The 1,093,813-nt window shown below is 43.4% G+C and overlaps 28 protein-coding genes and 4 long non-coding RNA genes across 93 annotated transcripts in view; 5 read left to right on the top strand and 27 right to left on the bottom strand.

The window, feature by feature from the left end:
- Nucleotides 1-55,631: 55,631 nt before the first annotated feature.
- LOC309384289 (uncharacterized protein) lies at nt 55,632-68,246 on the bottom strand. 3 transcript variants are annotated; one of them, XR_014174026.1, is made up of 3 exons: nt 68,153-68,246; nt 61,495-63,922; nt 55,632-55,900 (listed from the first exon to the last, which is right to left on the bottom strand). XR_014174026.1 is itself a non-coding variant. In XM_081937610.1 (3 exons), the coding sequence occupies exons 2-3, from the start codon at nt 63,664-63,666 to the stop codon at nt 62,503-62,505; spliced, it is 1,080 nt and encodes a 359-aa protein (XP_081793736.1). In that variant the 5' UTR covers nt 63,667-63,922; nt 68,153-68,246; the 3' UTR covers nt 60,702-62,502. The 3 variants fall into 3 exon arrangements, 2 of the variants coding, with proteins under 2 accessions (XP_081793736.1, XP_081793735.1); XM_081937610.1 differs by lacking the exon at nt 55,632-55,900 and having other exon boundaries at nt 60,702-62,627; nt 62,712-63,922; XM_081937609.1 differs by lacking the exon at nt 55,632-55,900 and having other exon boundaries at nt 60,702-63,922.
- Nucleotides 68,247-77,478: 9,232 nt separating this feature from the next.
- Nucleotides 77,479-82,300, bottom strand: LOC309385463 (uncharacterized protein). The gene is made up of 2 exons (XM_081939965.1): nt 82,124-82,300; nt 77,479-80,402 (listed from the first exon to the last, which is right to left on the bottom strand). The coding sequence occupies exon 2, from the start codon at nt 80,352-80,354 to the stop codon at nt 79,002-79,004; it is 1,353 nt and encodes a 450-aa protein (XP_081796091.1). The 5' UTR covers nt 80,355-80,402; nt 82,124-82,300; the 3' UTR covers nt 77,479-79,001.
- Nucleotides 82,301-86,586: 4,286 nt separating this feature from the next.
- LOC309384273 (uncharacterized protein) lies at nt 86,587-88,628 on the bottom strand. Its single transcript, XM_081937578.1, has one exon. It carries the CDS (start codon nt 88,603-88,605, stop codon nt 87,085-87,087), a length of 1,521 nt encoding a protein of 506 aa, XP_081793704.1. The 5' UTR covers nt 88,606-88,628; the 3' UTR covers nt 86,587-87,084.
- A 17,619-nt stretch (nt 88,629-106,247) lies between these two features.
- LOC309382199 (uncharacterized protein) lies at nt 106,248-107,704 on the bottom strand (the record flags this gene model as incomplete). Its single annotated transcript, XM_081933767.1, has 1 exon — nt 106,248-107,704. One exon carries the CDS (start codon nt 107,702-107,704, stop codon nt 106,772-106,774), a length of 933 nt encoding a protein of 310 aa, XP_081789893.1. The 3' UTR covers nt 106,248-106,771.
- A 13,524-nt stretch (nt 107,705-121,228) lies between these two features.
- On the bottom strand, nt 121,229-320,161 carry LOC309384246 (uncharacterized protein). Of its 14 annotated transcripts, none has more exons than XM_081937496.1 (4): nt 320,073-320,161; nt 307,927-308,061; nt 297,775-298,208; nt 121,229-125,747 (listed from the first exon to the last, which is right to left on the bottom strand). In XM_081937496.1, the coding sequence occupies exon 4, from the start codon at nt 125,589-125,591 to the stop codon at nt 124,239-124,241; it is 1,353 nt and encodes a 450-aa protein (XP_081793622.1). In that variant the 5' UTR covers nt 125,592-125,747; nt 297,775-298,208; nt 307,927-308,061; nt 320,073-320,161; the 3' UTR covers nt 121,229-124,238. The 14 variants fall into 14 exon arrangements, 12 of the variants coding, with proteins under 12 accessions (XP_081793622.1, XP_081793621.1, XP_081793613.1 ...); XM_081937495.1 differs by lacking the exon at nt 320,073-320,161 and adding an exon at nt 309,640-310,060; XR_014173982.1 differs by lacking the exons at nt 121,229-125,747; nt 320,073-320,161 and adding exons at nt 292,843-292,977; nt 309,640-310,054 and having other exon boundaries at nt 297,650-298,208.
- LOC309384287 (uncharacterized protein) lies at nt 135,956-237,883 on the bottom strand. 6 transcript variants are annotated; one of them, XM_081937605.1, is made up of 4 exons: nt 158,350-158,391; nt 155,589-156,060; nt 153,931-154,028; nt 135,956-139,847 (listed from the first exon to the last, which is right to left on the bottom strand). In XM_081937605.1, the coding sequence occupies exon 4, from the start codon at nt 139,213-139,215 to the stop codon at nt 138,001-138,003; it is 1,215 nt and encodes a 404-aa protein (XP_081793731.1). In that variant the 5' UTR covers nt 139,216-139,847; nt 153,931-154,028; nt 155,589-156,060; nt 158,350-158,391; the 3' UTR covers nt 135,956-138,000. The 6 variants fall into 6 exon arrangements, with proteins under 6 accessions (XP_081793731.1, XP_081793730.1, XP_081793729.1 ...); XM_081937604.1 differs by lacking the exons at nt 153,931-154,028; nt 155,589-156,060; nt 158,350-158,391 and adding an exon at nt 237,621-237,883; XM_081937603.1 differs by lacking the exons at nt 153,931-154,028; nt 155,589-156,060 and having other exon boundaries at nt 158,350-158,456.
- LOC309384292 (uncharacterized protein) lies at nt 193,516-255,635 on the bottom strand. 2 transcript variants are annotated; one of them, XR_014174027.1, is made up of 3 exons: nt 255,534-255,635; nt 241,078-243,813; nt 193,516-193,806 (listed from the first exon to the last, which is right to left on the bottom strand). XR_014174027.1 is itself a non-coding variant. In XM_081937616.1 (2 exons), the coding sequence occupies exon 2, from the start codon at nt 243,234-243,236 to the stop codon at nt 242,145-242,147; it is 1,092 nt and encodes a 363-aa protein (XP_081793742.1). In that variant the 5' UTR covers nt 243,237-243,813; nt 255,534-255,635; the 3' UTR covers nt 241,013-242,144. The 2 variants fall into 2 exon arrangements, 1 of the variants encoding a protein (XP_081793742.1); XM_081937616.1 differs by lacking the exon at nt 193,516-193,806 and having other exon boundaries at nt 241,013-243,813.
- On the bottom strand, nt 197,017-221,604 carry LOC309384279 (uncharacterized protein). 2 transcript variants are annotated; one of them, XM_081937589.1, is made up of 3 exons: nt 221,497-221,604; nt 216,690-218,862; nt 197,017-198,379 (listed from the first exon to the last, which is right to left on the bottom strand). In XM_081937589.1, exon 2 carries the CDS (start codon nt 218,289-218,291, stop codon nt 216,948-216,950), a length of 1,344 nt encoding a protein of 447 aa, XP_081793715.1. In that variant the 5' UTR covers nt 218,292-218,862; nt 221,497-221,604; the 3' UTR covers nt 197,017-198,379; nt 216,690-216,947. The 2 variants fall into 2 exon arrangements, with proteins under 2 accessions (XP_081793715.1, XP_081793716.1); XM_081937590.1 differs by having other exon boundaries at nt 197,032-200,377; nt 218,213-218,862.
- Nucleotides 305,600-307,514, bottom strand: LOC309384293 (uncharacterized protein). Its single transcript, XM_081937617.1, has one exon. It carries the CDS (start codon nt 307,329-307,331, stop codon nt 306,249-306,251), a length of 1,083 nt encoding a protein of 360 aa, XP_081793743.1. The 5' UTR covers nt 307,332-307,514; the 3' UTR covers nt 305,600-306,248.
- A 1,788-nt stretch (nt 320,162-321,949) lies between the features above and the next one.
- On the bottom strand, nt 321,950-581,543 carry LOC309384276 (uncharacterized protein). Of its 5 annotated transcripts, XR_014174017.1 has the most exons (3): nt 496,960-497,145; nt 495,131-495,246; nt 492,682-493,462 (listed from the first exon to the last, which is right to left on the bottom strand). XR_014174017.1 is itself a non-coding variant. In XM_081937581.1 (2 exons), exons 1-2 carry the CDS (start codon nt 330,243-330,245, stop codon nt 322,886-322,888), a joined length of 1,446 nt encoding a protein of 481 aa, XP_081793707.1. In that variant the 5' UTR covers nt 330,246-330,249; the 3' UTR covers nt 321,950-322,885. The 5 variants fall into 5 exon arrangements, 1 of the variants encoding a protein (XP_081793707.1); XM_081937581.1 differs by lacking the exons at nt 492,682-493,462; nt 495,131-495,246; nt 496,960-497,145 and adding exons at nt 321,950-324,235; nt 330,150-330,249; XR_014174018.1 differs by lacking the exon at nt 495,131-495,246.
- LOC309384290 (uncharacterized protein) lies at nt 334,610-520,602 on the bottom strand. The gene is made up of 2 exons (XM_081937611.1): nt 519,005-520,602; nt 334,610-338,312 (listed from the first exon to the last, which is right to left on the bottom strand). Exons 1-2 carry the CDS (start codon nt 519,865-519,867, stop codon nt 338,042-338,044), a joined length of 1,134 nt encoding a protein of 377 aa, XP_081793737.1. The 5' UTR covers nt 519,868-520,602; the 3' UTR covers nt 334,610-338,041.
- LOC309384227 (uncharacterized protein) lies at nt 519,958-603,399 on the bottom strand (the record flags this gene model as incomplete). Its single annotated transcript, XM_081937468.1, has 4 exons — nt 603,354-603,399; nt 535,715-537,323; nt 520,576-520,732; nt 519,958-520,396 (listed from the first exon to the last, which is right to left on the bottom strand). Exons 2-4 carry the CDS (start codon nt 537,321-537,323, stop codon nt 519,958-519,960), a joined length of 2,205 nt encoding a protein of 734 aa, XP_081793594.1. The 5' UTR covers nt 603,354-603,399.
- Nucleotides 596,979-599,694, bottom strand: LOC309384226 (uncharacterized protein; the record flags this gene model as incomplete). The annotated part of the gene is made up of 1 exon (XM_081937467.1): nt 596,979-599,694. One exon carries the CDS (start codon nt 599,692-599,694, stop codon nt 598,240-598,242), a length of 1,455 nt encoding a protein of 484 aa, XP_081793593.1. The 3' UTR covers nt 596,979-598,239.
- A 4,835-nt stretch (nt 603,400-608,234) lies between the features above and the next one.
- LOC309384297 lies at nt 608,235-614,872 on the bottom strand. Its single transcript, XR_014174029.1, has 2 exons — nt 614,813-614,872; nt 608,235-611,336 (listed from the first exon to the last, which is right to left on the bottom strand). It is a non-coding gene; the product is annotated as an uncharacterized lncRNA (long non-coding RNA).
- Nucleotides 614,873-623,722: 8,850 nt separating this feature from the next.
- Nucleotides 623,723-655,955, bottom strand: LOC309384277 (uncharacterized protein). Of its 6 annotated transcripts, XM_081937585.1 has the most exons (5): nt 655,889-655,955; nt 651,593-651,674; nt 638,212-639,634; nt 628,169-628,284; nt 623,723-626,109 (listed from the first exon to the last, which is right to left on the bottom strand). In XM_081937585.1, the coding sequence occupies exon 5, from the start codon at nt 625,296-625,298 to the stop codon at nt 623,922-623,924; it is 1,377 nt and encodes a 458-aa protein (XP_081793711.1). In that variant the 5' UTR covers nt 625,299-626,109; nt 628,169-628,284; nt 638,212-639,634; nt 651,593-651,674; nt 655,889-655,955; the 3' UTR covers nt 623,723-623,921. The 6 variants fall into 6 exon arrangements, with proteins under 6 accessions (XP_081793711.1, XP_081793709.1, XP_081793710.1 ...); XM_081937583.1 differs by lacking the exons at nt 651,593-651,674; nt 655,889-655,955 and adding an exon at nt 644,848-644,952 and having other exon boundaries at nt 638,212-639,715; XM_081937584.1 differs by lacking the exons at nt 651,593-651,674; nt 655,889-655,955 and adding an exon at nt 644,852-644,933 and having other exon boundaries at nt 638,212-639,715.
- On the top strand, nt 634,997-642,685 carry LOC309384301. Its single transcript, XR_014174033.1, has 3 exons — nt 634,997-635,110; nt 639,665-639,736; nt 641,216-642,685. It is a non-coding gene; the product is annotated as an uncharacterized lncRNA (long non-coding RNA).
- A 21,789-nt stretch (nt 655,956-677,744) lies between the features above and the next one.
- On the bottom strand, nt 677,745-742,840 carry LOC309384264 (uncharacterized protein). Of its 4 annotated transcripts, none has more exons than XM_081937543.1 (5): nt 713,674-713,741; nt 710,885-710,998; nt 710,453-710,779; nt 696,837-696,845; nt 677,745-680,553 (listed from the first exon to the last, which is right to left on the bottom strand). In XM_081937543.1, exon 5 carries the CDS (start codon nt 680,382-680,384, stop codon nt 679,095-679,097), a length of 1,290 nt encoding a protein of 429 aa, XP_081793669.1. In that variant the 5' UTR covers nt 680,385-680,553; nt 696,837-696,845; nt 710,453-710,779; nt 710,885-710,998; nt 713,674-713,741; the 3' UTR covers nt 677,745-679,094. The 4 variants fall into 4 exon arrangements, with proteins under 4 accessions (XP_081793669.1, XP_081793670.1, XP_081793668.1 ...); XM_081937544.1 differs by having other exon boundaries at nt 713,678-713,730; XM_081937542.1 differs by lacking the exons at nt 696,837-696,845; nt 710,453-710,779; nt 710,885-710,998; nt 713,674-713,741 and adding exons at nt 740,202-740,364; nt 742,747-742,840 and having other exon boundaries at nt 677,745-680,939.
- LOC309384225 (uncharacterized protein) lies at nt 708,089-710,262 on the bottom strand (the record flags this gene model as incomplete). The annotated part of the gene is made up of 1 exon (XM_081937466.1): nt 708,089-710,262. The coding sequence occupies one exon, from the start codon at nt 710,260-710,262 to the stop codon at nt 708,979-708,981; it is 1,284 nt and encodes a 427-aa protein (XP_081793592.1). The 3' UTR covers nt 708,089-708,978.
- Nucleotides 717,721-724,365, bottom strand: LOC309382135 (uncharacterized protein). Its single transcript, XM_081933643.1, has 2 exons — nt 724,267-724,365; nt 717,721-721,492 (listed from the first exon to the last, which is right to left on the bottom strand). The coding sequence occupies exon 2, from the start codon at nt 720,759-720,761 to the stop codon at nt 719,142-719,144; it is 1,620 nt and encodes a 539-aa protein (XP_081789769.1). The 5' UTR covers nt 720,762-721,492; nt 724,267-724,365; the 3' UTR covers nt 717,721-719,141.
- Nucleotides 727,699-764,443, bottom strand: LOC309384288 (uncharacterized protein). Its single transcript, XM_081937608.1, has 3 exons — nt 764,364-764,443; nt 746,780-749,141; nt 727,699-728,231 (listed from the first exon to the last, which is right to left on the bottom strand). The coding sequence occupies exon 2, from the start codon at nt 748,413-748,415 to the stop codon at nt 747,216-747,218; it is 1,200 nt and encodes a 399-aa protein (XP_081793734.1). The 5' UTR covers nt 748,416-749,141; nt 764,364-764,443; the 3' UTR covers nt 727,699-728,231; nt 746,780-747,215.
- On the bottom strand, nt 752,998-776,106 carry LOC309384291 (uncharacterized protein). Of its 4 annotated transcripts, none has more exons than XM_081937613.1 (2): nt 775,878-776,106; nt 752,998-756,597 (listed from the first exon to the last, which is right to left on the bottom strand). In XM_081937613.1, the coding sequence occupies exon 2, from the start codon at nt 755,939-755,941 to the stop codon at nt 754,826-754,828; it is 1,116 nt and encodes a 371-aa protein (XP_081793739.1). In that variant the 5' UTR covers nt 755,942-756,597; nt 775,878-776,106; the 3' UTR covers nt 752,998-754,825. The 4 variants fall into 4 exon arrangements, with proteins under 4 accessions (XP_081793739.1, XP_081793738.1, XP_081793741.1 ...); XM_081937612.1 differs by lacking the exon at nt 775,878-776,106 and adding an exon at nt 765,056-765,261; XM_081937615.1 differs by lacking the exon at nt 775,878-776,106 and adding an exon at nt 764,368-764,409.
- An 85-nt stretch (nt 776,107-776,191) lies between these two features.
- LOC309384284 (uncharacterized protein) lies at nt 776,192-824,071 on the top strand. 5 transcript variants are annotated; one of them, XR_014174022.1, is made up of 4 exons: nt 776,251-776,319; nt 790,144-791,179; nt 820,810-823,088; nt 823,205-824,071. XR_014174022.1 is itself a non-coding variant. In XM_081937598.1 (2 exons), the coding sequence occupies exon 2, from the start codon at nt 784,722-784,724 to the stop codon at nt 785,937-785,939; it is 1,218 nt and encodes a 405-aa protein (XP_081793724.1). In that variant the 5' UTR covers nt 776,192-776,319; nt 784,410-784,721; the 3' UTR covers nt 785,940-788,339. The 5 variants fall into 5 exon arrangements, 1 of the variants encoding a protein (XP_081793724.1); XR_014174023.1 differs by lacking the exon at nt 790,144-791,179 and having other exon boundaries at nt 776,289-776,319; XR_014174024.1 differs by lacking the exons at nt 776,251-776,319; nt 790,144-791,179 and adding an exon at nt 815,890-816,006.
- On the bottom strand, nt 809,720-945,974 carry LOC309384253 (uncharacterized protein). 11 transcript variants are annotated; one of them, XM_081937511.1, is made up of 4 exons: nt 849,993-850,056; nt 848,585-848,744; nt 845,068-846,814; nt 844,204-844,647 (listed from the first exon to the last, which is right to left on the bottom strand). In XM_081937511.1, the coding sequence occupies exon 3, from the start codon at nt 846,119-846,121 to the stop codon at nt 845,075-845,077; it is 1,047 nt and encodes a 348-aa protein (XP_081793637.1). In that variant the 5' UTR covers nt 846,122-846,814; nt 848,585-848,744; nt 849,993-850,056; the 3' UTR covers nt 844,204-844,647; nt 845,068-845,074. The 11 variants fall into 11 exon arrangements, with proteins under 11 accessions (XP_081793641.1, XP_081793642.1, XP_081793640.1 ...); XM_081937515.1 differs by lacking the exons at nt 844,204-844,647; nt 845,068-846,814 and adding an exon at nt 809,720-812,518; XM_081937510.1 differs by lacking the exons at nt 848,585-848,744; nt 849,993-850,056 and adding exons at nt 870,354-870,680; nt 873,667-873,737 and having other exon boundaries at nt 844,204-846,486.
- On the top strand, nt 850,092-859,516 carry LOC309384294 (uncharacterized protein). Of its 4 annotated transcripts, none has more exons than XM_081937619.1 (3): nt 850,092-850,279; nt 854,114-857,359; nt 858,556-859,516. In XM_081937619.1, exon 2 carries the CDS (start codon nt 854,828-854,830, stop codon nt 855,869-855,871), a length of 1,044 nt encoding a protein of 347 aa, XP_081793745.1. In that variant the 5' UTR covers nt 850,092-850,279; nt 854,114-854,827; the 3' UTR covers nt 855,872-857,359; nt 858,556-859,516. The 4 variants fall into 4 exon arrangements, with proteins under 4 accessions (XP_081793745.1, XP_081793746.1, XP_081793744.1 ...); XM_081937620.1 differs by lacking the exon at nt 850,092-850,279 and adding an exon at nt 850,576-850,704 and having other exon boundaries at nt 854,120-857,359; XM_081937618.1 differs by lacking the exon at nt 850,092-850,279 and adding an exon at nt 850,596-850,719.
- LOC309384272 (uncharacterized protein) lies at nt 868,997-904,301 on the bottom strand. Of its 4 annotated transcripts, none has more exons than XR_014174011.1 (3): nt 904,175-904,301; nt 895,975-899,736; nt 868,997-869,067 (listed from the first exon to the last, which is right to left on the bottom strand). XR_014174011.1 is itself a non-coding variant. In XM_081937577.1 (2 exons), the coding sequence occupies exon 2, from the start codon at nt 899,226-899,228 to the stop codon at nt 897,699-897,701; it is 1,530 nt and encodes a 509-aa protein (XP_081793703.1). In that variant the 5' UTR covers nt 899,229-899,736; nt 904,175-904,301; the 3' UTR covers nt 895,666-897,698. The 4 variants fall into 4 exon arrangements, 1 of the variants encoding a protein (XP_081793703.1); XR_014174012.1 differs by lacking the exon at nt 868,997-869,067 and adding an exon at nt 869,206-869,319; XR_014174013.1 differs by lacking the exon at nt 868,997-869,067 and adding an exon at nt 869,392-869,487.
- LOC309384262 (uncharacterized protein) lies at nt 945,900-1,004,869 on the top strand. Of its 4 annotated transcripts, none has more exons than XR_014173992.1 (4): nt 949,209-949,532; nt 957,619-960,684; nt 1,002,800-1,003,175; nt 1,004,388-1,004,869. XR_014173992.1 is itself a non-coding variant. In XM_081937536.1 (3 exons), exon 3 carries the CDS (start codon nt 958,326-958,328, stop codon nt 960,015-960,017), a length of 1,692 nt encoding a protein of 563 aa, XP_081793662.1. In that variant the 5' UTR covers nt 945,900-945,984; nt 949,220-949,532; nt 957,619-958,325; the 3' UTR covers nt 960,018-962,579. The 4 variants fall into 4 exon arrangements, 1 of the variants encoding a protein (XP_081793662.1); XR_014173993.1 differs by having other exon boundaries at nt 1,004,328-1,004,869; XM_081937536.1 differs by lacking the exons at nt 1,002,800-1,003,175; nt 1,004,388-1,004,869 and adding an exon at nt 945,900-945,984 and having other exon boundaries at nt 949,220-949,532; nt 957,619-962,579.
- LOC309381812 (uncharacterized protein) lies at nt 988,816-994,421 on the bottom strand. 2 transcript variants are annotated; one of them, XM_081933096.1, is made up of 3 exons: nt 994,317-994,421; nt 989,947-991,785; nt 988,816-989,862 (listed from the first exon to the last, which is right to left on the bottom strand). In XM_081933096.1, the coding sequence occupies exons 2-3, from the start codon at nt 991,082-991,084 to the stop codon at nt 989,039-989,041; spliced, it is 1,962 nt and encodes a 653-aa protein (XP_081789222.1). In that variant the 5' UTR covers nt 991,085-991,785; nt 994,317-994,421; the 3' UTR covers nt 988,816-989,038. The 2 variants fall into 2 exon arrangements, with proteins under 2 accessions (XP_081789222.1, XP_081789221.1); XM_081933095.1 differs by having other exon boundaries at nt 988,816-991,785.
- Nucleotides 1,004,870-1,011,963: 7,094 nt separating the features above from the next.
- Nucleotides 1,011,964-1,017,291, bottom strand: LOC309382063 (uncharacterized protein; the record flags this gene model as incomplete). The annotated part of the gene is made up of 3 exons (XM_081933526.1): nt 1,017,180-1,017,291; nt 1,012,720-1,014,662; nt 1,011,964-1,012,119 (listed from the first exon to the last, which is right to left on the bottom strand). Exons 2-3 carry the CDS (start codon nt 1,013,809-1,013,811, stop codon nt 1,011,964-1,011,966), a joined length of 1,248 nt encoding a protein of 415 aa, XP_081789652.1. The 5' UTR covers nt 1,013,812-1,014,662; nt 1,017,180-1,017,291.
- A 12,372-nt stretch (nt 1,017,292-1,029,663) lies between these two features.
- CX3CR1 (C-X3-C motif chemokine receptor 1) lies at nt 1,029,664-1,041,131 on the top strand. Its single transcript, XM_081946625.1, has 2 exons — nt 1,029,664-1,029,752; nt 1,039,958-1,041,131. The coding sequence occupies exon 2, from the start codon at nt 1,039,970-1,039,972 to the stop codon at nt 1,041,035-1,041,037; it is 1,068 nt and encodes a 355-aa protein (XP_081802751.1). The 5' UTR covers nt 1,029,664-1,029,752; nt 1,039,958-1,039,969; the 3' UTR covers nt 1,041,038-1,041,131.
- Nucleotides 1,041,132-1,060,602: 19,471 nt separating this feature from the next.
- LOC309384687 lies at nt 1,060,603-1,066,486 on the bottom strand. The gene is made up of 2 exons (XR_014174102.1): nt 1,066,036-1,066,486; nt 1,060,603-1,063,240 (listed from the first exon to the last, which is right to left on the bottom strand). It is a non-coding gene; the product is annotated as an uncharacterized lncRNA (long non-coding RNA).
- A 4,242-nt stretch (nt 1,066,487-1,070,728) lies between these two features.
- Nucleotides 1,070,729-1,078,441, bottom strand: LOC309385022. Its single transcript, XR_014174148.1, has 2 exons — nt 1,078,238-1,078,441; nt 1,070,729-1,074,103 (listed from the first exon to the last, which is right to left on the bottom strand). It is a non-coding gene; the product is annotated as an uncharacterized lncRNA (long non-coding RNA).
- A 13,682-nt stretch (nt 1,078,442-1,092,123) lies between these two features.
- LOC309388710 (uncharacterized protein) overlaps nt 1,092,124-1,093,813 on the bottom strand; it is a 12,954-nt gene continuing 11,264 nt past the window's right edge. The window contains exon 2 of the mRNA XM_081946285.1: nt 1,092,124-1,093,813. This exon is cut by the window's right edge and continues 4,372 nt beyond it. The gene's annotated coding sequence lies outside the window, so the exon portion shown is untranslated.

Here is a 1,093,813-nt window from a genome sequence, read left to right as displayed (position 1 = left end):
AACAGACACAAAAAGAAAAGGAGGTGCAGGGTGCTGTAGGTGGAGTGGACCCCTCTGGATCTCTGTTGAGTTCCTTCTTGGAAGAAGAACCGTCTAAGTCTCTCACTGAAATGCCGATACTTAAACCTGTCGAACAACGTATTACTAGATCCACGACTAGACAAATGCTAGAATCTCACAAGCGCGTCGACCCCCAAACACAATGTGCTAAGAAAGAAGTTAAGAAGCAAACCGGAGCCATGGGAGGAGCAGGGCCGAAGATTAGTCTTGTGGAGAGAGACCTTCAGCAAATGCTTTCAACGCTCCAGACCAGATCCAAAGATGCTTAAGCTATTATCTTGGAACGTGAATGGAATGAACTCCCCACAAAAAAGGGAAAAAATATTTTACTATTTGAAGCAATTTAATAATGATGTTGTTTGCCTTCAAGAGACTCATATTAGGCTGCAAGACCAGAAGTATTTAGTGAATTCAAAATTGGGAACATCTTATGCTGCCTCTGATTTGGTAAAGAAAAATGGTGTGGTGATATATAGAAATAAAAGATTTTCAACTAAAGTTATAGAGGCGGATGACGCTGGTAGATATATAGCAATTCAACTTGATACAGACTTTGGTCCCATTTTGGTGCTAGGTATATATGCACCAAATCAACGCCAAGAAAGCTTTTATAAGATGCTCCATTTAAAAATCTTAGACTGGAACTTTAAGAGTATTCTAATAATGGGGGACTGGAATGGAGTGATTTCTCCAAGGATAGATAAGAGTACAAAGACTAAACTCACTACCAAATTACCAAAGGCCTTTTTTGATTTACAAGACGACTTGAAATTAAAAGATGTTTGGAGGACACAACATCCAAATGAGATGGATTTTTCTTTCTACTCAGATAGACATAAATCTTTTTCAAGGATTGATTTCTTTTTGTTAACACCGGATCTACTTCCTAAAGCTAAGAAATCCAAGATTTTTTCCAGGACATTTACCGATCACAGTCCGGTGTGGTTACAAATTGAATTAGGGAAGAGGTCAAGAAGGTCTTGGAGAGTAAATGAAAATTTATTTAGATACGAAAAAAATGTTGATGAACTTAAAAAACACATGAAGAATTTTTTAGTCTTAACATGAATAAGGGTACTCCCATTGAAACAGTTTGGGATGCAAGTAAAGCTTATATGCGTGGGGTCCTGATACATATGAACTTTAAACATAAACAAATTAGACAGAAAAGGAGAATGGAATTGGAAGATGAAATAAAAAGCAAAGAACAGCTGCTTATAGCAAACCCGAATGACCAGGCGCTCCAGATGGCGCTAAAGCTGTTGAAAGACCAATTTCAGATGCTTATAGCAGAACAAACAGCAACTAACTTACAATTTGCTAAACATAACACCTTTGCTAACGCTAATAAACCTGGTAGGTGGTTGGCTTATACTTTGAGAAGGAACACGAATGATAGAATTATTGATAAAATTGAGTATGGAGGGAAGACGGTATATCAACAAGATTTGATTAAAAAATCATTTGTGGACTATTATACTAAGCTATATATACAGGATAATATACAGAACAAGTCAATAGATGATTTTTTGGAAGGAAAAAGGATTGCTAAAATTTCTGTGTTTCAAAAGGCAAATCTGGAACGTCTGATAACTGCTGATGAGATCACTTTAGTTATAAATCAACTTAAATTAGCTAAGGCTCCAGGGACTGATGGTTTGACTGCAATCTATTATAAAACTTTACAACTGGAAATGATTGAATATCTTACACAACTATTTTGTAATATACAACAAGGATTTGTAAAATACCCTCCTCATGGAAAGCGGCTTTTATCTCATTGATACCTAAAGACAAAGAAGGCCCTAAGAAACCAGAGGATTACAGGCCGATATCTCTTCTGAATACAGATTATAAAATATTTGCTAAGGTACTAGCCAACAGATTGATGCCGGTTATTCAAGAGATTATTCATCATGATCAAGCAGGATTTATTGAAGGCAGACATATGAAGGAGAATGTAAGGCAACTCATAGATTTAATTGACTATCTTGATAAGAATAAGCAGATCTCTGCAGTGCTGGTTTTCTTGGATGCAGAGAAGGCCTTCGATCGAGTGAATTGGAATTTTCTAACCAAGACTTTGGAAAAGATGGATATGGGACCACGATTTCGGCAGGCGATTGGAGCAATTTATCAGCAACAAAATGCACAACTTATTATTAATGGAAATTTGTCAACAACTTTCGAGATACAAAAAGGCACAAGACAAGGTTGCCCATTATCCCCATTGTTATTTATTTTAACTTTGGAAGTCTTGTTGAACGCAATTCGGGACTCAAAATCCTTAGATGGCATAGCTATCAGGCAAAAGGAATACAGAACTAGAGCATTCGCCGATGATCTGGTTGTTACCCTTTCACATCCTTTGAAATCAATAATCCAGATGAAAAATATCATAGTAGAATTTGGCATGGTGTCTGGGTTTAGACTAAATCAAAACAAAACGAAAATGATGGTCAAAAATATGACAGAGACTCAAAGAAAGAGACTTGTAAGTTTAGCAGGTTTTGAAATAGTTTCTAAAGTCAAATATTTAGGAATACAAATATCAGAATCAAATACAAAACTTTTCTTAAATAACTATGAAGTGTTGTGGCAAAAGATACAGAAAGATCTTGAAGTATGGAAAAAGTTACAATTGTCCTTGCTTGGAAGGATCTCAGCAATTAAAATGAACAGTCTACCTAGATTTATCTTTCTATTCCAGATGATACCGGTGCTTAAATCAGATAAAACCTTGTTAAATTGGCAAACAACATTAAATAAATTTGTTTGGAAGGAGAAAAAACCGAGAGTAAAGATGAAGATTATGCAAGATACTCGTGAAAGAGGCGGCCTCAGACTCCCAAACCTCCGATTGTACTATGAAGCTGCGGTACTAACGCATGTAGCAGATTGGTTTGGGAAAACAAAAATGGATTTGCTGAATATAGAAGGCCATGATCTTGTTCTGGGATGGCATGCATACCTTTTTTATGAAGATAGGGTGGATAAAGTGTTTAACAATCATGTTCTCCGAAGTGCCTTGATGAGAATATGGAAGAAGCACCGGCCCAATTGGGATTATAAAATACCGCTTTGGCTGGATCTTGCAGACACCATGGGGATTATGCATATTAAGTCACTCGGGGGTTGTTTATATAAAGATGTGCTTATTGCTGATGGGGACGAATGGAAGTTAAAAACTTTGGAACAGCTGTTGGAAGAAGGAATTACTTTAAATTGGTTACATTACATACAGCTACAGAAGAGATGGGAAGAAGATCGTAGGGTCGGTTTTATGGATAAAGAAGTGGAACTGATTAAGCAGATAAAAGAGACTGGCCCAAAACAAGTTAAAAGAATATATAATGTATTGTTAGAAAGAGACTCAGAAAGTGAATTGGTTAAGGATTGTATGATTAAATGGGCTCAGAATTTTGGTGAAGTGGTTATGTTGGAAACGTGGGAAAAAATATGGGTTCAGAATGTTAAATTTACACAGTCACAGAATTTAAGGGAGAACTTTTATAAAATGTTTTACAGATGGTATTTAGATCCTAAAAAATTATCATGCATGTACCCAAATGTTCAACCAAAATGTTGGAGATGCGGGTGTCTAGATGCTACCTTTTTTCATGTATGGTGGACTTGCAACAAGGTTAAAGCTTTTTGGATAAAAATATGGTGGGTTATGCAGAATGTATTTAAGAAAAGAATACAATTCACTCCGCAAATGTTTTTATTGGGTATAGCTAAGGATTTCTCCAAAGGGGAAATAAAATTGGCCTTGCATATGGTCACAGCAGCTAGGTTGTTGATTGCGCAACATTGGAAAAAAGATTTTTTACCGACAATTGATCAATGGATTCAGAAGGTGGCGGGGTTTGCCGAAATGGCAAAAATTTCAGCTTTTTTAAAAGCTCAGAAACAGGAGGATTATACACAGGAATGGGTAAAATGGATTGATTATATAGAGAATAAATACCAGACTAGGAGTTATTATGTAGCCTTTAGGTAAGAATGTTTAGATTGATAGATGATCAGAGTAAATAATATATGGCATATTTGGAATTGTTAGAGTGGTATACAGCGGAAGTCAGGGGGGTGGGTTTCTGTGGGAGGTGGGGGAGGGTTAGGGTGGAGGGCGGGGCATTATATATGTATGAATAAATTAGAAGATGGGATTAACGAAAAAATGTTATTTTAGGAGAAATTTATATTAAGAGTTATATATGTTAAATTAGCTTAGAAGTTGGGATCAATGTGCTATTATTAATCTAAGAGAAATTTATATTGTGTTTGTTGGGAGGAGAGGGGATACAATATGAGTAATTTACTTTAAGACGGGGGGAGGGGAGGGGGCAAAGTATTTGGTATAATATTTGAATGTGAATTTTTGCGGGGGGGGGTGGGGGGGCATAGCATTTGTATGAGATTTACATTGTATGGTGGGGGGGGTGAAAAGGGAGAAAATCTGTTTGTACAAAACTCTTTTAATAAAAAAAAAAATTCAAAAAGACCCCCCCCTCCCACAGGATACTTAAGACCCAGTTCTGAAGTTGCAACAATTACCTGAAACCCAGGGATCATGTGACCATGCACCTGTCTTTTGGCAACCAGCCTACATACCGTATTTTTCAGAGTATAAGACGCACCTTTTTCCCCACAAAAAAAGAGGCTGAAAAACTGGGTGCGTCTTATACACTGAATACAGCAATTTTGGGTCCCCCGAAATCCCACCCCCTCTGCAAAAAGGGCCATGCATAGCCTTTAGGAGGCTTATAGAGTGCTCCTGGGGACTAGGAAGGGCAGAAATGAGTGAAAAGCGGGCCCGTTTTCGGTGAGTCTTATACTCCAAAAAATATGGTATATGGCTATTTGCACCCTCTTAAGAGTCATGTGTTTTACAATGGCTTTGCCCAAACCTGGCGTTTACTTCTGGTATTTAGCAAAGCTGGCGCAGATCAAACATTGGAGTGCTTTTACGACCTCAGCGTTCCCTTAATGACTGCCACAGAAAAGATTGCAGGGTTGGGTCGAGCCTGTGAGTGACCCGCTTTACAATTAACACAACTTATGACTGTGATGGGCAGACTCAATTATGGTCACAAGTCAAGGACTGCCCACAGGGGTGGTATTCACTTACCTTCCCTACCGGTTTGAAAATGTGAGCGCACACGTCGCAACCGTGCTCAGACTTCTGTGGATGTGGTTTGGCTAAAAATGTGCTCTACTCACAAGCTTTGCCAAAGCCCGGGATTGAACCAGGGACCTTTAGATCTTCAGTCTAACGCTCTCCCAACTGAGCTACTTCGGCTGCCCTCTAAATATGTTTGTAGTCCATGATTAAAGTGGCATCATCCAACTTTGAAAATAGCAGCACAAAATTCACTCCTGTTCGGTCAATCAAAATTTTTTGCACACCGTACCAGCAGTAATGCCAGCAGCAACCCACCCTGGAGTGCATGTGCCGCTTCTGCACACATGCCCAGGCTTTGGCGCACGCACTTTGGCTAAAAAAAGGGCCTAAATGGGATGCCATAGAACGTGGGCGGATGGCCGGGCCACCTGCGATTTCCGCAAATCTACAGTGCTGTTTAGAACGGGTTCCAGCTCCCTCCCCCCATCTGTCCGGATATCCTCAAGATGAAGAGTGAGAGGAGAAATTCTGGAAGTTGAAGTCCACAAGTCTTAAAGCTCTTAAGTTTGAACACCCCTGGGGTTTTCTTTCTAAAGGGTTAGGGGTGCAAGGGTCTTGTAACTTGACAGCTTTAAGACTTGCACACTTCAATGCCAGAGTTCCTGAGCCAACATGACTGGAGGAGGAATTCTGGGAGTTGAAATCCACAAGTCTTAAAGCTCTCATGTTTCAACACCCCTGGGGGTTTTTTCCTAAAGGGTTAGGGGTGCAAAGGTCTTGTAACTTGACAGCTTTAAGACTTGTGTGCTTCAATGCCAGAGTTCCTGAGCCAACATGACTGGAGGAGGAATTCTGGGAGTTGAAGTCCACAAGTCTTAAAGCTCTCAAGTTTGAACACCCCTGGGGTTTTCTTTCTAAAGGGTTAAGGGTGCAAGGGTCTTGTAACTTGACAGCTTTAAGACTTGCACACTTCAATGCCAGAGTTTTTGAGCCAACACTTTGGTTGCTAAGCAAGAGCGTTGTTAAGTGAGTTTCACCACATTTTAAAAGTTGGCCATGCCCACCCAGTCACATGGCTGGCAAGCCACTCCCACCCGGTCACATGGCTGGCAAGCCACTCCCACCCGGTCACATGGCTGGTAAGCCACTCCCGACCGGTCACATGGTCGGCAAGCAACTCCCACCCGGTCACATGGCTGGTAAGCCACTCCCACCTGGTCACATGGCTGGTAAGCCACTCCCACCCGGTCACATGGTCGGCAAGCAACTCCCACAAAGCAGGCCACACCTTCAGAAGAGGTTCTAAAAATTTTTGAAACCCACCACTGAGTTGAACCGATCCGAACCAACTGAATGCCACCTCTGGCTGCCTGTAACAATAATGTAGGCAATGCATCAAAAATGTATCAAAGTTTTTTTTAAAAAAAAATGAACAAAAATGAATACTGACTTCTCCAAATTCATAGGACCATTTTAAAGGCCTATCTATGGATTGCGCAGAAGGAAAGAGATCCCAACAGGTTGGGCTAAAGCTTTAAGGGATAGTTTTAGCCCCTGTAATAGCTGGACTTCTTGGCATGAAAAAAAAAAAAAAACAAAGGAAAGAACTTGGGGACGATGGTGATTTGAACTTGACGGCAAGATTGGCAAGCTCCTACGTCAGCGGGAAGATTGCTAGAACTCTTAGATCCCAAGAATCATACAAATGTATCACTGGGTTCCATGAACCTCCCCAGGGAAACAATAAAGCATGTTTTTGCAATGCAAAAACTCTGTCCCTTACAGTACAACATTACACAAGCATGGGTAAGGGATGGAACTCCTCACGCAAGGTCAGGATGCACATTTTGCCCTGATGAAAACTCCGGATTCCAAAAGCGCCTTTCTTTGTCAGGTTCACCCAGGAAATGAAGCACTTGAAAATGTGAAAATGAAGCTGAGGAACAGCAAACAAGACCTACTTCAAGGCTTTCTGGCCAGTGCGTTGTAGGGACATTTTTACACACACACGCACAAAAGCCTCCGGAGCAGCAGCAGCCATGTCAAAAAGCCACTTCTTTTCCCTTTTGCATGGAGACTAGAACAAACAAAGAAATAAATAAGTAAAAGCCAACTTGGCTTCTTAGCAGAGGATGGTTTCGATCCATCGACCTCTGGGTTATGGGCCCAGCACGCTTCCGCTGCGCCACTCTGCTGGACTGAAAGCAGGAGGCTGAGGGGAGGGGAATAGGCTGAAGCTACTTTGGCTGCCCTCTAAATATGATTGTGGCCCATGTTCAAGTGGCATCATCCAACTTCGACAGTAGCAGCCCAAAATTCACTCCTGTGCAGTCAAATCGATCAGAATAGAGCTGGAAGGGACCTTGAAAGTCTTCTAGTCCAACCCCTGGCTGAAGCAGGAGATCCTACACCATTACAGACAAGTGCCTGTCCAGTCCCTTCTTAAAAACCTCCAGTGATGGAGCCCCACAACTTCCGAAGAGAAGCAGTTCCACCGGTTTATTGTTTTCACTATAAGGAAATCTGTTAGGAAAACAGTGAAAGGTTGATTTTCCAAAGAGCTCTGTCCAGCTCAGCAGCCCAGAAACCTATCCCCAAAAGGGGTTTCTGTTTTGGTTAGTGACCTGCTTTAAGTGTCTCTACCTGGTTGTAAACAGCAGACCGTTTGCATGTTCATGTGAAAGCAGGGTGCTTTCCGGGTGCAATTCAAGGTATTAATTATGACCTTTAAAGCGCTCCATGGCTTAGGCCCAGGGTACCTGCGAGACCACCTACTGCCACCAGTAGCCTCCCACCGTCCAGTATGATCCCACAGAGTTGGCCTCCTCAGGGTGCCATTGGCCAGACAGTGTCAGCTAGCGACCCCCAGGAGGAGAGCCTTCTCTATGGGAGCGCCTTCCCTCTGGAATGAGCTGCCCCTGGAGCTTTGCATAATCCCCGACCTCCGGTCCTTCCGACGCGCCCTAAAAAGTTGGCTTTTCCAGCAAGCCGGCCTAGCCTGAACAGCATAAAATAAATGCTTGATTTAATTGTTAATTTTAATCTATTTTTAAAATTGCATTGTTAATATTAATTGGGTTTGTTTTTGGATACTTTATTTAATTTCCTTTTTAACTTTTGTAATATGTGTTTTTTTAAAATGTTGTATGCCTCCCTGAGTCCTTTGGGAGAAGGGCGGCATATAAATCCAAAAAACAAACAAACAAACAAACGAAAGCAATAATGAGTGCAGACAAAATATTCAGGGTCAAAGTGCAGACAGCCCTCAACTTTCAGCTGGTCGCTTAAGTGATCCCAGTTCTGAAATTCTGACCCCTGCCCCACCTCAGGTCATCTGATCACCTGTCAGGCACTCCACAATCAGCCTACATTAATGGCTGTTTGCAGCCTCTCAGAGTCACAGGAGTGTGTTTTATGATGGTTAAAACCTGGCATTTATTTCTAGTTTCAACAAAAGTCTATGGAGATTCTAAGTCATCCACGTCACGGCGGTCCCAAAGGTACTTTTTCAAGAGGCACCTGGATTTTCTGGTTTCTCTTTGAAGATGTTTCACTTCTCATCCAAGAAGCTTCTTCAGCTCTGACAGGATAGTGAGGAATGGAAGGATTTATACTCCTTGCAGGCAGCTGGACATTTGCATTCTTTTAAGAGAGTAGTGTTGTGGCCCACCAGTGCAGCTGGCAGCAGATTCAGACAGTGGGGAGGTTGGGGAGGAACATAGGCCAGTCCTGGAGTCAGGGAAGGCTCTGATGAGGGCTCTGTGTCGGAGGCAGAGAGGGGGCCAGGGCCGTATGCCAGTTATCAGCTGCCTTCGGAATCAGACCTCAGGGAGGCAGATGAACAGTTGGAACCTGTTCCCAATGTGCGCAGGTGCAGAGTTGCCAGACGAAGGGAACAGCTAAAGAACAGGGGTTGACTTGGGAGTAAGGCCACAGGTGGAGGATGAATGGCCCCTCCCAGAGGAAATAAAAGAGGAGCGAAAGGGGAGGGGAGTTTGCAGGAGGCAATTAGTTCGCTTAATTGGTTTGTGACTCTCCAAGACTCCTTGCCAAGTTTTGCAGATATCGGCCTGGCAGCTCTCAAATCCAGATAAGGTCTGTGACTGTAAATCCTCCCTTCAAAGACTTTCCTGGATGTGAATGAGCAGAATTCACAGTAAATTAATAAAAGGGTTTTTTGTTGGGACAAGGAGTTTGCTTCATGCTCTTGGAAAGCCTTCGGTCAGAACAAGTAGTTAAAGCCACTTGGAGGTTTGTCTGTGTCCTTGAGATCACCCAAGTAGTTCAAATGGCTGTGGAGCCTTTTTGGAACTGCTGAAAGAGTTCTGTAATCTACCATTTTTTCTGGAAATCCGTTCACACCTCCGCAGCATTTGAGGGTGTTCATCCCCACCACCCAGTCAGAGCTGAATTGGATTAACAATGGAAAATTATTACTGGAGTTGAATATGTTACACTACAAGTATTGTATACTCTATGGATGATTGGTGACATTGTGGTTAATTGAAAGTAATGATGTAATACGATGGCAATTTTTATTATTTCCTTATTTTTTGTAAGGCCAATAGATAGATGACTTTATAATTTTATAAAGATTTATTGTTGCTTAATAGATAATTAAGGATGTAAGGAAATAAGGTTTGTTTGAAATGAAGGAATAGTAATGGTAACCTGAACACTGGATGCTCAATGATAGCGATGTATTTAGTTATGTTTGATGGACAACCAGTGATCTGAGGGTAGAACAAGAAGCAATGGGTGGAAACTAATCAAGGAGAGAAGCAACTTAGAACTGAGGAGAAATTTCCTGACAGTGAGAACAATTAATCAGTGGAACAGAAGTTGCCTCCAGAAGTTGTGAATGCCCCAACACTGGAAATCTTTAAGAAGATGTTGGAGAGCCATTTGTCTGAAACGGTATAGGGTTTCCTGCCTAGGCAGGGGGTTGGACTAGAAGACCTCCAAGGTCCCTTCCAACTCTGCTATTGTATTGCATTATTTCTAATTGTAAAAACTGATGCACAAAAGCCTGTAACCAAACAACATGCTTGACAAAATTGAGGAAAGTTTTTTTGTATGTGTTGTTTTGCTTTTGTTTGTCTTAAAAATAATATTTTTTTTTAAAAAAAAGATTAAGTCTTCCCTTCTCAGCTGCTTCCTGAATTCTTATTAATCAGATTAACATGGCTACTTATCTCTCCCACAGAGGGAGCCAGGGTGGCATACAGTAATGCTTCCGTCTTTCCATTGGATTAAATGAAAGTTTCCACTGCAACCAGTGGTGGTTTCCGCATCCCGTCACAACTGGTACGCTGCGACGGGGCTGGGCATCCATCTCGGGCAAGCGCACTGCGCATGTATGCGCATCTCACTGCCTTGTGATCCCCCAGCTGCTCAGCAGGCGCTGTATGCTGTACGCATGTGTGCAATTGGCCCGTTTCCCTCAAAAAGGGGTAAGGAATGCGGGCGGGTGGGCCCAATGAACCACCGTTCCGGTACAGTGGCCGCTGCTCCCAGTGGCCACTGGTACGACCATACCGGGATATACTGCTCGGAACCCACCACTAACTGCAACCCAAGGGAACTTTCTAAAGCAGGGGTGTAAAACTCAAGGGCCACGGGTCAGATCCGGCCCGCAGGGTGCTTACGTACGGTTCGTGGGGCCAACCTGGAAACAGCGAAGGAACAGCCTGCGGGGCCTCTGCCAGCAAAAATGGAGCTCGGGAGGGCTGCGTTCCGGGCTCTGTTTTTACTGGCCGAGGGCTAGTAAAACAAACTAAAAACAAAACAAAAGGAGAAATTTCCCCTTTTGCATTTGAGTATCCAAGGGATAGGAAAGGAGAAAAGGAAAGAGGAAAGACAGAGAAGGAAAGATAGGAAGAGAGGAAGGAAGGAAGGAAAGAAGGAAGATTATGAGAGGGAGGGAGGGTCTGAGGGAAGTCCTGCTTTAGCAGTTGGCCTCCACAGGTGCCCTTGACCCGAGTGATTTTGAGCTGGCCACGCCCCCCCAATACCCCCCACAAGGTCAAACACAGCCCTGATGGGGCCCTCAATGAAATTGAGTTTGACACCCCTGTTCTAAAGGGTGCATTCAAACCATGATAGCTGAGAAGCCCCAGGCTCCCCTCCCCCCCGGGAGCTGAGTTTGCCAAGAAATCACCATCTCCCCATAAATAAGGGTAGCATAAAATAGTCCAGTTTTATTAGTCAACAGAGCAGAGCCGGCTGTCTCTCCTACCCCTGAGGCAGTGACGTGCGGTGAGGTTTATGGCTGGCGAGGCTGGTGACATCATCAGGAAGGCAGGGAATGGGACCATGTGTGCAGGAGGCTGAGGCAGCCTCAGCCTCCTGCACATGTGGTCCCATTACCCCGCCTTCCTGAGTCAACATGAAGGGGACCGCAGAGCGTGAGCCCCGGGACCACGGAGCGCGAGCCACGGTCCCCTTCATGTTGACTCAGGAAGGCAGGGAATCGGACCACGTGTGCCTTTTCCCTTTTTCCTTCTTTTCATGATGAGAGCGGTGAGGCTCTGCCTCCCCTGACCGCACGTCCCTGCCCTGAGGTAATGAAATAAGAGTCCACACCAAAAGAGAAAGAAAGATATAACCGACAAGAAACGCCCGTGGATAAATTAAAGATATTTTTTAATGCGTTTACAACTACAGAATCACAAACGTTCATGGGAAGAAAGCGGTGCTCGCCCCTCTCTCTCCGTGCCTCTCTGTGCGAATAAAGCAGGCATGCATACAGGTCGAGGGGCTACAGGCGGGCGCGAAAGGTGATGCTTCATCTAAAGAGAAAGCTAGAGAGAGCTGGAAAAATGGGCGATGCAGTCACAAGCATCTCAGAAGGAAGCACTGGCTAATCTGGACTTGCAGATTCGGAGACACAGCGGTTTAATCAGGACTATAATTGAATAATGTTGTTGTTTTCATCGAAGAAAGGTCTTTTCTTCTAGCTAAGATGCACATTAAAACAATTTGAATTCTGGGATGCAGGTGGGCTCGCCGCTCGTGTTCTTCAACCTGGGCCACTTCATCGGCATCAGATTATAAAACGCCCAGCGATGGAGGAAGCCAGCCTGGCTGGGGAGAGTGGGAGCTTCTGCCCAACTTTTTTGAGGGCAACCGGTTGGCATAGCTCTTGTGTAACTTCTCCTGGACTGGCAAGACCTGTGTTCAAATCTTTCCTGCCTCATGAAACAAAACCCCCAAATCAGATGGGATGGGATTCCGACCTGTGTGTGTGAGATCTCCATTTTTCCTCTTCAGGAGGACAAACATTGGCGAAAGGACATCCTATGATTACAAAGGGACAGCATGCCTACACAGTCGTCTATTGTTATTTACTCAAATTTATTATAGCCACCCAACTAGTAATTTCAAGAGTCCCAAGCAAATTCGGAGAATTTTTGCAGAACCTTCTCACTTAGAAACGTCTCGGGTGTGAAACTGCCGGCTGAGACTAAAATATACTCCCTAATGAATGAGGCTCAACTCAGGCTGACTTAGTTTGAAGGGTTTTTCAAATGCAGAGTATTCGGACTGAACTTGGGCTCACAAGCCTATCACTGGTTGCACATAATTTTGGGTCAAAACTGACATAAACGCACCCCAGCTTCTTCCTTCCTATTTGTCTATAGGTTCCTTTCTTTCCAATGGATCCAGACCTCTTCCCTATTTTCCCACATGCATGGGGTGAGGGGGCGGGGAACGGGACACCCCCTATTCTCCAGAACATAAACAGAACACCCCCTGGAGCAGTTCAGACATGCAAACTACATGCTTGCTGGATGCAAGAAGCTTTAAATAAGGGTGAAATGGTTTACTAGAGACCAGATACCACCGCCTCGTATCTCTTCCCCCGTGTTTTGCAATGAGAACATTGCTCAAGTCTGCAGCCCACGCTGTGTGAGAATGGTTTTTTTTTTCTTTCCCCAAAACACAACATACTCCTAAAATTCTCTCTTGCACAAACTTTTTGGTAAGTATGTCTCCCCTGATTCCCATTTTGTATACAGCACTGCCCCACATACCATATATATGGAGAGAGGATAGAAATTAAGAAGAGGGGCTTTGCAAGTTCAAGGCCATCTACTCCTGCGTTCTGCTTCCCATCATCCATCAAACTCAGCTTGATGGCATCTCAGTCCATATAATCCCCAAACGTTACAGAACTGCAATGCTGTAAGGGCAGGGGTGGGCTCCTTTATGATCTGTGGACTTCAACTCCCAGACTTCCTGAGCCAGCCAGAAGTTCACAGGTCACAAAGGGGCCATAGTTGCCCAGTCCTGCATAAGGGATACAAGAGCAGCCAATTACAAGAGCCCAAGTATCCTAGGAGTATTCCTGATTTGGGCTCTGTTTGCATAACATAGATTAGACTACAAAGGGTCTACAAGAAGTCCTCAACATACAGCCAGTTGCTTAGTGACCATTCCAAGTTTAGATGGGCCTGTCTTGCAACCTTTGACCCAAATTCAAAGTTTTGATGGCCGCCCCCTCCAGAAGTCACCTGACCAAACTTTGAGTGCTTGGCAACAAGGCTGCATTTACAGCCATTTGTAGTGTCATGTGACCCTCCAGAAGTTGTGAATGCCCCAACACTGGGAGTCTTTAAGAAGATGTTGGATAGCTATTTGTCTGAAACGGTATAGGGTTTCCTGCCTAGGCAGGGGGTTGGACTAGAAGACCTCTAAGGTCCCTTCCAACTCTACTATTGTATTGTATTGTGACAGCATTTTACCACAGTTTTGCCGAAAACCATGCCCATAGTAAACATTGGTTTGTTTAAAGTCCCCAGTGTTTTCTTAATTATCATAGTGGTTACTTTATGCAAAAAAAGGCCATAAAATTGTTTTACAGTTTTCATGATTTACAACAACGATGGGCAGGCTCCATTATGCTTGTAAGTCTCTTTGTTTTGAGTGAACTGGGCCATCTCATTAAGCTAGAGTTACTTGTTTAGTGTGTTAGGTGAATAAGATTGAGCAAATGTGCTTCATCCTGAAGTTAGGCTTTCGCTAACTTTAGTTTCTCAAATGTGGCCACTTGTAAGTTGTGTGGACTTCAATTCCCAGAATCCTCCAGTCAGCATCGCCATTGCTGAGAATTAATACCACTCTATAATGCCTTGGTAAGGCCACACTTGGAATACTGCATTCAGTTCTGGTCACCATGATGTAAAAAAGATGTGGAGACTCTAGAAAGAGTGCAGAGAAGAGCAACAAAGATGATTAGGGGACTGGAGACTAAAACATATGAGGAACGGTTGCAGGACCTGGGTATGTTTATCTTAACAGAAAGAAGGACTAGGGGAGACATGATAGCAGCGTTCCAATACCTCAGGGGTTGCCACAAAGAAGAGGGAGTCAAACTATTCTCCAAGGCACCTGTGGGTAGAACAAGAAGCAATGGGTGGAAACTAATCAAGGAGAGAAGCAACTTAGAACTGAGGAGAAATTTCCTGACAGTTAGAACAATTAATCAGTGGAACAGAAGTTGCCTCCAGAAGTTGTGAATGTCCCAACACTGGAAGTCTTTAAGAAGATGTTGGATAGCCATTTATCTGAAAGGGTATAGGGTTTCCTGCCTAAGCAAGGGGTTGGACTAGAAGACCTCCAAGGTCCCTTCCAACTCTGCTATTGTATTGTATTGTATTGTAATTCTGGGAGTTGAGGTCCACACATATTAAAGTTGCCAACTTTGAGAAACATTGGTTTGGAGTGTTATGTGAACCCATCCTTGAGGTTCTGCATCTGTTCGGGCCACATTTTTACAATTGTAATTTACAATGAATGACATTTTACATTTTAAAAGTTTTGTGGCAGAAAGGGGGAATCCACCGGAGAAGGCTTTGCTCAGGGGTGTAAAATATACACAGGTTAAGTATTTCCTACATCTTTTACAATATTCAGAGCAGTGACTGCTCAAGGACCTTTTAGAGTTCTCTCTGATAGGGAAAACAGGGGAAAGCTCTCTTGATGGCAGGCAGGAAAAAAGACGCAGGCTCTGGGGAAAAATATCTTCATTTTCTAATGATCAAATTTCCCCTCAGCTATTCTCTGCCAAGGATGGGCAGCTATCGCTTCTTTATGATCTGTGGACTTCAACTCCCAGAATTCCTGAGCCAGTATGGCTGCCTCAGAATTCTGGGAGTTGAACTCTATGGTCATAAAAAGGGCCAAAGGTGCCCAACACCGCTCTATCTTATAGCAAGGCTGGTTCACACTACGAGCTGCTGAGGCTGGCAGAGCTGTCATGTGGGACACCGTGAGGCAGGCTTTTTTTTTTTTTGAGTCAATCCTTTGGTCTCACCAGCTTGGAAAGTATCCTTTGTACTTGGTGTTTACATCCATGCACGATCCCTTCTGTCTCTTTCAGGAAGTGGAGAGCACTGTTCACGCAAGCCAAGCCTGCATCTTCTACATGCTGATGTGCACAGAGATACTTATTGGCCAGAGTGCATGTCAGCTGGCCTTACTGAGAAAACCAGAAAGTAGATCTTGCAGGAGCATCCCTGGGCTTATTAAAAAAAAAGTTCTTTAAAACTAATAAACAAAACTTTTCAATGGTACATCGAGGAAATGGAACGGCCTTCAGAGCTACAGATGCTACGCCGTCCCGGAGATATAGGATTCCCCGCCAGAGTCACATGGATGCCAGCCCGGGGGGAGGGAGGGCATATCGGCAATGCTTTGTGCTCTACGAGCATTTCAAAGGTTCCTCTCCCGTATGGACCCTTTTATGGCTTAGAAGGTGGGAGCTGGAGATAAAGCATTTCCCGCACTCTAAGCATTCGTAGGGTTTCTCCCCCGTGTGGACCCGTTTATGGCTGACGAGACGAGAACTGGAAATGAAACTTTTCCCGCACTCGGCGCATTCGAAGGGCTTCTCCCCCGTGTGAGTCCTCTTGTGTGTGATGAGGGAGGCCTTTTGCCTGAAACTCTTGCCGCAACCTGAGCATATATATGGCTTCTCTCCTGTGTGGATCCGGCTGTGAGCCGTAAGATTGGAACTCCGGCTGAAGTTCTTCCCGCAGTCGGGGCACTTGTATGGCTTCTCGCCCGTGTGCGTCCGCTTGTGATCCGTCAGGTGGGAGCTGCTGCCAAAACGCTTCCCGCACTCCAGGCACTCGTAGGGCTTCTCTCCCGTGTGGACCCGGATGTGGTTGATGATCTGGGAGCAGGCGCTGAAGCTCTTCCCGCAGAGGGTGCACTCGTAGGGCTTCTCGCCCGTGTGCGTCCGCTTGTGCGTGATCAGGGAGGCCTTCTGGTTGAAGTTCTTCCCGCAGTAGGAACAACTGTAGGGCTTCTCCCCCGTATGGACCCTCTTATGGGTGATGAGCTGGGAGCTGGTGCTGAAGCTCTTCCCGCACTCGGAGCACTCGTAGGGCTTCTCCCCTGTGTGCGTCCTCTCGTGGGTGATGAGGGAGGCTTTCTGGTTGAAGCTTTTGCCGCAGACAGCGCATTTGTGCGGCTTCTCGGGCATGTGGGTCTCCTCGTGCCGCATCAGCTCAGAGGGATGAGAGAACCACGTCTCGCAGACCGAACACTTGTAGGGCTTCTCTCCGGTGTGGATCCTCTCATGAATGATGAGGTGAGTTCTCTCGTAGAAACTGGCCCCGCAGAACGAGCACTTATGGGGTTTCTCCATCGGCTGAATTTCCTGAGGGCCAAAACTTTTGCAGGAACTTTCCCCTGAGTTGACGTGCCGGGAAATCCCTTCCTGAAAGGAGGTTTCGCGTGCACCCCTGCTGCTCTCCTCAAAGCGTTTGGTCACCCTTCCAGGATGGTTTTCAGAGGGACCTTCGGAGTTCTCGTCCGACTCGGAGCTTTGGAAACCCTTCCCTGTTGCTCTTTCCAGGGATAACCCACCACTAACTGTTGGTTCAGGATCCTTGGGCTGGAATTCCTCCTCTTCTTCCTCTTCTTGCACTTGCTCGTTCCCTGTGGTGACAAAAACATATAAAAGTTAGGATAGGTCTCTCAATCTTCACCAAATCTGGAAAGCAAAAAAGCTTTGCTCCCTCTTTGGCCTTCAGTAGTACAAGAAGTTCATGGAATCTGTTAAGGTCAAGGAGGAACCTTTTACTATCTCTGGTGGATTTGTGACAAAGCAAAAAAAAAAATTGGAGTAGGATTCACATCTTAATAAAGAAGTTTCTTAAAGTGAATATAAAGATTAAACCAGATATTTTTCTTATAGATTTAATGGACAAAGATCCTGGGGGAAAAATAGGAACTTTTGTTATGTATGTTGACAGCAGCAAATAATGCTCTATGTGCAAAAATGGAAATATATTTTAATTCCACAATGGATGACTGGCTGGAAAAATGGATGGTATTAGAAGAGATGGCTAAGTTAACTAAGTTAAAAAAAATATAGCTAACTGTTTCTATTTGGAAACCTCTACTGGACTTTGTACTTGAGGTGGTAGAAAATGAAATTTTGACTTTGGGTTTTGCTGATTAGATATGTTTGTTATTATAGAAATGGCTAGGATATATAATTACGTAAAAGTAAAAAGTTGAGGCTATAATGTTATTATCTTAATCTACTGCACTAAAAGCCAGGAAAGGTCTACTCTCTGGCAGTTTGAGTCCTACCACCATGGGGCAGAGTAAGCTCCCATCACTTGCCTCAGTTCCTGTCAACCTACCGTATTTCCCCGAAAATAAGATCGGGTCTTATATTAATTTTTGCTCCAAAAGACGCCTTAGGGCTTATTTTCAGGTGATGTCTTGTTCTTTTTTTCATGTACAACAATCTACATTTATTCATTTATTCATGCAAAAAAATCTACATTTGTTTATGTACAAAAATCTACATTTATTCAAATACAGTCATGTCATCTTCTTCAGGAACATCGTCATAACACTCCAAACCCCAAATTCCAGCCTGAATTTCTTGCGTCTTCATTTCCTGTAGAACCATTGGCCCCAATCTCTCATGTCCAGCAATAGAGCTCTCCTTAAACGAGCACTTCTTGTCCAGGTAGCCTGCTCGTAGTGCATTGGCAACACAGCTGTCAGTGATTTTATCCCATGAATTCCTCACCCAAGTGACAATCTCTTGCAGGCTAGGCTTCACAAAGTGTCCCCACTGATTCCTCCCCATTCTATTTTCAATGTAGTCATTGATTTCCATGTGCAAATGGTCCTTGAATGGCTTGTTTATTGCAATGTCAAGAGTTTGGAGATAGGCAGTCATTCCTGCAGGAATCATGATTTGATCTATTCTTCTCTCTGCCAGGAAGTTCTTCATATCCTTAGTGCGGTGAGTGCTGGCTGAATCCCAGACTAGCAGAGCTCTTTGGCCACCTCGCAAAACAAGAGGCAGCATTAAATCGACCCACTTCCTTACAACTGCTTGTGTGCACCAGGCTTTTTCAGTTTCAAGAACATAAACGCCCGAAACATGTTCAATCGTCTCTTTCTTGCCCTTGGTGATGATGAGAGGTGGGGCTTTCTTTCCATCCAGACGAATTGCCAAAATACAGGTGACGCGTGCGCTTTCGTAACAGGTGGAGGGCATGTAGATTGACGAGGCGCCCCTCTGATCAATGGTCGTTGGAGATCCTTGGCCCATAAAGACGGCAGTTTCATCCATGGCAATCATGTTGGAGGGTTGGTATTTAGAAAAGTCTATGCCATCGACAAAGGACTTGAATGCAAGGGCACGTTTAATCAGCTCAGCATCTTCCAGCTTGAGCAGTGTTGTCGATCTTAGAGACAGTTCATTTCGCTGGAGGAAGCCATCCAGCCAGTGTTTCGAGGCTTTGAATTCTTCTGGGGGTATTCCTAACTGCGCTGTCATTGCAAGGGCAAATGCTTGAATATCAGCCCTGCGCACAACTAAACCCTTTGCTCTCCGGTCAGCGATCCATTCGCAGATGATGTCTTCCAGTTCAGGAAATAATGGTGGCCGACCTGATCCACACTTGCGCTTCTTAGCATTTCCCTCGTCCACCTGTTGGCTGAGGTTCTCGTACTCTGCTCGCCATTTTCGGACCATTCGGAGATCCAACATCTTCTCCTTGCAGAAAGCCGTCAGATTCTTGCTCTGAGAGTCCTCCACGATGCCTTTCTTGAACTCGACGGAATAGCTCTTTCTTTTTGCACTCATCTTGTCTGGGGGTCAAAATATTATTCCCTTTAAATCTACTGTTAAATCAAGCGTTAATTGAAGATTTACGAGACAGGAGTGGCAACAAAAGCGATGACAGTTAAAGAAGGATGGTCCACACAAAAGCGACAAAAATAATTGCAGGTACCAAAATTCAGAAAACATTTCTATGTTTCATACGAGTGCGTTAAGTACATCCATTGTAACACGTGACATATTGAATTATGAAACATGTCTGTTTATTATCAAGCGCGGACGTTATTTGTGTGTTGTGTCTATACTCTGATTGGCCATTTGGCAATAAGTTCATGTGTTTAGATAGGCATTTATCTCTCATCCAAAGGTGCCCGTTTGGGTATTTACCAATACGTAATTATAATTTATATTTTCATTTATTTTAAGTATTAATGTCAATAATATTATTTGTTTATATTTAATTGTATATTAATATTATGTCAGCGTTCCTGAAAACCCCAACTCCAATGAAACTCCGAGACAGGCATTTTCTCAAAACTCCCAATATGGCTTCCAAAGCTGACATATTACCATTTAATAATTCAATACATCGGTCATGTGTTGCAACGGACATACTAAATGATGATGATCTTAACTGGGGCTTATTTTTTGGGGTAGGACTTATATTATGAGCATTCAGAAAAATATGCTAGGGCTTATTTTCCGGTTAGGTCTTATTTGGGGGGAAAGACGATAGCAGTTCAACAGCATGTAAATGTGAGTAGATAAATAGGTACCATTTCAGTATATGCTGTGCACTTCGTGCTGCAGCATGTTGTCAAGCTGGCTACATGATCGTGGAAATGTCTGGCTTAATAGCTTAAAGAAATGGAGATGAACATCATCCCCTAAAGCAGGGGTCAGCAACCCACGGCTCTGGAGTCACATGTGGTTTTTTTCATCCCTCTGCTGTGGCTCCCTGTTGCCAGTCAGCTCCACAATTGATAGGGGTTTTGGTTAGGACAGGTAGAGGAAAAAAGATGCCACACTAGGAGGAGACTCTATCATGGGGGAAGCAGATTTCTGGTCAACAGAGGTAAAAGGACGCCATGCTAGGAGGAGACTCTATGGTGGGAGAACTGGACTTCTGGTCAGCAGAGGTAAAAGGACGCCATGCTAGGAGGAGACAATGGTGGGGGAACTGGACTTCTGGTCAGCAGAGGTAAAAGGACGCCATGCTAGGAGGAGACAATGGTGGGGGAACTGGACTTCTGGTCAGCAGAAGTGAAAGGATGCCATGATAGGAGGAGACTCTATGGTGGGAGAACTGGACTTCTGGTCAGCAGAGGTAAACGGATGCCATGCTAGGAGGAGACTCTATGGTGGGAGAACTGGACTTCTGGTCAGCAGAGGTAAACGGATGCCATGCTAGGAGGAGACTCTATGGTGGGAGAACTGGACCTGGTCAGCAGAGGTAAAAGGATGCCATGCTAGGAGGAAACTCTATGGTGGAGGAACTGGACTTCCAGTTGGCTCCAGAATTGAACAGGGAGCTTCCGGTTAGGACCTTTGTGGCTCTTTTGAGTGTTTTAAGGTTGCTGACCCCTGCCCTAAAGTCAACTACGACCAGAAAGAAACCACAGCAGAACCCTAACCCTAACACCAACAACAACAAAACGAAGGGTTCAAGCCGACTTGCCTGACAAAGTGGCCTCCCAATCATCCTCCTGCTTCTTTTCCAAAGGGAGCTGCACCTTCAGGATGTGAGATGAAGAATGGTCCGATTTGGGGGAGCTAAACCCCTGTTCTAAAGTTCCTGACACCTAAATGCAAAAAAACAAAAACACACACAAAAAATTCCTTTGAATATAGTTCGCATTGGAGAAACGGAATGGTCTGTTTGCCTGTGTGCCTCCTAATCAAAATTGTTGACAATCTTAATCATCTGGTCATTAAAAGATAAACGGCTATTCTTGGCTATGGAGGCTCTGTATGTTTTAAAATCGAACGAGTGAACGGTGTGGGCTACAGTTCAGCCTAATCTGTGCTGTCGCAACAGCGAAGTGTTTATGCCTCCAGATTTTCTGTATCACTCAGCAGGTGTTTCAAGCAGAACAACAAGTTACTGGTAGTCCTCAATTTACACCACAGTTGAGCCCAACGTTTATGTCGTGAAGTGAGAAATCTGTTAAGTGAGTTTTGCCCGATTTTATGACATTTTCTTGCCACTGTTGTTGTAAATCATTACATTGGAAATCATTAAATTAGAAACATGGTTGTTAAGTGGATCTGGCTTCCCTATTAACTTCTGACATTAACGTGTCAGAAGATAAAAATCACATGACCTCGGGACACTGCAACCGTCATAAATAAGAACCATTTCCCCAAGCACCTGAATGTGGACATGGCCATGGGGATGCTGTAATGGTAGTAAGGGTGAAAAACAGCCGTAAGTCATTTTTTTCAGCACTATTGTAGCTTTGAATGATCAGTAAACAAATCGCAATAGCACTTAAGACTTATATACCGCTTCATAGTGCTTTACAGCCCTCTCTAAGCGGTTTACAGAGTCAGCCGATTGCCCCTCCAACAATCTGGGTCCTCATTTTACCCACCTCGGAAGGATGGAAGGCTGAGTCAACCTTGAGCCTGGTGAGAATTGAACTGCAGCTAGCAGTCAGCTGAAGTAGCCTGCAGTGCTGCACTCTAACCACTGCGCCACCTTGGCTCTTTTGTTATAATGGTTGTAAGTCGAGGACTACCTGAAATTAAGCAGGGCACACTTCTTAAAGGATCACAGCTGCCAACTCCCAACGCCATCACCCTGCTCACCTTCTGCTCCGGCTCTTCGGAGTCTTGCAAGAAACGTTCGGCCAGGGCGACGGCCCGTGTGCAGGTCTCCGGCCCCTGTTCCCGTATCCAGCTTTGCATCTCTGGGGGCAGGACAGTCAGGAACTGCTCCAGGATAAGCAACTCCAGGATCTGCTCCTTTGTGTGAGTCTCTGGCCTGAGCCACTGATGGCAGAGCTCCCAGAGCTGGTTACAAACCTCCCGCGGCCCTTCGGCTTCCTCATAGCAGAAAAGACGGAAACGTTGCCTCCGCACCTCCACGTGGATGGCATCCTCGTCCAGGACCTCTTCCTTCACCTTCACGGGAGAAGCGTGGCTAGTCCCGTAAGGCTTACTGTCACCCAATGCGCTTTCAGATACGCACTCTACTTTGGGCCACTGGTTGTTGTCTTCGTCTCCTCTCTTGAAGGAGGTTGGACAATACTTGGGGTCTTCCCCTAGCATATAATGAGGGGACCGGGGGTTCCTCCACCCTGAACGGGAAGGCTGCATGGTCTTCAGGAAGTCTTGTAATTGGTTCTCCCAGCATTGGTCCTCCGGCTCCTGCTTAAACTGCTGGGGGGGCACAGCCCCCTCCAGCAACTCCCCGGCGGTCCCAATCTGAACCACATGAAGGTCTTGGGCTTTGCCTTCCAAACCCTCCTGTGATTCGGCTCCGGCAGCTTCCTGTTCCTCCATTTGGATTTCTGAATGCTCCTGCATTCAAAATGAAAAATCAAGTTACTTACGTACCAAAACCAGACTCCACCCCAAAGCAGACTGCAAGGACAGTGTAAACTACTGTATTTTTCAGAGTATAAGACGCACCTTTTTCCATCAAAAAAGAGGCTGAAAATCTGGGTGTGTCTTATACACTGAATACAGCAATTTTTGCCTCCCGAAACCCCACCCACTTCACCAAAATGGCCGTGCATAGCCTTTAGGAGCCTTGCAGAGTGCTTCTGGGAGATGGGGAGGGCAGAAATGAGCAAAAAACAGGCCATTTGTTGCTCAATTTTGCCCCCCCAGCCCCCAGGAGCACTCTGCAAGGTTCCTAAAGGCTATGCAGACCCTTTATTGACAAAAAACGGACCCGTTTTCATTAAAAACACAGTTTTTTGCTCATTTTAGGGGGGCACCCCCCCAGGAGCACTCTACAAGCCTCCTAAAGCCTATTCATGTCCTTTTTTGGGGGGGGGGGAACGGGCCCATTTTCGCAAAAAACAGGGTGTTTTGGGGAGGTCTGCAGAGTGCAAAAACTTTTTTTTTTATTTGCCTCTCCAAAACCTTGATGCATCTTATACTCCGGTGCGTCTTATACTCCGAAAAATGCGGTAAATTAAGCACGCAAAAAAGAGTCCTAGGGGGTCTCGACTGGGCTTTTATTAGGCCTCACTACTCCAGACACATGAGACGGCAACATCCAAATTTCCCAAATTTCCCAATTCAGGGACTGCGGTTGCAACACCTCTGGGGAAGACAGATGTTATCTAGGTTTGCAGAGATTCAGGAATGGCAGGCAAGGCTGAGCTGATGGCGAAATGAGGACAACTGACCCTAAAGTGCTTTTACAGGTAGTCCTTGACTTACGATCACAATTCAGCCCAAAATTTCTGGTCTGTTAAGTGAGAGCTTTGTTAAGGGAGTTGCACCCCGTTTTACGACTTTTCATGACACAGTTGTTTAAGTGAATCACTGCAGTTGATAAGTGAGTAACCCGATTCAGTGGAATCTCGTCTCCCCATTGATTTTGCTCGTCAGGAAGTTGCCAAAGAGTATCACGTGACCTTGGGGCACAGCAAAGGTCATAAATATGAAGCAGTTGCCAAGCATCTGAATTTCGACCACATGATCGTGGGGATGCTACAAAGGTTGTAACTATGGAAAATGGTCATGTCACTATTTTTTTATTGCCGTTGTAACTTTGAACAGTCACTAAATAATCTGTTATAAGTCAAGGACTACCTGAATTTTAAAGGCAACTGGACTTTTCTTTAAGACGTCTCCCTTCTCAGCCAAGAAGCTTCTTCGGTTCAAATTGCTGGGGCATCCTTTGAAATAAAAGCGTGACTTGGGTGAATGAGAACTTGTATAGACACATGAAGACAACTGGCCTGTATAGCAGTCAACCAAATTACCAGAAAATACTGTCCCATCTGCTAAGATTGTCTTTAACTTACAATACAATACAATAGCAGAGTTGGAAGGGACCTTGGAGGTCTTCTAGTCCAACCCCTGCCTAGGAAGGAAACCCTACACCGTTTCAGACAAATGGCTATCCAACATCTTCTTAAAGACTTCCAGTGTTGGGGCATTCACAACTTCTGGAGTTGTGAAGTCCAGAAGTTGTGAATGCCCCAACACTGGAAGTTTTGGGTTAAGATTCCTCAAACTGAGTTTGACTTCTATCGTAGAAGCAACCTAGAAGTGGCCTATGGTCGCCTTCTTCTGAGATGTAATTTGTCCCGCTTATTTTTTCCTGGTGGTCTCCCATCCAATAATTAACCACATTCAACTCTGCTAAGGTTTGGGGAGGGGGGAGAATCAACCAAGTACAGGTAGCCCTCGACGTACGACCATAATTGTTGAAAGTGCTTGTATTTAGGCTACTTTGGATTAGGGATGTGCAGGTCACTATGAATGTAGTTTATTTTAATCTCCACATGAGAACATAGAATAATTTAGCACTTTGACTTATATACCGCTTCATAGTGCTTTTACAGCCCATCTCTAAGCGGTTTACAGAGTCAGCCTGTTGCCCCCAACAACCTGGGTCCTCATTTTACCCACCTCGGAAGGAAGGAAGGCTGAGTCAACCTTGAGCCTGGTGAGAATCGAACTGCCGAACTGCAGCTAGCAGTCAGCTGAAGTAGCCTGCAATACTGCACTCTAACCACTGCGCCACCACAGCTCTTAACAGAGTTGGAAGGGACTTTGGAGGTCTTCTAGTCCAACCCCACCCAAGCAGGAGACCTATACCAGGGGTATCAACTCGATCACATCGCGGGTTGAATCATGACGTATCGGGATTTTTTTTGCCTCTGAGGAGCTGGAGTCGGCATGGCCTACACGGGTCACATCCGGCCGGCGGGTTTCCAGTTTGACAGGCCTTCCCTACCCTACAAAGGGCTGCCCAGTCTCTTCTTAAAAACCTCCAGTAATGGAGCACCCACAGCTTCTGAAGGCAAACCATCCCACTGGTTAATTGGTAAAAGGAAACATCATTGCCAAAGGACAAGGTTTCCAGTCAATCTCAGGTAGGAAATCCCCAAATTACAGCTCAACTTACAACCGTTTGTTTAGAGATTTTTTGGAGTATAAGACACACTTTTTCCCCTCAAAAAAGAGGCTGAAAATCTGCGTGTGTCTTATACACTGAATACAGCATTTTTTTTTTGCCTCCCCAAACCCCGCCCCCTTCACCAAAATGGCCATGCATAGCCTTTAGGAGCCTTGCAGAGTGCTCCTGGGAGATGGGGAGGGCAGAAATGAGTTAAAAATGAGTTGTTTTTGCTCAATTTTGCCCCCCAGGCCCCAGGAGCACTCTATAAGCCTCTTAAAGGCTATTCATGCCCTTTTCTTGACTAAAACGGACCCATTTTCACAAAAAATGGGCCTTTTTTTGCTTGTTCCCCCCCCCCCAGGAGCACTCTACAAACCTCCTAAAGGCTATTCATGCCCTTTTTGGGGGGAGGAAAAAAACGGACCCACTTTAGCAAAAAATGGGCCATTTTTGGGAGATTTGCAGAGTGCAAAAACTTTGTTTTTAAATTTGCCTCTTCAAAATATTGGTGCATCTTATACTCCGGTGCGTCTTATATTCCCAAAAATACGGTACTTGAATTAACAAAGGCACTGAAAAAAGTGATGTAGGATTGTTTTTCACACTTACAACCGGTCATGTGATCAAAATATGGACCCTGGGCTCATATTTATGATGGTTGCAGTATCCCACGGTCATGTGATCAACTTTGCGAAGCAAAGTCAATGGGGAAACCAGATTCACTTAGCAATCGTGTTACTGACTTAACAACTGTAGCAAAAAGGTTGTAAAAAAATGGGGCAAACTTCACTTAATAACTGTCTCATTAACCAAAAGGAAGTTTGGGCTCAAATGTGGTCATAAGTTGAGGACGATCTATACATTATTTTGTTGAAACTCTCACCTACTTAGGCCATTCTTTTTCAAGAAATGCTGTCATTATTCTTCAAATTCAGTATCTATACTAGTCTTTTACATTTTGGGTCAGGGTTTTAAATTCTTAATTTATCCATGCGGCTACCAAACCTGTTTTTTAAAATAAACTTGATTTACTTTAAGAAATAAAGGGGGAAACCGCTCTGAAATTCTATTTTCTTTCAACAATCAGGCCTAAATTAAAACGAGGATTTTAAAAGACGTTAATCAGATAGCTTGAGCAGGACGATCCAAGTAAATAAGCTTTTTGGATTAAGCATCCTTAGTATCGCAGACTGTTGGTCTACTCCAGATGAGTGCCCTGTGTAGATCCCTGGAACAAGCTGGCAGGGTCACATTGGAGCTTCCCCCAAAGAGGAATATTCTACCAAGGAAAAATTTGCTTTCTTGCAAGGCCCTGCCAAACAACGCAAGTCATCAGAAATCACATGGATTTAAACTACAAATTCTTGTTACACGAATCTACCCACCCAGGAACTACAGACTGTCTACGTGTCCCTTTGTAGACCTCCAAAACCTGGCTATTTAACGTCCCCTCTGTTGTTGTTTTTTAATCTCTGCAACTGGCATTTGGCACTGGTTTAGAGCAGTGTTTCTCAACCTTGGCCACACAAGGGGACTTCAACTCTCAGAATTCCTCAGCCAGCCAACATGGCTGGCTGAGGAATTCTGGGAGTTAAAGTACCCCCCCACACACATCTTCAAGTACCCGGGGTTGAGAAATTCTGTTTTAGATGCCCCTATGTTGTCTTTTCTGCTGCAAACTTTTGACATGTCAGTTCTGGAACCCCAAAATTTGGGGAAATGTTCCAGGGACCCTTCCCCTAAGCTCCCTCCCTCCTTTGGGTCTCCGTCCTGACTCTCCTATTCCTCATGCTGGAGTAAATGAAGAGACCACTTTAGTCACACTCCATCTTAAAAGACATGGGGGGGGGAGGGACAACCACAGACCACAGGCTCGCTTCTCCACACCCTTACTCATCCCTTAACCTGGAGTCCCAAGGACACCGCAACCCGCTAACAGAGGCCTTGTGCCCTAGGAGTCCCTTTACAGGCGAAATCTGCACAAGGAGCTGTGCGGCAACCACAAAAAGCGCACCCACCAATTCAGCCGGCGCGCCAATGTCAGCCTGCAGTCCGACATTCACAATTGCCAGCCCAATTGCAGGGCCGCTCCATTGCAGCAAAACAAGAGGACTAATAGGTTTACGAGACCAAGCACCCTCGGTCTGTTCCTGTGCCATCTAAATGGAGAGCTAAAGTTTGTCCACAGTCCTGGCACCCGCTTTCCTCCAGAATTGGTTTCCCCGTCCCTCCCCTTCCCCAGCACTTGGCTCCCTCTCCTCCATTGCAGGGGAAGTCTCCCCCCCCCCTTTTTTTCCGCCTGCCCAAACTCACCCCCGCCTTGCAGCCTTTGTGTCTGCTGCAGCCGCAGCTCTTTGATGGCTCCCAGACTGGGGACCAAGAAGCGAGAGGCAGTTTCTCATGTCACCGGAGGCAAGAGGCGGGGCGGGAAGGGGAGGAGAAGGGGAGCCCGCCTGCCTGCCTGCCCGCCCACCCGCCTCCCTTCCCAGTTGTGAATCAAATTTCCATCGCTTTTCTAGGAAGGCAGAACTTGCTCAACTTAACCCTTCAGCGAACCAGAGAGGAGAGGACTCAAACCCAACGATCTCTTCAAGCAAGGTTAGAGACCCTGAAACGGGGAGCCAAATTCGTCCATCCTCACTTTTCAAAAGCAGAACTGCCGTATGGCAGAGGGGCAGGCTGGCCAGGGATGATGGATGTTGTAGCCCAGTCTATCTCAGGGGAAGGCAGTGCAGGGTGTAGAGAGGAAGTGGGGTTGATTTATCTACGTTTTCCCCGTAGCTGTACAAGCAGCAAGCGGCACACGTCGGTTGATGGATGAGACGCCAGGGTATAAAATGCTGTATTGATTCATTTATTCTGCGCCCATGAAATATATATGAGCGTCCCATTTGCCAGTTGAGCGACCAGGAAAGATAACAGGCAAATCATAGCACAATGAAAAACATGATTAAGAACAATTTGATGCCCCTTGAATATGAAATGATATATATTCTTCTCTTTCTCTCTTTCTCTCTCCTCCCGGCTCCCCTACAACACACAAAATGCACCACGTGCCCAAATACAAATTGTAAGCAATTGAGCCAGAAGGGGAGAATCTATGATGTCTTACAGCCACATCTACTACTGCTGTTGTCGTTATCATTATCCAACCACTATCTTTCTTTTAAAGGTAAAGGTTTCCCTTACACATATGTGCTAGTCGTTCCTGACTCTAGGAGGCAGTGCTCATCTGTTTCAAAGCCGAAGAGCCAGCGCTGTCTGAAGATGTCTCCGTGGTCATGTGGCTAGCATGACTAAACGCCGAAGGGGCACGGAACGCTGTCACCTTCGTACCAAAGGTGGTTCCTAATTTTCTACTTGCATTTTTACATGCTTTCGAACTGCTAGGTTGGCAGAAGCTGGGACAAGTAACGGGAGCTCACTCCATTACGTTGGCGTTAGGGATTCAAACCGCCGAACTGCCGACTTTTCTGATCGACAAGCTCAGCGTCTTAGCTGCTGAGCCACCGTGTCCCTTCTACCTTTCTTTTGTACGACTCAAAAGTTTCCACTTCCGATGGTCCCCACAAATAACAACCTTGTGAGGTTTCCAAGAGCTAGCTTTCAAGCCTCAGGGAAGACTAAGCAGCATTTTGTCCGCCCAAGCGCAATCATCCATCCATCCATTATTTATTTCTGTCCGTAAATGACTTACGACCATAACTGAGCCAAAACTTTATACTGCCAAGTGAGACATTTGTTAAATGAGTTTTGCCCTATTGTATGACTTTCCTTGCCTCAGTTGTTAAGTGAATCATTGCAGTTGTTAAGTTAATACCCGGTTGTTCAGCAGATCTGGGCTTCCCCATTGACTTGGCTTGTCAGAAGGTCGCAAAAGTTGTCCACATGATCCGGGGACACTGCCACCGTCGTAAGTATGAACCAGGTGCCAAGGATCCAACTCTTGGTCACGTGACCCTGAGGATGCTGCAAAGGTCATAAGTGTGAAAACATTATGGTCACTAAATGAACGGTCACTAAATGAACTGTAAGTCAAGGACTACCTGCATCATTCCTGGTGGCAGAGGACATAGGGATGTATGTATACATATAGGAAAGGGAAAGATACAAAAAAACCCTCTTTACAGGTAGTCCTTGAATTACAACCATGGCAAGTTCGAAGTTATAATGGTACTGAAAATAGTGGCTTACATCCACAATCCTCACACTTACGACAATCACAGGGCACTTGGTTACTGATATGTATTTGCAACGTTTGCAGCATCTGGTGGTTGTATGATTGCCTTTTGCCGACCTTCCCAGCCGGCTTCCTAAAACAAGTGACTGGGGGAAGCCGGGTTCGCTTAACGACCACAGGGGGTCACTTAATTGCAGTCACTTAATTTGCAGGACAAAAGAAAAGCAATATAATTTGGGTGTGACTCAACCGCTGCAATGCTTAGCAATGGAAATCCTGGTCCTAATTGTCTTATTCCCTGTAATGCAGGGGTGTCCAAACTTGGGAACTTTAAGACTTGTGGACTTCAACTCCCAGAATTCCTCAGCCAGCATGGCTGGCTGGGGAATTCTAGGAGTTGAAGTCCACAAGTCTTAAAAGTTCCCAAGTTTGGACACCCCTGCTGTAAAGCCTCAACCTCTTTTGGGTAACACCCAGCCATTATTTGCTTAACTGCTCTAATTTGCTGAAGTTTTCTTTTTATGTCCTTTTCAGTTGCCTGTCTCTGTGTTCTACTTTTTCCCCATGTTTTAAAAACTGTAACGGATTGTTTTAATTATGCAGTGAACTCCCTCGGAGGATGGAAATAAATGATCCAAAGCAAGGCTCTACCCCATTTCAACCTTAAAGGTAAAGGCTCCCCTTGCACACATGTGTGCTAGTCATTCCCGACTCTAGGGGGCGGTGCTCATCTCCATTTCAAAGCCGAAAAGTCCGAAGACGTCTCCGTAGTCATGTGGCCGGCATGACTATACACCAAAGGCGCACGGAACGCTTTTACCTTCCCACCAAAGGTGGTCCCTATTTTTCTACTTGCATTTTTACATGCTTTCAAACTGCTAGGTTGGCAGAAGCTGGGACAAGTATCGGGAGCTCACTCCGTTACGCGGCACTAGGGATTTGAACCGCCAAACTGCCGACCTTTCTGATCGACATACTCAGCGTCTTAGCCACTGAGCCACCGCATCCCTCTTCAACTTTAAGCCATCTCACGATTCAAGGGAGGGGAAGGGGTTTTTGGGGGGTTTTTTTGTGTGGAATTCGCCCTTGCACACTCATTATATTTCACTTATACTTGATCCAAATCTGTTCGTGTGAAAGGAAAACCCGATTCTCCTACACCGCTAAGCTAAAGCAGAAAGGGGCTCAATAGGGATGCACAAGCTCTTTTACATCAGGTATGACCGGAGTGATGTAAAAGCTGAGGAAAATAAAGGTAGTCCTCGAGTTATGACCACAAATGACCCCAACGTGTATGTCGCCAAGTGAAACTATTTGTCAAGTGGGTTTGTCCCATTTTACGATTCTTCTTGCCGTAGTCGTTAAGTGAATCGTTGCATTTGTTAAGTCAGTCACACGGATTGTTCAGTGAATCTGACTCCCCCATTGATTTGGCTTGTCAGAACGCTGCCAAAGCTGATCCCAGGATACTGCAAACGTCATAAATCAGTCAGTGGTCAAGCATCCAAATGTAAATCGCAATGGCGACAGGGATGATGCAATGGTCTGAAAAATGACCGTGTCACTTTTTTTAGAGCCATTGGAACTTTGTACGGTCGCTAAATGAACTGCTGTAAGTTGAGGACTACGTGCAAAATTGTGGAGGATGAGACATACAAATCTCACATTTCTGGGTGAGACTCTATTGGGAGAAGGCCATTCCCCCCCCCCCCCCCCCCGCATCCCGGTCTCTGTTCTGAGCTATTGGGATCTTGCTTCTCAATTGCTGTTCCCCCCCCCGCCCCCCCCCCCCAGCTGAGTACATCCTGCCTCCTCCTTTTAACTCCAGTCCTCTTTGGTTTTTTTGCAGATTTTATTGCTTTATGATGGATTGCTTTAATCTGTTTATTCACCGTTGCCGGCTCCTTTGGTTGGCTGTATAAGGAAAGCCAAGCCCAGGACCATTAAATGAGAGAAATAAATACAAGCTAGATTCTCTGTCCATTCTCTGGCCTCTTAGTCACCCACAACAAAATTACCATTCGGCTCGGACTCCGGTTTTGTTTTTTAACTTTTAATCGCGTTTGTCTGCTGGTTTTGTGAGTGGGCAGCCCTGAAATTAGGTTTACAGGCATTTCTGCCCATCGCTCAAAAAAAATTGCACAAAACGCTGACAGGAGAGAATGGTGGATCTTTTCCAAAAACTGATTTCCCTTCAGCTCAAATTTCATTAATTTCCTTGGCAGTTTTTCTAGCCTGCCCTTGTCCGGAGACACTGGGCAGCTTAACAAAGTAAGAACATCCAGTAGCATTAAGAAAAAAAACATACACACACAGACACATATGCACATGGCCGAAAATGGAGACTACACAAAATGCAACTAAAAGCTCAGCACAATACAAAGAGGAATAAGAGAAAGGTCAAAAAAAGTCAAAATGGCCGCTCTGCCAACACCCTCCATGCTCACACCTGGCCATTTTGCTGACAATATTTCTCGATGGAAAGGCTTAAACCCAAAAGGCAGTTTTCAGTTCTTGCCGTTTTATCAAGATGAGTTACCAGAAAGTTTAGAATTGTTTTCCATTATAGAAGTTTAATAAAGATAGGCTATCTCTTTATAATGATATAAGCCAGTGGTGGGATTCAATTTGTTTTACTACCGGTTCTGTGGGCGTGGCTTGGTGGGGCGTGGCATGGCTTGGTGGGCGTGGCAGGGGAAGGACACTGTAAAATCCCCATTCCCTTCTTACTCTAGGGCAGCGATAGCGAACCTTTTTTGGCTCGCGTGCCATAAGTGGGGGGAGCGCAGGGGGGTTGTGTGCAGGCGTGCCGCACCCATAATGCAATGTGCGACCCCCCCCAGTGCGCATGCGTGCACTACAGGGGCGACCTCCATTTTTTGCATGCTTTTTTTGCCCTCCCCAGGTTCCAGAGGCTTTATAGGAGCATGGGGAGGGTGAAAACAGCCTCCCCCACCCCCTCTGGAAGCCCTCCGGAGGCTTCAGGGACCTTCAGGAGGCTTCCCTGAAGCCTCCGGAACAGTCAAAACGACCCTCCGAGCAAACAGGAAGTCCGTTCCTGAATTTCCGGTTTGCCCGTAGGGCTGGTTTTTTGCACTCCGGAGGCTTCAGGGAAGCTCATGAAGCCTCCAGAGGGCCTCAGGGGGGCGGGGGAGGCTCTTTTTGCCCTCCCCAGGCTCCTATAAAGCCTCTGGAGCCTGGGGAGGGCAAAAAATGGCTTTAAAAAAGGGTGAACTTAGGTGGCCAGCGCGCATGCTAACAGGGCAGCGTCTCGCGTGCCCTGACAAATGACTCCACGTCTTACCTGTGGCACACGTGCCATAGGTTCACCATCACTGCTCAAGGGGAAGTTTACTGCAAAATCCCCATTCCCTCCCGATCAGCTGGGACTCAGGAGGCAGAAAATAGATGGGGAGGGGCCAGTCAGAGGTGGTATTTACCGGTTCTCCAAACTACTCAAAATTTCTGCTATCGATTCTCCAGAACTGGTCAGAACCGGTCAGAACCTCCTGAATATCACCATCTCATGTAAGCATTAATTAGCACTAACCATAAAGAGAGTCATAATCTGTGTAGTTTTCATATTTTCATTATCACTATTTTTATAACTTATAAGCCACCCAGGGTCACCTTATAGGGAATAAAAATGTAATAAATAAATAAGTAAATCAAAGTGCTATTGTGGCAAGACACTGACAATGTATTAAACAGGAGCCTCTGCTGAAAAAGAAGGGAAAAAGCCATGGAAAATTCACACTAAATCCCCCAATAAATATTTTCTATTAGAAGTGCAGGGCAGCTTGGAACAAAGCCTAGGCAGGGGGTTGGACTAGAAGACCTCCAAGGTCCCTTCCAACTCTACTATTGTATTGTATTGTATTGTATTGTATTGTATTGTATTGTATTGTAACTCCCTTCATTATGTCTGATGCCATTTTTTAAAAACAACAATGCATCTAACCCAAATAGGAAAACAATGGAATATCTCAGCCTTGCCCTATTGGCAGGCAGCTCTTCCCACTAGCTATTATTGCTATGCACAACAGAGCCCATGCTCCACAGCCGGCCAAGCGTAGACCACGGTCTTGCTACATCATTTGGCCAAGGTTTCTAGCAAAGTTCCTTCTCTCACTCTCTCGTTCCTTTCAAAGGAGACACCAGAATCTGATTACCCCTTTTTATCTGTCTGAACATTCAAGATTGTTATTATTTCCTGAGGTTTTAGGTTGTGGCTCAGTGGCTAAGACGCTGAGCTGGTTGATCAAAAAGGTCAGCAGTTCGGAGGTTCGAATCCCTAGCGCCGCGTAACAGAATGAGCTCCCGTTACTTGTCCCAGCTTCTGCCAACCCAGCAGTTCGAAAGCACGTAAAAATGCAAGTAGGAAAATAGGGACCACCTTTGGTGGGAAGGTAACAGCGTTCTGTGCGCCTTTGGCACTTAGTCATGCCAGCCACATGACCACAGAGACGTCATCGGACAGCGCTGGCTCTTCGGCTTAGAAACGGAGATAAGCACCGCCCCCTAGAGTCGGGAACGACTAGCACATATGTGCGAGGGGAACCTTTGCCTTTACTTATTGCCTTTTATAGCAACCAATCAGCTTCCTTTCACTGGCCATTTTAAACACACCGGCTATATGTCTACCTAAAATAGATCATAAACGCAGATTCACGGCACAAACCAATTCTGTTTATAGCCTCAAGAGGTGTAGGAAATGGTACGGGTGACCCAATCATCTCTATGATCGGTCTAAGAAGAGACCCATTTGTTTCCCCCCTCCCCCTCAGAAATGCAACTGGGGAGATATTTGTTTCATCCTAGACTTGTGGACATAAAAATCAAAAGCCATGTGGCTCGGTGCATTCCTGTCTGCTGTCCTAATTCTTTATGGCTGTGCTTAACAAAGAGCTGGAGACGGCCTGCTTTTATTAATCTAATAAAAGGACCAACTGAGTAATTGCAATATACAGAGTGCTCTCCAATCAGGCACACTGCGGTCATCAGCAAAACCATCAAAAAGGCGGTCAGAAAACCAAAGGATCGTTTTTTTTTAAATGCTGCTTTCCTCCAGAAAACAAAAAAAATGCCACAGTTAGCAAGCAGCTTGCCTTCAGAAGCTTGTGGGTGCTTCATCACTGGAGGTTTTTAAGAAGAGACTGGCCAGCCACTTGTCTGAAATGGTAAAGGGCAGGGGTCCCCAACCTGTGGGCCATGGGGTAATCACCGCCGGGTCATGCGTGTGGCTGGCCAATGTGTGAGCCTTTGTGTGCATGCACAATCCCACTCGCAAAAGCGTCAGCGGGCGCTGGCGGCCCCACTCACACATCACCGTGAACATCACATGTGCTTGCCCCTCCCACAAAATCATTGCCTCCTTCCCTCTTCCTCCTCCCCCCACTCCAGGCTACCAATCTGGAAAGGTTGGGGAACTCTGAAATAAGGTCTCCTGCTTGAGCAGGGAGTCCCATTCCCTTCCCTCTACTCATGTATGAGCAAGTTTGATTACAGGAATCCTGCGGATTCGACTTGAATAGATCTCTGAATAACAGGCTGCAACAAATAATAAGTACTGTATTTTTCGGAGTATAAGACGCTCTGGAATATAAGAGTAAGGTTCTACACTTAGGCAAGAAAAACGAAATGCACAGGTACGGTATAGGTGGTACCTTGCTCAACAGTAGTAACTGTGAGAGGGATCTTGGAGTCCTAGTGGACAACCATTTAAATAGGAGCCAGCAGTGTGCATCAGCTGCCAAAGAAGCCAACACAGTTCTAGGCTGCATCAACAGAGGGATGGAATCAAGATCACGTGAAGTGTTAATACCACTTTATAATGCCTTGGTAAAGCCACACTTGGAATACTGCATTCAGTTTTGGTCACTGCGATGTAGAAAAGATGTGGAGACTCTAGAAAGAGTGCAGAGAAGAGCAACAAAGATGATTAGGGGACTGGGGACTAAAACATATGAAGAACGGGTGCAGGAACTGGGTATGTCTAGTTTAATAGAACGAAGGACTAGGGGAGACCTGATAGCAGTGTTCCAATATCTCAGGGGTTGCCACAAAGAAGAGAGAGTCAAGCTATTCTCCAAGGCACCTGAGGGTAGAACAAGAAGCAATGGGTGGAAGCTAATCAAGGAGAGAAGCAACTTAGAACTGAGGAGAAACTTCCTGATTAATTGTTAGAACAATTAATCAGTGGAACAGCTTGCCTCCAGAAGTTGTGAATGCCCCAACACTGGAAGTCTTTAAGAAGATGTTGGATAGCCATTTGTCAGAAACGGTATAGGGTTTCCTGCCTAGGCAGGGGGTTGGACTAGAAGACCTCCAAGGTCCCTTCCAACTCTGCTATTGTATTATTGTATAAGACACAACTTAGTTTTGGGGGAGGAAAATAAGAAAGAAAAATTCTGCCAAGAGCATCCATGGTATTCATCTGGCTAGCGTCCTGTCAGTGTGAGAGAGAGTTGAGGGCCGTTTGGATACAAACAGTATTTGCTGTGCGAACAACGAAGGAGACAGCAAGGAGCCAGGGCGTGACTTGCACTGTACTAAAACTGCATGCTGTGCTGATATCTGAAACTAAAACTGAAAGTGAAATGTCTCTGCTGAACTACCACCTTGAAAAACCTGCTTTTGGTATTGTATGTTTATTTAATGTGTTATATTATGTATAAAGAGAAGTTATTGAATCCTGCTGAACCAAGTTACTTGTGTGTGCTTTCTGGATGTGATTACTGCCCCACCCCCAGAGGCCCTTCGGAGGCTTCAGGAGCTTCCCTGAAGCCTCTGGAGCACAAAAAAAAAACCAGCCCTATGGGCAAACCAGACGTTTAAGCCCTCCGGAGGCTTCAGGGACCTTCAGGAGGCTTCCCTGAAGCCTCCGGAGGACTAAAAACTACCCTACGAGCAATCTGGAAGTCACTGGAATGAGCTGCCCCCGGAGCTTCGCATAATCCCCGACCTTCGGTCCTTCCGACGGGCCCTAAAAAGTTGGCTTTTCCAGCAAGCCGGCCTGGCCTGTTAATTTTATCCAATTTTTAAAATGTTAGTGTTATATTAATTCAGTTTGTTTCTTGGATTGTTTCTAATTTCCTTTTAAGTTTTGTAATATGTGTTTTTTAATGCTATACGCCACCCTGAGTCCTTTGGGAGAAGGGCGGCATATAAATCCAATAAAACAAGCAAACAAACAAACACTTCTGGTTTGCTCGTAGGGTCCTTTTTAGTCCTCCGGAGGTTTCAGGGAAGCCTCCTGAAGGTCCCTGAAACCTCCGGGGGGGGCTCTTTTCGCCCTCCCCAGGCTCCTATAAAGCCTCTGGCACCTGGGGAGGGCGAAAAAAGCATGGAAAAATGGGGGGGGGAGTGCCTCTCTTGCGTGCATGCATACTGGGGGGCGCGTGTTGCATTATGGGTGCGGCACGCACGCGCACAACTCCCCTGCGTTTCCCCCCCCCCTTATGGCACGCGAGCCAAAAAAGGTTCGCCATCACTGCCATAGACCATCGCCTCTTTCGTGCCTCACGGTTTTGGCTGCATTCGGTGTATAAGACACACCCAAATTTTCACCCTCTTTTAAGGGGGAGAAGAAAGTGTGTCTTATACTCAGAAAAATACGGTAAAAATAGACAAGGCCTGAATCCAACTAATAAGTCAAATCTATCTGTGTAGCGCCAAATTCTATAGGTAAAGCAGACAGACTGCTAGAGTCCTCTCAGGACGATAATATTTTCAAAATAACTCTGTGAGGCAGTTCAGACTGGAGATATACAGGTAATCCTCAACTTAGAAGAGTTTGTTTAGTGACCGTTCCAAAGTTCCAACAGCACTGAAAGAAGCGACACGATCATTTTTCGCCCTTACGGACGTTCCCAACATCCCTCGTGTTTCACATTCAGATGCCTGTCAACTGATTCACATTTACGACTGTTGTGTAGTGTTTTGGGGTCACGTGATCCACTTTTGAAAACCTCTGGCCAGCATAGTCAATGGGAAACCCGGATTCACTGAACAAACCATGTTACTAACTTAACAGCTGCAGCGACTCACGTAACAACGAAAGTTGTAAAATGGAGCAAACCCACTTGTTTCACTTAGCAGCGGTAAGTTTGGGCTCAATTGTGGTCGTAAGTTGAGGACTACCTGTAGTGAGTTTTCGTACCCGAGGGAGGATTTGAATCTGTTATTTTTTTTGCAACCACAATGAGTCATTTGAGGGCACACTGCTGCTTGGCCTCGCACTCTCGTTTTTGGCAGTGCCTTCTCTTTGCTCAAAGCACAGTTGCTAAAACTCCAGGAACTGGCTGTGTGGGGGGGGGGGGGGGGGAAGACTGCTCTTTTGAATCAGGGGACACCAAAACCTGGAGGGAAACCTAAAATGATGTCAAAAATTTCTCCTAGAGTCCCTGGGAGGTAGGAGATATATACATTGAATAATCTATTAATATGAGCTCCATTCGTCTATTCTCAGTCATCCAGGACATGGTTGAAAACATCTGGTTTAAAACATCTCCTGGGGAGTGGAGAGAACTGTAAGCAGAAAACTTTGCAAACAGAGAGTTAGCCTATCAAAAGCGCATTTAATTAATAACATCCCTGTCTGAAGAAATCTAATAAGAGCTATAGATCTATCTTTTTTCTTTCTTTCTTTCTTTCTTTCTTTCTTTCTTTCTTTCTTTCTTTCTTTCTTTCTTTCTTTTCTTTCTTTCTTTCTTTCTTTTTCTCTTTCTTTCTTTCTTCCTTCCTTCCTTCTTTCTTCCTTCTTTCTTTCTTTCTCTCTCTGTGTTTCTGTCTCTCTCTCTTTGTCTGTCTCTCTCTGTCTCTGTCTCTTTCTCTTTTTTTCTGTCTCTCTATCTCTGTCTCCCTCTCTGTCTCTGTCTTTCTCTCTGTCTCTCCGTCTCTCTCTCTCTGTCGCTTTTCAATCAATCAGAATAGAACTGGAAGGGATGTTGGAGGTCTTCTTATCCAACCCCCTACTCAAACAGGAGACCCTACCATTTCAGACTAATGGCTGCCTTAAGAACTGTTGTGGCCCACCACCAGAGCTGACAGCAGATTCAGACAGTGAAGAGGGTTTTTTTTTTTGGGGGGGGGGGGACATGGGCCAGTCCTGGAGTCTGGGAAAGGCTCTTCTGGAAGTATGTATGTGTCAGCTCTGTGTCGGAGGCAGAGAGGGGGCCAGAGCCATATCCCACTTATCAGCTGCCTTCAGAGTCAGACATCAGTGAGGCAGACGAACAACTGGAGCCTGTTCCCGGTGTGTGCAGTGCCCCATTTCTTGCAACCCTCGTGCAACTTGTAGCCGATTGTAAGCACCCATTTAAATGAGGCAAAAGCTCTTCTTGAATTCTAGGGCTTGACATCTGAGACCCACACAACCACTGAAAACTCTGCAGCTCTAATTAGATCTCCTCCGACGGGGATGTTATTAATTAAACGTGCATCTGCTAGCTTAACTCTCTGTTTGCAAAGCTTTCTGTTTACAGTTCTCTCCACTCCCCGGGAGAGGCTTTTAAACCAGATGTTTTCAGAATTGTTCAGGCTGCCGAACCTGTTACGTTTAAAAAAAAAATCTCTGAAAAATTCTGCTTTGTAGAACTCCCCAGCCTGGCTAGGAAATTCTGAGAGTTAAAATCTACACTGCTTAAAAGTTGTCCAGGTTGAAAAAACGCTGCTTTAAACCAAGAGAATTCCATCCCTCGCAAATGTTCTGAAATAGTTGTGGGAAGCTCTCTCTCTCTCTCTCTCTCTCTCTCTCACACACACACACACACACACACACACACACGAATGAAATATTTTGGGAAATATTTAAAAAAGGCAGAATATTATACTTCCCACTAAAGGAGAACTGGAGAAACATGTTTATTTTAGAGGCAGAAAGCAGCCCCCAGTCTTTCCTCATAGCCCACAGCAGATGTCAGCACTTAAGGAGATAAAGAGCTTATTGAAAGAGGAAGACAACTATCTAGATGCCTCTATGCATAAGCAAAGCAAAAACTGCAGGCAGAAATCGATTCAAGGAAGGATATTTTGAAACCCCTGGCAGCAAGGTTTGACAGCTGGCAAAAACAGAGTGATAGGATTAGAAGCAGCCCCTCACACAACAATTTTTCGCACAGGAAGAAAGCCATTAGCCACAATAGGAATCCCAACACCCTTTCAGAACACCAGCCCCTTTCTTGCACAACCCCAGAACAGTTCAAACTTCAAAGTCACAGACACCTAAAAAGATCCATCCACTCATTCAACTATTTGTTCAGCTGAACCAGAACCGCACACTGTCTTTGCAGTTCAGTTCAATAAGCTTTCTTTCCAATCAGCCTCCATGTTGTTTCCAGTGTCTTTCTCCCAGCTTGGAACTGAACCAGATGGATTTTCCTTCCAACATAGGTAAAGATTTCCCTTACACATACGTGCTAGTCGTTCCCGACTCTAGGGGGCGGTGCTCATCTCCGTTTCAAAGCCGAAGAGCCAGCGCTGTCCGAAGATGTCTCTGTGGTCGTATGGCCGGCATGACTAAACGCTGAAGGCCCCCGGAACGCTGCTGTTACCTTCCCACCAAAAGTGGTTCCTATTTTTCTACTTGCATTTTTACATGCTTTCAAACTGGTAGGTTGGCAGAAGCTGGGACAAGTAACGGGAGCTCACTCTGTCACGCGGCGCTAGGGATTTGACCCGCCAAACTGCGAACCTTCTGATCAACAAGCTCAGCGTCTTAGCCCCTGAGCTACTACGTCCCACCTAGTGTTGTCTAAAAAAGATACCATCCACATTATATAAAAGACCTTGTAACTAACAGAGGATTCATGAAGTGTGAACGTGGTCTGTTTGGGCTTAATGAACAAGATTGGCATCCAGGGGCACCCACGGTACTCGGAATCTCTCTCCCAAATTTGATATATAAAATAAACGAGTCCATAAAAAATCAAAAGCCGAGTGGTTGCCTTTGCACGGCTGATCAAGTCAAGTTATCTTAATGGGGGAGGGGGGGAGAGGCAATGAGACCTAATGGAGGGAACCTAGAAAAATAGGCTAATTCAGTCATGAAGTTCCAGTGTGATTATTTCAGGAAACTGTGGTCACGCGAACCTCAGAAAACCCAACCAATTGTATATTATTCAGTAAAGCAACAAAAATAGATTTTTAGTGTTAATTAGGAACCCAACCTTTATATACAGGTGTGTATGAGTGCAAGGTGTATACACATACACCTACTGATTTCTCTGGTCAACAATTTTTTCCCAGACGTTTTGCTTCCTGAAAAACTTTTGGTGATTATGATAGACCCCCTTCAAACTGAAGACAAATGTAATTTCAGAACGACTATATCATGTAGGAACCTTGAGAAACATGAAATTAACTTTTAATGACTATAATGCACTTAATTGCATAATATTTCCAACACGCTACATGAGTTCAACGGGGCCCAAAGTGTTTTGGTGCTGATTTTCATTTGCATCTCACTGCCGTGTGTTCAGCAATAATTCAGCCAGCATTGATGGACTCCATTTAAGTGGCGTAGCAGCCTAGAGGTGGTGCTCTCATTTCACAATCTGCAGGCTGCGAGTTCAATCCTAGGTAGTGGCAGATGTTTCTCTCTCTGGGTGCAATGAGTAATTATCTCAGGAAGGGCATCTGCCCTTTAAATGCTCCAGCTTAGTCGCCCTAACTCCATCCCGACGCAAAGGATTACAGGGTCATTAAAGGGAAAAGAAAAGAAACATTTATGGATCTCAGTTGCCCTAATGCCATTTTTCCATTGCGGCAACGCCTTGGTGAAACAGTTCACCACGTTCATCTCTGACTGCGCCTAGGTTTTCAAGAAAGAAGCCCGAGTGTGAATATCGAAAATGAATCTTCAGTGACATCTTGCCCACCACGATCTTGTATGCTGTAAAAAGTTTGTCAACCAGATATGAATGTAGTTTGGTGTTTTGCAGTTGGCCAAGAAAATCCTGAATGGCATCCTTGATTGCTTTCGGGGGAATTTTCTCTGGCCGCACTAACAGATCTTTAAACCGCTTGTCACTGATGACGCATCTGATCTGCGGACCAACAAAAATGCCTTCCTTAATCTTGGCATCAATTATTCTTGGAAACGTCTTTTTCAAATAATGAAAACCTTCACCTTCTTCACAAAACCTTTCATCAGTCCGAGTTTTATTTGAAGCAGAGGGAAGAATACTTTTGCCAGGTCTTGCACCGCTATGCCATTTGCATAGGTATCAACAATATTTGGTATATCTGAGATGCACCCCAAGTATCAGATCCACTATTTTTAGATCATCACAGGACGTTTTTAAGAAGAGAGTGGATAACCATTTGTCTGAAATGGTATAGGGCGGTGGTTCTCAACCTGTGGGTTGGGACCCCCTTTGGGGGTCGAACGATCCTTTCACAGGAGTCGCCTAAGACCATCAGAAAACACCTATTTAAAAAAAAATACAGGAAAAATATAATAATTTTATGGTTGGGGGTCACCATAACATGAGGAATTGTATTAAAGGGTCGCGGCATTAAGAAAGTTGAGACCCACTGGTATAGGGTTTCCTGCCTGAGCAGGAGGCTGGACTAGAAGACCTCCAAGTTCCCTTCCAACTCTGTTATTCTGTTATTCTAGTTGTATTTAGTGTACTGCATGCGTTTCAACCACAGTTCCACGTTTCTATATGTCTCTTTCATGTGTGCAGCTTAGCCAACAGGTACAGAAGGCTGTATATTGCCAATATGTAACAAGGCAGCTTAACACTGATGAATCAATAAAGAGACACCATTCACAATCCAAACCTGTGAATAAACCATCAATGTCAGCGCAGAAAACGAGATTGTCAACCTGGCGAAGAAATTTGCTAAATCATCTTGGTGGCCTTGGAAGGCAGAAATGTTCATATCTTGCGATAGTGCAGGAAGTTAAAACCCACCCCTCTGCTGGAAAAAATGAAATATTCTGGGAAATATTAAGAAGGCAGAATATTATATTTCCCTGGGTCAGAAATGGAGAAACACGTTTTTAGGCAGGAAGCAGACTTACTCTTAATAGCCCTCACCTTTTAATGGGCCATTTAAAAAGTCTATTCTACATAACAAAGATATCTCCCGTTCAACTCCAGGGTGATGGGATTATGGCATGATAGTATTAGCCCTTTACCCATCTCACCACAGGGCACCTGGGAAGAAGCAATGCTCAACCAAACTTGGACGCAAAACACAGCATTAAGAATTTCCCCTGCATGGCCCTATGGGAGTCTGACAACCAATCAGAATACATTATTTACACAAGAACAGGAAACAGAGAGGTGGGGCCGAACAGAGAGTATAAAGCCAGGAACTTTCAGCATCTCGTTCTTTTTCTTTTCTTCTTCACCCAACATCTTGAAGCATGTGATCGCCTTTCCTCCCCAGGACAAGCCATGTGGTCCTTTCCACCATTAAACCATCTTTCCAAGCAGCCTCCATGTTTCCAGCGTCTTTTTCCCCACTTGGAACTGAACCCAGAAGGGCATTTCTTCCAACAATAGCAAGCACCATCCTTGCAGTAATTCTGGTTTTGGTTTTGACCAGGTCACGCTCACCAAACATATACAGTTCAAAATCTGGAAGTCTGTCACGGTTCATGCCTGGCTGATGCATTTCAGCATCTTCATCTGTTTCGTCGAAACTCCATTTCTCTGCTGGTTTCAGTACTGGCAGATTGTTGCCAAGCGGCATTGGTATCATGGCTGGAGGAAGGTTGGGGTATTTAATTGACTTCTTATTTTTAGAAGAGAAATCAGTGACATTAGCTAAGACGGAAGTAATAATATGCCATGCCAACATTCTAGTTTTTGCCACATCATTGGGACAGCAACCAGTATCAACTTCTGGGTTCCTCTGAGCCAAGCTCTGATATTCACAGCACACCTTGCACAAGAAATGTGAGCAGCCCAGGCCTTGCCTTGATCCACAACCTTACAATCAAAATAGAGTGCATACACTTTCTTAACAATTCCAGACATGGTGCATCTTTGAGGCTTAAGCCCAAATGTAGCAGAACGTATCACGTCTGTCCCGACATTGGCGAGACATTTCTGCTGTCCCCAATTGTCCTATGACAAGCCTAGAAATGGTTTACTTATGTAAATTACATGTACATAAGACAATGCTTTGCCGCGCATCAAATTACATGGAAATTGATAGCAACAAAATGACACTACCTGTGCATGCGAACTGCTTTATAGCCTTCCCAGGCAGCATCCATCCAGCCTAAGCATGCCCAAAACTGGAGCAGTTCCACAAATGTTATGCAAATATGCCCCAGTACATGCCTGAACATGCATGAGCTACACAAAGCATCTTACAACACAAGCAAAAATCAGTACACTTAAAATATACGTAAGAAGAAATTGCAAAACCAAAAGATTTCTATAAAATGGTGTTAGGCTAAATTTCAGGTTAGTTTCAGGATTAACAGCCAAAAATCTGTAAGACACACCCAGAAGTGTTCAGGAAGCATAATTTTTGTTATCGAGGGCACGGACCCAACCTCTTTCCAGTACTGTCTCGTAGATGTAGGTGTGCACAGCTTGGGTCTGTATTATATATATATATGTATACTTAGTCGTGCATGTATGTGTGCAAGGTATGCACACCTACACTCACCAATTTTTAAATCATCAAACAGCACCTGGCAGGCAACTTCGTAGGTAGCGCAACCCACAACAAGTCTCCTATTATTTCAAGATAAGACTCCAAAAATCCTCAGAGTCCATGACAGATTTGCAAGATTTACACGTTTCCACTACCAGAGATGGAAAAGGCTTGGAAAGGCAGGAAAAATAAGACAACTTTTTTTTTAAAGGCAAGATCCCTCCTTCTGAAGGGGAATAGTAATAATGATATACCAGAATATAACATACTGGAATAAGTAGAAACTTGTAGGTTTTAGTAGAAACACACATATATTAGGCCTTTGTAAGGTGTATAGTTGCAGGCTGCAAATGACTTTTGTTTCCTGCAACTTACACTCCGATAGGAAAAGCCACAGAAACCAACCAAAGTCAAAACATCGGATTGGAAATCTGTGTGTGTGTGTGTGTGTGTTTTTTTTTTTTTTTGGCCCCGGCGTGGATGGGGGGTGGGTGAGGTTGTTGCTTTTTGCAACCACAATAAACACACCAGCAGGGAGGAGCGCGCCCGGGCAGCCTTCCCTGCCCATTGCCAGGATCGGAGACTGCAATTGCTTGCTGTGTTGTTTATTTCTAGGCTGGGGTTTTCTACCCCGCTTTGCAATTTGGGGTTTTTCCTCTGCACCCCCCCCCCCGTCCGCATCTTCCTCTCCTTCTCCCCCGCCCCAAATCACCGCCTCCCCCGCCCCACTTTCCTCTCCCCGCGCCAGCCACTCACCTGACTTCGCTCGCTCGCCCGCCCGCCCGCAAAGCTTAATTCAAAACCCCACTTTTGCTAGAGAGAGAGAGACAGACAGACAGGAAGTGCCGTATTTATTTATGGGATCCAGTTCTACCCCCTTATTCTCCCACCCCACCCCGAAATCTCCTGCCCCTCTAGCCGCGCCAGCTTCATGGTTTCCACCCTTTACAGGGCGAACCAGCGGCGAGCTCCGCTTTGGCCGGAGGAATCAGTGAACGGAGGAGGGTCTCCCGGTTCAAAGAGAATACAATACAATAGCAGAGTTGGAAGGGACCTTGGAGGTCTTCTAGTCCAACCCCTTGCTTAGGCAGGAAACCCTACACTACTTCAGACAAATGGCTATCCAACATCTTCTTAAAGACTTTCAGTGTTGGGACATTCACAACTTCTGCAGGCAAGCTGTTCCACTGATTAATTGTTCTGTCAGGAAATTTCTCCTCAGTTCTAAGTTCCTTCTCTCCTTGATTAGTTTCCACCCATTGCTTCTTGTTCTACCCTCAGGTGCCTTGGAGAATAGTTTGACTCCCTCTTCTTTGTGGCAACCCCTGAGATATTGGAACACTGCTATCATGTCTCCCCTAGTCCTTCTTTCTCTTAAGCTAGACATACCCAGTTCCTGCAACCATCCTTCATATGTTTTAGTCTCCAGTCCCCTAATCATCTTTGTTGCTCTTCTCTGCACTCTTTCTAGAGTCTCCACATCTTTTCTACATCGTGGCGACCAGAACTGAATGCAGTATTCCAAGTGTGGCCTTCCCAAGGCCTTATAAAGTGGTATTAACACTTCAAGTGATCTTGATTTTTGACCTTGAGAGAGGGGCCCACAGCACCCTCCCCCCCCCATATACTTTGCCTTTTAGGGGCCTCCTGGGGGAGGGGCTGCACCCCCAAAGTAGGGAAGATCTATTTGTTGAATTGTAATTTATGGTCACACAGATCAAATAGTTCAACGGCTTGGATTCTTAATTCTTTTTTCCCCTAAAGTTCAACTGCACTTATCAATTGTAATCTGGGGTCCTAGGTAACAAAATAACAGAATAACAGAGTTGGAAGGATCTTGATTCTATCCCTCTAGTTTAAGCAGCCTAGAACTGTGTTGGCTTTTTTGGCAGCTGCTGCACATGGCTGGCTCATATTTAAATGGTTGTCCACTAGGACTCCCAAGATCCCTCTAGAGCAGTGGTTCTCAACCTTCCCAATGCCGCGACCGTTTAATACAGTTCCTCATGTTGTGGTGACCCCCCCCCCAACCATAAAATTGGTGTCTCGGTTCCTAAGACCATCGAAAATATGTGTTTTCGATGGTCTTAGGCAACCCCTGTGAAAGGGTCGTTCGACCCCCAAAGGGGTCCCGACCCACAGGTTGAGAACCACTGCTCTAGAGTCTAGTCCAGCAGTTACCTACTATAGTCAGGCTTCCAGGGGTCACATAGGACTTGGGGGGGGGGAGGACTGAGAGGATCCAACCCCTCAATTGGAGTCTTGTCTGTGAAAAAATTTTTCAGCAGAAGACTCTGAGGATATTTCTGCATCCTCTAATTCAATGTTTCTTAAATGAGGTATGTCTAGGGCCTAGGCCCGTGATGGGGACCTTAAGGCACATGTGCCGGAAGTGGCATGCATGCCAGAAGTGGCACACAGAGCCATCTCTCTGGGCATGCGAGCTGTTCCCTGTTGCTTTTCTGGGTTCCGGTGCGCCACCCAGCTGGTCTTCACGCACACGGGAGGGCTGGAAACTGGTACAGCAGCCACTTGTTGCACATGTATGCACCAGGAAGATGATCTTCTGTTCTCCAGCGCGTACATGTGCACCAGCCAGCTGATTTTCATGCAGGCATGTGTGCCAGAAACCAGAAGACCAGGTGGCCGGTGCACATGCTCGTGCTAGAAACCGGATCATCTTCCCAATGCGCGGAAGCACACTGGGCAGTTGCTCTTAGGGTTTCCGGCACACACAAGCTCCAGTTTCGGGATTCAGTGCCGAAATGTTTCGCCAACACTGGACTAGGCTCTCAAAGAGAAGGTACTGTATAAGGGGGACATGATCGCTCCTTTTCCATTATCCTTGAGGATCGGTAACAAAGAAGAGAGAATTGACTTATTCTCTAGGGATCCACCCTAGAAGTAAGGAGACATTTTCTGATGGTGAGGAGAACTAATCAATGGAATATCTTGCCTCTTGGAGTTGTGGGAGTTCCTACACTGGAGGCTTTCAAAAATAGAGTGAACAACCATTTGACAGATGGTATAAGGCCATGACGGCAAACCCTCGGCACCCGGAGCCCTCTCTGAGATCACGCAAGCCATCACCCAGGTGAGTAGCCGTCACCCAGGTGGAGGGGAGGGTCAGCACCCAAGTGCGGGGGTGTACTCTCCCCTCCTGCACTCCACTTTTGGTGCCAGGGGGCTTCAGGGAGAACGGAGGAGGCATTTTCACCCTTCCGGAGGCTCGAACAGAGCCTGGGGAGGGTGAAAAACGAGCCTCCCTGAAGTTCTGGAAATCTGGAAACGGGCTGGTTTCCGTGCTCTGGAGGGCCTCCGGAGCCTGGGGAGGCCATTTTTTGTCCTCCCAGAGGCTCGAGTAAAGCCTCTAGAGCTTGGGAAGGGCGGAAATGTCCCCCCACCCTCGAGCGTGGTGCAGGGGGGCCGAGTAAGCCGTGTCGGGGGTGGGGTTTGAGTGCTCATGCACAGGGGGCGGGGCACATTGCATTGGGTATGCACGTGCGCACGATTTCAGCACACAAGGACAAAAAGGTTAGCCATCACTGATATCATGTCTCCTGCCTTGGGCAGGGAGTTAGACCAGAAGACTTTCAGGGTCCCTTCCAGCCCCATGATTCTATTTAATTTCATTGTACAAGGTGCAATGACGATAAAGTAAATTAAACTATATTCTTTGCAACTTAAAGATGTGGAGACTTCAACTGCCAGAATTCCCCCGTCAGCCTAATTTACACTGATCAAGCATTTTTTTTTTGATTTCCTCTTCTGTAACGTTGACATTTCCCAGGTCCTTTCCAGTCTCCAACTTTTCTTTTCCCCCCTTTCAATTAATACTGTTTCAGTAATACAGTTGCATGTTTTGCAGTTTCCTTTTGTTAATTTAGTACAAAAAATTATATATGTAACAAGGCAACGTTTAAAAAAACAACTTTCTGCCTGGATGGCTCCTAGGGTGAGCCGATAGACAGAAAAGGGAAGCAGTACGCTCCCTCCCATATTTGGGCATACCAGGGGTTGTGACACAATACATACCTATTTCCCTGGCTTAGCTGATAAAGGAGGAGAGCCTGTGGCTTAGTGGCTAATACAACTGCCTAATATGTAATACAGCCCAGGTTCAATTCCCAGTAAGGGTATGGCTAGCTGATGAGAGCTAAATAGCTTGAAATAGATCTATACTAGTCTCCCTTTATTTATTTATCAGCACAAATGCAACACAAATGTAACAAGGCGACATTAAAAAAAAAGGCTTTCTGCCTGGATGGGTCCTAGGGTGAGCCGATAGACAGAAAAGGGAAGCAGTACGCTCCCTCCCATATTTGGGCATACCAGGGGTTGTGACATAATACATACCTATTTCCCTGGCTTAGCTGATAAAGGAGGAGAGCCTGTGGCTTAGTGGCTAATACAACTGCCTAATATGTAATACAGCCCAGGTTCAATTCCCAGTAAGGGTATGGCTAGCTGATGAGAGCTAAATAGCTTGAAATAGATCTATACTAGTCTCCCTTTATTTATTTATCAGCACAAATGCAACACAAATGTAACAAGGCGACATTAAAAAAAAAGGCTTTCTGCCTGGATGGGTCCTAGGGTGAGCCGATAGACAGAAAAGGGAAGCAGTACGCTCCCTCCCATATTTGGGCATACCAGGGGTTGTGACATAATACATACCTATTTCCCTGGCTTAGCTGATAAAGGAGGAGAGCCTGTGGCTTAGTGGCTAATACAACTGCCTAATATGTAATACAGCCCAGGTTCAATTCCCAGTAAGGGTATGGCTAGCTGATGAGAGCTAAATAGCTTGAAATAGATCTATACTAGTCACCCTTTATTTATTTATCAGCACAAATGCAACACAAATGTAACAAGGCGACATTAAAAAAAAGGCTTTCTGCCTGGATGGCTCCTAGGGTGAGCCGATAGACAGAAAAGGGAAGCAGTATGCTCCCTCCTATATTTGGGCATACCAGGAGTTGTGACACAACACATATACATATACATATATATAAAACCTCGAACCCCCTCCCCATATAAGAGTTTTAGAGAACTCATTTCCAATGCAAAAACAGAACTTCAAAGATGTTACTCCCATCTTCAGAAACCACTTAAGACTGCCCCTTCTGAATTTCTAAGCCCATAAACCATGATTTTGAAACCACAATGTCTGGGATCACTGCATGCAACAGTAAGCTATGATAAACAATCTTAAGACTTATATATCTGACTTAAAACAAACTAGCCTTTGTTAAACTGTCAAAAATATTAGTTACAGCTAAGCTATCAAGCAGAGAAACCTCTCTAGAAAATGGACAAGTATAGTGAAATAGGAGTGGAGTTTTAAGAAGCTATCTTTTGGCTAGCATCATGTTATCCTTTGTAATCAGCAAAGCAACTGTTTCATTATTTCCCCCAAAATAGACATGTTGGGATAAACCTTCTGTGAACACAGGAGGTTTACAATTCAGGAAATATCTTGATTTACAACCGCAATTGAGCCCAAAATTTCCTCTGCTAAGCAAGACAGTTGTTAAATGAGTTTTGCCCCATTTTCCAACCTTCCTTGCTGCAGTTGTTAAGTGAATCACTGCAGTTGTTAAGTTAATAACATAATTGTTAAGGGAATCTGGTTTTCCCATTAACTCTGCTTGGCCGAAGTTTGCAAAAGGTTGATCACATGACCCTGGGACACTGCAACCGTCAAATACGAACCAGTTGCCAAGCATCTGAATTTTGATCATGTGACCACTGAGATGCTGCAACAGCTGTTAGTGTGAAAAACGGCCATAAGTCACTTTTTTCAGTGCTGCTGTAACTTCAAATAGTCCAAATAATACAACTATAAACAAATGGTTGTAAGTCAAGGGATACCTGTATGCAGAAGTAGCTTGTTTGCTAACAATAAAATATTAAGCAATACAAATGGGAAAAGTGAAGCTGTTTCAACATGAAACTGGGGGTGAGATTAAGTCCTGTCCCCAAACAGCTACTGGGCATGTGGGGTACAGTGGTTACAGGAATGCAACTAAGAACCTGAAGCCATGGCCTTGCGTTATCCAGTAGCAACAAACAGGATACTTTAGGAGCAGAGAAGGCCAATGCAAAAAGGTTTTGCCCCCTCTTACAAACTTGTCCAGAAAATTATTGGTTTTATAAGAGCTTCAGGAAAGATTTTTTTTAAAATAGTGGTGGAAAATTGCACCAGAACAATCCACGGAAGTGCTTGCTTACAGATGCTGCAATGAATGCCCATTTTCTTCTCGCTTAAGAGAAGCACTCCAAATCATCTTTCCCAAGATAATAACTGCAACAACCAAGAAAAATGGAGCTTCCAGACTAAGGGATGGCATTCAGTTTGGAACGGCTTACAACAATTCATTTAATAACCGTTTGAAGTCCGCACTGAACAAAGTGACTTATGACCATTTTTCACACTTGCAACTGACTTTCTTTTAGGTCGGCCCCGCACCTCTCTCTCAAGAGATTCCCCCGCAGAGAATCTATAAAGCCTTAGAAAGATCACACCTAGAGTATTGCATCCAGTTTTGGTCATCACACTACACAAAAGACGTTGAGACTCTAGAAAGAGTGCAGAGAAAAGCAACAAAAGATGATTAGGGGACTGGAGACGAAAACATATGAAGAACGGTTACAGGAATTGGGCATGGCTAGTCTAGTGAAGAGAAGGACCAGGGAAGTCATGATAGCCAATATTTGAATTGCTGTCACACAGAGGAGGGAGATCAACTTATTTTCCAAAGCACCTGAAGGCCAGACAAGGAATAATGCATCAAGGAGAGATTCAACCGAGAAATAAGGAAGAATTTTCTGACATTGAGAACCAACCAACCAAAGGAACACCTTGCCTTCAGAAGTTGTGGGAGCTTCATCATTGGAGGCTTTCAAGAAGAGACTATGCTCTAATGCTCTAGATAGGGTCTCCTGCTTGTGCGCTGGGAGGGGGGGTTAGACTAGATGACCTACAAGACCCCCTTCCAACTCCTGTTATTCTGCTAATCCGAGGCTTCGGCCAACATGACAATAGACTTCCCGCCAGCCCCGCCCCTTTCGAATCTCCGCCGGATCGTGTCACGATTCATGGAACAAAGAGACGCCACTTGCAACTCAATTGCCCCGATGCTCCTTTTGTCCTTTTTGTCTCCCCACCCGTGACGCCTCCGCGCCCTCTTTTGACGCCTCTCCCCGCACCTGGATTGTGCAGCTGTGTGCTATGCATGAACATGGAGGTTCAATTTTCTATAGGAATAGTGTGAGCTCTGCAAGGATCAACTGTTGCACCCTTTCCTTTACCAGGAGAGAGTTAACTAGGAGCAGGGTTTTTTTTTTTAAGCAATTATTTACTCAAGGACTATTTCCCTTTAAACACACACCCCCCAGTCCTCCTTCCTGGATTTCTTATTCTCTGATCTTTAGTTTCACATTTAACTTACCCTTTCCGAACTGTTGAGATTCGCCCAGCAAAATTAAAGAACGACAACACCAAACTAAAAGTTTTATCCGAAGGAGTTACAGGAAAAGGAATTCACTAAGAGGAAAAAAAGGGGGGGCGGGGGTAGTCTACATCTCTGGATCTACTCTAGCTGCTGAACTTTGTGTGTTTAACCCGTTCAGCTTTGGGGAAAGTTTCACACTAATATGGTTGCAAAATGATCTCTCAAGCAATCCTGTTTCTTTATGCAGAATTCAGCGGCCAAAACAGCAGTTTTAAAACAACTTGTAAACAAAACAAAACTGTATTTGCAGTAATGATTCTGTTTTGGAATAGGTTTGCCTAGAAATTAACTTTAGTTAGCCTTTGTTATAACTGAAATCAAAAGAGTGTTCAGAACTGGTCTTAAACTGGTTTTGAGGACGTGTGTTTAAACTGGATCCAGGTACAAAGGACTTCCCAGCAGTATCCAAGATGTTGGATAGCCATCTGTCTGAAATGGTATAGGGTTTCCTGCCTAGGCAGGGGGTTGGACTAGAAGACCTCCAAGGTCCCTTCCAACTCTACTATTGTATTGTATTGTATTGTATTTGTTTTATAATGTGATGACCAAATAGAATAGAGTAGAATAGAATTCTTTATTCTGTTCTAGAGTGATTGGACACACGGGGAATTTGTCTTTGGTGGATATGCTCTTGGCGTACATAAAAAGACGAGATACATTTGCCAAGAATCATAAGGGACAACACTTAATGATAGTCATAGGGTACAAATAAGCAATCAGGAAACAATATTAATGTAAATCGTAAGGATACAAGCAACAAAGTTACAGTCCTGCAGTCGTAAGTGGGAGGGGATGGGTGATAGGAACGGTGAGAAGACCAATAGTAGTGGTAATGCAGCCTTAGTGAATGGTTTGACAGTGCTGAGGGAATTATTTGTTTATCAGAGTGATGGCGTTGGGGGAAAAAACTGTCCTTGTGTCTAGTTGTCTTGGTGTGCAGTGCTCTATAGCAGGAGTGTCCAAACTTGGCAACTTTAAGACTTGTGGACTTCAACTCCCAGAATTCCTCAACCAGCAGAGCTGGCTGGGGAATTCTGGGAGTTGAAGTCCACAAGTCTTAAAGTTGCCAAGTTTGGACATCCCTGCTCTATAGCGTCGTTTGTGTCATGTTGCATCTGGCACAACAGCTTCTGGATTTTAAAAATGTGTCATTATGCAATAGATATCCCAGAGAAGCATACAAAGTGGTCCTATCTTAACTGCGGTAATTGGGAGTATAATCTTTATCACTAAGCAATGCAGGAGTAAAGGGCCAAGGGGCACGATGGCTCAGCAGTTAAAGATGCTGAGTTTGTCAGCAGCCTGGGTTTGAGACCCGAGTGCCACATGACAGGGTGAACTCCCTTTACTTGCTCCAGCTCCTGTCTGTCAACACTGAGGCTGGCCTAGCCTGACTGTGGCCATTTTTTCTTTCTCGTTGCTTCAATGCTGACACAACCTGGAGTTGAGGGGTATGGAGGGGGGGATAGTAGAGATAGTTGGAGTTGCTGTAATCAAAAGAAAATTATTTCACCTGGGAACCAAGGATATTGGGCAAATCATCTAACAAGTGGACTGTGTGCTGATTGGGCCTTGTGACGGATGACTCTGGGGAAGGGACAAAACTTTTACTTTTAATTAGGGGAAAATCAGAGGGACAACTGACAACTGCTTGGCAACTGACTCATATTCATGATGGTTGGAGTGTCCCGGGGTCATGTGTAATATCATAAGCAAAGTCAATGGGGAAGCCAAATTCACTTAACAACCGTGTTACTAATTTAACAAGTTCAGTAATTCACTTAACAACTGCACCAAAGAAAGTCGTAAAATGAGGCAAAACTCACTTAACAAAATCTCACTCAGCAACAGAAATGTTGGGCTCAATTGTGGTCATAAGTCGAGGATTACCTGTATCACATGAGTACATCACTTCTGTTAGGGATGTAACCCTAGTCTTGGCTTGGCAATGTGTATATATATATATATATATATATATATGCATAAGCCATGATTGTAACAATGTATCTTTTACTTTAAATGCAAGTGAGATGTAATTGGATGCTGTTGCTTTAAGCAGCCATAAAAGGAAATAGGCACTGTTACTGTTTGCTCCTGATTGTCCCTGGTTGTTCCTATATGTTCTCCATGCTTGGTATTGGGATTGAATACTGTGTATTGGATGGTGGCTACTCTGTATATTAGTTACCTGTCTACATGGTGAAGTGTGAGTTGAGCAACTGTATAACAACGTGTTGTATCATAGACTGTATATAATTCAAGACTACTTATAACTCTAATCTCCGAAATGAGATAAACCTAACAACTTCGACAATTTCAGCGCTCCCTGCTGCTGTCATTAAGTGAGGACTTCATTGCAATTTCCTGCTGGCTTCTAATAAGCAAAGGAAACGAGTAAGTATCAGGAAGTGTGATTTGACATCCCAGGGCATAAGATAGTGCTTTGGGGAATGAACTGTTTAGCAGAATGATGGCATGAAGGGGGAAAAATTATCCTTGTGTCTAGCTTTTTATTTTTGTCATATGAATGGACTGCCATATGTTAGATTGCGATCAAATGATTTTGTCCATGGGATTCTGGGATGGTTGGAACTTTGCAAACTGGTCATAAATCCCCCTCATTCAATGCCACAAGGGGTCATTAACTGCTACCTCTCTATGCTCCCTATTCCAAGTTATCCTAAATTTAGGCACTACTTTCTCCCACTGTTAACAAAATGTCAATTATAGTTGTGGAAAATTTGAATGTAACTTTCTCAGTTGATTATACTGTTAAAACAGACAAGGCAATTTTAAAGGCTAAAGCAGAGAAAACTAACCCTGCATTCTCTTTTTAAAAAAAATTATGATACGGTCTCCCCCTACCCACCCCCACTCAGGCAATGGACAAGGGAAAGTAACCCTGGGAGGAAATAACAAGTTGGAAAGTTGGAAATGGCTCTTTTATATTTGCTTAAATACAAACTGTTCAGATATTTTGTAAACTGAGAAAATATATCTGTGGTTAATTCCAAATGTTAAAGGTGAACATGAAAACTTACCTTTAGCTATTAATTCCTATACATTATCCCATAGTCCTTTTTTGATGAAATGTTGATGGAACACCCTTGGAAAATAAGTAATGAGGATCGATGCTAATCTGACTAATCTTATGAGTCACCAATTTATACCATTAAAAAAACGATTAAAATTAAAAAATGAAAGTTGGGATATATCGGACATGTGATGCGACACCCAGAAAAATACGGCATTCTTCATTTAATCCTCCAGGAAAAGATTGAAGGCAAACGAGGTCCAGGCAGAAGAACCTCACAGCTTCAAAATCTAAGGGATTGGTTTGGACAAAACTCAGCAGCACTTTTTTTGTCTGGCTGTTGATAAAAATAGGATTGCCAACTTGATCGCCAATGTCTGATGACAGATATGGTACAAGATGATTTATACCATATCAAATGTTTCAAAAACTTCCCACCTTTCAAAGATTTTGTCTCTGTAGTGGAAGTGGAGTAGCTTGAATGTATCCCTCCTTTTTGCAAGTCATTCAGGAAGAAAGAGCTGGAAAATGCCAGAGTCAGTAAAGTTCATTTATTAGCATAGTAAAAATCAAAAAAGGAGAGCGCTTATGGATAAAGAAGTGCACCTGTCATCATCGCCTAGTGATACTTGAAAAATGCCCAGTGGAATCAGTGACTTCAACTTTCACAATATCTGCAGCTGAATGCAGAACTGAATGCAGTATTCCAAGTGTGGCCTCACCAAGGCATTATAAAGCGGCATCAACACTTCACGTGAATCAAAATCACGTGAAGTGTTGATGCCGCTTTATAATGCCTTGGTGAGGCCACACTTGGAATACTGCATTCAGTTCTGGTCGCCATGATGTAAAAAAGATGTGGAGACTCTAGAAAGAGTGCAGAGAAGAGCAACAAAGAGGATTAGGGGACTGGAGACTAAAACATGAAGAATGGTTGCAGGAACTGGGTATGTCTAGCTTAAGAGAAAGAAGGACCAGGGGAGACATGATAGCAGTGTTCCAATATCTCAGAGGTTGCCACAAAGAAGAGGGAGTCAAACTATTCTCCAAGGCACCTGAGGGTAGAACAAGAAGCAATGGGTGGAAACTAATCAAGGAGAGAAGCAACTTAGAACTGAGGAGAAATTTCCTGACAGTTAGAACAATTAATCAGTGGAACAGCTTGCCTCCAGAAGTTATGAATGCCCTAACACTGGAAATCTTTAAGAAGATGTTGGATAGCCATTTGCCTGAAACGGTATAGGGTTTTCTGCCTAGGCAGGGGGTTGGACTAGAAGACCTCCAAGGTCCCTTCCAACTCTACTATTGTATTGTATTGTATTGTATTGTATTGCAGCTCACTCATCAGAGGCACAGAGTGGGTGGACTGATGTAAAATTGATATTGAAAATTTACATTTACACTGAGGAGGCGAGGGAAGCTGAGGAAGACAAATCGGTCGTAGAGATGCAAAATGCACAGGAGACAAGAGTACAAGTAGGTTAACAATTGCAGTTTGTTAGAAACCCACGATACAGGTGAAACTCAAAAAATTAGAATATCGTGTAAAAGTTCATTTATTTCAGTAATGCAACTTAAAAGGTGAAATTAATATATGAAATAGACTCATTACATGCAAAGCAAGATAGTTCAAGCTGTGATTTGTCATAATTGTGACGATTATGGCTTACAGCTCATGAAAATCCCAAATCCACAATCTCAGAAAATCAGAATATTGTGAAAATGTGCAATATTCTAGGCTCAAAATGTCTCACTCTAATCAGCTAATTAAGCCACAACACCTGCAAAGGGTTCCCGAGTCTTTAAATGGTCTCTCTGTCTGGTTCAGACAATCATGGGAAAGACTGCTGACCTGACAGTTGTACAGAAAACCATCATTGACACCCTCCATAAGGAGGGAAAGCCTCAAAAGGTAATTGCAAAAGAAGTTGGATGTTCCCAAAGTGCTGTATCAAAACACATTAATAGAAAGTTATGTGGAAGGGAAAAGTGTGGAAGAAAAAGGTGCACAAGCAGCAGGGATGACCGCAGCCTAGAGAGGATTGTCAGGAAAAGGCCATTCAAAAGTGTTGGGGACTTTCACAAGGTGTGGACTGAGGCTGGAGTCAGTGCATCAAGAGCTACCACACACAGACGGATCCTGGACATGGGCTTCAAATGTCGTATTCCTCTTGTCAAGCCGCCCCTGAACAACAAACAACATCAGAAGCGTCTTGCCCGAACTAAAGAAAAACAGACTTGGTCTGTTGCTCAGTGGTCCAAAGTCCTCTTTTCTGATGAGAGCAACTTTTGTATCTCATTTGGAAACCAAGGACCCAGAGTATGGAGGAAGAATGGAGAGGCACACATTGCAAGATGCTTGAAGTCCAGTGTGAAGTTTCCACAGTCTGTGTTGATTTGGGGAGCCATGTCATCTGCTGGTGTTGGTCCACTGTGCTTCATTAAGTCCAGGGTCAATGCAGCCATCTACCAGGAGATTTTGGAGCACTTCATGCTTCCTTCTGCAGACGAGCTTTATGGGGATGCTGACTTCAGTTTCCAGCAGGACTTGGCACCTGCCCACACTGCCAAAAGCACCAAAACCTGGTTCAATGACCATGGGATTACTGTGCTTGATTGGCCAGCAAACTCACCTGACCTGAACCCAATAATAATAATAATAATAATAATAATAATAATAATAATAATAATAATAATAATAATAATAATAATAATAATATTAATGCTTCTAGACCGCCCCCTCTCCCGAAAGGGACTCGGGGCGGTGTACAGTTCATACAAAATATAACAAGATACAATAAAATTAAATATGTACAGTTGACAATTGACATGGAGGAGGTTAAAATGTAGTTAAAAGAACTGTACAAAGCAGATATAAAATAAATTCAAACCCCTAAAAACAAATACAGTAAATTAAAAACCCCTAAAATAACCAGATATAATACATTTGCCAGGAGGGACAGTTGAATTATGCCAGGCCTGCTAATCGGAACAGGTGGGTCTTCAGTTTTTGCCAGAAGGAGGGGAGGTCAGAAGTGGTTCTAATGTCGGGGGGGAGGTCATTCCAGAGGGTTGGGCCCATCACAGAGAAGGCCCTACTCCTCGGTGTCGCCCGCTGGCATTGCCTAGTGGACGGCACCAGGAGAAGTCCCTCCCTGTGTGAGCGTATTGGCCGCAGGGATGTATGTGGGAGGATGCGATCCCGCAAGTAACTAGGTCCCGTGCCATGGAGCGCTTTAAAGATGGTAATCAGCACCTTGAAACGCACCCGGAAAACCACAGGCAGCCAGTGCAGCTCGCGCAGGAGAGGTGTTACGTGGGAGTACCTCGTACTCCCCATCACAGCCCGCGCGGCTGCGTTCTGAACTAACTGCAGTCTCCGGGCGCGTCCCAAGGGCAGCCCCATGTAGAGAGCGTTGCAGTAATCCAGGCGGGACGTCACCAGCGCATGAGTGACCGTGCGTAGGGCATCCCGGTCCAGTAGGGGGCGCAATTGGCGCACCAAGCGAACCTGGTGGAACGCCCCCCTTGCCACGGCTGCCACATGGTCATCCATTGACAGCCGGGCATCAAGGAGGACGCCCAAATTGCGCGCCCGTTCCACAGGGGGCAATTGTTCGCCCCCTATGGCCAGCGATGGGATCAGCTGGCTGAACCGAGGTGCCGGTAGCCACAGCCACTCAGTCTTGGAGGGGTTGAGTTTAAGTCTGTTGTCCCCCATCCAGACCCCGACGGCCTCCAAACACCGGGACATCACTTCGACAGCCTCGTTGGGGTGGTTTGGAGTTGAAATATACAGCTGAGTATCATCAGCGTAGAAGTGATACTCAACCCCAAAACCACGGATGATCTCACCCAGCGGCTTCACATATGTGTTGAACAGGAGAGGCGAGAGGACCGACCCCTGTGGCACTCCACAAGTGAGTGGCCTCGGGGTCGACCTCTGTCCCCCTGTCAACACACATTGCCTCCGGTCGGAGAGGTAGGAGCCGAACCACCGCAGAACGGTACCTCCGACTCCAATCCCCTCCAACCGGCGCAATAGGATACCATGGTCGATGGTATCAAAAGCCACCGAGAGGTCTAATAGGACCAGGATAGAGGAACAACCTCTATCTCTGGCCCTCCAGAGATCATCAACCAACGCGACCAAGGCTGTCTCTGTGCTGTGCCTGGGTCGGAAGCCGGACTGGCGTGAGTCTAGATACTCGGATTCGTCAAGGTGTCGTGGAAACTGCTGCGCCACCACATTCTCAACAACCTTCGCTAGAAACGGAAGGTTGGAGACTGGACGATAATTAGCTAGCTCCATTGGGTCGAGTGAAGGCCTCTTAAGTAAGGGCCTCACCACCGCCTCTTTCAAGGCGGTTGGTAAGGATCCCTCACCCAATGAGGCATTCACCAGGCCCAGAAGCCAGCCTCGGGTCACCTCCCAAGATGCCAGTACCAACCAGGAGGGACACGGGTCCATTAAACATGTGGTGGGTCGCAGCCGTCCACGCAACCTATCTAAATCCTCGGGGGCAACAGAATCAAACTCCTCCCAGGATGGTCTCACAAGACTCGCTGTTGGCGGCCCGTCTGGTCCACTGAGAATCTATGGGGCATTGCCAAGAGAAAGATGAGAGACATGAGACCGAACAATGCAGAAGAGCTGAAGGCCGCTATTGAAGCATCCTGGTCTTCCATAACACCTCAGCAGTGCCACAGGCTGATAGCTTCCATGCCACGCCGCATTGAGGCAGTAATTGCTGCAAAAGGGGCATATGCATGCTTATACTTTTCAGAGGTCCGATATTGTTCTATGTACAATCCTTGTTTTATTGATTGCATGTAATATTCTAATTTTCTGAGATGGTGGATTTGGGGTTTTCATCAGCTGTACGCCATAATCATCACAATTATGACAAATCACAGCTTGAGCTATCTTGCTTTGCATGTAATGAGTCTTATCTTATATATAAGTTTCACCTTTTAAGTTGCATTACTGAAATAAATGAACTTTTGCATGATATTCTAATTTTTCGAGTTTCACCTGTATACTCCGTCTCTTGTGCGTTCTGCAACTCTAAATACCAATCTGTCCTCCTCAGCTTCCCTTCCCACTTCAGTATAAATTTAAATTTTATATCCTACATCAGTCCAGCCATTCTGTGGCTGCGATGAAGTGAAAGTAGTGCCTACATTTAGGATAATTTTAGAATAGGCAACACAGAGAGGTAGTGCTTGGTTAATGACCCCCTGTGGCACTGAATGAGGGGGATTTATGACCAGTCCTTAAATTTCCAACCATCACAGAATCTCCTGGACACCTGATGGCAATCCATTCATACGGCAAAACAACTAGACACAAGGACAGCCCCACCCCCACCCTGCTGTGTTACTCTCAGTTCACCTCTCCAACTGGTACACGTGTGTGTTTGCGTGTGCAAGTGCACACGTAAGGTCTCTCCCCCCCCCCGCCCTCCCTTGCAGCCTGGCATTGTGACATTGGAGAGGAAAAGATCGGGAGAGTCTGGGGGATGAGAAAAAGAAACAAACATTGCAAAAAAAAAAACTAGCTTTTGTTAGTTTGCACTTTGCAGTCTATCATCCCAGAGGTTTGTCTGAGTGTGTATGTATGTGTGTGTGTGTGGGGGGGTGTCTCACTCATTGCAGCCTGCAAGCTAACGAAAGCTGTTTTTTTTTGGCAAAGTTTGTTTCTTTTTCTGAACATCCAGCCTCTCCCAATATTTTCCTCTCCAATGTCAAAGCGCTGGCTGAGCTGCAAGGGACGGGGACGGACGGACGGACACACACACACACACACACACACACACGCACGAGTCTGGGAGATGTGAGCTAAAAACCATGCTGAAGCAATGATGGGGGAGGGGTCAAAATGGGAAGCCTCTGTTAGGAGCCTCTGGCAGCTTAAAAAAAAGGAATGGATAGGAAAACAGGAAGGAAGGAAGGAAGGAAGGAAGGAAGGAGGGAGGGAGGGAGGGAGGGAGGGAGGGAGGAAGGAAGGAAGGAAGGAAGGAAGGAAGGAAGGAAGGAAGGAAGGAAGGAGAGGAAACTTGGTTGGAGATGCCCGAGTTCAAAAGAGAAAGCAATACTGTGTTATGTTTTGTCACAGACAGAACTTTATTGGCAATCCAAGTTAACATTGGTATTCTTGAATTGTGAAAGTATCCCTTCCTTGTGTGTTGCAAACATCCATTTCCAGTGGGGAAAACAGGATAAGGCAGAGTGGGGGAAATATTTTCCTTTGCTATATTTCTAGTCTGAATTACACCATGGCAAGCTCCCTAGTGGAGAGTCCTTTTAGGGATTATGTATTAATAGAAAAGCAACTTATCTGTTCCTAAACGCTAAACTTGTACATAAAAAACAGAGCTCTGATCAGCTATCACAACCAATATCACAACCCACTATCACAACTAACATCACAACCAACATATAAAAAAGATGTGGAGACTCTAGAAAGAGTGCAGAGAAGAGCAACAAAGATGATTAGGGGACTGGAGACTAAAACATATGAAGAACGGTTGCAGGAACTGGGTATGTTTAGCTCAAGAGAAAGAAGGACTAGGGGAGACATGATAGCAGTGTTCCAATATCTCAGGGGTTGCCACAAAGAAGAGGGAGTCAAGCTATTCTCCAAGGCACCTGAGGGTAGAACAAGAAGCAATGGGTGGAAACTAATCAAGGAGAGAAGCAACTTAGAACTGAGGAGAAACTTCCTGACAGTTAGAACAATTAATCAGTGGAACAGCTTGCCTCCAGAAGTTGTGAATGTCCCAACACTGGAAGTCTTTAAGAAGATGTTGGATAGCCATTTGTCTGAAGTGATGCAAGTTTTCCTGCCTAGGCAGAGGGTTGGTTCCTTCCAACTCTGTTATTCTATTCTATTCTATTCTATTTTGACAGTTTTGCTGTTGTCTGTGGCCTCTCCCACTGGATGCAAGCATGGGATATAGAGCCTGGTTTGTTCTTAGTCTTTGGCCACAAACTACTAGCAAAAGTGGCATTTGATCCCAAGGCAAGGAGGCCTTGAGAAATCTTTCCCCTTTTGCATTTGAGCATCCAAGAAGGGACAGGAAAGACAAAGAAAGAGAAGGAGAGAGAGCAAGGAAGGGAAAACAAGGAAAGAGGGCAAGAAAGAAAGGAAAACAAAGAGGGGAGCAAAAAAGAAGAAAAGGGAAAAAAAGGAAAGGATTATAATTAGAGAGAGTCAAATTCTGAGGGAAGTCCTGCCTTAGCCCTTGGCCACCAGCTGCCTTGCTGCCCTTTCGCCGTCCCCTTGTCCCCTCTTGACCTCTCCTGGTGGTCTCCCATCCTATTGATGAGGATAGTTTGGTTACAAAGTGGGCTCTCTTCGCATGGAGAGAGAGTGGGCCTCCCTCTGACCCACACACATTGCCCTCCTGCATATACCATGAGCAACATGCCCAAGGAGAGTGAGCACAGCAGCAGCAGCCTTGAGGAGGTAAGCGCAGGGGAAGCGAGGCTAGGCTGTGGGGTCCCAGTATCCTGGGAGCTTGAGGGCTAGGCTGGGCGCTTGCGCTCCCAAGGCTCTGGGCAGCCTGCATTGCTGCCGGGGAGTCCTAAGAGGGGTGGCGAGAATAACGGTTTGTTGCTCCCCATCGTCTCACCTTCCTTTACTGGATAGAATGGATCCCCCCAGACCTGCCTGGGCTTCCACAGGCACCCCACGACATGAGAGATGTCGAGCTGGCCATGCAATGCCACTCCAGCCATGGCCACACCCACCCACGAGGTCAACCACAACTCTGATGAGGCTCACAATATAATTGAGTTTGACACCCCTGATCAGGACACTCGTATGGTTTCTCCCCTGTGTGAGTCCTCTGGTAGTTCACCAGATTGCAGTTATGGCTGAAACCTTCCCCACAATCTAGACACTCGTATGGTTTCTCCCCTGTGTGAGTCCTCTGGTAGTTCACCAGATTGCAGTCATGACTGAAACTTTTCCCATCATCTAGACACTCATATGGTTTCTCTCCTGCGTGAGTGCTCTGGTGTTTCACCAGCATAGAACGGTAACAGAAACTTTTCTCACAATCGGGACACTTGAATGGTTTCTCCCCTGTGTGTGTCCTCTGGTGTATCAGCAGGCCGGAATTGAGACTGAAGTGTTTCCCACAATCAGGACATTCAAAAGGTTTTTCTCCCGTGTGTATTCTCTGGTGTTTCCCCAAGGAGGATCTCTGACTGAAATGTTTCCCACAAGCAGGACATTCAAAGGGTTTCTCTCCTGTGTGAGTCCTCAGGTGATCCACGAGGTTGGAACTCTGACTGAAACATTTCACACACTCTGGACACTGGTACGGTTTCTCCCCTGTGTGAATCCTCTGGTGGTTCACCAGGTTAAAATGGTGACGGAAACTTTTCCCACAATCTGGACACTCGAAGGGTTTCTCTCCTGTGTGAGTCCTCTGGTGTATCAGCAGGCTGGAATTGAGACTGAAGCTTTTCCCACAAACAGGACATTCATAGGGTTTCTCTCCTGTGTGAATCCTCTGGTGTTTTACCAGGCTGGAATTCTGACTGAAACTTTTCCCACAATCAGGACACTGAAAAGGTTTTTCTCCTGTGTGAGTCCTCTGGTGTTTCACCAGGCTGGAATTGAGACTGAAGGCTTTCCCACAATCAGGGCAGTCAAAGGGTTTCTCTCCTGTGTGAGTCCTCTTGTGTATCTCTAGGTGGGAAATCCGACTGAATTGTTTCCCACAATCAGAACATTCAAAGGGTTTCTCTTCTGTGTGGGTCCTCAGGTGTTTCACAAGGTTGGAATTCTCACTGAAACGATTCCCACAATCTGGATAATTGTACGGTTTCTCCCCGGTGTGAGTCGTCTGATGTATCACAAAGTTGCCATGCTTGCGAAAGCATTTACCACATTGGGAGCAGTTGTAGGGCATCTCTCCTATGTGGATCCTTCTAGGAATCCCAAGGGAGCTATTCTGACCAAAGCTTTTGCCACATTCAGAGTATGTATATGGCTTTTCTCCAGTGTGGATCCTCTTGTGATTTGAACTCTGTGCTTTTCCCACAATGGCCACGAATTGTGCGTGACTTTCTGAAGGAAATGGGAAATATTTTTATTTCTGTTTCAATTTGCTTTGCTTTTCGATGTTGCTTGTTGTCCTGTGTGCTTATATTGGCATCATCTTTTGTCTGTAAGAATCAAATGGAAGTGTAAGTTTTATTGCTTATAAAACGGTTGCAGAAGATTTGAAAAAAAAAAGTAGCACAGGTAATCCTTGAGGTACGACAGGCCGTTCAACGAACGTTCGAAGTTATAACCGCCCCTCCTCCCCAATGCTAAATACGAATATGTTTGAAAGTGGAAATTTTGTAGCCCTCCCTCCCTTGCAGTCCTTCACCCTTTGACCAACTGGAGAGAAGCTGAAACACACCCACCTATTTCCCTCCCATCTTCCCCAGTCAGTCCTCAGAGGCCCCAGACCTCAGTACATAGGCCTGCTTTGCCAATATACTTGCTCCTAGGCCCTCCTCCCCAACCCCACTCCCCTGTCACCATTCACTTCCTTAAGTTTTGACTGGCTCAAGATGTCAGCTGGGCCACGTGGCATAATCAAGAAGAATATATGCAATTTCTTTTGTTTCCATGGCAATCCTTTCGCCCCACCCAGCATTAATCGGTAGTGATTTAGCCTGCCTGGGGAGGAAAGGATTGCCACATAGAAGCAAAAGAGATAGCTTTCTTCTTTGCTCTATCAGTGTAAGACTTCCAGTGTTGGGGCATTCACAACTTCTGGAGGCAACTTCTGTTCCACTGATCAATTGTTCTAACTGTCAGGAAATTTCTCCTCAGTTCTAAGTTGCTTCTCTCCTTGATTAGTTTCCACCCATTGCTTCTTGTTCTGCCCTCAGATGCCTTGGAGAATAGTTTGACTCCCTCTTCTTTGTGGCAACCCCTGAGATATTGGAAGACTGCTATCATGTCTCCCCTAGTCCTTCTTTCTATTAAGCTAAACATACCCAGTTCCTGCAACTGTTCTTCATATGTTTTAGTCTCCAGTCCCCTAATCATCTTTGTTGCTCTTCTCTGCACTCTTTCTAGAGTCTCCACGTCTTTTCTTACATCGTGGCGACCAAAACTGAATACAGTATTCTAAGTGTTTGTTACAGCTAAGCTATCAAGCAAAGAAACCTCTCTAGAAAATAAACAAGTATAGTGAAATAGGAGTGGAGTTTTAGGAAGCTATCTAGCATCATGTTTTCCTTTGTAATCAGCAAAGCAACTGTTTCATTATTTCCCCCAAAATTGACATGCTGGGATAGACCTTCTGTGAACACGGGAGGTTCTCAATACAGGTAACCCTTGATTTACAACCACCGTTGAGGCCAAAATTTCCTCTGCTAAGCAAGACAATTGTTAAGTGAGTTTTGCCCCATTTTCCAACCTTCCTTGCCGCAGTTGTTAAGTGAATCACTGCAGTTGTTAAGTTGTTAACACAATTGTTAAGGGAATCTGGTTTTCCCATTAACTCTGCTTGGCCGAAGTTTGCAAAAGGTTGATCACATGACCCGGGACACTGCAACCGTCATAAATACGAACCAGTTGCCAAGGATCTAAATTTTGATCACGTGACCACTGAGATGCTGCAAGAGCTATAAGTGTGAAAAACAGTCATAAGTCACTTTTCTCACTGCCGCTATAACGTCAAATGGTCACTAAACAAATGTAAGTCAAGGGATACCTGTATGCAGAAGTAGCTTGTTTGCTAACAATAAAATATTGAGCAATACAAATAGGAAAAGTGAAGCTGTTTCAACATGAAACTGGGGGTGAGATTAAGTCCTGTCCCCAAATAGCTACTGGGCATGTGGGGTACAGTGGTTACAGGAAGGCAAACTAAGAGCCTGAAGCCATGGCCTTGCGTTATCCAGTAGCAAACAAACAGGATACTGTAGAGCAGGGGTGTCAAACTCAAGGCCCAGGGGCCAGATCCAGCACGCTGGGTGCTTAGGTCTGGCATGTGGGGCCACCCTGGAAACAGAGAAGGACCAGTCCACAGTGCCTCTGGCAGCGAAGATGGAACTTGTGAGGGTCGTGTGCGCCCCTCCCGAGCTCCGTTTTCGTTGGCAGATGGTTGCAGGCGGCTGTCCCAGCCGAAAACAGTGCTCAGTAGCCCATTTTCACTGGCAGAACACTTGGGCCACCATAGCCCCGCCCCCGACATGAGTGACATCATTCCTGCCACGCCCACCCTGGTCACGCCCACCCCAGCCTCCTGAGGTCAAACACCACCTTGATGTGGCCCTCAATGAAATCGAGTTTGACACCCCTGCTGTAGGAGCAGAGAAGGCCAATGCAAAAGGGATTTGCCCCCTCTTACAAACTGTCCAGAAAATCCTTGGTTTTATAAGAGTTTCAGGAAAGATTTTTTTAAAAAATATTGGTGGAAAATTGGAGCAGAACAATCCACGGAAGTGCTTGCTTACAGATGCAGCAATGAGAGCCCCAGGTTCATTTTTTTTCTAGCTTAAGAGAAGATAATAGCTGCAACTACCAAGAAAAAATTGAGCTTCCAGACTCAGGAACTGCATACAGGTTGTCCTCGACTTACAAAAATTCATTAGTGACAGAAGTTACAACTGCACTGAAAAAGTGACTTACGACTGTTTTTCACAGTTACGACCTCTGCAGCATCTCCATGGTCATGTGATCAAAATTCAGACACTTGGCAACTGATTCATATTTATGATGGTCACAATAACCTGGGGTTACTGAGGATTCCCGTTTGTGACCTTCTGACAAGCAAAGTCAATGGGGAAGCCAAATTCACTTAGCAACCACGTTACTAGCTTAACCACTGCAAAGATTCACTTAACAACTGTGGCAAGAAAGGGCATAAAATTGGGGGGAGGAGACATTTACAAATGTTTGACTTGGCTACATAAATTTTGGGCTTAAACTGTGGTCGCAAATCCCAGATTACTTGTTATTTCTCAAGAACAATTTTACAAGAGGGAGGAGTCAATTTCTTTTTTAAAGGCTGCATTCTAACCATTTGTGCTTTTGGAAGACTGGGGCTGGCAGAGAAGTGAAATCAGAGGCTGGACCTCCTCTGATTTTCTTTAGGGTCAATCCTGCAAGAGAATCTATAAAGCCTTAGTTAAGACCACACACAGAATACGCCAATACGGCCTCCAGTTTTTCGTCCCCACACTGTAGAAAAGATGTTGAGATTCTAGAACAGCTTGCCTTCAGAAGTCGTGGGAGCTTCATCATTGGAAGCTTTCAAGAAGAGACTGGACTGTCATCTCTCAGAAGTAGTATAGGGTTTCCTGCTTGAGCAGGGGGTTGGAATAGATGACCTACAAGGCCCCTTCCCACTCTGTTATTCTGTATATTCTGTAATAACGGCCAACTCCTTTCACGTGTACTACTGCTAGGTTGCCCCTCTGCCATCCTATACTTGGCCTCTACATTTTTCCTATCTGATGCAAAGCTTTGTATCGTGTATCTTAAAGTGGGAACAACCAACCAAAGGAACAGCTTGCCTTCAGAGGTTGTGGGAGCTTCATCACTGGAGGCTTTCAAGAAGAGACTGGACTGCCATCCGTCACAAATGCTGTAGGGTCTCTTGCTTGTGCGCTGGGTTAGGGGGGTTAGACTAGATGACCTACAAGGCCCCTTCCAACTCTTGTTATTCTGTATATTCTGTAATAACGCCCAACTCCTTTCACATATACTATTGCTAGGTTGCCTCTCTGCCATCCTATACTTGGCCTCTACATTTTTCCTACCAGATGCAAAGCTTTGTATCTTACAGTGGGAACAATCAAGCAGTGGAACAGAAGTTCCTGGAGCTTCATCACTGGAGGCTTTCAAGAAGAGACTGTTCTGCCATCCGTCAGCAATGCTGTAGAGCTGGGAGGGGGGGTTAGACTAGATGACCTACAAGGCCCCCTTCCAACTCCTGTTATTCTGTTAATCCGAGGCTTCGGCCAACATGACAATAGACTTCCCTCCAGCCCCGCCCCTTTCGAATCTCCGCCGGATCGTGTCACCATTCATGGAACAAAGAGACGCCGCTTGCAACTCAATTGCCCCGGTGCTCCTTTTGTCCTTTTTGTCTCCCCACCCGTGACGCCTCCGCGCCCTCTTTTTACGCCTCTCCCCGCACCTGGATTGTGCAGCTGTGTGCTATGCATGAACATGGAGGTTCAATTTTGTATTGAAATAGTGTGAGCTCTGCAAGGATCAACTGTTGCACCCTTTCCTTTACCAGGAGAGAGTTAAATAGGAGCAGGGTTTTTTTTTAAAGCAATTATTTACTCAAGGACTATTTCCCTTTAAATATCCCCCCCCCCACCGCAGTCCTCCTTCCTGGATTTCTTATTCTCTGATCTTTAGCTTCAAATTTAGCTTACCCTTTCCGAACTGTTGAGATTTGCCCAGCAACAATAAACAACGACGATACCAAATTAAAAGATTTGTCCAAAGAAGCTACAGGAAAAGGAATTCACTAAGAGGAAGTGGAGGGGGGAGTCTGCATTTCTGGATCTACTCTAGCTGCGGAACTTTGTGTGTTTAACCCGTTCAGCTTTTGGGAAAGTTGCACGGTTTCACTATAACGTGGTTGTAAAGGGATCTCCCCACCAATCCCGCTTCCTTATGCAGGATTCAGCATCCAGAACGGCATTTGACAGCGCAGATTTAAAGCAACATGGAACCAAAAATGTATTTGCAATCACCATTCGATTTTGGAATAAATTCTCCTAGGCGTTATGTTTAGTTAGCCTTTGTTATAACTGTAACAAAAAAAAAGGGTTCAGAACTGGTTGTAAACCGGTTTTGAGAAAGTGCCTTTAAACTGGATCCAGGGAAAAAGGACTTTCCAGCAAGTATGCATGACAATAAATAGAGGTAAATATCGACTCAACAAACAATTCATTTGGTGACCGTTCAGAGTTACAATGGCATTGAAAAAAATGCCTTAGGATCGGTTTTCACAGTTACGACGGAGATGGGTTTCTGGCGGTTCTCCCCGGATCGGGCGAACCGATAGTAGCAACGGAAGGGAGGCTCTGCCCACCCGCGCGTAAGCAAACCAGGAGTAAAATAAATTGAAACCCACCACGGATCCCCATGATCGTGTGATCAACATTCAGCCGCTTGGCAACTGATTCATATTTATGACGGTCACGGGAACCTGGGGTCATTGAGGATTCCCTTTTGTGACCTCCTGACAAGCAAAGTCAATGGGGAAGTCAAATTCACTTAGCAAACATGCTACTAGCTTAACAAGCGCAGCGATTCACTTAAGAACTGCGCCCAGGAAAAGTCATAAAAGGGGGCAAAATGCACTTAAATGATTTCTCACTTAGCAACAGAAATTTTGGAGACAATTGTAGTCGTAAATTGAAGACTACCTGTATCACATGACTAAATCGGGGGTGAGGTCCGGCAGGCAATATTGCCGGTTTGCTCGTGTGCGCATTGCACGCGCATGCGCAGTGCAATTAAAATTGTTCTGTGCATGCGCAGAACTGAAAACAAGGTAGGCGCTGCCAACGGCACCACCTGGAAAACCAGTTCGGGGGCTTGGCACACCTGGGTCGCTGCCAGGCTGCCAAACCACTACCAGTTTGGCCGAACTGGGCCAAACCAGTAAGAACCTATCACTGGATTGCTTCTGTCATTAAGCAAGGAACTTTGTTGCAACTTCCTGCTGGCTTTTAATAAACAAAATCAATGAGTAAGCCTTAGAACAGCGATCGTGAACTTTTTTGGCTCGCTTGCCACAAGTGGGGGGAGCGCAGGGGGGCGTGTGCGGGCATGCCGCGCCCATAATGCAATGCGCGATCCCCCAGGGCGCATGTGCACACAACAAGCATGACCCCCCCCCACTTTTACATGTTTTTTTCACCCTCCCCAGGCTCCAGAGGCTTTATAGGAGCCTGGGGAGGGCGAAAAGAGTCCCCCACCCCCCTGTAGGCCCTACGGAGGCTTCAGGGACCATCCGGAGGCTTCCCTGAAGCCTTCGGAACGCTCAAAATGACCCTCCGAGCAAACCGGAAGTGACTTCCGATTTGCTCGGAGCGTCATTTTAAGCGTTGCGAAGGCTTCAGGGAAGCCTCTGGACGGTCCCTGAAGCCTCTGGAGAGCCTCCGGGGGGGGGCGGGGGAGGCTCTTTTCGCCCTCCCCAGGCTCCTATAAAGCCTCTGGAGCCTGGGGAGGGCGAAAAAATGGCTTTTAAAAATGGTGAACTCAGCTGGCCAGCTCGCATGCCCTGACAAATGGCTCCGCGTGCCACCTGTGGCACACGTGCCATAGGTTCGCCATCACTGCCTTAGAAAGTCACAAGTCCTGAGGCAATTGGCAAGCAGATAAGTTACTATTGTTCTGCAAGCACAGCAGAGGCGGAATCATTGCCACCAGTGGCTGCGGTGGTACCGCCAGCACATGGCTAGGCAGGTAGATATGCACTATGGAGCGAGGTGGAGAGAATGCGGCAGGAATGCGAGTGACTTTTGAACTTTCCTGCTGGCTTCTTCATTGACTGGTGGGAAGCCAGCAGGGAAGATTGCAAACTGTGATTCCACAACTATGAGAGGAGGATAGGACAGGACAGGACAGAACAGAATTCTTTATTGGCCAAGTGTGATTGGACACATAAGGAATTTGTCTCCGGTGCGTAAGCTCTCAATGTACATACAAGTAACAAGTGATAAATCATAAAATATGATGCTCATAAATCATAAGGTACAACTCTCAGTGATAGTCAATCATTCAATCAATCAATCAATCGGAATAGAGCTGGAAGGGACCCTAGAGGTCTTCTAGTCCAATCCCCTGCTCAAGCAGACCTTGTAGCATTTCAGAAAAGTGGTTGTCGGATTCTTCTTAAAAAGAAGGTGTGATGAAGCACCCACAGCTTCTGAAGGCAAGTGGTCCACTGGTTAATTGTTCTCACTGTTAGGAAGTTTCTCCTTAATTCCAGACAGCTTCTCTCCTTGATTAGTTTCCATCCATTGTTTCTTGCCCTGCCCTCTGGTGCTTTGGAAAATAAGTTGACCCCTTCCTTTTTGTGGAAGCCTGTGGAATACTGCTATCATGTCAAGCCTTCTTTTCTCTTGACTACCAAACCCAAATCCTGCAACCATTCTTCATACTGTACGTTTTACTCTCCAGGCCTTTAATTACTCTTAGTTGCTCTTCTTTGCATCTTTTCCCCAAAGTCTCAATCTTTTTTTTTTTTTTTGTAATGTGGTGACCAAAACTGGGTGCAGTATTCCAGGTGTGGCCTTACTTAGGCTTAATAAAGCGGCACTAATACTTCATGCAATTTTGATTACCGTATATGCCTCTGTATATACAACCAAATATTGTGTTAGCTTTTTTGGCTGCTGGCTGATACAGACCTACTATGTGATTTGACATCCCAGGGCATAAGAGTGTTGTGAGAATGACTTGTTTAGCAGAGTGAAGGCATGGGGGAATAGGGTGGGGCTGGGGACTGTCCTTGTGTCTAGTTGTTTTGCCGTATGAATGGATTGCCATCAGGTGTCCAGGGGACTCTGTGATGGTTGGAAATTTAAGAACTGGTCATAAATCCCCCTCATTCAGTGCCACAGGGGGTCATTAACCAAGCACTACCTCTCTGTGTTGCCTATTCTAAAATTATCCTAAATGTAGGCACTACTTTCACATCATCACAGCCACAGAATGGCTGGACTGATGTAGGATATAAAATTTAAATTTATACTGAAGTGGGAAGGGAAGCTGAGGAGGACAGATTGGTATTTAGAGTTGCAGAACGCACAAGAGACAGAGTATACAGGTGAAACTCGAAAAATTAGAATATCGTGCAAAAGTTCATTTATTTCAGTAATGCAACTTAAAAGGTGAAACTTACATATGAGATAAGACTCATTACATACAAAGCAAGATAGTTCAAGCCATGATTTGTCATAATTGTGATGATTATGGCGTACAGCTCATGAAAACCCCAAATCCACCATCTCAGAAAATTAGAATATTACATGCAATCAATAAAACAAGGATTGTACATAGAACAATATCGGATCTCTGAAAAGTATAAGCATGCATATGTACTCAGTACTTGGTTTGGGCCCCTTTTGCAGCAATTACTGCCTCAATGCGGCGTGGCATGGAAGCTATCAGCCTGTGGCACTGCTGAGGTGTTATGTAAGACCAGGATGCTTCAATAGTGGCCTTCAGCTCTTCTGCATTGTTCGGTCTCATGTCTCTCATCTTTCTCTTGGCAATGCCCCATAGATTCTCTATGGGGTTCAGGTCAGAAGAGTTTGCTGGCCAATCAAGCACAGTAATCCCACGGTCATTTAACCAGGTTTTGGTGCTTTTGGCAGTGTGGGCAGCTGGAAAATGAAGTCAGCATCCCCATAAAGCTTGTCTGCAGAAGAAAGCATGAAGTGCTCCAAAATCTCCTGGTAGACGGTTGCGTTGACCCTGGTCTTAATGAAGCACAGTGGTCCAAAGTCCTCTTTTCTGATGAGAGCAACTTTTGCATCTCATTTGGAAACCAAGGACCCAGAGTATGGAGGAAGAATGGAGAGGCCAATCAAACACAGTAATCCCACGGTCATTGAACCAGTTTTTGGTGCTTTTGGCAAAAGTTGTTATCATAAGTTGCATTACTGAAATAAATGAACTTTTGCACGATATTCTAATTTTTCGAGTTTCACCTGTAAGTAGGTTAACAATTGTAGTGCTTTAAAAACCTACTATATGTGTGGAGACCTTACATCTGAGCAAGAGTTACCTTTTTATTATTAAATTTATTTATTAATAAACATTTGCTGCTCATCCCACAGTTTGAAGTGAGTCTGAGCATCTCGCCCTACCCTCATGTTCATAGCAATGCCGCCACGACCCATTTTTTCATTGTCAAAATTCTTCTTCTTACACAATGCATTTTTTAAACAGGAAACATTTTCCACATTTTTTCCTCACCTCGTCACCATCAAGGGGGATGACAACAAATACATCGGCAATATGGTGCTGCTATCACCCAGCAGTGGTCAAAGGCGCCTCCAAGAAAAGGAGATCACAACGGGAGTTGCTAATAAATCTGGAGATCTTGTGATCAAAGCCACGACCTCTATTCTCCTCAACTCAATATTCCTACAGCTCTTCTCCACCAGGCTCATCTGCAAGGCAGCATTTGAAATGTTACACTGCTTTTTTTCACTGGGCCTCGAGCCTGCTCCCCCACAAGCCCGTCACCAATCTGACACTTAAATTTGCAAGATCGCATGGAAGCAGCCCTCATTTTCAGGGCACCTACAATTCATTAATGCGGTCTGCAGTGTTAAGGTAGAGATAAAATGCCGTTTCTCCCTCTCCCGCATGACAACGACTCAGAAGCAGCCGCCATTTTGGCCCTGAGGCAGTTGTGGCAAAATGGCTGCCGCTTCCACAAGTCCACCTCAGGGCCCAGGGATGAATAATAGGCAGGCTGAAAATAACGGCTGCTTCCATGACACAGTCATGCAGTCCTACCAGTGGTGGGTTTCAAATTTTTTTAGAACCTCTTCGGTAGGTGTGGCCTGTTTTGTGGGAGTGGCTTGCCGGCCATGTGACCGGGTGGGAGTGGCTTGCCAGCCATGTGACCTGGTGGGAGTGGTCAACTTGTAAAATGTGAAACTCACTTAACAACGCTCTTGCTTAGCAACCAAAATGTTGGCTCAGAAACTCCGGCATTTGAAGCACGCAAGTCTCAAAGCTGTCAAGTTACAAGACCCTTGCACCCCTAACCCTTTAGGGAAAAAACCCTCAGGGGTGTTCAAACTTGGCAGCTTTAAGACTTGTGGACTTCAACTCCCAGAATTCCTCCTCTCGCTCTTCATCTTGATGATGTGTAGACGGGTGGGGGGGAGGGAGCTGGAACCGGTTCTAAACGGCACGGTATATTTGTGGAACCTCTTCTATAGAAGAGGTTAGACCTGGCAGGAACCCACCCCTGAGTCCTACCCTCTTTCCCCAACATAAGGTTCAAAGATCTTCAAAAGATTCAGAGGAGGCGACTATGATGCCTGGTGGGTCAGACTTAGACATATGGACCACTACAGGGACCCTGTTTTAGGGAGGAAAAGCCTAAGACAGTGATGCAGAACCTTTTAGAGACTGAGTGCCCAACCTGCAACTCACCTATTTATCGTAAAGTGCTGATGGGCTGGCTGCTAAAGCAAGGTCATGGCACACACTTGAAAGTAAATCAGGAAGACTGTAATTGGGATGTGTGGGTCTGTCTGTCTGTCTCACAAGAACAAAGAATGCCTATCAACAGGAAATGTGCACGTGTAAAGCTTGCAGCAATTACAGGTAGTTAGAAAGTTGATAAAAAATAACAAGGATTAGACAACTTGCAGACTTCAGCTAAAAGTTAGCAATGGAGACGGTCTTCAGCAAATGAAATGTCTATTAGATAATGACAATAGAACTAAAAGAAAGAGAAGAATCGGACTTCTATAAAGTATGGAATAAAATGTACAAGTGGCTAGAAAGCAGAAGCCAAGACAGAAAATAGAGAATACAAATATATGGATATAAATAATGAATACTATTATAAGTGCTAATACTATGTCTGTTAAATCATAGGACAAGGTCATAGTGAGAGGAAGGCAATGCAGAAGGGAGAATTATAAAAGCTAAGAAGGAAAGTCGATAGAGAAAGCTGTAAAATTATTGTATATTGTTATGTATGTTCTGTGTTTCGTTTTGTCTCGTTGTCTTTTTTTTCTTTGCTGTGTCTTCCCTATTGTTTTTAAAGATCAAAACATTTAATAAAAATTATTTTTTAAAAAATAGATAACTCCTGGAGCATTCATTAGCTAAGGCTTAGGAATGGGACAGCTACAGACCAATAGAACAAATTGTAGAATTATTGCTAAAATGTTTATTACAAGATATTTCTTATTATTTCTCCTTTTAGTGAAAATGTATAAAGCTTTCTTAATCCTTTGTTCTTGGTTCTTGGCCTTTTGACCAGGAATCCTTTTCCTTGGAGTACTCCAATAAAAAGCAATCAGAAAACCTGCACTTCGTGTCTGGCATCCATCATTGGCTTCGGCACCAGGCTCAGACCCGAATTGGGGACAACAGTGCCAACATGGCAATTTAACGTGAAGGATGAGATTTTACTACCTAAAATAATGATAAACAATGCAGAGTTCAGCTAATTGTTCTAAAGAAAACATGATAAATGCACTTTTATGTCTCTTCATTTTTTCCCTGCTTTTGAAATATGTTTAGCAACAATAAAAAAATTTTTTTTGTAATATCATTTCTCTTTCCCTCCCCCCTCTTTCTCTCTCGCTCTTTCCCTCCCTCTGTTTCTCTCTCCCCGCCTGCGGGGAGGGGGAGGGGGAAGGAACCTCTGAACTGGTGCTAGGTGGTGGGAATGACGTCCGAAGGCCGATGAGCCCAGGAGCAGCGCGCCCATGCTCAGCTGGCTGGCGGGGAGGTGGGGCATGCCAACACAGGCAACTCTGCAGGAAAAGCAACTTCTTGTTTTGGCCGAGCCGACGCAGAGTTGTATTATGGCTCGGTATCAACATGGGCTTCAGGAGGACAGGACCGACTCCCCCATTGTGAAGCGTGAGAGTGAAAAAAAAAGTTCACTCCATCAAGAGTAAGGTTCTACATTTAGGCAACAAAAATGGAATGCACAGGTACAGTATAGGTGGTACCTTGCTCAGTAGTAGTAACTGTGAAAGGGATCTTGGAGTCCTAGTGGACAACCATTTAAATATGAGCCAGCAGAGTGCAGCAGCTGCCAAAAAAGCCAACACAGTCCTAGGCTGCATCAACAGAGGGATAGAATTAAGATCACGTGAAGTGTTAATACCACTTTATAATGCCTTGGTAAGGCCTCACTTGGAATACTGCATTCAGTTCTGGTCGCCACGATGTAAAAAAGATGTGGAGACTCTAGAAAGAGTGCAGAGAAGAGCAACAAAGACTGGAGACTAAAACATATGAAGAACGGTTGCAGGAACTGGGTATGTCTAGTTTAATGAAAAGAAGGACTAGGGGAGACATGATAGCAGTGTTCCAATATCTCAGGGGTTGCCACAAAGAAGAGGGACTCAAACTATTTTCCAAGGCACCTGCGGGTAGAACAAGAAGCAATGGGTGGAAACTAATCAAGGAGAGAAGGAACTTAGAACTGAGGAGAAATTTCCTGACAGTTAGAACAATTAATCAGTGGAACAGAAGTTGCCTCCAGAAGTTGTGAATGCCCCAACACTGGAAGTCTTTAAGAAGATGTTGGATCGCTATTTGTCTGAAACCGTATAGGGTTTCCTGCCTAGGCAGGGGGTTGGACTAGAAGACCTCCAAGGTCCCTTCCAAGTCTACTATTGTATTGTATTGTATTGTATTGTATTGTATTGTATTGTATTGTATTGTATTGTATTGTATTGTATATAATTCCAACTTTTTCTTTTGCAAGAAGTTGGAATTGATTGAGTGAAACACAGTGGAGAAACATAATTGGATCTGGGGTAGGACGACGGCACAAATGTCCACAGAGAAAGCCCTGTGTGCCATAGATTCGCCATCACGAGCCTAAGAGATGGGTTATGGGAGGCCTTTGGAAGGAAAGCCTGGGCCTGCGCTAGGCCTCTATGACTTTCCCCCAACCCTGAGGTGGGGGGGGGGGGAAATTAAGCAAAGCAGTCTTGCTTAACGGTCATTGCAAGGTATAACCGTAATTGGTAGGCTCCATGACAGTTATATCTCAAGGACTACCTGTACATTGGCTTGGAAATTCTAAGGTTTAAAATCTGGAGTCCATCAAGATGCATGACCGAAGGGTATAAGCTACAGTCATTTGCAGGTGACCTGATATTATTTTAGAAGAACCGCAAGAATCTGGACCCAAGTTAATAAAAACGTTAGCAGAGTATGGTAAAGTTGCAGAACTGAAAATGAATAAAGAGAAAACTAAAATACTAGTTTAAAATGTTACAGAGAAACAAACAAAAAAATAGTTGGTGGAGAAGATAGATATTCAGATAGCTAAGTAAGTTAAACACTTAGGAATTCAGCTAACAGCAAAATGTGCAACTATGAAAGAAAACTATATGAAACTGTTAACAGCAAATCAAATTAGACTTGAAGAAATGAAAAGAACTGCAGCTATTGTGGCAGGGAAGGATAGCCACAATAAAAACGAACATCTTGCCAAGACTGTTGTTCTTATTTCAAACAATCCCAATAAAATTTTTAAAAAAAATTTCTTTGAAGAACAAAATAAAATGATATTAAAATATATTTAGCAAGGGAAAAAAGCAAGAATAAGATTGAAACTGATACAAGATACTAAATTTAAAGGGGGCTTTGGGTGGCCAGTTTGGGAGCTATGTTACCAGGCCTCTCTGCACTTGATTGGGTGAAAGAATGGGTAAATCTGAGACTTAAATCTGAGACATTACCATATTCTTCGGAGCATAAGACACACCTTATTCCCTCAAACAAGAGGCTGAAAATCTGGCTGCGTCTTATACCCTGAATACAGCATTTTTTGCCTCCCAAAACCCTGACCCCTTCACTAAAATGGCCGTGCATAGCCTTTAGGAGCCTTGCAGAGTGCTCCTGGGGGCTGGGGAGGGCACAAATGAGCGAAAAATGGGCCATTTATATGCGTCTTATACTCTGAAAAATACAGTAACTTTGGAAGGACATGATCTCCAACTGGCTGGCTTGGTTTTGGAAAAATAACATTTATGGATACTTTCAAAGACATGTTGTTAGAAATGGACTATTGTTAGTATGAGAGAAAATTAAAGAGAGACATTACATGAAAATACCAGTCTGGCTCTCCACTATGGAGGTACTGATACATCCGAATGTGATTAATATGGAAAACAATTGTAAGGTGTAAGGACATTTTAAATGATAAAGGGGAACTTAAATCTAAACAAGAACGGAGTAATCAAGGGATTGATTTAGCGTGGTGGCCACATGTGCAAATACAATCAAGATATGAGAAAGATGCAAGAATGTATGATTTCTATAAAGAACCAACAGAACTAGACCAGATATTACTAGGGGCCGATGAAAATGTGCTGAGATGGATAGATTGACTTAAGATAAAAGAAAAGGAAGAAACGTGGATTCATTTTACCAATGATTAACTAACAGAAACAGTTTAGAAGCTAAACAGAATTTTAAAAGTTATTAAAAATACATATTGAAAATTTTGCAAGATAGGTAAACTAATTGTATTATTACTCTGTGATTAATATTGATATGTTTATGAAGATTACTAGTACGATTATGGTTGTTGTATCTTTACTTAAAATTAATTGTGCTCAGACAACACGCTGTTAAGATAGACATGGATTTTTTTTAATGTTTTTAAAAGAAAAATGTACCAATAAAACATATATTAAAAAAAAAATGGAACTTTCCCCATAATCTGGACCAGGGTGTCAAACTCAAGGTACGTTGGCGGATCCAGCCTTCAAGGTGATTAGATCTGGCCGGTGGGTCTGCCCTGGAAACATCAAAGGGCCAGCCAGTGGCACCTTGGTCTGGCCCAGGCCGACTGGGCGCTGATCTGCCACCCAGTAGCAGCCATTAAGATTGGACTGCGGCCAGCTTTAGATATGTCCTCCTAACACTTGGTCACCAGCAGCCCTGCAGCCCTTTCGCCATCCTATTGTCCCCTCCTCCTGACTTCTCCTGGTTGTCTCCCATCCTATTGCTGAGGATGCTTTGGTTACAAAACTGGGGCTCCTTGCATGGAGATGGAGTGGGCCTCCCTCTGACTCACACACTTTGCCCTTCTACATACACCATGAGCAACGTGCCCAAGGAGAGCAAGCACATCAGCCGCCGTCTTGAAGAGAAGGTAAGCGCAGCCGGGCACCTCGGCGAGGAACAGAGGCTGTGCTGTGAAGTCCCAGTGCTTGAGGGCCAGGCTGGGCGCTTGCACTCCCAGGGCTCTGGGCAGCCTGCACTGCTGTCCAAGGATCCTTTGGTGGCCTGAGGGGGACGGCGAGAACAAGGGTTTGGCCCTCACACAGGTCTCGCCTTCCTCTGCTGGAGACAATGGATCCACCCAGACGTACCTGGGCCACCACAGGCACCCCCTGACGCAAGCAATGTCGAGGTGGTCACATGATATTACCCTGGCCACCGTCGCTTTGGCCACCCCTGAGGTCAACCACAACCCTGATGGGGCCCTCAATGAAACTGAGTTTGACACCCCTGATCAAGACACTCCTATGGTTTCTTTCCTGTGTGAGTGTTCTGGTGTTTCACCAGGTTCGAATGGTAACGGAAACTTTTCCCACAATCTGGACACTCAAATGGTTTCTCTCCTGTGTGTGTCCTCTGGTGCATCAGCAGGCTGGAATTGAGACTGAAGTTTTTCCCACAATCGGGACATTCAAAAGGTTTTTCTCCTGTGTGAGTCCTCTGGTGATACATCAAGGAGGATTTCTGACTGAAATGTTTCCCACAATCAGGACATTCAAAGGGTTTCTCTCCTGTATGAGTCCTCAGGTGATTCACGAGGTTGGAATTCTGACTGAAACATTTCACACACTCTGGACACTGGTACGGTTTCTCCCCCGTGTGAATCCTCTGGTGGTTCACCAGGTTAAAATGGTAACGGAAACATTTCCCACAATCTGGACACTCGAATGGTTTCTCTCCTGTGTGAGTCCTCTGGTGTATCAGCAGGCTGGAATTGAGACTGAAGCTTTTCCCACAAACAGGACATTCATAGGGTTTCTCTCCTGTGTGAGTCCTCTGGTGTTTCACCAGGTTGGAATTCTCACTGAAACATTTCTCACAATCAGGACATTGAAAAGGTTTCTCTCCTGTGTGAGTCCTCTGGTGGTTCACCAGGTGGGAATGCTGAATGAAACGCTTCCCACAGTCAGGGCATTCAAAGCATTTCTCTCCTGTGTGAGTCCTCTGGTGTATCACCAGGCTGAAATTGAGACTGAAGCTTTTCCCACAATCAGGACATTCATAGGGTTTCTCTCCTGTGTGTGTCTTCTGGTGTCTTATTAAGTGGAAATTATGACTGAAGCTTTTCCCACATTCAGGACATTCAAAGGGTTTCTCTCCTGTGTGAGTCCTCTGGTGTTTCACTAGGTCAGAATGGTAACTGAAACATTTACCACACTCTAGACACTCATATGGTTTTTCTCCTGTGTGAGTCTTCTGGTGTTTCATCAGATCAGAACGGTAACTGAAAGTTTTCCCACAATCAGGACATTCATAGGGTTTCTCTCCTGTGTGTGTCCTCTGGTGTCTTATTAAGTGGGAATTCTGACTGAAGCTTTTCCCACATTCCGGACATTCAAAGGGTTTCTCTCCTGTGTGAGTCCTCTGGTGTTTCACCAGGTCAGAATGGTAACTGAAAGTTTTCCCACAATCAGGACATTCAAAGGGTTTCTCTCCTGTGTGAGTCCTCTGGTGTATCACTAGGTGGGAATTTACAGTGAAACTTTTCCCACAATCTGGACACTCATATGGTTTCTCCCCGGTGTGAGTCCTCTGATGTATCACAAAGTTGCCACGCTTGCGAAAGCATTTACCACATTGGGAGCAGTTGTAGGGCATCTCTCCTATGTGGATCCTATGTGTGTTTATATTGGCATCATCTTTTGTCTGTAAGAATCAAATGGAAGTGTAAGTTTTATTGCTTATTAAACGGTTGCAGAAGATTTGAAAAAAAAAGTAGCACAGGTAATCCTTGAGGTACGACAGGCCGTTCAACGAATGTTCGAAGTTATAACTGCCACTAATTTTATGCAGGTGGCGCTAAAAAAATATCTTAGTGGTTTACCCTGGCTGGGGAAGAGAGGATTGCCACGGAAACAAAAGAGATTGGATTTCTTCTTTGCTCTATCAGGGCTAGTTTTACGCTAGTCTTACACTGGTAGAGCAAAGAATAAATGCCAACTCTTTTGTGTTCATGCCAATCCTTTACTCCCCAACCAGTGTAAACCTCTATCATGTTTTCTTAGCGTGGCCAGCATAAAACTAGCACCAGCGGAGCAAAGAAGAAGTCATTGTAGTTTATGCTGGCTGGGCAAAAGGATTGCCATGGAAACAAAAGAGATTAGATTTCTTCTTCTTGATTGTGTCACATGGCCCACCGAGGGAGCGGCCTTCTCTACTCTGATTTCCTGAGCTCATCAAAATGTAAGTAAGCGAATGGTGATGGGGTAAAGTATGGAGGAGACCCATAGGGCTTTGGGGAAACCAAGGGGCAGGAGGCAGAGCATGGGATATCCTAGAGCCGGGATGGAGAACCTATGGCACGCGTGGCACAAGTGGCACGCGGAGCCATTTGTCAGGGCACGCGAGCCATTGCCCTGTCAGCTGGCCAGCGCGCATGTGTGCACTGGCCAGCTGATTTCGGCCTTTTGAGGCTGTTTTTTGCCCTCCGGAGGCTTCCTTGAAGGTTCCGGAGTGCGAAAAATCGGCCCTACGGCCAAACTGGAATTTCAGGAATAGGCTTCCGGTTTCTCATAGGGGGCTTAAACTGATGAAATGATGCCTAAACCTCTGCAACATTTGAAGCAGCCATTTTGCCCATGGAAGTCCTCGCCTCCAATTAAGGGCAGAAAATAATGCCCAGAATACCTCTGATGTCCCAATGCAAGTAGTCCCCACTTACTGACTGCAACTGGGACTGGCATCTGTGTCACTAAGCAGCCCGATCATTAAGCATGATGTCACACGAGTGTGCCAACTTACACCTCTTCCTCTACAATTATAGATGTAAGCATACGGAGGATGAATCTACAGATCTACACAGGTAAATATGTGGAAAAATCCATGTTTTCAGCCTGAAAAAAATGTCCCAAGATGGTTAAAGTCAAACCTTCTGAGCTAACTTTAGAGATGTGGGGGCTTTAACTAATGAAATGATGCCTAAAACCTCTGCCAGATTTGAAGCACCACTTATACCCATGGAAGTCCTCAGCTGCAAATAAGGGCAGGAAATAATGTCCTACTGTCCACAATCCCTCGGGTGACCTCCCCATTCAAGTAGTCCTCACATTTGGGACTGGCATCTGTGTCACTAAGCAGCCTGATCAGGAAGCATGATGTCACATGACAGGGCCAACTTACATCAGTCCCTCTGCAGATGTTAAGCGAATCCCTGTGGGCTGTTAAAGACAATTTCACGTGACTGTCACTTGCAATTTCCTGCCGGCATCCCCACTGACTTTGCCTATGCGAAACTAGCTGGGAAGGTTCCAAACGGGGATCGTGATGGTGGGATGCTGCGACCAACATAAATGTACACCGGTTGGCAGCCCCCGAACCAAACAGGCCAACTTGCTCCCGGATTCTCCTCCGACTTATCCTCAACTCACCTTCCAGCTGATGCTTCAACTTTTGGAAGAGCGCAACAGCCTCTCTACACACCCTCTTCCACCCATGAATCATCCGGTAGAGGAAGTTCCTCTGTGCTTCTCTTCTGCCTCAATTCTTTCTAGCAATATAGTACTTGATGATTTTAACTCCTTTATGACCAACCACAGATGCCGCTACTGTGTTGACGGCTTTGTAGGCACAGAAGTTTCCCATCTGACCGCCACCTCCTGATAGGAGGCGGAAAAAACACCCTTGCCCCGTCTCTGCCTAAGGACCTTTGCAAGATGTTGTCACAGATTAAATCTATCAAGTTGTTTTAGACTCCTAGCAACTAACCTACCTTTGCAACAGAGCCAAGTAAAATAGTGAAATGGGGAGTTACTTAACTTCTGAAGATTAGCTACATGCTGAGACCTAAATGCTTCTGAAGTTCTTACAGAATTACAGAGTAAGAGTTCCAAGCAGGAGACCCTATGCCATTCTGGACAAACAGCTGGTCCAGTCTCCTCTTTTTAAAAAAAAAAACATTGTTGAAGCACCCACAAGTTGTGGAGGCAAAGCTGTTCCACTGATTGGTTTCACCGACAGGGACTGTCTCAATTCTAGGATGGATTTTTTAAAACAATAATTCTCCCTCTGTTACTTTTTGTCCTACTTTCAGGCAGTTTGGAGAATAGGTCGCCCCCCTCTTTTCTGTGTCAACCCTTCAATTATTGAAAGACTGTTATCACGTCACCCTTAGCCATTCTCTGCATTAAATCACACATACCCAGTTCCTGAAACTGCTCATCGGATATTTTAGCCTCCAGTCCAGTCCCCTATATATCTTTGTTGCTCTTTTCTGCCCACTTTTTCCACTGTCTCAAAATCTTTTTTTTTTTTTTTACTAAAACTGGATGCAATACACTGTTGGAAGAAATGTCCTTCTGGGTTCAGTTCCGAGTGGGGAAAAATGGTGGACAGGATCACATGGCTTGAGTTCCTGAACAGAAAAGGGGGATCACACATGCTTCCAGAAGAAGGAGAAAAGAGACAGAAATGATGAAAGTCTCTGGTTTTATGCCCTCTCTGGGCTTTGAACCTGAGCTTGTCTTCTGATTGGTTGTCAGACTCCCATGGGGCCATGCAGGGGCAACTCTCTAGGCTGTGTTTTGAGTCCAAGTTTGGTTGAGCATTGCTTCTTCCCAGGTGCCCAGATGGCTAAAGGGCTAATACTATCATGCCTTAACCCCATCACCCTGGAGCTGAAGGAGGATCTTTGTTATGTAGAATAGTATCGGTACATAACATTACAATCGGTAGTAAAAAAAAACCTGAATCCCATCACTGCTGACAAGGTTTGGGGATTGTGCATTCACACATAAACCAAGGATTGTTGTGCATCACCCTTAAAGGCAGCTAACAGGAAGATTACACACTCCAGAAGGCTACACTTGGAATACTGCATCCAGTTTTGGTCGCCACGATGTAAAAAAGATGTGGAGACTCTAGAAAGAGTGCAGAGAAGAGCAACAAAAATGATGAGGGGACTGGAGGCTAAAACATATGAAGAACGGTTGCAAGAACTGGGTATGTCTAGCTCAATGGAAAGAAGGACTAGGGGAGACATGATAGCAGTGTTCCAATATCTCAGGGGTTGCCACAAAGAAGAGGGAGTCAAACTATTCTCCAAGGCACCTGAGGGTAGAACAAGAAGCAATGGGTGGGAACTAATCAAGGAGAGAAGCAACTTAGAACTGAGGAGAAATTTCCTGACAGTTAGAAGAATTAATGAGTGGAACAGCTTGCCTCCAGAAGTTGTGAATGCCCCAACACTGGAAGTCTTTAAGAAGATGTTGTATTGTAAATCTGAAGAAATTGAAAGCTTTATAGTTGGCATCTGTGGAATTTGGCAAACATTTGCTTATACTGGTTAAAGGGGGGGGGGGGGAATGCCTACAAAGATGGAGTTTTTTTTTCTGGCCGCTACAACCCAGAAATACTGTTTTTTAACACGTGATTTTCACAGAGGGGGAAAAATTCCTGCGTAGGATGTCTTCAATAGATCAGTGGAAAAGAAAACCAGTCTCCTAAATCTTGAAATCAACAGGGATCCATCCACACCAATCAAAAAGCTAAAGGCACGCCTGGGTACCGGATCCTCTTCCCACCTTTGGTCTGTGAACATAATTGGCAAAATGCAACATTTTTTTCATATTACAGGTATCCACTTATGATCATCATCGAGCCCATAATTTCGGGCGTAAGTCATCATGGTTGTAAAGCAAGTTATCACATAGCCAGAGCTGATGTTATGACTTCTGTGGCAGTCATTAAGTAGGTAAATCTGTCAGGGAGGGACCGAAGGCATGGTATAGAGGAGGCCTTTGGAAGCCAAGCCTGGCCCTGCGTCCCTCCTCCAAGAGTTTCCCCCAAACCTAAGGTAGCCAGTGTTCCGCTTCATAACTCACACATTCAGGTAACTACATCAATAAGAGCAAGGGGTAAGGTTAATTAAGCAAAGCAGGATCTCAACCGTCACTGGCAGCCCCCATTACAGTTGTATCTCAAGAACTACTTGTATGCTGGAACTCTGTGGCTCAAAATCCAGAGGACACCATGGTGGAAGGCTAAAGTGTGGAAATTCCATGCTCTATGTACAAAAACGCCACCTTGCAGTAATTTCACAGGTTCTGCAAAAGGAAATATCTAGAAAAATCTGCTGATAAGCAGAAACAGGTAGGTAGCTTTTAACAGCCTCCCATTTTCCATTTCTCCACCAACTCCTGAGATGTGTTGACTAAAAAGAATCAGGGCAGAATTCTGGCCATCCATCTCCCAATAGGAGATCATAAATGAAATTCAAGTAATGCATTTCTTATGTAATGCCTTTGAAAGTATTGATGTGATGTGCTTCTCCCATACCAAAGAAATGCATGTCGCCCTATTTGAATATCGTGATCTTCCAGTAGTAATAATCTCCTATTCCTTAGAGCTATCCACTCTTTTATTCATGTAAATACAGCAGCTTGATGGTACAATTCCCAGTCGGGCAGACCAAACCATCCTTTCTCTTTCGATTCTTGCAATAATTTCAATTTAATTCTCGGTTTCTTTCCTTGCCATATAAACGTCAACATTGTTTTTGTTAAGGTCTTCAAAATATTTCTTCTCTAATTTTAGGGGTATGTTTTGAAATAAAAAGAGTATCTTTGGCAGAATGCTCATTTTTATTGCAGCTATTTCGCCCATTAAGGAAAGTTGCAGATTCTTCCATCTCTCCATGTCCGATTTACCGTATCTTTCAGAGTATAAGATGCACCTTTTTCCCGCCAAAAAGAGGGTGAAAATCTGGGCCTCCCGAAACCCCACCCCACACATCCCGTTTTTAACAAACGGGGGGTTTGGGTGGCCTGCAAAGTGTTCCTGGGGGCTGGGGAAAGCAAAAATGGGCCTCTCAAACTCTCTGCATGCCCCCCCCTTTTTTTTTACAAAAGACGCCCCGGGGCGTGCAAAGGGTTTGGGAGGTCTCCTAGGGGTCGGGGAAGGCAAGTTTTTTTTAAAAATTTACCTATTCAAAATCTTAGTGCGTCTTATATTCCGGTGTGTCTTATAGTTTGAAAAATACAGTAATTTGATTTGTTAGGTTTGTATAGTTGTCCTCTTTAATTGTTATACACCTTGCCATTAAATAAATCCCTAGATATTTCACCTTTTTCACTATCTGAATGTTCATTCCCTTTGTTAGTTCATCCATCTGTTTATTTGTCATATTTTTGACTATCATTTTAGTTTTATCCTTGCTTATTTTTAGTCCGGTTACTTCTCCGTATTCCTTCAATTTATGTATAAGTCTCGGGCCTGATTTTAGTAGTTCCTCTAAAATAAAAACTAGGTTGTCCGCAAATGCTTGTAATTTATATTTTTCTCTTTTAATTTCCAGTCCTTTGATTTACTCGTCTTGCCGAATATTCCTACTTAGTACTTTCAATGTTCGAATAAACAAAAGTGGAGGTATCGGGCAGCCTTGCCTTGTGCCTTGGCAAAAACTCTGGGAAATAAATCGGAAATTGACATTAGCCACATCATACAAAGAGAATCTTTATAAAATGTTCAACCGGTGGCATCTCCGCCATGGCAACATTGGCTAAAATGTTTAGCAACACATCCCCAAAATGTTGGAAATGTAAACAATCACCAGGCACATACTACCACATATGGTGGACCTGTAAAAAAGCAAGATTTTGCTTACAAATTCAGATGTGGCTAGAAAAAATGGTTGGACAACATATAGAATTCAAGCCAGAATTATTTCTATTAAGTACTATAACAGAAGGCTATAGCAGAGGGTCAATATACTTAATACTTCACATCCTAACAGCAGCAAGAATGGTCTATGCACAGCATTGGAAAAGTGAAAATACCCCTTCAGAAAAAGAGATAATGAGGAAGATATTAACATGCACAGAAATGGATAGACTAACGTTAGAATTAAAAAAGAAAGGAGAGACAAGAATGACACATGGAATAGATTTTATCAATGGCTGGAAACACAAAGTAGGAGTCGGAACAAGAAAAAATTAGGCTAAGTAGATCTGAAATGAGATATTAAATATGTATTAGAATGAATTCGTTCAAATCGTCAAAAATAATTGTATAAGACTAGCACTGTGTAAATAGTATATATGTTATTTGTCTTTCACTTCGGTTTCTATGGCAGATGAAACACCAGAATGGTCACACTGTGTCCGATATACTTATACGTAAATAATAAAAAATATTTTTGAAAAATAAATAAAATTCAAGCCTTCTCTAAACTCATCAATGTTTGCCTCATGTGCATTACCTTGTGTGCAATAAGAGGTGATTTATTTCTAAAATACTATAGACTGGACATTTAAAGTTTTTCTTTTGTGTATGAAGGTACATGGCTGATAATTTTAGGCCTAATACAGAAATCATTCTCACAAGCTGGATATTTTTATGGTTTCTCTCGTGTGTGAGTCCTCTGGTGTATCACCAAGTGTGAATTCTGACTGAAACATTTCCCACATTTAGGACATTCAAAAGGTTTCTCTCCTGTGTGAATCCTCTGGTGTATTACTAGACTGGAATAGAGACTGAAACGTTTCCCACAATCAGGACATTCAAACGGTTTCTCTCCAGTGTGAGTCCTCTGGTGTATCCAAAGATTAGAATGGTAACTGAAACTTTTCCCACAATCAAGACACTCATATGGTTTCTCTCCTGTGTGTGTCCTCTGGTGGTTCACCAGGTTGGAATTCTTCCTGAAACCTTTGCCACAATCAGGACATTCAAATGGTTTCTCTCCTGTGTGAGTCCTCTTGTGTATCAGTAGTTGGGAATTCTGACTGAAATGCTTCCCACAATCAGAACATTCAAAGGGTTTCTCTCCTGTGTGAGTTCTCTGGTGTATCACCAGGCCAGAATTCTGACTGAAACTTTTCCCACACTCTGGACACTCATGTGGTTTCTCTCCTGTATGAGTCCTCTGGTGTCTCAGCAGATTGCAATGGTAACTGAAACTTTTCCCACAATATGGGCACTCATATGGTTTCTCTCCTGTGTGAGTCCTCTGATGTTTCACCAGGTGGGAATTTGCAACGAAACTTTTCCCACAATCAGGACATTCAAAGGGCTTCTCTCCTGTGTGAGTCCTCCGGTGGTTCACCAGGTCACAATTCTTCCTGAAACCTTTGCCACAATCAGGACATTCAAATGGTTTCTCTCCTGTGTGAGTCCTCTTGTGTATCAGTAGTTGGGAATTCTGACTGAAATGCTTCCCACAATCAGAACATTCAAAGGGTTTCTCTCCTGTGTGAGTCCTCTGGTGGTTCACCATGTGGGAATTTGCAATGAAACTTTTCCCACAATCAGGACATTCAAACGGTTTCTCTCCAGTGTGAGTCCTCTGATGCATCACAAGATTAGAATGGTAACTGAAACTTTTCCCACAATATGGGCACTCATATGGTTTCTCTCCTGTGTGAGTCCTCTGGTGTTTCACCAGGTTGGAATTTGCAATGAAACTTTTCCCACAATCAGGACATTCAAATGGTTTCTCTCCTGTGTGAGTCCTCTTGTGTATTAGTAGTTGGGAATTCTGACTGAAATGCTTCCCACAATCAGAACATTCAAAGGGTTTCTCTCCTGTGTGAGTCCTCTGGTGTTTCACCAGGTAGGAATTTGCAATGAAACTTTTCCCACAAACTGGACACTCATATGGTTTCTCTCCTGTGTGAGTCCTCTGGTGTATCACCAGGTGGGAATTATGAACAAAACATTTCCTACAATCGGGACATTCAAAGGGTTTCTCTCCTGTGTGAGTCCTCTGGTGTTTCACCAGGTGGGAATTTGCAATGAAACTTTTCCCACAATCAGGACACTGAAAGGGTTTCTCGTCTGTGTGAGTTCTCTCGTGTATCACCAAGTTGCCATGCTTGCGAAAGCATTTACCACATTGGGAGCAGTTATAGGGCATCTGTCCTGGTCTTTATACGAACCACAAGACAACTATTCTGACAAAAGCTATTGTCACATTCGTAGCATTAATATGGCTTTTGTTCAGGGTGGATCCTCTTCTGCATAATTAGTTATGATTTGCAATCTGTGCTTTCCCCACAACAGGCACATCTATGGAGTTTTTCCACCACTGATACTATTGAGATCAAAAATATGTGTGATCCCCCGTTTAGTTTTGCTTTGATTGCAGCTACTGTTTTCTTCCTCCCAGTTCAAGGCCTGTATTACTGTCTGCCTGTGATGACTCCTTCAGATGCTTTCCCAGATCACTCTTCAGATGTCAGTTCAGAGGAAGATGAACCAGTTCCGGCCACATCTGGAGGAGAGTTGATCAATGGCTCTAATCAGTTTGTCTGACAAGGATTTGGTTGAAGCCCAGCTGCAGCAGGAGTCCTGAGGCTTCGGTTGGGGAAAGCATGCAGCTGCAGCCAGTCAGTGAGGAGGAAGAGGAATTGCCTTCTGCCCCTACTCCAAGGCAGAGAAAAAGCAGGAGCAGAGGTCAGACAGATTATCCGCGAGGGGAAAGCCTCGCCCTTCTTTAAGGGCTGCAACGGAAGCTTTGATTTAGTGGTGAATTTCTTCCTCCTAGAGGGAGGCCTGCATTATTCTCTGCCCTATATCACTATCCAATTGGTCATTTCCTCCCCACTGACTTCCAGGTATTTCCCTTTTTCTGAATGGAAAAATAATCTCCCTTGACCTTTCATATAATGGATGCTTGACTTCTGCACACTCTACTTTTTCCAGCTCGAAATCTCTTCTTGATTTTCTCTTTTTTGTCTATCACTTGCTCAGGACGGAGAAGAATTGTGTGGTTTTGAAAGGAAATGGAAAATACTTTGATTTCTGACTTGATTTCCTTTCCTTTTCAATGTTGCTTGTTATTCTCAGTCATCCGGAGTGCTGTTAGTGCCATCGTCTTTGTCTATAAGATTCAAAGAAAAGTGTAAATTTATAAAACGGTTGCAAAATGTGTGAAAAACAAAAAAGTATGAGTGAAAAGCAAAAATGCCACAATGCTAGAATAACCTCTTACATTAATTATGATTCATTTGACTACCAAGGTCCAAGTTCAAATATTCACCCAATCATTAAATTCACTTGTTGACTTGGGTCAGTCACAAATTATGAACCCTGTAAAGGGTTTTCATCAAATACAGTCAGGTGATAAAGAAGGAACACCCTATTTGAGTTCTATGATTTTACATATCATCACATAGGAAAAATCACCTGGTCCTTCGCAGTTCTTAAATATGGGTAAATGTAACCTCAAATGAACAACAAATTGCACCTATGTCATCTTTTTTTTTTTTTTACAAAAAGAAAGCCAAAATGGAGAAGTGAAAAAACGTGAAAAACTAAGGACACTCTTACTGCTTCCATAGGTATGAAGAGGCAAAGCAGCAGCCAAGAGCTGCTAATCAAGTGCTCTTGATAAATTATCATCTATAAAAACCAAGGTTGTAGGAGTTTTCTGGTTGACTATGAACTCTTCTCTATACTAAAGTATTCTAGAGCCACAAGTGAGGCCATCTGTCCAACAGCTAAAGCTTGGCCAACATTGGGTTTTGCAACAGGGCATTGATTGCAAGCTCACCAGCAAATCCACAACAGAATGGCTGAAAAAGGAAAGAATCAAGGTGTTGAAAAGTCCAGACCTCAATGAAATGCTGTGGTGGGATCTCAAGAGATCTGGGCATAAACAAATGTCCACAAAGTTCAATGAACTGATGCAATGTTGTAAAGAGCAGGCCAAAATCCCTCCACAACCATGCAAGAAACTGATGAAGTCATACAGAAAACAATTACTTGACGTTACTGCTGCTAAAGGTGAGAACAGAACAGAACAGAACAGAATAAAATAGAGTTGGAAAGGACCTTGGAGGTCTTCAAGTCCAACCCCCTGCTTAGGTAGGAAACCCAATACCACATCATAAAGTGTTCGGTTTTCACACATGGCTTTTCTATTTTGGCTTCTTTTTTTGTAGAATAAATGGTGACATGATGTAATATGTCATATGTAGCCTGTGTTCAGCTTCATAACTCGCACATTCATGTAAGTACATCAATAAGAGTAGGGGGTGGGGTTAATTAAGCAAAGCAGGATCTCAACAATCACTGGCAGCCCCCATTACAGTTGTATCTCAGGAACTACTTGTATGCTGGCTAGGGAATTTGGGGCTCAAAATCCAAGGACACCACGGTAGAAGGCTGAAATGTGGAAATTCCATAATCGATGTACAAGAAACACCACCCAAAGGCCTCTTTGCAGTAATTTCACAAAAGGAAATATCCAGAAACATCTGCTGATAAGCAGAAACAGAAACAGCAGAAACAGCTCTTAACAGCCTACCATTTTCCATCTTCCAATGTTAGAATAAACAAAATCAAATCAAAACTACATACAATAAAGATGCCAAATTATATGACATCGAAACGGAACCACACGAATTGGGTAAAATTATTCAAAGCTCAGATAGAAAGATGATAGGGAGAATATATAAATTTCTCCTGAAGTATAAAACGGAAGAGGAAATTGTGAAGTGATAAAACAAATGATAAAATGGGCACAGAACTTTGGCTACAATATTGAATTAGACAAATGGGAAAAATTTTGGGGAACAAACTTAAAAATGACACTATCAGTTGCATACAAGGAAAACCAGTACAAAATGTTTTATAGATGGCACCTGGCACCAACAAGTTTAGCTAAAATCTCAACAAATACCTCCCCAAAATGTTGGAAATGCGAATCGACACACGGAACATATTACCATTTATGGTGGACCTGTGAGGAGGCTAAAATTTTTTGGAAAAAGATCAAAAATTGGCTGGAGGCAATAACGAGGGTTAAAATAGAATGGAAACCTGAAAATTTTTAATTAGGAATAATGTCTGCGAAATACAAAAAAGAAATCCAGTATTTAATACTACATATAATTACAGCGGCAAGGATTGCTTTTGCCCAGAAATGGAAAAACAAACTAACTCCAAGCAAAGATGAAATAATAAGAAAGGTTATGGATTGTGCTGAAATGGACAAACTAACTAAAGAAATTCAGGGAAAAGAAGAATCAGAATTCTATCAGATATGGGATAAATGGTATAGGTGGATGGACGAAAGAAACAAGAATCAATGAAGGAATATAACAAAACTCAAAAATAATAGTTATGAGTAAAATAAGAGAGTTAAGAATGGTGAAATCCAAATGAAATACAATAGAAGGGGAAATAATATAAGGTGAGCGGTATCGATTAATAATTGCTATTAGAAAGAACAGGAAGCTCCTGTTTGTATTGCATTCTGTGAATGTGTTGTACGTCTAAGTTTTGTATGTGTGTATTTTACCTGTTTGTTAATAAAATTGAAAAAAAAAGAATAAACAAAAGTGGAGATATCAGGCAGCCTTGCCTTGTGCCTTGGCAAAAACTGTGGGAAAGAAATCGGAAATTGACATTAGCCATATCAGAGAAAGAACATCTGTATAAAATGTTCTACGGGTGGCATCTCCCCCCCCCCGGGGGCAAGATTGGCTAAAATGTTTAGCAACACATTCCCAAAATGTTGGAAATGTAAACAATCACCGGGCACATACTACCACATGTGGTGGATCTGTAAAAAAGCAAGATTTTGGCTACAAATTCAGATGTGGCTAGAAAAAATGGTTGGACAACGTATAGATTTCAAGCCAGAATTATTTCTATTAGTTATTATAACAGAAGGCTATAGCAAAGGGACAATATACCTAATACTTCACATCCTAACGGCAGCGAGAATGGTCTATGCCAGTGGTCGGCAAGCCGCGGCTCGCGAGCCAAATGTGGCTCTTTACACATTTTAATGCGGCTCTTCTGTGTGCCGGGCGCCCGCACCCCTCCCTCCTCTCGGGCTTCGGAGGGAAGCTTCTTCAAAAGCCCGGGCGAGTGACAAGTCTCCCAGGCTGTAATTTGCCGAGCTGTACGCGCGCGCTTGTTTTCCACGGCGTGGAGCAGCGGCGAGATTCTGGGCGGCGAGCGATGATTCCGGGGGCCATCAGTGGGAGGGCAGGGTCCCCCCTCGCGTTCCTCATCTTCCCGGATGGCCCCTGGAATCATCGCTCGCCGCGCAGAATCTCGCCGCTGCTCCACGCTGTGGAAAACAGGCGCGTGCGCACAGCTCGGAAAATTACAGCCTGGGAGACTTGTTGTCAATCGCCCGGGCTTTTGCAAAAGCTTCCCTCCGAAGCGTTCTGAGGGAGGGCTGTAAACTTCCCTCCGAAGTCTTGGGAAGTTCTGAGGAGCCCCCCAAGGCAAAAAGCCGCTGCCAGGTAGTTAAAAGTACGTCTCTGATTCGTCTCTGTCAGTCTCTCTCTGATTCCCTCTCTCACTCCCTCTCTCTGTCTGTCTGTCTCATTCACACACACACACACTGTGGTCACCTTGTTGAGTGTTCCAATCACATTTGAAACACACTCAACAAGGTGACCACAGTGTGTGTGTGTGTGTGTGTGTGAATGAGACAGACAGACAGAGGAACAGAGAGAGGGAGTGAGGGAGGGAATCAGAGAGAGACTGACAGACACACACACACACACACACACACACACACAGAGACAGAGAGGGGGAGGGAGGGGGAGAAAGATAGACAGAGACACACACAGAGCGAGTGATTAAGTGAATGAGTGAGACAGACACACCCACATACACAGAGTGACAGAGAGAGAGGAAGGGAGGGGAGAGAGACAGAGGGAGAGACAGAGACAGACACACTCGCACACAGAGTGAGTGAGTGAGTGAGAGACAGACAGACACACACACACACACACACAGAGTGACAGATGGGGGAAAGAGGAGAGAGAGATACAGAGAGAGAGACAGACAGATAGACACCTAGAGAAAATGACAGAGGGAGACAGAGAGGGAGGGAGGGAGAGAGAGTCAAAGAGCCAGAGAGAGAGAGAGAAAGAAAAAGAAAAAAAGAAAGTGGGAGAGAGAGATGAAATGAAAAACAACAACATACAAACCTGACTTACTCAAACTATCCAAGGAAATGCAAGGCCAATGTTCACATTAGTGGTTGTGACTTTGTCAGTCATTGTCAGGATGTAATTTTCTCTACATTGTAAGGCAAATTTTACGGAATTTAACGTTATCGATAAATAATATCGTTCTAAAGTTTTTGTTTTATTAGTTGTGTTATTTGTATCCTCCCGACCTATGTGGATACTTGCATGCAGAATATTCTCAATAAAAACTTATTGAAACTAAAAACAGTGTACCATCCTATGTATTTTCGGTTTTAAAAATGCGGCTCTCCAAATAAATTTCAATCGTGGTTTTGGCGAGATTTGGCTCAGTTGAAAAAAAAGGTTGCCCACCACTGGTCTATGCACAGCAATGAAAAGGGAAAATACCCCTTCAGAAAAGGAGAGAATAAGGAAGATATTAACATGCACAGAAATGGATAGACTAACGTTAGAATTAAAAAAACGAGGGAGACACAGAATATTATGACACATGGAATAGATTTTATTAATGGCTGGAAACACGAGGTGGGAGTCAGAACATGAAAAAACTAGACTATAAGTATATTTATCTATTAGAACGAATTAATTGATCAAAAATAATCGTATGACTAGTAAGTAGTATATATGTTATTTGTCCTTCACTTTAGTTTCTATGGTGGATGAAATACCAGGACAGTCACACTGTGTTCGATATACTTATATATAAATAATATTTTTTTTTAAAAAAATGAAATTCACGACTTCTCTAAACTCATCAACTTTTGCCTCATGTGCATTATCTTGTGTGCAATAAGAGCAGTGGTGGGTTTCAATTTTTTAGAACCTCTTCTGTAAGTGTGGCCTGCCTTATCGGAGTGGCTTGCCAGCCATGTGACTTGATGGGAGTGGCCAACTTGTAAAATGTGGTGAAGCTCACTTAAAAATGCTCTTGCTTAGCAACCAAAATGTTGGCTCAGAAACTCTGGCATTTGAAGCACGCAAGTTTTAAAGCTGTCACGTTACAAGACCCTTGCACCCCTAACCCTTTAGAAAAAAGAACCCCAGGGATGTTCAAACTTGACAGCTTTAAGAATTTAAGATTTAGATGGGACTCTTAGAGGCGGGCGGGGCGATTGGTGAGCCAGCCAATCAGTGAGCAGCGAGTGGGGCAAGAGTGGTGCGGATGGGCAAGGGGAGGGAGCTGGAACCGGTTCTAAACAGCACGGTAGATTTGTGGAACCTCTTCTATAGGAGAGGTTAGAAGTGGCAGGAACCCACCCCTGAATAAGAGGTGATTTACTTCTTAAACATTATAGACTGGACATTTGAAATTTCTCCTTTGTGTATAAAGGTACATGGCTTATAATGTTAGGCCTAATATGGAAATCATTCCCACCATCTGGATACTTTTATAGTTTCTCTCCTTTATATGTCCTCCGGTGTTTCACAAGCACAGAAGAGTAACTGAAACTTTTCCTACACTCTGGACATTCATACGGTTTCTCTCCTGTGTGAGTCCTCTGGTGTCTCACCAAGTGTGAATTCTGAATGAAACTTTTCTCACATTCAGGACATTCAAAGGGCTTCTCTCCGGTGTGAGACCTTTGATGTATCACCAGGTTAGAATACTGAATGAAACATTTCCCTCAGTCAGGACATTCAAAGGGTTTCTCCCCAATGTGAGTCCTCTGATGTATCACAAGATTAGAATGGTAACTGAAACGTTTCCCACAATCAACACACTCAAAGGGTTTCTCTCCTGTGTGAATCCTTTGGTGTATCACAAGATTACAATGGTAACTGAAACTTTTCCCACAATCAAGACATTCATATGGTTTCTCTCCTGTGTGAGTCCTCTGGTGGTTCACCAGGTTGGAATTCTGACTGGAACTTTTCCCACTATGGACACTCAAAGGGTTTCTCTCTTGTGTGAGTCCTCTGGTGTTTCACCATGCGGGAATTTGCAATGAAACCTTTCCCACAAACTGGACACTCATATGGTTTCTCTCCTGTGTGAGTTCTCTTGTGTATCAGTAGATGGGATTTCTGACTGAAATGCTTCCCACAATCAAGACATTCAAAGGGTTTCTCTCCTGTATGAGTCCTCTGGTGGATCACCAGGTTGGAATTCTGACTGAAACGTTTCCCACACTGTGGACACTCATATGGTTTCTCTCCTGTGTGAGTCCTCTGGTGGTTCACCAGGTCAGAATAATATCTGAAACTTTTCCCGCAATCAGGACATTCAAATGGTTTCTCTCCAGTATGAGTCCTCTGATGTATCACAAGATTAGTCTGGTAACTGAAACTTTTCCCACAATCAAGACATTCAAAGGGTTTCTCTCCTGTGTGCGTCCTCTGGTGGATCACCAGGTTGGAATTCTGACTGAAACTTTTCCCACACTGTGGACACTCATATGGTTTCTCTCCTGTGTGAGTCCTCTGGTGGTTCACTAGGCCAGAATTCTTTCTGAAACTTTTCCCACAATCAGGACATTCAAATGGTTTCTCTCCTACGTGAGTCCTCTGGTGTTTCACCAGGTCGGAATTTGCAATCAAACTTTTTCCACAATCTAGACACTCATATGGTTTCTCTCCAGTGTGAGTTCGCTTGTGTTTCACCAGGTGGGAATTTGCAATGAAACCTTTCCCACAAACTGGACACTCATATGGTTTCTTTCCTGTGTGAGTTCTCTTGTGTATCAGTAAATGGGATTTCTGACTGAAATGCTTCCCACAATCAAGACATTCAAAGGGTTTCTCTCCTGTGTGAGTCCTCTGGTGGATCACCAGGTTGGAATTCTGACTGAAACGTTTCCCACACTGTGGACACTCATATGGTTTCTCTCCTGTGTGAGTCCTCTGGTGGTTCACCAGGTCAGAACAATATCTGAAACTTTTCCCGCAATCAGGACATTCAAATGGTTTCTCTCCAGTGTGAGTCCTCTGATGTATCAGAAGATTAGTCTGGTAACTGAAACTTTTCCCACACTGTGGACACTCATATGGTTTCTCTCCTGTGTGAGTCCTCTGGTGGTTCACCAGGTTGGAATTCTGACTGAAACTTTTCCCACACTGTGGACACTCATATGGTTTCTCTCCTGTGTGAGTCCTCTGGTGGTTCACTAGGGCAGACTTCTTTCTGAAACTTTTCCCACAATCAGGACATTCAAATGATTTCCCTCCTGTGTGAGTCCTCTGGTGGTTCACTAGGGCAGACTTCTTTCTGAAACTTTTCCCACAATCAGGACATTCAAATGGTTTCTCTCCTGTGTGAGTCCTCTTGTGTATCACCAGGTCGGAATTCTGACTGAAACGTCTCGCACAATCAGGACATTCAAAGGGTTTCATTCCTGTGTGAGTTCTCTGGTGTCTCACCAGGTGGGAATTTGCAATGAAACTATTTCCACAAACTGGACACTTACAAGGTTTCTCCCTGGTGTGAGTCCTCTGATGTATCACCAAATTGCCATGCTTGCAAAAGCATTTACCAGATTGGGAGCAGTTGTAGGGCATCTGTCCTGTGTGGGTCTTTCTATGAACCACCACAAGAGAACTATTCTGACGAAAGCTTTTGTCACATTCGTAGCATTAATATCGTTTTTCCCAGGGTGGATTGTCTTATGCATAATCAGTTGTGATTTGCAATCTGTGCTTTCCCTACAAGAGATTTTCCACCAATGATATTATTGCGGAGGTCAAAAATATGTGTGATCCCGTGTTTAGTTTTGCTTTGATTGCAGCTACTGTTTTCTTCCGAGGCCTGCATTATTCTCTGCCCTATATCACTATCCAATTGATCATTTCCTCCCCAGATATTTCCCTCTTTTTCTGAATGGAAAAATAATCTCCCTTGATCTTTTATGTAATGTATCCTTGAATTCCACACAGACTACTTTTTCCAGCTCAGAATCTCTTCTTGATTTTCTCCTTTTTGTCTATCACCTGCACGGGACAGAGAATAATTGTGTGGTTTTTGAAGGAAATGAAAAATACTTTGATTTTTGGCTTGATTTCCTTCCTTTTCAATGTTGCTTGTTATTCAGAGTCATCCAGAGTGCTCTTATTGCCATCGTCTTTGTCTATAAGTTTCAAAGAAAAGCGTAACTTTATAAAACGGTTGCAAAATGTGTGAAAAAAGAAAAAGCATGAGTGAAAAGCAAAAAGGCCACAATGCTAGAATAACCTCTTACATTAATTATGATTCATTTGACTACCAAGATCCAAGTTCAAACATTCATTCAATCATTAAATTCACTTGTTGACTTGGGTAAGTCACAAATTTTGAACCCTTTCATCAAATACCGGCAGGTGAAAAAGAAGGGACACCCTATTTGAGTTCTATGATTTTACATATCATCACATAGTAAAAATCACCTGGTCCTTCGCAGTTCTTAAATATGGGTAAATGTAACCTCAAATGAACAACAAATTGCACCTATGTCATCTTTTTTTTTTTTTACAAAAAGAAAGCCAAAATGGAGAAGTGAAAAAAACGTGAAAAGCTAAAGACACTCTTACTGCTTCCATAGGTATGAAGAGGCAAAGCAGCAGCCAAGAGCTGCTAATCAAGTGCTCTTGATAAATTATCATCAGCAAGTGTGACTACATCTATAAAAGCCAAAGTTGTAGGAGTTCTCTGGTTGACTATGAACTCTTCTCTATACTAAAGTATTCTAGAGCCACAAGTGAGGCCATCTGTCCAACAGCTAAAGCTTGACCAACATTGGGTTTTGCAACAGGGCATTGATTGCAAGCTCACCAGCAAATCCACAACAGAATGGCTGAAAAAGGAAAGAATCAAGGTGTTGCAAAGTCCAGACCTCAATGAAATGCTGTGGTGGGATCTCAAGAGATCTGGGCATAAACAAATGTCCACAAACCTCAATGAACTGAAGCAATGTTGTAAAGAGCGGGCCAAAATCCCTCCACAACCATGCAAGAAACTGATGAAGTCATATAAAAAACAATTACTTGAAATTAGTGCTTCTAAAGGTGAGAAAAAAATAGAATAGAATAGGAGTTGGAAGGGACCTTGGAGGTCTTCAAGTCCAACCCCCTCCTTAGGTAGGAAATCCTATACCACATCATAAAGTGTTAGGTTTTCACACATGGCTTTTCTATTTTGGCTTTTTTTTTGGTAGAATAAATGGTGACATGATGTAATATGTCATATGTTCATCTGAGGTTGTATTTACCTACTTTTAAGAATTGCTAAGGACTGGATGATTTTTACTGTATTTTGGTATGTAAAACCATATAACTCAAAGAGCGTGGACTTTTGTTTTTCACAGGAATACATATCTGGAAGTGCTGGGGTTATATTATAATATCTATAATTGTATAATTATAGATAATTATATATCTATAAGCATACAGAGGGGAAATCTACAGATCTACACAGCTCTACAAAGGTGGAAAAATCCATGTTTTCAGCCTGAAAAATGTCCCAAGATGGTTAAAGTCAAACCTTCTGAGCTAACTTTAGAGATGTGGGGGCTTTAACTAATGAAATGATGCCTAAAACCTCTGCCAGATTTGAAGCACCACTTAATACAATACAATATTAGAGTTGGAAGGGACCTTGGAGGTCTTCTAGTCCAACCCCCTGCCTAGGCAGGAAACCCTATACCGTTCCAGACAAATGGCTATCCAACTTATACCCATGGAAGTCCTCAGCTGCAAATAAGGGCAGGAAATACTGTCCTACTGTCCACAATCCCTTGGGCGACCTCCCCATTCAAATAGTCCTCACATTTGGGACTGGCATCTGGCCAACTTACATCAGTCCCTCTGCAGTTGTTAAGCGAATCCCTGTGGGTTGTTAAAGGCAATCTCACATGGCTACGACTTCTTGCCAGTATCCCCCACTGACTTTGCCTATGAGAAACTAGCTGGCGGGGGGGTGGGGGTGAAAAGGGGGAAAATCTGTTTGTACAAAACTCTTTTAATTAAAAAAAAAAGAAAAAAAAGAGAAACTAGCTGGGAAGGTCCCAAACGGGGATCGTGATGGTGAAATGCTGCGACCATCATAAATGTACACCGGTTGGCAGCCCCCGAACCAAACAGGCCAACTTGCTCCCGGACTCTCCTCCGACTTGTCCTCAACTCACCTTCCAGCTGATGCTTTGATCCTTGGAAGAGCACAAATAACGCTCTGCACGCCACCTTCCTCCCATGAGTGATCCGGAAGAGGAAGTTCATCTGCGCGTCTCCTCTCCTCCCATCCCGTCTAGCAATACAGTACTCGATGGTTTCAGTTCCTTTTAGCTCCAACAGATGCCGCTCTTGTGTTGCCTTTCTAATCAAGGATGCTGCCTATCTGGCCACCGTCTCGTTTTCGGAGGTCGAAAAACAGGCTTGTCCTGTCTCTGCCTAAGGCACCTGCAAGCTGTTTTCACTGATTGCGTGCTGTCAAGTCGTTTTCGACTCCTAGCAAGGGAAATGTGAAACTATTTAGCACGTGAAGTTTCGCTACGTGCGGAATCCTATAAGTTTATGAAGTTCGAACAGAATTACGGAATAAGAGTTGGAAGAGACCATCTCTCCAAGCAGGAGACCTTATACCATTCTGGACAAACAGCTGGTCCAGTCTCCCCTTTAAAAAATCCCATTGCTGGAGCACCAACAATTACTGGAGGCAAAGCTGTTCCTCCGGTTGATTGGTTTCAGCGACAGGGACTGTCTCAATTCTAGGATGGATTTTTTAAAAAATGTATAATTCTCCCTCCGTTACTTTTTGTCCTAATAGGTCGGCCCCCTCTTTTCGTGTCAGACCCTCGATTAGTGAAAGACTGCTATCTCTTAGCCATTCTCTGCATTAAATTACACATACCCACTTCAGGGGGCGGGTTGCTGCAGGCATTATTGCCGGTTGGGAGTGCGCACAATTTTTATTATTGCAGTAAATTTATTTATCAGTAAACTTACTCGCTCAAGCAGAGTTTGAGGCAACTGTAAGTGTCTTGCTTTGCTTTGTTCACAGCATCACTGACAATACCCATTTTTTCCTTGTAAAAAGTTATTGATAGTTCTTCCACAATGTGTTTTTAAACAGGAAACATTTCCCACTGTATGTTGCTTTTCTCACATTGCCACTCTTGGAAAGATGGTTTTAATGGTGGACAGGACCACATGGCTTGAGTCCTGAACAGAAAAGGTGATCACATGCTTCAATGTTGGTGGAGAAGAAGAGAAGGAAAGGGAAAGGGCTTGCTAGGCTTTTTATAACCTGTCCAGTCCCACCTCTCTGTTTCCTGTTCCTGTGTAAGAAATGTATTCTGATTGGTTGTCAGACTCACATGGGCCCATGCAGGGGCAACTCTCTAGGCTGAGTCCAGGTTTGGTTGAATTCTCAGAGTTCTCAGATGCCATGTGGTCAGTTGAGTAAAGGCTTATATTATCATGCCTTCATTCCCATCCCCCTGGAGCTGAAGGGGAGAAATCTTTTATTATGTAAAGGGACTGGCTCAGGCTTTAATGGCTCATGGACAAAAGGTGGGGGCAGGAAGCTATAGGGAGAGTTACCTTGTCTTTTTGAAATATGTTTCTTTTCACATCCAGAAAAATATTCTGCCTTTTCAATATATCCTAGGATATTTCATTTTTCTGGGAGAGGGCTGGGTGATAACTTTCCACAACCACCAGGGAGATGCCACAAATATCCCAGCATCTTAGTCTTGCTATCATCAAGAAGCACACAGGAGTTGTTAATAAATCTGGAAACCCTGTGATCAAAACCATGATCCTTTTTCTCCTCCACTCAAATAGTGAGGTCATCTCCATCAGATTGATCTGCCAGGTGAAACAGCCTTTACATGTGAAATTTTACATTGCTTTTTTATCTAGGCCTTGGGCCTACTAACCACACACCTTTCACCCATCCACTGATTAATTGTTCTAACTGTCAGGAAATTTCTCCTCAGTTCTAAGTTGCTTCTCTCCTTGATTAGTTACCACCCATTGCTTCTTCTACCCTCAGGTGCCTTGGAAAATAGTTTGACTCCCTCTTCTTTGTGGCAACCCTTGAGATATTGGAACAATGCTATCATGTCTCCCCTAGTCCTTCTTTCTATTAAACTAGACCTACCCAGTTCCTGCAACCGTTCTTCATGTTTTAGTCTCCAGTCCCCTAATCATCTTTGTTGCTCTTCTCTGCACTCTTTCTAGAGTCTCCACATCTTTTCTACATCGTGGCGACCAAAACTGAATGCAGTATTCCAAGTGTGGCCTTACCAAGGCATTATAAAGTGGTATTAACACTTCACGTGATCTTGATTCTATCCCTGTTTATGTAGCCTAGAACTGTGTTGGCTTTTTTGGCAGCTGTTGCACACTGCTGGCTCATATTTAAATGGTTGTCCACTAGGACTCCAAGATCCCTCTCACAGTTACTACTATTGAGCAGGGTACCACCTATACTGTACCTGTGCATTCCGTTTTTCTTGCCTAAATGTAGAACCTTACTCTTTTCACCTTTGAATTTCATTTTATTAGATAGTGCCCAATGTTCAAGTTTGTCAAGATCCTTCTGTATCTTTAGCCTATCTTCTGGAGTGTTGGCTATTCCTGCCAGCTTGGTTTCATCTGCAAATTTGATGAGTTCCCCATTTATTCCCTCATCCAAATCATTGATGAAGATATGGAAGAGTACTGGGCCTAAAACAGAGCCTTGGGGTACTCCACTGCATAATTCCCTCCATGTAGATGCAGTCCCATTGAGGACTACACGTTGAGTGCGGTTGGTCAGCCAGTTATTATATTATATTATGATATTATGTCCCAGAAGCAGTTGCCATTTTGGCCCTGAAGCTGGTGTGGCAAAATGGCAACTGCTTCCAGAAGTACACTCCGTGGCCCAGGGATGAATCATAGGGACACTGAAAATAACAGTTGCTTCCAGGACAGAGTCACGAGGCCCAGAGATGCCTTCCTTTCCCAACATGAGAATCAGAGATCTTTAAAAGATACAGAGGAGGAGAGTGTGAGGCCTGGTAGGGTTGGGGTCAGGGCTAAGGACTGCAGGGACCCAGGAGGAGAGGAAAAAAAGCTGTGGGGACCCTGTGGGTGGGGCCTGGAGAGTCCTATCTGGGAAATCCTGGGGTACACTGTGTGGGAGTAATATGTCAGGGAGGGACCCAAGGCTTGGTGTAGAAGAGGCCTTTGGACGGCAAGCCTGGCCCTGTGTCCCCCTCCTCTGAGAGTTTCCCCACACCTGAGGTAGCCTGTGTTCCGCTTCATAACTCGCACATTCATGTAAGTACATCAATAAGAGCAAGGGGTAGGGTTAATTAAGCAAAGCAGGATCTCAACCGTCACTGGCAGCCCCCATTACAGTTGTATCTCAGGAACTACTTGTATGCTGGCTAGGGAATTTGGGGCTCAAAATCCAAGGACACCACGGTAGAAGGCTGAAATGTGGAAATTCCATAATCGACGTACAGAAAACACCACCCAAAAGCCTCTTTGCAGTAATTTCACAAAAGGAAATATCCAGAAACATCTGCTGATAAGCGGAAACAGGTAGTTAGCTCTTAACAGCCTACCATTTTCCATCTTCCAATGTTAGAATAAACAAAAGTGGAGATATCGGGCAGCCTTGCCTTGTGCCTTGGCAAAAACTGTGGGGAAGAAATCGGAAATTGACATTAGCCACATCAGAGAAAGAACATCTGTATAAAATGTTCTATGGGTGGCATCTCCCCCATGGCAAGATTGGCTAAAATGTTTAGCAACACATTCCCGAAATGTTGGAAATGTAAACAATCACCGGGCACATACTACCACATGTGGTGGACCTGTAAAAAAACAAGATTTTGGTTACAAATTCAGATGTGGCTTGAAAAAATGGTTGGACAACACATAGAATTCAAGCCAGAATTATTTCTATTAAGTATTATAACAGAAAGCTATAGCAAAGGGTCAATATACCTAATACTTCACATCCTAATGGCAGCGAGAATGGTCTATGCACAGCAATGAAAAGGGAAAATACCCCTTCAGAAAAGGAGATAATAAGGAAGATATTAACATGCACAGAAATGGATAGATTAACGTTAGAATTTAAAAAACAAGGGAGACACAGAATATTATGACACATAGAATATATTTTATCAATGGCTGGAAACACGAGGTGGGAGTCAGAACATGAAAAAATTAGACTAAGTAGATCTGAAATATATGTATATTTATCTACTAGAATGAATTCGTTGATCAAAAATAATTGTATAAGACTAGCATTGTGTAAGTAGTATATATGTTATTTGTCTTTCACTTTAGTTTCTATGGTGGATGAAACACCAGGACAGCCACACTGTGTTCGATATACTTATATGTAAATATTTTTTTTAAAAAAAAAATGAAATTCAAGCCTTCTCTAAACTCATCAAATTTTGCCTCATGTGCATTATCTTGTGTGCAATAAGAGCAGTGGTGGGTTTTAATTTTTTTTAGAACCTCTTCTGTAAGTGTGGCCTGCTTTATGGGAGTAGCTTGCCAGCCATGTGATCGGGTGGGAGTGGCTTGCCAGCCATGTGACTGAGTGGGAGTGGCCAACTTGTAAAATGTGGTGAAATTCACTTAACAACGCTCTTGCTTAGCAACCAAAATGTTGGCTCAGAAACTGGCATTTGTGGTCACTGAAGGCGACGGACGTTGTTGTCCGCTGTTCGTCTCTCTGGTGAGCTTCTTTTAGGAGCACAGGGGGTCTCGGAGGGACCACCTGCCGCAGGGTGGCTTGCTGGAACCCCCGGATTCAGCGGCAGCCGGCGGGGGGTTTCCAGCCTCACCCCAGGTGCCGGGGAGCGGAGGGGGTGCATGGAACAGCATTTGGCTGTCTGCCCTTTCGCTGAATGGGCTCCAGGAGGAAGGAGTTAATTAAGGAGGAGCGGCTGGAATGCAGGTGGCGAGAGATCCGTCCTAATCTCCTTAATTATCGTTAACAGATAACCAGCAGACTATTGTAAATTCGTGTTCAATCTATTTGAAGCTGGAAGATTAGAGGGGGGGGGGGTTCTTTCTCTTTACCTCCCTCGGATAAAGCGGCATTTGAATTATCTCTCTCTATATCGGAATGGAGAGAGAATAAAGGCTGACCTGTCACCTGTATTAACTATGTGAGAAAGATTTATATCACAACTGCAAGAGGTGATTGCTCAGCTGTTTTCTTAAAGGAAAAAAAAACTTTATGCAAATCTTTGCTCTTCTCCCTGTGAAAGGAGGAGCCAAGATGGCTCCCCTCCATCTTCGTTCTTTTACTTACAAATGAAGTCTGCCTTTTGAAACCACCTTTGAAAAAATCTCTGGCATTGTATTATTACTCCCTCTGAAGGACCTCTCCTGTTATGTGGTCTTCCTGGATTTTGATTATTTGATTTTCCCCTTTCTGGTGTGCCTCCGTGCCTTGGAACTGTGAAGGAGAACTAACTTTTCACTTTTGGATTTGCCTGCCTCCTTGGATCGGCACAGCTGTGCACTCCACTGACGCCATTTCTTTTGTAAAAGATTTATACCATCTCTGAACTCAGATAAATGGGGCCCAAAAAACCACCAACGGGCAAGTCATTCTCGGCTCCCACTTCTGCCACCTCCAGCCCAAGTACGCATCAGACGAAAATTACTTCATTGTTACAACAAGAAGGGACTGGAGAGAGCCCAAAAGACTTATCTATTACCCAAATGTTTCAGGAAATTATGAGGGGTCAAAATGAATTGAAAAAAGAGGCAACAGACCTAAAAGAAGAGGTGTACAACACCATATAACAGAAAATAAAGAATTAGTGTGTTGGAGGAGGGGGTGGCTGGGTTGGGGGAGGAGGTTAAGACAGTCCAGAAGGGGAATATAGAATTGGAAAATTTTATGGCAAAGATAGAACTTGAAAGAATGTCCTTTTTTCTCAGATTCCAGAACCTACCTGAGATAGAAAATGAAGACCTTAAGGATATTATGAGTACAATTTTAGCAGAATATATTAAGAGAGATAAAGAACAGTTGTGGTGGGATATGGATCTGGTCTACAGGATTAATTCAGCATATGCTAGAACACATAATGTTCCAAGGGAGGTACATGTTAAATTTCTTAGGAGGACCATGAGGGATGAGGTGCTAGGGGCCCAAAGGGGGGACCACTAAAATATAAAGACAAAGAAATTACCATTCTTAAGCAAATTCCGAAAAAAATAAGAGAAAAAAGGAGGAAGTACTCCTCCCTATCAAAGAAATAATATAATAAAGGAGTTTGGTTTAGATGGTTATTGCCAGAGGGAATGTTGATTTTTTGGGAGGGAAACAGAATTAGAATTAATACAGTGGGGGAGGCAGAAGCAGATCTCTCCTAGAGGACGAAAATATGGGAGGTGGTGAAAAAGGTAGCAATGTACAAGATGAGGGAGGAGCGGTGGCTCCATCTGGGGACAGGGGGAAGGGAGCAATATCGAAAAGGCTCAGGTCACAAAAATAAAAGTATTTGAAATATTATTGTAATTGGTGATATACTAGAAAGTGACAAAAAAAGAGATGATTGAACACATGGTTGATATAATGTGGAACAAGATCCTGTTTTTGCTTATCTTTTATACGTTGTCTTTAACATTGTAAAAATTGTGAGATTTGGAGGGATTTCTACCACTAGCACGGAAGCTGCCAAAATTTTCTACGTACCTTTTTACCTTTCCCCATAAATGTTTAAAAACCAATAAAATTCTTTAAAAAAAAAAGAAAGTCTGGCATTTGAAGCACACAAGTCTTAAAGCTGTCAAGTTACAAGATCTTTGCACCCCTAACCCTTTAGAAAAAAAAAACCCAGGGATGTTCAACTTGACAGCTTTAAGACTTGAAGGTTTAGATAGGACTTAGAGGCGGGCGGAGTAATTGGTGAACCAGCCAATCAGTGAGCGGTGGGCGGTGCAAGTGCTGTGCGGACGGGCAGGGGCAGGGAGCTGGAACTGGTTCTAAACGGCATGGTAGATTTGTGGAACCTCTTCTATAGAAGAGGTTAGAAGTGGCAGGAACCCACCCCTGAATAAGAGGTGATTTACTTCTGAAACACTATAGACTGGACATTTGAAATTTCTCCCTTGTGTATAAAGGTACATGGCTTATAATGGCCTAATATGGAAATCATTCCCACCATCTGGATACTTTTATAGTTTCTCTCCTTTATATGTCCTCCGATGTTTCACAAGCACAGAAGAGTAACTGAAACTTTTCCTACACTCTGGACATTCATACGGTTTCTCTCCTGTGTGAGTCCTCTGGTGTCTCACCAAGTGTGAATTCTGAATAAAACTTTTCCCACATTCGGGACATTCAAAGGGTTTCTCTCCGGTGTGAGACCTTTGATGTATCACCAGATTGGAATACTGAATGAAACATTTCCCACAGTCAGGACATTCAAAGGGTTTCTCTCCAGTGTGAGTCCTCTGGTGTATCAGTAGTTGAGAATTCTCACTGAAACGTTTCCCACAATCAGGACATTCAAAGGGTTTCTCTCCAGTATGAGTCCTCTGGTGTATCACAAGATTAGAATGGTAACTGAAGCTTTTCCCACAATCAAGACATTCAAAGGGTTTCTCTCCTGTGTGAGTGCTCTGGTGGTTCACCAGGTTGGAATTCTGACTGAAACTTTTCCCACACTGTGGACACTCATATGGTTTCTCTCCTGTGTGAGTCCTCTGGTGTCTCACCAGGTGGGAATTTGAAATGAAACTTTTCCCACAAACTGGACACTCATAAGGTTTCTCTCCTGTGTGAGTCCTTTGGTGTATCACCAGGTTGGAATTCTGACTGAAACGTTTCGCACAATCAGGACATTCAAAAGGTTTCTCTCCTGAGTGAGTTCTCTGGTGTCTCACCAAGGTGAAATTGTAACCAAAACGTTTCCCACAATCAGGACATTCAAAGGGTTTCTCGCCTGTGTGAGTCCTCTGGTGTATCACCAGGTGGGAATTTGCAATGAAACTTTTTCCACAAACTGGACACTCACATGGTTTCTCCCTGGTGTGAGTTCTCTGATGTATCACCAAATTGCCATGCTTGCGAAAGCATTTACCACATTGGGAGCAATTGTAGGGCATCTCTCCTATGTGGATCCTTCTAGGAATCCCAAGGGAGCTATTCTGACCAAAGCTTTTGTCACATTCGTAGCATTAATCATTTTTCCCAGGGTGGATCTTCTTATGCATAATCAGTTGTGATTTGGAATCTGTTCTTTCCCTACAATAGGCACATCTATGGAGCTTTTCCACCACTGATATTATTGAGGAGGTCAAAAATATGTGTGATCCCGTGTTTAGTTTTGCTTTGATTGCAGCTACTGTTTTCTTCCGAGGCCTGCATTATTCTCTGCCCTATATCACTATCCAATTGATCATTTCCTCCCCAGATATTTCCCTCTTTTTCTGAATGGAAAAATAATCTCCCTTGATCTTTCATGTAATGTATCCTTGAATTCCACACAGACTACTTTTTCCAGCTCAGAATCTCTTCTTGATTTTCTCCTTTTTGTCTATCACCTGCTTGGGACAGAGAATAATTGTGTGGTTTTTGAAGGAAATGAAAAATACTTTGATTTTTGGCTTGATTTCCTTCCTTTTCAATGTTGCTTGTTATTCAGAGTCATCCAAAGTGCTCTTATTGCCATCGTCTTTGTCTATAAGTTTCAAAGAAAAGGGTAACTTTATAAAATGGTTGCAAAATGTGTGAAAAAAGAAAAAGTATGAGTGAAAAGCAAAAAGGCCACAATGCTAGAATAACCTCTTACATTAATTATGATTCATTTGACTACCAAGATCCAAGTTCAAACATTCATTCAATCATTAAATTCACTTGTTGACTTGGGTCAGTCACAAATTATGAACCCTGTAAAGGGTTTTCATCAAATACAGTCAGGTGAAAAAGAAGGAACACCCTATTTGAGTTCTATGATTTTACATATCATCACATAGGAAAAATCACCTGATCCTTCGCAGTTCTTAAATATGGGTAAATGTAACCTCAAATGAACAACAAATTGCACCTACGTCATCTTTTTTTAACAAAAAGAAAGCCGAAATGGAGAAGTGAAAAACCGTGAAAAGCTAAAGACACTCTTACTGCTTCCATAGGTATGAAGAGGCGAAGCAGCAGCCAAGAGCTGCTAATCAAGTGCTCTTGATAAATTATCATCAGCAAGTGTGACTACATCTATAAAAGCCAAAGTTGTAGGAGTTTTCTGGTTGACTATGAACTCTTCTCTATACTAAAGTATTCTAGAGCCACAAGTGAGGCCATCTGTCCAACAGCTAAAGCTTGGCCAACATTGGGTTTTGCAACAGGGCATTGATTGCAAGCTCACCAGCAAATCCACAACAGAATGGCTGAAAAAGGAAAGAATCAAGGTGTTGCAAAGTCCAGACCTCAATGAAATGCTGTGGTGGGATCTCAAGAGATCTGGGCATAAACAAATGCCCACAAACCTCAATGAACTGAAGCAATGTTGTAAAGAGTGGGTCAAAATCCCTCCACAACCATGCAAGAAACTGATGAAGTCATACAGAAAACAATTACTTGACATTACTGCTGCTAAAGGTGAGAACAGAACAGAACAGAACAGAATAAAATAGAGTTGGAAAGGACCTTGGAGGTCTTCAAGTCCAACCTCCTGCTTAGGTAGGAAACCCAATACCACATCATAAAGTGTTTGGTTTTCACACATGGCTTTTCTATTTTGGCTTCTTTTTTTGTAGAATAAATGGTGACATGATGTAATATGTCATATGTAGCCTGTGTTCAGCTTCATAACTCGCACATTCATGTAAGTACATCAATAAGAGTAGGGGGTGGGGTTAATTAAGCAAAGCAGGATCTCAACAATCACTGGCAGCCCCCATTACAGTTGTATCTCAGGAACTACTTGTATGCTGGCTAGGGAATTTGGGGCTCAAAATCCAAGGACACCACGGTAGAAGGCTGAAATGTGGAAATTCCATAATCGATGTACAAGAAACACCACCCAAAGGCCTCTTTGCAGTAATTTCACAAAAGGAAATATCCAGAAACATCTGCTGATAAGCAGAAACAGGTAGTTAGCTCTTGACAGCCTACCATTTTCCATCTTCCAATGTTAGAATAAACAAAATCAAAACTACATACAATAAAGATGCCAAATTATATGACATCGAAACGGAACCACACGAATTGGATAAAATTATTCGAAGCTCAGATAGAAAGATGATAGGGAGAATATATAAATTTCTCCTGAAGTATAAAACGGAAGAGGAAATTGTGAAGGAACAAATGATAAAATGGGCACAGAACTTTGGCTACAATATTGAATTAGACAAATGGGAAAAATTTTGGGGAACAAACTTAAAAATGACACTATCAGTTGCATACAAGGAAAACCAGTACAAAATGTTTTATAGATGGCACCTGGCACCAACAAGGTTAGCTAAAATCTCAACAAATACCTCCCCAAAATGTTGGAAATGCGAATCGACACACGGAACATATTACCATTTATGGTGGACCTGTGAGGAGGCTAAAATTTTTTGGAAAAAGATCAAAAATTGGCTGGAGGCAATAACGAGGGTTAAAATAGAATGGAAACCTGAAAATTTTTAATTAGGAATAATGTCTGCGAAATACAAAAAAGAAATCCAGTATTTAATACTACATATAATTACAGCGGCTAGGATTGCTTTTGCCCAGAAATGGAAAAACAAACTAACTCCAAGCAAAGATGAAATAATAAGAAAGGTTATGGATTGTGCTGAAATGGACAAACTAACTAAAGAAATTCTGGGAAAAGAAGAATCAGAATTCTATCAGATATGGGATAAATGGTATAGATGGATGGACGAAAGAAACAAGAATCAATGAAGGAATATAACAAAACTCAAAAATAATAGTTATGAGTAAAATAAGAGAGTCAAGAATGGTGAAATCCAAATGAAATACAATAGAAGGGGAAATAATATAAGGTGAGCGGTATCGATTAATAATTGCTATTAGAAAGAACAGGAAGCTCCTGTTTGTATTGCATTGTGTGAATGTGTTGTACGTCTAAGTTTTGTGTGTGTGTATTTTACCTGTTTGTTAATAAAATTGAAGAAAAAAAGAATAAACAAAAGTGGAGATATCAGGCAGCCTTGCCTTGTGCCTTGGCAAAAACTGTGGGAAAGAAATCGGAAATTGACATTAGCCACATCAGAGAAAGAACATCTGTATAAAATGTTCTACGGGTGGCATCTCCCCCACCCCGGGGGCAAGATTGGCTAAAATGTTTAGCAACACATTCCCAAAATGTTGGAAATGTAAACAATCACCGGGCACATACTACCACATGTGGTGGATCTGTAAAAAAGCAAGATTTTGGTTACAAATTCAGATGTGGCTAGAAAAAATGGTTGGACAACGTATAGATTTCAAGCCAGAACTATTTCTATTAGTTATTATAACAGAAGGCTATAGCAAAGGGTCAATATACCTAATACTTCACATCCTAACGGCAGCGAGAATGGTCTATGCACAGCAATGAAAAGGGAAAATACCCCTTCAGAAAAGGAGAGAATAAGGAAGATATTAACATGCACAGAAATGGATAGACTAACGTTAGAATTAAAAAAACGAGGGAGACACAGAATATTATGACACATGGAATAGATTTTATTAATGGCTGGAAACACGAGGTGGGAGTCAGAACACGAAAAAACTAGACTATATGTATATTTATCTATTAGAACGAATTAATTGATCAAAAATAATCGTATGACTAGTAAGTAGTATATATGTTATTTGTCCTTCACTTTAGTTTCTATGGTGGATGAAATACCAGGACAGTCACACTGTGTTCGATATACTTATATATAAATAATTTTTTTAAAAAAAAAATGAAATTCACGCCTTCTCTAAACTCATCAACTTTTGCCTCATGTGCATTATCTTGTGTGCAATAAGAGCAGTGGTGGGTTTCAATTTTTTAGAACCTCTTCTGTAAGTGTGGCCTGCCTTATCGGAGTGGCTTGCCAGCCATGTGACTTGATGGGAGTGGCCAACTTGTAAAATGTGGTGAAGCTCACTTAAAAATGCTCTTCCTTAGCAACCAAAATGTTGGCTCAGAAACTCTGGCATTTGAAGCACGCAAGTTTTAAAGCTGTCACGTTACAAGACCCTTGCACCCCTAACCCTTTAGAAAAAAGAACCCCAGGGATGTTCAAACTTGACAGCTTTAAGACTTGTGGACTTCAACTCCCAGAATTCTTCCTCCAGTCGTTGGCTCAGGAACTCTGGCATTGAAGTGTGCAAGTCTTAAAGCTGTCAAGTTACAAGACCTTTGCACCCCTAACCCTTTAGAAAAAAAAACACCAGGGGTGTTCAAACTTGACAGCTTTAAGAATTTAAGATTTAGATGGGACTCTTAGAGGCGGGCGGGGCGATTGGTGAGCCAGCCAATCAGTGAGCAGCGAGTGGGGCAAGAGTGTTGCGGATGGGCAGGGGGAGGGAGCTGGAACCGGTTCTAAACAGCACGGTAGATTTGTGGAACCTCTTCTATAGGAGAGGTTAGAAGTGGCAGGAACCCACCCCTGAATAAGAGGTGATTTACTTCTTAAACATTATAGACTGGACATTTGAAATTTCTCCTTTGTGTATAAAGGTACATGGCTTATAATGTTAGGCCTAATATGGAAATCATTCCCACCATCTGGATACTTTTATAGTTTCTCTCCTGTATGTGTCCTCCGATGTTTCACAAGCACAGAAGAGTAACTGAAACTTTTCCTACACTCTGGACATTCAAAGGGTTTCTCTCCTGTGTGAGTCCTCTGGTGTCTCACCAAGTGTGAATTCTGAATGAAACTTTTCTCACATTCAGGACATTCAAAGGGCTTCTCTCCGGTGTGAGACCTTTGATGTATCACCAGATTGGAATACTGAATGAAACATTTCCCACAGTCAGGACATTCAAAGGGTTTCTCCCCAATGTGAGTCCTCTGATGTATCACAAGATTAGAATGGTAACTGAAACGTTTCCCACAATCAACACACTCAAAGGGTTTCTCTCCTGTGTGAATCCTTTGGTGTATCACAAGATTACAATGGTAACTGAAACTTTCCCCACAATCAAGACATTCATATGGTTTCTCTCCTGTGTGAGTCCTCTGGTGGTTCACCAGGTTGGAATTCTGACTGGAACTTTTCCCACTATGGACACTCAAAGGGTTTCTCTCTTGTGTGAGTCCTCTGGTGTTTCACCAGGTGGGAATTTGCAATGAAACCTTTCCCACAAACTGGACACTCATATGGTTTCTCTCCTGTGTGAGTTCTCTTGTGTATCAGTAGATGGGATTTCTGACTGAAATGCTTCCCACAATCAAGACATTCAAAGGGTTTCTCTCCTGTATGAGTCCTCTGGTGGATCACCAGGTTGGAATTCTGACTGAAACGTTTCCCACACTGTGGACACTCATATGGTTTCTCTCCTGTGTGAGTCCTCTGGTGGTTCACCAGGTCAGAATAATATCTGAAACTTTTCCCGCAATCAGGACATTCAAATGGTTTCTCTCCAGTATGAGTCCTCTGATGTATCACAAGATTAGTCTGGTAACTGAAACTTTTCCCACACTGTGGACACTCATATGGTTTCTCTCCTGTGTGAGTCCTCTGGTGGTTCACCAGGTTGAAATTCTGACTGAAACTTTTCCCACACTGTGGACACTCATATGGTTTCTCCCCTGTGTGAGTCCTCTGGTGGTTCACTAGGCCAGAATTCTTTCTGAAACTTTTCCCACAATCAGGACATTCAAATGGTTTCTCTCCTAGGTGAGTCCTCTGGTGTTTCACCAGGTCGGAATTTGCAATCAAACTTTTTCCACAATCTAGACACTCATATGGTTTCTCTCCTGTGTGAGTTCGCTTGTGTTTCACCAGGTGGGAATTTGCAATGAAACCTTTCCCACAAACTGGACACTCATATGGTTTCTTTCCTGTGTGAGTTCTCTTGTGTATCAGTAAATGGGATTTCTGACTGAAATGCTTCCCACAATCAAGACATTCAAAGGGTTTCTCTCCTGTGTGAGTCCTCTGGTGGATCACCAGGTTAGAATTCTGACTGAAACATTTCCCACACTGTGGACACTCATATGGTTTCTCTCCTGTGTGAGTCCTCTGGTGGTTCACCAGGTCAGAACAATATCTGAAACTTTTCCCGCAATCAGGACATTCAAATGGTTTCTCTCCAGTGTGAGTCCTCTGATGTATCAGAAGATTAGTCTGGTAACTGAAACTTTTCCCACAATCAAGACATTCAAAGGGTTTCTCTCCAGTGTGAGTCCTCTGGTGGTTCACCAGGTTAGAATTCTGACTGAAACATTTCCCACACTGTGGACACTCATATGGTTTCTCTCCTGTGTGAGTCCTCTGGTGGTTCACCAGGTTGGAATTCTGACTGAAACTTTTCCCACACTGTGGACACTCATATGGTTTCTCTCTTGTGTGAGTCCTCTGGTGGTTCACTAGGGCAGACTTCTTTCTGAAACTTTTCCCACAATCAGGACATTCAAATGATTTCCCTCCTGTGTGAGTCCTCTGGTGGTTCACTAGGGCAGACTTCTTTCTGAAACTTTTCCCACAATCAGGACATTCAAATGGTTTCTCTCCTGTGTGAGTTCTCTTGTGTATCCCCAGGTCGGAATTCTGACTGAAACGTCTCGCACAATCAGGACATTCAAAGGGTTTCATTCCTGTGTGTTCTCTGGTGTCTCACCAGGTGGGAATTTGCAATGAAACTATTTCCACAAACTGGACACTTACAAGGTTTCTCCCTGGTGTGAGTCCTCTGATGTATCACCAAATTGCCATGCTTGCGAAAGCATTTACCAGATTGGGAGCAGTTGTAGGGCATCTGTCCTGTGTGGGTCTTTCTATGAACCAACACAAGAGAACTATTCTGACGAAAGCTTTTGTCACATTCGTAGCATTAATATCGTTTTTCCCAGGGTGGATTGTCTTATGCATAATCAGTTGTGATTTGCAATCTGTGCTTTCCCTACAATAGGCACATCTATGGAGATTTTCCACCAATGATATTATTGAGGAGGTCAAAAATATGTGTGATCCCGTGTTTAGTTTTGCTTTGATTGCAGCTACTGTTTTCTTCCGAGGCCTGCATTATTCTCTGCCCTATATCACTATCCAATTGATCATTTCCTCCCCAGATATTTCCCTCTTTTTCTGAATGGAAAAATAATCTCCCTTGATCTTTTATGTAATGTATCCTTGAATTCCACACAGACTACTTTTTCCAGCTCAGAATCTCTTCTTGATTTTCTCCTTTTTGTCTATCACCTGCACGGGACAGAGAATAATTGTGTGGTTTTTGAAGGAAATGAAAAATACTTTGATTTTTGGCTTGATTTCCTTCCTTTTCAATGTTGCTTGTTATTCAGAGTCATCCAGAGTGCTCTTATTGCCATCGTCTTTGTCTATAAGTTTCAAAGAAAAGCGTAACTTTATAAAACGGTTGCAAAATGTGTGAAAAAAGAAAAAGCATGAGTGAAAAGCAAAAAGGCCACAATGCTAGAATAACCTCTTACATTAATTATGATTCATTTGACTACCAAGATCCAAGTTCAAACATTCATTCAATCATTAAATTCACTTGTTGACTTGGGTCAGTCACAAATTAAGAACCCTTTCATCAAATACAGTCAGATGAAAAAGAAGGAACACCCTCTTTGAGTTCTATGATTTTACATATCATCACATAGTAAAAATCACCTGGTCCTTCGCAGTTCTTAAATATGGGTAAATGTAACCTCAAGTGAACAACAAATTGCACCTATGTCATCTTTTTTTTTTTTTACAAAAAGAAAGCCAAAATGGAGAAGTGAAAAAAACGTGAAAAGCTAAGGAGACTCTTACTGCTTCCATAGGTATGAAGAGGCGAAGCAGCAGCCAAGAGCTGCTAATCAAGTTCTCTTGATAAATTATCATCAGCAAGTGTGACTACATCTATAAAAGCCAAAGTTGTAGGAGTTTTCTGGTTGACTATGAACTCTTCTCTATACTAAAGTATTATAGAGCCACAAGTGAGGCCATCTGTCCAACAGCTAAAGCTTGACCAACATTGGGTTTTGCAACAGGGCATTGATTGCAAGCTCACCAGCAAATCCACAACAGAATGGCTGAAAAAGGAAAGAATCAAGGTGTTGCAAAGTCCAGACCTCAATGAAATGCTGTGGTGGGATCTCAAGAGATCTGGGCATAAACAAATGCCCACAAACTTCAATGAACTGGTGCAATGTTGTAAAGAGCGGGCCAAAATCCCTCCACAACCATGCAAGAAACTGATGAAGTCATATAGAAAACAATTACTTGAAATTAGTGCTTCTAAAGGTGAGAAAAGTATAGAATAGAATAGGAGTTGGAAGGGACCTTGGAGGTCTTCAAGTCCAACCCCCTCCTTAGGTAGGAAATCCTATACCACATCATAAAGTGTTAGGTTTTCACACATGGCTTTTCAATGTTGGCTTTTTTTTTGTAGAATAAATGGTGACATGATGTAATATGTCATATGTTCATCTGAGGTTGTATTTACCTACTTTTAAGAATTGCTAAGGACTGGATGATTTTTACTGTATTTTGGTATGTAAAACCATGTAACTCAAAGAGCGTGGACTTTTGTTTTTCACATGACTACATATCTGGAAGTGCTGGGGATATATTATAATATCTATAATTGTATAATTATAGATAATTATATATCTATAAGCATACAGAGGAGGAATCTACAGATCTACAAAGGTATATATGTGGAAAAATCCATGTTTTCAGCCTGAAAAATGTCCCAAGATGGTTAAAGTCAAACCTTCTGAGCAAACTTTAGAGATGTGGGGGCTTTAACTAATGAAATGATGCCTAAAACCTCTGCCAGATTTGAAGCACCACTGATACACATGGAAGTCCTCAGCTGCAAATAAGGGCAGGAAATACTGTCCTACTGTCCACAATCCCTCGGGTGACCTCCCCACTCAAGTAGTCCTCACATTTGGGACTGGCATCTGTGTCACTAAACAGCCTGATCAGGAAGCATGGTGTCACATGACAGGGCCAACTTACATCAGTCCCTCTGCAGTTGTTAAGCGAATCCCTGTGGGTTGTTAAAGGCAATCTCACATGGCTACGACTTCTTGCCAGAATCCCCCACTGACTTTGCCTATGAGAAACTAGCTGGGAAGGTCCCAAACGGGGATCGTGATGGTGAGATGCTGCGACCATCATAAATGTACACCGGTTGGCAGCCCCCGAACCAAACAGGGCAACTTGCTCCCGGATTCCCCTCCGACCTACCCTCAACTCACCTTCCAGCTGATGCTTTGATCCTTGGAAGACAACAAATAACGCTCTGCACGCCACCTTCCTCCCATGAGTGATCCGGAAGAGGAAGTTCATCTGCGCGTCTCCTCTCCTCCCATCCCGTCTAGCAATACAGTACTCGATGGTTTCAGTTCCTTTTAGCTCCAACAGATGCCGCTCTTGTAGTGCTGGCTTTCTAATCAAGGATGCTTCCTATCTGGCCACCGTCTCGTTTTCGGAGGTCGAAAAACAGGCTTGTCTTGTCTCTGCCTATGGCACCTGCAAGGTGTTTTCACTGATTACATGCTGCCAAGTCGTTTTCGACTCCTAGCAAGTGAAATGTGAAACTATTTAGCACGTGAAGTTTCGCTACGTGCGGAATCCTATAAGTTTATGAAGTTCGAATTACGGAATAAGAGTTGGAAGAGACCATCTCTCCAAGCAGGAGACCCTATACCATTCTGGACAAACAGCTGGTCCAGTCTCCCCTTTAAAAAATCCCATTGCTGGAGCACCAACAATTATTGGAGGCAAAGCTGTTCCTCCGGTTGATTGGTTTCAGCGACAGGGACTGTCTCAATTCTAGGATGGATTTTTTAAAAATGTATAATTCTCCCTCTGTTACTTTTTGTCCTAATAGGTCGGCCCCCTCTTTTCGTGTCAGACCCTCGATTAGTGAAAGACTGCTATCTCTTAGCCATTCTCTGCATTAAATTACACATACCCACTTCAGGGGTGGGTTGCTGCAGGCATTATTGCCGGTTGGGAGTGCGCACAATTTTTATTATTGCAGTAAATTTATTTATCAGTAAACTTACTCGCTCAAGCAGAGTTTGAGGCAACTGTAAGTGTCTTGCCTTGCCATAATGTTCACAGCATCACTGACAATACCCATTTTTTCCTTGTAAAAAGTTATTGATAGTTCTTCCACAATGTGTTTTTAAACAGGAAACATTTCCCACTGTATGTTGCTTTTCTCACATTGCCACTCTTGGAAAGATGGTTTTAATGGTGGACAGGACCACATGGCTTGAGTCCTGAACAGAAAAGGTGATCTCATGCTTCAATGTTGGTGGAGAAGAAGAGAAGGAAAGGGAAGGGGCTTGCTAGGCTTTTTATAGCCTGTTCAGTCCCACCTCTCTGTTTCCTGTTCCTGTGTAAGAAATGTATTCTGACTGGTTGTCAGACTCACATGGGCCCATGCAGGGGCAACTCTCTAGGCTGAGTTCAGGTTTGGTTGAATTTTCAGAGTTCTCAGATGCCATGTGGTCAGTTGAGTAAAGGCTTATATTATCATGCCTTCATTCCCATCCCCCTGGAGCTGAAGGGGAGAACTCTTTTATTATGTAAAGGGACTGGCTCAGGCTTTAATGGCTCATGGACAAAAGGTGGGGGCAGGAAGCTATAGGGAGAGTTACCTTGTCTTTTTGAAATATGTTTCTTTTCACATCCGGAAAAATATTCTGCCTTTTCAATATATCCTAGGATATTTCATTTTTCTGGGAGAGGGCTGGGTGATAACTTTCCACAACCACCAGGGAGATGCCACAAATATCCCAGCATCTTAGTCTTGCTATCATCAAGAAGCACACAGGAGTTGTTAATAAATCTGGAAACCCTGTGATCAAAACCATGATCCTTTTTCTCCTCCACTCAAATAGTGAGGTCATCTCCATCAGATTGATCTGCCAGGTGAAACGGCCTTTACATGTGAAATTTTACATTGCTTTTTTATCTAGGCCTTGGGCCTACTAACCACACACCTTTCACCCATCCCACCTGTTGCAGATCTCCCGGAGGCAGCCAACATTTTCAGTGCACCCACAATTCCTTAATGTGGTCCAAAGTGTTAAGGTAAAAAAAGAGCAGTTTCTCACTTGTCCCGCATGATTATACAATACCATACAATACAATAGCAGAGTTGGAAGGGACCTTGGAGGTCTTCTAGTCCAACCCCCTGCCTAGGCAGGAAACCCTATACCGTTTCAGACACATGGCTTTCCAACATCTTCTTAAAGGCTTCCAGTGTTGGGGCATTCACAACTTCTGGAGGCAAGCGGTTCCACTGATTAATTGTTCTAACTGTCAGGAAATTTCTCCTCAGTTCTAAGTTGCTTCTCTCCTTGATTAGTTACCACCCATTGCTTCTTCTACCCTCAGGTGCCTTGGAAAATAGTTTGACTCCCTCTTCTTTGTGGCAACCCTTGAGATATTGGAACAATGCTATCATGTCTCCCCTAGTCCTTCTTTCTATTAAACTAGACCTACCCAGTTCCTGCAACCGTTCTTCATGTTTTAGTCTCCAGTCCCCTAATCATCTTTGTTGCTCTTCTCTGCACTCTTTCTAGAGTCTCCACATCTTTTCTACATCGTGGTGACTAAATCTGAATGCAGTATTCCAAGTGTGGCCTTACCAAGGCCTTATAAAGTGGTATTAACACTTCACATGATCTTGATTCTATCCCTGTTTTTGTAGCCTAGAACTGTGTTGGCTTTTTTGGCAGCTGTTGCACACTGCTGGCTCCTATTTAAATGGTTGTCCACTAGGACGCCAAGATCTCTCTCACAGTTACTACTATTGAGCAAGGTACCACCTATACTGTACCTGTGCATTTCGTTTTTCTTGCCTAAATGTAGAACCTTACTCTTTTCACCATTGAATTTCATTTTATTAGATAGTGCCCAATGTTCAAGTTTGTCAAGATCCTTCAGTGTCTTTAGCCTATCTTCTGGACTGTTGGCTATTCCTGCCAGCTAGGTGTCATCTGCAGATTTGATGAGTTCCCCATTTATTCCCTCATCCAAATCATTGATGAAGATTTTGAAGAGTACTGGGCCTAAAACAGAGTCTTGGGGTACTCCACTGCATTCTTCCCTCCATGTAGATGCAGTCCCATTGAGGACTACACATTGAGTGCAGTTGGTCAGCCAGTTATTATATTATATTATGATATTATGTCCCAGAAGCAGTTGCCATTTTGGCCCTGAAGCTGGTGTGGCAAAATGGCAACTGCTTCCAGAAGTACACTCCGTGGCCCAGGGATGAATCATAGGGACACTGAAAATAACAGTTGCTTCCAGGACAGAGTCACGAGGCCCAGAGATGCCTTCCTTTCCCAACATGAGAATCAGGGATCTTTAAAAGATGCAGAGGAGGAGAGTGTGAGGCCTGGTAGGGTGGGGGTCAGGGCTAAGGACTGCAGCGACCGAGGAGGAGAGGAAAAAAGGCTGTGGGGACCCTGTGGGTGGGGCTTGGAGAGTCCTATTTGGGAAATCCTGGGGTACACTGTGTGGGAGTAATATGTCAGGGAGGGACCCAAGGCTTGGTGTAGAAGAGGCCTTTGGACGGCAAGCCTGGCCCTGTGTCCCTCCTCTGAGAGTTTCCCCACACCTGAGGTAGCCAGTGTTCAGCTTCATAACTCGCACATTCATGTAAGTACATCAATAAGAGCAAGGGGTAGGGTTAATTAAGCAAAGCAGGATCTCAAACGTCACTGGCAGCCCCCATTACAGTTGTATCTCAGGAACTACTTGTATGCTGGCTAGGGAATTTGGGGCTCAAAATACAAGGACATCATGGTAGAAGGCTGAAGTGTGGAAATTCCATAATCGACGTACAAAAAACACCACCCAAAAGCCTCTTTGCAGTAATTTCACAAAAGGAAATATCCAGAAACATCTGCGGATAAGCAGAAACAGGTAGTTAGCTCTTAACAGCCTACCATTTTCCATCTTCCAATGTTAGAATAAACAAAAGTGGAGATATCGGGCAGCCTTGCCTTGTGCCTTGGCAAAAACTCTGGGAAATAAATCGGAAATTGACATTAGCCACATCATACAAAGAGAATCTTTATAAAATGTTCTACGGGTAGCATCTGCCCCATGGCAAGATTGGCTAAAATATTTAGCAACACATTCCCGAAATGTTGGAAATGTAAACAATCACCGGGCACATACTACCACATGTGGTGGACCTGTAAAAAAGCAAGATTTTGGTTACAAATTCAGATGTGGCTAGAAAAAATGGTTGGACAACGCATAGAACTCAAGCCAGAATTATTTCTATTAAGTATTATAACAGAAGCTATAGCAAAGGGTCAATATACCTAATACTTCACTTCCTAACAGCAGCGAGAATGGTCTATGCACAGTAATGAAAATGGAAAATACCCCTTCAGAAAAGGAGATAATAAGGAAGATATTAACATGCACAGAAATGTATAGACTAACGTTAGAATTAAAAAAAACAAGGGAGACACAGAATATTATGACACATAGAATACATTTTATCAATGGCTGGAAACACGAGGTGGGAGTCAGAACATGAAAAAATTAGACTAAGTAGACCTGAAATATATGTATATTTATCCATTAGAACGAATTCGTTGATCAAAAATAATTGTATAAGACTAGCATTGTGTAAGTATATATGTTATTTGTCTTTTACTTTAGTTTCTATGGTGGATGAAACACCAGGACAGTTCACACTGTGTTCGATATTCTTATATGTAAATAATATTTTTTTTTTAAAAATGAAATTTAAACCTTCTCTAAACTCATCAAATTTTGCCTCATATGCATTAACTTGTGTGCAATAAGAGCAGTGGTGGGTTTCAATTATTTTTAGAACCTCTTCTGTAAGTGTGGCCTGCTTTATGGGAGTAGCTTGCCAGCCATGTGACCGGGTGGGAGTGGCTTGCCAGCCATGTGACTGAGTGGGAGTGGCCAACTTGTAAAATGTGGTGAAATTCACTTAACACGTTGTTGTCCGTTGTTCGTCTCTCTGGTGGGCTCCTTTTAGGAGCACAGGGGGTCTCGGAGGGACTACCTGCCGCAGGGCGGCTTGCTGGAACCCCCGGATTCGGTGGTAGCCGGCGGGGGGTTTCCAGGCTCGCCCTAGGAGCCGGGGAGCGGAGGGGGTGCATGGAACAGCATTTGGGTGTCTGCCCTTTCGCTGAATGGGCTCCGGGAGGAAGGAGTTAATTAAGGAGGAGCGGCTGGAATGCAGGTGGCGAGAGATCCGTCCTAATCTCCTTAATTATCGTTAACAGATAAGCAGCAGACTATTGTAAATTCGGGTTCAATCTATTTGAAGCTGGAAGATTAGAGGGCGGGGGGTTCTTTCTCTTTACCTTCCTTGGATAAAGCGGCATTTGAATTATCTCTCTCTATATCGGAATGGAGAGAGAATACAGGCTGACTTGTCACCTGTATTAACTATGTGAGAAAGATTTATATCACAACTTTAATCACAAGAGGTGATTGCTGAGCTGTTTTCTTAAAGAAAAAAAAACTTTATGGAAATCTTTGTTTTTCTCCCTGTGAAAGGAGGAGCCAAGATGGCTCCCCTCCATCTTTGTTCTTTTACTTATAAATGAAGTCTGCCTTTTGAAATCACCTTTGAAAAAATCTCTGGCATTGTATTATTACCCCCTCTGAAGGACCTCTGGACTTCTCCTGTTATGTGGTCTTCCTGGATTTTGATTATTTGATTTTCCCCTTTCTGGTGTGCCTCCGTGCCTTGGAACTGTGATTTTCACTTTTGGATTGCCTGCCTCCTTGGATCGGCACAGCTGTGCACTCCACTGATGCCATTTCTTTTGTAAAAGATTTATACCATCTCTGAACTCAGATAAATGGGGGCCAAAAAATCACCAACGGGCAAGTCATTCTTGGCTCCCACTTCTGCCACCTCCAGCCCAAGTATGCATCAGACAAAAATTACTTCATTGTTACAACAAGAAGGGACTGGAGAGAGCCCAAAAGACTTATCTATTACCCAAATGTTTCAGGAAATTATGAGGGGTCAAAATGAATTGAAAAAAGAGGTGACAGACCTAAAAGAAAAACTCAGAGGTGTACACCACCATATAACAGAAAATAAACAAAGAATTAATGTGTTGGAGGAGGGGGTGGCTGGGTTGGGGGAGGAGGTTAAGGCAGTCTAGAAGGGGAATATAGAATTGGAAAATTTTATGGCAAAGATAGAACTTGAAAGAATGTCCTTTTTTCTCAGATTCCAGAACCTACCTGAGATAGAAAATGAAGACCTTAAGGATATTATGAGTACAATTTTAGCAGAATATATTAAGAGAGATAAAGCACAGTTGTGGTGGGATATGGATCTGGTCTACAGGATTAATTCAGCATATGCTAGAACACATAATGTTCCAAGGGAGGTACATATTAAATTTATTAGGAGGACCATGCGGGATGAGGTCCTAGGGGCCCAAAGGGGGGGCCCACTAAAATATAAAGGCAAAGAAATTACCATTCGTAAGCAAATTCCAGAAAAAATAAGAGAAAAAAGGAGGAAGTATTCCTCCCTATCAAAGAAATAATATAATAAAGGAGTTTAGATGGTTATTGCCAGAGGGAATGTTGATTTTTTGGGAGGGAAACAGAATTAGAATTAATACAGTGGGGGAGGCAGAAGCCTTCATTAAAAAACACAGTTCTCTCCTAGAGGACGAAAATATGGGAGGTGGTGAAAAAGGTAGCAATGTACAAGATACGAAGGAGGGAGGGGCGGTAGCTCCATCTGGGGACAGGGGGGAGGGAGCAATATCGAAAAGGCTCAGGTCACAAAAATAAATGTATTTGAAATATTATTGTAATTGTTGATATACTAGAAAGTGACAAAAAAAGAAATGATTGAACACATGGTTGATATAATGTAGAACAAGATTCTGTTTTTGCTTATATTTTATACATTGTCTTTAACATTGTAAAAATTGTGAGATTTGGAGGGATTTCTACCACTAGCACGGGAGCTGCCAAAATTTTCTATGTACCTTTTTACCTTTCCCCATAAATGTTTAAAAACCAATAAAATTCTTTAAAAAAGAAACTGGCATTTGAAGCACGCAAGTCTTAAAGCTGTCAAGTTACAAGATCCTTGCACCCCTAACCCTTTAGAAAAAAAACCCCAGGGATGTTCAACTTGACAGCTTTAAGACTTGAAGGTTTAGATAGGACTCTGAGAGGCGGGCGGGGCAATTGGTGAGCCAGCCAATCAGTGAGCGGTGGGCGGGGCAAGTGTTGTGCGGACGGGCAGGGGCAGGGAGCTGGAACTGGTTCTAAGCGGCATGGTAGATTTGTGGAACCTCTTCTATAGAAGAGGTTAGAACTGGCAGGAACCCACCCCTGAATAAGAGGTGATTTACTTCTGAAACACTATAGACTGGACATTTGGAATTTCTCCTTTGTGTATAAAGGTACATGGCTTATAATGTTAGGCCTAATATGGAAATCATTCCCACCATCTGGATACTTTTATAGTTTCTGTCCTTTATGTGTTCTCCGGTGTTTCACAAGCACAGAAGAGTAACTGAAGCTTTTCCTACACTCTGGACATTCATACGGTTTCTCTCCTGTGTGAGTCCTCTGGTGTCTCACCAAGTGGGAATTCTGAATAAAACTTTTCCCACATTCAGGACATTCAAAAGGTTTCTCTCCGGTGTGAGACCTTTGATGTATCACCAGATTGGAATACTGAATAAAACATTTCCCACAGTCAGGACATTCAAAGGGTTTCTCTCCAGTGTGAGTCCTCTGGTGTATTACTAGACTGGAATTGAGACTGAAACGTTTCCCACAATCAGGGCATTCAAAGGGTTTCTCTCCAGTATGAGTCCTCTGGTGTATCACAAGATTAGAATGGTAACTGAAACTTTTCCCACAATCAAGACATTCAAAGGGTTTCTCTCCTGTGTGAGTGCTCTGGTGGTTCACCAGGTTGGAATTCTGACTGAAACTTTTCCCACACTGTGGACACTCATATGGTTTCTCTCCCGTGTGAGTCCTCTGGTGTTTCACCAGGTGGGAATTTGAAATGAAACTTTTCCCACAAACTGGACACTCATAAGGTTTCTCTCCTGTGTGAGTCCTCTGGTGGTTCACCAGGTCAGAATTCTTTCGGAAACTTTTCCCACAATCAGTACATTCAAATGGTTTCTCTCCTGTGTGAATCCTTTGGTGTATCAGTAGTTGAGAATTCTCACTGAAATGCTTCCCACAATCAGGACATTCAAATGGTTTCTCTCCAGTATGAGTCCTCTGGTGTATCACAAGATTAGAATGGTAACTGAAACTTTTCCCACAATCAAGACATTCAAAGGGTTTCTCTCCTGTGTGAGTCCTCTGGTGGTTCACCAGGTTGGAATTCTGACTGAAACTTTTCCCACACTCTGGACACTCATAAGGTTTCTCTCCTGTGTGAGTCCTCTGGTGTCTCACCAGGTGGGAATTTGCAATGAAACTTTTTCCACAAACTGGACACTCATAAGGTTTCTCTCCTGTGTGAGTCCTTTGGTGTATCACCAGGTTGGAATTCTGACTGAAACGTTTCGCACAATCAGGACATTCAAAGGGTTTCTCTCCTGAGTGAGTTCTCTGGTGTCTCACCAAGGTGAAATTGTAACCAAAACGTTTCCCACAATCAGGACATTCAAAGGGTTTCTCTCCTGTGTGAGTCCTCTGGTGTATCATCAGGTGGGAATTTGCAATGAAACTTTTTCCACAAACTGGACACTCACATGGTTTCTCCCTGGTGTGAGTCCTCTGATGTATCACCAAATTGCCATGCTTGCGAAAGCATTTACCACATTGGGAGCAGTTGTAGGGCATCTCTCCTATGTGGATCCTTCTAGGAATCCCAAGGGAGCTATCCTGACCAAAGCTTTTGTCACATTCGTAGCATTAATATCGTTTTTCCCAGGGTGGATTGTCTTATGCATAATCAGTTATGATTTGCAATCTGTGCTTTCCCCAAAATAGGCACATCTATGGAGCTTTTCCACCACTGTTATTATTGAGGAGGTCAAAAATATGTGTGATCCCGTGTTTAGTTTTGCTTTGATTGCAGCTACTGTTTTCTTCCGAGGCCTGCATTATTCTCTGCCCCATATCACTATCCAATTGATCATTTCCTCCCCAGATATTTCCCTCTTTTTCTGAATGGAAAAATAATCTCCCTTGATCTTTCATGTAATGTATCCTTGAATTCCACACAGACTACTTTTTCCAGCTGAAAATCTCTTCTTGATTTTCTCCTTTTTGTCTATCACCTGCACGGGACAGAGAATAATTGTGTGGTTTTTGAAGGAAATGGAAAACACTTTGATTTTTGGCTTGATTTCCTTCCTTTTCAATGTTGCTTGTTATTCAGAGTCATCCAGAGTGCTCTTATTGCCATCGTCTTTGTCTATAAGTTTCAAAGAAAAGTGTAACTTTATAAAACGGTTGCAAAACGTGTAAAAAAAGAAAAAGTATGAGTGAAAAGCAAAAATGCCACAATGCTAGAATAATCTCTTACAATAATTATGATTCATTTGACTACCAAGATCCAAGTTCAAATATTCACTCAATCATTAAATTCACTTGTTGACTTGGGTCAGTCACAAATTCTGAGCCCTGTAAAGGGATAACATCAAATACAGTCAGGTGAAAAAGAAGGGACACCCTATTTGAGTTCTATGATTTTACATATCATCACATAGTAAAAATCACCTGGTCCTTAACAGTTCTTAAATATGGGTAAATGTAACCTCAAATGAACAACAAATTACCCCTATGTCATCTTTTTTTTTTTACAAAAAGAAAGCCAAACTGGAGAAGTGAAAAACCGTGAAAAGCTAAGGACACTCTTACTGCTTCCATAGGTATGAAGAGGCGAAGCAGCAGCCAAGAGCTGCTAATCAAGTGCTCTTGATAAATTATCATCAGCAAGTGTGACTACATCTATTAAAGCCAAAGTTGTAGGAGTTTTCTGGTTGACTATGAACTCTTCTCTATACTAAAGTATTATAGAGCCACAAGTGAGGCCATCTATCCAACAGCTAAAGCTTGGCCAACGTCAGGTTATGTAACAGGACAATGATTGCAAGCTCACCAACAAATCCACAACAGAATGGCTGAAAAAGGAAAGAATCAAGGTGTTGCAATGGCAGTCAAAGTCCAGACCTCAATGAAATGCTGTGGTGGGATCTCAAGAGATCTGGGCATAAACAAATGCCCACAAACTTCAATGAGTTGGAAGGGACCTTGGAGGTCTTCAAGTCCAACCCCCTCCTTAGGTAGGAAACCCAATACCACATCATAAAGTGTTAGGTTTTCACACATGGCTTCTCTATTTTGGCTTTTTTTTTTTGTAGAATAAATGGTGATATGATGTAATATGTCATATGTTCATCGGAGGTTGTATTGACCTACTTTTAAGAATTGCTAAGGACCGGATGATTTTTACTGTATTTTGGTTTGTAAAGCCATATAACTCAAAGAGCGTGGACTTTTGTTTTTCACATGACTACATATCTGGAAGTGCTGGGGATATATTATAATATCTATAATTGTATAATTATAGATAATTATATATCTATAAGCATACAGTGGGGAAATCTACAGATCTACAAAGGTATATATGTGGAAAAATCCATGTTTTCAGCCTGAAAAATGTCCCAAGATGGTTAAAGTCAAACTTTCTGAGCTAACTTTAGAGATGTGGGGGCTTTAACTAATGGAATGATGCCTAAAACCTCTGCCAGATTTGAAGCACCACTTATACCCATGGAAGTCCTCAGCGCCAAATAAGGGCAGGAAATACTGCCCTACTGTCCACAATCCCTCGGGTGACCTCCCCATTCAAGTAGTCCTCACATTTGGGACTCGCATCTGTGTCACTAAGCAGCCTGATCAGGAAGCATGATGTCACATGGCAGGGCCAACTTACATCAGTCCCTCTGCAGTTGTTAAGCGAATCCCTGTGGGTTGTTAAAGGCAATTTCACATGGCTACGACTTCTTGCCAGAATCCCCCACTCACTTTGCCTCTGAGAAACTAGCTGGGAAGGTCACAAACGGGGATCATGATGGTGGGATGCTGCGACCATCATAAATGTTCACCGGTTGGCAGCCCCCGAACCAAACAGGCCAACATGCTCCCGGACTCTTCCCCGACCTACCCTCAACTCACCTTCCAGCTGATGCTTTGATCCTTGGAAGACAACAAATAACACTCTGCACGCCACCTTCCTCCCACGAGTGATCCGGAAGAGGAAGTTCATCTGCGCGTCTCCTCTCCTCCCATCCCGTCTAGCAATACAGTACTCGATGGTTTCAGTTCCTTTTAGCTCCAACAGATGCCGCTCTTGTGTTGGCTTTGTAATCAAGGATGCTGCCTATCTGGCGACCGTCTCGTTTTCGGAGGTCGAAAAACAGGCTTGTCCTGTCTCTGCCTAAGGCACCTGCAAGATGTTTTCACTGATTACATGCTGCCAAGTCGTTTTCAACTCCTAGCAAGTGAAATGTGAAACTATTTAGCACGTGAAGTTTCGCTACGTGCGGAGTCCTATAAGTTTTAACAGAATTACGGAATAAGAGTTGGAAGGGACCACCTCTCCAAGCAGGAGACCCTATAGCGTTCTGGGCAAACAGCTGGTCCAGTCTCCCCTTTAAAAAAATCCCGTTGTTGGAGCATTCACAAGTTGTGGAGGCTGGTTGATTGCTTTCACGGGCAGGGAATGTCTCAATTCTAGGAAGGATTTGGTTTTGATGAGTCTCCCTCTGTTACTTCTTTTACTGCTCTCAGGCACTTTGGAGAAAAGGTTGACCCCCTCTTAATGTGTCAGTCCCTCAAATACTGAAAAACTGCTATCATGTCACCCGTAGTCCTCTGTGTCAGACATGTCCAGTTCTTGCAACCGCTCATCCTGTTTTAGCCTCCAGTCCCTTAAATACCCCCCTTTTTTTTGGTATCACGGTAACCAAAACAGGACGCAGTATTTCAAGTGCAGCAGTAATTCATTACTAACACCTCATGTGATTTTTGATATTATCCCGCTGGTGATGCAGACTAGGACTCTGTTGGCTTTTTCTGCAGCTGCTGCATACTGCTAGCTCGTACTGAAGTGGTTGTCCATTAGGACTCCTAGATCCCTCTCACAGTTACTGTTGTTGGAAAAGGTACAACCTCTTTCAAAGGTCCTATTTTTTCTCAAGAGGCGACTGGACTTTCTGGTTTTTCTTTGAAGACGTTTAGCTTCCTGGATGACAAGCAGCACTTCTTCAAAGAAAAACCAGAAAGTCCAGTTGCTTCTTGAAAAAAAAAAGCACCTTTGAGTCTGTTAGTCTATATTCTATTCTATACCCTCTGATTCTACGCCGTGAAGGAAACCAAAACAGTCTGACTTGCTTCTGGACTCTCTTCCCACCTGCCCTCAACTCACCTGCCAGCTGCTGCTTCGATCCTTGGAAGAGCACAAAAGCCTCTCTGCACACTGCCTTCCTCCCATGAGTGATCCAGTAGAGGAAGTTCTTCTGTGCTTCTCTGGACACAATATTCCAAGTGTAGCCTTACTAGTACAGTAGAATGCAGTACTAACACTTCATGTGATCCTGATACTATCCCTCTGTTAATGCAGACTAGGACTGCATTGGCTTTTTCTGCAACTGTAGTACACTGCTATCTAATACTTGAGGCCATTGTTCACTGGAACTCCTAGATCCCTCTCAAAGTTACTGCTGTTGAGCCAAGAACAACCTCTTCCATAGATGTTGTGATAAACAGTTCGTTTGCATATGGAACTGCCCAAGACAATAACTTGAAAGTAGCAAAGAATTGTATTAATGTATTTGCAAATATGGGTGCAACAAAGGTGAATGTGTGACCAGGCATAGGTCAGTCCTTTTATCCCCCTACACCAGTGGGTCTCAACTTCCTAATGCCGCAACCCTTTAATACAGTTCCTCATGCTGTGATGACCCCCCAACCATAAAATAATTTTATGTTTCCCATATTTTTTTGAAAATATCTCTTTTCCGATGGTCTTAGGTGACCCCTGTGAAAGGGTCGTTCGACCCCCAAAGGAGTCCCGACCCACAGGTTGAGAACCACTGCCCTACACAGACTCATTTCCCCCTTTCTTGTTTAAAGCATGCAGCTCTCTCTCCAAAGCCCTCATTTGCTTTTTGTTTTTCAGCACAGCATGCTGTCGAAGCACTCAGTCTATATCCCCCCTCCCATTTTCCTGTTTAAAATTTCAGTTTTAACCAACTTCTACTCAGCATAAGCTCTATGGCCCCTTTTGTTCCATGCTTGCAGTTACAGCTGGCACCTTGCTTGGTAGGCTTGTGGTTTGACATTTAGCTTTTTACCTGTAAGATGTTTTTAAAGACAACTTATCAGAGGTGGGATTCAAGTACCGTATTTTTCGGAGTATATGGCATACCTTTTCTCCCCAAAAAAGAGGCTGAAAATCTGTGTGCATCTTATACACTGAATATTGCACTTTTGGCCTCCTGAAACCCTGCCCCTGGGGGCTGGGGAGGGCAAAAATGAGCAAAAAACGTGCTGTTTTTTGTTCATTTTTGCCCCCCCCCCCCATCCCCCAGAAGCACTCTACAAGCCTCCCAAAGCCTATGCATGCCGTTTTTTGTTTTTTTGTTTGCAAAAATCGGGCCCGTTTTTGCGAAAAATGGGCCATTTTTTGTTCGTTTTTGCCTCCCCCTCCAGCCCCCAGGAGCACTTTGCAAGCCTCTCAAACTCTCTGCATGCCCAGTTTTTCACAAAAAACGAGGCCTGCAGAGGGCTTGGGAGGCCTGCAGAGTGCAAAAACATTTTTTTACAAATTTACCTCTTCAAAATCTTGGTGCGTCTTATACGGCGGTGCATTTTATAGTCCAAAAAATACGGTAATTTAACAACCTGTTCCTTCTAGTGATAGGTTGGGTGGGCATGGTTGGCGGGGGTGCCATGTGACTGAGTGGGCATGGCCAACTTGATGTCACTCACAGCAAGGTGGGCCAGCGCAGGCAGTCCGATGCTGCAGAGACAGGGCGATTTCCTATGTACCATTCCGAGTGTCCCCCCCCCCTCCCTACGGGGCTGATAAAATAAAAGCCCATCTAAAAATTGCGACTGCCTGCTGAGCACATGCTGGCAAAAGGAGACTAGGGAGGGGGAGAGTGTTTCTCTTCCTTGTCTGTATCACCTGCTCGGGAAGAAAAAGAGTTTTGTAGTTTTTCTGTAGGAACTGTAATATTTTAATTGTGCCTTGGTTTGCATTCCATTTTAATGCTGCTGTCAACCCTGAAACTGACCTGACCGAAGCCATCTTGATAGCTTCAGTGTTGCCACACTGGAGCTGAGGGATAGGGAGGGGGATTTGAGATGGGATTTTGTAGCCAAAACAAAATACTTTCTCTTGGGAACCAAGGACATTCTTACATCAGGTCAGAAAAAGGCGGAGTGATGTCACCAGGCAACCAGACAGTGCCATGATTGGACCATGTGACTGATTGTTTTGAGAAAGTGACAAACATTTACTTTTAATTAGATGAAAACTGTGGGAACTTTCTTTTGTGTTCCAAGGCAGGGAGTAACAGACGGCTGCTAGACGTTAATCTTTATTTAAAAACAACAGTAACTGACTAAGCCGAGATACACGATCTCCAGGTGACAGCAATTTATACTAACGCCGACAGTCAGGGAACCAATAAAAGGAAGGTCTACGCGCGCCACCTACTGGTGGATCGGCTCAGTACACAACACCCCTTTCCCCTGGTTCGCGCAGACATAGTCCCGTAAATACCCGGGACGCTGGCGCACGCGCAGCGATCTTCGCGGGGGAGGAGTGTCTGTGGTTGACGTAGGAGGATGGCTCGGTCCAGAAGGCAGGCGGAGCGGTTCCAGAGGCCCCGCCCCGGGAGGTGCACCAAAGTTACAAGATAAGTCTACAGATCTAAACGTGGTGGGGGACACGGGTTCGGAGCTAGCTGCGTTGTTGTCGTTGGGCCGGCAGGCGACGTCGCTAGGGCCTAGTCTACTCGGAGTTGATGGTCTATCCGGAGACCCATCGTCAGTTCGCCGCCGCAGCTGATCTATGTGGCGCCGCCACATTCGTCCGTCGCCAAGTAGGACCCTGTAAGAGCAGGGCCCCGTTATGTCCGCAATACTTCCGGGTACCCACTTCGGATCACCGGCGAAGTTCCGTGCAAAAACCCTCTCACCCACCCGAAAGGCCCTAGGAGGGGGAGAGGTAGGAAGAGGGGAAGAGGAATACAGAGGGTGTAAACGGTCCAGGGTGGTCCGGATTTTCCTGCCCAAGAGGAGTTCAGCAGGACTTTTGCCTGTGAGGGGGCATGGGGTAGAATGCTGGGAACGCAAATAGGTAGTAATCCGGGAGGATAAAGGAAGATTAACCATGCGGGCAAGTGATTCCTTGGCGGAACGCACAGCACGTTCAGCCAGGCCATTCCCCACAGGGTGAAAGGGAGCGACTGGGGCATGGCGAATACCCAAAACTGCAAGGAATTGTTGGAATTCCTGGGAAGTTAACTGGGGGCCATTGTCCGAGACAATGATGTCCGGCAACCCATGGGTGTTGAACAGTGAATTAAGGATGCGGATAGTGGCCGCGGAGGTGGTGGAGGGCATAGGAAAAAGTTCCACCCACTTAGACCAGGCATCTATGACAAGGAAAAAGGAAGTGCCTGCAAGGGGGCCCATGAAATCTATATGGAGACGACTCCACAGAGCCCTAGGATGTTCCCACTCGCGAGCAGGGACGGAGGGAGGGGCGGGACGGACCTGTTGGCATGGGGTGCAGCGCTGCACCCAAGCCGTAATGTCTGCATCCATGGAGGGCCACCAGACATACCCCCTGCCCAGGGATTTCATCCGGACTATGCCTGGGTGCCCTTCATGGAGGCGTGCAAGCACAGACTGGTGCAAACGGTCAGGAATGACCACGCGATGGCCCCATAGGAGGCAACCCTGAAGCGCGGAGAGCTCTGTGCGGCGCCGGTAAAAAAGGAGAAAACGGGGTTCGACAGAGGAGGGAGGCCATCCCCTGCGAACATAGTTAAGGACAGCAGAAATGGTGGGATCAGAGAGAGAGGACAGGGCTATATCGGAGGCGGTAATGGGCAGATGGAGTTCGTCCAGGAGGTGGATGGACTCGATGGGAGCTGGGTCGGAAAGAAGCAGGGGAAGCGGGCAGCGGCTAAGAGCGTCCGCGTGGCCCATGTGACGGCCTGGCTTATGAATGAGGGAGTAATTGTAAGCAGAGAGAAATTCAGCGCGACATGCGAGGGGAGAGAATGAGGAGTAGGGCGATCCCCTGCGAGGATGCCCAAAAGAGGCTTGTGATCCGTAAGGAGGGAGAAAGGACGGCCGTAGAGATAGTGGTGGAAACGTTTTACCCCCGCAACGGCGGCCAGCGCCTCTTTGTCCAGCTGGCTGTAATTTCGCTCAGGCTTGGACAAAGTGCGGGAGTAAAAGGCAATAGGGGCTTCCGAGCCATCAGGGTAAGCGTGGCTCAGAACAGCCCCGACGCCGAAGGGGGAGGCGTCGCAAGCAAGGAGCAGAGGAAGGGACTGATCGTATTGTGCCAGGACAGGTGGGCGCGTGAGAGATTCCTTGACAGCCGCGAGCGCCTGCGCTTCGCGGCTAGTCCATGTCCAGGCGGCAGAGCTATCTAAAAGCCTATGGAGAGGCTCTGTGAGGGAAGCTTTATGAGGAATGAAAGAGGAATAGAAGTTGAGGAGGCCAAGAAAGGCCTGCAACTCAACCTTGTTAGAGGGAGTGGGGGCGGAGAGAATGGCGTCTATTTTGGAAGGGGAGGGATGGACGCCATGCCGGTCAATGAGGAAACCTAAGAATTCAACAGAGGGAACACCAAGCTGGCATTTGGAAGGTTTAAGGCGGAGGCCAGCTTTACGGAAACGCTGTAGGACGGAGCGAAGAACTTTGGCGAGTTCTGACCGATCCTGAGCAGCGATCAGGACATCATCGAAGTAGGGAGTGACGCCAGGAATCCCATGGAGCAACCGCTCCATGAGACTTTGAAATATGCCAGGAGCAACACTAATGCCAAACTGGAGCCTTTTGCATTTAAAAGCGCCGTGGTGGGTCACGATTGTTTGCGCAAGCGCTGTGGCGTCGTCAACAGGGAGCTGCTGATACGCTTGCGCAAGGTCCAATTTAGCAAAAATCTTGCCCTGGCCGAGTGTGTGCAGGACGTGTTGCACAACTGAAACAGGATAGGGATGGGCTTGAAGGGCCTTATTGACAGTTGACTTAAAGTCCGCGCAGATCCTTACGGATCCGTCGGACTTCAAGGGGACTACTATAGGAGTCTCCCACGAAGAAAAGTCCACAGGTTGAAGCACCCCCTGGGCAAGAAGCTTATCAATTTCAGCGTCTACCTTTGCCCTTAAGGCAAAAGGCAGACGTCGGGCTTTGAGACGGATAGGAGCAACAGTAGGATCAAGGTTGAGGGAAATAGGAGAGCCCGTATAGCAGCCCAGAGAAGAAGAGAAAACATCAGAAAATTCAGAAAGAAGGGAAGAAAGGTCATCCCCAAAGGAAGAAGAACACCGGGTAGAGTGGATCCCCGAACAAATAGACCGAGAGCACGGAACCAGTCCATCCCTAGTAGAGAAGCTAGGTTTTTTTTTACAATTAATAATGGCAGACGCCCATTGAAAGAACCGTAGGTAACAGTAGGCGTCGCGCAACCCAGCAGCGGAATTGGGTTGCCCTGGTAGTCTCGAAGACGGCAGCAGGCAGGAGTTAGGTCACGTGTTCGGAAGTTAGGCAGAAGAGAAGAGAAGGTGCTCCAGGACATGATAGAACGGGCAGATCCGGTGTCCAGTTCCATGGAGCACGGGCTGCCTTCGATCTGAAGCGAGAGATGGATCTTACCACGTTCTCCCTGGGAGGAGGAGGAAGCGTCGACGACCCATTCCGGACAAGAGTCGTCTATGTCACCTCGGGAGAGAAAATTTTGGTGCCTGGCAGGGAGAGGCGGCGGCGCTGGCCGGTAGATAGAAGGCACTGTAGCAGGACGGGAACCAGGAACAATAGAGCGGCAAACATTTGCTAAATGGCCCCGTTTACCGCACTTTCGGCACACAGCAGTGCGGAAACGGCAGGCTGAGCGCAAATGGTGGCCGCCGCAGCTGAAGCAATTCCGTGTATCTTTATGGCTCAAAGATTGCAGGCGGTCAATCGCCAAATCTAAGTCAGTTTGAAAAGAGTTAGAGGCGACAAGCTGGTTGGTGGCTGAAGAAATAGCTGGAGGAAAACGCCTCTGGTCAGGAGTGGATTGACCTGCCATTTCGTAAGCGCGAGCCTCATCGACAGCATTCTTCAACGAGAGGTCCGAGCGGGAGAGAATGCGCCGGTGGAGATTAACATCCTTTAAACCATAGATGAATTGCTCGAGGAGCGCTTCGTCTAGGTCGCCGAATTCACAAGTAATAGCGGCAGCTCTAAGCGCGGCTATGTACTGACTTATAGATTGTCCATCTCGTTGAACGCAGTGGCGAAGGTCTTGGCGCCTGGCAAAACGTGAGGGCGCTGGCTCATAGTGCGTTTTAAGTTTTGCCATGAGAAGCTCCCATGGCATGGTATGAACAGGGGTGGGGGCAGATAGTGCTCTTGCCGTGGCAAACATTTCTGGGCCACAGTAATTCAAAAAAATACCCCTCTTACATTCAAGCGAGAGATTCAGCAGGTCATGGGCTTGAAGAAAACATTCAAACCGTTCCATAAACGCCTCCCAAGATTCAGTGTTCCAAGGCAGGGAGTAACAGACGGCTGCTAGACGTTAATCTTTATTTAAAAACAACAGTAACTGACTAAGCCGAGATACACGATCTCCAGGTGACAGCAATTTATACTAACGCCGACAGTCAGGGAACCAATAAAAGGAAGGTCTACGCGCGCCACCTACTGGTGGATCGGCTCAGTACACAACACTTTCAGAGTCGGTTTTCACCAGATCTGTGCCAATATGATATATATTCAATAATGTTATTCTTTGAGGAATCTACCTGCCTTGGAGTTTTGCTTTCTATGGGTCTACCGCTTGGAACCCACTGTACGGATTCTCAGTATACTACAAGGGCTCTCTTTGGCATTCTTTTCATTCACATAAAAGAGTTAGTTTCATTATGGTTTATAAAATGGTTGCACAACATTTGCAAAAATGAGAAAGAAAGCATACATTACAACAACAACAAAAAAGCCAAACCAAAATGTTAACTTATCATTCATTTTCAACATACAGAACTAGTGAGATCCAAGTTCAAATATTCATTCAATCATGAAATTTACTTGTTGACTTATGTCAATCACGAATTCATAGAAAGGGTTATCAACATACTATATCTGGAAGTACTGGGGACAGATTATACATATACACATATATGTGGGCACACTCACACTTTTTAATCTAACTTTAGAGAAACAGGGTAAGGCTTCATTTATGAAATGATCCTGAGAGTCTCGGCAAGATTTAAAGGACCATTTTTGGCCATCTAAGTCCACTACTCCAAATAAGAAAAAGGCAAGAAATACTATCCACAACCACACTGGTGACATCCGGCCAGCTGCGCATGCACGCACAACCCCTCCCCAGCCTCCAGAGGCTTTCCTGAAGCCTGGGGAAGGCATAAACGGCCTCCCCTGGCCCTCCGGAAGGGGAAAAAAATCAGCTGGCTGGTGTGTACATCCACGGCAGAGCTGACAGCTGGCATGCCCGCAAATACGGCCCCGCGTGCTACCTGTGGCAGGCGTGCCAGTTTCACCATCATGGTTCTAGTTATTAAAAATGCAAGATTTTCCACCGTTCAATTTTTTTTCTTGCATCGCCACCACCAAGGGGATACAACAGATATGTCAGCGTGCTGCTATCACCCAACAGCCATCAAAGGGTCACAAGCAGGCACTTCTGAGAAAGAGAGATCCCAGTAGGAGTTGCAAATTAACCCAGAGATCCTGTGATCAAAGCCACGATCCCTTTTCTCCTTAGCTCAGTATTACTATAGCTCTTCTTCATCAGATTCATTTCCAAGGCAGAACAGCTTGTACATGTGAAGTTGTTTTTTTCACTGGGCCTTGGGCCTACTCCCAACATGTTGCTCACCCATTACACACTTACCTTTTGGAGACTTCCTGGAGGCAGCCATCATTTTCGGTGCACCCCACAATCCCTTAATGCAGTTTTCCATAGTTTTAAGGAAGAGCAACAGAGCAGTTTCTCACTCTCTCATGTGACAGGGACTGAGAAGCAGCCACCATTTTGGCCTTGAAGCAGGTGTGACAAAATGGAAACTGCTTCTACAAGTCCATCATATGGCCTAGGGTTGAATCCTGGGTACAATGAAAATAATGGCTGCAGTCCTATGTCCAAGGGATGCGTGGTCACAGTCCTATGTCCAAGGGATGCATGTCCTACCCGCTTTCCCTAACATGAGGTTCAGAGATCTTCAAAAGATGAGGAGGAGGAGGGTGTGAGGCCTAGTGGAGTGGGAGTCAGGCCTAAGGACTGCAGGGACCAGGTGGGAGTGAAAAAGCCTGTGGGGACCCTGTGGGAAGGGGTTGGGGTAGAGGAGGCGTTTGGAAGGTAAGCCTGTACCTGTGCTATGTCCCCAACCCTGAGGTAGCCACTGTTCTGCTTAACGACTCACAAATTTATTTAACGACCACATGAGGGAGAACAGAGGGCTGAGGGGTACTTCAGGAAAGCAGTCTTGCTTAAGGGCCGTTGCAACATGCAACACTAATTAGTTATATCTCGAGGGCTACTTGTATGCTGGCTGGGGTAATACTGGCACTCAAAATAGGGAGTTCACCAAGATAGAAGGCTGAAACTCTGCCTGTAGGAATTCCATAATCAATATACAAAAACATGACCCAAAAGCCTTTTTTGAGGCTAACTAACATTTTCCATTTTCTTCTCCCCATCTGCAGGTGTAATCCTGATATGTGTTTGTGTAAAAAGGATCCGGCAGAATTCAAATAGTAAATTTCTAACTTTCACTTTCAGTGGGAGATAACAAACTACATTTAGGCCTTCTCTAAACTCATCAACTTTTGCCTCATGTGGATTTCCTTGTGTGCAATAAGAGATGATTTATGCCGGAAGTATTGTCCACAGATCGGACATATGAAAGGTTTCTCCCCTGTGTGTAAAACTACATGATTTATAAGGTAAGAACTAGTGCTAAAATCCTTCCCACATTCCGAACACTCATGTGGCTTCTCCCGTGTGAGTCCTCTTGTGTTTCACCAGGTCAGAATGGTAACTGAAACTTTTACCACAGTCCGGACACTCATACGGCTTCTCTCCCGTGTGGGTCCTCTGGTGTATCACCAAGTTGCCATTTTCACTAAAGCATTTATCACATTTCGAGCACTTGTAGGGCTTCTCCCCTGTGTGGGTCCTCTGGTGTTTCACAAGCACATAAGGGTAACTGAAACTTTTCCCACACTCTGGACACACGTATGGTTTCTCTCCTGTGTGAGTCCTCCGGTGTTTTCCAAGATTAGAAATGGAATTGAATGTTTTCTCACACTCTAGACACTCATACGGTTTCTCCCCCGTGTGAATCCTCAGATGTTTCATCAGGTTCGAACGATAACTGAAACTTTTCCCACACTCTGGACATTGATACAGTTTCTCTTCGGTATGTGTTGCCTTGTGTATTACCAGGTTGGAATTCTGACTGAATCTTTTCCCACAATCAGGACATTCAAAGGGTTTCTCTCCTGTGTGAGTCCTCTGGTGTATCACCAGGTGGGAATTCTGGCTGAAACTTTTCCCACAATCAGGACATTCAAATGGTTTCTCTCCTGTATGAGTCCTCTGATGGTTTATCAGATCCGAATTCTGACTAAAACATTTCCCACAATCAGAACATTCAAAGGGTTTCTCTCCTGTGTGAGTTCTCTGATGTCTTAACAGGTTGGAATTGTGAATGAAACTTTTCCCACAATCAGAACATTGAAAGGGTTTCTCTCCTGTGTGAATTCTCTGATGTCTTACCAGGTTGGCATTGTGAATGAAACTTTTCCCACAATCAGGACATTCAAATGGTTTCTCTCCTGTATGAGTCCTCTGATGGCTTACCAGATCCGAATTCTGACTAAAACATTTCCCACAATCAGAACAGTCAAAGGGTTTCTCTCCTGTGTGAGTTCTCTGATGTCTAAACAGGTTGAAATTGTGACTGAAACTTTTCCCACAATCAGAACATTCAAAGGGTTTCTCTCCTGTGTGAGTTCTCTGGTGTCTTAACAGGTTGGAATTGTGACTGAAATTTTTGCCACAATCAGGACATTCAAAGGATTTCTCTCCTGTGTGCATCCTCTGGTGTATCAGCAGCAGGTTGCAGTACTGATTGAAACTTTTCCAACTCGAGGTCGGAATTTCCAATGAAACATTTCCCACAATCAGGACAGTCATATGGCTTCTCTCTGGTGAGTCCTCTCATGCATCACCAAGTTGCCATTTTTGCTAAAGCATTTAGCATGAACCAAAAAGGAGCAGGTCTGACAAAAGCTTTTACCACATTCAGGTAATTAGTATGGCTGTTCTCCAGAGTGGAGTCTCCCCTGTATAATCACTTGTGATTTGAAATCTGCTTTTCTCACAATAGGCACATCTATGGAGCACTTCTAGCACTGATATTCTTAAGAAGATCAAAAATGTGTGTGAGTCCCTGTTTTGTGGTATTTTGATTTAAGCACTTTTCTTCCCCTAAGGGCAAGGCTTGTATTACTGTCTGCCCTCTGGGACTATCCAATTGACCTCACTGACTTCCAGATATTTCCCTTTTTTTCCAAAATGGAAAAATAAGCTCCTTTCACCATTTTGTGTGATGTATGTTTGAGTGCCGTTTACTCTACTATTTCCAGCTCAAAATCTCTTCTTGATTTCCTTTCCTTTGTCTTTCACCTACTGGGGAAGGAGAAGAATTGTGTGGTTTTTCTGAAGGAAATGGAGAGTGTTTTTATTTCTGCCTCAATTTGCTTTGCTTTTCAATGTTGCTTGTTATTCTCAGTAGTCCAATGTCGTCTTATTGGCATCATCTTTGTCTGTAAGATTCAAATGAAAATGTAGCTTTAATTGTTTGTAAAAGGGTTGCAGAAGATGTGAAAAAAGAATAATAGATTACAATGAAAAAGCAAACATGCCACAATACTAGTATTCAATCATGAAGTTGACTTGGGTCAGTCACAAATTCTTAGCCCTGCAAAGGGTTATCATCAAATACAGTTTTGAAAACAACAAAGTACCCCCACTTTCTTCCATTGTTATGGAGAGGCTAAATAGCCACTCAGTGTTGCTAATCAAGTTCTCTTGATCAATTATCATCAGCAAGCGTGACTGCATCTATAAAAGCCGAAGTTGTAGGAATTTGCTGGTTAAATGCCAGAGTAAAGATGACAGCAGGGACCGTAGAGAAGGAATTGCTGCAGTTCAACTACAGGGCATTCAGAAGGTATTCAGACCCCCTTCATTTTGTCAATTTTGTTATGCTGCAGCCTGATTCTACAGTTGTTGAAATTTGTTTTTTTTCTCATCAATGTACACTCAATTGACCATAATGATAAAATGAAAACAGAAGTACTAAGTGTAAAGAGGAAAAAATGAATTTCAACAACTGTAAAATCAGGCTGCTGTATAACAAAACTGACAAAAGTGAGGGCCCCCTGAATACTTTTTGAATGAACTGTATGTGAATTCTCCAACACTGGAAGTTTTAAAGAAGAGCTTGGACAGCCATTTGTCTGAAATGTTATAGGTGTTCCTACCTGAGCAAGGGGTTGGACCAGAAGACTTCCAAGGTCCCCTTCAAATCTGTTATTCTGTGATCTGGGAAGGGTTATAGGACTATTTCGAAATAATTAAACTCCATCATTTTCCATTCCACATTCATAAGTGGAAAACTTTCAAGATATTTGCCAATCAAATGTCAAAGTTGCAAAGTTACTTCTGAACAAATAACAAACTTCTGGAACACTGTCCTTTGGAGAGACAAACCCAAAGTGGAGACGTTTGGCCATAATTCACAGTCTCACGTTTGATGAAAACCAAACACAGCATTTCAGCACAAACAGCTCATACGAACCGTCAAGCACAGTAATGGAGAGGTGATGATTTGGGCTTGTTTTGCAGCCATGGGACCTGGACACCTTGCACTATTTGAGTCTCCTATGACCTCCTCTCTATTTTAAAGAATTCTAGAGTCAAATGTGAGGTCATCTGTCCAACAGATAAAGCTTGGCTACAATCAGATTATGCAACAGGACATCAGCAAAACTACAACAGAATGGCTGAAAAAGGAAAGAATCAAGGTGTTGTAATTGCAGCCAAAGTCCAGACCTCAACCCGATTGAAATGCTGGACCTCAAGAGAGCTCAAGAGAGCTGGGCATAAACAAATGCCTATAAATTTCAATGAACTGAAAAGAAGAGCAGACCAAAATTCCTCCACAGTGATGTTACAGACTGATAAAGTCATACAGAAAACAATTACTTCGTTATTTTTGCTAAAGTTCACTCTACAAGATGTTCAATCACAAGATGTTACTTTTTCACACAAGGCTTCTCTATTTTGGCTTTCATTATGTAGAATAAATGGTGACATGATATGTCAAGCGGTATTGTTCATCTGGGATTGTGTTGTTGTTATTATTATTATTATTATTATTATTATTATTATTATTATTATTATTATTATTATTATTATTATTCATGCTTCTAGACCGCCCCCTCTCCCAAAAGGGACTCGGGGCGGTGTACAGTCCATGCAAAATATATCAAAATACAATAAAAATTGAATATGTACAGTTGGAATGGAGGAGGTTAAAAATGGAATTAAAAGAACTGTACAAAGCAATATATATAAATATAGGATTTTGAACCCCTAAAACACACACAATAAGTTAAAAACAATACCCCTAAAATAACCAGTTAATACATTTGCCAGGAGGGACAGTTGTAATTATGCCAGGCCTGCTAATCGGAACAGGTGAGTCTTCAATTTTTGCCGGAAGGAGAGGAGGTCAGTAGTGGTTCTAATGTCGGGGGGGAGGTCATTCCAGAGGGTTGGGCCCATCACAGAGAAGGCCCTACTCCTTGGTGTCGCCCGTTGGCATTGCCTAGTGGACGGCACCAGGAGAAGTCCCTCTCTGTGTGAGCGAATTGGCCGCAGGGATGTATGTGGGAGGATGCGATCCCGCAAGTAACTAGGTCCCGTGCCATGGAGCGCTTTAAAGATGGTAATCAGCACCTTGAAACGCACCCGAAAAACCACAGGTAGCCAGTGCAGCTCGCGCAGGAGAGGTGTTACGTGGGAGTACCTTGTACTCCCCATCACAGCCTGCGCGGCTGCGTTCTGAACTAACTGCAGTCTCCGGGCGCGTCCCAAGGGCAGCCCCATGTAGAGAGCGTTGCAGTAATCCAGGCGGGACGTCACCAACGCGTGAGTGACCGTGCGTAGGGCATCCCGGTCCAGTAGGGGGCGCAATTGGCGCACCAGGCGAACCTGGTGGAACGCCCCCCTCGCCACGGCTGCCACATGGTCATCCACTGACAGCCGGGCATCAAGGAGGACGCCCAAATTGCGCGCCCGTTCCACAGGGGGCAATTGTTCGCCCCCTATGGCCAGCGATGGAATCAGCTGGCTGAACCGAGGTGCCGGTAGCCACAGCCACTCAGTCTTGGAGGGGTTGAGTTTAAGTCTGTTGTCCCCCATCCAGACCCCGACGGCTTCCAAACACCAGGACATCACTTCGACAGCCTCGTTGGGGTGGTTTGGGGTTGAAATATACAGCTGGGTATCATCAGCGTAGAAGTGACACTCAACCCCAAAACCACGGATGATCTCACCCAGCGGCTTCACATATGTGTTGAACAGGAGAGGCGAGAGGACCGACCCCTGTGGCACTCCACAAGTGAGTGGCCTCGGGGTCGACCTCTGTCCCCCTGTCAACACACATTGCTTCCGGTCGGAGAGGTAGGAGCCGAACCACCGCAGAACGGTACCTCCGACTCCTATCCCCTCCAACCGGCGCAATAGGATACCATGGTCGATGGTATCAAAAGCCGCCGAGAGGTCTAATAGGACCAGGATAGAGGAACAACCTCTATCTCTGGCCCTCCAGAGATCATCGACCAACGCGACCAAGGCTGTCTCTGTGCAGTGCCCGGGTCGGAAGCCGGACTGGCGTGAGTCTAGATACTCGGATTCGTCAAGGTGTTGTGGAAACTGCTGCGCCACCACATTCTCGACAACCTTCGCTAAAAACGGAAGGTTGGAGACTGGATGATAGTTAGCTAGCTCCATTGGGTCGAGTGCAGGCCTCTTAAGTAAGGGTCTCACCACCGCCTCCTTCAAGGCGGCTGGTAAGGATCCCTCACCCAATGAGGCATTCACCAGGCCCAGAAGCCAGCCTCGGGTCACCTCCCAAGATGCCAGTACCAACCAGGAGGGACACGGGTCCATTAAACATGTGGTGGGTCGTAGCCGTCCACGCAACCTATCCAAATCCTCGGGGGCAACAGAATCAAACTCCTCCCAGGATGGTCTCACAAGACTCGTTGTTGGCGGCCCGTCTGGTCCACTGAGGGGGGCCCATCCGCTCCGGATCTGAGCGACTTTATCCTGCAGATATTCCCCAAACTCCTCTGCTCTGCCCTGCAAGGGTGCCCCCTGCGTCCTCTGTGACAAGAGGGAGCGGGTCACCCTAAACAGGGCGGCAGGGCGGTTATCCGCGGACGCAATAAGAGCAGCGCAATATCTACGTTTGGCCGCCCTTAATGCCACAAGGTAGGTCCGTAAATAGGCTCTTACCTGTGTTCGATCCGATTCGGAGCGTGAGGACCTCCACCTGCTCTCTAGACGTCTCCTATGGCGCTTCATCACCCTCAGCTCCTCGGTATACCAAGGAGCCCGGGTGGGTCGCTGCCGCAGGAGAGGTCGCAAAGGCGCAACCCGGTCCAAGGCCCCAGCCGCCGCCCTATTCCAGGCGGCCGCTAGGTCCTCCGACCGAGCGCGGGTCAGGGCTACAGGTAATGGCCCAAGCTCCGTCTGGAACCTATCCGGCTCCATCAGGTGCTTGGGGCGGTACCAGCTTGGACCATCTGGTCCCGCCTCCTCGCGGTGGGGGGTAGCGCCAGGGAAGTCCAGCCGGAGACATGAGTGATCCGACCATGACAGGGGTGTAACAACAAAGTCCCCTATACCCAGATCACTCGTCCACTGCTCAGATACAAAAACAAGGTCCAATGTGTGGCCACCTTCGTGTGTGGGGCCCTGAATTAACTGGGTCAGGCCCATGGCTTTCATGGAAGCCATGAACTCCCGAGCCACCTCAGACGCTGCTCCCGTCGACGGCAGGTTGAAATCCCCCATAACCACAAGCCTGGGGATCTCAACCGCCGTCTCCGAGATCAGATCGAGGAGCTCGGGCAGGGCCGCTGATGTATAGTGAGGAGCCAAGTATACAATCAGCAAACCCAACTGCCTCCCTGGGCCCCATTTCACACCAAGGGACTCACACCCGGATATCTGAGGAACAGTGAACTCCCTCGGCTCTAGACCTTCCTGTATAACTACCGCCACCCCACCACCCTTACCCAGGGCCCGAGGCTGATGGAATGCGCGGAAACCTGGTGGGCACATTTCCACGAGGGGTAAACCACCCTCGTGGCCCAACCAGGTCTCCGTTATCCCTGCAAGGTCCAGCTCCCCCTCAGAGATCAGCTCATTAATGAGGGGGGCCTTGTTGGTTGTTTACCTACCTTTGAGAATTGCTAAGGATCAGATGATTTTTACTGTATTCTGATATGTAAAACCATACAACTCAAAGAGGGTGTACTTTCTTTTCCACATGGCTGCATATCTTGAAGTGCTGTGGATAGATTAGCCACTTGCAGATATATGCATACAGAGAGAAGTACTAATACCGGTCCTATAAATGTATATATGTGGAAAAATGTGCTTTCAATCTGAAAAATGTCCTAAAATGGTTACAGTCCAACATTTCTGAGTTCATTTTAGAGATGTGGGGGCTTTAACTTGATGAAATGATGCCTAAAGCCTCTGAAAGATTTGAAGCACCACTGTTGTCTATTAAACAAATCACTGTGGGTTGTTAAAGGGAATTAAACATAACTTGAAACTTCCAATATTCCCACTGATTTTGCTTGTCAGAAAGCTAGGTGGGAAGTTCACTAATGACTGTGGGATGCTGCAACCATCATCCATGTGCAACAGTTAGTAATATCTCAATTGGTGCAACTCCTTTCCCTGCATCTTCCTACCCACAGGAACTTCTGAAGTGCGGTGACTGAATGTGCTACGATGACCACACATTTGTAATACAATACAATAGTAGAGTTGGAAGGGACCTTGGAGGTCTTCTAGTCCAACCCCCTGCCTAGGCAGGAAACCCTATACCGTTTCAGACAAATAGCTATCCAACATCTTCTTATAGACTTCCAGTGTTGGGGCATTCACAATTCCTGGAGGCAAGTTGTTCCACTGATTAATTGTTCTAACTGTCAGGAAATTTCTCCTCAGTTCTAAGTTGCTTCTCTCCTTGATTAGTTTCCACCCATTGCTTCTTGTTCTACCCTCAGGTGCCTTGGAGAATAGTTTGACTCCCTCTTCTTTGTGGCAACCCCTGAGATATTTGAACAATGCTACCATGTCTCCCCTAGTCCTTCTTTCTCTTAAGCTGAAGATACCCAGTTCCTGCAACCGTTCTTCATATGTTTTAGTCTCCAGTCCCCTCATCATCTTTGTTGCTCTTCTCTACACTCTTTCTAGAGTCTCCACATCTTTTTTACATCGTGGCGACCAGAACTGAATGCAGTATTCCAAGTGTGGCCTTACCAAAGCATTATAAAGTGGTATTAACACTTCACGTGATCTTGATTCTATCCCTCTATTGTGTACAAGATGAATGTATGCTTTTACAGTGCCATTGTAACTTTGGAGGCTCAGGGAACAAGTGGTTAACTGAGGACCACATATGCAACTAAATGTCCCAAACGTCCCCAATAGCTTTTTTGTTTTTACAAAGTGCTGGATTAAGCACAGTTGAACCTGCTTAATATACGGATGGCGCATCAATAGGAAATATTGTGCCTGTCGGCTACACTTGGAAGTACGAAAGCAGATACAGATCAGTCCAATATTGTTGCCAAGAAAACAGCAAGTCTATAACAGAATAACAGAGTTGGAAGAGACCTTGGAGGTCTTCTACTGCAATCTCCTGCTCAGGCAGGAGACTCTATGTAAGTCTGGACTAACTGATGTCCAATCTCTTATGTGATCTAGCCCCCAGAACTTCTGGAAGGAAGCTGTTCCCAAGGAATTAATCTTAACTTGAAGGAGACTTTTAAAATCTTCTCACCAGCAAAAAACTGCAGCCACCGCTTTAACAGCATGGAGCACCAGTGGACTCAAAATTTGCGGGGAGGGGGGGAGGAACATGGAGCAGCAGCTGACATGCTTCAGCCTAATAGCCTCTCTGCTTCCACATCATGGAGGAAACCAAACAGCCGGACTTGCTCCCAGCCTCTCCTCCGACCTGACCCCAACTCACCTTCCAGGTGCTGTTTCGACCGTGGGAAGAGCACAAAAACCACTTAGCTCGCAACTTTCCTCCTATGAGTGATCCGGAAGTAGTTCCTCTCCTCCAATCCTTTCTAGCAAGGCTGTACTCGATGGTTTTAACTCCTTTAAGATGAACTGCATATGCCTATTAGGAGCTTTTTATTAACTGATGTGTGACCATCATCTCCCGATAGGAGGTTTTTAGATCACGCTTGCTTTGTCTTTGCTAAGGCGTTTTGCAAGATGTTTTCACTGATTAAATGCTCTCAAGTCGTTTTCAACTCCTAGAAACCTTCCTTTGCAACTGATCCATGTGAAATAGTGAAATGTGACACTACAGTCCTTAGCTTGTGAAGAATAGCTATGTGCTAAAGTTTTATGAAGTTCTTGCAGAATTACATATAGTTGGAAGAGATCAACTCTCCAAGCATGAGACCCTACACTAGGGTGAAAAAGTTGTGTGGTCACATGGTTGTAACATGGCGTATCATGACTTTCCCCCCTTCACTAAACTGGGGGTGGGGCCAGTGTGTGATGATCTGTCCCCCTGGTCACAGGTTTGACACCCCTGTGGCCTATACTATTCCAGATAAATGACTGTCCAATCTCCTCTAAAAACTCACCAGGGATGGAGCACCCACAACAGTGGTGGGATTCAAAATGTTTTACTACCAGTTGGTTTGGTGGATGTGGCTTTGTGGTAGTGGCTGGGAAAGGAAACTGTAATATCCCCATTTTCTCTCAATCAGCTGGGACTCGGGAGGCAGAGAATAGGTGGGGGTGTGCCCATTCAGAGGTAGTATTTACCGGTTCTCCAAACTACTCAAAAGTTCTGCTACTGGGTCTCTAGAACTGGTCAGAACCTGCTGAATACCATCTCTGACCCACAATTTCTGGGGGAAAGACATTTCCACTGATTAATTGTTCTCACCGAAAGGAAATTTCTCCTTGATTCTAGATTTGATTTCTTTTTGATACGTTATCCCTCTGTTATTTCTTGTCCTGCTTTCAGGCGCATTGGACAATAGATCCACCACCCTTTTTTCTGTGTCCCTCAGATATTGAAAGGATGCTATGATGGCATCTCTAGTCCTTCTCTATGTTAGACTGGACATATCCAGTTCCTGCAATAGTTCATTGTAGAATAGTTTAGTAGAAATTAAGAAATCAAGCACAATTCATAGCAGCATCAGAATTGTATTCACAGATGACCTGGTATATATAGTTTGAAAAAGAATTAAAAGAATGCTTGTTATTTATAACAGAATAACAAAGTTGGAAGGGACCTTGGAATTCTTCTAGTCCAGTGATGGAGAACCTTTTCCTTACGCTGTGCCAAAATTGCGTGTGCGTACCTACACCAATTCAATCTTCCCCACCCACCTGTGCATACGCGGGGAACCCGCTCCCTGCGCATGTGTGCACAACCAAACATTCCCGAGCCTCCGGAAGCTTTCCTGAAGCCTGGGGAGGGCGAAAATGGCCTCCCCCGACCCTACGGAAGGCCAGAAATCAGCTGGCGGGTGCGTGCATGTATGCCACAGCTGACAGTGTGCCAGCTAATATGGCTCCGCATGCCACCTGTGGCATGAGTGCCATAGGTTCGCCAGAACGGTTTTAGTCCAAACCCCTGCTTAGGCAGGAAAACCTATACCACTTCAGACAAATGGTTATCCAATTTCTTCTCAAAAACTTCCAGTGCTGGAGCATTTACAAGTTCTGGAGGCAAATTGTTCCACTGATTAATTGTTCTAACTGGCAAGAGACTTCTCTTTTACAAATCCTTTTCAAGATTTAAAAGGAACCATGGATTTAGGATTGCATTTACAAACATCAAGTGAATTGGAATTGAAGTGCTTTGTAGACAGTATTTGGGCTGATGATGTACAAGAGACAAAGTCAATGTCAGCATTGCTTATAATATGAACAAACACACTAACTAGTTGGAAATCTAGAAAACAGATTTCAGATGCCATTTCCACAGGTGCAACACAATTCGTAGCATTATCAGAATTGCCCTCAGAGATGACATGGTATGTAGAGTTAGTAAAGGATTTGGATAGTGAAGTGAAAGGAGCTATGCCAGTATTTGAAGATACAACATGCATACAAATGGCAACAGGTGGGAGTACAAACCAGAAGGAAGAGTGTTGACATAATTCAATGGCAGAGAAGCAATGAAAGAAAAAGTAATAGACATAATTTATTGTCCACCAGAAAATAATTTAGCTGAACTCGTGACAGAACCATTAAAACCTCCTATATGAGGCAATCTGTGCTGTAAAGGTGCAAAGGGGGAGTTTCTCATTTTCCCCGCTTTCTTCTTCTTCTGTGTGCTCTGTATGCTATTTGGATTTACCTCAGGATGCCCCTGTGTTCCTGACTTTTTTGTTTGCTATAAATATGTTAAATATATTTATTTATATATAAAACTACAAAATTGTTTTCAGTATCTCTGATTTCATTTGGGAACTTGCTGCATAATTCCCTGACAGAGGACTGTCTTTATTACACCCAGAGAAAAAAAGCCATTTGCAGTGGATGCCATTTGCCGGAAGCATCACAGGGAGGGAAATATCTGTTGTGATTTGTAGCTGGGGGATCAACCAGAAGGATGTGAAGGATGGTGGTGAGAAAACATTTGTGCTGTGGGAGATCCCCTTCCTCTGGGACCGATGGAGGAGTTTGGGATTATGAGCGCACCCAAATGAATCCCTTTATGAGCCTAAACTCTTCCCAAGAAGCTCCCAAGGGCAGCACAGCCACTTCTTAAAAGCCCCCTCGCCGTGGTTTAGAAAATGCAGGTTTATTTGGAGACAGCTGAAGGAAATGTGGCTCCTACAGAATTGGAGTTAACAGACTTGATATGTGATAAACTGGGCTTCCTTAAGACTGAGGAATGGACCTACTATGGTATATCTAACTGGAAAACAATTTGTAAAATGGATCGACCAAGCGGTTTTATAATTTTGGGGAATAAGACACAACTGTTGGCTTATTGTTCTGAACTGAAATCTTAAGAAAAAGTTGTATTAATATCAATTAATAAATCAATATTAATTAATAATATTAATTAATAATATTAATATTAAGAATCAAACAAAGATATTTCACCCTGGATAAATCAGAGACAATGATTCCGGTGATTTACAGTAAATAAGAAGCGATTCTAAACTTTATACAAATTAAATGGAAAAGTAGATTGTTAACAAAGTGCTTTGATGTTTAACTTTGTTGTTGGTTCACCTGTTAATTACATTGCCTTTACATATTGTATATAGATGACTGTCGAATTGGTTGTAAATAAGAGGTTTATAAATTTTGGGCCTGCTTCACAAGGGGAAGAAACTAATATTGCTCCAATAGATTTAAGAATATTCAAGTGGGCGGGTAATATAAGTAAATCTGCTTCTGTCTTTTTTAATGCGTTTTCTTTCTTTTTAAAAGTTTTGTCTATCCTTGTTTTCCTTTTGAAAAAAAATCTTTCTTTTTTTGGAGTTTGCACTGTATATTAATTTTCTGAAGAAAATAAAACTTTTCTTTTTTTAAAAAAAAAGTCCCTTTACCACAAGTATGCTTATGGGTCTACCATGTAACTATTTTCTAAACTGCCTCTAAATTCATGGAATAATAGCATCATGGGGCTGGTTGTATCTTGTTGACCAGAACTGGACACACTATTCTAGGTGTGCTGTCTCCAGAACAATGTAAATCAACTCTATCATTTCTTCTCATCTAGACTCTATGCCTCTGCTGATGTAGCATAGGACTGCATTGGCTTTATTTTTCAGTAGCAGCACAACATTGGCAGAAGTGGTACCTGTCTATTTCTCATGTGGCCCAAGGATACATGCCCTGCCCTTTTGGAGATCTCCCGGAGGCAGCTGCCATTTCCAGTGCACCCACAATTCCTTAACACAGTTTACAAAGTGTTAAGGTAGCAAAACAGAACACTTTGTCCCAGTCCCATATGACAGTGACCAAGAAGCAGCCACCATTTTGACACAGAGGCAGACATGGCAAAATGGTGGCTGCTTCCACAACTCCACCGCATGGCTCAGGCATGAATCCCAGGAACAGTCAAATTAACGGCTGCTTCCACAACACATGCAGCGCATGCGTGTCTTACCCTCCTTCACCAACATGAAGTTCAGTGATCTTCAAAAAGGATGGAGGAGGAGGAGGTTGTGATACCGGGTGGGTTGGTAGTAGGCCCTAATGATTGCAGGGATCTAGTGGCAGTAGGAAAATGCCTGTGGGACACTGTAGGGAGGGAAAGGCCTGTGAGGACCCAAAAGTTGGGGTAGTGGAGGTTAGACCTCCAAGAGATTACTACAACCCTGAGGTAATCACTGTTCTGCTTAATGACGTGAACATTTCTTTATCATCTTCATCAGGGAGAGGAAAAGATGGGAATAGTTAAGCAAGGCAATCTCGTTTAATAACCATTACAACATGCAACCATAATTGGCAGGTCCCATTACAATTGTATCTAGAGGACTACTTGTATGGTGGCGGGGGAATTCTGGGGCTCAAAATCTAGAGGACACCCAGGTAGAAGATGGAAAGTCCACTTCTGGAAATTGCATAATCAATATACAGAAAAGACCATCCAAACACCTTTTTGAGGAATTCCATTACTTCTGCAAAAATGAAATATCCAGAAACTTCTGCTGATAACCAGAAACAGGTGGTTAGGCCTTTTCCATTTTTCTCTCTCTCCACCTACAAGCCTAATAATGAGACATGTTTGAGTAAAAACAATGACTCCAGCATTAAAATAGTCAATTTCTAACATTTCTAATGAGGGATGAGAAATGAAACGCAATTCTTCTCTAAACTCATCAACGTTTCATTCATATGGATTTCCTTTTAGGAAATAAGGGACGATTTATACCTAAAGATCACCAGACAGGGCATTTGAAGGATTTCTCTCCTGTGTGAGTTGTCAGGTGTTTCACCAGGTGGCAAGTCTGACTAAACATTCCCACAATTAGGATACTCAAAGGGTTTCCCTCCTGTATGAGTCCTCTGATGATACACCAGGTCAGAATTCTGAGTGAAACAATTCCCACAATCAGGACATTCCAAGGGTTTCTATCCTGTGTGAGTTCTCTGATGACTTACAAGGTTGGAATTGTGACTAAAACATTTCCCACACTCAACTCATGCAAAAGGTTTCTCCCCTGTGTGAGTCCTCTGATGTTTCAGCAGGTTGGAATTCTGACTAAATCTTTTCCCACAATCAGGACATTCAAAGGGTTTCTCTCCTGTGTGAGTCCTCTGGTGAATCACCAGGCAGGAATTCTGACTGAAACCTTTCTCACAAACAGGACATTCAAAGGGTTTCTCTCCTGTGTGAGTCCTCTGATGATTCACCAGGCAGGAATTTTGACTGAAACCTTTCCCACAATCAGGACATTCAAAGGGCTTCTCTCCTGTGTGAGTCCTCTGGTGTTTTACTAGGACAGAATTCTGACTGAAACTTTTCCCACAAAGAGGACATTCAAAGGGTTTCTCTCCTGTGTGAGTCCTCTGGTGAATCATCAAATGGGAATTCTGACTGAAAGTTTTCCCACAAAGAGGACATTCAAAGGGTTTCTCTCCTGTGTGAGTCCTCTGGTGAATCATCAAATGGGAATTATGACTGAAACCTTTCCCACAATCAGGACATTCAAAGGGTTTCTCTCCTGTGTGAGTCCTCTGGTGAATCACCAGGAAGGAATTCCGACTGAAACTTTTCTCACAAACAGGACATTCAAAGGGTTTCTCTCCTGTGTGAGTCCTCTGATGATTCACCAGGCAGGAATTCTGACTGAAACCTTTCCCACAATCAGGACATTCAAAGGGTTTCTCTCCTGTGTGAGTCCTCTGGTGTTTTACTAGGACAGAATTCTGACTGAAACTTTTCCCACAAAGAGGACATTCAAAAGGTTTCTCTCCTGTGTGAGTCGTCTGGTGAATCATCAAATGGGAATTCTGACTGAAACTTTTCCCACAAAGAGGACATTCAAAGGGTTTCTCTCCTGTGTGAGTCCTCTGGTGAATCATCAAATGGGAATTATGACTGAAACCTTTCCCACAATCAGGACATTCAAAGGGTTTCTCTCCTGTGTGAGTCCTCTGGTGTTTTACTAGGTCAGAATTCTGACTGAAACCTTTCCCACAAAGAGGACATTCAAAGGGTTTCTCTCCTGTGTGAGTTCTCATGTGCCTCATCAGGTGGGAATTCTGGTTGAAACTTTTCCCACAATCAGGACATTCAAAGGGTTTCTCTCCTGTGTGAGTTCTCTGGTGTCTCATGAGGTGGGAATTTCCGATGAAACATTTCCCACAATCAGGACAGTCATATGGCTTCTCACCTGTGTGAGTTCTCAGGTGTCTCACCAGGCGGAAATTCTGGCTGAAACTTTTCCCACAATCAGGACATTCAAAGGGTTTCTCACCTGTGTGAGTTCTCAGGTGTCTCATCAGGTGGGAATTTCCATTGAAACGTTTCCCACAATCAGGACATTCAAACGGTTTCTCTCCTGGGTGAGTTCTCAGGTGCCTCATCAGATGGGAATTCTGACTGAAACTTTTCCCACAATAAGGACATTCAAAGGGTTTCTCTCCTGTGTGAGTTCTCAGGTGTCTCATCAGTTGGGAATTATGGCTGAAACGTTTCCCACAATCAGGACATTCAAAGAGTTTCTCTCCTGTGTGAGTTCTCAGGTGTCTCATCAGGTCAGAATTTCCAATGAAACATTTCCCACAATCAGGACAGTCATACGGCTTCTCACCTGTGTGAGTCCTCTGGTGTATCAGCAAATTGCTGTTTTCGCTAAAGCATTTACCACATTGGGAGCACTTGTAGGGCATCTCTCCTGTGTGGGTCCCTCCGTGAACCAGAAAGGAGCAGGTCTGACAAAAGCTTTAGTATAGCTGTTCTCCAGAGTGGATTCCCCCCCGCATAATCACTTATGATTTGAAGTCTGCTTTCCTCAAAACAGGCACATCTATGGAGCTTTTTCGCCACTGATATTTTTGAGAAGATGAAAAATGTGTGTGTGTCCTTGTTTTGTGGTACTTTGATTTAAGCACTTTTCTTCCCCTAAGGGCAAGGCCTGCATTACTGTCTGCCCTATGTGACTATCCATTTTCCTCCTCACTGACTTCCAGATATTTCCCTTTTTTTCCAAAATGGAAAAATAAGCTCCTTTCACCTTTTTGTGTGATGTATGTTTGAGTGCCGCTTACTATACTATTTCCAGCTCAAAATCTCTTCTTGATTTCCTTTCCTTTGTCTTTCACCTACTGGGGAAGGAGAAGAATTGTGTGGTTTTTCTGAAGGAAATGGGAGAGTATTTCTATTTCTGCCTCCATTTGCTTTGCTTTTCAATGTTGCTTCTTATTCTCGGTAGTCCAATGTCGTATTATCTTTGTCTGTAAGATTCAAATGAAAATGTAGCTTTTATTGTTTGCAAAAGGGTTGCAGAAGATGGGAAAAAAGAAGAATAGATTACAATGAAAAAGCAAGCATGCCACAATACTAGAATAATCTCTTACATTAATTGTGACTCATTTGACAACTGGGATCCAAGTTCCATTAGGCATTCAATCGTGAAATTCACTTGTTGAATTGGGTCAGTCACAAATTCTTAGCCCTGCAAAGGGTTATTATCAAATACAGTTTTGAAAACAACAAAGTACACCCACTTTCTTAGTGTAGTAATGAAGAGGCTAAATAGCCACTCAGTATTGCTAATCAAGTTCTCTTGATCAATTATCATCAGCAAGCGTGACTGCATCTATAAAAGCCGAAGTTGTAGGAGTTTGCTGGTCTCTGGCATTGAGGTTGCCTACACTGTATTCAGAAAGTATTCAGATCCCCTTCATTTGTCAATTTTGTTATGCTGCAGCCTGATTCTACAGTTGTTGAAATTTGTTTTTTTCTCATTAATGTACACTCAGTTGACCATAATGACAAAATGAAAAAGAAGTACTGAGTGTAGATTAATGAGAAAAAAAATGATTTTCAACAACTGTAGAATCAGGCTGCTGTATAACAAAAATGACAAAAGTGAAGGGGCCTCTTACTTTTTGAATGAACTGTATGTGAATTCTCCAACACTGGAAGTTTTAAAGAAGAGATTAGACAACCATTTGCCTGAAATGTTATAGGTTTCCCACCTGAGCAAAGGGTTGGACCAGAAGACTTCCAAGGTCCCCTTCAACTCTGTTATTCTGTTATCTGGGGAGGATTATAAGACTATTTTGAAAAAATTAAACTCCGTCATTCTACATTCTACATTCATAAGTGAAAAACATTCAAGAAGTGGAAGTGGAAGTCCCAGCAAATTCACCTCAAGTTCAGAAGGTGCAACGCTCAGAGAAATTACCGTATTTTTCAGAATATAATACGCACCAAGGTTTTAAAGAGGCAAATTTTAAAAAAAGTTTTTGCACCCTGCAGACCTTCCAAAACCGGCCTGTTTTTCGTCAAAATGGGCCCACATATCGTCAAAAAAAGAGGCATGTATGACCTTTAGGAGGCTTGTACAGTGGTCCTGGGGGCTGCCCCCCAAAAAACGAGCAAAACCCGGCCTGTTTTTTGGAGCTTCCTAAAGGCTATGCACGGACATTTTGGTGAAGGGGGTGATGATCTGGGCTTGTTTTGCAGACATGGGACCTGGACACCTTGCACTATTTGAGTCTACTATGACCTCCTCTCTATTTTAAAGCATTCTAGAGTCAAATGTGAGGCCATCTGTCCAACAGCTGAAGCTTGGCTGACATTGGATTAAGTAACAGGAAATCGTGGGATCATTTTCATCCCAAGCTCACCAGCAAATCTACAGCAGAATGGCTGAAAAAGGAAAGAATCAAGGTGTTGCAATTGCAGCCAAAGTCCAGACCTCAACCCGATTGAAATGCTGGATCTCAAGAGAGCTGGGCATAAACAAATGGCTACAAACTTCAATGAACTGAAACAATGTTGTAAAGAAGAGAGGACCAAAATTCCTCCACAGTGATGTTACAGACTGATAAAGTCATACAGAAAACAATTATTTCGTTAATATTGCTAAAGTTCGCTCTACAAGATGTTCAATCACAAGATGTTACTTTTTCACACAAGGCTTCTCTATTTTGGCTTTCATTATGTAGAATAAATGGTAGCATGATATGTCAAGCAGTATTGTTCATCTGAGGTTGTGTTTACCTACCTTTGAGAATTGCTAAGGACCGGATGATTTTTACTGTATTCTGATATGTAAAACCATACAACTCAAAGAGGGTGTACTTTCTTTTCCACATGCCTGCATATCTGGAAGTGCTGTGGATAGATTATCCAGTTGCAGATATATGGATAAAGGTAAACGTTCCCCTCGCACTTATGTGCTAGTTGTTTCGGACTCTAGGGGGCGGTGCTCATCTCCGTTTCAAAGCCTAAGAGCCAGGGTTGTCCAAAGACATCTCCGTGGTCATGTGGCCGGCATGACTAAACGCCGAAGGGGCACGGAACGCTGTTACCTTCTCACCAAAGGTGGTTCCTATTTTTCTACTTGCATTTTTTACATGTTTCCGAACTGCTAGGTTGGCAGAAGCTGGGACAAGTAACGGGAGCTCACTCTGTTACGTGGTGCTATGGATTCGAACTGCCGAATTGCCGACTTTTTTGATCGATAATGTCTTGAGCTGCATAAAGAGAGAAGTCCAAATACATGGACCTATAAATGTATGTATGCGGAAAATCAAAGTGTTTTCAACCTAAAAAATATCCTAAAATGGTTACAGTCCCACATTTCTGAGTTAATTTTAGCAATGTGGGGGCTTTAACTCATGAAGTGATGCCTAAAGTCTCTGAAAGATTTGAAACACCACTTTTGCCTATTAAACAAATCCTTGTGGGTTGTTAAAGGGAATTAAACATAACTTGAAACTTGCAATATTCCCATTGATTTTGCTAGGTGGGAAGTTCACTAATGACTGTGGGATGCTGCAACCATCATCCAGGTGCAACAGTTAGTAATATCTCAATTGGTGCAACTCCTTTCCCTGCATCTTCCTACCCACAGGAAGTTCTGAAGCGCGGTGACTGAATGTGGTAGCATGACCACACATTTGTGTAAAACAATACAATAATACAATAGTAGAGTTGGAAGGGACCTTGGAGGTCTTCTAGTCCAACCCCCTGCCTAGGCAGGAAACCCTATACCGTTTCAGACAAATAGCTATCCAACATCTTCTTAAAGACTTCCAGTGTTGGGGCATTCACAACTTCTGGAGGCAAGCTGTTCCACTGATTAATTGTTCTCACTGTCAGGAAATTTCTCCTCAGTTCTAAGTTGCTTCTCTCCTTGATTAGTTTCCACCCATTGCTTCTTGTTCTACCCTCAGGTGCTTTGGAGAATAGTTTGACTCCCTCTTCTTTGTGGCAACCTCTGAGATATTGGAACAATGCTATCATGTCTCCCCTAGTCCTTCTTTCTCTTAAGCTAAACATACCCAGTTCCTGCAACCGTTCTTCATATGTTTTAGTCTCCAGTCCCCTAATCATCTTTGTTGCTCTTCTCTGCACTCTTTCTAGAGTCTCCACATCTTTTTTACATCGTGGCGACCAGAACTGAATGCAGTATTCCAAGTGTGGCCTTACCAAGGCATTATAAAGTGGTATTAACACTTCACATGATCTTGATTCTATCCCTCTGTTGATGCAGCCTAGAACTGTGTTGGCTTTTTTGGCAGCTGCTGCACACTGCTGGCTCATATTTAAATGGCTGTCCACTAGGACTCCAAGATCCCTTTCACAGTTACTACTACTGAGCAAGGTATCACCTATACTGTACCTGTGCATTCCGTTTTTGTTGCCTAAATGTAGAACCTTACTCTTTTCACCATTGAATTTCATTTTATTAGATAGTGCCCAATGTTCAAGTTTGTCAAGATCCTTCTGTATCTTAAGCCTATCTTCTGGAGTGTTGGCTATTCCTGCCAGCTTGGTATCATCTGCAAATTTGATGAGTTCCCCATTTATTCCCTCATCCAAATCATTGATGAAGATGTTGAAGAGTACTGGGCCTAAAACAGAGCCTTGGGGTACTCCACTGCATACTTCCCTCCATGTAGATGCAGTTCCATTGAGGACTACACGTTGAGTGCAGTTGGTCAGCCAGTTACGAATCCATCTGGTGGTGATGCTGTCTAACCCACATTCTTCTACTTTATCTAGTAGTAGGTTATGGTCTACCTTATCAAAAGCCTTACTGAAGTCCAAGTAAACTATATCAACGGCATTCCTCTGGTCCACTAATTTTGTCACTTTATCAAAAAATGAATGAACAAGATGAATGTTTACTCTTACAATGCCATTGTAACTTTGGAGGCTCAGGGAACAAGTGGTTAAGTGAGGGCCACATATGCAACTAAATGCCCCCAAAGTCCAAAAAAGCTTTTTTGTTTTTACAAAGGGCTGGATTAAGCACAGTTGAACCTGCTTAATGTACGGATGGTGCACCAATAGGAAATATTGTGCTTGTGCTTGGCTACACTTGGAAGTAAGAAAGCAGATACAGATCAGTCCAATATTGTTGCCAAGAAAACAGCAAGTCTATAACAGAATAAGAGAGCTGGAAGGGACCTTGGAGGTCTTCTACTGCAATCCTCTGCTCAGGCAGGAAACTCTATGTAAGTCTGGACTAACTGATGTCCAATCTCTTCTTTAAGACCTTACGTGATCTAGTCCCCAGAACTTCTGGAGGGAAGCCGTTCGCAAGGAATCAACCTTAACTTGAAAGAGACTTTTTAAATCTTCCCACCAGCAGAAAATTGCAGCCAGCGGTTTAACAGCATGGAGCACCCGTGGACTCAAAATTTGGAGAAATAACATGTAGCAGCAGCTGACATGCTTCAGCCTAATTGCCTCTCTGCCAAAGAGCCCCGCTTGCTGTTAGCCCAAGTCTCTCCTCCGACCTGACCTCAACTCACCTTCCAGATGTTGCTTTGACCCTGGGAAGAGCACAAAAGCCACTTAGCATGCCCCTTTCCTCCCATGAGCGGTCCGGAAGTAGTTCCTCTCCTTCCATCCTTTCTAGCAATGTTGTACTCGATGGTATTAACTCCTTTAAACTCAACTACATATGCCTATTAAGGGCTTTCTAGTCACTGATATATGACTGCCATTTCCCAATAGGGGGCAAAAGAGCACACTTGCTTTGTCTTTGCTAAGGCGGTTTGCATGGATGTTTTCACTGATTAAATGCTATCAAGTCATTTTCAACTGCTAGAAACCTTCCTTTGCAACTGATCCATGTTAAATAGTGAAATGTGGCACTAAATGGTTTGTGAAGAGCTAAGTGCTGAGTGCTAAAGTTTTATGAAGTTCTTACAGAATTACATAAAGTTGGAGGAATCCAACTGTCTAAGGAGACCCTATACCATTCCAGACTCCTCTTAAAATCCCCCATTGAGGGAGCATCCAAAACTTCTAGAGGCAAAGCATTTCCACGGATTGTTCTCACTGAATTTCCCTTCCTCCTGGATTCTAGATTTGATTTCTTTTTGATAAGTCTCCCTCTGTTACTTGTCCTACTCTCAGGCCCATTTGGACAATTGGTCCATCCCCTTTACTTGTGTCAGCCCCTCAAATATTGAAAAAAAAATGCTATGATGCCAAGTCCTTTGTGTTAGACTAGACCAGTGTTTCCCAACCTTGGCGACTTTAAGTCCTGTGGACTTCAACTCCCATAGCTGGCTGGGGGATTCTGGGAGTTGAAGTCCACAGGACTTAAAGTCGCCAAGGTTGGGAAACACTGGACTAGACATATCTAGTTTCTGCAATAGTGCATGGCAGAAGTACAAGAAGAAGGGTTTGTTCTAAGTAAAAAGAAGAAAATACAACAATTGTTAAAAATATATGGAAAGTTGTGAAAGTATGCAAACACCCAAGATCCCAGGATAAACGGAGGCCAAAAACGGGACACGCAGAGGTCACAAAACGGCTGGTGGGTGGAGGTCAGCAGGTGGACAGCGCTTCGGCAATATTTGTTCCGTAGGATGCACATTTCCATCCACTTTTGGGAGACAAAAAAAGTGTGTCGTATGTTTGTTTGTTTGTTTATTGCATTTATATGCCACTCTTCTCCCAAAGGACTCAGGGCGGCGTACAACATAAAAAAGAAAAACACATATTACAAAAGTTAAAAAAGGAAATTAAATAAAGTATGCAAAAACAAACCCAATTAATATTAACAATAAAAAATTAAAAATGAGATTAAAATTGACAATAAAATTAATCATTTATTTTATTCTGTTCAGGCCAGGCCGGCTTGCTGGAAAAGCCAACTTTTTAGGGCGGGTCGGAAGGACCGGAGGTCGGGGATTATGCAAAGCTCCGGGGGCTTCATTCCAGAGGGAAGGCGCTCCCACAGAGAAGGCTCTCCCCCTGGGGGTTGCTAGCCGACACTGTCTTGCCGACGGTACCCTGAGGAGTCCAACTCTGTGGGATCGCACTGGACGGTGGGAGGCTACTAGTGGCAGTAGGTGGTCTCGCAGGTACCCTGGGCCGAAAAATACGGTTAGTAGAAATCTAGAAAGTGGATTTCAGTTGCCATTTCCACAGCTGGAGCAAAATTCTTAGCATTATCAGAAAGGTGCTCAGAGATTACATGGTAATATAATTAGTAAAAGAATTAAAAGAATGCTTGTAGAATAGAATAGAATAGAATAGAATAGAATAGAATAGAATAGAATAACCAGAGTTGGAAGAGACCTTGGAGGTCTTCTAATTCAAACCCCTGCTTAGGCAGGAAACCCTACAACACTTCAGACAAATGGTTATCCAATTTCTTCTTAAAAACGTCCAGTGTTGGAGCATTTACAAGTTCTGGAGGCAAGTTGTTCCACTGTTTAATTGTTCTGTCAGGAAATTTCTCCTTAGTTCTAGAAACCCCTTTCTAGATTTAAAGGGAACCATGGATTTAGGATTGCATTTACATCCATCAAGTGAATTGGGATTGAAGTGCTTTGTAGACCGTATTTGGGCTGATGATGTACAAGAGACAAAGTCAGTGTCAGGATTTCTTATAATATGAACAAACACACTAGCTAGTACAAACCAGAAGGAAGAGTGTGACATTTGTGCTGTGGGAGGAAAACATTTGTGCTGTGGGAGATCCCCTTCCTCTGGGACCGATGGAGGAGTTTGGGATTATGAGCTCACACAAATGGCTCTGTGAGCCTCAGCTCTTCCCAAGAAGCTTCCATAGGGAGCACAGACACTTCTTAAAAGCCCCCTCGCCATGGTTTAGAAAATGCAGGATGGTTGGGAGACAACTGAAGGAAATGTGGCCCCTACAGAATTGGAGTTAACAGACTCAGTGTGTGATGAACTGAGCTTTCTTAAGAAGACTGAGGAATGGACCTACTATGGTATATCTAACTTGAAAAAAAATTGGAAAATGGATCAACCAAGTGATTTTATGATTTGCGGGAATAAGACACAACTGTTGGCTTATTGTTCTCAACTTAAATTTTAAGAATTTTTTAATTAATAAATAATAATTAATATACAAATTAAACGGAATAGTAGATTGTTAACGTGTTTTAATGTTTAACTTTGTTGTTTGTTCATCTGCTAATTACATTGCCTTTACATATTGTATATCAATGAACATCAATTTTTTTGTAAATAAAAGTAGAGGTTTATAAATTTTGGGCCTGCTTCACAAGGGGAGGAAACTAATATTGCTCCAATAGATTTATGAATATTCAAGGTTTTTTTAAATATAAATATGTTTTTGTCTTTTTAAATGCACAGTTCTTTTTAAATGTTTTGTCTATCCTTGTTTTGCTTTTTTTTTAAAGGGTTGAGTTTGTACTGTATATTAATTTTCTGAAGAAAATAATTTTTTTTAAAAAGTCCCTTTGCCACAATTATGTTTATGGGCCTACTATGTACCTATTTTCTAAACTTCCTCTAAATTCATAGAATCCTAACATCCTGGGGCAGGTTCTGTTGTTGTGACCAGAATTGGAAGCAGTGGCGTAGCGTGGGTTGTCAGCACCCGGGGCAAGGCAAGTAATTTGCGCCCCCTAACCCATGGATTTTAGCACTTGAGTCTCTTCCACTAGATTAGTTAAAGAAACCCTTACCCCCTAAGCACATGTATTGTTTGTTATGAAAATACTGATGTAATTAAAGTAAAATGCATCTAAATACAAGTTTATTTCATGGTATATAAAGTTTGTTAAAAAGTAACCAAATGAATAGACATGGTTCTAATTTCTCAAAAAGTTCTTCATCTCATACAGACTCTCTCACACAAACCACTGAAAAATTCAGGACATTGAATAATTTATTTTCTTTACTTCAGAAGTTTTGATGAATCAGTGTGTGATCAAAGAGGTTAACCTTTTATATATGCTTTAATCTTCAAACGATTTAGAAAATAAAATAGCACGTTGAGTCCATAGTGATTTAACTTCTGGAGGGAGAATTAGTTCAACCCCAATGCCTAATATCAGGTGTGGGTGACAAGCTGATTAATCAATTCCTGCCATAATCAATGGATCAACACTTGTTTGATCCAAAAAAAAGCTGACCTTGTACTTGCAGGAAAAAAAGGAAGAATATACCTATAGGTTTCTTCTTCACCTCATATGCTCTTTAATGTTCTCTGTCTTAAATTTCATTTTTGCTTTTCTCCCTTTGCTTCTAGTTTGCCTTTCATAGTTTTTTTTTCATCTCCAGTTTGATGTTCTTCATTTTTCCACACCTATGAACTTTTTTTTCAGTTTCAGAACTTTACATTTACAGCTTACAAAGAAAACATTACATAAAAATTGACTAGAATTCATAACTTATATTAAAACAATGACTAAAATGTAATTTATTGTACCCACAATGAAAAACCTAGGCATCCTAGAGATGTATTATATCAGGGGTCCCCAAACTTGGTAACATTAAGACTTGTGGAAGTTTGAAGACCTCTGTATTATATATTCCTTTCTTCAATGTGGTCCTGCCTCCACTCAAGTTGTCCTTCTCTTCTTTTTCCTTGCCCTTTCAGCTAGTCCTTTCCTCTTTGCTAGAGGAAGATCTTAATTTTAATCAAGATCTGTAAGAGCAGAACAAGGAATATAAAATTCTATTTTTAGAAAAGCAGCTTCAGGTGGATTTAAATTTTGCAGACCATTTCAAAATATCAGCAAAATGCAATAAGAAAAAAAATATGGGGGGAAAAAAAACCACCCAGCAATTAAGTCCAAAAAGGATCCCTTATTCTCCTGTATAAAAGTCACCATCTTTGATATCAAATTCATTTCTCTTATTCCCAAATACTTGCTCAAGGAAACTGAGTCCTCCCCTGAAAAATCCAGGCCCCAGAATAATTTATCTTATTTACTTTGGAAGTTATGATAGAAACAGTGTGCGTGATCAAAGAAGATAAGCTTTATTTATTGATTTATTGTAATGTTTTGCAAAATAAAAGACTCTTGAGTCCCTAAGCTCCAGTTTACGGATGGATAATTAGTTCAAGCCCTCAGCTAGGCTGTATCTCCACCTGATTTACATCTTAAAGGCCAGGCCTGAAGGACCATTGTTTCTTACCACGCTGCACTTCTGCACCCAGTGGCGTAGCGTGGGGGGTGCAGGGGGGGCCGGCCGCACCGGGCGCAACATCTGGGGGGGGGGCGCTCACAGTCGCATCTCTCTGCCCCTGCCTGGCTCACTCTCTCTCTCTCACTGCAGTGCTGACTGTGCGAATCCGATCCGAGCCGCCGGGTCGCCGCCCACTGTGGAGGGGGGGTGGTGCCAGGCGTGCGATGCGGTGCGGAGAGAGAGCGAGGGACTATCTGGGGGAGGGACAGTACAGCGTCCGCCCAGCGCAGCGCTGAGCGCGGGAGAGAACCACACCAGGGCTTAGGGGGTAAGGGTTTCTTTAACTAATCTAGTGGAAGAGACTCGAGTGCTAAAATCCACGGGTTAGGGGGCGCAAATTACTTGCCTTGCCCCGGGTGCTGACAACCCACGCTACGCCACTGTCTGCACCTATGGGAGAAGAATGGCTATCGATGCACGGTCCCCAGGGAACATTTCCTCGGAGATGGCAATCTCCAAGGCTGCCGAAAGAAAATTCGGGGCTTCGTGTGAAATGGCTGCGAACCAATTCTGAACCAGAAGGACGCTCGTAAAATACAAAACGCGTACAGGGCAAGGAAAGCGAGGACTCAGAATGGCATAAGTGGGGACAAGAAAGGAAAGCAGCAGCGATGCACTCAAATAAAGCAAGGGCGCCAGCAGCGTGGAGGGAAGGGTGGGGGACACAATTGCCCGGTCTTATCGGTGCTCCCGGGGAAGAAGGAAAGATGGGGCAGGTGAAGAGGGATCTACCTCCTTCTTCTTCTGGCTTCCCCCGAACTGGAAACAAAGGAGGAAGAGGAGGCAGCTCCCCGCAGACAGGTGCAGCCTTAAGAGCCGTAGCGATGCCATGGCTTCCCAACAGCGCCCTTCAATACCTCCCGTCTACCTGCTAGCGGCCGTTATCCACGCCACTTTCCCGGCCCGAATTGGGCCGGGTGGCGGCCAATCCAAAAGCAAGCTCCTAGGCAAAGCGTTCTGGGAAATGTAGTCTCCCTCTCGTTATCCCTCAACACGCCGCCTTTCTCCCTTCAAGAGAGAAGAGCTTTTTATTTGATGATCTGTATTATGAGAGGATGCATGAATACCACCACCACCCCCTCCACAGTGGGCGGCGACCCGGCGGCTCGGATCGGATTCGCACAGCCAGCACTGCAGTGAGAGTGAGTGAGCCAGGCAGGGGCAGAGAGCTGCGAGTGTGAGCGCGCCCCCCCAGATGTTGCGGCCGGTGCGGCCGGCCCCCCCTGCACCCCCCACACTACGCCACTGATTGGAAGTACTATTCTAGGTCTGTCACCAGCACAGTGTAAAGCAACTGCATTGAAGGGGAATAGTAATAAGGATACAAACTTGTTGGTTTTAGTAGAAACATTTGTTTTCTGTAAGTTATAGAAGCTGTTCTTCCTACCTACCTCTTTGATGTCGGAGTCAAAGTGCTCCATCCTATGTCATTGTTTGTTTATTTGTCTCTGATACCTGCCTTTGGAGAATTTGCTTCCATCTGAATGGAATCTGATATTTTGGAGTGTTGACTCAAACTGCCTCTTTTTGGATGGCTTGTTTTATTTTTTGAAGCTGTTCTTCCTCCCTCCCTCTTTTACGCCTGAGTGCATTTTTAAATGCTTGTGAGTCATGGTGCCCCACCCTACGATATTTTGTTTGTTTGCAACACAAGTTGCTGTCCTATTTGGAATTACAGAGATGAGTTAGAAATTACAATATGTAGAAAGTCCTCTGGGATGGCAATCGTTGCATCCTCTGTGCCTGCCACGTCTCATAATAAGCCTGCAAATATCATGGTCCTCCAAACTATCCCTGCTAAATATGCACCCCTCATTCATCATGATAGAAAGAATTCTATCTTTTGAAAAAAGAGAGAAAAATGAAGGAAACAAAAATTAAAAAAAGAAATGAGTATTGTCACATTAAGTAGAAACTTGATATTTAATAGACATTGGTCCTATTGTAATATGAATATGTGTTGTGCTGCTGTAAAGGTGTTTTCCTTGTGAACATTTGGTTATTGGACATTTGTGACACATGGGCCTCTGCGAAAGCATGTGCCTGTGGTCAGTTGTATCCTTCAGGCATTGGGATCTGGATCCTTCATGGCTGCTTTTACATCTTCTACAAATGCCATCTCTGTTTCCTACAGGAATTGCCAGGTAACTCAAACTGCCCCAGCAATCCTCTAACCTTTCGTGCTGTTAAAAAGCCAATCAGCAATCACAAAAGATAAATCTGTCTGATGTAAATCTAAGTTAGGATATATGACTGAGTTTTGCAATGTAGTTAGATTATATGACTAAAGTAATTATAATACGAAGAACTTTGGCGTAAAAGTAAGAGAAGGAGTTTGAGACATTGTGACAAGTAAAAAGTGGGGAGATAAATGGATAGTCCCCGATAAATGCCAAATGTTGATTTTGAACACCAGGGGAGTCGTGGGGTGGTTAAGTTAGGATGTGATTTGTTTTTGAAAATTTCTGGATGCTGTGAATTGTGACAAATATGTGAAATTTACTCATTTTACTGCAAAAGCGCTTCAATCGTTGAGGCAGTGGGAATGTCATGTTCCATGAAATTTACATCGTCTGCCTTCTGAAATAATGTTTGGATTTCCACACTTGGACAGAATGAGGAAATTCCACAATGTGAGACTAAAGATATGTCTATAAAGAACTGTATACTTGGCTCCTCTTCTTTACCTCAGAAACAAAGGACTGCTAGCTCAAACCATATTGGAATTGGCTGCTGGTGATTGGGTCCTGATGAAGCCTGACGTGGGGGAAAAACCTAGCCAAGCCTGGGACCGACCCTACCAAGCCCTGCTAACCACTGAAGCAGCAGCCCAAACGGGAGACAAAGGGCAAATCACTACACCCGTGGAAAGTGGTTCCTGGAGAAGACCTACTAAGAATGAACATTTCCAAAAACTGATGTAGTCTGGCCTGAGTGGTGGCCTCTTCCATTCCACCTGAAGATCCTAAAATCAGCTGTACAACTTTGCACTCTACAGATTGTGTTGATTTTGTGATTGTAACTGTATCACTGAATATTACTGTTAAACTGATACACACCTGTGGGGAGTCGTGTCACACTGTAATTGTGATTGCTCACATATAAACTTCATATACATTGGGGCATTGAATCAGATCAACCTGACTTGAACACAGTAGTTCTAAGAAAGAGTGAAATCATAATCCCTGAAAATATAAGATGTAGTGATGTAATGCAAACATAAGTGTGAAAAATCATACATTCCTAGCAAAGGTGTTTTATTCACTTACTGTCACTTTGCTGTCTGGAATTAACCTGACACAACCTAGTAACTCACTTGTAAATATAATTAGACTGAGTGGGTTATGCATTGATGTGGTAACTCTTAATTAGCATGCTGCAGATGGCTTATAAGGTTTGCCTATGTGCCTAGCCGATTGTATGAAACATGTGCATACGCTGAATAGAATTATAAGGTTACAGCCAATGCTTGCAATAATAACTAATGCAACTGCTAGTGCCCTAACCTTTATAACAACAATATCCCAGAATACATTTGCTTTTCATGATTTGTTAGCAAAAGGATAATCTGTGGAAAATTTATCTCACAAATTTTGTTCCCAAAATTGATGACCAGGAAAAAAGCCATACAGGAAGAAAACTGCCAAAGTTTTCCACACGTCCCAGCGCAGGCCTGAACTGTGGTAGTTGACTTCACCTGATTCGGAAATATCTTCACGACAATGGAAAGCATTCCATTTTTTTAAAATAAAAGGGTGGAATGAAGGGGAATAGTAATAAGGATACAAACTTGTTGATTTTTGTGGAAACATTTGTTTTCTGTATTTGTAACCTATATGCTTGCATGCTGTAAGTGCCTTTTGTTCCCTGCAACTGACTTCCCGTGGCCGTTTTTAGGGTCTGTAGAATATCTGGAACCCACCACTCGTTCTTCCCTACATATCCTTGGCAACAACTGACCATCATGTCTTTAAACTTTGATCAAAGACTAAATGATGACTGTTATTCAAGCCTCCGTTTAAGTCTCATGTTTGGCTTATTGTGACTTGGATGTATTCTCGAACTTTTATGGGTCTAAACGTATTATCAAACCTTACAGTATCATTTCTTCTTATCTACACTCTATGCCTCTGCTGATGCAGCCTAGGACTGCATTGGCTTTTTCTTCAGTAGCAGCACAATATTGGCAGAAGTGGTACCTGTCCATTTCTCATGTGGCCCAAGCATACATGCCCTGCCCTTTTGGAGATCTCCCGGAGGCAGCCGCCATTTCCAGTGCACCCACAATTGTATCTAGAGGACTACTTCTATGGTGGCTGGGGAATTCTGGGGCTCAAAATCTACAGGACACCCAGGTAGAAGATGGAAAGTCCACCTCTGGAAATTGCATAATCAATATACAGAAAAGACCATCCAAACACCTTTTTGAGGAATTCCATTACTTCTGCAAAAATGAAATATCCAGAAACTTCTGCTGATAACTAGAAACAGGTGGTTAGGCCTTTTCCATTTTTCTCTCTCTCCACCTACAAGCCTAATCATGAGACATGTTTGAGTAAAAACAATGACTCCAGCATTAAAATAGTCAATTTCTAATATTTCTAATGAGGGATGAGAAATGAAATGCAATTCTTCTCTAAACTCATCAACGTTTCATTCATATGGATTTCCTTTTAGGAAATAACAGACAATTTATACCTGAAGATTGTGCAGACAGGTCATTTAAATGATTTCTCTCCTGTGTAAGTCGTCCAGAGTTTCACCAGGTGGCAAGTCTGACTAAAACATTCCCATAATTAGGATACTCAAAGAGGTTTCCTCCTGTCTGACTGCTCTGATGATTCACCAGGTCAGAATTCTGAGTGAAACAATTCCCACAATCAGGACATTCCAAGGGTTTCTATCCTGTGTGAGTTCTCTGATGTGTTACAAGGTTGGAATTGTGACTAAAACATTTCCCACACTCAACACATGCAAAAGGTTTCTCCCCTGTGTGAGTCCTCTGATGTTTCAGCAGGTTGGAATTCTGACTAAATCTTTTCCCACAATCAGGACATTCAAAGGGTTTCTCTCCTGTGTGAGTCCTCTGATGATTCACCAGGCAGGAATTCTGACTGAAACCTTTCCCACAATCAGGACATTCAAAGGGTTTCTCTCCTGTGTGAGTCCTCTGGTGAATCACCAAATGGGAATTCCGACTGAAACTTTTCCCACAAACAGGACATTCAAAGGGTTTCTCTCCTGTGTGAGTCCTCTGATGATCCACCAAGCAGGAATTCTGACTGAAACCTTTCCCACAAACAGGACATTCAAAGGGTTTCTCTCCTGTGTGAGTCCTCTGGTGAATCATCAAAAGGGAATTATGACTGAAACCTTTCCCACAATCAGGACATTCAAAGGGTTTCTCTCCTGTGTGAGTCCTCTGGTGAATCATCAAATGGGAATTCTGACTGAAACTTTTCCCACATAGATGACATTCAAAGGGTTTCTCTCCTGTGTGAGTCCTCTGGTGCATCATCAAAAGGGAATTCTGACTGAAACTTTTCCCACAAAGAGGACATTCAAAGGGTTTCTCTCCTGTGTGAGTCCTCTGGTGAATCATTAAATGGGAATTCTGACTGAAACTTTTCCCACAAAGAGGACATTGAAAGGGTTTCTCTCCTGTGTGAGTCCTCTGGTGAATCATCAAATGGGAATTATGACTGAAACCTTTCCCACAATGAGGACATTCAAAGGGTTTCTCTCCTCTGTGAGTCCTCTGGTGTTTTACTAGGTCAGAATTCTGAATGAAACCTTTCCCACAAAGAGGACATTCAAAGGGTTTCTCTCCTGTGTGAGTTCTCATGTGCCTCATCAGGTGGGAATTCTGGCTGAAACTTTTCCCACAATCAGGACATTCAAAGGGTTTCTCTCCTGTGTGAGTTCTCAGGTGTGTCATCAGTTGGGAATTTCCAATGAAACATTTCCCACAATCAGGACAGTCATACGGCTTCTCACCTGTGTGAGTTTTCAGGTGTCTCATCAGGTGGTAATTCCGGCTGAAACTTTTCCCACAATCAGGACATTCAAAGAGGTTCTCTCCTGTGTGAGTTCTCAGGTGTCTCATCAGGTGGGAATTTCCAATGAAACATTTCCCACAATCAGGACATTCAAATGGTTTCTCTCCTGGGTGAGTTCGCAGGTGCGTCATCAGGTGGGAATTCTGACTGAAACTTTTCCCACAATAAGGACATTCAAAGGGTTTCTCTCCTGTGTGAGTTCTCAGGTGCCTCATCAGGTGGGAATTCTGACTGAAACTTTTCCCACAATCAGGACATTCAAAGCGTTTCTCTCTTGTGTGAGTTCTCAGGTGTATCAGCAAATTGCTGTTTTCGCTAAAGCATTTACCACATTGGGAGCAATTGTAGGGCATCTCTCCTGTGTGGGTCCCTCCGTGAACCAAAAAGAAGCAGGTCTGACAAACGCTTTAGTATAGCTGGTCTCCAGAGTGGATTCTCCCCTGCATAATCACTTATGATTTGAAGTCTGCTTTCCTCAAAACAGGCACATCTATGGAGCTTTTTCGCCACTGATATTTTTGAGAAGATGGAAAATGTGTGCGTGTCCTTGTTTTGTGGTACTTTGATTTAAGCACTTTCCTTCCCCTAAGGGCAAGTCCTGCATTACTGTCTGCCCTATGTGACTATCTATTTGACCTTTTCCTCCTCACTGACTTCCAGATATTTCCCTTTTTTTCCTAAATGGAAAAATAAGCTCATTTCACCTTTTTGTGTGATGTATGTTTGAGTGCCACTTACTCTACTATTTCCAGCTCAAAATCTCTGCTTGATTTCCTTTCCTTTGTCTTTCACCTACTGGGGAAGAAGAAGAATTGTGTGGTTTTTCTCAAGGAAATGGAGAGTATTTCTATTTCTGCCTCCATTTGCTTTGCTTTTCAATGTTGCTTCTTATTCTCGGTAGTCCAATGTCGTCTTATAGGCTTCATCTTTGTCTGTAAAATTCAAATGAAAATGTAGCTTTTATTGTTTGCAAAGATGTGAAAAAAGAAGAATAGATTACAATGAAAAAGCAAACATGCCACAATACTAGAATAATCTCTTACATTAATTGTGACTCATTTGACAACTGGGATCCAAGTTCCATTATGCATTCAATCGTGAAATTCACTTGTTGACTTGGGTCAGTCACAAATTCTTAGCCCTGCAAAGGGTTATCATCAAATACAGTTTTGAAAACAACAAAGTACCCCCACTTTCTTCCATTGTTATGGAGAGGCTAAATAGCCACTCAGTGTTGCTAATCAAGTTCTCTTGATCAATTATCATCAGCAAGCGTGACTGCATCTATAAAAGCCGAAGTTGTAGGAATTTGCTGGTCTCTGGAATTGAGGTTGCCTACAGTGTATTCAGAAAGTATTCAGACCCCCTTCATTTTGTCAATTTTGTTTTGCTGCAGCCTGATTCTACAGTTGTTGAAATTTGTTTTTTTCTCATTAATGTACACTCAGTTGACCATAATGACGAAATAAAAAAGAAGTACTGAGTGTAGATTAATGAGAAAAAATGAATTTCAACAACTGTAGAATCAGGCTGCTATATAAGAAAAATGACAAAAGTGAAGGGGCCTCTTACTTTTTGAATGAACTGTATGTGAATTCTCCAACACTGGAAGTTTTAAAGAAGAGATTAGACAACCATTTGCCTGAAATGTTATAGGTTTCCCACCTGAGCAAAGGGTTGGACCAGAAGACTTCCAAGGTCCCCTTCAACTCTGTTATTCTGTTATCTGGGAAGGATTCTAAGACTATTTTGAAAAAATTAAACTTCTTGTGGGAATCAGTGGAGACCAAGCCACCATATACCATGTTGATCACATTCTACTTCAAAGTTTCCATTCAGCCAAACAATCTTAGAATTAAAACCAGGTTTATTAAACTGTTGCCTTCCTCAGCACTAGAGTGATATGTGGCATATGATCTATGTTTTATCATTTTAGTTGTTTCTTTGTTATGCTTATATCCTCGTGAGCTTAAGACTGTGTTCAGTTTCCCCGCACAATGGCAAATCTGTGAGGTAGAGTGACTAGCTCAATGCTAAAAAAGAAGCTGAAAGAAAAAAGAACTGATCTGGTCATTCTACATTCCACATTCATAAGTGGAAAACATTCAAGAAGTGGAAGTGGAAGTCCCAGAAAATTCACCTCGAGTTCAGAAGGTGCAACGCTCAGAGAAATTACCGTATTTTTCAGAATATAATACGCACCAAGATTTTACAGAGGCAAATTTAAAAAAAAGTTTTTGCACCCTGCAAACCTTCCAAAACCGGCTTGTTTTTCGTGAAAATGGGCCCATTTATCGTCAAAAAAAGAGGCATGCATAGCCTTTAGGAGGCTTGTACAGTGTTCCTGGGGGCTGCCCCCCCAAAAACGAGCAAAAAACGGTCTGGAGCACTCTGGAAGCCTCCAAAGGTAATGCACAGCCATTTTGGTGAAGGGGGCGGGGTTTCGGGAGGCCAGAAACGTTGTATTAAGTGTATAAGATGCACCCAGATTTTAATGTTGGAGATGCGGGTGTCTAGATGCTACCTTTTTTCATGTATGGTGGACTTGCAACAAGGTTAAAGCTTTTTGGATAAAAATATGGTGGGTTATGCAGAATGTATTTAAGAAAAGAATACATTTCACTCCGCAAATGTTTTTACTGGATATAGCTAAGGATTTCTCCAAAGGGGAAATAAAATTGGCTTTGCATATGGTTACAGCAGCTAGGTTGTTGATTGCGCAACATTGGAAAAAAGATTTTTTACCGACAATTGATCAATGGATTCAGAAGGTGGCGGGGTTCGCCGAAATGGCAAAAATTTCAGCTTTTTTAAAAGCTCAGAAACAGGAGGATTATACACAGGAATGGGCAAAATGGATTGATTATATAGAGAATAAATACCAGACTAGGAGTTATTATGTAGCCTTTAGGTAAGAATGCTTAGATTGATAGATGATCAGAGTAAATAATATACGGGATGTTTGGAATTGTTAGAGTGGTATACAGCGGAAGTCAGGGGGGTGGGTTTCTGTGGGAGGTGGGGGAGGGTTAGGGTGGAGGGCGGGGCATTATATTTGTATGAATAAATTAGAAGATGGGATTAATGAAACAATATTTTAGGAGAAATTTATATTAAGAGTTATATATGTTAAATTAGCTTAGAAGATGGGATTAATGTGTTATTATTAATCTAAGAGAAATTCATATTGTGTTTGTTGGGAGGAGAGGGGATACAATATGAGTAATTTACTTTAAGATGGGGGGAGGGGAGGGGGCAAAGTATTTGGTATAATATTTGAATGTGAATTTTTGCGGGGGGGGGTTGGGGGCGGTATAGCATTTGTATGAGATTTACAATGTATGGTGGGGGGGTGAAAAGGGGGAAAATCTGTTTGTACAAAACTCTTTTAATAAAAAAAAAAAAGGATTGATAGCAAAAAAAAAAAAAAGATGCACCCCGATTTTAACCCTCTTTTTGGAGGGAAAAAGGTTCGTCTTATACTCCGAAAAATACGGTACAATAAATCCAAGCATTACATTAGAAGTTCTACAGGCCTCATTTAGCATATTAAGTGTTAAAGTTCATGACAGTACAATCAGAAAAAGACTGAACGAGTATGGTTCGTTTGGAAAAGTTACCAGGAGAAAGCCTCTCCTTTCTAAGATGACACAGCAGCACAACAAAGTTGCAAAGTTACATCTGAACAAATAACAAGACTTCTGGCACACTGTCCTTTGGAGAGACGAAATCAAAGTGGAGATGTTTGGCCATAATTCAGTCCCCATTTGATGAAACCCAAACACAGCATTTCAGCACAAACAGCTCATACGGACCGTCAAGCACAGTAATGGAGAGGTGATGATTTGGGCTTGTTTTGCAGCCATGGGACCTGGACACCTTGCACTATTTGAGTCTCCTATGACCTCCTCTCTATTTTAAAGTATTCTAGAGTCAAATGTGAGGTCATCTCAGGGGTGGGTTCCTGCCAGTTCTAACCTCTTCCATAGAAGAGGTTCCACAAATCTACAGTGGTTTTTAGAACCAGTTCCAGCTCCCTCCCCCCGCCCATCCGCACATCATCAAGATGAAGAGCGAGAGGAGGAATTCTGGGAGTTGAAGTCCACAAGTCTTAAAGCTGTCAACTTTGAACACCCCTGGGGGTTTTTTTTCTAAAGGGTTAGGGGTGCAAGGGTCTTGTAACTTGACATCTTTAAGACTTGCGTGCTTCAAATGCCAGAGTTTCTGAGCCAACATTTTGGTTGCTAAGCAAGAGTGTTGTTAAGTGAGTTTCACCACATTTTACAAGTTGGCCACGCCCACCCAGTCACACAGCTGGCAAGCCACACCCACCCTGTCACATAGCCGGCAAGCCACTCCCACAAAGCAGGCCACACCTACAGAAGAGGTTCTAAAAAAATTTGAAACCCACTCCTGGGTCATCTGTCCAACAGCTAAAGCTTGGCTGACATTGGATTATGTAACAGGAAATCGTGGGATCATTTTCATCCCAAACTCACCAGCAAATCTACAACAGGCTGAAAAAGGAAAGAATCAAGGTGTTGCAATTGCAGTCAAAGTCCAGACCTCAACCCGATTGAAATGCTGGACCTCAAGAGAGCTCAAGAGAGCTGGGCATAAACAAATGCCTACAAACCTCAATGAACTGAAACAATGTTGTAAAGAAAAGGGGCCAACATTCCTCCACAGTGAGGTTACAGACTGATAAAGTCATACAGAAAACAATTACTTCATCATTTTTGCTAAAGTTGATTTATCTACGTTTTCCCCGAGCTTGCCCGTAGCTGTACAAGCAGCAAGCGGCACACGTCGGTTGATGGATGAGACGCCAGGGTATAAAATGCTGTATTGATTCATTTATTCTGCGCACATGAAATATATATGAGCGTCAAATTTGCCAGTTGAGCGACCAGGAAAGATAACACGCAAATCAGAGCACAATGAAAAACATGATTAAGAACAATTTGATGCCCCTTGAATATGAAATGATATATATTCTTCTCTTTCTCTCTCCTCCCCGCTTCCCTACAACACACAAAATGCACCATGTGCCCAAATACAAATTGTAAGCAATTGAGCCATAGACCATAACCTACTACTAGATAAAGTAGAAGAATGTGGGTTAGACAGCATCACCACCAGATGGATTCGTAACTGGCTGACCAACCGCACTCAACGTGTAGTCCTCAATGGAACTGCATCTACATGGAGGGAAGTATGCAGTGGAGTACCCCAAGGCTCTGTTTTAGGCCCAGTACTCTTCAACATCTTCATCAATGATTTGGATGAGGGAATAAATGGGGAACTCATCAAATTTGCAGATGATACCAAGCTGGCAGGAATAGCCAACAGCCCAGAAGATAGGCTTAAGATACAGAAGGATCTTGACAAACTTGAACATTGGGCACTATCTAATAAAATGAAATTCAATGGTGAAAAGAGTAAGGTTCTACATTTAGGCAACAAAAACAGAATGCACAGGTACAGTATAGGTGATGCTTTGCTCAGTAGTAGTAACTGTGAAAGGGATCTTGGAGTCCTAGTGGACAACCATTTAAATATGAGCCAGCAGTGTGCAGCAGCTGCCAAAAAAGCCAACACAGTTCTAGGCTGCATCAACAGAGGGATAGAATCAAGATCACGTGAAGTGTTAATACCACTTTATAATGCTTTGGTAAGGCCACACTTGGAATACTGCATTCAGTTCTGGTCGCCACGATGTAAAAAAGATGTGGAGACTCTAGAAAGAGTGCAGAGAAGAGCAACAAAGATGATTAGGGGACTGGAGACCAAAACATATGAAGAACGGTTGCAGGAACTGGGTATGTTTAGCTTAAGAGAAAGAAGGACTAGGGGAGACATGATAGCATTGTTCCAATATCTCAGAGGTTGCCACAAAGAAGAGGGAGTCAAACTATTCTCCAAAGCACCTGAGGGTAGAACAAGCAATGGGTGGAAACTAATCAAGGAGAGAAGCAACTTAGAACTGAGGAGAAATTTCCTGACAGTGAGAACAATTAATCAGTGGAACAGCTTGCCTCCAGAAGTTGTGAATGCCCCAACACTGGAAGTCTTTAAGAAGATGTTGGATAGCTATTTGTCTGAAACGGTATAGGGTTTCCTGCCTAGGCAGGGGGTTGGACTAGAAGACCTCCAAGGTCCCTTCCAACTCTACTATTGTATTGTATTGTATTGAGCCAGAAGGGGAGAATCTATGATGTCTTACAGCCACATCTACTACTGCTGTTGTCATTATCATTATCCAAAAACTACCTTTCTTTTAAAGGTAAAGGTTTCCCTTACACATATGTGCTAGTCGTCCCCGACTCCAGGGGGCGGTGCTCATCTCCGTTTCAAAGCCTAAGAGCCAGCGCTGTCTGAAGACGTCTTCGTGGTCATGTGGCCGGCATGACTAAAAGCCAAAGGTGCACGGAACACTGTTACCTTCCCACCAAAGATGGTTCCTATTTTTCTACTTGCATTTTTACACGCTTTGAAACTGCTAGGTTGGCAGAAGCTGGGACAAGTAACGGGAGCTCACTCCGTTATGTGGCGTTAGGGATTCGAACCGCCAAATTGCCGACTTTTGAGAAGTACAAATACATGGACCTATAAATGTATATATGCAGAAAATCAATGTGTTTTCAACCTAAAATGGTTACAGTCCCACATTTCTGAGTTAATTTTAGCAATGTGGGGGCTTTAACTCATGAAATGATGCCTAAAGTCTCTGAAAGATTTGAAGCACCACTTTTGCCTATTAAACAAACCACTGGGTTGCTAAAGGGAATTAAACATAACTTGAAACTTCCAATATTCCCATTGATTTTATTTGTCAGAAAGCTAGGTGGGAAGTTCGCTAATGACTGTGGGATGCTGCAACCATCATCCATGTGCAACAGTTAGTAATATCTCAATTGGTGCAACTCCTTTCCCTGCATCTTCCTACCCACGGGAACGTCTGAAGCGCGGTGACTGAATGTGCTAAGATGACCACACATTTGTGTACAAGATGAATTTTATTTTTATTTATTTATTTGATTTGTTAGCCGCTCCCTCTCCACAAGGGACTCGGGGCGGTGTACAATAAATAAAAGCACATATATATATTACACGGAGGAGGTAAAAACCATTACAATACATAAAATAATAATAATGAAATTAGAAATTAAAATACCCCAGTTTAAAATTACTAATTTAAAAAAGACTGTCAGGAGGAATAAGATGGAACTATGGTTGAGCCAGGCCAGATAATTGAAAAAGGTGGGTCTTGAGTTTTGAAAGGAAGGAGCGGAGATCGGAGGTAATCCTAATGTCGAGGGGGAGGGCATTCCAAAGGGCTGGGCCCATCACAGAGAAAGCCCTACTCCTGGGTGTCGCCCTCTGGCATTGTTTAGTGGACGGCACCCGGAGAAGTCCCTCTCTGTGAGAGCGGATTGGGTCGTAGGGATGTATGGGGCAGGATGCGATCCCGCAAGGAACTAGGTCCTGTGCCATGGAGCGCTTTGAAGATGGTAATCAAAACCTTGAAACGCACCCGATAGATCACAGGAAGCCAATGCAGCTCGCGCAGGAGAGGTGTTATATGGGAGTATCTAGTACTCTTGTATACTCTTACAATGCCATTGTAACTTTGGAGGCTCAGGGAACAATTGGTTAAGTGAGGACCACATATGCAACTAAATGCCCCAAAAGTCCCCAACAGCTTTTTTGTTTTTACAAAGTGCTGGATTAAGCACAGTTGAACCTGCTTAATGTACGGATGGCGCACCAATAGGAAATATTGTGCTTGTCGGCTACACTTGGAAGTAAGAAAGCAGATACAGATCAGTCCAATATTGTTGCCAAGAAAACAGCAAGTTATAACAGTATAAGAGAGCTGGAAGGGACCTTGGAGGTCTTCTACTGCAATCCCCTGCTCAGGCAGGAAACTCTAAGACCTTACGTGATCTACTCCCCAGAACTTCTGGAGGGAAGCCGTTCGCAAGGAATCAACCTTAACTTGAAAGAGACTTTTTAAATCTTCCCACCAGCAGAAAATTGCAGCCACCAGTTTAACAGCATGGAGCACCAGTGGACTCAAAATTTGGAGAAAGAACATGTAGCAGCAGCTGACATGCTTCAGCCTAATTGCCTCTCTGCCAAAGAGCCCCACTTGCTGTCAGCCCAAGCCTCTCCTCCGACCTGACCTCAACTCACCTTCCAGATGTTGCTTTGACCCTGGGAAGAGCACAAAAGCCACTTAGCATGCCCCTTTCCTCCCATGAGCCGTCCGGAAGTAGTTCCTCTCCTCCCATCCTTTCTAGCAATGTTATACTCGATGGTTTTAACTCCTTTAAGCTCAACTGCATATGCCTATTAAGGAATTTCTAGTCACTGATATATGACTGCCATTTCCCAATAGGGGGCAAAAGAGCACACTTGCTTTGTCTTTGCTAAGGCGGTTTGCATGGATGTTTTCACTGATTAGACGCTATCAAGTCATTTTCAACTGCTAGAAACCTTCCTTTGCAACTGATCCATGTGAAATAGTGAAATGTGGCACTAAATAGTTTGTGAAGAGCTAAGTGCGGAGTGCTAAAGTTTTAGGAAGTTCTTACAGAATTACATAGAGTTGGAGGAGTCCAACTGTCTAAGGAGATCCTATACCGTTCCAGACTCCTCTTAAAATCCCCCATTGAGGGAGCACCCAAAACTTTTAGAGGCAAAGCATTTCCACGGATTGTTCTCACTGAATTTCCCCTCCCCCTGGATTCTAGGTTTGGTTTCTTTTTGATGTCTCCCTCTGTTACTTGTCCTACTCTCAGGCCCATTTGGATAATTGGTCCATGAAGAAGAGTGGGGAAAGATGAGGCTGGAGACGCTGAGGAACGTCCAACACAATTTTATTGAATTTAACAGCAACTAGTAATACAGGAGAGAATCGCCCGTTCCTCTGCCTGACAGCTATTTATACGAAGAGCTGTCAGGCAGAGAAACCAATCAGGGAAGCAGAACAGCCCGCCTTCAGCCAAGCCGCGCCTGATTGGCTAAGGCGCGGCATGGCTGTTGCTAGCTGTCAACAGAGGGAATCCCCGGTCGTATGTCGGGGAGGAAAGGAATATAACAGTCCATCCTCTTTATTTGTGTCAGCCCCTCAAATATTGGCACAAAAAATGCTATGATGCCAAGTCCTTTGTGTTACACTACACATATCCAGTTTCTGCAATAGTGCATGGCAGAATCACAAGAAGAAGGGTTTGCTCTAATTAAAAAGAAGAAAATGCAACAATTGTTAACAATATATGGAAAGTTGTGAAAGTGTGCAAACACCCAAGATACTGGGATAAACGGAGACCTAAAACGGGACACGCAGAGGCCACAAAACGGCTGGTGGGTGGGGGCCAGCGGGTGGACAGCGCTTCAGCAATATTTGTTCCATAAGATGCACAGACATTTCCATCCACTTTTGGGAGAAAAAAAAAAGGGCGTTTATGGAGCGAAAAATACGGTAAGTAGAAATCTAGAAAGCAGACTTCAGTTGCCATTTCCACAGCTGAAGCAAAATTCATAGCATTATCAGAAAGGTGCTCAGAGATGACATGGTAATATAATTAGTAAAAGAATTAAAAGAATGCTTGTAGAATAGAATAGAATAAACAGAGTTGGACGGGACCTTGGAGGTCTTCTAGTTCAAACCCCTGTTTAGGCAGGAAACCCTACAACACTTCAGACAAATGGTTATCCAATTTCTTCTTAAAAACTTCCAGTGTTGGAGCATTTACAAGTTCTGGAGGCAAGTTGTTCCACTGATTAATTGTTCTGTCAGGAAATTTCTCCTTAGTTCTAGAAATGCCTTTCTAGATTTAAAGGGAACCATGGATTTAGGATTGCTTTTACATCCATCAAGAGAATTGGGATAGAAGTGCTTTGTAGACAGTATTTGGGCTAATGATGTACAAGAGACAAAGTCAATGTCAGCATTGCTTATAATATGAACAAACACACTAACTAGTTGGAAATCTAGAAAACAGATTTCAGATGCCATTTCCACAGCTGCAACACAATTCGTAGCATTATCAGAATTGCCCTCAGAGATGACATGGTATGTAGAGTTAGGAAAGGATTTGGATAGTGAAGTGAAAGGAGCTATGCCAGTATTTGAAGATACAACATGCACATAAATGGCAACAGGTGGGAGTACAAACCAGAAGGAAGAGTGTTGACATAATGTAATGTCAGAAAAGCAGTGAAAGAAAATGTAATAGACACAATTTATTGTCCACCAGAAATTTTTTAGCTGGCCTCACGACAAAACCATTAAAACCTCCTACATGAGGCAATCTCTGATTTCATTTGGGAACTTGCTACATAATTCCCTGACAGAGAACTGTCTTTATTACACCCAGAGAAAAAAAGCCATTTGCAGTGGATGGCATTTGCAGGAAGCATCACAGGGAGGGAAATATCTGTTGTGATTTGTAGCTGCAATTACAGAGCTGAGTTAGAAATTACAATATGTAGAAAGTCCTCTGGGATGGCAATCGTTGCATCCTCTGTGCCTGCCACGTCTCATAATAAGCCTGCAAATATCATGGTCCTCCAAACTATCCCTGCTAAATATGCACCCCTCATTCATCATGATAGAAAGAATTCTATCTTTTGAAAAAAGGGAGAAAAATGAAGGAAACAAAAATAAAAAAAGGAATGAGTATTGTCACATTAAGTAGAAACTTGATATTTAATAGACATTGGTCCTATTGTAATATGAATATGTGTTGTGCTGCTGTAAAGGTGTTTTCCTTGTGAGCATTTGTTATTGGACATTTGTGGCACATGGGCCTCTGCGAAAGCATGTGCCTGTGGTCAGTTGTATCCTTCAGGCATTGGGATCTGGATCCTTCATGGCTCCTTTTACATCTTCTACAAATGCCATCCCTGTTTTCTCCAGGAATTGGCAGGTAACTCAAACTACCCGAGCAATCCTCACACCTTTCGTCCTTTTAAAAGGCCAATCAGAAATCACAAAAGATAAATCTGTCTGATGTAAATCTAAATTAGGATATATGACTGAGTTTTGCAATGTAGTTAGATGATATGACTAAAGTAATTATAATACGAAGAACTTTGGCGTAAAAGTAAGAGAAGGAGTTTGAGACATTGTGACAAGTAAAAAGTGGGGAGATAAATGGATAGTCCCCGATAAATGGCAAATGTTGATTTTGAACACCAGGGGAGTCGTGGGGTGGTTAAGGTATGATGTGATTTGTTTTTGAAAATTTCTGGATGCTGTGAATTGTGACAAATATGTGAAATTTACTCATTTTACTGCAAAAGCGCTTCAATCGTTGAGGCAGTGGGAATGTCATGTTCCATGAAATTTACATCGTCTGCCTTCTGAAATAATGTTTGGATTTCCACACTTGGACAGAATGGGGAAATTCCACAATGTGAGACTAAAGATATGTCTATAAAGAACTGTATACTTGGCTCCTCTTCTTTACCTCAGAAACAAAGGACTGCTAGCTCAAACCATATTGGAATTGGCTGCTGGTGATTGGGTCCTGATGAAGCCTGACGTGGGGAAAAAACCTAGCCAAGCCTGGGACAGACCCTACCAAGCCCTGCTAACCACTGAAGCAGCAGCCCAAACGGGAGACAAAGGGCAAATCACTACACCCGTGGAAAGTGGTTCCTGGAGTAGACTTATTAAGAATGAACATTTCCAAAAACTGATGTAGTCTGGCCTGAGTGGTGGCCTCTTCTATTCCACCTGAAGATCCTAAAATCAGCTGTACAACTTTGCACTCTACAGATTGTGTTGATTTTGTGATTGTAATTGTATCACTGAATATTACTGTTAAACTGATACACACCTGTGGGGAGTAGTGGGACACTGTAATTGTGATTGCTCCCATATAAACTTCATATATATATAATGTAATTAGACTGAGTGGGTTAAGCATTGATGTGGTAACTCTTAATTAGCATGCTGCAGATGCAACTAATGCAACTGCTAGTGCTCTAACCTTTACAACAACAATATCCCAGAATGCATTTGCTTTACATGATTTGTTAGCAAAAGGATATATCTGTGGAAAATTTTGTTCCCAAAATTGATGACCAGGAAAAGCACCATACAGGAAGAAAATTGCCAAAGTTTTCCACACGTTCCAGCGCAGGCCTGAACTGCAGTCGTTGACTTCACCTGATTCAACAATATCTTCACGACAATGGAAAGCATTCCATTTTTTTAAAATAAAAGGGTGGAATGAAGGGGAATAGTAATAAGGATACAAACTTGTTGGTTTTTGTGGAAACATTTGTTTTCTGTATTTGTAACCTATATGCTTGCATGCTGTAAGTGCCTTTTGTTCCCTGCAACTGACTTCCTGTGGCCCTGTTATTAGGGTGTATAGAATATCTGGCAAAATGGGTGATCCTTGCCATTTGAACTCTTATCAATCTGCCATCTATGGGCGTAGAATGTATCCCAGAATGGAGATGTAAAGAGCTGTAAAACGGGCACCTTTGATCTGTCCCCCTTCTGCCTAAGAACGCATCTCTCACCTTTGATCTGTGCCCTTCACAACAGGATGCCAAATGGCCAACCGTGAGAACAGGGAAGAGATAAGGCTGAGAAGGCTAGTGAGTAGTATTGTAAAGCCAGGATGTTATTTTATGATGTCTCCAACTGTATAAAAAGGAACTACATCTTTTCTGAAGGGCAGTTCTGCCTAGTGGTGGGTTCCGGATCCCGTTGCAACTGGTACGGTTGCCACAGGGCCCGGCAACCTCCACATGAACGCACAGTGCACGCATGCGTCTTACCTTCCATACAGTAATGCCTCCGCAACGCTCCAGCTGCTCGGCAGAGCATCGCGCAGGCACTGTACACGCCATGTGCGAAAGCGCCAAAGGCTTTAAATGACTGGAAAGAAGCCCAGGCAGGTGGGTGGGCCCACCGGAGCATCGTACCGGAACGGTACCGGGTGCTCTGGGCAGACTCCCGTACGCCTGTCCCAGAGCGTACCTCCTGCAACCCACCACTCGTTCTTCCCTACATATCCTTTGCAACAACTGACCATCATGTCTTTAAACTTTGATCAAAGACTAAATGATGACTGTTATTCAAGCCTCCGTTTAAGTCTCATGTTTGGCTTATTGTGACTTGGATGCATTCTCGAAGTTTTATGGGTCTAAACGTATTAGTAAACTTTACAGTATCATTTCTTCTTATCTAAACTCTATGCCTCTGCTGATGTAGCCTAGGACTGCATTGGCTTTTTCTTCAGTAGCAGCACAATATTGGCAGAAGTGGTACCTGTCCATTTCTCATGTGGCCCAAGAATACATGCCCCGCCCTTTTGGAGATCTCCCGGAGGCAGCCGCCATTTCCAGTGCACCCACAATTCCTTAACACAGTTTACAAAGTGTTAAGGTACCAAAACAGAACACTTTGTCCCAGTCCCATATGACAGTGACCAAGAAGCAGCCACCATTTTGACATAGAGGCAGACATGGCAAAATGGTGGCTGCCTCCACAACTCCACCGCATGGCTCAGGCATGAATCCCAGTAACAGTCAAATTAATGGCTGCTTCCACAACACATGCAGCGCGTGGTTGTTTTACCCTCCTTCATCAACATGAAGTTCAGTGATCTTCAAAAAGGATGGAGAAGGAGGAGGTGTGATGCCGGGTGGGGTGGGAGTAGGCCCTAATGATTGCAGGGATCTAGTGGCAGTAGGAAAATGCCTGTGGGACACTGTAGGGAGGGAAAGGCCTGTGGGGACCCAAAAGTTGGGGTAGTGGAGGTTAGACCTCCAAGAGATTCCTACAACCCTGAGGTAATCACTATTCTGCTTAATGATGTGAACATTTCTTTATCATCTTCATCAGGGAGAGGAAAAGGTGGGAATAGTTAAGCAAGGCAATCTCACTTAATAACCATAATTGGCAGCTCCCATTACAATTGTATCCAGAGGACTACTTGTATGGTGGCTGGGGAATTCTGGGGCTCAAAATCTACAGGACACCCAGGTAGAAGATGGAAAGTCCACCTCTGGAAATTGCATAATCAATATACAGAAAAGACCATCCAAAAACTTTTTTGAGGAATTCCATTACTTCTGCAAAAATGAAATATCCAGAAACTTCTGCTGATAACTAGAAACAGGTGGTTAGGCCTTTTCCATTTTTCTCTCTCTCCACCTACAAGCCTAATCATGAGACATTTTTGAGTAAAAACAATGACTCCAGCATTAAAATAGTCAATTTCTAATATTTCTAATGAGGGATGAGAAATGAAATGCAATTCTTCTCTAAACTCATCAACGTTTCATTCATATGGATTTCCTTTTAGGAAATAACAGACAATTTATACCTGAAGATCATCCAGACAGGGCATTTGAAGGATTTTTCTCCTGTGTGAGTCATCCAGAGTTTCACCAGGTGGGAATTCTGACTAAAACATTCCCACAATTAGGATACTCAAAGGGTTTCCCTCCAGTGTGAGTCCTCTGATGATTCACCAGGTCAGAATTCTGAGTGAAACAATTCCCACAATCAGGACATTCCAAGGGTTTCTCTCCTGTATGAGTTCTCTGATGTCTTACAAGGTTGGAATTGTGACTAAAACATTTCCCACACTCAACTCATGCAAAAGGTTTCTCCCCTGTGTGAGTCCTCTGATGTTTCAGCAGGTTGGAATTCTGACTAAATCTTTTCCCACAATCAGGACATTCAAAGGGTTTCTCTCCTGTGTGAGTCCTCTGGTGAATCATCAAATGGGAATTCTGACTGAAACGTTTCCCACAGAGAGGACATTCAAAGGGTTTATCTCCTGTGTGAGTCCTCTGGTGAATCACCAAATTGGAATTCTGACTGAAACTTTTCTCACAAACAGGACATTCAAAGGGTTTCTCTCCTGTGTGAGTCCTCTGATGATTCACCAGGTAGGAATTCTGACTGAAACTTTTCCCACAATCAGGACATTCAAAGGGTTTCTCTCCTGTGTGAGTCCTCTGGTGAATCATCAAATGGGAATTCTGACTGAAACTTTTCCCACAAAGAGGACATTCAAAGGGTTTCTCTCCTGTGTGAGTCCTCTGATGATTCACAAGGTAGGAATTCTGACTGAAACTTTTCTCACAAACAGGACATTCAAAGGGTTTCTCTCCTGTGTGAGTCCTCTGATGATTCACCAGGCAGGAATTCTGACTGAAACTTTTCCCACAATCAGGACATTCAAAGGGTTTCTCTCCTGTGTGAGTCCTCTGGTGAATCATCAAATGGGAATTCTGACTGAAACTTTTCCCACAAAGAGGACATTCAAAGGGTTTCTCTCCTGTGTGAGCCCTCTGGTGTTTTACTAGGTCAGAATTCCGACTGAAACCTTTCCCACAAAGAGGACATTCAAAGGGTTTCTCTCCTGTGTGAGTCCTCTGATGATTCACCAGGCAGGAATTGTGACTGAAACTTTTCTCACAAACAGGACATTCAAAGGGTTTCTCTCCTGTGTGAGTCCTCTGATGATTCACCAGGCAGGAATTCTGACTGAAACTTTTCCCACAATCAGGACATTCAAAGGGTTTCTCTCCTGTGTGAGTTCTCTGGTGTCTAATCAGGTTGGAGTTACGACTGAAACGTTTTCCACAATGAGGACATTCAAAGGGTTTCTCTCCTGTGTGAGTTCTCAGGTGTCTCACGAGGTGGGAATTTCCAATGAAACGTTTCCCACAATAAGGACAATCATACGGCTTCTCTCCCATATGGGTCCTCTGGTGTATCAGCAAGTTGCTGTTTGCCTCCTGTGTGAGTCCTCTGGTGAAACATCAAACTTTTCCCACAAAGAGGACATTCAAAGGGTTTCTCTCCTGTGTGAGTCCTTTGGTGAATCATCAAATGGGAATTACGACTGAAACCTTTCCCACAAAGAGGACATTCAAAGGGTTTCTCTCCTGTGTGAGTCCTCTGGTGTTTTATTAGGACAGAATTCTGACTGAAACATTTCCCACAAATAGGACATTCAAAGGGTTTCTCTCCTGTGTGAGTCCTCTGATGATTCACCAGGCAGGAATTCTGACTGAAACTTTTCCCACAAAGAGCACATTCAAAGGGTTTCTCTCCTGTGTGAGTCCTCTGGTGAATCATCAAATGGGAATTACGACTGAAACCTTTCCCACAATCAGGACATTCAAACGGTTTCTCGACTGTGTGAGTCCTCTGGTGTTTTACTAGGACAGAATTCTGACTGAAACATTTCCCACAAAGAGGACATTCAAAGGGTTTCTCTCCTGTGTGAGTCCTCTGGTGAATCATCAAATGGGAATTACGACTGAAACCTTTCCCACAATCAGGACATTCAAAGGGTTTCTCTCCTGTGTGAGTCCTCTGGTGTTTTACTAGGTCAGAATTATGACTGAAACCTTTCCCACAATCAGGACATTCAAAGGGTTTATCTCCTCTGGTGAATCATCAAATGGGAATTCTGACTGAAACCTTTTCCCACAATCAGGACATTCAAAGGGTTTCTCTCCTGTGTGGGTCCTCTGATGAATCACCAAATGGGAATTCTGACTGAAACCTTTTCCCACAATCAGGACATTCAAAGGGTTTCTCTCCTGTGTGGGTCCTCTGATGAATCACCAAATGGGAATTCTGACTGAAACATTTCCCTCAATCAGGACATTCAAAGGGTTTCTCTCCTGTGTGAGTCCTCTGGTGAATCATCAGGTGGGAATTTCCAATGAAGCATTTCCCACAATCAGGACAGTCATACGGCTTCTCACCTGTGTGGGTCCTCTGGTGTATCAGCAAATTGTTGTTTTCGCTAAAGTATTTACCACATTGGGAGCACTTGTAGGGCATCTCTCCTGTGTGGGTCCCTCTGTGAACCAGAAAGGAGCAGGTCTGACAAAAGCTTTAGTATAGCTATTCTCCAGAGTGGATTCTCCCCTTCATAATCACTTGTGATTTGAAGTCTGCTTTCCTCAAAACAGGCACATCTATGGACCTTTTTCGCCACTGATATTTTTGAGAAGATGAAAAATGTGTGTGTCCTTGTTTTGTGGTACTTTGATTTAAGCACTTTTCTTCCCCTAAGGGCAAGGCCTGCATTACTGTCTGCCCTATGTGACTGTCCAATTCACCTTTTCCTCCTCACTGACTTCCAGATATTTCCCTCTTTTCTGAAATGGAAAAAGAAGCTCCTTTCCCCTTTTTGAGTGCTGCTTACTCTACTATTTCCAGCTCAAAATCTCTTCTTGATTTCCTTTCCTTTGTCTTTCAACTACTGGGGAAGAAGAAGAATTGTGTGGTTTTTCTGAAGGAAATGGAGAGTATTTCTATTTCTGCCTCCATTTGCTTTGCTTTTCAATGTTGCTTCTTATTCTCAGTAGTCCAATGTCGTCTTATAGGCTTCATCTTTGTCTGTAAGATTCAAATGAAAATGTAGCTTTTATTGTTTGCAAAAGGGTTGCAGAAGATGGGAAAAAAGAAGAATAGATTCCAATGAAAAAGCAAACATGCCACAATACTAGAATAATCTCTTACATTAATTGTGACTCATTTGACAACTGGGATCCAAGTTCCATTATGCATTCAATCGTGAAATTCACTTGGGTCAGTCACAAATTCTTAGCCCTGCAAAGGGTTATCATCAAATACAGTTTTGAAAACAACAAAGTACACCCACTTTCTTAGTGTAGTAATGAAGAGGCTAAATAGCCACTCAGTGTTGCTAATCAAGTTCTCTTGATCAATTATCATCAGCAAGCGTGACTGCATCTATAAAAGCCGAAGTTGTAGGAATTTGCTGGTCTCTGGCATTGAGGTTGGCTTAAATGTGACAGCGGGGACCGTAGAGAAGGAATTGTTGCAGTTCAACTATAGTGCATTCAGAAGGTATTCAGACCCCCTTCATTTTGTCAATTTTGTTTTGCTGCAGCCTGATTCTACAGTTGTTGAAATTTGTTTTTTTCTCATTAATGTACACTCATTGACCATAATGACGAAATAAAAAAGAAGTACTGAGTGTAGATTAATGAGAAAAAATGAATTTCAACAACTGTAGAATCAGGCTGCTGTATAACAAAAATGACAAAAGTGAAAGGGCCTCTTACTTTTTGAATGAACTGTATGTGAATTCTCCAACACTGGAAGTTTTAAAGAAGAGATTGGACAGCCATTTGTCTGAAATGTTATAGGTTTCCCACGTGAGCAAAGGGTTGGACCAGAAGACTTCCAAGGTCCCCTTCAACTCTGTTATTCTGTTATCTGGGGAGGATTATAAGACTATTTTGAAAAAATTAAACTCCATCATTCTACATTCCACATTCATAAGTGAAAAACATTCAGGAAGTGGAAGTCGAAGTGGAAGTCCCAGCAAATTCACCTCAAGTTCAGAAGGTGCAATGCTCAGAGAAATTACCGTATTTTTCTTAATATAATATGCACCAAGATTTTAAAGAAGCAAATTAAAACAAAAGTTTTTGCACCCTGCAAACCTTCCAAAACCGGCTTGTTTTTCGTGAAAATGGGCCCATTTATCTTAAAAGAAAGAAGCATGCATAGCCTTTAGGAGGCTTGTACAGTGTTCCTAGGGGCTGCCCCCCCAAAAATGAGCAAAAAACGGCCTGGAGCACTCTGGAAGCCTCCAAAGGTAATGCACTGACATTTTGGTGAAGGGGGCGGGGTTTCGGGAGGCCAGAAACGTTGTATTCAGTGTATAAGATGCACCCAGATTTTAACCCTCTTTTTGGAGGGAAAAAGGTGCGTCTCATACTCCGAAAAAATACGGTACAATAAATCCAAGCATTACATTAGAAGTTCTACAGGCCTCATTTAGCATATCAAGTGTTAAAGTTCATGACAGTACAATCAGAAAAAGACTGAACGAGTATGGTTCGTTTGGAAAAGTTACCAGGAGAAAGCCTCTCCTTTCTAAAATGACACAGCAGCACAACAAAGTTGCAAAGTTACATCTGAACAAATAGCAAGACTTCTGGCACACTGTCCTTTGGAGAGACGAAATCAAAGTGGAGACGTTTGGCCATAATTCACAGTCCCACATTTGATGAAACCCAAACACAGCATTTCAGCACAAACAGCTCATACGAACCGTCAAGCACAGTAATGGAGAGGTGATGATTTGGGCTTGTTTTGCAGCCATGGGACCTGGACACCTTGCACTATTTGAGTCTCCTATGACCTCCTCTCTATTTTAAAGTATTCTAGAGACAAATGTGAGGTTATCTCAGGGGTGGGTTCCTGCCAGTTCTAACCTCTTCCAAAGAAGAGGTTCCACAAATCTACAGTGGCGTTTAGAACCAGTTCCAGCTCCCTCTCCCCGCCCATCCGCACATCATCAAGATGAAGAGTGAGAGGAGGAATTCTGGGAGTTGAAGTCCACAAGTCTTAAAGCTGTCAACTTTGAACACCCTTGGGGTTTTTTTTTCTAAAGGGTTAGGGGTGCAAGGGTCTTGTAACTTGACATCTTTAAGACTTGCGTGCTTCAAATGCCCGAATTTCTGAGCCAACATTTTGGTTGCTAAGCAAGAGCGTTGTTAAGTGAGTTTCACCACATTTTACAAGTTGGCCACGCCCACCCAGTCACACAGCTGGCAAGCCACTCCCACCCTGTCACATAGCCAGCAAGCCACTCCCACAAAGCAGGCCACACCTACAGAAGAGGTTCTAAAAAATTTTGAAACCCACTCCTGGGTCATCTGTCCAACAGCTAAAGCTTGGCTGACATTGGATTATGTAACAGGAAATTGTGGGATCATTTTCATCCCAAACTCACCAGCAAATCTACAACAGGCTGAAAAAGGAAAGAATCAAGGTGTTGCAATTGCAGTCAAAGTCCAGACCTCAACCCGATTGAAATGCTGGACCTCAAGAGAGCTCAAGAGAGCTGGGCATAAACAAATGCCTACAAACCTCAATGAACTGAAACAATGTTGTAAAGAAAAGGGGCCAACATTCCTCCACAGTGATGTTACAGACTGATAAAGTCATACAGAAAACAATTACTTCGTCATTTTTGCTAAAGTTGATTTATCTACATTTTCCCCGAGCTTGCCCGTAGCTGTACAAGCAGCAAGCGGCACACGTCGGTTGATGGATGAGACGCCAGGGTATAAAATGCTGTATTGATTCATTTATTCTGCGCCCATGAAATATATATGAGCGTCAAATTTGCCAGTTGAGCGACCAGGAAAGATAACACGCAAATCAGAGCACAATGAAAAACATGATTAAGAACAATTTGATGCCCCTTGAATATGAAATGATATATATTCTTCTCTTTCTCTCTCCTCCCCGCTTCCCTACAACACACAAAATGCACCATGTGCCCAAATACAAATTGTAAGCAATTGAGCCAGAAGGGGAGAATCTATGATGTCTTACAGCCACATCTACTACTGCTTGTTGTCGTTATCATTATCCAAAAACTACCTTTCTTTTAAAGGTAAAGGTTTCCCTTACACATATGTGCTAGTCGTCCCTGACTCCAGGAGGCGGTGCTCATCTCCGTTTCAAAGCCTAAGAGCCAGCGCTGTCTGAAGACGTCTTCGTGGTTATGTGGCCGGCATGACTAAAAGCCAAAGGTGCACGGAACACTGTTACCTTCCCACCAAAGATGGTTCCTATTTTTCTACTTGCATTTTTACACGCTTTCAAACTGCTAGGTTGGCAGAAGCTGGGACAAGTAACGGGAGCTCACTCCGTTATGTGGCGTTAGGGATTCGAACCGCCAAATTGCCGACTTTTGAGAAGTACAAATACATGGACCTATAAATGTATATATGCAGAAAATCAACGTGTTTTCAACCTAAAATGGTTACAGTCCCACATTTATGAGTTAATTTTAGCAATGTGGGGGCTTTAACTCATGAAGTGATGCCTAAAGTCTCTGAAAGATTTGAAACACCACTTTTGCCTATTAAACAAATCATTGTGGGTTGCTAAAGGGAATTAAACATAACTTGAAACTTCCAATATTCCCATTGATTTTATTTGTCAGAAAGCTAGGTGGGAAGTTCACTAATGACTGTGGGATGCTGCAACCATCATCCATGTGCAACAGTTAGTAATATCTCAATTGGTGCAACTCCTTTCCCTGCATCTTCCTACCCACGGGAACGTCTGAAGCGCGGTGACTGAATGTGGTAGCATGACCACACATTTGTGTACAAAATGAATGTATACTTTTACAGTGCCATTGTAACTTTGGAGGCTCAGGGAACAAGTGGTTAAGTGAGGACCACATATGCAACTAAATGTCCCAAACGTCCCCAACAGCTTTTTTGTTTTTACAAAGTGCTGGATTAAGCACAGTTGAACCTGCTTAATATACGGATGGCGCACCAATAGGAAATATTGTGCTTGTCGGCTACACTTGGAAGTAAGAAAGCAGATACAGATCAGTCCAATATTGTTGCCAAGAAAACGGCAAGTCTATAACAGAATAAGAGAGCTGGAAGGGACCTTGGAGGTCTTCTACTGAAATCCCCTGCTCAGGCAGGAAACTCTAGGTAAGTCTCGACTAACTGATGTCCAATCTCTTCTTTAAGACCTTACGTGATCTAGTCCCCAGAACCTCTGCAGGGAAGCCGTTCGCAAGGAATCAACCTTAACTTGAAAGCGACTTTTTAAATCTTCCCAGAAGAAAATTGCAGCCACCGGTTTAACAGCATGGAGCACCCGTGGACTCAAAATTTGGAGAAAGAACATGTAGCAGCAGCTGACATGCTTCAGCCTAATTGCCTCTCTGCCAAAGAGCCCCGCTTGCTGTCAGCCCAAGCCTCTCCTCCGACCTGACCTCAACTCACCTTCCAGATGTTGCTTTGACCCTGGGAAGAGCACAAAAGCCACTTAGCATGCCCCTTTCCTCCCATGAGCGGTCCGGAAGTAGTTCCTCTCCTCCCATCCTTTCTAGCAATGTTATACTCGATGGTTTTAACTCCTTTAAGCTCAACTACATATGCCTATTAAGGGCTTTCTAGTCACTGATATATGACTGCCATTTCACAATAGGGGGAAAAGAGCACACTTGCTTTGTCTTTGCTAAGGCGGTTTGCATGGATGTTTTCCCTGATTAGACCCTATCAAGTCATTTTCAACTGCTAGAAACCTTCCTTTGCAACTGATCCATGTGAAATAGTGAAATGTGGCACTAAATAGTTTGTGAAGAGCTAAGTGCTGAGTGCTAAAGTTTTATGAAGTTCTTGCAGAATTACATAGAGTTGGAGGAGTCCAACGGTCTAAGGCAGTGCTTCTCAAATAGTGGGGCGGGCCCCCCAGGGGGTGCGCAAGGCTCCGTAAAGGGGGGCTCAGCTCAAATTATTTTATATATTTTTGTTTTGCAGGTTAAAGTTTTTTTTAATATTGTGTTCCTTTAAATCCTGTGCTCCTTTAAATCTTTTCTGCTACAGTTAATAAAGCTATTCTTTGTTGTAAATTGATCCACATTTTTCTTTTTTTATTCTCTTATACATTAATAAGGATACAGTGTTATGCAGAGGTGTACTTATAACAATTTTATAGACAAATGATACTATTTACAGTTGCGCGGGACGCACGAAATGTTTTCTTCTTCCTAGGGGGGGCATGACAGAAAATAATTGAGAAGCACTGGTCTAAGGGGACCCTATACCGTTCCAGACTCCTCTTAAAATCCCCCATTGAGGGAGCATCCAAAACTTCTAGAGGCAAAGCATTTCCACGGATTGTTCTCACTGAATTTCCTCTCCCCCTGCATTCTAGGTTTGATTTCTTTTTGATAAGTCTCCCTCTGTTACTTGTCCTACTCTCAGGCCCATTTGGACAATTGGTCCATCCCCTTTACTTGTGTCAGCCCCTCAAATATTGAAAAAAAAATGCTATGATGCCAAGTCCTTTGTTTTAGATTAGACATATCCAGTTTCTGCAATAGTGCATGGCAGAATCACAAGAAGAAGGGTTTGCTCTAAGTAAAAAGAAGAAAATGCAACAATTGTTAACAATATATGGAAAGTTGTGAAAGTATGCAAACACCCAAGATACCGAGATAAACAGAGGCCAAAAACGGGACACGCAGAGGCCACAAAATGGCTGGTGGGAGGGTGCCAGCGGGTGGACAGCGCTTTGGCAATATTTGTTCCATAAGACGCACATTTCCATCCACTTTTGGGAGACAAAAAAAGTGCGTCTTATGGAGTGAAAAATACGGTAAGTAGAAATCTAGAAAGCGGACTTCAGTTGCCATTTGCACAGCTGAAGCAAAATTCATAGCATTATCAGAAAGGTGCTCAGAGATGACATGGTAATATAATTAGTAAAAGAATTAAAAGAATGCTTGTATAATAGAATCGAATAAGCAGAGTTGGAAGAGACCTTGGAGGTCTTCTAGTCCAAACCCCTGCTTAGGCAGGAAACCCTACAACACTTCAGACAAATGGTTATCCAATTTCTTCTTAAAAACTTCCAGTGTTGGAGCATTTACAAGTTCTGGAGGCAAGTTGTTCCACTGATTAATTGTTCGAACTGGCAAGAAATTTCTCCTTAGTTCTAGAAATCCCTTTCTAGATTTAAAGGGAACCATGGATTTAGGATTGTTTTTACATCCATCAAGTGAATTGGAATTGGAGAAATGAGCTATGCCAGTAAGATACAACATGCATACAAATGGCAACAGGTGGGAGTACAAACCAGAAGGAAGAGTGTTGACATAGAGAAGCAGTGAAAGAAAATGTAATAGACATAATTTATTGTCCACCAGAAAATAATTTAGCTGGCCTCATGACAAAACCATTAAAAGTTCCTACATGAGGCAATCTCTGATTTCATTTGGGAACTTGCTGCATAATTCCCTGACAGAGAACTGTCTTTATTACACCCAGAGAAAAAAGCCATTTGCAGTGGATGCCATTTGCCGGAAGCATCACAGGGAGGGAAATATCTGTTGTGATTTGTATCTGGTGGATCAACCAGAAGGATGTGAAGGATGGTGGTGAGAAAACATTTGTGCTGTGGGAGATCCCCTTCCTCTGGGACCGATGGAGGAGTTTGGGATTATGAGCGCACACAAATGGCTTTGTGAGCCTCAGCTCTTCCCAAGAAGCTTCCATAGGGAGCACAGACACTTCTAAAAAGCCCCCTCGCCATGGTTTAGAAAATGCAGGATGGTGGGGAGACAGCTGAAGGAAATGTGGCTCCTACAGAATTGGAGTTAACAGACTCAGTGTGTGATGAACTGGGCTTTCTTAAGAAGACTGAGAAATGGACCTACTATGGTATATCTAACTTTAAAAAAAATTGGAAAATGGATCAACCAAGAGGTTGTATGATTTGCGGGAATAAGACACAACTGTTGGCTTATTGTTCTCAACTTAAATTTTAAGAAAAATATTTTATTAATAAATAATAATTAATATACAAAAATTAAATGGAATGGTAGATTAAAAATGCTTTGATGTTTAACTGTGATTTTGATTCATCTGTTAATTACTTTGCCTTTACCTATTGTATATTGATGAACGTCAAATTGGTTGTAAATAAGAGAAGAGGTTTATAAATTTTGGGCCTGCTTCACAAGGGGAAGAAATTAATATTGCTCCAATAGATTTATGAATATTCAAGTGGGCGGGTAATATAAGTAAATCTGCTTCTGTCTTTTTTAATGCATTTTTTTCTTTTTAAAAGTTTTGTCTATCCTTGTTTTCCTTTTGAAAAAAATCTTTCTTTTTTTGGAGTTTGTACTTTATATTAATTTTCTGAAGAAAATATTTTTTTTTTAAAGTCCCTTTACTACGAGTACGTTTTTGGGGCTACTATGTACCTATTTTCTAAACTGCCTCTAAATTCATAGAATCCTAACATCCTGGGGCAGGTTCTGTTGTTGTGACCAGAATTGGAAGTACGATTCTAGGTCTGTTTCCTCCAGGAAATGGCAGGTGACTCAAACTACTGGAGCAATCCTCTAACCTTTCGTGCTTTTAAAAAACCAATCAGGAATAACAAAAGATAAATCTGTCTGATGTAAATCTAAGTTAGGATATATGACTGAGTTTTACAATGTAGTTAGATGATATGACTAAAGTAATTATTAAATGAAGAACTTCGGCGTAAAAGTAAGAGAAGGAGTTTGAGACAGTGTGACAAGTAAAAAGTGGGGAGATAAATGGATAGTCCCCGATAAATGCCAAATGTTGATTTTGAACACCAGGGGAGTCGTGGGGTGATTAAGGTATGATGTGATTTGTTTTTGAAAATTTCTGGATGCTGTGAATTGTGACAAATATGTGAAATTTACTCATTTTACTGCAAAAGCGCTTCAATCGTTGAGGCAGTGGGAATGTCATGTTCCATGAAATTTACATCATCTGCCTTCTGAAATAATGTTTGGATTTCCACACTTGGACAGAATGGGGAAATTCCACAATGTGAGACTAAAGATATGTCTACAAAGAACTGTATACTTGGCTCCTCTTCTTTACCTCAGAAACAAAGGACTGCTAGCTCAAACCATATTGGAATTGGCTGCTGGTGATTGGGTCCTGATAAAGCCTGACGTGGGGAAAAAACTTAGCCAAGCCTGGGACCGACCCTACCAAGCCCTGCTAACCACTGAAGCAGCAGCCCAAACTGGAGACAAAGGGCAAATCACTACACCCGTGGAAAGTGGTTCCCGGAGTATACAATGTATACAATAGTAGAGTTGGAAGGGACCTTGGAGGTCTTCTAGTCCAACCCCCTGCCTAGGCAGGAAACCCTATACCGTTTCAGACAAATAGCTATCCAACATCTTCTTAAAGACTTCCAGTGTTGGGGCATTCACAACTTCTGGAGGCAAGCTGTTCCACTGATTAATTGTTCTCACTGTCAGGAAATTTCTCCTCAGTTCTAAGTTGCTTCTCTCCTTGATTAGTTTCCACCCATTGCTTCTTGTTCTACCCTCAGGTGCTTTGGAGAATAGTTTGACTCCCTCTTCTTTGTGGCAACCTCTGAGATATTGGAATAATGCTATCATGTCTCCCCTAGTCCTTCTTTCTCTTAAGCTAAACATACCCAGTTCCTGCAACCGTTCTTCATATGTTTTAGTCTCCAGTCCCCTAATCATCTTTGTTGCTCTTCTCTGCACTCTTTCTAGAGTCTCCACATCTTTTTTACATCGTGGCGACCAGAACTGAATGCAGTATTCCAAGTGTGGCCTTACCAAGGCATTATAAAGTGGTATTAACACTTCACGTGATCTTGATTCTATCCCTCTGTTGATGCAGCCTAGAACTGTGTTGACTTTTTTGGCAGCTGCTGCACACTGCTGGCTCATATTTAAATGGTTGTCCACTAGGACTCCAAGATCCCTTTCACAGTTACTACTACTGAGTAAGGTATCACCTATACTGTACCTGTGCATTCCGTTTTTGTTGCCTAAATGTAGAACCTTACTCTTTTCACCATTGAATTTCATTTTATTAGATAGTGCCCAATGTTCAAGTTTGTCAAGATCCTTCTGTATCTTAAGCCTATCTTCTGGAGTGTTGGCTATTCCTGCCAGCTTGGTATCATCTGCAAATTTGATGAGTTCCCCATTTATTCCCTCATCCAAATCATTGATGAAGATGTTGAAGAGTACTGGGCCTAAAACAGAGCCTTGGGGTACTCCACTGCATACTAGTAGAGTAGACCTACTAAGAATGAACATTTCCAAAAACTGATGTAGTCTGGCCTGAGTGGTGGCCTCTTCTATTCCACCTGAAGATCCTAAAAGCAGCTGTACAACTTTGCACTCTACAGATTGTGTTGATTTTGTGATTGTAACTGTATCACTGAATATTACTGTTAAACTGATACACACCTGTGGGGAGTCGTGGGACACTGTAATTGTGATTGCTCCCATATAAACTTCATATATATTGGGGCATTGAATCAGATCAACCTGACTTGAACACAGTAGTTCTAAGAAAGAGTGATATCATAATCCCTAAACATATAAGATGTAGTGATGTAATGCAAACATAAGTGTGAAAAATCATACATTCCTAGCAAAGGTGTTTTATTCACTTACTGTCACTTTGCTGTCTGGAATTAACCTGACACAACCTAGTAACTCACTTGTAAATATAATTAGACTGAGTGGGTTATGCATTGATGTGGTAACTCTTAATTAGCATGCTGTAGATGGCTTATAAGGTTTGCCTATGTGCCTAGCCGATTGTATGAAACATGTGCATACGCTGAATAGAATTATAAGGTTACAGCCAATGCTTGCAATAATAACTAATGCAACTGCTAGTGCCCTAACTTTTACAACAACAATATCCCAGAATACATTTGCTTTACATGATTTGTTAGCAAAAGGATAATCTGTGGAAAATTTATCTCACAAATTTTGTTCCCAAAATAGATGACCAGGAAAAGCGCCATACAGGAAGAAAACTGCCAAAGTTTCCCACATGTCCCAGCGCAGGCCTGAACTGCGGTAGTTGACTTCATCTGATTCGGCAATATCTTCACGACAATGAAAAGCATTCCATTTTTTTAAAATAAAAGGGTGGAATGAAGGGGAATAGTAATAAGGATACAAACTTGTTGATTTTTGTGGAAACATTTGTTTTCTGTATTTGTAACCTATATGCTTGCATGCTGTAAGTGCCTTTTGTTCCCTGCAACTGACTTCCTGTGGCCCTGTTATTAGGGTGCATAGAATATCTGGCAAAATGGGTGATCCTTGCCATTTGAACTCTTATCAATCTGCCATCTATGGGCGTAGAACGTATCCCAGAATGGAGATGTAAAGAGCTGTAAAACGGGCACGCATGCGTCTCACCTTCCAGTGACACCTCAGCAATGGTCCAGCTGCTCCGCGGAGCATCGCGCAGGCGTTGTACACGCAGTGTACGAAAGCGCCAAAGGCTTTAAATGACTGGTAAGGAGCGCAGGCAGGTGGGTGGGCCCACTGGAGCAACGTACTGGAACGGTATCGGGTGCTCTGGGCAGGCTCCCGTACACCTGTCCCGGAGCGTACCGCCTACAACCCACCACTCGATTTTCCCTACATATCCTTGGCAACAACTGACCATCATGTCTTTAAACTTCGATCAAAGATTAAATGATGACTGTTATTCAAGCCTCCATTTAAGTGTCATGTTTGGCTCATTGTGACTTGGATGTATTCTTGAACTTTTATTGGTCTAAAGGTATTATCAAAGTTTACAGTATCATTTCTTCTCATGTAAACTCTATGCCTCTGTTGATGCAGCCTAGGACTGTATTGGCTTTTTTAGCAGTAGCAGCACAATATTGGCACAAGTGGTACCTGTCCATTTCTCATGTGGCCCAAGGATACATGCCCCACCCTTTTGAAGACCTCCCGGAGGCAGCCGCCATTTCCAGTGCACCCACAATTCCTTAACACAGTTTACAAAGTGTTAAGGTAGCAAAACAGAACACTTTGTCCCAGTCCCATATGACAGGGACCAAGAAGCAGCCACCATTTTGACACAGAGGCAGACATGGCAAAATGGTGGCTGCTTCCACAACTCCACCGCATGGCTCAGGCATGAATCACAGAAACAGTCAAATTAACGGCTGCTTCCATGACATATGCAGCGCACAAATGTGTATCTTACCCTCCTTCACCAACGTGAGGTTCAGTGATCTTCAAAAAGGATAGAGAAGAAGGTTGTGACGGCTGGTGGGGTGGGAGTAGGCCCTAATGATTGCAGGGATCTAGTGGCAGTAGGAAAATGCCTGTGGGACACTGTAGGGAGGGAAAGGCCTGTGGGGACCCAAAAGTTGGGGTAGTGGAGACTAGACCTCCAAGAGATTCCTACAACCCTGAGGTAATCACTGTTCTGCTTAATGATGTGAACATTTCTTTATCATCTTCATCAGGGAGAGGAAAAGGTGGGAATAGTTAAGCAAGGCAATCTCACTTAATAACCATTACAACACGCAACCATAATTGGCAGCTCCCATTACAATTGTATCTAGAGGACTACTTCTATGGTGGCGGGGGAATTCTGGAGCTCAAAATCTAGAGGACACCCAGGTAGAAGATGGAAAGTCCACCTCTGGAAATTGCATAATCAATATACAGAAAAGACCATCCAAAAACCTTTTTGAGGAATTCTGCAAAAATGAAATATCAAGAAACCGCTGCTGATAACCAGAAACAGGTGGTTAGCCATTTTCCATTTTTCTTTTCTCTTCACCTACCAGTCTAATCCTGAGACATGTTTGAGTAAAAACAATGACTCCAGCATTAAAATAGTCAATTTCTCACATTTCTAATGAGGGATGAGAAATGAAATGCAATTCTTCTCTAAACTCATCAACGTTTCATTCATATGGGTTTTCTTTTAGGAAATAACAGACGATTTATACCTGAAGAAAGTCCAGACACGACATTTGAATGATTTCTCTCCTGTGTGAATCGTCCGGTGTTTCTCCAGGTGGGAATTCTGACTAAAACATTCCCACAATTAGGATACTCAAAGGGTTTCCCTCCTGTATGAGTCCTCTGATGATTCGCCAGGTCAGAATTCTGAGTGAAACAATTCCCAAAATCAGGACATTCCAAGGGTTTCTATCCTGTGTGAGTTCTCTGGTGTCTTACAAAGTTGGAATTCTGACTGAAACTTTTCCCACAATCAACACATGAAAAGGGTTTCTCTCCTGTATGAGTTCTCTGATGTCTTACAAGGTTGGAATTGTGACTGAAACATTTCCCACACTCAACACATGCAAAGGGTTTCTCCCCTGTGTGAGTCCTCTGATGTTTCACCAGGCTGTAATTCTGACTGAAACTTTTCCCACAATCAGAACATTCAAAGGGTTTCTCTCCTGTGTGAGTTCTTTGGTGTTTCAAAAGGGTAAAACGGTAACTGAAACTTTTCCCACACTCTGCACATTCATACAGTTTCTCTCCTGTATGTGTTGCCTGGTGTATTGCCAGGTTGGAATTCTGACTAAATCTTTTCCCACAATCAGGACATTCAAAGGGTTTCTCTCCTGTGTGAGTCCTCTGGTGTATCAGCAAGCTGCAGTAACGATTGAAACTTTTCCCACAATCAGGGCATTCAAAAGGTTTCTCTCCTGTGTGTGTCCGCTGATGGATCACCAAGTCAGAATTCTGACTAAAACCTTTACCACATTCAGGACATACAAAGGGTTTCTCTCCTGTGTGAGTCCTCTGGTGTTTTACTAGGTCAGAATTCTGACTGAAACTTTTCCCACAAAGAGGACATTCAAAGGGTTTCTCTCCTGTGTGAGTCCTCTGGTGAATCACCAAATGGGAATTCTGACTGAAACTTTTCTCACAAACAGGACATTCAAAGGGTTTCTCTCCTGTGTGAGTCCTCTGATGATTCACCAGGCAGGAATTCTGACTGAAACCTTTCCCACAATCAGGACATTCAAAGGGTTTCTCTCCTGTGTGAGTTCTCAGGTGTCTCATCAGGTGGGAATTATGGCTGAAACTTTTCCCACAATCAGGACATTCAAAGGGTTTCTCTTCTGTGTGAGTTCTCTGGTGTCTCATCAGTTGGGAATTATGACTGAAATTTTTCCCACAATCAGGACATTCAAAGGGGTTCTCTCCTGTGTGAGTTCTCAAGTGTCTCATCAGGTGGGAATTTCCAATGAAACATTTCCCACAATCAGGACAGTCATACGGCTTCTCACCTGTATGGGTCCTCTGGTGTATCAGCAAATTGCTGTTTTCGCTAAAGCATTTACCACATTGGGAGCACTTGTAGGGCATCTCTCCTGTGTGGGTCCCTCTGTGAACCAGAAAGGAGCAGGTCTGACAAAAGCTTTAGTATAGCTGTTCTCCAGAGTGGATTCTCCCCTGCATAATCACTTGTGATTTGAAGTCTGCTTTCTTCAAAACAGGAACATCTATGGAGCTTTTTCGCCACGGATATTTTTGAGAAGATGAAAAATGTGTGTGTGTCTTTGTTTTGTGGTACTTTGATTTCAGCACTTTTCTTCCCCTAAGGGCAAAGCCTGCATTACTGTCTGCCCTATGTGACTGTCCAATTCACCTTTTCCTCCTCACTGACTTCCAGATATTTCCCTCTTTTCTGAAATGGAAAAAGAAGCTCCTTTCCCCTTTTTGAGTGCCGCTTACTCTACTATTTCCAGCTCAAAATCTCTGCTTGATTTCCTTTCCTTTGACTTTCAACTACTGGGGAAGAAGAAGAATTGTGTGGTTTTTCTCAAGGAAATGGAGAGTATTTCTATTTCTGCTTCAATTTGCTTTGCTTTTCAATGTTGCTTCTTATTCTCAGTAGTCCAATGTCGTCTTATAGGCTTCATCTTTGTCTGTAAGATTCAAATGAAAATGTAGCTTTTATTGTTTGCATAAGGGTTGTAGAAAATGGGAAAAAAGAAGTATACATTACAATGAAAAAGCAAACATGCCACGATACTAGAATAATCTCTTACATTAATTGTGACTCATTTGACAACTGGGATCCAAGTTCCATTTTGCATTCAATCATGAAATTCACTTATTGACTTGGGTCAGTCACAAATTCTTAGCCCTGCAAAGGGTTATCATCAAATATAGTTTTGAAAACAACAAAGTACCCCCACTTTCTTCTATTGTTATGGAGAGGCTAAATAGCCACTCAGTGTTGCTAATCAAGTTCTCTTGATCAATTATCATCAGCAAGCGTGACTGCATTTATAAAAGGCGAAGTTGTAGGAGTTTGCTGGTCTCTGGCATTGAGGTTGCCTACAGTGTATTCAGAAAGTATTCAGATCCCCTTCATTTTGTCAATTTTGTTATGCTTCAGCCTGATTCTACAGTTGTTGAAATTTGTTTTTTTCTCATTAATGTACACTCAGTTGACCATAATGACGAAATGAAAAAGAAGTACTGAGTGTAGATTAATGAGAAAAAATGAATTTCAACAACTGTAGAGTCAGGCTGCTATATAACAAAAATGACAAAAGTGAAGGGGCCTCTTACTTTTTGAATGAACTGTATATGAATTCTACATCCCACATTCATAAGTGGAAAACATTCAAGAAGTGGAAGTGGAAGTCCCAGCAAATTCACCTCAAGTTCAGAAGGTGCAACGCTCAGAGAAATTACAGTATTTTTCAGAGTATAAGACACACCAAGGTTTTAAAGAGGCAAATTTTTAAAAAAGTTTTTGCACCCTGCAGCCCTTTGAAAACCGGCCTGTTTTTTGTGAAAATGATCCCATTTATCGTAAAAAAAGAGAGGCATGCATAGCCTTTAGGAGGCTTGTACAGTGCTCCTGGGGGCTGCCGCCCAAAAAACAAGCATAAAACGGCCTGTTTTTTGGAGCACTCTGGAAGCCTCCTAAAGGCTATGCACGGACATTTTGGTGAAAGGGGCGGGGTTTCGGGAGGCCAGAAACGTTGTATTAAGTGTATAAGATGCAACCTGATTTTAACCCTCTTTTTGGAGGGAAAAAGATGTGTCTTATACTCCGAAAAATACGGTACAATAAATCCAAGCATTACATTAGAAGTTCTACAGGCCTCATTTAGCATATCAAGTGTTAAAGTTCATGACAGTACAATCAGAAAAAGACTGAACGAGTATGGTTCGTTTGGAAAAGTTACCAGGAGAAAGCCTCTCCTTTCTAAGATGACACAGCAGCACAACAAAGTTGCAAAGTTACATCTGAACAAATAACAAACTTCTGGAACACTGTCCTTTGGAGAGACAAAATCAAAGTGGAGATGTTTGGCCATAATTCACAGTCCCACATTTGATGAAACCCAAACACAGCATTTCAGCACAAACAGCTCATACGAACCGTCAAGCACAGTAATGGAGAGGTGATGATTTGGGCTTGTTTTGCAGCCATGGGACCTGGACACCTTGCACTATTTGAGTCTCCTATGACCTCCTCTCTATTTTAAAGTAGTCTAGAGTCAAATGTGAGGTCATCTCAGGGGTGGGTTCCTGCCAGTTCTAACCTCTTCCATAGAAGAGGTTCCACAAATCTACAGTGGTTTTTAGAACCAGTTCCAGCTCCCTCCCCCCGCCCATCCGCACATCATCAAGATGAAGAGCGAGAGGAGGAATTCTGGGAGTTGAAGTCCACAAGTCTTAAAGCTGTCAACTTTGAACACCCCTGGGGTTTTTTTTCCTAAAGGGTTAGGGGTGCAAGGGTCTTGTAACTTGACATCTTTAAGACTTGCGTGCTTCAAATGCCAGAGTTTTTGAGCCAACATTTTGGTTGCTAAGCAAGAGCGTTGTTAAGTGAGTTTCCCCACATTTTACAAGTTGGCCACGCCCACCCAGTCACACAGCTGGCAAGCCACTCCCACCCTGTCACATAGCCGGCAAGCAACTCCCACAAAGCAGGCCACACCTACAGAAGAGGTTCTAAAAAAATTTGAAACCCACTCGTGGGTCATCTGTCCAACAGCTAAAGCTTGGCTGACATTGGATTATGTAACAGGAAATCGTGGGATCATTTTCATCCCAAACTCACCAGCAAATCTACAACAGGCTGAAAAAGGAAAGAATCAAGGTGTTGCAATTGCAGTCAAAGTCCAGACCTGAACCCGATTGAAATGCTGGACCTCAAGAGAGCTCAAGAGAGCTGGGCATAAACAAATGCCTACAAACCTCAATGAACTGAAACAATGTTGTAAAGAAAAGGGGCCAACATTCCTCCACAGTGAGGTTACAGACTGATAAAGTCATACAGAAAACAATTACTTCGTTATTTTTGCTAAAGTTGATTTATCTACATTTTCCCCGAGCTTGCCCGTAGTTGTACAAGCAGCAAGCGGCACACGTCGGTTGATGGATGAGACGCCAGGGTATAAAATGCTGTATTGATTCATTTATTCTGCGCCCATGAAATAAATATGAGTGTCAAATTTGCCAGTTGAACAACCAGGAAAGATAACATGCAAATCAGAGCACAATGAAAAACATGATTAAGAACAATTTGATGCCCCTTGAATATGAAATAATATATATTCTTCTCTTTCTCTCTTTTTCTCTCCTCCCCGCTCCCCTACAACACACAAAATGCACCATGTGCCCAAATACAAATTGTAAGCAATTGAGCCAGAAGGGGAGAATCTATGATGTCTTACAGCCACATCTACTACTGCTGTTGTCATTATCATTACCCAAAAACTACCTTTCTTTTAAAGGTAAAGGTTTCCCTTACACATATGTGCTAGTCGTCCCCGACTCCAGGAGGCGGTGCTCATCTCTGTTTCAAAGCCGAAGAGTCAGCGCTGTCTGAAGACGTCTCCGTGGTCTTGTGGCCGGCATGACTAAACGCCAAAGACGCACGGAACGCTGTTACCTTCCCACCAAAGGTGGTTCCTATTTTTCTACTTGCATTTTTACACGCTTTCAAAATGCTAGGTTGGCAGAAGCTGGGACAAATAACGGGACCTCACTCCGTTATGTGGCGTTAGGGATTCGAACCGCCAAATTGCCGACTTTTGAGAAGTACAAATACATGGACCTATAAATGTATATATGCAGAAAATCAATGTGTTTTCAACCTAAAATGGTTACAGTCCCACATTTCTGAGTTAATTTTAGAGATATGGGGGCTTTAACTCATGTAATGATGCCAAAATCCTCTACAAGATTTGAAGCACCACTTTTGCCTATTAAACAAATCACTGGGTTGCTAAAGGGAATTAAACATAACTTGAAACTTCCAATATTCCCATTGATTTTATTTGTCAGAAAGCTAGGTGGGAAGTTCACTAATGACTGTGGGATGCTGCAACCATCATCCATGTGCAACAGTAATATCTCAATTGGTGCAACTCCTTTCCCTGCATCTTCCTACCCACGGGAACGTCTGAAGCGCGGTAACTGAATGTGCTACAATGACCACACATTTGTGTACAAGATGAATGTATGCTTTTACAGTGCCATTGTAACTTTGGAGGCTCAGGGAACAAGTAGTTAAGTGAGGACCACATATGCAACTAAATGCTCCAAAAGTCCCCAATAGCTTTTTTGTTTTTACAAAGTGCTGGATTAAGCATAGTTGAACCTGCTTAATATACGGATGGCGCACCAATAGGAAATATTGTGCTTGTCGGCTACACTTGGAAATAAGAAAGCAGATACAGATCAGTCCAATATTGTTGCCAAGAAAACAGCAAGTCTATAACAGAATAAGAAAGCTGGAAGGGACCATGGAGATCTCCTACTGCAATCCCCTGCTCAGGCAGGAAACTCTATGTAAGTCTGGACTAACTGATGTCCAATCTCTTCTTTAAGACCTTACGTGATCTACTCCCCAGAACTTCTGGAGGGAAGCCGTTCGCAAGGAATCAACCTTAACTTGAAAGACTTTTTAAATCTTCCCACCAGCAGAAAATTGCAGCCACCGGTTTAACAGCATGGAGCACCAGTGGACTCAAAATTTGGAGAAAGAACATGTAGCAGCAGCTGACATGCTTCAGCCTAATTGCCTCTCTGCCAAACAGCCCCGCTTGCTGTCAGCCCAAGCCTCTCCTCCGACCTGACCTCAACTCACCTTCCAGATGTTGCTTTGACCCTGGGAAGAGCACAAAAGCCACTTAGAATGCCCCTTTCCTCCCATGAGCGGTCCGGAAGTAGTTCCTCTCCTCCCATCCTTTCTAGCAATGTTGTACTCGATGGTTTTAACTCCTTTAAGCTCAACTGCATATGCCTATTAAGGGATTTCTAGTCACTGATATATGACTGCCATTTCCCAATAGGGGGCAAAAGAGCACACTTGCTTTGTCTTTGCTAAGGCGGTTTGCATGGATGTTTTCACTGGTTAGACGCTTTCAAGTCATTTTCAACTGCTAGAAACCCATCTTTGCAACTGATCCATGTGAAATAGTGAAATGTGGCACTAAATAGTTTGTGAAGAGCTAAGTGCTGAGTGCTAAAGTTTTATGAAGTTCTTGCAGAATTACATAGAGTTGGAGGAGTCCAACTGTCTAAGAAGACCCTATACCGTTCCAGATTCCTATTAAAATCCCCCATTGAGGGAGCACCCAAAACTTCTAGAGGCAAAGCATTTCCACGGATTGTTCTCACTGAATTTCCCCTCCCCCTGGATTCTAGGTTTGATTTCTTTTTGATAAGTCTCCCTCTGTTACTTGTCCTACTCTCAGTCCCATTTGGACAATTGGTCCATCCTCTTTATTTGTGTCAGCCCCTCAAATATTGAAAAAAACGCTAAGATGCCAGGTCCTTTGTGTTAGACTAGACATATGCAGTTTCTGCAATAGTGCATGGCAGAATTACAAGAAGGGTTTGCTCTAAGTAAAAAGAAGAAAATGCAACAATTGTTAAAAATATATGGAAAGTTGTGAAAGTATGCAAGCACCCAAGATACCGGGATAAACAGAGGCCAAAAACGGGACACGCAGAGGCCACAAAACGGCTGGTGGGTGGGGGCCAGCGGGTGGACAGCGCTTCCGCAATATTTCTTCCATAAGACGCGCAGACATTTCCATCCACTTTTGGGAGACAAAAAAGTGCGTCTTATGGAGTGAAAATTACGGTAAGTAGAAATCTAGAAAGCAGACTTCAGTTGCCATTAGCACAGATGAAGCAAAATTCATAGCATTATCAGAAAGGTGCTCAGAGATGACATGGTAATATAATTAGTAAAAGAATTAAAAGAATGCTTGTAGAATAGAATAGAATAGAATAAACAGAGTTGGAAGGGACCTTGGAGGTCTTCTAGTTCAAACCCCTGTTTAGGCAGGAAACCCTACAACACTTCAGACAAATGGTTATCCAATTTCTTCTTAAAAACTTCCAGTGTTGGAGCATTTTCAAGTTCTGGAGGCAAGTTGTTCCACTGTTTAATTGTTCTGTCAGGAAATTTCTCCTTAGTTCTAGAAATGCCTTTCTAGATTTAAAGGGAACCATGGATTTAGGATTGCTTTTACATCCATCAAGAGAATTGGGATAGAAGTGCTTTGTAGACAGTATTTGGGCTAATGATGTACAAGAGACAAAGTCAATGTCAGCATTGCTTATAATATGAACAAACACACTAACTAGTTGGAAATCTAGAAAACAGATTTCAGATGCCATTTCCACAGCTGCAACACAATTTGTAGCATTATCAGAATTGCCCTCAGAGATGACATGGTATGTAGAGTTAGGAAAGGATTTGGATAGTGAAGTGAAAGGAGCTATGCCAGTATTTGAAGATACAACATGCACATAAATGGCAACAGGTGGGAGTACAAACCAGAATGAAGAGTGTTGACATAATGTAATGTCAGAAAAGCAGTGAAAGAAAATGTAATAGACACAATTTATTGTCCACCAGAAGATTTTTTAGCTGGCCTCATGACAAAACCATTAAAACCTCCTACATGAGGCAATCTCTGATTTCATTTGGGAACTTGCTACATAATTCCCTGACAGAGAACTGTCTTTATTATACCCAGAGAAAAAAAGCCATTTGCAGTGGATGGCATTTGCAGGAAGCATCACAGGGAGGGAAATATCTGTTGTGATTTGTAGCTGGAATTACAGAACTGAGTTAGAAATTACAATATGTAGTAAGTCCTCTGGGATGGCAATCGTTGCATCCTCTGTGCCTGCCACGTCTCATAATAAGCCTGCAAATATCATGGTCCTCCAAACTATCCCTGCTAAATATGCACCCCTCATTCATCATGATAGAAAGAATTCTATCTTTTGAAAAAAGGGAGAAAAATGAAGGAAACAAAAATAAAAAAAGGAATGAATATTGTCACATTAAGTAGAAACTTGATATTTAATAGACATTGGTCCTATTGTAATATGAATATGTGTTGTGCTGCTGTAAAGGTGTTTTCCTTGTGAGCATTTGGTTATTGGACATTTGTGGCAAATGGGCCTCTGCGAAAGCATGTGCCTGTGGTCAGTTGTATCCTTCAGGCATTGGGATCTGGATCCTTCATGGCTCCTTTTACATCTTCTACAAATGCCATCCCTGTTTTCTCCAGGAATTGGCAGGTAACTCAAACTACCCGAGCAATCCTCACACCTTTCGTGCTGTTAAAAGGCCAATCAGGAAAAACAAAAGATAAATCTGTCTGATGTAAATCTAAATTAGGATATATGACTGAGTTTTGCAATGTAGTTAGATGATATGACTAAAGTAATTATAATACGAAGAACTTTGGCGTAAAAGTAAGAGAAGGAGTTTGAGACATTGTGACAAGTAAAAAGTGGGGAGATAAATGGATAGTCCCCGATAAATGGCAAATGTTGATTTTGAACACAAGGGGAGTCGTGGGGTGGTTAAGGTATGATGTGATTTGTTTTTGAAAATTTCTGGATGCTGTGAATTGTGACAAATATGTGAAATTTACTCATTTTACTGCAAAAGCGCTTCAATCGTTGAGGCAGTGGGAATGTCATGTTCCATGAAATTTACATCGTCTGCCTTCTGAAATAATGTTTGGATTTCCACACTTGGACAGAATGGGGAAATTCCACAATGTGAGACTAAAGATATGTCTACAAAGAACTGTATACTTGGCTCCTCTTCTTTACCTCAGAAACAAAGGACTGCTAGCTCAAACCATATTGGAATTGGCTGCTGGTGATTGGGTCCTGATGAAGCCTGACGTGGGGGAAAAAACTAGCCAAGCCTGGGACAGACCCTACCAAGCCCTGCTAACCACTGAAGCAGCAGCCCAAACTGGAGACAAAGGGAAAATCACTACACCCGTGGAAAGTGGTTCCTGGAGTAGACCTACTAAGAATGAACATTTCCAAAAACTGATGTAGTCTGGCCTGAGTGGTGGCCTCTTCTATTCCACCTGAAGATCCTAAAAGCAGCTGTACAACTTTGCACTCTACAGATTGTGTTGATTTTGTGATTGTAACTGTATCACTGAATATTACTGTTAAACTGATACACACCTGTGGGGAGTTGTGGGACACTGTAATTGTGATTGCTCCCATATAAACTTCATATACATTGGGGCATTGAATCAGATCAACCTGACTTGAACACAGTAGTTCTAAGAAAGAGTGATATCATAATCCCTAAAGATATAAGATGTAGTGATTTAATGCAAACATAAGTGTGAAAAATCATACATTCCTAGCAAGGGTGTTTTCTTCACTTACTGTCACTTTGCTGTCAGGAATTAACCTGACACAACCTAGTAACTCACTTGTAAATATAATTAGACTGAGTGGGTTATGCATTGATGTGGTAACTCTTAATAAGCATGCTGTAGATGGCTTATAAGGTTTGCCTATGTGCCTAGCCGATTGTATGAAACATGTGCATACGCTGAATAGAATTATAAGGTTACAGCCAATGCTTGCAATAATAACTGATGCAACTGCTAGTGCCCTAACTTTTACAACAACAATATCCTAGAATACATTTGCTTTTCATGATTTGTTAGCAAAAGGATATATCTGTGGAAAATTTATCTCACAAATTTTGTTCCCAAAATTGATGACCAGGAAAAAAGCCATACAGGAAGAAAACTGCCAAAATTTTCCACACGTCCCAGCGCAGGCCTGAACTGTGGTAGTTGACTTCACCTGATTCGGAAATATCTTCACGACAATGGAAAGCATTCCATTTTTTTAAAATAAAAGGGTGGAATGAAGGGGAATAGTAATAAGGATACAAACTTGTTGATTTTTGTGGAAACATTTGTTTTCTGTATTTGTAACCTATATGCTTGCATGCTGTAAGTGCCTTTTGTTCCCTGCAACTGACTTCCTGTGGCCCTGTTATTAGGGTGTATAGAATATCTGGCAAAATGGGTGATCCTTGCCATTTGAACTCTTATCAATCTGCCATCTATGGGCGTAGAATGTATCCCAGAATGGAGATGTAAAGAGCTGTAAAACGGGCACCTTTGATCTGTCCCCCTTCTGCCTAAGAACGCATCTCTCACCTTTGATCTGTGCCCTTCACAACAGGATGCCAAATGGCCAACCGTGAGAACAGGGAAGAGATAAGGCTGAGAAGGCTAGTGAGTAGTATTGTAAAGCCAGGATGTTATTTTATGATGTCTCCAACTGTATAAAAAGGAGCTACACCTTTTCTGAAGGGCAGTTCTGCCTAGTGGTGGGTTCCGGATCCCGTTGCAACTGGTACGGTTGCCACAGGGCCCGGCAACCTCCACATGAACGCACAGTGCACGCATGCATCTTACCTTCCAGACAGTGACGCCTCTGCAACGCTCCAGCTGCTCGGCGGAGCATTGCGCAGGCACTGTACACGCCATGTGTGAAAGCGCCAATTTATTTATTTTATTTCTTGGATTTCTTGGATTTCTAGACCGCCCCCTCTCCCAAAAAGGGACTCGGGGCGGTGTACAGTCAATGCAGATAAAAATACAATCATAAAACAATTAAATACATTTGGATGGAGGAGATAGGCTGTACAAGAAATAAATATATTCTAAAACCTTAAAAACATCCCCAATTAAAAACCCAAACCCAATTAAAATAAATCCCCGGGAGGTAAAACCAAGAAAGTGCCAGGCCAGCTGATTGAAATAGGTGAGTCTTTAACTTTTGACGGAACGAGCGGAGGTCCGTGGTGGTTCGAATGTCGGGGGGGAGGTCATTCCAGAGGGTTGGGCCCATCACAGAGAAGGACCTACTCCTAGGTGTCGCCCGCTGACACTGCCTAGCGGACGGCACCAGGAGGAGTCCCTCCCTGTGTGAGCGGATAGGTCGCAGGGACGTGTGTGGTAGGATGCGATCCTGCAGATAACTAGGTCCTATGCCATGGAGCGCTTTAAAGATGGTAATCAATACCTTGAAACGCACCCGAAAGGCCACAGGTAGCCAGTGCAGCTCGCGCAGGAGCGGTGTTACGTGGGAGTAACGTGTCCCCCCCATGATAGCCCGCGCGGCTGCGTTCTGAACTAGCTGCAGTCTTCGGATGCGTCCCAAGGGAAGCCCCATGTAGAGGGCATTGCAGTAGTCCAGGCGAGACGTCACCAGCGCATGAGTGACCGTGCGCAGGGCACTCCGGTCCAGTAGGGGGCGCAATTGGCGCACCAGGCGAACCTGGTGGAACGCCCCCCTTGCCACGGCTGCCACATGGTCCTCCATTGACAGCCGGGCGTCAAGGAGGACGCCCAAATTGTGCGCCCGCTCCACAGGGGACAGTTGTTCGCCCCCTATGGCCAGCGATGGTGTCAGCTGGCTGAACCGAGGCACTGGTACCCATAGCCACTCGGTCTTGGAGGGGTTGAGTTTGAGTCTGTTGTCCCCCATCCAGACCCCGACGGCTTCCAAACACCGGGACATCACTTCGACAGCCTCGTTGGGGTGGTTTGGGGTTGAAATGTACAGCTGAGTGTCATCAGCGTACAGGTGGTACTCAACCCCAAAACCACGGATGATCTCACCCAGCGGCTTCACATATGCGTTGAACAGGAGAGGCGAGAGGACCGACCCCTGCGGCACCCCACAAGTGAGTGGCCTCAGGGACGACCTCTGCCCCCCTGTCAACATACATTGCTTCCGGTCGGAGAGGTAGGAGCCGAACCACCGCAAAACGGTGCCTCCGACTCCCATCCCCTCCAACCGGCGCAATAGGATACCATGGTCGATGGTATCAAAAGCCGCCGAGAGGTCTAATAGGACCAGGATAGAGGAACAACCCCTATCTCTGGCCCTCCAGAGATCATCAACCAACGCGACCAAGGCTGTCTCAGTGCTGTGCCCGGGTCGGAAGCCGGACTGGCGTGGGTCTAGATAGTCGGATTCGTCCAGGTGTCGTGGAAACTGCTGCGCCACCACATTCTCAACAACCTTCGCCAAGAAGGGGAGGTTGGAGACTGGACGGTAATTAGCTAGCTCCATTGGGTCGAGCGAAGGTCTCTTGAGCAAGGGTCTCACCACCGCCTCTTTCAAGGCGGTTGGTATGTAACCCTCACCCAATGAGGCGTTCACCAGGCCCAGAAGCCAGCCTCGTGTCACCTCCCAGGCTGCCAGTACCAGCCAGGAGGGGCACGGGTCCATTGAACATGTGGTGGGTCGCAGCCGTCCACGCAACCTGTCCAAATCCTCGGGGGCAACAGAGTCAAACTCCTCCCAGAATGGTCTCTCAAGACTCGCTGTTGACGGCTCGTCTGGTCCACTGACGGAGGTCCATCCGCTCCGGATCTGATCGATTTTGTCCTGAAGATATTCCCCAAACTCCTCTGCTCTTCCCTGTAAGGGTGTCTCCCGCGTCCCCTGCGATAAAAGGGAGCGGGTCACCCGAAACAGGGTGGCAGGGCGGTTATCCGCGGACGCAATAAGGGCAGCACAATGTCCACGCTTGGCCGCTCTTATTGCCACAAGGTAAGTCCGCAAATAGGCTCTTACCTGTGTTCGGTCAGATTCGGAGCGTGAGGACCTCCACCTGCTCTCTAGACGTCTCCTGTGGCGCTTCATCACCCTTAGCTCCTCAGTAAACCAAGGAGCCCGGGTGGGTCGATGCCGCAGGAGAGGTCGCAAAGGCGCAACCCGGTCCAAGGCCCCAGTCGTCGCCCTATTCCAGGCGGTCACTAGGTCCTCGGAGCGGGAGCGGGACAAGGCTACAGGTATTGGCCCAAGCTCCGTCTGGAATCTATCCGATTCCATCAGGTGCCTGGGGCGGTACCAGCTTGTAGAGTCTGGTTCCGCCTCCTCGCGGTGGGGGATAGCGCCAGGGAAGTCCAGCCGGAGGGATGAGTGGTCTGACCATGACAAGGGTGTGATGACTAAGTCCCCTATTCCCAGATCACTCGTCCACTGTTCAGATACAAAAATGAGGTCCAGTGTGTGGCCTCCTTCATGAGTGGGGCCCTGCACTAATTGGGTCAGGTCCATGGCCGTCATGGAAGCCATGAACTCCCGAGCCACCTCAGAAGCCGCTCCCGTTGACGGCAAGTTGAAGTCCCCCATGACCAAAAGTCTGGGAGTCTCAACTGCCGTCGCTGAGATTAGCTCGAGGAGCTCGGGCAGGGCTGCTGATGCATAGCGAGGAGCCAAGTATACAATCAGCAAGCCCCACTGCCTCCCTGGGCCCCAGTTCACACCAAGGGACTCACACCCGGGTATCTGAGGGACAGTGAACTCCCTCGGCTCTAAACATTCCCGCATAACCACCGCCACCCCACCACCCTTACCCAGGGCCCGGGGCTGATGGAATGCCCGGAAACCTGGTGGGCACATTTCCACGAGGGGTAAACCACCCTCGTGGCCCAACCAGGTCTCCGTTATCCCTGCAAGGTCTAGCTCCCCCTCTGAGATCAACTCATTAATGAGGGGGGCCTTGTTGGTGACAGACCTTGCGTTGCAAAGCATCAGCCGCAGGCCCTGGCTCTGTAGCACCTGTCAAAGGCTTTAAATGACTGGAAAGAAGCCCAGGCAGGTGGATGGGCCCACCGGAGCACCGTACCGGAACGGTACTGGGTGCTCTGGGCAGACTACGGTACGCCTGTCCCAGAGCGTACCTCCTGCAACCCACCACTCGTTCTTCCCTACATATCCTTGGCAACAACTGACCATCATGTCTTTAAACTTTGATCAAAGACTAAATGATGACTGTTATTCAAGCCTCCGTTTAAGTCTCATGTTTGGCTTATTGTGACTTGGATGCATTCTCGAACTTTTATGGGTCTAAACGTATTAGTAAACTTTACAGTATCATTTCTTCTTATCTAGACTCTATGCCTCTGCTGATGTAGCCTAGGACTGCATTGGCTTTTTCTTCAGTAGCAGCACAATATTGGCAGAAGTGGTACCTGTCCATTTCTCATGTGGCCCAAGGATACATGCCCTGCCCTTTTGGAGATCTCCCAGAGGCAGCCGCCATTTCCAGTGCACCCACAATTCCTTAACACAGTTTACAAAGTGTTAAGGTAGCAAAGCAGAACACTTTGTCCCAGTCCCATATGACAGTGACCAAGAAGCAGCCACCATTTTGACACAGAGGCAGACATGGCAAAATGGTGGCTGCCTCCACAACTCCACCGCATGGCTCAGGCATGAATCCCAGCGACAGTCAAATTAATGGCTGCTTCCATGACATATGCAGCGCATGCGTGTCTTACCCTCCTTCATCAACATGAAGTTCATGAAGTTCGACCTTGAGCCGAGAGAGTTCACCGTGCCACAGACAGCCGGGTGTGAGTCCCTTGTCGTGAGATGGGGCCCAGGGAGGCAGTTGGGCCTGCTGATAGTATACCTGGCTCCTCGCTATACGTCAGCGGCCCTGCCTGAACTCCTTGAGCTGATCTCATCGGTGGCGATTGAGACCCCCAATCTTATAGTGATGGGGGATTTCAATCTGCCGTCGATGGGAGAAGCGTCTGAGGGGGTTCGGGAGTTCATGGCTTCCATGACAGCCATGGACCTGACCCAGTTAATTCAGGGCCCTACTCACGAGGGAGGTCACACGCTGGACCTTGTTTTTGTCTCAGGCCGGTGGATGAGTGATCAGGGAATAGGGGACTTAGCCATTACTCCCCTGTCATGGTCGGATCACTATCTTCTCCGGCTGGACTTCCCTGGTGCTACCCCACACCGCGAGGAGGCGGAACCGGAAGGTATTAGATGGTTCCGCCCCAAGCGCCTGTTGGATCCAGATAGGTTCCAGACGGAGCTTGGGCCACCTCCTGTGGATTTGACCCGCCCCCGAGTGGAGGACCTGGTAGACGCATGGAATAGTGCGACTACCGGGGCCCTGGACCGGGTGGCGCCTTTGCGGCCTCTCCTGCGGCGACGAACCACCCTGGCCCCCTGGTTTACCGAGGAGCTAAGGGTGATGAAACGCCAAAGGAGACGCCTAGAGAGTCGTTGGAGATCCTCTCGTTCCGAATCTGACCGAGCACAGGCACGAGCCTACTTGAGGACGTACCTTGTGGCATTAAGAGCGGCCAAACGGCAACATTGCGCCGCCCTTATTGCGTCTGCAGATAACCGCCCTGCTGCCTTGTTTCGGGTGACTCGCTCCCTCTTGTTTGAGAGGCCGCGGGAAGCCCCTTTACAGGGTAGAGCAGAGGAGTTTGGGAAATATCTACATGACAAAGTCGCTCAAATCCGGACGGGATGGACCCCCTTCAGTGGTTCAGTAGAGACGCCCGTGGCGAGTCTTGAGGGTCCGCTCTGGGAGGAGTTTGATTCGGTTGCCATCGAGGATTTGGACAGGTTGCGTGGACGTCTGCGACCCACCACATGTTTATTGGACCCGTGTCCCTCCTGGCTTGTACTGGCATCCTGGGAGGTTACACGTGACTGGCTCCTGGTCCTAGTGAACACTTCGTTGGGTGAGGGGTCTCTACCAGCCGCCTTGAAAGAGGCGGTGGTGAGACCCCTGCTCAAGAAGTCCTCCCTGGACCCGACGGACCTAGTCAATTACCGTCCAGTCTCCAACCTTCCTTTTTTAGCGAAGGTTGTAGAGAGTGTGGTGGTACAGCAGTTCCCACGCCACCTGGAGGAAAATGATTATCTAGACCCGCGCCAGTCCGGCTTCCGACCCGGGCACAGCACGGAGACGGCCTTGGTCGCATTGGTGGATGATCTCTGGCGGGCCAGAGATAGGGGTTGTTCCTCTATCCTGGTCCTATTAGACCTCTCGGCGGCTTTCGATACCATCGACCATGGTATCCTGTTGCACCGGCTGGAGGGGCTGGGAGTCAGGGGCACCGTTTTACGGTGGTTTGGCTCCTACCTCACTGACCGGACGCAACGTGTGTTGGCAGGGGAGCAGAGATCGACCCGGAGGCCTCTCACATGTGGAGTGCCACAGGGTTCGGTACTCTCGCCTCTCCTGTTCAACACATACATGAAACCGCTGGGCGAGATCATCCGTGGTTTTGGGGTGGGATATCATCTGTATGCTGATGACACTCAGCTATACATCTCCACCCCAAACCACCCCAATGAGGCCATCGAAGTGATGTCCCGGTGTTTGGAGGCCGTACGGATCTGGATGGATGGCAACCGACTGAAACTCAACCCTTCCAAGACGGAGTGGCTGTGGCTTCCGGCGCCCCGGTTCAACCAGGTGTTTCCATCTCTGGCCATTGGGGGCGTGCAATTAGCCCCTATGGAACAGGTGCGCAATTTGGGCGTCCTCCTGGATGCCCGGCTGTCCATGGATGACCATGTAACAGCCGTGGCAAGGGGGGCGTTCCATCAGGTTCGCCTGATGCGCCAATTGCGCCCCTTATTGGACCGGGATGCCCTACGCACAGTCACCCATGCGCTGGTGACGTCTCGCCTGGACTACTGCAATGCTCTCTACATGGGGCTTCCTTTGAGATGCACTCGGAGACTACAGTTGGTCCAGAACGCGGCCGCGCGGGTGATCATGGGGAGGACTAGATTCTCCCCTGTAACACCTCTCCTGCGCGAGCTGCACTGGCTTCCTGTGGTCTACCGAGTGCGTTTCAAGGTCTTGATTATGATCTTTAAAGCGCTTCATGGCACAGGGCCTAGTTACATGCAGGATCGCATCCTGCCCCACACATCCCTACGACCAATCCGCTCTCACAGAGAGGGACTTCTCCGGGTGCCGACCGCCAAACAGTGTCGGGGGGCGACACCCAGGAGCAGAGCCTTCTCTGTGATGGGCCCAGCCCTGTGGAATGACCTCCCCCGGGACATCAGGATTACTTCCGATCTCCGCTCCTTCCGTGTACAACTGAAGACCCACCTCTTCCAACTATCTGGCCTGGCTCAACCATAATTTTCTCGTATCCCTCCTGACTGTCTGTTTTTAACATTTTGAATTTGGATTGTACATGGGGTTTTATAATTAGGGTATTTTAATGGTTTTTAATTGTCTATGTATTGTATCTGTTAACCTCCTCCGAACATGTGTGTCTATGTACTTATGTATGTCATGGATTTATGTAAATGTTATATGTTTTTTACTCCATTGTACGCCGCCCCGAGTCCTATTCGGAAAGGGAGCGGCTAATAAATTTAAATTATTATTATTATTATTATTTAGTTCAGTGATCTTCAAAAAGGATGGAGAAGGAGGAGGTTGTGATGCCGAGTGGGTTGGGAGTACACCCTAATGATTGCAGGGATCTAGTGGCAGTAGGAAAATGCCTGTGGGACACTGTAGGGAGGGAAAGGCCTGTGGGGACCCAAAAGTTGGGGTAGTGGAGGTTAGACCTCCAAGAGATTCCTACAACCCTGAGGTAATCACTGTTCTGCTTAATGATGTGAACATTTCTTTATCATCTTCATCAGGGAGAGGAAAAGGTGGGAAGAGTTAAGCAAGGCAATCTAACTTAATAACCATTACAACATGCAACCATAATTGGCAGCTCCCATTACAATTGTATCTAGAGGACTACTTCTATGGTGGCTGGGGAATTCTGGGGCTCAAAATCTACAGGACACCCAGGTAGAAGATGGAAAGTCCACCTCTGGAAATTGCATAATCAATATACAGAAAAGACCATCCAAAAACTTTTTTGAGGAATTCCATTACTTCTGCAAAAATGAAATATCCAGAAACTTCTGCTGATAACTAGAAACAGGTGGTTAGGCCTTTTCCATTTTTCTCTCTCTCCACCTACAAGCCTAATCATGAGACATTTTTGAGTAAAAACAATGACTCCAGCATTAAAATAGTCAATTTCTAATATTTCTAATGAGGGATGAGAAATGAAATGCAATTCTTCTCTAAACTCATCAACGTTTCATTCATATGGATTTCCTTTTAGGAAATAACAGACGATTTATACCTGAAGAAAGTCCAGACAGGACATTTGAATGATTTCTCTCCTATGTGAATCGTAGGGTGTTTCTCCAGGTGGCAAGTCTGACTAAAACATTTCCACAATTAGGATACTCAAAGAGGTTTCCTCCTGTATGACTGCTCTGAAGATTCACCAGGTCAGAATTCTGAGTGAAACAATTCCCACAATCAGGACATTCAACGGGTTTCTATCCTGTGTGACTTCTCTGATGTGTTACAAGGTTGGAATTGTGACTAAAACATTTCCCACACTCAACACATTCAAAGGGTTTCTCCCCTGTGTGAGTCCTCTGATGTTTCAGCAGGTTGGAATTCTGACTAAATCTTTTCCCACAATCAGGACATTCAAAGGGTTTCTCTCCTGTGTGAGTCCTCCGGTGTTTTACTAGGACAGAATTCTGACTGAAACTTTTCCCACAAACAGGACATTCAAAGGGTTTCTCTCCTGTGTGAGTCCTCTGGTGAATCACCAAATGGGAATTCCGACTGAAACTTTTCGCACAAACAGGACATTCAAAGGGTTTCTCTCCTGTGTGAGTCCTCTGATGATCCACCAAGGAGGAATTCTGACTGAAACCTTTCCCACAATCAGGACATTCAAAGGGTTTCTCTCCTGTGTGAGTCCTCTGGTGAATCATCAAATGGGAATTCTGACTGAAACTTTTCCCACATACAGGACATTCAAAGGGTTTCTCTCCTGTGTGAGTCCTCTGGTGAATCATCAAAATGGAATTCTGACTGAAACTTTTCCCACATAGAGGACATTCAAAGGGTTTCTCTCCTGTGTGAGTCCTCTGGTGAATCATCAAAAGGGAATTATGACTGAAACCTTTCCCACAATGAGGACATTCAAAGGGTTTCTCTCCTCTGTGAGTCCTCTGGTGTTTTACTAGGTCAGAATTCTGAATGAAACCTTTCCCACAAAGAGGACATTCAAAGGGTTTCTCTCCTGTGTGAGTTCTCATGTGCCTTATCAGGTGGGAATTCTGGCTGAAACTTTTCCCACAATCAGGACATTCAAAGGGTTTCTCTCCTGTGTGAGTTCTCAGGTGTGTCATCAGTTGGGAATTTCCAATGAAACATTTCCCACAATCAGGACAGTCATATGGCTTCTCACCTGTGTGAGTTTTCAGGTGTCTCATCAGGCGGTAATTCTGGCTGAAAGTTTTCCCACAATCAGGACATTCAAAGAGGGTCTCTTCTGTGTGAATTCTCAGGTGTCTCATCAGGTGGGAATTTCCAATGAAACGTTTCCCACAATCAGGACATTCAAATGGTTTCTCTCCTGGGTGAGTTCGCAGGTGCCTCATCAGGTGGGAATTCTGACTGAAACTTTTCCCACAATAAGGACATTCAAAGGGTTTCTCTCCTGTGTGAGTTCTCAGGTGTCTCATCAGGTGGGAATTTCCAAAGAAACATTTCCCACAATCAGGACAGTCATACGGTTTCTCACCTGTGTGGGTCCTCTGGTGTATCAGCAAATTGCTGTTTTCGCTAAAGCATTTACCACATTGGGAGCACTTGTAGGGCATCTCTCCTGTGTGGGTCCCTCCGTGAACCAGAAAGGAGCAGGTCTGACAAAAGCTTTAGTATAGCTGTCCTCCAGAGTGGATTCTCCCCTGCATAATCACTTGTGATTTGAAGTCTGCTTTCCTCAAAACAGGCACAACTATGGAGCTTTTTCGCCACTGATATTTTTGAGGATGAAAAATGTGTGCGTGTCCTTGTTTTGTGGTACTTTGATTTAAGCACTTTTCTTCCCCTAAGGGCAAGGCCTGCATTACTGTCTGCCCTATGTGACTATCTATTTGACCTTTTCCTCCTCACTGACTTCCAGATATTTCCCTTTTTTTCCAAAATGGAAAAATAAGCTCCTTTCACCTTTTTGTATGTTTGAGTGCCGCTTACTCTACTATTTCCAGCTCAAAATCTCTTCTTGATTTCCTTTCCTTTGTCTTTCACCTACTGGGGAAGGAGAAGAATTGTGTGGTTTTTCTGAAGGAAATGGGAGAGTATTTCTATTTCTGCCTCCATTTGCTTTGCTTTTCAATGTTGCTTCTTATTCTCGGTAGTCCAATGTCGTCTTATAGGCTTCATCTTTGTCTGTAAGATTCAAATGAAAATGTAGCTTTTATTGTTTGCAAAGATGTGAAAAAAGAAGAATAGATTCCAATGAAAAAGCAAACATGCCACAATACTAGAATAATCTCTTACATTAATTGTGACTCATTTGACAACTGGGATCCAAGTTCCATTATTTATTTATTTATTTTATTTCTTAGATTTTTAGACCGCCCCTCTCCCAAAAAGGGACTCGGGGCGGTGTACAGTCAATACAATAAAACCAATCATAATAATTAAATACATTTAAGCTACATTTAAAATACATTTGGAGGGGGAGATAGGCTGTACTAAGAAATAAATACCTAAAAACATCACAATTAAAACCCCAAACCCTAAAATAAAATAAATCCCTGGGAGGTAAAGCTAAGAAAGTGCCAGGCCAGCTGATTGAAATAGGTGAGTCTTTAACTTTTGCCGGAAGGAACGGAGGTCGGTGGTAGTTCGAATGTCTGGGGGGAGGTCATTCCAGAGGGTTGGGCCCATCACAGAGAAGGATCTACTCCTAGGTGTCGCCCGCTGGCATTGCCTAGCAGACGGCACCAGGAGGAGCCCCTCCCTGTGTGAGCGGATAGGTCGCATTATGCATTCAATTGTGAAATTCACTTGTTGACTTGGGTCAGTCACAAATTCTTAGCCCTGCAAAGGGTTATCATCAAATACAGTTTTGAAAACAACAAAGTACACCCACTTTCTTAGTGTAGTAATGAAGAGGCTAAAGAGCCACTCAGTGTTGCTAATCAAGTTCTCTTGATCAATTATCATCAGCAAGCGTGACTGCATCTATAAAAGCCGAAGTTGTAGGAGTTTGCTGGTCTCTGGCATTGAGGTTGCCTACAGTGCATTCAGAGAGTACTGTCCTTTGGAGAGACAAAATCAAAGTGGAGATGTTTGGCCATAATTCAGTCCCCATTTGATGAAACCCAAACACAGCATTTCAGCACAAACAGCTCATACGGACCGTCAAGCACAGTAATGGAGAGGTGATGATTTGGGCTTGTTTTGCAGCCATGGGACCTGGACACCTTGCACTATTTGAGTCTCCTATGACCTCCTCTCTATTTTAAAGTATTCTAGAGTCAAATGTGAGGTCATCTCAGGGGTGGGTTCCTGCCAGTTCTAACCTCTTCCATAGAAGAGGTTCCACAAATCTACAGTGGTTTTTAGAACCAGTTCCAGCTCCCTCCCCCCGCCCATCCGCACATCATCAAGATGAAGAGCGAGAGGAGGAATTCCGGGAGTTGAAGTCCACAAGTCTTAAAGCTGTCAACTTTGAACACCTCTGGGGTTTTTTTTCTAAAGGGTTAGGGGTGCAAGGGTCTTGTAACTTGACATCTTTAAGACTTGCGTGCTTCAAATGCCAGAGTTTCTGAGCCAACATTTTAGTTGCTAAGCAAGAGCGTTGTTAAGTGAGTTTCACCACATTTTACAAGTTGGCCACGCCCACCCAGTCACACAGCTGGCAAGCCACACCCACCCTGTCACATAGCCGGCAAGCCACTCCCACAAAGCAGGCCACACCTACAGAAGAGGTTCTAAAAAATTTTGAAACCCACCACTGGGTCATCTGTCCAACAGCTGAAGCTTGGCTGACATTGGATTATGTAACAGGAAATCGTGGGATCATTTTCTGCACCCATGAAATATATATGAGCGGTGTACTTTCTTTTCCACATGGCTGCATATCTGGAAGTGCTGTGGATAGATTATCCACTTGCAGATATATGGATAAAGGTAAAAGTTCCCCTTGCATTTATGTGCTAGTCATTCCTGACTATAGGGGGTGGTGCTCATTTCCGTTTCAAAGCCTAAGAGCCAGCGCTGTCTGAAGATGTCTTCGTGGTCATGTGGCCGGCATGATTAAAAGCCAAAGGCGCACGGAACACTGTTACCTTCCCACCAAAGATGGTTCCTATTTTTCTACTTGCATTTTTACACTCTTTCAAACTGCTAGGTTGGCAGAAGCTGGGACAAGTAACGGGAGCTCACTCCGTTACGTGGCGTTAGGGATTCGAACCGCCAAATTGCCGACTTTTGAGAAGTACAAATACATGGACCTATAAATGTATATACGCAGAAAATCAATGTGTTTTCAACCTAAAATGGTTACAGTCCCACATTTCTGAGTTAATTTTAGCAATGTGGGGGCTTTAACTCATGAAATGATGCCTAAAGTCAATGTGTTTTCAACCTAAAATATTGTGCTTGTCGGCTACACTTGGAAGTAAGAAAACAGATACAGATCAGTCCAATATTGTTGCCAAGAAAACAGCAAGTCTATAACAGAATAAGAGAGCTGGAAGGGACCTTGGAGGTCTTCTACTGCAATCCCCTGCTCAGGCAGGAAACTCTAAGACCTTACGTGATCTACTCCCCAGAACTTCTGGAGGGAAGCCGTTCGCAAGGAATCAACCTTAAGTTGAAAGTGACTTTTTAAATCTTCCCACCAGCAGAAAATTGCAGCCATCGGTTTAACAGCATGGAGCACCAGTGGACTCAAAATTTGGAGAACGAACATGTAGCAGCAGCTGACATGCTTCAGCCTAATTGCCTCTCTGCCAAAGAGCCCCGCTTGCTGTCAGCCCAAGCCTCTCCTCCGACCTGACCTCAACTCACCTTCCAGATGTTGCTTTGACCCTGGGAAGAGCACAAAAGCCACTTAGCATGCCCCTTTCCTCCCATGAGCGGTCCGGAAGTAGTTCCTCTCCTCCCATCCTTTCTAGCAATGTTATACTCGATGGTTTTAACTCATTTAAGCTCAACTACATATGCCTATTAAGGGCTTTCTAGTCACTGATATATGACTGCCATTTCCCAATAGGGGGCAAAAGAGCACACTTGCTTTGTCTTTGCTAAGGCGGTTTGCATGGATGTTTTCCCTGATTAGACCCTATCAAGTCATTTTCAACTGCTAGAAACCTTCCTTTGAAACTGATCCATGTGAAATAGTGAAATGTGGCACTAAATAGTTTGTGAAGAGCTATGTGCTGAGTGCTAAAGTTTTATGAAGTTCTTGCAGAATTACATAGAGTTGGAGGAGTCCAACGGTCTAAGGGGACCCTATACCGTTCCAGACTCCTCTTAAAATCCCCCATTGAGGGAGCATCCAAAACTTCTAGAGGCAAAGCATTTCCACGGATTGTTCTCACTGAATTTCCCCTCCCCCTGGATTCTAGGTTTGATTTCTTTTTGATAAGTCTCCCTCTGTTACTTGTCCTACTCTCAGGCCCATTTGGACAATTGGTCCATCCCCTTTACTTGTGTCAGCCCCTCAAATATTGAAAAAAAAAATGCTATGATGCCAAGTCCTTTGTTTTAGATTAGACATATCCAGTTTCTGCAATAGTGCATGGCAGAATCACAAGAAGAAGGGTTTGCTCTAAGTAAAAAGAAAATGCAACAATTGTTAACAATATATGGAAAGTTGTGAAAGTATGCAAACACCCAAGATACCGAGATAAACAGAGGCCAAAAACGGGACACACAGAGGCCACAAAACGTCTGGTGGGAGGGTGCCAGCGGGTGGACAGCACTTCGGCAATATTTGTTCCATAAGAGGGAACAAATCCACTTTTGGGAGGCAAAAAAAGTGTGTCTTATGGAGCGAAAAATACGGTACGTAGAAATCAAGAAAGCGGACTTCAGTTGCCATTTCCACAACTGAAGCAAAATTCATAGCATTATCAGAAAGGTGCTCAGAGATGACATGGTAATATAATTAGTAAAAGAATTAAAAGAATGCTTGTAGAATAGAATAGAATAGAATAGAATAGAATAGAATAGAATAGAATAGAATAGAATAGAAAAAACAGAGTTGGGAGATACCTTGGGGGTCTTCTAGTTCAAACCCCTGCTTAGGCAGGAAACCCTACAACACTTCAGACAAATGGTTATCCAATTAATTCTTAAAAACTTCCAGTGTTGGAAGTTCCACTGTTTAATTGTTCTGTCAGGAAATTTCTCCTTAGTTTTAGAAATCCCTTTCTAGATTTAAAGGGAACCATGGATTTAGGATTGCTTTTACATCCATCAAGTGAATTGGAATTGAAGTGCTTTGTAGAAAGTATTTGGGCTAATGATGTACAAGAGACAAAGTCAATGTCAAGCATTTCTTATAATAATAATAAACTAATAATAAACTTTAATTTATAAACCGCACCCTTTCCTAAACAGGACTCGGGGCGGTGTACAGTCATATTAAAACAGTATGAATACAGAATATAGATATACTTAAATATATAAATAGGTAAACGGAGGAGGTAGGATATGCACTGTACAATATTTAAATTAAAATACAAATAAACATTAAAATTACCCTTAAAAACTACCCAATAAGATGTTTGCCAGGAGGTTAAAAGTGGGACTATAAATCAGTTAAGCCAGCTAATTGGAACAGGTGGGTCTTGAGCTTCTGTCGGAAGGAGCGGAGGTCGGTAGTAGTTCTAATATCGGGGGGGAGGTCATTCCAGAGGGTTGGGCCCATCACAGAGAAGGCTCTGCTCCTGGGCGCCGCCCATTGACACTACTTAGTGGACGGCACCCGGAGGAGTCCCTCCCCGTGGGAGCGGATTGGTCGCAGGGATGTGTGAGGTGAGATGCGATCCCGCAGGTAACTAGGTCCCGTGCCATGGAGCGCTTTGAAGATAGTAACCAACACTTTGAAACGCACCCGAAAAACCACAGGCAGCCAGTGCAGCTCGCGCAGGAGTGGTGTTATATGGGAGTATCTTGTCCTCCCCATGATAGCCCGCGCGGCCGCATTCTGAACTAGCTGTAGTCCTCGGGTGCATCTCAAGGGGAGCCCCATGTAGAGAGCATTGCAGTAGTCCAGGCGAGACGTCACCAGTGCATGAGTGACTGTGCGTAAGGCGTCCCGATCCAATAGGGGGCGCAATTGGCGCACCAGGCGAACCTGGTGGAACGCCCCCCTCGCCACGGCTGCCACATGGTCATCCATTGACAGCCGGGCATCAAGGAGGACGCCCAAATTGCGCGCCCGTTCCATGGGGGGCAGTTGTTCGCCCCCTATGGCCAGCGATGGGATCCACTGGTTGAACCGGGGCGCCGGTAGCCACAGCCACTCAGTCTTGGAAGGGTTGAGTCTGAGTCTGTTGTCCCCCATCTAGACCCGAACGGCTTCCAAGCACCGGGACATCATTTCGACGGCCTCGTTGGGGTGGTTTGGGGTGGAAATGTACAGCTGAGTGTCATCAGCGTACAGATGGTATCCAACCCCAAAACCACGGATGATCTCACCCAGCGGCTTCATGTATGTGTTGAACAGGAGGGGCGAGAGGACCGACCCCTGCGGCACCCCACAAGTGAGTGGCCTCAGGGTCGACCTCTGCTCCCCTGCCAACACACATTGCGTCCGGTCGGAGAGGTAGGAGCAGAACCACCACAAAACGGTGCCCCCTACTCCCATCCCCTCCAGCCGGCGCAATAGGATACCATAGTCGATGGTATCGAAGGCAGCTGATAGGTCTAATAGGACCAGGATAGAGGAACAACCCCTATCTCTGGCCCTCCAGAGATCATCCACCAACGCGACCAAGGCCGTCACCGTGCTGTGACCGGGCCGGAAGCCAGACTGGCGCGGGTCTAGATAGTCGGTTTCCTCCAGGTGACGTGGGAGCTGTTGTGCCACCACACTCTCTACAACCTTCGCTAAAAAGGGAAGGTTGGAGACAGGACGATAATTAGCTAGCTCCACCGGGTCCAGGGAAGGCTTCTTGAGTAGGGGCCTCACCACTGCCTCTTTCAAGGCGACCGGCAAGGACCCCTCCTCCAATGAAGCGTTCACAAGACCCAGGAGCCAGCCTCGTGTAACCTCCCAGGATGCCAGTACAAGCCAGGAGGGGCACGGGTCCAATAAACATGTAGTGGCTCGCAGTCACCCACATAACCTGTCCAAATCCTCAGGGGCAACAGAGTCAAACTCCTCCCAGCATGGTGCCACAAGACTTGCTTCCAACGTCTCCCCTGGTCCACTGAAGGGGGCCCATCCACTCCGGATCTGAGCGATTTTGACTTGCAGATATTCCCCAAACTCCTCTGCTCTACCCTGCAAGGGGGCTTCCCGCGGCCTCTGTAATAAGAGGGAGCTGGTCACCCAAAACAGGGCGGCAGGGCGGTTATCTGCGGACGCAATAAGAGCGGCACAGTGTCTACGTTTGGCCGCTCTCAGTGCCACAAGGTAGGTCCGTAAATAGGCTCTTACCTGTGTTCGGTCAGATTCGGAGCGTGAGAACCTCCACCTGCTTTCTAGGCGTCTCTTGTGGCGTTTCATCACCCTCAGCTCCTCGGTAAACCAAGGAGCCAGGGTGGTTCGTTGCCGCAGGAGAGGCCGCAAAGGCGCTACCCGGTCCAAGGACCCAGCAGCCGCCCTATTCCAAGCGGCTACTAGGTCCTCCATCCGGGAGCGGGTCAGGGCTACAGGAAGTGGCCCAAGCTCCGTCTGGAACCTATCTGGTTCCATCAGTCGCCTGGGGTGGAACCATCTGGGACAGTCTGGTTCCGCCTCCCCGCGGTGGGGGGTAGCGCCGGGGAAGTCGAGCCGGAGAGATGAGTGATCTGACCATGACAGGGGTGTGATAACCAAATCCCCTATTCCCAGATCACTCGTCCACTGTCCAGAGACAAAAACAAGGTCCAGTGTGTGCCCACCTTCATATTATAATATGAACAAACACACTAACTAGTTGGAAATCTAGAAAACAGATTTCAGATGCCATTTCCACAGCTGCAACACAATTCGTAGCATTATCAGAATTGCCCTCAGAGATGACATGGTATGTAGAGTTAGTAAAGGATTTGGATATTGAAGTGAAAGGAACTATGCCAGTATTTGAAGATACAACATGCATACAAATGGCAACAGGTGGGAGTACAAACCAGAAGGAAGAGTGTTGACATAATGTAATGTCAGAGAAGCAGTGAAAGAAAATGTAATAGACATAATTTATTGTCCACCAGAAAATAATTTAGCTGGCCTCATGACAAAACCATTAAAACCTCCTACATGAGGCAATCTCTTATTTCATTTGGGAACTTGCTGCATAATTCCCTGACAGAGAACTGTCTTTATTAAACCCAGAGAAAAAAAGCCATTTGCAGTGGATGGCATTTGCAGGAAGCATCACAGGGAGGGAAATATCTGTTGTGATTTGTAGCTGGAATTACAGAGATCAGTTAGAAATTACAATATGTAGAAAGTCCTCTGGGATGGCAGTTGTTGCATCCTCTGTGCCTGCCACATCTCATAATAAGCCTGCAAATATCCTGGTCCTCCAAACTATCCCTGCTAAATATGCACCCCTTATTCATCATGATAGAAAGAATTCTATCTTTTGAAAAAAGGGAGAAAAATGAAGAAAACATAAATAAAAAAAGGAATGAATATTGTCACATTAAGTAGAAACTTGATATTTAATAGACATTGGTCCTATTGTAATATGAATATGTGTTGTGCTGCTGTAAAGGTGTTTTCCTTGTGAGCATTTGGTTATTGGACATTTGTGGCACATGGGCCTCTGCGAAAGCATGTGCCTGTGGTCAGTTGTATCCTTCAGGCATTGGGATCTGGATCCTTCATGGCTCCTTTTACATCTTCTACAAATGCCATCCCTGTTTTCTCCAGGAATTGGCAGGTAACTCAAACTACCCGAGCAATCCTCACACCTTTCGTGCTGTTAAAAGGCCAATCAGGAAAAACAAAAGATAAATCTGTCTGATGTAAATCTAAATTACGATATATGACTGAGTTTTGCAATGTAGTTAGATGATATGACTAAAGTAATTATAATACGAAGAACTTTGGCGTAAAAGTAAGAGAAGGAGTTTGAGACATTGTGACAAGTAAAAAATGGGGAGATAAATGGATAGTCCCCGATAAATGGCAAATGTTGATTTTGAACACAAGGGGAGTCGTGGGGTGGTTAAGGTATGATGTGATTTGTTTTTGAAAATTTCTGGATGCTGTGAATTGTGACAAATATGTGAAATTTACTCATTTTACTGCAAAAGCGCTTCAATCGTTGAGGCAGTGGGAATGTCATGTTCCATGAAATTTACATCGTCTGCCTTCTGAAATAATGTTTGGATTTCCACACTTGGACAGAATGGAGAAATTCCACAATGTGAGACTAAAGATATGTCTATAAAGAACTGTATACTTGGCTCCTCTTCTTTACCTCAGAAACAAAGGACTGCTAGCTCAAACCATATTGGAATTGGCTGCTGGTGATTGGGTCCTGATGAAGCCTGACATGGGGAAAAAACCTAGCCAAGCCTGGGACCGACCCTACCAAGCCCTGCTAACCACTGAAGCAGCAGCAGCAGACAAAGGGCAAATCACTACACCCATGGAAAGTGGTTCCTGGAGAAGACTTATTAAAAATGAACATTTCCAAAAACTGATGTAGTCTGGCCTGACTGGTGGCCTCTTCTATTCCACCTGAAGATCCTAAAAGCAGCTGTACAACTTTGCACTCTACAGATTGTGTTGATTTTGTGATTGTAACTGTATCACTGAATATTACTGTTAAACTGATACACACCTGTGGGGAGTAGCGGGACACTGTAATTGTGATTGCTCCCATATAAACTTCATATATATTAGTTAATTATATATATGCTGGTTTTGTTGTATTCGGGTCTTTTCCTGTGTAAGGTTGGGACCTTACAACCTTACACGGGAAAAGACCTGAATACAACGAAACCAGCATACCTACACCCGTGAAAATCTACGAAAACAGGGTCTTTTCCCGTGTAAGGTTGAGATTGTCTTTGCAACATTTCGGCAGGATCTCACCTGCCATCTTCAAGCGTGGGCTTAAAATGTGGGCTTGCAATGACAGGTGAGAGGGGTGATCCCATGGGTGCTCCTTCTATCTGTTTGTATCTTTGTCCATTATGGATGAAGTATGTGTTGGTTAGGCAGTGGTTGGTCAGGTCTAGGATGTGTTTAGGGGGGTTGTGTTTTTTCTGGATGGCTGTCAAGGCTTCTTTTATGGGCACTTGGGTGAAGAGGGATATGACGTAGAAACTCACAAGTAGGTCACTGGGTTGTAAGTTTTGTTTCTTTATTGTTTCTATGAAGTGGAGTGAGTTTTGTACGTGTGAGGTGATGGATTCTGCGTAGGGTTGGAGTTGTTTGGCGAGGAATTTGGCAAGGTTCTGTAGAGGTGAGCCTATGGAGCTGACTATGGGTCTGAGTGGTGTTCCTTCTTTGTGTATCTTGGGGAGTCCATAGAGTTTGGGGCATCTGGAAGATTTCTCACTGGGGATGATTCTTTGCTGGATCTCTTCACTGATGGCAGAGGCTTTTATTTTGGATTTGGATTTGATTCACACAACCAATCATTCCACTTACTGAAACAAAGCCAGCACCCCATCCCCTCCCACCAAGACTTACAGAAAGACGGCAGCTCCGTTCCCATTTTAAGCCCACATTTTAAGCCCACACTTGAAGATGGCAGGTGAGATCCTGCCGAAACGTTGCAAAGACAATCTCAACCTTACACGGGAAAAGACCCGAATACAACAAAACCAGCATACCTACACCCGTGAAAATATATATATATATACACATACACACACACACACACACATATATAATGTAATTAGACTGAGTGGGTTATGCATTGATGTGGTAACTCTTAATAAGCATGCTGCAGATGGCTTATAAGGTTTGCCTATGTGCCTAGCCGATTGTATGAAACATGTGCATACACTGAATAGAATTATAAGGTTACAGCCAATGCTTGCAATAATAACTAATGCAACTGCTAGTGCTCCAACCTTTACAACAACAATATCCCAGAATACATTTGCTTTACATGATTTGTTAGCAAAAGGATATATCTGTGGAAAATTTTGTTCCCAAAACTGATGACCAGGAAAAAAGCCATATAGGAAGAAAACTGCCAAAGTTTTCCACACGTCCCTGCGCAGGCCTGAACTGCGGTCGTTGACTTCACCTGATTCGGCAATATCTTCACGACAATGGAAAGCATTCCATTTTTTTAAAATAAAAGGGTGGAATGAAGGGGAATAGTAATAAGGATACAAACTTGTTGGTTTTTGTGGAAACATTTGTTTTCTGTATTTGTAACCTATATGCTTGCATGCTGTAAGTGCCTTTTGTTCCCTGCAACTGACTTCCTGTGGCCCTGTTACAGTGGTGGGTTCCTGCCGGATCGCACCGGATCGCGCGCTCCCGTTCGGCGATGAACCCGGAAGTACGTTCTTGCCCCGCCCCTGGCGACGGGACGACGCTTGCCTGCGCTCCACCAGCTCGGCTGGGACCGGAGACGTTTCTCTGCTCAGAAATGTCTTCAGTGAAGTGGTGGCAGCCTGGCAGGCTGAGCCTGCGTCCCTTTCAGGAGCTCCGCTCGGTTGAGGAAACGTCTCCGGTCCCAGCCGAGCTGGTGGAGCGCAGGCAAGCGTCGTCCCTTCGCCAGGGGCGGGGCAAGAACGTACTTCCGGGTTCATTGCCAAGCGGGAGCGCGCGATCCGGTGCGATCCGGCAGAAACCCACCACTGCCCTGTTATTAGGGTGTATAGAATATCTGGCAAAATGGGTGATCCTTGCCATTTGAACTCTTATCAATCTGCCATCTATGGGCGTAGAACGTATCCCAGAATGGAGATGTAGAGCTGTAAAACGGGCACCTTTGATCTGTCCCCCTTCTGCCTAAGAACGTATCTCTCACCTTTGATCTGTGCCCTTCACAACAGGATGCCAAATGGCCAACCGTGAGAACAGGGAAGAGATAAGGCTGAGAAGGCTAGTGAGTAGTATTGTAAAGCCAGGATGTTATTTTATGATGTCTCCAACTGTATAAAAAGGAGCTACATCTTTTCTGAAGGGCAGTTCTTCCCAGTGGTGGGTTCCATACCCGTTGCAACGGGGCCCGGCGTCCTCCATATGAACGTGCAGTGCACGCATGCGTCTTACCTTCCAGTGATGCCTCCGCAAGCCTCTGCAACGCTCCAGCTGCTTGGCGGAGCATCGCGCAGTCACTCTATACACAATGCGCATGCGCGAAAGCGCCAAAGTCTTTAAAGGACTGGTAAGGAGCGCGGGCAGGTGAGTGGGCCCTCTGGAGTACTGTACCGGAACGGTACCCAGTGCTCTGGGCAGACTCCAGTACTCCCGTATTGGGCCATACCGCCTGCAACCCACCACTCGTTCTTCCCTACATATCCTTGGCAACAACTGACCATCATGTCTTTAAACTTTGATCAAAGACTAAATGATTACTGTTATTCAAGCCTCCGTTTAAGTCTTATGTTTGGCTTATTGTGACTTGGATGTCTAAACGTATTATCAAACCTTACAGTATCATTTCTTCTTATCTAGACTCTATGCCTCTGCTGATGCAGCCTAGGACTGCATTGGCTTTTTTTTCCCAGTAGCAGCACAATATTGGCAGAAGTGGTACCTGTCTATTTCTCATGTGGCCCAAGGATACATGCCCTGCCCTTTTGGAGATCTCCCAGAGGCACTGCCATTTCCAGTGCACCCACAATTCCTTAACACAGTTTACAAAGTGTTAAGGTAGCAAAACAGAACACTTTGTCCCAGTCCCATATGACAGTGACCAAGAAGCAGCCACCATTTTGACACAGAGGCAGACATGGCAAAATGGTGGCTGCTTCCACAACTCCACCGCATGGCTCAAGCATGAATCCCAGGAACAGTCAAATTAATGGCTGCTTCCACGACACATGCAGCGTGTGTGTGTTTTACCCTCCTTCATCAACATGAAGTTCAGTGATCTTCAAAAAGGATGGAGGAGGAGGAGGTTGTGATGCCTTGAGGGGTGGGAGTACACCCTAATGATTGCAGGGATCTAGTGGCAGTAGGAAAATGCCTGTGGGACACTGTAGGGAGGGAAAGGCCTGTGGGGACCCAAAAGTTGGGGTAGTAGAGGCTAGAACTCCAAGAGATTTCTACAACCCTGAGGTAATCACTGTTCTGCTTAATCACGTGAACATTTCTTTATCAACTTCATCAGGGAGAGGAAGAGGTGGGAATAGTTAAGCAAGGCATTCTCGCTTAATAACCATTGCAACATGAAGCCACAATTGGCAGGTCCCATTACAATTGTATCTAGAGGACTACTTGTATTGTGGTGGGTGAATTCTGGAGCTCAAAATCTAGAGGACACCCAGGTAGAAGATGGAAAGTCCACCTCTGGAAATTGCATAATCAATATGCAAAAAAAAAAAAACATCCAAAAACCTTTTTGAGGAATTCTGCAAAAATGAAATATCAAGAAACCGCTGCTGATAACCAGAAACAGGTGGTTAGCCATTTTCCATTTTTCTTTTCTCTTCACCTACCAGTCTAATCCTGAGACATGTTTGAGCAAAAACAATGACTCCGGAATTAAAATAGTCAATTTCTAACATTTTTAATGAGGGATGAGAAATGAAATTCAATTCTTCTATAAACTCATCAACGTTTCATTCATATGGATTTCCTTTTAGGAAATAACAGACGATTTATACCTGAAGATAGTCCAGATAGGACATTTGAATGATTTCTCTCATCTGTGAGTTCTCTGATGTCTTACAAAGTTGGAATTTTGACTGAAACTATGTCCACAATCAATACATGGAAAAGGTTACTCTCCTGTGTGAGTTCTCTGATGTCTTACAAGGTTGGAATTGTGACTGAAATGTTTCCCACACTCAACACATTCAAAGGGTTTCTCTCCTGTGTGAGTTCTCTGATGTTTCAAAAGGGTAAAAGGGAAATTGAAACTTTTCCCACACTCTGGACATTCGTACAGTTTCTCTCCTGTGTGTGTTGCCTGGTGTATCACCAGGTTGGAATTCTGACTGAAACTTTTCCCACAATCAGGACAGTCGTACGGCTTGTCACCTGTGTGGGTCCTCTGATGATTCAACAGGTAGGAATTCTGACTGAAACCTTTCCCACAATCAGGACATTCAAAGGGTTTCTCTCCTGTGTGAGTCCTCTGGTGTCTCACCAGGTGGGAATTCTGACTGAAACTTTTCCCACAATCAGGACATTCAAAGGGTTTCTCTCCTGTGTGAGTTCTCTGATGTATTACAAAGGTGGAATTGTGACCGAAACGTTTCCCACACTCAACACATGCAAAGGGTTTCTCCCCTGTGTGAGTCCTCTGGTGTATCACCAAGTCAGAATTCTGACTAAAACCTTTCCCACAATCAGGATATTCAAAGGGTTTCTCTCCTGTGTGAGTTCTCAGGTGTCTCATCAGGTGGGAATTTTGACTGAAACTTTTCCCACAATCAGGACATTCAAACGGTTTCTCTCCTGTGTGAGTTCTCAGGTGTCTCATCAGTTGGGAATTTCCAATGAAACCTTTCCCACAATCAGGACATTCAAAGGGTTTCTCTCCTGTGTGAGTTCTCAGATGTCTCATCAGATGGGAATTATGGCTGAAACCTTTCTCACAATAAGGACATTCAAAGGGTTTCTCTCCTGTGTGAGCCCTCTGGTGTTTTACTAGGTCAGAATTATGACTGAAACGTTTCCCACAAAGAGGACATTCAAAGGGTTTCTGTCCTGTGTGAGTCCTCTGGTGAATCACCAAATGGGAACTCTGACTGAAACTTTTCTCACAAATAAGACATTCAAAGGGTTTCTCTCCTGTGTGGGTCCTCTGATGATTCACTAAATGGGAATTCTGACTGAAACCTTTCCCACAATCAGGACATTCAAAGGGTTTCTCTCCTGTGTGAGTTCTCAGATGTATCATCAGGTGGGAATTATGGCTGAAACCTTTCCCACAATCAGGACATTCAAAGGGTTTCTCTCCTGTGTGAGTTCTCAGGTGTCTCATCAGGTGGGAATTACGGCTGAAAGCTTTCCCACAATCAGGACATTCAAAGGGTTTCTCTCCTGTGTGAGTTCTCAGGTGTCTAATCAGGTGGGAATTCTGACTGAAACTTTTCCGACAATCAGGACATTCAAAGTGTTTCTCTCCCGTATGAGTCCTCTGGTGTTTCACTAGGTCGGAATTATGGCTGAAACCTTTCTCACAATAAGGACATTCAAAGGGTTTCTCTCCTGTGTGAGTCCTCTGATGATTCACCAGGCAGGAATTATGGCTGAAACCTTTCTCACAATAAGGACATTCAAAGGGTTTCTCTCCTGTATGAGTCCTCTGGTGTTTTACCAGGTCAGAATTCTGACTGAAACTTTTCCCACATTCAACACACGCAAAGGGTTTCTCTCCTGTGTGAGTCCTCTGGTGTTTCACTAGGTCAGAATTCTGACTGAAACTTTTCCCACAAAGAGGACATTCAAAGGGTTTCTCTCCTGTGTGGCTCCTCTGATGAATCACCAAATGGGAATTCTGACTGAAACCTTTCCCACAATCAGGACATTCAAAGGGTTTCTCTCCTGTGTGGATCCTCTGATGATTCACCAGGCAGGAATTCTGACTGAAACTTTTCCCACAATCAGGACATTCAAAGGGTTTCTCTCCTGTGTGTGTCCTCTGATGATTCACCAGGCAGGAATTCTGACTGAAACGTTTCCCACAATCAGGACATTCAAAGGGTTTCTCTCCTGTGTGAGTTCTCTGGTGTCTAATCAGGTTGGAGTTATGACTGAAACTTTTTCCACAATCAGGACATTCAAAGGGTTTCTCTCCTGTGTGAGTTCTCAAGTGCCTCATGAGGTGGGAATTTCCAATGAAACGTTTCCCACAATCAGGACAGTCATACGGCTTCTCACCTGTGTGAGTCCTCTGGTGTATAAGCAAATTGCTGTTTTCGCTAAAGCATTTACCACATTGGGAGCACTTGTAGGGCATCTCTCCTGTGTGGGTCCCTCCGTGAACCAGAAAGAAGCAGGTCTGGTAAACGCTTTAGTATAGCTGTTCTCCAGAGTGGATTCTCCCCTGCATAATCACTTATGATTTGAAGTCTGCTTTCCTCAAAACAGGCACATCTATGGAGCTTTTTCGCCACTGATATTTTTGAGAAGATGAAAAATGTGTGCGTGTCCTTGTTTTGTGGTACTTTGATTTAAGCACTTTCCTTCCCCTAAGGCAGTGCTTCTCAAATAGTGGGGCGGGCCCCCCAGGGGGGGCGCGAGGCTCTGTAAAGGGGGGCTCAGCTCAAATTATTTTATATATTTTTGTTTTGCAGGTTAAAGTTTTTTTTAATATTGTGTTCCTTTAAATCCTGTGCTCCTTTAAATCTTTTCTGCTACAGTTAATAAAGTTATTCTTTGTTGTAAATTGATCCACATTTCTTTCTTTTTTTATTCTCTTATACGTTAATAAGGATACAGTGTTATGCAGAGGTGTACTTATAACAATTTTATAGACAAATGATACTATTTACAGTTGCGCGGGGGGCGCGAAATGTTTTCTTCTTCCTAGGGGGGGCATGACAGAAAATAATTGAGAAGCACTGCCCTAAGGGCAAGTCCTGCATTACTCTCTGCCCTATGTGACTATCCATTTGACCTTTTCCTCCTCACTGACTTCCAGATATTTCCCTTTTTTTCCAAAATGGAAAAATAAGCTCCTTCCACCTTTTTGTGTGATGTATGTTTGAGTGCCGCTTACTCTACTATTTCCAGCTCAAAATCTCTTCTTGATTTCCTTTCCTTTGTCTTTCACCTACTGGGGAAGGAGAAGAATTGTGTGGTTTTTCTGAAGGAAATGGAGAGTATTTCTATTTCTGCCTCCATTTGCTTTGCTTTTCAATGTTGCTTCTTATTCTCAGTAGTCCAATGTCGTCTTATAGGGTTCATCTCTGTCTGTAAGATTCAAATGAAAATGTAGCTTTTATTGTTTGCAAAAGGGTTACAGAAGATGGGAAAAAAGAAGTAGATATTACAATGAAAAAGCAAACATGCCACAATACTAGAATAATCTCTTACATTAATTGTGACTCATTTGACAACTGGGATCCAAGTTCTATTTTGCATTCAATCGTGAAATTCACTTGTTGAATTGGGTCAGTCACAAATTCTTAGCCCTGCAAAGGGTTATCATCAAATACAGTTTTGAAAGTACCCCCACTTTCTTCCATTGTTATGGAGAGGCTAAATAGCCACTCATTGTTGCTAATCAAGTTTTCTTGATCAATTATCATCAGCAAGCGTGACTGCATCTATAAAAGCCGAAGTTGTAGGAATTTGCTGGTCTCTGGAATTGAGGTTGCCTACACTGTATTCAGAAAGTATTCAGATCCCCTTCATTTGTCAATTTTGTTATGCTTCAGCCTGATTCTACAGTTGTTGAAATTTGTTTTTTTCTCATTAATGTACATTCAGTTGACCATAATGATGAAATTAAAAAGAAGTACTGAGTGCAGATTAAAGAGGAAAAAATGAATTTCAATAACTGAAGAATCAGGCTGCTGTATAACAAAAATGATGAAAGTGAAGGGGCCTCTTACTTTTTGAATGAACTGTATGTGAATTCTCCAACACTGGAAGTTTTAAAGAAGAGATTGGACAGCCATTCGTCTGAAATGGTATAGGTGTTCCTACTTGAGCAAGGGGTTGGACTAGAAGACTTCCAAGGTCCCCTTCAACTCTGTTATTCTGTTATCTGGGAAGGGTTATAGGACTATTTCGAAAAAATTAAGCTCCATCATTCTCCATTCCACATTCATAAGTGGAAAGCATTCAAGAAGTGGAAGTGGAAGTCCCAGCAAATTTACCCCAAGTTCAGAAGGTGTAACGCTCAGAGTAATTACAATAAATCCAAGCATTACATTCGAAGTTCTACGGGCCTCATTTAGCATGTTAAGTGTTAAAGTTCATGACAGTACAATCAGAAAAAGACTGTACTAGTATGGTTCGTTTGGAAAGGTTACCAGGAGAAAGCCTCTCCTTTCTAAAATGACACAGCAGCACAGCAAAGTTGCAAAGTTACATCTGAACAAATAACAAGTCTTCTGGAACACTGTCCTTTGGAGAGACGGAACCAAAATTTGGCTATAATTCACAGTCCCACATTTGATGAAAACCAAACACAGCATTTCAGCACAAACAGCTCATACGAACCATAATGGAGCACAGTAATGGAGAGGTGATGATCTGGGTTTCTTTTGCAGCCATGGGACCTGGACACCTTGCACTATTTGAGTCTCCTATGACCTCCTCTCTATTTTAAAGAATTCTAGAGTCAAATGTGAGGCCATCTGTCCAACAACTAAAGCTTGGCTAAAATAAGATTATTGAACAGGACAATGATCCCAAGATCATCAGTAAATCTGCAACAGAATGGCTGAAAAATAAAAGAATTGCAATTGCAGTCAAAGTCCAGACCTCAACCCGATTGAAATGCTGGACCTCAAGAGAGCTCAAGAGAGCTGGGCATAAACAAATGTCTACAAAACCTCAATGAACTGAAGCAATGTTGTAAAGGAGAGCGGACCAAAATTCCTCCACAGCGATGTTACAGACTGATAAAGTCATACAGAAAACAATTACTTCCAGTTATTGCTGCTAAAGTTGCTGCTTAAGAATTGGATGATTTTTACTGTATTCTGATATGTAAAACCATACAACTCAAAGAGTGTGTACCTTCTTTTTCACATGGCTGCATATCTGGAAGTACTGGGGATAGATTATCCACTTGCAGATATATACATACAGAAAGAAGTACTAATACACGGACCTACAAATGTATATATGGGGGAAATCCATGTGCTTTCAACCTGAAAAATGTCCTAAAATGGTTACAGTCCAACATTTCTAGGGTTAATTTTAGAGATATGGGGGCTTTAACTCATGAAATGATGCCAAAATCCTCTACAAGATTTGAAGCACCACTTTTGCCTATTAAACAAATCACTGGCTTGTTAAAGGGAATTAAACATAACTTGAAACTTCCAATATTCCCATTGATTTTATTTGTCAGAAAGCTAGGTGGGAAGTTCACTAATGACTGTGGGATGCTGCAACCATCATCCATGTGCAACAGTTAGTAATATCTCAATTGGTGCAACTCCTTTCCCTGCATCTTCCTACCCACGGGAACGTCTGAAGCGCGGTGACTGAATGTGGTAGCATGACCACACATTTGTGTACAAAATGAATGTATACTTTTACAGTGCCATTGTAACTTTGGAGGCTCAGGGAACAAGTGGTTAAGTGAGGACCACATATGCAACTAAACGTCCCAAAAGCAAAAAAAAGCTATCCCCAATAGCTTTTTAAAATTTTGCTTTTAAAAAGTGCTGGATTAAGCACAATTGAACCTGCTTAATACACGGATGGTGCACCAATAGGAAATATTGTGCTTGTTGGCTAGACTCGGAAGTAAGAAAGCAGATACAGATCAGACCAATATTGTTGCCAAGAAAACAGCAAATCCATAACAGAATAACAGAGTTGGAAGGGATCTTCTACTGCAAACCCCTCCTCAGGCAGGAGACTTTATTTCATTCCTGATTAATTGCTGTCCCGTCTCTTCTTTAAATCCTTCAGTAATGAAGAACTCACAAGTTTTGGAGGAAAGCTGTTCCCAAGGAATTAATCTTAACTTGAAAGAGGCTTTTTAAACCTTCCCACCAGCAGAAAACTGCAGCCACCGGTTAAGAGCATGGAGCACCCATGGACTCAAAATTTGGGGGGGTGGGGGGGAAGGAACATGAAGCAGCAGCTGACATGCTTCAGCCTAATAGCCTCTCTGCTTCCACATCATGGAAGAAACCAAACAGCCGGACTTGCTCCCAGCCTCTCCTCCGACCTGACCCCAACTCACCGTCCACGTGTTGTTTCGACCCTGGGAAGAGCACAAAAGCCACTCGGCACACCAACTTCCTTCCCTGAATGATCCGGAAGACGTTCCTCTCCTCCCATCCTTTCTAGCAACGCTGAACTCGGTGGTTTTAACTCCTTTAAGATGAACTACACATGCCTATTAGGAGCTTTTTATGAACTGATGTGTGACCAATCATCTCCCGATAGGAGGTTTTTAGAGGAGGATCACGCTTGCTTTGTCTTTGCTAAGGCGTTTTGCAAGATGTTTTCACTGATTAAATGCTCTCAAGTAGTTTTCAACTCCTAGAAACCTTCCTTTGCAACTGATCCATGTGAAATAGTGAAATGTGACACCACAGTACTTAGCTTGTGAAGAGTAGCTATGTGCTAAAGTTTTATGAAGTTCTTGCAGAATTACATAGAGTTGGAAGAGATCAACTCTCCAAGCAGGAGACCCTACACTAGGGTGAAAAACTTGCGTGGTCACATGTTGTAACATGACTTTTCCCCCTTCACTAAACTGGGGGTGGGGTTGCCAGTGCGTGAGGATGCTATGGAATGCGTGCCACAGGTGGCATGCGGAGACATTTCTAAGGGCAGGCAAGGCATTGCTGTCAGCTCCAATGCGCATGCCTGCGCTGGCCAGCTGTTTTTCGGCCTTGATTTTCGGCCGTTTTTCGCCCTCCGGAGGCTTCCCTGAAGTTTGAGAACAGACTTCCGGTTTGAGCGTTAGGGTGTTTTTCATTCTCGCCAGGCTCCTAGAAACGCTCTGGAGCCTGGGAAGAGAAAAAAAATGGACCTACTAGTCCGTTGGCCGAAGTTGGAAAATGGGCTGTTTCCAAAGGGCCCCCCCGGGGGGGGCGCAAGGAGGCCATTTTCACCCTCCCCAGGCTGCAAGAAAGCTGTGCATGCATGCATGGGGCAGCACGGGTGGTGGTCACACGTGCATGTGCATGGCGCATGGCACGGGGGGGGGGATTAAATTATGCGTGTGGGCACACAAGCGTGTGCGTTAGCGTGTGTGTGCTTTTGGCACCCAAGGCGAAAAAGGTTCGCCATCACTGGCCTATACCATTCCAGACAAACGGCTATCCAATCTCCTCTAAAAAAAAACCCGATTGACGGAGCAACCACAATTACTGGAGGCAAAGCATTTCCACGGATTGATTGTTCTCACTGGAAGGAAATGTCTCCTTGATTCTAGGTTGGATACCTTTTTGATAAGTCTCCCCCTGTTACTTCTTGTCCTGCTCTCAGGCACATTGGACAATGGATCCACTGCCTTTTTTCTGTGTCAGCCCCTCAGATATTGAAAGACTGCTATGATGGCATTCCTACTCCTGCTCTGTGTTAGACTAGACACATCCAGTTCCTGCGATAGTTCGTGGTAGAATTGTTTAGGAGTAGAAATAAAGAAATTACAAGAAGGAGGGTATGTTCTAAATCAAAAGAAGAAAATAGAACAATTGTTAAAATTGCAAACTCCCATGATACCGGGATGCACGGAGGCCAAAAACGGGACACGCAGAAGCCAAAAAACATCTGGCAGGTGGGGGCCAGAGGGGGGACAGGGCTTCAGCAATATTCGCTCCATAAGCCACACAGACATTTCCACCTGCTTTTGGGAGACAAAAAAGTGCATCTTATGGAGCGAAAAATACGGTAGTTAAAAATCTAGAAAGCAGACTTCAGTTGCCATTTCCACAGCTGAAGCAAAATTCATAGCATTATCAGAAGGGTGTCCAGAGATCACATGGTATATAGTTAGTAAAAGAATTAAAAGAATGCTTGTAGAATAGAATAGATTAGAATAAACTAAACAGAGTTGGAAGAGACCTTGGACGTCTTCTAGTCCAAACCCCTGCTTAGGCAGGAAACCCTACACCACTTCAGACAAATGGTTATTCAATTTCTTCTTAAAAACTTCCAGTGTTGGAGCATTTACAAGTTCTGGAGGCAAGTTGTTCCACTGATTAATTGTTCTAACTGGCAAGAAATTTCTCCTTAGTTCTAGATTTAAAGGGAACCATGGATTTAGGATTGCATTTACATCCATCAAGTGAATTGCAATTGAAATGCTTTGTAGACAGTATTTGGGCTAATGATGTACAAGAGACAAAGTCAATGTCAGGATTTCTTATAATATGAACAAGCACACTAGCTAGTTGGAAATCTAGAAAACAGATTTCAGATGCCATTTCCACAGCTGCAGCACAGTACATAGCATTATCAGGATTGTCTTCAGAGATGACATGGTATGTAGAGTTAGTAAAGGATTTGGATAGTGAAGTTAAAGGAGCTATGGCAATATTTGAAGATAACACAACATGCATACAAATGGCAACAGGTGGGAGCACAAACCAGAAGGAAGAGTGTTGACATAATTCAATGGAAGAGAAGCAGTGAAAGAAAATGAAATAGACATAATTTATTGTCCACCAGAAAATAATTTAGCTGAGCTCATGACAGAACCATTAAAACCTCCTACATGAGGCAATCTGTGCTGTAATTGGTTGCTGTAGGTGCAAAGGGGGAGTTTCTCATTTTTCCCGCTTTCTTCTTCTTCTGTGTGCTCTGTATGCTATTTGGATTTACCTCAGGATGTCCCTGTGTTCCTGACTATCTTGTTTACTGTAAATATGTTAAATGTATTTATTTATATAAAACCACAAATTTGTCTCAGTGTCTCTGATTTCATTTGGAAAGTCTGCTCTGGGAGATCCCCTTCCTCTGGGGCCAATGGAGGAGATTGCGATTATGAGTGCACACAAATGAATCCCTTTGTGAGCCTGAGCTCTTCCCAAGAAGCTCCCATGAGAAGCACAGCCAATTCTTAAAAGACCTCTCACCATGGTTTGGAAACTGCTGGTTGGTTGGAGAAGGCTGAAGTGGATGTGGCTCCTACAGATTTGGAGTTAACAGACTCGATGCATAATAAACTGGGCTTTCTTAAAAAGACTGAGGAATGGACCTACTATATCTAACTACAAAACAATTTGGAAAATGGATCGACCAAGAGGTTTTATGATTTTGGGGAATAAGACACAACTGTTGTCTTATTGTTCTCAACTTAAATTTTAAGAAAAAGTTTTATTAATAAGAATCAAACAAAGATATTTTATTCTGGACAAATCAGAGACAGTGATTCGGGTGATTTACGGTAAATAAGAAGCCATTCTAAACTTTATACAAATTAAAGGGAATAGTAGATTGTTAACAAAGTGCTTTGATGTTTAAAGTTGTTGTTGGTCATCTGTCATTTAAATTAAAACTAGAAGTTCATAAATATTGAGCCTGCTTCACAAGGAGAGGAAACTAAAATTGTTCCAATATATTTATGAATATTCAAGGGGGGGTTAATATAAGTAAACCTGTTTTTTTTATGTATTTAAAAAAAAATTTTTTTATCTATCCTTGTTTTTCTATTGAAAAAATGCTTTCTTTTTGGGGAGTTTGACAGTGATCCAGAAGGAGCCACCATTTTGACACAGAGGCAGACATGGGAAAATAATGGCTGCTTCTATGACATATAGAGCGCACAAATGTGTATCTTACCCTCCTTCACCAACATGAGGTTCAGTGATCTTCAAAAAGGATGGAGAAGGAGGAGGTTGTGATGCCGGGTGGGTTGGGAGTAGGCCCTAATGATTGCAGGGATCTCATGGCAGTAGGAAAATGCCTGTGGGACACTGTAGGGAGGGAAAGGCCTGTGGGGACCAAAAAGTTGCGGTAGTGCAGGTTAGACCTCCAAGAGATTCCTACAACCCTGAGGTAATCACTGTTCTACTTAATGACTTGAACATTTCTTTATCAGCTTCATCAGGGAGAGGAGGAGTAGGAATAGTTAAGCAAGGCAATCTCACTTAATAACCATTGCAACATGCAACCATAATTGGCAGGTCACGTTACAATTGCATCTAGAGGACTACTTGTATGGTGGCTGGGGAATTCTGGGGCTCAAAATCTAGAGGATTCCCAGGTAGAAGATGGAAAGTCCACCTCTGGAAATTGCATAATCAATATACAGAAAAGACCATCCAAAAACCTTTTTGAGGAATTGCATTACTTCTGCAAAAATGAAATATCCAGAAACCGCTGCTGATAACCAGAAACAGGTGGATGGCCATTTTCCATTTTTCTTTTCTCTCCACCTACCAGTCTAATCCTGAGACATGTTTGAGCAAAAACAATGACTCCAGAATTAAAATAGTCAATTTCTAACATTTCTAATGAGGGATGAGAAATGAAATTCAATTCTTCTCTAAACTCATCAACGTTTCATTCATATGGATTTCCTTGTAGGAAATAACAGACAATTTATACCTGAAGAAAGTCCAGACAGGATATTTGAATGATTTCTCTCCTGTGTGAATCGTCCGGTGTTTCCCCAGGTGGGAATTCTGACTAAAATATTCGCACAATTAGGATACTCAAAGGGTTTCCCTCCTGTATGAGTCCTCTGATGATTCACCAGGTCAGAATTCTGAGTGAAACAATTCCCAAAATCAGGACAATCCAAGGGTTTCTACCCTGTATGAGTTCTCTGATGTCTTACAAAGTTGGAATTCTGACTGAAACTTTTCCCACAATCAACACATGAAAAGGGTTTCTCTCCTGTGTGAGTTCTCTGATGTCTTACCAGGTTGGAATTGTGACTGAAACTTTTCCCACACTCAACACATGCAAAGGGTTTCTCTCCTGTGTGAGTTCTCTGATGTTTCACCAGGCTGTAATGCTGACTGAATTTTTTCCCACAATCAGAACATTTAAAGGGCTTCTCTCCTGTGTGAGTTCTCTGATGTTTCATCAGGTTGTAATTCTGACTGAAACTTTTCACACAATCAGGACATTTAAAAGGTTTCTCTCCTGTGTGAGTTCTCTGGTGTTTCACCAGGTTGGAATTCTGACTGAAACTTTTCCCACAAACTGTACATTCAAAGGGTTTCTCTTCTGTGTGAGTCCTCTGGTGTATCAGCAGGCTACAATATCGACTGAAACTTTTCCCACAATTAGGACATTCAAAGGGTTTCTCTCCTGTGTGTGTCCTCTGATGGATTACCAAGTCAGAATTCTGACTGAAACTTTTCCCACATTCAACACATGCAAAGGGTTTCTCTCCTGTATGAGTCCTCTGGTGTTTCACTAGGTCGGAATTCTGACTGAAACTTTTCCCACAAAGAGGACATTCAAAGGGTTTCTCTCCTGTGTGAGTCCTCTGATGATTCACCAGGCAGGAATTCTGACTGAAACTTTTCCCACAAACAGGACATTCAAAGGGTTTCTCTCCTGTGTGGATCCTCTGATGATTCACCAGGCAGGAATTCTGACTGAAACGTTTCCCACAATCAGGACATTCAAAGGGTTTCTCTCCTGTGTGAGTTCTCTGGTGTCTAATCAGGTTGGAGTTATGACTGAAACTTTTCCCACAATCAGGACATTCAAAAGGCTTCTCTCCTGTGTGAGTTCTCAGGTGTCTCACGAGGTGGGAATTTCCAATGAAACGTTTCCCACAATAAGGACAATCATACGGCTTCTCTCCCATATGGGTCCTCTGGTGTATCAGCAAGTTGCTGTTTTTGTTAAAGCATTTACCACATTGGGAGCACTTGAAGGGCATCTCTCCTGTGTGGGTCCCTTCTGTGAACCAAAAAGGAGCAGTTCTTACCTGAGCTTTTACCACATTCAGATAATTTGTATCTGCTCTTCTCCAGAGTGGATTCTCCCCTGCATAATCACTTGTGATTTGAAATCTGCTTTTTCTCACAATAGGCACATCTATGGAGCTTTTCTGCCACGGATATTCTTGAGAAGGTTGAAAATATATGTTATCCCTTGTTTAGAGGTACTTTGATTTAAGCCCTTTTCTTTCTTCCAGGGCAAGGCCTGCATTACTATCTGCCCTATATGCCTATCTAATTGACCTTTTCTTCCCTGGAGACTTCTAGATATTTCCCTCTTTTTCTGAAATGGAAAAATAATCTCCCCTGACCTTTTTGTATACCTCTACATTTTTGAGCTTGAAATCTCTTCTTGATTTTCTTTCATTTATTTTTCACCTGCTGGGGAAGGAGGACTGTGTGGTTTTTCCTGAAGAAAATGGAGTATATATTTAATTCTGCCTCAATTTGCTTTGCTTTTCAGTGTTGCTTGTTACTCTCAGTTGTGCAGTGTGGTCTTGTAGGCATCATCTTTGTCTGTAAGAGTCAAATGAAAATGTAGCTTTTATTGTTTGCAAAAGGGTTGCAGAAGATGTGAAAAAAGAAATATATATTACAATGAAAAAGCAAATGTGCCACAATGCTAGAATAATCTCTTACATTAATTGTGACATTTGACTACCGAGATCCAAGTTCAAATATCCAGTCAATCATGAAATTCACTTGTTGACTTGGGTCAGTCACAAATTTTCAGCCCTGCAAAGGGTTATCATCAAATATAGTTTTGTGAAAAAGAAAACACACCCTCTTTGAGTTCTATGATTTTACATACATGTAGCAAAAATCATCCGGTCTTTAGCAGTTTTTAAAAATGGATAAACTATAATGTCAGATGAACAAAACAGATGGCACATTATACCCATGTCATCTTTTTTTTTTGTACAAAAATAAAGCCAAAACAGAGACGTGAAAAACTAAAAAACTGTTACTTCTTCCATAGGTATGAAGAGTCGAAGTAGCAGTGAGTGCTATTGATCAAATGCTCCCGATCAATTATCATCAGCAATTGTGATTATATCTATAAAAGCCGAAATTGTAGTAGTTTCCTAGTCTGCAGCATTGAGGCGTGAATTAAATGCAAAAGAGTGAAGACATCAGCGGGGATCTTAGAGAAGCAATTGTTGCTGCCCATTAATCTGGGAAGGATTATAAGACTTTTTCCAAAGAATTTAATCTCCATCATTCTACATTTCACATCCCTAAGTGGAAAACATTCAAAACATTTACCAATCTTCCCAGGAGTGACAATCCCAGCAAATTAACCCGTTCAAAACAAGCAATGCTCAGAGAAATTACAAAATAGCCAAGCATTATATCTCAGGCTCTATAGACCTCATTTAGCATGTTAAGAGTTAAAGTTCATGACAGTACAATTAGAAAAAGACTAAACAAGTATGATCCTTTTGGAAGAGTTGACAGGAGAAAGCCTCTGATTTCTAAAAGTGACCAACCACACTTAACGTGTAGTCCACAATATAACTGCATCTTCATGGAGGGAAGTATGAAGTGGAGTACCCCAAGGCTCTGTTTTGGGCCCAGTACTCTTAAACATCTTCATCAATGATTTGGATGAGGGAATAAATGGGGAACTCATCAAATTTGCAGATGACACCAAGCTAGCAGGAATAGCCAACACTCCAGAAGATAGGCTAAAGATACAGAAGGACCTTGACAAACTTGAACATTGGGCACTATCTAATAAAATGAAATTCAATGGTGAAAAGAGTAAGGTTCTACATTTAGGCAACAAAAATGAAATGCACAGGTACAGTATAGGTGGTACCTTGCTCAACAGTAGTAACTGCGGGAAGGAATCTTGGAGTCCTAGTGGACAACAATTTAAATATGTGCCAGCAGTGTGAAGCAGCTGCCAAAAGAGCCAACACAGTTCTAGGCTGCATAAACAGAGGGATAGAATCAAGATAACGTGAAGTGATAATACCACTTTATAATGCCTTGGTAAGGCCACACGTGGAATACGGCATTCAGTTTTGTCGCCACGATGTAGAAAAGATGTGGAGTCTCTAGAAAGAGTGCAGAGAAGAGCAACAAAGATCATTAGGGGATTGGAGACTAAAACATATGAAGAATGGTTGCAGGAACTGGGTATGTCTAGTTTAATGAAAAGAAGGACTAGGTTAGACATGATAGCAGTGTTCCAATATCTTAGCGGTTGCCATAAAGAAGAGGGAGTCAAACTATTCTCCAAGGCACCTGAGGGTAAAACAAGAAGCAATGGGTGGAAACTAATCAAGGAGAGAAGCTACTTAGAACTGAGGATAAATTTCCGACAATTAGAACAATTAATCAGTGGAACAGCTTGCCTCCAGAAGTTGTGAATGCCCCAACACTGGAAGTCTTTAAGAAGATGTTGAATAGCCATTTGTCTGAAACGGTATAGGGTTTTCTGCCTAGGCAGGGGGTTGGACTAGAAGACCTCCAAGGTCCCTTCCAACTCTGCTATTGTATTGTATTGTATTAAAAAGGACATGGCAGCAGCACTTGCATTTGCAAAGTTGCATCTCAACAAATCACAAGACTTCTGGAACACGGTCCTTTGAACAGATGAGGCTAAAGTGGAGATAAAATCCACAGATTACTACCCTTTTCTACTGCTACATGTAGAGATGAATAACACAAAAAAGAGAGATTACGAGTATCTAGGCAAGAAAGTTAAGAAGTCCCTTTGGGGAGAGGGGGCGGTATAAAAAATCGAAATAAAAGGTAAAAAAAAAGGTGTACAAGTAAGTTTTTTTTTTCATCTGTACTGCCAACGAAAGGTCAACACCTGGTAAGTAAACATCTAGAAGTGAACCACTGGCTAAAGTGTTGGTGTCGCCAAAAAACCTTTGGATTTCTGGATCATGATCTGCACTACTTCCAGGATGGGCTTTTGACAAGGGATGGGCTGCACCTCACAAAGTCTGGGAAGAATATTTTTGGAAAATGACTGGCTCAACTTATCAGGGAAGATTTAAACTAAAGTTGAGGGGAGGAGGATGACCAATCTTTAGGATCACCAGGACCTAATAACAAGCAACCCCCCCTAGAAAACATCAAATAATGAGGTAAGGCGGGATGGGAAGGAAGACAAACTTAAATACAAAATAGGAGACATAGGAAGCATACTCAGAGTCAGACATAAAGAACTCAAGTGCCGATATACAAGTGCACAAAGTTTGGGGAACAAACAAGAGTGAACATGAACTATTAATACATGAAGGAGGATATGTGTTCTGACCCCCCCTCTTTGTACACCAAAGCACTCCAAGACAAGAATACTGCTAGACAATTTATTCACAGTAAATTAACACACTGACTAGACCTTGGCAGCAATCCAGACTTCCAAGATAAGAAACAGAAACGACAGCTTCTCCAGCATTGGTAATTAAGTTGAATCCTGCAACCAGCCTCCTCACAAAGTCTCTCCTTATATACTATCTCGAGAGGAGCCTAATTATAACCACCTGGGTCCAATTATCTTCTGAATCTGCGTAGTTGTTCTCTATGTCTATCAGCCCTCCGTTGCCGGGCGTCCAGGACCAACTCCCTTGTCTCCTCCCCAATGCTCCAAGGCATGATGTCAGGAGCACACTCCCTTTGGCTTTCACCGCTGCTCCATGCCTCAGGTGCCTCCTGGTGGCCAACCAGCCTCTCTGATCCCTGCTCGGAGTCGGAACCCTGTCCAGGGTCCTCCACATCTTCCAGAGCCGACTCATAGGTCCCCTCGCTGTCGGAGTCTGTTTGCAGCTCCAACGGCTCCTGCTGGGCCACAACAGATATGATATAGCTGGAATTACAGAAACTTGGTGGGATGAAATCTATGACTGGAACATACTGATAGAAAGATACAAACTGTTCAAAAAAACCCACCAGACCCTATAAAAGAGGTGGAGTTGCACTATATGTAAAGGACCACTACATTGCTACAGAAATGTACGAAACCAAGACGAAAACCTCCTAGAATGCATATGGGTCAATATAAAAGAAAGAAAGAACGACACTGCCATAGGTGTATACTACAGCCCACCCAACCAAGCAGAGAAAAATAGTTGTCCTTTTTGCCAACCAACTAACCAATATATGTAGGAAACACACTACAATAGTAATGGGGGACTTCAATTACCTTGACATGAGTTGGAAGACTAATTCCGCAGCAAATGAGAAATTGAATAGGTTCCTGACTAACCTAACTGACAACTTTGGTGTCCAAAAGGTAGAGGAGTGAGCTAGAAGGACAGCCATACTAGACTTAATTATTACAAACGCAGATGAAGTGATAGAGGGAGTTGAAGTTGCAGGAACCTTGGGTGACAGTGACCATGTCATACTAGAATTTAACACAACACAAACACAATCAATAGAACATAATGCGATTTACATAGATTTTTGTAAGGCTTTTGATACAGTAGCACATGATAAACTGCTGTTGAAATGAAACTCATACGGCATTTCTGGACCTTCGCACAAATGGATTGCTGCTTTCCTGTCTAATAGACCAGAGGTGTTATTCAGCCAAATCTGACAGGTTCTGTAGAACCAGTAGCAGAAATTTTGAAAGTGGGGAGAGAATGGGGATTTTGTAATATCCTTCCCCTGCCACGCCCACAAAGCCATGTCCACAGAACTGGTAGTAATTTTTTTTTTGAATCCCACCACTGTAATAGACTGCAGAAAGTCAAAATAGGGAACTCGCTGTCTAATCCTGCATCACTTAACAGTGGTGTTCTGCAAGGCAGCGTTTTGGGTCCCATGCTTTTTTTTGCTCTGTATCAACTATTTTGCTCTGTATCAACTATAACAAAAACGGAATGCACAGGTACAGTATAGATGATACCTTGCACAGTAGTAGTAACTGTGAGAGGGATCTTGGAGTCCTAGTGGACAACCATTTAAATATGAGCCAGCAGTGTGCAGCAGCTGCCAAAAAAGCCAACACAGTTCTAGGCTGCATCAACAGAGGGATAGAATCAAGATCACGTGAAGTGTTAATACCACTTTATAATGCCTTGGTAAGGCCACACTTGGAATACTGCATTCAGTTCTGGTTGCCACGATGTAAGAAAAGATGTGGAGACTCTAGAAAGAGTGCAGAGAAGAGCAACAAAGATTAGGGGACTGGAGACTAAAACATATGAAGAACAGTTGCAGGAACTAGGTATGTTTAGCTTAAGAGAAAGAAGACTAGGGGAGACATGATAGCAGTGTTCCAATATCTCAGGGGTTGCCACAAAGAAGAGGGAGTCAAACTATTCTCCAAGGCACCTGAGGGTAGAACAAGAAGCAGTGGGTGGAAACTAATCAAGGAGAGAAGCAACATAGAACTGATGAAGAATTTCCTGGCAGTTAGAACAATTAATCAGTGGAACAGCTTGCCTCCAGAAGTTGTGAATGCCCCAACACTGGAAGTCTTTAAGAAGATGTTGGATAGCCATCTGTCTGAAACGGTATAGGGTTTCCTGCCTAGGCAGGCGGTTGGACTAGAAGACCTCCAAGGTCCCTTCCAACTCTGCTATTGTATTGTATTATTTATGTGATCAACTTAAAAGCAATTGCGGCTTTTTTTTTTGCCGATGACGTAAAATTATTCAATTCTACAGATAATTCTGTTGTTTTGCAAAGTGATCTCAACTATGTGTCTGAATGGTCATCTATTTGGCAATTTCAAATTTTGATTAATAAATGTCTTACATATTGGTAAACGTATTCAGAATGTCAAGTATAAGCTAGGTGGCATTGATCTAGCACAGTGTTTCTCAACCTTGTCAACTTGAAGATATCTGGACTTCAACTCCCAGAATTCCCCAGCCAGCTAAAAAGTGGAAGGAGGGGGACATAACTAAGGCAGAATATCAGCAAACAGCCCGAGCATGTAAAGATGAAGTGAGGAAAGCTAAGGCTCACAATGAAGAAAGGCTTGCCACAAAAGTAAAAATTAACAAAAAAAGCTTCTTCCAACATGTTAAAAACAAGAAAAAAGTTAAGGAAACAATTGGTCCATTGCTAGGAGAAAGTGGCAAGAAGGAGACAAGCAACAGGGAGAAAGCAGAACTATTTAACTCATGTTTTGCATCTGTCTTTACACAAAGGGATAAAACAGTCCAACCTGTCAAAAGCAGTACCACAAAAATCAGATTAGGAACACAAATTGAAATAGGGAAGAAAATGGTAAGTGAGCACCTGTCTACCCTAGATGAGTTCAAATCACCAGGACCGGATGGATTACACCCCAGGGTTCTGAAGGAACTAGCAGACGAGATCTCAGAACCACTGAATTATATCTTTCAGAGATCCTGGAACACCGGGGAACTACCAGAGGACTGGAAAAGAGCTGATGTGGTTCCCATCTTCAAAAAAGGGAAAAAATAGATCCAGGAAACTACAGACCTATCAGCCTGACCTCAATACCAGGAAAGATTCTGGAAAAAATAATCAAGCAACGAATTTGCGAACACCTAGAAGCAAACAAAGTAATAGCCAAAAGCCAACATGGATTTGTCAAAAACAGATCATGCCAGACTAATCTTATTGCATTCTTTGATAATGTGACAAAACTAGTGGACCAGAAGAATGCCGTTGATATAGTTTACTTGGACTTCAGTAAGGCTTTTGATAAGGTAGACCATAACCTACTACTAGATAAAGTAGAAGAATGTGGGCTAGACAGCATCACCACCAGATGGATTCGTAACTGGCTGACCAACCGCACTCAACGTGTAGTCCTCAATGGAACTGCATCTACATGGAGGGGAGTATGCAGTGGAGTACCCCAAGGCTCTGTTTTAGGCCCAGTACTCTTCAACATCTTCATCAATGATTTGGATGAGGGAATAAATGGGGAACTCATCAAATTTGCAGATGACACCAAGCTGGCAGGAATAGCCAACACTCCAGAAGATAGGCTTAAGATACAGAAGGATCTTGACAAACTTGAACATTGGGCACTATCTAATAAAATGAAATTCAATGGTGAAAAGAGTAAGGTTCTACATTTAGGCAACAAAAACGGAATGCACAGGTACAGTATAGGTCAGGGGTGGGGAACTGTGGCTCTTTTGCGACTTGTGGACTTCAACTCCCAGAATTCCTGAGGCAGCTATGTTGGTTCTGGAATTCTGGGAGTTGAAGTCCACAAGTCGCAAAAGAGCCACAGTTCCCCACCCCTGGTATAGGTGGTACCGTGCTCAATAGTAGTAACTGTGAGAGGGATCTTGGAGTTCTAGTGGACAACCATTTAAATATGAGCCAGCAGTGTGCAGCAGCTGCCAAAAAAGCCAACACAGTTCTAGGCTGCATCAACAGAGGGATAGAATCAAGATCACGTGAAGTGTTAATACCACTTTATAATGCCTTGGTAAGGCCACACTTGGAATACTGCATTCAGTTCTGGTCGCCACGATGTAAAAAAGATGTGGAGACTCTGGAAAGAGTGCAGAGAAGAGCAACAAAGATGATTAGGGGACTGGAGACTAAAACATATGAAGAACGGTTGCAGGAACTAGGTATGTCTAGCTTAAGAGAAAGAAGGACTAGGGGAGACATGATAGCAGTGTTCCAATATCTCAGGGGTTGCCACAAAGAAGAGGGAGTCAAGCTATTCTCCAAGGCACCTGTGGACAGAACAAGAAGCAATGGGTGGAAACTAATCAAGGAGAGAAGCAACTTAGAACTGAGGAGAAACTTCCTGACAGTTAGAACAATTTATCAGTGGAACAGAAGTTCCCTCCAGAAGTTGTGAATGCCCCAACACTGGAAGTCTTTAAGAAGATGTTGGATAGCATCTGTCTGAAACGGTATAGGGTTTCCTGCCTAGGCAGGGGGTTGGACTAGAAGACCTCCAAGGTCCCTTCCAACTCTACTATTGTATTGTATTGTATTGTATAAGTTGACAAGGTTGAGAAACACTGATCTAGCAGATGATCCTCACTTTGTTAAGGACCTAGGTGTACTTATCTCTGACGATTTATGCTCCAAAGCTCACTGTAACAGAGTTGCTAAAAAAAACCCATTAAGAGTTGTAAACTTAATTTTGCGAAGCTTTTTTTCTGGAAATATTGTATTGCTAATTAGAGCTTATAAAATTTATGCTAGACCAATTTTAGAGTATCGTTCAACTGTTTGGAGTTCCCACCATATATCTGATACTAGTACAATTTAGCGGGTTCAGAAGTACTTCTCGCCTTGGAGTCAATTTATTGGCAGTGCCTGTGACAACTGATATTTTACAACTGGTTTCCTGGAGCCGAAAGGCTTGAGATCCCATCACCTTTTGGGGAATGTTTATGATGGCTGTGTGGGATGTTTTACTTTAATGTCTAACGGAAGATAGCCATGGGGATGTATGTTTATTCGGCTCTCAGGGCAGTTGATAAAGGAAACATCTTCACACTTGTGTATTGGCTAGAATCTGCATTCTAACAAAGAGGAGGAGTCACTATTACTTTAATTCTACTTGAATTGCCTAAAGGGATTCAGATGTTGCTTTGCCTTTAACGGCTTCTATTCTTCTTAATTAAAGGTTCCTTTTGAAATAATCAGTTTCAAGAGTCTTCACTTTCTTAAATTAGGAGAGGAGCCCTTACAACATGTGTGTGTAGATGCAGTTACAAATATAGGTATAAAAATAATCCTCAATTTAGTTCTAAATGTTTTGCTTAACTAAATTTGAGATAATGAAAAGATAAACGTCTTAACTCATTCTAAACCAACTCTGCATGTATTGGCCCAAAGTAGAAAAGTCTCAATTAATGAATTTCCTTCTGCTACAGCTTTTGTGGCATGAACTGTTACAAAAGAAATGAATATGAGAAAATAATGTAAAAAAAAAAAGTTCCTTGTACTTAATTGTACTCAAAAGTCCTGGTTACAGTACTTATTTAAGCTTACAAAGGCAAATCTATAAAGTCAGTAGCAAAAGGAAAAATATGTTTTATTAATTAGTTACAGTATTCTTCTGATATGGGAATGGTGGGACTTTGAAAAAATTAAAACAGCAAAACATTTATACAGAGACACAAATATGGCTATAATTTTAATTGAGCCAAACCTAGAATGGACTTGGGCCACATATTTATTATCTGCTTCTCAATTGTTATTTTTATTGCAAGAACAAAAGTCTTGCACTCTTCTGTACACGTTAGAATTCCTCATGCTATTGGGCTCGAAATTCTCGGTTTGGATAACTTAGAACTGCATCGCTTGCAGTCAGACCGAAGTATAGCATAGAAAAGTCTACATAGTAATGTTTTACCTGTAAATGACTTTTTCTGTTTTAATCGCAATAATACACGCATGAACAACCACTTTAAACTCAATGTAGATCGTTCTAAACTTGACTGCAAAAAAATGTTTTCTGTAATAGAGTTGTCGAAGTCTAGAATGCCCTACCTCAGTGATGGCTCAGTGAGTCACTGTGTGCCAAAAGCGTGCGTGTGACCCCGCAATGCAATGCATGTGCGCACGTGTGCCCACCCATCACCCCGTGCTTTCCCTGCCCCCGTGTAATCCCCTGCAAGTGCCCCCCCCATGCACATGCAACACCCACACATGCACGTACATCTCCTGCAAGCGCCCCCCCACATGCATGGCAGAGACCCAAAAACCCAGGCATGCATGCATGCGCAGTGGAGTTGAGCTGGGGCGAGAGTTCGCGTGCCTGCAGAGATGGCTCTGCCATAGGTTCGCTGTCACGGCCCTACCTGATTCAGTTGTCTCAGCTACACGTTTTCACAGTTTCAGTCACAAATTGACTTCTGTGGACCTTACTTCATACTTAAGTGGTCAGTAGAGGGGGCATGCATATGTGCCCTAATGTGCCTATTGTCCCTGTCATTGTATTTTTATTCTCTTATTCTTGTTCTTGCTTTGTTTGACTAATTCCAATAAAAATAAATAAATAAGAGTCTTAGCTTTTAAAAGAACTGGTTTTAACAAACTCAGAGAGAACTTGGGAAAGATTAGGATGAAAATCCTAAAGGGGAAAACAACCCAAGAATCCTGGGAAACTGAAAAATATGATCATAAAAGCCCAGTCCAGCACAATACCACTGAAAAAGAAAAAAAAAGAAATACAAGAAGAAACCAGCATGGGTGCACAAAGATCTCTCTGACAAACTGAAAGACAAAAAGGACAAATACAAAAAATGGAAAAAAAGACACTTAACTAAGGCAGAATATCAGCAGCTAGCTAGAATCTGCAAAGACGAAGTCAGGAAAGCAAAGGCTCAGAATGAACACATTTGCAACAAAAGTCAAAGATAATTAAAAAAAATTCTTGCAACATAAATAACAAGAAAAATATCAAGGAAATAGTCCACTAAAGAGAGAAAACGGCAAGGGAATAACAGGCAGCAGAGAGAAAGCAGAACTGCGCAACTCATTCTTTGCATCGGTCTTCACACAAAAACTATAGTCCAACCTACCAAAAACATAACTGTAAAAGGCAGACTAGAAATAAAAGTTAAAATAAGCAAAAAACACACAAAAATGGTAATAGAACACCTGTCTGATCTTGAATACAAATCACCGGGACCTGATGGATTGCATCCCAGAGTTCTAAAGGAGCTGGCAGATGTAATCTCAGAACCACTGTAACACATAATCCTGGAGCTCCCGGGAACTATCAATGGACTGGCAAAGAGCCAATATAGTTCCCATCTTTAAAAAAAAAAACAGACCCAGGAAACTACAGACAAATCAGCCTAAAATCAATATCCGGGAAGATAATAAAAAAAAAAACCAGATCTGTCAACATCTAGAAACAAGTAAAGTAACAATTAGAGGTCAGCATGGGTTTGTTAAAAAACAGATCATGCCAATCCAATCTTATTTCATTCTCCAACAGTGACTAAATTAGTAGACTAGAAAAATACTGTGGACATAATATACTTAAGACTTCAGGAAGGCATTCAACGAAGTAGACCACAACCTACTTTTTGGTAAGCTAGAAAAAGCAATGGCAATATTAGTTAGGCTTATATACCTCTTTACAGTGCTTTACAGCCCTCTCTACACGATTTACAGAGTCAGCGTATTGGCCCCAACAATTTGGGCCATAATTTTACCCATCTCGGAAGGATGGAAGGCTGAGTCAACTTTGAGGCTGGATTTGAACTGCCAAATTGCAGTCAGCTGGCAGTCAGCAGAAGTAGCCTATAGTACTGCACTCTAACCACTGTGCCACTGAAGTGCAAGAAAAAAGTGGAATAGATAGCATCACCATCAGATGGCTTTGTAACTGGCTGACAAACCATACGCAATGAGTAGTCCTTAATGGTGCAACATCTACATGGAAGGAAGGAAGCAGTGGGGTACCACAAGGTTCCATCTTATGCCCAATACTTTTCAATTTCTTCATAAACAACTTAGATGAGAGAAAAGAAGGGGAATTTACCAAATTTGCAGATGATTCTAAGCTGGTAGGAATAACCAACACCCTAGATGATAGGCAATTGGATCTTGACAGACTTAAACACTGAGCTCTATCAAACAAAATGAAATTCAATGTAGAGAAAAGTAAAGTCTTACTCTTAGGCAAGAAAAATCAAAAGTACAACATAGACACTGGGTGAAATCAGGTTTAATAGCAGTAACTGTGAGAGGGATCTTGGAGTCTTAGTAGACAACCAATTAAAAATGAGCCAATAGTGCGCGGAAAGAGTTCAGAGAAGAGAAACCAAGATGATGAGGGGACTGGAGGCTAAAACATATGATGAACAGTTGCAGGAACTGGGCATGGCTAGTCTAGTGAAGAGAAGGACCAGGAGTGACATGATAGCAGTCTTCCAATATTTGAGGGGCTGCCACAGAGAGGAGGGTGTCACACTGTTTTCCAAGGCACCCGAAGGCCAGACAAGGAATAATAGATGGAAACTGATCAAGGAGAGATTATACCTAGAAATAAAGATAAAATTTTTGACAGTGAGAAACAATCAACCAATGGAACAGCTTTTGCCTTCCGAAGTTGTGGGAGCTTCATCACTTGAAACTTTGATTGGACTGCCATTTGTCAGAAAAGGTGTAGGGTCTCCTGCTTGGGCAGGGAGTTGGACTAGATGATCTAGAACGTCTCTTCCAACTCTGTTAATCTGTATCTGTAAGGATGCTGCAACCATCATTAATGTTCACCAGTTGGCAGCATCCGAACCAAACAGGCCAACTTGCTCCCGGACTCTCCCCCCGACCTACCCTCAACTCACCTTCCAGCTGATGCTTTGATCCTTGGAAGAGCACAAATAACACTCTGCACACCACCTTCCTCCCATGAGTGATCCGGAAGGGGAAGTTCCTCTGCCCTTCTCCTCTCCTCCCATCCCTTCTAGCAATACAGTACTCGATGGTTTCAGTTCCTTTTAGCTCCAACAGATGCCGCTCTTGTAGTGCTGGCTTTCTAATCGCGGATGCTGCCTATCTGACCACTATCTCGTCCTAGGAGTTCGAAAAACAGGCTTGTCCTTTCTCTGCCTAAGGCACCTACCAGATGTTTTCACTGATTACATGCTGCCACGTCGTTTTCGACTCCTAGCAACTGAGCCAAGGGAAATGTGAAACTATTTAGCCTGCGAAGTTTTGCTACGTGAGGAGTCCCTATAAGTTTAAACAGAATTACGGAATAAGAGTTGGAAGGGATCACCTCTCCAAGCTGGAGACCTTATACCATTCTGGACAAACAGCTGGTCCAGTCTCCTCTTTAAAAAATCCCATTGTTGGAGCATCCACAAGTTGTAGAGGCAAAGCTGTTCCACTGATTGATTGGTTTCAGGGACAGGGAATGTCTCAATTCTAGGAAGGATTTGATTTTGATGAGTCTCCCTGTTTCTTCTTTTACTGCTCTCAGGCACTTTGGATAATAGGTTGACCCTCTCTTAATGTGCCAGTCCTTCAAATACTGAAAGACTACGATCATGTCACCCATAGTCCTCTGTGTCAGTCATGTCCAGTTCTTGCAACCGCTCATCCTGTTTTAGCCTTCAGTCCCCTAAATACCTTTGTTGCTCTTTTCTGCACTTTTTCAAGAGTCTCAACATCTTTTTTTGGTATCACGGTAACCAAAACTGGACGCAGTATTTCAAGAGCAGCAGTAATTCATTACTAACACCTCATGTGATTTTTGATATTATCCCGCTGGTGATGCAGACTAGGACTCCGTTGGCTTTTTCTGCAGCTGCTGCAAAGTGCTAGCTCATACTGAAGTGGTTGTCCATTAGGACTCCTAGATCCCTCTCATAGTTACTGTTGTTGGAAAAGGTACAACCTCTTTCAAAGGTGCTTTTTTTTTCAAGAAGCAACCGGACTTTCTGGTTTTTCTTTGAAGACGTTTAGCTTCCTGGATGACAAGCAGCACTTCTTCAAAGAAAAACCAGAAAGTACAGTTGCTTCTTGAAAAAAAAAAGCACCTTTGGGTCTGTTAGTCTATATTCTATTCTATACCCTCTGATTCTACGCCGTGAAGGAAAGCAAAACAGTCTGACTTGCTTCTGGACTCTCTTCCCACCTGCCCTCAACTCACCTGCCAGCTGCTGCTTCGATCCTTGGAAGAGCACAAAAGCCTCTCTGCACACTGCCTTCCTCCCATGAGTGATCCAGTAGAGGAAGTTCTTCTGTGCTTCTCCTCTGGACACAATATTCCAAGTGTAGCCTTACTAGTACAGTAGAATGCAGTACTAACACTTCATGTGATCCTGATCCTATCCCTCTGTTAATGCAGACTAGGACTGCATTGGCTTTTTCTGCAACTGTAGCACACTGCTGTCTAATACTTGAGGCGATTTTTCACTGGAACTCCTAGATCCCTCTCAAAGTTACTGCTGTTGGGTAAGGTGCAACCTCTTCTATAGATGCAAATTTAGTGAGGGTCCATTGTAATGTCAAATGGTCACAAAGTAACCAGCCATATGTTAATATGACCAATCTCTTATGTTAAAGGAATTCAACCCCAGTTTTTTCCATACAATTTTGTCTACTCACTGTCTCCATCTATGAGGACATCAGCTACAGGTAGTGTACAGGTTACAAGTAGTTTTAACAATTGCTGTATGTGTGGGGAGATGTCATGGCCTGGAAAACCCTCCAGAAAAAATGAAAAAAAAAAACACCCGTTTTTTTCCCAACAGTTTTGGAAAGAAACAGAAAAAAACCCCTTATTTTTGTCCAATTTTTTAATTTTTCCTCTCCTTCCCATCTCAATTTGGGAGCTTAGCATTGAACAAGAGAAAAGGCTTTACGTTAACTTTTTATTATTAAAAGCATTTATTAATACACATATTCATCGTTCATCTCACAGTTTGAGGCGACTTTGGATGTCTTGCCTTGTCCTAATGTTCACAGCAACACTGACAATAATACAATACAATACAATAGTAGAGTTGGAAGGGACCTTGGAGGTCTTCTAGTCCAACCCCCTGCCTAGGCTATCCAACATCTTCTTAAAAACTTCCAGTGTTGGGGCATTCACAACTTCTGGAGGCAAGCTGTTCCACTGATAAATTGTTCTAACTGTCAGGAAATTTCTCCTCAGTTCTAAGTTGCTTCTCTCCTTGATTAGTTTCCACCCATTGCTTCTTGTTCTACCCTCAGGTGCCTCTTCTTTGTGGCAACCCCTGAGACAATCCCCACTTTTTTTTCCTTTTCAGTGTCACCACCACCAAACAGGGATACAACAGATACGTTAGCAATATGGTGCTGCTCTCTCACCCAGCAGCCATCAAAGGGAAACAAGCGGGCACTTCAAAGAAAAGGAGATCAAAACAGGAATTGCTAATAAACCTGGAGATCCTGTGATCAAAGCCACAATTGCTTTCCTCCTCAACTCAACATTCCCTACAGCTTGTTTCCAACAGGCAGAACAGCCTTTACATGTGAAATTTGACACTGCTTTTTTTTCCTGGGCCCCATCACACACTGAACTTTTGAAGGTCTCCCGGAGACAGCCATCATTTTCGGTGCACCCACAATTCCTTAATGCTATCTGCAGTGTTAAGGTAGAAAAAAAGATCAGTTTGTCCCGCTCCCAACATGACAATGACCCAAAAGCAGCTGCCATTTTGGCCCTGAGGCAGGCGTGGCAAAATGACAGCTGCTTCCACAAGTCCACCACAGGGCCCAGGGATGAAAAATAATGGTTGCTTCCAGGAACACAGTAATATGGCCCAGGGATAAATAACCTGCCCTCTTTCCCCACCATGAGGCTAAGACCGGGATGGCGAACCTATGGCATGCGTGCCAAAGGTGGTACGTGGAGCCATTTGTCAGGGCACGTGAGGCTGGCCAGCTGAGTTCAGCCTTTTTTAAAGCCATTTTTCGCCCTCCTCAGCCTCCAGAGACTTTATAGGAGCCTGGGGAGGGCGAAAAGAGCCTCCCCCCCCCCCCGCAGGCTCTCCAGAGGCTTCAGGAGCTTCCCTGAAGCCTCCAGAGCGCAAAAAAATGGCCTTATGGGCAAATAGGAAATTTGGGAACGGACTTCCAGTTTGCTCGGAGGGTCAGTTTAAGCCCTCCGGAAGCTTCATGGAATTTCAGGAGGCTTCCCTGAAGCCTCCGGAGGACTAAAAAGGACCCTTTGAGCTTCCGGTTTGCTCGTAGGGTCCTTTTTAGTCCTCCGGAGGCTTCAGGGAAGCCTCCTGAAGGGCCATGAAGCCTCCAGGGGGCCTCCGGGGGGCGAGGGAGGCTGTTTTTGCCCTCCCCAGGCTCCTATAAAGCCTCTGGAACCTGGGGAGGGCGAAAAAAGCATGGAAAAATGGGGAGGGGGGGTCGCGCCTCTCATGCGTGCATGCACACTGGGGGGGGGTGTCGCACATTGCATTATGGGTGCAGCACGCCCGTGCATGACCCCCCCCCCCCCGTGCTCCCCCCCCATGGCACGCGAGCCAAAAAAGATTCGCCATCACTCTACTTTTTCCAGCTTGAAATATCTTCCTGATTTTCTCTTATCTTTCACCTGCTGAGAGGAGAGAATTGTGTAATTTTCTTAAGTAAATGGAAAATAGTTTGATTTCTGGCTCGATTTGCTTCCCCTCCCCCCAAAAAAATCCTAGTTCTCCATAGTGCTCTTATTGCCATCCTCTTTGTCTATAGGATTCAAAGAAAAGCATAACTTTAATTGCTTATAAAATGCTTGCAGAAGATGTGAAAAAAGGAAAAAGGATACATTGCATTTAAAAAGCAAACATGCCACAATCCTAGAATAACCTCTTTAATTATGATTCATCGAACATTACAGAGATCCAAGTTCAAATATCCATTCAATCATAAAATTCCGTTATTGATTTGCATCAATCATAAATTCTTAGTACTGCAATGGGTTATCAACAAATATATCTGGAAGTATTAAGAGTATACAATTGCAACTATATGCATACAAGACAGAAATGCAAATGTACACACCTACAAATGTATATATGTGGGAAATCCATGTTTTTTTCAGCCTGAAAAAATGTCCCAAAATGGTTGAAGTCAAGCCATCTGAGCTAATATTAGAGATGTGAGGGCTTTGATTGGAGAAATGATACCTAAAGTCTCTGCAAGATTTGAAGCACCAGTTTTGCCCATGGAAGCCCTCAGCTCCAAATAAGGGCAGTAAATATTTTCTACAATCTCTCTGGTGCATCCCCATTCAGGTAGTCCTCACTTACTGCCTGCATTTGGACTGCCGTCTATGTCATTAAGCAGCCCGATCGTTAAGCATGATGTCACATGACAGTGCCAACTTACATCTGTTCCTCTGTGGTGGGTAAGCAAATCACTGTGGATTGTTAAACTCAATTTCACATGACTGTGGCTTACGATTTCCTGCTGGCATCCCCACTGATTTTGCTTGTGTGAAGCTAGCTGGGCGGGTCACAAATGGTGATCATGAGTGTGGGATGCTGCGGGACGCAGTGCGTGGGATGCTGCGACCATCATAAACGTGCACCAGTTGGCAGAACTCCTTTTCCTGCACCTTCATAACCACAGGCTCAGGGAACAAGTGGTTAAGTGAGGACTACCTATACAACTGAACATCCTAAAAGGTCCTCATTAGCTATTTTTTTTTAAAAGTGCTGGCTTAAGCAGTTGAACCTGGTTAAAAGAGTAAGGTTCTACATTTAGGCAAGAAAAACGAAATGCACAGGTACAGTACAGTTGGTACCTTGCTCAATAATAGTAACTGTGAAAGGGATCTTGGAATCCTAGTGGACAACCATTTAAATATGAGCCAGCAGTGTGCAGCAGCTGCCAAAAAAGCCAACACAGTCCTAGGCTGCATCAACAGAGGGATAGAATCAAGATCATGTGAAGTGTTAATACCACTTTATAATGCCTTGGTAAGGCCACACTTGGAATACTGCATTCAGTTCTGGTCACCACGCTGTAGAAAAGATGTGGAGACTCTGGAAAGAGTGCAGAGAAGAGCAACAAAGATGATGAGGGGACTGGAGACTAAAACATATGAAGGACGGTTGCAGGAACTGGGTATGTCTAGTTTAATGAAAAGAAGGACTAGGGGAGGCATGATAGCAGTGTTCCAATATCTCAGGGGTTGCCACAAAGAAGAGGGAGTCAAACTATTTTCCAAGGCACCTGAGGGTAGAACAAGAAGCAATGGGTGGAAACTGATCAAGGAGAGAAGCAACTTAGAACTGAGGAGAAACTTCCTGACAGTTAGAACAATTAATCAGTGGAACAGAAGTTGCCTCCAGAAGTTGTGAATGCCCCAACACTGGAAGTCTTTAAGAAGATGTTGGATAGCCATTTGTCTGGAACGGTATAGGGTTTCCTGCCTAGGCAGGGGGTTGGACTAGAAGACCCCCAAGGTCCCTTCCAACTCTGCTATTGCATTGTATTGTATTAATACATGGATGGAGCACCAATAGGAAATTCCGTCTTGTTGGCTAGATATGGAAGTAAAAAAAAAAAAAAAATCCCAGTGGCAGATCAGTCTGTTATTGTAGCCAAGAAAACAGCAGGCCCATAAGAGAATGGTAGAAGTTGGAAGGGACCTAGGTCTTCTAGTCCAATCCCCTGCTGAGGCAGGAGACTCTATAGTACCATTCTGGACAAAGGGCTGTCCAATCTCTTCTTTAAAATCTCCAGTGATGAATAGTCCAATATCATGGTTCCGAGTGATGCTAATTAATTCAGCTAGAGTTGACACCAACAACCGAAGCCTCACTGTAGCCCAACCAAGCTGGCTGTTCTGTACACCAGTTTCTGTTCCTGAAAATGCTCTGCAGGCAGTTATTAGAGCCCCCGGGCCTGTCGCTTAAACTGAAATTCTGCTATCTTTCTAAATATTATCACAGAACCTCCTTGATTTCTATGGAAAGTTGTTTGTAAAAAAAAACCAGCGGAAAGCTTCTTTTTCAGGGTAGCTTATACAACAAATAAGCTACCCTGGCTGTTCAGTTACATGGGCAGAGAGAAACAGGGACGCAGCAATCCCCAGAAAGGGAATCTGGGCATGTAAGAGAGGCAGATTCGATTTGCAGATGACACTAAACTGACAGCAACCCAGAAGACAAGCTCAAGAGCCAAAAAGATCTTGACAAACTTGCACAATGGGCCCTATCCAACAAAATGAATTTCAATGTGGAGAAAAGCAAAGTTTTACATTTAGGCAGGAAAAAATCCAAGGTATTAGTACAGATTAGGGGGAAAACCAGTAACTGTGAGAGGGACCCTGGAGTCTTAGTGGATGATCACTTGAATATGATCCATCCGTGTGTAGCGGCAGCCAAAAAAGGAAATACAATCCTGGTTGTGTAAACAGAAGCATTGAATCAAGATCAGGTGAGGTATTACTACCACTTTATGAAAGCCTAGTAAGACCACACTTGGACTACTGCAACTGATTTTCGCCACTATACGACAAAAAAAAAAGATGTTGAGACTTTGGAAAAAGTTCAGAGAAGAGCAATTAAGATGATGGAAGGCCTGGAGACTAAAACATACGAAGAACGGCTGCAGGATTTGGGCTTGGCTAGCCTATAAAGAAAAGAAGAATTAGGGGGTGACATGATAGCAGCATTCCATATTTGAGGGGCTGCCCCAAAGAAGAGGCAGTCAAACTATTCTCCAAAGCACCAAGAAGGCAAGACAAGGAACAATGGATGGAAACTAACCAAGGAGAGAAGCACCTGGAATGAATGAGAAACTTCCTAACAGTAAGGACAATTAAACAGTGGAATAGCTTGCCTTCAAACGTTGGGTGCGCTTCCTCACTGGAGGTTTTTAAAAAGAGACTGGACAGTCACTTATCTGAAATAGTATAGGTTCTCCTGCTTGAACAGGGGGCTGGACTAGAAGACCTCCAAGGTCCCTTCCAGGTCATTCCTTCTATTGTATCTCAAAGCAATCCCACCTGGGCAGGGCTGCCCATTGGCCAAGCCCACCTGGACGCTTCTCAAGTCTCTGTCATTCCTTTGAGATGCCACTGGCCTTCTCCTAGCAGGGTTCACGCCCTCGGAGGGAGCTCCTCCAGCCATGATCCTTCTGAGCTTAGATCAGTGTTTCTCAACCTTGGCGACTTTTAAGTCCTGTGGACTTCAACTCCCAGAATTATCCAGCCAGCTGGCTGGGGGATTCTGGGACTTGAAGTCCACGGGACGTAAAGTCGCCAAGGTTGAGAAACACTGGCTTAGATCCTCTCCCTCCCCTCCAGACCCTGGATCCTCCCCAGCAGCCACAGGGGAACGTGGAAACGGTGGTGCCCAACCTTCCTCGACACCACGCGGTCTCAGGCATTTGGGAGCAGGGCTGCACCAAATGTTGGGCTGCGGGGAAAAAGTGGGGCCTGAAGGGAGGATTTTAAGGGGGGGTCAGAGAGCCGTTCGCAGAAGCAGCAACCGAAGAGGAGGAGAAGCGGCGGCGCAGCGATTCCCACGGAGCAGAAAACCTTGGAAGGAAAGGCGGAGACTGGGAAGGGGAGGGGGCTCAACTGGGGAAACCCCACCTCGCTCTCCCTCCCTCCCTCCCCCAAGGAATCCCTCCTCCCCTTCCCGCACCTGGGGATTTCCCCCCCTCCTCCCTCCCCCTCCTCCTCCTCCCTCCCCCAACCCTTCTCCCAGCGTCCTTGCCTACCTGGCAGCCCTTGAGCGCCCCTCCCCGAGAGGCCCGCAGCCCTGGCTCTTAAAAGCCGTCGGGAGACCAGAACGGGAAGCAGCAGGGGCCTGAAACTGGGTTCCCAGCCCCTATTTCCCCCCTTTCCTTCCTCGCCTCTAGGCGCAAAAGAAAAGCTCTCTGCGTTTAACCCCTTCGCTGAAGCCGCTAAGGGAAGGGGGCGACTGGGGCGCCGGCCAGCAATGCAAAGTCCCCCAACCGGGGACCGCCAAAGACGTCAACCCCCCCTCCCCCCATCCAGATTTTTAAAAAGATAGTTGCATGTGCTAATCTGCATCTCTAAAATGCGGATTAGGCATTCATTTCTATTAAATATTGGGGAGGAAGTCCTGTAGATGACGTTGGACTACAAAAGCCATCATCCTTCGCCCCGGTTTTAGGCGCTGCGATTTGCTGAATACAAATACTGTATCTACCTTTGTACGGGATGTCTAGAAGAGGCAGGTAGCACCTTTTCTGATTAACAAATTGCATCGGAGATCCGTAACTAACTTTTAGTCTGGGAAGGGGCTGGTCACTTTTCACTCATCCAGTGTTAGGCTCCCATAAATTCACGTGGAGAATCCCTTGTTCTGAGCAGGAGGATCCATTTCCGGCCTTCCTTCTCCTGCTTTAAGGGTTTTCATCTCTAAAATGAAGCTGCCCCCCAAAAACAAGAATCCCCCCCCTTTCCACCAATAGATTTACATGTCCCCCAGGGATAAAATGACATTCGGCACAGGACCCAAGGCATGCCACAACAATGCTTTAGATCGGCTAATTGAGGGAATGTCGTGCAACCTCCTTTCCTAACTGCTATCAACATTTACAGTCATTTTCAGAGATTTCAAATGGAGAAGGATCCTGAAAAAACAAGGGAAAGCCACAAGCTACAGTGGCCGCTTCCTGTTTGATTGGCAGCAACATTATGCTTAGGATTTCTGTTGACAGCTTGCTCACTAATCTGGAACTTTACTGTTGCAAAATATGGCTGTAAAGCAGTGGTGGGTTTCAAATTTTTTTAGAACCTCTTTTGTAGGTGTGGCCTGCTTTGTGGGAGTGGTTTGCCAACCATGTGACTGGATGGGAGTGGCTTGCCAGCCATGTGACTGGGTGGGCATGGCCAACTTGTAAAATGTGGTGAAGCTCACTTAACAACGCTCTTGCTTAGCAACCAAAATGTTGGCTCAGAAACTCGGGCATTTGAAGCACGCAAGTCTTAAAGCTGTCAAGTTACAAGACCCTTGCACCCTTAACCCTTTAGAAAAAAAACCCCAGGGGTGTTCAAGCTTGACAGCTTTAAGACTTGTAGACTTCAACTCCCAAAATTCCTCCTCCAGTCATGTTGGCTCAGGAACTCTGGCATTGAAGTGTGCAAGTCTTAAAGCTGTCAAGTTACAAGACCCTTGCACCTCTAGAAAAAAACCCCCAGGGGTGTTCAAACTTGACAGCTTTAAGACTTGTGGACTTCAACTCCCAGAATTCCTCCTCTCACTCTTCATCTTGGTGATGTGCGGACGGGTGGGGTGGAGGGAGCTGGAACCTGTCCTAAACGGCACTGTAGATTTGTGGAGCCTCTTCTATAGAAGAGGTTAGAACTGGCAGGAACCCACCCCTGCTGTAAAGAAAAAAATTATGACAAGAGGGAAAAAATGGAATGGCTCCTTTACAAATATAGTAGGGAGGGCTGGCCTTCCAGCCGCATGGTATGAGAGAGAGAGAAGCAGTGGTGGGTTCCAGATCCCGTTGTAACCGGTACGGTTGCAATGGGGCCCAGTGTTCACCACATGAACGTGTGCAGCACGCGTGCACGTGCGTCCTTATCTCTTGTGATGTCTCCGCGACACCCCAGCTGCTTGCCGGAGTGTCGTACAGGTGCTGTGCACTCGGTGTGCGTACGCGGAAGCGCCAAAGAGCTCAAATACAGGTAAGGAGCTCGGCCAGGTGGGGTCTCTGGAGCACTGCTCTGGGCAGGCACCGGTACGCCCATACCAGGGCATACCGCCTGCAACCCACCACTAGAGAGAAGAAAAAATGAAAGGGAGACAGGGACACCAGTGGAGAAGGAGGCAAAGCAAGCAGAGTCCTGAGGAGAGAGTGGGGGGGAGGGGGAGGAAGGGTTTATCAGCCTGCCCTGCTCCCACCTGCTTGGTGGGACTGCAAGTGAGGAGGGTGAAGTCTGAGGAAGAGAGGAGAGGAAAAAGAGTGAAGTTGATCAGAAAGAAAAAGCAAAGCTGATCTAAAGACAGAAGTGGTATTCAGCAGGTTCTGACCAGTTCTAGAGAACCGGTAGCAGTAGTTCAGAGAACCGGTAAATACCACCTCTGACTGGCCACACTCCTGCCACACCCCTGCCCTCTGCCTCCGGAGTCCTAGCTGATGGTAGGGAATGAGAAATTTATAGTATCCTTCCCCTGCCACGCCTCAGAACCGGTAGTAAAAAATTTGAATCCCACCACTGTCTAAAGATAAGGTTGAGAGAAAGAGGGAGGAAGGGACCTAGCTATCTGCGGGATCGCATTCTGCCCCATACATCCCTGCGACCAATCCGCTCTCACAGAGAGGGACTCCTCCGGGTGCCGTCCACCAGGCAATGTCAGAGGGCGGCGCCCAGGAATAGGGCCTTCTCTGTGATGGGCCCAGCCCTTTGGAATGACCTCCCCCCAGATATCAGGACAACGACCGATCTCCGCTCCTTCCGCACGAAACTCAAGACCCACCTGTTCCAACTAGCTGGCCTGGCTTAAACTAGAACTTTCTAACTTCCCTGGCAATTTTAATATTTTAATATTTTATACGTAAATCTTGGGGTTTTTAACTGTTTTAATTGTTTTAATTGATTGTTATTTATTTGAACTTAGTGGCTTCCATTTGTATTTGATTGTTAATATTGATGTCACCTCCTCCATGCCACACTTGTATTTTGATTTAATTGTACGTCGCCCCGAGTCCCTTTGCGGAGAGGGGGCGACTGATAAATCGAAATAAATAAATAAATAATAAATAAATAAATAATAAATAAATAAATAAATAAATAAATAATAAATAAATAAATAAATAAATAAATAAATAATAAGGGAGAGAGAGATTATCCAAGGAAAGAGGGAGAGTGAAGATGATCCAGGGAAGGCCTGAGGGAAGCTCCACACACATCAGAAAAAAAAGGGGGGAGGCAAATGGATCCACCGAAGGACAAGGGAAGTGAACTGGCCTGGGCGAGTCGAGGCATCTGGGGGAGTGACCAGAACAGGCTGACAGCCAGGACAAAACACAGAGCAAGAGACTCTGAGAAATTAGACCAGTGACTGAGAGCGGGAAGTCTTCAAATTCCCCAGGAGAAACGGACAAACGGATGTGGACTTTTGTGCCCTTTCAGAGTAGCCCCTTCACAAAAAATAAATAAAAAAAGACCCATTAAAGAAGCAATCTTCTTCCAATAACATAGGACGACACATTTACTTAACGACTTGTGGTTGGTTTAACAATCACAGCAAAAATGGTCATAAAATGGGCAAGTGATTCACTTCACAAATGCATTGCTTAGTGACTGAAATTCTAGTCCCAAAAGTTGTTGCCAGTTGAGGACAATGTGCACCCCGGAAAAGGGAAATTCACAAAATAAATCCTGAGGGAAAGAATTAAGGCAGAGTGAAAAAAAAAAACTTTCTGTGGCACAATAGTATACATAGGAACCAAGGAATGGTGAGTATCTTTTCAAGTGAAAAGCAAAGGAAAAAAATATCCCGCCAAATGATATGGCCAATTGATAAGCTGGCTAACCTTCTTAGAGGGACATTGTACATACAGCACTACTTTGGATACAGACCCAAAATGCTGGGGATGCGATGATGATCTAACTACTAGAGTTAAAAGAGGCCAGTTCAGCGTTTGGCCCTAAGCTCTATTCCACGGAGGAATCTTTAATCTTTAGAATCTTTATTGTCATTGTACTTAAATACAACGAAACTGGAATCTGAATTTTTTAAAAATCTAACATATATTTTATGTATTATTTTCTCATTCAGGAATTCAAGAGGGTATACAAAACATTCCTATCGTTGTGTATAGGTAGTCGTCAACTTAAAGGTAAAGGTTCCCCTTGCATATATGTGCTAGTCGTTCCCGACTCTAGGGGGCGGTGCTCAACTCAGTTTCAAAGCGGAAGAGGCAGCGCTGTCCGAAAAAGTCTCCGTGGTCATGTGGCTGGCATGACTAAACACCGAAGGCACATGGAACGCTGTTACCCTTCCACCAAAGATGGTTCCTATTTTTCTACTTGCATTTTTTACATACTTTCAAACTGCTAGGTTGGCAGAAGCTGGGACAAGTAACGGGAGCTCACTCCGATACGCGGTGCTAGGGATTCGAACTGCTGACCTTTCTGATTGACAAGCTCAGTGTCGTAACCACTGAGCCACTGTGTCCCTTATTGCCTGAAATTAGGCATGGAATTTCGGAGTCTCTACACCTTCACTTTTATAGCTTTCATTTTCTGTGAAGATTTCCAAAAGTATTTTAACATAATGTAAATCTTGGGGCAGTTCAGAACCTATTAATTTCAGCTTGGTGCATGGCTGATGGTGTTTTGACTGGGATTTTTTAAAGGGGAGGCCAGAGATCCATTTTCCCCAAGCGCCTTGAAAGGATAAACCAATGTTCAGATCAATCATTTTTAACGTAAAACTGCTCAGTAAGTTTAATGCCAAGGGCATTCCCTACAAATGTTCCCACAGAATGAAGTACTGAATTAAAAGTAACTTTAAAAAGTTCCTTGGCATAGAATACAGGAAAAAAGAAAGTATGAACATTCAGATGAATATTTGGCCCCCATAGCTCTCCAGTTTTAAAAAAAGGACCTTGACTTTTGACCTCGCTCAACAGAAGTAACTGATAGGGATCTATGAGTCCTAATCAACAACTACCTATGAGACAGCAGTGCGCTGCAGCTGCAGAAAAAACTAACACGGCCCTTTTCTGCATCAACAGTGAGATAGTACCAAGATCACATGATGTGTCCGTACTGCATTATATTGCACTGGTAAGACTACACTTCGAATATGGCATCCACATTTGGGCACCATGATACAGAAAAGATGTTGAGACTCTAGAAACAGTGCAGAGAAAAGCAACAAAGATGACTAGGGGACTGGGTATGTGTATAAAATATAAGATGAACAGTTACAGGAACTGGATATGTCTAATCTACCACAGAGAAGGGCTAAGGGTGACTAGCACTCTTTCAATATTTGAATGGATGGCACAGAAAATAGGAGGTCTATCTATTCTCTAAAGCAGTGTTTTTCAACCACTATTCCGCGGCACACTAGTGTGCTGCGAGATGTTGCCTGGTGTGCCGTGGGAAAATCTTGAATCTTGAAGGGAAGAGGGAAGCCACCGGGGAAACTACGAATCCCAGCATGCCGCGGCCTCCCCACCCCAGCCTGCCTGGCCGTCTTGGCACAGGGGAGCGATCCAGCAGCAGCGGGGAGAGGGGGGCGTCAGGGCGGCGGGAGGGGCAGGGAGGGACCGCGGCCAAGTGCTTCCGCCTTCTCGCCCGGGCAAGAGGCTTGCGGGGCTGACGGGAGGCGGGATCCAGAGGCTGGACTGCCACCACCGCAGGGGCTGTTGCGGACGGAGCTCCGGTAAGCCGAGGCAGGCCCGCGACCGCACCTGAGGACGCCTTCGCTGTGGGCTGGAGCGCCCCGTGGGGGCTGGGGGCGGCGCTGCTCCGTGGCGGTGGAGGGAGCCAGCGGCGGTCGAGCGGCCCGGAGCCCCCGCCGGAGCTGGGCGGCCAATAAGCAGGTGAGCCCAGCGCCAGGCAAACCGCACCCCCCCACACACACCCAGGTAACTGTCCCTGGCCACCCCCCCGTTTTGTATATATATACTTTATATATAGTCAATATAGGCACAGAGTTAAATTTTTTAACATTTTCTAATGGTGGTGTGCCTCGTGATTTTTTTCATGAAGCAAGTGTGCCTTTGCCCAAAAAAGGTTGAAAAACACTGCTCTAAAGCACCTGAGAGATGGACAATAAGTAACAGAGGGAGAGTTATCAAAAAGAGATCCAACCTAGAATTAAGGCGAAATCTCCTGTCAACGAGAACAATTGATCAGTGGAATGAGAACAATTGATCAGTGGAAGGGCTTGCCTCCAGAAATTGTGAAATCACTGGAGGTTTTTAAGAGGAGACTGGACAGCCATTTGTCTAGAATGGCCTAAGGCCTTCAGGAAGCCAGTGAAAATGGGAAAATGCCTGAGGGGACTCAGTGGGGGGAGGAAAGACCTGGTGGGAGCCTTTTGGGGAGGAAAAAGCATGGGGATGACCAAGAGTTAGGAATCAGAGCACCAGGTGTCTCTGAGGGTAAGGCAGACCTAGGGAGGCAAGCCTGGTCCTGCGCTAGGCCTCAAAGAAATTCCCACAATCCTGAGGTAGCCAGTGTTCTGTGTATCGACTCGTACATTTGTGCAATGGCTGCATCATGAAGATCAGGGAGTGGGGTAGTTAACCAGCACTCTTGCATAACAGCCATTGCAAAATGCAACCATAATTGGCAGCTCCCATTACATTTGTATGTCTAGGACTAATTGTATGCTGGCTTGGGAATTGTGGGGCTCAAAATATGGAGGACACCAAGAAAGAAGGCTAAAATTTGACATGTGGAAATTCCAAAATCAATATACAAAACCCCCCCCACAAAACACTATGCAATACCCTTTTGGGGGAATTCCACAATTTCTGCAAAAGGAAACATAAAAGTAACTTTTGCTGAAAAGTGAAACAGGAGTTAGCCTTTAAGAAAGTAGCCTTTTCCATTTTTTTCCCCTCTCAATTTACAAATCTAATCCTAAGAGATGTTGACTAAAAAGAATCAGGCCAGAAGTCAAATAGTCAATTTCCTACCTATACTCCCAATTGGAAATCAGAAATGAAATTCAAGACTTTTCTAAATTCATCAATGTTTGCCTCATATGGATTTCCTTGTGTGCAATAAAGGAGGATTTATGCCTGAAGTACCGTCCACAGACTGAGCATCTGAACGGTTTCTCCCCTGTGTGTAAACCTACATGACTTAGAAGACTAGACCTACTACTAAAATCTTTTCCACAATCCGGACACTCATACGGTTTCTCTCCTGTGTGAGTCCTCTGGTGAATCACCAGGCTAGAATTCTGACTGAAAAGTTTTCCACAATCAGAACATTCAAAAGGTTTCTCTCCTGTGTGAATCCTTTGGTGTCTCACCAGGTTGGAATTCTGACTGAAACCTTTGCCACAATCAGGACATTCAAAAGGTTTCTCTCCTGTGTGACTCCTCTGGTGTATTGCCAGGTCAGAACAGTGACTGAAGCTTTTTCCACAATCTGGACACTCATACGGTTTATCTCCTGTATGAGTCCTCTGGTGTTTCACCAGGTTGAAATTCAGACTGAAAGTTTTTCCACAATCATGACATTCAAAGGGTTTCTCTCCTGTGTGAGTCCTCTGGTGTTTCACCAGGTTGGAATTTTGACTGAAAGTTTTCCCACAGTCAGGACATTCAAAGGGTTTCTCTCCTGTGTGAGTCCTCTGGTGTTTCACCAGGTCAGAACTGTAACTGAAACATTTACCACACTCTAGACACTCATATGGTTTTTCTCCTGTGTGAGTCCTCTGGTGTTTCATCAGATCAGAACGGTAACTGAAAGTTTTCCCACACTCTGGACATTCATAGGGTTTCTCTCCTCTGTGAATCCTCTGGTGTATCACCAGGTCGGAATTCAGACTGAAACTTTTTCCACAATCTGAACATTCATATGGTTTATCTCTTGTGTGAATCCTCTGGTGTTTCACCAGGTTGGAATTCTTACTGAAACATTTCCCACAATCAAGACATTCGTATGGTTTCTCTCCTGTGTGAGTCCTTTGGTGTATCACCAAATGGGAATTTTGACTGAAACTTTTTCCACAATCAGGACATTCAAAGGGTTTCTCTCCTGTGTGAATCCTCTGGTGTATCACCAGGTTGGAATTCAAACTGAAACTTTTTCCACAATCAGGACATTCAAATGGTTTCTCTCCTGTGTGGGTCCTCTGGTGTTTCAACAGGCTGGAATTCTGACTGAAACGTTTCCCACAATCAGCACATTCAAAAGGTTTCTCTCCTGTGTGAGTCCTCTGGTGTATCACCAGGTGGGAATTTGCAATGAAACCTTTCCCACAATCAGGACAAATATATGATTTCTTTCCTGTGTACGTCCTGTACGTCATCAGGTGGGAATTCGGACCAAAACCTTTACTACCATCAGGGTATTCAAATGGTTTCACTTCTGTGTGAATCCTCTGATGTTTCATCATGCTATATTTCTGTCTGAAGCATTTCCCACAATCAGGACATTCAAAAGGTTTCTCTCCTGTGTGAGTCCTCTGGTGTATCACTAGAAGGGAATTTGCCGTAAAGCTTTTTCCACAATCCGGACACACATGTGATTTCTTTTCCGTGTACGTTCTGTGATATATCACCAGGTGGGAATTCGGATCAAAACTTTTACTACAACCAGGGTATTCAAATGGTTTCTCTTCTGTGTGAGTCCTCTGGTGTTTCATCATGCTAGATTTCTGACTGAAACATTTCCCACAATCAGCACATTCAAAGGGTTTCTCTCCAATGTGAGACTTCTGGTGTATCACCAAGTGGGAATTTGTCATAAAACTTTTCCCACAAATAGGACAGTCACAGAGTTTCTCCCTGATGTGAATCTGCTGATGTATCTCCAGTTTGTCATTTTCGCTAAAGCATTTATCACATTCGGAGCACTTGTAGGACATCTCTCCTGTGTGGGTCCTTCCATGATCCACAAGGGAGCTGTTCTGACCGAAGATTTTGTCACATTCAGATAATTTGTATGGCTGTTCTCCAGAGTGAATTGGGTTGTCCATAATCAGCTCTGATTTGTAATCTGTTCTTTTTCCATAATAGGCAGGTCTGTGCAACTTTTTCAACACTGATATTCTTGAAGAGGTCAAACGTATGTGTGATCCTTGTTGGATGGAGCTTTGATTCAAGCTATTGTTTTCTTCCTCACAGGGTGAAGCCTCCATTATTGTCTGCCCTATGTGGCTTCCCAATTGACCTTTTCTTCCCCACTGGCTTCCAGATATTTCACTCTTTTTCTAAATGGAAAAATAATCTCCCTTGACTTTTCATGTAATGCTTCCTTGTGTTCCTTGTACTCTATTTATTCCAGCTTGAAATCTATGTCGATTTTCTCTCTTTTGATTATAACCTTCTGGGGAGAAGAATTGTATATTTTTCCAAAGGAAATGGAAAATATTTTGATTTCTGGATCGATTTGCTTTCCCTTTCAAAGTTGCTTGTTATTCTACATTGTCCAGAGCGCTCTTGTTGGCATCCTCTTTTTTCTGTAAGATTCAAATAAAAATGTAACATTAATTGTTTATAAAATGGTTGAAGAATGTGTGAAAAAAAATAAAAATATGTATTACAAGTAAATAGCAATCATGCCACAGTGGTAAAATAATCTCTTACATGAATTATGATTGATTTCACCTATTAAAGATTACAGCAATCCAAGTTCAAATATCCACTCAATCATGAAATACACTTGTTGACTTAGAATCACAAATTCTTAGCAATGCAATTATTGGGTAGAATCTCTGTAATTAAGATAAATGTTTTTACCAAAAATGATTTACTGTTATAGATTTTACCAAAACTTATAACCGATACTCCATTTAAACAATAGACATCTGTAAGTTTATATGGCGAGGGGAAAAACCAAGAATTAAATATAAATTATCGCAAGACGCTAAGGGAAGAGGAGTTTGGGCTTACCAGGTTTACATAGTTGTTGTTTTTTTCTGGCAAAAAGAGTGTGTGACTCTCCAAAATAAGAGGTTATTGACCTACGGGGCCATGAATTAAGATTTGGATGGCATAACTATTTACAGGTTGATAAGCTTAAATTAATTTTTTATTTTAATAATTTACTTTTTTAAACATACAATCCTAAGAGTTTGGAATAAATGTAAAGTAAGGTTCTCTGCAAAGATGTCTTTTTGGGTATTTCCTCCGGGAAGCTTTTTTTTTTTTAGAAAAGAAATAGTGGCCAGACTGATAGACGTATGGTCAAATAATAGCTTTCAATTATGGTGACCCTATCCTCAAGTCTACAGAGAAGTTGGAATAAGAATGGTGTGTTTGCCATTGATTTACATATATAAAATTGAAAAAAAAAGTTTAAACTAGACAAAAAGAGATATGGATTTGAATTTGCAAAAAATGAATTGGAAATTCTATTGTGTGGTAGTGATGAACAAATTATTACTAAAATTTATAAATTGTTATTGAAATTGAACTTGGAGAATGAGTATGTAAAGCACTGTATGATTCAGTAGGAAAAGAACTTGGACATAATATAATACTTGAATAATGGAAGAATGTGGATGAAAGGTCTAAAATTCACATTAAAATATAATTCAAAAGAAAACTTTTATAAGATGATATACTCTTGGTATCTGATACCAAACAAATTGTCAAGAATCTATAAAGGCACCTCAAATAAGTGTTGGAAATATAAATGTAAAGAAGGAATTTTTATCATCTAATTACTAACTTGACTCAAATGTACTAACAGAAGGATACAAACTATTCAAAAGAAACAGACCTAACATTATTGCATTATATGTTAGAGGTCATTACATCTCTACAAAGATGCACAAAACTAAGGATGAAAGCCGCCTCGAATGCATTGTGATATGTGTACTACAGGCTATATACAACGAAGCAGAAGAAATAGATGAACTACTTTCTAATCAATTAGGAAACACATCTGAGTAGTAATGGGAGAATTTAACTACCCTGATATCAACTGGGAGAAAATCTCAGCAACAAGTTGGGAATCCAATAGGTTCCTAACCACCTTAATTGACAACTTTGTCACCCAAAAGATAGAGGAGGCAGTAAGAGGAATAGCTACACTGGACCTTATTCTTACCAACAGAGAAGAAGTGATAGAGGGGGTTGAAGTTGCTGGAACTTTGGGAGACAATGACCACGTCATATTGGAATTCAATATAAAACAGACACAAGCAACAGAACATAATCAAATCGGAGCCTTAGACTTGATTTTAACAAACTCAAAGAGAGATTTTGGGAAGGATTCCACGGTTGAAAATTTTAAAAGGGAAAAAAAGGAAGCACCAAAAAAAAAATGGAAAAAGGATAAATAACAAAAGCAGGATAGCCTGAACATGCAAAGATAAATTTAGGAAAGCTAAGGGTCGGAATGAAGTAAGACTCACAACAAATGTCAAAAACACTTTAAAAAGCTTCTTTTGATACCTAATAAACAAGAAAAAAGTCAAAGAAACAATTGGTCCACTAATGGGAGATAATGGCAAGTAAATAAGGGGCAGTAGAGAGAAGGCAGAATGGCTTAATTCATTGTTTGCATCTGTCTTCACTCAAAAGAAAATACAAATCAACTTATCAAAAACAAAAGCCTAACAGGCTAGAAATGCGAATGAATATAAGCAAAAATAAGGTAAGAGAACACCTGTCAGCTCTGGATAGATTCAAATGTCCGGATCCTAATGGATTACATTCCGAAGTACTGAAGGAGCTGGTAGACATGATCTCAAAAACTCTGAACCACATCTTTCAAAGTTTTTGGAGCACCGGGAAACTACCAGCTGATGAGGATTTTCAAAAAAGGGGGAAAAAAATCTGCTGGAGATAAGTTCCCTGAAGATGGGCTCTAGCATGGGTCCGAAAGCTTGGAAGATAAAACCTCTGGTCTCAATGACTGACCCATATTGGATCCTGGAAAAAAAAAATCCAGAAAACTATCGACCCATCAGCCTGACATCATTATCAGGGAAAATCTTGGGAACAAATAATCAAGCAACACATCTGCAAGCACTTAAAAGCAAACCAAGTTATAACCAGAAGCCAACATAGGTTTGTCAAAAACAGATGATGCCAAACACATCTTATCTTACAAAGCCTTAGAAAAGCCACACTTGGAATACTGCATTCAGTTTTGGTCACCACAATACAAAACAGATTTTGAGACTCTGGAAAAAGTAGAGAAGAGCAACAAAAATGATTAGGGAGCTAGAGATTAGAACATATGAAGAATGATTGCAGGGATTGATTATGTCTAGTCTAGTCAAAAGAAGGACTGGCGAGATATTATAGCAGTGTTGCAGTATTTCAGGTGCTGACACAAAGATGAGGGGGTAAACTATTCTCCAAAGTACCAGAAGGCAAGACAAGAAGAAATGGTTGGAAATCCATCAAAGAAAGAAGCAACCTGGAATTAAAGAAAAACTTCCTAATGGCAGTGACGTGCGGTGAGGTTTATGGCCGGTGAGGCTGGTGACGTCATCAGGAAGGCGGGGAATTCTTAACAAGGCGCCGGCCACGACTCGGTTTCCAGGGTCCTTTCGCAAGCGAGCTGGCAGGGAAATGGTAGCCGACGGTCCGAAAAGTCCGTCGCACTTTCTGCTTTCGCGAGCAACTTCCCGTAAACCTGCTGTTGCTCAGTGTGAGGAAGGGAGCCGCTCACGCATGCGCATTCGCCCTGGAACATGAGCTCCGGTGTCAGAACCCGACAGAAGGCGGGGAATGGCACCACGTGTGCAGGAGGGAGGCTGAGGCTAGAGGAGCCTCCTGCACCTCCCTCTGTCCTGCACACGTGGTCCCATTCCCCGCCTTCCTGAGTCAACATGCAGGGGACCGTGGCTCGCGCAGTCCCATTCCCCGAGGTTCCTCAGCGCCTTTTCCCTTTTCCCTTTTTTTTTCATGATGAGAGCGGTGAGGCTCTGCCTCCCCTGCCTCCCCTGCCTGCACGTCCCTGCCTAATGGTGATAACAATTAACCAGTGAACAACTTGCCTTCAGAAGTTGTGGGTACTTCATCACTGAAAGCTTTTAAGAAGAGACTGGAGAGCCATTTGTCTGAAATAGACTCTCCTGCGCGAGGAGGATTTGGACTAGATGACTTCCAAGATCCCTTCTGTTATTCTATATTACATTATCATTTATGGTGGACAAAGCTAAGAAAAATTAGAGTAGGATTCACATCTTAATACAGAAGATTCTTAAAGTGAGCATAAAGATAAAACCAGAGAGTTTTCTCTTAGACTTAATGGATAAAGAAGTTGAAAAAAATGCAACTTTGATGTTATCTATGTTAACAACAACAAGAATACTTTATGCACAAAAATAGAAGGACACTTTGATTCCCACAATGGACAAATGGTTGCAAAAGTTGACGGAGTTAACAGAGGTGGATAAATGACTGCTTTGATTAAAGAAAAGAACACAACTAATTTTGATTTTATGTGGAAACTGCTTTTGGATTTTGTCCTTGAGATAGAAAAAATGAAGCTCTAATTTTAGGATTTTTTTTATTAGATAAAGTAAGTTTGTTGTTATAGAAATGGCTAGTATACATTATTATATAAAACTAAAAAGTTGAGGTTTTATATTAGTACCCTATTCTACTGCACTAAAGGGAGTCAGAAGTCAATACTTTATTTATTTTCCCCTTAATCCTACATTTTTCTCTCTTCCCCTTTTCCTCCCTTATTTTACAATTATTTTCATTTTTCTTTATATTTCTGTATTTTATATGTTGTTAAACTGATGAAATATGTGTGAAAAAAAATCGTATCACTGCAAAGGGTGATTATGAAATATATCTGGTGCTGGGGATAGATTTTAGAATTATAGATATATACATACGGACAGAAATGTAAAGACACACACTCTCTCCCTCTGTCCCAAAATGGTTATAATCAAACCTTCTGAGGCAATTTTATAGTTGTGGGGATTTAACTGATGAAATGATACTTAAAGCCTCTGCAAGGATAACCCATCATGACAATAATAATGAAATAATAACTCTAACTGGTAAAAACAATTTGGATATAAACTATAATATGGGACCTGGGGAAAAGAGTTACTAATTTTATTAATATTTTTTGTTTAGATTTTGTTATAAAGATGTAATCTCTCCTGGGTACTTATAAATTCTAGTAATAAATTTTTGTCTAGATTTATTATAATATAAATATAAATGATTCTAGACAAAAGCACGTATAAACAAATATAGTTAAATGAGAATGATGGCTTTGTGGCCCCCTCTGCCACAAAGATCTTGCAGGAGAAGAGCTGTCTGGACAACTGTGGGATCTGGCAGGTTGAGAGCTGTGAACCATAAACCCAAAGCTTTTGCTGTGACCCAGCAAAACAGATATAGTGCCCTTGCTGACCTTAATGGGGACACTAAAGAGATAGGTCAAGGCAGTTGTGATAATGATGACTCAAATAAGCAGGGGATCGTGGTCCAAAATGAAGAACTTTCTTCGGAAAGGCGAAAAGGGGAACCAGGTATCACACATCAGTCGCAGAAGAAGATCAAGGTATGTAAAAAGAGAAGTCACCTTCTGGTTGGTGATTCAATCGTAAGAGATGTTAATTTAGGAGAGGATAAGGAGGTTTTAAAAGAGGTCAGGTGTCTGCCAGGTGCTACTGCCAGCAGAGACAAGAGGCGTATTCTTAAGATAGTCAAGAATGCAAGTAAGGACTGTGACGTTGATGCTATTATACATCTTGGCACTAATGATCTATCCCAGAAAGATGTACTTTCTGTGCAGAATGATTTCCAGAACTTGGGGTATGAACTTAATAGTATAGGTTGTAGGCTTATCTTTTCAGAGGTTTTACCTGTATATAAGGAACAAAAAGGGAAGGGCCAGCGTGTAGCAGAGTTTAATGTTTGGCTAAAGGAGTGGTGTAAAAGGGAAGGCTTTGGTTTTATTAGTCATGAAGCCTGTAGCTGGTCCAATGAAAAACTGTACAAAAGAGATGGGTTGCACCCATCCAAGAAAGGAACTGAGTTACTTGGCATTAAATTCACAGATTTTCTTGATAAACATTTAAACTGAAGAGCGGGGACAGAGAATTAATAGATACAGAACATCTCTGTCCCCAGCAAACTAAAATTCATAGGGTTATAAATGCATGTAACATAGATGTGTGTGTGGGTAAGATTATCACTCCTGCTGTCAAGCAAAACCAAGCATGTAATAGTGATTGTCATACCATGTGCATGAATCACACAAGTGGCAAGAAAATAGGGGCAGTCAGGCATAATACAGGTTATGTAGACAGTAAACACAAGGTCAATCAAAATGGACTCAAATGTCTATATACCAATGCACAGAGTATGAGGAATAAACAGGGAGAATTAGAAATTCAAGTAAAAGAGGGCAGATATGATATTATTGCCATTACAGAAACTTGGTGGGATGAAACTGACAAATGGAACATACAGCTAGAAGGATTTAAATTATTTAAAAGAAATAGACCAAATAAAAGAGGAGGTGGAGTTGCACTATATATAAGAAATAACTATGTCTCTACAGAAATAGAGCACAACAATAATGAGAACTATCTTGAATGCATTTGGGTCAATATTAAAGGTTGTGGGGGAAATGACATTGCCATAGGTCTATACTACAGGCCACCCAACCAAGCAGAGGAAGAAGATGAACTTTTTGCTAGTCAGCTAACTAAGGTATGTAGGAAGCACACCACAATAGTAATGGGAGATTTTAACTACCCTGACATCAACTGGGAAACAAACTCTGCACCAAGTGGAAGATCCAACAGGTTCCTAACAAACCTAGCAGACAACTTTGTTTTCCAAAAAGTAGAGAAGGAAACAAGGGGATCAGCCATACTGGACTTAATTCTCACTAACAGAGAGGAAATGATAGAAGGTGTTGAAGCCATAGGAACCCTGGGGGCAAGTGACCATGCAATATTGGAATTCAACATTATCCAAACACAAGTAGTAGAACAAAGTCAAACTAGAGTCTTGGACTTTAAGAAAGCTAATTTCAATAAACTTAGAGAGAGCTTGGGAAAAATTCCATGGATGAGAATCCTCGAGGGGAAAACAACTCAAGAAGCTTGGGAAATTTTGAAAAATGAGATTAGAAAAGCCCAGTCTAACACAATACCAATGAAGAAGAAAAACAACAGCTCCCAAAAGAAACCAGCATGGCTGCATAAACAACTATCTGACAAACTGAAAGACAAAAAAAGTAAGTATAAAAAGTGGAAGGAGGGGGACATAACTAAGGCAGAATATCAGCAAATAGCCCGAGCCTGTAAAGATGAAGTGAGGAAAGCTAAGGCTCACAATGAAGAAAGGCTTGCCACAAAAGTAAAAATTAACAAAAAAAGCTTCTTCCAACATGTTAAAAACAAGAAAAAAGTTAAGGAAACAATTGGTCCATTGCTAGGAGAAAGTGGCAAGAAGGTGACAAGCAACAGGGAGAAAGCAGAACTATTTAACTCATGTTTTGCATCTGTCTTTACACAAAGGGATAAAACAGTCCAACCTATCAAAAGCAGCACCACAAAATTAGGAACACAAATTGAAATAGGGAAGAAAATGGTAAGTGAGCACCTGTCTACCCTAGATGAGTTCAAATCACCAGGACCGGATGGATTACACCCCAGAGTTCTGAAGGAACTAGCAGACGAGATCTCAGAACCACTGAATTATATCTTTCAGAGATCCTGGAACACCGGGGAACTACCAGAGGACTGGAAAAGAGCTGATGTGGTTCCCATCTTCAAAAAAGGGAAAAAATTAGATCCAGGAAACTACAGACCTATCAGCCTAACCTCAATACCAGGAAAGATTCTGGAAAAAATAATCAAGCAACGAATTTGCGAACACCTAGAAGCAAACAAAGTAATAGCCAAAAGCCAACATGGATTTGTCAAAAACAGATCATGCCAGACTAATCTTATTGCATTCTTTGATAATGTGACAAAATTAGTGGACCAGAGGAATGCCGTTGATATAGTTTACTTGGACTTCAGTAAGGCTTTTGATAAGGTAGACCATAACCTACTACTAGATAAAGTAGAAGAATGTGGGTTAGACAGCATCACCACCAGATGGATTGGTAACTGGCTGACCAACCGCACTCAACGTGTAGTTCTCAATGGAACTGCATCTACATGGAGGGAAGTATGCAGTGGAGTACCCCAAGGCTCTGTTTTAGGCCCAGTACTCTTCAACATCTTCATCAAAGATTTGGATGAGGGAATAAATGGGGAACTCATCAAATTTGCAGATGATACCAAGCTGGCAGGAATAGCCAACACTCCAGAAGATAGGCTTAAGATACAGAAGGATCTTGACAAACTTGAACATTGGGCACTATCTAATAAAATGAAATTCAATGGTGAAAAGAGTAAGGTTCTACATTTAGGCAACAAAAACGGAATGCACAGGTACAGTATAGGTGATACTATACTCAGTAGTAGTAACTGTGAAAGGGATCTTGGAGTCCTAGTGGACAACCATTTAAATATGAGCCAGCAGTGTGCAGCAGCTGCCAAAAAAGCCAACACAGTTCTAGGCTGCATCAACAGAGGGATAGAATCAAGATCACGTGAAGTGTTAATACCACTTTATAATGCCTTGGTAAGGCCACACTTGGAATACTGCATTCAGTTCTGGTCGCCACGATGTAAAAAAGATGTGGAGACTCTAGAAAGAGTGCAGAGAAGAGCAACAAAGATGATTAGGGGACTGGAGACTAAAACATATGAAGAACGGTTGCAGGAACTGGGTATGTTTAGCTTAAGAGAAAGAAGGACTAGGGGAGACATGATAGCATTATTCCAATATCTCAGAGGTTGCCACAAAGAAGAGGGAGTCAAACTATTCTCCAAAGCACCTGAGGGTAGAACAAGAAGCAATGGGTGGAAACTAATCAAGGAGAGAAGCAATTTAGAACTGAGGAGGAATTTCCTGACAGTGAGAACAATTAATCAGTGGAACAGCTTGCCTCCAGAAGTTGTGAATGCCCCAACACTGGAAGTCTTTAAGAAGATGTTGGATAGCTATTTGTCTGAAACGGTATAGGGTTTCCTGCCTAGGCAGGGGGTTGGACTAGAAGACCTCCAAGGTCCCTTCCAACTCTACTATTGTATTGTATTGTATTGTATATTGATGGTATAAATGTTTTTGATTTAAAACGTACAATTCAATATGAATGAAATATAAAAAATGATTGTAGTAACGCACGAAATTTATTTGTAACCAATCGACATGCTTTCTGGAAGATGTAATGAAGAATGTTTTTTGTGTGCGTTTTTTGTTTAATTAAAACAATAAAATAAAATAAAATAAAATAAAATAATAAAATAAAATAAAATAAAATAAAAATAATAATAATAATAATAATAATAATAATAATAATAATAATAATAATAATAATAATAATAATAATAATAATAATAATAATAATAATAATAATAATAATAATAATAATAATAATAATAATAATAATAATAATAATAATAAAGTCTCTGCAAGATTTGAAGCACTACTTTTCCCCATGGAAGCTCTGAGCTCCAACTAAGTGCAGGAAATACTGTCCGAAAGAACTCCAGTGACATCCCAATTCCGATAGTCCTCACTTAATGAGTGCATTTGGGACTGGCATCAGTGTCACTAAGCAGCCTGACCGTGAAACACGTCACGTGACAGTGCCAACTTAAATTTTTTTCCTCAGCAGTTCTTAAGTAAATCACTGTCGGGTTGTTCAAGGCAATTTCACCGGACCCTGGCTTGCAACTTCCTGCTGGCTTCCCCACTGATTTTGCTTGTTAGAAGCTAGCCGGAAAGGTCCCAAATGGGGATCAGGAGTGTGGGATGCTGCAACCATCATAAATGTGCACTAGTTGGAAGCACTCCTTTCCCTGCACCTTCATAACCACACAAGTGTGGTCACTGAACAAGTGCCACGATGGTCACAAATTTCTGGGCCAGGTGTGTATCTGCTTTTACATGGTAATTTTGAGATTCACAAAACACACGGTAAGTGAGGATTACCTACACAAGCTGAACATCCCCAAAGGTTCTCAATAGCTATTTATTTTAGAAAGTGCTGGGTTAGGCACAGATGAACCCGGTTAGTACACGGATGGGGCACCAATAGTAAATAGTGAGTTTGTTGGCTAGACATGAAAGGAAAAAAAAAAAAACCCAAATCCCAGATGAGACCAGTGGCAGATCAGTCCAACATTATTGCAAAAAAAAAAAAAAAAAAAAAACCCAGCAGATCCAAAACAGAACAGAGTGGGAAGGAACCTTGGAGCTTCTAGTCCAATCCCATACTCAGGTTATACCAGCGATGGCTAACCTTTTTGTCGGTGTGCCAAAAGCGTGGGGGTGGGTGGGGTGGGTGTTGCGTGTACATATGCCCACGCCCATAATGCAAAGCCCTCCCCCCGCGCATAACCTTTCCTTCCTGTACATGCGTGCAGGCCTCACTGAAGCTTCCAGACTTCTCAGAGGCACGTTGGGCCGTTTTTTGCCCTCCAGAGGCTTCAGGAAAGACTCCTGAAATCTCTTGAGGGAGGAAAACGGCTCAATGGGCAACCCAGAGGTTTGTTCCCGAACTTCCAGTGGGCCCCGTTGGGATGTTTTTTACCCCCCCCCCAGGCTTCCGGGAAGCCTCCTGACGCCTTCGGAGGGTGAAAAAGGGCTGAAAATAATGACCGAAAATCAGCTGGCCAGTGCGCGCATGCACGCTGGAGCTGATAGGGCAACGCCTCGCATGCCCTCAGAAATGGCTCCATGTGGCACCTGTGCCATAGGTTCGCCATCCCGGCCTTATACCTTTCCAAAAAAAATTGTTGTCCTGTGTCTTCTTAAAGGTTCCTGATGAACCTGACAACTTTGTCATCTAAAAGGTAGAGGATGGAATTAGAAAGAGTGCAGAGAAGAGCAACAAAGATGATGAGGGGACTGGAGACTAAAACATATGAAGAACGGTTGCAGGAACTGGTATGTTTAGCTTAAGAGAAAGAAGGACTAGGGGAGACCTGATAGCAGTGTTCCAATATCTCAGGGGTTGCCACAAAGAAGAGGGAGTCAAACTATTCTCCAAAGCACCTGAGGGTGGAACAAGAAGCAATGGGTGGAAACTAATGAAGGAGAGAAGCAACTTAGAACTGAGGAGAAATTTCCTGACAGTTAGAACAATTAATCAGTGGAACAGAATTTGCCTCCAGAAGTTGTGAATGCCCCAACACTGGAAGTCTTTAAGAAGATGTTGGATAGCCATTTGTCTGAAACGGTATAGGGTTTCCTGCCTAGGCAGGGGGTTGGACTAGAAGACCTCCAAGGTCCCTTCCAACTCTACTATTGTATTGTATTGTATTATAGAGCAGTGGTTCTCAACCTTCCCAATGCCGCGACCCTTTAATACAGTTCCTCATGTTGTGGTGACCCCCCCCAACCATAAAATTTGTGTCTCGGTTCCTAAGAGCATCGAAATTATGTGTTTTCCGATGGTCTTAAGCGACCCCTGTGAAAGGGTCATTCGACCCCCAAAGGGGTCCCGACCCACAGGTTGAGAACCACTGAATTAGAGGGTCAGCTATACTGGACTTAATACAGGTATTCCTCAAGTTACAACCACAATGAAGTCAAAATTTAAATTGCTACGTGAGAAACCTCTTACGTGAGTTTTGCCTCATTTTAAGACCTCGCCACATTTGTTAAGTGAATGACTGCAGTTCTTAAAACAGGAACACAGTTGTTCAGTGAATCTGGTTTCCCCACTGACTTTGCTTGTCAGAAGGGTGGCAAAAGGGGATCATGTGACCTTGTGACCTTGCAACTGTCATCAATGTAAGTCAGTTATCAAGCATCCAAATACCATTTAACTATGGGGCTATTGCAACGGTCGTGTGAAAAACGATCATGCCACTTTTTTCAGTGCTGTTCTAATTTCGAAGGGTCGTTAAATGAACGGTTTTAAGTCAATAACTACCTGTACTTACTAACAGAGAAGAAATGAAAAAGCAACAAACATAATTCGGGCTAGAAGATGAATCATATGAAGAACAATTAGAGGAATTGAGCAGGTCTAGTCTAGTGAAAAGAAAGATTAGGGGTGACATATCAGTGTTCCAATATTTGTTTATACTTCAAAGAAGAGGAAGGTCAAATTATTTTCCAAAGCACCAGAGGACAGGACAAGAAATATTGGAGGGAAACTAATCACGGAGAGAAGCAACCTAGAAACAAGAAGAAATAGGTGGGGGATAGTGGGATCCTTGCTGCTTAACTGAGCTTGGTGGTTTTCTTACAGACATTTCATTACCAAACTAGGTAACATCATCAGTGCTAGAAGGGAGTGGGGTTGTGGGGAAAGGAGGAGGAGAAGTCGAAGGACAAAAAGGAAAAAGATAAGGAGGGAGAGGACTGTGGGGTCCTTTGGTGTTCTCTGAACTTGGCAGGCAAGCCACTCCCACCCGGTCACATGGCCAGCAAGCCACTCCCACAAAGGAGGCCACACCCACAGAGTAGGTTCCAAAAATTTTTGAAACCCACCACTGGTGAGAACAGTTGATCCGTGGAATGGCTTGCCTCCAGAAGTTATGGGAGCTTCCTCACTGGAGGCTTTGAAGAAGAGACTGGACAGCCATTTGCCTGAAATGGTATAAGGTCTCCTGCTCAAGCAGAGTTGGATTAGATGACCTCAAAGGTCCCTTCCAACTCTTGTTATTCTATGTCTATGGAGAGTCTTAATCATCTAGGTCAGTGTTTCTCAACCTTGGCGACTTTAAGTCCCGTGGACTTCAACTCCCAGAATCCCCCAGCCAGCTGGGAATTCTGGGAGTTGAAGTCCACGGGACTTAAAGTCGCCAAGGTTGAGAAACACTGATCTAGGTCATGGTTGTCCCAAAGATGTTTTTTTTTTTCAAGAGGCAACTGGACTTTCTGGTTTTTCTTTGAAGACGTTTAGCTTCCTGGATGACAAGCAGCACTTCTTCAAAGAAAAACCAGAAAGTCCAGTTGCCTCTTGGGGAAAAAAAAAGCACCTCTGAATCTATTGTTCTATATTCTATTCTATGCCCTAGCTGCTCCTCTGATTCTACGCCTTGGAGGAAACCTAACAGCCCTACTTGCTCCCAGCCTCTCCTCCTCAACTCACCTGCCAGCTGCTGCTTCGATCCTGGGAAGAGCACAAAAGCCACTCCGCACACCACCTTCCTCCCCTGAGTGATCCAGTAGAGGAAGTTCCTCTGCGCTCCTCCTCTCCTCCCATCCTTTCTAGCAATACAGTACTCGATGGTTTTAACTCCTTTAAACTCAAACACTGATGGTGCTATTATGCTGTGGGCTCTCTCTCGCTACAGAAGTTGCCTATCTGACCGCCATCTCGCGACAGGAGACAGAAAAGCATGTTTGTCCTGTTTGCAAGAGGTTTTCACTGATTACATGCCATCCAGTCGTTTTCGACTCCTAGCAATCAAACTCTGCAACTCTGCCAAGTGAAACGTGACACCACTTCTCCTGTGAATATTAGCTCTGTGCTGATCCATAAAAATTCATGAAGTTCTTACAGAATGACAGAATAAAAGTTGGAAGGGTCCAACTCTCCAAACAGGAGATCCTATACCATTCCTGGCAAATGGCTGTCGAATCGCCTCTTAAAAACCTCCACTGATGGAGTACCTTCTGGAGGCAAGCTGTTCATTAATTGTTCTCACTGAAAGGAGATTTCTCCTTGTTTCTAGGTTGGATCTCTTTTTGATAAGTCTCCACCTGTTACTTCTTGTCCTGCTCTCAGGCGCTCGGGATAATAGGACGACCCCCCTCAAATGTGTCAGCCCCTCAAATATTGAAATATTGCTATCATGTCACCCCTAGCCCTACTCATACTATATTTCAGCATTCACTGCTTAATCTTTTTTTTCTGCACGCTTTCTAGATTCTTATCTCTTTTTTTATCATGGTGAGCAAAACTGGACACAATATTCCAGGTGTAGCTTTACCAGTACAGTACATGCAGTACTGATATTTCATATGATCTTGATACTATCCTTCTGTTGATGCAGGCTAAGACTGTATTGACTTTTTCTGCAGCTGCAGCACACTGCTATCTAATACTTGGAGTGATTGTGCACTGGAACTCCTAGATCTCTCTCATAGATACTGTTGTTGAGCCAAATACAACTTCTTGTTGTGCATTTAAGTGTAAAACCTTATTTTCTTCACCACTGAATTACATTGTGCTGGAAAGGACCCAATGTTCAAGCCTCTTAAGATCCTTCTGTTGTCTCCAAATTGCTAAGTTCCCCTTCTATCCCTTCATCAAAATCATGTATGTTGAAGAGTACTGGGCCTAAGATAGAGCCTTGGGGTGTCCCCTCTGCATACTTCCCTCCATGTAGATGCAGTTCACTTTTTGCCACCTTCTGATAAGAAAAGACAATGAGAAAGCCAGATTCACTTTACAAATGTGTTACTACAACTGCAGTGATTCACTTATCAACTGTGGCAAGACACATAAATTGGGTAGGACTCAGTAACTTTCTTTCTTAGCAAGAGTTTTCTCTCCCTTGTCTGTCACCTGCTGGGGAAGAAGAAGAGTTTTGTAGCTTTTCTGGAGGAGCTTAAGATTTTAAGTGCTGCCTTGGTTTGCTTTCCATTTTAATGCTGCCTATGATTCTCAGTCCTCCACGGTGCTCTCTTTGGCATTCTTTCAATTCACATAAAAGAGTTAATTTAAATATGGTTTATAAAATGGCTGCTCAAATGTGCAAAAATGAGAAAAAAGCATACATTACAATAAAAAAACACCAAAATGTTAATCTCTTACATTAATTATCATTCATTTTCAACATACAGGTCTAGTGAGATCCAAGCTCAAATATTCATTCAATCCTGAAATTTACTTGACATGCCAATCCCAAATTCATAGAAAGGTTATCAACATATATATCTGGAAGTACTGGGGACAGATTACACATATACACATATATGTGGGTGCACTCACACTTTTTAATCTAATTTTAGAGAGACAGGGTAAGGCTTCATTTATGAAATGATCCTAAGAGTCTCAGCAAGATTTAAAGGACCATTTTTGCTTATGGAAGTCCACCACCCCAAATAAGAAAAAGGCAAGAAATGCTGCCCACAATCATACTGGTGATATCCCAATTCAGGCAATCCTCGCTTACCAAAAGCCATTGGACCTGCATATCCATTCCTAAAATGGTGTGATTGTTAAGTGTGACCTCACTTAACCATACTAACTTACAACATCCTTCCTGGTTATTAAGCAAATCACTGTGGTCTGCTCAGAGCAAAGTAACATCTCTGTGACTTGCAACTTCCTAACAAATTCCAAAGGATTTGGTTTGTTGGAAGCCAATTGTGAAGATTGTAAATGGTGAGTCCATGACACTGCAACTGTCATAAACGCAAGCCAGTGCCGCCACCCCCAAATAACTGTGATGGTCGCAACTTTGAGGAAAAGTTGCACGTCTTCTTTTTCAGCACCACTGTGACTTTGAAAGCTGAGTGGTCCAGAGGTATTTGAGGACCACCTATAAACCTGAACATCCCAAATGGTGCTCAGTAGGTATTTTAAAAAGAAGTCCTGGGATAAGCGCAGTTATGTAACATTAATCCATGGATGGAGCACCACCAGGGAATCCCGTGTTTGTTTGCTAGATATGGAAGTAAAAACAAAATTCCTGAAGGCAGCACTTGGCAGATCAGTTCCAAATTGTTGCCAAGAAAAGAACACGCCCATAAAATTACAAGGAATCAACCCTAACAGGGAGGAGAATCTTGAACTCTCCCAACAACTTGCATGCAACAGTTTTAAAGCATGAACCACCAGTGGAATAAAATCCGGGGAAGGAATATATAACAGCTGACATGTTTCAGCTCTGCTTTTACACCACGGAGGAAACCAAAAAGCCCCACTTGCTTCCGGCCTCTCCTCCTCCTTCCTCAACTCACCTTTCGGCTGCTACTTCGACCCCGGGAAGACCAGGAGAGCCACCCTCCACGCCTCGATTTTCTCAGCGGAGCGCCGGAAAAGGAAGTTCCTCTGCCGTTCTCCTCCAAGTCCTCTCTAGCAATCTAATATTCGAATGTTTCAACTCCTTTGGCCTCCATTACTAATGCTCCATATTTGTAGTGACAGTCGTCTAGCGCGGCCGTTGCTTATGTATAGTGCGCCATCTAGCGACATAAAGCTGAAAGCCAGGTTGTTCCGTCTCTACCTTAAGGCGGTTGCAAGATTTTTTTAATTGATTATGTTAACAGAATAACAAAGAATAGAATAGGATAGGATAGGATAGGATAGAATAGAATAGAATAGAATAGAAATTTGTAGGAAGGGACCTTGGCGGTCTTCTACTCCAGCCCCCATTCCAGACAAGTGGCTGCCCAATCTCTTCTTAAAAACCTCCAGTGTTGGAGAATCTACAATTTCTGAAGGCAAGTCGTTCCACTTAATTAATTTTTCTCACTATTAGGAAGTGCCATCAAGTAGTTTTGGCACCACAGCCTTAGGGACACTCCCAGTAGAAAGGCGAGCACTGCCACCCCATGGCCCCCTGTTCCCCCCTTACACAAAATTAACTAGGTTCTGGGCTGTAAAAGCTCATGAAGCATTTATGTGCAGAATCCCTAAATGATGGCCACTTGCTCTTGGATGCTGTTAATAGAATAACAGAATGTGCAATATTAGTTCCCTGTCTGTATTATTGGGGAGGCTGAATCTGGCTAGAGCAGTCTTTCCAATTCACTGAGTAAAAATTCAGCTTAGCACATGAAAAAACCTATGAAAGGTTGTCATTCTCTTGGTTTGAAATGCCTATCCCCCCCCCCCCCAATTTGTAATTTTAAAGTAATAAAATATACAAAACAAAATTGCCTTCCAATGTTATTTCTATCAAGTAATAGTTACCATACATTCCTATTTGGGAATTATCTCTGCTCAATTGACCAGGATAAAAACTTTATTGGAAAAAGATGCTGGCTTCCAATTTTTTTCTCCAGGTATTTTCCCATTAGGCCCAACAGGAAAATTGGGAACTTTGTTACTATATATGTTGACAGCAGCAAGACTATTTTATGCACAAAAATAGGACACTTCAATTCCTACCATGGATGTATGGTTGCAGAAGTTGATTGAGTTGGCTGAAATGGCAAAATTGACTAGTTTGATTAAAGAATATACAGTAGGGCAAAAAAGTATTTAGTCAGCCACCAATTGTGCAAGTTCTCCCATTTAAAAAGATGAGAGAGACCTGTAATTGGCATCATAGGTAGACCTCAACTATGAGAGACAAAATGAGAAAACAAATCCAGACAATCACATTGGCTGATTTGGAAAGAATTTATTTGCAAATTATGGTGGAAAATTATATCCCTCTGTTTATGCAGCCTAGAACTGTGTTGGCTTTTTTGGCAGCTGCTGCACACGGCTGGCTTATATTTAAATGGTTGTCCACTAGGACTCCAAGATCCCTTTCACAGTTACTACTGTTGAGCAAGGTACTACCTATACTGTACCTGTGCATTTCGTTTTTGTTGCCTAAATGTAGAACCTTACTCTTTTCACCATTGAATTTCATTTTATTAGATAGTGCCCAATGTTCAAGTTTGTCAAGATCCTTCTGTATCTTAAGCCTATCTTCTGGAGTGTTGGCTATTCCTGCCAGCTTGGTGTCATCTGCAGATTTGATGAGTTCCCCATTTATTCCCTCATCCAAATCATTGATGAAGATGTTGAAGAGTACTGGGCCTAAAACAGAGCCTTGGGGTACTCCACTGCATACTCCCCTCCATGTAGATGCAGTTCCATTGAGGACTACACGTTGAGTGCGGTTGGTCAGCCAGTTACGAATCCATCTGGTGGTGATGCTGTCTAGCCCACATTCTTCTACTTTATCTAGTAGTAGGTTATGGTCTACCTTATCAAAAGCCTTACTGAAGTCCAAGTAAACTATATCAACGGCATTCCTCTGGTCCACTAATTTTGTCACATTATCAAAGAATGCAATAAGATTAGTCTGGCATGATCTGTTTTTGACAAAGCCATGTTGGCTTTTGGCTATTACTTTGTTTGCTTCTAAGTGTTCACTAATTCGTTGCTTGATTATCTTTTCCAGAATCTTTCCTGGTATTGAGGTCAGGCTGATAGGTCTGTAGTTTCCTGGATCTGTTTCCCCCCCCTTTTTTTTTTGAAGATGGGAACCACATCAGCTCTTTTCTAATCCTCTGGTAGTTCCCCGGTGTTCCAGGATCTCTGAAAGATATAGTTCAGTGGTTCTGAGATCTCGTCTGCCAGTTCCTTCAGAACCCTGGGGTGTAATCCATCCGGTCCTTATTTTACTACAACAGAGAGAGTCTGTTTCTTTTTCTTTCTTTTTCCTTATCCTTCCTCACTTCTCTTCCCACTCTTTCTCCCCACCATTTTCCTATTTACTTTTGTATCTTGTTTTATCTTATAATTCAATAAAAATGTTATACCAAACAAATCCTGACTTGAAGTCCATTCCTCAGAGAAGCATGCCAATGATGGTTGTAACAGTGGTGAAATTCAAATTTTTTTACTACCGGTTCTCTGGGCATGGCTTGGTGGTGGGGTTCTGTGGCTGAGTGGGCATGTCCAACTCAATGTCACTCATGGCCACACCCACTCAATTACATGTCACCACCACCACCAAGCCACGCCCACAAAACCAGGTAGGAAAAAATATGTGTTTGAGTCCATTCACAGTGGAGCTACTGCTCCCTCCCTCCCGAGGGTCAAAGTACCTTAAAGGGACAGGCTGCAGCAGCTCTGCTGTGAATGGGAGGAGAAATGTTTGGATTGTCTCTGCTGTATTTAATGTTGACTTCTGTGTAGAGACAATCCAAATATTTCTCTCTGTTCACAGCAGAGCTACTGCAGCCTGTCCCTTTAAGATAGTTCCCGGGAGGGAGGGGGCCGAGAGGGACCATAAAGGGAGCAGCAGCTCTACCCTTAACAAATGAAGAAAGGTTTGGATTGTCTGCTGCATTTAACATTGAATTCTGTGGGAGAGACAATCCAAACATTTCCCCCTCCGTTCACAGAACAGCTTCTGCTCCCTTTATGGTCCTACCAGCCCCCTCCCACCCAGGGACTATCTTAAAGGGACAGGCTGCAGCAGCTCTGCCTTGAATGGAGGGAGAAACGTTTGGATTGGGTGGGCAGGTCAAGTGGCAGGAAGAGGTGAACGGTGACAGGGCAACCAGGAGGACGTGGGCCCCCACCAGGGATTTTTTGTCACCAGTTCGGGGAACTGATGCCAATCATCCCTGCCGGTTGGACTAAACAGGGCTGAACTGGGAGGATTTCACCCCTGGGTTGTAAATTCAAGGATTGTTTGCAAAGCTGAGCTTTTTATACCATTCTGATTTACTAAACAAAGCCTGAGAACTATCTGTATTACACCCAGGGGGGAAAAAACCATTGCAGTGGATATCGTTTGCTGGAAGCATCATGGAGAGGAAATAATTGTTGCATCTAGCTGGTGGATCACCCAGAAGAATGTGAAGGATCGTGGTGAGAAAACATTTCTGCTCTGGGAGATCCCCTTCCTCTGGGATTGGTGGAGGAGTTTGGGATTATGAGTGCACACAAGTGAACGGCGCTGTGAGCCTGAGCTCTTCTCAAGAAGCTCCCATGGGGAGCATAGCCACTTCTTAAAAGCCCCCTCAACATGGTTTTGAAATTGCAGGTTTCTTTGGAGAAGGCTGAAGCAGATTTGGCTCCTACATATTCAGAGTTAATAGAGTCCTGTGGTGTTTCACCAAGTTAGAATTCTGACTGAAATATACCAACAATCAGGTTACTCTAAAGGTTGCTCTCCTGTGTGAAACTATTCCCACATTCTACACATGCAAAGGGTGAATTCTGTGAATTCTCTGATGTCTAACCAAGTTGGAATTGTAACTGAAACATTTTCCACAATCAGGACAGTGAAAGGGTTTCTCTCCTGTGTGAGTTCTCTGATGGTTCATCAGGCTGTAATTCTGACTGAAACTTTTGCCGCAAACAGGACATTCAAAGGGTTTCTCTCCTGTGTGAGTCCTCTGATGGTTCACCAGGACAGAATTCTCAGTGAAAGTTTTCCAACACACAGCACATTCAAAGGGTTTCTCTCCTGTATGAGTCCTCTGCTTTTTCACCCAGTTAGAATTCTGACTGAAACGCTTCCCGCAAACAGGACATTCAAAGGGTTTCTCTCCTGTGTGAGTCCTCTGGTGTTTCAAAAGGTCAGAATTCTGACTAAAACCTTTCTGACAAACAGGACATTCAAAGGGTTTCTCTCCTGTGTGAGCCCTCTGGTGTTTCAAAAGGTAAGAATTCTGACTAAAACCTTTCTGACAAACAGGACATTCAAAGGGTTTCTCTCCTGTGTGAGTCCTCTGGTGTTTTGCCAGGTGAGAATTCCCACTGAAACTTTTCCCACAGTCAGGACATTCAAAGGGTTTCTCCCGTGTGGGTCCTCAGGTGTCTCCCGAGGTGGGAATATCCAATGAAATGTTTCCCACAATCTGGACAGTCATACGGCTTCTCCCTGCTGTGAGTCCTCAGCTGTATTATCATTGCCATTTTCGCTAAAGGTTTTACCAAATTGGAAGCACTTGTAGGGCATCTCTTCTGTGTGGATTCTTCTGTGAAACAAAAAGGATCTGTTCTGACAAAAGCTTTTGCCATATTCAGATAATTTGTATGTGCTTTTCTGCAGAGTGATTCTCCCCTGCGTAATCGCTTACAATTTGAAGTCTGCTTTTTCCATAATAGACACACCTGGCTTGTGTAAATTAGCTACAGGCTGAGCCCTAAATGTTTATGAAGTCTTACACAATTACATAGAGTTGGAAGAGACCAACTCTCCAAGCAAGAGACCCTATATCATTCCAGACAAACGGCTGTCCAATCTCCTCTTTAAAAAACTCTTAACCCCCCCCCCCCACACACACACATCAAGCACCCTCAACTTCTAGAGGCAAAGAATTTCCACTGATTCTCACTAAAATGTCTCCTTGATTCTAGGTTGGATACCTTTTTGATAAGTCTCCCCCTGTTACTTCTTGTCCAGCTCTCAGGCACATTGGACAATGGATCCACCGTCTTTTTTCTGTGTCAGCCCCTCAGATATTGAAAGACTGCTATGATGGCATCCCTACTCCTGCTCTGTGTTAGACTAGACATATCCAGTTCCTGCAATAATTCATCGTATAACTCCTTTGGAGTACAAATTAGAAAATTACAAGAAAAAGGATATATTCTAAATCAAAAGAAGAAAATAGAACAATTGTTTAAAATATATCGAAAGTTGAAGTGTGCAATCTCCCATTTTACCAGATTTCAAACCATCAAACATAGAACAATTTGTAATCCGGAATTGTATCAGCCAGTCATAGTTGGTCTGTTATGCATCACATATTGTGGCCAGATATTACCAATACTGTCAACATTTTAACCTGCTACACATAAGAACCTACACAACAACACTGGTAAGGATTAAAATACCATGGATTTTTAGGATTGCATTTACAACCATCAATTGAATGGTTAGTAAAGGATTTGGATATTGAAGTGAAAGTAGAAACAGAAGAAAGCATATTGTCATAAAATAATGTATTGTCAGACAAGCAGGGAAAGAAAATGCAATAGACATAATTTATTGTCCACCAGAAAATAATTTAGCTGACCTCATGACAAAACCATTAAGTATACAAAAACACAAAGGTCTTGTGAAACGATTTGGTTTAAATGCTGTCCAGCTATAAATTAGAGGAGTCTTAGGATATTAAATTTAGTAGCTAAACAGTTAAATTGGACAATGGGCAGGAACAGAGCAGTTGAGTGGATTGCTGGCTTCTGCATGAGGCAATCTACGCTATGATTGGTTGTTGTGGGTGTAAAGGGGGAGTTTCCCAATTTTCCCGCTTTTTTTCTTCTGTGTGCTCTGCATGCTATTTGGAATTACCTCAGGTTGTTCCTGTGTTCCTGCCCATTTTGTTTCCTATAAATGTGTTAAATATGTTAATTTATTTATATATAAAACTACAAAATTGCCTCAGTGTCTCTGATTTCATTTGGGAAGTTGCTGCATAATTCCCTGACAGAGGACTCTCTCTATTGCACCCAGAGAAAAAAGCCATTTGCAGTGGATGCCATTTGCCAGAAGCGTCACAGGGAGCAAAATAACTGTTGTGATTTGTAGATGGTGGATCACCCTGAAGGATGTTTTATTAATAAGAATAAAACAAAGATATTTCATCCCGGACAAATCAGAGACAATGATTCTGGTGATTTACAGTAAATAAGAAGCCATTCTAAACTTTATACAAATTAAATATACAGTTTCTCCTGTATATTAATATTTTGAATAAAATAACCTTTTTTTAAAAAAAAAAAGTCCCTTTACCAGAAGCATGTTTATGGTGCTGCTGTGGACCTATTTTCAAAACTGACTCTAAAGTCATAGAATCGGAGCAACGTGGTTTTTTGTATCATTGTGACCAGAACTGGGCACACTATTCTAGATCTGCTGTCATCAGCACAGTGTAAAGCAACTCCATCACTTCTTCTTGTCTTGACACTAAGCTTATTTTGATGCAGCCTAGGACTGCATGGGCTTTTTTCAGCAGTGGCAGCACTATGCAGCACAATACTGGCACAATACTGGCACAAGTAGTACTTATCATACAACCCAGGGATACTTGGCCTGTCCTTTTGGAGATTTCCCAGAGGCAGCCACCATTTTCAGTGCACCCACTATTCCTGAACAGTTTACAAAGTGTTACGGTAGTAAAACAGAATACTTTGTCCTAGTGACAATGACCCAGAAGCAGTCACCGTTTTGACACAGAGGCAGGTATGATAAAATGGCAGCTGCTTCCACAAGTCCACCACATGACCCAGGCATGAATCCCAAGCGCATTCAAAATAACAACTGCTTCCACCAAAGTCATCAAGCCCACAAATGTCTGTCTTGTCTTCCTTCACCAACATGAGGTTCAGAGATCTTCAAAAGGTATGGAGAAGGAGGATGTTGTTATGCCTAATGGGTTGGGAGTCAGGCCTAACAATTTCAGGGACCCAGTGGGAACAGGAAAATGCCTGTGGGTACCCAAAAGCTGGGGTAGTGGAGGCTAGGCCTCCAAGAGAGTCCCACAACTTTCAGGTACTCATGGTTCTGCTTAACAACTTGAACATTTGTTTAACAGCTTCCTCAGGGAGAGAAGGGGATGGGGGGAGGTAGTTAAGCAAAGTAATATCACGTTAACTATTGCAACAAGCAACCATAACTGGCAGGCCCCATTACAGTTGTGTCTAGAGGACTACTTCTACGATGGCTAGGGTATTCTGGGGCTCAAAATATGGAGGACACCAAGGTAGAAGACGGAAACTCCACATTTGGGAATTCCATAATCAATATACAAAAACATCACCCAAATTTGCTGCTGATAACGAGAAACTGGTAGTTAGCCCCTTTCCATTTCCTTTTCTCACCACTTACAAGTCTAATTCTGAGATAGGTTTTCACCTACGTTCCTAATGAGAGATGAGAAATGAAATTCAAGCCTTCCCTAAAGTCATCAACTTTCCCTCAGTTTGATTTCCATGTGGCCAATAAGGAACAATTTAGGCCAGAACCATCATCCACAGACAGATCTGTCTCCTCTGTGAGTGCCCCGGTATATAACCAGGTTCAAATTCTGACAGAAACTTTTGGCACAAACAGGACATTCAAAGGGTTTCTCTCCTGTGTGAGTCCTCTGGTGTTTCACGGCGTCAGATTTCTCATTGAAACTTTCCCCACGTACTACACATGCAAAGGAGGAAATCTGTGAATTCTCTGATGTCTTAGCAAATTGGAATTGTAACTGAAACGTTTTCCACAATCAGGACAGTGAAAGGGTTTCTCTCCTGTGTGAGTCCTCTGATGGTTCATCAGGCTGTAATTGTGACTGAAACTTTTCCCGCAAACAGGACATTCAAAGGGTTTCTGTGCTATGTGAATGCTCTGATGATTCAGCAGAATGGAATTCCGACTGAAACTTTTCCCACAATCAGAACATTGAAAAGGTTTCTCTCCTGTATGAGTCCTCTGATGGTTCACCAGGCTGCAATTCTGACTGAAACTTTTCCCACAAACAGGACATTCAAAGGGTTTCTCTCCTGTGTGTGTCCTCTGATGGTTCACCAGGCTGCAATTCTGACTGAAACTTTTCCCGCAAACAGGACATTCAAAGGGTTTCTCTCCTGTGTGAGCCTTCTGATGATTCAGCAGACTGGAATTCCGACTGAAACTTTTCCCACAATCAGAACATTCAAAGGGTTTCTGTCCTGTGTGAGTCCTCTGATGGTTCAAGAGGTCAGAATTCTTACTGAAACTTTTCCCACAATCAAAACATTCAAAGGGTTTCTCTCCTGTGTGAGTCTTCTGATGGTTCATCTGGTTAGAATTCTGACTGAAACGTTTTCCGCAAACAGGACATTCAAAGGGTTTCTCTCCTGTGTGAGTCCTCTGGTGTTTCGCCAGGTCAGAATTCTGACTGAAACGTTTTCCACAAACAGGACATTCAAAGGGTTTCTCTCCTGTGTGAGTCCTTTGGTGTTTTGCCAGGTGAGAATTCTGACTGAAACATTTCCAACAAATAGGACATTCAAAGGGTTTCTCTCCTGTGTGAGTCCTCTGGTGTTTCACCAGGTCATAATTCTGACTGAAACTTTTCCCACAATTAGAACATTCAAAGGGTTTCTCTCCTGTGTGAGTCCTCTGGTGTTTCACCAGGGCAGAATTCTTACTGAAACTTTTCCCACAAAGAGGGCATTCAAAGGGTTTCTCTCCTGTGTGAGTCCTCTTATGATTCAGCAGACTGGAATTCCGACTGAACCTTTTCCCACAAACAGGACATTCAAAGGGTTTCTCTCCTGTGTGAGTCCTCTGATGGTTCAAGCGGTCAGAATTCTTACTGAAACCTTTCCCACAATCAGAACATTCAAAGGGTTTCTCTCCTGTGTGAGTCTTCTGATGGTTCATCTGGTTAGAATTCTGACTGAAACGTTTTCCACAAACAGGACATTCAAAGGATTTCTCTCCTGTGTGAGTCCTCTGGTGTTTTGCCAGGTGAGAATTCTGACTGAAACTTTTCCAATAAAGAGGACATTCAAAGGGTTTCTCTCCTGTGTGAATCCTCTGGTGTTTCACCAGGAAAGAATTCTGACTGAAACTTTTCCCAGAAAGGATCTGCCATTTTCGCTAAAGGTTTTACCAAATTAGAAGCACTTATAGGGCATCTCTTCTGTGTGGATTCTTTCGTGAACCAAAAAGGATCTGTTTTGACAAAAGCTTTTGCCACATTCAAATAACTTGTATGTGCTTTTCTGCAAAGTGATTCTCCCCTGCGTCATCACTTACAATTTGAAGTCTTTTTCCATAATAGACACACCTATGGAGCTTTTCCACCACTGATATTCTTGAGAAGCTCAAAAATAGATGTGATCCCTTGTTTAGTGGTGCTTTGATTCAAGCCCATTCTTTCTTCCAGGGCAACACCTATATTACTTTCTGCCCTATATGCGTATCCAAATGACTTTTTCCTCCCCACTGACTTCCAGATATTTCCCTCTTTCTGAATGGAAATATTATCTTCCTTGACCTCTTTGTGTATTGTGTCCTTGAGTTCTACACAATCTACCTTTTCCAACTCGAAATCTCTTATTGATTTTCTTTCCTTTGTCTCTCACCTCCTGTGGAAGGAGAATTGTGCGGTTTTTCTGATGGAAATGGAGAATATTTTTATTTCTGCCTCAATCTGCTTTGCTTTTCAATATTGCTTGTTATTCTCAGTTGTCCAGTGTGGTCTTCCGGCATCATGTTTGCCTGTAAGATTCAAATGAAAATGTGGCTTTTATTGTTTGTAAAACGGTTGCAGATGTGAAAAAAGAAGTATACATTACAATAAAAAAGCAAACATGCCCCAATGGTGGAATAATCTCTTACATTAATTGTGACATTTGACTACCGAGTTCCAGTTCAAATATCTATGCAATCATGAAATTCAGTTATTGACTCAGGTCAGTCACAAATTCTCAGCCCTACAAAGGGTTATCATCAAATACAGTTATGTGAAGAAGAAAGTACAACTTCTTTGAGCTCTATGATTTTATGTATCACAACATAGTAAAAATAATCTCATCCTTAGCCGTTAAAAAAATAGGAAAATATAACATCAGATAAGCAACAACAGATGATATATTACACCCATGGCATCATTTTCTTTTTCAAAAACAAGGCCAAAACAGACATGAAAAACTGGGAAACTAAAAACACTCTTATTTCTTCCGTAAGTATGAAGAGGCAAAGTAGCAGCCAGTGCTGCTGATCAAATGATCATCAGCAAGTGTGACTATATCTATAAAAGCCAAAGTTGTAGGCGTTTCCTGTTCTCCAGCATTGAGGTGTGAATTAAATGCCAAAGAGTAAAGACATCAGCGGGGATCTTAGAGAAGCAATTGTTGCTGCCCATACATCTGGGAAGGGTTATAAGACTTTTCCCAAACAATTTAAACTCCATCATTCTACGTACCACATTCATAAGTGGAAAACATAGAAGACAATTGCCAACCTGCAATTCTCAGAGAAATTACTAAAAATCCAAGCATTACATCTCTGGCTCTACTGGCCTCAGTTAGCCTGTTAAGTGTTAAACTTCACGACAGTTCAATTAGAAAAAGACTGAACGAGTATGGTCCTTTTGGAAGGGTTGCCAGGAGAAAGCATCTTCTCTGTAAAAAGGACATGGAAGAAGCACTTAAGAGTTGCAAAGTTTCATCTGAACAAATTACAAGACTTCTGGAGCACAGTCCTTTGGACAGATGGGACCAAAGTGGAGATATTGGCCATAAAGCACAATGCCATTTTGATGCAAACAAAACAAATCAACACAAAGATCTCACTCCAACCATCAAGATCAATGATGAAGGCGAGGTGATTTGGGCTTGCTTTGCAGCCATTGAGTCGCCTGTGAATTCCTGTCTAAACTAAAGTATCCAGAATCAGAACAGACCTGGAAGGGACCTTGGACTTCTTCTAGTCCAGCTCCCTGCTCAAGCAGGAGTTCCTATACCATTTTACACAAGTAACTGTCCATTGTTGTCTTCAAAACTTCCAGTGATGAACCACCCACAAGGTCTGAAGGCAAGTTCTTCTACAGGCTAATGGTCCTCACTGTTAGGAAGTTTCTCCTTAATTCCAGGTTGCTTCTCTCCTTGATTAGTTTCCATCCACTGTGTCTTGCCCTGCCTTCAGGGACTTTAGAAATAAAGTTGACCTTTTCTTCTTTGTGGCAGCCTCTGAAATACTGGAGTTCTGCTATCATAGGTTAATCACAGTTGAAGCTGGTTAATAGATGGATGGGGCACAAACAGGAAATACTGAGCTTGTTGGCTAGACATGGAAGTTAAAAAAAACTCAGAAGAGAGCAGATAAAGATCAGTCCCATATTGTTGCCAAGAAAAAAGCAGGTCCATAACAGTATAACAGAGTTGGAAGGGACCTTGGAAGTCTCTTATCCAATCCCTGCTCAGGCAGGAGACTTTATATCGTTCCTGATTAATTGCTGTCCATTCTCTTCTTTAAATCCTTCAGTAATGAAGAACTCACAACTTTTGGAGGGAAGCTGTTCCCAAGGAATTAATCTTAACTTGAAGGAGGCTTTTTAAGATCTTCCCACCAGCAGTAAATTGCGGCCACCAGTGTTAAAGCATGGAGCACCAGTGGCCTCAAAATTTGGGGAGGGAAGGAACATGCAGCAGCAGCTGACATGCTTCAGCCTAATAGCCTCTCTGCTTCCACATCATGGAGGAAACCAAACAGCCGGACTTGCTCCCAGCCTCTCCTCCGACCTGACCTCAACTCACCTTCCAGATGCTGTTTCGACCCTGGGAAGAACACAAAAACTACCCGGCACACCAACTTCCTTCCATGAATGATCCGGAAGAAGTTCCTCTCCTCCCATCCTTTCTAGCAACGCTGAACTCCATGGTTTTAACTCCTTGAAGCTCAACCACATATGCTGATTAAAGGGCTTTCCGGTCAGGGATATATGACTGCCATTTCCCAATAGGGGGCAAAAGAACACACTTGTTCTGTCTCTAACGTGTTTGTAGGACATTTTCACTGATTAAATGCTATCAAGTCTTTTTCTACTCCTAGCAACCTACTTTTGCAACTAAGCCCTATGAAATGTGATGCTAAATAGCTTGTGAAAGTTAGCTACGGGCTGAGTCCTAAATGTTTATGAAGTCTTACACAATTACATAGAGTTGGAAGAGACCAACTCTCCAAGCAGGAGACCCTATACCATTCCAGACAAATGGCTGTCCAATCTCTTCTTTAAAAACCTCTTAAACCCCCCACCCCCGCCTTCGAGCAGCCTCAACTTCTAGAGGCAAAGAATTTCCACTGATTCTCACTGAGATGTCTCCTTGATTCGAGGTTGGATACCTTTTTGATAGGTCTCCCCCTGTTACTTCTTGTCCAGCTCTCAGGCACATTGGACAATGGATCCACCACCTTTTTTTCTGTGTCAGCCCCTCAGATATTGAAAGGATGCTACGATGGCATCCCTACTCCTGCTCTGTGTTAGACTAGACACATCCAGTTCCTGCAATAATTCATTGTACAACTCCTTTGGAGTACAAATTAGAAAATTACAAGAAAAAGGATATATTCTAAATCAAAAGAAGAAAATAGAACAATTGTTTAAAATATATCGAAAGTTGAAGTGTGCAATCTCCCATTTTACCAGGTTTTCAAACCATCAAACATAGAACAATTTGTAATCCGGAATTGTATCAGCCAGTCATAGTTGGTCTGTTATGCAGTATTCATCACATATTGTGGCCAGATATTACCAATATTGTCAACAGTTTAACCTGCTACACATAACAACCTACACAACAACACTGGTACGGAATTAAAACGATACCATGGAATTTTAGGATTGCATTTACAACCATCAAGTGAATGGTTAGTAAAGGATTTGGATATTGAAGTGAAAGTAGTCATACCAATAACACAGTAGGTAACATAGCATGTGTACAAATGGCAACAGGTGCGAGTACAAACAGAAGAAAGCATATTGTCATAAAATAATGTATTGTCAGACAAGCAGGGAAAGAAAATGCAATAGACATAATTTATTGTCCAGCAGAAACTAATTTAGCTGACCTCATGACAAAACCATTAAGTATACAAAAACACAAATATCTTGTGAAACAATTTAGCTTCAATGCTGTCCAGCTATAAATTGGAAGGGTCTTAGGATATTAAATTCAGTAGCTGGAACAGTTAAATTGTACAATGGGCAAGAACTGAGCAGTTGAGTGCTAGCTCCTGCATGAGGCAATCTAAGCTATGATTGGTTGCTGTAGGTGTAAAGGGGGAGTTTCCCAGTTTTCCCGCTTTTTTTCTTCTGTGTGCTCTGTATGCTATTTGGAATTACCTCAGGATGTTCCTGTGTTCCTGCCCATTTTGTTTCCTATAAATGTGCTAAATATGTTAATTTATTTATATATAAAACTACAAAATTGCCTCAGTGTCTCTGAATTCATTTGGGAACTTGCTGCATAATTCCCTGACAGGACTGTCTCTATTGCACCCAGAGAAAAAAGCCATTTGCAGTGGATGCCATTTGCCAGAAGCATCACAGGGAGCGAAATAACTGTTGTGATTTGTAGCTGGTGGATCAACCAGAAGGATGTGAAGGATGGTGGTGAGAAAAAACATTTCTGCTCTTGGAGCCAATTCTTAAGACACCTCACCATGGTTTGGAAACTGCAGGTTTATTTGGAGAAGGCTGAAGCGGATGTGGCTCCTACAGATTTGGAGCTAATAGACTTGATGCGTGATAAACTGGGCTTTCTTAAGATACTGAGGAACGGACCTACTATATCTAACTGGAAAACAATTTGGAAAATGGATCAACCAAGAAGTTTATGATTTTGGGGAATAAGACACGACTGTTGGTTTATTGTTCTCAACTTAAATTTTAAGAAAAAGTTTTATTGATAAGAATCAAACAAAGATATTTCATCCGGGACAAATCAGAGACAATGATTCTGGTGATTTACAGTAAATAAGAAGCCATTCTAAACTTCATACAAATTAAATGGAATAGTAGATTGTTAACAAAGTGCTTTAATGTTTTACTTTGTTGTTGGTTCATCTCTTAGTTACATTGCCTTTACATATTGTATATAGATGAACGTCGAATTGGTTGAAAATAAAAGTAGAAGTTCAGAAATTTTGGGCCTGCTTCAGGAAGGGAGGAAACTAATATTGCTCCAATTTTCTATCCTTGTTTTGGGTGTTAAAAAAATATTTCTGTTTTTGCAGTTTGTACCGTATATTAATATTTTGAATAAAATAACCTTTTTTTAAAAAAAAAAGTCTCTTTACCACAAGCAAGTTTATGGTGCTGCTGTGGACCCATTTTCTAAACTTCTCTAAATTCATAGAATCATAGCAACATGTGGTTGTTTGTATCATTGTGACCAGAACTGGACACACTATTCTATATCTACTGTCCCCAGCACAGTGTAGAGCAGTGGTTCTCAACCTATGGGTCGGGACCCCTTTGGGGGTCGAACGATCCTTTCACAGGGGTCCCCTAAGACCATCGGAAAACACATATTTTCGATGGTCTTAGGAACTGAGACACCAATTTTATGGTTGGGGGTCACGACAACATGAGGAACTGTATTGAAGGGTCGCGGCATTGGGAAGGTTGAGAACCACTGGTGTAGAGCAACTCTATCACATAGTACTTATCATACGACAAGGGGATACTTGGCCTGCCCTTTTGGAGATTTCCCAGAGGCAGCCACCATTTTCAGTGCACCCACTATTCCTGAACAGTTTACAAAGTGTTACGGTAGTAAAACAGAATACTTTGTCCTAGTGACAATGACCCAGAAGTAGTCACCGTTTTGACACAGTGGCAGGTATGATAAAATGGCAGCTGCTTCCACAAGTCCACCACATGACCCAGGCATGAATCCCACGCGCTTTCAAAATAACAGCTGCTTCTACCAAAGTCATGAAGCCCACAAATGTGTTTCTTGCCTTCCCTCACCAACATGAGGTTCAGAGATCTTCAAAAGGTATGGAGAAGGAGGATGTTGTTATGCCTGATGGGTTGGGAGTCAGGCCTAACAATTGCAGGGACGCAGTGGGAATAGGAAAATGCCTGTGGGTATCCAAAAGGTGGGGTAGTGCGCGCTTCCCCGGTGGGCTCCCCACTCCTTGGGGGGCACAGGACGCCCCGTAGAGGCTCCTGCCGGAGGGGCGGCACCACGGGGGATCCCCGGGATCGGCGGCGGCCGGTGGGGGCCCCCCCGCCTCGCTCCAGGCACTGGGGAGCACGATGGGGAGACGCTCCGGTGTCTTCTCTGTGAGGCTGTGCGGAGAATGAACAAGAAGGAGGACGCGGCTGCGGTGCGGTGAGGCGCAGACTTCTTTCCATTCCCTTTACAAACTTGGAGAAATTGCCAGCAGCTTAAAACTTTTCCTTTCGGCTGATTTGGAGAGGCGCGGCTGGAGGGAGGGGGATTTCCCCCCCCTCAGACAGGCAGCTTGGAACAATTTTGCTCTCAGCCCCAGGGGAAGGAGGAGGGGGGAGAGCCAACCAATGATGTCACACCCTTACTAAAAGTGTTTTTCTTGGACTTAACCCCATAATATACTGATGATCTGGGAACTTTGGGGACTTTGAACTTTTAAAACTTTGTTATGCCTCTAAACCCAAAGCTGGCAGGGCAAGATGGCACACTTCCATTGTCTTTATGGACTCTGAAACCTGACTCCACCTTTAAAACCTCAGGCTTCCGGTCTTTGTCTCCGTGCTACCCAGACAAATCCCTTGTTGATTGCTACCTTTTGAACTCCCTGGAGTGAAAAAGTTTGCTCTATTGCCAGGGTGATTAGAGAAATTCTCTTCTGCCTGGACCCTCTGCCCCCTGGACTCTTCTGGCTGCTCTGCCGCTCTGACTGACCATTCTCTACACTGACTGAACTCTTTATTCCACAAACAATGTCTCCTAAAAGACCACCTCCTGGAAAGCCTGGCTTTGCTACCTCTGCCCCGACATCTGCAACCTCCAGTCCTAGTACACAATCAACGATAACAGCTTTGATGCAACCTAAAAGTAGTGAGACGGAGTTCCAACAAATGTTCCAGCAACTTTTACAGGGACAAGAGGAAATAAAGAAACAACTAAAGGAGATGAAAGAAGAAATTAAAGAGAATCAGGCTCAAATTAATAAGAACTCACAGAGACTGGATCTTTTGGAGGTTGGGACGGCTGAGATGAGGGAGGGGGTGGAAGGGGTGCAGAAGGGAAACAAAGAACTTGATACCCAGCAGATGAAAATTGAGTTTGAGAGAATGTCCTTTTCCCTTAGATTCCAAAACGTGATGGAGGCAGATGATGAAAACATAAGGGACATATATTTTGGCTGAATACATGACAAATATTTTGGCTGAATACATCCAGAAAGAAAAACAACAGATGGGGTGGGAGATAGACCTGGTTTATAGAGTGAATTCAGCTTATGCTAGAACACACAATGTACCCAGGGAGGTACACATTAAATTTCTCAGAAAAAGTACAAGAGATGAAATTCTGAGTGCACAAAGGGGGCAAGCCTTGACATACCAAGACAGGGAAATAACCATTCTGAAGCAGATCCCCAAGAAAGTAAGGGAAAAAAGAAAAAGTTATTCGCAATTAGCGAATAAATTATACCAGAAGGGGGTGTGGTTCAGATGGTTGATGCCTGAAGGTAAGTTAATATTCTGGGAGGAGACAAGAGTTAGAATTAATACACCCATAGAGGCGCAGGCCTTTATGGAAAAAAACAAAGTACACCTAGAAAAATCAGATGATCCTACAACAGACACGCAGGACACGGGAGGGGCCAGAGCTCTGTCGGCGGGGGGAGATGGGGCAATACCAAGAAAGCTCAGATCACAAAAATGAACAAGAAAATCTTTTGACATAAACTGATCGAAATTACTAATTGAATTAACATGCTGACTATATACTACTATGTATTAATGATTTTTGCTTAGATGTATACTATGAGTATGGAGGGAGGGGGCAACTACCGCACTTCGCAACTGCCAAAATTTGTATACCTTTTCCACTACCTTTTTCCCTGTAAATTTCTAAAAAAACCAATAAAACTTTGTTTTAAAAAAAAAAAGGTGGGGTAGTGGAGGCTAGGCCTCCAAGAGAGTCCAACAACTCTCAGGTAGTCATGGTTCTGCTTAACAACTTGAACATTTGTTTAACAGCTTCCTCAGGGAGAGAAGGGGATGGGGGGAGGTAGTTAAGCAAAGTAATATCACGTAACTATTGCAACATGCAACCGTAACTGGCAGGCACCATTACAGTTGTGTCTAGAGGACTACTTCTATGATGGCTAGGGTATTCTGGGGCTCAAAATATGTAGGACACCAAGGTAGAAGACGGAAACTCCACATTTGGGAATTCCATAATCAATATACAAAAAACATCAACCATATTTGCTGCTGATAACGAGAAACTGGTAGTTAGCCCTTTTCCATTTCCTTTTCTCTCCACTTACAAGTCTAATTCTGAGATAGGTTTTCACCTACGTTCCTAATGAGAGATGAGAAATGAAATTCAAGCCTTCTCTAAAGACATCAACTTTCCCTCAGTTTGATTTCCATGTGGCCAATAAGGAACAATTTAGGCCAGAACCATCATCCACAGACAGATTTGTCTCCTCTGTGAGTCACCCGGTATATAACCAGGTTCAAATTCTGACAGAAACTTTTGGCACAAACAGGACATTCAAAGGGTTTCTCTCCTGTGTGAGTCCTCTGGTGTTTCACGTGGTCAGAATTCTCATTGAAACTTTCCCCACGTACGACACATGCAAAGGGGGAAATCTGTGAATTCTCTGATGTCTTACCAAGTTGGAATTGTAACTGAAACATTTTCCACATTCAGGACAGTGAAAGGGTTTCTCTCCTGTGTGAGTTCTCTGATGGTTCATCAGGCTGTAATTGTGACTGAAACTTTTCCCGCAAACAGGACATTCAAATGGTTTCTCTGCTATGTGAATGCTCTGATGATTCAGCAGATTGGAATTCCGACTGAAACTTTTCCCACAATCAGAACATTGAAAGGGTTTCTCTCCTGTGTGAGTCCTCTGATGGTTCACCAGGCTGCAATTCTGACTGAAACTTTTCCCGCAAACGGGACATTCAAAGGGTTTCTCTCCTGTGTGAGTCTTCTGATGATTCAGCAGACTGGAATTCCGACTGAAACTTTTCCCACAATCAGAACATTCAAAGGGTTTCTCTCCTGTGTGAGTTCGCTGATGGTTCAAGAGGTCAGAATTCTGATTGAAACTTTTCCCACAATCAGAACATTCAAAGGGTTTGTCTCTTGTATGAGTTCTCTGATGGTTCATCCGGTTGGAATTCTGACTGAAACGTTTCCCACAAACAAGACATTCAAAGGGTTTCTCTCCTGTGTGAGTCCTCTGGTGTTTCGCCAGGTCAGAATTCTGACTGAAACGTTTCCCACAAAGAGGACATTCAAACGGTTTTTCTCCTGTGTGAGTCCTCTGGTGTTTTGCCAGGTGAGAATTCTGACTGAAACATTTCCCACAAACAGGACATTCAAAGGGTTTCTCTCCTGTGTGAGTCCTCTGGTGTTTCACCAGGTCATAATTCTGACTAAAACTTTTCCCACAAAGAGGACATTCAAAGGGTTTTTCTCCTGTGTGAGTCCTCTGATGGTTCACCCGGTTAGAATTCTGACTGAAACGTTTCCCGCAAACAGGACATTCAAAGGGTTTCTCTCCTGTGTGAGTCCTCTGGTGTTTCACCAGGACAGAATTCTTACTGAAACTTTTCCCACAAACAGTACATTCAAAGGGTTTCTCTCCTGTGTGGGTCCTCATGTGTCTCACGAGGTGGGATTATCCAGTGAAATGTTTCCCACAATCTGGGCAGTCATACGGCTTCTCCCTGCTGTGAGTCCTCAGGTGTATCACCAAGTTGCCATTTTCGCTAAAGATTTTACCACACTGGAAGCACTTATAGGGCATCTCTTCTGCACGGATTTTTTCGTGAACCAAAAAGGATCTGTTCTGACAAACGCTTTTGCCACATTCAGATAATTTGTATCTGCTTTTCTTCAGAGTAGATTCTCCCTTGCGTAATCACTTACAATTTGAAGTCTGCTTTTTCCATAATAGACACACCTATGGAGCTTTTCCACTACTGATATTCTTGAGAAGGTCAAAAATAGATGTGATCCCTTGTTTAGTGGTACTTTAAGTCCTTTCTCTCTTCCAGGGCAACACTATATTACTGTCTGCCCTAGATGCCTATCCAATTGACCTTTTCCTCCCCACTGACTTCCAGATATTTCCCTCTTTCCGAATGGAAATATTACCTCCCTTGACCTCTTTGTGTATTGTGTCCTTGAGTTCTACATAATCTACTTTTTCCAACTCAATATCTCTTATTGATTTTCTTTCCTTTGTGTCTCACCTGCTATGAAAGGAGAATTTTGCGGTTTTTCTGATGGAAATAGAGAATATTTTCATTTCACCTCAATCTGCTTTGCTTTTCAATATTGCTTGTTATTCTCAGTTGTCCAGTGTGGTCTTCCAGCATCATGTTTGCCTGTAAAATTCAAATGAAAACGTGGCTTTTATTGTTTGTAAAACGGTTGCAGATGTGAAAAAAGAAGTATACATTACAATAAAAAGCAAACATGCCACAATGCTAGAATAATCTCTTACATTAATTGTGACATTTGACTACCGAGTTCCAGTTCAAATATCTATGCAATCATGAAATTCAGTTATTGACTCAGGTCAGTCACAAATTCTCAGCCCTACAAAGGGTTATCATCAAATACAGTTATGTGAAGAAGAAAGTACAACCTCTTTGAGCTCTATGATTTTATGTATCACAACATAGTAAAAATAATCTCATCCTTAGCCGTTAAAAAAATAGGAAAATATAACATCAGATAAGCAACAACAGATGATATATTACACCCATGGCATCATTTTCTTTTTCAAAAACAAGGCCAAAACAGACATGAAAAACTGGGAAACTAAAAACACTCTTATTTCTTCCGTAAGTATGAAGAGGCAAAGTAGCAGCCAGTGCTGCTGATCAAATGATCATCAGCAAGTGTGACTATATCTATAAAAGCCAAAGTTGTAGGCGTTTCCTGTTCTCCAGCATTGAGGTGTAAATTAAATGCCAAAGAGTAAAGACATCAGCGGGGATCTTAGAGAAGCAATTGTTGCTGCCCATCCATCTGGGAAGGGTTATAAGACTTTTCCCAAACAATTTAAACTCCATCATTCTACGTACCACATTCATAAGTGGAAAACATAGAAGACAATTGCCAACCTGCAATTCTCAGAGAAATTACTAAAAATCCAAGCATTACATCTCTGGCTCTACTGGCCTCAGTTAGCCTGTTAGGTGTTAAACTTCACGACAGTTCAATTAGAAAAAGACTGAACGAGTATGGTCCTTTTGGAAGGGTTGCCAGGAGAAAGCATCTTCTCTGTAAAAAGGATATGGAAGAAGCACTTAAGAGTTGCAAAGTTTCATCTGAACAAATTACAAGACTTCTGGAGCACAGTCCTTTGGACAGATGGGACCAAAGTGGAGATATTGGCCATAAAGCACAATGCCATTTTGATGCAAACAAAACAAATCAACACAAAGATCTCACTCCAACCATCAAGATCAATGATGAAGGCGAGGTGATTTGGGCTTGCTTTGCAGCCACAGGACTTGACTACTTTGCAGTCATTGAGTTGTGTATGAATTCCTCTCTATACTAAAGTATTCAGAATCAGAACAGAATGGGCCTTGGAGGTCTCTAGTCCAATCCCTGCTCAGGCAGGAGACTTTATATCGTTCCTGATTAATTGCTGTCCATTCTCTTCTTTAAATCCTTCAGTAATGAAGAACTCGCAACTTTTGGAGGGAAGCTGTTCCCAAGGAATTAATCTTAACTTGAAGGAGGCTTTTTAAGATCTTCCCACCAGCAGACAATTGCGGCCACCAGTGTTAAAGCATGGAGCACCAGTGAACTCACAATTTGGGGAGGGAAGGAATATGGAGCAGCAGCTGACATGCTTCAGCCTAATAGCCTCTCTGCTTCCACATCATGGAGGAAACCAAACAGCCGGACTTGCTCCCAGCCTCTCCTCCGACCTGACCTCAACTCACCTTCCAGATGCTGTTTCGACCCTGGGAAGAACACAAAAACCACTCGGCACACCAACTTCCTTCCATGAATGATCCGGAAGAAGTTCCTCTCCTCCCATCCTTTCTAGCAACGCTGAACTCTATGGTTTTAACTCCTTGAAGCTCAACCACATATGCCGATTAAAGGGCTTTCCGGTCAGGGATATATGACTGCCATTTCCCAATAGGGGGCAAAAGAACACACTTGTTCTGTCTCTAACGTGTTTGTAAGGCGTTTTCACTGATTAAATGTTATCAAGTCTTTTTCTACTCCTAGCAACCTACTTTTGCCACTAAGCCCTATGAAATGTGATGCTAAATAGCGTGTGAAAGTTAGCTACGGGCTGAGCCCTAAATGTTTATGAAGTCTTACACAATTACATAGAGTTGGAAGAGACCAACTCTCCAAGCAGGAGACCCTATACCATTCCAGACAAATGGCTGTCCAATCTCCTCTTTAAAAAACTCTTAAACCCCCCACCCCCGCCATCGAGCAGCCTCAACTTCTAGAGGCAAAGAATTTCCACTGATTCTCACTGAGATGTCTCCTTGATTCGAGGTTGGATACCTTTTTGATAGGTCTCCCTCTTTTACTACTTTTTAAAAAGTTTTTATTTTATTTTAAAACAAACAAAAATATACATTAAAAATATCATCAGTTGCATATCTATTTAGCATGTCGTTTGGTCACAAACATTTGTGCATCACTGCTTTCAATTGCCTATAGAATCAGTAGTTATCAGCCCAATATACGTTAGTACATTCATCATCATTGTAAATCATATATTTAATTTACTCTTATAATTTCTTCCTTTTAAACATGTATTCTAAGGATTAAATTCATATGTATGCTAACTATCTGTCACATCGTTGTAAATCTATTAAATAGTAACATATCTTAATGGTATCATCTATCTTATTTTAGTATTTCTTGCAGTATATATAAAAAAAGAATTCAACATATATTTGTATATCAATTATATGAGATATAATGATAAAGATGTATTTATGTACACTTGATAGATATTTTATGTTTTTACAAATAATACAATACAATACAATACAATAGTAGAGTTGGAAGGGACCTTGGAGGTCTTCTAGTCCAACCCCCTGCCTAGGCAGGAAACCCTATACCGTTTCAGACAAATAGCTATCCAACATCTTCTTAAAGACTTCCAGTGTTGGGGCATTCACAACTTCTGGAGGCAAGCTGTTCCAACAATTAATCAGTGGAACAGCTTGCCTCCAGAAGTTGTGAATGCCCCAACACTGGAAGTCTTTAAGAAGATGTTGGATAGCTATTTGTCTGAAACGGTATAGGGTTTCCTGCCTAGGCAGGGGGTTGGACTAGAAGACCTCCAAGGTCCCTTCCAACTCTACTATTGTATTGTATTGTATTGTATTATTTGTAAAAACATAAAATATCTATCAAGTGTACATAAATACATCTTTATCATTATATCTCATATAATCAACTACAAGTATTATTTCTTCATTTTAAACAAGATATTCTAAATATTCAATTCATATATATACCAAAATTCCATTACTTTGTCATAAATCTATAAAACCTATATTAAAGTAATCTGTCTTTATCATATCTCCTGTCACATTCTATTATTACAATTCAAGGTTATGTTAATTGTATCCATTGATAAAAAAAGTCCCAAATCTTAAAAAAACTGTTCATCCTCTTGTTCTCTGATTTCAAATGTCAATTTACTCATTTCAGCACATTCCATTGTTTTTCAAATAACTTCCTCCTGCATTGGTATTTTCTCATTTTTCCAGTTTTTTGCAAATACAATTCTGGCTGCCGTTAAAATATTTACGATCAAATATTTCAAGTCTTTATTGTATGTATCTGGTATAATAGCCAATAAAAGAGTTTCTGGTTTAAAGTCTATGCGTTTCTGTGTCATTTTTTCCAACCACATGTGGATTTTAGTCCAATACCTTTTAGCTTCTGTGCAAGTCAACCACATGTGGTAGTATGATCCCGGTGTCTGATGACATTTGCAACATTTTTACGATTTGTTTTTGGACATTCTTGCTATTCTCGTTGGGGGTATGTGCCACCTATAAAACATCTTATACAAATTTTCCTTATAAGCTGTTGACATTTTATAATTTTGGGACCACAATTTCTCCCATTTCTCTAGTTCAATCCCATGTCCAAAATTTCCCCCCCAAGCTATCATAGGTTCTTTTAATTTGCTCTTCTTTTAACTTAACCTTTAGTAAGTGTCCATATAGTTTTTTAATTACTTTTTCATCAGTACCTATCAAAATTTCATCTGTTTTTTTAATCATAAAAATCTTCCATTTTGCAGTCTTTGTCATATCTAGATTGTAATTGCACATATGAAAACCAATTCATTTCTATTCCTTCCTGTTTCAGCTCTTGCATAGATTTGAGTTTACCCTCTGCATTCAAAATTTCACCAAATCTAACCGTTTGTTCCTTCTTGTATATTATTTGATATGAAAAAGCTTCAATAGTTGATAGCCAGACTGGTATTTTTAAGCAATATTGTTTTTTAATCTTCTCCCAATTCCATAACAAAGCTTCCCTTAAATAATGTCTTCAGAAATAACCCTGTGGTTTAGTACCTTTATACCATAAAAAAGCATGCCATCCCAACAATAAGTCATGTTCTTCTAACCTCTGTTACTTCTTGTCCTGCTCTCACAGGTGCATTGGACAATAAATCCACCGCCTTTTTTCTGTGTTAGCCCCTCAGATATTGAAAGGATGCTATGATGGCATCCCTAGTCCTTCTCAGACTAGACATATCCAGTTCCTGCAATAATTCATCGTACAACTCCTTTGGAGTAGAAATTTTAAAATTACAAGGAGGAGGATATATTCTAAATCAAAAGAAGAAAATTGAACAACTGTTTAAAGTATATCGAAAGTTGGAAGTGTGCAATCTCCCATATTACCAGTTTTTCAAACCATCAGACATAGAACAATTTGTAATCCGGAACTGTATCAGGCAATCATAGTGTTGCAGAAAAAAACAAGACTTAGACGTCTTCGGGATCAAGGAGGAGTTTATTGGCAGCCAGGTTCAGAAAAGCTAGTCATAGGCTAGCATGCATCTTCTGAACAACCCTTCTCATGGAAGCACACATTCTTTTTTTGAAAAAATAATTTTTAATTTTTGAATAAACACAAACAGACAAAACACAACAAACACTACAAAAATATCTTCCATTACAAATGATAAAAAGTGTGTCAATTGGTTACAAAGAGCTTTCGTGCATCCCTGTCAGGGGAAAAATCACCCTGAAGAAAAATGAGGTCTATGGACCGGGCTGATTTTCCAACAGCATATGCATTAAGATATTGAAGAAAAAAATAAAAGTCTTGGGAAGCATATTCTAATTAATAAACAAACTTTAATACGAAAATAATAAAAGTAAATAAAACAGGAGCTGACTAATTATTACATTTTGATAAGAAAGTTCCGTCTGCCAGCTTTCTGGCAGGCGGACAAAAGTTCAGCAGAAGCTTTCTCTTTCTCCTTCGCCTCTCTCTGGAATGTGTGAAGACATGCGCAATAAATCACTTTCAGATAACTTTTATGACCTGCGCAATAACTCTTTCTCAGTTTAACTCTTCAGTGTTAGTTTCAGTCAGTTAATGTCTAGCAAACTTTTTAACATCGTGACAATCCCTTCCACAGTCATCACCTACAATTCATATCAATTTATATGTTTTAAATCAAATATATTTATATAAATTACTATCATCGTACCTCAATCTTCATATGACTATGATTGTTTTTACGTCCCTTTATATAAAATATTCCAAAATTTAAAGCAAAACCACATGATGGCATTCCGTTATCTATTTTCAATATCATCCAGCAGCATTACATCTTTATGACACTTTCTAAATAAAAAAATAATTATGTTTAATAAAAAAGTTTCTAGACCTCCTTTCTTAATCACTGTTTACAATTTATATCCAATTTCCCTTTCAGCATGTCAACACAAATATTACATTATTAACATTATCAATCATTTATTTAACAACATCCATCATCATTTCATTTTTATTTTTTATTTTTGGTCTTAGTTTAACTAAATTTGATATTCTTTTTTTTAATATTATAAACTTTTATACATAATAGTGTTTCTAAATTTCCTTTCATGATCACCATTTAGAATTTATACTAACTTTCCTCTTGTCAAACCAATACATATGTGTACATTGTTATCATTATCAATTATTTGTTCTGACCCCCCCTCTTTGTACACCAAAGCACTCCAAGACAAGAATACTGCCAGATGATTTATTCACAGTAAATTAACACATTGACTAGACCTTGGCAGCAATCCAGACTTCCAAGATAAGACACAGACACAATAGCTTGTTCAGCGTTGGTAAATAAGTTGAACTCTGCAACCAGCCTCCAGAAAAGTCCCTCCTTAAATACTATCTTGAGAGGAGCCTAATTACAACCACCTGGGTCCAATTATCTTCTGTATCTGCATAGTTGTTCTCTACGTCTATCAGCCCTTCGTTGCCTAGCGTCCAAGACCAACTCCCTTGTCTCCTCCCACTGCTCCAAGGCATGACGTCAGGAGCACACTCCCGTTGGCTTTCACCACTGCTCCATGCCTCAGGTGCCTCCTGGTGGCCAACCAACCTCTCTGATCCCTGCTTGGAGTCGGAACCCTGTCCAGGGTCCTCCACATCTTCCAGTGCCGACTCATAAGGCTCCTCACTGTCGGAGTCTGGTTGCAGCTCCAACGGCTCCCGCTGGGCCACAACAATTATTTATCTAACGATATCCATTATCACTTCATTTTTACCATAATGCACTAATTTTAACTAAATTTGACTAATATTTTGTTATTAGTTTTCATGTCTCAACCTGTATCTTTCCAGTAATAGTGCAGTCTTATGTCTTTTGCCATTTGTGGAATTAGTTTCTTGTTATTTCCTTAATCAAATTTGTATGGACTTCTCTTCGCAACTCGTTGCTTTTTACATATCTTGTAAAATCTTGAGACCCTTCGTCCGCTTCTTTAATCAGCTTATCTTTGGCTATCAGGACAGTTACAGGGGGCGCTTCTTCAAGCCTACCACTAGAGGTCGGGCCTGTCCTGGTCTACCTTCCAATACTTCTCAGCAGCTGGCTTAACTCGTGTCCAATGAATCCAAAACTTGGATTCCAACACTCTTACTGTAGGTGGAGAACACATGACCACAGTATATGGGCTCTTCCACCTGGGTTTCAAGTTCTTTCCTTTCCAGTGTTTTACCCAAACTCTGTCTCCCACCTGAATATTATGACTAGAGGTGTCCAGAAATGGTGGACTGAGGGACACACAGTATTGCTGGATTTCTTGTATTTGCTTATTTAATTCTCCCACCATTTGATTCACCCATGAGGTCCCTATTTGACCTAGGTCCCCTACGTGATTTTTCAAGTTAGCACTTATAACTGGGAGTCTCCCAAACATCATTTCAAAAGGAGATAATCTAATTCCCTTTCGTGGAGTGCATGCAAAAGACCAAAGTGCCAGCGGCAATGCATCCACCCATTCAAGGTGAGTTTCAAGACACACTTTGTCCTTGAGTAGGATTCTAGTCACTTCAAATCTACAGTTGCCTGGAGTTGCTCTGCTTTAGAATATCTGGGGCTCAGTCCCCTTCGCATTTCCAATGCTGCATAAGCTGTCATGTCAGGGTGGCTCTGATCATCTCGGATTGCTGACAGCTTTGCTTCTCTGTCAGCTGCTCTTCCCTTTTCTGCTGGATCCGACCATCCAGCTTGGAGATTGGGCAGATCCCCCTTATGAGATCTTTAATTCCCCCGGGCAAGCACACTAGTTGCTCTTTGATTCTAATACTAAATGAATTGCGTGACTAGTAAATATAGTAATTGGCTGCCCACAAGTCAATTTATTAGCTTCCTTGATCAGAAGACCAGTTGCGGCGAGGATTTTAAGGCAATGTGCCCCTTTTGCTAAGCCGTGGGGTGTTGCCACTTCCCTTTTCTTGAGGCAAGAAAGATTTCTCACGGTTGGGAAATCCCTTAACATAAGCTTGAGGCAATGCTTACTTTAAAATCTCAAATGCCTGTTTTGTGCATAACAAAGACAGGCTAGAGCAATCTGTGGAACAGCTTGCCTCCAGAAGTTTTGAATGCCCCAACACTGGAAGTCTTTAAGAAGATGTTGGATAGCTATTTGTCTAAAATGGTATAGGGTTTCCTGCCTAGGCAGGGGGTTGGACTAGAAGACCTCCAAGGTCCCTTCCAACTCTACTATTGTATTGTATAATCTGATTAACAAAGGCATATGTGCCTTGTGCCAGCATGTATCGAGTGACAAAATGAGGGAGTATTTTCTTTCCAAATAGCCCCATGAGCATGTAAAACTCTAAATGCATATTTTCTGTCTGTGTAGACATTAACCATCTTCCTTTTTGCTAACTGGAAGGCTCTTCCTCTGACTGGGCATGGGATTCTAACTACTGACTCCTCCTTGTACATTCTTCCGGCAGGTCCCCTGGTCTCCTGCTTTCCCTGTCTAAGAGCCTCGGCGAGAAAAATTACATTTCTTCTTGGTCTTTAAAGTTCCTTCTTCTCTGAAATTTGAGCCCAATTAATATATGCTTTGTATGCTCATTCCACGTTCAGAGGTGCCTTTCCTGTCCCCCCTTTTTGCCTTCTGTAATTTTTACCCTAATGTCATCTGCAGAGTGACCAATGAAGATCATATTGACCATTCTCTTATTTTCTTCAACCTCAGGATCTAATGTGGTATATTGCCTAAAGGTTTGATAAATGCATTCTAAGAATTCCCCTGGATTTTCATCCTTTTTCTGTTGAATTTGATAGACCTTCCCTAAGTTCTTAACTTTTTGTTTGAGTCCTAACAAAACTAAACACATCAACAAGGACAAACACACAAGTTAAAACAACACAGGAACTAAATGCTTTGTTGGGACTCTTTTTCTTTTTCCTTCCTCCTTGAGGCTTGTTACCCATTCTGGTAATGACTATATCTCAGGGTTTTTCCAAGAATGTTGTATCCTGTCCACCCAGGACTATACACTTTACAACTCCTTCTCCTTCTCCTTCTTTGTTCTGGGGTGTTCAGTGTCTTCTCTTTTCTAATTTTTTTTGGATCTCCCAGCAAGTGCTGGCATATTTTAAAAGATCCAAAGTTTTCTATATCTATCTTTAGACCTACCAGCAAGTGTTGCAGAAAAAAATGTATAGAGTAACATGTTTTGAAGAGGCGTTTGAGAAACGCTTCCTTCACCACCCGTGTTCTATTTCTAAGACACTTTCCACTGACCTGCGGCCCCAGAGACTCACAGTCACCAACAGGAACTGCAGTCGCTTAACCACCCACACAATTCTAAAGCCTCATTAGGATACGCCGGTTCCGTTAGGAAGGGACGCTATCTCGGGCTCAGGGGGGTGATCGGGCCCCCTCTTCCACTTTCAACCGAGTGGGTCTACAATTCCCACAATACTTGCCTGCAGGCGTCTTCTCTTCTCAGCAGGCGTAATTTATTGACTTGTCCTGATCCCGGTCCAGTTCTTGGATTGGCGGTGTCCACCGGATGCCCGAGGGGGGTCGTCTGACCCCTTCCAGAGAAAGTCTCTGTGGGCGCCCGAAGGTTGGGCAAGATGGCCTCGATTGGGCACCGGTCGGTCCATTCCGTCCTCAGCGAAATATCGCTCTAAGTCCTGCCGCAGGTCGCCACAATTGTTGCAGAAAATAACAAGACAGGCTTCTCGGGATCAAGGAGAAGTTTATTGGGGTTCAGAAAAGCTAGTCAAAGGCTAGTATGCAACTTCTGAACAACCCTTCTAATGGAAGCACGCATTCTTTTTTTTTAATTAAGGAATTTAATAGTTTTTACAAATATTTCCCCTTCCCCTTCCCTCCCTCTACCCCAACCCTACCCCTCCTCCAACCCTCCCTCCCCGCAACCTCCCAGAGCAAAATACAGGGTATAAACATTTAACAATCATACACTAACATAAGGTAACTAACTATAGCATCCTACCTCTTACTTTAGATAAATTGTAACATTTCTTGTTCATTCATAAGCTAATTGGAATTTCTTAGTCCGATATTTATTTTGAATGTAATCAATCCATCTTTTCCATTCCAGCTTGTATTTCTCATCTGAATAACCTGGTCTTTTTTCCATCTAGCCTGTAACTGTCCATACTGAAACCAGGTTTGAAATACCCTTTCCTCTCTTAATACATTCAAGAGTTTTAGCTGTGGTACACCCCTTTCTATGTTAAGAAGCTCTTTATATGTAATTACGTCCTGTTTTTGTTCTCTACTTATATTCTCTATCGCGTGTCTGGGTACTACCCACATAGGTATCTTATCATTTAACTTGTATTGATATTTTTTCCAGACACACAGTAGAGCATTCCTTAATATGTGGCTTTTAAACATCTTGTCCACCTTCTTGTCATATATTAAATAAGCATGCCAACCACATACCAAATCATATCCCTCAATATTCAATATTCTACCCTCTGTTAAGTTAATCCAATCACTAATTGTTGATAAAACTACTGCTTCATAATATAATTTTAAGTTGGGCATTTTCAAACCTCCTCTTTCACGTATATCCTGCATTATTTTAAGTTTTATTCTTGGTTTCTTCCCCGCCCAGACAAAGTTATTAATACCTTTCTGCCATTCTTCCAAATTTGCATCATTTTAAAGTATTGGTATCATTTGAAAAAGAAATAAAAACTTAGGCAAAACGTTCATTTTTACTGCTGCTATCCTTCCCAGTAAAGACAATTGTAATTTTTTCCATTTATTCATCTCTGTCTGTATGTTGTACCATAATGGTTCATAATTATACTTATATAATTTCCCATTTGGGGTTGTAATATAAACTCCTAGATATTTAACCTTTTAAACTATCTCACATCCTGTTACTCTTTCCAATTCTTCTTTTTGATTTATAGTCATGTTTTTAACTATCATCTTTGTTTTCCTTAAATTTATTTTAAACCCAGATACTTGACCATATTGATTAATTATGTTCATTAGACCTATAGCTGATTTCCCCGGTTGGGTTAGAGTTACAACCAAGTCATCCGCGAATGCTCGTACTTTGTATTCATAGTGCCTAATCTTAATTCCCTGTACATCATCTGAGTCACGTATTCTATTCAGCAATAATTCCAAAGTTAGAATAAACAATAATGGAGACAGGGGACATCCCTGCCTTGTTCCTTTTTCGATTTTAAAAGGTTCTGTTAGACTACCATTAACTATAATTTGTGCTGTTTGTTTCTGGTATATTGCATTAATAGATTGTGTAAAATACTCTCCAAACCGCATCTTTTGTATTATTTTCATTAAAAACTGCCAATCCACTCGATCAAATGTTTTCTTTGCATCCAAGAATATAAGCACTGCAGGGATTTGGTTATTCTTCCCCAAATACTCCAATATATTAACAATTTGTCTTACATTACTTTTCATTTGTCTCCCATGTATAAAACCAGATTGGTCATTGTGAATCATTTGTTGTATAACTGACATCAACCTATTTGCTAGTATTTTAGCAAAAAATTTATAATCTGTATTGAGTAGTGATATAGTTTTTTGGCTGTGATCTTGATCTTCTTTCGGAATCAGGGAAATAAAGGCTGTTTTCCAAGATGGTGGTACCCCTCCTCCCAGTTGTATTTTATTAAACTCAGGAGAAAGCATCTTCTCTGTAAAAAGGACATGGAAGAAGCACTTAAGAGTTGGAAAGTTTCATCTGAACAAATTACAAGACTTCTGGAGCACAGTTCTTTGGACAGATGGGACCAAAGTGGAGATATTGGCCATAAAGCACAATGCCATTTTGATGAAAACAAAACAAATAAAACACAAAGATCTCACTCCAACCATCAAGATCAATGATGAAGGCGAGATGATTTGGGCTTCTTTTGCAGTCACAGGACCTGGCTACTTTGCAGTCATTGAGTCGCCTGTGAATTCCTGTCTAAACTAAAGTATTCAGAATCAGAACAGAATGGGCCTTGGAGGTCTCTAGTCCAATCCCTGCTCAGGGAGGAGACTTTATATCGTTCCTGATTAAATGCTGTCCATTCTCTTCTTTAAATCCTTCAGTAATGAAGAACTCGCAACTTTTGGAGGGAAGCTGTTCCCAAGGAATTAATCTTAACTTGAAGGAGGCTTTTTAAGATCTTCCCACCAGAAGAAAATTGCGGCCACCAGTATTAAAGCATGGAGCACCAGTGGACTCACAATTTGGGGAGGGAAGGAACATGCAGCAGCAGCTGACATGCTTCAGCCAAATAGCCTCTCTGCTTCCACATCATGGAGGAAACCAAACAGCCGGACTTGCTCCCAGCCTCTCCTCCGACCTGATCCCAACTCACCGTCCAGATGCTGTTTCGATCCTGGGAAGAGTACAAAAGCCACTCAGCACACCAACTTCCTTCCATGAATGATCTGGAAGAGGTTCCTCTCCTCCCATCCTTTCTAGCAACGCTGTACTCCAACCCTCCAAGCAAGAGACCCTATATCATTTCAGACAAATGGCTGTCCAATCTCCTCTTTAAAAACCTCTTAACCCACCCCCTACATCGAGCACCCTCAACTTCTTGAGGCAAAGAATTTCCACTGATTCTCACTAAAATGTCTCCTTGATTCTAGGTTGGATACCTTTTTGATAAGTCTCCCCCTGTTACTTCTTGTCCTGCTCTCAGGCACATTGGACAATAGATCCACCGCCTTTTTTCTGTGTCAGCCCCTCAGATATTGAAAGGATGCTACGATGGCATCCCTACTCCTGCTCTGTGTTAGACTAGACATATCCAGTTCCTGCAATAATTCATCGTACAACTCCTTTGGAGTAGAAATTAGAAAATTACAAGAAAAAGAATATATTCTAAATCAAAAGAAGAAAATAGAACAATTGTTTAAAATATATCGAAAGTTGAAGTGTGCAATCTCCCATTTTACCAGGTTTTCAAACCATCAAACATAGAACAATTTGTAATCCAGAATTATATCAGCCAGTCATAGTTGGTCTGTTATGCAGTATTTATCACATATTGTGGCCAGATATTACCAATACTGTCAACAGTTTAACCTGCTACACATAACAACCTACACAACAACACTGGTACGGAATTAAAACGATACCATGGATTTTTAGGATTGCATTTACAACCATCAAGTGAATGGTTAGTAAAGGATTTGGATATTGAAGTGAAAGTAGAAACAGAAGAAAGCATATTGTCATAAAATAATGTATTGTCAGATACGCAGGGAAAGAAAATGCAATAGACATAATTTATTGTCCACCAGAAAATAATTTAGCTGACCTCATGACAAAACCATTAAGTATACAAAAACACAAAGGTCTTGTGAAACAATTTGGTTTAAATGCTGTCCAGCTATAAATTAGAGGGGTCTTAGGATATTAAATTTAGTAGCTGAAACAGTTAAATTGGACAATGGGCAGGAACAGAGCAGTTGAGTGGATTGCTGGCTTCTGCATGAGGCAATCAACGCTATGATTGGTTGCTGTAGGTTTAAAGGGGGTGTTTCCCAGTTTTCCCGCTTTTTTTCTTCTGTGTGCTCTTATGCTATTTGGAATTACCTCAGGATGTTCCTGCATTCCTGCCCATTTTGTTTCCTGTAAATATGTGAAATGTTTATTTATTTATATCTAAAACGACAAAATTGCCTCAGTGTCTCTGAATTCATTTGGGAACTTGCTGCATAATTCCCTGACAGAGGACTCTCTCTATTGCACCCAGAGAAAAAAAAAACCATTTGCAGTGGATGCCATTTGCCAGAAGCATCACAGGGAGGGAAATAACTGTTGTGATTTGTAGCTGGTGGATCACCCTGAAGGATGTGAAGGATGGTGGTGAGAAAAAACATTTCTGCTCTTAGAGGTCCCCTTCCTCTGCGGCCGATGGAGGAGTTGGGGATTATGAGTGCACACAAATGAATCCCTTTGTGAGCCTGAGCTCTTCCCAAGAAGCTTCCATAGGGAGCACAGCCAATTCTTAAGACACCTCACCATGGTTTGGAAACTGCAGGTTTATTTGGAGAAGGCTGAAGCGGATGTGGCTCCTACAAATTTGGAGTTAATAGACTCGATGCGTGATAAACTAAGCTTCCTTAAGGAACTGAGGAATGGACCTACTATATCTAACTGGAAAACCATTTGGAAATTGGATCAACCAAGAGGTTTATGATTTTGGGGAATAAGACACAACTGTTGGCTTATTGTTCTCAACTTAAATTTTAAGAAAAAGTTTTATTAATAAGAATAAAACAGGACAAATCAGAGACAATGATTCTGGTGATTTAGAGTAAATATGAAGCCATTCTAAGCTTTATACAAATTAAATGGAATAGTAGATTGTTAACAAAGTGCTTTAATGTTTTACTTTGTTGTTGGTTTGTCTGTTAGTTACATTGCCTTTACATATTGTATATAGATGAACGTCGAATTGGTTGAAAATAAAAGTAGAAGTTCAGAAATTTTGGGCCTGCTTCAGGAGCGGAGGGAACTAATATTGCTCCAATATGTTTATGAATATTCTAGTGGGGGGATAATAAAAGTAAATCTGTTTTTGTCTTTTTTAATGATTTTTTTTTCTTTTTATATGTCTTTTCTATCCTTGTTTTGCGCATGAAAAAAATATTTCTGTTTTTGCAGTTTGTAGCGTATATTAATATTTTGAATAAAATTACCTTTTTTTTAAAAAAAAAGTCCCTTTACCACAAGCAAGTTTATGGTGCTGCTGTGGACCCATTTTCTAAACTTCTCTAAATTCATAGAATCATAGCAACATGTGGTTGTTTGTATCATTGTGACCAGAACTGGGCACACTACTCTATATCTACTGTCCCCAGCACAGTGTAGAGCAGTGGTTCTCAACCTGTGGTTTTCACCTACATTCAGAATGAGAGATGAGAAATGAAATTCAAGCCTTCTCTAAAGTCATCAACTTTCCCTCAGTTTGATTTCCATGTGGCCAATAAGGAACAATTTAGGCCAGAAGCATCATCCACAGACAGATTTGTCTCCTCTGTGAGGAGTATATAACCAGGTTCAAATTCTGACAGAAACTTTTGGCACAAACAGGACATTCAAAGGGTTTCTCTCCTGTGTGAGTCCTCTGGTGTTTCACAGGGTTAGAATTCTCATTGAAACTTTCCCCACGTACTACACATGCAAAGGGGGAAATCTGTGAATTCTCTGATGTCTTACCAAGTTGGAATTGTAACTGAAACATTTTCCACAATCAGGACAGTGAAAGGGTTTCTCTCCTGTGTGAGTTCTCTGATGGTTCATCAGGCTGTAATTGTGACTGAAACTTTTCCCGCAAACAGGACATTCAAAGGGTTTCTCTGCGATGTGAATGATCTGATGATTCAGCAGAATGGAATTCTGACTGAAACTTTTCCCACAAACAGGACATTCAAAGGGTTTCTCTCCTGTGTGAGTCCTCTGATGGTTCATCAGGCTGCAATTCTGACTGAAACTTTTCCCACAATCAGAACATTCAAAGGGTTTCTCTCCTGTGTGAGTCTTCTGATGATTCACCAGGCTGTAATTCTGACTGAAACGTTTCCCGCAAACAGGACATTCAAAGGGTTTCTCTCCTGTGTGACTCCTCTGATGGTTCACCAGGCTGCAATTCTGACTGAAACTTTTCCCACAATCAGAACATTCAAAGGGTTTCTCTCCTGTGTGAGTCCTATGATGATTCAGCAAACTGGAATTCCGATTGAAACTTTTCCCACAATCAGAACATTCAAAGGGTTTCTCTCCTGTGTGAGTCTTCTGATGATTCAGCAGACTGGAATTCCGACTGAAACTCTTCCCACAATCAGAACATTCAAAGGGTTTCTCTCCTGTGTGAATCCTCTGATGGTTCAAGAGATCAGAATTCTGACTGAATCTTTTCCCACAATCTGAACATTCAAAGGGTTTGTCTCTTGTATGAGTCCTCTGATGGTTCATCCGGTTATAATTCTGACTGAAACGTTTCCCACAAACAGGACATTCAAAGGGTTTCTCTCCTGTGTGAGTCCTCTGGTGTTTCGCCAGGTCAGAATTCTGACGGAAACGTTTTCCACAAACAGGACATTCAAAGGGTTTCTCTCCTGTGTGAGTCCTCTGATGAATTGCCAGGTGAGAATTCTGACTGAAACATTTCCCACAAACAGGACATTCAAAGGGTTTCTCTCCTGTGTGAATCCTCTGGTGTTTCACCAGATCAGAATTCTGACTAAAACTTTTCCCACAAAGAGGACATTCAAAGGGTTTCTCTCCTGTGTGAGCCCTCTGATGGTTTACTAGATTAGAATTATCACTGAAACTTTTCCCACAATCAGGGCACTCAAAGGGTTTCTCTCCTGTATGAGTTCTCAGGTGTCTCACGAGGTGGGAATTATCAATGAAAGGTTTTCCACAATCTGGACAGTTATACGGCTTTTCCCTGCTGTGATACATCACCAAGTTGCCAGTTTCCTCAGTTGTCCGGGGTGCCCTTATTGGTATCCTCTTCATCTGAAAGATTTAAATAAAAGTGTAAGTTTAAAATTGTTTCTTTATGAAATGGTTGCAGAAGATGTGAAAAAGAATACACTACAAGTAAAAAGCAAACATGCCACAATGCTGAAATAGCTTCTAATGTTAATTATGATTCATTTGACACATTGAAGATTACTGAGATCCAAGTTCAAATATACATTCAGTCACGAAATACACTTGTTGACTTGGGTCCGTCACAAATTTTTCATACTGCAATTATTGGATAGAACCTCTGTAGTTTAAATAAATGTTTTTACTAAAAATGCTATTTCTCTTTTACACAAAACATTAAAACATAAATCATTGTAAGGTGCTAAGGAAAGAGGTTTGAGTTGACTAGATTTGAAATTGCATTTTGATGCTTGTTGCTTTCTGGCAAAAAGAGTGAGGGACTCTCCAAAATAAGAGCTTCCTTGAGCTTGACAAGCATAAATAAAATTTTTGATGGCACACCTCTTTATGGTACGATAAGGTTAAAGCAAATGTTGATTTTAAACATCACTTTGTTAGAAATGCCTTCCTCTTTGGGTGTCCCCAAGGACGTTTTTAAGAAAAGAAATGGTGGTGAGGCCAGACTGGTGGACTTATGGTCAATTTTGATTGAATTATTGTGACCCTCTCCTCAAATCTAAAGAGGAGTTAGAATCAGAAGGATGTTTGCCATTGATTCGTATATTTACCATTGAAAGAAAGATTTGAATGAGACAAAAAGAGCTATGGATAGATTTTGTGAAAAATGAAATTGGAAATGAATCCAAGCTCCTGCTCAGGCAGGAAGCTCTATACCAAATGGTTCTTATGCTGTTAGTATCTAACATTGAAGAAATTCTCAGGAATGTATAAAGGCACCTTAAATGTTGGAAATGTAAATAAGAGATTTTATCATTTATGGTGGACATATGACAAAGAATTATTGGAGTAAGATTCACAAATTCATAAAGAAGATTCTTAAAGACAATATAAAGATAAAACCAGAATGTTTTCGTTTAGTGGATAAAGAACTTGAAAAAATATGAAACTTTGATGTTAAATGTGTTGATGGCATCAAGAATGCTATATGCACAAAAATAGAAGAATATTGAGGGGGAGGAGCCAAAGTTGCGACGAGACGACATGCGATCTCAATGCTCTGAGATTGCAGTCAATACTTTTGCTGCTGGGTGGTCCAAACGGACCTAAACCGTCCCTCAGAGACGGTGAACAGGAAGAATACATCTTGCTGATCTTAGGGACATCGCAAAGTCCCTAATTGATCCAAGAGAAGTTCTTTAAGCCGGTGACAAAAAATCCAGCCATTTGGCTGATGAAGTTGAGGCGGCTCCAAAACGGAAGGTTATGGAAAGAGAAAGTGTTTCCAGCTGGTGAGGAATTTTTACTGTTTTAAAAGCGACTGCCTATAAAAAGCAGAAAATTAATTTAAATTGGAGAACAGAAGAAATAAGCAGTGGAATTAAATTTGGAATGGTTTTGGACAGTGGGTTATCTTACTTTTAAACGCTATCTTCACGGATGAAATTTATGCAAGCCTTTTAAAACGAATGGATTAAGTTTCTTCTTCTATTTTTTTTCCTTTTACTATTCTTTGTAACCTATGGACTAAAATTCTCCTCTTTCATTACTTTGGGTGTTTTCCTAACTCATTTAAGAATCGGACTTTTTTTAAAACTTGAAATACAGATACAAAAAGAAACAAAAAAATTGTAACATTGCAACAATAACGCTGCTACTCGGAGGCTGGAGGTTTGTGTCTTGGAAACAAAACACTTTTATTTTTTTTCACTAATTATCCTGGCTTGGCACTTCAAGGTCTCACTGCTTGTTTATAGAGAGTGATAAGAAGAAAAGCACACAGATGTTCCTTTTAAGTATATTTTTAGCCAGAAAAAGATGAAAATGAAATGTTATTTGAATCTATGCTTAATCTTGTTAAAACCTTCTAAGCTAGAGCAGCAGTGTTTGTTAGCTGGAGATAATGGCACAATCTCAACAGCAGAAAGAAGTTTTAAGTCTGCAAAAGATATTCTCAGAAATACAGAAATTATCAGATACACATGAGAGGATAGAGAAGTTGGAAGACTTAGTGCATCTAACAGCAAAATATGATGAAGTTGAAGATGTTTATCAAATGGAAAAAGTGGCGGTTAAAATCCTAAAAATCGAAGAGGAAAATGAATATAAAGAAATTAAAATTGCTGATATTTATGGTGATTGGTTCGTCTCTGAAAAGGGAAAGAGTGGAATACTGAATGAGGAATTAAATGGAGGGGAAATCTACCCCAGATGGCAAGATACAGAAGAGAAAACAAAAGAATTTATAGATTTAAACAGGAAAATTTTATTAGCAATATCATTGATAACACTACCGACAATCAAATATAAGCTGGTTAAGGAAACAGAAGGAGGGCATCGAAATTACATGAGAGATTTTATAAGCAGAGTTGCTAAGTGGAGTCCATACAAAGTTGATTAAGGAGATGATTAGAGGACTGATACCACAAATGGCAGAAGATATGAGACTGTTTTGCTACTGGAAATATACAGGTTGATAGATGGAAGAGTATAATTTAAAACTAGTTAAACTTAGTAAAATTTAGTGACAATAGATATAATTAAATAAATAATTGATAATGATAATAATATATACAATGTGTAGTGTTATGATAAGTAATAATTGGATATGAATATTGAATGGTACCCATGAAAGGAAGATTAGAAATCCTTTTGGATTATATATAAAGGTTAATAAAAAAAAGAATTAAGTTAGATTCAGTTAAGTCTTGATTATTAGGGGAAAAATTATGTGATACAGGATATAGTCAAATAAAGGAGTGTGTATGTGTGTATGTGTGTGTGTATGTGTACAACATAAGGAAACGGAATGTAAATTGTAAACAGTGATTTGGAAAGAAGGATTAGAAAACTTTGTTATTAAATATTATGGATGTTTAGCTAGAATAGGACATAAGGATTCAGTGTTATTGGAGGATTTTAGAAATAGTAAATGAAATGACAGTATGTGGTTATGTATTAAATTTTGGTATATTTTATGATGAAGGACGTTTAAACAATTATAGTCAAATGAAAATGGAGGTATGATGATGGTAACATGTATAAATATCTGAGTTAAAATACTTGAGTTAATATGAATTATGTTTTTTCACTGTGGAAGAGATGCACGTAAGCCTTTTTGTAATCAACTGATACACTTTCCACAGTATGTATAGAAGGATGTGCTTTGTTTGTTTTGAAAATAAAAAAAAAATTTATAAAATAAAATTGAAGAATATTTTCACTCCCACAATGAATGAATGGCTGCAAAACCTGATGGAGTTAGCAGAGATGGCTAAATTGACTGCTTTGAATAAAGAAAAGAACAGGATTAATTTGAAAACTGCTTTTGGACTTTTGTTTGTGAGATAGGAAAAAAATGAAAGTTTGATTTTGGGTTTTGTTGATTAGGTAAATTTGTTGTTATAGAAGGGGCTAGTTTATATTATCATATAAATGTAAATAGTTGAGGTTTTATGTTATTATTCTACTGCATCCAAAGAGTCAGAAGACAATGCTTTTCTTTTTTCTTTCCCCTTTCCCCTACAATTTCCTCTCTTCCACTTTTCCTCCCATTTTCCATTATTTTTATTTCTTCATTGCACTTCTGTATTTTACATTTTACATTTTGATGAATTAATAAAATATTTGTGTAAAAACAAATTATTAGCACCGTAAAGGGTTATTATGAAATATATCTAGAAGTGCTGGGGATGGATTATATAATTGTAGATAGAGGCCTACAGAGAGAAGTATAAATAGACACACCTACAAATATGTGTATATTTGGAAAATCCATGTGTTCTCAGCCAAAAAGCTGTCCCAAAACCCAAAATGGTTACAGTCAAACCTTCTGTGCTAATTTTAGAGATGTGGGGGCTTTAATTGATAAAATGATGCCTAAAGACTCTGCAAGATTTGAAGCACCAGTTTTGCCATGGAAGTCCTCGGTTCCAAGTAAGGACAGAAAACACTGTCCACAACCACTCTGGTGACATTCCTATGAAGCAGTCCTCACTTACTGACTGCATTTGGGACTGGCATCTGTGTCACTAAGCAGCCCGATCAGGAAGCATGATATCACAGGAGAGTGCCAACTTACATCTATTCCTCTGCAGTTGTTAAGCGAATCACTGTGGGTTGTTAAAGGCAAGTTCTGACTATGGCTTGCAACTTCCCGCTGGCATCCCCACTGATTTTGCTTGACAGAATCTAGCTGGGAAGGCCACAAATGGGGATCCCGAGTGTGGGATGCTGAAACCATCATAAATGTGCACCGGTTGGCAGAAGCATCCGAGAAATAAGAAATCTCCTGACAGCGACCAGTGGAACGGCTTCCTTTCCCAAGTTGTGGAAGCTCCTCCCTGGAGGCTTGGAAGAAGATAATGGAGAGCCATTTGGTCTAAGTTCTCATGCTTGAGCAGGGGGTTGGGCGGCATGATCGCCAAGGTCATATCCAACTGCCTTTGTCTATCTTCTAGTTGTTTCTCTGCTTCTATGCTGTGGAGGAAATCAAGCAGCCTTTCTTGCTCCCAGCCTCTCCTCCAACCTGTCCTCAACTCACCCACCAGCTGCTGCTCCTTCGACTCTTGTAGGAGCCCAGAAGCTATTTGGATCACAACCTTCCACCCGTCAGTGATCCAGTAGAATCCTGCACTTCTCTCCCCTCCATTCTAGCAATGCAACACTTGATGGTTTTAACTCCTTAAAGCTCAACCCCAGATGCCTCCATGGCTTTCTAGGCACCAATGTTGCCCATCTGACCGCCATCTCCCGATAGGAGGGGGTGAAACAGGCTCGTCCCTTCTCTGCCTATTAAGGCGTTTGCAAGACGTTTGCACAGATTACATGCCATCAAGTCACTCTCCACTCCTACCAACCAATCTTTGCAACAGATGCAAGTGAAATAGGGAAATGTGATATAGTGAAAAGTGACACTACTTAACTCGTGAAGATTAGCTACAGGCTGAGACCTAAACATTCATGAAGTTCTTATAGAATTACATAAGAAGAGCTGGAAGAAACTAATTCTCTAAGCAGGAGACCCTCTACCGTTCTGGACAAATGGCTCTCCAGTCTCCTCTTTAAAAACCCCATTGACGGAGCAGCCACAATTACTGGAGGCAAAGCATTTCCACGGATTGATTGTTCTCACTGGAAGGAAATGTCTCCTTGATTCTAGGTTGGATACCTTTTTGATAAGTCTCCCCCTGTTACTTCTTGTCCTGCTCTCAGGCACGTTGGACAATGGATCCACCGTCTTTTATCTGTGTCAGCCCCTCAGATATTGAAAGACTGCTATGATGGCATCCCTACTCCTGCTCTGTGTTAGACTAGGCATATCCAGTTCCTGCGATAGTTCATAGGAGGAGAAAGAAAGAAATTACAAGGAGGGCATGTATGGTCAGAGAAGCAGGGAAATAATAGACATAATTTATTGTCCACCAGAAAATAATTTAGCTGACCTCATGACAAAACCATTAAGTATACAAAACCAATCCCTGCTCAAGCAAGAGACTTTATATCATTCCTGATTAATTGCTGTCCCGTCTCTTCTTTAAATCCTTCAGTAATGAAGAACTCACAACTTTTGCAGGGAAGCTGTTCCCAAGGAATTAATCTTAACTTGAAGGAAACTTCTTTAAATCTTCCCACCAGCAGACAATTGCGCCCACCAGTGTTAAAGCAGGGAGCACCAGTGGACTCAAATTTTGGGGAGGGAAGGAACATGGAGCAGCAGCTGATATGTTTCAGCCTAATAGCCTCTCTGCTTCCACATCATGGAGGAAACCAAACATCCGGACTTGCTCCCAGCCTCTCCTCCGACCTGACCCCAACTCACCGTCCAGGTGTTGTTTCGACCCTGCGAAGAGCACAAAAACCACTCGGCACACCAACTTCCTCCCGAGTGGTCCGGAAAAAGTTCCTCTCCTCCCATCCATTCTAGGAACGCTGTACTCGATGGTTTTAACTCGTTTAAGCTCAAGCACATATGCCTTTTAAGGGCTTTCTAGTCACTGGCATATGACTGCCATCTCCCAATAGGGGGCAAAAGAACACGCTTGTTCTGCCTCTAACGTGTTTGTAGGATGTTTTCACTGATTAAATGCTATCAAGTCTTTTTCGACTCCTAGAAACCTACCTTTGCAACTGATCCATGTGAAATACTGAAATGTGACACTAAATAGCTTGTGAAGGGTAGCTATGCACTGAGGAGTAAACGTTCATAAAGTGCTTATAGAATTACATAAGAACAATTCGAAGAAACTAATTCTCTAAGCAGGAGACCCTCTACCGTTCTGGACAAATGGCTCTCCAGTCTCTTCTTTAAAAACCCCATTGACGGAGCAGCCACAATTACTGGAGGCAAAGCATTTCCACGGATTGATTGTTCTCACTGGAAGGAAATGTCTCCTTGATTCTAGGTTGGATACCTTTTTGATAAGTCTCCCCCTGTTACTTCTTGTCCTGCTCTCAGGCACATTGGACAATGGATCCACTGCCTTTTTTCTGTGTCAGCCCCTCAGATATTGAAAGACTGCTATGATGGCATCCCTACTCCTGCTCTGTGTTAGACTAGACCAGTGCTTCTCAATTATTTTCTGTCATGCCCCCCCTAGGAAGAAGAAAACATTTCGCGCCCCCCACACGACTGTAAATAGTATCATTTGTCTATAAAATTGTTATAAGTACACCTCTGCATAACACTGTATCCTTATTAACGTATAAGAGAATAAAAAAAGAAAGAAATGTGGATCAATTTACAAGAAAGAATAGCTTTATTAACTGTAGCAGAAAAGATTTAAAGGAGCACAATATTAAAAAAAACTTCAACCTGCAAAACAAAAATATATAAAATAATTTGAGCTGAGCCCCCCTTTACGGAGCCTCACGCCCCCGCTGGGGGGCCCGCCCCACTATTTGAGAAGCACTGGACTAGACACATCCAGTTCCTGCGATAGTTCATAGGAGGAGAAAGAAAGAAGTTACAAGGAGGGCATGTATTGTCAGAGAAGCAGGAAAATAATAGACATAATTTATTGCAGTTGAGTGGATTGCTGGCTTCTGCATGAGGCAATCTACGCTATGATTGGTTGCTGTAGGTGTAAAGGGGGAGTTTCCCAGTTTTCCCCTTTTTTTCTTCTGTGTGCTTTGTATGCTATTTGGAATTACCTCAGGATGTTCCTGTGTTCCTGCCCATCTTGTTTGCTGTAAATGTGTTAAATATATTTATTCATATATAAAACTACAAATTTGCCCCAATGTCACTGATTTCATTTGGGAAGTTGCTGCATAATTCCCTGACAGAGGACTCTATTACACCCCGGGGGGGAAAGCCACTTGCAGTGGATGCCATTTGCTGGAAGCATCATGGGGAGGAAATAATCATGTCATATCCAGCTGGTCGATCACCCAGAAGGATATAAGGGATCGTGGTGAGGAAAAACAAATTTCTCCTCTGGGAGATTCCCTTTCTCTGGGACTGATGGAAGCATTTAGGATTATGAGCATTCACAAATGGATGGATCTTTCCCAAATGAATCCCTTTATAAGCCTAAACTCTTCCCAAGGAGTTCCCACAGGCAGCACAGCCATTTCTTAAAAGCCCCCTCACCATGGTTTGGAAACTGCAGGATGTTTGGGAGAAGGCCGAAGTAGATGTGGCTGCTACAGATTTGGAGTTAACAGACTCAATGCATGATGAATTGTACTTTTTAAAGAAGATTGGGAAATGAACCTACTATATCTAACTGGAAAACAATTTGGGGAATGGATCAACCAAGAGGTTTTATGATTTCTAGGAATAAGACACAATTGTTGTCTTATTGTTCTGAACTAAAATCTTTAGAAAAGTTTTTATTAATAAGAATCAAACAAAGATATGTTATCCCTCAGAGATCAGTGACAATGATTGTGGTGATTTGTGGTAAATAAGAAGCCGTTTAAACTTTATACAACTTAAATGCAATAGTAGATTGTTAACAAAGTACTTTGAGGTTTAATTTTGTTGGCTCACCTATTACATTGCATTTATATATCATAGATAGATGAATGTCGAACTGGTTGTAAATAGAGGTAGAAGTTTATAAATTTTGGGCCTGCTTCAGAAGGGGAAGAATAAGAGATAATAAAAAAGATATTAGATTGTGCAGAGATGAATAGGTTGACAATGAAAATAAAGGATAAAGAGGAATCGGAGTACTTCAAGACATGGGTAGGATTTTATGATTGGCTAGAGAAAGGAAGCTAGAAAAGAAAGTAGAGAGAATATAAAGAACCCAGACGATGCACTATTAAATGGAAAAGGGGGGGGGGAGAAGGGGAAAACAGAAAAAGAAAATATTAAATATATAAGTATATATTCAAGAGGGAGATATAAAGGGAGGGAGAAACATAACTAGGATAGATTAGCGTAGGTAAGGGAATAAGAAATGATAGTAAATTATATCTGGGTTTTCCGAAATACCAACCCAAGGAAACATAAACTGAGATTTGAATAGACACTAACAATAGAAAAAGAAAGGGAGAGAGGAGGAGAGAATGAAAGGAAGAAGGGGGAAAGAAGAAAGAGGTAAGGAGAGGAGGAGGGAAGGTAGAGAAAGAGAAGGAGACAGGGTAGGAAGGGGAAGAGGAGGAGGAGGAGAAAGATAAGGGAAGAAGGAATGAGAGGAGGAAGGAAGTAAGGGAGGGAGGAAGGGAGAAAAGAAAGAGAAAATAAGGTGGTGTTACAACAGAAGGAAGGGATGGTAAATAAAGCAACCCAAACTTATAACTTATTAAATGAAATAATAAATATATAAGAATGACAAATGTAAAGAATAACAATTATGTGAATGTATACTTAAAATGGTATATAAGAGAATTTTTAAAAAAATGAAAAAAAACTCCAAACTATACCATCATCCATGTACCAACCCGAAGTTGTATGTTCTTCTTGGCTTCTAGGTGCTCGCTGAGAAAGGATTTTTCAAAATGACCATCCAATCATTAGTATTTCTTATATAGTATTGTATTAACACGCTCTGATGCTAAGGAGTTACACATTCTATTCCCCCTCCCTACCTGAAAACAATTCAGTTGCAACTGCCAGTTGCCTCACATTCCGTTACCTCAGTTCAAACTGGCAGAGGTTCCACTCCACTCAGGAGCAGCCTGGGATTCCTTACAGTACTAAATGTCAGTACCTCACCAAAATGTGTATGCCTTGCATCTCTGGAAGTGCTTCCAAACTCAAGGCGGTGGGAGAGATATTCCCTTATGACTTTCAATCATCAACCACCACTGAGCCAACGGATTGTGAACTGAATTTCTCCTGCATAGTGTCCCAGCACCAACTCACTTCTGACACTGACCTTCTCAGGTCAGACGAATCTGTTCCTTTTACTGTAACACCAGTTAAGGGAAAAGAGTGGAAAATATAGGAAAAGATTTACAGATGCAATTAGGAGAACACAAGTAAGGGAAGCTGCAAAAAAGTATTGTCAAAGTCATCCCGAAGTCAATAGGGAGGCTGTAAAAAAATAACCCCTATGTTAATCGGGCAGCTACAGCTAAATACAATGAAAAGATAATCAGATCAATGCTGTGTACTAATAAATATTTGTCTGGTTTTAAATATGAACCTCAGTTTGATTACTCCAGGGAAAAGGTCATTGATCTCTGACTTTGGTTACCCTGTGCCTGGTGCCGTGCCCTGAAGTAGCAGGATGAGACTCCCAGGATGTGCTGCAGTGGCAGTAACCACTACAGTAACCACTCAAGGGGAGGAAGTCCAGCTTCCTCCCTTTGAGCCCTACCCTGAACCTTTACACAGCCTTCTCACCCACCAGCATCCAATGGCATTTTCTTTCTGCTGCCCGGAAGTACAACGGATGTGTCAGATCCCTAACGGGATACTGCCATTCAAATGGAGGGAGGAGGGAGCATGTGGGATAAGCTGTATTTTATAATCTTTTTCCTGGCACCTAAGTGCCCTGTCCTACTCTCACTTCCTTTGGAATGTAATAAACATGGAGGGCCATGTGAGTTGTTTCAGATTGTTGAAAGTGGAAGAAGATCCAGGAGTTGCTAATAAACTCGAAGATCCTGTCATCAAAGCCATTATCCCTTTTCTCCTCCACTCAATATTCCTACAGCTCTTCTCTATCAGGTTCATCTGCACAGTGTTAAGATAGCAAAAGAGAGCAGTTTCTCCCTCTCCCACGTAACGATGACTCAGAAGCAGCCGCCACCAGCTAAGACTTTTCGGTGGCCTGCAGCCAGCCACCACCGCTTTGAGAGCTGCCACCTCTTTGAGAGTCAGTTTGCAAAGTGGCTCTCAAAGAGTCAGCGGCTGGGAGGCTTCCAGTCAGCTTGCCGGAGGTCCTCTGGACCAGCCGCCACAGAACGTAAGCAACAAAAGAGGCAAGGGGGAGAAGCGGGGCTAGGGCCAGGGTTTAGGAAGGGAAATAGGGGCAACTGGTGAATGGAGGGTGGGGCGGTGAGAGGGCGGAGGCTCTGGGGCCTTGGCTCCTGCCCCAGAGTGAGTGGGTAGTTTCCTTACCTTTGGTGAGCTGAGGCGAGGCATGGAGGCGAATGGTAAGACATCTATCTGGGGGATGGGCCATGTGGCGAAGGCATATATAGGGCTCAGATGGGTGGGGTGAGCATTGAGCAAGCGTTGGGGGGGCAAGCGGGCATCAGGCGGACAGGCACTGCGAGCAAGCAGCGACAGGGCCTGGTGGAGTGCATGGCCAGCCAGCCATCGCTACCAGTTCTCCGACCTTGGGGAAATGGCTGACACCAGGTCACGCGAACTGATGCGAACCGGCTGAATACCATACTGAAAATAAGGGCTGCTTCCAGGACATAGCCATGTGGCCCTGGGATACGTGTCTTGGCCTTCTTCACCAGCTTCAGGTTCAGAGGTCTTCAAAGGGTATGGAGGAAGAGGCTGGGAGGCCTGGTGGAGTGGGAGTCAGGCCTAAGGATTGCAGGGATGCAGCGGGAGAGCAAAAATGCCTTTGGGGACCCTGTGGATGGAGAAAAGGCTTGTGGAGACCCTGTGGGGGAGGGAAACACCTATAGCAACCCTGTGTGAGAGGGCAAAGCTTGTAGGGATTCTGTGGAGAGGGAAACAACAAAGAAAACAACAGATAGTACACCTTTATCAAATTAATATTTTCCATTTTTTCTCTCCAATCACAGATCTACTATTGAAATATCTTTCAGTAAAATGAATCAGGCCGAAACTTAAATAGTCAATTTCTCACCTACACTTCCAATGAGCGATCAAAAATGAAATTTAAGCCTTCTCTAAACTCATCAACTTTTGCCTAATGTGGATTTACTTGACTTTCTCTCCTGTGTATAAACCTACATTACTTATAGGTCATTTGTATGGTTTCTCTCTTGTATGTATCCCCTAGTGTCTCACCAGGTTAAAACGGTTACTGAAACTTTTCACACAATCCATACATTCAAAGGGTTTTTCTCCTGGGTGAGTTCTCTGGTGTATCACCACGTTGGAAATCCGACTGAAACCTTTCCCACAATCTGGACACCTGTGTGGTTTCTTTCCTGTATGTGTGCTTTGATGTTTCACCAAGATGGAATTCCTTTTTAATTTTTTAAAAAAACATTAAAGATAAATAACACAAGCAGTACATATACAACTGAATACAAAAAAGAAACACAAAAGAAAATGGAAAAAAACACATATTACAGCGCACCCCCACATCCCCTGGAGACCTTTCGCTCCCCTATATTTCTTACATATACAATATATTCCAATTATGCCCTTACACCCTCCTAAACAACATATATTCTTGAGGTTTATTTCCTTTGCCTTCCACCACTGATTTTATAAAATCCCCCATATTTCATTATAATTATTTATCTTAATCATCCATTTTTAAGTTTAATTTCTGTTGTTAATTTATCATTTGTTGCCATACTCCAAATTTAATTATACCACTGGCATTAGCCGGTATCTCCATTTTTTCCATAATTCCACCACGTTTTTTAAAAAGGGATTTTGTATCATCCTAACCATTTTTTAATATGCTTTTTAAACCAATATGTTTCTATAAGAATGTGATGGCGAACCTTTTTCGTCTCGCATGCCAAAAGCACGTGTGCATGTGCTATTGTGTGCATTCACGTGGCCACACCCATAATTTAATTCCCCCAATGCCATGCCCTCTGCACATGCATGTATAATACCCCCTCCTCCCCCGCTGCCCTGTGCATGACTGCACAGCTTTCTTTAACCTGGGGAGGGTGAAAACAGCCTCCCATGCTCCCAGGAAGACCTCCAGAGGCTGGAAATGGGCGTTGGTTGTTACCTCATCTGCTCTTTGTTCTGTGAATTGGAGACAGCAGCCAGACTGGGTTGCTCTGTCCAGTAACCAATTGGACTGAGTCTACACTTGTGATGCCATCGAGCTCTGGTGACTCCTCCCAGTTTAGATGAAGTAGACTGTAGACTCAAGTGAGAATTGCGAAACAAAAAAATAACTGCCAAAGGCATACTCTCTCTCCACACAAAAAGTTCCGGTTAGAGTGACTTACACTAAGGTGGGGCTGGCTGCTGACTCCACTTCACAGAGAATGAGCATATCAGGTAAAAACCAATGCCAATTCTCCTATGATCGTGGCGACAGCAGCCAGACTGGGACGTACAAAAGAATGGGCTGTCCACTAGGATGGGGACAACAGAGTAAGGAACGTTAAGGCACATGTACTTGTTGCAGCACTCTGCGGCCAAAAGCTGCATCCACCGACATATACTTGTCTAATTTGTAGTGGCGTATGAAAACCGTGGGAGACGTCCATGTGGCTGCCTGGCAAACTTCAAAGTAGCCTGTGTAGACCATGCTGCCGTAGGTGCCGCGCTCTGGGTAGAGTGGGCTGTAACGTTCTGCGGGGCCTGCAAGGACTGAAGTTCATAAGTCAATTTAATACAGGCTCTGATCCACCACCCCAGACTTGATGGTGAACCCTTGGTTCCCAAAGACGCCAGGCGAAAGGAGACAAAGAGAGATTCCGAATGGCGGAGCGAGGCTGTGCGGTTGATATAGATCTTAAGGGCTCGGCGTACATCAAGGGTGTGCCATTTACGCTCCCTCTCGTGACGAGGAGCCAGACAGAAATCAGGTAAGGTCAATTCTTGGCCCCTGTGAAATCGGCTATTGACCTTCAGCAGGAAAGTTGGATCAAGTCGCAAAACAACACGGTCTGGGTGGAATATGCACAGATCGTGCCTCATAGACAGGGCAGCCAAGTCTGAAATATGTCTAGCTGACGTTATAACCACCAGAAACAAAGTCTTGAGTGACAGCAATTTTAATGATGTGGACCTTAATGGCTCAAATGGAGGGGAAGTGAGAGCCTCCAGGACCCGTGGCAAATCCCAAGTAGGGTATCTATGGATGACGGGAAGCTGGAGGTTCGAGGCTCCGCGGAGAGATCTCCGGATCAAGGGATGCGTGGAAAGATGTTCTGAGGAAGAGCCATCTAGAACGGAAGACAAAGCAGCCACCTGCTTCCGTAATGTGTTTGTGGTGAGACTTTGATCAAGTCCTTTCTGTAAGAAGTCAAGCACTTGAGGAATGGAAGCTCTTAATGGATCAATAGAGAGGTTAGAACACCAGAGAGCAAACACTCACCACGTGGCATCATAAATACGGTTCGTAGAACCCCTACGAGATGCCTGAATAGTAGCGATGATATTGAGGGAGATGTTGTCAGCTGTTAAGGCTTGCCGCTCAATCGCCATGTGGTTAATTGCAGCCACTGGGGGTCGGGATGTAGGACTGACCCTTGATGAAGAGAGACCAGTGACGATGGAATGTGCCACGGGAGGGAGATCAACAGTGTCACGAGGTCGGCAGACCAAGGCCGGCATGGCCAGTGAGGTGCCAGGAGTAAGAGTTCTGCTTCCTGTTCCAACATCTTTTGTATTACCCTCTGGTTGAGCGGGAGTGGCGGAAATGCATATAGAAGACCCCTGGGCCACTGGCACCTGAGAGCGTCTACCCCTTCTGCATTGGGAGCTACAAACCTCAAAAAGTACCTGGGGACTTGGTTGTTGTCTGCTGTCGCAAACAGGTCTAGTACTGGTAGGCCAAATCGGAACGTGAGTTGATGGAAGATGTCCAGGTGAACACTCCACTCCTCCTGGTCTATTCTGGACTCAGCCAGTCTGCCTGAATGTTGGAGGTCCCCAAGATGTTCTCCATCCTGAGGGATGGTAGATGAGATTCCACCCAATGGCATAACCGGTTGGCTTCCTGCATCAGCGGCCAAGACCGGGTCCCCCCGTGTGTTGATATGTGCCTTGGTAGTAGTGTTGTCGTGAGTTGATGGAAGATTAGGATTAGGATATGATTGTCCTGAACTGTCTGCTGGAAGCGTAGCAGGGCAAGGTGCACTGCCCGCAGTTCTAGCCAATTGGTGCTGTTTTGGCTTTTTTCTAACGACCATTGACCCTGGGCCACCAGGTTCTGCATGTGCGCTCCCCACCCTCTCAAGCTGGCACCCATTGTAAGAGTGCGACGGGCCGGCTCTCTGAATAATGTCGCCTGTAAGATCACTGGGGGCTGCCACCACTTTAGAGACTGGGTGAGCTGTCTGGGGAGGAGAACCCTGGGGGGGAGCTGCTCTTGTTGCTTTCTGATGTGGGAGCATGAACCACTGCAGGCACCTGCTGTGGAATCTGGCCCACGGTACTACCCCAAAGGAGGACACCATATTCCCTAATAACTGGGATAGCAGAAGCAGGGACACTTTGCGAAGGCGCAGGACCCTCCTGACTAACTCCCTGAAGCTGAGGATGCGGTCTTGGGACAGAAATACCCTCTCTGCCACGGTGTCTATGATGACTCCGAGATGTAAAATGCAAGTCCCAGGGACGAGGTGGTTCTTCTTGAGATTCACTCTGAACCTGTGATCTCGCAAGATCTGGATTATTTGGGTTAGATCCCTCTTTACCTGATGGGTTTCCTGGACAACAAGACAATGTCATCCAGGTAGCAAAGAATCCTGATTGGTGATGATATGATGTGGGCGGCTAGGGCCGCCAGCACTTTCGTGAAGACCCTGGGGGCGGAGGAGAGGGCAAACGGAAGGGCTTGGTAATGAAAGTGCCTCCCCCCATAAGAGAACCAGAGATATCTTCAGTGGTCTGCGAAGATGGGAATGTGAAGGTAAGTTTCAGTCAAGTCTACCGAGGTGAAGAAATCGCCCTCTCTGACTCCCTGTAGGATGGTGTGAAGGGAGTGCATTTTGAGCCACCAATAAACGATGTGGCGGTTCAATGACTTTAGGTCCAGGATCGCTCTCCATCCCCTGGAAGCCTTTGGTACCACAAAGACGGGAATAAAAACCCTGACCCCTCTCATAGGGAGGGACCAGTTGGATGGCCCAAATCTCTAGCAGATGTTGTATGGCCTGATCCATTAGTAGCCTCTTGGGATGGCACTGGGATATGGGGCATGGCACAAAGTGTTCCTGGGGGGGGGGGGGGAGAGGAATTCCAGAAGGAGGCCGATTTGACTGTTTTGATTACCCAATTGTCTGTTGTGGTCTCTTCCTAGTGGTGAACCCCTATTGAAAGAGAGTCCAGATAATCACTTTTGATTAGAGAAATGGCAGTTACCTCCTCCCCGGTAAGACTTCTTTGGGGGGAAACATTGGGCGTTTCAGTTGGACCTGGAACGGGGAATTGGATCCCTGTCTGGGGGTGAAGGACTGACGTTGTGGAACAGAAGAAAGAGGATCCCCTGTCCATTGGACGACAGGGCGACCTTCTATAGAAAGTGGAGGGATTACTGTCCTGTTTTTTGTATATAGAGGAGAGGACTTTGCATTTATCTTTAGATTCCATGAGGTAAGGATCCAAGGGAGCCCTAAAGAGTTGAGTGCCACTGAAAGGGGAGGCTGCAAGGCGCCACTTGGTACGAACATCCGCCTGCCATGGTTTGAGCCATAGCAGGCACCTGGCCGTGACCGAAGCAGCCATGGCTTTAGAAGCAAACCTCGCAGCATTTAAGGAAGCATCTGCTGAATATTCAATGGCAGTCCTAATCTTGTTCATATCCCTATGTGACCTGGTATCAGTGGATACAATGGAGCCCTGGAGAAAAAGAAAGTGGCTGTGAAGGCCCGAAATGCCCAGGCACAAGCCTGATAACGTTTAACTAATATTTGATCTGACCTTTTCTCCTCCGGCTTGAGGACTTCTTCAGGGGCTCCAGAGACCACTGTGGATGAAGACAAGGCCGCAACTGGCGCATCCACTGGAGGAGTCTCAAAAAATGTGGTGAGTTCTGGAGCGACATTGTACAGGCGTTTGTCGAGGCTGGTTGGTTGTGGACCTGTACCAGGGGAATCCCAGTGTCGTTGGATAACATTCATGAAGATCTTTGGAGATGGAATAATTTCTTTTTCCACTGTAGGTTCAGAGAAAAGAGTGTTAGGACGATCAGAGGACGCTGGCACAGCAGCCTGCGTCTGAGTAGAAGAGGTGGAAGAAGAAGGAGGTAAGTTAGCCAATTTACTTGTTTTGAACAGGAGGGATTTAAAGTGATACGTTTTGAACAATCCGGCAAAGGCGGGGGCATCTGGTGTGATTCCCTCATTATCAGATAGTTCTGAATCCCTGAGGGTGTCTTGTTCCTCAAAAATTGAAGCCTGAGTGGCAGAAGCAGAAGGAAGGTGATGCTGGGCATTCCCAGGTGATCTCTGCGTGAGTCTGTGAGATGGTACCGGAGGAAGACGCTGCTGGAGCCCATCAGCAATGCCTTGTTTTATGGCTTCTGAAATTATGGCGGCCATTTCTGTAGGGGAGGAGAGCCGAAGGTACCCCTGTGCAGTGAGTTGTGGGGAGGCTGGCTTGTTCAAAGGTGCGATCCCTATTGAGAGGTTTTATTCCAGCACAGTTACCACTGCAGGTTGCTCAGCCATGCTGCTAGATGCCAGCCCCCAAACAGGGAAGTTAAGTTGGCAACGATCTCACCAGTCTTGCAGCCAGGTGCTCCTCTGCTCCGCGATTACCTCCGCGATCACCTCCGGTTGCTGGGCACTCAAAATGGCGGCCGCCGCTCTTTGCACATTTTCCCAAGCTGCTAGATGGCCGTGGTCATCTTCGCGTGCTTTTCCAAGTGTAGACTCAGTCCAATTGGTTACTGGACAGAGCAACACAGTCTGGCTGCTGTCTCCACGATTGAAGGAGAATGGCCCATTTTCCAACTTCCGGTGGGCCCGGTAGATCAGTTTTTTCCTTCCTCCCCAGACTCCAGAGGCTTTCTAGGAGTCTGGGTAGGGCAAAAACAGCCTCCCCACCATCCAGAGGCCAGAAACGGCACGTTTTTTGACTTCCGGTGGGCCCAGTAGGTCCTTTTCTCTCCCTCCCCAAGCTCCAGAGGCTTTCTAGAAGACTGGAGAGGTGTAAAACCGGACATTCGGGGAAGCATCCGGAGAGTGAAAAACAGCCAAAGATCAAGACCAAAAATCAGCTGGCCAGCGTGCGCATGTGAGAGAAAACTAGCCCACGCTTTTTTAATGGTTCATACCATAATGCTTTACACATTCTTGCTCTCTTACCTCCATTACAATATACTTCCAGCAGCCTCTATTTGCTTTAATTCTTGATCCGAGAATTTAATTGGATCATCCAAAACAAAACAAAAAATTGGTAATACTTTGGTAATACTTTCATTTTTATCATTCCAATTCTTCCAAACCATGATAATTTTACTTTCTCATATTAATCTATTTTATATCTTTCTTTACCTTTTCATAATTTATTTTCTTTAACTGCTGAATATTTTTTGGTATGTCAATACCTAAATATTTAATATTTAATATGGGATTTTGAAATGCTAATAATGTAACATCTGCAAATAAATTTATTTTAGTTTTCTTTGTACTCCAATCCCTTCAATTCCTAATTGCATTTGGCAAAACCTCCATCAATAATGCAAATTGAACTGGGGATAAAGGGCAACCCGTCTCATTCCCCAGCTTAAGGTTACTGTCTCACCAGGTTGGAATTCTGATTGAAACTTTTCCCACACTGTGGACATTCGTATGGTTTGTCTCCTACGTGAGTCTTCTGGTATTTCACCAGGTCAGAACAGAAAGTGAAACTTTTCCCACGCTCTGGACACTCATATGTCTTCACTGCAGTATCAGTCCTCTGGTGTATCAGTAGATCATAATTCCGATTGAATCTTTTTCCAAAATGTGGACATTCATATCATTTCTCTTGTGTGAATCCTCTGATGTTTCACCAGTTTGGAATTCTCACTGAAATTTTTACCACAATCAGCACATTCAAAGTGTTTCTCCCCTGTGTGAGTCCTCTGGTGTTTCTCCAGGTTGGAAATCTGACTGAAACATTTGCCACAATCAGAACATTCAAAGGGTTTCTCTCCTGTGTGAGTCCTCTGGTGTTTCACCAGGTTGGAAATCTGAGTGAAATATTTGCCACAATCAGAACATTCAAAGGGTTTCTCTCCTGTGTGAGTCCTCTGGTGTTTCACCAGGTTGGAATTCTGACTGAAACATTTGCCACAATCAGAACATTCAAAGTGTTTCTCTCCTGTGTGAGTCCTCTGGTGTACCACCAAGCTGGAGCTTTGACTGAAACCTTTTCCACAATCAGGGCATTCAAAGGGTTTCTCTCCTGTGTGAGTCCTCTGGTGTTTAACCAACCTGGAATTCCAACTGAAACGTTTGCCACAATCTGGACACTCATATGGCTTCCCTTCTGTATGAATCATCTGGTGTATCACCAAGTGTGAATTCTGACTAAAACTCTTCCCACAATACGAACATTCAAAGTGTTTCTCCCCTGTGTGAGTCCTCTGGTGTTTAACCAAACTGGAATTCCAACTGAAACTTTTGCTACAATCAGAACATTCAAAGGGTTTCTCTCCTGTGTGAGTCCTCTGGTGTTTCACCAGGTTGGCATTCTGACTGAAACATTTGCCACAATCAGAACATTCAAAGGGTTTCTCTCCGGTGTGAGTCCTCTGATGAATCACCAGCTCAGAATTCTGACTGAAACTTTTCCCACAATCAGGGCATTCAAAGGGTTTCTCTCCTGTGTGAGTCCTCTGGTGTACCACCAAGCTGGACCTTTGACTGAAACCTTTCCCGCAATCAGGACATTCAAAGGGTTTCTCTCCTGTGTGAGCCCTCTGATGATTTACTAGGTGGGAATTCTGACTGAAATCTTTCCCACAATCAGGGCATTCAAAGGGTTTCTCTCCTGTGTGAGTCCTCTGGTGTACTACCAAGCTGGACCTTTGACTGAAACCTTTCCCACAATCAGGACATTCAAAGGGTTTCTCTCCTGTGTGAGTCCTCTGATGAATCACCAGCTCAGAATTCTGACTGAAACTTTTCCCACAATCAGGACATTCAAAGGGTTTCTCTCCTGTGTGAGTCCTCTGGTGTACCACCAAGCTGGACCTTTGACTGAAACCTTTCCCACAATCAGGACATTCAAAGGGTTTCTCTCCTGTGTGAATCCTCTGGTGTTTAACCAAACTGTAATTCCAACTGAAACATTTGCCACAATCTGGACACTCATATGGCTTCCCTCCTGTATGAGTCATCTGGTGTATCACCAAGTGTGAATTCTGACTAAAACTCTTCCCACAATCAGAACATTTGAAGTGTTTCTCCCCTGTGTGAGTCCTCTGGTGTTTAACCAAACTGGTATACCAACCAAAACATTTGCTACAATCAGAACATTCAAAAGGTTTCTCTCCTGTGTGACTCCTCTGGTGTTTCACCAGGTTGGCATTCTGACTGAAACATTTGCCACAATCAGAACATTTAAAGGGTTTCTCTCCTGTGTGAGTCCTCTGGTGTTCCACCAGGTTGGAATTCTGACTGAATTTTTTCCCACAATCTGGACATTTAAAGGGTTTCTCTCCTGTGTGTGCCCTCTGATGATTTACTAGGTGAGAACTCTGACTGAAACCTTTCCCACAATCAGGGCATTCAAAAGGTTTCTCTCCTGTGTGAGTCCTCTGGTGTTTAACCAAATGGGAATTCTGACTGAAACATTTGCCACAATCAGAACATTCAAAGGGTTTTTCTCCGGTGTGAGTCCTCTGATGAATCACTAGCTCAGAATTCTGACTGAAACTTTTTCCACAATCAGGACATTCAAAGGGTTTCTCTCCTGTGTGAGTCCTCTGGTGTACTACCAAGCTAGACCTTTGACTGAAACCTTTCCCACAATCAGGGCATTCAAAGGGTTTCTCTCCTGTGTGAGTCCTCTGGTGTTTAACCAAACTGGAATTCTGACTGAAACATTTGCCACAAGCAGAACATTCAAAGGGTTTCTCTCCTGTGTGAGTCCTTTGGTGTACCCCCAGTTTGGAATTCTGACTGAAACATTTGCCACAATCAGAACATTTAAAGGGTTTCTCTCCTGTGTGAGTCTTCTGGTGTGTCATCAGGTGGGAATTTTGACTGAAATTTCTCCCACAATCAGGACATTTAAAGGGTTTCTCTCCTGTGTGAGTCCTCTGGTGTATCACCAGACTGGTATTCCGACTGAAACATTTGCCACAATCAGGACATTCAAAGGGTTTCTCTCCTGTGTGAGTCGTCTGGTGTTCCACCAGGTTGGAATTCTGACTGAAACCTTTCCCACAATCAGGGCATTCAAACGGTTTCTCCTTTCTGTGAGTCCTTTGGTGAATCACCAAATGGGAATTCTGACTGAAACATTTGCCACAATCAGGACATTTAAAAGGTTTCTCTCCTGTGTGAGTCATTTTATGTTTCACCAGGCTTGAATTCTGACTGAAACATTTCCCACAATCAGGACATTCAAAGGGTTTCTCTCCTGTGTGAGTTCTCTGATGTCTTATCAGGTTGGAATTGTGACTGAAACTTTTCCCACAATCAGGACATTCAAAGGGTTTCTCTCCTGTGTGAGTTCTCAGGTGTCTCACGAGGTGGGAATTATCAATGAAAGGTTTTCCACAATCTGGACAGTTATATGGCTTCTCCCTGCTGTGATGCATCCCCAAGTTGCCAGTTTCCTCAGTTGTCCGGAATGCTCTTATTGGTATCCTCTTCATCTGAAAGATTTAAATAAAAGTGTAAGTTTAAAATTGTTTTTTTATGAAATGGTTGCAGAAGATGTGAAAAAGTATACACTACAAGTAAAAAGCAAACATGCCACAATGCTGAAATAGCTTCTAATGTTAATTATGATTCATTTGACACATTGAAGATTACTGCGATCTAAGTTCAAATATACATTCAATCACAAAATACAGTTGTTGACTTGGGTCCATCACAAATTTTTCATACTGCAGTTATTGGATAGAACCTCTGTAGTTTAAATAAATGTTTTACTAAAAATGCTATTTCCCTTTCACACGAAACATTAAAACATAAATCATTGCAAGATGCTAAGAAAAGAGGTTTGAGTTGACTGGATTTGAAATTGTATTTTGATGCTTGTTGCTTTCTGGCAAAAAGAGTGAGGGACTCTCCAAAATAAGAGCTTCCTTGAGCTTGACAAGCATGAATAAAATTTTTGATGGCACACCTTTTTATGGTACGATAAGGTTAAAGCAAATGTTGACTTTAAACATCACTTTGTTAGAAATGCCTTCCTCTTTGGGTGCCTCCCAGGAAGTTTTTAAGAAAAGAAATGGTGGTGTGGCCAGACTGGTGGATTTATGGTCAAATATGGTTGAATTATTGTGACCGTCTCCTCAAATCTAAAGAGGAGTTGGAATCAGAAGGATGTTTGCCATTGATTCGTATATTTACCATTGAAAGAAAGATTTGAACTAGACAAAAAGAGCGATGGATACAATTTTGTGAAAGATGAAATTGGAAATGAATTGTTGAACATATTACGTCTAAGGTTTATAAACTGCTATTGAAATTAAACTTGCAGAATGAGTATGTAAAGCATTGTATGATTCAGTGGGCAAAGAACTTTGGATGTAATATAATGCTTGAACAATGGAAGAATATAACAGAAGTACAAAGTTGGAACGGACCTTGGAAGCCTTCAAACCCCTGCTCAGGCAGGAAGCTCTATACCAAATGGTTCTTATGCTGTTAATATCTAACATTGAAGAAATTCTCAAGAATGTATAAAGGCACCTTAACTGTTGGAAATGTAAATAATAGATTTTATCATTTACTAGCTGTACCGATCACGCGTTGCTGTGGCCCAGTCTGGTTAAATGGAAAAGAAAGAAAAGAGAAAGCCCAAGTTTCTAATATGTTTAATTTCACAATGCTTGTGGGTATACAATATTTTTTGTTGTTCCATTGTCTATGCAGGTATAGAGATTGTCTGGTTTGCCGACTCTAGAACACACAACATATAATTGTCCATGTGAGAAACAATTTTCAATTGCTGGAAAGATGTTGGACCAGGCACATTTACCAACAGCATGTGAAGAAAGAAATATTCCCAGGGTGGTTCCCTCCGGGAAGGGTCATGCCATTGCCAGCAGTGGCAAGGTTTGTGAGGGTCTTGCCCACCTGGCGGGCCCTGCTACTCGCTGCACCACCCACGGCTCCCCCAGCAGAGGCGGCCCCCGCATGGAAGTGAGCCACGGTGGCCCCTGCAAGAGCTGCCACTGAGGACGCTCCTGCAGGCCCCGGCCTGGCGCCCTCCAAGCTCCCCGCGACGGGCAGGATGCAGAATGACAGGCTGAATGGACCCCCTCTGGACATGGGCGGGGGGACCCCAGCGTGGGAGGGAGGCTGAGGGTGTCCCTGGTGGGCGTAGTGGGGCGGTGGGTGGGCAGTGCCGTTGGTCAGGCCTCGGGGCTGGTGGGCCGGGCGAGGCTGGTTGGGGAAGACGGCGCCGGGGCTGTTGGCCTCGTGGAAGTTGTTGAGCGTCTCCTCGGCGGAGCTGCGCTCAGGTTCCCCCAAGTTGGTGGAGTGGGAGAGCAAGACGTCCAGGATCGCGGAGGAGGAGAAGTCCTTGGTGTACGACTCATCCAGGTCGTCGTAGCTCTCTGTGTCTTCGGTGATGCTGTTATTGGAGCTGAGGCTGGCCGAGGTCTGCGCCGGGGTCATGCTGGTGATCAGGAAGCCGCTCTTCTTCTTCAAATGGGCTCCCACTGGACCCCTGGGTGGGAAGTCCTCCAACCTGGCGCTGCTGCTGCTGCCGGACCGCCAAGGCAGCATTGTGGGCTGTGCCATCTTCTTCCTCTCCCGCGCCTCCACCGCTGAGTCAGGCTGCTGCTGCATTGGGGCCAGCGGGAGGAAGGCCCAACGCCGCCACCGACGATGACGATGCCTCCCTCAGCCGGGCTGAGGAGGAGAGAAGGAGGAGGCCACTGCCTCCAACTTGGCTTCCCTCAGCGGTGACAGTGAGAAGAGGCGGCCGGCGTCTCCTGAGGAGCAGGAGGAGGAGGAGGAGGAAAGAGGCACCCCTGGTGACGCGGACGCAAGGCAGCCCCCGCCGGCCATGTCCCCATCCAGAGATGACGGTGCCACTGCTGCAGCCGCTGCCTCACACCCCTGCTGCACCTCAGGCTGACACTGCCGCCCCATCGGAGCCACCTTGGCGAGGCTGTAGCTGGCTTGCTGTGAGGGGGGGGGGTGGAGAGTGCGCGTTGCTGGCTGGGCTGAGGAGACGCTCCACCTCCACCTCCTCTGGCGCTCTGCTGGGCTGGGCGGGGGGAGGCCGGCTTAAGGGCAGGGGAAGGCGGCCGAGGGATGGCGCAGGCCATCCCACCACAGACAGCAAAGACCAGGCGAGAGGGGAGAGGGGGAGGCCGAAGGGCTTCGGCTCCCCTTGGTGGAAATGGGCGAAGCTCGTCGGAGGAGGGGCGGAAAGGGAAAAGTGTGTGGCTGCAGCCCAGTCACACATATGATGGGACCGTCGGGACGAAGCTGCAGAGGGGCTGAACTGTTCCAAATATACTATACTCACGAAATGAACGCTATGGTAAACAACACAGCTTAATTCCAACGCAATGTCTCATGAAATAATTAAATCAAAATGAAAATAAATCAAAATATATGAAAATTCAATATAACAATGCAATCGGAAAAATTGAAATGGAATCATGAACAATTTAGTATAGCGTGTTGCTTTTACGTCCAACAGATGGCACTGGTTTTCAAAAAAGCATGTTTTTACATGTCACAAGTGTGACATCTATATAATATACGTACATAAAAACATGAGTGTATTCGAATGCAACATTGTGTCAAAATTTCAAAGCAATCGGTGAAGAACTTTCGAGATTTGAGATTTTGAACAAACAAACATTACATTTTTATTTATATAGATGGTGGATATATGACAAAGAAATATTGGAGTAGGATTCAAATTCATAAAGAAGATTCTTAAAGAGAATATAAAGATAAAACCAGGAAGTTTTCTTTTAGTGGATAAAGAACTTGGAAAAATATGAAACTCTGATGTTAAATGTGTTGATGGCATCAAGAATGCTATATGCACAAAAACAGAAGAATATTTTCACTCCCACAATGAATGAATGGCTGCAAAACCTGATGGAGTTAGCAGAAATGGCTAAATTGACTGCTTTGAATAAAGTAAAGAACAGGATTAATTTGAAAACCGCTTTTGGACTTGGTTTGTGAGATAGGAAAAAAATGAAAGTTTGATTTTGGATTTTGTTGATTAGGTAAGTTTGTTGTTATAGAAGGGGCTAGTTTATATTATCATATAAATGTAAATAGTTGAGGTTTTATGTTATTATTCTACTGCATCCAAAGAGTCAGAAGACAATGCTTTTCTTTTTCCTTTCCCCTACAATTTCCTCTCTTCCTCTTTTCCTCCCACTTTCCATTAGGTTTATTTCTTCATTGCACTTCTGTATTTTACATTTTACATTTTGATGAATAAATAAAATATTTGTGTAAAAACAAATTATTAGCACTGTAAAGGGTTATTCTGAAATATATCTAGAAGTTCTGGGGATGGATTATACAATTGTAGATAGAGGCCTACAGAGAGAAGTAGAAATACACACACCTACAAATATGGGTATATGTGGAAAATCCATGTGTTCTCAGCCAGAAAACTGTCCCAAAACCCAAAATAGTTGCAGTCAAACCTTCTGTGCTAATTTTAGAGATGTGGGGGCTTTAATTGATAAAATGATGCCTAAAGACTCTGCAAGATTTGAAGCACCAGTTTTGCCATGGAAGTCCTCAGTTCCAAGTAAGGGCAGAAAACACTGTCCACAACCACACTGGTGACATTACTATTGAAGCAGTCCTCACTTACTGACTGCATCAGTGTCACTAAGCAGCCCGATCAGGAAGCATGATATCACAGGACAGTGCCAACTTACATCTATTCCTCTACAGTTGTTAAGCGAATCACTGTGGGTTTTTAAACGGAAGTTCACCTGACCTTGGCTTGCAACTTCCTGCTGGCATCCCCACTGATTTTGCTTGACAGAATCTAGCTGGGAAGGTCGCAACTGGGGATCCCGAGTGTGGGATGCTGAAACCATCATAAATGTGCACCGGTTGGCAAAACCTAAATTGTTGCAAATGCTTTTCTTCCACCTTCATAACCACAGGAACTGCTGACTTAGAGGTGACATGTTCCAATACTTGAGGTGCTGCCACAAAGAAGAGAAGATTAAGAACTTCTCCAAAGCACCAGAAGACAAGACAAGAATTAATGGATGGAAACCAACGAAGGACAGAAGCATCCCAGAAATAAGAAGAAATCTCCTGACAGCGACCAATGGAACGGCTTCCCTTCCCAAGTTGTGGGTGCTCCTCCCTGCAGGCTTGGAAGAATATAATGGAAAGCCATTTGTCTGAAATGGTCTAAGTTCTCATGCTTCAGCAGGGGGTTGGGCTGCATGATCGCCAAGGTCACATCCAACTGCATTTTCCAGTTGCTTCTCTGCTTCTACGCTGCAGAGGAAATCAAGCAGCCTTTCTTGCTCCCAGCCTCTCCTCCAACCTGTCCTCAACTCACACACCAGCTGCTGCTGCTTCGACTCTTGCAGGAGTCCAGAAGCTACTCGGCTTCTCTTCCTCCCGTCAGCGATCCAGTAGATCCTGCACTTCTCTCCCTTCCTTTCTAGTAATGCAGCACTTGATGGTTTTAACTCCTTAAAGCTCAACCCCAGATGCCTCCATGGCTTTCTAGGCGCCAATGTAGCCCATCTGACCGCCATCTCCCGATAGGAGGGGGTAAAACAAGCTGGTCCTGTCTCTGCCTATTAAGGCGTTTGCAAGACGCTTGCACTGATTACATGCCATCAAGTCACTTTCCACTCCCACCAACCGACCTTTGCAACCAATGCAAGTGAAATAGTGAAAGGTAACATTTGTGAAGATCAGTTACATAAAGTTCTCTTAAAATTACGTAAGAGTTGGAAGAGACCAACTCTCTAAGCAGGAGACCCTCTACCGTTCTGGACAAATGGCTGTCCAGTCTCTTCTTTAAAAACCCCATTGACGGAGCAGCCACAATGGCTGGAGGCAAAGCATTTCCATGGATTGATTGTTCTCACTGAAAGGAAATGTCTCCTTGATTCTAGGTTGGATACCTTTTTGATAAGTCTCCCCCTGTTACTTCTTGTCCTGCTCTCAGGCACGTTGGACAATGGATCCACCGTCTTTTATCTGTGTCAGCCCCTCAGATATTGAAAGACAGCTATGATGGCATCCCTACTCCTCCTCTGTGTTAGACTAGACACATCCAGTTCCTGCGATAGTTCATAGGAGGAAAAAGAAAGAAGTTACAAGGAGGGCATGTATTGTCAGAGAAGCAGGGAAATAATAGACATAATTTATTGTCCACCAGAAAATAATTTAGCTGACCTCATGACAAAACCATTAAGTATACAAAACCAATCCCTGCTCAGGCAAGAGACTTTATATCGTTCCTGATTAATTGCTGTCCCGTCTCTTCTTTAAATCCTTCAGTAATGAAGAACTCACAACTTTTGGAGGGAAGCTGTTCCCAAGGAATTAATCTTAACTTGAAGGAGACTTTTTAAAATCTCCCCAGCAGCAGACAATTGCGGCCACCAGTGTTAAAGCAGGGAGCACCAGTGGACTCAAAATTTGGGGAGGGGGGGGGAGAACATGGAGCAGCAGCTGACATGCTTCAGCCTAATAGCCTCTCTGCTTCCACATCATGGAGGAAACCAAACATCCGGACTTGCTCCCAGCCTCTCCTCCGACCTGACCCCAACTCACCGTCCAGGTGTTGTTTCGACCCTGCGAAGAGCACAAAAACTACTCGGCACACCAACTTCCTCCCGAGTGGTCCGGAAGAAGTTCCTGTCCTCCCATCCATTCTAGGAACGCTGTACTCGATGGTTTTAACTCCTTTAAGCTCAAGCACATATGCCTTTTAAGGGCTTTCTAGTCACTGACATATGACTGCCATCTCCCAATAGGGAGATGTTTGTTCTGTCTCTAACGTGTTTGTAGGACGTTTTCACTGATTAAATGCTATCAAGTCGTTTTCGACTTCTAGAAACCTACCTTTGCAACTGATCCATGTGAAATACTGAAAGGTGACACTAAATAGCTTGTGAAGGGTAGCTATGCACTGAGGAGTAAACGTTTATAAAGTTCTTATAGAATTACATAAGAAGAGCTGGAAGAAACCAACTCTCTAAGCAGGAGATCTTCTACCATTCTGGACAAATGGCTGTCCAGTCTCTTCTTTAAAAACCCCATTGACGGAGCAGCCACAATTACTGGAGGCAAAGCATTTCCACGGATTGATTGTTCTCACTGGAAGGAAATGTCTCCTTGATTCTAGGTTGGATACCTTTTTGATAAGTCTCCCCGTTACTTCTTGTCCTGCTCTCAGGCACGTTGGACAATGGATCCACCGTCTTTTTTCTGTGTCAGCCCCTCAGATATTGAAAGACTGCTATGATGGCATCCCTACTCCTGCTCTGTGTTAGACTAGACATAATAATAATAATAATAATAATAATAATAATAATAATAATAATAATAATAATAATAATAATAATAATAATAATAATAATAATAATAATATTTAATGCTTCTAGACCGCCCCCTCTCCCGCAAGGGACTCGGGGCGGTGTACAGTTCATACAAAATATAACAGGATACAATAAAATTAAATTAAATATGTACAGTTGACAATTGACATGGAGGAGGTTAAAATGTAGTTAAAAGAACTGTACAAAGCAGATATAAAATAAATTCAAACCCCTAAAAACAAATACAGTAAATTAAAAAGCCCCTAAAATAACCAGATATAATACATTTGCCAGGAGGGACAGTTGAATTATGCCAGGCCTGCTAATCGGAACAGGTGGGTCTTCAGTTTTTGCCGGAAGGAGCGGAGGTCAGAAGTGGTTCTAATGTCGAACATATCCAGTTCCTGCGATAGTTCATAGGAGGAGAAAGAAAGAAGCTACAAGGAGGGCATGTATTGTCAGAGAAGCAGAGAAATAATAGACATAATTTATTGTCCACCAGAAAATAATTTAGCTGACCTCATGACAAAACCATTAAGTATACAAAAACACAAAGGTCTTGTGAAATAATTTGGTTTAAATGCTGTCCAGCTATAAATTAGAGGGGTCTTAGGATATTAAATTTAGTAGCTGAAACAGTTAAATTGGACAATGGGCAGGAACAGAGCAGGTGAGTGGATTGCTGGCTTCTGCATGAGGCAATCTACGCTATGATTGGTTGCTGTGGGTGTAAAGGGGGAGTTTCCCAGTTTTCCCGCTTTTTTTCTTCTCTGTGCTCTGTATGCTATTTGAGGTTACCTCAGGATGTTCCTGTGTTCCTGCCCATCTTCTTTGCTGTAAATGTGTTAAATATATTTATTCATATATAAAACAACAAATTTGTCCCAATGTCACTGATTTCATTTGGGAAGTTGCTGCATAATTCCCTGACAGAGGACTATCTCTATTACACCCAGACAAAAAAGGCATTTGCAGTGGATGCCATTTGCTGGAAGCATCATGGGGAGGAAATAATCATTGTTATATCCAGCTGGTCGATCATCCAGAAGGATATAAGGGATCATGGTGAGGAAAAATATATTTCTCCTCTGGGAGATTCCTTTCCTCTGGGACTGATGGAAGCATTTAGGATTATGAGCGTGCACAAATGGATGGATCTGTCCCCAGTGAATCCCTTTATGAGCCTAAACTCTTCCCAAGGAGTTCCCACAGGCAGCACAGCCATTTCTTAAAAGCCCCCTCACCATGGTTTGGAAACTGCAGGGTGTTTGGGAGAAGGCCAAAGCAGATGTGGCTCCTTCAGGTTTGGAGTTAACAGACTCAATGCATGATGAATTGTACTTTTTTTAAGATTGGGAAATGAACCTACTATATCTAACTAAAAAACAATTTGGGGAATGGATCGACCAAGAGGTTTTATGATTTGTAGCAATAAGACACAATCGTTGTCTTATTGTTCTGAACTAAAATCTTTAGAAAAGGTTTTATTAATAAGAATCAAACAAAGGTATTTTATCCCTCACAGATCAGAGACAGCAATTGTGGTGATTTGTGGTAAATAAGAAGCCGTTTAAACTTTATACAAGTTAAATGCAATAGTAGATTGTTAACAAAGTACTTTGAGCTTTAATTTAGTAGGAATTTATGATTGGCTAGAGAAAGTAAGCTAGAAAAGAAAGTAGGGAGAAGATAAAGAACCCAGACGATGCACTATTAAATGGAAAAGAGAGGGGGAGAAGGGGTAAACAGAAAAAGAAAATATGAAATATATAAGTATATATTCAAGAGTGAGATATAAAGGGAGGGAGAAACATAACTAGGATAGATTAGGGAAGGTAAAGGAATAAGAAATGATAGTAAATTATATCTGGGTTTTCCGAAATACCAACCCAAGGAAACATAAACTGAGATTTGAAATAGACACCAACAACAATAGAACAAGAAAGGGAGAGAGGAGGAGAGAATGAAAGGAAGAAGGGGGAAAGAAGAAAGAGGTAAGGGGAGAGGGTAAGAAAGGGAACAGGAGGAGGAGAAGAAAGATAAGGGAAGAAGGAATGAGAGGAGGAGGAAGGATGAAAATAGAGAAGGGAGGAAGAGAAAAAAGAAAGAGAAAATAAGGTGGTGTTACATGCTTTTTTTGCCCTCCCCAGGCTCCAGAGGCTTTATAGGAACCTGGGGAGGGTGAGAAGAGCCTCCCCTGCCCCCCCCCCAGAGGCTCCGACTGCGTCAGGGAAGCCTCTGGACGGTCCCTGAAGCCTTTGGAGCGCTTCCTGGAGGCTGGTTGCAGAGTTCAACTTATTTACCAACGCTGGACAAGCTGTCGTGTCTGTGTCTTATCTTGGAAGTCTGGATTGCTGCCAAGGTCTAGTCAGTGTGTTAATTTACTGTGAATAAATTGTCGAGAAGTATTCTTGTCTTGGAGTGCCTTGGTGTACGAAGAGGGGGGTCAGAACATGGGCCTAAAAATTAAAATGATATACCAGTGATGGCGAACCTATGGCACGCGTGCCACAGGTGGCACGTGGAGCCATTTGTCAGGGTACGCGGGGCGCTGCCCTGTCAGCTGGCCAGTGCGCATGCGCGCACTGGCCAGCTGAGTTCACCTTTTAAAAAGCCATTTTTCACCCTCCCCAGGCTCCAGAGGCTTTATAGGAGCCTGGGGAGGGCGAAAAGAGCGTCCCCCGCCCTCCCAGAGGGCCTCCGGAGGCTTCATGGACCATCCGGAGGCTTTCCTGAAGCCTTTGGAACGCTTAAAACCACCCTCCGAGTAAACAGGAAGTCACTTCCGGTTTGCTCGGAGGGTTGTTTTAAGCGTTCTGAAGTCTTCAGGGACCGTCCGGAGGCTTCCCTGACGCCTTCGGAGCGCTTAGAACGACCCTCTGAGCAACCCGGAAGTCACTTCTGGTTTGCTCCGAAGATCCTTTTAAGCGCTCCAAAGGCTTCAGGGAAGCCTCCAGACGGTCCCTGAAGCCTCCGGAGGGCCTCCGGTTTGCATGGAGGGTCGTTTTAATCATTCCAAAGGCTTCAGGGAAGCCTCCGGATGATCCCTGAAGCCTCCGTAGGGCCTCCGGGGGGGGCGGGGGACGCTCTTTTCGCCCTCCCCAGGCTCCTATAAAGCCTCTGGAGCCTGGGGAGGGCAAAAAAAGCATGTAAAAATGGGGGGGTCGTGCCTTTTGTGCGCGCATGCACACTGTGGGGTCGCACATTGCATTATGGGTGCGGCACGCACGCACACAACCCCCTGCGCTCCCCCCACTTGTGGCACGCGAGCCAAAAAAGGTTCGCCATCGCTGACCTATGTGCAATTTTGGAAATCTACTACCATACCATCGAAAGATGTCATAATTAAAAAGATTTATGAATGTGCAGAAATGGACAGAATGATGGGTTGGCTGAGGGACAAAGGAGAAACGGAACATTATCTTAGCTGGAACTTATGGTATATGTGGGCGACAAAGAGAACAGCAGGGACTTAAAACTGGAGAAGCTAAATATCAGCTGTTAACAATGGGAACTAAAAGTGAACGTGGGTGTTGTAACAGATCCCTGAACTTTGTAACAAGAAGATGCTGATTAGAAACTAAACAATGAGGAAGAAAAGAATGTTGGGTTGTAAACGACTGCCACGGGGGGGGGGGGGGGGTTGTATGTTTAAAGCTGTATTTGTATGTCTTATTAAAAAGAAAATGTATAACCAATAAGGATTACTTTAGAAAAAAAAGAAAGAAAATAAAGGATAAAGAGGAATTGGAGTACTTCAAGACATGGGTAGTGTTGGATCTGGGCAACGAGAGACAGACTGCGGACACGTAGTGACTTAACAGCTCTTTATTAGTAGTAGTAACGATCCAGCTTGCTCTGTGGTCGGAGGGTTCCCCTTTTATAGGGATCGGGTACACCCCTCGACCAATCAGAACGATACCTGTTTCCCGCTGTAGCAGCGGACCAGAGGGGAGACTTACTACGATATATGCTAATATCTAACACCCCTCCCCTCCTAGATGGAACGTTGCGGTAGGTGACATAGTCTTTTAGGTATGTGGGTGTTTGTCTTGCTCGGGAGGAGCGTCGTAGTTCGGGCTGGTTAGAAATGGTTGCAGGATCGGGTGCTTTTCCTATTTCACGTTCGGGAGGTTTTGTGCCTTCGTTGCTAAGGCGTTCTGGAGTCTGCTCGGTTGCGTTGTCTGGGGTTTGCTCTGCTTCGTGCGTGTTTTCTTGTTCCAAGCTTGGTTCGCAGGTGTCGTAGTTTTCTATGATGGGGCTCTCGCGTGGTTGACTTTCTGTAGGCAGGGAAATCTCGTCTTCATTTCGAAGGTCTGAGTGTGCTAGGCGACCCCGAAGTTGATCGATGTGCCTTTTCCAGTTCCACCCATCTTCTAGTTCCAGCAAATACGATCGTGGACCCGTGATGCCAATGACCTTTGCCGGCATCCACAATGTTCCCCCTGCATAGTTGTGGGCGTATACTGAATCCCCTATGCTGAAAGACCGAATTTTGCTTGTGGAGTCTGGGGGAGCTGTGGCAGAGTAATTTGGGTGAAGACGGTCCAGGTGAGACCGTAGACGGCGGCCCATGAGTAGTTCAGCAGGACTCCTACCCGTCGTTGCGCTTGGGGTAATATGCTGAATTAGGAGGTAATGGTCAATGCGTGTTTGCCAATCACCTGGACCCATCCTAGCGAGGGCCTCTTTTGCGAATCGCACCATTCTCTCCGCCTGTCCGTTTGATGCCGGATGGAATGGCGCGACGAGGGCATGCCGAATTCCCTGACCTGCTAAAAACGTTTCGAAATGCATGGCCGTGAATTGGGGCCCGTTATCGGAGACTAGGAGGTCGGGCAGGCCATGAGTGGCGAAAAGTCGCCGTAGAACCTTAATGACTGCCTCTGCTGTGGTTGAAGTCATTAGGACTACATCTAGCCATTTTGAGTATGCATCCACAACTATAAGGAAAGTCTGACCTTGGAATGGCCCTGCGAAGTCGATGTGTATTCGCGACCAGGGTGCTTTAGGTTTCTCCCATTCTGTGGCGGGCGCTTCCGGGGGTGCTGGTCTCGATTCCTGGCATGGGTCGCAAGTGGCCACCCACTCCTCTATTTCTTTGTCCATGTTTGGCCACCAAACGTAACTTCTTGCTAACGCCTTCATTCTAACAATCCCCGGATGACCCACATGTAAAGCCTCTAATACATTCCTACGTAAAACATACGGAATAACAACTCGATCCCCCCACAATAAACAACCTTGTAACACTGAGAGTTCGTCCCGTTTTGACCAAAACATTTTGAATTCCGGGCCCACGTTTCCTTTCGGCCACCCCCTCCAAACCCAAGTTTGAACTTGCTTTATTACATTGTCTTTAGAGGAGAACCTTGCAACGTCGTATGAAGAAACCGGTCCAGAGTCCAAACAGTCAATGAGCAATACCGGTACTTCTGGAGTGGGGTCTGGCAGAATGTCAGGCAATGGGCAACGGCTGAGTGCGTCTGCGTGTCCGAGCCCGGTCGATGAATCAATTTGTATGAATACGCAGCCAGGAAAACAGTCCACCTGGTCATGCGTGGAGAAAGGGAGATCGGGGTGGGGCGGTTTCCCGCCAAAAGTCCCAACAACGGTTTGTGATCTGTAATTAGTTCAAAATCGCGGCCGTAGAGGTATTCGTGGAAACGCTTTACTCCAGCTACAGCAGCCAGCGCTTCCCTGTCCATTTGGCTGTAATTCCTTTCGGCCGATGAAAGAGTTCTGGAGTAGAAGGCGATGGGTGCTTCTTTTCCGTCGGGCATCCTGTGGCTGAGGACTGCTCCAACTCCGAAGGGTGATGCGTCGCAGGTCAATACCAGCGGTAGGGTCTGGCTGTATTGAACAAGCAGTGAGTCAGTGGTGAGCAGGCGCTTTACCCCGGCGAAAGCTGCAGCTTCGGATCGTCCCCATTTCCATGGTGCGTTCCTCTGGAATAGACGGTGTAGTGGCTCAGCAACGGTCGCCTTCTGCCTCAGAAAAACGCTGTAGAAGTTAAGTAATCCGAGGAAGGCCTGCAACTCGGTCTGATTTCGTGGTGTGGGGGCGTCCTGGATCGCCTTAATTTTCTTTGAAGTGGGGTGTATTCCCTGACCATCGATTCTATAACCCAGGAATTCTACGCTAGGCACGTTAATTTGGCATTTTTCCTTTTTAAGGCGGAGACCCTTTTCTCTGATTCTGGCCAAAACAGTTCTGACTCTTTTATTTAATTGCTCCTCGTTTGCAGCGGACACCAAGATGTCGTCAAAATAGGGGACGACTCCCGGTATCCCTTGCAAAAGCCGTTCCATGACGCTCTGGAACAGTCCTGGGGCAATGCTCACGCCGAATTGTAGCCGGTTGCATTTGAATGCTCCTCTATGCGTCACTATGTTTGGGCCTCCGCTGTGGCGCTATCAACTGGCAGTTGCTGGTAAGCTTGTGCCATGTCTAACTTAGCAAATACCTTTCCTGGCCCCAACGAGTGCAATAAGTGCTGTACTACAGGCACAGGATATGCGCTCTGTTGTAGCGCGACATTAATTGTGCATTTATAGTCCGCGCAGATGCGGACTGATCCGTCTGGTTTGACTGGGGTCACGATGGGTGTTTCCCAGCGCGCGTGATCCACCGGCTCAAGGATTCCTTGCTCCACTAACTTATCTATTTCCTTATCTATTTTTGGGCGGAGTGCAAAAGGCACTCGTCTCGGTTTAAGTCGGATTGGCGCCACTTTGGGGTCTAAATTGAATGATATTGGTTTACCCACATACTTACCAAGACCGGGGCTGAACACATCCTCGAACTCCTTAAAAATCTGTTCAGTGCTGCTGTTTCTCACGGCGTTGATTCCGGTGACTTCTAACCCCAGGGCTTCAAACCAATCAAGCCCCAGAAGGTTCTGTAATGGCGCGCTGGCGATGGTCACAGGCAGCTGGGCTTCGATGTCCTTGAAGCGGATTTGGAATGTGCCTTGCCCCACGATGGGGACTTGGTTCCCCTGGTAGTCTCGCAGCAGGACGTCTGGAGCGCGTAGTTGGCTCTTTCTGAGGCTAGGGATAGCCTGTTTCATGGATGCCCATGAAATAATTGTCAGGGTCGATCCTGTGTCAACTTCTAGTTCGCAGGGTGAGCCCTCCAAGAGGACTGTGACTCTCAGCCTTTTTGGCCGCTTAGGGCGGACCTGATGTATTGTGGTGAGATACGTTCGCAACTCCTCTCTCTGGGTCAACTCTATCTCATCGTCTACATCCTGAAAATACTCTCGTTGAGCGTCTTGATAGAAGGCTCTTTCAGCTCTTTGTGTGTATTCTCTCTGGGGATACGCTCGCTCAGCTCCTTGTGAGTAATCTCTCTGGGGATACGCTCGCTCAGCTCTTTGGGAATTTTCTCTCTGGGTATACACTTGTGGATTTCTCTCTGGGCGCCCTTTCTGGTTCCGCCAAGCCCCTGGATTGGGCTTCTGTTGGCGGTACATGGGTGGCTGCCATGAGGCAGGGACTCCGCTCCGGCACACTCGTGCGATGTGCCCAAGTTTGTTGCAGTGCAAACAAACAACGTTCCTGAACCTACAAGTAGACCTGGGGTGATTCCCTCCGCAACTTGCGCAGGGCGGCAAACAGGATCCGGGTCTCCCCCCAGGCCTCAAGTGACTGCTCTGCATCATGTGACTGTCCTCGAACTCGGGATTCTCGTAGTCGGGGCTTGTGTCCTCGTAGTGTACTCTGGTTTGCCTCGGTGCTGGCTGGTTTACGTTGGCCCCTCGTTGTATGGTCACCGATGATTTCTCTGCTGACTCTGACGCTCTTGCTTCGTTCAGCGCTATCTGTAGGGTTAAATTCGGGTTTGCCAACAGCTTCTTTTGTAGAGAAATGTCTCTTAACCCACAGATGAGCTGCGCTAAGATGTGCTCGTCCAGATCCCTGAACTCGCAGTGAGTTGCTGCTTTTCGTAGGGCTGCAACATATTGATTTATGGATTCTCCCGCCTTCTGGTTCCTCGTGTTGAATTCCTTGCGGCAGACATGGCGGGAAGGTTTTGGCGCGTAATGAGTTTGCAGGGCCTGTTGCAACGCTGTCCACGATACTGCCTGTATTGGAGTAGGCGCGGTGAGGTCTCTGGCCATATTGAAGACTTCCTTTCCACAGTAGCCGAGGAAGATGTTTTTCTTCCTCGCGTCGGTGATCCCCGTGTATTCGTTCGCTTCGAGGAAACACTCGAAACGAATCATGAAGGCTTCCCATTCGTCGTTTGCTGGGTTGAAAGGAGCGGGGGGAGCATGCATCGCCATCTTCTCTGTTTGAATTTGCCGCGCTGCGGTGATCTGAGATGGCTGCCGGAATTTCTGCCGAATTCCTGGGCTGGATCAAATCCGGAGATTCTGGAGGTAGCGTTCTTCGTCCTATCTGCCTCTCAATCCCATCCTCGTCGCCAATGTTGGATCTGGGCAACGAGAGACAGACTGCGGACACGTAGTGACTTAACAGCTCTTTATTAGTAGTAGTAACGATCCAGCTTGCTCTGTGGTCGGAGGGTTCCCCTTTTATAGGGATCGGGTACGCCCCTCGACCAATCAGAACGATACCTGTTTCCCGCTGTAGCAGCGGACCAGAGGGGAGACTTACTACGATATATGCTAATATCTAACAGGTAGGATTTTATGATTGGCTAGAGAAAGGAAGCTAGAAAAGAAAGTAGGGAGAAGATAAAGAACCCATACAATGGTCTATTAAATGGAAAAGGGGGGGGGGGAGAAGGGGAAAACAGAAAAAGAAAATATTAAATATATAAGTATATATTCAAGAGGGAGATATAAAGGGAGGGAGAAACATAACTAGATAGATTAGCGAAGGTAAGGGATAAGAAATGATAGTAAATTATATCTGGGTTTTCCGAAATACCAACCCAAGGAAACATAAACTGAGATTTGAATAGACAACAACAATAGAAAAAGAAAGGGAGAGAGGAGGAGAGAATGAAAGGAAGAAGGGGGAAAGAAGAAAGAGGTAAGGGGGTCTAGTTCAGGTGGCTATTACCAGAGGGCATGTTGATTTTCTGGGAGGGCAGTAGAATAAGAATTAACACAGTTGTGGAGGCGGAGGCTTTCACTAGAAAACATATTGCTGTCCTAGATGAAATGGGGGATGGTACACAAGAGAGGAGGGAGGGAGGGGCTGAGGCTCTGCCAGCAAGGGGGGGGGGAGGACGCAACAATTAGAAGACTCAGGTCACAAAAATGATTTGAAACATTATTGCAATTGTTGTTACAATGTACCTTTACGGAAGTGATACAAAACAAAATGATTGAAATATACTGATGATTTAGTGTTAAACTCAAAACTGCTAATATGCATTCAAATGTTGAGGTTTTTCTTTTAACTTTTGTTTGTAAAAGTTGTGAGACTTGGGGGGACTGCTCTCCCCTGCACGATGTAGCTGTCAAAATGTTATTACACCCCATTGAACCCTTTTCCCTTGGAAAATTTGTAAAATCAATAAAACTTCTTTAAAACAAAACAAAAAAAGAAAGAGGTAAGGAGAGGAGGAGGGAAGGTAGAGAAAGAGAAGGAGACAGGGTAGGAAGGGGAAGAGGAGGAGGAGGAGAAAGATAAGGGAAGAAGGAATGAGAGGAGGAAGGAAGAAAGTAAGGAAGGGAGGAAGGGAGAAAAGAAAGAGAAAATAAGGTGGTGTTACAACTGAAGGAAGGGATGGTAAATGAAGCAACGCAAACTGTATATTATAACTTGTTAAATGAAATAATAAATATATAAGACTGACAAATGTAAAGAAGAATAACAATTATGTGATGTACACTTAAAATGGTATATAAGAGAATTTTTTTAAAAAATGAAAAAAAAAACCCAAACGACCATCATCCATGTACCAACCTGAAGCTGTATGTTCTTCTTGGCTTCTAGGTGCTCACTGAGAAAGGATTTTTCAAAATGACCATCCAATCATTAGTATTTCTTATATAGTATTGTATTAACACGCTCTGATGCTAAGGAGTTACACATTCTATTCCCCCTCCCCACCTGAAAACAATTCAGTTGCAACTGCCAGTTGCCTCACATTCCGTTACCTCAGTTCAAACTGGCAGAGGTTCCATTCCACTCAGGAGCAGCCTGGGATTCCTTACAGTACTAAACGTCAGTACCTCACCAAAATGTGTATGCCTTGCATCTCTGGAAATGCTTCCAAACTCAAGGCGGTGGGAGAGATATTCCCTTATGAGTTTCAATCACTGACCACCACTGAGCCAACGGATTGTGAACTGAATTCCTCCTGCATAGTGTCCCAGCACCAACTCACTTCTGACACTGACCTTCTCAGCTCAGATGAATCTGTTCCTTTTACTGTAACACCAGTTAAGGGAAAAGAGGGGAAAATATAGGAAAAGATTTACAGATGCAATTAGGAGAACACAAATAAGGGAAGCTGCAAAAAAGTATTGTCAAAGTCATCCCGAAGTCAATAGGGAGGCTGTAAAAAAATAACCCCTACGTTAATCAGGCAGCTACAGATAAATACAATGAAAAGATATCACAAATCAGATCAATGCCTTGTACTGATAAATATTTGTCTGGTTTTAAATATTGATTACTCCAGGGAAAAGGTCATTGATCTCAGACCTTGGTTAAAATTAATAATAAATAATAAATTTAAATTTATTAGCCGCTCCCTTTCCAGACAGGATCGGGGCGGCGTACAGTGGAACATATAAAGCATTAAAACATGTACAGACACATAAACATACTCATATACAAAGACATACATGCACGGAGGAGGTAACAAATTACATCACATTTAGACAATTAAAAATCACCATTAAAATACCCCATTTACAATAACACAATTTAAAAATTTAAAATTTAAAACAACTGTCAGGAGGAATAAGGAAAAAATTTACGGTTGAGCCAGGCCAGATAATTGAAAGAGGTGGGTCTTCAGCTGTACACGGAAGGATCGGAGATCGGAAATAATCCTGATGTCACGGGGGAGGTCATTCCACAGGGCTGGGCCCATCACAGAGAAGGCTCTGCTCCTGGGTGTCGCCCCCCCGACACTGTTTAGCGGACGGCACCCGAAGAAGTCCCTCTCTGTGTGAGCGGATTGGTCGTAGGGATGTATGGGGCAGGATGCGATCCTGCATGTAACTAGGTCCTGTGCCATGAAGCGCTTTAAAGATCATAATCAAAACCTTGAAACGCACTCGGTAGACCACAGGAAGCCAGTGCAGCTCGCGCAGGAGAGGTGTTACAGGGGAGTATCTAGTCCTCCCCATAATCACCCGCGCGGCCGCGTTCTGGACCAACTGCAGTCTCCGAGTGTATCTCAAGGGAAGCCCCATGTAGAGAGCATTGCAGTAGTCCAGGCGAGACGTCACTAGCGCATGGGTGACTGTGCGTAGGGCATCCCGGTCCAATAAGGGGCGCAATTGGCGCATCAGGCGAACCTGATGGAACGCCCCCCTTGCCACGGCTGTTACATGGTCATCCATGGACAGCCGGGCATCCAGGAGGACGCCCAAATTGCGCACCTGTTCCATGGGGGTCAGTTGCACGCCCCCAATGGCCAGAGATGGAAGCCACTGGTTGAACCGGGAGGCCGGAAGCCACAGCTTCCGGTTACCCTGTGCCTGGTGCCGTGCCCTGAAGTAGCAGAATGAGACTCCCACGATGTGCTGCAGTGGCAGTAAAGTCCAGCTCCCTCCCCTTGAGCCCTACCCTGAACCTTTACACAGCCTTCTCACCCACCAGTATCCAATGGCAGAGCATTTTCTTTCTGCTGCCCGGAAGTACAACGGATGTGTCAGAACCCTAATGGGATACTGCCATTCAAATGGAGGGAGGGGGGAGCATGTGGGATAAGCTGTATTTTATAACCTTTTTCCTGGCACCCTCTCGTACTCTCACTTCCTTTGGAATGTAATAAGGAGGGAGGGCCATGTGAGTTGTTTTAGATTGTTGAAAGTGGAAGAAGATCCAGGAGTTGCTAATAAACTTGAAGATCCTGTCATCAAAGCCATCATCCCTTTTCTCCTCCACTCAATATTCCTACAGCTCTTCTCTATTAGGTTCATCTGCAGTGTTAAGGTAGCGAAACAGAGCAGTTTCTCCCTCTTCCACATGACAATGACTCAGAAGCAGCCGCCACCAGCTAAGGCAGGTGTGACAAAATGGCAGCTGGTTTCACAAGTCCATCACAAGGCCCAGGGATGAATCCCGGCGGTGGGTTTCACAGGTTTTTGCCACCGGTTTAGGAATGGCGAGGTGGGGGGCATGTGACTGAATGGGCGGGGCCAATGTGATGTCACTCACGCCCACACCCACTCAGTCACATGATCCCTCACCACTATTTAGCCACAGGCACCGAAGCAGAGGCAAAAATTTCTCTTTTACAACCTTAATATCCAAATTGACTCAAGAAGGACTGCTTTTATCGGTGGTACAACGTGCTCGCAATTCCTCTGCACCTTGTCGGTTTTCCCCGCAGCCACGGCTGCTTCTACCTCAGCGCCAAACGGTCCATGCCCCCCCTACATGCACACCCACCCCACACTTGCCCTGGCTGCACCCTTGCGGTAGCAGCCTAGTGAGGGAAGGAGAGGGGCTAGAGAACAAAGAAGGCAGCCAGAGCCACTGCTTCTTCCCAACAGCGAAACAGTGAAATAGTTGGTGCAGCTGCTCTCATCACCCAGGAAGAGTGGGGGGACAAGCTGAAGGGCCTGGCTCCTGTCTTCCACTCAATCCTCTCTACTGTGAACAAAGCAAATTTTCGTGGTGGTGGCTGGCCGCAAGCTGGAAAAAAGTCCATCAGCATTGCCATCATTTTCTTCGTGCACGTGCACCCCTTAGACTTCCAAGTCCAAGGAGTGCACATGCACAAAGAACATGGCGGCAACGCAGGAGGATTTTTTGCCAACCAGAAGACTTTTCGCCAGCCTGTGGCTGCCTCTTTGAAAGCTGCTTTATAAAGCGGCTCTCAAAGAGGGGGTGGCTGGCCGCAGGCCACTGAAAAGTTCTCCAGTCAGTGAAAAAGTTGCTGTCATCACCACCATGTTCTTCAGATTTATGTGCATGCATGAAGAATATGATGCTGACTGCAGCAGTTTTTTTGCTGACCGGAGGACGTTTCGGTGGCCTGCAGCCAGCCGCCACCTGTTCGAGAGCCGCCACCTCTTTGAGAGTCACTTTGCAAAGCCGCTCTCAAAGAGGCAGTGGCTGGGAGGCATCCAGTCAGCTTGCTGGAGGTCCTCTGGACCAGCCACCACAGAAGGTAAGCAACCAAAGAGGCGGGGGGGGGGGAAGCAGGGCTAGGGCCAGGGTTTAGGAAGGGAAATAGGGGCAATTGGCAAATGGAGGGTGGGGCAGCAAGAGGGTGGTGGCTCTGGGGCCTCGGCTCCTGCCCCAGAGTGAGCGGACAGTATGCTTATCTTTGATGAGCTCTCAGTATGCTTACCTTTGATGAGGCATGGAGGAGAATGGCAAGGCACATAGCTGGGGGATGGGCCGCATTGTGAAGGCATATATAGGTCTCGGATGGGTGGGGCGAGCATCGAGCAAGTGTTGGGGGGGTGGGCAAGTAAGCATTGGGCGGATGGGCAGTGCAAGCAAGCGGCAACGGGGCCTGGTCAAGTGCATGGCCAGCCAGTCATCTCTACCAGTTCCCCGACCTTGGGGAAATGGCTGACACCAGTTCGCACGAACTAATGCGAACCGGCTGAATACCACACTGAAAATAAGGGCTGCTTCCAGGACATAACCATGTGGCCCTGGGATATGTGTCTTGGCCTTCTTCACCAGCTTCAGGTTCAGAGGTCTTCAAAGGGTATGGAGGAAGAGGCTAGGAGGTCTGGTGGAGAGGGAGTCAGGCCTAAGAATTGCGGGGACCCAGCGAGAGAGCAAAAATGCCTTTGGGGGCCCTGTGGATGGAGAAAAGGCTTGTGGAGACCCTGTGGTGGAGGGAAACACCTATAGCGACCCTGTGTGAGAGGGCAAAGCTTGGAGGGATTTTGTGGAGAGGGAGAGGCTTGATAACAACAAAGAAAACAACAGATAGTACACCTTTATCAAATTAATATTTTCCATTTTTTCTCTCCAATCACAGATCTACTATTGAGATATCTTTCAGTAAAATGAATCAGGCCGAAACTTAAATAGTCAATTTCTCACCTACACTTCCAATGAGAGATCAAAAATGAAATTTAAGCCTTCTCTAATCTCATCAACTTTTGCCTAATGTGGATTTCCTTGACTTTCTCTCCTGTGTGTAAACCTACATTACCTATAGGCCATTGGTATGGTTTCTCTCCTGTATGTGTCCTCTAGTGTCTCACCAGGTGAAAACGGTGACTGAAACTTTTCACACAATCCATACATTCAAAGGGTTTTTCTCCTGTGTGAGTCCTCTAGTGTATCACCAGGTTGGAAATACGACTGAAACCTTTCTCACAATCTGGACACCTGTGCGGTTTCTTTCTTTTTCTTTTTTAAAGAATTTTATTGATTTAAAACATTTATGTGAAAGGGTAAGTGGATATACAAAAATTTTGGCAGCTCCATCGTGCTAGAGGTAGAAATCTCTCCAAATCTCACAACTTTTACAGAAAAGAAAAAACAAAAGATAAAAGATAAGCAGAAACAGCGTCTTGTTATACATTGTATCAACCATATGTTCAATCATCTCTTTTGCCACTTTCTAATATATCAACAATTACAATATTTCAAATACATTTATTTTTGTGACCTGAGTCTTTTCAATATTGCTCCCTCCCCCGTCTTCAGGCGGAGCCACAGCCCCTCCCTCTTTCATATCTTGTGTATTGTCACCTTTTTCACTACCTCTTATATTTTCGTTTTCTAGGAGGGCACTATGTTTTTTAATGAAGGCCTCTGCCTCCACAACTGTGTTAATTCTAATTCTGTTTCCCTCTCAGAAGATCAACATTCCTTCTGGCAATAATCATCTAAACCAAACTCCTTTATTATATAATTTCTTTGATAAGGAGGAATACTTCCTCCTCTTATCTCTTATTTTTTTCGGAATTTGCTTAAGAAGGGTAATTTCTTTGTCTTTATATTTTAGTGGTCCCCCCTTTTGGGCCCCTAGCACCTCACCCGTCGTGGTCTTTCTAAGAAATTTAAAATGTACTTCCCTTGGAACATTATGTGTTCTGGCAAATGCTGAGTTGATCCTGCAGAACATTTTTTGCCCTCCCCAGGCTCCAGAGGCTTTATAGGAACATGGGGAGGATGAAAACAGCCTCCCCGGCCCCACCTGGAGGCTTCAGGAGCTTCCCTGAAGCCTCCAGAGCACAAAAAACCGGCCCTAAGAGCAAACCACAAGTGCAGGAATGGACTTCCCATTTGCTCATACAGCCGGTTTTAGCCCTCCAGAGCCTTCAGGGGCCTTCAGGGGGCTTCCCTGAAGGCTCCAGAGGGCAGAAAATGACCCTATGAGCAAATCAGAAGTGACTTGAAATTGAAATTCTGATTGAAACTTTTTTCTCCTATGTGTCTTCTGGTATTTCACCAGGTCAGAAAGGTAAGTGAAACATTTCCCACACTCTGGACACTCATGGCTTCACTCCTGTATCAGTCCTCTGGTGTGTCAGTAGATCAGAATTCCGACGTAACTTTTTCCACAATCTGGAAATTCATATTATTTCTCTTGTGTGAATTCTCTGATGTTTCACCAGTTTGCAATTCTTCCAGAAATTTTTACCACAATCAAAGCATTCAAAGTGTTTCTCCCCTGTGTGAATCTTCTGATGTACCACCAAGTTGGAACTTTGACTGAAACTTTTCCCGCAATCAGGACATTCAAAGGGTTTCTCTCCTGTGTGAGTCCTCTGGTGGTTCATCAGGCTGTAATTGTTACATAAACTTTTCTTACAGATAGGACATTCAAAGGGTTTCTCTCCTGTGTGAGTCCTCTGGTGTTCCACCAGGTTGAAATTCTGACTGAAACCTTTCCCACAATCAGGACATTCAAACGGTTTCTCTCCTGTGTGAGTCCTCTGGTGTTTAACCAAATGGGAATTGAAACTGAAACGTTTGGCACAATCAGAACATTCGAAGTGTTTCTCCCCTGTGTGACTCTTCTGGTGTACCACCAAGTTGGACCTTTGACTGAAACGTTTCCCACAATCAGGACATTCAAAGGGTTTCTCTCCTGTGTGAGTCCTCTGGTGTTCCACCAGGTTGGAATTCTGACTGAAACATTTGCCACAATCAGGACATTCAAAGGGTTTCTCTCCTGTGTGAGTCCTCTGGTGGTTCATCAGGCTGTAATTGTTACATAAACTTTTCTTACAGATAGGACATTCAAAGGGTTTCTCTCCTGTGTGAGTCCTCTGGTGTTCCACCAGGCTTGAATTCTGACTGAAACCTTTCCCACAATCAGGACATTCAAACGGTTTCTCTCCTGTGTGAGTCCTCTGGTGTTTAACCAAATGGGAATTGAAACTGAAACGTTTGGCACAATCAGAACATTCAAAGTGTTTCTCCCCTGTGTGACTCTTCTGGTGTACCACCAAGTTGGACCTTTGACTGAAACGTTTCCCACAATCAGGACATTCAAAGGGTTTTTCTCCTGTGTGAGTCCTCTGATGAATCACCAGGCTTGAATTCTGACTGAAACGTTTCGCACAATCAGGGCATTCAAAGGGTTTCTCTCCTGTGTGAGTCCTCTGGTGTTTCACCAGGTTGGAATTCTGACTGAAATTTCTGCCACAATGAAGACATTCAAAGGGTTTCTCTCCTGTGTGAGCCCTCTGATGGTTTACTAGGTTAGAATTCTCACTGAAACTTTTCCCACAATCAGGACATTCAAAGGGTTTCTCTCCTGTGTGAGTCCTCTGATGAATCACCAGGCTTGAATTCTGACTGAAACCTTTTCCACAATCAGGGCATTCAAAGGGTTTCTCTCCTGTGTGAGTCTTCTGGTGTTTCACCAGGTTGGAATTCTGACTGAAATTTCTGCCACAATGAAGACATTCAAAGGGTTTCTCTCTTGTGTGAGCCCTCTGATGGTTTACTAGGTTAGAATTGTTACCGAAACGTTTCGCACAATCAGGGCATTCAAAGGGTTTCTCTCCTGTGTGAATCCTCTGATGCTGAACCAAATGGGAATTCCAACTAAAACGTTTGCCACAATCAGAACATTCAAAGGGTTTCTCTCCTGTGTGAGTCATTTTGTGTGTTGCCAGGCTTGAATTCCGACTGAAACGTTTGCCACAATCAGGACATTTAAAGGGTTTCTCTCCTGTGTGAGTCCTCTGGTGTATCACCAACTGGGAATTTGCAATGAAAGTTTTCCCACAATCAGGACAGTTATATGATTTCTTTCCTGTCTGCATCCTCTAGTGTACCACCACAATGGAATTTTTACTGAGAGTTTTCCACAATCAGCACATTCAAAGGGTCTTCTCCTCGTGTGAGTCCTCTGATGTATCACCAAGTTGCCATGCTTGCAAAAGCATTTACTACATTGAGAGCAGTTATAGAGCTTCTCTCCTGTGTGTGTTCTTTCATGAAACACAAGGGAGCTGATCTAACTAAATCTTTTCCCACATTCGGATAATTTATGTGGCTTTCCTCCAGAGTGGATCCTCATGCATAATATGTGATTTACTATGTGTGCTCTTCCCACAACAGGCACACCTATGGAGCTTTTCCACCCCTGAGGTTCTTGAAGAGGTCAAAAATACATGTTGCATGGACCTTTGATTCAAGCTACTGTTTTCTTCCTCAGAGGGCAAGGCCTGCATTGCGCCTACCTTTTGTGGCTATCCAATTGTCTTTTTCCTCCCCTCTGACTTCTAGATATTTCCTTCTTTTTCTAAATTGAAAAAATAATCTCCTTTGACCTTTTCATGTACTCTATTGTTCAGTTCTGCATACTCTACTTTTTCCAGTTTGAAATGTCTTCTGAATTTTCTCCCTTTTGTCTCCTACCAGCTGGGGAAAGAGAAGAATTCTGTGCTTTCCTAAGGGCTCAATTTGCTTTCATTTTCAAAATTGCTGGTTATTCTCAGTTGTCCGGAGTCTTCTTACTGGTATCCTCTTCATCTGTAAGATTTAAATAAAAGTGTAAGTTTAAAATTGTTTCTTTATGAAAGATGCAGAAAGGTTGCAGAAGATGTGAAAAAAGTAGATTACATGTAAAAAGCAAGCATGCCACAATGCTGAAATAGCTTCTAATGTTAATTATGATTCCTTTGACACACTGAAGATTACTGAGATCCAAGTTCAAATATACATTCAATTACAAAATACACTTGTTGACAAATACTTCATACTGCTATTATTGGGTAGACCGCTGTAGTTTAAATAAATGTTTTACTAAAAATGCTATTTCTCTTTAAATGTTATAACTGAAACTCAATTTAAACTATGGGAGATGGACATCTCTAAGTTTATATGGGAAGGGGATAAAACAAAAAATTAAACATGAATTATTGCAATATGCAAAGAAAGAGGTTTGAGTTGACCAGGTTTGAAATTGTACTTTGATGCTTGTTGTTTTCTGGTAAAAAGGGTGAGGGACTCTTCAAAATAAGAGCTTCCTTGAGTTTGACAGGCACGAATAAAGATTTTGATGGCAAAGCTGTTTATGATATGATAAGGTTAAAGCAAATGTTGGTTTTAATCATCAATTTGTGAGACATGCATTCCTCTTTGGGTGTCTCCCCAGAAACCTTTTAAAGAAAAGAAATGGTGGCAAGGCCAGACTGGTAAATTTATGGTCAAATAATATCATTCAATTATCATGACCCTATCTTCAAATCTACAACTTGGAACCAGAAGGATGTTTGTCATTGATTCATATATTTACAATTGAAGGAAATATTTGAACTAGACAAAAAAAGTTATGGATACGATTTTGTGAAAAATGAATTGGGAATTGGAAATGAATTGTTGAACATATTACGTCTAAAGTTTATAAACTGCTATTGAAATTGAACTTGCAAAATGAGTATGTAAAGCATTGTATGATTCAGTGGGCAAAGAACTTTGAATGTAATATATTGTTTCAACGCTGGAAAAATATAACAGGATTAGAGTTCAAAGGGACCTTGGAGGTCTTCTAGTCCAACCCCCTGCTCAGGCAGGAAGTTCTATGCCAAATGGTTTTATGAGGTTGAAGAAATTCTCAAGAATGTATAAAGGCACCTTGAAGAAGAAATTCTCAAGAATGTATAAAGGGCACCTTGAATGTTGGAAATGCAAATAAGAGATTTTATCATTTATGGTGGACATGTAACAAAGAAATATTGGAGTAGGATAAAGAGAATATAAAGATAAAAGCAGAACATTTTCTTTTAGTGGATAAAGAACTTGAAAAAATATGAAACTTTGATGTTAAATGTGTTGATGGCATCAAGAATGCTATACGCACAAAAACAGAAGAATATTTTCACTCCCACAATGAATGAATGGCTGCAAAACCTGATGGAGTTAGCAGAAATGGCTAAATTGACTGCTTTGAATAAAGAAAAGAACAGGATTAATTTGAAAACCGCTTTTGGACTTTGTTCGTGAGATAGAAAAAAAATGAAAGTTTGATTTTGGGTTTTTGTTGATTAGGTAAGTTTGTTGTTATAGAAGGGGCTAGTTTATATTATCATATAAATGTAAATAGTTGAGGTTTTATATTATTATTCTACTGCACCCAAAGAATCAGAAGACAATGCTTTTCTTTTCCCTTTCCCCTACACTTTCCTTTCTTCCTCTTTTCCTCCCATTTGCCATTATTTTTATTTCTTCATTGTACTTCTGTATTTTACATTTTACATTTTGATGAATTAATAAAATATTTGTGTAAAAACAAATTATTAGCATCCTAAAGGGTTATTATGAAATATATCTAGAAGTGCTGGGGATGGATTATACAATTGTAGATAGAGGCATACAGAGAGAAGTACAAATACACACACCTACAAATATGGGTATATGTGGAAAATCCATGTGTTTTCAGCCAGAAAACTGTCCCAAAACCCAAAATGGTTACAGTCAAACCTTCTGTGCTAATTTTAGAGATGTGGGGGCTTTAATTGATAAAATGATGCCTAAAGACTCTGCAAGATTTGAAGCACCAGTTTTGCCATGGAAGTCCTCAGTTCCAAGTAAGGGCAGAAAACACTGTCCACAACCACTCTGTTGACATTCCTATGGAAGCAGTCCTCACTTACTGACTGCATTTGGGACTGGCATCTGTGTCACTAAGCAGCCCAATCAGGAAGCATGATATCACAGGACAGTGCCAACTTACATCTGTTCCTCTACAGTTGTTAAGCGAATCATTGTGGATTTTTAAAGGCAAGTTCACCTGACTGTGGCTTGCAACTTCCTGCTGGCATCCCCCCTGATTTTCCTTGACAGAATCTAGCTGGGAAGGTCACAACTGGGGATCTCGAGTGTGTGATGCTGAAACCATCATAAATGTGCACCGGTTGGCAAAACCTAAATTGTTGCAAATGCTTTTCTTCCACCTTCATAACCACAGGAACTGCTGACTTAGAGGTGACATGTTCCAATACTTGAGGTGCTGCCACAAAGAAGAGAAGATTAAGAACTTCTCCAAAGCACCAGAAGACAAGACAAGAAGCAACTGATGAAAACCAAGGAAGGACAGAAGCATTTTAGAAAGAAAAAGAAATCTCCTGACAGCGACCAGTGGAACGGCTTCCCTTCCCAAGTTGTGGGTGCTCCTCCCTAGAGGCTTGGAAGAAGATAATGGAGAGCCATTTGGTCTAACTTCTCATGCTTCAGCAGGGGGTTGGACTGCATGATCGCCAAGGTCACAACCAACTACCTTTGTCTATCTTCTAGTTGTTTCTCTGCTTCTATACTGTGGAGGAAATCAAGCAGCCTTTCTTGCTCCCAGCCTCTCCTCCAACCTGTCCGCAACTCACCCACGAGCTGCTGCTGCTGCTTCGATTCTTGGAGGAGACCAGAAGCTATTCGGATCATCACTTTCCTCCCGTCAGCGATCCAGTAGATCCTGCACTTTTCTCCCTTCCTTTCTAGCAATGCAGCACTTGATGGTTTTAATTCCTTAAAGCTCAATCCCAGATACCTCCACGGCTTTCTAGGCGCCAATGCTGCCCATCTGACCGCCATCTCCCGATAGGAGGGGGTAAAACAGGCTCGTCCCGTCTCTGCCTATTAAGGCGTTTGCAAGACGTTTGCACTGATTACATGCCATCAAGTCACTTTCCACTCCTACCAACCGACCTTTGCAGCCGATGCAAGTGAAATAGTGAAAGGTAACATTTGTGAAGATCAGTTACATAAAGTTCTCTTAAAATTACGTAAGAGTTGGAAGAGACCAACTCTCTAAGCAGGAGACCCTCTACCGTTCTGGACAAATGGCTGTCCAGTCTCTTCTTTAAAAACCCCATTGACGGAGCAGCCACAATTACTGGAGGCAAAGCATTTCCACGGATTGATTGTTCTCACTGAAAGTAAATGTCTCCTTGATTCTAGGTTGGATACCTTTTTGATAAGTCTCCCCCTGTTACTTCTTGTCCTGCTCTCAGGCACATTGGACAATGGATCCACCGCATTTTTTCTGTGTCAGCCCCTCAGATATTGAAAGACTGCTATGATGGCATCCCTACTCCTGCTCTGTGTTAGACTAGACATACCCAGTTCCTGCGATAGTTCATAGGAGGAGAAAGAAAGAAGCTACAAGGAGGGCATGTATTGTCAGAGAAGCAGGGAAATAATAGACATAATTTATTGTCCACCAGAAAATAATTTAGCTGACCTCATGACAAAACCATTAAGTATACAAAAACACAATGGTCTTGTGAAACGATTTGGTTTAAATGCTGTCCAGCTATAAATTAGATTGGTCTTAGGATATTAAATTTAGTAGCTGACAGAGTTAAATTGGACAATGGGCAGGAACAGAGCAGTTGAGTTGATTGATGGCTTCTGCATGAGGCAATCTACGCTATGATTGGTTGCTGTAGGTCTAAAGGGGGAGTTTCCCAGTTTTCCCGCTTTTTTTCTTCTGTGTGCTCTGTATGCTATTTGGAATTACCTCAGGATGTTCCTGTGTTCCTGCCCATCTTGTTTGCTGTAAATATAAATGTTAAATATATTTACATACAAAACTACCAATTTTGTCCCAATGTTACAGACTTCATTTGGAAACTTGCTCCACAATTCCCTATCAAAGGACTATGTCTATTACACCCAGAAAAAAACCATCCTGAAATACACCATGTAAGCCGAGTGGAAGGGAAGAGAGGAAAGAAGGGGAAGAGAGGGGAAAGGAAAGAGGGAGGCAAAGGTGAGGAAGAGTAGGAGAGAGAAGGAGCAGAAAGAGGAGAGAGGAGGGGGAAGTAGGAAAGAGGAAAGAGAGGAGGGATGGTAGAGGGTAGGGAGGAGAGAGGGAGAAGAGGTAATGCTGCTGCGGAATATGTGTAATATGGTGTATGGAAAGCAAAAGAGCAAATGAGAGTTGTGGGTACATGGTAAGAGGAATTGATATAATATTGAATAATACATAAGTGTTAAGATGTAATGGTATACTTGTGGATATTTACATGAAAATAAAAAAAATTCAAAGAAAAAAAGCCATTTGCAGTGGATGCTATTTGCTGGAAGCATCATGGGGAGGAAATAATCATTGTCGTATACAGCTGGTCGATTACCCACAATGATGTAATGGATCGTGGTGAGAAAAAATATATTTCTCCTCTGGGAGATCACCTTCCTCTGGGACTGATGGAAGCATTTAGGATTATGAGCATGCACAAATGGATGGATCTGTCCCAAATGAATCCCTTTATGAGCCTAAACTCTTCCCAAGAAGCTCCCACAGCCACTTCTTAAAAGCCCCCTCACCATGGTTTGGAAACTGCAGGTTTGTTTGGAGAATACAATACAATACAATACAATACAATAGTAGAGTTGGAAGGGACCTTGGAGGTCTTCTAGTCCATCCCCTGCCTAGGCAGGAAACCCTATACCGTTCCAGACAAATGGCTATCCAACATCTTCTTAAAGACTTCCAGTGTTGGGGTATTCACAACTTCTGGAGGCAAGCTGTTCCACTGATTAATTGTTCTAACTGTCAGGAAGTTTCTCCTCAGTTCTAAGTTGCTTCTCTCCTTGATTAGTTTCCACCTATTGCTTCTTGTTCTGTCTTCAGGTGCCTTGGAGAATAGCTTGACTCCCTCTTCTTTGTGGCAACCCCTGAGATATTGGAACACTGCTATCATGTCTCCCCTAGTCCTTCTTTCTCTTAAGCTAGACATACCTAGTTCCTGCAACCGTTCTTCATACGTTTTAGTCTCCAGTCCCCTAATCATCTTTGTTGCTCTTCTCTGCACTCTTTCTAGAGTCTCCACATCTTTTTTACATCGTGGCGACCAGAACTGAATGCAGTATTCCAAGTGTGGCCTTACCAAGGCATTATAAAGTGGTATTAACACTTCACGTGATCTTGATTCTATCCCTCTGTTGATGCAGCCTAGGACTGTGTTGGCTTATTTGGCAGCTGCTTCACACTGCTGGCTCATATTTAAATGGTTGTCCACTAGAACTACAAGATCCCTCTCACAGTTAGTACTATTGAGCACAGTACCACCTATACTGTACCTGTGCATTCCGTTTTTGTTGCCTAAATGTAGAACCTTACTCTTTTCACCATTGAATTTCATTTTATTAGATAGTGCCCAATGTTCAAGTTTGTCAAGATCCTTCTGTATCTTAAGCCTATCTTCTGGAGTGTTGGCTATTCCTGCCAGCTTGGTGTCATCTGCAAAATTGATGAGTTCCCCATTTATTCCCTCATCCAAATCATTGATGAAGATGTTGAAGAGTACTGGGCCCAAAACAGAGCCTTGGGGTACTCCACTGCATACTTCCCTCCATGTAGATGCCGTTCCATTGAGGACTACACGTTGAGTGCGGTTGGTCAGCCAGTTACGAATCCATCTGGTGGTGATGCTGTCTAACCCACATTCTTCTACTTTATCTAGTAGTAGGTTATGGTCTACCTTATCAAAAGCCTTACTGAAATCCAAGTAAACTATATCAACGGCATTCTTCTGGTCCACTAATTTTGTCACATTATCAAAGAATGCAATAAGATTAGTCTGGCATGATCTGTTTTTGACAAATCCATGTTGACTTTTGGCTATTACTTTGTTTGCTTCTAGGTGTTCGCAAATTTGTTGCTTGATTATTTTTTCCAGAATCTTTCCTGGTATTGAGGTCAGGCTGATAGGTCTGTAGTTTCCTGGATCTATTTTTTTCCCTTTTTTGAAGATGGGAACCACATCAGCCCTTTTCCAGTCCTCTGGTAGTTCCCCGGTGTTCCAGGATCTCTGAAAGATATAATTCAGTGGTTCTGAGATCTCGTCTGCTAGTTCCTTCAGAACCCTGGGGTGTAATCCATCCGGTCCTGGTGATTTGAACTCATCTAGGGTAGACAGGTGCTCACTTACCATTTTCTTCCCTATTTCAATTTGTGTTCCTAATCTGATTTTTGTGGTGCTGCTTTTGACAGGTTGGACTGTTTTATCCCTTTGTGTAAAGACAGATGCAAAACATGAGTTAAATAGTTCTGCTTTCTCCCTGTTGCTTGTCACCTTCTTGCCACTTTCTCCTAGCAATGGACCAATTGTTTCCTTAACTTTTTTCTTGTTTTTAACATGTTGGAAGAAGCTTTTTTTGTTAATTTTAACTTTTGTGGCAAGCCTTTCTTCATTGCGAGCCTTAGCTTTCCTCACTTCATCTTTACATGCTCGGGCTGTTTGCTGATATTCTGCCTTAGTTATGTCCCCCTCCTTCCACTTTTTATACTTACCTTTTTTGTCTTTCAGTTTGTCAGATAGTTCTTTATGCAGCCATGCTGGTTTCTTTTGGGAGCTGATATTTTTCTTCTTCATTGGTATTGTGCTAGACTGGGCTTTTGTAATCTCATTTTTCAAAATTTCCCAAGCTTCTTGAGTTGTTTTCCCCTTGAGGATTCTCATCCATGGAATTTTTCCCAAGATCTCTCTAAGTTGATTGAAATTAGCTTTCTTAAAGTCCAAGACTCTAGTTTGGCTTTGTTCTACTACTTGTGTTTGGATAATGTTGAATTCCAATATTGCATGGTCACTTGCCCCCAGGGTTCCTATGGCTTCAACACCTTCTATCATTTCCTCTCTGTTAGTGAGGATTAAGTCCAATATGGCTGATCCCCTTGTTACCTTCTCTACTTTTTGGAAAACAAAGTTGTCTGCTAGGTTTCTTAAGAGCCTGTTGGATCTTCCACTTGGTGCAGAGTTTGTTTCCCAGTTGATGTCAGGGTAGTTAAAATCTCCCATTACTATTGTGGTGTGCTTCCTACATACCTTAGTTAGCTGACTAGCAAAAAGTTCATCTACTTCCTCTGCTTGGTTGGGTGGCCTGTAGTATAGACCTATGGCAGTGTCATTTCCCCCACAACCTTTAATATTGACCCAAATGCATTCAAGATAGTTCTAATCATTGTTGTGTTCTATTTCTGTAGAGATGTAGTTATTTCTTATATATAGTGCAACTCCACCTCCTCTTTTATTTGGTCTATTTCTTTTAAATAATTTAAATCCTTCTAGCTGTATGTTCCATTTGTCGGTTTCATCCCACCAAGTTTCTGTAATGGCAATAATATCGTATCTGCCCTCTTACTTGAATTTCTAATTCGCCCTGTTTATTCCTCATACTCTGTGCATTGGTGTATAGACATTTGAGTCCATTTTGATTGACCCTGTGTTTACTGTCTACATAACCTGTGTTATGACTGACTGCCCCTATTTTCTTGCCACTTGTGTGATTCATGCACATGGTATGGCAATCACTATTAAATGCTTGGTTTTGCTTGACAGCAGGAGTGATAATCTTACCCACACACACATCTATGTTACATGCACTTATAACATGCACTTATAGAAGGCTGAAGCGGATGTGGCTCCTACAGGTTTGGAGCTAACAGACTCAATGTGTGATGAATTGGACTTTCTTAAGAAGATTGAGAAATGGACCTATTATATCTAACTGGAAAACAATTTGGAAAATGGATCAATCAAGAGGTTTTATGATTTGGGGGAATAAGACACAATTGTTGTCTTATTGTTCTGAACTGAAATCTTAAGAAAAAGTTTTATTGATAAGAATCAAACAGATATATTTCTTCCCCCACTAATATTGCTCCAATATATTTATGAGTACTTTATTGGAGGGGGGGGGAATAATATAGCTAAATCTGCTTTTGTCTTTTTAATGCACATTTTTCTTTTTAAATGTTTTGTCTATCCTTGTTTTGTTTTTTAAAAAAAATCTTTCTTTTTTTGGAGTTTGTACTTTATATTAATTTTCTGAATAGAATAGTTTTTCCAAAAAAAAAAAAAAGTCCCTTTACCAGAAGCAAATTCATGATGCTGCTCTGTACCTATTTTCTAAACTGCCTCTAAATTAATAGAATCATAGCATCATGGCTTTGGTTGATTTGTACAGCAGCAGTGTTTTTTTTAAAACAAAGTTTTATTGGTTTTTTTTAATTTTACAGGGAAAAAGGTAATGGAAAGGTACAAATTTTGGCGGTTGCAATGTGCAGTAGGTGCCCCCTCCCTCCATACTCAAAGTATACATTTACAGAAAATTCCATTACTAAATAGTAACATATAGTCAGCATATAAATTCAATTAATAATTTCGGTCAACTTATGTCAAGCAGATTTTCTTATTCATTTTTGTGATCTAAGTTTTCTCGGTGTCGCCCCATCTCCCCCTGCTGGCAGAGCTCCAGCCCCTCCCGTGTCCTGTGTATCTGGTGCAGGATCATCTGGTTTTTCTAAGAGAGCTTTGTTTTTTTCCATAAAGGCCTGTGCCTCTATGGGTGTATTAATTCTAACTCTTGTGTCCTCCCAGAATACTAGCATACCTTCAGGCATCAGCCATCTGAACCACACCCCCTTCTGGTATAATTTCTTCGCTAACTGCGAATAGCTTTTTCTTTTTTCCCTCACTTTCTTGGGGATCTGTTTCAGAATGGTTATTTGCCTGTCCTGGTATTTCAAATCTTGCCCCCTTTGTGCACTCAGAATTTCATCTCTTGTACTTTTTCTGAGAAATTTAATGTGTACCTCCCTGGGTACATTGTGTGTCTATAAACCAAATCTATTTCCCACCCCATCTGTTGTTTCTCTCTCTGAATGTATTCAGCCAAAATACGTGTCATAATGTCCCTTATATCTTCATCATCTGCTTCCACCACATTTTGAAATCTAAGATAAAAGGACATTCTCAAATTCTATTTTCATCTGTTGGGTGAAAACAAGTTCTTTGTTCCCCTTCTGCACCCCTTCCATCCCCTCCCTCATCTCAGCCGTCCCACCCTCCAAAAGATCCAGTCTCTGTGAGTTTTTATTGATTTGGGCCTGGTTCTCTTTGATTTCTTCTTTCATCTCCTTTAGTTGTTTTTTTTATTTCCTCTTGTCCCTGTAATTTCTTGTTGTATTGATACTATTTTTGTTGATGCAGCCTAGGATTGCATTGGATATTTTTGGCAGCTTCAGCACAATACTCTTACAAGTGATACTTTTCCAATTATCATGTGCCACAGGGATACATGGCCTGCCCTTTAAGAGTTCTGTGGGAGGCAGCCACCCACAATTTCTTAACACAGTTTACAAAATGTGAAGTCAGCAAAACAGAATAGTTTGTCCCACTCTCACGCGACAGTGACCCAGAAGCAGCCACCATTTTGACACAGAGGCAGGTATGCTAAAAGGGCAGTGTCTTACACTAGTCCACCACATGGCCCAGGGATGAATCCTAGGCACAGACCCAAAAGTTGGGGTAGGGGAGGCTAGGCCTCCAAGTGAGCCCTGAGTCCCCCAGCCCTGAGATAGTTACTGTTCTGCTTAACGATGTGCAGATTTATTTAACTGCTTCATTAGAAGAGCAGGAAACGGGAGTAGTTAAGCAAGGTTATCTCACTTAACAACCATCGTAACATGCAACTGTAATTGGCAGGCCCCATTAGCAATAGCATAAGCACTAAGACTTATATACCGCTTTACAGCCATCTCTAAGTGGTTTACAGAGTCAGCATCTTGCCCCCAACAATTTGGGTCCTCATTTTACCACCTCAAAAGGATGGAAGGCTGAGTCAACCTTGAGCCTGGTGAGATTCGAATTGCCAAATTGCAAGCAGCTGGCAGTCACCAGAAGTAGTTTGCAGTACTGCACTCTAACCATTACACCACCATGGCACATTACAGTTGTATCTCGATAAATACTTCTATGGTGACTGGGGTATTATAGAGCTCAAATTCTGGAGGACACCAAAGTAGAAGACGGAACTCAATGATCAATATACAAAAAGCATCACCCAAAAATCTTTTTGAGGAATTCCACAACTTCTGCAAAGGAAATATCCAGAAATTGCTGCTGATAATCAGAAACAGGTAGTTAGACTTCATCAGACTAAGATATTTTTCTATCCACCTACAAGTATTTCACTAAAAAGCATCAGGCGAGAATTTAAATAGTACATTCCTGACCTACACTCCTAATGAGAGTTCATAAATGAAATTCAAGCCTTCTCTAAACTCATCAACTTTTGACTCAAGTTGATTTCCTTGTGGGCAATAAGGGACGATTTATGTCTGAAGTATTGGTCACAGAGAGGACATTTCAAAAGTTTCTCTCCTGTGTGAGTTGTCTGGTGTCTCACGAGGTGGAAATTTTTAATGAAACTTTTGTTTGTTTGTTTGTTTGTTTGTTTGTATTTATATGCCACCCTTCTCCAAAAGGACTCAGGGCGGCATACAACATTAAAAAACACACATCCCAAAAGTTAAAAAAAAAGATTAAATCCATATCCAAAAAAACAAACCAAATTTAAAAGACAATACATTTAAAATGAGTTAAAATTAACAGGCTAGGCCGGCTTGCTGGAAAAGCCAACTTTTTAGGGCGCGTCGGAAGGACCTGAGGTCAGGGATTATGCGAAGCTCCGGGGGCAGCTCATTCCAGAGGGAAGGCGGTCCCACAGCGAAGGCGCTCCCCCTGGGGGTCACCAGGCGACACTGTCTGGCTGACGGCACCCTGAGGAGGCCAACTCTGTGGGATGGTACTGGACGGTGGGAGGCTACTGGTGGCAGTAGGTGGTCTCGCAGGTACCCTGGGCCTAAGCCATGGAGTGCTTTAAAGGTCATAATTAATGCCTTGAGTCACACCCGGAAAACAACCGGCAACCAGTGCAGACCGCTTAAAAGGGGTGTAACATGGGAGCACCTAGGTATCCCCATGACAACCCGCGCGGCCGTATTCTGGACCAGCTGAAGCCTCCGGGTGCTCTTCAAGGGCAGCCCTATGTAGAGAGCATTGCAGTAGTCCAGGCGAGAAAGGACGAGGGCATGAGTGACTGTGCACAGAGCATCCCGATCCAGGAAGGGGCGCAACTGACGTACCAGGCGAACATGGTAAAAGGCCCCCCTGGTCACGGCTGTCAGATGTTCTTCTAAACTAAGCCACGTATCCAGGAGGACTCCCAGATTGCAAGCCTTCTCTGAGGGGGCTAAAATTTCTCCCCCTATCGTCAAAGATGGAACAAGATGTACAAATCAGGATGACGGAAACCACAGCCACTCAGTCTTGGAGGGATTGAGCTTGAGCCTGTTCCTCCCCATCCAGATCCGCACAGCCTCCAGGCATCGGGACATCACGTCGAGGGCATCATTTGGGTGGTTTGGGGTAGAGATGAAAAGTTGGGTATCATCAGCATATTGATGATACCGTACCCCAAAACCACGGATGATCTCACCCAGCGGTTTCATGTATATGTTGAACAGGAGGGGTGAGAGAACCGACCCCTGGGGCACCCCACAAGTGATGCGCCTGGGGGTCGATCTCTGCCCTTCAGTCAACACAAACTGCGACCGATCCGACAGGTAGGAGGAGAACCACCGTAAAACGGTGCCCCCACTCCCAACCCCCCGAGTCGTCGCAGTAGGATACCATGGTTGATGGTATCGAAAGCCGCCGAGAGGTCTAATAGGACCAGGACAGAGGAATCGGGCCCGCCAGAGATCATCGACCAACGCGACCAATGCCGTTTCCGTGCTGTACCCGGGCCTGAAACCCGATTGAAACGGATCCAGGTAAACAGCTTCATCCAGGTACCGGGGAAGCTGACGTGCTACCATACTCTCGACAACCGTTGCTACAAATCGTGAGACGTCTGGTGTATTACCAGGCTAAAACTGCGACTAAAATGTTTCCCACAATCAGGACATTCAAAGGGTTTGTCTCCTGTATGAGTCCTCTGGTGTATCACCAGGTTGGAATTTTGACTAAAACTTTTCCCACAATCAGGGCATTCAAAGGGTTTCTCTCCTGTATGAGTCCTCTGGTGTATCACCAGGTTGAAATTTTGACTAAAACTTTTCCCACAAACAAGACATTCAAATGGTTTCTCTCCTGAGTGAGTCCTTTGGTGCATCACCAGGCTAGAATTTACACCAAAACATTTCCCACAATCAGTACATTCAAAGGGTTTCTCTCCTGAGTGAGTCCTCTGGTGTTTCATCAGGTTGGAATTCTGACTAAAATGTTTCCCACAAACAAGACATTCAAAAGGTTTCTCTCCTGTGTGAGTCCTCTGATGTATCACCAGGCTACAGTACTGACTGAAACTTTTCCCACAAACAGCACATTCAAAAGGTTTCTCTCCTGTGTGAGTCCTCTGGTGTATTACCAGTCTGGAATTGAGACTAAAACATTTTCCACAATCAACACATTGAAAAGGTTTTTCTCCTGTATGGGTCCTCTGATGTTTCACCAGGCTAGAATTCTGACTGAAACTTTTCGCACAATCGGGACATCCAAAGGGTTTGTCTTCTTTGTGAGTCACCTGGTGTTTCAGCAGGCTGGAATTGTGGCTGAAACGTTTTGCACAATCAGGGCGTTCAAAGGGTTTCTTTTTTCTGTGAGTCCTCTGGTGAATCACCAAATGGGAATTCTGACTGAAACATTTGCCACAATCGGAACATTCAAAGGGTTTCTCTCCTGTGTGAGTTCTCCGGTGTATCACCAGGTTGGGATTGTGACTGAAGCTTTTCCCACAATCAGGACATTCAAAGGGTTTCTCTCCTGTGTGAGTCCTTTGGTGGTTCACCAGGCTAGAACTGCGACTGAAACTTTTTCCACAAATAGGACATTCATAGGGTTTCTCTCCTGTGTGAGACCTCTGGTGTATTACCAGGCTAGAACTGCGACTGAAATGTTTCCCACAATCAGGACACTCATAGGGTTTCTCTCCTGTGTGAGACCTCTGGTGTATTACCAGGCTAGAATTCTGACTGAAATGTTTCCCACAATCTGGGCACTCAAAGGGTTTCTCTCCTGTATGAGTCCTCTGGTGATTCACTAGATGAATTTTCTGACTGAAACCTTTCCCACAATCTGGGCACTCATGCAGTTTCTCTCCTGTGTGAGTCCTCTGATGATTCACCAGGAGGGAATTGAGACTGAAACATTTTCCACAATCAACACATTGAAAAGGTTTTTCTCCTGTATGGGTCCTCTGATGTTTCACCAGGCTGGAATTGTGACTGAAGCTTTTCCCACAATCAGGACATTCAAAGGGTTTCTCTCCTGTGTGAGTCCTTTGGTGGTTCACCAGGCTGTCATACCGACTGAAACTTTTTCCACAAACAGGACATTCAAAGGGTTTCTCTCCTGTGTGAATCCTCTGGTGGTTCACCAGGTTAGAATTGTTAATGAAACGTTTCCCACAATCTGGGCACTCATGCAGTTTCTCTCCTGTGTGCATCTTTAAGTACATCACCAGGTCATAATTTCGACTGAAACATTTCTCACAATTGGGACATTAAGAGGGTTTGGTGTCTTGTGAGGTGAAATTTTCTAAGGAGACTTTTGTCACAATCTGATTTCTTTACTATGTGAGGCCTCTGGTGGTCCATCAGGTGATAATTCTGACTGAAACTTTAAACACTTATGTGATTTCTGCCCAATATAAATTATCTGATGTTTCACCAAGTGGACGTGCATGCTAAAGCTCCATTCCTGTATGAGTCCTTCCATCAAGCACAAGGGAGCTGTTTTGATCAAAGCTTTTGCCACATTCAGAGTATTTGTATTCTGCAATGTGAATCATTTTCTGCATAATCAGCCATGATTTGGAGTCTGTATTTTTCCCCACAATATGCATATCGATGGAGCTTTTCCACCATGTGTGATACCTTGTTTAGTTGAGCTTTGATTTCAGCTACTGTTCCCTTCCTCACAGGGTGAGGTCTGCTTCACTGTCTGCCCTTATGTGGCTGTTCAATTGACCTTTTCCTCCCCACTGACATCCAGACATTGCCCTCTTTTTCGGAATGGAAAAATAACCTCCCTTGACTTTTCATGAAATGCATCTTTGAGTTCCACACACTCCACATTTTCCTGCTCAAAATCTCTCCCTAATTTTCTCTCCTTTGTCTCTCACCTACTAGGGAAGCAGAAGAATTGTGTGGTTTCTGTAGGAAATGGAAAATATTTTGATTTCCGGCTTGATTTGTTTTCCTTTTCAAAGTTGCTTGTTACTCTCAGTTTTCCAGACTGCTCTTATCGGCATCCTCTTTGCCTGTAAGATTCAAGTAAAAGTGTAACTTTAATTATTTATGAATGGTTGCAGTATGATGTCAAAAAATGAAAAAAAAGTTTACATTACAGGTAAAAAGCAAACATGACACATTGGTAGAATAGCCTCTTATATTAGTTATGATTCATTTGACACACTGAAGATTACAAAGTTCACGTAGCCATTCAAGAGATCCAAGTTCACGTAGCCATTTAATCATGAAATTCTCTTTTTGACTTGAATCAATCGCAGATTCTAAGAATGGCAATTATTGGGTAGAATCTCTGTAATTAGGATGAATAGAATATAGAATAAGAGAGCTGGAAGGGACCTTGAGGGTCTTTTGGTCCAACCCGTTGCTCAAGCAGGAGACCCTGTATCAGTGATGGCGATTCCTTTTCCCCTCCGGGTGCCCAAAGCACACTCACACATGCTATTCGTGTGCCCACCACCATAATTTAATGCCCCCCGTGCCATACCCTCTGCGCATGCACATGCCCCCCCCGGTGCATGCGCACATGTCTTTCTTGGATTCTAGGGAGGGCAAAATGGCCTCCCACGCTCCCCCCTGGAGGCCTGACTTCCGACTTCCAATGGGCCCAGTAGGTCTGTTTTTCGCTCTCCCCAGTCAAGAGGCTTTCATGGAGTCTGGGGAAGGTGAAAACAGCCTCTCCTGCACCCCAGAGGCCCTCCGGAGCTGGAAAGGACCTGCTTTCTGACTTCCGGTGGGCCCTGTAGGTCCATTTTTCGCCCTCCCCAGTCTCAAGTGTCTTTCTAAGAGCCTGAGAAAGACAAAAAACAGCCCAATACACAAACCAGATGTTCGGGAACAGACTTCTGGCTTGCCTGTTGAGCTGTTTTTCGCCCTCCATAGGCTTCAGGAAGCTTCCCTGAAGCCTCTGGCGGGCGAAAAACAGCCCAACACACAAACTGGAAGTCCGTTCCCGAACTTCTCGTTTGCGTGTTGGGCAGTTTTTCGCCCTACAGAGACTTCAGGAGGCTTTAAAACAGCCGAAAATCAGCTGGCCATTGCATGCATGTGTGGTGGAGCTGACAGGGCAATGCCTTGTGTGCCCTCAGAAATGGCTCCGCGTGCCACCTGTGACACACGTGCCATAGGTTTGCCATCACAGCCCTATATCATTTCAGACAAGTGGCTGTCGATTCTCTTTTTGTAAACCTCCAGTGATTGAACACACACAACTTAAGAAGGCAAGCTATTCCTTTTGTTGATTCCTCTAATCCAGGGGTGTCAAACTTGCATCGTCATGTGATGTATAGAGATTTATTTCCCTTTCGCAAAACGAGGCGTGGGCTTGGCCAGCATATGACGCATCTGGCCTGTATTTCCTAAAATATTTCAAATTTCTAGGAGAGGAGTGGGTGCTAACATGCTACAACCTGTTCTTTGAATTTGGGTGGTATAGAATGCAAATTTTAATCCCACCGCTGGAGATAAATGTCTATTACTTGTGAATAATCTGGCCCAGTCTTTCTTAATGAACACAAAATATCTACTGATGGCTATTAAGAAAGACTGCTTTCTTTCTTTAAAAACATGTTTCTCCATTTCTTCTTTGGGGAAATATTCTGCCTCTTAAAACTTCCCAAAATATTTTTTTTCTTTAGGAGTGGGAAAGGTTGTTTCCCACAATCCCAAAACTTTGACTGATTTCCTGTGGCATCCAAGGATTGAGGACAAGGCAGCACCATCAGGCCAGACACTCCAAGGGAGCCAGCTTCATTCCTGCTGTCCAGGGCTGCATCCAAGAGCACCCACAACACCAATTCATTCCTTAAGGAGGAAAATTTATACCTGAAAAAATGACATTTGCTTCTGTAAATCTGCCTGCATGGAAGCCTCCATTAGGTCACAGAGAGAGAACAATAAGCAGCGGGGCCTAGAATGGGGTCTAAAAAAGAGGGCTTGATCATCTATATATGGTAGAAGAAATGTTTCAAAATAAATATTTGTTAAAAAGCCAAAAGGAAAAATAGAATACTCCACCAAAGCATAAGGCTGGTTGAACACCATTTTAAGGTTTTCAGAGCAGTATCCTGCACTGCCATTTTAATGCAGATTTAATAAAGTATGAATGGTGATAGCGGCCATTTCATCTATTGGCTCCATTTCTATCCGCGAGGACCTGAAATTTCATAATGTTTGTTGGATCCGGTTCAGAACTGGGAGAATCATCAGGGAAGTCAGACAGACTCTCTGTAATTTTATGATTTTTCAAAATCTACAAACCCACTGGGAACTTCTGGTTGTACCTCCAGTTGCTTCTCTCCACGGTTTCCATCCATTGTTCCTTCTATTGGAACACTGCTATCATGTCTCCGCTGGTCCTTCTCATTAGACTAGACATACGCAATTCCAGTAACCATTCTTTGTATGTTTTAGCCTTCAGTACCCTAATTACCAAAGATACATTTTCTGTTTCAGACTTTACCAATACTTGTAAGTGATACTCCATTTAAACAATGGCAGATGGAGATCTCTTAAGTTTATATTGCAAGGGGGAAAACCAAGAATTAAATATAAATTATTGCAAGATGCTAAGGAAAGAGGTGGTTCAAATTGTATTTTGATGCTTGTTGTTTTGTCTGGTAAAAAGAGTGGGTGTCTCTCCAAATTAAGAGGTTACTTGAGCTAGAGGGCCCTGAATTAAGACTTTGATGGCACGGTTATTTCTGGTATCATTTGGTTAGAGAATGATATAAAGGCAATGAACTTTGGATATATAAAGAAGAGCTTTTGATAATTTATGGTGCACGTGACAAAGCAAAGAAATAGGGTACACATCTTAATACAGAAGACTACTAAAGTTATATAAAGATAAAAACAGTTTTCTTTTAGGTTTAATGCATAGAGAACTGAGAGAGGGAATACAAAGGTAGAGTGAAACTGCCTCCGTTGCATTTTAGGCTGGTGGGAGATGTTGCTGTGAGTGGGGAGTCTGAGAGGGAGTATAGAGGAAAAAGGTAGCGGCCCTATATAGAACCGTATAACTATACACCAAAAATATCAATAATGCATTCAGGGTTAGTGCGCTTGAGATTGTGTTTATTTTATTTCAAAATAAGCTTAGTTCAGTGCAATACTTGTTTTGCAGCTGTCTTTCGCAGTACTCTTTTCAAATTTGGATACTGTCCTCTTTGTAAATAAATTACTAGTCTACATGGACAGAATCTCTAATCTGTGCTCTCCAAGCCAGTACAAGCCAGGAGGGGCACGGGTCCAGTAAACATGTGGTAAGTCGCAGTCGTCCACGCATTCTGTCCAAATCCTCGATGGCAACCAAGTCAAACTCCTCCCAGACTGGTCTCTCAAGATTCGCCGTGGACGTCTCCACTAGACCACTGAAAGGGACCCAATCCTTCCGGATTTGAGCGATTTTACCCTGCAGATATTTCCCAAATTCCTCTGCCCTACCCTGTAAAGGGGCCTCCCGCGGCCTCTGAAACAGGAGGGAGCGGGACACCCGAAACAGGGCGGCAGGGCGGTTCTCTGCGGATGCAATGAGAGCGGCACAATATTGACGTTTGGCTGCTCTCAATGCCACAAGGTACGTCCTTAAATGGGTTCGTACCTGTGTTCGGTCAAATTCGGAACGGGAGGATCTCCGACTCTCTAGGCATCTCTTGCGGTGCTTCATCACCCTTAGCTCCTCGGTAAACCAAAGGGCCAGGGTGGATCGTTGCCGCCGGAGAGGCCGCAAAGGCGCCACCCGGTTCAAGGCCCCGGTAGCCGCATTATTCCACGCGACCACCAGGTCCTCTACCTGGGGGCGGGTCAGGGCTACAGGAGGTGGCCCAAGCTCCATCTGGAACCTATCTGGTTCCATCAGGCGCCTGGGGCGGAACCATCTAGTGTTTTCCGGTTCCGCCTCCCCGCAGCGGGGGGTAGCACCAGGGAAGTCAAGTCGGAGGAGTGAGTGGTCTGACCATGACAGGGGAGTGATGGTTAAATTCCCTCCTCCCAGATCACTCAACCACTGGCCAGAGACAAAAACAAGGTCCAAGGTGTGGCCTCGTGTGTCGGGCCCTGAATCAATTGAATCAGGTCCATGGCTGTCATGGAAGCCATGAACTCCCGAACCCCCTCGGATGCTTCTCCCACCGATGGCAGGTTAAAATCCCCCATCACTAAAAGTTTGGGGGTCTCAACCGCCACCGATGCGATCAGCTCGAGGAGTTCAGGCAGGGCCGCTGATGTATAGCGAGGAGCCAGGTATACTATCAGCAGGCCCAGCTGTCTCCCAGGGCCCCATTTCATGACAAGGGACTCACACCCGGACGTCTGTGGCACAGTGGACTCCCTCGGCTCTAAATCCTCCCGAATAATCGCTGCTACCCCACCGCCCCTTCCCTGGGCCCGGGGCTGGTGAAATGCTCGGTAACCTGGCGGGCACATTTCCACGAGGGGTAAACCTCCCTCGTGGCCCAACCAGGTCTCCGTTATTCCTGCGAGGTCCGGCTCCCCCTCAAGAATTAGATCGTAAATGAGGGGGGCCTTATTAACAACGGACCTCGCATTGCATAGCAACAGCCTCAGGCCCTGGGTCTGCAGCTCCTGACCACCTAGTACGCGGGGGTTGGTACAAGCGACCGGGTGTGACCAACACCCACGGTCTCCCAACCGACTGCGAGTTCTTGATCTGTCCTCGTATCTGCCCCTCCCTACGACCGTTGGAATCAAAGAGCCCTGTATTGGAATGATATCCTCCCCCTCCTCCTCCCTTCCACTCCTTCCGCTCGCAACCACACCTAGTGACCTGGCTCTGTCATCACTCCTGACCTGACCCACCCGCCCCCCAACCCCAGAACCCCTACAAATTTTTAAAAAACATTTAGCTAAAAAACCCCTAAGTCTCCGCTTCCTCCACCTCTCGAGATTAATAAATAAATCCGTCATCAAGGTGGGCCCTTGAGAGGGCGGAGGGCCACACCTGCGAGAGGGGGGACTCCCGCAGTAGGAGTCACAAAGCTTTTGCTGTGTCCTAGCATAACAGATACAGTGCCCTTGCTGACCTTAATAGGAACACTAAAGTGACAGGTAGTTGTGACAATGGTAACTCAAATAAGCAGGGGATCATGATCCGAGATGAAGAACTTACTTTGGAAAAGGGAAAGTGTGAATCAGGTATTACACATCAGTCACACAAGAGCAAGGTATCCAAAAAAAGAAACCACCTTCTGGTTGGTGATTCAATTCTATGGGATGTAAATTTGGAAAAGGATATGGAGGTTTTGAAAGAGGTCAATTGTCTGCCAGATGCTACTGCCAACAGAGACAAGAGGCGTATTCTTAAGATTGTCAAGAATGCCAGTAAGGACTGTGATGTTGATTCTATTATACATCTTGGCACAAATGATCTGTCCCAAAAAGATGTACAAAGAGAGAGGGAGGGAGGTAAAGAGATAAAGAAAGGGGGAAGAGAGAGAGAAAGAGAGAGGTAGAAAGGGGGGAAAGAAAGGGGAGAAGAGAAAGAGAGGGGGATGGAAAGAGACAGAAAGGGGGAGGGGGAAGAAAGAGGGAGGGAAAGAGAGAAATGATATTACAAAAAAAAGTTTATAGTTGCTAAACGTAATATTTAAAAAGCAGGAAAAGGGGGGCATAAAATGCATTTATCACGTTTTTCTTAGAACAATTAGTTGAACTCTGCCTTGTTTAATCATTATTTTTTTCAGTTTAACCTGGTTAATTCATGGAATGGGGCACCAATAGGAAAGAATGTGCTTGTTGGCTGGACATGGAAGTAAAAAAACAAATCCAGCAGGTACACAGAGAATAAGAAAATGAAAAGGGACCTTGGTGGTCTTCTAGTCCAATCCTCTGCTCAGGTAGGAGACCTGATAGCACTCCGGAGAAATAAATGTGCAATCTCTTCTTAAAAACCCCCAGTGATGGAGCACCCATAATCTCTGGAGGGAAGCCATTCCCAAAGAATCAACCTTAAACTTCAAAGAGACTTTTTAAATCTTCCCACCAGAAGGAAAATTGCAGCGACCACTTTAACAGCCTGCAGTGTGCTTAAATTTGGGGAGGGAAGGAACCTGCAGCAGCTGACATCCTTCAGCCTGGTTGTTTCTCTGCTTCCACATCAAGGAGGAAATCAAGCAGCCTTACTTGTTCCCGGACTCTCCTCTGACCTGCTCTCAACTCACCTCCCAGCTGCAGCTTCGATCCTGGGAAGAGCACAGGATTCACCCTGCATATCACCTTCCGCCCATTGAGTGGTCCGGAAGAGGAAGTTGCTGGGCTTCTCTTTCTCTCTGGTCCTTTCTAGCAATTTAATACTTGATGATTTTAACCCCGTAAAGCTCAACCACAGATGCCTCTACTGTACTGAGGGTTTTAAATGCTGCCTCTCTGGCCTCCATCTCCCCATAAGAGGCAAAATAACTCTTTTATAAGACGGTACATGCATAATTTTGTATTTATTTATTTAGCTCTGATGCTAAGGAGTTAGACATTCTACTCCCCCTCCTCACCTGAAAATAACTCTGTTGCAACTACCAGATGCCTCACCTTCCATTTCCTCAGTTCAAACTGGCAGAGGTTGCACTCCTTCACTCAGGAAAAGCCTGGGATTCCTTACAGTACTAAACATCAGTACCTCACCAAAATGTCTATGCCTTCCATCTCTGGAAGTGCTTCCAAACTCAAGGCGGTGGGAGAGATATTCCCTTATGACTTTCAATCAACCACCACTGAGCCAACGGATTGTGAACTGAATTTCTCCTGCATAGTGTCCCAGCATCAACTCACTTCTGACACTGACCTTCTCAGGTCAGACGAATCTGTTCCTCTTACTGTAACACCAGTTAAAGGGAAAAGAGGGGAAAATGTAGGAAAAGATTTACAGATGCAATTAGGAGAACACAAGTAAGGGAAGCTGCAAAAAAGTATTGTCAGTTATCCCAAAGTCAATAGGGAGGCTGTAAAAAAATAACCCCCACGTTAATCAGGCAGCTACAGATAAATACAATGAAAAGATATCACAAATCAGATCAATGCCTTGTACTAATAAATATTTGTCTGGTTTTAAATATTGATTACTCCAGGGAAAAGGTCATTGATCTCAGACCTTGGTTACCCTGTGCCTGGTGCCGTGCCCTGAAGTAGCAGGATGAGACTCCCAGGATGTGCTGCAGTGGCGGTAAAGTCCAGCTCCCTCCCCTTGAGCCCTAACCTGAACCTTTACACAGCCTTCTCACCCACCAGTATCTAATGGCACAGCATTTTCTTTCTGCTGCCCGGAAGTACAACGGATGTGTCGGATCCCTAACAGGATATTGCCATTCAAATGAAGGGAGGGGGGATCATGGGGGATAAGCTGTAGTTTATAACCTTTTTCCTGGCACCTAAGCGCCCTGCAGTATTCTCATTTTCTTTGGAACGTAGTAAGGAGGGAGGGCCATGTGGATTGTTTCAGGTTGTTGAAAGTGGAAGATCCTGGGAAAGGCTCCTTATCTGTTTCTCAGGACAGCCATTATAAAAACATCTTCACACCTGTGAATTGGCTGAATTCACATTCCGAATGGAGGGAGCTGGAAGCCCTGTCCGATCAAGAGGAAACTTTCAAAGAAACCAGGAGAGAAAACAGGCTGAGCACCACATCAATCAGCCTGCGGGGGGAACTGGAACTGCCACCTAGAGGAGCAGAAGCCACAAACGGGTGATTACCCTAGACCCCACTGCAGGGGATCAAGCTGACACCGCTGCAATAACTGCTGTCACAACAAATCCCCACCCTGCGCAACCTAAGCCACCATGAATATACCGGGTCAGCCCAGGGGCCTACAGTTGGAGAGACAGGCACCACTCTTAGGAGTGAAATTTGATGGTAACCCACAGTAGCTGAGGTTCTTCATGATGCATGTACTCACTACACGCAAGAATACGGGGGTGCATTTCAAACCCAAGGTGCTCAGGTATGAGTCGTCACGTTCACAATAGAGGGAGCTGCGGCCAGATGGATGGTCACCCTGCACAATGCGGACGCCGCAGAGTTGAGAAACTTCGACAGATTCATGATGGCTCTGCGTCACCGTTTCAAAGACCTCCTAGCCAACCGAGAACCCTGAGACCGAATCAAAGTTGTGAAACAAGAGCGATAATCCATAGCTGAATACACTGTGGCATTCCGGGACCTGGCCTGCCACGTTGACTGGCCGGAAGGTATCCTGGTGAGCTGTTTCAATGGATTAAATGATGACCTCTGCAATGCCTGTGTCACCAGAGGAGCACCGGATTGCCTGCCTGAGTGGTACCTCACTTTGGAGGAAGCTGAGATTGACATGGTAGGCACCCATACTGACAGAACTGAGGCTGGAAGAGATCCCCAGTCCAGGGGAAAAGATTCAAATTGCCAACTGAATTCAGGTCCAAGTGGGGAGAAAGACACTGGAAGCATGGAGACTGCTTGAAAAGATGGTTTAATGATGGGCAGGACCAAATTGTTTGAGATCCTGGAAAAAAAAGGCATATGAGTGAAAGTCATTTATACCCTCTGCTGGACTTTGAATTTGAGCCTGTATTCTGATTGGTTGTCAGACTCCCATGGGGGCATGCAGGGGGAACTATTTAGGCTGCCTTTTGAGTCCCAAGCTTGGTTGACTCTTGCTGGGTGATGATATAATGAAAGGGCTTTGGGATTCCTATTATGACTCTGCCTGAAGGAGGTAGATCTTTGTAATGCAGAATATACTGGCCCAGGCCTTAATGGCCCATTGACAAAGGTAGAGTGAGTGTGAGATTCTGCCTCCCTTTTAGGGGAAATATTCTGCCCGTTTAATATTTCCTAAAATGTTTCATATTTCTAGGAGAGGAGTGGGTGCTAACATGCTACAACCTGTTCTTTGAATTTGGGTGGTATAGAATGTAAATTTTAATCCCACCGCTGGAGATAAATGTCTATTACTTGTGAATAATCTGGCCCAGTCTTTCTTAATGAACACAAAATATCTACTGATGGCTATTAAGAAAGACTGCTTTCTTTCTTTAAAAACATGTTTCTCCATTTCTTCTTTGGGGAAATATTCTGCCTCTTAAAATTTCCCAAAATATTTTTTTCTTTAGGGGTGGGGAAGGTTGTTTCCCACAATCCCAAAACTTTGACTGATTTCCTGTGGCATCCAAGGATTGAGGACAAGGCAGCACCATCAGGCCAGACACTCCAAGGGAGCCAGCTTCATTCCTGCTGTCCAGGGCTGCATCCAAGAGCACCCACAACACCAATTCATTCCTTAAGGAGGAAATTTTATACCTGAAAAAATGGCATTTGCTTCTGTAAATCTGCCTGCATGGAAGCCTCCATTAGGTCACAGAGAGAGAACAATAAGCAGCGGGGCCTAGAATGGGGTCTAAAAAAGAGGGCTTGATCATCTATATATGGTAGAAGAAATGTTTCAAAATAAATATTTGTTAAAAAGCCAAAAGGAAAAATAGAATACTCCACCAAAGCATAAGGCTGGTTGAACACCATTTTAAGGTTTTCAGAGCAGTATCCTGCACTGCCATTTTAATGCAGATTTAATAAAGTATGAATGGTGATAGCGGCCATTTCATCTATTGGCTCCGTTTCTATCCGCGAGGACCTGAAATTTCATAATGTTTGTTGGATCCGGTTCAGAACTGGGAGAATCATCAGGGAAGTCAGACAGACCCTCTGTAATTTTATGATTTTTCAAAATCTACAAACCCACTGGGAACTTCCGGTTGTACTTCCAGCGCCTTCAGAAGCCTGATACATGAGCTCTGCGGTCAGCTCTGACCCTTCATCAGAGGGTCCAAATTTGGACCATAGCCACCCTGAAGGGTGGTGAAGTAAAGGGGGACCTCCTGGCAGGTAGAGGAGAACCGTATCTCTCCTCCCTGACTTGGAAAGCCCCCTCAACTGAAGACGAGGAGCAGTGGCAGTCAAAATGGCTGCCATGAAGCCAGGGACAGCCTGAATACCCAAGACTGTCGTGGAGTGGAGAAAGTGAATGGAGTGTGATCTGGGTGAGAAAATATTTTTTATTGGAAGTTGAAATCCAAAGGGGAAGCATATTTAAAGCTATTTGTTGAAGTGGCGATTGGGCAGACAGGGAAAATACCAGAGAATTGATGAAGGAAAAAATCTGTTTTTTAAATGATGAATAAAAACTTGGTCAGCAAAGTTAAAAGATATGATATTGAGAGCATTTTAAAATGCTGGAATTAAAGTCCCAAATTTCTTGTTACAAGTATTGCCCAATTATTGGATTTATAATTTAAAAATAAATGAAATTGGAACTGTCAACAATATTGTAGAGAGACTGAAGCAGACAGAAGCGAAAGCGCCATCTGCTGATGAAAAGGGAAATATACAAACTTGGAAATAACTATTCAAAAAGGCTGAAATATTTGTTGGACACAGACCTACTCTAAGACCACTAAAGATTTGATTATTAACTAAGGACTTCAGTGGGGAATAATAATAATTATATATTAATATGTTAAGATATTCAAAAGGACAGAAAGATGGTTCGGAAATGAACGGTGATAAAAGGCATACATAAATAATATGAAATAATGGAAATGAAATGTCATATTTAGGAATAATAAGACTATTTTTTTAAAAAAAAATAATTAGATTTCTAGACCGCCCCCTCTCCCCGAAGGGACTATATTTATGTGTACTGCAATGTATGTTACCCATTTACCACACCATTCATGCACTGATATCTATAAAGATTATAAAAAATAAAAATTCAAAAAAAATTATTTGAAAAAGTGATTGGAAAAAAAAGCTACAAGCCCACTGGCACAGCCTTAGGAGTTGTAAACCTCTGGAGGTAAATAGCAATGCAACAAATTAGGAGGCAGAAGCCTAATTGTAGCTCACATCATCAGAGGCACAGAGCAGCTGGATTGAGGTACTATTGAAACTGAAAATTTAAATTTATAATAAGGAGGGAAATTAAGGTGAAGAAGACAGATTGGTTATAAAGGTGCAGAATGCAAGAGACACAGATTACAGGTAGATTAACAATTGTAGTGTATTAGAAAGCCACTGTATGTGTGGAGACCTCACCACTAAAGAATTGAGAAAAGGGTTTTGTGTTACAATTTTTAAAATTTTATTATTAAATTTATTCACTGCACATCTGGCAGCTTGAGGCCATTCTGAGTGCCTTGCCTTGCCCTAACATTCATAGCAACACTGATCCTACCCAATTTTCCCCTTGCCAAAAGCTACTGATAGTTCTTACATTTCACAATGCATTATTAAAAATTATTTTCCACCATTCAATTTTTTTCTCACATCGCTATCACCAAGGGGATACAATAGACATGTCAGCCTGCTGCTATCACCCAGATGCAATCAAAGAGAAACAAGCAGGCATCTCCAAGAAAACAAGATCACAGCAGGAGTTGCTAATAAACTTAAAGATCCTGTCATCAAAGCCATGATCCCTTTTCTCCTCCACTCAATATTCCTACAGCTCTTCTCTATCAGGTTCCTCTGCACAGTGTTAAGGTTGTAAAACAGAGCCGTTTCTCCCTCTCCCACGTGACAATGACTCAGAAGCAGCTGCCATTTTTGCTCTGAGGCAGGTGTGACAAAATGGCAGCTGCTTCCACAAGTCAATCACATGGACCAGGGATGAATTCCAGCGGTGGGTTTCAAAAGTTTTCGCCACCAGTTTGGGCATGGCTAAATGGGGGGGGGGGTGATGCCCACGCCCGATCAGTCACATGACCCATCACCACCACCACCTAGCCACAGCCACCAAACCTGAGGCGAAAATTTCTCTTTTACAACCTTAATGTCCAAATTGACTCAAGGAGGACTGCTTTTATTGGTGGCGCAATGTGCTCGTGACTCCTCTGCGCCTTGTCGGCTTTCCCCGCTGCCATGGCTGCTTCTACCTCAGCACCAAATGGTTCATGCCCTCCTTACACATTCACACTTGCCCTGGGAGCACCCTGGCAGTAGCAGCTAAGTGAGGGAAGGAGAGGGGCTAGAGAACAAAGCAGGCAACAGCCGAAAATGTAATAGGTGACAGCAGCCACTCTCTTACCTGGGAAGATGGGGGGGCACGCTGAAGGGCCTGGCTTACCTTGTCTTCCGCTCGCTCCTCTCTATGGTGAACAAAGCAAATCTTTGTGGTGGCGGCTGGCTGTAGGCCAGCAAAAAGTCCAGCAATTTTGCTGCCATGTTCTTCGTGCATGCACACCCCTTAGACTTGCAAGTCGAAGGGGTGCCCATACATAAAGAACATGGTGGCGGCGTCAGAGGATTTTTCGCCAACCAGAGGACTTTTCGCCAGCCTGTGGCTGCCTCTTTGAAAGCTGCTTTCTGGAGAAAGGAGCTGACGTCGCAATAATACGACGGGGCTCCGAGATCACAGTCAATACCTTTGCCGCCATACTGGACCATCTGGACCTAAACCGTCCCGAAGAGAGGGTGACAGGGAAGAGTACGTCTTGCTGATCTAAGGGACATCGCAAAGTTTCTTTTTTCTTTTTTTTATCTATGGATTAAATTTTTTTCTTTACTTCTACAATATTGGTTGGGATGGATTTTTTCTTTTTATTTGGTTTCATTTAAGAACTTTATTTCTTCTAAGCCTGAAACATAAAGAAGATTTAAAAGGTATATAAAGAGGGTAGTAACCTTAGAGGGAAAAGAAGTTACACTGCTACTTGGAAGTTGGAGGTTAAGACCTGGAAACATTGCTTTTTCTTTTTTCCCTTTGATCATTTTGACCTTGCACTTCAAAGGCTTCAGCTTGTTTATAAAGAAGGTCATGGATTGTTTATGCAGGCACCCTTTGGATGCTTGTTGCTAGCTGGAAAGAAGTGAAAACAAAGGTTTGTTTTTAAACTAGAGTGGCAGTGTTTATTAATTGAAAGGATGACTCGACTTCAAAAAGAAACCATAACGTTACAACAGATTATGTCTGGAATTCAAAAAACAACAGAAAGAATTGAGAAGAGATTGGAAAATATTGAAAATATAAACTTTAATGTGGCAAAACCTGATGGAAAAATGGAAGATACTCAGCAAATAGAAGATATTCAGCAAATGGAAAAAGTGGAGGCTGGAGTCCTAAAAACCCAGGGGGAAAATGAACAAAGAGACAAGATAACTGTGGATATTGACAGTGATCTGAGTGTGGTTGGCGATGGAAAGAGTGGAACAAGGAAAGGGAAAATAGATGGAAAGGTGTTTTACTACAGATTTCAAGGTATAGAAGAAGAAAAAAGAGAAGAATGGATGGACTTAAGGAGAGAAATTTTGACCAAAACACTACTGATAACCAAAGATAAACTGATTAAGGAAGCTGATGGAGGGTTTCGAGATTTTACAAGATATGTAATAAGGAACAAGTTGCAAAGAGAAGTCTAAACAAATTTGATTAAGGAAATAACCAGAAGACCAATTCCACAAATGGCAAAAGAAATAGGACTACACTATTACTGGAAAGACACAGGTTGACATATGAAAATTAATAATAAAACACTAGTTAAATTTAGTTAAAATTAGAGCATTGTGTTAAAAATGTAGTGATAATGATAAAGTTAGTTAAATAATTGATGATAACAATGTACACATATATATTGGTTTGATAAGAGGAAATTTGGTATAAATTTTTAAATGGTGAAAAAAGGGGAAAAAGTAAGTTAAACATAGTCAAACTATCGTTAAATAAATGAATGATAATGATAATGTAATATTTGTATTGACATGATAAAAGGGAAAATTGGATATAAATTGTAAAAAATGATTAAGAAAATAGGTTTAATTTTTTTGTTATTAAACATAATTATTTTTTTTATTTTGAATGTGTTATAAAGGTATAATGTGGTTAGATGATATTGAAAATAGATAAGGGAATGCCATTGTGTGGTTTTGTTTTAAATTTTGGAATTTTGTTATAAAGGGACGTTAAAACAACTATAGTCATAGGATGAGGTATGATGATAGCAATATATATAAATATATGGGATGTAAAATGGATAATTTGATATCATCAGAGGTGATGACTGTAGAAGGGATGCACAAAAACTCTTTGTAACCAATTGACACACTTTCTACAATTTGTAATGGAGGATGATTTTGTTTGTTTTTATTCAAAAAATAACAAATTTTGGAGGGAAAAAAAAGCTGCTTTGTAAAGCGGCTCACAAAGAGGTGGTGGCTGGCCGCAGGCCACCGAAAAGTTCTCCGGTCAGTGAAGAAGTTGCTACTATCGCCATGTTCTCCACACACATGCGTATGCATGAAGAATATGGCGCCGACGGCAACAGATTTTTCACTGCCTGGAGGACTTTTCAGTGGCCTGCAGCAGCTGCCACCTCTTTGAGAGTCGCTTTGCAAAGCGCCTCTCCAAGAGGCAGCAGCTGGGAGGCTTCTTTGCCAGCCAGCTGCTTCCCAGCAGAAAAATCCAGTCAGCTTGCCGGAAGGCCTCTGGACCAGCCGCTGCAGAAGGTAAGCAACCAAAGAGAAGCGGGACTACGGCCAAGGTTTAGGAGGGGAAATAGGGGTGACTGGCAAACAGAGGGTGAGGCGGCGAGAGGGCGGTGGCTCCGGGGCAAGCCCGAAGCCAGGGAATGTTGCATTCTCTGACTTGACCGAGGCGAGCGGCGGCTCCAGGGCCTTAAGGAATGAGGCATCTCTGGGGCATCAGTTCACGCAACCAGTTTGTGCAAACTGATGCAAACCATCGGAATACCACCTCTGAATGCTGGGCACACTGAAAATAATGGCTGTTTCCAGGACATAGCCATGTGGCCATGGGATAAGTGTCCTGGCCTTCTTCACCAACTTCAGGTTCAGAGGTCTTCAAAGGGTATGGAGGAAGCGCCTGGGAGGCCTGGTGGGGTGTGAGTCAGGCCTAAGGACTGTGGGAGGCAGCGGGCCGGGAAAAATGCCTTTCGGGACCCTGTGGGTTGAGCAAAGGCTTGTGGAAACCCTGTGGGGGAGGGAAATACCTATAGCGACCCTGTGGGAGAGGGCAAAGCTTGGAGGGATCCTGTAGAGAGGGAAAGGCTTGATAACAAGCAAACAAAAAAAACAGGTAGTACACCTTTATCGAATTAATATTTTCCATTTTTCTCTCCAATCACAGATCTACTATTGAGATATCTTTAAAGTTCAAAAAAAATTTAAAACACAAATAATACAAACAGTACATGTACAACTGAATACAAAAAGGAAAGATAAAAGAAAAAGGGGAAAAACATATTACAGTGCACCCACTACCCCCTTGAGACTCCCCCCCCTACATTTCTTAGATATACAATATATTCCAATTGTGCCCTTACACCCTCCTAAAGAACATATATTCTTGAGTAGGTTTATTCCCTTTGCCTTCCGCCAACACTGATTTCATAAAACACCCCCTCCCCCATATTTCATTATAATTATTTACTCAATCATCTCTTTTGAAAGTTTAATTTCTGTTGTTAATTTATCATTTGTTGCCATATTCCAAATTTCATTATACCACCCATTTCTTTGAATATCTCAATTTTGTCCCCAATATTTAGCCATCACTAATCTAGCTGCCATTATCAAATTTACAATCAATTCTTTTTTTTCCCATTTATATCCCGTTTTTCCACCAGCAACAATAATGCAATCCTCGGTGACATCTCTGGATTTACATTCAACAGTCCTCTTATTTCTCTAAACACCATGTCCCATATTTTTGAGCACTATCACAATCCCACCACTTAATGTTTACATGTTCAAACCTCTTTCTTGCACCTTCAACAAATATTTGTATATTTACCATCTATTTGATTTAATTTAGGTACTACTTCCATATCATCGCTGGCCATAGGGGGCGAGCAATTGCCCCCTGTGGAACGGGCGCGCAATTTGGGCGTCCTCCTAGATGCCCGGCTGTCAATGGATGACCATGTGGCAGCCGTGGCAAGGGGGGCGTTCCACCAGGTTCGCCTGGTGCGCCAATTGCGCCCCCTTCTGGATCGGGATGCCCTACACACAGTCACTCATGCGCTGGTGACGTCTCGCCTAGACTACTGTAACGCTCTCTACATGGGGCTTCCCTTGGGACGCGCCCGGAGACTGCAGCTAGTCCAGAACGCGGCTGCGCGGGTTGTCATGGGGAGCTCTAGATACTCCCATGTAACACCTCTCCTGCGCGAGCTGCACTGGCTACCTGTAGTTTTTTGGGTGCGTTTCAAGGTCCTGATTACCATCTTTAAAGCGCTCCATGGCACAGGACCTAGTTACTTGCGGGATCGCATCCTCCCACATACATCCCTGCGGCCAATCCGCTCTCACAGGGAGGGGCTTCTCCAGGTGCCGTCCACTAGGCAATGCCAGCGGGCGACGCCAAGGAGTAGGGCCTTCTCTGTGATGGGCCCAACCCTCTGGAATGACCTCCCCCCCGATATCAGAACCACCACAGACTTCCGCTCCTTCCGACAAAAATTGAAGACTCACCTGTTTCGATTAGCTGGCCTGGCATAACTATAATTGTGACAACTGTTACCTCCTGGAAACATATTCTTACCTGGTTATTTATAGGGTACGGTTTTAAATTTAACTGATTTTAGGGTTTTTAGAACCAGATTTATATTCTTCCGTACAGTTCTTTTTAAATTTTTAACCTCCTCCTTATGTGTATTTATATCTGTATTTATATGTGTATTTGATACTTATTGTTTGTTGTGTGGACTGTACACCGCCCCGAGTCCTTTTCGGGAGAGGGGGCGGTCTAGAAATTCGAAGAAAATAAATAAAAATAAAAATCACTTTATATCAACCTTCCTTAACTCTGACATATTCTTAGATACCAGTGATGGCGAACCATTTTTGTCTCGCTGCCAAAAATGGGGGGAGCACAGGGGGGTTGTGCGCGGGCGTGCCACACCCATGCTACGTGCATGACCCCAGTGCACATGCGCACACAACCAGCAATCTCCCCATTTTTGGAGTGCTTTTTTTGCCCTCTCCAGGCTCGAGGCTTTATAGGAGCCTGGGGAAAGCGAAAACAGCCTCCCCCGCCCCACCTGGAGGCTTCAGGAGCTTCCTTGAAGCCTCCAGAGCACAAAAAACCAGCCCTATGGGCAAAGCACAAGTGCAGGAACGGACTTCCCATTTGCTCGTACAGCCGGTTTTAGCCCTCTAGAGCCTTCAGGGGCCTTCAGGAGGCTTCCCTGAAGGCTCCGGGGGGCAAAAAATGACCCTACGAGCAAGCCAAAAGTAACTTGAAATTGAAATTCTAATTGAAACTTTACCCACACTGTGGACATTCATATTGTTTCTCTCCTATGTGAGTCTTCTGGTATTTCACCAGGTCAGAACAGTAAGTAAAACATTTCCCACTCTGGACACTCATGGCTTCACTCCTGTGTGAGTCCTCTGGTGTATCAGTAGATCAGAATTCGGACTGAACATTTTCCACAATCTGGAAATTCATGTTGTTTCTCTTGTATGAGTTCTCTGATGTTTCACCAGTTTGAAATTCCAACTGAAACATTTACCACAATCAGAACATTCAAAGGGTTTCTCTCCTGTGTGAATCCTCTGGTGGTTAACCAAACTGGAATTCCAACTGAAACATTTGCCACAATCAGAACATTCAAAGGGTTTCTCTCCTGTGTGAGTCCTCTGGTGTTCCACCACGGTGGAATTCTGACTGAAACTTTTTCCACAATCAGGACATTCAAAGGGCTTCTCTCCTGTGTGAGTCCTCTGGTGCTTCATCAGCCGATAATTCTGGCTGAAACATTTCCCACAATCAGGACATTCAAAGGGTTTCTCTCCTGTGTGAGTCCTCTGGTGTTCCACCACGGTGGAATTCTGACTGAAACTTTTTCCACAATCAGGACATTCAAAGGGTTTCTCTCCTGTGTGAGTCCTCTGGTGGTTTATCAGGCTGCAATTGTGATAGAAACTTTTCTTACAGATAGGACATTCAAAGGGTTTCTCCCCTGTGTGAATACTCTGGTGAACCTCCAAGTTGGATCTTTGACTGAAACCTTTCCCACAATCAGGACATATAAAGGATTTCTCTCCTGTGTGAGTCCTCTGGTGTATCACCAGGCTGGTATTCCAACTGAAACATTTGCCACAATCAGAACATTTAAAGGGTTTCTCTCCTGTGTGAGTCTTCTGGTGTGTCAACAAAAAATTAAACATAAATCATTGCAAGGTGCAAGGAAAGAGGTTTGAGTTGACTAGATTTGAAATTGTATTTTAATGCTTGTTGTTTTACAATACAATACAATATAATGCAATATAGTTTTCTAGCAAAAAGAGTGAGGGACTCTCCAAAATAAGAGCTTCCTTGACAGACATGAATAAAATAAAATTGTTGATTCCTTCCTCTTTGGGTGTCTCCCCAGAAACCTTTTTAAGAAAAGAAATGGTGGCAAGGCCAGACTGGTAGACTTATGGTCAAATAATATCATTCAATTATCATGACCCTATCTTCAAATCTACAACGTGGAATAAGAAGGATGTTGTCATTGATTCATATATTTACAATTGAAGGAAATATTTGAACTAGACAAAAAGAGTGAGGGATACGATTTTGTGAAAAATGAATTGGAAATTGGAAATGAATTGTTGAACATATTACATCTAAGATTTATAAACTGCTGTTGAAATTGAACTTGCAGAATGTGTATATAAAGCATTGTATGATTCAGTGGGTAAAGAACTTTGGATGTAGTATAATGTTTCAACACTGGAAAAATATAACAGAATTAGAGTTCAAAGGGACCTTGGAGGTCCTCTAGTCCATCCCCCTGCTGAGGCAGGAAGTTCTATACCAAATGGATTTATGAGGTTAGTATCTAACATTATTCTCAAGAATGGATAAAGACACCTTGAATGTTGGAAATGTAAATAAGAGATTTTATCATTTATGGTAGACAGATGACAAAGAAATATTGGAGTAGGATTCAAATTCATAAAGAAGATTCTTAAAGAGAATATAAAGATAAAACCAGAAAGTTTTCATTTAGTGTATAAAGAACTTGAAAAAATATGAAACTCTGATGTTAAATGTGTTGATGGCATCAAGAATGCTATATGCACAAAAATAGAAGAATATTTTCACTCACACAATGAATGAATGGCTGCAAAACCCGATGGAGTTAGCAGAGATGGCTAAATTGACTGCTTTGAATAAAGAAAAGAACAGGATTAATGTGAAAACCGCTTTTGGACTTTGTTTGTGAGATAGGAAAAAAATGAAAGTTTGATTTTGGATTTTATTGATTAGGTAAGTTTATTGTTATAGAAGGGGCTAGTTTATATTATCATATAAATGTAAATAGTTGAGGTTTTATTTTATTATTCTACTGCATCCAAAGAGTCAGAAGACAATGCTTTTTTTTCCCCTTTCCCCTTTCTTCCTCTTTTCCTCCTCTTTTCCATTATTTTTTATTTCTTCTTTGCACTTCTGTATTTTACATTTTATATTTTGATGAATTAATAAAATATTTGTGTAAAAACAAATTATTAGCACCCTAAAGGATTATTATGAAATATATCTAGAAGTGCTGGGGATGGATTATACAATTGTAGATAGAGGCATACAGAGAGAAGTACAAATACATACACTTATAAATATGGGTATATGTGGAAAATCCATGTGTTCTCAGCCTGAAAACTGTCCCAAAAACCAAAATGGTTACAGTCAAACCTTCTGTGCTAATTTTAGAGATGTGGGGGCTTTAATTGATAAAATGATGCCTAAAGACTCTGCAAGATTTGAAGCACCAGTTTTGCCATGGAAGTCCTCAGTTCCAAGTAAGAGCAGAAAACACTGTCCACAACCACACTGGTGACATTACTGTTGAAGCAGTCCTCACTTACTGACTGCATCAGTGTCACTAAGCAGCCCGATCAGGAAGCATGATATCACAGGACAGTGCCAACTTACATCTATTCCTCTGCAGTCGTTAAGCGAATCACTGTGGATTTTTAAAGGCAAGTTCACCTGACTGTGGCTTGCAACTTTCTGCTGGCATCCCCACTGATTTTGCTTGACAGAATCTAGCTGGGAAGGTCACAAATGGGGATCCCGAGTGTGGGATGCTGAAACCATCATAAATGTGCACCGGTTGGCAGAACCTAAATTGTTGCAAATGCTTTTCTTCCACCTTCATAACCACAGGAACTGCTGACTTACAGGTGACATGTTCCAATACTTGAGGTGCTGCCACAAAGAAGAGAAGATTAAGAACTTCTCCAAAGCACCAGAAGACAAGACAAGAATTAATGGATGGAAACCAACAAAGGAGAGAAGCATCCCAGAAATAAGAAGAAATCTCCTGACAGGGACCAGTGCAAAGGCTTCCCTTCCCAAGTTGTGGGTGCTCCTCCCTGGAGGCTTGGAAGAAGATAATGGAGAGCCATTTGTCTGAAATGGTCTAAGATCTCATGCTTGAGCAGGGGGTTGGACTGCATGATAGCCAAGGTCACATCCAACTGCCTTTGTCTATCTTCCAGTTGCTTCTCTGCTTCTACGCTGTGGAGGAAATCAAGCAGCCTTTCTTGCTCCCAGCCTCTCCTCCAACCTGTCCTCGACTCACCCACCAGCTGCTGCTGCTTCGATTCTTGGAGGAGCCCAGAAGCTACTCGGATCGCCACCTTTCTCCTGTCAGCGATCCAGTAGATCCTGCACTTTTCTCCCCTCCTTTCTAGCAATGCAGCATTTGATGGTTTTAACTCCTTAAAGCTCAACCCCAGATGCCTCCACCGCTTTCTAGGCGCCAATGCTGCCCATCTGACCGCCATCTCCCGATAGGAGGGGGTAAAACAGGCTCGTCCCGTCTCTGCCAATTAAGACGTTTGCAAGACGTTTGAAACTTGAAAGAGGCTTTTTAAGATCTTCCCACCAGCAGACAATTGCGGCCACCAGTGTTAAAGCAGGGAGCACCAGTGGCTCAATTTTTTGGGGGGGAAAGGAACATGGAGCAGCAGCTGACATGCTTCAGCCTAATAGCCTCTGCTTCCACATCATGGAGGAAACCAAACAGCCGGACTTGCTCCCAGCATCTCCTCCGACCTGACCCCAACTCACCGTCCAGGTGTTGTTTCGACCCTGGGAAGAGCACAAAAGCCACTCGGCACACCAACTTCCTCCCGAGTGGTCCGGAAGTAGTTCCTCTCCTCCCATCCTTTCTAGCAATGTTGTACTCAATGCTTTTAACTCCTTTAAGCACAAGCACAGTGAAAAGTGACACTACCTAACTTGTTAAGGTTAGCTATGCACTGAGGAATAAACGTTCATGAAGTTCTTATAGAATTACATAAGAAGAGCTGGAAGAAACTAATTCTCTAAGCAGGAGACCCTCTACCGTTCTGGACAAATGGCTCTCCAGTCTCTTCTTTAAAAACCCCATTGACGGAGCAGCCACAATTACTGGAGGCAAAGCATTTCCACGGATTGATCGTTCTCACTGGAAGGAAATGTCTCCTTGATTCTAGGTTGGATACCTTTTTGATAAGTCTCCCCCTGTTACTTCTTGTCCTGCTCTCAGGCACGTTGGACAATGGATCCACCGCCTTTTTTCTGTGTCAGCCCCTCAGATATTGAAAGACTGTTATGATGGCATCCCTACTCCTGCTCTGTGTTAGACTAGACCAGTGGTGGACAACCTTTTTTTTCAACTGAGCCAAATCTCGCCAAAACCACGATTGAAATTTATTTTGAGAGCCACATTTTTAAAACCGAAAATACATAGGATGGTACACTGTTTTTAGTTTCAATAAGTTTTTATTGAGAATATTCTGCATGCAAGTATCCACATAGGTCGGAGGATACAAATAACACAACTAATAAAACAAAAACTTTAGAACGATATTATTTATCGATAATGTTAAATTCCGTAAAATTTGCCTTACAATGTAGAGAAAATTACATCCTGACAATGACTGACAAAGTCACAACCACTAATGTGAACATTGGCCTTGCATTTCCTTGGATAGTTTGAGTAAGTCAGGTTTGTATGTTGTTGTTTTTAATTTCATCTCTCTCTCCCACTTTCTTTCTGTTTTTCTTTTTCTTTCTCTCTGTCTCTCTGGCTCTTTGTCTCTCTCTCCCTCCCTCCCTCTCTGTCTCCCTCTGTCATTTTCTCTGGGTGTCTATCTGTCTGTCTCTCTCTCTGTATCTCTGTCTCTCTCTCCTCCTTCCCCCATCTCTGTCACTCTGTGTGTGTGTGTGTCTGTCTGTCTCTCACTCACTCTGTGTGTGTGTGTCTGTCTCTGTCTCTCCCTCTGTCTCTCTCCCCTCCCTTCCTCTCTCTCTGTCACTCTGTGTATGTGGGTGTGTCTGTCTCTCACTCATTCACTTAATCACTCACTCTGTGTGTGTCTCTCTGTCTATCTTTCTCTCCCTCCCTCCCCCTCTGTGTGTGTGTGTGTGTGTGTGTGTGTGTGTCTGTCAGTCTCTCTCTGATTCCCTCCCTCACTCCCTCTCTGTTCCTCTCTCTGTCTGTCTCTCTCACTCACACACACACACACACACACTGTGGTCACCTTGTTGAGTGTTCCAATCACATTTGAAACACTCAACAACTGGCCTGCATTTATGGTATTTTGCAGCATTCTGCAGTCATAGGACCAATTTTGGTCCTATGACTGCAGAATGCTGCAAAATACCATAAATGCAGGCCAGTTGTTGAGTGTTTCAAATGTCATTGGAACACTCAACAAGGTGACCAGTGTGTGTGTGTGTGTGTGTGTGTGTGTGTGTGTGAGTGAGACAGACAGACAGACAGACAGAGAGAGGAACAGAGAGAGGGAGTGAGAGAGGGAATCAGAGAGAGACTGACAGAGTCTGACAGAATCAGAGAGGTACTTTTAACTACCTGGCAGCGGCGTTTTGCCTTGGGGGGCTCCTCAGAACATCCCAAGACTTCGGAGGGAAGCTTACAGCCCGGAGCAGGAGCAAAGCCCCTTTCCCAACTGGCCCTTCCTCCCTCGGAACGCTTCGGAGGGAAGCTTCTGCAAAAGCCCGTGCGAGTGACAACAAGTTCCCGCCGTTACGAAGTCTCCGAGGCTGTAATTTTCTGAGCTGTGCGCGCGCCTGTTTTCCACGGCATAGAGCATCGGCGAGATTCTGCGCGGCGAGCGATGATTCCGGGGGCCATCCGGGAAGATGAGGAACGTGAGGGGGGACCCTGCCCCCCCCACTGATGGCCTCCAGAATCATCGCTCGCCGCTGCTCCACGCCGTGGAAAACAGGCGCGCGCGCACAGCTCAGAAAATTACAGCCTCGGAGACTTCGTGACGGCGGGAACTTGTTGTCACTCGCACGGGCTTTTGCAGAAGCTTCCCTCCGAAGCGTTCCGAGGGAGGAAGGGCCAGTTGGGAAAGGGGCTTTGCTCCTGCTCCGGGCTGTAATTGCGCCTATGTTTTCCACGGCGTGGAGCAGCGGTGAGCTCTGCGCGGCCAGCGACGATTCCGGAGGCCATCAGTTGGGGGCAGGTCCCCCCTCGCGTTCCTCGTCTTCCCAGATGACCCCCGGAGTCATCGCTGGCCGCGCAGAGCCTCGCCGCTGCTCCACGCCGTGGAAAACATAGGCGCAATTACAGAGGCTAGCTGCAGAGTCCTGACTTTTGGGGCGACCACCCGAGAGGAGGGAGGGGAGCGGGCGCCCGGCACACAGAAGAGCCGCATTAAAGGGTGTAAAGAGCCGCATGTGGCTTGCGAGCCGCGGCTTGCCGACCACTGGACTAGACATATCCAGTTCCTGCGATAGTTCATAGGAGGAGAAAGAAAGAAGTTACAAGGAGGGCATGTATTGTCAGAGAAGCAGGGAAATAATAGACATAATTTATTGTCCACCAGAAAATAATTTAGCTGACCTCATGACAAAACCATTAAGTATACAAAAACACAAAGGTCTTGGGAAACAATTTGGATTAAATGCTGTCCAGCTATAAATTAGAGGGGTTTTAGGATATTAAATTTAGTAGCTGAAACAGTTAAATTGGACAATGGGCAGGAACAGAGCAGTTGAGTTGATTGCTGGCTTCTGCATGAGGCAATCTACGCTATGATTGGTTGCTGTAGGTGTAAAGGGGGCGTTTCCCAGTTTTCCCGCTTTTTTTGTTCTGTGTGCTCTGTATGCTATTTGGAATTACCTCAGGATGTTCCTGTGTTCCTGCCCATCTTGTTTGCTGTAAATGTGTTAAATATATTTATTCATATATAAAACTACAAATTTGTCCCAATGTCACTGATTTCATTTAGGAAGTTGCTGCATCATTCCCTGACAGAGGACTATCTCTATTACACCCAGACAAAAAAGGCATTTGCAGTGGATGCCATTTGCTGGAAGCATTGGGGTGGGGGTGGGGGGGAATAATCATTGTCGTATCCAGCTGGTTGATCAACCAGAAGCATATAAGGGATCGTGGTGAGGAAAAACAAATTTCTCCTCTGGGAGATTCCCTTCCCCTGGAATTGATGCAAGCATTTAGGATTATGAGCATTCACAAATGGATGGATCTGTCCCCAATGAATCCCTTTATGAGCCTAAACTCTTCCCAAGGAGTTCCCACAGGCAGCACAGTCATTTCTTAAAAGCCCCCTCACCATGGTTTGGAAACTGCAGGATGTTTGGGAGAAGGCCGAAGCAGATGTGGCTGCTACAGATTTGGAGTTAAGAGACTCAATGCGTGACGAATTGTACTTTTTTAAGAAGATTGGGAAATGAACCTACTATATCTAACTGAAAAACAATTTGGGAAATGGATCGACCAAGAGGATTTATGACACAATTGTTGTCTTATTGTTCTGAACTGAAATCTTAAGAAAAAGTTTTATTAATAAGAATGAAACAAAGATATTTTCTCCCTCACAGGTCAGAGACAATGATTGTGGTGATTTGTGATAAATAAGAAGCCGTTTAAACTTTATACAAGTTAAATGATATAGTAGATTGTTAACAAAGTGCTTTGAGGTTTAATTTTGTTGTTGGCTCAGATTGCATTTATATATTGTAGATAGATGAATGTCAAACTGGTTGTAAATAGAGATAGAAGTTTATAAATTTTGGGCCTGCTTCAGAAGGGGAAGAAACTAATATTGGTAAATATATGCTTTTGTCTTTCTAATGCACATTTTTCTTTTTAAATGTTATGTCTATCCTTGTGCGTTTTTTGAAAAAAAAATATTTTGGGGGGAGTTTGTGCATCTTCCCGGATGGCCCCCGGAATCATCGCTCGCCGCGCAGAATCTCGCTGATGCTCTATGCCGTGGAAAACAGGCCCGCGCGCACAGCTCAGAAAATTACAGCCTCGGAGACTTCGTAACGGCGGGAACTTGTTGTCACTCGCCCGGGTTTTTGCAGAAGCTTCCCTCCGAAGCGTTCCGAGGGAGGAAGGGCCAGTTGGGAAAGGGGCTTTGCTCCTGCTCCGGGCTGTAAGCTTCCCTCCGAAGTCTTGGGATGTTCTGAGGAGCCCCACAAGGCAAAACGCCGCTGCCAGGTAGTTAAAAGTACCTCTCTGATTCTGTCAGACTCTGTCAGTCTCTCTCTGATTCCCTCTCTCACTCCCTCTCTCTGTTCCTCTCTCTGTCTGTCTGTCTGTCTCACTCACACACACACACACACACACACACACACACCGCCTCCCCCCCATCAATAAAGGGCTTGGTGCTCCTTCTTCACAGCCCGCAGCTGCAGGTGCCTGCAAAGCCAGGCAGGAAAGGAGAAGAAAAGAGGGGGGGGGGGGACTCTCCAAGAATGAGCAAATAAAAAGAAATGCCGAAATATCGGCAGCTGCTGTGGCTGCGAAACAGGACGTCCCCGTCTCTTTGCTCCCTGGCATGCTTGGCCGAGGTTCCCCAATCCGTCTGTCTCTCTCTCTCTCTCTCTCTCCCCCTACCCCCCTCCCAATGGTCAGTGTGAACTGGGAGGAACCTCGCAGAGGAAAAGGAGGAAGAAGGAAAGGGGGTGGGAGAAACGGCGGAGAAAGAGAGGGAGAGAGAGGGAGAGAAAAAGAGAAATGCAACAGAGAAGATACTGAGCCCTGACGGGCTTGCTTTGAAGAAAAAGGTTTGGAGGCTAGGACTTGGTGGTTCAATAGATCCAAGGGTTAAATAAAACGGCAGAGAGAGTTGGGGAGGGGGAGGTAGAGAACGTCAATTCCCGCGGAAAATGAGAAGCAGATTTCAAGAAAACGTTTCATCCTACAGCAGGGTCGTGGATCGTGGAAGACAAAAGAGGGGGGGGACACTCTCCAAGAATGAGCAAATAAAAAGAAATGCCGAAACACTTGGCCGAGGTTCCCCAATCCCCCACCCTCTCTCTCTGAGTACTTCAAGACACGGGTAGGATTTTATGATTGGCTAGAGAAAGGAAGTTAGAAAAGAAAGTAGAGAGAAGATAAAGAACCCAGACAATGCACTATTAAATGGAAAAGGGGGGGAGGGGAAAACAGAAAAGAAAATATTAAATATATAAGTATATATTCAAGAGGGAGATATAAAGGGAGCAGAAACATAACTAGGATAGATTAGCGAAGGTAAGGGAATAAGAAATGATAGCAAATTATATCTGGGTTTTCCGAAATACCAACCCAAGGAAACATAAACTGAGATTTGAAATAGACACCAACAATAATAGAACAAGAAAGGAGAGAGGAGGAGAGAATGAAAGGAAGAAGGAGGAAAGAAGAAAAAGGTAAGGAGAGGAGGAGGGAAGGTAGAGAAAGAGAAGAAGAGAGGGTAAGAAAGGGAGGAGGAGGAGGAGGAGGAGGAGGAGGAGCAGGAGCAGGAGCAGGAGCAGGAGCAGGAGCAGGAGGAGAAAGATAAGGGAAGAAGGAATGAGAGAGGAAGGAAGGAACTAGAGAAGAAGGGGGAAAAGAAAGAGAAAATAAGGTGGTGTTACAACAGAAGGAAGGGATGGAAAATAAAACAACCCAAACTGTATATTATAACATTAACTGAAATAATAAATATATAAGAATGACAAATGTAAAGAAGAATAACAATTATGTGAATGTATACTTAAAATGGTATATAAGAGATTTTTTTAAAAAAATGAAAAAAAAAACCCCAAACTACCATCATCCATGTACCAACCTGAAGCTGTATGTTCTTCTTGGCTTCTATCATTAGTATTTCTTATATAGTATTGTATTAACACGCTCTGATGCTAAGGAGTTACACATTCTATTCCCCCTCCCCACCTGAAAACAATTCTGTTGCAACTGCCAGTTGCCTCACATTCCGTTACCTCAGTTCAAACTGGCAGAGGTTCCACTCCACTCAGGAGCAGCCTGGGATTCCTTACAGTGGCGTAGCGTGGGGGGTGCAGGGGGTGCCGGCCGCACCGGGCGCAACATCTGGGGGGGGCGCCCTGACTCGCCCCGCGCCGCCCTTTGCCGGACTGTGGCCGCCTCTTTCCGCACCCGGCTTGGCCCGCGAACTAAGCTCCCCGGCCCAGGCCCGCCCAGGCCCCTCCTGCGCACCACCTACCTCCCAGCGGAGCCGCCAAGACCCGCCGCCCCGCCCCCACGGGAGCCGAAGGAGAGCGGCGCTGCGCTCCGTCTGCCCACAGTTGCAACACCACCGCATCCTCCCGCTCCGCCTGGAGCGCCCCGGGGAGCCGGCGCCTTCCCGAAGCCCCCGGTGCGCCTCCCACCCCCGCGGCACCTGCTTCCCTTCAGTTGAGCCTTTTCCCGCTGCCCTGTCGAGCTCCTCCTCGGGAGGAAGGCAGGAGGCCAGCATGGAGAGCCTCACTTGACTGATGCGGACCAAGGGGCAGCTGCAGTCGGGCCACCCTCGGGTTAGGGGGCGCAAATTACTTGCCCCGGGTGCTGACAACCCACGCTACGCCACTGATTCCTTACAGTACTAAACGTCAGTACCTCACCAAAATGTGTATGCCTTGCATCTCTGGAAGTGCTTCCAAACTCAAGGCGGTGGGAGAGATATTCCCTTATGACTTTCAATCACTGACCATCACTGAGCCAACGGATTGTGAACTGAATTTCTCCTGCATAGTGTCCCAGCACCAACTCACTTCTGACACTGACCTTCTCAGGTCAGACGAATCTGTTCCTTTTACTGTAACACCAGTTAAGGGAAAAGAGTGGAAAATATAGGAAAAGATTTACAGATGCAATTAGGAGAACACAAGTAAGGGGCAAAAAAGTATTGTCAAAATCATCCCGAAGTCAATAGGGAGGATGTAAAAAAATAACCCCTATGTTAATCGGGCAGCTACAGCTTAATACAATGAAAAGATATCACAAATCAGATCAATGCCTTGTACTAATAAATATTTGTCTGGTTTTAAATATTGATTACTCCAGGGAAAAAGACCGTTGGCTTACCTGAACGGTCGTTCTCTGAGCACTGCGGGAGAGTCCAAGCATGGGTTAACACAGTCTAACTGCCCCAGGACTGAGTGAGTTTTTGTTGACCACGCCTCCCTTTGCCTCTGCAATTCAGTTTAAAAACGAAGAAATCGCCATTCAGGACGGCCGTTCCTCAGTTCACTCAAAACCAATTTTGATCCTTCCACAGACCCTGGGCGGGGTTGGACTCTCCCGCAGCGCCCAGAGAACGACCGTTCAAGTAAGCCAACGGTCTTTCTCCTGTGCGCTGCTTGGAGAGTCCAAGCATGGGACATACCCAAGCTATTGTGTCCCAGGGCGGGTACAGTCCAGAGTGTTCATAGCCTCCGTAACCTTTTGTAAAATTCGTCTTCCGAAAGAGGCTTCGGCAGAGGCAAAAGTGTCGATTCTGTAATTTTTAATAAATGCTGTGGGTGACGACCACGTGGCAGCTCTGCAAATGTCAATGATAGATGCCTGGGTCGCCCAAGCAGCTGAAGTAGCTGCACTCCTCGTTGAGTGCGCAGTCGCACCTCGTGGCGCAACTTTGCCCTGATGCTCATAGGCGAGTTTGATGGAGGCCCGCAGCCAGCGTCCTATTGTATGGGACGATACCTTGCGGCCCAGCGACCCAGGGTGGAAAGAAATGAACAAAGATTCAGAACAGCGAAAGTCCTTGGTTCTTTTGACGTAAATACGGACTGCCCTCCTCACATCCAACTTATGCCAAGCCTTTTCCTTTGGATGAACAGGTTTAGGACAAAAATTGGGAAGGATCACCTCCTGGGATCTGTGAAAATGCGAATTGACTTTTGGAATAAAGGCGGGATCCAGTCTCAGTATGACTCTATCAGGATGTATAATACATAGATCTTCCCTGACTGAAAGAGCAGCCAGCTCAAAAATCCGACGCGCCAAGGTGATGGCGACTAGGAAGGCAGTCTTAAGTGTCAGGTGATGTAAACTAGCTTGCCTCAAGGGCTCGAAGGGTGGCCCTGTCAGAGCCTTTAAGACGAAGGGCAAGTTCTAAGATGGATAATGATGAACCACCTGAGGGCAGATATTCCCCGCGCCCCTCAGGAAGCTCTTAATCTGTGGATTTTGGCTCAAGGATATAGAAGAGCTACAGGTAAGGACCGTCGACAGGGCAGCGACCTGACGCCGGAGCGTGTTGGGCGCGAGCCCCCTGTCCAGACCTTCCTGAAGAAAGTCAAGTATTTGTGGAATGGAAGCAGAAATGTCCTTTATACCGTTCTTCTGACACCAGTCAGAGAAGGCAGTCCATGTGGCTTCGTATAGCCTAGCAGTGGACGGTCTCCTGGATGCTTGTATAGTTCGAATGACCTTGTCAGAAATTTTCTGTTTCCTCAGGAGGTCCTCCTCAAGTGCCAGACGGCTAGTTGCAGCCACTGCGGTTCTGGATGAGAGATGGCCCCTTAGCTGAGGGAGATTTGCTCCTGAGGTATTCTCCATGGTCTCGGTATGGAGAGGCTGACAAGGTCCGCGTACCAGGACCATCTGGGCCAGTGAGGCGCTACTAGTATTATCTCCGCCTCCTCTGCCAACAGCTTGGTCACCACTTGTGGGATAAGAGGAAGAGGAGGAAACGCATATAGAAGTCCTGAGGGCCATCTGCACCTCAGCGCATCCGTCCCCTCCGCCAGCGGGGAGTGGTATCATGAAAAGAAACGGGGCAGATGTGTGTTGGAGTGAGTGGCATAGAGGTCTACTTGTGGTTTGCCGAATCTCCTCACGATCTGCTCGAACAGGTCCAGGTGCAGCCGCCATTCGGAATGGTCGATTGTCTGCTGACTCAGCCAATCCGCTTCCTGGTTGTTGGTCCCTGAGATGTGGTCCGCTCAGATGGACGCCAGATGACGTTCCGCCCACCTTCCCAGGGACTCCGCCTCCACCATGAGACTCTTGGAGTGAGTGCCACCTTGCCTGTTTATGTGGGCCTTTGTTGCCACGTTGTCTGTTAGTAACAGTACATGACGGCCCACAATCCAGTGTTCCACCAGGTAGGAATTCTGACTGAAACATTTGCCAAAATCAGGACATTCAAAGGGTTTCTCTCCTGTGTGAGTCCTCTGGTGCTTTATCAGGCTGTAATTGTGACAGAAGCTTTTCTTACAGATAGGACATTCAAAGGGTTTGTCCCCTGTGTGAATACTCTGATGAACCACCAAGTGGGACCTTTGACTGAAACTTTTCCCGCAATCAGGACATTCATAGGGTTTCTCTCCTGTGTGAGTCCTCTGGTGTTTAACCAAACTGGAATTCCAACTGAAACATTTGCCACAATCAAGACATTTAAAGGGTTTCTCTTCTGTATGTGTCCTTTGATGAATCACCATGTTTGAATTATGACTGAAACTTTTTCCACAATCAGAACATTCAAAGGGTTTCTCTCCTGTGTGAGTCCTCTGGTGGTTCATCAGGCTGTAATTGTGACAGAAACCTTTCTTACAGATAGGACATTCAAAGGGCTTCTACCCTGAGTGAATACTCTGGTGAACCACCAAGCTGGATCTTTGACTGAAACCTTTCCCACAATCAGGACATTCAAAGGGTTTCTCTCCTGTGTGAGTCCTTTGGTGTACTTCCAGTTTGGAACTCTGACTGAAACATTTGCCACAATCATAACATTTAAAGAGTTTCTCTCCTGAGTGAGTCCTCTGGTGTGTCATCAGGTGCGATTTTTGTCTGAAATTTCTCCCACAATCAGAACATTCAAAGGGTTTCTCTCCGGTGTGAATCCTCTGATGAATCACCAGCTCAGAATTCTGACTGAATTTTTCCCCACAATCAGGACATTCAAAGTGTTATGCTAGAGAGGCGGCATTGACGCACTCTGTGTCGAAGATTTTTTAACCTGTCCGGCGACAGGAACACCTGGCAAGAGGTGGAGTCTATTATGGTGCCGAGATGTTGAATGCGGGTAGTTGGTTCGAGGTGGCTCTTCTTCCGGTTCACTGAGAAGCCGTGGCGCTGTAAAGCCATTATGGTCACCTGAACGTCCCGTCGGGCCTGGTCGCGACTGGCAGAATGAATGACAATGTCGTCTAGGTAGCATTCCAGACGAATCGGCCGGGTCCGGAGATGAGCCGCTACCATTGCCAAGATCTTTGTGAAGGTCCTGGACGCAGGGCCCTGTACTGATAGTGCCTCCCGTCGTAGTGGAACCTCAGAAATCGTCTGTGAGCTGCATGGATTGGGATGTGCAGGTAGGCATCCTTCAGATCTATGGAGGTGAGCAGATCCCCCTGTCTTATGCATTCTAGGATGGAGTGGAGAGACTGCATCTTGAACCACTTGTAAGCCAGATACTGGTTCGAGCGTTTTAGATCCAAGATGGCTCTCCACCCCCCCTGAGGCCTTTGGAACCAGGAAAAGAATGGAGTAAAATCCCTGCTTTTCCTGGTCCTTTGGCACTGGCTCTATTGCCCTTATTTGATACAGATGGAGGATCTCCTTCTGCATGAGATCTCTTTTTAGGGGGCTCTTGGGAGTCGGGCAACGAATGAATGTCCTTTGGGGAAATGACAGGAAGTCTAAGCCCCTCCTGATCGTGTTGAGGACCCACGAGTCTGATGTGATTTCCTCCCACCTGTCGGCATATAATTGAAGCTGACCCCCTATGGGAGGCTCCCTTTGATGGTCACTTTCCTCGCCGAAATTGGCGGGAATTTGCACCTCCACGAAAGGGCTTCCGAAAGGAATTTTGCTGTTGTTGTCTCCCTTGTGACCCGTAGGAACCCCTGTCCTGGCCCCTATCCGTCCCCTGGGAATAGGATCTCTGATAGTTAGAGGAACTGGACGCCTGAGGGGTCTCCTGTGCCCTAAAGGATTGCTTCCGAAAGGAACCTGAGCCCTTGCGATCGTTTTTCTTGAGAGTGGCGGGGAGGACCTTCCGTTTGTCCTTCGTCTCGATGACAAACTTGTCCAGTGCCTCCCCAAAGAGGTGCCCCCCCTTGAAGGGGGTGGAAGCAAGCTTCCACTTTGCCTTCATGTCTGCCTGCCAACAAGCCAACGAGAGGTGACTTAGATGCCAGTGCCCTAGATGCGAATTTAGCCGCGTTCAAAGAGGCATCCGCTGAATACTCGACTGCAGTAATTATTTTGTTGATGTCATGCTTCCACCGAGATCCCCCAGAAGGGGGCTTGGATCTCAGTTGTCGCAGCCAAAGGAGGGATGCTCTGGTGAAAAAAGAGGCAGAGGTGGATGCCGAGGCCGCCGCCTGGTGTGTTTTGTGACACGCCTTCTCAGATCTCTTGTCTTCGGCTTTGAGACCCTCTAGGAGGTCAGCAGGTAAGTTCGAATTGGAGGTCAGAGAGACCACCGGCGCATCTACCTCTGGCAATTTTAGCATGTCCTCCATCTTATTTTCTACAGCATAGAGAGACTTATCTCCACCACTGGGGGTGGTAAGGGTACCTGGCTGAAGCCACTACCTCTGGACTACATCCATAAATAGATCAGGCACTGGCACTAAATCTAGGGTAGGCGCTGGTTCTTTAAACAAGCCCTCCTTATGGTCCTTAGCAGAAGCTAGGGGAGTGGTCACAGTCTTGGGAGAGGAACCCAAGTCAGTGGCCGCCTTGGCCTTATGAAGTATAGATTTGAATAGAGAGGGTTTGAATAACCCTGTGAAGACTGGCTTATCAGGAGGAAGATCCTCATCTTCTGACAACTGAAAGTCATCAATTTCTCCTTCCTCCCAGACCGACTCCTCAGTAGCCACTCCTCAGTAGCCTGGAGAGGGAGGGTCCTGGTCCATGGCTTGCGCCGCGGTAGGCCTAGACTTAGGATTGCCAGCGGGTCGGGCCTCCTTCTGTTTGATGCCCTCGGCTATGCCCTGGGAAATGGCCTGGGCAATCACTTTCTTCATTTCAGCTGACAGGGCTGGACCCTTGTCTTCCCTGGGGTGGACCAATGAGGGAGCAGAACGCCTCCTGCTCCCCCTGGCATAGGTACTCTCTTCCTCTGGAATGGTGTCCTGGAAGGGTACCAGCTCCTCCCTGATGGATGAGCTGGGAGAATCAGGGTAACCCCAGGATGCGTCAGGGGAAGAATCCCTGGAAATTTCCCCCACAGACAGGGGAGACCTGTCCCCTCTGGGGGAGTCAGGCCCTGCTCCCCCCTCTGGTCTGATGTAGGCCCGGGCAATGCCTTGGGAGCCCTATCACTCCTCTGGGACTGTGAGGTCTTTTGCCTGCAGGGCGCCTCCCTGCTTATATCAATACCCCCAGAGGGCCCAGGTGAAGCCCTCCTGGAAGTGGCCTTGCCTCCCTTTCCTCCACTGGAGGGGGGAATCAAGCCTCCTCCGTTTGGAGGAAGGGCCTGCCTGCATTTCTTGTGACTCCAAGCTTTTGTCCGCCATACTGGCCAGCCGGTCGCAGTAGGAACAGAAAGATGAGTCAGATGTAATATAATACGGTGCAAGGGTGTGAGCCAGCTGGCCAAAGGCGCGCCTTGCGATCCGCAACTGAGGGGAAGGACGCCTGAGGGCGGAACCTTCTCTTCCCTTGATGGCCGTCTCCCGGGCTGCTCTGTCATTCGAATAGGCCTTGCCGGCTTTCCGGACAAGACTCAGGTACTGACGGCTTCGTGGCTGCTGCTGAGGATGCGATCTGTCCACACCTCGCGGCTCCTACGCTCAAAATGCCTCTCGGCGCTTTAAAATGGCTGCTGCTGCGCGCGCAGCCTCCCTCTGTGTAAATGGTGGGCTTGCGGCAAAAGCGTACGAAGCCCGCCAAAATGGCCGCCGCTGTGGCCGGGCAGATTAAATGGTCGCTTATGCCGCCGGAGAGCGCAACACGCTCTTCAGGGCGATCCAGCCGAGCCCGGCAGGAACAAATGCCGCCAGGACGCCCCGCTCCTGCCCCGTGCTCGCCGGCAGCCGCCGGACAAGCAATTCGCCCTGTGCACAGCGCGCTCACATTCAGCAGGCGACGGCGTCCGGCAGAGCCTCTTAGGCAGTGCTTATTAAAGGAGAAGTTGTCTTTTCTGTTAATAAATGATATTTTCCTGTGTGCACTTTGGGGAGTCCAGTTTAACTGCTCTAAGACTGAGGAGCTCCCCAGCCACAGTCCAAACGGACAATTTAAACTGAATTGCAGAGGCAAAGGGAGGCGTGGTCAACAAAAATTCACTCAGTCCTAGGGCAGTTAGACTGTGTTAACCCATGCTTGGACTCTCCAAGCAGCGCACAGGAAAAGGTCATTGATCTCAGACCTTGGTTACCCTGTGCCTGGTGCCGTGCCCTGAAGTAGCAGGATGAGACTCCCAGGATGTGCTGCAGTGGCAGTAAAGTCCAGCTCCCTCCCCTTGAGCCCTACCCTGAACCTTTACACAGCTTTCTCACCCACCAGCATTCAATGGCAGAGCATTTTGTTTCTGCTGCCCGGAAGTACAACGGATGTGTCAGATCCCTAACGGAATACTGCCATTCAAATGGAGGGAGGGGGGAGCACGGGAGATAAGCTGTATTTTATAATCTTTTTCCTGGCACCTAAGCTCCCTCTCCTACTCTCACTTCCTTTGGAATGTAATAAGGAGGGAGGGCCATGTGAGTTGTTTCAGGTTGTTGAAAGTGGAAGAAGATCCAGGAGTTGCTAATAAAACTTGAAAATCCTGTCATCAAAGCCATCATCCCTTTTCTCCTCCACTCAATATTCCTACAGCTCTTCTCTATTAGGTTCATCTGCAGTGTTAAGGTAGCGAAACAGAGCAGTTTCTCCCTCTCCCACGTGACAATGACTCAGAAGCAGCTGCCACCAGCTAAGGCAGGTGTGACAAAATGGCAGCTGGTTCCACAAGTCCATCACATGGCCCAGGGATGAATCCCGGCAGTGGGTTTCACAGGTTTTTGCCACCTGTTTGGGCATGGCGAGGTGGGGCGCATATGACTGAATGGACGGGGCCAATGTGATGTCACTCATGCCCACCACTCAGTCACATGATCCCCCATTAGCATCTAGCCACATGCCACCGAACCAGGCGAAAATTTCTATTTTACAATCTTAAATGTCCAAATTGACTCAAGGACTGCTTGTATCAGTGGTACAACGTGCTCGCAACTTCTCTGCACCTTGTCGGCTTTCCCTGCAGCTGCAACTGCTTCTACCTCAGCGCCAAACCTTCCGTGCCCCCCCTACACACACACACACACACACACACCACACTTGCTCTGGTTGCACCCTAGCGGTAGCAGCCGAGTGAGGCAAGGAGAGGGGCTAGAGAACAAACCAGGCAGCCAGAGCCACTGTTTCTTCGCAACAGTGAAACAGTCAAATAGTTGGCTGCAGCTGCTGTCATCACTCAAGAAGGGGGGGGGGGTGTACACTGAAGGGTCTGGCTCCCGTCTTGCACTCGCTCCTCTCTACGGTGAACAAAGCAAACCTTCGTGGTGGTGGCTGGCTGCAAGCTGGCAAAAAGTCCATCAGCATTGTTGTCATTTTCTTCATACACGTGCACCCCTTAGACTTGCAAGTCCAAGGAATGCGCATGCACAAAGAACATGGTGGCGACGCCAGAGGACTTTTCGCGAGCGTGTGACTGCCTCTTTGAAAGCTGCTTAATAAAGTGGCTCTAAAAGAGGTGGTGGCACCGAAAAATTCTCCGGTCAGTGAAGAAGTTGCTACTATCTCCATGTTCTCCACACACATGCGCATGCATGAAGAATATGGCGCCGACGGCAACAGATTTTTCACTGCCTGGAGGACTTTTCAGTGGCCTGCAGCAGCTGCCGCCTCTTTGAGAGTTGCTTTGCAAAGCGGCTCTCCAAGAGGCAGCAGCTGAGAGGCTTCTTTGCCAGCCAGCTGCTTCCCAGCAAAAAAATCCAGTCAGCTTGCCGGAAGGCCTCTGGACCAGCCGCTGCAGAAGGTAAGAAACCAAAGAGAAGCGGGACTACGGCCAAGGTTTAGGAGAGGAAATATGGGCAACTGGCAAAAGGAGGGTGGGGCGGCGAGAAGACGGTGGCTCCGGGGCAAGCCCGAAGCCAGGAAATGTTGCATTCCCTGACTTGACCGAGGCAGGCGGCGGCTCCTGAGCCTTAGGGAATGAGGCATCTCTGGGGCATCAGTTCGCGCAACCAGTTTGTGCAAACTGATGCAAACCGACTGAATACCACCTCTGAATGCTGGGCACACTGAAAATAATGGCTGCTTCCAGGACATAGCCATGTGGCCATGGGATAAGTGTCCTGGCCTTCTTCACCAACTTCAGGTTCAGAGGTCTTCAAAGGGTATGCAGGAAGAGCCTGGGAGGCCTGGTGGGGTGTGAGTCAGGCCTAAGGACTGTGGGAGGCAGTGGGATGGGAAAAATGCCTTTGGGGACCCTGTGGGTTGAGCAAAGGCTTGTGGAGACCCTGTGGGGGAGGGAAATACCTATAGCGACCCTGTGGGAGAGGGCAAAGCTTGGAGGGATCCTGTAGAGAGGGAAAGGCTTGATAACAAAAAAAAATACAGGTAGTACACCTTTATCGAATTAATATTTTCCATTTTTCTCTCCAATCACAGATCTAAGATATCTTTCAGTAAAATGAATCAGGCCGGAACTTAAATAGTCAATTTCTCACCGACACTTCTAATGAGAGAGCAAAAATGAAATTTAAGCCTTCTCTAAACTCATCAACTTTTGCCTAACGTGGATTTCCTTGACTTTCTCTCCGGTGTGTAAACCTACATTACTTATAGGTCATTTGTATGGTTTCTCTCTTGTATGTATCCCCTAGTGTCTCACCAGGTTAAAACAGTGACTGAAACTTTTCGCACAATCCATACATTCAAAGGGTTTTTCTCCTGTGTGAGTTCTCTGGTGTATCACCAGGTTGGAAATCCGACTGAAACCTTTCCAACAATCTGGACACCTGTGCGGTTTCTTTGCTGTACGTGTGATTTGATGTTTCACCAAGTTGGAATTATTTTAAACTTTAAAAAAAATTTAAAACACAAATAATTCAAACAGTACATGTACAACTGAATACAAAAAGGAAAGATAAAAGAAAAAGGGGAAAAATATATTACAGTGCACCCACTACCCCCTTGAGACTCCCCCCCTACATTTCTTAGATATACAATATATTCCAACTGTGCCCTTACACCCTCCTAAAGAACATATATTCTTGAATACGTTTATTCCCTTTGCCTTCCACCAACACTGATTTCATAAAACACCCCCTCCCCCATATTTCATTATAATTATTTACTCAATCATCCCTTTTTAAAGTTTAATTTCTGTTGTTAATTTATCATTTGTTGCCATATTCCAAATTTCATTATACCACCCATTTCTTTGAATATCTCAATTTTGTCCCCAATATTCAGCCATCACTAATCTAGCTGCCATTATCAAATTTACAATCAATTCTTTTTTCGTTTCATTTATATTCCATTTATCCACCAGCAATAATAATGCAAACCTCGGTGACATCTCTGGATTTACATTCAACAGTCCTCTTATTTCTCTAAACACCATCTCCCATATTTTTGTGCACTATCACAATCCCACCACTTATGTTTATATGTTCAAACCTCTTTCTTGCACCTCCAACAAGTATTTGTATATTTACCATCTATTTGATTTAATTTAGGTACTACTTCCATATCACTTTATATCAACCTTCCTTAACTCTGACATATTCTTAGATACCAGTGATGGCGAACCATTTTTGTCTCGCTGCCAAAAATGGGGGGAGCACAGGGGGGTTGTGCGCGGGCGTGCCACACCCATGCTACGTGCATGACCCCAGCGCACATGCGCGCACAACCAGCAATCTCCCCATTTTTGGAGTGCTTTTTTTGCCCTCCCTGGGCTCCATAGGCTTTATAGGAGCCTGGGGAGGGCAAAAACAGCCTCCCCCGCCCCACCTGGAGGCTTCAGGAGCTTCCTTGAAGCCTCCAGAGCACAAAGAACCAGCCCTATGGGCAAAGCACAAGTGCATGGACGGACTTCCCATTTGCTCGTACAGCCGTTTTTAGCCCTCCAGAGCCTTCAGGGGCCTTCAGGAGGCTTCCCTGAAGGCTCCGGGGGGCAAAAAATGACCCTACGAGCAAGCCAAAAGTAACTTGAAATTGAAATTCTAATTGAAACTTTACCCACACTGTGGACATTCATATGGTTTCTCTCCTATGTGAGTCTTCTGGTATTTCACCAGGTCAGAACAGTAAGTAAAACTTTTCCCACTCTGGACACTCATGGCTTCACTCCTGTGTGAGTCCTCTGGTGTATCAGTAGATCAGAATTCGGACTGAACATTTTCCACAATCTGGAAATTCATATTGTTTCTCTTGTGTGAGTTCTCTGATGTCTCATCAGTTTGAAATTCCAACTGAAACATTTGCCACAATCAGAACATTCAAAGGGTTTCTCTCCTGTGTGAGTCCTCTGGTGTTTAACCAAACTGGAATTCCAACTGAAACATTTGCCACAATCAGAACATTCAAAGGGTTTCTCTCCTGTGTGAATCCTCTGGTGGTTAATCAAACTGGAATCCCAACTGAAACATTTGCCACAATCAGAACATTCAAAGGGTTTCTCTCCTGTGTGAGTCCTCTGGTGGTCCACCAGGCTGGAATTCTGACTGAAACTTTTTCCACAATCAGGACATTCAAAGGGTTTCTCTCCTGTGTGAGTCCTCTGGTGGTTTATCAGTCTGGAATTGTGATAGAAACTTTTCTTACAGATAGGACATTCAAAGGGTTTCTCCCCTGTGTGAATAATCTGGTGAACCACCAAGCTGGATCTTTGACTGAAACCTTTCCCACAATCAGGACATATAAAGGGTTTCTCTCCTGTGTGAGTCCTCTGGTGTATCACCAGGCTGGTATTCCAACTGAAACATTTGCCACAATCAGGACATTCAAAGGGTTTCTCTCCTGTGTGAGTCCTTTGGTGTTCCACCAGGTTGGCATTCTGACTGAAACATTTGCCACAATCAGGACATTCAAAGGGTTTCTCTCCTGTGTGAGTCCTCTTGTGCTTTATCAGGCTGTAATTGTGACAGAAGCTTTTCTTACAGATAGGACATTCAAAGGGTTTGTCCCCTGTGTGAATACTCTGGTGAACCACCAAGTGGGACCTTTGACTGAAACTTTTCCCGCAATCAGGACATTCAAAGGGTTTCTCTCCTGTGTGAGTCCTCTGGTGTTTAACCAAACTGGAATTCCAACTGAAACATTTGCCACAATCAAGACATTCAAAGGGTTTCTCTCTTTTGTGAGTCCTTTGGTGTATTTCCAGTTTGGAACTCTTACTGAAACATTTGCCACAATCATAACATTTAAAGAGTTTCTCTCCTGAGTGAGTAATCTGGTGTGTCATCAGGTGCGATTTTTGTCTGAAATTTCTCCCACAATCAGGACATTTAAAGGGTTTCTCTCCTGTGTGAGTCCTCTGATGAATCACCAGCTCAGAATTCTGACTGAATTTTTTCCCACAATCAGGACATTCAAAGTGTTTCTCTCCTGTGTGAGCCCTCTGATGATTTACTAGGTGAGAACTCTGACTAAAACCTTTCCCACAATCAGGGCATTCAAAAGGTTTCTCTCCCGTGTGAGTCCTCTGGTGTTTAATCAAACTGGAATTCGAACTGAAACATTTGCCACAATCAGAACATTCAAAGGGTTTCTCTCCTGTGTGAGTCCTTTGGTGTTCCACCAGGATGGAATTCTGACTGAAACATTTGCCACAATCAGAACATTCAAAGGGTTTCTCTCCTGAGTGAGTCCTCTGGTGTGTCATCAGGTGCGATTTTTGTCTGAAATTTCTCCCACAATCAGAACATTCAAAGGGTTTCTCTCCTGTGTGAGCTCTCTGATGATTTACTAGGTTACAACTCTGACTGAAACCTTTCCCACAATCAGGGCATTCAAAAGGTTTCTCTCCTGTGTGAGTCCTCTGATGAATCACCAGCTCAGAATTCTGACTGAAACTTTTCCCACAATCAGGACATTCAAAGGGTTTCTCTCCTGTGTGAGTTCTCTGGTGTTTAACCAAACTGGAATTCCAACTGAAACATTTGCCACAATCAGAACATTCAAAGGGTTTCTCTCCTGAGTGAGTCCTCTGGTGTTTCATCAGGTGCGATTTTTGTCTGAAATTTCTCCCACAATCAGAACATTCAAAGTGTTTCTCTCCTGTGTGAGCCCTCTGATGATTTACTAGGTGAGAACGCTGACTGAAACCTTTCCCACAATCAGGACATTCAAAGGGTTTCTCTCCTGAGTGAGTCCTCTGGTGTGTCATCAGGTGCGAATTTTGACTGAAATTTCTCCCACAATCAGGACATTTAAAGGGTTTCTGTCCTGTGTGAGTCCTCTGATGTTGAACCAAATGGGAATTCCAACTAAAACGTTTGCCACAATCAGAACATTCAAAGGGTTTCTCTCCTGTGTGAGTCATTTTGTGTGTTGCCAGGCTTGAATTCCGTCTGAAACTTTTGCAACAATCAGGACATTTAAAGGGTTTCTCTCCTGTGTGAGTCCTCTGGTGTATCACCAACTGGGAATTTGCAATGAAAGTTTTCCCATAATCAGGACAGTTATATAATCAGGACAGTTATATGATTTCTTTCCTGTCTGCATCCTCTAGTGTACCACCACAATGGAATTTTTACTGAAAGTTTTCCACAATCAGCACATTCAAAGGGTCTTCTCCTCGTGTGAGTCCTCTGATGTATCACGAAGTTGCCATGCTTGCAAAAGCATTTAGTACATTGAGAGCAGTTATAGGGCTTCTCTCCTGTGTGGGTCCTTCGATGAACCACAAGGTAGCTGATCTAACTAAATCTTTTCCCACATTCGGATAATTTATATGGCTTTCCTCCAGAGTGGATCCTCTTATGCATAATATGTGATTTACTATGTGTGCTTTTCCCACAACAGGCACACCTATGGAGCTTCTCCACCCCTGAGGTTCTTGAAGAGGTCAAAAATACATGTTGCATGGACCTTTGATTCAAGCTACTGTTTTCTTCCTCACAGGGCAAGGCCTGCATTACTGTCTACCTTTTGTGGTTATCCAATTGTCTCTTTCCTCCCCCCTGACTCCTAGATATTTCCTTCTTTTTCTAAATTGAAAAAAATAACCTCCTTTGACCTTTTCATGTACTCTATTGTTCAGATCTTCATACTCTACTTTTTCCAGTTTGAAATCTCTTCTGGATTTTCTCCCCTTTGTCTCCCACCAGCTGGGGAAAGAGAAGAATTGTGTGCTTTCGTGAAGGCTCAATTTGCTTTCATTTTCAAAATTTCTGGTTATTCTCAGTTGTCCGTAGTCCTCTTATTGGTATCCTCTTCATCTGTAAGATTTAAATAAAAGTGTAAGTTTAAAATTGTTTCTTTATGAAATGGTTGCAGAAGATGTGAAAAAACTATAGATTACAAGTAAAAAGCAAACATGCCGCAATGCTGAAATAGCTTCTAATGTTAATTATGATTCATTTGACACATTGAAGATTACTGAGGTCTAAGTTCAAATATACATTCAATCACGAAATACACTTGTTGACTTACGTCCACCACAAATTCTTCATACTGCAATTATTGGGTAGAACCTCTGTAGTTTAAATAAATGTTTTACTAAAAATGCTATTTCTCTTTCACACTTTAAATGTTATAACTGAAACTCAATTTAAACTATGGCAGATAGACATCTCTAAGTTTATATGGAAAGGGGATAAAACAAAACATTAAACATGAATTATTGCAATATGCAAAGGAAAGAGGTTTGAGTTGACTAGATTTGGAATTTTATTTTAATGCTTGTTGGTTTACAATACAATACAATATAATGCAATATAGTTTTCTAGCAAAAAGAGTGAGGGACTTTCCAAAATAAGAGCTTCCTTGGCAGACATGAATAAAATAAAATTGTTGATTCCTTCCTCTTTGGGTGTCTCCCCAGGAACTTTTTTAAGAAAAGAAATGGTGGCAAGGCCAGACTGGAAGACTTATGGTCAAATAATATCATTCAATTATCATGACCCTATCTTCAAATCTACAACGTGGAATAAGAAGGATGTTTGTCATTGATTCATATATTTACAGTTGAAGGAATTGGAAATGAATTGTTGAACATATTACATCTAAGGTTTATAAACTGCTGTTGAAATTGAACTTGCAGATTGTGTATATAAAGCATTGTATGATTCAGTGGGTGAAGAACTTTGGATGTAATATAATGTTTCAACACTGGAAAAATATAACAGAATTGGAGTTCGAAGGACCTTGGAGGTCTTCTAGTCCATCCCCCTGCTAAGGCAGGAAGTTCTATACCAAATGGATTTATGAGGTTAGTATCTAACACTGAAGAAATTCTCAAGAATGGATAAAGGCACCTTGAATGTTGGAAATGTAAATAAGAGATTTTATCATTTATGGTGGACATGTGACATAGAAATATTGGAGTTGGATTAAAATTCATAAAGAAGATTTTTAAAGAGAATATAAAGATAAAACCAGAAAGTTTTCTTTTAGTGTATAAAGAACTTGGAAAAATATGAAACTCTAATGTTAATTGTGTTGATGGCATCAAGAATGCTATATGCACAAAAACAGAAGAATATTTTCACTCCCACAATGAATGAATGGCTGCAAAACCAGATGGAGTTAGCAGAGATAGCTAAATTGACTGCTTTGAATAAAGAAAAGAACAGGATTAATGTGAAAACCGCTTTTGGACCTTGTGAGATAGGAAAAAAATGAAAGTTTGATTTTGGGTTTTGTTGATTAGGTAAGTTTATTGTTATAGAAGGGGCTAGTTTATATTATCATATAAATGTAAATAGTTGAGGTTTTATTTTATTATTCTACTGCATCCAAAGAGTCAGAAGACAATGCTTTTCTTTTTCCTGTCCCCTTTCCCCTACAATTTCCTTTCTTCCACTTTTCCTCCCATTTTCCATTATTTGTATTTCTTCTTTGCACTTCTGTATTTTACACTTTATATTTTGATGAATTAATAAAATATTTGTGTAAAAACAAATTATTAGCACCCTAAAGGATTATTATGAAATATATCTAGAAGTGCTGGGGATGGATTATACAATTGTAGATAGAGGCATACAGAGAGAAGTACAAATACATACACTTATAAATATGTGTATATGTGGAAAATCCATGTGTTCTCAGCCAGAAAGCTGTCCCAAAACCCAAAATAGTTACAGTCAAACCTTCTGTGCTAATTTTAGAGATGTGGGGCTTTAATTGATAAAATGATGCCTAAAGACTCTGCAAGATTTGAAGCACCAGTTTTACCATGGAAGTCCTCAGTTCCAAGTAAGGGCAGAAAACACTGTCCACAACCACACTGGTGACATTCCTATGGAAGCAGTCCTCACTTACTGACTGCATTTGGGACTGGCATATCTGTCACTAAGCAGCCCCATCAGGAGGCATGATATCACAGGATAGTGCCAACTTACATCTATTCCTCTGCAGTTGTTAAACGAATCACTGTGGGTTTTTAAAGGCAAGTTCACCTGACTGTGGCTTGCAACTTCCTGCTGGCATCCCCACTGATTTTGCTTGACAGAATCTAGCTGGGAAGGTCGCAACTGGGGATCCCGAGTGTGGGATGCTGAAACCATCATAAATGTGCACCGGTTGGCAAAACCTAAATTGCTGCAACTACTTTTCTTGCACCTTCATAACAACAGGAACTGCTGACTTAGAGGTGACATGTTCCAATACTTGAGGTGCTGCCACAAAGAAGAGAAGATTAAGAACTTCTCCAAAGCACCAGAAGACAAGACAAGAATTAATGGATGGAAACCAACAAAGGAGAGAAGCATCCCAGAAATAAGAAGAAATCTCCTGACAGCGACCAGTGGAACGGCTTCCCTTCCCAAGTTGTGGGTGCTCCTCCCTGGAGGCTTGGAAGGAGATACTGGAGAGCCATTTGGTCTAAGTTCTCATGCTTGAGCAGGGGGTTGGACTGCATGATCGCCAAGGTCACAAGCAACTGCCTTTGTGTATCTTCCAGTTGCTTCTCTGCTTCCACGCTGTGGAGGAAATCAAGCAGCCTTTCTTGCTCCCAGCCTCTCCTCCAACCTGTCCTCGACTCACCCACCAGCTACTGCTGCTTCGATTCTTGGAGGAGCCGAGAAGCTACACGGATCACCACCTTCCTCCTGTCAGCGATCCAGTAGATCGTGCACTTTTCTCCCTTCCTTTCCAGCAATGCAGCACTTCATGGTTTTAACTTATTAAAGCTCAACCCCAGATACCTCCACGGCTTTCTAGGCGCCAATGCTGCCCATCTGACCGCCATCTAGCGATAGGAGGGAGTAAAACAGGCTCCTCACGTCTCTGCCAATTAAGACGTTTGCAAGAGGTTTGCACTGATTACATGCCATCAAGTGAATTTCCACTCCTACCAACCGACCTTTGCAACAGATGCAAGTGAAATAGGGAAATGTGATATAGTGAAAAGTGACACTACTTAACTTGTGAAGATTAGCTACAGGCTGAGACCTAAACATTCATGAAGTTCTTATAGAATTACATAAGAAGAGCTGGAAGAAACTAATTCTCTAAGCAGGAGACCCTCTACCGTTCTGGACAAATGGCTCTCCAGTCTCTTCTTTAAAAACCCCATTGACGGAGCAGCCACAATTACTGGAGGCAAAGCATTTCCACGGATTGATTGTTCTCACTGGAAGGAAATGTCTCCTTGATTCTAGGTTGGATACCTTTTTGATAAGTCTCCCCCTGTTACTTCTTGTCCTGCTCTCAGGCACGTTGGACAATGGATCCACCGCCTTTTTTCTGTGTCAGCCCCTCAGATATTGAAAGACTGCTATGATGGCATCCCTACTCCTGCTCTGTGTTAGACTAGACATACCCAGTTCCTGCGATAGTTCATAGGAGGAGAAAGAAAGAAGCTACAAGGAGGGCATGTATTGTCAGAGAAGCAGGGAAATAATAGACATAATTTATTATCCACCAGAAAATAATTTAGCTGACCTCATGACAAAACCATTAAGTATACAAAACCAATCCCTGCTCAGGCAAGAGACTTTATATCGTTCCTGATTAATTGCTGTCCATTCTCTCTTCTTTATATCCTTCAGTAATGAAGAACTTACAACTTTTGCAGGGAAGCTGTTCCCAAGGAATTAATCCTAACTTGAAGGAGACCTTTTAAAATCTTCCCACCAGCAGACAATTGCGGCCACCAGTGTTAAAGCAGGGAGCACCAGTGGACTCAATTTTGGAGTGGGGGGGGGAGGAACATGGAGCAGCAGCTGACATGCTTCAGCCTAATAGCCTCTCAGCTTCCCCATCATGGAGAAAACCAAACATCAGGACTTGCTCCCAGCCTCTCCTCCCACCTGACCCCAACTCACCGTCCAGTTGTTGTTTCGACCCTGGGAAGAGCACAAACACCACTCGGCACACCAACTTCCTCCCGAGTGGTCCGGAAGAAGTTCCTCTCCTCCCATCCATTCTAGGAACGCTATACTCTATGGTTTTAACTCGTATAAACTCAACCACTATTAAGTGCTTTCTAGTCACTGACATATGACTGCCATCTCCCAATAGGGGGCAAAAGAACACGCTTGTTCTGTCTCTAACGTGTTTGTAGGATGTTTTCACTGATTAAATGCTATCAAGTCGTTTTCGACTTCTAGAAACCTACCTTTGCAACTGATCCATGTGAAATACTGAAAGGTGACACTAAATAGCTTGTGAAGGTTAGCTATGCACTGAGGAGTAAACGTTTATAAAGTTCTTATAGAATTACATAAGAAGAGTTGGAAGAAACCAATTTTCTAAGCAGGAGACCCTCTACCGTTCTGGACAAATGGCTCTCCAGTCTCTTCTTTAAAAACCCCATTGACGGAGCAGCCACAATTACTGGAGGCAAAGCATTTCCACGGATTGATTGTTCTCACTGGAAGGAAATGTCTCCTTGATTCTAGGTTGGATACCTTTTTGATAAGTCTCCCCCTGTTACTTCTTCTCCTGCTCTCAGGCACATTGGACAATGGATCCACCGTCTTTTTTCTGTGTCAGCCCCTCAGATATTGAAAGACTGCTATGATGGCATCCCTACTCCTGCTCTGTGTTAGACTAGACACATCCAGTTCCTGCGATAGTTCATAGGAGGAGAAAGAAAGAAGTTACAAGGAGGGCATGTATTGTCAGAGAAGCAGGGAAATAATAGACGCAATTTATTGTCCACCAGAAAATAATTTAGCTGACCTCATGACAAAACCATTAAGCATACAAAAACACAAAGGTCTTGTGAAACAATTTGGTTTAAATGCTGTCCAGCTATAAATTAGAGGGGTCTTAGGATATTAAATTTAGTAGCTGAAACAGTTAAACTGGATAATGGGCCGGAACAGAGCAGTTGAATGGATTGATGGCTTCTGCATGAGGTAACCTACACTATGATTGGTTGCTGTAGGTGTAAAGGGGGAGTTTCCCAGTTTTCCCGCTTTTTTTGTTCTGTGTGCTCTGTATGCTATTTGGAATTACCTCAGGATGTTCCTGTGTTCCTGCCCATCCTGTTTGCTGTAAATGTGTTAAATATATTTATTCATATATAAAATTACAAATTTGTCCCAATGTCACTGATTTCATTTAGGAAGTTGCTGCATCATTCCCTGACAGACGACTATCTCTATTACACCCAGACAAAAAAGGCATTTGCAGTGGATGCCATTTGCTGGAAGCATCATGGGGAGGAAATAATCATTGTCGTATCCAGCTGGTTGAAGGATATAAGGGATCGTGGTGAGGAACAACAAATTTCTCCTCTGGGAGATTCCCTTTCTCTGGGACTGATGGAAGCATTTAGGATTATGAGCATTCACAAATGGATGGATCTTTCCCAAATGAATCCCTTTATAAGCCTAAACTCTTCCCAAGGAGTTCCCACAGGCAGCACAGCCATTTCTTAAAAGCCCCCTCACCATGGTTTGGAAACCACAGGATGGTTGGGAGAAGGCCGAAGCAGATGTGGCTGCTACAGATTTGGAGTTAACAGACTCAATGCATGATGAATTATACTTTTTAAGGAAGATAGGGAAATGAGCCTACTATATCTAACTGGAAAACAATTTGGGGAATGGATCGACCAAGAGGTTTTATGATTTGTAGGAATAAGACACAATTGTTGTCTTATTGTTCTGAACTAAAATCTTAAGAAAAAGTTTTATTAATAAGAATCAAACAAAGATATTTTATCCCTCACAGATCGGAGACAACGATTGTGGTGATTTGTGATAAATAAGAAGCCGTTTAAACTTTATACAACTTAAATGCAATAGTAGATTTCTAACAAAGTGCTTTGAGGTTTAATTTTGTTGTTGGCTCACCTATTACATTGCATTTATATATCATAGATAGATGAATGTCGAACTGGTTGTAAATAGAGGTAGAAGTTTATAAATTTTGGGCCTGTTTCAGAAGGGGAAGAATAAGAGATAACAAAAAATATATTAGATTGTGCAAAGATGAATAGGTTGACAATGAAATTAAAGGATAAAGAGGAATCGGAGTACTTCAAGACATGGGTAGGATTTTATGATTGGCTAGAGAAAGGAAGCTAGAAAAGAAAGTAGAGAGAAGATAAAGAACCCAGACGATGCACTATTAAATGGAAAGGGGGGGGAGAAGGGGAAAACAGAAAAGAAAATATTAAATATATAAATATATATTCAAGAGGGAGATATAAAGGGAGGGAAAAACATAACTAGATAGATTAGCGAAGGTAAGGGATAAGAAATGATAGCAAATTATATCTGGGTTTTCCGAAATACCAACCCAAGGAAACATAAACTGAGATTTGAAATAGACACCAACAACAATATAAAAAGAAAGGGAGAGAGGAGGAGAGAATGAAAGGAAGAAGAGGGAAAGAAGAAAGAGGTAAGGAGAGGGGGAGGGAAGGTAGAGAAAGAGAAGGAGAGAGGGTAGGTAGGAGAAGAGGAGGAGGAGGAGGAGAAAGATAAGGGAAGAAGGAATGAGAGGAGGAGGAAGGAAGAAAATATAGAAGGGTGGAAGGGAGAAAAGAAAGAGAAAATAAGGTGGTGTTACAACAGAAGGAAGGGATGGTAAATAAAGCAACCCAAACTTATAACTTATTAAATGAAATAATAAATATATAAGAATGACAAATGTAAAGAATAACAATTATGTGAATGTATACTTAAAATGGTATATAAGAGAATTTTTTTAAAAAATGAAAAAAAAACCTCCAAACTACCATCATCCATGTACCAACCTGAAGTTGTATGTTCTTCTTGGCTTCTAGGTGCTCGCTGAGAAAGGATTTTTCAAAATGACCGTCCAATCATTAGTATTTCTTATATAGTATTGTATATGCTCTGATGCTAAGGAGTTACACATTCTATTCCCCCTCCCCACCTGAAAACAATTCAGTTGCAACTGCCAGTTGCCTCACATTCCGTTACCTCAGTTCAAACTGGCAGAGGTTCCACTCCACTCAGGAGCAGCCTGGGATTCCTTAAGTACTAAACGTTAGTACCTCACCAAAATGTGTATGCCTTGCATCTCTGGAAATGCTTCCAAACTTAAGGCGGTGGGACAGATATTCCCTTATGAGTTTCAATCATCGACCACCACTGAGCCAACGGATTGTGAACTGAATTCCTCCTGCATAGTGTCCCAGCACCAACTCACTTCTGACACTGACCTTCTCAGGTCAGACGAATCTGTTCCTTTTACTGTAACACCAGTTAAGGGAAAAGAGTGGAAAATGTAGGAAAAGATTTACAGATGCAATTAGGAGAACACAAGTAAGGGAAGCTGCAAAAAAGGATTGTCAAAATCATCCTGAAGTCAATAGGGAAGCTGTAAAAAAATAACCCCTAAGTTAATCGGGCAGCTACAGCTAAATACAATGAAAAGATATCACAAATCAGATCAATGCCTTGTACTAATAAATATTTGTCTGGTTTTAAATATTGATTACTCCAGGGAAAAGGTCATTGATCTCAGACCTTACCCTGTGCCTGGTGCCGTGCCCTGAAGTAGCAGGATGAGACTCCCAGGATGTGCTGCAGTGGCAGTAAAGTCCAGCTCCCTCCCCTTGAGCCCTAACCTGAACCTTTACACAGCCTTCTCACCCACCAGTATCCAATGGCAGAGCATTTTCTTTCTGCTGCCCAGAAGTACAATGGATGTGTCAGATCCCTAATGTGATATTGCCATTCAAATGAAGGGAGGGGGGAGCATGGGGGATAAGCTGTATTTTATAACCTTTTTCCTGGCACCTAAGCACCCTCTCATACTCTCACTTCCTTTGGAATGTAATAAACATGGAGGGCCATGTGAGTTGTTTCAGATTGTTGAAAGTGGAATAAGATCCAGGAGTTGCTAATAAACTTGAAGATCCTGTCATCAAAGCCATCATCCCTTTTCTCCTCCACTCAATATTCCTACAACTCTTCTCTATTAGGTTCATCTGCAGTGTTAAGGTAGCGAAACAGAGCAGTTTCTCCCTCTCCCACGTGACAATGACTCAGAAGCAGCTGCCACCAGCTAAGGCAGGTGTGACAAAATGGCAGCTGGTTCCACAAGTGGAAAATGGCAGTGGGTTTCACAGGTTTTTGCCACCGGTTTGGGCATGGCGAGGTGGGGGGCATGTGACTGAATGGGCGGGGCCAATGTGATGTCACTCACGCCCACACTCACTCAGTCACATGATCCCTCACCACTATTTAGCCACAGGCACCGAACCGGAGGCAAAAATTTCTCTTTTACAACCTTAATGTCCAAATTGACTCAAGAAGGACTGCTTTTATCGGCGGTACAACGTGCTCGCAACTCCTCCACATCTTGTCGGCTTTCCCCGCAGCCACGGCTGCTTCTACCTCAGCGCCAAACGGTCCGTGCCCCAACTACACACACCGCAATTGTCCTGGTGGCACCCTGGCGGTAGCAGCCGAGTGAGGGAAGGAGAGGGGCTAGAGAACAAAGCAGGCAGCCAGAGCCACTGCTTCTTCCCAACAGCGAAACAGTCAAATAATTGGCTGCAGCCGCTCTCATCACCCAGGAAGATGGGGGGGGGGGGGGTTCACTGAAGGGCCTGGCTCCCGTCTTCCACTTGCTCCTCTCTACGGTGAACAAAGAAAATCTTCGTGGTGGCGCCTGGCCGCAAGCTGGCTAAAAGTCCATCACTGTTGCTGCCATTTTCTTCATGCACACACACCCCTTAGACTTGCAAGTCAAAGCAGTGCGCATGCACAAAGAACGTGGTGGCGAAGCCGGAGGATTTTTCACCAACCGGAGGCCCTTTTGCCAGCCTGTGGCTGCCTCTTTGAAAGCTGCTTTATAAAGCGGCTCTCAAAGAGGCAGTGGCTGGCCGCAGGCCACCGAAAAGTTCTCCACTCAGTGAAAAAGTTGCTGCCATCACCACCATGTTCTTCAGACATATGTGCATGCATGAAGAATATGATGCTGACGGAACTGATGCAAACCGGCTGAATACCACCTCTGAATGCCGGGCACTGAAAATAACGGCTGCTTCCAGGACATAGCCATGTGGCCATGGGATACGTGTCCTGGCCTTCTTCACCAACTCCAGGTTCAGAGGTCTTCAAAGGGTATGGAGGAAGAGGCTGGGAGGCCTGGTGGAGTGGGAGTCAGGCCTAAGCATTGTGGGGACGCAACGGGAGAGCAAACATGCCTTTGGGGACCCTGTGGATGGAGAAAAGGCTTGTGGAGACCCTGTGGGGGAGGGAAAAACCTATAGCGACCCTGTGTGAGAGGGCAAAGCTTGGAGGGATTCTGTGGAGAGCGAGAGGCTTGATAACAACAAAGAAAACAACAGATAGTACACCTTTATCAAATTAATATTTTGTATTTTTTCTCTCCAATCACAGATCTACTATTGAGATATCTTTCAGTAAAATGAATCAGCCCAAAACTTAAATAGTCAATATCTCACCTATACTTCCAATGAGAGATCAAAAATGAAATTTAAGCCTTCTCTAAACTCATCAACTTTTTCCTAATGTGGATTTTCTTGACTTTCTCTCCTGTGTATAAACCTACATTACTTATAGGTCATTGGTATTGTTTCTCTCTTGTATGTATCCCCTAGTGTCTCACCAGGTTAAAACAGTGACTGAAACCTTTTGCACAATCCATACATTCAAAGGGTTTTTCTCCTGGGTGAGTTCTCTGGTGTATCACAATGTTGGAAATCCAACTGAAACCTTTCCCACAATCTGGACACCTGTGTGGTTTCTTTCCTGTATGTGTGCTTTGATGTTTCACCAAGTTGGAATTCCTTTTTAATTTTTTTAAAAAAAATTAAAGATAAATAATACAAACAGTACATATAAAACTGAATACAAAAAAGAAACACAAAAGAAAAAGGAAAAAAAACACATATTACAGTGCAACCCCACACCCCCTGGAGACCTTTCGCCCCCTTATATTTCTTAGATATACAATATATTCCAATTATGCCCTTACACCCTCCTAAACAACATATATTCTTGAGTAGGTTTATTCCCTTTGCCTTCCACCCTTTGCCTTTTATAAAGGATTTTATAAAATCCCCCCATATTTCATTATAATTATTTACCCTAATCATCCCTTTTTTAAGTTTAATTTCTGTTGTTAATTTATCATTTGTTGCCATACTCCAAATTTCATTATATCACTGGCATTAGCCGGTATCTCCATTTTTTCCATAATTCCACCAAGTTTTTTAAAAAAGAGATTTTGTATCCGCCTAACAATTTTTTAATATCCTTTTTAAACCAATATGTTTCTATAAGAACGGAACCTTTTCCGTCTAAGGTGCCAAAAGCATGTGTGCATGTGCTATTATGTGCATTCATGTGGCCACACCCATAAATTAATGCCCCCAATGCTGTGCCCCCTGCGCATGCATGTATAACAAAACCCCACCCCACCCCACTGCCCTGTGCATGAGTGCACAGCTTTCTTGGAGCCTGGGGAGGGCGAAAACAGCCTCCCATGCTCCCAGGAAGACCTCCGGAGGCTGGAAAGGGGCCTTGGTTGTTACCTGACCGGCTCTTTCTTCTGTGAATTGGAGACAGCAGCCAGACTGGGTTGCTCTGTCCAGTAACCAATTGGACTGAGTCTACACTTGTGATGTCATCGAGCCCTGGTGACTCCTCCCAGTTTAGATGAAGTAGACTGTAGACTCAAGTGATAATTGGGAAACAAAAAAATAACTGCCAAAGGCATTGTCTCTCTCTGCACAAAAAGTTCCAGTTAGAGTGACTTACACTAGGGTGGGGCTGGCTGCTGTCTCCACTTCACAGAGAATGAGCATATCATGTAAAAACCAACACCCATTCTCCTATGATCGTGGAGACAGCAGCCAGACTGGGACGTACCAAGGAATGGGCTGTCCACTAGGGTGGGGACAACAGAGTAAGGAACGTTAAGGTACATGTACTTGTTGCAGCACTCTGCGGACAAAAGCTGCATCCGCCGACACATACTTGTCAAATTTGTAGTGGCGTATGAAATCCGTGGGAGACGTCCATGTGGCTCCCTGGCAAACTTAAAAGTAGCCTGTGTAGACCATGCTGCCATAGTTGCCGCGCTCCGGGTAGAGTGGGCTGTGACATTCTGTGGGACCTGCAAGGACTGAAGTTCATAAGTCAATTTAATACAGGCTCTGATCCACCGCCCCAGACTTGATGGTGAAGCCTTGGTTCCCAAAGGCGCCTGGCAAAAGGAGACAAAGAGAGATTCCGAATGGCAGAGCGAGGCTGTGCGGTTGATATAGTTCTTAAGGGCTTGGCGTACATCAAGGGTGTGCCATTTACGCTCCCTCTCGTGACGAGGAGCCGGACAGAAATCAGGTAAGGTCAATTCTTGACCTTACTATTGACCTTCGGCAGGAAAGTTGGGTCAAGTCACAAAACAACACGGTCTGGGTGGAATATGCACAGATCGTGCCTCACAGACAGGGCAGCCAAGTCTGAAATATGTCTAGCCGACATTATAGCCATCAGAAACAAAGTCTTGAGTGACAGTAATTTTAATGACGTGGACAGAAAACCCTCTTTGCCACGGTGTCTATGATGACTCTAAGATGTAAAATGCGAGTCCTGGAGACGAGGTGGCTCTTCTTGAGATTCACTCCGAACCCGTGATCTCGCAAGATCTGAATTGTTTGGGCTAGATCGCTCTTTGCCTAATGGGATGACCTGGACAACAAGAGAATGTCGTCCAGGTACCAAAGAATCCTGATTGGTGACGATCTGATGTGGGCGATTAGAGCCGCCAGCACCTTCATGAAGACCATGAGGGCGGAGGAGAGGCCAAACAGAAGGGCTCGGTACTGGAAGTGCCTCCCCCTATAAGAGAACCGGATATATCTTCGATGGTCTGCGAAGATGGGAATGTGAATGTAAGTTTCAGTCAATTCTACCGAGGTGAGGAAATCGCCCTTTCTGACTCCCTGTAGGATGGTGTGGAGGGAGTGCATTTTGAACCACCGATAAACGATGTGGTGGTTCAATGACTTTAGGTCCAGGATCGCTCTCCATCCCCCGGAAGCTTGATGGCCTGATCCATTAGTAGCCTCTTGCGAGGGCACTGGCATATCGGGCATGGCACCAAGTGTTCCTGGGGGGGTGGAGAGGAATTCCAGAAGGAGGCCGAATTTGACTGTTTTGATTACCCAATTGTCTGTTGTGGTCTCTTCCTAGCGGTGACCGCCTATCGGAAGACAGTCCAGATAGTCACTTTTGATTAGAGAAATGACGGTTACCTCTTCCCCGGTAAGACTTCTTTGGGGGGAAACGTTGGGTGTTTCGGTTGGACCTTGCGTTTATCTTTAGATTCCGTGAGGTAAGCATCCAAGGGAGCCCCAAAGAGTTGAGTGCCACTGAGTTGAGTGCCACTGAAAGGGGAGGCTGCAAGGCGCCACTTGGTATGAACAACCGCCTGCCATTGTTTGAGACATACCAAGCGCCTGGCCGTGACTGAAGCGGCCACGGCTTTAGAAGCAAACATGGCAGCGTTTAAGGAAGCATCTGCTCAATATTCAATGGCAACCCTAATCTTGTTCAGATCCCTGTGTGACCTGGTATCCGTGGATGCAATGCGCTCCTGGAGTTGCTCAATCCAGACTAGTGCAGCCCTGGAGACAAAGGAAGTGGCTGTGGAGACCCGAACTAGCCAGGCACGAGCCTGATAACCTTTAACTAACGTTTGATCTGACCTTTTCTCCTCAGGCTTGAGGAGTTCTTCAGGGGCTCCAGAGACCACTGGGGATGAAGACAAGCCTGCAACCGACGCGTCCACTGGAGGAGTCTCAAGAAATTTGGTGAGTTCTGGAGCGACGTTATCGAGGCGTTTGTCAAGGCTGGTTGGTTGTGGACCTGTACCAGGGGAATCACACTGTCGTTGGACAACATTCATGTAGATCTTTGGAGATGGAATAATTTCTTTTTCCACTGTAGGTTGAAAGAAAAGAGTGTTAGGAGGATCAGAGGAAGCTGGCACAGCAGACTGCTTGCTGGAGCCCATCAGCAATGCCTTGTTTTATGGCTTCTGAAATTATGGCTGCCATTTCTGTATGGGGGGAGAGTGAAGCCGAAGGTAGCCCTGTGCAATGAGTTGTGGGGAGGCTGGCTTGTTCAAAGGTGCGATCCCTGTTGAGAGGGACATTAAAGAAATTGCCCCTGGTGTCAGGCTCTATGGAGGAAGATGAGGCTGAAGAGGGCAACTCCCCATCTGAATCATCCAAGGATGGATGGTAACTCGGGGGGGGGGGGCAGGGGAGGTAGCTTGATTCCCCATGGAAGGGGGAGAGTGGCCTGGATGTCCTGGTTCGCCTGTTGCTTTTGGGCCCGCTGAAATTCCTTCTCTAAGACCTTTTATCTTCGTTCCTCAGCTCTAGCAGAGGACTTGGAAGTTTTGGGAGTCTTCTCTGAATCAGGAGCCTCCTTAGCTGCCCTTTTGTGGCTGCTCCTTACTCCCGATGGCCCTGCCTCCTCTAGGCTTTTATCCGGTACAGTTACCACCCCAGGTTGCTCAGCCATGCTGCTAGATGCCAGCCCCCAAACAGGGAAGATAAGTTGGCAATGATCTCACCAGTCTTGCAGTCAGGCGCTCCTCTGCTCTGCGATTACCTCTGGTCGCTGGGCACTCAAAATGTGGGCCGCCACTCTTCGTGCGCTTTTCCAAGCCGCTAGATGGCCGACGTCGACTTCGTGCGCTTTTCCAAGCCGCAAGATGGCCACTGCTGCTCTTTATGACCAGTCATCTCGCAGAATGGCCGCCGCTTCCGTCCAATGCCGCTAAGTGTGAAAGTGCTGGCTGCACGGCTCTCTGATGGTTCCGGATGCCCAGGAGTGCAGAGCACCTCTTTAAAAGAGCCATGGAGCCATAGCTTGTGAGCTGGGTAGTCTGACTGAGTTCGGATGGCATCCCGGAGCGTGCTCATGGTCGCAGACTGTCAGACGGCTGAGAGAAAGCCTCGAAAGCAGATTTGAATCTCCCGCTCAATAGAGTAGAAGAAAAAAATAAAATGAAAAATATTTCAATTGGAAAAGAATTTGGAAAAAAATGCCAATTAGTGCAAAAAAACCCAAATCAATTCTCACACCTAGTCCAGGTAGGACTGAGTCTAAACTGGGAGGAGTCACTATTGCTGGATGGCATCACAAGTGTAGACTCAGTCCAATTGGTTACTGGACACAGCAACTCAGTCTGGTTGTTGTCTCCACGATCGAAGGAGAATGGCCCATTTTCTGACTTCCAGAGGGCCCGGTAGATCGGGGTTTTTCCCCTCCCCAGGCTCCAGAGGCTTTCTAGAAGTCTGGGGAGGGCGAAAACAGCCTCCTCGCCATCCAGATGCCAGAAACGGCCCGTTTTCTGACTTTTGGTGGGCTTAGTAGGTCCGTTTTTCTCCCCCCACCCCAAGCTCCAGAGTCTTTCTAGAAGACTGGAGAGGGGGTAAAACCAGAAGTTCAGGGAAGCATCCGGAGAGTGCAAAACAGCCGAAGATCAAGGCCAAAAAGGCCCATACTTTTTAATGGTTCATACCATAATGCTTTATTTATATTTGCTCTTTTACCTCCATTACAATACACTTCCATCAGCCTCTATTTGCTTTAATTCTTGATCCGAGAATTTAATTGGGATCATCCAAAACAAAAAAATAATTTTTGCTAATACTTTGGTAATACTCTCATTTTTATCATTCCAATTCTTCCAAACCATGATAATTTTACTTTCTCATATTTATCTATTTTGTATCTTTCTTTACCTTTTCATAATTTATTTTCTTTAACTGCTGAATATTTTTGGTATGTCAATATCTAAATATTTAACAATGGTATTTTGAAATGCTAATAATGTATCATCTGCAAATAAATTTATTTTAGTTTTCTTTTGTATTCCAATCCCTTCAATCCCTAATTGCATTTGGCAAAATCTCCATCAATAATGCAAATAGAACTGGGGATAAAGGGCAACCCTGTCTCATTCCCCATCTTAAGGTCACTGTCTCACCACGTTGGAATTCTGACTGAAACTTTCCCCACAATCTGGACACTCATATGGTATCCCTCCTGTATGAGTCATTTGGTGTATCACCAAGTGGGAATTCTGATTAAAATTCTTCCCACAACCAGAACATTCAAAAGGTTTCTCTCCTGTGGCTGTTCAACAGATTGAAATTCTCATTGACTTTTCCCACTGTGGACATTCATATGGTTTGTCTCCTACGTTGAGTCTTCTGGTATTTCACCAGGCCAGAACAGACAGTGAAACTTTTCTCACACTCTGGACACTCATATATCTTCACTCCAGTATCAGTCCTCTGGTGTATCAGTAGATCACAATTCTGATTGAACCTTTTCCCAAAATGTGGCCATTCATATCATTTCTCTCGTGTGAGTCCTCTGATGTTTCACCAGTTTGGAATTCTCACTGAAATTTTTACCACAATCAGCACATTCAAAGTGTTTCTCCCCTGTGTGAGTCCTCTGGTGTTTCTCCAGGTTGGAAATCTGACTGAAACATTTGCCACAATCAGAACATTCAAAGCGTTTCTCCCCTGTGTGAGTCCTCTGGTGTTTCACCAGGTTGGAAATCTGACTGAAACATTTGTCACAATCAGAACATTCAAAAGGTTTCTCTCCTGTGTGAGTCCTCTGATGATTTACTAGCTGAGAATTCTGACTGAAATCTTTCCCACAATCAGGGCATTCAAAGGGTTTCTCTCCTGTGTGAGTTCTCTGGTGTACCACCAAGCTACACCTTTGACTGAAACCTTTCCCGCAATCGGGACATTCAAAGGGTTTCTCTCCTGTGTGAGTCCTCTGATGAATCACCAGCTCAGAATTCTGACTGAACATTTTCCCACAATCAGGACATTCAAAAGGTTTCTCCCCTGTGTGAGTCCTCTGGTGTTTCACCAGGTTGGAAATCTGACTGAAACATTTGTCACAATCAGAACATTTAAAGGGTTTCTCTCCTGTGTGAGTCCTCTGGTGTTTCACCAGGTTGGAAATCTGACTGAAACATTTGCCACAATCAGAACATTCAAAGGGTTTCTCTCCTGTGTGAGTCCTCTGGTGTTTCACCAGGTTGGAATTCTGACTGAAACATTTGCCACAATCAGAACATTCAAAGTGTTTCTCTCCTGTGTGAGTCCTCTGGTGTACCACCAAGTTGGACCTTTGACTGAAGCCTTTCCCACAATCAGGACATTCAAAGGGTTTCTCTCCTGTGTGAGTCCTCTGGTGTTTCACCAGCTCAGAATTCTGACTGAAACATTTGTCACAATCAGAACATTCAAAGGGTTTCTCTCCTGTGTGAGTCCTCTGGTGTTTCACCAGCTCAGAATTCTGACTGAAACATTTGTCACAATCAGAACATTCAAAGGGTTTCTCTCCTGTGTGAGTCCTCTGGTGTTTAACCAAACTGTAATCCTGACTGAAATGTTTGCCACAATCTGGACACTCATATGGCTTCCCTCCTGTATGAGTCATCTGGTGTATCACCAAGTATGAATTCTGACTAAAACTCTTCCCACAATCCGAACATTCAAAGTGTTTCTCCCCTGTGTGAGTCCTCTGGTGTTTAATCAAGTGGGAATTCTGACTGAAACATTTGCCACAATCAGAACATTCAAAGGGTTTCTCTCCTGTGTGAGTCCTCTGGTGTACCACCAGACTGGTATTCCGACTGAAACATTTGTCACAATCAGGGCATTCAAAGGGTTTCTCTCTTGTGTGCATTGTCTGATGTTCCACCAGGTTGGAATTCTGACTGAAACCTTTCCCACAATCAGGGCATTCAAAGGGTTTCTCTTCTCTATGAGTCCTCCTGTGAATCACCAAATGGGAATTCTGACTGAAACATTTGCCACAATCAGAACATTCAAAGGGTTTCTCTCCTGTGTGAGTCCTCTGGTGTACCACCAAGCTGGACCTTTGACTGAAACCTTTCCCACAATTGGGACATTCAAAGGGTTTCTCTCCTGTGTGAGCCCTCTGATGATTTACTAGCTGAGAATTCTGACTAAAATCTTTCCCACAATCAGGGCATTCAAAGGGTTTCTCTCCTGTGTGAGTCCTCTGGTGTACCACCAAGCTGGACCTTTGACTGAAACCTTTCCCACAATCGGGACATTCAAAGGGTTTCTCTCCTGTGTGTGTCCTCTGATGAATCACCAGCTCAGAATTCTGACTGAACCTTTTCCCACAATCAGGACATTCAAAAGGTTTCTCTCCTGTGTGAGTCCTCTGGTGTACCACCAAGCTGGACCTTTGACTGAAACCTTTCCCACAATCAGGACATTCAAAGGGTTTCTCTCCTGTGTGAGTCCTTTGGTGTACTCCCAGTTTGGAACGCTGACTGAAACATTTGCCACAATCAGAACATTTAAAGGGTTTCTCTCCTGAGTGAGTCCTCTGGTGTGTTATCAGGTTGGAATTCTGACTGAATTTTTTCCCACAATCAGGACATTCAAAGGGTTTCTTTCCTGTGTGAGCCCTCTGATGATTTACTAGGTGAGAACTCTGACTGAAACCTTTCCCACAATCAGGGCATTCAAAAGGTTTCTCTCCTGTGTGAGTCCTCTGATGAATCACCAGCTCAGAATTCTGACTGAAACATTTCCCACAATCAGGACATTCAAAGGGTTTCTCTCCTGTGTGAGTCCTCTGGTGTACTACCAAGCTGGACCTTTGACTGAAACATTTCCCACAATCTGGGCATTCAAAGGGTTTCTCACCTGTGTTATTCCTCTGGTGTTTAACCAAACTGGAATTCTGACTGAAACTTTTGCCACAAGCAGAACATTCAAAGGGTCTCTCTCCTGTGTGAGTCCTTTGGTGTACACCCAGTTTGGAATTCTGACTGAAACATTTGCCACAATCAGAACATTTAAAGGGTTTCTCTCCTGAGTGAGTCCTCTGGTGTGTCATCAGGTGCGAATTTTGTCTGAAATTTGTCCCACAATCAGGACATTTAAAGGGTTTCTCTCCTGTGTGAGTCCTCTGGTGTATCACCAGACTGGTATTCCGACTGAAACATTTGCCACAATCAGGGCATTCAAAGGGTTTCTCTCCTGTGTGTGTCGTCTGGTGTTCCACCAGTTTGGAATTCTGACTGAAACCTTTCCCACAATCAGAACATTCAAAAGGTTTCTCTCCTGTGTGAGTCATTTTGTTTCCCCAGGCTTGAATTCTGACAGAACTGTTTCCCACAATCAGGACATTCAAAGGGTTTCTCTCCTCTGTGAGTTCTCTGATGTCTTACCAGTTTGGAATTGTGACTGAAACTTTTCCCACAATCAGGACATTCAAAGGGTTTCTCTCCTGTGTGAGTTCTCTGGTGTTTCACAAGGTGGGAATTATCAATGAAAGGTTTTCCACAATCTGGACAGTTATACGGCTTCTCCCTGCTATGATGCATCACCAACTTTCAGTTTCCTCAGTTGTCTATAGTGCTGTTATTGGTAACCTCTTCATCTGTAAGATTTAAATAAAAGTGTAAGTTTAAAATTGTTTCTTTATGAAATTGTTGCAGAAGATGTAAAAAGCAAGCATGCCACAATGCTGAAATAGCTTCTAATGTTAATTATGATTCATTTGACACACTGAAGATTACTGAGATCCAAGTTCAAATATACATTCAATAGCGAAATACACTTGTTGACTTGGGTCCATCACAAATTCTTCATACTGCAATTATTAGATAGAACCTCTGTAGTTTAAATAAATGTTTTACTAAAAATGCTATTTCTCTTTCACACTTTAAATGTTATAACTGAAACTCAATTTAAACTATGGCAGATGGACATCTCTAAGTTTATATGGGAAGGGGATAAAACAAAAAATTAAACATAAATCATTGCAAGGTGCTAAGGAAAGATGTTTGAGTTGACTAGATTTGAAATTGAATTTTGATGCTTGTTGCTTTCTGGCAAAACAGTGAGGGACTCTCCAAAATAAGAGCTTCCTTGAGCTTGACAGACATGAATAAATTTTTTGATGGCACACCTCTTTATGGTATGATAAGGTTAAAGCAAATGTTGATTTTAAACATCACTTTGTTAAAAATGCCTTCCTCTTTGGGTGTCTCCCAGGAAGTTTTTAAGAAAAGAAATGGTGGTGAGGCCAGACTTATGGTCAAATATGATTGAATTATTGTGACCCTCTCCTCAAATCTAAAGGAGTTGGAATCAGAAGGATGTTTGCCAGTGATTCGTATATTTACTATTGAAAGAAAGATTTGAACTAGACAAAAAGAGCTATAGATATGATTTTGTGAAAAATGAAATTGGAAATGAATTGTTGAACATATTACATCTAAGGTTTATAAACAGCTATTGAAATTAAACTTGCAGAATGAGTATATAAAGCATTGTATGATTCAGTGGGCAAAGACCTTTGGATGTAATATAATGCTTGAACAATGGAAGAATGTAACAGGATTACAGAGTTGGAAGGGACCTTGGAAGTCTTCCAACCCCTGCTCAGGCACGAAGCTCTATAGTATACCAAATGGTTCTTATGCTGTTAGCATCTAACATTGAAGAAATTCTCAAGAAAGTATAAAGGTACCATAAATGTTGGAAATGTAAATAAGAGATTTTATCATTTATGGTGGACATGTGACAAAGAAATATTGGAGTAGGTAGGATAAAGAGAATAAAGATAAATGTTTTCATTTAGTGGATAAAGAACTTGAAAAAATATGAAACTTTGATGTTAAATGTGTTGATTGAATCAAGAATGCTATGTGCACAAAAATAGAAGAATATTTTCATTTCCACAATGAATGAATGGCTGCAAAACCCGATGGAGTTAGCAGAGATAGCTAAATTGACTGCTTTGAATAAAGAAAAGAACAGGATTAATTTGAAAACTGCTTTTGGACTTTGTTTGTGAGATAGGGAAAAAATGAAAGTTTGATTTTGGGTTTTGTTGATTAGGTAAGTTTATTGTTATAGAAGGGGCTAGTTTATATTACCATATATATGTAAATAGTTGAGGTTTTATATTATTATTCTACTGCATCCAAAGAGTCAGAAGACAATGCTTTTCTTTTTCCTTTCCCCTTTCCCCTACACTTTCCTCTCTTCCTCTTTTCCTCCCATTTTCCATTATTTTTATTTCTTCAATGCACTTCTGTATTTTATATTTTGATGAATTAATAAAATATTTGTGTAAAAGAAAATTATTAGCACCGTAAAGGGTTATTATGAAATATATCTAGAAGTTCTGGGGATGGATTATACAATTGTAGATAGATGCATACAGAGAGAAATGATTACAGCCAAACCTTCTGTGCTAATTTTAGAGATGTGGGGCTTTAATTGATAAAATGATGCCTAAAGACTCTGCAAGATTTGAAGCACCAGTTTTGCCATAGAAGTCCTCAGTTCCAAGTAAGGGCAGAAAACACTGTCCACAACCACTCTGTTGACATTCCTATGGAAGCAGTCCTCACTTACTGACTGCATTTGGGACTGGCATCTGTGTCAATAAGCAGCCTGATCAGGAAGCATGATATCACAGGACAGTGCCAACTTACATCTATTCCTCTGCAGTTGTTAAGCGAATCATTGTGGATTTTTAAAGGCTAGTTCACCTGACTGTGGCTTGCAACTTCCTGCTGGCATCCCCCCTGATTTTGCTTGACAGAATCTAGCTGGGAAGGTCACAAATGGGGATCCCGAGTGTGGGATGCTGAAACCATCATAAATGTGCACCGGTTGGCAGAACCTAAATTGTTGCAACTGCTTTTCTTACACCTTCATAACCACAGGAACTGCTGACTTACAGGTGACATGTTCCAATATTTGAGGTGCTGCCACAAAGAAGAAAAAATGAACTTCTTCTCCGAAGCCCCAGAAGGCAAGACAAGAATTAATGGATGGAAACCAACAAAGGAGAGAAGCCTAGAAATAAGAAGAAATGTCCTGACAGCGACCAGTGGAACGGCTTCCCTTCCCCAAGTTGTGGATGCTCCTCCCTAGAGGCTTGGAAGAAGATAATGGAGAGCCATTTGGTCTAACTTCTCATGCTTGAGCAGGGGGTTGGACTGCATGATCACCAAGGTCACAACCAACTACCTTTGTCTATCTTCCAGTTGCTTCTCTGCTTCTTTACTGTGGATGAAATCAAGCAGCCTTTCTTGCTCCCAGCCTCTCCTCCAACCTGTCCTCAACTCACCCACTAGCTGCTGCTGCTTCGACTCTTGCAGGAGCCCAGAAGCTACTTGGCGCACCACCTTTCTCCCTTCAGCGATTCAGTAGATCCTGCACTTCTCTCCCCTCCTTTCTAGCAATGCAGCACTTGATGGTTTTAACTCTTTAACGCTCAACCCGATGCCTCCATGGCTTTCTAGGCGCCAATGCTGCCCATCTGACCGCCATCTCCCGATAGGAGGGGGTAAAAAAGGCTCGCCCCCTCTCTACCCATTAAGACTTTGGAAGACATTTGCACTGATTACATGCCATCAAGTCACTTTTCACTCCTACCAACCGACCTTGCATTTCCACTTGATTTATTGTTCTCACTGAAAGGAAATGTCTCCTTGATTCTAGGTTGGATACCTTTTTGATAAGTCTCCCCCTGTTACTTCTTGTCCTGCTCTCAGGCACGTTAGACAATGGATCCACTGCCGTTTTTTTGTGTCAGCCCCTCAGATATTGAAAGACTGTTATGATGGCATCCCTACTCCCACTCTGTGTTAGACTAGACATATCCAGTTCCTGCGATAGTTCATAGGAGTAGAAAGAAAGAAGTTACAAGGAGGGCATGTATTGTCAGAGAAGCAGGAAAATAATAGACGTAATTTATTGTCCACCAGAAAATAATTTAGCTGACCTCATGACAAAACCATTAAATTTATAAAACCAATCCCTGCTCAAGCAAGAGACTTTATATCGTTCCTGATTAACTGCTGTCCCGTCTCTTCTTTAAATCCTTCAGTAATGAAGAACTCACAACTTTTGCAGGGAAGCTGTTCCCAAGGAATTAATCTTAACTTGAAGGAGACTTTTTAAAATCTTCCCACCAGCAGACAATTGCGGCCACCAGTGTTAAAGCAGGGAGCACCAGTGGACTCAAATTTTGGGGAGGGAAGGAACATGGAGCAGCAGCTGATATGTTTCAGCCTAATAGCCTCTCTGCTTCCACATCATGGAGGAAACCAAACATCAGGACTTGCTCCCAGCCTCTCCTCCGACCTGACCCCAACTCACCGTCCAGGTGTTGTTTCGACCCTGGGAAGAGTACAAAAGCCAGTCGGCACACCAACTTCCTCCCGAGTGGTCCGGAAGAAGTTCCTCCCCTCCCATCCATTCTAGGAACGCTGTACTCTATGGTTTTAACTCCTATAAACTCAACCACATATACCTATTAAGTGCTTTCTAGTCACTGACATATGACTGCCATCTCCCAATAGGGGGCAAAAGAACACGCTTGTTCTGTCTCTAACGTGTTTGCAGGACGTTTTCACTGATTAAATGCTATCAAGTCTTTTTCGACTCCTAGAAACCTACGTTTGCAACTGATCCATGTGAAATACTGAAAGGTGACACTAAATAGCTTGTGAAGGTTAGCTATGCACTGAGGAGTAAACGTTTATAAAGTTCTTATAGAATTACATAAGAAGAGTTGGAAGAAACTAATTCTCTAAGCAGGAGACCCTCTACCGTTCTGGACAAATGGCTCTCCAGTCTCTTCTTTAAAAACCCCATTGACGGAGCAGCCACAATTACTGGAGGCAAAGCATTTCCACGGATTGATTGTTCTCACTGGAAGGAAATGTCTCCTTGATTCTAGGTTGGATACCTTTTTGATAAGTCTCCCCCTGTTACTTCTTGTCCTGCTCTCAGGCACGTTGGACAATGGATCCACCGCCTTTTTTCTGTGTCAGCCCCTCAGATATTGAAAGACTGCTATGATGGCATCCCTACTCCTGCTCTGTGTTAGACTAGACACATCCAGTTCCTGCGATAGTTCATAGGAGGAGAAAGAAAGAAGTTACAAGGAGGGCATGTATTGTCAGAGAAGCAGGAAAATAATAGACATAATTTATTGCAGTGGAGTGGATTGCTGGCTTCTGCATGAGGCAATCTACACTATGATTGGTTGCTGTAGGTGTAAAGGGGGAGTTTCCCAGTTTTCCCGCTTTTTTTGTTCTGTGTGCTCTGCAGTGGCGTAGCGTGGGGGGTGCAGGGGGTGCATTTGTCTGGTTTTAAATATTGATTACTCCAGGGAAAAGGTAATTGATCTCAGACCTTGGTTACCCTGTGCCTGGTGCCGTGCCCTGAAGTAGCAGGATATGACTCCCAGGATGTGCTGCAGTGGCAGTAAAGTCCAGCTCCCTCCCCTTGAGCCCTAACCTGAACCTTTACACAGCCTTCTCACCCACCAGTATCCAATGGCAGAGCATTTTCTTTCTGCTGCCCAGAAGTACAACGGATGTGTCAGATCCCTAACGGGATACTGCCATTCAAATGGAGGGAGGGGAAGCATGTGGGATAAGCTGTATTTTATAACCTTTTTCCTGGCACCTAAGTGCCCTCTCGTACTCTCACTTCCTTTGGAATGTAATAAAGAGGGAGGGCCATGTGAGTTGTTTCAGGTTGTTGAAAGTGAAAGAAGATCCAGGAGTTGCTAATAAACTTGAAGATCCTGTCATCAAAGCCATCATCCCTTTTCTCCTCCACTCAATATTCCTACAGTTCTTCTCTATTAGGATAGGATATGAACAGAAACTCACCTTGTGGCATTTTATTCCAACAATTTGAAGCTTCTCTGGAGCTCAACCAACCTGGCTCTTCTTCACACCAGTCTCTGTTCCCCAAAATGCTCTGCCAGCATACAAGTAATCCTTTTCTTGCCACCTTTGTTACATCAGATGACTCCAGGACACTGCAAGTGCCATAAATATGAACTAGCTGCCAATGTAAATCATGTTTACATGGGGATGTTGCAATGGTCATAAGTGTAAAAAATGGCCAAAAGTTACTTTTTTCAACGCCAATGTAATTTGAGAAATGTAACTAAATGAACCATTGTACAATCTTAATGTCCAAATTGACTCAAGGACTGCTTTTATCAGCGGTACAACGTGCTCGCATCTTCTCCGCACCTTGTTGGCTTTCCCTGCAGCCGTGACTGCTTCTACCTCAGCGCCAAACCGTCCATCCCCCCCTACACACACGCATACCCCCACACTTGCTCTGGCCGCACCCTGGCGGTAGCAGCCGAGTGAGGGAAGGAGAGGGGCTAGAGAACAAAGCAGGCAGCCAGAGCCACTGTTTCTTCTCAACAGCGAAACAGTCAAATAGTTGGCCGCAGCTGCTCTCATCACCCAGGAAGAGGGGGGGGGGGGTAAGCTGAAGGGTCTGGCTCCCGTCTTCCACTCGCTCCTCTCTACAGTGAACAAATCAAATCCTTGTGGTGGCGGCTGGCCGCAAGCTGGCAAAAAGTCCATCAGCGTCGCAAGTCCAAGGAGTGCGCATGCACAAAGAACATGGCGGTGACGCTAGAGGACTTTTCGCCAGCGTGTGACTGCCTCTTTAAAGCTGCTTTATAAAGCGGCTCTCAAAGAGGCAGTGGCTGGCCGCAGACCACCAAAAATTTCTCCAGTCAGTGAAAAAGTTGCTGCCGTCACGACCATGTTCTTCAGACATATGTGCATGCATGAAGAATATGGTCCTGACGGCAGCAGTTTTTTTGCTGACTGGAGGACTTTTCGGTGGCCTGCAGCCAGCCGCCACCTCTTTGAGAGCCACCACCTCTTTGAGAGTCAGCTTGCTGGAAGTCCTCTGGACCAGCCGCCACAGAAGGTAAGCAACCAAAGAGGCATGGGGGGAGAAGCGGGGCTAGGGCCAGGGTTTAGGAAGGAAAATAGGGGCAACTAGTGAATGGAGGGTGGGGCGGTGAGAAGGGCGGCTGCTCCTGCCCCAGAGTGAGCAGACAGTATGCTTACCTTTGGTGAGCTGAGGCGAGACATGGAGGCGAATGGTAAGGCATGTAGCTGGGGAATGGGCCGTGTGGCGAAGGCATATATAGGGCTCGGATGGGTGGGGCGAGCATCGAGCAAGCATGGGAGGGGTGGGCAAGCAAGCATCGAACGGACGGGCAGTGCGAGCAAGCGGCGACAGGGTCTGGTCGAGCACATGGCCAGCCAGCCATCGCTACCAGTTCTCCAACCTTGGGGAAATGGCTGCCACCAGTTCACGCGAACTGATGCGAACCGTCTGAATACCACACTGAAAATAAGGGCTGCTTCCAGGACATAGCCATGTGGCCTTGGGATACGTGTCCTGGCCTTCTTCACCACCTTCAGGTTCAGAGGTCTTCAAAGGATATGGAGGAAGAGGCTGGGAGGCCGAGTGGGAGTCAGCCTAAGGATTGTGGGGACACACCGGGAGAGAGAAAAATGCCTTTGGGGGCCCTATCGATGGAGAAAAGGCTTGTGGAGACCCTGTGGGGGAGGGAAACACCTATAGCAAACCTGTGTGAGAGGGCAAAGCTTGGAGGGATTCTGTGGAGAGGGAAAGGCTTGATAACAACAAAGAAAACAACAGATAGTACACCTTTATCAAATTAATATTTTCCATTTTTTCTCTCCAATCACAGATCTACTATTGAAATATCTTTCAGTAAAATGAATCAGGCCGAAACTTAAATAGTCAATTTCTCACCTACACTTCCAATGAGAGATCAAAAATGAAATTTAAGCCTTCTCTAAACTCATCAACTTTTGCCTAATGTGGTTTTCCTTGACTTTCTCTCCTGTTTATAAACCAACATTACCTATAGGTCATTTGTATAGTTTCTCTCTTGTATGTATCTTCTGGTGTCTCATCAGGTTAAAACGGTGACTGAAACTTTTCACACAATCCATACATTCAAAGGGTTTTTCTCCTGGGTGAGTTCTCTGGTGTATCACCAGGTTGGAAATCCATCTGAAACCTTTCCCACAATCTGGACACCTGTGCGGTTTCTTTCCTGTATGTGTGCTTTGATGTTTCACCAAGATGGAATTCCTTTTTTATTTTTTTTAACACAAATAATACAAACAGTACATATACAACTGAATACAAAAAGGAAAGACAAAAGAAAAAGGGGGGAAATATATTTCATTATAATTATTTACCTTAATCATCCCTTTTTAAAGTTTAATTTCTGTTGCTAATTTATCATTTGTTGCCATAGTCCAAATTTCATTATACCACTGGCATTAGCCGGTATCTCCATTTTTTCCATAATTCCACCAAGTTTTTTAAAAAAGAGATTTTGTATCCGCCTAACAATTTTTTAATATCCTTTTTAAACCAATATGTTTCTATAAGAACGGAACCTTTTTCGTCTCAGGTGCCAAAAGCACGTGTGCATGTGCTATTATGTGCATTCACGTGGCCACACCCATAATTTAATGCCCCCAATGCTGTGCCCTCTGCCCATGCATGTATAATACCACCATCCGGGCTGCCCTGTGCATGAGTGCACAGCTTTCTTGGAGCCTGGGGAGGGCAAAAACAGCCTTCCATTCTCCCAGGAAGACCTCCAGGGTTACTCTGTCCAGTAACCAATTGGACTGAGTCTACACTTGTGATGTCATCGAGCCCTGGTGACTCCTCCCAGTCTAGATGAAGTAGACTGTAGACTCAAGTGATAATTGGGAAACAAAAAAATAACTGCCAAAAGCGTACTCTCCCTCTGCACAAAAAGTTCCGGTTAGAGTGACTTACACTAGGGTGGGGCTGGCTGCTGTCTCCACTTCACAGAGAATGAGCATATCATGTAAAAACCAACACCCATTTTCCTGTGATCGTGGAGACAGCAGCCAGACTGGGACGTACCAAGGAATGGGCTGTCCACTAGGGTGGGGACAACAGAGTAAGGAACGTTAAGGCACATGTACTTGTTGCAGCACTCTGCGGCTAAAAGCTGCATCTGCCGACACATACTTGTCTAATTTGTAGTGGCGTATGAAATCCGTGGGAGACGTCCATGTGGCTGCCTGGCAAACCTAAAAGTAGCCTGTGTAGACCATGCTGCCATAGTTGCCGTGCTCCGGGTAGAGTGGGCTGTAACATTCTGCGGGACCTGCAAGGACTGAAGTTCATAAGTCAATTTAATACAGGCTCTGATCCACCGCCCCAGACTTGATGGTGAAGCCTTGGTTCCCAAATACGCCAGGCGAAAAGAGACAAAGAGAGATTCCGAATGGCGGAGCGAGGCTGTGCGGTTGCTATAGATCTTAAGGGCTCGGCGTACATCAAGGGTGTGCCATTTACGCTCCCTCTCGTGACGAGGAGCCGGACAGAAATCAGGTAAGGTCAATTCTTGGCCCCTGTGAAATCGGCTATTGACTTTCGGCAGGAAAGTTGGATCAAGTCACAAAACAACATGGTCTGGGTGGAATATGCACAGATTGTGCCTCACAGACAGGGCAGCCAAGTCTGAAATATGTCTAGCCGACATTATAGCCACCAGAAACAGTCTTGAGTTACAGCAATTTTAATGACGTGGACCTTAATGGCTCAAATGGAGGGGAAGTGAGAGCCTCCAGGACCCATGGCAAATCCCAAGTAGGGTATCTATGGATGACGGGAGGCTGGAGGTTCGAGGCTCCGCGGAGAAATCTCTGGATGAGGAAGAGCCATCTAGAATGGAAGACAAAGCAGCCACCTATCACCGTAATGTGTTTGGGGTGAGACTTTGATCAAGTCCTTTTTGTAAGAAATCCAGCACTTGAGGAATGGAAGCCCTTAATGGATCAATAGAGAGGTTAGAACACCAGAGAGCAAACGCTCGCCACATGGCATCAATACAGTTCGTAGAACCCCTACGAGATGCCTGAAAAGTAGCGATGACATTGAGGGAGATGTTGTCAGCTGTTAAGTCTTGCCGCTCAATCGCCATGGGGTTAATTGCAGCCATTAGGGGTTGGGATATAGGACTGACCCTTGATGAAGAGAGACCAGTGACCATGGAATGTGCCATTGGAGGGGGGATCGACAGTGTCACGAGGTCGGCAAACCAAGGCTGGCGCAACGCCAGGAGTAAGAGTTCTGCTTCCTGTTCCAACATCTTTTGTATTACCCTCTGGATGAGCAGAAATGCATATAGGAGACCCCTGGGGACACTGGCATCTGAGAGCATCTACCCCTTCTGAATTGGGGTCTACAAACCTCAAAAAGTTCCTGGGGACTTGAATGTTGTCCGCTGTCGCAAACAGGTCTAGTACTGGCAGGCCGAATCGGAATGTGAGTCGATGGAAAAGGTCTGGGTGAACACACCACTCCTCCTGGTCTATTCTGGCTCGACTCAGCCAGTCTGCCTGAATGTTGGAGGTCTCCGAGATGTGCTCCGCCCTGAGGGATGGTAGATGAGATTCCGCCCAATGGCATAACAGGTTGGCTTCCTGCATCAGCGGCCAAGACCGGGTCCCCCTATCTGTTGATATGTGCCTTGGTAGTAGTGTTGTCAGTTAGGATTAGGATATGATTCTCCTGAACTATCTGTTGGAAGCGTAGCAGGGCAAGGCGCACTGCCCGCAGTTCTAGCCAATTGATGCTGTTTTGGCTTTCTTCTAGCTGACCTGGGGCCACCAGGTTCTGCATGTGCGCTCCCCACCCTGTCAAGCTGGCATCTGTCGTAAGAGTGAGACGGGCCGGTTCACTGAACAATGTCGCCTGCAAGATTGCTGGGATTGCCACCACTTTAGAGACTGGGTGACCTGTCTGGGGAGGAGAACCCTGTGGGGGGAGCAACTCCTGTTGCTTTCTGATGTGGGAGCATGAACCACTGCAGGCACCTGCTGTGGAATCTGGCGCACGGTACTACCCCAAAGGAGGACACCATTTTCCCTAATAACTGGGATAGCAGAAGCAGGGACACTTTATGAAGGCGCAGGACCCTCCTGACTAATTCCCTGAGGCTGAGGATGCAGTCTTGGGACAAAAATACCCTCTCTGCCATGGTGTCTATGATGACTCTGAGATGTATAATGTGAGTCCCGGGGACGAGGTGGCTCTTCTTGAGATTAACTCCAAACCCGTGATCTCGCAAGATACGGATGGTTTGGGCTAGATCCCTCTTTACCTGATGGGATGATGTGGACAACAAGAGAATGGCATACAGGTAGCAAAGAATCCTGATTGGTGACGATCTGATGTGGGTGGCTAGGGCCGGCAGCACCTTTGTGAAGACCCTGGGGGTGGAGGAGAGGCCAAATGGAAGGGCTTGGTAATGAAAGTGCCTCCCCCCATAAGAGAACCAGAGATATCTTCGGTGGTCTGCAAAGATGGGAATGTGAAGGTAAGTTTCGGTCAAGTCTACCGAGGTGAGGAAATCGTGAATAAACATCCGCCTGCCATGATTTGAGCCATAGAAGGCACCTGGCCATGATTGAAGCAGACACGGCTTTAGCAGCAAACCTCGCAGCATTTAAGGAAGCATCTGCTGAATATTCAATGGCACCCCTAATCTTGTTCAGATCCCTGTGTGACCTGGTATCAGTAGATGCCATGCGCTCCTGCTCAATCCAGACTAGCGCAGCCCTGGAGAAAAAGGAAGTGGCTGTGGAGGCCCGAACTGCCCAGGCACGAGCCTGATAACCTTTAACTAACGTTTGATCTGACCTTTTCTCCTCAGGCTTGAGGAGTTCTTCAGGGGCTCCAGAGAGCACTGTGGATGAAGACAAGACTGCAACCGACGCGTCCACTGGAGGAGTCTCAAGAAATTTGGTGAGTTCTGGAGCGACGTTGTAGAGGCATTTGTCGAGGCTGGTTGGTTGTGGACTTGTACCAGGGGAATCACACTGTCGTTGGACAACATTCATGTAGATCTTTGGAGATGGAATAATTTCTTTTTCCACTGTAGATTCAGAGAAAAGAGTGTTAGGACGATCAGAGGAAGCTGGCCCAGCAGCCTGCGTCTGAGTAGAAGAGGTGGAAGAAAAAGAAGATAAGTTAGTCGATTTAATTGCTTTGAACAGGAGGGATTTAAAGTGATCAGTTTTGAACAATCCGGCAAAGGCAGGGGCATCTGGTGTGATTCCCTCATCATCAGATAGGTCTGAATCCCTGAGGGTGTCTTGCTCCCCAAAAATTGAAGCCTGAGTGGCAGAAGCAGAAGGAAGGGGATGCCGGAGGAGGACGCTGCTGGAGCCCATCAGCAATGCCTTGTTTTATGGCTTCTGAAATTATGGCTGCCATTTCTGTAGGGGAGGAGAGCGAGGCCGAAGGTACCCCTGTGCACTGAGTTGTGGGGAGGGTGGCTTGTTCAAAGGTGTGATCCCTATTGAGAGGGACATTAAAGAAATTGCCCCTGGTGTCAGGCTCTATGGAGGAAGATGAGGCTGAAGAGGGCAACTCCCCATCTGAATCATCCAAGGATGGGCAAGGGCCCATGGGTGGTAACTCGGGGGGGGGCAGCGGAGGTAGCTTGATTCCCCATGGGAAGGGGGAGAGTGCCCTGGATGTCCTGATTCGCCTGTTGCTTTTGGGCCCGCTGAAATTCCTTCTCTAAGGCCTTTTGTCTTCGTTCTTCAGCTCTAGTAGGAGATTTGGAAGTTTTGGAAGTCTTCCTTGAATCAGGAGCCTCCTTAGCTGTCCTTTTGTGGCTGCTCCTTACTCCCGATGGCCCTGCCTCCTCTAGGCTTTTATCCGGCACAGTTACCACTGCAGGTTGCTCAGCCATGCTACTAGATGCCAGCCCCCAAACAGGGAAGATAAGTTGGCAACGATCTCACCAGTCTTGCAGCCAGGTGCTTCTCTGCTCCGCGATTACCTCCGCAATCACCTCTGGTTGCTGGGCACTCAAAATGGCAGCCGCCGCTCTTCACGCATTTTTCCAAGCCGCTAGATGACTATCTTCGTGCGCTATTCCAAGCTGCAAGATGGCCACCGCTGCTCAAGGCCAAAAATCAGCTGGCCATGTGAGAGAGACCTAGCCCACACTTTTTAAATAATGCTTTACTTATTCTTGCTCTCTTACCTCCATTACAATATACCTCCAGCACCCTCTATTTGCTTTAATTCTTGATCCGAGAATTTAATTAGGATCATCCAAAACAAAAAAATATTTTTTGGTAATACTTTGGTAATACTTTCATTTTTATCATTCCAATTCTTCCAAACCATGGTAATTTTACTTTCTCATATTTATCTATTTTATATTTTTCTTTACCTTTTCATAATTTATTTTCTTTCACTGCTGAATATTTTTTGGTATGTCAATACCTAAATATTTAATATGGGATTTTGAAATGCTAATAATGTATCATCTGCAAATAAATTTATTTTAGTTTTCTTTTGTATTCCAATTCCTTCAATCCCTAATTGCATTTGGCAAAATCTCCATCAATAATGCAAATAAATTGGGGATAAAGGGCAACCCTGTCTCATTCCCCAGCTTAAGGTTATTGTCTCACCAGCTTAGAATTCTGACTGAAACTTTTCCCACAATCTGGACACTCATATGGCTTCCCTCCTATATGAGTCATCTGGTGTATCACCAGGTCAGAACAGAAAGTGAAAATTTTCCCACGCTCTGGACACTCATATGTCTTCACTCCAGTATCAGTCCTCTGGTGTATCAGTAGATCACAATTCTGATTGAACCTTTTTCTAAAATGTGGACATTCATATCATTTCTCTTGTGTGAGTCCTCTGATGTTTCACCAGTTTGGAATTCTCACTGAAAATTTTACCACAATCGGCGCATTCAAAGTGTTTCTCCCCTGTGTGAGTCCTCTGGTGTTTAACCAGGTTGGAAATCTGAGTGAAACATTTGCCACAATCAGAACATTCAAAGGGTTTCTCTCCTGTGTGAGTCCTCTGGTGTTTAACCAGGTTGGCATTCTGCCTGAAACATTTGCCACAATCAGAACATTCAAAGGGTTTCTCTCCGGTGTGAGTCCTCTGATGAATCACCAGCTCAGAATTCTGACTGAAACTTTTCCCACAATCAGGACATTCAAAGGGTTTCTCTCCTGTGTGAGTCCTCTGGTGTACCACCAAGCTGGACCTTTGACTGAAACCTTTCCCGCAATCAGGACATTCAAAGGGTTTCTCTCCTGTGTGAGCCCTCTGATGATTTACCAGGTGAGAATTCTGACTGAAATCTTTCCCACAATTAGGGCATTCAAAGGGTTTCTCTCCTGTGTGAGTCCTCTGGTGTACCACCAAGCTGGACCTTTGACTGAAACCTTTCCCACAATCGGGACATTCAAAGGGTTTCTCTCCTGTGTGCGTCCTCTGATGCATCACCAGCTCAGAATTCTGACTGAAACTTTTCCCACAATCAGGACATTCAAAGGGTTTCTCTCCTGTGTGAGTCCTCTGGTGTACCACCAAGCTGGACCTTTGACTGAAACTTTTCCCACAATCAGAACATTCAAAGGGTTTCTCTCCTGTGTGAGTCCTCTGGTGTTTCACCAAACTGTACTTCCAATGGAAATGCTTGCCACAATCTGGACACTCATATGGCTTCCCTTCTGTATGAGTCATCTGGTGTATCACCAAGTGTGAATTCTGACTAAAACTCTTCCCACAATCAGAACATTGGAAGTGTTTCTCCCCTGTGTGACTCCTCTGGTGTTTAACCAAACTGGTGTACCAACCGAAACATTTGCCACAATCAGAACATTCAAAGGGTTTCTCCCCTGTGTGAGTCCTCTGGTGTTTCACCAGGTTGGCATTCTGACTGAAATTTTTCCCACAATCAGGACATTTAAAGGGTTTCTCTCCTGTGTGTGCCCTCTGATGATTTACTAGGTGAGAACTCTGACTGAAACCTTTCCCACAATCAGGACATTCAAAGGGTTTCTCTCCTGTGTGAGTCCTCTGGTGTTTAACCAAATGGGAATTCTGACTGAAACATTTGCCACAATCAGAACATTCAAAGGGTTTCTCTCCGGTGTGAGTCCTCTGATGAATCACCAGTTCAGAATTCTGACTGAATCTTTTCCCACAATCAGGACATTCAAAGGGTTTCTCTCCTGTGTGAGTCCTCTGGTGTACCACCAAGCTGGATCTTTGACTGAAACCTTTCCCACAGTCAGGGCATTCAAAGGGTTTCTCTCCTGTGTGAGTCATTTTATGTTTCACCAGGCTTGAATTCTGACTGAAACATTTGCCACAATCAGGACATTCAAAGTGTTTCTCTCCTGTGTGAGTTCTCTGGTGACTTATCAGGTTGGAATTGTGACTGAAACTTTTCCCACAATCAGGACATTCAAAGGGTTTCTCTCCTGTATGAGTTCTCAGGTGTCTCACGAGGTGGGAATTATCAATGAAAGGTTTTCCACAATCTGGACAGTTATACGGCTTCTCCCTGCTGTGATGCATCACCAAGTTGCTAGTTTCCTCAGTTGTCCGGAGTGCTCTTATTGGTATCCTCTTTATCTGTAAGATTTAAATAAAAGTGTTAGTTTAAAATTGTTTCTTTATGAAATGGTTGCAGAAGAGGTGAAAAAACTATAGATTACAAGTAAAAAGCAAACATGCCACAATGCTGAAATACACTATATTGCCAAAAGTATTTGCTCACCTGCCTTTACTCGCATATGAACTTACTGTAAGTGACATCCCATTCCTAATCAATATGATGTCGGTTCAATATGATGTCGGTTCACCCTTTGCAGCTATAACAGCTTCAACTCTTCTGGGAAGGCTGTTCACAAGGTTCAGGAGTGTGTTTATGGGAATTTTTGACCATTCTTTCCAGAAGCGCATTTGTGAGGTCACATACTGATGGACTGTTGGACGAGTTTACGTGGCCTACCACTTCGTGGCTGAGTTGCTGTCGTTCCCAAACACTTCCACGTTCTTATAATACAGCTGACAGTTGACTTGGAATATTTAAGAGCGAGGAAATTTCATGACTGGATTTGTTGCACAGGTGGCATCCTATCACAGTTCCATGCTGGAATTCACTGAGCACCTGAGGGCCATCCATTCTTTCACAAATGATTGTAAAAACAGTCTAGGTACTTGATTTTATACACCTGTGGCCATGGAAGTGATTGGAACACCTGATTCTGATTATTTGGATGGGTGAGCGAATACTTTTGGCAATATAGTGTAGCTTCTAATGTTTATTATGATTCATTTGACACATTGAAGATTACTGAAATTCAAGTTCAAATATACATTCAATCACGAAATACACTTGTTGACTCTGGTCCATCACAAATTCTTCATACTGCAATTATTGGGTAGAACCTCTGTAGTTTAAATAAATGTTTTACCAAACATGCTATTTCTCTTTCACACTTTAAATGTTATAACTGAAACTCAATTTAAACTATGGCAGATGGACATCTCTACGTTTATATGGGAAGGGGATAAAACAAAAAATTAAACATAAATCATTGCAAGGTGCTAAGGAAAGAGGTTTGAGTTGACTAGATTTGAAATTGTGTTTTGATGCTTGTTGTTTTCTGGCAAAAAAAGTGAGGGACTCTCCAAAATAAGAGCTTCCTTGAGCTTGACAGGCATGAATAAATTTTTTGATGGCACACCTCTTTATGGTATCATAAGGTTAAAGCAAATGTTGATTTTAAACATCACTTTGTTAGAAATGCCTTCCTCTTTGGGTGTCTCCCAGGAAGTTTTTAAGAAAAGAAATGGTGGTGAGGCCAGACTTATGGTCAAATATGATTGAATTATTGTGACCCTCTCCTCAAATCTAAAGAGGAGATGGAATCAGATGGATGTTTGCCAGTGATTTGTATATTTACTATTGAAAGAAAGATTTGAACTAGACAAAAAGAGCTATGGATAGATTTTGTGAAAAATGAAATTGGAAATGAATTGTTGAACATATTACGTCTAAGGTTTATAAACTGCTATTGAAATTAAACTTGCAGAATGAGTATGTAAAGCCTTGAAGTCATCAACCTCCTGCTCAGGCAGGAAGCTCTATACCAAATGGTTCTTACACTGTTAGTATGTAACATTGAAGAAATTATCAAGAATGTATAAAGGCACCATAAATGTTGGAAATGTAAATAAGAGATTTTATCATTTATGGTGGACAGATGACAAAGAAATATTGGAGTAGGATTCAAATTCATAAAGAAGATTCTTAAAGAGAATATAAAGATAAAACCAGAAAGTTTTCGTTTAGTGGATAAAGAACTTGAAAAAATATGAAACTTTGATGTTAAATGTGTTGATGGCATCAAGAATGCTATATTCACAAAAATAGAAGAATATTTTCACTCCCCCAATGAATGAATGGCTGCAAAACCCGATGGAGTTAGCAGAGATGGCTAAATTGACTTCTTTGAATAAAGAAAAGAACAGGATTAATTTGAAAACTGCTTTTGGACTTTGTTCGTGAGATAGGGAAAAAATGAAAGTTTGATTTTGGGTGTCCTCCCGCCACCCCCCATCGCTCGGCCATTCCGTGCAATGTGATCCGTCATATACTCAAGGGCAGACCTGATCCTACTGCGGGAGTCCCCCCTCTTGCAAGTATGGCCCGCCGCACTTTCGAGGGCCCACCTTGATGAGGGATTTATTAATCCAGAGAGGTGGACGAAGCGTAGTCTCAGGGGATTTTTAATTAAATTTTTTATCCGTATTTTAGGGGGTTCCAGGGTGGGGGGTGGGGTTAGTCAGGCTGAGGGAGGGACCAGTGCCAGGCCGACGGGTGGGGTTAGCAAGGGAGTGAGCGGAGCTATTAAGAGGGGGGAGAGTAATGATACTCCAGAAGAGGGTCTTTCTATCCCAACGGTCGTAGGGAGGGGTAGGTGCAAGGGTAGACAGAGATCCTATAACCGGTTGGGAGACCGTGGTCGTTGGTTACGGCCGGTCATATGTCCCAACCCCCGCAATCTAGGTGGTCAGGACTTACAGAGCCGGGGCCTGAGACTGATGCTATGCAACGCCAGGTCCGTTGCCAATAAAGCCCCCCTCATTAACGACCTGGTCTCGTAGGGGGAGCCGGACCTGTCAGGGATAACGGAGACCTGGCTGGGCCACGAGGGAGGTCTCCCTCTCGTGGAAATGTGCCCGCCAGGTTACCGCGCATTTCATCAGCCACGGGCCCGTGGCAGGGGTGGTAGGGTAGCAGTCATCGTAAGGGAAGGTCTTGAGCTGAGAGAGTCCACTGTGCCACAGATAACCGGTTGTGAGTCCCTGTGCATGAAATGGGGCCCAGGGAGACAGTTGGGCTTGCTGATTGTATACTTGGCTCCTTGCTATGCATCAGCAGTCCTGCCCGAGCTCCTCGAGGTGATCGCCGAGATGGCGGTTGAGACCCCCAGGCTGTTGGTCATGGGGGACTTTAACTTGCCATCGGTAGGGGAAACATCCGAGGTAGCCCGGGAGTTCATGGCCTCCATGACAGCCATGGACCTGACCCAAGTAATTCAGGGCCCCACACACGAGGGTGGTCACACACTGGACCTTATCTTTGTCTCTGGCCAGTGGAGGAGTGATCTAGGAGTAGGGGATTTAGTCATTACACCCCTGTCATGGTCAGATCACTCACTTCTCCGGCTCGACTTCCCAGCCGCTACTCCCCAACGCGGGGAGGCGGAACCGGAATGTCCTAGATGGTTCCGCCCCAGACGCCTGATGGAACCTGATAGGTTCCAGATGGAGCTTGGGCCATTTCCTGTAGCCCTGACCCGCACCCGGATGGAGGACCTAGTGGCTGCATGGAACAGTGCGGCTGCCGGGGCCTTGGACCAGGTTGCGCCCTTGCGACCTCTCTTGCGGCAGCGATCCACCCAGGCCCCTTGGTTTGCGGACTTACCTTGTGGCTTTAAGAGTGGCCAAGCGTCAGTATTGTGCCACTCTTATTGCGTCCGCAAATAACCGCCCTGCCGCCCTGTTTAGGGTGACCCGCTCCCTCCTCCAACAGAGGCCGCGGGAAGCCCCTTTGCAGGGTAGAGCAGAGGAATTTGGGGAGTATCTGCAGGACAAAATCGCTGTCAGCGTTCCAAATATCATGCAGAATTAAATCATTGTCCAAGGCAAAGTAGTCCTTAAAACTCCAATTTAATAAGACAGGCATGTTGGCATTAAGCTGGTGAAATTTCAACTCTAAGGTACATCCGGTGAATTCCCCAAGTTAAAAGTTCATCATCTATCCCCACACCCCATAATTCATCACATGGTCCAATCTTCATCTTCCACTCTGGCATGTACACCCCTCTTCTTCCGGCCAGGTGTCGAGGTGCGGAGACAAAAGACGACCTTGAGCTTCTAAGAAATCCATAACAATACATTCCACAATCCTACTCCTTTCTATTCCCCCCTCCCAACTACTATACCAATGAAACAGCATAATATGTATGTTTTAATTATGTGGCAGGCCAAAGATCCTAAAAGGAACAGAATTAGAGGCCTGACAGGCGGCCTCTCCTCAAGAGAAAAACGTTTCCTGAAAAGAGAATAACATAAATGTTAACTATCAAAATTTAACCACCTCTTCCTCCCCCAGGGGGACCCTTTGGCTTATCAGGGAATTTCTCATGGAATTGCTTCACTAATTTATCTGCTTTCAGATCCCAACTTTTCACCCACGTAGCTTCTGACAAAGGGTATCCCTTCCAATGCACTAAATATTGTAAACGACCTCTATACAGCCTGGAATCTAATATTTTTTTCACTTCATAATGTGTTTCCCCTTCTACCACTACGGGAGGAGGTGGAGTTTGGGTGGATGGTCTCGTGCTAGACTCCCTTACCGGCTTCAATAAGCTACAATGGAATACCGGGTAAATTTTCCCTAAGAGTCTGGGTAGGCTGAGTCGAACTGTAACTGGGTTAATTATCTTTTCTATTGGGAAAGGACCTAGAAATTTTGGACCTAATTTCTTACTAGGCATCTTTAATCTTATGTATTTAGTAGACAAAAAAACTTTGTCCCCCACTCGAAAGGGGGGTTGTAGGGAACGATGTTTATCAGCTTGCTTCTTGTAGGCTTCTGCCGCATCTGTTAGCGCCTTTTTGGTATTCTCCCATCCCTTCTTTAGTGCCTCCAGCCATTCATTCAGGGACATGGATGAGGGAGGTTCCTTAGGTAGTTCAGGCATGGGAACGAATTCCATGCCACTGGTAATCTGGAAAGGAGTTAATCCGGTACTGCTGTGAACCGTATTATTATATGCTACTTCAGCGAAAGGTAGCAAGTCCGACCAATTGTCTTGCTGATAGTCCACATAACACCTGATATACTGTTCCACCATCGCATTGGCCCTCTCTGCTGCCCCATTTGTGCTGGGATGAAATGCTGAGCTGAGTCCCTGCGTGGACCCGATCGATTTTAGGAATTCTCTCCAGAACTTGGCGGTGAATTGAACTCCGCGATCTGAAATGATCCTTTTTGGAACTCCATGTAGGCAATAAATGTGTTTCACAAACATTTTCGCTAATTTCTTTGCGGATGGTAGGCTTGAACAAGCGATAAAGTGTGCTTGCTTGGAAAACAAATCAATAACTGTCCAGATTACTTTATTACCACTGCTATCTGGAAGTTCGACAATGAAGTCCATTGCTATCTCTTCCCATGGTCGGCTAGGGTTGGCCACTTGTTGTAGTAGTCCAGGGGGCTTTCCCGGACGGGTTTTCATTGTTGCACAAGTAGCACAGCTTTTTACATAATCTTCCACCTCCGACCTCATCTTTGGCCACCAAAATTGACGTCTAGCGAGGTGGAGAGTTTTCAGGAATCCGAAATGACCTCCTAGTTTTGCATCATGACTCCGCTGTAGCACTTGCAATCTCATTTCTGCAGGGACGTACAGTTTGGATCCCTTCCAGGCTACGCCATCATTAATCGTTAGGATGTCTTTGTTGTTGTTGAACCATGGGTCTGTCTGGAGGGCTGCTTTCAGTTCGGTTCTCAGTTTATCTTGGCTTCGACTGGTGACTTGAGCTGCCTTTTGGTGAGAAGGAGATATGATGGGGTGGAAAATTTCTTCCTTCTTACTGTCAAACTGGGGTTTTCTCGACAGTGCATCTGCTAACAAGTTCTTCCCTGCGGGGATGTGTTTAATTTCAAATTTGAACCTTTGGAAATATTGGGCCCAACGGACCTGTTTGGGGGATAACTTTCGATGGGCAAGGAGAGTTTCGAGGTTTTTATGATCAGTCCATACCTCGAACGGTATATCCCCCCCTTCCAGGAGATGCCTCCAGGTGAGCATGCTCCATCTGATCGCGAATGCCTCCTTCTCCCAAATGGGCCACCTTCTTTCCGTAGTGGTGAGTTTCTTGGAGATGTAAGCGCATGGTAAGAGGTGGCCTTCTTTATTCTTTTGTAGTAGCACTGCGGCTATTGCGACATCACTGGCATCCATTTGGATTATGAAAGGTCGCTCTGGATCGGGGGGTTGCAATATGGGTTCTTAGGCAAAGAGCCGTTTTAATTTCTCAAAAGCCTTTTGACAGTCGATTGTCCATTTTAATGGTTGGTTTGTTTTTGGTTTAGTAGGGGAAGGCCCCGTTCTTAATAGGTCAGTCAATGGTAGGGCAATTTCAGCAAAGGTTGGAATAAACTGCCTATAAAAGTTTGCAAATCCAAGGAAGCTTTGTAATTGTTTGCGAGTGCTTGGAGGTTTCCAATCTAACACCGCTTTCATTTTTTCTGGGTCCATTTCTACTCCTTCATTGGAGATACGATATCCCAGATAATCTAGCGAGGTCTTGTGGAATTCACACTTTGACAATTTTGCATAAAGTTTGGCAGCTAGAAGTTTTTTCAGGACTTGCCGTACCAGTTTCACATGTTCTTCCATGGTCTCAGAGAAGATCAAGATGTCATCTAAATAAACGAGTACTCCGCGGTACAGGTGGTCGTGTAGCACTTCATTTATGTACTGCATGAATACTGCGGGTGCTCCTTGTAGTCAGAAAGGCATGACTTTATATTGGAAGCTGCCTAAGGGAGTATTAAAAGCGGTCTTCCACTCATCCCCTTTCCGGATTCGTATACGGTAATACGCCTCTCTCAAATCCAGCTTGGTGAAGATCTTGCCCTTAGCCAAGTGGTTCAACATATCTTTCATGAGAGGGAGGGGATAGGTATTCTTTTCGCATACCGCATTCAAAGCTCGTAAGTCCACACAGAGGCGAACCCCCCCATCTTTCTTTTCCCTGAAGAGCACTGGGGCCGCTACTTTTGATTTTGCTGGTTCAATAAACCCTCTCTGCTATTTCTTGGATCAGTTTTCGATCCGTCAGGTATTGTGGGCCTACTTGGTCAACGTATGCCAACACTCGATTCATAAAGTAAGCTAGTTTGTCTCGGCTGCCATCATAGGTTGCACGGAACCTTGGGGGTGTGGGAGGAGGAGGGGGTGCTGGTGGTTGAACCGGAGCAACCTGTTGGCCTGCTGCTTGGGGTGGTAAGCTTCTTTGTGGGGCCACACCCATCGGTTGGGCAAAAGCCTGCTGAGGCATGGGTGGGGGGGCTGGGCCCTGTGGTGGTCCCATTCCCTGGCTCTGCCTCTGAGCAGCTATTTGGGGTGGCGCCATTGGTTGGGAAGGGGCAGGCGTCCACTGGCATTGAGCCCATCCATGACCCGGGAAGAAAGCCCAACCTGAATTGGCTTGATTGATGGGTCCAGAGCCATCGCTTTGCAGAGGGGGGGAGGTGAAAGTGTTCCAGGCCCCTTTCGGCTGGTTAAGTTTTACTTCCCAACTTTTTTTCACTCCAGGAGGGGGGGGTGCTGATTCGCTGATGGCTGTGTGGAAAGACCCAAGGTCTCCGCTCCACTGCGCAGCAGTTTCTCTGCTGGGGAAGGATAATGTGGGCTTTGCTAGCCTCCACCCGGGTGGTTCTGGGGGCCCCAGGGGTTTTTGTTCACTCACATTTAGGCTTCGGAATTGGTCCTGAAGGCCCATCAAAGACTGGCTGCGTGAGAGTGACTGAGATCTCCATTCATTTGCTCTTCTCCCCATGCTCCAGCCGTCTGTCAGAGTTCCCTTGGGGGGCCCCCCTCCTTCCAGCAGGCATTCCTGAGAAGCAATAAATCCCGAAACTTCCTCTCGCAGGTCTAACTCCGTCTGTGAGGGAAATCTTGGTTTCGGTTCCTTTTCCCTCGCCTCTGCCTGTTGAACTATTTCTTTAGAAGGTGCATAGATAGTCTCGACAAAAATAAGCGATCCATCATCATTAGCTTTCTCTGCTGCATTCTTTCCCTCCTCCATCTTCACTGAAATTTCGTCCTGCCCAGGGTTGGGTCAGAACTGGGATTCAGTACCCCGATGAAAGAAAAAAATTTATGGGAGAGTTGAAATAATGTCAGCATTCCAAATATCATGCAGAATTAAATCATTGTCCAAGGCAAAGTAGTCCTTAAAACTCCAATTTAATAAGACAGGCATGTTGGCATTAAGCTGGTGAAATTTCAACTCTAAGGTACATCCGGTGAATTCCCCAAGTTAAAAGTTCATCATCTATCCCCACACCCCATAATTCATCACATGGTTCAATCTTCATCTTCCACTCTGGCATGTACACCCCTCTTCTTCCGGCCAGGTGTCGAGGTGCGGAGACAAAAGACGACCTTGAGCTTCTAAGAAATCCATAACAATACATTCCACAATCCTACTCCTTTCTATTCCCCCCTCCCAACTACTATACCAATGAAACAGCATAATATGTATGTTTTAATTATGTGGCAGGCCAAAGATCCTAAAAGGAACAGAATTAGAGGCCTGACAATCGCTCAGATTCGCAGCGAGGGGTCCCCTCTAGTGGTCTAGAGGGGACGTCGGAGGTGGGTCTTGAGGTTCCATTCTGGGAGGAGTTTGACTCTGTTACCTCCGACGATATGGACAGGTTGCGTGGGCGACTGCGAGCCACCACATGTTTATTGGACCCATATCCCTCCTGGCTTATACTGGCATCCTGGGAGGTCACACGAGGCTGGCTCCAGGAGTTAGTCAACGCTTCTTTGAGAGAGGGGCTCTTGCCGACCGTCCTGAAAGAGGCGGTGGTGAGGCCCCTACTCAAGAAGCCTTTCCTGGACCCAGCTATGTTAGCCAACTACCGTCCTGTCTCCAACCTTTGCTTCCTGGCGAAGGTTGTAGAGAGTGTGGTGGCACAACAGTTCCCACGCCACTTGGAGGAAATTGAGTATCTGGACCTGCGCCAGTCCGGTTTCCGGCCCGGCCATAGCACGGAGACGGCTTTGGTCGCATTGGTAGATGATCTCTGGAGGGCCAGAGATGGGGGTTGTTCCTCCATCTTGGTCTTATTAGACCTCTCGGCGGCTTTTGATACCATCGACCATGGTATCCTATTGCATCGACTGGAGGGGCTGGGGGTGAGAGCACCGTTCTGCGGTTGTTCTCCTCCTACCTCTCTGGCCGAGCGCAATTTGTGTTGGCAGGGGGGCAGAGGTCGACCTTGAGGCCGCTCACTTGTGGGGTGCCGCAGGGGTCGGTCCTCTCGCCTCTCCTGTTCAACACATACATGAAACCGCTGGGCGAGATCATTCATGGGTTCGGGGTAGATTACCATCTGTACGCGGATGACACCCAGCTGTACATCTCTACCCCGAACCACCCCAACGATGCCGTCGAAGTGATGTCCCGGTGTCTGGAAGCCGTACGGATCTGGATGGGAAGTAACAGACTCAAGCTCAACCCGTCCAAGACGGAGTGGCTGTGGCTACCGGCACCCCGGTTCAACCAGTTGACTCCATCACTGGCCATTGGGGGCAAACATCTGGCCCCCGTGGATCGGGTACGCAATCTGGGCATCCTCCTAGATGCCCGACTGTCAATGGATGACCATGTGACAACCGTGGCAAGGGGGGTGTTTCACCAGGTTCGCCTGGTGCGCTAATTGCGTCCCCTATTGGACTGGTCCGCCCTCCGCACAGTCACCCATGCGCTTGTGACGTCCCGGCTGGACTACTGTAACGCTCTCTACATGGGGCTCCCCTTGAGATGCACCCGAAGGCTGCAGTTGGTTCAGAATGCGGCGGCGCGGGCAGTTTTGGGAGTCGCTAGGTACTCCCATGTAACACCTCTCCTGCGCGGGCTGCACTGGCTACCTGTGGCTTTTTGGGTGCATTTCAAGGTGTTGATTATCATCTTTAAAGCGCTCCATGGCACAGGACCTAGGTCAGTGGTGGCGAACCTTTTTTCTATGGCGTGCCAGAATTGCGTGCACGCTCGCTACTGCACCCCCCCGCGTGCCCACTCAATTCCCCACACAACTGCGCATGCGCACGTGACACACACACACACACACACACACACCGTGCATGCACCCCCTCCCCCATGCTCCGGAGGCTTTCATTCTCTTTGAGAGCTGCCTTGCTTGCCCCGGCGCCTGACTAGCGCTGCCGGGGAGAAATCAGCAGGAGGGGGAGAAGAACACAAACTTCTGCTAGGGATGCCTTCTCCCCCCCTCGCCTCCCTCTGATCTCTCCCTGGCAGCGCTCGCCTCAAGCAGCGCTCGGAGGAAGAAGGCAGAGATGCTGGCTGGCATTCGCTTCCCTTACTTTTTGCCGCCGCCACCCCGGCAGGACGGAGCATTACCACCCCCTCCCTGCTGGTTGCAGCCCAGGCCCCGCCTGCCTTGCTTAGCTGAAAGTGGCGAGGGAGCAAGCCACGATGAGCAGGAAGGGAAATGAGCGCTGGCCACTATCCCTGCCTTTTCGCGGCAGTGGGGAAGACTTCTTTGCCAGCCTCTCAGGTGATCGGTCCCATCCAGCCCGTTACACACACACACAGAGACACACATACCGCTTGTTGCCGCGCGAGACCAGCACTGCTGGGGAGAAATCTGGGAGGGGGAGAAGAAAACAATCTTCTGCTAGGGATGGTCTTCTCCCCCCTCTCCCCCTGATTTCTCCCCAGCAGCGCTCACCTTGCACGGCAACAAGTGGTATGTGTTTGTGTGTGGCTGGCGCTCATTTCCCTTCCTGCCCATCGCGGCTTGCTCCCTCGCCACTTTCAGCTAAGCAGGGCAGGCGGGGCCTGGGCTGCAACCAGCAGGGAGGGGGTGGTAATGCTCCTTCCTGCCGGGGCAGCGGCGGTGAAAAGTAAGGGAAGCGAATGCCAGCCAGCATCTCTGCCTTCTTCCTCTGAGCGCCGCTTCTTTGCCAGCCTCTCAGCTGATCGGTCCCAGCCAGACCCCCATTACACACATGCACACACACACTTTGCTGCCGCGCGAGGCGAGCGCTGCCAAGGCGTCCCAGTACCAGGGCTGAAGGGGTGGTGGTGGCGAGGACGGGCGGCCAAGGGCTTCCCTCACTCCCCACCCAAGCGGACTTCTTGCACGGCTCCAGCCTGCGGCTCTGATGAGGATCCACGATCCGGAGAGCTGCTGCTTCCAGCGGGATATATTCTGCCAAGTTCTTGGCGGCGTCTTTTTGCGGTTAGCTCGCCTCCCCACCAGCAGCTCCTCGGCCAGCATCCCGGCTGGAAGCAAAAGCGCAACAGCCGCTGTTGGGGAAGGGAGGAAGGGGTGGTGGTCACCTGTTCTTGCCACTGCCACCCCTTCACCCCTGGTAATGGCGACTGTTGCACTGCTGCTTCCAGCCGGGATGCTGGCGGAGGAGCTGCTGGTGGGGAGGCGAGCTAACCGCATAAAGACGCCGCCAAGGGCCTGGAAGAATATATCCCGCTGGAAGCGGCAGCACTCCGGACCGCGGATCCTCATCAGAGGCGCAGCCTGGAGCCGTGCAAGAAGCCCACTTAGGTGGGAGGGAGGGAAGCCCTGGCGGCTATCACAGTGCCGCTTCTGGCTGGTGTGGGAGTGGCTGCAGGGACCGGCTGGCCGCTCCTGCCCTTCCCCTTGTGGCTGCCGCTGCCGCTGCTTTTCTGAAGTGCCCGAGCCGGCCAAGCCCTTCGGACTGCAGATGAGCCATGGGCTGGAGGGCGAGGGCCACGCAAGAAGCCCACTCGGGCAGGGAGGGAGGGAAACCCCGACCACAGCTCTGCTCTACTAAGCGACGGCCGGGATCCCCTCTCCACGTCTTTTGGCACGCGCGGCCCTTGCTCTTCCTGTTGGTGTTTTTTGCGTGCGCATGTGCACACTGAAAACAAGGTCATTTTCCTGGCGTGCGCTTGCGCACCGGGCGGCTCCTCTTCTGTTTTCTGGCACACCAATGCACGTAAAGACCAGCTGGATGCTGCGCCCGAACCCGGAAGAGCAACTGGTGATGGCTCCGCGTGCCAGGAGAAATGGCTCTGCGTGCCACTTCCAGCACGCGTGCCATAGGTTCGCCATCACGGACCTAGGTATTTGCGGGATCGTATCCTGCCCCATACATCCCTTCGGCCGATCCGCTCACACAGAGAGGGACTTCTCCGGGTGCCGTCCACTAGGCTGTTCCAGCGGACGACGCCCAGGGGAAGGGCCTTCTCTGTGATGGGCCCGACCCTCTGGAATGACCTTCCCTCTGATATCAGAACAACTACAGACCTCCGCTCCTTCCGTAAGAAGCTTAAAACCCACCTGTTCAATTTAGCCAGCCTGGCCTAATCCCAGCTTACCCACCTCAAGTCTGCATTTTTAAATTCTATGGGTTGGTTTTAGGCCAAGTTTTAATTTTTATCAATTTGTACAGGGTTTAAGGTTTAATTTGATTTTAAGGGTATTTATTATGTATATGGTTTTTTAATGTGGTACCTGTACACCGCCCCGAGTCCCTTCGGGGAGAGGGGGTGGTCTAGAAATCAAATAAAATTGAAATTGAATTGAAATTTTGTTGATTAGGTATGTTTGTTGTTATAGAAGGGGCTAGTTTATATTATCATACAAAATGTAAATAGTTGAGGTTTTATATTATTATTCTACTGCATCCAAAGAGTCAGAAGACAATGCTTTTCTTTTTCCTTTCCCCTACACTTTCCTCTCTTCCACTTTTCCTCCCATTTTCCAGAAGTACAAATACACACACCTACAAAAATGTGTATATGTGGAAAATCATGGGTTTTCAGGCTGAAAACTGTCCCAAAACCCAAAAACCCAAAATGGTTACAGTCAAACCTTCTGTGCTAACTTTAGAGATGTGGGGGCTTTAATTGATAAAATGATGCCTAAAGACTGCAAGATTTGAAGCATCAGTTTTGCCATGGAAGTCCTCAGTTCCAAGTAAGGGCAGAAAACACTGTCCACAACCACTCTGGTGACATTCCTATGGAAGCAGTCCTCATTTACTGACTGCATTTGGGATTGGTATTAGTGTCACTAAGCAGCCCCATCAGGAAGCATGATATCACAGGACAGTGCCAACTTACATCTGTTCCTCTACAGTTGTTAAGCGAATCATTGTGGATTTTTAAAGGCAAGTACAGCTGACTGTGGCTTGCAACTTCCTGCTGGCATCCCCACTGATTTTGCTTGACAGAATCTAGCTGGGAAGGTCACAAATGGGGATCCCGAGTGTGGGATGCTGAAACCATCATAAATGTGCACCGGTTGGCAAAACCTAAATTGTTGCAAATGCTTTTCTTCCACTTTCATAACCACAGGAACTGCTGACTTAGAGGTGACATGTTCCAATACTTGAGGTGCTGCCACAAAGAAGAGAAGATTAAGAACTTCTCCAAAGAACCAGAAGACAAGACAAGAATTAATGGATGGAAACCAACAAAGGAGAGAAGCATCCCAGAAATAAGAAGAAATCTCCTGACAGAGACCAGTGCAACTTCCCAAGTTGTGGGTGCTCCTCCCTGGAGGCTTGGAAGAAGATAATGGAGAGCCATTTGTCTGAAATGATCTAAGTTCTCGTGCTTGAGCAGGGGGTTGGACTGCATGATCCCCAAGGTCACATCCAACTGCTATTGTCTATCTTCTACTTGTTTCTCTGCTTCTATGTTGTGGAGGAAATCAAGCAGACTTTTTTGCTCCCAGCCTCACCTCCAACCTGTCCTCAACTCACCCACCAGCTTCGACTCTTGCAGGAGCCCAGAAGCTACTAGGCTTCTCTTCCTCCCATCAGCGATCCAGTAGATCCTGCACTTCTCTCCCCTCCTTTCTAGCAATGCAGCACTTGATGGCTTTAACTCTTTAATGCTCAACCCCAGATCCCTCCACGGCTTTCTAGGCGCCAATGCTGCCCATCTGACCGCCATCCCCCGATAGGAGAGGGTAAAATAGGCTCGCCCCTTCTCTGCCTATTAAGGCGTTTGGAAGACGTTTGCACTGATTACATGCCATCAAGTCACTTTCCACTCCTACCAACTGACCTTTGCAACAGATGCAAGTGAAATAGTGAAAGGTGACACTACTTAATTTGTGAAGATTAGCTACAGGCTGAGCCCTAAACATCCATAAAGTTCTCTTAAAATTACATAAGAAGAGTTGGAAGAGACCAATTCTCTAAGCAGGAGACCCTCTACCGTTCTGGACAAATGGCTATCCAGTCTCTTCTTTAAAAACCCAATTGACGGAGCAGCCACAATTACTGGAGGCAAAGCATTTCCACGGATTGATTGTTCTCACTGAAAGGAAATGTCTCCTGGATTCTAGGTTGGATACCTTTTTGATAAGTCTCCCCCTGTTACTTCTTGTCCTGCTCTAAGGCACGTTGGACAATGGATCCAACGCCTTTTTCTGTGTCAGCCCCTCAGATATTGAAAGACTGCTATGATGGCATCCCTACTCCCGCTCTGTGTTAGACTAGACATATCCAGTTCCTGAGATAATTCATAGGAGGAGAAAGAAAGAAGTTACAAGGAAGCAGGGAAATAATAGACATAATTTATTGTCCACCAGAAAATAATTTAGCTGACATCATGACAAAACCATTAAGTATACAAAAGCACAAAGGTCTTGTGAAACTATTTGGTTTAAATGCTGTCCAGCTATAAATTAGAGGGGTCTTAGGATATTAAATTTAATAGCTGAAACAGTTAAATTGGACAATGGGCCGGAACAGAGCAGTTGAGTTGATTGCTGGCTTCTGCATGAGGCAATCTACGATATAATAATAATATAATAATAATATATTTATTTCTTAGCCGCACCCTCTCCCGAAGGACTCGGGGCGGCGTACAACGAAACATTCGAAATAAATATGTAAACAAAACAAACATATAACAAAGGTACACTAAAACATACATACATACATAAGGAGGAGATCGATTGATAAAAACAATTAAAATACTGTATTTAAAACCCCTAGAAATTAAATATAATTAAAATACCCAGTTAAAAACCCGTCAGGAGCGATATGGTTAAATCAAAGTTGAGCCAGGCCAGCTGCTTGGAAAAGGTGGGTCTTAAGCTTAATACGGAAGGAGCGGAGGTCAGAGGTATTCCTAATATCCGGAGGGAGGTCATTCCACAGGGCTGGGCCCGCCACAGAGAAGGCTCTACTCCTAGGCGCCGCCCCACGACATTGTCTAGCGGACGGCACCTGGAGGAGCCCCTCTCTGTGCGAGCGAATTGGTCGCAGGGATGTATGGGGCAGAATACGATCCCGCAAGTAACTAGGTCCTAAGCCATGGAGCGCTTTAAAGATAGTTATCAAAACCTTGAAACGCAGGTGTAAAGGTGGAGTTTCCCAGTTTTCCCGCTTTTTTTCTTCTGTGTGCTCTGTATGCTATTTGGAATTACCTCAGGATGTTCCTGTGTTCCTGCCCATTTTGTTTGCTGTAAATGTGTTAAATATATTTATTTATATATAAAACTACAAATTTGTCCCAATGTCACTGATTTCATTTGGGAAGTTGCTGCATAATTCCCTGACAGAGGACTATCTCTATTACACCCAGACAAAAAAGCCATTTGCAGTGGATGCCATTTGCTGGAAGCATCATAGGGAGGAAATAATCATTGTCGTATCCAGCTGGTTGATCATTCAGAAGGATATAAGGGATTGTGGTGAGGAAAAACAAATTTTTCTTCTGGGAGATTCCCTTCCTCTGGGACTGATGGAAGCCTTTAGGATTATGAGCGTGCACAAATGGATGGATCTGTCCCCAATGTATCCCTTTATGAGTTTTTTAAGAAGATTGGGAAATGGACCTACTATATCTAACCGGAAAACAATTTGGAAAATGGATCAACCAAGAGTTTTTATGGCACAATTGTTGTCTTATTTTTCTGAAGTAAAATCTTTAGAAAAAGTTTTATTAATAAGAATCAAACAAAGATATTTTCTCCCTCACAGATCAGAAACAACTATTGTGGTGATTTGTGATAAATAAGAAGCCGTTTAAACTTTATACAAGTTAAATGCAATAGTAGATTGTTAACAAAGTGCTTTGATGTTCAATTTTGTTGTTGGTTCACCTACATTGCGTCTATATATCGTAGATAGATGAATGTCGAATTGGTTGTAAATAGAGTAGATGTTTATAAATTTTGGGCCTGCTTCAGAAGGGGAAAAAACTAATATTGGTAAATCTCCTTTTGTCTTTCTAATGTACATTTTTCTTTTTAAATGTTTCATCTATCCTTGTGTGTTTTTTGAAAAAAAATCTTTCATTTTTGGGGAGTTTGTACTTTATATTAATTTTCTGAATAGAATATTTATTCTAAAATAAAGTCCCCTTATTAGAAGCAAATTCATGAGGCTACTATGTACCTATTTTCTACACTGCCTCTAAATTCACAGGCGTACATGGCCTGCCCTTTTGGAGTTCTGTGGGAGGCAGCCATCCACAATTTCTTAACACGGTTTATAAAATGTTAAGGCAGCAAAACAGAATGGTTTGTCCCACTCCTACATGACAGTTACTCAAAATCAGCCACCATTTTGACACAGAGGCAGGTATTCTAAAAAGGCAGTTTCTTACATTAGTCCACCACCTGCCCAGGGATGAATCCTAGGCACAGACCAGAGGTGGGTTCCTGCCACTTCTAACCTCTTCTATAGAAGAGGTTCCACAAATCTACACTGCCATTTAGAACCAGTTCCAGCTCCCTCCCCCCGCCCATCCGCACATCATCAAGATGAAGAGCAAGAGGAGGAATTCTGGGAGTTGAAGTCCACAAGTCTTAAAGCTGTCAAGTTTGAACACCCCTGGGGGGTGTTCTAAAGGGTTAGGGGTGCAAGGGTCTTGTAACTTGACAGCTTTAAAACTTGAGTGCTTCAAATGCCAAAGTTTCTGAGCCAACATTTTGATTGCTAAGCAAGAGCATTGTTAAGTGAGTTTCACCACATTTTACAAGTTGGCCATGCCCACCCAGTCACATTGCTGGCAAGCCACTCCCACAAAGCAGACCACACCCACAGAAGAGGTTCTAAAAAGTTTTGAAACCCACCACTGGCACACATCCAAAAGTTGGGGTAGGGGAGGCTAGGCCTCCAAGTGATTCCCCCAATCCTGAGATAGTTACTGTTCTGCTTAACGATGTGCAGATTTATTTAACGGCTTCATTAGGGAGAACGGCGTGAGGTTGCATATTGTAATGGTTGTTAAGCAAGGTAACCTCGCTTAACAACCATTACAATATGCAACCTTAATTCGCAGGCCCCATTCCCTTTCTAAGCAGTTTACAGAGTCAGCGTCTTGTCCCCAACAGTTTGGGTACCCACCTCGGAAGGATGCAAGGCTGAGTCAATCTTGAGCCTGGTGAGATTCAAACTGCCAATTTGCAAGCAGCTGGCAGTCAGCAGAACTAGTTTGCTGTACTGCACTCTAGCCACTGCACCACTGTGGCACATTTCAGTTGTATCTCGAGCACTATTTCTAAGGTGGCTGGGGTATTATGGGGCTCAAAATCTAGAGGACACCAAAGTCGAAGACGGAACTCCATTATGTTGGAATTCCATGATCAATATACAAAAAGCATCACTCAAAAACATTATTGAGGAATTCCACAACTTCTGCAAAGGAAATATCCAGAAACTTCTGCTGATAATCAAAAACAGGTCGTTAGATTTTATTGAACTAAGATATTGAATTCTGACTGAAATTTCTCCCACAATCAGGACATTCATAGGGTTTCTCTCCTGTGTGTGTCCTCTGGTGTTTCACCAGGTTGGAATTCTGACTAAAACTTTTCTCACAAACAAGACATTCAAAGGGTTTCTCTCTTTGGGCTTGGCAATGGTATAGGGAAAATTGTAATGGGGGGATGTGTCCCAACAAAAGGAAATAAAAAGCAGACAAAAGATGTTTGGAGGTTGACAGTGGCATAAGGAAAATTGAAGTAGGTTACACCGCAACAAAGGGAAATATAAAAGATCTCTGACGGTGGCTTGGGAAAAATTGAAGAGGGTGGATATGTCAAAACAAAGAAAAGGGAGAAGGCAGGAATGGAGAAGTGGGACAAAAGACTTACTAGGAAAAAACAAGATAAATGGAAATTGCTATTTGGGAAAATATAAAGCTAAGATAAGGGTTATATTCCTAAATACGACAATAAAATGGAGTTGCCAACTGATTGAATATGATAATGGAAATATAATTAAATAAATGTTAAAATATATGGACAAATATGAAACTGATATGGGGAGACTGTAAAGGAGAGGTTTGTGATTCACTTTTATATATGATAATTAAACTGAGTTGCTAATTGATTGAACATGACAATAGAAGGACAATTAAGTCCTTAAGGACAATTAAGTATGGGTTAAAATATATTACAATATATTTAGCTGACCTGGCATAATACTACAACCTCTCCAGCCCAGGGCATTTTTAATTGGTAATTTTAGTTTTTAAGGGTTAATTTCACTGGGGTTTTAACTTTTTTAGGTATTGTAACTTATTTATTTATTCTTACCTCCTCTGTACGCTATATAATACTTTTGTACGTCGCCCCGAGTCCCTGTGGGGAGAGGGGGCGACTAATAAGTTCAAGTAATAAATAATAAATAAATAAATATGAAACATGGACACATATAGAACTTTTAAGATTATGAACAAAGTGAGATGTGTACCGCTTGTTATTCTATATAGTAGATTAAAGGAATTGTAATGAAGATTGAACAGTAAGGATTGCCATTTATAGACAATTAAGGGTAATCTAAACCAAAATATGGAAAAATGGAGAGGGAACATGAAATATATTTACAATGGGAAACTATTGAGATTTAAAGACAGAATCACAAAGTGGGGCCGTGTAAGGATCCATAATTATAAATACCATCAACATAAAATAGAGCTCGCTCAGAAGCTGAAATACACCAAATAAATGAAATGAAGAGTGTGAAGTAGAGGATAGAGGTAAGGGAAAAAAAGAGGGATAGGAGAGAGGGCGGTGGGGGGGAAGAGGAGGAGAGAAAGAAGGAGTGGAAAGAGGAGAATGAGAGAGGAAGGTGAAGTAGAGAAGGGTGACAGAGGGAAGGAGGTAGGGAGGGGGTGGAGAGAGGGAGAAAAAAGTGATGGATAAGGTACAAATATGGTGTATGGAGAGCAGAAGAGCCAATAATTGTTTTTGGGAGTTGATAGTAAGATGAACTGATGTAAACATTTAATAATACAATGCGATGTTGGCTATGTAATAGTATTGTGAAGTTTCCAAAAGATTACATAATTAATTTACGAGCCTCGAGACAAAGTTCAAAAGAAATCCATTCATTTATTAGGCTCAACATTTTGGCATATTCTTCTGCAGAGCCGAAACTGACATCTGCTTAATTGCGTTTGAACTTTACCCCTGTATCCCCTCTCTTCTGTCTGTGTCATAAATCACATCCACCAATAAGTTGCTGCGGTAGGCTATGAACATGCGCATTTCACACGCCAGCTGTAGGAATATGAGACCTGACTCTGGCTAAAGGTATGCATGGAATTATTCTCATTTTTTCCTATGTCAATGATAGTTGTCATGAAAACTCTTTACAAGTTGACAAGTATATGTGTGGTTATATGTTATGAAAATGAATATATATATATATATATACAGTACATATACATATACATAGAATATGGCAACAATGGCAGTGGTTTTTTTGCTGACCAGAGAATTTTTCGGTAGCCTGCAGCCAGCCACCACCTCTTGAGAGCCGCCGCCTCTTTGAGAGAGCTTTGCAAAGCGGCTCTCAAAGAAGCAGCAGGTAGGAGTCTTCCCAGCAGAAAACTCCAGTCACTTGCCGGAAGGCCTCTGGACCAGCCGCTGTGGAAGATAAGCAACCAAAGAGGCAGGGGGGGGGGGAGAGAAGCGGAGCTAGAGCCAGGGTTTAGGAGGGAAATAGGAGCAACTGGTGAATAGAGAGTGGGGCAGCGAGAGGGCAGCGGCTCAGACCCAACCGAGGCAGGCGCCGGCTCTAGGCTCTTAGGGAATGGAGCATCCCTGGGGCCTTGGCTCCTGACCCGAGCGAGCAGGCGAAATGCTTACCTTTGGTGAGCTGAGGCGAGACATGGAGGTGAATGGCAAGGCATGTCGCTAGAGGATGGGCTGTGTGGTGAAGGCATATATAGGGCTCGGATGGGTGGGGCAAGCATCGAGTGAGCGTTGGGGGGGGGGCAAATGAGCACCAGGCAGACAGGCAGTGCAAGCAAGTGGTGAGGCGGTCAAGGGCATGACCAGCTGGCCATCGCTACCGGTTCTAAGACCTTGGGGAAATGGCTGCCACCAGTTCATGCGAACTGATGCAAACCGGCTGAATACCACCTCTGAATGCTGGGCACTGAAAATAACGGCTGCTTCCAGGACATAGCCATGTGGCCCTGGGATACGTGTCCTGGCCTTCATTACCAACTCCAGGTTCAGAGGTCTTCAAAGGGTATGGAGGAAGAGGCTGGGAGGCCTGGTGGAGTGGGAGTCAGGCCTAAGCATTGTGGGGACGCAACGGGAGAGCAAACATGCCTTTGGGGACCCTGTGGATGGAGAAAAGGCTTGTGGAGACCCTGTGGGGGAGGGAAAAACCTATAGCGACCCTATGTGAGAGGGCAAAGCTTGGAGGGATTCTGTGGAGAGCGAGAGGCTTGATAACAACAAAGAAAACAACAGATAGTACACCTTTATCAAATTAATATTTTGCATTTTTTCTCTCCAATCACAGATCTACTATTGAGATATCTTTCAGTAAAATGAATCAGCCCAAAACCTAAATAGTCAATATCTCACCTATACTTCCAATGAGATCAAAAATGAAATTTAACCCTTCTCTATACTCATCAACTTTTTGCCTAATGTGGATTTCCTTGACTTTCTCTCCTGTGTGTAAACCTACATTACATATAGGTCATTTGTATTGTTTCTCTCTTGTATGTATCTTCTGGTGTCTCATCAGGTGAAAACGGTGACTGAAACTTTTCACACAATCCATACATTCAAAGGGTTTTTCTTCTGTGTGAATCCTCTGGTGTATCACAAGGTTGGAAATCCAACTGAAATCTTTCCCACAATCTGGACACCTGTGCGGTTTCTTTCCTGTATGTGTGCTTTGATGTTTCACCAAGATGGAATTCCTTTTTAATTTTTTTTAAGCACAAATAATACAGAGTACATATACAACTGAATACAAAAAAGAAAGACAAAAGAAAAAGGGGAAAAACATATTACAGTGCACCCACTACCCCCTGGAGACCTTTCCCACCCTTATAGTTCTTAGATATACAATATATTCCAATTATGCCCTTACAACCTCCTAAACAACATATATTCTTGAGTAGGTTTATTCCCTTTGCCTTCCACCAACACTGATTTCATAACCCCCCCCCTATTTCATTATAATTATTTACTCAATCATCCCTTTTTTAAAGTTTAATTTCTGTTGTTAATTTATCATTTGTTGCCATATTCCAAATTTCATTATACCACCCATTTCTTTGATTATCTCAATTTTGTCCCAATATTTAGCCATCACTAATCTAGCTGCCATCGTAATCACATTCCCACCACTTATGTTTACATGTTCTAAAATCTTTCTTGCACCTCCAACAAATATTTGTATATTTAGTATCTATTTGATTTAATTTAAGTGGTGTTAGGTACTATCACTTTATATCAATCTTCCTTAACTCTAACTGACACATTCTTATATATCAGTGATGGCGAACTTTTTTTGTCTCCCGTGCCAAAAACGGGGGGAGCACAGGGAGGTTGTGTGTGTGCGTGCCACACCCATGCTACGCGCATGACCCCAGCGCACATGCGCACACAACCAGCAATCACATTTTTGGAGTGCTTTTTTTGCCCTCTCCAGGCTCCAGAGGCTTTATAGGAGCCTAGGGAGGGTGAAAACAACCTCCCCCGCCCCACCTGGACGCTTCAGGAGCTTCCCTGAAGCCTCCAGAGCACAAAAAAACGGCCTTGAGGGCAAACCACAAGTGCAGGAACGGATTTCCCATTTGCTCATACAGCTGGTTTTAACCCTCCAGAGCCTTCAGGGGCCTTCAGGAGGCTTCCCTGAGGGCTCCGGAGGGCAAAAAATGACCCTGTGAATAAACCAAAAGTGACTTGAAATTGAAATTCTGATTGAAACTTTACCCACACTGTGGACATTCATATGGTTTCTCTCGTATGTGAGTCTTCTGTATTTCACCAGGTCAGAACGCTAAGTGAAACTTTTCCCACTCTGGACACTCAAGGCTTCACTCGTGTATCAGCCGCTGGGTGAGATCATCCGTGGTTTTGGGGTTGAGTATCACCTCTACGCTGATGATACTCAGCTGTATATTTCAACCCCAAACCACCCCAACGAGGCTGTTGAAGTGATGTCCCGGTGTTTGGAAGCCGTCGGGGTCTGGATGGGGGACAACAGACTTAAACTCAACCCCTCCAAAACCGAGTGGCTGTGGCTACCGGCACCTCGGTTCAGCCAGCTGATTCCATCGCTGGCCATAGGGGGCGAACAATTGCCCCCTGTGGAACGGGCGCGCAATTTGGGCGTCCTCCTTGATGCCCGGCTGTCAATGGATGACCATGTGGCAGCCGTGGCGAGGGGGGCGTTTCACCAGGTTCGCCTGGTGCGCCAATTGCGCCCCCTACTGGACCGGGATGCCCTACGCACGGTCACTCATGCGCTGGTGACGTCCCGCCTGGATTACTGCAACGCTCTCTACATAGGGCTGCCCTTGGGACGCGCCCGGAGACTGCAGTTGGTTCAGAACGCAGCCGCACGGGCTGTGATGGGGAGTACGAGGTACTCCCACGTAACACCTCTCCTGCGCGAGCTGCACTGGCTACCTGTGGTTTTTCGGGTGCGTTTCAAGGTGCTGATTACCATCTTTAAAGCGCTCCATGGCACGGGACCTAGTTACTTGCGGGATCGCATCCTCCCACATACATCCCTGCGGCCAATTCGCTCACACAGGGAGGGACTTCTCCTGGTGCCGTCCACTAGGCAATGCCAACGGGCGACACCAAGGAGTAGGGCCTTCTCTGTGATGGGCCCAACCCTCTGGAATGACCTCCCCCCCGACATTAGAACCACTTCTGACCTCCGCTCCTTCCGGCAAAAATTGAAGACTCACCTGTTCCGATTAGCAGGCCTGGCATAATTACAACTGTCCCTCCTGGCAAATGTATTATTATCTGGTTATCTTAGGGTTTTTTAATCTGTTGTGTTTGTTTTAGGGATTTTAAAAAATTATATTTATTTAGCTTTGTACAGTTCTTTTAATTGCATTTTAACCTCCTCCAAACTGTACATATTTAATTTAATTTTTTATTGTATTTTGTGATATTCTTTATGGACTGTACACCGCCCCGAGTCCCTTTTGGGAGAGGGGGCGGTCTAGAAGCACCAAATATAAATAAAATAAATAAAATAAATATCAGCCTGTGGTGGATCAGTAGATCAGAATTCTGACTGAACATTTTCTACAATCTGGAAATTCATATTGTTTCTCTTGTGTGAGTTCTCTGATGTTTCACCAGTTTGGAATTCTTCCGGAAATTTTTACCACAATCAATGCATTCAAAGTGTTCCTCCCCTGTGTGAGTCTTCTGGTGTACCACCAAGTTGGACCTTTGACTGAAACTTTTCCCGCAATCAGGACATTCAAAGGGTTTCTCTCCTGAGTGAGTCCTCTGGTGTGTCATCAGGTGGGAATTCTGACTGAAATTTCTCCCACAATCAGAACATTTAAAGGGTTTTACTCCTATGTGAGTCCTCTGGTGTATCACAAGGCTGGAATTCTGACTGAAACTTTTTCCACAATCAGGACATTCAAATGGTTTCTCTCCTGTGTGAGTCCTCTGGTGTTCCACCAAGTTCGAATTCTGACTGAAACATTTGCCACAATCAGGACATTCAAAGGGTTTCTCTCCTGTGTGAGTCCTCTGGTGGTTCATCAGGCTGTAATTGCGACAGAAACTTTTCTTACAGATAGGACATTCAAAGGGTTTCTCTCCTGTGTGAGTCCTCTGGTGTTCCACCAGGTGGGAATTCTGACTGAAACTTCTGCCACAATCAGGACATTCAAAAGGTTTCTCTCCTGTGTGAGTCCTCTGGTGTTCCACCAGGTGGGAATTCTGACTGAAACTTCTGCCACAATCAGGACATTCAAAAGGTTTCTCTCCTGTGTGAATCCTCTGATGGTTCATCAGGCTGTAATTGCGACAGAAACTTTTCTTACAGATAGGACATTCAAAGGGTTTCTCTCCTGTGTGAGTCCTCTGGTGTTCCACCAGGGAGGAATTCTGACTGAAACATTTGCCACAATCAGGACATTCAAAGGGTTTCTCTCCTGTGTGAGTCCTCTGGTGTTTAACCAAATGGGAATTGAAACTGAAACGTTTGGTACAATCAGAACATTCAAAGTGTTTGTCCCCTGTGTGACTCTTCTGGTGTACCACCAAGTTGGACCTTTGACTGAAACTTTTCCCACAATCAGGACATTCAAAGGGTTTCTCTCCTGTGTGAGTCCTCTGATGAATCACCAGGCTTGAATTCTGACTGAAACCTTTTCCACAATCAGGACATTCAAAGGGTTTTTCTCCTGTGTGAGTCCTCTGGTGTTTCACCAGGTTGGAATCCTGACTGAAACTTCTGCCACAATCAGGACATTCAAAGGGTTTCTCTCCTGTGTGAGCCCTCTGATGGTTTACTAGGGTAGAATTCTCACTGAAACTTTTCCCACAATCAGGGCATTCAAAGGGTTTCTCTCCTGTGTGAGTCCTCTGATGTTGAACCAAATGAGAATTCCAACTAAAACGTTTGCCACAATCAGAACATTCAAAGGGTTTCTCTCCTGTGTGAGTCATTTTGTGTTTCGCCAGGCTTGAATTCCGACAGAAACGTTTGCCACAATCAGGACATTTAAAGGGTTTCTCTCCGGTGTGAGTCCTCTGGTGTATCACCAACTGGGAATTTTCAATGAAAATTTTCCCACAATCAGGACATTCAAAGAGTTTCTCTCCTGTGTGAGTTCTCTGATGAATCACCAGTCTTGAATTCTGACTGAAACCTTTTCCACAATCAGGACATTCAAAGGGTTTCTCTCCTGTGTGAGTCCTCTGATGTTTCACCAGGTTGGAATTCTGGCTGAAACTTCTGCCACAATGAAGACATTCAAAGGGTTTCTCTCCTGTGTGAGCCCTCTGATGGTTTACTAGGTTAGAATTGTTACTGAAACTTTTCCCACAATCAGGGCATTCAAAGGGTTTCTCTCCTGTGTGAGTCCTCTGATGTTGAACCAAATGGGAATTCCAACTAAAACGTTTGCCACAATCAGAACATTCAAAGGGTTTCTCTCCTGTGTGAGTCATTTTGTGTGTTGCCAGGCTTGCGTTCCGACTGAAACGTTTGCCACAATCAGGACATTTAAAGGGTTTCTCTCCTGTGTGAGTCCTCTGGTGTATCACCAACTGGAATGAAAGTTTTCCCACAATCAGGACAGTTATATGATTTCTTTCCTGTCTGCATCCTCTAGTGTACCACCACAATGGAATTTTTACTGAAAGTTTTCCAACAATCAGCACATTCAAAGGGTCTTCTCCTCGTGTGAGTCCTCTGATGTATCACCAAGTTGCCATGCTTGCAAAAGCATTTACTACATTGAGAGCAGTTATAGGGCTTCTCTCTTGTGTGGGTCCTTTCACAAACCACAAGGGAGCTGATCTAACTAAATCTTTTCCCACATTCGGATAATTTATATGGCTTTCCTCGGGAGTGGATCCTCATGCATAATATGTGATTTACTATGTGTGCCTTTCCCACAACAGGCACACCTATGGAGCTTTTCCACCCCTGAGGTTCTTGAAGAGGTCAAAAATACGTGTTGCATGGACCTTTGATTCAAGCTACTGTTTTCTTCCTCACAGGGCAAGGCCTGCATTACTGTCTTTGTGGTTATCCAATTGTCTCTTTCCTCCCCCCTGACTCCTAGATATTTCCTTCTTTTTCTAAATTGAAAAAAATAATCTCCTTTGACCTTTTCATGTAATCTATTGTTCAGTTCTTCATACTCTACTTTTTCCAATTTGAAATCTTTTCTGGATTTTCTCCCCTTTATCACTCACCAACTGGGGAAAGAGAAGAATTGTGTGCTTTCCTGAAGGCTCAATTTGCTTTTATTTTCAAAGTTGCTGGTTATTCTCAGTTGTCCGGAGTGCTCTTATTGCTATCCTCTTCATCTGTAAGATTTAAATAAAAGTGTAAGTTTCTTTATGAAATGGTTGCAGAAGATGTAAAAAGCAAGCATGCCACAATGCTGAAATAGCTTCTAATGTTAATTATGATTCATTTGACACACTGAAGTTTACTGAGATCCAAGTTCAAATGTTCATTCAATCATGAAATACACTTGTTGACTTACGTCCATCACAAATTCTTCATACTGCAATTATTGGGTAGAACCTCTGTAGTTTAAATAAATGTTTTACCAAACATGCTATTTATCTTTCACACTTTAAATGTTATAACTGAAACTTAATTTAAACTATGGCAGATGGACATCTCTAAGTTTATGTGGGAAGGGGATAAAACAAAAAATTAAACATGAATTATTGCAAGGTGCAAAGGAAAGAGGTTTGAGTTGACCAGATTTGAAATTGTACTTTGATGCTTGTTTTCTTCTGGTAAAAAGAGTGAGGGACTCTTCAAAATAAGAGCTTCCTCGAGCTTGACAGGCACTAATAAAATTTTTGATGACAAAGCTCTTTATGGTATGATAAGGTTAAAGCAAATGTTGATTTTAAACATCACTTTGTTAGACATGCATTTCTCTTTGGGTGTCTCCCCAGAAACCTTTTTAAGAAAAGAAATAGTGGCAAGGCCAGACTGGTAGACTTATGGTCAAATAATATCATTCAATTATCATGACCCTATCTTCAAATCTACAATTTGGAATCAGAAGGATGTTTGTCATTGATTCATATATTTACAATTGAAGGAAATATTTGAACTAGACAAAAAAAGCTATGGATATGATTTTGTGAAAAATGAATTGGAAATTGGAAATGAATTGTTGAACATATTACATTTAAGGTTTATAAACTGCTATTGAAATTGAACTTGCAGAATGAGTATGTAAAGCATTGTATGATTCAATGGGCAAAGAACTTTGGATGTAATATAATGTTTCAACACTGGAAATATATAACAGAATTAGAGTTCAAAGGGACCTTGGAGGTCTTCTAGCCAACCCCCTGCTCAGGCAGGAAGCTCTATGCCAAATGGTTTTATGAGTTTAGTATCTAACATTGAAGAAATTCTCAAGAATGGATAAAGACACCTTGAATGTTGGAAATGTAAATAAGAGATTTTATCATTTATGGTGGACAGATGACAAAGAAATATTGGAGTAGGATTCAAATTCATAAAGAAGATTCTTAAAGAGAATATAAAGATAAAACCAGAAAGTTTTCGTTTAGTGGATAAAGAACTTGAAAAAATATGAAACTTTGATGTTAAATGTGTTGATGGCATCAAGAATGCTATGTGCACAAAAATAGAAGAATATTTTCACTCCCACAATGAATGAATGGCTGCAAAACCTGATGGAGTTAGCAGAGATAGCTAAATTGACTGCTTTGAATAAAGTAAAGAACAGGATTAATTCGAAAACTGCTTTTGGACTTTGTTCGTGAGATAGGGAAAAAATGAAAGTTTCATTTTGGGTTTTGTTGATTAGGTAAGTTTGTTGTTATAGAAGGGGCTAGTTTATATTATCATACAAAATGTAAATAGTTGAGGTTTTATATTATTATTCTACTGCATCCAAAGAGTCAGAAGACAATGCTTTTCTTTTTCCTTTCCCCTTTCTTCCTTTTTTCCTCCCATTTTCCATTATTTTTATTTCTTCATTGCACTTCTGTATTTTAAATTTTACATTTTGATGAATTAATAAAATATTTGTGTAAAAACAAATTATTAGCACCCTAGAGGGTTATTATGAAATATATCTAGAAGTGCTGGGGATGGATTATACAATTGTAGATAGAGGCCTACAGAGAGAAGTACAAATACACACACCTAAAAAAATGTGTATATGTGGAAAATCCATGTGTTTTCAGCCAAAAAGCTGTCCAAAAATGGTTACAGTCAAACCTTCTGTGCTAATTTTAGAGATGTGGGGCTTGAATTGATAAAATGATGCCTAAAGACTGCAAGATTTGAAACACCAGTTTTGCCATAGAAGTCCTCAGTTCCAAGTAAGGGCAGAAAACACTGTCCACAGCCACACTGGTGACATTCCTATTGAAGCAGTCCTCACTTACTGACTGCATTTGGGATTGGTATCAGTGTCACTAAGCAGCCCGATCAGGAAGCATGATATCACAGGACAGTGCCAACTTACATCTATTCCTCTACAGTTGTTAAGCGAATCATTGTGGATTTTTAAAGGCAAGTACACCTGACTGTGGCTTGCTACTTTCTGGTGGCATCCCCACTGATTTTGCTTAATAGATTCTAGCTGGGAAGGTCGCAACTGGGGATCCCGAGTGTGGGATGCTGAAACCATCATAAATGTGCACCAGTTGGCAGAACCTAAATTGTTGCAAATGCTTTTCTTCCACCTTCATAGCCACAGGAACTGCTGACACCTCTAAAGGTGACATGTTCCAATATTTGAGTGCTGCCACAAAGAGAAAACGAACTTCTTCTCCAAAGCCCCAGAAGGCAAGACAAGAAGCAATGGATGGAAACCAACGAAGGCGAGAAGCATCCTAGAAATAAGAAATCTCCTGACAGCGACCAGTGGAACCGCTTCCCTTCCCAAGTTGTGGGTGCTCCTCCCTGGAGGCTTGCAAGAAGATAATGGAGAGCCATTTGTCTGAAATGGTCTAAGATCTCATGCTTGAGCAGGGGGTTGGACTGCATGATCCCCAAGGTCACATCCAACTGCCTTTGTCTATCTTCCAGTTGCTTCTCTGCTTCCACGCTGCGGAGGAAATCAAGCAGCCTTTCTTGCTCCCAGCCTCTCCTCCAACCTGTCCTCAACTCACCCACCAGCTACTGCTGCTTCGACACTTGCAGGAGCCCAGAAGTTACTCGGCTTCTCTTCCTCCCGTCAGCGATCCAGTAGATCCTGCACTTCTCTCCCCTCCTTTCTAGCAATGCAGCACTTGATGGTTTTAACTCCTTAAAGCTCAACCCCAGATGCCTCCACGGCTTTCTAGGCGCCAATGCTGCCCATCTGACCGCCATCTCCCGATAGGAGGGGGTAATACAGGCTCCTCCCGTCTCTGCCTATTAAGGCGTTTGCAAGACGTTTGCACTGATTACATGCCATCAAGTCACTTTCCACTCCTACCAACCGACCTTTGCAACCGATGCAAGTGAAATAGTGAAAGGTAACATTTGTGAAGATCAGTTACATAAAGTTCTCTTAAAATTACGTAAGAGTTGGAAGAGACCAACTCTGTAAGCAGGAGACCCTCTACCGTTCTGGACAAATGGCTCTCCAGTCTCTTCTTTAAAAACCCCATTGACGGAGCAGCCACAATTACTGGAGGCAAAGCATTTCCACGGATTGATTGTTCTCACTGGAAGGAAATGTCTCCTTGATTCTAGGTTGGATATCTTTTTGATAAGTCTCCCCCTGTTACTTCTTGTCTTGCTCTCAGGCACATTGGACAATGGATCCACCGTCTTTTTTCTGTGTCAGCCCCTCAGATATTGAAAGACTGCTATGATGGCATCCCTACTCCTGCTCTGTGTTAGACTAGACACATCCAGTTCCTGCGATAGTTCATAGGAGGAGAAAGAAAGAAGTTACAAGGAGGGCATGTATTGTCAGAGAAGCAGGGAAATAATAGACGTAATTTATTGTCCACCAGAAAATAATTTAGCTGACCTCATGACAAAACCATTAAGTATACAAAAGCACAAAGGTCTTGTGAAACGATTTGGTTTAAATGCTGTCCAGCTATAAATTAGAGGAGTCTTAGGATATTAAATTTAGTAGCTGAAACAGTTAGATTGGACAATGGGCAGGAACAGAGCAGTTGAGTGGATTGCTGGCTTCTGCATGAGGCAATCTACGCTATGATTGGTTGCTGTGGGTGTAAAGGGGGAGTTTCCCAGTTTTCCCGCTTTTTTTCTTCTGTGTGCTCTGTATGCTATTTGGAATTACCTCAGGATGTTCCTGTGTTCCTGCCCATCTTGTTTGCTGTAAATGTGTTAAATATATTTATTCATATATAAAATTACAAATTTGTCCCAATGTCACTGATTTCATTTGGAAACTTGCTGCATAATTCCCTGACAGAGGATTATTTTACCTATTTTACATTACCTAAATGTACCTATTTTCTACACTGCCTCTAAATTCACAGGCCTACATGGCCTGCCCTTTTGGAGTTCTGTGGGAGGCAGCCACCCACAATTTCTTAACACGGTTTATAAAATGTTAAGGCAGCAAAACAGAATGGTTTGTCCCACTCCCAGTTTCTTACATTAGTCTACCACCTGCCCAGTGATGTATCCTAGGCACAGACCAGGGGTGAGTTCCTGCCACTTCTAACCTCTTCTATAGAAGAGGTTCCACAAATCTACAGTGCCGTTTAGAACCGGTTCCAGCTCCCTCCCCCCGCCCATCTGCCCATCATCAAGATGAAGATCGAGAGGAGGAATTCTGGGAGTTGAAGTCCACAAGTTTTAAAGCAGTCAAGTTTGAACACCCCTGGGTTTTTTTTCTAAAGGGTTAGAGGTGCAAGGGTCTTGTAACTTGACAGCTTTAAGACTTGCACACTTTAATGCCAGAGTTCCTGAGCCAACATGACTGGAGGAGGAATTCTGGGAGTTGAAGTCCACAAGTCTTAAAACTGTCAAGTTTGAACACCCCTGGGTTTTTTTTTCTAAAGGGTTAGGTGTGCAAGGGTCTTGTAACTTGCTTTAAAACTTGCGTGCTTCAAATGTCAGAGTTTCTGAGCCAACATTTTAGTTGCTAAGCAAGAGCATTGTTAAGTAAGTTTCACCACATTTTACAAGTTGGCCACTCCCACCCAGTCACATGGCTGGCAAGCCATTCCCACCCAGTCACATGGACAACAAGCCACTCCCACAAAGCAGGCCACACCTACAGAAGAGGTTCTAAATTTTTTTGAAACCCACCACTGGCACACATCCAAAAGTTGGGGTAGGGGAGGCTAGGCCTCCAAGTGATTCCCCCAATCCTGAGATAGTTACTGTTCTGCTTAACGATGTGCAGATTTATTTAACGGCTTCATTAGGGAGAACGGGTTGAGAGTAGTTAAGCAAGGTAATCTCGCTTAACAACCATTACAAATTGCAACCTTAATTCGCAGGCCCCATTCCCTTTCTAAGCAGTTTACAGAGTCATCGTCTTGCCCCCAACAGTTTGGGTCCTCATTTTACCCACCTCGGAAGGATTCAAGGCTGAGTCAACCTTGATCCTGGTGAGATTCAAACTGCAGAGTTTCTGAGCCAACATTTTAGTTGCTAAGCAAGAGCGTTGTTAAGTGAGTTTCACCACATTTTACAAGTTGGTCACTCCCACCCAGTCACATGGCTGGCAAGCCATTCCCACCCGGTCACATGGCGAGCACCTACAGAAGAGGTTCTAAAAAAATTTGAATCACACCACTGGCACACACCCAAAAGTTGTGTACTATTCTGCTTAACGATGTGCAGATTTATTTAACGGCTTCATTAGGGAGAACGGGTGAGAGTAGTTAAGCAAGGTAATCTCGCTTAACAACCATTACAACATGCAACCTTAATTCGCAGGCCCCATTCCCTTTCTAAGCAGTTTACAGAGTCAGCGATTTGTCCCCAACAGTTTGGGTCCCCATTTTACCCACCTTGGAAGGATGCAAGGCTGAGTCAAAGTTGAGCCTGGTGAGATTCAAACTGCCAATTTGCAAGCAGCTGGCAGTCAGAAGTAGTTTGCAGTACTGCACTCTAGCCACTGCACCACTGTGGCACATTACAGTTGTATCTCGAGCACTACTTCTAAGGTGGCTGGGGTATTATGGGGCTCAAAATCTAGAGGACACCCAAGTAGAAGACGGAACTCCATTATGTTGGAATTCCATGATCAATATACAAAAAGCATCACTCAAAAACCTTATTGAGGAATTCCACAACTTCTACAAAAGTAATATTCAGAAACTTCTAATGATAATTAAAAACAGTTAGTTAGACTTTATTGAAGTAAGATATTTTTCTATCCACCTACAAGTCTAATGCTGAGGATATATGAAAGGTTTATCTCCTGTGTGAGTCGTCTGGTGTATCACCAGGTTGGAATTCTGACTAAAGCTTTTCCCACAAACAAGACATTCAAAGCCTTTCTCTCCTGTGTGAGTCCTCTGGTGATTGATTCACTAGGTGGGATTGATAAATGAAATGTTTCCCACAATCTGGGCACTGGTGCAGTTTCTCTCCTGTGTGAGTCATCTGGTGTATTACCAGGTAATAATTCTGACTGAAAATTTTCCCGCAAACAGGACATTCAAAGGGTTTTTCTCCTGTTTGAGTGCTCTGGTGTTTCATGAGGCTGGAGTTGTGACTGAAACTTTTCCCACAATCAAGACATTCAAATGATTTCTCTCCTGTGTGAATCCTTTGGTGATTCACTAGATGGGATTTTTGAATGAAACTTTTGCACAATCTGGACACTCATGCAGTCTCTCTCCTGTGTGCAGCCTTTGGTGTATCACCAGGTCATCATTTCGATGAAACATTTCCCATAATCAGGACATTCAAAGGGTTTGTCTCTGGTGTGTTTCCTCTGGTGTCTTGGGAAATTTTCTAATGAAACTTTTGTCTCAGTCTGGACATGCATATGATTTCTTTACTATGCGAGTCCTCTGGTGGTTCACCAGGTGGGAATTCTGACTGAAACTTTCCCCACAATTTAGACACTTATATGATCTCTACCGGATATAAATCCTCTGGTGTTTTATCAAGTTGACATGCATGCTAAGCTCCATTTCTGTATGAGTCCTTCCATCAGGCACAAGGGAGCTGTTTTGATCAAAGCTTTTGCCACATTTAGAGTGTTTGTATTTTGTATTTTGTGCATAATCAGCCATGATTTGGAGTCTGTATTTTTCCCCACAATATGCATATCAGTGGAGCTTTTCCACCCTGTGTGATTCCTTGTTTAGTTGAGCTTTGATTTCAGCTACTGTTCCCTTCCTCACAGGGTGAGGTCTGCTTCACTGTCTGCCCTTATGTGGCTGTTCAATTGACCTTTTCCTCCCCACTGACATCCAGACATTGCCCTCTTTTTCGGAATGGAAAAATAACCTCCCTTGACTTTTCATGAAATGCATCTTTGAGTTCCACACACTCCACATTTTCCTGCTCAAAATCTCTCCCTAATTTTCTCTCCTTTGTCTCGCACCTACTAGGGAAGTAGAAGAATTGTGTGGTTTCTGTAGGAAATGGAAAATATTTTGATTTCTGGCTTGATTTGTTTTCCTTTTCAAAGCTGCTTGTTATTCTCAGTTTTCCAGACTGCTCTTATCGGCATCCTCTTTGCCTGTAAGATTCAAGTAAAAGTGTAACTTTAATTATCTATGAATGGTTGCATATGATGTCAAAAAAGGGGAAAAAAAGTTTACATTACAGGTAAAAAGCAAACATGCCACAATGCTAGAATAGCCTCTTATATTAGTTACGATTCATTTGACACACTGAAGATTACAAAGTTCACGTAGCCACTCAAGAGATCCAAGTTCACGTAGCCATTTAATCATGAAATTCTCTTTTTGACTTGAATCAATCACAAATTCTTAGTATGACAATTATTGGGTAGAATGAATCTCTGTAATTAGGATGAATAGAACATGTGATGTATAGAGATTTATTTCCCTTTCGCTAAACCAGGCGTTGGCTTGGCCAGCACATGACGCATCTAGCCTGTGGGCCACGGGTTTGATAGCCCTGCTCTAATCATTATGAATTTTCTCTTTGGTTCTAGGTTGCTTCTCTCCACGGTTTCCATCCATTGTTCCTTCTATTGGAACACTGCTATCATGTCTCCGCTGGTCCTTCTCATTAGACTAGACATACCCAATTCCAGTAACCATTCTTTGTATGTTTTAGCCTTCAGTACCCTAATTACCAAAGATACATTTTCTGTTTCAGACTTTACCAATACTTGTAAGTGATACTCCATTTAAACAATGGCAGATGGAGATCTCTAAATTTATATGGCAAGGGGAAAACCAAGAATTAAGTATAAATTATTGCTAAGGAAGGAGGAGGTTGGGTTTACCTGATTTGAAATTGTACTTTGACGCCTGCTGTTTTCTCTGGCAAAAAGAGTGGGTGATTCTCCACATTAAGATGTTACTAGAGCTAGAGGGCTGTGAATTAAGATTTTGATGGAACGACTATGTCTGGTATGATTTGGTTAGATATAAAGGCAATGATTTTTGGATATACTGTATAAAGAAGAGCTTTTGATAATTTATGGTGAACATGTGATAAAGCAAAGAAATATTGGAGTACGGTACACATCTTAATACAGAAAACTATTAAAATGATATAAAGATAAAACAGTTTTCTTTTAAGTTTAATGGATAAAGAACTTGAAAAAAAATGCAACATTGATATTTTATATGTTGATGGCATCAAGAATATTTAGGCAAAAAAAATCGAAGAATATTTCCATTCCCACAATAGATGAATGGCTGCAAAATCTGAAATTAGCAGAGTTGGCTAAATTGACTGCCTTGACTAAAGGAAAGAACACAATTTTGTTTTTATATGGAAACTGCTTCTAGACTTTGTGCTTGAGGTGGATAAAATGATTTGGGGTGTTGTTTGATTAGATAAGTCTGTTGTTATACAAATGGCTAGTTTATATTATCATATAAAGGTAAAAAAGTTGAGGTTTTATGCAAGTATCTTATTCTACTGCAACAAAAGGAGTCAGAAGTCAATGTTTTTCTTTTTCATTTCCCCTTAACCTTACACTTTTCTCTTGTTCCCTTTCCCTCCCTTAGGTTGCCATTTGATGAAATGAAGGTTCTGCAAGATTTGAAGCACCAGTTTTGCCCATAGAAGTTATCAGTTCCAAGTAAGGGCAGAATATATATTCCATAACTACTCTGGTGATATTCCAATTCAAGTAGTCCTCAGTTAAGTGGCTGCATTTGGGACATTAAGCAGCCTGATCATGGAGCATGATCTACCAACTTACATATGTTCCTCTTCGGTTCTTAAGCAAATCCCTTTGGGTTGTTAAAGGCAATTTCACATGACTGCACTTGCCAATTCCTGCTGGTATCCCCACTGGTTCTGCTTTTCAGAAGCTAGCTGGGAAGATCACAAAGAGGGATCATGAGAGTGGGATGCAAAAATCCTAAAAGTGCAGTGGTTGGAGCACCAATAATTTCTGGAGTGTAGCCATTCCCAAAGATTCAAACTTTAACAGCGTGCAGCACTAGTGCTCTTACATTCGGGGAGGGAAGGAACCTGCAGCAGCTGACATCCTACAGCCTAGTTCCGTGATGGCGAACCTATGGCACGCGTGCCACAGGCGGCACGCGGAGCCATTTCTGAGGGCACGCGAGGCATTGCCCTGTCAGCTCCAGTGCGCATGCACCCGCTGGCCAGCTGATTTTCGATAGTTTTTTTTAATCTCCGGAGGATTCCCTGAAGCCTCCAAAGGGCGAAAAACAGCCCAATGCAAAGAGAGCTGCCGGAACGGGGAAAGACAAGCGCCAAGGAAAGAGGCTTATTTCACTCCTGCTGGCTGTTCTGTTTCCCCCTCCCCCCTGCTACTAAAAAGGATCCTGCCCGATCGCTGAGAGAGCTGCCAGCACGGGGGAGACAAGCGGCAAGGAAAAAGGCTTCTTTCCCCCGTGCTGCCTGCTGTGTTCCCCCCTCCCCCCTGCTAGTAAGGAAAGAAGAAAAGAGGCTTCTTTCATTCAACGTGGCTGCTGTTGCCCTTTTCTCCATTTCAGTGCTAGGGCATCGAGGTTGCCCCACCCACCATCGCCCAGGTCCTCGCTTCTCCCAAACATTTCTTTGCCTACCTGATTTCCAGCTCCATCGCGTTTCTTGCCATCGTGTGCAGAGAAACAAAGTTTGTGGGACTAAAAAAAACTTCAATCAATTACAACTTGGGGAGGGGGAAGAGATCTCGCAAAGTTAGAATTGATTGATTGAAAGGAGTTTTTTTTAGTCCCACAAACTTTGTTTTCCTGTCCAAAACGGCAAGAAACACGATGGAAAAATGCTACGGAGGGGAAATTAAATAGGCAAAGAAATGCTTGGGAGAAGCGAGGACCTGGGCGATGGGGGGGTGGGGCAGGCTCCATGGAGTGGTGCTGAAATGGAGAAAAGGGCAACAGAGGAGCCACCTTGAGGGGGGAAAAGCTGCTTTTCCTTATTTCCTTGCTACTTGTCTTTTCCTCATGCAGATTGGTCTCTTCCTCATTTCCCTTTGGATTGCAGGGACCAGGCAGGATTCTCTGTGCTAGCACGGGGGAGGGGGGGAAACAGAGCAGCCACCTTGAGGGGAAAAAGCTGCTTTTTCTTCTTTTCTTGCTGCTTTTCTTTTCCCTGTGCCAGCAGCTCCCTTCCTCATTTGTCTATTGACTGTAGTGCCCAGGATCCTCTTTAATAGAAGGGGAGAATTTAGCAACTGGACTCACACCTGCCATTGTAAAAAGGGCCCAATCTTTACACAGGAGAATGATAAGGGAAGGTTTTTTGGCACAGGAGCACACTTGAGCATCCCCCCACCCCCACCCCAATCTCTGCCCGTTAGTGGCAGAGCAACTTCTCCCCTCACTGGGTGTTAGCCAAGGGGAACAGCCAGAGCAGGGAGTGGCGAGGAAGCCTTGCGCAAAAATGCACGGTCCACACAGGTGAGCGGGGACATTACGTTATGTGGGTCGGCACTCGAGTTCGTGTGATAGTGCGCACGTATGTGCTTTTGGCACCCGAGGCGAAAAAGGTTCGCCATCACTGGCCTAGTTGTTTTTCTGCTTCCAAATCATGGAGGAAACCGAACAGCCTTACCACCCAGCTGCTGCTTCGATCCTGGGAATAGCACAGGATCCACTCTGCACACCACCTTCCGCCCATTGAGTGATCCAGAAGAGGAAGTTGCTGGGCTTCTCTTTCTCTCCGGTCCTTTCTAGCAATTTAGTACTTGGTGGTTTTAACCCCTTAAAGCTCAACCACAGACGCCTCTACTGTACTGAGGGTTCCAGATACTGATGCTGCCTCTCTGACCTCCAACTCCCCATAAGAGGCAAAATAACACATTTATATGTCGGTAGAGGCATAATTTTGTATTTATTTATTTTGTCATGTTTATGTAGTGTATATTGGAGGTGGTGACCCTTTGAGAGCAGTATGCAATGAAATTTCATTTTAATGTATGCTGATCAGTGAACATTCAAAGTGACAAAGTTATTCTAAGTCTCATCCTTACCTAAGGCTTTTTCAAGACGTTTTCATTGGTTAAATGCTATCAAGTTGTTTTCGACTTGTAGAAACCTACCTTTGAAACTGATGCATGTGAAATAGTGGAATGTGATGCTAATACTTAGCTTGTGAAGATTAGCTGTGTGCTGAGCCCTAAAGGTTTATGAAGATCTTACAGAATCACATAAAAGGAGGTGGGAGAGACCAACTCTCCATTCCTGACAAATGGCTGTTGAATCTCCTCTTAAAAAAGCTCCAGATGGACCACCCACAACTTCTGGAGGGAAGCCATGGAAGCTGTCAGGTCATCCTTGCTCCTTCTCTGTGTTTGACTGGACATATCATGCAATCATTCATTGTATGTTTCCCTTAACATCGTTGTTGCTCTTCTCTGCTCTCTTTCTAGAGTTTCAACATTTGATTTTTCTCATGGTGATGAACACTGGATGCCTAAACTTACATAGTCTTACCAGTACAGTATAATGTACACAGCACTAATACTTCTTGGAATCTTGATACTATCTCTCTGCTGATGTAGACTAGGACTGCGTTGGCTTTTTCTGCAGCTGCAGCACACTGGTAGCGGATAAGTAAGAGTGGTAGTCCACTAAAATTCCTAGATCCCTCGCACAGTTATTGCTGTTGAGCCAGAGTCAACGTCAAGATCCTTTTTCAAATGTTAATCTGAATGTTCATATTTTTTCCCCCTGTATCGTACATGATTGAGGATTAACTTTCACTTCTGGGCTTGTCTGCCTACATGGTCTCACCCAACTGCGCATTCCACAGACGCCATTTCTTTTGTATAAGGTTTACAGTCATCTCTGAACTTAACAAATGGGGCCCAGAAAACCACCTCCTGGCAAGGTAGCTTCGGCACCTACATCTTCTACATCCAGCCCAACGACTCAACAGACAAAAATTTCTTCATTTTTACAACAAGAAGAGACTGGAGAGAGTTCAAAAGACTTATCTGTTACCCAAATGTTCCAGGCTCTTATGAAGGGACAAAATGAATTGAAAAAAGAGGTGGCAGATTTTAAAGAACAGCTCAGAGATGTACAGCAGCAAACAACAGAAAATAAACAAAAAATGGTGTGCTGGAGAAGGGTGCGGTTGGGTTGAGGGAGGAGGTTAAGGCAGTTCAGAAGGGGAATTGGAGAATTGGAAAATTTCATGGTAAAGATAGAACTTGAAAGAATGTCCTTGTTTCTCAGATTCCAGAACCTACGGGAGACAGAAGATGAAGATCTTAAGGATATTATGAGTACAATCTTAGCAGAATATATTAAGAAAGATAAAGAACAGTTGCGGTGGGATATGGATCTGGTTTACAGGATTAATTCAGAATATGCGAGAACACATAATGTTCCAAGGGAAGTACACCTTAAATTTCTTAGGAAGACCACGAGGGAAGAGGTTTTAGTAGCCCAAAGGGGGGGACCACTAAAATATAAAGATAAAGAAATTGCCATTCTTAAACAAATTCCGAAAAAAATAAGAGGTAAGAGGAATTTCTCACCTACACTTCTAATGAGAGAGCAAAAATGAAATTTAAGCCTTCTCTAAACTCATCAACTTTTGCCTAATGTGGATTTCCTTGACTTTCTCTCCTGTGTGTAAACCTACATTACTTATAGGTCATTTGTATGGTTTCTCTCTTGTATGTATCTGCTGGTGTTTCACCAGGTTAAAACAGTGACTGAAACTTTTCGCACAATCCATACATTCAAAGGGTTTTTCTCCTGTGTGAGTTCTCTGGTGTATCACCAGGTTGGAAATCCGACTGAAACCTTTCCAACAATCTGGACACCTATGCGGTTTCTTTCCTGTACGTGTGATTTGATGTTTCACCAAGCTGGAATTATTTTAAACTTTAAAAAAAATGTAAAACACAAATAATACAAACAGTACATGTACAAATGAATACAAAAAGGAAAGATAAAAGAAAAAGGGGGAAAACATATTACAGTGCACCCACTACCCCCTTGAGACTCCCCCCCTACATTTCTTAGATATACAATATATTCCAATTATGCCCTTACAACCTCCTAAAGAACACATATTCTTGAGTAGGTTTATTCCCTTTGCCTTCCACCAACACTGATTTTATAAAATCCCCCCATATTTCATTATAATTATTTACTCAATCATCCCTTTTTTAAAGTTTAATTTCTGTTGTTAATTTATCATTTGTTGCCATATTCCAAATTTCATTATACCACCCATTTCTTTGAATATCTCAATTTAGTCCCCAATATTTAGCCATCACTAATCTAGCTGCCATTATCAAATTTACAATCAATTCTTTTTTCGTTTCATTTATATAACATTTATCCACCAGCAATAATAATGCAAACCTCGGTGACATCTCTGGATTTCCATTCAACAGTCCTCTTATTTTTCTAAATACCATGTCCCATATTTTTATGCACTATCGTAATCCCACCACTTATGCTTATATGTTCGAACCTCTTTCTTGCACCTCCAACAAATATTTGTATATTTACCATCTATTTGATTTAATTTAGGTACTACTTCCATATCACTTTATATCAACCTTCCTTAACTCTGACATATTCTTAGATACCAGTGAGGGCGAACCATTTTTGTCTCGCGTGCCAAAAATGGGGGGAGCACAGGGGGGTTGTGCGCAGGCGTGCCACACCCATGCTACGTGCATGACCCCAGCACACATGCGCGCACAACCAGCAATCACATTTTTGGAGTGCTTTTTTTGCCCTCCCTGGGCTCCATAGGCTTTATAGGAGCCTGGGGAGGGCGAAAACAACATCCCCCGCCCCACCTGGAGGCTTCAGGAGCTTCCCTGAAGCCTCCAGAGCACAAAAAACTGGCCCTAAGGGCAAACCACAAGTGCAGGAATGGACTTCCCATTTGCTCGTACAGCCGTTTTTAGCCCTCCAGAGCCTTCAGGGGCCTTCAGGAGGCTTCCCTGAAGGCTCCGGGGGCAAAAAATGACGCTACGAGCAAACCAAAAGTGACTTGAAATTGAAATTCTGATTGAAACTTTACCCACACTGTGGACATTCATATGGTTTCTCTCCTATGTGAGTCTTCTGGTATTTCATCAGGTCAGAACAGTAAGTAAAACTTTTCCCACTCTGGATACTCATGGCTTCACTCCTTTGTGAGTCCTCTGGTGTATCAGTAGATCAGAATTCCGACTGAACATTTTCCACAATCTGGAAATTCATATTGTTTCTCTTTTGTGAGTTCTCTGATGTTTCACCAGTTTGGAATTTTTCCTGAAATTTTTACCATAATCAATGCATTCAAAGTGTTTCTCCCCTGTGTGAGTCCTCTGGTGTTTAACCAAACTGGACTTCCAACTGAAACATTTGCCACAATCTGAACATTCAAAGGGTTTCTCTCCTGTGTGAGTCCTCTGGTGTTCCACCAGGCTGGAATTCTGACTGAAACTTTTTCCACAATCAGGACATTCAAAGGGCTTCTCTCCTGTGTGAGTCCTCTGGTGGTCCACCAGGTGGGAATTCTGACTGAAACATTTGCCACAATCAGGACATTCAAAGGGTTTCTCTCCTGTGTGTGTCCTCTGGTGGTTCATCAGGCTGTAATTGTGACAGAAACTTTTCTTACAGATAGAACATTCAAAGGGTTTCACCCCTGTGTGAATACTCTGGTGAACCACCAAGTTGGACCTTTGACTGAAACTTTTCCCGCAATCAGGACATTCAAAGGGTTTCTCTCCTGTGTGAGTCCTCTGGTGTTTAACCAAACTGGAATTCCAACTGAAACATTTGCCACAATCAGAACATTCAAAGGGTTTCTCTCCTGTATGAGTCCTTTGATGAATCACCAGGTTTGAATTATGACTGAAACTTTTTCCACAATCAGGACATTCAAATGGTTTCTCTCCTGTGTGAGTCCTCTGGTGTTCCACCAGGTGGGAATTGACTGAAACATTTGCCACAATCAGGACATTCAAAGGGTTTCTCTCCTGTGTGAGTCCTCTGGTGGTTCATCAGGCTGTAATTGTGACAGAAACTTTTCTTACAGATAGGACATTCAAAGGGTTTCTCCCGTGTGTGAATACTCTGGTGAACCACCAAACTGGATCTTTGACTGAAACCTTTCCCACAATCAGGACATTCAAAGGGTTTCTCTCCTGTGTGAGTCCTTTGGTGTACTCTCAGTTTGGAACTCTGACTGAAACATTTGCCACAATCATAACATTTAAAGGGTTTCTCTCCTGAGTGAGTCCTCTGGTGTGTCATCAGGTTGGAAATCTGACTGAAACCTTTCCCACAATCAGGACATTCAAAGGGTTTCTCTCCTGTGTGAGTCCTCTGGTGATTTACTAGGTGAGAACTCTGACTGAAACCTTTCCCACAATCAGGGCATTCAAAAGGTTTCTCTCCTGTGTGAGTCCTCTGGTGTTTAACCAGGTTGGAAATATGAGTGAAACATTTGCCACAATCAGAACATTAAAAGGGTTTCTCTCCGGTGTGAGTCCTCTGATGAATCACCAGCTCAGAATTCTGACTGAAACTTTTCCCACAATCAGGACATTCAAAGGGTTTATCTCCTGAGTGAGTCCTCTGGTGTACTACCAAGCTGGACCTTTGACTGAAACATTTCCCACAATCAGGGCATTCAAAGGGTTTCTCTCCTGTGTGAGTCCTCTGATGAATCACCAGCTCAGAATTCTGACTGAATTTTTTCCCACAATCAGGACATTCAAAGTGTTTCTCTCCTGTGTGAGCCCTCTGATGATTTACTAGGTGAGAACTTTGACTGAAACCTTTTCCACAATCAGGGCATTCAAAAGGTTTCTCTCCTGTGTGAGTCCTCTGGTGTTTAACCAAATGGGAATTCTGACTGAAACATTTGCCACAATCAGAACATTCAAAGGGTTTCTCTCCGGTGTGAGTCCTCTGATGAATCACCAGCTCAGAATTCTGACTGAAACCTTTCCCACAATCAGGACATTCAAAGGGTTTCTCTCCTGAGTGAGTTCTCTGGTGTGTCATCAGGTGCGAATTTTGTCTGAAATTTCTCCCACAATCAGGACATTTAAAGGGTTTCTCTCCTGTGTGAGTCCTCTGATGGTTTACTAGGTTAGAATTGCTACTGAAACGTTTCCCACAATCAGGGCATTCAAAGGGTTTCTCTCCTGTGTGAGTCCTCTGATGTTTAACCAAATCGGAATTCCAACTAAAACGTTTGCCACAATCAGAACATTCAAGGGGTTTCTCTCCTGTGTGAGTCATTTTGTGTTTCGCCAGGCTTAAATTTCAACTGAAATATTTGCAACAATGAGGACATTTAAAGGGTTTCTCTCCTGTGTGAGTCCTCTGGTGTATCACCAACTGGGAATTTGCAAAGAAAGTTTTCCCACAATCAGGACAGCTATATAATCAGGACAGTTATATGATTTCTTTCCTATCTGCATCCTCTAGTGTACCACCACAATGGAAATTTTACTGAAAGTTTTCTAACAATCAGCACATTCAAAGGGTCTTCTCGTTGAGTCTTCTGATGTATCACCAAGTTGCCATGCTTGCAAAATCATTTACTACATTCAGAGCAGTTATAGGGCTTCTCTCCTGTGTGGGTCCTTTTGGGGAGAGGGAGCGGTTTATAAATCTAAATAAAGTAAAGTAAAAGTAAAGTAAGTCATGAAACACAAGGGAGCTGATCTAACTAAATCTTTTCCCACATTTGGATAATTTATATGGCTTTCCTCCAGAGTGGATCCTCTTATACATAATATGTGATTTACTATGTGTGCTTTTCCCACAACAGGCACACCTATGGAGCTTTTCCACTCCTGAGGTTCTTGAAGAGGTCAAAAATACATGTTACATGGACCTTTGATTCAAGCTAATGTTTTGTTGCTCACAGGGCAAGGCCTGCATTACTGTCTACCTTTTGTGGCCATCCAATTGTCTTTTTCCTCCCCTCTGACTTCTAGATATTTCCTTCTTTTTCTAAATTGAAAAAATAACCTCATTTGACCTTTTCATGTACTCTATTGTTCAGTTCTGCATACTCTACTTTTTCCAGTTTGAAATCTCTTCTGAATTTTCTCCCCTTTGTCTCCCACCAGCTGGGGAAAGAGAAGAATTGTGTGCTTTCCTGAGGGCTCAATTTGCTTTCACTTTCAAAATTGCTGGTTATTCTCAGTTGTCCGTAGTCCTCTTATTGGTATCCTCTTCATCTGTAAGATTTAAATAAAAGTGTAAGTTTAAAATTGTTTCTTTATGAAATGGTTGCAGAAGATGTGAAAAAACTATAGATTACAAGTAAAAAGCAAACATGCCACAATGCTGAAATAGCTTCTAATGTTTTTTTAAAAAGAATTTTATTGGTTTTTACAAATATTTATAGGAAGGGGTAGATAGGTACAAAAAAAATTTTCACAGCTACATCGTGCGAAAGGTAGAAATCCCCCCAAATCTCACAACTTTTACCAAAAAAAAAATAAAGATCAAAAATTAAGAGATAAACATTGGCAGCTTTTTGTTTTACATTGTATCAACAATATATTCAATCATCTTATATGTCACTTCCAACAATTACATTATAGCAACAATTGCAATAATGTTTCAAACTTATTTTTGTGACCTGAGTCTTTTCAATATTGCTTCCTCCCCCCTATCTTCTGGCAGAGCCACGGCCCCTCCCTCCTTCATATCTTGTGTAGTGTCCCCTGTTCCATCTAGAAAGGCACTGTGTTTTTTAATGAAGGCCTCTGCCTCCACAACTGTGTTAATTCTAATTCTACAGCCCTCCCAAAAAATCAACATTCCTTCTGGCAATAACCATCTAAACAAAACTCCTTTATATATAATTTCTTTGATAAAAAGGAATATTTCTTCCTCTTATCTCTTACTTTCTTCGGAATTTGTTTAAGAATTGTTATTTCTTTATCTTTATATTTTAATGGTCCCACCCTTTGAGCTCCTAAGACCTCATCTCTTGTAGTCTTTCTAAGAAATTTAACATGTACTTCCCTTGGGACATTGTGTGTTCTAGCATATGCTGAATTGATTCTATAAATCAAATCAATATCCCACCATACCTGTTGTTTATCTCTTTTAATGTATTCTGCTAAAGTTGTGGTCATAATCTCCTTGAGATCCTCATTTTCTGTCTCTGGTAAGTTTTGAAATCTAAGGAAAAAAGACATTCTTTCAAATTCCAGCTTTATCACATGATTTTCAAATTCTCTATTCCCCTTCTAGACTATCTTGACCTCATCCCTCAATCCAGTCGTGTCTTCCTCCAACACATCTATTCTCTGTTTATTTTGTGTTGCTTGTTGTTGCGTTTCTCTGAGCTGTTCATTTAAGTCTGCCAGTTGTTTTTTCAGTTCGTCTTGTCCCTTCATAATAGTTTGAAACATTTGGGCAACAGATAAGTCCTTTGAACTCTCTTCAGTTATTTTAGGTTGTAGAAATGAGGCCATTTGTGTCTGTTGTATAATCGGGCTAGACGTAGAAGATGTCGGGGCCAAAGATGCCTTACCAGGCGGTGGCTTTTTAGGTCCCATATTAAGTTCAGAGATAGCTGTAAGTCTTATACGGAAGAAATGGCATCTGTGGAGGGATCGTGGAGACAAACAAGCCCAGAAGTGAAAGTTAGTCCTCCTGTACAGCTACAAGCCAGGGGATATGAATCAAGTACTCCAAATCCAAGGGGACCACATAAGAAGAGAGGCTCCAGGAGATCTCCGGGGTGTAAAGTAATACAAAGCCAGAAATTCTTTCAAAAGGAAACTTCATTCGTAAAAGCAAAGAAGAAGGAGGAAGTTGGCCATCTTGGCACCGCCTTCACAGGGGACCAAGGAGGAACATGTCCAAAGTTTCCATAAGGTAGTTTAAGAAAACAACTCAGCAGTCATCTCTTGCAATTGTAGCAAAAATCATTCTCCCAATGCAAGTGGAAGTGAAAGTTAGCTTTTAACTCTCTCTCCTCCGAGTGAGAGAGATATTCCGAGTGCTGCCTTTTTCCAGGGGGGTGGTGGAAAATCCCCCCCTCCAATCTTAACACTTCAAAGGATTGAATCCACAATTTAGAGAAGCTGCTGTTCATCAATTAAGTAGATTTAAAAGAGATCGAGGGAAACTTCTCACCTCACCGCACTTCAGCTGTAGCGTCTAATTCATTCTTTCCTTCCGGAATCCGATCGGCGAAGGCGCACAGCAACAGCGCTCAGCGCCGCCATGCACCCCCCACATTCCCCAGTTCCTGAGGCGAAACTGGAAACCCCCCTGTGGCTGCTGCCGATCCATGGGGTCTCAGCAAGCCGCCCTAGTGCAGGGAGCCCCTCCAGGCCCCCTGTGCTCCGAAAAGGAGCCCAGCGAAGAGACGAGCAGCGGACGATGTAAAAAGCAAGCATGCCACAATGCTGAAATAGCTTCTAATGTTAATTATGATTCATTTGACACACTGAAGTTTACTGAGATCCAAGTTCAAATATACATTCAATCACGAAATACACTTGTTGACTTGGGTCCATCACAAATTCTTCATACTGCAATTATTGGGTAGAACCTCTGTAGTTTAAATAAATGTTTTACCAAACATGCTATTTCTCTTTCACACTTTAAATGTTATAACTGAAATTCAATTTAAACTATGGCAGATAGACATCTCTAAGTTTATATGGAAAGGGGATAAAACAAAAAATTAAACATTAGTTATTGCAATATGCAAAGGAAAGAGGTTTGAGTTGACCAGATTTGAAATTGTACTTTGATGCTTGTTTTCTGGTAAAAAGAGTGAGGGACTCTTCAAAATAAGAGCTTCCTCGAGCTTGACAGGCACGAATAAAGATTTTGATGGCAAAGCACTTTATGGGTATGGTAAGGTTAAAGCAAATGTTGATTCCTTCCTCTTTGGGTGTCTCCCCAGGAACTTTTTAAGAAAAGAAATGGTGGCAAGGCCAGACTGGTAGACTTATGGTCAAATAATATCATTCAATTATCATGACCCTATCTTCAAATCTACAATTTGGAATCAGAAGGATGTTTGTCATTGATTCATATATTTACAATTGAAGGAAATATTTGAACTAGTTACTAGACAAAAAGAGTGAGGGATACGATTTTGTGAAAAATGAATTGGAAATTGGAAATGAATTGTTGAACATATTACATCTAAGGTTTATAAACTGCTGTTGAAATTGAACTTGCAGAATGTGTATATAAAGCATTGTATGATTCAGTGGGTGAAGAACTTTGGATGTAATATAATGTTTCAACACTGGAAAAATATAACAGAATTAGAGTTCAAAGGGACCTTGGAGGTCTTCTAGTCCAACCCCCTGCTCAGGCAGGAAGTTCTATGCCAAATGGTTTTATGAGTTTAGTATCTAACATTGAAGAAATTCTCAAGAATGGATAAAGGCACCTTGAATGTTGGAAATGTAAATAAGAGATTTTATCATTTATGGTGGACATGTGACATAGAAATATTGGAGTAGGATAAAGAGACTATAAAGATAAAAGCAGAAAGTTTTCTTTTAGTGGATAAAGAACTTGGAAAAAAATGAAACTTTGATGTTAAATGTGTTGATTGAATCAAGAATGCTATATGCACAAAAATAGAATATTTTCACTTCCACAATGAATGAATGGCTGCAAAACCTGATGGAGTTAGCAGAGATGGCTAAATTGACTGCTTTGAATAAAGAAAAGAACAGGATTAATTTGAAAACCGCTTTTGGACTTTGTTTGTGAGATAGGAAAAAAATGAAAGTTTGATTTTGGATTTTGTTGATTAGGTAAGTTTGTTGTTATAGAAGGGGCTAGTTTATATTATCATACAAAATGTAAATAGTTGAGGTTTTATATTATTATTCTACTGCATCCAAAGAGTCAGAAGACAATGCTTTTCTTTTTCCTGTCCCCTTTCACATTCACTTTCCTGTCTTCCTCTTTTCCTTCCATTTTCCATTATTTTTATTTCTTCATTGCACTTCTGTATTTTAAATTTTATATTTTGATGAATTAATAAAATATTTCTTAATTAATTAATAAATTAAATTAATAAAAACAAATTATTTGCACCCTAAAGGATTATTATGAAATATATCTAGAAGTGCTGGGGATGGATTATTCAATTGTAGATAGAGGCATACAGACAGAAGTACAAATACACACACTTATAAATATGTGTATATGTGGAAAATCCATGTGTTCTCAGCCTGAAAGCTGTCCGAAAACCCAAAATGGTTACAGTCAAACCTTCTGTGCTAATTTTAGAGATGTGGGTGCTTTAATTGATAAAATGATGCCTAAAGACTCTGCAAGATTTGAAACACCAGTTTTGCCATGGAAGTCCTCAGTTCCAAGTAAGAGCAGAAAACACTGTCCACAACCACACTGGTGACATTCCTATTGAAGCAGTCCTCACTTACTGACTGCATCAATGTCACTAAGCAGCCCCATCAGGAAGCATGATATCACAGGACAGTGCCAACTTACATCTGTTCCTCTGCAGTTGTTAAGCGAATCATTGTGGATTTTTAAAGGCAAGTACACCTGACTGTGGCTTGCAACTTCCTGCTGGCATCCCCACTGATTTTGCTTGACAGAATCTAGCTGGAAAGGTCACAACTGGGGATCCCGAGTGTGGGATGCTGAAACCATCATAAATGTACACCAGTTGGCAGAACCCAAATTGTTGCAAATGCTTTTCTGCCATTTCATAACCACAGGAACTGCTGACTTAGAGGTGACATGTATCAATACCTGAGGTGCTGCCACAAAGAAGAGAAGATTAAGAACTTCTCCAAAGCACCAGAAGACAAGACAAGAAGCAACTGATGAAAACCAAGGAAGGACAGAAGCATTTTAGAAAGAAAAAGAAATCTCCTGACAGCGACCAGTGGAACGGCTTCCCTTCCCAAGTTGTGGGTGCTCCTCCCTGGAGGCTTGGAAGGAGATAATGGAGAGCCATTTGGTCTAAGTTCTGGTGCTTGAGCAGGGGGTTGGACTGCATGATCGCCAAGCTCACAAGCAACTGCGTTTGTCTATCTTCCAGTTGCTTCTCTGCTTCTATGCTGTGGAGGAAATCAAGCAGCCTTTCTTGCTCCCAGCCTCTCCTCCAACCTGTCCTCGACTCACCCACCAGCTACTGCTGCTTCGATTCTTGGAGGAGCAGAGAAGCTACTCAGATCACCACCTTCCTCCTGTCAGCGATCCAGTAGATCCTGCACTTTTCTCCTCTCCTTTCTAGCAATGCAGCACTTGATGGTTTTAACTCCTTAAAGCTCAACCCCAGATGCCTTCACGGCTTTCTAGGCGCCAATGCTGCCCATCTGAACTCCATCTCCCGATAGGAGGGGGTAAAACACTCTCCTCCCGTCTCTGCCTATTAAGGCGTTTGCAAGACGTTTGCACTGATTACATGCCATCAAGTCATTTTCCACTCCTACCAACCGACCTTTGCAACCGATGCAAGTGAAATAGTGAAAGGTGATATAGTGAAAGGTGACACTAAATAGCTTGTGAAGATTAGCTATGCACTGAGGCGTAAACGTTCATGAAGTTCTTATAGAATTACATAAGAAGAGTTGGAAGAAACCAACTCTCTAAGTAGGAGACCTTCTACCGTTCTGTACAAATGGCTGTCCAGTCTCTTCTTTAAAAACCTCATTGACGGAGCAGCCACAATTACTGGAGGCAAAGCATTTCCACGGATTGATTGTTCTCACTGGAAGGAAATGTCTCCTTGATTCTAGGTTGGATACCTTTTTGATAAGTCTCCCCCTGTTACTTCTTGTCCTGCTCTCAGACTCCCAGCCTCTCCTCCGACCTGACCCCAACACACCTTCCAGGTGTTGTTTCGACCCTGGGAAGAGCACAAAAACCCACCAACTTCCTCCCGAGTGGTCCGGAAGAAGTTCCTCTCCTCCCATCCATTCTAGGAACGCTATACTCTATGGTTTTAACTCGTATAAACTCAACCACATATACCTATTAAAGGCTTTCTAGTCACTGATATATGACTGCCATCTCCCACTAGGGGGCAAAAGAACACGCTTGTTCTGTCTCTAACGTGTTTGTAGGATGTTTTCACTGATTAAATGTTATCAAGTCGTTTTCGACTCCTAGAAACCTACCTTTGCAACTGATCCATGTGAAATACTGAAATGTGATACTAAATAGCTTGTGAAGGTTAGCTATGCACTGAGGAGTAAACGTTCATAAAGTGCTTATAGAATTACATAAGAACAATTCGAAGAAACTAATTCTCTAAGCAGGAGACCCTCTACCGTTCTGGACAAATGGCTCTCCAGTCTCTTCTTTAAAAACCCCATTGACGGAGCAGCCACAATTACTGGAGGCAAAGCATTTCCACGGATTGATTGTTCTCACTGAAAGGAAATGTCTCCTTGATTCTAGTTTGGATACCTTTTTGATAAGTCTCCCCCTGTTACTTCTTGTCCTGCTCTCAGGCACATTGGACAATGGATCCACCGCCTTTTTTCTGTGTCAGCCCCTCAGATATTGAAAGACTGCTATGATGGCATCCCTACTCCTGCTCTGTGTTAGACTAGACACATCCAGTTCCTGCGATAGTTCATAGGAGGAGAAAGAAAGAAATTACAAGGAGGGCATGTATTGTCAGAGAAGCAGGGAAATAATAGACCTAATTTATTGTCCACCAGAAAATAATTTAGCTGACCTCATGACAAAACCATTAAGTATACAAAAACACAAAGGTCTTGTGAAACGATTTGGTTTAAATGCTGTCCAGCTATAAATTAGAGGGGTCTTAGGATATTAAATTTAGTAGCTGAAACAGTTAAATTGGACAATGGGCAGGAACAGAGCAGTTGAATGGATTGCTAGCTTCTGCATGAGGCAATCTACGCTATGGATTGGTTGCTGTAGGTGGAAAGGGGGAGTTTCCCAGTTTTCCCGCTTTTTTTGTTCTGTGTGCTCTGTATGCTCTTTGGAATTACCTCAGGATGTTCCTGTGTTCCTGCCCATCTTGTTTGCTGTAAATGTGTTAAATATATTTATTCATATATAAAACTACAAATTTGTCCCAATGTCACTGATTTCATTTAGGAAGTTGCTGCATCATTCCCTGACAGAGGACTATCTCTATTACACCCAGACAAAAAAGGCATTTGCAGTGGATGCCATTTGCTGGAAGCATGGGGGGGGGGGGGGATAATCATTGTCGTATCCAGCTGGTTGATCACCCAGAAGGATATAAGGGATCGTGGTGAGGAAAAACAAATTTCTCCTCTGGGAGATTTCCTTCCTCTGGGACTGATGGAAGCATTTAGGATTATGAGCATTCACAAATGGATGGATCTGTCCCCAATGAATCCCTTTATGAGCCTAAACTCTTCCCAAGGAGTTCCCACAGGCAGCACAGCCATTTCTTAAAAGCCCCCTCACCATGGTTTGGAAACCGCAGGATGGTTGGGAGAAGGCCGAAGCAGATGTGGCTGCTACAGATTTGGAGTTAACAGACTCAATGCGTGACGAATTGTACTTTTTAAGGAAGATAGGGAAATGACAGAAGGAACGGATGGTAAATAAAGCAACCCAAACTGTATAATTATTAAATGAAATAATAAATATATATGAATGACAAATGTAAAGAAGAATAACAATTATGTGAATGAAAAAAAAACCCAAACTACCATCATCCATGTACCAACCTGAAGCTGTATGTTCTTCTTGCCTTCTAGGTGCTCACTGAGAAAGGATTTTTCAAAATGACCATCCAATCATTAGTATTTCTTTTTTTTAATTAAAAAAAGTTTTATTGGTTTTTTAAAAATTTACAAGGGAAAAAGTAGTGGAAAAGGTATACAAATTTTGGCAGTTGCAAGGTGTGGTAGGCGCCCCCTCCCTCCAGACTCATAGTATACATCTAAGTAAAAATCACTAATACATAGTTATATATAGTCAGCATGTTAATTCCATTGGTACTTTCAATCAGTTTAATACATAGTAGTATATAGTCCACATGTTAATTCCATTGGTACTTTCGATCAGTTTATGTCAAAAAGATTTTCTTATTCATTTTTGTGATCTGAGCTTTCTTGGTATTGCCCCATCTCCCCCCGCCGACAGAGCTCCGGCCCCTCCCGTGTCCTGCATATCTGTTGTAGGATCTTCTGTTTTTTCTAGGTGTGTTTTGTTTTCCATAAAGGCCTGTGCCTCTATGGGTGTATTGATTCTAATTCTTGTCTCCTCCCAGAATATTAACATACCTTCAGGCATCAGCCATCTGAACCACACCCCCTTCTGGTATAATTTATTCGCTAATTGCGAATAATTTTTTCTTTTTTCCCTCACTTTCTTGGGGATCTGCTTCAGGATGGTTATTTCCCTATCTTGGTATGTCAAAGCTTGCCCCCTTTGTGCACCCAGAATTTCATCTCTTGTGCATTTTCTAAGGAATTTAATATGTACCTCCCTGGGTACGTTATTTGTTCTAGCATAGGCTGAGTTCACTCTATAAACCAGATCTATCTCCCATTCCATCTGTTGTTTTTCTTTATGAATGTATTCAGCCAAAATATTTGTCATGATGTCCCTTATGTTTTCATCATCTGCTTCCATCACATTTTGAAATCTAAGGTAAAAGGACATTCTCTCAAACTCTGTTTTCATCTGTTGGGTATCAAGTTCTTTGTTTCCCTTCTGCACCACCTCCACCCCCTCCCTCATCTCAGCCGCCCCACCCTCCAGAAGGTCCAGTCTCTGTGAATTCTTATAAATTTGGGCCTGATTCTCTTTAATTTCTTCTTTCATCTCCTTTAGTTGTTTCTTGATTTCCTCTTGTCCCTGTAAAAGTTGCTGAAGCATTTGTTGGAAGTCCATCTCTGTACTTTTAGGTTGCATCAGGTCTGTTATCTTTGATTGTGTAGCAGGGCTGGAAGTTGCTGATGTTGGGGCAGAGGTAGCAAAGCCAGGCTTTCCAGGAGGTGGTCTTTTAGGAGGCATTGTTTGTAGAATAAAGAGTTCAGTCAGCGTAGAGAATTGACAGTCAGAACGGCAGAGCAGCCAGAAGAGTCCAGGAGGCAGAAGGTCCAGGCAGAAGAGAGTTTCTCTAATCACCCTGGCAGTAGAGCAAAGTTTTTCACTCCAGGGAGTTCAAAGAGTAGCAATCCACAAGAGATTTATCTGAGTAGCACAGAGACAAAGACCGGAAGCCTGAATTTTTAAAGGTGGAGTCAGGTTTCACAGTTCATGAAGACAACGGAAGTGTGCCATCTTGCCCTGCCAGCTTCGGGTTTAGAGGCATAACGAAGTTTTCAAAGTTCTCAAAGTTTTCAGATCATCAGTATATTATGAGGTTAAGTTCAAAGAAAATCACTTTAAGAAGGGGTGTGGCATCATTGGTTGGCTCTCCCCCCTCCTCCTTCCCCTGGGGCTGAGAGCAAAATTGTTCCAAGCCGCCTGTCCGAGGGGGGGGGGAATCCCCCTCCCTCCAGCCGCGCCTCTCAAGTCAGCCGAAAGGTTTTAAACTGCTGGTAAATTCTTCAAGTCAGTAAAGGGAGTGGAGGGGGGTCTGTGCCTCACCGCACCGCAGCTGCTTCCTTCTGCTTGCTCATTCTCCGCCCAGCCTCTCAGCGGACGCCCACGCGTCCTCCGATCTGCTCCCCGGTGCCTTGGGCGAGGCGGGGGACTTCCCGCCGGCCGCCGCCAATCCAGGGATCCCCCGCGGTGCCGCCCCTCTGGCAGGACGCCTCTGCGGGGCGTTCTGTGCCCCCCAAGAAGTGGGGAAGCCCACTGGGGAGCTGGAGCGAGCAAACACTTGCCTGTCGCCGTCAGCCGCCGGAACCGGAAGTCCCAATCATTAGTATTTCTTATATAGTATTGTATTAACACGCTCTGATGCTAAGGAGTTACACATTCTATTCCCCCTCCCCACCTGAAAACAATTCTGTTGCAACTGCCGGTTGCCTCACATTCCGTTACCTCAGTTCAAACTGGCAGAGGTTCCACTCCACTCAGGAGCAGCCTGGGATTCCTTACAGTACTAAACGTCAGTACCTCACCAAAATATGTATGCCTTGCATCTCTGGAAGTGCTTCCAAACTCAAGGCGGTGGGAGAGATATTCCCTTATGACTTTCAATCATCAACCACCACTGAGTCAACGGATTGTGAACTGAATTTCTCCTGCATAGTGTCCCAGCACCAACTCACTTCTGACACTGACCTTCTCAGGTCAGACGAATCTGTTCCTTTTACTGTAACACCAGTTAAGGGAAAAAAGTGGAAAATATAGGAAAAGATTTACAGATGCAATTAGGAGAACACAAGTAAGGGAAGCTGCAAAAAAGTATTGTCAAAGTCATCCTGAAGTCAATAGGGAGGCTGTAAAAAAATAACCCTTACGTTAATTGGGCAGCTACAGCTAAATACAATGAAAAGATATCACAAATCAGATCAATGCCTTGTACTGATAAATATTTGTCTGGTTTTAAATATTGATTACTCCAGGGAAAAGGTCATTGATCTCAGACCTTGGTTACCCTGTGCCTGGTGCCGTGCCCTGAAGTAGCAGGATGAGACTCCCAGGATGTGCTGCAGTGGCAGTAAAGTCCAGCTCCCTCCCCTTGAGCCCTACCCTGAACTTTTACACAGCCTTCTCACCCACCAGTATCCAATGGCAGAGCATTTTCTTTCTGCTGCCCAGAAGTACAATGGATGTGTCAGATCCCTAATGTGATATTGCCATTCAAATGAAGGGAGGGGGGATCATGGGGGATAAGCTGTATTTTATAACCTTTTTCCTGGCACCTAAGTGCCCTGTCGTCCTCTCACTTCCTTTGGAATGTAATAAACATAGAGGGCCATGTGAGTTGTTTCAGGTTGTTGAAAGTGGAAGAAGACCCAGGAGTTGCTAATAAACTTGAAGATCCTGTCATCAAAGCCATCATCCCTTTTCTCCTCCACTCAATATTCCTACAGCTCTTCTCTATTAGGTTCATCTGCAGTGTTAAGGTAGCGAAACAGAGCAGTTTCTCCCTCTCCCACGTGACAATGACTCAGAAGCAGCTGCCACCAGCTAAGGCAAGTGTGACAAAATGGCAGCTGGTTCCACAAGTCCATCAAATGGCCCAGGGATGAATCCCGGCAGTGGGTTTCACAGGTTTTTGCCACCGGTTTGGGCATGGCGAGGTGGGGGGCATGTGACTGAATGGGTGGGGCCAATGTGATGTCACTCACGCCCACACCCACTCAGTCACATGATCCCCCACCACTATTTAGCCACAGACACCGAACCGGAGGCAAAAATTTCTCTTTTACAACCTTAATGTCCAAATTGACTCAAGAAGGACTGCTTTTATCGGCGGTACAACGTGCTCGCAACTCCTCCACATCTTGTCGGCTTTCCCCGCAGCCACGGCTGCTTCTACCTCAGCGCCAAACGGTCCGTGCCCCAACTACACACACCGCAATTGCACTGGTGGCACTCTGGCGGTAGCAGCCGAGTGAGGGAAGGAGAGGGGCTAGAGAACAAAGCAGGCAGCCAGAGCCACTGCTTCTTCCCAACAGTGAAACAGTCAAATAATTGGCTGCAGCCGTTCTCATCACCCAGGAAGATGGGGGGGTTCGTTGAAGGGCCTGGCTCCCGTCTTCCACTTGCTCCTCTCTACGGTGAACAAAGAAAATCTTCGTGGTGGCGCCTGGCCGCAAGCTGGCTAAAAGTCCATCACTGTTGCTGCCATTTTCTTCATGCACACACCCCCCTTAGACTTGCAAGTCAAAGCAGTGCGCATGCACAAAGAACATGGTGGCGAAGCCGGAGGATTTTTCCCCAACCGGAGGCCCTTTTGCCAGCCTGTGGCTGCCTCTTTGAAAGCTGCTTTATAAAGCGGCTCTCAAAGAGGCAGTGGCTGGCCGCAGGCCACCGAAAAGTTCTCCAGTCAGTGATAAAGTTGCTGCCGTCACCACCATGTTCTTCAGACATATGTGCATGCATGAAGAATATGATGCTGACGGAACTGATGCGAACTGGCTGAATACCACCTCTGAATGCCGGGCACTGAAAATAAGGGCTGGTTCCAGGACATAGCCATGTGGCCATGGGATATGTGTCTTGGCCTTCTTCACCAGCTTCAGAGGTCTTCAAAGGGTATGGAGCAAGAGGCTGGGAGGCCTGGTGGGGTGTGATTCATGCCTAAGGATTGCAGGGATGCAGCGGGAGAGCAAAAATGCCTTTGGGGGCCCTGTGGATGGAGAAAAGGCTTGTGGAGACCCTTTGGGGGAGGGAAACACCTATAGCAACCCTGTGTGAGAGGGCAAAGCTTGTAGGGATTCTGTGGAGAGGGAAAGGCTTGATAACAACAAAGAAAACAACAGATAGTACACCTTTATCAAATTAATATTTTCCATTTTTTCTCTCCAATCACAGATCTACTATTGAGATATCTTTCAGTAAAATGAATCAGGCCGAAACTTAAATAGTCAATTTCTCACCTACACTTCCAATGAGAGATCAAAAATGAAATTTAACCCTTCTCTAAACTCATCAACTTTTTCCTAATGTGGATTTTCTTGACTTTCTCTCCTGTGTATAAACCTACATTACTTATAGGTCATTTGTATAGTTTCTCTCTTGTACCGTGTATGTACTTGTACCAGCGGCGGTGGCCTGGGAGAGCTGCGCAAGGGCTTGGTGAAGCTGCGGGCGGAAGAGGCGCTCGCACAACCCCCTTCTCCAGCCGGGCAGAGCTCCATGCACTGACCTAGGGGGTATCACGAATGTGCAAAGCCGCGGGAGCTGGGGGGCGGGCAGAGCACCACATGGCTTGGCACCTTAGGGATTATCCCCTAGGTCAGTGAATGGCGCTCTTCCCGGCTGGAGAGGGGATTTCCCGGGCGGCTGCTCGTGAGCATGGTTACCTCATGGCTGCTTCGCCCCTGAGGCTGTGCCCAGCTCTTCGGGAGCCAGTTCACAAGGGAGCAGCTGCCCGGCAGCCCCAAAACAATAAGCCCTCCCTGATAATAAGCCCAATGGCATATTTCGTGGGGCAAAAGAAAATAAGCCCCTGTCGTATTTTCGGGGAAACACGGTATGTATCTTCTGGTGTCTCACCAGGATAAAATGATTACTGAAACTTTTCACACAATCCATACATTCAAAGGGTTTTTCTCCTGGGTGAGTTCTCTGGTGTATCACCAGGTTGGAAATCCGACTGAAACCTTTCCCACAATCTGGACACCTGTGCGGTTTCTTTCCTGTACGTGTGATTTGATGTTTCACCAAGATGGAATTCCTTTTTAATTTTTTTAAGCACAAATAATACAAACAGTACATATACAACTGAATACAAAAAGGAAAGACAAAAGAAAAAGGAAAAAAAACATATTACAGTGCACCCGAACCCCCAGGAGACCTTTCGCCCCCTTATATTTCTTAGATATACAATATATTCCAATTATACCCTTACACCCTCCTAAACAACATATATTCTTGAGTAGGTTTATTCCCTTTGCCTTCCACCAACACTGATTTTATAAAATCCCCCCATATTTCATTATAATTATTTACCTTAATCATCCCTTTTTTAAGTTTAATTTCTGTTGTTAATTTATCATTTGTTGCCATACTCCAAATTTCATTATAGCACTGGCATTAGCCGGTATCTCCATTTTTTCCATAATTCCACCAAGTTTTTTAAAAAGGAATTTTGTATCCTCCTTACCATTTTTTAATACCCTTTTTAAACCAATATGTTTCTATAAGAAAGTGATGGCGAACTTTTTTTGCCTCGTGTGCCGAAAGCACGTGTGCATGTGCTATTGTGTGCATTCACGTGGCCACACCCATAAATTAATGCCCCCAATGCCGTGCCCCCTGCGCATGCATGTGTAACAGCCCCCCACTGCTCTGTGCATGAGTGTGAACAGCTTTCTTGGAGCCTGGGGAGGGCGAAAACAGCCACCCATGCTCCCAGGAAGACCTCCGGAGGCTGGAAATGGGCGTTGGTTGTTACCTGATCTGCTCTTTCTTCTGTGAATTGGAGACAGCAGCCAGACTGGGTTGCTCTGTCCAGTAACCAACTGGACTGAGTCTACACTTGTGATGTCATCGAGCCCTGGTGACTCCTCCCAGTTTAGATGAAGTAGACTGTAGACTCAAGTGATAATTGGGAAACAAAAAAATAACTGCCAAAAGCGTACTCTCTCTCTGCACAAAAAGTTCCGGTTAGAGTGACTTATACTAGGGTGGGGCTGGCTGCTGTCTCCACTTCACAGAGAATGAGCATATCAGATAAAAACCAACACCCATTCTCCTATGATCGTGGAGACAGCAGCCAGATTGGAACGTACCAAAGAATGGTCTGTCCACTATGGTGGGGACAACAGAGTAAGGAACGTTAAGGTACGTGTAGTTGTTGCAGCACTCTGCGGCCAAAAGCTGCATCCGCCGGCACATACTTGTCTAATTTGTAGTGGCGTATGAAAACTGTGGGAGACGTCCATGTGGCTGCCTGGCAAACTTCAAAGTAGCCTGTGTAGACCATGCTGCCGTAGTTGCCGCACTCCGGGTAGAGTGGGCTGCAACGTTCTACGGGACCCGCAAGGACTGAAGTTCATAAGTCAATTTAAAATGGGCTCTGATCCACCGCCCCAGACTCGACGGTGAAGCCTTGGTTCCCAAAGACGCCTGGCGAAAAGAGACAAAGAGATTCCGAATGGCGGAGCGAGGCTGTGTGGTCGGCGTACATCAAGGGTGTGCCATTTACGCTCCCTCTTGTGACGAAGAGCCGGACAGAAATCAGGTAAGGTCAATTCTTGGCCCCTGTGAAATCGGCTATTGACCTTCAGCAGGAAAGTTGGATCAAGTCGCAAAACAACACGGTCTGGGTGGAATATGCACAGATCGTGCCTCACAGACAGGGCAGCCAAGTCTGAAATATGTCTAGCCGACGTTATAGCCATCAGAAACAAAATCTTGAGTGACAGCAATTTTAATGACGTGGACCTTAATGGCTCAAATGGAGAGGAAGTGAGAGCCTCCAGGACCCGTGGCAAATCCCAAGTAGGGTATCTATGGATGACAGGAGGCCAGAGGTTTGAGGCTCCATGGAGAAATCTCCGGATCAAGGGACGTATGGAAAGATGTTCTGAGAAAGAGTCATCTAGAACGGAAGACAAAGCAGCCACCTGTCGCCGTAATGTGTTTGGGGTGAGACCTTGATCAAGCCCTTTCTGTAAGAGGTCCAGCACTTGAGGAATGGAAGCCCTTAATGGATCAATAGAGAGGTTAGAACACCAGAGAGCAAACGCTCGCCACGTGGCATCATAAATACGATTCGTAGAACCCCTATGAGATGCCTGAATAATAGCGATGACATTGAGGGAGATGTTGTCAGCTGTTAAGGCTTGCTGCTCAATCGCCATGCGGTTAATTGCAGCCACTGGGGGTCGGGATGTAGGACTGACCCTTGATGAAAAGAGACCAGTGACCATGGAATGTGCCATGAGGGGGGAGATCGATAGTGTCACGAGGTTAGCAAACCAAGGTCAGCGCAGCCAGTGGGGCGCCAGGAGTAAGAGTTCTGCTTCCTGTTCCAACATCTTTTGTATTACTCTCTGGATGAGCGGGAGCGGCAGAAATACATATAGAAAACCCTAGGCCACTGGCACCTGAAAGCGTCTACCCCTTCTGCATTGGGGTCTACAAACCTCGAAAAGTACCTGGGGACTTGGTTGTTGTCCACTGTCGCAATCAGGTCTAGTACTGGTAGGCCGAATCGAAACGTGAGTCGATGGAAGAGGTCCGGGTGAACACTCCACTCCTCCTGGTCTATTCTGGCTCGACTCAGCCAGTCTGCCTGAACGTTGGAGGTCCCTGAGATGTGCTCTGCCCTGAGAGATGGTAGATGAGATTCCGCCCAATGGCATAACAGGTTGGCTTCTTGCATCAGCAGCCAGAACTGGGATAGCAGAAGCAGGGACACTTTGCAAAGGCGCAAGACCCTCTTGACTAACTCCCTGAGGCTGAGGATGCAGTCTTGGGACAGAAATACCCTCTCTGCCACGGTGTCTATGACGACTCCGAGATGTAAAATGTGAGTCCCGGGGACGAGGTTGCTCTTCTTGAGATTCACTCCTTCGGTGAAGGAGAGACCAAACGGAAGAGCTCGGTACTGGAAGTGCCTCCCCCCATAAGAGAACCGGAGATATCTTCGGTGGTCTGCGAAGATGGGAATGTGAAGGTAAGTTTCAGTCAAGACTACCGAGGTGAGGAAATCGCCCTTTCTGACTCCTGTAGGATGATGTGGAGGGAGTGCATTTTGAACCACTGATAAACGATGTGGCGGTTCAATGACTTTAGGTCCAGGATCGCTCTCCATCCCCCAGAAGCCTTTGGTACCACAAAGAGACGGGAATAAAAACCCTGACCCCTCTGATGGGGAGGGACCGGTTGGATGGCCCATATCTCTAGCAGATGTTGTGTGGCCCGATCCATTAGTAGCGTCTTGTGAGGGCACTGGGATATTGAGCATGGCACAAAGTGTTCCTGGGAGTGTGGAGAGGAATTCCAGGAGGCCGAATTTGACTGCTTTGATTACCCAACTGTCTGTTGTGGTCTCCTCCTAGCGGTGACCCCCTATCGGAAGAGAGTCCAGATAATCACTTGTGATTAGAGAAATGGCAGTTACCTCCTCCCCGGTAAGACTTCTTTGGGGGGAAACGTTGGGCGTTTTGGTTGGACCTGTTCTGATTGGATCCCTGTCTGGGGGTGAGGGACTGACGTTGTGGACGGGAGAAAGAAGATCCTCCATACATTGGCCGAAAGGGCGACCTTCTATAGAAAGTGAAGGGACGACTGTCCTGTTTTTTGTATACAAAGGAGAGGACTTGTCTTTATCTTTAGATTCTGTGAGGTAAGGATCCAAGGGAGCCCCAAAGAGATGAGTGCCACTGAAAGGGGAGGCTGCAAGGCGCCACTTGATACGAACATCCGCCTGCCATGGTTTGAGCCATAGCAGGCGCCTGGCCATGACCGAAGCGGCCATATCTTTAGAAGCAAACCTGGCAACGTTTAAGGAAGCATATGCTGAATATTCAATGGCAGCCCTAATCTTGTTCAGATCCCTGTGTGACCTGGTATCAGTGGGTGCAATGCAGCCCTGGAGAAAAAGGAAGTGGCTGTGGAGGCCCAAACTGCCCAGGCAGGAGCCTGATAACCTTTAACTAACGTTTGATCTGACCTTTTTTCCTCAGGCTTGAGTTCTTCAGGGGCTCCAGAGACCACTGTGGATGAAGACAAAGCCGCAACCGACACGTCCACTGGAGGAGTTTCAAGAAATTTGGTGAGTTCTGGAGCGACATTATAGCGGCATTTGTTGAGGCTGGTTGGTTGTGGACCTGTACCAGGGGAATCACACTGTCATTGGACCACATTCATGAAGATCTTTGGAGGTGGAATAATTTCTTTTTCTACTGTAGGTTCAAAGAAAAGAGTGTTAGGACGATCAGAGGAAGCTGGCACAGCAGCCTGCGTGAGGAGCCCATCAGCAATGCCTTGTTTTATGGCTTCTGAAATTATGGCTGCCATTTCTGTAGGGGAGGAGAGCAAAGCTGAAGGTACCCCTGTGCACTGAGTTGTGGGGAGGCTGGCTTGTTCAAAGGTGCGATTTCTTTTGAGAGGGACAACAAAGAAATTGCCCCTGGTGTCAGGCTCTATGGAGGAAGATGAGGCTGAAGAGGGCAACTCCCCATCTGAATCATCCAAGGATGGGCAAGGGCCCATGGGTGGTAACTCGGGGGGGGACCAGGGGAGGTAGCTTGATTCCCCATGGAAGGGGGAGAGTGGCCTGGAGGTCCTGGTTCGCCTGTTGCTTTTGGGCCTGCTGAAATTCCTTCTCTAAGGCCTTTTGTCTTCATTCCTCAGCTCTAGTAGAGGACTTGGAAGTTTTGGGAGTCTTCCCTGAAACAGGAGCCTCCTTAGCTACCCTTTTGTGGCTGCTCCTTACGCCCGATGGCCTTGCCTCCTCTAGGATTTTATCCGGTACAGTTACCACCCCAGGTTGCTCAGCCATGCTGCTAGATGCCAGCCCCAAAACAGGGAAGATAAGTTGGCAATGATCTCACCAGTCTTGCAGCCAGGCGCTCCTCTGCTCTGCGATTACCTCCGGTCGCTGGGCACTCAAAATGGCAGCCACCACTCTGCGTGCTTTTCCAAGCCGCTAGATGGCCGACATCGACTTCGTGCGCTTTTCCAAGCCGCAAGATGGCCACCGCTGCTCTTTATGACCGGTCGTCTCGCAGAATGGCCACTTCAGTCCAATGCTGCTAAGCGTGAAAGGGCTGGCCGCAGGGCTCTCTGATGGTTCCAGATGCCCAGGAGCGCCGAACACCTCTTTAAAAGAGCCTTGGAGCCGTAGCTTGTGAGCTGGGTTGTCTGACTGAGTTCAGATGGCATCCCGGAGCGTGCTCATGGTCGCAGACAGTCAGGTGGCTGAGAGAAAGCCTTGAAAGCAGATTTGAATCTCCCACTCAATAGAGCAGGGAAAAACATAAAATAAAAAAATATTTCAATTGGAAAAGAATTTGGGGAAAAATGCCAATTAGTGCGGAAAAAAAACCAAATTTTGAGCAGAAATCAATTCTCACAGCTAGTCCAAGTTGGACTGAGTCTAAACTGGGAGGAGTCACCAGGGCTCGATGACATCACAAGTGTAGACTCAGTCCAATTGGTTACTGGACAGAGCAACCCAGTCTGGCTGCTGTCTCCATGATCATAGGAGAATGGCCCATTTTCTGACTTCCGGAGGGTCCGGTAGATCAGTTTTTCCCCCTCCCCAGGCTCCAGATGCTTTATAGGAGTCTGGGGAGGGTGAAAACAGCCTCCCTGCCATCAAGAGGCCAGAACGGCCCATTTTCTGACTTCTGGTGGGCCTAGTGGGTCTGTTTTTCTCCCTCCCCAAGCTCCAGAGACTTTCTAGAAGACTGGAGAGGGTGTAAAACTAGAGGTTCAGGGAAGCATCTGGAGAATGAAAAACGTCCAAAGATCAAGGCCAAAAATCAGCTGGCCAACGCATGCGTATGAGAGAGACCTACCCCATACTTTTTAATGGTTTGTACCATAATGCTTTACTTATTCTTGCTCTCTTACCTCCATTACAATACACTTCCATCAGCTTCTATTTGCTTTAATTCTTGATCTGTGAATTTAATTGGGATCACCCAAAACAAAAAAATTATTTATTTATTTATTTATTCATTTATTTATTTATTTATTTATTTATTTAATTTCTAGACCGCCCCCTCTCCCCGGAGAGACTCGGGGCGGTGTACAGGAATAAATTTAAAACATACAAACAGTGGCAAGAAAATAGGGGCAGTCAGGCATAATACAGGTTATGTAGACAGTAAACACAAGGTCAATCAAAATGGACTCAAATGTCTATATACCAATGCACAGAGTATGAGGAATAAACAGGGAGAATTAGAAATTCAAGTAAAAGAGGGCAGATATGATATTATTGCCATTACAGAAACTTGGTGGGATGAAACTGACAAATGGAACATACAGCTAGAAGGATTTAAATTATTTAAAAGAAATAGACCAAATAAAAGAGGAGGTGGAGTTGCACTATATATAAGAAATAACTATGTCTCTACAGAAATAGAGCACAACAATAATGAGAACTATCTTGAATGCATTTGGGTCAATATTAAAGGTTGTGGGGGAAATGACATTGCCATAGGTCTATACTACAGGCCACCCAACCAAGCAGAGGAAGAAGATGAACTTTTTGCTAGTCAGCTAACTAAGGTATGTAGGAAGCACACCACAATAGTAATGGGAGATTTTAACTACCCTGACATCAACTGGGAAACAAACTCTGCACCAAGTGGAAGATCCAACAGGTTCCTAACAAACCTAGCAGACAACTTTGTTTTCCAAAAAGTAGAGAAGGAAACAAGGGGATCAGCCATACTGGACTTAATTCTCACTAACAGAGAGGAAATGATAGAAGGTGTTGAAGCCATAGGAACCCTGGGGGCAAGTGACCATGCAATATTGGAATTCAACATTATCCAAACACAAGTAGTAGAACAAAGTCAAACTAGAGTCTTGGACTTTAAGAAAGCTAATTTCAATAAACTTAGAGAGAGCTTGGGAAAAATTCCATGGATGAGAATCCTCGAGGGGAAAGCAACTCAGGAGGCTTGGGAAATTTTGAAAGGTGAGATTGGAAGGGCCCAGTCTAACACAATACCAATGAAGAAGAAAAACAACAGCTCCCAAAAGAAACCAGCATGGCTGCATAAACAACTATCTGACAAACTGAAAGACAAAAAAAGTAAGTATAAAAAGTGGAAGGAGGGGGACATAACTAAGGCAGAATATCAGCAAATAGCCCGAGCCTGTAAAGATGAAGTGAGGAAAGCTAAGGCTCACAATGAAGAAAGGCTTGCCACAAAAGTAAAAATTAACAAAAAAAGCTTCTTCCAACATGTTAAAAACAAGAAAAAAGTTAAGGAAACAATTGGTCCATTGCTAGGAGAAAGTGGCAAGAAGGTGACAAGCAACAGGGAGAAAGCAGAACTATTTAACTCATGTTTTGCATCTGTCTTTACACAAAGGGATAAAACAGTCCAACCTATCAAAAGCAGCACCACAAAATTAGGAACACAAATTGAAATAGGGAAGAAAATGGTAAGTGAGCACCTGTCTACCCTAGATGAGTTCAAATCACCAGGACCGGATGGATTACACCCCAGAGTTCTGAAGGAACTAGCAGACGAGATCTCAGAACCGCTGAATTATATCTTTCAGAGATCCTGGAACACCGGGGAACTACCAGAGGACTGGAAAAGAGCTGATGTGGTTCCCATCTTCAAAAAAGGGAAAAAATTAGATCCAGGAAACTACAGACCTATCAGCCTAACCTCAATACCAGGAAAGATTCTGGAAAAAATAATCAAGCAACGAATTTGCGAACACCTAGAAGCAAACAAAGTAATAGCCAAAAGCCAACATGGATTTGTCAAAAACAGATCATGCCAGACTAATCTTATTGCATTCTTTGATAATGTGACAAAATTAGTGGACCAGAGGAATGCCGTTGATATAGTTTACTTGGACTTCAGTAAGGCTTTTGATAAGGTAGACCATAACCTACTACTAGATAAAGTAGAAGAATGTGGGTTAGACAGCATCACCACCAGATGGATTGGTAACTGGCTGACCAACCGCACTCAACGTGTAGTTCTCAATGGAACTGCATCTACATGGAGGGAAGTATGCAGTGGAGTACCCCAAGGCTCTGTTTTAGGCCCAGTACTCTTCAACATCTTCATCAATGATTTGGATGAGGGAATAAATGGGGAACTCATCAAATTTGCAGATGATACCAAGCTGGCAGGAATAGCCAACACTCCAGAAGATAGGCTTAAGATACAGAAGGATCTTGACAAACTTGAACATTGGGCACTATCTAATAAAATGAAATTCAATGGTGAAAAGAGTAAGGTTCTACATTTAGGCAACAAAAACGGAATGCACAGGTACAGTATAGGTGATACCATACTCAGTAGTAGTAACTGTGAAAGGGATCTTGGAGTCCTAGTGGACAACCATTTAAATATGAGCCAGCAGTGTGCAGCAGCTGCCAAAAAAGCCAACACAGTTCTAGGCTGCATCAACAGAGGGATAGAATCAAGATCACGTGAAGTGTTAATACCACTTTATAATGCCTTGGTAAGGCCACACTTGGAATACTGCATTCAGTTCTGGTCGCCACGATGTAAAAAAGATGTGGAGACTCTAGAAAGAGTGCAGAGAAGAGCAACAAAGATGATTAGGGGACTGGAGACTAAAACATATGAAGAACGGTTGCAGGAACTGGGTATGTTTAGCTTAAGAGAAAGAAGGACTAGGGGAGACATGATAGCATTATTCCAGTATCTCAGAGGTTGCCACAAAGAAGAGGGAGTCAAACTATTCTCCAAAGCACCTGAGGGTAGAACAAGAAGCAATGGGTGGAAACTAATCAAGGAGAGAAGCAATTTAGAACTGAGGAGGAATTTCCTGACAGTGAGAACAATTAATCAGTGGAACAGCTTGCCTCCAGAAGTTGTGAATGCCCCAACACTGGAAGTCTTTAAGAAGATGTTGGATAGCTATTTGTCTGAAACGGTATAGGGTTTCCTGCCTAGGCAGGGGGTTGGACTAGAAGACCTCCAAGGTCCCTTCCAACTCTACTATTGTATTGTATTGTATTGTATTGTATTGTATCATACACATAGGTAAAAATCAAATTAAACAACCCCTGTACAATTTATAAAAAATAAATTTATTTATTTATTTTATTTGATTCAATTTATCAGTCGCGCCCTCTCCGCGAAGGGACTCGGGGCACCGTACAATCAAATATAAAGGCATGTGGCATGGAGGAGGTAAATACATCAAAAATTAACAATACAAAAAGTATTACACAGGCAGCCAGTGCAGCCCGCGCAGGAGAGGTGTTACGTGGGAGTAGCTAGAGACTCCCGAGACTGCCCGCGCGGCCGCATTCTGAACCAGCTGCAGCCTTCGGGTGCATCTCAAGGGGAGCCCCATGTAGAGAGCGTTACAGTAGTCTAGCCGGGACATCACAAGCGCATGAGTGACTGTGCGAAGGGCGCTCCGGCCCAATAGGGGACGCAATTGGCGCACCAGGCAAACCTGGTGGAACGCCCCCCTGGCCACGGCTGTCACATGGTCATCCATGGACAACCGGGTATCCAGAAGGATGCCCAAATTGCGTACCCGATCCACGGGGGCCAGACGTTCGCCCCCAATGGCCAGTGATGGGGTAAGCTGGTTGAACCGGGGCGCCGGTAACCACAGCCACTCAGTCTTGGACGGGTTGAGCTTGAGTCTGTTACTTCCCATCCAGATCCGTACGGCTTCCAGACACCGGGACATCACTTTGATAGCATCGTTGGGGTGGTTTGGGGTAGAAATGTACAGCTAGGTATCATCCGCGTACAGATGGTAGTCTACCCCAAACCCACGAATGATCTCGGCCAGCGGCTTCATATATGTATTGAACAGGAGAGGCGAGAGGACCGACCCTTGTGGCACCCCACAAGAGAGCGGCCTTGAGGTCGACCTCTGCTCGCCTGCCAATACAAATTGCACTCGGCCAGAGAGGTAGGAGGAGAACCACCGCAAAACGGTGCCCCTCACCCCAACCCCTCCAATCGATGCAGTAGTATACCATGGTCAATGGTATCGAAAGCCGCCGAGAGATCTAATAGGACCAGGATGGAGGAGCAACCCCCATCTCTGGCCCTCCAGAGATCATCCACCAACGCGACGAATGCCGTCTCCGTGCTATGGCCGGGCCGGAAACCGGACTGGCGCGGGTCCAGATAATCATTTTCCTCCAAGTGGCGCAGAAACAGTTGTGCCACCACACTCTCTACAACCTTCGCCAGAAAGCAAAGGTTGGAGACGGGACGGTAGTTGGCTAACAGAGCTGGGTCCAGGGAAGGCTTCTTGAGGAGGGGCCTCACCACCGCCTCTTTCAGGGCGGCTGGCAGAAACCCTTCACTCAAGGAAGTGTTGACTAACTCCTGGAGCCAGCCTCGTGTGACCTCCCAGGATGCCAGTACAAGCCAGGAGGGACATGGGTCCAATAAACATGTGGTGGCTCACAGTCGCCTACGCAACCTGTCCATATCTTCGGAAGCAACAGAGTCAAACTCCTCCCAGAATGGGACCTCACGACCCGCCTCCGACGTCCCTTCCAGACCACTAGTAGGGACCAACTCGCTTTGAATCTGAGCGATTTTGTCCTGCAGATACTCCCCAAATTCCTCTGCTCTGCCCTGCAGAGGAGCTTCCCGCGGCCTCTGTTGGAGGAGGGAGTGGGTCACCCCAAACAGGGCGGCAGGGCGGTTATCTGCGGACGCAATAAGAGTGGCACAATACTGACGCTTGGCCACTCTTAACGCCACAAGGTAAGTCCGTAAATGGGCTCTTACCTGAGTTTGGTCGGATTCAGAGCGTGATGATCTCCATCTGCTCTCTAGACGTCTCTTGTGGCGCTTCATCATCCTCAGCTCCTCGGTGAACCAAGGAGCCTGGGTGGTTCACTGCCGCAAGAGAGGCCGCAAAGGCGCCACCCGGTCCAAGGCCCCAGCGGCCACACTATTCCATGTAGCCACTAGGTCCTCCGAACGGGTGTGGGTCAGGGCTACAGGAAGTGGCCCGAGCTCCGTTTGGAACCTATCAGGTTCCATCAGGCGCCTGGGGCGGAACCATCTTGGGCACTCTGGTTCTGCCTCCCCGCGGTGGGGAGTAGCGGCTGGAAAGTCGAGCCAGAGCAGTGAGTGATCAGACCATGACAGGGGGGTGATACCTAAATCCCCTACTCCCAGATCACTCCTTGTCACGATGTTAAAAAGTTTGCTAGGCCTGAACTGAATGAATTGACACTCAAGAGTTAAGCTAAGAAAGAGTTATTGCGCAGGTCATAAAACTTCTTATCTGAAAGTGATTTATTGCGCATGCGTTACTCATTCCAGAATTCCTTTCTTCTTTGTTCGGCTGCCAACTTGGCAACCGGAGCTTTTTATTATCAAAATGTAACCATTAGTTATTTCTGTTTCATTTACTTTTTTTATTTTATTATTAAAGTTTGTTTATTAATTAGAATACTTCTTAAAGACTTTTATTTTTCTTAATATCTCAAAAGATATGCGGAAGGGAATCAGCCCGATCCATTGATCTCAGATTTCCCCAGGGCGTTTTTTTCCCCCTTACAACTTGGAATGCAGAGGTTGGTTTGATGATACCAGCTGAGATGGCTACAATTTATGGCTGTATTTTCCCTTCGCGCTATCTCAAGATAACCGACTAAGGCTAATTAGCCATGTCGAAAAAAAAAGAAAAAGAAAGATGGGGCAAGCACAGATGGATCAGCTTCTTCTGACAAGGAGGCTCCCTCGGACACAGAGAAGCAAGATCAAAACGTGCTTCAGGAACAACAAATTCCTTCAGGTGCCGAGCCAGATGTGGGGGAAGGAGCTACAGGACGCGACATCCACAAAACGAGGTCAGTGGTTCCTCCTTCTAAAATATCTCCAGGAGATTATGAATTTTTGGGGGCCAAGCCAAAACTTCCCACTTTACCAAAGCCACTCCATTCCCAGACCCTCGCAGATTATCAGACACTTGATGAATGGCAACTGCCGGCAAAAAAAAAAAAAATCCTCCCACGTAGAAAGCAGATTTTATGAATTCCCCCCAGATGATGACGAAGAAATGCAAAGCTATCTTGATCAAATAGAACGTTTTGAAAAATATGCTAGGGAGGCGAGAATGTGCTTTGAGGAGATGAAGAGAAGTAGGAGAAGCTCCCCCACTCCCAAAATATTTGAGGACGCCATCTTGTCTTCAAAACAACAGCCTAAGACACACCCCACAGAGTTCATTGGTCAATTAGAACAAAGAGACATGTACACATCACCAAGGTCACGTGGTCCCTTTGAGTCAACTGAACTTCCGCATACGTATAGACGACTGCAGCCAAAAAGTGAGGCTGCACTGCCATCTGCTGGCGGAGAAAAATTATTACAGCAAAAGATGATGCAGCTTCGTGAAAGTTTTAAAGATTTAGCTATGAGCCCTTTAGAAGCCAAAACTTTGCCTCCAAAGGTTAAGTCTTCAACACCCCCTGGCGGTGTGGAATCCTCCCTAGATGGAAAAAGGCAAAGCCAAAGGCGAATTCGAGGAAGCCAATTTGATGTTGCCACGCAAAGGCCAATGATGCAACCCCAGCATCCCCTGGTTCAACAACCAGCTTTGCAACCAGATCAACAAATTGTTCCGATGCACATTCCTCAGCAGGTATTCACAGTCACCCCCTTGACTGGTGAGTCCAAATTAAAGGAGTCAGGAGAGAATGATAAAGCCTGGGTCAGTGAAACTGCGCTCTTGCTTCGAAGAGAAGGCACACATTCCATGATTTTTAATCCTCCTTCTCAGCCCTGGACACCTGCAATGAGAGACCTGGAAAACAGAGCTATCACGACTTTGCTCATGTCAATGGAAATTGAGATCCAAGGTATCTTTCCACCTGATGCAACTGCCCAAGAAATTTGGGCTATTTTGGAAGATTGCTACAGGCCCGTTTCAATTGAATCTTCATGTTTGCTCATGTCTGAGTTCCATGGTTCGAAGTTGAAACCTGGTGAACGAATTGGTGGACATTTGACCAAACTGAAAAGAATGAGAAGTGAATTGAGACAAAATGGCCATGTAATCGATGATATCCAAATGATTAGCATCATCATTAACTCATTGAATTATGAATGGAAAGATGCTGTTGCAAAGATTAACTACGTGCCTATTGCTCAACGCACAGTTAACCACGTTTGCAGACTTTTAGTGGAAGACGAAGCTATCAGGTTAGCTACACCACATCTGCAACGACCCCCAGCGTCAAAGGCTCCAGCCAGACGTCCCTTCCGAGGAAGAGGCTACGCTCCAAGGATGCCAAAATGCTACACCTGCAACCGTGTGGGACATGACACCCGGGATTGTCCCCAACAAGTTCCAGCTCCCGTCACGTACCAGCCCAGAGGAACAGACTCCAGAGGCAGAGGTAGAGGCGGAAGACAAGGTCGTCGTGGTCCAAGGCGTGATCCACAAGCTCCACTTGTAACACTGGCCATAACCAACGTTCCACAACCTGATCCAAAATTCGACAGACGTCTTTTGTGGACTTTAGATAGTGGAGCAGCTGTGCACGTTACCCACAGAAGGGAACTTTTCACAGAGATGGGCGAACCAGAGCCCGAGTATCGAGAACTGTATTCCTTCACCAACCACACTTGTAAGGTTATGGGAAAAGGAACTGTTTCCATTGAAGAGCTCGATACACACATCCCTGATGTTTATTACATACCTTCAGCAACCAGTAATTTGCTTAGTCAAAGTCACTTGTCTAGAGATTTAAAGTTCCAGGTTCACCACCTCGAAAAAGCAAGTTACTTAGTTAAAGATGGAGATATTATTGCTGAAACTATGCTGATTGGTGGTGTTTATTACTTAAAGCCAAAGCCTAAAGGGCAAGCACAGGCAAGTATGCAAACTCCAAAAAGGCACAACGCGAACCCAGAGAGAGTTGTCCCAGAGAGAGAAAACGTTACTGTGCCAAAGGCTCCTAAAGCCAACAAACAAAGAAAACAGAAACAGGTTGCTCAAAGCAAGCCTGAGGGTCCTCATGAAACTGTTAATGTTGAGAATTCACTAACTGGTAAACCTTTACATTCCAGGTGTATTCACAAGTGGCACAGAAGATTGGGGCATGCCAGTTTCCGTGTTCTTAGAAAGATGCCAGAGTTCGCAAAAGGTTTGGATCTAAAGGGGTGTAAGGTGTTTTTGGATTGTGCGGTTTGCAAAAAGGCTAAATCCAAGGTGGCTGCAATTCCCAAACACGCTACACGCCTGTCAACACGCATTTTTGATTTGGTACACACTGACATAGTGGGTCCTTTCCCACCAACACTTGGTGGCAGAAAGTATTTTTTAACAATTGTAGATAATCATTCTAGATATGGATTTGTATATCCTATGAAAGAGAAATCTGAGACCTTTCAGATCTTTAAAGACTTTGCAGCGTTTGTTTCTACACAATACCAAGTTCGCATTGCCAGAATCCAGAGTGACCGTGGTGCAGAATTCATGTCTCAGCGTTTCCAGGACAGGATGCGTAAGAATGGAATTCTTCATCAGACATCTGCTCCATATACACCGGCTCATAACGGAGTCATAGAAAGAAGACAAGGGGTTCTACAAACCATGATGCGTTGTCTTCTAGAAGATGCCAATCTCAGTAACACATACTGGGGTGAAGCAATCAAGTATGCAAATTACATTGTCAACCGTACTTGGAGCAGTGTAATCAATCAAACTCCTTTCTACATGCTGTATGGCTACAAGCCTGATCTCAAGAACCTCCACATTTTTGGTTCATATGCTATGGTGAACACTCCCTTAAGTCAAAGAAGAAAGGGAGGTACAGTAGCAAAGAGACTGAGATTTATGGGTATTGATGATAATTCAAAATGGTACAAATTCATTGATACCAAACATGTGATTGTCATTTCACAATCTGCTAATTTTGAGGAAGATATTGACTGGTCCAGGATTCATTCCAATGATCCTGAAGTTTATTTTCCTAGAGATGGTGTTCCAGATGCCACGCAGCCTGATGATAATTCACAGGCAAATATTCCTTCTACCAGTTCTTCACAACCTGATGTTCCGTCTTCGCAAGCCGCGGATGCTGATGCTAGCGACGAACGTGAGGACGAGGATGATGATGATGATGAAGAAGACTGGTCTGTTGCTCCTAGACGCTCCAAGAGGGCCACAAAAGGAATCCCTCCACAATGTTATTCATGGCAACTGACAAAGTCACCATTACCTTTGATTTGCAACGTTACTCTTCCTCCAGAGACATTCACACAAATCAAACAGCTTCCTGATTCAGAACAAGACAAGTGGTATGATGCAATGCAGGATGAAATGGACAGTTTAAAGAAACTTAATGTATTCACACCTGCAAAACCTCCAGCAAACAAGAAAGTCATTGGCACTCGATGGGTCTACAGAATCAAGAAGAAACCGAATGGTGAGTCTTTATACAAAGCCAGACTTGTAGCTCAGGGTTTCGCTCAACGTTATCCTGAGGACTACACAAACACTTACTCACCAACAGTCAGAACTGAAAGTGTAAAAATTGCTTTAACCACTGCAACTATTCTTGGTTTAGAAGTTTTCCAATTTGATGTGGACACAGCTTATCTACATGCAGACCTAGATGAAGAGATCTACGTGAGAAGCCCTCCAGGATTCCGAAAGCAAGAAGGGGATACCTGGTTCCTGAACAAAAGTCTTTATGGTCTGAAACAGTCAGGTTTAATGTGGTATTTATGTCTTACTGACAAACTAAATTCAATGGGCTTTATTAAGTCCGAAACTGATGAATGCGTGTTCACCAAAAGATCTAACAATGCATATGAGATAATTATTGTTTATGTTGATGATATTGTTTATATTGGTCCAAATAAGAAAATGAGTGAGATTTTTGCCAAAAGTTTGCAGAGATACTTCACACTAAAATCTTTAGGACACATTAGCACTTATTTAGGTGTTCAAATTGAAAAGACACAGAAGGGGTTTAGTCTTTCACAAGAAGAGAAAATTGACCACATTCTACATCATTGCAACATGAAAGATGCTAGCACAACAAAGACATCCATGCAAACAGATTTTCACAACTTAACACATGAACCAAGTCCTGAGTTCGAGGATCAAACACTTTATCGTTCAGTCATTGGTTCACTATTATATATTAGTAGTTGGACCAGACCTGACATCGCACTTAGTGTTAATTTTTTATCACGACACGTAGGTAAGGCAACACAATTTCATTGGTCATGCATTAAGAAGTTGTTGAAATACCTGAAACACACTAAGCACATGAAGTTATTGCTAGAACCAACACACACTGATCAACCAAAGTTGATTTGTTTTGCTGACGCTGACTGGGCGAGCGACAAGAAGTCACGCAAAAGCACTTCTGGTTACATGATGTTCCTAAATGGTTGTCCTGTTTACTGGCAAGTGAGAAAACAGAGTTTTGTTTCATGTTCATCTACTGAAGCTGAATATGCTTGTGTTTCAGATGCTTGTAATTCTCTAACGTGGTTTGATGCTTTGATCACAGATATCTGGACACGTCCGATTCGACCAATCACCGTGATGGAAGATAATGTATCTGTTGTTTATATTTCTGAGTCACATTTCACAGGTTCTAGGTCCAGACACATTGACATTCGTTATCAAAACACAAAGCAATTAGTTAAGCAAGGTTTTGTTAAATTGCAATATGTTTCTACACATGATCAGATCGCAGACCTGCTTAACAAACCACTTGCCGCAAATCAACACGAGTATCTGCGAAAGAAGATGTGCCTTAATTGATGATTTGATGACGTCAGCCCAGACTAGCAAAAGAAGGGGTGTCACGATGTTAAAAAGTTTGCTAGGCCTGAACTGAATGAATTGACACTCAAGAGTTAAACTAAGAAAGAGTTATTGCGCAGGTCATAAAACTTCTTATCTGAAAGTGATTTATTGCGCATGCGTTACTCATTCCAGAATTCCTTTCTTCTTTGTTCGGCTGCCAACTTGGCAACCGGAGCTTTTTATTATCAAAATGTAACCATTAGTTATTTCTGTTTCATTTACTTTTTTTATTTTATTATTAAAGTTTGTTTATTAATTAGAATACTTCTTAAAGACTTTTATTTTTCTTAATATCTCAAAAGATATGCGGAAGGGAATCAGCCCGATCCATTGATCTCAGATTTCCCCAGGGCGTTTTTTTCCCCCTGACACTCCTCCATTGGCCAGAGACAAAAATAAGATCCAGTGTGTGTCCTCCCTCATGTGTGGGGGCCTGAATTATTTGGGTCAGGTCCATTTGGTAATACTTTGGTAATACTTTCATTTTTATCATTCCAATTCTTCCAAACCATGGTAATTTTACTTTCTCATATTTATCTATTTTATATCTTTCTTTACCTTTTCATAATTTATTTTCTTTAACTGCTGAATATTTTTGGTATGTCAATATCTAAATATTTAACAATGGGATTTTGAAATGCTAATAATGCATCATCTGCAAATAAATTTATTTTAGTTTTCTTTTGTATTCCAATACCTTCAATCCCTAATTGCATTTGGCAAAACCTCCATCAATAATGCAAATAAACTGGGGATAAGGTTACTGTCTCATCAGGTTGGAATTCTGACTGAAACTTTCCCCACAATCTGGACATTCATATGGCTTCCTTCCTATATGAGTTATCTGGTGTATCACCAAGTGTGAATTCTGATTAAAACTCTTCCCACAACCAGAACAGTCAAAGTGTTTCTCTCCTGTGGTTGTTCACCAGGTTGACATTCAGATTGAAACTTTTCCCACGCTCTGGACACTCATATGTCTTCACTCCAGAATCAGTCCTCTGGTGTATCAGTAGATCACAATTCCGATCGAACCTATTTCCAAAATGTGAACATTCATATCATTTCTCTCGTGTGAGTCCTGTGATGTTTCACCAGTTTGGAATTCTCACTGAAATTTTTACCACAATCAGCACATTCAAAGTGTTTCTCCCCTGTATGAGTCCTCTGGTGTTTCACCAGGTTGGAAATCTGACTGAAAGTTTTGCCACAATCAGAACATTCAAAGGGTTTCTCTCCTGTGTGAGTCCTCTGGTGTTTCACCAGGTTGGAAATCTGAGTGAAACATTTGCCACAATCAGGACATTCAAAGGGTTTCTCTCCTGTGTGAGTCCTCTGGTGTTTCACCAGGTTGGAATTCTGACTGAAACATTTGCCACAATCAGAACATTCAAAGCGTTTCTCTCCTGTGTGAGTCCTTTGGTGTATCACCAAGCTGGAGCTTTGACTGAAACCTTTCCCACAAGCAGGACATTCAAAGGGTTTCTCTCCTGTGTGAGCCCTCTGATGATTTACTAGGTGAGAATTCTGACTGAAATCTTTCCCACAATCAGGACATTCAAAGGGTTTCTCTCCTGTGTGAGTCCTCTGGTGTTTAACCAACCTGGAATTCCAACTGAAACGTTTTCCACAATCTGGACACTCATATGGCTTCCCTCCTTTGTGAATCATCTGGTGTATCACCAAGTGTGAATTCTGACTAAAACTCTTCCTACAATCCGAACATTCAAAGTGTTTCTTCCCTGTGTGAGTCCTCTGGTGTTTGATTAAATTGGAATTCCAACTGAAACATTTGCCACAATCAGAACATTCAAAGGGTTTCTCTCCTGTGTGAGTCCTCTGATGAATCACCAGCTCAGAATTCCAATTGAAACATTTGCCACAATCAGAACATTGAAAGGGTTTCTCTCCTGTGTGATTCCTCTGATGAATCACCAGCTCAGAATTCTGACTAAAACATTTCCCACAATCAGAACATACAAAGGGTTTTTCTCCTGTGTGAGTTCTCTGATGTTTTACCAGGTTGGAATTGTGACTGAAACTTTTCCCACAATCAGGACATTCAAAGGGTTTCTCTCCTGTGTGAGTTCTCTGATGATTTACTAGGTGAGAATTCTGACTGAAATCTTTCCCACAATCAGGGCATTCAAAGAGTTTCTCTCCTGTGTGAGTCCTCTGGTGTACCACCAAGCTGGACCTTTGACTGAAACCTTTCCCACAATCGGGACATTTAAAGGGTTTCTCTCCTGTGTGAGTCCTCTGGTGTACCACCAAGCTGGACCTTTGACTGAAACCTTTCCCACAATCAGGACATTCAAAGGGTTTCTCTCCTGTGTGAGTCCTCTGGTGTTTAACCAAACTGTAATTCCAACTGAAACATTTGCCGCAATTTGGACACTCATATGGCTTCCCTCCTGTATGAGTCATCTGGTGTATCACCAAGTATGAATTCTGACTAAAACTCTTCACACAATGAGAACATTTGAAGTGTTTCTCCCCTGTGTGAGTCCTCTGGTGTTTAACCAAACTGGTATACCAACCGAAACCTTTTCCACAATCAGGGCATTCAAAGGGTTTCTCTCCTGAGTGAGTCCTCTGGTGATTCAGCAGTTTGGCATTCTGACTGAAACATTTGCCACAATCAGAACATTTAAAGGGTTTCTCTCCTGTGTGAGTCCTCTGGTGTTCTACCAGGTTGGAATTCTGACTGAAATTTTTCCCACAATCAGGACATTCAAAGGGTTTCTCTCCTGTGTGAGCCCTCTGATGACTTACTAGGTGAGAACTCTGACTGAAACCTTTCCCACAATCAGGGCATTCAAATGGTTTCTCTCCCGTGTGAGTCCTCTGGTGTTTAACCAAATGGGAATTCTGACTGAAACATTTGCCACAATCAGAACATTCAAAGGGTTTCTCTCCGGTGTGAGTCCTCTGATGAATCACCAGCTCAGAATTCTGACTGAAACTTTTCCCACAATCAGGACATTCAAAGGGTTTCTCTCCTGTGTGAGTCCTCTGGTGTACCACCAAGCTGGACCTTTGACTAAAATATTTCCCACAATCAGGGCATTCAAAGGGTTTCTCTCCTGTGTGAGTCCTCTGGTGTTTAACCAAACTGGAATTCTGACTAAAACTTTTGCCACAAGCAGAACATTCAAAGGGTTTCTCTCCTGTGTGAGTCCTTTGGTGTACCCCCAGTTTGGAATTCTGACTGAAACATTTGCCACAATCAGAACATTTAAAGGGTTTCTCTCCTGAGTGAATCCTCTGGTGTGTCATCAGGTGGGAATTTTGACTGAAATTTCTCCCACAATCAGGACATTTAAAGGGTTTCTCTCCTGTGTGAGTCCTCTGGTGTATCACCAGGCTGGTATTCCAACTGAAACATTTGCCACAATCAGGACATTCAAAGGGTTTCTCTCCTGTGTGCGTCGTCTGGTGTTCCACCAGGTTGGAATTCTGACTGAAACCTTTCCCACAATCAGGGCATTCAAAGGGTTTCTCTTCTCTGTGAGTCCTCTGGTGTACCACCAAGCTGGAGCTTTGACTGAAACATCTGCCACAATCAGAACATTTAAAGGGTTTCTCTCCAGTGTGAGTCATTTTATGTTTCGCCAGGCTTGAATTCTGACTGAAACGTTTCCCACAATCAGGACATTCAAAGGGTTTCTCTCCTGTGTGAGTTCTCTGATGTCTTACCAGGTTGGAATTGTGACTGAAACTTTTCCCACAATCAGGACATTCAAAGGGTTTCTCTCCTGTGTGAGTTCTCAGGTGTCTCACGAGGTGGGAATTATCAATGAAAGGTTTTCCACAATCTGGACAGTTATACGGCTTCTCCCTGCTGTGATGCATCACCAAGTTGCTAGTTTCCTCAGTTGTCCGGAGTGCTCTTATTGGTATCCTCTTCATCTGTAAGATTTAAATAAAAGTGTTAGTTTAAAATTGTTTCTTTATGAAATGGTTGCAGAAGATGTGAAAAAGTATACACTACAAGTAAAAAGCAAACATGCCACAATGCTGAAATACAATATATTGCCAAAAGTATTCACTCACCTGCCTTTACTCGCATATGAACTTACTGTAAGTGACATCCCATTCCTAATCCACAGGGTTCAATATGATGTCGGTCCACCCTTTGCAGCTATAACAGCTTCAGCTCTTCTGGGAAGGCTGTCCACAAGGTTCAGGAGTGTGTTTATGGGAATTTTTGACCATTCTTCCAGAAGCCCATTTGTGAGGTCACGCGCTGTTGTTGGACGAGTTTACCACTTCGTGGCTGAGTTGCTCTCGTTCCCAAACACTTCCACTTTCTCATAATACAGCTGACAGTTGACTTGGAATATTTAAGAGCGAGGAAATTTCATGACTGGATTTGTTGCACAGGTGGCATCCTATCACAGTTCCACGCTGGAATTCACTGAGCACCCGAGGGCCACCAATTCTTTCACAAATGATTGTAAAAACAGTCTAGGTACTTGATTTTATACACCTGTGGCCATGGAAGTGATTGGAACACCTGATTCTGATTATTTGGATGGGTGAGCAAATACTTTTGGCAATATAGTGTAGCTTCTAATGTTAATTATGATTCATTTGACACATTGAAGATTACTGAAATCCAAGTTCAAATATACATTCAATCACGAAATACACTTGTTGACTAAAAATGCTATTTCTCTTTCACACTTTAAATGTTATAACTGAAACTCAATTTAAACTATGGCAGATGGACATCTCTTAGTTTATATGGGAAGGGGATAAAACAAAAAATTAAACATAAATCATTGCAAGGTGCTAAGGAAAGAGGTTTGAATTGACTGGATTTGAAATTGTATTTTGATGCTTGTTGTTTTCTGGCAAAAAAAAGTGAGGGACTCTCCAAAATAAGAGCTTCCTTGAGCTTGACAGGCATGAATAAATTTTTTGATGGCACACCTCTTTATGGTATCATAAGGTTAAAGCAAATGTTGATTTTAAAGATCACTTTGTTAAAAATGCCTTCCTCTTTGGGTGCCTCCCAGGACGTTTTTAAGAAAAGAAATGGTGGTGAGGCCAGACTTATGGTCAAATATGATTGAATTATTGTGACACTCTCCTCAAATCTTAAGAGGAGTTGGAATCAGAAGGATGTTTGCCAGTGATTTGTATATTTACCATTGAAAGAAAGATATGAACTAGACAAAAAGAGCTATGGTTGCGATTTTGTGAAAAATGAAATTGGAATGAATTGTTGAACATATTACGTCTAAGGTTTATAAACTGCTATTGAAATTAAACTTGCAGAATGAGTATGTAAAGCATTGTATGATTCAGTGGGCAAAGAACTTTGGATGTAATATAATGCTTGAACAATTGAAGACTATAACAGAATTACAGAGTTGGAACAGACCTTGGAAGTCTTCTAGTACAACCCCCTGCTCAGGCACGAAGCTCTGTACCAAATCGTTCTTGTGCTGTTAGTATTTAACATTGAAGAAATTCTCAAGAATGTATAAAGGCACCTTAAATGTTGGAAACGTAAATAAGAGATTTTATCATTTATGGTGGACATATGACAAAGAAATATCCACGGCTTTCTAGGCATCAATGCTGCCCATCTGACCGCCATCTCCTGATAGGAGGGGGTAAAACAGGCTCATCCTGTCTCTGCCTATTAAGACGTTTGCAAGAGGTTTGCACTGATTACATGCCATCAAGTCACTTTCCACTCCTACCAACCGACCTTTGCAATCGATCAGTGGTGGGTTTCTGCTGGTCCTCACCGGTCCGTGCGAACTAGTTGGTGACCAGACCTGGAAGTAACTTCTGGGCCCTGAGAACCGGCACCGGCCCTGTCGCTCACTCAGCCCGCCCCTCCGGTCGCTGCTCGCTTGCTCCCCCCATCTGTACCCGGACTTGCGTAAAATGCCTGGCCACCAACAAATATGGGCGCGGGGGTGGGGATGGCGGCAGGAGATTATGCAGTGTGGCTGGCATCTTTGGCAAATTTGGGGACTTCGCAAGGTCTTTCCAAGGTCCCTGGACTTGCCCAGCAAAGCACAGAGCGGCAGGGCAGTAGTAGCTTGCGTGGTGTGGCCTGGCCGCCAGTAAAGCACCTCCCCAGACTTGCCCAGCAAAGCAAGGGACGGCAGGGCGGCCCCTTGCTTTGACAGCCGCCTGGTTTCCAATTGGGGTGGCGAAGAAATCCATCTTTTCTATCCGGAATGCTTGGCTCGCTCCCCCCGTCCGACGCAATCTCCTTTCATTCTCCCTCTGCCTCATTCACTCGTTTGGGCAGCAGAGAATGAAAGGAGATCGCATAGCTGAGGATAAGGGGGTGGGCTTTCTCGCACGCCTTCTTTCTCTGAAACTGCACCGGATTCAGCAAGCACCAAGCAGCACGTGCCCTTGGGCTTGTGCAGCAGCCGAAGAACAGGAGGCGAGGATTCGGCTGCTGCACAAGCCCACGGGCACGTGCTGCCCTCTTCTCTCTGACAGCTGCCTGGTTAAAAAGGAGGAGGAGGCTCCGCTGGTCCAGAGCCCATCCGGGAAGATGAGGAACGCGAGGGGGATCCCTCCCCCTGCGGATGGGCTCCGGAGCAGCAGAGCCTCCTCCTCCTTTTTAACCAGGCAGCTATCAGAGAGAAGAGGGCAGTGCGTGCCTGTGGGCAAGTAGCGCAAAGGAGGAGCAGAACGGCCTTAATCACGTCGAGCTGCCCAGTCAAAAAAAATCTTTCCCTTCTGTAGAAAAAACAAAAGGGAAAAAAAGTCCAGAGACTGACTGAAGGAGGGAATTCCTCAGTCAGGGCACCCTTTGCTCTGCCACAGCAGCCTTTTCAAGCAGGATCAGATTAGTTTGAAAGCCTTGCCTTCTACTTCGGCAGGAAATTCCCTGCTGCTTAGGCTCCATCCCGCAGAAAAAATCCCCTTTGCCGAAGCTCGATAGGCGAGCGCTGCCTCCGCCTACCAGAATCTCCGGAGAGAACTTTGCAACTAGTTGAGGAGGGGTGAGCAGCGGACTTGAGCATTTGCACGCATTCAGCCAAGGTCCTGCTGAGTCCCGCTACTTTGGACGACCTGATGGATTTTACGATGGACTTGCACCCCCGGGAGGTGTTGACAGGCAGCTCAGCCTGATCCAGGACGACAGGCGTGACAGCGGCTTACAGACAGAGAGGGAGGGGGAGAGAGGCAGAGACAGACAGACAGACAGAGACACACACAAACACAGAGTGAGAAACACACACACACACACACAGAGGGAGGAGAGACAGAGAGAGAGACAGAGAGAGACAGCCACACAGACAGACAGACACACAGGGAGAATGACAGAGAGAGACACAGAGGGAGGGAGGGAGATAGAGGCAAAGAGCCACACAGAGAGTGAGAGACAAACAGACACAGAGAGAGAGAGAGACAGAGAAAAAGAGAAAGAGAAAGAGAGAAAGAGAAAGAAAAAAGAAAGAAAAAGAAAGTGGGAGAGGGAGATGAAAGAAAGATAGTTAGAAAAAGGGAGAGAGAGACAAAAGGAAGGAAAGAGAGAGAGAAAAAGAAAGAAAGAAAGAAAGAAAGAAAAAAAAAGAGAACTTATAACCACAATTGAGTCCAAAATTTTGGTTACTAAGCAAAAGTGTTGTTAAGTGAGTTTCAGCACATTTTTCAAATTGTCTACGCCTACCTGGTCACATGACCGCTGAGCCACTCCCACAAAACAGGCCACACCTACAGAATACGTTCTAAAAAAATTTGAAACCCACCACTGCAATCGATGCAAGTGAAATAGTGAAAGGTGACACTTGTGAAGATTAGCTACAGGCTGAGCCCTAAACGTGTATGAAGTTCTTACAGAATTACATAAGAAGAGCTGGAAGAAACCAACTCTCTAAGCAGGAGACCCTCTACCGTTCTGGACAAATGGCTATCCAGTCTCCTATTAAAAAACCCCATTGACGGAGCAGCCACAATTACTGGAGGCAAAGCATTTCCACGGATTGATTGTTCTCACTGGAAGGAAATGTCTCCTGGATTCTAGGTTGGATACCTTTTTGATAAGTCTCCCCCTGTTACTTCTTGTCCTGCTCAACTGTAGTTTATTCTATTCCTCCTGACAGTCCTTTTTTTTTTTTTTTTGTAATTTTATTATGGGGTATTTTTAAATGGCTAATTTTATGATTATTATCGTGATGTATTTAATTGTTACCTCCTCCATGTATGTATATGTATGTGTATGTGTGTATGTATATGTTATATGTATTTATGTACGTTTTTATTGTACGCCGCCCGGAGTCCCTTGTGGAGAGGGAGCGGCTAACAAATTAAATTATTATTATTATTATTATTATTATTATTATTATTATTATTATTATTATTATTATTATTATTATTATTATTATTATTATTATTATTCTCAGGCACGTTGGACAATGGATCCACCGCCTTTTTTCTGTGTCAGCCCCTCAGATATTGAAAGACTGTTATGATGGCATCCCTACTCCTGCTCTGTGTTAGACTAGACACATCCAGTTCCTGCCATAGTTCATAGGAGGAGAAAGAAAGAAGTTACAAGGAGGGCATGTATTGTCAGAGAAGCAAGGAAAGAAAATGTAATTGACGTAATTTATTGTCCACCAGAAAATAATTTAGCTGACCTCATGACAAAACCATTAAGTATACAAAACCAATCCCTGCTCAGGCAAGAGACTTTATATCGTTCCTGATTAATTGCTGTCCCGTCTCTTCTTTAAATCCTTCAGTAATGAAGAACTCACAACTTTTGGAGGGAAGCTGTTCCCAAGGAATTAATCTTAACTTGAAGGAAACTTTTTAAAATCTTCCCACCAGCAGACAATTGCGGCCACCAGTGTTAAAGCAGGGAGCACCAGTGGACTCAAATTTTTTGGGGGGAAAGGAACATGGAGCAGCAGCTGACATGCTTCAGCCTAATAGCCTCTCTGCTTCCCATCATGGAGGAAACCAAACAGCCGGACTTGCTCCCAGCCTCTCCTCCGACCTGACCCCAACTCACCGTCCAGATGCTGTTTCGACCCTGGGAAGAACACAAAAACCACTCGGCACACCAACTTCCTCCCGAGTGGTCCGGAAGAAGTTCCTCTCCTCCCATCCATTCTAGGAACGCTGTACTCGATGGTTTTAACTCGTTTAAGCTCAAGCACATATGCCTATTAAAGGTTTTCTAGTCACTGACATATGACTGCCATCTCCCACTAGGGGGCAAAAGAACACGCTTGTTCTGTCTCTAACGTGTTTGTAGGATGTTTTCACTTATTAAATACTATCAAGTCGTTTTCGACTCCTAGAAACCTACCTTTGCAACTGATCCATGTGAAATACTGAAATGTGACACTAAATAGCTTGTGAAGGTTAGCTATGCACTGAGGAGTAAACGTTCATAAAGTTCTTATAGAATTACATAAGAAGAGCTGGAAGAAACTAATTCTCTAAGCAGGAGACCCTCTACCGTTCTGGACAAATGGCTCTCCAGTCTCCTCTTTAAAAACCCCATTGACGGAGCAGCCACAATTACTGGAGGCAAAGCATTTCCACGGATTGATTGTTCTCACTGGAAGGAAATGTCTCCTTGATTCTAGGTTGGATACCTTTTTGATAAGTCTCCCCCTGTTACTTCTTGTCCTGCTCTCAGGCACATTGGACAATGGATCCACCGCCTTTTTTCTGTGTCAGCCCCTCAGATATTGAAAGACTGCTATGATGGCATCCCTACTCCTGCTCTGTGTTAGACTAGACATATCCAGCTCCTGCGATAGTTCATAGGAGGAGAAAGAAAGAAATTACAAGGAGGGCATGTATTGTCAGAGAAGCAGGGAAATAATAGACGTAATTTATTGTCCACAAGAAAATAATTTAGCTGACCTCATGACAAAACCATTAAGTATACAAAAACACAAAGGTCTTGTGAAACAATTTGGTTTAAATGCTGTCCAGCTATAAATTAGAGGGGTCTTAGGATATTAAATTTAGTAGCTGAAACAGTTAGATTGGACAATGGGCAGGAACAGAGCAGTTGAGTTGATTGCTGGCTTCTGCATGAGGCAATCTACGCTATGATTGGTTGCTGTGGGTGTAAAGGGGGAGTTTCCCAGTTTTCCCGCTTTTTTTCTTCTGTGTGCTATTTGGAATTACCTCAGGATGTTCCTGTGTTCCTGCCCATCTTGTTTGCTGTAAATGTGTTAAATATATTTATTCATATATAAAACTACAAATTTGTCCCAATGTCACTGATTTCATTTGGAAACTTGCTGCATAATTCCTTGACAGAGGACTATTTTACCTATTTTACATTACCTAAAGTAGTGATGTGCAGTCAGGGGAGGCAGGGAAGGCAGACCCTTACCGCTCTCATCATGAAAAGAAAAAAAAATTCTCCCCTTTTCTCTTTCATCTCTTTCTTGCGCATGCAAGCGAAATACCCCAGGATCACAGTGGCGGGGACAGCAACTCCTTCCGCTGTGCTGCAGATAAGAGCCACAGGAAGGAGGGGAATGGGATCACGTGTGCAGGAGGCCCACGTGATCCCTCAGCGCCAGCCTCAGATCAGCGCCTCTGCGGTCCCCTTTATGTTGGCTTAGGAAGGAGGGGAATGGGACCACGTGTGCAGGGGAAGGGGACCGCAGCTCATGCTGATCTGAGGCTGGTGCTGCGGAACCTCCTGCACACGTGGTCCCATTCTCCTCCTTCCTGTGGCTCTTCTCCGCAGCGCAGCGGAAGGAGTTGCTGTCCCCGCCACCATGATCCTGGGGTATTTTGCTTGCCCAGCAAAGTACGGGGCGGCGGGGCGGCAGTAGCTTGCGTGGCGTGGCCTAGCCCCCAGCAAAGCACCTCCCCAGACTTGCCCAACAAAGCACGGGACGGCAGGGCGGCCCCTTGCTTTGACAGCTGCCTCGTTTCCAATTGAGCTGGGGAAGAAATCCATCTTTTCTGTCTGGAATGCTTGGCTCGCTTCCCCTGCCCGACGTAATCTCCTTTCATTCTCCCTCTGCCTCATTCACTCATTCGGGCAGCAGAGAACAAAAGGAGATTGCATAGCCGAGGACAAAAGAGACTGCAGCCTCCTTTATTCAAACATTCAGGCGTGGGGGGGGGGCTTTCTCGCATGCCTTTTCTCTGAAGTCGCGCCGGATTCAGCAAGCACCAGGCAGCACGTGACCTTGGGCTTGTGCAGCAGCTGAAGAACAGGAGGCGAGGATTCGACTGCTGCATAAGCCCACAGGCACGCGCTGCCCTCTTCTCTCTGATAGTCCTGTGTTTAAAAAGGAGGAAGCGGCTCCGCATGGTCCAGAGCCCATCCGGGAAGATGAGGAACGCGAGGGGGATCTCTCCCCCCACGGATGGGCTCTATCAGAGAGAAGAGGGCAGCGCGTGCCCGTGGGCAAGAAGTGCAAAGAGAGCTGCCCAGAGAGAGATGGGGGAGAGGCAGAGATAGACAGACAGACAGAGAGACACACAGACACACAGAGTGAGAAAGTTGTCACAGTCCTCCTTTCATGATGATAATTTGATGACGTCACCAGCCTCACCAGACATAAACTTCACCGCACGTCACTGACCTAAATGTACCTATTTTCTAAACTGCCTCCAAATTCACAGGCGTACATGGCCTGCCCTTTTTGAGTTCTGTGGGAGGGAGGCACCCACAATTTCTTAACACGGTTTACAAAATGTTAAGGCAGCAAAACAGAATGGTTTGTCCCACTCCCAAATGACAGTTACTCAGAATCAGCCACCATTTTGACACAGAGGCAGGTATGCTAAAAAGGGAGTTTCTTACATTAGTCCACCACCTGCCCAGGGATGAATCCTAGGCACAGACCAGAGGTGGGTTCCTGCCAGTTCTAACCTCTTCTATAGAAGAGGTTCCACAAATCTACACTGCCATTTAGAACCGGTTTCAGCTCCCTCCCCCCACCCAGCCACCCATCATCAAGATGAAGAGCGAGAGGAGGAATTCTGGGAGTTGAAGTCCACAAGTCTTAAAGCTGTCAAGTTTTAAGACCCCTGGGGTTTTTTTTTTCTATAGGGTTAGGGGCACAAGGGTCTTGTAACTTGCTTTAAAACTTGCGTGCTTCAAATGCCAGAGTTTCTGAGCCAACATTTTAGTTGCTAAGCAAGAGCGTTGTTAAGTGAGTTTCACCACATTTTACAAGTTGGCCACTCCCACCCAGTCACATGGCTGGCAAGCCATTCCCACCTGGTCACATGGCCAACACCTACAGAAGAGGTTCTAAAAAATTTTGAACTCCACCACTGGCACACACCCAAAAGTTCTGTACTGTTCTACTTAACGATGTGCAGATTTATTTAACGGCTTCATTAGGGAGAACGGGTGAGAGTAGTTAAGCAAGGTAATCTCGCTTAACAACCATTACAACATGCAACCTTAATTTGCAGGCCTCATTCCCTCTCTAAACAGTCATCGTCTTGCCCCCAACAGTTTGGGTCCTCATTTTACCCACCTTGGAAGGATGCAAGGCTGAGTCAACCTTGAGCCTGGTGAGATTCAAACTGCCAATTTGCAAGCAGCTGGCTGTCAGCAGAAGTAGTTTGCAGTACTGCACTCTAGCCACTGCACCACTGTGGCACATTACAGTTGTATCTCGAGCACTACTTCTAAGGTGGCTGGGGTATTATGGGGCTCAAAATCTAGAGGACACCCAAGTAGAAGACGGAATTATACATGTTGGAATTCCATGATCAATATACAAAAAGCATCACTCGAAAACATTATTGAGGAATTCCACAACTTCTGCAAAGGAAATATCCAGAAACATCTGCTGATAATCAAAAACAGGTAGTTAGATTTTATTGAACTATGTTATTGAATTCTGAATGAAATTTCTCCCACAATCAGGACATTCAAAGGGTTTCTCACCTGTGTGTGTCCTCTGGTGTTTCACCAGGTTGGAATTCTGACTAAAACTGTTCTCACAAACAAGACATTCAAAGGGTTCCTCTCCTTGGGCTTGGCAATGGTATAGGGAAAATTGTAATGGGGGGATGTGTCCCAACAAAAGGGAATAAAAAGCAGACAAAAGATCTTTGGAGGTTGACAGTGGCATAAGGAAAATTGAAGTAGGTTATACCCCAACAAAGGGAAATATAAAAGATCTCTGACGGTGGCTTGGGGAAAATTGAAGAGGGTGGATATGTCAAAACAAAGAAAAGGGAGAAGGCAGGAATAGAGAAGTGGGACAAAAGACTTACTAGGAAAAAACAAGATAAATGGAAATTGCTATTTGGGAAAATATAAAGCTAAGATAAGGGTTATATTCCTAAATACGACAATAAAATGGAGTTTCTAACTGATCATGGAAATATAATTAAATAAATGTTAAAATATATGGACAAATATGAAACTGATATGGGGAGACTGTAAAGGAGAGGTTTGTAATTCACTTTTATAAATGATAATTAAACTGAGTTGCTAATTGATTGAACATGACAATAGAAGGACAATTAAGTATGGGTTAAAATATATGAAACATGGACACATATAGAACTTTTAAGATTATGAACAAAGTGAGATGTGGACCGCTTGTTATTCTATATAGTAGATTAAAGGAATTGTAATGAACATTGAACTTAATTGCCATTTGTAGACAATTAAGGGTAATCTAAACCAAGATATGGAAAAATGGAGAGGGAACATGAAATATACTTACAATGGGAAACTAGTGAGATTTAAAGAGAGAATCACAAAGTGGGGCCATGTAAGGATGCATAATTATAAATACAATCAACATGAAATGGAGCTCACTCAGAAGCTGAAATACACCAAATAAATGAGATGAAGAGTGTGAAGCAGAGGAGAGAGGTAAGGGAAGAAAAGATTGATAGGAGAGAAGGCGGTGGGGGGGGGAGAGGAGAGAAAGGATGAGTGGAAAGAGGAAAGAGGAGAAGGAGAGAGGAATGGGAAGTAGAGAAGGGTGATGGGGAAGAAAGGAGGTAGGGAAGGGGAGGAGAGAGGGAGTAAAAAGTGATGGATAAGGTACAAATGTGGTATATGGAGAGCAGAAGAACCAATAATTGTTTTTGGGAGTTGATGGTAAGATGAATTGATGTAAACATTTAATAATACAATGTGATGTTGGCTATGCAGTAGTATTGTGAAGTTTCCAAAAGATTACCTAATTAATTTACGAGACTCGAGACAAAGTTCAAAAGAAATCCATTCATGTATTAGGATCAACATTTTGGCATGTTCTTCTGCAGAGCCGAAACTGACATCTGCTTAATTGTGTTTGAACTTTACCCCTCTATCCCCTCCCTTCTGTCTGTGTCATAAATCACATCCACCAATAAGGTGCTGCGGCAGGCTATGAACATGCACATTTCACACACCAGCTGTAGGAATATGAGACCTGACTCTGGCCAAAGGTATGCATGGAATTATTCTCCTTTTTCCTATGTCAATGATAGTTGTCATGAAAACTCTTTACAAGTTGACAAGTATATGTGTGGTTATATGTTATGAAAATGAATATATGTATGTATGTATGTATGTATGTATACGTATACGTATACATTACATACATAGAATATGGTGCTGACGGCAGTGATTTTTTTGCTGACCAGAGAATGTTTCAGTAGCCTGCAGCCAACCACCGCCTCTTGAGAGCCGCTGCCTCTTTGAGAGTTGCTTTGCAAAGCGGCTCTCAAAGAAGCGGCAGGTAGGAGGCTTCCCAGCAGAAAACTCCAGTCAGCTTGCCGGAAGGCTCTGTACCACTCGCCGCAGAAGATAAGCAACCAAAGAGTGGGGGGGAGGGAGAAGCAGAGCCAGGATTTAGGAGGGAAATAGGGGCAACTGGCGAATGGAGGGTGGGGCGGCAAGAGGGCAGTGGCTCAGACCCGACCGAGGCAGGCGCCGGCTCCAGGCCCTTAGGGAATGGGGCATCCCTGGGGCCTCGGCTCCTGACCCAAACAAGCAGGCGATATGCTTACCTTTGAGGCGAGGCATGGAGGCGAATGGCAAGGCATGTAGTTAGAGGATGGGCTGTGTGGCGAAGGCATATATAGGGTTCGGATGGCCGGGCAAGCATCGAGTGAGCGTTGGGGGGGGCAAGTGAGCATCAGGCAGACAGGCAGTACAAGCAAGTGGTGAGGCGGTCAAGGGCATGACCAGCTGGCCATCGCTACTGGTTCTAAGACCTTAGGGAAATGGCTGCCACCAGTTCGTGCGAACTGATGCGAACCGGCTGAATACCACCTCTGAATGCTGGGCACTGAAAATAAGGGCTGCTTCCAGGACATAGCCATGTGGCCCTGGGATACGTGTCCTGGCCTTCTTCACCAACTCCAGGTTCAGAGGTCTTCAAAGGGTATGGAGGAAGAGGCTGGGAGGCCTGGTGGAGTGGGAGTCAGGCCTAAGCATTGTGGGGACGCAACGGGAGAGCAAACATGCCTTTGGGGACCCTGTGGATGGAGAAAAGGCTTGTGGAGACCCTGTGGTGGAGGGAAACACCTATAGCGACCCTGTGTGAGAGAGCAAAGCTTGGAGGGATTCTGTGGAGAGCGAGAGGCTTGATAACAACAAAGAAAACAACAGATAGTGCACCTTTATCAAATTAATATTTTCCATTTTTCTCTCCAATCACAGATCTACTATTGAGATATCTTTCAGTAAAATGAATCAGTCCGAAACTTAAATAGTCAATTTCTCACCTATATTTCCAATGAGATCAAAAATGAAATTTAAACCTTCTCTAAACTCATCAACTTTTGCCTAATGTGGTTTTCCTTGACTTTTTCTCCTGTGTGTAAACCTACATTACTTACAGGTCATTTGTATGGTTTCTCTCCTGTATGTATCCTTTAGTGTCTCACCAGGTTAAAACGGTGATTGAAACCTTTCGCACAATCCATACATTCAAAGGGTATTTCTCCTATGTGAATCCTCTGGTGTATCACCAAGTTGAAAATCCAACTGAAACCTTTCCCACAATCTTGACACCTGTGCGGTTTCTTTCCTGTATGTGTGCTTTGATGTTTCACCAAGTTGGAATTCCTTTTTAATTTTTTTTAAACACAAATAATACAAACAGTACATATGCAACTGAATACAAAAAGGAAAGACAAATGAAAAAAGGGGGAAAACATATTACAGTACACCCAAACCCCCTGGAGACCTCCCCCCCTATATTTCTTAGATATACAATATATTCCAATTGTGCCCTTACACCCTCCTAAAGAACATACATTCTTGAGTAGGTTTATTCCCTTTGCCTTCCACCAACACTGATTTTATTAAAAAACAACCCATATTTCATTATAATTGACTCCTACCTCTCTGGCCGAGTGCAATTTGTATTAGCAGGGGGGCAGAGGTCAACCTCGAGGCCGCACACTTGTGGGGTGCCACAGGGGTCGGTCCTCTCGCCTCTCCTGTTCAATGCATATATGAAGCCGCTGGGCGAGATCATTCGTGGGTTCGGGGTAGATCACCATCTGTACGCGGATGATACCCAGCTGTACATCTCTACCCCGAACCACCCCAACGATGCCGTCAAAGTGATGTCCCGGTGTCTGGAAGCTGTACAGATCTGGATGGGAAGTAACAGACTCAAGCTCAACCCGTCCAAGACGGAGTGGCTGTGGCTACCGGCACCCCGGTTCAACCAGCTGATTCCATCACTGGCCATTGGGGGCGAACATCTGGCCCCCGTGGATCGGGTACGCAATTTGGGCGTCCTCCTAGATGCCCGGCTGTCAATGGACGACCATGTGACAGCCGTGGCAAGGGGGGCGTTTCACCAGGTTCACCTGGTGCGCCAATTGCGTCCCCTATTGGACCGGAACGCCCTTCGCACAGTCACCCATGCGCTTGTGACGTCCCGGCTAGACTACTGTAACGCTCTCTACATGGGGCTCCCCTTGAGATGCACCCGAAGACTGCAGTTGGTTCAGAATGCGGCCACGCGGGCAGTCTCGGGAGTCGCTAGATACTCCCACGTAACATCTCCCCTGCGCGGGCTGCACTGGCTACCTGTAGCTTTTCGGGTGCGTTTCAAGGTGCTGATCATCATCTTTAAAGCGCTCCATGGCACAGGGCCTAGTTATTTGCGGGATTGTATCCTGCCCCACATCCCTTCGGCCGATTCGCTCACACAGAGAGGGACTCCTCCGGGTGCTATCCACTAGGCTGTGCCAGCGGGCGGCGCCCAGGGGAAGAGCCTTCTCTGTGATGGGCCTGACCCTCTAGAATGACCTTCCCCCTGATATTAGAACAACCACGGACCTCCGCTCCTTCCATAAGAAGCTCAAAACCCACCTGTTTAATCTAGCCGGCTTGGCCTAATTCCAGCTCTCCCACCTCAGTCTGTATTTTTAAATTTCACGGGTTGGTCTTAGGCTAAGTTTTTAATTTTTATAAATTTGTACAGGGGTTTAAAGTTTAATTCGATTTTAACTATATTTATGATTATTTGTATGGTTTTTAATTTGGTACCTGTACACCGCCCCGAGTCCCTTCGGGGACAGGGGGCGGTCTAGAAATCAAATCAAATAAATAAATAATTATTTACTTTAATCGTCCCTTTTTTAAGTTTAATTTCTGTTGCTAATTTATCATTTGTTGCCATACTCCAAATTTCATTAAGCCACTCATTTCTTTGAATATCTCAATTTTGTCTCCAATATTTAGCCATCACTAATCTAGCAGCCATTATCAAATTTACAATCAATTCTTTTCTTGTTTCATTTATATCCGGTTTTTCCACCAGCAACAATAATGCAATCCTCGGTGACATCTCTGGATTTACATTCAACAGTGCCCTAATTTCTCTAAACACCATGTCCCATGTTTTTTGTGCACTATCACAATCCCACCACTTATGTTTATATGTTCGAACCACTTTCTTACACCTCCAACAAATATTGCATATTTACCGTCTATTTGATTTAATTTACGTGGTGTTAGGTACTACCTCAATATCACTTTATATCAACCTTCCTTAACTCTAACTGACATATTCTTATATACCAGTAATGGTGAACATTTTTTGTCTTGCGTGCCAAAAGCGGAGGGAGCGCAGGGGGGTCATGCATGGGAGTGCCACACCCATGCTACGTGCTGTCAGCGTTCTAAATACCATGCATGAAATCAATCAGAAACCAAGGCAGAATCATCCTTAAAGTTCCAATTTAATCATACAGGCAAGTTAGCACATCTATGGAATTCCAACTCTGATCTTCTTCCTGGAATTCCACCCAGTTGAAAGTTCATGATCTATCCCCACACCCACAAATCCATCACATGTTCCAATCATCATCTTCCACGCTGGCATCTACACCTCTCTGCTTCCGGTCAGGTGTCGAGTGCGGAGACAAAAGATGACCTTGAGCTTCTAGAAAGAATGACAACAAAACATTCCACAATCCTACTCCTTTCTATTCCTCCCTCCCAGCTACTACACTAATGAAACAGCATAAGAAATTATAAGAAAGTGTGGCAGGCCAAAGATCCTAAAAGGAACCTAACTACAGGCCTGACATTATTCCATCTCTCTCTTTAAAATGAAAGAGCTAGCACACACCCCCTCGCCCCGGGGTGGGGTGGGGGCTGGTGATGGGGGGTGCTGAATTCCCAACGCTGACTGGGACAGCGTAAAATATCAGCGAAGAATTATGAGAAAGCTTTTGGAGATAAGAAGCTGAGAAAAACGCTTCTCTGTGTACTTCAAAGGCAAAGGAATCTGCTTCAAGATTTATTGCATCTGGCAAGAGGACGGAGGGGGCTGGAAAATACTTTTCTACACCCAGTTAGAAGATGAAAGGAATGGAGATTCAAGCCATCCCCACACAGTTATCTCTGATGGGCTTCCCGGACCATTTAGGACAACTAAACGTGAGTGCATGCTCCCCCTCCTTCCCCCCAGCTTGGAAGCAAGGCTTGGAAAAAAACCTGGAGTGGAGATTTTGATTCCTTCCAGACAGCAATAAATGAAATGGCTTATTACCCTGCAACTGAGTGGGAGACAGATTCCCTTTCAAAATGGGAATTTCAACCCAGACAGGAAGAAGGGATTTGGCCAGCATCTTTCACTTGCCAGCCACAAATTGGGCTGCAACCAGTGAATGAAGCACCACCAGATTGGGTTTTCTTCCCAGAGTATTGATGGATGAAATGCCACTGGGCACCTCCTTTGCCATCAACTTGGGAAAATGCTCCAAGCCAGCAGAGGGCACCTACTTGGCCCATAACTCCTCTAAGCCAGTAGGAGGGTCCTTGGCACATAAACCCCCCTAGCCAGCCATCATTGGTTGAGCTGCAACCTGTGAAGCAGGCAACCCCGGGATGGGTCTTAACCCCAGGTCATGGATGGGAGGAATGCCAGTGGGCACCTGCCCTCCCTCAGCAGATGGCACCATGGCAGAAAACTGGGCAGTGGCCAACCGAGGGATTGACCTCCCCACCAGTTCCAGTCTCCCCTGCAATGCCCCAAAAGGTTCTTACCCCACCTTCCTACAGAGAAGCAATCTCCACAAGGGAAGAAGGGTTTACCAAAGGGGAAGCTGCAAAGTGGAGAGCAGTCCAATGTGATGAGGAGGTTCTGAAGTTTAGAGATGTAACCAGGTTCCATTCCTCAAGGGGGCCAATAAAATGCCACCATAGCTGTCTACTTGGCCATAGAGTGTCAGAGTGCTTGGCTCCAGCCCCAATGCCACAAACGTGCGCACCAACCACCATGGTGGTAAAGAGAGGGCCCCAGATGCCACCACAGAAGAGTCATCTGGGCCAACAACCTCTGGATCCCCAACTTAAGGTGACGAAGTGTCCTACCAAGGGGGAGGCCTCGGAGGAGGAAAAGGGCAAACAATCTCCGGAGGAGGATCCCCAACTTAAGGTGACAAAGAGTCCACCTAAGGGGGAGGCCTCAGAGGGGGAAAAGCCCAAACGACCTCTGGAAGAGGATCCCCAACTTAAGGTGACAAAGGGTCCAACTAAGGGGGAGGCCTCGCAGGGGGGAAAGCCCAAACAACCTCTGGAAGAGGATCCCCAACTTAAGGTGACGAAGAGTCCTACCAAGGGGGAGGCCTCGGAGGAGGAACAAGGCCAGCCGTGGATGATTGAATCCAAGAGCCTAGAACCTACAGCACCTGCAGCAGAGAGCCCTAAACGGCCATGGGAAGAGGTTGCAATGGACTTCATTGTGGAACTCCCAGACAGCAGTGGGAACAGAGTAATTTGGACAGTTATTGATTTGGTTTCTAAGCAGGCACACTTCATTGCTTGCTCAGGATTGCCATCTGCAAAGAAATTAGCGAAAATGTTTGTGAAACACATTTATCGCCTGCACAGAGTACCCAAGAGGATCATTTTAGACCGCGGAGTCCAGTTCACAGCCAAGTTCTAGAGAGAAGTCCTGAGATCCATTGGGTCCACACAAGAACTGAGCTCAGAGGTTCATCCCAGCATGAACTGCGCAGCAGAGAGAGCCAATGCGGTGGTGGAACAATACATCCGGTGTTTTGTGGACTATCAGCAAGACAACTGGTCAGACTTGCTACCCTTCACTGAAGTGGCGTACAATGATGCAGTCCACAGCAGCACAGGATTAACTCCTTTCCAGATTACCAGTGGCATGGAAGTTGTTGCCATGCCTGAGTCGCCTAGAGAACCTCCTTCCTCCATGTCTTTGAATGAATGGATGGACATGCTAAAGAAAGGATGGGAGAATACGAAGAAGGCTCTAGCAGTTGCGGCAGAAGCCTACAAGAAGCAAGCTGATCAACATCACTCGCTCCAAAACCCCTTCCGTGTGGGGGACAAAGTTTTTGTATCTACCAAATGCATAAGATTAGGAATGCCTAGTAAGGAATTGGGTCCAAAATTTCTAGGTCCATTCCCAATAGTGAAGATAGTTAACCCAGTTACAGTTTGACTCAGTCTACCCAGAATTCTAGGGAAAATTGACCCAGAATTTCATTGTAGCTTGTTGAAACCAGTAATTGGGTCTGACATAAGAGCATCCACCCAAGCTCACTCTCCTCCTGTAGTGATAGAAGGGGAAACACAATCTGAGGTGGTAAAAATCGTAGATTCCAGGCTGAATAGTGGTCGCTTTCAGTACTTAGTGCACTGGCAGGGTTACCGTTTGTCTGAAGCTACTTGGGTGAACAGTGGGAACCTAAAAGTGGAGAAATTAGTAAAGCAATTCCATAAGAAGTTTCCCAATAGGCCTGGGGGGAGAAGGGTGGTTAATTTTGTTATGTTAACTTTTATGTTATTCTCTTTACAGGAAACGTTTTTTTTCTGAGGAGAGGCTGCCTGTCAGGCCTTTAGTTAGGTTCCTTTTAGGATCTTTGGCCTGCCACACTTTCTTATAATTTCTTATGCTGTTTCATTAGTGTAGTAGCTGGGAGGGGGGAATAGAAAGGAGCAGGATTGTGGAATGTTTTGTTGTCATTCTTTCTAGAAGCTCAAGGTCATCTTTTGTCTCCGCACCTCGACACCTGACCGGAAGCAGAGGGGTGTAGATGCCAGCGTGGAAGATGATGATTGGAACATGTGATGGATTTGTGGGTGTGGGGATAGATCATGAACTTTCAATTGGGTGGAATTCCAGGAAGATCAGAGTTGGAATTCCATAGACGTGCTAACTTGCCTGTATGATTAAATTGGAACTTTAAGGATGATTCTGCCTTGGTTTCTGATTGATTTCATGCATGGCATTTAGAACGCTGACATGCGCATGACCCCAGGGCATATGCGTGCACAACCAGCAATCCCCCCCCCCCCATTTTTGGTGTGCTTTTTTTGCCCTCCCTAGGCTCCAGAGGCTTTATAGGAGCCTGGGGAGAGTGAAAACAGCCTCCTCCACCCCACCTACAGGCTTCAGGAACTTCCCTAAAGCCTCCATAGCGCAAAAAAACGGCCTTAAGGGCAAACCACAAGTGCAGGAACGGACTTCCCATTTGCTCATACGGCTGGTTTTAGCCATCCAGAGCCTTTAGGGCCTTCATGAGGCTTCCCTGAAGGCTCCGGAGGGCAAAAAATGACCCTACGAGCAAACCAGAAGTGACTTGAAATTGAAAATCTGATTGAAACTTTACCCACTCTGTGGACATTCATATGTTTTCTCTCCTACGTGAGTCTTCTGGTATTTCACCAGGTCAGAACGCTAAGTGAAACTTTTCCCCACTCTGGACACGCATATGGCTTCACTCCTGAATCAGTCCTCTGGTGTATCAGTAGATCAGAATTCCGACTTAACATTTTCCACAATCTGGAAATTCATATTGTTTCTCTTCTGTGAGTTCTCTGATGTTTCACCAGTTTGGAATTCTTCCTGAAATTTTTACCACAATCAATGCATTCAAAGTGTTTCTCCCCTGTGTGAGTCTTCTGGTGTACCACCAAGTTGGACCTTTGACTGAAACCTTTCCCACAATCACGACATTCAAAGGGTTTCTCTCCTGTGTGAGTCCTCTGGTGTTTAACCAAACTGGAATTCCAACTGAAACATTTGCCACAATCAGAACATTCAAAGGGTTTCTCTCCTGTGTGAGTCCTCTGGTGTTCCACTAGGTGGGAATTCTGATTGAAACATTTGTCACAATCAGGACATTCAAAGGGTTTCTCTCCTGAATGAGTCCTCTGGTGTGTCATCAGGTGGGAATTCTGACTGAAATTTCTGCCACAATCAGAACATTTAAAGGGTTTCACTCCTATGTGAGTCCTCTGGTGTATCATCAGGCTGGAATTCTGACTGAAACTTTTTCCACAATCAGAACATTCAAATGGTTTCTCTCCTGTGTGAGTCCTCTGGTGTTCCACCAGGTGGGAATTCTGACTGAAACATTTGCCACAATCAGGACATTCAAAGGGTTTCTCTCCTGTGTGAGTCCTCTGGTGTTTCACCAGGTTGGAAATCTGACTGAAACATTTGCCACAATCAGAACATTCAAAGGGTTTCTCTCCTGTGTGAATACTCTGGTGAACCACCAAGCTGGATCTTTGACTGAAACCTTTCCCACAATCAGGACATTCAAAGGGTTTCTCTCCTGTGTGAGTCCTCTGGTGCTTAACCAAATGGGAATTCAAACTGAAACTTTTTCCACAATCAGGGCATTCAAAGGGTTTCTCTCCTGTGTGAATCCTCTGATGAATCACCAGGCTTGAATTCTGACTGAAACCTTTCCCACAATCAGGACATTCAAAGGGTTTCTCTCCTGTGTGAGTCCTCTGGTGTTTCACCAGATTGGAATTATGATTGAAACGTCTGCTACAATGAAGACATTCCAAGGGTTTCTCTCCTGTATGAGCCCTCTGATGGTTTACTAGGTTAGAATTCTCACTGAAATCTTTCCCACAATCAGGACATTCAAAGGGTTTCTCCCGTGTGTGAATCCTCTGGTGTTTCACCAAGGTGAACCTTTGACTGAAACCCATCCCACAATCAGGACACTCAAAGGGTTTCTCTCCTGTGTGAGTCCTCTGGTGTTTAACCAAACGGGAATTCAGACTGAAACGTTTCCCACAATCAGAGCATTCAAAGGGTTTCTCTCCTGTGTGAGTCATTTGATGAATCACCAGGCTTGAATTCTGACTGAAACCTTTCCCACAATCAGGACATTCAAAGGGTTTCTCTCCTGTGTGAGTCCTCTGGTGTTTCACCAGGTTGGAATTCTGACTGAAACTTTTGCAACAATGAAGACATTCAAAGGGTTTATCTCCTGTGTGAGTCCTCTGGTGTTTAACCAAATGGGAATTCCAACTAAAACGTTTGCCACAATCAGAACATTCAAAGGGTTTCTCTCCTGTGTGAGTCATTTTGTGTGTCAACAAACTTTAATTCCAACTGAAACGTTTGCCACAATCAGCACATTCAAAGTGTCTTCTCCTCACCTGAATCTTCGGATGTATCACCAAGTTGCCATGCTTGCAAAAGTATTTACTGCATTGGGAGCAGTTATAGGGCTTCTCTCCTCTGTGGGACCTTTCATGAACCATAAGGGAGCTGATCTAACTAAATCTTTCACCACATTTGGATAATTTATATGGCTTTCCTCCAGAGTGGATCCTTTTATGCATAATATTTGATTTGATATGTATGCTTTTCTCACAATAGGCATATTTATGGAGCATTTCCAGCCCTGCAGTTGTTGAAGAGGTCAAAAATATGTGTGATCTTTTGTTGCCTGAAGCTACTGTTTTCTTCCTCACAGGGAAAGGCCTGCATTACTGCCTATCTTTTGTGGCTATCCAACTGTCTTTTTCCTCCGCACTTACTTCTAGATATTTCCCTCTTTTTCTGAATCGAAAAAATAATCTCCTTTGACCTTTTCATGTAATCTATTATTCAGTTCTTCATGCTCTACTTTCCAGTTTGAAATCTTTTCTGGATTTTCTCCCCTTTATTACTCACCAGCTGGGGAAAGAGAAGAATTGTGTGCTTTCCTGAAGGCTCAATTTGCTTTTATTTTCAAAGTTGCTGGTTATTCTCAGTTGTCCGGAGTGCTCTTACTGGTATCCTCTTCATCTGTAAGATTTAAATAAAAGTGTAAGTTTAAAACTATTTTTTTATGAAATGGTTGCCGAAGATGTGAAAAAAGTAAAAAGCAAACATGCCACAATGCTGAAATAGCTTCTAATGTTAGTTAAGATTCATTTGACACATTCAAGATTACTGAGATCCAAGTTCAAATATACATTCAGTCACGAAATACACTTGTTGATTTGGGTCCATCACAAATTCTTCATACTGTAATTATTGGGTAGAACCTCTGTAATTCAATAAATGTTTTACCAAACATGCTATTTCTCTTTCACATTTTAAATGTTATAACTGAAACTCAATTTAAACTATGGCAGATGGTCTGCCCTTTTGGAGTTCTGTGGGAGGCAGCCACTCACAATTTCTTAATATGGTTTACAAAACGTTAAGTCAGCAAAACAGAATGGTTTGTCCCACTCCCATGTGACAGTGACCCAGAATCAACATTTCAGACAAGTGACTGTTGAGTCTCTTTTTGAAATCCTCCAGTCATGGAACATACAAAACTTCAGAAGGCAAGCTATTCCTTTTGTTGATTCCTCTAATCCAGGGGTGTCAAACTTGCATCGTCATGTGATGTATAGAGATTTATTTCCCTTTTGCTAAACCAGGCGTGGGCTTGGCCAGCACATGACGCATCTGGCCTGTGGGCCACGGGTTTGATAGCCCTGCTCTAATCATTATGAATTTTCTCTTTGGTTCTAGGTTGCTTCTCTCCACGGTTTCCATCCATTGTTCCTTCTATTGGAACACTGCTATCATGTCTCCGCTGGTCCTTCTCATTAGACTAGACATACCCAATTCCAGTAACCATTCTTTGTATGTTTTAGCCTTCAGTACCCTAATTACCAAAGATACATTTTCTGTTTCAGACTTTACCAATACTTGTAAGTGATACTCCATTTAAACAATGGCAGATGGAGATCTCTAAATTTATATGGCAAGGGGAAAACCAAGAATTAAGTATAAATTATAGCTAGACACTAAGGAAAGAGGAGGTTGGGTTTACCTGATTTGAAATTGTACTTTGACGCCTGCTGTTTTCTCTGGCAAAAAGAGTGGGTGATTCTCCACATTAAGATGTTACTAGAGCTAGAGGGCTGTGAATTAAGATTTTGATGGAACGACTATGTCTGGTATGATTTGGTTAGATATAAAGGCAATGATTTTTGGATATACTGTATAAAGAAGAGCTTTTGATAATTTATGGTGAACATGTGATAAAGCAAAGAAATATTGGAGTACGGTACACATCTTAATACAGAAAACTATTAAAATGATATAAAGATAAAACAGTTTTCTTTTAAGGAGTCAGAAGTCAATGTTTTTCTTTTTCATTGCCCCTTAACCTTACACTTTTCTCTTGTTCCCTTTCCCTCCCTTAGGTTGCCATTTGATGAAATGAAGCCTAAGGTTCTGCAAGATTTGAAGCACCAGTTTTGCCCATAGAAGTTATCAGTTCCAAGTAAGGGCAGAATATATATTCCACAACTACTCTGGTGATATCCCAATTCAAGTAGTCCTCAGCTAAGTGGCTGCATTTGGGACATTAAGCAGCCTGATCATGGAGCATGATCTACCAACTTACATATGTTCCTCTTCGGTTCTTAAGCAAATCCCTTTGGGTTCTTAGAGGCAATTTCACATGACTGCACTTGCCAATTCCTGCTGGTATCCCCACTGGTTCTACTTTTCAGAAGCTAGCTGGGAAGATCACAAAGAGGGATCATGAGTTTGGGATGCAACAATCCTAAAAATGCAGTGGTTGGAGCACCCATAATTTCTGGAGTGTAGCCATTCCCAAAGAATCAAACTTTAACAGCGTGCAGCATTAGTGCTCTTACATTTGGGGAGGGAAGGAACCTGCAGCAGCTGACATCCTACAGCCTAGTTGTTTCACTGCTTCCAAATCATGTAAGAAACCGAACAGCCTTACCTCCCAGCTGCTACTTCGATTCTGGGAATAGCACAGGATCCACTCTGCACACCACCTTCCGCCCATTGAGTGATCCGGAAGTTGCTGGGCTTCTCTTTCTCTCCGGTCCTTTCTAGCAATTTAGTACTTGATGGTTTTAACCCCTTAAAGCTCAACCACATACGCCTCTACTGTACTGAGGGTTCTAGATACTGACGCTGCCTCTCTGACCTCCATCTCCCCATAAGAGGCAAAATAACACATTTATATGTCGGTACATGCATAATTTTGTATTTATTTATTTTGTCATGTTTATGTAGCGTATATTGGAGGTGGTGACCCTTTGAGAGCAGTATGCAATGAAATTTCATTTTAATGTATGCTGATGAGTGTACATTCAAAGTGACAAAGTTATTCCAAGTCTCATCCTTACCTAAGGCTTTTTCAAGATGTTTTCATTGGTTAAATGCTATCAAGTTGTTTTCGACTTCTAGAAACCTACCTTTGAAACTGATGCATGTGAAATAGTGGAATGTGATGCTAATACTTAGCTTGTGAAGATTAGCTGTTTGCTGAGTCCTAAAGGTTTATGAAGGTCTTACAGAATCACATAAAAAGAGGTGGGAGAGACCAACATTCCTGACAAATGGCTGTTGAATCTCCTCTTTAAAAAGCTCCAGATGGACCATCCACAACTTCAGGAGGGAAGCCATGGAAGCTCTCAGGTCATCCTTGCGCCTTCTTTGTGTTAGACTGGACATATCATGCAATTATTCATTGTATGTTTCCCTTAACATCGTTGTTGCTCTTCTCTGCTCTCTTTCTAGAGTTTCAACATTTGATTTTTCTCATGGTGATGAACACTGGATGCCTAAACTGGTGTAGTCTTACCAATACAGTATAATGTACACAGCACTAATACTTCTTGGAATCTTGATACTATCTCTCTGCTGATGTAGACTAGGACTGCATTGGCTTTTTCTGCAGTTGCAGCACACAGGTAGCAGATACTTACAGAGGTTGTCTACTAAAATTCCTAGATCCCTAGATCCAGTTACTGCTGTTGAGCCAGAGTCAACATCAAGATCCTTTTTCAAATGTTAATCTGAATGTTCATATTTTTCTCCCTGTATCGTACACCAAGGAAGCTGAGATTGACATGGTTAGGGACCCATACTGACAGAGCTGAGGCTGGAAGAGATCCCCACTCCAGGGGAAAAGATTCAAATTGCCATCCCAATTCAGGTCCAAGTGGGGAGAAAGACACTGGAAGCATGGAGACTGCTTGAAAAGATGGTTTAATGATGGGCAGGACCAAATGGTTTGAGATCCTGGAGAAAAAAAGGCACATGAGTGAGAGACATTTATACCCTCTGCTGGAATTTGAATTTGATCTTGTATTCTGATTGGTTGTCAGACCCCCATGGGGCCATGCAGGGGGGACTATTTAGGCTGTCTTTTGAGCTTGGTTGACTCTTGCTGGGTGATGATATAATGAAAGGGCTTTGGGATTCCTATTATGACTCTGTCTGAAGGAGGAAGATCTTTGTTATGTAGAATATACTGGCCCAGGCCTTAATGGCCCATTGACAAAGGTAGGGTGAGTGTGAGATTCTGCCCCCCCCCCTTTTAGGGGAAATATTCTGCCCGTTTAATATTTCCTAAAATATTTCATATTTCTAGGAGAGGAGTGGGTGCTAACATGCTACAACCTGTTCTTTGAATTTGGGTGGTGGAGAATGTAAAATTTAATCTCACCGCTGGGGATAAATGTCTTTTACTTGTGAATAATCTGGCCCAGTCTTTCTTAATGAACACAAAATATCTACTGATAGCTATTAAGAAAGACTGCTTTCTTTCTTTAAAAACATGTTTCTCCATTTCTCCTTTGGGGAAATATTCTGCCTCTTAAAATTTCCCAAAATATTTTTTTTCTTTAGGGGTGGGAAAGGTTGTTTCCCAGAATCCCAAAACTTGGAAAGCCTCCTCAACTGAAGACGAGGACCAGTGGCAGTCAAAATGGCTGCCATGAAGCCGGGGACAGCCTGAATACCCAAGACTGTCGTGGAGTGGAGAAAGTGAATGGAGTGTGATCTGGGTGAGAAAATATTTTTTAAATAGAAGTTGAAATCCTAGGGGGAAGCATATTTAAAGCTATTTGTTGAAGGGGATACAATAGATATGTCAGCATGCTGCTATCACCCAGATGCAATCAAAGAGAAAAAGCAGGCATCTCCAAGAAAACGAGATCACAGCAGGAGTTGCTAATAAACTTGAAGATCCTGTCATCAAAGCCATGATCCCTTTTCTCCTCAACTCAATATTCCTACAGCTCTTCTCTATCAGGTTTATCTGCAGTGTTAAGGTAGTGAAACAGAGCAGTTTCTCCTTCTCCCATGCAACAATGACTCAGAAGCAGCTGCCATTTTTGCTCTGAGGCAGGTGTGACAAAATGGCAGCTGCTTCCACAAGTCAATCACATAACCCAGGGATGAATCTCGGCGGTGGGTTTCAAAAGTTTTCGCCACCGTTTGGTCATGGCTAAATGGGGGGGGATGTGACGCCCATGCCCACTCAGTCACATGACCAACCACCACCACCTAGCCACAGCCACCAAACCTGAGGCGAAAATTTCTTTTACAACCTTAATGTCCAAATTGACTCAAGGAGGACTGTTTTTATTGGCGGCGCAATGTGCTCGCGACTCCTCTGCACCTTGTCGCCTTTCCCCGCCACCATGGCTGCTTCTACCTCAGCACCAAATGATTTGTGCCCCCGTTACACACACACTCAGCACTTGCCCTGTTCAGCAGGCAACAGCTGAAAATGTAATAGGTGACAGCAGCCGCTCTCTCACCCGGGAACATGGGAGGGGGCATGCTGAAGGGCCTGGCTCCCCTTGTCTTCCACACGCTTCTCTCTACGGTGAACAAAGCAAATCCTCATGGTGACAGCTGGCTGTAGGCCCGCAAAAAGTCCACCAGTGTTGCCGCCATGTTCTTTGTGCAAGTGCACCCCTTAGATTTGCAAGTCCAAGGGGTGCCCATGCATGAAGAACATGGCGTCGGCATCAGAGGATTTTTCACCAGCCTTTGGCTGCCTCTTTGAAAGCTGCTTTGTAAAGCGGCTCTCAAAGAGGTCGTGGCTGGCTGCAGGCCACCGAAATGTTCTCCGGTCAGTGAAAAAGTTGCTGTGATTGCCATGTTCTTCACACTTATCCGCATGCATGAAGAATATGGCGCCGACAGTAACAGTTTTTTCATCACCTGGAGGACTTTTGTGGCCTGCAGCCAGCCACCGCCTCTTTGAGAGTCGCTTTGCAAAGCGGCTCTCAAAGAAGCAGCAGCTGGGAGGCTTTTTTGCCAGCCAGCTGCTTCCCAGCACAAAACTCCAGTCAGCTTGCCGGAAGACCTCTGGACCAACCGCTGCAGAAGGTAAGCAAACAAAGAGGCGGGTGAGGGGGAGAAGAGGGGCTATGGCGAAGGTTTAGGAGGAGAAATAGAGGCAACTGGCGAACGGAGGGTGGGGCGGTGGCTCTAGGCCAAGGCTGAAGCCAGGAAATGTTGCATTCCACAACTTGACCGAGGTGGGCGGCGGCTCCAGGGCCTTAGGGAATGAGGCATCTCTGGGGCGTCAGTTCACACAACCAGTTTGCGCAAACTGATGCAAAACGACTGAATACCACCTCTGAATGCTGGGCACACTGAAAATAATGGCGTTTCCACGACATAGCCATGTGGCCATGGGATAAGTGTCCTGGCCTTCTTCAACAACTTCAGGTTCAGAGGTCTTCAAAGGGTATGGAGGAAGAGCCTGGGAGGCCTGGTGGGGTGTGAGTCAGGCCTAAGGACTGTGGGAGGCAGCGGGACAGGAAAAATGCCTTTGGGGACCCTGTGGGTTTAGCAAAGGCTTGTGGAGACCCTGTGGGAGAGGGAAATACCTATAGCGACCCTGTGGGAGAGGGTAAAGCTTGGAGGGATCCTGTAGAGAGGGAAAGGCTTGATAACAAAAAAAAAAAACAAAAAAAAACCCCAGGTAGTACCTTTATCGAATTAATATTTTCCATTTTTCTCTCCAATCACAGGTCTAAAATATCTTTCAGTAAAATGAATCAGGCTGGAACTTAAATAGTTAATTTCTCACCTACACTTCCAATGAGAGAGCAAAAATGAAATTTAACCCTTCTCTAAACTCATCAACTTTTGCCTAATGTGGATTTCCTTGACTTTCTCTCCTGTGTGTAAACCTACATTACTTACAGGTCATTTGTATGGTTTCTCTACTGTATGTATCCCCTAGTGTCTCACCAGGTTAAAATGGTGACTAAAACTTTTCGCACAATCCATATATTCAAAGGGTTTTTCTCCTGTGTGAGTTTTCTGGTGTATCACCAGGTTGGAAATCCGACTAAAACCTTTCCTACAATCTGGACACCTGTGCGGTTTCTTTCCTGTACGTGTGATTTGATGTTTCACCAAGTTGGAATTATTCTAAAATTAAAAAAATAAAATAAAGCACAAATAATACAAACAGTACATGTACAACTGAATACAAAAAGAAAAGACAAAAGAAAAAGGGGAAACACATATTACAGTGCATTTCCTACCCCCTGGAGACCTCCCCCCCTATATTTCTTAGATATACAACATATTCCAATTGTGCCCTTACACCCTCCTAAAGAACATATATTCTTGAGCAGGTTTATTCCCTTTGCCTTCCACCAACACTGATTTTATAAAATCCCCCCATATTTCATTATAATTATTTACTTCAATCATCCCTTTTTAAAGTTTAATTTCTGTTGTTAATTTATCATTTGTTGCCATAGTCCAAATTTCATTATACCACCCATTTCTTTGAATATCTCAATTTTGTCCCCAATATTTAGCCATCACTAACCTAGCTGCCATTATCAAATTTACAATCAATTCTTTTTTTGTTTCATTTATATCCCATTTTTCCACCAGCAACAAATAACGCAATCCTCGGTGACATCTCTAGATTTACATTCAACAGTGCTCTAATTTCTCTAAACATGTCCCATATTTTTCTCCCACCACTTTTGTTTATGTGTTCCAACCTCTTTCTTACACCTCCAACAAATATTTGTATATTTACCACCTATTTGATTTAATTTACGTGGTGTTAGATACCACCTCCGTATGACTTTATATCAATCTTAACTCTAACTGACATATTCTTATATACTTTTCTAGTCCAAATATTTTCCAATCATCATTTATTTCTCCCAAATCTGATTCCCAAATTAATTTTAAACCTTTTGCCTACTCTTCTAATTCAGTTAATGTTCTATATATTTTCCCTATTCTTCTTTTCCCTATATATTCTTCATTCATCTCACATTCTTTTATAATCATTTCAGATTTTGTTAACTGTCTATCATTCTCCTTGAATCTGTCTTCCACTTTTATGCATTTCTCTAATTGTATTAAATGCAACCAATTTAATTTAATATCCGCTAAAATGTTTTTAGTTGTGTTATGTTCTTTATCTTGTTCTTCCAGTCTTCCCATTTATATATCTGATTTTCTTTTAGTTTACTAATCCATACTTTCAATTCAGTCTTAGAGAATTTCTCCATTTCCATCACCGGCAGTATTAAAGGAGAGATTCCTGGCATTAGCTGGTATCTCCATTTTTTCCATAATTCCACCAAGTGTTTTAAAACTTAACAATTAACCTAACAATTTTTTCATATCCTTTTTGAACCAATATGTTTCTATAAGAAGTGATAGCAGATCTTTTTCTCCTCGGGTGCCAAAAGCTCTCGCGTGGCCATCCCCATAATTTAATGCCCCCCATGCCATGCCCCCTGCGAAATGTATGTGTAAACCCCCCCCCCGCAACCCCGCGCATGTGTGCACGGCTTTCTTGGAGCCTGGGAAGCATGAAAACGGCCTCCCATGCCATCCCGGAGGCCCTCCGGAGGCTGGAAACAGCCCATTATCTGACTTCCGGTGGGCCTGGTAGGTTGGTTTCTTGTCCTCCCCAGCTCCAGAGGCTTTCCAGGAACCTGGAGAAGGTAAAAAAACGGCCCAACACATAAACCGGAAGTTCAGGAAAACCTCCAAAGGGCAAAAAACGGCCAAAAATCAAGGCCGAAAATCAGCTGGCCAGCACATGCCATGTGCACTGGAGCTGACAGGGCAATGCCTCACGTGCCATCAGAAATGGCTCCATGTGCCACTTGTGCCATAGGTTTGCCATCACAGCTATAGGCTCACCTATTTCTCTTCACTTTCAACTCTATGTCCCTCCATATGAAATCTCTAGTTACTACTATAATATCGGGTACCACCTTTAATTGATTAGCTACCCAATAATTTCTAATATTTGGAAGACCTAGCCTACCCTTTTTTAATGGTTCGTACCGTAATGCTTTACTTATTCTTGCTCTCTTACCTCCATTACAATACACTTCCAGCAGCCTCTGTATTTGCTTTAATTCTTGATCCGAGAATTTAATTGGGATCATCCAAAACAAAAAATTAATTTTGGGTAAAACCTTCATTTTTATCATTCCAATTCTTCCAAACCATGATAACTTTACTGTCTCGTATTTATCTATTTTATCTTTCATATCTTTCTTCAGCTTTTCATAATTTATTTTCTTTAACTCCTGAATATTTGTTCGTATGTCAATACCTAAATATTTAATACTATCTCCTATTTGTAAATTATATTTCCCTTTCAATATCTCCACTTCGTCTACTATGGTTATATAATATCATTTCTGATTTTTCCCAGTTTACTTTTAATCCACTATATTTCCAAAATTCATTCAGATGTAAAAATATCCTCTCTATAGTAACTACAGGATTTTGAAATGTTAATAATATATCATCTGCAAATAAATTTATTTTAGTTTTCTTTGTACTCCAATCCCTTCAATTCCTAATTTCATTTGGCAAAACCTCCATCAATAATGCAAATAGAACTGGGGATAAAGGGCAACCGTGTCTCGTTCCCCAGTTTAAGATTACTGTCTCACCAGGTTGGAATTCTGACTGAAACTTTCCCCACAATCTGGACATTCATATCATTTCACTCGTGTGAGTCCTCTGGTGTTCCACCAGGTTGGAATTCTGACTGAAACCTTTCCCACAATCAGGACATTCAAAGGGTTTCTCTCCTGTGTGAGTCCTCTGGTGTTTCACCAGGATAGAATTCTGACTGAAACTTTTCCCACAATCAGGATATTCAAAGGGTTTCTCTCCTGTGTGAGTTCTCTGGTGTTTAACCAAATGGGAATTCAGAGTGAAACATTTGCCACAATAAGAACATTCAAAGGGTTTCTCTCCTGTGTGAATCCTCTGATGAATCACAAGGCTTGAATTCTGACTGAAATTTTTCCCACAAAGAGGACATTTAAAGGGTTTCTCTCCTGTGTGAGTCCTTTGGTGTGTTGCCAGGTTGGAATACTCACTGAATCTTCTGTCACAATGAAGACATTCAAAAGGTTTCTCTCCTGTGTGCATCCTCTGATGGCTTATCAAGTTAGAATTATGACTGAAACTTTTCCCACAATCAGGACATTCAAAGGGTTTCTCTCCTGTGTGAATCCTCTGATGAATCACCAGGCTTGAGTTCTGACTGAAATTTTTCCCACAAAGAGGACATTTAAAGGGTTTCTCTCCTGTGTGAATCCTTTGGTGTTTTGCCAGGTTGGAATACTCACTGAATCTTCTGTCACAATGAAGACATTCAAAAGGTTTCTCTCCTGTGTGCGTCCTCTGATGGCTTATCAAGTTAGAATTACGACTGAAACTTTTCCCACAATCAGGACATTCAAAGGGTTTTTCTCTTGTGTGAGTCCTCTGATGGTTCACCAGCTCAGAATTCCGATTAAAACTTTTCCCGTAATAAGGACGTTCAAAGGGTTTCTCCCCTGTGTGAATCCTCTGGTGTACTACCAAGCTGGACCTATGACTGAAACATTTCCCACAATCAGGACATTCAAAGGGTTTCTCTCCTGTGTGAGTTCTCTGGTGTTTAACCAAATAGGAATGCCAACGGAAACGTTTGCCACAATTAGAACATTCAAAGGGTTTCTCTCCTGTATGAGTCATTTTGTGTGTCGCCAGGCTTGAATTCCGACTGAAACGTTTGCCACAATCAGGACAGTCAAAGTGTTTCTCTCCTGTGTGAGTCCTCTGATGTTTAACCAAATGGGAATTCCAACTGAAACGTTTGCCACAATCAGAACATTCAAAGGGTTTCTCTCCTGTGTGAATCATTTTGTGTGTCGCCAGGCTTGAATTCCCACTGAAATGTTTGCCACAATCAGGACATTTAAAGGGTTTCTCTCCTGTGTGAGTCCTCTGATGATTCACCAGGTTTGAATTCTGACTGAAACCTTTCCCACAATCAGGGCATTCAAAGGGTTTCTCTCCTGTGTGAGTCCTCTGGTGTTTCACCAGGTTGGAAATCTGACTGAAACATTTGCCACAATCAGAACATTCAAAGGGTTTCTCTCCTGTGTGAGTCCTCTGGTGTTTCACCAGGTTGGAAATCTGACTGAAACCTTTCCCACAATCAGGGCATTCAAAGGGTTTCTCTCCTGTGTGAGTCCTCTGATGTTTAACCAAATGGGAATTCCGACTGAAATGTTTGCCACAATCAGAACATTCAAAGGATTTCTCTCCTGTGTGAGTCATTTTGTGTGTTGCCGGGCTTGAATTCTGACTGAAACGTTTGCCACAATCAGGACATTAAAGGGTTTCTCTCCTGTGTGAGTCCTCTGGTGTATTACCAACTGGGAATTTGCAATGAAAGTTTTCCCACAATCAGGACAGGTATATGATTTCTGTCCTGTCTGTATCCTCTTGTGTACCACCACAATGGAATATTTACTGAAAGTTTTCCAACAATCAGCACATTCAAAGGGTCGTCTCCTCGTGTGAGTCCTCTGATGTATCACCAAGTTGCCATGCTTGCAAAAGCATTTACTGCATTGAGAGCAGTTATAGGGCTTCTCTCCTGTGTGGGTCCTTTCACGATCCACAAGGGAGCTGATCTAACTAAATCTTTTCCCACATTCGGATAATTTATATGGCTTTCCTCCAGAGTGGATCCTCTTATGCATAATATGTGCTTTACTATGTGTTCTTTTCCCACAACAGGCACACCTATGGAGCTTTTCCACCCCTGAGGTTCTTGAAGAGGTCAAAAATACATGTTGCATGGACCTTTGATTCAAGCTACTGTTTTCTTCCTCACAGGGCAAAGCCTGCATTACTGTCTTTGTGGCTATCCAATTGTCTCTTTCCTCCCCCCTGACTCCTAGATATTTCCTTCTTTTTCTAAATTGAAAAAAATAATCTCCTTTGACCTTTTCATGTAATCTATTGTTCAGTTCTTCGTACTCTACTTTTTCCAGTTTGAAATCTTTTCTGGATTTTCTCCCCTTTATCACTCACCAGCTGGGGAAAGAGAAGAATTGTGTGCTTTCCTGAAGGCTCAATTTGCTTTTATCTTCAAAGTTGCTGGTTATTCTCAGTTCTCCGGAGTCCTCTTACTGGTATCCTCTTCATCTGTAAGATTTAAATAAAAGTGTAAGTTTAAAATTGTTTCTTTATGAAATGGTTGCAGAAGATGTAAAAAGCAAGCATGCCACAATGCTGAAATAGCTTCTAATGTTAATTATGATTCATTTGACACACTGAAGTTTACTGAGATCCAAGTTCAAATATACATTCAATCACGAAATACACTTGTTGACTTACGTCCATCACAAATTCTTCATACTGCAATTATTGGGTAGAACCTCTGTAGTTTAAATAAATGTTTTACTAAAAATGTTATTTCTTTTTCACACTTTAAATGTTATAACGGAAACTCAATTTAAACTATGGCAGATGGACCTCTCTAAGTTTATGTGGGAAGGGGATAAAACAAAAAATTAAACATGAATTATTGCAATATGCAAAGGAAAGAGGTTTGAGTTGACAAGATTTGAAATTGTACTTTGATGCTTGTTGTTTTCTAGTAAAAAGAGTGAGGGACTCTTCAAAATAAAAGCTTCCTTGAGCTTGACAGGCACGAATAAAGATTTTGATGACAAAGCTCTTTATGGTATGATAAGGTTAAAGCAAATGTTGATTTTAATCATCACTTTGATAGACATGCATTCCTCTTTGGGTGTCTCCCCAGAAACCTTTTTAAGAAAAGAAATGGTGGCAAGGCCAGACTGGTAGACTTATGGTCAAATAATATTATTCAATTATCATGACCCTATCTTCAAATCTACAACTTGGAATCAGAAGGATGTTTGTCATTGATTCATATATTTACAATTGAAGGAAATATTTGAACTAGACAAAAAAAGCTATGGATATGATTTTGTGAAAAATGAATTGGAAATTGGAAATGAATTGTTGAACATATTACATTTAAGGTTTATAAACTGCTATTGAAATTGAACTTGCAGAATGAGTATGTAAAGCATTGTATGATTCAATGGGCAAAGAACTTTGGATGTAATATAATGTTTCAACACTGGAAAAATATAACAGAATTAGAGTTCAAAGGGACCTTGGAGGTCTTCTAGTCCAACCCCCTGCTCAGGCAGGAAGTTCTATGCCAAATGGTTTTATGAGTTTAGTATCTAACATTGAAGAAATTCTCAAGAATGGATAAAGGCACCTTGAATGTTGGAAATGTAAATAAGAGATTTTATCATTTATGGTGGACATGTGACAAAGAAATATTGGAGTAGGATAAAGAGACTATAAAGATAAAAGCAGAAAGTTTTTTTTTAGTGGCTAAAGAACTTGGGGAAAAAATGAAACTTTGATGTTAAATGTGTTGATGGCATCAAGAATGCTATATGCACAAAAATAGAAGAATATGGAGTTAGCAGAGATTGCTAAATTGACTGCTTTGAATAAAGAAAAGAACAGGATTAATTTGAAAACTGCTTTTGGACTTTTATTTGTGAGATAGGAAAAAAATGAAAGTTTGATTTTGGGTTTTGTTGATTAGGTAAATTTGTTGTTATAGAAGGGGCTAGTTTATATTATCATATAAATGTAAATAGTTGAGGTTTTATATTATTATTCTACTGCATCCAAAGAGTCAGAAGACAATGCTTTTCTTTTCCCTTTCCCCTACACTTTCCTTTCTTCCTATTTCCTCCCACTTTCCATTATTTTTATTTCTTCATTGCACTTCTGTATTTTACATTTTACATTTTGATGAATTAATAAAATATTTATGTAAAAACAAATTATTATCACCCTAAAGGATTATTATGAAATATATCTAGAAATTCTGGGGATGGATTATACAATTGTAGAGGCCTACAGAGAGAAGTACAAATACACACACTTATAAATATGTGTATATGTGGAAAATCCATGTGTTCTCAGCCAGAAAGCTGTCCCAAAACCCAAAATAGTTGCAGTCAAACCTTCTGTGCTAATTTTAGAGATGTGGGGGCTTTAATTGATAAAATGATGCCTAAAGACTCTGCAAGATTTGAAGCATCAGTTTTGCCATGGAAGTTCCAAGTAAGGGCAGAAAACACTGTCCACAACCACACTGGTGACATTACTATTGAAGCAGTCCTCACGTACTGACTGCATTTGGGACTGGCATCTGTGTCACTAAGCAGCCTGATCAGGAAGCATGATATCACAGGACAATGCCAACTTACATCTATTCCTCTACAGTTGTTAAGCGAATCACTGTGGGTTGTTAAAGGCAAGTTCACCTGACTATGGCTTGCAACTTCCTGCTGGAATCCCCACTGATTTTGCTTGACAGAATCTAGCTGGGAAGGTTGCAACTGGGGATCCCGAGTGTGGGACGCTGAAACCAGCATAAATGTGCACCGGTTGGCAGAAGCATCCTAGAAATAAGAAATCTCCTGACAGCGACCAGTGGAACGGCTTCCCTTCCCAAGTTGTGGAAGCTCCTCCCTGGAGGCTTGGAAGAAGATAATGGAGAACCATTTGTCTGAAATGATCTAAGTTCTCGTGCTTGAGCAGGGGTTTGGACTGCATGATCGCCAAGGTCACATCCAACTGCCTTTGTCTAGCTTCCAGTTGCTTCTCTGCTTCCACGCTGTGGAGGAAATCAAGCAGCCTTTCTTGCTCCGAGCCTCTCCTCCAACCTGTCCTCAACTCACCCACCAGCTGCTGCTGCTTCGACTCTTGTAGGAGCCCAGAAGCTACTCGGCTTCTCTTCCACCCGTCAGCGATTCAGTAGATCCTGCACTTCTCTCCCCTCCATTCTAGCAATGCAGCACTTGATGGTTTTAACTCCTTAAAGCTCAACCCCAGATACCTTCACGGTTTTCTTGGCGTCAATGTTGCCCATCTGACCGCCATCTCCCGATAGGAGGGGGTAAAACAGTCTCTTCCCGTCTCTGCCTATTAAGGCGTTTGCAAGACGTTTGCACGGATTACATGCCATCAAGTCATTTTCCACTCCTACCAACCGACCTTTGCAACAGATGCGAAATAGGGAAATGTGATATAGTGAAAGCTGACACTACTTAATTTGTGAAGATTAGCTACAGGCTGAGCCTTGAACGTTCATGAAGTTTTTACAGAATTACATAAGAGCTGGAAGAGACCTATTCTCTAAGCAGGAGACCCTCTACCGTTCTGGACAAATGGCTCTCCAGTCTCCTATTAAAAAACCTCATTGACGGAGCAGCCACAATTACTGGAGGCAAAGCATTTCCACGGATTGATTGTTCTCACTGAAAGGAAATGTCTCCTGGATTCTAGGTTGGATACCTTTTTGATAAGTCTCCCCCTGTTATTTCTTGTCCTGCTCTCAGGCACATTGGACAATGGATCCACCGCCTTTTTTCTGTGTCAGCCCCTCAGATATTGAAAGACTGCTATGATGGCATCCCTACTCCTGCTCTGTGTTAGACTAGACATATCCAGTTCCTGCGATAGTTCATAGGAGGAGAAAGAAAGAAGTTACAAGGAGGGCATGTATTGTCAGAGAAGCAGGAAAATAATAGACATAATTTATTGTCCACCAGAAAATAATTTAGCAGACCTCATGACAAAACCATTAAGTATACAAAAGCACAAAGGTCTTGTGAAACTATTTGGTTTAAATGCTGTCCAGCTATAAATTAGAGGGGTCTTAGGATATTAAATTTGGTAGCTGAAACAGTTAAATTGGACAATGGGCAGGAACAGCAGTTGAGTTGATTGATGGCTTCTGCATGAGGCAATCTACGCTATGATTGGTTGCTGTGGGTGTAAAGGGGGAGTTTCCCAGTTTTCCCGCTTTTTTTCTTCTGTGTGCTCTGTATGCTATTTGGAATTACCTCAGGATGTTCCTGTGTTCCTGCCCATCTTGTTTGCTGTAAATATATATGTTAAATATATTTACATATAAAACTACCAATTTTGTCCCAATGTCACAGACTTCATTTGGAAACTTGCTGCACAATTCCCTATCAAAGGACTATGTCTATTACACCCAGAAAAAAACCATCCTGAAATACACCATGTAAGCCAAGTGGGGAGAGTGGAAGGGAAGAGAGGAAAGAAGAGGAAAGGAGAGAGGGCGGCAGAGGTGAAGAAAAGAGGAGAGAGGAGGAGCAGAAACAAGAGAGAGGAAGGGGAAGTAGGAAAAAGGAGGGATGGTAGAGGGTAGGGAGGAGAGAGGGAGAGGAGGTAATGCTGCTGCGGAATAGGTGTAATATGATGTATGGAAAGCAAAAGAGCAAATGAGAGTTGTGGGTAGATGGTAAGAGGAATTGATATAATATTGAATAATACATAAGTGTTTGTTAAGATGTAATGGTATACCTTTGGATTTTTAATGAAAAATTTAAAAAATTCAAAGAAAAAAAGCCATTTGCAGTGGATGCTATTTGCTGGAAGCATCATGGGGAGGAAATAATCATTGTCGTATCCAGCTGGTGGATTACCCACAATGATGTAATGGATCGTGGTGAGAAAAAATATATTTCTCCTCTGGGAGATCCCCTTCCTCTGGGACTGATGGAAGCATTTAGGATTATGAGCGTGCACAAATGGATGGATCTGTCCCAAATGAATCCCTTTATGAGCCTAAACTCTTCCCAAGAAGCTCCCACAGCCACTTCTTAAAAGCCCCCTCACCATGGTTTGGAAACTGCAGGTTTGTTTGGAGAAGGCCGAAGCGGATGTGGCTCCTACAGGTTTGGAGCTAACAGACTCAATGTGTGATGAATTGGACTTTCTTAAGAAGATTGAGAAATGGACCTATTATATCTAACTGGAAAACAATTTGGAAAATGGATCAATCAAGAGGTTTTATGATTTGGGGGAATAAGACACAATTGTTGTCTTATTGTTCTGAACTGAAATATTAAGAAAAAGTTTTATTAATAAGAATCAAACAGATATATTTCTTCCCCCACTAATATTGCTCCAATATATTTATGAGTATTTTATTGGAGGGGGGGAATAATATAGGTAAATCTGCTTTTGTCTTTTTAATGCACATTTTTCTTTTTAAATGTTTTGTCTATCCTTGTTTTGTTTTTGAAAAAAAATCTTCTTTGTACTTTATATTAATTTTCTGAATAGAATAGTTTTTCTAAAAAATAAAAGTCCCTTTACCAGAAGCAAATTCATGATGCTGCTCTGTACCTATTTTCTAAACTGCCTCTAAATTAATAGAATCATAGCATCATGGCGTTGGTTGATTTGTACAGCAGCAGTGTAAAGTGATTGTATCATTTCTTGTTGTATTGATACTATTTCTGTTGATGCAGCCTAGGATTGCATTGGATATTTTTGGCAGCTTCAGCACAATACTCTTACAAGTGATACTTTTCCAATTATCATGTGCCACAGAGATACATGGCCTGCCCTTTAAGAGTTCTGTGGGAGGCAGCCACCACAATTTCTAACACAGTTTACAAAATGTGAAGTCAGCAAAACAGAATAGTTTGTCCCACTCTCACGCTACAGTGACCCAGAAGCAGCCACCATTTTGACACAGAGGCAGGTATACTAAAAGGGCAGTTTCGTACACTAGTCCACCACATGGCCCAGGGGTGAATCCTAGGCACAGACCCAAAAGTTGGGGTAGGGGAGGCTAGGCCTCCAAGTGAGCCCTGAGTCCCCCAGCCCTGAGATAGTTACTGTTCTACTTAACGATGTGCAGATTTATTTAACTGCTTCATTAGAAGAGCAGGAAACGGGAGTAGTTAAGCAAGGTTATCTCACTTAACAACCATTGTAACATGCAACTGTAATTGGCAAGCCCCATTAGCAATAGCATAAGCACTTAAGACTTATATACTGCTTTACAGCCATCTCTAAGTGGTTTACAGAGTCAGCATCTTGCCCCCAACAATTTGGGTCCTCATTTTACCACCTCAGAAGGATGGAAGGCTGAGTCAATCTTGAGCATGGTGAGATTCGAATTGCCAAATTGCAAGCAGCTGGTAGTCACCAGAAGTAGTTTGCAGTACTGCACTCTAAACATTACACCACCATGGCACATTACAGTTGTATCTCGAGAAATACTTCTATGGTGACGGGTATTATGGAGCTCAAATTCTGGAGGACACCAAAGTAGAAGATGGAACTCAATGATCAATATACAAAAAGCATCACCCAAAAACCTTTTTCGAGGAATTCCACAACTTCTGCAAAGGAAATATCCAGAAATTGCTGCTGATCATCAGAAACAGGTAGTTAGACTTTATCAGACTAAGATTTTTCAACCCACCTACAAGTATTTCACTAAAAAGCATCAGGCGAGAATTTAAATAGTACATTCCTGAGCTACACTCCTAATGAGAATTCATAAATGAAATTCAAGCCTTCTCTAAACTCATCAACTTTTGACTCAAGTGGATTTCCCTGTGGGCAATAAGAGACGATTTATGCCTGAAGCATTGGTCACAGAGAGGACATTTGAAAAGTTTCTCTCCTGTGTGAGTTGTCTGGTGTCTCACGAGGTGGAAATTTTTAATGAAACGTTTCCCACAATCAGGACATTCAAAGGGTTTCTCTCCTGTGTGAATCATCTGGTGTACTACCAAGCTGGACTTTTGACTGAAACATTTCCCACAATCAGGACATTCAAAGGGTTTCTCTCCTGTGTGAGTCCTTTGGTGTTTAACCAAACAGTAATTCCAACTGAAACGTTTGCCACAATCAGAACATTCAAAGGGTTTCTCTCCTGTGTGAGTCCTCTGATGAATCACCAGGCTTGAATTCTGACTGAAACCTTTTCCACAATCAGGACATTCAAAGGGTTTCTCTCCTGTGTGAGTCCTCTGGTGTTTCACCAGGCTTGAATTCTGACTGAAACCTTTTCCACAATCAGAACATTCAAAGGGTTTCTCTCCTGTGTGAGTCCTCTGGTGTTTCACCAGGTTGGAAATCTGAGTGAAACATTTGCCACAATCAGAACATTCAAAGGGTTTCTCTCCTGTGTGAGTCCTCTGATGTTTAACCAAATGGGAATTCCAAGTGAAACGTTTGCCACAATCAGAACATTCAAAGGGTTTCTCTCCTGTGTGAGTCATTTTGTGTGTTGCCAGGCTTGAATTCCGACTGAAACGTTTGCCACAATCAGGACAGTCAAAGGGTTTGTCTTCTTTGTGAGTCCTCTGGTGTTTCAGCAGCCTGGAATTGTGGCTGAAACTTTTTGCACAATCAGGACATTCAAAGGGCTTCTCTCCTCTGTGAGTCGTCTGGTGTATCACCAGGCTGGAATTGTGACTGAAACTTTTCCCACAATCAGGACATTCAAAGGGTTTCTCTCCTGTGTGAGTCCTTTGGTGGTTCACCAGGCTGCCGTACCGACTGAGACTTTTTCCACAAATAGAACATTCAAAGGATTTCTCTCCTGTGTGAGACCTCTGGTGTATGACCAGGCTGGAACTGTGACTGAAACGTTTCCCACAATCAGGGCACTGATACGGTTTCTCTCCTTTGTGAATCCTTTGGTGTTTCCCCAGGCTGGAATTGTGACTGAAGCTTTTCCCACAATCAGGACATTCAAAGGGTTTCTCTCCTGTGTGAGTCCTTTGGTGGTTCACCAGGCTGCCGTACCGACTGAGACTTTTTCCACAAATAGGACATTCAAAGGATTTCTCTCCTGTGTGAGACCTCTGGTGTATGACCAGGCTGGAACTGTGACTGAAACATTTCCCACAATCAGGACACTCATAGGGTTTCTCTCCTGTGTGAATCCTCTGGTGGTTCACTAGGCTGGAATTCTGAGTGAAACTTTTGCCACAATCAGGACATTCAAAGGGTTTCTCTCCTGTATGAGTCCTCTGGTGATTCACTAGATGAGATTTGTGACTGAAACTTTTTCCGCAATCTGGGCACTCATGCAGTTTCTCTCCTGTGTGAGTCTTCTGGTGATTCACCAGGTGGGAATTCTGTCTGAAGCTTTTTCCACAAACCAGACACTCATACGGTTTCTCTCCTGTGTGTGTCCTCTGGTGACTCACTAGGTGGGACTGATGAATGAAACATTTCCTACAATCTGGGCACTGGTGCAGTTTCTCTCCTGTGTGAGTCCTCTGGTGTATTAGGAGGTCATAATTCTGACTGAAACTTTTCCCACAATCAGGGCATTCAAAGGGTTTTTCTCCTGTGTGAATCCTCTGGTGAGTCACTAGGCTGGAGTTGCATCTGAAACTTTTCCCACAGTCAGGACATTCGAAAGGTTTGTCTCCTGTGTGTGACCTTAGGTGTCTCGTGAGGTGGAATTTTCTATTGAAACTTTTTCCACAATCAGGACATTCAAATGATTTCCGTCCTGTGTGAGTCCTCAGATGATTCCCTAAGTGGGATTTTTGACTGAAATGTTTACCACAATCTGGACACTCATAAGGTTTCTCTCCTGTGTGCATCCTTTGGTGTATCACCAGGTCATAATTTCAACTGAAACATTTCTCACAATCGGGACATTAAGAGGGTTTGGTGTCTTGTGAGGTAAAATTTTCTAATTAGACTTTTGTCACAATCTGATTTCTTTACTATGTGAGTACTCCGGTGGTTCACCAGGTGGGAATTCTGACTGAAACTTTCCCCACAATTTAGACACGTGATTTCTGCCCAATATAAATTATCTGGTGTTTCACCAAGTTGACGTGTATGTTAAAGCTGCATTCCTGTATGAGTACTTCCATCAAGCACAAGGGAGCTGTTTTGATGAAAGCTTTTGCCACATTCAGAGTGTTTGTATTTTGCAATGTGAATCATTTTCTGCATAATCAGCCATGATTTGGAGTCTGTATTTTTCCCCACAATATGCATATCGATGGAGCTTTTCCACCATGTGTGATACCTTGTTTAGTTGTGCTTTGATTGCAGCTACTGTTCCCTTCCTCACAGAGTGAGGTCTGCTTCACTGTCTGCCCTATGTGGCTGTTCAATTGACCTTTTCCTCCCCACTGACATCCAGACATTGCCCTCTTTTTCGGAATGGAAAAATAACCTCTCTTGACTTTTCATGAAATGCATCTTTGACTTTTCATGAAATGCATCTTCTTTGTCTCTCACCTGCTAGGGAAGTAGAAGAATTGTGTGGTTTCTGTAGGAAATGGAAAATATTTTGATTTCTGGCTTGATTTGTTTTCCTTTTCAAAGTTGCTTGTTACTCTCAGTTTTCCAGACTGCTCTTATCGGCATCCTCTTTGCCTGTAAGATTCAAGTAAAAGTGTAACTTTAATTATTTATGAATGGTTGCATATGATGTCAAAAAAGGGGGAAAAAAGTTTACATTACAGGTAAAAAGCAAACATGCCACAATGCTAGAATAGCCCTTATATTAGTTATGATTCACTTGACACACTGAAGATTACAAAGTTCACGTAGCCATTTAATCATGAAATTCTCTTTTTGACTTGAATCAATCACAGATTCTTAGAATGGCAATTATTGGGTAGAATCTCTGTAATTAAGATGAATAGAATATAGAATAAGAGAGCTGGAAGGGACCTTGAGGGTCTTTTGGTCCAACCCGTTGCTCAAGCAGGAGACCCTGTATCAGTGATGGCGATTCCTTTTCCCCCCGGGTGCCCAAAGCACACTTGCGCATGCTATTCGTGTGCCCACCACCTTAATTTAATGCCCCCATGCCATACCCTCTGCGCATGCACATCCCCCCCCCCCCGGTGCATGCGCACATGTCTTTCTTGGAGACTAGGGACGGCAAAATGGCCTCCCAAGCTCCCCCCCTGGAGGCCTGACTTCCGACTTCCAATGGGCCCAGTAGGTCTGTTTTTCGCCCTCCCCAGACTCCAGAGGCTTTCATGGAGCCTGGGGAAGGTGAAAACAGCCTCTCCTGCACCCCAGAGGCCCTCCGGAGCTGGAAAGGACTTGCTTTCCAACTTCCGGTGGGCCCAGTAGGTCCATTTTTCGCCCTCCCCAGTCAAGAGTCTTTCTAAGAGCCTGAGAAAGGCAAAAAACAGCCCAATACGCAAACCAGAAGTTCGGGAACAGACTTCCGGCTTGCCTATTGAGGTGTTTTTTGCCCTCCAGAGGCTTCAGGAAGCTTCAAAACAGCCAAAAATCAGCTGGCCATTGCATGCATGTGTGCTGGACCTGACAGAGCAATGCCTTGTGTGCCCTCAGAAATGGCTCCGCGTGCCACTTGTGACACACGTGCCATAGGTTTGCCATCACAGCCCTATATCATTTCAGACAAGTGGCTGTCGATTCTCTTTTTGAAAACCTCCAGTGATTGAACACACACACAACTTCCTTTTGTTGATTCCTCTAATCCAGGGGTGTCAAACTTGCATCGTCATGTGATGTATAGAGATTTATTTCCCTTTCGCCAAACCTGGCGTGGGCTTGGCCAGCATATGACGCATCTAGCCTGTGGGCCACGGGTTTGATAGCCCTGCTCTAATCATTATGAATTTTCTCTTTGGTTCTAGGATGCTTCTCTCCTCAGTTTCCATCCATTGTTCCTTCTATTGGAACACTGCTATCATGTCTCCGCTGGTCCTTCTCATTAGACTAGACATACCCAATTCCAGTAACCATTCTTTGTATGTTTTAGCCTTCAATACCCTAATTACCAAAGATACATTTTCTGTTTCAGACTTTACCAATACTTGTAAGTGATACTCCATTTAAACAATGGCAGATGGAGATCTCTAAGTTTATATTGCAAGGGGGAAAACCAAGAATTAAATATAAATTATTGCAAGATGCTAAGGAAAGAGGAGGTTCAAATTGTATTTTGATGCTTGTTGTTTTGTCTGGTAAAAAGAGTGGGTGTCTCTCCAAATTAAGAGGTTACTTGAGCTAGAGGGCCATGAATTAAGATTTTGATGGCACGGTTATTTCTGGTATCATTTGGTTAGGGAATGATATAAAGGCAATGAACTTTGGATATATAAAGAAGAGCTTTTGATAATTTATGTTGCACGTGACAAAGCAAAGAAATAGCGGAGTAGGGTACACATCTTAATACAGAAGACTATTAAAGTTATATAAAGATAAAAACAGTTTTCTTTTAGGTTTAATGCATAGAGAACTGAGAGAGGGAATACAAAGATAGAGTGAAACTGCCTCCGTTGCATTTTAACTTCTCAGAGGCTGGTGGGAGATGTTGCTGTGAGTGGGGAGTCTGAGAGGGAGTACAGAGGAAAAAGGTAGCGGCCCTATATAGAACCGTATAACTATAAACCAAAAATATCAATAATGCATTCAGGGTTAGTGCGCTTGAGATTGTGTTTATTTTATTTCAAAATAAGCTTAGTTCAGTGCAATACTTGTTTTGCAGCTGTCTTTCGCAGTACTCTTTTCAAATTTGGATACTGTCCTCTTTGTAAATAAATTACTAGTCTACATGGACAGAATCTCTAATCTGTGCTCCCCAAGCAGAAATTAGGTGCCCATTTCATGCCATTCCACTCTATTGAGCTGGGAGAGAAAGAGAGAGTGGGGCAGGGAAAGAGCAAGAGAGGGGGGAGAGAAAGAGAGGGGGAGGGGGAAGAGGGAGGGAAAGAGAGAAATGATGTTATAAAAGTTTTTTTTTAATTGTTGCTAAACATAATATTTAAAAAACAGGAAAAGGGGGGCATAAAATGCATTTATCACGTTTTTCTTAGAACAATTAGTTGAACTCTGCCTTGTTTAATCATTATTTTTTTCAGTTTAACCTGGTTGATTCATGGAATGGGGCACCAATAGGAAATAATGTGCTTGTTGGCTGGACATGGAAGTAAAAAAACAAATCCAGCAGGTACACAGAGAATAAGAAAATGAAAAGGGACCTTGGTGGTCTTCTAGTCCAATCCTCTGCTCAGGTAGGAGACCTGATAGCACTCCGGAGAAATAAATGTACAATCTCTTCTTAAAAAACCCCAGTGATGGAGCACCCATAATCTCTGGAGGGAAGCCATTCCCAAAGAATCAACCTTAAACTTCAAAGAGACTTTTTAAATCTTCCCACCAGAAGGAAAATTGCAGCGACCACTTTAACAGCGGGCAGCATTAGTGCGCTTAAATTTGGGGAGGAAGGAACCTGCAGCAGCTGACATCCTTCAGCCTGGTTGTTTCTCTGCTTCCACATCAAGGAGGAAATCAAGCAGCCTTACTTGTTCCCGGACTCTCCTCTGACCTGCTCTCAACTCACCTCCCAGCTGCAGCTTCGATCCTGGGAAGAGCACAGGATCCACTCTGCATACCACCTTCCGCCCATTGAGTGATCCGGAAGAGGAAGTTGCTGGGCTTCTCTTTGCCTCCGGTCCGTTCTAGCAATTTAGTACTTGATGGTTTTAAACCCTTAAAGCTCAACCACATATGCCTCTACTGTACTGAGGGTTTTAGAATTTAGATGCTGCCTCTCTGACCGCCATCTCCTCATAAGAGGCAAAATAACACTTTTATATGTCGGTACATGCATAATTTTGTATTTATTTATTTATTTAGTCATGTTTATGCAGTGTATATTGGAGGTGGTGACCCTTTGAGAGCTGTATGCAATGAAATTTCATTTTAATGTATGCTGATCAGTGTAATTCAAAGTGACAAAGTTATTCAAAGTCTCATCCTTACCTAAGGCTTTTTCAAGATGTTTTCATTGGTTAAATGCTATCAAGTTGTTTTCGACTTCTAGAAACCTACCTTTGAAACTGATGCAGGTGAAATAGTGGAATGTGATGCTAATACTTAGCTTGTGAAGATTAGCTGTATGCTGAGCCCTAAAGGTTTATGAAGGTCGTACAGAATCACATAAAAAGAGGTGGGAGAGACCAACATTCCTGACAAATGGCTGTTGAATCTCCTCTTTAAAAAGCTCCAGATGGACCATCTACAACTTCAGGAGGGAAGCCATGGAAGCTGTCAGGTCATCCTTGCTCCTTCTCTGTGTTAGACTGGACATATCATGCAATTATTCATTGTATGTTTCCCTTAACATCGTTGTTGCTCTTCTCTGCTCTCTTTCTAGAGTTTCAACATTTGATTTTTCTCATGGTGATGAACACTGGATGCCTAAACTGGTGTAGTCTTACCAATACAGTATAATGTACACAGCACTAATACTTCTTGGAATCTTGATACTATCTCTCTGCTGATGTAGACTAGGACTGCGTTGGCTTTTTCTGCAGCTGCAGCACACTGGTAGCAGATACTTACAGAGGTTGTCCACTAAAATTCCTAGATCCCTCGCACAGTTACTGCTGTTGAGACATAGTCAAAGTCAAGATCTTTTTTCAAATGTTAATCTGAATGTTCACATTTTCTTTTCCCTGTATCCTACACCAGGGAAGCTTTTTTAAAATCATTTTTATCTTTACTTCAATATGTGGGAACATGTGTGCGGAATGCCCTTGCCATTAAACTTACTGAACAGTTTTGTATTAAAAATGATTGATGGAGGCACTGATTTATCCTTTCGAAGCACATTGGGAAAATGGACCTTGCCCTCCCGTTTTAAAAAGTCCAAAATACCATCATCCGTGTACCAACCTGAAGCTGTATGTTCTTCTTGGTTTCTAGTTGCTCGCTAAGAAAGGATTTTTCAAAATGACCATCTAATCATTAGTATTTCTTATACAGTATTATATTAACACACTCTGATGCTAAGGAGTTAGACATTCTACTCCCCCTCCCCAGCTGAAAACAACTCTGTTCCTACTGACAGTTGCCTCACATTCCATTTCCTCAGTTCAAACTGGCAGAGGTTCCATTCCTTCACTCAGGAGCAGTCTGGAACTCCTTGCAGTACTAAACGTCAGTATTTCACCAAAATGTCTACATCTTCCATCTCCTGCATAGTGTCCCAGCATCAACTCACTTCTGACACTGTCTTTCTCAGTTCAGACGAATCTGTTCCTTTTACTGTAACACCAGTTAAGGGAAGAGAGTGGAAAATGTAGGAAAAGATTTACAGATGCAATTAAGAGAACACAGGTAAGGGAAGCTGCAAAAAAGTATTGTCAAAGTCATCCCAAAGTCAATAGGGAGGCAGGAAAAAAACAACCCCTACGTTAATCAGGCAGCTACAGCTAAATACAATGAAAAGATATCACAAATCAGATCAATGCCTTGTACTAATAAATATTTGTCTGGTTTTAAATATTGATTACTCCAGGGAAAAGGTCATTGATCTCAGACCTTGGTTATCCTGTGCCTGGTGCCGTGCCCTGAAGTAGCAGGATGAGACTCCCAGGATGTGCTGCAGTGGCAGTAAAGTCCAGCTCCCCCCCCCTTGAGCCCTATCCTGAACCTTTACACAGCCTTCTCACCCACCAGCATCCAATGGCAGAGCATTTTCTTTCTGCTGCTCGGAAGTACAACGGATGTGTCAGATTCCTAACGGGATACTGCCTTTCAAATGAAGGAAGGGGGGATCATGGGGGATAAGCTGTATTTTATAACCTTTTTCCTGGCACCTAAGCGCCCTGCAGTATTCTCACTTTCTTTGGAACGTAGTAAGGAGGGAGGGCCATGTGGATTGTTTCAGGTTGTTGAAAGTGGAAGAAGATCTTGGGAAAGGCTCCTTATCTGCTTCTCAGGACGGCCATTATAAAAACATCTTCACACCTGTGGATTGGCTGAATCCACATTAGGACTGGAGGGAGCTGGAAGCCCTTTCTGATCAAGAGAAAACCTTTGAAGAAACCAGGAGAGAAGACCGGCTGAGCACCACATCAACCAGATGGTTATAGAGGTGCTAGAAAACATCAGCCTGCAGGGGGAACTGGAACTGCCACCCAGAGGAGCAGAAGCCACAAAGGGGTGACTACCCTAGACCCCACCGCAGGGGATCCAGCTGACACCGCTGCAATAACTGCTGTCACAACAAATCCCCACCCAGCAACCTGAGCCACCATGAATATACCGGGTCAGCCCAGGGGCCTACAGTTGGAGAAACAGACACCACCCTTAGGGGTGAAATTTGATGGTAACCCACAGCAGCTGATGTTCTTCATGGCGCATGTACTCACCTACATGCAAGAATACGGTGCGCATTTCAAACCCAAGGTGCTTAAGTACGAGTCGTCACACTCACATTAGAGGGAGCTGCAGCCAGATGGATGGTCAACCTGCACAATGCGGACGCCGCCAAGTTGAGAAAGTTTGACAGATTCATGATGGCTCTGCGTCACCATTTCGAAGACCGCCTAGCCGACTGAAAACCCCGAGACCGAATCAAAGTTGTGAAGCAAGAGCAATAATCCTTACTGAATACACTGTGGCATTCCGGGACCTGGCCTGCTGCATACTAGGTGGTCAGGATCTACAGACCCAAGGCCTGAGACTGCTGTTATGCAATGCGAGGTCCGTTGTCAATAAGGCCCCCCTCATCCACGATCTAATTTTGGAGGGGGAGCCGGACCTCGCAGGAATAACTGAGACCTGGTTGGGCCACGAGGGAGGCCTACCCCTCGTGGAAATGTGCCCGCCAGGTTATCGAGCATTTCACCAGCCTCGGGCCCAGGGAAGGGGCGGTGGGGTAGCAGTGATTATCCGGGAAGACTTGGAGCCGAGAGAGTTCACTGTGCCGCAGACATCCGGGTGTGAGTCCCTTGTCGTGAGATGGGGCCCAGGGAGGCAGTTGGGCCTGCTGATAGTATACCTGGCTCCTCGCTATACATCAGCGGCCCTGCCTGAACTCCTCGAGCTGATCTCATCGGTGGCGGTTGAGACCCCCAAACTTTTAGTGATGGGGGATTTTAACCTGCCGTCGATGGGAGAAGCGTCTGAGGGGGTTCGGGAGTTCATGGCTTCCATGACAGCCATGGACCTGACCCAATTAATTCAGGGCCCTACTCACGAGGGAGGCCACACGCTGGACCTTGTCTTTGTCTCTGGCCAGTGGACGAGTGATCTGGGAATAGGGGATTCAACTATTATTCCCCTGTCATGGTCAGATCACTCACTTCTCCGGCTTGACTTCCCTGGTGCTACCCCCCGCTGCGGGGAGGCGGAACCGGAAGGTATTAGATGGTTCCGCCCCAGGCGCCTGATGGAACCAGATAGGTTCCAGACGGAGCTTGGGCCACCTCCTGTGGACCTGACCCGCCCCCGAGTGGAGGACCTGGTAGATGCCTGGAATAGTGCGACTACCGGGGCCCTAGACCGGGTGGTGCCTTTGCGGCCTCTCCTGCGGCGACAAACCACCCTGGCGCCTTGGTTTACCGAGGAGCTAAGGGTGATGAAACGCCACAAGAGACGCCTAGAGAGTCGTTGGAGATCCTCCCGTTCCGAATTTGACCGAGCACAGGCCCGAGCCTATTTGAGGACGTACCTTGTGGCATTAAGAGCGGCCAAACGTCAACATTGTGCCGCTCTTATTGCGTCCGCAGATAACCGCCCTGCCGCCCTGTTTCGGGTGACTCGCTCCCTCTTGTTTGAGAGACCGCGGGAAGCCCCTTTACAGGGCAGAGCAGAGGAGTTTGGGAAATATCTACAGGACAAAGTCGCTCAAATCCGGATGGGATGGGCCCCTTTCAGTGGTCCAATGGAGACGCCCGAGGCGAGTCTTGAGGGACCGTTCTGGGAGGAGTTTGACTCGGTTGCCATCGAGGATTTGGACAGGTTGCGTGGACGACTGCGTCCTACCACATGTTTATTGGACCCGTGTCCCTCCTGGCTTGTACTGGCATCCTGGGAGGTTACGCGCGACTGGCTCCTGGGCCTAGTGAACGCTTCGTTGGGTGAGGGGTTTCTACCGGCCGCCTTGAAAGAGGCGGTTGTGAGGCCCCTGCTCAAGAAGCCTTCCCTGGACCCAACGGATCTAGTCAATTATCGTCCAGTCTCCAACCTTCCCTTTTTAGCGAAGGTTGTAGAGAGTGTGGTGGCACAACAGTTCCCATGTCACCTGGAGGAGAATGATTATCTAGACCCGCGCCAGTCCGGCTTCCGACCCGGGCACAGCACGGAGACGGCCTTGGTCGTGTTGGTTGATGATCTCTGGAGGGCCAGAGATAGGGGTTGTTCCTCTATCCTGGTCCTATTAGATCTCTCGGCGGCGTTCGATACCATCGACCATGGTATCCTGTTGCACCGGCTAGAGGGGCTGGGAGTCAGGGGCACTGTTTTACGGTGGTTTGGCTCCTACCTCTCTGGCCGGATGCAACGTGTGTTGGCAGGGGAGCAGAGATCGACCCGGAGCCCCCTCACATGTGGGGTGCCACAGGGGTCGGTGCTCTCGCCTCTCCTGTTCAACACATACATGAAACCGCTGGGCGAGATCATCCGTGGTTTTGGGGTGGGATACCATCTGTATGCTGATGATACTCAGCTATACATTTCCACCCCGAACCACCCCAACGAGGCCGTTGAAATGATGTCCCGGTGTTTGGAGGCCGTACGGGTCTGGATGGATGGCAACCGACTAAAACTCAACCCTTCCAAGACGGAGTGGCTGTGGCTTCCGGCCTCCCGGTTCAACCAGTTGCTTCCATCTCTGGCCATTGGGGGCGAGCAACTGGCCCCCATGGAACGGGTGCGCAATTTGGGCGTCCTCCTGGATGCCCGGCTGTCCATGGATGACCATGTAACAGCCGTGGCAAGGGGGGCGTTCCATCAGGTTCGCCTGATGCGCCAATTGCGCCCCTTATTGGACCGGGATGCCCTACGCACAGTCACCCATGCGCTGGTGACGTCTCGCCTGGACGACTGCAATGCTCTCTACATGGGGCTTTCTTTGAGATGCACTCGGAGACTGCAGTTGGTCCAGAACGCGGCCGCGCGGGTGATTATGGGGAGGACTAGATACTCCCCCATAACACCTCTCCTGCGCGAGCTGCACTGGCTTCCTGTAGTCTACCGAGTGCGTTTCAAGGTTTTGATTATGATCTTTAAAGCGCTTCATGGCACAGGACCTAGTTACATGCAGGATCGCATCCTGCCCCATACATCCCTACGACCAATCCGCTCACACAGAGAGGGACTTCTTCGGGTGCCGTCCGCTAAACAGTGTCGGGGGGCGACACCCAGGAGCAGAGCCTTCTCTGTGATGGGCCCAGCCCTGTGGAATGACCTCCCCCGTGACATCAGGATTACTTCCGATCTCCGCTCCTTCCGTGTACAGCTGAAGACCCACCTCTTTCAATTATCTGGCCTGGCTCAACCGTAAATTTTTTCTTATTCCTCCTGACAGTCCTTTTAAATTTTAAATTGTGGTATTACTAATGGGGTATTTTAATGGTGACTTTTAATTGTCTAAATGTGATGTAATCTGTTACCTCCTCCGTGCATGTATGTCTGTGCATGTATGTCTTTGTATATGTGTGTATTTGGATGTCTATGTGTTTGCACGTTTTATGTTTTATATGTTTTATTGTACGCCGCCCCGAGTCCTGTCTGGAGAGGGAGCGGCTAATAAATTCAAATTTATTATTATTATTATTAGTTTTGACTGGCCGGAAGACATCCTGGTGAGCTGTTTCAAAGATGGATTAAATGATGACCTCTGCAATGCCTGTGTCACCAGAGGAGCACCGGATTGGCTGCCTGAGTGGTACCTCACCATAGAGTAAGCTGAGATTGACATGGTTAGGGACCCATACTGACAGAGCTGAGGCTGGAAGAGATCCCCACTCCAGGGGAAAAGATTCAAATTGCCATCTGAATTCAGGTCCAAATGGGGAGAAAGGCGCTGGAAGCATGGAGACTGCTTGAAAAGATGGTTTAATGATGGGCAGGACCAAATGATTTTAGATCCTGGAGAAAAAAAAGGCACATGAGTGAGAGACATTTATACCCTCTGCTGGACTTTGAATTTGAGCTTGTATTCTGATTGGTTGTCAGACCCCCATGGGGCCATGCAGGGGGAACTATTTAGGCTGACATTTGAGTCCCAAGCTTGGTTGACTCTTGCTGGGTGATGATATAATGAAAGGGCTTTGGGATTCCTATTATGACTCTGCCTGAAGGAGGTAGATCTTTGTTATGTAGAATATACTGGCCCAGGCCTTAATGGCCCATTGACAAAGGTAGGGTGAGTGTGAGATTCTGCCTCCCTTTTAGGGGAAATATTCTGCCCGTTTACTATTTCCTAAAATATTTCATATTTCTAGGAGAGGAGTGGGTGCTAACATGCTACAACCTGTTCTTTGAATTTGGGTGGTAGAGAATGTAAATTTTAATCCCATCGCTGGATATAAATGTCTTTTACTTGTGAATAACCTGGCCCAGTCTTTCTTAATGAACACAAAATATATACTGATGGCTGTTAAGAAAGACTGCTTTCTTTCTTTAAAAACATGTGTCTCCATTTCTCCTTTGGGGAAATATTCTGCCTCTTAAAATTTCCCAAAATATTTTTTTTCTTTAGGGGTGGGGAAGGTTGTTTCCCACAATCCCAAAACTTTGACTGATTTCCTGTGGCATCCAAGGATTGAGGACAAGGCAGCACCATCAGGCCAGACACTCCAAGGGAGCCAGCTTCATTCCTGCTGTCCAGGACTGCATCCAAGAGCACCCACAACACCAATTCATTCCTTAAGGAGGAAATTTTATACCTGAAAAAATGGCATTTGCTTCTGTAAATCTGTCTGCATGGAAGCCTCCATTAGGTCACAGAGAGAGAACAATAAGCAGCAGGGCTTAGAACAGTGATGGCGAACCTATGGCACAGCATGCGAGCGCTGGACAGCTGAGTTCACCTTTTTAAAAGCTATTTTTCGCCTTCCCCAGGATCCAGAGGCTTTATAGGAGCCTGGGGAGGGCGAAAAGAGCCTCCCCCGCCCCCCGGAGGTTTCAGGGACTGTCCGGAGGCTTCCCTGACGCCTTCTGAGCGCTTAAAACCAGCCTCCAAGCAAACCGGAAGTGACTTCCGGGTTGCTCGGAGGGTCATTTTAAGCGCTCCGAAGGCATCAGGGAAGCCTCCGGACAGTCTCTGAAGCCTCCAGAGGGCCTCCGGGGGGCGGGGGAGGCTCTTTTCGCCCTCCCCAGGCTCCTATAAAGCCTCTGGATCCTGGGAAAGGCGAAAATAGCTTTTAAAAAGGCATGTAAAAATGGGGGTGGGGCGTGTTGTGCGCGCATGCGCACTGGGGGATCGCGCGTTGCATTATGGGTGCGGCATGCCCGCATACGACCCCCCCGCGCTCCCCCCACTTGTGGCACGCGAGCCAAAAAAGGTTCGCCATCACTGGCCTAGAAAATGGGGTCTAAAAAAGAGGGCTTGATCGTCTATATATGGTAGAAATGTTTCAAAATAAATATTTGTAAAAAAGCCAAAAGGAAAAATAGAATACTCCACCAAAGAATAAGGCTGGTTGAACACCATGTTAACGTTTTCAGAGCAGTATCCTGCACTGCCATTTTAATGCAGATTTAATAAAGTATGAATGGTGATAGCGGCCATTTCATCTATTGGCTCCGTTTCTATCCGCGAGGACCTGAAATTTCATAATGTTTGTTGGATCCGGTTCAGAACTGGGAGAATCATCAGGGAAGTCAGACAGACCCTCTGTAATTTTATGATTTTTCAAAATCTACAAACCCACTGGGAACTTCCGGTTGTACTTCCAGCGCCTTCAGAAGCCTGATACATGAGCTCTGCGGTCAGCTCTGACCCTTCATCAGAGGGTCCAAATTTGGACCATAGCCACCCTGAAGGGTGGTGAAGTAAAGGGGGACCTCCTGGCAGGTAGAGGAGAACCGTATCTCTCCTCCCTGACTTGGAAAGCCCCCTCAACTGAAGACGAGGAGCAGTGGCAGTCAAAATGGCTGCCATGAAGCCAGGGACAGCCTGAATACCCAAGACTGTTGTGGAGTGGAGAAAGTGAATGGAGTGTGATCTGGGTGAGAAAATATTTTTTATTGGAAGTTGAAATCCAAGGGGGAAGCATATTTAAAGCTATTTGTTGAAGCGGCGATTGGGCACCCAGGGAAAATACCAGAGAATTGAAGAAGGAAAAAATATGTTTTTTAAATGATAAATAAAAACTTGGTAAGCAAAGTTAAAAGATGTGATATTGAGAGCATTTTAAAATGCTGGAATTAAAGTCCCAAATTTCTTGTTCCAAGTATTGCCCAATTATTGGATTTATAATTTTAAAATAATTGAAATTAGAACAGTCAACAATATTGTAGAGAGACTGAAGCAGACAGAAGCGAAAGCGCCATCTGCTGATGAAAAGGGAAATATACAAACTTGGAAATAACTATTCAAAATGGCTGAAATATTTGTTGGACACAGACCTACTCTAAGACCACTAAAGATTTGATTATTAACTAAGGACTTCAGTGGGGAACAATAATAATTATATATTAATATGTTAAGATATTCAAAAGGACAGAAAGATGGTTCGGAAATGAACGGTGATAAAAGGCATACATAAATAATATGAAATAATGGAAATGAAATGTCATATTTAGGAATAATAAGATTATATTTATGTGTACTGCAATGTATGTTACCCAGTTACCACACCATTCATGCACTGATATCTATAAAGATTATAAAAAATAAAAATTCAAAAAAAAATATTTGAAAAATTGGGGGGGGAAAGCTACAAGCCCACCGGCACAGTCTTAGTGGTGGAAACTCTGGAGGTAAATAGCAATGCAACAAATTAGGAGGCAGAAGCCTAATTGCAGCTCACATCATCAGAGGCACAAAGCGGCTGGATTGAGGTACTATTGAAACTGAAAATTTAAATTTATAATGAGGGAAATAAAGCTGAAGAAGACAGATTGGTTATAAAGGTGCAGAATGCAAGAGAGACAGATTACAGGTAGATTAACAATTGTAGCATGTTAGAAACCCACTGTATGTGTGGAGACCTCACACAAAAGAAGAATTGAGAAAAGAGTTTTGTGTTCAATTTTTAAAATTTTATTATTAAACTTATTCACTGCACATCTGGCAGCTTGAAGCCATTCTGAGTGCCTTGCCCTGCCCTAACATTCATAGCAACACTGATCCTACCCAATTTTCCCCTTGCCAAAAGCTATTGATAGTTCTTATATTTCACAATGCATTATTACAAATTATTTTCTACCGTTCAATTTTTTTCTCACATCGCCATCACCAAGGGGATACAATAGATATGTCAGCATGCTGCTATCACCCAGATGCAATCAAAGAGAAACAAGCAGGCACCTCCAAGAAAACGAGATCACAGCAGGAGTTGCTAGTAAACTTGAAGATCCTGTCATCAAAGCCATCATCCTTTTTCTCCACTGAATATTCCTACAGCTCTTCTCTATCAGGTTCATCTGCACAGTGTTAAGGTAGTGAAACAGAGCAGTTTCTCCCTCTCCCACGTGACAAGAACTCAGAAGCAGCTGCCACCAGCTAAGGCAGGTGTGACAAAATGGCAGCTGGTTCCACAAGTCCATCACATGGCCCAGGGATGAATCCTGGCGGTGGGTTTCAAAAGATTTTGCCACCGGTTTGGGCATGGCTAGGTGGGGGGCATGTGACTGAATGGACGGGGCCAATGTGATGTCACTCACGCCCACACCCACTCAGTCACATGATCCCCACCATCGTCTAGCCACAGCCACCGAATCTGAGGCGAAAATTTCTCTTTTACAACCTTAATGTCCAAATTGACTCAAGGACTGCTTTTATTGGCGGTCCAATGTGCTCGCGACTCCTCTGCGCCTTCTTGGCTTTCCCCGCTGCCATGGCTGCTTCTACCTCAGCACCAAATAATTCGTGCCCCCGTTACACACACACTCCTGCACTTGCCCTGGGGGCACCCTGGCAGTAGCAGCTAAGTGAGGGAAGGAGAGGGGCTAGAGAACAAAGCAGGCAACAGCCAAAAATGTAATAGATGACAGCAGCCGCTCTCTCCCCCGGGAAGTTGGGGGGGGCACGCTGAAGGGCCTGGCTCCTCTTGTCTTCCCCTCGCTCCTTTCTACGGTGAACAAAGCAAATCTTCATGGTGGCAGCTGGCTGTAAGCTGGCAAAAAGTCCACCACTATTGCCACCATGTTCTTCGTGCATGGGCACCCCTTAGACTTTCAAGTCCAAGGGGTGCCCATGCATGAAGAACATGGCGTCGGCGTCAGAGGACTTTTCACCAACCAGAGGACTTTTCGCCAGCCTGTGGCTGCCTCTTTGAAAGCTTCTTTGTGGAGAAAGCTGACGTCGCAACACGACGTGCGATCTCGGAGCTCCAAGATCACAGTCGCTACTTTTGCCGCTGGACGGTCCATCTGGACCTAAACCGTCCCGCAGAGACGGTCACAGGGAAGAGTCACCGTCTTGCTGATCTCAGGGACATCGCAAAGTCCCTGATTGATCTAAAAGAATCTCTTCTAGCCGGCGACAAAAAGCACAGCCTCAAGCTGCTGAAGTTGGGACAGCTCCGCAATGGAAGGAAAAGCAGAAAGAGAAAGTGTGTCCATCTGGTGAGGAAATTTTATTTTTATAAAAGACTACCCCCAAAAAATTGAAGTTAAATCAAATTGGTAAAGAAAAGGAAATAAGCGGCGGAATTAAGCATTATTGGACAGTGTGTTATCTTTTTATTTTATTTTTTATTTTTCTATTGATGGAAGTTTTGTGAATATTTTTTACTTTTTAAAGTGAAAGTTTTGGATTTTCTTCTTCTATTTCTTTTTTATCTATGGATTAATTTTTTTCCTTTACTTCTACAATATTGGTTGGGATGGATTTTTTCTTTTTATTTGGTTTCATTTAAGAACTTTATTTCTTCTAAGCCTGAAACATAAAGAAGATTTAAAAGGTATGTAAAGAGGGTAGTAACCTTAGAGGGAAAATAAGTTACACTGCCACTTGGAGGTTGAGACCTGGAAACATTGCTTTTTCTTTTTTCCCATTGATCATTTTGACCTTGCACTTCAAAGGCTTCAGCTTATTTATAAAGAAGGGTTAAGGAGAGAAATTTTGACCAAAACACTACTGATAACCAAAGATAAACTGATTAAGGAAGCTGATGGAGGGTTTCGAGATTTTACAAGATATGTAATAAGCAACAAGTTGCGAAGAGAAGTCCAAACAAATTTGATTAAGGAAATAACAGAAGACCAATTCCACAAATGGCAAAAGAAATAGATAAATAGAACAGATAAAATACAAACCCGAAATCTTTCTGCTGGGAATAATCAAAGGGAAATATACAAAGAAAATTAAGTACATATTAATACATCTGCTAACTACAGCTAGAATAGCATTTGCCCAATGCTGGAAACAAAATAATGCCCCCTCGGAGAGAATTAGTGATAAAAAAAACCTTTGGATTGTGCAGAGATGGACAAAATAACACTGAAATTAAAAGATAAAGAAGAGTCGGAATATTATGAAATTTGGAACAATTGGTATAAATGGCTGCAAAACAAGAAAATTAATTAAGCCGAAAAACATATATAAATACATATAGAACTGTATATAAAGGTGTTATAGGAAGTTATCACCCAGCCCTCTCCCAGAAAAATGAAATATCCTAGGAAATATTGAAAAGGCAGAATATTATATTTCCCTGGATGTGAAAAGGAAGAAACATGTTTCAAAAAGACAAGGTAACTCTCCCTGCAGCTTCCTGCCCCCACCTTTTGTCCATGAGCCATGAAAGCCTGAGCCAGTACCTTTACATAATAAAAGAGTTATCTCCTTCAGCTCCTGGGGGATGGGAATGAAGGCATGATAATATAAGCCTTTACTCAACTGACCACATGGCATCTGAGAACTCTGAGAATTCAACCAAACCTGGACTCAGCCTAGAGAGTTGCCCCTGCATGAGCCCATGTGAGTCTGACAACCAATCAGAATGCATTTCTTACACTGGAACAGGAAACAGAGAGGTGGGACTGAACAGGTTATAACAAGCCTAGCAAGCCCCTTCTCTTTCCTTCTCTTCACCAACATTGAAGCATGAGATCACCTTTTCTGTTCAGGACTCAAGCCATGTGGTCCTGTTCACCATTAAAACCATCTTTCCAAGCAGCCTCCATGTCTCCAGTGACTTTTCTCCCACTTGGAGCCAAACCCAGAAGGACATTTCTTCCAACAGTGTGTAAATATAGAAGCAAAATATTATATACGTGTACAGATATGATGACATAACAATGTTATAATGACTGTAATGTGTTGTAGAAGGGAAAAAATAATTTTAAAAAATCTGCAAAAAAAGAAGAAAATAACGGCTGCTTCCAGGACATAGCCATGTGGCCCTGGGATAAGTGTCTTGGCCTTTTTCACCAACTTTAGGTTCAGAGGTCTTCCAAGGGTATGCAGGAAGAGCCTGGGAGGCCTGGTGGGGTGTGAGTCAGGCCTAAGGACTGTGGGAGGCAGCGGGAGAGCAAAAATGCCTTTGGGGACCCTGTGGGTTGAACAAAGGCTTGTGGAGACACTGTGGGAGAGGGAAATACCTATAGCGACCCTGTGGGAGAGGGCAAAGCTTGGAGGGATCCTGTAGAGAGGGAAAGGCTTGATAACAAACAAACAAAAAAAAACAGGTAGTACACCTTTATCGAATTAATATTTTCCATTTTTCTCTCCAATCTCAGGTCTAATATATCTTTCAGTAAAATGAATCAGGCCGGAACTTAAATAGTTAATTTCTCACCTACACTTCCAATGAGAGAGCAAAAATGAAATTTAACCCTTCTCTAAACTCATCAACTTTTGCCTAATGTGGATTTCCTTGACTTTCTCTCCTGTGTGTAAACCTACATTACATACAGGTCAGTGGTGGGTTCCTCCCGGATCGCACCGGATCGCGCGCGCTCCCTTTCAGCGCTCCACCTGGCTTGCGCGCTCCCTTTCAGCGCTCCACCTGGCTTGCGCGCTCCCTTTCAGCGCTCCACCTGGCTCTCGCGCTCCCTTCCGGCGCTGAAACCGGAAGTACAGTTTTGCCCGGCCCTGGCGAAGCAACGACGCCTGTCTGCGCTCCACCAGCTCGGCTGGGAACGGAGATGTTTCCTCAGCGGAGCGGAGCGCCTGAAAAGTCTTTTCTCCGTTCCCAGCCGAGCTGGTGGAGCGCAGGCAGGCGTCGTTGCTTCGCCAGGGGCGGGGCAAGACTGTACTTCCGGTTTCAGCGCCGGAAGGGAGCACGAGAGCCAGGTGGAGCGCTGAAAGGGAGCGCGCAAGCCAGGTGGAGCGCTGAAAGGGAGCGTGCAAGCCAGGTGGAGCGCTGAAAGGGAGCGCGCGCGATCCGGTGCGATCCAGCAGGAACCCACCACTGTTACAGGTCATCTGTATGGTTTCTCTACTGTATGTATCCCCTAGTGTCTCACCAGGTTAAAATGGTGACTAAAACTTTTCGCACAATCCATATATTCAAAGGGTTTTTCTCCTGTGTGAGTTTTCTGGTGTATCACCAGGTTGGAAATCCGACTAAAACCTTTCCCACAATCTGGACACCTGTGCGGTTTCTTTCCTGTATGTGTGATTTGATGTTTCACCAAGTTGGAATTCCTTTTTAATTTTTTTTAAACACAAATAATACAAACAGTACATATGCAACTGAATACAAAAAGAAAAGACAAAAGAAAAAGGGGAAAAACATATTACAGTGCACCCCCTACCCCCTGGAGACCTCCCCCCCCCAATATTTCTTAGATACACAATATATTCCAATTATGCCCTTACACCCTCCTAAACAACATATATTCTTGAGCAGGTTTATTCCCTTTGCCTTCCACCAACACTGATTTTATAAAATCCCCCCATATTTCATTATAATTATTTACTTTAATCATCCCTTTTTAAAGTTTAATTTCTGTTGTTAATTTATCATTTGTTGCCATACTCCAAATTTCATTCTACCACCCATTTCTTTGAATATCTCAATTTTGTCCCCAATATTCAGCCATCACTAATCTAGCTGCCATTATCAAATTTACAATCAATTCTTTTTTTTGTTTCATTTATATCCCGTTTTTCCACCAGCAACAAAAAACGCAATCCTCAGTGACATCTCTAGATTTACATTCAACAGTGCTCTAATTTCTCTAAACATGTCCCATATTTTTTCCCACCACTTTTGTTTATGTGTTCCAACTCTTTCTTACACCTCCAACAAATATTTGTATATTTACCACCTATTTGATTTAATTTACGTGGTGTTAGATACCACCTCCGTATGACTTTATATCAATCTTAACTCTGACATATTCTTATATACTTTTCTAGTCCAAATATTTTCCAATCATCATTTATTTCTCCCAAATCTGATTCCCAAATTAATTTTAAACCTTTTGCCTACTCTTCTAATTCAGTTAATGTTCTATATATTTTCCCTATTCTTCTTTTCCCTATATATTCTTCATTCATCTCACATTATTTTATAATCATTTCAGATTTTGTTAACTGTCTATCATTCTCCTTGAATCTGTCTTCCACTTTTATGCATTTCTCTAATTGTATTAAATGCAACCAATTTAATTTAATATCCGCTAAAATGTTTTTAGTTGTGTTATGTTCTTTATCTTGTTCTTCCAGTCTTCCCATTTATATATCTGTTTCTTTTAGTTTACTAATCCATACTTTCAATTCAGTCTTAGGGAATTTCTCCATTTCCATCACCGGCAGTATTAAAGGAGAGATTCCTGGCATTAGCTGGTATCTCCATTTTTTCCATAATTCCACCAAGTTTTTTAAAAATGGATTTTGTATCCTCCTAACAATTTTTTCATATCCTTTTTAAACCAATATGTTTCTATAAGAAGTGATAGCAAATCTTTTTCGCTTTGGATGCCAAAAGCATGTGTGTGTGTGCTCTCGCGTGGCCATCCCCATAATTTAATGCCCCCCATGCCGTGCCCGCTGCGCATGTATCTGTAAACCACTCCCCCCCGCAACCCTGCGCATGTGTGCACGGTTTTCTTGGAGCCTGGGAAGCATGAAAACGGCCTCCCATGCCTTCCCGGAGGCCCAACGGAGGCTGGAAACAGCCCACTATCTGACTTCCGGTGGGCCTGGTAGGTTGGTTTTTTGTCCTCCCCAGCTCCAGAGGCTTTCTAGGAGCCTGGAGAAGGTAAAAAACGGCCCAACACATAAACCGGAAGTTCAGGAAAGCCTCCAAAGGGCAAAAAACGCCCAAAAATCAAGGCCGAAAATCAGCTGGCTAGCACACAACATGTGCACTGGAGCTGACAGGGCAATGCCTCATGTGCCATCAGAAATGGCTCCACGTGCCACTTGTGCCATAGGTTTGCCATCACAGCTATAGGCTCACCTATTTCTCTTAACTTTCAACTCTATGTTCCTCCATATGAAATCTCTAGTTACTACTATAATATTGGGTGCCACCTTTAATTGATTAGCTACCCAATAATTTCTAAAATTTGGAAGACCTAGCCTACCCTTTTTAAAGGGTTCATACCGCAATGCTTTACTTATTCTTGCTCTCTTACCTCCATTACAATACACTTCCAGCAGCCTCTGTATTTGCTTTAATTCTTGATCCGAGAATTTAATTGGAATCATCCAAAACAAAAAATTAATTTTGGGTAAAACCTTCATTTTTATCATTCCAATTCTTCCAAACCATGATAACTATACTGTCTCGTACTTATCTATTTTATCTTTCATATCTTTCTTCAGCTTTTCATAATTTATTTTCTTTAACTTCTGAATATTTGTTCGTATGTCAATACCTAAATATTTAATACTATCTCCTATTTGTAAATTATATTTCCCTTTCAATATCTCCACTTCGTCTACTATGGTTATATAATATCATTTCTGATTTTTCCCAGTTTACTTTTAATCCACTATATTTCCCAAATTCATTCAGATGTAAATATATCCTCTCTATAGTAACTACAGGATTTTGAAATGTTAATAATATATCATCTGCAAATAAATTTATTTTAGTTTTCTTTGTACTCCAATCCCTTCAATTCCTAATTGCATTTGGCAAAACCTCCATCAATAATGCAAATAGAACTGGGGATAAAGGGAAACCGTGTCTCGTTACCCAGTTTAAGATTACTGTCTCACCAAGTTGGAATTCTGACTGAAACTTTTCCCACAATCTGGACATTCATATCATTTCACTCGTGTGAGTCCTCTGATGTTTCACCAGTTTGGAATTCTCACCGCAATTTTTACCGCAATCAGCGCAATCAAAGTGTTTCTCTCCTGTGTGAGTCTTATGGTGTACCACCAAGTTGGACCTTTGACTGAAACATTTCCCACAATCAGAACATTCAAAGGGTTTCTCTCCTGTGTGAGTCCTCTGGTGTTTAACCAAACTGGAATTCCAACTGAAACATTTGCCACAATCAGAACATTCAAAGGGTTTCTCTCCTGTGTGAGTCCTCTGGTGTTCCACCAGGTTGGAATTCTGACTGAAACCTTTCCCACAATCAGGACATTCAAAGGGTTTCTCTCCTGTGTGAGTCCTCTGGTGTTTCACCAGGATAGAATTCTGACTGAAACCTTTCCCACAATCAGGACATTCAAAGGGTTTTACTACTGTGTGAGCCTTCTGATGGTTAATCAGCTCAGAATTCTGACTGAAACTTTTCCCACAATCAGGATATTCAAAGGGTTTGTCTCCTGCGTGAGTTCTCTTGTGTTTAACCAAATGGGAATTCAGAGTGAAACATTTGCCACAATCAGAACATTCAAAGGGTTTCTCTCCTGTGTGAATCCTCTGATGAATCACCAGGCTTGAATTCTGACTGAATTTTTTCCCACAAAGAGGACATTTAAAGGGTTTCTCTCCTGTGTGAGTCCTTTGGTGTGTTACCAGGTTGGAATACTCACTGAATCTTCTGTCACAATGAAGACACTCAAAAGGTTTCTCTCCTGTGTGAGTCCTCTGATGGCTAATCAAGTTAGAATTATGACTGAAACCTTTCCCACAATCAGGACATTCAAAGGGTTTTTCTCTTGTGTGAGTCCTCTGATGGTTCACCAGCTCAGAATTCTGACTGAAACTTTTCCCACAATCAGGACATTCAAAGGGTTTCTCCCCTGTGTGAATCCTCTGGTGTACTACCAAGCTGGACCTTTGACTGAAACATTTCCCACAATCAGGACATTCAAAGGGTTTCTCTCCTGTGTGAGTTCTCTGGTGTTTAACCAAATGGGAATTCAAACTGAAATGTTTGCCACAATCAGAACATTCAAAGGGTTTCTCTCCTGTGTGAGTCCTCTGATGAATCACTAGGCTTGAATTCTGACTGAAACCTTTTCCACAATCAGGACATTCAAAGGGTTTCTCTCCTGTGTGAGTCCTCTGGTGTTTCACCAGGTTGGATATCTGACTGAAACATCTGCCACAATCAGAACATTCAAAGGGTTTCTCTCCTGTGTGAGACCTCTGGTGTTTCACCAGGTTGGAATTCTGACTGAAACTTTTCCCACAATCAGGGCATTCAAAGGGTTTCTCTCCTGTGTGAGTCCTCTGATGTTTAACCAAATGGGAATTCCAACTGAAAAGTTTACCACAATCAGGACATTCAAAGGGTTTCTCTCCTGTGTGAGTCATTTTGTGTGTCACCAGGCTTGAATTCCGACTGAAACGTTTGCCACAATCAGGACAGTCAAAGGGTTTCTCTCCTGTGTGAGTCCTCTGATGTTTAACCAAATGGAAATTCCAATTGAAACGTTTGCCACAATCAGAACATTCAAACGGTTTCTCTCCTGTGTGAATCATTTTGTGTGTCGCCAGGCTTGAATTCCCACTGAAACGTTTGCCACAATCAGGACATTTAAAGGGTTTCTCTCCTGTGTGAGTCCTCTGATGATTCACCAGACTTGAATTCTGACTGAAACTTTTTCCACAATCAGGACATTCAAAGGGTTTCTCTCCTGTGTGAGTCCTCTGGTGTTTCACCAGGTTGGAAATCTGACTGAAACATTTGCCGCAATCAGAACATTCAAAGGGTTTCTCTCCTGTGTGTGTCCTCTGGTGTTTCACCAGGTTGGAAATCTGACTGAAACATTTGCCACAATCAGAACATTCAAAGGGTTTCTCTCCCGTGTGAGTCCTCTGGTGTTTCACCAGGTTGGAATTCTGACTGAAACCTCTCCCACAATGAAGACATTCAAAGGGTTTATCTCCTGTGTGAGCCCTCTGATGGTTTACTAGGTTAGAATTCTCACTGAAACTTTTCCCACAATCAGGGCATTCAAAGGGTTTCTCTCCTGTGTGAGTCCTCTGATGTTTAACCAAATGGGAATTCCAACTGAAATGTTTGCCACAATCAGAACATTCAAAGAGTTTCTCTCCTGTGTGAGTCATTTTGTGTGTTGCCAGGCTTGAATTCCGACTGAAACGTTTGCCACAATCAGGACATTGAAAGGGTTTCTCTCCTGTGTGAGTCTTCTGGTGTATCACCAACTGGGAATTTGCAATGAAAGTTTTCCCACAATCAGGACAGGTATATGATTTCTTTCCTGTCTGCATCCTCTAGTATACCACAATGGAATTTTTACTGAAAGTTTTCCAACAATCAGCACATTCAAAGGGTCTTCTCCTCGTGTCAGTCCTCTGATATATCATCAAGTTGCCATGCTTGCAAAAGCATTTACTACATTGAGATCAGTTATAGGACTTCTCTCCTGTGTGGGTCCTTTCATGAAACACAAGGGAGTTGATCTAGCTAAATCTTTTCCCACATTCAGATAATTTATATGGCTTTCCTCCAGAGTGGATCCTCTTATGCATAATATGCGATTTACTATGTGTGCTTTTCCCACAACAGGCACACCTATGGAGCTTTTCCACCCCTGAGGTTCTTGAAGAGGTCAAAAATACGTGTTGCATGGACCTTTGATTCAAGCTACTGTTTTCTTCCTCACAGGGCAAGGCCTGCATTACTGTCTTTGTGGCTATCCAATTGTCTCTTTCCTCCCCCCTGACTCCTAGATATTTCCTTCTTTTTCTAAATTGAAAAAAATAATCTCCTTTGACCTTTTCATGTAATCTATTGTTCAGTTCTTCGTACTCTACTTTTTCCAGTTTGAAATCTTTTCTGGATTTTCTCCCCTTTATCACTCACCAGCGGGGGAAAGAGAAGAATTGTGTGTTTTCCTGAAGGCTCAATTTGCTTTTATTTTCAAAGTTGCTCGCTGTTCTCAGTTGTCCAGAGTGCTCTTATTGGTATCCTCTTCATCTGTAAGATTAAAATAAAAGTGTAAGTTTAAAATTGTTTCTTTATGAAATGGTTGCAGAAGATGTAAAAAGCAAGCATGCCACAATGCTGAAATAGCTTCTAATGTTAATTATGATTCATTTGACACACTGAAGTTTACTGAGATCCAAGTTCAAATATACATTCAATCACGAAATACACTTGTTGACTTACGTCCATCACAAATTCTTCATACTGCAATTATTGGGTAGAACCTCTGTAGTTTAAATAAATGTTTTACTAAAAATGTTATTTCTTTTTCACACTTTAAATGTTATAACGGAAACTCAATTTAAACTATGGCAGATGGACCTCTCTAAGTTTATGTGGGAAGGGGATAAAACAAAAAATTAAACATGAATTATTGCAATATGCAAAGGAAAGAGGTTTGAGTTGACAAGATTTGAAATTGTACTTTGATGCTTGTTGTTTTCTAGTAAAAAGAGTGAGGGACTCTTCAAAATAAAAGCTTCCTTGAGCTTGACAGACACGAATAAAGATTTTGATGACAAAGCTCTTTGTGGTATGATAAGGTTAAAGCAAATGTTGATTTTAATCATCACTTTGATAGACATGCATTCCTCTTTGGGTGTCTCCCCAGGAACTTTTTAAAGAAAAGAAATGGTGGCAAGGCCAGACTGGTAGACTTATGGTCAAATAATATCATTCAATTATCATGACCCTATCTTCAAATCTACAACTTGGAATCAGAAGGATGTTTGTCATTGATTCATATATTTACAATTGAAGGAAATATTTGAACTAGACAAAAAAAGCTATGGATACGATTTTGTGAAAAATGAATTGGAAATTGGAAATGAATTGTTGAACATATTATATCTAAGGTTTATAAACTGCTATTGAAATTGAACTTGCAGAATGAGTATGTAAAGCATTGTATGATTCAATGGGCAAAGAACTTTGGATGTAATATAATGTTTCAACACTGGAAATATATAACAGAATTTGAGTTCAAAGGGACCTTGGAGGTCTTCTAGTCCAACCCCCTGCTCAGGCCGGAAGCTCTATGCTAAATGGATTTATGAGGTTAGTATCTAAAAGCAGAAAGTTTTTTTTTAGTGGATACAGAACCTGGAAAATAAATGAAACTTTGATGTTAAATGTGTTGATGGCATCAAGAATGCTATATGCACAAAAATAGAAGAATATTTTCACTCCCACAATGAATGAATGGCTGCAAAACCTGATGGAGTTAGCAGAGATGGCTAAATTGACTGCTTTGAATAAAGTAAAGAACAGGATTAATTTGAAAACCGCTTTTGGACTTTGTTCGTGAGATAGGAAAAAAATGAAAGTTTGATTTTGGGTTTTGTTGATTAGGTAAATTTGTTGTTATAGAAGGGGCTAGTTTATATTATCATACAAATGTAAATAGTTGAGATTTTATATTATTATTCTACTGCATTCAAAGAGTCAGAAGACAATGCTTTTCTTTTTCCTTTCCCCTACACTTTCCTCTCTTCCACTTTTCCTCCCATTTTCCATTATTTTTATTTCTTCATTCCACTTCTGTATTTTACATTTTACATTTTGATGAATTAATAAAATATTTATGTAAAAACAAATTATTATCACCCTAAAGGATTATTATGAAATATATCTAGAAGTGCTGGGGATGAATTATACAATTGTAGATAGAGGCATACAGAGAGAAGTACAAATACACACATTTATAAATATGTGTATATGTGGAAAATCCATGTGTTTTCAGCCAGAAAGCTGTCCCAAAACCCAAAATGGTTACAGTCAAACCTTCTGTGCTAATTTTAGAGATGTGGGGGCTTTAATTGATAAAATGATGCCTAAAGACTGCAAGATTTGAAGCACCAGTTTTGCCATGGAAGTCCTCAGTTCCAAGTAAGAGCAGAAAACACTGTCCACAACCACACTGGTGACATTACTATTGAAGCAGTCCTCACTTACTGACTGCATCAGTGTCACTAAGCAGCCCCATCAGGAAGCATGATATCACAGGACAGTGCCAACTTACATCTGTTCCTCTGCAGTTGTTAAGCGAATCATTGTGGATTTTTAAAGGCAAGTTCACCTGACTGTGGCTTGCAACTTCCTGCTGGCATCCCCACTGATTTTGCTTGACAGAATCTATCTGGGAAGGTCACAAATGGGGATCCCGAGTGTGGGATGCTGAAACCATCATAAATGTGCACCGGTTGGCAGAAGCATCCGAGAAATAAGAAATCTCCTGACAGGGACCAGTGGAACGGCTTCCCTTCCCAAGTTGTGGAAGCTCCTCCCTGGAGGCTTGGAAGAAGATAATGGAGAGCCATTTGTCTGAAATGATCTAAGTTCTCATGTTTGAGCAGGGGGTTGGACTGCATGATCGCCAAGGTCACATCCAACTGCCTTTGTCTATCTTCCAGTTGCTTCTCTGCTTCTACGCTGCGGAGGAAGTCAAGCAGCCTTTCTTGCTCCCAGCCTCTCCTCCAACCTGCCCTCGACTCACCCACCAGCTACTGCTGCTTCGACACTTGCAGGAGCCCAGAAGTTACTCGGCTTCTCTTCCTCCCGTCAACGATCCAGTAGATCCTGCACTTCTCTCCCTTCCTTTCTAGCCATGCAGCACTTGATGGTTTTAACTCCTTAAAGCTCAACCCCAGATGCCTCCACGGCTTTCTAGGCGCCAATGCTGCCCATCTGACCGCCATCTCCCGATAGGAGGGAGTAAAACAGACTCGTCCTTTCTCTGTCTATTAATACGTTTGGAAGACGTTTGCACAGATTACATGCCATCAAGTCACTTTCCACTCCTACCAACCAACCTTTGCAACAGATACAACTGAAATAGGAAAATGTGATATAGTGAAAGGTGACACTACTTAATTTGTGAAGATTAGCTACAGGCTGAGGCCTAAACGTTCATAAAGTTATCTTAAAATTACCTAAGAGTTGGAAGAGACCAATTCTCTAAGCAGGAGACCCTCTACCGTTCTGGACAAATGGCTGTCCAGTCTCTTCTTTAAAAACCCCATTGACGGAGCAGCCACAATTACTGGAGGCAAAGCATTTCCACGGATTGATTGTTCTCACTGAAAGGAAATGTCTCCTTGATTCTAGGTTGGATACCTTTTTGATAAGTCTCCCCCTGTTACTTCTTGTCCTGCTCTCAGGCACATTGGACAATGGATCCACCGTCTTTTTTCTGTGTCAGCCCCTCAGATATTGAAAGACTGCTATGATGGCATCCCTACTCCTGCTCTGTGTTAGACTAGACATATCCAGTTCCTCCGATAGTTCATAGGAGTAGAAAGAAAAGTTACAAGGAGGGCATGTATTGTCAGAGAAGCAGGGAAATAATAGACGTAATTTATTGTCCACCAGAAGATAATTTAGCTGACCTCATGACAAAACCATTAAGTATACAAAAACACAAAGATCTTGTGAAACGATTTGGTTTAAATGCTGTCCAGCTATAAATTAGAGGGGTCTTAGGATATTAAATTTAGTAGCTGAAACAGTTAAATTGGACAATGGGCAGGAACAGAGCAGTTGAGTGGATTGCTGGCTTCTGCATGAGGCAATCTACGCTATGATTGGTTGCTGTAGGTGGAAAGGGGGAGTTTCCCAGTTTTCCCGCTTTTTTTGTTCTGTGTGCTCTGTATGCTATTTGGAGTTACCTCAGGATGTTCCTGTGTTCCTGCCCATTGGAGGAGAGAGGAGGGGAAGTAGGAAAGAGAGGAGGGATGGTAGAAGGTAGGGAGGAGAGGAGGTAATGCTGCTGCGGAATATGTGTAATATTGTGTATGGAAAGCAAAAGAGCAAAGGAGAGTTGTGGGTACATGGTAAGAGGAATTGATATAATATTGAATAATACATAAGTGTTTGTTAAGATGTAATGGTATACTTGTGGATACTTATACGAAAATAAAAAAAAATTCAAAGAAAAAAAGCCATTTGCAGTGGATGCTATTTGCTGGAAGCATCATGGGGAGGAAATAATCATTGTCGTATCCAGCTGGTGGATTACCCACAATGATGTAATGGATCGTTGTGAGAAAAAATATGTTTCTCCTCTGGGAGATCCCCTTCCTCTGGGACTGATGGAAGCATTTAGGATTATGAGCATTCACAAATGGATGGATCTGTCCCAAATGAATCCCTTTATGAGCCTAAACTCTTCCCAAGAAGCTCCCACAGCCACTTCTTAAAAGCCGGTTTGTTTGGAGAAGGCCGAAGCAGATGTGGCTCCTTCAGGTTTGGAGCTAACAGACTCAATGTGTGATGAATTGGACTTTCTTAAGAAGATTGAGAAATGGACCTATTGTATCTAACTGGAAAACAATTTGGAAAATGGATCAATCAAGAGGTTTTATGATTTGGGGCAATAAGACACAATTGTTGTCTTATTGTTCTGAACTGAAATCTTAAGAAAAAGTTTTATTAATAAGAATCAAACAGATATATTTCTTCCCCCACTAATATTGCTCCAATATATTTATGAGTATTTTATTGGAGGGGGGAATAATATAGGTAAATCTGCTTTTGTCTTTTTAATGCACATTTTTCTTTTTAAATGTTTTGTCTATCCTTGTTTTGTTTTTGAAAAAAAATCTTCTTTGTACTTTATATTAATTTTCTGAATAGAATAGTTTTTCTAAAAAAAAAGTCCCCTTACCAGAAGCAAATTCATGATGCTGCTCTCTACCTATTTTCTAAACTGCCTCTAAATTAATAGAATCATAGCATCATGGCTTTGGTTGTATTGTACAGCAGCAGTGCAAAGTGATTGTATGATTTCTTGTTGTATTGATACTATTTCTGTTGATGCAGCCTAGGATTGCATTGGATATTTTTGGCAGCTTCAGCACAATACACTTACAAGTGATACTTTTCGAATCATCATGTGCCACAGGGATACATGGCCTGCCCTTTAAGAGTTCTGTGGGAGGCAGCCACCCACAATTTCTAACACAGTTTACAAAATGTGAAGTCAGCAAAACAGAATAGTTTGTCCCACTCTCACGCTACAGCAATGCTTCTCAATTATTTTCTGTCATGCCCCCCCTAGGAAGAAGAAAACATTTCGCGCCCCCCCCCCCCGCGCGACTGTAAATAGTATCATTTGTCTATAAAATTGTTATAAGTACACCTCTGCATAACATAGCACACCGGTCTTTCCTCGTCTCCCACCGTAGTCACATGCTTTCTTTCCTCTTTCCCTCTTACTTGTCTATCCTTCCTTCCACCCTCCCTTCCTCCTTCCCTTCCTTCCTGCCTCCCTTCCAGTTCCCTCCTTCCTCTTTCCCCCTGCCTGCCTGCCTTCTTTCCCTCCTGCTTATCTATGCTTTCTTCCTTCCTTGCACCTCCCTCCCTTCTGCCTGCCTTCTTTCCTCTTTCCCTATCCTCCTATCCTTCCTTTCTCCCTCCCTCCTTCCCTGCCTCCCTTCCAGTTCCCTCCTTCCTCTTTCCTCCTGCCTGCCTGCCTTCTTTCCCTCCTTCTTATCTATGCTTTCTTCCTTCCTTCTGCCTCCCTCCCTTCTGCCTGCCTGCCTTCTTTCCTCTTTCCCTATCCTCCTATCCTTCCTTTCTCCCTCCCTCCTTCCCTGCCTCCCTTCCAGTTCCATTCTTCCCTCCTTCCTTCTGCCTCCTTCCTGCCTGCTTGCCTTCTTTCCTCTTTCCCTCCGGCGTGTCTGCTTTTCTTTCCTTCCTTCCACCTCCCTTCTGCCCTTCTTCCCTCCCTCCCTGCCAGCAGCTCCTCCAGCATCCCAGCTGGAAGCAGCAGCACAACAGTCGCCGTTACCAGGGGCGAAGGGGTGGCGGTGGCAAGATCGGGCGACCGCCGCCCCTTTGTCCCTTCCCCAACAGCGGCTGTTGCGCTTCCGCTTCCAGACGGAATGCTGGCGGTAGAGCTGCTGGCGGGGAGGCGAGCTACGCGGTGGCGAAGACGGGCGGTCCCATGCTTCCCTCCCTCCCACCCCCGCCCGAGCAGGCTTCTTGCACAGCTCCAGCCCGCGGCTCCAATGAAAATCCACAGTCCGAAGTGCTGCCACTTCCAGGCGGGATATATTATGCCTCGCCCACGCCTTCGCCGCCATTGCACCCAGATGGAAAGGGAGCCTTCGCGCCCCCCTTTACGGAGCCTCGCGCCCCCCCCAGGGGGGCGCGCCCCACTATTTGAGAACCGCTGCGCTACAGTGACCCAGAAGCAGCCACCATTTTGGCACAGAGGCAGGTATGCTAAAAGGGCAGTTTCTTACACTAATCCACCACATGGCCCAGGGGTGAATTCTACGCACAGACCCAAAGGTTGGGGTAGGGGAGGCTAGGCCCCCAAGTGAGCCCTGAGTCCCCCAGCCCCAAGATAGTTACTGTTCTGCTTAACGATGTGCAGATTTATTTAACTGCTTCATTAGAAGAGCAGGAAACGGGAGTAATTAAGGAAGGTAATCTCGCTTAGCAATCATTGTTAACATGCAACTGTAATTGGCAAGCCCCATTAGCAATAGCATAAGCACTTAGCCTTATATACTGCTTTACAGCCCTCTCTAAGCGGTTTACAGAGTCAGCATCTTGCCCCCATTTGGGTCCTCATTTTACCACCTCAGAAGGATGGAAGGCTGAGTCAACCTTGAGCCTGGTGAAATTCGAATTGTCAAATTGCAAGCAGCTGGCAGTCACCAGAAGTAGCTTGCAGTACTGCACTCTAAACATTACACCACCATGGCACATTACAGTTGTATCTCAAAAAATACTTCTATGGTGACTGGGGTATTATGGAGCTCAAATTCTGGAGGACACCAAAGTAGAAGATGGAACTCAATGATCAATATACAAAAAGCATCACCCAAAAACCTTTTTCAAGGAATTCCACAACTTCTGCAAGGGAAATATCCAGAAATTGCTGCTGATAATCAGAAACAGGTAGTTAGACTTTATCAGACTAAGATATTTTTCTATCCACCTACAAGTATTTCACTAAAAAGCATCAGGCAAGAATTTAAATAGTACATTCCTGACCTACACTCCTAATGAGAGTTCAGAAATGAAATTCAAGCCTTCTCTAAATTCATCAACTTTTGACTCAAGTGGATTTCCTTGTGGGCAATAAGGGACGATTTATGCCTGAAGCATTGGTCACAGAGAGGACATTTGAAAAGCTTCTCTCCTGTGAGTGGTCTGGTGTCTCACGAGGTGGAAATTTTTAATGAAACGTTTCCCACAATCAGGACATTCAAAGGGTTTCTCTCCTGTATGAGTCTTCTGGTGTATCACCAGGTTGGAATTTTGACTAAAACTTTTCCCACAAACAGGACATTCAAATGGCTTCTCTCCTGAGTGAGTCCTTTGGTGCATCACAAGGCTAGAATTTACACCAAAACATTTCCCACAATCAGTACATTCAAAGGGTTTCTCTCCTGAGTGTGTCCTCTGGTGTTTCATCAGGTTGGAATTCTGACTAAAATGTTTCCCACAAACAAGACATTCAAAGGGTTTCTCTCCTGTGTGAGTCCTCTGGTGTATCACCAGGCTACAGTACTGACTGAAACTTTTCCCACAAATAGGACATTCAAAAGGTTTCTCTCCTGTGTGAGTCCTCTGGTGTATTACCAGGCTAGAATTGAGACTAAAACATTTTCCACAATCAACACATTGAAAAGGTTTTTCTCCTGTATGGGTCCTCTGATGTTTCACCAGGCAGGAATTCTGACTGAAACTTTTTGCACAATCAGGACACTCAAAGGGTTTCTCTCCTGTGTGAGTCCTCTGGTGTATTATCAGGCTGGAATTGAGACTAAAACATTTCCCACAATCAACACATTCAAAGGATTTTTCTCCTGTGTGAATCCTTTGGTGTTTCACAAGGCTAGAATTCTGACTGAAACTTTTCACACAATCGGGACATCCAAAGGGTTTGTCTTGTTTGTGAGTCATCTGGTGTTTCAGCAGGCTGGAATTGTGGCTGAAACTTTTTGCACAATCAGGACATTCAAAGGGCTTCTCTCCTCTGTGAGTCGTCTGGTGTATCACCAGGCTGGAATTGTGACTGAAACTTTTCCAACAATCAGGACATTCAAAGGGTTTCTCTCCTGTGTGAGTTCTCCGGTGTATCACCAAGCTAGAATTGTGACTGAAACCTTTCCCACAATCAGGGCACTGATACGGTTTCTCTCCTTTGTGAATCCTTTGGTGTTTCCCCAGGCTGGAATTGTGACTGAAGCTTTTCCCACAATCAGGACATTCAAAGGGTTTCTCTCCTGTGTGAGTCCTTTGGTGGTTCACCAGGCTGCCGTACCGACTGAAACTTTTTCCACAAATAGGACATTCAAAAGGTTTCTCTCCTGTGTGAGACCTCTGGTGTATGACCAGGCTGGAACTGTGACTGAAACGTTTCCCACAAACAGGACACTCATAGGGTTTCTCTCCTGTGTGAATCCTCTGGTGGTTCACTAGGTTGGAATTCTGAGTGAAACTTTTGCCACAATCGGGACATTCAAAGGGTTTCTCTCCTGTATGAGTCCTCTGGTGATTCACTAGATGAGATTTGTGACTGAAACTTTTCCCACAATCTGGGCACTCATGCAGTTTCTCTCCTGTGTGAGTCCTCTGGTGATTCACCAGGTGGGAATTCTGACTGAAGCTTTTCCCACAATCAGGACACTCATATGGTTTCTCTCCTGTGTGAGTCCTCTGGTGACTCACTAGGTGGGACTGATAAATGAAACATTTCCCACAATCTGGGCACTGGTGCAGTTTCTCTCCTGTGTGAGTCCTCTGGTGTATTACGAGGTCATAATTCTGACTGAAACTTTTCCCACAATCAGGACATTCAAAGGGTTTCTCTCCTGTGTGAGTGCTCAGATGTTTCATGAGGCTGGAATTGTGACTGAAACTTTTCCCACAGTCAGGACATTCAAAGGGTTTGTCTCCTGTGTGTGACCTTAGGTGTCTCGTGAGGTGGAATTTTCTATTGAAACTTTTTCCACAATCAGGACATTCAAATGATTTCTGTCCTGTGTGAGTCCTCAGATGATTCCCTAAGTGGGATTTTTGACTGAAACATTTACCACAATCTGGACACTCATAAGGTTTCTCTCCTGTGTGAATCCTTTGGTGATTCACTAGATGGGATTTTTGAATGAAACTTTTCCCACAATCTGGGCACTCATGCAGTTTCTCTCCTGTGTGCATCCTTTGGTGCATCACCAAGTCATAATTTCGACTGAAACATTTCTCACAATTGGGACATTCAGAGGTTTTGGTGTCTTGTGAGGTGAAATTTTCTAATTAGACTTTTGTCACAATCTGATTTCTTTACTGTGTGAGGCCTCTGGTGGTTCACTAGGTGGGAATTCTGACTGAAACTTTCCCCACAATTTAGACACTTACGTGATTTCTGCCCAATATAAATTATCTGGTGTTTCACCAAGTTGACATGCATGTTAAAGCTGCATTCCTGTATGAGTCCTTCCATCAAGCACAAGGGAGCTGTTTTGATCAAAGCTTTTGCCACATTCAGAGTGTTTGTGAATCCAATGTGAATCATTTTCTGCATAAATCAGCCATGATTTGGACTCTGTATTTTTCCCCACAATATGCATATCGGTGGAGCTTTTCCACCCTGTGTGATTCCTTGTTTAGTTGAGCTTTGATTTCAGCTACTGTTCCCTTCCTCACAGGGTGATGTCTGCTTCACTGTCTGCCCTATGTGGCTGTTCAATTGACCTTTTCCTCCCCACTGACATCCAGACATTGCCCTCTTTTTCGGAATGGAAAAATAACCTCCCTTGGCTTTTCATGAAATGCATCTTTGAGTTCCACACACTCCACATTTTCCTGCTCAAAATCTCTCCCTAATTTTCTCTCCTTTGTCTCTCACTTAGTAGGGAAGCAGAAGAATTGTGTGGTTTCTGTAGGAAATGGAAAATATTTTGATTTCTGGCTTGATTTGTTTTCCTTTTCAAAGTTGCTTGTTACTCTCAGTTTTCCAGACTGCTCTTATCGGCATCCTCTTTGCCTGTAAGATTCAAGTAAAAGTGTAACTTTAATTATTTATGAATTGTTGCAGTATGATGTCAAAAAAGGAAAAAAAACATATACATTACAGGTAAAAAGCAAACATGCCACAATGCTAGAATAGCCTCTAATATTAGTTATGATTCATTTGACACACTGAAGATTACAAAGTTCACGTAGCCATTCAAGAGATCCAAGTTCACGTAGCCATTTAATCATGAAATTCTCTTTTTGACTTGAATCAATCGCAGATTCTTAGAATGGCAATTATTGGGTAGAATCTCTGTAATTAAGATGAATAGAATATAGAATAAGAGAGCTGGAAGGGACCTTGAGGGTCTTTTGGTCCAACCCGTTGCTCAAGCAGGAGACCCTGTATCAGTGATGGCGATTCCTTTTCCCCCCGGGTGCCCAAAGCACACTCGCGCATGCTATTCGTGTGCCCACCACCATAATTTAATGCCCCCCCCCCATGCCATACCCTCTGCGCATGCACATGCCCCCCCCGGTGCATGCGCACATGTCTTTCTTGGATTCTAGGGAGGGCAAAATGGCCTCCCACGCTCCCCCCCTGGAGGCCTGACTTCCGACTTCCAATGGGCCCAGTAGGTCTGTTTTTCGCTCTCCCCAGACTCCAGAGGCTTTCATGGAGCCTGGGGAAGGTGAAAACAGCCTCTCCTGCACCCCAGAGGCCCTCTGGAGCTGGAAAGGACCTGCTTTCCGACTTCCAGTGGGCAGGGTAGGTCCATTTTTCGCCCTCCCCAGTCTCAAGAGTCTTTCTAAGAGCCTGAGAAAGGCAAAAAACAGCCCAATACACAAACCAGAAGTTCGGGAACAGGCTTGTCTATTGAGCTGTTTTTTGCCCTCCAGAGGCTTCAGGAGGCTTCAAAACAACCAAAACTCAGCTGGCCAGCGCATGCATGTGTGGTGGAGCTGACAGAGCAATGCCTTGTGTGTCCTCAGAAATGGCTCCGCGTGCCACCTGTGACACACGTGCCATAGGTTTGCCATCACAGCCCTATATCATTTCAGACAAGTGGCTGTCGATTCTCTTTTTGAAAACCTCCAGTGATTGAACACAAACACAACTTCCTTTTGTTGATTCCTCTAATCCAGGGGTGTCAAACTTGCATCGTCATGTGATGTATAGAGATTTATTTCCCTTTCGCTAAACCAGGCGTGGGCTTGGCCAGCACATGACGCATCTGGCCTGTGGGCCACGGGTTTGATAGCCCTGCTCTAATCATTATGAATTTTCTCTTTGGTTCTAGGATGCTTCTCTCCACGGTTTCCATCCATTGTTCCTTCTATTGGAACACTGCTATCATGTCTCCGGTGGTCCTTCTCATTAGACTAGACATACGCAATTCCAGTAACCATTCTTTGTATGTTTTAGCCTTCAGTACCCTAATTACCAAAGATACATTTTCTGTTTCAGACTTTACCAATACTTGTAAGTGATACTCCATTTAAACAATGGCAGATGGAGATCTCTAAGTTTATATTGCAAGGGGGAAAACCAAGAATTAAATATAAATTATTGCAAGATGCTAAGAGGAGGTTCAAATTGTATTTTGATGCTTGTTGTTTTGTCTGGTAAAAAGAGTGGGTGTCTCTCCAAATTAAGAGGTTACTTGAGCTAGAGGGCCCTGAATTAAGATTTTAATGGCACGGTTATTTCTGGTATCATTTGATTAGGGAATGATATAAAGGCAATGAATTTTGGATATATAAAGAAGAGCTTTTGATAATTTATGTTGCACGTGACAAAGCAAAGAAATAGCGGAGTAGGGTACACATCTTAATACAGAAGACTATTAAAGTTATATAAAGATGAAAACAGTTTTCTTTTAGGTTTAATGCATAGAGGACTGAGAGGGACTGAGAGGGAATACAGAGGACAAAGGGAGAGTGAAACTGCCTCCGTTGCATTTTAACTTCTCAGAGGCTGGTGGGAGATGTTGCTGTGAGTGGGGAGTCTGAGAGGGAGTACAGAGGAAAAAGGTAGCAGCCCTATATAGAACCGTATAAGTATAAACCAAAAATATCAATAATGCATTCAGGGTTAGTGCCCTTGAGATTGTGTTTATTTTATTTCAAAATAAGCTTAGTTCAGTGCAATACTTGTTTTGCAGCTGTCTTTCGCAGTACTCTTTTCAAATTTGGATACTGTCCTCTTTGTAAATAAATTACTAGTCTACATGGACAAAATCTCTAATCTGTGCTCCCCAAGCACACATTAGGTGCCCAATTCATGCCATTCCACTCTATTGAGCTGCCGCACTATCAGCCCCCTCTATCGCAAAGATCCTGCAGGAAACAGGCAGTATGCACAACCATGGGATCCGGCAGGGTGAGACCTGTGAACCATAAGCACAAAGCTTTTGCTGTGTCCTAGCATAACAGATACAGTGCCTTTGCTGACTTTAATAGGAACACAAAAGTGACAGGTAGTTGTGACAATGGTAACTCAAATAAGCAGGGGATCATGATCCGAGATGAAGAACTTACTTTGGAAAAGGGAAAGTGTGAATCAGGTATTACACATCAGTCACACAAGAGCAAGGTATCCAAAAAAAGAAACCACATTCTGGTTGTTGATTCAATTTTATGGGATGTAAATTTAGGAAAGGATATGGAGGTTTTGAAAGAGGTCAGTTGTCTGCCAGATGCTACTGCCAACAGAGACAAGAGGCGTATTCTTAAGATTGTCAAGAATGCCAGTAAGGACTGTGATGTTGATTCTATTATACATCTTGGCACAAATGATCTGTCCCAAAAAGATGTACAAAGAGAGGGGGAGGGAGGTAAAGAGAGGGGGGAGAGAAAGAGAGGGGGAGGGGGAAGAGGGGGGAAAGAGAAATGATATTATAAAAGGTTTTTTTTAATTGTTGCTAAATGTAATATTTAAAAAGCAGGAAAAGGGGGGCATAAAATGCATTTATCACATTTTTCTTAGAACAATGAGTTGAACTCTGCCTTGTTTAATCATTATTAAACCATTAACCTGGTTAATTCATGGAATGGGGCACCAATAGGAAATAATGTGCTTGTTGGCTGGACATGGAAGTAAAAAAACAAATCCAGCAGGTACACAGAGAATAAGAAAATGAAAAGGGACCTTGGTGGTCTTCTAGTCCAATCCTCTGCTCAGGTAGGAGAGCTGATAGCACTCCGGAGAAATAAATGTGCAATCTCTTCTTAAAAACCCCCAGTGATGGAGCACCCATAATCTCTGGAGGGAAGCCATTCCCAAAGAATCAACCTTAAACTTCAAAGAGACTTTTTAAATCTTCCCACCAGAAGGAAAATTGCAGCGACCACTTTAACAGCGTGCAGTGTGCTTAAATTTGGGGAGGAAGGAACCTGCAGCAGCTGACATCCTTCAGCCTGGTTGTTTCTCTGCTTCCACATCAAGGAGGAAATCAAGCAGCCTTACTTGCTCCCGGACTCTCCTCTGACCTGCTCTCAACTCGCCTCCCAGCTGCTGCTTCGATCCTGGGAAGAGCACAGGATCCACTCTGCGTACCACTTCCACCCATTGAGTGATCCGGAAGAGGAAGTTGCTGGGCTTCTCTTTCTCTCTCCGGTCCTTTCTAGCAATTTAATACTTGATGGTTTTAACCCCTTAAAGCTCAACCACAGACGCCTCTACTGTACTGAGGGTTCTAGATACTGACGCTGCCTCTCTGACCTCCATCTCCCCATAAGAGGCAAAATAACACATTTATATGTCGGTACATGCATAATTTTGTGTTTATTTATTTTGTCATGTTTATGTAGTGTATATTGGAGGTGGTGACCCTTTGAGAGCTGTATGCAATGAAATTTCATTTTAATGTATGCTGATCAGTGTACATTCAAGGTGACAAAGTTATTCCAAGTCTCATCCTTACCTAAGGCTTTTTCAAGACGTTGTCATTGGTTAAATGCTATCAAGTTGTTTTCGACTTCTAGAAACCTACCTTTGAAACTGATGCATGTGAAATAGTGGAATGTGTTGCTAATACTTAGCTTGTGAAGATTAGCTGTATGCTGAGCCCTAAAGGTTCATGAAGGTCTTACAGAATCACATAAAAAGAGGTGGGAGAGACCAACTCTCCATTCCAGACAAATGGCTGCTGAATGTCCTCTTTAAAAAGCTCCAGATGGACCACCCACAACTTCAGGAGGGAAGCCATGGAAGTTGTCAGGTCATCCTTGCTCCTTCTCTGTGTTAGACTGGACATATGCAATCATTCATTGTATGTTTTAGTCTCCAGTCCCTTAACATCATTGTTGCTCTTCTCTGCTTTCTTTCTAGAGTTTCAATATTTGATTTTTCTCATGGTGACGAACACTGGATGCCTAAACTTACATAGTCTTACCAGTACAGTATAATGTACACAGCACTAATACTTCTTGGAATCTTGATACTATCTCTCTGCTGATGTAGACTAGGACTGTGTTGGCTTTTTCTGCAGATGCAGCACACTGGTAAGCGGATAAGTAAGAGTGGTTGTCCACTAAAATTCCTAGATCCCTCGCACAGTTACTGCTGTTGAGCCAGAGTCAACGTCAAGATACTTTTTCAAATGTTAATCTGAATGTTCATATTTTCTTTTCCCTGTATCCTACACCAGGGAAGTTTTTTAAACTTATTGAACAGTTTTGCATTAAAACTGATTGGTCCAAGCACTGATTTATCCTTTTGAAGCGCCTTGGGAAAATGGACCTTGCCCTCCCCTTGAAAAAAACCCAAAATACCATCATCCATGTACCAACCTGGAGTTAATGCAGATAGATAGATGATAGATGATAGATAGAGAGATAGAGAGATAGATAGATGATAGATGATAGATGGAAGATAGATAGATAGATAGATAGATAGGTAGATAGATGATAGATAGATAGATTAATAGATAGATAGATAGATAGATAGATAGATAGATAGATAGATAGATGATAGATAGATGATAGATAGATGATGATAGATAGATAGATAGATAGATAGATAGATAGATAGATAGATAGATAGATAGATAGATAGATAGATAGATGATAGATATAAAAGCAAAATCCACTCATCATGAAATCTCCAGAACTGCAAAGACTACAAACCTGAAGTTTGGCACGTTTCTCTAGGTGCTCGCTAAGAAAATATTTTTCAAAATGACCATCCAATCATTAGTATTTCTTAGACAGTATTATATTAACAAGCTCTGATGCTAAGGAGTTAGACATTCTACTCTCCCTCCCCACCTGAAAATAACTGTTCCTACTGCCAGTTGCCTCACATTCTGTTATCTCAGTTCAAACTGGCAGAGGTTCCATTCCTTCACTCAGGAGCAGTCTGGGACTCCTTACAGTACTAAACATCAGTACCTCACCAAAATGTCTACGTCTTCCATCTCTGGAACTGCTTCCGAACTCAAGGTGGTGGGAGAGATATTCCCTTATGAGTTTCAATCATCGACCATCACTGAGCCAACGGATTGTGAACCGAATTTCTCCTGCATAGTGTCCCAACTCACTTCTTACCTTGACTTTCTCAGTTCAGACGAATCTGTTCCTTTTACTGTAACACCAGTTAAAGGGAAAAGAGCGGAAAATTCAGGAAAAGATTTACAGATGCAATTAGGAGAACACAAGTAAGGGAAGCTGCAAAAAAGTATTGTCAGTTATCCCGAAGTCAATAGGGAGGCTGTAAAAAAATAACCCCTATGTTAATCGGGCAGCTACAGCTAAATACAATGAAAAGATATCACAAATCAGATCAATGCCTTGTACTAATAAGTATTCGTCTGGTTTTAAATAAGAAACTCAGATTGATTACTCCAGGGAAAAGGTAATTGATCTCAGACCTTGGTTACCCTGTGCCTGGTGCCATGCCCTGAAGTAGTAGGATGAGACTCCCAGGATGTGCTGCAGTGGCAGTAATGTCCTGCTCCCTCCCCTTGAGCCCTAACCTGAACCTTTACACAGCCTTCTCACCCACCAATATCCAATGGCAGAACATTTTCTTTCTGCTGCCCGGAAGTACAACGGATGTGTCAGATCCCTAATGGGATATTGCCAGTCAAATGGAGGGAGGGGGGAGCACGGGGATAAGCTTTATTTTATAACCTTTTTCCTGGCACCTAAGCGCCCTGTAGTACTCTCACTTTCTTTGGAATGTAATAAGGAAGGAGGGCCATGTGGATTATTTCAGGTTGTTGAAAGTGGAAGAAGATCCTGGGAAAGGCTTCTTATGTGTTTCTCAGGACGGCTATTGCAAAAACATCTTCACACCTGTGGATTGGCAGAGACGCCTCACTCAGAAGCCTTGCCCAGAAGCCTCGCCGATGGCTGCACACTCAAAGAGGTAAGCTTTGCTGGTTGCGGCTTAGCATGCTCCCCACCAATCTTCAGGCTCGTGTAGTTTGCGCAGCCGCCTGGGATCAGTTACAGCCTAGCGTGCTGCCCCCCCCCAGGCCCCCGGGCTCATCTGCCTGGCCAAGCTGCCTAGCTATCTACCAACTTTCTCCCCAGCCTCCATCTTGCTTATCTTCACTCTTCGGACCGAATCCCGAGCCACTGGTCGCAGAACACCTGCCTTGCTGTTCGCCTGCTACTTCTGAAATCCCCTGGCTGCAGCCTGCAATCCATCTCATCAGCTAGCAACTGAATATGCCTGTCTCCCTTGTGCCTTCAATTCTGTAAGTAAGTGTAAAAAATGCTACTTGGGGTTTTTTTAGGGAATTTTTTTTTTTAGGAAATAGCCATTTAAAATTTATAAAGTCTTAGCTGCTTTTATATTTTTAGATTTGTGCAGCTTTCTGAGATTTTGTGTGTTTCTGTAGTGTTTATTAGAAGTAAAAAGCAGAAGTCAGGAGCTGACATCGCAACGGTACAATGTGCAATCTCAGAGCCTCGAGATCGCAGTTGATACTTTTGCCGCTGGACGGTCCTTTTGGACCTAAACCGCCCCGAAGAGACAGTGACAGGGAAGAGTACGTCTTGCTGATCTCCGGGATATCGCAAAGTCCCTGATTGATCCAAGAGAATCTCTTTTTGCCGGCAACAGAAGCGCAGCCAAAAGCTGCTGAAGTTGGGACAGCTCCGTAATGGGAGGAAAGTGGAAAGAGAAAGTGTGTCGTCTGGTGAGGAAATTTTATTGTTATAAAAGAGACTCCCCCCCCAAAAAAAATCAAAGCTAAATTAAACTTGCAAAGAAAAGAAAATAAGAGGAGAAATTAAGCTATATTGGACAGCATGTTATTCTTTTTTTTAATGGATGGAAGTTTTGCAAATATTTCCTATTTTTTAAATGAAAGTATTGGCTTTTCTTCTTCTATTTCTTTTTTTACTTATGGGTTAAATCTTTTTCTTTATTTTTATAATATTGGTTTGAATGGTTTTTTTGTCTTTATTTTGCTCCATTTAAGAATTTTGTTTCTTTTAAGCCTGGAATATAAAGAAGATATAAAAGGAATATAAAGAGGGTAGTAACATCAGAGGGAAAAGAAGTTACACTGCCATTTGGAGGTTATTATTATTATTATTATTATTACTTGAACTTGAAGGTTGGAGGTTGAGTCCTGGAAATATTGCTTTCTCTTTTTTCTCTTTGATTATTTTGACTTTGCACTTCAAAGGCTTCAGGTTGTTTACAGAAGAGAAAAGGAGAAGAGCATGGGTGGTTTATATAGGTGCTCTTTGGATGCTTCTTTGACAGCTGGAGAGAAGTGAAAACAAAACCTTGTTTTGAAACTAGAGTGGCAGTGTTTACTAGTTGTAAGTATGGCACAACACCAAAAAGAAACCATAACATTACAACAGAATATGCTTGAAATTCAAAAATTATTAGAAACAACAGAGAGAATTGAGAAGAGATTGGAAAATATAGATTGTAATGCAGTAAAATTCGATGGAAAAATTGAAGATATCCAGCAAATGGAAGAAGTGGAGGTTAGAGTCCTAAAAACCCAAGGGAAAAATGAACAAAGAGGCAAGATAATTGTGGATACTGACAGTGAACTGAGTGTGGTTGGAGACGGAAAGAGTGGAACATGGAAAGGTAAGATAGATGGAAAGGAGCTCTACCCCAGATTTCAAGGTGTAGAAGAAGAAAAAAAAGAAGAATTGATGGATTCAAGGAGAGAAACTTTGACAAAAGCACTACTGATAACCAAAGATAAGCTGATTAAAGAAGCTGATGGAGGGTCTCGAGATTTTACAAGATATGTAAAAAGCAACAAGTTGCGAAGAGAAGTCCACACAAATTTGATTAAGGAAATAACCAGAAGACTAATTCCACAAATGGCAAAAGATATAAGACTACACTATTACTGGAAAGACATAGATTGAGATATGAAAACTAATAACAAAATATTAGTCAAATTTAATTAAAATTAGAGCATTATGTTAAAAATGAAGTGATAATGGATATAGTTAGATAAATAATTGATAATGATAACAATGTACACATTAGTATTGGTTTGATAAGAGGAAATTAGGTATAAATTCTAAATGGTGATCATGAAAGGAAGTTTAGAAACTCTGTTATGTATAAAAGCTTATAATATTTTTTAAAAAAGAGTAAGTCAAATTTAGTTAAACTAAGACCAAAAAATATATGAAATGATGACAGATATTGTTAAATAAATTATTGATAATGAAATATTTGTATTAACATGATAAAAGGGAAATTGGATATAAATTGTAAACAGTGATTAAGAAAGGAGGTCTAGAAACTTTGTTATTAAACATAATTAATTTTTATTTAGAAAGTGTCATAAAGATGTAACATTGCTGGATGATATTGAGAATAGATAATGGAATGCCATCATGTGGTTTTGCTTTAAATTTTGGAATATTTTATATAAAGGGACGTAAAAACAATCATAGTCATATGAAGATTGAGGTATGATGATAGTAATATATAAAAATATATTTGATTTAAAACATATAACTTGATATGAATTGTAGGTGATGACTGTGGAAGGGATGCACGAAAGCTCTTTGCAACCAATTGACACACTCTTTACAATTTGTAATGGAAGATATTTTTGTGGTGTTTGTTGTGTTTTGTCTGTTTGTGTTTATTCAAAAAGAAAAATAATTTTTTTTAAAAGAAGCAAAAAGCAAACATGCCACAATGCTGAAATAGCTTCTAATGTTAATTATGATTCATTTGACACATTGAAGATTACTGAGGTCCAAGTTCAAATATACACCACAAAATACACTTGTTGACTTGGATCCATTACAAATTCTTCATACTGTAATTATTGGGTAGAATCTCTGTAATTCAGATAAATGTTTTATCAAACATGCTATTTCTCTTTCACACTTTAAATGTTATAACTGAAACTCAATTTAAACTATGGCAGATGGACATCTCTAAGTTTATATGGGAAGGGGAAAACAAAAATTAAACATGAATTATTGCAAGGTGCTAAGGAAAGAGGTTTGAGATGACCAGATTTGAAATTGTACTTTGATGCTTGTTGTTTTCTGGCAAAAAGAGTGTGTGACTCCCCAATATAAGAGCTTCCTTGAGCTTGACAGGCATGAATAAAGATTTTGATGGCAAAGCTGTTTATGGTATGATAAGGTTAAAGCAAATGTTGATTTTAATCATCACTTTGAGAGACATACCTTCCTCTTTGGGTGTCAGTGCCAACTTACACAATTGTTCTTATTTTTCTGAACTAAAATTATAAGAGAAAGTGTTATTAATAAGAATTAAACAAAGATAATTCTTCCCTCACAGATCAGAGACAACGATTGTGGTGATTTGTGGTAAATAAGAAGCCGTTCTAAACTTTATACAAGTTAAATGCAATAACAGTTTGTTAACAAAGTGCTCTCATGTTCAACTTTGTTGTTGCTTCCCCTATTACACTGCATTTATATATCATAGATAGATGTTGAATTGTTTGTAAATAGAAGTAGAAGTTTATAAATTTTGGGTCTGCTTCAGAAGGGGAGGAAACTAATATTGCTCCAATATATTTATGAGTATTTTAGGGGGGAGAGGGATAATATAGGTAAACCTGCTTTTCTTTTTAAATGTTTTGTCTATCCCTGTTTTGTTTTTGAAAAAAAATCTTTCTTTTTTCGAGAGTTTGCACTTTATATTAATTTTCTGAATAGAATATTTTTTCTAAAAAAGAAAAGTCCCCTTACCAGAAGCAAATTCATGAGGCTGCTCTGTACCTACCACATTTTTTGGAGTATAAGATGCTCCAGAGTGTGGAAAGTTCTCACCCAGCCCTCTCCCAGAAAAATGAAATATCCTAGGAAATATTGAAAAGGCAGAATATTATATTTCCCTGGATGTGAAAAGGAAGAATTGAACATAGCTCCCTGTAGCTTCCTGCCTCCACCCACTTTGTCAATGGGCCATTAAGGTGGCCAAGCAAGTCCCTTTACATAATAAAGTGTTCTCCCCTTCAGCTCCAGGGGGATGGGATTAAGGCATGATAATATTGGCTGTTAGGGATGTAACCCTAGGCTTGTCTTGGCAATGTATATAAGATATGATTATTTTACTGTTGCTTTAAATGCTTAAGAGGTGTAATTGGTTTGTTACCTCAAGCAGCTATAAGAGGGAGCCAGAATGGCTATTAGTTCTCTCTCTGTTTGTTAGACACTGATTTGATACTGATCGTGAGTTACTGAGTCTTGCTACTGTTTAGCTGTTTTGTGTGTTAAACTGAGAATATTGATAACTGAATTACTGAACTGTGTATGACTTGGATTGTTAACCGGACTCTGAATACTTCTATATTTCTACATAGTAAACTACTATATTTTTATACTATTCAGTGTCTCTGTATGCTGGTTTGTGCGTGTTATTCCATATCACTCTCATTACGCTTCTCTGCATACTCACTCTTCTAACGGGGAGCTTAATTACTTAACATTGGCCCTTTACCCAACTCGCCACATGGCATCTGAGAACTCAACCAAACCTGGATTCAAAACGCAGCCTAGAGAGTTGCCCCTGCACGGCCCCATGGGAACCCGACAACCAATCAGAAGACAAGCTCAAGATCAAAGGCCAGAGAGGGCATAAAACCAGGGTCTTTCAGCATCTCAGTCCTTCCTTCTCTTCTTCTCCACCAATATTGAAGCACGTGATCACCTTTTCTGTTCAGGACTCAAGCCATGTGGTCCTGTCCACCATTAAAACCATCTTTCCAAGCAGCCTCCATGTCTCCAGTGTCTTTTTCCCCACTTGGAGCCGAACCCAGAAAGACATTTCTTTCAACAAGAATATAAGACATACCTTAGTTTTTGGGGAGGAAAATGAGAAGAAATAAAATTCTGCTTCTGTCTATCAGCATCCATGGTATTCAGCTGGCTAGCTTCAGTCAGTGTGTGAGAGTTCATGACTTGGAACACATGGTAACAAGGTCAGCCAATGACTGCTATTTGGACTCTGAAACAGTATTTGCCTGGCTTAGCTGAGAACTGAAAGTGAAACTGCTTGTTTTTGCTTGTATTTACTGCTACCTTGGAAACTTGCTTTTGGTATTGTATTGTATATTATTATTTTGAATCCTGCTGAATCAGTTACTTGTGTGTGCTTTCTGAATGTGATTGCTGCTGCAAACTTTGACCAGCTAGGTCAGCTTTAGCACTTATTGCAGCTTGATCCAGCACTGCTGATTGGCGGGTGGATGGGACTGCCCGAATACCCCCAATCAGCTGTTTCAGACTGCAGGGATTGCCACAGACCATCACTGCCTCCATGCCTCTCATTTTTGGCCTCTGGTGGGGGTGGGTGGGGCTACATTTGGTGTATAAGACACACCCAAATTTTCCCCCTCTTTTAGGGGGGGGGGAGTGCATCTTATACTCTGAAAAAAACGGTATTTTCTAAACTGCCTCTAAATTCATAGAATCATAACATCATGGGGTTGGTTGCATTGTACAGCAGCAGTGTAAAGTGATTGTATCATTTCTTGTTGTATTGATACTATTTCTGTTGATGCTGCCTAGGAGTCCATTGGCTTTTTTTGGCAGCTGCAGCACAATACTGTTACAAGTGGTACTTGTCAAATTATCATGCTCCACAGGGATACTTGGCCTGTCCTTTTGGAGTTCTGTGGGAGGCAGCCACCCACAATTTTGTAACACGGTTTACAAAAAGTTAACTCAGCAAAACGGAATAGTTTGTCCCAGTTCAGTCAGCAAAAGTAGTTTGCAGTACTGCAATCTAACCACTGCACCACTGTGGCACATTACACTTGTATCTTGAGCACAACTTCTAGAGTGGCTGGGGTATTATGGGGCTCAAAATCCGAAGGACACCAAAGTAGAAGATGGAACTCCATATGTTAGAATTCCGTGATCAATTTACAAAAAGCATTACCCAAAAAACCATTTTGAGGAATTCCACAACTTCTGCACAGAAAATATCCAGAAATTTCTGCTGATAAACAGAAACAGGTACTTAGACTTTATTGAACTAACATATTTTTCTATTTACCTACAAGTCTAATGCTGAGATATATTTGACTAAAAAGCATCAGGCAAGAATTTAAATAGTACATTCCTGCCCTACGTTGCTAATGAGAGTTCAGAAATGAAATTCAAGCCTTCTCTAAACTCATCAAATTTGACTCAAGTGGATTTCCTTGTGGGCAATAAGGGATGATTTATGCCTGAAGCATTGGTCACAGAGAGGACATTTGAAAAGTTTCTCTCCTGTGTGAGTCATCTGGTGTCTCGCGAGGTGGACATTTTTAATGAAACTTTTCCCACAATCAGGACATTCAAAGGGTTTGTCTCCTGTGTGAGTCCTCTGGTGTATCACCAGGTTGGAATTCTGACTAAAACCTTTCCCACAAACAGGACATTCAAATGGTTTCTCTCCTGAGTGAGTCCTCTGGTGTTTCACCAGATCAGAATTCTGACTGAAACATTTCCCACAATCAGGACATTTAAAGGGTTTCTGTCCTGTGTGAGTCCTCTGGTGTTTCACCAGGTTGGAATTCTGACTAAAGTGTTTCCCACAAACAAGACATTCAAAGGGTTTTTCTCCTGTGTGAGTCCTCTGGTGTATCAGCAGGCTGCAGTACTGACTGAAACTTTTCCCACAAATAGGACATTCAAAAGGTTTTTCTCCTGTGTGAGTCCTCTGGTGTGTTACCAGGCTAGAATTGAGACTGAAATATTTCCCACAATCACCACATTGAAAAGGTTTTTCTCCTGTATGAGTTCTCTGGTGTTTCACCAAGTAGGAATTCTGACTGAAACTTTTCGCACAATCAGGACACTCAAAGGGTTTCTCTTCTGTGTGAGTCCTCTGGTGTATCACTAGGTTGGAATTGAGACTAAAACATTTCCCACAATCAGCACATTCAAAGGATTTCTCACCTGTGTGAATCCTTTGGTGTTTCACCAGGCTGGAATTGTGACTGAAACTTTTCCCACAATCAGGACATCCAAAGGGCTTGTCTTCTTTGTGATTCCTCTGATGTATCACCAGGCTGGAATTGTGACTGAAACTTTTCCCACAATCAGGACACTGATACAGTTTCTCTCCTTTGTGAGTCCTTTGGTGTTTCCCAAGGCTGGAATTGTGACTGAAGCCTTTCCCACAATCAGGACATTCAAATGGTTTCTCTCCTGTGTGAGTCCTCTGGTGGTTCACCAGGCTGCCATACCGACTGAAACTTTTCCCACAAATAGGACATTCAAAAGGTTGTTCTCCTGTGTGAGACCTCTGGTGAATGACCAGGCTGGAACTGTGACTGAAACGTTTCCCACAATCAGAACATTCAAATAATTTCTCTCCTGTGTGGGTCCTCAGATGATTCCCTAGATGGGATTTTTGTCTGAAACATTTACCACAATCTGGACACTCGTAAGGTTTCTCCCCTGTGTGAATCCTTTGGTGATTCACTAGATGGGATTTTTGAATGAAACTTTTCCCACAATCTGGGCACTCATGCAGTTTCTCTCCTGTGTGCATCTTTAGGTACATCACCAGGTCATAATTTCGACTGAAACATTTCCCACAATCGGGACATTAAGAGGATTTGGTGTCTTGTGAGGTGAAATTTTCTAAGGAGGCTTTTGTCACAATCTAATTTCTTTACTGTGTGAGTCCTCTGGTGGTCCACCAGGTGGGAATTCTGACTGAAACTTTCCCCACAATTTAGACACTTATTTGATTTCTGCCCAATATATCCTCTGGCGTTTCACAAAATTGACGTGCATGCTAAAGCTCCATTCCTGTATGAGTCCTTCCATCAGGCACAAGGGAGCTGTTTTGATGAAAGCTTTTGCTACATTCACAGTGTTTGTATTCTGCAATGTGAATCATTTTCTGCATAAATCAGCCATGATTTGGAGTCTGTATTTTTCCCCACAATATTCATATCGGTGGAGCTTTTCCACCATGTGTGATACCTTGTTTAGTTGTGCTTTGATTGCAGCTACTGTTCCCTTCCTCACAGAGTGATGTCTGCTTCACTATCTGCCCTATGTGGTTGTTCAATTGACCTTTTCCTCCCTACTGACATCCAGACATTGCCCTCTTTTTCAGAATGGAAAAATAACCTCCCTTGGCTTTTCATGAAATGCATCTGAGTTCCACACACTCCACATTTTCCTGCTCAAAATCTCTCCCTAATTTTCTCTTCTTTGTCTCTCACCTACTAGGGAAGCAGAAGAATTGTGTGGTTTCTGTAGGAAATGGAAAACATTTTGATTTCTGGCTTGATTTGTTTTCCTTTTCAAAGTTGCTTGTTACTCTCAGTTTTCCAGACTGCTCTTATCGGCATCCTCTTTGCCTGTAAGATTCAAGTAAAAGTGTAACTTTAATTATTTATGAATGGTTGCAGTATGATGTCAGAAAAGGAAAAAAAAGTTTACATTACAGGTAAAAAGCAAACATGACACAATGCCAGAATAGCCTCTTATATTAGTTATGATTCATTTGACACACTGAAGATTACAAAGTTCACGTAGCCATTCAATCATGAAATTCTCTTTTTGACTTGAATCAATCACCAATTCTTAGTATGGCAATTATTGGGTAGAATCTCTGTAATTAATATTCCAATGACAGAGTATGAGGAATACAGAGGGTGAATTAGAAATTCAAATAAATGAGGACAGATATGATATTGTTGCCATAACGGAAACTTAAAATTATCTTGAATGAATTTGGGTCAATATTATAGGGGGGGGGGAATGACATTGCCATAGGTGATGGCGAAACTATGGAGCCATATTTGCTGGCCCAGCAGTCCTCAGTTCTGGTGCGCATGCGTGTGCCAGCTGACTGATTTTCAGCTATCCGAAGGGCAGGGGGGGGGCATTTTCACCCTCCCTAGGCTTCAGGAAATGCTCCGGAGTCTGGGGAGGGCGAAAAACAGGCCCAATAGGCGAACCAGAAGTTCATTCCCGAACTTCTGGTTGGGCCGTTGGGCTGTTTTTCACCCTCCCCAGGCGCCGGAGGATTTCCAGATACCACCTTGGCAGCAATCCAACTTGCCGAGGTACGACACAGATTTGAGAGCATCTCCAACTCTAATGATCAGTTGATTCCTGCAAAACAACTGTCAGAAAGTCCCTCCTTAAATAGCCTTGAGAGGAGCCTGATTATGATCACCTGAATCCAATCATCTCTTGTAAATGCGTAGCTGTTCTCTCCGTCTATCAACTCTCCGTTGCCTGGCATCCAGAAACCACTCCCTTGTCTCCTCCCCACTGCTCCAAGGCATGACATCAGGAGCACACTCCCTTTGGCTTTCACCACTGCTCCATGCCTCAGGCGCCTCTTGGTGGCCAACTAGCCTCTTTGATCCCTGCTCGGAGTCAGAACCCTGTCCAGGGTCCTCCACAGCCGACTCATAGGGACCCACGCTGTCGGAGTCTGGTGGCAGCTCCAACGGCTCCTGCTGGGCCAGAACAGCCCCCCCCCCAACCAAACAAAGGTAATAGATGAACTCTCAGGCCTGCAGTTATATTCCTTTTAGGATCTTTGGCCCGCCACACTCTCTATTATTTTACTATGCTGTTTCATTAGTGTAGTAATTGGGAGAGGGAATAGTAAGGAGTGGAATTGTAGAATTGTGGAATTTGTCTAAAGTGGTATAGGGTTTTCTGCCTAAGCAGGGGGTTGGACTAGAAGACCTCCATGGTCCCTTCCAACCCTGCTATTGTATTGTATTGTATTGTATTGTTATTCTATTCTATTCTAACTTGAGAAAAATGCAACATTCATGTTTTATATGTTGATGGCATCAAGAATATTTAGGGAAAAAGAAATAAAGAATATTTGCATTCCCACAATGGATGAATGGCTGCAAAACCTGGAATTAGCAGAGTTGGCTAAATTGACTGCCTTGATTAAAGAAAAGAACACTATTAATTTTGTTTTTATATGGAAACTGCTACTAGACTTTATGCTTGAGGTGGAAAAAGTGAGACTTTGATCTGCGGTGTTGTTTGATTAGCTAAGTCTGTTGTTATAGAAATGGATAGTTTATATTATCATATAAAGGTAAAAAAGTTGAGGTTTTATGCAAGTACCTTATTCTACTGCAACAAAAGGAGTCAGATGTCAATGCTTTTCTTCCCCCCCCCCTTAACCCTACACTTTTCTCTTGTCCCCTTTCCCTCCCTTAGGTTGCCATTATTTTCATTTGATGAAATGAAGCCTAAGGTTCTGCAAGATTCGAAACACCAGTTTTGCCCATCAGTTCCAAATAAGGGCAGATTATATTTTCCACAACCACTCTGGTGATGTCCCAATTCAAGTAGTCCTCAGTTAAGTGACTGCATTTGGGACTGGCATCTGTGTCACTAAGCAGCCTGATCATGAACCATGATCTACCAACTTACATATGTTCCTCTTCGGTTCTTAAGCAAATCCCTTTGGGTTGTTAAAGGGAATTTCACATGACTGCACTTGCCAATTCCTGCTGGTATCCCCACTGGTTCTGCTTTTCAGAAGCTAGCTGGGAAGATCACAAAGAGGGATCATGAGTGTGGGATGCAACAATCCTAAAAGTGCAGTGGTTGGCAACATCTGAATTGGTGCAACTCCCTTTTCCTGCCCCTTCCTAACTATAGGACCAATAACACAAATTAACCACAGATTTGTGGACCAGGTGTACAACTGCTTTGACAGTGCAACTTTGAAATCTCATTAAACAAATGGCAAGCAAGAAGTAGGCATACAACTGAATATCCCAGAATTGATATCCCAATTGCCAATTGCTATTTCTTTTTCAGTTTAACCTGGTTAATTCATGGAATGGGGCACCAATAGGAAATAATGTGCTTGTTGGCTGGACATGGAAGTAAAAAAACAAATCCAGCAGGTACACAGAGAATAAGAAAATGAAAAGGGACCTTGGTGGTCTTCTAGTCCAATCCTCTGCTCAGGTAGGAGATCTGATAGCACTCCGGAGAAATAAATGTGCAATCTCTTCTTAAAAAACCCCAGTGATGGAGCACCCATAATTTCTGGAGGGAAGCCATTCCCAAAGAATCAACCTTAAACTTCAAAGAGACTTTTTAAATCTTCCCACCAGAAGGAAAATTGCAGCGACCACTTTAACAGCATGCAGCATTAGTGCGCTTAAATTTGGGGAGGGAAGGAACCTGCAGCAGCTGATATCCTTCAGCCTGGTTGTTTCTCTGCATCCACATTATGGAGGAAATCAAGCAGCCTTACTTGTTCCCGGACTCTCCTCTGACCTGCTCTCAACTCGCCTCCCAGCTGCTGCTTCGATCCTGGGAAGAGCACAGGATCCACTCTGCGTACCACTTCCGCCCATTGAGTGATCCGGAAGAGGAAGTTGCTGGGCTTCTCTTTCTCTCCGGTCCTTTCTAGCAATTTAGTACTTGGTGGTTTTAACCCCTTAAAGCTCAACCACATACGCCTCTACTGTACTGAGGGTTCTAGATACTGATGCTGCCTCTCTGACCTCCAACTCCCCATAAGAGGCAAAATAACACTTTTATATGTCGGTACATGCATAATTTTGTGTTTATTTATTTTGTCATGTTTATGTAGCGTATATTGGAGGTGGTGACCCTTTGAGAGCTGTATGCAATGAAATTTCATTTTAATGTATGCTGATCAGTGAACATTCAAAGTGACAAAGTTATTCCAAGTCTCATCCTTACCTAAGGCTTTTTCAAGACGTTTTCATTGGTTAAATGCTATCAAGTTGTTTTCGACTTGTAGAAACCTACCTTTGAAACTGATGCAGGTGAAATAGTGGAATGTGATGCTAATACTTAGCTTGTGAAGATTAGCTGTATGCTGAGTCCTAAATGTTTATGAAGGTCTTACAGAATCACATAAAAAGAAATGGGAGAGACCAACTCTCCATTCCAGACAAATGGCTGTTGAATCTCCTCTTAAAAAAGCTCCAGATGGACCACCCACAACTTCTGGAGGGAAGCCATGGAAGCTGTCAGGTCATCCTTGGTCCTTCTCTGTGTTAGATTGGACATATCATGCAATCATTCATTGTATGTTTCCCTTAACATCGTTGTTGCTCTTCTCTGCTCTCTTTCTAGAGTTTCAACATCTGGTTTTTCTCATGGTGATGAAAACTGGATGCCTAAACTGATGTAGTCTTTACCAGCACAGTATAATGTACACAGCACTAATACTTCTTGGAATCTTGATACTATCTCTCTGCTGATGTAGACTAGGACTGCGTTGGCTTTTTCTGCAGCTGCAGCACACTGGTAGCAGAAACTTACAGAGGTTGTCCACTAAAATTCCTATATCCCTCGCACAGTTACTGCTGTTGAGCCAGAGTCAACATCAAGATCCTTTTTAAAATGTTAATCTGAATGTTCATATTTTCTTTTCCCTGTATCCTACACCAAGGAAGCTTTTAAAAATTATTTTTAACAGTACTTCAATACGTGGGAACATTTGTGGGGAATGCCCTTGGCATTAAACGTATTGAGCATTAAAAATGATTGGTCCAAGCACTGATTTATCCTTTTGAAGCGCCTCGGGAAAATGGACCTTGCCCTCCCCTTGAAAAAAACCCAAACTACTCGAATGTGCAGAGATGGACAAAATGACCATGGAGTTAAAAGAAAGAGAAGAACCAGATTATTATAAAATATGGAATAGAAGCCAAAACAGGAAATAGAATTATTATCAAACTTAAAGTATTGACCATAATGTAAATATAATGGAGATATGAACAATTATTATTACAATTGTTAGTACAAGTGTTATTACACTATTACAGATGTTAAAACTGATAGGAAGGCAATGTAGAATAGAGAACTACAAAAGCTAAACATGTATGCTGCTACTGAAGGTTGTAAAACTATATATATTGTTATGTTCTGTTTTGTTTTTTCTATATTTGTTGTTGCGGTTTTTAAAACGTCAAGATGTTTAATAAAAACTATTTTTAAGAAAAGATCTGACCCGTAGGGCCATCCTGGAAACAGCCCATTTTTGCTGGCAGTGATCTCAGGCCACCACAGACACCCCTGACACGAGTGACATATAGCTGGCCAACCTCACCCCACCTCCCGAGGTCAAACACAACGCTGATGCGGCCCTCAATGAAACAGAGTTTGACAACCCTGAACTGGAGGAAGCTGGATAGGATATGAACAGAAACTCACCATGTGGCATTTTATTCCAACAATTTGAAGCTTCTCTGGAGCTCAACCAACCTGGCTCTTCTTCACACCAGTCTCTGTTCCCCAAAGTGCTCTGCCAGCATACAAGTAATCCTTTTCTTGCCACCTTTGTTAAGTGAATCATTGCCATTGTTAAATTAGTAACACGGTTGTTAAGTGAATTTGAGCTTCCCCACTGACTTTACTTGGCAGAAGGTTGCAAAAAGGAATCACATGACTCCAGGGCACTGCAAGTGCCTTAAATATGAACCAGCTGCCAATGTAAATCACATGACCATGGGGATATTGCAATGGTCATGAGTGTAAAACATGGCCAAAAGTTACTTTTTTTCAACGCCAATGTAATTTGAGAAGTGTCACTAAATGAACCGTTGTAAGTTGAGGATTACCTGTATATCACAGAAACCCCTTCCTCTCTTTGGAAATCTGTCTGTAAACACAGCGGAAAGCTTCTTTTTCAGGGTAGATTGTACAGCCCATAAAAGAGCTAAAACTAAAATTGAATAGTTTGATGGGTGACAGATGATCAATTAGTGGGGTAGAGATAAACAGGGATGCAGAAGTCACCAGAAAGGGAATCTGGGCAGGTAAGAGAGGCAGATTCAGGTGCTGCATCTCCAAGCAGGCCCACCTGGGCAGGGCTGCCCATTGGCCAAACACACCTGGATGCCTCTCAGATGCCAGGGTTCAGGCCCCGGGAGGGAGCCCGCCAGCCACTATCCCTCTGAGCCCAGATCTTCTGCCGCCCCTCCAGACCCTGGGAGGCTGATCTTCCCCAGCAGCTACAGGGGAACGGGGAACAGCGGTGCCGGAAAGCAGCATGCAGTTTCACCCCGGGAGCCGGGCTGCACCAAATGTGGGGCTGCGGGGGAAGGAGCGGGGCTCGGAGGGAGGATTTTAAGGGGACCGGAGAGCCATTCGCAGAAGCAGCAACGGAGGAGGAGAAGCGGCGGCGCAGCGGTTCCCACGGAGCAGAAAACCTTGCAAAGAAAGGCGGAGGCTCGGAAGGGGCGCAACGGGGGAAATAATAATAATAATAATAATAATAATATATTTATTTCTTAGCCGCACCCTCTCCCGAAGGACTCGGGGCGGCGTACAACGAAACATTCGAAATAAATATGTAAACAAAACAAACATATAACAAAGGTACACTAAAACATACATACATACATAAGGAGGAGATCGATTGATAAAAACAATTAAAATACTGTATTTAAAACCCCTAGAAATTAAATGTAATTAAAATACCCAGTTAAAAACCCGTCAGGAGCGATATGGTTAAATCAAAGTTGAGCCAGGCCAGCTGCTTGGAATAGGTGGGTCTTAAGCTTAATACGGAAGGAGCGGAGGTCAGAGGTATTCCTAATATCCGGGGGGAGGTCATTCCACAGGGCTGGGCCCGCCACAGAGAAGGCTCTACTCCTAGGCGCCGCCCCTCGACACTGTCTGGTGGACGGCACCTGGAGGAGGCCCTCTCTGTGCGAGCGGAATCTTCCCTCCCCTAAGGAATCCCTCCTCCCCTTCCCGCACCTGGGGATTCCCCCCTCCTGCCCACCCCCTTCGCAGCCTCCTTGCCCACCTGGCACCCCTCCCCGGGAGGGTATCCCCGCAGGCCTGGCTTAAGAGACGACGGGAGACCTGGAAGAGGAGCGGCAGGGAAGCTGGATTCTCAGCCCCCTTTCCTGCCTCCTCTCTAGGCGCAAAAGAAAAGCTCTCTGCGCTTAATCCCTTTGCTAAAGCCGCCAAGGGGAGGGGGCAGTACAATACAATACAATAGCAGAGTTGGAGGGGACCTTGGAGGTCTTCTAGTCCAACCCCCTGCCTAAGCAGGAAACGCTATACCGTTTCAGACAAACGGCTATCCAACATCTTCTTATAGACCTCCAGCGTTGGGGCATTCACAACTTCTGGAGGCAATTTCTGTTCCACTGATTAATTGTTCTAACTGTCAGGAAATTTCTCCTCAGTTCTAAGTTGCTTCTCTCCTTGATTAGTTTCCACCCATTGCTTCTTGTTCTACCCTCAGGTGCTTTGGAGAATAGTTTGACTCCCTCTTCTTTGTGGCAATCCCTGACTGCTATCATGTCTCCCCTAGTCCTTCTTTCTATTAAACTAGACATACCCAGTTCCTGCAACCGTTCTTCATATGTTTTAGTCTCCAGTCCCCTAATCATCTTTGTTGCTCTTCTCTGCACTCTTTCTAGAGTCTCCACATCTTTTCTACATCGTGGCGCCCAAAACTGGATGCAGTATTCCAAGTGTGGCCTTTCCAAGGCATTATAAAGTGGTATTAACACTTCACATGATCTTGAGCAACTGGGGCAACTGGAGACCATTCCAACCAGGGACTGCCAAAGACCGTCCCCCTCTACTGGAGGGCCAAATGGCCAAATCCAAGGACCGAGATTGAAAAAAAAATAGTTCCGTGTGCTAATCTTCACCTCTAAATGTAAATTAGGAACTCATCGCTATTGAAGATGGGTGAGGAAGTCCTGTAGATGTCTTTCGACTACGACACTCACCATCCTTCACCCTGGCATTAGATGTTGCAATTTGCTAAATACAAATACAACATCTCATATTATACAGTATGTCAAGAGGAGTCTGGTGGCATCACTTCTGATTAACAAATTGCATTAAAATGCATAATTCACCCTTACGCTGCAAAAGGGCTATTCAATGCCCTCCAATTGTTGGCTCCCATGGACTCGCATTGCTCTCTTTCCCCCAAAAAATATGGAAAATCTGCTCGTTTGGAGTAGATGATCCATTTCCTGCCTTTCTTCTCCTGTTCTAAAATGAGGGGGGGGTGGGGTGAGAGTGATAGGAAGGAAGAAAAACAGATATAAAGTAGGAGATACAGGAATGGTTAGCCATACAGGACCCAAATGCCTATACACAAAGGCTCAAAGTTTGTGGGACAAATGGGGTGAATTTGGAAGAGCTAATACATAAGGGCAAGTATGATATAGTTGCAATTTCCGAAGCTTGGTAGGGTGAAACTCAGGACTCGAATGTACTGATGGAAAGATACAAACTTCAAAAGAAAAGGCCCTAACAAAAGAGTCACACTATTTGTAAGAGATCACTACATCTCTCCAGAAATGTATTTTAGGAAATTAACACTCACTTCTCTCCTAGAAGAACGAAATATTTTAGGAAATATTAAAAAGGCAGAATATTATATTTCCCTGGATAAGAAATGGGGAAACATGTTTTTGGGCAGGAAACAGACTCAATAACCCCCCACCTTTGTTAATGGGCCATTTAAAAAGCCTGGGCCAGTCTATTCTACGTAACAAAGAGTTCCCCCTTCAGCTCCAGGGTGATGAGATTAAGGCTTGATAGTATTAGCCCTTTACCCAACTCACCTCTTGGCATCTGGGAACTCAACCAAACGTGGACTCAAAGCACAACCTAGAGAGTTGCCCCTGCATGGTCCCAATCAGAATACATTTCTTACACAGGAACAGGAAACAGAGAGGTGGGGCCAAACAGTATAAAAAACCCAACAAGCCCCTTCTTTTCTCTCTCTTTTCTTCTTCACTCAACATCTGGAAGCGTGTGATCCCCCTTTTCTGTTCAGGACCTCAAACCATGTGGTCCTGTCCACCATTAAGCTATCTTTCCAAGCAGCCGCCATGTTTCCAGTATCTTTTTCCCCACATGGAACTGAACCCAGAAGGACATTTCTTCCAACAGCACAAAACTGAGAGTGAAAGCCTTCTTCCTAGAGGGGTGATGGTCTTTTGAGGGGTCCCAGCTGGAGCATTTTGCATTGCTTGCCGGTGCCCCCGGTGCCCCCTCACCACAGCGGCTTCAGTGAAGGGGTTAAACGAAGAGAGCTTTTCCTTTGTGCCTAGAGGAGGAGGCAGAAAGGGGAAAAGGGGGGCTGGGAGCCCAGATTCCGTGCTCTTCCACTCCCCTTCCTAGTCTCCAGCCACTTCTGTTAGCCACGGTTGCGGAGGGAGCAGCGCTAGGTGGGCAAGGACACTGCAAGAAAAGGATCAGGAGCAGGAGGGAGGATCAGGCTAAATGGGGAGAATCCCCAGATTTATTTATTTATTTAATTTTATTCGACTTATCAGTCGCTCCTCTCCGCAAAGGGACTCGGGGCGCAGATGCAGGAAGGGATCACTCCTTGGGGTAAGGAAAGATACGGCTTTTCCCCAGCTGCCCTCCTCTCCTTCTGAGTCCTTTACTTGTAAGGTTTTCTGCTCTGTGGAAACTGCTTGCCTTATATAACCTGGTAATTTGGAGAAAAACAGAAAATTACCAATAAAGGAGAATATTTGTAGCTCAGGTTTGAAATGAGGGGTCTTTGGTGCTCACGGAACTTGCTGGTTTTCCTGCAGATGTTTAATTACCCAAACTAGGTAACATCAACAGTGTAGTGAAAATTGGAAAGGGGAGAATATAATGGAATAACTAGAGGAAGCAGGACTGGCTCAATAGAATGTAAACGGCGGCATTTTATTCCAACAACTCAAGTCTTTTTGGAGCTCAAACAAACTGCCTCTTATGCACACCACTCTCTCTTCCCCAAAATGCTCTTGTAGGCAGTTATTGGAGCTCCCAGGCCTGTCCCTTGACCGGAGAATCTTTTATCTTTCAATATATATCACAGAACTCTCTTGATCTTTTTGTAATGATGTTTGTAAGCACAGTGGAAAGTTTATTTTTCAGTGTAGATTATACAACCCGTAAAAGAACTAAAACTGAAATTGAAAACGTCCACAAACAGGGCTGATCCCTTAAATGGGCAGAGAGAAACAGGGATACAGCAGTTATCAGAAAGGGAATCTAGGCAGGTAAGAGAGGCAGATTCAGGTGCTGCATCTCAAAGCAAGCCCACCTGGGCAGGGCTGCCCATTGGCCAAGCCCACCTGGACACCATTCAAACACTGTTCAAGCCCTTAGAGGGAGCCCCTCCATGCATGATCCCTCTAAATTCAGATCTCCCTGAGTCATCTCTTCCTCCCCTCCACACACTGGGAGGCTGATTCTCCCCAGCAGCCATATTGGTGCTCAACCTTCCGGAAAACACCAGGCGGCCTCACCCCGGGAGCCGGCCTGCACCAAGATGTTGCGCTGAGAGGAAGGAGAGGGGATTGGAGGAAGGATTTTAAGGGGATTGGAGAGCCATTCGCAGAAACACCAACCAAGGAGGCCAAGCGACTGGATCCACCATTTTTAATGCAAAGTAAGTTTACTGTCAAGGGCATTCCTTGTATTCTCCCACATATTAAAAGTTCCTTGTCATAGGATATAGGGAAAAGAAAGTATGAACATTCAGATCAACATTTTGCCCCCATAGGGCTCCAGTTTTAAAAAGGACCTTCACTTTGACCTGGCTCAACAACAGTAATTGTGAGAGAGATCCAGGGCTCCTAGTGGATGGTTAACCACATAAGGAGAAGCTAGCAGTGTGCTGCAGCTACAGAAAAAGCCAATGCAGTCCTAGTCTGAATCCACTGATAGTATCAAGGTCACATGAAGTGTTAGTACTGCATTATACTCCGCTGGTAAGACTGCACTGAATATTGCATCCAGTTTTGGTCTTTTCTTTGATGCAGAAAAGATTTTGAGATTCTATAAAGAGTGCAGAGAAGAGCAACAAAAATGAGGAGGGGATTGGAGGGTAAAACATAAGATGAACATTTGCAGGAACTGGGTATGTCTAGTCCAGTGATGGCTAACCTTTTTCGGCTCCCATGCCAAAAGCGGGGGGGGGGGGGCACAGAGGGGGTCGTGCGTGGGCGTGCCACACCCAAAATGCTATGTGCACAACCCAGCATGCATGCATGTGTGACCAGTGCCCCCCCCCTGCTTTTGGCGTGGTTTTTTCACCCTCCCCAGGCTCCATAGGCTTTCTAGGAGTCTGGAGAGGACGAAATCACCCTCCCCCCCCGGAGGCTTCAGGTGCTTCCCTGAGGCCTCCAGAGGGCGAAAACTGGCCCTACGGCCAAACCGGAGGTTCGGGAATGGTGATTTCCAGTTTGTCCCTAGAGCTGTTTTTCACCCTCTGGAGCCTTCAGGGAAGCTGAAAAACGGCCCTACGAGCAATCCGGAAGTCCGTTCCTGAACTTCCGGTTTGTCTGTAGGGCCAGTTTTTCATGTTCCAGAGGCTTCCTTGAATGGCAAAAAATGGCTTCAAAAGAAGGCAGAAGTCAGCTGGCCAGTGCGCGCATGCATGCTGGAGCTGACAGGGTCTTGCATGCCCTAACAAATGGCTCCGCATGCCACCTGTGGCACGCGTGCCATAGGTTCACCATCACGGGTCTAGTCTTAATAGAAAGAAAAAAACAGCGGTGACAAAATAGCAGTCTTTCAATATTTGAGGGGCCAATACAGAAAAGAGGGGGTCGACCTATTGTCCAAAGCAGGACAAGAAGTAACAGACTTATCAAAAAGGAGTCTAATCTAATATTAAAGAGAAATCCAGAGGTTGTGGGTGCTCCATTTGTTTGGAATGGCCTAAGGTCCACAGGGAGCCAGTGGGAGTGGAAAAAGCCCAAGGGTATTCTGTGGAAAAGGCCTGGGGGAGGCGGGAGGAAAAGCCTGGTGGGATCCTGTAAGGGAGGAAAAGGCCTGGGGGGAACCAAGAGTTGGGAACCAGAGCAATAGGTGTCTTAGGGGTGGAGGAGGCCTAGGGATGCCTGTAGGGGAGGGGACCAGCCTGGGCCTGGGCTAAGCCTCCAAGAGTTTCCCCCACCACTGAGGTAGCCAGTGTCCTATTTAGCAACTTACACATTCACTTAACGGCTGCATAAGAGAGAGCAAGGGGTGGGGTTAGTTAATCAAAGAACGGTCACCATTGCTAAATGCATCCATAAGAGGTAGGCCTCATTACAGTTAGGTCTCGAGGATTGCTTGTATGCTGGCTGGTGAATTGTGAGGATCAAAATCTGGTGGACACTAAGACAGAAGGAAACGTCAAATGTAGGATTTCAATAATCCACATACAAAAAATATCACCCAAAGGCCGTTTTGACAAATTCCACAAATTCTGTAAAAGCAAATATCCAGTAACCTCTGTTGACAAACACAAAAAGTTAGTTAGCCTTTATCAAACTAATTTTTTCCATTTTTTTCTCCCCACCTAAAATTATAATCCTGAGAGATGCCGACTAAAACGAATCAAGCCACAATTCAAATTGTCAATTTTTCACTTACACTTCCAATGGGGAATCAAATGAAATTCAAGCCTTCTCTAAACCTGGCAGTGTTTGCCTCATATGGATTACCTTGTGTGCAATAAAAGATGATTTTCGTCTGAAGTACCGGCCACAGATTGGACATCTGAAAGGTTTTTCCCCTGTGTGTAAAACTACATGACTGATAAGACTAGACCTACTACTGAAATCTTTCCCACAATCCGGACATTCGTATGGTTTCTCTCCTGTGTGAGTCCTTTGGTGTATCACCAGGCTGGAATTCTGACTGAAATGTTTCCCACAATCAGGACATTCGAAAGGTTTTTCTCCTGTGTGAGTCCTCTGGTGTGTCGCCAGGTTGGAATTCTGACTGAAACGTTTGCCACAATCAGGACATTCAAAGGGTTTCTCTCCTGTGTGAGTCCTCTGGTGTGTCGCCAGGTTGGAATTCTGACTGAAACTTCTGCCACAATCAAGACATTCAAAGGGTTTCTCTCCTGTGTGAGTCCTCTGATGGTTTACCAGGTCAGAATTCTGACTGAAACTTTTCCCACAGTCAGGACATTCAAAGGGTCTCTCTCCTGTGTGAGTCCTCTGGTGTTTAACCAAATTGGAATTCCAACTGAAACGTTTCCCACAATCAGAACATTCAAAGGGTTTTTCTCCTGTGTGAGTCCTTTGGTGTATTACAAGGCTTGAGTTCTGACTGAAACCTTTCCCACAATCAGGACATTCAAAGGGTTTTTCTCCTGTGTGAGTCCTCTGGTGTATCACCAGGTGGGAATTTGCAATGAAACTTTTCCCACAATCAGGACAGTTATATGATTTCTTTCCTGTGTGCATCCTGTAATATACCATCAGGTTGGAATTCTGACTGAAAGTTTTCCAACAATCAGCACATTCAAAGGGTTTTCCCCTCGTGTGAGTCCTCTGATGTATCATCAAGTTGCCATGTTTGCAAAAGTGTTTACTGCATTGCGAGTAGTTATAGAGCTTCTCTCCTGTGTGGGTCCTTCGATGAACCACAAGGGAGCTGATCTAAATAAATCTTTACCCACATTCGGATAATTTGAATGGCTTTCCCCCCAAGTGGATCCTCTTATGCATTATCTGTACTTTGCTCTGTGTGCTTTGCCCACAACAGGGACATCTATGGAGCTTTTCCACCACTGATGTTCTTGACGAGATAAAAAATACATGTGATCTTTTGTTACATGGAGCTTTGATTCAAGCTACTGTTTTCTTTCTCACTGGGCAAGGCCTCCATTACTGTCTAAAAACCTGCATTACTGTCTATCTTTTGTGGTTATCCAATTGTTTTTTTCCTCCTCACTCACATTTAGAGATTTCCCTCTTTTTCTGAATGGAAAAATTAATCTCTTTTGACCTTTTCATGTAATCTGTTGTAGAGTTCTGCATAATCTACATTTTCCAGTTTGAGAAGAGATTTCAAAGGGGATTTTCTCCCCTTTGTCTCTCACCAGCTGGGGAAAGAGAGGAATTGTGTGCTTTCCTGAAGGCTCAATTTGCTTTCATTTTCAAGGTGCTGGTTATTCTCAGTTGTCCGGAGTACTCTTGTTGGTATCCTCTTCATCTGTAAGATTAAAATAAAAGTGTAAGTTTAAAATTGTTTCTTTATAAAATGGTTGCAGAACATGTGAAAAAAGTATACATTACAAGTAAAAAGTAAATATGCTTTTTAAAAATATATATCTTTTTATGATTTACATATAAGTATATTGAACACCGTAATGGCTTTTCATCCACCATAGAAACCAAAGGGAAAGACAAATAACATATATACTAAAATAGAGTTTGAGAGAATGTCCTTTTATCTTAGATTTCAAAATGTGATGGAGACAGATGATGAAAACATAAGGGACATCATGACAAACATTTTGGCTGAGTATATTCAGAAGGAGAAACAACAGATGGGGTGGGAAATAGACCTGGCTTATAGAGTAAACTCAGCTTATGCTAGAACACACAATGTTCCCAGGGAGGTACACATTAAATTTCTTAGGAAAAGTACAAGAGATGAAATCCTGAATGCACAAAGGGGGCAAGCCTTGACATATAAAGATAAGGAGATAACCATCCTGAAACAGATCCCCAAGAAAGTGAGGGAAAAAAGAAAACACTATTTGCAATTGGCGAATAAATTATCCCAGAAGGGGGTGTGGTTTAGATGGTTGATGCCTGAAGGTATGTTAATATTCTGGGAGGAGACAAGAGTTAGGATTAACACACCCATAGAGGCGCAGGCCTTTATGGAGAAAAATAAACTGCTCCTAGAAAAACCAGATGACTCTTCAACAGACATACAAGACACGGGAGGGGCCGGAGCTCTGCCAGCGGGGGAAGATGGGGCGACAACAAGAAAGCTCAGATCACACAAATGAGTAAGAAAAGTCATCTGATATAAACTGATCGAAATTACCAATTGAATTTACCACACTGACTACATGTTATTACTTAATATTGAATTTTATGCAAATGTATACTATGAGTTTGGAGGGGGGGGTGCATCTACCGTATTTTGCAGCTGCCAAAATTTGTAACTTTTCCCTTACCTTTCCCCTTTGTAAAATATAAAAAAACCAATAAAACTTTGTTTTAAAAAAAATAAAAAATAAAAAAGAACATATATACTACTTACACAGTGCTAGTCTTATACAATTATTTTTGACCAAGATATTCATTCTAATACATGCATATTTCAGTTCAGTTCTACTTAGCCTATTTTTTTTCGTGTTCCAGCTCCCACCTCGTGTTTCCAGCTGCTGATAAAATCTATTCTATGTGTCGTAATATTCTGTTTTTTAATTCTAACGTTAGTCTATCCATTTCTGTGTATGTTAATATCTTCCTTATTATCTCCTTTTCTGAAGGGGTATTTTCACTTTCCCAATGCTGTACATAGACCATTCTTGCTGCTGTTAGGATGTGAAATATTAAGTATATTGACCCTTTGCTATAGCCTTCTGTTATAATACTTAATAGAAATAATTCTGGCTTGAATTTTATACGTTGTCCAATCATTTTTTCTAGCCACATCTGAATTTGTAACCCAAATCTCCTTGCTTTTTTACAGGTCCACCGCATGTCCACCACAAAAGCCAACATAGTTCTAGGCTGCATAAACAAAGGGATGGAATCAAGATCACGTGAAGTGTTAATACCACTTTATAATGCCTTGGTAAGGCCACACTTGGAATACTGCATTCAGTTTTGGTCGCCACAATGTAGAAAAGATGTAGAGACTCTAGAAAAAGTGCAGAGAAGAGCAACAAAGATGATTAGGGGACTGGAGGCTAAAACATATGAAGAACGGTTGCAGGAAGTGGGTATTTCTAGTTTAATAGAAAGAAGGACTAGGGGAGACATGATAGCAGTGTTCCAATATCTCAGGGGTTGCCACAAAGAAGAGGGAGTCAAACTATTTTCCAAGGCACCTGAGGGTAGAACAAGAAGCAATGGATGGAAACTAATCAAGGAGAGAAGTAACTTAGAACTGAGGAGAAATTTCCTGACAGAACAATTAATCAGTGGAATTGCTTGCCTCTAGAAGTTGTGAATGCCCAAACACTGGAAGTCTTTAAGATGTTGGATAGAAACGGTATAGGGTTTCCTGCCTAGGCAGGGGATTGGACTAGAAGACCTCCAAGGTCCCTTCCAACTCTGCTATTGTATTATTGTATGTGGTAGTATGTGCCTGATGATTGTTTACATTTCCAACATTTTGGGAATGTGGTTACTAAACATTTTAGCCAATCTTGCTGTGGGAGACATCCCACCTGTAGGACATTTTATAAAGTATCTCTTTGTATGATGTGGCTAATGTCAATTTCCAATTTCTTTCCCAGAGTTTTTGCCAATTGTCCAAATCAATGTTGTATCCTAATTTTTACAATATGACCATTGTGTTCTTAACTCATTCTTCCTCCATTTTGTAGTCTAGTAAGTATTTATATATTACCCATAACAATTTATCATCAGTCCTCACTAATAATTTATCTAATATCATTATTTCTCTATAGATACTCCATACTTTCACATCCTTCACATAAAATGATTTTATTTGCAGGGCAGGTATGGCCACCACTCCAATTCCACCCCTTGTCCTTTTAATTCTAATCTGGTTTTCAATTCGCCTCCTTATTTAATATATCCTTATATATAACAATTTTTCCATATTTATAAGGTTTGGGTGTATTAGTGCTTCTAAAGTGGAGAGCCAGACCAGTATTTTCACATAATTTTGTTGTTTCATTTTATTCCACACTAGTAATAATGCATTTGTTATGCAATGCCTTTGAAAGTATTGATGTGATGTGCTTCTCCCATACCAAAGAAATGTATGTCACCCTATTTGAATATCATGACCCTCCAGTAGTAATAATCTCCTATTCCTTAGAGCTATGTACTTTCTTACCCATGTAAATACAGCAGCTTGATGGTATAATTCCCAGACAGGCAGACCAAACCCTCCTTTCTCTTTTGATTCTTGCAATAATTCCGATTTAATTCTCTGTTTCTTTCCTTGCCATATAAACTTCTACATTGTTTTGTTCAGGTCTTCAAAATACTTTTTCTCTGATTTTATGGGTATGTTTTGAAATAAAAGGAGTATCTTCGGCAGAATGCTCATTTTTATTGCAGCTATTCTGCCCATTAAGAAAAGTTGCAGATTCTTCCATATCTCCATGTCTGATTTAATTTGATTTGTTAGCTTTGTGTAGTTGTCTTCTTTAATTGAAATATTGGAGTAGAATCTTAATACAGAAGATTCTTAAGGAGAATATAAAGATAAAAGCAGAAAGTTTTCTTTTAGTGGATAAAGAACTTGAAAGAAAATGAAACTTTGATGTTAAATGTGTTGATGGCATCAAGAAAGCTATATGCAGAAAAATGGAAGAATATTTTCATTCCCACAATGGATGAATGGCTGCAAACCTGATGGAGTTAGCAGAGATGGCTAAATTGACTGCTTTGAATAAAGAAATGAACAGGTTTGATTTGAAAATTAATCCTGTTCTTTTGGACTTTGTTCATGAGATAGAAAAAAAAATGAAAGTTTGATTCTGGGTTTTGTTGATTAGGTAAGTTATAGAAGGGGCTAGTTTATATTATCATATAAATGTGAATAGTTGAGGTTTTATATTATTATTCTATTGCATCAAAAGAACCAGAAGACAATGCTTTTCTTTTTCCCTTTCCCTTTCCACTATACATTCCTCTCTTCTTCCCATTATTTTTATTTCTTCTTTGCACTTCTATATCTTATGTTTTGATGAATTAATATTTGTGTAAAAAACAAATTCTTGGCACTTTAAAGGTTTATTATGAAATATATATAGAAGTGTTGGGGATAGATTATAGAATTGCAGATAGATGCATACAGAGAGAAGTACAAATACACACACCTACAAATAGGTATATATGTGGACAATCCATGTGTTCTCAGCCAGAAAGCTGTCCCCAAACCCAAAATGGTTACAGTCAAACCTTCTGTGCTAATTTTAGTCATGTGGGGGCTTTAATTGATAAAATGATGCCTAAAGACTCTGCAAGATTTGAAGCACCAGTTTTGTCATGGAAGTCCTCAGTTCCAAGTAAGGGCAGAAAACACTGTCCACAACCACACTGGTGACATTACTATTGAAGCAGTCCTCACTTACTGACTGCATTTGGGGCTGGCACCTGTGTCACTAAGGAGCCTGATAGGAAGCATGATATCACAGGACAGTGCCAACTTACATCTGTTCCTCTGCAGTTGTTAAGCGAATCACTGTGGGTTGTTAAAGACAATTTCACCTGACTGTGGCTTGCAATTTCCTGCTGGCATCCCCACTGATTTTTCTTGACAAGAACCTAGCTGGGAAGGTCACAAATGGGGATCCCGAGTGTGGGATGCTGAAACCATCATAAATGTGCACCGGTTGGCAGAACCCAAATTATTGCAACTCCTTTTTTTGCCCCTTCATAACCACAGAAATTGCTAACTTGTTGAGGTCACTGAACAAGTGCTACAATGACCATTAATTTGTGGACCAGATGTATGTATACCTTTACAATGCCATTGTAATTTTGAAGGCTGAGGGAACAAATGGTAAGTGAGGACTACATATACAGTTGAACATCCCAAAGGTTCTCAAATACATTTTTTAAAAAGTGCTGGTTAAACATAGTTAAACCTGATTAATACATGGATGAGCCACCAATAGGAAATACCATGTTTGTTGGCTAGACATAGAAACAAAAAAGCAAAAATCCTAGAAAGATTTCTAGGGATTTCCGATATTATTGCCAAAAAAACAGCAGGTCCATAATAGAATGACAGAGTTGGAAGGGAACTTGGAGATTTTCTAGATCCAGACCAATTTCCTGCTCACTCAGGAGAGCCCATACCAGTCCAGTTTCTTCTTAAAGGTAACCAATGAAGGAAGAAGCATCCTAGAAAGAAGAAGAAATCAGACAGCGACCAGTGGAACGGCTTCCCTTCCCAAGTTGTGGGTGCTCCTCCCTGAAGGCTTGGAAGGAGATACTGGAGAGCAATTTGGTCTAAGTTTTCATGCTTGAGCAGGAGGTTGGACTGCATGATCGCCAAGGTCACATCCAACTCCCTTTGTCTTTCTTCCAATTGTTTCTCTGCTTCTACGCTGCGGAGGAAGTCAAGCAGCCTTTCTTGCCCCCAGCCTCTCCTCCAACCTGTCCTCAACTCACCCACCAGCTGCTGCTGCTTCGACACTTGCAGGAGCCCAGAAGCTACTCGGCTTCTCTTCCTCCCGTCAGCGATCCAGTAGATCCTGCACTTCTCTCCCCTCCTTTCTAGCAATGCAGCACTTGATGGTTTTAACTCCTTAAAGCTCAACCCCAGATGCCTCCACGGCTTTCTAGGCGCCAATGTTGTCCATCTGACCGGAGGGGGTAAAACAGGCTCGTCCCGTCTCTGCCTATTCAGGCGTTTGCAAGAGGTTTGCACTGATTACATGCCATCAAGTCATTTTCCCTCCTACCAACCGACCTTTGCAACCGATGCAAATGAAATAGTGAAAGGTGACACTTGTGAAGATTAGCTACAGGCTGAGCCCTAAACGTTCATGAAGTTCTTACAGCATAAGAGTTGGAAGGGACCAATTCTCCAAGCAGGGACCCCAATGCTATTCCGCACAAATGGCTCTGCAGTCTCCTCTAAAAAAGCTCCTCCGATGGAGCAGCTGCAACTTCTGGAGACAAAGCATTTCCACTGATCAATTGTTCTCATTGACAGGAAATTTCTCCTTAATTCCAGGTTGGATCCCTTTCTGATGTGTCTCCCTCTCTTCCTTCTTGTCCTGCTCTCGGGTGCTTTGAAGAATAGGCTGCCCCCCTTTCTTTTCTGTGTCAGCCCAGATCAATTATGGTTACATGTCAAGGATTACCTGTAGTATCTTTTTATCTTCATTCTTGCAGAGCCCAAATAATTGCTCTGAGCAACCTTCCCAATTTCCAGAGGAGGTAGATTTTCCCCTTGATTATTCCGAGGCAGACACCTTGAGCAAAACCCTTGGAGGGAGCTACTTTGTAAAAAACTGATCTAGAGATTCCTGATCTTTTTTAGCGTGAATCTCTGTGGAGATTTTTTTAAAAACCCTGCTCCACATCCTGTTAGAAGGAAAATCCAGGCCTATTTCCAAGCTGGGAATGAAATGGAGGCTGCTTAAGAAAGGGGGGTCCATTTATTGATGAGCAGAACCAGCCTGTGGTTCCAGGGCAGCTGACCGACTGGTTGAATGGGAGGATGGATCTTTATAGGTTTCTGTGATGCTGCTGGGGTTGTGCAATGTAGTGAGAGCTTTGTGTCTTTTGCTATTCTAATGGTGGTGGGTTAATCCTATTATGTCCTGTTCTTAGATGTGACAAAGGTGCTTTTTCAGAAGGCAAGTGGACTTTTTTATTTGTTTTCTTTTGAAGATGTTTCCCTTCTCCTCCAAGAAGCCTCTTCAGCTCTGAAAGGATAGTGGGGAATGGAATCCTGGTCACAGGGAGAGAACAATATGCAGCAAGGCTTAGAAAATGGGGTCTAAATAAGAGGGCTTGATTGTCTGTATAGGGCAGAAGATATTTTTTAAAAGAAATATTTGTAAAAGAAAAAAAAGGAAAGATAGAATATTCAGCCAAAGCACAAGGCTGATTGGACACCATGTTAAGGTTTGTAGAGCGGTATCCTGCACTGCCATTTTAATGCAGATTTAATAAGGTAAGATTTTTGATAGTGGCCATTTCATCTATTGGCATGGAGTTTCCTCAAACAAAGAGTGAGGTAAAAAAAAATTATATCCCTGTTTCCATTTGGCAGCCGAACTAAAGGTCCCATCAACAGCAACTTCTCTGCAGCTAAGAAGAAGAGGCTTCTCAAAGAGTTAGTTGACAGCGACCGATATTGCCTTAGTGTGACAGGTGTGTGTGACAAAATGGCTGTTGCTTAAACAAGTCCATCACATGGCCCAGGGTTAGATCCCAGGCACACTGAAAAAAATGGCTGCTCCCAGGACAGAGCGATGTGGCCCTGGGATGCGTATCCTGGCCTTCTTCACCAACTTGAGATTCTGAGACCTGCGAAGGGTATGGAAGAGGAGGCTGTGAGGCCTGGTGGGGTGGAAGTCATACCTAAGGTCTGCGGGGATGCAGCGGGAGGGGAAAAAAGCCTTTGGGGAGCCTGTGAGGGAGGAGAAGGCCTGTGGGGACCTTGTGGGGGAGGGAAAGGCCGGTGGGACTTTGTGGAGGAAAGAAATGCCTATATGGACCCTGTGGGAGAGGTAAAAGCTTGGAGGGATCCTGTGGAGAGGAAAAGGCTTGAGAACCCCCCCCCCCCAAAAAAAAACCCACATCACACAGTACATCTTTATCAAATTTATATTTTCCATTTTCTCTCTCCAATCACAGCTGTACCTCTCTATAAGTATAAATCTTTATTATGGTCAAAGACCAGCAATACACATTACTTTTTACAATATGTTAAAAAGTACTGACATTAAAATATAATTAAAAACTATTGACATTAAAAATGGATAGCAACATAGATGTTCTCAAATTGTTCAGGTCACTTCCTGGTTTACCTGGGTGAAAAGCCGATAAGTATGGGAGTAAATACAATGGTCCAGAAATTGATAGGGATATGTCCAAATTGGTACAAGGTGACAACTATACTTCTATAACCATTTTTTTTTCTTGTGGACATTGCAGCAGTACATAACTTTGCCACTGCATACGTGGTAACGGGGTTAATGTCCTTGAGGAGAAACACTTCATAAAAATTGTCTTTCTTTCAAGTCTTTCTTTGCAAGGATTCCTGTTTGTGCCCCATGTAGAATTTGTGCCAATGTTTTGGCCTCAAAAACTTTTAAGGCAGCAGGTACTAACTGACCTCCGCCTGTGTAAAAGAAGTGTTTAATTGCGTTTGAAAACCTATTGGTTGCTTGCAATGTGTGATCCAGGTGTGCCTTCCATGTCCCTTGCGAGTGGAAAACCACCCCAAGATATCTAAATGTTCTAACTTGTTCCAAACTATGTCCTTCTATTTTCCAGGGATATTGGCTAGGTCTTTTAGCAAAAACTAAAAATTTTGATTTATCAAAGTTAAGGACCAGCTTGTTTTGCCTGCAATAGCCGAGTGTTGCCCTAATTGCTCTCTTCAGTCCTATAGGAGTTTGTGAAATAATAGCAGCAGCAGCAGCATATAAGAGAATTGGAATGTTGTGTTGTGCTAGGTTAGGACGGTGGAAATCAGGGTTCTGTAAGCGATCAATCGGGGGATTAATATCGACGTTAAAGAGGGAGGGGAACATGATGTAACCCTGCCGTACCCCTTTTTGGACCGTTACTGGGCAGGTTAAACTGCCTTGGGGATTGCACCTCATTTTCAAAGAGGAATTGACATACAATTTTTGTATGAGGAAGAGGAGGTGTTTAGTGATAGTGGTGCATTTTAATTTCTCCCAGAGGGTGATCCTGGATATTGATTCAAAGGCCTGCTTAAAATCAAGGAAGGCCACAAAAAGAGAGGCTTTTTTTAATATATGTATTTTTGTACTAAATGGTGGAGTACCAAGATATGATCCACCGTAGATCTTCCTTCTCTAAAATCGGCTTGTTTGTCTTTGATTATCCCCCCTGAAATTAGCCTATCCTGAAGTTTATAGTTTAGGTTTTTGGCATACAGTTTACTAATAACGCTCAGAACGCTAATGGGTCTATAATTGCCTGGGTCATTTCTATTACCTTTTTTATAAATTGGTATGATAATTGCTACTCCCCAAACTCTTGGCATATGGTCTGTTTTATCTATAAATGTAAACAGAGATGCTAAAAGTGGAGCCCACCAACTGGGGTTCTTTTTAATTATTTCTGGCAGGACATGATCAGCACCAGGTGCCTTATTAGCCTTTAGGGCTCTGATCAATGGGGATATCTCTTCTGGTGTAACGGGGGGGGGGGGGCAATAAGGAGTTTGGTCCAAACTAGTTTGGCTCTCCCTAGTTACATAGTCAGGGTCTGATATAGCTCCCTAAAATATTCTTCCCAGGCATGAATTGGATTCCGATTAGTTGGGGGTAGGGGAGGTTTCCCCAATCCTCTGGTTATGTACCAAAAAAGGATGTATTTTTTGTCCTGACTGCCGTCATTAGTCTATGCCAAAACTCCTTCAGAGCCGCACTTTTCTTTTCTTTTAGAAGGTTCTTATATTGTGCTTTCAGCTGCTTTAAGTAGTGAGTGTGATCCTCAAAAGGGGCATTTTTACTTTTCCTGAACTCTATATTATATATCCTTTTTAGTTGCACGCAATCTTTTATCAAATCATTTTTTTATTCTTTGAAACCGGCCTTTTGGAGTGAGTTCTGTTAATGAGAACTGAATTCAAATTTAAGATTAAAGTTTCAAACCCCTCTAAGTAAGATCTTCCAAACTTATTCCTTAGTAGAGATGTACGTAGCTCTATGGTTTCTGGGACTAATACCAGACCCTTCCCAACTGTACCTCTGAGATATTTTTCAATAAAATGAATAAGGACAGAACTTAAATAGTCAATTTTTCACCTTCACTTCCAATGACAGATCAGAAATGAAATTTAAGCCTTCTCTAAACTCATCAACTTTTGCCAATGTGGATTTCCTTGACTTTCTCTCCTGTGTATAAACCTACATTATTGATCATTTGTACGGTTTCTCTCCTGTATGTATCCTCTGGTGTCTCACCAGGTTAAAGCAGTGACTTTTTGCACAATCCAGACATCCAAAGGGTTTCTCTCCTGTGTGAGTTCTCTAGTATATCACCAGGTTGGACAGCTGATTGATACTTTTCCCACAATCTGGATCCTGGTATGGCTTTTCTCCTGTATGAGTCATCTATTGTACCACCAAGTGTGAATTCTGACTAAAATTGTTCCCACAATCAGGACATTCAAAGGGTTTTTCTCCTGTGTGGGTGCTTTAGTGGTTCACCAAGGTTGAAATTAGGCTGAAACTTTTCGCACATTCATACGATTTCTCTCCTGTGTGACTTCTCTGGTGTTTCACTAGGTCAGAACAGTAAGTGAAACTATTTACATAATCTGGACACTCGCATGGCTTCACTCTTGTATCAGTCCTCTGGTGTATCAGTGATCAGAATTCCAACTGAAATGTTTTCTACAATCTGAATATTCATTTCATTTCTCTCATGTGAGCCCACTGGTGTTTCACCAATTTGGAATTCTCACTGAAATGTTTCCCACACTGTAGACATTCATATAGTTTCTCCCCTGAGTGTATCCTCTGGTGTTTCACCAAGCTGGAATTATGACCGAAAGGTTTCCCACAATCAGGACATTCAAAGGGTTTCTCTCCTGTGTGAGTCCTCTGATGAATCACCAGGCTTCAATTATGACTGAAACTGTTCCCACAAACAGGACATTCAAAGGGTTTCTATCCTGTGTGAATCCTGTGGTGTTTCAGCAAGCTGGAATTCTGACTGAAACGTTTCCCACAATCAGGACATTCAAAGGGTTTCTCTCCTGTGTGAGTCCTCTGGTGGTTCACCAAGCTGGAATTATGACTGAAACATTTCCCACAATCAGGACATTCAAAGGGTTTTTCTCCTGTGTGAGTCCTCTGGTGTTCCAACAGGTAGGAATTCTGAACGAAACTTTCCCCACAAACAGGACATTCAAAGGGTTTCTCTCCTGTATGAGTCCTCTGGTGGTTCACCAGCTGATAATTCCGACTGAAACGTTTCCCACAATCAGGACATTGATAGGGTTTCTCTCCTGTGTGAGTCCTCTGATGAATCACCAGGTTTGAATTATGACTGAAACATTTCCCACAAAGCGGACATTCAAAGGATTTCTCCCCTGAGTGTGTCCTCTGGTGGTTCACCAAGCTGGAATTCTGACAGAAACGTTTCCCACAATCAGGACATTCAAAGGGTTTCTCTCCTGTGTGAGTCCTCTGGTGGTTCACCAGCCGATAATTCTGACTAAAACATTTCCCACAATCAGGACATTCGAAGGGTTTCTCTCCTGTGTGAGTCCTCTGGTGGTTCATAAGCTCATAATTCTGACTGAAACGTTTCCCACAATCAGGACATTCATAAGGTTTCTCTCCTGTGTGAGTCCTCTGGTGTTCCACCAGCCTGGAATTCAGATTGAAACATTTCCCACAATCAGGACATTCAAAGGGTTTCTCTCCTGTGTGAGTCATTTTGTGTGTTGCCAGGCTTGAATTCCGACTGAAACATTTCCCACAATCAGAACATTCAAAGGGTTTCTCTCCTGTGTGAACGCTCTGATGATTCACCAGGCTTGAATTTTGACTGAAACTTATCCCACAATCAGGACATTCAAATGGTTTTTCTCCTGTGTGAGTCCTCTGGTGTTCAACCAAAGCAGAATTCCAACTGAAACGTTTGCCACAATCAAGACATTCAAAGGGTTTCTCTCCTGTGTGAGTCCTCTGGTGCATCACCAGCTGGGAATTTGTAATGAAACTTTTACCACAATCAGGACAGTTATCTGATTTCTTTCCTGTGTGCATCCTCCAGTGTATCACCCGGTTGGAATTCTGATGGAAAGTTTTCAAACAATCAGCACATTCAATTGTTTTCCCCTCGTGTGAATCCTCTGATGTATCATCAAGTTGCCATGCTTGCAAAAGCATTCACTGCATTGGGAATAGTTATAGGGCTTCTCTCCTGTGTGGGTCCTTCGATGAACCACAAGGTAGCTGATCTAACTAAATCTTTTCCCACATTCAGGTAATTTGCACGGCTTTCATCCAGAGTGGATTCTCTTATGCATAATATGTGATTTGCTATGTGTGCTTTTCCCACAATAGGCACATCTATGGAGCTTTTCCACCCCTGAGGTTCTTGAAGTGTTCAAAAATAAATGTGATCTTTTGTTGCACGGAGCTTTGATTCAAGTTACTGTCTAGAGACCTGCATTACTGTCTACTTTTTGGCTCAATTTGCTTTCATTTTCAAAGTTGCTGGTTATCCTCATTTGTCCGGAGTGCTCTTATTGGTATCCTCTTCATCTGTAAGATTTAAATAAAAGTGTAAGTTTAAAATCATTATAAAATGGTTGCTGAAGATGTGAAAAAAGTATACATTACAAATAAAAAGCAAACGTGCTAAAAGGCTGAAATAGCTTATAATGTTAGTTATGATTCATTTGACACATTGGAGATTACAGAGATACATGTTCAAATATACATTGAATCATAAAATACACTTGTTGATTTGGGTCCATCACAAATTCTTCATACTGCAATTATTGGATAGAATCTCTGTAATTCAGATAAATGTTTTACCAAATATGCTATTTCTCTTTAACACTTTAAATATTATAACTGAAACTCAATTTAAACAATGGCAGATGGACATCTCTAGGTTTATATGGCAAGGGAAAAAACCCAAAATTAAACATAAATTATTGCAAGGTGATAAGAATAGAGGTTTGAGTTGACCACATTTGAAATTGTACTTTGATGCTTGTTGTTTTGTGGCAAAAAGAGTGAGTGACTCCCCAAAGTAAGAGCTTCCTTGAGCTTGACAGGCATGAATAAAGCATTTGATGGCCAAGCTCTTATAATAATAATAATAATAATAATAATAATAATAATAATAATAATAATAATAATAATAATAATAATAATAATAATAATAATAATAATAATATTTGGATTTATTAGCCGCTCCCTTTCCAGGCAGGACTCGGTATGGTATGACAAGGTTAAAGCAAATGTTGATTTTAATCATCATTCCTTCCTCTTTGGGTGTCTCTCCAGGAACCTTTTTAAGAAAAGAAAGGGTGGCGAGGCCAGACTGATGGACTTATGGTCAAATAATATTGTTCAGTTATCGTGACCCTATCCGCAAATCTACAAGTTGGAATCAGAAGGATGTTCGCCATTGATTTATATATTTACAATTGAAAGAAAGATTTGAACTAGACAAAAAGAGCAATGGATGCAATTTCGTGAAAAATGAAATGGAAGTAAATGGTTGACCATATTATTACTAAGATTTATAAACTGCTATTGAAATTGAATGTCAGCCCTGGGACCCATCTTTTCTTTTGGAGTTTGAGGGCTGCCACATTTAGTGCCTGGGAAATGGGAGGGGGGATTGTGAGATGGTTGACATATATAGCCATAAAAATTCATTTCTCTGGGAGTCAAGGACTTTCAGCCTGCAACTGGATAGGCATGACTGAGGGATGTCTCTATTTGGGAAGGTGGAGTGATTGGATCGTGTAATGGACATGTGGGTGCAGGGGATGGAACTCTGACGTTTTTTGAATGTGGAAAACCGGAAGTTTCAGATTCAGGTTTTCCCAGATGTGCCAATATGACATCTTCAATAGATTGGAACTTTGAGGAATTGCCGGCCTTGGAGTCTTCATTGGTTGAAGGTTTTACTTGGAACCCTGACATTCAATTTGCAGAATGAGTATGTAAAGCTGTTCTGACCCCACTCTCTCCATGCCTATGAACAAGCCAAAACACAGGCTTGGCTGTTTGCCACTGTTTAATTGCAAGATAACAAACCCTTTGGCCGAGGACCCAGATAATTCAAAATACAAGAAAAACAAACCAGATATTCAAACATGGCTCTAAGACATTGACTTTCTAACTTTTGACTTTCTTGCTAATTTCGAACGGTTGTTTCCTGCAAATGTCTCCTCCCAACGCCTCACCTATAAGCTCTCTTGGGAGGGGCCAATCTACAACCACCTGTGCTAATTATCGTCTGTGAGCCTACCTACGAAAGCTGCTGCTTTCGTTTCTCAGCCCTTCTCACTCTAGCATCAGGGACTGACTGCCTTTGATCCTCCCCACTGCTCCGTCCCTCAGGCGCCTCCTGGTGGCCAACCAGCTCCTCTGGTCCCTGCTCTGAATCTGCAACCTGCACAGGGTCTTCCACATCATCCAGGGCAGACTGAAATGATCCCTTGCTATCCGAGTCCAACAGCATCTGAACCGGATCCTGCTGGGCCACAACATAAAGCATTGTATGATTCAGTGGGCAAATAATTTTGGATGTAATATAATACTTGAACAATGGAAGGATATAAGAGAATTACAGATGGAAGGGACCTTGGAGGTCTTCTAGTCCAACCCCCTGCTCAGGCAGGAAGCGCTATACCAAATATTTATATATGTGGAAAATCCATGTGTTTTCAGCCTGAAAGCTGTCCCAAAACCCAAAATGATTACAGTCAAACCTCCTGTGCTAATTTTAGTAATGTGGGGGCTTTAACTGATAAAATGATGCCTAAAGACTCTGCAAGATTTGAAGCATCAGTTTTGCCATGGAAGTCCTCAGTTCCAAGTAAGAGCAGAAAATACTGTCCACAACCTCTCTGGTGACATTCCTATTGAAGCAGTCCTCACTTACTGATTGCATTTGGGAAACACATCTCTGTCACTAAGCAGCCTGATCAGGAAGCATGATATCACAGGACAGTGCCAACTTATATCTGTTCCTATGCAGTTGTTAAGCAAATCACTGTGGGTTGTTAAAGACAATTTCACCTGACTGTGGCTGGCAACTTCCTGCTGACATCACTACTGATTTTGCTTGACAAGAACCTAGCTGGGAAGGTCACAAATAGAGATCCCAAGGGTGGGATGCTGAAACCATCATAAATGTGCACCAGTTGACAGAACCCAAATTGTTCTTGCACCTTCATAACCACAGAAACTGCTGACTTGTTGTGGTCACTGAAGAAGTGCTACAATCAGCACTAATTTGTGGACCAGATGTATGTATACCTTTACAATGCCATTGTAACAATGCCATTGAAGGCTGAGGGAAGAAATGGTAAATGAGGACTTCCTATACAGCTGAACATCCCAAAGGTTCTGAAACCCTTTTTTTTAAAAAAAGTGCTGGTTTAAATACAGTTGATCCAAATTTATACACGGATGAGGCACCAATAAGCAAATGCCATCCTTGCTGGCTAGACATGGAAACAAAAAAGCAAAAATCCCCAGTGATTTCTGGGGATTTCCAATATTATTGCCAAAAAACCAGTAGGTCCATATCAGATCAACAGAGTTGGAAGGGATCTTGGAGATCTTCAAGATCTAGACTCTAGACCAGTGATGGCTAACATTTTTTCCATCACTTGCCAAAAGTGGGGGTAGTTCAAGGGGGGCCGTGCGTGGCCAAAATTCTATGAGCACGACCGCTGCCCTCCCCCTTGCTTTTGACGTGTGACGCACCCATTTTTCGCCCTCCCCAGGCTCCAGAGGCTTTCTAGGAACCTGGGGAGGGTGAAAACGGCCTCCCCTCCTCCCCCAGAGGATTTATTTTCGGTGGTTTTTCACCCCCTGGATATTTCCCTGCCCCCCACCTAAGGCTGAAGTCAGCTGACAGGACAATGCCGCACGTGCCCTAATGGGTCTGTGTGCCGCCTGTGACACGCGTACCATACGTTCACCATCACGGCCCTAGACCAGTGTTTCTCAAACTTGGCAACTTTAAGTCCTGTGGACTTCAACTCCCAGAATCCCCCAGCCAGCATAGCTGGCTGGGGAATTCTGGGAGTTGAAGTCCACAGGACTTAAAGTCGCCAAGTTTGAGAAACACTGCCCTAGACTAACTCAGGAGAGCCCATACTATTCTGGATAAATGGCTGTCCAGTTGCTTCTTAAAGATTTCTGAGGAACCTGACAACTCTGTCCTGCAAAAGATAATTAGAGGGTGAGCTATACTGGATTTAATACTTATGAACAGGAAGGTTCGCTTGAAGAGAAGACACGAAAGAGCAACAAATATGACCCGGGGCTTGATATGAAAACACATGAAGAACAGTTATAGGAATTGGGTATGTTCAGTCTTGGTGAAAAAGGACTAGAGGTGACATATTCCAATACTTGAAGTGCTGCCACAAAGAAGAGAAGATTAACTTCTCAAAGCCCCAGAAGGCAAGACAAGAAGCAATGGATGGAAACAATGAAGGAAGAAGCATCCTAGAAATAAGGAATCTCCTGACAGCGACCAGTGTAAAGGCTTCCCTTCCCAAGTTGTGGGTGCTCCTCCCTGGAGGCTTAGAAGAAGATACTGGAGAGCCATTTGGTCTAAGTTCTCATGCTTGAGCAGGGGGTTGGACCGCATGATCACCAAGGTCACATCCAACTGCCTTTGTCTATCTTCCAGTTGCTTCTCTGCTTCCACGCTGCAGAGGAAATCAAGCAGCTTTCTTGCTCCCAGCCTCTCCTCCAACCTGTCCTCAACTCACCCACCAGCTGCTGCTGCTTCGACTCTTGCAGGAGCGCAGAAGCTACTCGGCTTCTCTTCCTCACGTCCGCGATCCAGTAGATCCTGCACTTCTCTCCCCTCCTTTTTAGGAATGCAGCACTTTATGGTTTTAACTCCTTAAAGCTCAACCCAGATGCCTCCACGGCTTTCTAGGCGCCAATTCAGCCTTTCTGACCGCCATCTCCCGGTAGGAGGGGGTAAAACAGGCTCGTCCCGCCTCTGCCTATTAAGGCGTTTGCAAAAGGATTGCACGGATTACATGCCATCAAGTCATTTTCCACTCCTACCAACCGACCTTTGCAACCGATGCAAGTGAAATAGTGAAAGGTGACACTTGTGAAGATTAGCTACAGGCTGAGCCCTAAACGTTCATGAGGTTCTTACAGCATAAGAGTTGGAAGGGACCAATTCTCCAAGCAGGGACCCCAATGCTATTCCGAAGAAATGGCTCTCCAGTCTCCTCTTAAAAAGCTCCTCCGATGGAGCAGCCCAACTTCTGGAGACAAAGCATTTCCACTGATCAATTGTTCTCACTGACAGGAAGTTTCTCCTTAATTCCTGATCTTTTTTAGCGTGAATCTCTGTGGAGATTAAAAGGGGTTAGAGTTAGGGTTTGTTTATTGATGAGCAGAACCAGCCTGTGGTTCCAGGGCAGCTGATCGGCTGGTTGAATGGGAGGATGGATCTTTATAGGTTTCTGTGATGCTGCTGGGGTTGTGCAATGTACTGAGAGCTCTGTGTCTTTTGCTATTCTAATGGTGGTGGGTTAATCCTATTATGTCCTGTTCTTAGATGTGCCAAAGGTGCTTTTTTAGAAGGCAAGTGGACTTTCTTCTTTGTTTTCTTTTGAAGATGTTTCCCTTCTCCTCCAAGAAGCTTCTTCAGCACTGACAAGTTAGTGGGGAATAGAATCCTGTCAGAGCTGAAGAAGCGTCCTAGATGAAAAGGGAAACATCTTCAAAAGAAAAAATAAACAAGAAAGCCCAGTTCTCTCCCGAAAAAGCACCTTTGGGACAACCATGGTCTGGATGACTGAGAATCTGTACAGACTCCTGTTCTTAGAATTTGGGTGGTGGAGAATGTAAATTTTAATCCCATTGCTGGAGATGAAGGTCTTTTACTTGTGAATAGCTTCACCCAGTCTTTCTTAATGAACACAAAATATCTGCTGGGGGCTATTTAGAAAGACTGCTTTCTTTCTTTCTTTCAAAGTATGTTTCTCCATTTCTCTTTTGGGAGGATATAATATCATGCCTCTTAATATTCCCCCAAATATTTCATTCTTCCGAGGGGGGGTTGTTTCCCACAATATGCAGCAGGGCCTAGAAAATGGGGTCAAAAAAAGAGGGCTTGATTTCTGTATATTGCAGAAGATATTTTTTTAAAAGAAACATTTGTAAAAGAAGAAAAAGGAAAAACAGAATATTCCGCCAAAGCACAAGGCTGATTGGACGCCATGTTAACGTTTTTAGAGCGGTATTCTGCACTGCCACTTTAATGCAGATTTAATAACGTAAGATTTTGATAAAGGCCATTTCATCTATTGTCTGAGTTTCCACCCACGAAGACCCCGACTTTCATAATGTCTGTTGGATTCAGTTCAGAACTGGGAGAATCATCAGGGAAGTCAGACAGATCCTCTGTAATGTTATGAGTTTCGAAAGCTACAAACCCACTGGCACAACCAATGGCTGCTTTAGGGGTTGTAAAGTTACAAGGGAAACCTACCTTAGTTGTCCTGTTTGAAGCCTCCTAATTTTGATCTCCCAGACTGGCAATGGTGGAGAGGACCATCCCTGAATCTGAGAAGAATGCCAATCCAAACAGATCCAGTTTAGCCATTCTAATTTTTTAACACTGCATAAAGAAATGTCATTTCATAGAGTTTAGGACTGAGGTAAATAGCAATGCAACAAATTAAGAGGGAGATGCCTAATTACATCACACATCAGAGGCACAGAGTGGCTGGATTGAGGTACCATTGAAACTGAAAATTTAAATTTACAATGAGGGAAATGCAGCTGAAGCAGACAGATTGGTTATAGAGGTGCCCAATGCCAAAGAGACAGATTACAGGTACATTAACAATTGTAGAGTATTAGAAAGCCACTGTATGTATGGAGACCTCGCCACTGAAGAAGAATTGAGAAAAGGGTTTTGTGTTACAATTTTTTAAAGTTTATTATTAAACTTGTTCAATGCACATTGGCAGTTAGAGGCCATTCTGAGTGCCTTGCTCTGCCCTAAGCTATTGATTGTTCTTACATACAATCAATTATTAAAAATAAAAGATTTTCCACCGTTCAATTTTTCCCCCACATCGCCACCACCAATGGGATACAATAGATATGTCAGCATGTTGCTATCACCCAGCAGCCATCAAAGGGAAAAAGCAGGCGCTTCCAAGAAAAGGAGATTACAGCTGGAGTTGCTAATAAACATGGCGATCCTGTCATCAAAGCTGCTTCGTACTGAGCAACTGAGGGAAACAGACGTTTGAACCATTAACGCGTTTATTGACAACCACAATAACAGTTTAGAACAACTCTCCTTCCATCTGACAGCTATTTTATACCATAGCTGTCAGACGGTTAAGCAATCTGATGGCTGCAATTCTCCCCCCGGCCAGCACGTTTGTCAGAATCAATAGGAACGGTTCCTTCTTTGATTGACGCCCCGTGGTCTTAACCACGAGGACTTAAAAAAAGCCGCAATCCCTTTTCTCCTCAACTCAATATTCCTACAGTTCTTCTCCATCAGGTTCACCTGCAAGCAGAATAGCCTTTTCATTTGAAACTTTACATTGCTATTTTCATTGGTCCTTGGGTCTATTCCCTACATGCCCCTCACCCATCAAACGCTTACCTTTTGGAGACCTCCGGAAGGCAGAGTCATTTTCAGTGCACCCACAATCCCTTAATGTAGTTTGCACAGTGTAAAGTTAGCGAAACAGAGTAGTTTCTGTTAAGTCCTTGGAGGCGTGACCGCACAGCTACAAACGAGCCGAGAGCAATTCCTATTGGCTCTGATGCACCGGCAGGCTGGCGGGAGAATTGCAGGCTCCCGATTGGCTATCTGTCTGACAGCCGGAGGTATAAATAGCTGTCAGACAGAGGCAGCTCCGTTCATGCTGTTAGTTTAATTGTTAACGTTTAAATAAATAGTTATTGCGAATGAGCCTCCTGCCGTTATCTCAGTTGCTTGAGATAAAGCATTCTCCCTCTCCTGGGTGAAAATGATACAGAAGCAACCGCCATTTTTGCCTAGAGGCAGGTATGACAAAATGGCAGTTGCTTACACAAGTCCATCACATGGCCCAGTGTTAGATCCCAGGCACACTGAAAAAAATGGCTGCTTCCAGGACATAGCCATGTGGCCCTGGAATACTCACCAACTTGAGGTTCGGACACCTTCAAAGGGTATGGAAGAGGAGGCTTTGAGGCCTGGTGCGGTGGAAGTTATGCCTAAGGATTGAAAGGATGCAGGGGGGGGGGAGACCTGTGGGGACCTTGTGGGGAAAGGTCAGTGGGACTTTGTGGAGGAAATAAATGCCTATATGGACCCTGTGGGAGAGGTCAAAGCTTGGAGGGATCCTGTGGAGAGGAAAAGGCTTGAGAACCGCCCCCCCTTCCCCCCAAAAAACAACAACATCACACAGTACATCTTTATCAAATTTATATTTTCCATTTTTTCTCTCCAATCACAGCAGTACCTCTGTATTAGTTTAAATCTTTATTATGGTCAAAGACCAGCAATAGACATTACTTTTTACAATATGTTAAAAAGTACTGACATTAAAATATAATTTAAAACTATTGGCGTTAAAAGTGGATAATAACATACATGTTCTCAAATTGTTCAGGTCACTTCCTGATTTACCTAGGTGAAAAGCTGATAAGAATGGGAGTAAATACAATGGTCCAGAAATTGATAGAGATATGTCCAAATAATTGGTACAAGATGATAACTATAAATTGTCTGCCCTCCCTGGCAATCTCTCTAATAAGAGAGAATATGTGCAGACCTACAAATTCTATATAGCTCACAGTGTAATAGATCATGAGAGATATCTTCAACTTCTTTACCACATATACAAACCCGTTCTGCTATTGGTGTTCTCTTATACCTGCCCTGAAGGAGTGCTGAAGGAAGAATGTTAAATCTGGCTCTGAAGAAAGCTATTCTTTGTTTTGGGAAGATCAGGTCATTTAGATATATTGCCAATTCCCACACACCCTGTTTAATTCTGTCACTGCTGTGGAAAGGCAACCTATTTAGTTCTTCTTGGAACTCCATGTCCTTCATTCTATTGATTACTACTTGCTTTGCTTGATCAAAGCCTAGAGACATTAAGAATACTGGTGAGAGCCCATAAGAGCTCAGCTTTTGATGAATTGCCTGTTTCCAGGGGGAGGGGAAGTTGTCGGTCAACACTAGTGGGGACAGTCCCTCTGGAAAGAAATGCATTTTAAGCCAATGAATGATCCATGCTCTTACCTGAATTTGAAGCGTGCCTGTCTCAATTTTTAACTGGGCATTTGGAGTTCCTTTGGGTGCAGCTAAGATGGCTCGCAGAAATTTGGTTTATATGGTTTCTAGCAAGTCTTTCTTTGCAAGGATTCCTGTTTGTGCCCCATATAGAATTTGTGCCAATGTTTTGGCCTCAAAAAGTTTTAAGGCAGCAGGTACTAACTGACCTCCACCTGTGTAAAAGAAGTGTTTAATTGCGTTTGAGGACCTATTGGTTGCCTGCAATGTATGATCCAGGTGTGCCTACCATGTCCCTTGCAAGTGGAAAACTACCCCAAGTTATCTAAATGTTCTAACCTGTTCCAAGCTATGACCTTCTATTTTCCAGGGGTATTGGCTAGGTCTTTTAGCAAAAACTAAAATTTTTGATTTATCAAAGTTAAGGACCAGCTTGTTTTGCCTGCAATAGCCGAGTGTTGCCCTAATTGCTCTCTTCAGTCCTATAGGAGTTTGTGAAATAATAGCGGCATCATCAGCATATAAGAGAATTGGAATTTTGCGTTGTGCTAGGTTAGGATGGTAGAAATCAGGGTTCTGTAAGCGATCTATCGGGGGATTAATATTGAAGTTAAACAGGGAGGGGGACAGGATGCAACCCTGCTGTACCCCTTTTTGCACCCTTACTGGGCCAGTTAAACTCCCTTAGGGATTGCACCTCACTTTTAAAGTGGAATTGACATACAATTTTTGTATGAGGAAGAGGAGGCATTTAGCGATAGTGGTGCATTTTAATTTCTCCCAGAGGGTGATCCTGGATATTGAATCAAAGGCCTGCTTAAAATCAAGGAAGGCCACAAAAAGAGAGGATTTTTTAAATATATGTATTTTTGCACTAAATGGTGGATATGATCCACCGTAGATCTTCCTTCTCTAAAACCGGCTTGTTCATCTTTGATTATCCCCCCTGAAATTAGCCTATCCTGAAGTTTATAGTTTAGGTGTTTGGCATACAGTTTACTAATAACACTCAGAAGACTAATGGGTCTATAATTGCCTGGGTCATTTCTATTACCTGTTTTATAAATTAGTATGATAATTGCTACTCCCTAATCTCTTGGCATATAGCCTGTTTTATCTATAAATGTAAACAGAGATGCTAAAAGTGGAGCACACCAACTGGGGTTCTTTTTAATTATTTCTGGCAGGACATTATCAGCACCAGGTGCCTTATTAGCCTTTTCCTTTTCCTTTCATTTCTCCTTTCCTTTCCTTCTTTTCCATTTCCTTTCCTTTTTCCTTTCCTTCTTTTCCATTTCCTTTCCTTTCTCTTTTCCTTTTCTTTCCTTTCTCTTTTCCTTTTCCTTCTTTGCTATTTCCTTTCCTTTCTTCTTTCCTTTCTCTTTCCCTTTCCTTATTTCCTTTTCCCTTCTTTTTTCTTTTCCCTTCCCTTTCCTTTCTCTTTCCCTTTCCTTTCTTCTTTCCCATTTCCTATCCTTTTTCCTTTCCTTCTTTCCCATTTCCTATCCTTTTTCCTTTCCTTCTTTTCCATTTCCTTTCCTTTTTCCTTTCCTTTCCTTTTTCCTTTCCCTTTTCCTTTCCTTTCCGCCTTTCCCTTTCCCTTTCCCTTCCCCTTTCCTCCTCCCTCCCTTCCTCCCTTCCTCCCTCCCTTCCTTCCTGAATAGCATCTGTGGTATGGTGGGCTGTTTGAAAGACAGGAAAATCTGCTTCCAATTTGGGGCCTCAGGGAGCCACTCCACAGCATGGAGATCAATCAGACCCCTGTGACAGTGAAGATGCTGGCTTAGGGAATTTAGTATTGCACTTCTGGTATTCCAATATCCGTAATTAGGTCCGTTCATATGAATTCTAAAAGCAATCCGTTGGGTTTGTAGTGATTGTTGTAATTGGGGGGGGGGGGGAGAGATGCTTTCCTGACCTCTTCTACAGATTCTCTATTATTACATTTCCCTTTCGTTGCCTTGTCTAGGGAGGGACTGTTTTTCTGAGTGGACTGCCACTTTTTATCCGACTCTTTAACTGTTTCTTTGGCCACTTTGTTCTTTTCCTCTTCCTTATCCTGCGAATGGGAGTTAACCAAGTCTTCTGTAAGAACTTTAGTGGGGGTGCCTGGGGCCCGATATTGCACTTGAAGGAAAACAGCTCAGTCTTTTTTCAATGTCTCAAAATCGTGTTGGAATGGCAATTAGTTGTTCGAATATTAAAACCACCGTTTGCGCTGTGAGAAGGCATTGCTTTGCCATAAACTCCGTTGAATTTTCCCCAGGTAAACTCTCCGTACTCTAAATTATCTGGTTGTTCTTTGCCTTTTTAGCCTTTAACTCAGACTTCATACAGGATGTAATTGGACTAGTTGTTTGTGAGAAGAGCTGGCTTTCAGTTTGTTCCCCCCTCCCCCAGGTCAGGAAAGTTTAGTAACTGCTGTTTTGCCAATTCTTTTTGCACGTCCCGTTCTAATCTCTCCAGATTGTTGGGAATGGGGGTGGTGGTGGTTAGTTTTACTTACAGTTCTCTTGCCAACAAAGTGCTCCTCAATTCTTGGTTGTTTTGCTGTTTTCACTGGAGGGAGAGATCCCGGCCTGGTGCCATGGCGTTTCTTTCTTTTTCCCATGCCTTTTTAATCCTCGGCAGCAACAAAAACTTTTGTCTGTGTTATGGTCTACGCTGTTATCGCCACCGAAAATTGTTAATTAAATAAAAAAGGATCCAATGGGAGTACTAAAAATTGATAAAATAAAATAAAACCGGGAGGCACTACTGCAAACACGCTCCGGCTGCACTAGCTGCAGCTCCACCCACACCCAGCTGTACCTCTGAGATATTTTTTAATAAAATGAATAAGGACAGAACTTAAATAGCCATTTTTTCACCTTCACTTCCAATGACAGATCAGAAATGAAATTTAAGCCTTCTCTAAACTCATCAACTTTTGCCTAATGTGGATTTCCTTGATTTTCTCTCCTGTGTGTAAACCTACATTACTGATAGGTCATTTGTACGGTTTGTCTCCTGTATGTATCCTCTGGTGTCTCACCAGGTTAAAACTGTGACGTTTTGCACAATCCAGACATCCAAAGGGTTTCTCTCCTGTGTGAGTTCTCTAGTATATCACCAGGTTGGACAGCTGACTGATACTTTTCCCACAATCTGGACACTTGTATGGCTTTTCTCCTGTATGAGTCATCCAATGTACCACCAAGTGTGAATTCTGACTAAAACTGTTCCCACAATCAGGACATTCAAAAGTTTTTCTCATGTGTGGATCCTTTGGTGGTTCACCAGGTTGAAATTAGGACTGAAACTTTTTGTATACTTTGGACATTCATACAATTTCTCTCCTGTGTGACTTCTCTGGTGTTTCACTAGGTCAGAACTGTAAGTGAAACTATTTCCACAACCTGGACATTCATATTGCTTCACTCCTGTATCAGTCCTCTGGTGTATCAGTAGATCAGAATTCGGACTGAAATGTTTTCTACAATCTGAATATTCATATTGTTTCTCTCGTGTGAGCCAACTGGTGTTTCACCAATTTGGAATTCTCACTGAAATGTTTCCCACACTGTAGTCATTCATATGGTTTCTCCCCTGAGTGTGTCCTCTGGTGTTTCACCAAATTGAAATTTCGACTGAATCGTTTCCCACAATCAGGACATTCAAAGGGCTTCTCTCCTGTATGAGTCCTCTGGTGCTTCATCAGCCGATAATTCTGGCTGAAACGTTTCCCACAATCAGGACATTCAAAGGGTTTTTCTCCTGTGTGAATCCTCTGGTGCTTCAACAGCCGATAATTCTGGCTGAAACATTTCCCACAATCAGGACATTCAAAGGGTTTCTCTCCTGTGTGAGTCCTCTGGTGTTCCAACAGGTAGGAATACTGAATGAAACTTTCCCCACAAACAGGACATTCAAAGGGTTTCTCTCCTGTATGAGTTCGCTGGTGGTTTAACAGCCGATAATTCCGACTGAAACATTTCCCACAATCAGGACATTCAAAGGGTTTCTCTCCTGTGTGAGTCCTCTGATGAATCACCAGCCTTGAATTATAACTGAAAATTTTCCCACAATCAGGACATTCAAAGGGTTTCTCTCCTGTGTGAGTCCTCTGGTGTTCCAACAGGAAGGAATTCTGAATGAAAGTTTCCCCACAAACAGAACATTCAAAGGGTTTCTCTCCTGTATGAGTCCTCTGGTGGTTAACCAGCTGATAATTCTGACTGAAACATTTTGCACAATCAGGACATTCAAACGGTTTCTCTCCTGTGTGAGTCCGCTGGTGGTTCACCAGCCGATAATTCTGACTGAAACGTTTCCCACAATCAGGACATTCAAAGGGTTTCTCTCCTGTGTGATTCCACTGGTGTTCCACCAGCCTGGAATTCTGGCTGAAACGTTTCCCACAATCAGGACATTCAAAGGGTTTCTCCCCTGTGTGAGTCGTTTTGTGCGTCACCAGGCTTGAATTCCGGCTGAAATGTTTCCCACAATCAGAACATTCAAAGGGTTTCTCTCCTGTGTGAATGCTCTGATGATTCACCAGGCTTGAATTTTGACTGAAACCTATCCCACAATCAGGACATTCAAAGGGTTTCTCTCCTGTATGAGTCCTCTGGTGTTGAACCAAATTGAAATTTCGACTGAAACGTTTGCCACAATCAGAACATTCAAAGGGTTTCTCTCCTGTGTGAGTCCTCTGGTGGTTCATCAGCTCATAATTCTGACTGAAACGTTTCCCACAATCCGGACATTCAAACGGTTTCTCTCCTGTGTGAGTCCTCTGGTGTATCACCAGCTGGGAATTTGTAATGAAACGTTTCCCACAATCAGGACAGTTATATGATTTCTTTCCTGTGTGCATTCTCCAGTGTACCACCAGCTTGGAATTCTGACTGAAAGTTTTCCAACAATCAACACATTCAAATGGTTTTCCCCTCGTGTGACTCCTCTGATGTATTGTCAAGTTGCCATGCTTGCAAAAGCGTTTACTGCATTGGGAGCAGTTATAGGGCTTCTCTCCTATGTGGGTCCTTTCATGAAACACAAGGGAGCTAATCTAAATCTTTTCCCACTTACGGATAATTTGTATGGCTTTCCTCCAGATTGGATCCTCTTATGCATGATATGTGATTTACTACGTGTGCTTTTCCCACAACAGGCATATCTATGGAGCGTTTCCACCCTTGAGGTTCTTGAAGAGGTCAAAAATATGTATCTTTTGTTGCATGGAGCTTTGATTGAAGCTACTGTTTTGTTCCTCAAAGGGCAAGGCCTACATTATTGTCTACTTTTTGTGGTTATCCAATTGTCTTTTTCCTCCTCAGTCACGTCTAGATATTTCCCTTTTTTTCTAAATGGAAAAAATAATCTCCTTTGCTCTTTTCATGTAATCTGTTGTTGAGTTCTGCATACTCTACTTTTTCCAATTTGAAATCTCTTCTGGATTTTCTCCCCTTTGTCTCTCACCAGGTGGGGGAAGAGAAGAATTGTGTGCTTTCCTGAAGGGTCAATTTGCTTTCATTTTCAAATTGCTGGTTAGTCTCAGTTGTCCCAGAGCGCTCACATTGGTATCCTCTTCATCTGTAAGATTTAAATAAAAGTGTAAGTTTAAAGTCATTATAAATTTGTTGCAGAAGATGGGAAAAAGTACACATTACAAGTAAAAAGCAAACATGCTAAAAGGCTGAAATAGCTTCTAATGTTAGTTATGATTCATTTGACACATTGAAGATTACGGATATGCAAGTTCAAATATAACATTGAATCATAAAATACACTTGTTGATTTGGGTCCATCACAAATTCTTCATACTGCAATTATTGGATAGAATCTCTGTAATTCAGATAAATGTTTTACCAAATATGTTATTTCTCTTTAACACTTTAAATATTATAACTGAAACTCAATTTAAATAATGGCAGATGGACATCTCTAGGTTTATATGGCAAGGAAAAAAGCCAAAAATTAAACATAAATTATTGCAAGGTGGTAAGGATAGAGGTTTGAGTTGACCAGATTTGAAATTGTACTTTGATGCTTGTTGTTTTGTGGCAAAAAGAGTGAGTGACTCTCGAAAATAAGAGCTTCCTTGAGCTTGACAGGCATGAATAAAGCATTTGATGGCAAAGCTCTTTATGGTATGATAAGGTTAAAGCAAATGTTGATTTTAATCATCATTCCTTCCTCTTTGGGTGTCTCTCCAGGAACCTTTTTAAGAAAAGAAATGGTGGCAAGGCCAGACCGATGGACTTATGGTCAAATAATATTGTTCAATTACCGTGACCCTATCCGCAAATCTACAAGTTGGAATTAATGCACTTGAATGCATTTGGGTCAATAGTAAAGGTTGTGGGGGAAATGACATTGCCATAGGTCTATACTACAGGCCACCCAACCAAGCAGAGGAAGTAGATGAACTTTTTGCTAGTCAGCTAACTAAGGTATGTAGGAAGCACACCACAATAGTAATGGGAGATTTTAACTACCCTGACATTAACTGGGAAACTAACTCTGCACCAAGTGGAAGATCCAACAGGTTCCTAACAAACCTAGCAGACAACTTTGTTTTCCAAAATGTAGAGAAGGGAACAAGGGGATCAGCCATATTGGACTTAATTCTCACTAACAGAGAGGAAATGATAGAAGGTGTTGAAGCCATAGGAACCCTGGGGGCAAGTGACCATGCAATATTGGAATTCAACATTATCCAAACACAAGTAGTAGAACAAAGCCAAACTAGAGTCTTGGACTTTAAGAAAGCTAATTTCAATCAAGTCAGAGAGAGCTTGGGAAAAATTCCTTGGATGAGAATCCTCAAGGGGAAAACAACTCAAGAAGCTTGGGAAATTTTGAAAAATGAGATTACAAAAGCCCAGTCTAGCACAATACCAATGAAGAAGAAAAATAACAGCTCCCAAAAGAAACCAGCATGGCTGCATAAAGAACTATCTGACTAACTGAAAGACAAAAAAGGTAAGTATAAAAAGTGGAAGGAGGTGGACATAACAAAGGCAGAATATCAGCAAATAGCCCGAGCCTGTAAAGATGAAGTGAGGAAAGCTAAGGCTCACAATGAAGAAAGGCTTGCCACAAAAGTAAAAATTAACAAAAAAAGCTTCTTCCAACATGTTAAAAACAAGAAAAAAGTTAAGGAAACAATTGGTCCATTGTTAGGAGAAAGTGGCAAGAAGGTGACAAGCAACAGGGAGAAAGCAGAACTATTTAACTCATGTTTTGCATCTGTCTTTACACAAAGGGATAAAACAGTCCAACCTATCAAAAGCAGCACCACAAAATTCAGATTAGGAACACAAATTGAAATAGGGAAGAAAATGGTAAGTGAGCACCTGTCTACCCTAGATGAGTTCAAATCACCAGGACCGGATGGATTACACCCCAGGGTTCTGAAGGAACTAGCAGATGAGATCTCAGAACCACTGAATTATATCTTTCAGAGATCCTGGAACACCGGAGAACTGCCAGAAGACTGGAAAAGAGCTGATGTGGTTCCCATCTTCAAAAAAGGGAAAAAATTAGATCCAGGAAACTACAGACCTATCAGCCTGACCTCAATACCAGGAAAGATTCTGAAAAAATAATCAAGCAACGAATTTGCGAACACCTAGAAGCAAACAAAGTAATAGCCAAAAGCCAACATGGATTTGTCAAAAACAGATCATGCCAGACTAATCTTATTACATTCTTTGATAATGTGACAAAATTAGTGGACCAGAGGAATGCCGTTGATATAGTTTACTTGGACTTCAGTAAGGCTTTTGATAAGGTAGACCATAACCTACTACTGGATAAAGTAGAAGAATGTGGGTTAGACAGCATCACCACCAGATGGATTCGTAACTGGCTGACCAACCGCACTCAACGTGTAGTCCTCAATGGAACTGCATCTACATGGAGTGAAGTATGCAGTGGAGTACCCCAAGGCTCTGTTTTAGACCCAGTACTCTTCAACATCTTCATCAATGATTTGGATGAGGGAATAAATGGGGAACTCATCAATTTTGCAGATGACACCAAGCTGGCAGGAATAGCCAACACTCCAGAAGATAGGCTTAAGATACAGAAGGATCTTGACAAACTTGAACATTGGGCACTATCTAATAAAATGAAATTCAATGGTGAAAAGAGTAAGGTTCTACATTTAGGCAACAAAAACGGAATGCACAGGTACAGTATAGGTGGTACTGTGCTCAATAGTACTAACTGTGAGAGGGATCTTGGAGTTCTAGTGGACAACCATTTAAATATGAGCCAGCAGTGTGAAGCAGCTGCCAAAAAAGCCAACACAGTCCTAGGCTGCATCAACAGAGGGATAGAATCAAGATCATGTGAAGTGTTAATACCACTTTATAATGCCTTGGTAAGGCCACACTTGGAATACTGCATTCAGTTCTGGTCGCCACGATGTAAAAAAAGATGTGGAGACTCTAGAAAGAGTGCAGAGAAGAGCAACAAAGAGGATTAGGGGACTGGAGACTAAAACATATGAAGAACGGTTGCAGGAACTGGGTATGTTTAGCTTAAGAGAAAGAAGGACTAGGGGAGGCATGATAGCATTGTTCCAATATCTCAGGGGTTGCCACAAAGAAGAGGGAGTCAAACTATTCTCCAAGGCACCTGAGGGTAGAACAAGAAGCAATAGGAGGAAACTAATCAAGGAGAGAAGCAACTTAGAACTGAGGAGAAATTTCCTGACAGAACAATTAATCAGTGGAACAGCTTGCCTCCAGAAGTTGTGAATGCCCCAACACTGGAAGTCTTTAAGAAGATGTTGGATAGCTATTTGTCTGAAACGGTATAGGGTTTCCTGCCTAGGCAGGGGGTTGGACTAGAAGACCTCCAAGGTCCCTTCCAACTCTACTATTGTATTGTATTGTATTGAGTCAGAAGGATGTTTGCCATTGATTTATATATTTACAATTGAAAGAAAGATTTGAACTAGACAAAAAGAGCAATGGATACAATTTGGTGAAAAATGAAATGGAAGTGAATGGTTGAACATATTATTACTAAGATTTATAAACTGCTATTGAACTTGAATGTCAGCCCTGGGACCCATCTTGTCTTTTGGATTTTCAGGGCTGCCACATTTAGTGCCTGGGAAATCAGGAGGGAGGGGGGGGATTGTGAGCTGGTTGACATATATAGCCATAAATATTCTTTTCTCTGGGAGTCAAGGACTTTCAGCCTGCAGCTGGATAGGCGTGACTGGGGATGTCTCCACTTGGGACAGTGGAGTGATTGGATCGTGTGATGGACATGTTGGTGCAGGGGATGGAACTCTGACTTTTTTTGAATGTGGAAAACCGGAAGCTTTCAGATTCAGGTTTTCCCAGATGTGCCAATATGACATCTTCAATAGACTGGAACTTTGTGGAATTGCCTGACTTGGAGTCTTCATTGGTTGAAGGTTTTACTTGGAACCCTGACATTGAACTTGCAGAATGAGTATGTAAAGCATTGAACGATTCAGTGGGCAAAGAACTTTGGATGTAATATAATGCTTGAACAATGGAAAGATATGAAAGAATTACAGATGGAAGGGACCTTGGAGGTCTTCTAGTCCAACCTCCTGCTCAGGCAGGGAGCTCTATACCAAATATGTATATACGTGGAAAATCCATGTGTTTTCAGCCTGAAAGCTGTCCCAAAACCCAAAATAGTTGCAGTCAAACCTTCTGTGCTAATTTTAGTCATGTGGGGGCTTTAACTGATAAAATGATGCCTAAAGACTCTGCAAGATTTAAAGCACCAGTTTTGCCATGGAAGTCCTCAGTTCCAAGAAAGAGCAGAAAATACTGTCCACAACCACTCTGGTGACATTCCTATGAAGCAGTCCTCACTTACTGACTGCATTTGGTAAAGGCATCTCTGTCACTAAGCAGCCTGATCAGGAAGCATATCATAGGACAGTGCCAACTTACATCTATTCCTCTACAGTTGCTAAGCATCCTCCCACATACATCCCTGCGGCCAATTCGCTCTCACAGGGAGGGGCTTCTCCTGGTGCCGTCCACTAGGCAATGCCAACGGGCGACACCAAGGAATAGGGCCTTCTCTGTGATGGGCCCAACCCTCTGGAATGACCTCCCCCCCGACATTAGAACCACCATTGACTACCGCTCCTTCCGACAGAAATTGAAGACACACCTGTTCCGACTGGTTGGCCTGGCATAATTATAACGTCTACCTCCTGGCATACATATTTCTTACTGGTTTTTTAGAGGGATTGTTCTTTTAAATTTAATTTTATAGGATATTGGGATTTTAAATTTTGTACATTTTAAATTATTTACTTAGCAGTACAGTTCTGTATATCTTTTTATCCTCCTCTTATTTATGTATCTATCTATTTAATAATTTTAATTGTCTAAATTTTATAGTTATTTTGATGTATTTCTGATATGGACTGTACACCGCCCCGAGTCCCTTTCGGGAGAGGGGGCGGTCTATAAGCGCTAAGAAATAAATAATAAATAATAATAAATCACTGTGGGTTGTTAAAGACAATTTCACCTGACTGTGGCTGGCAACTTCCTGCTGACATCACTACTGGTTTTGCTTGACAAGAACCTAGCTGGGAAGGTCACAAATAGGGATCCCAAGGGTGGGATGCTGAAACCATCATAAATGCGCACCAGTTGACAGAACCCAAATTGTTCTTGCACCTTCATAACCACAGAAACTGTTGATTTGTTGAGGTCACTGAAGAAGTGCTATAATCAGCACTAATTTGTGGAGCAGATGTATATGTGCCTTTACAGTGCTATTGTAACTTTGAAGGCTCAGGGAACAAATGGTAAATGAGGACTTTCTATACAGCTGAACATCTCAAAGGTTCTGAAACCATTTTTTTTAAAAGGTGCTAGTTTAAGCACAGTTGATCCAAATTTATACACGGATGAGGCACCAATAGGCAAATGCCATCCTTGTTGGCTAGACATGGAAACAAAAAAGAAAAAAATCCACAGTGATTTCTGGGGATTTCCAATATTATTGCCAAAAAACCAGCAGGTCCATATCAGAACAACAGAGTTGGAAGGGATCTTGGAGATTTTCTAGATCTAGACTCTAGACCAGTGATGGCTAACATTTTTTCCATCACGTGCCAAAAGTGGGGGGACTTCAATGGGGGCCGTGCGTGGCCATAATTCTTTGAGCATGACTGCCGCCCTCCCCCTTGCTTTTGACGTGTGATGCACCCATTTTTTGCCTTCCCCAGGCTCCAGAGGCTTTCTAGGAACCTGGAGAGAGTGAAAACGGCCTTCCCCCCACCAGAGGATTCATTTTCAGTGGTTTTTCACCCCCTGAAGATTTCCCTGTCCCACCCAAGTCTGAAGTCAGCTGACAAGACAGCGCCTCACGTGCCCTAACAAATGGCTCTGCATGCAACCTGTGACCCCGGGTGCCATAGGTTCATCATCACAGTCCCAGACTAACTCACTGCTAAGTCAGGAGAGCCCATACTATTCTGGATAAATGGCTGTCCAGTTGCTTCTTAAAGGTTCCTGAGGAACCTGACAACTCTGTCATGCAAAAGATAATTAGAGGGTCAGCTATACTGGATTTAATACTTAGGAACAGGAAGGTTCGCTTGAAGAGAAGACATGAAACAGCCACAAACATGACCCGGGGCTTGAAGTGGAAACACATGAAGAACAGTTATAGGAATTGGGTATGTTCAGTCTTGGTGAAAAAAAGGACTAGAGGTGACATGTTCCAATACTTGAAGTGCTGCCACAAAGAAGAGAAGATTAACTTCTCTAAAGCCCCAGAAGGTAAGACAAGGAGCAATGGATGGAAACCAACGAAAGAGAGAAGCATCCTAGAAACAAGAAGAAATCTCCTGACAGCGACCAGTGGGACGGCTTCCCTTCCCAAGTTGTGGGAGCTCCTCCCTGGAGGCTTGGAAGAAGATAATGGAGAGCCATTTGGTCTAAGTTCTCATGCTTGAGCAGGGGGTTGGGCTGCAGGATCACCAACTGCGTTTGTCTTTCTTCCAGTTGCTTCTCTGCTTCTACGCTGCGGAGGAAATCAAGCAGCCATTCTTGCTCCCAGCCTCTCCTCCAACCTGTCCTCAACTCACCCACCAGCTGCTACTTCTTCGACTCAGCTTCTCGGCTTCTCTTCCTCCCGTCTGCGATTCAGTAGATCCTGCACTTCTCTCCCCTCCTTTCTAGGAATGCAGCACTTGATGGTTTTAACACCTTAAAGTTCAATCCCAGATGCCTCGACGGCTTTCTAGGCGCCAATGTTACCTATCTGACCGCCACCTCCCGATAGGAGGGGGTAAAACAGGCTCGTCCCGTCTCTGCCTATTAAGGCGTTTGCAAGAGGTTTGCACTGATTACATGCCATCAAGTCATTTTCCACTCCTACCAACCGACCTTTGCAACAGATGCAAATGAAATAGTGAAATGTGACACTTGTGAAGATTAGCTACAGGCTGAGCCCTAAACGTTCATGAAGTTCTTACAGCATAAGAGTTGGAAGGGACCAATTCTCCAAGCAGGGACCCCAATGCTATTCCGCACAAATGGCTCTCCAGTCTCCTCTTAAAAAGCTCCTCCGATGGAGCAGCCGCAACTTCTGGAGAATTTCCACTGATCAATTGTTCTCACTGACAGGAAGTTTCTCCTTAACTCCAGGTCGGATCCCTTTCTGATGTGTCTCCCTCTCTTCCTTCTTCTCCTGCTCTCAGGAGCTTTGAAGAATAGGCTGCCCCCCCTTTCTTTTCTGTGTCAGCCCAGCTCAATTATGGTTGCATGTCAAGGATTACCTCTGTAGTATCTTTTAATCTTCATTCTTGCAGAGCCCAAATAATTGCTATGAGCAACTTTCCAAATTTCCAGAGGAGGTGGATTTTCCCCTTGATTATTCCGAGGCAGACACCTTGGGCAAAACCCTTGGAGGGGGCTACTTTGTAAAAAACTGATCTAGAGATTCCTGATCTTTTTAATCTCTCTGGACATTTTTTTAAAAAAATGCTCTACATCCTGTTAGAAGGAAAATCCAGATCTAGTTCAGAGCTGGGAATAAAACAGAGGCTGCTTAATAAAGGGGGTCCGTTTATTGATGAGCAGAACCAGCCTGTGGTTCCAGGGCAGCTGACCGACTGGTTGAATGGGAGGATGGATTTTATAGGTTTCTGTGATGCTGCTGGGGTTGTGCAATGTACTAAGCGCTCTGTGTCTTTTGCTATTCTAATGGTGGTGGGTTAATCCTATTATGTCCTGTTCTTAGATGTGCCAAAGGTGCTTTTTTAGAAGGCAAGTGGACTTTCTTCTTTGTTTTTTCTTTTGAAGATGTTACCCTTCTCCTCCAAGAAGCTTCTTCAGCACTGACAAGTTAGTGGGGAATAGAATCCTGTCAGAGCTGAAGAAGCGTCCTAGATGAAAAGGGAAACATCTTCAAAAGAAAAAATAAACAAGAAAGCCCAGTTCCCTCCTGAAAAAGCACCTTTGGGACAACCATGGTCTGGATGACTGAGAATCTGTACAGACTCCTGTTCTTAGAATTTGGGTGGTGGAGAATGTAAATTTTAATCCCATTACTGGAGATGAAGGTATTATGGAATATAGGAACTGACACAGAATTCTGGGATCAAACAGAAAAGGTTTATTGCGCAATGTTCAGTGGCTACACAGAGGAGCCAAAGACTGAACTTCGAAGGATTCTAAAACATGTATTTTTATACATACTTTTGACATCTTATGACTACGTTTTCTGCCAAAGCTTCCTGTCTTCAAGCCTGCGGTTTGGCTAGGTGTGATTTAAGCTTCCTCTTACAAACCTTTAATCTTCAAACTAAAGTTTTCCTCTTACAGAACTCTTAACATGCTCCATTATAAAGACAATTACATATATTTAAGATTCCTATTATCCCATATTATTTCATTCCATCTTCAAGGTCTTTTACTTGTGTATAGCCTCACCCAGTCTTTCTTAATGAACACAAAATATCTGCTGGGGGCTATTAAGAAAGACTGCTTTCTTTCTTTCAAAGTATGTTTCTCCATTTCTCCTTTGGGAGGATATAATATAATTATATTATACAGCCGGAGGTATAAATAGCTGTCAGACAGAGGCAGCTCCGTTCATGCTGTTAGTTTAATTGTTAACATTTAAATAAATAGTTATTGCGAATGAGCCTCCTGCCGTTATCTCAGTTGCTTGAGATAAAGCATTCTCCCTCTCCTGGGTGAAAATGACACAGAAGCAACGGCCATTTTTGCCTAGAGGCAGGTGTGACAAAATGGCACTTGCTTACACAACTCCTTCACATGGCCCAGGGTTAGATCCCAGGCACACTGAAAAAAATGGCTGCTTCCAGGACATAGCCATATGGCCCTAGGATGGCCTTTTTCACCAACTTGAGATTCGGAGACCTTCAAAGGGTATGGAAGAGGAGGCTGTGAGGCCTGGTGGGGTGGAAGTTATGCCTAAGGATTGCGAGGATGCAGCGGGAGGGGGGGGGAGACCTGTGGGGACCTTGTGGGGAAAGGTCAGTGGGACTTTGTGGAGGAAAGAAATGCCTATATGGACCCTGTGGGAGAGGTCAAAGCTTGGAGGGATCCTGTGGAGAGGAAAAGGCTTGAGAACCGCCCCCCGTTCCCCCCCAAAAACCACCACATCACACAGTACATCTTTATCAAATTTATATTTTCCATTTTCTCTCTCCAATCACAACTGTAACACTGTATAAGAATAAATCTTTATTATGGTTAAAGAACAGCAATACGCATTACTTTTTACAATATGTTAAAAAGTACTGACATTAAAATATAATTAAAAACTATTGACGTTAAAGGTGGATAATAACATATATGTTCTCAAATTGTTCGGGTAGCTCCCTGGTTTACCTGGGTGAAAACCTGATAAGTATAGGAGTAAATACAATGGTCCAAAGATTGTTAGAGATATGTCCAGATAATTGGTACAAGATGACAACTATACTTCTGTAGCCAATTTTTTTATTATGGACATTGCAGCAGTACAGAACTTTGCCACTGCATACGTTGTAACCGGGTTAGTGTCCTGGGGGAGAAAGCCTAGATAAAAATTGTCTGCCCTCCCTGGCAATCTCTCTAATAAGGGGAGAATATGTGGAGACCTACAAGCTCTGTACAGCTCGCAGTGGAATAGAATGTGTGAATTATCTCCCACTTCTCCTTTACCACATATACAAACCATTTCTGCTATAGATGTTCTCTTACACCTTCCCTGGAGGAGTGCTGAAGGAAGAATGTTAAATCTGGCTCTGTAGATAGATATTCTTTGTTGTGGGAAGATCAGGTCATTTAGATATATTGCCAATTCCCACAAACCCTGTTTGATTCTGTCCCTGCTGTGGAAAGGCAACCTATTTAGTTCTTCTTGGAACTCCATGTCCTTCATTCTATTGATTACTACTTGCTTTGCTTGATCAAAGCCTAGAGACATTAAGAATATGGTGAGAGCCCATAAGAGCCCAGCTTGTGATGAATTGCCTGTTTCCAGGGGGAGGGGAAGTTGTCAGTCAACACTAGTGGGGACAGTCCCTCTGGAAAGAAATGCAATTCTTACCTGAATTTGAGGCATGCCTGTCTCAATTCTTAATTGGGCATTTGGAGTTCCTTTGGGTGCAGCTAAAATGGCTCGCAGGAATTTGGTTTGTATGGTTTCTAGCAAGTCTTTCTTTGCAAGGATTCCTGTTTATGCCCCATATAGAATTTGTGCCAGTGTTTTGGCCTCAAAAAGTTTTAAGGCAGCAGGTACTAACTGCCCTCCACCTGTGTAAAAGAAGTGTTTAATTGCGTTTGAGGACCTATAGGTTTCCTGCAATGTATGATCCAGGTGTGCCTTCCATGTCCCTTGCGAGTGGAATACCACCCCAAGGTATCTAAATGTTCTAACCTGTCCAAGCTATGTCCTTCTATTTTCCAGGGGTATTGGCTAGGTCTTTTAGCAAAAACTAAAATTTTTGATTTATCAAAGTTAAGGACCAGCTTGTTTTGCCTACAATAGCCGAGTGTTGCCCTAATTGCTCTCTTCAGTCCTATAGGAGTTTGTGAATTAATAGCGGCATCATCAGCATATAAGAGAATTGGAATTTTGCATTGTGCTAGGTTAGGATGGTAGAAATCAGGGTTCTGTAAGCGATCAATCGGGGGATTAATATCAAAGTTAAAGAGGGAGGGGGACAGGATGTAACCCTGCCGTACTCCTTTTTGTACCCTTACTGGGCAGGTTAAACTCCCTTGGTGATTGCACCTCACTTTCAAAGTGGAATTGACATACAATTTTTGTATGAGGAAGAGGAGGCATTTAGCGATAGTGGTGCATTTTAATTTCTCCCAGAGGGTGATCCTGGATATTGAATCAAAGGCCTGCTTAAAATCAAGGAAGGCCACAAAAAGAGAGGATTTTTTAAATATATGTATTTTTGCACTAAATGGTGGATATGATCCACCGTAGATCTTCCTTCTCTAAAACCGGCTTGTTCATCTTTGATTATCCCCCCTGAAATTAGCCTATCCTGAAGTTTATAGTTTAGGTGTTTGGCATACAGTTTACTAATAACACTCAGAAGACTAATGGGTCTATAATTGCCTGGGTCATTTCTATTACCTGTTTTATAAATTAGTATGATAATTGCTACTCCCTAATCTCTTGGCATATGGCCTGTTTTATCTATAAATGTAAACAGAGATGCTAAAAGTGGAGCACACCAACCGGGGTTCTTTTTAATTATTTCTGGCAGGACATTATCAGCACCAGGTGCCTTATTAGCCTTTTCCTTTTCCTTTCATTTCTCCTTTCCTTTCCTTCTTTTCCATTTCCTTTCCTTTTTCCTTTCCTTCTTTTCCATTTCCTTTCCTTTCTCTTTTCCTTTTCTTTCCTTTCTCTTTTCCTTTTCCTTCTTTGCTATTTCCTTTCCTTTCTTCTTTCCTTTCTCTTTCCCTTTCCTTATTTCCTTTTCCCTTCTTTTTTCTTTTCCCTTCCCTTTCCTTTCTCTTTCCCTTCCCTTTCCTTTCTTCTTTCCCATTTACTATCCTTTTTCCTTTCCTTCTTTTCCATTTCCTTTCCTTTTTCCTTTCATTCTTTTCCTTTCCTTTCTCTTTTCCTTTTCCTTCTTTGCCATTTCCTTTCCTTTCTTTCCTTTCTCTTTTCCTTTCCTTATTTCCTTTTCTCTTCTTTTTTTCTTTTCCCTTCCCTTCCCTTTCTCTTTTCCTTTCCTTTCTTCTTTCCCATTTCCTATCCTTTTTCCTTTCCTTCTTTTCCATTTCCTTTCCTTTTTCCTTTCCTTTTCTTCTTTCCCATTTCCTTCCTTCCTTCCTTCCTTCCTTCCTTCCTTCCTTCCTTCCTTCCTTCCTTCCTTCCTTCCTTCCTTCCTTCCTAGGGGAATAGCATCTGTGGTATGGTGGGCTGTTTGAAAGACAGGAAAATCTGCTTCCAATTTGGGGCCTCAGGGAGCCACTCCACAGCATGAAGATCAATCAGACCCCTGTGACAGTGAAGAAGCTGGCTTAGGGAATTTAGTATTGCACTTCTGGTATTCCAATATCCGTAATTAGGTCCGTTCATATGAATTCTAAAAGCAATCCGTTGGGTTTGTAGTGATTGTTGTAATTGGGGGGGGGGGGAGAGATGCTTTCCTGACCTCTTCTACAGATTCTCTATTATTACATTTCCCTTTCGTTGCCTTGTCTGGGGAGGGACTGTTTTTCTGAGTGGACTGCCACTTTTTATCCGACTCTTTAACTGTTTCTTTGGCTCTTTGTTCTTTTCCTCTTCCTTATCCTGCGTATGGGAGTTTTAACCAAGTCTTCTGTAAAAGGATCCAATGGGAGTACTAAAAATTGATAAAATAAAATAAAACCGGGAGGCACTACTGCAAACACGCTCCAGCTGCACTAGCTGCAGCTCCACCCACACCCAGCTGTACCTCTGAGATATTTTTTAATAAAATGAATAAGGACAGAACTTAAATAGCCATTTTTTCACCTTCACTTCCAATGACAGATCAGAAATGAAATTTAAGCCTTCTCTAAACTCATCAACTTTTGCCTAATGTGGATTTCCTTGATTTTCTCTCCTGTGTGTAAACCTACATTACTGATAGGTCGTTTGTACGGTTTCTCTCCTGTATGTATCCTCTGGTGTCTCACCAGGTTAAAACGGTGACTTTTTGCACAATCCAGACATCCAAAGGGTTTCTCTCCTGTGTGAGTTCTCTAGTATATCACCAGGTTGGACAGCTGACTGATACTTTTCCCACAATCTGGACACTTGTATGGCTTTTCTCCTGTATGAGTCATCCAATGTACCACCAAGTGTGAATTCTGACTAAAACTGTTCCCACAATCAGGACATTCAAAGGTTTTTCTCCTGTGTGGGTCCTTTGGTGGTTCACCAGGTTGAAATTAGGACTGAAACTTTTTGTATACTTTGGACATTCATACAATTTCTCTCCTGTGTGACTTCTCTGGTGTTTCACTAGGTCAGAACTGTAAGTGAAACTATTTCCACAACCTGGACATTCGTATGGATTCACTCCTGTATCAGTCCTCTGGTGTATCAGTAGATCAGAATTCGGACTGAAATGTTTTCTACAATCTGAATATTCATATTGTTTCTCTCGTGTGAGCCAACTGGTGTTTCACCAATTTGGAATTCTCACTGAAATGTTTCCCACACTGTAGTCATTCATATGGTTTCTCCCCTGAGTGTGTCCTCTGGTGTTTCACCAACCTGGAATTATGACTGAATCGTTTCCCACAATCAGGACATTCAAAGGGCTTCTCTCCTGTATGAGTCCTCTGGTGCTTCATCAGCCGATAATTCTGGCTGAAACGTTTCCCACAATCAGGACATTCAAAGGGTTTTTCTCCTGTGTGAATCCTCTGGTGCTTCAACAGCCGATAATTCTGGCTGAAACATTTCCCACAATCAGGACATTCAAAGGGTTTCTCTCCTGTGTGAGTCCTCTGGTGTTCCAACAGGTAGGAATACTGAATGAAACTTTCCCCACAAACAGGACATTCAAAGGGTTTCTCTCCTGTATGAGTCCGCTGGTGGTTTACCAGCCGATAATTCCGACTGAAACATTTCCCACAATCAGGACATTGATAGGGTTTCTCTCCTGTGTGAGTCCTCTGATGAATCACCAGCCTTGAATTATAACTGAAAATTTTCCCACAATCAGGACATTCAAAGGGTTTCTCTCCTGTGTGAGTCCTCTGGTGTTCCAACAGGTAGGAATTCTGAATGAAACTTTCCCCACAAACAGGACATTCAAAGGGTTTCTCTCCTGTATGAGTCCTCTGGTGGTTAACCAGCTGATAATTCTGACTGAAACATTTTGCACAATCAGGACATTCAAACGGTTTCTCTCCTGTGTGAGTCCTCTGGTGGTTCACCAGCCGATAATTCTGACTGAAACGTTTCCCACAATCAGGACATTCAAAGGGTTTCTCTCCTGTGTGATTCCACTGGTGTTCCACCAGCCTGGAATTCTGGCTGAAACGTTTCCCACAATCAGGACATTCAAAGGGTTTCTCCCCTGTGTGAGTCGTTTTGTGCGTCACCAGGCTTGAATTCTGGCTGAAACGTTTCCCACAATCAGAACATTCAAAGGGTTTCTCTCCTGTGTGAATGCTCTGATGATTCACCAGGCTTGAATTTTGACTGAAACCTACCCCACAGTCAGGACATTCAAAGGGTTTCTCTCCTGTATGAGTCCTCTGGTGTTGAACCAAATTGAAATTTCGACTGAAACGTTTGCCACAATCAGAACATTCAAAGGGTTTCTCTCCTGTGTGAGTCCTCTGGTGGTTCATCAGCTCAGAATTCTGACTGAAACGTTTCCCACAATCAGGACATTCAAACTGTTTCTCTCTTGTGTGAGTCCTCTGGTGTATCACCAGCTGGGAATTTGTAATGAAACATTTCTCACAATCAGGACAGTTATATGATTTCTTTCCTGTGTGCATTCTCCAGTGTACCACCAGCTTGGAATTCTGACTGAAAGTTTTCCAACAATCAACACATTCAAATGGTTTTCCCCTCGTGTGACTCCTCTGATGTATTGTCAAGTTGCTATGCTTGCAAAAGCGTTTACTGCATTGGGAGCAGTTATAGGGCTTCTCTCCTATGTGGGTCCTTTCATGAAACACAAGGGAGCTAATCTAAATCTTTTCCCACTTACGGATAATTTGTATGGCTTTCCTCCAGATTGGATCCTCTTATGCATGATATGTGATTTACTACGTGTGCTTTTCCCACAACAGGCATATCTATGGAGTGTTTCCACCCTTGAGGTTCTTGAAGAGGTCAAAAATATGTATCTTTTGTTGCATGGACCTTTGATTGAAGCTACTGTTTTCTTCCTCAAAGGGCAAGGCCTGCATTACTATCTACTTTTTGTGGCTATCCAATTGTCTTTTTCCTCCTCAGTCACGTCTAGATATTTCCCTTTTTTTCTAAATGGAAAAAATTATCTCCTTTGCTCTTTTCATGTAATCTGTTGTTGAGTTCTGCATACTCTACTTTTTCCAATTTGAAATCTCTTCTGGATTTTCTCCCCTTTGTCTCTCACCAGGTGGGGGAAGAGAAGAATTGTGTGCTTTTCTGAAGGGTCAATTTGCTTTCATTTTCAAATTGCTGGTTATTCTCAGTTGTCCCAGAGCGCTTATATTGGTATCCTCTTCATCTGTAAGATTTAAATAAAAGTGTAAGTTTAAAGTCATTATAAATTTGTTGCAGAAGATGGGAAAAAGTACACATTACAAGTAAAAAGCAAACATGCTAAAAGGCTGAAATAGCTTCTAAAGTTAGTTATGATTCATTTGACACATTGAATTATTATTATTATTATTATTATTTATTAGCGTTTATATACCGCCCCCTCTCCCGAAAGGGACTCGGGGCGGTGTACAGTCCGTATCAAAATACAACAAATTAAAACATAGTAATAACTACATAAATACGTGTATAAGAGGAGGATAAAATATGCCAAACTGTACAGCTAAATAAATAAATCGATACAAAATTTAAAATCCCAATGTCATATCCGGTTAAATTTAAAACACTACCCCTCTAAAAACCAGTAAGAATGTGTATGCCAGGAGGTAGACGTTATAAATTATGCCAGACCAGCCAGTCGGAACAGGTGTGTCTTCAGTTTCTGTCGGAAGGAGCGGAGGTCAGTAGTGGTTCTAATGTCGGGGGGGAGGTCATTCCAGAGGGTTGGGCCCATCACAGAGAAGGCCCTACTCCTCGGTGTCGCCCGTTGGCATTGCCTCGTGGACGGCACCAGGAGAAGGCCCTCCCTGTGAGAGCGAATTGGCCGCAGGGATGTATGTGGGAAGATGCGATCCCGCAGGTAACTAGGCCCTATGCCATGGAGCGCTTTAAAGATGGTGATCAGAACCTTGAAACGCACCCGAAAGACTACAGGCAGCCAGTGCAGCTCGCGCAGGAGAGGTGTTACGTGGGAGTACCTAGTACTCCCCATGACTACCCGCGCGGCTGCGTTCTGGACTAGCTGCAGTCTTCGGGCGCGTCCCAAGGGAAGCCCCATGTAGAGAGCGTTACAGTAGTCCAGGCGAGACGTCACCAGTGCATGAGTGACTGTGCGTAGGGCATCACGGTCCAGAAGGGGGCGCAATTGGCGCACCAGGCGAAGATTACGGATATGCAAGTTCAAATATACATTGAATCATAAAATACACTTGTTGATTTGGGTCCATCACAAATTCTTCATACTGCAATTATTGGATAGAATCTCTGTAATTCAGATAAATGTTTTACCAAATATGTTATTTCTCTTTAACACTTTAAATATTATAACTGAAACTCAATTTAAATAATGGCAGATGGACATCTCTAGGTTTATATGGCAAGGAAAAAAGCCAAAAATTAAACATAAATTATTGCAAGGTGGTAAGGATAGAAGTTTGAGTTGACCAGATTTGAAATTGTACTTTGATGCTTGTTGTTTTGTGGCAAAAAGAGTGAGTGACTCTCCAAACTATACTACAGGCCACCCAACCAAGCAGAGGAAGTAGATGAACTTTTTGCTAGTCAGCTAACTAAGGTATGTAGGAAGCACACCACAATAGTAATGGGAGATTTTAACTACCCTGACATCAACTGGGAAACAAACTCTGCACCAAGTGGAAGATCCAACAGGTTCCTAACAAACCTAGCAGACAACTTTGTTTTCCAAAATGTAGAGAAGGGAACAAGGGGATCAGCCATATTGGACTTAATTCTCACTAACAGAGAGGAAATGATAGAAGGTGTTGAAGCCATAGGAACCCTGGGGGCAAGTGACCATGCAATATTGGAATTCAACATTATCCAAACACAAGTAGTGGAACAAAGTCAAACTAGAGTCTTGGACTTTAAGAAAGCTAATTTCAATCAACTTAGAGAGAGCTTGGGAAGAATTCCATGGATGAGAATCCTCAAGGGGAAAACAACTCAAGAAGCTTGGGAAATTTTGAAAAATGAGATTACAAAAGCCCAGTCTAGCACAATACCAATGAAGAAGAAAAATAACAGCTCCCAAAAGAAACCAGCATGGCTGCATAAAGAACTATCTGACAAACTGAAAGACAAAAAAGGTAAGTATAAAAAGTGGAAGGAGGGGGACATAACTAAGGCAGAATATCAGCAAATAGCCCGAGCCTGTAAAGATGAAGTGAGGAAAGCTAAGGCTCACAATGAAGAAAGGCTTGCCACAAAAGTAAAAATTAACAAAAAAAGCTTCTTCCAACATGTTAAAAACAAGAAAAAAGTTAAGGAAACAATTGGTCCATTGTTAGGAGAAAGTGGCAAGAAGGTGACAAGCAACAGGGAGAAAGCAGAACTATTTAACTCATGTTTTGCATCTGTCTTTACACAAAGGGATAAAACAGTCCAATCTATCAAAAGCAGCACCACAAAATTCAGATTAGGAACACAAATTGAAATGGGGAAGAAAATGGTAAGTGAGCACCTGTCTACCCTAGACGAGTTCAAATCACCAGGACCGGATGGATTACACCCCAGGGTTCTGAAGGAACTAGCAGATGAGATCTCAGAACCACTGAATTATATCTTTCAGAGATCCTGGAACACCGGAGAACTGCCAGAAGACTGGAAAAGAGCTGATGTGGTTCCCATCTTCAAAAAAGGGAAAAAATTAGATCCAGGAAACTACAGACCTATCAGCCTGACCTCAATACCAGGAAAGATTCTGAAAAAATAATCAAGCAACAAATTTGCGAACACCTAGAAGCAAACAAAGTAATAGCCAAAAGCCAACATGGATTTGTCAAAAACAGATCATGCCAGACTAATCTTATTACATTCTTTGATAATGTGACAAAATTAGTGGACCAGAGGAATGCCGTTGATATAGTTTACTTGGACTTCAGTAAGGCTTTTGATAAGGTAGACCATAACCTACTACTGGATAAAGTAGAAGAATGTGGGTTAGACAGCATCACCACCAGATGGATTCGTAACTGGCTGACCAACCGCACTCAACGTGTAGTCCTCAATGGAACTGCATCTACATGGAGGGAAGTATGCAGTGGAGTACCCCAAGGCTCTGTTTTAGGCCCAGTACACTTCAACATCTTCATCAATGATTTGGATGAGGGAATAAATGGGGAACTCATCAATTTTGCAGATGACACCAAGCTGGCAGGAATAGCCAACACTCCAGAAGATAGGCTTAAGATACAGAAGGATCTTGACAAACTTGAACATTGGGCACTATCTAATAAAATGAAATTCAATAGTGAAAAGAGTAAGGTTCTACATTTAGGCAACAAAAACGGAATGCATAGGTACAGTATAGGTGGTACTGTGCTCAATAGTACTAACCGTGAGAGGGATCTTGGAGTTCTAGTGGACAACCATTTAAATATGAGCCAGCAGTGTGAAGCAGCTGACAAAAAAGCCAACACAGTCCTAGGCTGCATCAACAGAGGGATAGAATCAAGATCACGTGAAGTGTTAATACCACTTTATAATGCCTTGGTAAGGCCACACTTGGAATACTGCATTCAGTTCTGGTCGTATTGTATTGTATTGAATCAGAAGGATGTTTGCCATTGATTTTTATATTTACAATTGAAAGAAATATTTGAACTAGAAAAAAGAGCAATGGATACAATTTGGTGAAAAATGAAGTGGAAGTGAATGTTTGAACATATTATTACTAAGATTTATAAACTGCTATTGAAATTGAATGTCAGCCCTGGGACCCATCTTTTCTTTTGGATTTTCAGGGCTGCCCATTTAGTGCCTGGGAAATCAGGAGGGAGGGGGGATTGTGAGCTGGTTTGACATATATAGCCATAAAAATTCTTTTTTCTGGGAGTCAGCCTGCAGCGGAATAGGCGTGACTGGGGATGTCTCCACTTGGGACAGTGGAGTGATTGGATCATGTGATGGACATGTTGGTGCAGGGGATGGAACTCTGACTTTTTTTGAATGTGGAAAACCGGAAGCTTTCAGATTCAGGTTTTCCCAGATGTGCCAGTATGACGTCTTCAATAGATTGGAACTTTGAGGAATTGCCTGCCTTGGAGTCTTCATTGGTTGAAGGTTTTACTTGGAACCCTGACATTGAACTTGCAGAATGAGTATGTAAAGCATTGTACGATTTAGTGGGCAAAGAACTTTGGATGTAATATAATGCTTGAACAATGGAAAGATATAAAAGAATTACAGATGGAAGGGACCTTGGAGGTCTTCTAGTCCAGTGGTCGGCAAGCCGCGGCTCGCGAGCCACACGCGGCTCTTTACACATTTTAATGCGGCTCTTCTGTGTGCCGGGCGCCCGCTCCCCTCCCTCCTCTCGGGCACTTCAAAACAAGCGCCCCTTTCCCTTTTTTCTTTTCGACCCACAATGATTAGGGAGGATCCTGAAGTCGGGTGGGGACGAGAAGCGAGGAGGCAGAAAAAGAAACGGAGGCTAAGGAGCTTCCCCCCGCCCCTCCCAGCAAAAATCTAACCGGGGAGCCGGGCGGGCAGTAGCAAATTAGCCGATCACGCTGCGTGATCGGTTAATTTGCTACTGCCCACGTGGCGTGATCGGCTAATTTGCTACTGCCCGCCCTGCTCCCCGGTTAGATTTTTGCTGGGAGGGGGCGGGGGGGGGAAGCTCCTTGGCCTCCGTCTCTTTTTCTCCCTCCTCGCTTCTTGGGGCTCCACCAATGGGGGAGCAAGGCCCGCCCAGCGCCAGGCTTTGGGCTAACACAGAGGTCTGCAAAGTTGGCTGTTTTAAGACTGGTGGACTTCAATTCTCAGAATTCTGGGAGTTGAAGTCCACCAGTCTTAAGAGCCAATTTTGCAGATCCCTGGGCTAATATGATTGATGCCCTTGGTGGACTTCAATTCTCAGAATTCTGGGAGTTGAAGTCCACAAGTCTTCAAGCTGTCAGGTTTGAAGACACTGGGGGTTTTTTTCTAAAGGGTTGGGGGTGCGAGGGTCTTGCAACTTGACAGCTTTAAGACTTGCATGCTTCAATGCCAGAGTTCCTGAGCCAACATGACTGGAGGAGGAATTCTGGGAGTTGAAGTCCACAAGTCTTAAAGCTGTCAGGTTTGAAGACCACTTGGGTTTTTTTTCCTAAAGGGTTAGGGATGCAAGGATCTTGTAACTTGACAGCTTTAAAACTTGCGTGCTTCAAATGCCAGAGTTTATTGAAACTAAAAACAGTGTACCATCCTATAGTAATAATAATAATAATAATAATAATAATAATAATAATAATAATAATAATAATACAATAATAAATACAATAATAAATATGTATTTTCGGTTTTAAAAATGTGGCTCTCAAAATAAATTTCAATCGTGGTTTTGGCGAGATTTGGCTCAGTTGAAAAAAAAGGTTGCCCACCACTCTTCTAGTCCAACCCCCTGCTCAAGCAGGGAGCTCTATACCAAATATGTATATACGTGGAAAATCCATGTGTTTTCAGCCTGAAAGCTGTCCCAAAACCCAAAATAGTTGCAGTCAAACCTTCTGTGCTAATTTTAGTCATGTGGGGGCTTTAACTGATAAAATGATGCCTAAAGACTCTGCAAGATTTAAAGCACCAGTTTTGCCATGGAAGTCCTCAGTTCCAAGTAAGGGCAGAAAATACTGTCCACAACCACTCTGGTGACATTCCTATGAAGCAGTCCTCACTTACTGACTGCATTTGGTAAAGGCATCTCTGTCACTAAGCAGCCTGATCAGGAAGCATATCATAGGACAGTGCCAACTTACATCTATTTCTCTGCAGTTGCTAAGCAAATCACTGTGGGTTGTTAAAGACAATTTCACCTGACTGTGGCTGGCAACTTCCTGCTGACATCACTACTGATTTTGCTTGACAAGAACCTAGCTGGGAAGGTCACAAATAGGGATCCCAAGGGTGGGATGCTGAAACCATCATAAATGTGCACCAGTTGACAGAACCCAAATTGTTCTTGCACCTTCATAACCACAGAAACTGTTGATTTGTTGAGGTCACTGAAGAAGTGCTACAATCAGCACTAATTTGTGGAGCCGATGTATATGTGCCTTTACAGTGCTATTGTAACTTTGAAGGCTCAGGGAAAAAATGGTAAATGAGGACTTTCTATACAGCTGAACATCTCAAAGATTCTGAAACCATTTTTTTAAAAAAAGGTGCTAGTTTAAGCACAGTTGATCCAAATTTATACACGGATGAGGCACCAATAGGCAAATGCCATCCTTGTTGGCTAGACATGGAAACAAAAAAGAAAAAAATCCCCAGTGGTTTCTGGGGATTTCCAATATTATTGCCAAAAAACCAGCAGGTCCATATCAGAACAACAGAGTTGGAAGGGATCTTGGAGATTTTCTAGATCTAGACTCTAGACCAGTGATGGCTAACATTTTTTCCATCACGTGCCAAAAGTGGGGGGACTTCAATGGGGGCCGTGCGTGGCCATAATTCTATGAGCATGACTGCCGCCCTCCCCCTTGCTTTTGACGTGTGATGCACCCAATTTTTGCCCTCCCCAGGCTCCAGAGGCTTTCTAGGAACCTGGAGAGAGTGAAAACGGCCTCCCCTCCCACCAGAGGATTTATTTTCAGTGGTTTTTCACCCCCTGAAGATTTCCCTGTCCCACCCAAGTCTGAAGTCAGCTGACAAGACAGCGCCTCACATGCCCTAACAAATGGCTCTGCATGCAACCTGTCACCCCGGGTGCCATAGGTTCATCATCACAGTCCCAGACTAACTCACTGCTAGGTCAGGAGAGCCCATACTATTCTGGATAAATGGCTGTCCAGTTGCTTCTTAAAGGTTCCCGAGGAACCTGACAACTCTGTCATGCAAAAGATAATTAGAGGGTCAGCTATACTGGATTTAATACTTAGGAACAGGAAGGCTTGAAGAGAAGACACAAAAGGGCAACAAATATGACTGGGGGCTTGAAGTGGAAACACATGAAGAACAGTTATATGAATTGGGTATGTTCAGTCTTGGTGAAAAGAAGGACTAGAGGTGACATGTTCCAATACTTGAAGTGCTGCCAGAAAGAAGAGAAGATTAACTTCTCCAAAGCCCCAGAAGGCAAGACAAGAAGCAATGGATGGAAACCAACGAAAGAGAGAAGCATCCTAGAAATAAGAAGAAATCTCCTGACAGCGACCAGTGGGACGGCTTCCCTTCCCAAGTTGTGGGAGCTCCTCCCTGGAGGCTTGGAAGGAGATACTGGAGAGCCATTTGGTCTAGGTTCTCATGCTTGAGCAGGGGGTTGGGCTGCAGGATCGCCAAGGTCACAAGCAACTGCGTTTGTCTTTCTTCCAGTTGCGTCTCTGCTTCTACGCTGCGGAGGAAATCAAGCAGCCTTTCTTGCTCCCAGCCTCTCCTCCAACCTGCCCTCAACTCACCCACCAGCTGCTGCTGCTTCGACTCAGCTTCTCGGCTTCTCTTCCTCCCGTCTGCGATCCAGTAGATCCTGTACTCTCCCCTCCTTTCTAGCAATGCGGCACTTGATGGTTTTAACTCCTTAAAGTTCAATCCCAGATGCCTCCACGGCTTTCTAGACGCCAATGTTGCCTATCTGACCGCCACCTCCCGATAGGAGGGAGTAAAACAGGCTCGTCCCGTCTCTGCCTATTAAGGCGTTTGCAAGAGGTTTGCACTGATTACATGCCATCAAGTCATTTTCCACTCCTACCAACCGACCTTTGCAACAGATGCAAGTGAAATAATGAAATGTGACACTTGTGAAGATCAGCTACAGGCTGAGCCCTAAACGTTCATGAAGTTCTTACAGCATAAGAGTTGGAAGGGACCAATTCTCCAAGCAGGGACCCCAATGCTATTCCGAAGAAATGGCTCTGCAGTCTCCTCTTAGAAAGCTCCTCCGATGGAGCAGCTGCAACTTCTGGAGACAAAGCATTTCCACTGATCAATTGTTCTCACTGACAGGAAGTTTCTCCTTAACTCCAGCTTGGATCCCTTTCTGATGTGTCTCCCTCTCTTCCTTCTTCTCCTGCTCTCAGGAGCTTTGAAGAATAGGCTGCCCCCCTTTCTTTTCTGTGTCAGCCCAGATCAATTATGGTTGCATGTCAAGGATTACCTGTAGTATCTTTTTATCTTCATTCTTGCAGGGCCTAAAGAATTGTTCTGAGCAACCTTCCCAATTTCCAGAGGACGTAGATTTTCCCCTTGATTATTCCGAGCCAGACACCTTGGGCAAAATCCTTGGAGGGGGCTACTTTGTAAAAAAAACCTGATCTACAGATTCCTGATCTTTTTTTAGCGTTTATCTCTGTGGAGATTAAAAAAAAAAAACCTGCTCCACATCCTGTTAGAAGGAAAATCCAGGCCTAGTTCCAAGCTGGAATGAAATGGAGGCTGCTTAAGAAAGGGGGTCCGTTTATTGATGAGCAGAACCAGACTGTGGTTCCAGGGCAGCTGACCGGCTGGTTGAATGGGAGGATGGATCTTTATAGGTTTCTGTGATGCTGCTGGGGTTGTGCAATGTACTGAGAGCTCTGTGTCTTTTGCTATTCTAATGGTGATGGGTTAATCCTATTATGTCCTGTTCTTAGATGTGCCAAAGGTGCTTTTTTAGAAGGCAAGTGGACTTTTCTCTTTGTTTTTTCTTTTGAAGATGTTTCCCTTCTCCTCCAAGAAGCTTCTTCAGCACTGACAGGTTAGTGGGGAATAGAATCTTGTCAGAGCTGAAGAAGCGTCCTAGATGAGAAGGGAAACATCTTCAAAAGAAAAAATAAACAAGAAAGCCCAGTTCCCTCCTGAAAAAGCACCTTTGGGACAACCATGGTCTGGATGGCTGAGAATCTGTACAGACTCCTGTTCTTAGAATTTGGGTGGTGGAGAATGTAAATTTTAATCCCATTACTGGAGATGAAGGTCTTTTACTTGTGAATAGCCTCACCCAGTCTTTCTTAATGAACACAAAATATCTGCTGGGGGCTATTAAGAAAGACTGTTTTCTTTCTTTCAAAGTATGTTTCTCCATTTCTCCTTTGGGAGGATATAATATAATTATATTATACAGCCGGAGGTATAAATAGCTGTCAGACAGAGGCATGCTGTTAGTTTAATTGTTAACGTTTAAATAAATAGTTATTGTGAATGAGCCTCCTGCCATTATCTCAGCTGCTTGAGATAAAGCATTCTCCCTCTCCTGTGTGAAAATGACACAGAAGCAACCGCCATTTTTGCCTAGAGGCAGGTGTGACAAAATGGCAGTTGCTTACACAACTCCATCACATGGCCCAGGGTTAGATCCCAGGCACACTGAAAAAAATGGCTGCTTCCAGGACATAGCCATGTGGCCCTAGGATACGTATCCTGGCCTTTTTCACCAACTTGAGGTTCGGAGACCTTCAAAGGGTATGGAAGAGGAGGCTGTGAGGCCTGGTGGGGTGGAAGTTATGCCTAAGGATTGCGAGGATGCAGCGGGAGGGGGGGGAGACCTGTGGGGACCTTGTGGGGAAAGGTCAGTGGGACTTTGTGGAGGAAAGAAATGCCTATATGGAACCTGTGGGAGAGGTCAAAGCTTGGAGGGATCCTGTGGAGAGGAAAAGGCTTGAGAACCGCCCCCCCTTCCCCCCCAAAAACCACAACATCACACTACATCTTTATCAAATTTATATCTTCCATTTTCTCTCTCCAATCACAACTGTAACACAGTATAAGTATAAATCTTTATTATGGTCAAAGACCAGCAATACGCATTACTTTTTACAATATGTTAAAAAGTACTGACATTAAAATATAATTAAAAACTATTGACGTTAAAAGTGGATAATAACATATATGTTCTCAAATTGTTCGGGTAGCTCCCTGGTTTACCTGGGTGAAAAGCTGATAAGTATGGGAGTAAATACAATGGTCCAGAAATTGATAGAGATATGTCCAAATTGGTACAAGATGACAACTATACTTCTATAACCAATTTTTTTGTTGTGGACATTGCAGCAGTACAGAACTTTGCCACTGCATACGTGGTAACGGGGTTAATGTCCTTGAGAAGAAACACTACATAAAAATTGCTTGCCCTCCCTGGCAATCTCTCTAAGGGGAGAATGTGTGCAGACCTACAAACTCTGTATAGCTCACAGTGTAATAGAACATGTGAGATATCTTCAACTTCTTTACCACATATACAAACCCGTTCTGCTATTGGTGTTCTCTTATACCTGCCCTGGAGGAGTGCTGAAGGAAGAATGCTAAATCTGGCTCTGAAGAAAGCTATTCTTTGTTTTGGGAAGATCAGGTCATTTAGATATCTTGCCAATTCCCACACACCCTGTTTGATTCTGTCCCTGCTGTGGAAAGGCAACCTATTTAGTTCTTCTTGGAACTCCATGTCCTTCATTCTATTGATTACTACTTGCTTTGCTTGATGAAAGCCTAGAGACATTAAGAATACTGGTGAGAACCCATAAGAGCCCAGCTTGTGATCAATTGCCTGTTTCCAGGGGGAGGGGAAGTTGTCAGTCAACACTAGTGGGGACAGTCCCTCTGGAAAGAAATGCATTTTAAGCCAATGAATGATCATCATCTTCCACACTCTTACCTGAATTTGAGGCATGCCTGTCTCAATTCTTAACTGGGCATTTGGAGTTCCTTTGGGTGCAGCTAAGACGGCTCGCAGGAATTTGGTTTGTATGTTTTCTAGCAAGTCTTTCTTTGCAAGGATTCCTGTTTGTGCCCCATATAGAATTTGTGCCAATGTTTTGGCCTCAAAGTTTTAAGGCAGCAGGTACTAAGTGACCTCTGCCTGTGTAAAAGAAGTGTTTAATTGCGTTTGAGGACCTATTGGTTGCATGCAATGTATGATCCAGGTGTGCCTTCCATGTCCCTTGCGAGTGGAAAACCACCCCAAGGTATTTAAATGTTCTAACTTGTTCCAAACTATGTTCTTCTATTTTCCAGGGGTATTGGCTAGGTCTTTTAGCAAAAACTAAAATTTTTGATTTATCAAAGTTAAGGACCAGCTTGTTTTGCCTGCAATAGCCGAGTGTTGCCCTAATTGCTCTCTTCAGTCCTATAGGAGTTTGTGAAATAATAGCGGCATCATCAGCATATAAGACAATTGGAATTTTGCGTTGTGCTAGGTTAGGAGGGTGGAAATCAGGGTTCTGTAAGAGATCAATCAGGGGATTAATATCGAAGTTAAAGAGGGAGGGAGACAGGATGTAACCCTGCCGTACCCCTTTTTGTACCATTACTGGGCTGGTTAAACTCCCTTGGGGATTGCACCTCACTTTCAAAGTGGAATTGGCATACAATTTTTGTATGAGGAAGAGGAGGCATTTAGCGATAGTGGTGCATTTTAATTTCTCCCATAGGATGATCCTGGATATAGAATCAAAGGCCTGCTTAAAATCAAAGAAGGCCACAAAAAGAGAGGATTTATATATGTATTTTTGTACTAAAGGGTGGAGTACCAAGATATGATCCACCGTAGATCTTCCTTCTCTAAAATCGGCTTGTTTGTCTTTGATTATCCCCCCTGAAATTAGCCTATCCTGAAGTTTATAGTTTAGGTTTTTGGCATACAGTTTACTAATAACGCTCAGAACGCTAATGGGTCTATAATTGCCTGGGTCATTTCTATTACCTTTTTTATAAATTGGTATGATAATTGCTACTCCCCAAACTCTTGGCATATGGTCTGTTTTATCTATAAATGTAAACAGAGATGCTAAAAGTGGAGCCCACCAACTGGGGTTCTTTTTAATTATTTCTGGCAGGACATGATCAGCACCATGTGCCTTATTAGCCTTTAGGGCTCTGATCAATGGGGATATCTCTTCTGGTGTAACGGGGGGGGGGGGGGGGGCAATAAGGAGTTTGGTCCAAACTAGTTTGGCTCTCCCTAGTTACATAGTCAGGGTCTGATATAGCTCCCTAAAATATTCTTCCCAGGCATGAATCGGATTCCGATTAGTTGGGGGTAGGGGAGGTTTCCCCAATCCTCTGGTTATGTACCAAAAAAGGGATGTATTTTTTGTCCTGACTGCCGTAATTTATCTATGCCAAGACTTCTTCAGAGCCGCACTTTTCTTTTCTTTTAGAAGGTTCTTATATTGTGCTTTCAGCTGCTTTAAGTAGTGAGTGTGATCTCAAAAGGGGCATTTTTACTTTTCCTGAACTCTATATTATATATCCTTTTTAGTTGCACGCAATCTTTTATCAAATCATTTTTTTATTCTTTGAAACCGGCCTTTTGGAATGATTTCTGTTAATGAGAACTGAATTCAAATTTAAAATTAAAGTTTCAGTCCTCTCTAAGTAAGATCTTCCAAACTTATTCCTTAGTAGATATGTACGTAGCTCTATGGTTTCTGGGACTAATAGCCTTTGGTAACTTCCTTAGCATTTTTCTCATTCCATTTACCATATTTTTCGGAGTAAAAGATGCACCGGAGTATAAGACGGATCAAGGTTTTGACAAGGCAATTTAAAAAAAAAGTAGGTAGTAGATAGAGGGATAGATAGGGAGAGAAAGAGAGAGAAACACAGTAGTTAGGTAGGGAGAGAGAGAGTAGTTAGTTAGGTAGGTAAAGGGATAGAGAGAGAGTGTGTAGGTAGGTAGGTAGGGAGAGAGATAGAGAGAAATAGAAAGAGAGAGAGAGAGAAATACAGTAGATAGGTAGGTGTTTCTGCTGGTACAGCACTTCTCAATGTAATTCTCATCAATCAGTTAAAGAGGTTTCCAAAAGGGGGAAAAAAGTTTTCGCACTCTGCAAACCTCCCAAAAACGGCCCGTTTTTCATGAAAACGGGCCTGGCTTTTTTTCCAAAAAAAGGCATAACCTTGGGGAGTCTTGCAGAGTGCTCCTGGAGGGTGTGGGGCAAAAACGAGCAAAAAACAGCACATTTTTTTGTGAAAACGGGTATGTTTTTTGCCAAAAAAATTGCATGCATAGCCTTATGGAGGTTTATAGTGCTGGTGGGGGGGGGAGAAAATGCCCCATTTTTTGCTCATTTCTGCCCTCCCCAGCCCCCAGGAGCTCTCTGAAAGCCATCACAAGGGTATACATGGCCATTTTGATGAAGGGGCGGAGCTTCGGGAGGCAAAAAAATGCTGTATTCGGTGTATAACATGCACCCATATTTTCAGCCTCTTTTTTCAGAAAAATAGGTACGTCTTATACTCGGTAATTTTTACCTGGGTACTTTGACTCTCTAACCTGGGTAGGTAGGCTGTGCCTGCTCTTAGAGATTTCTGGTGTAATGTGAGAGTAAGGAGTATTGCATCATGATCGCTTTCCAGTCGTGAGTTTACCTCCATCTTCTGTAAGAATTTCAGGAGGTCATATGATATTATCCAGTAATCAACTGTGGATTTTCTTCCTGCTCCCTGATTATATTCTACTGGATAGTCGCCCCATGTGGACCCATTAAGGATACAAAGATCCAAATGTGCAGTCATCTGTCTTACACACAAACCTGTCCGATTTGCTTTAGGGTCTTTAAATTGTGTGGAATGCAGGGGTTCTCCTGTTACATTCTCATCATAGTGGATCTTAAATTGATTAAATAATGCTTGATCATTTGGTCCCATTCTAGCGTGTATGTCCCCCCCCCCCCGAATTATTGCTGCTTTGGGGTATTTGTCTGAGCAGCCAAGAATAAAATCTTCTTTGCTGTCCCAAATCTTGTTGATCACATTATTCTTATTAAGTGGAGGAATACAGATTATTAAAAATCAAAATCTCCACCTGTTTAAATAAGAATAAGGTAGTCACAACCCATGGCTGGAAAGGTGGCAGTGATACACATTTAAATTGCAAAGATATATTAACTAATGTCACAATACCTTTAGCTCTCCCCCTAAACCTTGCTTGGGACAGCCAGGATTGAGTTAACCCGATATCCATCTAAATGAATCTCTGCGGAGGCCCAGTTTTCCTATAAGAAGAGGATGTCAAATTGTAATATATAGTCACAAAAGAGTTGGTCTCGTATGGCTTCACTCCTGTATCAGTCCTCTGGTGTAACAGTACATCAGAATATTTTCAGAATGTTTTCTACAATGTGAATATTCATATTGTTTCTCTCGTGTGAGCCCACTGGTGTTTCACCAATTTGGAATTCTCACTGAAATGTTTCCCACACTGTAGACATTCATATGGTTTCTCCCCTGAGTGTGTCCTCTGGTGTTTCACTAAGCTGGAATTATGACTGAAACGTTTGCCACAATCAGAACATTCAAAGGGTTTCTCTCCTGTGTGAGTCCTCTGATGAATCACCAGGCTTGAATTATGACTTAAACTTTTCCCACAAACAGGACATTCAAAGGGTTTCTCTCCTGTGTGAATCCTTTGGTGTTTCAGCAAGCTGGAATTCTGACTGAAACGTTTCCCACAATCAGGACATTCAAAGGGTTTCTCTCCTGTGTGAGTCCTCTGGTGGTTCACCAAGCTGGAATTATGACTGAAACTTTTCCCACAAACAGGACATTCAAAGGGTCTCTCCCCTGAGTGTGTCCTCTGGTGTTTCACCAAGCTGGAATTCTGACTGAAACATTTCCCACAATCAGGACATTCAAAGGGTTTTTCTCCTGTGTGAGTCCTCTGGTGCTTCATCAGCCGATAATTCTGGCTGAAACATTTCCCACAATCAGGACATTCAAAGGGTTTCTCTCCTGTGTGAGTCCTCTGGTGTTCCAACAGGTAGGAATACTGAATGAAACTTTCCCCACAAACAGGACATTCAAAGGGTTTCTCTCCTGTATGAGTCCTCTGGTGGTTCACCAGCTGATAATTCCGACTGAAACGTTTTCCACAATCAGGACATTGATAAGGTTTCTCTCCTGTGTGAGTCCTCTGATGAATCACCAGCCTTGAATTATGACTGAAAATTTTCCCACAATCAGGACATTCAAAGGGTTTTTCTCCTGTGTGAGTCCTCTGGTGTTCCAACAGGTAGGAATTCTGAATGAAAGTTTCCCCACAAACAGGACATTCAAAGGGTTTCTCTCCTGTATGAGTCCTCTGGTGGTTCACCAGCTGATAATTCTGACTGAAACATTTCGCACAATCAGGACATTCAAAGGGTTTCTCTCCTGTGTGAGTCCTCTGGTGGTTCACCAGCCGATAATTCTGACTGAAACGTTTCCCACAATCAGGACATTCAAAGGGTTTCTCTTCTGTGTGAGTCCTCTGGTGGTTCATCAGCTCATAATTCTGACTGAAACGTTTCCCACAATCAGGACATTCATAGGGTTTCTCTCCTGTGTGAGTCCTCTGGTGTTCCACCAGCCTGGAACTCTGACTGAAACGTTTCCCACAATCAGGACATTCAAAGGGTTTCTCTCCTGTGTGAGTTGTTTTGTGAGTCACCAGGCTTGAATTCCGACTGAAACGTTTCCCACAGTCAGAACATTCAAAGGGTTTCTCTCCTGTGTGAATGCTCTGATGATTCACCAGGCTTGAATTTTGACTGAAACCTACCCCACAGTCAGGACATTCAAACGGTTTTTCTCCTGTATGAGTTCTCTGGTGTTGAACCAAAGCGAAATTTCGACTGAAACGTTTACCACAATCAGAACATTCAAAGGGTTTATCTCCTGTGTGAGTCCTCTGGTGTATCACCAGCTCAGAATTCTGACTGAAACGTTTCCCACAATCCGGACATTCAAACGGTTTCTCTCCTGTGTGAGTCCTCTGGTGTATCACCAGCTGGGAATTTGTAATGAAACATTTCCCACAATCAGGACAGTTATATGATTTCTTTCCTGTGGGCATTCTCCTGTGCACCACCAGGTTGGAATTCTGACTGAAAGTTTTCCAACAATCAACACATTCAAATGGTTTTCCCCTCGTGTGAATCCTCTGATGTATCGTCAAGTTGCCATGCTTGCAAAAGCGTTTACTGCATTGGGAGCAGTTATAGGGCTTCTCTCCTATGTGGGTCCTTTCATGAAACAAAAGGGAGCTAATCTAATTAAATCCTTTCCCACATACGGATAATTTGTATGGCTTTCCTCCAGATTGGATCCTCTTATGCATAATATGTCTTTACTACGTGTGCTTTTTCCTTACAGGCACATCTATGGAGCATTTCCACCCTTGAGGTTCTTGAAGAGGTCAAAAATATGTATCTTTTATTGCATAGAGCTTTGATTGAAGCTACTGTTTTCTTCCTCAAAGGGCAAGGCCTGCATTACTATCTACTTTTTGTGGCTATCCAATTGTCTTTTTCCTCTTCTGGATTTTCTCCCCTTTGTCTCTCACCAGCTGGGGAAAGAGAAGAATTGTGTGCTTTCCTGAAGGGTCAATTTGCTTTCATTTTCAAATTGCTGGTTATTCTCAGTTGTCCCAGAGCGCTCACATTGGTATCCTCTTCATCTGTAAGATTTAAATAAAAGTGTAAGTTTAAAGTCATTATAAATTTGTTGCAGAAGATGGGAAAAAGTACACATTACAAGTAAAAAGCAAACATGCTAAAAGGCTGAAATAGCTTCTAATGTTAGTTATGATTCATTTGACACATTGAAGATTACGGATATGCAAGTTCAAATATACATTGAATCATAAAATACACTTGTTGATTTGGGTCCATCACAAATTCTTCATACTGCAATTATTGGATAGAATCTCTGTAATTCAGATAAATGTTTTACCAAATATGCTATTTCTCTTTAACACTTTAAATATTATAACTGAAACTCAATTTAAATAATGGCAGATCGACATCTCTAGGTTTATATGGCAAGGGAAAAAGCCAAAAATTAAACATAAATTATTGCAAGGTGGTGTGCCTTGCGCACAGTCACTCACGCGCTGGTGACGTCTCGCCTGGACTACTGTAACGCTCTCTACATGGGGCTCCCCTTGAGGTGCACCCGGAGACTGCAGTTGGTCCAGAATGCAGCCGCGCGGGTAATTATGGGGAGATCGAGGTTCTCCCATATAACACCTATCCTGCGTGAGCTGCACTGGATTCCTGTGGCCTACCGGGTGCGCTTCAAGGTGCTGGTTACCACCTTCAAAGCGCTCCATGGCACAGGGCCTAGTTACCTGCGGGATCGCGTCCTGCCCCATACATCCCTGTGACCCGTCCGCTCACACAGAGAGGGACTACTCCGGGTGCCGTCCTCCAGAGAGTGCCAGAGGGCGACGCCCAGGAGTAGGGCCTTCTCTGTAGTGGGCCCCACCCTTTGGAATGACCTCCCCCCAGACATCAGGACAACAACCGACCTTCGCTCCTTCCGTATGAAGCTGAAAACCTACCTGTTTCGACTAGCTGACCTGGCATAATACTACAACGTCTCCAGCCCAGGGCATTTTTAATTGGTAATTTTAGTTTTTAAGGGTTAATTTCACTGGGGTTTTAACTTTTTTAGGTATTGTAACTTATTTATTTATTCTTACCTCCTCTGTACGCTATATAATACTTTTGTACGTCGCCCTGAGTCCCTGTGGGGAGAGGGGCCGACTAATAAGTTCAAGTAATAAATAAATAAATAAATAAATATTTGAGTTGACCAGATTTGAAATTGTACTTTGATGCTTTAAAGCAGCTGGAAGCACAATATAAGAACCTTCTAAAAGAAAAGAAAACTGCGGCGCTGAAGGAGTCTTGGCATAGACTAATTACGGCAGTCAGGACAAAAAATACATCCCTTTTTTGGTACATCACCAGGGGATTGGGAAAACCTCCCCTACCCCCAACAAATCAGGTTCCGATTCATGCCTGGGAAGAGTATTTTAGGGAGCTTTATACAGATCCTGACTATGTAACCAAGGAGAGCCAAGCTACTTTGGACCAAACTCCTTACTGGCCCCGTGTTACACCAAAAGAGATATCCCAGTTGATCGGAGCCCTAAAGGCTAATAAGGCACCCGGGGCTGATAATGTCCTGCCAGAAATAATCAAAAAGAACGCCAGTTGGTGGGCTCCACTTTTAGCATCTCTGTTTACATTTATAGATAAAGCAGGCCATATGCCAAGAGATTGGGGAGTAGCAATTATACCAATTTATAAAAAAGGGAATAGAAATGACCCAGGTAATTATACTGTAAATCCATTAGTCTTCTGAGCATTATTGGTAAGCTATATGCCAAACACTTAAATTATAAACTTCAAGATTGGCTAATTTCAGGGGGGATAATCAAAGACGAACAAGCCGGTTTTAGAGAAGGAAGATCTACGGTGGATCATATCCAGTATTTAGTACAAAAATAAAAAAAATCCTCTCGTTATGTGGCCTTCCTTGATTTTAAGCAGGCCTTTGATTCAATATCCAGGATCACCCTCTGGGAGAAATTAAAATGCACCACTATCGCTAAATGCCTCCTCTTCCTTATACAAAAATTGTATACCAATTCCACTTTGAAAGTGAGGTGCAATCACCAAGGGAGTTTAACCGACCCAGTAAGGGTACAAAAAGGGGTACGGCAGGGTTACATCCTGTCCCCCTCCCTCTTTAACTTCGATATTAATCCCCCTATTGATCGCTTACAGAACCCTGATTTCTACCATCCTAACCTAGCACAACGCAAAATTCCAATTCTCTTTTATGCTGATGATGCCGCTATCATTTCACAAACCCTTGTAGGACTGAAGAGAGCAATTAGGGCAACACTCGGCTATTGCAGGCAAAACAAGCTGGTCCTTAACTTTGATAAATCAAAAATTTTAGTTTTTGCTAAAAGACCTAGCCAATACCCCTGGAAAATAGAAGAACATAGTTTGGAACAAGTTAGAACATTTAAATACCTTGGGGTGGTTTTCCACTCGCAAGGAACATGGAAGGCACACCTGGATCATACATTGCACGCAACCAATAGGTCCTCAAACGCAATTAAACACTTCTTTTACACAGGCAGAGGTCAGTTAGTACCTGCTGCCTTAAAACTTTTTGAGACCAAAACATTGGCACAAATTCTATATAGGGCACAAACAGGAATCCTTGCAAAGAAAGACTTGCTAGAAACCATACAAACCAAATTCCTGCGAGCCGTCTTAGCTGCACCCAAAGGAACTCCAAATGCCCAGTTAAGAATTGAGACAGGCATGCCTCAAATTCAGGTAAGAGCATGGAAGATAATGACCATTCATTGGCTTAAAATGCATTTCTTTCCAGTGGGACTGTCCCCACTAGTGTTGACTGACAACTTCCCCTCCCCCCCTGGAAACAGGCAATTCATCACAAGCTGCGCTCTTATGGGCTCTCACCGGTATTCTTAATGTCTCTAGGCTTTCATCAAGCAAAGCAAGTAGTAATCAATAGAATGAAGGACATGGAGTTCCAAGAACTAAATAGGTTGCCTTTCCACAGTAGGGACAGAATCAAACAGGGTGTGTGGGAATTGGCAAGATATCTAAATGACCTGATCTTCCCACAACAAAGAATAGCTATCTTCAGAGCCAGATTTAACATTCTTCCTTCAGCACTCCTCCAGGGCAGGTATAAGAGAACACCAATAGCAGAACCGGTTTGTAGGTCTCCACATATTCTCCCCTTATTAGAGAGATTGCCAGGGAGGGCAGACAATTTTTATCTAGGCTTTCTCCTCCAGGACACTAACCCGGTTACAACGTATGCAGTGGCAAAGTTATGTACTGCTGCAATGTCCATAAGAAAAAAATTAGCTACAGAAGTATAATTGTCATCTTATAACAATTATCTGGACATTTCTCTAACAATCTTTGGATCATTTTATTGATTCCTATACTTAACAGTGTTGCACCCAGGTAAACCAGGGAGTGACCTTGACAATCTGAGAACATGTATGTTATTTTCCACTTTTAATGTCAATACTTTTTAATTATATCTTAACGTCAGTACTTTCTAACATATTGTAAAAACTAATGTGTATTGCTGGTATTTGACTGTATTAAAGATTTACTTACTTTGATGCTTGTTGTTTTGTGGCAAAAAGAGTGAGTGACTCTCCAAAATAAGAGCTTCCTTGAGCTTGACAGGCATGAATAAAGCATTTGATGGCAAAGCTCTTTATGGTATGATAAGGTTAAAGCAAATGTTGATTTTAATCATCATTCCTTCCTCTTTGGGTGTCTCTACAGGAACCATTTTAAGAAAAGAAAGGTTGGTGAGGTCAGACTGATGGACTTATGATCAAATAATATTGTTCAATTATCGTGACCCTATCCGCAAATCTTGGAATCAGAAGGATGTTTGCCATTGATTTATATATTTACAATTGAAAGATTTGAACTAGACAAAAAGAGCAATGGATACAATTTTGTGAAAAATGAAGTGGAAGTGAATGGTTGAACATATTATTACTAAGATTTATAAACTGCTATTGAAATTGAATGTCAGCCCTGGGACCCATCTTTTCTTTTGGATTTTCTGGGCTGCCACATTTAGTGCCTGGGAAATCAGGAGGGAGGGGGGATTGTGAGATGGTTGTGATATATAGCCATAACAACATTTTTTCTCTGGGAGTCAAGGACTTTCAGTCTGCACCTTGATCGGCATGACTTGGGGATGTCTCCATTTGGGAAGGTGGAATGACTGCATTGTGTGATGGGCGTGAAGGTAAAGGGGATAGAACTCTGACTTTTTTTGAATGTGGAAAACCAGAAGATTACAGATTCGGCTTTTCCCAGATGTGCCAATATGACATCTTCAATAGATTGGAACTTTGAGGAATTGCCGGTCTAAGTTCTCATGCTTGAGCAGGGGGTTGGACTGCATGATCGCCAAGATCACATCCAACTTTCTTCCAGTTGCTTCTCTGCTTCCACGCTGCGGAGGAAGTCAAGCAGCCTTTCTTGCTCCCAGCCTCTCCTCCAACCTGTCCTCAACTCACCCATCAGCTGCTGCTGCATCGCCTCTTGCAGGAGCCCAGAAGCTACTCGGCTTCTCTTCCACCCGTCAGCGATCCAGTAGATCCTGCACTTCTCTCCCCTCCTTTCTAGCAATGCAGCACTTGATGATTTTAACTCCTCAAAGTTCAACCTCAATGCTGCCCATCTGACCGCCATCTCCCGATAGGAGGGGGTAATACAGGCTCGTCCCGTCTCTGCCTATTAAGGCGTTTGCAAGAGGTTTGCACTGATTACATGCCATCAAGTCATTTTCCACTCCTACCAACCGACCTTTGCAACCGATGCTAGCGAAATAGTGAAATGTGACACTTGTGAAGATTATCTACAGGCTTAGCCCTAAACGTTCATGAAGTTCTTACAGCATAAGAGTTGGAAGGGACCAATTCTCCAAGCAGGGACCCCAATGCTATTCCGCACAAATGGCTCTGCAGTCTCCTCTTAGAAAGCTCCTCCGATGGAGCAGCTGCAACTTCTGGAGACAAAGCATTTCCACTCATCAATTGTACTCACTGACAGGAAGTTTCTCCTTAATTCCAGGTTGTATCCCTTTCTGATGTGTCTCCCTCTCGTCCTTCTTGTCCTGCTCTCAGGAGCTTTCAAGAATAGGTTGCCCCGCTTTCTTTTCTGTGTCAGCCCAACTCAATTATGGTTACATGTCAAGGATTACCTGTAGTATCCTTTTATCTTCATTTTTGCAGAGCCTAAAGAATTGTTCTGAGCAACCTTCCCAATTTCCAGAGGAGGTGGATTTTCCCCTTGATTATTCCGAGGCAGACACCTTGGGCAAAACCCTTGGAGGGGGCTACTTTGTAAAAAACTGATCTAGAGATTCCTGATCTTTTTTAGCGTGAATCTCTGTGGAGATTAAAAGGAGTTAGAGTTAGGGTCCGTTTATTGATGAGCAGAACCAGCCTGTGGTTCCAGGGCAGCTGATCGACTGGTTGAATGGGAGGATGGATCTTTATAGGTTTCTGTGATGCTGCTGGGGTTGTGCAATGTAGTGAGAGCTCTGTGTCTTTTGCTATTCTAATGGTGGTGGGTTAATCCTATTATGTCCTGTTCTTAGATGTGACAAAGGTGCTTTTTCAGAAGGCAAGTGGACTTTCTTCTTTGTTTTTTCTTTTGAAGATGTTTCCCTTCTCCTCCAAGAAGCCTCTTCAGCTCTGAAAGGATAGTGGGGAATAGAATCCTGTCAGAGCTGAAGAAGCTTTCTGGATGAGAAGGGAAACATTCTCAAAAGAAAAAATAAACAAGAAAGCCCAGTTCCCTCCCGAAAAAGCACCTTTGGGACAACCATGGTCTGGATGACTGAGAATCTGTACAGACTCCTGTTCTTAGAATTTGGGTGGTGGAGAATGTAATTTTAATCCCATTGCTGGAGATGAAGGTCTTTTACTTGTGAATAGCCTCAGCCAGTTTTTCTTAATGAACGCAAAATATCTGCTGGGGGCTATTTAGAAAGACTGCTTTCTTTCTTTCTTTCAAAGTATATTTCCTCATTTCTCATTTGGGAGGATATAATATCATGCCTCTTAATATTCCCCAAAATATTTCATTCTTCCAAGGGGGGGGATGTTTCCCACAATATGCAGCAGGGCCTAGAAAATGGAGTGAAAAAAAGAGGGTTTGATTTCTGTATATTGCAGAAGATATTTTTTTAAAAGAAACATTTGTAAAAGAAGAAAAAGGAAAAATAGAATATTTCGCCAAAGCACAATGAACACCATGTTAACGTTTTTATAGCGGTATCTTGTGCTGCCATTTTAATGCAGATTTAATAACATAAGATTTTTGATAAAGGCCATTTCATCTATCGTCTGACTTTCCACCCACAAAGACCCTGACTTTCATAATGTCTGTTGGATTCAGTTCAGAACTGGGAGAATCATCATGGAAGTCAGTAATGTTACGATTTTCAAAAGCTACAAAAGACACAACCAATGGCTGCTTTAGGGGTTGTAAAATTACAAGGGAAACCTACCTTAGTTGTCCAGTTTGAAACCTCCTAATTTTTTATCTCCCAGACTGGCAATGGTGGAGAAGACCATCCCTGAATCTGAGAAGAATGCCAATCCAAACAGATCCAGTTTATCCATTCTAATTTTTTAACACTGCATAAAGAAATGTCATTCTTTCATAGAGTTTAGGACTGAGGTAAATAGCAATGCAACATATTATGAGGGAGAAGCCTAATTACATCACACATCAGAGACACAGAGTGGCTGGATTGAGGTACCATTGAAACTGAAATTTTAAATTTACAATGAGGGAAAAGCAGCTGAAGCAGACAGATTGATTATAGAGGTGCAGAATGCCAAAGAGACAGATTACAGGTAGATTAACAATTGTAGAGTATTAGAAAGCCACTGTATGTGTGGAGACCTCACCACTGAAGAAGAATTGAGAAAAGGGCTTTGTGTTACAATTTTTAAAAGTTTATTATTAAAATTGTTCACTGCACATCTGGCAGTTAGAGGCCATTCTGAGTGCCTTTGCCTTCCCTTAACATTCATTGCAAAACTGACACTGCCCAATATTTTCCTTGCCAAAAGCTATTGATAGTTCTTACATTATGCAATGCATTATTAAAAATGAAAGATTATCCACTGTTCAATAGATATGTCAGCGTGTTGCTATCACCCAGCAGCAATCAAAGGGGAAAAAGCAGGCACTTTCAAGAAAATGAGATCCCAGCAGGAGTTGCTAATAAACCTGGAGATTCCTCTCATCAAAGCCACAATCCCTTTTCTCCACATCTCTATATTCCTACAGCTCTTCTCTATCAGGCTCCCCTGCAAGGCAGAATAACCTTTACACTTGAAATTTCAGACTGCTTTTTTCATTGGGCCTTGGGCCTATTCCCTACATGCCCCTCACCCATCAAATACTTACCTTTTGGAGACCTCCTGGAGGCAGCTGTCATTTTCAGTGCACCCACAATCCCTTAATGCAATTTGCAGAGTTAAGGTAGTGAAATAGAACAGTTTCTCCCTCTCCTGTATGACTATGACTCAGAAGCAGCCGCCATTTTAGCCCAAAGGTAGATGAGACAAAATGGCCGTTGCTTCCACAAATCCATCACATGGCTAGGGTTGAATCCTGGGCACACCGAAAATAATGGCTGCTTCCAGGACAGAGCCATGTGGCCCTGGGATGCGTCTCCTGGCCTTCTTCACCAACTTGAGTTTCAGAGACCTTCAAAGGGTAATGGATGAGGTGGCTGTGAGGCCTGGTGGGGTGGGAGTCAGGCCTAAGGACTGTGGGGATGCAGTGGGAGAGGAAAAAAGCCTGTGGGGACCCTGTGGGTGGGGAAAAGGCTTGTGGAGACCCGGTGGGGGAGGCGAAGGCCTGTGGGGACTCTAAGGGGAAGGAAAGACCTGTGGGGACCCTGGGGAAGAGGGAAATGCCTATGGGGACCATGTGGGAGGGGGGCAAACTTTGGAGGGATTCTGTGGAGAGGTAAAGGCTTGGTAACCAAAAAAAATAAAAAACAAAAAACAGACAGTACACCTTTATCAAATTAATATCTTCCATTTTTTTTCTCTCCAATCACAGGTCCACTTCTGAGATATCTTTCAGTAAAATGAACCTGGTGACATTCCTATTGAAGCAGTCCTCACTTACTGACTGCATTTGGGACTGGCATCTGTGCCTGATCAGGAAGCATGATATCACATGAAGTACCAACTTACATCTGTTCCTCTGCAGTTGTTAAAGCGAATCACTGTGGGTTGTTAAAGGCAATTTCGCCTGACCGTGGCTTGAAACTTCCTCCTGGCATCACTACTGATTTTGCTTGACAGAAGCGAACTGGGAAGGTCACAAATGGGGATCCCAAGGGTGGGATGCTGAAACCATCATAAATGTGCACCAGTTGGCAAAACCCAAATTGTTCTTGCACCTGCATAACCAGAGGAACTGCTGACTTGTTGAGGTCACTGAACAAGTGCTACAATCAGCACTAATTTGTGGATCAGATGTATATGTGCCTTTACAGTCCCATGGTAACTATGAAGGCTCAGGGAACAAATACTATGTGAGGACTACCTATACAACTGAACATCCCAAAGGTTTTTAAAGCTTTTTTTTAAAGTGCTGGCTGAAACACATTTGAAGCTGATTAATGTATGGATGGGGCACTAATAGGAAATCCCATCCTTGTTTGCTAGACGGAAACATAAAAGCAAAAATCCCAGAAATATTTCTGAGGATTTCCGATATAATTGCCAAACCAACCATCAACACTTACTTTTTGGAGACCCCCTGGAGGCAGCTGTCATTTTCAGTGCACCCACAACCCCATAATGCGGTTTGCACAGTGTTAAGGTAGCGAAATAGAACAGTTTCTCCCTCTCCTGTATGACAATGACTCAGAAGCATTTTAGCCCAAAAGCAGATGAGACAAAATGGGAGCTGTTTCCACAAGTCCATCACATGGCCTAGGGTTTAATTTTGGGCACACTGAAAATAACGGCTGCTTCCAGGACATAGCCATGTGGCCCTGGGATGCATATCCTGGCCTTCTTCACCAACTTGAGGTTCGGAGACCTTCAAAGGATATAGGGGAGAAGGCTTTGAGGCCTGGTGGGGTGGGAGTCAGGCCTAAGGACTGCGGGGACACAGCGGGAGAGGGAAAAGGCCTGTGGCGACCCTGTGAGGGAGGGAAAGGCCCGTGGGGACCCTCTGGGGGAGGTGTGGGGACCCTGCAGAAGAGAGAAATGCCTATAGGGAGCCTGTAGGAGAGGGCAAAGCTTAGACGAATCCTGTGGAAGAAATGACTTGATAAACAAAAAAAATCAGCCAGTATATCTTTATCAAATTAATATCTTCCATTTTCTCTCTCCAATCACAGGTCTACATCTGAAATGTCTTTCAGTAAAATGAATCAGGGAAGAACTTAAACAGTCAATTTCTCTCCTACACTTCCAATGACAGATCAAAAATGAAATCTAAGCTTTCTCTAAACTCACCAACTTTTGCCTAATGTGGATTTTCTTGACTTTTTCTCCTGTGTGTAAACCTATATTACTTATAGCTCATTTGTAGTTTTTCTCCTGTATGTATCCTCTGGTGTCTCACAAGATTAAAACGGTGACTTTTCACACAATCCAGACATTCAAAGGGTTTCTCTCCTGTGTGAGTTCTGTAGTGTATCACCAGGTTGGAAATCCAACTGAAACTTTCCCCACAATCTAGACACTCATGTGGTTTCTTTCCTGTGTGCTTTGATATTTTACCAGGTTGAAATTCCGACTGAAACTTTTCCCACAATCTGGACACTTGTATGGATTTCCTCCTGTATGAGTCATCTGGTGTATCAACAAGTGTGAATTCTGACTAAAACCTTTCCCACAATCAGGACATTCAAAGAGTTTCTCTCCTGTGTGGGTCCTTTGGTGGTTCACTAGGTTGAAATTCTGACTGAAACTTTTTCCACTGTGAACCTTCATACTGTTTGTCTCCTGTGTGAGTCCTCTGATGTTTCACCAGGTCAGAACAGTAAGTGAAACTTTTCCCACACGCTGGACACTCATATGTCTTCACTCCTGTATAAGGCCTCTGGTTTATCAATAGATCAAAATTCCGAATGAAAAGTTTTCTACAATCTAGACATTCATATTGTTTCCCTCTAGTGTTTCACCAGTTTGGATGAATTTTTCACTGAATTTTTCCCCACAAACAGGACTTTCAAAGGGTTTCTTTCCTGTATGAGTCCTCTGATGAATCACCAGGCTTGAATTATGATTGAAAGCTTTCCCAGAATAAGAACATTCAAAGGGTTTCTCTCCTATGTAAGTTCTCTGGTGTATCACCAGATTGGAAATTCAACTTTTCTCACAATGTAAACACTCATATAGCTTATCTCCTGTATGAGTCATCTGGTGTATTACCAAGTGTGAATTATGACTTGACACTCTATATAGAGTGGCTTCACTCTTGTATAAGTCTTTTGGTGCAGGGTTTACCAATCTTTCAGACCTAAGGGACTACTAAATTCATAATTTTAAATCCCACAGACCACTAATACGAATCCAGTGCGCTGCTTGCTGAAGCGCCTGGACTCCCAGTGACAGGATGAGGGTCTTCAGGCACTTAGCTTTGCTGCCTGTTTCTGCGACCTTAAACAGAGCCATTTGGACCTGTTTCCCACAGAAAACAAAACACAAGGATCTCTCTCTCTCTCCCCCCCCATCTGTCTCTGTCTCTCATCTCCCTCTCTCATCTCTCTCCCCCTCTCACTTTGCCTCTCACATCACTTTGTCTCATCTCTCTCTGATTCTTTCTCTCATCTCAGTCTTTCTCTCGTCTGTCTCTCTCATCTCTCTGCCTGTCTCTCTCTCTTGCTCTCTAATATTTCTGTCTCTTTTTTCATCTCTTTCTCTCTTTCATTCCGATTCTCCGATGCACTCTTAGGTCTCATGGGTGCTTCTTCAGCCTTTGTTGATGCTGGACGCACCTCGGTTGCTGGGAAGACACACAATCTGCTCTCCACCCCGCCTGAAGCCAATGCTCCATGTCGTAATATGCTCCAAGAGGAGAAGGGGATGTTGTCTATCCTACTGTGAAGTACGCTAAATTTAACTGTGCTGCAAAAGCAACGGGCAGGCACTAACAGCAGTGGCGGAGAGAAACAGCTGAGTCAGGCCAGTGTCTCGAGACTGAGAGGAAGTCACGTGTCTCCCCGTCCCCGCCAATGCAACTGTGGTACATGGAGCACCAAGAAGGCCCGCGAGACCCAGCAAGGGATAAAGCTTTGCTCCCAGTCTGGAACATGGAGTGTATCTCCCTTCCCAGGCCAGGCGAGGTGTGATGGGGAGGGCGAGGGTGAGGAGCTGGACCAGCCACTGGTGGGTTCAGCTGACAGGAAGCCACTGCAAGGGGAAGAAAGAGCCACAGGTTGATGACACCCATTGCTTCGGCCTGCCTGCACCGCCAACACTCTCCTTGCCACAACGGCACCATTAACTCGTTCCGGCCAGCGAGGACTGTACTACTCCTTGCACGTTCACCACCTACAAAGTTGCAGATTGCACGTACCTCCCTCTACGGTGGAGATTTCCAGCTCCACCACGAATTGCCTGGCCAGTCCCATATTCCAGAGCTCTAGTCACAGGATTGGGCATTGATCATCCTGGAGCAGCTCATCCACACGGATGCGCTGTGGACCACCAAAATATTTCGAGGGCTACACTGGATAGTGACCACTGCTCTGCTGTATCAGAAGATCAGAATTCCAATTAAAGTTTTTTCTTAATCTGGACATTCATATCGTTTCTCTTATATGGGTCCTCTGGTGTTTCACCAGTTTGGAATCCTCACTGAAATGTTTCCCACAATCAGGACATTTAAAGTGTTTCTCCTCTGTGTGAGTCCTCTGGTGTATCACCATGTTGGACCTTTGACTGAAACTTTTACCAAAATCAGGACATTCAAAGGGTTTTTCTCCCGTGTGAGTCCTCTGGTGTTTAACCAAACTAGAATTCCAACTGAAACGTTTGCCACAATCAGAACAATCAAAGGGTTTCTCTCCTGTGTGAGTCCTTTGGTGTTCTACCAGGTTGGAACTCTGACTGAAACCTTTTCCACAATCAGGACATTCAAAGGGTTTCTCTCCTGTGTGAGTTCTCTGGTGTTTCACCAGGGTGGAATTCTGACTGAAACTTTTCCCACAATCGGGACATTCAAAGGGTTTTTCTCCTGTGTGAGTCCTTTGATGATTCACCAGCTCAGAATTCTGACTGAAACTTTTCCCACAATCTGGACATTCAAAAGGTTTCTCTCCTGTGTGTGTCCTCTGGTGTTTCACCAGGATGGAATTCTGACTGAAACCTTTCCCACAATCAGGACATTCAAAGGGTTTTTCTCCTGTGTGAGTTCTCTGGTGTTTCACCAGGGTGGAATTCTGACTGAAACCTTTCCCACAATCAGGACATTCAAAGGGTTTTTCTCCTGTGTGAGTCCTCTGATGGTTCACCAGCTCAGAATTCTGACTGAAACTTTTCCCACAATCAGGACATTCAAAGGGTTTCTCCCCCGTGTGAGTCCTCTGGTGTTTAACCAAATTGGAATTCAAACTGAAATGTTTGCCACAATGAAGACATTGAAAGGGTTTCTCTCCTGTGTGTGTCCTCTGATGAATCACCAGGCTTGAATTCTGACTGAAACCTTTCCCACAATCAGGACATTCAAAGGGTTTCTCTCCTGTGTGAGTTCTTTGGTGTCTAGCCAGGTTGGAATTCTCACTGAAATTTCTGCCACAATGAAGACATTCAAAGGGTTTTTCTCCTGTGTGAGTCCTCTGATGAATCAGCAGCCTTGAATTTTGACTGAAACATTTACCACAATCAGAACATTCAAAGGGTTTCTCTCCTGTGTGAGTTGTTTTGTGTATTGCCAGGCTTGAATTCCGACTGAAACATTTGCCACAATCAGGACATTCAAAGGGTTTCTCTCCTGTGTGAGTCCTCTGGTGTATCACCAATTGGGAATTTGCAATGAAAGTTTTCCCACAATCAGGACAGTTATATAACTTCTTTCCTGTGTGCATCCTGTAATGTACCATCAGGTTGGAATTCTGACTGAAAATTTTCCAACAATCATCACATTCAAAGGATTTTCCTCTTATGTGAGTCCTCTGATGTATCATCAAGTAGCCATGCTTGCAAAAGCATTTACTGCATTGGGAGCACTTATACAGATTCTCTCCTGTGTGGGTCCTTTCATAAAACACAAGGGACCTGATCTAATGAAATCTTTTCCCACATTCAGATAATTTGTATGGCTTTCCTCCAGAGTGGATCCTCTTATGCATAATCTGTGCTTTGCTATGTGTGCTTTTCCCACAACAGGCACATCTATGGAGCTTTTCCATCACTGAGGTTCCTGAAGGGTTCAAAAATATGTGTGATCTTTTGTTGCATGGAGCTTTGATTCAAGCTACTGTTTTCTTCCTCACAGGGCAAGGCCTGCATTACTGTCTATCTTTTGTGGCTAATCAATTGTCTTTTTCCTCCTCACTGATTCCTAGATATTTCCTTCTTTTTCTGAATGGAAAAATAAATATCCTTTGGCCTTTTCATGTAATCTATTGTTGAGTTCTGCATACTCTACTTTTTCCTCTTCCTCAGAAGAGAAAATCTCTTCTGGATTTTCTCCCCTTTGTCTCTCACCAGCTGGGGAAAGAGAGGAATTGTGTGCTTTCCTGAGGGCTCAATTTGCTTTCATTTTCAAAATTGCTCGCTATTCTCAGTTGTCCAGAGTGCTCTTATTGGTATCCTCTTCATCTGTAAGATTAAAATAAAAGTGTAAGTTTAAAATTGTTTCTTTATAAAATAAAAAAGTTTACATTACAAGTTAAACGCAAGTATGCCACAATGCTGAAATAGCTTCTAATGTTAATTACGATTCAGTTGACACATTGGAGATTACTGAAATCCAAGTTCAAATATACATTCCATCATGAAATACACTTGTTGATTTGGGTCCATCACAAATTCTTCATACTGCAATTATTGGATAGAATCTCTGTAATTCAGATAAATGTTTTACCAAGCAAACTATTTCTCTTTCACACTTTAAATGTTATGTGAAACTTAATTAAAACTATGGCAGATGGACATCTCTTAGTTTATATGGCAAGGGGGAAAAAAAGAAAATTAAGCCTAAATTATTGTAATGTTATAATTGAAACTTAATTTAAAATATGAGAGATGGACATCACTAAGTTTATATGACAAGAGTGGAAACCATAAATTAAACACAAGTTATTGCAAGGTGCTAAGGAAAGAGATTTGAGTTGACCAGATTTGAAATATTACTTTGATTCTTGTTGTTTTCTGGCAAAAAGAGTGAGTGACTCTCCAATATAAGAGCTTCCTTGAGCTTGACAGGCATGAATAAAGATTTTGATGACAAAGCTCTTTATGGTATGATAAGGTTAGAGCAAATGCTTATTTTAATCATCACTTTGTTAGACAGGCCATCATCTTTGGGTGTCTCCTCAGGAACTTTTTTAAGAAAAGAAAGGGTCGGAAGGCCAGACGGGTAGACATGGTCAAATAATATCGTTCAATTATTGTGACCCTCTTCTCAAATCTAAAGAGGAGTTGGAAACAGCAGGATATTTGCATTAATTTATACATCTACAATTGAAAGAAAGATTTGAACTAGACAAAAAGAGCTACAGATACAATTTTGTGAAAAATGAATTGGAAATTGGAAGTGTATGGTTGAATATATTATTACTAAGGCTTATAAAGTGCTATTGAAATTGAATGTCAGCCCTGGGACCCATCATTTCTTTTGGATCTTCAGGGCTGCCACATTTAGTGCCTGAGAAATTGGGAGGGGGGATTGTGAACTGGTTGAGATATATAGCCATAACAACATTCTTTTCTTTGGGAATCAAGGACATTTAGCCTGCACCTGCACAGGCATGACTGGGGGATGTCTCCACCTGGGATGGTGCAGTGATTGGATCGTGTGATGGACATGTGGGTGCATGTATGGAACTCTGACTTTATTTTGTGTGGGGACAACCGAAGCTTTCAGATTCGGGTTTTCGCAGATGTGCCAATATGTCATCTTCAATAGATTGGAACTTAGAGGAATTGCCTGCCTTGGAGTCTTCATTGGTTGAGGATGTTACTTGGAACCCTGACATTGAACTTGCAGAATGAGTAAGTAAAGCACTGTATGATTCAGTGGGAAAGGAACTGTGGATGTAATATAATGCTTGAATAATGGAAGGATATAACAGAATTATAGAGTTGGAAGGGACCTTGGAAGTCTTCTAGTCCAACCCTCTGCTCAGGCAGGAAGTCTATACCAAATGGTTTTATGATGTTAGTATCTAACATTGAAGAAATTCTCAAGAATATATAAAGGAACCTTGAATGTTTGAAATGTAGATAAGAGATTTTATCATTTATGGTGGATATGTGACAAAGAAATATTGGAATAGGAGTCACATCTTAATACAGAATATTCTTAAAGAGAAAATAAAGATAAAACCAGAAAGTTTTCTTTTAGTGGATAAAGAACTTGAAAAAATGAAACTTTTCCCTCTACCACTTTTCCTCCCATTTTTCCATTATTTGTATTTTTTTCTTTGCACTTCCGTATTTTACGTTTTGATGAATTAATAAAATATTTGTGTAAAAAGAAATACTTAGCACTTTAAAGGGTTATTATGAAATATATCTAGAAGTGCTGGGGATGGGTTATACAATTGTAGACAGTTCCATTCAGATAAGAGTTCAAACACACACACATACAAATATGTATATATGTGGAAAATCCATGTGTTTTCAGCCTAAAAGTTGTCCCCAAACCCAAAATGGTTACAGTCAAACATTCTGTGCTAATTTTAAAGATGTGGGGGCTTACATCTGTTCCTCTGCACTTGTTAAACGAATCACCGTGGGTTACCTATACAGCTGAACAACACAAAAGTTCTCACAGCTTTCCTAACCACAGGAAAAGGTTCTCCTGGGGGCTTGATGTGAAAACTTATGAAGAAGAGTTGTAGGAATTGGGTATGTTCAGTCTTGGTGAAAAGAAGGCCTAGAGGTGACATGTTCCAATACTTGAAGTGCTGCCACAAAGAAGAGAAGATTAACTTCTCAAAGCCCCAGAAGGCAAGACAAGAAGCAATGGATGGAAACCAACGAAAGAGAGAAGCATCCTAGAAACAAGAAGAAATCTCCTGACAGCGACCAGTGGAACGGCTTCCCTTCCCAAGTTGTGGATGCTCCTCCCTGAAGGCTTGGAAGAAGATAATGGAGAGCCATTTGGTCTAAGTTCTCAGGCTTGAGCAGGGGGTTGGACTGCATGATCGCCAAGGTCACATCCAACTGCCATTGTCTATCTTCCAGTTGCTTCTCTGCTTCTACGCTGCAGAGGAAATCAAACAGCCTTTCTTGCTCCCAGCCTCTCCTCCAACCTGCCCTCAACTCACCCACCAGCTGCTGCTGCTTCGACTCTTGCAGGAGCCCAGAAGCTACTCGGCTTCTCTTCCACCCGTCAGAGATCCTGTAGATCCTGCAGTTCTCTCCCTTCCTTTCTAGCAATGCAGCTCTTGATGGTTTTAACTCCTTAAAGATCAACCCCAATGTTGCCCATCTGACCTCCATCTCCCAATAGGAGGAGGTAAAACAGGCTCGTCTCGTCTCTGCCTATTAAGCCGTTTGCAAGAGGTTTGCACTGATTACATGCCATCAAGTCACTTTCCACTCCTACCAACCGACCTTTGCAACCGATGCAAGTGAAATAGTGAAAGGTGACACTTGTGAAGATTATCTACAGGCTTAGCCCTAAACGTTCATGAAGTTCTTACAGCATAAGAGTTGGAAGGGACCAATTCTCCAAGCAGGGACCCCAATGCTATTCCGAAGAAATGGCTCTGCAGTCTCCTCTTAAAAAGCTCCTCCGATGGAGCAGCCGCAACTTCTGGAGACAAAGCATTTCCACTGATCAATTGTTCTCACTGACAGGAAGTTTCTCCTTAATTCCAGGTTGGATCCCTTTCTGATGTGTCTCCCTCTCTTCCTTCTTCTCCTGCTCTCAGGAGCTTTGAAGAATAGGCTGCCCCCCCTTTCTTTTCTGTGTCAGCCCAGCTCAATTATGGTTGCATGTCAAGGATTACCTGTAGTATCTTTTTATCTTCATTCTTGCAGAGCCCAAATAATTGCTATGAGCAACTTTCCAAATTTCCAGAGGAGGTGGATTTTCCCCTTGATTATTCCGAGGCAGACACCTTGGGCAAAACCCTTGGAGGGGGCTACTTTGTAAAAAGGTGATCTAAAGATTCCTGATCTTTTTTAGCGTTTATCTCTGTGGAGATTTAAAAAGAAAACTGATCTACATCCTGTTAGAAGGAAAATCCAGGCCTAGTTCCAAGCTGGGAATAAAATGGAGGCTGCTTAAGAAAGGGGGTCCGTTTATTGATGAGCAGAACCAGACTGTGGTTCCAGGGCAGCTGACGGACTGGTTGAATGGGAGGATGGATCTTTATAGGTTTCTGTGATGCTGCTGGGGTTGTGCAATGTACTGAGAGCTCTGTATCTTTTGCTATTCTAATGGTGGTGGGTTAATCCTATTATGTCCTGTTCTTACATGTGACAAAGGTGCTTTTTCGGAAGGCAAGTGGACTTTTTTATTTGTTTTATACAATACAATACCAGAGTTGGAAGGGACCTTGCAGGTCTTCTAGTCCAACCCCCTGCCTAGGCAGGAAACCCTATACCGTTTCAGACAAATGGCTATCCAACATCTTCTTAAAGACTTCCAGTGTTATGGCATTCACAACTTCTGGAGGCAAGTGATTCCACTGATTAATTGTTCTAACTGTTAATCAGTTAATTTTCTTTTGAAGATGTTTCCCTTCTCCAAGAAGCCTTTTCAGTTCTGAAAAGATAGTGGGGAATAGAATCCTGGTCACAGGGAAAGAACAATATGCAGCAGAGCTTAGAAAATGGGGTGTAAAAAGAGGGCTTGATTGTCTGTATAGGGCAGAATATATTTTTTTAAAGAAATATTTGTAAAAAAAAAACAAAAAGGAAAAATAGAATATTCTGCCAAAGAACAAGGCTGATTGGACACCATGTTAACCTTTTTAGAATGGTATCCTGCAATGCCATTTTAATGAAGATTTAATGAGGTAAGATTTTCGATAGTGGCCATTTCATCTATTAGCTCTGTTTCGATCCACGAGGAGCTTGACTTCCTTAATGTGTTGCATCCGGTTCAGAACTGGGACAATCATCAGGGAAGTCAGACAGATCCTCTGTAATTTTGTGTTTCAAAAGCTACAAACCCACTAGCACAACCAATGGCTGCTTATGGGGGTTAGGGGTTGTTTGAAACCTCCTAATTTTGATCTCCCAGACTGGCAATGGTGGAGAGGGCCATCCCGGAATCTGAGAAGAATGCCAATCAAAGCAGATCCAGTTTATCCATTCTAATTTTTTAACTCTGCATAAAGAAATGTCATTCTTTCATAGAGTTTAGGACTGAGGTAAATAGCAATGCAACAAATTAAGAGGGAAAACTCTAATGACATCACACATCAGAGAGACAGAATGGCTGGATTGAGGTACCATTGAAACTGAAATTTTAAATTTATTATGAGGAGGGAAATGAAGCTGAAGAAGACAGATTGGTCATAGAGGTGCAGAATGCCAGAGAGACAGATTACAGGTAGATTAACAATTGTAGAGTATTAGGAAGCCACTGTATGTGTGGAGACCTCACCACTGAAGAATTGAGAAAAGGGTTTTGTGTTACAATTTTTAAAGTTTATTATTAAACTTCTTCACTGCACATCTGGCCATTCTGAGTGCCTTGCTTTGCCCTAACAATCATAGCAACACTGATGCTACCCAATTTTTTCCTTGCCAAAAGCTATTGGTTGTTCTTACATTATACAATCAATTATTAAAAATAAAAGATTTTCATCCATTCAACTTTTTTCTCACATCGCCACCACCAAGGGGATGCAATAGATATGTCAGCATGCTGCTATCACCCAGCACCCATCAAAGGGAAAAAGCAGGCACTTCCAAGAAAATGAGATCACAGCAGGAGTTGCTAATAAACGTGGAGATCCTGTTATTAAAGCTGCTTCGTACTGAGCGACTGAGGGAAACAGAGATGTTTGAACCATTAAGGCGTTTATTGACAACCACAATAACAGCTTAGAACAACTCTCTTTCCATCTGACAGCTATTTATAACAGCTGTCAGATGGTTAAGCAATCTGATGGCTGCAATTCTCCTGCCGGCCAGCACGAGTGTCGGAACCAATAGGAACGGTTCCTTCTTTGATTGACGCCCCACTGTTGTAACCACGAGGACTTAACAAAAGCCGCAATCCCTTTTCTCCTCAACTCAATATTCCTACAGTTCTTCTCCATCAGGTTCACCTGCAAGGCAGAATAGCCTTTTCATTTGAAATTTTACATTGCTTTTTTCATTGGGCCTTGGGCCTATTCCCTCACTCATCAAATACTTACCTTTTGGAGACCTCTGGGAGCTGTCATTTTCAGTGCACCCACAATCCCTTAATACAGTTTGCACAAAGTTAAGGTAGTGAAATAGAACAGTTTCTCCCTCTCCTGTATGACAATGACTCAGAAGCAGTCGCCATTTTGGCCCAAAGGCAGATGAGACAAAATGGGAGCTGTTTCCACAAGTCCATCACATGGCCAAGGGTTTAATTCTGGGCACAACGAAAATAACGGCTGCTTCCAGGACAGAGCCATGTGGCCCTGGGATACGTGTCCTGGCCTTCTTCACCAACTTGAGTTTCGGAGACCTTCAAAGGGTATGGAGGAGGCAGCTGTGAGGCTTGGTGAGGTGGGAGTCAGGCCAAGGACTGTGGGAGAGGGGAAAAGCCTGTGGGGACTCTGGAGGAAAGAAATTCCTATCTGGACCATGTGGGAGAGGGCAAAGCTTGGAGGGATCCTGTGTAGAGGAAAAGGCTTGATAACCGAAAAAACCCATCACACAGTACATCTTTATCAAATTTATATTTTCCATTTTCTCTCTCCAATCACAGATCTACATCTGAGGTAAATGTTGTAAAATGAAACAGGGAAGAAGTTAAATAGTCAATTTCTCACCTACACTTCCAATGAGAGATCAAAAATGAAATTTAAGCCTTCTCTAAACTCATCAACTTTTACCTAATGTGGATTAACTTGACTTTCTCTCCTGTGCATAAACCAGTGACGTGCGGTGAGGTTTATGGCTGGTAAGGCACTGACACAGTGGTGGGTTTTAAATTTTTTTAGACGTGTACTTCAACTCCCAGAATTCCACAGTCAGACATGCTCAGTTCTGATTTAAAGTGACAGCATTTGTTTTTCTCCTTTGCGAAATAAGTTTCCTTCTTTCTTTTTCTTTTTCTTCTCCCTTCCCCTCCTTCCTCCCTCTCCCTCCCTCCCCCTCTCTCAAACACACACACACACACACACACACACGTTGGATTGGATTATCTCTCCTACCCCCTTCCTTCTCTCACTCAACCTCTCTCTCAACCTCTCTCTCTCACACACACACACAAAGCTGGATTGGAGGAGACCACAGGAGGAGGCAGGAAGCCAGTCAAAGAGCCATACTGGAGCACACACACTTTCCCCCGGCCCCGGAAGGATCCAGCCCAGCTTCACAGATTACAGGTTTGAAAAGGCAATGTGCCTGCAATCAAACTACACTTGGGGAGAGAGAGCACAAGCGAGCCAGAGTCCTTCTTTCCAGCCTTTGCACAAACCCCCGGCACCAGGAGGATGAAGTTTGAATTCCTCCCCCTCCCTCCAACCCACATGTACCTTTTCCAGCTGTTTCAGAGAGGTTTTCAACTCTGCTCTTGCCTCGAGTCCTCTGAAGAAGCCCCGCCCAAACGAGCGCCCTCTACTATGAGGCAGGGAACTGTGTGCCTCACCTATGTCAGGAATTTTTAGGCTTTTAACCCTTGCTTAACTCTGCTCGAGTGATCATAAAACGCCTAAAGGCAGACTAGATGAGCATGCAGTTCTCCTGCCTCCCCCTGTAGAGGGCGCTTTTTAAGAGGCTTTTTTAAACAGTTAAGCAGTCATCCACGGTGAGGCAGCAACTAGCTCAGCCTGACCTCAGCTCTCGCCTTTTTCCTTTTACATTTTTTTTTGTTTTTTTGTTTTCATGATGACAGTGGTGTGGCTGTGCCTCCCCTGCCTCACCTGACTGCACGTCACTGGTGTAAACCCACATTACTGGTAGGTTATTTGTATGGGTTCTCTCCTTTATGCATTCTCTGGTGTCTCACAAGGTTAAAATTGTGACTTTTCAAACAATCCAGACATTCAAAGGGTTTCTATCCTGTGTTAGTTCTGTAGTGTATCAACAAGTGTGAATTCTGACGAAAACTCTTCCCACAATCTGGACATTAAAAGAGTTTCTCTCCTTTGTGGGTTCTTTCATGGTTCACAAGTGGGAAATTCTGACTGAAACTTTTCCCACACTGTGAATATTCAAAGTTTCACTCCTGTGTGAGTCCTCTGGTGTTTCACAAGGTCAGAGCAGTAAGTGAAACTTTTCCCACAATCTGGAAAGTAGTATGGCTTCACTCCTATATAGGTCCTCCAGTGTATAAGTAGACCAGAATTCCGACTGAAACTTTTCCCCCAATCTGGATGGACATTCATATTGTTTCTCTCATATGAGTCCTCTGGTGTTTCACCAGTTTGGCCTTCTCACTGAATTTTTCCCCACAAACAGGACATTCAAACGGTTTCTCTCCTATGTGAGTCCTCTGGTGTTTCATCAGGTCATAATTCTGACTGAAACGTTTCCCACAATATGGAAATTCAAATGGTTTTTCCCCTGTGTGAGACCTCTGGTGTATCACAAGGCTGGAATTCTGACTGAAACATTTCCCACAATATGGACATTAGGGTTTCTCTCCTGTGTGAGTCCTCTGGTGTTTAACCAAACTAGAATTCCAACTGAAACGTTTGCCACAATCAGAACATTCAAAGGGTTTCTCTCCTGTGTGAGTCCTTTGATGTACCCCCAGTTTGGAACTCTGACTGAAACCTTTTCCACAATCAGGACATTCAAAGGGTTTCTCCCCTGTGTGAGTCCTCTGATGTTCCACCAGGTTGGAACTCTGACTGAAACCTTTTCCACAATCAGGACATTCAAAGGGTTTCTCCCCTGTGTGAGTCCTTTGATGAATCACCAGGGTTGACTTATAAATGAAACCTTTCCCACAAACAGAACATTCAAATGGTTTTTCTCCTGTGTGAGTCCTCTGGTGGTTCACCAGGTCATAATTCTGACTGAAACGTTTCCCACAATATGGACATTCATATGGTTTCTCCCCTGTGTGAGTCCTCTGGTGTATCACCAGGCTGGAATTCTGACTGAAACGTTTCCGACAATATGGACATTCAAAGGGTTTCTCTCCTGTGTGAGACCTCTGGTGGTTCACCAGGCAATAATTCTGACTGAAACATTTCCCACAATAAGAACATTCAAAGGGTTTTTCTCCCGTGTGAGTCCTCTGGTGTTTAACCAAACTAGAATTCCAACTGTAACGTTTGCCACAATCAGAACATTCAAAGGGTTTCTCTCCTGTGTGAGTCCTTTGGTGTATCCCCAGTTTGGAACTATGACTGAAACATTTCCCACAATCAGGACATTCAAAAGGTTTCTCTCCTGTGTGAGTCCTTTGGTGTTCCACCAGGTTGGAACTATGACTGAAACCTTTTCCACAATCAGGACATTCAAAGGGTTTCTCCCCTGTGTGAGTCCTTTGATGAATCACCAGGCTTGACTTATAAATGAAACCTTTCCCACAATGAGGACATTCAAATGGTTTTTCTCCTGTTTGAGTCCTCTGGTGTTGAACCAAAGCGGAATTGCAACGGAAACGTTTCCCACAATCAGGACATTCAAAGGGTTTCTCTCCTGTGTGAGTCCTCTGATGAATCACCAGGCTTGAATTATGACTGAAACCTATCCCACAATCAGGACATTCAAACGGTTTTTCTCCTGTGTGAGTCCTCTGGTGTTGAACCAAGGTGAAATTTCGACTGAAACATTTGCCACAATCAGAACATTCAAAGGGTTTCTCCCCTGTGTGAGTCCTCTGATGAATCACCAGGCTTGACTTATAAATGAAACCTTTCCCACAATGAGGACATTCAAACGGTTTTTCTCCTGTTTGAGTCCTCTGGTGTTTAATCAAAGCGGAATTGCAACGGAAACGTTTGCCACAATCAGAACATTCAAAGGGTTTCTCTCCTGTGTGAGTCCTCTGATGAATCACCAGGCTTGAATTATGACTGAAACCTATCCCACAATCAGGACATTCAAAGGGTTTCTCTCCTGTGTGAGTCCTCTGATGAGTCACCAGGCTTGAATTATGACTGAAACTTTTCCCACAATCAGGACATTCAAAGGGTTTCTCTCCTGTGTGAGTCCTCTGGTGTATCACCAGCTGGGAATTTGTATTGAAACTTTTACCACAATCAGCACAGTTATATGATTTCTTTCCTGTGTGCATCCTGTAATATATGTACCTTCAGGTTGGAATTCTGACTGAATGTTTTCCAACCAATTACCATATTAAAAGGGTTTTCCCCTCATATGTCCTCTGATATATCACCAAGTTGCCATGCTTGCAAAATCATTTACTGCATTGCGAGTAGTTATAGTGCTTCTCTCCTATGTGGGTCCTTCAATGATCTAACTAAATCTTTTCCCACATTCAGATAATTTGTATGCCTTTCCTCCAGAGTGGATCCTCTTATGCATAATATGTGATTTGCTATGTGTGCTTTTCCCACAACAGGCTCATTTGTGGAGCTTTTCTACCACTGAAGTTCTTGAAGAGGTCAAAAATACGTGTGATCTCTTGTTGCATGGAGCTTTGATTCAAGCTACTGTTTTCTTCCACACAGGTCAAGGCCTGCATTACTGCCTAGAGACTTGCATTACTGTCTACCTTTTGTGGCTATCCAATTATTTTTCCTCCTCACTCACTTCTAGATATTTCCCTTTTTTTCTAAATGGAAAAAATAATTTCCTGTATCCTTTTCATGTAATCTATTGTTGAATTGTGCATACTCTACTTTTTCCAGTTTGAAATCTCTTCTGGATTTTTCTCCCCTTTGCCTCCCACCAGCTGGAGAAAGAGAAGAATTGTGTGCTTTTCTGAAGGCTCAATCCACTTTCATTTTCAAATTCCTGGTTATTCTCAGTTGTCTGGAGTACTCTTGTTGGTATCCTCTTCATCTGTAAGATTAAAATAAAAGTGTACGTTTAAAATTGTTTCTTTATACAATGGTTGCAGAAGGAAGTGAAAAAGTATACATTACAAGTAAAAAGGAAACATGCCATAATGCTGAAATAGCTTCTAACGTTAATTGTGATTCTTTTGAAACATTGCACATTACTGAGATCCAAGTTCTAATATGCAATCACGAAATAGACTTGTTGACAAATGCTTCAAACTTCAATTATTGGGTAGAATCTCTGTAATTCAGATAAATGATTTAATAAACATGCTACTTCTCTTTCACTTGGACATTCAACTTGCAGAATGAGTATGAAAAGCATTGTATGATTCAGTGGCCCAAGAACTTTGGATGTAATATAATACTTGAACAATGGAAGGATATAAGAGAATTACAGAGGGAAGGGACCTTGGAGGTCTTCTAGTCTAACCCCCTGCTCAGGCAGGAAGCTCTATACCAAATATTTATATATGTGGAAAATCCATGGGTTTTCAGCCTGAAAGCTGCCCAAAACCCAAAATAGTTGCAGTCAAACCTTCTGTGCTAATTTTAGTCATGTGGGGGCTTTAATTGATAAAATGATGCCTAAAGACTCTGCATGATTTGAAGCACCAGTTTTGCCATGGAAGTCCTCAGTTCCAAGTAAGGGCAGAAAATACTGTCCACAACCTCTCTGGTGACATTCCTATTGAAGCAGTCCTCACTTACTGACTGCATTTGGAAAAGGCATCTCTGTCACTAAGCAGCCTGATCAGGAAGCATGATATCACAGGACAGTGCCAACTTACATCTGTTCCTCTGCAGTTACTAAGCGAATCACTGTGGGTTGTTAAAGACAATTTCACCTGACTGTGGCTGGCAACTTCTTCCTGGCATCACTACTGATTTTGCTTGACAAGAACCTAGCTGGGAAGGTCACAAATAGGGATCCCAAGGGTGGGATGCTGAAACCATTATAAATGTGCACCAGTTGACAGAACCCAAATTGTTCTTGCACCTTCATAACCACAGAAACTGCTGACTTGTTGAGGTCACTGAAGAAGTGCTACAATCAGCACTAATTTGTGGAGCAGATGTATATGTGCCTTTACAGTGCCATTGTAACAATGCCATTGAAGGCTGAGGGAAGAAATGGTAAGTGAGGTCTACCTATACAGCTGAACATCCCAAAGGTTCTGAAACCATTTTTTTTAAAAAAAGTGCTGGTTTAAATACAGTTGATCCAGATTTATACATGATGAGGCGCCAATAGGCAAATGCCACCCTTGTTGGCTAGACATGGAAGGAAAAAAGAAAAAATCCCCAGTGATTTCTGGGGATTTCCAATATTATTGCCAAAAAAAACAGCAGGTCCATATCAGAACAGAGTTGGAAGGGATCTTGGAGATCTTCTAGATCTAGACTCTAGACCAGTGATGGCTAACATTTTTTCCATCACGTGCCATAAGTGGGGGGACTTCAATGGGGGTCGTGCGTGGCCATAATTTTATGAGCCCAACCCCCTCCCTCCCCCTTGCTTTTGCCGTGTGATGCACCCATTTTCTGCCCTCCCCAGGCTCCAGAGGCTTTCCAGGAACCTGGGGAGAGCGAAAAAGGCCTCCCCTCCCTCTAGAGGCTTTATTTTCGGTGGTTTTTCACCCCCTGGAGATTTCCCTCCCCGCACCCAAGTCTGAAGTCAGCTGACAGGACAGCGCCTCATGTGCCCTAACAAATGGCTCCGTGTGCAACCTGTGACCCGGGTGCCATAGGTTCGCCATCACGACCCTAGACCAGTGATGGTGAACCTTTTTTGGCTCGCGTGCCACAAGTGGGGGGAGCGCAGGGGGGTCGAGTGCGGGCGTGCCGCACCCATAATGCAACGCGCGACCCCCCCAGTGCACATGCGCGCACAATGCGCAACCCCCCCATTTTTACATGTTTTTTTTGCCCTCCCCATGCTCCAGGGGCTTTATAGGAGCCTGGGGAGGCCGAAAAGAGCCTCCCCCGACCCCCCGGAGGCCCTCCGGAGGCTTCAGGGACTGTCCAGAGACTTCCCTGAAGCCTTCGGAGCGCTTAAAACGACCCTCCGAGCAAACCGGAAGTGCCATAGGTTCGCCATCATGGCCCTAGACTAACTCACTGCTAGGTCAGGAGAGCCCATACCATTCTGGATAAATGGCTGTCCAGTTGCTTCTTAAAGGTTCCTGAGGAACCTGACAACTCTGTCATGCAAAAGATAATTAGAGGGTCAGCTATACTGGATTTAATACTTATGAACAGGAAGGTTCGCTTGAAGAGAAGATACAAAAGAGCAACAAATATGACCCAGGGCTTGAGGTGGAAACTTATGAAGAAGAGTTGTAGGAATTGGGTATGTTCAGTCTTGGTGAAAAGGAGGCCTAGAGGTGACATGTTCCAATACTTGAAGTGCTGCCACAAAGAAGAGAAGATTAACTTCTCAAAGCCCCAGAAGGCAAGACAAGAAGCAATGGATGGAAACCAACGAAAGGGAGAAGCATCCTAAAAACAAGAAGAAATCTCCTGACAGCGACCAGTGGAACGGCTTCCCTTCCAAAGTTGTGGGAGCTCCTCCCTGGAAGCTTGGAAGGAGATACTGGAGAGCAATTTGGTCTAAGTTCTCAGGCTTGAGCAGGGGGTTGGACTGCATGATCGCCAAGGTCACATCCAACTGCTATTGTCTATCTTCTAGTTGCTTCTTTGCTTCTACGCTGCGGAGGAAATCAAGCAGCCTTTCTTGCTCCCAGCCTCTCCTCCAACCTGCCCTCAACTCACCCACCAGCTGCTGCTGCTTCGACTCTTGCAGGAGCCCAGAAGCTACTCGGCTTCTCTTCCACCCGTCAGAGATCCAGTAGATCCTACACTTCTCTCCCCTCCTTTCTAGCAATGCAGCACTTGATGGCTTTAACTCTTTAAAGTTCAACCCCAATGTTGCCCATCTGACCGCCATCTCCCGATAGGAGGGCGTAATACAGGCTCGTCCCGTCTCTGCCTATTAAGGCGTTTAGAAGACGTTTGCACTGATTACATGCCATCAAGTCACTTTCCACTCCTACCAACCGACCTTTGCAACAGATGCTAGCGAAATAGTGAAAGGTGACACTTGTGAAGATTAGCTGCAGGCTGAGCCCTAAACGTTCATGAAGTTCTTACAGCATAAGAGTTGGAAGGGACCAATTCTCCAAGCAGGGACCCCAATGCTATTCCGCACAAATGGCTCTGCAGTCTCCTCTTAAAAAGCTCCTCCGATGGAGCAGCCACAACTTCTGGAGACAAAGCATTTCCACTGAAGTTCTCATTGACAAGAAATTTCTCCTTAATTCCAGGTTGGATCCCTTTCTGATGTGTCCGCCCCCCCCCCGTTCCTTCTTGTCCTGCTCTCAGGAGCTTTGAAGAATAGGTTCCCCCCCCTTTCTTTTCTGTGTCAGCCCAGCTCAATTATGGTTGCATGTCAAGGATTACCTCTGTAGTATCTTTTAATCTTCATTCTTGCACAGCCTAAAGAATTGCTCTGAACAACCTTCCCAATTTCCAGAGGAGGTAGATTTTCCCTTTGATTATTCCGATTATTTTGCACCTTGGGCAAAACACTGGGGGCGGGGGGGGGCTACTTTGTAAAAAGCTGATCTAAAGATTCCTGATCTTTTTTAGCGTTTATCTCTGGAGATTTAAAAAAAAACCTGCTCTACATCCTGTTAGAAGGAAAATCCAGGGTTAGTTCCAAGCTGGAATGAAATGGAGGCTGCTTAAGAAAGGGGGTCCGTTTATTGATGAGCAGAACCAGACTGTGGTTCCAGGGCAGCTGATCGACTGGTTGAATGGGAGGATGGATCTTTATAGGTTTCTGTGATGCTGCTGGGGTTGTGCAATGTACTGAGAGCTCTGTGTCTTTTGCTATTCTAATGGTGGTGGGTTAATCCTATTATGTCCTGTTCTTAGATGTGACAAAGGTGCTTTTTCAGAAGGCAAGTGGACTTTTTTATTTGTTTTCTTTTGAAGATGTTTCCCTTCTCCTCCAAGAAGCCTCTTCAGTTCTGAAAGGATAGTGGGGAATGGAATCCTGGTCACAGGGAGAGAACAATATGCAGCAGGGCTTAGAAAATGGGGTGTAAAAAAGAGGGCTTGATTGTCTGTATAGGGCAGAAGATATTTTTTAAAATAAATATTTGTAAAAAGGTAAGATTTTCGATAGTGGCAATTTCATCTATTGGCTCTGTTTCGATCCACGAGGAGCTTGACTTCCAAAATGTGTTGGATCCAGTTCAGAATTGGGAGAACCATCAGGGAAGTCAGACAGATCCTCTGTAAAGTTATGATTTTCAAAAGCTACAAACCCACTGGCACAACCAATGACTGCTTATGGGGGTTAGCGGTTGTAAAGGTACAAGGGAAACCTACCTTAGTTGTCCTGTTTGAAACCTCCTAATTTTGATCTCCCAGACTGGCAATGGTGGAGAGGACCATCCCTGAATCTGAGAAGAATGCCAATCAAAACAGATCCAGTTTAGCCATTCTAATTTTTTTAACACTGCATAAAGAAATGTCATTCTTTCATAGAGTTTAGGACTGAGGTAAATAGCAATGCAACTAATTAAGAGGGAGATGCCTAATTACATCACACATCAGAGGCACAGAGTGGCTGGATTGAGGTACCATTGAAACTGAAAATTTAAATTTACAATGAGGGAAATGCAGCTGAAGCAGACAGATTGGTTATAGAGGTGCAGAATGCCAAAGAGACAGATTACAGGTAGATTAACAATTGTAGGGTATTAGAAAGCCACTCTATGTGTGGAGATTGGTAACATAATATATAGCTCTAAGTGCATACCATAAAGATATCCTGTTGAAAGCAGTGAAAGATATACAAACATAAACACTTGGTAAATTATTTTATACTGTAAAATATTTAAAATGAGACAATGATTGCATAAAGGTATTTTGTTGTTAAGCAGACAATCAAGAATGTAAGAGAATTAAGCTTATTGAAAAGAAAGAAATATTAATCGCAATTGAACATATGCTGCACAATGAAAGTGAGGTTTTTGGCTATATTGGATGGAAAAACTGTGATTGTATATGTAATTGAAAATACGGATGCAAAAGCACTTGTAACCAAACGACATGCTGTATGTAATGGATGAAAATTTTTAATGTTTTCTTTTATGTTTAAAAAAAACATGATTAAAAAAAACAATTGTAGTATATTAGAAAGCCACTGTATGCGTGGAGACCTCACCACTGAAGAATTGAGAAAAGGGTTTTGTGTTACAATTTTTAAAGTTTATTATTAAACATGTTCACTGCACATTTGGCAGTTAGAGGCCATTCTGAGTGCCTTGCTTGGCCCTAACAATCATAGCAACACTGACGCTACCCATTTTTTCCTTGCCAAAAGCTATTGATTGTTCTTACATTACACAATCAATTGTTAAAAAATAAAAGATTTTTCTCACATCGCCACCACCAAGGGAATGCAATAGATATGTCAGCATGCTGCTATCACCCAGCACCAATCAAAGGGAAAAAGCAGGCACTTCCAAGAAAAGTAGATCACAGCTGGAGTTGCTAATAAACATGGAGATCCTGTTATTAAAGCTGCTTCGTACTGAGCGACTGAGGGAAACAGAAACGTTTGAACCATTAAGGCGTTTATTGACAACCACAATAACAGCTTAGAATAACTCTCCATCTGACAGCTATTTTATACCATAGCTGTCAGATGGTTAAGGAATCTGATGGCTGCAATTCTCCTGCCGGCCGGCACACATGTCAAAACCAATAGGAACGGTTCCTTCTTTGATTAACGCTCCACGGTTGTAACGACGAGGACTTAACAAAACCCACAATCCCTATTCTCCTCAACTCAATATTCCTACAGTTCTTCTCCATCAGGTTCACCTGCAAGCAGAATAGTGTTTTCATTTGAAATTTTACATTGCTTTTTTATTGGGCCTTGGGCCTATTCCCTACATGCCCCTCACCCATCAAATGCTTACCTTTTGGAGACCTCTGGGAGACAGCGTCATTTTCAGTGCACCCACGATCCCTTAATGTAGTTTGCACAGTGTTAAGGTAGTGAAATAGAACAGTTTCTTCTGTATGACTATCACTCAGAAGCAGCCACCATTTTGGCCCAAAGGCAGATGAGACAAAATGGAAGCTGCTTCCACAAGTCCATCACATGGCCAAGGGTTGAATCCCGGGGACACTGAAAATAATGGCTGCTTCCAGGACAGAGCCATGTGGCCCTGGGATACGTGTCCTGGCCTTCTTCACCAACTTGAGGTTCGGAGACCTTCAAAGGGTATGGAGGAGGAGGCTGTGAGGCCTGGTGGTGTGGGAATCAGGCCTAAGGACTGTGGGGACGCAGTGGGAGAGGGAAAAAGCCTGTGGGGACTCTGGAGGAAAGAAATTCCTATATGGACCCTATGGGAGAGGGCAAAGTTTGGAGGGATCCTGTGGAGAGGAAAAGGCTTGATAACCACACAAAAAAAAAAAAACAAAAAAAAAACCATCACACAGTACATCTTTATCAAATTTATATTTTCCGTTTTCTCTCTCCAATTACAGGTCTACATCTGAGATAGATGTAGTAAAATGAAACATGGAAGAACTTAAATAATCAATTTCTCACCTATAGTTCCAATGAGAGCTCAAAAATGAAATTTAAGCCTTCTCTAAACGCATCAACTTTTGCCTAATGTGGATTAACTTGACTTTCTCTCTTGTGTGTAAACCTACATTTGTATGGATTCTCTCCTTTATGCATTCTCTGGTGCAGCGATGGCGAACCTTTTTTTGCTCGCGTGCCATAGGTAGGGGGAGCGCAGGGGGGTCGTGTGCGGGTGTGCCGCACTCATAATGCAATGCGCAACCCCCCAGTGCACATGCACGCACTACAGCCGCTCCCCCCATTTTTACATGGTTTTTTTGCCCTCCCCAGGCTCCAGAGGCTTTATAGGAGCCTGGGGAGGGCGAAAACAGCCTCCCCCGCCCTCCCAGACGCCCCCCAGAGGCTTCAGGGACTGTCAGGAAGTTTGAAACCTGAAAATTTAAATTTATAATGAGGGAAATGAAGCTGAAGAAGACAGATTGGTTATTGAGGTGCAGAATGCCAAAGAGACCGATTACAGGTACATTAACAATTGTAGAGTATTAGAAACCCACTGTATGTGTGGAAAGCTCACCACTGAAGAAAAATTGAGAAAAGGGTTTTGTGTTACAATTTTTTAAAGTTTATTATTAAACTTGTTCACCGCACATCTGGCAGTTAGAGGCCATTCTGAGTGCCTTGCTTTGCCCTAACAATCATCGCAGCACTGATGCTATGTTGGTAATGTAGAAAAGCAGATGCAGACAGGAGTAAGGTTGTGATGGGAAGGCCACCACAGCATTGTTCGGGGCTCCCTTTTATTGTAAAAGCTCTGAATAACTTGTACTGTTGGCAGAAGCTGATTGGATTACAAAGGCATGGTATCCCTGTGATATGCACGTGGACAGCTCATGCTATAGATCTGCTAGTTAATCTGCTGCTGCTGCATGCAATATGTCTACGTGTAAATTCCATCGTACCTTCTTGTAAACAAAGGATTAAGAGGAAGAAAAGTGGAATTTGATTGATCCTAAGTGTGGTTTGCCAGCTACTGAGTAACCAATTAACTCCACATTTCCTCCTTTCTTTTATTTTAATTCATTTTGTTTTAACAATTTGCACACATACATTACGTCGCGTCTATGAGGTCGAATTCTGGGCCGAAACATTGTTATTAATGCAGGTACACATTGAATGCAGCAACCGCAACAAATTAAACCAATTATTACCATGATTACAATAGGAATGATCTGACGTAAACATCCAAAATCTGGAAGCCAAGACCATAGCCATTCCCAAGGTGTTAGTGGGACAGCAGTATCAATAGGATTATCTGCATTCATGTCTTCCATATGTTCTATGGTAGCGGCAATGTTAACTTTATAATCTTCTATATATGTACAACAATGAGAGTGAATTAACGCACATACCCCACCCTTTGCTGCTAATATAAAATCTAAAGAAAAGTGATTTTGCAATACTACCTCTCTAATTTGTGACATTTCGTCATTAATCATTTTTAAGGCTGATATTGTGGAATTAAACATTGCAGTGTCCAATTGGATAGAATATGCAAATCTCTATAATTCATCATTGTTCCTAAAGTAGAAAGGATACCTCTGGCTAGCCTTGTCTCAGTATACTTGTTAAGAGGGTTATCAATTTGAATCTCTCTGCGATTTTTCAGTCTTCCCTTTGGTGGATGATCTGTTATTATAATAGAGGGAGCAATATATCCTAATGTACATTGACCAGACCACCATGCAGGAATACGTTGATACGCTCTTCTTCCACATAACATCCAGATGTTATCTAATGTATTTGTGGTGTGGTTATTTTCTGTTACCACTTGTTTAACCATAGCTCTTACTAAATGACATAATTGTAAACCACCTGTTTCGATGCTTTGTAATATAGTAGGACACCCCTGTGCTATCGGACAACCTCCCGTGATTTGATTTGTACAGCCAAATTCAGTATAATTTGTAAGATGTTCAACAAAGGTTTGATTCAAATGTGAGCCCAGAACCTGCAGCACCTGCAGCAGAGAGCCCTAACCGACCATGGGAAGAGGTCGCAATGGACTTCATTGTGGAACTCCCAGACAGCAGTGGGAATAGAGTAATTTGGACAGTTATTGATATGGTTTCTAAGCAGGCACACTTCATTGCTTGCTCAGGATTGCCATCCACAAACGAATTAGTGAAAATGTTTGTGAAACACAATTATCGCCTGCACGGAGTACCCAAGAGGATCATTTCAGACCGCGGAGTCCAGTTCACAGCCAAGTTCTGGAGAGAGGTCCTGAGATCCATTGGGTCCACACAAGAACTGAGCTCAGAGGTTCATCCCAGCATGAACTGCGCAGCAGAGAGAGCCAATGCGGTGGTGGAACAATACATCCGGTGTTTTGTGGACTATCAGCGAGACAACTGGTCGGACTCGCTACCCTTCGCCGAAGTGGCATACACAGCAGCACAGGATTAGCGGGGTTCCAGATTACCAGTGGCATGGAATTTGTTGCCATGCCTGTGTTGCCTAGAGAACCTCCTTCCTTCATGCCTGTGAATTAATGGATGGACACGCTAAAGAAAGGATGGGAGAATACGAAGAAGGCTCTAGCAGTTGCGGCAGAAGCCTACAAGAAGCAAGCTGATCAACATCGCTCGCACCAAAACCCTTTCCTTTTGGGGGACGAAGTTTTTGTGTCTACCAAATACATAAGATTAGGAATGCCTAGCAAGGAATTAGGTCCAAAGTTTCTAGGTCCATTCCCAATAGTGAAGATAGTTAACCCAGTTACAGTTCAACTCAGTCTAACCAGAAGTCTAGGGGAAATTGACCCAGAATTTCATTGTAGCTTGTTGAAACCAGTAATTAAGTCTAACAGAAGAGCATCCACCCAAGCTCAATCTCCTCCTGTAGTGATAGAAGGGGAAACACAATCTGAGGTGGAAAAAATTGTAGACTCCAGGCTGAATAGGGGTCGATTACAGTACTTAGTGCGTTGGAAGGGTTACCCTTGGTCTGAAGCTACTTGAGTGAAATGTGGGAAACTAAAAGTGGAGACGTTAGTAAAGAAATTCCATGAGAAGTTTCCCAATAGGCCTGGGGGGGAGGAGAGGTGGTTAATTTTGTTATGTTAACTTTTATGTTATTCTCTTTGCAGGAAACGTTTTTCTTCTGAGGAGAGGCCGCCTGTCAGGCCTGTAGTTATGTTCTTTTTAGGATCTTTGGCCTGCCACACTTTTTATTAATTTTCTATGCTGTTTCATTAGTGTAGTAGTTGGGAGGGGGGAATAGAAAGGAGTAGGATTGTGGAATGTATGTTGTCATTCTTTTATAGAAGCCAAGGTCATCTTTTGTCTCCGCACCTCGACACCTGACCGGAAGCAGAGGGGTGTAGATGCCAGTGTGGAAGATGATGATTGGAACATGTGATGGATTATGGGGTGTGGGGATAGATCATGAACTTTCAACTGGGTGGAATTCCAGGAAGAAAATCAGTGTTGGAATTCCATAGACGTGCTAACTTGCCTGTATGAATAAATGGGAACTTTAAGGATGATTCTGCCTTGGACAATGATTTATTTCATACATGGTATTTGGAACGCTAACACAAGAGCTGACTGGCTTGAGCAGACAAAGCCTTAATTTGTCCCCAAGTTGGATTATGTTTCTTCCGAGATGCCCAGTCTCGATCCGTTTAAGGATTCTGCAGACTGAGGGAGAAGTTGGGTATCGGATTTTTCAATCCTTCGTGCCACAACATCTTTCCAAGGTTTTACACACCACGCTGGAATCCACACGGGTTCTGTTGGAGCAAGCACAGCAGCATATCCTCGTCCCCATGTCAACAAAGGAACCGGACCATGCCATTCAGGATTAGGTAACAATCTATACATTACTTGTGGCTGAGGATGATTTGTTCTATGACCAAAGTGATTATCCACTGGAGTAGATAATTTTTTTATATTAAGATGATTTAATGTGAATAGAACTTTGTTCAGCCATTCCTGTTTCCCAGGAAGGCCTACAGGGTTTCCCCCTTTTTGTTTATGTTTTTCCAAAGCTGATTTTAGGGTGTGATTAGCTCGTTCGACAATAGCCTGCCCTGTGGAATTATAGGGAATGCCAAAAATGTGTTTAACTTGCCATTTCTCACAAAATTCAGCAAAGAGTTTACTACAATATGCTGGACCATTATCTGTTTTTAAAGTAGAGGGTAGGCCCATAACAGCAAATGTCCTAATACAATACAACTTAGATGAAATTCCTGATTGAACCTTAGTGTCAACCTAGTTAAAAGCTAGCAGGCATGGATCAGAAGGTACATGATAAGAAACCCTTCCTACAAAATTTGTAAATGCCACTTGCAATGCAGGAGATAAACTAACCATTTGTTCCCAATCTTTCAAAGGAAGAGGCACTACAACATTAACCAGATCTTGCCCTATAAGTATTTTACATCGCTCTCTTCCCTTGAATAGTAGTTCTGCATACATGTGAACTGGTGTACTAATTGTATGTCCTGGACTACGTGAAAAATTTAACCACTCCATAATTAATAAAGAACTTTTAGTTTTGCCCTGTAGGATGATTTCTTGAGCTATGACAGCTGTAGGTTGTTTCTGAGTGGGAATGAATATGATAGTTAAAGGCGTATTTTCCTGACATCTATCCACCCAAACTAATTTTAATGCATTGTTTATTTGGTCAAATACTTCCTTCTGCGCTGCTGTCAATTGTATTAAATCAGAAGGATTATCTCTTAGTTTTAATGCACCAAATAAAGGGCTACGTATACTGGTAGGAAGACCCACATATGGGTGTAACCAGTTAATTGAACCTAAAAGCTGTTGTAATTTAACATATGACAATGTATCCTCTATTTTTAATTGAGGAATTTGTGGGTGTGAATAAGTCTGTAATAGCTTATGACCTAAATAAAGAAAAGGTTCTTTAACTTGTACCTTTTCTGGTGCTATTTGCAATCCATAAACTGCAAGATCTTGAGTCAATTCAGGTAACCAATTTAAAGGAATCTTTGGTGCCGATACTAAAATATCATCCATGTAATGATAAACTACAGCCTGAGGATATCTTTTCCTAAAAGGTTCTAAAGCTCTAGATACAAAGTGCTGACATAATGTTGGACTATTCAGCATACCTTGAGGTAAAACTGTCCATTGATATCTTTCCGTTGGCTTTTCTGAATTTATAACTTGGACAGTAAAGGCAAAAAGAGGTTTATCCTTTTTGCATAATGGAATTGTGAAAAAAACAATCCTTTAGGTCAATCACCATAACTTGATACTCTCTTGGTATCATATTTGAATTTGGTGTACCACATTGAAGTGGCCCCTTTGGTGTTAATATGGCATTTATAGTACGGAGGTCATGAAGAAGTCTCCATTTGCCAGATTTCTTTTTTATTACGAAAACTGGTGTGTTAAACGGATTGGTGGTAGGTTCAATGTGTTTTGCAGCTAATTGTTCTTTTACTAATTCTTGTAATACTGTAAGTTTCTCTTGTGTCAAAGGCCATTGTTCAATCCATACAGGTGTAGTAGATCGCCATTTCAAAGGAAGAGCAGTAGGGAGAGCCATATTACCACTTAGTCATGAATAATTAATTCTGCTTGAAACTGTTGCATCAGATCTCTTCCCCATAAATTTATATGAATGGGAAGGATCACTGGTTTTAACTGAGCAGTACGTTTGCCATCCAGGGCTGTTACCGTAAGCCAGTTTTTGCTTCGTCGAGCTGCTTGAGGTCCTCCTACTCCCCACAAGGAGGGTGATTCTGTAGTGGGCCAATCGTTGGGCCAATTGTCAGCAGTTATGACAGAGATGTCTGCACCAGAATCAAGGACTCCTTCAAATGATCTGCCATTTAACAAATATGCACGTTTTGGTTTTTCATTCCGAATTGATTGAGTTACAGCTAAAATACTAGGGTGTATAGAATGAAGAGGGTTGGTAGACCCAAAGCCTCCACTCCCTCTAACCCTTTGTTGACCACCCGCTGGTAATACATATGGAATAATTACTAATTGTGCCCAAGAATCCTCCTTATTTAAAGTCATGGGCATATATGTTTCAAATTGGATCATTATGACTCCTTCATAATCAGAATCTACAACCCCGGGATTACAAAAATCCCCTTTTTACCAGCGGAGGAGTGAGGAAGCACCAGCCCTACGGTGTTAGCAGGCAAGGGACCTTTCAATTGGGATTGCATTAAGATAACAACTCCTGGGAGAGATATATATTTGTCTTCCTGATTAATTAAATCAATTCCTGCACTGCCACTTGTGGCTCCTTAGTAATTATTAACTGTAGAGGCGGCAATTTGGCCGGGGCTTGCCGTGAGCCCGAAATCTAGTTTCCCTGATTATTGTTTTGGCCTCTACATTGGTTTGCCCAGTGATATCCTTTTTTGCATTTGGGACAAACGTTTTTTGGTCTGGCTCCTTGGCCCCCACCTGGTCCATTACCTTTATAAGCTACTCCACCTGGAGCTCCTCATTGCTGTTTAAAATGTCCAGGTTTTTTGCAATTAAAACAATTTCCTTTGGGCTTGCCAAAGTGCCCTTTTTGTACTGCAGCTACTAATGCATCCATTTGAAATGCATTTGTGCCTATGTCTGAACATGCCTTCAGTATGTCCGCTAAAGTATATTCTCCTTTATTTATAATAGACATCAAAGCTTTACGACAATCTGCATGAGCATGTTCATAAGCTAGTCGTTTCATCAATTCCCCGCTAGCTTCCTCATTATTTATTTGCCATTGGATAGCTTCTTGTAATTTATCAATAAAATCAGAATAAGCCTCTCCTGCACCCTGACGTATGGATGAAAACGATTTACTAGGTTTTCCTGACACTGGCACTCTCTGAAAGGCCTTTATGACACATCGTCCTACAACAGGGTAGGCTTGTGGAAGAGTTCCTGCAACAAGTTCCTGTTGTTACATACTAGAAAAATTTCCAACTCCATATATTTGATCTGGTATGAACTGCCCTCCTGAATTGTTCCCTGCATGTATTACTTCTCTTTGGTATTCTGAATCCCAAACTACATATTGTGCAGGTGTAAGAAGCATTCTAAACAAATCTTTCCAGTCTTGTGGGATCAACTGATAACCATTAGAAATACCTTCCAGCATGCCTGCCGTATAGGTAGAACATAATCCCATTTCAGTGATACTTTTCCGCAATTCTTTTTGTACTTGGTATGGTAACAGATTCCACTGATATTCGACCCGTCCTTGTGGGTCAACTGTTTGTACCACTGGGAAGGCTTGAAGCCCTTCTGCAAGTTCTTGTCCTGTGAGGTTTCCTTTCCTTTGTTCTTCTTGAAATCCTGCTCGGACCGCACCCATTGATCCTTGTGAAGAACCACTTAATATGGGAGCGGTCGGGGAACCAACTTCCCCCGGCTTCAACGTAGTTGGTGCTGGCAAAGCTAGTTGCATATATGGAGGGGGAGCAAATCCCTCCTCTGGGATTAAAGAGAGCGGTGGGGACGGTGCCTTGAGTTTATGAGTCCTCACCTTCTCTATTATATCCCTACATTTTTGCCATAACAATAAATGTTGAATAGGAGCTCGCAGTTCGGTATGTAATTCTATTCCAATTCTTATCCAGTCCCCTAATTCCCAAGTTCCTCCCTCGGGGTACCAAGGATATTGACAACCTATTTCACCTACTAAGTGCTCTAAATCATGTAAACTAACTCCTGTCACCCCATTATATTTAAGAAATTTCTGTAGCTCTTTAGCATGAACCTTCTGCGGAGCTGACAGCCCCCCCCCCCCATACTCACGAAATATTGGGAGCGAAGTTCGCTGTGGTTCTCCTGGGCTCGTCCGGCTGAATGAGTATGAGGGAATCACGTCGGGGTCACCAGATGTTGGTAACGTAGAAAAGCAGATGCAGACAGGAGTAAGGAAGTGATGGGAAGGCCACCACAGCATTGTTCGGGGCTCCCTTTTATTGTAAAAGCTCTGAATAACTTGTACTGTTGGCAGAAGCTGATTGGATTACAAAGGCATGGTATCCTTGTGATATGCTCGTGGACAGCTCATGCTATAGATCAGCTAGTTAATCTTCTGCTGCATGCAATGTGTCTACGTGTAATAATAAACGTGGCGATCCTGTCATCAAAGCTGCTTTGTACTGAGCGACTGAGGGAAACAGAGACGTTTGAACCATTAAGGCGTTTATTGACAACCACAATAACAGCTTAGAACAACTCTCCTTCCATCTGACAGCTATTTATAGCATAGCTGTCAGATGGTTAAGCAATCTGATGGCTGCAATTCTCCTGCTGGCCGGCACGCGTGTCGGAACCAATAGGAATGGTTCCTTCTTTGATTGATGCCCCGGGATCGCGGTTCACCAGGTTCAAATTCTGACTGAAACTTTTCCCATGCTGTGGATATTAAATACAATACAATACCAGAGTTGAAAGGGACCTTGCAAGTCTTCTAGTCCAACCCCCTGCCTAGGCAGGAAACCCTATACCGTTTCAGACAAATGGTTATCCAATATCTTCTTAAAGACTTCCAGTGTTGAGGCATTCACAACTTCTGGAGGCAAGCTGTTCCACTGATCAATTGTTCTAACTGTCAGAAAGTTTCTCCTCAGTTCCAAGTTGCTTCTCTCCTTGATTAGTTTCCACCCATTACTTCTTGTTCTACCCTCAGGTGTTTTGTACACCGCCCCGAGTCCCTTCTGGGAGAGGGGGCGGTCTGTACACCGCCCCGAGTCCCTTCTGGGAGAGGGGGCGGTCTAGAAGCGCAAATAAATTGAAATTGAAATTGAAATTGGAGAATAGTTTGACTCCCTCTGTGGCAACCTCTGAGATATTGGAACATTGCTATCAGGTCTCCCCTAGTCCTTCTTTTCATTAAACTAGCCATACCCAGTTCCTGCAACCATTCTTCATGTTTTAGTCTCCAGTCCCCTAATCATCTTTGTTGCTCTTCTTTGCACTTTCTAGAGTCTCCACATCTTTTCTATATCATGGCGACCAAAACTGAATGCAGTATTCCAAATGTGGCCTTACCAAGGCATTATAAAGTGGTATTAACACTTCACGTGATCTTGATTCTATCTATGCAGCCTAGAACTGTGTTGGCTTTTTTGGCAGCTGCTACACACTCCTGGCTCATATTTAAATGATTGTCCACTAGGATTCCAAGATCCCTTTCACAGTTACTACTATTGAGCAAGGTAACACTTATAATGTACTTGTGCATTTCGTTTTTGTTGCCTAAATGTAGAACCTTACACTTTTCACCATTGAATTTTATTTTATTAGTGCCCAATGTTCAAGTTTGTCAAGATCCTTCTGTATCTTAAGCCTTTCTTCTGGAGTGTTTGCTATTCCTGCCAGCTTGGTGTCATCTGCAAATTTGATGAGTTCCCCATTTATTCCCTCATCCAAATCATTGATGAGCATGTTGAAGAGTACTGGGCCTAAAACAGAGCCTTGGGGTACTCCATTGCATACTTCCCTCCATGTAGATGCAGTTCCATGGAGGAATACACATTGAGTGCGATTGGTCAGCCAGTTACGAATCCATCTGGTGGTGATGCTGTTTAACCTACATTCTTCTACTTTATCTAGTAGTAGGTTATGGTCTACCTTATCAAATGCCTTACTGAAGTCCAAGTAAACTATTTCGATGGCATTCCATTGCTCCACTAATATTATCACACTAATTTTATTCATATGGTTTCACTCCTGCGTGAGTCCTCTGGGGTTTCACCAGGTCAGAACAGTAAGTGAAACTTTTCCCACAATCTGGACACTAGTATGGCTTCACTCCTGTAAAGGTCCTCTGGTGTATAAGTAGATCAAAATTCCAACTGAGAAGTTTTCCACAGTCTGCACATTCATATTGTTTCTCTCATGTAAGTCCTCTGGTGTTTCACCAGTTTGGACTTCTCATTGAATTTTTTCCCACAAACAGGACATTCAAAGTGTTTTTCTCCTGTGTGAATCCTCTGATGTTTCACCAGCCTGGAATTCTGATTGAAACCTTTCCCACAAATAGGACATTCATAGGGTTTCTCTCCTGTGTGAGTCCTCTGATGAATCACCAGGGAATAATTACGACTGAAACGTTTATCACAATCAGGACATTCAAAGGCTTTCTCTCCTGTGTGAGTCCTCTGGTGGCTAACCAAATTGGAATTCAGACTGAAACGTTTGCCACAATCAGGACATTCAAAGGGTTTCTCTCCTGTGTGAGTCTTCTGGTGTTGAAACAAAGCAGAATTGCAACGGAAACGTTTGCCACAATCAGAACATTCAAAGGGTTTCTCTCCTGTATGAGTCCTCTGGTGGTCCACCAAGCTTGAATTATGACTGAAACATATCCCACATTCAGGACATTCAAATGGTTTTTCTCCTGTGTGAGTCCTCTGATGAATCACCAGACTTGACTTATAAATAAAACCTTTCCCACAATCAGGACATTCAAATGGTTTTTCTCCTGTGTGAGTCCTTTGGTGTTGAACTAAAGTGGAATTTCGACTGAAATGTTTGCCACAATCAGAACATTCAAAGGGTTTCTCTCCGGTGTGAGTCCTCTGATGAGTCACCAGGCTTGAATTATGACTGAAACCTTTCCCACAATCAGGACATTCAAACGGTTTTTCTCCTGTGTGAGTCCTCTGGTGTTGAACTAAAGCGAACTTTTCACTGAAATGTTTGCCACAATCAGAACATTCAAAGGGTTTCTCTCCTGTGTGAGTCCTCTGGTGTTTAACCAAATGGGAATTCAAAATGAAACATTTGCCACAATCAGAACATTCAAAGGGTTTCTCTCCTGTGTGAGTCCTCTGGTGAATCACCAGGCTTGAATTATGACTGAAACATTTCCCACAGTCAGGACATTCAAAGGGTTTTTCTCCTGTGTGAGTCCTTTGGTGTTCCACCAGCCTGGAATTCTGATTGAAACCTTTCCCACAAAGGGGACATTCAAAGGGTTTCTCTCCTGTGTGAGTCCTCTGGTGTTTAACCAAATGGGAATTCTGACTGAAACGTTTCCCACAATCATGACATTCAAAGGGTTTCTCTCCTGTATGAGTCCTCTGATGAGTCACCAGGCTTGAATTATGACTGAAACTTTTCCCACAATCAGGACATTCAAATGGTTTTTCTCCTGTGTGAGTCCTCTGGTGTTCCAACAGGTTGGAATTCTGATTAAAACTTTTCCCACAATCAGAACATTCAAAGGGTTTCTCTCCTGTGTGAGTCCTCTGGTGTTGAACTAAAGCGAAATTTCGACTGAAATGTTTGCCACAATCAGAACATTCAAAGGGTTTTTCTCCTGTGTGAGTCCTCTGATGAATCACTAGGCTTGAATTATGACTGAAACCTATCCCACAATCAGGACATTCAAATGCTTTCTCTCCTGTGTGAGTCCTCTGGTGTATCACCAGTTGGGAATTTGTAATGAAACTTTTACCACAATCAGGACAGTTATATGATTTCTTTCCTGTGTGCATCCTGTAATATACGTACCATCAGGTTGCAATCACGACTGAAAGTTTTCCGAAAATCAGCACATTCAAAGGGTTTTCCCCTCGTGTGAGTCCTCTGATGTATCACCAAGTTGCCATGCTTGCAAAAGCGTTTATTGCATTGGGAGTAGTTATAGGGCTTCTCTCCTGTGTGAGTCCTTAAATGAACCACAAGGGAGCTGATCTAACTAAATCTTTTCCCACATTCAGGTAATTTGTATGCCTTTCCTCCAGAGGGGATCCTCTTATGCATAATATGTTATTTGCTATGTGTGCTTTTCGTACAATCCGCCCATCTAAGGAGCTTTTCTACCACTGAGGTAGAAGAGGGGAAAAATACATGTGATCTCTTGTTGCATGGAGCTTTGATTCAAGCTACAGTTTTCTTCCTCACAGGGCAAGGCCTGCATTACTGCGTAGAGACTTGCATTACTGTCTATCTTTTGTGGCTATCCAATTGTCTTTTTCCTCCCCTCTGACTTCTAGATATTTCCTTCTTTTTCTAATTGGGAAAAATAAATCTCCTTTGACCTTTTCATGTAATCTATTGTTGAATTCTGCATAATCTACTTTTTCCAGTTTGAAATCTCTTCTGGATTTTCTCCCCTTTGTCTCTCACCAGCTGGAGAAAGAGAAGAATTGTGTGCTTTCCTGAAGGCTCAATTCGCTTTCATTTTCAAAATTCTTGGTTATTCTCAGTTGTCCAGAGTGCTCTTATTGGTATCCTCTTCATCTGTAAGATTAAAATAAAAGTGTAAGTTTAAAATTGTTTCTTTATAAAATAAAAAAGTTTACATTACAAGTTAAAAGCAAGTATGCCACAATGCTGAAATAGCTTCTAATGTTAATTACAATTCAGTTGACACATTGGAGATTACTGAAATCCAAGTTCAAATATACATTCCATCATGAAATGCACTTTTTGAATTGGGTCCATCACAAATTCTTCATACTGCAATTATTGGATAGAATCTCTGTAATTCAGCTAAATGTTTTAATAAACATGCTATTTCTCTTTCACATTTTAAACGTTATATGTGAAACTCAATTTAAACTATGGCAGATAGACATCCCTAACATTATATTGCAAGGAAAAAAACCAAAAATTAAACATAAATTATTGCAAGGTGGTAAGGATAGAGATTTGAGTTGACCAGATTTGAAATTGTACTTTGATGCTTGTTGTTTTGTGGCAAAAAGAGTGAGTGACTCTCCAAAATAAGAGCTTCTTTGAGATTGACAGGCATGAATAAAGCATTTGATGGCAAAGCTCTTTATCGTATGATAAGGTTAAAGCAAATGTTGATTTTAGTCATCATTCCTTCCTCTTTGGTGTCTCCCCAGGAAGTTTTCTAAGAAAAGAAAAGGTGGCAAAACCAGACTGGTTGACTTATGGTTAAATAATATCGTTCAATTATCGTGCCCTTATCCGAAAATCTACAAGGTGTAATCAGAAGGATGTTTGCCATTGATTTATACATTTAAAGGAGTGGGAAATGACTAGACAAAAAGAGAAATGGATGCAATTTCGTGAAAAATGAAGTGGAAGTGAATGGTGGAACATATTATTACTAAGATTTATAAACTGCTATTGATCTTGGATCTTAATGGCTGCCACATTTATTGCCTGGGAAATTGGGAGGGGGGATTGTGAGATTGTTGAGATATATAGCCATAACAATTCTTTTCTCGGGGAGTCAAGGACGTTCAGCCTGCCCTTGGATAGGCGTGACTGGGGATGTCTCCACTTAGGACTGTGGAATGATTGCATCGTGTGATGGACATGTGCAGGGGATGGAACTCTGACTTTTTTGGAATGTGGAAAACCAGAAGCTTACAGATTCAGGTTTTCCCAGATGTGCCAGTATGACGTCTTCAATAGACTGGAACTTTGAGGAATTGCCTGCCTTGGAGTCTTCATCGGTTGAAGGTTTTACTTGGAACCCTGACATTGAACTTGCAGAATGAGTATGTAAAGCATTGTATGGTTCAGTGTAATATAATGTTGAACAATGGAAGGATATAAAAGAATTACAGATGGGACCTTGGAGGTCTTCTAGTCCAACTCCCTGCTCAGGCAGGGAGTTCTATACCAAATATGTATATACGTGGAAAATCCATGTGTTCTCTGCCTGAAAGCTGTCCCAAAACCCAAAATAGTTGCAGTCAAACCTTCTGTGCTAATATTAGACATTTGGGGCTTTAAATGATAAAATGATGCTGTAAGACTCTGCAAGATTTGAAGGACAAGTTTTGCTTGTGGAAGCTCCAGGCTCCAGAGGCTTTCTAGAAATCTGTTGTGGGCAAAAACGCCCCACCCCTGCTTTATTTTTGGCAGTTTTTCACCCTCTGGAAATTTCCCTGTAGCTGACAGGGCAATGTCTCACGTGCCCTAACAAATGGCTCTGCATGCAACCTGTGACCCCGGGTGCCATAGGTTTGTCATCACGGTCCCAGACTAACTCACTGCTAGGTCAGGAGAGCCCATACCATTCTGGATAAATGGCTGTCCAGTTGCTTCTTAAAGGTTCCTGAGGAACCTGACAACTCTGTCATGCAAAAGATAATTAGAGGGTCAGCTATACTGGATTTAATACTTATGAACAGGAAGGTTCGCTTGAAGAGAAGACACAAAAGAGCAACAAATATGACCCGGGGCTTGAGGTGGAAACGTATGTAGAACAGTTGTAGGAATTGGGTATGTTCAGTCTTGGTGAAAAGAAGGACTAGAGGTGACATGTTCCAATACTTGAAGTGCTGCCAGAAGAAGAGAAGATTAACTTCTCAAAGCCCCAGAAGGCAAGACAAGGAGCAATGGATGGAAACCAACGAAAGAGAGAAGCATCCTAGAAATAAGAAATCTGACAGCGACCAATGGAACGGCTTCCCTTTCCAAGTTGTGGGAGCTTCTCCCTGAAGGCTTGGAAGAAGATAATGGAGAGCCATTTGGTCTAAGTTCTCAGGCTTGAGCAGGGGGTTGGACTGCATGATCGCCAAGGTCACATCCAACTGCCTTTGTCTTTCTTCCAGTTGCTTCTCTGCTTCTACGCTGCAGAGGAAGTCAAGCAGCCTTTCTTGCTCCCAGCCTCTCTCCTCCAACTTGCCCTCAACTCACCCACCAGCTGCTGCTGCTTCGACTCTTGCAGGAGCCCAGAAGCTACTCGGCTTCTCTTTTTTCCGTCAGAGATCCGGTAGATCCTGCACTTCTCTCCCCTCCTTTCTAGCAATGCAGCACTTCATGGTTTTAACTCCTTAAAGCTCAACCCCAGGTTCCTCCACGGCTTTCTAGGCGTCAATGTTGCCCATCTGACCGCCATCTCCCGGTAGGAGGAGGTAAAATAGGCTCGTGACTATTCAGGCGTTTGCAAGAGGTTTGCACTGATTACATGCCATCAAGTCATTTTCCCTCCTACCAACCGACCTTTGCAACCGATGCAAGTGAAATAGTGAAAGGTGACACTTGTGAAGATTAGCTACAGGCTGAGCCCTAAACGTTCATGAAGTTCTTACAGCATAAGAGTTGGAAGGGACCAATTCTCCAAGCAGGGACCCCAATGCTATTCCGAAGAAATGGCTCTGCAGTCTCCTCTTAGAAAGCTCCTCTGATGGAGCAGCTGCAACTTCTGGAGACAAAGCATTTCCACTGATCAATTGTTCTCACTGACAGGAAGTTTCTCCTTAACTCCAGGTTGGATCCCTTTCTGATGTGTCTCCCTCTGCTCCTTCTTGTCCTGCTCTCGGGTGCTTTGAAGAATAGGCTCCCACCCCCCACCCCCTTTCCTTTCTGTGTCAGCCCAGCTCAATTACGGTTACATGTCAAGGATTACCTGTAGTATCTTTTTATCTTCATTCTTGCAGAGCCTAAAGAATTGCTCTGAGAATCCTTCCCAATTTCCAGAGGAGGTAGATTTTCCCCTTGATTATTCCGAGGCAGACACCTTGGGCAAAACCCTTGGAGGGGGCTACTTTGTAAAAAGCTGATCTAGAGATTCCTGATCTTTTTAAGAGTGAATCTCGGTGGAGATTTTAAAAAGACAACTGCTCTACATCCTGTTAGAAGGAAAATCCAGGCCTAGTTCCAAGCTGGGAATGAAATGGAGGCTGCTTAAGAAAGGGGGTCCGTTTATTGATGAGCAGAACCAGACTGTGGTTCCAGGGCAGCTGATGGACTGGTTGAATGGGAGGATGGATCTTTATAGGTTTCTGTGATGCTGCTGGGGTTGTGCAATGTAGTGAGAGCTTTGTGTCTTTTGCTATTCTAATGGTGGTGGGTTAATCCTATTATGTCCTGTTCTTAGATGTGACAAAGGTGCTTTTTTAGAAGGCAATTATACTTTCCTCTTTGTTTTTTCTTTTGAAGATTTTTCCCCTCTCATCCAAGAAACTTCTTCAGTTCTGAAAGGATAGTGGGGAATGGAATCCTGGTCACAGGGAAAGAACAATATGCAGCAGGGCTTAGAAAATGGGGTGTAAAGGGCTTGATTGTCTGTATAGGGCAGAAGATATTTTTTAAAAGAAATATTTGTAAAAAAAACCAAAAAGGAAAAATAGAATATTCCACCAAAGAACAAGGCTGATTGGACACCATGTTAACCTTTTTAGAACGGTATTCGGCACTGCCATTTTAATGAAGATTTAATAAGATAAGATTTTCGATAGTGGCCATTTCATCTATTGGCTCTGTTTCGATCCACGAGGAGCTTGACTTCCATAATGTGTTGGATCCGGTTCAGAACTGGGAGAATCATCAGGGAAGTCAGACAGATTCTCTGTAATGTTATGAGTTTCAAAAGCTACAACGCCACTGGCACAATCAATGGCTGCTTTAGGGGTTGTAAAGTTACAAGGGAAACCTACCTTAGTTGTCCAGTTTGAAACCTCCTAATTTTTGATCTCCCAGACTGGCAATGGTGGAGAAGACCATCCCTGAATCTGAGAAGAATGCCAATCCAAACAGATCCAGTTTAGCCATTCTAATTTTTTAACACTGCATAAAGAAATGTCATTCTTTCATAGAGTTTAGGACTGAGGTAAATAGCAATGCAACAAATTAAGAGGGAGATTAAGCGTAATTACATCACACATCAGAGGCACAGAGTGGCTGGATTGAGGTACCATTGAATCTGAAAATTTAAATTTATTATGAGGGAAATGAAGCTGAAGAAGACAGATTGGTTATAGAGGTGCAGAATGCCAGAGAGACCGATTACAGGTACATTAACAATTGTAGAGTATTAGAAAGCCACTGTATGTGTGGAGACCTCGCCACTGAAGAATTGAGAAAAGGTTTTTGTGATACAATTTTTAAAGTTTATTATTAAACTTGTTCACTGCACATCAGGCAGTTAGAGGCCATTCTGAGTGCCTTGCTTTACCCTAACGATCATAGCAACACTGATGCTACCCATTTTTTTCCTTGCCAAAAGCTATTGATTGTTCTTACATTACACAAACAATTATTAAAAATAAAAGATTTTCATCCATTCAATTTTTCCCCCACATCGCCACCACCAAGGGGATACAATAGATATGTCAGCATGCTGCTATCACCCAGCACCCATCAAAGGGAAAAAGCAGACACTTCCAAGAAAACGAGATCATAGCAGGAGTTGCTAATAAATGTGGAGATCCTGTCATCAAAGCTGCTTCGTACTGAGCAACTGAGGGAAATAGAGACGTTTGAACCATTAAGGCATTTATTGACAACCACAATAACAGCTTAGAACAACTCTCCTTCCATCTGACAGCTATTTATAACATAGCTGTCAGATGGTTAAGCAATCTGATGGATGCAATTCTCCTGCCGGCCGGCACGCGTGTTGGAACCAATAGGAACGGTTCCTTCTTTGATTGACGCCCCACGGTTGTAACCACGAGGACTTAACAAAACCCACAATCCCTTTTCTATTCAACTCAATATTCCTACAGTTCTTCTCCATCAGGTTCACCTGCAAGGCAGAATAGCCTTTTCATTTGAAACTTTACATTGCTTTTTTCATTGGGCCTTGGGCTTATTCTCTACACCTCATCCATCAAATACTTACCTTTTGGAGACCTCTGGGAGGCCGCTGTCATTTTCAGTGCACCCACAATCCCTTAATACAGTTTGCACAGTGTTAAGGTAGTGAAATAGATCAGTTTCTACCTCTCCTGTATGACAATGACTCAGAAGCAGCCGCCATTTTGGCCCAAAGGCAGATGCGACAAAATGGGAGCTGTTTCCACAAGTCCATCACATGGCCAAGGGTTTAATTCTGGGCACAACGAAAATAACGGCTGCTTCTAGGACAGAGCCATGTGGCCCTGGGATGCATATCCTGGCCTTCTTCACCAACTTGAGGTTCGGAGACCTTCAAAGGGTATGGAGGAGGCGGCTGTAAGGCTTGGTGGGGTGGGAGTCAGGCCTAAGGACTGTGGGGACACAGTGGGAGAGGGGAAAAGTCTGTGGGGACTCTGTGGAGGAAAGAAATTCCTATCTGGACCATGTGGGATGTCAGGGGAAGATTTCACCCTGAACTAATGAGGCTTAGACCGACGGCTTTTCCAAACAGGCATATCTTCAAGAAGCGAAAATTAAAATAAAACCCGAGAACATGTTCTAATGAAAACAAACTTTTAATATGAAAATAAAATGAAAATAGAAATAAAACAAATCTATCTAATGGTTACATTTTGGCAAGAACAAATGTTGTCCGCCTTCTTGAAGATGAACAAAGATCAAAAAGGGGAGAAGTCTCTGGAATGTGTGATGTATATAAACATGTTAAGCATGCACAATAAATCATTGCTGATAAAAACTTATGACCTGCGCAGTAAGTCTTTCAGCTCGGCTAGCAAACAATTTAACGCAGTGACATGGGAGAGGGCAAAGCTTGGAGGGATCCTGTGTAGAGGAAAAGGCTTGATAACCCAAAAAAACCCATCACATAGTACATCTTTTATCAAATTTATATTTTCCATTTTCTCTCTCCAATCACAGGTCTACATCTGAGATAGATGTAGTAAAATGAAACAGGGAAGAACTTAAATAGTCAATTTCTCACCCATACTTCCAATGAGAGATCAAAAATGAAATTTAAGCCTTCTCTCTAAACTCATCAACTTTTGCCTAATGTGGATTAACTTGACTTTCTCTCCTGTGTGTAAACCTACATTACTGATAGGTCATTTGTATGGGTTCTCTCATTTATGCATCCTCTGGTGTCTCACAAGGTTAAAACGGTGACTTTTCAAACAATCCAGACATTCAAAGGGTTTCTCTCCTGTGTTAGTTCTGTAGTATATCAACAAGTGTGAATTCTGACGAAAACTCTTCCCACAATCTGGACATTAAAAGAGTTTCTCTCCTGTGTGGGTTCTTTCATGGTTCACAAGGTAGAAATTCTGACTGAAACGTTTCCCACACTGTGGATATTCAAAGTTTCACTCCTGAGTGAGTCCTCTGGTGTTTCACAAGTTCAGAGCAGTAAGTGAAGCTTTTCCCACAATCTGGGAAGTAGTATGGCTTCACTCCTATATAGGTCCTCCAGTGTATAAGTAGACCAGAATTCCGACGGAAACTTTTCCCACAATCTGGATGGACATTCATATTGTTTCTCTCATATGAGTCCTCTGGTGTTTCACCAGTTTGGCCTTCTCACTGAATTTTCCCCCACAAACAGGACATTCAAAGGGTTTCTCACCTGTGTGAGTCCTCTGGTGGTTCACCAAGCTGGAATTATGACTGAAACCTTTCCAACAACTGGGACATTTAAAGGGTTTATCTCCTGTGTGAGTCCTCTGGTGTTCTAACAGGTAGGAATACTGACTGAAACTTTTTCCACAAACAGGACATTCAAAGGGTTTTTCTCCTGTGTGAGTCCTCTGGTGGTTCACCAGGTCATAATTCTGACTGAAACGTTTTCCACAATCTGGACATTCAAAGGGTTTCTCCCCTGTGTGAGTCCTCTGGTGTTTCACCAGGGTGCAATTCTGACTGAATAGTTTCTCACAAACAGGACATTCAAAGGGTTTCTCTCCTGTGTGAGTCCTCTGGTGTATCATAAGGCTGGAATTCTGACTGAAACGTTTCCCACAATAAGGACATTCATATGGTTTCTCTCCTGTGTGAGTCCTCTGGTGGTTCACCAGGCAATAATTCTGACTGAAACGTTTCCCACAATCAGGACATTCAAAGGGTTTTTCTCCTGTGTGAATCCTCTGGTGTTCCACCAGCCTGGAATTCTGATTGAAACCTTTCCCACAAAGGGGACATTTATAGGGTTTCTTTCCTGTGTGAGTTCTCTGATGAATCACCAAGTCATAATTCCGACTGAAATGTTTCCCACAATCAGGACATTCAAAGGCTTTCTCTCCTGTGTGAGTCCTCTGGTGGCTAATCAAATTGCAATTCTTACTGAAACATTTCCCGCAGATAGGACATTCAAAGGGTTTCTCTCCCGTGTGAGTCCTCTGATGAATCACCAGGCTTGACTTATAAATGAAACCTTTCCCACAATCAGGACATTCAAATGTTTTTTCTCCTTGCTGAGCCCTCTGGTGTTGAACTAAAGCGGAATTGCAACGGAAACGTTTGCCACAATCAGAACATTCAAAGGGTTTCTCTCCTGTGTGAGTCCTCTGATGAATCACCAGGCTTGAATTATGACTGAAACCTTTCCCACAATCAGGACATTCAAATGCTTTCACTCCTGTGTGAGTCCTCTGGTGTATCACCAGCTGGGAATTTGTAATGAAACTTTTACCACAATCAGCACAGTTATATGATTTCTTTCCTGTGTGCATCCTGTAATATACGTACCATCAGGTTGCAATTCTGACTGAATTTTTTCCAACAATCAGCACATTCAAATGGTTTTCCCCTCATGTGAGTCTTCTGATATATCACCAAGTTGCCATTCTTGCAAAAGTGTTTAGTGCGTTGTGAGTAGTTATAGAGCTTCTCTCCTGTGTGGGTCCTTCAATGAACCACAGGGGGGTTGATCTAACTAAATATTTTCCCACATTCAGGTAATTTGTATGACTTTCCTCCAGAGTGGATACTCTTATGCATAATATGTTATTTGTCATGTGTGCTTTTCCTACAATCGTCCATCTATGGAGCTTTTCTAATACTGAGGTTCTTGAAGAGATCAAAAATAAGTGTGATCTCTTGTTGCATGGAGCTTTGATTCAGGCTACTGTTTTCTTCCTCACAGAGACTTGCATTACTGTCTACCTTTTGTGGCTATCCAATTGTCTTTTTCCTCCCCTCTGACTTCTAGATATTTGCCTCTTTTTCTAATTGGAAAAAATAAATCTCCTTTGACCTTTTCATGTACTCTGTTGTTCAGTTCTGCATAATCTACTTTTTCCAATTTGAAATCTCTTCTGGATTTCCTCCCCTTTGTCTCTCACCAGCTGGGGAAAGAGAGGAAATGTGTGCTTTTCTGAAGGCTCAATTCACTTTCATTTTCAAATTCTTGGTTATTCTCTGTTGTCCCAGAGTGCTCATATTGGTATCCTCTTCATCTGTAAGATTTAAATAAAAGTGTAAGTTTAAAATTGTTTCTTTATACAATGGTTGCAGAAGATGTGAAAAAGTATACATTACAAGTAAAAAAGCAAACATGCCATAATGCTGAAATAACTTCTAATGTTAATTATGATTCTTTTGAAACATTGCAGATTACTGAGATCCAAGTTCTAATATGCAATCATGAAATAGAGTTGTTGACAAATTCTTCAAACTTCAATTATTGGGTAGAATCTCTGTAATTCAGCTAAATGTTTTAATAAACATGCTATTTCTCTTTCACACTTTAAATGTTACATGTGAAACTCAATTTAAACTATGGCAGATAGACATCCCTAACATTATATTGCAAAGAAAAAAACCCAAAATTAAACATAAATTATTGCAAAGTGGTAAGGATAGAGATTTGAGTTGACCAGATTTGAAATTGTACTTTGATGCTTGTTGTTTTGTGGCAAAAAGAGTGAGTGACTCTCTAAAATAAGAGCTTCTTTGAGATTGACAGGCATGAATAAAGGTTTTGATGGCAAAGCTCTTTATCGTATGATAAGGTTAAAGCAAATGTTTATTTTTAGTCATCATTCCTTGCTCTTTGGTGTCTCCCCAGGAAGTTTTTTAAGAAAAGAAAAGGTGGCAAAACCAGACTGGTTGACTTATGGTTAAATAATGTTGTTCAATTATCGTAACCCTATCCGAAAATCAACAAATTGTACTCAGAAGGATGTTTGCCATTGATTTATACATTTAAAGGGGTGGAAAATGACTAGACAAAAAGAGTTATGGATACAATATCATGAAAGATATTATTACTAAGGTTTATAAACTGCTATTGAAATTGAATGTCAGCCCTGGGACCCATCTTGGATCTTAAGGGCTGCCACATTTATTGCCTGGGAAATTGGGAGGGGGGATTGTGAGCTGGTTGACATATATAGCCATAAAAATTCTTTTCTCTGGGAGTCAAGGACTTTCAGCCTGCAGCTGGATAGGCGTGACTGGGGATGTCTCCACTTGGGACAGTGGAGTGATTGGATCATGTGATGGACACGTGGGTGACTTTTTTTGAATGTGGAAAACCGGAAGCTTTCAGATTCAGGTTTTCCCAGATGTGCCAATATGACATCTTCAATAGATTGGAACTTTGAGGAATTGCCTGCCTTGGAGTCTTCATTGGTTGAAGGTTTTACTTGGAACCCTGACATTGAACTTGCAGAATGAGTATGTAAAGCATTGTACTATTCAGTGGGCAAAGAACTTTGGATGTAATATAATGCTTGAACAATGGAAAGATATAAAAGAATTACAGATGGAAGGGACCTTGGAGGTCTTCTAGTCCAACCCCCTGCTCAGGCAGGGAGCTCTATACCAAATATGTATATACGTGGAAAATCCATGTGTTTTCTGGCTGAAAGTCAAATCTTCTGTGCTAATTTTAGTCATGTGGGGCTTTAACTGATAAAATGATGCCTAAAGACTCTGCAAGATTTGAAGCACAGTTTTGCTTGTGGAAGCCCCAGGCTCCAGAGGCTTTCTAGAAACTTGTTCTGGGCGAAAACGCCCCCCCCCCCCAAAGCTTTAGTTTTTCACCCTCTGGAAATTTCCCTGTAGCACGACCGCCACCCTCCCCCTTGTTTTTGCCGTGTGATGCACCCATTTTTTGCCCTCCCCAGGCTCCAGAGGCTTTCTAGGAACCTGGGGAGAGTGAAAACGGCCTCCCCTCCCTCTAGAGGCTTTATTTTCGGTGGTTTTTTCACCCCCTGGAGATTTCCCTGCCCCCTCCCAAGTTTGAAGTCAGCTGACAGGACAGCGCCTCACGTGCCCTAACAAATGGCTCTGCATGCCACCTCTGACCCGGGTGCCATAGGTTCACCATCATGGCCCTAGACTAATTCACTGCTAGGTCAGGAGAGCCCATACCATTCGGGATAAATGGCTGTCCAGTTGCTTCTTAAAAGTTCCTGAGGAACTGACAACTATACTGGATTTAACACTTATGAACAGGAAGGTTCGCTTGAAGAGAAGACATGAAACAGCCACAAACATGACCCGGGGCTTGAAGTGGAAACGTATGAAGAAGAGTTGTAGGAATTGGGTATGTTCAGTCTTGGTGAAAAGAAGGCCTAGAGGTGACATGTTCCAATACTTGAAGTGCTGCCAGAAGAAGAGAAGATTAACTTCTCCAAAGCCCCAGAAGGCAAGACAAGAAGCAATGGATGGAAACAATGAAGGAGGAAGCATCCTAGAAACAAGAAGACATCTCCTGACAGCGACCAGTGGAACGGCTTGCCTTCCAAAATTGTGGGTGCTCCTCCCTGAAGGCTTGGAAGAAGATAATGGAGAGCCATTTGTCTGAAATGATCTAAGTTGTCACGCTTGAGCAGGGGGTTGGACTGCATGATCGCCAAGGTCACATCCAACTGCTATTGTCTATCTTCTAGTTGCTTCTTTGCTTCTACGCTGCGGAGGAAATCAAGCAGCCTTTCTTGCTCCCAGCCTCTCCTCCAACCTGCCCTCAACTCACCCACCAGCTGCTGCTCCTGCGACTCTTGTAGGAGCCCAGAAGCTACTCGGCTTCTCTTCCTCCCGTCAGAGATCCGGTAGATCCTGCACTTCTCTCCCCTCCTTTCTAGCAATGCAGCACTTGATGGTTTTAACTCCTTAAAGCTCAACCCCAGATGCCTTCACGGCTTTCTTGGCGTCAATGTTGCCCATCTGACCGCCATCTCCCGATAGGAGGGGGTAAAACAGGCTCCTCCCGTCTCTGCCTATTAAGGCGTTTGCAAGACGTTTGCACTGATTACATGCCACCAAGTCATTTTCCACTCCTACCAACCGACCGATGCAAGCGAAATAGTGAAAGGTTACACTTGTGAAGATTAGCTTCAGGCTGAGCCCTAAACATTCATGAAGTTCTTACAGCATAAGAGTTGGAACGGACCAATTCTCCAAGCAGGGACTCCCAAGCTATTCCGCACAAATGGCTCTGCAGTTTCCTCTTAAAAAGCATTTCCACTGATCAATTGTTTTCACTGACAGGAAGTTTCTCCTTAATTGCAGGTCGGATCCCTTTCTGATGTGTCTCCCTCGCTTCCTTCTTCTCCTGCTCTCAGGAGCTTTGAAGAATAGGCTGCCCCCCTTTCTTTTCTGTGTCAGCCCAGCTCAATTGTGGTTGCATGTCAAGGATTACCTATTGTATCTTTTTATCTTCATTCTTGCAGAGCCTAAAGAATTGCTGAGCAACCTCCCAATTTCCAGAGGAGGTAGATTTTCCCCTTGATTATTCCGAGGCAGACACCTTGAGCAAAACCCTTGGAGGGGGCTACTTTGTAAAAAACTGATCTAGAGATTCCTGATCTTTTTTTAGCGTGAATCTCTGTGGAGATTTTAAAAAACCCTGCTCCACATCCTGATAGAAGGAAAATCCAGGCCTATTTCCAAGCTGGGAATAAAATGGAGGCTGCTTAAGAAAGGGGGTCCGTTTATTGATGAGCAGAACCATACTGTGGTTCCAGGGCAGCTGACCGACTGGTTGAATGGGAGGATGGATCTTTATAGGTTTCTGTGATGCTGCTGGGGCTGTGCAATGTACTGAGAGCTCTGTTTCTTTTGCTATTCTAATGGTGGTGGGTTAATCCTATTATGTCCTGTTCTTAGATGTGCCCAAGGTGCTTTTTCAGAAGGCAAGTGGACTTTTTTATTTGTTTTCTTTTGAAGATGTTTCCCTTCTCCTCCAAGAAGCCTCTTCAGTTCTGAAAGGATAGTGAGGAACAGAATCCCGTCAGAGCTGAAGAAGCTTCCTAGATGAGAAGGGAAACATCTTCAAAAGAAAAAATAAACAAGAAAGCCCAGTTCTCTCCCGAAAAAGCACCTTTGGGACAACCATGGTCTGGATGACTGAGAATCTGTACAGACTCCTGTTCTTAGAATTTGGGTGGTGGAGAATGTAAATTTTAATCCCATTGCTGGAGATGAAGGTCTTTTACTTGTGAATAGCCTCACCCAGTCTTTCTTAATGAGGTGCCGAATGCCAAAGAGACAGATTACAGGTAGATTAACAATTGTAGAGTATTAGAAAGCAACTGTATGTGTGGAGACCTCACCACTGAAGAAGAATTGAGAAAAGGGTTTTGTGTTACAATTTTTAAAAGTTTATTATTAAAATTGTTCACTGCATATCTGGCAGTTAGAGGCCATTCTGAGCGCCTTTGCCTTCCCTTAACATTCATTGCAACACTGACACCACCCAATATTTTCCTTGCCAAAAGCTATTGATAGTTCTTACATTATGCAATTTTTAAAAATGAAAGATTATCCACTGTTCAATAGATATGTCAGCGTGTTGCTATCACCCAGCAGCAATCAAAGGGGAAAAAAGCAGGCACTTTCAAGAAAATGAGATCACAGCAGGAGTTGCTAATAAACCTGGAGATTCCTCTCATCAAAGCCACAATTCCTTTTCTCCTCATCTCTATATTCCTACAGCTCTTCTCTATCAGGCTCCCCTGCAAGGCAGAATAACTTTTACACTTGAAATTTCAGACTTTTTTCATTGGGCCTTGGGCCTATTCCCTATACGCCCCTTACCCATCAAATACTTACCTTTTGGAGACCTCATGGAGGCCACCATCATTTTAAGTGCACCCACAATCCCTTAATGCGGTTTGCAGACTATTACGGTAGTGAAATAGAACAGTTTCTCCCTCTCCTGTATGACTATGACTCAGAAGCAGCCGCCATTTTAGCCCAAAGGCAGATGAGACAAAATGGAAGCTGCTTCCACAAGTCCATCACATGGCCAAGGGTTGAATCCCGAGGACACTGAAAAAAATGGCTGCTTCCAGGACAGAGCCATGTGGCCCTGGGATGCGTCTCCTGGCCTTTTTCACCAACTTGAATTTCGGAGACCTTCAAAGGGTATGGAGGAGGAGGCTGTGAGGCCTGGTGGGGTGAGAGTCAGGCCTAAGGACTGTGGGAACGCAGTGGGAGAGGAAAAAAGACTTTGGGGACTCTTTGGGTCGGGAAAAAGCTTGTGGAGACCGGGTGGGGGAAGTGAAGGCCTTTGGGGACCCTGTGTGGGAGAGAAAGACCTGTGGGGACCCTGGGGAAGAGGAAAATCTATGGGGACCCTGTGGGAGGGCAAACTTTGGAGGGATCCTGTGGAGACGGAAAGGCTTGACAACAACAACAAAAAACCCAGACAGTACACCTTTATCAAATTAATATGTTTCATTTTTTTATCCTCCAATCACATGTCTACATCTGAGATATCTTTCAGTAAAATGAATCAGGGAAGAACTTAAATAGTCAGTTTCTCACCTACACTTCCAATGAGAGATCAAAAATGAAATTTAAGCCTTCTCTAAACTCTTCAACTTTTGCCTAATGTGGGTTAACTTGACTTTCTCTCCTGTGTGTAAACCTACATTACTGATAGGTCATTTGTATGGCTTCTCTCTTTTATGCATCCTCTGGTGTCTCACCAGGTGAAAACAGTGACTTTTCGCCCAATCCAGACATTCAAAGGGTTTCTCTCCAGTATAGGTTCTGTAGTGTAACACCAGGGTGGAAAGCTGAACCATTTCCCACAATCTGGACACTCACGTGCTTACACTCCTGTATAGGTTCTCTGGTATATAAGTAAATCAGAATTCTGACTAAAACTTTTTCCACAATCTGGACATCATATCATTTCTCTCGTGTGAGTCCTCTGGTGTACCACCAAGTTGGACTTATGGGAGAAACTTTTCCCACAATCAAGACATTCAAAGGGTTTCTCTCCAGTATGAGTCCTCTGGTGTTTAACAAAATTGGAATTCTCACTGAATTTCTTCCCACAATCAGGACATTCAAAGGGCTTCTCTCCTGTGTGAGTCCTCTGGTGTATCACCAGGCTGGAATTTTGACAAAAACGTTTCCCACAATCTGCACATTCAAAAGGTTTCTCCCCTGTGTGAGTCCTCTGGTGTTTCACCAGGCTGGAATTCTGACAAAAACGTTTCCCACAATCTGGACATTCAAAACGTTTCTCTCCTGTGTGAGTCCGTTGGTGTTCCAACAGGTGGGAATTTTGATTGAAACATTTCCCACAAACCGGACATTCAAAGGGTTTCTCTCCTGTGTGAGTCCTCTGGTGTATCACCAGGCTGCAGAACCAACTGAAACTTTTCCCACAATCAGGACATTCAAAGGGTTTCTCTCCTGTGTGAGTCCTCTGGTGTTTCACCAAATTGGAATTCAAACTGAAACGTTTGCCACAATCAGGACATTCAAAGGGTTTCTCCCCTGTGTGAGTCCTCTGGTGTTCCAACAGGTGGGAATTCTGATTGAAACATTTCCCACAAACAGGACATTCAAAGGGTTTTTCTTCTGTGTGAGACCTCTGGTGTATTACCAGGCTGGAGTACCAACTGAAACTTTTCTCACAATCAGGACATTCAAAGGGTTTTTCTCCTGTGTGAGTCCTCTGATGGTTCACCAGGTCATAATTCTGACTGAAACCTTTCCCACAATATGGACATTCAAACGGTTTTTCTCCTGTGTGAGTCCTCTGGTGTTTAACCAAATTGGAATTCCAACTGAAACATTTGCCACAATCAGAACATTCAAAGGGTTTTTCTCCTGTGTGAGTCCGCTGATGAATCACCAGGCTTGAATTCTGACTGAAACCTTTCCCACAATGAGGACATTCAAAGGGTTTCTCTCCTGTGTGAATCCTCTGGTGTTTTACCAGTTGGGAATTTGTAATGAAACTTTTCCCACAATCAGGACAGTTAGCTGATTTCTTTCCTGTGTCCATTCTCTATTCTACCACGAGGTCCGAATTTTCGACTGAAAGTTTTCCAACAATCAGCACATTCAAAGGGTCTTCTCCTTGTGTGAGTCCTCTGATGTATCACCAACATATCATGCTTGCAAAAGCAATTACTGCATTGGGAGTAGTTAAAGGGCTTCTCTGCTGTCTGGGTCCTTACATGAACCACAAGGGAGCTGATCTAACAAAATCTTTTCCCACATTCAGATAATTTTTATTTCTTTCCTCAAATGTGGATCCTGTTATGCGTAATTTTTTATTTGCTATGTGTGCTTTTCCCACAACAGGCACATCTATGGAGCTGTTTTCTTCCTCATAGGGTGAGGCCTGTATTACTGCCTAGAGACCTGCATTACTGTCTACCAATTGTCTTTTTCCTCCCCTCTGACTTCTAGATATTTCCTTCTTTTTCTAAATGGAAAAATTAATCTCCTTTGATCTTTTCATGTAATCTATTGTTGAATTCTGCACAATTTACTTTTTCCAGTTTGAAATCTCTTCTGGATTTTCTCCCCTTTGTCTCTCACCAGCTGGGGAAAGAAAAGAATTGTGTGCTTTTCTGAAGGTTCAATTTGCTTTCATTTTCAAAGATGCTGGTTATTCTCAGTTGTCCGGAGTACTCTTGTTGGTATCCTCTTCATCTGTAAGATTAAAATAAAAGTGTGAGTTTAAAATTATTTCTTTATAAAATGGTTGCAGAAGATGTGAAAAAAGTATACATTACAAGTAAAAAAAGCAAGCATGCCATAATGCTGAAATAGCCTCTACTGTTAATTATGATTCATTTGACACATTGCAAATTACTGATATCCAAGTTCAAATATACAATCATGAAATACACTTGTTGACACTTCATACTGCTATTATTGGGTAGAATCTGTGTAATTCAGAGAGATGATTTACCAAACATGCTATTTCTCTTTCACACTATAAATGTTATATGTGAAACTCAATTTAACTATGGCAGATGGACATCTCTAAGTTTATATGGCAAGGAGATAAAACCAAAAATTAAACATAAATTATTGCAAGATTCAAGGGAAAGAGATTTGAGTTGACCAGATTTGAAATTTGACTTTGATGCTTGTTTTTTTCTGGCAAAAAGAGTGAGTGACTCCCCAATATAAGAGCTTCCTTAAGCTTGACAGGCATGAATAAAGATTTTGGCGGCAAACCTCTTTATGGTATGATAAGGTTAAAGCAAATGTTGATTTTAATCACTACTTTGTTAGACATGCCTTCCTGTTTGGGAAGGGCACCTTGAATGTTGGAAATTTAAATAAGAGAAATTTAAATATCATTTATGGTGGACATGTAACAAAGAAATATTGGAGTAGGATCCACATCATACAGGATTCATACAGGAGATTCTTAAGGAGAATATATAAATATAAAACCAGAAAGTTTTATTTTAGTGGATAAAGAACTTGGGAAAAAAATAAACTTTTCTCTCTTCCTCTTTTTGTCCCATTTTTCCATTGTTTTTATTTTTTCTTTGCACTTCTGTATTTTACGTTTTGATGAATTAATAAAATATTTGTGTAAAAACAAATTCTTAGCATAGTAAATGGTTTTTTTGAAATATATGTGCTCGGGATGGATTATACAATTGTAGATGGATGCATACAGAGAGAAGTACAAATACACATGCCTACAAACATGTTTATATGTGGAAAACCCATGGGTTTTCAGCCTGAAAGCTGTCCCAAAACCAAAAATGGTTACAGTCAAAACTCCTGTGCTAATTTTAGTAATGTTAGGTTTTAATTGATAAAATGATGCCTAAAGACTTTGCATGATTTGAAGCACCAGTTTTGCCATGGAAGCCCCCAGTTCCAAGTAAAGGCACAAAACACTGTCAACAACCACTCTGGTGTCATTCGTATTGAAGCAGTCCTCACTTACTGACTGCATATGGGACTGGCATCTGTGTCACTAAGCAGCCTCATCAGAAAGCATGATGTCGCCTGATAGTGCCAACTTATCTTTTCCACTGCAGTTGTGAGTTGTTAAAGGCAAGTTCACCTGACTATGGCTGGCAACTTCCTGCTGGCATCACTATTGATTTTGCTTGACAAGAACCTAGCTGGGAAGACTTCCGGTGGCACCGTTGACTATGGAAGACTCTCCCTAGGGAACGCCAGCCCCGTATTGAGTAATAAACTGCTAGAACAGCGTAAATCAGCTGTCTAGCAGTTTGAAAACTCCCCCCTCGGGAAAAGAGGGGGGGTGAGCAGATGGGCGGGGGCACAGCTCCCCGGGACCCCCAGGAGTGAACCTGGGGTACGAAGGGTCAGAGCTCCCCAGAAGCCCGACATAGCTCCTCATTTGGGACGCTTCTGCTCTTGCAGAAATGAAACGTCACGACCACCCTTGCTGTCAATGTTTAGATTTATATTTGAAAGATACGCAGGCAGAGCAAAACAGGAGCGAAGATAATTGTAAGTACAAACCTTAATTCCGGAGTAATATACTTCCCTCTGTGAAGACAAAAGGACTTAAAGATGGCGATTGAATAATAAAGGGTGTGTCGAAAGTGAAACTTAAAAGGGGCAGCATTTGTTAACTGTCTGTTAACAATGTTAAAAGACTCAAGAGTTTAAGATCAAAGAAAACAGTATTGGCTAACAAATGTGGGGGAATAGGTGGACTTTTTGGACTTAATAAACTGGCCGCTGAAAAGTTTGTTTGAATATTTCGAAATGGCTTCAAAGCAAACAAAACCAAGCGCTTCTAAGAGCGCTGGAAATTCCCCAGCCCAGACACAGAGATTACAATTTTTATTACCCACAGTAGAAACAAAAACTCTGACACTTGAAGATCTCCAAAAGGCATTAAAGGATCAAGCCGTTGTCTTGCAGGAAAGGATTTCAAATGCCTTTAAAGATGTCTCCGAAGAAATGTCTGGAATTAAGGATTTAATCCAAACCCGTAATCAACAGATTAGGGAGGACATTGTTGATGCATTTAAGGGTTTATTTGGTTATGTAACATCTCTGGATGAGAAGGTGGAAGAAATTAATCAGTCTAACATCAAGTTGGAGAATAAAGCTGAGGAGGCACAAAGTAAAATTGATAAATCAGAGGCTGAAGTTACAATGATACAATATAGAACAATGGAATTTGCTTTAAGAATAAGGGGTTTGAAAGAACAGAACCAGGAAGATTTGAGAGATATTTTTGCCGAAGCTTTCGCTCAATTAACTGGTGAACCAAAAGTGGAGTGTGCCTGGCAGATCGATAAAATTTACCGTGTTGTATCATGGATTGCCAGACAGAGACAACTACCAAGAGATATTATAATTTATTTTGTCACCAGGAAAACCAGGAATGAAATACTGCAAGCAATTTATAAAAATAAGTTACAAGTGGCAGGACAAGATGTGGTAGTATTGAAGGAAATCCCCCCAAAAATGTTGAGATCCAGAAAGGATTATGCATTTTTAATGGATGAACTTAAAAGTCACCAGATTCAATTTAAATGGGAGGCCCCAGTCGGATTGGTGGTGAATTATCAAGGACAAAGATATCGTCTTTGGAAAGCAGTTTGGAAAGCAAGAGATTTTTATAGCAATGTATTAAAGGCTGGATGCCCCCCATCCCCAGAACCTAATGGAAGAAAAGAAACAGGCGTGACCAGACAACAAGATATTCAGGTACAAGGGGGAGCTGCTCAAGCTCTGGATTTTCCTGAGGAGACAGAAGAAATTATGGAACAAAGACAAACTCGAGTAGCCACTAAACGTAAAGAGCAAGAATTAAAGATGCAGCAAACCCAGACAATAATCCAAGAAATTACAAACACGAATACAGAAGCTGTGGGGGGAACAAGACGAAAGGTGAAATCTCAACAAAATTTCCAGGCAGCTCTTAGAAAGCTTCAGGGAGCTGAAGATGACAATTAAATTTCTAACCTGGAACGTTAATGGTTTAAATTCACCACAAAAAAGGAAAAAAATATTTCACTACTTGAAACAATTTAAAAATGATATAATTTGCTTGCAAGAAACTCGTATTAGAATACAGGATCAGAAATACTTGATGAACAAAAGATTGGGATCATACTTCGTGGCATCTGCTCCAGAGAAGAAAAATGGTATAGTTATATACTTAAGAAAAGACTTAAAGGCTGAATTAATTGAAGCAGATCCTCAAGGAAGATATATTGCAATTGAATTATTAATAGAAGGAAAGAAAATACTCTTAACAGGAATATATGCTCCCAACCAACAACAAGAAAAAATTTATAAGTTGCTTCATACTAAATTAACACAATGGGATTATAGATTGTGTATACTATTGGGTGATTGGAACGGAGTAATGGACACTGCCAAAGATAAGAAGAGACTATTGCAAAATACTCAAACACGAACAAGACTACCTAAATCTTTTTTTGAGTTGATGGATGATATGGAACTGAGAGACATTTGGAGAGAACGGAATGTTAAAGAACGGGACTTCACATTCTTCTCCGATAGGCATCAATCCTTTTCCAGAATTGATTTTATACTAATAACAAATGATTTACTTTCTAGGGTGAAGAAGACAAAGAGATGCTCGAGAACTCTAACAGATCATAATCCGGTTTGGATGGAATTGTAATATAGAGAGGGATCTAGGAGATCTTGTAGGTTAAATGAAAATGTATTTAGATATGAGAGAAATGTTATAGAATGTAAAAAACTATTGAAAGAATATTTTGCTTTTAACATGCATAAGGGGACATCAATGGAAATGGTTTGGGATGCAAGCAAAGCTTACATGAGAGGTGTCTTAATAAATTTGAATAATTCATATAGGCATAAACAGGGAGGGAAATGAAGGGAATTAGAAGAAGAAATAAAAAAGAAGGAGCAGGCGTTAATATCTAATCCAGACGATAAGAAGATAAGAGAAGCAATCACTTTACTGCGAGGACAGTTCGATATGTTGATGTCAGACCAAGTAGCCACAAATCTGATATACGCTAAACATAATACTTTTTGTAATGCAAATAAACCAGGTAGATGGCTAGCATACATGTTAAGGAAAAAACTAAAATCTCGTACTATAGAGAAAGTAGAATACAAAGGTAAAGAAGTTTATCAACAGGATATGATTAAAAAGGCCTTCTCAGAATATTATACCAGATTGTACGCTGGTGATAAAATACAAGGTTTAGATATAGATAGATATCTGGAGAAAGAGAAAATACCTATAGTTACAGATGAACAAAGGGAAAGGCTGAATCAACTTGTAACCACGGAGGAAATTCTCCAGGTAATTAAGCAATTAAAAATTGGGAAGGCCCCAGGTACAGATGGATTGACAGCAGTTTATTATAAAAAATTACAATTAGAAATGGTAGATCCTCTTAAGGAATTATTTAATAAAATTCAAATGGAAGGAAGGGTACCACCATCTTGGAGAACAGCCTTTATTTCCCTGATCCCAAAAGAAGATCAGGACCATACTCAGCCAAAAAACTATAGGCCAATTTCATTACTTAATATAGATTATAAAATCTTTGCTAAAATATTAGCAAATAGATTGATGTCAATTGTACAACAAACGATTCATAATGATCAATCCGGTTTTATACAGGGAAGACAAATGAAAAGTAATGTTAAACAAATTGTTAATATATTGGAATATTTGGGGAAGAACAACCAAGTCCCCGCGGCGCTTTTATTTTTAGACGCTGAGAAAGCATTTGATCAAGTGAATTGGCAATTTCTAATAAAAATAATATAAAAGATGCATTTTGGAGAGTACCTCACACAATCTATCAAGGCAATATACCAGAAACAGACAGCACAAATTATAGTTAATGGTAATTTAACAGATCCTTTCAAAATTGAAAAAGGAACAAGACAGGGGTGTCCCCTGTCTCCATTATTGTTTATCTTAACTTTGGAGTTATTGTTGAATAGAATACGTGGGTCAGATGACCTACAGGGAATTAAGATTACGCATTATGAATATAGAGTACGAGCATTTGCGGATGACTTGGTTGTAACTTTAACCCAACCGGGGAAATCAGCTATAGGTTTAATGAACATAATTAATCAATATGGTCAAGTATCTGGGTTTAAAATAAATCTAGGAAAAACAAAGATGATAGTTAAAAATATGACCACAAATCAAAAAGAAGAACTAGAAAGAGCAACAGGATGCGAGATAGTAGAAAAGGTTAAATATTTAGGAGTCTACATTACAACCTCAAATGGGAAATTATATAAGTATAATTATGAACCATTATGGCATAAAATACAGTTAGAGATGAATAAATAGAAAAAACTACAATTGTCATTGTTGGGAAGGATAGCAGCAGTAAAAATGAATGTTCTGCCTAAGTTTCTATTTCTCTTTCAAATGATACCTATACTTAAAAAAGATGCAAATTTGGAAGAATGGCAGAGAGATATTAATAACTTTGTCTGGGCGGGAAGAAACCAAGAATAAAACTTAAAATAATGCAAGACATACGGGAAAGAGGAGGTTTGAAAATGCCCAATTTAAAATTATACTATGAAGCAGTAGTTTTAACAACAATTAGTGATTGGATTAGTTTAACAGAGGATAGAATTCTGAATATTGAGGGATATGATTTGGTATATGGTTGACACGCCTATTTAATATATGATAAGAAGGTGGATAAGACTTTTAAAAGCCATATATTAAGGAATGCCCTATTGCGTGTCTGGAAAAAATACCAATATAGGTTAAATAACAAGATACCTACAAGGGTAGTACCCAGACAAGCGATAGAGAATATAAGTATAGAACAAAAACAGGATGTAATTACATACAGAGAACTTATTAATATAGAGAGAGGTGTTCTACAGTTAAAGCCTCTGAATGTACTAAGAGAGGAAAGGGTAACTCAAACCTGATTCCAGTATGGACAGTTGCAAGCTAGATGGAAAAAAGATCAGACATATGGTATTACGCAAAATGAGGATAGTCTGATAAAACAAATTAGGGACCAGAGTCAAATGCACATAAAAAGGTTGTATAATATACTGATAGAAATAGATTCTGAAACAGAGTTAGTTAAAGACTGTATGATAAAATGGGCACAAAATTTGGAAGAGCCAATAATGATGGAAACATGGGAAAAGATTTGGGTAAGAAATGTAAAATTTACGCAAGCTCAGAATTTGAGAGAGAATTTTTATAAGATGTTGTATAGATGGCATTTAGATCCCCAAAAATTATCTTGTATGTATCCAAATTTACAACCTAAATGTTGGAGATGTGATTGTGCTGATGCTACGTATTACCATATATGGTGGACTTGCAAAAAAGTCAAAGCATTTTGGATAAAAATATGGTGGGTTATTCAAAATATATTTTTTAAAAGGATAAAGTTAACCCCCCAGTTGTTTTTGTTAGTTATAATCACAGACTGTACAGTTATAGAGACTAATTTGATATTGAACTTAACAACGGCAGCAAGATTGTTAGTGGCGCAGTACTGGAAGAGGGAAGAATTGCCTACTATTCAAGAATGGACGCTAAAAGTACTAAATCTAGCAGAGATGGCCAAAATTACAGCATACTTGAAGGACCACTCAGATGAGAAATACAAGTTCGAATGGAAAAGATGGATTGACTATATTCAAAATAAATATCGGACTAAAAAATTTCAATTAGCTTATGAGTGAAGGCATAAGGAATGTTACAACTTACCTAAAGTTAGCATAACAAAAGGGGAATTAAAGCACAAGAGGAGGTAGGATGTCGAATTCTGTTAGCTTATGTTAGCATATGATTGTTAAATGTTTATACCCTGTATTTTGCTCTGGGAGGTTGGTGGGAGGGAGGGTGGAGGGAGGGAAGGTGAGGGAGCAATATTTGTAAAATTTATTAAAACTTTTAATAAAAAAAGCAGGGGTCACGTGATCCCGGTACACCCACCCCCCCAAAAAAAAAACCTAGCTGGGAAGATCGCAAATGGGGATCTCGAGTGTGGGATGCTGAAGCCATCATAAATGTGCAGAACCCAAATTGTTGCAACTGCTTTTCTTGCACCTTCATAACCACAGGAACTGCTGACATATTCCAATACTTGAGGTGCTGCCACAAAGAAGAGAAGATGAACTTCTTCTCCAAAGCCCCAGAAGGCAAGACAAAAAGTAATGGATGGAAACCAATGAAGGAGAGAAGCATCCTAGAAACAAGAAATTTCCTGACCGTGACACTGGCTTGCCTTCCCAAGTTGTGAGTGTTCCTCACTGGAGAGCCATTTGTCTGAAATGATCTAAGTTGTCACGCTTGAGCAGGGGGTTGGGCTGCATGATCGCCAAGGTCACATCCAACTGCCTTTGTCTATCTTCCAATTGCTTCTCTGCTTCTACGCTGCGGAGGAAATCAAGCAGCCTTTCTTGCTCCCAGCCTCTCCTCCAACCTGTCCTCGACTCACCCACCAGCTGCTGCTGCTTCGACTCTTGTAGGAGCCCAGAAGCTATTCGGCTTCTCTTCCTCCCGTCTGCGATCCGGTAGATCCTGCACTTCTCTCCCCTCCTTTCTAGCAATGCAGCACTTGATGGTTTTAACTCCTTAAAGTTCAACCCCAATGTTGCCTCCACGGCTTTCTAAGCGCCAAAGTTGCCCATCTGACCGCCATCTCCCGGTAGGAGGGGGTAAAACAGGCTCGTCCCGTCTCTGCCTATTAAGGCGTTTGCAAGACGTTTGCACGGATTACATGCCATCAAGTCATTTTCCACTCCTACTAACCGACCTTTGCAACCGATGCAAGCGAAATAGTGAAAGGTGACACTTGTGAAGATTAGCTACAGGCTGAGCCCTAAACGTTCATGAAGTTCTTACAGCATAGGAGTTGGAAGGGACCCCAATGCTATTCTGCACAAATGGCTCTACAGTCTCCTCTTAAAAAGCTCCTCCGATGGAGCAGCTGCAACTTTTGGAGACAAAGCATTTCCACTGATCAATTGTTTTCACTGACAGGAAGTTTCTCCTTAACTCCAGATTGGATCCCTTTCTGATGTGTCTCCCTCTCGTCCTTCTTGTCCTGCTCTCGGGAGCTTTCAAGAATAGGCTGAATTTCTTTTCTGTGTCAGCCCGGCTCAGTTGTGGTTGTACGTCAAGGATTACCTGTAGTATCCCTTGGAAGAAATAACCTTCTGGCTTCAGTTCCAAGTGGTGAAAATATCACTGGATTCATGGAAGTTGCTTGGAAAGATGGTTTAATGGTAGACAGGATCACATGACTTGAAGATGTTGGGTGAAGGGAAAAAAGGGAAGAGATGCTGAGAGCGCCTGAGTTTTTGAAAGCGAGCTTGTATTCTGATTGGTTGTCAAACTCTCATAGGGCCATGCAGGGGCAACTCTGTAGGCTGTCCTGTCTCCCAAGCTTGGTTGAGCCTTGCTGGATAATGTAATCTTCCCAGGTTCCATGTGGCGAGCTCTATTGCTAGATGGCTCTATTGCTAGATGGGTAGAGGGATAAGCCTACCTTTGTTGAATCTTGGGTGAGGGCATTTGCCTATGAATATACCTAGCTATCTCTTTATCTCTTAAGTGTGGACATCTGCTGTGGGTTATACAATACAATACAATACAATAGTAGAATTGGAAGGGACCTTGGAGGTCTTCTAGTCCAACCCCCTGCCTAGGCAGGAAACCCTATACCGTTTCAGACAAATAGCTATCCAACATCTTCTTAAAGACTTCAAATGTTGGTTCTTGAAGATGGTGGGGGCTTTTAATAGTGAGTCTGTTTCCTGCCTAAAAACATGTTTCTCCATTTCTCATGCAGGAAAATATAATCTGCTTTTAAAATATTTCCTAGAATATTTCATTTTTCTTGGAGAGGAGTGGATGGTAATGTCCTACATATGTTTTTATCTTCATTCTTGCAGAGCCTAAAGAATCGCTCTGAGCAACCTTCCCAATTTCCTGAGGAGGTAGATTTCAACCTTGATTATTCCAAGGCAGACACCTTGGGCAAAACCCTTGGAGGGGGCTACTTTGTAAAAAGATGATCTAGAGATTTCTGATCTTTTTTAGGGTGAATCTCGGTGGAGATTTAAAAAAAAACCCTGCTCTATATCCGATTATAGGTAGATTAACAATTGTAGCGTATTAGAAACCCACTGTATGTGTAAAGACCTCACCACTGAAGAAGAATTGAGAAAAGGGCTTTGTGTTACAATTTTTTAAAGTTTATTATTAAACTTGTTCACTGCACATCTGGCAGTTAGAGGCCATTCTAAGTGCCTTGTCTTCCCCTAATATTCATAGCAACACTGACGCTACCCAATATTTTCTTTGCCAAAAGTTATTTCTTTCATTACACAATGCATTATTAAAAATGAAAGATTATCAATAGATATGTCAGAATACTGCTATCACCAGTGGTGGGTTTCAAAAAATTTTTTTAATATATATTTTTTTATTTTTGAATAAACACAAACTGACAAAACACAACAAACACCACAAAAATATTTTCCATTACAAATTATGAAAAGTGTGTCAATTGGTTACAAAGAGCTTTCGTGCATCCCTTCCACAGTCATCACCTACAAATCATAACAAGTTATATATTTTAAATCAAATATATTTATATATATTACTATCATACCTCAATCTTCATATGACTATAATTGTTTTTACGTCCCTTTATATAAAATATTCCAAAATTTAAAGCAAAACCATATGATGGCATTCCGTTATCTATTTTCAATATCATCCAGCAACATTACATCTTTATAACACTTTCTAAATAAAAATTAATTATGTTTAATAACAAAGTTTCTAAACCTCCTTTCTTAATCACTGTTTATAATTTATATCCAATTTCCCTTTTATCATGTCAATACAAATATTACATTATTATCATTATCAATCATTTATTTAACAATATCCGTCATCATTTCATTTTTTATTTTTATTTTTGGTCTTAGTTTAACTAAATTTAACTTATTTTTTTAATATTATAAGCTTTCATACATAACAAAGTTTTTAAACTTCCTTTCATGATCACCATTTAGAATTTATACCAAATTTCCTCTTATCAAACCAATACATAATTTATCTAATTATATCCATTATCACTTCATTTTTAACATAATGCTCTAATTTTAACTAAATTTGACTAATATTTTGTTATTAGTTTTCATATCTCAATCTGTGTCTTTCCAGTAATAGTGCAGTCTTATGTCTTTTGCCATTTGTGGAATTAATCTTCTGATTATTTCCTTAATCAAATTTGTGTGGACTTCTCTTTGCAACTTGTTGCTTTTTACATATCTTGTAAAATCTCGAGACCCTCCATCAGCTTTTTTAATCAGCTTATCTTTGGTTATCAGTAGTGCTTTTGTCAAGGTTTCTCTGCTTGAATCCATCAATTCTTCTCTTCGGGGAGAGGGAGCGGTTTATAAATTTAATAAATTAAATTAAATTTTCTTCTTCCATACCTTGAAATCTGGGGTAGAGCTCCTTTCCATCTATCTTCCCTTTCCATGTTCCACTCTTTCCATCTCCAACCACACTCAGTTCACCGTCAGTATCCACAATTATCTTGCCTCTTTGTTCATTTCTCCCCTGGGTTTTTAGGACTCTAACCTCCACTTTTTCCATTTGCTGAACATCTTCAACTCTTCCATCAAATTTCACTGCATTACAATCTATATTTTCTAATCTCTTCTCAATTCTCTCTGTTGTTTCTAATAATTTTTGAATTTCAAACATAATCTGTTGTAATGTTATGGTTCCTTTTTGGAGCTGTGCAATTCTTACAATTAGTAAACACTGCCACTCTAGTTTCAAAACAAGGTTTTGTTTTCAGTTCTCTCCAGCTGCCAAAGAAGCATCCAAAGAGCACCTGTATAAACAACCCATGCTCTTCTCCTTATCTCTTCTGTAAACAAGTTGAAGCCTTTGAAGTGCAAAGTCAAAATGATCAAAGAGAAAAAAGAGAAAGAAATATTTCCAGGACTCAACCTCCAAGTGGCAGTGCAACTTCTTTTCCCTCTGATATTACTACCCTCTTTATATTCCTTTTATATCTTCTTTTATTCCAGGCTTTAAAGAAACAAAATTCTTAAATGGAGCAAAATAAAGAGAAAAAATCCATCCAAACCAATATTATAAAAATAAAGAAAAAGATTTAATCCATAGATAAAAAAAGAAATAGAAGAAGAAAAACCAATACTTTCACTTTAAAAAGTAGGAAATATTTGCAAAACCTCCATCCATTAAAAAAAGGATAACACACTTTTCAATATAGCTTAATTTTGCCGCTTATTTTCTTTTCTTTGCAAGTTTAATTTAGCTTTGATTTTTTGGGGGGCAGTCTCTTTTCTCAAAATTTCCTCATCAGATGGACACACTTTCTCTTTCTGCTTTCCTCCCTTTGTGGAGCTGTCCCAACTTCAGCAGCTTTTTGCTGCGCTTTTGTCACTGGCAAGAAGAGATTCTCTTGGATCAATCAGGGACTTTGCGATGTCAATGGGCCTTGGGCCTATTCCCTACACGCCCCTCACCCATCAAACACTTATCTTTTGGAGACCTCCTGGAGGCAGCCGCCATTTTCAGTGCACCCACGACCCCTTAATGCGGTTTGCACAGTGTTAAGGTAGCGAAATAGAACAGTTTCTCCCTCTCCTGTATGACTATGACTCAGAAGCAGCCGCCATTTTGGCCCAAAGGCAGATGAGACAAAATGGGAGCTGCTTCCACCAGTCCATCACATGGCCTAAGGTTTAATCCTGGGCACACTGATAATAACGGCTGCTTCCAGGACAATGTGGCCCTGGGATACGTATCCTGGCCTTCTTCACCAACTTGAGTTTCAGAGACCTTCAAAGGGTATGGAAGAAGTGGCTGTGAGGCCTAGTGGGTTGGGAGTCAGGCCTAAGGACTGTGGGGATGCAGCAGGAGAGGAAAATGCCTTTGGGGACCCTGTGGGGGAGGGAGAGGCCTGTGGGGACTCTGTGGAGGAAAGAAATGCCTATAGGTACCCTGTGGGAGAGGGCAAACCTTGGAGGGATCTTGTGGAGAGGGAAAGGCTTGATAATCAAATAAATACTCTATTTTTCCCCGCTTGAAACCTCTTAATGATTTTCTTTCCTTTGTCTCTCAGCTGCTGGGGAAGAAGAATTGTGTGATTTTCTGAAGGAAGTGGAAAATAGTTTTATTTCTGCCTCAATTTGCTTTGCTTTACAATGTTGCCTGTTATTCTCAGTTGTCTAGAGTTCTCTTATTGGCATCCTCTTTGCTTGTAAGATTCAAACAAAAGTGTAACTTTACTTGTTTAAAAAAACCCAATGAATAAATTGTTTTCATAGTTTAAAAAAAAGGAGAAAAGCATACATTACAACAAAAGCAAACATGCCACAATGTTAGAATAATCGCTTACATTAATTATGATTCATTTGACACATGGAAGACTACTGAGATCCAAGCTGAAATATCCATTCAAGCAATTAAATGACTTGTTGGCTTATTGGCAAATACAGTCACGCGAAAAAGAAAGTGCACTCTCTCTGAGTGCCTTTATCAATTGATCATCACCAAGTACCTCTATAAAAATCACAGTTGAAGGAGTTTGCTGGTCTCCAGCATTGAGGTGGTGTTGCTGCCCACTGAATGGGAAGGGTTATAAGGCCATTTCCAAGTGGTTTAAAATTTATCCTTCTAGAGCAATGATGGCGAACCTGTGGCACGCGGAGCCATTTGTCAGGGCACGCGCTGGCCAGCTGAGTTCACCTTTTTAAAAGCAATTTTTCGCCCTCCCCAAGCTCCAGAGGCTTTATAGGAGCCTGGGGAGGGCGAAAAGAGCCCCCCCCCGGAGGCCCTACAGAGGCTTCAGGGACCGTCTGGAGGCTTCCCTGAAGCCTTCAGAACGCTTAAAACAACTCTCCGAGCAAACTGGAAGTGACTTCCGGTTTCCTCGGAGGGTCGTTTTAAGCGTTCCGAAGGCTTCAGGGACTGTCCGGAGGCTTCCCTAACGCTTTCGGAGTGTTTAAAACGACCCTCCGAGCAAACTGGAAGTCACTTGCGGTTTGCTCGGAGGATACTTTTGAGCGCTCCGAAGGCTTCAGGGAAGCCTCCGGACAGTACCTGAAGCCTCTGGAGGGCCTCGGGGGGGGGGAGGCTCTTTGCGCCCTCCCCAGGCTCCTATAAGGCCCCTGGAGCCTGGGGAGGGCAAAAAAAGCATGTAAAAGTGGGGGGGGTCGCGTGTTGTGCGCGCATGCTTACTGGGGGGGGTCATACATTGCATTATGGGTGCAGCACGCCCGCACATGACCCCCCTGCGCTCCCCCCCTTGTGGCACGCGAGCCAAAAAAGGTTCGCCATTGCTGTTCTAGAGCAAGGAAGATTATTCAGAAGTAGAAAACATTCAAGACTGTTGCCAATATTCCCAGGAGTGCACATCCCAGCAAATTAACCCCAAGGTCAGACAGTGCAATGCTCAGAAAAATAGCAAAAAAAGAGTTATCATATTTTACAGGGTACAAGACGCACTAGAGTATAAGTCGCACCAAGATTTTGAAGAGGCAAACTTAAAAAAAGGTTTTGCACTCTGAAGACCTCCCCAAAATGGCCCATTTTTTGTCAAAAGGGCATGCATAGCCTTTAGGAGGCTTGTAGAGTGCAGCTGGGGGCTGGGGGGGAAGAATGAGAAAAAAATGGCCAGTTTGGGGGAATTTTGGGGAAAGAAACATGTAGCAGCAGCTGACTTGTTTCACCCTGTTGCTTCTATGCCGTGGAAGAAATCAAACAGCCTACTTGCTTCCAGCCTCACAGAATAATAGAGTTGGAAGGACCTTGAAGGTCTTCTAGTCCAACACCCTGCACAAGGAGGAGACCCTGAAAAAATGCTCTTTTCACTTCTCTGACTTGTCCTTAACTCACCATCCAGTTGCTGCTCTTCCCTTGGAAGTGCACAAGAGCCACTCTGCACACCATATTCCTCCCATGAGTGAGCCAGACGTTCCCTTCTGCTTCTCCTCCACCATCCTTTCTAGCAATGCTAAGGAAGATATGATAGCAGTGTTCCAATATCTCAGGGGCTGCCACAAAGAAGAGGGAGTCAAACTATTCTCCAAAGCACCCAAGGGTAGAACAAGAAGTGATGGATGGAAACTAATCAAGGAGAGAAGCAACATAGAACTAAGGAGAAATTTCCTGACAGAACAATTAATCAGTGGAACAACTTGCCTCCAGAAGTTGTGAATGCTCCAACACTGGACGTTTTTAAGAAGATGTTGGAAAACCATTTGTCTGAAGTGGTGTAGGGTTTCCTGCCTGAACAGAGGGTTGGACTATAAGACCTGCAAGGTCCCTTCCAACTCTGTTATTCTATTATATTATAATGCAGTACTTGATGTTTTAACTCCTTTTAGCTCCTCCAGATGCCACTATTACATTGTTGGCTTTCTATTCACAGACGCTGCTTATTTGACTGCCATCTCGCGATAGGAGGCCAAAAAACAGGCTTGACCTGTCTCTGCCTAAGGAGTTTGCAAGGTGTTTTCACTGGTTACATGCTATCAAATCATTATTTCTTTTACTCCTAGCAACCTATCATTCCAACTGAGCCAAGTAAAATAGTGAAATCCCCTTACCTTGTCACGATTAGCTACTTGCTGAGCCTTAAAAGTTCATGAAGTTCTTACAGAATAAGTGTTGGAAGGAACTGGCTCTTCAAGCAGGAGACCCTGTACCTTTCCAGACCAATGGCTGTCCAATCTCCTCTTAAAAACCTTCATTGACAGAGCCCTCATAACTTCTAGAGGCAGTCTGAAGAAGCCCTGTCAGGAACGGGCTTTGGGGATGGGTAGCACCCAAGACACCACTTTTGCAGGAGAACAGGTTGAAAAGGCTAAACCTCACAAAAACTGAACTAAGGATGAGTTTAAAAAAAGAATGTTATTTAATGATGACACCAAAATTGAAATTTTTGAATCCAATTATCAACAATATGAGGGAAGAGTTGGAGAGAGAGAGATAAATGAGTGTTGTAGGCTTCAGGGAAACATGGTGGACCCTCTGTCCTGGTTTGGAGCTACATTTCTGCAAGTGGTGTTAGCAATACTGATGGGATCACGAACACTGAAAAGAACAGACAGGTTTTAATTTATTGTACCATTCCTTCTGGAAAGTGCCTGATTGGGAATGTGTTTATTTTTCAGCATGACAACAGTCCCAAGCACACCACTCCTGCAGTGAAATGATATTTAGTGAGAAAAAGAGCTGATAAAACACAGTAATGGACTGGACTGGCTTCAACAGAGTTAATTTCTGAATATTATGAACACTGTATGGGATCAGCTGGATTAGAGAAAGAAATAAGACAACCTCCCATATTTTTTGGAGTATAAGATGCACCCTTTCCCCTCAAAAAAAGAGGGTGAAAATCTGGGTGCATCTTATACACTGAATACAGCATTTTTGGCCTCCCGAAACCCCGCCCCCTTTGCAAAAATGGCCATGCATAGCCTTTAGGAGGCTTCCAGACAATGTTCCCTCTAATTTTTTTTCAGTGTGAGCAGAAAAGTATAATGTTTGAGCGGCACATTTTTATGCCTGAGCACCTGAATTTTTTTCACAAATGTCACCTAAGACAACAACAAAATCAGTATTATTTGAAACTCAAAGTTATGTTTCTTCAAGGTACTCGCTTAATTAAAAGTGTTATATAATGTCAGTATCACTTAACAACGCTCCTGCTTAGCAACCAAAATGTTTGCTCGGGAACTCTGGCATTTGAAGCACGCAAGTCTTAAAGCTGTCAAGTTGCAAGACCCTTTGCACCCCTAACCCTTTAGGGAAAAAAAAAACCCAGGGGTCTTCAAACCTGACAGCTTGAAGACTTGTGGACTTCAACTCCCAGAATTCCTCCTCTAGTCATGTTGCCTCAGGAACTCTGGCATTGAAGTGTGCAAGTCTTAAAGCTGTCAAGTTGCAAGACCCTTTGCACCCCTAACCCTTTAGGAAAAAAAAAAACCCAGGGTCTTCAAACCTGACAGCTTGAAGACTTGTGGACTTCAACTCCCAGAATTCCTCCTCCAGTCATGTTGCAGCGACGTCATCTGCGTGGATCCATCTTCGGCTTTTTTCACAGGGGGCAGGGCTGCCACTGAAGATGCCGACGACGAGCCCCTGCCGCCACCAGAATAACAGCTGCCTCCTCCTCCTCCTCCAACAGCACCACTACATTTGGAGTGAAGCCGCCAAAGCTCCCACTGGCGCCCCCCTCCACTCGGAGCACCGCGTTACCCCTGCTGCCTTCTCCGCCGCCGCCATGCTTTTGAGAAGCCATGAGGCCTTTTTCCCCTGCTCCCCCCCCCGCCGCCTTCCTACTGGCTCCCGCGGCCTCATGGCTCCTCAAAAGCACAGCAGAGGAAGAGGGGGCAGGGTAACGCGCAGCCCAGCTCAGGTGCTCCGAACGGAGGGGGAGGCGCCGCTGCATTGGCGGGGGCACCGGCGGGAGCTTTGGCGGCTTCACCTCTGCCGCAGCATTAGAGGAGGAGGAGGCGGCAGCAGATATTCCAGTAGCGGCAGGGGCTTTACTTTAGCTGCAGCGCCGGGCGCAAGCAGCTAGGATTGGCCACCCATAAAGGACCTCCTCCCCGGGCTTGCTTTCCTGGCATCAGTCGCCCCGTGCTCACCAAAACAAGTCCGGGGAGGTCCTTTGCGGGCGGCCAGTTCTAGCCGTCTGCAAAGGACCTCCCCAGCCTCTGGCGCCTGTGACAGCAGAAAGCACAGCGCGGCAGTTGGAAACTGCTGCGCGGTGTTTTCTTGCCACCTGCGCGGGCGCGCAGCCGCGCACCTTAGAGGGAACAGTGCTTCCAGAATGCTCCTGTGGGCTGGGGAGGGTAAAAATGAGTGAAAAATGGACCGTTTTTTGCTTGTTTTTTCACCCCACCCCCCAGCCCGTAGGGACACTCTATAAGCCTCCTAAAGGCTATGCATGCCCTTTTTTGACAAAAAACGGGTCCGTTTTCGTGAAGAATGGGCCGTTTTTGGGAGGTCTGCAGAATGCAAAAACTTTTTTTTTTAATTTGCCTCTTCAAAATCTTGGTGCGTCTTATACTCCGAAAAATACAGTCAATCTAAAGAACAACTCTGGGATGTGCTGAAAGAAGCCTGGTATAATATACCAGAAGATAACCACGGAAAACTTCAGGACAGTCTCCCAGTTTGTTCGCACTAAATGCTGACTATTCCCCAAAGAAGCCATTTTGTTCTGCGAGGTGTGTTTTGTTTACATTCTATATACCTATTTGTTGTATTTCCTGTTCGAATCTTAATATAAAGATGGAAAAATAATTATGGATGGTCATTAAAACTTTTGGTAAAACAACAACTCTAATGATGGCTTTAAACTTTTGCACAATACTATTAACTTTTCCATTAAAGCCGTATTTTGCAACAGTTAAGAGAGTTCCAAACTTATGGGCAAGCTGTCAACAGAGATCTTTGAGAGCAGGGTGCTTCTCCCAAAGCTTGTCTTTGTGACACTCCAAAGTCCAAACTATAAACAGTAGGGAGCTTCAGTGCAATTAGCAGCCAAATAAAGGTGGAAATAAGTAGCAGCCGCTTGAAACCTCTCTCAGCACTAAAAAGTTAAATATGTTGCTGCCAATCAAACAAGACCGAAATAATGCACCTTGTGACCTCCCCTTGATTTTCATGATCCCTCTCCATTTGAAATCTCGGGAAAAGACTGCAAATGCTGATAGCAGTTACAAAAGGAAGGTTGCATGAAATCCCCTCAGTTAGGCTGCGATCTACAGCGTTGTTATGCTGTCTTACCAGAGGTGGTATTCAGCAGGTTCTGACCAGGAGAACAGGTAGCGGAAATTTTGAGTCATTCAGAGAACCGGTAAATACCACCTGACTGGCCCCACCCCCATCTATTATCTGATCTATTATCTCCCGAGTCCCAGCTGATCGGGAGGAAACGGGATTTTACAGTATCCTTCCCCTGCCACGCCCACCAAGCCACGCCCACCAAGCCACGCCCACGGAACTGGTAGTAAAAAAAATTTAATCCTACCACTGTACAGTCTTATGGCTTTTTAAAAAAATCCTTGGGGAACATGTAACTCTGTTGGTGGAAAGGGGGAATACAATACAATACAATACAATACAATACAATACAATACAATACAATACAATAGTAGAGTTGGAAGGGACCTTGGAGGTCTTCTAGTCCAACCCCCTGCCTAGGCAGGAAACCCTACACCACTTCAGACAAATGGCTATCCAACATCTTCTTAAAGACTTCCAGTGTTGGGGCATTCACAACTTCTGGAGGCAAGCTGTTCCACTGATTAATTGTTCTAACTGTCAGGAAGTTTCTCCTTAGTTCTATGTTGCTTCTCTCCTTGATTAGTTTCCACCCATTGCTTCTTGTTCTACCCTCAGGTGCTTTGGAGAATAGCTTGACTCCCTCTTCTTTGTGGCAACCCCTGAGATATTGGAACACTGCTATCATGTCTCCCCTAGTTCTTCTTTCTCTTAAGCCAAGCATACCCAGTTCCTGCAACCGTTCCTCATATGTTTTAGTCTCCAGTCCCCCAATCATCTTTGTTGCTCTTCTCTGCACTCTTTCTAGAGTCTCCACATCTTTTTTACACCGTGGCGACAAGAACTGAAGGCAGTATTCCAAGTGTGGCCTTATCAAGGCATTATAAAGTGGTATTAACACAATGAAGTTGTTGTTTGGATGCAACTTCATTTTAGAGATGAAAACTCTTAACACGGGAGAAGGAAGTCAGGAAATGGATCCTCCTACTCCAGAACAAGGGATTATCCCTATTTTGGGGGAGGAGAGCCTGGGAATTTATGAGAGCCAAAATCGGATGGCATGGGATATCACCTTCGTACATTAAGAGTTCCTTATGCATTTTAATGCAATTTGATAGTCAGAAAAGAGGCTACCAGACTCCTCTTGACATACCGTATAAGGGTAGCTACTCAGCAAGTCACAGCATCTAATGCCCGGGTGAAAGATGTTGGGTATTGTAGTCCAACCCACATCCACTGGGCTTTCTCGCTAATCTTTTGATAGCGATGAATTCCTAATTTGCATTTAGAGGTGCAGGTTTAGCATGTGCAATTATCTTTTTCAATCTCGATCCTTGGTTTAGATCTTCTCTTGGATGTGACGGTCTGTGGCATTGCTCGCTGGCGCCCCACTCGCCTTCTCCCCGCAGCGGCTTCAGCGAAGGGGTTAAACCTAGAGAGCTTTTCTTCTGCGCCTAGAGAGGAGGCAGGAAAGGGGGAAAATAGGGGCTGGGAACCCAGTTTCGGGCCCCTGCTGCTTCCCGTTCTGGTCTCCCGACGGCTTTTAAGAACCAGGGCTGCGAGCCTCTCGGGGAGGGGCGCTCAAGGGCCGCCAGGTGGGCAAGGACGCTGCGAGAGGGGGAGGGGTTGGGGGAGGGGAAAGGAGGAGGGGGAATCCCCAGTTGCGGGGAGGGGAGGAGGGATTCCTTGGGGGAGGGAGGGAGAGCGAGGTGGGGTTTCCCCAGTTGCGCCCCCTCCCCTTCCCAGTCTCCGCCTTTCCTTGCAAGGTTTTCTGCTCCGTGGGAACCGCTGCGCCGCCGCTTCTCCTCTTCCTCCTCCTCGGTTGCTGCTCCTGCGAACGGCTCTCCGACTCCCCTTAAAATCCTCCCTCCCATTCTCCCCCCCCCCCACCTTCCCTGCAGCCCAACATTTGGTGCAGACGGGCTCCCGGTGGGAGGCCGCCTGGTGTTGCGGGAGGTTGGGCACCACCGTTCCCACGTTCCGCTGTGGCTGCTGGGGAGGATCCGCCTCCCAGGGTCTGGAGGGGAGGAAGAGGATCTGGGCTCAGAGGGATGGTGGCTGGAGGGGCTCCCTCCGAGGGCGTGAACCCTGCTAGGAGGAGCCCAATGGCATCTGAAGGTGGGCTTGCTTTGAGATGCAGCACCTGAATCTGCCTCTCTGACCTGCCCAGATTCCCTTTCGGGTGACGGCTGAATCCCCGTTTCTCTGTCCCCGTGTAAGGGAACAGCCCTGTCTGCGGACATTTTCAATTTTTATTTCTTTTATGGGTTGTATAACCTACCCTGAAAAAGAAGCCCTCCCCTGTTTTTTTTTTAACAAACAGCTGTGCAAAATGATCCAAGAGGCTTCTGTGATGTATTTAGAAAGATAAAAGATTCTCAGGTCAAGGGACAGGCCTGTGACTCCCCTTAAAGAACTGCCTTTGAGCATTTTGGGGAAGAGAGGCTGGTGTGCAGAAGAGGCAGGTTGGTTGAGCTCTAGAGAGGCTTCAGATTTTGGAATAAAATGCTGCACGGAGAGTTCCTGTTTATATTTATATAAGTCCCACAGAGAGGGACTTCTTCGGGTGCCGTCCGCTAAACAGTGTCGGGGGGCGACACCCAGGAGCAGAGCCTTCTCTGTGATGGGCCCAGCCCTGTGGAATGACCTCCCCCGTGACATCAGGATTACTTCCGATCTCCGCTCCTTCCGTGTACAGCTGAAGACCCACCTCTTTCAATTATCTGGCCTGGCTCAACCGTAAATTTTTTCTTATTCCTCCTGACAGTCCTTTTAAATTTTAAATTGTGGTATTACTAATGGGGTATTTTAATGGTGACTTTTAACTGTCTAAATGTGATGTAATTTGTTACCTCCTCCGTGCATGTATGTCTTTGTATATAATAAATAAATAAATAAATATTTATTTCTTAGCCGCACCCTCTCCCGAAGGACTCGGGGCGGCGTACAATGAAACATATGAAATAAATATGTGGACAAAACAAACATATAACAGAGACATATACCGAGACATACACAAGGAGGAGGTCGGCTGATGAATAAAAAACAATTAGAATACAGTGATTAAAAACCCCTAAATAATTAAATATAATTAAAATACCCAATTAAAAACCCGTCAGGAGCGATATGGTTAGATCAAAGTTGAGCCAGGCCAGCTACTTGGAATAGGTGGGTCTTAAGCTTAATACGAAAGGAGCGGAGGTCAGAGGTATTCCTAATATCCGGAGGGAGGTCATTCCACAGGGCTGGGCCCGCCACAGAGAAGGCTCTACTCCTAGGCGCCGCCCCCCGACACTGTCTAGTGGACGGCACCTGGAGGAGGCCCTCTCTGTGCGAGCGGATTGGTCGCAGGGATGTATGGGGCAGAATACGATCCCGCAAGTAACTAGGTCCTGAGCCATGGAGCGCTTTAAAGATTGTTATCAAAACCTTGAAACGCACCCGATAGACCACAGGAAGCCAGTGCAGCTCGCGCAGGAACGGTGTCACATGGGAGTACCTAGTACTCCCCATAATTACCCGCGCGGCTGCGTTCTGGACCAACTGTAGCCTCCGGGTGCATTTCAAGGGAAGCCCCATGTAGAGAGCATTACAGTAGTCCAAGCGAGACGTCACCAGCGCATGAGTGACTGTGTGTAAGGCGTCCCGGTCCAGTAGGGGGCGCAATTGGCGCACCAGGCGAACCTGGTGGAACGCCCCCCTTGCCACGGCTGTCACATGGTCATCCATGGACAGCTGGGCATCCAGGAGGATGCCCAAATTGCGCACCCGCTCCACGGGGGCAAGTTGAATGCCCCCAATGGCCAATGATGGAGTTAATTGGCTGAACCGGGGAGCTGGTACCCACAGCCACTCCGTCTTGGAGGGGTTGAGCTTGAGTCGGTTGTCATCCATCCAGATCCGTACGGCTTCCAAACACCGGGACATCACTTCGATGGCCTCGTTGGGGTGGTTCGGGGTGGAAAAGTACAGCTGAGTATCATCAGCGTACAGGTGGTATCCCACCCCGAAACCACGGATGATCTCACCCAGCGGCTTCATATATGTGTTGAACAGGAGTGGCGAGAGGACCGACCCCTGTGGCACCCCACAAGTAAGGGGGCGTAGGGTCGACCTCTCTTCTCCTGCCAACACACGCTGCGTCCGGCCAGAAAGGTAGGAGCCGAACCACCGCAAAACGGTGCCCCGGACCCCCAACCCCTCCAGCCGGCGCAGCAGGATACCATGGTCGATGGTATCAAAAGCCGCCGAGAGGTCTAATAGGACCAGGATAGAGGAACAACCTCTATCTCTGGCCCTCCAGAGATCATCCACCAACGCGACCAAGGCCGTATCCGTGCTGTGACCGGGGCGGAAGCCGGACTGGCGCGGGTCTAGATAATCATTTTCCTCCAGATGACGTGGAAACTGGTAGGCCACCACACTCTCTACAACCTTCGCCAAAAAGGGAAGGTTGGAGACAGGACGATAATTGGCCAGCTCCAAAGGGTCCAGGGAAGGCTTCTTGAGCAAGGGTCTCACCACCGCCTCTTTCAAGGCGGCCGGGAGAGACCCCTCGCTCAACGAAGCATTCACTAGGCCCAGGAGCCAGTCTCGTGTAACCTCCCAGGATGCCAGTACAAGCCAGGAGGGGCACGGGTCCAATAAACATGTGGTGGGTCGCAGTCGTCCACGCATTCTGTCCAAATCCTCGATGGCAACCAAGTCAAACTCCTCCCAGATCGATTCCTCAAGACTCGCCATGGACGTCTCCATTGGACCACTGACAGGGACCCAATCCCTCCGGATTTGAGCGATTTTATCCTGCAGATATTTACCAAATTCCTCTGCCCTGCCCTGTAGAGGGGCCTCCCGCGGCCTCTGAAACAAGAGGGAGCGGGACACCCGAAACAGGGCGGCAGGGCGGTTCTCCGCGGATGCAATGAGAGTGGCACAATATTGGCGTTTGGCCACTCTCAATGCCACAAGGTACGTCCTTAAATGGGCTCGTGCCTGTGTTCGATCAAATTCGGAGCGAGAGGATCTCCAACGACTCTCTAGACGTCTCTTGCGGCATTTCATCACCCTTAGTTCCTCGGTAAACCAAGGGGCCAGGGTGGATCGTTGCCGCCGGAGAGGCCGCAAAGGCACACACAATATGTGTGTATTTGGATGTTTATGTGTTTGCACATATGTTTTTTATGTTTTATTGTACGCCGCCCCGAGTCCTGTCTGGAGAGGGAGCGGCTAATAAATTCAAATTAATTATTATTATTATTATTATTATTATTATTATTATTATTATTATTATTATTATTATTATTATTATTATTATTATTATTATTATTATTATTATTATTATTTTATTCAGCCAGCCCTGCTTCCTCTAGTTATTATATTCCATTCTCCCCTTTCCAATTTTCAGTTTCCTCCCAATTTCAGGTCTGTGGTAGGTATGGTATTTCTCTGAGTCTCTCCACCTTCACTTTTATAGCTTTCAGTTTCTGTAAATATTTAAGTATTTTAACATAATGTAAATCTCAGGCAATTCAGAACCTGCTAACTTCAGGCTGACACGTTATATGATGCTATTTGTCTGGGCTTTTTTTTTTAAAGGGAAGGGCCAGGTCCATTTTCCTCAGGCAATTCAAAAGGATAAATCACTGTCTGGATCAATCATTTTTAATGCAAAACAGTTCATTAAGTTTAACACTAAGGGCATTGCCCACACATGCTCCCACATATTAAAAGTTCCTCACCATAGGATATTGGGAAAAGAAAGGAAGTTTTCAGATTTGGGATAATGTCAGCGTTCCAAATATCATGCAGAATTAAATCAAAAGTCCAAGGCAGAGCTATCCTTAAAGTTCCAATTTAATAAGACAGACATGTTGGCATTGAACTGTGGAATCCCAAATCTGAAAACTTCCTGGCATTCCACCCAGTTGAAAGTTCATGATCTTATTCCCACACCCATAAATCCATCGCATGGTCCAATCTTCTTCAGCCATGCTGACATTTCAACCCCGCTGGTTCCAGTCAGGTGCAGAGGTGCGGAGACAAAAGATGACCTTGGCTTCTATAAAGGAATGACAACAACACATTCCACAACTCTACTCCTTTCTATTCCCCCCTCCCAATTACTACACTAATGAAACAGCATAGTGAATTAATAGAAAGTGTGACAGGCCAAAGATCCTAAAAGGAACATAACTACAGGCCTGACGGTATTAGCATTTAGATGAACATTTTGTCCCCATAGCTCTCCATTTTAAAAAAGTACTTAACCTTGACCCTGGCTCAACAGCAGTAACTGTGAACAGGATCTAGGACTTCCAGTGGACAGTCACCCCAAGTATGAGCTAGCAATGTGCTGCAGTTGCAGAAAAGCCAATGCAGTCCTAGTCTGCATCAACAGTGGGATAGTACGAAGAGCACGTGAAGTCCCAGATACAATACAATACAATAGTAGAGTTGGAAGGGACCTTGGAGGTCTTCTAGTCCAACCCCCTGCCTAGGCAGGAAACCCTATACCATTCCAGACAAATGGCTATCCAACATCTTCTTAAAGACTTCCAGTGTTGGGGCATTCACAACTTCTGGAGGCAAGCTGTTCCACTGATTAATTGTTCTAACTGTCAGGAAATTCCTCCTCAGTTCTAAGTTGGTTCTCTCCTTGATTAGTTTCCACCCATTGCTTCTTGTTCTACCCTCAGGTGCCTTGGAGAAGAGTTTGACTCCCTCTTCTTTGTGGCAACCCCTGAGATATTGGAACAATGCTATCATGTCTCCCCTAGTCCTTCTTTCTCTTAAGCTAAACATACCCAGTTCCTGCAACCGTTCTTCATATGTTTTCGCCTCCAGTCCCCTAATCATCTTTGTTGCTCTTCTCTGCACTCTTTCTAGAGTCTCCACATCTTTTCTACATCGTGGCGACCAGAACTGAATGCAGTATTCCAAGTGTGGCCTTACCAAGGCCTTATAAAGTGGTATTAACACTTCACGTGATCTTGATTCTATCCCTCTGTTGATGCAGCCTAGGAGCCTAGATGCAGCCTAGATGCAGCCAAAGGTGCGCTATCAAGACACAGCTGCACTTTGTTTTTCCTTGACGACAGTTCTGAAGAAAATTCTTGGATGCGAAGCGAAACATCTTCAAGGAAAAACAAAGGAAGTCCAATCGCCTCTTGAAAAAAACCCTTTTGGGGTAACCATGACCTAGATGACTGAGGCTCTGCATAGACATCACATGAAATGCTAGTTCTGCATATACTGACTGGTAAAACCGCACTTGGAATACTGCACCCAGTTTTGGTCACCATGATACAGAAAAGATATGGAGACTCTAGAAAGAATTCAGAGAAGAGCAACAAAGAGGATTAGGGAATTGGAAAGCTAAAACATACAAAGAAAAGTTGCAGGAACTGGGTATGTCTAATACAGAGAAGGACTAGGGGGGGACATGATAGCAATCTTTCAATATTTGGAGGCTGACAAAAGAAAGGATTGGCTTATTCTCCAAAACGTCTGAGAGCAGGAGAAATAACAGAGACTTACCAAAAAGGAATCCAACCTAGAATTAAGGAGAAATGTCTTGTCAGTGAGAACAAACAGTGGCATGGCTTGCTTCCAGAAATTGTGCGTGTTCCATCAGGCGAGGTTTTTAAGAGGAGATTGGACAGCCATTTGTCCGGAATGGTATAGTATCTCCTGCTTAGAAAGTTGGTCCCTTCCAATTCTTATTTTGTAATTCTGTTAGAACCTCATGAACATTTAGGGCTTAGCATGTAGCTAATTTTCAGAAGCTAATTAGTGTCACATTTCACTATTTCACTTGGGTCAGTTGCAAAGGGAGGTTGCTAGGAGTCGAGCAGGTCGAAAGCACGTAAAAAACGCAAGTAGAAAAATAGGGAACACTTTGATGGGAAGGTAACAGCGTTCTGAGTGATTTTGGTGTTTAAGTCATGCCAGCCACATGACCACGGAGACGTCTTCGGACAGTGCTGGCTCTTCGGCTTTGAAACAGAGATGAGCACCGCCCCCTAGAGTCGGGAACGGCTAGTACATATGTGCGAGGGAAACCTTTACCTTTAGGAGTCAAGCATGTAATCCAGTGATGGATTTCAAATTTTTTTAGAACCTCTTCTGTAGGTGTGGCCTGCTTTGTGGGAGTGGCTTGCGGCAATGTGACCGGGTGGGAGTGGCTTGCCAGCTATGTGACTGAGTGGGAGTGGCTTGGCACTCATGTTGTTGGGTGGGCTTGACCAACTTGTAAAATGTGGTGAAACTCACTTAACAACGCTCTTGCTTAGCAACCAAAATGTTGGCTCAGAAACTCTGGCATTTGAAGCATGCAAATCTTAAAGCTGTCAAATTACAAGAACCTTGCACACCTAACCCTTTAGAAAAAAAAACCCAGAGGTGTTCAAACTTGACAGCTTTAAGACTTTAAGGTATAGATAGGACTCTTAGAGGCAGATGGGGCGATTGGTGAGCCAGCCAATCAGTGAGCGGCGGGCGGGGCAAGCGTGGTGCGGACGGGCAGGGGGAGAGAGCTGGAACCAGTTCTAAAAGACACGGTAGATTTGTGGAACCTCTTCTATAGAAGAGGTTAGAACTGACAGGAACCCACCCCTGATGTAATCATTGAAAACATCTTGCAAACTCCTTAGGTAGATATGGAACAAATGTGTTTTTCCAACTCCTGTCGGGAGATGGCGCTCATGAAGGCAACATCTGTGCCTAGAAAGCCAACAATACAGTAGCTGCATTTGTGGTTGAGCTTAAAGGAGTTAAAACCATCAAGTTACTTTTATTGCTAGAAAGGACAGGAGGAGCCGAGAAGCTCAAAAGGAATTTCCTCTTCCTGCCCACCCCTGGGAGGCGGGTGATGGGCATAGTGGCTTTTGTGCTCTTCCAAGGGTGGAAGCAGCAGCTGGAAGGTGAGTTGAGGGCAGGTTGGAGGAGAGGCTATAGGAGCAAGAAAGGCTGTTTGGTTTGGGTGCTGCCAACCGGTGAATATTTATGATGGTTGCAACATCCCACGCTCATGATCCCCATTTGCGACCTTGCAAGCTAGCTTCTCATAAGCAAAGTCAGTGGGGATGCCGGCAGGATCCTTACAAGTGACAATCGTGAAATTGACTTTTAACAACCCACAGTGATCTGCTTAACAAGTGCAGAGGAGCAGATGTAAGTGGGCACTGCCCTGTGGCATCCTGCTTCATGATCAGGCTGCTTTGTGATGCAGATGCCAGTCCCAATTGCTGTAGATAAGTGAGGACACCTTGAATTGGGATGTCACCAGAATGGCCATGGACAGTATTTTCTGCCCTTACTTGGAGCTGAGGACATTTTTCACACGGTTTTTCTACATATATACCTTTATAGGTGTGTGTATTTGGAATTCTCTCTGTATGCATATATCTACAATTGTATAATCTATCCCTAGCACTTCCAGATATATTTGATGATAACTCTTTGCAGTGCTAAGAACTTACGATTGATACAAATCAGTAAGAGAATTTCATGACTGAATGGCTATTTGAACTTGGATCTCTCTAATCTATCAATCATAATATAGGAGGTTATTCTAGCATCATAGCATGTTTGCTTTTCAATGGGATGTGTACTTTTTTCTTTTTCTCACATTTTCTGTAACCATTTTATAAATAATTAAAGTTACACTTTTCTTTGCATCTTACAGACAAAGAGGATGCCAATAAGAGCACTCTGGACAACTGAGAGTAACAAGCAATGTTAAAAAATCAAGCCAGAAGTTGTTTTACATTTCCTTCAGAAAACCACACAATTCTTCTCCTTCCCCAGAAGCCGGGAAACAAAGGATAGAAAAAAAGAAGATATTTTAAGCTGGAATTAGTAATTTATATAGAACACAAGAATACATTATATGAAAAGATCAGAGGAGATTATTTTTCCATTCAGAAAAAGAAGGAAATAATCTGGAAGTCAATGCAGAGTAAAAAGTCACATTGGACCGTCACCTAGGGCAGACATAATGCAGGCTTCACATTGTGAGGAAGAAAACGCTTTGAATCAAAGTTCCACCCAACAAGGATCACACATATTTTTGACCTCTTCAATATCAATGGTGGAACAGCTTCATAGATCTGCCTATTGTGAGAAAGGAGCAGATTGCAAGTCACAGCTGATTATGGACAACAGGATCCACATTGGAGAAAAGCCATATAAATATTCTGAATGTGGCAAAAACTTTAGTCAAAACTGCTCCCTTGTGGTTGATGGAAGGACCCACACAGAACAGGCACCGTACATATTTTCCCAATGTGATGAAAGCTTTGGCATGCATAGCAACTTGGTAATACATCAGAGGACTCACAACAGGGAGAAATCATATAACTGTCCTGATTGTGGGAAGAGTTTCATTGGAAATTCTCACCTCATGAGACACCTGAGGACTCACACAGGAGAGAAACCCTTTGAGTGTCCCGCTTGTGGGAAAAGTTTCAGTCAGAATTCCACCCTGGTGAAACACCAGAGGACTCACACAGGGGAGAAGCTCTTTGAATGTTCTGACTGTGGGAAAAGTTTCAGTCAGAATTTCAACCTGATGATACACCAGAGGACTCATACAGGAGAGAAACCCTTTGAATGTCCCGACTGTGGAAAAACTTTCAGTCAGAATTCCAACCTGGTGATACATCAGAGAACTCACACAGGGGAGAAATTGTATGACTGTCCTGATTGTGGGAAAAGTTTCATTACAAATTCCCACCTGGTGATACACCAGAGGACTCACACAGGAGAGAAACCTTTTGAATGTCCTATTTGTGGGAAGAGTTTCAGTCAGAATTACAGCCTGGTGATACACCAGAGGACCCACACAGGAGAGAAACCTTTTGAATGTCCTGATTGTGGGAAATGTTTCAGTCAGAATTCACACTTGGTAATACACCAGAGGATTCACACAGGAGAGAAACCATATGAGTGTCCAGAGTGTGGGAAAAGTTTCAGTCGGAATTCCAGCCTGGTGGTACACCAGAGGATACATACAGGAGAGAAACCGTATGAGTGTCCAGATTGTGGCAAAGATTTCAGTAGTAGGTCTAGTCTTCTAAGTCATGTAGGCTTACACACAGGGGAGAAACCTTTCAAATGTCCAGTCTGTGGACGGTACTTCATGCGTAAATCATCTCTTATTGCACACAAGGAAATCCACACAAGACAAACATTGATGAGTTTAGAGAAGGCTTGAATTTGATTTCTGATCTCTCATTGGGAGTGTAGGTGAGAAATTGACTGCAGGTAATCCTCTACTTACAGTCATAATTGAGCTCAAAAGTTATGTTGCTAAATTTGTTAAATGAGTTTTGCCCCCTTTGATGACTTTTCATGCCATATTTGTTAAGTGAATCAATGTAGTTGTTAAATGAACAACATGGTTGTTAAGTGAATCTGATTTCCCCATTGACTTTGTCAGGTTGCAAAAGGTGATCCCATGACCCTGGGAAGTGCAACCATTATAAAAGTCAGTTGTCAAGTATCCAAAGGTAAATCCCATGACCATAGGGATGCTGAAATGCTCATAAGTGTGAAAAATGCTCACAAGTCACTATTTTCATTGTAACTTTGAATGGCCACTAAGCAAACTGTTGTAAGTCAAGGACTACCTGCATTTGAATTCTGGCCTAATGCTTTTAAGTGAACACATCTCAGAATAAGACAGGTAGATGGAGGGGAAAAAAGAGAGGAAAATCTGAATTTGAAAAACGCTAACTACCAATTTCTGATTATCAGCAAAGAATTTCTGGATATTTCCTGTTGCAGAAGTACGGGAATTCCTCAAAAAGGCTTTTGGGTTGTGCTTTTTTTGTATATCAATTATGTAATTCCCATATGTGGAGTTTCCACCTTCTACCTGGGTGTCCTCCAGCTTTTGAGCGCCAGAATTCCCCAGCCACTATACAAGGAGTAATGGATGTACAACTCTAATGGGGCCTGCCAATTCGTTGCCTGTTAAGTGAGACTGTTTTTCTTAACTAATCTCAGCTCTCCCTGATGCAGCCATTAAACGTGTGAGTCGTTAGGTGGAACAGTGGCTACCTCAGTGTTGGGGGAAGCTCTTGGAGTCCCAAGCGTGGGCCAGGATTCCCTTCCCTAGGCCTCTCCCAAACACCCGGTGCTCTGCTTCCCAACTCTTGTGTTCCCCCAAGCCTTTCCTTCTCCCACAGTTCCCACCCAACCTTTCCCCCTCCCCAGGCCTTTTCCCACTCCCACTGGATATCTGAAGCCCTTAGGCCAAACTCTCACCCCACAAGGCTTCATACCCAAAACCTCCTTATATTTTGAAGGTTTCTAATCTCACGTTGTGAATGGAGGGTAGACCAAACATTCCTGGGCTGCATGACTGTGTCCTGAGAGCATTCATCGTTTTCAGTGTGCCCAGGATACACCAATGGACCACGCAATGTACTTGTGGAAGCAGCCGCCGTTTTGCCACACCTGCCTCAGGGCCAAAATGGTGGCTGCTTTTGAGTCACTGTTGTGTGGGAGAAACTGCCCTGTTTCGCTACCGTAACATTCTGCAGACTGTCTTAAGGAGTTGGGGTGCTCTTAAAATGAGGGATGACTCCGGGATATCTCCAAAAAGTAACTGTATGATGGGTGTGCGGGGAGTTGGCCCAAGGCCCAGTGATAAAAAGCAGTGTACAATTTCACAGGTAAAGCCTGTTCTGCCTTGCAGGTGAACCTGCTGAAGAGCTGTAGGAATATTGAGTTAAAAAGAAAAGATATCCTGGGTTGGTTAGCAACTCCTGCTGGGATCTCGCCTTTTTGGAGGTGTCTGCTTATTACCGTTTGATAGCTGCTGGGTGACAGCAGGACCAGGTTGCTGAAAAAATTGTTGCATTCCCTTGTTGGTGGCGATGTAAGGAAAAAAATTGATCAGTGGAAAATGTTTCATTCTTAAAAATGCATTGTGTAAGAACTGTCATTAGCTTTTGGCAAGGAAAAGGTGGATAGTGTTGCTATGAACATCTGGGCAAGGCAAAATGCTCAGTCTCCTCAAACTGTGAGATGTGCAGTGAATAAATTTAATAATAAAATTAATAACAAAAAGATAACGTAAAGCCCTTTTCTGAACTATCCGACTTGCTGGGTTTCTAACACATTACAATTGTTAAGCTACCTGTAACCTGTCCCTTGTGAGTTCTGCATCTCTATAACCAATCTGTCTTACTCAGTTTCCCTTCCCTCCTCATTAAAAATTTAAAGTTTCAGTTCCAATTGTGCATCAGTCCAGCCATTCTGTCCCTCTGATGACGTGAGCTGCAGTTAGGCTTCTACCTCTTAATTTATTGTTACATTGCTATCTGCCCCAGTCCTAAATTCTATGAAAGTACGACATTTCATTAGGCGCAGTTAAAAAATTTGAATGGCTGAACTGGATTTGTTTTGTTTGGCATTCTTCTCGGTTTCAGGGCTGGTCTTCTCCATCACTATTAGTCTGAGAGATGGAAATAAGGACATTTCAAACTGGGCATCTAAGCTACGGTTTCCCTTGTAACTTTACAACCCCTAAAGCAGCCGTTGGTTGTGCCAGTGGGTTTGTAAGCTTTGAAAATCATAACATTACAGAGGATCTGTCTGACTTCCCTGATGATTCTCCCAATTCTGAACCGAATCTGGACATTGTGAAAGTAGAGGTCCCCATGGATGGAGATGGTGAATAGAAACAAAAGTTTTTTTTAAAAAAAAAACCTGCCGATGATTTCCTTTAACATAAGAAGAACTTGGCTGACCAATTTGAAGCAAGAAAGAAGGACTAGGGGAGACATGATAGCAGTGTTCCAATATCTCAGGGGTTGCCACAAAGAAGAGGGAGTCAAGCTATTCTCCAAGGCACCTGAGGACAGAACAAGAAGCAATGGGTGGAAACTAATCAAGGAGAGAAGCAACTTAGAACTGAGGAGAAACTTCCTGACAGTTAGAACAATTAATCAGTGGAACAGAAGTTGCCTCCAGAGGTTGTGAATGCCCCAATACTGGAAGTCTTTAAGAAGATGTTGGATAGCCATCTGTCTGAAACGGTATAGGGTTTCCTGCCTAGGCAGGGGGTTGGACTAGAAGACCTCCAAGGTTCCTTCCAACTCTACTATTGTATTATTGTAAGTCCTGAGTTTGGCATTTGGGGTATCTGAAGGTGCCTGTCACCCCTCTTAGTTCTTCTGGGCTCTTGTGTCCAGTGATTTTATTCTTTTTTTTTAAAAGATTGAGAATGCCACAAATTATTTAATTAAAGTAAACTTCTGTTTCTGCAAACAATCCTTGCGTTTACAACCCTCGCATTGTTCCCCAATTCTGTGACAGCCACACTGCATGCTGGGGATAGATTATACAATTGTAGATACATGCATACAGAGAGAAGTTCAAACACACACACACACACTATTACAAATGTATATATGTAGAAAATCCATGTGTCTTAAGTCTGAAGAATGTCCCCAAATGGTTACAGTGAAATATGAGCCCATTTTAGAGATGTGATGAAATGATGCCTAAGGCCTTTGCAAGATCATTTGAAAGACCAGTTTTGCCCATGGAAGTCCTCAGCTCCAAGTAAGGGTAGAAAATCCTTTCCACAACTATTTTGCTGACATCCCCATTTAAGTAGTCCTCACTTACTGACTGCATTTGGGACTGGCTTCTGTGTCACTATGCAGCCCAATCATGAAGCATGATGTCATGTGAGAGTGCAAACTTACATCTGTTCCTCTGCAGGGTTGTTCAAGGCAATTTCACCTGACCACGGCTTGCAACATCCTGCCGGCATCCCCACTGATTTTGCTTGCGTGAAGCTAGCTGGGAAAGTCACAAATGGGGATCCCGAGTGTGGGATGCTGCAATCATCATAAATGTGCACCGGTTGGCAAGAACCCAAATTGGTGCAACTCCTTTTCCTGCACCTTTATAACCACAGGATCTGCTGACTTGTTCAGGTCACTGAACATGTGCTACAATGACCACAAATTTGGGTATCAGGTGTACATCTGTTTTCACAGTGCCATTGTAACTTTGAAGGCTAATGAAACAAGGGCTAAATGAGGACTACCTATACAAACTGAACGTCTGAAAAGGTCTTCCTTAAGTATGTTGTAGTTGAATCTGGTTAATACACGGATGGGGCTCCAATAGGAAAGATTGTGCTTGTTGGCTACACATGATACTAAAGCCACAAAAATTTAAGAAGAGACTGTGGCCTATCACTGCGCCTCCTCCCCCTCACAGTCCCCTCTCCATCTCGCAGCCTCTTTGCCCACCTGGTGCCCCTTTGAGCAAGGAGAGGAAGAGATCTCCCTGCGAGCCCTAGATTAAGAAACGTTTGGGTGACTAGGGAGGCGGAAGGGGAAGGAAACTGGATTCCCTGCCCCCACCTTTCCCCTTTCCCGTCTCCTCTCTAGGCACAAAAGAAAGGGTCTCTGCATTGAACCACTTGGCTGAAGCCACTGAGGGGAGGGGGTGACTGGGCCACTGCTGAGCAATGCCAAAGTCCTCCAGCTGGAGACTGCAAAAGACTATCATTTGAAAAGCCTGTTATATCACATATAACTGCTAACCCAACAGAATGGGCCTTTATTTGCAGCATCTTTACAAGGAAATACAATTTTTGTAACCTGGCATTTATTCCTTAATCACTCTTTTTACATCTCTTTATCACCCATAGCATAGCATTATTTGCACATCTACTTGATAAGGGTCACTCATCTGCCTATGTGAAATCAGAAGCACCCTTAGCTGACTCAATGCTAGAGAAGTAAACATCTGATCACGTCTCTTTCCAGAGATTTTTGTTCCCAAAGAGCAATCCTTACTGTCTCCCAGATGGATGAATCAAGAATTTCCACTGGAAACCCCACTGGAAGGCCAAAAACAAGGATCCACGTTTAAAAAGATAGTTGCGTGCGCTAATCTGCACCTCTAAATGCAAACTGGAAATTTGTCGCTATTGAAAATGGACAAGAAATTCCTGTAGATGCTGGGCTACAACACCCACTCTCCTTCACCCCGGCATTATTGCCTCAATTTGCTCAATACAATATCTAACCTTATGCAGTATCTCAAAAGGAGTCTGGTAGCATCTTTCCTGATAGATGAAAGAAATTGCATTAAAATACACAACTGACTCTTAATCTGCAAAAGGGCTACTCACTTTTCACTCCTACAGTTTGGGGGTCCCGTAAAGTCACATGGCTCTCCTCCCCAAAATAGGGAGAATCCCTTGTTCTGGAGTAGGAGGATCCATTTCCTGCCTTCCTTCTCCTGTTTTAAGGGTTCTCATCTCTAAAATGAAGCTGCACCCCAAAAACAACTTGATTCCTCCTTTCCACCAACAGAGTTACATGTTCCCCAAAGAGAAAATGAAATGAGGAACAGCAGCCATCGGACACCACAACGCTCTTCCTCACAATGCCAGGCTAACTGCTTTCAACATTTCAGGTAATTTTCAGAGATTTCAAATGGAGATGGATTCTGAAATTCAAGGGGAGGTCCCAAGCTACATTGTTCCCCTCTTGTTTGATTGACAGCAACAGATTTACCTGTTTAGTGGGAAGGGAGGTTTCAAGCAGCAGTTACTTATTTTCATCTCTGCACCTGTTGGCACCTCTGTTTCGTTGCTAATTGACTCTGTCCTGAAGCTCCATACAGTTTATACTTTGGAGCAACGGTGGGATTCAAAAAGCTTGCTACCAGTTCTGTGGGTGTGGTCTTGGTGGGTGTGGCTTGGTGGGCGTGACAGGGGAAGGTTACTGCAAAATCCCCATTCCCTCCCGATCAGCTGGGACTCAGGAGGTAGAGAATAGATGGGGGCGGGGCCAGTCAGAGGTGGTATTTACCGGTTCTCTGAACTACTCAAAATTCCCGCTACCGGTTTTCCAGCACTGATCAGAACCTGCTGAATACCAGCTCTGGTTTGGAGTCTCATGGAGACAAACTTTGGGAGACGCTCTCTGCTCTTAGGATTTCTGTTGACAGCTTGCTCCTGATTTGGGAAGTCTACTGCTGCAAAACATGGCTTTAAAGGAAAAGTAACAAGAAGAAGAAAAAGTGGAATGGCTCCTTTACAAAGAAATGCAAAAGGCCCATTGAAGAAGTTTTTTACTTGTTTTTATTCCCAAGAAGGGAATGCATCATACAATGCAAAGTACAACGGGAATAGAATTTGCCTGTCTTCAGTTAATCGTACAAACTTGGAGAGGAAGATTGGGGCGAGAGTGTTGGAAGGAAAATCCATCTGGTTCAGTTCCAAGCTGGGAGAAAGACGCTAGAAACAACATGGAGGCTGATTGGAAAGAAAGTTTAATAATGAACCGAACCACACACAAAGGTTCGGATCAGCTGAACTACTGGTGTTGCTTGTACATGGACTTTTATACAGGGTTTTTTAAACAGCATTTTGTAATCTGGAGGCTTGCTTCATGTGTTTTTATTATTTGATTGGTTTTACTTGTTTAGCAACGGCTAATGATGGATCTTAATTATTACTTCCTTAGCTGTAATCCTGCCAGACGTGTGTAATTTGATTTTATCCTGTTATATATTGCCTCTAGCCTGCCTTACTTAATGGATCGGTATTGCTTCCACTTTTCTTAGTGAATGGAATTAAAATTATATCCTGTCCTTTCTTAATCCCATCTTAATTCCTAAAGGTGTTTGCAAATAGATTGGCCCAATCTTTCTTAATGGCCCCAAAATACCTGCTGGGAGCTATTAAGCCTGAATCTGGTTTTTTTTACTTTAAGAGCATGTTGGGGAAATATAATATTGTGCTTTTAATATTCCCAAAAATATTTCATTCTTCCGGGGGTGTGTGTGTGTGTGTGTGTGTGTGTGTGTGTGTGTGGGCATAGGCTTCCCACAAGAGCAAGATACTTGAGGTCCTGAGCAGGGCTTAGACAGTATTGTGCAAAAGTTTTAAGCCATCATTGTATTTGTTATTTGAGCAAAATTTAAATGACCATAATTATTTTTCCATCTCTGTATTAAGATTCAATTCAAAGAAATATGTACTGTATATAACATTTAAACCAACACAAATCGCAGAACAAAATGCCTTCTTCAGGGAATAGTCAACAAGAGCCTTGGTGGCACCGTGGTTAGAGTGCAGTACTGCAGGCTACTTCTGCTGACTGCCGGCTGACTGCAATTTGGCAGTTCAAATCTCACCAGGCTCAAGATTGACTCAGCCTTCCATCCTTCCAAGGTGGATAAAATGAGGAACCAGATTGTTGGGGGCAATAGGCTGACTCTGTAAACTGCTTAGAGAGGGCTGTAAAGCACTGTAAAGCGGTATATAAGTCTAAGTGCTTATTGCTATTTAATGTGACCTCGCTTGATCTCTTGAGTGTAAAATTCGAAATGAAACAGGGAGAATAATAAAAAAGCAAAAAAACCTACGGGAGAGCATTTTAGTCAGGCTCTTCCCACAAGGCAGTCACACAGCCCAGAGGTGTGGCTGATGTTCCAAAAGTATGGAGATGTTCAAAATCAGAGATGATCAAAAGTATGGAGGTGGTGAAGGAGGGTGTGATGCCTGGTAGGGTGGGAGTCAGGCCTAAGGATTGCAGAGATCCAATATAAGTGTGGACCCTGTGGGGGAAGGAAAGGCCTAGGGGAACCATGTGGGGACCCTATGGGGGAGGAATGGCCTATGGGATCTGTGAGGACCTAAAGATTGGGATAGGGGAGGCCTTTGGAAGGCAAGTCTGGACCTGTGCTAGGCCTCCAACAGCTTCTCCAAACTCTAAATAGCCACTGTTGAGCTAAACAACTTGCACATTCATTTGATGGCTTTATCAGGGAGAGAAGAGGGTGGGGTAGTTCAGCAAGGTAATCTCACTTAACCACCATTACAACATGCAACCAAAATTGGCAGGCCCCATTACAGTTATATCTCAGGGGCTACTTACAGTATATGGTTGTTGGGGAATTATGGCACTCAATCTGGAGGACAACAAGGTAGAAGACGGAAACTCCACATGATGGAATTCCACAATCAATATATGACCTCTAGAAACAGCTAGTTCATCTTTATCAAATAACAGTTCCCACATTTTCTCCTCTCCCAAGTACAGGTCTAAACCTGAGATGTGTTGAGTAAAAATGATTAGGCCAGTATTCAGAGTCTATTTCTCACCTACACTCTCAACAGGAGTTCAGAAATGAAATCCAAACTTTCTCCAAACTCATCAGCTTTTCCCTCATATGACTTTTCTAGTATGCGATAAGGAGTTATTTAGGCCTAATGTACGGTCCACAGACTGGACATTTGAAAGGTCTCTCCCATATGAGTCCTCTGGTGTTTCACCAGGTTTGAATTGAAATGGAAACTTTCCCCACAATCGGGGCATTCAAAGTGTTTCCCTCCTGTGTGGGACCTTGGGTTTTAGCAAATCCAAGCATGCAGAGATGAAGTGAGGAAAGCTAAGGCTCATAATGAACAAAGGCTTGCGACAAAAGTAAAAAATAACAAAAAAAGCTCTTCCAACATATTAAAAACAAGAAAAAGGTCAAGGAAACAATTGGTCCATTGGTGGGAGAAAGTGGCAAGAAGGTGACAAGCAAGAGGGAGAAAGAACTACTTAACTCATTTTTTTTCATTTCTTTACACAAAGGGAAAGCTGTAGGATGCAAGTGGGTATACAAGAAGAAAGTACTACCCAATAATGAGGTACAATATAAAGCAAGGTTAGTGGCACAAGGTTTTTCACAGATGAAAAATGTGCACCATGATGAGGTATTCAGGTCAACAGTAAAGAGTGAAAGCATAAGGCTGGCACTAGCACTGGCAGTCGCCATAAAATTTGGCATTTTGACATAACCACTGCATTTCTCAATGCAGAATTAGAGGAAGAAATTTACGTGGTTCAAGCACCAGGGTATGAAAATAAAAAGCCTAACAAGTTGTATAAATTGAACAAAGGCTATTTATGGACTAAAACAGTCAGCCAGGAATTGGAATATCTGTTTAGACAAGGTGTCAGCTCCGGCCAGCTCAGGGGCCTGGAGCTGCCATTCAGGGGAGAAGACTGGGCCAGCTGCCAAGACTCACCATCCCACCTACACAAACTGAAGAAATTCATGCTAACAAGCCATGATTAATTGCCGGGTGGTTTCGCTCTGGGTCCCAAGGTGATGGGTGTGCGTGGGGTACGGCTTACGGCTTATCTTAATTACCAATGTAGCTATAAAAGGTGGTGAGAAGCACAGGGTGGCAGCTCTGACAATTTATTCATTGCCTTAGTGCTTTGTTGGTCAGTTCGTGCCAAAGGAAGAATACACACTGCATTACAAACCGTTTCTGTGTTTGGCTGGTTCCATTAATCCTTCGGAACTTGACACAAGGTATTGAAGGGTCTTGGGTTTAAGAGTTGCAAGGCTGATGGTTGTATATACACTGGAAAGTTAACGGTGGGGATTGTCAACTATTAGCATTTCTGGATTATCTTTGTTTCATTGCAAAGGATGCATCACAGTAAAAAGGATTCTCGGGTATTTGAAGGAAACTGAATTTGAGTCTTCAAATACAGGTAGGTATATGAAGAATATTAAGGTAATTGGATTTATGTCTATTCCAGTCATGAAGGGAGGAGTGTCAGAGTAGATATATTCATGAACTGGAATATATTCATGAACTGGAATAGGGCTTAGTAACAAGGTCAGCCAATGAATACACATAACAAAAGATCAGCCAATGGAAGCTAAAACAGTTTGGAGCCTGGCCGTGGCTTAGCTCTGCTGCTGTGAACTGAAACTGTTCTCTCCTCTGCCTGTGTTTGCTTGTATTTGCTACCACATTGGAACAATAAGCATGGTATTGTATATATGCCTTATGTGTTATTATGTATACAAATAAGTTATTGAATCCTGCTGAATCAGTTACCCATGTGTGCTTTCTGGATGTGACTGCTGCAAACTCTGATAGAACAGTTGCAGGAACTGGGTATGTCTAATTTGATAAAAAGAAGGACTAGGCGTGACATGGAAACAGTGTTCCAATATCTCAGGGGTGGTCACAAAGAAGAGGGGCTCAAACTATTCTCCAAAGCACCTGAGGGCATGACAAAAAGCAAGAGGTGGAAACTAATCAGGGAAGCAAGCTAGAACTAAGCAGAAATTTCCCGACAGTTAGAACAATTAATCAGTGAACCAATTTGACTCCGAATGTTGTAAACTGGAAGTTTTTAAGAAGAGATTGGATAACCATTTGTCTGAAATAGTGTAGGGTTTCCTGCCTAAGCAGGAAGTTGGACTAGAAGACCTCCAAGGTTCCTTACAACTCTATTATTCTACCCTATCCTTCCATTCCTTTCCTTTTCCTTCTAGTCACCATGTCGGAATTCTGACTGAAACATTTGCCACAAACAAGACACTAATTTGGTTTCTCTTGTGTGTGAGTCCTCTGATGTATCACCATGTGGGAATTCAGACTGAAACGTATGCCACAAACAGGACACTCATACGGTTTCTCTCCTGTGTGAGTCCTCTGGTGTATCACCATGCTGGAAGTACGACTGAAACGTTTCCCACAGTCAGGACATTCAAAAGGTTTCTCTCCTGTGTGGGTCCTGTGGTGAACCACCAGGTTGGAATGGTGACTGAAGCATTTTCCACAATCAGGACATTCAAAGGGTTTCTCTCCTGTGTGAATCCTTTGGTGTATCACCATTTGGGAATTCTGACAGAAACGTTTGCCACAAACCAGACACTTATACGGTTTCTCTCCTGTGTGAGTCCTCTGGTGTATCACTAGTGGGGAATTCTGACTGAAACATTTCCCACAATCAGGGCATTCAAAGGGTTTCTCTCCTGTGTGAGTCCTCTGGTGTGTCACTAGATGAGAATTTCTAATGAAACTTTTTCCACAGTCAGGACATTCAAAGGGTTTATTTCCTGTGTGTGTCCTCTGGTGACTGATGAGATTGAATTTTCTAAGGAAACATTCCCCACAATATGGACACTGGTATGATTTCTCTCCTGTGTGAGTCCTCTGGTGTTTCACCAGGTTGGTATTCTGACTGAAACTTTTCCCACAATCAGGACATTCAAAGGGTTTCTCTCCTGTGTGAGTCCTCTGGTGTTTCACCAGGTCAGAATTCTGAATGAAACTTTTCCCACAAAGACCACATTGAAATGGTTTCTCTCCTGTGTGTGTCCTCTGGTGTACCACTAGCTGGGAATTTTGACTGAAACTTTTCCCACAAAGAGCACATTCAAAGGGTTTCTCTCCTGTGTGAGTCCTCTGGTGAATCATGACCTGGGATTTTCTAATGAAACTTTTCCCACAATCAGGACATTCAAAGAGTTTCTCTTGTGTGTGAGTCCTCTGGTGCATCACAAGGTGGGAATTTCCAGTGAAACATTTCCCGCAATCAGTACACTCATATGATTTCTTTTGTGTGTGCATCCTCTTGTGTATCACCAGGTCGGAGTTCAGACCAAAACTTTTCCCATAATCAGCGCATTCAAAGGTTTTCTCCCTGGTGTGAATTCTCTAATGTATCGCCAAGTTGCCATGCTCAGTACATTGGGAGCACATGTAGGACTCCTCTCCTATGTGGGTCCTTCCATGAACCACAAGGAAGCTGTTCTGACTAAAGCTTTGGCCACATTAGTATTGCTTTTCTCCAATGTGGATCATTTCATGTACACTCAGTTGTGATTTGAAATACGCACTTTGCTCATAATAGAGACATCTGTGGAGCTGCAAAAGGGGATCACGCGACCCTAGAATACGGCAACCGTCATAAATGTGAGTTAGCTGCCAAGGATTCAAATATAAATCATGTCACCATGGGCTGCTACAATAGTCATAAGTATGAAAAATTGTCATAAGTCAGTTTTTTCAGTTGCGTTGTAACCTCAAACAGTTACTAAATGAACAGTTGTAAGTTGAGAACTACATATAATGCATCCTTGTGTTCCACATACTCTACTCTTTTCAGTTTGCAATCTCTTCTTGATCACCTGCTGCAGGAGGAGGATAATTTTGGGGTTTTCTGAAGGAAATAGAGAATATTTTTATTTCTGGCTTCATTTCCTTTCCTTTTTAATGTTGCTTGTTATTCTCAGTTGTCCGGAGTGCTCTTATTGGCATCCTCTTTGCCTGTAAGATTCAAAGAAAAGTGTAAGCTTTATACTTAAAGAAAAAATGTACGGCACATTAACAGTGGAAAGCAAATATGCCACAATGCTAAAATAACCTTAGATTAATTATGATTTATTTCACACATTGAAGATTACCGGGATCCAAATTGACATTTGCATTCAACCATGAAATTCTCGTGTTGATTTGGGTCAATGCATATTCTTAGTACAGCAATTATTGGATAGAATCGCTGTAATTAGGATTAATACAACATATAACAGAATAATAGACTTGGAAGGGACCTTGAAGGTCTTCTAGTCCAACCTTCTGCTCTACCATGTCAGACAAGTGGCCGTCAAATCTTTTTTTGAAAGCCTCCAGTGATGGAGCACCCAAAACTTCTGAAGGCAAGGAATTTTCTCTTTAGTTCTAGGTTGCTTCTCTCTTTCCATCCATCGTTTCTCTTGGTGCTTTGGGAAATAGTTTGACTTGTCTTTGTCTATATAGGAGCCCCTCAAATATTGGAACACTGCTCCGCTAGTCTTTCTCATTAGACTAAATCAGGGCGCCGCAACCTTAAACACTCAGAGCCATTTGTACCCCTTTCCCACAGAAAACATTGGAAGCCACAAAATCCTGGTGGGCGTGGCCTACTTGTCACTCCCACCGAGTCACATGACACACACACCCGCCAGTCACCCCTAGCCAGGTTAATTTAACTCCCGGTGTTTTCTGTGGGAAATGGATCTCTTTCTCTCTCCCTCCCTTTTTTCCCCTTCTCTCATTTGTTTCCCTCTCTCCATCTCTCTCTCTCTCATTTCTCTGTCCCTCTTTCTATCTGTCATTTGTTTCTCATTTTCCGCTCTCATTCTTTCCCTCTATCATTTTTTATTTCTCTCTTTTTCTCCCCTTTTCTCTCTCATTTCTCTCCCCCCCTCTCATTTCTGTTTTTCTCTCTTTTTCTCTCCCTCCCTCCTCCTTCCTTCCCTCCTTCTTTTACTTTCCCCTTTCTCTCTCTCATTTGTTTTCCTCTCTTTTCCCTCTTTCTGAGAGAGGGAAATGAGAGCTTGAGGGAGCTCCAGCTTTCTCATTTCTCTCTCCCTCTCCCCCTTTTCTTTTTCATTTGCTTCTTTTTCCTCTCTCATGTTCACTCCCTCCATCATGTTCTCATTTTGCTCTCTTTCTTTCTTTTTCTCCCCCTCTCTGTGTCTCTTCTCTCTCTCTCTCTCTCTCTCTCTCTCTCTCTCTCTCTCTCTCTCTCTCTCTCTCTCTCTCTCTCTCTCTCTCTCTCTCTCTCTCTCTCTCTCTCTCTCTCTCTCTCTCTCTCTCTCTCTCTCGGATAGCCGAGGCTGGGGCAATCTGGCATGCTCTCCTTGGGGCTCTTCGCTACTCCTTTTCTTTCTTCTTGACAACTTTTCGGAAATCCGGGCTGGCTGAGGAGCAAGCATGAGCTGCAACGGCAGCTCCCTCCTCCTTCTCCTTATGCAACCCCCTGGCCAGCTGTTGCAGAGCCAGGAGGGCGTGCACGAGCAGGGATACTCTTCTCAAGCGAGAGGCTGGGCTTGACCAAAGTGAAGCAAAGTTGTGCGGAGCTGGTGGGTTGATGGGCTGACGGGCGAGCATCTTTAGTGAGGGCGCTCTGCCTTTCTCTGAGCAGGGTAGCTGTAAAAGGGGGCTGGTCCTGCCGAACATTGCATGCACACCCCAGGGATCAGGCTCGGAGAAATGCCCTCGCCAAAGATGCTTGCCCGTCAGCCGGTCAACCCGCCAGCTCCACACAACTTTGCTGCACTTTGGTCGAGCTCGGCCACTCACTTGAGGGTATCTCCGCTCATGAGCGCCCTCCTGATCCCACAACAGACAGACAGCGGGTCACGTGAGGAGAAGGAGGAAGATGCCAACACGGCTCATGCTTGCTCCTCAGCTGCGGGCCTGTCCCCCTTTCCATTGTAACCTCCTCCCGGATCACATTCCCATCCTGCCAGCCCTCATGTTAGCAAGTTTGGCGGTGGCCACAGCCAGGTTGGGCCAGTGTCTCGGGGCGAAGAGCAGATTACGCAACAGGGTCGGAAGGGAGCTGTGGGAGAGGGGGTCAAAGAGCCACATGTGCCTTGAGAGCCACGGGTTGCCTAACCCTAACCCAATTCCCGTAACCATTTTTTGTATGTTTTAGCTTCCCGTCCCGTACCATAATTACCAAGGATACATTTTCGGTTTCAGACTTTACTAATACTTGTGATACTCCATTTAAATAACGGGAGATGGAGTTCTCTAAGTTTATATTGCAAGGGAAAAAACAATAATTAAATATAAATTATTGCAAGACAGTAAGGAAAGAGGAAGTTGGGTTTACCAGATTTCAAATTGTACTTTGATGCTTGTTGTTTTGTCTGGCAAAAAGAGTGGGTGACTCTCCAAACTAAGAGGTTACTTGACCTAGAGGGCCATCAGTTAAGATTTTGAAGGCATGACTATTTATGGTATGGCATGGTTAGGGAATGATATAAAGGCAATGAATTTTAGAAATATAAAGAAGAGTTTTTTATAATTTATGGTGGGCATGTTACAAAGCAAAGGAATGGAGTAACATACACATCTTAATACGAAAGACTATAAAAGTGAATATAAAGATAAAAGCACATAGGTTTTTTTTGAAAAAAATCTTGAAAAAAATGGAACATTGATATTATATATATTAATGGAGGCAAGAATTCTTTGTGCGTAAAAATGGAAGAATATCTTCATTCCCACAAAGGCTGAATGGCTGCAAAACCTGATGGAGTTAGCAGAGATGGGTAAATTGGCTGCTTTGATTAAAGAAAAGAACAGGATTAATTTTGTTTCGACATGGAAACTGCTTTTGGACTGTTCTTGAGATAGAAAAAAAATTAAAGTTTGATTTTGACTTTTGTTGACAAGTTTGTCATTATAGAAGTAGCTAGTTTATGTTATCATATGAAAGTACCATAAATAGTTGAGGTTTTATGTTAGCACCTTATTCTAGTGCACCAAAAGAAGTCAGAAGTCAATGGTTTTCTTTTTCTTTTCCCCTTAACACTACACTTATCTCGCTCCCCCTTTTCCTCCCTTCTACCATGATTTTCAATTTTTTTGCACTTTTGAATTTTAAATTTTGATCAATTAATAAAATTTTTGTGAAGAAAAAACTCCCAAATTCTTAGCGGTGCAAAGCATTACAATTAAGTAACTATGAAGTTGCTGGGGATAGATTATACAATTGTAGATATTTGCATAGAGAAAAATACAAATAAACACATGTACACATTGATATATCTGGAAAATCCATGTACTTTCAGCCTGAAAAATGTTCTAAAATGGTTACAGCCAAACCTTTCAAGCTACTTAAATAGAATGCACAGGAACAGTATAGGTGATACCTTGCTCAGTAGTAGTAACTGTGAAAGGGATCTTGGAGTCCTAGTGGACAACCATTTAAATATGAGCCAGCAGTGTGCAGCAGCTGCCAAAAAAGCCAACACAGTTCTAGGCTGCATTAACAGAGGGATAGAATCAAGATCACGTGAAGTGTTAATACCACTTTATAATGCCTTGGTAAGGCCACACTTGGAATACTGCATTCAGTTCTGGTCGCCACGATGTAAAAAAGATGTGGAGACTCTAGAAAGAGTGCAGAGAAGAGCAACAAAGATGATTAGGGGACTGGAGACTAAAACATATGAAGAACGGTTGCAGGAACTGGGTATGTTTAGCTTAAGAGAAAGAAGGACTAGGGGAGACATGATAGCAGTGTTCCAATATCTCAGAGGTTGCCACAAAGAAGAGGGAGTCAAACTATTCTCCAAGGCACCTGAGGGTAGAACAAGAAGCAATGGGTGGAAACTAATCAAGGAGAGAAGCAACTTAGAACTGAGGAGAAATTTCCTGACAGTTAGAACAATTAATCAGTGGAACAGCTTGCCTCCAGAAGTTATGAATGCCCCAACACTGGAAGTCTTTAAGAAGATGTTGGATAGCCATTTGTCTGAAACGGTATAGGATTTCCTGCCTAGGCAGGGGGTTGGACTAGAAGGCATTGTATTGTACTGTACTTTTAGAGATGTGGGGCTTTAACTGATGAAATGAAGTCTAAAGCCACTGCAAGATTTGAAACAACCGTTTTGCCCATGGAACTTCAGAGATCCAAATAAGGGCAGAAAATACTTTCCACGCCACTCTGGTGACCTCCCCATTCAAGTAGTCCTCACTTACTGACTGAATTTGGGACTGGCATCTGTGTCACTAAACGCCTGATCATGAAGCCTGATGTCACATGAGAGTGCCAACGTACATCTGTTCCTCTGCAGTTGTTAAGCAAATCACTGTGCGTTATTAAAGGCAATTTCACATGATCATGGCTTGCAAATTCCTACTCACATCCCCACTGATTTTCCTTCTGTGAAGCGAGTTGGAAAGGCCAGAAATTGGAATCCTGAGTGTGGGATGCTGAAACCATCCTGAATGTCCACCGGTTGGCAGAACCCAAATTGGTGCAACTCCTTTTCCTGCATATTCATAACCACAGGAACAGCTAACTTGTTCAGGTCACTGAAGAAGTGTTAGGAGGACCACAGATTTCTGGACCAGGTCTGAAGCTGCTTTTGCAGTGCCATAGTAACTTTGGAGGCTCATGAAACAAATTGTAAGCATGGACCACCTATACAAACTGAACATCTGAAAAGGTCCTCAACAGAACCTTTTTAGTTGAACCCGGTTAATACATGGATGGGGCACCAATAGGAAATACTGTCCCTCTAGGCTAGACATCGAAGTAAAAAAATCAGAAAGACACAGTGGCAGATCAGTCCAATATTATTGCCAAGAAAACATAACAGAGTCCATAACAGAACAAAAGAGTTGAAATTGGAAATCTTCCAGTCTACAGAAGAGGAGGCTGAGGGGTGAAATGATAGCCGTCTTCCAATACCTGAGGGGCTGCCACAAAGAAGAGGGGCTCAACCTCTTTCCCAGAGCATCTGAAGTCAGAACGAGAAGCAATGGATGGAAACGAACCAAGGAGAGAAGCAACCCAGAAACAAGGAGACGTTTCCTGACTGTGAGAACAATTAACCGGTTTGCCTGCAGAAGTTGTGGATGCTCCATCACTGGAGGCTTTCAGGAAGAGACTGGACAGCCATGGAAATGGAAAAGGTCTCCTGCTGGAGAAGGGGGCTGGACTAGATGACCTCAAAGATGCCCCCGAACTGTTATTCCACATTCTGTCTAGTTGCTTCTCTGCTTCCAGGCCGTGGAGGGAACCAAACAGCCTGAGTTGCTCCCGGATTCTCCTCCCACCTGCCCTCAACTCACCTCCCAGCTGCTGCTTCGATCCTCTCTGCACGAAACTCTCCTCCAACGTTAGCGTTCTGGAAGAGAAATTGCCTCTGTGCTTCTCTTCTTTCGTCCTTTCTAGCAATACAGTACTCGATGGTTTTAACTCTTTTAAGCTCAGCCACAGAGGTCGCTGTTGTACTGGTGGTTTTCCAGGCACAGATGCTGCCATCTCGCGATAGGAGGCTGAAAAACAGGCATTCCCCTTCTCAAACTATGGCATTGGCCAGATCAGTGGTGGGCAACCTTTTTTTTCAACTGAGCCAACTCTCGCCAAAACCACGATTGAAATTTATTTTGAGAGCCACACTTTTAAAACCGAAAATACATAGGATGGTACACTGTTTTTAGTTTCAATAAACTCTGGCATTTGAAGCACGCAAGTCTTAAAGCTGTCAAGTTACAAGATCCTTGCATCCCTAACCCTTTAGGAAAAAAACCCCAAGGGGTCTTCAAACCTGACAGCTTGAAGACTTGTGGACTTCAACTCCCAGAATTCCTCCTCCAGTCATGTTGGCTCAGAAACTCTGGCATTGAAGCATGCAAGTCTTAAAGCTGTCAAGTTGCAAGACCCTTGCACCCCTAACCCTTTAGAAAAAAAACCCAGGGTCTTCAAACCTGACAGCTTGAAGACTTGTGGACTTCAACTCCCAGAATTCTGAGAATTGAAGTCCACCAAGGGCATCAATCATATTAGCCCAGGGATCTGCAAAATTGGCTCTTAAGACTGGTGGACTTCAACTCCCAGAATTCTGAGAATTGAAGTTCACCAGTCTTAAAACAGCCACCTTTGCAGACCTCTGTGTTAGCCCAAAGCCTGGCGCTGGGCGGGCCTTGCTCCCCCATTGGTGGAGCCCCAAGAAGCGAGGAGGGAGAAAAAGAGACGGAGGCAAGGAGCTTCTCCCCCCCCCCCGCAAAAATCTTATCAGGGAGCCGGTGGGCAGTAGCAAATTAGCTGATCACGCGGCGTGATCGGCTAATTTGCTACTGCCCGCCCGGCTCCCCGGTTAGATTTTTGCTGGGAGGAGGCGGGGGGGGGGGGGGGAAAGCTCCTTAGCCTCCGTTTCTTTCTCTGCCTCCTCGCTTCTCGTCCCTGCCCGACTTCAGGAGCCTCCCTAATCATTGTGGGTCGAAAAGAAAAAAGGGAAAGAGGCGCTTGTTTTGAAGTGCCCGAGAGGAGGGAGGGGAGCGGGCGCCCGGCACACAGAAGAGCCACATTAAAGTGTGTAAAGAGCCACATGTGGCTCGCGAGCCGCGGCTTGCCGACCACTGGGCCAGATCGTCTCACTGATGACACGCTATCATCCATCATTTTCAGACTCCTAGCAACCTTTATTTGCACCTGAGCCAAGTGAAATAATGAAATGTGTACTTGTAAAGATTAGCTACATGGTGAGCAAGTCCATGAAGTTCTTACGGGATTACAGAATAAGAGTCGGAATGGATCAAGTCTCAAAGCAGAAGACCCTATTTGATTCTGGGCGATTGGCTCTCCAATCTCCTCTTAAAAACTTCCATGATGGAGAACCCACATCTTCTAGACACAAGCCATTCCACTTGTTCTGTTAGATAAAAGATTTCTCCTTGATTCAAGATTGGATAATTTTATCCAATTCCTTTTTATCCTGCAACCATTCATTGTATGTTTTACCCTCCAGTACCCTAAATGTCTTTGTTGTTGTTCTCTGCACTCCTTCTAAAGTCCGAACACTTCTTTTGTACCTGGTGACCAAAGGTGAATGCCGTATTCAAACTGTAGTATTACCAATACAGTATATAACACAGTACCAAGACTGCATGTGATCTTGACCCTATGGTGCTGTAGACTAGGACTGAATTGACCTTTTAGGCAATTACAGCACACTGCTAGCTTATATGTGATTGTTTCTAAGTCCCTGTCACAGTTACTGCTCTAGAGCCAGGTACAACCCCAGATACCATGTTGACCTTTCTACAGTGAGAAGCACAATAAGGAATGGTCTTTGTGGATGGGTAACAGCCAAGGCACCACTTTTGCAGAAGGGAAACATGGTGAAAAGTTTAAAATATGCTGAAGCTGACAAAAATTGTATGCAATGAAATTTTGTTTTAATTTATGCCAATTAGCGTACATTCAAAATTCCAGAGCCAGACCAAAACGGACTGTATGCCTGATCCAGGAGTCGCTGGTGATGTCACCCCAGTGATCAGCGAAGGAACACAGGCGGCCCCCAATAGGGAGATCGTCCAGACCTTCACTTCTGCTTTCGAAAGGTACGGTTTGCACCGCCCTTAAAGGGCTTTCTATAGGAGAATCTCTGGGAGTTCCGGTTGGACCTGTCCTGGAACTGCTGGCCTTGTCTCGGGGGAGCCTGGCGCTGAGGACGGGGGAAGGCAAATCCCCCGTGCGTCCCGCGAAAGGACGACCTGCGGAAGAAGGAAGAAGGTTTAGGGTCAGACTTGTGGTTTGCAGCAGGAAGCACTTTGCGCTTGTCTTTGGACTCTACCAAGAGAGGCTCCAGAGGAGGACCGAATAGCAGACCAGGTGAAAAGGGTGTGGACGCCAAGCACCACTTTGCTCTGGCCTCTGCCTGCCACTGCTTCAACCAAAGGAGGCGCCTCATGGCTCCAGAGGAGGACCGAATAGCAGACCAGGTGAAAAGGGTGTGGACGCCAAGCACCACTTTGCTCTGGCGATGGAAGAAGTCATGGACCTGGAAGAAAAACGTGCCGCATCCAGAGAAGCATCTGCTGCATACTCCATTGCCGCCTTTAGTTTATTAATGTCCTGGTGGACGCGGGAGTCTTCAGGAGGGATCCTGTCCTGCATCTGCTTCAGCCATTGAAGGGCAGCCCTGTTGAAAAAGGAAGCAGAAGAGGCGGCCCTGACCGCCCAAGCAGCTGACTGATGACCCTTCACCAGTGAGTGCTCAAAGCGTTTGTTCTCAGGGCGGAGGGTGTCCTCAGGAGCATTGGTGGCCGCATTAGGCGATGACAAGGACACCACTGGAAGGTCAATGGAAGGAACCTCCAAAAGTTTAGAAAGCTCTGGGCTGACATTATACAACTGTTTGTCCAGAGTAGAGGGGAGGGGCCCTGATCCCGGGGAACCCTCACTGGTTTTGAATCACCTCTAGAAACAGTTTTGGGGAAGGAACGATGTCCTTTTCGATGGGAGGACGTGAGAATAGGGGGTCTGTGGTGTCTGATCTGTCTGCCTCCGTGGATGAGGATGGTTTAGAAGCCAAAATACCAGAGTCTTTCTTGGCTTTAAATAAGAGAAAACGAAACATGGCAGGCTTGAATAGGCCCAACAAGGCAGAAGGGGCAGGAGACAAGTCTTCATCCTCTGACAGGTCAGAATCACGAGTGGCCTGTTCCTCAGTATCCACTTCAGGAGGCTGAGAGACGCTTGCAGAAGCAACCCCTTGTGCCTGAGTAGAACGGGGCGTTCTCTTGGATTTGTTAGAAGAAGAGCAATGAGGAGTGGCAGGTGCAGGGGACCGATGTTGCAGGCCTGCAGCAATGCCCCGTTCAATGGCAGCTGCTATGATGCCAGCCATATTATCGGGGTTGATGGTGACAGCCCTTGGAGCCGGCGAACCCACGTCACTGTCTGGAGTAATGCTGCCATCCCCTTCAGAATCAGATTCCCCCTGAAAATCAATCCCATCCTCTGGATTCAAAGGAGAAGCCGGGGGGGGGGGAGCATCCCCATTGATATCAGTGGAGAGGTCCTCCATAGGGTTAAAATTAGAAGGAACAGGAGCTCTAGGAGCTGGATTAGGAATAAAGCAATGATTGGTCTTGGAAGTGGCCTTTCGAGAAACAGGCTCACAGCCTTGTCAGAATTTGCACTGGGATTAGAGGCTCTTGAACCTCCTGAAGAGGGGCAGGCCTAGGGGCCTTAGCTGGTTTAGGAGCAGAATGCTTAGAATAGGTTCTCTTTTTGTTCCTAGGTTCAGCTGGGGCTGGAGCAGGAGGGGCAACTGGACTGGGGGAATCCTCCCCCTGAGGGACCGAGGCCTCGTTGGTCGCCATTACTCACTGTTGCTGAATCGTTGAGGAAGGCCTTCCCGCCCAAACAAAATGGCCACCGGTGATTTCGTGCCCAAATTAACTGCCGTCTGGGTAGACCGGGCCCTGAGGAAGGCCTGAGGTGGCGAGCCGACCAAACAATTTATTGCCCAGCAGTTAGCAGCCTGCCCAGCGCCTCATCGTGAAGCGCAGAAATTGAAGTTGAAGGCTCACGTTGCGGGGCAGCAAGAGGAAGCAGCGGCTGGTAAAGGTGACCCTCGTGGCTGCGAAAGGCTTCCTGAGCGGCGCAGCGGCAGCCTCGTGTTTCCTGCGGCGCGGCTCAGCGAACAGCGCTTCAAGGGCTGGCATTCTTTGGGCGGCGCGGCTGCAGCGACCGGCACAAGAGAAGCCTGAGGGCGAACCTCGTAGGCTAGCCGAAAGGCCCTGAGCTGCTGAGGCAGCAAAGCATGAGAGAAGGAAAGCTTCGTAAAGGCTGTTGTTTTAAATCAGCCCAGAAGGAGCCTGATTGGGGTTAATTTGAGAGGGAAAGCCAACTAAAGAATTTGAGTTTTTGAATAGAAATAGAATTTTAGCAAGGAGAGATAGGGAGACACAGCTAATCAAAGGATCGACTGAGTCTATTTCTGGGGAGTAGCCTTGTGAGCGTGTCTTTAATACTTGTAGACCCAGTCCTATTGGATCCTGACGGAGTCATACCCATGCCTGGATGATGTCTTCACCTACTGGAGAATTTGTTTTAATTTATGCCAATTAGTGTACATTCAAAGCAACAATAAAGTTATTCTAAGTCTAACTAAGAACTAAAGATCAGTGGAAAACAGTATTATGGAATGATGAATCCAAGTTTGAAATTTTTGGATCCAATTCTTGATAACATGTGGGAAGAATTGGAGAAATGAACAAATGAGTGTTTGTGGACTTCAGGGAAGCATGGCAGAGTATTTGTCCTGGTTTGGAGTTACATTTCTGCCAGTGGTGTTGGAGATATTGATGGGATCATGAATGCAGAAAAGTATAGACAGGTTTTAGTTTAATTTAATTAATTTGCAAGTCAACATGTCATGGTTGCAGCCTCCTCGCAACGACAACAGTAACAGGAGAGAGGAGGAAAGGTATCGGAATGCGAGGGTGGTTTGGAAGGGAAAATCTGGAATTCAAGTGTACCATCTGGAAGCCAAACGGCTGAGCCGCAGGAACAGGGTGGACAGCGCGGCGAGTAGCAGACAAGGCTTCAGTAGTGGCAGTTACTTCTGGCTGTGCTAAACAGCTGTTTGTTGGATCCTCGGCCTGGTTCCAGTTTTGCTACATCGCCTGTTTGTCGGCCGGCCAGGAGGACACCACCCAACCACCTGCCAGCTGATTGAGACGAGGATCGCTGATGCACCACCACCACTGGAGAGGGGTCCAGCTACAGCGCATTCAATATTTGGTGTCCTGGAAACATTTCCCCCACTCCCAATCTGAATGGGTGGATAAATCCCATGTCAGGGCTCCTAGACTTTTACAGAAGTTTTATACCAAATATCCTGATAAGCCTTGAATTCCCTCAAAATGCTAATGCTTGTTATTGTTATTTTGTGTTGTTTTCTTTTTCTCTTTCTCCAGGAATGATACCCTTTCCTGAAGGAGGGCCGGATGTCAGCCTCTGCTTTGCTTACTTGCTATCGGCTGCTATAGAAATGGGTGGGGTGGGGATGGTATTTGGGATGGGAATAAATGGTACTGGAGGTGATATGATAAAGGGAGTTTTCCTCTCACCATCTTCTGCGTATGCTGATGGCCGGTGTTTGGACCTGGTCAAGGCCAACCATCCTGCATACCAATGTAATGAGCTCTCAGCACTGACGTCACAACAAACTTTGCTCAAGCATTGGACTAATTCTGGCTCTGGCCTGGTTAAACTTATTGCTGGCTTGATGGTTCCTGAGCGTGTTTGCTTAGTTTGGCTCAGGTCTGGGCTCGGACCTTTGAAAGCACATTAATTTGAAGGCTTTATCAGGGAGAGAAGGGGGAGGCGGGAGTTCAGCAAGGTAATCTCACTTAACCACTGTTACAACATGCAACCAAAATTGGCAGGCCCCATTACAGTTGTATTTTAATGACTACTTGTAGAATGGTCAATTATGGCACTCATAATCTGGAGGACAAGAAGGTAGAAGATAGAAATGTCAACCCCGAAGCTGGCAAAACTGGGGCCATTTTCTTTTCTGCTTCAGTGCTTCAGTGCCACATACTGGAGCTGAGGGATAGGGTAGGGGAAATAGAGATAGCTGGGGTGCTGTACACGAAACAAATGCTTTCCCTTGGGAACCAAGGACATTCCCGCAGGTGCTCAGGAGACTGAGGTCACCTAGCAACTGGACTGTATGCTGATTGGATCATGTGAATATCTTGGGAAAGTGACAAACTTTTACTTTTACTTTTAATTAGGTGAAAACCATGGGAACTGTTAGTCGGTTTTCATCAGCTTGTGCCAATATGACATATCTAATAAAACTATTCTTTGAGGAAACTATCTGCCTTGGAGCAACTTTTGCCTCATGTGAATAAAGAGTTATTTAGGCCAAAAGTGCTGTCCACAGACTGGACATTTGAAAAGTCTCTCCGATATGAGTCTTCTGGTGTTTCATCAGGTTTGAATTTAAATGGAAACTTTCCGCATAATCAGGACATTCCAAGTGTTTTTCTCCTGTGAGAGACCTCTGGTATATCACCATGTGGAAATTCTGACTGGAACTTTTGCCACAAACAGGACACTAATACGGTTTCTCTCCCATGTGAGTCCTCTGGTGACGGATGACCTCGGAATTTGTAATGAAAGTTTTCCCACAATCAGGACACTCAAAGGGTTTCTCTCCTGTGTGAATCCTCTGATGAATCACTAGGCTGGAGTTGCGTCTGAAATGTTTCCCACAATCAAGACATTCAAAAGGTTTTTCTCCTGTGTGAATCCTCTGGTGTATCACCAGGTAGCTTTTGTGACTGAAGTTTTTCTCACAGAAAGGGCATTCAAAGGGTTTCTCTCCTGTGTGTGTCCTCTGGTGACTGATGACCTCGGATTTTGTAATGAAACTTTTCCCACAATAAGGACATTCAAAGGGTTTCTCTCCTGTGTGAATCCTCTGGTGTACCACCAGGTGGGACTTGTGACTGAAGCATTTTTCACAATCAGGACATTCAAAGGGTTTCTCTCCTGTGTGAGTCCTCTTGTGTTCCACCAAGTGGGACTTGTGCCTGAAGCATTTCTCACAATCAGGACATTTAAAGGGTTTCTCTCCTGTGTGAGTCCTCTGGTGTCTCACTATATGGGAATTTCTAATGAAACTTTTTCCACAGTCAGGACATTCAAAGGGTTTATTTCCTCTGTGTGTCCTCTGGTGACTGATGTGCTCGAATTTGCTAAGGAAACATTTCCCACAATATGGACACTGGTATGATTTCTCTCCTGTGTGAGTCCTCTGGTGTTTCACCAGGTTGGAATTCTGACTGAAACTTTTCCCACAATCAGGACATTCAAAGGGTTTCTCTCCTGTGTGAATCCTCTGGTGTACCACCAGGTGGGACTTGTGACTGAAGCATTTCTCACAATCAGGACATGTAAAGGGTTTCTCACCTGTGTGAGTCCTCTGGTGAATCACTAAGCTGGAGTTGCATCTGAAACTTTTCCCACAATCAGGACATTCAAAGGGTTTCTCTCCTGTGTGAATCCTCTGGTGTACCACCAAGTGGGACTTGTGCCTGAAGCATTTCTCACAATCAGGACATTTAAAGGGTTTCTCTCCTGTGTGAGTCCTCTGGTGTCTCACTAGATGGGAATTTCTAATAAAACTTTTTCCACAGTCACGACATTCAAAGGATTTATTTCCTCTGTGTGTCCTCTGGTGACTGATGAGCTCAAATTTGCTAAGTAAACATTTCCCACAATATGGACACTGGTATGATTTCTGTCCTGTGTGAGTCCTCTCGTGTTTCACCAGGTTGGAATTCTGATTGAAACTTTTCCCACAAACTGGACACTCATACGGTTTCTCTCCTGTGTGAGTCCTCTGGTGGTTCACCAGGTCAGAATTCTGACTGAAACTTTTCCCACAAAGAGCACATTCAAAGGGTTTCTCTCCTGTGTGAGTCCTCTGGTGTACCACCAGGTGGGAATTTTGACTGAAACTTTTCCCACAAAGACTACATTGAAATGGTTTCTCTCCTGTATGAGTCATCTGATGAATGATGACCTCAGATTTTCTAATGAAACTTTTCCCACAATCAGGACATTCAAAGGGTTTCTCTCCTGTGTGAGTCCTCTGGTGAATCACTAGGCTGGAGTTGTGTCTGAAGCTTTTCCCACAATTAGGACATTCAAAGGGTTTCTCTCCTGTGTGAGTCCTCTGGTGTACCACCAGGTGGGAATTGTGATTGAACCTTTTCCCACAATCAGGACATTCAAAGGGTTTCTCTCCTGTGTGAGTCCTCTGGTGGTTCACCAGGCTACAGTACCGACTGAAACTTTTCCCACAAATAGGACATTCAAAGGGTTTTTCTCCTGTGTGAGTCCTCTGGTGTATCACTAGATGGGAATTTGCAATGAAACATTTTCCGCAATCAGAACATTCATGTGGTTTCTTTTGTGTGTGCATCTTCTACTATATTACCAGGCCGGAGTTCAGACCAAAACTTTCCCCACCATCAGTGCACTCAAAAGGTTTCTCCCTGGTGTGAGTTCTCTAGTGTATCACCAAGCTGCCAAGTTCAACTACATTAGGGACACTTGTAGGGCTCCTCTCCTATGGGGGTCCTTCCATGAACCACAAGGAAGCTGTTCTGGCTGAAGCTTTGGCCACATTAATATTGCTTTTCTCCAATGTGGATCATTTCGTGAATACTCAGTTGTGATTTGAAATACGCACTTTGCCCACAATAGCCACGTCTGTGGAGCTGCAAAATGGGATCACATGACTCCAGAACACGGCAACCGTCATAAATGTGAGTTAGCTGCCAACCACTCAAATATAAATCACGTGGCCATGGGCTGCAATAGTCATAAGAATGAAAAATGGTCATAAGTCAGTTTTTTCACTGGCGTTATAACTTCAAACACTCAGTAAATGAACTGTTGTAAGTTGAGGAGTACATGTAATGTATCCTTTTGTTCCACATACTTCAAACTCTTTTCAGTTTGAAATCTCTTCTTGATCACCTGCTGGAGTAGGAGAAGAACGTTGGGGTTTTCTGAAGGAAATGGAGAATATTTTTATTTCTGGCTTGATTTGATTTGCTTTTTAACGTTGCTTGTTATTCTCAGTTGTCCTGAGTGCTCTTATCCTCCTTGCCTGTAAGATTCAAAAAAATGTGTAATTGTTATTGTTTATAAAATGGTTGCAGATGAGGTAGAAAAAGAAAAAATATACGGTACATTAACAGTGGAAAGCAAATATGCCACAATGCTAAAATAACCTTAGATTATGATTTATTTCACACATTGAAGATTACCGAGATCCAAGTTGACATTTGCATTCAACCACGAAATTCTCTTGTTAATTTGGGTCAATGCATATTCTTAGTACAGCAATTATTGGATAGAATCGCTGTAATTAGAATTAATACAACATAATAGAGAATAATAGAGTTGGAAGGGACCTTGAAGGACTTCTAGTCCAATCTTCTGCTCTACCATTTCAGACAAGTGGCCGTCAAATCTGTTTTTGAAAGCCTCCAGTGATGGAGCACCCAAAACCTCTGAAGGCAAGATATTCAATTGATTGATTGCTGTAATCTCTCTTTTGTTAGTTTCCATCCATTGTTTCTTTTGGTACTTTGGAAAATCGTTTGACTTTGTCTCTATAGGAGCCCCTCAAATATTGGAACACTGCTGCCATGTCTCCACTAGTCCTTCTCATTATACTAGACATACCCAATTCCTGTAGGCATTCTTTATATGTTTTAGCCTCCAGCACCGATATTATAAATATGCATTTTCTGTTTCAGATTTTACCAATACTTGTGACACTCCATTTAAATAATGGCCGATTTGGATCTCTAAATTTATATTGCAAGGGAGAAAACAAGAATTTAAAATAAATTATTATAAGACCCTAAGGAAAGAGGCTTGGGTTTATCAGATTTGAAATTGTACTTTGATCCTTGTTTTGTCTGGCAAAAAGAGTGGGTGACTCTCCAAATTAAGAGGTTACTTGACCTAGAGAAATTAAGAATTTGATGGTATAACTATTTATGGTATGATACGGTTAGGGAATGATATAAAGGCAATGAATTTTGGAAATATAAACATTGATGTCATATCAATAGAAAAATGGAAGAATATTTTCATTCCCACAATGGATGAATGGCTGTGTAACCTGATAAAGTTAACAGAGATGGGTAAATTGACTGCTTTGATTAAAGAAAAGAACAGGAATAATTTTGCTTGTACGTGGAAACTGCTTTTGGATTTTGATCTTGAGATAGAGAAAAAAATGAAAATTTGATTTTGGGTTTTATTGATTAGATATGTTTGTTGTTATAGAACAAACTTTATATTATAGAACTACTTTATATTATCATATAAAAGTAAATAGTTGAGGTTTGATGTTAGAAGTCTATGCTTTTCTTTTTCCCTTAACCCTACACTTATCTTGCTCCCCTTTTCATCCCTTCTTTTACCCTTATCTTCATTTTCCTTTGCACTTTTGTATTTTATATTTTGATCAATTAATAATTTTTTGCGAAGAAAAAAACCTAAATTCCTAGCACTCCAAAGGGTTATCATGAAATACGGTATATCTTGAAGTTCCAGGGATAGATTATACAATTGTAGATATATACAGAGAAATAGTATAAATAAATAAATCTACAAATTTATATATCTGGAAAATCCATGTATTTTCAGCCTGAAACATGTTCCAAAATGGTTACAATCAAACCTTTAAAACTACTTTTAGAGATGTGTGGGCTTTAACTGATGAAATGATGCCTTAAGCCTCTGCAAGATTTGAAGCAAACGTTTTGCCCATGGAAGTCCTGACATCTAAATAAAGTCAGAAAATACTTTCCACCACCACTCTGGTGACATTCCTATTGAAGCAGTCCTCACTTAATGACTACATTTGGGAATCACATGTGTCACTAAGCAGCCTGATCATGAAGCACAATGTCACATGAGAGTGCCAAGTTACATCTGTTCCTCTACAGTTGTGGGTTTTTAAAGGCAATTTCAGCAGACCCTGACTGGCAACTTCCTGCTGACATCCCAACCGATTTTGCTTGTCAGAAGCTAGCTGGGAAGGTCAAAAAATGGGAAACAGGAGTGTGGGATGCTGCAACCATCATAAATGTTCACAGGTTAGTAGATACCAAATTGATGCAACTCCTTTTTCTGCACCTGCATAACCACAGGAACGATGACCACAGATTTCTGGACCAGGTCTGCATCTGCTTTTGCAGTGCCATAGTAACTTTGAAGGCTCATGTAACAAATTGTAAGCATGGACCACCTATACAAACTGAACATCTGAAAAGGTCCTCAACAGAACCTTTTTAGTTGAACCTGGTTAATACATGGATGGGGCACCAATAGGAAATACTGTGCCTGTAGGCTAGACATGGAAGTAAAAAAATCAAAAAGACACAGTGGCAGATCAGTCCAATATTATTGCCAAGAAAACATAACAGGGTCCATAACAGAACAAAAGAGTTGAAATTGGAAATCTTCCAGTCTACAGAAGAGGAGGCCGAGGGGTGAAATGATAGCCATCTTCCAATACCTGAGGGGCTGCCACAAAGAAGAGGGGCTCAACCTCTTCCCCAGAGCATCTGAAGTCAGAACGAGAAGCAATGGATGGAAACGAACCAAGGAGAGAAGCAACCCAGAAACAAGGAGACGTTTCCTGACTGTGAGAACAATTAACCGGTTTGCCTGCAGAAGTTGTGGATGCTCCATCACTGGAGGCTTTCAGGGAGAGACTGGATAGCCATGGAAATGGAAAAGGTCTCCTGCTGGAGAAGGGGGCTGGACTAGATGACCTCAAAGATCCCTCTCAACTGTTATTCCACATTCTATCTAGTTGCTTCTCTGCTTCCAGGCCGTGGAGGGAACCAAAGAGCCCGAGTTGCTCCCGGATTCTCCTCCCACCTGCCCTCAACTCACCTCCCAGCTGCTGCTTTGAGCCTTGGAAGAGACGCCAGAGCCTCTCTGCACGAAACTCTCCCCTCTCTTCCTGACTGTTTCGGAAGAGGAAGTTCCTCTATGCTTCTCTTCCGTCCTTTCTAGCAATACAATACTCGATGGTTTTAACTCTTTTAAGCTCAGCCACAGAGGTCGCTGTTGTACTGTTGGCTTTCCAACCCACAAGCTCCAGTGTATGAGAGCCCAAAATGAGTGAAAAGTGACTAACCCTACCAGACTCCTCTTGACATACCGTCAAGGATGGTGGGTGTTGTAGTCCAATGACATCTGCAGCACTTTCTTTCCTCTTCTTCAATAGCTATGAATTCCTAATTTACATTTAGAGATCCAGATTATCTTTTTTTAAAACCTGGATCTTTATTTTGGGTCTTTTGGCCTTCCCTTGAGGGGGTGACGGTCTTTTGCGGTCCCAGGTAGGGGGACTTTGGCATCGCTCGGGGGCGCCCCAGTCGCCCCCTCCCTGCAGCTCTTCAGTGAAGGGGTTAAAAGAGAACTTTTGCGCCCAGAGAGGAGGGAGGAAAGGGGGAAAAGGGGAGGTGGGAACCCAGTTTCCTTCCCCTCTCTGATCTCCAGACGTCTCTTACGCCAAGTGCTGCGGAGATCCCCTCTCGGGGAGGGGCGGTCAAGGGCCGCCAGGTGGGCAAGGACGCTGGGAGAGGGGGAGGGGTTAGGGGAGGGGAAGGGAAGAGGGGGGAATCCCCAGGTGAGGGAAGGGGAGGAGGGATTGCTTGGGGGAGGGAGGGAGAGCGAGGTGGGGTTTCCCCAGTTGCGCCCCCTCCCCTTCCCAGTCTCCGCCTTTCCTGGCAAGGTTTTCTGCTCCGTGGGAACCGCTGCGCCGCCGCTTCTCCTCCTCTTCCTCCTCCTCGGTTGCTGCTCCTGCGAACGGCTCTCCGACTCCCCTTAAAATCCTCCCTCCCATTCTCCCCCCCACCTTCCCCGCAGCCCAACATTTGGTGCAGACGGGCTCCCAGTGGGAGGCCGCCTGGTGTTGGGGGAGGTTGGGCACCACCGTTCCCACGTTCCGCTGTGGCTGCTGGGGAGGATCCGCCTCCCAGGGTCTGGAGGGGAGGAAGAGGATCTGGGCTCAGAGGGATCATGGCTGGAGGGGCTCCCTCCGAGGGCGTGAACCCTGCTAGGAGGAGCCCAATGGCATCTGAAGGTAGGCTTGCTTTGAGATGCAGTACCTGAATCTGCCTCTCTGACCTGCCCAGATTCCCTTTCGGGTGGCGGCTGCATCCCCGTTTCTCTCTTACCATGGAAGGGAATAGCCCTGCCTGCAAAGGTTTTCCATTTTAGTTTTAGTTCTTTTATGGGTGGTATAATCTACCCTGAAGAAAAAGCTCTACAGCTTTGCAAAATGATAGGATAGGAGGGGTATAGGATAGGAGGGAATAGAAGGAGGGGGGTTGGTTGGAAGAGGGGGAGGGGGAGGGGGAAAGGAGGAGTTCGTTGAGGGGAAAAAGGCGGGAAGATAAGGATAGGAGGAGGCTTGGGGGAAAAGGCCTGAGAGGGTAGGAAAAGAGGCTTAAGGGGGAAATAGAGAAAGAGGCCTGGGGAAAGGCAGAGGGAGTGAAGCAATAGAGAGGATAGGAGTAGCTTCTGTGGGGAAGACTGAGGGAGAGAAGGGGATAGGATAGGAAGGGCTTCTGTGGCACCAGACTGAGGGAGAGAAGGGGATGGGACAGGATAGGCTTTTGTGGGGTGTGCCTGAGGGAGAGAAGGGGATAGGATAACAAGGCCCCCCTCATTAGGGACTTGATCTCAGAGGGGGAGCCAGACCTCGCAGGAATAACGGAAACCTGGTTGGGCCCGGAGGGGGGGTTGCCCCTCGGGGAAATGTGCCCTCCAGGTTACCAGGTATTCCATCAGCCACGGGCCCAGGGTAGGGGTGGTGGGGTAGCGATAATCATCCGGGAAGATTTGGCTCCAAGAGAATTCACTGTGTCGCAGACATCTGGTTGTGAGTCTCTGGGCGTGAAATGGGGCCCAGGGAGTCAGTTGGGTCTGTTGATAGTATACCTGGCTCCCCGCCATACATCAACGGCCCTGCCCGGACTCCTCGAGCTGATCGCGGAGATGGCAGTTGAGACCCCCAAGTTATTAGTGATGGGGGATTTCAATCTGCCGTCGACGGGAGAGGCATGCGAGGCAGCCCGGGAATTCATGGCTTCCATGACAGCCATGGATCTGACTCAAGTAGTTCGGGACCCCACACACGAAAGAGGCCACATACTGGATCTTGTGTTTGTCTCCGACCAGTGGACGAGTGATCTGGGAAGAGGGAATTTAGTCATCATGCCCTTGTCATGGTCAGATCACTCACTTCTCCAACTGGACTTCCCTGGTGCTACCCCCCGCCGCAGGGAGGCGTAACCAGTTGGTCCCAGATGGTTCCGCCCCAGGCGTCTGATGGAACCAGATAGGTTCCAGGCGGAGCTTGGGCCACCTCCTGCAGACCTGTCCCGCTCCCGGGCAGAGGACCTGGTGGCCGCGTGGAACAGTGCGGCCGCCGGGGCCTTGGACCGGGTTGCGCCTTTGCGGCCTCTCCGATGGCAACGATCGACTCGGGCTCCCTGGTTTAACGGGGAGCTAAGGGCGATGAAACGCCACAGGAGACACCTAGAGAACAAGTGGAGATCCTCCCGCTCCGAATCCGATCGAACACAGGTAAGAGCCTACTTAAGGACCTACCTTGTGGCAATAAGGGTGGCCAAACGTCAATATTGTGCCACCCTTATAGCGTCCGCAGAGAACCGCCCTGCCGCCCTGTTTCGGGTGACCCGCTCCCTGCTGTCGCAGGGACAACGGGACCCCCCATTGCAGGGCAGGGCAGAGGAGTTTGGGGAATACCTCTCGGCGGCTTTCGATACCATCGACCATGGTATCCTATTGCGCCGTCTGGAGGGGTTGGGGATCGGGGGCACCGTATTGCGGTGGTTCCGCTCCTACCTCTCTGGCCGGACGCAATGTGTGTTGACAGGTGAGCAGAGGTCGACCCCGAGGCCCCTCACTTGTGGGGTCCCACAGGGGTCGATCCTCTCGCCTCTCCTGTTCAACACATATATGAAACCGCTGGGCGAGATCATCCGTGGTTTTGGGGTGAGATATCATCTGTACGCTGATGACACTCAGCTGTATTTTTCCACCCCAAACCACCCCAACGAGGCTGTTGAAGTGATGTCCCGTTGTCTGGAAGCCGTGCGGGTCTGGATGGGTGACAACAGGCTCAAGCTCAACCCCTCCAAGACAGAGTGGCTGTGGCTTCCGGCACCCCGGTACAACCAGCACATTCCATCGCTGGCCATCGGGGATGAACAATTAGCCCCGGTGGAACGGGCACGCAATTTGGGCGTCCTCCTTGATGCCCGGCTGGCTATGGAAGATCATGTGGCAGCCGTGGCGAGGGGGACATTCCACCAGGTTCGCCTGGTGCGCCAATTGCGACCCCTTTTGGACTGGGAGGCCCTGCACACAGTCACTCACGCGCTGGTGACGTCTCGCCTGGACTACTGTAATGCTCTCTACATGGGGCTCCCCTTGAGGTGCACCTGGAGACTGCAGTTGGTCCAGAATGCAGCCGCGCGGGTAATTATGGGGAGATCGAGGTTCTCCCATATAACACCGCTCCTGCGCGAGCTGCACTGGCTTCCTGTGGCCTACCGGGTGCGCTTCAAGGTGTTAGTTACCATCTTCAAAGCGCTCCATGGCATAGGGCCTAGTTACCTGCGGGATCGTGTCCTGCCCCATACATCCCTGCGACCCATTCGCTCACACAGAGAGGGTCTCCTCCGGGTGCCGTCCTCTAGAGATTGTCAGAGGGCGGTGCCCAGGAGTAGGTCCTTCTCTGTGGCGGGCCCTACCCTTTGGAACGACCTCCCCCCAGACATTAGAACAACAACCGATCTCCGCTCCTTCCGCAGTAAACTGAAGACCCACCTGTTTCGGCTAGCCGGCCTGACATAATTCGACAACTTTTCCACCCCTAGGTCATTTTTAATTGTCAATTTTAGTTTTTAAACTATTAATGTTATTTATTGTAATTATTTATTTATTTTTACCTCCTCTGTATGACACTGTGCTAACTGTTGCTTGTGTACGTCGCCCCGAGTCCCTGTGGGGAGAGGGGGCGACTAATAAGTTTAAATAAATAAATAAATAAATAGGAGAGGAGAGGCTTCTCTGGGGCCAGCCTGAGGGAGAGAAGGGGATAGGACAGGAGAGCCTTCTGTGGGGCAAGCCTGAGGGAGAGAAGGGGATGGGACAGGAGAGCCTTCTGTGGGGCATGCCTTAGGCAGAGAAGGGGATGGGACAGGAGGGCCTTTTGTGGGGCAAGCCTGAGAGAGAGAGAAGGGGATAGGATAGGAGGGGCTTCTGTAAGGCAAGCCTGAGGGAGGGAAGGGGATGGGACAGGATAGGCTTTTGTGGGGCCTGCCTGAGGCAGAGAAGGGGATAGGATAGGAGAGGCTTTTGTGGGGCCAGCCTGAGGCAGAGAAGGGGATGGGACAGGAGAGGCTTCTGGGGGCAAGCCTGAGGGAAAGAAGCGGATAGGATAAGTGATTTAGAAAGATAAAGGAATGTTAGGTCAAGGGACAGACCTGGGAGCTCTGTTGGAATAAAATGTTGTTTGGAGAGGTTCTGTTTATATTGTATCCAGATAACCATCCCAGTTATGCCATTGCAACCCTCCCTTTCCCATTTTCAGTTTTTCTCCAAATTTCATGTCTATATAAGGCACAGAATTTCTCTTGAGTCTCTGCACTTTCGCTTTTCCTTTCTCTAAAGATTTCTAAAAACATTTTAATATAATGTAATTTGGAGCACTTATTAACTTCAGCCTGGTGTATGGATGATGGTATTTTGACTGGTCTTTTTTAAAGAGGAGGGCAGTGGTCCATTTTCTCCCAAGTGCTTTGAAAGGATAAACCAAATCCTGATTTAATGTAACAAAAGATGTTGACTGCAGTAAGGTCAAGCTAGCTCTGGGTTTTTTAAGCCAAAAGATACAGAAAGGATTCCCCTCATCCCAGCCCACCCCCATTACCACTCTGTCTCCATCAATCAGAACTCATCAAGATGTTTTGAGAACTCTGAAATGTTTTGGAATAGTAGGCATTCATTCTCAGAGTGTCTGGGCTTGGATTCTGGTGCAAACTGGTACTGAGGTTCTCTGGTCTTCGTCATCTGTCATTTCCTACTCCCTATTCTTAGCTTTTGTAGGGCTAAGAATTTGTGATTGACGCGAGTCAAAAAGAGAATTTCAGGACTGAATGGATATTTAAACTTAGATCTCAGTAGTCTTCCATGTGTCAAATGAATCATAATTGTTATTCTTGTGTTGTGGCATGTTTGCTTATTCATTGAAATGCATACTTCCTGTTTTTTCACATCTGCAACCATTTTATAAATAATTAAAATTACAATTTTCTTTGAATCTTATAGACAAAGAAGATGCCAATAAGAGCACTCTGAACTGAGAATAAAAGCAACATTGAAAAGGAAAGCAAATCAAGCCAGAAATCAAAATGTTTTCATTTCCTTCAGAAAACCACAAAGTTCTTCCTCAGCACCTGAGAGAGAAATGAGAGAAAATCAAGAAGGGATTTCAAGCTGCAAAAAGTAGAATATACAAAACACAAGGATACATTACATAAAAGATCAAGGGAGATTATTTTTCATTCAGAAAAAGAGGTAAATTTCTGGATGTCGGTGAACAGAAAAGGGTAAATTAAGACAGTTGTGTAGAGCAGACAGTAATACAGACCTCGCTACGTGAGGAAAAAATGGTTTGAATCAAACTAAACAAGGGATTCTCCATATTTTTTACCTCCTCAATATCAGTGGTGGATAAGCTCCATAGATGTGCCTATTGTTGGAAAAGCACAGATAGTACATCACAACTGATTATGCAAGAGAGGATCTACACTGTCGAAAAACCATAGAAATGCTGCAAATGTGACAAAAGGTTTAGTCTACACAGCTGTATTTTGATTCATGGAAAGACACAGACGGGACAGATGCCCTACAAATGCTCTCGCTGTGGTAAATGCTTTAGTAAGTACAGCAAATTTGTGGTACATCACAAGACTCACACCAAGGAGAAAGTGTGTGAGTACCCAGTTTTTGGGAAAAGTTTAATTAGAAATTCCTACTTCATGAGTCACCAGAGGACTCATAGAGAGAAATCCTTTGAATGTTCTGACTGTGGGAAAAGTTTCAGTCAGACTTCCCATCTGGTGATACACCAGAGGATTCACACAGGAGAGAAACCCTTTGAATGCGCTGACTGTGGGAAATGTTTCAGTCAGATTTCCAGCCTGGTGACCCATCAGAGGACTCACACAGGAGAGAAACCCTTTGAGTGTCCTGATTGTGGGAAAGGTTTCAGTCACAATTCCAGCCTGGTGATACACCAGAGGATTCACACAGGCGAGAAACCATATCAGTGTCCAAATTGTTTGAAAAGTTTCAGTAGCAGTTCTAAGCTGGTGAAACATCAGAGGACACACATAGGAGATAAACGATATGGGTGTCCAGAGTGTGGGAAAAGTTTCAGTAAGAATTCCCAACTCATAACACACCGGAGGACTCACAACAAGGAGAAACCATATGAAAATCCTGATTCTGGGAAACGTTTCAGTCAGAATTCCAGCCTGGGAACACATCAGATAACTCATATAGAAGAAAAACTGTATGAGTGTACAGAATGTTGGAAATGTTTTAGTAGGAATTCCAGTCTGGTGACACACCAGAGAATTCACACAGGAGAGAAACCGTATGTGTGTCCAGAGTGTGGTAAAAGTTTCAATAAGAATTCCAGCCTAGTGACACACCAGAGGACTCACACAGGAGAGAAACCATATGAGTGTCCAGAGTGTGGGAAAAGTTTCAGTAAGAATTCCAGCCTAGTGACACACCAGAGGACTCACACAGGAGAGAAGCCTTATAAGTGTCCAGAGTGTAGCAAAAGTTTCAGTCAGAATTCCAACCTGGTGACACATCAGAGAACTCACATAGGAGATAAACCGTATGATTGTCTCGAGTGTGGGAAAAGTTTCAGTCAGAATTCCAGCCTTGTGACACATCAGAGGACTCACACAGGAGAGAAACCGTATCAGTGTCCAGAATGTGGGAAAAGATTCAGTCAGAATTCTAGCCTCGTGACACACCAGAGGACTCACACAGGAGAAAAAACATGAGTCTCCAGAGTGTGGGGAAAGTTTCAGACTGAATTTCACCCTGGTCATAGACCAGAGGACACAACAGAGAAAAGGCATGAGTTTCTAGAGGGCAGGAAAAGGTTTAGTGTTTTAAGGTGCTGGACTTACACTGGACAGAAACAAATGAGTTTCCAGAGTGTGGGAAAAGTTTCACTCATAATTCCAACCTGGTGGCAGGATAGATGGCCCACATCAGAGAGAAACCCTTTGTCCTGATTGTGGGAAAAGTTTCAGTCAGAATTCCAGCCTGGTGACACACCAGAGGACTCATACAGGAGAAAAACTGTATGAGTGTCCAGAGCGTGCATGAAAAAATTCTGAAGATTCCCAACTCATGACTCACATAGGAGAGAAACCATATCAGTGTCCAGAGTGTGGGAAAAGGTTCAGTTACAATTCCAACCTGGTGATCACCAGGGGATTCACAGGAGAGGGAAACTACAAGTGCTCAAAGTGTGGAAAAAGTTTAAGTCAGAATTCTGACCTAGTGGTTATTTATTTGTTGTGTAGTAAATTGTACGCCGCCCCGAGTCCCTTGGTGGAGAGGGTGCGGCATATAAAATGGATTAATAAAATGGATTAATAAAATAAATAAATAAATAAATAAATAAATAAAGGAGTGCTTTCCAACTTTTGCATATTGGTGGCCCAGTTTGCAGGGGGAGGGGGGAACAAGGGCGTAGGATTGGTGGACTGGCGCATGTAGTCCTGTGCACATAGCTCCACTTATGCAAGTGTGAAGTCTTTGAAGTGTAGTTTTGTGCTCATTCAGGCTTCTCCGCATCCAGAGCATTAGTGAGTTAGAAAAGCTGAGCTCGGGCTCACCTGTCTGATTGAGCTCCTCTCCGCACTCTGCGCTTGCAGCATTGAGAGCAGGTAGCTTGGCAGCCTGGATGGCGGGGAGGGGGAGAGAAAAGGGAATTGGGTCACTCCAGCTCCACACGAGAGAAGCTTTTGGGCCGATGCTCGCATGAGTGGAGCTGTGCGTGTCCACCGGCCCACCTCATTCACAGCTTCTTTCCAAGTAGGTCACAATCCGTTTATGGAAGCTCAAGGGAGATATTGGGAGGAGATTGAATGCTGGTGGGAGACTTCATCAACACTTCCTCCTGGAATGGTTATTTCCAAGTAGATGACAGAGGCAGAAAACTCTGGAGAGCCTCCAGTGACATTCTGCTGCCTGCACAAGTTTGAGAAGGACGGCCACCGGGCCACCAAATGCAAATCTAGCCATCCTGCCCAAAGGTGACCCTGGGATTTTACCAAGAAGCCCACCAAACTGCCTCCAGGAGCCCACAAAGCAGCCCTGGAAATAGTCAATGTCATAGAGTTCACCCCATCCCCCATAGATGGTGAGAAGACTCCAACTAGCCCAGCAGAGGGTCCTGGGGAGAGTGACACCGACTCCAATAATGACACCTTGTAGCAGGGGTGATTCTAGTGACATTCATCACTGAGCGGATAGAAATGCAGATGGGGGGGGGTTGTCACACAGGGACCCAGTTTCATCATAGCGCTGGGTATGAAAAGACCCCTGGTACTAGGATTAGCATGGCTACAGAAATGGGACCCCTATGTCAGCTGGAGGAAGTGGTGGCTTAAAATCCAGAGGACTAAAGCAAAAGGACAGCTGGGAAGGGCCCCAAAGCCAAGGCAGGAGGTGGGGGCAGTAATGAAAGAAGGCTGACTCTCTCATTCTATAGTTGTACTGGGACTTGTAGGATGTGTTTAGTGATGAGGGCTCAGATGAGCTCCCACCCCACTGTCCATCAGACCGCTCCATAGTACTCCTGCTAGGTGCTAAACTGCCTAAAACCAAACTTTATTCAATGACTGAAGATGGTTTGTTTTCTGAGCTTTTGGGTTGGTTTCTGAACGTTTTGTTACCAGACTAGGTAACATCTGCAGTGGAGTGTAGGGGATCTATTCAATGACTCCTAGGGAATTGGAGGACTTACGAGCTTTGATGGTTCATCTAATTGGCTCGACCCAGGGTGGCTGCCCAGTCCTGTTCCGGAAAAAAAAACAGTCATCTATGGGTAGGCTATAGAGGGCTAAATGGTATACGTGTTCAAAACATTTACCTGCTGCCCCTAAAGAAGGACATGCTAGCACACCTGACGAAAGGAAATATTTTTATCAAACTGGACTATAAGAAGCATATTACCGAGTCAGAATTAAAGAGAGTTGATTGAAAAACAGCATTTAATTGACCTTGACTGCATCAGGCTTATGACCTCATTTTGTATATGGTGTTAAATGAACCATTGTGGACATTAAGTGAGGCATCACCTGATTGCTATGATTTCATTTCTGTCTTCTCCATGAACTTTGCTTGGCTGGTTGGGAAGCATGCTAATGGCTAACACATGATGATGGGACAATTTGATGGCTTAAAATACAATGATTATTTGCAAAGCTGGTTTTTTTCCAATATCATCATAATCTTGAATGTTTACTACATGAGACAAATGGCAAGGCAGGACTACCTCTATTATACACAGGAACAAAAAGCCATGTGCAGTGGATGTCATTTGCTGGAAGCATCACAGGGAGGAAATAGTTGTTGTCGTACCCAGCTAGTGGAATACCCTGAAGGATCATGGTGAGAAAAAATGTTTCTGTTCTGTGAAGTCCCCTTTGTCTGAGACTGATGGAGGCGTTTGGGATTATGAGCACATAATAAGAATCCCTTTGTGAGCCTGAGCTCTTCCCAAGAAGCTCCCACGAGCAGCACAGCCACTTCTTAAAAGACTCCTCACCATGGTTTGGAAACTGTTGGTTGGTTGGAGAAGGCTGAAGGAGATGTGGATTCTACAGATCTGGAGTGAACAGATTCGATGTGTGATGAACGGACTTTGAAATGAAGTTGGTTGTCACTGGGAAATGAACTTGCCATATCCAACTGGAAAACTATTTGGACTGGACTGTGGTGACAATGGATCGACAACAGAGGTTTATGATTTTGAGGAATAAGACACAATAGTTGTTTTATTGTTCTAAACCAAAATATTAAGAAAAAGTTTTATTCGTAAGAATCAAACAAAGATATTTCATCCCGGACAGATCACAGACAATGATTATGGTAAATAAAAAGCCATTCTGGACTTTATACAAATTCAATGCAAAACTAAATTGTTAATGCTATTTTAACTTTGCTGTTTATTCACCTGTTAACCACTTTGCCTCTCTGTGTAGTAGATGGATGAAAGTCAAATTGTTTGTAAATAGAGGTAGAACTTTATAAATTTCGGGCCTGCTTCACAAGGGAAGGTAACTAATATTGCTCCGACATATGTATGAATACTCAAGTGGAGGGGATAGTATATGTAGATCTGTTTTGGCACATTTTTTTGGTTTCTTTTTAAACGTTGTGTCTATTCTTGCTTTTGTTTTAAAGCTTTGTGGGTTATTTTGGAGTTTTAGTTATATTAATTTTCTGAATAAAATATATTTTTTCCAAAAAATCCACAAGAAGCAAGTTCATGGGGCTGCTCTTTACCTCTCTTCTAAACTGCCTCAAAATTCATGGAAACATTGCACTATAGGCTTGGAAGGGACCTCGGAGGTCTTCTGGTCCAACCTGCTGTTCAAGGCAGGACACTGAAACCATCCCTCTCAAGTGGTTCTCCAGCGTACTCTTGAAAACTTCCAGTGATGGAAAACCCACAAAACCTGGAGGCAAGCTATTCCACTGATTAATTGCTCTGACAAAAAAAAAATACTTCTTCTAGGTTGGGCCTCATTTTAACTAGCTTCCACCCATTACTTCTTATGCTGCCATCTGGTGCCCTAGAGAATACGTCAATCTGCTCTTCTTTGTGTCAGATGCATAAGTCCTCGAAGACAGCTATCTTGTCCCTCCTATTGATCTTTTATCATCTTTGTTGCTCTTCTGTGCATATTTCCCAGTGTCTCAACATCTTTATATCATGGTGACCAGCACTCAACTGTTCTGACCCCCCGGCCTGTGAATAAACCAAAACACAGGATTGGCTGTTTGCCACTGTTTAATTACCAAGATAATGAATCCTTTGGCTGAGAGCCCAGACAACTCACTTTCAAATAGTGTAGCTTGGCAGCAACCCAGATACTTCAAATGAACAACGCAGATAGTCCAAACGAATAGACACGAGTAGAATATACAGACAGATTTTCTTCACTACTAATTCAAACAGTTGTTTCCTGCAAATGTCCCCTCCCAACGTCTCAGCTATAAACTCTCTTGGGAGGGGACAATCCACATCCACCTGTCCTTAATTATCTTCTGTGAGTCTGCCTACAGAGTTGCTGCTTCCATTGCTCAGCCCTTCTCAATCTAGCATCAGGGACAAACTGCCTTTGATCCTCCCCACTGCTCCATGCCTCAGGCGCCTCCTGGTGGCCAACCAGCCTCTCTGGTCCCTGCTCTGAGTCTGAACCCTGCCCAGGGTCCTCCACATCGTCCAGGGCATATGGTTCCTCACTATCCGAGTCCATCAGCAGCTCAACCAGATCCTGCTGGGCCACAACACTCAACTATGTATTCTAAGTGTGATATTGCGTAAAGCAATTCTATCTTTTCTTGTTGTCTTGACATTATTCCTCTGTTGATGCAACCTAGGACTACATTGGCTTTTATTGGCAACTGCAGCACAATGCTGGCCAAGTGGTACTTGTCCACTTATCATGCACCCCAGGGATACATGGCCTGCCCTTTTGGAGATCTCCCAGAGGCAGACACCATTTTCATTGCAACCACAATTCCTTAACACAGTCAACAAAGTGTTAAGGTAGCAAAACAGAACAATTTCTCCCACTCCCAGTGACCAAGTAGCAGCCCTCCATCCAGGCAAAACAGAACCATGATGCAGCCCTCAATGAAATCTAGTTTGACACCCCTGCGATAAGGAGTCATCTTGGCCAAAAGTACTATCCACAGACTGGTCATTTGAAAGGCTCTCCCATGTGAGTCCTCTGGTGTTTCATTAGGTTTGAATTGAAATGGAAACTTTTCCCACAAATAGGGCATTCAGTGTTTTTCATGTGATCTCTGGTGTATCACCATGTTGGAATTCTGACTGAAACTTTTGCAACAAACAGGATGCTCTTATGTTTTCTTCCCTGTGTGAGTCCTCTGGTGTTTAACCAGACTGGAATTCTTGGTGAAACCTTTCCCACAATCAGCACATTCAAAAGCATTCTCTATTGTGTGTATCATCTGGTGATTTGTGAGCTGTAATTTTGTAATGAAACCTTTTCCACAGTCAAGACATTCAAAGGGTTTCTCTCCCGTGTGAGACTTCTGGTGTTTCATCAAGCTAGAATTCTGAGTGAAACCTTTGCCACAAACAGGACACTCATACGGTTTTGCTCCTATATGAGTTCTCTGGTGACTCATGAGGTAAAATTTTCTAATGAAACATTCCCCACAATATGGACACTGATATGATTTCTCTCCTGTGTGAGTCCTCTGGTGTTGCACCAGGCGGGAATTGGAACTGAAACTTGTCCCACAAACCGGACACTTGTATGGTTTCTCTCCTGTGTGAGTCCTCTGGTGTATCAACAGGCTGGACTTGTGACTGAAACATTTCCCACAGTCAGGACATTCAAAGGGTTTCTCTCCCGTGTGAGTCCTCTGGTGTATCAACAGGCTGGACTTGTGACTGAAACCTAACCCACAAACAGGACATTCAAAGGGTTTCTCTCCTGTGTGAATCTGCTGGTGTACCACCAAGTGGGAATTGTGACCGAAACTTTTCCCACAAACAGGACATTCAAAGGGTTTCTCTCCTGTGTGAGTCCTCTGGTGTATCACCAAGTTGCCCCTCTTACTGAAACTTTTCCCACAGTCAGGACATTCGAAAGGTTTCTCTCCTGTGTGGGTCCTCTGGTGTACCACCAGGTGGGAATTGTTATTGAAGCTTTTCCCACAATTAGGACATTCAAAGGGTTTCTCTCCTGTGTGAGTCCTCTGGTGTACCACCAGGTGGGAATTGTGATTGAACCTTTTCCCACAATCAGGACATTCAAAGGGTTTCTCTCCTGTGTGAATCCTCTGGTGGTTCACCAGGTTGCAGTACCGACTGAAACTTTTCCCACAAATAGGACATTCAAAGGGTTTTTCTCCTGTGTGAGTCCTCTGGTGTCTCACTAGGTGGGAATTTTTAATGAAACATTTTCCGCAATCAGAACATTCATGTGGTTTCTTTTTTGTGTGCATCTTCTACTATATTACCAGGCCAGAGTTCAGACCAAAACTTTCCCCACCATCAGCGCACTCAAAAGGTTTCTCCCTGGTGTGAGTTCTCTAGTGTATCACCAAGCTGCCAAGTTCAACTACATTAGGGACACTTGTAGGGCTCCTCTCCTATGGGGGTCCTTCCATGAACCACAAGGAAGCTGTTCTGGCTGAAGCTTTGGCCACATTAATATTGCTTTTCTCCAGTGTGGATCATTTTGTGCACATAAGTTGTGATTGGAAATACGCACTTTGCCCACAATAGCCACCTCTGTGGAGCTGCCAAAGGGGTTCCAGTGACCATGGGACTGCTGCTATAGTCATAAGTGTGAAAAATTGTCATAAGTCAGGTTTTTCAGTGGCATTGTCACTTCGAATAGTTACTAAATGAACTGTTATAAGTTGAGGACTACCTGTAATGTATCCTTGTGTTCCGTATACTCTACTTTTTCCAGTTTGAAATCTCTTCTTGATTACGTGCTGGGGAAGGAGGAGAATTTTGGGGTTTTCTGAAGGAAGTAGATAATATTTTTATTTCTGGCTTTATTTGCTTTCCTTTTTAACGTTGCTTGTTATTTTCACTTGTCTGGAGTTCTGTTATTGGCATCCTCTTTCCCTGTAAGATTCAAAGTAATTGATTATAAAATGGTTGCAGAAGATGTAAAAAAGAAAAAGAAAACCATATATATTAAAGGTAAAAAAGAAATATTCCACAATGCTAAAATAACCTTAGATTAATTATGATTTATTTGACATATTGAAGATTATGGAGATCCAAGTTGACATTTGCATTCAACCATGAAATTCTCTTGTTGACTTGGGTCAATACAAATTCTTAGTATAGCAATTATTGGCTGGAATCGCTGTCATTAAGATGAATACAATATATAACAGAATAATAGAGTGGAAAGGGACCTTAAAGGTCTTCTAGTCCAACTCTCTGCTCTACCATTTCAGAAGTGGCTGTCAAATCTCTTTTTGGAGCATCCAAAACTTCTGAAGGCAAGCTATTCCATTGGTTGATTGCTGTAATCGTTAGGATTTATTTTTTTGGAGTATATTTTTATTATTTTTACATTTAAAACAATGCAGTACCGCAAAGTCGAAGTGAACATACATTCACATTATATACAACTAGTCTCAACCATTAAATATTAGCTAACTTAATACATTGTCTATCCTTCTGTCCAATCACAATATATACAGTTTGTTCCAGTCTTGTCACCTTGTCCTATACCAATCATAAAATCTGTTCCAGACTTCAAAATATTCTGATTCCCCTTTATTTTTAAGTTCAAGAGTGAGCCTATCTGCTTCCGCACAGGCCAAGACTTTTCTGATTATATCTAGCTCTGATGGTGTTTTTTCTTTTTTCCAATATTGTGCATAAGTTATGCGCGCCGCAGTTAGTACATGTACAATTAGATAAAGGGTATCTTTCTTAAAACTTTCTGGTATTACACCTAGGAGAAAAATTTCTGGTTTAAACATAATTTGGTCTCCCACCATTTGTTCTAACCATGATTGAATCATTTTCCAATATTTTTTTGCCTCATTGCATGTCCACCACATATGATCAAAAGTGCCTGGTGTTTTTTTACACTTCCAACAATTTGGGACCAGATTTTTAAACATTTTGGAGAGCCGTCTTGTGGGGGAGATGCCATCTGTAGAACATCTTATAAAGATTTTCTTTATATACCGTAGCCAATGTTACTTTTCGATTAAGTATCCAAAGTTTTTCCCACTTAGCGAATTCCACATTATAACCGAATTTTTTCACTCAGGCGACCATAGTTTCTTTCACATGTTCCTCCTCTAGCTTATGTTCCAACAAAAATGTATATAACACTTTGATCAACCTGTTTTCTGTCTGTATCAAAAGTTTATCTAATATTGTGTAATCTTTGGTAATACCTTCCTTCTTTCTATCCTGTGAAAACCTTGATTGTATTTGTAAATAAGACCACCATTCTACTTGGAATTTCCTTTTGAGTTATAGGTTGCATCTCTCTTTGATTAGTTTCTATCCATCGGGTTTTTTTGGTACTTTGGAAAATAAATGGACTTGTCTTTGTCTTTATAGGAGCCCTTCAAATATTGGAACACTGTTGTCATGTCTCGGCTAGTCCTTCCCATTAGACTAGACATGCCCAATTCCTATAACCGTTCTTTGTACGTTTTAACCTCCAGCACATTAATTACCAAAAATACATTTTCTGTTTTAGACTTTACAAATACTTGTAAGTGATACTCCATTTAAACAGTGGCAGATGGAGATCTCTGAGTTTATATTGCAAGGGATAAAACCAAGAATTAATTATAAATTATTTCAAGACCTAAGGAACGAGGAGATTGTGCTTACCCGATTGCTGCTTCGACCCTTGGAAGAGGCGCCAGAGCCTCTCTGTACGTCTCTCTCCCCTCGTCTTCCGTGAGTGTTTCGGAAGAGGAAGTTCCTCTGTGCTCCTTTTTTCCATCCCTTCTAGCAATTCAAAACTCGACGGTTTTAACTCCTTTAAGGTCAACCGGAGAGGCCGCTATTGTACTTCCATGAGTGTTTCGGAAGAGGAAGTTCCTCTGCTCCTTTTTTCCATCCTTTCTAGCAATTCAATACTCAATGGTTTTAAACTCCTTAAGGTGAACCGGAGAGGCCGCTATTGTACTGTTGGCTTTACAGTCACAGATGCTGCCATCTCGCCATAGGAAGCCAAAAAACAGGCTTGTCCCATCTCTACCAATGGCATTGGCCAGATCCTCTCACTGATTATGTGCTACCAGTCATTTCCAAACTCCTAGCAACCTATATTTGCAGCTGAGCCAAGCGAAATATAATAAGTAATAATAATACAATAGTAGAGTTGGAAGGGACCTTGCAAGTCTTCTAGTCCAACCCCCTACCCAGGCAGGAAACCCTATACCGTTTCAGACAGATGGCTATCCAACATCTTCTTAAAGACTTCCAGTGTTGGGGCATTCACAACTTCTGGAGGCAAGCTGTTCCACTGATTAATTGTTCCAACTGTCAGGAAGTTTCTCCTCAGTTCTAAGTTGCTTCTCTCCTTGATTAGTTTCCACCCATTGCTTCTTGTTCTACCCTCAGGTACCTTGGAAAATAGTTTGACTCCCTCTTCTTTGTGGCAACCCCTGAGATATTGGAACACTGCTATCATGTCTCCCCTAATCCTTCTTTCTATTAAACTAGACATACCCAGTTCCTGCAACCGTTCTTCATATGTTTTAGTCTCCAGTCCCCTAATCATCTTTGTTGTTCTTCTCTGCACTCTTTCTAGAGTCTCCACATCTTTTCTACATCGTGGTGACCAAAACTGAATGCAGTATTCCAAGTGTGGCCTTACCAAGGCATTATAAAGTGGTATTAACACTTCACGTGATCTTGATTCTATCCCTCTGTTGATGCAGCCTAGAACTGTGTTGGCTTTTTTGGCACCTGCTTCACACTGCTGGCTCATATTTAAATGGTTGTCCACTAGAACTCTAAGATCCCTCTCACAGTTACTACTATTGAGCACAGTACCACCTATACTGTACCTGTGCATTCCGTTTTTGTTGCCTAAATGTAGAACCTTACTCTTTTCACCATTGAATTTCATTTTATTAGTGCCCAATGTTCAAGTTTGTCAAGATCCTTCTGTATCTTAAGCCTATCTTCTGGAGTGTTGGCTATTCCTGCCAGCTTGGTGTCATCTGCAAAATTGATGAGTTCCCCATTTATTCCCTCATCCAAATCATTGATGAAGATGTTGAAGAATACTGGGCCTAAAACAGAGCCTTGGGGTACTCCACTGCATACTTCCCTCCATGTAGATGCAGTTCCATTGAGGACTACACGTTGAGTGCGGTTGGTCAGCCAGTTACGAATCCATCTGGTGGTGATCCTGTCTAACCCACATTCTTCTACTTTATCCAGTAGTAGGTTATGGTCTACCTTATCAAAAGCCTTACTGAAGTCCAAGTAAACTATATCAACGGCATTCCTCTGGTCCACTAATTTTGTCACATTATCAAAGAATGCAATAAGATTAGTCTGGCATGATCTGTTTTTGACAAATCCATGTTGACTTTTGGCTATTACTTTGTTTGCTTCTAGGTGTTCGCAAATTCGTTGCTTGATTATTTTTTCCAGAATCTTTCCTGGTATTGAGGTCAGGCTGATAGGTCGCGCGGCGGAGGCGATCCAGGCCCAGGCGATGGAGACGCACGTCTCGTGCCTGTTCAGGGACCGTCCCGAGGCTTCCCTGAAGCCTTCGGAGCGCTTAAAACAACCCTCTGAGCAACCCGGAAGCCTCCGGACGTTCCCTGAAGCCTCCGGAGGGCCTCCGGGGGGTCGGGGGAGGCTCTTTTTGCCTTCCCCAGGCTCCTATAAAGCCTCTGGAGCCTGGGGAGGGCGAAAAAAGCATGTAAAAATGGGAGGGGCGCATTGTGCGTGCATGCACACTGGGGGCACGCATTGCATTATGGGTGCGGCACGCCCGCACACGACCCCCCCACTTGTGGCACGCGACCCAAAAAAGGTTCGCCATCGCTGGTATAGGTGGTACCTTGCTCAGTAGTAGTAACTGTGGAAGGGATCTTGGAGTCCTAGTGGACAACCATTTAAATATGAGCCAGCAGTGTGCAGCAGCTGCCAAAAAAGCCAACACAGTCCTAGGCTGCATCAACAGAGGGATAGAATCAAGATCACGTGAAGTGTTAATACCACTTTATAATGCCTTGGTAAGGCCACACTTGGAATACTGCATTCAGTTTTGGTCACCACGATGTAGAAAAGATGTGGAGACTCTAGAAAGAGTGCAAAGAAGAGCAACAAAGATGATTAGGGGACTGGAGACTAAAACATATGCAGGAACTGGGTATGTTTAGTTTAAGAGAAAGAAGGACTAGGGGAGACATGATAGCAGTGTTCCAATATCTCAGGGGTTGCCACAAAGAAGAGGGAGTCAAACCATTCTCCAAGGCACCTGAGAGTAGAACAAGAAGCAATGGGTGGAAACTAATCAAGGAGAGAAGCAACTTAGAACTGAGGAGAAATTTCCTGACAGTTAGAACAATTAATCAGTGGAACAGCTTGCCTCCAGAAGTTGTGAATGCCCCAACACTGGAAGTCTTTAAGAAGATGTTGGATAGCCATTTGTCTGAAACAGTATAGGGTTTCCTGCCTAGGCAGGGGGTTGGACTAGAAGACCTCCAAGGTCCCTTCCAACTCTACCATTGTATTGTATTGTATTATTGTATTATGGCAAAATGGCAGCTGATTCCACAAGTCTATTGCATGGCCTAGGGATTAATACCGAGCACAGTCAAAGTAACGGCTGCTTCGTTAACATAGTCACGCAGGGAAGAGATGCATATCCTGCCCTCTTCCCCACATGAGGTTCAGAGATCTTCAAAAGGTATGGAGGAGGAAGAGGCTGTGACGCCTGGTAGGGAGGGAGTCAGGCTTAAGTATTGCAGGGTTCCAGTAAAGTGGGGGCCCTCTGGGGGAGGCAAAGGCCTACGGGGACCATGTGGAGACTCTATGGTGGAAGGAAAGACCTGTGAGGGAGGGAAAGGCTCAGGAGAAACCAAATGTTTGGATAAGGAAGCCTTTGTAAGTCAGGCCTGGGCCTGCCCTAGGCCTACAAGAGCTTCCCGAAACTCTGAGGTAGCCACTGTTGCGCTTAACAACTTGCACATTCATTTGATCGCTTCATCAGGGAGAGATGGGGGTGGCGGTAATTCAACAAGGTAATCTCACTTAGCCACTGTTACAACATGCAACCAAATTTGACAGGCCCCATTACAGTTGCATCTTGAGGATTACTTGTATCATGGCTGGGGAATTATGGCACTCATAATCTGGAGGACAAGAAGACGGAAACTCCACATGGTGGAATTCCAAAATCAATATAAAACATCCACCACCCAAAAGCCTTTTTGAGCAATTCCACAATTTCTGAACAACCTTTATCAAGCGAGAGTTTCCTCTTTATTCTCTCCACCTACTGGTCTAAATCTGAGATGTATCAGATTTCAAAGAGTCGATTTCTCATCTACACTCTCAATGGGAGATCAGGAATGAAATTGAAGCTTTCTGTAAATTCATTAACTTTTGCCTCCTGTGGATCTTTTTGTGTGCAATAAAAGTAGATTTATACCTGAAGTAACATCAACAGACTGGACTTTGGAAAGCTCTCTCCCATGTGATTCCTCTGGTGTTTCTGCAGGATTGAATTGAAACGGAAACTTTTCCCACAATCAGGACATCCAAAGGGTTTCTCTTCTGTGTATATCCTATGGTGTCTTGCAAATGGCCATTTCTAATGAATTTTCCCCATGGTCAGGGCATTTAAACTGTTTCCTCTCCTGTGAGTCCTCTGATGTAACATCATATTGTAATTGCAACTGTAACTTTTGCCACAAACAGGACACTTATATGGTTTCTCTCCTGTGTGAGTCCACTGGTGTTTCATCAGGTTGGAATTCTGACTGAAACCTTTCCCACAGATAGGACATTCAAAGCGTTTCTCTCCTGTGTGAGTCCACTGGTGTTTCATCAGGTTGGAATTCTGACTGAAACCTTTCCCACAGATACGACATTCAAAGGGTTTCTCTCCTGTGTGAGTCCTCTGGTGTATCACTAGGTAGGAATTCTGACTGAAACCTTTCCCACAGATAGGACATTCAAAGGGTTTCTCTCCTGTGTGAGTCCTCTGGTGTATCACCAGGTTGGAATTCTGACTAAAACCTTTCCCACAAACAGGACATTCAAAGGGTTTCTCTCCTGTGTGAGTCCTCTGGTGTATCACTAAGTTGGAATTCTGAGTGAAACATTTTCCACAGTCAGGACATTCAAAGAGTTTCTCTCCTCTGTGAGTCCTCTGGTGTATCACTAGGTCAGTATTCCGAATAAAACCTTTTCCACAGTCAGGACATTCAAAGGGTTTCTCTCCTGTGTGAGTCCTCTGGTGGTTCACTAGGTGGGAAATCCGACTGAAACCTTTACCACAGATAGGACATTCAAAGGGTTTCTCTCCTGTGTGAGTCCTCTGGTGTATCACTAGGTGGGAATTGCGAGTGAAACATTTCCCGCAATCAGGACACACAAATGATTTCCTTTTTGTGTGCATCCTCTAGTGTATCACCAGGCCGGTGTTTAGAGTGAAACTTTTCACACAATCAGGATTCTCCCTGGTGTGAGTTCTCTAATGTATCACCAAGTTGCCAAGCTCACTTCATTGGGAGAACATGTAGGGCTCCTCTCCTATGTGGGTCCTTCCATGAACCATAAGGAAGCTGTTCTGACTAAAGCTTTGGCCACATTAGTATTGCTTTTCTCCAACATGGATCATTTTGTGCACACTCAGTTGTGATTTGAAATACGCACTTTGCCCACAATAGCCACGTCTATGGAGCTGCAAAACGGGATCACGTGACCCTAGAACAGGGCAACTGTCATAAATGTGAGTTAGCTGCCAAGGATTCAAAAATAAATCACGGGACCATGGGGCTGCTGCTATAGTCATAAGTGTGAAAAATGGTCATCAGTCAGGTTTTTCAGTGGCATTGTCACTTCGAATGGCTACTAAACAAACTGTTATAAGCCGAGGACTACCTGTAATGTATCCTTGTGTTCTGCATACTCTACTTTTTCCAGTTCGAAATCTCTTCTTGATCACCTGCTGAGGAAGGAGAATTTTGTGAGTTTCTGAAGGAAATGGAAATGTTTTGATTTCTGGCTTTATTGACTTTCCTTTTTAACATTGCTTGTTATTCTCAGTTGTCCGGAGTTCTCTTATTGGCATCCTCTTTGCCTGCAAGATTCAAAGAAATTGTTTATAAAATGTTTGCAGAAGATGTAAAAAAGAAAACTATATACATTAAAGGTAAAAAGGAAATATTGCACAATGCTAAAATAACCTTAGATTAATTATGATTTCTTTGACACATTGAAGATTACAGAGATTCAAGTTCACATTTGCATTCAACCATGAAATTCTCTGGTTGACTTGAGTCAACACAAATTCTTAGAATAGCAATTATTGGCTAGAATCGCTGTCATTAAGATGAATACAATATATAACAGAATAATAGAGTGGGAAGGGACCTTAAAGGTCTTCTTGTCCAACCCTCTGCTCTACCATTTCAGAAGTGGCCGTCAAATCTCTTTTTGGAAGCCTCCAGTGATGGAGCACCCAAAACGTATGAAGGCGACCTATTCCATTGGTTGATTGCTGTAATCGTTAGGAATTTTCTTTTTAGTTATAGGTTGCTTCTTTCTTTGGTTAGTTTCCATCCATCGTTTCTTTTGGTACTTCGGAAAATAAATGGACTTGTCTTTGTATTCATAGGAGCCCCTCAAATATTGGAAGACAATTGTCATGTCTCCGCTAGTCCTTCTCATTAGACTAGACATGTCCAATACCTGTAACCATTCTTTGTATGTTTTAGCCTCCAGGACCCTAATTACCAAAGATGCATTTTCTCTTTCAGACTTTACCAATACTAAATCTAAAATTCATAGGGTTATCAGTGCATGTAACATAAATGTTTGTGCAGGTAACATTATCACTCCTGCTGTCAAGCAAAACCAAGCATTTAATAGTAAGTGGCATACCATGTGCATGAATCATACAAGTGGCAAGAAAATAGGGGCAATCCATTGGGAGGGTGGGGGTTTGGTACTCTGAAAAATAAATGGACTTGTCTTTGTCTTTATAGGAGCCCCTCAAATATTGGAACACTGTTGTCATGTCTCCACTAGTCCTTCTCATTCGACTATACATGCCCAATTCCTATAACCATTCTTTGTACGTTTTAACCTCCAGCACCCTAATTACCAAAAATACATTTTCTGTTTTAGACTGATGAAAGAAATGTCCTTCTGGGTTTGCCTCCAAGTGGGGAAAAAGACACTGGAGACATGGAGGCTGCTTGGAAAGATGGTTTTAATGGTGGACAGGACCACATGGCTTGAGTCCTGAACAGAAAAGGTGATCACATGCTTCGATGTTGGTGGAGAAGAAGAGAAGGGCCGATGGAGGGGCTTGCTAGGCTGTTTATAACCTGTTCAGTCCCACCTGTCTGTTTCCTGTTCCTGTGTGAGAAATGTATTCTGATTGGTTGTCACACTCACATGGGCCCATGCAGGGGCAACTCTCTAGGCCGAGTCCAGGTTTGGTTGAATTCTCAAATGCCATGTGGTCAGTTGAGTAAAGGCTTATATTATCCTGCCTTCATTCCCATCCCCCTGGAGCTGAAGGGGAGAACTCTTTATTATGTAAAGGGATTGGATTGGCCTTCTTAACGGCCCATTGACAAAGTGGGTGGAGGCAGGAAGCTACAGGGAGCTATTCTCAATTTAAAACATGTTTCCTCCTTTTCACATCTAGGGAAATATAATATTCTGCCTTATCAATATTTCCTAGGATATTTCATTTTTCTGGGAGAGGGCTGGGTGATAACTTCCTACAAGACTTTACAAAAACTTGTAAGTGATACTCCATTTAAACAGTGGCAGATGGAGATCTCTGAGTTTATATTGCAAGGGATAAAACCAATAATTAATTATAAATTATTTCAAGACCTAAGGAACGAGGAGATTGTGTTTACCAGATTGCTGCTTCGATCCTTGGAAGAGGCGCCAGAGCCTCTCTGCACGTCTCTCTCCCCTCATCTTCCGTGAGTGTTTCGGAAGAGGAAGTTCCTCTGTCCTCCTTTTTTCCATCCCTTCTAGCAATTCAAAACTCGACGGTTTTAACTCCGTTAAGGTCAACCGGAGAGGCCGCTATTGTACTTCCGTGAGTGTTTCGGAAGAGGAAGTTCCTCTGTGCTCCTTTTTTCCATCCTTTCTAGCAATTCAATACTCGATGGTTTTAACTCCTTTAAGGTCAACTGAAGAAGCCGCTATTGTACTGTTGGCTTTCAGGTCACAGATGCTGCCATCTCGCCATAGGAGGCCGAAAAACAGGCTTCTCCCATCTCTAACAACGGCATTGGCCAGATCCTCTCACTGATTGTGTGCTACCAGTCATTTCCAAACTCCTAGCAACCTATATTTGCAGCTGAGCCAAGCGAAATATAAGAAGTACTTTAAGACTGCTATCACATCACTCCAGTCCTTCTCTCTGTTACCCAATTGCTACAATTGTTCATCGTATGTTTTACCCACCAATCCCCTTCATGACTTTGTTCTTCTTCTCTGCAGTCTTTCTATGGCCTAAACACTTTTGTATCCTGGTGACCAAAACTGGATGCAGTATTCAAAGTGTTAGTCTTACTACAGTATAACACAGTACTAACACTTGATATTATATTGATACCATCGCTGTAATGCTGCAGAGGAGGGCTGAATTGACTTTTTCGGCAATTACAGCGCACTGTGATTGTTTCTAGGTCCCTGACATAATTCCTGCTCTTGAGCCAAGTACAACCGCTTCTATTGATGTGCATTTCGCTTTTCTTGCCTCAGTGTAAGACCTTTCTTTTCTCACCACTGAATTGCATTTTACTGGAAAGGCCCAGTGACCACATGTTTCAAGATCCTTCTGTGTCTTGGGCTTATCCTCTAAAGCAGTGATGGCAGACCTTTCCGGGGATGCGACCCGGAACAGAAGCTGCCAAGTGGGCATGCAAGAGTCGGGAAATGAACTTCCTCTTTCTGACACGTGCATGTGCACCGGCCAGCTTGTCTTCCGGTTACTGGCGTGCACAACAATCAGCTGGCCATTTGGTGTACCAGATTGGGAACTCTATTATACTGTGGCTATATTAACATGGCTAAGGGAATGGATAATGCTGAGAAATAAAAGATTACTCAAATTGGAAGGTCATGACCTCCAAGCAGGCTGGCATGCCTTCCTCTGGTATGAAAAAGGATCTGCACAGAAATATTTTAGTAGACATTACATTAGACAATCTCTGTTAATCATATGGAATAAAATTAAACATGACCACTATACTAAAATACCTATTTGGCTATCTACGATGGAAGCATACATACACCCAAATTTAATTAACATGGAAACTATAGTCACATATAAAGAGCTATTGAACAGGCAGGGGGAGATCAAAACTAGAGCAGAATTGACATCACAAGGAATACAAATAGAATGGTGGTCTTATTTACAGATACAATCAAGGTAGCACAGGATAGGAAGAACGAAGGTATTGCCAAAGACTACACAATATTAGATAAACTGTTGATACAGACAGAAAACAGACTGATCAAAGTGCTGTATAGATTTTTGTTGGAATATAAACTAGAGGAAGAACATGTCAAAGAAAACATGGTCGCCTGGGCGAAAAATTTTGGTTACAATGTGGAATTGGCTAAGTGGGAAAAACTTTGGATACTTAATCAGAAATTAACATTGGCTACGGAGTATAAAGAAAATCTTTACAAGATGTTCTACAGATGGCATCTCCCGCCAGCACGGCTATCTAAAATGTTCAAAAATTTGGCCCCAAATTGCTGGAAGTGTAAAAAAACACCAGGCACCTTCTCCCATATGTGGTGGACGTGCAATGAGGCAAAAAAATATTGGAAAATGATCCAATCATGGTTAGAACAAATGGTGGGAGAACAAATTATGTTTAAACCAGAAACTTTTCTCCTAGGCATAATACCGGAGGGGTTTAAGAAAGATACACTCTATCTTATATACTGACTGCAGCGCGCATAACCTACGCACAGCATTGGAAAAAAGAAAATACACCATCAGAGCTAGATATAATCAGAAAAGTGTTGGCCTGTGCAGAAGCAGATAGGCCAGGGATGGCGAACCTTTTTTGGGTCGCGTGCCATAAGTGGGGGGGAGCGCAGGGGGGTCGTGTGCAGGCGTGCCGCACCCATAATGCAATGCATGACCCCCCAGTGCGCATGCGCGCACTACAGGCACGACCCCATTTTTGCATGCTTTTTTCGCCCTCCCCAGGCTCCAGAGGCTTTATAGAAGCATGGGGAGGGCGAAAACAGCCTCCCCTGCCCCCCCGGAAGTCCTCCGGAGGCTTCAGGGGCCTTCAGGAGGCTTCCCGGAAGCCTCAGAAGCAGTCAAAACGACGCTCCGAGCAAACCGGAAGTCACTTCTGGTTTGCTCGGAGGGTCGTTTTAAGCGCTCCGAAGGCTTCCCGGAAGCCTCAGAAGCAGTCAAAACGACGCTCCGAGCAAACCGGAAGTCACTTCTGGTTTGCTCGGAGGGTCATTTTAAGCGCTCCCTGAAGCCTCCAGAGCAGTCAAAACGATCCTCTGAGCAAACAGGAAGTCTGTTCCTGAAATTCCGGTTTGCCCATAGGGCCGGGTTTTTGCGCTCCAGAGGCTTCAGGGAAGCTCATGAAGCCTCCGGAGGGTCTCGGGGGCGGGGAAGGCTCTTTTCGCCCTTTCCAGGCTCCTATAAAGCCTCTGGAGCCTGGGGGGGGCAAAAAATGGCTTTAAAAAAGGGTGAACTCAGATGGCCAGCATGTGCATGCACGCTGGCCAGCTGACAGGGCAGTGCCTTGCGTGCCCTGACAAATGGCTCCATAGGTTTGCCATCGTGCCATAGGTTCGCCATCACTGAGATAGGCTCACTTTGGAACTTAAAAATAAAGGGGAATCAGAATATTTTGAGGTATGGAATAGATTTTATGACTGGTATAAGTTAAGATGACAAGACTGGAACAAATGTATATATGACGATCGAACAGAAGGACAGACAATGTATTAAGTAGAATAACTGTTAATGGTTGAAACCAGCTGTACATAATGTGAATATATGATCACCCCGACCCCGCAGCATTGCATTGTTTTAAATGTAAAAACAATAAATATATATATATATAAAAAAAACAATCAGCTGGCCATTGCACATGCGCACAACGGAAACCAGAAGACCAGCTCTTCCAGTTTCTGGGATTGCCGCACACGTTAAGAAAAGCTGATTGTCAAACATGCATGTGCGCCAGAAATCCAGGAGAGGAACGGGCGATGCTGCATGTGCTATAGGTTTGCCATCACTGGTCTAAAGTATTGTCTGTTCCCTGCAAATGGGTGTCACCTGCAAATTTGATGAGTTCTCTTTTAATGTCTTCATCTAAGAAGTCATGATTGAGCACAGCCAAAAAATTGCCAAAAAAATGGCCCATGAAACTTCCCAGAAACAGCCTGAAAAATGGCCTCAAATAGCCTGGAAATGGCCTAAAACTGGCCAAAAATGCCCCCAAACCAGGCTGAAATCAGCCTGAAAAATGACCTGAAAAATAGTCCAAAAAGTGGTCCTAAAAATGGTCCAAATCAGCCCACAAAATGGCCAAAAAAAGCTCCCAGCTTGAAAAACATCCCCAAAACATCCAAAAAAACGATCCTGGAAATGGCCTGAAAAATGGCCCAAATAACATCCCAGAAAGTGCCTAAAAACTACCCCCCAAAAGGCCCCAAATGGCCCAAAGAACAGCCCAGAAATGGCCCCAAAACAGCCAAAAACGTCCCAAAATACGGCCTGACAACAGCCTGAAAACAGCCCCAAAGTAGCCTGGAAAATTCCCCAGAAAATGCCCCACAAATAGTCTGAGAAATGGCCCAAAACAGCCCAGAAATGACCTGAAAAACGGCCCAAAATGGCCAATATAATCCAAAAAACAACACAGAAACTGCCTAAAAAACAGACAAAAAAATGGCAAAAAACAGCTCAAAACAGCCCAAACACAACTCAAAAGACAGTCCCGAAAAACTGATGGAAGCATTTGGGATTATGAGCAGACACAAATGAATTCTTTTGTGAACCCGAACTCTTCCCAAGAAGCTCCCATGAGAAGCATAGCTACTTCTTAAAAGATTCCTCACCATGATTTGGAAACTGCTGGTTGGTTGGAGAAGGTTGAAGGAATTTGGAGTGAACAGATTCGATGTGTGATGAACGGACTTTGAAGGGAAGTTGGTTGTCACTGGGAAATGGACTTGCCATATCCAACTGGAAAACTATTTGGATTGTAGTGTGGTGAAAATGGATCGACAACAGAGGATTATGATTTTGAGGAATAAGACACAATAGTTGTTTTATTGTTCTCAAACAAAATATTAAGAAAAAGTTTTATTCGTAAGAATCAAACAAAGGTATTTCATCCCGGACAGCTCACAGACAATGATTATGGTGACTTATGGTAAATAAGTCTTTATACAAATTAAATGCAAAACTTTGTTAATGCTTTGATGTTTTAACTTTGCTTTTGGTTCACTTGTTAACTACTTTTTGAATTCTGCTTTGCAAGGAGGAAGCTAATTGTTCCAATATATTCATGAATAATCAACTGGGGGGTGGGTAAAATATGTAAATCGTTTTTTGTCTTCTTGAATCCCTTTTTCTCTTCTATTTAAATGTTGTGCCTATTGTTTTGTTTTTTACAATTTCTTTCTTTTTTTGAATTTGTAATTTAAATTAATTTTCCCGAATATTTTTTTTTAAAGCCACTTTACAAGAAACAAGTTCATGGACTGCTCTATTTCTAACCCGCCTCTAAATTCATGGAAACCTAGCATTATAGTCTTGGAAGGGACCCTGGAGGTCTTCTAGTCCAACCTGCTGCTCAAGGCGGGAGCTTTATACCACGCCATTTAAACGGTTGTCCAGCCTATTCTTCAAAATCTCCAGTGATGGAGCACCCACAATCCCTGGAGGCAAGCTATTGCATTCATTCATAGCTCTTACTGACAGTCAATTTCTCTTTACTTCTAGCTTGGGCCTCATTTTAACAAGCTTCCACCCATTATTTTTTCTCCTGCCATCCGGTGCCCTTGAGAATAAGTCTTCTCTGCTCTTCTCTGCACACTTTCTAGGCTCTCAACAACTTTTTTGTATCATGGTGACCAGAACTGGACACAGTATTCTGAGTGTGGTATCATCAGTATAAAACAATTCTCTCTTCTTGTTGTCTTGACATTATTCCTCTTTTGATACAGCCTAGAACTGCATTGGCTTTTATTGGATGCTGCAGCACAAAACTGGCATGAGTGGTATTTGTCCACTTATCATGCCAGGGATACATGGCTTGCCCTTTTGGAGATCTCCCTAAGTATTGCAGGCTTCCAGTAAAGTGGGGGCCCTGTGGGGGAGGGAAAGGCCTATGGGGACCATGTGGAGACTCTATGGTGGAAGGAAAGACCTGTGAGGGAGGGAAAGGCTCAGGAGAAACCAAATGTTTGTATAAGGAAGCCTTTGTAAATCAAGCCTGGGACTGCCCTAAGCCTCCAAGAGCTTCCCCAACTCTGAGATTGTATCATAGCTGGGGAATTATGGCGCTCATAATCTGGAGGACAACAAGATAGGAGACAGAAACTTCACATGGTGGAATTCCAAAATCAATATAAAACACCCACCACCCAAAAGCCTTTTTGAGCAATTCCACAATTTCTGAACAACCTTTGTCAAGCAAGAGTTTCCACTTTATTCTCTCCACATACTGTCTAAATTTTGAGATGTGTCAGAGTTCAAAGAGTCGATTTCTCATCTACACTCTCAATGGGAGATCAGGAATGAAATTCAAGCTTTCGCTAAATTCATTAACTTTTGCCTCCTGTGGATCTTTTTGTGTGCAATAAAAGAAGATTTATACCTGAAGTATATGACTGGACTTTTGAAAGCTCTCTCCCATGTGAGTCCTCTGGTGTTTCACCAGGATTGAATTGAAACGGAAACTTTCTCCCACAATCAGGACATTCAAAGGGTTTCTCTCCTGTGTGAGTCCTCTGGTGTGTCACTAAGCTGGAGCTATAACTGAAACATTTACCACAAACAGATCATTTGAAAGGTTTCTTTCCTGTGTGAGTCCTCTGGTGTTTTACTAGGTGGAAATTCTGACTGAAACCTTTTCCACAGATAGGACATTCAAAGGGTTTTTCTCCTGTGTGAGTCCTCTGGTGTATCACCAGGTGGGAATTCTGATTAAAACTTTTCCCACAATCAGGACATTCAAAGGGTTTCTCTCCTGTGTGCATCCTCTGGTGTTTCACCAGTATTGAATTATTACTAAAGCTTTTTCCACAATCAGGACATTCAAAGCATTTCTCTCCTGTGTGCATCCTCTGGTGTGTCACCAGATTGGAATTATTACTAAAACTTTTTCCACAATCAGGACATTGAAAGGGTTTCTCTCCTGTGTGAGTCCTCTGGTGTTTTACTAGGTGGCACTTCCAACTGAAACATTTCCCTCACATAGGACATTCAAAGGGTTTCTCCCCTGTGTGCTTCCTCTGGTGTTTTACTAGGTGGAAATTCTGTCTGAAACCTTTCCCTCAGATAGGACATTCAAAGGGTTTCTCCCCTGTGTGAGTCCTCTGGTGTTTTACTAGGTAGAAATTCTGACTGAAACATTTCCCACAGATAGGACATTCAAAGGGTTTCTCTCCTGTGTGAGTCCTCTGGTGTTTTACTAGGTAGAAATTCTGACTGAAACATTTCCCACAGATAGGACATTCAAAGGGTTTCTCTCCTGTGTGAATCCTCTGGTGAATCACTAGACTGGAGTTGTGTCTGAAGCTTTTCCCACAGTCAGGACATTCAAAGGGTTTCTCTCCTGTGTGAATCCTCTGGTGTACCACCAGGTGGGAATTGTGATTGAAACGTTTCCCACAGATAGGACATTCAAAGGGTTTCACTCCTCTGTGAGTCCTCTGGTGAATCACTAGGCTGGAGTTGTGTCTGAAGCTTTTCCCACAATTAGGACATTCAAAGGGTTTTTCTCCTGTGTGAGTCCTCTGGTGTCTCACTAGGTGGGAATTTCCAATGAAACATTTTCCGCAATCAGAACATTCAAAGGGTTTCTCTCCTGTGTGAGTCCTCTGGTGAATCACTAGGCTGGAGTTGTGTCTGAAGCTTTTCCCACAATTAGGACATTCAAAGGGTTTCTCTCCTGTGTGAGTCCTCTGGTGTATCACTAGGTCGGAATTCGAAATGAACCTTTTCTCACAGATAGGACATTCAAAGGGTTTCTCTCCTGTGTGGGTCCTCTGGTGTACCACCAGGTAGGAATTGTTATTGAAGCTTTTCCCACAAATAGGACATTCAAAGGGTTTCTCTCCTGTGTGAGTCCTCTGGTGTACCACCAGGTGGGAATTGTGATTGAACCTTTTCCCACAATCAGGACATTCAAAGGGTTTCTCTCCTGTGTGAATCCTCTGGTGGTTCACCAGGCTGCAGTACTCACTGAAACTTTTCCCACAAATAGGACATTCAAAGGGTTTTTCTCCTGTGTGAGTCCTCTGGTGTCTCACTAGGTGGGAATTTGAAATGAAACATTTTCCGCAATCAGAACATTCATGTGGTTTCTCTTTTGTGTGCATCTTCTAGTATATTACCAGGCCGGAGATCATACCAAAACTTTCCCCACCATCAGCGCACTCAAAAGGTTTCTCCCTGGTGTGAGTTCTCTAATGTATCACCAAGCTGCCAAGTTCAACTACATTAGGGACAGTTGTAGGGCTCCTCTCCTATGGGGGTCCTTCCATGAACCACAAGGAAGCTGTTCTGGCTGAAGCTTTGGCCACATTAATATTGCTTTTCTCCAATGTGGATCATTTCGTGAATACTCAGTTGTGATTTGAAATACGCACTTTGCCCACAATATCCACGTCTGTGGAGCTGCAAAATGGGATCACATGACTCCAGAACACGGAAACCATCCTAAATGTGAGTTAGCTGCCAACCACTCAAATATAAATCACGTGGCCATGGGCTGCAATAGTCATAAGTATGAAAAATGGTCATAAGTCAGTTTTTTCACTGGCGTTATAACTTCAAACACTCAGTAAATGAACTGTTGTAAATTGAGAACTACATGTAATGTATCCTTTTGTTCCACATACTTCAAACTCTTTTCAGTTTGAAATCTCTTCTTGATCACCTGCTGGAGTAGGAGAAGAACGTTGGAGTTTTCTGAAGGAAATGGAGAATATTTTTATTTCTGGCTTGATTTGATTTGCTTTTTAACGTTGCTTGTTATTCTCAGTTGTCCTGAGTACTCTTATCCACCTTACCTGTAAGATTCAAAAAAATGTGTAATTGTTATTGTTTATAAAATGGTTGCAGAAGATGTAGAAAAAGAAAACATATACGGTACATTAACAATGGAAAGCAAATATGCCACAATGCTAACGTAACTTTAGATTATGATTTATTTCACACATTGAAGATTACCGAGATCCAAATTGACATTTGCATTCAACCACAAAATTCTCTTGTTGATTTGGGTCAATGCATATTCTTAGAACAGCAATTATTGGATTGAATCGCTGTAATTAGGATTAATACAACATATAACAGAATAATGGAGTTGGAAGGGACCTTGAAGGTCTTTTAGTCCAACCTTCTGCTCTACCATTTCAGACAAGTGGCCGTCAAATCTGTTTTTGGAAGCCTCCAGTGATGGAGCACCCAAAACCTCTGAAGGCAAGATATTCAATTGATTGATTGCTGTAATCTCTCTTTTGTTAGTTTCCATCCATTGTTTCTTTTGGTACTTTGGAAAATCGTTTGACTTTGTTTATATAGGAGCCCCTCAAATATTGGAACGCTGCTGCCATGTCTCCACTAGTCCTCATTATACTAGAAATACCGAATTCCTGTAGGCATTCTTTATATGTTTTAGCCTCCAGCACCGAGATTATAAATATGCATTTTCTGTTTCAGATTTTACCAATAGTTGTGACACTCCATTTAAATAATGGCAGATGTAGATCTCTAAATTTATATTGCAAAGGAGAAAACAAGAATTTAAAATAAATTATTATAAGACGCTAAGGAAAGAGGCTTGGGTTTATCAGATTTGAAATTGTACTTTGATCCTTGTTTTGTCTGGCAAAAAGAGTGGGTGACTCTCCAAATTAAGAGGTTACTTGAGCTAGAGGAATTAAGAATTTGATGGTACAACTATTTATGGTATGATACGGTTAGGGAATGATATAAAGGCAATGAATTTTGGAAATATAAACATTGATGTCATATCAATAGAAAAATGGAAGAATATTTTCATTCCCACAATGGATGAATAGCTGTGTAACCTGATGAAGTTAACAGATGAGTAAATTGACTGCTTTGATTAAAGAAAAGAACAGGAATAATTTTGCTTGTACGTGGAAACTGCTTTTGGATTTTGATCTTGAGATAGAGAAAAAATGAAAAATTTGATTTTGGGTTTTGTTGATTAAAACAAGCTTTATATTATAGAACTACTTTATATTATCATATAAAAGTAAATAGTTGAGTTTTATGTTAGAAGTCAATGCTTTTCTTTTTCCCTTAACCCTACACTTTTCTTGCTCCCCTTTTCATTCCTTCTTTTGCCCTTATCTTCATTTTCCTTTGCACTTTTGTATTTTATATTTTGATCAATTAATAATTTTTTTGTGAAGAAAAAAACCTAAATTCCTAGCACTCCAAAGGGTTATTATGAAATACGGTATATCTGGAAGTTCCAGGGATAGATTATACAATTGTAGATATATGCATACAGAGAAAAGTATAAATAAATAAATCTACAAATTTATATATCTGGAAAATCTATGTATTTTCAGCCTGAAAAATGTTCCAAAATGGTTACAATCAAACCTTTAAAGCTACTTTTAGAGATGTGGGGACTTTAACTGATGAAATGATGCCTAAAGCCTCTGCAAGATTTGAAGCAAACGTTTTGCCCATGGAAGTCCTGACATCCAAATAAGGTCAGAAAGTACGGTACTTTCCACCACCACTCTGGTGACATTCCCATTGAAGCAGACCCTCACTTACTGACTACATTTGGGACTCACATGTGTCACTAAGCAGCTTGATCATGAAGCATGATGTCACATGAGAGTGCCAAGTTACATCTGTTCCTCTGCAGTTGTGGGTTTTTAAAGGCAATTTCAGCAGACCCTGACTGACAACTTCCTGCTGACATCCTGACCGATTTTGCTTGTCAGAAGCTAGCTGGGAAGGTCAAAAAATGGGAAACAGGAGTGTGGCATGCTGCAACCATCATAAATGTGCACCGGTTAGTAGATACCAAATTGATGCAATTCCTTTTTCTGCACCTGCATAACCACAGGAACAATGACCACAGATTTCTGGACCAGGTCTGCATCTGCTTTTGCAGTGCCATGGTAACTTTGAAGGCTCATGTAACAAATTGTAAGCATGGACCACCTATACAAACTGAACATCTGAAAAGGTCCTCAACAGAACCTTTTTAGTTGAACCCGGTTAATACATGGATGGGGCACCAATAGGAAATATCCTGCATGTTGGCTAGACATGGAAGTAAACAAAAGAGTTGAAATTGGAAATCTTCCAATCGACAGAAGAGGAGGCCGAGGGGGGTGAAATGATAGCCGTCTTCCAATACTTGAGGGGCTGCCACAAAGAAGAGGGGCTCAACCTCTTCCCCAGAGCATCTGAAGTCAGAACGAGAAGCAATGGATGGAAACGAATCAAGGAGAGAAGCAACCCAGAAACAAGGAGACATTTCCTGACAAATGGCTCTGCGTGCCACTTGTGGCACGCGTGCCATAGATTCGCCATCACGGACCTATACAAACTGAACATCTGAAAAGGTCCTCAACAGAACCTTTTTAGTTGAACCCGGTTAATACATGGATGGGGCACCAATAGGAAATACTGCGCCTGTAGGCTAGACATGGAAGTAAATAAATCAAAAAGACACAGTGGCAGATCAGTCCAATATTATTACCAAGAAAACATAACGGGGTCCATAACAGAACAAAAGAGTTGAAATTGGAAATCTTCCAGTCTACAGAAGAGGAGGCCGAGGGGTGAAATGATAGCCATCTTCCAATACCTGCCACAAAGAAGAGGGGCTCAACCTCTTCCCCAGAGCATCTGAAGTCAGAACGAGAAGCAATGGATGGAAACGAATCAAGGAGAGAAGCAACCCAGAAACAAGGAGACGTTTCCTGACTGTGAGAACAATTAACCGGTTTGCCTGCAGAAGTTGTGGATGCTCCATCACTGGAGGCTTTCAGGGAGAGACTGGACAGCCATATGCCTGAAATGGAAAAGATCTCCTGCTGGAGAAGGGGGCTGGACTAGATGACCTCAAAGATGCCCCCCAACTGTTATTCCACATTCTATCTAGTTGCTTCTCTGCTTCCAGGCCGTGGAGGGAACCAAAGAGCCCGAGTTGCTCCCGGATTCTTCTCCCACCTGCCCTCAACTCACCTCCCAGGTGCTGCTTTGAGCCTTGGAAGAGACGCCAGAGCCTCTCTGCCCGAAACTCACCCCTCTCTTCCTGACTGTTTCGGAAGAGGAAATTCCTGTGTGCTTCTCTTCTTCCGTCCTTTCTACCAATACAATGCTCGATGGTTTTAACTCTTTTAAGCTCAGCCACAGAGGTCGCTGTTGTACTGTTGGCTTTCTAACCCACAAGCTCCAGTGCATGAGAGCCCAAAACCGGATGAGTGAAAAGTGACTAACCCTACCAGACTCCTCTTGACATACCGTATAAGGTTAGATATTGCATTCAGCAAATCACAGCATCTGAGGGTGAAGGATGGTGGGTGTTGTAGTCCAATGACATCTGCAGCACTTTCTTTCCTCTTCTTCAATAGCTATGAATTCCTAATTTACATTTAGAGATCCAGATTATCTTTTTTTAAAACCTGGATCTTTATTTTGGGTCTTTTGGCCTTCCCTTGAGGGGGTGACGGTCTTCTGCGGTCCCAGGTAGGGGGACTTTGGCATCGCTCGGGGGCGCCCCAGTCGCCCCCTCCCTGCAGCTCTTCAGTGAAGGGGTTAAAAGAGAACTTTTGCGCCCAGAGAGGAGGGAGGAAAGGGGGAAAAGGGGAGGTGGGAACCCAGTTTCCTTCCCCTCTCTGATCTCCAGACGTCTCTTACGCCAAGTGCTGCGGAGATCCCCTCTCGGGGAGGGGCGGTCAAGGGCCGCCAGGTGGGCAAGGACGCTGGGAGAGGGGGAGGGGTTAGGGGAGGGGAAGGGAAGAGGGGGGAATCCCCAGGTGAGGGAAGGGGAGGAGGGATTGCTTGGGGGAGGGAGGGAGAGCGAGGTGGGGTTTCCCCAGTTGCGCCCCCTCCCCTTCCCAGTCTCCGCCTTTCCTGGCAAGGTTTTCTGCTCCGTGGGAACCGCTGCGCAGCCGCTTCTCCTCCTCCTCCTTCTCCTCGGTTGCTGCTCCTGCGAACGGCTCTCCGACTCCCCTTAAAATCCTCCCTCCCATTCTCCCCCCCCCCACCTTCCCTGCAGCCCAACATTTGGTGCAGACGGGCTCCCGGTGGGAGGCCGCCTGGTGTTGGGGGAGGTTGGGCACCACCGTTCCCACGTTCCGCTGTGGCTGCTGGGGAGGATCCGCCTCCCAGGGTCTGGAGTGGAGGAAAAGGATCTGGGCTCAGAGGAATCGTGGCTGGAGGGGCTCCCTCCGAGGCCGTGAACCCTGCTAGGAGGAGCCCAATGGCATCTGAAGGTAAGCTTGCTTTGAGATGCAGCACCTGAATCTGCCTCTCTGACCTGCCCAGATTCCCTTTCGGGTGGCGGCTGCATCTCTCTTACCATGGAAGAGAATAGCCCTGCCTGCAAAGGTTTTCCATTTTAGTTTTAGTTCTTTTATGGGCTGTATAATCTACCCTGAAGAAAAAGCTCTTACAGCTTTGCAAAATGATCAAGAGGCTTCTGTGATATGTGTGCGGAGGGGGGGGGGGAGGAGAAGGGAAAAAAGGAGGGGTTTTGGGGGGGGTTGGAAGAGGGGGAGGGGGAAAGGAGGAGTTCGTTGAGGGGAAAAAGGCGGGAAGATAAGGATAGGAGGAGGCTTGGGGTAAAAAGGCCTGAGAGGGTAGGAAAAGAGGTTTAAAGGGGGAAATGGAGAAAGAGGCCTGGGAAAAGGCAGAGGGAGTGAAGGCAATAGAGAGGATAGGAGAGGCTTCTGTGGGGCTAGCCCGAGGGAGAGAAGGGGATAGGACAGGAGGGGCTTCTGTGGGGCATGCCTTAGGCCAGGGGTGTCCAAACCTGGGAACTTTAAGACTTGTGGACTTCAACTCCCAGAATTCTGGGAGTTGAAGTCCACAAGTCTTAAAGTTCCCAAGTTTGGACACCCCTGCCTTACGCAGAGAAGGGGATAGGGCAGGAGGGGCCTCTGTGGGGCGTGCCTTAGGCAGAGAAGGGAATGGGACAGGAGGGGCTTCTGTGGGGCAAGCCTGAGAGAGAGAAGGGGATAGGAGAGGAGGGGCTTCTGTAAGGAAAGCCTGAGGGAGAGAAGGGGATAGAGGAGGAAAGGCTTCTGTGGGGGCCAGCCTGAGGGAGAGAAGGGAATAGGATAGGAGGGGCTTCTGTAAGGAAAGCCTGAGGGAGAGAAGGGGATGGGACAGGATAGGCTTCTGTGGGACAAGCCTGAGGGAGAGAAGGGGATAAGAGAGGAGGGGCTTCTGTAAGGAAAGCCTGAGGGAGAGAAGGGGCTAGAGGAGGAAAGGCTTCTGTGGGGGCCAGCCTGAGGGAGAGAAGGGAATGGGATAGGAGGGGCTTCTGTAAGGAAAGCCTGAGGGAGAGAAGGGGATGGGACAGGAGAGGCTTCTGTGGGACAAGCCTGAGGGAGAGAAGGGGATAGGATAGGAGGGGCTTCTGTAAGGCAAGCCTGAGGGAGAGAAGGGGATGGGACAAGATAGGCTTTTGCGGGGCCTGCCTGAGGCAGAGAAGAGGCTAGGATAGGAGAGGCTTTTGTGGGGCCAGCCTGAGGCAGAGAAGGGGATGGGACAGGAGAGCCTTCTGTGGGGCAAGCCTGAGGGCGAGAAGCTGATAGGATAAGAAAGGATTTAGAGAGATAAAAGAATGTTAGCTCAAGGGACACACTTGGGAGCTCTGTTGGAATAAAATGTCATTTGGAGAGGTTCTGTTTATATTGTATCCAGATAACCATCCCAGTTATTCCATTGCAACCTTCCCTTTCCCATTTTCAGTTTTTCTCCAAATTTCATGTCTATATATATGGCACAGAATTTCCCTGAGTCTCTGCACTTTCGCTTTCCCTTTCTCTAAAGATTTCTAAAAACATTTCAATATAATGTAATTTGGAGCACTTTAGAACTTATTAACTTCAGCCTGGTGTATGGATGATGGTATTTTGACAGGTCTTTTTTAAAGAGGAGGGCAGTGGTCCATTTTCTCCCAAGTGCTTTGAAAGGATAAACCACAGTTTAAATCAGGGATCCCCAGCCCCCGGTCCTTGGACTGACACTGGGCTGTGGCATGTCAGCGACTGGGCTGCACAAAGAGGTGAAGCCCCAAATGAGGGAGGCAGGCACCATGCCAAACCATGCCCTCTTTTGTACTTGGAAAAATCTTTCACCATAGAACCAGGCCCCAGTGGCCAACAGGTTGGAGGCCACTTGTCGAGATTGATAATTTTGGAGGCCACTTGTTGGAGGCCACTTGTCGAGATTGATAATTTTTAATACAAACAGTTCACTAAGTTTAATGCCAATAATTTAAACTATTTCTATGTTTTAATCTGTTGTATTTTGATACGGACTGTACACCGCCCCAAGTCCCTTTCGGGAGAGGGGGCGGTATATAAACGCTAATAAATAATAAATAATAAATAATAATTCCCTACATATATTCCCACGTATTTTAGTACTGTTAAAAATAATTGTAAAAAATTCCTTGGCGTACGATATAGGCAAAAAAAGAATGAACAGTCAAGTGAACATTTTGCCCCCATAGCTCGCAAGGTTTAAAAAGGATTTTGACCTTGACCCTGGCTCAAAAGCTGTTATCGGACCTGCCCCAATCTGACTTAGGAAAGAATGACATTGTCAACTCCACTGGGTTGAAGCAAAAAGTTATTTTAGTCAAAAGATGTTGACTGCAGTAAGGTCAAGATAGCTCTGGGTTTTTTAAGCCAAAAGATACAGAAAGGATTCCCCTCATCCCAGCCCACCCCCATGACCACTCTGTCTCCATCAATCAGAACTCATCAAGATGTTTTGAGAACTCTGAAATGTTTTGGAATAGTAGGCAATCTTTCTCAGGGTGCCTGGGCTTGGATTCTGGTGCAAACTGGTACTGAGGTTCTCTGGTCTTCGTCATCTGTCATTCCCTACTCCCTATTCTTAGCTTTTGTAGGGCTAAGAATTTGTGATTGACCCGAGTCAAAAAGAGAATTTCAGGACCGATTAAATTTTAGATCTAGTAGTGTTCCATGTGTCAAATGAATCATAATTGTTATTCTTGTATTGTGGCATGTTTGCTTATTCATTGTAATGCATACTTCTTCCTGTTTTTTCACATCTGCAACCATTTTATAAATAATTAAAATTTCAATTTTCTTTGAATCTTATAGACAAAGAAGATGCCAATGAGAGCACTCTGAACTGAGAATAAAAGCAACATTGAAAAGGAAAGCAAATCAAGCCAAAATCAAAATGTTTTCATTTCCTTCAGAAAACCACAAAGTTCTTCCTCAGCAACTGAGAGAGAAATGAGAGAAAATCAAGAAGAGATTTCAAGCTGCAAAAAGTAGAATATACAAAACACAAGCATACATTCCATGAAAGATCAAGGGAGATTATTTTTCATTCAGAAAAAGAGGTAAATTTCTGGAAGTTGATGAACAGAAAAAGGTAAATAAAGACAGTCATGTAGAGCAGACAGTAATACACACCTCGCAACGTGAGGAAAAAATGGTTTGAACCAAACTAAACAAGGGATTCTCCTTATTTTTGACCTCCTCTAATATCAGTTGTGGATAAGCTCCATACATGTGCCTATTGTTGGAAAAGCACAGATAGTACATCACAACTGATTATGCACGAGAGGATCTACACTGTCAAAAAAACCATAGAAATGCTGCAAATGTGACAAAAGGTTTAGTCTACACAGCTGTCTTTTGATTCATGGAAAGACACAGACGGGACAGATGCCCTGCAAATGCTCTCGCTGTGGTAAATGCTTTAGTAAGTACAGCAACTTTGTGGTACATCACAAGACTCACACCAAGGAGAAAGTGTGAGAGCATCCAGTTTTTGGGAAAAGTTTAATTAGAAATTCCTACCTCATGAGTCACCAGAGGACTCATAGAGAGAAATCCTTTGAATGTTCTGACTGTGGGAAAAATTTCAGTAAGAGGTCCAACCTGGTGATACACCAGAGGATTCACACAGGAGAGAAACCCTTTGAATGTCCTATTTGTGGGAAAAGTTTCATTCACAATTCCCACTTGGTGGTACACCAGCGGATTCACACAGGAGAGAAACCCTTTGAATGTCCTGATTGTGGGAAAGGTTTCAGTCACAATTCCCACTTGGTGGTACACCAGCGGATTCACACAGGAGAGAAACCCTTTGAATGTGCTGACTGTGGGAAATGTTTCAGTCAGAATTCCGACCTAGTGACACACCAGAGGACTCACACAGGAGAGAAACCCTTTGAATGTCCTGATTGTGGGAAACGTTTCAGTCACAATTCCAGCCTGGTGAAACACCAAAGGATTCACACAGGAGAGAAACCCTTTGAATGTGCTGACTGTGGGAAATGTTTCTGTCAGTTTTCCAGCCTGGTGACCCATCAGAGGACTCACACAGGAGAGAAACCCTTTGAATGTCCTGATTGTGGGAAAGGTTTCAGTCACAATTCCTGCCTGGTGATACACCAGAGAATTCACACAGGAGAGAAACCCTTTGAATGTGCTGACTGTGGGAAATGTTTCAGTCAGATTTCTAGCCTGGTGACACATCAGAGGACTCACACAGGAGAGAAACCCTTTGAATGTCCTGATTGTGGGAAAGGTTTCAGTCACAATTCCAGCCTTGTGATACACCAGAGAATTCACACAGGAGAGAAACCCTTTGAATGTGCTGACTGTGGGAAATGTTTCAGTCAGATTTCCAACCTGGTGACACACCAGAGGATTCACACAGGCGAGAAACCATATCAGTGTCCAAATTGTTTGAAAAGTTTCATTAGCAGTTCTAAGCTGGTGAAACATCAGAGGACACACACAGAAGATAAACGATATGAGTGTCCAGAGTGCGGGAAAAGTTTCAGTAAGAATTCCCAACTCATAACACACCAGAGGACTCACAACAGAGAAACCATATGAAAATCCTGAGTTTGGGAAACGTTTCAGTCAGAATTCCAGCCTGATAACTCATATACGTAGAAGAAAAACTCTATGAGTGTACAGAATGTTGGAAAAGTTTTAGTAGGAATTCCAGTCTGGTGATACACCAGAGAATTCACATAGGAGATAAACCATATGAGTGTCCATAGGGTGGGAAAAGTTTCAGTAAGAATTCCAGCCTAGGACACACCAGAGGACTCACACAGGAGAGAAGCCTTATGAGTGTCCAGAGTGTAGCAAAAGTTTCAGTCAGAATTCCAATCTGGTGACACATCAGAGAACTCACACAGGAGAGAAACCATATGAGTGTCCAGAGTGTGGGAAAAGTTTCAGTAAGAATTCCAGCCTAGTGACACACCAAAGGACTCACACAGGAGAGAAGCCTTTTGAGTGTCCAGAGTGTAGCAAAAGTTTCAGTCAGAATTCCAACCTGATGACACATCAGAGAACTCACACAGGAGAGAAACCATATGAGTGTCCAGAGTGTGGGAAAAGTTTCAGTAAGAATTCCAGCCTAGAGACACACCCGAGGACTCACACAGGAGAAAAAACATGAGTCTCCAGAGTGTGGGGAATGTTTCAGACTGAATTTCACCCTAGTCATACACCAGAGGACACAGCAGAGAAAAGGCATGAGTTTCTAGAGGGCAGGAAAAGTTTTAGTTAGTGTTTTAAGGTGCTGGACTGGCGCCTGTAGTCGTGCGCACATAGCTCCACTCATGCAAGTGTTAAGTCTTTAGAGTGTAGCTTTGCGCTCATTCAGGTTTCTCCGCATTCAGAGCCTTAGTGAGTTAGAAAAGCTGAGCTAGGGCTTACCTGTCTGATTGAGCTCCTCTCCCCGCTCTGCGCTTGGAGCATTGAGAGCAGGTAGCTTGGCAGCCTGGATGGTGGGGAGAGATAAAAGGGAATTGGGTCGCTCCAGCTCCACACAAGTGAAGCTTTTGGGCCGATGCTCGCATGAGTGGAGCTGTTCGTGTCCACCGGCCCACCTCATTCACAGCTTCGTTCCAAGTAGGTCACAATCCGTTTATGGAAGCTCAAGGGAGAGATCAGGAGGAGATTGAATGCTGGTGGGAGGCTTCATCAACACTTCCTCCTGGAATGGACATTTCCAAGTGGATGGCAGAGGCAGAAAACTCTGGAGAGCCCCCAGTGACTTTCCACTGCCTGCACAAGTTTGAGAAGGAGGACCACCGGACCACCAAATGCAAATCCAGTCATCCTGCCCAAAGGTGACCCTGGGATTTTACAAATAAGCCCACCAAACTGCCTTCAGGAGCCCACAAAGCAGCCCTGGAAAGAGTCAATATCATAGAGTTCACCCCATCCCCCATAGATGGTGAGATGAGTCCAACTAGCCCAGCAGAGGGTCCTGGGGAGAGTGACACCAATTCCAATAATGACTCCTTGTAAGTGCCCCAATCACTCTGGTGACACCCTACATGGAACTCGTAGTCCATGGAACTCGTAGACAAAAAGCCAACTTAGTGGCCCTTCTGGACTCAAGGTGCACCAGTTGCCTAGTCAACCATGCCCTGGTTGGGAAGCTGGAGATGAGATTCAGACCAGTCATGGTGTCGGTGGCATTTTGCCAGCTGGACAGATCTGCAGCAGGGGTGATTCTAGTGACATTCATCACTGAGCTGATAGAAATGCAGATGGGGGGGGGTGTCACACAAGGACCCAGTTTCATCATAGCGCTGGGTATGAAAAGACCCCTGATACTAGGATTAGCATGGCTACAGAAATAGGACCCCTATGTCAGCTGGAGGAAGTGGTGGCTTAAAATCCAGAGGACTAAAGCAAAAGGAGAGCTAGGAAGGGCCCCAAAGCCAAGGCAGGAGGTGGGGGCAGTAATGAAAGAAGGCTGACTCTCTCATTCTATAGTTGTACTGGGACTTGTAGGATGTGTTTAGCGAGGAGGGCTCAGATTAGCTCCCACCCCACTGTCCATCTGACCGCTCCATAGTACTCCTGCTAGGTGCTAAACTGCCTAAAACCAAACTTTATTCAATGACTGAAGATGGTTTGTTCTCTGAGCTTTTGGGTTGGTTTCTGAACGTTTTGTTACCAGACTAGGTAACATCTGCAGTGGAGTGTAGGGGATCTATTCAATGACTCCTAGGGAATTGGAGGACTTACGAGCTTTGATGGTTCATCTAATTGGCTCGACCCAGGGTGGCTGCCCAGTCCTGTTCCGGAAAAAAAACAGTCATCTATGGGTAGGCTATAGAGGGCTAAATGGTATACGTGTTCAGAACGTTTACCTGCTGCCCCTAAAGAAGGACATGATAGCACACCTGACGAAAGGGAAGATTTTTATCAAACTGTACTATAAGAAGCATATTACAGAGTCAGAATTAAAGAGGGTTGATTGAAAAACAGCATTTAATTGACCTTGACTGCAACAGGCTTATGACCTCACTTTGGATATGTTCGTTAAATGAACCATTGTGGACATTAAGTGAGGCATCACCTGATTGCTATGATTTCCTTTCTGTCTTCTCCATGAACTTTGCTTGGCTGGTTGGGAAGCATGCTAATGGCTAACACATGATGATGGGACAATTTGATGGTTTAAAATACAATGATTATTTGCAAAGCTGGTTTTTTTCCAATATCATCATAATCTTGAATGTTTACTACATGAGACAAATGGCAAGGCAGGACTACCTCTATTATACACAGGAACAAAAAGCCATGTGCAGTGGATGTCATTTGCTGGAAGCATCACAGGGAGGAAATAGTTGTTGTCGTACCCAGCTAGTGGAATACCCTGAAGGATCATGGTGAGAAAAAACGTTTCTGTTCTGTGAAGTCCCCTTTGTCTGAGACTGATGGAGGCGTTTGGGATTATGAGCACATAATAAGAATCCCTTTGTGAGCCTGAGCTCTTCCCAAGAAGCTCCCACGAGCAGCACAGCCACTTCTTAAAAGACTCCTCACCATGGTTTGGAAACTGTTGGTTGGTTGGAGAAGGCTGAAGGAGATGTGGATTCTACAGATCTGGAGTGAACAGATTCGATGTGTGATGAACGGACTTTGAAGTGAAGTTGGTTGTCACTGGGAAATGAACTTGCCATATCCAACTGGAAAACTATTTGGACTGGACTGTGGTGACAATGGATCGACAACAGAAGTTTATGATTTTGAGGAATACGACACAATAGTTGTTTTATTGTTCTCAACCAAAATATTAAGAAAAAGTTTTATTCGTAAGAATCAAACAAAGATATTTCATCCGGACAGATCACAGACAATGATTAAGGTAAATAAAAAGCCATTCTGGACTTTATACAAATTCAATGCAAAACTAAATTGTTAATGCTATTTTAACTTTGCTGTTTATTCACCTGTTAACCACTTTGCCTCTCTGTGTAGTAGATGGATGAAAGCCAAATTGTTTGTAAATAGAGGTAGAACTTTATAAATTTTGGGCCTGCTTCACAAGGGGAAGTAACTAATATTGCTCCGACATATGTATGAATACTCAAGTGGAGGGGATAGTATATGTAAATCTGTTTTTGCTTTCTTTTTAAACGTTGTGTCTATTCTTGCTTAGCTTTTAAAGCTTTGTGGGTTTTTTGGGAGTTTTATTTATATTAATTTTCTGAATAAAATATTCCCCCCCCCCCAAATCCACAAGAAGCAAGTTCATGGGGCTGCTCTTTACCTATCTTCTAAACTGCCTCTAAATTCATGGAAACATTGCACTATAGCAGTGATGGCGAACGTATGGCACGCGTGCCACAAGTGGCACACGGAGCCATTTGTCAGGGCACGCGAGGCGCTGCCCTGTCAGCTGGCCAGCGCGCATGCGCACGCTGGCCACCTCAGTTCACCTTTTTAAAAGCTAAGAGCCTCCCCCCCCCCCCCCCGAGGCTTCAGGGACCATCCCTGAAGCCTTCGGAATGCTTAAAACCACCCTCCGAGCAAACCGGAAGTGACTTCCGGGTTGCTCGGAGGGTCGTTTTAAGCGTTCCGAAGGCTTCAGGGACCGTCCGGAGGCTTCCCTGAAGCCTTCGGAGCGCTTAAAACGACCCTCCGAGCAACCTGGAAGTCACTTCCGGTTTGCTCGGAGGGTGGTTTTAAGCGCTCCGAAGGCTTTAGGGACTGTCCGAGGCTTTCCTGATGCCTTCGGAGTGTTTAAAACGACCCTCTGAGCAACCCGGAAGTCACTTCCGGTTTGCTCGGAGGGTGCTTTTAAGCGCTCCGAAGGCTTCAGGGAAGCCTCCGGGCAGTCCCTGAAGCCTCCGGGGGGTCGGGGGAGGCTCTTTTAGCCCTCCCCAGGCTCCTATAAAGCCCCTGGAGCCTGGGGAGGGCGAAAAAAGCATGTAAAAATGGGGAGGGGGGCGTGCGTTGTGCACGCATGTGCACTGGGGTGGTCGCGCGTTGCATTATGGGTGCGGCACGTCCGCACTCGACCCCCCTGCGCTCCCCCCACTTGTGGCACGCGAGCCAAAAAAGGTTCGCCATCACTGCACTATAGGCTTGGAAGGGACCTCGGAGGTCTTCTAGTCCAACCTGCTGTTCAAGGCAGGACACTGAAACCATCCCTCTCAAATGGTTCTCCAGCCTACTCTTGAAAACCTCCAGTTATGGAACACCCACAAAACCTGGAGGCAAGCTATTCCACTGATTAATTGCTCTGACAAAAAAAATACATCTTCTAGGTTGGGCCTCCTTTTAACTAGCTTCCACCCATTGCTTCTTATCCTGCCATCTGGTGCTCTAGAGAATAAGTCAATCTGCTCTTCTTTGTGTCAGATGCATAAGTCCTCGAAGACCGCTATCTTGTCCCTCCTATTGATCTTTTATCATCTTTGTTGCTCTTCTGTGCATATTTCCCAGTGTCTCAACATCTTTATATCATGGTGACCAGCACTCAACTGTTCTGACCGCCCGCCCCCCCAGCCTGTGAATAAACCAGAACACAGGATTGGCTGTTTGCCACTGTTTAATTACCAAGATAACGAATCCTTTGGCTGAGAGCCCAGACAACTCACTTTCAAATAGCGTAGCTTGGCAGCAACCCAGATAGTTAGTTCCAATGAACAACACAGATAGTCCAAACGAATAGACACGAGTAGAATATACAGACAGATTTTCTTCACTACTAATTGGAACGGTTGTTTCCTGCAAATGTCCCCTACCAACGTCTGAACTATAAACTCTCTTTGGAGGGGCCAATCCACAACCACCTGTGCTTAATTATCTTCTGTGAGTCTGCCTACAGAGTTGCTTCTTCCGTTTCTCAGCCCTTCTCAATCTAGCATCAGGGACAAACTGCCTTTGATCCTCCCCACTGCTCCATGCCTCAGGCGCCTCCTGGTAGCCAACCAACCTCTCTGGTCCATGCTCTGAGTCTGAACCCTGCCCAGGGTCCTCCACATCGTCCAGGGCAGACTCATATGGTTCCTCGCTATCCGAGTCCATCAGCAGCTCAACCGGATCCTGCTGGGCCACAACACTCAACTATGTATTCTAAGTGTGGTATTGCGTAAAGCAATTCTATCTTTTCTTGTTGTCTTGACATTATTCCTCTGTTGATGCAACCTAGGACTACATTGTCTTTTATTGGCAACTGCAGCACAATGCTGGCCAAGAGGTACTTGTCCACTTATCATGCACCCCAGGGATACATGGCCTGCCCTTTTGGACATCTCCCAGAGGCAGACCCCATTTTTATTGCACCCACAATTCTTTAACACAGTCTACAAAGTGTTAGGGTAGCAAAACAGAACAATTTGTCCCATTCCCTGTGACCAAGAAGCAGCCACCATATTGACACAGGCAGCCATGGCAAAACAACAGCTGCTTCCAGAAGTTCACTGCATGGCCTACGGATGAATCCCAGGAACAGTCAAAATAAAGGCTCTTTCCATAAGGCAGTCACACAGCCCAGAGATACATGCCCTGTCCTCTTTCCCCACATGAGATTCAGAGATCTTCAAAAGGTATGGAGGAGGCTGCGATGCCTGGTAGGGTGAGAGTCAGGCCTTTGGACTGCAGGGATCTAGTAGAAGTGGAAACCCTGTGGGGGGTGGGGAAAGGTCTATGGAACCATGTGGGGAGCCTATGGGGGACAACTGACCTACTGGGACCTGGGAGGAAGGGAAAGGCCCCGGAGGACCCAAGGGTGGGATTCTCCAAACTCTGAAGAAGCCACTGTTGAGCTTAACAATTTGCACATTCATTTGACGGCTTCATCGGGAAGAGCAGGGGGTGAGGGTAATTCAGCAAAATGATCAGCCAGTATTCAGATCAGGCCAATATTCAGTTTTCTCACCTACACTCTCAATGGGAGTTCAGAAATGAAATTGAAACCTCCAAACTCATCAACTTTTGCCTCATCTATATTTAGTTATATGTAATAAGGAAGGGGTGTCAAACTCAAGGCCCAGGGTGATTAAATCCGGCCCGCGGGGCTGTTGTGAAAACAGAGAAGGACTGGCCCATGGTGCCTCTGCCAGCATTTGCACTGGCAGAGGGTTGCAGGAGGCCATTGCAGCTGAAAATGGAGCTCGGGAGCCCATTTTTGTTGGCAAAGCACTTGGGCTTCCACAGGCGCCCCCAACACAAGTGACGTCAAGCTAGCTATGCCCACCCAGTCCACTTCCACCACAGCCCTCCATCCAGTTCAAACAGAACCATGATGCAGCCCTCAATGAAATCTAGTTTGACACCCCTGCGATAAGGAGTCATTTTGGCCAAAAGTACTATCCAAAGACTGGTCATTTGAAAGGCTCTCCCATGTGAGTCCTCTGGTGTTTCACTAGGTTTGAATTGAAATGGAAACTTTCCCCACAAATAGGGCATTCAGTGTTTTTCATGTGATCTCTGGTGTATCATCATGTTGGAATTCTGACAGAAACTTTTGCAACAAATAGGACACTCATACGGTTTATCCCCTGTGTGAATCCGCTGGTGTTTAACCAGACTGGAATTCTTGGTGAAACGTTTCTCATAGTCAGCACATTCAAAGCATTCTCTCCTGTGTGTATCATCTGGTGATTTGTGAGTTATAATTTTGTAATGAAACCTTTTCCACAGTCAAAACATTCAAAGGGTTTCTCTCCCGTGTGAGACTTCTGGTGTTTCATCAAGCTAGAATTCTGAGTGAAACCTTTGCTACAAACAGGACACTCATACGGTTTCGCTCCTATATGAGTTCTCTGGTGACTCATGAGGCAGAATTTTCTAATGAAACATTCCCCACAATATGGATACTGATATGATTTCTCTCCTATGCGAGTCCTCTGGTGTTGCTCCAGGCGGGAATTGGAACTGAAACTTGTCCCACAAACCGGACACTAGTACGGTTTCTCTCCTGTGTAAGTCCTCTGGTGTATCAACAGGCTGGGCTTGTGACTGAAACATTTCCCACAGTCAGGACATTCAAAGTATTTATCTCCCGTGTGAGTCCTCTGGTGTACCACCAAGTGGGAATTGTGACTGAAACCTTTCCCACAAACAGGACATTCAAAGGGTTTCTCTCCTGTGTGAGTCCTCTGGTGTATCACTAGGTAGGAATCCTGACTGAAACTTTTCCCACAGTCAGGACATTCAAAGGGTTTCTCTCCTGTGTGAGTCCTCTGGTGTATCACTAGGTAGGAATCCTGACTGAAACTTTTCCCACAAGCGGGACACTCAAAGGGTTTCTCTCCCCCTCCGAGGCCTCCCCCTTGGTAGGACACTTTGTCACCTTAAGTTGAGGGTCCTCTTCCCGAGGTAGTTGGCCCAGATGACTCTTCTGTGGTGGCATCTGGGGCCCTCTCTTTACCGCCGTGGCGATTGGTACACACGTTTGTTCTTCAGCAATTCCCTGCTCCGAGGCCTCCCCTTTGGTAGGACTCTTTGTCACCTTAAGTTGGGGATCCTCTTCCAGAGGTTGGTGGCCCAGATGCCAAGTTTGTCACTGTGTTAATTTTGTCAACTTGTGCTTATATTCTGATTTATACAGTAGAATGGATTGTTTCTTATCTGACAATGGTTAATGAGCATGTCTCATAATACGTCACACATTTTTTACTTTCCTTCTGATCTTCCGTTCGCCTGCCGAAGGAGGTGGGCAACATAGCTCTTGCCAAAATGTAAGATTTAGATAGTAAGATTTGTATTATTATTTTATTTTATATTAAAGTTGTTTATTAGAATATGTTCTCAGGTTTTATTTTCTGCTTATCTGGAAATATGCTGCTTGGAAAGCTGATGATTCACACCTCATTAATTCAGGGGGGAGAACTCTCTCTCCTTCACAAAGTTGACAGCAATGGTGGCAATTTATTGGCCCCCATGAGGAAAGGAACCTAGTTACATCTCTAAACATCGGAACCTCTTCATCACATTGGCCTGCTCTCCATCTCGCAGCTTCCCCCTTGGTAAACCCCTCTTCCATGGTGGAGATTGCTTCTCTGTAGGAAGGTGGGGTAAGAACCTGTTGGGGCATTGCAGGTGCACATTGTCCTGCCATGCCATCCCTTTGGTAAATCCTTCTTCCATGGTGGAGATTGTTTCTCTTAGGAAGGTGAGGTTTATGTGCCAAGGATCCCCCTGCTGGCTTGGAGGAGCTATGGGCCAAGTAGGTGCCCTCTGCTGGCTTGGAGCATTTTCCCATGTTGATGGCAAAGGAGGTGCCCAGTGGCATCTTATCCATCCATACTCTGGGGAAAAAACCCAATCTGGTGGTGCTTCATTCCACTGGTTGCAGCCCAATTTGTGGCTGGCAAGTGAAAGATGCTGGCCAAATCCCTTCTTGCTGCCTGGGTTGAAATTCCCATTTTGAAAGGGAATCTGTCTCCCACTCAGTTGCAGGGTAATAAGTCATTTCATTTATCGCTGTCTGGAAGGAGTCAAAATCTCCACTCCAGGTTTTTTTCAAACCCTTGCTTCCAAGCTGGGGGGAAGGAGGGGGAGCATGCACTCACGTTTAGTTGTCCGAAATGGTCCGGGAAGCCCATCAGAGATGATTGCGTGGGGACGGCTGGGATCTCCATTCCTTTCATCTTCTATTTCTTTTCCTCCCCTTCAGGCTGTTTCTCTTGCCAGCTGCAATAAATCTTGAAGCAGATACCTTTGCCTTTGAAGATAGCAGAGAAGCGTTCCATCTCAGCTTCTTATCACCAAAAGCTTACTCATAATTGTTCGCTGATATTTTACGCTGTCCCGGTCAGCGTTGGGAATTCAGCACCCCCATCACCAGCGCCCCCTTGAGAGGGGTGGTGGTGCTAGTGATTTATTTTAAAGGGAGAGTTGGAATAATGTCAGCGTTCCAAATACCATGCATGAAATCAATCAGAGACCAAGGCAGAATCATCCTTAAAGTTCCAATTTAATCATACAGGCATGTTGGCACGTCTATGGAATTCCAACTCTGTGTTAGCGTTCTAAGTACCATGTATGAAATAAATCATTGTCCAAGGCAGAATCTTCCTTAAAGTTCCCATTTATTCATAACAGACATGTTAGCACGGCTATGGAATTCCAACTCTGATCTGCATCCTGGAATTCCACCCAGTTGAAAGTTCATGATCTATCCCCACCCACAAATCCATCACATGTTCCAATCATCATCTTCCACGCTGGCATCTACACCCCTCTGCTTCCGGTCAGGTGTCAAGGTGCGGAGACAAAAGATGACCTTGAGCTTCTATAAAAGAATGACAACATACATTCCACAATCCTACTCCTTTCTACTCCCCCCTCCCAACTACTACACTAATGAAACAGCATAGAAAATTATAAGAAAGTGTGGCAGGCCAAAGATCCTAAAAAGAACATAACTACAGGCCTGACACTCTAATGTTCTTCCTGGAATTCCACCCAGTTGAAAGTTCATGATCTATCCCCACACCCCATAATCCATCACATGTTCCAATCATCATCTTCCACGCTGGCATCTACACCCCTCTGCTTCCGGTCAGGTGTCAAGGTGCGGAGACAAAAGATGACCTTGAGCTTCTAGAAAGAATCACAACAATACATTCTACAATCCTACTCCTTTCTATTCCACCCTCCCAACTACTACACTAATGAAACAGCATAGGAAAATAATAGAAAGTGTGGCAGGTCAAAGATCCTAAAAGAAACATAACTACAGGCCTGACACTTTTCCTTAAAGGACTAATTTATCTTTTTAAAAAAAATTCTTTGGGCAATCATTCTCAAAGAAAAAATCTCACCAGCTGGACTCACTTTCACTGCCTTCTTTCCGGAGCCGTCTCCAACTTTGTCAGCCTGGGGGCTGTCTGTTTACCACCGGCTTGGATAACTTCCCTTGGGTCGATCAGGGACTTTGCGGTGTCCCTGAGACCAACAAGGATTTGTCTCCCTGTCACCATCTCTTCAGGACGGTTTAGGTGCCTATGGACCGTGCAGCAGGTAAAAGAATCAACGGTGGTCTCGGACTGTCGAGACCGCACGTTGTGTCATCACGATGTTTGGCTCTCATCTCCGGGACCAGCACCCTCTTTGATGGAGTTCGGCAAAGACCTGGCCAAAACCAAGGTGAGGCAACAAAACCTGTGGATAGTGGACACCAATGGATGCCTCCTCGGCCAGGCAGCCTACCTCTGGAATGGCAGTGAGCAATGCCTAGGGGAGCTGACCAGATCCCATTGGGTCCAGGGTGGCCTCTGGGCAGAAGTAGGATTCAACCGGTTTAGATTCATTCGGCCAAACCAGTTGTTAAAATTCTGCCCAGTTCAGTGAACCCACCCATGTTTGGGGCATGAAAACAGCCAAAAAATGGCCCCAAAAATGGCCCATAAAACTTCCCAGAAACAGCCTGAAAAATGCCTCAAAACAGCCTGGAAATGGCCTAAAACTGGCCAAAAATGCCCCCCAAACCAGGCTGAAAACAGCCTGAAAAATGACCTGAAAAACAGTCCAAATATTGGTCCTAAAATGGTCCAAAACAGGCCAAAAAATGGCCCAAAAAACCTCCCAGCCTGAAAAACAGCCCAAAACCAAAAAAATGAGCCTGGAGATAGCCTGAAAAATGGCCAAAATGGGCCAAATAACATCCCAGAAAGTGCCTAAAAACTACCTTTTAAAAAGCTCAAAATAGCCCCAAAACAGCCAAAAACATCCCAAAATACAGGTCAGCCTGAAAACGGCCTCAAAACAGCCTGGAAAATCCCTCAGAAAATGCCCCCCAAATAGTCTGAAAAACGGCCCCAAACAGCCCAAAAACGGCCCGTAAATGGCCTGAAAAAAGGCCCAAAATGGCCAATATGACCTAAAAAACAACACAGAAACTGCCTAAAAAACGACCTAAAAACAGCTAAAAAGAGCTCAAACACAACTCAAAAGACAGCCTGGAAATATCCTGAAAAACAGATGGAAGCATTTGGGATTATGAGCGCACACAACGGAATTCTTTTGTGAACCCGAGCTCTTCCCAAGAAGCTCCCATGAGAAGCATAGCTACTTCTTAAAAGATTCCTCACTGTGGTTTGGAAACTGCTGGTTGGTTGGAGAAGGTTGAAAGAATTTGGAGAACAGATTCGATGTTTGATGAACCGGACTTTGAAGGGAAATTGGTTGTCACTGGGAAATGGACTTGCCATATCTAACTGGAAAACTATTTGGACTGGACGCTTTAGGGAAAATGGATCGAGAACAGAGGTTTATGATTTTGAGGAATAAGATACAATAGTTGTTTTATTGTTCTCAACCAAAGTATTAAGAAAAAGTTTTATTCGTAAGAATCAAACAAAGGTATTTCATCCCGGACAGATCACAGACAATGATTATGGTGACTTATAGTAAATAAAAAGCCATTTTGGACTTTATACAAATTAAATGCAAAACTTTGTTAATGTTTTGATGTTTTAACTTTGCTGTTGGTTCACTTGTTAACTACTTTTTAAATTTTGCTTTGCAAAGAGAGGGAACTAATATTGTTCCAATATATTCATGAATACTCAACTGAGGGTGGGTAATATATATAAATCTGTTTTTGTCTTCTTGAACCCCTTTTCCCTTCTATTTAAATGTGCCTATTGTTTTGTTTTTTACAATTTCTTTCTTTTTTTCAATTTGTAATTTAAATTAATTTTCCCGAATAATTTTTTTTTAAAGCCACTTTATGAGAAGCAAGTTCATGGGCTGCTCGATTTCTAACCCGCCTCTAAATTCATGGAAACCTAGCATTATAGTCTTGGAAGGGACGCTGGAGGTCTTCTAGTCCAACCTGCTGCTCAAGGTGGGAGCTTTATACCACCCCACTTAAACACTTGTCCAGCCGATTCTTCAAAATCTCCAGTGATGGAGCACCCACAATCCCGGAGGCAAGCTGTTGCATTCATTCATTGCTCTTACTGACAGACAATTTCTCTTTACTTCTAGGTTGGGCCTCATTTTAACAAGCTTCCACCCATTATTTTTTCTCCTGCCATCCGGTGCCCTTGAGAATAAGTCAATAAGTCCAACAAATAGGACACTCAAAAGGTTTGTCTCCTGTGTGAGTCCTCTGGTGTTTCACTAGGCTGGAGCTATAACTGAAACATTTACCACAAACAGAACATTCAAAGGGTTTCTCTCTTGTGTGAGTCCTCTGGTGTGTCACTAGGCTGGAGCTATAACTGAAACATTTACCACAAACAGAACATTCAAAGGGTTTCTCTCTTGTGTGAGTCCTCTGGTGTGTCACCAGGTTGGAATTCTGACTAAAACCTTTCCCACAAACAGGACATTCAAACGGTTTCTCTCCTGTGTGAGTCCTCTGGTGTATCACTAGCTCGGAATTCCAACTGAAACCTTTCTCACAGATAGGACATTTAAAGGGTTTCTCTCCTGTGTGAGTCCTCTGGTGTGTCACTAGGTGGGAATTGCGACTAAAACCTTTTGCACAGTCAGGACATTCAAAGGGTTTATTTCCTCTGTGTGTCTTCTGGTGACTGATGAGCTCGAATCTGCTAAGGAAACATTTCCCACAATATGGACACTGGTATGATTTCTGTCCTCTGTGAGTCCCCTCATGTTTCACCAGGTAGGAATTCTGACTGAAACTTTTCCTGCAATAGGAACATTCAAAGGGTTTCTCTCCTGTGTGAATCCTCTGGTGTACCACCAGGTGGGACTTGTGACTGAAGCATTTCTCACAATCAGGACATTTAAAGTGTTTCTCTCCTGTGTGAGTCCTCTGGTGAGTCACTAGGCTGGAGTTGCATCTGAAACTTTTCCCACAATCAGGACATTCAAAGGGTTTCTCTCCTGTGTGAATCCTCTGGTGTACCACCAGGTGGGACTTGTGACTAAAGCATTTCTCACAATCAGGACATTCAAAGGGCTTCTCTCCTGTGTGAATCCTCTGGTGTACCACCAAGTGGAACCTGTGACTGAAGCATTTCTCACAATCAGGACATGTAAAGGGTTTCTCTCCTGTGTGAGTCCTCTGGTGAGTCACTAGGCTGGAGTTGCATCTGAAACTTTTCCCACAATCAGGACATTCAAAGGGTTTCTCTCCTGTGTGAATCCTCTGGTGTACCACCAGGTGGGACTTGTGACTGAAGCATTTCTCACAATCAGGACATTTAAAGGGTTTCTCTCCTGTGTGAGTCCTCTGGTGAATCACTAGGCTGGAGTTGCATCTGAAACCTTTCCCACAATCAGGACATTTAAAAGTTTTCTGTCCTTTGTGAGTCCTCTGGTGTGTCACTAGATGAGAATTTCTAATGAAACCTTTTCCACAGTCAAGACATTCAAAGGGTTTCTCTCCTGTGTGAGACCTCTGGTGTCTCACTAGATGGGAATTTCTAATGAAACCTTTTCCACAGTCAGGACATTCAAAGGGTTTCTCTCCTGTGTGAGACCTCTGGTGTCTCACTAGATGGGAATTTCTAATGAAACCTTTTCCACAGTCAGGACATTCAAAGGGTTTCTCTCCTGTGTGAGTCCTCTGGTGTATCACTAGCTCGGAATTCCAACTGAAACCTTTCTCACAGATAGGACATTCAAAGGGTTTCTCTCCTGTGTGAGTCCTCTCATGTTTTACCAGGTTGGAATTCTGATTGAAACTTTTCCCACAAACTGGACACTCATATGGTTTCTCTCCTGTGTGAGTCCTCTGGTGTATCACCACGTTGTACCTCTTACTGAAACTTTTCCCACAGTCAGGACATTCAAAGGGCTTCTCTCCTGTGTGAGTCCTCTGGTGGTTCACCAGGTCAGAATTCTGACTGAAACTTTTCCCACAAAGAGCACATTCAAAGGGTTTCTCTCCTGTGTGAGTCGTCCGGTGTGTCACTAGGTGGGAATTTGCAATGAAACATTTTCCACAATCAGAACATTCATGTGGTTTCTTTTTTGTGTGCATCTTCTAGTATATTACTAGGCCGGAGATCAGACCAAAACTTTCCCCACCATCAGCGCACTCAAAGAGTTTATCCCTGCTGTGAATTCTCTAATGTATCACCAAGTTGCCAAGTTCAACTACATTAGGGACACTTGTAGGGACTCAAATATAAATCACGTGGCCATGGGCTGCAATAGTCATAAGTATGAAAAATGGTCATAAGTCAGTTTTTTCACTGGCGTTGTAACTTCAAACACTCAGTAAATGAACTGTTGTAAGTTGAGGACTACATATAATGTATCCTTTTGTTCCACATACTTCAAACTCTTTTCAGTTTGAAATCTCTTCTTGATCACCTGCTGGAGTAGGAGAAGAACGTTGGGGTTTTCTGAAGGAAATGGAGAATATTTTTATTTCTGGCTTGATTTGCTTTGCTTTTTAACGTTGCTTGTTATTCTCAGTTGTCCTGAGTGCTCTTATCCTCTATGCCTGTAAGATTCAAAAAAATGTGTAAGTGTTATTGTTTATAAAATGGTTTTTCAGAAGATATAGAAAAATGCAGAAGATGTAGAAAAAGAAAAATAACGTATTGTACATTAACAGTGGAAAGCAAATATGCCACAATGCTAACATAATCTTAGATTATGATTTATTTCACACATTGAAGATTACCGAGATCCAAGTTGACATTTGCATTCAACCACAAAATTCTCTTGTTGATTTGGGTCAATGCATATTCTTAGTACAGCAATTATTGGATAGAATCGCTGTAATTAGGATTAATACAACATAATAGAGAATAATAGAGTTGGAAGGGACCTTGAAGGACTTCTAGTCCAACCTTCTGCTCTACTATTTCAGACAACTGGCCGTCAAATCTGTTTTTGAAAGCCTCCAGTGATGGAGCACCCAAAACTTCTGAAGGCAAGATATTCAATTGATTGATTGCTGTAATCTCTCTTTTGTTAGTTTCCGTCCATTGTTTCTTTTGGTACTTTGGAAAATCGTTTGACTTTGTCTCTATAGGAGCCCCTCAAATATTGGAACACTGCTGTCATGTCTCCACTAGTCCTCATTATACTAGAAATACCCAATTCCTGTAGGCATTCTTTATATGTTTTAGCCTCCAGCACCCTGATTACCAAATATGAATTTTCTGTTTCAGATTTTACCAATACTTGTGACACTCCATTTAAATAATGGCCGATTTGGATCTCTAAGTTTATATTGCAAGGGAGAAAACAAGAATTTAAAATAAATTATTATAAGACGCTAAGGAAAGAGGCTTGGGTTTATCACATTTGAAATTGTACTTTGATCCTTGTTGTTTTGTCTGGCAAAAAGAGTGGGTGACTCTCCAAATTAAGAGGATACTTGAGCTAGAGGAATTAAGAATTTGATGGTACAACTATTTATGGAATGATACGGTTAGGGAATGATATAAAGGCAATGAATTTTGGAAATATAAAGAAGAGCTTTTTATAATTTATGGTGGGCATGTCACAAAGCAAAGAAAGATGAAAGAGTAAGATGAAAATCTTCATACAGAAGACTATTAAAGTGAATATGAAGAGAAAAGCTTAACGGATAAAGAACTTGGGAAATAATGAAACATTGATGTTATATCAATAGAAAAATGGAAGAATATTTTCATTCCCACAATGGATGAATGGCTGTGTAACCTGATAAAGTTAACAGAGATGGGTAAATTGACTGCTTTGATTAAAGAAAAGAACAGGAATAATTTTGCTTGTACGTGGAAACTGCTTTTGGATTTTGATCTTGAGATAGAGAAAAAATTGAAAATTTGATTTTGGGTATGGTTGATTAGATATGTTTGTTGTTATAGAACAAACTTTATATTATAGAACTACTTTATATTATCATATAAAAGTAAATAGTTGAGGTTTTATGTTAGAAGTCAATGCTTTTCTTTTTCTGTTAACCCTACACTTTCCTTGCTCCCCTTTTCATCCCTTCTTTTACCCTTATCTTCATTTTCCTTTGCACTTTTGTATTTTATATTTTGATCAATTAATAATTTTTTGTGAAGAAAAAGCCTAAATTCCTAGCACTCCAAAGGGTTATTATGAAATACGGTTTATCTGGAAGTTCCAGGGATAGATTATACAATTGTAGATATATGAATGCAGAGAAAAGTATAAATAAATAAATCTACAAATTTATATATCTGGAAAATCCATGTATTTTCAGCCTGAAAAATGTTCCAAAATGGTTACAATCAAACCTTTAAAGCTACTTTTAGAGATGTGGGGGCTTTAACTGATGAAATGATGCCTAAAGCCTCTGCAAGATTTGAAGCAAACATTTTGCCTATGGAAGTCCTGACATCTAAATAAGGTCGGAAAATACTTTCCACCACCACTCTGGTGACATTCCTATTGAAGCAGTCCTCACTTAATGACTACATTTGGGATTCACATGTGTCACTAAGCAGCCTGATCATGAAGCATGATATCACATGAGAGTGCCAAGTTACATCTGTTCCTCTGCAGTTGTGGGTTTTTAAAGGCAATTTCAGCAGACCCTGACTGGCAACTTCCTGCTGACATCCCAACCGATTTTGCTTGTCAGAAGCTAGCTGGGAAGATCACAAATGGGAAACAGGAGTGTGGGATGCTGCAACCATCATAAATGTGCACCGGTTAGTAGATACCAAATTGATGCAACTCCTTTTTCTGCACCTGCATAACCACAGGAACGATGACCACAGATTTCTGGACCAGGTCTGCATCTGCTTTTGCAGTGCCATAGTAACTTTGAAGGCTCATGTAACAAATTGTAAGCATGGCCCACCTATACAAACTGAACATCTGAAAAGGTCCTCAACAGAACCTTTTTAGTTGAACCCGGTTAATACATGGATGGGGCACCAATAGGAAATATCATCCATGTTGGCTAGACATGGAAGTAAAAAAATCAAAAAGACACAGTGGCAGATCAGTCCAATATTATTGCCAAGAAAACATAACAGGGTCCATAACAGAACAAAAGAGTTGAAATTGGAAATCTTCCAGTCTACAGAAGAGGAGGCCGAGGGGTGAAATGATAGCCGTCTTCCAATACCTGAGGGGCTGCCACAGAGAAGAGGGGCTCAACCTCTTCCCCAGAGCATCTGAAGTCAGAACGAGAAGCAATGGATGGAAACGAATCAAGGAGAGAAGCAACCCAGAAACAAGGAGACGTTTCCTGACTGTGAGAACAATTAACCGGTTTGCCTGCAGAAGTTGTGGATGCTCCATCACTGGAGGCTTTCAGGGAGAGACTGGACAGCCATGTGCCTGAAATGGAAAAGGTCTCCTGCTGGAGAAGGGGGCTGGACTAGATGACCTCAAAGATCCCTCTCAACTGTTATTCCACATTCTATCTAGTGGCTTCTCTGCTTCCCGGCCGTGGAGGGAACCAAAGAGCCCGAGTTGCTCCCGGATTCTCCTCCCACCTGCCCTCAACTCACCTCCCAGCTGCTGCTTGGAGCCTTGGAAGAGACGCCAGAGCCTCTCTGCCCGAAACTCTCCCCTCTCTTCCTGACTGTTTCGGAAGAGGAAGTTCCTCTGTGCTTCTCTTCCGTCCTTTCTAGCAATACAGTACTCGATAGTTTTAACTCTTTTAAGCTCAGCCACAGAGGTCGCTGTTGTACTGTTGGCTTTCCAACCCACAAGCTCCACTGTATGAGAGCCCAAAACCGGATGAGTGAATTCAATTTCAATTTCAATTTATTTGTGCTTCTAGACCGCCCCCTCTCCCAGAAGGGACTCGGGGCGGTGTACAGTCCATAGAGAATATCACAAAAATACAATAAAAAATTAAATATGTACAGTTTGGAGGAGATAAACGATATGAGTGTCCAGAGTGCGGGAAAAGTTTCAGTAAGAATTCCCAACTCATAACACACCAGAGGACTCACAACAGAGAAACCATATGAAAATCCTGAGTTTGGGAAACGTTTCAGTCAGAATTCCAGCCTGATAACTCATATACGTAGAAGAAAAACTATGAGTGTACAGAATGTTGGAAAAGTTTTAGTACGAATTCCAGCCTAGTGACACACCAAAGGACTCACACAGGAGAGAAACCATATGAGTGTCCAGAGTGTGGGAAAAGTTTCAGTAAGAATTCCAGCCTAGTGACACACCAGAGGACTCACACAGAAGAAAAAACATGAGTCTCCAGAGTGTGGGGAATGTTTCAGACTGAATTTCACCCTGGTCATATACCAGAGGACACAGCAGAGAAAAGGCATGAGTTTCTAGAGGGCAGGAAAAGTTTTAGTTAGTGTTTTAAGGTGCTGGACTGGCGCATGTAGTCGTGCGCACATAGCTTCACTCATGCAAGTGTGAAGTCTTTAGAGTGTAGCTTTGCGCTCATTCAGGTTTCTCAGCATTCAGAGCCTTAGTGAGTTAGAAAAGCTGAGCTAGGGCTTACCTGTCTGATTGAGCTCCTCTCCCCGCTCTGCTCTTGGAGCATTGAGAGCAGATAGCTTGGTAGCCTGGATGGTGGGGAGAGATAAAAGGGAATTGGGTTGCTCCAGCTCCACACGAGAGAAGCTTTTGGGCCGATGCTCGCATGAGTGGAGCTGTGCGTGTCTACCGGCCCACCTCATTCACAGCTTCGTTCCAAGTAGGTCACAGTCCGTTTATGGAAGCTCAAGGGAGAGATCAGGAGCAGATTGAATGCTGTTGGGAGGCTTCATCAACACTTCCTCCTGGAATGGACATTTCCAAGTGGATGGCAGAGGCAGAAAACTCTGGAGAGCCCCCAGTGACTTTCCACTGCCTGCACAAGTTTGAGAAGGAGGGCCACCAAATGCAAATCCAGTCATCCTGCCCAAAGGTGACCCTGGGATTTTACCAAGAAGCCCACCAAACTGCCTCCAGGAGCCCACAAAGCAGCCCTGGAAAGAGTCAATATCATAGAGTTCACCCCATCCCCCATAGATGGTGAGATGACTCCAACTAGCCCAGCAGAGGTCCTGGGAAGAGTGACACCGACTCCAATAATGACACCTTGTAAGTGCCCCAATCACTCTGGTGACAACCTACATGGAACTCGTAGTCCAATCCTCTGGACAAAAAGCCAACTTAGTGGCCCTTCTGGACTCAAGGTGCACCAGATGCCTAGTCAACCATGCCCTGGTTGGGAAGCTGGAGATGAGATTTAGACCAGTCATGGTGGCATTTTGCCAGCTGGACAGATCTGCAGCAGGGGTGATTCTAGTGACATTCATCACTGAGCGGATAGAAATGCAGATGGGGGGGGGTCACACAGGGACCCAGTTTCATCATAGCGCTGGGTATGAAAAGACCCCTGGTACTAGGATTAGCATGGCTACAGAGATGGGACCCCTATGTCAGCTGGAGGAAGTGGTGGCTTAAAATCCAGAGGACTAAAGCAAAAGGAGAGCTGGGAAGGGCCCCAAGGGCCCCAAAGCCAAGGCAGGAGGTGGGGGCAGTAACGAAAGAAGGCTGACTCTCTCATTCTATAGTTGTACTGGGACTTGTAGGGTGTGTTTAGCGAGGAGGGCTCAGAGGAGCTCCCACCCCACTGTCCATCTGACCGCTCCATAGTACTCCTGCTAGGTGCTAAACTGCCTAAAACCAAACTTTATTCAATGACTGAAGATAGTTTCTTCTCTGAGCTTTTGGGTTGGTTTCTGAACGTTTTGTTACCAGACTAGGTAACATCTGCAGTGGAGTGTAGGGGATCTATTCAATGACTCCTAGGAAATTGGAGGACTTACGAGCTTTGATGGTTCATCTAATTGGCTCGACCCAGAGTGGCTGCCCAGTCCTGTTCCGGAAAAAAACCAGTCATCTATGGGTAGGCTATAGAGAGCTAAATGGTATACATGTTCAGAACATTTACCTGCTGCCCCTAAAGAAGGACATGCTAGCACACCTGACGAAAGGGAAGATTTTTATCAAACTGGACTATAAGAAGCATATTACCGAGTCAGAATTAAAGAGGGTTGATTGAAAAACAGCATTTAATTGACCTTGACTGCAACAGGCTTATGACCTCATTTTGGATATGGTGTTAAATGAACCATTGTGGACATTAAGTGAGGCATCACCTGATTGCTATGATTTCATTTCTGTCTTCTCCATGAACTTTGCTTGGCTGGTTGGGAAGCATGCTAATGGCTAACACATGATGATGGGACAATTTGATGGCTTAAAATACAATGATTATTTGCAAAGCTGGTTTTTTCCAATATCATCATAATCTTGAATGTTTACTACATGAGACAAATGGCAAGGCAGGACTACCTCTATTATACACAGGAACAAAAAGCCATGTGCAGTGGATGTCATTTGCTGGAAGCATCACAGGGAGGAAATAGTTGTTGTCGTACCCAGCTAGTGGAATACCCTGAAGGATCATGGTGAGAAAAAATGTTTCTGTTCTGTGAAGTCCCCTTTGTCTGAGACTGATGGAGGCGTTTGGGATTATGAGCACATAAGAATCCCTTTGTGAGCCTGAGCTCTTCCCAAGAAGCTCCCATGGGGAGCACAGCCACTTCTTAAAAGACTCCTCACCATGGTTTCGAAACTGCTGGTTGGTTGGAGAAGGCTGAAGGAGATGTGGATTCTACAGATCTGGAGTGAACAGATTCGATGTGTGATGAACGGACTTTGAAGGGAAGTTGGTTGTCACTGGGAAATGGACTTGCCATATCCAACTGGAAAACTATTTGGACTGGACTGTGGTGACAATGGATCGACAACAGAGGTTTATGATTTTGAGGAATAAGACAAAATAGTTTTTATTGTTCTCAACCAAAATATTAAGAAAAAGTTTTATTCGTAAGAATCAAACAAAGATATTTCATGCCGGACAGATCACAGACAATGATTATGGTAAATAAAAAGTCATTCTGGACTTTATACAAATTCAATGCAAAACTAAATTGTTAATGCTATTTTAACTTTGCTGTTTATTCACCTGTTAACCACTTTGCCTCTCTGTGTAGTAGATGGATGAAAGTCAAATTGTTTGTAAATAGAGGTAGAACTTTATAAATTTTGGGCCTGCTTCACAAGGGAAGGTAACTAATATTGCTCCGACATATGTATGAATACTCAACTGGAGGGGATAGTATATGTAAATCTGTTTTTGCACATTTTTTTGCTTTCTTTTTAAACGTTGTGTCTATTCTTGCTTTCGTTTTAAAGCTTTGTGGGTTATTTTGGAGTTTTAGTTATATTAATTTTCTGAATAAAATATAATTACCAACATAACGAATCCTTTGGCTGAGAGCCCAGACAACTCACTTTCAAATAGCGTAGCTTGGTAGCAACCCAGATACTTCAAATGAACAACGCATAGTCCAAACGAATAGACACAAGTAGAATATACAGACAGATCTTCTTCACTACTAATTCCAACAGTTGTTTCCTGCAAATATCCCCTCCCAACGTCTCAGCTATAAACTCTCTTGGGGGGGAGGGGCAATCCACAACCACCTGTGCTTAATTATCTTCTGTGAGTCTGCCTACAGAGTTGCTGCTTCCGTTGCTCAGCCCTTCTCAATCTAGCATCAGGGACAAACTGCCTTTGATCCTCCCCACTGCTCCATGCCTCAGGCGCCTCCTGGTGGCCAACCAGCCTCTCTGGTCCCTGCTCTGAATCTGAACCCTGCCCAGGGTCCTCCACATCGTCCAGAGCATATGGTTCCTCGCTATCTGAGTCCATCAGCAGCTCAACCAGATCCTGCTGGGCCACAACACTCAACTATGTATTCTAAGTGTGGTATTGCGTAAAGCAATTCTATCTTTTCTTGTTGTTTTGACATTATTCCTCTGTTGATGGAACCTAGGACTACATTGGCTTTTATTGGAAACTGCAGCACAATGCTGGCCAAGAGGCACTTGTCCACTTATGATGCACCCCAGGGATACATGGCCTGCCCTTTTGGAGATCTCCCAGAGGCAGACCCCATTTTCATTTCACCCACAATTCCTTAACAGAGTCTACAAAGTGTTAAGGTAGCAAAACACAACAATTTGTCCCACTCCCAGTGACCAAGAAGTAGCCACCATATTGACACAGGCAGCCATGGCAAAACGACAGCTGCTTCCAGAAGTTCACTGCATGGCCTACGGATGAATCCCAGGAACAGTCAAAATAAAGGCTCTTTCCATAAGGCAGTCACACAGCCCAGAAATACATGCCCTGTCCTCTTTCCCCACATGAGATTCAGAGATCTTCAAAAGGTATGGAGGAGGCTGCGATGCCTGGTATGGTGGGAGTCAGGCCTTTGGACTGCAGGGATCCAGTAGAAGTGGAGACCCTGTGGGGGGTGGGGAAAGGTCTATGGAACCATGTGGGGAACCTATGGGGGACAACTGACCTATTGGGACCTGTGAGGAACGGAAAGGCCTAGGACAGTGATGGCGAACCTATGAGTTCACCTTTTTAAAAGCTATTTTTCACCTTACCCAGGCTCCAGAGGCTTTATAGGAGCCTGGGGAGGGCGAAAAGAGCCTCGCCCCCCCCCCCGGAGGCTTCAGGGACCATCCGGAGGCTTCCCTGAAGCCTTCGGAACGCTTAAAACCACCCTCCGAGCAACCCGGAAGTGACTTCCGGGTTGCTCGGAGGTTCGTTTTAAGTGCTCCGAAGGCTTCATGGAAGCCTCCGGACGGTCCCTGAAGCCTCCGGGGGGGGGGCAGGGGAGGCTCTTTTTGCCCTCTCCAGGCTCCTATAAAGCCTCTGGAGCCTGGGGAGGGCGAAAAAAGCATGTAAAAATGTTGTGCGCACTGGGGGATCGTGCGTTGCATTATGGGTGCGGCATGCCCGCACACGCCCCCCCCCGCGCTCACCCCACTTGTGGCACGGGAGCCAAAAATGTTTGCCATCGCTGGCCTAGGAGGACCCAAGGGTGGGATTCTCCAAACTCTGAAGAAGCCACTGTTGAGCTTAACAATTTGCATATTCATTTGATGGCTTCATCGGGAAGAGCAGGGGGTGAGGGTAATTCAGCAAAATGATCAGCCAGTATTCAGATCAGGCCAATATTCAGTTTTTTCACCTACACTCTCAACGGTAGTTCAGAAATGAAATTCAAACCTTCTCCAAACTCATCAACTTTTGCCTCATCTATATTTAGTTATATGTAATAAGGAAGGGGTGTCAAACTCAAGGCCCAGGGTGATTAAATCCGGCCCGCGGGGCTGTTGTGAAAACAGAGAAGGACTGGCCCATGGTGCCTCTGCCAGCATTTGCACTGGCAGAGGGTTGCAGGAGGCCATTGCAGCTGAAAATGGAGCTCGGGAGCCCATTTTTGTTGGCAAAGCACTTGGGCTTCCACAGGCGCCCCCAACACAAGTGACGTCAAGCTAGCTATGCCCACCCAGTCCACTTCCACCACAGCCCTCCATCCAGTTCAAACAGAACCATGATGCAGCCCTCAATGAAATCTAGTTTGACACCCCTGCGATAAGGAGTCATTTTGGCCAAAAGTACTATCCAAAGACTGGTCATTTGAAAGGCTCTCCCACGCGAGTCCTCTGGTGTTTCACTAGGTTTGAATTGAAATGGAAACTTTCCCCACAAATAGGGCATTCAGTGTTTTTCATGTGATCTCTGGTGTATCAGCATGTTGGAATTCTGACTGAAACTTTTGCAACAAACAGGACACTCATACGGTTTCTCCCCTGTGTGAGTCCGCTGGTGTTTAACCAGACTGGAATTCTTGGTGAAACGTTTCCCACAGTCAGCACATTCAAAAGCATTCTCTCCTGTGTGTATCATCTGGTGATTTGTGAGTTATAATTTTGTAATGAAATCTTTTCCACAGTCAAGACATTCAAAGGGTTTCTCTCCCGTGTGAGACTTCTGGTGTTTCATCAAGCTAGAATTCTGAGTGAAACCTTTGCCACAAACAGGACACTCATACGGTTTCGCTCCTATATGAGTTCTCTGGTGACTCATGAGGTAGAATTTTCTAATGAAACATTCCCCACAATATGGACACTGATATGATTTCTCTCCTGTGTGAGTCCTCTGGTGTTGCACCAGGCGGGAATTGGAACTGAAACTTGTCCCACAAACCAGACACTCATACGGTTTATCTCCTGTGTGAGTCCTCTGGTGTATCAACAGGCTGGACTTGTGACTGAAACATTTCCCACAGTCAGGACATTCAAAGTGTTTCTCTCCTGTGTGAGTCCTCTGGTGCACCACCAGGTGGGAATTGTGACTGAAACCTAACCCACAAACAGGACATTCAAAGGGTTTCTCTCCTGTGTGAATCCGCTGGTGTACCACCAAGTGGGAATTGTGACCGAAACTTTTCCCACAAACAGGACATTCAAAGGGTTTCTCTCCTGTGTGAGTCCTCTGGTGTATCACCAAGTTGGCCCTCCTACTAAAACTTTTCCCACAGTCAGGACATTCGAAAGGTTTCTCTCCTGTGTGAGTCCTCTGGTGTATCACCAAGTTGGACCTCTTACTGAAACTTTTCCCACAGTCAGGACATTCGAAAGGTTTCTCTCCGGTGTGAGTCCTCTGGTGTATCGCTATGTAGGAATTCTGACTAAAACTTTTCCCACAGTCAGGACATTCAAAGGGTTTCTCTCCTGTGTGAGTCCTCTGGTGTATCACTAGGTTAAAATTATTACTGAAACCTTTCCCACAGTCAGGACATTCAAAGGGTTTCTCCCCTGTGTGAGTCCTCTGGTGTATCACCAGGTGGGACCTCTTACTGAAACTTTTCCCACAGTCAGGACATTCAAAGGGTTTCTCTCCTGTGTGAGTCCTCTGGTGTATCACTAGATTGGAATTCTGACTGAAACCTTTCCCACAGATAGGACATTCAAAGGGTTTCTCTCCTGTGTGAGTCCTCTGGTGTATCACTAAGTGGGAATTCTGACTGAAATCTTTCCCACAGTCAGGACATTCAAAGGGTTTCTCTCCTGTGTGAGTCCTCTGGTGTTTCACTAGGTGGGAATTCTGACTGAAACCTTTCCCACAGTCAGGACATTCAAACGGTTTCTCTCCTGTGTGAGTCCTCTGGTGTATCACTAGGTGGGAATTCTTGCTGAAACTTTTCCCACAGTCAGGACATTCAAAGGGTTTCTCTCCCGTGTGAGTTCTCTCGTGTACCAACAAGTGGGAATTGTGACTGAAACTTTTCCCACCAACAGGACATTCAAAGGGTTTCTCTCCTGTGTGAATCCGCTGGTGTACCACCAAGTGGGATTTGTGACCGAAACCTTTCCCACAAACAGGACATTCAAAGGGTTTCTCTCCTGTGTGAATCCTCTGGTGTATCACCAGGTTGGACCTCTTACTGAAACTTTTCCCACAGTCAGGACATTCGAAAGGTTTCTCTCCTGTGTGAGTCCTCTGGTGTACCACCAGGTTGGACCTGATACTGAAACTTTTCCCACAGTCAGGACATTCAAAAGGTTTCTCTCCTGTATGAGTCCTCTGGTGTCTCACTAGGTGGAAATTATTACTGAAAGCTTTCCCACATACAGTACATTCAAAGGGTTTCTCTCCTGTGTGAGTCCTCTGGTGTTTCACTAGGTGGGAGTTCTGATTGAACCCTGTCCCACAGTCAGGACATTCAAAGGGTTTCTCTCCTGTGTGAGTCCTCTGGTGTATCACCAAGTTGCCCCTCTTACTGAAACTTTTCCCACAGTCAGGACATTCGAAAGGTTTCTCTCCTGTGTGAGTCCTCTGGTGTATCACCAAGTTGGACCTCTTAATGAAACTTTTCCCACAGTCAGGACATTCGAAAGGTTTCTCTCCGGTGTGAGTCCTCTGGTGTATCGCTATGTAGGATTTCTGACTGAAACTTTTCCCACAGTCAGGACATTCAAAGGGTTTCTCTCCTGTGTGAGTCCTCTGGTGTATCGCTAGGTTAAAATTATTACTGAAACCTTTCCCACAGTCAGGACATTCAAAGGGTTTCTCCCCTGTGTGAGTCCTCTGGTGTATCACTAAGTGGGAATTCTGACTGAAATCTTTCCCACAGTCAGGACATTCAAAGGGTTTCTCTCCTGTGTGAGTCCTCTGGTGTTTCACTAGGTGGGAATTCTGACTGAAACCTTTCCCACAGTCAGGACATTCAAACGGTTTCTCTCCTGTGTGAGTCCTCTGGTGTATCACTAGGTGGGAATTCTTGCTGAAACTTTTCCCACAGTCAGGACATTCAAAGGGTTTCTCTCCCGTGTGAGTTCTCTCGTGTACCAACAAGTGGGAATTGTGACTGAAACTTTTCCCACCAACAGGACATTCAAAGGGTTTCTCTCCTGTGTGAATCCGCTGGTGTACCACCAAGTGGGATTTGTGACCGAAACTTTTCCCACAAACAGGACATTCAAAGGGTTTCTCTCCTGTGTGAATCCTCTGGTGTATCACCAGGTTGGACCTCTTACTGAAACTTTTCCCACAGTCAGGACATTCGAAAGGTTTCTCTCCTGTGTGAGTCCTCTGGTGTACCACCAGGTTGGACCTGATACTGAAACTTTTCCCACAGTCAGGACATTCAAAAGGTTTCTCTCCTGTATGAGTCCTCTGGTGTCTCACTAGGTGGAAATTATTACTGAAAGCTTTCCCACATACAGTACATTCAAAGGGTTTCTCTCCTGTGTGAGTCCTCTGGTGTTTCACTAGGTGGGAGTTCTGATTGAACCCTGTCCCACAGTCAGGACATTCAAAGGGTTTCTCTCCTGTGTGAGTCCTCTGGTGTATCACCAAGTTGCCCCTCTTACTGAAACTTTTCCCACAGTCTGGACATTCGAAAGGTTTCTCTCCTGTGTGAGTCCTCTGGTGTATCACCAAGTTGGACCTCTTATTGAAACTTTTTCCACAATCAGGACATTCGAAAGGTTTCTCTCCTGTGTGAGTCCTCTGGTGTATCGCTAGGTTAAAATTATTACTGAAACCTTTCCCACAGTCAGGACATTCAAAGGGTTTCTCCCCTGTGTGAGTCCTCTGGTGTATCACTAAGTGGGAATTCTGACTGAAATCTTTCCCACAGTCAGGACATTCAAAGGGTTTCTCTCCTGTGTGAGTCCTCTGGTGTTTCACTAGGTGGGAATTTTGACTGAAACCTTTCCCACAGTCAGGACATTCAAACGGTTTCTCTCCTGTGTGAGTCCTCTGGTGTATCACTAGGTGGGAATTCTTGCTGAAACTTTTCCCACAGTCAGGACATTCAAAGGGTTTCTCTCCCGTGTGAGTTCTCTCGTGTACCAACAAGTGGGAATTGTGACTGAAACTTTTCCCACCAACAGGACATTCAAAGGGTTTCTCTCCTGTGTGAATCCGCTGGTGTACCACCAAGTGGGATTTGTGACCGAAACTTTTCCCACAAACAGGACATTCAAAGGGTTTCTCTCCTGTGTGAATCCTCTGGTGTATCACCAGGTTGGACCTCTTACTGAAACTTTTCCCACAGTCAGGACATTCGAAAGGTTTCTCTCCTGTGTGAGTCCTCTGGTGTACCACCAGGTTGGACCTGATACTGAAACTTTTCCCACAGTCAGGACATTCAAAAGGTTTCTCTCCTGTATGAGTCCTCTGGTGTCTCACTAGGTGGAAATTATTACTGAAAGCTTTCCCACATACAGTACATTCAAAGGGTTTCTCTCCTGTGTGAGTCCTCTGGTGTTTCACTAGGTGGGAGTTCTGATTGAACCCTGTCCCACAGTCAGGACATTCAAAGGGTTTCTCTCCTGTGTGAGTCCTCTGGTGTATCACCAAGTTGCCCCTCTTACTGAAACTTTTCCCACAGTCTGGACATTCGAAAGGTTTCTCTCCTGTGTGAGTCCTCTGGTGTATCACCAAGTTGGACCTCTTATTGAAACTTTTTCCGCAGTCAGGACATTCGAAAGGTTTCTCTCCTGTGTGAGTCCTCTGGTGCATCAGGAGGGAATTTGCAGTAAAATATTTCCCGCATTCAGGACACTCATATGATTTCTTTTTTGTGAGCATCATCTAGTGTATCACCAGGCCGGAGTTCAGACTGAAACTTTTGTCACAATCAGGATTCTCCCTGGTGTGAGTTCTCTAACGTATCACCAAGTTGCCAAGCTCACTTCATTGGGAGCACATGTAGGGCTCCTCTCCTATGTGGGTCCTTCTATGAACCAACCACAAGGAGCAGTTCTGACTGAAGCTTTGGCCACATTAGTATTGCTTTTCTCCAGTGTGGATCGTTTTGTGCACACTCAGTTGTGATTTGAAATACGTACATTGCCCACAATAGCCATGTCTGTGGAGCTGCCAAAGGGGTTCATGTGACAATGGGACTGCTGCTATAGTCATAAGTGTGAAGAATGGTCATAAGTCAGGTTTTTCAGTGACATTGTCACTTCGAATAGTTACTAAATGAACTGTTATAAGCCGAGGACTACCTGTAATGTATCCTTGTGTTCCGTATACTCTACTTTTTCCAGTTTGAAATCTCTTCTTGATTACGTGCTGGGGAAGGAGGAGAATTTTGGGGTTTTCTGAAGGAAATAGATAATATTTTTATTTCTGGCTTGATTTGCTTTCCTTTTTAACGTTGCTTGTTATTTTCAGTTGTCTGGAGTTCTGTTATTGGCATCCTCTTTCCCTGTAAGATTCAAAGTAATTGATTATAAAATGGTTGCAGAAGATGTAAAAAAGAAAATGAAAACCATATATATTAAAGGTAAAGAAGAAATATTCCACAATGCTAAAATAACCTTAGATTAATTATGATTTATTTGACACATTGAAGATTACGGAGATCCAAGTTCACCTTTGCATTCAACCATGAAATTCTCTTGTTGACATGGTCAATACAAATTCTTAGTATAGCAATTATTGGCTGGAATCGCTGTCATTAAGATGAATACAATATATAACAGAATAATAGAGTGGGAAGGGACCTTAAAGGTCTTCTAGTCGAGCTTCCGGTGGCTCCGTGGTTCTTGGAAGACGCTCCTTTAGGAGCGCCAGCCCAAGATTGAGTAGCAAACTGCTGGGACAGCGTTAATCAGCTGTCTAACAGTTTGAAAATCCCCCCCCCCCGAAAAGAGGGGGAGAGGAGCTTCCTGACTCAGGATAGAGATTCCTAGCAACCGCAGAAATAACTCTGTGGTGTGAAAGGTTTGATCTCTCCAGGGAGTCGGGCATTCTCCTTGCCTCGGGACTCGACTGCTGTTTGCAGAACAAAAGGCTACGTCCACACTTGTTGCTCTACCGGTTAATCTACATTTGAACAAAACACAAGCAGAGCAAACCATGAGATCTACTTAACAGCAAGTATAAACCTTAACTCCTTAGTTTATACTTCCTTCTATAAATTAAGCGAAGTTAAAGAACATGGCGCCGAGATAACGGGTGTGGTGTGAAACGAAAGTGAAGCAGGAAGTAGAATAACACTAAGTGCCTGCTAACGCAGTGGGAAGACTTGAGAGAATAACTGGACTTTTCAGGCTGAATATCAGTTGTAAAAAAGCCCGATTTGAACACTTTGAGATGGCTTCTAGACAAGCTAAAGGAAACGCTTCCAAAAGTGCAGGTAATTCGCCCGCACAGGGGCAAAAATTACAGGTTTTATTACCCCCGGGGGAAACACAACCACAAACTCTGACACTGGAGGCTTTGCAGAAAGCACTAAAAGATCAAGCAGTTGCTCTGGAGGGGAAAATCTCAAACGCTTTTAAAGACGTTTTGGAGGAAATATCTGGAATCAAAGACTTAGTTCAAACATGTAACCAAGAGATAAGAGAGGACATTGTTGATGCACTTAAAGGATTATTTGGGTAGGCAGCATCCCTTGATGAGAAAGTGGAAAAAATTAGTGAGTCTAATATAAAGTTGGAGAATAAGCTCACGGAGGTACAAAGCAACATTGACAACTCTGAGGCGGAACTTACAATGATACAATATAGGTCCATGGAATTTGCCCTGAGGATAAGGGGTTTGAAAGAACACTCTCAAGAGAATTTAAGAGAAATTTTTGCTGATGCTTTTGCCCAATTAATCAGGGAAACAAAAGTCGAATGTGCCTGGCAATTGGACAAAATTTATCGTGTCAACTCATGGACTGCCAGACAAAGACAATTGCCAAGATATATTGTAATCAACTTTGTTTCCAGGAAAATTAGGAACGCAATACTACAAGCAACCTATAAAAGCAAATTACAAGTGGCAGATCAAGAAGTGATAGTACTTAAAGAAATTCCCCCCAAAATGCTGAGATCCAGAAAGGACTATGCGTTTCTAGTGGATGAACTTAAAAGCCGTCAGATTCAATTTAGATGGGAGGCTCCAGTAGGACTGGTGGTGAACCATCTGGGAGAAAGACATCGACTTAACACAGTTTGGAAAGCAAGAGATTTCTACAGTAGAGTATTAAAGGCAGGATGTCCTCCATCCCCAGGACCCAAAGAAAGGAAAGATACAGAAGACCCCAGGCAGCAAGGCTCGCAGACACAAGCTGGGGCTGTGAGCTTACTGGAGGAGACAGAAGGAATTATGGAACAAAGACAAACCCGGGCAGTTACTAAACGTAAAGAGCAAGAACTAAAGCTTCAACAAATTCAGATATCAGAAGCTGTGGGGGGAGCGAGACCGAAGGTGAAATCTCATGAAGATTTTCAGGCAGCTCTTAAAAAGCTTCAACGTGCTGAAGATGACAACTAAATTTCTAACTTGGAACGTTAATGGTTTAAACTCACCACAAAAAAGGAAAAAAATATTTCATTACCTGAAACAATTTAAAAATGACGTAATTTGCCTACAAGAAACACACATCAGAACACAAGATCAGAAATATTTGATGAATCCAAAATTGGGACCACATTTCGCTGCATCTGCTCCGGAGAAGAAAAATGGTATAGTTATATATTTAAGAAGGGATTTAAAGGCTGAATTAATTGAAGCTGATCCACAAGGAAGATATATTGCAATTGAATTACTAACAGAAGGCAAGAAAATACTTTTAATAGGAGTATATGCTCCCAATCAACAACAAGAAATTTTTTTTTAAGTTGCTTCATACTAAATTAATACAATGGGGTTATAGATCATGTGTTCTATTGCGCGACTGGAATGGAGTACTGGATCCAGTTCATGACAAAAAGAGGCTCATACAAAGTACCTGAACACGATCAAGACTACCTAAATCTTTTTTTGATATGGTAGATGATTTTGAGCTGAGAGATATCTGGAGAGAGCGAAATGCTACAGAACGGGATTTTACCTTTTTTTCAGATAGGCATCAATCCTTATCTAGAATTGACTTTATATTAATTACAAATGATCTTTTTTCTAGGGTAAAGAAGACTAAGATATGCTCGAGAACTTTAAGAGATCACAACCCGGTTTGGATAGAAGTTAAAAACGAAGAGCGACCAAGGAGATCATGGAGACTGAATGAAAATCTATTTAGATATGAGAAAAATGTTATGGAATGTAAAAAATTATTGAAATAATATTTTGTTTTTAATATGTGTAAAGGGACACCTATGGATATGGTTTGGGATGCAAGTAAGGCATACATGAGGGGTGTTTTAATGAATTTGAATAACATCCATAGATACGAACAAGAAAAGAAACGTAAGGAACTAGAAGCAGAGATTAAAAAGAAGGAACATGAGTTAACATCCAAGCCACATGATAAAAAGATAAAAGAGATAATTAGCTTGCTGCGAGGGCAGTTTAACATGTTGTTATCAGACCAGTTACTAACCTTCTATATGCTAAGCATAACACCTTTTGTAATGCCAACAAACCAGGCAGATGGTTATCATATATGCTAAGGAAAAAACAAAGATCTCGTATAATAGAAAGAGTACAGTATAAAGGTAAAGAAGTTTTTCAACAGGATATGATTAAAAAGGCTTTTTTAGAATTTTACACAAGATTGTACGCTGGTGACAAAATACAAGGTTTAGATATTGATAGATATTTGGAGAAAGAGAAAATCTCTATACTTACAGACCAGCAAAGAGCAGGACTGAATCAACCTGTAACCATAGAAGAGATTCTTCTGGCAATTAAACAGTTAAAAATGGGTAAGGTTCCAGGCACAGATGGCTTGCCTGCAGTCTATTATAAAAAGCTACAACTAGAGATGGTGGAACCTCTCAAAGAATTATTTAACAAAATACAAGTGGAAGGCAGAGTTCCACCATCCTGGAGAACTGCTTTTATTTCTCTGATCCCTAAAGAGGAACAGGATCCTACCCAGCCAAAAAACTATAGACCCATCTCACTACTTAACACAGACTATAAAATTTTTGCTAAAATATTGGTAAACAGGTTGATGCCAATCATGCAACCATTGATTCATAATGATCAGTCTGGTTTTATACAAGGCAGACAAATGAAAAGCAATGTAAGACAAATCATTAATATAATGGAATATCTGGAAAAGAACAACCAGGTCCCGGCAGTGCTCTTATTTTTAGATGCGGAGAAAGCATTTGATCAAGTTAATTGGCAATTTTTAATAAAAATCTTACAAAAGATGCAGTTTGGAGAGCATTTTATACAATCTATTACAGCAATATACCAGAAACAGACAGGTCAAATTATAGTTAATGGAGGTCTAACAGAATCTTTCCAAATCGAGAAAGGAACAAGACAGGGATGTCCCCTGTCTCCCTTATTATTTATCTTAACCTTGGAGTTGTTGTTGAATAGAATACGTGGGTCCGATGAGCTTCGAGGAATTAGGATCAGACAGTATGAATACAGAGTAAGAGCATTTGCGGACGACCTGGTTGTAACTTTAACCCAGCCGGGGGAATCTGCTATAGGCTTAATGGATGTAATTAATCAATATGGCCAAGTATCTGGGTTTAAATAAATTTAGGAAAGACAAAGATGATAGTTAAAAACATATAAATCAAAAAGAAGAACTACAAAGAGCAACAGGATGCGAGATAGTAAAAAAGGTCGAATACTTAGGAATCTACATTACAACCTCGAATGGGAAACTATATAAATATAACTATGAACCACTATGGCAAAAAATACAGATAGAAATGAACAAGTGGGAAAAATTACAACTGTCCTGGTTGGGAAGGATAGCAGCAGTTAAAATGAACGTCTTGCCTAAATTTTTATTCCTTTTTCAAACGGTGCCAATACTTAAAAAAGACACAAACCTGGAAGAATGGCAGAAAGGTATTAATAAATTTGTTTGGGCAGGGAAGAAACCGAGAATAAAACTTAAAATAATGCAAGATATACGTGAAAGAGGAGGTTTGAAAATGCCTAACTTAAAATTATATTATGAAGCAGTAGTTTTAACAACAATTAGTGACTGGATTAATCTAACAGAGGATAGAATATTGAATGTTGAGGGTTATGATTTGCTATATGGCTGGCATGCTTACTTAATATATAATAAAAAAGTAGACAACATCTTTAAAAGCCATATCTTAAGGAATGCTTTGCTGCGTGTTTTGAAAAAATATCAATATAAACTAAATGACAAGATACCTATATGGGGGGTGCCCAGACACGCAATAGAGAATATAAGTATAAAACAAAAACAAGATGTGACTACATATAGAGAACTTCTCAGTATGGATAGAGGTGTGCTGCAGTTGAAATCTTTGGATGTATTAAGAGACGAAAGGATAATTCAAACGTGGTTCCAGTATGGACAGCTGCAGGCTAGATGGCAAAAAGATCAGAAAATTGGTATTATTCAAAATGAGGATAACTTGGTAAAGCAAAGTAGAGACCAGGGTCTAATGCACATAAAAAGGTTGTATAATGTATTAATAGAAATAGACTCCGAAACAGAGTTAGTCAAAGATTGCATGATAAAGTGGGCACAAAACTTTGAGGAACCAATAATGATGGAAACATGGGAAAAGATCTGGGTAAAAAATGTAAAATTCACACAAGCTCAGAATTTGAGAGAAAATTTTTATAAAATGTTTTATAGATGGCACCTTGATCCCAAAAAACTAGCGTGTATGTACCCAAACTTACAATCCAAGTGTTGGAGATGTGATAGTGCTGATGCCACGTATTACCACATTTGGTGGACCTGTAAAAAAGTTAAAGCATTCTGGATAAAAATATGGTGGATCATTCAAAATATTTTGAAAAAGAGGATAAAATTCCTGCCCCAGTTGTTCTTGTTAGGTATAGTTCCAGATTCTACTGTTATAGAAACTAACTTGATTTTGAATCTAACGACGGCAGCAAGATTGTTGATGGCGCAATATTGGAAGAAGGAAGAGTTGCCTACTATACAAGAATGGACACTAAAAGTAGTAAACCTAGCTGAGATGGCCAAAATATCAGCGTATTTGAAGGACCACTCAGATGAAAAATATAAGCTGGACTGGAAAAAATGGATTGATTATATTCAAAAGAAATACCAGACTAAAAAGCTTCAATTAGATTATGAATGAAGGCATAAGAAATATTACAAATTATTCAAAGTTAGTAGGAGAAAGCGGGAGTTAAAGCACAAGAATGGTTGAATGTTAAAATTAGTTAGCTTATGTTAGCATATGTTTGTCAAATGATTTTACCCTGTAATTTGCTCTGGGAGGTCAGGGGGTGGGAGGGATAGAGACGGGGTAGGGTTGGGGGGAGAGGGAGGGGAGGGAGAAAACAATTGTAAAACTCATTAAAATTTTAATTTAAAAAAAAAAAAAGGTCTTCTAGTCCAACCCTCTGCTCTACCATTTCAGAAGTGGCCGTCAAATCTCTTTTTGGAAGCCTCCCGTGATGGAGCATCCAAAACTTCTGAAGGCAAGCTATTCCATTGGTTGATTGCTGTAATCGTTAGGATTTATTTTTTTGGAGTATGTTTTTATTATTTTTACATTTAAAACAATGCAGTACCGCAAAGTCGAAGTGAACATACATTCACATTATATACAACTAGTCTCAACCATTAACTATTAGCTAACTTAATACATTGTCTATCCTTCTGTCCAATCACAATATATACAGTTTGTTCCAGTCTTGTCACCTTGTCCTATACCAATCATAAAATCTGTTCCAGACTTCAAAATATTCTGATTCCCCTTTATTTTTAAGTTCAAGAGTGAGCCTATCTGCTTCCGCACAGGCCAAGACTTTTCTGATTATATCTAGCTCTGTTGGTGTTTTTTCTTTTTTCCAATATTGTGCATAAGTTATGCGTGCCGCAGTTAGTACATGTACAATTAGATAAAGGGTATCTTTCTTAAACTTTTCCGGTATTATACCTAGGAGAAAAATTTCTGGTTTGAACAGAATTTGGCCTCCCACCATTTGTTCTAACCATGATTGAATCATTTTCCAATATTTTTTTGCCTCATTGCATGTCCACCACATATGATAAAAAGTGCCTGGTGTTTTTTTTACACTTACAACAAATTGGGGCCAGATTTTTAAACATTTTGGAGAGCGGTGTTGAGGGGGAGATGCCATCTGTAGAACATCTTATAAAGATTTTCTTTATACACCGTAGCCAATGTTACTTTCCGATTAAGTATCCAAAGTTTTTCCCACTTAGCCAATTCCACATTATAACCGAATTTTTTCACTCAGGCGACCATAGTTTCTTTGACATGTTCCTCCTCTAGCTTATGTTCCAACAAAAATGTATATAACACTTTGATCAACTAGTTTTCTGTCTGTATCAAAAGTTTATCTAATATTGTGTGATTTTGGCAATACCTTCCTTCTTCCTAACCTGTGCAAACCTTGATGGTATCTGTAAATAAGACCACCATTCTACTTGGAATTTTCTTTTTTAGTTATAGGTTGCATCTCTCTTTGATTAGTTTCCATCCATGGGTTTTTTTTTTGGGGGGGGGGTACTTTGGAAAATAAATGGACTTGTCTTTGTCTTCACAGGAGCCCCTCAAATATTGGAACACTGTTGTCATGTCTCGGCTAGTCCTTCTCATTAGACTAGACATGCCCAATTCCTATAACCATTCTTTGTACGTTTTAACCTCCAGCACCCTAATTACCAAAAATACATTTTCTGTTTTAGACTTTACAAATACTTGTAAGTGATACTCCATTTAAACAGTGGCAGATGGAGATCTCTGAGTTTATATAACAAGGGTTAAAACCAAGAATTAAATATAAATTATTTCAAGACCTAAGGAACGAGGAGATTGTGTTTACCAGATTGCTACTTCGATCCTTAGAAGAGCCGCCAGAGCACCTCAGCACGTCTCTCTCCCCTCGTCTTCAGTGAGTGTTTCGGAAGAGGAAGTTCCTCTGTGCTCCTTTTTTCTACCCCTTCTAGCAATTCAAAACTCGATGGTTTTAACTCCTTTAAGATCAACCGGAGAAGCCGCTATTGTACTTCCGTGAGTGTTTCGGAAGAGGAAGTTCCTCTGTTCCTTTTTTCCCCATCCTTTCTAGCAATTCAATACTCTATGGTTTTAACTCCTTTAAGGTGAACCGGAGAGGCCGCTATTGTACTGTTGTCTTTACGGTCACAGATGCTGCCATCTCCTGATAGGAGGCCAAAAAACAGGCTTGTCCCATCTCTAACAACGGCATTGGCCAGACCCTGTCACTGATTATGTGCTATCAATCATGTTCAGACTCCTAGCAACCTATATTTGCAGCTGAGCCAAGCGAAATATAAGAAGTACTTTAAGACTGCTATCACATCACTCCGGTCCTTCTCTCTTGTTACCCAATTGCTACAATTGTTCATCGTATGTTTTACCCACCAATCCCCTACATGACTTTGTTCTTCTTCTCTGCACTCTTTCTACGGCCTAAACACTTTTGTATCCTGGTGACCAAAACTGGATGCAGTATTCAAAGTGTAGTCTTACTACAGTATAACACAGTACTAACATTTTATATGATCTTGATACCATCCCTGTAATGCTGCAGAGGAAGACTGTATTGACTTTTTCGGCAATTACAGCGCACTCTGATTGTTTCTAGGTCCCTGACATAATTCCTGCTCTTGAGCCAAGTACAACCGCTTCTATAGATGTGCATTTCGCTTTTCTTGCCTCAGTGTAAGACCTTTCTTTTCTCACCACTGAATTGCATTTTACTGGAAAGGCTCAGTGACCACATGTGTCAAGATCCTTCTTTAGAGGCTTATCCTCTAAAGCAGTGATGGCAGACCTTTTCGGGGATGCGACCCGGAACAGAAGCTGCCAAGTGGGCATGCAAGAGTCGGGAAATGAACTTCCTCTTTCTGACACATGCATGTGCACCAGCCAGCTTGTCTTCCGGTTACTGGCGTGCACAACAATCAGCTGGCCATTGCCCATGCGCACAACGGAAACCAGAAGACCAGCTCTTCCGGTTTCTGGGATTGCCACACACGTTAAGAAAAGCTGATTGTCAAACATGTATGTGCGCCACAAATCCAGGAGAGGAAAGGGCGGTGCTGCATGTGCCAGCCGACATAGTTCCGCATTCGGGCACATGTGCTATAGGTTTGCCATCACTGGTCCAAAGTATTGGCTGTTCCCTGCAACTGGGTGTCACCTGCAAATTTGATGAGTTCTCTTTTAATCTCTTCATCTAAGACAGGGGTGTCCAAACTTGGCAACTTTAAGACTTGTGGACTTCAACTCCCAGCAGAGCTGGCTGGGGAATTCTGGGAGTTGAAGTCCACAAGTCTTAAAGTTGCCAAGTTTGGACACCCCTGATCTAAGAATTCATGTTTGAACAAACTATACATAGTAGATGAGGCATTCAAGCTGTTGTCCCAAACATCCTTTTCAAGGTGCAACTGATGAGGTGCCGGTGGCCTTTTGCCAGCTGGACAGATATGTACAAGGGGGGATTCCAGTGATGTTTGTCACCGAGCTGATGGAAATGCTGATGGGGGCACACAGTGACCCAGTTTCATCATAGCACTGGGTATGGTATCCCCAGTGGCAATCCTCCAAGGGAAGGCGATGGGGCTGCCCAGTTGGATGTATGCCCCAAGGAGCGTGAGGCCCCCGGATATGGACAGCTGCCCCAACGTGGTATTGGTCCAGGACGCAGGGCAAGAGATGGGACGAATCAGAGAATGGTGGAGGAGTTCATTGGCAACCGCTGGTGCGGGACCCTGCTACCGACATCGAATCTGTCTGGCAGCTCTTTGACGTGGTGGCGGGAGAAGTGCCTGTCTGAAGGTGATGATGACGGGGAATGGAGCTATTCCACCACCCCTGGCAGTCAAACAATAGAGCTGCTTTGGGAAAGGTTTGGTGAGGCCACTTTTTGTAACATTGGGTCCTGACAGCATTGGGAGTTGGGAGAGAAGGCAGCAGCCACACTGAAGGCCCTGTAGCAGTTCAGTCAACAGCCGGTGGGTCCACCCACCCAGTTCTGCTTGGCCAGACTGGAGCTCCGGCTAGACAATGGTCATGGTAGGTCTCAGGAGACCCAAGTGGTGAGGACCAGCACCCTCTTTGATGGAGTTTGGCAAAGACCTGGCCAAAACCAAGGTGAGGCAACGAAACCTGTGGATAGTGGACACCAATGGATGCCTCTTGGCTAGGCAGCCCACCTCTGGAATGGCAGTGAACAATGCCTAGGGGAGCTGACCATTTTAGGACCACTTTTTGGACTGTTTTTCAGGTCATTTTTCAGGCTGTTTTCAGCCTGGTTTTTGGAGCATTTGTGGCCAGTTTTAGGCCATTTCCAGTCCAAAAAGTGGTCCTAAAATGGTCCAAAAAATGGCCCAAAAAAACCTCCCAGCCTGAAAAACAGCCAAAAACCATTTTAAAAAAACGAACCTGGAAATGGCCTGAAAAATGGCCAAAATGGCCCAAATAACATCCCAGAAAGTGCCTAAAAACTACCTTTAAAAAAGCTCAAAATGGCCCAAAGAACATCCCAGAAAGTGCCTAAAAAACTACCCAAAAAAGGTCCAAAATGGCCCAAAGAACAGCCCAGAAATGGCCCCCAAAACAGCCAAAAACATCCCAAAATACAGCCTGACAACAGTCTGAAAACGGGCCCAAAATAGCCTGGAAAATCCCTCAGAAAATCCCCCCAAAATAGTCTGAAAAACAGCCCCAAACAGCCCAAAAACATCCCGTAAATGGCCTGAAAAAAGGCCCAAAACGGCCAATATGACCCAAAAAACAACACAGAAACTGCCTAAAAAACGACCTAAAAACAGCTAAAAAGAGCTCAAACACAACTCAAAAGACAGCCTGGAAATATCCTGAAAAACAGATGGAAGCATTTGGGATTATGAGCGCACACAACGGAATTCTTTTGTGAACCCGAGCTCTTCCCAAGAAGATCCCATGAGAAGCATAGCTACTTCTTAAAAGATTCCTCACTGTGGTTTGGAAACTGCTGGTTGGTTGGAGAAGGTTGAAAGAATTTGGAGAACAGATTCGATGTGTGATGAACCGGACTTTGAAGGGAAATTGGTTGTCACTGGGAAATGGACTTGCCATATCTAACTGGAAAACTATTTAGACTGAACTCTTTGGGGAAAATGGATCGACAACAGAGGTTTATGATTTTGAGGAATAAGACACAATAGTTGGTTTTATTGTTCTCAACCAAAATATTAAGAAAAAGTTTTATTCGTAAGAATCAAACAAAGGTATTTCATCCCAGATAGATCACAGACAATGATTATGGTGACTTATGGTAAATAAAAAGCCATTTTGGACTTTATACAAATTAAATGCAAAACTTTGTAAATGCTTTGATGTTTTAACTTTGCTGTTGGTTCACTTGTTAACCACTTTTTAAATTCTGCTTTGCAAGGAGGAAGCTAATTGTTCCAATATATTAATGAATAATCAACGGGTGTGTGTGTGTGTGTGGATAATATATATATAAATCTGTTTTTGTCTTCTTGAACTCCCTTTTTCACTTCTATTTAAATGTGCCTATTGTTTTGTTTTTTACAATTTCTTTCTTTTTTTCAGTTTGTAATTTAAAGTAATTTTCCCAAATAATTTTTTTTAAAGCCACTTTACGAGAAGCAAGTTCAAGGGCTGCTCAATTTCTAACCTGCCTCTAAATTCATGGAAACCTAGCATTATAGTCTTGGAAGGGACCCTGGAGATCTTCTAGTCCAACCTGCTGCTCAAGGCGGGAGCTTTATACCACGCCATTTAAACGGTTGTCCAGCCTATTCTTCAAAATCTCCAGTGATGGAACACCCACAAAGGCAAACTATTGCATTCATTCATTGCTCTTACTGACAGTCAATTTCTCTTTACTTCTAGGTTGAGCCTCATTTAAACAAGCTTCCACCCATTATTTGCCCTTTTGGAGATCTCCCAAACACAGCCAGCGTTTTCAGTGCACCCACAACTCCGTAACACAGTCTACAAAGTGTTAAGGTAGCAAAATAGAACAGTTTGTCCAACTACCACACAACAGTGGACCAGAAGCAGCCACCATATTGACATAGAGGGAGCCATGGCAAAATGGCAGCTGCTTCCACAAGTCTGTTGCATGGCCTAGGGATTAATACCGAGCACAGTCAAAGTAACGGCTGCTTCGTTAACATAGTCACAGAGGCAAGAGATGCATATCCTGCCCTCTTCCCCACATGAGGTTCAGAGATCTTCAAAAGGTACGGAGGAGGAAGAGGCTGTGACGCCTGGTAGGGAGGGAGTCAGGCCTAATTATTGCAGGTTTCCAGTAAAGTGGGAGCCCTGTGGGGGAGGGAAAGGCCTATTGGGACCATGTGGAGACTCTATGGTGGAAGGAAAGACCTGTGAGGGAGGGAAAGGCTCAGGAGAAACCAAATGTTTGGATAAGGAAGCCTTTGTAAGTCAGTCCTGGGCCAGCCCTAGGCCTCCAAGAGCTTCCCCAACTCTGAGGTAGCCACTGTTGCGCTTAACAACTTGCACATTCATTTGACGGCTCCATCAGGGAGAGAAGGGGGTGGCGGTAATTCAACAAGGTAATCTCACCGTCCGTTACAACATGCAACCAAATTTGGCAGGCCCCATTACAGTTGCATCTTGAGAATCACTTGTATCATAGCTGGGGAATTATGGCACTCATAATCTGGAGGACAACAAGATACAAGATGGAAACTCCACATGGTGGAATTCCAAAATCAATATAAAACACCCACCACCAAAATAATAATTCCATTATTTCTGAACAACCTTTATCAAGTAAGAGTTTCCACTTTATTCTCTCCACCTACTGGTCTAAATCTGAGATGTGTCCGAGTTCAAAGAGTCGATTTCTCATCTACACTCTCAATGAGAGATCAGGAATGAAATTCAAGCCTTCGCTTAATTCATCAACTTTTGCCTCCTGTGGATCTTTTTGTGTGCAATAAGGGAAGATTTATGCCTGAAGTAACATCAACACTGGACTTTGGAAAGCTTTCTCCCATGTGAGTCCTCTGGTGTTTCTCCAGGATTGAATTTAAATGGAAACGTTTCCCACAATCAGGACATCCAGAGGGTTTCTCTTCTACAGTGTCTCGTGAATGGCCATTTCTAATGAATTTTTCCCACAGTCAGGGCATTCAAAATGTTTCCTGTGAGTCCTCTGCTGTAATACCATATTGGAATTCTGACTGAAACATTTGCCAGAAACAGGACACTAACATGGTTACTCTCCTGTGTGAGTCCTCTGGTGTATCATCATGTTGGAATTCTGACTGAAACTTTTGCCACAAACAGGACACTCATATGGTTTCTCTCCTGTGTGAGTCCTCTGGTGTATCATCATGTTGGAATTCTGACTGAAACTTTTGCCACAAACAGGACACTCATACGGTTTCTCTCCTGTGTGAGTCCTTTGGTGTGTCACCAGGCTGGAAGTATGACTAAAATTTTTCCCACAGACAGGACATTCAAAAGGTTTATCTCCTGTATGGATCCTTTGGTGACTTGTGAGCTGGAATTTTCTAATGAAACTTTTCCCACAATCAGGACATTCAAAGTGTTTCCCTCCTGTGTGAGTCCTCTGGTGTATCTCCAGATTGGAACTTTGACTGAAACGTTTTTCATAATAAGGGCATTCAAAGTGTTTCTCTGCTGTGTGTGTCTTCTGGTGTGTTACCAGGCTGGAATTATGACTGAAACGTTTTTCACAATCAGGACATTCAAAGGGTTTCTCTCCTGTGTGAGACCTCTGGTGTGTCACGAGGTAGTAATTTTTAATGAAACGTTTTCCACAAACTGAACATTCAAATGGTTTCTCTCCTGTATGAATCCTCTGGTGTATCACCAGGCGGCAATTGTGACTAAAACTTTTACCACAGAAAGGGCATTCAAAGGGTTTGTCTCCTGTGTGTGTCTTCTGGTGACTCGTGAGCTGAAATTTTTTAATGAAACTTTCACCACAATATGGACACTGATATGATTTTTCTCCTGTATGAATCCTCTGGTGTTTCACCAGGTTGGAATTGTCACTGAAACTTTTCCCACAAACTGGACACTCATACGGTTTCTCTCCTATGTGAGTCCTCTGGTGTGTCATTAGGTGGGAATTGTGACTGAAGCTTTTCCCACAAAGAGCACATTCAAACGGTTTCTCTCCTGTGTGAGTCCTCTGGTGTGTCATTAGGTGGGAATTCTGATCGAAACTTTTCCCACAAAGAGAACATTCAAACAATTTCTCTCCTGTGTGAGACCGCCGGTGTATCACCAGCTGGGAATTCTGATCAAAACTTTTCCCACAAAGGGCATATTCAAACGGTTTATCTCCTGTATGAATCCTCTGATGAATCATGAGCTGGGATTTCTTAATGAAACATTTCCCACAATCAGGACATTGATAGGGTTTCTCTCCTGTGTGAGTTCTTTGGTGTACCACAAGGTGGGATTTCTGACTGAAACTTTTCCCACAATCAGGACATTCAAATGGTTTCTCTCCTGTGTGAATCCTCTGGTGTTTCATCAAGTTGGAATTCAAACTGAAACATTTACCACAATTAGGACATTCAAAGGGTTTCTCTCCTGTGTGAGTCCTTTGATGAATCACCATGTTGGAATTCTTACTGAAACATTTCCCACAATCAGGACATTCAAAGGGTTTTTCTCCTGTGTGAGTCCTCTGGTGTATCACCAACTTAGAATTTCCATTGAAACATTTCCCACAATTAGGACACTCATATGATTTCTTTTTTGTGTGCATCTTCTAGCATATCACCAGTCCAGAGTTTTGACCGAAACTTTACCCACAATCAGAGCATTCAAAGGGTTTGCCATTGATGTGAGTTCTCTAATATGTCACCAAGTTGCCATTCTCACTATACTGGGAGCACTTGTAGGGCTTCTCTCCTGCGTCATAATTGTCATAAATGTGAATTAGCTGTCAAGCATCCAAATATAAAACATATGACCATGGGGATGCTGCACTAGTCATAAGTGCGAAAAATGGTCATAAGTCAGTTTTTTTCAGTGGCATTGTAACTTCAAACAATTACTAAACTATTGTAAGTCGAGAACTACCTGTAATGTATCCTTGTGTTCCGTGTACTCTACTATTTCCAGTTCAAAATCTCTTCTTGATCACTTGCTGGAGAAGAAGAATTGTGTGGTTTTCTGAAGGAAATGGAAAATATTTTGTTGATTTGCTTTCCTTTTTAACGTTGCTTGTCATTCTCAGTTGTCCGGAGTACTCTTAGAGGCATCTTCTTTGTCTGTAAGATTCAAAGAAAAGTATAACTTTCGTTGTTTATTATATGGTTGCAGAAGATATAAAAAAAAGAAAAAAGAAAACCATATCCATTAAAGGTAAAAAGGAAGCGATATCCAAGTTCACATTTGCATTCAACCGTGAATACAAATTCCTAGTACAGCAATTATTGGATAGAATCGCTGTAATTAAGATGAATACAACATATAACAGAATAATAGAGTTGGAAGGGACCTTCTAGTCCAACCCTCTGCTCTACCATTTCAGAAGTGGCCGTCAAATCTCTTTTTGAAAGCCTCCAGTGATGGAGCTGTCCAAAATGTATGAAGGCATTTATGAAGGCAATGTATTCCATTGGTTGGTTGCTGTAATCATTAGGAATTTTCTCTTTAGTTCTAGTTTGCTTCTCTGTTTGGTTAGTTTCCATCCGTTGTTTCTTTTGATACTTTGGAAAATAGTTTGACTTTTCTTTGTCTTTATAGGAGCCCCTCAAATATTGGAACACTGCTGTCCTGTCTCAGCTAGTCCTTCTCATTAGCTCATACACATACCTAATTCCTGCAACCATTCGTATGTTTTAGCCTCCAGCACCCTAATTACCAAAGATGCATTTTCTGTTCCAGATTTTACTAATACTTGTAAGTGATACTCCATTTAAACAATGGCAGCTGGAGATCTCTACATTTACGGTATATTGCAAGGTGTGGGTGGGAAACAAGAATTAAATATAAATTATTACAAGACAGTAAGGAAAGAGGAAGTTGGGTTTTCTAGATTTCAAATTGTACTTTGTTGTTTTGCCTGGCAAAAAGAATAGGTGACTCTCCAAATTAAGGGGTTACTTGAGCTAGATGGCCATGAATTAGAATTTTGATGGCACAGCTATTTATGCCATGATATGGTTAGGGAATGATATAAAGGCAATGGATTTTGGAAATGTAAAGAACTTTTTATCATTTATAGCAATAGCCCTTAGACCAGTGTTTCTCAACCTTGGCGACTTTAAGTCCTGTGGACTTCAACTCCCAGAATTCCCCAGCCAGCTGGCTGGGGGATTCTGGGAGTTGAAGTCCACAGGACTTAAAGTTGTCAAGGTTGAGAAACACTGCCTTAGACTGATATATTGCTTCCAGTGCATTACAGCTCTCTCTATAGAGTCAGCATATTGCCCCCAATAATCTGGGTCCTCATTTTACTGACTTTGGAAGGATGGAAGGCTGAGTGACCCTTGAGCCTGGTGAGATTCAAACTACCGAATGGCAGGCAGCTGGCAGTCAACAAAAGTAACCTGCTGTTTCAATCAGCTGGCCTGGCACTTTCTTAGTTTTTTACCTCCCGGGGATTCATTTTATTTTAATTGGGTTTGGGGTTTTAATTGGGATGTTTTTAGGGTTAGAATATATTTATTTCTTATACAGTCTATCTCCCCCTCCAAATGTATTTTAAATGTATTTTATTGTTATGACTGTATTTTATTTGCATTGACTGTACACCGCCCCGAGTCCCTTGTTGGGAGAGGGGGCGGTCTAAAAATCTAAGAAATAATAAATAAATAAATAAATAAATAAATAAATAAATAAATAAATAAATAAATAAATAAATAAATACTGCATTCTAACCACTGCGCCCCCTCTTTATGGTGGACGTGTGACAAATATTGGAAAAAGAAATACAGAAGACTATTAAAGTGAATATAAAGATAAAACCAGTTAGGTTTTTTTTAGGCTTAATAAATAAAGAATGTAAAAAAAACAATGGACTTCTGTATTTTATATTTGGATTAATTAATAAAGGTTTTGTGGGGGGGAAAGGAAACTCTTAGCACTTCAAAGTTATGATGAAAAATATTTGGAAGTGCTGGGGATAGATTATACAATTGTAGATATATGCATAGAGAGAAAAATAGAAATAAACACATCTACAAAATTATATATCTGGAAAATCCATGTTTTCAGCCTGAAAAAATGTCCCAAAATGATTTGTCAAACCTTCTGTCCTAACTTTAGAGATATGTGGCTTTCACTGATGAAATGATGCCTAAAGCCTCTGAAAGAAGCAATGGGTAGAAACTAATCAAGGAGAGAAGCAACTTAGAACTGAGGAGAAACTTCCTGACAGTTGGAACAATTAATCAGTGGAACAGCTTGCCTCCAGAAGTTGTGAATGCTCCAACACTGGAAGTCTTTAAGATGATGTTGGATAGCCATTTGTCTGGAATGGTATAAGGTTTCCTGCCTAGGCAGGGGGTTGGACTAGAAGGTCCCTTCCAACTCTGCTATTGTATTGTATTGTGTTGTGTTGTGTTGTGTTGTGTTGTGTTGTGTTGTGTTGTGTTGTGTTGTGTTGTATTGTATTGTATTGTATTGTATTGTATTGTATTGTATTGTATTGTATTGTATTGTATTGTATTGTATTGTATTGTATTGTATTGTATTGTATTGTATTGTTGTATTGTATTGTATTGTATTGTATTGTATTGTATTGTATTGTATTGTATTGTATTGTATTGTATTGTATTGTATTGTATTGTATTGTATTGTATTGTATTGTATTGTATTGTATTGTATTGTATTGTATTGTATTGTATTGTATTATTGTATTGTATTGTATTGTATTGTATTGTATTGTATTGTATTGTATTGTATTGTATTGTATTGTATTGTATTGTATTGTATTGTATTGTATTGTATTGTATTGTATTGTATTGTATTGTATTGTATTGTATTGTATTGTATTGTATTGTATTGTATTGTATTGTATTGTATTGTATTGTATTGTATTGTATTGTATTGTATTGTATTGTATTGTATTGTATTGTATTGTATTGTATTGTATTGTATTGTATTGTATTGTATTGTATTGTATTGTATTGTATTGTATTGTATTGTATTGTATTGTATTGTATTGTATTGTATTGTATTGTATTGTATTGTATTGTATTGTATTGTATTGTATTGTATTGTATTGTATTGTATTGTATTGTATTGTATTGTATTGTATTGTATTGTATTGTATAAGATTTGAAGCATCTGTTTTGCCCATGGAGGTCCTGAGCTCCAGAACAGAAAATACTTTCAACAACCCCTCTAGTTACATTCCCATTGAAGCAGTTCTCACTTACTGACTGCATTTGGGACTGGTACCTGTGTCACTAAGCAGCCTGATCATGAAGCATGATGTCACCTGATAGTGCCAACTTACATCTGTTCCTCTGCAGTTGTGGGTTGTTAAAGGCAATTTCAACGGACCCTGACTGGCAACTTCCTGCTGGCATCCCCACTGAGTTTGCTTGTCAGAAGCTAGTTGGGAAGGTCACAAATGCGGATCAGGAGTGTGGGATCGCCACAACCATCATAAAAGTGCAGCGGTTGGTAGAATCCAAATTGGTGCAACTCCTTTTCCTGCACCTTCCTAACCATAGGAACTGCTGACTTGTTCAGGTCATTGAAGAAGGAGGACCACAGGTTTCTGAACCACGTCTGCATCTGCTTTTGCAGTGCCAATAGTAACTTGGAAGGCTCATGAAACAAATGGTAAGCAAGGAGCACCTATACAAACTGAACATCACAAAACGTTCTCCATAGGACCTTTTTAGTTGAACCTGGGGCACCAATAGGAAATATCCTGCTTGTCGGTTAGACATGGAAGTAAAAAAAATCAAAAAGACATAGTAGCAGAGTTGTCTAATATTATTGCCAAGACAGCATAACCGGGTCAATTATACTGGACAATATATACTAAGAGAAAAGACACGAAAGAGCAACAAACATATTTGGGGACTTGAGGTTAAAACATAAAAAGAGGGTTGCAGGAATTGGGTTTGTCTAGATATAGAAGGAGGAGGGGTGAAATGATTTGGATGGGGCACCAATAGGAAATATCCTGCTTGTTGGCTAGACATGGAAGTAAAAAAAATCAAAAAGACACAGTGGCAGATCAGTCCAATATTATTGCCAAGAAAACATAACAGGGTCCATAACAGAAGAAAAGAGTTGAAATTGGAAATCTTCCAGTCTACAGAAGAGGAGGCCGAGGGGTGAAATGATAGCCGTCTTCCAATACCTGAGGGGATGCCACAGAGAAGAGGGGCTCAACCTCTTCCCCAGAGCATCTGAAGTCAGAACGAGAAGCAATGGATGGAAACGAATCAAGGAGAGAAGCAACCCAGAAACAAGGAGACGTTTCCTGACTGTGAGAACAATTAACCGGTTTGCCTGCAGAAGTTGTGGATGCTCCATCGCTGGAGGCTTTCAGGAAGAGACTGGACAGCCATATGCCTGAAATGGAAAAGGTCTCCTGCTGGAGAAGGGGGCTGGACTAGATGACCTCAAAGATCCCTTCTGTTATTCTATATTCTAGTCGCTTCTCTGCTTCCACCCTGTGGAGGGAACCAAACAGCCTGAGTTGCTCCCAGATTCTTCTCCTACTTGCCCTCAACTCACCTGCCAGGTCTCCCTTTGACCCTGGAAAGAGGCGTGAGACCCTCTCTGCACGCCACCCTCCTCCCGTGAGTAATCCGGAAGAGGAAGTTCCTCTGTGCTTCTCCTGTTTCCATTCTTTCTCACAATAAGTACTCAATGGTTTTAACTCCTTGAAGTTCAACCAGAAAGGCCGCTATTGTACTGTTGGCCTTCCAGTCACAGATGCTGCCTGACAGGAGGCCAAAAAACAGGCTTGTCCCATGGCATTGGCCAGAGCTTCTCACTGACAACATGCTATCAAGTCATTTTCAGACTCCTGGCACCCTATCATTGCAGTTGAGCCAAGTGAAATACTGGAATGTGTACTTGTGACGCTTGTGAAGATTAGCTACATGCTGAGCAAGTTCATGAACTTCTTACAAAGTTAGAATATGAGTTGGAAGGGACCAAGTCTCAAAGCAGGACACCCACCTGCATCAAGTGAAATGTGTAAATGTTTTTGTTGTTCTCTGCACTCTTTCTAGAATCTGAACACCTTTTTTTGTTATCTTGGTGACCAAAACTGGATGCAGTATCCAAAGTGTAGTCTCACCAACACAGCGTAACACAGTAGTAACACTTCGTGACACTATCCCTGTGATGCTGCAGGACTGAATTAACTTTTTTGCCAGTTACATCAAACTACTAGCTCAGTCCTAGTGGACAACCATCTAAATATGACCCAGCAGTGTGGAGCAGCTGCCAAAAAAGCCAACACAGTTCTAGGCTGCATCAACAGAGGGATAGAATCAAGATCACGTGAAATGTTAATACCACTTTATAATGCCTTGGTAAGGCCACACTTGGAATATTGCATTCAGTTCTGGTCGCCACAATGTAAAAAAGATGTGGAGACTCTAGAAAGAGTGCAGAGAAGAGCAACAAAGATGATTAGGGGACTGGAGACTAAAACATATGAAGAACGGTTGCAGGAACTAGGTATGTCTAGCTTAAGAGAAAGAAGGACTAGGGGAGACATGATAGCAGTGTTCCAATATGTCAGGGGTTGCCACAAAGAAGAGGGAGTCAAACTATTCTCCAAGGCACCTGAGGGTAGAACAAGAAGCAATGGGTGGAAACTAATCAAGGAGAGAAGCAACTTAGAACTGAGGAGAAATTTCCTGACAGTTAGAACAATTAATCAGTGGAACAGCTTGCCTCCAGGAGTTGTGAATGCCCCAACACTGGAAGTCTTTAAGAAGATGTTGGATAGCCATTTGTCTGAAATGGTATAGGGTTTCCTGCCTAGGCAGGGGGTTGGACTAGAAGACCTCCAAGGTCCCTTCCAACTCTACTATTGTATTGTATTGTATTGTATTGTATTGTATATGTGAATGTTTCTACATCTCTGTCGCAGTTACTGTTCTTGAGCCAGGTGCAACCTCTTCTATAGATGTGCATTTAGCTTTTCTTGCCTAAGGGTAAGACCTTTCTTTTCTCACCACTGAATTGCATTTTACTGGAAAGAGCCCAGTGACCACATGTGTCAAGATCCTTCTGTGTCTTGGGCTTATCCTCTAAAGCACAGGTGTCAAACTTGATTGCATCATGTGATGTATTTTACTTTGTGGAGCTGGGTGTGTGTGTGGCCTACACATGACACATCCAGCTTGTGGACCTCCACTTTGACACCCCTGTAAAGTGTTGGCTATTCCCCGCAACTGGGTGTCATCTGTAAATTTGATGAGTTCCCTTCCAATCTCTTCATCTAAGCCATGTATGAACAAACTGGATATTCTAGGTGTAGCACTCAAGCTGCTGTCCCCAAAGATGCTTTTCAACACCCACGTTTTGCAGGAGGAGAGTTCCACAGTTACCAGCAAGGTGTCAACAGAAATCCTGAGGGCTGTGTGCTTCTCCCAAGGCTTGTCTTTGTGAGACTCCAAACAGTAGGGAGCTTCAGTGCAGCGTCAATTAGCAACCAAATAGAGGTGCCAACTGGTACAGAGATGAAAATAAGTAACAGCTGCTTGAAACCTCTCTGCCCTAAACAGGTAAATATGTTGCTGCCAATCAAACAGGAAGGAAACACTATACCTTATGCCTTCCCCTTGATTTTCAAGATCCCCCTCCATGAAAAATCTCTTTTTGAAAAAAAATATTGCAAATGCTGATAGCAGTTAGGATGCATGAAATGCCCTCATTTAGGCTGGCATTGTGATGTAGAGCTTTGTTGTGGTGTCCGATGTCTCCTGTGCCTAATTTCGTTTTATCCTTGGAGAACATGTAGCTCTTGGTGGAAAGGGGGAATTACGGTAAGTTGCAGCTTCATTTTACAGATGAAAACCCTTAAAACAGGAGAAGGGAGGCAGGAAATGGATCCTCCTACTCAAAACAAGGGATTCTCCCTATTTTTGCTAGAAGAGCCCCTTGAGTCTATGAGAGACCGAAACACCAATGGGTGAAAAGTGACTGGCCCTTTTGCAGACTGAGTCAATTTTGTATTTCAATGCAATTCGTTAGTCAGGAAAGGTGTCATCAGGCTCCTCTTGACAGATTTGATAGTGTATCCAGTAAATCGCAACTTCTAATGCCAGGGTGAAGGATGGTGGGTGTTGTGTAGTCCACTGACATCTGCAGCACTTTCTTTCCTACCTTAAATAGCGATGAATTCCTAATTCTTAAACTGGGTCCTTGTTTTGGGTCTTTTGGCCTTCCCTTGAGGGGGTGGCGGTCTTTTGCGGTCCTCGGTTGGGGGACTTTGGCATAGCTCGGGGGCGCCCCAGTCGCCCCCTCCCTGCAGCTCTTCAGTGAAGGGGTTAAAAGAGAACTTTTGCGCCCAGAGAGGAGGGAGGAAAGGGGGAAAAGGGGAGGTGGGAACCCAGTTTCCTTCCCCTCTCTGATCTCCAGACGTCTCTTACGCCAAGTGCTGCGGAGATCCCCTCTCGGGGAGGGGCGGTCAAGGGCCGCCAGGTGGGCAGGGACGCTGGGAGAGGGGGAGGGGTTGGGGGAGGGGAAAGGAGGAGGGGGGGAATCCCCAGGTGCGGGAAGGGGAGGAGGGATTCCTTGGGGGAGGGAGGGAGAGCGAGGTGGGGTTTCCCCAGTTGCGCCCCCTCCCCTTCCCAGTCTCCGCCTTTCCTTGCAAGGTTTTCTGCTCCGTGGGAACCGCTGCGCCGCCGCTTCTCCTCCTTCTCCTCCTCGGTTGCTGCTCCTGCGAACGGCTCTCCGACTCCCCTTAAAATCCTCCCTCCCATTCTCCCCCCCCACCTTCCCCGCAGCCCAACATTTGGTGCAGACGGGCTCCCGGTGGGAGGCCGCCTGGTGTTGGGGGAGGTTGGGCACCACCGTTCCCACGTTCCGCTGTGGCTGCTGGGGAGGATCCGCCTCCCAGGGTCTGGAGGGGAGGAAGAGGATCTGGGCTCAGAGGGATCGTGGCTGGAGGGGCTCCCTCCGAGGGCGTGAACCCTGCTAGGAGGAGCCCAATGGCATCTGAAGGTGGGCTTGCTTTGAGATGCACCACCTGAATCTGCCTCTCTGACCTGCCCAGATTCCCTTTCGGGTGGCGGCTGAATCCCCGTTTCTCTGTCCCCGTGTAAGGGAACAGCCCTGTCTGCGGACATTTTCAATTTTTATTTCTTTTATGGGTTGTATAATCTACCCTGAAAAAGAAGCCCTCTGCTCTTTTTACAAACAGCTGTGCAAAATGATCAAGAGGCTTCTGTGATGTATTTAGAAAGATAAAAGATTCTCAGGTCAAGGGCCTGGGAGCTCTAATTTTTTTTCCCTGTGCATAAGACACTGCTTTTTTCTTTAAAATGTTTACTTGAAAATGGCGGGGCGTCTTATACACAGAAAGCCGCACATGGCAGGTTAGTCTCTATCTTGTATGCAGCTCCATCATTCTTCTCTATTGTGGTTGTTTCCTGTATCACATTTCCATTCTAGGTTTCATCTCTATTGTTCCTGTGATGGAGGAGAAGAGAAGCCTCCTGAAGCCTCCGGAGGGAGAAAAACGGCCCAAACGGCCAACCTACAAGCCCCTTCCCAAACTTCCGGTTTGCGTATTGGGATGTTTTTCGCCCTCCCCAGGCTCCTAGGGCGAAAAACAGACCTACTGGGCCCTCCGGAAGTCAGAAAAGGAGCAGTTTCCAGCCTGGGGGTGGGGGAGGCCATTTTCTCCCTCCCCAGGCTCCAAGAAAGCTGTGTGCACATGCGGGGGGGGGGGGTTGTCACACACGCATGCACAGGGGGCACATCGTTGGTGGCATTAAATTATGGGTGTGGGGCATACAAGTGTGCAAGACAGCATGAAAGTTCCTTGGCGTAAGATACAGGCAAAACAAAGAATGAACATTTTGCCCCCATAGTGCTCCAGTTTTAAAAAGGACCTTAACCTTGACCCTGGCTCAAAAGCAGTTGTCAGGCCTGCCCCAATCTGATCCCTTAGGAAAGAAAGACCCTCAACTCCACTGGGTTGAAGCAAAAAGTTATTTTAGTAAAAAGATGTTGGCTGCAGTTAAGATCAGGCTAGCTCTGGATTTGGTACATCAAAAGATACAGGAAGGAATCCCCTCATCCCAGTCCTCCCCCGTGACCAGTCTGTCTCCATCAATCGGAACTCACCAAGATGTTTTTGAGAACTCTGAGATGTTTTGGGGCAATAGGCGTTTTTTCTCAGGGTGCCTGGCCTTTGATTCTGGTGCAAACTGGTAACGCTCTTTTACAAGTGTGTATGTATGCCTTAGGCGTTGAGTCATGCCGGCCACATGACCACGGAGACCTATATATTCGGACCACACTGGCTCTTTGGCTTTGAAACAGAGATGAGCACCGCCCCCTAGAGTCGAGAACGACTAGCACATATGTGCGAGGGGAACTTTTACCTTTACCTTATATTTGTATTTCCCTCTATATGCATATATTTACAACTGTATTACCTATCCTCAGCACTTCCAGATATATTTGATGATAACTGTTTGTAGGACTAAGAATTTGTGATTGACTCAAGTCAAAAAGAGAATTTCAGCACTGAATGGATATCTGAACTTGGATCTCGGGAGTCTTCCATGTGTCAAATGAATCATAATTAAGAGGTTATTCTTGTACTGTGGAATGTTTGCTTATTCATTGTAATGCATACTTTTTTTTCTTTTTTTTCACATCTTCTGCATCCGTTTTATAAACAATTAAGGTTATACTTTTCTCTGAATCTTTTAGATAAAGAGCATGGCAATAAGAGCACTCTGGACGACTGAGAATAACTGTGGGAACAAGGTCGCCATGGTATATGTGCAGATCAGTTTTCCTGATTGGAACACATATATGGAATTTGGGACTGGAATAAATTGAGTAGTAAATGCGGGTTGAGATGGATGCCCACTGGGAGGTCCCAAATTAGAAAGCTGTGCTTACAAAGCTAAAGTAATATCGAAACCATCTTAACAGGGACTTTCAAACTGAGGAAGTTACTAGCTGCATAGGAAACACGTGGTAAAAGCGCTTAAGCAGGTATAGCTAAAAATAACCATATAAGGTAGAAGTGCTTCGTTGTAACCATATGTAACCAATAATAAATTAGGATGCTTTTATTTCCTTATCGGCTCTTAATAAAAGCAGGCTTCAGATAACGTTCTGGGCCACTCATGCATCTAGGAACCTTGTGTGTTGTCTTCATTATGAGTGGCCCACTCTTTGCGGGGGGGGGGGGGGGGAAACCCGCAAATAACAAGCAACATTGAAATGGGAAACAAATCAAGCCAGAAATCAAAATCTGTAGAGATTCTTAAGTCCTCCAGGTCATAGTTGTCCCAAAGGTGCTTTTTCAGGAAGCAACTGAACTTTGTCTTTTTCTTTTGAAGACGTTTGGCTTCTCATCCAAGAAATTTTTTCAACTCTGCAGATGAACAGCTGCCGACAAGAAATATAAATACTTCCATTCCCCGCTATCCTGTCAGAGCTGAAGAAGCTCCTTGGAGAAGCAAAATGTCTTCAAATGAAAAAAACAAGGAAATCCAGGTGCCTCCTGAAAAAGCACCTTCAGGACAACATAGAAGTCTACCTAGCCAGCAGTTCTGTGTGTGCTTCAGCATCGTTACAGATGGTGGCCAGCCCCACTGCTACCTGGAGGGAGATATATATGGACTTCATTATGGAGCTGCCGGAGAGTGCCAGAATCACTGATTTGGGTCAATAAAGACTTATTTTCTAAGCAAGCCCACTTTGTGATGTGCCCTAGAATCCCAATAAGATGTTTGTGTACAAAGCTTAGGGTAGGAATAATGTCTGTGTTTGTCTCTTCATAGGATTAATCCTTCTGGAGGGTCGGCATGTCATGGTTGATTTGCAGCCTGCTCGCAACCGGACAACAATAACAGGAGGGAGGAAGGAAGGCATTGAATTTAAGGGTGGTTTGGGAGAGGAAATCTGGAATGCAAATGTGCCATCTGGAAGCCCGAGACAGTTCCAACCCCAAGATCATCAGCGCTGGGAAACATCCAAGGAAGGCAGATCGTTCTCAAAACAACACAGGTGCAACTGACTGGTGTACAAAGGGCAGTGGGAGATCCAGAGGGGAAAAGAGGAATTTATCTTATGATTTTCACATGCAAAATGTTAGAACGGCAAAAGCGAGCAAGAGCTCAGCCCACCCGAGGCGACTTTGCAAGAGGTACCTGCCTGAAAAGGAGAGGCAGTAGTTGAATTGGCTGGGGCATAGTGGAGGCCACCTTGGACTTCTGGAGGAAAGACATAAAATAAATCTAACAAACAAAGAATATTTAGTATTTCAGGATTGTTAGGATTGGTGCAGGATCTGTTGATACAATTGTCTTTCTATGGCCCTTTGGGCTACAGTATTGCAACTGCAGGGCACAAGCGCTGGTGTGCAATCCGAGCGCTGCAATTTCCCACGGGCCCCGCTGTGCCTGGGGATGTTTTTTGGGGGTGCAGCTGGTTCCTCCTCCCCCCATTATCCCGAGGCAGGGTCGGGTGAACCTCCCTCCCCCCCACCCCACTCGCCCAGTCCAGCACCTCTGCCTGCATTTTTTCCTATCTCCCACCCTTTCCTTCCCATTGTTCTCTCCCCCCCTCCCATTCGCCCACCAGATTTATAAAAACAGGCGTGGCCTCCAGGCTGCAAAGTTGAATGCTTCGATTCCTTCCGGTCTATTTTTGGGGAGTTTTCCCCCTCTCTTCCCCCCCACCCCTTTCCTCCGTCGGTTCCAAAAAATTTCGCCATTTCGGTGTGTGGGGCTTGGTGGTGGGGAGGTCATGTGACTGAGTGTGCATGAGTGATGTCAAGTTGGCCACGCCCACTCAGTCACATGCCCCCCCATTAGGCACTCCTACAGAACCAGTAGTAAACAAATTTTAAAACCCACCATTGAAGGAGAGGTCCAACACAACCAGACTTGCAAGATTTTCTTATTATTCAGTCTCAATAAAAAAGTGTTAAGTGTCTTCCTGTAGAGTTTATTTCTTGGTCTGGTCTATCCACTGGGGTTGACACTGAGAGCCCTTTCATGACTGGAACTTTATGTCATGAAGGGTGTCCCCATTCCTAGTCCAGCAACACCTTCACCCCTACAGCACACTAGATGGCAAGTCTGCCCTTTTGGCTAGCTGCTTTGCTAACATCCTGCCATCAAAAGTCTAGGCCAGAGGGATGCCGGGACAAATGGGTAATAAACCTGTATGATGTTGTGTGCAGTGACGTGAGGTGAGGTTTAGGGCTAGTGAGGCACTGACACAGTGGTGGGCTTCAAATTTTTTTAGACTTGTGGACTTCAACTCCCAGAATTCCACAGCAAGGCATGCTCAGTTCTGATTTAAAGCGACATCATTTGTTTTTCTCCTTTGCTAAAGAAGTTTCCTTTTTTCATTTTCATTTTCTTCTCCCTTCCCCTCCTTCCCCCCTCCCTCCCCCTCTCTTAAACACACACACACACACAAACACAGAGAAGTTGGATTGGACTATCTCTCCTACCCCCTTCCCTCTCTCACTCACTCTCAAACAAACACACACATACACACAAAAGTTGGATGGGATATCTTTTCCAGTGGCTTGAAAGCAGCTCCTCAGCCATCCCCCCCCATTCCCCTGCTGCCTTCCCCAAACACTTCCACCATTGCAAATGCAGCCTGCTGTCTGGGTGGGAAATGCCTGGAACGCAATAAAGCCCACCCACTCACCTCTTGCTAGCAGGCTAGGGCGAGAGGAGAGGCAGAGAAACCAAAGGGGAGCCAATCCGAGCCTTCCAAAAGAAAGAGGCTGGGGGAAAGTGTGTGTGCTACAGCATGGCTCTTTGCCTGGCTTCCTGCCTCCTCCTGTGTTCTCAGTGTTCACTTGTGCTCCCCCTCCTCAAGTGTAGTTTGATTGCAGGTGGAGCCACGTTGCCTTTTCAAACTTGTAATCAGTGAAGCTGGGCTGGATTTTTATATAGTTTTATCCAGCTGTTTGTGTGTGAGAGAGAAATGGATGGGGGCCTGGGGAGGAAGTCACTACACTTGGGGAGGGAGAGCACCAGTGAGGAGACCACAGGAGGAGGTAGGAAGCCAGGCAAAGAGCTATGCTGTAGCACACACACTTTCCCCCAGCCCCGGAAGGATCCACTATGTAAAAATCCAGCCCAGCTTCACTGATTACAGGTTTGAAAAGGCAATGTGGCTCTGCCTGCAATCAACTACACTTGGGGAGGGAGAGCACAAGCAAGCCAGGGTCCTTCCCTCCAGCCTTTGCCCAAAGCCCCACACAGCACCAGGAGGATGAAGTTTGAATTCCTCCCCCTCCCTCCAACCCACACATACCTTTTCCAGCTGCTTCAGAGAGGACTTCAACTCTGCTCTTGCCTCGGGTCCTCTGAAGAAGGCCCGCCCAAACGAGCACCCTCTACTATGAGGCAGGAGAACTGCATGCCTCACCTAGTCTGAATTTTTAGGCGTTTTATGATCACTCAGCACAAGAAACACGTTCCACACAGCAGGCTGCATTTTTTTCTTTTCATGATGAGAGTGGTAAGGCTGTGCCTCACTTGCCTCACCTTACTGCACATCACTGGTTGTGTGGGGATTCATGAGGGGAGAATGAAAACTGAAGAACAGGTCATTGTGACACCGGTTTGTGCCAAGCATCTTCAAGGTTGTTTGCCCTGAGTGTGGAAAGTTACCATCCCAAACAACAGTGTTCCCAAAACATCCTGGCGGCATGTCATTGGCTGGGTTTGGGGACTGGTCATGGGGGGAGGGATGGGAATGAAGGAAATACTTTTGTATTGATGCACTGGAAACTCATATTCTGCCTGACTTTACTGCAACCAGCATCTTTTAATAACAATATCTTCACCAAAATGTGGGGGATGGGGCAGTAGCAGGCCTCCGCCCCAGAGGCTATTTCTACTGGCTCATCTTCAGGTGGTTCTCAGTTCTTTCGTGCCTCTTGCATTCACGAGGTCCAGTTCTACATTCGTCGCTAGCTGGTACCAGTCGTGGATTTGCTCTGGTATTCCATGAGGCAAGCAGGTATGGTACTGCTCCCGGTTCAAGCGATCTCGGAAGTAGTACACCAGCAGTCACTCTGGCCAGTATCTCAGCCTCCGAGTGAGTCTTCGGAATTCACAGATGTATTTGATTACTGGCCTGGTGCTGTCTGATGGCTTGGATCTTAGATTCCGCTCATCGGACTTGTGTGTTGACTCCAAACTTGGCTCTGAGTTTCCTCAAGAAAGTGTTGGGGTCTCCCAAGCTGGGCGCTCCTTTGTCATACAGGTCTATCACTCACTCAGCAACTTCTCCTTCCAGGTTTGCCAGAAGAGCATTCATGCAAGCCACATCATCGAAATAAGCTGGGCCATAGTGATCTAGGTGAGCCCATACCTGGTTCAGGAAGAAGGCGAGCTTCTCTGGGCTCCCTTCAAACATAGTCTTGATGGCGGGGGGCTCAATGGGATCTTGGGTTGTCCAATACCCTGGTTGCCACCCCACACCGGGAGGTGCTTGCCAGGGTTGAGCACTGGTGACCACTGGTTGAGTGCATGGCTGGCTGGTGGCTCCATGCAGCTGGGCTGCCACCCGCAGGGCCCTAGCCGCGTCCCGTTCAGGTCAAGAATAAGAAGGCCCAGGAAAGTTGGCTGGCCCTGAGGCAGTGGCTCCCCGTGGGGTAATGGAAAGATTGCTGAAGGTTGGGTGGGTCCCATGATAATGGCCCCATCATGCCACACCAATTCTCCACCCCAACAAGCTCTCTCTCAGTGCCTCATGGGCAACCTGGGGCATCTGCTGTATTGACTCCCCGCATCTCCATCCCACTGAACTTCTCTCTTAGCTGCTCAACTGATAGGCTGCAGCAGGCTACCAAATATCTCCACTCCATCAACTCTTCCCACTCCGCTGGCCTCTTTGCTCTCCATTTCGATCTCCTGTTGAGCACCGCTCCAGCAGAAAGTAGTGGGAACTCAGCTTCAACCGCCTTTGGCACTGCACCCCAGTAGAGCTTCTTGCCAGCCCTGTCGGGATTCCCCAGCTGCTCCCCCCCCCTCCTCCACTGGCTGCTTGGCTTTCTCTGCTTGGATCAGCCACACCTGGGTCCAGGAGTCTGCCTGGCCTGCTGCTGGGGTTTCTTTCATTGGGCTCGCTATCGCTTTGGTGGCCTGTTCCCTCTAATCTCCATACTAGACATCTTGCCCTGGATCTTCACAGCCCCTCCTCGCCCTCCGAAGGCACTGGCTAAGCTGTGGGAGACCAGAGGTTACCTGATTCTCTTTTGAGAGAGCTGGTTTAATGTCAACGTCCTGACTGACGATCCCAACCAAAGCAAGCACTCCCAACATCTCAGTGCAAAACTTTATTGAGTACATCATTTCGGCACTACTGAAGGCAAAACCAGCTCTACCCAATTCCCACGCAAACCCACGTCGTTCAATACAACATTCTGCCCTTCCCCCTTACAGTGCAAGTCATATCATCCAATTGTTTTTCTTATGAAAAAGTGTCTCTGGGGTCAGCTAACAATTGCAGACGTGTCCTTGGTCTCACGCCTCTCCTCCTCAAAGTTTGGAGTTCATATTCCTTCTCACCCTTCCCTTCTTCCATACCTATTGGCAAGCAGAGAAGTGAAAATGGTTGCAATAGTATGTGCGCTTTGAGCTTGACAGTCAGCTCAAGGGAGTGATCAGGAGGAGATTAAATGCTGGGACGAGGCTTCATCCAGACCACCCTATAGAAATTAATGCAAGACTAGATTATTAACAAAGGGCTTTGATATTTTAACTTTGCTGTTGATTCACTTATTAACAACTTTGCCTCTCTATGAAGTAGAGAGATGAAGATCTAAGTCAGTGGTAATCAACCTGGTCCCTACCGCCCACTAGTGGGTGTTCCAGCTTTCATGGTGGGCGGTAGGGGTTTTGCTGTAATTCTGCTTTATAAATTTTATAAAGTTACTTCCCTACTTTATAAATCACCATTACTGTGGAACCGGTGGGCGGTTAGAAAATTTTGCTACTAACGGAGATACAAAAGTGAGTGGTAGGTATCACTGGCCATCGGGGGCGAGCAACCCAGGAGTAGGGCCTTCTCTGTGATGGGCCCAGCCCTCTGGAATGACCTCCCCCCAGATATCAGGATAACGACGGATCTCCGCTCCTTCCGCACGAAACTCAAGACCCACCTGTTCCAACTAGCCGGCCTGGCTTAATCAGAACTTCTAACCTCCCTGGCAATTTTAAACTGTATATTTAAATCTTTTGGGTATTTTAATTGTTTTAATTGTATTAATTTTATTGTTATTTATTTTAACTTTGTGGCTTTTACTTTTTGTATTGTTAATTGTTGATGTATTTACCTCCTCCATGCCACATGCCTTTATATTTGATTGTACGTCGCCCCGAGTCCCTTTGCGGAGAGGGCGCGACTGATAAATTGAATCAAAATAAATAAATAAATAAATAAGTATAAAAAGGTTGACTACCCCAGATCTAAGTGGTGGTAAATAGAGGTAGAACTTCCTAAATTTTGGGCCTGCTTTACAAGGGGAGGAAAACAGAGATGGGATTCAGCCAGTTGTCTCCGGTTCGGACGAACCGGTAGCGGCAGCTGCCTGAGGCTCTTCCCTCCCACCCCCACCCTGCTGCCGTAAAGTGCTAGCACTGCACATGCGCAGAAGGCCGTGAGCATGCGCAGACGAGACGCATGCACTCACATTTGCGAAATGGCAGGGAAGGTAAGTAAATCCCACCTCAGGAGGAAACTAATACTGCTCCGATACATTTATGAATAATCAAATGAGGGAGATAATATATGTAAATCTGTTTTTGTCTTTTGATCCACATGTCTTCTTTCTAGCCTTGTTTTATTTTTTAAAAAATCGTTTTCTTTTTGGAGCTTGTAATTTATATTAATTTTCTGAATATTTCTTTTTTTAGAAAAGCCAATTTCACACCCATTACTTCTTGTCCTACCGTTTGGTGTACAAACCTGCAATGTGTTGACTAAAAAAGATCAGGCCGGTATTCAGAGTCTATTTCTCACCAACATTCTCACCGGGAGATCAGAAATGACATTCAAGCCTTCTCCAAATTCATCAACTTTTGCCTCATGTGAAATTTCTTGTATGCAATAAAGAGTTATTTAGGCCTAAAGAACTATTCCACAGAGCGGTCTCCCCCATGTGATTCCTCTGGTTTTTCACCAGGTTTGAATTGAAATGGAAACATTTCCCACAATCAGGACATCCAAAATGTTTCTCTCCTGTGCAAATCCTCTGCTGTATCACCATATTGGAATTCTGACTGAAATATTTGGCAAAAACGGGACACTAATACGATTTCTCTCCTGTGTGTATCCTCTGGTGAGTTGCGAGCTGTAATTTTCTAATGAAACTTTTTCCACAATCAGGACATTCAAAGTGTTTCCCTCCTGTGTGAGTCCTCTTGTGTATTTGCAGGCTGGAATTGTATCTGAAACGTTTTTCACAATCGGGACATTCAAAGGGTTTCTCTCCTGTGTGAGTCCTCTGGTGTATCACGAGGTAGTAATTTGTACTGAAACTTTTTCCGCAAACAGGACATTCAAACGGTTTCTCTCCTGTGTGAGTCCTCTGGTGTATTACCAGGCTATAATTGTGACTGAAACATTTTTCACAATCAGGACACTCGAAGGGTTTCTCTCCTGTGTGAATTCTCTGGTGTATCACCAGGCGGGAATTCTGACGGAAAGTTTTCCCACAAAGAGCACATTCAAAGGGTTTCTCCGCTATGTGAGTCCTCTGGTGACTCATAAGCTGGGGTTTTCCAATGAAACATTTCTCACAATCAGGACACTGAAAGGGCTTGTCTCCTGTGTGAGCCTTCTGGTGCATCACCAGCTTGGAATTCTCACTGAAACCTTTCCCACAATCAGAACATTCAAATGGTTTCTCTCCTGTATGAGTCCTCTGGTGAATAACCAGTCGGGAATTGTGAGTAAAATGTTTTCCACAGAAATGGCATTCAAAGGGTTTGTCTGTGTGTGTCCTCTGATGAATCATGAGTTGCAATTTTTTAATGAAACTTTCTCCACAATACGTGCAATGATATGATTTCTCTCCTGTATGAGTCCTCCGGTGTTTCAGTAGATTGGAATTATGACTGAAACTTTTCCAACAAACAGCACATTCAAACGGTTTCTCTCCTGTGTGAGTTCTCTGGTGTATCACCAGCTTGGAATTCTCACTGAAACATTTCCCACAATCAGGACATTCAAAGGGTTTCTCTCCTGTGTGAGTCCTCTGGTGAATCACCAGTTGAGAATTCAGTCTGAAACTTTTCCCACAAAGAGCACACCCAAATGGTTTCTCTCCTGAGTGAATCCTCTGGTGATTAATAAGATGGGTTTTTCTAATGAAACATTTCCCACAATCAGGACATTGAAAGGGTTTCAGTCCTGTGTGAGTCCTCTGGTGCATTACCAGGCTGGAATTGTGACTGAAACGTTTATCACAATCAGGACATTCAAAGGGTTTCAGTCCTGTGTGAGCTCTCTGGTGTATCACCAAGTGGGCATTCTGACGGAAAGTTTTTGCACAAAGAGCACATTCAAAGGGTTTCTCTCCTGTGTGAATCCTCTGGTGATTAATAAGATGGGGTTTTCTAATGAAACATTTCCCACAATCAGGACATTCAAAGAGTTTCTCTCCTGTGTGAGTCCTCTGGTGTATCATCAGCTGGGATTTCTGACTGAAACATTTCCCACAATCAGGACATTCAAAGGGTTTCTCTCCTGTGTGAGTCCTCTGGTGTATCACCAGGCGGGAATTGTGACTAAAGCTTTTCCCACAGAAAGGGCATTCAAACAGTTTGTCCATTGTAACTCCGAAAGGTCACTAAATGAATTGTTGTAAGTTGAGGACTACCTGTAATCTGTACTTGTGTTCCACATACTCTACTCTTTTCAGTTTGAAATCTCTTCTTGATCACCTGCTGGAGAAGAAGAATTGTGTGGTTTTCTGAAGGAAATGGAAATATTTTGATTTCTGGGTTGATTTCTTTCCTTTTTAATGTTGCTTGTTATTTTTAGTTGTCCGAAGTGCTCTTATTGGCATCCTCTTTGTCTACAAGATTCATAGAAAAGAGTAACTTGTATTGCTTATAAAATGGTTGCAGAAGATGTGAAAAAAGAAAAAGCATGTACATTAAAGGTAAAAAGCAAATATGCCACAATTGCAAAATAATCTTAGGTTAATTATGATTTTATTTAGTACATTAAAGGTTACTGAGATCCAAGTTCACATTTGCACTCAACCATGAAATTCTCTTGTTGACTTGGGTCAATACAAATTCTTAATACAGCAATTATTGGATAGAATCGCTGTTATTAAGATGAATACAACATACAACACAATAATAAGAGTTGGAAGGGACCTTGAAGGTTTTCTAGTCTAATCCTCTGCTCAACTGATAGACGTTTTTTTTCAGACAATTGTCCGTCTAACTTCTTTTTGAAAGCCGCCAGTGATGGAGTATCCAAAACGTCTGTCGGCAAGCTATTCCATTGGTTGATTGTTGTTAATCATTAGGGATTTTCTCTTTAGTTCTAGGTTGCTTCTCTCTTTGATTAGTTTCCATCCATTGTTTTTCTTTCTTTCTTTGGAAAATAGTTTGATTTGTCTTTGTAGGAGCCCCTCCAATATTGGAACACTGCTATTATGTCTCGGCTACTCCTTCTCATTACACTATACATACCCAATTCCTCTAACCATTCTTTGTATGTTTTAGCCTCCAGCATCCTAATTACCAAAGATGCATTTTCTGTGTCAGACTTTATCAATACTTGTAAGTGATACTCCATTTAAATAATGGCAGATGGAGATCTCTAAGTTTATATTACAAGGGATAAAAGCAAGAATTAAATTATTCCAAGACGCTAAGGAAAGAGGAGGTTGGGTTTGCCAGATTTCCAATTGTACTTTGATGCTTGTTGTTTTGTCTGTCAAAGAGTGGGTGACTCTCCAAACTAAGAGGTTACCACTAGTTCAGTGGGCCATGAATTAGATTTTGAAGGCAGAATTATTTATGGTATATGGTTAGGGAATGATATAGAGGCAATGAATTTTGGAAATATAAAGAAGAGGTTTTTTTTATCATTTATGGTGTGCAGGTCACAAAGCAAAGAAATGTTGGAGTAAGATCCACATCTTAATAAAGAAGACCATTAAAGTGAATATAAAGATAAAAGCTTAATGGATAAAGAACTTGAAAGAAAAGGAACATTGATGTTATATCAATGGAAAAATGGAAGGACCCTTTTAGTTGAACCGGGTTAATACATGGATTACATGGAGGGGGCACCAATAGGAAATATCCTGCTTGTTGGCCAAACATGGAAGTAAAAAAATCAAAAAGACACAGTGGCAGATCAGTCCAATATTATGGCCAAGAAAACATAACAGGGTCCATAACAGAACAAAAGAGTTGAAATTGGAAATCTTCCAGTCTACAGAAGAGGAGGCCGAGGGGTGAAATGATAGCCGTCTTCCAATACCTGACGGGCTGCCACAAAGAAGAGGGGCTCAACCTCTTCCCCAGAGCATCTGAAGTCAGAACGAGAAGCAATGGATGGAAACGAACCAAGGAGAGAAGCAACCCAGAAACAAGGAGACGTTTCCTGACTGTGAGAACAATTAACCGGTTTCCCTGCAGAAGTTGTGGATGCTCCATCACTGGAGGCTTTCAGGAAGAGACTGGACAGCCATGTGCCTGAAATGGAAAAGGTCTCCTGCTGGAGAAGGGGGCTGGACTAGATGACCTCAAAGATCCCTCCCAACTGTTATTCCACATTCTATCTAGTTGCTTCTCTGCTTCCAGGCCGTGGTGGGAACCAAAGAGCCTGAGTCGCTCCCGCATTATCCTCCCACCTGCCCTCAACTCACCTGCCAGCTGCTGATTCGATCCTCCGAAGAGCCTCTCTGCACGAAACTCTCCCCTCTCTTCCGTAAATATTCCGGAAGAGGAAGTTCCTCTGTGCTCCTTTTTCCATCTAGCAATTCTGTACTCGATGGTTTTAACTCCTTTGCACTCAACCACTGAGGTGGTACTGGTGGCTTTCCAGGCACAGATGCTGCCATCTCGCGATAGGAATCCGAAAAACAGGCCTATCCCATCTCTACCGATAGAATTGGCCAGATCCTCTCACTTATTTCATGCTATCATCAATCATTTTCAGACTCCTGGCAATCTTTCTTTGCAGCCAAGCCAAGTGAAATAATGAAATGTGTACTTAGCTTGGGAAGATTAGCTGTATGCTTCCTCTTTTCTGTGTCAGTCCTTCAAATACTGAAAGACTGCTATCACATCACCCCTAGTCCTTCTCTGTGTTATCCATTTCCTACAATTGTTCATTGTATGTTTTATCCCCCAGTCTCTTAAATGTCTTTGTTCTTCTTCTCTGCACTCTTTCTACAGTCTGAAGACCTTTTTTGTATCCTGGTCGCCAAACCTGGATGCCGTATCCGAAGTGTAGTCTTACCAATACAACATAAAACAGTTAATCGGAGAGGCCGCTATTGTACTGTTGGCTCTTCAGTCACAGATGCTGCCATCTCCTGATAGGAGGCTAAAAAACAGGCTTGTCCCATCTCTACCAATGGGATTGGCCAGATCCTCTCACTGATTAAGTGCTATCAGTCATGTTCAGACTCCTAGCAACCTATATTTGCAGCTGAGCCAAGCGAAATATAATAATTACTGAAAAACTGTGATCACATCACTCCAGTTTTTCTCTCTGTTAACCAATTCCTACAATTGTACATTGTATGTTTTACCTTCCAGTCCTCTTCATTACTTTGTTCTTCTTCTCTGCATTCTTTCTACGGCCTAAACACTTTTGTATCCTGGTGACCAAAACTGGATGCAGTATTCAAAGTGTAGTCTTACTAATACAGTATAACACAGTACTAACACTTTATATGATCTTGATACCATCCCTGTAATGCTGCAGAGGAGGACTGGATTGACTTTTTCGGCAATTACAGCACACTCTGATTGTTTCTAGGTCCCTGTCACAATTCCTGCTCTTGATCCAGTCACAACTTCTTCTATCGATGGGCATTTAGCTTTTCTTGCCTAAGTGTAAGAGCTATTGGCTAGTCCCCCACAACTGGGTGTCATCTGCAAATTTGATGACTTCCCTTTCAATCTTTCAAGGAGAAATTTCCTGACAGAACAATTAATCAGTGGAACAGCTTGCCTCCAGAAGTTGTGAATGCCCCAACACTGGAAGTCTTTAAGAAGATGTTGGATAGCTATTTGTCTGAAACGGTATAGGGTTTCCTGCCTAGGCAGGGGGTTGGACTAGAAGACCTCCAAGGTCCCTTCCAACTCTACTATTGTATTGTATTGTATCTCTTCATCTCAGTCATGCATGAACAAACTATATATACTAGAAGTGGTATTCAAGCTGTTGTCTTTTCAAAATGCAATTGATGAGGTGCTGGTGGCCTTTTGCCAGCTGGACAGATATCTAGCAGGGGACATTCCAGTGACATTAATCACTGAACTGATAGAAATGCAGAAAAAGGCGCCTACAGAGACTATCAATCCTCAAGCTGATCTGGCCAAACCATGTTGAGGCTTCAGTGCTGCCACACTGGGGCAAGGGATAGGGAGGGGGGATTAGAGATCGCTGGGGTTGTGTAGTCAAAATAAAATACTTTCACGTGCCCCAATCCTCAAAATGCAATGTGAGCGCCCCTGCAAAAGTGCTTTGCCCCTGCATGCACATTCTCTGCACATGCGCACACACATTCTCTGCACATGCACGCACACACCCGCGCACACATGTGCTCCCCCTGCCCCTGTTTTGGCTTCCAGGTTGGTGTAGGAAGCTTTAGAGGCCCAAAATGGGGCACGGGGTGTGTGTGTGTATCACGATCTCCACAGTCCGTCCGTCCCCCAGCGTGCCCTAGCTTCCTCCTGCATTCCTGCCTCCCGTGACTTCCCCAATCTTTGCAGTTTCTCTCCCCCACCCCAGCATGTCCTAGCTTCCTCCTGTATTCCTGCCATGGAGAGGCACCTGCGGATATCGGGGAAGGCATAGGCAGCAGAAATGTAGGAGAAAGGGGTGTGTGTGTGTGTGTGTGTGTGAAAATGTGTGATCCCCCCAGTGCGCATGCGCGCACTACAGGAGCAACCCCCCATTTTTTGCATGCTTTTTTTGCCCTCCCCAGGCTCCAGAGGCTTTATAGGAGCCTGGAGAGGGCGAAAACAGCCTCCCCCCCCCCCCCGGAAGCCCTCTGGAGGCTTCAGGGACCTTCAGGACGCTTCCTTGAAGCCTCTGGAGCAGTGAAAACGAACCTCCGAGCAAACCGGAAGTGACTTCCGGTTTGCTCGGAGGGTCGTTTTGAGCGCTCCGAAGGCTTGAGGGACTTTCAGGACGCTTCCCTGAAGCCTCCAGAGCAGTCAAAACAGTCAAAACGACCCTCCGAGCAAACCGGAAGTCTGTTCCCAAACTTCCTGTTTGCCCGTAGGGCCGTTTTTTTGCGCTCCTGAGGCTTCAGGGAAGCTCATGAAGCCTCCGGAGGGCCTCGGGGGGGGGGGGGAGGCTCTTTTCGCCCAGCCGAGGCTCCTATAAAGGCTCTGGAGCCCGGGGAGGGCGAAAAATGGCTTTTAAAAAGGGTGAACTCAGCTGGCCAGCGTGCCAGAACTCATAAGTAGACAAATGATATGAGATTCTAGAGTGTGGGAAAACTCCGTTAGCATTCTAAGCTGCTGAAACACCACTGGAGAGAAACCATCAATCTCCGGATTGTGTGATAAATTTCACTCATAATTCCAACCTGGTGACAGACTAGAGGACGCACATCAGGGAGAAACTGTATTGATGCCCTGATTGTGGGAAATGTTTCAGACGGAATTCCAACCTGGGTCATACACCAGGGGACTCACAGGGAAGGGAAGCCGTATGGGTGTCGAGAACGTGGGGAAAGTATCAGTCAGAATTCTGACCTGGTGGTACACCGGAGCAACAGTCTCTAACCTTTGCAACTTGGCGGCCCGGCACTGGGGAGAGAGAGAGACCAGGACGTGCAATTGGTGACCTGAGAGAAGAGAAGCCTTTGGGGTGCAGTTTTGTGCTCCTTCAGGCTTCTCTGCACCCAAAGCTTTTGCAAAGGGATAGAAACCCTTAAGCAGCACGAGGTCACTCCCCCAAAGCCTTTCGTCCATTTGCAAGAGCTTTTAGCCTGGATAAGAGAAGCCTGTGGGGGTACATCCTCGTGTTCCTTTAGACTCACTGAGTCTGCCAAGACACTCCAAAAGTGGATCCAGTGTCTTGAACAGGCAGCTTTGGTGAGTCAGCAAAGCTTGTCTCATTCAGTTCTACCTCACTACTCTGCTTTTGGAGCATCAGGAGGAAAAAGCTTAGGAGATGAGGCAAAAGTAGATGAGTTTAGAGAAGGCTTGAATTTCATTTCTGACTTCCCATTGGGAGTGTAGGTAAGAAATTGACTCTGAATTCTGGCCTGATTCTTTTTAGACAACACACCTCAAGATTAAACCTATAATTGGAGGCAAAAAATGGAAAATGTTACTTTGATAAAGTACCGTATTTTTCAGAGTATAAGATGCACTCCCCCACCCCAAAAGAGCGTGGAAATGTTAGTGCGCCTTATACACCGAATACAGCCATTTTTGGCCTCCCGAAGCCCCTCTGCCCCATATTTGTGAAAAATGGGCGAAAAACAGGCTGTTTTTCACCAAAATGGGGGCGTTTTTGCCTCCCCTCCCAGAAGCACTCTGCAGGCTTCAGCAGAGCTGGGGAGAGGGAAAAATGCCCCCCTTTTGGTGAAAAATGTCAAAAAATGGGCCGTTTTTCACCAAAACGGGGTTGTTTTTGCCTCCCCCCCGAAGATCTCTGCCGGCTTTAGCAGGGCTGGGGGAAGGGGAAATTGCCCCCATTTTGGTGAAAAATGGGGGTGGTTTTGCCTTACCCCAGCCCTGCTGAAGCCTGCAGAGTGCTCCCGGGGGCCGGAGAAGACCGAAACTTTTTTTTTCTTACCTCTTCGAAATCTTGGTGTGTCTTATACACTGGTGCGTCTTATAGTCCAAAAAAATATGGTACCTGTTTCTGGTGATCAGCAGATGTTTCTGGATATTTCCTTTTTGCAGTTGTGGAATTCCTCAAAAAGGCTTTTGGGTGGTGTTTTTTTGTATATTGAATTCCCACAGATGGAGTTTCTGTCTTCTACCTATGTGTCCTCCAGATTTTGAGTGCCAGAATTCTCCAGCCACCATACAAGTAGTCCTCGAGTTGTAATGAGGCCTGCCAGTTATGGTTGCATGTTGCAATGACCGTTAAATGAGACTGCTTTCCTTAACTAACCCCACCTCTTCTCCTCCTGATAAAGCTGTTAAACAAATGTGTGAGTTGTTAAGCAGAACAATGACTATCTCAGGGTTGGAGGCATAGCAATAAAGTAGAATAAAATATGGATTAAAATATAAGAATGAAGACGTGGCATAAAAGGGAGAGTTGGAAGCTTGCTTAAAGGGACAGGGAAATGTCATCAGCCTTCAACCATAACATGTTCCAGCAAATGTCCCTATTTCAAAAGTCCAAAACCACAAGGTTCAATTAAAGTTCGTTAATGGCACGTAGTCCATACCTGTAACAAAAGGAGAAGTAAGACCCCCATCTCCTTATAAGGCTTTTTCCTCAAGGTAACCAATAAGAAATGAATTAAGTGTTTCCGTGTTACACTGTCTTTGAGAATGTATAAGAATGCGTGCTTCGATAATGAAGGTCGTTCAGAAATTCATAACGTTAGCCATGGGCTAACTTTTCTGAACCGGGCTGCCAAATAAACTTTTCCTGTATCCTGAGAAGTCTAAAGCCTGTCAATTTCTGCAACAGCAAAGTCCCAGGCTTTCATTCCAAAGTCCTCCCCTACCCCAACTGTGAGGTCCCCCTAGAATTTTCCCTCCCCCCCTGGGTCCCAACAGGCTTTTTCACTCCCACTCGGTCCCTGCAGTCCTTAGGCCTGACTGCCACCCCAACAGGCCTCACAGACTCCTCCTCCTTCCTTTTCAAGATCTCTGAATCTCACGTTGGGAAAAATGGGCAAGCCACTCATCCCTGGCCGGTATGACTTGTGTCGTGAAGCGACTGCTGTTTTCATTGTGCCCGGGATTCATCCCTGGGCCATGCGGTGGACTTGTGGAAGCAGCAGCCATTTTACCACGGCTGCCTCAGGGCCAAAATGTCAGCTGATTTTGGGTCATTGTCATGTGAGACGTTAAGGAATTGTGGGTGCATTGAAAATGACAGCTGGCTCTGGGAGATCTTCAAAATGTAACTGTACAATGGGTGATAGGGGTGTGGGGAGTTGGACCAGTGAAAGACCCAGTGGAAAAAAAGCAGTGTAAAATTTCACCTGTAGGGGCTGTTCTGCCTTGCAGATGCGCCTGATGGAGAAGAGCTGTAGAGTTGATATTGAGTTGAGGAGAAAAGGGATTGTGGTTTTGATCCCAGCATCTCCAGGTTTATTAGCAACTCCTGCGAGGATCTCTGTTTCTTCGAAGTGCCTGTGTGTTACCCTTTGATGGCTGCTGGGTGACCATATTGCTGACATACGTGTTGCATCCCTCTTGGTGGTGGCAATTTGAGGGGAAAAAATGTACACTGGAAAATGTTTCATTTTTAAAAATGCATTGAATAAGAATCCTCAATAGCTTTTGACAAGGAAAAATATGGGTATTGTCAGTGTGGCTATGAACTGTAGGAAGTTAAATCCCACCCCCTCTCCGATAAAATAACGGGGAAGATTACATTTCTCTGGATAAGAAATGGAGAAACATGTTTTTAGGCAGGAAGCAGACTCACTCTTAATAGCCCCCACCTTTGTCAATGGGCCATCAAAATGCCTGAGCCAGGCTATTCTACATAACAAAGATCTCCCCCTTCAGCTCCAGGGTGATGGGATTAAGGCATGATAGTATTCGCCCTTTACCCATCTCACGAGTTGCAGCTGATCAGGAGGAAATGGGGATTTTGCAGTAACCTTCCCCTGCCACACCCACCAAGCCATGCCATGTCTTGCCACTAAGCCACACCCACAGAAACGGTAGTAAATCATTTGCACCCCACCACTGCCGTGCACATGATGTCAATAGAGGACTTTGCTTGGGAGGCAGCCAAAGTGAGATGTATCACCATGGCCCTGGAAGGGACCACAGCAGATTGGATGGTCACTCTTCATGATGATATGCCCCCCCCCCCCCAGTTGAGGGATTACAACCAGTTTATGATAGCGCTCTGCATGTGGTTCAAAGACCCTCTGGCTGAACGCAAGATTAGGGCTAGGAAGATGACCATAAATCAGTAGCAGAATATACCCAGGAGTTTCGTGAGTTGGCCTGCCACATGCATGGCTGGCCCCCAGAAGTCCTGATGGAGTGCTACAAAGATGGGCTTAGCGAAGACATCGATCAGAACTGCATCTCCCGGGGAGCCCTCAAGACCTTCAGTGCTGGTATGTGTTGGTAGCCGAGGTGGAAATCAATCTGGCTAGAGACCAGCAGTGTGGAAGCCGGTAGTTGGAAGAAGCCTTTCCCCTCTACCCTTAAAGAGGGCCCAAGAGCTGCCAAAGGCAGGCCAGCAATCAAACCGAGGTCCAAGGCATGCTTCAAGTGTGGGAAGGAGGGTCACCTCACCAAGCCAAACTTCAAGCTGACAACTGCTGGGGGCAGGAAGCCCGAGAAGCAGCCAGTCAAGAACCGCGAAACAGCACTGAAAGGGGTAGAGATCATTGAATTTTCCCTTCCTGGTCAGGAGCTGTGAACTCTGGCCACCCGGGAGGAGAGTGAGACCGACTCTGATGATGACCCCTGGTAAGTCAGCATGTGGCCCCCATGACTATCCCAGGGGAGCTGCGGGTACCCTCGTCTGCTGCCCAGGGGAAGATGCTAGACCTTGTGGACTTAGTGTGCACGAGATGCGTGATCAGCCCTGAGGTGGTGTAAAAACTGGGACTGAGACTGAGAACACTGAAGGTGCCCAGAGCATTTTGCTAGCTGGATGCGTCGGCAGCTGAGGGAAGCCCAGCTCACTTTGTAACCCAACCAGTGGAGATGTGGATGGGGGATCACCAAACTGAGTTGGTTTGTAGCCCCCGGAATGGAGCAACCCCTTTTGCTTGGATTACCCTGGCTCCAAAAATGGAACCCTCGTGTGAATTGGAGGAAGGGGCTTTTACAAATCCATTCCATACAGGCGAGAAGAAGTGGGGGCCAAACTCCACCTAAAGCCTAAAGGTTACAAAGGAGCTAGGGCCTGCGGCGAGCAAGCACCTAGATGGTGAGGAGAAAATTCCAAAATACTGGGACTTCAGGGAGGCATTCAGTGAGAGGGGCTCGGATGTGCTCCCATCCCACAGACTGCAAAATAGAAATCCTCCCGGGGGTGAAAGTCCCTAAGCCAAAGATCTACTTGATGACCCTGTGAGACCAGGAGGAGCCGCAAGCCTTTATTGACAAAAATCTAAAGCGGAACTTCATCCAACCAGCTAGGCCACGAGTGGCTGCCCCTGTGTTGTTTCGTGAGAAAAAGGATCCATGAGGAAATATGGCAGTCATAATCTGGAGGACAACAAGGTAGAAGACGGAAACTCCCTATGGTGGAGTTTCACAATAAATATATGCTACCCAGAAACAGTTACTTCGCCTTTATCAAATAAGACATTCCAATTTTTTCCCCTCTCCAAGTACAGGTCTAAGCTTGTACAGAGCCTGTTTCTCATCTACACTCTCAACGAAAGTTCAGAAATGAAATTCAAACCTTCTCCAAACTCATCAACTTTTCTCTCCTGTGTGTGTCCTCTGGTGATTTGTGAGCTGCAATTTTGTAATGAAACTTTCCCGACAATCAGGGCATTCCAATGGTTTCTTGCCTGTGTGAGTCCTCTGATGTATCTCCATGTGGGACCTCTGATGGAATTTTTTGCCACAAACAGAACACTCATACGGTTTCTCTCCTGTTGTGAGTCCTCTGGTGTCTCATCAGGTGACAATTCCGTCTGAAACCTTTCCCACAAATAGGACATTCGAAGGGTTTCTCTCCTGTGTGAGTCCTCTGGTGTCTCATCAGGTGACAATTCCGCCTGAAACCTTTCCCACAAATAGGACATTCGAAGGGTTTCTCTCCTGTGTGAGTCCTCTGGTGTCTCATCAGGTGAGAATTCCGCCTGAAACCTTTCCCACAAATAGGACATTCGAAGGGTTTCTCTCCTGTGTGAGTCCTCTGGTGTCCCATCAGGTGACAATTCCGTCTGAAACCTTTCCCACAAATAGGACATTCGAAGGGTTTCTCTCCTGTGTGAGTCCTCTGGTGTGTCACCAGTTCATCATTCCGACTGAAACTTTTCCAACAAATAGCACATTGAAATGGTTTCTCTCCTGTGTGAGTCGTCTGGTGTCTCACCAGTGTGAAATTGTGAGCGAAACTTTTTCCACAAACTGGACACTCATATGGTTTCTCTCCTGTGTGAGTCCTCTGGTGTGTCACCAGTTCATCATTCTGACTGAAACTTTTCCCACAGTCAGGACATTCGAAGGGTTTCTCTCCTGTGTGAGTCCTCTGGTGTCTCATCAGGTGACAATTCAGTCTGAAACCTTTCCCACAAATAGGACATTCGAAGGGTTTCTCTCCTGTGTGAGTCCTCTGGTGTGTCACCAGTTCATCATTCCGACTGAAACTTTTCCCACAGTCAGGACATTCAAAGGGTTTCTCTCCTGTGTGAGTCCTCTGGTGTTTCACTAGGTGGGCATTCTGACTGAAACCTTTCCCACAAAGAACACATTGAAATGGTTTCTCTCCTGTGTGAGTCCTCTGGTGTGTCATCAGGCCACAATTCTGTTTGAAACCTTTCCCACAAATAGCACATTGAAATGGTTTCTCTCCTGTGTGAGTCCTCTGGTGTACCACCAGGTGGGATTTCTGACTGAAACTTTTCCCACAAAGAGCACATTCAAACGGTTTCTCTCTTGTGTGTGTCCTGTGATGACTGATGACCTCGGATTTTCTAATGAAACGTTTCCCACAATCAGGACATTCAAAGAGTTTCTCTCCTGTGTGGGTCTTCTGGTGAAGCACTAGGCTGTTGTTGTGTCTGAAACTTTTCCCACAAAGAGCACATTCAAAGGGTTTCTCTCCTGTGTGAATCCTCTGGTGATGCACAAGGTGGGACTTCTGACTGAAACTGTTCCCACATGCAGGACATTCAAAGGGTTTCTCTCCCGTGTGCATCCTCTGGTGCATCACAAGGAAGGAATTTGCAGTGAAACCTCTCCCACAATCAGAACACTCATATGATTTCTTTTTTGTGTGCATCCTCTTGTGTATCACCAGGCAGGAGTTCAGACCAAAATTTTCCCCACAATCAGCACAAACAAAAGGTTTGTCCCTGGTGTGAGTTCTCTAATGTATCACCAAGTTGCTATGCTTACTACACTGGGGGCTTCTCTTCTATGTGGGTCCTTCCATGAACCACAAGGGAGCTGTTCTGGCTTACTTCAAACAGTTACTAAATGAACTGTGATAAGTCGAGGACTATCTGTAATGTATCCTTATGTTCTGCATACTCTACGTTTTCCAGTTTCAAATCTCTTCCTGATCACTTGCTGGGGAAGGAGAAGAATGTTGGGATTTTCTGAAGGAAATGGAAAATATTTTGATTTCTGGCTTGATTTGCTTTCCTTTTTAACGTTGCTTGTTATTCTAAGTTGTCCGGAATGCTCTAATTGCAGTCTTGTTTGTCTATATGATTCAAAGAAAAGAATAACTTTCATTGGCTATAAATTGGTTGCATAGGATGTGAAAAAAGAAAACCATGTACATTAAAGGTAAAAAGAAAACATGCCACAATGCTAAAAGAACATGTTAGATTAATTAGGAATTTCCATCCATTCTTTCTTTTGGTACTTTGGAAAATAGTTTGACTTTTCTTTGTCTTTGTAGGAGCCCCTCAAATATTGAAACACTGCTGTCATGTCTCCACTAGTCCTTCTCATTAGACTAAGGTAAAGGTTCCCCTTGTACATATGTGCTAGTCGTTCCCGACTCTAGGGGGCAGTGCTCATCTCCATTTCAAAGTCAAAGAGCCAGCGATGTCCGAAGACCTCTCCGTGGTCATGTGGCCGGAGGCACACGGAACACTGTTACCTTCCCACCAAAGGTGGTTCCTATTTTTCTACTTGCATTTTTACATGCTTTCAAACTGCTAGGTTGGCAGAAGCTGGGACAAGTAACGGGAGCTCACCTCATTATATGGCACTAGGGATTCGAACCACCAAACTGCCGACCTTTTGATCGACAAGCTCAGCGTCTTAGCCTCTGAGCCACTGCATCCCTTCTCATTAGACTAGGCATACCCAATTCGTGTAACCATTCTTTGTATGTTTTAGCCTCCAGCACCCTAATTACCAAAGATACATTTTCTGTTTCAGACTTCACCAATACTTGTGATACTTGATTTAAACAACGGCAGATGGAGATCTCTACGTTTATATTGCAAGAATGAAATATAAATTATTGCAAGACGCTAAGGAAAGAGGCGGCTTGGGTTTATCAGATTTGTACTGATGAAATTGTACTTTGATCCTTGGCAAAAAGAGTGGGTGACTCTTCAAATTAATTTTACATGAGCTAAAGGGCCATGAATTAAGATTTTGATGGCATGACTATTTATGGTATGATATGGTTAGGGAATGATATAAAGGCAATGAATTTTGGAAATATAAAGAAAAGTTTTCTATAATTTATGGTGGGCATGTCACAAAGCAAAGAAATGTTGGAGTAAGATCCACATCTTAATAGAAGACTATTAAAGTGAATATAAAATAAAACCAGATAGTTTATTTCAGGCTTAATGGATAAAGAACTTTAAAAAAAATGAAACGTAGATGTTATATATGTTGATGGAGGCAGGAATACAAATTTTGTTTCTACATGGAAACCACTTTTGGACTTTGTTCTTGAGACAGAAAAAAAATGAGTTTGATTTTGGCTTTTGTTGATGAGACTGCTGATATGGAAATGGCTAGTTTATATTATCATATAAAAGTAAACAGTTGAGGTTTTATATTAGTATATATTGTATCATATCATATCATATTAGTGCACCAAAAGAAGTTGGAAATCAATGCTTTTTTCTTTTCCCCTTAACCCTACACTTTTATCGCTCCCCCTTTTCCTCCCTTCTACCATTATTTTCATTTTTCTTTGCACTTCTTTATTTTATATTTTGATCAATTAATACCTGATTGGCGGTTGGATCCACCTCCCGGAATACCACCAATCAGCTGTTCCAGGATGCGGGGATTGCTGCCGCCCATTGGTGCCGCTTCCACCCATCGCTGCTGCCACTTATTGCCACTTCTGTGCACCCCATTTTCGGGGTCCATGCATCCCATTTTTGGCTTCTGTGAGCCCATTTTCGGCCTCCAAACATCCCGTTTTTGGCCCGTTCCAGGCTGCCACCACCTTTCCCCACCGCCTGAAACGGGCTGTGCGGAGACAGAAAACACGAAGTGGGGAAACCAAAAGCGGGATGGGCAGTGGCCGAAAATGGAGTGTGTGGAGGCGGCAATAGGTGGCAGCGCCGATGGGCGCCAGCAATCCCCGCAGCCTGGAACAGCTGGTTGTAGGTATTCTGGGAGGCAGATCCAACCGCCAGTTGCTTGTGCTAAATCAGGCTGTGCTGAAGCTGACCAGATTGTTTGCTGTTTGCTGCAAGGAGGCAAATTGCTGGGAGGCAGAGGCAGGTTTTCTTTTCTTGTTTTCCTCCCCAAAACCTAGGTATGTCTTATAGTCAGGAGCGTCTTATAGTCTGAAAAATATGGTACTTCTTGGTAAGCTAGAAAAAAGTGGGATAGACGGCATCTCCACCAGATGATTCGTAACTGGCTAACAAATCATACTCAACGAGTAGTCCTTAATGGGTCTACGTCTACATGGAGGGAAGTAAGCAGTGGGGTACCACAAGGTTCCATCTTAGGCCCAGTACTCTTCAATATCTCCATTAAACAACTTAATAGCGGGAATAGAAGGGGAACTTACCAAATTTGCAGATGATACTAAGCTGGCAGGAATAGCCACCACCATAGAAGATAGGCTCAAGATCCATCTGGATCTTGACAGATTTGAACACTGGGCCCTATCTAACAAAATTAAATTCAATGTAGAGAAAAGTAAACTCCTACGCTCAGGCAAGAAAAACCAAAAGTTCACCTATAGACTGGGTGAAACCAGGCTTAATAGCAGTAACTGTGAGAGGGATCTTGGCGTCTTAGAGGACAATTAAATACAAGCTAACAGTGTGTGGCGGCAGCCAAAAAAGCCAATGCAATCCTAAATTGTATTAACAGAGGGAAAAATCAAGATCAAGTGAGGACCTAATACCACTCTATAAAGCCTTAGTAAGATCACTCCTAGAATACTGTCCACTTTTGGTCATGACAGTAAAAAAAAAGATATTGAGACACTAGAAAAAGTACAGACAAGACCAACCAAAATGATTAGGAGGCTGGAGATGAAAACATATGAAGAACGGGTACAGGAACTGGGCATGGCTGCTCTAGTGAAGAGAAGAATCAGGGGAGACATGAAAGCAGTCTTCCAATATTTGGGGAGCTGCCACAGAGAGGAGGGGGCCAAACTATTTTCCAAGGCAACCAAAGGCCAGACAAGGAATAATGGATGGAAACTGTCGAATGAGAGATTCAACCTAGAAATAAGAAGAAATTTTCTGACAGTGAGAACAACCAACCAATGGAACAGCTTCCCTTCGGAAGTTGTGGGAGCTTCATCACTGGAAGAGACTGGACTGCCATTGGTCAGAAATGGTGTAGGATCTCCTGTTTGAGCGGGGGAGGGGGGGTTGGACTAGATCCCCTCCCAACTCTGATAATCTGTCTGTCTAATAACAAGGCCAATAACAGAACAACAGAAAGGGGTCTTGGAAATCTTCTATCTAGTCCAATCTGTTGCTTAAGCAGAAGGTCCTGAAGAAACTGACATCTTTGTCGTACAAAAGGCGAGAACAGAATTAGATATATACTATACTGGACTTAGTACTAAGAGAGAAGACATGAAACGCAACCAACATATTTGGGGGTTTGAGGCGAAAACATACAAAGATGGTTGCAGGAATTGGGTATGTCTAGTCTATGGAATAGGATGGGTGAAATGATAGCCGTCTTCCAATACCTGAGGGGCTGCCACAAAGAAGAGGGGCTCAACCTCTTCCCCAGAGCATCTGAAGTCAGAACGAGAAGCAATGGATGGAAACGAATCATGGAGAGAAGCAACCCAGAAACAAGGAGACCTTTCCTGACTGTGAGAACAATTAACCGGTTTGCCTGCAGAAGTTGTGGATGCTCCATCACTGGAGGCTTTCAGGGAGAGACTGGACAGCCATGTGCCTGAAATGGAAAAGGTCTCCTGCTGGAGAAGGGGGCTGGACTAGATGACCTCAAAGATCCCTCCCAACTGTTATTCCACATTCTATCTAGTTGCTTCTCTGCTTCCAGGCCGTGGAGGGAACCAAACAGCCCGAGTTGCTCCCGGATTCTCCTCCCACCTGCCCTCAACTCACCTCCCAGCTGCTGCTTCGAGTCTCGGAAGAGGCGCAAGTGCCTCTCTGCACGAAAAATGTGCTCTGTGAGGATTCCGGAAGAGGAGGTTCCTCTGTGCTTCTCTCCTGCTTCCATCCTTTCTAGCAATACAGTACTCGATGATTTTAACTCCTTTAAACTCAGCCACAGAAGGCCGCTATTGTACTGTTGGCTTTCCAGTTACAAATGCTGCCATCTCCTGATAGGAGGTCGAAAAACAGGGTTGAGTCTTGCTGTGTGGTGGTAATGAAGTGGCTTTGGTCAATTCCTATTATGGCTTAATGGCTTTGTCCTTGTTTGGATCTGAGTGAGGAGGACTAATCCCATCACCCTGGAGCTGAAGCTCTTTTGTGTTGCAGATGAGATGTCTTTTGTCTTTCTGGGGCTATTAACAAAGGTGGGGGCTGCTTTCCAAGAGCATGCTTCTCCTTTTCTCATCCAGGGAGGTATAATAGTCTGCCTTTTTAATTATTTCCTAGATTTCTTTTTTCTAGGAAAGGGTGGGGTTATTTTTCTACAACCCCTTTGCAACAACAGAGTTACATGGTCAAGTTTAAAATGAAATTAAGCACAGGAGACATGGGGCACCACAACAAAGCTCTACATCGTTTGGTTACAAGATTGGCATGATAAAATCTTGTAACCCATAATGCTATGCACATGACCCCAGCATGCATGTGCGCATGACCAGCGCTCCCCCCCATTTTTGGCGTGTTTTGTCCCCCCCCCTCCCCTGGCTCTGGGAGGCTTTATTTTCATTTTTCTTTGCACTTCTATATTTTATATTTTGATCAATTAATAATTTTTTGTGAACAAAACCCTCAAATTCTTAGCACTGCAAAGGGTTTCTGTGAAATATATCTGGAAGTGACGGGGATAGATTATACAATTGTAGATATATACATTCAGAGAAAAATAGAAATAAACAAACCTACAAACTTATATATTTGGAAAATCTATGTGTTTTCAGCCCAAAAAGTATTCCAAAATTATTACTCTTATGTACTATAGTTTTTCCTCTGGTCCGTTGACTAGGGGGAACTGTCCTCGTTCCTGATTGGTTACCTGTTTGACAGGCGCTGTATATAAAGAGCTCAGCTGTTGCCATTTAGCTGAGATGCGCGAAATGTGAAGTGCCGCGTTTGGCAACCTGTTAGAATTAAACTGTTAAATGACTTGAAGTCCTGGCTCACCTCCGTTTGTCCACCTGTGTTCTCCCAGCTAGAACATTGGCGACGAAGGTGGGATCTCTGAGGCAGAGACCAGGAAGAGCTGTTGAAAGTCACTAATCTACGAGCTGAGTCACTAGAGCTGGAATTCCCACAGGGGAATCACTCGACGAGAAGTCGAGCGAGTCACATTCACTACGAACACTACCTCTGATTAGTCGACACAGAGAGAAGTATTACCTCAGAATGGCTTCAATGAACACATTAGCCGTTTTTAACGCGGCCACAGAGACTTGGAACGCATACATTTCCCGATTTGAGTGTTTTTTAGAAGCCAATGACTATACCAACCTAACTGAATAGCAGAAGAAGTCATGCTTCCTAAATTTGTGTGGCACGGAGATGTTCAATCTTACGGGAACTCTAGTAGCTCCGCACTCTGTCCACACTGTGTCCTGCGATGTGTTAATGACAAAGTTAAAAAATCACTATGCCCAAGGTGCTGGGGCGGACTGAAAGGGGATGGCCTTCTAACCCACTGGGCACCAAATGGCAACCTTTTACCACCAGGCAACACGAATTATCCTCCCAGCAGGGTTGCCTCCTGTAGGGAGGCAGAGTAGTCATCCCGGCCTCCCTGCGAGAAGCGGTGCTGAAAACACTTCACGACGGCCACCCGGGCATAGTCTGGATGAAATCACTGGGCCGGAGCTATGCTTGGTGGCTGGACCAGGACATTGCTCGATGGGTTGCTGGCTGTTCACAGCGTGTCCCAAAGCCCCGATCCAGAATTGGGAACAGCCAAGGGCTCCGTGGTCCAGGGTACATATGGACTTAGCGGGCCCGATTAAGGGCCAAAATTTTATTGTAATTGTTGATGCTTTCTCTAAATGGGTTGAGATATCGTTATTATCTACAACAACAGCCCCTGCCATAATCAAAGTATTAAGGCGGATATTCGCGACCCTTGGATTACCAGATTTAGTCGTATCAGACAATGGGCCCCAGTTTACTGCAGCCATACTAGCCAATTTCTTTGCCTGGTTAGGGGTCTGACACACATTTGTAGTCCTGTTCAACCCGGCTGCCAATGGCCTGGCGGAATGCGCGGTCTGAACAGCAAAAGAGGCGTTAGCTAGGTTTGACCCCCTCAATTGGCAGGAAGACATAGATAAGTATTTATTGTGGCAGCATGCCACCCCATGTACCATGACCAACAAAAGTCCAGCTGAGTTATTAATGGGTCGGCGCATTAGGACAACGTTAGATAGACTGCACCCAGAATATGCCCCTGTAAGGCCCTTAGACTCTCACAGTCAACTCAAGGGGTTCACAATAAACACACCGGTCTATGTAAGAAATTACTCTGGCCACCCATTATGGGTCCCTAGCATAGTCAAAAAAATAACGGGCCCATGCTCGTACCTGATAGAGGTAGAGGACGGCAGGGTATGGAGGCACCATATCAACCAACTAAGAAATCCACACGGGTCCTGTTGGAGCAAGCACAGCAGCATATCCTCGTCCCCATGTTAACAAAGGAACCGGACCATGCCATTCAGGATTAGGTAACAATCTATACATTACTTGTGGCTGAGGATGACTTGTTCTATGGCCAAAGTGATTATCCACTGGAGTAGATATTTTTTTTATATTAAAATGATTTAATGTAAATAGAACTTTGTTCAGCCATTCCTGTTTCCCAGGAAGGCCTACAGGGTTTCCCCCTTTTTGTTTATGTTTTTCCAAAGCTGATTTTAGGGTGTGATTAGCTCGTTCGACAATAGCCTGCCCTGTGGAATTATAGGGAATGCCAAAAATGTGTTTAACTTGCCATTTCTCACAAAATTCAGCAAAGAGTTTACTACAATATGCTGGACCATTATCTGTTTTTAAAGTAGAGGGTAGGCCCATAACAGCAAATGTACGAATACAATGATTTATAACATGTTTTGTGGCCTCTCCTTTTTGCGGAGTAGCTCAGATGAAATTAGAAGAAGTATCAATTGTAACATGAAGATATTTCCAGGGGGCAAAAGGAACGAAGGAGTTACATATGCCCCTGGGAGAGAACAAACAACCTGACAAACATACAAACTATCAGAGATAATATTTAAAGCTATATTTGGAAAAGTCTGTAAGGCCAAAATCACAGCTGCCAACTCAGCTCGCTGAGCAGATTTTTGTGGCGGTGTTACTTTAGTCACCCATTTCCCTTGTTCCATCCAGGCAGCTGCATCCCATTGAGGGCCGCCATCTGTAAAGATGGTGAGTGCTTCAACTATCGGAGTAGATGGAATCCCTGATTGGACCTTAATGTCAACTTGATTAAAAGCTAGCAGGCGTGGATCAGAAACCCTTCCTACAAAATCTGTAAATGCCGCTTGCAATGCAGGAGATAAACTAACCATTCGTTCCCAATCTTTCAAAGGAAGAGGCACCACAATATTAACCAGATCTTGCCCTATGAGTATTTTACATCGCTCTCTTCCCTTGAATAGTAGTTCTGCATACATGTGAGCTGGTGTACTAATTGTATGTCCTGGACTATGTGAAAGATATAACCACTCTATAATTAATAAAGAACTTTTAGTCTTGCCCTATAGTGTAAGTTCTTGAGCTATGACAGCTGTAGGTTTTTTCTGAGTGGGAATGAAGATGACAGTTAAAGGCGTATTTTCCTGACATCTATCCACCCAGACTAATTTTAATGCATTGTTTATTTGGTCAAATACTTCCTTCTGCGCTGCTGTCTATTGTATTAAATCAGAAGGATTATCTCTTAGTTTTAATGCACCAAATAAAGGGCTAAGTATACTGGTAGGAACCTAAAAGCTGTTGTAATTTAACATATGACAATGTATCTATTTTTAATTGAGGAATTTGTGGGTGTGAATAAGTCTGTAATAGCTTATGACCTAAATAAAGAAAAGGTTCTTTAACTCGTACCTTTTCTGGTGCTATTTGCAATCCATAAGCTGCAAGATCGTGAGTCAATTCAGGTAACCAATTTAAAGGAATCTTTGGTGCCAATACTAAAATGTCATCCATGTAATGATAAACTACAGCCTGAGGATATCTTTTCCTAAAAGGTTCTAAAGCTCTAGATACAAAGTACTGACATAATATTGGACTATTCAGCACACCTTAAGGTAAAACTGTCCATTGATATCTTTCTGTTGGCTTTTCTGAATTTATAACTGGGACAGTAAAGGCAAAAAGAGGTTTATCCTTTTTTCATAATGGAATTGTGAAAAAACAATCCTTTAGGTCAATCACCATAACTTGATACTAGAGGATCTTGGTATCATATTTGGATTTGGTGTAACACATTGAAGTGGCCCCATTGGTGTTAATATGGCATTTATAGCACGGAGGTCATGAAGAAGTCTCCATTTGCCAGATTTCTTTTTTATTACGAAAACTGGTGTGTTAAACGGACTAGTGGTAGGTTCAATGTGTTTTGCAGCTAATTGTTCTTTTACTAATTCTTGTAATGCTGTAAGTTTCTCTTGTGTCAAAGGCCATTGTTCAATCCATACAGGTGTAGTAGATCACCATTCCTAAGGAAGAGCAGTAGGGGGAGCCATATTACCACTTAATCATGAATAATTAAGTCTGCTTTTGGTCTGGCACCTTGGCCCCCACCCGGCCCATTACCTCTATAGGTGCTCCCACCTGGAGCTTGACATTGCTGTTTAAAATGTCCAGGTTTTTTGCAATTAAAACAATTTCCTTTGGGCTTACCAAAGTGCCCGTTTTGTAATGCAACTGCTAAGGCATCCATTTGAAAAGCATGTGTGCCTATGTCTGAACATGCCTTCAACATTTCTGCTAAAGTTTATTCCCCTTTATTTATAATAGACATCAAAGCTTTACGACAGTCTGCATTAGCATGTTCATAAGCTAGTCGTTTCATTAATTCCCCGCTAGCTTCCTCATTATCAATTTGCCGTTGGATAGCTTCTTGTAATTTATCAATAAAATCAGAATAAGCCTCTCCTGCACCTTGACGTATGGATGAAAAAGATTTACTAGGTTTTCCTGACACTGGCACTCTTGTGCATGAAACTTCTGCGGAGCTGACAGTCGTCGTCCCCCCCCCTCACGAAATATTGGGAGTGAAGTTCACTGTGGTGCACCTGGGATCGTCCGGCCGAATGAGTATGAGAGATCAAGTCAGGGTCACCAGATGCTGGTAACGTAGAAAAGCAGATGTAGACAGGAGTAAGATTATCATGGGAAGGCACCCACTGGGAAGGCACTCTGATGGGAAGCCCCCACACAGAGCACTGTTCGCAGCTCCCTTTTATTGTTAAACTTCTCAGAATAGTAAAAGGTCATTGGACATTGGCAACTATTGATTGGTTTACAGATGCATGCTTTTCCTCATGGACACCTCATGGACACTTCATGATGAAGATACGTGACCCATATGTAATGATTGACTGCTGCATGGAATGTGTCTACATGTAAATTCAACGTACCTTCTTGTAAGCAAAAAGGATTAAGAGAAAGGAATGTGGACTTTCACTGATTTAATCAGTGTGGTTTGCCAACTACTGATTAACCAATTAACCCCACAGAAACAACTGTTTTGCCCATAAAAGTCCTGAGATCTAAGTAAGGGCAGAAAATACTTTCCACAACTACTCTGTTGAAATTTCCATTAAAGCAGTTCTCACTTACTGACTGCATTTGGGGCTTGCATGTGTCACTAAGCAGCCTGATCATGAAGCATGATGTCACCTGACAGTGCCTACTTACATCTGTTCCTCTGCAGTTGTGGGTTGTTAAAGGCAATTTCACCGGACCCTGACTGGCAACTTCCTGCTGGCATCCCCACTGAGTTTGCTGGTCAGAAGCAAGTTGGGAAGGTTACAAATGGGGATCAGGAGTGTGGGATGCTGCAACCACCATAAATGTCCGCTGGCTGGCAGAACCCAAATTGGTGCAACTCCTTTTCCTGCATATTCATAACCACAGAAACTGCTGACTTGTTCAGGTCACTGAAGAAGTGTTAGGAGGACCACAGATTTCTGGACCACGTCTTCAGCTGCTTTTGCAGTGCCATGGTAAAAGGCACTGTAAAAGCCAACTAAAAAGGTCAATAGGACCTTTTTAGTTGAACCTGATTAATACATGGATGGGGCCCCAATAGGAAATATCATGCTTGTTGGATAGACATGGAAGTAAAAAAATCAAAGACACAGTGGCAGATCAATCCAACATCATTGCCAAGAAAACATAACAGTACAGTGCAGACAGTACATTCAAAAGGTTTATCTCCTGTGTGGATCCTCTGGTGTTTCCCCAGGTTGGAATTATCAACGAAACTTTTTCCACAATACAGACACTCTTATGGTATCTCTCCTCTGTGAGTCCTCTGGTGTGTCATCAGGCTGGATTTGTGACTGAAACCTTTCCCACAGTCAGGACATTGAAAGGGTTTCTCTCCTGTGTGAGTCCTCTGGTGTATCACTAGGTGGGACTTTAAACTGAAACATTTCCCACAATCAGGACATTCAAAGGGTTTCTCTCCTGTGTGAGTCCTCTGGTGTCTCACCACATAGGCATTATTACTAAAGCTTTTCCCACAAATAGGACATTCAAAGGGTTTCTCTCCTTTGTGAGTCCTCTGGTGTGTCACCAGATCATAATTTCGACTGAAACCTTTCCCACAATCAGGACATTCAAAGGGTTTCTCTCCTGTGTGAGTCCTCTGGTGTCTCACCAGATTGGAATTATTACTAAAGCTTTTCCCACAAATAGGACATTTAAGGGGTTTCTTTCCAGTGTGAGTCCTCTGGTGTGTCATCAGGTTGGAATTTTGACTGAAACCTTTCCCACAAATAGGACATTCAAAGGGTTTATCTCCTGTATGAGTCCTCTGGTGTATCATCAGGCTGTATTTGTGACTGAAACCTTTCCCACAAGTAGGGCATTCAAAAGGTTTCTGTCCTGTGTGAGTCCTCTGGTGTCTCACCAGATAGGAAATATTACAAAAGCTTTTCCCACAAATAGGACATTCAAACGGTTTATCTCCTGTGTGAATACTGTGGTGTGTCATTAGGTGGGAATTTTGACTGAAACCTTTCCCACAATCAGGACATTCAAAGGGTTTCTCTCCTGTGTGAATACTATGGTGTGTCATTAGGTGGGAATTTTGACTGAAACTTTTCCCACAATTAGGACATTTGAAGGGTTTCTCTCCTGTGTGAGTCCTCTGGTGTATCACTCGGTGGGAATTTTGACTGAAACCTTTCCCACAATCAGGACATTCGAAAGGTTTCTCTCCTGTGTGAGTCCTCTGGTGTATCACCAAGTTAGAATTGTCACTGAAACTTTTCCCACAGATAGGACATTCAAAGGGTTTCTCTCCTGTATGAGTCCTCTGGTGTTTCCTCACGGTGCAATTATGACTGAAACCTTTCCCACAGATAGGACATTCAAAAGGTTTCTCTCCTGCATGAGTCCTCTGGTGTGTCACCAGGTTGGAATTTTGACTGAAACTTTTCCCACAATCAGGACATTCAAAGGGTTTCTCTCCTGTGTGAGTCCTCTGGTGTGACATTAGGCTGGATTTGTGCCTGAAATCTTTCCCACAGTCAGGACATTCAAAGGGTTTTTCTCCTGTGTGAGTCCTCTGGTGTTTCAATAGGCAGGAATTCTGACTGAAACCTTTTCCACAGTCAGGACATTCAAAGGGTTTCTCTCCTGTGTGAGTCCTCTGATGTATCACTAGGTTGGCATTCTGACTGAAACCTTTCCCACAGATAGGACATTCGAAAGGTTTTTCTCCTGTGTGACTCCTCTGGTGTCTCACCAGATAGGAATTATTACTAAAGCTTTTGCCACAATCAGGACATTCATATGATTTCTTTTTTGTGTGCATCCTCTAGTATATTACTAGGCCGGTGTTTAGAGTGAAACTTTTCCCACAATCAGGATTCTCCCTGGTGTGAGTTCTCTAATGTATCACCATTTTGCCATGCTCACTTCGTTGGGAGCACATGTAGGGCTCCTCTCCTATGTGGGTCCTTCCATGAACCACAAGGGAAGAGTTCTGACTAAAGCTTTGGCCACATTTGTATTGCTTTTCTCCAGTGTGTATCATTTCGTGCACACTCAGTTGTGATTTGAAATACGCACTTTAACCACAAAAGCCATTTCTATGGAGCTGCAAAACAGGATCACGTGACCCTAAAACAGGGCAACCGTCATGTGAGTTAGCTGCAAGGATTCAAAAATAAAATCACGTAACCATGGGGCTGCTGCAATAGTCGTAAGTGTGAAAAATGGTCATCAGTCAGGTTTTTCAGTGGCATTTTCACTTCGAATGGCTACTAAACAAACAGTGATAAGCCGAGGATTACTTGTAATGTATCCATACTCTACTTTTTCCAGTTTGAAATCTCTTCTTGATTACCTGCTGGGGAAAGAGGAGAATTTTGTGGGTTTCTGAAGGAAATGGAAATGTTTTGATTTCTGGCTTGATTGACTTTCCTTTTTAACATTGCTTGTTATTCTCCGTTGTTTGGAGTTATCTTATTGGCATCCTCTTTGCCTGTAAGATTCAAAGAAATTGTTTATAAAATGGTTGCAGAAGATGTAAAAAAGAAAACTATATACATTAAAGGTAAAAAGGAAATATTCCACAATGCTAAAATAACCTTAGATTAATGATGATTTATTTGACGTATTGAAAATTACAGAGATCCAAGTTCACATTTGCACTCAACCATGAAATTCTCTGGTTGACTTGAATCAATACAAATTCTTAGAATAGCAATTATTGGATAGAATTGCTGTAATTAAGATGAATATAAATATAATAGAATAATAGAGTGGGAAGGGACCTTAAAGGTCTTCTAGTCCAACTCTCTGCTCTACCATTTTAGAAGTGGACTTCGAATCTCTTTTTGGAAGCCTCCAGTGATGGAGCACCCAAAACGTCTGAAGGCAAGCTATTCCATTGGTTGATTGCTGTAATCGTTAGGAATTTTCTTTTTAGCTATAGGTTGCTTCTCCCTTTGGTTAGTTTCCATCCATCGTTTCTTTTGGTACTTTGGAGAATAAATGGACGTTTTTGTCTTCATAGGAGCCCCTCAAATATTGGAATACTGTTGTCATGTCTCCACTCGTCCTTCTCATTAGACTAGACATGCCCAATTCCTATAACCATTCTTTGTATGTTTTAACCTCCAGCACCCTAATTACCAAAAATACATTTTCTGTTTTAGACTTTACAAATACTTGTAAGTGATACTCCATTTAAACAGTGGCAGATGGAGATCTCTGAGTTTATATAACAAGGGATAAAACCAAGAATTAAATATAAATTATTCCAAGACGCTAAGGAAAGAGGAGGTTGGGTTTACCAGATTTGAAATTGTACTTTGATGCTTGTTTTGTCTGGCAAAAAGAGTGGGTGACTCTCCAAATTAAGAGGTTACATGAGCTAGAGGGCCATGAATTAAGATTTTGATGGCATGACTATTTATGGCATGATATGGTTAGGGAATGCTATAAAAGCATTGAATTTTGGAAATACAAAGAAGAGCTTTTTATAATTTATGGTGGGCATGTCACAAAGCAAAGAAATGGACTAAGATACATCTTAATAGAAGACTTAATAGGATTAATGGATAAAGAACTTTTAAAAAATGAAACACAGTTGTTATATATGTTGATTGAGGCAGGACTATTTTGTGCACAAAAATGGAAGAATATTTTCATTCCCACAATGGACGAATGGCTGCAAAAGCTGATAGAGTTAGCAGAGATGGGTAAATTGACTGCTTTGATTAAAGAAAAGAATAGATAGGTTTGTTGTTATAAAAGTGGCTAGTTTATATTATCTTATGAAAGTAAATAGTTGAGGTTTTATGTTAGCACCTTATTCTAGTGCACCAAAAAGAGTCAGAATTCAATGCTTTTCTTTTCCTTATCCCCTTAACCCTACACTTATCTCGCTCCCCCTTTTCCTCCCTTCTACCATTATTTTCATTTTTCTTTGCACTTCTATATTTTATATTTTGATGAATTAATAATTTTTTCGTGAACGAAACCCCCAAATTCTTAGCACTGCAAAGGGTTTCTGTGAAATATATCTGGAAGTGATGGGGATAGATTATACAATTGTAGATATATGCATTCAGAGAAAAATAGAAATAAACAAACCTACAAACGTATATATTTGGAAAATCTATGTGTTTTCAGCCCAACAAGTATTCCAAAATTGTTACAGTCAAACCTTTCGATACTTTCAGAGATGTGGGGGCCTTAACTGATGAAATGATGCCTAAAGCCTCTGCAAGATTTGAAACAACCGTTTTGCCCATGAAAGTAAGGGCAGAAAATACTTTCCACAACTACTCTGTTGACATTCCCATTGAAGCAGTCCCCACTTACTGACTGCATTTGGGACTTGCATGTGTCACTAAGCAGCTTGATCATGAAGCATGATGTCACCTGACAGTGCCAACTTACATCTGTTCTTCTGCAGTTGTGGGTTGTTAAAGGCAATTTCACTGGACCCTGACTGGCAACTTCCTGCTGGCATCCCCACTGAGTTTGTCAGAAAGGTAGTTGGGAAGGTCACAAATGGGGATCAGGAGTGTAGGATGCTGCAACCATCATAAATGTCCGCTGGCTGGGAGAACCCAAATTGGTGCAACTCCTTTTCCTGCATATTCATAACCACAGGAACTGCTGACTTGTTCAGGTCACTGAAGAAATGTTAGGAGGCCCACAGATTTCTGGACCACGTCTGCAGTTGCTTTTGCAGTGCCATAGTAAAAGGCACTGTAAAAGCCAACTAAAAAGGTCAACAGAACCTTTTTAGTTGAACCTGGTTAATACATGGATGGGGCACCAATAGGAAATATCCTGCTTGTTGGCTAGACATGGAAGTAAAAAAATCAAAAAGACACAGTGGCAGATCAGTCCAATATTATTGCCAAGAAAACATAACAGGGTCCATAACAGAAGAAAAGAGTTGAAATTGGAAATCTTCCAGTCTACAGAAGAGGAGGCCGAGGGGTGAAATGATAGCCGTCTTCCAATACCTGAGGGGCTGCCACAAAGAAGAGGGGCTCAACCTCTTCCCCAGAGCATCTGAAGTCAGAACGAGAAGCAATGGATGGAAACGAACCAAGGAGAGAAGCAACCCAGAAACAAGGAGACCTTTCCTGACTGTGACAACAATTAACCGGTTTGCCTGCAGAAGTTGTGGATGCTCCATCACTGGAGGCTTTCAGGAAGAGACTGGACAGCCATGTGCCTGAAATGTAAAAGGTCTTCTGCTGGAGAAGGGGGCTGGACTAGATGACCTCAAAGCTCCCTCCCAACTGTTATTCCACATTCTATCTAGTTGCTTCTCTGCTTCCAGGCCGTGGAGGGAACCAAAGAGCCCGAGTCGCTCCCGGATTCTCCTCCCACCTGCCCTCAACTCACCTCCCAGCTGCAGCTTTGAGCCTTGGAAGAGCCGCCAGAGCCTCTCTGCACGAAACTTTCCCCTCTCTTCCGTGATTGTTTGGAAGAGGAAGTTCCTCTGTGCTCCTTTTTCCATTCTTTCTAGCAATACAATACTCAATGGTTTTAACTCCTTTAAGGTCAACCGGAGGGGCTGCTATTGTACTGTTGGCTCTTCAGTCGCAGGTGCTGCCATCTCCTGATAGGAGGTTGAAAAACAGGCTTGTCCCATCTTTACCAATTGGCATTGGCCAGATCCTCTCACTGATTATGTGCCATCAATCATTTTCAGACTCCTAGCAACCTATATTTGCAGCTGAGCTGTTGGAAAAAATGTCCTTCTGGGCTCTGCTCCAAGTGGGGAAAAAGACACTGGAGGCATGGAGGCTGCTTAAAAAGATGGTTTATTTTTTTTTCATTTTTAAAAATTTTTAAACATAAAAGACATTAAATGTTTTTCATCCATTACATACAGCATGTCGTTTGGTTACAAATGTTTTTGCATCCATATATTCGATTACATATACAATCACAGTTTTTCCATCCAATATAACCAAAAACCTCACTTTCCTTGTACAGCATATGTTCACTTACGATTAATATTTCTTTCTTTTCAATAAGCTTAATTCTCTTACATTCTTGATTGTCTGCTTAACAACAACGTACCTTTATGCAATCATTGTCTCATTTTAAATATTTTTACAGTATAAAAGAATTTACCAAGTGTTTATGTTTATATATCTTTCGCTACTTTCAACAGGATATCTTTATAGTATGCACTTAGAGTTATATATTATATTACCAATCTTCTATCAAATGTACATTGGTTCATTTATTATCTTTATCCTTCATTTTATAACAAAAAATTCTAAATTATTCATATATATGTCAGTGTTTCATTGTATTATTGTTAGTCTAAGACGATTATTGTGTTTTTGCTTTTCTCCTTCAGTTAAAACATTGTATCGTTATTAGTCTATTTAACAACTGATGAAAGAAATGTCCTTCTGGGTTCGGCTCCAAGTGGGGAAAAAGACACTGGAGACATGGAGGCTGCTTGGAAAGATGGTTTTAATGGTGGACAGGACCACATGGCCTGAGTCCTGAACAGAAAAGGTGATCGCATGCTTCAATGTTGTGGAGAAGAAGAGAAAGGCCGATGGAGGGGCTTGCTAGGCTTTTTATAACCTATTCAGTCCGACCTCTCTGTTTCCTGTTCCTGTGTAAGAAATGTATTCTGATTGGTTGTCAGACTCACATGGGCCCATGCAGGGGCAACACTCTAGGCTGAGTCCAGGTTTGGTTGAATTCTCAGAGTTCTCAGATGCCATGTGGTCAGTTGAGTAAAGGCTTATATTATCATGCCTTCATTCCCATCCCCCTGGAGCTGAAGGGGAGAACTCTTTATTATGTAAAGGGATTGGATTGGTCTTCTTAACGGCCCATTGACAAAGTGGGCGGAGGCAGGAAGCTACAGGGAGCTATTCTCAATTTAAAACATGTTTCTTCCTTTTCACATCCAGGGAAATATAATATTCTGCCTTATCAATATTTCCTAGGATATTTCATTTTTCTGGGAGAGGGCTGGGTGATAACTTCCTACACAACATTATTGTATTCTCACTTTTCTCCTTCAATTAAAACATAAGTAAAACATTTTTCATGTTCAGGTTCTTTTTTCCAGCCACTGATAAAACAAATCCCATATCTTATAAAATTGCTCGTCTTCTTTTCTCTAATTTCAAATGTCAATTTGCTCGTTTCAGCGCACTCCATTATCTTTCAAATAACTTTTGGTATCATTTCGTTTTTCCAGTTTTTTTGCAAATACAATTCTAGCTGCTGTTAAAATGTTTAGAATCAAACTTTGTTGTAAATTTCTGGTATGATTCCCAGTAAAAAGATCTCTGGTTTGAGGTCTATGTGTTTATGTATCATTTTCTCCAACCACATGTGGATTTTAGTCCAGTATCTTTTAGCTTCAATACAAGTCCACCACATGTGGTAGTATGAACCCGGTATCTGATGACATTTCCAACACTTTTCCGATTTATTCTTGGACATTCTTGCAATTCTCGTTGGGGATAGATGCCACCTGTAGAACATCTTATACAAATTTTCTCTATATGCAGTTGACATTGTCATTTTATAATTTTGAGACCACAGTTTCTGCCATTTTTCTAAATCTATCCCATACACAAAATTCCCCCCCCCCAAGCTATCATAGTTTCTTTAACTTGTTCCTCTTGTAATTTAGCCACAGAGATAACAGGTCCATCCCACCTGACTGAGGGTCCAGCACCGCCTGAACTGCACAGGTCTGGGCGAGCCACCAGAAAGCCCGCCTACCTGCATGACTACATTACAAGCTGGACGAACCCAACTAAGAGGGGAGAGTGTTACATACTGACAATCAGTATGATAGTTTCCACCAAGGTCCTCTGTTCCGGCAGGAACAGTATTCGAATCTAATTGGTTGAAGGGTCTGACAGAGCCCTATAAAAGGGCTGCTGCCAGACAGAGTCTTTGCTGGATTGTACATAGTTGTCACTTAATAAAGAGCTGTCGTTTGCTGAAGCCTGAGTCTGCCTCATCCATTCACCAAATCTAACAATAATATTCTGCCTTTTCAATATTTCCTAGGATGTTTCATTTTTCTAGGAGAGGGCTGGGTGCTAACTTCCTACAGTGTGGCTGTAATTGCCTAAAAAGACAATTCAGTCCTCGCCTGCAGCATCACAGGGATAGTCAAAAAGTCACATGAAGTGTTAGTATTGTGTTATACTGTATTAGTAAGACTACACTTTGAATACTGCATCCAGTTTTGGTCACCAGGATACAAAGTATTTAGACTGTAGAAAGAGTGCAGAGAAGAACAAAGTCATGTAGGGGATTGGTGGGTAAAACATACAATGTATAATTGTAGGAATTGGGTAACAGAGAGAAAAACCGGATAATGTGATAGCAGTTTTTCAGTAATTATTATATTTCGCTTAGGGTTCCCAGGTGTCCACTATTTGAGCCGACAGTCCACTTTTTTCACATTATGTTCACTATTTTTTTTCACAAAATAGTGGACATTTTTTTTATTCAAAAGCTTTATGATGAAATGGTACGTAATCTAAAGCTGTACAGTCTAAGAGAATAAGGATAGGAGAATCGCGTTTTTGTCTTTTTTTTTTTCATAAGTTAGAATGAGACAAAGATCGAATATCCATTGAAACCCCCCACCCCGTCCGCTATTTTTTGGAAGCAGACCTGGCAACCCTAATTTCACTTAGCTCAGCTGCACAAATATAGGTTGCTAGGAGTCTGAAAATGATTGATAGCACATAATCAGTGAGAGGATCTGTCCAATGCCATTGGTAGAGATGGACAAGCCTGTTTTTCAGCCTCCTATCAGGAGATGGCAGCACCTGCGACTGAAGAGCCAACAGTACAATAGCGGCCTCTCCGATTGACCTTAAAGGAGTTAAAACCATTGAGTATTGTATTGCTAGAAAGAATGGAAAAAGGAGCACAGAGGAACTTCCTCTTCTGAAACACTCACGGAAGAGAGGGGAGAGTTTCGTGCAGAGAGGCTCTGGCGGCTCTTCCGAGGCTCCAAGCAGCAGCTGGGAGGTGAGTTGAGGGCAGGTGGGAGGAGAATCCGGGAGCAACTCGGGCTGTTTGGTTCCCTCCACGGCCTGGAAGCAGAGAAGCAACTAGATAGAATGTGGAATAACAGTTGAGAGGGATCTTTGAGGTCATCTAGTCCAGCCCCCTTCTCCAGCAGGAGACCTTTTACATTTCAGGCACATGGCTGTCCAGTCTCTCCCTGAAAGCCTCCAGTGATGGAGCATCCACAACTCCTGTAGGCAAACCGGTTAATTGTTGTCACAGTCAGGAAAGGTCTCCTTGTTTCTGGGTTGCTTCTCTCCTTGATTCGTTTCCATCCATTGCTTCTCGTTCTGACTTCAGATGCTCTGGGGAAGAGGTTGAGCCCCTCTTCTTTGTGGCAGCCCCTCAGGTATTGGAAGACGGCTATCATTTCACCCCTCGGCCTCCTCTTCTGTAGACTGGAAGATTTCCAATTTCAACTCTTTTCTTCTGTTATGGACCCTGTTATGTTTTCTTGGCAATAATATTGGACTGATCTGCCACTGTGTCTTTTTGATTTTTTTACTTCCATGTCTAGCCAACAAGCAGGATATTTCCTATTGGTGCCCCATCCATGTATTAACCAGGTTCAACTAAAAAGGTCCTATTGACCTTTTTGTTTGGCTTTTACTGTGCCTTTTTCTATGGCACTGCAAAAGCAGCTGCAGACGTGGTCCAGAAATCTGTGGCCTCCTAACATTTCTTCAGTGACCTGAACAAGTCAGCAGTTCCTGTGGTTATGAATATGCAGGAAAAGGAGTTTCACCAATTTGGGCTCTGCCAGCCAGCGGACATTTATGATGGTTGAAGCATCCCACACTCCTGATCCCCATTTGTGACCTTCCCAACCTGCTTCTGACAAGCAAACTCAGTGGGGAAGCCAGCAGGAAGTTGCCAGTCAGGGTCCGGTGAAATTGCCTTTAACAACCCACAACTGCAGAGGAACAGATGTAAGTTGGCACTGTCAGGTGACATCATGCTTCATGATCAAGCTGCTTAGTGACACATGGAAGTCCCAAATGCAGTCAGTAAGTGGGGACTGCTTCAATGGGAATGTCAACAGAGTAGTTGTGGAAAGTATTTTCTGCCCTTACTTTGATCTCAGGACTTTCATGGGCAAAACGGTTGTTTCAAATCTTGCAGAGGCTTTAGGCATCATTTCACCAGTTAAGGCCCCCACATCTCTGAAAGTATCGAAAGGTTTGACTGTAACAATTTTGGAATACTTGTTGGGCTGAAAACACATAGATTTTCCAAATATATAAGTTTGTAGGTTTGTTTATTTCTATTTTTCTCTGAATGCATATATCTACAATTGTATAATCTATCCCCGTCACTTCCAGATATATTTCACAGATTTGCAGTGCTAAGAATTTGGGGTGTTTTGTTCACAAAAAAATTATTAATTGATCAAAATATAAAATATAGAAGTGCAAAGAAAAATGAAAATAATGGTAGAAGGGAGGAAAAGGGGAAGCGAGATAAGTGTAGGGTTAAGGGGATAAGGAAAAGAAAAGCATTGAATTCTGACTCCTTTTGGTGCACTAGAATAAGGTGCTAACATAAAACCTCAACTATTTACTAAACTAGCCACTTTTATAACAACAAACTTATCTAATCTACAGAACTCAAAATCAAACTATATTTTTTCTCTATCTCAAGATCAAAGTCCAAAAGGAGTTTCCACGTACAAACAAATTATTCCTATTCTTTTCTTTAATCAAAGCAGTCAATTTACCCATCTCTGCTAACTCTATCAGCTTTTGCAGCCATTCGTCCATTGTAGGAATGAAAATATTCTTCCATTTTTGGGCAGAAAGTATTCCTGCCTCAATCAACATATATAACAACTGTGTTTCATTTTTTAAAGTTCTTTATCCATTAATCCTAAAATAATCCTGGTTTTATTTTATTTTATATTTATTTTATATTCACTTTAATAGTCTTCTATTAAGATGTGTATCTTACTCCATTTCTTTGCTTTGTGACATGCCCACCATAAATTATAAAAAGCTCTTCTTTGTATTTCCAAAATTCAATGCTTTTATAGCATTCCCTAACCATATCATGCCATAAATAGTCATGCCATCAAAATCTTAATTCATGGCCCTCTAGCTCATGTAACCTCTTAATTTGGAGAGTCACCCACTCTTTTTGCCAGACAAAACAAGCATCAAAGTACAATTTGAAATCTGGTAAACCCAACCCCCTCTTTTCTTAGCCTCTTGGAATAATTTATATTTAATGCTTGGTTTTAACCCTTGTTATATAAACTTAGAGATCTCCATCTGCCGCTGTTTAAATGGAGTATCACTTACAAGTATTTTTTTTTGAATAATCTTTATTGGTTATACATTTTCTTTTTGACAAGACATACAAATACAACTTTAAACATACAACCCGCCCCCCTCAGTTATTATTAACAACTGCTTTAACTTCTCCAGTTTTAAGCCCCTGCTGTTCTCTTTGTCGCCCACATATACCATAAGTTCCAGCTAAGATAATGTTCCGTTTCTCCTTTGTCCCTCAGCCAACCCGTCATTCTGTCCATTTCTGCACATTCATAAATCTTTTTAAGTATGACTTCTGATGGTATGGTAGTAGATTTCCAAAATTGTTCATATGTTATTCTTGCGGCCACAATTATATGAAGGCTCAAATGCCATATATTTATTTATTTTATTTATTATTCATATTTATAGACCGCCCCCTCTCCCAAAAGGGACTCGGGGCGGTGTACAGTCACTAAAATGCGTTATAAAATACATACATAAAACAGTTAAATAATTAAATACGTAGGTGGAGGAGGTTGCAAGACTGTATATAGAATAATAAATATAGTACATTAAAGGCTCTAATAACCCAAGAGTTAAAATATTACCCAAAATTACCCATTAAAATATATCCATCGGGAGGTAAAAACTAAGAATGTGCCAGGCCAGCTAATCGAAACAGGTGAGTCTTCAATTTTTGACGGAAGGAACGGAAGTCAGTGGTAGTTCTAATGTCGGGGGGGAGGTCATTCCAGAGGGTTGGGCCCATCACAGAGAAGGTCCTACCCCTAGGCGTCGCCCGCTGGCACTGCCTAGTGGATGGCACCAGTAGTAGTCCCTCCCTGTGAGAGCGGATTGGTCGTAGGGATGTGTGCGGGAGGATACGATCCCGCAGGTAACTGGGTCCTGTGCCATGGAGCGCTTTAAAGATGGTAATCAATACCTTGAAACGCACCCGAAAAACCACAGGTAGCCAGTGCAGCTCGCGCAGGAGAGGTGTCACGTGGGAGTATCTTGAGCTCCCCATAATCACCCGCGCGGCTGCGTTCTGGACTAGCTGTAGTCTTCGGATGCGTACCAAGGGAAGCCCCATGTAGAGGGCATTGCAGTAGTCCAGGCGAGACGTCACCAGCGCATGAGTGACCGTGCGTAGGGCATCCCGGTCCAGTAGGGGGCGCAATTGATGCACCAGGCGAACCTGGTGGAACGCCCCCTTGCCACGGCTGCCACATGGTCATTCATAGACAGCCGGGCATCTAGGAGGACGCCCAAATTGCGCGCCCGCTCCACAGGGGGGAGTTGTTCACCCGCTATGGCCAGCGATGGAGTTAGCTGGCTGAACCGGGGTGCCGGTAGCCACAGCCACTCAGTCTTGGAGGGGTTGAGTTTGAGTCTGTTGTCCCCCATCCAGACCCCGACGGCTTCCAAACACCGGGACATCACTTCGACAGCCTCGTTGGGGTGGTTTGGGGTTGAGATGTACAGCTGCGTATCATCAGCGTACAGATGGTATTCAACCCCAAAACCACGGATGATCTCCCCCAGCGGCTTCACATATGCATTGAACAGGAGGGGCGAGAGGACCGACCCCTGCGGCACCCCACAAGAGAGTGGCCTCAGGGTCGACCTCTGCCCCCCTATCAACACACATTGCATCCGGTCAGAGAGGTAGGAGCCGAACCACCGTAGAACGGTGCCTCCGACTCCCATCCCCCCCAGCCGGCGCAATAGGATACCATGGTCGATGGTATCAAAAGCCGCTGAGAGGTCTAATAGGACCAGGATAGAGGAACAACCTCTATCTCTGGCCCTCCAGAGATCATCAACCAACGCGACCAAGGCTGTCTCCGTGCTGTGCCCGGGTCGGAAACCGGACTGGCGTGAGTCTAGATATTCGGATTCATCGAGGTGTCGCGGAAATTGCTGCGCCACCACATTCTCAACAACCTTCGCCAAAAAGGGAAGGTTGGAGACTGGACGGTAATTAGCTAGTTCCGTTGGGTCCAGTGAAGGCTTCTTGAGCAGGGGCCTCACCACCGCCTCTTTCAAGGCGGTTGGCAAGGATCCCTCACCCAACGAAGCGTTCACCAGGCCCAGAAGCCAGCCTCGTGTCGTCTCCCAGGATGCCAGTACCAGCCAGGAGGGACACGGGTCCATTGAACATGTGGTGGGTCGCAGCCGTCCACGTAACCTGTCCAAATCCTCGGGGGCAACAGAGTCAAACTCCTCCCAGAGTGGTCTCACAAGACTCGCTGTTGACGGTTCGTCCGGTCCACTGAAGGGGGCCCATCCGCTCCGGATCTGAGTGACTTTGTCCTGCAGATATTCCCCAAACTCCTCTGCTCTTCCCTGCAGGGGTGCCCCCCGCGTCCTCTGTGATAGGAGGGAGCGGGTCACCCGAAACAGGGCGGCAGGGCGGTTATCGGCGGACGCAATAAGGGCGGCACAATGTCTACGTTTGGCCGCCCTTAATGCCACAAGGTAAGTCCGCAAGTAGGCTCTTACCTGTGCTCGATCAGATTCGGAGCGTGAGGACCTCCACCTGCTCTCTAGACGTCTCCTGTGGCGTTTCATCACCCTCAGCTCCTCAGTAAACCAAGGAGCCCGGGTGGAACGCTGCCGCAGGAGACGTCGCAAAGGCGCAACCCGGTCCAAGGCCCCAGCCGCCGCCCTATTCCAGGCGGCCGCTAGGTCCTCCGACCGGGAGCGGGTCAGGGCTATAGGTATTGGCCCAAGCTCCGTCTGGAATCTATCCGGTTCCATCAGGTGCCTGGGGCGGTACCAGCTTAGACAGTCTGGTTCCGCCTCCTCGCGGTGGGAGGTAGCACCAGGGAAGTTCAGCCAGAGAGATGAGTGATCAGACCATGACAGGGGCGTGATGACTAAATCCCCCATTCCCAGATCACTCGTCCACTGCTCAGATATGAAAACAAGGTCCAGTGTGTGACCACCTTCGTGAGTGGGGCCCTGAACTAATTGGGTCAGGTCCATGGCCGTCATGGAAGCCATGAACTCCCGAGCCACCTCAGAAGCCTCTCCCGTCGACGGCAAGTTGAAATCCCCCATAACCAGAAGCTTGGGGGTCTCAACTGCCGTTTCCGAGATCAGCTCGAGGAGCTCGGGCAGGGCTGCTGATGCATAGCGAGGAGCCAAGTATACAATCAGCAAGCCCCACTGCCTCCCTGGGCCCCATTTCACACCAAGGGACTCACACCCGGGTAAAATATAGATTTACTCATGTTTTCTGGTTTTATGCTTAGTAATAAAGTCTCGGGTTTCCATTCCATACTTGTCTCGGTAACCTCTCTTAGCCAGTTTTAATTACAAGTATTTGTAAAGTCTAAAACAGAAAATGTATTTTTGGTAATTAGGGTGCTGGAGGTTAAAACGTACAAAGAATGGTTATAGGAATTGGGCATGTCTAGTCTAAATTGCAGGACTAGTGGAGACATGACAACAGTATTCCAATATTTGAGGGGCTCCTATGAAGAGAAAGACAAGTCAATTTATTTTCCAAAGTACCAAAAGAAACGATGGATGGAAACTAACCAAAGAAAGAAGCAACCTATAACTAAAAAGAAAATTCCTAACGATTACAGCAATCAACCAATGGAATAGGTTGCCTTTAGAAGTTTTGGGTGCTCCATCACTGGAGGCTTCCAAAAAGAGATTTGACGGCCACTTCTGAAATGGTAGAGCAGAGGGTTGGACTAGAAGACCTTTAAGATCCCTTCCCACTCTATTATTCTATTATATTCATCTTAATTACAGCGATTCTATCCAATAATTTCTATTCTAAGAATTTGTGTTGACTCAAGTCAACAAGAGAATTTCATGGTTGAATGCAAATGTGAACTTGGATCTCTGTAATCTTTTTTTTTTATAATAATTTTTATTGTTTTTGTCTTTTCATCACATATTACAATCTTTATATCAACAGTTTGTACAATGTTACATCGTCGTATCTATATATGTTTTCCTCTCTTTACCATATATTACAATCATTATGTCATCTGATCTATACATTTTTATGATATTTTACATATTTACCTACTTTATATACAGTTCTATGTTTATTTATGTATAATTTATAATTTGTATTCCAGATTCTTTCCCAATCCGCTAGATCTATATTATAACCAAAGTTTTTGGCCCATGCTATTATACAGCCTTTGACTATTTCTTCTTCTAAATTTATTTCTAGCAAATATTTATACATTTTCGTTATAAATTTGTTTTCTGGGCCAATTAAGATTTTGTCTATTTGTTGCAGTTCTGTATATATTCCATATTCTTTTACATCTTTTTTGTATCTTGATTGTAATTGGAGGTATGGCCACCAATCTATATTTATATTATTCTCTTTTAGTTCTTGATTCGTTTTCAGATTCCCCTGGTTATCTAGAATTTCACTATACCTAACCATTTTTGATAGATCTAGCGTATTGGGGTGTGTCATAGCTTCCATGGTGGAAAGCCATGTCGGTATTTTAATGTAGTGTTTTGCTTTAATTTTGTTCCAGACCTGTATTAATGCTTCTCTGATATAATGTGTATGGAAGTATTTTTGTTTCTTTTTACTCTCTTCCCATAGGAAAAAGTGCCATTCTGTTTGCAGGTTTGCTAATATTCTTCTGTTTTTTAAATTTATCTAGTCTTTGATCCAAATTAGTGCTGCTGCGTTATAGTAGAGTTCCCAGTCAGGTAGCCCCATACCACCTCTGCTTCTATCGTCCTGTAATGCTTTCAGTTTTATCCTAGCTTTTTTCCCTTGCCAGATGAATTTTAGTATTATTTTGTTCAGTTCAGTAAAAAAAAAATTCTCTAGTTTTATGGGGATAGTTTGAAATAGATATAGGAATCTTACATACATACATACAATAGTAGAGTTGGAAGGGACCTTGGAGGTCTTCTAGTCCAACCCCCTGCCTAGGCAGGAAACCCTATACCGTTCCAGACAAATGGCTATCCAACATCTTCTTAAAGACTTCCAGTGTTGGGGCATTCACAACTTCTGGAGGCAAGCTGTTCCACTGATTAATTGTTCTAACTGTCAGGAAGTTTCTCCTCAGTTCTAAGTTGCTTCTCTCCTTGATTAGTTTCCACCCATTGCTTCTTGTTCTGTCCTCAGGTGCCTTGGAGAATAGCTTGACTCCCTCTTCTTTATGGCAACCCCTGAGATATTGGAACACTGCTATCATGTCTCCCCTAGTCCTTCTTTCTCTTAAGCTAGACATACCTAGTTCCTGCAACCGTTCTTCATATGTTTTAGTCTCCAGTCCCCTAATCATCTTTGTTGCTCTTCTCTGCACTCTTTCTAAAGTCTCCACATCTTTTTTACATCGTGGCGACCAGAACTGAATGCAGTATTCCAAGTGTGGCCTTACCAAGGCATTATAAAGTGGTATTAACACTTCACGTGATCTTGATTCTATCCCTCTGTTGATGCAGCCTAGAACTGTGTTGGCTTTTTTGGCAGCTGCTGCACACTGCACACTGCAGGCTCATATTTAAATGGTTGTCCACTAGAACTCCAAGATCCCTCTCACAGTTACTACTATTGAGCACGGTACCACCTATACTGTACCTGTGCATTCCGTTTTTGTTGCCTAAATGTAGAACCTTACTCTTTTCACCACCACTCTTTTCTTCAATGTGTCAAAGAAATCATAATTATTCTAAGGTTATTTTAGCATTGTGGAATATTTCTTTTTTACCTTTAATATATATGGTTTTCTTTTTCTTTTTTACATCTTCTGCAACCATTTTATAATCAATTACTTTGAATCTTACAGGGAAAGAGGATGCCAATAACAGAACTCCAGACAACTGAAAATAACAAGCAACGTTAAAAAGGAAAGCAAACCAAGCCAGAAATCAAAACATTTTCATTTCCTTCAGAAACCCACAAAATTCTCCTTCTTCCCCAGCAGGTGATCAAGAAGAGATTTCGAACTGGAGAAAGTAGAGTATGCGGAACACAAGGATACATTACAAGTAGTCCTCAGCTTATGACTGTTTAGTAGCCATTCGAAGTGACAATGCCACTGAAAAACCTGACTGATGACCATTTTTCACACTGATGACTATTACAGCAGCCCCATGGTCACGTGATTTATTTTTGAATCCTTGGCAGCTAACTCACATTTATGACAGTTGCCCTGTTTTAGGGTCATGTGATCCCGTTTTGCAGCTCCACAGACGTTTCTATTTTGGGCAAAGTGCGTATTTCAAATCACAATTGAGTGTGCACGAAATGATCCACGTTGGAGAAAAGCAATACTAATGTGGCCAAAGCTTTAGTCAGAACTGCTCCCTTGTGGTTCATGGAAGGACCCCCATAGGGGAGGAGTCCTACATGTGCTCCCAATGAAGTGAGCATGGCAACTTGGTGATACATTAGAGAACTCACACCAGGGAGAAACCCTTTGAATGCACTGACTGTGGGAAAAGTTTCAGTCTAAACACCAGCCTGGTAATATACTAGAGGATTCACACAAAAATGAAATCATATGAATGTCCTGATTGTGGCAAAAGCTTTAGTAATAATTCCTATCTGGTGAGACACCAGAAGACTCACGCAGGAGAGAAACCTTTTGAATGTCCTGATTGTGGGAAAAGTTTCAGTCGGAATGATGATCTGGTGACACACCAGAGGACTCACACAGGAAAGAAACCTTTTGAATGTCCTGATTGTGGGAAAAGTTTCAGTCGGAATGATGATCTGGTGACACACCAGAGGACACACACAGGAAAGAAACCCTTTGAATGTCCTGACTGTGGGAAAGGTTTTAGTCGGAATGCCCACCTAGTGGAACACCAGAGGTCTCACACAGGAGAGAAACCTTTCGAATGTCCTGAGTGTGGGAAAGGTTTCAGTCGGAATGCCAGCCTAGTGATACACCAGAGGACTCACACAGGAGAGAAACCCTTTGAATGTCCTGACTGTGGGAAAGGTTTCAGTCACAAATCCAGCCTGATGACACACCAGAGTATTCACACAGGAGAGAAACCCTTCAAATGTCCTAATTGTGGGAAAGGTTTCAGTCAGAATTGTGATCTGGTGAAACACCAGAGGACTCATACAGGAGAGAAACCCTTTGAATGCCCTAATTGTGGGAAACGTTTCAGTCAGAATTATGATCTGGTGAGACACCAGAGGACTCACACAGGAGAGAAACCCTTTGAATGTCCAGACTGTGGGAAAAGTTTCAGTCGGAATCATGATCTGGTGACACACCAGAGGACTCACACAGGAAAGAAACCCTTTGAATGTCCTGACTGTGGGAAAGGTTTCAGTCACAAATCCAGCCTAGTGAAACACCAGTGGACTCACGCAGGAAAGAAACCCTTTGAGTGTCCTGACTGTGGGAAAGGTTTCGGTCACAAATCCATCCTGATGACACACCAGAGGACTCACACAGGAGAGAAACCCTTCAAATGTCCTAATTGTGGGAAAGGTTTCAGTCAGAATTATGATCTGGTGATACACCAGAGGACTCACACAGGAGAGAAACCCTTTGAATGCCGTAATTGTGGGAAAGGTTTCAGTCAGAATTCCTCCTTAGTGAAACACCAGAGGACTCACACAGGAGAGAAACCCTTTGAATGCCCTAATTGTGGGAAAGGTTTCAGTCAGAATTCCTCCTTAGTGAAACACCAGTGGACTCACACAGGAGAGAAACCCTTTGAATGTCCTGATTGTGGGAAATGTTTCAGTCACAAATCCAACCTGATGACACACCAGAGGACTCACACAGGAAAGAAACCCTTTGAATGTCCTGAGTGTGGGAAAGGTTTCAGTGACAATTCTAACTTGGTGAAACACCAGAGGACTCACACAGGAGAGAAACCCTTCGAATGTCCTACCTGTGGGAAAAGTTTCAGTGACAATTCTAACTTGGTGATACACCAGAGGACTCACACAGGAGAGAAACCCTTCGAATGTCCTACCTGTGGGAAAAGTTTCAGTGACAATTCTAACTTGGTGAAACACCAGAGGACTCACACAGGGGAGAAACCTTTCGAATGTCCTGATTGTGGGAAAGGTTTCAGTCAGAATTTCTGCCTTGTGAGACACCAGAGGACTCACACAGGAGAGAAACCCTTTGAATGTCCTGACTGTGGGAAAAGCTTCAGTCACAAATCCAACCTGATGACACACCAAAGGACTCACACGAGAGGAACCGTGTAAGTTCCTGTTAGTGGCAAGAGTTGAACTCTGACTCATTTCAGATTTAGACCAGTAGGTGGAGAGAAAAAAGTGAAAACTCTTTCTTGATAAAGGTTGTTCAGAAATTGTGGAATTGCTCAAAAAGGCTTTTGGGTGGTAGGTGTTTTATATTGATTTTGGAATTCCACCATGTGGAGTTTCCGTCTCCTATCTTGTTGTCCTCCATATTATGAGTGCCATAATTCCCCAGCCATGATACAACTAATCCTCAAAATACAACTGTAATGGGGCCTGCCAACTTTGGTTGCATGTTGTAACAGTGGTTAAGTGAGATTACCTTGTTGAATTACCGCCACCCCCTTCTCTCCCTGATGAAGCCGTCAAATGAATGTGCAAGTCATTAAGCGCAACAGCGGCTACCTCAGAGTTTGGGGAAGCTCTTGGAGGCCTAGGGCTCAGGCCTGACTTACAAAGGCTTCCTTATCCAAACATTTGGTTCCTCCTGAGACTTTCCCTCCCTCACAGTTCCCCGTAGGTCTTTCCTTCCACCATAGTGAGGCAGGACATAAAGTGAAACTTGGCGATAAGAGTGAGATGAGACCTGAAATGAAGCAAATGAGTCTGGTAGAAAAACAGGAAGATTAAATGTCAAGCCTCAAAACTCACACCGGCCGCAGGTTCAGTTAAAGTTCAGTTAAAGTTCAGTCAACCACAAATACTTTATTGGAAAGTTAGACGCTTCCTGCAAATTAACTGTGACCCCAACCTGAAAAGGGGAAACAAGATGTTTATCTGCTTCTTGCATAGTAACAGCAATTTACCAATTAGTGAAGACATAATGTATTTCCGTGTTAGGCTGTTTTTGAGGAACATATAAGAACTCCCTTCTCCATAAGGAGTTTGTTTAGATATACAAATGGCTGTCTTGCCTATCTTGCTCTGAACCTTGGTACCAACTGAAGTTACTTCTTTTGATTCCGCACTCAGTCCCTTAATTTTCTGCAACAATAGAGTCTCCATATGGTCCCCATAGGCCTCTCCATCCCTCACAGGTCTTTCCTTCCACCATAGAGTCTCCACATGGTCCCCATAGGCCTCTCCATCCCTCAGAGTTCTTTCTTTCCACCATAGAATCTACACATGGTCCCCATAGGCCTCTCCATCCATTACAGGTATTTCCTTCCACCATAGAGTCTCCACATGGTCTCCATAGGCCTTTCCCTCCCCCACAGGGCCCCCACTTTACTGGAACCCTGCAATACTTAGGCCTGACTCCCTCCCTACCAGGCGTCACAGCCTCTTCCTCCTCCATACCTTTTGAAGATCTCTGAACCTCATGTGGGGAAGAGGGCAGGATATGCATCTCTTGCCTGTGTGACTGTGTCAACGAAGCAGCCGTTACTTTGACTGTGCTCGGTATTAATCCCTAGGCCATGCAATAGACTTGTGGAAGCAGCTGCCATTTTGCCATGGCTCCCTCTATGTCAATATGGTGGCTGCTTCTGGTTCACTGTTGTGTTGTAGTTGGGCAAACTGTTCTATTTTGCTACCTTAACTCTTTGTAGACTGTGTTACGGAGTTGTGGATGCACTGAAAATGCTGGCTGTGTCTGGGAGATCTCTAAAAGGGCAAATAATGGGTGGAATCTTGTTAAAATGAGGCCTAACCTAGAAGTAAAGAGAAATTGACTGTCAGTAAGAGCAATGAATCAATGCAATAGCTTGCCTCCAGGGATTGTGGGTGCTCCACACTGGAGATTTTGAAGAATAGGCTGGACAACCATTTAAGTGGGGTGATATAAAGCTCCTGCCTTGAGCAGCAGGTTGGACTAGAAGACCTCCAGGGTCCCTTCCAAGACTATAATGCTAGGTTTCCATGAATTTAGAGGCGGGTTAGAAATAGAGCAGCCCATGAACTTGCTTCTCGTAAAGTGGCTTAAAAAAAATTATTCAGAAAATTAATTTAAATTACAAACTCAACAAAAGAAAGAAATTAAAACAAAACAAAACAATAGACACAACATTTAAATAGGGAAAAAGGAGTTCAAGAAGACAAAAACAGATTTATATATATCACCATAATCATTGTCTCTGATCTGTCCAGGATGAAATATCTTTGTTTGATTCTTACGAATAAAACTTTTTCTTAATATTTTGGTTGAGAACAATAAAACCAACTATTGTGTCTTATTCCTCAAAATCATAAACCTCTGTTGTTGATCCATTTTCCCCAAAGAGTCCAGTCCAAATAGTTTTCCAGTTGGATATGGCAAGTCCATTTCCCAGTGACAACCAACTTCCCTTCAAAGTCCGTTCATCACACATCAAATCTGTTAACTCCAAATCTGTAGAATCCACATCTCCTTCAGCCTTCTCCAACCAACCAACAGTTTCCAAACCATGGTGAGGAGTCTTTTAAGAAGTGGCTGTGCTCCCCATGGGAGCTTCTTGGGAAGAGCTCAGGCTCACAAAGGAATTTCTTTGTGTACGGTCATAATCCCAAATGCTTCCATCAGTTTTTCAGGCCATTTCCAGGCTGTTTTTGAGCCGTATTTTGGTCATTTTTAGGCATTTTCTGGGGTGTTTGGGGGAAATTTTTCAGGCCGTTTATGAGCTGGTTTTTTGGCTGTTTTTGGCCATCTTTTAGGCCATTTTTCGGCTGTTGTCAGGCTCTATTTTGGGACATTTTTGGCTGTTTTTCGGGCATTTTCTGGGCTGCTTTTGGGCTGTTTTTCAGGTTGTTTCCAGGGTGGTTTTTGGCCCATTTGTGGCCTGTTTTCAGCGTTTTTCAGACAATTTCTGGGGATGGTTTTGGGCTAATTTTTGAGCCATTTTTCAGGCAGTTTCTGGGAGGGCTTTTGGCCATTTTGTGGACTTTTTTGCCGTTTTGGGGGACATTTCCAAGCTGTTTTTCAGGTGGGGGTGTGGCCAGCCAGTGGTCGAATTAGCCAGTTCACCAAACTGGGCAGAATTTTAATAACTGGTTTGCCCGAACCAATCCGAACCTGCTGAATCCCACCTCTGCCCAGAGGCCACCCTGAAGTCAATGGAATCTGGTCAGCTCCACTAGGTACACTGCTCACTGTGTAGATGACATTAGGGCCAAATTACAGAAGACAGAGGGGGCACCAGGAAAGGCGATCTCTGAACTTGTGGAATTAGCATACACAGTGTGTACTAACTGGTCTCAAACCTCAGGGAAGAAAGAACTTCAAAGGGCAAGAAGAAATGCAATTTTTCTCCTCCGGACTCTTAGACAGGAAGAGCAGGAGGCCAGGGGTGTAACTGCCAGAAGAATTGTATGAGGAGGTGATTTATGGGGACAGGTAGTTAGAATCCCAGGCCCGATCAGAGGAACCGGCCCTCCAGTTGGCAAAAGGGAAGAGGGTTAATATCTACACAGACAATAAATATGCATTTGGAGTTTTACTTGCTCATGGGGCTATTTGGAAAGAAAGGGGTACGCTCACTGCCCGGGGAGGGGGGAGGAATCAAACATGGGCCACAGATCATAGAATTACTGGAAGCTGTACACTTCCCTCACGAGGTTGCAGTCATGCATGTCAGCAGTCATTCCAACAACGACACCTTGGTGGCAAAGGGAAATAGGGCAGCAGACAAGGCAGAAAAAGAGGCCTCTCAGCTGGTCCCTGCACAGGTCTGTCCCCTGATCCCCTACCAGTTGGAAACATCCCTGTCCAAACCATCCTACACTAAAGAGGAAGAAAAATGGGCTCAAGAACTGGGAACCACTTGGTCCCAGGACGGGTGGTAGAAGTTAGGACAAAGGGTGGTAGGTGCCTAAGATTCCCCTAAGACTGTGATGCCACAGGTGGTATGCACAGCCATTTGCCAGGGCATGCGAGGCGTTGCCCTGCACTGGCCAGCTGACTTTGGCCTTTTGAGGCCATTTTTCGCTCTCCGGAGTACATTCCCGAAATTCCGGTTTGCCCTTAGGGCCAGTTTTTCGCGCTCCGGAGGCTTTAGGGAAGCTCCTGAAGCCTCTGGAGGGCCTCGGGGGGGGGGGGCAGGGGAGGCTGTTTTTGACCTCCCTAGGCTCCTATAAAGCCTCCCGGAGCCTGGGGAGGTGGGGGACAAAGCACGCCAAAAATGGGGGGGGAGCGCTGGTCATGCGCACATGCATGCTGGGGTCATGTGCATAGCATTATGGTGCTGGAAGAAATATCTTTCTGGGATCGGCTCCAAGTGTGGAAAAAGACACTGGAGACATGGAGGCTGCTTGGAAAGATGGTTTTAATGGTGGACAGGACCACATGGCTTAAGTCTTGAACAGAAAAGGTGATCACATGCTTCAATGTTGGGAAGAAGAGAAGGAAGGAAGAGAAGCTGAGTCCCTGGTTTTATGCCCTCTCTGGCCTTTGATCTTGAGCTTGTCTTCTGATTGGTTGTCAGACTCCCATGGGGCCATGCAGGGGCAACTCTCTAGGCTGCGTTTTGAGTCCAGGTTTGGTTGAGTTCTCAGATGCCATGTGGGGAGTTGGGTAAAGGGCCAATGTTATCATGCCTTAATCCCATCCCCCTGGAGCTGAAGGGGAGAACTCTTTATTATGTAAAGTGAACTAGCTCAGGCTTTAATGGCTCATTGACAAAGAGGGATGGGCAGGAAGCTGCAGGAAGCTATTCTGTCTTTATAATGTTTCTTCCTTTTCACATCCAGAGAAATATTCTGCCTTTTCAATATTTCCTAGGATATTTCATTTTTCTGGGAGGGGGCTGGGTGATAATTTTCCACAATGGGTTACAAGATTTTATCATGCCAATCTTGTAACCAAGCGATGTAGAGCCATTTGTTGTGGTGTCTCCTGTGCTTAATTTCATTTTAAACTTGAGGACCATGTAACTCTGTTGTTGCAAAGTGGTTGTAGAAAAATAACCCCACCCTTTCCTAGAAAAATGAAATCTAGGAAATAATTAAAAAGGCAGACTATTATACCTCCCTGGATGAGAAAAGGAGAAACATGCTCTTGGAAAGCAGCCCCCACCTTTTTTAATAGCCCCAGAAAGACAAAAGACATCTCATCTGCAACACAAAAGAGCTTCAGCTCCAGGGTGATGGGATTAGCCCTCCTCACTCAGATCCAAACAAGGACAAAGCCATTAAGCCATAATAGGAATTGACCAAAGCCCCTTCATTACCACCACACAGCAAGACTCAACCCTGTTTTTCGGCCTCCTATCAGGAGATGGCAGCATTTGTAACTGGAAAGCCAACAGTACAATAGCGGCCTCTGTGGCTGAGTGTAAAGGAGTTAAAACCGTCGAGTACTGTATTGCTAGAAAGGATGGAAGCAGGAGAGAAGCACAGAGGAACTTCCTCTTCCGGAATACTCGCGGAGCACATTTTTCGTGCAGAGAGGCTCTTGCATCTCTTCCGAGGCTCAAAGCTGCAGCTGGGAGGTGAGTTGAGGGCAGGTGGGAGGAGAATCCGGGAGCAACTCGGGCTGTTTGGTTCCCTCTACGGCCTGGAAGCAGAGAAGCAACTAGATAGAATGTGGAATAACAGTTGGGAGGGAACTTTGAGGTCATCTAGTCCAGCTCCCTTCTCCAGCAGGAGACCTTTTCCATTTCAGGCACATGGCTGTCCAGTCTCTTCCTGAAAGCCTCCAGTGATGGAGCATCCACAACTTCTGCAGGCAAACCGGTTAATTGTTCTCACAGTCAGGAAACGTCTCCTTGTTTCTGGGTTGCTTCTCTCCTTGATTCGTTTCCATCCATTGCTTCTCGTTCTGACTTCAGATGCTCTGGGGAAGAGGTTGAGCCCCTCTTCTTTGTGGCAGCCCCTCAGGTATTGGAAGACGGCTATCATTTCACCCATCCTATTCCATAGACTAGACGTACCCAATTCCTGCAACCATCTTTGTATGTTTTCGCCTCAAACCCCCAAATATGTTGGTTGTGTTTCATGTCTTCTCTCTTAGTACTAAGTCCAGTATAGTATATATCTAATTCTGTTCTCGCCTTTTGTACGACAAAGATGTCAGTTTCCTCAGGACCTTCTGCTTAAGCAACAGATTGGACTAGATAGAAGATTTCCAAGACCCCTTTCTGTTGTTCTGTTATTGGCCCTGTTATTAGACAGACAGATTATCAGAGTTGGGAGGGGATCTAGTCCAACCCCCCTCCCCCGCTCAAACAGGAGGTCCTGCACCATTTCTGACCAATGGCAGTCCAGTCTCTTCCAGTGATGAAGCTCCCACAACTTCCAAAGGGAAGCTGTTCCATTGGTTGGTTGTTCTCACTGTCAGAAAATTTCTTCTTATTTCTAGGTTGAATCTCTCATTCGACAGTTTCCATCCATTATTCCTTGTCTGGCCTTTGGGTGCCTTGGAAAATAGTTTGGCCCCCTCCTCTCTGTGGCAGCTCCCCAAATATTGGAAGACTGCTATCATGTCTCCCCTGATTCTTCTCTTCACTAGAGCAGCCATGCCCAGTTCCTGTACCCGTTCTTCATATGTTTTCATCTCCAGCCTCCTAATCATTTTGGTTGGTCTTATCTACTTTTTCTAGAGTCTCAATATCTTTTTTTTTACTGTCATGACCAAAAGTGGACAGTACTCTAGGAGTGATCTTACTAAGGCTTTATAGAGTGGTATTAGGTCCTCACCTGATCTTGATTGTATCCCTCTGTTAATACAATTTAGGATTGCATTGGCTTTTTTGGCTGCCGCCACACATTGTTGGCTTGTATTTAATTGTCCTCTAAGACTCCAAGATCCCTCTCACAGTTACTGCTATTAAGCCTGGTTTCACCCAGTTTATGTGTGTACTTTTGGTTTTTCTTGCCTGAGCGTAGGAGTTTACTTTTCTCTACATTGAATTTAATCCTGGAACAGCTGATTGGTGGTATTCCGGGAGGTCGATCCAACCGCCAATCAGGTATTAATTGATCAAAATATATAATAAAGAAGTGCAAAGAAAAATGAAAATAATGGTAGAAGGGAGGAAAAGGGGGAGCGATAAAAGTGTACGGTTAAGGGGAAAAGAAAAAAGCATTGATTTCCAACTTCTTTTGGTGCACTAATATGATATGATATGATACAATATATACTAATATAAAACCTCAACTGTTTACTTTTATATGATAATATAAACTAGCCATTTCCATATCAGCAGTCTCATCAACAAAAGCCAAAATCAAACTCATTTTTTTTCTGTCTCAAGAACAAAGTCCAAAAGTGGTTTCCATGTAGAAACAAAATTAGTATTCCTGCCTCCATCAACATATATAACATCTACATTTCATTTTTTTAAAGTTCTTTATCCATTAAGCCTGAAATAAACTATCTGGTTGTATTTTATATTCACTTTAATAGTCTTCTATTAAGATGTGCATCTTACTCCAACATTTCTTTGCTTTGTGACATGCCCACCATAAATTATAGAAAACTCTTCTTTATATTTCCAAAATTCATTGCCTTTATATCATTCCCTAACCATATCATACCATAAATAGTTGTACCATCAAAATCTTAATTCATGGCCCTTTAGCTCATGTAAAATTAATTTGAAGAGTCACCCACTCTTTTTGCCAAGGATCAAAGTACAATTTCATCAGTACAAATCTGATAAACACAAGCCGCCTCTTTCCTTAGTGTCTTGCAATAATTTATATTTCATTCTTGCAATATAAACTTAGAGATCTCCATCTGCCGTTGTTTAAATCAAGTATCACAAGTATTGGTGAAGTCTGAAACAGAAAATGCATCTTTGGTAATTAGGGTGCTGGAGGCTAAAACATACAAAGAATGGTTACACGAATTGGGTATGCCTAGTCTAATGAGAAGGGATGCAGTGGCTCAGAGGCTAAGACGCTGAGCTTGTCGATCAAAAGGTCGGCAGTTTGGTGGTTCGAATCCCTAGTGCCATATAATGAGATGAGCTCCCGTTACTTGTCCCAGCTTCTGCCAACCTAGCAGTTTGAAAGCATGTAAAAATGCAAGTAGAAAAATAGGAACCACCTTTGGTGGGAAGGTAACAGTGTTCCGTGTGCCTCCGGCCACATGACCACGGAGAGGTCTTCGGACATCGCTGGCTCTTCGACTTTGAAATGGAGATGAGCACTGCCCCCTAGAGTCGGGAACGACTAGCACATATGTACAAGGGGAACCTTTACCTTAGTCTAATGAGAAGGACTAGTGGAGACATGACAGCAGTGTTTCAATATTTGAGGGGCTCCTACAAAGACAAAGAAAAGTCAAACTATTTTCCAAAGTACCAAAAGAAAGAATGGATGGAAACTCCTAATTAATCTAACATGTTCTTTTAGCATTGTGGCATGTTTTCTTTTTACCTTTAATGTACATGGTTTTCTTTTTTCACATCCTGTGCAACCAATTTATAGCCAATGAAAGTTATTCTTTTCTTTGAATCATATAGACAAACAAGACTGCAATTAGAGCATTCTGGACAACTTAGAATAACAAGCAACGTTAAAAAGGAAAGCAAATCAAGCCAGAAATCAAAATATTTTCCATTTCCTTCAGAAAATCCCAACATTCTTCTCCTTCCCCAGCAAGTGATCAGGAAGAGATTTGAAACTGGAAAACGTAGAGTATGCAGAACATAAGGATACATTACAGATAGTCCTCGACTTATCACAGTTCATTTAGTAACTGTTTGAAGTAAGCCAGAACAGCTCCCTTGTGGTTCATGGAAGGACCCACATAGAAGAGAAGCCCCCAGTGTAGTAAGCATAGCAACTTGGTGATACATTAGAGAACTCACACCAGGGACAAACCCTTTGCTTGTGCTGATTGTGGGGAAAATTTTGATCTGAACTCCTGCCTGGTGATACACAAGAGGATGCACACAAAAAAGAAATCATATGAGTGTTCTGATTGTGGGAGAGGTTTCACTGCAAATTCCTTCCTTGTGAAACACCAGAGGATGCACACGGGAGAGAAACCCTTTGAATGTCCTGAATGTGGGAACAGTTTCACTCAGAAGTCCCACCTTGTGCATCACCAGAGGATTCACACAGGAGAGAAACCCTTTGAATGTTCCTATTGCAGGAAAAGTTTCAATCACAAGTCCCACCTATTGGTACACCAGAGGATTCACACAGGGGAAAAACCCTTTGAATGTGCTCTTTGTGGGAAAAGTTTCAGACACAACAACAGCCTAGTGCTTCACCAGAAGACTCACACAGGAGAGAAACACTTTGAATGTCCTGATTGTGGGAAAAGTTTCATTAGAAAATCCGAGGTCATCAGTCATCACAGGACACACACAAGAGAGAAACCGTTTGGATGTGCTCTTTGTGGGAAAAGTTTCAGTCAGAAATCCCACCTGGTGGTACACCAGAAGACTCACACAGGAGAGAAACTCTTTAAATGTCCTGATTGTGGGAAAAGTTTCATTAGAAAATCCGAGGTCATCAGTCATCACAGGACACACACAAGAGAGAAACCATATGAGTGTCCAGTTTGTGGAAAAAGTTTCGCTCACAATTCCACCCTGGTGAGACACCAGACGACTCACACAGGAGAGAAACCATATCAATGTGTTCTTTGTGGGAAAAGTTTCAGTCACAGTTCCCAACTGATGAATCACAGGAGGACTCACACAGGAGAGAAACCATTTCAATGTGCTATTTGTGGGAAAAGTTTCAGTCAGAATAATGAACTGGTGACACACCAGAGGATTCACACAGGAGAGAAACCCTTCGAATGTCCTATTTGTGGGAAAGGTTTCAGACGGAATTGTCACCTGATGAGACACCAGAGGACTCACACAGAAGAGAAACCCTTCAAATGTCCTATTTGTGGGAAAGGTTTTAGACAGAATTGTCACCTGATGAGACACCAGATGACTCACACAGGAGAGAAACCGTATGAGTGTTCTGTTTGTGGCAAAAAATTCCGTCGGAGGTCCCACATGGAGATACATCAGAGGACTCACACAGGCAAGAAACCATTGGAATGCCCTGATTGTCGGGAAAGTTTCATTACAAAATTGCAGCTCACAAATCACCAGAGGACACACACAGGAGAGAAAAGTTGATGAGTTTGGAGAAGGTTTGAATTTCATTTCTGAACTTTCGTTAAGAGTGTAGATGAGAAATAGACTCTGTAGAAGCTTAGACCTGTACTTGGAGAGGGGAAAAAATTGGAATGTGTTATTTGATAAAGGCGAAGTAACTGTTTCTGGGTAGCATATATTTATTGTGAAACTCCACCATAGGGAGTTTCCGTCTTCTACCTTGTTGTCCTCCAGATTATGACTGCCATATTTCCTCATGGATCCTTTTTCTCACGAAACAACACAGGGGCAGCCACTCGTGGCCTAGCTGGTTGGATGAAGCCCCGCTTTAGATTTTTGTCAATAAAGGCTTGCGGCTCCTCCTGGTCTCACAGGGTCATCAAGTAGATCTTTGACTTAGGGCAGTGATGGCGAACCTATGGCACGCGTGCCACAAGTGGCACGCGGAGCCATTTATCAGGGCACATGAGGCGCTCCCTGTCAGCTGGCCAGCGCGCATGTGCGCGCTGGTCAGCTGAATTCACCTTTTTAAAAGCTATTTTTCGCCCTCCCCAGGCTCCAGAGGCTTTATTAGGAGCCTGGGGAGGGCAAAAAGAGCCCCCCACCGGAGGCTTCAGGGACCGTCCGGAGGCTTCCCTGAAACCTTCGGAACGCTTAAAACCACCCTCCGAGCAAACCGGAAGTGACTTCCGGTTTGCTCGGAGGGTCGTTTTAAGTGTTCTGAAGGCTTCAGGGACCGTCCGGAGGCTTCCCTGACGCCTTCGGAGTGCTTAAAACCACCCTCCAAGCAAACCAGAAGTCACTTCCGGTTTGCTCCGAGGGTCGTTTTAAGTGTTCCGAAGGCTTCAGGGACCATCCGGAGGCTTCCCTGACGCCTTCGGAGCGCTTAAAACCACCCTCCGAGCAACCCGGAAGTGACTTCCGGTTTGCTCGGAGGGTGGTTTTAAGCGTTCTGAAGGCTTCAGGAAAGCCTCCGGACGGTCCCTGAAGCCTCCTTGGGGGTCCGGGAGGGTGGGGGAGGCTCTTTTCTCACCCTCCCCAGGCTCCTATAAAGCCTCTGGAGCCTGGGGAGGGCAAAAAAAGCATGTAAAAATGGAGGGGTGTCCCGCGTTGTGCGTGCATGCGCACTGGGGTGGTCGCGCATTGCATTATGGGTGCGGCACGCCCGCACATGACCCCCCTGCGCTCTCCCCACTTGTGGCATGCGAGCCAAAAAAGGTTCGCCATCGCTGGCTTAGGGACTTTCAACCCCAGGAGGATTTCTATTTTGCAGTCTTTGGGATGGGAGCACATCCGAGCCCCTCTCGCTGAATGCCTCCCTGAAGTCCCAGTATTTTGGAATTTTCTCCTCACCATCTAGGCGCTTGCTCGCCGCAGGCCCTAGCTCCCTTGTAACCTTGGCTTTAGGTGGAGTTTGGCCCCCACTTCTTCTCGCCTGTATGGAATGGATTTGTAAAAGCCCCTTCCTCCAATTCACACGAGGGTTCCATTTTTGGAGCCAGCGTAATCCAAGCAAAAGGGGTTGCTCCATTCCGGGGGCTACAAACCAACTCAGTTCAGTGATCCCCCATCCACATCTCCACTGGTTTGGGTACAAAGTGAGCTGGGCCTCCCTCAGCTGCCGACGCATCCAGCTAGCAAAATGCTCTGGGCACCTTCAGTGTTCTCAGTCTCAGTCCCAGTTTTTCCACCACCTCAGGGCTGATCACGCATCTCGTGCACACTAAGTCCACAAGGTCTAGCATCTTCCCCTGGGCAGCAGATCCCTGGGCAGCAGCTCCCCTGGGATGGTCATGGGGGCCACATGCTGACTTACCAGGGGTCATCATCAGAGTCGGTCTCACTCTCCTCCCGGGTGGCCAGAGTTCACAGCTTCTGGCCAGGAAGAGAAAATTCAACGATCTCTACCCCTTTCAGTGCTGTTTCGCAGTTCTTGACTGGCTGCTTCTCGGGCTTCCTGCCCCCAGTAGTTGTCAGCTTGGAGTTTGGCTTGGTGAGGTGACCCTCCTTCCCACACTTGAAGCATGCCTTGGATCTCGGTTTGATTGCTGGCCTGCCTTTGGCAGCTCTTGGGCCCTCTTTAAGGGCAGAGGCGGAAGGCTTGCTCCAACTACCGGCTTCCACACTGCTGGTCTCTTACAAGATTGATTTCCACCTCGGCTACCAACACATACCAGCACAGAAGGTCTTGAGGGCTCCCTGGGAGATGCAGCTCTGATCAATGTCTTCATTAAGCCCATCTTTGTAGCACTCCATCAGGACTTCTGGGGGCCAGCCATGCATGTGGCAGGCCAACTCACGAAACTCTGGGTATATTCTGCTACTGATTTATGGTCATCTTCCTAGCCCTAACCTTGCGTTCAGCCAGAGGGTCTTTGAACCACGTGCAGAGCGCTATCATAAACTGGTTGTAATCCCTCAGCTGGGGGGGCATATCGTCATGAAGAGTGACCATCCAATCTGCTGTGGTCCCTTCCAGGGCCATGGTGATACATCTCACTTTGGCTGCCTCCCAAGCAAAGTCCTCTATTGACATCATGTACACAGCAGTGGTGGGTTGCAAATGATTTACTACTGTTTCTGTGGGTGTGGCTTAGTGGCATGACATGGCATGGCTTGGTGGGTGTGGCAGGGGAAGGATACTGTAAAATCTCCATTCCCACCCCACTCCAGAGGAAGGTTACTGCAAAATCCCCATTTCCTCCTGATCAGCTGGGACTCGGGAGGCAAAGAATAGATGAGGGCGGGGCCAGTCAGAGGTGGTATTTACCGTTATCCGAACTACTCAAAATTTCCTCTACCGGTTCTCCAGAACTGGTCAGAACCTGCTGAATACCACCTCTGGTGCCCGGTCTCCACGGTAGAGGTGATGTCCTCTGTGGATTGACCATGATTGTAGATTCCACCTAATGTCAGACTGCCCCAGTCAGATCACTTAGGAAAGAAAAACCCTTGACTCCATTTCGGTGAAGTTACATTTACAAAAGAGATGGTGGATGCAGTAAAGTCAGACACAATCTGAGTTTCCCATGCATCAAGTATTTCCTTCATTCCCATCCTCTCCCCATGACCAGTCCAAACTCAACCAATGAGATGCTGCCAGGATGTTTTGGGAATGTTGAGATGTTTGGGCCAGTAACTTACTACACTCAGGGCCTGAGCCTTGAAGATGTCTGGCATGAACCAGTGTCACGATGATCTGCTTCCCCTTCTGAATTCCCACACAGCATGCATACAGGTTTATCGCTCATTTGTCCCCTGCATCCCTCCCTACTAGTCTTTTGATGGGAAATCTCCGAGATGCTCCTGCTGGGCTAAGGGCTTTAACAACTACAGTGAAACACTGGGTGAAATCCACATACGAGCGCATAGGCTTCCTTCTCTCAGATAGCTCATTGTCTCTCATTCTCAGAGAATTTGCGGAAGGTGCAAGAACATGGCTGTAATTTTCACTTTATGTTCTTCTGAAGCAACGCCACCCACTCAATCTGGTCAGCTATCCTCCCCACATGCCTTCTCTTCAATAGCCTATACATACCTGGCTCCTTTAACCCATCATATAATTTTAGCTTCCAGAGCTTTTATCATCTTTATAGCTTTCCAGAATCTCAACACATTTTCTTGCATGGTTACCAGAACCAGGTGCAGTATTCTAAGTGTGATCACAAGCATGGGGTTAAGTGGTCCCATCTCTTTTGCTCTTTTGGCAGATACAGCACACTACTGGCATATCAGAGGTGGTATTCAGCAGGTTCTGACCAGTTCTGGAGAACCGGTAGCGGAAATTTTGAGTAGTTCAGAGAACCGGTAAATACCACCTCTGTCTGGTCCCACCCCCATCTATTCTCTGCCTCCTGAGTCCCAGCTGATCGGGAGGGAATGGAGATTTTACAGTATCCTTCTGCCATGCCCACCAAGCTATGCCACGCCCACCAAGCCACGCCCACAGAACTGGTAGTAAAAAAAATAATAATCCCACCACTGTGGCATATATTTATCCACCAGAAATCCTAAATCCCTCTCATACTTACTACCATTGAGGCAGTACTATGTTTTTTATACTTGTGCATTTGGTTTTTGTTGCCTAAGGGCAGGATCTTACTTTTCTCACCCACTAAATTGCATTTTGTTAGGCCAATCTCAAGTCTGTCAAGATCCTTTTGGGTCTTGAGCCTATCTTTGAAAATGTTGGCTCTTCCCCCAAATTTGATGTAGTCTGCAAATTTGATCAGTTCCCCTTTTATCCCTTCATCTAAATTTGTGAAGATGTTGAAAAGTGCTGAGCCCAAGACCAATCCTTAAAGTACCCAACTGCATGTTTTCCTCAGAGTAGATGCAGTTCCATAGTGGATTACCCACCGAGTATGGTTGGTCAACCAACTGCAAATCCAACTGATGGTGGTACTGTGTCTCCCGCATTGTTCTACCCTACCAAGAAATTGTGGTGTACTTTGCCAAATGTTTTGCTGAAGTCCAAGAATGCTATCTCCAAAGCATTTATCTCATCCATAATTTATTCAAAAAAATGCAGATCACATCATCAGAGGCACAGAGCGGCTGGACTGATGTAGGGTTGAAATTGAAAAAATTAAATTTATCACCAGGAAGAACGGAAGTTGAGGAAGACAGATTGGTCATAGAGATGCAAAATGTACAAGAGACAGATTACCAGTAGCTGAACAAATGTAGGATGTTAGAAACCCACTGTCTGGAGAGGAAGCAAGACTTTATGTTGCCTTTTTATTATTAAATTTATTTATTATTAAAACTTCTTGCATATCTCGCAGTTTGAGGTAACACTGAGCGTCTTACGTTGCCCTATTGTTTATAGCAAAATTGACAATACCCATATTTTTCCTTGTCAAAAGCTATTGAGGATTCTTACTCAATGCATTTTTAAAACGGAAACATTTTCCAGTGTACTTTTTCCCCCCTCAAATTGCCACCATCAAGAGGGATGCAACACGTATGTCAGCAATATGGTCACCCAGCAGCCATCAAAGGGTAACACACAGGCACTTCGAAGAAACAGAGATCCTTGCAGGAGTTGCTAATAAACCTGGAGATGCTGGGATCAAAACCACAATCCCTTTTCTCCTCAACTCAATATTCCTACAGCTCTTCTCCATCAGGCTCATCTGCAAGGCAGAAGAGCCCCTACAGGTGAAATTCTACACTGCTTTTTTTCCACTGGGTCTTTCACTGGTCCAACTCCCCACACCCCTATCACCCATTGTAGTTACATTTTGAAGATCTCCCAGAGCCAGCTGTCATTTTCAATGCACCCACAATTCCTTAACGTCTGCACAGTGTTTAAGTAGCAAAACAGAGCAGTTTCTCCCTCTCTCACATGACAATGAACCAAAAGCAGCTGACATTTTGGCCCTGAGGCAGCCGATGAATCCCAGGCACAATGAAAAAAGCAGTTGCTTCACGACACAAGCCATACCGGCCAGAGATGAGTGGCTTGCCCATTTTTCCCAACTTGAGATTCAGAGATCTTGAAAAGGCAAGGAGGAGGAGGAGTCTGTGAGGCCTGTTGGGGTGGCAGTCAGGCCTAAGGACTGCAGGGACCGAGTGGGAGTGAAAAAGCCTGTTGGGACCCAGGGTGGGAGGGAAAATCCGAAGGGGACCTCACAGTTGGGGTAGGGGAGGACTTTGGAATGAAAGCCTGGGACTTTGCTATGCCTCCAACCCTGAGATAGTCATTGTTCTGCTTAACAACTCACACAGGAGGAGAAAAGGTGGGGTTAGTTATAATGCCTTGGTAAGGAATACTGCATTCAGTTTTGGTCGCCATGATGTAGAAAAGATGTGGAGACTCTAGGAAGAGTGCAGAGAAGAGCAACAAAGATGATTAGGGGACTGGAGGCTAAAACATATGAAGAATGGTTGCAGGAACTGGGTATGTCTAGAAAGCCAACACTACAATAGCGATCTCTGTGGCTGAGCTTAAAGGAGTTAAAACCACCGAGTACTTGACTGTATTGCTAGAAAGGATGGAAGGAGAGGAGAAGCACAAGAGGAACTTACTCTTCCGGAACACTAACGGAAGACAAGGGAAGAGTGGGCAGAGAGGCTCTGGTGACTCTTCCAAGGCCCGATGCATCAGCTGGAAGGTCAGTTGAGGGCAGGTGGGAGGAGAATCCGGGAGCTACCCAGGCTGTTTGGTTCCCTCCATGGTGTGGAAGCAGAGAAGCAACTAGATAGAATATGGAATGACACTTGGAAGGGATTTTTGAGGTCATCTAGTCCAGCCCCCTGCTCCAGCAGGAGACCTTTTCCATTTCAGGCACATGGCTATCCAGTCTCTTCCTGAAAGCCTCCAGTGATGAAGTATCCACAACTTCTGCAGGCAAACCGGTTAATTGTTCTCAGAGCCAGGAAACGTCTCCTTGTTTCTAGGTTGCTTCTCTCCTTGGTTCGTTTCCATCCACGGTTTCTCGTTCTGACTTCAGTTTGGAGTTGCACCAATTTGGGTTCTGCATCCCAGACTTAGGATCCCCATTTGTGACCTTCCCAGTTGGCTTCTGACAAGCAAAATCAGTGGGGATGCCATCAAGATGTTCCAAGCCAGGGTCAGGTGAAATTGTCTTTAACAACCCACAACTGCAGAGGAACAGATAAGTTGGCAATATCAGGTGACATCATGCTTCCTGATGAGGCTGCTTAGTGACACAGATGCCAGTCCCAAATGCAATCAGTGAGGACTGCTTCAATAGGAATGTCACCAGAGTGATGGTGGACCATATTTTCTGCCCTTATTTGGATCTCAGAACTTCCACGGGCAAAACTGGTGCTTCACAACTTGCAGAGGTTTTAGGCATCATTTCATCAGTTAAAGCCCCTCTAAAAGTAGCTCGAAAAGTTTGAATGTAACCATTTTGGGACGTTTTTCAGGCTGAAAACACATCGATTTTCCAAATGTATAAATTTGTAGGTTTGTTTATTTCTATTTTTCTCTGAATCCATATATCTGCAATTGTATAATCTATCCCCATCACGTCCACATACTGTATGGTTCATAATAACCCTTTGCAGTACTAAGAATATGGTTTATTTAATTCTTTCCTTAGAGTCTTGCAATAATTTAAATTTTAATTATTGGGTTTGTCTCCTGCTTGAGTACAGAGTTGGACCAGAAGACCTTCAAGGTCCCTTCCAATTCTATTATTCTGTTATATGTTGTATTCATCTTAATTACAAAGATTCTATCCAATAATTGCTGTACTAATAATGTGTATTGGCCCAAGTCAACAAGAGAATTTCGTGGTTGAATGCAAATGTGAACTTGGATCTCTGTAATCTTCAATGTGTCAAATGAATCATAATTTTTGCACCTTTTATAAACAATAAAAGTTACTCTTTTCTTTCAATCTTACAGGCAAAGCGGATGCCAATAAGAGCACTCAGGACAACTGAGAATAACAAGCAATGTTAAAAAGGAAAGCAAATCAAGCCAGAAATAAAAATATTCTCTATTTCCTTCAGAAAACCCCAAAATTCTTCTCCAGCAGGTGATCAAGAAGAGATTTTAAACTGAAAAGAGTTTGAAGTATGTGGAACAAAAGGATACATTACATGTAGTCCTCGGCTTATCACTGTTTGTTTAGTAGCCATTCGAAGTGACAATGCCACTGAAAAACCTGACTGATGACCATTATTCACACTTATGACTATTGCAGCAGCTCCATGGTCACATGATTTATTTTTGAATCCTTGGCAGCTAACTCACATTTATGACAGTTGCCCTGTTTTAGGGTCATGTGATCCCCTTTTGCAGCTCCACAGACGTGGCTATTGCGGGCAAAGTGCGTATTTCAAATCACAACTGAATATTCACGAAATGATCCACATTGAAGAAAAGCAATACTAATGTGGCCAAAGCTTTAGTCAGAACAGCTTCCTTGTGGTTCATGGAAGGACCCCCATAGGAGAGGAGAACTCACACCAGGGAGAAACCCTTTGAATGCTCTGATTGTGGGAAAAGTTTCGGGCGGAACTCCGGCCTGGTGTTACACAAGAGGATGCACACAAAAAAGAAATCATATGAATGTTAAGATTGCAGGAAATATTTCAGCAAGAATTCCAACCTGGTGATTCACCAGAGGACTCACACAGGAGAGAAACCATATGAGTGTCCTGTTTGTGGGAGAGGTTTCAGTCACAATTTCAACATGATGTTGCACCAGAGGACTCACATAGGAGAGAAACCATATAAGTGTCCTATTGGTGGCAAAGGTTTCAGTCAGAATTCCAACATGGTAATACATCAGAGAACTCACACAAGAAAGCAACGCTTTGAATGTCCTGACTGTGGGGAAAGTTTCAGTGAGAATTCCAAGCTGGTGATACACCAGAGAGCTCACACGGGAGAGAAACCCTTTGAATGTGCTCTTTGTGGGAAAAGTTTCAGTCTCAATTCCAATCTGGTGAAACACCAGAGGATTCATACACGAGTGAAATCATATCAGTGTCCATATTGTGGGGAAAGTTTCAAGAGAAAATTCCAGCTCATGAGACACCAGAAGACACACACAGGAGAGAAATCCTTCGAATGTACTGATTGTGGGAAAAGCTTCAAGTACAATTGTAACCTGGTACACCAGAGAACTCACACAGGAGAGAGACCATTTGAATGTCCTGTTTGTGGAAAATGTTTCATCAAAAATTACAACCTCTTGAAACACCAGAGGTCTCATTCAGGAGAGAAACCCTTTGAATGTCCTGATTTTGAAAAAACGTTTCAGTCACAAATGCAACCTGGTAATACACCAGAGAACACACACCGCAGAGAAACCATTTGAATGTCTTTATTGTGAGAAATGTTTCAGTCAAAGTTCCAACCTGGAGATACACCAGAGGACTCACACAGGAGGGAAACACTTTGATTGTCCTGATTGTGGAAAAAGTTTCATTAAAAAATACCAGCTCACAAGGCACCAGAGGATACATACCGGAAATAAACCTTTTGAATGTCCTGATTGTGGGAAATGTTTCAGAACAAATTCCTTCCTGGTTATACACCAAAGGACTCACACAGGAGAGAAACCATATGGGTGTCCTGTTTGTGGCAAGCATTTCAGTCAGCCTTCCAACATGGTAGTACACCAGAGGATTCACACAAGAGAGAGACCACATTAGTGTCCTGTTTGTGGCAAATGTTTCAGTCAGAATTCCAACATGGTGATACACCAGAGGACTCACAGAGGAGAGAGACACTTTGAATACCTTGATTGTGGGAAAAGTTTCATTAAAAATGTCACTGCGTTTATTTGGTTTGCCAGCTGTGCCTACATTTTGAGTTATACGGCAGAATGAACTGTCTCTTATCAGCAATGATTCACTGCGCATGTCATACATTCCACATACCTTCTTTACCTTCTTTCCTTTGTCCGTCTGCTAAGGCAGACAGGAACACTCTGCCAAGATGTGATTATTAGCTTAGCAAGTTTGTATTTTCACTTTCTTTACAATAAAATGTTTTTCTTAGATTATGCCTCGGGTTTATTTTTCTTATTTCAAAAATATGCTTCAGGGATATGCCAAGATCCATCCTCATTAATTTCCAGGGCGGAATTCACACCCTGACAAACGGTAGCAAGATGATGGTTAATTTATGGCTCTTCCTTGCTTGTTATTTTTGAAGATAAACGCCTAGGCTAATTAAGACAGAATGATTTATCTAGCGACCGAGGAACACTGATTTAAATCACTTCTAAGATTCTGAAGAAGAAGAAAAGCTTAGAATACATTCCGATAGCTCCAGCCTCTCCGATGGAGAACAGAAAAGTATTTTACACAGATTTGCAACTCTTGAACTCATGGGGCGATGTGGTGGGAGCACATCCGAGCCCCACTCACTGAATGCCTCCCTGAAGTCCCAGTATTTTGGAATTTTCTCCTCACCATCTAGGCACTTGCTCGCCGCAGGCCCTAGCTCCCTCGTAACTTTGGCTTTAGGTGGAGTTTTGGCCCCCACTTCTTCTCGCCTGTATGGAATGGGTTTATACAATACAATAGCAGAGTTGGAAGGGACCTTGGAGGTCTTCTAGTCCAATCCCCTGCCTAGGCAGGAAACCCTATACCATTTCAGCAAATGGCTATCCAACATCTTCTTAAAGACTTACAGTGTTGGGGCATTCACAACTTCTGGAGGCAAGCTGTTCCACTGATTAATTGTTCTCACTGTCAGGAAGTTTCTCCTCAGTTCTGTTGCTTCTTTCCTTGATTAGTTTCCACCCATTGCTTCTTGTTCTACCCTCAGGTGCCTTGGAAAATAGTTTGACTCCCTCTTCTTTGTGGCAACCCCTGAGATATTGGAACACTGCTATCATGTCTCCCCTAGTCCTTCTTTCTATTAAACTAGACATACCCAGGTCCTACCCAAGGGGCAATCGTTCTTCATATGTTTTAGTCTCCAGTCCCCTAATCATCTTTGTTGCTCTTCTCTGCACTCTTTCTAGAGTCTTCACATCTTTTCTACATCGTGGTGACCAAAACTGAATGCATTATTCCAAATGTGGCCTTACTAAGGCATTATAAAGTGGTATTAACACTTCATGTGATCTTGATTCTATCCCTCTGTTGATGCAGCCTAGAACTGTGTTGGCTTTTTGGGCAGCTGCTGCACACTGCTGGCTCATATTTAAATGGTTGTCCACTAGGACTCCAAGATCCCTTTCACAGTTACTACTACTGAGCAAGGTACCACCTATACTGTACCTGTGCATGTCATTTTTGTTGCCTAAATGTAGAACCTTACTCTTTTCACCATTGAATTTCATTTTATTAGATAGTGCCCAATGTTCAAGTTTGTCAAGATCCTTCTGTATCTTTAGCCTATCTTCTGAAGTGTTGGCTATTCTGCAAATTTGATGAGTTCCCCATTTATTCCCTTATCCAAATCATTGATGAAGATGTTGAAGAGTACTGGGCCCAAAACAGAGCCTTGGTATACTATACTGCATACCTCCCTCCATGTAGATGCAGTTCCATTGAGGACTACACGTTGAGTGCGGTTGGTCAGCCATGTCACTGCGTTAATTGTTTGCTAGCCGAGCTGAAGAGTTACTGCGCAGGTCATAGGCCCTTATCAGAAATGATTTACTGCGCATGCTTTTTAACACATTTCATATACATCACACATTCCAGAGACTTCTTTACTTTTGATCTTCTGTTCGTCTGCCAAGAAGATGGAAGATAATTGCTCTTGGCAAAATGTAACAATTAGATAGATTTGTTTATTTTCTTATTTTCATATTAAATGTTTTGTTTTAATTAGAACTTGTTATTGGATCTTACTTTTGTTTTTTTCTGAAGATATGCTGTTTGGAAAGCCGTCGATTCTAGACCTCGTTAGCTCAGGGTGAAATTTCCCCTGACAATAATGGCAGCAGAAAGGATGGCTATAATTTACGGTTTTTCCTTCCAAGTTATCTTCAAGAGATAAGTCTAATTAACCATGCCAAGGAAGAAAAAGAAAAGAGGCAAAGGTGAAGCATGTTCAGAGGGATCCCTTCCCTCTGACACAGAAGTGGAGGATTTCTCAAGCTGGCTTCCAAAGCACCAAATTTCTTCAACAGCCGGGCCAAAAGAAGAATCTGCTGTGGGGGAAACTTTTCAACAAGAGGGAACCGCTCCAAGACAGAGGTCAGTCATTTTTACTTCTGATTATGCACATTCCCAAATATCTCCAAGAGATTATGAAACGCTCGGGGCTAAACCAAAGTGTTCCACGCTGCCAGAGCAAATTCACTCCCAAACTCTTGAAGATTATGAAACAATTGATGTCTGGCCAAACCTCTCGCAGCAACGGCCGGCAGAGAAAAATCACCCCCACGCAAAAAGTGAAACTTATGAATCCTTCTCAGGCCCTGGGGAAGATATGAAAAGCTATCGTGACCAGATAGACTTTTTTGAAAAACAGGTTTTTCAAGCTAGAAAACACTATGAAAGATTAGAGGCAAGTAGGAGGGGTTTCCCCATTTCCAAAATGTCTGAGGACGCCATCTTGCCTTCTTCTCTACAACCTAAGACAAACCCCCTGGTGAAAAAAGTGTCAGGCAAATCAGAACAGAGAGATATGTACACGTCACCGAGGTCATGTGATCTCCTCTATTCTACTACTTATGCCACGCATGCAAAAACTTTGCAGCCAAGAAGTGAAGCTGCACTGCCACCTCATTGCGAAAATTTATTAGAGCAACAATTAAAGGAATTACAACAGACTTGGACAGACCTATCTATAAGTCGTCCAGATGATCAAGCAACAAAGCAAATGCCTCCAAAGGTTAAATCTTCAACTCCCCCTGGTGGTGTTGGATTTTCCCTAGATGGAACAAGGCAAAACCAAAGGCAAAGGCCAGCTCCAGTACGAGCTTTTCAACCTGCACAGCAAGTTGTTCAAATGCCCTCAGCAGGCATTTTCTGTCACTCCTTTGACTGGTGAGTCAAAATTAAAGGAGTCAGGACAGAATTATAAAGCCTGGGTCAGTGAGATTGCACTCTTGCTTCGCAAAGAAGGTACCCATTGCATGGTGTTTAATCCTCCTGCCCAACCATGGTCTCCTGCAATAAGAGACCTAGAGACTAGGGCTTGCACAACATTGTTGATGTCCATGGATACTGAATTGCAGGTTACCTTTCCACCTGATGCAACAGCCCAACAAATTTGGGCTATTTTGGAAGATTGCTACAGGCCCATTTCAATTGAATCTTCATGTTTACTCATGTCTGAGTTCCATGGTTCAAAGTTGAAACCTGGTGAACAAATTGGTAGACATTTGACCAAACTGAAAAGAATGAGAAGTGAATTGAGAGAAAGTGGCCATGTTATTGATGATATCCAAATGATTAGCATCATCATTAACTCATTGAATTATGAATAGAAAGATTCCATTGCAAAGATTAACAACATGCCTATTGCTCAATGCACTGTTAATCACATATGCAGACTTTTAATTGAGGAGGAAGCTATCAAATTAGCTACACCACATCTGCAACGACCCCCAGCGTCAAAAGCTCCAGCTAGACGTCCCTTCCGAGGAAGAGGCTACGCTCCAAGGATGCCAAGATGCTACATCTGCAACCGTATGGGACATGACACCCGGGATTGTCCCCAACGAGTTCCAGCTCCCGTCACATACCAGCCCAGAGGAACAGACTCCAGAGGCAGAGGTAGAGGTGGAAGACAAGGTCGTCGTGGTCCAAGGCGTGATCCACAAGCTCCACTCGCAACATTGGCCATAACCAACGTTCCACAACCTGATCCAAAGTACGACAGACGTCTTTTGTGGACTTTAGATAGTGGAGCAGCTTTACATGTTACCCACAAAAAGGAATTTTTCACAGAGATGGGCGAACCAGAGCCCGAATATCGAGAATTGTACTCCTTCTCCAACCACACTTGTAAGGGCATGGGAAAAGGAACTGTTTACATTGAAGAGCTCGATACATTCATCCCTGATGTTTATTACATACCTTCAGCAACCAGTAATTTGCTTAGCCAAAGTCACTTGTCTAGAGAGTTAAAGTTCTAGGTTCACCACCTCGAGAAAGCAAGTTACATAGTTAAAGATGGAGATATTGTTGCTGAAACCATGCTGATTGGTGGTGTTTATTACTTAAAGCCAAAAGCACAGGCAAGTACGCAAACTCCAAAAAGGGACAGCACGGGCCCAGAGAGAGTTGGTTCAGAGAGAGAACCCATTGCTACTCCAAAGGCTCCTAAAGCCAACAAACAGAGAAAAAGGAAGCAGGTTGCTCAGAGCAAGCCTGAGGTTCCTCATGAAACTGTTAATGTTGAAAATTCACTAACTGGTAAACCTTTGCATTCCAGGTGTATCCACAAGTGGCATAGAAGATTGGGGCACGCCAGTTTCCGTATTCTTAGAAAGATGCCGGAGTTTGCAAAAGTTTTGGATCTAAAGGGGTGTAAGGTGTTTTTGGATTGTGCAGTTTGCAGGAAAGCTAAATCCAAGGCAGTTGCAATTCCCAAACACGCTACACGCCTGTCAACACGCATTTTTGATTTGGTACACACTGACATAGAGGGTCCTTTCCCACCATCATTTGGTGGTAGAAAGTATTTTCTAACAATTGTAGATAATCATTCTAGATATGGATTTGTATATCCTATTAGAGAGAAATCTGAGACCTTTCAGATCTTTAAAGACTTTGCAGCTTTTGTTTCTACACAATACCAAGTTTGCATCGCCAGAATCCAGAGCGACCGTGGTGCAGAATTCATGTCTCAGCGTTTCCAGGACTGGATGCATAAGAATGGAATTCTTCATCAGACATCCGCTCCATATACACCGGCTCATAACGGAGTCGTAGAAAGAAGACAAGGGGTTCTACAAACCATGATGCGTTGTTTCCTAGAAGATGCCAATCTCGGTAGCATATACTGGGGTGAAGCAATCAAATATGCAAATTACATTGTCAACCGTACTTGGAGCAGTGTAATCAAACTCCTTTCTACATGATGTATGGCTACAAGCCTGATCTCAAGAACCTCCACATTTTTGGTTCATACGCTATGGTGAACATTCCCTTAACTCAAAGAAGAAAGGGAGGTCCAGTAGCAAAGAGACTGAGATTTATGGGTATTGATGATAACTCAAAATGGTGCAAATTTATTGATCCTAAACATGTAATTGTCATTTCACAATCTGCTAATTTTGAGGAAGATATTGACTGGTCCAGGATTCATTCCAATGATGCTGGAGTTTATTTTCCTAGAGATGGTGTTGCAGATGCCCTGCAGCCTGATGACAATTTACAGGCAGATATTCCTTCTACCAGTTCTTCACAACCTGATGTTCCGTCTTCGCAAGCCGCAGATGCTGATGCTAGCGACAAACGTGAGGACGAGGACGAAGAAGAAGAAGAATGGACTGTTGTTCCGAGATGTTCCAAGAGGGTCACAAAAGGAATCCCTCCACAACGATATTCATGGCAACTGGCAAAAACACCCTTGCCTTTGATTTGCAACGTTACTCTTCCTCCTGAGACATTCACACAAATCAAGCAGCTTCCTGATTCAGAGCAAGACAAATGGTATGATGCAATGCAGGATGAAATGGACAGTTTAAAGAAACTTAATGTATTTACACCTGCAAAACCTCCAGCAAACAAGAAAGTCATTGGCACTCGATGGGTTTACAGAATCAAGAAGAAACCGAATGGTGAGTCTTTGTACAAAGCCAGACTTGTAGCTCAGGGTTTCGCTCAACGTTATCCTGAGGACTACACAAACACTTACTCACCAACAGTTAGAACTGAAAGTGTAAAAATTGCTTTAACCACTATTCTTGGTTTAGAAGTTTTCCAATTTGATGTGGACACAGCTTATCTACATGCAGACCTAGATGAAGAAATCTACATGAGAAGCCCTCCAGGATTCCGAAAGCAAGAAGGGGATACCTGGTTCCTGAACGAAAGTCTTTATGGTCTGAAACAGTCAGGTTTAATGTGGTACTTATGTCTTACTGACAAACTAAATTCAATGGGCTTTATTAAATCCGAAACTGATGAATGCGTGTTCACAAAAAGATCTAACAATGCATATGAGATAATTCTTGTTTATGTTGATGATATTGTCTACATTGGTCCAAATAAGAAAATGAGTGAGATTTTTGCTAAAAGTTTGCAGAGATACTTCACACTAAAATCTTTAGGACACATTAGCACTTATTTAGGTGTTCAAATTGAAAAGACACAGAAGGGGTTTAGTCTTTCTCAAGAGGAGAAAATTGACCACATTTTGCATCATTGCAACATGAAAGATGCTAACACAACAAAGACACCCATGCAAACAGATTTTCACAACTTAACACATGAACCAAGTCCTGAGTTCAAGGATCAAACACTTTATCGTTCAGTCATTGGGTCACTGTTATACATTAGTAGTTGGACCAGACCCGACATTGCACTTAGTGTTAATCTTTTATCACGACACGTAGGTAAGGCAACACAATTTCATTGGACATGCATTAAGAAGTTATTGAAATACCTGAAACACACTAAACACATGAAGTTATTGCTAGAACCAACAAATACTGATAATGCAAAGTTATGTTGTTATGCCGATTCTGATTGGGCAAGTGATAGGAAATCACGCAAAAGAACTTCTGGTTACATGATGTTCCTGAATGGATATCCTGTTTACTGGCAAGTGAGAAAACAGAGTTTTGTTTCATGTTCATCTACTGAAGCTGAATATGCTTGTGTTTCAGATGCTTTTAATTCTCTAACGTGATTATGGTGATATATATAAATCTGTTTTTTTCCCTTCTTTCCCTTCTATTTAAATGTTGTGTCTATTGTTTTGTTTTGTTTTAATTTCTTTCTTTTTTTGAATTTGTAATTTAAATTAATTTTCCCGAATATTTTTTTTAAAGCAACTTTACGAGAAGCAAGTTCATGGGCTGCTCGATTTCTAACCCGCCTATAAATTCATGGAAACCTAGCATTATAATCTTGGAAGGGACCCTGGAGGTCTTCTAGTCCAACCTGCTGCTCAAGGCGGGAGCTTTATACCACCCCACTTAAATGGTTGTCCAGCCTATTCTTCAAAATCTCCAGTGATGAAACACCCACAATCCCTGGAGGCAAGCTGTTGCATTAATTCATTGCTCTTACTGACAGACAAATTCTCTTTACTTCTAGGTTGGGCCTCATTTTAACAAGATTCCACCCATTATTTGTTTTCCTGCCATCCAGTGCCTGTTATTGGATGGTGCAGCACAAAAGTGGCAGAAGTGGTATTTGTCCACTTATCATGCACCCCGGGGATACATGGCTTGCCCTTTTGGAGATCTCCCAGACACAGCCAGCATTTTCAATGCACCCACAACTCCATAACACAGTTTACAAAGTGTTAAGGTAGCAAAATAAAACAGTTTGTCCAACTGCCACACAACAGTGGACCAGAAGCAGCCACCATTTTCACATAGAGGGAGCCATGGCAAAATGGCAGCTGCTTCCACAAGTCTATTGCATGGCCTAGGGATTAATACCGAGCACAGTCAAAGTAACGGCAGCTTCGTTGACACAGTCACACAGGCAAGAGATGCATATCCTGCCCTCTTCCCCACATGAGGTTCAGAGATCTTCAAAAGGTATGGAGGAAGAAGAGGCTGTGATACCTGGTAGGAAGGGAGTCAGGCCTAAGTATTGCAGGCTTCCAGTAAAGTGGGAGCTTTGTGGGGGAGGGAAAGGCCTATGGGGACCATGTGAAGACTCTATGGTGGAAAGAAAGACCTGTGAGGGAGGGAAAGGCCTATGGGGACCATGTGGAGACACTATGGTGGAAGGAAAGATCTGTGGGGGAGGGAAAGGCCTATGGGGACCATGTGGAGACTCTATGGTGGAAGGAAAGACCTCTGAGGGACGGAGAGGCTTATGGGGACCATGTGGAGACTCTAGGGTGGAAGGAAAGACCTGTGGGGGAGGGAAAGGCCTATGGGGACCATATGGAGACTAGGGTGGAAGGAAAGACCTGTGGGGAGGGAAAGGCCTATGGGGATCATATGGAGACTCTATTGTGGCAGAAAATTAAGGGTCTGAGTTCGGGATCAAAAGAAGTAACTTTATTTGGTACCAAGGTTCAGAGCAAGATAGGCAAGACAGCCATTTGTATATCTAAACAAACTCCTTATGGAGAAGGGAGTTCTTATATGTTCCTCAAAAACAGCCTAACACGGAAATACATTATGTCTTCGATAATTGGTAAGTTGCTGTTACTATGCAAGAAGCAGATAAACATCTTGTTTCCCCTTTTCAGGTTGGGGTCACAGTTAATTTGCAGGAAGCGTCTAAGTTTCCAATAAAGTATTTGTGGTTTACTGAACTTTAACTGAACCTGCGGCAGGTGTGAGTTTTGAGGCTTGACATTTAATCTTCCTGTTTTTCTACCAGACTCAGAAAGTGTTCCTTCTCTTTATTCTGCTTCATTTCAAGTCTTGTCTCACTCTTATGTCCAAGTTTCACTTTATGTCCTGCCTCACTATGGTGGAAGGAAAGACCTACGGGGAACTGTGAGGGAGGGAAAGGCTCAGGAGGAACCAAATGTTTGGATAAGGAAGCCTTTGTAAGTCAGGCCTGGGCCTGCACTAGGTAGCCGCTGTTGCGCTTAATGACTTGCACATTCATTTGACAGCTTCATCAGGGAGAGAAGGGGGTGGCGGTAATTCAGCAAGGTAATCTCACTTAACCACTGTTACAACATGCAACCAAAGTTGGCAGGCCCCATTACAGTTGCATCTTGAGGATTAGTTGTATCATGGCTGGGGAATTATGGCACTCATAATCTGGAGGACAACAAGATAGGAGACGGAAACTCCACATGGTGGAATTCCAAAATCAATATAAAACACCCATCACCCAAAAGCGTTTTTGAGCAATTCCACAATTTCTGAACAATCTTTATCTAGCAAGAGTTTCCACTTTTTTCTCTCCACCTACTGGTCTAAATCTAAGATGCATCAGAGTTCAAAGAGTCAATTTCTAATGAATTTTCCCCAGTCAGGGCATTCAAAATATGTTTCCTCTCCTGCGAGTCTGCTGGTGTATCACCATATTGGAATTCTGACTGAAACATTTGCCAGGAACAGGACACTAGCATGGTTACTCTCCTGTGTGAGTCCTCTCGGGTATCATCAGGCTGGATTTGTGACTGAGACCTTTCCCACAAGTAGGACATTCAAAGGGTTACTCTCCTGTCTGAGTCTTCTGGTTTCTCACCAGGTAGGAATTATTAGTAAAGCTTTCCCCACATATAGGACATTCAAGGAGTTTCTCTCCTGTGCGAGTCCTCTGGTGTGTCACTAGGTTGGAATTTTGACTGAAACCTTTCCCACAAATAGGACATTCAAAGGGTTTCTCTTCTGTATGAGTCCATTGGTGTTTCACTAAGCAGGAATTCTGAGTGAAACCTTTCCCACAAATAGGACATTCAAAGGGTTTCTTTCCCATGTGAGTCCACTGGTGTATCACCAGATGATAATTCAGACTGAAACTTTCCCCACAATTAGGTCATTTGAATAGTTTCTCTCCTGGGTGAGTCCTCTGGTGTTTCACTAGGCTGGATTTGTGACTGAAACCTTTCCCACAGTCAGGACATTCAAAGGGTTTCTTTCCTATGTGAGTCCTCTGGTGTGTCACCAGATCATGATTCCGACTGAAACTTTTCCCACAGTTTGGACATTCAAAGGGTTTCTCTCCTGTGTGAGTCCTCTGGTGTATCACCAGATCATAATTCTGACTGAAACTTTTCCCACAATTAGGGCATTCAAAGGGTTTCTCTCCTGTATGAGTCCTCTGGTGTCTCACCAGATCATAATTCTGACTGAAACTTTTCCCACAATTAGGACATTTGAAGGGCTTCTCTCCTGTGTGAATCCTCTGGTGTGTCATCAGGATGGATTTGTGACTGAAACCTTTCCCACAATCAGGACATTCAAAGGGTTTCTTTCCTGCGTGAGTCCTCTGATGTTTCACTAAGCTGGATTTGTGACTGAAACCTTTCCCACAGTCAGGACATTCAAAGGGTTTCTTTCCTGTTTGAGTCCTCTGGTGTGTCACCAGATCATGATTCCGACTGAAACTTTTCCCACAGTCAGGACATTCAAAGGGTTTCTCTCCTGTGTGAGTCCTCTGATGTCTCACCAGATCATAATTCTGACTGAAACTTTTCCCACACTTAGGGCATTCAAAGGGTTTCTCTCCTGTGTGAGTCCTCTGGTGTCTCACCAGATCATAATTCTGACTGAAACTTTTCCCACAATTAGGACATTTGAAGGGTTTCTCTCCTGTGTGAGTACTCTGGTGTGTTATCAGGCTGGATTTGTGACTGAAACCTTTCCCACAGTCAGGACATTCAAAGGGTTTCTCTCCTGTGTGAATCCTCTGGTGTATCACTAGGCTGGCATTCCGACTGAAACCTTTCCCACAGTCTGGACATTTGAAAGGTTTCTCTCCTGTGTGAGTCCTCTGGTGTTCAACTAGGTGGGCATTCTGATTGAAATCTTTCCCACAGTTAGGACATTTGAAGGGTTTCTCTCCTGTGTGAGTCCTCTGGTGCATCATCAGGCTGGATTTGTGACTGAAACCTTTCTCACAGTCAGGACATTCAAAGGGTTTCTTTCCTGTGTGAGTCCTCTGGTGTGCCAGAAGATCATCATTCCGACTGAAACTTTTCCCACAGTCAGGACATTCAAAGGGTTTCTTTCCTGTGTGCGTCCTCTGGTGTGTCAACAGATCATCATTCCGACTGAAACTTTTCCCACAGTCAGGACATTCAAAGGGTTTCTCTCCTGTGTGAGTCCTCTGGTGTCTCACTAGGGAGGAATTCTGACTGAAACCTTTCCCACAGATAGGACATTCGAAAGGTTTCTCTCCTGCATGAGTCTTCTGGTGTCTCACCAGGTTGCAATTATTACTAAAGCTTTTCCCACAGTCAGGACATTCGAAAGGTTTCTCTCCTGTGTGAGTCCTCTGGTGTTCCACTAGGTGGGCATTCTGACTGAAATCTTTCCCACAGTTAGGACATTCGAAGGGTTTCTCTCCTGTGTGAGTCCTCTGGTGCGTCATCAGGCTGGATTTGTGACTGAAACCTTTCCCACAGTCAGGACATTCAAAGGGTTTCTCTCCTGTGTGAGTCCTCTGGTGTCTCACTAGGGAGGAATTCTGACTGAAACCTTTCCCACAGATAGGACATTCGAAAGGTTTCTCTCCTGTGTGAGTCTTCTGGTGTCTCACCAGGTTGCAATTATTACTAAAGCTTTTGCCACAGTCAGGAGATTCGAAAGGTTTCTCTCCTGTGTGAGTCCTCTGGTGTTCCACTAGGTGGGCATTCTGACTGAAATATTTCCCACAGTTAGGACATTTGAAGGGTTTCTCTCCTGTGTGAGTCCTCTGGTGCGTCATCAGGCTGGATTTATGACTGAAACCTTTCCCACAGTCAGGACATTCAAACGGTTCCTTTCCTGTGTGAGTCCTCTGGTGTATCACCAGGTCGGCAGTCTTGCTGAAATATTTCCCGCAATCAGAACATTCATATGATTTCTTTTTTGTGTGCATCCTCTAACATATTACGAGGCCAGTGTTTAGACTGAAACTTCTCCCACAGTCAGCGCATTCAAAGGGTTTCTCCCTGGTGTGAGTTCTCTAATATATAACCAAGTTGCCATGCTCACTTCGTTGGGAGCACATGTAGGGCTCCTCTTCTATGTGGGTCCTTCCATGAACCACAAGGGAAGAGTTCTGACTAAAGCTTTGGCCACATTAGTATTGCTTTTCTCCAATGTGGATCATTTCGTGCACACTCAGTTGTGATTTGAAATACGCACTTTGCCCGCAATAGCCACACCTGTGGAGCTACAAAACAGGATCACATGACCCTAAAACAGGGCAACCGTCATAAATGTGAGTTAGCTGCCAAGGATTCAAAAATAAATCACGTGAACATGGGGCTGCTGCAATAGTTGTAAGTGTGAAAAATGGTCATCAGTCAGGTTTTTCAGTGGCATTGTCACATCGAATGGCTACTAAACAAACAGTCATAAGCCGACGACTACCTGTAATGTATCCTTGTGTTCCACATACTTCAAACTCTTTTCAGTTCGAAATCTCTACTTGATCACCTGCTGGGGAAGAAGGAGAATTTTGTGAGTTTCTGAAGGAAATGGAAATGTTTTGATTTTTGGCTTGATTTGCTTTCCTTTTTAACGTTGCTTGTTATTCTCAGTTGTTTGGAGTTCTCTTATTGGCATCCTCTTTGCCTGTAAGATTCAAAGAAATTGTTTATAAAATGGTTGCAGAAGATGTAAAAAAGAAAACTATATACATTAAAGGTAAAAAGGAAATATTCCACAATGCCTAAATAACCTTAGATTAATTATGATTTATTTGACACATTGAAGATTACGGAGATCCAAGTTCACATTTGCATTCAACCATGAAATTCTCTTGTTGACTTGAGTCATCACAAAATCTTAGAATAGCAATTATTGGATAGAATCGCTGTAATTAAGATGAATACAATATATAACAGAATAATAGAGTGGGAAGGAACCTTAAAGGTCTTCTAGTCCAACTCTCTGCTCTACCATTTCAGAAGTGGACTTTGAATCTCTTTTTGGAAGCCTCCAGTGATGGAGCACCCAAAACGTCTGAAGGCAAGCTATTCCATTGGTTGATTGCTGTAATCATTAGGAATTTTCTTTTTAGTTATAGGTTGCTTCTCCCTTTGGTTAGTTTCCATCCATCGTTTCTTTTGGTACTTTGGAAAATAAATTGACTTGTCTTTGTCTTCATAGGAGCCCCTCAAACATTGGAATACTGTTATCATGTCTCCACCAGTCCTTCCTATTAGACTAGACATGCCCAATTCCTATAACCATTCTTTGTACGTTTTAACCTCCAGCACCCTAATTACCAAAAATACATTTTCTGTTTTACACTTTACAAAAACATGTAAGTGATACTCCATTTAAACAGTGGCAGATGGAGATATCTAAGTTTATATTATAAGGGATAAAACCAAGAATTAAATATAAATTATTCCAAGATGATAAGGAAAGAGGAGGTTGGGTTTACCAGATTTGAAATTGTACTTTGATGCTTGTTTTGTCTGGCAAAAAGAGTGGGGACTCTCCAAATTAAGAGGTTACATGAGCTAGAGGGCCATGAATTAAGATTTTGACTATTTATGGCATGATATGGTTAGGGAATGCTATAAAAGCATTGAATTTTGGAAATATAAAGAGGAGTTTTTTATTATTTATGGTGGGTATGTCACAAAGCAAAGAAATGGAGTAAGATACACATCTTAATAGAAGAATATAAAATAAAGTGAATATAAAATAAAACCAGGATTATTTTAGGCTTAATGGATAAAGAACTTTTAAAAAATGAAACACAGTTATTATATATGTTGATTGAGGCAGGAATACTTTCTGCCCAAAAATGGAAGAATATTTTCATTCCCACAATGGACGAATGGCTGCAAAAGCTGATAGCAGAGATGGGTAAATTGACTGCTTTGATTAAAGAAAAGAATAGGAATAATTTGTTTGTACGTGGAAACTCCTTTTGGACTTTGATCTTGAGATAGAGAAAGAATATAGTTTGATTTTGAGTTCTGTAGATTAGATAGGTTTGTTGTTATAAAAGTGGCTAGTTTATATTATGTAAATAGTTGAGGTTTTATGTTAGCACCTTATTCTAGTGCACCAAAAGGAGTCAGAATTCAATGCTTTTCTTTTCCTTACCCCCTTAACCCTAAACTTACCTCACTCCCCCTATTCCTCCCTTCTACCATTATTTTCATTTTTCTTTGCACTTCTGTTCTTCTGCAGTTGTGGGTTGTTAAAGGCAATTTCACTGGACCCTGACTGGCAACTTCCTGCTGGCTTCCCCACTGAGTTTGCTTCTCAGAAGCTAGTTGGGAAGGTCACAAATGGGGATCAGGAGTGTGGGATGCTGCAACCATCATAAATGTCTGCTGGTTGCCAGAACCCAAATTGGTGCAACTCCTTTTCCTGCATATTCATAACCACAGGAACTGCTGACTTGTTCAGGTCACTGAAGAAGTGTTAGGAGGCCCACAGATTTCTGGACCACGTCTGCAGCTGCTTTTACAGTGCCATAGTAAAAGGCACTGTAAAAGCCAACTAAAAAGGTCAATAGGACCTTTTTAGTTGAACCTGGTTAATACATGGATGGGGCACCAATAGGAAATACTGTGCATGTAGGCTAGACATGGAAGTAAAAAAATCAAAAAGACACAGTAGCAGATCAGTCCAATATTATTGCCAAGAAAACATAACAGGATCCATAACAGAAGAAAAGAGTTGAAATTGGAAATCTTCCAGTCTACAGAAGAGGAGGCCGAGGGGTGAAATGATAGCCATCTTCCAATACCTGAGGGGCTGCCACAAAGAAGAGGGGCTCAACCTCTTCCCCAGAGCATCTGAAGTCAGAACGAGAAGCAATGGATGGAAACGAATCAAGGAGAGAAGCAACCCAGAAACAAGGAGACATTTCCTGACTGTGAGAACAATTAACCGGTTTGCCTGCAGAAGTTGTGGATGCTCCATCACTGGAGGCTTTCAGGAAGAGACTGGACAGCCATGTGCCTGAAATGTAAAAGGTCTCCTGCTGGAGAAGGGGGCTGGACTAGATGACCTCAAAGCTCCCTCCCAACTGTTATTCCACATTCTATCTAGTTGCTTCTCTGCTTCCAGGCCGTGGAGGGAACCAAAGAGCCTGAGTTGCTCCCGGATTCTCCTCCCACCTGCCCTCAACTCACCTCCCAGCTGCTGCTTGGAGCCTCGGAAGAGCCGCCAGAGCCTCTCTGCACGAAACTCTCACCTCTCTTCCGTAATTGTTTCGGAAGAGGAAGTTCCTCTGTTCTTCGCTTCTTCCGTCCTTTCTAGCAATACTATACTCGATGGTTTTAACTCCTTTAAGGTAAATCGGAGAGGCCGCTATTGTACTGTTAGCTCTTCAGTCGCAGATGCTCCCATCTCCTGATAGGAGGCTGAAAAACAGGCTTGTCCTATCTAACTATGGCATTGGCCAGATCCTCTCACTGATTATGTGCTATCAATCATTTTCAGACTCCTAGCAACCTATATTTGCAGCTGAGCTAAGCCAAATATAATAGTTACTGAAAAACTGCTATCACATCACTCCGGTTTTTCTCTCTGTTACCCAATTCCTACAATTGTACATTGTATGTTTTACCCACCAATCCCCTTCATGACTTTGTTCTTCTCTGCACTCTTCTACAGTCTAAATACTTCTGTATCCTGGTGACCAAAACTGGATGCAATATTCAAAGTGTAGTCTTACTAATACAGTATAATACAGTACTAACACTTCATGTGACTTTTTTTACTATCCCTGTGATGCTGCAGGCGAGGACTGAATTGTCTTTTTAGGCAATTACAGCACACTGTAGGAAGTTAGCACCCAGCCCTCTCCTAGAAAAATGAAATATCCTAGGAAATATTGAAAAGGCAGAATATTATTGTTAGATTTGGTGAATGGATGAGGCAGACTCAGGCTTCAGCAAACGACAGCTCTTTATTAAGTGACAACTATGTACAATCCAGCAAAGACTCTGTCTGGCAGCAGCCCTTTTATAGGGCTCTGTCAGACCCTTCGACCAATTAGATTCGAATACTGTTCCTGCCGGAACAGAGGACCTTGGTGGAAATTATCATACTGATTTTCAGTATGTAACACTCTCCCCTCTTAGTTGGGTTCGTCCAGCTTGTAACGTAGTCACACAGGTAGGCGGGCTTTCTGGTGGCTCGCCAGACCTGTGCAGTTCAGTCGGTGCTGGACCCTCAGTAAGGTTGGATGGACCTGTTATCTCTGTGGCTTCGCCTGGTGGAAGCTCCTGGAGTTTCTGGAGCTGGTTCACTCGGACTTCGCTGCGGCCCTACAACTTCATCAGATAAGTACCCTGGTACTTTTGGGCTTGAGAAGTCTGTGGAAGGAGTGAATTCGTGCTCCTTTTGGGTAGGGCTTTGGCTAACTCGTGCAGGAGTTACCTCTGGTTGCCTAAGGTTGGATTGGGAGAGGCGGCCACAGAGTTGGTCAGTGTGCTGCCTCCAAGTTCGACCGTCCTCGAGCTCCAATTGACCATGAGCGAGGTCTGATAATGCCTGTAATCATGGCAGGAATCCAGAGCCCCCCCCCCCAGGATAGTTGTGGGCGTAAACTCGATCCCCTACGCTAAAGTGTGTAAGTTTGCCAGTCAAATCTGGGGGCGTCACCGCGGAGTAGTTTGGGTTTAGCCGGTCTAAGCGCGATCTTAGCCTGCGACCCAGTGGTGGGTTTCAAAATTTTTTGGAACCTACTCTGTGGGTATGGCCTGCTTTTTGGGAGTGGCTTGCTGGCCATGTGACCGGGTGGAGTGGCTTGCCGGCCATGTGATTGGGTGGGAGTGGCTTGCTGGCCATGTGACCGGGTGGGAGTGGCTTGCTGGCCATGTGACCGGGTGCGAGTAGCTTGCCGGCCATGTGACTGGGTGGGAGTGGCTTGCCAGCCATGTGACCAGGTGGGAGTGGCTTGCTGGCCATATGACCAGGTGGGAGTGGCTTGCCGGCCATGTGACCAGGTGGGAGTGGCCAAGATGATGTCAGCATTCCCAGTCAAGATAGAGGTATAAATTACACAGAAAAGAAAGAGGCATCCATACACCTGAATTTAACTTCAAAGCAGTGGCAACAACTTAAATTCATTAAATAATAATGTTTGTTAGGGCTATGCACTGTTTTTGAATATATAGGAATGTAAAGCCCACAGCATCTACTTGGTACTTTTTAAAGCAGCGGCATCTTTTTTCTGGATTCATGAAATATCTACTTTAAAGAGTTGTGTGTGGGGTACTATATTTACAGACTTGTATTCTCTTCAGTACTTTGTTTGGAACAGAATCCAAAGTACCATGCAGTCCTAGCATTTGTACTAAAGCCAGGCAAGTTATTTTACAGGGCTCTGAGAACTCCTCCAGATCTGGTCAATGAAGCAGAAGTTCCAAAGTACTCCCACAACTTTCCAATGCTTTGAAATCCCACCAAATGATTTATACAGGCCTATTTCATACTTTCTTCTATATGGCGATCAGGGTGGTTTTACATATGGTTCACAGGTGGTCTATTTCCCAAGTACTTAGAGGGCCAAGAACTGCCTTTCCTAGATTGCAGCTTTAGCTTCCTTTAATGTTAACGCACCTTCAGGCCATTCAAATATAGACTAGCTCTTATGCTGGAACCATATCACATGCTTTATATATTAATATCATATTCAATGTAATCAATATAGCTAAAAACACAGGCGGCAGTTAAGAGTAGTTTGTAACAAAACATGGGCAATAAACAAAAAGTTGATTCACCACCACCCCCCTATTTTAGCTTGTTTCTGTCTTATCTAATATTTTCCTGCAATTTTTCCATAATCCAGACTACTAAAAAGAGTTCTACATAATGATAGTTTTAAAATAAGTTTGATGTCCAACAGATTTCCTACTTATTAATATGAACAGGTTCTGGCCTGTTGCTTTAAAAAAATAAATTCATAAATATATCCCCAATAAAAAAGAATAATATGTTGGAGTACTGAAAAACTCAGCCAAATGGGAAAATCCAAAGAAAAAAATATTGGACTTCCTGCTAAGAAGTAACAATTTATATATAGTATGCACAATTCTTTTAGTTAAATTATTGCTGAACAATTTATAATAATTGTATCAAAGTATTATTCTATTTGCCACCACTACCCTACTTCCTAGATGTTCACTATTGCTTCTCCCCCCCACCCAAGATTTAAGGGCATGTGAAACAGTTTTGATGAAAGTTGCGTGACATGAAACTTCTCTCCTTTGAAATAAGGTTTGGTTTTAATTCTCCAATGAATCAAAAGGAATGTTTCACGCTTCCTTGTTACACACCATTTGTTTTAGCTTTCCATGGCTCTCCCCAAAACAAACCAAGGAAGATAAAACCAAAGAAATCTAAAACTGTTGTGCACAGCTTTGCACTAAATTATCTGTATAGTAAGCCAAAAATAGTTTAAGATTATAATTAGCCCACCTGTTTCCTCCATTAACATGCAAATACATTTTTCTTGTTCAGAGACTGCATGAGAGTTTTCCCAGTCCTTGCAAAATATCACACATCCACATTTATTTATTTATTTATTTATTTATTTATTTATTTATTTATTATTAGCGTTTATATACCGCCCCCTCTCCCGAAAGGGAGACATAAAGGGAGCCGCAGCTCCTCTGTGAATGGGGGCGGCGGAGTTTGGCTTCTCTCTGCCATTTAAAGGCAGCCCTGAATCCCAACTTTTTTCCTCTCCTTCCATTTACAGATGAGCTGTGGCTCCCTTTATGCCCACCCCCGCACCCTCCCTCCCGAGGGTCGAAGCGCCTGAAAGGAACAGGCAGGCTGCCACAGCTTTACCGAGAAGACATTTCTGAGAAGATAAACTTCTCCGGTCCGGCTGCACCCGAGCTGGTGGAGCGCCCGTGCGATCGGAGCGACCATGCAGCTCACCTCACTGGCTGTCTCCCTGGCGATGGGCCGGCAGTTGCGGGAGCCCCACCAGCTTGGGTGCAGCCGGACTGGAGAAGTTTCTCTTCTCAGAAATGTTTTCTCAGTGTAGCGTCTCAGGGAGGTGGCCAGGGGGAGCATAAAGGGAGCGCAGCTCCCCTGTGAATGGGAGCGGCGGAGTTTGGCTTCTCTCTACCATTTAAAAGCAGCAGCAGGGAGAATCCCAACTTTTTTCCTCTCCTTCCATTCAGAGCGGAACTGTTCCAGCCTCACACACACACACACACACATGCTTCCCCAGTAAACCTAACCTTCGCGCTCTTATCCATGCTCTCCTCGGCTCCTCATGACTGCAATAGATGTCCAGAATCGACTTTTGGGGCTAGGGTTTCCAGCCCCCGCTGCTTCTGGATGTCTATTGCCATCGCAAGGAGCCGAGGAGAGCGTGGAGAAGAGTGTGAAGGTTCTTGGCGCTCCGGTGAGCCGCAAAAGTGGTTGGGAGAGGAGCACGGCTTGGTTTAGCCTCCCTGGACATCGCAGCAGCAGCCCCAAGTGCGTCGATCTCGCCATTTTTTGAATCGGGGCATGGTGCAAGAGGGGGGGAGTGAAGACCTTTTTCAGCTGGCACAAAGGACTTCCCCGGACTTGCTTTAGTGAGCACGGGCCCGCACCCCCACCACCGCCAATCCGGAAAAGGTCTTTACTCCCTCTCTCTTGCAGCACGCCCCGAAGCAAAAAATGCCGAGGACTTGCAAGGTCCCCGAACTTGGGCCGGCCGTGCTGCTTAAGCTCCCGCCACCGTCCACAACCCCGCGCTTTCTGGCGGCCCTGCGGCCCTGCGCTATAAGCGAGCCAGGGATCCTTGCAAGGCCGCAAAAGGTCACTGGACTTGCTTACAGTGCAGGGCCATGGCAGCCCCCGCCCCACACTTAGTTACTTACCTCCTCGGAATCAGCAGGCAGCAATACAGAGCCAAACAGGAAAAAAGGTAAGTTGGTTTAGATAGGGTTCTTAGAGGCGGGCGGGGCAATTTGTGAGGTAGCCAATCAGTGAGCGGTGGGCGGGGCTACGATAGTGCAGAGGGGGGGAAGTGAGTAATGGAGTGGCTTCTGGACGGGTTGGGGTGAGCGAGCGAGCGAGTGAGCAATATGGCCGGGGCAGGAACTTACTTCTGGGTCCATTGACCAACTGGTTCGGCCGATCCGGTGCGAATCGGCAGAAACCCACCACTGCCGCGACCCATTAGAAGCTTGGAGGGGCTTCTCCCGGTGGTAGCACTTGGCGTGAGGTGCTGAATGAGGAGGAATTGATCAACCCGTGTTTGCCAATCTCCCGACCTCATCCTAGATAGGGCTTCTTTAGCGAATCTCACCATTCTCTCTGCCTGTCCATTACTGGCCAGATGTATGGAAAGATGGTTTAATGGTGGTGAGGAGGACATGGCTTGAGTCCTGAACAGAAAAGTTGATCACATGCTTCAATGTTGAGTGAAGAAGAAGAGACGAGAGGAAGGGGCTTGCTGGGATTTTTATAATCTGTTCAACGTATAAAAAATACTTTTGTTTCAAATTTACTTATGCACAAGTTTCTTCTAGTTCTTTCAGAAATGGAGGGTTCTATCTTTTCTTTACCTTCCCTTGCCCAAAATATTTCTCACAGACATTGTAGAGAAAAAGTCAATGTCCTTGAGTTGTTATCAGTCTCCACAAAGCAGCTGCAAACCCTCCAACTTCAGTAGAATCAAGGAAAGTAAGACAGAGGATACATTGTTTCAGAAGAAAAAAAGACCAAGTTCTGGCTTCTGAGTGGCAGATTCAATTTTTTTTTCTTATTCGTTTCAGGCTTAAAAAACAAAACAAAAATCTCTAAGTGTCTTTAATAAAATTTAATAAACAGTAGGGGGAAGAATTGTTAAGATAAAAAACGGGTTTTAGTTCAGCCAAAAAATAAGGTAACAAGAAGTAGGGGGGGGGAAAAAAAACAATTCATTCACTTAAGCGGAGAAACGGGAAGCGTTACGCTCACTTCAATCCACAAAACATTGTTACATAGAAAAAAGAGACAAAAAACTTTCTAAGGCAGTCCAATTAAGATAAATTTCGCCGCTTTGTTCTTAGCTTAAAGGACAAATTTATCTTTAAAAACTTTCTTTTCTTTTCAAAGAAAAGAAAAAAAACCCTCACCAAATAGACTCACTTTCACTTTCACTGCCTTTCCTCCGGAGCCGTCTCCGACTATGTCAGCCTGGGGGCTGTCTGTTTACCGCCGATTTGAAGAGCTTCCCTTGGGTCAAACAGGGACCTTGCGATGTCCCTGTGACCAGCAAGGATTTGTCTCCCTTTCACCGTCTCTTCGGGAAGGCGTACGTCCATGTGAATCAACGGCGGTCTCGTACTATCGAGACCGCATGTTGTGTTGTTGCGACGTCTGGCTCTCGAATCTCACTTTAATAGTCTTCTATTAAGATGTGTATCTTACTCCATTCCTTTGCTTTGTGACATGCTCACCATAAATTATAAAAAGCTCTTCTTTATATTTCCAAAATTCAATGCTTTTATAGCATTCCCTAACCATATCATGCCATAAATAGTCATGCCATCAAAATCTTAATTCATGGCCCTCTAGCTCATGTAACCTCTTAATTTGGAGAGTCACCCACTCTTTTTGCCAGACAAAACAAGCATCAAAGTACAATTTCAAATCTGGTAAACCCAACCTCCTCTTTCCTTAGCATCTTGGAATAATTTATATTTAATTCTTGGTTTTATCCCTTGTAATATAAACTTAGAGATCTCCATCTGCCATTGTTTAGATGGAGTATCACTTACAAGTTTTTGTAAAGTATAAAACAGAAAATGTATTTTTGGTAATTTGGGTGCTGGAGGTTAAAACGTACAAAGAATGGTTATAGGAATTGGGCATGTCTAGTCTAATGAGAAGGACGAGTGGAGACATGACAACAGTGTTCCAATATTTGAGGGGCTCCTATGAAGACAAAGACAAGTCCATTTATTTTCCAAAGTACCAAAAGAAACGATGGATGGAAACTAACCAAAGGGAGAAGCAACCTATAACTAAAAAGAAAATTCCTAACGATTACAGCAATCAACCAATGGAATAGCTTGCCTTCAAAAGTTTTGGGTGCTCCGTCAATGGAGGCTTCCAAAAAGAGATTCGAAGTCCACTTCTGAAATGGTAGAACAGAAAGTTGGACTAGAAGACCTTTAAGGTCCCTTCCCGCTCTATTTTTCTGTTATATATTATATTCATCTTAATTACAGCGATTCTATCCAATAATTGCTATTCTAAGAATCTGTATAGACTCAAGTCAACCAGAGAATTTCATGGTTGAGTGCAAATGTGAACTTGGATCTCCGTAATCTTCCATGGGTCAAATAAATCATCATTAATCTAAGGTTATTTTAGCATTGTGGAATATTTCCTTTTACCTTTAATGTAAATAGTTTTCTTTTTTACATCTTCTGCAACCATTTTATAAACAATTTCTTTGAATCTTACAGGCAAAGAGAATGCCAATAAGAGAACTCCAAACAACTGAGAATAACAAACAACGTTAAAAAGGAAAGCAAATCAAGCCAAAAATCAAAACATTTCCATTTCCTTCAGAAACTCACAAAATTCTCCTTCTTCCCCAGCAGGTGATCAAGTAGAGATTTCGAACTGGAAAAAGTAGAGTATGCAATACACAAGGATATGAATGTCCTGACTGTGGGAAAAGTTTTCAGTCAGAATTCCTGCCTAGTGAAACACCAGAGGATTCACACAGGAGAGAAACCCCTTGAATGTCCTGATTATGGGAAAGGTTTCAGTCAAAATTATGATCTGGTGAGACACCAGAGGACTCTCAAAGGAAAAAAACTATGAGTGTCTGGATTGTGGAAAAAGTTTCATTGATAATTCCAGCCTGGTGACATACCAGAGGACTCACACAGGAGAGTAACCATGCTAGTGTCCTGTTCCTGACAAATGTTTCAGTCAGAATTCCAATATGGTGATACACCAGAGGACTCACAGGAGAGGAAACACGTTGAATGTCCTGACTGGGAAAAAATCATTAGAAATCGACTCTTTGAAATCTGACACATCTCAGATTTAGACCAGTAGGTGGAGAGAAAAAAGTGGAAACTCTTGCTTCACAAAGGTTGTTCAGAAATTGTGGAATTGCTCAAAAAGGCTTTTGGGTGATGGGTGTTTTAAATTGATTTTGGAATTCCACCATGTGGAGTTTCCATCTTGTATCTTCTTGTCCTCCAGATTATGAGCGCCATAATTCCCCAGCCATGATACAACTAATCCTCAAGATGCAACTGTAATGGGGCCTGCCAACTTTGGTTGCATGTTGTAACGGTGGTTAAGTGAGATTATCTTGCTGAATTACCGCCACCCCCTTCTCTCCCTGATGAAGCCGTCAAATGAATGTGCAAGTCATTAAGCGCAACAGCGGCTACCTAGGGCAGGCTCAGGCCTGACTTACAAAGGCTTCCTTATCCAAACATTTGGTTCCTCCTAAGACTTTCCCTCCCTCACAGTTCCCCGTAGGTCTTTCCTTCCACCATAGTGAGGCAGGACATAAAGTGAAACTTGGATATAAGAGTGAGACGAGACTTGAAATGAAGCAGAATAAAGTGAAGGAACACTTTCTAAGCCTGGTAGAAAAACAGGAAGATTAAATGTCAAGCCTCAAAACTCACACCTACCGCAGGTTCAGTTAAAGTTCAGTTAAAGTTCAGTCAACCACAAATACTTTATTGGAAACTTAGACGCTTCCTGCAAATTAACTGTGACCCCAACCTGAAAAGGGGAAACAAGATGTTTATCTGCTTCTTGCCTAGTAACAGCAACTTACCAATTAGCAAAGATATAATCTATTTCCGTGTTAGGCTGTTTTTGAGGAACATATAAGAACGCATGTCTCCAGAAAGAGTTTGTTTAGATGTACAAATGGCTGTCTTGCCTATCTTGCTCTGAACCTTGGTACCAAATAAAGTTACTTCTTTTGATCCCGAACTCTGAGTCCTTAATTTTCTGCAACAATAGAGTCTCCCCATGGTCCCCATAGGCCTCTCCATCCCTCACAGGTCTTTCCTTTCACCATAGAGCAGGGGTGTCCAAACTTTCTTCAAAGAGGGCCAGATTGGATGAAGTGAACATGCTGGAGGGCCTAACATTTTTCCGAACATTCTTTGAACAATTACAATTAAATGCAAATGAATTATTTTATGCCAAGTTAATTGCAAATGGCATACTTTTCATTTCATAACTCTCCCCCCCCCCTTTACCTCACTCGCCCCATTCAAACACCCGGGAAGAGCAGCTTCTCTCTCATTCCGGCAGAAGAGCTCCGGGGTTTTTTGGGGGGTGGGGGTGGGAGTAAATCCTTTTCCCTTCAGACGAGGAGTTTAGTCAATCCGGCATCTCTTTTCCCTTCCTCAATGATAGCCTTGCCTCCCTATTTGCTTTGAAGGAATTGGGGCGGTGGGTGGGGGGGATACAAAACACAGAGGGGAAAATACACGCACACACTCCCGGAAGACAGGAAAAAGGCTGGCGGGGACCGAACAGGCAACCCCGGAGCAGAGCCACCTCAAAAGAAAGTCGTCAAAGCGGGTCCGCGCACGCATCCACACGGACATTTTAGGTCCGGCGCAGCAAGAGGGCGGCGGGAGGCGCGGGGAAATAAGCCGGTCCTTGGGAAAGCTTTGTTGACTTCCGGAGCCGTCCCTTGCCGAGCGAGCGGACGGAGCGGCGCATGTGCCCCATCTCCACAGAACAGGCGGGCATCGCGCTCGGTCTCGCCGCTCAACCAGCAGAGAGACTTGAGGCGGGCTCTTTCCTTTGCGGCTGCCCGGCGGAGAGGACGTGCCGGCCGGCAGAGCATCGCGGCAGCCCTCCCTTTTTTTTTCTCTAACACCCCCCCCTCCAACATCTCCCCGCCGCCGCATCATTTCATCTGGGAGGGATTGGCTTGGCACCTTTTGTTTGACGGAGGCGAAGTGTGAGCGCGCGCGAGAAAAAGAGGTGGTGGGAGAGAAATTTGAAAGGTCTTCTGCTTGCCGCCCTCAATCGGAAGGGAGGGCCGTGGGCAGGCCGCATTTACATAGAGCAGGGAGGGCTGTTAAAGGGCCGTATTAAACCGCCCCCCGGGCCGCAAATGGCCCGCAGACCGGACTTTGGACATGCCTGCCATAGAGTCTCCACATGGACCCCATAGGCCTCTCCATCCCTCACAGGTCTTTCCTTTCACCATAGATTCTCCACATGGTCCCCATAGGCCTTTCCCTCCCCCACAGGTCTTTCCTTCCACCATAGAGTCTCCATATCATCCCCATAGGCCTTTCCCTCCCTCACAGGTATTTCCTTCCACCATAGAGTCTCCACATGGTCCTCATAGGCCTTTCCCTCCCCCACAGGGCCCCCACTTTACTGGAACCCTGCAATACTTAGGCCTGACTCCCTCCCTACCAGGCGTCACAGCCTCTTCCTCTTCCATACCTTTTGAAGATCTCTGAACCTCATGTGGGGAAGAGGGCAGGATATGCATCTCTTGCCTGTGTGACTGTGTCAACGAAGCAGCCATTACTTTGACTGTGCTCTGTATTAATCCCTAGGCCATGCAATAGACGTGTGGAAGCAGCTGCCATTTTGCCATGTCTGCCTCTATGTCAATATGGTGGCTGCTTCTGGTTCACTGTTGTGTGGTAGTTGGACAAACTGTTCTATTTTGCTACCTTAACACTTTGTAGACAGTGTTACGGAGTTGTGGGTGCACTGAAAATGCTGGCTGTGTCTACAGGGAAAGGTCAAAAGCCACAAGTCCCCACTCATACAAACAATCCATTTCCTCAGAATGAAAGTCTGAAGCTCAGATGGAAATGTGTAAAGTGTGTGTTATTTGGAGGATACTGGATCTTGAAAGCTGCAGTCTTGAATTTGAAGCTGGAATAGCAGGAACAGCTGAATGGATAGATTTTGTGGGGAGGAAGAAGGTCCAGTTTGGTGGTCACCGGCCTAGAGCCTAAGAGACACTCATTTCCTGTCTTGCTTTAGGCACAAAGCCATCTAAGAAACCTTGGCCTGTCCTGTCCTCTCAGGGGAAAAGAACGTGCCAAGGAAACTGCAGGGAAGTGGGAGTGCAGGATAACCCCCAAAAGCCTACTTTTGCAACTCAGCAAACCTTGAAGAGTGAAGCCTGACCAACTTACCTTCTCAAGATTCGTGAGGTGCTGTGCCATAAACATTTATGAAGTTCTTGTTTGTGTGCACAGCCTATATATGATTTCCAGCTTCATCTTATTAATAGAATAATGAAACAATGGACAATAACTAGAAACATCTATCCTCCTTGCTTCTACACCACTTCTAGATATGAGAATTTATTCATTGTCTCTGATCTTGTTGTCCCCAAAACTGGGCTCTTGCTTGGTGTCGAAGCCGATAAGTCACCAGACACAAGGTGTGATACAGAATTATACTTTTATTTTGATACCAAGATATAAGGAGCCCAGTTTGAAAAGCTAACCAAGGACCAAGTCCCTGCCAAAAACATACCAGTTAGTGGCTAGAGTAGATGTCCGTCATGTCCCTGGACTTTGTCAGTGATAAAGGGAACTCCAGGCTCCAAGAAATAGCAGGAACTCTCATTTCCAAAGGAAAAGGGAGCACAGTCTGAGCCCACTTTGTTGCTGCTAGGCCAAAGTGGGAATTTGGGTGCTGCAGATTGGCTTTTCCATGGTCCCTTCATAGAGATTCCTCTCTGTTTGTTAATGTGCAGCTGTGGCCAAGCAGAGAAAGTGACCTTGTTTCTGTAGAGTTTATATGTGGAAGGGGAAATGTTTTGAGTGGTTTTGATATCCTCATGCTTTTTCTGAGGAGGGCTTTTGGTCAATTCCATTTGCCACCCTTGCCATGGTCCCCCATCCTTTCCCCCACTGGAGTGCCCTCCTCTCAAATGTAGTCCGGGTGATATCCTTCCTTCTGTCCAACTTGGGTTTGGGTTTAGGGGATAGACTGGTTTCAGGGAGGTGAAGGACACAATATATGCGACGATGGTGATGAGAGGAGCGGACTAGCTCAGGTCTCACTTTGTTTGGTGTTGCAGAGGACCCCAAACCATGGGCCCTGATGCTTCCTCCCTCCTCAAGATCCCTAACAACTCCAGGATCCCACCCCCTTCTTGGGTGGGAGTAGGCAACTGGCCTAAGTTCACAACAGGCTAAGCGGTTGTTCAGGACCCTTTCCACCAGCAGGGCACACACAAATACCAAACACAGCCATAGAGGACTCATGCCTGCCAATTTGAAAATAAGTCAGGGTAGTTTGATGGGTCTAGGGCTGAGAGGGAGATGATCTCTTCAGCATGAAAATCAGGAACCTCACTTCCTCCTCCTGGGGTTCAGGTTCAAGGAGTTCAGTCCAAATTCTCACTCTCAGTTGGACAGTCCATACACCCAGGAGAACAGTCACAGCTATAGCTGTGTATTGCAGTCCTACCATTCCTCGAAATGGGCCAAGTCAGCAAAAGTCAAGAGGAAGGTGTTGAAATGCGAATTAGAGGTGGCCTTTCATTTGAAAAGAAACTTGAGTCCCAAGTCTCCATCCCCCTGTGGTTTTGGGATCACAGTTCACTGTTCCGGCACCTCCTGGTCTGGGCACTTCTTTACGTGGGAATGATGGCTCCATGAGGACAGGCCTTTCCCCTTCAGGGTAGTATATGTGGTCAGCAGCACTTGGAATGGGCTTTCCACTTCTCCTGGAACAGGGAGTCGAGCCGCCACAATTTCACTAGGACCCAGTCTCCTGGTTGAAAGGGATGCACTGGATGGCCCAGGCCCAAGGGTTCGTTTTCGGCATGTAACGAGAAAGAGAATTCAGGACCCCCAGCAAGCTAGCTCACATACTGATGGAGGGTCTCCTCCCCCACCAAATGCACAGCCTCCCCACCTACTATATAGAACTGATAGGCATGTCCATACAGGAGTTCAAAGGGGCTAAGGACATTATGTTTTCGTGGGGCAATTCTGAGCTGTAGCAAAGCTGTGGGAATGGCCTGCAGCCAGTGCAGCTGGGCTTCCTGAGAGAGTGTGGATACCGGCTACTTCTTTAGCTTTGTTTGTATGGCATGGAAAAGCCTCAACCCATCCAGAAAAAGTACACACAAATCCAAGAGATCTCTAAATACCAGTTTCTGGAGAAATTCAGTGAAATCAACTGTATTTTTCGGAGTATAAGACACACCTCCCCCCCTAAAAGAGTGTGAAAATGTTGGTGTGCCTTATACACTGAATGCAGCCATTTTTGTCCTCCTGAAGCCCTGCCCCCGCATACCGTTTTTGTGAAAAATGGGCAAAAAATGGACCCCCTTTTCACCCCTGCAGGTCTCAGCAGGGCTGGAGGAAGGGAAAAATGCCCCCGTTTTGGTGAAAAATGGGGACGTTTTTGCCTTACCCCAGCCCTGCTGAAGCCTGCAGAGTCCTGCTGGGGGCTGGGGTAGACCAAAACTTTTTTTCTTACTTACCTTTTCAAAATCTTGGTGCATCTTATACACCGGTGCATCTTATACAGTAATAGTGGACACCAATGGATGTCCCCTCGGCAAGCCCGCCCACCTCTGGCATGGCAGTGAGCAGTGTGCCTAGTGGAGCTGACCAGATTCCATTGGGTCCAGGGTGGCCTCTGGGCAGAGGTGGGATTCAGCAGGTTCAGATTGGTTCGGATTGGTTTGGGCAAACCAGTTATTAAAATTCTGCCCAGTTCGGTGAACTGGCTAATTTGACCACTGGCTGGCCCTACCCACACCCATTTTGGGCCTGAAAAACAGCTTGGAAATGTCCCCCAAAATGGCCAAAAGCCCTCCCATAAACTGCCTGAAAAATGGCCCAAAAAGTAGCCCCAAACCATCCCCAAAAATTGTCTGAAAAACGGCTGAAAACAGGCCACAAATGGGCCTAAAACCACCCTGGAAACAACCTGAAAAACAGCCCAAAAGCAGCCCAGAAAATGCCTGAAAAACAGCCAAAAATGTCACAAATTACAGCCTGAAACAGCCGCAAAATGACCTAAAAGATGGCCAAAAAACAGCCAAAAAACCAGCTTGTAAATGGCCTGAAAAATTTCCCATAAACACCCCAGAAACTGCCTAAAAATGACCCAAATATGGCTCAAAAAGCCTGGAAATGGCCTGAAAAACTGATGGAAGCATTTGGGATTATGAGCGCAAAAAAAGGAATCTCTTTGTGAGCCTGAGCTCTTCCCAAGAAGCTCCCATGTGGAGCACAGCCACTTCTTAAAAGATTCCTCACCATGGTTTGGAAACCGCTGGTTGGTTGTGGAAGGCTGAAGATGTGGATTCTACAGATTTGGAATGAACAGATTTGATGTGTGATGAATGGACTTTGAAGGGAAGTTGGTTGTCACTGGGAAATGGACTTGCCATATCTAACTGGAAAACTATTTGGACTGGACTCTTTGGGGAAAATGGATCGACAACAGAGGTTTATGATTTTGAGGAATAAAACACAATAGTTGTTTTATTGTTCTCAACCAAAATATTAAGAAAAAGTTTTATTTGTAAGAATCAAACAAAGATATTTCATCCCGGACAGATCAGAGACAATGATTATGGTGATATATATAAATCTGTTTTTGTCTTCTTGAACTCCTTTTTCCCTATTTAAATGTTGTGTCTATTGTTTTGTTTTGTTTTAATTTCTTTCTTTTTTTGAGTCTGTAATTTAAATTAATTTTCCCGAATATTTTTTTTTGAAGCCACTTTACGAGAACCAAGTTCATGGACTGCTCGATTTCTAACCCGCCTCTAAATTCATGGAAACCTAGCATTATAGTCTTGGAAGGGACCCTGGAGGTCTTCTAGTCCAACCTGCTGCTCAAGGCTTTATACCACCCCACTTAAACGGTTGTCCAGCCTATTCTTCAAAATCTCCAGTGATGGAACACCCACAATCCCTGGAGGCAAGCTATTGCATTCATTCATTGCTCTTACTGACAGTCAATTTCACTTTACTTCTAGGTTGGGCCTCATTTTAACAAGCTTCCACCCATTATTTGTTTTCCTGCCATCCGGTGCCCTTGAGAATAAGTCAATCCGCTCTTCTTTGTGTCAGACGCACAAGTACTGGAAGCTCACGTCCCTCGTAATGATCCTTTATCACCTTTGTTGCTCTTCTCTGCACACTTTCCAGGCTCTCAAAAACTTTTTTGTATCATGGTGACCAGAACTGGACACAGTATTCTGAGTGTGGTATCATCGATATTATACAATTCTCTCTCTTCTTGTTGTCTTGACATTATTCCTTTTGATGCAGCCTAGGACTGCATTGGCTTTTATTGGCAGCTGCAGCACAAAACTGGCACAAGTGGTATTTGTCCACTTATCATGCACTCCAGGGATACATGGCTTACCCTTTTGGAGATCTCCCAGACACAGCGAGCATTTTCAGTGCATCCACAACTCTGTGACACAGTCTACAAAGAGTTAAGGTAGCAAAATAGAACAGTTTGTCCAACTACCACATAACAGTGAACCAGAAGCAGCCACCATATTGACATAGAGGGAGCCATGGCAAAATGGCAGCTGCTTCCACAAGTCTATTGCATGGCCTAGGGATTAATACCGAGCACAGTCAAAGTAACGGCAGCTTCGTTGACACAGTCACACAGGCAAGAGATGCATATCCTGCCCTCTTCCCCACATGAGATCTTCAAAAACTATGGAGGAGGAAGAGGCTGTGACGCCTGATAGGGAGTCAGGCCTACGTATTGCAGGGTTCTAGTAAAGTGGGGGCCCTGTGGGGGAGGGAAAGGCCTATGGGGACTATGTGGAGACTCTAGTGTGGAAGGAAAGACCTGTGGGGGATGGAAAGGCCTATGGGGACCATGTGGAGACTCTATGGTGGAAGGAAAGACCTGTAATGGATGGAGAGGCCTATGGGGACCATGTGGAGACTCTATGGTGGAAGGAAAGACCTGTGAGGGATGGAGAGGCCTATGGGGTCCATGTGGAGACTCTAGGGTGGAAGGAAAGACCTGTGAGGGATGGAGAGGCCTCTGGGGACCATATGGAGACTCTATTGTTGCAGAAAATTAAGGGACTGAGTTCGGGATCAAAAGAAGTAACTTTAGTTGGTACCAAGGTTCAGAGCAAGATAGGCAAGACAGCCATTTGTATATCTAAACAAACTCCTTATGGAGAAGGGAGTTCTTATATGTTCCTCAAAAACAGCCTAACACGGAAATACATTATGTCTTCACTAATTGGTAAGTTGTGGTTACTAGGCAAGAAGCAGATAAACATCTTGTTTCCTCTTTTCAGGTTGGGGTCACAGTTAACTTGCAGGAAGCGTCTAATTTTCCAATGAAGTATTTATTTGTGGTTGACTGAACTTTAACTGAATTAACTGAACCTGCGGCAGGTGTGAGTCTTGAGGCTTGACATATAATCTTCCTGTTTTTCTACCAGACTCATTCTGCTTCATTTCAGGTCTCATCTCACTCTTATATCCAAGTTTCACTTTATGTCCTGCCTCACTATGGTGGAAGGAAAGACCTACGGGGAACTGTGAGGGAGGGAAAGTCTCAGGAGGAATCAAATGTTTGGAAAAGAAAGCCTTTGTAAGTCAGGCCTGGGCCTGCACTAGGTAGCCGCTGTTGCGCTTAATGACTTGCACATTCATTTGACGGCTTCATCAGGGAGAGAAGGGGGTGGCGGTAATTCAGCAAGATAATCTCACTTAACCACTTTACAACATGCAACCAAAGTTGGCAGGCCCCATTACAGTTGTATCTTGAGGATTACTTGTATCATGGCTGGGGAATTATGGCACTCATAATCTGGAGGACAACAAGATAGAAGATGGGAACTCCACATGGTGGAATTTCAAAATCAATATAAAACACCCACCACCCAAAAGCGTTTTTGAGCAATTCCACAATTTCTGAACAATCTTTATCAAGCAAGAGTTTTCACTTTATTCTCTCCACCTACTGGTCTAAATCTGAGATGCATCAGTGTTCAAAGAGTCAATTTCTAATGAATTTTCCCCAGTCAGGGCATTCAAAATGTGTTTCCTCTCCTGCGAGTCTGCTGGTGTATCACCATATTGGAATTCTGACTGAAACATTTGCCAGGAACAGGACACTAGCATGGTTGCTCTCCTGTGTACGTCCTCTGGTGTATCATCAGGCTGGATTTGTGACTGATACCTTTCCCACAAGTAGGACATTCAAAGGGTTACTCTCCTGTGTGAGTCTTCTGGTGTCTCACCAGGTAGGAATTATTATTAAAGCTTTCCCCACAAATAGGACATTCAAGGGGTTTCTTTCTTGTGTGAGTCCACTGGTGTGTCACCAGGTTGGAATTTTAACTGAAACCTTTCCCACAAATAGGACATTCAAAGGGTTTCTTTCCTGTGTGAGTCCACTGGTGTGTCCCCAGATCATAATTCCGACTGAAACTTTTCCCAAAATCAGGACATTCAAAGGGTTTCTATCTTGTTTGAGTCCGCTGGTGTGTCACTAGGTTGGAACTTTGACTGAAACTTTTCCCACAATCAGGACATTCAAAGAGTTTCTTTCCTGTGTGACTCCTCTGGTGTATCACCAGATGATAATTCCAACTGAAACTTTCCCCACAATTAGGTCATTCGAATAGTTTCTCTCCTTTGTGACTCCTCTGGTGTATCACCAGATCATAATTCTGACGGAAAATTTTCCCACAATTAGGACATTGAAAGAGTTTTTCTCCTGTGTGAGTCCTCTGGTGTCTCACCAGATCATAATTCTGACTGAAACATTTCCCACAATTAGGATATTTGAAGGGTTTCTCTCCTGTGTGAGTCCTCTGGTGTGTCATCAGGATGGGTTTGTGACTGAAACCTTTCCCACAGTCAGACACTCAAAGGGTTTCTTTCCTGCGTGAGTCCTCTGGTGTTTCACTAGGCTGGATTTATGACTGAAACCTTTCCCACAGTAAGGACATTCAAAGGGTTTCTTTCCTGTGTGAGTCATCTGGTGTGTCAACAGGCCATGATTCCGACTGAAACTTTTCCCACAGTCTGGACATTCAAAGGGTTTATCTCCTGTGTGAGTCCTTTGATGTCTCACCAGATCATAATTCTGACTGAAACTTTTCCCACACTTAGGGCATTCAAAGGGTTTCTCTCCTGTGTGAGTCCTCTGGTGTTTCACCAGATCACAATTCTGACTGAAACTTTTCCCACAATTAGGACATTTGAAGGGTTTCTCTCCTGTGTGAGTACTCTGGTGTGTTATCAGGCTGGATTTGTGACTGAAACCTTTCCCACAGTCAGGACATTCAAAGGGTTTCTCTCCTGTGTGAATCCTCTGGTGTCTCACCAGATCATAATTCTGACTGAAACTTTTCCCACAATTAGGACATTCGAAGGGTTTCTCTCCTGTGTGAGTCCTCTGGTGTGCCATCAGGCTGGATTTGTGACTGAAACTTTTCCCACAGTCAGGACATTCAAAGGGTTTCTTTCCTGTGTGAGTCCTCTGCTGTGCCACCAGACCATCATTCCGACTAAAACTTTCCCCACAGTCAGGACATTCAAAGGGTTTCTCTCCAGTGTGAGTCCTCTGGTGTCTCACCAGATCATAATTCTGACTGAAACTTTTTCCACAATTAGGACATTTGAAGGATTTCTCTCCTGTGTGACTACTCTGGTGCGTTATCAGGCTGGATTTGTGACTGAAACCTTTCCCACAGTCAGGACATTCAAAGGGTTTCTCTCCTGTGTGAATCCTCTGGTGTATCACTAGGCTGGCATTCCGACTGAAACCTTTCCCACAGTCAGGACATTCGAAAAGTTTCTCTCCTGTGTGAGTCCTCTGGTGTTCCACTAGGTGGGCATTCTGACTGAAATCTTTCCCACATTTAGGACATTCGAAGGGTTTCTCTCCTGTGTGAGTCCTCTGGTGCATCATGAGGCTGGATTTGTGACTGAAACCTTTCCCACAGTCAGGACATTCAAAGGATTTCTCTCCTGTGTGAGTCCTCTGGTGTTTCACTAGGCAGGAATTCTGACTGAAACCTTTCCCACAGTCAGGACATTCAAAGGGTTTCTCTCCTGTGTGAGTCCTGTGGTGTCTTACTAGGGAGGAATTCTGACTGAAACCTTTCCCACAGATAGGACATTCGAAAGGTTTCTCTCCTGCATGAGTCTTCTGGTGTCTCACTCGGTTGCAATTATTACTAAAGCTTTTGCCACAGTCAGGACATTTGAAAGGTTTCTCTCCTGTGTGAGTCCTCTGGTGTTCCACTAGGTGGGCAATCTGACTGAAATCTTTCCCACAGTTAGGACATTCGAAGGGTTTCTCTCCTGTGTGAGTCCTCTGGTGCGTCATCAGGCTGGATTTGTGACTGAAACCTTTCCCACAGTCAGGACATTCAAAGGGTTTCTCTCCTGTGTGAGTCCTCTGGTGTGTCACTAGGGAGGAATTCTGACTGAAACATTTCCCACAGATAGGACATTCGAAAGGTTTCTCTCCTGCGTGAGTCTTCTGGTATCTCACCAGGTTGCAATTATTACTAAAGCTTTTGCCACAGTCAGGAGATTCGAAAGGTTTCTCTCCTGTGTGAGTCCTCTGGTGTTCCACTAGGTGGGCATTCTGACTGAAATCTTTCCCACAGTTAGGACATTCGAAGGATTTCTCTCCTGTGTGAGTCGTCTGGTGCGTCATCAGGCTGGATTTGTGACTGAAACCTTTCCCACAGTCAGGACATCCAAACGGTTTCTCTCCTGTGTGAGTCCTCTGGTGTATCACCAAGTTGGCATTCTTCCTGAAACATTTCCCCAATCAGAACATTCATATGATTTCTTTTTTGTGTGCATCCTCTAGTATATTACCAGGCCGGTGTTTAGACTGAAACTTCTCCCACAGTCAGCGCATTCAAAGGGTTTCTCCCTGGTGTGAGTTCTCTAATATATCACCAAGTTGCCAGGCTCACTTCGTTGGGAGCAAATGTAGGACACCTCCCCTATGTGGGTCCTTCCATGAACCACAAGGGAGCAGTTCTGACTAAAGCTTTGGCCACATTAGTATTGCTTTTCTCCAATGTGGATCATTTCATGCACACTAAGTTGTGATTTGAAATACGCACTTTGCCCACAATAGCCACGTCTGTGGATCTGCAAAACGCGATCACGTGAACCTAAAACAGGGCAACCGTCATAAATGTGAGTTAGCTGCCTAGGATTCAAAAATAAATCACGGGACCATGGGGCTGCTGTAATAGTCATAAGTGTGAAAAATGGTCATCAGTCAGGTTTTTCAGTGGCATTATCACTTCGAATGGCTACTAAACAAACAGTGATAAGCCGAGGACTACCTGTAATGTATCCTTGTGTTCTGCATACTCTACTTTTTCCAGTTTGAAATCTCTTCTTGATCACCTGCTGGGGAAGAAGGAGAATTTTGTGGGTTTCTGAAGGAAATGGAAATGTTTTGATTTCTGCCTTGGTTTGCTTTCCTTTTTAACATTGCTTGTTATTCTCAGTTGTCCGGAGTTCTCTTATTGGCATCCTCTTTGCCTGTAAGATTGAAAGAAAATGTTTATAAAATGGTTGCAGAAGATGTAAAAAAGAAAACTATATACATTAAAGGCAAAAAGGAAATATTCCACAATGCTAAAATAACCTTAGATTAATTATGATTTATTTGATGTATTGAAGATTACGGAGATCCAAGATCACATTTGCATTCAACCATGAAATTCTCTGGTTGACTTGAGTCAATACAAATTCTTAGAATAGCAATTATTGGATAGAATTGCTGTAATTAAGATGAATATAATATATAACAGAATAATAGAGCGGGAAGGGACCTTAAAGGTCTTCTTGTCCAACTCTCTGCTCTACCATTTCAGAAGTGGACTTTGAATCTCTTTTTGGACGCCTCCAGTGATGGAGCACCCAAAATGTCTGAAGGCAAGCTATTCCATTGGTTGATTGCTGTAATCGTTAGGAATTTTCTTTTTAGCTATAGGTTGCTTCTCCCTTTGGTTAGTTTCCATCCATCGTTTCTTTTGGTACTTTGGAAAATAAATGGACTTGTCTTTGTCTTCATAGGAGCCCCTCAAATATTGGAACACTGTTATCATGTTTCCACTCGTCCTTTTCATTAGACTAGACATGCCCAATTCCTATAACCATTCTTTGTACGTTTTAACCTCCAGCACCCTAATTACTTTGATGCTTATTTTGTCTGGCAAAAAGAGTGGGTGACTCTCCAAATTAAGAGGTTACATGAGCTAGAGGGCCATGAATTAAGATTTTGATGGCATGACTATTTATGGCATGATATGGTTTGGGAATGCTATAAAAGCATTGAATTTTGGAAATATAAAGAGGAGTTTTTTATAATTTATGAAGGGCATGTCACAAAGCAAAGAAATGGATTAAGATACAGATCTTAATAGAAGACTATTAAAGTGAATATAAAATAAAACCAGGATTATTTTAGGCTTAATGGATAAAGAACTTTTAAAAAATGAAACACAGTTGTTATATATGTTGATTGAGGCAGGAATACCATTATTTTCATTTTTCTTTGCACTTCTATATTTTATATTTTGATCAATTAATAATTTTTTTGTGACCAAAACCCCAAAATTCTTACCACTGCAAAGGGTTTCTGTGAAATATATCTGGAAGTGATGGGGATAGATTATACAATTGTAGATATATGGATTTAGAGAAAAATAGAAATAAACAAACCTACAAACTTATATATTTGGAAAATCTATGTGTTTTCAGCCCAACAAGTATTCCAAAATTGTTACAGTCAAACCTTTCAATACTTTCAGAGATGTGGGGGCCTTAACTGATGAAATGATGCTTAAAGCCTCTGCAAGATTTGAAACAACCGTTTTGCCCATGAAAGTCCTGAGATCACAGTAAGGGCAGAAAATACTTTCCACAACTACTCTGTTGACATTCCCCTTGAAGGAGTCCCCACTTACTGACTGTATTTGGGACTTGCATGTGTCACTAAGCAGCCTGATCATGAAGCATGATGTCACCTGACAGTACCAACTTACATCTGTTCCTCTGCAGTTGTGGGTTGTTAAAGTCAATTTCACCGGACCCTGACTGGCAACTTCCTGCTGGCTTCCCCACTGATTTTCCTTCTGTGAAGCGAGTTGGAAAGGCCAGAAATTGGAATCCTGAGTGTGGGATGCTGAAACCATCCTGAATGTCCACCGGTTGGCAGAACCCAAATTGGTGCAACTCCTTTTCCTGCATATTCATAACCACAGAAACAGCTAACTTGTTCAGGTCACTGAAGAAGTGTTAGGAGGACCACAGATTTCTGGACCAGGTCTGCAGCTGCTTTTGCAGTGCCATAGTAACTTTGGAGGCTCATGAAACAAATTGTAAGCATGGACCACCTATACAAACTGAACATCTGAAAAGGTCCTCAACAGAACCTTTTTAGTTGAACCCGGTTAATACATGGATGGGGCACCAATAAGAAATACTGTGCCTGTAGGCTAGACATGGAAATTAAAAAATCAAAAAGACACAGTGGTAGATCAGTCCAATATTATTGCCAAGAAAACATAACAGGATCCATAACAGAACAAAAGAGTTGAAATTGGAAATCTTCCAGTCTACAGAAGAGGAGGCCGAGGGGTGAAATGATAGCCATCTTCCAATACCTGAGGGGCTGTCACAAAGAAGAGGGGCTCAACCTCTTCCCCAGAGCATCTGAAGTCAGAACGAGAAGCAATGGATGGAAACGAATCAAGGAGAGAAGCAACCCAGAAACAAGGAGACATTTCCTGACTGTGAGAACAATTAACCGGTTTGCCTGCAGAAGTTGTGGATGCTCCATCACTGGAGGCTTTCAGGGAGAGACTGGACAGCCATGTGCCTGAAATGGAAAAGGTCTCCTGCTGGAGAAGGGGGCTGGACTAGATGACCTCAAAGATCCCTCCCAACTGTTATTCCACATTCTATCTAGTTGCTTCTCTGCTTCCAGGCCGTGGAGGGAACCAAACAGCCCGAGTTGCTCCCGGATTCTCCTCCCACCTGCCCTCAACTCACCTCCCAGCTGCTTCTTTGAGCCTCGGAAGAACCGCCAGAGTCTCTCTGCACGAAACTCGCCTCTCTCTTCCGTGAGTGTTTCGGAAGAGGAAGTTCCTCTGTGCTCCTTTTTTTCCATTCTGTCTAGCAATACAATACTCGATGGCTTTAACTCTTTTAAGGTCAATCGGAGAGGCCGCTATTGTACTGTTGGCTCTTCAGTCGCAGATGCTGCCATCTCCTGATAGGAGGCTGAAAAACAGGCTTGTCCTATCTAGCTATGGCATTGGCCAGATCCTCTCACTGATTATGTGCTATCAATCATTTTCAGACTCCTAGCAACCTTTATTTGCAGCTGAGCTAAGCCAAATATAATAATTACTGAAAAACTGCTATCACATCACTCCGGTTTTTCTCTCTGTTACCCAATTCCTACAATTGTTCATCGTATTGTAGGAAGTTATCACCTAGCCCTCTCCCAGAAAAATGAAATATCCTAGGAAATATTGATAAGGCAGAATATTATATTTTCCTGGATGTGAAAAAGGGAGAAACACATTTTAAACAAAGTAAATTCCTACAGCTTCCAGCCCATCCCCACTTTGTCAATGGGCCATTAAGAAGACCAAGCTAGTCCACTTTACATAATAAAGAGTTCTCCTCTTAACTCCAGAGTGATGGGATAAGGCAGGATAATATAAGCCTTTATTCAAGTGACCACATGGAGGGGAACTCAATCAAACCTGAATTCAAAACAGCCTAGAGGGTTGCCCCTGCATGGGCCCATGTGAGTCTGGCAACCAATCAGAATACATTTCTTACACAGGAACAGGAAACAGATAGGTGGGGCAGAACAGATTATAAAAATCCCTGCAAGCCCTTCTTCAGCCCTTCTCTTCCCTTCTCTTCTCCACCAATATTGAAGCATGTGGTCACTTTTTCTGTTCAGGGCTCAGGCCATGTGGTCCTGTCCACCATTAAAACCATCTTTCCAAGCAGCTTCCATGTCTCCAGTGTCTTTTTCCCCACTTGGAGCCAAACCCAGAAGGACATTTCTTCCAACAGTATGTTTTACCCACCAATCCCCTTCATGACTTTGTTCTTCTTCTCTGCACTCTTTCTACGGCCTAAACACTTTTGTATCCTGGTGACCCAAACTGGATGCAGTATTCAAAGTGTAGTCTTACTAATACAGTATAACACAATACTAACACTTCATGTGACCTTTGTTACTATCCCTGTGATGCTGCAGAGGAGGACTGAATTGTCTTTTTAGGCAATTACAGCACACTGTAGGAAGTTAGCACCCAGCCCTCTCCTAGAAAAATGAAATATCCTAGGAAATATTGAAAAGGCAGAATATTATTGTTAGATTTGGTGAATGGATGAGGCAGACTCAGGCTTCAGCAAATGACAGCAAATTTAGTAGTCTGGATTATGGAAAAATTGCAGGAAAATATTAGATAAGACAGGAGCAAGCTAAAATAGGGGTGGTGGTGGTGAATCAACTTCTTGTTTATTGCCCATGTTTTGTTACAAACTACTCTAACTGCTGCCTGTTTTTTTAGCTATATTGATTACATTGAATATGATATTAATCAAAAGATAAGTGGGTTTAGATAGGGTTTTTAGAGGCGGGTGGGGCGATTGGTGAGCCAGCCAATCAGTGAGCGGGGGTGGGGCTAGGATAATGTGGACGGGCAGGGGGAGCAAGTGATGGTGTGGCTTCCGGACGGGCGGGGGTGAGCGAGCAAACAAGCTTCTTGTTCTACCCTCAGGTGCCTTGGAGAATAGTTTGACTCCCTCAAAAAGGGAGCTGCCAGACCTCTCACTCAGTGGATGCCTGTACTTGACCAAATAAAGAGCTGTTATCAGCCTTTTGTGCCTTTCATTACCCAATCTAACATGAAGAAAATCAGAGTCAATATAATTTTCCTTGGTCAGTCTGCAGATGACATTAGGGCCAAATTACAGAAGACAGAGGGGGGGGGCAGGAAAGGCGATCTCTGAACTTGTGGAATTAGCATACACAGTGTATACTAATTGGTCTCAAACCTCAGGGAAGAAAGAACTTCAAAGGGCAAGAAGAAATGCAATTTTTCTCCTCCGGACTCTTAGACAGGAAGAGCAGGAGGCCAGGGGTGTAACTGCCAGAAGAATTGTATGAGGAGGTGATTTATGGGGACAGGTAGTTAGAATCCCAGGCCCGATCAGAGGAACCGGCCCTCCAGTTGGCAAAAGGGAAGAGGGTTAATATCTACACAGACAATAAATATGCATTTGGAGTTTTACTCGCTCATGGGGCTATTTGGAAAGAAAGGGGTACGCTCACTGCCCGGGGAGGGGGGGGCAATCAAACATGGGCCACAGATCATAGCATTACTGGAAGCTGTACACTTCCCTCACGAGGTTGCAGTCATGCATGTCAGCAGTCATTCCAACGACAACACCTTGGTGGCAAAGGGAAATAGGGCAGCAGACAAGGCAGAAAAAGAGGCCTCTCAGCTGGTCCCTGCACAGGTCTGTCCCCTGATCCCCTACCACTTGGAAACATCCCTGTCCAAACCATCCTACACTAAAGAGGAAGAAAAATGGGCTCAAGAACTGGGAGCCACTTGGTCCCAGGACGGGTGGTAGAAGTTAGGACAAAGGGTGGTAGGTGCCTAAGATTCCCCTAAGACTGTGATGGTGAACCTATGGCACGCGTGCCACAGGTGGTATGCAGACCCATTTGCCAGGGCATGCGAGGCGTTGCCCTGCACTGGCCAGCTGACTTTGGCCTTCTTTTGAGGCCATTCTTCGCCCTCCAAACTTCTGGTTTGCCCGTAGGCCCAGTTTTTTGCACTCCGGAGGTTTCGGGGAAACTCCTGAAGCCTCTGGAGGGCCTCCGGGGGGGCAGGGGAGAATGTTTTTGCCCTCCCCCGGCTCCTTGCGCCTGGCGCTGTGGCTGTAGTAAACCCCCAAAGCCCCCGCACCACTAGAATAACTGCTGCCTCCTCCTCCTCCTCCTCCTCCTCCAACAGCACCACCACATTTGCTGCCCGGCGCTGCGGCTGAGGTGAAGCTGTCAAAGCTCCCGCTGGTGCCCCTGGCCATGGCAGCAGTGCCTCACCTTCCACTTGGAGCACCTGAGCTGGGCCCTGCATTACCCCTGCCCCCTCCTCCTCCGCCATGCTTTGAGGAGCCATGAGGCCGCGGGAGCCAGTAGGAATGCAGCGGAGGGGGCGGGAGCAGGAAAAAAAGACCTCATGGCTTCTCAAAAGCACGGAGGAGGAGGAGGAGGCAGCAGGGGTAACGCGTGGTCCAGCTCAGGTGCTACGAGCGGAGGGGGTGGCACTGCCACTGCTGCCATGGGTGGAGGCACCAGCGGGAGCTTTGGCAACTTCACTTATAGAGCCTGGGAAGGGGGAAAAAGCATGCCAAAATGGGGGGGGGGAGCACTGGTCGTGTGCACATGCATGCGGGGGTCATGTGCATAGCATTATGGGTGTGGAATGCCCACCCACGACCCCCTCCTTTTCCCCCTGCTTTTGGCACATGAGCCAAAAAAGGTTCACCATCACTGCCCTAAGAGCTTTGCTGACCCTATTACACAAAAACACAAACTGGGAGGGGGGGCTAAAGTGCTCACTGATTTTGTCTACCGATACATGCTGGCAAAAGGCCCATATGCCGTCACTAACAGGTCGCCTAACCAGGTCGCTGCAGCCCGTTTCCGTTGTGCACAAAGCAACCCAAAGATAGCACGGAAACCTCCTTTGGGAGTCCTTCTACTGGGTTCATATCCAGGTGCTGTGTGCCAAATACCATATTTTTCGGGCTATAAGACGCACTGGTGTATAAGACGCACCAAGATTTTGAAGAGGTAAGTAAGAAAAAAAGTTTTGGTCTTCCCCAGCCCCCAGCGGGACTCTGCAGGCTGCAGCAGGGCTGGGCTAAGGCAAAACAGCCCCGTTTTTCACCAAAATGGGGGCATTTTTCCCTTCCTCCAGCCCTGCTGAGGCCTGCAGAGTGCTTCTAGGGGGTGGGGAAGGCAAAAATACCCCCATTTTGGTGAAAAACGGTCCATTTTTTGCCCATTTTTCTGAATTTCTCCAGAAACTGGGATTTAGAGATCTCTTGGTTTTGTGTGTACTTTTTCTGGATGGGTTGAGGCTTTTCCATGCCATACAAACAAGGCTAAAGAAGTAGCCCATATCCACACTCTCAGGAAGCCCAGCTGCACTGGCTGCAGGCCATTCCCACAGCTTTGCTACAGCTCAGAATTGCCGCACAAAAACATAGTGTCCTTAGCCCCTTTGAACTCCTGTATGGACATGCCTATCCGTTCTATAGAGTAGGTGGGGAGCCTGTGCATTTGGTGGGGGAGGAGACCCTCCATCAATATGTGAGCTAGCTTGCTGGGGTCCTGAATTCTCTTTCTCGTTACATGCCGAAAACGAACCCTTGGGCCTGAGCCATCCAGTGCATCCCTTTCAACCAGGAGACTGGGTCCTAGTGAAATTGTGGCGGCTCGACTCCCTGTTCCAGGAGAAGTGGAAAGCCCATTCCAAGTGCTGCTGACCTAAGGTGACCAGACGTCCCGCTTTTGGCGGGACAGTCCCGATTTTTAATAATTTGTCCCGTGTCCCGCGGCATTTTAAAAAAGTCCCGATTTTTGGTAAGATGCGTGGCCGCACACGTGGCAAGAAAACGCCACACAGCAGTTTGTAACTGCCGCGCAGTGATTTCTACTGTCACAGGCTCCAGAAGCTGGGAGGTCCTTTGCAGGCGGCTAGAACTGGCCGCCCGCAAAGGATCTCCCCGGACTTGTTTTGATGAGCGCAAGGCGACTGACGGTAGTTTGCACCAGCCGCACCCGCTCAAACTATTGTCAGTCGCCCCATGTTCAGCAAAGTAAGCCTGGGGAGGTCCTTTGTGGATAACCAGTCCTAGCCACTTGCGCCTGGCGCTGTGGCTGTAGTGAACCCCCCAAAGCCCCCGCCGCCACTAGAATAACTGCTGCTGCCTCCTCCTCCTCCTCCTCCTCCTCCTCCTCCTCCTCCTCCTCCTCCTCCTCCAACAGCACCACCACATTTGCTGCCCGCCACTTGGAGCACCTGAGCTGGGCCCCGCGTTACCCCTGCCCCCTCCTCTTCCGCTGTGCTTTTGAGGAGCCATGAGGCCACGGGAGCCAGTAGGAATGCGGCGGAGGGGGCGGGAGCAGGAGAAAAACACCTCTTGGCTTCTCAAAAGCATGGAGGAGGAGGAGGAGGCAGCAGGGGTAATGCGGGGCCCAGCTCAGGTGCTCCGAGCAGAGGGGGTGGCACCGCCATCGCTGCCACGGGTGGAGGCGCCAGTGGGAGCTTTGGCAGCTTCACCTCAGCCGCAGCGCTGGGCAGCAAATGTGGTGGTGCTGTTGGAGGAGGAGGAGGTGGAGGAGGAGGCAGCAGCAGTTATTCTAGTGGCGGCGGGATCTCATCAGCATCTTCAGCGGCAGCCCTGCCCCCGGTGAAAAAAAATGAAGATGGAGCAGATCCACGCAGATGATGTCGCCGCAACATGACTGGAGGAGGAATTCTGGGAGTTGAAGTCCAGAAGTCTTAAAGCTGTCAGGTTTGAAGACCCCTGGGTTTTTTTCCCTAAAGGGTTAGGGGTGCAAGGATATAGACCACATTTTTAATCAAGAGCCCCCCCCCCCCCCCGGTCAATGGTGTCCCGCTTTACCACTGTTAAAATCTGGTCATCTTATGCTGACCACATATACTACCATGAAGGGGAAAGGCCTGTCCTCATGGAGCCATCATTCCCACGTAAAGAAGTGCCCAGACCAGGAGGTGCCGGAACAGTGAACTGTGATCCCCAAACCACAGGGGGATGGAGACTTGGGACTCAAGTTTCTTTTCAAATGAAAGGCCACCTCTAATTCGCATTTCAACACCTTCCTCTTGACTTTTGCTGATTTGGCCCATTTCGAGGAATGGTAGGACTGCAATACACAGCTATAGCTGTGACTGTTCTCCTGGGTGTATGGACTGTCCAACTGAGAGTGAGAATTTGGACTGAACTCCTTGAACCTGAACCCCAGGAGGAGGAAGTGAGGTTCCTGATTTTCATGCTGAAGAGATCATCTCCCTCTCAGCCCTAGACCCATCAAACTACCCTGACTTATTTTCAAATTGGCAGGCATGAGTCCTCTATGCCTGTGTTTGGCATTCGTTTGTGCCCTGCTGGTGGAAAGGGTCCTGAACAACCGCTTAGCCTGTTGTGAACTTAGGCCAGTTGCCTACTCCCACCCAAGAAGGGGGGTGGGATCCTGGAGTTGTTAGGGATCTTGAGGAGGGAGGAAGCATCAGGGCCCATGGTTTGGGGTCCTCTGCAACACCAAACAAAGTGAGACCTGAGCTAGTCCGCTCCTCTCATCACCTCTGTTGCATCTATTGTGTCCTTCACCTCCCCAAAACCAACCTATCCCCTAAACCCAAACCCAAGTTGGACAGAAGGGAGGATATCACCCGGACTACATTTGAGGGGAGGGCACTCCAGTGGGGGAAAGGATGGGGGACCATGGCAAGGGTGGCAAATGGAATTGACCATAAGCCCTCCTCAGAAAAAACATGAGGATATCAAAATCACTCAAAACATTTCCCCTTCCACATATAAACTCTACAGAAATAAGGTCACTTTCTCTGCTTGGCCACAGCTGCACATTACCAAACAGAGAGGAATCTCTATGAAGGGACCATGGAAAAGCCAATCTGCAGCACCTAAATTCCCACTTTGGCTCAGCAGCAACAAAGTGGGCTCAGACTGTGCTCCTATTTCCTTTGGAAATGAGAGTTCCTGCTATTTCTTGGAGCCTGGAGTTCCCTTTATCACTGACAAAGTCCAGGGACATGAAGAACATCTACTCTAGCCACTAACTGGCATGTTTCTGGCAGGGATTTGGGTGCCTGGAATAATGAATACAAGCGCTCTTTCTCCATGAGCATGACAGTTTGTTTGGAAGAAAATGGGGTCTTCTTGAATGGGGGGAATGCGTATGTATGTTTGCCTTGCAACTGGACTGGGACGTCTATTTTGGTACATCTCTTCCCAAAGAGGGGTGTTGTTGCTGGGGAACAGCCCCTCCCAGTCCCTCTCATAGGCCATGTTCAGAAAAGAGTGCCACTAGTGATCCCACTGTTAGTGATCCCTGGGGGTAGGCACAGCAGTTGGGACAGGGGTGGGTGGCCTAGCTCACTCTCCACAGTGCAGTTTAAGCAGCTGTCGGAGGAGTTCCAACATAGCCTAGGTCAGATTGCCCGGGCTTTGGTCAAAGTGCAAGACCAGATAGACTCTTCAGCAGCAGTAGTCCTGCAAAATCGATGGGGCCTGGACCTCCTGACAGCTGAGAAAGGTGGTTTGTTTGTTTTTTAGGAGAAGAATGCCGTTTTTACATGAATAAATCAGGAGTGGTCAGAGAAGCTGCAAAGGACCTGCAAAACAGAGCATCCCAGATTGGACAGAGATTACTAGGGACAAACCAGTGGTTTTCATGGTTGCCAGGCACAGCCTGGGTCAAACAGCTGTTGTTCCTGTTGTTCTATGGGGTAGCAGGAATAGCCTTCATCCCCTGTGTGATCCCTCTACTCAGACAACTGGTTATGAGGTCAATAAAGCAAATAAGGGTTGCAAAAGAATCGATGAACTTAGGAGGCCTTTGGGGAAGTAGGCCTTCCCAAGTTCTTCGAGGGGGGAATGAAGGATCAGATGATGGGATGTATGTACAGATGAGGCCCTGGGGATCAGAGGAAGGGTCACATGTGGAGATAGGACCCCGGTATGGATGGAATGCCCATGAGAGTGAGGAATATGAATGCGGATACAACATTTTCTCTTCTCTTCATTTCTTTGCCTTGACAATTAAGAGCCTTGCTCCTTTCTTGTCTCTCTCATTGAGGAGGGAGTGGGGGTGGGGGGTGGGGGTTGCTGATTCAGTCAAAAGTTTTAAACTGCTTTTACGTTTCTCTGCGGAAGGAGGGGGGCCGCGGGGGAGCTGCCTCAGATAAAATCTGTTTGTTCTTTTATTCTGCTCCGCAATAGGAAGCACCCACCCACCCGCACATTAATAGTGAGATAGAAGATAGCATCTTAAAACCACTAGACAGGGTATTAGGAACAGGAATCGCTCGCTTATAAGAAAAAAGCCCCAAACCTACATAGTTAGCACACTTTGCAAGATACCCATGATCTGGGATGAAAAACAGGTGACGTGACATTTAGCTATTTAACATAACAAGCGTAAGGGTGGGGGGGGGGGGGCTGAAATCCAAATAACCAATCAATATTATCTGCTATGCATGCATTATTAGGAGAAGGGCAAAGGGTTGAATGCAACCATCCCTTGACTATAAAAACTGCTGTAAGATTTTAATCTTGGCCCTTGGTTAGCTTTTCAAACCGGGCTCCTTATATCTTGGTATCAAAATAAAAGTATAATTCCGTATCACACCTTGTGTCTGGTGACTTATCAGCTTCGACACCAAGCAAGAGCCCAGTTTTGGGGACAACAAGTTCAGAGACAATGAATATATTCTCATATCTAGATGTGACGTAGAAGCAAGGAGGATAGATGTTTCTAGTTATTGTCCCATGTTTCATTATTCTATTAATAAGATGAAGCTGGAAATCATTTACAGGCTGTGCACACAAAACAAGAACTTCATAAATGTTTATGGCACAGCACCTCATTAATCTTGAGAAGGTAAGCTGGTCAGGCTTCACTCTTCAAGGTTCGCTCAGTTGCAAAAGTAGGCTTTGGGGGGTTATCCTGCACTCCCACTTCCCTGCAGTTTCCTTAGCACATTCTTTTCCCCTGAGAGGACAGGACAGGCCAAGGTTTCTTAGATGGCTTTGTGCCTAAAGCAAGACTGGAAATGAGCGTCTCTCAGGCTCTAGGCTGGTGACCACCAAACTGGGCCTTCCTCCCCCCCACAAAATCTATCCATTCAGCTGTTCCTGCTATTCCAGCCCCAAATTCAGGACTGCAGCTTTCAAGATCCAGTATCCTCCAAATAACACACACTTTACACTTTTCCATCTGAGCTTCAGACTTTCATTCTGAGGAAATGGATTGTTTGTCTGAGTGGGGCTTTTGACCACTCCCTGTAGACCATCCACTCTGACTCTTAGGTTGGCTTTATTTAATTTTGCTTGATATTTTTATACAGCCCTGTGAGAGATTCAGAGGCTTTGGGATCATTGCAAGGGTTTCCAACTCCTAACCATAAGAATGATAAACATGTCCACTAAAAATGACACCAAGGAAAGAGAAAAAGGGAAAAATACCAATTAAAAACAACTTTACTATTTTAAAGTTTGCACATTAAATTCAAAGTCACTTGGATCTTGAGTCTCAAGCCAAGAGATTATTGGTTCACACACCTTGTCTGGTCCAGGTTGTTGCCTGTCCTTCAAAGGATCATACAATGTAAGGTGACCAACCGTCCTCCTTCTTTTGTAAGTTCTGTCCTCCCTCGAAAAGTGTCCTCCTATATGTCCTCCTTTTCGATATTTGAAGACTAATCTGTTGCGCGTTATGTGACGTATTTGTATTTGACATGACAATTCCTCAAGACTTGGTATAGTGCGGTATAAGACGCGATTATTAGACGCATGCGCTCCACACGGGAGACCTTGAGAGAGAGCGCCGTGTGCAAGTGGCTTTGTTTACTTCTTACCGAAACACAACACGGCACATACACACGCAGTAGACTCACGGCATGTCGGCAATTGAATGACTCACGGTAATTATTTCTTTCTCAGTGAATATTCAATTATACAGAGGTAAGTACAATTCACGTTTTATTAAACAGTTTTTAATGGTGTTTTTTTACTTCATCGCAAATATATTGAACAGATATTGAATCTTGTGTTGAATTTTTATCTAAAGAAATGCTAGACATTAAAATAGACGACAATTGTCTCTTTGAAGAAATTAGAAGACTGAATGTATATTTAAATTCTGAAAAATTAATACAATGGGAAAATCAATACGTTGAAATTGATAAAAGATGGGTGGTTATTTTCAGCCATTTAAAAAATGAACATATTCCATGTGAAAATTGATTTATACTTGTTCAATTTACGTTGTGCTGCCCTGGAACTAATTTAGCAGCAGTTGAAAGAGTTTTTTCAATTGCCAATGATTTTTGGACACATGAGAAATCGAGATTGAATGTTGATACTCTAGCTGCAGCACTTGCCGTTAAATTCAATATGAAGGATATTTCTTGTTCAGATATTTCCAATATATTGTTAGAAGATGATACATTGACAAAAAATATTAATTCAATGGAAAAGTACTCAATTAAATAATAATTAACAGGCATGTAAGTATAATTACAATATAAAATGTTGCAAATGTTTTTATTACGCATATATCATATTTTAGTGTATTATTGTTGCAATGAATAAAATATTTCTTTTATTTACGATATATTTTTTCCAATTTATTTGTCCTCCTTTTCATTGTAAAAAAGTTGGTCACCTTATACAATGTGACCAAAAAAAAAAAAAAAAGTGCAACCTGTCTTTTTGAATGGTGTGGAGAAATCAACAAACTTGGAATTCTTTGGTGTCTTCCAATCCCAGCAATATCAGGATAATCCATCTGCATAGCTAAAATGTCACTTTCACTGCTACATATAATGTTCCTCTCTTTTTATTTGAAGGATAATTTTTTTAAAAAAATTAAGGAGCCCTGGGAAAGAAGCAGTGGTGAAATTTAACTTTTTTTACTAACGGTTCTGTGGGCGTGGCTTGATGGGCATGGCAGGGGAAGGATACTGCAAAATCTCCATTCCCACCCCACTCTGGGAGCAGTCAGAGGTGGTATTTGCCAGTTCTCTGAACTACTAAAAATTTCCGCTACCGGTTCTCCAGAACCTGTCAGAACCTCCTGGATTTCACCCCTGGATAGAAGTGAAAAAAAAACAGTAAAAAATCTACCATGTATTCTGTCAAAGGCCTCCTTGAGATCTAGAAACAGGGCAAGAAAAGGCATGATTTAAGCTCTGTTTTAGGCCCAGTACACTTCAACATCTTCATCAATGATTTGGACGAGGGAATAAATGGGGAACTCATCAAATTTGCAGATGACACCAAGTTGGCAGGAATAGCCAACGCTCCAGAAGATAGGCTTAAGATACAGAAGGATCTTAACAAACTTGAACATTGGGCACTATCTAATAAAATGAAATTCAATGGTGAAAAGAGTAAGGTTCTACATTTAGGCAACAAAAATGGAATGCACAGGTACAGTATAGGTGATACCTTGCTCAGTAGTAGTAACTGTGAAAGGGATCTTGGAGTCCTAGTGGACAACCATTTAAATATGAGCCAGCAGTGTGCAGCAACTGCCAAAAAAGCCAACACAGTTCTCGGCTAAATCAACAGAGGGATAGAATCAAGATCACGTGAAGTGTTAATACCACTTTATAATGCCTTGGTAAGGCCACACTTGGAATACTGCATTCAGTTCTGGTCGCCACGATGTAAAAAAGATGTGGAGACTCTAGAAAGAGTGCAGAGAAGAGCAACAAAGATGATTAGGGGACTGGAGACTAAAACATATGAAGAACGGTTGCAGGAACTGGGTATGTCTAGCTTAAGAGAAAGAAGGACTAGGGGAGACATGATAGCAGTGTTCCAATATCTCAGGGGTTGCCACAAAGAAGAGGGAGTCAAACTATTCTCCAAGGCACCTGAGGGTAGAACAAGAAGCAATGGGTGGAAACTAATCAAGGAGAGAAGCAACTTAGAACTGAGGAGAAATTTCCTGACAGTTAGAACAATTAATCAGTGGAACAGAAATTGCCTCCAGAAGTTGTGAATGCCCCAACACTGGAAGACTTTAAGAAGATGTTGGATAGCCATATGTCTGGAACAGTATAGCGTTTCCTGCCTAGGCAGGGGTTTGGACTAGAAGACCTCCAAGGTCCCTTCCAACTCTACTATTGTATTGTATTGTATTGTATTATTGTATTATTAAGTGGATAAGTATATTTCAGTCAAAACTGAGATTATCAGTCCTTAATCAAGCATGGAACAATCTATCTGCCTGTTCAGACTACTGTCTTGAACTAATTTTGTAATTCTGTTTAAGAATTGTCTCGGTCACTTCCTCTTCCACATATGCTAAGATACTAGGCTACTGTTCACAGCTGCAGCAATTTATAATCCCCTCTGCGTATAAATTAGGATGTTGAGTTATCAAAGCATTTGAAGTCAAATCTGAGACGAATACTGAGAAACATTTTTCGGGGATGCATGTGTGTGAGAGTAAATTTTAAATCCAAAATTGAAGGGAGAAAAAAAAAAGAAGCCAAGCACACGCTTTCATGAGATTTAAGGAAATACCGGACCAGAAAAGGATGCAGTAGTCCACACTTCCATGCTTGTGGTTATTGTATGCAATTTCTTTTACGGAAGCAATTTATTTCCTCTGCTAGTTTTGCAACTGAGAGAGTATTTCTATAAATGCTGACTGGTCAAGCAGATGTAAGACACATCCAAACCAGATACAAAAAAAATCAACCGGTATGTTTTCAGAGCAAGATAGAATCATTTAAGGTAAGACTGTATATAATATCTCAAAAAAGAAAATCAGGACTTCCCCTCCCAGCTTTTCTCCTAAGGTGTCGTTTAAAATATCAACATCCCATAATTGTGATCCTATTCAATAGATATGTTAGATGAATCCTACTTCAGTTGATTAATTGAATACAAATTTGCATACAAGTAATTGCTTATAAATTGAATACAAGTGAGCAAGTGGTTCTGAAGCAAGGTATATACATTGCGGGTATACAGTAGAATATCCTTAATAGCATTAAATTCTTCTTTTGAAAAGAAGAATGAGGCGTCTGTTTTAAGATAGTTAACAATTTCCAGCTTTTCAAAATACTTGTTGAAGTTTTAAATAACAGCAGACTTCTTATATACGGCTTCACAGTGCTTTACAGCCGTCTCTAAGCAGTTTATAGAGTCAGCATATTGCCCCCTGCAATCCTGATCCTCATTTTACCAACCTCGGAAGGATAGTACAATAGTAGAGTTGGAAGGGACCTTGGAGGTCTTCTAGTCCAACCCCCTGCCTAGTCAGGAAACCCTATACTGTTTCAGACAGATGGCTATCCAACATCTTCTTAAAGACTTCCAGTGTTGGGGCATTCACAACTTCTGGAGGCAAGCTGTTCCACTGATTAATTGTTCTAACTGTCAGGAAGTTTCTCCTCAGTTCTAAGTTGCTTCTCTCCTTGATTAGTTTCCACCCATTGCTTCTTGTTCTACCCTCAGTTGCCTTGGAGAATAGTTGGACTCCCTCTTCTTTGTGGCAACCCCTGAGATATTGGAACACTGCTATCATGTCTCCCCTAGTCCTTCTTTCTCTTAAGCTAAACATACCCAGTTCCTGCAACCGTTCTTCATATGTTTTAGTCTCCAGACCCCCAATCATCTTTGTTGCTCTTCTCTGCACTCTTTCTAGAGTCTCCACATCTTTTTTACATCGTGGCAACCAGAACTGAATGCAGGATAGTATTAAAGAACTTCCTGCCCAAATGTTAAAATATGGATTCATATTGGAAAACATGCACAATAAGTTAAATTATAACATTTGTCAAAGACATCACTAAAGTATAATGGTCAGCCTACTCTCTATGTATTGTTAATTATTATACATTGTAGAGTACAATGAAATGTTTACCATTTGAAACTGAAAGCAGATTTAGATTTTTTTTTTTTACTAAAGCCCTATTTTTTGTGGTAGCCAGAAAATAAATCATATTATTTCATTAATCCAAATTTGTTTGTGAACTATATCCAGGATGAACTAATATTTCCTTTTCTGCTCTTTGCTAGTTTTACAAAATAAAGGTAAAGTATAAATGTTCTACATACTATTTACTATGTATTCTATGCATTTGTGTACTATGTATTGTGTACACATTTAATAGAAAGAAGGACTAGGGGAGACATGATGGCAGTGTTCCAATATCTCAGGGGTTGCCACAAAGAAGAGGGAGTCAAACTATTCTCCAAGGCACCTGAGGGTAAAACAAGAAGCAATGGGTGGAAACTAATCAAGGAGAGAAGCAACTTAGAACTGAGGAGAAACTTCCTGACAGTTAGAACAATTAATCAGTGGAACAGAAGTTGCCTCCAGAAGTTGTGAATGCCCCAACACTGCAAGTCTTTAAGAAGTTGTTGGATAGCCATTTGTCTGAAACGGTATAGGGTTTCCTGCCTAGGCAGGGGTTGGACTAGAAGACCTCTAAGGTCCCTTCCAACTCTGCTATTGTATTGTATTGTATCTATTAAGAATCTAAGGGAAGCAAGTAGAGCACTTTCCCTTCACATTTTCTTCATGCTTGTTTGCTTCCTCTTTTGTGGCTTCTGTGAAACGTGATCATATTGTTTGGATGGTTAGCGTGAAGGCCCAAACCTGAGGCTGGAATTACTGTTCTCTCTACCCTTCTTCTCTCTATCTGTGGGGAAATGTGGACTTTCTCTTCTCTATAATTATTGGGGAATTTCCACCCCACCCTTCTTCATCTACAGTAACCACCATCAGACTGTTGACACGTTTGCTTCTTATAAAGATTTAGAATGTATATATTCAAATATAGAAGCAAAAAGGAACATAAAGTTATAGTTCCTTTAAATATACATATTTCCCTGCATAAACCCATCTCAGCTCCCCATATTGAATGTGTTGTTATTTGGTCATTGCATGGGAAAATGTCATGATGCCTAGGGCGCCCAGGGAATGGCTGAACTAATGAGGTGACTTTTACATTCTTTAATCTGCTATTTCTTTGTTCTTGCGATTTATATAGTGTTCTAACTTAAAAAAAAAATTAATAATGATTTTGGTTTTACCTATTTGGTTTTACCTATTTGTTAACTGTTTAGCTTTGTTGTACGCTGCCCAGAATCACTTGTTTGGTGAAATGGAAACTACATAAATTGGATAAATAAATAAGTAAATAAATGAATAAATATAGCCAATCTAACCAGAATTGGTGTACTAAGGGAAGTGGTAGAGCATGTCATATATATATTAAGTTTCATCAGCCTATATTTGATGAAAAATGACATCTTCACAAAATGAATGATGGAATATGACAGCAATGTCGATTAAGCTGTCATGAAAATTAAGTATTTCACTATGATTTTATTAATTATTAATTAATTTAATAAGCCCTTTAAAGCCGGGAGACACTTTCAGTATGAGGATATGGCCCTTCAACATAGTGACTAAATTAGTAGACCAGTGAAATACTATGGACATAATATACTTAGACTTCAGCAAGGCATTTGAGAAAGTAGACCACAACCTATTTCTTGGTAAGCTAGAAAAAAGTGAGATAGATAGCAATACCACCAGATGGATTCGTAACTGGCTGACAAACCATAGTCAACGAGTAGTCCCTAATGGTTCTACATCTACATGGAGGGAAGTAAGCAGTGGGGTAACACAAGGTTCCGTCTTAGGCCCAGTACTCTTCAATATTTCCTTAAATGACTTAGATGAGGGGAATTTACCAAATTTGCAGATCATACTAAGTTGGCAGTAATAGCTAACACCCTAGAACAGATAGGCTTGAAGAAAAGGCACAAAATCCATCTGGATCGTGACAGACATGAACACTGGGCCCTATCTAACAAAATGAAATTCAATGTAGAGAAAAGTAAAATCCTACACTTAGGTAAGAAAAACCAAAAGTACACATATAAACTGGGTGAAACCAGGCTTCATAATATTGACTGTGTGAGGGATCTTAGAGTCTTAGTGGACAACCAGCTAAATATGAGCCAGCAGTATGCAGCGGCAGCCAAAAAAGCCAATACAATCCTAAATTGCATTAACAGAGGGATACAATCAAGATCAAGTGAGGTACTAATATCACTTTATAAAGCCTTAGTAAGACACAACTAGAGTACTGCATCCAGTTTTGGTCACCACACTATAAAAAAAGATGTTAAGACTCTAGAAAAAGTGCAGACAAGAGCAAGCAGGATGATGAGGGGACTGAGGACTAAAACATTTGATGAACAGTTACAGGAACTGGGCATGGCTAGTCTAGTGAAGAGAAGGACCAGGGGAGACATGATAGCAGTGTTCCAATATTTGAGGGGCTGCCACAGAGAGGAAGGGGTCAAGCTATTTTCCAAGGTACCCAAACCGCCAAACAAGGAATAATGGATGGAAACTGGCCAAGGAGAGATTCAACCTAGAAATGTTCTGACAGTGAGAACAATCAACCAGCTTGCCTTCAGAAGTTGTGGGAGCTTCATCACTGGAGGCTTTCAAGAAGAGATTGGACTGCCATTTGTCAGAAATGGTGTAGGATCTCCTGCTTGGGGGGGGGGGGGGGTTGGACTAGATGATCACAAGGTCCCTTCCAACTTTGTTAATCTGATAGAGGTTATGGCCCTTTCAAAGATCCAGAGTATCCGACATAGATATTTCAGCATAGGGACAATCCCATCCCATCCCATCCCAGTTTCTTCTGTTAGTCATTCTTTTCCTTGACATGTGCCTTCTGCTCCAAGCTGTTTATTGGATGTATTATGTCTTATGTGTTTGACTTGATAGACAAAATAAAACCATTAGACAAAAGAGCAGAGGAATCTGTCACATCCGAAAGACAAACCTTTAAGAATCAAGCTGAAGGGCATTTGAGAGCTTCATCCGCAATGAATCAGGCTTTCCTTAACACTAGAGAAGGCTTGTTACATTTTGGAAGAATAGCAGATCCATTGGTTTTTTAAAATGTTTAATAAAGCCTCACATTGCAGTCATGGGGATAACTTGGAGAAACACTCTGTGGAAGGATCTACTCCTGATTGCATCCAACAGAGGTGACAGAACTAAGGGAGACACCACAAGAGCTACAAGTTAATCCTGCATAAGAAATGCCCAGAAGGAATCATTTAAGGAAGAAATTGAGGTAGCATTGATCTCTCTTCCCCCCTCCCCCCAAAAAAGAACAGCACCAAGAGAAACAGGATGTCTTCTTTTTCAAGAACTTGAGTGAAAACATTTCTCACCAACTTCCCTATTGCTTTGTTGTGGATAATTCCTTTATTAAGAAACTGTCAGCACACCTCTGAGTTTAGTTGCCATGACCCCTGACCAGCAGATCAGACACTTTGGTTGTTTTGAATTGTGATATAATACAGAAGTCGGTTTACCAGTTGCAAAATCAGGAAGAGTGTTACTATCACAAACCACTCCTTTACTCTTCATAGTGTTTCTCCTGAGAACAGATGCCAGAACTCTTCTCAAGAATTCATGAATTCAGTTCCAGCACTTGCCAGTCTAATTGAAACCAACAAGACAGATGGGAAAAAGAACCCTAAGAGAAAATGAAAGAGGTTGCACAAACACCCAAGATGCTTACTTACTAGGCAAATTGTGTGCAAAGCTACATACTTTTTGATATTTTCTTTTAGTAATAGTCACCCTGCCCAGAGAGTAGATGTCTGTATCACTTTAGAGTGTGGGGTTTCCTATTTCTATGATTGATTGTTTGCTTTTCATAAATTTCCTACCCAAAGAGCCCAAGGCAATTTGTTGGGAAACAACAATACAATAATACAATAGTAGAGTTGGAAGGGACCTTGGAGGTCTTCTAGTCCAACCCCCTGCCTAGGCAGGAAACCCTATACCGTTTCAGACAGATGGCTATCCAACATCTTCTTAAAGACTTCCAGTCTTGGGGCATTCACAACTTCTGGAGGCAAGCTGTTCCACTGATTAATTGTTCTCACTGTCAGGAAATTTCTCCTCAGTTCTAAGTTGCTTCTCTCCTTGATTAGCTTCCACCCATTGCTTCTTGTTCTACCCTCAGGTGCCTTGGAGAATAGTTTGACTCCCTCTTCTTTGTGGCAACCCCTGAGATATTGGAACACTGCTATCATGTCTCCCCTAGTCCTTCTTTCTCTTAAGCTAGACATACCTAGTTCCTGCAACCGTTCTTCATCTGTTTTAGTCTCCAGTAACTGTAACACAACTGTATCACAACCAATTATAACACAAGTGATGGGGAACTCTAACAATCCCAACTATGATTAGAGGTGATTTAGATATATCAATAAAAAGCACCAAATAGGATTGATCTCAGCAAGTAGCAGCATCTTTTGATCCAGAAGCTAAGCAGTTGAACCTGGTCTGTATTTGGATAGGAAAAAACCAGGGCCATTGGCTGAATTGGGAAATAGAAAAACATCTTGGAAGCAATCAATGGCTAATCACATCCATACTGTAGCCAAGAAAAGTGAATGAGTAAATCTGTGAAATAAAAAGGAGTTACATTTAACTCTGTGTATTTATCTTCCAAAAAGTATTAATATTGTATTTTTACTTTGAGGTGGGGGAGACAGTAACATTTGTGAAATCTTCAGCTTTAAGCACTAAATAGCATGCCTCATGTTAGATTTTATGCATCTTGTGTGGGTATTTCTGGCTGCTTCATCTGAAGAAGTGGAGGATTTGGGGACAGGCCAGGTATATATGTCCTAGATCATCTCATTCACTGAGCTCGTTGACTAAGTCTGAAGAATTTTAACAATTTCTAGAGTTCCATTTCCAGATTGCCCATTGAAGCTTTAGGGGATGAAACAGAAAATGCATATTTATAGCAATTACTGTGTAACCTGAATATCCAAATAACCCATGCTTAAGTGTGTGTGTGTCTACAAACTTCGCATACAATACAATACAATACAATAGCAGAGTTGGAAGGGACCTTGGAGGTCTTCTAGTCCAACCCCCTGGCTAGGCAGGAAACCCTATACCGTTTCAGTTCAACTTTGATTAAAAAGGAATATTTCTTCTGGAAAAGGCAGAAGATCTAGCTCTATTTCAACCGTATCACAAGTTGTAAAAGGAGAAATAAACCATCTTGTTAAAAAAGTACAGAGAACCTCTGAACGAGTCGTAAACAATACAATACAATACAATACAATATAATATAATACAATACAATAGCAGAGTTGGAAGGCACCTTGGAGATCTTCTAGTCCAACCCCCTGCCTAGGCAGGAAACCCTATACTGTTCCAGACATATGGCTATCCAACATCTTCTTAAAGACTTCCAATGTTTGGGCATTCACAACTTCTGGAGGCAAGCTGTTCCACTGATTAATTGTTCTAACTGTCAGGAAATTTCTCCTCAGTTCTAAGTTGCTTCTCTCCTTGATTAGTTTCCACCCATTGCTTCTTGTTCTACCCTCAGGTGCCTTGGAAAATAGTTTGACTCCCTCTTCTTTGTGGCAACCCCCGAGATATTGGAACAATGCTATCATGTCTCCCCTGGTCCTTCTTTTCACTAAACTAGACATACCCAGTTCCTGAACCGTTCTTCATATGTTTTATTCTCCAGTCCCCTAATCATCTTTGTTGCTCTTCTCTGCACTCTTTCTAGAGTCTCCACATCTTTTCTACATCGTGGTGACCAAAACTGAATGCAGTATTCCAAGTGTGGCCTTACCAAGGCATTATAAAGTGGTATTAACACTTCACGTGATCTTGATTCTATCCCTCTGTTGATGCAGTCTAGAACTGTGTTGGCTTTTTTGACAGCTGCTGCACACTGCTGGCTCATATTTAAATGGTTGTCCACTAGGACTCCCAAGATCCCTCTCACAGTTAGTACTGTTGAGCAAGGTACCACCTATACTGTACCTGTGCATTTCGTTTTTGTTGCCTAAATGTAGAACCTTACTCTTTTCACCGTTGAATTTCATTTTCACCAGTGTTCATATAATCTCATAATATTTGTAGAAATTACATTATTTTCTAGACATGTCATTTTTAAAAATTTAGTTGGCAGCAATACAAAAGTCATTTCCCACTGCCTTCTTCCAGGATGTTGTTTCTACCTTCCATACTACAGCTTTGAGATTCACTGCTAGTCTCCCATCCATATATTAACTATCCAATTCTGCTGCATTTTTCAAGATTAGCCAAGGTTGGCTAGATATTTCAAATGTTGGAATACAGTCAGAAGTGGTATTCAGCAGGTTCTGACCAGTTCTGGGGAACCGGTGGTGGAAATTTTGAGTAGTTTGGAGAACTGGTAAATACTACCACTGACCAATGTTCCCTCTAATTTTTTTTCAGTGTGAGCAGAAAAGTATAGTGTTTGAGCGGCACATTTTATGCCTGAGCAGCACCTGAATTTTTTTCACAGGTGTCACCTAAGACAACAACGAAATCAGTATTATTTGAAACTCAAAGTTATGTTTCTTCAAGGTACCCGCTTAATTTAAAGTGTTATATAGTATCACTTAACAACGCTCCTGCTTAGCAACCAAAATGCTGGGTCAGAAACTCTGGCATTTGAAGCACGCAAGTCTTAAAGCTGTCAAGTTACAAGATCCTTGCATCCCTAACCCTTTAGGAAAAAAAAAAACCCAAGGGGTCTTCAAACTTGACAGCTTTAAGACTTGTGGACTTCAACTCCCAGAATTCCTCCTCCAGTCATGTTGGCTCAGGAACTCTGGCATTGAAGCATGCAAGTCTTAAAGCTGTCAAGTTGCAAGACCCTTGCACCCCTAACCCTTTAGAAAAAAAAAACCCCAGGGTCTTCAAACCTGACAGCTTGAAGACTTGTGGACTTCAACTCCCAGAATTCCTCCTCCAGTCATGTTGCGGCTACGTCTTCAGCGTGGATCTGCTCCATCTTCGGTTTTTTTCACAGGGGGCAGGGCTGCTGCTGAAGATGCCGACGAGCCCTTGCCGCCACCAGAATAACAGCTGCCTCCTCCTCCTCCTCCTCCTCCTCCTCCTCAAACGGCACCACCACATTTGGAGTGAAGCCGCCAAAGCTCCCGCTGGCGCCCCCGCCCGTGGCAGCGGCGGCGGCGCGTCCCCCTCCACTCGGAGCGGAGCACCGCGTTACCTGCCTTCTCCTCCTCCGCCGTGCTTTTGAGAAGCCATGAGGCTTTTTTCCCCTGCTCCCGCCCCCTCCGCCACCTTCCTACTGGCTCCCGCGGCCTCATGGCTCCTCAAAAGCACAGCAGAGGAGGAGGGGGCAGCAGGGGTAACGCGGGGCTCAGCTCAGGTGCTCCGAACAGAGGGGGAGGTGCCGCTAGCACGGGCGGGGGCGCCGGCGAGAGCTTTGAAAAGGCTTTGGGGGTTTATTTTAGCTGCAGCACCGGGCGCAAGCAGCTAGGATTGGCTGCCAACAAAGGACCTCCCCGGGCTTGCTTTCCAGAACTCAGTCCCCCGCGCTCATCAAAACAAGTCCGGGGAGGTCCTTTGCGGGCGGCCAGTTCTAGCTGTCTGCAAAGGACCTCCCCAGCCTCCGGCGCCTGTGACCGTACAAAACACCGCGCGGCAGTTGGAAACTGCTGCGCGGTGTTTTCTTGCCACCTGCGCGGCCGCGCAGCCATGCACCTTAGAGGGAACAGTGCCTCTGACTGGCCCTGCCCCCATCTATTCTCTGCCTCCCAAGTCCCAGCTGATCGGGAGGAAATGGGGATTTTGCAGTAACCTTCCCCTGCCACACCCACCAAACCACGCCTGCTAAGCCAAGCCACACCCACCAAGCCATGCCCACAGAACCGGTAATAAAAAAAATTGAATCCCATCACTGAATACAGTATTATATTATCTATTATTTTCATAACATAAGACAATAAACATTTATGAAGCTACCAAAAGAGCAGTCACAATATAATCTATGGTATTAGAAGGAGTTAAAGACATCCCTCTGAGATCCCTCTGGTCCCTGACTCTTTTTACGTCCCAATCCTCAACCACAATCACCCCAATTAGCAGTTTCCCATAATCTGCCATAATAGAGCTCACCTGCTATATCTAAATATTATTGTGTTTCTTTAATCAACAGTTCCTGCCAATAAAAAAGAAACGAAACATCATATTCATATATGTAGCCAGTGACGTGCGATGAGGTTTATGGCTGGTGAGGCTGGTGACGTCATAAGGAAGGCGGGGAATGGGACCACGTGTGCAGGAGGCTGAGGCAGCCTCAGCCTCCTGCACACGTGGTCCCATTCCCCGCCTTCCTTAGTCAACATGAAGGGGACCGGGGAGCACAAGCCGCGGTCCCCTTCATGTTGAGCCGCGGGACCGCAGAGCGCGCTCCTCCTGCACACATGGTCCCATTCCCCGCCTTCCTGTGTCAACATGAAGGGGACCGCGGAGCCCGCTCTGTGATACCGCGGCTCGCGCTCTGCGGTCCCCTTCATGTTGACTCAGGAACGGGGAATGGGATGTGTGCACATGTGGTCCCATTCCCCACCTTCCTGAGTCAACATGAAGGGGACCGTGGAGTGCGAGCCGGCGGAGCCTTTTCCCTTTTTTTTCTTTTAATGATGAGAGCGGTGAGGCTCTGCCTCCCCTGACCGCACGTCCCTGTATGTAGCATATCCCTTTCCATTTCATATTGTAATGCTGCTCACTACAATCCTTGCACATACTAACAAGCTAAATACAACTCTTGGCAATCCAGAGGTTGCTCAGACTAAAACATAAAAAACAATCCTGCAAAACTTAAAGATGATGAAGTCCTACTGAAATCTGTTTGATTTACAACGTTTTCCTCTGCGTTTTACTCAGAAATAAGTCCCTTCAAATTTCTCCCCAGAACAAATTTAACTAGTAAAATTAAGTTTGACTTAGTAACTTGATACTGTTTGCCTACATTACAGAAATGTTCTATAATATAGAATTCCTAGTAGTACTGTGTATATATATACATATATCCACATCTGTTTCTCATTTATATTTATATTTTAAGCATATATTCGCCATGACTGAAGAAAACAATGAAGTAACGTCTACTTTTTCCTATGAGGACGACGAAGCCATTCCATGTGATAAACTGGACATCCAGATGTTAGGAAAAGTCTTCCTGCCTATATTGTATGGCCTGGTCTTCACCATTGGCCTGATAGGAAATTTCCTAGTGGTTCTCACCATTCTGAAAGCCAGACACCAAAAGAGCATCACTGATATATTTTTTCTGAATTTGGCCATCTCTGACCTTCTTTTTGTGATTTCTCTTCCTTTTTGGGCTTCTTATATTATACATGATTGGACACTTGGGACCTTTGCGTGCCAAATAGTTTCTTCTTTCTATTCCGTGGGCTTCTTTGGTGGCATGTTTTTCATCACCATCATAAGCATTGACAGATACCTGGCTATTGTTCGGGCGACGTGTATTATGAAATCCAGAACAGTCACCTATGGATATCTTACTAGTATATCAGTATGGGCCCTAGCAGTTTTCTTTGCAAGCCCCCATTTTATATTCATCCACGAGTCAGACAGAAAGTGTACTTCATTCTATCCAGAACATCTTAATATAACATGGCCAGTTTTCAGCTACTTGGAAATGAACGTCATTGGATTTCTTCTCCCAATGTGCATCATGAGCTATTGCTATCTGCAGATCATCAGAACATTGCTGTCCTGCAAAAACCAGCGCAAGCAAAAAGCTATGAAGGTGATTTCACTTGTGGTAATCGTATTTTTTCTCTTCTGGATTCCATATCACGTCTCACTTTTTCTGCAGGTGCTACGGTACTTTGAAGTCTTCAAAAACTGCAGTTCCTTAAGGTTTCTGGATTATACTGTACAAGTGACTGAGACAGTAGCTTTCAGCCACTGCTGTCTTAATCCAATCATCTATGTTTTCGCTGGTGAAAAATTCAGAAAGTACTTTTCCCACAGGGTACTCAAATGCATTTCATTCACATGTGCCTGTGAGTCTTGTGGCAAATATAGCAGAGGAGTGCCTACTGCTATTCCAGATAGTGCTATGACCAGTAATCATACCCAGAATACCAGTGACCGAGAAATGTCTCTCCTTCTTTGATTGTTAACAGTTCAATAGTATTGAATACTGAGGCATATTGAACCCTGAACTATTTTATACAGATTATCCATAGACTTCAGCCTCTCAGTATTCCTAGCACAACAGCTTTTGTCTACCATAGTTAATAGGACTATGTTTCAAGTATTGTCTTTATAGGCAGAAATATAAATTTATTTTATTTATGAAGTAACATTATTCTACATTCCTGCTTTAGTATTAGTTTGTCCTCTTTATGAGGAATAGCAAACAAGTAAAATAAATTGTTTATTGTTTACATCCTTGCTTCTTACTATTTATTGTTTAAGCAGTTACATCCTTGTTCCACAACATATTATTCAGAGGGAGAAAGGTTTTATGTTGGAATCTCTGCCTGGGAAGTACTGCTCTGAGTACGTCACATAAATGGAGGAATAGGAAGAATTACTACAAAATAAAACTATAATGGCTCACCTACACCACAGTTCTTGGTGCTATTCTAAACAATTTAAGAATTTGCTACCCCTGCTGCATTTCTACTATCCTCTTTTGCCACTAGAACAAGAGATTAAGCATTAAAAAGAAAAGATAGGGTGCATTCAGATCATAGGATATGTTTGACAGAATTAAAGAAAATAAGAGTTGGAAAAAGATGTTGGAAATTATTCAGTCCAAATGCCTACCAAATGCAAGAGTCCAACATAGAGCATCACCAACAAATGGTCATCCAGCCTCTGTTTAAATGTATATAGAAAGAAGGTAAGTAGTGCCCTGTTGAATTAGATCCCTGACATATCTAGTTTAGCAATACGTTCTCAGTAGTGGTGGGATTCAATTTTTTTTCCTACCGGTTCTATGGGCGTGGCTTGGTGGGTGTGGCAGGGGAAGGATACTGTAAAATCTCCATTCCCTCCCCACTCCAGGGGAAGCTTACTGCAAAATCCCTGTTTCTTCCCAATCAGCTGGAACTCGGGAGGCAGAGAATAGATGGGGGCGGGGCCAGTCGAAAGTGGCATTTACCGGTTCTCCAGAACTGGTCAGAACCTGCTGAATACTGCCTCTAGTTCTCAGAGTAACCAACCAACTGCACAAAAAGAGTCCACTTCTAACCAATGGGTCTGAAAGGCAATGACACAGCCATCATGCCTTAACTCTCGCGAGTTCCATAAATAAAGTTGTCACATTATGTTGATTCATCTTAATTATATTAAACTCTAGTTTGCAATATGTTTAGTAAAACAGATATAGAAGTTGTAGGTGCTTCATCTGTGGAAGTTTTTAAGAAAAGACATTAAGTATAGGGCCTCCTGCTTGAGCAGGGGAATAGACTAAAAGACCTCCAAGGTGCCTTCCAGTCAGAGGTGGAATTCATCAGATTCTGACCAGTTCTGGAGAAACGGTAGCGGAAATTTTAAGTAGTTTGGAGAACCGGCAAATACCACCTCTGCCTGGCCCCACCCCATCTATTCTCTTCCTCCCGAGTCCCAGCTGATTGGGAATGGGGATTTTGCAGTAACCTTCCCCTGGAGTGGGGTAGGAATGGAGATTTTACAATATCCTTTCCCTGCCACGCCCAACAAGCCACACCACGGCCACCAAGCCATGCCCACAGAGCTGGTAGTAAAAAAATTTGAATCTCATCACTGCTTCCAGTTCTATTCTGATTATTATTATTACCTCTCCCTTTCAGAAATTCTGAAACTTCAACCTTGAGTTTTTCAGATTACTTGAATGCTGATAATTTTTGGACAGCCACAACTATAGATTTTGCAGCTTTTGTCTACAAAAATGACTCTCACTGTATTGTTGGAGCATTCACAATGTCTTGACTTATAACCACAATTGGGACATAGTAACAACCCTAACAAAAGAAGACACTGAGGCTTGAAGGTCCTCAAAGTTCCATTTTATTAGAGATGTCATATACCCGTGATGGCGAACCTATGGCACACGTGCCACAAGTGGCACGTGGAGCCATTTATCAGGGCACACGAGGCGCTGCCCTGTCAGCTGGCCAGCGCGCATGTGCGCGCTGGCCAGCTGAGTTCACCTTTTTAAAAGCTATTTTTCGCCTTCCCCAGGCTCCAGAGGCTTTATAGGAGCCTGGGGAGGACGAAAAGAGCCTCCCCCGCCCCCCCAGAGGCTTCAGGGACCGTCCCTGAAGCCTTCGGAACGCTTAAAACCACCCTCCGAGCAAACCGGAAGTGACTTCCGGTTTGCTCGGAGGGTGGTTTTAAGCGTTCCGAAGGCTTCAGGGACCGTCCGAGGCTTCCCTGATGCCTTCGGAGCGCTTAAAACGACCCTCCGAGCAACCCGGAAGTCACTTCCGGTTTGCTCGGACGGTGGTTTTAAGCGTTCCGAAGGCTTCAGGGAAGCCTCTGGACAGTCCCTGAAGCCTCCGGAGGGCCTCCGGGGGGTCGGGGGAGGCCCTTTTTGCCCTCCCCAGGCTCCTATAAAGCCCCTGGAGCATGGGGAGGGCAAAAAAACCATGTAAAAATGGGGGGGTCGCGCGTTTTGCGCGCATGCGCACTGGGGGGTCGCGCGTTGCATCATGGGTGCGGCACGCCCGCACTCGACCCCCCTGCGCTCCCCCCACTTGTGGCACGCGAGCCAAAAAAGGTTCGCCATCACTGTCATATACAATAGCAGAGTTGGAAGGGACCTTGGAGGTCTTCTAGTCCAACCCTCTGCCTAGGAAGGAAATCCTATACCGTTTCCGACAAATGGCTATCCAACATCTTCTTAAAGACTTCCAGTGTTGGGGCATTCACAACTTCTGGAGGCAATTTCTGTTCCAATGAGTAACTGTTCTAACTGTCAGGAAGTTTCTCCTCAGTTCTTCATTGCTTCTCTCCTTGATTAGTTTCCACCCATTGTTTCTTGTTCTGCCCTCTGGTGCCTTTGTGGCAACCCCTGAGATATTGGAACACTGCTATCATGTCTCCCCTAGTCCTTCTTTTCATTAAACTAGACATACCCAGTTCCTGCAACCATTCTTCATATGTTTTAGTCTCCAGTCCCCTAATCATCTTTGTTGCTCTTCTCTGCACTCTTTCTAGAGTCTCCACATCTTTTCTACATCGTGGTGACCAAAACTGAATGCAGTATTCCAAGTGTGGCCTTACTAAGGCATTATAAAGTGGTATTAACACTTCATGTGATCTTGATTCTATCCCTCTGTTGATGCAGCCTAGGACTGTGTTGGCTTTTTTGGCAGCTGCTGCACACTGCTGGCTCATATTTAAATGGTTGTCCACTAGGACTCCAAGATCCCTTTCTCAGTTACTATTATTGAACAAAGCTAACAAACTATACAGATTAACCACTTCTGTTTTTTGCCCTCCACATGTCCTGTTTTGAAATCGCACAACCATATAATGAAAGTGGCCTTCCTTTAGATTTCCCATATATTTGGTTTTTATTTTTAAATTCTTTTCTTCTTGCTTTGGCTCACCAATTCAGTAATTTGACTTTCTAAATTCTATCTCAGCCACTGATAAGTTTTCAGTTAAATATGCAAACCAGGACACAGTGGACATACAATACAATACAATAGCAGAGTTGGAAGGGACCTTGGAGGTCTTCTAGTCCAAGCCCCTGCTTAGGCAGGAAACCCTATACTGTTTCAGACAAATGGCTATCCAACATCTTCTTAAAGACTTCCCGTGTTGGGGCATTCACCACTTCTTGAGGCAAGCTGTTCCACTGATTAATTGTTCTAACTGTCAGGAAATTTCTCCGCAGTTCTAAGTTGCTTCTTTCCTTGATTAGTTTCCACCCATTGCTTCTTGTTCTACCCTCAGGTGCCTTGGAAAATAGTTTGACTCCCTCTTCTTTGTGGCAGCCCCTGAGATATTGGAACACTGCTATCATGTCTCCCCTAGTCTTTCTTTTCATTAAACTACACATACCCAGTTCCTGAACCATTCTTCATGTTTTAGTCTCCAGTACCCTAATCATCTTTGTTGCTCTTCTCTGCACTCTTTCTAGAGTCTCCGCATCTTTTCTACGTCGTGGTGACCAAAACTGAATGCAGTATTCCAAGTGTGGCTTTATTATAAAGTGTATTAACATTTCACGTGATCTTGATTCTATCCCTCTATTTATGCAGCCTAGAACTTTGTTGGCTTTTTTGGCAGCTGCTGCACACTGCTGGCTCATATTTAAATGGTTGTCCACTAGGACTCCAAGATCCCTCTCACAGTTACTACTATTGAACAAAGCTAACAAACTATACAGATTAACCACTTCTGTTTTTTGCCCTCGACATGTCCTGTTTTGAAATCAGCTTAAATAGCACAACCATATAATGAAAGTGGCCTTCCTTTAGATTTCCCATATATTTGATTTTCATTTTTAAATTCTTTTCTTCTTGCCTTGGCTCATCACTTCAGTAATTTGACTTTCTAAATTCTATCTCAGCCACTGATAAGTTTTCAGTTAAATATGCAAACCAGGACCCAGTGGACATACATTACGGCTACTCAAGTTTCATTTAAATGTAAGGGGAAATGTGTTAATGATAAGATCTATACAACAGTGGAATAGTATATTTAGGCAGCATATGGATACTTCATCTCTGATCTGGCACGTGGAGCCGCCTGGAAATAGGGAAGGACCAGCCCGTGGTACCTCTGCCAGTGAAAAAGGAGCTCAGGAGGACCTTGTGCGACCCTCTCAAGCTTCATTTTCACTGGCAGAGGGTTGCAGGAGACCATCCCAGCTATAAATGGAGCTCAGGAGACCATTATCATTGTCAGAGTTCTCAGGCCACCACAGGCATCCCGCGACACGAGTGATGTCAAGCTGGCCACAACCACCTTGGCCACACACACCCTACCCCCCACCCAGGTGAAACACAACACTGATGCAGCCTTCAATGAAATCGAGTTTGACACCCCTGTGTTAGATGGACAAAAAGTGTAATTAAATTCCTGATATTTTTATGCCATCCTAAAATGCCCAATCCAAACCCCTAAACTTACTGTCAGGTCCCATAGATCTCTATTGGAAGCTTGCCATTTTGATGAGATGGGGGGAAAATTTGAGGTATGCTTGCATGGGGATTTCTTTGTTCCTTTTCTCTGCTTTGACGTACCTTTGGGATGTTGGGGGGGAGAGAATGTGCCTTGGGCCTTCTGTTTTGTCGCACCACTGGATGAGCAAGATCATGGCACCTGGCAACTGCCTGTTATCATCTTCTCAGCTTGAAGTTCTCACAACATCGTTGCAGCGCTCAAGGTTGAACTGGACATTTGGAGGGGCCTCAAAAGGAGCTGTTTAAACTAATGCTCCAGTGTGAAAAATTCAGATTCTACCTACACTCTCTTTGCTATCACCGTCTTGCAATAAAAGTTTCCTTTTGAAATGCCATTTGTTTTAAGGCTTTCTTGAGAAGACTGGCAAGGCAGGGCCTTACATGAGGCAGAATCTGGTCAACCCAGAAAGGCTCCAGACCCTACCATGTGGACCTTGCAAAGAATTTCCAACCAGCGCAGCGATCATGATGAAGCCAAATGTGAGGAGGAAGCCCCCTTTGAGGCTCAACCCAATGAAAGCCCCAGCGTGTGTACAAAGGATGGAATCATCCTATGAGGAGGGAAAGGAAGAAAGGGTAAAGCAGAGGAAGTAAGGGAGGGGAATCAATACAATAATACAATACAATACAATAGTAGAGTTGGAAGGGACCTTGGAGGTCTTCTAGTCCAACCCCCTGCCTAGGCAGGAAACCCTATACCATTCCAGACAAATGGCTATCCAACATCTTCTTAAAGACTTCCAGTGTTGGGGCATTCACAACTTCTGGAGGCAAGCTGTTCCACTGATTAATTGTTCTGTCAGGAAGTTTCTCCTCAGTTCTAAGTTGCTTCTCTCCTTGGTTAGTTTCCACCCATTGTTTCTTGTTCTATCCTCAGGTGCCTTGGAGAATAGTTTGACTCCCTCTTCTTTGTGGCAACACCTGAGATATTGGAACACTGCTATCATGTCTCCCCTAGTCCTTCTTTCTCTTAAGCTAGACATACCTAGTTCCTGCAACCGTTCTTCACATGTTTTAGTCTCCAGTCCCCTAATCATCTTTGTTGCTCTTCTCTGCACTATATCAAGAATAGGAGGAGAGGGTAAGAAGGAGGAGAAGAGAGGAGGAGGGGGGAAAGAGAGGGGAAGAAGAAAGGAGGAAAGAGAAGAAGAAAGAGGAAGGCAGAGAAGGGAGGTTGAGAAAATAGAAGGAGCAAGGTTGTTGCAAAATAAGATGGATGCATGAGGTGGAAAGAAAGTGACCCAAACTGTATTCTATTTGTAAGAAAATATTCTAGAACTGCATTCCATTTGTAAGAAAATAACACTAAAGATTAATCATGAACAGATAAATGTTAATAGTGATTGTAAGAGTGTATATTTGTGAATGAATTTGAAAGAGAAAAATATATATATATTTTTTTAAAAAAAGGATGGAATCATCCCGGATGATTCCACAAAATTGAGGTGGTTTGTCAGTGTAGGAAAGAAGGAAGACTGGAATGGGAGAACCCAATGAATCACCTTCACCCAGGGGACCTGACAGAAACGTGAATTAAAAACCCTTCACGAAGACGATGAGATAGAGGAAGCCTCTATCTCTGGTTTGACGTTTGTGCCGCTTGGGCCTCGTCGAGCACCATCTGCAGGGTGAGGTTTGGTTTTGTGAGGAGATGCTGCTGTAATTTGATGTCTCTTACTCCACAGGCCACCCTGGCCAAAAGGACGTCGTCCAGGTTCCTAAACTCCCAGTACAGTGCTGCCTTTTGAAGGGTTGCCACGTACGTGTTGATAGATTCACCCTCAGCCTTCTGGTGATGGAAAGCGTGTCAGCGAGCAATTTGCAAAGGTTTGGGGGCATAGTGGCCCCACAGCTTGCTCTGTAGCATGTCCCATGGTACTCTCTGGACAGCCAGAGGAGCAAGCAGAGCCCTAGCAGTCTCAAATATGTCTGAGCTGCAGTTGCTTAGGAACAAGGCTCTTTTTCTGCTGTCCAAGTCATTTCCTTCGAGAAAGCATCCGAGATGAACAATGTATGAATCCCAAGTCTCAGAGGCTGGGTTGAAGGGATTGAAAGCAGTGGGGACATTCAATGTTTTTTCCTACCGGTTCTGAGTTTGAGTTTTATTAAATTTATATACTGCCCCCCTCTCCCCACAGGGACACGGGGCGGTGTACAGACAGTACATATAAAACAACAAAGCAAGAACAACAAAACATTGGACAACCAACATAAACATACGGTCTGTAAAATACCCGAACTCATTTCAAGTTAAAAACAGTCTGAAACCAAATTAAAACCCCAAAATTTACAATATTAAAAAGCCATCCAGGAAGGTCAGTAATTGATTGTACTTATGATTACGATTAGGCTAGGCCGGCTAGCCGGAACAGGTGGGTCTTGAGTTTCTTACGGAAGGAGCGGAGATCAACAGTAGTTCTAAAGTCAGGGGGGAGTTCGTTCCAGAGGGTTGGGCCCATCACAGAGAAGGCCCTACTCCTGGGCACCGCCCGCCCACATTGTCTAGCGGAGGGTACCCGGAGGAGACCCTCCCTGTGTGAGAGGATTGGTCGTAGGGATGTATGGGGTAGAATGCGATCTCGCAAATAACTAGGTCCCGAGCCATGAAGCGCTTTGAAGATGACCATCAACACCTTGAAACGCACTCGAAAAGCCACAGGCAGCCAGTGCAGCTCGTGCAGAAGTGGTGTTACATGGGAGTACCTGGTACTCCCCAAGATTGTCCGTGCGGCTGCATTCTGAACCAACTGGAGCCTTCGGGTGCAACTCAAGGGGAGCCCCATGTAGAGAGCATTACAGTAATCAAGACTGTAACTGAGGGCATGGCTTGGGGGGGGGGCTGTGACTGAATGGGCATGGCCAACTCAATGTCACTCACGCCCATGCCCACTCAGTCACATGACCCCCACCACCACCAAGCCATGCCCGCAGAACCCGGTAAGATTTTTTTAAAAATTTCTATCTACCTGTTTTCTGCACAGACCAGGCCTAATCTGTCAAAGGCCTCCTGCTCTCCCTTCGTCAATCCCGTTTCCCCTCCTTCAGAGGCCCCAGCCCTAACCCTGCTTCCTCCCCCACAACTGCCTCTTACTTTGGGCATACCTTCCTCCCGTGGTGGCTGGTGGCAGGCAGAGGGGAAGTAAAACAAGTGCTGAGCCATCACTGCATCTCCACCAGCCCTCATCTCGCCCCCTTGTCACAAGACGCTGGACTCCAGCCGCACCAAAAAAAAAAAGATGCTGCAGCTGCAGGCTTCTTGCAGTGAAAATTAGTGACCTAGTTTTCTACTCCGCTTCCAACCTCCATCTGCTCCACTTCCACTCTGATTTTCAAACGCGCCGCTGCCACCCTGTTCTATGCGCCAGCTGCGCAGGTGAACCTCATTGCCTGCTGCTGCTACACCCAAAGGACTTACCAGGGCAAGTCCCTCCGGCGCAGCAGGGAATGGGGCCCGCATAAAACAGGGCATCGGCAGATTCAAGAAGTGGAGCAGATGGAAGTTGGTAAAAAAAAATTTGCTGCAAGAAGCCTGCCGCCGCTGTCTCCTTTCAGCAGAAGAAACATCCAGCTGCACCGAAAAAGAGGCTGCAGCTGCAGGCATCTTGCAACAAGGGGGGCAATATGCAGGCTGGTGGAGAGCCCAGTGGCAACGGCTCAGCCCTGGCTTGTCTTCCGTGGCAGCCAGCCACAGTACACGTTGGATGGCGAAGGGAGAGTGGGCAGTGGGCGGCAAGCAGCTGGTAAGCAGGTGGCGAGCAGGCAGAGGCTCCAGGACAAGGCCGGAGCAAGGGAATGGCGCATTCCTCAACCCAGTCGAGGTGGCGGCAGCTCTGGGGTCTCGGGGAATGGCACATCCCTGGGCTCTGGCCCCCGACCCAAGATGAAGGGCGAGTGGGCGGGATCTTGGAGTCCTAGTGGACAACCATTTAAACATGAGCCAGCAGTGTGCAGCAGCTGCCAAAAAAGCCAACACAGTTCTAGGCTGCATAAAAAGAGGGATAGAATCAAGATCACATGAAGTGTTAATACCACTTCATAATGCCTTGGTAAGGCCACACTTGGAATATTGCATTCAGTTTTGGTCGCCACGATGTAGAAAAGATGTGGAGACTCTGGAGAGAGTGCAGAGAAGAGCAACAAAGAGGATTGTGGGACTGGAGACTAAAACATATGAAGAACGGTTGCAGGAACTGGGTATGTCTAGTTTAATAGACATGAAGGACTAGGGGAGACATGATAGCCGTCTTCCAATATCTCAGGGGTTGCCACAAAGAAGAGGGAGTCAAACTATTCTCCAAGGCACCTGAGGGTAGAACAAGAAGCAATGGGTGGAAACTAATCAAGGAGAGAAGCAACTTAGAACTGAGGAGAAATTTCCTGACAGAACAATAATCAGTGGAACAGCTTGCCTCCAGAAGTTGTGAATGCTCCAACACTGGAAGTTTTTAAGAAGATGTTGGATAGCCATTTGTCTGAAACGGTATAGGGTTTCCTGCCTAAGCAGGGGGTTGGACTAGAAGACCTCCAAGGTCCCTTCCAACTCTGCTATTGTATTGTATTGTACTTTTGGTGAACTGAGTGGGTGAGGCAACTGGCGAGGCTATTAGCTGGGTCACGTAGCAAAAGCAACATATATAGAGTGGGCGGGCGGGATGAGTGGCAGGAAGGGGTGAGCAAGCAGCCAGTGTGGGCGGGGCCAACTAGGGGTGGTTTTTACCAGTTCGGTGAATCGATTAAAATCGCCCCTACCGGTTCGCCTGAACCAGTCAAATACCACCCCTAATTGGAAAAAAGCATTTAATTGCCCTTTGGAATGCTTTCAAACCAGAGTTCTTCGAATTCTAAGAGTCAAGGGTCTTCCTTCCTATGGGATCTCACTGGGGCAGTTCTGAAAGTAGCTTTCTAATAGGAAAGCAATGCAGATGGACTCCCTACTGCACACTGATCTCATCCCTATCAACTGCTGGAAGAAGCCTGCAGGGTTGTGATAAATGAACATGGGTAGTCCTCACTTAGTGACCACAATTATGACTGGCTAGGTTTCAAGACTGCTAAGTGAAAAATCACTTGATTGCAACAGGCTTTTGACCTCACTTTGCATATGTTCGTTAAATCAATCATTGTGGACATTAAGTGAGACATCACCCGACTGCTAGTGATTTTATTCCTGTCTTCTCCATGAACTTTGCCTTGCTGGTTGGGAAGGATGCTGATGGCTAACCCATGATCGTGGGATAACTGGATGGTTTAAAACAGCAAAGCTGTTTTTTTTTGTACCATCATAATCTTGAATGGTTACTAAATGAGACAAATGGTAAGAGTGGATTATCTGTATTACACCCAGAAAAAAAACCACATTTGCAGTGAAAGTCATTTGCTAGAAGCATCACAGGGAGGAAATAATTGTATCCAGTTGGTAGATTATCCAGAAGGATGTGAAGGATTGTGGTGAGAAAAAATATCTCTGCTCTGGGAGATCCTCTTCATCTGGGACCGATGGAGTTTAGGATTATGAGCGTACACAAAGGAATTCTTTTGTGAGCCTGAGCTCTTCCCAAGAAGCTCCCATGGGGAGCACAGTCACTTCTTAAAAGACCCCTCACCATGGTTTGGAAACTGCTGGTTGGTTGGAGAAGGTTGAAGGAGATGTGGATTCTACAGATTTGGAGTGAACAGATTCGATGTGTGAGGAAATAGAATTTGATGTAATGAAGTTGGAGGTCACTGGGAAATGGACTTGCCATATCCAATCGGAAAACAAATTGGACAGGACTCTTTGGGGAAAATGGATTGACAACAGAGGTTTATAATTTTGGGGAATAAGACACAATTGTTGTTTTATTGTTCTCAACCAAAATCTTAAGAAAAAGTTTTATTCCTAAGAATCAAACAAAGATATTTCATCCTGTACAGCTTAGGGACAATGATATGGTGATATATTGTTTATAAGAAGCCATTCTAGACTTTCTACAAGTTAAATGCAAAACTATATCATTAACAAAGTGCTTTGATGTTTTAACTTTGTCATTAATTCACCTGTTAGCTACTTTCCTTCTCTATATAGTAGATAGATGAAAGTCAAATTGGTTGCGAATAGAGGTGGAAAAAGCCGCGAGACGGTGTGTGTGTGCACAGCCAGCATAAGTGGCAAGTGCGCAAGGGCATACGGCATACGGCAGCAGCCACAGCCTGTGCAGTGCAGGCGAGTCTCAGTGCTGTAACCACTGGGCAGGCCCTCCAAGCAGAGACGAGGGGGGTGGGGAGAAAGGCAGGCAATCCTAACATGCAGTGGCACCGCCAGAGGGGGGAAGGGCAGGCGATCCTAACACACGGGAGCACCATCTCTCGGCTTGCCAGCGTTTTCCATATGTGTCGGGGGGGGGGGGGGCAAAAAGTATAAGACCAAGTCTTATTTCCAGGGAAACACAGTAATGTCCTCGAAGTCTTTTGCTCCAGCTGTTTGGGAATAAGTCTGAAAACTAATTCCTATGGGGATTGAAAAGGCTGCTTTGAGCAATTCCTCCTTCTAGTGAGATAAAGGCTCTGCAAGAATGTAGATAGAAAGAATATGTCTTATCTAGATGTGGTGTAGAAGCAAGGAGGGTGGATGTTTCCAATTATTGTCCCATGTTTCATTACTCTATTAATAAGATGAAGCTGGAAATCATTTACAGGCTGTGCATACAAACAAGAACTTCATAAGTGTTTATGGCGCAGCACCTCACTAATCTTGAGAAGGTAAGTAAGTCAGGTTTCACTCTTCAAGGTTCGCTCAGTTGCAAAAGTAAGTTCTGGGGAGTTATCCTGCACTCCCATTTTCCTGTAGTTTCCTTGGCAAGGTTTTTTCCCCTTTCCAAGACGGACAGGACAAGCCAAGGTTTCTCAGATGGCCTTGTGCCTAAAGCAAGACTGGAAATGAGTGTCTCTCAGGCTCTAGGCTGGTGACCACCAAACTGGGCCTTCTTCCTCCCCACAAAATCTATCCATTCAGCTGTTCCTGCTATTCCAGCCCCAAATTCAAGACTGCAGCTTTCAAGATCCAGTATCCTCCAAATAACACATGCTTTACACTTTTCCATCAGAGCTTCAAATATTTCATTCTGAGGAAACGGACTGTTCCTCTCATTGGGAACTTAGGCCTTTTAAACTCGCCCCATAGACCATCCCCTCTGACTCTTAGATTGGCTTTATTTAATTTTGCTTGATATGGTTATATAGCCCCGTGAGAGATTCAGAGGCTTTGGGATCATCGTAAAGGTTTCCAATTCCTAACCATGATAAACATGTCCACTAAAAATGACACCAAGGAAAGAGAAAAAGAAAAAAAAACCACTTAAATATAACTTTACTATTTTAAAGTTTAGAAATTTTGCACATTAAATTCAAAGCCGCTTGGAGCTTGAGACTCAAGCCAAGAGTTTATTGGTTTCTCCGCATGCCTTGCCTGTCCAGGTTATTGCCTGTCCTTCAAAGGGATCATACAATGTGACCTACTAAAAAAAATTATAACCTGTCTTTTTGAATGGTGTTGGTGAAATGAACTGCTACAGATAATGTTCTTCTCTTTATCTGAAAGATAACTGTTTTAAAAAAATTAAGGAGTCCTGGGAGAGAAGTGAAAGAACAGGAAACATCTCCCATGTGTTGGGAAGAGAGCTTTGCATTACTTTGTTCCAATGTTTACAGAAATGCTGACACTTTCCTTTATTTTTCTTTCTCAAAAGCTATTCATGATTCTTACACAATGCTGTTTTGGAAATGAAACATTATCTACCATACAATTTTCCCCCACATCTCCCCAGCAAGGGGGAGGAGGGAACCACAAAAATATCATTCCCTTCGTTCTGCTCTCACCCACCAGCCATCAAAGGTTAATAATAAATCTGGAGATCTTGTGCTCAAAACCATAATCCCTTTTCTCCTCAATATTCCTATAGCTCTTCTCCATGAAGGTCACCTGCAAGGGAGAACAACCTTTACATCTGAAATTTTACACGGCTTTTGTCACTGCCCCAAACTTACCCAATATACAGTATTTGCTATTCATACTTTCTCTTTGACTTACACACTGCATTCTTGACACAATCTAAATAGACATGCTTGCTGCACTGAATTCCTGGAACTGTTGTGAAAAGATTAACTTTGAACCCCTCTATTTCTTGTCTCCTCTTGCTTTCTCCTTATATGAGCAGCCACAATCTCTTAACTACTCTGAGTGCTCTTATCCTGAAGAGATGCTGGCTGGGGAATTATGAGTCTGAAAATCTCAAGGACAAACAGGGAGAAGAAGGCGGGGACTCTGCATGTGGCATTTCTATCATTTATTATGATAAAAATGCAAAGAAAACTCCCAAAAAGATTTTTATAGAAGTGTACTATTTCTGCAAAATTAAATATTCAGCAACTTGTGATGCTGATGGCCAGACAGTCCTTATCAAATTAACATGTTCTACTTTTTTTCTTTCCTCCTTCCAGTCTAATACCATGACATATTTGACTACAAAAAAACAACAACAGGCAAATTCTTTGTAGTCAAATTAAAGAGTCAATTTCTCAGCTGGACTTACAAGGGGACGTTAGAAATGAAATTCAAGACTTCTCTACACTCATCATTGTGGGCCTCATGTGGATTTTCTTATGTGCGATAAGGGTGGAATGTTTCCTGAAAAACTGCCCACATTCGGGGCATTTAAATGGTTTTTCCCCTGTGTGTATCAGCACATGATTTATAAGGTTAGACCTAGTACTGAAACCTTTCCCACAATCTGGACATTCATAAGGTTTCTCTCCTGTGTGAGTCCTCTGATGTATCACGAGCTGGGAACTCTGACTGAAATTTTCCCCACAATCGGGACATTCAAATGGTTTCTCGCCTGTGTGAGTTCTCTGGTGTGCAACAAGGTGGGATCTCTCAGTGAAACTTTTTCCACAATCAGAACATTCAAAGGGTTTCTCTCCTGTGTGAGTTTTCTGGTGTTTCACTAGGTTGGAATTCTTACTGAAACTTTTACCACAATCAGAACATTCAAATGGTTTCTCTCCTGTGTGAGTCCTCTGGTGTGTCACCAGATCATAATTCCGACTGAAACTTTTCCCACAATTAGGACATTCAAAGGGTTTCTCTCCTGTGTGAGTCCTCTGGTGTATCACCAGGCTGGAATTGTGACTGAAACTTTTCCCACAAATAGCACATTCAAAGGGTTTCTCTCCTGTGTGAGTCCTCTGGTGTATCACTAGGTTGGAATTGTGATTGAAACTTTTCTCACATAAAAAACATTCAAATGGTTTCTTTCCTGTGTGAGTCCTCTGGTGTCTCACGAGGTGGCAATTCTGACTAAAACTATTCCCACAGTCAGGACATTCAAATGGTTTCTCTCCTGTGTGAGTCCTCTGGTGTATCACGAGCCGGGAACTCTGATGGAAAGTTTTTCTACAAACAGAACATTTGAACAGCTTTTTTCCTATGTGAGTCCTCTGGTGTTTCACCAGGCTGAAATTCTCACTGAAACATTTCCTACAATTAGGACATTCAAAGAGTATCCCTTCTGTGTGAATCCTCTGGTGGCTAACGAGGTGGGAATTTCTAATGAAACTTTTCTCACAATCAGGACATTCAAAAGGTTTTTCTCCTGTGTGAGTCCTCTGGTGTATCACCAGGTTGGAATTCTGATTGAAACATTTTTCACAATCAGGGCATCCAAAGGGTTTTTCTCCTGTGTGAGTCCTCTGGTGTCTCACGAGGTGGGAATTTCTAATGAAACTTTTTCCACAATCAGGACATTCAAACAATTTCTCTCCTGTGTGTGTCCTCTGGTGGCTAATGAGGTGGGAATTTTTAGCGAAACTTTCCCCACAATCAGTACATTCAAAGGGTTTCTCTCCTGTGTGAGTCCTTTTATGTCTCACCAGGTTGGAATTCTGACTGAAACTTTTTTCACAATCAGGACATTCAAAAGGTTTCTCTCCTGTGTGAGTCCTCTGGTGGTTCACTAGACTGTAATTGTGACTGAAACCTTTCCCACAGACAGGGCATTCAAAGGGTTTCTCTCCTGTGTGAATCCTCTGTTGTCTCATGGAAAATTTCCAATGAAACTTTCACACAATCTGGACACACACATGCGATGTGAGTCCTCTGAAGTATCCCCACATTGCCATGCTCACTAAAGTATTTACCATATTGGGGGCACTTTTATGGCTTTTATTCTGTGTGGATCTTCTCATGCATAATCAGCTATGATTTGCAATCTGTGCTTTTCCCACAATAGGGGCATCTATGGAGATTTTCCACCACTGATATTGTTGAGATCAAAAATATGTGTGATCCCTTGTTTAGTGCTGCTTTGATTAAAGACTTTCCCTTCCTACCAAAACAAGGCCTGTACCGCGTCTGCCCTATATGACTATCCAATTTATCTTTTCCTCCGCTCTGGGTTCCAGATATTTCCCTCTTTTGCTGAATAAAAAATAATCTCCCTTGACTTTTCATGTAATGTATCCTTTAGTTCTGTATACTCTACTTATTCCAGTTTGAAATCTTCCTTAGTTTCCTCTCTTTTGTTTATCTGTTGCTGGAGAAGGAGAATTCTTTGGTTTTATTTTCCTTCCTTTCCAAAGTTGCTTGTTATTATCGGCTGTCCAATGTGTTCTTCTTGCCATCTCCTTGCCTATAGGATTCAAAGAAAAGTACAATGTTAATTTTTATTAATGCATACTGTATAATTTTAATAAAGTTGTTGTAGAAGATATGAGAAAAAGAAAAAGTATACAATGAAAAAGCAAACATACCACAATGCTAGAATAACCCCTTACATTAATCATGATGTATGTCAAATATCAATTTTTCAAAGCCTGAAAAATATTCCAAACTGGTTACAGTCAAACTTTCTGAGCTCATTTTAGAAATGTGGTGCTTTAATTGATGAAATGAGGTCTTTGCAAGATTTGAAGCACCCGTTTTGCTTACGGAAGCCCTCAGCTCCAAATATGGGCAGAAAATACGGTCCACAACTCCTCTGGTGACATCCCAATTCAAGCAGTCCTCGCTTACTGACCACAGTTGAGTGTTATCTGGTCACTAAGCAGTCCAATCATGAGCAGTGCCAACTTAAATATGTTCCACTGCAGTTGTTAAGCAAATCACTGTGGATTATTAAAGACAATTTCACATGACTGTGACTTATGAGTTTCTGCTGGCACCTTCACTGATTTGCTTGTCAGAAACTAGCTGGGAAGGTAACAAATGTGGAATATGAGTATAGGATATAGTGGTAATCATATATACACACTGGTTGGCAGAAGCCAAATTGATTTCATCTCCTTTCCTTGCACCTTCATAGCCACAGGAATTGTTGACTTGGGGGTCAATGAACAAGTGCTACGATGATAACTAATTTGTGAACCAGGTGTACTTTTTTTTACAGTGCTATAGTAACTTTGAAGGCTCAGGGAAGAAGTGTTGAGGACTGCCTCTGCAACTGAACATCCCAAAAGATCCTCAATAGCTATTTTTTAAAAAACACAATTGAACCTGGTTAATACATGGATGCAGCACCAATAGGAAGCACCATGGTTCCTGGTAAGACATGGAACTAAAAAAATAAGCAGAGCAGCTACAGAAGGCCAGCAGAGATGACAATCTCCAGACCACCTCTGATTAAGAAGAGCAGCTCCGTCCACTCAATTCATGGGTGAGGTGAGCAGAGTGGAGAGAGGCACAGAGGTGGTCAGCAAGGCTTCTTGAGAGGAAGCAGATTTAACCAGGTGCTGAGTAACACTGGGCCCTATCCAACAAAATGAAATTCAATGGACAGAAAAAAAAATAGGTTTTACACTTAGCCAAGAAAATGCAAATGGCAATGTACAGAATAGGTACAACTTGGCTCAACAGCAGCAACTGCAAGATGGATCTTGAAGTCCTAGTGGACAATCACCTAAATATGAGCCAATAGTGTGATGCAATGGCCAAAAAATCCAACACAATCCTAGGCTGCCTAAACAGAGGGATAGAATCAAGATCACATGAAGTGTTAGTACCAATTTATAAGGCTTTGGTAACACCACACTTGGAATACTGTATCCCGTTTTGATCGCCACAATATAAAATAAGTGCTGACACTATAAAGAGCGCAAAGAAGAGCAGATGGGATGATTAGGGGGCTGGAGGCTAAAATATAAAGAAGGGTTGCAGGAATTGGGTATGTCTAGTCTAGTGAAAGGAACGACTAGGGGAGACATGATAGCCATCTTCCAATACTTGAGGAGTTGCCACAAGAGGGAGGGGTGTCAACCTATTCTCCAAAGCCCCTGAAGGCAGGACAAGGAACTGGATGGAAACTAATATAGGAGAGAAGCAGCCTAGAACTAAGGAGAAATTTCCTGACACTGAGAACAGTGAACCAGTGGAAGGGTTTCCCTTCAGAGGTTGTAGGAGCTCCATCCCTGGTGGCTTTTACTCAGAGACAGGACAGCCATTTGTCTGAAATGATATTGGGTCTCCTGCTTGATCAGGGCGTCTGTATAGAAGACCTGCAAGGTCCCTCCCAGCTCTGTCACAAACCCTCCAGTGATGGGAGCACCCACAACCTCTGGAGGGAAGCCATTCCCAAAGAATCCACCTTCACTTGGAAGAGACTTTTCCAATCTTCCCACCAGAAGGAAAATTGCAGCCACCAGTTTCACAGCCTGCAGCACCAGTGGGCTTAAATTCGGGGAGGGAAGGAACCTGCAGCAGCAGCAGCTGAGATGCTTCAGCCCAGTTGCTTCTCTACTTCCAGGACTCTCCTCCCACCTGCCCTCCGCTCACCTTCCAGCTGCTGCTTCGATCCTGGGAAGAGCACAAAAGCCGCTCTGCACACCACCTCCCACCTCCCGTCAGTCATCCGGAAGTAACTCTGCGATTCTCCTCTTTCATCCTTTCTAGCAATACAATATTCTATGGTGTTAACTCATTAAACTCAACTACAGGCACCCCTTATTGTATTATGGGGTTTTCAGGCACAGATGTTGTCTACCTGATCCGCCATCTCCTGATAGTGACTGAAAAACACATGTGTTTGTCCCATATCTACCTAAGGCTCTTGCAAGAAGTTTTCACTGGTTAAATCCCATCAAGTTATTTTTTTTTAATTTCTGGGTACTGACTTCTGAGCCAAGTGAAACGTAAACCCTTTTATCTTACGGAGCTACGTGCTGAGCTCTAAAAATTCATGAAGATTTTGCAGAATTACAGAATAAGCTTTCCTAGGGGTGATTCTCAGCGGAGATCAATACCGCTCTACATCTCAAATCTTTATGGCTGATTTAATGCGGCTCCCAAAGATTTAGGACACTGCAGCAGCATCAGGAGAGATGCTCTCAGGGGAGGCAGCTTGTTAAAATATTTAAATTAATAACTGTGACGGATTAGAAAATGAGTAAGAATACGCAGTTATAACTAATCGGTTGAAGGGAGCTGGCTGCTGCATGAGGCATTTCATCCTCTACCTCCTCCCACCGTCTTGTTTCATCCTCCACCCCCTACTGCCTTTCATCCTCCATCCCACCACCTCGCTTTGTGGCTACGGCGCGGGCACACACACATCTCGTGTCAGCAGTAACCAGACAGAATAATCCCATCGCTGGAAGCGAAGGTGTTTTGTTTATGAAGTCTGGCCCAGTCTTTCTTCATGGGCACGAAATAGCCATCTATAAAGACTTCAGGCATCTGTTGGGGACTATTTAGAAAGACTGAGGCTGCTTTCTGCCTTTAAGAACATGTTTCTCCATTTCTCCTTTGGGGAAATATAATATTCTGCCTCTTTTAATATCCTCCAAAATGTTTCAATCTTGTAGGAGGGGGGCTTCCTACACTCCTATTTCTCTGTTAGTTTTAATGTGCCTTCTTTCTATATTGTAATTCACTTAATATTTGTGCTTTGCACTTAATCATTACATAAACTATTATTTTTATGCCCAGATTCATACCCATTGCCTCCCTTTCTTGCCTTCTGGGGCTTTGGTTGTACACATCAGACACCTCCTAGAAAAAAATGCATTCTGCAATGAACTTGCAGTAGTCAGCAAAGCCATAAACTTTCAAGTTCTTATTTTCCTGTCTTAAGTGTCCAACTTTATTCCCCAAAGATATAAGAAATCCATGGCTAATAACTATAATTAAGCTGTGGTGGTGCAGTGGTTAGAATGCAATACTGCAGGCTACTTCTGCTGATCACCAGCTGCCAGCAGTTTGGGTCTCACCGGCTCAAGGTTGACTCAGCCTTCCATCCTTCCCAGATCGGTAAAATGAGAACCCAGACTGTTGGGGGCAATATGTTGACTCTGTAAACCACTTAAGAGAGGGCTGTACAGTACTGTAAAGCAGTATATAAGTCTAAGTGCTAGTGCTATAATTTGTCCTCACCAGGTTGGATTCTAGGCATTACTTTAGAATGCACAATTATGCACTACAGTAAAGTCCTGTCAAAGATTTAGAGGCTTTGGCCATTTCAAGTTTTTTTTAATTCTTAACCATAATGAGACATGACGACAGCTATGCAAAAAAAGACACCAAAAATGAGTGAAACATTAAATGTAATTTTAATGTTTTAAAATTTAGAAACTTTCAAACATGTTTAAATTTGAAGCTACCTGGAGCTGGAGGCTCAGGTCAAGAGGTTCTTGGTTCCTTCTCACCCCTGACCTTGTCCTGGTTGAGGTTGCACAGGGATCATATGCAAAGTGACCCACTAGAAAAATATATATAACCAGTCCTCTGAATTGTATTAGTGAAATGAACAAACCTGCAGTTATTTGGTGTCTTCTAAACTCAGCAAAATCAGCTGATTCATTTGCATAGCTAAAATTCCAGTTCTCTGCTCCAATTATTGTTTACTTGTACGGATTATTTGGAAAAAAATTAAAAAGAAACAGAGAGAGAGAGGAGTGAAAGAAATAGAAACATCTTCCATGTGTTGGGAAGACAGCTTTACATTATCTTACCCCCCAGATTCACAGCAATGCTGACAATCCCCATTTTTTTTCATTCTCAAAAGCTATTTAAAGAGCCACACAATTTTGTACCATATAATTTATTTCTCATAGCTCCAACACCAAGGCAGTTGCAACAAATAAGACAGCATCTTGATGCTGCTACTACTGGGGTAACAAGCAGGCACCTCCAAGAAGAAAAGTTCACAGCAGGGATTGTTAATGAAGAACCCTGTACTCAAAACCACAATGCTTCTGCTCAAGCTACCACCTCTGTGTGTATCTTTTTTTACAATGTATTCTTTAGAAGCTTCAGCAGCTTAGTGGGACTACTTAGAAACCTTGCTTATGACTCAGACATTTTATGGTGGCTGGGAAATTCTGGCCTCAAAATCTGGAGGACACTGAGGATGCAGAAGGATGAAACTCTGAATGTTGTGTTTCTATGTTCTATAATGCTCAATTTGCAAATTGCACCATTTCTGCTAACGTAAATATACAGTTACTTCTGCTGATGGCCAGATATGTACGGTTCGCCTTTATCGAGCTAACGTTTTTCTTTTTCTTTTTTTGCGTTCCTCTTTGATATCTTATGAGACATTTGGCTAACAAGAATCAGGCCACAGAGTCAGTAATCAGTTGTTCATCTTGACTAGCACACTAGAAATGAATTTCAAGACTTCTCTAAACTTATCATCTCCTGCATCATGTGGATTTTCTTGTGCGCAGTAAGGGAAGAATTTTTCGTGAAACACCGTCCACATTCCAGGCATTTGAATGGTTTCTCCCCTGTGTGTATACCTACATGATTTATAAGACTAGACCTAGTGCTAAAATCTTTCCCACAATCTGGACACTCATATGGTTTCTCTCCTGTGTGACTTCTCTGGTGTATCACCAGGTCTGAATTCCGAAAGAAACTTTTCCCACAATCTGTACACTCATATGGTTTCTCTCCTTTGTGAATCTTCTTGTGTGTCATCAGATGAGAATTCTGACTAAAACTTTTCCCACATTCTGGACACTCATATGCTTTCTCTCCTGTGTGAGTCCTCTGGTGTATTGCCAGGCTGGAATTTCGACTGAAATTTTTCCCACACTCTGGACATTCATATGGTTTCTCTCCTGTGTGAGTTCTCTGGTGTCTCACCAAATCAGAATTCTGACTGAAACTTATTCCACAATCTGGACACTCGTACGGTTTCTCTCCTGTGTGAGTCTTCTGGTGTATCATCAGGTGGGAATTCCGACGAAATTTTTTTTCACAAACCGGACATTCATATGGTTTCTCTCCTGTGTGTGTTGTCTGGTGTATCACCAGATTGGAATTCTGACTGAAACTTTTCCCACAATCTGGGCATTCATATGGTTTCTCTCCTGTGTGAGTCCTCTGGTGTATCACCAGTTCAAAATTCCGATTGAAACTTTTCTCACAAACCAGACACTTATAAGGTTTCTCCCCTGTATGAATCCTCTTGTGTATCACCAGGTAGGAATTTTGACTGAAACCTTTCCCACAATCTGGACACTCAAACGGTTTCTCCACAGTGTGAGTCCTCTGGTGGATTATCAGCTTGCCCTGCTCACTAGAGCTTTTGCTGCATCGTGAGCACTGGTATGGCTCCTCTCTGGTGGGAGTAGTCCTTTCATGAACAACTGGGAAGCTATTCTGACCAAAGCTTTTGGTGCATTGGGAGCATTGATATGGCTTTTCTCCAGTGTGGATCCTCTCATCCATAATCAGCTGTGATCTACAATCTCTGTTTTCCCCACAATAGGCACATCTGTGGATCTTTTCCACCACTGACATTCTTGGATTCTCAAGGACATCAAAAATACTCTGAATTCCTTGTTGGATGGAGCTTTGATTCAAGCTACTATTTGTTTCCTCACCGGGTGAAGCCTGTATTGTGATCTGCCTTATGTGGCTATCCAAGTGACCTTTTCCTTCCTTCTGACTTCCAGCTATTTCCCTCTTTTTCTGAACTATGAAATGATCCCTCTTAATATTTTGATATGTTTCTTCCACATACTCTATTTTGTCCAGCTCAAAACTCATTTCCTAGTTTTCTCTTCCTTGTCTGTCACCTGCTGGGGAAGAAGAAGAGTTTTGGAGTTTTCCGGAGGAACTAAAAAGATTTTGATTGCTGCCTTGGTTTTCTTTGCATTTTAATGCTGCCTGTGATTCTCAGTTCTCCACAGTGCTCTCTATGGCATTCTTTTGCCTGTAAGATTCACATAAAAGGGTTACTTTAATTGTGGTTTACATAATGGCTATACAACATTTTAAATAAACCAAAAGCATGTATATTACAATCAAGCATGCCAAAGATGCCAAAATGCTATTTTAACCCCTTACATTATGATTTATTTTCAATATGCTTGTCTAGTGAGATCCAAGTTCAAATACCCACTCAATTTACTTGCTGACTTAGATCAATCACGAATTCAACACAATTCAGATAATCCTCACTTACCGAAAGCCATTGGGACCAGCAAGTCCATTCCTAAATGGCGTGATCATTAACTATGACATCACTTAACTATGCCAACTAACATTTGTTCTACTTGTGTCATTAAGTGAATCACCGTGATCTGCTCAGTGCAGTGTAACATGACTGTGACTTGCAATTTCCTGTCAATTTCCAATTCATTTCGTTTGTTAGAAGTCAGTTGTGAATGTTCCAAGTTTGTTCATGCAAAAAGAAACTATAGCCCAACCTACCAGAAACATAACTGTAAAAAACAGACTGAAAATAAAAAGCAAAAAAGCAAAAAAACAGTAAGAGAACACCTGTTTGATCTTGATGAATACAAATCAGAAGGATCTGATGGATTACATCCCAGAGTTGTAAAGGAGCTGGCAGATGTCATCTCAGAACCACTGCACCACATTTTTCAAAAATCCTGGAACACCGGGGAACTACCAGAGGACTGAAAAAGAGATGATGTGGTTCCCATCTTCAAAAAAGGGGAAAAAACAGACCCAGGAAACTACAGATCTATCAGACTAACATCAATACCCGGGAAGATACTGGAAAAGATAATTTTAAAAAACAGATCTCTCAACACCCAGCAACGAGTAAAGTAATAACTAGCAGCCAGCATGGGTTTGTCAAAACCATATCATGCCAAACCAATCTTATTTCTTTCTTCAACATAGTGACTAAATTAGTAGACCAGCGAAATACTGTGGACATACAGCAAGGCGTTTGACAAAGTAGACCACAACCTACTTCTCCGTACGCTAGAAAAAAGTGGGATAGGTAGCTTCACCACCAGATGGATTCGCAACTGGCTGACAAACCATACTCAACGAGTAGTCTTTAATGGGGAAAAGTCTACATGGAGAGAAGTAAGCAGTGGGGTACCATAAGGTTCTGTCTTAAGCCCAGTACTCTTCAATATCTTCATAAACGACTTAGATGAGGGAATAGAAGGGGAACTTACCAAATTTGCAGATGATACCAAGCTGGCAGGAATAGCTAACACCCTAGAAGATAGGCTCAAGATCCATCTGGACCTTGACAGACTTGAACACTGAGCCCTATTTAACAAAATGAAATTCATTGTAGAGAAAAGTAAACTCCTACAGGCAGGCAAGAAAAACCAAAAGTACACACATAAACTGGGTGAAACCAGGCTTAATAGCAGTAACTGTGAGAAGGATCTTGGAGTCTTAGTGGACAACCAGCTAAATATGAGCCAGCAGTATGCAGTGGCAACCAAAAAAGCCAATGCAATCTTAAATTGCATTAACAGAGGGATACAATCAAGATCAAGTGAGGTACTAATACCACTCTATAAAGCCTTAGTAAGACCACACCTAGAGCAGTGTTTTTCAACCTTGGCAACTTGAAGATGTCTGGACTTCAACTCCCAGAAGCATTCGCTGGCTGGGGAATTCTGGGAGTTGAAGTCCAGACATCTTCAAGTTGCCAAGGTTGAAAAACACTGACCTAGAGTACTGCATCCAGTTTTGGTCACCACAGTATAAAAAAGATGTTGAGACTCTAGAAAAAGTGCAGAGAAGATTAACCAGGATGATTAGTGGGACGGGAGACTGGAACATTTGAAGAACCGTTACAAGAACTGGGCATTGCTAGTCTAGTAAAGAGAAGGACCAGGGAAGGCATGATAGCAGTGTTCCAATATTTGAGGAGTTGCCACAGAGAGCAGGGGGTCAAGCTATTTTCCAAAGCACCTGAAAGGCCAGACAAGGAATAATGGATGGAAACTGACCAAGGGGAGATTCAACCTAGAAATAAGGAGCTTTCTGACAGTTGGAACAATCAACCAACGGAACAGCTTCCTTCAGAAGTTGTGGGGGCTTCATCATCTGAGACTTTCAATAAGAGATTGGATTGCCATTTGTTAGAAATGGAGTAGGTAGGGTCTCCTGCTTGAGTGGTGTGTGTGTATGTTTTGCACTAGGTGACCTAAGGTCCCTTCCAACGCTGTTAATCTGTTAAAAGTGGTGAGTCCATGACTGTGGGACACCTCAACCATTGTAAATGCAAGCCAGTTTCACCCCCACACACACACATAACTGTGATAGCCACAACTTTGAGGAATACATTAAAGTATTTTCAGCACTATAAAACCGAACATCCCAAATGGGCTCAATAACTTTAAAAAAAAATGGGTTAAGCACATTGTGTCACATTAATCCATGGATGGCACACCACCAGGAAATCCTGTCTTTGTTTGCTAGATATGGAAGTAAAAACAAAATTCCTGAAGACAGCACTGGCAGATCAGTTCCAAATTGTTGCTAAGAAAATAACGCCCATAAAATTACAAGGAATCAACCCTAATAGGGAGGAGACAAAAATATATCTCCCAACACAGAAAAATGCAGGCACCAGTTTTAAAGCATGCACCACCAGTGGGATAAAATCCGGGGAAGGAAGGAATATGTAACAGCTGACATGTTTCAGCCTTCTCTGTTTTTACACCCTGGGGAAACCCAAAGAGCCCTACTTGCTTCCGGCCTCTCCTCCACCTGTCCGCAGCTCACCTTTCAGCTGCTGCTTCCACCCTGGGAAGACCAGGAGAGCCCCCCTCCCCACCTCCAACCTCTCAGCGGAGAGCCGGAAGAGGAAGCTCTCCTATTGTTGTTCTCCTCCTCTCCTCCAAATCCTCTCTAGGAATCTACTGTTCAAATGTTTCAACTCTTTCGGCCTCAATTACCGATGCTCTACTTGCTGTGAAAGTTGTCTAGCGCGGCCCTTGCTTATCTATGGTGCGCCATCTAGTGACCCAAAGCAGAATGTTCTGTCTCTACCTAAGGCAGTAACAATTTTTTTTATTGATTATGCTTCGTCAAGTCGACTCCAGTGATCAGATCACATCGATAGATTTTCTCCATGATGATTATCCCTAGCTTGTGGGTTCAGGCCTCGGGAGGATTCACTCATCACCACAGAAATAAAGCAAGACGCTTCCCATGCAAGAAGCGAGGACTACACCGAGGGAAAGGCGGGGGGAGGGGGAGGACCTATATGCATACAGCAGTCAAAGCGTACCTCCTTTAAGGATTGATGAAGATTGCTCCAGCCAGTTTTTTGTCTTGGGGAGTGCAGGACAACTCATGAACGCTTAGTTTTGCAAGACAAAGTTGAAGACTTGACCCTGCTTAGCTTTTCATAATTAACTAGATTCTGGGCCTTATTTGTGTGCAGGCTCCCTAAATTATTGCTAGCTTGCTAGCTTGATTCCATTAATGGAACATGCAACATTAATTCCCCATCTGTAATATTGGGGAGTGAATTCACTAGATCAGTCTCCCCAATTTCCAGAGTAAGAATTCAGCCTTGATTACTCCTGAGAAGAATATTTGGAGGATGTTAAGTTTGTAGATTGGAAGCCGATCAATAAATTCCTGCACTTTTGTAGGGTTTGGCTCTCAGTAGATGATGAATAATAATAATAATAATAATAATAATAATAATAATAATAATAATAATAATAATAATAATAATAATAATAATAATAATAATAATAATAATAATAGTGATGCGGTAGCTCTGGCTAAGATGCTGAGCTTGTCAATCAGAAAGGTCGGCAGTTTGGCTGTTTGAATCCCTAGCGCTGCGTAATGGAGTTTGCTCACATTATTTGTCCCAGCTTCTGCCAACCTAGCAGTTCGAAAGCATGTAAAAATGCAAGTAGAAAAATAGGGGCCACCTTTGGTGGGGAGGTTAACAGCGTTTTGTGCGCCTTCAGCGTTTAGTCTTGCTGGCCACATGACCACAGAGATGTCCTAATTTTTATGACTGATTTCCTGTGGCTCCTAAGGATTTAGGACCTGGGAGCATCAACAGGCCAGAGGACCTGTTAAGTAATTAAGCTCCCCGTTAGAAGAGCGAGTATGCAGAGAAGTGTTATGAGAGTGATATGGAATAACATGCACAAACCAGCATACAGAGACACTGAATAGTATAAAAATATAGTAGTTTACTATGTAGAAATATAGAAGCATTCAGAGTCCGGTTAACAGACCAAGTCATACACAGTTCAGTAATTCAGTTATCAAATAGTCTCAGTTTAACACACAAAGTAGATAACAGTTGCAAACCACAATACCTCAAAATACACCTGATCAGCTTCTAACAAAACAGAGAGAGCTAACAGCCATTCTGGCTCCCTCTTATAGCTGCTTGAGGTAACAAACCAATTACGGTACATCTCTGAATCATTTAAAGTAACAGTAAAATAATCATAGCTTATATACATTGCCAAGCCAAGCCTAGGGTTACACTAACAGGACCCATGGGCCCAAGCTTCATTCATGCAGGCCAGATTATGTCCAAGCACACCCTGTGTTTGTTTCATTTCTAAAGGAAGAAATTTTAAGTCTGCTAAATGCTAAATGACATGTGCTTCTGTAAATTGACTTGCACAGACGTCTCCATTAGGATAAAGCTGAATAAAACATACGCAGCAGAGTCTAGAAAACGGGGTGGGTGGGTGGTTGTAGACAGAGGAGGTGACTGCCTTATATAAAGCAAAAGAAACATAAACTCCCCAAAGTGACATTTCAAAGGGTTGTAAAACTACATGCAAAAATCTATGAAAGGTTGCCATACTCTGTTTGAAATGCATATCCTTTTAAATTTGAAATTTTTAAAGTAATATACAAAACAAAACAATTTTACAAACAGGTTCAGACAAACACCGGTGACGTTCAGACATAATACAATAGTAGAGTTGGAAGGGACCTTGGAGGTCTTCTAGTCCAACCCCCTGCCTAGGCAGGAAACCCTATACCGTTTCAGACAGATGGCTATCCAACATCTTCTTAAAGACTTCCAGTGTTGGGACATTCACAACTTCTGGAGGCAAGCTGTTCCACTGATTAATTGTTCTAACTGTCAGGAAGTTTCTCCTCAGTTCTAAGTTGCTTCTCTCCTTGATTAGTTTCCACCCATTGCATCTTCTTCTACCCTCAGGTGCCTTGGAAAATAGTTTGACTCCCTCTTCTTTGTGGCAGCCCCTGAGATATTGGAACACTGCTATCATGTCTCCCCTAGTCCTTCTTTCTCTTAAGCTAGACATACCCAGTTCCTGCAACCATTCTTCATATGTTTTAGTCTCCAGTCCCCTAATCATCTTTGTTGCTCTTCTCTGCACTCTTTCTAGAGTCTCCACATCTTTTTTACATCGTGGCGACCAGAACTGAATGCAGTATTCCAAGTGTGGCCTTACCAAGGCATTATAAAGTGGTATTAACACTTCACGTGATCTTGATTCTATCCCTCTGTTGATGCAGCCTAGAACTGTGTTGGCTTTTTTGGCAGCTGCTGTACACTGCTGGCTCATATTTAAATGGTTGTCCACTAGGACTCCAAGATCCCTTTCACAGTTACTACTACTGAGCAAGGTATCTATACCTCTCTAATTCACAGGAGCATAAGTTGGGGTGGGGAGACAACTCACTCAGATTTGCAAGATTTTCTTCTTACCTTCAGTCTCTATTTAAAAAAAACTGGTAAGTCTTCCTGTGAAGTTGATTTCTTGGTCTGGCCTGTCAAGTGGGGATGAGCCTGAGGGACCTTTCATGGCTGAAGAGGGACTGGAACTTGGATGTCTCCACTCCTAGTCCAGCAACAGCATCTCCCCCCCCCCCCCCAGCACACCAGCTCTCTAATAGGAAAGCCATTCAAAGAGACTCCATACTGCACATTGGTCTCCTCCACATCAATCGCAGGAAGAAACAGCCTGCAGGGTGGTGATGAAGGTGGATAGTCCTCACTTAGTGACCACAACTGTGATGGACCATTCTGGCAAATCACTTTATTGCCATAGGCTTTTGACCTCACTTCTTTTCTGGTCATTAAGTGAATCAATATGGACATTGAGACATCAGATGACTACTACTTTTGATTTTATTTCTGTCTTCCACATGAATTTTGTCTTAATTGGGACAATGTGATGGTGGTAAATCCAAAGATTGTTTGACAAACTGTTTTTTATGTATCACATGATCTTGAATGGTGAGGACTATATTAGACACACACACACACACACACACACACACACACACACAAAAGCCATTTGCACTGGATGTCATTTGCTGGAAGCATCGTGGGGAGGAAATTATCATTCTCCTATCCAGCTAGTAGGTTACCCAGAAGAATGTGAAGGATCGTGGTGGGAGCAACCCTTCTTCTGGGACTGATGGAGGAATTTGGGATTATGAGCACACACAAATGGATGGCTGTCCCCCAAATGGAAGGTTTTGTGAGTCTAAGATCTTCCCAAGAAGATGCCACGGGGAGCTCAGCCACTTCTTAAAAGCCCCCTTACCATGCTTCCTCCTAATCCTTCTCTTCAATAGCCTAGTTATCCTAGCTCACACAACTGATCATCATATGATTTAGCACCCAGACTCTTTATTACCTTAGTTGCTCTTTTTTGCACCTGTTCCATAATCTCAACATCTTTTTTGTGTTGTGACCAGAATTGGATGCAATATTTTAAGTGTGATCTCACTGGTATAGTGTGAAGCAGTATTACTTCTTGTTGTCTTGATACAATCCCCCTGTTGAGGCAGCCTAGGATTGCATTAGCTTTTTTTTTAGCAGCTACAACACACTACTGGTTCATACTTATCCAGTAGGACACCTAGATTCCTCTCTCAATACTGTTGAGCCAGGTACTACCTTATTCCCTACCTGTGCATTTGTTTTTTTCCTACCTAAGGATAGGACCTTACTTTTCTCAGCACTGAACTGCATTTTGTTGGCCCAATGCTCATATCTCTCAAGATCTGGATCTTGAGTCTACTAAAATATTGACTTTTTCACCCAACTTGGTATCATTTGCAAATTTAATCAGTTCCCATTCTATCTCCTCATCTAGATCATTTATAAAGTTGTTGAAGAGTACTGGGCCCCAAGCCTGAACCTTGGGATACCCAACTGCATGCTTCTCTCCATGTAAATCTAGTTCATTGAGGATTATCCAGCGAGTACAGTTTGTCAGTCAACTGTGAATCCAGCATGTTGTTCTACCTTACTAAGAAGTTGTGGTCCATCTTGTCAAATGTCTTGTTGAAGTCCAAGTATACTATCTTCATAACATCTCACTGATCCACTAATTTAGTTAATCAAAAATGGCAATCTGTCTGGCACCATATGTTTTTAACAAACCCATTGTGGCTTCAATTACAGTTGCCTATCGTTTCTATTTCTCCAGAAGCATTAATGGAAACAGAAAGAGAAGTTTGTTTTAATTAAGTTGTGAAATCCCCAAACTTTTAAAAGAAGGAATAAAATCAGGGGGCACTGAGCCCAGAAGAACCAAGAGGGGATCACAGGCTAAATCAAATACCCCAAGTGCCACACTCAGTACCAGCTTTCACACTGATCAGCCAAGTTCTTATGTTAAAGAAATTCACCTCTGGGCTTTTTGAAACATTTGTCTCTACTCACTGTCTCCATCACAAGGAGCTCAACTTTTAAATCTAGTTCGGAATTCAGAGAATCATAAGAGAAGTCAGACTGATCCTCTGCAAATTCTATTGCAAAAGGAAATATCCAGAAAGTTCTGCTGATCACCAGAAGCAGGAAGTCATTTTCCACTTTCCTTTTCTCTCCACCTACAAGTCTAATCCTGAGAAAAGTTTGCATAAAAAGAATCAGGTCAGAATTCAAATACAAGTAGTCCTCAACTTAGAACAGTTCATTAAGTGATCGTTCAAAGTTACAGCATCACTGAAAAAAGGGACTTATGACAATTTTTCACTCTTATGACCATTGCAGCATCCCTATGGTATTAAATCAATCAAAATTCATATCGTTCGCAACTGACTTGTATTTATGACTTTGCAGTGTCCTTGAATCATGTGATCCCCTTTTACGACATTCTTACAAGCAAAGTGAATGGGGAAGCCAGATTCACTTAATAACCGTGCCACTAACTTAATAACTGCTATGATTCACTTAACGGTTGCAAGAAAAGTCGTAACATGGAGCAAAACTAACAACAAAGGTCTCAGTAGCATAAATTTTGGGCTCAATTATGGTCATACGTTGAGGACTATCTGTAGTCAATATCTCACAAATCACAAATGAAATTCAAGCCTTCTCTACAGTTATCTACTTTTGCTTCATATGGATTTCCTTGTGTGCAATAAAGGAGGATTTATGCCTGAAATAATATCCAGATACTGGACATTTGAAAGATTTTTCCCCCATGTGAGTCCTCTGGTGTATCACTAGGTTGGAATTCTGTCTGAAACTTTTCTCACAATTAGGACATTGATACGGTTTCTCTCCTGTGTGAATTCTCTGGTGTATCACTAGGTTGGAATTCTGACTGAAACTTTTCTCACAATTAGGACATTGATACGGTTTCTCTCCTGTGTGAGTCCTCTGGTGTATGACCAGGTTGGAATTCTGACTGAAACTTTTCTCACAATTAGGACATTGATACGGTTTCTCTCCTGTGTGAGTCCTCTGGTGTTTCACCAGGCTGAAATTCTCACTGAAACTTTTCCCACAGTCAGGGCATTCAAATGGTTTCTCTCCTGTGTGAGTCCTCTGGTGTATCACCAGGCTGGAATTACGACTGAAACTTTTCCCACAGTCAGGACATTCAAAAGGTTTTTCTCCTGTGTGAGTCCTGTAGTGTTTCACCAGGTCAGAATTACAATTGAAACATTTCCCACAGTCTGGACACTGATAAGGTTTGTCTCCTGTGTGAGTCCTCTGGTGTATGACCAGGCTGAAATAGTGACTGAATTTCTTCCCACAGATAGGACATTGATATGGTTTCTCTCCTGTGTGAGTCCTCTGATGTTTTACCAGGCTCGAATTATGACTGAAACTTTTCCCACAGTCAGGACATTCAAAGGGTTTCTCTCCTGTGTGAGTCCTCTGGTGTGTTACCAGGCTGGAATTGTCGCTGAAACCTTTCCCACAATCAGGACATTCAAAGGGTTTCTCTCCTGTGTGAGTCCTTTGGTGTGTTACCAGGTTGGAATTGTTGCTGAAACTTTTACCACAATCAGGACATTCAAAGGGTTTCTCTCCTGTGTGAGTCCTCTGGTGTGTTACCAGGTTGGAATTGTTGCTGAAACCTTTCCCACAATCAGGACATTCAAAGGGTTTCTCTCCTGTGTGAGTCCGCTGGTGTGTTACCAGGCTGGAATTGTTGCTGAAACCTTTACCACAATCAGGACATTCAAAGGGTTTCTTTCCTGTGTGAGTCCGCTGGTGTTTTACCAGGCTGGAATTGTTGCTGAAACCTTTACCACAATCAGGACATTCGAAAGGTTTCTCTCCTGTGTGAGTCCGCTGGTGTTTTACCAGGCTCGAATTATGACTGAAACTTTTCCCACAATCAGGACATTTGAAGGGTTTTTCTCCTGTGTGAGCCCTCTGATGTATCACCAGGTGAGAATTACAATTGAAACTTTTCCCACAATCAGGACATTCAAAGCATTTCTCTCCTGTGTGAGTTCTCCGGTGGTTCACCAGGCTGGAATTCTGACTGAAAGCTTTCCCGCAATCAGGACATTCAAAGAGTTTATTTCCTGTGGGAGTCCTCTGGTGTCTCATGAGGTGTGAATTTGTAATGAAACTTTTCCCACAATCAAGACATTCATAGGGTTTCTCTCCTGTGTGAGTCCACTGATGTATCACCAGGTTGGAATTGTGACTGAAACTTTTTCCACAATCAGGACATTAAAAGGGTTTCTCTCCAGTATGTTGCTTCTGGTGATTTACCGGGCTGGACGTTTGACTGAAACTTTTCCCACAGATAGGGCATTCAAAGGGTTTCTCTCCTGTGTGAGTCCTCCGGTGTTTTACCAGATTGCAATTCTGACTGAAACTTTTTCTACTATCAGAACATTCAAAGGGTTTCTCTCCTGTATGAGCCCTCTGGTGTCTCAGAAGATGGTAATTGTGTGAATCCTCTGGTGTATCACCAATTTGCCATGCTCACCAAAGCATTTACCACATTTTGAGCAGTTGTAGGGCTCCTCTAGTGTGTGGAGCCTCCCATAAACCACAACAGAGCTGTTTTGACAAAACGTTTTGTCACACTCAGAGTGTTTGTATGGTTTTTCTCCTTTGTGGATCCTCTCATGCAAAATCAGCTGTGATTTGCAATCTTTCTCTTTCTCACAAAAGGCACGTCTATGCAGCTTTTCTACAACTGATATTCCTGAGGAGGTCAAAAATATGGATGGCCCACTCTATACTGAAGCTTTGATTCAAGCCATTTTTTTTCCTCCCAGAGCGGGGTCTGCATCACTGTCTACTCTACATGGCTTTCCAAGAGACCTTTTCCTCCCCACTGACTTCCAGAGTTATATATCCCTCTTTTTCTGAATGAAAAATAATCTCCCTTGACTTTTTATGTAGTATATCCTTATCGTTCCACATAATCTATTTTTTTCCAGGTCAGAATCTTTTTGACTTTCTTTCTTTTGTCTCAGCTGCCGGGGAAGGAGAACTGGGGGGCTTTCTGAAGGAAATGGAAAATAGTTTGATTGCTGGATCCATTTGCTTTCCTTTTCAAAGTTGCTTGTTATTCTCAGTTGTCCAGAGTGCTCTCATTGCCATTCTCTTTGTCTATAGAATTCAAAGAAAAGTGTAATGTTACTTATAAAATGGTTGCAGAAGATATAAGAAAAATAAAAAAGTATACATTATTACAACAACAAAGCAAACATGCCATAATGCTAGAATAACCTCTTACATTAATTAATCATGACATTCTTGTTGATTTGGGTCAAACGTTTAGCAGTACAAAGGATTATCATGAAATATATCTGGAACTGCTGGGGATAAATCATATAATTGCAGACATATGCATACAGAGATAAATACAGATACAACCGCATTTGAATAAATGGAGAAAATCTATGTCTGACCAAATGTCTCAAAAAGGTTACGGTCAAACCTTCTGAGCTAACTTGAGACACATGGGGGCTTTAACTGATAAAATGATGCCTAAAATCTCTGCAAGATTTGAGGTACCAGTTTTCCTCATGGAAGTCCTCAGCTCCAAATAAGGCCAGAACACACTGTCCACAAGCACTCTGGTGACATCCCAATTCAAGCAGTCCTCACTTACCAGACACAATTGGAACTGGTGTGTGAGTGATTAAATAGCCCAATCATTAAGCATGGTGTCACATGACAGTGCCAACTTACATCTGCTCCTCTATAGTTGTTAAGCTAATTACTCTGGGTTGTTAAAGGCAATTTGTATGACTGTGACTTAATTTCCTGCCAGTATTACCAGTGGTGGGATTCAAGAACTTTTACTAACGGTTCTGTGGGCATGACTTGGGCGTGGCTTGGTGGATACGCCAGGGTAAGGATACTGTAAAATCTCCATTCTCTCCCTACTCCAGGGGAAGGTTACTGCAAAATCTCCATTTCCTCCTGATCAGCTGGGACTCGGGGGGGGGGGGGTGAGGTGGAAGAGAATAGATGGAGGTGGGGCCAGTCAGAGGTGGTATTTACTGGTTCACCACACTACTCAAATTTTCCGCTACCAGTTCTCCAGAACTGGTCAGAACCTGCTGAATACCACCTCTGCAATATACCCACTGATTTTGCTTGTCAGAAGCTAGCTGGGAAGGTTACAAATTGGGAATATGAGTGTGGGATGCAGCAACCATTATAAATGTGCACCAGTTGGCAGAACACAATTTGGTGCAATTCCTTTTCTTGAATCTTCATAATCACAGGAACTGCTGATGTGTGGTCACAACAATTGCTATGATGACCACAAATGTATGTGGCTAGGTGTAAGTCTGCTTTTACACTGCCATTGCAGCTTTGAAGGTTCAGGGAACAAATGGTAAACGAGGACTACTTATGCAACTGTACATCCCAAAGGCCTGCAATAGCTATTTTGCATGTCAGAAACTAGCTGGGAAGGCCACAAAAGGGGATCATGAGTGTGGGATGCTGAAACCACCACATATTTACACCAGGGTGTAGTACCCAAATTGGTGCATCTCCTTTTTCTGCACCTTCACACCCACATGAACTGCTGAATGGTAGTCAATGAACAAGTGCTACAATAACCACAAATTAGTGGATCAGGTGTAAATCTTCCTGTACGAGGCCATAGTAACTTTAAAGGCTCAGGGAAGAAGTGGTAAGCGAGGACTGTGTATACAACTGAACATTTCCAAACGGTTCTCAGTAGCTATTTTTTTAAAAAAGTGCTGGGGTGAGAACACTTGAACCTGCCTAATACATAGATGGGGCACCAATAGGAAATACGCCAGAACCCAGAAGAGCAACAAGCGACAGCTCGTGTGCCCAAATAGATGGGTCTGTGTGCCACTTCCGGCACACATGGCATAGGTTTGCCATCACGGCCCTATACCATTCCGCAAAAATAGCTGTCCAATCTTGTCTTAAAGGTTGCTGATGAATCTATCTGACAATATTGTCATCCAAAAGCTAGAGGAGAGATCTAGCAGGTCTCCTATAATTATCTAAACTTTTACTAGCAGTGATGAAATGATAGAGGGGGTTCAAAATGCCAGGAACTTTGGAGAAAGTGACCATGTCATATTGGAATTCAATACAATGTGAACACAAGCAATAGAGCAAAATTAAACAAGCATTTTAGACTTTAAAAAAACTGGTATCAACAAACTTAAGAGATAGCTTGGGAAGGATTTTTAAAATCTTAAAGAGGAAACTCAAGATGCTTGAGAAACTCTGAAAAATATAGTTACAAAAGCCCAGTCCAACAATATTACTAAAAAATAAACATAAAAAATGCAAAAGAAATGAGGATGGTTGGATAAAAAACTCTCTGAAAAACTGAAAGAGGGACACATAACTAAGGCAGCATACCAGCATATAGCCTGAATCTCCAAAGATGAAATCAGGAAAGCTGACACTCACAATGAACTAAGACTTGCAACAAAACAAAGAAAATAACAACACTTTTTTGCAACATATAAGTAACAAACAAAAAGTCAAGGAAACAGTTTGCCCACTAATGAGAGAAGATGTCAAGGAAGTAACAGGCAGTAGAGACAAAGCAGAGCTGCTTAATTCATTCTTTGCATCTGACCATGCAAAAAGAAAAAAATAACTCAATATACCAAAAACAGATCCCATAAAGACATACTAGGAATAAAAGATTAAAATAGGCAAGAAGATGGTAAGAGAACACCTGTCCACTCTAGAAGAGCTCTGACCACCAGGACCAGATTGATTACATCCCAGAGTTCTGAAGGAGCTGGCAGACATGATCTCAGAACCATTGAATCACATCTTTCAAAGATCTTTGAGAACCAAAAAACTACCAATGGGCTGGAAAAGAGCTGATGTAGTTCCCATATTAAAAAAAAAGGGGGGGGGGATGGATCCAAAAAACTACAGACCAATCAGCCTGACATCAATACTGGGAAGTTTGTGGAAAAGGTAATCAAACAACAGATTTGTAAATACCTAGAAATAAGCCAGGGTTTATCAATATGGGTTTGTCAACAATAGATCATGCCAAGCAAACTTATTTCATTCTACGACAAAATAACTACATTAATGGACCAGCGAAATGCCATGGACCTGCTATATTTGGATTTCAGTAAAGCATTTGACAAAGTTGTCCATAATCTAAGACATGTGGAACAGACACACCCATCCACACAGATGAATTCATAACTGGCAGACAAATTGACCTCAAAGTGTATTCCTTAAAGCAGGGCTGTCACATTCCTGGCCAATGGGCTTGATGCATCACATGCTGGCCACTCCTGGTTTAGTGAAGGGGAGAAAAGTCCCAATATGTCACGTGATGCCACCCTGATGATGTGAGTTTGACACCCCTGCCTTAAAGGAACTACATTACATGGAGGTGGAGTACCCCAGGTTTCTGTTTTAGGCCTAGTACTCTTCAATTTAAATGAGGGAATCCTAGGCTGTATTAAGAGAGGGATAGAATCAAGATCACATGAAGTACTAATTCCATTTTATAAAGAGTAAAGACCCCACTTAGAATACTGCATCCATATTTGGCCATATTATAAAAAAATGTTGAGACTCTGGAAAAAGTTCAGAAAAAAAAGCAACAAAGATTATTAGGGGGCTGGAGGCCAAAACATATAAAGAATGGTTTTAAGAATTGGCTATGTGTAGCTTAGTGAAAAGAAGAACTAGGGGTGACATAATAGCAGTGTTCAAATATTTGAGAATTTGCCAAAAAGAAGAGAAGGTCAACTTAGTTTCCAAAATACAAGAAGGCAAGACAATTGAGCAATGACCGGAATATAATCAAGGAGAGGAGCAACCTAGAACTAAGGAGAAACTTCCTAACAGCAAGAACAATTAACTAGCTTCCAGAGGTTGTGGGGGATCCATCACTGAAGCTTTTAAGAAAAGACTGCACAACCAATTGTCTGAAATGGCACTGGGTCTCCTGCTTGAGAAAGGGGTTGGAATAGACAACCTCCAAGGATCCTTCCAAGTTCCAACCCTGTTAAAAACCTCCAACGATGGAACAACCACAACGTCTGGAGGGAAGCCATTCCCAAAGTATCAATCTTGTCTTGTAAGATACTTCTCACCAGCAGAAAATTGCAGCCAGCGAGGAACACTAATGGGCTTAAATTTGGGGAGGGCAGCAGCTGAGATGCTTCAGCCCAGTTGCTTCTGTTTCCAGGCCGTGGAGGAAACCAAACAGCCCGACTGGCTCCCGGACTCTCCTCCCATCTGCCCTCCACTCACCTTCCAGCTGCTGCTTCGAGCATGGGAAGAGCAGAAGAGCCGCTCTGAACACCACCTCCTCCCATGAGTCATCCGGAAGAGGAAGTTCTTCTACCGTTCTCTTCTCAGATCCTTTCTAAAAAATATAGTACTCTATGGTTTTAACTCCTTAAACTCAACCACAGGCGCCCCTTATTGTATTATGGGGTTTTCAGGCACAGATGTTGCCTACCTGATCCGCCATCTCCTGATAGTGACTGAAAAGATAGTGTCCCATATCAACCTAAGGCTCTTGCAAGATGCTTTCACAGATTAAATCCCATCAAGTCTTTTTTTATTTATTTCTGGGTACTGACTTCTGGGCCAAGTGAAACGTGATGCCTCATAGTTTACGGAGATTAGCTACGTGCTGAGCTCTAAAAGTTCATGAAGGTTTTGCAGACTTACAGAATGAGTTTTCCTAGGGGTGATTCTCAGCGGAGATCAATACCTCTCTACATCTCAAATCTTTATGACTGATTTAATGCGGCTCCCAAAGATTTAGGACACTGCAGCAGCATCAGGACAGATGCTTTCAGGGGAGGCAGCTTGTTAAAATATTTAAATTAATAGCTGTGACGGTTAGAAAATGAGTAAGAATACGCAGTTATAACTAATCGGTTGAAGAGAGCTGGCTGCTGCATGAGGCAATCTAAAATGAGATTGGTTGCTGTGAGTGTAAAGGGGAGTTTCCTTGTTTCCCGCCTTTTTCCCTCTGTGTGTGTGTTGCTTGTAATTTACCTCATGATGTTCTTGCTGTGTTGATTTACCTCATGATGATGCTCCTATCTAGTTTACTGTATATATAGTTGTAATATATTTATTACTTAAAAATACAAGTTCATGTCTATGACTCCATTTGCAACCCGGCTATGAAATTCCCCGACAGGTTATGGGCCCAGAAGTGCCCCAAAGAGCCAGAAGTAAAGTTTTTCTGAGGTAAAAGTTTCTTCGTGAACCTGAGGGAGGTTGAGGATGATTGGCTTGTTAAGGCAGCACAATGCTATGTGTTATAGAAATGGGAGGAGGATTTTCTGTAGTTCCTCTTAAGAGAGATGAATTCTCTCTCAGGGAGCATAAAAATTGAGATTTTTCTGCAAAGGGAGGATCTGTGGATAGTTGTAAGTAATTCTCAGGCAGACCTCAATGAGGAGGGGCAAAGGCAAAATGGAAACGCATTTTCCTCATTTTAGCCAGTATTTTGTGCTTGGATGAAAGTCAGGTAATACACGTGTGTGAACTTACATCTGCTAGAGAACGCTGGCTGGTCTTACGCAGAATTTATGTAAGAGAAACATCTATTACCAAGTAGCAAAAACATCTTTGCCAAGTAGCAAAGTAACTCTCACCAGAAAACTGTATAGAGCAAGGCTTAAGTCTGGAGAAAGTGTGTCAAACCACCTCCAGTTTATGAGGCAAATTGTCCTTGAATTAGAAGAGCGAGGAATGGTGTTTTTAGAAGTATACAAAGTATATGTTGTGCTTAGTTCCCCTGATGATGTTTGGGACATGTTAGTAATAAATCTTGGGTTAATGAACAAGTGTTAGGAAACTGGGAGGCTTTTAGAGGAACAGAAAACACTAGAGATTACAACAGTAATTTGCAACTCAGTCAGAAAAGAACTCCATTCCAGAGAGATAACAAGGTGGAAGAGAAAGTCTATAGTCTACTGAGATTTAGGCTCTGCAAGAATGCAAATAGAAAGATAATATCTTTCATCTAGATGTGTTTAGAAGCAAGGACGGTGTTTTCAGTCACTGTTCAATGTTCCTATTGATAGGATGAAGCTGCACATCATTAGCAGCTGTGCACACAAACATGACATTCACAAATGTTTATAGCACAGCACCCCCCTAATCTTGAGAAGCTAAGTAGGTCAAGGTTCACTCTTCAAGCTTTGCCCACTTGCAAAAAATAGGTTTTGGGGAGTTATCCTGCATTCCCATTTCCCTGCAGTTTCCTTGGCAAGGTTTTTGGAAGTGGATTCCCACTTTCCTAGTCCTGAGAGGACTGGACAGGTCAAGATCTCCAAGATGGCTTTGTGCCTCAAGCAGGACCAGAATTGAACATCTCTCAGGCTCTAGCCTGGTGACTACCAGACTGGGCTTTCTTCTTTCCCATCTATCCATTCAGCTGTTCCTGCTACTCCAGCCCCAAATTCAAGGCTGCAGCTTTCAAGATCCAGTATCCTCCAAATAACATATTTTATACCTTTACATCTGAGCTTCAAACTTTGATTCTGAGAAAATGGACTGTTCCTCTGACTGGGAACTTACAGCTTTTGACCTCACCCTGTAGACCATCTCCTCTGACTCAGGTTGACTTTATTTAATGTTGCTTTATATTTTTATATATCCCTGTAAGAGATCCAGAGTTTGGGATCATTGCAAGAGTTTCCAACTCCTAACCATAAGAAGATGAGACATGATAAAGATGTGCACCAAGGAAAGAAAAAAAGAAAAATGAATAAATATAACTTTACTATTTTAAAGTTTAAAATTTTTGCACCTTAAATACAAAGTCATTTGGAGCTTAAGACTCAAGCCAAGGGTTTCTTGGTTTACCTTGCCTCGTCCAGGTTGTTGGGTGTCCTTCTACAAAGGGATCAGATGCAACGTGACCTACTAAAAAAATATAACCTGTCTTTTTGAATGGTGTTGGTGAAATACACAATCTTGGAATTCTTTGGTTCTTCTAATCTCAGCAAAATCAGGATCATTTGTCTGCATAGCTAAAATATCACTTCCGATGCTATGACAGAGGTGGTATTCAGCAGGTTCTGACCAGTTCTGGAGAACTGCTAGTGGAAATTTTGAGTTCGGAGAACCAGTAAATACCACTTCTAACTGACCCTACCCCCATCCATTCTCTGCCTTCCGAGCCCCAGCTGATCGGGAGGAAATGGGAATTTTTCAGTAACCTTTCCCTGGAGTGGGATGGAAATGGAGATTTTACAGTATCCTTCCCCTGCCATGCCCACCTAGCCACGCCCATAGAACCGGTAGGAAAAAAAATTGAATCCCACCACTGTGCTACAAATAATGTTCCTCTCTTTATTTGAAGGCACTTTTGAAAAGAATTAAGGAGCCCTGGGATAGAATTGAAAGAACAGGAATCGTCTCATTTGTTGGGAAGAGCTTTTCATTATCTTGTCCCAATGTTTACAGAAATGCTGAGTTTCTTTTTCTTTTGCAAAGCTATTTATCATTCTTACACAGTACTGTTTTAGAAATGAAACATTATCTACTGTACAATCTGCTTTCTCCTTTATGTGAGGAGCCATAATCTCTAGCTAGTCTTGAGTGCTCCTATCCCGAAGAGATGCTACCTGGGGAATTCTCAGACTGAAAAACTCAAGGACACACAGGGAGAGTGAGGCCGGGATTCTGCACATGGCATTTCTTTCATCTATCATGATAAAAATGCAAAGAACATTCCCAGAAAGTTTTTTTTTTACAGAATTGCAAAATTTCTGCCAAAATAAATATCCAGCAACTTCTGCTGCTGATGGCCAGGTAGCTATTATCAAATTAATATGTTTTTTAATTTCCTCCTTTTCATCTAATACCATGACATATTTGCCTACAAATGCAAATGCTTTGTAGTCAAATTAAATAGTCAATTTCTCAGCTGAACTTACAATGGGACATTAGAAATAAAATTCAAGCCTTCTCTACACTCATCACTTTGGCCCTCAGATGGATTTTCTTGTGTGCGATAAGGGTGGACTGTTTCCTGAAGTAACGTCCACACTTGGGGCACTTAAATGGTTTCTCCCCTATGTGTATAAGCACATGATTTATAAGATTAGACCTAGAACTGAAATCTTTCCCACAGTCTGGACACTCATATGGTTTCTCTCCTGTGTGAGTCCTCTGGTGTCTCATCAGGCTGGAACGCTGGCTGAAATTTTTCCCACAATCAGGACATTCAAAAGGTTTCACTCCTGTGTGAGTCCTTTGGTGTGCAATGAGGTTGGAACTCTGACTGAAACTTTTTCCACAATCAGAACATTCAAATGGTTTCTCTCCTGTGTGAGTCCTCTGGTGGTTCACCAGCCTGGAATTCTTACTAAAACTTTTCCCACAATCAGGACATTCAAAGGGTTTCTCTTCTGTGTGAGTCCTTTGGTGTGTTACCAGGTTGGAATTATTGCTGAAACCTTTACCACAATCAGGACATTCAAAGGGTTTCTCTCCTGTGAGAGTCCTCTGATGTGCTACCAGGCTGGTATTGTTGCTGAAACCTTTACCACAATCAGGACATTCAAACTGTTTCTCTCCTGTGTGAGTCTTCTGGTGATTTATTAGGCTGAAATTGTCACTGAAAGTTTTCTCACAATCAGGACATTCAAAGGGCTTCTCTTCTGTGTGAATCCTCTGGTGTTTCACAAGGTCTGAATTCTGGCTGAAACCTTTCCCACAATCAGGACATTCAAAGAGTTTCTCTCCTGTGTGAATCCTCTGGTGTCTGACGAGGAAGGAATTTTTAATGAAACTTTTGCCACAGTCAGGACATTGAAAGGGTTTCTGTCCTGTGTGAGTCCTTTTGTGTTTCACAAAGCAAGCATTTCTAATGAAACCTTTCCCACAATCTACACATTCGAACGGTCTTTCTCCTGTGTGAATCCTATGGTGTATCACTAGACTGGAATTGTGGCTGAAACGTTTTTCACAATCAGGACATTGAAAAGGTTTCTCTCCTGTGTGAGTCCTCTGATGTCTCACGAGGTGGGAATTTCTACTGAAACATTTTCCACAATCAGGACATCCAAATGGTTTCTCTCCTGTGTGTGTCCTCTGGTGGCTAATAAGGTGGGAATTTTTAGTGAAACTTTTCCCACAGATAGGGCATTCAAAGGGTTTCTCCCCTGTGTGACTCATTTGTTGCCTAACGAGGTGGGAATTTCCCATGAAACTTTCACACAATCTGGACATTCCTACGTGGTGAGTCCTGTGATGCATCGTTCCATTGCCATGCTCACTAAGGTATTTACCAAATTGGAATAATGTTTATGGTTTGCCTCCTGTGTGGGTCCTTCCATGTAGCCCAAGGGAGCTGTTTACCCAAAGCTTTTGCCAAATTCATCATATCTGTATTTGTATGGCTTTTCTCCAGAATGGATCCTCTCAGGTATAATCAGCTGTGATTTGCAAGTTGTATCTTTCCCACAATAGGCGCATCTATGGAACTTTTCCACTATTGATACTCCGTGGAAATCAAAAATATTTATGTTTAGTGGTGCTTTGAGTCAAGCCATTTAATTCCTCCCAGAGCGAGGTCTGCATCACTGCCCATCATACAGGGTTTCCAAATGACGTTTTCCTCCCCACTAACTTCCAGATATTTCCCTCTTTTACTGAATAAAAATATTCTCCCTTGATACATCAAGTGAGGTATCCTTGAGTTCCATATGATCTACATATTCCAGTTTGACGTCTTTCTTAATTTTCTCTCTTTTGTCTGTCAGCTGCTGGAGAATTGTGTGGGTTTCTGAAGGAAATGGAAAACATTTTGATGCCTTGCTTGATTTTCTTTCCTTTTCAACCTTTGCTTGTTATTTTCAGTTGTCCAGATGCTCTTATTGCCATATGTCTACAAGATTCAAAGAAAAGTTTAATTTTAATTGTGCATAAAATGGTTGCAGAAGATGTGATAAAAAGCAAAATCTGTATGTTGCAATGAAATAGCAAGCATGCCACATTGCCAGAGTAACCTTTTACATTAATTATGACTCATTTGACACATGGAAGACTACTGAGTTAAAATATCCATTCTCTTGTTGACTTGGGCCAATCAAAAAGTCTTAGCACTGCAAAGAGTTAGTATCAAATATACTTGAAATTGCTGGGGATAGATTATACAATTGTAGATATGTGCATATAGAAAGAAATAGAAATACACACACACATATCTGTATGTATATGGAAAATCGATGTTTTTCATGCCTGAAAGAGTGTCCTAAAATGGTTACAGTCAAACATTCTGAGCTAATTTTAAAGATGGGGCTTTAATTGATGAAATGATGCCTAAGGCCTCTGCAAGATTTAAAGCACCCATTTTGCTCACAGAAGTCCCCAGTTCCAAATAAGGGCAGAAAATATTGTTCATAACCACTCTGGTGACATCCCAAAGCCTGCTGGCCCCTTGGCAGAACACAAATACCAGCAAGTCTGAGTGTGGAGGCAGAGGCAGGTGGGAAGACAGGTGATCTGGACATGCTGCGCAGCTACCTGACTCATGGGAGGCTTGCGTGGTAGCACTGGCAGCAGGCAGAGGCATGGGGGAGGCAGGAGATCCTGACACCCCATGCAAATTCCTGGTCAGCATGGCCACAAGCAAGTCAAGAGATGGTGGGAAGAGTGGGCGGCGTATTGGTATTGCCTCTGCCTGTTCTGCTGTGCACTTTTCGCCCAGAGGGAGACGAAGCTTCGTGTGCTTGCAAATTGGACGGTTTGAAATGGAGCTAATCATTTCATTTTAAACGGTCCACTTTGCAAAGTCTCTCTCTCTCTCTCTCTCTCTCTCTCTATATATATATATATATATATGGCTCAATAGTAGTAAGTGCAAGAAGGATCTTTGTTACATATTTTGTTATATGTTATGACTATATCACAAATATAATACAAGTTATGAATATAGAAGGCCTGTAATACAACCAAAGTTAGCTGTTTTATTAGCTCACTGGGAAACACGTTGCTGGACTGTGTTGGTGATACCAGATACAACATTAATGGGCTTAAGGAGTATAGTGGATTGCACTTTTCATGGAGTCTTGGAGCAAAGCGTGAGGATGTAAAGTTCCAAACGTGGCTGGGGCAAAATGTACCCTTACACATGGATTCTGAGTAAACAAGTTGGCTATAAAGGGAAGACTGGAATGAACCCAGACTCTGAAGTTCAAGATGACTCTTCTTAGAGCAGGGGAGACCTGACTCAGCTTCCAGCCCACTTGAATTCAGCCTGATCACCTGTGTTGAGAGCGTATGTGAGTATTGTGTGAACAAGTAGCCTAGTTGGGCATCAATACTTACAGCAACTTGAGTAGTCTTGTTGGGCACAGTTATTTGAATAGACTTTTTGGGCATACTAATCTGAATAGCCTTGTTGGGCATAATTTACTGTACTAAGATAATTTTGAAATTAGACAAGTATATGTACAAATATAAAGGAACTAATTAAGTTTCATTGCATGCTTGCCTTGCTTTTTGTTAGAATAACACAAGAATAAAAAGGTATTTAAAAACTTCACTTTGAGTGGCTTGAATTCAATTTTATGACATCCTTGTCTTAGTGGACAAAGTGGACCCTATTGGACAATCACTTAAGTCTGAGCCAACAATGTGATGCAGTAGCCAAAAAAGCCAATGCAATCCTAAGGAGCCTAAACAGTGGGATAGAATCAAGACGTGTTGATTCACAAGAAGTGTTAGTAACAATTTATAATCCTTTGGTAAGACCACACTTGGAATACTGCATCCAGTCGTGGTCACCACAATGTAAAAAAAGGTGTTGAGACTATAAAGAGCACAGAGAAGAATAGTAAGTATTATTAGAGGGCTGGAGGCTAAAACATATAAAGAACAGTTGCAGGAATTGGATATGTCTAGTCTAGTGAAAGGAAGGACTAGGGGTGACATAATAGCAGTGCTCCAATACTTGAGGGACTGCCACAACTTATTTTCCAAAGCACCAGAAGGCAAGACAAGAAGGAATTGATAGAAACTAAACGTAAGGTGACCAACCGTCCTCCTTTAGGGAGGACAGTCCTTCTTTTGTAAGTTCTGTCCTCCCTCGAAAAGTGTCCTCCTACATGTCCTCCTTTTTGATATTTGAAGGCTAATCTGTTGCGCGTTATGTGACATATTTTATTAAACAGTTTTAATGGTGTTTTTTTTTACTTCATCGCAAGTATATTGAACAGATATTGAATCTTGTGTTGAATTTTTATCTAAAAAAATGCTAGACATTAAAATAGACGACAATTATCTCTTTTAAGAAATTAGAAGACTGAATGTATATTTAAATTCTGAAAAATTAATACAATGGGAAAATCAAAACGTTGAAATTGATAAAAGATGGGTGGATATTTTCAGCCATTTCAAAAACGAACATATTCCATGTGAACATGTATTTAGACTTGTTCAATTTACGTTGTGCTGCCCTGGAACTAATGCAGCAGTTGAAAGAGTTTTTTTCAATTGCCAATGATTTTTGGACAAGTGAGAAATCGAGATTGAATGTTGATACTCTAGCTGCAGCACTTGCCGTAAAATTCAATATGAAGGATATTTCTTGTTCAGATATTTCCAATATATTCTTAGAAGATGATACATTGACAAAAAATATTAATTCAATGGAAAAGTACTCATTTAAATAATAATTAACAGGCATGTAAGCATAATTACAATATAAAATGTTGCAAATGTTTTTATTATGCATATATCATATTTTAGTGTATTATTGTTGCAATGAATGAAATATTTCTTTTATTTACGATATATTTTTTCCAATTTATTTGTCCTCCTTTTCATTGTAAAAAAGTTGGTCACCTTACTAAAGGAGAGAAGCAACCTACAAACAAAAATGTCCTAACAGTGAGAACTGTTAACCAGTGGAACAGTTTGCGTTTAGAAGTTGTGGGTTGTTCCATCACTGCAGGCTTTTAAACAGAGATGGGACAGCCGTTTATCGGAAATGATATTAAGACCTCCAAGATTCTTTCCAGCCCTATTAGTCTGTTACAAACCTTCAGTGATGGAGCACCCACAGCCCTTGGAGGGAAGCCATTGCCAAAGAATCAAAAGAGACTTTTTAAATCTTCCCACCAGCAGAAAATTGCAGCCACCAGTGTTAAAGTGTGCAGCACCAGTGGGCTTAAATTTGGGGAGGGAAGGAACCTGCAGCAGCAGCAGCTGAGATGCTTCAGCCCACTTGCTTCTCTGCTTCCACATCATGGAGGAAACCAAACAGCCCGACTTGCTCCCGGAGTCTCCTATGAGTTGACTCAACTCACCTTCCAGCTGTTGTTTCAATCTTGGGAAAAGAACAAAAGCCACTTGGCACACCACCTTCCGCTCTTGAGTGATCCAGAAGAGGAAGTTTCTCTGCCTTTCTCCCATCTTTTCTAGCAATGCAGTACTCGATGGTTTTAACTCCTTTAAGTTCAATCACAGATGCTGCCTACTGCATTGTCCGTTTTCTAGACACAGATGTTGCCTATTTATTCAATCAGAATAGAGCTGGAAGGGACCTTGGAGATCTTCTAGTCCAACCTCCTGCTCAACCCTATATGAAAAATAGGTTTTCTTAAAAACCTATTTTAAGAAAGCCTATTTGATCCCCATCTCCAGCTAAGGGGAAGAAAAACATATTTGTCTCATCCCTCCCTAAGGCATTTGCAAGGTATTTTCACTGATGACATGTTACCAAGTAGTTTTTGACTTTAAGCAACCCACCTTTGCAACTGAACCAAGTGAAATAATGAAATGTGATGCAACGTGTGGAGGTTAACTATACGCCAAGCCCTAAAAGTTCATGAAGTTTTTACAGAATTACACAATCAGCTTTCTTAGGAGTGACTCTCAGTGCAGATTAAAAACCTCTCTGCATCCCAAATCTTTATGACTGATTTCCTGTGGCTGCCTAGGATTTATCACATAGCAGCCCTATCAGGCCAGACACTCCAAGGGAGCCAACTTCACTCCTGATGGCCAGAGCTGCATCCAAGAGCTAGACGTGGGGGACAGCAGAGGCAGATCTGTCCCATATTGTTGTCAAGAAAACAGTGTCTATAAAACCACAAGGAGTCAAAGCTAACCTGAAGTAGACTTTTTAAATCTCTCAACCACCAGAAAATGTCAGGCACTGCTTTTAAAGCATGCAGCCACCAGTGGAATAGAATTTATTTTATTTACAAAATAAGCAGCAGCCAATATATTTCAGCCTAGATCCATGATGGCAAACCTGTGGCATGTGAGCCTCTCTGTGAGCTGTCGCCCCAGTTCAGTCCCACTGCACATGCGTGTGCGGCTCCTGCCATATAGGTGATTTTCGGGTCCCTGCCGCACATGCAGGAAATCCACACACATGCGTGGGGGGGGATTGTGCGTGCATGTGTAGGGGAGAGGTGTGTGGCATCCCCCCCCCACCCTATTTTGGGCCTAGCAGGCCTCCCTGAAGCCTCCTGGGAACAAAAACGGGCCGCACCCCCCCCCCCCCCATCTCCAGTTTTGGTTCTAGGAGGCTTCTGTTTCAAGTAGTTTAATTAAAACGCTATACAAGCCATCGAGAATATAAATATATACATGCAACAGGAACAGGAAGTGCTTCACAGGAGCAGATAGAGGTAAATCCTAGAGAGGCAGGAAATGCATCACAAAACAATGTAGACTAGATGAATGCCAAAGAAGAATAAAGCCGCATACAAAGCAGACATCACACCTGTGACAGGCCTGCTAGGCCCAAAACAGGGCATTGGGGGGGTTGCGTGCACATGCGTGGGGGTCGTATGCACAGGGGGCAGGGCACACGGGGGCATTGCACTATGAGTGTGGGCACGCGTGCCCATGCTGTCGCCCGCCCGCACACGCTTTTGGCACCCCAGGTAAAAAAGGTTAGCCATCACTGGCCCAGATGCTTCTGTGCTTCTATACCGTGGAGAAAATCAAACAGCCAGAAAAGGAAGTTCCGCTGTCCTTTTCTCTTCTACATTCCCTTTAGCAATCCCATACAATATTCCACTGTTTTCTATCTTGACAAGGTAGAAAAATGTGAGTTAGACAGCATCACCACCAGATGGATTCGTAACTGGCCCGACTATTCGCACTCAACGTGTAGTGTCCTCAATGGAACTGCATCTACATGGAGGGAAGTATGCAGTGGGGTACCCCAAGGCTCTGTTTTAGGCCCAGTACTCTTCAACATCTTCATCAATGATTTGGATGAGGGAATAAATGGGGAACTCATCAAATTTGCAGATGACACCAAGCTGGCAGGAATAGCCAACACTCCAGAAGATAGGCTCAAGATACAGAAGAATCTTGACGGACTTGAACATTGGGCACTATCTAATAAAATGAAATTCAATGGTGAAAAAGGTAAGGTTCTACATTTAGGCAAAAGAAACAAAATGCACAGGTACAGTATAGATGATACCTTGCTCAGTAGTAGTAACTGTGAAAGGGATCTTGGAGTCCTAGTGGACAACCATTTAAATATGAGCCAGCAGTGTGCAACAGCTGCCAAAAAAGCCAACACAGTTCTTCTAAACAAAGAAAGGGTATGTCTAGTTCAGGGGTGGGTTGCTGCCGGCGTTACTGCTGATTCGCTTTGCGCTCACTGCTACTCCCATGTGTGTGCCGCACCTTGTTTGCATAAGCGCATTTGCCAGTAAATTGTTCTGTGCAAGCACAGAACATTATAAAATGACTAAAAAACAGGCATGGGCGACCGGGGAATCGTTTCGAGGGCGTGGCCAGCCTGCCATCCCTACCGGTTCGGCAACCCAGTCCCAATTTCCACTACCATTTTGCCCGAACCAGTGTGAACCGGTAGCAACCCACCTCTGGTCTAGTGTAATGAAAAGAAGGACTAGGGGAGACATGATAGCAGTGTTCCAATATCTCAGCGGCTTCCACAAAAAAGAGAGAGTCAAGCTATTCTCCAAGGCACCTGAGGGTAGGAGAAAAAGCAATGGGTGGAAACTAATCAAGGAGAGAAGCAACCTAGAACTAAGGAGAAATTTCTGACATTTAGAACAATTAATCAGTGGAACAGCTTGGCTCCAGAAGTTGTAAATGCTCCAACACTGGAAGTTTTTAAGAAGAGATTAGACAACCATTTGTTTGAAGTGGTGTAGGGTTTCCTGCCTAACCAGGGGGTTGGGCTAGAAGTCCCTTCCAGCTCTGTTATTCTATTCCATTCTATTATAACACCACTCTATTCAATCACAGATGCCAGTACAGTATTGACACCTTTCTAGGCAGGGATGGCGCCTTATCTGTAGCACGCCATCTGGCTATAGGAAATAGAAAAACACGCTTGTCCCAACTGCACCCTAAGGTAGGGGGCCCAAACTGTGTGGCTTGCGGCCCAGCTGGGAGCTGAGGGGAACCAGGCCATGTGAGCAGTGGGTAGCACACACACACACATCTGCAGCTCAACTTGTGTAAGCAGCAGGCCGGTGCGCAACAGGCACTATTTGTTTTCCTCTTCAATGTTGCTTGTTATTCCCAGTTGTCCAGAGTGTCCTCCTCATTGTGTGTAAGATTCAAGAAAAGTGTAACTTATTCTTTATAAAGTGGTTTCCAAATATTCGGAGGGGGTGGGGAAGAAAAAACTTTATATTGTCATGAAAAAGCAAATGCGATAATGCTAGAATAACCTCGTACATTAATTGTGGCACATGGAAGACTACCAATATGCAAGTTCAAATATCCATTCTGTCATGAAATTCTCTTGTTGAGTTGGGTCAATCACAAATTCTTACCTGCAAATCTATATATGTGGAAAATCCATGTGTTTTTAACCTGAACAATCACCCAAAATGGTTACAATCAAACCTTCAGAGGGGAGGCTTTAACTGATGAAATGTTGCCTAATGGCTCTGCAAAATTTGACACTCCAGTTAAAACAAATCACTGGGTTGTTAAAGGCAATTTCATATGACCGTGACTTGCAATTTCCTGCCAGGATACCCACTGATTTTGCTTGTCAGAAGCTAGCTGGGAAGGTCACAAATTGGGATCATGAGTGTGTTGCAACCATCATATCAGGGGTGGGTTCCAGCTGCTGCTAATGCTCAGGGATGTTTTTTCAAGCACCGAACTGGTAATAATGCCGGCAGGAACCGATCCCTGGTATGGTGGATCCAAGTGTGAATGCCAAGAATCTTTATAGCATTGTGGGTTGTAAGAATGACGACAAAAGGACCTTTCCAAGTCAGTCCAGGATTTCATGAGACCCCAGCTCCAGGAAAGAAAGAGTGGAGTGGATGATCCAATCCCGGATAGTGGAGGACCTGGATAGCTTGGAAAATGGAGAAAACAATGTGAGGCGTTGCCCTGTCAGATCCAGCGCACATGCGCGTGCTGGCAACCTGGTTTTTTGCCTTGATTTTTGGCTGTTTTTTGCCCTTCGGAGACTTCTCTGAAGCAAAAAACGGCCCAACACCCAAACTGGAAGTTTGGGAACAAACTTCTGGCTTGAGCGTTGGGCTGTTTTTTGCCCTCTGGAGGCTTCAGGGCAGTCTCCTGAAGCCTCCGGAGGGAGAAAAATGGCCCAATGAGCAACCAGGAAGTTTGTTCCTGAACTTCTGGTGGGCCCCATTGGGCCATTTTTCAACCTACCCAGGCTTCAGGGAAGCCTCTTGAAGCCTGGGAAGGGTGAAAAATGGCCCAACATGCAAATTGGAAGTTTGGGACTTCCGGTTTGCATGTTGGGTGGGTTTTTGGCTTCAGGGAAGCCTCTGGAGGGCGAAAAATGGCCGAAAAACAAGGCTGAAAATCAGCTTTCCAGCATATGCATGCATGCGGGAGCTGACAGGGCAACACCTTGTGTGCCTTCAGCAGTGGTTCCGTGTTCCATCTGTGGCACTTGTGCTATAGGTTCGCCATCACGGCTCTAAGGCTCTCGTCAAGGCAATGAGCTCAGCCTTTTGGGCTGAGGTTCCAGCAGGAAGGACTGCCGTTTCCAATGCTTGGTCCAAATTTTTGTCTGGTGTTATTGTTCTGACCCACCTTATGCAAGCAATGAGAAACTGCTTACTCACAAGTAAAACAACCCCCTTTTTAAAACAGGGCGCAAACAATCTTTATTCATGTTGGCTAGACAATACCAAAGATAGTTGAATTTGGAAATCTTTTCCCCTTCTGAAACACGGCATGAACAGTCTACAATCACATGAGAACTCAAGAGAAAAAGTTATTCAATAATTAAGCCAAGCAGAAACAGTCCCTGTTCACATTGGCAAATTCACAACCTATTTTTCCCCAGTAGGGAGACTCAATTGGCACCTCAAATACAAAGCAATCAGTCCTGACAAATCTGGTTCTGGCAAAGGAATCTGACTTGATGTATGCTGGAAAATGAATGGTTGTCTATGACCACAGGCCACTCCCAAACCCCTACTATTTATTTCCCAGCCAGGGAGCGGGCTAGCTGGTGTGTACATCTTTTCCCTGAGAGCCGGCTTATTGCCTTCCGTTGCTCTCCTCTCCTCTGTGCATCTGGGATGGGCTCCATCCGTTCTTCCTCCTCACTCAGCTAAGGCCATGAAAACAGCTGCCTCTCCACCTGCGGACGGACAGAAGGTCCCAGCTCTGCATCTGCCTCTGATTCTATTTCCTCATCAGAGCCTTCCAAAGACTCCGAAACTGGCCCAAGCTACCCCTCCACCTCTTCCTGATTCCACTACTAGCTCTGGTTGGCTTTTTATATCTCTGGAAGGAAAGGTATGATAAATGTGAAATTTTGTGTGTAATAACTTAGCAACACAAGGATTTCGAATAGAAAATTTCATTCTCCTACTGCTTTCTAATAGTTCACAAATTGAGTATAAAGTTGACATTTTTTGTAAAGCCGCCAAAAATAGGGTATTTTCAGCCCACTTTTACAAAAAAGACCTTCTGGAAACTCTCTGAAATCATTCTCATTAGAAAGAGCATGTTTCAAACCCCCTAAAAAAGTAAGGTTGGTTTTTCATCACTGATATATAAAGCCCTAAAAATAGGGACAAAGTTGAGGATGTTGCTATGGCAACGTCACATGCATTCTATTATTTTTTGTCTTGTTTGTTTTATATAGACATCATTACTACTATTATATTGCATTGGTCCATGGTAACATTGTCACTACCAGTTCAGGCACTTGAACCAGCAACTCCATTGCCAAAGGGGGCACACCCAATAAGCGTGCAATGCAAAAAACGTTAACATCCAGAGATATAAAAAGCCAAACTTTAACCTTTTTTTGAACTGCAATATTTTCGGCCAACTTCGCTCCAAATTATCTAGATGGAGATCACTCATGAGAATGTTTTTATTATTTTGTTTAATAGAGCACAAAAAGTTGTACAAGACGGCCAAGGTTTGTTTCGCACAACAAAAACATTGCTGAAGATGATAGGTCTCAAAGTTGCTGGAACCTCAGAGTCATACTGTAGAAGGCTGCGGTATAGGGTCAAACAAATGACTGTATCTCTGCAAGTATTGCATCAGCAAATGTAACACTTTACTAATATTCATTGGGGACATGAGACCATCTGTGATGGTCGAGCAGGGACTCCCAGACCACTTGACATGGAATGAACCACGGATATTACAGGTACACTATATTGCCAAAAGTATTCGCTCACCCGTCCAAATAATCAGAATCAGGTGTTCCAATCACTTCCATGGCCACAGGTGTATAAAATCAAGTATCTAGGCATGCAGACTGTTTTTACAAACATTTGTGAAAGAATGGGTCACTCTCAGGAGCTCAGTGAATTCCAGCATGAAACTGTGATGGGATGCCACCTGTGCAACAAATCCAGTCATGAAATTTCCTCACTC

The sequence above is a fragment of the Natrix helvetica genome, assembly GCF_964273705.1.
Source record: "Natrix helvetica genome assembly, chromosome: 1".
NCBI lineage: Eukaryota > Metazoa > Chordata > Lepidosauria > Squamata > Natricidae > Natrix > Natrix helvetica.
This window is presented reverse-complemented; position numbering and strand designations above follow the sequence as displayed.

Excerpts from the sequence above, each read along its gene's own strand:
- LOC309384246 (XM_081937493.1), bottom strand. The coding sequence starts at position 233,702 with ATGCCCTACAAGTGCTCCCAATGTGGTAAATGCTTTAGCGAAAACAGC.
- LOC309382135 (XM_081933643.1), bottom strand. The coding sequence starts at position 720,761 with ATGCACACAGGAAAGAAATCATATAACTGTGCTGATTGTGGTAAAAGT.
- LOC309384262 (XM_081937536.1), top strand. The coding sequence starts at position 958,326 with ATGAAATCATATGAATGTCCTGATTGTGGCAAAAGCTTTAGTAATAAT.
- LOC309384294 (XM_081937619.1), top strand. The coding sequence starts at position 854,828 with ATGAGTCACCAGAGGACTCATAGAGAGAAATCCTTTGAATGTTCTGAC.
- CX3CR1 (XM_081946625.1), top strand. The coding sequence starts at position 1,039,970 with ATGACTGAAGAAAACAATGAAGTAACGTCTACTTTTTCCTATGAGGAC.
- LOC309384277 (XM_081937585.1), bottom strand. The coding sequence starts at position 625,298 with ATGTACCTAAAGATGCACACAGGAGAGAAACTGCATGAGTGCCCAGAT.
- LOC309384279 (XM_081937589.1), bottom strand. The coding sequence starts at position 218,291 with ATGCCCTACAAGTGCTCCCAATGTGGTAAATGCTTTAGCGAAAACAGC.
- LOC309384276 (XM_081937581.1), bottom strand. The coding sequence starts at position 330,245 with ATGGGAGGAGAGGAACTTTTTCCGGACCACTCGGGAGGAAGTTGGTGT. Across the intron at positions 324,236-330,149 it reads GTCGAAACAACACCTGGACG|ATGAAGAGGATACCAATAAG; the intron begins GTGAGTTGGGGT and ends TAAATCTTTCAG.
- LOC309381812 (XM_081933095.1), bottom strand. The coding sequence starts at position 991,084 with ATGCACACAAAAAAGAAATCATATGAATGTTCTGATTGCGGGAAATAT.
- LOC309384292 (XM_081937616.1), bottom strand. The coding sequence starts at position 243,236 with ATGCCCTTCAAGTGCTCCCAATGTGGTAAATGCTTTAACAAAAACAGC.
- LOC309384290 (XM_081937611.1), bottom strand. The coding sequence starts at position 519,867 with ATGCTCAATATCCCAGTGCCCTCACAAGACGCTACTAATGGATCGGGC. Across the intron at positions 338,313-519,004 it reads GAAGGGGTAGACGCTTTCAG|GTGCCAGTGGCCCAGGGGTC; the intron begins GTGCCAGTGGCC and ends AGACGCTCTCAG.
- LOC309384289 (XM_081937609.1), bottom strand. The coding sequence starts at position 63,666 with ATGCCCTACAACTGCTCCCAATGTGGTAAATGCTTTCGCAAGCATGGC.
- LOC309384287 (XM_081937604.1), bottom strand. The coding sequence starts at position 139,215 with ATGACTGTCCTGATTGTGGGAAATGTTTCATTGGAAATTCCGACCTCG.
- LOC309384272 (XM_081937577.1), bottom strand. The coding sequence starts at position 899,228 with ATGCACACAAAAAAGAAATCATATGAGTGTCCTAATTGTGGGAAATGT.
- LOC309384291 (XM_081937613.1), bottom strand. The coding sequence starts at position 755,941 with ATGGACACAGGAAAGAAATCAGCTAACTGTCCTGATTGTGGGAAAAGT.
- LOC309384288 (XM_081937608.1), bottom strand. The coding sequence starts at position 748,415 with ATGCACACAGGAAAGAAATCATATAACTGTGCTGATTGTGGTAAAAGT.
- LOC309385463 (XM_081939965.1), bottom strand. The coding sequence starts at position 80,354 with ATGCCCTACAACTGCTCCCAATGTGGTAAATGCTTTCGCAAGCGTGGC.
- LOC309384264 (XM_081937541.1), bottom strand. The coding sequence starts at position 739,616 with ATGCACACAGGAAAGAAATCATATAACTGTCCTGATTGTGGTAAAAGT.
- LOC309384284 (XM_081937598.1), top strand. The coding sequence starts at position 784,722 with ATGCAGGCTTCACATTGTGAGGAAGAAAACGCTTTGAATCAAAGTTCC.
- LOC309384253 (XM_081937512.1), bottom strand. The coding sequence starts at position 870,212 with ATGCACACAAAAAAGAAACCACATGAATGTTCTGATTGTGGAAAATGT.
- LOC309384273 (XM_081937578.1), bottom strand. The coding sequence starts at position 88,605 with ATGCCCTATAACTGCTCCCAATGTGGTAAATGCTTTCGCAAGCATGGC.
- LOC309384293 (XM_081937617.1), bottom strand. The coding sequence starts at position 307,331 with ATGAGGACCCACACAGGAGAGAAACCCTTTGAATGTACTGTTTGTGGG.